The sequence below is a fragment of the Natrix helvetica genome (assembly GCF_964273705.1).
Source record: "Natrix helvetica genome assembly, chromosome: 2".
NCBI lineage: Eukaryota > Metazoa > Chordata > Lepidosauria > Squamata > Natricidae > Natrix > Natrix helvetica.
Window position 1 is genome coordinate 166184900 of NC_138552.1, and position 1000000 is coordinate 167184899.

At 39.2% G+C, this 1000000-nt stretch overlaps 3 protein-coding genes and 1 long non-coding RNA gene across 7 annotated transcripts in view; 2 read left to right on the top strand and 2 right to left on the bottom strand.

Moving 5' to 3' along the window:
• Positions 1-162993: 162993 nt before the first annotated feature.
• Positions 162994-169455, bottom strand: LOC309388546. The gene is made up of 3 exons (XR_014174799.1): positions 169367-169455; positions 166475-166537; positions 162994-164177 (listed from the first exon to the last, which is right to left on the bottom strand). It is a non-coding gene; the product is annotated as an uncharacterized lncRNA (long non-coding RNA).
• A 73538-nt stretch (positions 169456-242993) lies between these two features.
• ADGRB3 (adhesion G protein-coupled receptor B3) lies at positions 242994-757082 on the top strand. 4 transcript variants are annotated; one of them, XR_014174267.1, is made up of 32 exons: positions 242994-243139; positions 245661-246429; positions 413163-413273; positions 420709-420870; positions 429326-429490; positions 433853-434017; positions 439866-440030; positions 453597-453698; positions 454440-454546; positions 472659-472853; positions 484683-484751; positions 486464-486572; positions 510013-510159; positions 511592-511667; positions 518192-518294; positions 523838-523881; positions 607505-607631; positions 609213-609316; positions 612538-612640; positions 697950-698100; positions 699597-699666; positions 702963-703029; positions 706632-706717; positions 711296-711394; positions 711757-711928; positions 719410-719505; positions 723542-723581; positions 727598-728244; positions 742728-742763; positions 751676-751780; positions 755378-755794; positions 756695-757082. XR_014174267.1 is itself a non-coding variant. In XM_081940251.1 (31 exons), the coding sequence occupies exons 2-31, from the start codon at positions 245676-245678 to the stop codon at positions 755567-755569; spliced, it is 4569 nt and encodes a 1522-aa protein (XP_081796377.1). In that variant the 5' UTR covers positions 242994-243139; positions 245661-245675; the 3' UTR covers positions 755570-756278. The 4 variants fall into 4 exon arrangements, 3 of the variants coding, with proteins under 3 accessions (XP_081796377.1, XP_081796378.1, XP_081796379.1); XM_081940251.1 differs by lacking the exon at positions 756695-757082 and having other exon boundaries at positions 755378-756278; XM_081940252.1 differs by lacking the exons at positions 711296-711394; positions 756695-757082 and having other exon boundaries at positions 755378-756278.
• Positions 757083-847641: 90559 nt separating this feature from the next.
• On the bottom strand, positions 847642-916022 carry LMBRD1 (LMBR1 domain containing 1). The gene is made up of 16 exons (XM_081943337.1): positions 915876-916022; positions 914072-914248; positions 899256-899316; positions 894856-894953; positions 891963-892030; positions 888264-888352; positions 886999-887072; positions 878009-878134; positions 876788-876940; positions 872915-872979; positions 870390-870492; positions 869585-869689; positions 867224-867373; positions 865756-865834; positions 850663-850754; positions 847642-848843 (listed from the first exon to the last, which is right to left on the bottom strand). Exons 1-16 carry the CDS (start codon positions 915939-915941, stop codon positions 848724-848726), a joined length of 1626 nt encoding a protein of 541 aa, XP_081799463.1. The 5' UTR covers positions 915942-916022; the 3' UTR covers positions 847642-848723.
• A 78645-nt stretch (positions 916023-994667) lies between these two features.
• COL19A1 (collagen type XIX alpha 1 chain) overlaps positions 994668-1000000 on the top strand; it is a gene marked incomplete at its 3' end in the record, with an annotated part of 189016 nt that continues 183683 nt past the window's right edge. Inside the window, exon 1 of the mRNA XM_081943886.1 lies at positions 994668-994739. The remainder of the gene's footprint in view (positions 994740-1000000) is intronic.

The window sequence follows — 1000000 nt, forward strand, 5'->3', positions numbered from 1 at the left end:
ATTCCAACTAATTGTATCCTCTGGATTCATCATCACTGTGGAAAGTATCTCTCTCCCTTTTCAAGCTCCATTTTTTCCCAACTCTTGTTTCCCTAAATCTCCACCCCTCCCTTTGCGATGGCTCACATTTTATTTTTATTTATTTATTTTGGACTGGCTATACATTTGCTGAACATATATAGTCCTTATCCTAACCACACCCTTCTTTTTATCCCTTGTTTTTTTTCCTCTCGCTCTCTCTTTCTCCATATTGAAGCAACAGTCTATGTTTTCCTCTGATCATTTTCATCCCAATTATCGTGTCCTATCTCCAGAATCTTTATTTCTTCTACAAATTAACCTTCTTACAATCTCCTAACTATAACTAGGGGATTGCAGTTATAAATAAACCTACCCAAAGTTACCTTTTAAGGTACTGAAAATACCGACTTAAATATGCTTCCTATTAGGGAGTGACCAGGAGTGAGTAACAACCCATTTCCCCATTTTAAAACCAGGGGCATCCTTGGGGAGTGTTAGCAAAGTCATTGTGGTGGATGCAATTTGCAATAGGCTCTTTACATGTGTCATACAGACTTTAAAAAAGGGTTTGTTGTTGTTAGTTGCGAAGTTATGTCCAACCCCTCACAACCCCATGGACAACATTCCTCCAGGCCTTCCTGTCCTCTACCATCCTCTGGAGTCCATTTAAGCTCACATCTACTGCTTCGGTGACATCATCCAGCCACCTCATTCTCTGTCATCCCCTTCTTCTTTTGCCCTCAATCTTTCCCAGCATTAGGGTCTTCTCCAGTGAGTCCTTCCTTCTCATTAGGTGGCCAAAGTATTTGATTAAAAAAGGGTGGGATTGCATTTGCTTCCTCAATTTCATTTGCTTCCTCAATTGTATTTAAATCTATCTGGTTGTTGTTATTAAAAAGCAGCACTACACTATTCATACTTCCGACATATGTTTGTGTTGGTTTATATGCAATACATTATACTCAATTTCCAAATTTTATATATATATATATATATATATATATATATATATATATATATATATATATATATATGTGTGTGTGTGTGTGTGTGTGTGTGTGTGTGTGTGTGTGTGTGTGTGTGTGTGTGTGTGTGTGTGTGTGTGTGTGTGTGTGTGTATGTATACATACATACATACGTATTTGTGTTACAACCCCTGGTATGCCTAAATATGGGAGGAAGGTCACTACTCCCTCTTTCTGTCCTTCGGCTCATCACAGAATACCATGCAGGCAGAAAACCATATTTTTATTTTTAATGTTGCCTTTTTATATTTGTGTTGTATTTGTACTGATAAATAAATAAAGGAAGACTAGTATGGATCTATTTCGAGCTAATTAGCTCTCATCAGCTAGCCATACCCTTACTGGGATTTGAACCTGGGCTGTATTATATCTTAGGCAGGAGTCTTAGCCACTAAGCCACAGGCTCTCCTCCTTATCAGTTGAGCCAGGGAAATAGGTATGTATTTGTGTTAAAAGGCAACATTAAAAATAAAAATATGGTTTTCTGCCTGCATGGTCTTCTGTGATGAGCCGAAGGACAGAAAAAGGGAGTAGTGACCTTCCTCCCATATTTAGGCATACCAGGGGTTGTAACACAAATACATTATACATATATACATATACATATACATATACATATACATATACATATACATATACATATACATATACATATACATATACATATACATATACATATACATATACATATACATATACATATACATATACATATACATATACATATACATATACATATACATATACATATACATATACATATACATATATATATATATATATATATATATATATATATATATATATATTCATTGAATAATAAAAACGTTTGGCTTTATCCACTATTATCACAACATCCTTCCATGTATAGTGTAATCTTTCGTTTCCTGTTCAAAATTATTTGACCCTCTGAGTATATGGCAGAGTGCATTTAATTTAATTTTTTTCAATTTAGATGCCATCTGACTCCATTCTGGGTGATACAAAAAATAATACAGTACAAATAATTAAAAAAATGAAATAAATAACAAGAAAAACAAGAGCAAGAAAAACAAAGGTGATGATCTACCTATTAATATTCATGAAGCATCCCACAAAGAGCTATCTAAGAAGTCCCAAAGGTGCTTTTTTTCCAAAAAGGTAACTGGACTTACATGGATGTAACATGTTTCACTTCTCATCCAAGAAGCTTCTTCAGTTCTAACTGAAGGTGTCTCAGAGAAGGTTGCAGACAAAAAAGTGTCACAAACTTGCATTTTTAAAAAGCTGTAGATACAGGAGCTGGGTATAAAATTATGTACGTTAGGGACAGCTGCATATAAAATGCTCTATTAAGTAAAGCTACAAAGGGCAATGAATGCAGATTTTCCAAAATTGTGTTGCAACTGTTTCTGCAATGAGCTCCGATGTGCTATTTTAGGTAAGGATTTGTCTCTGATGGCTTTTTCTTCTACTGTTTTTCTTGAATGCCTCGGAAATGTCAGGAATAAGCTTACTTGGCAGTTTTTCCACCCACCTCACTGGCAATGGTCACTTTAGTAAAGACTTACTTCTCCTTGGAGATGTTAAAAGGCAGCAAAGTCAGATTCCTTCTGTTTGTTCATTTGAGATGAATGGATCAGTTATCAAAACATCTTATAGCTGTACCAGAACTACAACAAACACTATAAATAAAAGTAATTAAGTCTGGAAATTATGTAAGGATCAGAAGAAGCGCTTGCATTTGATTTTTGAATGCTAAATGTAGAGTTGAATTTCCAAACTTTGTCATAGATACTCACAGAAGAGAGAGAGGGGGGGGGAGGGAGAGAGAGAGAGAGAAAGGGGGAGAAAGGGGGAGAAAGGGGGAGGGAGGGAGAGAGTATTCAGTTTAATAAGACAAATGTTGTTTGAAAATTTACATCTAATGGTCCGCTTCCTAAATTTGTAATTGAAGTACAGTTTCAACTCAAGCTTTCACATTTTTATAACCACGCTGTAGCCTTCAATGAAAGATAAATGGCATGATCTAGAACTTAAATTTGTCAAAATGAAATTTGGCTTCTTGAACAGTAAAGATGCAAAATAGAGTGGAGGGTATAATAATAAATAAATATAGATAATAGAAATAAAGAAAAATGTTGTTTACAGACTTTTCTTTTTCTTAATTGTAAGAAACTGCCTTCTTATTGACATTTTTCCCACTCTCTGCTGATCTTAAATATTCTGAGAAACAGTCAGATGAAATGAAGATAAACAAGCCATGTTCATTGTCAATTCTTTTTAAATAATCTTGAATAGTGTTTTATGAAAAAAAAAATCTGAATAAACAAGGAGAGTGCATTTCTCCATAGGCTTCATGGAGCCTTCAACAAGCTTTTCCTGGCTCCCAAAGAGCCTTCACAAAACAGATAAATTTTGATTTATCTAAGATAGGTCAAATAATAGACTAAGGATGCCATGACACCATTTCCTTCCTCAGAAGTGTCAATTTCAGAGTGTCACACTCTATAATTTCTTGTAGATTTAAGAGGTAAATGGATTCCATAATACGTATGTTTCCCATTTTGTTCTTTATAGCTTCCTTGGGAAACACCTTCACCACCCTCAAAAATGTCTGAAAAAATTCAGCCATATTCACTTGAGTACTAATATCATAACTGTTCATATCAGCTGTTGGGTCATATCAACTGTTGGGTCAGCTGAAGGCACACTATTGAATCTCTCCCAGGTTGCCTATGCCTGCAAATAAAGAGAGTTAATGGTCATTATTCAACTCTAACTATGTGCAATATTGAAGCAGCAGTGAGAAATATATTACCCTTCATATTTACAAATCAGTTACAAATACATACCCCATTTATCCATAAGAAGAAAAGCTGGATGCTTGCATCAAGGCGAGCATTTCATTTGTATTTCAGTTTTCAGTGTAGCCAGGGAACCTCTTAGTATAAAGTGGGCCCTTAGTGCAGAGTAGGAAGTCTCCTACTCTGCAAAGATTTCTTGTCCTTCTCAGAATTTATGTTGGCTGTACTTGGAGGCAATATGATTGCAGGTCAGGAGTGAAAACTTAATTCTAAGTATGAGTTGGACTAATGACCTGTTAGAATAGCACCACCATCATCATCAGAGGTGGGTTTCACATAATTGTACCACTGGTTTGCCATGCACCGAAAATGTGAGCATGTGCCACTTGCACGCATGCATACGGCTTAGAAAACATGGCTAAATTGGACAGCATAGCGCCAGGGCAGGTCACCACTACCAGTTCGCCCAAACAGGTCCAAACCAGCTGAATACCACCATTGATCATCATCTTGGCTTTAAAATTATAAAGGTTTGTGGGAATGATCTTGGGAGACAAGAGGAAGAGCTACAGACTAGACAACCATCATGTGAAATATGTTTCAACTCACAGAAGGAGAGGAGATATGGAAAATATTTCAGAAGGAATCCTTCCTAGTTTTCTGGAGTATAAAAGGAAAGAAAGGAGAAATTCTGCAAGATTCTGTTAATGTAACCATACAATAAAGAGAATTAGCATCAGAGGTGGTATTCAGCAAGTTCTGACCAGTTCTGGAGAACTGGCAGTGGAAATTTTGAGTAGTTTGGAGAACCGGTAAATATCACCTCTGACTGGCCCTGCCCCCATCTATTCTCTGTCTCCCGAGTCCCAGCTGATTGGGAGGGAATTGGGATTTTGCAATATCGTTCCCCTGCCATGCCTACCAAGCCACGCCATGCCACGCCCATCAAGTCAGACCCACAGAACCGGTAGTAAAAAAATTTGAATCCCACCACTGGTTAGCATGTATTGTTGTGCTTGTCCAGACTAACTTGAAGAATCAGCAATAATCCCTGAGCAGCTTTAGAGAAAAGTCCCCAGATGTGAATCCTGAATTTTCCTGGAACAATCTTTTCTGGCAACTCTAAATCTGTTTCTGCTAGTTCTGGCTCTGACAATGGCTCTTCCACTTGGAAACAAGGCAGGTAAAGGATCTGCAGAATCCCCAAATCATTCTCAGAACCCAACAAGACGAGAGACATAGAAAGAGAAGGAGAACTGAGCTGAGCTTCCAATAAATGGGAGCATAGTACATTCCTTATCTTTCTTAATCTGTGACGCTGATCTGAGACTCACTCTCCTCAATCCATACCTTTTTGGATTTTTAGAGGTAAGATTTTAGAAGTAAGAGATGTTAACTCATCAGAGATGCTAGAATAATAAAAGAGAGGGATAATTTAAATAACTACATTGTTCATTTAATTGCACATTGCTAATGTGGCTTAAGTTATGCCTTGGTTGTATGGACATCACTACTGCCCGGTACTAAAATGGAAATTCAGGGAAGAAGTTATAATACTTAATAACTGAGAAGGCCAAAGTCAGGTCACAAAATTTTACCAAGAGTTGATCCACAGGACCAGTTTCAGCCAAGGCCAGGGCAGACCACTGATCATTTTTTGAAGTCAGGACTGCATCAGTGCACCAGGAAGGGAGGTTCCATCTATCTTTTTTTTTCCTGCTATGCATCCAAAATAGTCTTTTCTCTCTTCTTCTTGTATTGTTAACCAGGTGAACAATTTGACAATGGCTCTTCCACTTTCTCCTTCTGGACAAGACAAATGATAAAATTGAGATCTTTTTTTTTTAACCACTCCAGGTTAAACTAAAAAAGCTGGTGAATCCATCATTCAAGAACTGTGATAAATGTATACTAGGTTTTTTTTTAAAAAAAAAATCTGATTGTCTTTGTGGTCAAAGTGGAGGAAGAAGCTGAAATCGGAAAAGATATTTCTTAGACCAAGGACATTTCTAGTCTTTGTCCATATGGGAGGCAAGCAGCTGAAAGCTGGGGAACAGAAAAGCCCACAGAATGCAAAGGCGGAAATTGCAAATGCTTTTGATATTAAAGGCGAAGAATCATGTCTTGGTGAATATGGGAAGCAAAAGAGAATGATTTATATAATAGAGACTATTTCACCAAATATCTAAAGCACATTCCAGCCTCACCCAGCATATTTACAACAAGGAGTTTCTTATAATGAGTGCATGCAAGCAATCATTTCTCAGAGACAGCACTGGGAAGGGATATTATTTACAATATCCATTCCTTACAAATGAGACTGAACCAATATGCATATAATTTGAGAGGAACGAGATAATATTAAAAAAAAGAGGAGGGGGGGAATGCCATGTTATCCATTTACCAGCACATTAAATTTAAGCTGAATGCCTGGCAATTTTCTGCGTAAAATCATTTTTCAGGAGATCTGAACACAGTGGCAACATTAATTCTATAAATAAATTTTGAAGATTATTAGAAAGGACTGCTTATAATACAATGCACTGTGTTTAATTATCTGTGCTGTAATTTGTAGTCCACAGATATTTTTGAAAAGTAATGTCTATTTTATTACAGCAACTGTGCCTCAAAGAAAACTTATCAGAAAAAAAATGTTTTCCCTTTGTTTCTCTCTAATCTACAAGGAGGTGGGTGATCTGAATTATAGTATCTAGCATGGCCACCAATGGTAGTATGTGAATCTGGAACCTTCGGTATGGAAAACAGGCTCTGAATTTCTGAGCATCAGGTTCTTCATTCATTGGGACAATTTCGGAGAGGGAAGACCATAGAGCTGGACAAGATGTTACTTAATGTGTGTGGAAGTTCAGACATACAAACTTCCACTGTGATCCAAGTGGACAAATACATTCCAACAAATTCCTTAATTATATATATATGTATGTATGTATGTATGTATGTATGTATGTATGTATGTATGTATGTATGTATTTGTGTTGCAACCCCTGGTATGCCTAAATATGGGAGGAAGGTCACTACTCTCTCATTTCTGTCCTTCGGCTTATCACAGAAGACCATGCAGGCAGAAAACCATATTTTTATTTTTAATGTTGCCTTTTTATATTTATGTTGTATTTGTACTGATAAATAAATAAAGGGAGACTAGTATAGATCTATTTCAAGCTAATTAGCTCTCATCAGCTAGCCATACCCTTACTGGGATTTGAACCTGGGCTGTATTATTCTTAGGCAGAAGTCTTAGCCACTTAGCCTCTGCCTAAGAATAATACAGCCCAGGTTCAAATCCCAGTAATTTCATGTGGGGGAACTTATTCTTGATCACGATTTATGCTTTGAAATCCATGCCTCTTGAAATAACTAATAACAAATTGAGTTATGTTTTGAGGTGCTAATTTCATCCCTTCTTCAAGGCTATTTCCATCAACAGGCTTGAGAAAGATCCTAAAAGTTTCTTTCTTTCTTTGGTTTTACGTAATATTTATTGCATTTTTATAAGCTGTTTATATTGCTCGCATGCTGTTTTGGGAGGATTAATATCTTGAAAGCCAGGATATAAATCATTGTTAACTCATACATATATAAATAAATCCATGCTGTGTCTTTATGGGTTCCAAAGTATTCTGTCTGAGTGGAATTGAACACACTATTGTGTGTCATTCCCCAGTTATTTTATGCCATCAATCAAATGCAGACATAATGGTGCATGTGTGTGTGTGCGTGCATGTGTGTTGCTTTTTATACAAAGCTGATAGAATCCAAAGGACACAAAGAAGAGGGAGTCAAATTATTTTCCAAGGCACCTGAGGGTAGAACAAGAAGCAATGGGTGGAAACTAATCAAGGAGAGAAGCAACTTAGAACTGAGGAGAAATTTCCTGACAGGTAGAACAATTAATCAGTGGAACAGCTTGTCTCCAGAAGTTGTGAATGCCCCAACACTGGAAGTCTTTAAGAAGATGTTGGATAGCCATTTGTCTCAAACGGTATAGAGTTTCCTGCCTAGGCAGGGGGTTGGACTAGAAGACCTCCAATGTCCCTTCCAACACTGCTATTGTATTGTATTGACAGTAAGGTGAAATGGTATCTCTGAGAGGACAATCCTCATGCTAATTTACTCAGAGGTAAGCTTCCCTGAGTTCAGTAGTGCTCAATTCATATATAAGATTATAGTCTTGAGTCATTCATAACTTATAGTTGAATTTAGTGGGATTTGTTTTGGGTTGTCTGCATGTTTCTACCCAGTGAAACCTTTCTTGAGTGACTATTCAGTTGCAACTATTATTTAACTCAGTGAGATAAATTCTTAGGTGTTTTTTTGGGGGGGGGGCTTTGACCCTATATGTTGACAGCAGCAAGACTATTGTAGGCACAAGAACAGAAGGACACTTCAATTCCCACCATGGACGAATGGTTGCAGAAACTGATGGAGCTGGCAGAAATGGCTAAATTGACTATTTTGATTAAAGAAAAGAATATTTGTTTCCACATGGAGACCACTTCTGAACTTTGAGCTTGAGATGGGGGGGGGGGAATGAATCTCTGATTTGGGGTTTTACCGATTAGATTGATAGATGCTTATATAAATAGCTTGTCTGTATTACTATGAAAAAGCAAAAAAAGTTGTGGTTTGATGTTAATGCCTTATTTTACTGCAACAGAGGGAGTCAACACTTTTTATTCTTTTTTCCAACCCTACCTCACTTCTCCCCCCTTCCCCCCACTGCTTCCTATTTACTTTTGTATTTTGTATCTTATTTTATAACCTAATAAAATGTTTAAAACTTGAGATGTAATCTTAGTTAAGTCTGCAAGCATATGTTTTATATATTTCCAAATACTTATAAATACATATATTAAATACGGGCGCTATAAGCAAGCACATTTCTCCTTTACAACTGTTTAGCTAATCGAGGCTCAGTTTCTGGGTAAAACTCAGCTGAAACATTGAGTTTCAATGTGTAGGGATCTATGTGTCAATGTCTGTGGGGCTCTGTGGCTCTGTGTCTGTGTCTAACAGGCTTCTCTAAATAGAAAAAAATCACCAAATATATCCCTGCTATTCTTTCAGTCTTAAGTTACTATTTCTGGTGTCTGTATTCATTAGCTCTCAAGTGTTTTGCATAGAATATAGTAGAGTTCAATAGAGTTGAAAAGTGCTCATTAAAAGTAGACCAAGCAAGAAAAACCTGGAGTTGAACTCACATTTATTTTGAGTCGCAGGAGAAAATATCACATTTCTGAGTCATCAGGCATATGCCTCCTCTTTTATGTCATACATAGGATTAAGGCAGATAGCTGTATGTTGATTAGCTGCTTTCCGTGTCTATTTTCAAGACATTAGTTGTAAAAGCAGAAATCTGGGGTCTTGCCATTAATTTCTTTTGATTCCTGTGTCAGCCCTCTTATGCTGATTCATAAAATTAGGTTTCACTTCTGCTGAATCATGTTTTGGTTCTAAGGTGTTGAATTACATTCTTGGTGTGTCTCTAGTCTGTTATCCCAAAGGTGCTTTTTAAAGAGGCAACTGAACTTTGTAGTTATTCTTGGAAGATGTTTTGCTTCTCATTCAAGAAGCTTCTTCAGCTCTTCAGAAGCTGAAGAAGCTTCTTGGATGAGAAGCGAAACATCTTCCAAAAACAACAACAACAAGGAAATCCAGTTGCCTCTTGAAAAACCAGCTTTGGGACAACCATGACCTGGATCTTCATATATCTCTAGTCCAGGAACCTCCCACAAATCCCGGGTGAAATCGTTAATCAGAGTTGCTGAATATTTAAGTAAGTGTTCCATATGGATGTAATAACATGTACTCCACCACCAAATCCCTCTCCTACTGTTTCTCTCATGCTCATTGAGATGTTCTTCTAAAGTCCATGGATACATCTTCAGAACCTGATTTCCAGTCTGGGATTTTCATTGGATATATAATGTAAGCTTGACCATCCCTAACTGATTATTCTATCTTTAACTCCTTTATGCAACCTTGAAAAGCTGCTCCAGAAATTCAGAAGCTTTTTCAGAGCTATTCAGGAACTACCGCTGGGAAGAGAATTATTTAGCAAACTCCTCCACCACCTCCTTGAAGAAATCCTGCTTGAGCCCTTCATAAAGGGATCTCACACACATCATTTTTGGAAATTAAAAAAAAGAAAGAAAGCTGTTAGGTTGAGCAGGTTATTATCCATAAGATGATTTTCTTTTTACTACATATGAAGAAAGCAGCGGCAGTAAGTGTAGTGCAGACATAACAATTATAATAAAAGCAAGATTGATAGCTATCTTAGGGACCACAGATACGGAAAGGCCGATCCACTTTTCTGTCTTTATAAACAGACAAATTAGCATGCTTTACTACCTGGCTGGCAGGTGTCCAAAGAGGAATTTAAGCCCTTGTCTTGGACAGCAGAAGGGGTGGGAATGCAATCATAGAAATCCTCCCTGAACATTTCATTACTTTTGGCAATCGGGCAGCTGTATTACACAGTCATATCGTTTCAACCCAGAAGCATCCTTTGGTTAGCTTTGAATGGAGACAGCAGACAGACAGCCCCAGTGCATACTTGATTAGGGCATCCCTAACTTTTTGAAGCTCAAATCTCGTTTCACTTCCAGTGATTCCATCTGCCACCCCTTTTCCACTCCTGAGAATGGCTTCTGAATGCAACCTAGGACCATTTGCTTTCTTGAAGTGGCCCTTCATTGTTTAACTGTGGTGGAATATAGTCTGGATTCCCAGGAGGGAGGGACTGCATTCCAGAGGTTTGCCTTTTCGACAAATAATTTCCATGTACATTCTCACGAGACAGTTTCAATGCATGCCAATGGGTTTGTGACCATTTCTACTTTGGAAATATTGCACTTCCTATTCAATTCCATTAGAACATTGAAGAATAATTAATAATAACTTTGTCAATGCACAACATATGCACAATGAGATTGGTTGAGCTCCCTCAGTGCACACACACCCAACACAATGCAACTCACAGTGAAGACAAAAAAGTCCTTAACTCAATAATCATATTAACAAACACCCAGTGTGAACAGGTTGCACATTGCGCCAGCCCTGCAAGTCCATCGTACTATGTAGTTATGATGTTATTTCGCATTCAGGAGTCTGACAGCCCACAGATAGAAACTGTTCTTCAGCCGGTCTGCACGGCTGGCTATGCTTCTACATCTCCTTCCCAATAGTAGGAGGGTAAAGAAGTGCCATCCAGGGTGTGAGTCATCCCTGAGGATTTTCCTCAGTCTTCTAAGGCAGTGAACCCTAGCGATCTCATATAGTGATATCAGGGGACAGCCCACAATGTTTTGTGCTGTGCTCACCACCGTCTATAATGTTTTTTCTATCCGTGGCTGTCAAACCGGCGTGCCATATTGTGATGCAATAAGTGAGGACGCTTTCTATTGTGGATCAGAAAAAGGAGATCATCAGTTGTTGTTCCACCCTGTTTTTACGCAGGACCCTAAGGGAATGGAATCTCTGTTGGGACATAGTATAACAGAGTTGGAAGGGACTTTGGAGGTCTTCTAATCCAAATCCCTGGTCAAGCAGGAGACCCTATACTATTCTGGACAAATGGCTGTCCAGTCTCTTCTTGAAAATCTCCAGTGTCAATGGGGATTTGACCTTTTCTCCTTCATAGGCTCCCTCAGGCATTTACGTAGTATGCGACAGCCTGGTATTTTACAATTAAATATTTAATTTGAATAGACAGTTTAGGATTGTACTGCACATAAAACCCAGTAAATTCAGCACGACTTTCTCCTTTAAGAAATGTATGTAGTCTTGCTGTCTTAGAAAGGTGAAAAATTATTTACCCACTAAATGGTGCTCTAAATGAAATGTCACCTCACTATAGAGGTTTTTACTTTGGAAACACAGTATTGCGTCGTTGAGAAATCAATATTGTTTTTCCCCTCTTGTCTGCTTCCAAAAGGACATCAAATCTGCACAACACACGATATTTTACAAAAATGCTGACAAATCTCCTTTTTGCCACCTAGCCTAGGAGCATTCACATCTTAAGTGCACCATAATAAAATGTCCCTGATTTCTTTCAACATTTGTCAAGTAAAAAAAAAGAATATTTATTTCTTACTTGAAATAAAACGATAATTGATGAACACCAGAAGGGCTTTCTGGGGTAGGTGAAACATCCGACAAAGTCCACATAAGCTAAAACACCATCTGAAATATTGATTTTCCATGAAAGGGGAAAGGGTTATCTTTCTCTTCTGAAATGTTCTACTTTTCTACCAAATATGACCAAGAAAATTCAAAGAAAGAGGAGAAATCTGAAGAAAACTCTGGAACAAAAGAAGATAAAAGACAAATGGTTGCTAGTTCAAATGTCTCCATTTGCCATTCTAACTCTTATTCGTGAAAGGGTGGGAAGATTGTTTCAGAACACCAATAAGTAAGACATTAAGATTAAGTATTAAAGACAAGTATTAAAGATTAAGCCCTCTGTGTAATCCTATGGATAAATGTTGCACAAATTGTTTGAGGATTCTTTTAGCATTTGAGCAGACTCCCTGTTGTTAAATGATCAGGAACCCTTCTGATGGGGTATCCTTGCTTGTTATAAGACTGAGCCAAAGGCTTTTAAACATAGCAATCACAGAAACTGGGAATACTTGATCATAGTGGTGAAAAAGACATTGCCCAGCAGCTATCTTTAGTTGGTAAGTTCCGTACAGTATGACTCCTTGTCGGATCTTTCAGCCATTGATTTTGAGACACATTTTCTCTGACATCTGCACCATCTTTGATTTTGACTCCTTAACTAGGAGATGCCAGACATTATCTCTACTTGATCAGATTGATTCACATCTACCTACTTGTTTGTTTTAGAAATGGATACCCAGTCTGGTTGTTGTTGTTAGTTGCAAAATCATGTCCCACCCATCATGACCCCATGGACAACTTTCCTCCAGACCTTCCTGTCCTCTATCATCCTCTGGAGCCCATTTAAGCTCACACCTACTGCTTTGGTGACTCCAGCCACCCCATTCTCTCCCGTCCCCTTCTTCTTTTGCCCTCAATGTTTCCCAGCATTAGGCTCTTCTCCAGTGAATCTTTCCTTCTCATTAGGTGGCCAGAGTATTTGAGTTTCATCTTCAGGATCTGGCCTTCTAAAGAGCAGTCAGGGTTGATCTCCTCTAGGACTGAACAGCTTGATCGCCTTGCAGTCCAAGGGACTCGCAGGAATCTTCTCCAGCACCATAGTTGAAAGGCCTCAATTCTTTGGCACTCAGCCTTTCTTTCAGCAAGCCTGGTAGCATTAATAAAACATTAAAAAGTAAAACATTAATAGAATAAAAAGGTAAAGGCTTCCCGTGTCCAGACAAGTTTGATTCTACGAGGCAGTGCTCATCTCTGTTTCTTAGCAGAGGGAGCCAGTGTTATCCAACGAAATTTCTGTGATCATGTGGCCAGCATGACTATATGCTGAGGTGCATAAAACACTGTTACCTTTCCGTTGAAGTGGTACTTATTTATCTACTCTCACTTGCATGCTTTCAAACTGTTGATGGGCAGGAGCTGAGGCAAGGAATGGGAGCTAACCCGATCATGCCGTGGTCAGGTCTCAAACCTTTCCACCTGACAAGCTCATCATCTTTAACAGCTGAGTCATTGCACCTCCTGTAAACCATAATAGAAGGTTTTTTTAAAAAAAACCACCCAAACTCTGAAAGAAAAACAACTATTAAAAGACAGGCCCGCAGGCAGAACACTTCCCCCACCCTTCCATCCATTATAACTGAAAAGTTGGGAAAGAGTTCAGGTTTCAGAACTTTTCTTGTATATAATATGTTTTTTGTATTTCTATTTTTAATAAAAGTTTTAAACCAAAAGGCAGAATATTATAAAGTAAAGTGGGAATCAAAGACAAAGAAAAAAAAAGCGCAAAAAAAAATGCAAAAATAGAAAGAAAAAAGAAATAAAGTGCCTTCTGATATTATTCACGACAGTTATGTGTACAAATATATTTGAACCTCTCTCTCTCAAGTTAGATCATATTATTCTTCTTTCTATAATCTGTCTAATCTAATCATCAAAACTATATCTCACAAGTTCATTTCTTTTTTCATTTTTACACAAAAACTACACAAGAGGCTTCCAGCCATCAATAAACGTAGACAGGGCCTTTTATCTAATCAAAGAAGTCAATTTATCTATTTCAGCAAAATCTGTCAACTAAACCACCATTCCTCCATAGTGGGTACTATCCAATTTTCCATCTCGTATATTGCGTATATTCCATATACTAATCTTGCCACAGTAAACATATATTAAAATAATCTTCCATGGCTTTTTTTTTTTTACTGACTGAATCTGTATCTCTGAACACAGCCAATATGAAGGTCAGATAAGGGAGGGCTCATGCTCCAGGAAGTAGAAGGCAAAGAAGGCATGCTTCCTGGATCCTATGAGGCGATACACCTTTGTTCTGACCCCCCTTCCTCCGTTGCCCACACAGCACACACACTCCGGAACAGTACAAGGGAACAAGGTTTATTACACCAACAGACAAGAGGCTTTGTGGCAGCAAGCCACCAAGACAGAACTCACAAAGACAGCACACACAAAAGCAGCAATCCAGCTTGCCAGGATCCCAGACTAGAGTTGCTGTCCAAAGTCCTTTGTTGATTGCTACGCCGAGCCTCTCCAGAGTCAACCCTTTTATAACCTAAAAAGGGTGTCTCCCAAACAGCACCTGAGAGCTCTTTACTGCCTATAATTACGCCCACGCTCCATGCGTTTGTGGGCGCGCCGGAAACGGGCATCTCGAAACGCCCTACTAAGTCCTGAGTCACTATCCTCTCCGCTGCTCCAAGGCAGGGCATCGGGAGTCCTCCTCCTCTCGCTCTCACCGCTGCTCCATGCCTCTGGCGCCACCTGGTGGCCGACCAGACTCTCGGATTCCTGCTCAGCCTCCGAATCCTGTCCAGGATCGCACCTCTCCTCTGGAGCTGACTCGTATGGAGTCTCACTCTCAGAGTCTGGTGACAGCGGCACCGGCTGGGCCACAACACACCTTAATGGAGTAGTATATAAAGAATGCTATCATTACCTGATGGTATACCAAAGTAGTCTGAAACCTTAGCAAATGCTAAAGCAGGGGATTGATGTGCCAGGCAACAGGAACTTCATGGACAGAGCACCAGTAGAAGAGAATATTTGTAGCTCAGAGTTGAAGTGTGAGATCCTTAGCGCTCTCCGAGCTTGGTTGTTATCCTGCAGACATTTCATTACCAAACTAGGCAACAACGCAAAGCGCCTGATCCATACCAAGATCCATTAAAATCACTTAGCATGTGCTGAGAGGGCTCCAAGACTGGGTAATGGAGTTGGGTGAAGACACTACACATGACTTCTTTCTGATTGCTGAGAAGACTCCGTGGACTTCATGAAGACTCCTGGGCAGTTGAAGTCTAGACAAATCCTTGAGTAATCCAACAGCAGCAGCAAATCATGGCCATAAAATGTCTTTTTTTGGCCATTGCAAGACACTTACTGTCTACAGGCCACGAGGTGGATTCAAACTCTGCATTTAAAGTTTTGCTGTGCCACAGGAACTCTAGTTTCCTGAGGTTAGCTGAGGCAGTTGCCATTAACTGCTTGAAGTCCCCCTTGTGCATGCAGAAATGACTCTATGTCAATCTACCCCTCTTGTGGGTGTAAGACTTGCCATTGGTTGCTTTCCTACCTGCATTGTAGGCTTAATTAAAGCTCTTGCTAGATCTTATATCTGAGGCTGATTTTAACCGTGTTATTGTCATGTAGGTACTGATGAGTCAATACGAAATGCTTGCATCTACCTCTGTTCATCTTTTGGCTGTATTGTTTAAATTATTAAAAGGGGACTAATTGTTTTAAATCCTTTTTTGGCTGCTCCCACCATCCAGTCTGGGAGAGTCCTGTACTGAGACTCCTTCTTACCCATGTGGTAGGAGATTTCGGAAAGAATGTCAAGAGGGAAGCCAAAGAAGACTAATGTCTTGTCAATCAGAAAAATCGACAGTTCAGCGGTTCAAATCCCTAGTATAGGTCTCCTGCGTGAGCAGGGGGTTGGACTAGGTGACCTCCAAGGTACCTTACAACTCTGTTACTGTTAATTGCACAAAACAGCCTTGACCAAGAATTTTGTCTGAAGCTTTATTGAAGTGAAGCACCCATCCAGACCGATATTGAAGCAATCAATTTGCAACACTAACTGCATTTCTGGGAAAGTGCCTTTTTAGCTTGCCCAAATGTGATCTGTAGCAAGCTCATCACTTTTTTTTCCTTTAATGTAATCTACACAGGGAATTTTGATTATTGAGTGAATTATAAATACAATAAATAAATAGCTAAAGCATTCCAGCTATGACATGGTTCCTTGGGGATCCTATTGATTGGATTTTACATTATGGGATAAATCATCTCTTTATTAATTTGTTGACAAAGTATAATGGCTAGATAGGTTGCTTAGGTAGGCTAATATACCATCCTAGAATGTCTAATAATAAAGGTCAGTATATGTAAGTTTTAAATCAATAAATATTTTCAAGCCAGGTCAATGTTTTAGTCCAATCCTTATTTATTCACTTAAGAACAGCTAAACTTTTACAGTCATTTCAGCAATAGGTTAATTTTGGATTGTAATAAATCAGTGACAGTACATTATTACATTAACCATACATATAATTCATCAATAATATTGTCCAGCTTTGCACATGTTATACAATGTTTCCAAAAGAAATAAGCCCTGATTATTGGGCAAAGTATATATATATTTGTTAAATTTATATACTGCCACATCCTGTGATTCTTGTTGGTTCTCTTCCTATTGCTAATCCCAAAGCATGCCTTTTCGGAAGCAGCTCTATATTTAGAAAGTTGATTTATAGTGATATCCACCAGTAAAGATTACAGAGAATACAGGTTGAATTAAAACAAAATAAAATAAAATGGCAGAAATGATCACATGATCAAAGTTCCATCTCTTTTATTGTCTCCTATATACAACACACATAAAAAAGTAATAGGTGTTCAACTACACGATCATAATCACCAGCTTCACTATTTTAACCCTCCTCCAATCTAATTTGCAATCTAGAAAATCAGACATAGATTTACTGCAGGGGTGTCCAAACTTGGGAACTTTAAGACTTGTGGACTTCAACTCCCAGAATTCCCCAGCCAGCCATGCTGGCTGGGGAATTCTGGGAGTTGAAGTCCACAAGTCTTAAAGTTCCCAAGTTTGGACACCCCTGATTTACTGGGACAAACCTCCTGCTCACTGTGGAAGTCATATACTCTTTGCATTTTTCTGATATGGTTCACCGAGCATAGAGACTGAAGTTATCCTATTCTATTTGTTGAGGGGACTCCAATATGAATCCAGAGCAGAGGTGAGTTCCTACTGGTTCAGACCGGTTTGGACAAGTGGGTAGTAACTCGGTCGGCCACATCCCCAAACTGGTTCTATCAGCAGCCCCGTAGGCACCACCATCTTGTTTTTTGCTTCTGCGCATGCACAGAAGCATTTTAACATACTGCGCATGCACATGTAGTGTGCATCAAGTGTGCGCACCCAAAGTGCATCCCTGAGCGAACCGGCAGTGGAAGAAGCCAGAACCCACTCCTGGTACAGAGATCACATCAAGCAGCCAGGAGAAAGATCCACTCTGTTTGTCATTACAGCCTAGTTGATTTGAATTACACCCCACCACCTCAACATCAGGAACCTTGATAACAAAGAAGTTACACCATAAGATCAACACCTAACTTCCCACCGTCTTTCCAGCTGCATCATAGCTGCATTATAATTTATGGACACATTACATTCCAGTAGTGGAATGTAGTCTGGATTTCTAGGAGGAAGGGAATGAATTCCACAGACCAATAAGGCAGTGAAACAGGAGAATGAGAGTAAAGACGTCTTCTCCCTAGAAATTATCATAGTATATTTATAGTGATGGAAAAAATGCAACATTTCTGTCCATAGCTATGGAACAATAAAGGAAGCTGCTCAGTAATAATTCCATGTGCATCTCCAGGTTCTTGCAGCCTGACAGACATCTTGCCTAAGCCTACAATCCAGGTTCTCCCACTCATCTGCAGTTAAATTTTGACGGAAAGTGGTATTATAATGAATGGATTGTGAGTTTACCAATAGCAACTTAAAGTAAAAATTACTAGCAATTCAAGTTCCAGAATCAAGATAAAGGTCTATGGACATGAAGGAGAAGACCAAACACCATCTTGTTGATTTCTCATCCCCTGGAACACATGACCCAGTATGATCTCCACTTTCCTTGACCAACAACACCAGGATAATTCTGCCTTTATCCACCAAGAATGCAATCTTCATAATCAAATTCCCCCAAGCACGTGTACGTAGAGAAATCATCACCCATAGGACACATTCACATCTTCAAAATTCCCAAACAACTACTTACGAAACAAAAATACTCAACCACCCCCAATATTATTATTCCTTCACAGCCACGTACCTTCCAGAGCTGCCAATAATAACCTTATTAAGCCAGACTTCCCATTTCCTATATGTTAACTTCAGAAGGATATATTTTCCTTGTTAAGAAACCTTCTTTTACTAGTAGCTAAGGATAGAAATCTCATCTCCAGTCTCTCATTGTTGTAAGGCTTCCAACTTTTCATTTCAAGTTTACTTTTATTATAATGGTTGATTAGACAGCCAGACCTTTAGACTGAATTTGGCATTTTTGTCCACCTATTGAGTCCTTCCCCAGGGCCTGGAATGGGCAGGTGTTGTTCTTTAATGATATTAAAGATATTGTTGTCGGATGTAAGTTATTCCAAATAAAGCTGCCTTTTTGCAATTGACCGATGGTTATTTTCCCAAATGATGCTACAGAATTCTTGGAATTTCACCCAAGGTGCCTAATACTATTGATACCATCTTTACTTTCTTTTGCCACAGTTGTTCTACTTCTATTTGTAGGTTTTTAGTTTTTATGATTTTTTTCTCCAGTTCATTTTCTTCCATTCTGCTGTCACCAGACTTTTTTGTCTTTCTTATCAAGAACTGTTTATTAATTTGTTGGTAACGTAAAATGGCTAGATGGGTAGCCTAGGTAGGCTACTATAACAATTGCCATCTTTGGGATAAAATAGATATTTAAAATAACAAATTAATGTTGCGCAGGCATACTTTTAAACAGAAAAGTATGTTTCAAGCTTAAGAACTATTAACACTTTTTTCAGAGAATTGCTTGTTCCAGTTCCAGTTGATATTTGACATGGGTCATCCTCTTTTACCAATAATTTTATACATAAGTCACTTTAGAACCCATGGATCAAAAAATGGGATATGTATGTATGTATGTATATATGTACGTGTGTGTGTGTGTGTGTGTGTTGTATTTGTGCTGATAAATAAATAATATAATAAATTTCTTTATCAGCACAAATACAACACAAATATAAAAAGGCAACATTAAAAATAAAAATATGGATTTCTGCCTGGATAGTTTTCTGTAATGAGCTGAAGGACAGAAAGAGGGAGTAGTGAGCTTCCTGCCATATTTGGGCATACCAGGGGTTGTAACACACACACACACACACACACACACACACACACACACATATATATATATATATAATATATATATATATATATATATATATATATATATATATATATATATATATATATATATATATATATATATATATATATATCTTTACATAAAGTTATATTAAAGACATAACACCTTTCATCCCATACCCTAAATAAATAAATAAATAAATAAATAAATAAATACATACATAAATTATTTTTAACTAGTTTACTTATTTATACACTTTTCGATTCCTAATGCATTACTATCAACCTATAGTAGGATATGGACGATTAACCAATTAACCTCCAACCCCCAAAATGGATTAAACAATTACAGGTAGACCATAATAATTCTAACCACAGAAGAAGCTCTCAATTTTGTTCCTTAAAAGAATGAGTACTAAATACAGCTCTAGTGCAAAATAAGTGCAGCTTCCAGGTGTTGCATTGTGGGTAATTAGGACATAGTTTGCCTTCATGTCTGTGGGCCTTGCCATAAAATGCTCCCTGATGAATTTTGCTCCCTTGTGTATGGTATAGCAAAAATGATCTTGTCCCTATCTGTTGGTATAGGGCATTTTAGGGAATTATTTCTTGTAGGTATTTCAAAAATTTGTACAGCATTGAATAGAGGCGATTTGTCCTGCTTTGAGAAAACTGTACAACAATCTAAGACTAAATGGTTTTTATGGCTCCATGACACATTAATTTCACCTGAAACAAGGAGGAACTCAGAATATTAAAGTCATTTAAGTTCCAAGGAGTTGAATTTGTTTTGTGCTACCGAACAACAGACTGCAGTTCCTGCTGCTCTAATGTTTACTAGCTCTTTCTTAACACTTAGCAGCATCTGTTGAGCAGTTAGGAGGATTTTCAAAAGTCTACTCAGCTTTATCACCAAAGTAGCATTGATTTTGTATATGCTGTTTCCTTTAGTTCACTCATTTCAGTACATTATGGGTCTGCGCTGCGGATGTATCTGTCTACATCAGGAACACCCTTTTATTGGCAGTTAAGCATCTATTAACATAATTGTCATGCAGTAATGAGCAAACCTCCCTATTTACAATCCATATCAAATACAAACATGAATGCTTTTGCACATATTCATCCCTCTATCTATCCTACCCTATTTTGCATGAATGGCCTGTTTAAAAAAAAACACCTTCACAATACAGGTAGTCCTCAACTTAGGACTACAATAGAGCCCAACATTTGTGTTGCTAAGCAAGACGTTTGTAAAGTGAATTTTGCCCCGTTTTATGATGTTTCTTGCCACATTTGTTAAGTGAATCACAGCCGTGGCTAAACTGGTAACAGGGTTGTTAAGTGAATCTGGCATTCCCACTGATTTTGCTTATCAGAAGGTCACAAAAGGCGACCACATGACCCCGGGAAACTGCAACCGTCATAAATATGAGTCAGTTGCCAGACCTATGAATTTTGATCACATGACCATGGGGATGCTGCAGCGGTCATATGTGTGAAAAATGGTAGTGTCGTTTTTTTTCAGTGCCTTTTGTAACTTTGAACGGTCGCAGTTGTAAGTTGAGGACTACCTGCATTTGAAATATGGGCATGACCCATGAGCAGTACTGCAAAGACGTTCTACTTTGTAGATGATGCATCTAGATGATGCATCTAGACCAGCAGTCCCCAAACCTTTTTGGCTTGGCAGCCTGGTTGGGGAAAGAGGAGAGGGGAATCAGGCTGCAAGAGGCTTGTGCAAGTTGAGCTGCATGTATGTGTGCATGTGCACCACTACGCCACTCATGCAAGTCAAGCAGTATGTGTGTGATGTGTGCCCATTCCCAATAGGCCACAGCCCAGTAATGGGCCACAGCCAAGGGGTTGGAGACAGTGGTGGTTTCCTACCAGTTTGGACAAGTTCGGCCAAACCGGTAGTGGGTTTGCAGCCTGGGCCATTGGAACTGTAGCGACCCAGGCCTGCCACGCCCCCGAATCAGTTCCCTAGGTGGCGCCATAGGCACCACCATCTTGTTTTTTGCATCTGCATATGCGCAGTGCAATTTGTATTGCACTGCACATGCACGTGAAGTTCGCATCAAGTGCGCATGTTTGGCGTGGCCACGAGCAAACCAGCCGTAGTGACTCCCGGAACCCACCCCTGGTTCGAGACCTCTGGTCTAGACAATGCCACCTCTATCTCATCATCAGCTGCTGTTGAGACAACCTAGTGGACACCTTGTGAAGGCCAGAGTGTTTTCTATGAATGGGATTTTCTACTGACTGTTCAATAGGAAGGAATTCATGACAAAAAGATCTTGCAGCTGATCCCACAGATTGAACCAGAGGCACACAGAGGAAGTGATACTCTGTGCATATTCAGTTAAAGATGGGAATCAATAGTAACCATGTAAATTTGGGGAAAGGAGAAATCAGTGTATTAAATTCTGGCTCAGTGCATGTACCATGGCGATGGATTAGGAAATATGAGCTTTGGTTGGAGGGTGTTTGCTTCTAAAGATGGCAAAAATGAATTGCTTCTAAAGTGTTCTTAGTTGTGGATTATTGACAAGGGAGGCGCCAATGCTTTTTTTCTAGAGCTCTAAAGGATAGTAACTTCAGTCCAGCCATTAAAACTCTACTAAGCCTGTCTCTGTGATTAAAATAGTCATTGTTTGTGGAGAAAAATCTCCAGGATGTTGTATTCTATGGAAACCAGACTTGGCTTCAAAAATGGGAATCAAAGAAAAGAGGCAGAGTTTTCCGTATCCCCTTATAGGGTTTTCCATATCCCTTGCTACAATCTGGTGGCCATCCAGGTTATTGCATTTCTTCGGAGTCTTTGCATTGCTTCAGAATTAAGTTCTCTATTCTTTTTCAAAAAGTAAAGGCATGTGCAAAATGCTTGTTGCCCCCCCCCCCCAGGTTAAAAAAAGGTGTGAATGCTTTCTTTTCTTCCTCCTTACATTGAGTGGGAGGTAAATGAATGTGTTTCTTCTTCTTCCAACACCATTCCACATCCCCTCTGCGCCCACAACCCAGCAACTGAATGTGCTCACAATGATGTTCAGTAGGCCTTGTTTAGAATTACCTTCACCTGACCTCCATTCTACACACTGCAACAATATGCAACCATTCAATAGCATATGCACGCTTACGTAAATAGCCACCATGCTGTTCCCTTTTAAGAGAAACAATGAGTTGCAGAAGAGAGAAAAAGAATGAGAAACTGTAAGCCCAATAAAGTAAAAGTGAGAAAAAGAGGAAATAACAACAGCTATTCGATTCAGTGTTTCTATGAGACCAAATGATCTCACCATGCTTCTTTCATACTGATGGCTGACATTTGTATTCACTATGCATTCCTTGAGCATCCATTCATTTTCTTTGTCACTTACCATACACTTCTTAAGAATTACATTCCCAGTGCATTCAACTTTTATGTTTATCCTAATGTACCCAACTCTCACCTTTAATATAACAAGTGGGTAAAGGCACGCTGTTTTCCATTTCCATGTTTTCCATGTTTTCATTCTTCACAGTAGCCCACATGCTCCCTACTCTCTTTGCAGTTCTTAACCTTTATGCTTCTTCAGTAAACATTCTTTTCACTTTTAATAAACTTTAAATCCATGCATTTTGTTCTCATTTGTCACCATTTATTTACATAAAACGTGCTATGATTCACTCCATTTTTCAATTCAATTAGCTTGATCTTTGATACAGTCATTCTTAGCTCCACAATCTTCCTGCTGTGGTGGCACAGTGGTTAGAATGCAGTTCTGCAGACTATTCCTGCTGAGTGCTGGCAGACTGCAATTTGGCAGTTCGAATCTCACCAGACTCAAGGTTGAGTCTTCCATCCTTCCAAGGTGGGTAAAATGCCAATCCAGATTGTTGGGAGCAATATGCTGACTCTGAAAACTGCTTAGAGAGGGCTGTAAAAGCACTGTGAAGCGGTATATAACTCTAAGTGTTATATTCCATCATTTCTTTTTCTTCCTCTTTTACCACTTTGGTTGTTGAGAGAAATACAACATTCTGATCCTTGCACTTTTGGCGGCCTCAACCGTTGTTAATTGATGTTGTTGTATTGTGTCTTTTATGTTGTCTCTCCATCTTCTGGGTTTCCCTCAAGTTTTTCAGCTTTTTCCTCTTTTCGTATATATTTTGTATGGTGTAGAATTTCCAGACATTCTCTGCAGGTGTGCAAACTGCTCAAGATGCTGTATTTATATATAGTTTAAGATTAGTTCCATTCCAATTCTTTCTCTTATGATCTTATTTTTTGATTTTATCCCTTCTAATCACTTCGGCAGCTTTCTTCAAACATCTCATTTCTGTGGTGACCAACCTTCCATCATGTGCCAGTGAGTAATTTCAGGTTCTCAGCCAACAAATGACATAGCATCACCTGCACACCAAAATGTGTGTACGTTTATGTCCCTACACAACACAAACATTGGTCACACTTTTACATTCAACAACCAAACAGGCAACTTGTGGCCTTGTCTTAGTCCCTGCTAAGTTTAGAACTATTTGCTAAGCATTCCATTTAGTCTGTCATATAACTGTTACTTTCTTCCTATAGTTATCACAATCAGCAACCAGGTTCGACACTATAGTTCTGCAAAGCATTCCATAACACTAGCCTAATCACTTTACAGTATGCTTTCTCTAAATCAACAAATGTGCAACACATTGCAGGATGCAAACTGGGTCAGTCGCCTTCCAAACTTTCAGACTCATGCTGGAGCCCATCCTCAGGGAACTTCTGTGTGTGCTTTGGGCTGTTCTCTGTGTGGTATTTATACGATGCCTGTTGTGTAACTTTTTAGATGTAGATTGGGATATTGATAACTGGCTATTCAATTGTTGGCTATTGTTTCCTTGTGTTGCCAACCTCTTAGCTCCTAAGTACTTGATAATTTGGGGATAAATCAGCACTCCTGTTGATTGATGAGGAGCCTCTGTTTCCTAGGCTTCAATCACTTCCCTGGCTGTTTTTGTGCCTGCTTTGTAAAACTGAATGTATGCCCTTGTTCATAGCAGCATGAGGCTACCAATGAGTTTGGGTCTCCTCATGTGATCGCTCGCTTGTGTCCTTGCAATCTGGTGGTTAGCTTCCTCCCCGTCTGTCCTACATAGTCACAGAGACAATTCTACAACACATGTCCCCACACAACAGTCCAACACAAGCATTGGTCACACATTTATCCAGAAATACATTCAACAACCAAACAACCAAACTTTCACATTGACTTATTTCTCAGTGCATCACCAGAGAACAATTATTTGGTCTGGACACTTTTTGTTTGCATATAACTGCCCTGTACTTTCCAATTTTGCTTATTATTACTTCTTATACCCTTTCAATCCCACCAAATTACCTTTCCAAGCATACTTAAAAAGTCAATCCTTGTTAGCATTTACAATATTCATTCTTGTGCCCTTTTCTTGGTGTAGTGAACATTAAGATCAGGCACACATTCAGCAGCTGCTGGTTATAAGCAGAACACATCAATATTTTCACATTTCTCCAGTTAGACCAGCGGTTCTCAACCTGTGGGTCACTACCCTTTGGGGGTCAAATGACCCTTTTACAGGGGACACTTAAGACCATCAGAAAACACATATTTTCAATGGTCTTAGGAACCGAGACACCGCTTCTCTATGGTTGGGGGGGGGTCACCACAGCATGAGGAACTGTATTAAAGGGTCGCGGCATTGGGAAGGTTGAGAACCACTGAGTTAGACCATCTACATCAGTAGCTTTCTCTTTTTCAACATCTTCTCTGCATTCATTACTTTTCCACTTCTGTTTGTCTGGGGTTTTTACATCATTTCTTTCAGTTCACTCTTAAACATTTTATTATCATACACACGCTTTATATATTTCTATTTATTCATTCCTTTGTTTGTTTGTTCATTCATTCATTTGTTCATTTGTTTGTTTATTTAGTGTATGGCATATCATACATCGACTAGACATATATCTATATTAGCATTTCATCTAGATTAATAAAACACAAACAATATAAATGTTTAAAAGATCCATTTTCAAACATTAATGTCTAGGCCATCTAACCACTGAAGCACATCATCAATTACATGAGGGTAGGGGGAAATCAGATACTAGACAGGTATATGCCCTCAGCTGGTCACAAGATGATCAATGGTATTCTGCAGTCACACTGAGTGGTGGATACTATGCCCCATATATACAGTGAGTCCAAGCAGATGCCATGTAAGACAGGGGTGGGTTGCTGCCGGCATTGCTGCTGGTTCTCTGCACGCATGTGCGCAATTGGGAGTAAATTGTTCTGTGCACGCCCAGAACATTAAAAAATGATTAAAACCCAAGCCAGCAATAACCATGGCAACCAGTGAACTGGTTCGGGGACGTGTCCAGCCTGCCGTCCCTACCAGTTCAGCGACCAAGTCCCAAATTCTACTACCGGTTCGCCTGAACCAGTGCGAACCTATAGCAACCCACCTCTGATGTGAGGTAAGAATTCCATTCAGGATTGTCCATTGCTGGTGTGGCAGCTCAAAGCCTGGCACCTTTTTGGTAGGGTTCTTTATACGTCTCTCTATAACTGGGTGTTCATTGAGACATTGTAAATATCTCTAAAATGCTTCCTCTGCAGTGTCATTCAAAGAATTAAACTTCTTTTATTTTTAATTCTATTCATTCTGCTGAAGACTCCTTGTTTAACCTGTTTCATCCACTTCCAAAATGATTGTCAACAACGGCACTCTCTAGTTTATCCTGTTTTAATCTTTAGCATCACTTGCTCTCTTTGAGAATATCCACTGTAGCTACCTTTCTTTTTCTTTATGCAAACTTCAGAATCTTTCACCTGCATTGGTACAGCAATCATTACCTTGTATCAATTTTTTTTCACTTGCAGCCTCTTTCAGCATTTTAGCAAGCATTCTTTTTTCATATTCCCCCATTAGCTTACTCTGCAAATTGCCATTATATAATTCTTTCCACTATGTTTCAAGCAGCTCCCACATCCTCTTCCTTTATATTCTCTTTTCATTTATTATGATGGGACCCTCTAATTGATTTTCATTCAGGATTAATACTTCTCCCCCCCCCCCATCATTTTATTTTTATTCTCATTTCTTTCACTATTCCCTTTCTCTTTTCTCCCAAGATCCATTTTTAATAATATCAAATAATGGTTTGTTTCATAATCAGAAACTTTTCTCATTGTTATATGTTCCGCTAATTCTATCAGTATTTCATTATAAACATGAACAATGTTTTTTTGCATTTCTATGTATTCCCTTGCCATGTTTAGAAATAAAGAAACTTATATTTGACAAAGGTATTTTCTAAGAAGATATTCACCAGTATCCACTATTCTGATTTTCTTTTAGAATTCCAAATGGGCCAGACATTTTATCTGTATATCCTTCTACCATTCCCACTCATCATTCACATGACTTAATAGATTTTTTTTCTTCTTCTTCTTACTGAATTACATTTATTCACAATAATGCACAATTTTTCCAAAAGCTAAATTCTGGTCTTCAGTTATTAGTATTCTGTACTGCAGCATAAGATAACAACTATCACCGACTTACTGATTCCTTTTCTCTTTTTGCCATGCCAATAAATGACATGAATTCATACTTTCTGACATTTTCATCCTTTTATTCGGAATTAAACTTAAACTTTCATTTTCCTGCATATATTTCTCCATTTTCCCTAGTATCTGGTTGAAAATTGCCAGGATGCATGTTGTTTTACTATCACAGCTAGCGAGAGGCTTTTAAATGCAACTGAGACATACTGTTAGTAGCTTCATGACCATCCATGTATAGCATCTGCTTACACAGAGAGAGAGAGAGAGAGAGCATGCAGGCAGAAGATCAGTAAAAAAGCACAGTCTATATTCCGTCAAAAGCAGAGAGGAATTGCTAACATGTTGTTTCATTTCATTTTATTCCCTTTTGGCAAGAAGTGGGGATGAGAATGTTTTCTTGCTCCAGTTTATTTTGAGCAGAAAGGCAGCCTATCAATCAATCAATTAAATGAGTTGTACTTTGCTTCTGTTTGCATCGGCATCCAGTACAAATGGCAATGGCATCAAAACAACCTCTTCATGTCATGCACACAAAGATTGCAAGCCTTTGGCTGCAGCAGCGTTGTAATCCAATAATTCAATGATGCATGCAACATCCCCACCACACCACCCCTCTCTGGTTGCATTCTATTAAAAAGAAAAGTTGATCCCACAAGCTTGAGGAATCTTGGGTGATCTCTGAGCTTGGTTCTTTTCTTGCAGACATTTCATTACTCAAACTAGATAACATCATCTGTGCTACTCCTTCACTGCCAATTGACTAGCAATGATGATAGTTCAAGTAATGAAACATCTGCAAGAAAACAACCCAGCTCGGAGACCACCCAGAACTCCTCATTTCAACCCTGAGCTACAAATATTCTCCTTTATTGGGATCTTGAGGTCTGCCGAAATTAGCTTTTATTGGCTCTCAGTCGACTGAGCTGAGTTGCTTGTAGGACTGATACAAGAAGTTTCACAGCGCAGCTGAAAGGTTATGCATTTTCCTAAAGCATTTCTTTCTGTTGTGCCCGAATGTTTTGAAGTCTCTCCCAGATGATGCAGCTGCCGCCGCAACAGTAGCATCAATAGCAGCCTGAGATTCCGTCCTAGGAAAGACATCTGGCTGATTGATTAAATCCACAGAGACATCATGGTGTAAAGAAACTATTTAGGCTACAATTCCCCCAGGATGAAAGATACTCTGATGCCATGCACCGAGAGGCTTGTTCACCGCCACTGGCTCCCTCTGCTGCACAGGAGCCATTTAGCGGACGTTTCACGTGGGAACTGCCTGAGTTTTAGCAAACAACATGGGCCCGAACCCATTCATTCACGCTTTGTGCCAGCCTCTGGAGAGAACGGCGCAGGATTTCTAACTTGGTCTCTTCAAACTTCATCCCCACCCCACCCCGGAATATAAATGCCTCCCTCTGTGTGGCAGCAGCAGCAGTAGTCACCAAGAGCCATCATTTTAAACGGTGTTCTAATTCCTATGGCAACCACTTATTTTATCTGCTTATTTATTTATTTAGCAGAACTTTTGCTTCCAGGCAGTGAATCACACAATGCAAAAAGGCATTTGTTAGATGTGTAGGAGGGGAAGCGCGTGTGTGAGATAGCTCTGAGACAGTGAGTTCATGATTGCTTTAAAATCGATGGAAAGATTATATCTTGCCACCTGACATTGGCCGGTATTCAAATGATATCTGAAATATTTGCTACCCAACCAGCCATGGCTGATAAATTTGGTTCAACTACTCTCACTCTCTCTTTCTCTTTCTCTCTCTCTCTCTCTCTCCCTCCCTCTCTCTCTCTCTCTCTCTCTCTCTCTCCCTCTCTCTTTCTCTCTCTCTCACACACACACATCTATATTTGGTTTAAGATTATGTTGATGGCACGTTTTCTCCCCATGCATGTTCCTCAGTCCTAATGAGTTCCATGTACACAAACCAGTAATTTGCTTTCTTGACTTAGAAAGGAACTTGCTGATAAACCCATTATAAACATGGGCACATTTAAAAAATGACAACAACTTGGGGCTGCTACCACTTTTCTTCCAATCCTCCTACCTAATATGGGGAGGTGATGAAGACAAGTCACTTTAATTTTATATTTTGGAGTGGATCTGAAGACCAATCATGTTGTAACCTCTGAAGATCTAGAGAACTTTATTGATAGAGGGTCCATGACAGAACTTTCTACTGCTGCTGTTTACAAGCTTTCTCAGATGTTTCCCCCATTCATCTTAGGGATTGGTGTGCTTTATTTTAGTTCTCTCTTTCATCCAGACTCCAGGATATTCACATTTTCTCAGAGCAGTAGAATGATGTAACCTAGAACTAAGGAGAAATGTCCTAACAATGAGAACAATTAACCAATTAACCCATTGCCTTCAGGAGTTGTGAGTGCTGCTCCATCACTAGAGGCTTTTAAGAATATGTTGGACAGCCTTTTGTCCGAAATGATACAGGGTCTCCTGCCTGTGTAGGGTTTGGACTAGAACACCTCCAAGGTCCCTTCCAACTTTGTTATTCTGATGTCCTGCTGACCTACCATTTCCCTTAAGCTGCCTTCTCAGCAAGTTGGCATTATAAGATGCAGAGAGGGCAAAAGTGAAGGTAGAGTGTAAATTTATTGGGGGCTTGTTTCCTTCCTCTCCCCCCCCCTGGCTTCTTACACACATTGCCTCAGGCACATGTAATTGAATGTGAGGTAAACTTCACACTGTTTAATGAGTCATTTTACTGGCCAGGATTTAGAAAGAGAGTTGACAGAGCAGCCAGCGAGGCCCCAAATTATTTCGTTAATCGTGGTCCCTCCTGGGACAAGAGTGCTGCAGAGTGTGGAGGGATAGAAATTGCAATGCTCGGCCTGTCCCATCTCATCATTAGGATGCAGAAGAGGAGGAGAACATGGAGGAGGTGTTACTCTGATGAGTGAAAACAGGTCTCTTCCTCTGGGAGAGCGCATGCTTTCAGAAAGAAAATGATGGCTCTATTTTAAAGGACCCTTTCCTATATTTTAAAAATAAATACACCTCCCCCCCCTCTCTCTCCCTCCCTCCCTCCCTCCCTCCCTCCCTCTCTCTTCCTCCCCTCTGCTTCCCTTCCTGGGTGCTATATATTTAAAATCCCAAATATCAATGTGGTATTCTTATCAATGTCATGACATGGGCAAAAAAGTTAAAAGCTCATATTTGGTGCTAATAGTTGCCTTGGGAAAAAGTGGGAACACTTTTGGGGGAGTCTTGGGGAGACACAAAGGTTCCTGGGATCTTCCATTGTTCCCCTCCACATTTCAAGTTTTTTCTATGCTTGTATAGGAATTGTTCTATGGTCCTAGGAAAATACCTAGGAATAAGTCATTTGCTGGAATTCTGAGGGCAGAGAAATTGTTGCAAATCTTCACTGCCCATTGATTTTCCTCCTGCAATAGCCGTCAGCTATTTGCGACTTTTTTTCTTCCCTTGCCCTATCAGGAAAAGCACAAGGCTGGCTGGGATTCAGAGATACCAGGATTCATAAATTTCCAATTTTGCCATGCATCTGAGTCAAATAAAGTGACTCAGTCAAATAAATGACTCACTTTCAATCAAACTCAGAGGTTATTATAAGGATCAGAAAGTCTATCCTGAGCGACTTGGAGGAAAAGTAAAAGAATAGAATGCAAATAAAATGAACAAAATGAGAATGAGCCTGCCTTGGGGGAAAGATCTATCACTTTGCATACAATTGGCCAAATGCATGTGTTTCTTTTATAATCCATTTATTTTAATATGTTTACTTCAATATGCCACTGTACCAATTTTTTTTAGAATCTCTTCTGTAGGTGTGGCCTGCTTTGTGGGAGTGGCTTGCCAGCCATGTGACCAGGTGGGAGTGGCTTGCCAGCCATGTGACTGGGTGGGCGTGGCCAACTTGTAAAATGTGGTGAAACTCACTTAACAACACTCTTGCTTAGCAACCAAAATGTTGGCTCAGAAACTCTGGCATTTGAAGCACACAAGTCTTAAAGCTGTCAAGTTACAAGACCCTTGCACACTCTTCTATAGAAGGGGTTAGAACTGGCAGGAACCCAACCCTGCACTGTACCTCTCCAACCGGAGGTAATGTGTGTTGACAGGGGGACAGAGGTCGACCCCAAGGTCACTCACTTGTGGAGTGCCACAGGGGTCGGTCCTCTCGCCTCTCCTGTTCAACACATATGTGAAGCCGCTGGGTGAGATCATCCGTGGTTTTGGGGTTGAGTATCACCTCTACGCTGATGATACTCAGCTGTATATTTCAACTCCAAACCACCCCAACGAGGCTGTCGAAGTGATGTCCCGGTGTTTGGAGGCCGTCGGGGTCTGGATGGGGGACAACAGACTTAAACTCAACCCCTCCAAGACTGAGTGGCTGTGGCTACCGGCACCTCGGTTCAGCCAGCTGATCCCATTGCTGGCCATAGGGGGCGAACAATTGCCCCCTGTGGAATGGGCGCGCAATTTGGGCGTCCTCCTTGATGCCCGGCTGTCAATGGATGACCATGTGGCAGCCGTGGCAAGGGGGGCGTTCCACCAGGTTCGCCTGGTGCGCCAATTGTGCCCCCTACTGGACCGGGATGCCCTACGCACGGTCACTCATGCGCTGGTGACGTCCCACCTGGATTACTGCAACGCTCTCTACATGGGGCTGCCCTTGGGACGCGCCTGGAGACTGCAGTTAGTTCAGAATGCAGCCGCGCGGGCTGTGATGGGGAGTACGAGGTACTCCCACGTAACACCTCTCCTGCGCGAGCTGCACTGGCTGCCTGTGGTTTTCCGGGTGCGTTTCAAGGTGCTGATTACCATCTTTAAAGCGCTCCATGGCACGGGACCTAGTTACTTGCGGGATCGCATCCTCCCACATACATCCCTGCGGCCAATACGCTCACACAGGGAGGGACTTCTCCTGGTGCCGTCCACTAGGCAATGCCAGCGGGCGACACCGAGGAGTAGGGCCTTCTCTGTGATGGGCCCAACCCTCTGGAATGACCTCCCCCCCCCCGACATTAGAACCACTTCTGACCTCCGCTCCTTCCGGCAAAAACTGAAGACCCACCTGTTCCGATTAGCAGGCCTGGCATAATTCAACTGTCCCTCCTGGCAAATGTATTATATCTGGTTATTTTAGGGGCTTTTTAATTTACTGTATTTGTTTTTAGGGGTTTGAATTTATTTTATATCTGCTTTGTACAGTTCTTTTAACTACATTTTAACCTCCTCCATGTCAATTGTCAACTGTACATATTTAATTTAATTTTATTGTATCCTGTTATATTTTGTATGAACTGTACACCGCCCCGAGTCCCTTGCGGGAGAGGGGGCGGTCTAGAAGCATTAAATATTATTATTATTATTATTATTATTATTATTATTATTATTATTATTATTATTATTATTATTATTATTATTACCTATATTTGGCCGGTTACTAAAACCTTTGCTTCAAGTGTTAAGTTGTGAAGGATTTAAAATTCCAGGAATTATTGCCCAAAGGAACATGTTCTGTTGTTCCATTAACTGTTAACAATTTACAGTTAGCTTGATTGATCTGTATAATTATCTAATCAGATGAAAGAGGTATTGAGGTATTTTTAACTATTGTATTCATTGTTGTATAAGGAGCTGATGGTAGACGTATGTTCGTACCATGGAATGGACTATGTTTTAGTAGTTTAGATTAAACAGGCCTGAATTTGTATCCCAGTGTAAACATAGATTTGATAGAGCTGCTGATGGTCAAGAAACTGGAAGGAACAAGGGTTTGATTCAGAAATAGGACAATTTTATGACATCCTCATTAACCACTCTCAGATGCTTGTTATGGCACTGTGGAACACAATAATCAACAATAATAAGAACCAGTGTAGTATAATGTTGGACTAGGAGTGGGATGAGTCAAGTTCTATCCATCAGTACACTGAGAGATTATGCACTGGAGATAAATTGTGTAGGATCCAATCAGGGTCAGTCACCAGGACCAGAGTTTTAGTCTTTCAAGCTTTTGGATGCTTGCTGGAGTCCATCCTCAGGGAACTTCTCTCTACCAGAATGTGTGCTTTGGGCTGCTCTGTGTGTCATATTTATGTGGCATCTTCCTAGCGGTTGATTGGTATGTTGCTGGTCAGCTATTGGTGGTTGTTTCCTGCACACTTTCTGGTAGAGAGAAGTTCCTTGAGGATAGGTTCCACCATGAGTCCAAAGCTTGGAAGATTAAATCTCTGGTCCTGGTGACTGACCCAGATTGGATCTTGTAGCACTATCCTGGGACATTTGCCTTCATTCTTGAAATTCCTTGTGTGTCCAATCACACTTGACCAATAAAGAATATTGTATTGTATCTCAGTGATGGCTCTTGCTGAATGATTTTGGACCAATCCTTCTTTCCAACCCAACCCATTTCCCATGGTTAGCTATTGATAGATTGTTCTTGTTTTACTCCAATAGAAGGGAGGATAAAGCTGAATAGTGTCCTGTCTTGAATTACTTAGGTCTTATACAATTTGACTTGGGTAAGGACCTGTAAAAGGATAGAACTGTCATATCTGGATTATAAAAATCTGGGTTACTCCTAGCTGAAAAGCAAAAGTTGAGTTTCCTTTACCTATTTATTATCATCATTTTTTGCAACCATGATATAGTTGTCCTAGAGAAGAGGCATTGTTTCTTATATTGTCCTTAACATCAAAACTTTGGGATGGCTCTTTTGTGTTACATTCTTTGGAACTGTAGCCTCTACCATCTCTTCAATTGGGTTTTATTGAAAATACTATTTGGGGAAGGCAAGCTATACAGAAATATTTGATAACCTTAAGTTTTTAGATTAAAGATCCTAAGAAAGCAGTGATTATTGCCATTTGTTTTTATATTGCAGGAATCTAATATCAGCTTTTGGGATCCAACAAGCTACAAATCAAAATGAACAACTAGGCAGAAATGCTCTTTTAAATTGTGTATGTTTTCATATTTTTGAGAAGACTGAAATACTGTCAGCTGTAACTTGGTGGGTGACTTTGAACCAATCATTCTAACATAGCCAACCTTGCAAGCTTGTTGTTATTGCTTAAAATGAAGAGGGATCATGGTGTACAACATCTCAATCTAACAGAATGATTGTCAGTTCTAACATTATTCCAATAAGTTGGAATGTTCATGTTCATGAGAAGCATTTTATTTTTAAATGTAGTCTACTTCTCCAAGCAAATGCTGATTTTCCATTTGGGAGATGCACTGTTGGTGTTTTTCTTTCCTTGTTGTCTGTGAATCCCATATATTCAGTTATAACTGTAGCCATACTGTACAGTTATAACTGTAGCCATACTGTTGGTTAGTTTTTTGAGTGAGTTGGTGGTTATATTTGATATTATAGTATTGGCATCTTTTAATGCTTGTGCTACCTGTTTCTTTGGAACAAGTATCGATATAGTCAACTTTATTCTGTTGTTTTTGTGCTGTGTGTCTAAATTCTTTGCTTCAATTCCTTTTCCCTTTTAATTAAAAGGGTTTTTTCTGAATAGAAGGCAGAGGAGAGGGTGCCTGGCTGGGGAATGGAAACAATTCAATAGCTTTGCTGGCTTCCTCTACTGCTGACTTCCCCTGGTTTGCCTCTATAGTGTGAGCTACTATACTTCTGGCAAGGCTTCAATTTCTTGCCCTGAGTAGATCTTGCAGTTATTTCAATTCTGGTTCTATAAATACTTTATTTCAGATTATGAATGGACATTGATCTGCTAGCCTCTGTTCTGTTATTTCTGTTTCTGGATATTGTACTTTCCAGACATGGTAACACCTTTGTATTCCAGTTATTTGATATAACAGCTGCCATGCTATACATTAGCTAATTTGTCAGTGAGCTGACACTTATATTTGAATTTATATTTTTTCCACTGATAATTCAGACTGCATTTTCTCCATGATACATCACTGTACATTAATTTCATTTTGGTATAACTGTGCATTTGATTCTTATTTCATTATTCTGAGATCCTGAGGTTCATATCATTAGAACTTGTAATATAAAGTAGAACATATAAATGCATATTTATAGGAATTTATATGGGGTTTTTTCCCCTGTTTTGTTTAATGTGAGTACATTTATAATGAAAGGTGATACCACACTTAAAAGAAAATGCCAATAGCACTTAGACTTATATACTTATACATAGTGCTTTATAGCCCAGTCTAAACGGTTTACAGAGTCAGCATATTAGCCCCCAACAATCTGGGTCCTCATTTTACCGACCTTGGAAGGATTGAAGCCTGAGTCAACCTTGAGCCTGGTGGAGATTCAAACTGCTGAACTGCAGCCAGCAGTCAGCAGAAGTAGCTTGCAGTACTGCATTCTAACCACTGCACCACCATGGCTCATGATACTAATGGTGCACTCCTAAATAGGCCCGAGAAGACTGCTGCAAAGGAAGGATTGAAGGCTGAGTCAATCTTGACTGCAGCTATTGAATTGCAGACAGCCGCAATCAGCAGAAGTAGCCTGCAGAACTGAAGTCTAACCACTGCTCCACCACAACTCATGCAGGTGATATGGATATGTCTGAAATGTTGACAAAATGTTTCTGAATAGAGATAAAGCAAAAGTCAATGGCTTCAGAGAAGCAGATACAAATTGCTAAGCATGGTGGTTTTACAGAAGGTAGATTGGAAATAGGACTTATTTTAAAGTAAAAAATGCTTAAGAACATATTACAGGTAGTCCTCGACCTACAACCCACAATTGAGCCCAAAATTTATGTTGATAAGTGAGACATTTGTTAGGTGAGTTTTGCCCCATTGTATGGCCTTCCTTTTGACAGTTGTTAAATGAGTCACTGGAGTTGTTAGGTTAATCACATGGCTGTTAAGTCAATCCAGCTTCCCCATTGACTTTGGTGGTCAGAAGTTCACAAAAGGTGATCACATGACCCTGGGACACTGCAGCTGTCATAAATATGAATCAGCTGCCAAGCATCTGGATGACCATGTGGCTGCTACAAAAGTCATAAGTGTAAAAAATGGTCATGTCACTTTTTTCAATTTTGGACACTCAATTTATTCAATTTATTTTGGTCACTAAATAAATTGTTCTAAGTTGGGGTCTACCTATACTTTTATTGTAACTGAAATGCATTTATTTTATTTTGTTCATGGCCTGGAAAACAATACCTAAAGGTTATAATTCTACACTTTCAAATTTTTTATTCTGATTTTTTTTTCATTTTTGGGGTGGGTGGGGAGGATTTTGTCTTAATGTGTTTTATCTCTGCGATCCACTCCATTTGCTTTCCGAATCCACACAATACTTACTTCTTTGTGGCTAGCATTTATTTTAATCTTTTGGTTATTTTCATTGCTCTCATTACTTCCAATGGGGTTTCAGTGTGCTTTGACCGGTATTCTAGTCATTCATTGAATTATATCCCCTTTACAATAGCTTTTGGTTAGCTTTTATCATATATTAAAGCTAGAATCTCAATCTATATATATAAACTCGAAAACACTCAGGCAGGAATCACAAAATCTCAGAACCATAAAGCCTACAAACTTGAAATTTGGTACGTATGTTCCTCTTGGCTTCTTGGTAACAAAGGATTTTTTGAAGTGACCATCAGAGCATTAGTATTTTACTGTATATATTATTATTAACACGCTCTGATGCTAAGGAGTTAGACGGTCTAATCTCCCTCCAACCTGAAATCTTGGATGTGGGTGTGGCCAGCATGTGAATCATCTGGCCTGCTGGCTGAAAATTTGGATGAGCCTGAGGGAGAGAAGGTGATAAGATAGATGGGGCTTCCGTGGGATAAAACTGAGGGAAAGAAGGGGATAGGATAGGTGGGGCTTCTGTGTGGAAAACCTGAGGGAGAGAAGGGGATAGGATAGGTGGGGTTTCTGTGGAACAAGCATGTGGGGGAGAAGGGGATAGGATAGGGGAGGTTTCTGTGGGGCCATGCTGAGGGAGAGAAGGGAATTGGATAGGGGAGGTTTCTGTGGGACAAGCCTGAGGGGGAGAAGGGGATAGGATAGGGGAGATTTATGTGGGGCCAGGCTGAGGAAGAGAAGGGGATAGAATAGGTGGGGCTTCTGTGGGGCAAAACTGAGGGAGAGAAGGGGATATGATAGGGGAGGTTTCTGTGGGGCAAGGCTGAGGGAGAGAAGGGGAGAGGAGAGGTTAATGGCAACTACTCATTAATTTTCAAGCTGTAAGTATCAATTTATCAAGTCCGATCACATTGTTTCATAGTGGAGCACGGGTATTCAGCTAGTATGTCATAATTATCATAATACTACAGAATCAAAAATGGGGATGGGGAAGCTGATCAGCATCAATGGAAATTTAAGAAGATGTGCCATCATATTTTTTTGAATTTTTTTTATTGTTTTAATTAAACAAAAACACACACACAAAAATCATTCTTCATTACATCTTCCAGAAAGCATGTCGATTGGTTACAAATAAATTTCATGTGTTACTACCACAATCATTCTTTATACTTCCTTCATATTGGATACATTTTAAATAAAAACATATTTATGTATTTTACCATAAATGTACCATCATTCTCATTTAAGTATAATTGTTTAAATGTGCTTTTATCTAGAATCATTTATATTTAAAGACACAACCATATACTGGCATTCATTAGCTGTTTCTGTAAACCTCAGGCTTATATCCAATTGCTTTCAGCAATACCAACACATATAAATAATTAAACATTATCAATTAACATTTCATTATTATTATTGTAATTATCTAACATTTTTATAATAAATCTAGACAAAGATTTATTAGTAGAATTTATAAGTACCCAGGGGAGATTATATCTTTATAACAAAATCTAAACAAAAAAGTATTAGTAAAATTGATAAATCTTTTTTCCCAGGTCCCAAGTTATAGTTTATATCCAAGTTGTTTTTACTAATTAAAGTTATTATTTCATTATTATTATCATCATAGATTATTTGTTAACGAATAAACATTTTAAAAAACAAAAACATTCTATAGGCATGTACAAAATCCTACTTATTAATCACCAAATATTAACTAGGTTTTTAATTATCAACATTCATTGTCAACCTGTGTCTTTCCAGTAACAGAACAATCTTATCTCTTTAGCCAGTAACATTTCGTTATTGTTATTGTAGTTATCTAACACCTTTCTAATAAATCTAAACAAAAATGTATTAATAGAATTTATAAGTACTGAGAAGAAATTACGTCTTTATAACAAAATCCAAACAAAAAAGTATTAATAAAAATTAATAAATCTTTTTCCCAGGTCCCAATTTACAGTTTATATCCATATTGTTTTCACTAATTAAAGTTATTATTTCACTATTATTGTCATAATGGATTATCTATTAACGAATAAACATTTTAAAAACAAAAACATTCTATAGCATCTACAAGATGCTACTTATTAATCACCAAATATTAACTAAGTTTTTAATTATCAGCATTCATTGTCAACCTGTGTTTTTCCAGTAACAAAACAACCTTATCTCTTTAGCCAGATGTTGCGTCAATTCTCTTATTAACTTCTTTATAGAGTTCTTAAAGACTTCTCTCCGCACTTTTTTGCTCAGAAGATCTCTCATATAGTCTCTTTGCCCTTCAGTTGGTATTAAAATTAACATGTCTTTGATTATCAGATGTCTTTCTAAAGCTGTTTCTTTTCTTAATTCCATCATCAAATCCATATCTTGACAAGAGGGGTAGAGCTCCAGATAATCAAATTCACTTTTCCATATCTTTCCACTTTCATTCATGGGTGCTTCTTTGGTAGGTTCATCTGTTGTCTTGCCTTTATCGTCTATATCTTCATTCTCTTCTTTAGTTTTTGGGGCTCCAACCCCTTCATCTTTTGCTGCACATAACAATAATTTCTCCAGCTTCTCATCAAATCTCTCGATTCCTTCCAATATATTTTGAGGTCCATCCAGTGGTGGGTTCCTGCCGGATCGCACCGGATCGCGCGCGCTCCCTTTCAGCGCTCCACCTGGCTCGCACGCTCCCTTTCAGTGCTCCACCTGGCTCGCGCGCTCCCTTTCAGCGCTACACCTGGCTCGCGCGCTCCCTTTCAGCGCTACACCTGGCTCGCGCGCTCCCTTCCGGCGCTAAAACCGGAAGTACAGTTTTGGCCGGCCCTGGCGAAGCAACGACGCCTGCCTGCGCTCCACCAGCTCGGCTGGGAACGGAGATGTTTCCTCAGCGGAGCGGAGTGCCTGAAAAGACTTTTCAGGCGCTCCGCTCCGCTGAGGAAACATCTCCGTTCCCAGCCGAGCTGGTGGAGCGCAGGCAGGCGTCGTTGCTTCGCCAGGGGCGGGGCAAGACTGTACTTCCGGTTTTAGCGCCGGAAGGGAGCGCGCGAGCCAGGTGTAGCGCTGAAAGGGAGCGCGTGAGCCAGGTGGAGCGCTGAAAGGGAGCGCGTGAGCCAGGTGGAGCGCTGAAAGGGAGCGCGCGAGCCAGGTGGAGCGCTGAAAGGGAGCGCGCGCGATCCGGTGCGATCCAGCAGGAACCCACCACTGGGTCCATCCAAAACATCTTGGAAACTTAGGGCTTCCTCATCCTTGTCTTTTTCATCTTCATTGATTTCTTTATTTTCTGGGACTCCAACTCCATCATTCTTTATTGTAGGAGATAGTAGTTTATCAAATTTCTTATCAAAACTCTCAGATAACTTTTGAATTTCAGTCAACAAATCTTGAAGACTCAGTTTTCTCTCATACATGTTTCCAAATTTTAAAAAAGCAAGGGGGAGAAAAAAAAATCCCTTCCCTTGCCAAGAGTGTTTTAAAAAAGGCAACTCTGCCCTTGGGTAGGCTTCTTATCGAATTGCACAAGATAAGCTGCAAAGTTCCAAAGCTACAGAACTGCAAAGCTCTTCGTTACAGCGTCAGTGGAATTGGAAACAATGTTTCAAAGAGAGAAAAAAAAACAGGTTCTAACTTCCGAATGGCAGATTCAATTCTTCTCCTGTTTATCTCAAGCTTATGGAGAACAATAATCTTTAAAAGTCTTTAATAAAAGTTGATGAGAAGTAGCAAGAGAAATTATTATAATAAAATAGGTTTTAGTTCCAGCCAACAAATAAGGCAGCAGAAAATAGGAGAAAAGAGAGTTCGTTTGCTTACGAGGAGAAACAAAGAATGTTACAATCACTTCAATCCACAAAACATCATTAACAGGAAGAAAGAGAAATAAAAACTTTCCAAGGCAGTCCAGTAAAGATAAATTCTGCCGCTTTATTCATTGTTTAAAGGACTAATTTATCTTTTAAAAAAATTCCTTTGGGCAATCATTTAAAAAAAAAAGCCTCACCAGATGGACTCACTTTCAGCTGCCTTCTTTCCGTGGCCATCTCCGGCTTTGTCAGCACAGGGCTGTCTGTTTATCGCCAAAGTGGAGCACTTCCCTTGGGTCAATCAGGGACTTTGCAATGTCCCTGACACCAGCAAGGATTTGTCTCCCTATCACCGTCTCTTCGGGACAGCTTAAGTCCGTTGGGACCATGTAGCAATAAAAGAATCAACGGCGGTCTCGGGACAATCGAGACCGCACATTGTGTCGTCGCGATGTTGGCCACTCCCCCAAGATGTGCCATCATATTTGAAGTTGGGGAGGTACATTGTGATACTTAGGCAGGTTTTCTGAGTTTGGCTGTGATCGACAAAGAGAGCTTTAGATGTTTCTGTTCAAATAACAATCACCTAAAGAGGGTTTGCAGTTGCGTTTGCTAGCTCTAATACCCACAAATGACAAACCAAACGACCGGCCATCTATAGAACATAATTACTCCACAGGAAATTTCGGATACAAATAATTGGCACAAAGGCTTGAAGAAAGACTTTTTTGTAAAAAAAAAATTAATGAGGTTAAGCAGATCTTGGAAGAATCATGAGCTGCAACAAAGATTTGAGCAATGCTTTGCTTTAATGCATTACTGGAAAGCCCGGGGAAACACCTTACTTTTGAGGGGCAGAAGGAAGCAGCTGCCTTACTTTATTCCACTCATAAAAAGTAGCAGATGACAAGGCAGTCAGTTGAGGCATTCTAACCCCAACCAGCTGTTTCACTGCATTGAGGCAAAGTGATACATTTCTGCAAGGCTATGTACCTTATTGAGGCAGATTGGATGCAATCCATAATACTTTTTTTTTAAAAAAAAAGATGCCGTATGTGCAAACTTCTTGCATTTTATTTCATGTTTCGGTACACTCGTGGTGCTAAATGGGTGTTCTGTTTTCCCGTCAGAAACTGGTAAACAGAGCAACTGTTCCAAAATCCGATCCTGGAAGTCCTTGCAAACCATGCAAACTTTCATTATAAGTTCATTTGGATTGGCTCAGCAAGGAATCCCATAGACTGCCATAATCGTTGCAAACTGAACCTAGATTTACTCTGCCTGCTCTCTGCAATTGTATCTTGGAGCTCGCTGTGCTAAAGCCATTAGGCCCATGGAAATTAGCTTTCATTGCCAAGACAAATGATTGGCTTCTCATGGCCCAGGAAAGAGCCACAGGTACGAAGAGCAGAGTTGTTTCCATATGAGGCCAGATGTTAGCAGCAAACTCCAGTTGATAGACATTAGCACCAAAGCACTTTGGAACATGCTGGATATTTTTCCTCCCTTCTATGGTCTCCCTTTATTTCTCATTTTAGTAGTTTATGTTCTTGCTGAATGCTTACAATGGGAATCGTTTTGTGAGAACATGAGTAAAAATGTATTTAAACTGAGCATGCAGGTGATATGGATATGCTATACAGGAGGGAAGGAGGGAAAAACGTGCAATCATGCAATATTGCCTGATGTAACCACTTTCTGAGTATCTCATATTCTTAAACTTATTCCTTTCCTGCTGAAAATCTTTAAAAAAAACCACATTTAAAAATGTGTTTTAAAAGCAGTATTTAATTCCCTTCTTTGTTGATTTTCCCCATCCAGCTGTTATCATTTCTATGTTGAATCCAAGCACTCTCCTGAAGAGAAACATTTTGCTAGCCTCATGGTTGTTATAAGAATGATATAACTTTGCCATTGTCTTTCATGTAGTACTGATGCATCCTCTCGATTTTCAATGCACTGTGATATTTTAAAGGCTTTTCCCAAAAAAAGTTTGAATGTTTTTTTTTTTAATATAAAAGAAATTTTTGGTTCATAATCCAAACTTCAGATAGACCTGGACAGACTTTACTTTATGAAGTCAGCAAATCCTTCCCCTCCAGAAATGGGGAAGGATAGAAGGGAACAGGAGTAACACAGTATTGTGTAATTGTAACAACACAAGCCCTGTCCCTTTTCTATATGGGTTGTGAACTTGCCCCTACATCCGAAAGAAAGGCTTTCAAAAGCTAATAAAATCAATATGAGCCTGAGGATGGTACTGCAGTAAATATAAAAGCTTTCTCTGTTAATCATGTTTAAGTAAATACAGTATTTATATTTACAAAAGTAACATAAAGGAATAGATTCAAACATGCCTTTGCACTCAGAATTATAGTTCCACGTAATATGCTATCAGCTGACATATTGTAGCTATACCTATGTAACCTTTTTGCCCCAACCTTGGGAATAAATACTGAGAGCCATTTTGCAGAAGTCAAAAATTACACATGCTTCACTGAATTATATCAATACGATGCTCCTCCTTTTTCTGATTCAAACTGTTATCACCCAAAGCTGTTGTGTGGCACAAATAGGAGGCTGAAGGAGTATTAAGCAGGTTCACTGCCTTGAATTACTTATATAGCAACAAAGGCAGAATAAAAATCAAATAAATAAATATGACCGTTGATTTGAATGCAAACTGGATTGGCTTCTCTGAGGATTACCCTTGAATGACAAGGACTGAATTCTAAATCATGCATTTGGTATTAGTTTGGTTAAAGAGAATATCAACTGGAAACCAAGCTACAAAGCCAGTTTGATGCCTGCTTAGCTTCTCAGAAGAAACTTATTGGGACAAAAGAGAGATCATTTTTATTTGTAGTCAAAATATTTCCCTTTTGCTTCCTCTCTTCTCTGCTGAAAAATACTAAGACTAGGAAGGAATAATAAAATGGGATAGCATAAAAAGAAGACCAAACCCCACTCCCTTTTAGTACTGATGATGTTACCTAGTTTGGTAATGAAACGTCCGCGAGAAAATCACAAAGCTCAGAGGGCACCAAAAACCCCACTGTATAGAATATCTGACTGTCCTTTTCCTTCTGCATTCAAGTGACTGAACATCCCAGTAGCACACCACAATACAATCGTAGAATATTGTCCCAAAACTGCTTTTTATTCCAAGAGGCAACTGGACTTTTGGGGTTTTCTTTGAAGACGTTTCGTTTCTCATCCAAGAAGCTTGTTCAGTTCTGAAGAAACTTCTTGGATGAGAAGCAAAATGCCTTCAAAGAAAAATCAGAAAGTCCAGTTGCCTCTTGAAAAAGCACCTTTGGAACAACCATGACCTGGATGACTGAGAATTGCCATGGATACAGAATATTGTTTTCTCATAGCTTGAATGAATTTTTTTTTTAAAGTAGCCTATGATCCCTTTCCACTAGCAATGTACAACATCTAGCATATTTTGCCTGTTTATTTGTTTGTCACATTTTTATCCTGTCGCTACCCATTTGGCCCAAACATCATTAGGTGCAATAAAATAGTAATGAGCACAGGCTTTAATATCAGTGTTGGCTGGGCAATGCATTGAAGTCACTATTATCTATTAAAAGCTCCATCTATGTAGGTTTTTAAGAAGACACTGGTAGCCACTTGTCTGAAATGGTACAGAGTCTCCTGCTGCTTCAGCAGCGGGTTGGACTAGAAGACCTCCAAGGTACCTCCCAACTCTGTTATTCTATCTTCTATTGGGGAGAAGTCAGTCAAATCAGGTAAATATCAGTTTGATGGCATTGCTGATGGCATTGCAGGTGGAAATGGCAGTGTTGAAAACTTGTTGCTCTTGAGGAAAGTACATTGGTGTGTCTTTGGGGTATCACAGTTTCAGCAATGCCATCAAACTGATAAATAACTGGGTCCCAGCTGACATTTGTCACACAGGTATCCCTTGGAAACCACAATACCATCACACAAATGACAGGACTCATGCAGCTTCTGTTAGCCACGCTTGATCCAATGGATTCAAATATCATAACATTCATTTAGACAAAGACATAATGATGGAAATGATTTCCCTCTGTGCACCCCTCATGTAGATGCCGAGCAGAGGTGGGTTGCTGCTGGTTCAGTCCGGATCGGCCAAACCGGTAGTAGTGATGGTGGGAGGCTCCGCCCACCTGCCCAGACACTTCTGTGCAAGCGCAGAAGCGGCATGCTAGAGCGCACCCGAACCAGTAGTAAAAAAAATAGCAACTCACCTCTGTTGCCCAGGACCAGAAATCACATCCAATGGTTTCATCTGCAGATTTCAGCTGATCTGGTATTGTCAGGTCCCACTCAAGTATCCCTCACAGGAAGAAAAAGCTAGTTTGCAAAAGCGGATTGGAAAGCTTACTTTAATTCAAAACGTTATTCGTTTTCTTTCTTAGGCTTACAGAGGAATCCATCCTATTTTCTTCTAAAATAACTCTGAAACTGTCAAGCAAGCAATTACTGACAATTGCAGACCTTTAGAAGGGGGGAAAATGCCTCTCTTAAAAGCAGACAGATCTGGAGAAGCTGTGGCAAAAACACCAGGAGGAAACTGCTCTGTTTGTTTGTGAAAAACCGCATGGCAAAGACTGAGCCAGGGGCTTAGTGTGGTCCTGGAAAAGTAATTTTCAACATATCTTGGTCTGAAGAAAGTGGTAAAGTCATATTCTTCTCATTTCCAGTATATTCAGTTGTATTAAGTCAAAAAAAAACTAACAACATTAGTTACCCCTATAAGTATTTAATGTATAGGTAAATCTTCCTGACCTAATAATGTTCAGTGCCTCATGCTTTATTTTCTTAAGTGATTTCTTCTGGAACCTATTTTGCTTTTGAAGAAGAGGTCTTGAGAATTCTTTTGTTCTCACAAAACATGGAGAATCCGACCTATTTCTTCAGTGAAAGTCATACTGAAATTTCTGCTTCTTACTTTGAAGGAACCATGTTTACCTGAGCTAAATAAACTTTGATTAATCCTTCAGCTCAATTGGGACTAGAATCCTATGGTCCCTGGTAGTAGAGTAACCTTGAATGCATCTAATAGAACTTGGCATATGTTAGTCAATATGGCATATACTGTATTGATTAATAAGTCATTATTGATAGGAAAATGGCAAGTATATATAATGACAAGGGAATTAATTTATTATTTTTACCTACTTAGATAACATCCAGATGTAAAAAATTAATCCCTCTCATAATTTAATTTTATTAAGTTTACCAAAATCACAAGACTTGATGGTTTATTTTATTCTTCATTCATTCATGTGCTCATTACAAAAGTACTTCAAAGCAGAGGGGTGTTGCTGCCGATTTGGCCTGGATTGGCTGAACCAGTAGTAGCGGCGGTGGGAGGCTCTACCTGGCCGACCGGATGCTTCTGCGCGTGGACAGAAGCGTTGCACGAGCACACGAGCACAAGTGTGAGTGCACCCAAACCAGTAGTTTAAAAAATGGCAATCCATCTCTGCTTCAAAGTAATTTTCTAGGTAAAATGCCAAAGCATCTAGTGAATTATTTTAATACAAAGGTGAGTAATATTTTTACAGCCAAAGGCTAAAACCCTCTTCTAAAAAATGTTGCCCTGTAAGGGAGTATTATGATATCATTGGAATGAGTGGAGAGACCATATTTCTGGTCCTTTGGGCCAGAGAAGGGGGTTAAGGGATCATTTATCACTTAACCCCTTCTCTACCTCAAAAGACTGGAAACACAACTCCCGGCACATAATAATAAGAAGACAACAACAAACAAAAAATGCTGCCTCTGCCAAGTAGCCGAATAAACAATTTCTTATTTGCAGCAAGACGATCACATAGAATGACCACAAACAACAACATGAAAAACAACAACAAGGTTGCATTGGAATATCTGCAAGAAATACTATTTACCTTCAAGCAAGAACTGGTGGGATCACAAAACAGACAAAAGTAATAGAAAATGTAGTAGCTAAAGTGTTTTGGGACTTCAGAATTCAAACAAACAAGCACCTGCCACACAACACCAGAGACTTAACAATTGTCGATAAGAAAGACAAAAAAAAGTCTGGAGAATGGACATTGCAATACAATACAATACAATACAATACAATACAATACAATACAATACAATACAATACAATACAATACAATACACAGAGATAGCAAAATAGAAGAATTAGGAGGTGGGCTGTAATCATAAAATACGAAGACCTACAAATAGAAGAAGAATGTCTGTGACAAAAGAAAGCAAAAATATTACCAATAGTAATTGTACGTTAATTGCAAAAGGCAGCTTTATCTGGATCAGCTTATATCCTGTGATGATATCTTTAACAACTTCTACCTCTTCCAGGACATGGTGAGCAAAAATGTCACATTTGGATGAGTGTGTGACAAACCACAATGATTATTCATATTAATAATGACTCATTATCAACTTTATTATTTGTCATTGCTATGTTCTGACTTTCAGTGACCTAGCCTACCCAACAGCAAAGAGTGCTAATAAAATCTCATGTTTCCACTTTTCATAATGTGTCAAGAACTGAAAATCAAAGTTGAAAGATTATGAATAAATCAGCCATGGTGGTCCCAGTGCTTTAGGGCATGCTGGGTGCTATACCGAAAAATCTTGGACTGCAACAGTATAATAATAAATAATAACATTTATACATTGATGAAATTTCTATCTGTCAATTAGAACAGACCACACTACTTGGTCTGTTCTTGGATTCCCAGACATACCACATAGATTTATTATGACACAGAGATTTTTGGAAGAATTCGATGTATATGAAGGCCAACACGATGTAAAAAAACTGGGATGTCACAGTTTTGTATATAATCTTGATAATGACTAATTGGTGCCTCAACCATCATTTTTAAAGACACGGAACAGTAAAATCATTCGGCTCCAGACTCACCCTATCCTTCCTTCCTTTGAGGAAGATAGATAGCAGTAGTCAGTATTTATGGGCACATAGGAATTACCATAACATATGGAAGTTTATGACTTGAAAAGCACAAGTAAATAGTAAATATCAAGATTTAAGTGATAACATTTTCAAAATAAAAGCAGGTATGCCATATAGGTAAATGAACAATGAAGTAACAGATATGAATGTAGTGGGTTGATCTTCTGAAGTGGATGAGCACATGCAAAAAAAAAAGGTTATTTTTGAATGAAAGTTTAATTATGAATGCATAATAATGGTGGCACGGTGGTTAGAATGCAGTACTGCAGGCTACTTCTCTTGACTGCCAGCTGCCAGCAGTTTGGCAGTTCGAATCTCACCAGGCTCAAGGTTAACTCAGCCTTCCATCCTTCTGAGGTTCTGACTCAAATTGTTGGGGACAGTATGCTGACTCTGTAAACCGCTTAGAGGGCTGTAAACACTGTGAAGCAGTATAGAAGTTTAAATGCTATTGTTATTGCTATATGCTAATATGTATTTTAGAAAGAATGAGCTGGAGTCGCCTATGATTTTTGTGGATGTATTTAAAACTAAAAATCTATAGGATGATGACAGTTGTCAGTTAAGTGATAAGGAAACAAATGAGTTTTGAGGAAAAAATATATAGCAGAGTGAGTGAGTGAGTGAAAAACAATATATTCTATGAGTGATATGAATGGATGCATGGGACAGGGTTTTTTTGTTTGTTTATTTTTAATAAAAGAATGAGATACAGAGAAGAATATAAGATGTTCTGATTTTGGACAGATCATTAATTGACAGCATTGGGAGTAATCCTTAAAAATAAAATGTACATGCAAGGAAAGGGAAAAGTGAAAGAAATTGGAATGACTCCAAAATGATTGTTTAAGAGATGTGTACGGGAATGTTTGTGACATGTTAAACAACAGAATCGTGAATAGGTATGCACAAAAAGACATCGCTTCAGAATGAATAGATGCTGAATAAGTGAATGGGTGAAGTGAATACAAAGGTGAGTGATCAGAACAAAAGAATGTTGAAGTGGCTTGTTCTTGGCGAGAGAATGAATGAGACTCTAACTGCAAGACGAATGCACAAAGGATGAGTGAATGGGTTGAGTGGAAGAAGTTATAATTGGAAGAAGCTAAGGATGTGTTTAGAAAGAAAGAGATGAGAAGTTGAATAAAGAAAATCAATGTATGAAGTGGAATATGAATATGACAGCCGTGGTAGCACAGTGGTTAGAATGCAGTATTGCAGGTTAACTCTGAATTCCACTGACAGGAGTTTGATCCTGATTGGCTCAAAGTTGACTCAGCCTTCCATCTTCCGAGGTCAGTAAAATGAGGGGCCAGATTGTTGGGGGCAATAGGCTGACTCTGTAAACCACTTAGAGAGGGTTGTGAAAGCACTATGAAGTGGTATATAAGTCTAAGTGCTGTTGCTATATGATGGAAGCAAGGCTATCTTGATATGATAGATAGATATGGGCATGCATCAGGAATGGTGCTAATATAAACTAGATTTGCTTCATCACACTTCCTTTTCAAATAAGTTAGAATGGAATGATAGGTACGTATATATGCATTTGGCATGAGATAGTCACATGGATCAAGTTTATAAATTACTTTCAACCACCTATTCAAGATGTAAGCACACAGCTTTGGCAAAGAAATACCACCAATATAAGGCAACTGTACTCAATCCCTATGACCTCTGACTCTTGTTAAATATCCAACTGTTCCCTCTTCTAATATAGCTCCTTCTGGTAACTCCAGTTCTTGTGAATATGCTAGTCAATTCAGAAAGGCTTGAAGATTCAATTGCAATTGAATCTATGAAACTCATTAAGCCCTGAATAGATTATGTGGTTACAATTTGCAAAGAAAAAGGCATCCATTCAGATTTAAATGTACTGTTAGGTAGTGAAGAACAGAACTGATATTTTAATTCTGGATCCAATACACTTGAGTCTGGGGGAGGCAAATACTGTATGCAAGAGTGAGAAACCAGACATCACTGCATCTGTGAAACCAAAGATAGAAAGCAATGCTGTAATTATTTGCAAGTATGTTGGCATTCTTTTGTAGTTTGTTGGAAAAATAAATCCCAAAAGCTGAAAGTCTGAATTATGTATTCAGTGTTTTATGTTGGGTAATATCTGTGAAATATTTGTATTTCTAAAAGAATAAATAAAGCCAAACATTACAAGAAAAGGGCTGCCATATAGTTGGACATAACTCTAGTTTAATCTGTTCAGTGTAGTGGTTCTTGAAGGCAAGGATCTTTGCTGACTCTGACATCTTAATATTTTTATTAAACTGAATATTTCAGGAGTTGAATCTTGCAGATGATATGCTCAGATGAATGCTGAATTATGCCCAACATTCAAGGATCTGTACACTTTTTTTAACAATTGTAAGCAAAAAAATAGGGGTCAAATGCATAACAAAAATTTTGAACGTTTCTATGGACAAAAATAAATCCAAACACTTAATGCAGAATATATTTGGGCTGTTGGTAAGGATGTTTGAATTTCTAAGAGTACATCATAGGTTACAAAATGGCTGCCCTAGGGTGTTGCTCATTCACAAAATGGCTCCTCTTCTTGATGTGACATGTTGCAAAACAGTCTTCAACATTGTAAATGATGTTCCCTAGTTCTTCAGTTTTCCTGATCTTTTTCTCAAAAAAGAAAAACTGAGTCTTCTGAACATTTAGAACAGTGTGTCTCAACCTTGGCAGCTTCAAGATGTGTGAACTTCAGCTTTCAGAATGTCCTTGCCAGCTGGGGAATTCTGGGAGCTGAAGTCCACATATCTTCAAACTACCAAACTTGAGAAACACTGATTTAGACCATTTCATCTTCTAAGAATAGCCTGTATGGATGCAAAGGCGTTATTGTAAATAAAAGAATGTACCAGTAGTATTATGCCCAATTTTGATGCGAAGATTGACATCAGCTTTCCCTTTTCTGCTCACACAACATTTAGTGAATCCATGTTAAGATTCAATTAACCACCAAACATTTGGAAATCCATTATAAAGCATATTCATAGGCCCATACTGTGATTCTATTATCAGACTACCCATATTAAGGGCTAAAGCCCATAAACATAGACCTCCTTGTTAAAATCCCGTTCAAGAGTTTATGAGAATTAATTCTATTAGATTAGCCTTGAAATATCCTGGACTGGTTCATGGATATCCCCACCATGTCTGTTCTCTGAATATTGTAACAACACTTTGAGGTTCTTGCTGTTCTCTGAGGTTGGTGGTTTTCTTGCAGACATTTTATTACTAAACTAGGTATTAGATTGGGCAATGAGAAGGCAGACACTGGCTTAACGCAACAACAGCTCTTTATTCAGACAGACAAGTATGTACAATCCATCAACTGTTCGGTCTGACAGCTCTCCTTTTATAGGGAACTGTCAGACCTCTTAACCAATCAGATTAAACCTCTGTTCCCACTGGAACAGAGGACCAGAGTAGAAACTATGGTAGCTAGTGTTAATATCTAACACCCCTCCCCTCTTGGTTGGGATGTTCCTATTGGTCACATAGTCTTTGAGGGAGGCGGGTCTTTTTTTCGCTCTACCAGACCTGTGCAGTTCATTTGGAACTGGTTCTTCAGGCAGGTCAGATGGACCTGTCTGCTCTCCAGTTCCACTCTGTGGAAACTGCTGGAACCTTTCACAGGCTGCAACTGGAGCTTCTAGGATTTGCTTGCTTGGAGTTCGCTGTGACAAATTCAGGCTGTGAATTTGCCTGCAACAAATTCAGATAAGTTTCCCGGTACCCTCGGGTTTGAGCTGGCTGTAGAAGGAGTGAGCGTTTTCTCCTTTTGGGTAGGGCTTTGGCTGATTTGTTCTGGAGTTTCGTCTGGTGTTCTAAGATTGGAGTGGGAGAGGCGACCACAGAGTTGGTCAACATGCCTCCTCCAATTTCTACCATCCTCTAGCTCTAACAGATAAGAGCGAGGCCCAGTGATGCCTATCACCATGGCAGGGATCTACAGAGATCCCCTGACTTGTCTGCAGATTCGGATGCCCTGGCTTCGTCCAGTGCGATCTGCAGAGACATATTTGATCTGGCTAGCAGACGTCTCTGCAGATTAATGTCCCGCATGCTGCAGATTAAGCGGTCTAAAATTTGGTCGTCTAGGTCATGGAAATCGCAATATGTTGCTGCTTTTCGCAGGGCCATAACATATGGGTTTATGGACTCTCCTTCTTGTTGGTTCTGCACGTTGAATTCATGGCGGCGAACGTGCCTCGAAGGTTTGGGCGCATAGTGAGTTTTTAGAGTCTGTTGTAACGCCGCCCAAGGAACCACTTGGATCGGAGTTGGCTCCGATAAATCCTTCGCTGTTTGAAAGACCTCTCGGCCGCAGTAACCTAGGAAGAGGTTTTTCTTGTGGGAGTCGGGAACCCCCATAAGGTACTTTGTCTCGAGAAAGCATTCAAACCTTAACATATACGATTCCAAATGTTTGGCCACAGGGTCATACGGAGTTGGCGGGGCGTGCATGGCCATTCTTGACTGAGGCGATTCAAATTTGCCACTCAAAATGGTTGATCGATGCCATACCGAAGCTCCAGGCTGGATTTACTTGCTCGTTGTTTGTTTCTCCACCTATCTGCCTCTCGATCTCACCTTCGTCACCAGTGTTAGATTGGGCAATGAGAAGGCAGACACTGGCTTAACGCAACAACAGCTCTTTATTCAGACAGACACGTATGTACAATCCAGCAACTGTTCGGTCTGACAGCTCTCCTTTTATAGGAAACTGTCAGACCTCTTAACCAATCAGATTAAACCTCTGTTCCCACCGGAACAGAGGACCAGAGTGGAAACTCTGGTAGCTAGTGTTAATATCTAACACTAGGTAATGCCATCAGTGCCAGCAACAACACTTTTGTCAGCAGAGATTATAAAGACATGTAAATCTTACTCATACTTTCTTGTTCCTTCTCAGCACAGCAAGCTATACCCCTAATTCTCCTTGAGTAAACTCTGTTTAAGAATCCAACCAAGTGTAGCACTTAAATGCTTTCTTTACTTGGCTGAGTAGGAAATTACAAAAATGAGCATCTGAAGTTTTGTAAATGATTGCAAAGCTCAACTTCCTTATCTAAGGGAAGTAAAGGAGGGGGGAGAATGCAGGAGGCAAATAGAGCATAACAAAACATTTCTAAAGACGGCTTCCTTTCTATGTTATGTTGTGCGTCAAGCTCCCAGAGACACGGTTAGGTGAATAAGGTTGTTCTCACAAATTTGAGAGCTGCGATTTTGCTTTTAGCTTAAGCTTGATGATTGGTTTGTATCCCGTTATGTATATAAAAAATTAAAGGAAGGTATGAAGAGGTGGCAAGGCCATTCAGAAGCCCAATGTACTTTTGCATTTTTAATATGGCTTTTATCACTGAAGTATGCCCCTTTCCTAGGCCAAAATAAATATATAAATAAATCCAATCTGATGGGCATCAACAGAGCATCTATGGGCCATGTTTGGCTGATTCTTGTCATAAGTATTTTACTTCTTTCTTAACCATAATTAGGAGGTCTCAAAGATGCTTTTTTTTTTCAAGAGGCAACTGGACTTTCTTTGAAGATGTTTGGCTTCTCATCCAAGAAGCTTCCTCAGAACTGAATAAACTTCTTGGATGAGAAGCGAAACATCTTCAAAGAAAGTCCAGTTGCCTTTTGAAAAAAGAAAGCTTCTTTGGGACAACCATGACCTGGATGTCTAAGAATCTCCATAGAGATAATTAGGAGGGTTTATCCATTGTTGTGAGCAGTTCCATTTTCAGGGCTCCTTTTATGTCTCTTCCTTAGAGATTCAATGAACAGAGGAGACGATGGTAACTGTAACTATTTATTAGCCCAACTGGAACAAGTAACGGAATCAACGAACTCTCCCGTCTGACAGCTCATTATAACCAACCTGTCAGACGGACAACCAATAGGAACACGAGGCTCTTCCCTCGAGCTGGCACAGACACGGTAACCAATCAGAGGACACAACAGGTTGCCTCTAAAAAAGAAAGCTTCTTTGGGACAACCATGACCTGGATGACTAAGAATCTCCATAGAGATAATTAGGAGGGTTTATCCATTGTTGTGAGCAGTTCCATTTTCAGGGCTCCTCCTGATCAAGCTGTCAGATCTGCCATCATACTGCTTCAGCCTTACTTTGCTTTGATGACATCATGTCAAAAAGGGGGAAGGGGGACTGGGGAATATAAGGAGGGAGGAATGACAGGAACAAGAAGTGCCAAACAGAGACAATAGTTGAAAGTTCCAAGGACATAGGCATGAGAACATAAGGCAAACAACCACAAAAGAGGCACCAAACATTAGGACCAAAACACTTAGTTTGAATACAGATGACCTAGGAAAAGGGGAAAACATTGGGTTTAAGCAGGAATATTCACATCTGGCTTTGCTTATGCTGTAACCATTTGGCTTTAGTAAAACTATACATTTCACTACCAATGGAGTTGAAGGTCTTTCTTTCGTAAACGCCTAAGCTGAAACAGGGCTGGCACTTTCCTAAGTTTAATGTGTTAAATCTGTATTGTAAAATTTGTCCCTTCAAATAAAATTTACTCCTGCAGAAGTTCTGGAATGAGACAAAATGCTTCACTCTAGATGTTTATAGAGGTTAACAAAAAAATTCTTCAGAGCTGTAGATAATTCAGCTGCTGTGATACAATATTGGGTGCAACGCAAAGTCTAAAAATAAAGAGAAATGTGGAAGACATAATCAGAGCACCCCCACACTTAAAACCTTCATGCACTGTAAAATATATATGTACCTTATGTGAAAACCTAAATCAATCAGCAAAATCAGGGGGAAAAGAATTAATTGGTTGGACTTTGCCCAAATTAACTGACTCATGAAATCTAACATCAAACACAATGTAATGTCAGATAAGTCAACCTTCATTAATATAGTTAGACTTCAACTGATATCTATAAATCTTAAATTTACAACATCAACAGAGCAGTCTTAAAATGACCATCTGATATACAGATATTCGAAATGGGGAGCATCTGTTCTTCACTCCTTTGCATCTGAGCACCAGAGGTGGTATTCAGCAGGTTCTGACCAGAGGTGAGTTGCTGCCGGTTCTCCTCGGATTGGACGAACCGGTAGCGGTGGCAGCAGGAGGTTCTGACCACCCGCCCAGATGCTTCAGCGCATGTGTGCTTCTGTGCATGCACAAGTGAACCGGTAGTAAAATAAATTGCAACACACCACTGGTTCTGACCAGTTCTGGAGAACCAGTAGCAGAAATTTTGAGTAGTTAGAAGAACCGGTAAATACCACCTCTGACTGGCCTCGCCCCCATCTATTCTCTGCTTCCCAAGTCTCAGCTGATCGGGAGGGAATGGGGATTTTGCAGTAACCTTCCCTTGAAGTGGGTAGGGAATGGAGATTTTGCAGTATCTCTCTCACCAAGCCATGCCCACCAAACCATGCCATGTCCACCAAGCCACGGCCACAGAACCAGTAGTAAAAAAAAATTTAATCCCGTCACTGATGAGCACCCAAAGAAGCAGAGAGAAATGCCTTGGTTACAGTTTCTTTAAGCCTTTTTAATATTTTTAAAAGGCATCATTTTTCCCAGATAGAAGATGATCCCTATTATGTTCTCTGGGAGTTTATTGCCAGCAATAGACAATCCTTTCAGTCAGAAAAAGCAATATACTAAGCATGTCCAATTTGTCTTAGTACATAATATAGGAAGGGAGCAATGTTTATATTTGCATGTCACTTTGCAGAAAGCCTAAGTGACATATTGATAGGCCGTATATACTGCACATCCAAAAACTAAAGCTAAAAATATTTAATCCCCCTTATTTCAATGAAAGAATGAAATAAATATTTGACACTATGCTGTAGTGTAGATATGCATTTAATTAACTTGGTTGTATGATCCACTATGAATCATGTGGATTAATTTTTTTTGTTATACCTGATGTCTTATCAGTTTTTTTTCTATTTTTTAAAAAATAGTGTTGTTGTTTTTTAAAAAAAATTCCTTTTCATATAATCTAGTATGTCATACATATGCGGAATATAAAAACAAAATGAAAGCATGACTTTGCATAGCACTGTCAACGGAAGGTTATTTAACTTTTTCTGTTTTATCTACATTTTTTCCATGATTGGCTGCTGAAAAATGTTTATTTATTTTTTCCTATAGAGGTATTCTTGGATTTATATGAAATCTTACCTATTTCCAGAAATGTGGTCTGGGGTGCTAATTGTTAGCTCTTATTAAAATCTTTATTTTAGTTCTGGACATAGTAAAATAATAATATATAAGAAAAACTAAAAAATACAATTGAACTTTATCCTGAAAGCCCTTGAAATGCGATCTGGTTTAAAATAAAATAAAAAATAAAGAATCCTCATCACAATTAAACTTAATTGTAATTTGAAGATATTAGATTCCTTTAAATATAACCTACATCCTTAGTGCTCAGAAATGAGATTCTTACTATGTATTCATTATTACTTTATTTAAAACATATCTGAGGTGAGGGGGTTTGCTTAAATTCAGGATTAATTGAAAAATTCAGCCTCCAGATGTACAGTACAGTCTAGTCTTATCTGGAATACATAAATGAGAAATCTCTGACTAATTGTTAGAACATTTTGAGATGCAAAATATAACAGGGTTAATGCACCATTGCAATGTGATGCGTGATAAAACATTGATAATGTCTTATAATGCCTCCTCCCGTTTTCCTACTTTGATCTTCGGTTTGGTTAAGCACTTTCTTGCCGTAAGTGCTATCTCATGCTGTTTTCAGAAAATTCAGAATCTGAGAGCAATCATTGGCTCTGCTGAACTGGAAACAATACTGTCCCCCAAAATGATATTCAAATATCACTAAAGCAGAACACGTGTGAAAAACTCTCATTTTGACATTTTCTTTAAGGAAGCTGCAGCAGAGTCCAACAAGGAGACAAGCCAGAGTACCATCTGCCTTGATAAACCCCAAAGTTTTTGATTTTCGGGTAGGTAGTCAGAGTTACATTTTTAGATTTGGTCTAGAAGTAAATCCAACCCAGTGGTGTGTTCCTACTGGTTTGGACTGGTTCGGCTGAACCGGTAGTGGTATGAGGAAGCAACCCAGGCCTGCCACGCCCCTGAACCAGTTCCCTGGTCTCTTCTGCCATTGCCGGTATGCAGTGACGTGCAGTCAGGTGAGGCAAGTGAGGCACAGCCTCACCACTCTCATCATGAAAAAAAAAGTAAAAGGAAAAAGCTGAGCTAGTTACTGCCTCACCGTGGATGACTCTGCTTAACTGTTAAAAAAAGCTGGAAAAGGTACGTGTGGGTTGGAGGGAGGGGGAGGAATTCAAACTTCATCCTCCTGGTGCTGTGCAGGGCTTTGGGCAAAGGCTGGAGGGAAGGACCCTGGCTCGCTTGTGCTCTCCCTCCCCAAGAGTAGTTTGATTGCAGGCAGAGCCATGTTGTGGGGCTGGTGTGTGTGCTACAGCATGGCTCTTTTCCTGGCTTCCTGCCTCCTCCTGTGGTCTCCTCACTGGTGCTCTCCCTCCCCAAGTGTAGTGACTTCCTCCCCAGGCCCGCATTCATTTCTCTCTCTCACACACACAGCTGGATAAAACTATATAAAAATCTAGCCCAGCTTCACTGATTACAAGTTTGAAAAGGCAACGTGGCTCCACATGCAATCAAACTACACTTGGGGAGGGAGAGCACAAGCGAGCACTGAGGAGACCACAGGAGGAGGCAGGAAGTCAGGCAAAGAGCCATGCTGTAGTACACACACTTCCCCACAGCCTCTTTCTTTTGGAAGGCTCAGATCAGCTCCCCTCTGGCTTCTCTGCCTCTCCTCTCACCCCAGCCTGCCAGCAGGAGGTGGTGGGTGGGCTTTATTGTGTTCCAGGCATTTCCCACCCAGACAGCAGGCTGCATTTGCAATGGTGGAGGTGTTTGGGAAAGGCAGCAGGGGAATGGGGGGGGGGGGATGGCAGAGGAGCTGCTTTCAAGCCACTGGAAAAGATATCCAATCCAACTTTTGTGTGTGTGGGGGTTTGTTTGAGAGTGAGTGAGAGAGGGAAGGGGTAGGAGAGATAGTCCAATCCAACTTCTGTGTGTGTGTGTGTGTGTGTGTGTGTGTGTGTGTGTGTGTGTTTGAGAGAGGGGGAGAAAGGGAGAGAGGGAGGAAGGAGGGGAAGGAGAAGAAAAAGAAAGAAGGAGCAAAGGAGAAAAACAAATGCTGTCGCTTTAAATTGGAACTGAGCATGCCTGGCTGTGGAATTCTGGGAGTTGAAGTCCACAAGTCTAAAAATATTTGAAACCCAGCACTGTGTCAGTGCCTCACCAGTCATAAACCTCACCGCACGTCACTGCCAGTATGTTATTGCACATGCGCAGAACAGTTTTCAGTCAACTATGCATGTGCAGCAATGCGCAGCAATGCGCAGCAGGCACGTGCACGAGCGAAGCGAGCAGCGCCCATGTAAAACACCCTCTCAGCGAACCAGTTATAAACCAGTTAAGAACCCACCAATGATCCAACAACTTCCTAAAGCAATTAAGCGTTTCATATAGTAAGCCTAGGAAGCAGAAACTCTTATACTCTTTGTGATATCCTGGGGTATCAAGAACCGATTTAAAAATCTAAACAGAAACAGGAATTGGTAGATAAGCTAGTACTATGAACCCTTCCCTGTTGTCCCATCTGTATATATTTCTAAATAAATTATAAAATCATAGATAAAAGTGTCCAGTGATGTTCCTCCAGAAAATCTGAACTTCAGATGGCAACCTCTCTTTACATTTTTGATTATTTAAAACTAAGCTCCAGTATAAAGCTGTTTACACTTCTGTAGAAGCCTTAAGAGCTAGTTATAAATGTAATGAAATGTAATGAAGGATCCCTCCTTTGTATCAGGATCACATATGTTGCATTTAAGATAGCAGCATGGAAATAGAAAGCAGCATAGGCATTAAATTTTCTCAAAACTTAAGGGATTACAACTAAACAATATACTGATTAACAAGACAATAATATGTACAGATAAGAATCCACAATAATATTACTGTAAGATAATGTGATAGCAGGTAATAATTTATTAAATATATATACTAGCCAGCTCTCAATGACTCTGTATTTATAATGTTTCGCTTGGTTTTGGAATCATACAGTTCTGTTCCAAAATCTTTTTCTCAGGTTCTCCCATGTTCTGTTTCTCATTCTCTGAAGCATTTAGGGTTTCTTTTCTAAGATTAAATTTTTTCTCAGTCAAAACCACCATGTGGAAAATATTGGCTTGAGATCTTCAATTGTCAGCTGGCTCTTCTTTGTTTCCTTAAACCCAGCCCTTCTGAATTTTCTATTGGTTAAGTACAGTATTGCAAGTGAATTCTGCCCTTAGACTGGAGTTCAATTGGGACAAGGTGGACTCCTCCTTCCATCATTCCAAAATCAGTAAAATGACAACCCAGATTTTGGGGAACAATATGCAGAGTCTGTTAACTACTTAGAGAGGGCAGTAAAACACTACGGGGCAGTATATACTATAAGTCTAAGTGCTAAGTGCTATTGTTAGTGTTACTGCTATTATTTCTAGTTCTCTTCTCTTCAAGGATCAATTTAGGTTTTGGCTGGGATAGTTCTAAGATTCACATACAGGATGTCACATATAGGATTATTTTTTTCTGCAGCTTGCATTACTGAAACTTCCATCAATAGCAATAGACTTATATATCACTTCATGGTGCTTTACAGCACTCTCTAAAACAGTGGCCTATTTGGGATTGGGACACATGAGTGGCTGGCTTGAGCACACATGCAACTCAACTTGTGTGAGTGCCGGGCTGGCGGGCACTCTTGCGTGTGGACACTGGCCTGCTATTTCTGCAAATTGAGCTGCCACATGTGCATCAGCCCATCACTTGCATAAGGGCTGTGTGTGCATGCGCGCACCAACCCATCACTCACACAGCCCAGTGCTCCTCTTCCCCCCAGTCGGGCTGCCATGCCACAAAGTTTGGGGACCACTGGTCTAAGTAATTTAGAGTAAGCATATTGCCCGCAACAATCTGGGTCCTCATTTTACTGACTTCAGAAGGATGAAAGGCTGAGTCAATCTTGAGCAAGTCAGGATCAAACTCCTGGCAGTGGGCAGAGTCAGCCTGCAATACTACATTCTAATCACTGCACCACCATGACTCTACAACTCCCAAAGAGCCAGGTAGGCAGCCCAAGGTGATGGAAAAACAACATGGATTACAGACATGCTTAATCAATCAAAAAAGTAACAATAGCAATAATAATCGAATATCTCACATTTTTGCATGAAAGTTAATAAATAAATAAAATGTTTTGCTTAAGCAGAGCCTTATCTTCCTCAGCTGTATCTCCCTTTTTAAAATTTCTAACTTTTTCAAACAAAAGAAAACTTATTTAAAAAGAGGTCTGGTAACAGAAAAGGCAAAAAATGGTAAACATTATGTTCTTAATCCAATAGCAGTACAAGATAGTTCTCCCCACCTCCCCAGTGCAGACAACCCAATACTCTAAAGCAATTAGAAAATGAGATTTTACACATTCCAGGACTAAAAAGCAGGTCAGGTATCAGTTAACCAGAAATGATTCTTAAAATTAAACAGCACTAAAGCCCACACAGCAAAGAAAAAGAGGATTATTGTAAGGCTTTGTTGAGTGAGATTTAGAGGAGTTATTTACCAAGAAAATGGGGGTGAAATATCTACAGATTCAGAGTCACAGCTCACAACGCTTTGCAAAAACCTAATGGTAAAAATATGTACCACATGCATCTGATCCCCGGATTGTAGCATAATTCTTAATATTGAAGCACTTATGGTGACACAATGGTTAGAATACACTACTGCAGGATAACTCACTGTTCACTCCAGGAGTTCGATCCTGAGCAGCTCAAGGTTGACTCATCCTTCCGAGGTTGGTAAAATCAGGACCCAGATTGTTGGGGGCAATATGCTGACTCTGTAATAGAGCGGGCTGTAAAGAACGATGGAGTGGTATATGTGTCTAAGTGCTATTGCTATCCTAATACTGGCCAATATGACCCCATTCTACCTACATTCTCTTGTTAGATTTGAAATCTGGTTTGTATTTCTTGGCACCTGCCATAATGGCATCCTTCATCTATTATTTCTTTCTGACCCCACCCTTCATCTTTTAATATTTACTATTTTTTCCTCTTCTTATTGCTTGTCCACTTTCCTTTAGGGGAAGATGGCAGCCAAATATTCCATATAAGAGGATTGTTCCAATGACTTTATCCAGCCTTTTCTCAAAAGAAACTGCTATCATTCAGATCAAAATGCAAACAGAATAAAAGCTCCAGGGCAAATCTCTTGAAAGATGTCAAGCAAGAATCAGGTATCTAAACGGACATGTGCAAACAACAAGTATTTAACAAACCAGATATCACTTTGGGAGAATGTTAATCCAATCCAGATAGTCCTTCATTTCATTTAGTCCAAGAGTTCATTTAGTGACAAAGTTACAACGGCACTGAGAAAGGAGACTTATAATTGTTTTTCACACTTTAGGACCATTGCAACTAGTGGTGAGTTTCTAATTTTTCTACTACTGCTCATGCTCATGCTTGTGAGTGGGTGGGCGGAGCCTCCTGCTGCCACTACTACCGATTCGCCTGATCCAGGCCGAACTGGGAGCAACCCACCTCTGATTTCAGCGTCCCCATAGTCACATGATCAAAATTCAGATGCTTGGCATGCTGATTCATATTTATGACAGTTGCAGTGTCCCAGGGTCATGTGATCACCTTTTGTGAACGTCTGACAGGGAAAGTCAATAGGGAAGCCAAATTCATTTAACAACCATGTTACTAATTTCATTGCAGTCATTCATTTAACAAATGTGGCAAGCAAGATCGTAAAATTGGGGGGGGGGGACTCATTTAACAAATGTCTCACTTAGAAGCAGAAAATGGAGGATCGATTGCGGTAGTAAGTTGAGGACTGCCTGTAATTTGTGCTAGATGGGATCTCTAACCCACTCTGGTTCATCTCAAGAAGCTTAGCAAATCTAGACCTGGCTAATGCTTGGAAAGAAAGACTACCAGGAAGTCTCTAAAGTGTAGAAACATCCCAAAATACAACAATAGCGAATCGTTTCGATATTATTGATAAAAGAGGTGTGTAGGTGTGCTCAGGAAATCCTGAGAATCACCCTCAAGAGTTACCAGGAGCGATGAACATCCACAGAAGGACAACAATGGAAGGCAAACAACAAACTGTGCCTTGCAACTTTGCAGTGCAAGCTCTACTTTTAAATACATATGGATGGATGTCACAGAGAAATATAAAAAGGTGGAGCTTCTATTCTGAACATATGTTTCACCATTCTGTCATCTTCGTGACTCGCTATGAGTTATGCCTCTAATGGGAATCAAGCAATTATACATCTAAAATCATCTTTGGGCTTTATTTTAACAGCCATCTCAAAATTAACAGCAATAAGTGCCTTTGGAAATTATTGTCTTTCCTTTAGTTTTATGCCTGAGATCCAGATCGTGCAAAGATAATTCACATGAAGTAGAAGGGGAGAAAAAAAACCTTTAATCAAACTTTGAAACTTCCCTTTTTACAAAAGCTAGCAATTTCTCCCCTATAACAATGTCTCTCCATTTCTTTTTTCCCCACACTTAATAGAGTTCCCATTAAGGGGCCTCTCCATGACTTGAATCGTAGATATGTGAAAGAAATACCTTTCAGCTGTTTAACATTCTAAGTGAAATAATCAATTTGAATGACAATCGGTCATTCACCCATAAAATGTATTGACTAGTGAAAAATAGGCATTTCTCAACAATATTGCTGTCACTTTTCAGAGACAAGTTTAAAATAGCTGAGCCCTCCCAAGCTTTAGATCCAATTAAATATGTATATGGTTAAATCAGCTCTAAGTGAAGTGTTTGAAGTCTATCACTGCTCTGAGCAAGAACTGCATAACCAGAAGAAGAATAAAATTAAAGGAGGACAAAAGGCATGCAGATTTAATAGCTAAGGAATTCTAAGGTGAAATGAGTTCAGTGTTCTGATCCTATTCATTTATTTATTTATTCATTCAAAATTGTATTAAGAAATGGGGTGTTTGCTTGGAATACTTTTTTCTGTTAATCAAAAGGTTTATTCATCCATGCTCACTTTGCCTCTTGTCTCTAGACTGCCGGTTAATTATGTTTTATTGCTTCTTTTAAATTCAATGTTTTAGATTTTTATTTTATTTTATTTTACTTGGCTTTATAGTTTTATTTTGTATGGATGGATTGCAATCCACAAGAAGATCCTCTGGGTAGTGGCTGAACAGTAAATATTTTAATTACAGTAAATTAATGGTTGTATCTGATCATACATAACGCCTTCTGTTAGTTCCACAAGAGAATTTAAAGTGAGAAGGCCTCTTAGTTAATAGTTGGTTGGTTATTTAAGCTCTATTCCTTATTCTTCATTTAAAAATGCATTCTTTGTGAGCAACCCAAAACACAGAATGTTATCTCACAGTGGCTCTGCACTAGAAGGCAATAACAATTGGCTGTTTCTTAGGGCTGAATCCCTCTGGAACAGATGAAGAGGTAAATAGACAATTAACAAAAAACAGGAGTCCCAGGTTACAGGAATCCAAAAAGGATTATTGTTAGTAAAAATACACAGATTATTGTACATTACCTTTTCTGATGACATAGGGTTTTTTTTAAAAAAAACTAGTTAATTAAAATAAATGAAGAGAGTCATGAAGAGACAGTAAAACAGATTTCCTCTATATAATAGAGTTGAATAATATTTACATCAGAGATTATGATAGATAGATGATAGATAGATAGATGATAGATAGATGACAGATAGATAGATGATATAGACAGACAGACAGACAGACAGACAGACAGACAGACAGATAAGAGAGAGAGAATGATAGGTAGATGATAGATGATAGGTGGGTGGATGGATGGATAGATAGATAGATAGATAGATAGATAGATAGATAGATGATAGATGAGATGAGAGAGAGAGACTGTGTGTGAGAGAGAGAGAGATATGAGAGATGAGAGATAGATGTTACGTAGAGATAACAGATCAGTGATGGCTAACCTTTTTCTAAAGGCATGCCAAAATTGTGTGTGCGCGCACTATCCTGCACATGTGCATGCCCCACCCACCTGCATATGTGCATGTGACCCCCTCTGCATATGCGCTTGAAAACCCCTCCACATGGGAGGGGGGTTTCACCCTCCCCAGGCTCTGGAGGCTTTCCTGAAGCCGGGAGAGGGCGAAAAACAGCCCAACAGGCCAACTGGAAGTTCAAACTTTTTTGGGCACCAAGCCAGTAGTAATGCCACCCCTGCTTCCCACCCAAGTGGTCCCCATTTATCTACTCACATTTGCATGCTTTCAAACTGCTAGATGGCAGTTGCTGGGGCAAGTAACGGCAGCTTACACCATCATGCAGTGCTTGAACCCAGGCGGTCAGCTTTCCAACTGACAAGCTCAGCATCTTTAACTGCTGAGTGGTTGTGCCCTCCGATATAAAAAATTGTAAATAGATAAATTTGCACTTCTATTGGATAGGTGTATTGAAATAGAAGTGGGACAGCATGAACTCTTTTGAGGTATATCCATGAGAGAGACCGGATGAAAGACTGAAAAAATGCAGCATTGCAAAATCATGATACAAGAGTCTACCCTTTTCAAGAAACAGAACTTGCTTTGGGAAATTGACAATAAGCTCCTTCAGCTGTTGCCAGTCATATTTACATTTTCTGATATTTATAGTAGAACACTATGAAACATGAACTAGCATTTTTCATTCATTGGCCATCTTATCTACCATATAGCTTGGGGAGGGGAATTCTTGGGGAAATTCCATTGAGAAGACCTAATTGTTTGATTTAATGGTTCTACCTGCTTTAACAGAAATATGGTAAGTTTAATAAATGGGTGACCTTTATCTACTTATTCCTTGGCTTGTGTTAGAATGACTCATGATGTATCAGTGCACAACATATACTTAGAAAATTAAATGCAACTTAAAAGCAACAATTAGGATGATGTATATAACAAATGAAGTTGTCCCAGTTCCTTTTGAATTTCAACTCCTGTTACAATGAAAGTTGCCATGACTTTAATCATTGACTACTTTATTCTCTAATTAAGGTTCTCTATTTGAGGAAGTGAAAGAAAGCATGCTCTTGCTTGGAATAATAATACTTGATTTAGTTTAGGTAATTGTGGAATGTATTCTAAAATGTATTGGCACAAAGCCAAGTGCCATCTACTTGCTTCCATCTACTATGCCGTTCCCATCGCAAGTGCTGAGAAGTGCCATCTTCTTTGTAGATTTCAAGGTGGCCAGAAGTCATAAGAAGTATATTTACATATACAGCACAGTTCAGAATAAAATCTAAGGGGTAAGTGAGTATTGTGGGCGGGGAGAACAGAATTTTCTTCAATCACATGTGGATTATCAAGGTACACTTGTGGGTGGGAGCATACAATGCTTGTATAGCAGTTCCTTTTAATAGCTGAAATTCTGAAAAGTTCTGTTTCAGAAGAAAGGGAAAATTGGGACTTAACTTGTAAATTTGCAAATCACCAGTAGTTCCCCTATTTTAAAATAAAATAATACAGTCCAGTCCAGAGGAAAATTTAAATATTTATATCTGTGATAAAGGTAAACCTCTGTTTCATTATCAGTTCCATCTTTGTACAAAGAGATGGAATGGCTGAATTGTTGAGAACTATGGTAAGAACATGCCAAGAGGAGGCCTATTGACAGGAGAGAGGAAACAAGGAAATAACTAACCAAGGTAGAGACGAGCATTTGAGACACTGTGGGCCAACCGGCAAAGGGCCCATTGGGCCATCTGAAAAGCCACATGAAACAAAGACCAACATCGTCATGACTTTGCACCATTGTAATTGTTCTGGGATTTGCAATCTAGAACAGGAATGCCGATGTTTTTCTGGATTATGGACCAATAAATCAAACCTATATTTCTGGTATAGATTGTTGTGGTTCATCGATTGCCAACCGAGCTGGTGGTTGAGTCAGATGAGTTAGAGGAGATGGAGGGGGTGCCTGAGTTACCACAGGGCCTGCAGAAGGCTCTGCCAGATGCAGAGGTCTCAGAGTCAGATGCAGAGAAGGGTCCATCTACTCATTCTCAGGCAGAGACAGCTGTCTTGGGGGCCTGAGCTGTGTAAGGGGGAGGAACAGCTGGGGCTTTCCCCATAAGTCCCATATGTGTGTATGTGCAGAGAAGTGTAGAAAGGAGAGCAATGCAGGACTAAGGGCCAGATATCCAGGAAAAGAAGGAGATGTTAACAAGCTCCTTCCTGGCTGGGATACAAGGAGGAGTGGTGTGGGAGGTATGGTTGTTGGAGACAATTGTTGATGCTTCAGAAGAGTTCCCTCTGGCGGATTCCTTGTCAGGATTTCTTTGTCACTATTCAAATTGGTCAGGACTCTTTGTGTTGGGATTGAAGTGTTCATTGAGGCTCCCTGCGGGATACTCAGAGACTGCTACAGCTTGTGAATTGCCTAGGGATGTGTGACCTTGAGTTTTGTCAGTGAATGCCGTGTATTCCTGCCTTTCTAAATAAAAAAGGGTTTCTCCTCACAAGTAGGCTGTTGAGTGGGGCTCGTGAAGGCTGGGTCATAACATAGATCAACATAAAATGCAGTCTGGAACAATCACACCCATTTCATTAACAACACTATCACTGATAAAAAATAAAAGATAACTAAAAGCTAAGATTTCTAATGCAACACTACAGTATAACTGTCAACTCTGAAGCACACCTATCTGAAGCCATATTGTCATGCCTCACAGTTGCCATGAAGCCTTAGAAAGAAAGGGAGGCGAAAGTAGATAGCCCAGCTTGCAATCAAAACAAAAAAGTTCTCCTGTGGGAACCAAGGTCATTGTTACAGGTGGCTGGCGAAGGAGGAGAGGAGCCTGCCAGCCATATTCATTGGACAATGTGACTGATGACACTGGGGAGGGGGGGAGTATTATTATTTTCATTAGGTGAAAACAGCAGGAACCTTCGGAGTTGGTTTTCACTGGCTTTGCCAATCAGTGGTGGGATTCTTTTTTTTTACTTCCGGTTCTGTGGGCGTGGCATGGCTTTGTGAGTGTGGCAGGGGAAGGATATTGGAAAATCCCCATTCCCTCCCCACTCCTGGCGGAAGGTTACTGCAAAATTCCCATCCCCTCCCCACCCCACTAACCTGCTTTCCAGCTTTGTTCTCCTGTTCAGGGCAATAAAAGAAGATCAGCTGGGAGGCTGGGAGGCAGCAGGAGCAGGGGCAGCCTATTTGCCAGTTCTCTGAACTATTCAAAATGTCTGCTACCAGTTCTCCAGAACCTGTCATAACTGACTGAATATCACCTCTGGTGCCAATATGATGTATCCAATAAACATGTTCTTAGAGGAATCTACCTGCCTCAGAGTTCTGCTTTCAATGGGGGCATTACTTGGAATGCTGACAATAACATTGACATTCTAAGATGTCACTATAAAAGTCATTTATTTATTTGTTAATCAAATTTTATGCCTCTGGCTCCTGACAACTCTGATTGGCTCCCAACAACTGAAACACAGAACATTCAATAATATCCTACTAAAAACAAAGAAGCCAATAAATCAATAAATGGCACTGAGAATGACAGATTGGACAAAAACCAAGCAAAAGGTTTTCACTCTCCCTTGCCAAAGGCCTGGGTGAAGAGTCAAGTCTTCAAGGCCCTTTTAAACAACAATAGGGTTGATATTTCCAGTAGTGGAAATTTTGAGTAGTTTGGAGAACGTGTAAATACCACTTGTGACTTGCCCCACACCTATCTATTCTCTTCCTCCCGATTCCCAGCTGACTGGGAGGGAATGGAGATTTTACAGTATCCTTCCCCTAGAGTGGGGAGGGAATGGGGATTTTGCTGTAATCTCCTCCTGCCATGCCACCAAGCCACGCCCACAGAACCGGTAGCAAAAAAAAATTGAATCCCACCATTGGTGCTTACCCAAGGCTTAACCCCAAAAAAGAGAAATGATTTGGATTTTTTAATACAGTTTTTTTTTCAACATAGTAAAAGGTACAAAAGAAATAAGAGCAAAGATAGAAACAAAGATACAAAAAAGACATTGAAAACAAAGCAAAAACATAGAATTGTGCCTTCCATCCTTCTGCCTTTCTGCCCTATCAAGTTATTATCATCTTTAACTTTTCTCCCACCTCATTTTTAATCCCCAGACACAAAACTGAATATTCCTATCATTTACATGTATTTTACTATGAGTGTACATGGGGTTTTATGTCATTAAATACATGCACACATACATAAACAAAATTAAATAATACATACATTTACTTTCCAGTGATGCATATAATAAAATATTAACATTTACTAGAAAACCTGTGTCCCAATGGGTTATCATTTCAGAGCTATTTCCTTATCTAAACAAAATAATAGAATGATCACAGATGAGCAAAAAGAGATAGAGGGAGGGAGAGACAGTAGGAAGGAGAATGACTTCCAACTTCCTACCAGATTCCCAATTATTTTTTCTTGAAGGAAACTGGCAGGAAGCATCAGAAATCTGCCTCCCTCCCTCCCTCCCTCTCCCCCTCCCTCCCTCCCTAAAATTCCTGACAATTTCCCCACAACTTTGTCCCTGCAAGCTTGCCATAAGCAAAATAAATGGGAAACTGTCAGGAATTTCAGCAGGAAAATGCAAGCCCAAGGCCAGTAAGCAGGTAAATGGCAGGTGGGAAAGGGAATGATGAGATGTGCAGTGGTGCAGATCAGGAAGGGGTATGCACAAGATGTGGAAATTGAAGCCTTGGAAGCAATTTGCTAAAATAAAGGGCTTCATTGTTATTTACTACCTGCCTGACTTAATAATACAATACAATAATACAATAGTAGAGTTGGAAGGGACCTTGGAGGTCTTCTAGTCCAACCCCCTGCCTAGGCAGGAAACCCTATACCGTTTCAGACAAATGGCTATCCAACATCTTCTTAAAGACTTCCAGTGTTGGGGCATTCACAACTTCTGGAGGCAAGCTGTTCCACTGATTAATTGTTCTAACTGTCAGGAAGTTTCTCCTCAGTTCTAAGTTGCTTCTCTCCTTGATTAGTTTCCACCCATTGCTTCTTGTTCTACCCTCAGGTGCCTTGGAGAATAGGTTGACTCCCTCTTCTTTGTGGCAACCCCTGAGATATTGGAACACTGCTATCATGTCTCCCCTAGTCCTAATAGTTGTATATAACTTGAAAAAAGAACCATTCACTACATACAAGTTTTCAGGATTTCTTTATTCAAGTATTTGGCTTTGTAACTTAGTGGGTCTTAGCACGTGGTAACTCCTGCTGATTTTGTCTGGCCTCAGAAGCAAAACAGTTAGTCCTTAGATCAGTGATAGTGAACCTTTTAGACACCGAGTGCCCAAACTGCAAGTGCACACATGCCCAAACTGAAAAGTCTGTGCATACACAAACATGTGCATGCACACATGCGCAGACATGCATGCATGCACAGACATGCACGCATGCGTGGACATGCACGTGCAAGCACAGACATATGCAACAGAGACCTAAAGACCAGCTGACCACCAGGGGTGAGATATCCCAACACCAGCAGTGCAGTAAGAGGTAAGATCTTTTTCTTTCGTGAGCTTCTGTTTTGTCATTTGCAGGGAAAGAGAACTTCACGAAAGAAACACCATGGAGATCTGACCTGGGGTTATGGTGTGAATGCCAGCAGAGAGGGCTCTGCGTGCGACTTCTGGCACACATGCCATAGGTTCGCCATCATGGCCTTAGAAGAAAGAATTTCAAATCTCCAGCAGGCTAGAATGGAAAGTTGAAAAGTTGTCCCAGAAGCAGCCATCAGCAACCCAGATACAAGATCCAATCTGAGTGGGTCATTGGGACCAGAGGTTTAGTCTCCCAAGCTTTCAAACTCGTGCTGGAGCCCATCCTCAAGAAACGTCTCTCTCTATGTGTATGAGAAGCTCCTTGAGGATGATCTCCAGCATGAATTCAAAAGCTCAAAAGACTAAATCTTTGGTCCCAGTCACCGACTCAGATTGGATTCTGCAACATTATCCTGGGACACATATATTTGCTTTCATTTGTAGCAAACCAGATCTACAATGTTACCAAGAAAGTTACCTGGACCTCTTCATGAAGCTACCAGAGTTCAATTTGACTTGACTAAAAGGGATTTCTTACCTTTCCCAAGAGAATCTCTGAATAGTGTGATCTTCTAGATGCTAAAAGTAACCTGCTAGAATGTCAAAACAAAGCTCAGATCTGACTCTTTCAGGTTTCCTAAAAGTGCCCTAATTGATTCATGAGTATTAAGCCAAGTTTCAATTAAAAAAACCTAGTCATTTATTAGGAGCATCATTAGGCAAGGCCTTTTTGCAGTCAGATCTGAGCTTTGTTTGAATTATAGCTGACCTTTACCCCTGTTCCTTCCCACCCCTTGGTCTGTGTCATAAATCACATTCCCCAATGAGGTGTACCCTTCCCAAGCCTGCTGCAGTAATCTGAGATCCGACTAGCTGAAAGTATGTGTGGAATGCGTGGAACTTTAGGAGTTGACATAATGATTTCCACCAGGTGTAGTGATTATGGTCAATGATGAGCGCGGCTTATTATTATCACTGGTTCCACAAACCTACTGTAGAATTAATGTAAGATATTGAAGTTGCTTAAATCTTAATCAACGTTCTTATTTTATATATTCCTTCATAAACTTTGATTCCCCCAGAGAAATGCTAGTAGATAAAGATGTTTCTCTAGCCATGAAATACAAAGGCTTAAGTCAATCTGCTGTAATTTAGAAGCTTTTGAAACCAAAGCCAACAGCAGTACCTTCAGTTCTCTGAGGAACACAGATTACCCTACTCTCTAGACTAAAACAAAGGAGCAGGCAAGACAAAGATGAACGTGAATAGCTCCTTAATTTACTTATTTCATTTCCCTGCAAAAAAATGAAAAGCTTTGGAGTAATTGCAATTTGCAGGGGCTCCCCCCCCCCACTTTCTTCTCATACCAGGGATGAGATTTGTCTCACCTCCCGAAACAGCAACTACTCTAAGGTGAGGCAATTCAAGCTCAGTAATGCATACTTTCCCCATTAGACTTCCAAATATGTCACGGATGGATAATTAGTGCTTTCTACCTGTTTTGCTTTGCTTTTTTTTTTTAAAAAAGTATCTGTCTGAACTGCTGCTGATTAATTTGGTGCAGTTTAATTAGCATGTGTTAACATGCTGCTGATGGCACTTTTTTCGTTGAGTGAGAAAAGATGACACCTCGACAATGGTTAGGTTCAGGCAAAAGGAACACCTGCACCAACACAGGCTGCCTTATCACTGGGGGCGGGGGCATGATCAGGAACTGAATATCCACTTCGCTGAGCAAAAACAATATAGAAAAGTTGATAGAAGTCACCTGCAGAAATTAGAAAAAAAAAAACAAGTACAAGTGTACAGAGTACTGACATTGCAAACTGTGTGGTGGTAAGTGGGTTAGAGCTGGGGTGCAGGGTTTGGACTGTACTTTGCACAAGAACCATAAACTTGCTCTGAAGTCATGCCTCTTTTAACGCATGTACTTCATCCAATTCCAATTTCATCTTTCATTCATGCTTCAGGAAAGCTTGATTTTATATGTGTTTTTTTAAAAGGACCCCTTCCCTATAATTGGGAATATCTTACCATAAATTATTCTTCTAGACATTGGAATAGTGACCTGTAAAGAAGGGCTTACCTCATCATCCATGAGAGGCACAGCCAAAGACTGACCTTGTTCTGTTCTTCACCTTTTTTTACAAAATAGTATTAAGAAAACCTCAATATACATCAGATACATGAGTAAGAAAATTGGAACAGAAAGAACAGAAGCCTAACCCATCTGGAGAAACAGACTAATGCAAATGGTCCATTCCCTATAAATGTGATAGCGAATCTATAGTGCCACCATGCTTCCTGCCGGCCAGCTGGTTTTCAGGTTTGCTGCGCATGCATGGGGGGCAGGGCACGCATGGGGTGGTCGTGTGTGCATGGGCATGGGGTGGGTGGAGCACAAGAGTTGCACATGCATGTGCAAGGGGTCAGGACATGTTCAGGGGGATCATGTGTGCATGCAGGGGGTGGGGTTGCACAGGGAGGTTGCACACACATGCATGGGGGAGGGGAGCATGCGGGGGTTGTGCACTCATGTGCAGGGGGAGGGGCATGGGGGGGTTTGCACGTGCATTGCATTATGGGTGCACACATGCAGTGACAAAAAAATCATCACTTACTAAAGCAGAATCGATAACCTGGTCTGTCCTATGAGTGCCACCATAATCCTTGAAATATGCAGGTCAGTGACTATGTAAGACAGACAGGGAGGAAGCAAACAACCTGACTGCAAGAACACAACCGAGTGGTCAGACAAGGAGTCCCAAACTCATTGGTAGCCTCACACTACAATGAACAAGGGCATACATTCAGTTTTGCTGCTACTACAATTGTTGGACAAGCAGGCAGAAAAACAAACAGAGAAATGATTGAAGCCTGGGAAACAGGGGCTCCTCATCAATCAACAGGAGTGCTGATTTATCCCCAACTTATCACGTACTTTCTTTCCTCCCTGTTTTAACAGTTGTGTCGTCAAATATGAACACACATTTCTTCCCATAGAGCAATTATGCACAGGAATTATCTTTGCATTTTAAGGAAGTTGTTCAAAGTTAAAATAATGTTAAGCATCTCATGTTCAGAAATGTATTGACAGATGTCTTCATAAATGTTGATTAGATTAAGGAGGAGAATATTGATTGTATTTTGTTTAAGATTGAATAAAAATTTGTGTGATGTAAGGCAGGATGAAGAAAATCATTTAGGTAAAGATTAGAGCATTTTGTTATGTACCATATGCTGTTTTAATGTAGAACTTTACTTTTTTTGGAAGGGAAAGGCAAGGAATAAGTTTAGTAAAAATTGTGAAGATGTTGTGATGGTCACATATGCAATATTCCTTACTATTAGTCCGATGACTATTCCTACTTCATCTTTACAACAGAATTGTGGAATATATTATGGACACCATGAAATGGGGTGGGGGGACTTTGTTAAGGATCAAAGTCTCAAACCATTTAGGGCATAAAACCAAATATCAGCATCTTTAACAATACAGAGTAGTGAAGAAGTAGCCAACACGGGTGTCTTAGACTACAAAAAGTGCACAATATTTTTCTGAGCTGAGATCCATATTTTGCTCTCGAAACAAAACATAGTCTGTTGGGGAAAAAGGTGAACAGGACCAGGACTAACGATAACATAGATTTAAATGAATTGGATTTTAATTTGATGAATCATATACAATTAATGTGACTCCTTCCAGTATATTGAATTATTCACCAGTTAACACTACATTCAGTTATAACATTTAGAGCAGAGTGTGGGACTAGCTATGATTCTAGGATCATGTAATGGTTTGTCCAAGTGCACGATCAGTTTTATAGCTGTAAAGCTGATACTACAGTAGTTGTAGTTTTTGAATGATCTTTAAATTCAATCTTGTACATACTGTAATTTATCACAACCACCACATCTGTGTTGATGACTCTTATTGGAATTGTTGTTTTTTTTTTAATCTAGAAAAAGTTAAATTAGCTGGTAAATTATGCTCTGGGTTAAGTCATATTTTAACTGGATGTATTGGATTTAAGAACTCTATATTGTATAAATGTTCCTTAAGGAAACTTTCTTGAAGAAAACCATTGTCAGACAGTATTTCATTTTATTTGAACTAAGCTTATCACTTTGCCTTATTCAACCCATTTTTTTTTTATGTGCTAAAATTTTAAGGGTAAGATATAACAAACAACCTTACATACCACACTTGAATAAACTAAATACACACAAAAAAAAATAGAAGTTAGAAAAAATAAAATAAAATGACAGATTCCATATCTTAGAAATAAATCATATCCATATATATTTAACTGTTACTATTAAAATCGTATTAACATATGCTGTAACTGAGAGCAAATAGGGTTATTTATGGCTATTCAAGGCTGCTTGGAAGCATATGATTATCAGATATTTCTTTAAAGAGGGAGGGAGAGGGACAAAGAGAGGGAGGGAGGGAGAGGGATGGATGGAGGGAGGGAGGGAGGGAGGGAGAGAGAGAGAGAGAGAGAGAGAGAGAGAGAGAGAGAGAGAGAGAGAGAGAGAGAGAGAGAAATCTCTTATACTGTAATTCTATATAACATAAAATATGAATTAAAGTTACCCACAACACCAATTCCAAAAGAACCCCAAAATCCTTAGAGTCCTCTGTGTTCTCTGAGTTTGGTTGTTTGCTTATTATCATTTCACCCAACTATGTAAAATCATCAGGGCTGCTTAATATAGGGTTATATTGTTTATATACAGTAATGTGCCCTGCCAGTGATGGTAGGTATGTGGTTATCCTTGGAAGCTTGTGATTAATATATTGTTTTGATTGGGTATTGTTTTCTGTCTGCATTAACCCTTGCCTTATCGGGGCGTAGGCTGTTGGAGAGGATGTGTTCTTTTTTTTTTCTCCAGAATTTTTTGTTTATTTTTTTTTGTTTTCTTACATAGCATTTTAAGTATGCATTCACATAGTTGTTATTCTTCTTCTTTACATTTATCATTCTTATACATTTATTGTTTCATTTAATAGGTTGCAATATACAGTTTGGGTTGGTTTATTTACGATTCCTTCCTCCTGTTGTAACACCATCTTACTTTCCCTTTCTTTTCTCCTTCCCTCCCTTCTCTACTTTCTTCCTTCTTCCTCTCCTTCCCCTTCCTGCTTCCCTTACCTTTCTCCTACTCCTACTATTCCTCTTCCCCTTCCTACCCTCTCTCCTTCTCTTCCTCTCCCTTCCATCCTCCGGAGAGGATGTGTTCTGATTATTTTGTTTCCTTTTTCCTTCCTTTCTTCTTGGCTTTTTTATTGTTTCTTTGAAATGATGAGTAAATGCAGTTTATGTATCTATTGATGGCTGATGTGTCTGAATGCCAAGGAATACCTTAGTGTTTTCAATTTAGCTTCGTTTAGGATGCTCATAGTTTCCTAGTTGAAACTATAGTAGAGTTCTGTCCATATATTATAAGACTAAGGAATTTTCAATCATGTCTTTTGACTGCTAGTTGGTGTTCAGGATGTGTTCTGCTAGTTTTCTGCTTGTCTGTCCTTCTGCTTGCTGCCCTAGTGGCTGTTACAGTCCTTACCCAATATATGTTGCAGGTGACTCCTGTTTTTTCCTTCTTGGGCTACTGGGTCTTTTGGTTTACTTCAGGTATTTTGAAAGGCTGTAGTTGGTTGATGTGCTATGGTGATGCCATGTGCTTTTAAGGATGGTTGTTTCTGAGATGTTTTTGATATATAGTAGTGTTGTGGCCCAGCAGGCGCCGTTGCTGCTGCCACCAGACTCCGAGAGTGAGGGTTCCTATGAGTGGGCTCCAGTGGAGGTGGGGGACCCTGGACAGGATTCCGACGCTGAGCAGGGATCGGAGAGTCTGGTCGGCCACCAGGAGGCGCCTGAGGCATGGAGCAGCGGTGAGAGCCAGAGGAGAGGGGCTCCCGATGCCATGCCTTGGAGCAGCGGGGAGGAGTCACGAGACAGTGAGTCAGAAATGAGCAGGGAGTTCCTGGACGCTCGTTACCGCCGCGCCCATAGACGCAAGGAGCGTGGGCGTAATTATCGGCAATAAGAGCTCTCAGCTGCTGATCAGGAGGCTCCTTTCCAGGTTATAAAAAGGGTTGACTGTGCATACGCCCTTTGCAGCAGTCAACAGAGGACTTATGCCAGAAGTTCTAGTCTGGAATTCTAGCAAGCTGGATAGCTGCTTTCGTGTTTTGTTTTTGTGAGTTTTGTCTTGGTGGTTTACTGCCATGGAACCTTCTGTTTGTTTGTGCAATAAACCTTGTTACCTTGTACTGTTCCGGAGCGTGTTCTGTGTGGGCAAAGGAGGAAGGGGGGTCAGAACAAGTATTGTTATCCTTTTCATAGCTTGTGTTGGTTGTGCTATAATGGGCTGAGTGATCAGTTACTTTCTGAAAAAATGTATGTGAGTAACAATTTTGTTGGAAGATATATATAAATGGTCTTTTCTCCTTTTCCTGGTGCTTGGGGTTGCTGCAGTGCATTCGTATGTATCAGAACAGTTTTGCTATGAATCCTAGGAGTGGTGATTCCCATGGGTGCTCCTCTGATTTTGGTACATTTGTCCATCAAACTGAAAGTAGGTAGTGAGGCATAGGTGATGAGATCCACGATTCTGGATATTTCTATCAATCTGGATAGGTTGGGTATGTTGTGTAGATAGTTTCTTTTACTAGTTCGGGATCTATGAATAGAAAGGGTGCTGTGACATCAATTGAAGCCATAATTTCAACTTGTTCTGTTTCTAGAACTTTGATTCTCCAGAGGATAATGAAATGGATAAAGAGATGTCTCCAAGCAAATAACCAAGCTCAGAAAGCAGCAAAGACTCCACAATTTAACCATGAGCTACATGTATTCTTGTCTATTGAAAAAAAAATCAGATGTACAGTCTTTTCAAATATTCTTTTGGAATTCCAATAGGCATGAACCCCTATGTTCTGATTAATTAATTCTTAAATCATAAGAAGCGTATTTTATATTTTTTGAGAGTTGGACCCATTGGTTTTCCAAATATCAAAATTGGATGCAGTATCCTTTTCTTCACATTTCGCACATATAACTAAAGCCAACTTTCATTCTGTTTTTACTTCCATGTAAATTCTTGGATTCACTTGAAGTGCAGAATTTCTTAAGAATCCTAGCAATCCTCGGAAATGAGATACTTTGAAGCTTCTAGGGCATTTGGAACATCTCTTTGTCAGTATGTTTTTATTGTATATATTGTTAAGCTAAAATTATAGATAAGCTGTTGATTTTGTGCCAACAGGTCAATGTCAACTCTTAGCAACCACTGTCAGATATTTACTATCTGTCGCCACCCTCATTCTTCACTCCTAATGGTACAATCATCACTTATGTAATAGTGTTCATCACTCTTGTTGTTGGCCATCTTCTTCTTATCTTTCTCTTCACCTTTCCCAGCCTTTCCTTCACCTTTCCCAGATTTCGTAAGGGAGCTGAGTCTTCATACACTATGCCCAAAATGTGATGCTTTGAACTATTCATTCATGCCTCAAGTGAGTTATTTTGTTCTATAATCCATTTGTTTGTTTTCTTGACTATCCATAGCATTCATTATTAAGCACCTTCTAAAACACCAAAGTTCAAAAGTGTCATTATCTTTCTACCTTGTTTTTTCAAAATTTAACATTGACAATCTATAAATTGTCACAGGGAAAATCTTTGCCTACACAAGTCTGATCTTTGTAGATATAGATTCTTCACAGCATTTGAATATCTTTTTCAAGCAATCTTTTCCTTCCTACCCAACCAAATACCAGGCTGCAGCATATTGGCTATTCGTTCTTTAACTGCTGGTAACCAATCTTAAAAGGTGAAAGTTTTCTTTGTCAGTTCTGAAGCTGGTGTCTGTTGTCAATTGGCTGGGTTTCTTTATAGTTATTCATAATCCCGTATTTTTATATCCTCTTTGATTTTCTGCATTAGAGTTTGCATTTTGAGCTCTCAGAATAGTGTTGATAGAATATCAAAAAACTTTAAACCCTCTTTATAAACCAACTTGTTTAGTCCACACTTCCAATAAAACATTCCATACTATCTTCAAATTTAGATTATTCCACAGCATCATTTTTTATGTGATTTTGTGTCAAAGTGTAACTACTTATGTATTAATAACCAAATGTATCTCGTTACATTCAAGGCTCATTTAGCCTAAATGAATTGATATAATGGTATGTAGTACTCTTAGTATGACCCTCAGTATCACCCGATACCAAGAATCAGAGCTTGTTGTTATCACTGTACTGGTATACAAAATGTAGATGTGATGGTTTCACTAAACTTTGATGCCTTTTGCTTTGTCTAACATCACTCAAGATCTATGGTTTATTTTATTCTGGAGAAGGCATACTAGGTGAGAGAAGTTGAATAGAGTGCCAGGATCAAAAGGGGTTTGATTACCTTGTTCATGAACCTTCATGAAATATTGAATTAAGAAGCGCTAGCATACCTCAGAAGGAAAAGTTGCCTAAGAGATACTAGAATCATCCATTGCAGGTTGAGTTGATACATATGTCTAAACTTGCACAAAGGTGAACTCTTGAATTCACTACTTTTAGAAGCTATGTAGGAAAATAGGTATTATTGCCATGTCTATCAGAGATCATAGCAGAATCATAGTCCCCAGTGGATGTCTTTTGTTTTTAGCTTCCTTTTCTTTATTTGAGTTATTTTGGCAATCAAGTTGCATGTTTGGGTTGGATTGTATTTTCAGGATACAAGGCTTCACATATTTTGTCTTACATAAAATTTTGTCCTAAATTATTGGTGAGAAATTTATCCAATGCTTTAAAGAAATATACTTGTCACAGCAAGCAAACATTATCATTAATCAATATTTTAACCAAAACATATGAAATTCAAAAGGGTACAAGCCAAGGACGCCCTCTATCTCCCCTGTTGTTTATATTAATGCAGGAAGATTTGAATAGAGCTATCGAAGAAAATGAGAAGATAAAGGGCATAAAAATTAAAACAAGAAGTTTATAAATTGAGAGCTGTCACTGATGACTTAGCTATATTCCTGCAACATTCAAAAACAGGTATAGAGCACTTGATGAAAAAGCTAAATGACTTTGGAGCTTTAGAGAGTTCAAAATAAATATAGAGAAACAAAAAATGCTTGCTAAGAAAATGGCTTTTCAAGATTATGAAATGTTGACATGAAAGTTGAGTTTTAAGATGGAGAAAAAGGTTAAAATACTTTGGGGTTACATTGACCAATGCAAACTCCAAACTGTTGTAAAACTTTTTTTGTACCTGTAAGGGATAACATTAAAAAAGATGTATTAAGATGGAATAATTTGTAATAATCACTTTTAGGTAGAATCTATGTAATTAAGATGAATGTCTTATCAAAAATGTGTTTATTTCAGACTTTACTACTATTGACAACTGACACCTCATTTAAACAATGGCAAAGGGATATTTATAAATTAATTTAGCAAAACAAAAAAAAAAGATTAGAATTGGATAGAAATCACTACAAGGCACCAAAGAAAGAGAAGGGTTAGGTTACCATATTTGAAACTGAACTTTGATGCTTGCTGTTTGCTCTGGATGAAAGAGTGGGTGATTCTGCAAAGTAAGAGATTATTCAAATTAAAGTGGCATGAATTAAGATGTGGATGGCACACTTACTTATGGTATGACAAGGTTAAGATGAATGATGATTTTAGGAATCATTTTGTTGGATGTGCCATCCTAAGGGTTCAGAATAAATATAAAACAAGATTTTCTATAAAGGTGTCTCTTTGGTTGTCACCCCAGGAAGGTAAGCCCAGACTGGTAGACTTGTGGTCAAATAATAATTTTCATTCAAGGTGAAACTACTTTTAAATTATTAATTTGAAAATCAATGAATCAATGAACTTGAAACCGTATTGTGTGGTAATAATGAACATGTTACTGCCAAGGTTTGTAAACTGTTATTGAAATTGAATTTGGAGAATGAGTATGTAAAGCAGGGTATGATTCAATGGGCCAAGAATTTTGGGTATAATATAATATTTGAACAATGGGAACATTGGACAAGAGATCTAAAATTTACATTGAATTATAACCGAAAGGTAAAAAGGGATGTGGTGGCTCAGTGGCTAAGAGGCTGAGCTTGTCGATCAGAAGGTTGGCAATTCAGCAGTTCGAATCCACGTAAACAAGTGAGCACCACGTAAATAAGTGAGCTCCCATTACTTGTCCCAGCTACTGCCAACCTAGCAATTCGAAAGCATGTAAAAATGCAAGTAGAAAAATAGGAATCACCTTTGGTGGGAAGGTAGCAGAGTTCCATGCGCCTTCGGCATTTAGTCATGCCAGCCACATGACCCCAGAGACGTCTTTGGACAGCGCTGGCTCTTCGGCTTTGAAATGGAGATGAGCACCTAGAATCGGAAACGACTAGCACATATATTCAAGGGGAACCTTTGCCTTTATAACCTAAAAGAAAGGTTTTATAAATGATGTACTGTTGGCAAATTGTCAAAGATACTTCAAATGTATGTCAGAAATGTAAATGTAAGGAAGGAATGTTCTACTATCTCTGGTGGAATTGTGTCAACACAAAGAAATACTGGGGTGAGATTCATATTTTAATTCAGAAGATCCTTAAAACAAATATACAAATTAAACTAGATATTTTTCCTTTAGGTTTAACGGATGAAGAACTTGAAAAAAATGGAATTTGTTTTTAAACATGTTGCAGCAGCAAAAATATTTTATGAGCAAAAATGGGAAGATATATTAATTCTCTCCATGGAAGAATGGTTGAAGTAACTAATGGAACACAAATAACTGATTTAATCCAAGAGAGGAATATGTCTAATTTTGTTTCTATTTGGAAATCGCTTCTGGATTTTGTGCTTGAGATAGAAAAAGAATGAAACATTAGCTTTGAATTTTGTTGAGTAGACAAGTTTTTTTTAATAGAAATGGCTAGTATATATTATGCAAAGTGACAAATTGATGTTATTATCTTCATTCTAATGGGCTGAAAAGAATCAGAAGTTAATCCTTTTTCTTTTCCTCTTCACCCTATACTTCCCTTTTTCCTTTTGCCCTTTCCCCTTTTTTCCACTATTTTCATTTTTATTTGTATGTTACTGTATACTCTAATAATAAAAATTATACCATAAAAATAAATTATTCAGATTATAGCGAGTAACTTGTATGCATGTAATCCTTATGAAAACAATTGAGCCCAGAATTTCCATTGTTAAGCAAGACACATTTCAAGTGAATTTTGGTTTATTTTACTACCTTTCTTGCCATCGTTGTGAATCATTAAGTCGTTATGTTAGTAACATGGTTGTTAAAGGAATCTGACTTCCCCATTGACCTTTCTTGTCAGAAGGTCTCAAATGACACCGAGGAGCTGCAACTGTCATAAATTTTTGCCACTGGTCAAGCATCCAGAGTTTGATCACATGACAGGGATGTTTCAGGGGTGAAATCCAGCAGGTTCTGACAGGATCTGGAAACCGGTAGCAGAAATTTTGAGTAGTTCAGAGAACCGGCAAATGCCACCTCTGGCTGGCCCCAGAGTGGGGTGGGAATGGAGATTCTGCAGTATTCTTCCCCTGCCACACCCACCAAACCCTGGCCACCAAACCACACCCATAGAACCGGTAGTAAAATAATTTGGAGTTCACCAGTGGGATGCTACAATCGTTGTAAATTTGAAAACATGTCATAGGTTATTTTTTTTCAGTGTCATTTTAACTTTGAACAATCCCTAAACAAATGGTTGTATGCAGGAGTGGGTTCTGGCAGGCACTACTGCTGGTTCACTCGTGTACATGCTGTGCACACTTGATGCCCACTGTGCGAACATGCACAGTGCAATGAAAATTGTTCGGCGTGCTGCGTGTGCATGCGCAATGCAATGAAAATTGTTCTGTGCATGTGCAGAAGCAAAAAAACCAAGATGGTGGCACCTTTGGCACTACCCAGAGAACCAGTTCGGGCACGGGCAGGTCTGGGTTGATGCTGGTTCCAGCAACCCAGGCCGCCAAACTACTACCGGTTCAATCGAACCATTCCGAAGCGGTAGAAATCCATCACTGGTTGTATGTTCAGAATTATCTGAATAGTAATTGTTTTCCATCCCCTATGAAAACCTGAAACTGAAGTCTTTCTACTTTGGTATAAGTAATTATAATCATTTCTTGCCCAGTTTTCTCTTCTTTCTCCTCAATAAATAAAACTCATTTCTCCCAACATTATTTGACATAATATATGGCCTTCAGCAGGTAAACTATTGAAGTTAATAAAGATAACAGACACTGTATGGGGCAAGGAAGCATGATGCTTCCAATGGCTGAACCTCTTCCTAAAAATAAACTTTTCTTCCTCCTTTTTCCACATGTATCCCTCCTCATATGCCCCAGTCAGCTAGATTGTTTTGCTAATAGTTTCCTATCTTGGTTTTGGAAGAACTAAAAATGTACAGACATTAGAACTAATTGAAGTAATCAGGGCATATTCAGGATCCTGAAGTTCTCTCTGTTCATTTCAGAGGGCGGGAGGGGAGCTTCCTTCTGATTTCATTAGCTTTTAGAATAAGTGTTCATCTCTGATTTTGAAAAGGCTACAGGCTCTGTGCTTTGCATTTAAATGCCCCTTCTGCCTGTTTAATCATTCAATTTCAGTCATTTGCATGATACCATATGTTCTTGCAATGAAATAGGTCTGGTTTGCCATTCAAGTGAAGTGGCTATTAATATTGGAGGTGTTTGGGCTTTGTGGTTTCTTTGCCATAAGAGCTGCTCCTGTTACACACCAGCCTTCCTTTCCTGCCTGAATTGTGACTCTAGTCATGCTGTTCTTTCCAGTTGCGTGCAAAATAAGAGGTTAATTAACATCACCTACTCGGATATGTTGGTGCCACCTAACTTAATTTATTCAACATATATCGATTCAATGAACCATCTTAGAGTTGTTGATGAATCACGTGATCAGTGATTCTGACTAGCTTTTTGTTTGAAAAAAATGATCATCTTTACTTAACTTCAAGATTATTCTGTTTGGTTTATTAAAGGTACCATGTTTTTTGGAGTATAAGGCACACTTTTTCCCCAAAAAAAGAGGGTGAAAATTTGGGTGCATCTTATACACCAAATGTAACCCCACCCACCCCCATCAGAGGCCAAAAGCCCGAGGCATGGAGGCAGTGATGGCCTGTGGCAATCCCTGGAGCCTGGAACAGCTGATTGGGGATATTCCGGCAGTCCGATCCACCCGCCAATCAGCTTTGCTGAATCAAGTTGCAATAAGTGCTGATGCTAACCTGGCTGGTCAGAGTTTGCAGCAGCAATCACATTCAGAAAGCACAGTAACTGATTCAGCAGGATTCAAAATAATAATAATATATAATACATTACCAAAAGCAGGTTTTCCAAGGTAGCAGTAAATAAAAGAAAAACCCAAGCAGTCTCACTTTCAGTTGTCAGCTAAGCCAGGCTCCTTCCGGTCTCCTTGTTCCTCACATGGCAAATTTCAGAGTTCAAATAGTCCTCATTGGCTGACTTAGCTGCTATTCCTATTCATTGGCTGACCTTGTCATCATGTATCAGCTGAATATCATGGATGCTGGTAGGCAGAATTTTTCTTATTATTATTTTCCTCCTCAAAAACTAAAGTGTCTTATACTCAGGAGCATGTTATGCTCCAAAAATACAGTATGTGCCATGGCAATATATAACAACATAGATGCCTAAGCACGCCTGCATTTTAACACTGTGTGCTGACAGGGGAGCAGAGGTCGACCCTGAGGCCACTCACTTGTGGGGTGCCGCAGGGGTCGGTCCTCTCGCCTCTCCTGTTCAACACATATATGAAGCCGCTGGGTGAGATCATTCGTGGTTTTGGGGTCGAGTACCATCTGTACGCTGATGACACTCAGCTGTACATCTCCAACCCGAACCACCCCAACGATGCCGTCGAAGTGATGTCCCGGTGGCTGGAGGCCGTACGGGTCTGGATGGGAAGTAACAGACTCAAGCTCAACCCTTCCAAGACGGAGTGGCTGTGGTTACCGGCGCCCCGGTTCAACCAGTGGGTTCCATCACTGGCCATCGGGGGCGAACAACTGGACCCCGTGGAGCGGGTACGCAATTTGGGCGTCCTCCTGGATGCCCGGCTGTCAATGGATGACCAAGTGACAGCCGTGGCAAGGGGGGCGTTCCACCAGGTTCGCCTGGTGCTCCAATTGCGTCCCCTACTGGACCGGGACGCCCTCCACACAGTTACCCATGCGCTAGTGACATCCCGACTGGACTATTGCAATGCTCTCTACATGGGGCTTCCCTTGAGATGCACCCGAAGGCTGCAGTTGGTTCAGAATGCAGCCGCGCGGGCAATCATGGGAGGTACTAGATACTCCCATGTAACACCTCTCCTGCACGGGCTGCACTGGCTACCTGTGGCTTTTTGGGTGCGTTTCAAGGTGTTGACTCATCTTTAAAGCGCTCCATGGCACAGGACCTAGGTATCTGCGGTATCGCATCCTACCCCATACATCCCTGCTGCCGATTCGCTCTCACAGAGAGGGACTCCTCCGTGTGCCGTCCACTAGGCAGTACCAGTGGGAAACGCCCAGGAGTAGGGCCTTCTCTGTGATGGGCCCTACCCTTTGGAATGACCTCCCCCCAGACATTAGGACAACAACTGACCTCCGCTCCTTCAGTATGAAACTTAAGACCCACCTGTTCCGACTAGCCGGCCTGGCTTAATTTAGAGCTTCTCCACCTCTTGGGCATTTTTAATTGTTAATTTTAATTTTTAAATTTTAACTGTCATTGGGGTTTTAATTGTCTTAAAGTATTGTAATTTATTTATTTATTGTTCCACCTCCTCCATATTATATTGTTGTGACCGTTGCTAGTGTACGTCGCCCCGAGTCCCTGGGGGGAGAGGGGGCGACTAAGAAGTCAAATTAAATAAATAAATAATAAATAAATAAATAATTATATTTGAAAGATCTCCACCTAGGATGGAGCATCATGGTTGACAAGCAAATCAGGGGAGTGATTCATATTCCTTTTTAGCATGTCTTTAAGCCACCCAGAGTCACATTTGAGGGATGGCCAGTCATATCAATTAATGTACTAAATAAATAAATAGATACATAATCATGGAAATAAATACAAATATGCTTGTTACTCAAACCAAAAACCCAGAAGCAAGGGTTTCCTATAGGCCCATTTCTCAAATCAATCATGTCTATAAAATTACAAGTATTTTAGTAAATAGATTGCCAAATGCACTACTGAATATATTAAGAAAGGTCGCATGAAACTTTCATTAACATTTTTACTTCATTAGAGGTAGATATATATTGGAACCAACATAGAATATCACGAATAGCCATTTGTCTGAAACGGTATAGGGTTTCCTGCCTAGGCAGGGGGTTGGACTAGAAGACCTCCAAGGTCCCTTCCAACTCTACTATTGTATTGTATTGTATTGTATTGTATTGTATTGTATTGAATTGAATTGAATTGAATTGAATTGAATTGAATTGAATTGAATTGAATTGAATCAATTCATTTGATCATCCTGGCATTGATTGGATAGAAATCAGTGAATGGATATATTACTACGGTGAGATTCCAATGAAACAAAATCTTAAAAATATATTTGGTTAGACATTAAAAAAGACTTCAATAAAATTCATGTGTCTCATCTATTTTTATTATTGGACCATATGAATTTTGGAGACAATGTCATACAAAGTATTGTTAATATAGTAGTCCACAAAAGCATTCAAGGCTAAACGCTTTATATATGCTTCTCAAAGGTGCTTTTTCAAGAGGCAACTGGGCTTTCTGGTTTTTCTTTGAAGATGTTTCACTGCTCACCCAAGAAGCTTCTTCAGCTTTAAAGAAGCTTTAGAGCTCATCTTGGATGAGAAGTGGGACCTGCGAGACAACCATGACACGAATGACTGAGAATCTCCACAGACATTTATATTCTTCCTTATTCAGTTTAGGTTCTTCCTTATTCTCATTACATGAGAGACAAAGCATGGGTGTCCTTTCTGCCTATACACATACATACACACATGTGTGTGCAAATGCATACGCACACACACGCACACACACACACACACACACACTTTCTTCTTTCTAGTCAAAAGTTTCTTCTGCAGAGAATAGGTACAATATGTGAATTGACCCTGACACTGATGTGTATACAGAAAAAGCTTTATCGATTATGTTCTGATGAGTACATTAATTGAATCTGTCATCAGGAATAGACGATCTGCTACATTCAAAAGAAGACCTCAGAATTTTGCAGGTAGGTTCCACTGACTCTAACCTCTTTTCTCGAGATGAAAATTGCTCTCCGGGTAAGTCTCATGAGAACTGACAATTTGATAGCCCAGAAAAGAGAAAGAGTAGTGAGTGGTTGCTTTGAAAGCAGCGCTTCTACAGAATTCACACATTTGTTAAGGCACAACAGAATCAATCCTGGACAAATTGGCATGATCGGTTGTTACCATTTAATACCTTGCAGATATAAATACCACAAAAAAGTTATCAGCACTTACATTCAGGTAGGAGTAAGGCATTCTACTCCAGTAAACTAACATTAAACTAGCATTTTGGTTGCATCATGAAGAAACAAAAATAGTTTTAATCCATTGATTTGGCTGCTGGAAAAGAGAAATAGTTGAGATGGAAAAGGGAAGTAATGTTACATCTACTTAGAGCTCATCAAGAGCAACAGGGTTCTTTAAAAAAGGCCTACTGGTACATTTCATTCCAACATAACACTAGCAAGAAATAAATGATATAAAAATTAAAAATAGGAATATATTTAGAATGAGAAAATATTCTTTTTGGTCATCTTGGCATTGATTGGATAGAAATCAGTGAATGAATTCATTATTACGGCGAGATTCCAATGAAAGCACACGAATACAGTGGTGATCCAAGGATACACATGAACCAAAAGGAAGCTGAAAAAGACATTTGTGCAGGCATTCAAAAAACATACTATTGCCTCTTTCTGTTTTCCTCGCCACAAGAACTCTGTCAGGTAGATTGGGCTGAGAGAGAGTGCGTGGCCCAAAATCAACCTCTGAGGCTGAGGGTGAAGCAGAATTCCCCCACTTTTAGTGGAATACCTTCACAATTATGCCACATTAGTAATGTTTTGAATTGTATACATACCATAGGTGGGAAAAATAATCTGAGTTGACTGATCAGTATAGAACAGGGGTGTCAAACTGGCAGCCCATGGGCCGGATGCGTCACACACAGGCCACGCCCACCCCAGTTCCACAAAGGCAAAAACCATCGCGATATGTCACATGACATGATCGAGTTTGACACCCGTTGTATAGAAAGAGAGTTTCCCACATCTGGCTGGGGGGGGGGGAGAAGTGTGATGTAATTATAGTGATATCAAATGCTGGATCTGAATGGGGAGCTCTACTCTCAACAATATTTTCCCCCAATGCTACAATGCCAGTTTATTTAGAGCAAAACTCAGGTAACTCTTCTATATGTCTTTACAAGTGAAAACATATAATAAATTATAGATAATATGATAAAGTAATTTTGGCATCGCAAATATACTCCAATGAACCAAAGATAATTTGCTTCCAGGAAAGAATAAATAGACTTACACTCTAAGTAAGCCTGGCACTAATACATTGAGGTATTGAGTTATACATGTTTTGAAAGAAAAATATTAAATCCAGTCTTTATGCATTTATGCATTTAATTAATATTAAGATTAATTTCACATGCTTGTATATTAATTTTAAGAACGATCAAAATAATAATTTCAAGAGAGGTCATCATAGGAAAGGCGAAAAAGTTCAAGGCATATTTAAAGCATTTGTATTTATCTCTTCTCGTTGATATTCAATTTGAGACACGATTTGCATTAGCCAGCAGAAGCCTGAGTGGGTTAAAAAGCATTATTAACTAAATCCATTTGTGCAAATGTGAAAATGTACAGGTTTGGGGAGGGGAGGGAAGTGCTCTGCACAGAGACTTAACTGAATAACAACTCATAGTTTCTACAGAAATTTTCCAAGTAATTCCCAAATCAATGAGATGAAAAGTTGTTCTCCATTGTGTGGTTTAAAAAAATAAATCAGAATTATTAGCAGCACTAATTCCTTCCTTCCTTCCTTCTTTCATCCCTCTTCACCTCCAACTCTCCTTCCTTCCTTCCTTCCTTCCTTCCTTCCTTCCTTCCTTCCTTCCTTCCTTCTTTCCTTCCTTCCTTTTCACAGGTGGGATATTTAAACAGAAAATTCACATTGAAATCAAGCCATTAATTCAAGAGGGAAAGACCTGATAGTTTGTTTCTGTTCTTGAATAGTGCCAGACAGCATTCCCCTCCCCCAACTGTTTCTTCCCCCACCCCCATTGACAGTGCCTGCTTCTCTTTGGCTGTTGAAGATGCTGGAATAGCCTGCTGCACTTTTATTGTTTATTATTCCTACAAGCAACTCTAGTCAACTCACTTCCCTCTGGCAGGCAGCTTAAGACTATCTGTGCCATCTGTTCCTTGCCTTTTCAGGCAGGCTCTGAGCAATGGGAAGCATTGCTTGAGATCATTGACATTAGTTGGCAATAAAAGGATATGAATTAGTTGGCGACCAGGTAGGGCTAACTATGGCTTCAGTTGAAAGAAGTTTGAAGGACGTCCCTTGGTTTGATTTATCATTGTTAGTTCTCATTTTATTTTTCCAGTCTGAAGAAACAGTTATGCTGGTTTGTGCAGTACAAGAGCATTTAAATCATAATAAGGTGTGATTGTGATTATATTTGTTCCAGATATCCAAGACTTCTCTGAGATAGCTATTTTCGCAACCTGGTGCCCATCTCAAAAGGTGGCTTTTTAAAGGGACATCTTCATGCATCTGTGTTCTTTTTTCTGGGTCTATGATAATTCACCATGGCCAACACAGTGCTGGCCAACTTGTCAAAGCCAACTCGCAATGGGCAACTCATTGTGGGACAAGAGTTATACTAATATCAATGAAATAGTGGAATAGAATCATTAAAGAAAGGATGCAAAAGAAGGAACAGAATTAAAAGTGAATGGCAAAAATTAAAATATATTTTTATTTATTTTAAATAATTAAGTAGAATTGTTAAATTGTCCCACAACAAGTTGCCTGTGATGAGTTGTCCGGCAGCGAGTTGACCATGATGAGTTGGCTGTGGTGAGTTGACTGTGGCGAGTTGGCCACAGCAAGTTGGCTGCGGCAAATTGTCCCATTCCATCTTGCTCATCCTGAGGCCTTGACTAATACATAAAGATGAACTTTGTCATATAAAAACTCTCAGCACAGGTCAGAATACAGAGTATTGATTTAACTCCAAATCAGAGCAGATAAAGTTATGGTTTATGGATGATGTATACTTCCCCTTTTCTTCCTTATAAAAATGTTGCTATACAGAGTCTTTATTTTTAACCATGGAATATGTATAACTTTCCTTATTGCGATGCTCAGATATTATATTAAAATTATTCCATTTCATTTTGTTTCAGCCCTTTGCATGCTTCTAATGGAAAAAGTTTACATTTATTATCAGATTTTATGAAGGTTCATTTTTCATCCTGGATTTCTGCACTTCTCTGAGATTTCATAACAAGTGTTGTTGTTATTGTAGGAGTTACTTCGAATGTAATTTGAGATTTTATTCCTATTTTAATATTTCTTTAATCAAGGTGTACCATACCTCACTCATGTTAGTATCAATCACGCCAATGGCTTGAATTCTTATGGAATTTTTATTTTAAGTCGGGGAGAAGGGCTTCTTAGACCTTGTCCTGGAAAGGAATCCTAATTAATTTAATTTAATTAATTTATTAAATTTCTAAACCACCCCCTCTCCCCGGAGGGACTCGGGGCGGTGTACAGGAAAAAATTGAAAACATACAAACAATCATACACATAGGTAAAAATCCAATTAAACAACCCCTGTACAATTTATAAAAATTAAAAAACAGACCTTAAAACCAATCTTTAAAATTTAGAAATAGGACTGAGGTGGGATAAGTGGAATTAGGCCAAGCCGGCTAGCTGGAATAGGTGGGTTTTAAGTTTCTGACGGAAGGAGCAGAGATCCGTAGTCATTCTAATGTCGGGGGGGAGGTCATTTCAGAGGGTCGGGCCCATCACAGAGAAGGCCCTCCCCTAGGCGTCGCCCGCTGGCACAGCCTAGTGGACGGCACCCGGAGGAGTCCCTCTCTGTGTGAGCATTTATATCTATAAACCAAAATAGCAATAATACATTCTGGATTAGTGTGTTTGAGATTGTGATTTTATTTATTTCAAAATGACTGGCTTAGTTCAATGTAATAGCTGTTTTGCACCTGTCTTTCGCAGTACTCTTTTCAAATTTGGATACTGTCCCCTTTGTAAACAAATTACGAGTCTACATAGGCAGATTACCTATCTAGAATCTGTAATCTGTGCTCTCCAAGCAGAAACTAGGTGTCTACGTCAGCCATTCCACTCTATGGTGAAGCCACACTATCAGCCCCCTCTACCACAAAGATCTTGCAGGAGAAGAGCTGTCTGGACAACTGTGGGATCTGGCAGGTTGAGAGCTGTGAACCATAAACCCAAAGCTTTTGCTGTGACCCAGCAAAACAGATATAGTGCCCTTGCTGACCTTAATGGGGACACTAAAGAGATAGGTCAAGGCAGTTGTGATAATGATGACTCAAATAAGCAGGGGATCGTGGTCCAAAACGAAGAACTTTCTTCGGAAAGGCGAAAAGGGGAACCAGGTATCACACATCAGTCGCAGAAGAAGATCAAGGTATGTAAAAAGAGAAGTCACCTTCTGGTTGGTGATTCAATCGTAAGAGATGTTAATTTAGGAGAGGATAAGGAGGTTTTAAAAGAGGTCAGGTGTCTGCCAGGTGCTACTGCCAGCAGAGACAAGAGGCGTATTCTTAAGATAGTCAAGAATGCAAGTAAGGACTGTGACGTTGATGCTATTATACATCTTGGCACTAATGATCTATCCCAGAAAGATGTACTTTCTGTGCAGAATGATTTCCAGAACTTGGGGTATGAACTTAATAGTATAGGTTGTAGGCTTATCTTTTCAGAGGTTTTACCTGTATATAAGGAACAAAAAGGGAAGGGCCAGCGTGTAGCAGAGTTTAATGTTTGGCTAAAGGAGTGGTGTAAAAGGGAAGGCTTTGGTTTTATTAGTCATGAAGCCTGTAGCTGGTCCAATGAAAAACTGTACAAAAGAGATGGGTTGCACCCATCCAAGAAAGGAACTGAGTTACTTGGCATTAAATTCACAGATTTTCTTGATAAACATTTAAACTGAAGAGCGGGGACAGAGAATTAATAGATACAGAACATCTCTGTCCCCAGCAAACTAAAATTCATAGGGTTATAAATGCATGTAACATAGATGTGTGTGTGGGTAAGATTATCACTCCTGCTGTCAAGCAAAACCAAGCATGTAATAGTGATTGTCATACCATGTGCATGAATCACACAAGTGGCAAGAAAATAGGGGCAGTCAGGCATAATACAGGTTATGTAGACAGTAAACACAAGGTCAATCAAAATGGACTCAAATGTCTATATACCAATGCACAGAGTATGAGGAATAAACAGGGAGAATTAGAAATTCAAGTAAAAGAGGGCAGATATGATATTATTGCCATTACAGAAACTTGGTGGGATGAAACTGACAAATGGAACATACAGCTAGAAGGATTTAAATTATTTAAAAGAAATAGACCAAATAAAAGAGGAGGTGGAGTTGCACTATATATAAGAAATAACTATGTCTCTACAGAAATAGAGCACAACAATAATGAGAACTATCTTGAATGCATTTGGGTCAATATTAAAGGTTGTGGGGGAAATGACATTGCCATAGGTCTATACTACAGGCCACCCAACCAAGCAGAGGCAGAAGATGAACTTTTTGCTAGTCAGCTAACTAAGGTATGTAGGAAGCACACCACAATAGTAATGGGAGATTTTAACTACCCTGACATCAACTGGGAAACAAACTCTGCACCAAGTGGAAGATCCAACAGGTTCCTAACAAACCTAGCAGACAACTTTGTTTTCCAAAAAGTAGAGAAGGAAACAAGGGGATCAGCCATACTGGACTTAATTCTCACTAACAGAGAGGAAATGATAGAAGGTGTTGAAGCCATAGGAACCCTGGGGGCAAGTGACCATGCAATATTGGAATTCAACATTATCCAAACACAAGTAGTAGAACAAAGTCAAACTAGAGTCTTGGACTTTAAGAAAGCTAATTTCAATAAACTTAGAGAGAGCTTGGGAAAAATTCCATGGATGAGAATCCTCGAGGGGAAAACAACTCAAGAAGCTTGGGAAATTTTGAAAAATGAGATTAGAAAAGCCCAGTCTAACACAATACCAATGAAGAAGAAAAACAACAGCTCCCAAAAGAAACCAGCATGGCTGCATAAACAACTATCTGACAAACTGAAAGACAAAAAAAGTAAGTATAAAAAGTGGAAGGAGGGGGACATAACTAAGGCAGAATATCAGCAAATAGCCCGAGCCTGTAAAGATGAAGTGAGGAAAGCTAAGGCTCACAATGAAGAAAGGCTTGCCACAAAAGTAAAAATTAACAAAAAAAGCTTCTTCCAACATGTTAAAAACAAGAAAAAAGTTAAGGAAACAATTGGTCCATTGCTAGGAGAAAGTGGCAAGAAGGTGACAAGCAACAGGGAGAAAGCAGAACTATTTAACTCATGTTTTGCATCTGTCTTTACACAAAGGGATAAAACAGTCCAACCTATCAAAAGCAGCACCACAAAATTAGGAACACAAATTGAAATAGGGAAGAAAATGGTAAGTGAGCACCTGTCTACCCTAGATGAGTTCAAATCACCAGGACCGGATGGATTACACCTCAGAGTTCTGAAGGAACTAGCAGACGAGATCTCAGAACCACTGAATTATATCTTTCAGAGATCCTGGAACACCGGGGAACTACCAGAGGACTGGAAAAGAGCTGATGTGGTTCCCATCTTCAAAAAAGGGAAAAAATTAGATCCAGGAAACTACAGACCTATCAGCCTAACCTCAGTACCAGGAAAGATTCTGGAAAAAATAATCAAGCAACGAAGCAACGAACACCTAGAAGCAAACAAAGTAATAGCCAAAAGCCAACATGGATTTGTCAAAAACAGATCATGCCAGACTAATCTTATTGCATTCTTTGATAATGTGACAAAATTAGTGGACCAGAGGAATGCCGTTGATATAGTTTACTTGGACTTCAGTAAGGCTTTTGATAAGGTAGACCATAACCTACTACTAGATAAAGTAGAAGAATGTGGGTTAGACAGCATCACCACCAGATGGATTGGTAACTGGCTGACCAACCGCACTCAACGTGTAGTTCTCAATGGAACTGCATCTACATGGAGGGAAGTATGCAGTGGAGTACCCCAAGGCTCTGTTTTAGGCCCAGTACTCTTCAACATCTTCATCAATGATTTGGATGAGGGAATAAATGGGGAACTCATCAAATTTGCAGATGATACCAAGCTGGCAGGAATAGCCAACACTCCAGAAGATAGGCTAAAGATACAGAAGGATCTTGACAAACTTGAACATTGGGCACTATCTAATAAAATGAAATTCAATGGTGAAAAGAGTAAGGTTCTACATTTAGGCAACAAAAACGAAATGCAGAGGTACAGTATAGGTGGTACCTTACTCAGTAGTAGTAACTGTGAAAGGGATCTTGGAGTCCTAGTGGACAACCATTTAAATATGAGCCAGCAGTGTGCAGCAGCTGCCAAAAAAGCCAACACAGTTCTAGGCTGCATCAACAGAGGGATAGAATCAAGATCACGTGAAGTGTTAATACCACTTTATAATGCCTTGGTAAGGCCACACTTGGAATACTGCATTCAGTTCTGGTCGCCACGATGTAAAAAAGATGTGGAGACTCTAGAAAGAGTGCAGAGAAGAGCAACAAAGATGATTAGGGGACTGGAGACTAAAACATATGAAGAACGGTTGCAGGAACTGGGTATGTTTAGCTTAAGAGAAAGAAGGACTAGGGGAGACATGATAGCATTATTCCAATATCTCAGAGGTTGCCACAAAGAAGAGGGAGTCAAACTATTCTCCAAAGCACCTGAGGGTAGAACAAGAAGCAATGGGTGGAAACTAATCAAGGAGAGAAGCAACTTAGAACTGAGGAGAAATTTCCTGACAGTGAGAACAATTAATCAGTGGAACAGCTTGCCTCCAGAAGTTGTGAATGCCCCAACACTGGAAGTCTTTAAGAAGATGTTGGATAGCTATTTGTCTGAAACGGTATAGGGTTTCCTGCCTAGGCAGGGGGTTGGACTAGAAGACCTCCAAGGTCCCTTCCAACTCTACTATTGTATTGTATTGTATTGTATTGATATAAAAGGAAAGACTGGCTTTGTTGTGGCTTCAGATACACAAAGTCAGGAATAGACTAAATGCCCAACATAGATATCAAGAGTTAATCATCACCGGGCCAATCTCAAAGTGGTACAAACCAATGACAGCAGATGATGTTTGTTTCCTTACTGACCCTGTGTTGAGGCTATTACAGATTGGATTTTAAAGAAAGAATGAACAGATGCCAGTGTGACCAAAATGATTGCAAGGTTGTGAATTATATGAGCCGCGGTGATGCAGTGGTTAGAGTGCAGTACTGCAGGCTACTTCTGCTGATCACAGGCTGCCAGCAGTTTGGCAGATCAAATCTCACCAGGCTCAAGGTTGACTCAGCCTTACATCCTTTCGAGGTCGGTAAAATGAAGGCCCAGATTGTTGGGGAAAATATGCTGACTCTGTAAACCACTTAGAGAGGGCTGTAAAAGCACTATGAAGTGGCATATAAATCTATGTGCTATTGCTATTACTGCCCTATACTTACCTAGGAGAGGTGAGCCATGGCAATTGTCCATACCAATAGATGTTTATCCATTGAGGGTAGAACAATTGTATAAGAAAGGCCAGGCAGACTGGATTGCCCAAACACCTTTGGGCTCTTTTCCCATTATGTCCCTGCTATTAAACTATTCACCTGGGGACCAAATGGGGGAGTTCCACACTCCCCACCCCACCCCTTGTTCTCTGCTCTCCACCCATCCATCTTTCTGGTTATAATATTGATGCATTTATTTTCATTGTGTTCCTCTGTAATTGTTTACTTTGTTGTTCTATTATTTTACTTCTGTATACACACCTTTTCATTTTTTCTTTTTTATTATTGTAAGCCATCTAGAGTAAGACTATGGCAAGATAGGCAGCAAATAACAAATATATATAAAAAATACTTAGGCTGGCTTAGTGAAAACTGGGGGATTTCAATGGATCTATTTTTTAAAAGTAAGATGGGACATGTTATAGTGCTTATTCTGAAAGGACGACAGTCAAAATAGGTAGAGCTATGTAGAGACAATAAGTAAACTGAAGATTGTTCTCTGCCTAGCATCTATTTTTGGAGTGGATCCCTTAAGATCTACTTGGTCCATCAGCCAACAAAAGTTGAATGTTGCTGCCATTAAAATGAGGTTCAATCAAATTTGTTTAACAAATTTGGTCAAGGTTGTCACAGCACTCAGTATTCCACATGTTTCCTTTTCAATGACAATGAGTCTTTATTGATTAACCCTTGGGCCATATCAAAGTGCAAAGTTCCAGAAATAAATTATTACTAAAATTTAATAAAATACAATTTAAAATGAAATTGCAATAAAATACAATTTAAAATGAAATTGCAATAAAATACAATTTAAAATGAAATTGGAATAGAATACAATAATTTAAGATATAGATAAAATATGATAAAATTGTATTTCAGTGTCAACCCCTGCAATCTACTCCAATCAGTCCCACATATGCAGATCTCAACTGAACCATTTTGCTTAAGTACTGTGTTTAATATTATTTTCAGATTCTGGCCGCACATAAGGTACGTTGTTTTGATATGGGGATCCCCATGGGTCATTCATTTGGTATATAGACCGAGGTACCTGTCTCTCACCCTCTTATACAGGCAACAATCAAATAGGATATGAACCAGGTCTTTTACCTGTGCAGCTCCGTAAATGCAGAGACGTTCATTATAGGGTATAGAATGGAATCTCCCATATCTGACCATTGTGTCGAGCTGTTTGAATCTCATTCATGTAAATATCTCCCTTAGATGTTTTGGCAGTTGTGACTTCAAAAAGCTGTCTATTTGAAAAGTATATTTGTATTGCTCAGGGATTTCACGTTGCCCATCTTACTAAGGATGGCTATGTCATTTTATGTTTCTATATCTTTAATTCTTTGGGCAGCTCTTTTTTAAAAATCATTCTCCTGTTACACAAGAGATGTTGATGTCTTTAAAGATGCTGTTGGGATAACTGTTTCCTGTGGGTTTTTTTTTCCTCTAAAAGCTCTATAAAATTCTCATTTTTAAAAGTTCCTTCCTGAAATCTTTGTCTTTCTTGGTTTTGGCTTTTCTTCTCTTCTTGGCAATGTCCACTGTTTGTTCTAACATCCAGTTTGCTTTCTTCTGTTTGTTTGTTTTTTTAAATCTTTGGCAGTCTCTTTTCACGTTAATCCTTAACAACCTCTTTACGTACATTCCACAGTTCCTCTGGTTGCCTATGCATGGAGTTCACAATATCAGGCCAATTCCTGATGTTCTTCTTGAAAATGCAAAAGACCATATTATGGAATTGGTTAAGTTTGTTTAATTTAGACATTGCAGTTGAGCAGTTGCTGTACTGTTCTACAAGCAGACCCCAAACATGCCTTTCTGGTTAGAACTGAGCTCTTCCATCTCCTTCTACCAATAATACAATCAATTTATTTCCTATGTGCTCCATACGGCAATGTCCATGTAAAATAGGTTTCATTTTTGTTGTTTGAGAAACAGATTAGCAATGAAGAAATAATTTGATTGGCAGACATTGTTAAGTTGTCATTCTCCTTCCTTTTGGTTTTCTGGACCATAGAGCCCAACCACATTTTACCTCCTTAATATTTCTGATTTTGGCATTCCAATCTCCATCGTTGCTTGATTCCAAATTGAACTTTAGCCTAAACTTCATCAATGAACTGGAGCATAAACCTAAGTAATCATCATATTAAATCGGTTACACATAGTCTAACCGATAATATGCAGTCATTGATTGCCTTGTAGCCAAGTATTATTTTTCTGATACTCTTTCTATCTATGAAAGCAACGCCTTTCTTTCGTTTTTGTATGCTAAACAGTAAACAATATGATCTCCTGACTGAAATTGTCCAGTTCCAATCCATTGCGATTTGCAGTTGCCTGAAATATCAATATGTCATCAGTTCATTTCAGCTTTCTCTAAGTTGACCTTTTCTATGTTCATGGTTCTTTGGAAATTCCATGTTCCCACAATAATTATATTCTTCACAGCTCTGGATATTTTTCCCCCTGCATGACAACATCAGAAACTAGCCACCCCAAGGCTTTAATGCAGCTATGTCTTAAATAACATACGTGTTCTGAATGACCTTCAGCTCTTTCTCAGTAGCCTGTTGAATGTTACCCAGCCCGAGACGCCCATCAACCAGCATCACATCATCAACAAATTTATTTTCTATCCATGTGGTTTTCTTGGGAAAACAAAAGAGTGACTTGCCATTGCTTTCTCCCACATGGTATGAAATATAGCCTACTGTATAATCTTCTCTCTCCAAAATCTTCTTGTCTCACTGCTATGCAACATAGGCTATTGCTTGCTGGACAGCTGGGATGACATTCATACAGTAGTGTGTCTCTGTTGGGAATATATATTCTTGGTACAGATAGTCCTCAACTTAGGACCACAACTGAGCCCCAAATTAAGTGAGATATTTGTTAAGTGAATTTTGCCCCATTTTACGAGCTTTCTTGCCACAGTTGTTACGTGAATCGCTGTAGTTGTTAAATTAGTGACTTGGTTGTTTAACTGAATCTGGCTTCCCCATTGACTTTGCTTGTTAGAAGGTCACAAAAGTGGATCCCATGACCCTTGGACACTGCAACCGTCATAGCTATGAGTCAGTTGTCAGCCTCTGAGCTTTGATCACATGACCCTGGGGATGCTGTAAAGCTCATAAGAGAGAAAAACAGTCACGAGTCACTTTTCTCAGTGCCGTTGTTACTTTGAACGGTCACTAAACAAACTGTTGTAAATCAAGGACTAGCTGTATATGCTTTTGTGGAATTTTTTTGCCCATCGTCTCAGGAACGCTCACCATAACCACAATTTGGCTGTACAGCAGGATGTGGGAGAGAAATATATACCGTATTTTTTGGAGTATAACACGCACCTTTTTCCCTCAAAAAAGAGGCTGAAAATCTGGGTGCGTCTTATACACTTATACACAGTGCTGCTGGGGGGAGGCTCATTTCTGCCCTCCCCAGCCCCCAGGAGCTCCCGAAACCCTGCCCCTTCACCAAAATGGTCGTGCATAGCTTTTAGAAGGCTTTCAGAGAGCTCCTGGGGGCTGGGGAGGGCAGAAATGAGCCCCCCCCCAGCAGCACTCTATAAGCTTTCTAAAGGCTATCCATACCCTTTTTTGAGAAAAAAACAGGCCCGTTTTCATAAAAAACGGGGCATTTCTTGATCCTTTTGCCCGCCCCCCCAGCTCCCCAGAAACACTCTACAAGCCTCCTAAGGGCTATTCATGCCCTTTTTTAAAAAGGAGGGGGCATTTTTGGGAGGTTTGCAGAGTGCAAAAACTTTTTTAAAAAATTTGCCTCTTCAAAACCTTGCTGCATCTTATACTCCGGTGCGTCTTATACTCTGAAAAATATGGTATGTTTTCATCCTTCCCTTGCCTACATATGAACTTACACTCTTTCTGAGAGTGCAGGCCTGAGAAATTAAATATTGATCCTACGCACATGCTCCCTAGCTTTCTAGATTTTCTTACCTCTATGACCATTTCCCCTATATATTGCATGTCAGTGATTGATTATTCAATTATTCATGTATTCACACAAATCAGTTACCTGACTACGCTTTTTATCTCATGAATAAGAGAGGACACAAGTGGAGAAAATAAAGTTTTTATTACCAAATGAATAGCACAGCGGGGTACAATTTGATGAATATAACATTTCATTTTACCACATGGGCTTTTCCGACTGCAGCCCAAGAGTCTCCAGAGTAATTTAATGAACTGTGATGTTTGAATGGATGCCAGTTTGAATACTCAACATTTTAATCACACAGCAAAATAAGTTATAATTGTACCACACTTGAAAAGCACTTAAAATTAGAAAGAAATATGGAGTGCAGTGCTAGAAAGCATTTCGGAACTGGGCAAAACCGCTGCCTCTAAGAACCTTAGCACAGGAGGAGATAAAATTATTACCTAGCTATTACATCAGAAGATAGGTGGCACACACTGTTTCGTTTTTACCAATTTAAAATTATCTGTGAAGTAGAAACCATTTTAAATGCAGGAGTGATGCCCCAAGTTTAGAAATGGATCTAGTAGAACAATTTTCCCCGTGGGCTGACATTATTACTAAATGGAAGAAATGTATTTTAATTTCCCATTAGCCTCCCATTCATCTTGCTTAAGGAAGAACTCACCAGCTCTTTTTCCTTCAGCTCAAAGATAAAGGGAGAAGAAGATCCTTACTCATTAGACATCCGTGCCATTTTCTTATTTAGACAGCTGGCATTTGATTCAAATATTACCTTATCAATGCCTATTTGAATAAGAAGTCCAGAGGTGAATCCTGTTGCCATTTTTCCAATTACCTCAAATAGAAGTTTTCAGGCCCAACTTCCAAGTAGCCCGAACATGAAAATAAAAACCCATATGAAAGACATTGACACCCAACAAGAAAGTAAGAAATGATTTAAAAATAAAAGCTGCTGGTTCTTCTGCATGTATATGTCCTTTAATGTGTTAACTTTGTATTACAGGCAGTCCTTGATTTCCAACCATTGTTTAGTGATTGCTGGAAAAAGTGACATTACTGTTTTTCACAGTTACAACCTTTGCAGGGTCCCCATGTGATCATGTGATCAAAATTCAGATGCTTGGCAACTGGCTCATATTTATGACCATTGCTGTATCCGAAGGTCATGCAATTACCTGTTGTGACAAGCAAAGCCAATGGAGAAGCCAAATTCACTTAACTACCAAGTTAATAACTTATCAACTGCAGTGATTCACTTAACAACAGTGGCAAAAAAGTTTGTAAAATGGGGCAAAATTCATTTAACAAATGTTTCAATTAATAACAGAAGTGTTGGGGTCAATTGTGCTGATAAGTCAAGGACTACCTGGTGCTCAGTGGCTAAGACGCTGAGCTTGTCGATCAGAAGATTGGAAGTTCGGCCGTTCAAATACCTACCACCTTGTAACGGAGCAAGTTCCCATTACTTGTCCCAGCTTCTGCCAACCTAGCAGTTCGAAAGCATGTAAAAATGTAACTAGAAAAATAGGAACCACTTTGGTGGGAAGGTAACATTGTTCTTGTGCACCTTCGGCATTTAGTCATTCAGGCCACGTGACCACGGAGACGTCTTCGGACAGTGCTGGCTGTTCAGCTTTGAAACAGAGATGAGCACTGCCCCCTAGAGTTGGGAATGACTAGCACATATGTGCGAGGGGAACCTTTACCTATATTTGTTTGTTTGTTTAATTTTTATCAAATTTGTATGCTGCCCATCTCACTATCTAAAGTAACTCTAGGTGGCTTACAATAAAACTATATAAATATAAGGACAATTGAAATTACAAGGATTAGATGAAAACATTTTATGTACAAATAATAAACATTACATGGATAGCCGAAATAACATAAGTACAAGTTGGAGCAGCCTAAAGGCTAAGTGTAGATATTCTCTAGCTGTGACTTACATCATTGGCACTTTACACTGCCAGCCTATTCTGGAGAAATGCAATCTAATACTGACATCATTCAGGCATGCAGGAAGTCATCTCTGTAATTACACAGACTTGAAAATATTCGCTTTCAGACTCCTCATTTAGGTGTTCCATGTCAAACAAAATTAGATGTAGTGATTGTAATTGTCTTACTCTAATGGGTTACTTGGTGTCATATGTGGATTTTTGCAGCAATTTGATGACACCTATCTGTAGATGACTAAAGGAAGACGGCTGATGTGCTGTTAACAGACAGGTTAACAGAGAGATTTCTGTTGTCAAAAAATAAAGCTCTATATTTTAAGCAGTTTTACAAAATTGAAAGAATCAATGGGAACACCTAATAACCTGCCACTAAGACAACGGCAAAAAGCTGCTGTAATGGAATGAATGCTCAGGGCTGGAGAGAAATCGCCATTTTGGGTGGGTGGACAATTCTTCTTACCATTCAAAAGAACAATTGGTCCACTCCCAGAGGCCTTGATTAAGAGTGTGAGAAAGTTCTACCCATAGTAATCTATGAGTAAACTGGCTTCAGAAGGTGAGAGCAATCAAACTGTTGAGATTTCTGTATCTTCTTTTTATTTTCTTCTCTAAAATTAATGCTATTAGATATTTTAAAAGATGATCAAAAAGTGAAAAGCAAAGCAAAAGTATTACTAAGAGAGTGATTTACAATCATTATAAAATTAAATTAAGAAATAATTTCCAAGGTAATATTAGTATAGTTCTGCGTATTAGAACACCTTGTGTCAGTTTAGAACAGTTTAGAATTATTAAAATCAAGTCAGTATGCAATGATTAACAATGAAAAATTGTATGATATGAATTATATATCAAAATAAGAGATTATAATCATGTCTGTCTTATATAAGAGTTCTATTCCAATTTAGCTAATCAGACAAAAGTGTAAAAGCCTTATGTTAAAAGAAAGTTTGGATAGAGTACAAGTTTTATATGTAACAATATAATCTAGTAAAAGTTAAATTGAGTTCTGTATCAGATTTGTTTTTAGATACAATTTTTTAACATCAATCCGTACTCCCACAACTTAATTAGCCATTCTTCTATACAAAGTAATTATATGTGAGTTCCAAAAGAAGCATAAAGCATCTCTTATGAAGACATGGATTAAGGAAAAATCTCAGACCATAGTGATAGACAGAATAAAATATAAATATCTGTTGAAGCTGTTGTTTTGGATATCAAGACTATTTGGAGAAATAAAATGATAAAATGAATGTGACAAAGAGAAGATGTAGTTTAATATAAGACCCTAAAGAGCTATAACTAAACTGTCCCTTTTAGAAAAAAAGTCTGTATTGTAAGTATAAGAAACAAAATAAATGTTGTTACTAATGCCAGAGAAATGGATCTGGATTTTTTAAAAAACCAATTATATCATCTAATGAAAGCATAGTTAGAAAACCTGAAAGAGGTAGTTTTTGAAACCTGAATAAATAAGATGCAGCAATTGGTTATTCATGTGTGATGTTGCACAGCAGCAATTTGATGATGCTTGTGTTACTAACAATATGAACACAGGCATGTTATTTGGAGAACTTGTTTTGTCAAACAAAAAAATATATATATTGGATCAGTCTTTTTAAAAATCCGTACTAAATAACATGAATAACATGCTCATACTTTAAAGAAAATAACATGAGCTATTTCTATCCAGACTTCTGTACTTTTTATAACAATAGTTGATTTTTCTCTTTCTAAATTGGTATTCCCTTTCCTCAAAAAGCAATGATAAGAGTACCGGTACTGGTAATCAGTGGTGAGATTCTACCTGTCGAGCCGGCATCCCTCAGCAACCAAGAAAGAAACCACTTAACTCCATTTTGCAGAATTAAGAGTACTTTTACTGGTTATGAAAAGATAGCAGCTAAGCAAACCAAGATCTGAGGCAAAAGCGCATGAAATCATACATATCAATATGTGACCAAACCCCCTCCCCTTGGTAACCCTCATCCCAGTGTCCAATCTGCAAATCCCTTAGGTGTCATGTGAGTTCCATCTTCAAGAAGCATCATTAGGTTGGTATGCAGGATGGTTGGCCTTGACCAACACCAAGCACTAATCTCCAGCATGCGCAGTAGATGGTGAGACGAAACTCCCTTTTCACAATCTCTCCTGTACTTAAACTTCCCCTCCCAAATACACCCCCCCCCAATTTGACAGCCAAAAGCAAATCACGAAACAGAGGCTGACACTACCAGTTCGGACTGGTTCACACAAACCGGTAGCTCTGACAATCAGCTGGGAGTGAACCCGTTCATTCCATGATTAAGTGGCCCACTCACCCGCCCCTGCGCTTTAGCTACCTTTATCTTCTCAGCTGAGTCGTGTAGAAGAGTGGATTGCACATCTCAGCTGTTTTCTGTCCCAAGCAGCAATCCGGAAAATGAATATTCTCTAAACTACGCACAACAGAGGTGGGTTTCAGCCGGTCCAATCTGGCATACATGGACCAATGCCAGAAATCTGGCATGTGTTTGCATACTGGGGCCTCCGGAGACCCAGTACCGGAACGGTCCATCCCCTGGCCTGTCCCCCCTCCTTCCCGCACTGCAGATGCAGCCTCAAGGGAAAGATGTCCTACCAAGGCAAGAACACCCTCGGATCACAGTGAGGTGAAGCTCCCTCAGGCATATTCTGCCGACCTTGGGCGGCCAAGGCGAGGGAGCAGGTGGGTGGGAAGCTCCAGAAGTCTGGCAAGAAGGGGGGGGGCACCTGGCAGGCAGTGGGTGCAGCTTCCCTTTCAGCCTCCAAAGCCAAACTCAGCCCGCTCAGCTCCCGGAGATGCTTTCCCAGTCAGCCACAAATTTATTATCAAAAATTAACCATCTTATTTTAAACTTTCCATTTCAATGAGAATTTAAGAAGTTTTAGAAAAATTCTCATTGAAATGGAAAGGTCATGTGGTGGTGGTGCACAGGCTGCTGACTAATCCAGCACCTGGCCAGGATGATGGGGCTGTCCTGGAGCATCTCCCAGCTGGGAAAGAGGGGCCATCAAAAGCCCAACTGCAGCTGGCAACGGGGCACAAAGGAGCGGCCACCCAGCAGAACTGGGAGTGTCCCCAGGTTGGTGGGCTGGTGGGGAGGTTACGCAGGTCTGGAGGTGGCAGGGAGACAGGGGTCGAGGCTGCCCTGGGCACCTGCAACAGGCAGCAACCTGCAGCCCACAGCTCTCGGAGGAAGGAAGCTGGGAAGCAAGCCCCAGGCCTCATCTCTGCCTCCTTCTTTGAGAGCTGGCTTTGGGGACAGCCAGTCTTTCCCACCACTGCACCCTTCACTCGCCTTCCACCTCAAGGCTCTGCCGGCAGGGTGCCTCCATTTTGCCTCCCACGAGACTCAGTGCGGCGGAACATACAGCGAAGATGCGTCCATGTCTACTATTACTATCACCACCATCAGCAACAGTTTATCACTCACATGACAACATTTGATCTACACATCTTCCTTGGAAGTAATTTTTTTAAATCATGTTGCTTTCAGATGCATCAGTGAAACTCATAAATAGTGATCACAGAAACAGATTTAATTTTAGAGCTGCAGTTAATTTAGCTTGGTGAAGCAGCTTTTGTTTCTGTTTCAAGAACCAAGATGGAGGCAAGTAATGAAGTTATTTCTACAAACACATTAACAGCAGGAGTGGGATCCTATAAGTAGCAGTGGTGGATAATTGGTTGTACGAGCAAATCATCCACCGACTCCTCTTCTTTAGATGTCAGAGAAAGATTGGCTGTGGCAGCCCGGTCCCGTCCGCCTTTTCCCAAAACCCAGACGGTGCTACTCCCACCTCTCCAGTGCCTGAGCTGCAGCAAGCGAAGCACCACTTTAGCGGTGCTTATATCCAGCCAGGCTGTAAAGCATGGGGAGCAGAGAGCAGCCACACCCACAGAAGCAGAGACCAGCCGCCACTGCTACTCCGCTGTTGCTGGTGGTGGTGATAGTAATAGTAACATGGACGCATCTTCGCTGTATGTTCTGCCGCACCCAGTGTTGTGGACGGTGAAATGGGAGATGTCCTGCCGGCAGAGCCTTCGGGTCAAAGGCGAGTGAAGGGTGCAGTGGCGAGAGAGGCTGGCCATTCCCAAAGCCAGCTTTCAAGGAAGAAGGCAGAGATGAGGCCCAGGGCTCTCTTCCTTGCCTCCTTCCTCTGAGAGCTGCAGGCAGCAGGGAAAACAAGGCTTCTTTGCCAGCCTCTCAGCTGGCAAAACAGAAATTTTCACCAAGTGGAAGGTATGTGTGTATGAGAGAGGGGGAGAGAGAAAGACAAAGAAAAAGAAAGAGAGAAAAAGGAAAGGGAGGGAGGGAGAGAGAGAAAAGAGAGAGAGAGAAAGATAGAAAGAGAAAGAGAAAGAGAAAGAAGGAAAGAGAAAGAAAAAAGCTGGAGTGAGAGACACAAGAAAGAAGGAAGGAAGGAAGAGGAAGAAAAAGGAAGGAAGGAAGGAAGGAAGGAAGGAAGGGGGAGAGAGAGACACAAGAAAGGAAGGGAGGAAAGAAAGAAAGAAATAGGGAGGGAGAGACACAAGAAAGAAAGAAAGAAAGAAAGGAAGGAAGGAAGGAAGGAAGGAAGGAAGGAAGAAAGGAAGAAAAAAAGAAGAAAGAGGGAGAGAGGGACACAAGAAAGGAAGGGAGGAAGGAAAAGGAAGGAAGGAAAGAAAGAAGGAAGGAAGGAAGGAAGGAAAGAAAAAGAAAAAAAGAAAAAGAAAAAGAAAGAGAAAGAGAATTTATGATCACAATTGAGCCCAAAATATTGGTTGCTAAGTAAGAGCGTTGTGAAATGAGTTTCACCACATTTTACAAGTTGGCCACTCCTACCCGGTCACATGACCTCCAAGCCATGCCCACAAAATAGGCCACACCTACAGAATAGTTTCTAAAAAATGTTGAAACACACCACTGGTGCACACACATGCAATGAAACACATGCTCAGTGAACCAGTTGTTAAACCAGTAGGATCCCACTCCTGCTGGTAATGTGTTTGTAGAAATAACTTCATTACTTGCCTCCATTTTGGTTCTTGAAACAGAAAGAAAAGCTGCTTCACCAAGTTAAATTAACTGCAGCTCTAAAATTAAATCTGTTTCTGTGATCACAATTTATGAGTTCCACTGATGCATCCGAAAGCAACATGATTTAAAAAAATTACTTCCAAGGAAGATGTGTAGATCAAATGTTGTCATGTCAGTGATAAATTAACAGGACGAGAATTAAGTATAGCAATAATAATAGCACTTAGACTTACATACCGCTTTATAGTGCTTTACAACCCTCTCTAAGCAGTTTACAGAGTCAGCCTATTGCCTCCAATAATTTGGGTCCTCATTTTACCCATCTTGGAAGGATGGAAGGTTGAATCAACCTTGAGCCTGGTGAGATTTGAACTGCCAAATTGCAGGCAGCCAGCAGGTAGCAGAAGTAGCCTACAGTACTGCACTCTAACCACTGTGCCACCATGGCTCAGATATCAATCAAATTCAATCAAAGCTTCATCCATTACAATTTCTTGTGGCAATATCAGTTATGGTCAGTTATGTTGTGATTCATTACATTAGAAACCCATGCGGTTGTCGGATATGTGTAACAAAATGTGATTCCCCCCCGCCCATATATATTTAGTCTTGAAAAGCTTTGTAGGTTGTGAGCGATCAGGATTCATACCAACTAGCCTATTTCAGAGAGTCCAGACAAAGAATTATATAAATTGTTAAAATAGATCTGCAAGCCTTGTCTTAAAACCTTTGCTTTTCTGGTAGGTGATTTTATAGCCATGTTCCTTCCATCCTTTGGAGTACAAATGGAGTACCATTTGATTTCCTCACTTTCTCACTTGTTGTTGAATTCCATGCTATTTTTTGTAAGTACTGCCACTGCACTCAGCAGAAGAATGGTAATATATCTACTCATCCCACCAGGTCAGGCAGGGGAGGTATTGTAAGTCCGTATTACTTTTCACCACAAGTATGCTGCAGATCCCATTTCCAAAGGAACTCCATTTGGTTGGACCTAGGCAATATGCTTTTTCTGCTGTGACCCCACTCTCTAGAACAGGGGTGTCAAACCCAGGGCCCATGGGCTGGATCTGGCCTGTGGGGTGCTTAGATCTGGCCCATGGGGCCCGCCTGGAAATAGCAAAGGACCGGCCTGCAATGTCTCTAATGAAAACAAACACACACACCAGTGCCCCGTTTTGGCAGGCAGAGTGCTACAGGAGGCATCCGTCCCATCTGTTGTCCATCCCATCTCCCCCCTGGCCGGCCCACAGAGGACAACTACAATGTTGATCCGGCCCTCAAAGAAATCCAGTTTGACATCCCAGCTCTAGAACATCTTTCCACCTGAGGTGATGTTATCCCCGTATCTGATAGCTCTCTAGAAGGCCTTTAAAATGTGACTTTCTCACTAACCTTGGAAATCTGACGTGAGGTTAGCCCCACATCTCTTAGCTCTCTAGAAGTCCTTTAAAACATGGCTTCCTCCAAAGTGGCTGTAAAAGATTAAGTTATATTTGTTCCGCTTTCTTGAGTTTTATTTGTTTATTTTATATGTATACTTAATATGTTTATTTTATTTATTATTGTTTTTAGATTGTTGCAGAGTTTTTAACTGTTGTGTCATGCACTGCTCAGGGTCATGTATTTGTAATATGGGTGACTATATATAAATATGCTAGATAAATAATTAATAAATAATATTCTTGAGTGGGATGCTTCAGGCAGATCTTTCTTCCCCTTCTTTATGACCCCAACATATGAGAAAAGGTTAAAATGATTTGCATCATTATAAAAACACTTTGGAAATATAAATATAGGAAGCAAATCAATTGTTATTTTTTTGTATTTTTAAAAAAGCATATTTTATTTTAAATTTCCTTATTTCCTTGATTTTAAAATCAGTTTCTTTTCATCTCTTGCACCTGCTGCATGAATTGAATGCAGAGTGGATAGCAGTTAATAGGCACTGAAATCAGAGTGATTTAAGTTAAACTATGAATAACTTTTACACAGATGCCAAAATAAGTCCCACTGAGGTTAGTTTTAATAGATTCCATAAATCAAATTAAAATGTTTAACTTTAAGCCTTTTTTTAGAGAAGCTATCAAATGTGAGATAACAAAACTCTAGATGACCACTAGATGATAGCAAAGAGATACAGAAAATTAATTATTTGCTGTCATCTGGTTGTTATCCAATTATTGTTAACCCAAATCTGAGAGTTCTATTTTTGAATTATTATGATTTAGTCTTCAATTTAATTCACAGTCCGGGATTGGTAAAAACTTAACAGTTCATGTCCTAACCAAGGACCTAAGAGCTGTTAAGGTAACATCTGAGTATATAGGTGTTGTTGTTGTTGTTATGTGGTTAATCTTTGGTGAGATTCAACAGCCTTTGGGGCTGGTTGGTAGCTCAACAGCTCGAGTCCTAACCAAGGACCTAGGAACTGTTAAGGTAACGTCGGAGGATATAAGTTGTTCCAAGTAGGGTGGTTTTTTGTAGAGTCAGAATGTTCAAGTCAGGTAAATTTAGAATTTTCAAATAGCGAGGTAGCCCTTTAGGTATTGCTCCAAGGGCTCCAATTACAATTTCTTTTTCCACAATCGTTCAACCTCAATTTGCAAGTATTTTGTGATTTTCTTTTGCTGCTTAATCTTCAATTCGTGCATCACCAGGTATTGCAATGTCAATGAACCATACTTTTTTTTCTTTTCAGTTATTGTTATGTCAGGTGTGTTGTAGGCCAAGTGCCTGTCAGCCTGGATTCTGAAGTCCCACAAGATCTTGCCTTTCTCATTCTCTAAAACCTTCTCAACCTGATGGTCCCAGTGGTTTTTGCTGTACTCAAATCCAAACTTTTGGCACAATTTCCAGTGAATAATCTAAGCAACTTGGTCATGGCATTGTACGTAGTCAGTTTGTGAAATTTTGCTGCATCAAGTATTATTTTATTTATTATTTATTTATTTATTTCAATTTATCAGTCACCCCCTCTCCGCAAAGGGACTCTGGGCGACGTACAATTAAATCAAAATACAAGTGTGGCATGGAGGAGGTAACACCAATATTTAACAGTCAAGTTCAAATAAATAACAATAAATTAGAACAATTAAAACAGTTAAAAACCCCAAAATTTACGTATAAAATATTAAAATATTAAAATTGCCAGGGAGGTTAGAAAGTTCTAGTTAAGCCAGGCCAGCTAGTTGGAACAGGCGGGTCTTGAGTTTCGTGCGGAAGGAGCGGAGATCGGTCGTTGTCCTGATATCTGGGGGGAGGTCATTCCAGAGGGCTGGGCCCATCACAGAGAAGGCCCTATTCCTGGGCGCCGCCCTCTGACACTGCCTGGTGGACAGCACCCAGAGGAGTCCCTCTCTGTGAGAGCGAATTGGTCGCAGGGATGTATGGGGCAGAATGCGATCCCGCAGATAGCTAGGTCCTGTGCCATGGAGTGCTTTGAAGACGGTAACTAACACCTTGAAGCGCACCCGGTAGACCACAGGGAGCCAGTGCAGCTCGCGCAGGAGAGGTGTTATATGGGAGAACCTCGTTCTCCCCATGATTGCCTGCGCGGCCGCATTCTGGACCAGTTGCAGTCTCCGGGTGCATCTCAAGGGGAGCCCCATGTAGAGAGCATTACAGTAGTCCGGGCGAGATGTCACCAGCGCGTGAGTGACAGTAGTCAACTGTCTCATCTTTCTCATTACAGAGGCAACATTTGCTGTTGGTGGTAACATGTTGAATTTTTGCCTTCATGCAGTTTGTGGCTAAGGCTTGTTCTTGAGCTGCCAAAATGAAATCTTCTGTTTCTTTTTTCAGTACTCCTGATCTTAACCAGTTCCAAGTTAGTTTTGGTCAGCTTTGCCTTCAATACTTTTCGAGTATTGACCAGGCATAGCTTTGCTTTTCCAATTTTCAGCTCACTTCTCACGTCTTTCTTGTATTCATCTTTTGACTTAGTTGTCTTCAAAAGGCCTTCTTTATTTACTTCCTTAATCATTGGTTCTTCACTTTTCTGGATGTAGTCATTCAAGCTGTGGCTTTCTTCTTGCAAATCCCGGTATTTTGTGATTTCTTTCTTGCTGCTTATCTTCAATTCACGCATCACCAGGTATACAATGTCAATGAACCATACTTTTTCCTTTTCAACTATTGTTATGTCAGGTGTGTTATTGGCCAAGTGCCTGTCAGTCTGGATTCTGAAGTCCCACAAGATCTTGACTTTTTCAGTGGTTCTCAACTTCCTAATACCACGACCCTTTAATGCAGTTCCTCATGTTGTGGTGACCCCCAACCATAAAATTACTTTTGTTGCTACTATGTAACATTAATGTTGCTACTGTTATGAATCGTAATGTAAATATCTGATGTGCAGGATGTATTTTTATTGTTATAAATTGAACATAATTAAAGCATAGTGATTAATCACAAAAACAATATGTAATTATATATTGTGAGATATTTATTTCTAATTACAAATAAATGAAATTTTGTCTTGAAGCATGGTGTAGCACAGGGGTCGGCAATCTTAAACACTCAAAGATCAATTTAGATCTCTTTCCCACAGAAAAGAAAACACCGGGAGCCATAAAACCTGGGTGGGTGTGGCCAACTCAACATCACTCCCACCCAGTCACATGACATTCCCGCCCCCAGACATGCCTACCCAGGTTTACTGGCTCAGTGTTTTCTGTGGGAATAGGGTCTCTCTCTCTTCTCTCCCCCGCCCTCCCATTTCTGTTTTTCTCTATTTTTCCTCTCCCTTTCTCTTCTTCCTTCCTTTCTTTCTTTCTTTCTTTCTTTCTTTCTTTCTTTCTTTCCTTCCTTCCCTTTCCCTCTTTCTTTTTCTTTCTTTCTCACTGAATACGATAGCAAATACAAAATAAAGCTATTAATTGTAGGAAATTGCTTCTTTGTAATCTTTTCATAGGGAACTCTAAGTTGATAGAAGCTGGCAAGATTGTACTAACAGCAATAGGATATATATATATTTTCTTTTAAGTTTGACAATATAATATGTTATCCAAAATTATAAATAATCTTATTTTTAGATGCATTTTTTTGCCATCTCTGTTATTTTCTTTAAAAAAATCAGACTTGCTTCCAATTTGTGCCTTCTGGCAAGCTGCAGTTTTCTTGGCAAGAGATCTAGCTTGCCATTGCTTTCGTCATAGGTCTGAGAAAGTTAGTTTCTTTCTTTCTTTTCTCTTCCTTTCTTTCCCCCTGATTTGTTTCCCTCTCTTTTCCCTCTCTCTCATTCTTTCCCTTCAGCTCTCTTTCATTTCTTTCTCCCTCTCCCCCTTCTCCCTCAAATTTATTTCCCTCTATTTTCCCTCTCGCTCATTCTCTCCTTCCAGCTCTCTTTCATTTCTCTCTCTTTTTTTTTTCTCCCCTTTTGTCTTTCATCTCTTTCTTGTGTGTGCAAGCAAAATATCCTCCTGGGCCAGGATCATGGCAGTGGGGCAGCGACTCCTTCTGCTGCCGCCACTGAGAAGTTAGTAGCTGGCTGCTCTGAGCAGGAGACTCCTCAGCGAAAGACTCAGGTCAGCGCCAGCCGCAGTCCCCTTCATGTTGGCTTAGGAAGGAGCCAGAGGAGCCATTTCTGGATGCAGAGAGGGAAGAATTCTAGAGCCCTGCACAAGGAGATCCCTGTGCAGTGCAGGAGAACTAGAGCTCTTCCCTCCCTGCACCCAACCACTGCTGCTGCTGCTCCCCATTCCCCTCCTTCCTGAGCCTTCCTTTCCCAGCATCCTCTGTGCTGCACACGTCTCTCTTTTTCTCCTCCTCCTCTCCATTCCGGCTCCTACTTTCCCACCACCACCACCCCAAACACACATACATGCACACTCTGATCTTGGGCACTCAGCCGACTTCAGCAAGAGGAGCAGCAGACCCGTCAGTCTTGTGGCACTTTCCTTCCACCACGCGTGGGGCCCAAGCTGCTCTTTCCCTTCGGGCTGGCTTCTCACCAGCCTCTCTGTGGGAGGCTCCTCAGCGACCCCTGTGAAAAGGTTGTTCAACCCCAGAAGGGGTCGCGACCCACAGGTGGAGAACCGCTGCTCTAGAACCTTCTCAACCTGATGTTCCCAGTGGTTTTTGCTGTACTCAAATCTAAACTTCTGGCACAATTTCCAGTGAATGATCTTAGCAACTCGGTCATGGCATTGCAGGTAGTCAGTTTGTGAAATTTTGCTGCACCCACTGATCAAGTGGTCAACTGTCTCATCTTTTTCATTACAGAGGTGACATTTGCTATTGGTGGTAACATGCTGAATTTTTGCCTTCATGTAATTTGTGGCTAAGGCTTGTTCTTGAGCTGCCAGAATAAAGCCGTCTGTTTCTTTTTCAGTACTCCTGATCTTAACCAGTTCCAAGTTAGTTTTTGGTCAGCTTTGCCTTCAATACTTTTCAAGTATTGGCCAGGCATAGCTTTGCTTTTCCAATTTTCAGCTCGCTTCTCACGTCTTTCTTGTATTCAGCTTTTGACTTAGTTGTCTTCAAAAGGCCTTCTTTATTTACTTCCTTAATCATTGGTTCTTTACTTTTCTGGATGTAGTCATTCAAGCTGTGTCTTTCTTCTTCCACAGTCTGCTTTACATGATGATGATGATGATGATGATGATGATGATGATGATGATGATGATGATCTTTGGTGAGATTCACAGCCTTTGGGGCTGGTTGGTAGCTCAACAGCTCGATCCTAACCAAGGACCTAGGAACTGTTAAGGTAGAAGTAGGATGGTTTTTTGTAGAGTCAGAATGTTCAAGTCAGGTAAATTTAGAATTTTCAAATAGTGAGGTAGCCCTTTAGGTATTGCTCCAAGGGCTCCAATTACAATTGGGACAACACATGATTTCTTTTTCCACATTCGCTCAACCTCAATTTGCAAGTCCGGGTGTTTTGTGATTTTCTCTTGCTGTTTATCTTCAATTCGTGCATCACCAGGTATTGCAATGTCAATGAACCATACTTTTTTTCTTTTCAATTATTGTTAGGTCAGGTGTGTTGTAGGCAAGTGCCTGTCAGTCTGGATTCTGAAGTCCCACAAGATCTTGACTTTCTCATTCTCTAAAAACTACTCAACTTGATATTCCCAGTGGTTTTTGCTGTATTCAAATCCAAACTTTTGGCAGAATTTCCAGTGAATAATCTTAGCAAGGGGGTCATGGAGTTGTACGTAGTCAGTTTGTGAAATTTTGCTGCACCCATTGATCAAGTGGTCGACTGTCTCATCTTTCTCATTACAGAGGCGACATTTGCTGTTGTTGTTATTATTATGATTGATATTATTATGATTGATATTATTATTATTATTATTATTATTATTATTATTATTATTATTATTATTATTATAATTTACTTTATTCATTAAACATGAAACTCAGTCAACTAAACATTTAAAAATGTATCACATATATCATTGACTGGTGCTGATAGCTGATACGGGTTGCTGCAAGCATCCTATACAATACAATAGCAGAGTTGGAAGGGACCTAGTCCAACCCCCTGCCTAGGCAGGAAACCGTTTCAGACAAATGGCTATCCAACATCTTCTTAAAGACTTCCAGTGTTGGGGCATTCACCACTTCTGGAGGCAAGCTGTTCCACTGATTAATTGTTCTAACTGTCAGGAAGTTTCTCCTCAGTTCTAAGTTGGTTCTCTCCTTGATTAGTTTCCATCATTGCTTCTTGTTCTACCCTCAGGTGCCTTGGAGAATAGCTTGACTCCTCTTCTTTGTGGCAACCCCTGAGATATTGGAACACTGCTATCATGTCTCCCCTAATCCTTCTTTTCATTAAACTAGACATGCCCAGTTCCTGCAACCGTTCTTCATATGTTTTAGTCTCCAGTCCCCTAATCATCTTTGTTGCTCTTCTCTGCACTCCTTCTAGAGTCTCCATATCTTTTCTACATCGTGGAGACCAAAATTTTATATATATGTAAAGAATACTGCATTCAGTTTTGGTGTGTGTGTGTGTGTGTGTGTGTGTGTGTGTGTCGCTGCTCACATTTTAGGACAAATTCCTGCAGTCTGCACCAAACAGTCCTTGCGTTCAACTTCACATTGCATTGCAGCATTTCTGGAAGACATTCTTTTTGCTAGATTTTTCCTTGGTCCACTCAATTTGAGCTCCACACAAGTCCAGCCATTCAGATTTGGGGCCTTTCTTTTTCTCTGTTCTGAATGCCTCTTTCTCTGTCAATGTTTGTACAACTGAATGTCTTGCTTGTGGAGGGAAAAAGTATCTACCATGTCATGATCATGTGTTAAGCTTGTTGTAACTCAGCCAAAGCCTAAAGCCACTGAGTACAAGCAGTCATCTTAACTACAGGCTTCCTCCCAAAGGCACCTTCCCATAGCTCTTAACTCTGTGTTTCTCACAGAGAAATCCCCCATTACTATTGTGGTGTGCTTCCTACATGACTAGCAAAAAGTTCATCTACTTCCTTTGCTTGGTTGGGTGGCCTATAGTATGGACCTATGGCAATGTCATTCTCCCTCCCAACCTTTAATATTGACCCAAATGCATTCAAGATAGTTCTCATCATTGTTGTGCTCTATTTCTGTAGAGATGTAGTTATTTATTATATATAGTGCAACTCCACCTCCTCTTTTATTTGGTCTATTTCTTTTAAATAATTTAAATCCTTCTAGCTGTATGTTCCATTTGTGGGTTTCATCCCACCAAGTTTCTGTAATGGCAACAATATTGTATCTGCCCTCATTTATTTGAATTTCTAATTCACCCTGTTTATTCCTCAAACTTTATGCATTGGTGTATAAACATTTGAGTCCATTTTGATTGACCCTGTGTTTACTGTCTACATAACCTGTGTTATGCCTGACTGTCCCTATTTTCTTGCCACTTGTATGATTCATGCACATGGTATGGCACTCACTATTAAATGCTTGGTTTTGCTTGACAGCAGGAGTGATAATCTTACCCGTACAAACATCTATGTTGCATGCACTGAAAACCCTATGAGTTTTATATCCTAGGTAAATAATTAAATAATTAGGTATAAACTAAATAATAATTATTATTATCATTATCATTCATCACACAGTCAGCCAGATGTTCAGATTGGCTTTGGCATTTTTGCCTACCTATTGAGTCCTTACCAAGGACTTGGGACAGGCAGATATGGTGTCACAGATATTGTTACAAGATGGAAGCTATTCCAAGTAAGACCGCCTTCAGAAATTAACTGATGGTTTATTATTACTGTTGTTGTTGTTGATGATGATCATGAAGTAAGCCAGTTGTTTAGACTAGATTTGGCATTCTTGTTCCCTTATTGAGTCCTTTCCAAGTCACTAGAATAGGTAGATGACTTTTTTTTACATATTAGAAACATTGCAGAATGTAAACTGTACCAAGTAAAGCTCTCTTTGTAATTTTACAATAGAGATTTTGTCAATGCCGATTGTATTCAACTAATGCTAAAGATATTTTGGAATTGCATCCAAGGCACCCGTTACTATTGATACTATCTTTCCTGTCTTTTCTACACTATTGTTCTACTTCTTTTTGCAAATCTTTATATCTTGTTATTTTTTCCCCAGTTCTTCCTTTTCTGTTTTGCTGACTCCAGGTATTGCAATGCCCATTATCCAGACTTTGTTGTCTTTCTTGTCAACAATTGTTAAGCCAGGAGTGTTGTGTGGCAGACACACCAGACATCTTAAGTTCTTCATTTTCTCTTATGTTTTTTCTATTTTTTCCAGTCCAATCAATTCTTGCTTAAAACCAAATTATATTTCTTGCTAACATTCCAATGAACCACTGTTGCTACTTTGTCATGCTGTTGTTTGTAGTCAGTCTGTGATTGTCTGATAGCAGCCAACTATGTGGTCCTCTTCTTCATCAGCTTCTTTGCATGGGTGGAATTTGCCTTTTATTGCTGTCTTCTCAATCCTGGCCTTGTGTGCATTTGTTCTTAAGGCTTGCTTGGTCTTAATGTTGTTTCATAGGGCAGGTGCTGCAACAGAGAAGGCATTTTCTGGTACCCCAAAAAATGGATTGTTTAATCTAAGGAACCTGGAGCACATCTGTTAGATTGGATAATGAGAAGGCAGACACAGGCTTAACGTAACAACAGCTCTTTATTACAGAGGAACAAGCATGTACAATCCAGCAACTGCTTGGTCTCACAGCAGCCCTTTTATAGGGAGCTGTCAGACCTCTTAACCAATGGGATTCAATCTCTGTTCCCACTGGAACAGAGGACTAGCATGGAAACTCTGGTAGCTAGAGTGAATATCTAACACCCCTCCCCTCTTGGTTGGGATGTCCCTATTGGTTACAAAGTCCCATAGGTAGGCGGGTCTTTGTCTTACTCTACCAGACCTGTGTAGTTCATTTAGAACCAGTTCTTCAGGCAGGTCAGATGGACCTGTCTGCTCTCCAGTTCCACTCTGTGGAGCCTGCTGGAACCTTTCACAGGCCGCAGCTGGAGCTTCTAGGATTTGCTCACTTGGAGCTCGCTGTGACAAATTCAGGCTGTGAATTTGCCTGCAACAAATTCAGATAAGTTTCCTGGTACCCTCGGGTTTGAGCTGGCTGTAGAAGGAGTGAGCGTTTTCTCCTTTTGGGTAGGGCTTTGGCTGATTTGTTCTGGAGTTTCGTCTGGTGTTCTAAGATTGGAGTGGGAGAGGCGACCACAGAGTTGGTCAACATGCCTCCTCCAATTTCTACCATCCTCTAGCTCTAACAGATAAGAGTGAGGCCCAGTGATGCCTATCACCATGGCAGGGATCCACAGAGTTCCCCTGGCATAGTTGTGGGCATATACCGACTTTCGAATTTTGCTTGTGGAGTCAGGGGGCGATGTGGCAGAGTACTTTGGGTGTAGCCGGTCTAAGTGGGACCTTAGCCGGCGACTAATGAGAAGTTCGGAGGGGCTTCTCCCGGTAGTGGCACTTGGCGTGATGTGTTAGATTAACAAATAGTGATCAACCCGTGTTTGCCAATCTCCTCTTTTGGAGCCTCAATCTCTGTTCCCACTGGAACAGAGGACTAGCATGGAAACTCTGGTAGCTAGAGTGAGGGCCTCTTTTGCAGATCACACCATTCTCTCCATCTGACCATTGGAAGCCAGATGGAATGGAGCGACCAGGGCATGCCTGATTCCCTGGGCAGCTAGGAAGGTCTCAAATTGCATGGCTGTGAATTGAGGCCCGTTGTCAGAGACCAAGACATCGGGCAGGCCATGCATGGAGAAAAGTCTCCGTAGCACCTTCAAGTAGACTGATCCTTTGCCATATAGATCTTTAAAGGTAACAACTAGCATCTTGAATCACACATATATTTTGTAATGGCCAGATTTAAGTAGGTTGACCTCACGTTCTGCTACTCTGATAGTGAATGTTCATTAATAAGGGCATGACTATAGATTTTTCATGGATTCTTTATATAGTTTCTGCATCAAACAGTTGATGAAATATAGCTAAGGAATACTAGGTAGAATGAAGCATTAAAGAGCTTAGAAAAGCCATCATTCTAGTCTCAGTAGCTCTTCATATCATGTGCAGAACATTTACATATTGTTATCAATAGGCTTTTTTTTTCAAAATTACCACTAAATAATGCATCTCAAACATTTTGAATTATTATAAACACAGTGCTACTATTGTTATTCCTGCTATTTCTGCCTTATTTAGGCAACTTGATTCCCTCAGAGCAAATGGTGGACCCACCAACTAAAGGAGACAGAGGAATAAAAAAGCATTCCAGCATGGCATTCAGAAATGGTATTCTATCGGTTTTGATTGGATCACCAGAACGGGTAGCGGAAATTGTGGGTGGCTCTGCCCACCCATGCATCCTATTTAGGCCCTTTTTTCACTAAAAGTGCATGCGCGCACACTCATATTTGCAAACCCGTAGGGAAGGTAAGTGTAAACTACCCCTGCATTGCTCCATGGAAGGAAAGGACAGAAACTAAACTATTGAAGCTTTTATCTTCAATTCCCCAAGGGTAACTGCAGTAAGTCTGGTTAGGTTCTTGTAGATAGCTTATCAGCAATAAAGAAACAGCTTTGGCCTATTCATAGATTTGTTATGGTTCTTTGTCCCTACAGTGCAACTGGGAGGCTACATCCAGGGCTCTCAGGTAACCTTTTTAGAGTAATTGCACATTTGGCATTTCAATATGAGGGGGTGGAAGGATCTACAACAGTGGTCCCCAACCTTTATAGTTTGACAGCCCAGGGTGGGAGAATGGAACTGGACCATGCAAGCAGTAACCAGGGACATGTGTGCTGATCCACCACTCACACAAGCTGAGCTGAATTCAGAATTGTAATCAGAATTACAACATCCAAGCCTACTAAGATTGGCAAGAGCCTTTCTAATCCCCAAAAACATTACTGTAAACAAATGAGATATTAGAAGTTACCTTTTTGTTTTGTATTTTTTAAAAATTTTAATAGGAAAAGAAAAGAGCTTTTTCAAAAGTCAAGTGGGCATCAAGGGAGCGTCTTGGTGCCTGAAGACATCACATTGCCTACACTTTAGTCTGCCACTAAGAACATGCTGTGCTACTTTAGCCTGTATTAACATATTGGCAAAGCAGCCTCTAGAGTCTCTTCACCTTACTATGTCTGCTGTGGGCAATCTGAGCGTTATCATCTCTTTCGGTGCTTTGGCATCTGCTGCAGTAAAAAAGAAGAAGATGCACTGGATTAAGGTAAGGTGAGAGGGCAGAGAAACATCTTGGCTCTCCTCCAAGACACTTCAGTAGAGTCCATAATTCTGGTACCTGCATAATTCTATTGGGATCAAAGGTTCCTCTTTAACATTTCCATGTCGTGGCTGCTGGAGACTGAATGATCCCACTATGTCGCCAGACATACTCATGTTTCTCATTAGATGATGATTGATTAAGCTTGTAATTTAGATAAAAAGATCAATCATTCATGAAAAAAGGATTTACCAAGAAAGAACTGCAAGTGACACACACCCACACAAAAAAAGGGAGAGAGCATGGGCAAGGAATTAAGGAAAAGATTCTCCAAGGGTACTTTAATTTACTTTAATTTAAGTAAATTAAATTGTTTCCTGTCCATATCCTTTTGTTTATGCTAGTCATTTTTTTCTTTGATTTGTTCATATTCAGCGTCGCATTTTGGCATAATGTAATTTGCATATATTAACATCCATTTTTTTCAGCACCTAGCCCACTTCCAATCTGAGAAGCAGATAGCAACTTTTCTTTTCAAACATTTTTTATTAAGTTATAAAGTATTATAAAATACAAAATACAAAAGTAAACCAAAGAGCAGTGAGAGGAAAGGAGAAAGGAGGAAGAAAAGTGAGGAAAGGTAGGGAAAAGAAAAGAAAAAGAGGCATTGACTTTCAACTCTCTGTGTTGCAGTAGAATAAGGCATTGGCATCAAATCACAGCTTTTTGCTTTTCCATAATAGTATGAACAAGTCATTTCTATAAACATCTATCAATCTAATCTGTAAAACCAAAGTCAAAATTACATTCTTTTGCACATCAAGCACAAAGTTCAGAAGTGGTTTCCAAAAGTACTTGCATTATTTTCTTTAATCAAAGTTGTCAATTTTGCCATTTCAGCCAACTCTATCAACTTCTGCAACCATTCTTCCATAGTAGGTATCAAAGTGTCCTTCCATTTTTGCGCATACAATAATCTTGCTGCTGTCAACATATATAATAACAAAGTTCCAATTTTTTTCTCCAGTTCTTTTTCTATTAGACCCAAAAGGAAAAGTTCTGGTTTCATTTTTATCACCATTTTCAGAATTTCTGTATTAAAATGTGAATCATACTCCAATTTTTTTTTTTTTGCTTTATCACATGTCCATAGATACACTTCCAACATACCGCAAGTTTTCTTCACTAATAATTATTTCTTCATTTTTCCATTCCATCATAATCGTAACTGATTATCGTGATACTGGAGAAGTTCCAATACCTTGAAAGGACCCAGTAATCAGATATAGAGCACAACATTGCTAACATAATGTAACGTAATGTAATGTAATGTAACATTAACAACTACTTGACACTGTGGATTCTTCCCCAAACCCCCAAAACTTTAAGACTGTCTACTGTCGACGTCACCCCATTCCTAAGAAGTCTTAAAAGGGCCTGCATAAGCACACCAACGTGCCTATCGTCCCTGCCATAATAGTCCCTTGTATATTCATTTCATGTATTCATAATCATGTTTATACTTATATCTGTTATCTAATTCATGCTTGACAAAATAAATAAAATTTAAAAAGTAAAATAAGTATTGCTTTTTCTAGACAACAAACTCTGTATTTTTTCACAGCTTTATTCCATAATGGTGAAAAAGTTTCCTATCTTCTCGCTGAGGATACCACAGGGTGATTACCATGGAAGTGAAATTCTGGGGTTCTAGAAGGCTAAATCACATTTCATTCTAATGCACCGGCTTATTTGTTTGGATTACAATCTTGTCCATTGTGATTTATAAATCGTCGCTTATGTTTTCATGTGAAATGTGAACTCATCAAATGGTGGTTTATTGACTAAACTATTGTCAAACCAAGGCTTATTGTGATACATACAATACAATACAATACAATATCCATACAATACAATACAATACAATACAATACAATACAATACAATAGCAAAGTTGGAAGGGACCTTCGAGGTCTTCTAGTTCAACCCCCTGCCTAGGCAGGAAACCCTATACCGTTTCAGACAAATGGCTATCCAAAATCTTCTCAAAGACTTCCAGTGTTGGGGCATTCACAACTTCTGGAGGCAAGCTGTTCCACTGGTTAATTGTTCTCACTGTCAGGAAATTTCTCCTCAGTTCTAAGTTGCTTCTCTCCTTGATTAGTTTCCACCAATTGCTTCTTGTTCTGCCCACAGGTGCTTTGGAAAATAGTTTGACTCCCTCTTCTTTGTGGCAACCTCTGAGATATTGGAACAATGCTATCATGTCTCCCCTAGTCCTTCTTTCTCTTAAGCTAAACATACCCAGTTCCTGCAACCGTTCTTCCTATGATTTGGCCTCCAGTCCCCTAATCATCTTTGTTGCTTTTCTCTGCACTCTTTCTAGAGTCTCCACATCTTTTTTACATCGTGGTGACCAGAACTGAATGCAGTATTCCAAGTGTGGCCTTATCAAGGCATTATAAAGTGGTATTAACACTTCACGTGTTCTTGATTCTATCCCTCTGTTGATGCAGCCTAGGACTGTGTTGGTTTTTTTGGCAGCTGCTGCACACTGCTGGCTCATATTTAAACGGTTGTCCACTAGGACTCCAAGATCCCTTTCACAGTTACAACTACTGAGCAAGGTACCACCTATACTGTACCTGTACCTGTACATGAGTCAGACTGTAGTATTGAATAAATATTCTGATGTTTGGAAGGAAGGGAAGTCTCTGTCTAATTGAAAATACCTTCCTGGTTCCAGAACAAAGAAAAATCTCAGCTGAACATTTTGATACTCTCTCATAATTTGCAGAATCTTCCAACTTTCTGACAAGGGACATAACATTGGTAGGTCTCTCTCTCTCTCTCTCTCTGTCTCTCTCTCTGTCTCTCTCTCTGTCTCTCTCTCTGTCTCTCTCTCTGTCTCTCTCTCTCTCTCTCTCTCTCTCTCTCTGTGTGTGTGTGTGTGTGTGTGTCTGTGTGTCTGTGTCTGTCTGTCTGTCTCTCTATTTCTGTCTCTCTGTCTCTCTCTGTCTCTGTCTCTCTGTCTCTCTCTCTGTCTCTCTCTCTCCCTCCCAGTTGCAATTGTTTTCTTCACTTCTGCCATGCTAGAAATACTGAGAACAATAAATGGAAATAATAAATGTCACATAATAATGATGATGATAATAATAATAATAATAATAATAATAATAATAATAATAATAATAATAATAATAATAATAGCAGGGTCGATGAGAAGGAACATGAAAAAAAAACGTGAAATACCAGGTCCTAAAAATTGAAATTCAACGATTATGGCTCAAACCAGCAGTGGTAATTCCAGTGGTAATCGGCACACTGGGTGGTATTCCAAAAGCACTGGAATTACATTTAAAACAGTTAAAATTTGACAAAATCACCATCAGTCAAATGCAAAAAGCTGCACTGCTTGGATCCGCACATATATTACGAAAATAAGTTACGATGTCCTAGGCCCCTGGGTGAGGCCCGACTAGTAATTAATGCCAAATCCAGCGAAACAACTGGCCGCTGTGATACAGTTGTATAATAATAACAATAACAACAACAATAATAACAACAACAACAATAAAAGCCATAAACACCTGGGCTATACCTGTAATTCGATACTCTGCAGGAATAATTGACTGGACCCAGATGGAGTTGGACAATTTGTACAGAAAAACAAGGAAGCTTATGACAATGAATCATGCTTTGCACCCTAAAAGTGATGTTGACCAATTGTATCTACCAAGAGCAGAGGGTGGTTGAGGACTCCTACAAGTAAAGCAGACTGTGGAAGAAGAAAGACACAGCTTGAATGATTACATCCAGAAAAGTGAAGAACCAATGATTAAGGGAGTAAATAAAGGAGGCCTTTTGAAGACAACTAAGTTAAAAGCTGAATATAAGAAATAAGTAATTGAGAAGCGAGCTGAAAATTGGAAAAGCAAAAATATGTATGGCCAATACTTGAAAACTATTGAAGGCAAAGCTGACCAAAAACTAACTTGGAACTGATTAAGATCAGCAGTACTGAAAAAAGAAACAGAAGGCTTTATTTTGGCAGATCAAGAACAGGGCTTAGTCACAAATTGCATGAAGGCAAAAATTCAACATGTTACCACCAACAGCAAATGTCGCCTCTGTAATGAGAAAGATGAGACAGTCGACCACTTGATCAACGAGTGCAGCAAAATTTCACAAACTGACTACTTACAACGCCATGACCCCGTTGCTAAGATTATTCACTGGAAATTGTGCCAACAGTTTGTATTTGAGTACAGCAAAAACCACTGGGACCATCAGGTTGAGAAGGTTTTAGAGAATGAGAAAGGCAAGATCTTGTGGGACTTCAGAATCCAGACTGATAGGCACTTGGCCTACAACACACCTGACATAACAATAATTGAAAAGAAAAAAGTATGGTTCATTGACATTGCAATACTTGGTGATGCACGAATTGAAAATAAGCAGCAAGAGAAAATCACAAAGTACAGGGACTTGCAAATTGAGGTTGAACGACTGTGGAAAAAGAAATCATGTGTTGTCCCAATTGTAATTGGAGCCCTTGGAGCAATACCTAAAGGGCTACCTCGCTATTTGAAAATTCTAAATTTACCTGACTTGAACATTCTGATTTCACAAAAAACCACCCTACTTGGAACAACTTATATCCTCCGACGTTACCTTAAAAGTTCCTAGGTCGAGGTTTGAGCTACCAACCAGCCCCAAAGGCTGTGAATCTCACCAAAGGTTAACATAATAATAATAATAATAATAATAATAATAATAATAATAATAATAATAATAATAATAATAATAATAATAATAATAATAGTAAAACTCCGCCGTTGCCGGTCCCAAGCCCGGATGAGAAAGGAGGAGGGTTGGGGTCAGGTTGGCATCCTGGCCCCATAAAAAAAAACTTGCCAACCCATACAACATGGTGAAAGAAACGAATAAAAATTCTATACCGCATCGGTCGTCGCGTGGGTTAACAAGGGCCGCGGCGGATGTTGAGGTCCCTGGGCATCCGTCGACAAGTGGGCTACAAGTGGACCAGGCAACAAAACGACAGAAATATAGTGCAGATGAAAATCGTGCCATAATGGCCTGTTACTACAACTCAGAGCCAAAAAAAAGAGGCTATTTAAAGCGAATGTATGATTTATGGAAACAGCAATATCCAGATTCAAATGTTAGTGAACAACGACTAGCAGATCAAAGGCGATTTATTATACGGAATAAAGTGTTTAGCGAAGTTGAACTTGAGGAAATTCAGGCAAATTGCAAAACAACAACAACATCACAAGAGGAAACTAGTTACCAGTGAACCAACTGATGAACCAACTCAAAAACAAAATGAACTGAAGGACAAGATCATGGAGCATTTTCTGGCTAGGGAGGAAAGGCAACGTTTACCATCATTAAAAACTGTCCCTAAGAAAATTTTGGGTCCTATCATGAAAATGGTTAATGCAGTGCTTTCAACAATTGAACCGGGATCCATCTTGGAAACAAACCAGTTAATGTACAGTGCAGCTGTAATAGTCACTAATGAACTAGGCATTAAAATCAAAGTACCTAATCACACAATGGAAAAAGCATCAAAGCCAAAGTGGAAAATCCGATTAGAACAAAAAGTCAAAAAATTAAGGGCAGATGCTAGCAACTTGAAGAACATGCGTGAGCAACGGCTTAAAAACAACAAAATTATAGATCAGCTAATCAGAAGGTATAGATTGGATACAAGAAACATTAATGAAGCTGTAGAGATTGTAAAACAGCAGATAACAGCAACAGCTAGGAAAATTGAAAGATATGAGGCACGAATCATCCAGTATAAACAAAATCAGCAATTTCGATCAGACCAACGGCGTTTTTATCAAAGTCTTAATGTGAATGGTGACACCAAAAGTGAAAAACCAGAAAAGCAGGCCACAGCTGAATTCTGGAAAGAATTGTGGGAAAATGCAAAGGACTACTGCAATGCTCTCTACATGGGGCTTCCCTTGAGATGCACTCGGAGACTACAGTTGGTCCAGAATGCGGCCGCGCGGGTGATTATGGGGAGGACTAGATACTCCCCTGTAACACCTCTCCTGCGCGAGCTGCACTGGCTTCCTGTGGTCTACCGAGTGCGTTTCAAGGTTTTGATTATGATCTTTAAAGCGCTTCATGGCACAGGGCCTAGTTACATGCAGGATCGCATCCTGCCCCACACATCCCTACGACCAATTCGCTCACACAGAGAGGGACTTCTCCGGGTGCCGTCCGCCAAACAGTGCCGGGGGGCGACACCCAGGAGCAGAGCCTTCTCTGTGATGGGCCCAGCCCTGTGGAATGACCTCCCCCGTGACATCAGGATTACTTCCGATCTCCGCTCCTTCCGTGTACAGCTGAAGACCCACCTCTTTCAATTATCTGGCCTGGCTCAATCGTAATTTTTCTTATTCCTCCTAACTGTTTTTAAATTGTATTTTAAACATTAAATTTTAATTGTATATTGGGTTCTTACAATTGGGGTATTTTAATGCTGGTTTTTTAACTATCTATATGATGTAAATTGTTACCTCCTCCGAGTCCGAGTCCGTGTCCGTGTATGCGTATGTATGTTTTGTATGTATGCCTATGTGTTTTTGTATATTCTCTATGTTTTATATGCCCCATTGTACGCCGCCCCGAGTCCTACTTGGAAAGGGAGCGGCTAATAAATTCAAACTTATTATTATTATTATTATTATTATTATTATTATTATTACAATAAGGAAGCAAAGTGGATACATGACTTTGAGGAAAGCATTGGTAATAAACAAATGCAAGTATTAGAAATAACAACTGAGATGGTCAAAAATCGAGTAAAAAAAGTAAAGAATTGGACATCACCTGGAAATGACCAATTACATGGTTTCTGGCTCAAATATCTGACCAGTTTACATGCAATGTTGGCCAGGCAACTGAATGAAATTTTACAAAATGGTCAAATTGATGAATGGTTGACAACTGGAAAAACATACTTGATCCAGAAAGATGCAACTAAAGGAACAATACCTGAAAACTACAGACCAATAACATGCTTGCCAACAACCTTTAAATTACTCACAGGCATTATTGCAGATAACATTATGGATTATTTGGAAACAAACAACATCTTGCCAGTAGAGCAAAAAGGCAACAAAAGAAGGAGTAGGGGCACAAAAGATCAGCTCCTAATTGATAAAATGATATTAGAAAATTGTAAGAAAAGAAAAACGAACTTGAATATGGTCTGGATTGATTATAAAAAAGCATTCGACTCATTGCCACATAGTTGGATCATAAAATGCTTAGAAACAACTGGCATTAGTAAAAATATTACATCTTTCACTGAAAAGGCGATGAAACAATGGAGAACTGAGTTGGCAGTAGGGAATGAGAACTACGGAATGGTTAATATCAAGCGAGGAATTTTCCAGGGTGATTCACTTTCACCTCTTCTCTTCATCATCGCGATGATCCCACTATCAGTAATCTTAAAAAAAATGAAATTAGGCTACCAAACAGCCAAAAAAGCTGAAAAAATTTCACATTTATTATATATGGATGATTTGAAACTCTATGGAAAGTCAGAAATAGAAATCCAATCACTGACAAACACAGTCCGAGTATTCAGCACCGATATTTCAATGCAGTTTGGCATGGAAAAATGCGCCACTGTATCCATAAAAAGGGGCAAAATCACTACATGTGAGGGAATTGAAATGCCCAATGGCCAACTAATTAAATGCAACAAAAATGAAGCCTACAAATACTTAGGCATTTTGCAGTTGGATAACATCAAACATGGAGAAGTAAAAACTATTGTCAGGAGAGAGTACACCAACAGAGTTAGGAAAATTTTGAAATCTAAATTAAATGGTGGAAATACAATCAAGGCCATAAATACCTGGGCAATACCAGTTATAAGATACACAGCTGGTATAGTTAACTGGACACAAGCTGATTTGGACACTTTGGACCGAAAAACCAGGAAACTAATGACAATGCACTACAGTTTACATCCACGCAGTGACACTGATAGACTATACCTGCCCCGAAAATCAGGTGGCAGAGGATTATTACAAGTGAAGCAAATAGTTGAAGAAGAAAAACATGCACTGGCAGATTATTTAAAAGAAAGTCAAGAACATCTATTAATCGAAGTAAAGAACAAAAATCTATTGAAGGCCCAACAGACGAAACAAGAATACAGAAAAGATGTGATAAAATCAAGAATGGAGAGTTGGCAGAACAAAGCATTACATGGCCAATTTCTGGAAAAAATAAAAGATAAAGTGGACAGTAAAAAAAACTTGGTTATGGTTAACAACAGGTACATTAAAGAAAGAAACAGAGTCACTAATCCTGGCTGCGCAAGAACAAGCTATCCGCACAAATGCCATTAAGGTCAAAATCGAAAAATCCTCTGATGATGCCAAATGCAGACTCTGCAAAGAAGTTGGTGAAACTGTTGACCACATACTCAGCTGCTGTAAAAAAATCGCGCAGACTGATTATAAATTGCGGCACAATTCAGTAGCACAAATGATCCACTGGAATTTGTGCAAAAATTATAATATTAAAACAACAACAAACTGGTGGGAACATAGGCCTGAAAAAGTCACCGAAAATCAGATGGTCAAGATCCTGTGGGATTTTCGTATACAAACAGACAAAATACTAGCGCATAACACACCAGACATCACACTGGTTGAGAAAAAGAAGGTTACAATCATAGACATCGCAATACCAGGTGATAGCAGGGTTGAGGAGAAGGAACATGAAAAAGTCGCGAAATACCAGGACTTAAAAATTGAAATCGAACGATTATGGCACAAACCAGCAGTGGTAATTCCAGTGGTAATCGGCACACTTGGTGCTATTCCAAAAGCACTGGGATTACATTTAAAACAGTTAAAACTTGACAAAATCACCATCAGTCAAATGCAAAAGGCCGCACTGCTTGGATCTGCACTTATATTAAGAAAATACGTTACGACGTCCTAGGCCCCTGGGTGGGGCCCGACTAGTAATCAATGCCAAATCCGGCGAATCAACTGGCCGCTGTGATACAATCAAATAATAATAATAATAATAATAATAATAATAATAATAATAATAATAATAATAATAATAATAATAATAATAATAATAATAATAATAATAATAATAATAATAATAATAATACAATGAAAATGAAGCCTACAAATACTTAGGCATTTTGCAGTTGGATAACATCAAACATGGACAAGTAAAAACTATTGTCAGGAGAGAGTATACATTGAATGGTGGAAATACAATCAAGGCCATAAATACCTGGGCAATACCAGTTATAAGATACACAGCTGGTATAGTTAACTGGACACAAGCTGATTTGGACATTTTGGACCGAAAAACCAGGAAACTAATGACAATGCACTACAGTTTACATCCACACAGTGACACTGATAGACTATACCTGCCCCGAAAATCAGGTGGCAGAGGATGATTACAAGTGAAGCAAATAGTTGAAGAAGAAAAACATGCACTGGCTGATTATTTAAAAGAAAGTCAAGAACATCTATTAATCGAAGTAAAGAACAAAAATCTACTGAAGGCCCAACAGACGAAACAAGAATACAGAAAAGATGTGATAAAATCAAGAATGGAGAGTTGGCAGAACAAAGCCTTACATGGTCAATTTCTGGAAAAAATAAAAGATAAAGTGGACAGTGAAAAAACTTGGTTATGGTTAACAACAGGTACATTAAAGAAAGAAACAGAGTCACTAATCCTGGCTGCGCAAGAACAAGCTATCCGCACAAATGCCATTAAGGTCAAAATCGAAAAATCCTCTGATGATGCCAAATGCAGACTCTGCAAAGAAGTTGGTGAAACTGTTGACCACATACTCAGCTGCTGTAAAAAAATCGCGCAGACTGATTATAAATTGCGGCACAATTCAGTAGCACAAATGATCCACTGGAATTTGTGCAAAAATTATAATATTAAAACAACAACAAACTGGTGGGAACATAGGCCTGAAAAAGTCACCGAAAATCAGATGGTCAAGATCCTGTGGGATTTTCGTATACAAACAGACAAAGTACTAGCGCATAACACACCAGACATCACACTGGTTGAGAAAAAGAAGGTTACAATCATAGACATCGCAATACCAGGTGATAGCAGGGTTGAGAAGAAGGAACATGAAAAAGTCGCAAAATACCAAGACTTAAAAATTGAAATCCAACGATTATGGCACAAACCAGCAGTGGTAATTCCAGTGGTAATTGGCACACTGGGTGCTATTCCAAAAGCACTGGAATTACATTTAAAACAGTTAAAACTTGACAAAATCACCATCAGTCAAATGCAAAAAGCTGCACTGCTTGGATCTGCACGTATATTACGAAAATACGTTACGACGTCCTAGGCCCCTGGGTGGGGCCCGACTAGTAATCAATGCCAAATCCGGCGAATCAACTGGCCGCTGTGATACAATCGTATAATAATAATAATAATAATAATAATAATAATAATAATAATAATAATAATAATAATAATAATAATAATGCAAAAAGCTGCACTGCTTGGATCTGCACGTATATTAAGAAAATACGTTACGACGTCCTAGGCCCCTGGGTGGGGGCCCGACTAGTAATCAATGCCAAATCCGGTGAATCAACTGGCCGCTGTGATACAATCGAATAATAATAATAATAATGATAATAATAATAATAATAATAATAATAATAATAATAATAATAATAATAATAATAATAATAATAATAATACAGTATTTCTTAACAATTGTCAGTTGAACTCTATCCACAGCATATCCTCATCCTGCAGTAAACAACAGTAAAAATTCATTGCTTACAAAAACATGTATCTTTATTTTACATTGATTTATTTTTGTAGCTGGCTGCAATGAAATCATGCTATGTGCTTCTGTATACATTCTACCATATTTAATCATTGTTATGCCAGCCTTGTACACTAGTGCATTTCTTTACAAGACATCTTGAGATAGCCTGGGCCCGCAGCATCTATTTCCTTTCTCAAAGGGAACTGACATTAGTTACAATTTTATAAAGGTTGTTCGTAATTGCAGTACAGACTCTGGTTTCATGAACATGAACACTGACTCAAATACAGCAGGTGAGTAGATCCAATTTATTTTAACATTTCATGATTATAAACCACACTGGCAGGGTCCACATATCATACTAAGTCAACAGCAGGTAAATCTGAGTTAATGCACTCTATGATGCAAAGCAGTATTTGCACCACTCCCAGATCAAATTGAGACTTCTGTGACCCCCAAAATATTCCTGTTTGGCAGCAGATGAGAACAAAAAAGAATGAAGAATATACCAGCTCCAAATATTTCCTAAAGTACGGGATTCAGTACATTACACAATGACTAAGAAATCAAACCATTAGTCAAGTTATTCTAAGCGGAGGCTTTTGCTAAAAAACATGCAGCTCTTCTAGGTGAAGTGGGGGATGCTACGCAAAAAACAAAGGAGGGTTGGGCTGAGGCACAGCCGGCGGATGGGAGAGAGGATGCAACAGCCAGAATACTCAGATCACAAAAATGACTTGGAATACTATTGCAATTGTTGCTACAATGTATTCTGTGGGAAGTGATACTAAACAAATGATTGAAACAAACTGACGATTATGTGCTAAATTTAAAACTGCCAATATATAGTTAAATGTTGATTTTTCTCTTTATCAGTGTGTGTACAAGTTGCAAGGTCTGGGGGGGCTCCCCCCCCCCGCACGATGTAGCTGCCAAAATGTTTTATAACCTTATAACCTTTTTCCCTGTAAAAACTTTTTAAAAACCAATAAAATTTGATAAGATAGAAGTTATTCTATTGGGGGTTTGATGTAATATTGATGTAGTATTGAATAACAATTGTTGGTGATCTAAATACATAGTATACTACATAGTATACGGATGAGCTCCCATTACTTGTCCCAGCTTCTGCCAACCTAGTGTTTGAAAGCACGTAAAAATACAAATAGAAAAATAGGGACCACTTTGGTGGGAAGGTAACATTGCTCTGTGCGCCTTCGGCATTGAGTCATGCCGGCCACATGACCACGGAGATGTCTTCGGACAGCACTGGCTCTTCCACTTAGAAATGGAGATGAGCACTGCCCCCCAGAGCCGGAAACGACTAGCACGCATGTGCAGGGGGAACCTTTACCTTTTATAACGAATCACAATTTAAAAACCCTGCAGAAAGTAGCAAATGGTAGATTGTATCACTTAAATGAGAAAGCTTATCACATTGTCATTTAGTTCCTATTGACCTCAAAATGGCAGTGCCAGCTGCAGACGTCCAAGATATTCTCACAAGGTGAGTATAACAATAAAACAAGCTATTTTTAAGCTGTTTGGGAGCTGCTGCCCTTTGAACAATTCATTTGAATTTATAGTCACAAATGGTATAAAAATAGGTGATTCATTGTTGATAGTCTCCTTCAAACCTATTACTCAGAGAAAGCATGGCCTTAAAAACTAGAATCCAAAAATTTTGAATGTGGCCTGCCAGAAAACCAAGATGATAAAATGTCAGTTAGAGCTTTATTAGAGAAACCTGTGGTCTTTTATTTGCTTTATGCTGGGTTGCATTGGTGGTTTTATAGAAAGGGACTCCTAAATCAATGGCATGATGTAAAGGAAATTCTGCTTGCAGTTTATCTGAATAACATGCAAAATGGTGTCAGATTACTGAAACAGTAAAAATGTAAAATCTAGTTGATCCCCAATAAATCAGTTATAGCATAAAAATTTCAATACAAAAATAAATAAGAAATAATACAAGTATTACCAATGGTAAAAGACATATTTAATCAAGAAAAATATATTAATTGCTAACTCCTTCCCTAGGAAAATTAACATTCTACTTGTCTCGCTCCCCTTTGTACTCTAGAGATCAGGGGTGGGTTCCTGCCAGTTCTAACCTCTTCTATAGAAGAGGTTCCACAAATCTACAGTGCCATTTAGAACCTGTTCCAGCTCCCTCCCCCCACCCATCCGCACCATGCTTGCCCCGCCCGCCGCTGACTAATTGGCTGGCTCACCAATCACCCCACCCGCCTCTAAGAATCCTATCTAAACCTTAAAGTCTTAAAGCTGTCAAGTATGAACATCCCTGTTTTTTCTAAAAGGTTGGGGTGCAAGGGTCTTGTAACTTGACAGCTTTAAGACTTGCACACCTCAATGCCAGAGTTCCTGAGCCAACACTTTGGTTGCTAAGCAAGAAACTCACTTGTTAAGTGAGTTTCACCACATTTGGCAAGTCGACCACACCCACCCAGTCACATGACTGCCAAGCCACTCCCACTCAGTCACATGGCTGGCAAGCCACTCCCACCCAGTCACATGGCTGGCAAGCCACTCCCACAAAGCAGGCAACACCTACAGAAGAGGTTCTAAAAAAAATTGAAACCCACCACTGCTAGAGATGTAAGTGGCTCTTACTTTCAGGGTCTTCTATAAACTTGTTAAAATTTGGGTTTTTTCTGAAAGACTCTTGGAGGATGTGACAATATATTAACTGATCACTATTTTCATTACATTGATATTGCATTATCTTTGCTGTTTTACTTACTGCTATATATTCATTTCAGCTCTATTTGGATGGAAAGCATATATAAATTATACAAAGAATTTGAAAAATAATATTTAAACATAAAGAAAGGTTCATATCTATTGCTCCACATTTTTAAAAAAATTAGATGACTTTTAGGATTAGATGAAAAGTTGCAAATCCACAAAGGAAATTTTTAGCCTAAGACTTTGACAGTTCCACCAAATAAGGGTCATTTCCTAATAATACATTGTTTTCCTTCTTAGTATAAAATGTTTTAATCAGATCGCATTTTTCATTCAGAGCTCAGATTCTTTGTTTAAGATACCATGTTACCTGAAAATAAGATAGGGTCTTATTTTCTTTTGACCCCCAAAATAAGCACTTGATCTTATTTTCAGGGAGGTCTTATTATTATTAAAATGTAGGAGGCGGCGAGATTGGTCACTTCATGGCTGCTGCTGTGTTGCAATATTTTGGGGGAGGGCTTATTTTCAGGGGAGGGCTTATTTTAGCACGTGTTCAAAAGCCTGATTGGGCTTATTATCCGGGGAGGTCTTATTTTTGAGAAAACAGGGTAGAACCTGGAAATTCAAACTACTTCTAGAGTTCACTGAAACATTCCTGTCTCATTTTCACAACTGTGCATTTTTCAGCTGGATAGAAACTCGTTATGTCTTCTTAAAAGCAGTTTTTGGTTTAGCCATGGTTCCTGTTCAGTCAGGCCACAATTCTTCAAAACAAGAATTTCTGCTTAATTTGGCCTCCAGTTTATTAAGGTCCTGGCAGGCCTCAATTCTCCAATTATACCTAGTCTTTCTCAGAGCATGCTTAAAGCATGAGTTTGAATCAAAATTCATTTGATCCTGATCTCAGCAGATCCTACTGTTATTTCCTACTCTTTACTCAGAGCATTAAGAACAGCTGTAGTGGTTAGAATGCATGGTAACTCTGGGCTCTGCCAGGAGTTCGAATCTCACTGGCTCAAGGTTGACTCGGCCATCCATCTTTCCAAGGTCAGTAAAATGAGGAGCCAGATTGTGAGGGGTAATATGTTGATCCTGTAAACTGCTTAGAGGGGGCTGTAAAGCACTGTGAAGCAGTATGTAAGTCTCAGTGCTATTGCTAAGAAGTGAGTTATAATCAAGATTCCAACTTTATGCAATTACATACAAATCCATCTACATATTAAATTAATATACAGTGGTATACAGTGTGGCCTATCTCTGATTTATGGAATCGTGTGCATTGAAAGCCATGTTCCAACATATCAAAATATGTCATGCTTAATCAGGTATCCCAACTCAACTTCTAATCCCTTCATTAGGTACTTTAGTTGTCCAGGGACCCTACTTGCATATAGAATTTCTCATACGTAACTTCTGTCGAGATTCATTGAGGGGAGATGGTAACAGTATGTGGAGTTTACAGTGGCAGATTAATCCATATAGCCCAAACCCTGTCCACATAAATATGGATAAACTCATATGTACTGGCTGCATTTGTCAGAAAGAATTTGTGTCATTTGTTGTTATTCTCTTGGCAATACCACTCCACAAATATGCTGCTGGAAAGTCTAAAAATTAGTAGAGCTACAAAGTTTTTAAATTCTTAAATACTTTACATCCAATCTCTATAACTACAGTTATGGAGTATGGCATGTATGATTTCTAAACAATGGATGAGAATCAATTAATTTGCTACTTTCACATTTACATTGGCTATTACAAAGATATTAGGGAAAGTAAAATGAACTTCTAAATCATTTACTTAGATAGAATACAAAGCCATTGTGAGAAAACAGTGAAATGGACACTACATAAATGCATTTTCTAAGGAATAGTTCTTTTCATTATATTCTTGCAAACTAAGGGATATCTAAACTCTGTGACTGATAGATTTAAAAAGAACCACAAATGTATTTGCATTGATGGTTCAAACAATAGGAATCCGAGTATGTGTAGACTTAGTTTAGCATTATATTCAAAACTGATATGCTATAGACATAAATTTCCAACTTCATCAAAAGTACAATATTTTAAAATGTATGAATATATATAGTAGAACATGTCTTAATATTGTACATGTTTTCATCTCCCCTACTTGTTCTTGATTATTACCTCACATTATTTTAGAATTCAAAATAGGAGGGAACATAAAAAGAACAACAACTCTAAGGTTTAGCAGTTAATTGCATTATTTGCATTATTTGTACTATTTATTTGAAGGGGGAGAATATATGTCTGACTATGTATCATTTTCTCAGATATAATTCCTTTCACTTCCTGTCACCAAGAAACCTGTTATCTCCAAAGATAGACAGTAAATAGATGAATGGAGAGAGAACAATTTGGGGCATTATTATAGAGAATGTTTAGATTCACAAAATTTGTCCTCACAGGAAATTATCTCATACTTGGGGAAGCTACTGTTTCAAATGCAAAAATGTATACTTATTCCCTGCAGATTTTTCACTTTTGTGCCATTTCTGGCCCAGTTTGATGCTTTAGTATTGTAGATATTTAGCAAGACGATGAGGACAGGCCCAGTGGAGAGAATTTTCAACCATAGAAACAATCCAAAGGAATATTTAGAATGTTTTTTTCTCCGAATCTATACAATAGTCTGCATGTGACTGATGAAAAGGAGGATAAACGATTCATTTAAGCATTCTTTGCAGCAATGTTGCAAACTAGAATATATACTTTAGTTATTTAATTTCCTCTCCAATTGTGCAGAGTCACGTTTTAAAGCAGTGCTTCTCAAATAGTGGGGCGGGCCCCCCAGGGGGGGCGCGAGGCTCCGTAAAGGGGGGCTCAGCTCAAATTATTTTATATATTTTTGTTTTGCAGGTTAAAGTTTTTTTAATATTGTGTTCCTTTAAATCCTGTGCTCCTTTAAATCTTTTCTGCTACAGTTAATAAAGCTATTCTTTGTTGTAAATTGATCCACATTTCTTTCTTTTTTTATTCTCTTATACGTTAATAAGGTGTTATGCAGAGGTGTACTTATAACAATTTTATAGACAAATGATACTATTTACAGTCACGTGGGGCGCGCGAAATGTTTTCTTCTTCCTAGGGGGGGCATGACAGAAAATAATTGAGAAGCACTGTTTTAAAGCATGGTTTTCTGAGTATCACCAGTGTAGGTGAGGAACTTGTTGAGCCCTTTTAGGCTCAACAAGTTCTTTGGGACCACAAACAAGATTGACTAAAACCCCTGCCCTGCAGGTCATGTGGGACCAGTTGAATGGCCTGGATATCCAATAGGTGTTGGATAGCTGTTTGCATGAGGCCTCATTTCATTGTGTCCTTTGATATGGGGCAGCATATAAGGAAACTCAGAGGTGTGGAGATAAACTCAAGAGCGAGACCCAACCTCACTGTATTTAAAACCCAGGTGTCCAATGTGGTACTGATGGGTGAAAAGACTGAGGCAGCCACCAATGGGAGGATCACACCTGCAGTCACCTGGAGTGACAAAAGGGATGACTTCCTGTGCCTTGAAATGGCTGCTTGCCCTGGGATGGTTGCCAGTTCTGAAAGCCAGACCTGTCCGGTTCTCTGTCTTGCCTGCTGAGATAAGGCCTCTGGGACTGATTATAAGCAAATCTTGTGTCTGAGGAGGAGTGAAAGGGCTGCCTCCGGAAATAAGGCGAGGGGTGACAGTTGATTTGCCGGCGCAGGGAAAGCAGGGCCTTGGTCTCAACCAAGATAGGGTCCAGAACATCCCCAAATAACTTAAAGGTAGTAGAGGCCAGCTTCCACTTGTTACTATTGTCAGCTTGCTAATGTCAAAGTGTGCCACAGTTGGCTTTATTCATGGATCATGTTCAATCATCCTTCACAAAGCCACAATGACTGTTGTACAACAGTCATTGTATACAAGCATGTTGTACAAGCCCTATAACTTATAACTGAACCTTATAAGGGCTTTATAGAATGTGTGAACATTTTACTACAGCCTTCAAAACTTTTGTTTTTGTCAATATTAGCATAATTCTGTCCAAAATTAGTGTTGTTTGATTTACCAAAAAAAGTTGGGAAATGTAAGGACATTGTTTTTCCTCCATGTTTATGACTGTACAAAAACACCCTTGCATTATATTAAGGTGACCAACCATCCTCCTTTAGGGAGGACAGTCCTTCTTTTGTAAGTTCTGTCCTCCCTCGAAAAGTGTCCTCCTATATGTCCTCCTTTTCTAAATTTGAAGACTAATCTGTTGCGCATTATGTGACGTATTTGTATTTGACATGACAATTCGTCAAGACTCAAGAATTTTTATCTAAAGAAATGCTAGACATTAAAATAGACGACAATTGTCTCTTTGAAGAAATTAGAAGACTGAATGTATATTTAAATTCTGAAAAATTAATACAATGGGAAAATCAACATGTTGAAATTGATAAAAGATGGGTGGATATTTTCAGCCATTTCAAAAATGAACATATTCCATGTGAACATTTATTTATACTTGTTCAATTTACGTTGTGCTGCCCTGGAACTAATGCAGCAGTTGAAAGAGTCTTTTTCAATTGCCAATGATTTTTTGACAAGTGAGAAATTGAGATTAAATGTTGATACTCTAGCTGCAGCACTTGCCGTAAAATTCAATATGAAGGATATTTCTTGTTCAGATATTTCCAATATATTGTTAGAAGATGATACATTGACAAAAAAATATTAATTTAATGGAAAAGTACTCATTTAAATAATAATTAACAGGCATGTAAGCATAATTACAATATAAAATGTTGCAAATGTTTTTATTATGCATATATCATATTTTAGTGTATTATTGTTGCAATGAATAAAATATTTCTTTTATTTACGATATATTTTTTCCAATTTATTTGTCCTCCTTTTCATTGTAAAAAAGTTGGTCACCTTAGCATTTTGGACAATAGAACGTGTTTTGTCCTCCTTTTCACTGTAAAAAAGTTGGTCACCTTAATTATATATATATATGAAAGTATGAAGTATTTCATTTATGTTGTGTGTTTTGACAAGAATAAGAGAAAGGTACTACCGAATTTCAAACTTTTTTTTTTCTCCTCGATCAATGTAATTTTTATTACTGTGCTTTGTTATGAAAAGTCATTTTAAAAGTCATTAAAAATTTAATAGGAAGAATCTAGGCCAAAAATGCATTTGGATATATTATTTACAAACTATCATATGGGAATATTTTACTTGACATTTTAAAATATGATCTGCTGAAACATTGCAAACTAATCACCATTCCTGCTATTAAAAAGAAAAAAAGGAAAGTAGAACTAAATTAAAAGAATGTTGTTCTTGAAGGCCCCAAACAATTATTTTACTGTTGAAGCTCTCACTAAGTTTATGGATTTACAAAGTATATGAATTTAATGAAAAATATCACATGAAGCATACCCATATTTAATTTAATTACCATAGCAAAAGTTTTGCCAATATGTAAAAACCTTCAATCCCTTCCCACACCAGGTTGGGTGGAGCAAAAAGCCCATAATTATCTTTTCATTACACGCTTTGGATGAAATGTAGAAGTTGTAACAAAATGTAACACCCGAGTGTTGATATATATCACTGTGAAGTATTTCCCACTAATGTTAATGCAGTTTATTCCATAGCAACACGCTGAGGATTGCTATACATTGGAGGGTGGGGGTGGGGATATCAGCAACAGTGAATAGTTTGAAAAGTGAAAAAAATAATATCATGAGAAAGAGAAATGCTATCCCTTGGGGCAGGGGAAGAATGCTCTTCTAAGCTTTCCAATTATGGTGTAAGATTGTTAAGATATATTTCCTACCTATGCAGCTAAACGTATCTTAAAATAAGCTAGTATTGTATCAGAAATTATTAGAAATGAAATATCCTGGTTCTGGAAATAACTTAGAATCAGAAGTGATCAATAGTTTGTAGTGTTGCATAGAAAACCAGACAAACGTGTCCAGCAGGGGTGGGTTTCAACCGGTACAGACTGGTATGGCTATACTGGATGGTGAAATTTAGTGTGCCTTCCCGTACCCATTGGTCAGGAGGCTCCGTACCAGAATGCTCCCTCCCCTCATTCGCTCTTTCACTCGCCCCGCCCATCCTCACCATGCTGCCAAAAAGTTATCAGAAGAAGAACCAGAAGAAGAAAGAACTGGTGAGTGGCTGGGGGTGGGGTGGGGGGAGGATGTTGGGGAAGAGGGAAGAGAAAGAGGGGCTTCTAGAAGAGTGTGTGCATGTGCACAGGCTGTGGTTTTAAAAAACGTCTGAGTGAATCCAGAAGAGGGAAGAGGCAGAGGGGCTGGAAGTGTGTGTGCTGTGCACAGGCTGTGAGTCTTAAAAATGTCTGAGTGAATCCATGAAGAGGGAAGAGGCAGAGGGGCTGGAAGTGTGTGTGCTGTGCATAGGCTGTGGGTTTTAAAAATGTCTTGTGTGTGCACAGACTGTGAGTTTTTAAAACTTTGAAGAAAGAGGGAAGTGGCAGAGGGGCTGGAAGTGTGTGTGTAAGGTGGTCAGTAATGTTGAAGACTGGCAAGGACAGCCATATTTCCTCTGTAAGTAGCTGTTTTATTGTTTTGTATACTTATTTTATTCTTATTTAAGTAGTAAGTGCACAAAATAATAAATTTCCTTTTTTTATATCTTCTTTTTGCAGGTCATTCTTTGGGGCAAAGAATTCAGTGACATTGACTTGGCCACTCCCACCCAGTCACATGACTGCCAAGCTACTCCCACCTGGTCACATGATCACTAAGCCACTCCCACAAAACAAGCCACACCTACAGAATAGGTTCTAAAAAAATTTGAAACCCACCACTAGTGTCCAGGGAATCATCAGGAGTTAAGTTCATATCGAAATTTTATATTAAAACCCTATGTGGGATAGAATATACTCAAAGACATTTCTGTCGTAGTTTAGATGGCTAAGTGGGGTTATAAATTGGAAATTAGATGGACACTGCTATTGGGTTCTTGGAAATTGCAACCAAATTATAAATTTAAAACTGACAATAAAATTAAAGACTAATTTTGATGTCAAATCCTGAAAATTATATAGGCATTTTCATGTATTTTTCTTGGGAGCAATACAAAGGTAATTTCACTGTTGCTGTCTTCTTTTCTTTTAACTGCCTATCATTTTAGCCTATTGCTCTACAACTTCCCATCCAGCCACTAACAAGGTCTCACCTTTGTTAGCTGTTTTGAGGATCAACCAAGGTCAGCTAAATGGTACCATCTGCTGTGATGAATTACAGAAAATTATTGAATAATTTTCAGTAATTGTGATGAATAATCATATTAATTGCATATCATTGTTGTAATATAATTTGAACTCAATTTAAATGTAAATTAAATTTGGGTTTTTCGCTGCACTCTGAAGTGCAGTCCCTGGTGTAATCTGTACATTTTCAATCTCAAAAAAGTACTAGCCTACATCAATGGATTTCATCTGTCAGGCAACAAAGTGCCAGTTTTGTGTGAAGAAATTCCTTCTCTTGAAGTAAACGGGACTTTAAGTTCCAAGGCAACATTTGAATTTATGTTTACATCAACCCTAGTAATTTCTACAGCAGGGCTCTCCAACCTTGGAAACTTTAAGACCTGTGCACTTCAACTCCCAGAATTCCTCAGCCAGCAATTCTGGGAGTTGAAGTCCACTGGTCTTAAAATTGCCAAGATTGGAGACCTCTGCTCTATAGCACAATGGTTAAATGAAGCGATTGCCTTATAAGTTGCCTTCACATTCTGTAATGAAGGCAAAATATATACATTTAGATTCATACATTTATCTAAGGTTTAACAGTTAAATACTATTTGCAATTCAGTTCCAGCATCCTCTAGGGTTGCTAATCATCAATGTGAAAGCTAGAAGGGACTGGTGGTAATATTCTTCAGTCAAAATATCTCTTCTGTGTTCTTGTGGCCATTATGCTCAAGCTGCCTATTGTCTAGATATGCAATTGCCAGTGATTTGGGGGTGGATGGGGGGAAGTTGATGGTTAACTAAACATGAATAGAAAATGTATTAGGTTTCCTAAAAGCAAATCATTAGAGGGAAGGTGGTGGGGAGATCAACTAAAAATAGAAAAAGACAAAAGTGGAGGTCAGGACTAGTTGGGGTTTTGGTTAGGAAATCAAAAAGGAAGTGAGGTCACAAATACAAAACTAGTGGAAGGGGTTCTTGGAGAAAAGGATTCAAAGAAATGAGGCTTCAAAGAATCAGGAGTTCTAGCCAAATAGATCTATTGAAGATTATGGTATGGAGGAAACTCATCCAGCAAAAAAGAACATGTTGAATAATAGTTCTGTTTCCATATGTTTTTTACATGCTATCTTCTGGAGCAATAAATAAAATATAGAATTGGTTGGATGCTTGGGAAATCTAAAGAGATGTTCTACTTTTTATTCAGCGTCAACTGTGTCCATTTTGTCTTAGTCTCTTCAAGTCTCCTATTCTTTACTCCATTGCTGGCACGTAGAAAATTGTAAATTAACCAATCAACCAGAAGAATCCTCCAGTTGAGGAATATTTTACGAGAATGCATGTGGTAGGTCTATCTCTTAGGGAGCTGAACTTTCCTACAATCCAATAATATATTTTGTAATAGGGTAGGCATCACAGCATTTATTCATTATGCACTCCTAAATCACTTACACTCCCCTTCCAGTACGTTTTCTGGCATTCCAAGTATAACTTTGCATTAGTGCAAACTTCACCTATCCATCCATATCTAGTACCCATAGAAATAATAATGCAGGCAATTGAGACAAATATTGATGAATAAGCTTCTTAATGTTGTTTCCTAGAAAAATGTCACTTGTTTAAGCAGAAAATATCAATATTTCAAAACTAAATAATCTCTTGGGTCATAAGTATTCTTTTCCAAATGATTTCCTGAGCAACATACACTTAAGTATCTAATTCTAATGAGACAGAATTCATCATCTTTCTACAATTCTGTCACAAATAAGTAAAACTTTCTTTTTTTAAAAAAAGTCTATAAAGACAGAAGTATGAGTATATATAATCCATACAATTCATGCTTGTACTTTAATGATATTTGCAGTTTAATGAGAAAGCTTGGAATTATATAAAATTATGCAGTTGCACAATTATTATTGCAAATTTTTAATGACACGTTTGCCTTTTGGTTCATGTTTTCTAGCTTCCTTTCCCTATTACCTATCTAAAATAATCCACTCTGCTTTCCTGATCTTGATTTGATATTAGAAGTGCCCAATAGATATTTTATTTCCATGTTTTGGTCTTCCATTTCTGTCTATGTCTCATGGACAGCAGTATTCAGAATTATTATTGTTCAACCATCATTATTGTGATTTGATTTGGTTTCATTTACTTTAATTTAATTTAGCCACCCTCTCAAAAAAAAAAAAAAAACACTGGGTGGCTTATAAAAGCTATTAAAAAAGGAATAAAACAATTAATGCCAAAGCCACAAAAACAGATAGCCTAGATTAATAATAATAATAATAATAATAATATATTTATTTCTTAGCCGCACCCTCTCCCGAAGGACTCGGGGCGGCGTACAACGAAACATACGAAATAAATATGTAAACAAAACAAACATATAGCAAAGACATACACTGAAACATACACAAGGAGGAGGTCGATTGATAAAAACAATTAAAATACAGTATATAAAACCCCTAGAAATTAAATATAATTAAAATACCCAGTTGAAAACCCGTCAGGAGCGATATGGTTAGATCAAAGTTGAGCCAGGCCAGCTGCTTGGAATAGGTGGGTCTTAAGCTTAATACGGAAGGAGCGGAGGTCAGAGGTATTCCTAATATCCGGAGGGAGGTCATTCCACAGGGCTGGGCCCGCCACAGAGAAGGCTCTACTCCTAGGCGCCGCCCCACGACATTGTCTAGCGGACGGCACCTGGAGGAGCCCCTCTCTGTGCGAGCGAATTGGTCGCAGGGATGTATGGGGCAGAATACGATCCCGCAAGTAACTAGGTCCTAAGCCATGGAGCGCTTTAAAGATAGTTATCAAAACCTTGAAACGCACCCGATAGACCACAGGAAGCCAGTGCAGCTCGCGCAGGAACGGTGTCACATGGAAGTACCTAGTACTCCCCATAATTACCCGCGCGGCTGCGTTCTGGACCAACTGCAGCCTCCGGGTGCATCTCAAGGGAAGCCCCATGTAGAGAGCGTTACAGTAGTCCAAGCGAGACGTCACCAGCGCATGAGTGACTGTGCGCAAGGCATCCCGGTCCAGTAGGGGGCGCAATTGGCGCACCAGGCGAACCTGGTGGAACGCCCCCCTTGCCAGGGCTGTCACATGGTCATCCATGGACAGCCGGGCATCCAGGAGGACGCCCAAATTGCGCGCCCGCTCCACGGGGGCAAGATGAATGCCCCCAATGGCCAATGATGGAATTAATTGGCTGAACCGGGGGGCTGGTACCCACAGCCACTCCGTCTTGGAAGGGTTGAGCTTGAGTCGGTTGTCATCCATCCAGATCCGTACGGCTTCCACACACCGGGACATCACTTCGATGGCCTCGTTGGGGTGGTTCGGGGTGGAAAAGTACAGCTGAGTATCATCAGCGTACAGATGGTATCCCACCCCGAAACCACGGATGATCTCACCCAGCGGCTTCATATATGTGTTGAACAGGAGTGGCGAGAGGACCGACCCCTGTGGCACCCCACAAGTAAGGGGGCGTAGGGTCGACCTCTCTTCTCCTGTCAACACACGCTGCATCCAGTCAGAAAGGAAGGAGCCGAACCACCGCAAGACGGTGCCCCGGACCCCCAACCCCTCCAGCCGGCGCAGCAGGATACCATGGTCGATGGTATCAAAAGCCGCCGAGAGGTCTAATAGGACCAGGATAGAGGAACAACCTCTATCTCTGGCCCTCCAGAGATCATCCACCAACGCGACCAAGGCCGTCTCCGTGCTGTGACCGGGGCGGAAGCCGGACTGGCGCGGGTCTAGATAATATAGTCGGTATAAAAGCTAATATGAAAACACTTCAGGCTCAACCAATAATTCGTACCCATATAACTCCAGTCCTAGAAACAAAGATAGGATTTAAGGCAGTGGTGGAATTCATTTTTTTTTTGTTACCGATTATGTGGCCGTGGCTTGGTGGGCATGGCAGGGGAAAGTTACTGCAAAATCCCCATTTCCGACTGATCAGCTGGGACTTGGGAGGCAGAGAATAGATGGGGGTGGGGCCAGTCAGAGGTGATATTTACTGGTTCTCCAGAACTGGTCAGAACCTGCTGAATACCACCTCTGATTTAAGGGCTTCCCAGAGAAGCAGATGCTGTCTGAATCTAGGATGGCTTGTCCAAATGGTGGGCGGGAGGGGGGGCACAACAGAGAAAGCATGCTTCCTCAATCACACAAAATGTCAGTGTTCTAGCTTGCGGAGAACATGGGTGGACAAACGGAGGCGAGCCAGGACTTAACAAAATGCTAACAGTTTATTGCTAACAGGTTGCCAACGCGGCAATTCACATTTCGCGCGTTTAGCTAACAGACAACAGCTGAGCTCTGCTTTGACAGCCTTTATATATGCCGGCTGTCAAGCAGCCAGCCAATCAGCGTTTAGCACAGCGCCCCCTAGTGCAATGGACCAGAGGTAAAACTTGTGATACATAACAGTCAGGATTACAAAAAACTGTAATTGTAATATATAACAATCAACACTGATATGAAGAATGCAATGCAATAGAAATAAAGCAGCATAGTGCTACCCAAGCTCCAGCTCAGATGAGGCATCTAGCACTGATATTCTTTGTTGTGACAAATTAAACTTGGAGGAGATTTCTTCCCTTAGCAGATCAGCTCTGTTATTCTGAAAGTACAAAAGTACCTAAGAATATGAGCATTATTTAGTCATAAGGAATGGCTCAGCACAATCTGCCAATACATGTTACTTGTCAAAGCCCTTAGTTCAGGGTGCCTCTCAGCCATGAAGTACAACCAATTTGTTAGGTAGCTTTGAATCTATGCTGTGTTTCCCTCATTGTAATACAGGCATAATCATTCCAATGGTTGTAAAGAATTATTGAGAATATCACAAGGCACACCAAATAGCCACAAATACAGAATCAATTTGCTCTTCATGCTTATTGTATTGTATTAATATTTATCAGACCCTGTGGGAAACTGTATTTTCCCCCCTTCCATGGACTGCATATTAGAAACATATATATGGCCTTAGTGAATCTAATCATATTACAGCAGGGTTCTCCAAAGTGGTCAATATTGACCTCCAAGGATCTATGGGACTATTCATTATGATATATTACTATTTGTAGTACTATTTGTTAAAAAATATTTATTACATTATTTTCATATGACAAATGTTTGAGGCTCAATGAACAATCTGAAACTTCATGAAAGAGTCAATGAGCTGAAGAATTTGGGGACCCCTGTATTATAGGAATCCACAAACATCTCCAGATGCTTCTTGTCTGTTTGAGCAACAACTCATCTTAGGCCAGCCCTGATGCTTTTTTTTTTTTGCATGTCCTTTCTTAAAGATAGACAATGTTCAATTTTTCAACATGGGAACCAGAGAGGCGGGGGGGGGGGGTATAATATTTCTTTTAAACCCAGGAGACTGATAAAAGACAAAGGACAGAAAAAATTCTGATTCACAATTTTCAGATATTGTATGAGAATTTGCCTTGCCTATCAGTTGCAATTTTCTTATTGAAAGTCATCCATCGCAGATTACAAGTCCGCTAACAGTAGGGTTATTCATGGTAGAGCAGTGGTTAGAGTGCAGTATTGCAGGCTGCTTCTGTTGATCACTGGCTGCTAGCTGTTTGGCAGATCAAATCTCACCAGGTTCAAGGTTGACTCAGCCTTCCATCCTTCCAAGGTGAGTAAAATGAGGACCCAGATTGTTGGGGGCCATTTACTGACTCTGTAAACCACTTAGAGAAGGCTGTAAAGCACTGTGAAGCGGTATATAAGTCTAAGTGCTATTGCTATTGCTATTCTAAATAATCTTCATTCCATGCAATTTACATTAGTTTTTTTTTTCAACATTCTCCCATCTAGTCCAATTTGGGATGATGGAGATCTATTTGTGACCTGCTAGTTCTAATGTGGCTGTAATCTAAGTACAGTGATTAGCAGCAGAATGCTTATCAATATGCTGTTGGCCTGAATTCGGCTTATGGTTTCTTATGCCAAAATCCTGCATTGTGTTGCCTCAGGAGAAAAGTTGAACAACAAAGACAAGCATATATTCTAAGAATGAAATAGATTGGTAGTGCTATTCAGTTGAATAAATAAGGAAGGAAAGGGAGGAGATTTTATTTTTTGTAGTTTTTTGTGCAGCACTTTTTTTCATACTGCATGCATAATGAAATAAGATACAAATATTCTTAGTTGAACGTGGCTTGCTATGTTCTCAAAAATGCTGAATTTTGGAGCGTCAATATATGCATTATATATAGACCAGGGTAGTAACCATCTGAGTCCCCCTAAGTAAACAAGCAACCAATATCTACATTCATAATGAGATCCTTCCTCATGGAACCATTTTCCTCTAGTTTTGATTGTGAGCTTAGTAGAAAACTATTTTTCATAATTCCCAGTGGTATCAATGCATCTGTAACAATATGTTGATAGCTAGCATGTTAAGGCAATTGGAAAGGAAGGAAAAATTATCTGTCTGCATTGCACAATTTTGGACATTGTCTCCAGTCTTTTCAAGACAAAGCATAGTTACTTAAGAACAATTGTAGGGGAAACAACGATTGTTCTTACAGCAACAAATAAATATCTAGGACTAGTTTTCAGGAGATTTTGGAAGTATTGGGCAAAATCTACACTTATTGGCAACCCCAAATAAACTGTGTATATTTTATGCCATTCTAGGTGGGATTGAACAAGATATTTTGAGATTTGAGACATGTTGTTCAGGCACTCTCCTATTGCAACGCTCTCACTCTTATATATTAAGGGTAAAACCTGAGCAACCAGTTATTTTTTTCATTTAATTAATTCAATTAAATGAAAGGCCTTTCTCAATGATCCTGGATAGCTTATCATTAGAAATAAATATATATATGGGGAAAAAAATTCAGTTAACTGGAAGTTACACTTTATATCATGAATAAACACACACATTAACAACCTGGTCTAGAAGACCAATTATGTTTCTAACAGATTACAGAAAGTCAATATGATGAGAAGAGTATGAGGGGATACTGAAGGGATATCATTCCAGACACCAAAGGCTGCCACCAAGGAAGCATGATTCTTGGATCGCGTAAAAAGATATGTTTGATTGAGGGAACCTTAAGTGTCTCCACTATGCCTCACCTCACTGAATGGCTAGAAATATATGAAGACAAGCAGGCTATATAAGTAATAGCCAGCACATCTCGAATTGCACCTGGAATTAGCCAAACTTGCAAAACAGTGTGGACACATGCCCATCACATCACCGCCTATAGCACTCTGTTCTGAACTGGGTGTAACTTCAAGGACAGTCCCATGTAGTGTGCAATACAATAAGCCCATTTGAGGTGATCAAGGCCCAAGTGATTGTCTGAAGAGCCTCCTGGTTCAGGAATGGACAAAACTGGTGCACCAGCTGAACATATGGAAAGGCACTCTTGGCCATAGCTGTCACCTGCTTTTTTACTCCCAGGTTACATACCAGTTTCACATGGGGAAGTGTAAGCCCTCAAGGCTAAAGCTGGAATATTTCTAGAACTGGGAGAACCAAACAAAGCCATGTGATCTTGCTAGGATTATTGATCTTGAGTCTGTTCTTCTGTATCCAGACCCACGTAGCCTCCAGGCACCAGACCAGTGATGGCTAACCTTTTTGTAAAGGCATGCCAAAATTGTGTGTGCATGTGCTATTGTGTGCACATGCATGCGTGCCCAGACCCACAATGGAATGCCCCCATCCACCTGCGCATACGTGTGTGACACACCCACACCCACATGGGGCAGAGAGTTTTTGCCCTCCCCAGGCTCCAGAGGCTTTCCTGAAACCCGGGGAGGGCAAAGATGTCCCCCAGCCCTCCAGAAGGCGGAAACAGATTCCCCAGGCTCTGGAGTTTTCCTGAAGCTTGGGGAGGGCAAAAAACAGCCTAATGGACCAACTGGAAGGCTGAAAATCAGCTGGCCAGTGCGGACATACATGCAGGAGCTGAAAGCTGGTGTGCTGGCAAATATGGCTCCACGTGTTACCTGTAGCACGCGTGCCATAGCTTTGGCACTAGGCTAAGACTTTAACATGGTTATATGGTCAAGTGTATCACTGACATTTTGATGATACCTAACTTCAAACCAATGGGTGATCCCATCTAGCAGTTTTATGTAGATCAGGCATGTCAAACATGCAGCCTGTGGGCTGGATATGGCCTGTGTGGGCCATGCCCACCCAGGCCCCACAAGGGCAAATCAATCCCGATACGTCACAATATGGCCTGCGATGCAGTCAAGTTTGACACCCCTGATGTAGATGTTTAACAAGACGGGAAAGAGTATAAAGTGTTGTATCATCTCACAAGCAAGGGTCCATAGGCACAAACCATTCCCCACCCCAACACCAATTGAAACCAACCACAGAGAAAGGAGAGAAATAACTCTAAAACAGTACCTCTGACTCCCGACACCCAAAGTTCATTTGAAAGGATATCATGGCCAAAGATATCGAAAGGCACAGAGAGATCAAGGATGTCAAGATGGATGTAGCTCCTTCATATTGGCTCCAAGCAGGACACTAAGTACAACAATTGCTATTTCTGCACTGAATCCTGTTTTGAAACTTGACTGAATTTGGCCTGGATAATCTATTTCCTCCAGAGCTGAAGCTCAAACCAGGCTCTTCCCCAATTTGCTTAGGAAGGGGAAGTTGAAGACTAGATGGAATTATTCAAATAATGGCCTCTTGGTTCTCTTGGTTCTCTCAGCTGTGGCCAGCTGCAGGAATGGCCTCCAGAATGATCAGCTGTATCCATCCCAAGTCTCCCTGCTGGCATCATTAACTATAGTGATAAAGCATCCAATCATGCACTTTCAATTGTAAGTCATTTCTATTATATTAAGAATTGTCTTATGCTAAGAATTATATTGAGAAAAGAAATAACAGTAGGATCACTACTACAAAATGCTTATTTTTGCCCACTCATATTGACAGGCTAAATATATTAATTGTGTTTTAAACATTCTTCAGCCTACATTATTCCACAACACAGAAGGGTAAATTTAAAATATTTGAATTATTATAACGTACCAGATATGTTCATTTTTCACCCTGCCACAATTTCATTTACTTTCATTTATTGGGTTCTGCTTTTCCCGAGGAGAATAGCACTCGGCATTAGGCAGGTAACCATTTGCAAAACAAAATGAAAACCCTAATATATTTTTCTTCTGTTTATTTGGTTCAAAAGTAGTAAAGATTAAGTTACATGTGTTATACACCTTTGTTTATAGAGATAATTTGGCTACTGTTAGCTTCTCTTTCTATATTTTGTATGTTGCTCCTTATTATGTATGACCTACAGCTCTCATTGATGCTAAATGCTAGAAATGTTTCTATTTACTGTCAAAAATTTAAATGAATTTAGGCTCCCACCCCAGGAAAGCAGCAATGATATTAAACTTCATTTTGGGGGAAAAAATCTAATTTAGTCTCAGTTTATACTATTAGCTATCTATCCCCCAAAATAACATTTTTTAAAAAAAGATGTTGCAAGCTGAGATAAGGGATAATAGCATGCCTTTCCTAAGGGTTCCCCTCAGTTAAGATAATTACAAGAGGCTGCTACCAATCCAGTTGAACTTGCTAACACCTCCCCCCTCCCCTGCAAGGTACAGCCAGATGTTAAAGCATTTTCCTCCATCCTGTGAGCTGGCAGAAAAAGTATGCCAGCATAATTATGCTGCTCTCATTTTCATTCCCTGTTTTGCCTCAGTAACAAGGTTGGCAGGTACCATTGTTCTTCCTGTTTTAATGAGGAACAAGGTGATTGTTAGACTCCTGTACCTTTGTTTTCCCTTCCACTAAAAGTCATCTTCTGGCAAGAAAAACAACCTCTCCAGAATGTATAGAGGAGTGAGGGCAGGAAGATGTGGTGGGTACATAGGTATAGGGTCTCCTGCTTTGAGCAGGAAGTTGCAGTAGAAAACCTCCAAGATCTCTTCCAACGCAGTGATTCTGTATTCTATTTTGACTGAGGTAGAGCCACCAGGTGGCTTGGGGCCATTGCCTATCATCTAGGCAAGGGGTGTCAAACTCGCAATGACACGTTATCATCCTGTGACGTATCACAATTTTTCCCCCTTTGCTAAACCAGGGGTGGGCCTGGCCAGAACATGACACATCAGGCCCATGGGCCGTGAGTTTGACATCTAGGATGTTTCTGAGTAGAAGCCTAAAGTTTTTCTAAAACAGTGCTAATAGTCTGGCTGAGTTTATAAGAATTAGTGGAGGGTACAGTGGCTCAAAAGGAGCCAGGAGACAACAACTGATTAAAAGATTCTCTCCTTAACCAGTTCTGCAAGTGAAGGGCAATGGTGGCAGTGAGAATCCATGAGTAATTGCTCTTAGAAGTAGCCTACAGATTAGACAACATGGTGCCGGTCCCGCATATGCAATTGAAACAACAATGTGAAAAAGTATAGCCATGAAAAATGCTTTGGTGGCAGAAGAAGCAGAATACCTGTTAGGGATATCTCAGTTGGGAGACAGAAAATAGCACAGTGGAATGTACAGCTAGAGACAAAGAACATTGCTAGTAGAAAAAACACACGGATAGAGTTTCAGACACTGCTAGTAAAAAACAAGTAGCTTTACTACCAATAATTGCTTCACAAGCAGTGATAGTAGATATATGTCCAAACACAATTCAAAAAACAAACAATTGCTTACAGTCGCAGTTCACGTTCTAGTCATCAAGCAAGCAAGTAGTTATCAAGCATAGGACAAGCAGAGAGAGAGAGTGAGCTCTCCTGACTTCCTCTTATTGTAGAGTTAATTACAGCTGATAAGTACATTCACCCATTTAAAACAACAACGACCATTTGTTATTGTATATAGATATATGTTGCCCACCCAACACTAGGAGTATACTCCCAACAATACCTAAAACCACTCAACCAGCAACACAGGACTAACATTTTTTGCAATAATGCTAAAGTTTCTGTGTTTTAAAAAAAAGGACATTAAATCCATTTATAAAAAGAGATTGCTTAAGACCTGGAGGATGTGGCAGATGACTCTGCAAAAGTTGCTAGAAGTCCTATTTCTTCAGTAGCCCACGCCAAAATAATCAGAAACAAAGAAGTCAACCATTGTTGATCAGAGCTGGGCAAATCATAGCCTGTGAATGTGTTGTCATCCACATTCTCCATGAAATCATGCTAGGCCACCAAAAACTGGAACTGTCAAAGATGGTTTAAACTAACTTAGCTGTAAGCGGAGGAAGAGAGAAAGGCCATATTATGAAGACATGGCTTATGAACAAGTTACTCAGAGTTGGGTTGCTCCGAGTTCAGCCCGGTTCGTCCGAACCAGTAGTGGAATTCAGGCCTAGGTCGCAGAACCGTCGGTGACACAGGCCTGCTATGCCCCCGAACTGGTTCCCTTGCTGCTGCTGGGCTGCCGCCATTTTGGATTTTAGTGACTGTGCATGCGCAGTTAACTATAAATTGTTCTGCGCATGCGCGAAGCACCATGTACATTGAATAGTGCATGCATGCGCAAGCAAAGCGAGTGCGCGCACCTGATGCTTGCGGGTTGCGAACCAGTAGTAAAACCGGCAGCAACCCACCCCTGATGTTACTGGTGTATGTTTGTGCTTCATTTAGAAAGGCCTTTTGGCCTTTCAGAAGATGATCAAGACCTGGCTTTTGACCTAGGTGTTGCGATGGGATGAGATGGAATGGAATTAATATGAGCTTGCTGCAGGACATCCTAAGAGAGTGATTCAGACCCAGAGTTTATGTTTTTGTTTGATTGTTTTAGTGTTCTATTGTTTTATGATTCTGTTTTATAGTTGCTGGTTTTTATTGCTTTTGTGAGCCGCTCAGAGCTGTTTTAAAATGGCCATACAAATCTTTAAATAAATAAATAAACAGCCCACCTTATGTGACAAAACTAAGCAATCTAAGCACATTCTTTTTTTTTCTTTTTTACCATTTACACAGATCATAAATGTGCTGTCTAAACTTTGCCTCTCTGTTTTTTTTGTTAAAGAGAAACTGTTACGAAAAGTTCTGAAAAGGAACAGGTGACTTTTCCTCCACTTTTTTCCCGTTTCACAATACGTTCTAATTATTCAAAGCTTATTTTACAAATACTGCCTTTCCTTTATTTGATGCTTACAAATATTTATTTGATGCTTTCAAATATTTGATGCTTCAGATGCATTTAATTGACTTCTCAGTTTGTTATTCTAAGGCCAGTCATTTTTCTTCACATTCTCAGTACTGGATGAAATCTTGGGCTGGCGGGCTGGCTGAGTTGTATGCTTCCTTCTGTTGTGTGACTATAATACTGCATTTCAGCTGTCAGAATTTAATTAATTGGATCTTCATCACACTCTCATTAGAACAGCACACCGTGGCAGATTTCAATCTGACATGAAAGTGGCCTTGAATTAATGGTTAAGATTTGTACCATCACTGGAATTTCACTTTATATGACATTCCTGGAAACCTGGTTTTACCATCTTTAGTCATGAAAGCCACCTTCAAGATTTCATCCAAAAGAATTCTTCATTTTTCCAGGCAGTGGTGGGTTTCCAATTTTTTTTTACTACTGGTTCGCTCATGTGTGCGTCTGGGCAGATGGACGGAGCCGCCCGCCGCCACCACTACTGGTTCACCCAATCTGGGTTGAACCGGAAGCAACCCACCTCTGTTTCCAGGTTATTCCATGACATGGTAGGAAGAATTTGTCCCCTTGTAATTTTTGCAAGTTGTTACAAACTCTGTCCTGCATATTGCACCCTGTAGCAAAAGATTATCCAGCTATTAAATCTCCTGCTGCGGTCTATCCCCATGCCAACAAAGCATGATCTCCTAAAATGTTATATGCCAGATTGTGCATTTTTCAACAGTCATCAATGTAACTATGAATAGTGTCATTACATTTAAATGTGAATTTGAAGTATCATTCAAATAATAATCTTCCCTATTTAGAGAAGAAATACACTACCCATCCACCAAATTGCAGACCTGAATCCATCTTTTAGAACATTCAGAAATATGATGGATGCGAGTTATAATTCTATCAAGAAAATACTTTAGAACAGCAGCATGAACCTATCTATGAATTTATCCAGAAGTTGCAACCAGCAAAAAATTCCTATGGACAGAAGTGGATTTCCATTGATTAAACAGAAGAGATAATATTTACAGTATGCTTCTTTTGAGGTCCTGTTTTCTCCTTCCCTAATCTGCTTTGGTGAAGAAGAAGCAAATGAGGAATGTAGTCAGTTTAGAAACAAGGGAGCATGAAACCCTTCACACCTAAAACCTAAAACATTTAAATATAAAAAGTTTTAAGGGAAGATTCAGTATTTGACACAATTCCCAATTCTTACAGGGAAAGCTCTGGTGGACTGGTGCTATAAAAGTAGCCTGGTTCTAAATGTTGATAAAACAAAGGTGATCATTATAGATTTTAGAAAGAGCCAGCATACTCATGCTCCACTCAGTATCAAGGCTGCTGCTGTAGAGGGGATCAACAGTATTAAGTATCTGAGGGTGCAGATAACTGACAATTCAGATTGACCACACATCATCCTTAGTAAAGCATGCCAACCAGCGTCTGCATTTCCTGCATCGGATGAGGACAGCACTTCTTTCTTTTTCTGTCCTGGCCACTTTTTACGAGACATGAGTGAGAGTGTTTTAACAAACTGCATCACGGTTTGGTTTGGTAGCAGCAGTGCCTCAGATAGAAAATCCATACAGAGAGTGGTAAGGACAGCCCAGAAGATTATAGGAAACTCACTTACTGTTATTCAGAATACTGCTTATAAGTGCTATGTGCTTAGAGTCAAAGCATTGTTAGAGACTCCACCCACCAACCTCACTGCCTGTTTCTGTTGCTTCTCTCTGGGACAAGGTATCAAAGTATTTCTAATCAGCCTATTGCCCTCAATTATCTGAGTTCTCATTTTACTGACCTCGGAAGGCTGGAAGGCTGAGTCAATCTTGAGCCGGTGAAAGTCAAAATGTCAAACAGCTGGCAGCCAGCAGTTAGCAGAAGTAGCCTGCAGTACTGCATTCTAACCACTGTGCCACCACGGCTCCTTATAATGAAAAAAAAAAACATGCTCAGAGAATTCCTACAATTGAATATTCCAACACTGAGCTACATATATTCTCTGCAATCTCAATTCTTCAGTACCTCTTTCTTTAAATAAAAGTTCTTCATTGAGGCAAGCTTTATTCCCATTTGTTCTTCCTTAGTACTGGATATCTTAGAGTTGCTAATTTCAGCTTTTTCCCATATGTCTTTTCCATCATGCAGTTATCAGCCTGGGGATGTGATGCTCCTGAAGTCTTCTAAAATAAATCTAATGAAAGTAACATGTAACAAGTTAACTCAGCTCGACTGAAACTTACACTTTAGACACTTGTATATAAAGAAATCATGCAGAGATGAAATGCTAAATTGGAATTTTATATTTGTTTTGTTGCAATGTGTACATGAATTCTCTGTGGGGCTGTAATGAAATCAAATTAGCTGGAAGCCTGACTTTGAAATGGTGTCCTGGGCTTAAGTCAGTTATGGCTGCCTTGAGTATGACCATTTGCGGGGATTCAAATTGACAGAATGAGAAATGGAATAGGAAGGCCAATTGATAGCTGCCTATCAGCTGAAGGAAAAACAGGGCTTAGAGCTGTGGAATGAGCAAGTTTGGAAATGAAGCCCTTCGGGGAGAAGGACTAGAGGTGACACAATAGCAGTGTTCCAATATTTCAGGAACACAAAAAAGAGAAGAGGGGATATCAATCTATTCTCCAAAGCTCCAGAAGGTAGAACAAGAAGCAGTGAATGGAAACTTACCAAGGAGAGAAATAACCTAGAACTAAGGAGAAATTTCCTGACAGTGAGAATAAGTAATCATTGAAATGGCTTGCGTTCAGAAGTTGGGAGTGCTCCATCACTGGAAGTTTTTAGGAAGCAATTGGACAATCATTTGTCTGGAATGGTCTTGGACAAGAAGACCTCCAAGGTCCCTTCCAACTATGTTATACTATTCTAATTCTGTTAAGTCTTGAAGAGCAGAATTAATAGCTCACCAGAACTGATGCTTAAGGAGAACAGAAAGCCATGGGAAACAAAAAGCAGAGACCAGTACCAAAAAAATGTCAAAAAAAAAAAACATTCTACTGAATGCAAATCAGTAGATAAACTCTGAAATATCTGAATCATCCTAGCTGTAAAAATAGGAGAAACAGTGGGAGAAAGTGCTAGATAAACTGGTATGAAAAGAAAAATAGATTAGTAAAGGAGAAGATTTACTGTGCTGGGAAGGGACATCTTGGATATTAAAAAACCACAATCCATGAACTACATATGGAAGCAATTTCATCTTTATGGTTGAAGAGGAACATTTTATTTTGTTTATTTACATATGTATTCACCTTCTAAACTTGTTTATATTGGAGATATATATTTATCTTCATGCTGATAATGAACAGTCTATTTGGGTTTTACGGTTGATTGTGTCAGTACACTGTATGTACATGTCACTGCACTGCATGGACCTCCAAGTTGCTGTCCTAGAGCAACAGTACATTGACTTGCAAAATAGTCTCTAGATTAGAAGTTATGTATTGCATAGAAAATGTGAACGTACTTGAGGTAAAAGTGCAGTTTGATTCAATGGTGGTATTAAGTTGGTTTGGATCGGTTCAGGTGAACCTGTAGTGGCAACCTGCAAGTGGACCTTAACTCGCCTACCCGCCCCAGCTTATTTAGCCATGTTTTCTAAGTCATGTGCATGCATATAAGCTGCGTGCACAAGCAAAGCACATGTGTGGAAGACCACACACATGCATGGAAGGCGCATGCACTCACGAAGCGAGCGTGGGTGTCAGTGGTGGGTTGCAGGCGGTATGCCATGGTACGGGTGTACTGGTGCCTGCCCGGAGCACCAGGTACCCACCTGCCTGTCGTCCTTACCTGTTTTTGAACTCTTCAGTGCTTCCGTGCATGTGCATGGCACGTATGGTGCCTGTATGATGCTCCGCCAAGCAACTGGAGCATCATGGAAGCTCGCGGAGGTGTCACTGGAGGGTAGGACGCATGCGTGTGCTGCACACTTTCATGTGGTGGACATCAGGCCCCGTTGCACCGTACCAGTTGCAATGGTATCCAGAACCCACCATTGGTGCATGCACACACGCTCAGTTTCTGTGTGCAGTGAACTGGTGGTAAAATGATGTCAAACCCACTTCTGGTTTGATTGCACTTGTGATAAACTCTCCAACATATAGTAAATCTGATAAATACACTGTCCTTTGCCCTTAATGCTACCTCTGGCACAGTTTCAACAAAAGTAGTCAATCTATAGCTTATGAAAAAACAATATGTAAAAAAAAAAAAAACCAGAGGAACGAAAGTTACGATTGGCTGTCAATATCTGTGGGAAAGATACCACAAACTATGGGTGTGGAAGATTCCAACTTGGGTCAAGAGAGTATATGGTAAAAAGCAGAAATGAAATGAAATGAAACAAGAATAGAACAGAACCATGTATTTAGAATAAGGGAAAGGGGAAGGCTGTTGTAAACCTAAGTTAAGATGATTTTATCTTAATGGAGCCATTAATGTATGCAAGGAACTAAAGAGTTTAATTATGAATAAAAATAATAATGTGCATGTCAAAACATTTGAAGCAATGCTATCTAAATTGTAGTTGTATATTAAACAGGAAATCATAGGTTAGAGAGAGCTGTGAATGAAGAAGAAAATGGTAATAATAGAAGAAACAGAAATGAATGGGGATAAATCATACAATAATCAATGTGTCAGCTGATCACCAATAGAGACTCTTTCGGATCTGGAGGCAACAGGCTTAAATCGAAGTGAAGATCCTAAATGGATTTCATTGAACAAATATAAAGAGAGCTGCAGGGAAAGAAGAAATATACAGTACCAATTTGTGTCCCTTCAGTTTGCTAGAAACACCAAGGAACACTAGGAGAGTGGTGTGGTGGCCTAGAGGTGAAGCTCTCACCTCACAAACAGGAGGCTGTGAGTTCGATCCTAGGTAAAGGCAGATATTTCTCTTTCTGGGCACACTGAGAATATATCTGCTGAATATAACTTCACATTGGTGACAGGAAGGGCATCCGGCCAGTAAACACTCATTTCCATTCAGTTACCCAGACTCCACCCCGCAAGGGATTATGGCATCATTAAAAGAGGATGACCTAGGAACACCTCAATTTGCTAAGGACATCAAAGAAATGTCAGTGGTCAATCCCTTTAAACTGGCATATATGCATCAGTTTTTCTTTCCAGGTCTTTAGTCTACCTTGAGCTTCAAAGTACCTTTGCAACTTTTTTACACTTAAAAAAAACAATTACACCTGGAGATGGCTTGACAGCATGTCTTATCAGAGATTTCCTCACAACTTTGGACAGTTGAAGAGATGTTTTAAATAAAATATCATCTCTACACTTGGCCATAATCTGATGACTCATCTTGTGAACTCAGATGACCACTGCCCAACCCTTGAAAAAAGGTTGGGTATTAGATTAGACAACTCATACTGTCTTCTTTAACTAGTACAGGTAACAATATAAATAAAAATCTCACAGTAATATTAAAATCCACGAAGCTTGTTAATTTACACAAATTGCTAAGTGCATACATGGAGGCATTTAGAATACAAAGATTGCTATTTTACACACAATTTGCCACAACGTGTTACAGTGTCTATCTTACATGTGCAGAAGAAAAAGGTGGATCGCATTATTAGTTTCTCACCATTGCATTTGGAGAACTAACAATGAAGGAGGTACTCATATTTGGGGAATAACTGTTGGATTATTTGTAAAGAATACATAAAAATGGGTTAGTGATCACAAAAATTAAAGAACTCCAGCAAGAAGATGAATAGATGTATCTTTGTAAAATAACTCTATAGTAATATAGAGAAAGTAATCTAATATATTGCTAAAGTGAGATATGGATGGAGAAGAATTTTAAAAACATACAACTAATGGTAGCAACATAGTAAATAATGTGTTGTCTGTTGCAAGGAATGACTCTTGGGCAAAAGAAATGAAAAATTGCTATATATGGATTGTGCCCACTTTGCTACAGAAAAACGAGAGCTGTGTATTCCAAGAGAAACTCTGGATGCAGGAGAAATGGATTATTTAAAAGTGTGTGATGGTTAAATAAAAAGAGATAGAGTCAAGAATAAAGGAGTGCTGAATGAATATGGATTAAATGCAAAAGTGAATGACCGGTATAATATAATTGGCTTGGTCATAGAGAATGAATGAGAGTTGAATTGCAAAATAAATATTTCAAGGAAAACTGCATGGACTGGAAGCAAGGGAAAGGCTAAAAGTCAAGGTTGGATGGGATTTATATGATCCTTTAAAGGAAATTGATGAAATGTTTAATTTAAAGAACAAGATACAGTGTTGGAAATGGCATGGCATATAGATTGAAACAAGGACAGTTTACAAAGTTAGAAAGGTATGCAGAGTATAATACATTGGTTGATGTAAACTACTTAAACCATGTTTCTTTTTCCCTTTTTTATCTCATGTCTTTAATCCCTTTGATTTACTACTTTTCAGACCCTTTCTTTGCTTTTCGCAATATTGTTTATCCTGAAAGGAAGAGTGTGTGTGCGTGTACGTGTGTGTATCCAGCATTGTTTGCTTCATAAACCACTTAACAATAGATTTTTTCCACTTCAAGCTTTAACAGTTTAAAACAGACAATATGGATAGTGTCCCCACCCCTTTAACTAGTGATAGTTAATAACTCTTTTTTGTTGCAATGCAGGCAATTTTTGTTGATGCCACACTGTAAGCAACAATTCAGCAATGCCTCTCTTAAGAGTTTATGACCATGTCGCATCCTCCCACATACATCCCTGCGGCCAATTCGCTCTCACAGGGAGGGGCTTCTCCTGGTGCCGTCCACTAGGCAATGCCAACGGGCGACACCAAGGAGTAGGGCCTTCTCTGTGATGGGCCCAACCCTCTGGAATGACCTCCCCCCCGACATTAGAACCACCACTGACTTCCGCTCCTTCCGGCAGAAACTGAAGACTCACCTGTTCCGACTGGCTGGTCTGGCATAATTCTTAACGTCTACCTCCTGGCATATATATTTCCTACTGGTTTTTTAGGGGACTTAATTTTATAAGACACTGGGGTTTTAAACTTTGTATATTTTAAATTATTTATTTAGCAATTACAGTTCTGTCTATTTTTATCCTCCTCTTATTTATGTATTTATCCATTTAATAATTTTTAATTGTTATTATGTATGATGTTTTTGATATGGACTGTACACCGCCCCAAGTCCCTTTTGGGAGAGGGGGCGGTCTAGAAGTGCTAATTAAATTAAATTAATTAAATGTATTTTTATATTCATTAACGACTTGGTGTCGGAGGGGGAGCCGGACCTGGCAGGAATTACGGAGACCTGGCTGGGCCACGAGGGAGGTCTCCCTCTCGTGGAAATGTGCCTGCCAGGTTACCGTGCATTTCATCAGTCACGGGCACTAGGCAGGGGTGGTGGGGTAGCGGTCATTGTGAGGGAAGGTCTTGAGCTGAGAGAGACCACTGTGCCACAGATAACCGGTTGTGAGTCCCTGTGCGTGAAGACGGGCCCAGGGAGGCAGCTGGGCTTGCTGATTGTATACCTGGCTCCTCGCTATGCATCAGCAGCCCTGCCCAAGCTCCTCGAGGTGATCGCCGAGATGGCAGTTGAAACCCCCAGACTGTTGGTCATGGGTGACTTTAATTTGCCATCGGTAGGGGAGTCATCCGAGGTAGCTCGGGAGTTCATGGCCTCCATGACAGCCATGGACCTGACCCAAATAATTCAGTGCCCCACACATGAGGGAGGACACACACTGGATCTTATCTTTGTCTCTGGCCGGTGGAGGAGTGATCTGGGAGTAGGGGATTTAGCCATCACACCCCTGTCATGGTCAGATCACTCACTTCTCCAGCTCGACTTTCCAACCGCTACTCCCCACCGCAGGGAGGCGGAACCGGAATGTCCAAGATGGTTCCGCCCCAGGCGCCTGATGGAACCTGACAGGTTCCAGACGGAGCTCGGTCCATTTCCTGTAGCCCTGACCCGCACCCGGATGGAGGACCTAGTGGCTGCATGGAATAGTGCGGCCACTGGGGCCTTGGACCGGGTCGCGCCTTTGTGGCCTCTCTTGCGGCAGCGAACCACCCAGGCTCCTTGGTTCACCAAGGAGCTGAGGGTGATGAAGCGCCACAAGAGACGCCCAGAGAGCAGATGGAGATTGTCACGCTCTGAATCTGACCAAACACAGATGAGAGCCCATTTACGGACTTACCTAGTGGTGCTAAGAGTGGCCAAGTGTCAGTATTGTGCCACTCTTATTGCGTCCGCAGACAACCGCCCTGCCGCCCTGTTTGGGGTAACCCACTCCCTCCTTCAACAGAGGCCGCGGGAAGCCCCTTTGCAGGGTAGAGCAGAGGAATTTGGGGTGTATCTGCAGGACAAACTCGCTCAGATTCGAAGCGAGTTGGTCCCTACTAGTGGTCTGGAGGGGACATCGGAGGCGGGTCTTGAGGTTCCATTCTGGGAGGAGTTTGACTCTGTTACTTCCGACGATATGGACAGGTTGCATAGGCGACTGCGAGCCACCACATGTTTACTGGACCCGTGTCCCTCCTGGCTTGTACTGGCATCCTGGGAGGTCACACGAGGCTGGCTCCAGGAGTTAGTCAACGCTTCTTTGAGTGAGGGGTTCCTGCCAGCCGTCCTGAAAGAGGCAGTGTTGAGGCCCCTCCTCAAGAAGCCTTCCCTGGACCCAGCTTTGTTAGCCAACTACCGTCCTGTCTCCAACCTTTGCTTTCTGGCGAAGGTTGTAGAGAGTGTGGTGGCACAACAGTTTCCACGCCACTTGGAGGAAACTGATCATCTGGACCCGCGCCAGTCCGGTTTCCGGCCCAGCCATAGCACGGAGACGGCATTGGTCGCGTTGGTGGATGATCTCTGGAGGGCCAGAGATGGGGGCTGCTCCTCCATCCTGGTCCTATTAGACCTCTCAGCGGCTTTTGATACCATCGACCATGGTATCCTATTGCATCGACTGGAGGGGTTGGGGGTGAGGGGCACCATTTTGCGGTGGTTCTCCTCCTACCTCTCTGGCCGAGCGCAATTTGTATTGGCAGGGGGGCAGAGGTCGACCTCGAGGCCACTCACTTGTGGGGTGCCACAAGGGTCGGTCCTCTTGCCTCTCCTGTTCAACACATACATGAAGCCGCTGGGCGAGATCATTCATGGGTTTGGGGTAGATTACCATCTGTACGCAGATGACACCCAGCTGTACATCTCTACCCCAAACCACCCCAACGATGCCATCGAAGTGATGTCCCGGTGTCTGGAAGCCGTACGGATCTGGATGGGAAGTAACAGACTCAAGCTCAACCCGTCCAAGACTGAGTGGCTGTGGCTACCGGTGCCCCAGTTCAACCAGCTTACTCCATCACTGGCCATTGGGGGCGAACATCTGGCCCCCGTGGATCGGGTACACAATTTGGGCATCCTTCTGGATACCCGGCTGTCAATGGACGACCATGTGACAGCAATGGCCAGGGGGGCGTTTCACCAGGTTCACCTGGTGTGCCTATTGCGTCCCCTATTGCACCGGAGCGCCCTTCGCACTGTCACTCTTACGCTTGTGACGTCCCGGCTAGACTACTGCAATGCTCTCTACATGGGGCTCCCCTTGACATGCACCTGAAGGCTGCAGGTGGTTCAGAATGCGGCCGCGCGGGTAGTTTCGGGAGTCTTTAGATACTCCCATGTAACACCTCTCCTGCGCGAGCTACACTGGGAGCCTGTGGCTTTTCGGGTGCGTTTCAAGGTGTTGATTATCATCTTCAAAGTGCTCCATGGCATGGGACCTAGCTATTTGCGGGATCGTATCCTGCCCCATACATCCCTTCGGCCGATTCGCTCACACAGAGAGGGACTCCTCCGGGTGCCGTCCACTAGGCTGTGCCAGCGGGCGATGCCCAGGGGAAGGGCCTTCTCGGTGATGGGCCCAACCCTCTGGAATGACCTTCCCCCTGACATTAGAACGAATACAGACCTCCGCTCCTTCCGCCAGAAACTCAAAACCCACCTGTTTCACCTAGCCGGCCTGGCCTAATTCCAGCTTTCCCACCTCAGTTTGTATTTTTAAATTTTATGGTTTGGTTTTAAGGTTTAAGTTTTTAATTTTTATAAATTTGTACAGGGGATATTTAATTCAATTTTAGTTATGTATATTGTCGAGTGTATGGTTTTTTAAATTTGTACCTGTACACCGCTCCGAGTCCCTTCGGGGAGAGGGGGCGGTCTAGAAGTTTAATTAATTAATTAATTAATTAATTAATTAATATTCGGTTAAGAAGAAGATTGAGACAATCCTTTCAATTTTATTCTGAATTTTGGAGGATGGAGGGATAGGGCAATTGTAAGAGGGAAACGTGTTCTGACCCCTCTTCCTCCTTTGTCCACACAGAACATGCTCCGGAACAGTACAAGGTAACAAGGTTTATTGCACAAACAAACAGAAGGTTCCGTGGCAGTAAACCACCAAGACAAAACTCACAAAAACAAAACACGAAAGCAGCTATCCAGCTTGCTAGAATTCCAGACTAGAACTTCTGGCATAAGTCCTCTGTTGACTACTGCAAAGGGCGTATGCACAGTCAACCCTTTTATAACCTGGAGAGGAGCCTCCTGATCAGCAGCTGAAAGCTCTTACCGCCGATAATTACGCCCACGCTCCTTGCATCTATGGGCGCGGTGATAACGAGTGTCCAGGAACTCCCTGTTCAGTTCTGACTCACTGTCTCGTGACTCCTCCCCACTGCTCCAAGGCATGGCATTGGGAGCCCCCCTCCTCTGGCTCTCACCGCTGCTCCATGCCTCAGGCGCCTCCTGGTGGCCGACCAGACTCTCCGATCCCTGCTCAGTGTCGGAACCCTGTCCAGGGTCCCCCATCTCCTCTTGAACCGACTCATAGGAACCCTCACTCTTGGAGTCTGGTGGCAGCGGCAGCGGCTCCTGCTGGGCCACAACAGAAACCATTTGTCTTCTCCTTTCTTGAAATAAACTATCTCCTGAAAATACCATATTTTTCCATCTATAAGACGTCCCCATGCTTAGTACTACACACACACACACACACACACACACATACTTTTCTTACCCAAAATTTAGAAATCAATATTTTAAACATTAATAAATAAAAGACATTTATTTTGCAGAGTAAGTCATTTGCATATTTATTTCTTTTGTTTTCTGACATTCTTATGGGCTCAGAACGCTCTGACATTACCGCTCCCTGTCACATCTGGGCACTGGCTACACGCTCTCCGCACTATCAGCTGATGTCAGTCACATAAGGCTCATGATTGGAGGAAATCTGTTAGCTTGTCTCTGCAACCGAAAGTTTCGCTCATGAGGCTAGTTTGCAGAGATAAGGTGTCAGCAGTTTCGCAGCCGCAGTTCTCCTCTCTGCCCCCCCCCCCAATGTATAAGACACCCCTCCATTTTTAGGTAAATATTTTAAAGAAAAAGTATCATCTTATACATGGAAAGATACTGTACTTTATTGTATATTCATTCCATTAGTGACTTCAGAACAACATACCATCATCTGTAATATAACAAGAAAGTCCACAATGAAGCCCTTAAAAGGATTACAGTTACAAACAAATGTTTTAGTTATTCCCCTAACTTTTCTTCCAGAAATAGAAGACCTTAGCTGCCTCTGAAATTGAAATATTTCTTTGGAATTATGCAGGATAGAGGGAATTGGCTACAAATGGAACAAGATTTGCTAGAAATTGTGTTACTTGTGTTTATAAAATAGTCTCTTAGGAGCCTAGCAAGTTAAGTAGTAATCACACGAGTCATTCCGAAAACAATACTTTGAATGAACTCTCCATTAATGAAGGTGATATACTCAGAAGAAAATCAACAAATGGCATAATACTAACTAAATCATATTTTTTCTGTATATCTTTCAGCAGTTCAGAAGCATAATGGCAGCACTGAATTATAAATACAGACTGAGTGAACCACCATTGCTTGAAAATAAAAGCATGTTTTATTTGATATATTTGTATTCATACTAGTGTTTAACATTGTAGAAGAGGTGTGAATGAGAATTAATGTATAGAGCTGCTAGATTTGAGTTACCAAAATTAGGACAACTACTTAATGTCAGCAAAGAGACTTAGAAAACTTGAATGCTTTGCTGGTGTCATCCTGATTTTTGAAATTCAGAACTTTTAGTCATATCAATATATAATGTAATTATCTTTTCTTCTGTAGGCTAAATACTTAGAATGTGGTGTCCAAATCATACCTTTATGGATTCTAGAAACACAACTAATTTCAGGAATAAAGCAAAATCATTACTCACATATATTAGTTCCACATATCATAATTGGTTATATTTCTACTCATTGTCTAGTCAGTGTTTTCAAACAATACTACATGAACAATTCCAAAGATTATTAATATGGTTCAATCTAAAACAGCATGGTGGCCTAGTGGTGAAGACACTCAACTCTAACTCAGAAGGTTGAAGTTCAATCCTAGATAGCAGAAGACGTTTCTCTTTTAGGATGCAAAGAAAAAACACCTGTGAATGCCACATAGGCTTCAGGAAGGGCCTATAAGTAATGTTCAACTCCATCCACGGGTCCCAAGTCTATCCCTACTTAAGGAATTACAGTATCATGAAAAGGGAGCTAATATGATTCAATCTATCATGCTCTCTGTCTTACTTTACCTTAATACTATCTATTTTTATTTCAAAAATTTAAGCTAGAAACTAGTATCCTGCAAAGCAGAATGACTGCCTCTATGATCAACTTTATTGATAAATCTCTCTCTGCATCCTTCTAAAAATGATAGCTGGACATAGCCAAATGCTCTCACTAGTAGGAGAGATTAAAAAATTATAGAATAGCAGGAGACATCCTAGGAAGGAGATGTTTCTGTTTTGTTTTGTTTTTTACTTAAAAGTTGCATAAGCCACATAAGCAGGACCAGCAGGAAGAGTATGCCTCACAACACATTGCCCTGCTATAATCTGGGCAGTTGTACAAGAAATAATTGCCATCTTTGGAATATTTCATCCTACATGGAATTCTGCCCAATTGTTTAATTTGCTGTGGACGTTCAGTTTAGACTATCCCTAATGCAGATAACATTGTTTGAAGTGTGAGTCTTCAAATGTGATCTGATACATCACAGCACTTTTTCCTTTTTGTTAATTTTAGGAAATGTTAATGATTAGCTCTAGGGTTTAATTGAAAGAGATTCAAATCCATGATTTAAGTTTGTACTCAATTGAGCCATTAGAGTTAGAACATTGCCACGGTTTGCTAACAATAGCTGAATATATATTATCGGCACTAAACAGAAAGCTGAATCTTAATATATTGACCCCTAAAAATATCTAATTAGCTTTCCTTTCTTCATTTGCTGACTTGTAAGATGATGAAGTATAAAGTCTACTGGAAACTTGGACCTGGGAATTAAAATGAACTGAAAAATCAGCATGAGTGGGTTATTTTATTAGGAGGAAACCCTAATTTTATTGAAAGTTTGTGTTGAGATTCCATCAGCATAGTGTTTCTATTTAGATGCTCATCAGTTATTACAGAGACGTCTAAGAAGGTTCTGAGTATCCCTGTGGCATTTGGGTAGGTGAGGAAAGACTTTTCTTAAAAGCTTGCAAGCAAAATCAGGATGTTTTCGGTGTTGTGAATCATTGCCCAAGCCTCACCTCTGCTCCAAAGCTTACTTAGGCAGGAGAAGACAATCCCAAAGCATAGTAGAATGCATTTTTATTTCTTCTGCGTGCTGGAAAAAAAAGGAAAAGGAAAAGATGATTCTTTGAACCTTAGTTCCCATGAGGATAGGCCTTACAGCAGGTTTAAGAAACTTTGTGAGGCAAGAAGCACATTTTGAATTCGAAGAGCATTTTGTGAGCATATTTACAAACTGGGTTTGTTTGGGAGAAATGCCAGGTTTACAAAATGGCTGCCATAGTGGGGAAGAACCCACAGGATTGTGACTATAGACAGCAATCACAATTCCTGCAAGGCAAACAAGCCAAAAGGGTGCTCTCTCTACTATCCCAGTGGCACCTTCTTTGGGCCTGAAGACATTACTGAAGGTGAGATGATGTTAGAGGCTGGGGCTTGCTTTGGAAAGGAAGAAGAAAATAGTAGAAGAGGGAGAATCCTTTCCTTTCTTTTCCCTGTTGCACCTTCTTCTTGCTCTTGCTACTCCTAATCGGAGAAAAAGTGGGGAGATAATATGTTCAGCTGCGACAGTAGTAGGGATGGCTTTGAGATTGTTAGCAGGCATCTAAGTACTGGGTGGCTTAGTAGCTAAGATGCTGAGCTTGTTGATCGAAAAGTCAGCAATTCAGCAGTTTGAATCCCTTGCGCCGTGTAATGGAGTGAGCTCCCATTACTTGTCCCAGCTTCTGCCAACTTAGCAGTTCGAAAGCATGTAAAAATGCAAGTAGAAAAATAGGCACCACCTATTGGGAAGGTAATAGAGTTCTGTGTGCCTTCGGCATTTAGTCATGCTAGCCATATGACCATGGAGATGTCTTCGGACAGTGCTGGCTCTTTGGCTTTGAAACGGAGATGAGCACCACCACCCCTAGAGTCGGGAACGACTAGCACATATGTGTGAGGGAAACTTTTACCTTCACCTTTAAGCACTGGGATAGATAATGTTCTATTTGACGTGGAAACATTTTGGATTTTGCTCAGTTTATCCAAACGCAGTCAACACAAACATTTTAAGAAGTCACTTCTTCCCAAACACATGCCAGTGCAAATATCTCTGGGCAGAGCAAGCATCAGTCAGGAACTTGTGGCCATCTAAATTTGTCTTATTATTTTAAATCTGTTAACTGAATTATACACCACTCCGAATCATATTACATGACATGATACACTACATTCAGGTAGTGTTTGACTTATGACCATAATTGAGCCCAAAATTTCCACTGATAAACAAAGCAGTTGTTAAGTGAATTTCTCTCAGTTCACTACCTTTTTTTCACAGTTGTTAAGCGAATCACTGCAGTTATTAAATTAACACAGTTGTGAAACGAATCTGGCTTTCCCATTGACTTTGCTTGATAGAAGCTCACAAAAGATGATCACGTGACCAGGACACAGCAACCATCATAAATACATGTCAGTTGCCAAGGGTCTAAATGTTGATCACACGATCACAGAGATGCTGCAGTGGTTCCAAGTGTGAAAAATGGTCGTAAGTCGTTTTTTTCAATGCTGTTGTAGCTTCGTACGATCCCTAAATAAATGTTTGTAAGTCAAGGACTACCTGTATTAGTACTAGAATTAATTCGCACATGAATGCTGGAGTTCAGTCCCCAACATCCGTTACCACCCGCCACACTGGTTTGAGCTGTAGAGTTGTAGTTCATAAACGTGAGGGGAACTGGAGATTGTCCACCTCCCATCTAGAGATCAGATTCCATTAACAGCCACCCATTGTGTTAAAATTCCAACACCTGTATTGTGCTTGCCTTATTGACATTAAATTTCTCATATGCCATACTCAGTTCTGATTTTCCTATCTTTGATTTGATTTACAGGTTTTAATAAAATAAGTCTGAACATTTAGCAGACGCATATAAAATCAGACCTTGAACATTTTGCCATTCTATTTATGCATGGAAATCGGATGAGATGGTATTCTTCTTCAGTCTGCCACTTTTGCTTGTAATAAAATGAGTGGTTTATGGGAAATAAGGCCGTGTTCTCAGTACTCGACCCAGATTTATGATAGAACTTGCAAAAGTATTTGGTTTCAATAAATCTGATGGATTAAACCCCATTCTTGTTAACATTTTGATAGACATCCGCTTTTGTGGGCATATAATTGCCAAAGGAGCAGTGCAAATATGGCTATTAAAATTAAAATTCAGACATGAAATAGTGCTATCTGTATCTAGCAATATCTATATCAACCTTTTTTATGGTGATCAGGGGGGAAAAAAACATGACACCTTTTTTTTTAAAAAAAGAACAAAGTGGCTTAATCAAGAATTGAAGTTCTTTTTTAAAAGATGAAAAAAGTCTATTCTGCTCACCTAAAGCAAAGAAACTTACCTTCTGCAGTATTTAGATGCTGAGTACTCTCCTGTCTCTCATAAGAGGATTATAAAGTGCAAGCTTCAGGATAAAAGGAAATATTAAAAAGAGTTATTAAAACTGACAATTTAATGCAAGCAATGTGGCATTAAACATTTCTTCTCTTCAGTGGCTGATATTGTAAATATAATTTTATTTCACTTGAATGTTGACTGGTCATTCAAATGAGTATTTGTTGTAGAAACTTTAGGATGCCAAAAGTCATAATCCATAATCCAGGTTTGATCATTTAATTCGGCTTTTGAAGGCTGGCATGAAAGACAAAGGTATCTATTTTGTTAGGAATGGCTCTTATTCAATTCTGCCATCAAGTTCGCAGTACCCTACATTATAAGCAGGTACTATTTAAGTGTGACTTATAGTTTTTAAATATACAGTCGTCTTCTTGCACCATATCCATCATCAGATGCTGACGATCATGTTGGTGATCCTATTTTTATCAACAGCTGCACAAAAAAGTGCTGTTGAGTTTTGTCCAAACCAATCCCTTAGATTTTGAAGCCATGATGTTCTTCTTCTGCCTGGACCTCTACTCATTGAAAATTGAAAAGCAAGGATAGGCAACTTGTGGCATCCAGATGTTGCTGAATTAGAGTTCCCAGCAGCCAGCATGGTCAACCGAGAAGGGAATATTGGTGGTACACAGATTCACTATGATTATTGTCAGATCATGGAAGTTCATCAATAAGGTGACCAACTTTTTTACAATGAAAAGGAGGACAAATAAATTGGAAAAAATATATCGTAAATAAAAGAAATATTTTATTCATTGCAACAATAATACACTAAAATATGATATATGCATAATAAAAACATTTGCAACATTTTATATTGTAATTATGCTTACATACCTGTTAATTATTATTTAAATGAGTACTTTTCCATTGAATTAATATTTTTGTCAATGTATCATCTTCTAACAATATATTGGAAATATCTGAACAAGAAATATCCTTCATATTGAATTTTACGGCAAGTGCTGCAGCTAGAGTATCAACATTCAATCTCGATTTCTCACTTGTCGAAAAATCATTGGCAATTGAAAAAAACTCTTTCAACTGCTGCATTAGTTCCAGGGCAGCACAACGTAAATTGAACAAGTATAAATAAATGTTCACATGGAATATGTTCATTTTTGAAATGGCTGAAAATATCCACCCATCTTTTATCAATTTCAACATGTTGATTTTCCCATTGTATTAATTTTTCAGAATTTAAATATACATTCAGTCTTCTAATTTCTTCAAAGAGACGATTGTCGTCTATTTTAATGTCTAGCATTTCTTTAGATAAAAATTCAACACAAGATTCAATATCTGTTCAATATACTTGCGATGAAGTAAAAAAAACACCATTAAAAACTGTTTAATAAAATACGTCACATAACGCGCAACAGATTAGCCTTCAAATATCGAAAAGGAGGACATGTAGGAGGACACTTTTCGAGGGAGGACAGAACTTACAAAAGAAGGACTGTCCTCCCTAAAGGAGGACGGTTGGTCACCTTATCATCAAGCAGTGACGTGCAGTCAGGTGAGGCAGGTGAGGCAAAGCCTCACCACTCTCATCATGAAAAAAAAAAGTAAAAGGAAAAAGCTGAGCTAGTTGCTGCCTCACCGTGGATGACTCTGCTTAACCTCACTGGTGCTCTCCCTCCCCAAGTGTAGTGACTTCCTCCCCAGGCCCCCATTCATTTCTCTCTCACACACACACAGCTGGATAAAACTATATAAAAATCTAGCCCAGCTTCACTGATTACAAGTTTGAAAAGGCAACGTGGCTCCACCTGCAATCAAACTACACTTGGGGAGGGAGAGCACAAGCGAGCACTGAGGAGACCACAGGAGGAGGCAGGAAGCCAGGCAAAGAGCCATGCTGTAGTACACACACTTCCCCCCTAGCCTCTTTCTTTTGGAAGGCTCGGCTCGGCTCCCCTCCAGCTTCTCTGCCTCTCCTCTCACCCCAGCCTGCCAGCAGGAGGTGGTGGGTGGGCTTTATTGTGTTCCAGGCATTTCCCACCCAGACAGCAGGCTGCATTTGCAATGGTGGAGGTGTTTGGGAAAGGCAGCAGGGGAATGGGGGGGGGGATGGCAGAGGAGCTGCTTTCAAGCCACTGGAAAAGATATCCAATCCAACTTTTGTGTGTGGGGGGGTTTATTTGAGAGTGAGTGAGAGAGGGAAGGGGTAGGAGAGATAGTCCAATCCAACTTCTGTGTGTGTGTGTGTGTGTGTGTGTGTGTTTGAGAGAGGGGGAGGAAGGGAGAGAGGGAGGAAGGAGGGGAAGGAGAAGAAAAAGAAAAAGAAAGAAGGAGCAAAGGAGAAAAACAAATGCTGTCGCTTTAAATTGGAACTGAGCATGCCTGGCTGTGGAATTCTGGGAGTTGAAGTCCACAAGTCTAAAAATATTTGAAACCCAGCACTGTGTCAGTGCCTCACCAGTCATAAACCTCACTGCACGTCACTGTCATCAAGTAAATAAGTGCTTGTTCATTCCAACACTGACACTGTACAAAAGTGAAAGTTAGACTTTGAAAAAGCAGTATTGATACCTTTGAGCGTTGATGCTGGAGAAGTGTATACCGGTAGATGGAAGACAAGGGAGGGAGGGAAAGGCAACAACCAACAGCATGGTGGATGGACTCAAAACAATGAATGTGCCATTGGAAGGCCTGAAAACCAGGTCAATGTAAGATTGTCCTGGGGTAGGTCTATCTATGTGGTTATCTATGTGGTTGTTAAGAGTCAACACTGACTTGATGGCACATAATCAAATCAAATCAATTAATCCAATTTACTGTCTTGAGTTAAGACCCAGCTATAAACCTGGGGGACCTTATAATAATGACTTACATTTCCAAATTCTCCAGCCAGCCAGAAGTGCCCATTAGAAATGTTGGGTTATAATCCTTGAATACTGGAAATTCTCATTGAAAGCATCTGAAGAAGAAAAAAAAAACATCAGGTGAGGAAGAGGGGTGTATTCTTTTATAAAGTGCAAAGGGATTCTAGAGGCAAAAGGAAATTTGGTTCCTGATGTATTAGAAGAAGAAAAATTCTCAGCTTTTTAATATGTATCTGTCCCATCAGTGCAGAGTCATTGCAGCGGTTGGCATAATTTCTGCATATACTCTCAGAGACAGCAGGAGGGCTGTTGGCCCTCCCCTTCTTGGTTTCAATTGAAACTATACAAAGAGTGGCTTTTTTTTAGCTACTTCGTTGTCTAATATTCCAAAAGTATATTTGTGAAAACAAGATAAGACATGTGAAGTTCTTCATAATACATTAAAGTGAAGCAGAAGGGACTTTTTTTTCCCAACAAGGCATAAAAGAGTAATGAATTTTTTAAAACTCACTAGCACTATAATATTATTGCTATAAAATGGTTGCCCAGTGTTCTCTCCCTCCATAAACCTGAGAAAGGGAATTCAATCTAAGGAGCCAACCAACGACTGTAATCTAAAATCCATCTGGAAACTGTCTAAACCTTCATTTCGGCATTTCTGATCTTCACTGATATTTTCATCTTAGGGATAGATGGACGAAATTCTATCTTATTGATTAAATAAGTCAACACTGCCATGTTATTTTTTTATTATGAGGTGATTGGATTATGATTAGAAGCCAAGTGGGAATGTGGAACTTTCCTGGTCTTTGCAAAGCTAATCCGGAGAAAATTAAGGCCATATTGTCCGCTTGGTTCTGATCACTGAAACCCTTATGAAGGCTTTTCCCCACTCTCATTTATGGTATATGAGGATAGTAAAATCACTGGGGTGAGTTTAATGGTGTCCCAATTCTACTGGGTAGATTAGTTCTTTGGTTTCTAGAGATCTATCAAGCAAAAACATTGGGGTGTAGAAGATAAAAATTACTTATTTATTAAATCCATCCAATCTGCATGCAGCTCAGGGCAGCTTACATAAATAAAAGCAACAAATTAAATGGTATCAAATTTTACTTGAATGAAGGCTTTGAAGGATTCCAAAGGGCATTCAGCTATGCTTCACAATAATTTATCCTCCTTTTTTTCAACACTCTGCCTCTGTTCTACCAGTAGCATTTCTTGTACTACTGAGTTTCATCTACTCAGTAATAGTTTCTTGATTGGAGGGCTCTCACAAAGACTGCTATATAGTTTAGATCTAGTTTAGAATTATTTAAAATGATTATTTAAAAGCTCAAAGTCATAAGCAAACTGGCTTCAGTACACAATGTGCTTTGCATTTTTCACAATCTAAATTTTCCATCGAAAATACAATATTAGAGGCCTGGTTTTGGGTCGTCTGCTTTAGAGTATACTTTTTGCTGAGCAGGACTACCATTCAGGGGTGAAATGTTACTGGTTCAGACTGGTTCACCTGAACCAGTAGTAAAAAATGCTACCAGTTCAGCCAAACTGGTGTTTTTGACGATCTGCTATGGCACACGATTTATATTAGCTAGAATTGTTGGATTTCCTGCTTTATAGCTAATCTAAATTGTGTGGCACAGCAGATTCCCCCATCCCCAGCTGTTCTACTTACCTTTGCAGACTCCAAATGCTTCAAAGTGTTCTTTTTTTAGCACTGCGCGGGCACGCCTCAGACATTCATGCGCGCAAAATGCGCTCTCTATAGCAGAGTCCAAACTGGTAGCAGACTTCAGAGGATTTCACCGCTGCTAACATTGTATGTTTGCCTTGACTCTGATCTCTCTGTTTATCGAAACTTATTAAAATATCTAAGTGACCCTGTGGCAGGTCAAACTAGAACCTTGCTTTATAACTGGGGTCTGATTCTCAGCCTAATACCCTTCCATTGTTATTAGATTCTTTTATGCCTCTTTTTATTCATAATAATTCAGATCCTTGTTTTATTTTTTGCCTTTTGCTTTCTTGAAACAGTGCGGACTTCCATTTTTTTACATATGCCCAGTGATTCTTTTTCATTTTGGATGTTTTGGTTTAGATTTAGGAACCTGTAAAAGTTTTATTTTCTGTGCCCTTGTGGATTGGTTGCTTAGAAGCCTGAGGCAGTTAAGATGCACAGGCTTTTGTGATCAATGCCGACATGGATTTGTGAGGAAGACTGTTCACATAACCTGCTTGTGTTCGGTTGCCAACTTTGTCCCTTCATTCTTTCTACTCTCATTTCGATCCCTGTTTATCCTTTAGATTTGTGTTTTAGTTCTTTATAAATGTTTACCAAAATATGCAAGCTATCTGCAATTCACGCAAGTAAGATGTTTTTATTGTATTCACCATCATCTCATTTTCTATTAATACTTTCAATTAACTTGTAATTTCCGAATAACCCCTGATAAGATGAGCTTTTAGAGTTCTCCATAAAATCAGAATACAACACAAAATTGTCTTATAGCCAAATCTTTTCTATCCTCAAATGGAAACTCAGGTGGCATCATTCATAAGCTAACAAAAATCTCCTCCTTTGTATTAAATGGCCAAGGAAGAGTTACCTTGGGCTTTTGTTCATAGACTCTACCTAGAAAAGGAACAGCTGGCTTGAGTCCACTTGAGTCCACTTCCAGATTTCAGAAAGAAAACCCAATGTACCAAGACTTCTCGATGTAGTAAGCAATTGGATATAGTGCATTAGCTTGCTTGCTTCATTTTATTTTAAATGTGCTCAAAGGCTTTGTCCCATTCCTTACAAAGCTGTTTTCCTTGAGCTCAATTACCATTTTTGAAGGACCAACTCGCTATATATATATGTATGTATGTATGTATGTATGTCTATGTATGTATGTATATGTATGTATGTATGTATTTGTGTTACCACCCCTGGTATGCCCAAATATGGGAGGGAGCTCACTACTCCCCCTTTCTGTCCTTTGGCTCATTACAGAAGACCATCAAGGCAGAAAACCATATTTTTATTTTTTAATGTTGCCTTTGCTATGTTTGTGTTGTATTTGTGCTGATAAATAAATAAAGGGAGACTAGGATAGATGTATTTCAAGCTATTTAGCTCTCATCAGCTAGCCATACCCTTACTGGGATTTGGGCTTAGTGGCTAACACTTCTGCCAAATATGTAATATAGCCCAGGTTCAAATCCCAGTAAGGGTATGGCTAGCTGATGAGAGCTAAATAGCTTGAAATACATCTATCCTAGTCTCCCTTTATTTATTTATCAGCACAAATACAACATATATATATATATATATATATATATATATATATATATATATATATATATATATATATATATATATATATATATATATATATATATATATATATATATATATATATATATATATATATATATTTGTTCTTTGAATCCTAATATTTTTTTCTCAAAGTCTAATGTGCATCTGTGTTTCCTTTATTCCTTTGTGTTTCTAAAAAAAAGTAAATACAAGTTAAAACAAACATTTTGATATTAAGAGCTCTGCAGATTGACTATCTGCCCTTGTGTTTTTAAATTGAAAGAAAGAGGGAGGCAGTTTCCTTCTGTTGTCCTTGCTGCTAAATCACTGGTTGAGGGGAGGAAAAGGGAAGGCACAAAACCATGCAGATTGAAATAATTTGGACATCAATCCAGGATGTTCTGGTTGGGTGAGGTAGGCACATTGTGCCAGCTATGATCCTAACATGGGGAAGGCAAGGTGTAATCTTCCAATGCCAGAAACGTTTATACTTTTTCCCTTTTGCTTTTTGATCTTTAAAGGGAGAAAAAAATCAAAGAAGCAAGGCCAATTAGGTAAGGCTATTGTTTATTGTCTTAATTCTGACAATTAGCCCTCAGGAATGATAGTTTAGTCAGGGAAGAGCCTCAACTTATGGCCACAATTGATCCCAACATTTTTGTTACTGAGTGAGAAATGTGTTCAGTGAGTTTTGCTTCATTTTACAACTTTACTTGCCACATTTATGAAATGAATCATTGCAGAATGTTTAATTAGTAACACAGTTCTTAAGTGAATCTGGTTTCCCCATTGACTTTGCTCGTCAGAAGATTGCTAAGGGAGATAATATGACCCCGGGACATTGCAACTATCATAAATGTGTGTCAGTTGTCAAGCATATGAATGTAAATCATGCAACCATGGGGAGGCCACAATGCCCATATGTGTGAAAAATGGTCCTAAGTCGCTTTTTTCAGTGCTATTGTACCTTCAAACAGTGACTAAATGAACTGTTGTAAGTCAAGGACCACCTGTATAAACAACTGAGAGAAGGAAGAAAAAAATGACTCAGACACACAAAAGCTGTAGAGGATGACTTGGAGATTAAATAGGAATGGGAGAAAGGGAACAGATAGAATCAGCCAGTCAGGATGCCAGTCAGTAACTGGACGGGGACACAGGGTCAGTTCCACAGGATAAAGAACATTTTGACCTCCAAAATGAATTAAGTACTTTGGAATCGAAGAGGGAAACGTTCCAAGCAGGACAAGAGCAAGAAAACTCAATCGAACAAAAGATAGAATGACGAGAATGAGAAACCACACTGAGTGAGAGACTGAGAGTCCACAGCTGGAGAAGAGAATACAGTTTGCCCACAAGCTGACATAGCGATAGCATTTAGCACTTAGACTTATATACCGCTTCATAGTGCTTGTACAGCCCTCTCTAAGCAGTTTTACACAGTCAACATATTGCCCCCAACAATCTGGATCCTCATTTTACCCACCTCAGAAGGATCAAAGGCTGAGTCAACCTTGAGCCAAATTGCCGGCAGCCAGCAGTCAGCAGAAGTAGCCTGCAGTACTGCACTCTAATCACTGCACCACAATGGCTCATGGCCAGATACAAACATGAAATTTGAGTGTATTGTTGAGTGTATCTCAACATCTTCCATAGAAATGTAGGAAGTTATCACCTAGCCCTCTCCCAGAAAAATGAAATATCCTAGGAAATATTGATAAGGCAGAATATTATATTTTCCTGGATGTGAAAAAAAGGGAGAAACGCATTTTAAAAACTAAGTAAATTCCTGCAGCTTCCTGCCATCCTCACTTTATCAATGGGCCATTAAGAAGGCCAAGCTAGTCCACTTTACATAATAAAGAGTTCTCCCCTTCAGCTCCAGGGGGATGGGTGTAGAGTTCTGGCAGTGACAATGAAGGCATGATAATATAAGCCTTTACTCAACTGACCACATGGCATCTGAACTCAATCAAACCTGGATTCAAAACTCAGCCTAGAGGGTTGCCCTTGCATGGGCCCATGTGACTCTGACAACCAATCAGAATACATTTCTTACACAGGAACAGGAAACAGAGAGGTGGGACTGAACAGGTTATAAAAAGCCTAGCAAGCCCCTCCATCTCCCCTTCTCTTCTTCTCCACCAACATTGAAGCATGTGATCACCTTTCCTGTTCAGGGCTCAAGCCATGTGGTCCTGTCCACCATTAAAACCATCCTTCCAAGCAGCCTCCATGTCTCCAGTGTCTTTTTCCCCACTTGGAGCCGAACCCAGAAGGACATTTCTTTCATCAGAAACACACAAGTTTGCCAATTACTATGCAAGGATGAGATGAGGCTGACTTTTTCTTGACAAATTTTGAGAGTGTGCTTCAGCGTTGGCAGATACGAAATTCAAACTAGGGAATAATGTTAAGAATGCCTGGAAAAAAAAGGCTCATAAGTCTGCAGAAAATGATACGATATGTTTAGACTGTGTAAGAGAGAGATGTGGAGGGAGACAGCTGAAAGAAGACACCTCAAATTATCAGATCAGGCACAGCAATGCTTACAATAGTTGTCAGAAATGAAATGTGAACTTGTTTGCAGCCAGATTCCTTTGCTATTGATAATAAATATAGTTTGGTCAATAAACCTGAACAATCAGCCTAGGAACAGGTTCTCATGGACAAAATCTATCCATGTGGTTACTAAGCATCAACACCAACTTGATGATACATTGTCTGTCTGTATCTCTGTCTGTCTGTCATCTTTGAATGTATCAATATTCAGAAATCCATTTTTTTAGGTTGGAGATTCTGACCAAGTTCATACCTGACAGATAGCTAGTAAAATAAAATACTCAAGTTAATTATTATTATTTTTTAAAAATTGCAGTGCTTCTGTGTTGTCTTTTTTGTGCCCAGCTTTTGAAAGAACTTTATCCTTCGTAAGAGTTCAAGGAACTCCAATGAGATTTCACACTGTTAATGAAATCTTGCAGGAATTGACAATTTATTTATTTGTATAATAAATTTGGAAAATGCCCATCTCTTTCATGGAGAGACTTTGGGGAGCTGTACAAGTAAAATATCTGTCAGGATTTTCTTTGTAATTTGTTTATCTTCCACTTTCTGTGGTGTCCAACTTAAAAGATTGAATGAAGGTGTTACAAAAAGCTGAAATTATTAATGCAACAATAAAATAAATCAAAATTATAAAAAACAAACTGCAATAAACCAAGAGTAAATCAATCAATCAACCCTCCACCAAGATCGACGCCAATAAAACTTAGCTATGGTTGAAAGCCTGATGTAATAAAAATGATCTTTGAATTAGTACACAAAAAAATTACTAGCAAGCGATGGGTTGATCGAATGGAGGAGCTAGCTGTAATTATCATGCTTGATGAGATAGCAACTCCCTATGAAGCAGAGATAACAGACAGATGGCTAATCACAGAAGCGGAGCATAGACCAAGGGATACTAGGAAGAATTCTTCATGGAAATGACACAACTAACATCCTTGTATAACACATTGCTTCTGCCATTTGCAGCACCCAAAGCTGCTGACCAGATATAAGTATTTGCACATTATATTTAGTAATAGTGCGTTGCCACTGCATAACCTGCCTTCAGTTGTCATAGATGGATGTTTTTAGACACCTTTTTGAAGGAGGTGTGATAATAGCAAGGAAGAATATCTCCAGATTCAGTTTTATTTTTTTTCTAAATTAAAAAAACAAATACTAAAATCATGTAGGTTGTTCAAAATAATCATCCTATTTTTAGAAGACTTTAGACTGCTGTCTAGTGCTTTTATCAAGACGTCTCTTTTTAAGCACTCCTATTTAATCTTGCATAAAGTTTTTTTTAAAAAAAACATTTTATGCTTGAAATGAATTCCAATTCTGTTTAAATATGTCACTTCTGATTGCTATTTACTGATAGATTTCCTAATGTTCATTGAGCATTCATGCATCTTATGGCTGTTGCTTTATGCATCTTGAAATACTCACAACTCCCCTTCTTTGGTCATTTTCATTTTTGCTGCGGATTTTGCAGAAGCGTTGCAAGAGGCGGAAATTGCAACATGAATCATAATGGGTGACACTGGATGTGTAGTCATCGAATTCTATGAGATTACACATATGTACAGCAATATTTCAGAAAGTGCTTGGTAGCTTGTCTGGCTTGTCTTATTTGTTGAGTTAAAAACAAATTTGACTTCAATATGCCATCATGCCCGTGGCTTTGAAAATATGGAGAGGCAGTTACGAGCAAATTTGAGGTAGGTTATACTTGCTCTGCCTGGAGAAGGCTGGCTGTATGGGCAGAGCAGAAGAACATTCTGGCAACAGTTCAGCTGTGTGATTACAAACCAGGCTTGTGCACCAAAAGCTGGATCCCTGTCAGAACTCATTTTTTCAAGATTTGCTACACGTGGCTCTGGAGACTTCTGTTTGAGGCATGCCAGCCAACCACACGTGGCAGGGCTCCTATATTGCTTAATCTGGCCTCTTTTAGTTTGCCTGTCATTTGTTGGCTGTAAGTTCCCGGGTCTCTTATATTAGTCCTACCTACCTAAAAAGGGGGACCACAGGATAATTCAGGGCCTCCTAAATCTCCGTGGCTGAGTACAAAATAACAGTCACTTTGGAACAGAGGCCAAGGGAAGCAACAACGGGGGCATGTCTCAGCAAAAATAGGAAAGTACACGATTCAGAACTCTTCCTCACCCACTGCCCAGAATCTGCTGGTAGACTGGAAAACCTGTCTGACAATGGGAACCCTATCCAAGGACAGTAACATAGTTTTGTTGATGGGAAGTCAAGGCAATTCGTTTTAGGGGTTCAGAGCACCATAGATTTTGAGAACATTTGAAATGAATTCTAAAGAAGGCTGGTATTCAAAGAATAAAAATAGAAAACAGTTGTAAGTGATTAAACATTTCTATGGTTATGCTATTAGATAGATGCCCATAATTATATTTGGATACTCTAATAAAACATTGTTTTTAAAAAAATTGAAGCTGACTTGTGTATAAAATACAATACAATAGCAGAGTTGGAAGAGACCTTGGAGGTCTTCTAGTTCAACCCCCTGCCTAGGCAGGAAACCCTATACCGTTTCAGACAAATGGCTATCCAACATCTTCTTAAAGGCTTCCAGTGTTGGAGCATTCACAACTTCTGGAGGCAAGCTGTTCCACTGATTAATTGTTCTAACTGTCAGGAAGTTTCACCTCTGTTCTAAGTTGCTTGTCTCCTTGATTAGTTTCCACCCATTGCTTCTTGTTCTACCCTCAGGTGCCTTGGAAAATAGTTTGACTCCCTCTTCTTTGTGGCAACCCCTGAGATATTGGAACATTGCTATCATGTCTCCCCTAGTCTTCTTTCTATTAAACTAGACATACCCAGTTCCTGCAAACTGTTCTTCATATGTTTTAGTCCCCAATCATCTTTATTGCTCTTCTCTGCACTCTTTCTAGAGTCTCCACATCTTTTCTACATCGTGGTGACCAAAACTGAATGCAGTATTCCAAGTGTGGCCTTACCAAGGCATTATAAAGTGGTATTAACACTTCACGTGATCTTGATTCTATCCCTCTGTTTATGCAGCCTAGAACTGTGTTGGCTTTTTTGGCAGCTGCTGCACACTGCTGGCTCATATTTAAATGGTTGCCCACTAGGACTCCAAGATCTCTCTCACACTTACTACTGTTGAACAAGGTACCACCTATATTGTACCTGTGTATTTTGTTTTTGTTGCCTAAATGTAGAACCTTACTCTTTTCACCATTGAATTTCATTTTATTAGATAGTGCCCAATGTTCAAGTTTGTCAAGATCCTTCTGTATCTTTAGCCTATCTTCTGGAGTGTTCCTGCCAGCTTGGTGTCATCTACAAATTTGATGAGTTCCCCATTTATTCCCTCATCCAAATCATTGATGAAGATGTTGAAGAGTACTGGGCCCAAAACAGAGCCTTGGGGTACTCCACTGCATACTTCCCTCCATGTAGATGCAGTTCCATTGAGGACTACACCTTGAGTGCGGTATATAAGCAATATCATTCTACTTGGGTTCTTTATTTTGGATTCTAGCAAACGTTCTTAATATTAAGTCAAAAACAGACTATGTCTCTTGACAAACCATAGATTACATAAGAAACGGTGAAATAAACTGTTCTGTCTTGTTAACCACTGTTGCTGGCAAAAGAAGTCAAGCAAGAGTGATCATATGTTTTCATAGGTAAAATACAATACTTTACAATATTCACTTCCTCTGACTTCCAAATGCCCCATTTGATTCACTGACTATATAAATACGTCAATATATAGTATGTGTGAATACATTTTAGAAAATGCAAAGGAATTGACACTTCCATCTTTTACTTTCAAAAATCTCCTCAAATCTGTGTGAATGATATTGTCGTAGTTATGAAGTTGGATAAAAAGGTTCTCTTGTCTGGTTAATCTACAATGTATCCAGAGGTGGTATTCAGCAGGTTCTGACCAGTTCTGGAGAACCTGTAGCGGAAATTTTGAGTAGTTCAGAGAACCAGTAAATACCACCTCTGACTGGCCCCACCCCCATCTATTTTCTGCTTCCCGAGTCTCAGCTGATCAGGAGGAAATGGGGATTTTTCAGTATCCCTCCCCTGCCACGCCCACCAAGCCACGCCATGCCCACCAAGCCACGCCCACAGAACTGGTGGCAAAAAAATTGAATCCCACCACTGAATGTATCTTTAAAAACCATCCAAAAATAATTCTGTTTTGCCTTAAAGACGTAGTCCTTGCTTACTGAAATTCACATTATACAATGTGTATTACTGACATTCAAATGATAAATAATGATTTGGGGTGAAACAAAGACATAACAGTAGTTTTCTCCTGTTACATTCAACAAATTAAAAATCTAAGAAAAATGGGCAATCAGAATTCTAGAAAAAAATAAGAATATTTTACTAGTATTCCCATCAGAAAAGAGATTTGCTATGACAGCACTCTGTATATGCGAACGGGTTATTTTTCAATGGTTACTTTAAAAAATATTTTCATAAACTACTCCAATGTATTTGAATGACCCACTGTACATTTAATAATTATCTGTTCATAACAAACTTTCCCAAGTATTTGCAGCAATATAGTATTGAGAGGTGCTCCCAAATTCCTACGGTAATGCAAGTCACTTTCCCAAATCATCATTCATATCTGTGGCCAGCAAACTGCAACTTTATCTAATCACTGGTCAGAGCGATCATATTATTTAATATGACTAGTTTGATACTTTAGTTGAAATAGGTTTATTCCAATTATGTATCTAGAACTCCTTCCAGCCCAATCAGTTTGTGCCAGACAGTAGCTGATAGATGTCATTTGCAAAAATATGATGTAATGGCTCCATTACATTTCTCAATTATTTCTGTCACTTTAAAAGACAAACAGCAACTCAATAACAATGCAAAAGGATTCGGAATGCTGTGAAACAGGAGTAGTGATTTAATACAAAAGAGATTTCACGGAATTGCTTTTTCTTTATTTGTTCATCTGTTTTCTGCAGTGCTAAGTCATTCAGTGGTGACTGACAACATCCCTAGAATGGAAATTTCACTTTAATCAGGAATTTACTTTTAACACTAAAATGTTCTTTTCATATCCAATTTTCAAAACACAATTGACTTGCTATATTGGCCCTTTTCCACTAACAAGCAAATCCAAACACGTCAGCCTATAACTTTTTACTGACATAACTAATATTTTCACACTTCAGTTCCTCATGATTGGTATTTGCCAAATAGTGTGTATCTTGGTAATAGCCTCCTATTGTTTTCTTTGCACCTTAAAGCAAGTCAAGACATACCTTGGTGTGCTGGGGAAGAACTATTTTGTTGCCCGTAATCTGGTCCATTTAAGGGAGACATTGCTTTATTTTTGGGAAATCCCAGGGATGCAAACCTATATACTTCCATTTAAGTGAATAAAAATACCCCAGCATAAAGGATTCTCATGTACAGGGATGAAGAAATCACAGCCAAAAAATTTCAAAATTGCCAACAAGCATGGTCAATGGTAATAGATGCTGGAAATTTATAAATCCAGCAGCATCTAGAGATACACAGTTTCTTCTTCCTTGGTCTGGAAAATGGAGTTCATGTGCAAATATTGTGGCATTTATGTCATGTTCTATTTTAATGCTCCCTGGTCTGTAATATTTTTTACTCAAATGCCATTTCCCCAAGTGTGTACTCAGTGGTGTGGCATATTTAGAAGGAATTATGGATCCTTTTCAGTGCCTCAAGTTATAGTTGCATTAGGCAGTATAGTGCTTATTTGTCACTTAAAAGCAAAAATAAAAGTCTCAATTTTTTAAAAAAAATCATATTTAACAGCACAAAAATGTGCATTTAATTTGGAGCACAGTGGATATCATTAATGTCAAGCTGGTATTTCTGTTTACTGTTTTCTTTTACCATCTATAAATACTTAATATATAAAGAGAAAAGTAAAACTGGGGGATTAAATTCCTCTATCACAGGGGTGTCAAATTCATGATGTCACATTATTGTCATGTGACGTATCACAACTTTTCCCCCTTCACTGAAATGGGGCTGGGCGTGGCCAGTGCGTGACACATCCAGCCCTCAGGCTGCAAGTTTGACACCCCTGATCTATCACAACTCACAACCACACAGTCCAGTATTAAAAACTAATTGATAATATTGCCTATTCCAATGTGGCCTTGTCCAGAGCAAAAAAAAAAAGACCTTTTCCATATTTCCATTATTTTTCCCATATAGATAGGAACGGACTCCTTGAATAGTTATTTAGAATTGTTCAGAGGACGATCAGTAGGGGTTTCTCGTTTTTCATATGGCTGATTTAACTTGTCTATTTTTCTGCCAGCCCTTTTTCTTTTTTTCAAACATCACCATTTTCTAAAAACTATCTGCTTCACTGCTCGGACAGTGCCCAAGTCTTCATTTGCATCTCTGTATGAAGCTTAGCATAGCATGCTTGTTTGTGGATACAGCTGATCTGAGTTCTCTGGAGCATTTCATTTTATCTCGATGATAAACTTTGATCTCAGTGAATTTAGAGCTTTCACTTCTATTCCTTCTTGTCAGCATTTATAAACGTTGCACTTAATCTATGAATAGTATTAAAGGCAACCAGGACTGTGTACATATATTTGCTTGCTCTTCCCACGCTTCCTTCCTTTCTGTATTTTACGGATGAAGAGAACCGATTTCACTCTGTTCAGGGGCGAGAGAGCGAAAAGTGGGGGGTGCGAATGGGCTTGCTTAAAGTTTTGCACACTTCACAAGGTTCTTATCTCAGCAGGCTGCTAATTAAAGAGACAAGTGAGGAAGGCTTGCTTCTTGCTTGAGCCAAACAGATCGTTTGCATCTTCCGGCTTCAAAGTTTAGGAAGCCACAGATGCAAAAATGGTCGTAGAGGGCAGTGGTATGCTGAGATATCCCTTTTTATGAAGAAATTTGTTCCGTTGGTGATAGCTTGCAAAATTATACACCTTTAATATCTAGACTGTACAGCAACTTTGGGGATGGGGGGGAGGAAGGTGTTGGAAAAACAGGGGGGGGGGGAGAGTCAATAATGCAAGGCTGGTAATGAAGATCTATTTAAAGAGCCTTCGGTTTCCTAGTAACTGCTGTATGAAGAACAAGCATTAAAACTTTGTTTTTCCTACTATCTCATCCTCTCTGTCTCTCTGTCTCTCTCTCTCTCTCTTTCTCTGAATGTGTGTGTAAAAGCAGAAAGAGAGAGAGAGAGAGAAAAGACCATACTATAGCCCATTAGATCAACACGCTTTCTGAAAAGGATTTCAACAGTCAGGAGATGTGACTGTGTTTAAGATTCCTATTTCCAGTCACTAGTTCATTGTCAGCAGCAGTTAGAGAGCAGCTTTATAAGCATTCAGACACAGCCAGGAAATTAGTCCTGCATGGTTGAGTCAGAGAGAGCACAGCGTACAGCTATCATCACCCATTTCCTTAAACAATTGTTTACTTTGTAGGGTGATAACAGCAACACTATCACAATCACAGGCCTGGGTGAGTTTCTTCCACAGGTTTGAGAAGAGAAAACAAGCCAGCAATGAATCCTGTTCCCATTGATTGGTGCTAGTTCAGGATTCCTACTACCTCCTACTACTAGTACTCTGTATCTTTTCTATTTTAGGAGGAAGCATGCAATAATCTAAGACGTATTTGATGGCTTCTCGTCGATCGGTCTGTCTTCTTCTCTGTCTTTGTCTCTCTCTGTGTCTCTGTGTCTCTCTGTCTCTGTCTCTGTCCCTCCCTCTCTCCCTGTGTGTATGTGTGTGTGTGTGTGTGTGCACGTCTGTGCACACACAATCAATCTCTTTTGATTGCATGACTCTTAATTCACCCTAAATTGTGAATGCAGGAGCTTGTCTGACTGACTGACTCTCCCTTCCTCCCCCCCCTTCCACGTGACTTCTAATGCATGAGAAAATTGCCACTTAAAAAAAAAACTATTAAGAATGTTTCAATTGACCAAAACCATATTCTTACTAACTGTTCAGGTTTGTTCTGCTTTCCATCCATTTCAACTAGGAGGGAGAAACAGCCCTGAAATAGAGGGTGGGGCTCTGAAAAGTAAGACTGAGACCTGTATATGACCATCCCCATTATGCTCGTTGCAGCTGAAGAATCTCTTGATAGCAAATCGTGTTCTCCAAATGCAAGCAAAGCCTTGAGCTCTTCCTTGAAGAGACAAGCTCTTGCATTTGCCACTTTAGGTGAATTAAGGGTCATGCAATCAAAAGAGAATTCAGTGTCCACAAGCACGATCCAAAAGAGGTTAACCCTTTCTAGACTTCAGATAGTGACTAGGTCTCCGTTCATAATTTTGTGTGACGCAAAAAGACTTCCAGGAATTTTTCCTGGGACAAGGCTAGTGCTAGTTTTCGGTACAGACCAGGAGTCCTGCAAAACCCGGCAACACTCCTCTGGCTGCCTACCCTTCTTCTCCATGCAGAGATAAAAGGGGTTCTGCTAAGAATCATTCCTGACTTTTCTTTTTGAGAATTGTTCCCTTCTCACCAACCAAGTGATTTTCCTTTCCTTTCTTTCCCTTCCCTTCCCTTTCCTTCCTTTCCTTTTCTTCCCTTCCCTTCCCTTCCCTTCCCTGCATTTCCCTTCCTTCCCTTCCCTTCCTTTTCCCTTAATTTCCTTTTTCTTCCCTTCCCTATTACTTCCCCTTTCCTTCCCCTTCCTTTCCCTTCCTTCCTTTCCATTCAATTCCTTTCCTTTTCTTCACTTCCTTCCCCTTCCCTTCCCTTCCCATTTCCTTCCCTTCCCTTTCCTTCCATTCCCTTCCCTTCCCTTCCTGTCCCTCACCCTTCACTTCCTTTTCCCTTCCTTTCCCTTCCCTTCCCTTCATTTACTTCCCTTCCTTTCCCTTTTCCTTCCCCTCCCTACATTTCCCTTCCCTTCCTCTTCCCTTACTTTACCTACCTTTCCCTTCCTTTCCTTTTTCTTCCCTTCCCCTTTACTTTCCTTTTCTTCCCTTCCTTTTTCATTCCCTTTCCTGCATTTCCCTTCCCTTCCTTTTCCCTTCTCTTTTCATTCCCTTTCCCTTCCCTTCTCTTTCCCTTCCTTTTCTTTTGTTCCCTTCCCTTTTCCTTCTTCTTTCCTTCCCTTCCTTCCCTTCCCTTTTCATCTCCTTTCTTCCCTTCCCTTCCTTTACTTTCCCTTCCCTTTTCCTTCCCTTGCATTTTCCTTCCTTCCCTTCCTTTTCTTCCCTACACTTTCTTTCCTTTTCCCTTCTCTTCCTTTCCTTTACTTCCCTTCCCTTTTCTTTTCTTCCCTTCCCTTCCCTTTTTCTTCCCTTCCTTCCATTCCCTTTCCTTGCATTCCCTTCCCTTCCTTTTCCTTTCCCTTCCCCTTTCCTTCCTTCCCTTCCCTTCCTTTTCTTCCCTACACTTCCTTTCCTTTTCCCTTCCCTTCCTTAATTTCCCTTCCCTTTCCCTTCCCTTCCTTTCCTTTCCTTTCCCTTCCTTTTCTTTTCCTTCTCTTTCCTTTTCTTTCCATCCCTTCCTTCCTTCCCTTCCCTTCCTTTCCTTTTCTTCCTTTCCCTTCGTATCCCCTCCCTTTTCCTTCTCTTCCTTTCCTTTTCTTCCCTTCCCTTTCCCCTCTCCTTCTCTCCCAGTTGTTTGCATGCATCAATGCATTCACAGCCCCTTCCCACATTACCCCCTTTGACACAAATGTAGACAGTTTCACCTTTTTTTCTTCATTATGGCACCATCGTTTCTCTAATACTAACAGCATTATACAATCCTGCAGCAAACAAAGCAACAGAGTACACGTTGTTATTTCACTTGTACAATCTTCCGTAGGTCCAGGGGAATTTGACAGTTCAGCTTCATAGAAACAAAGCAGCAGTATGCCAGCATGCAACTTAAAGATTTACAAAAAGAAAAGAAAAGGAAAGGAAAGTTTGCAATACGGTTGACCAGGAAAGCAAGTGGAACATGCCTCCCCCACACATGACAAAACCCAAAAGTGTGTCCACTGGGAAACGGAAGCATTGGGTGGAGCATGAATTTCAAGGGATGAGGATAATGCAATGGCTTAGTAACTATTGTTAGGTCAGTCTCAAAGTTTATTTTTTTAAAAAAATCAACTGCTAAAAAGTAAATATCATAGCAGTCCAGATAGAATGAAGCTGTGGAAAGTTAACACCTACCCTTCTCCTAGAAGAATGACATATTTTAGGAAATATTAAAAAGGGAGAATGTTATATTTTCCTAAAGGGAGAAATATGTTCTTGGAGCCCCACCTTTCTTAATAGCCCTCAGCAGATGTCAGCACTTAAGAGATAAAGAGATAGATAGCTCTATTCATAGGCAAATACTCTCACCCAAGATCCAACAAAGGTAGGATTAGCCCTCAGCCACAATAGGAATTGCCAATGCCCCTTCGTTGCATCACCCTCCGAAAATTCAACCAAACCTGGGAGCTCAGACAACCAATAGAGACAGCTATGACCCCTACATAACCCCTACATGGCCCCATGGGAGTCTGACAATAGCCAATAGAATACATGTTATTGCACAGGAACAGCAAGTTCAAGTACAAAGCCCAAGGGAAAGTCTCTCAACTCCATGGTTTTCAGCTCCACCAGAACCACGTGCTTAGTGATTCTATTTAATCATTAAACCATCTTTCTAATCAGCCTCCAGTCTCCATTTTGTTCAGTGTCTTTCTCCCAGCTTGGAACTGAACCAGATGGCTATTACTTCCCACAAAGCATTGGGGGAATCTATTTTGAAGGCATGAGATTTTTCCAATTGCAGGCTGGAAAACATGGGTGAGGGGAATATGTGTCATGGGCTGGGAGTGGGAGATGGACAATGTTGCCTTTTTTTGCATTTTGGAAGTACTAAATAGTCTTATAGCAATGGACCAAGAAACAATAGACCTATCCTCAGAGTCTTTTTGATTGGGGCAGTTTAAAGATATTGTAAAATAAATGAATGTACTTCCTTACTTCTACATCTTCCTTCCTTAAATGACACATTTCTTAAGGGAAGGGCTTTGTAAAATCACGTCTCTCTCTCTCTCTCTCTCAGTCCATTTCATTGTAAGAAAAAACCCAGGAGGATAAATAATAATTATAGTTTGTTGCATCCATGTAAAATAAAATGTTCTCTTTTGTTATTTGCTTAATTGATTTATTTGCTTATTTATACATCCAGTTAATTGACTAGGCCTGTTTTGAGGCAATGATTCATATTTTATCATTGCAAAGTGACAATAGTCACAATTTGCAAATGTTCTCATACTGATGTGTCCTTTGCTGTGAGATAAGAAATGTGTTTTCATTAATTCTTCGTGTCTGAACAAAGCATTGGTCTTCTGTTAATACAACACAACTTGTACAAATCAAAAACGGTCTGCTTTCCATAATGTTTTTCTCCGCATCTAAGAAGGTCCCCTAAGAATATTTTTAATTTATAAAATACAGATTACTAAAACCCTGGAAAATATCATAGTTTATTAAATATGCACAAAACCTGAAGGATTTGGCTTGTTTTCTCAGCACTCTGGACTTGAAAAAGCAACTGAGTCACTTAGGCTTTCATTCTTAAATGGGTCAATGGAAACCAATGAGCAGTGGGAAAAAGTGATACGGCTTTGCTGCCGAAGATATTCTAGTGCAAGGAAACTATATCAAGTGGCAGGGTGAAGCTAATTATTTGGATATATTCTGTATTTACATGATTCCTACCTACAGCTTGGTTATAATTTCTCACATGGACAATGGTTTACCTGATCATGGGAACCCTGTTAGTGTGAATTTACCTGGGAAAATGAGATTATTCAGCAGAACGTTTAAAAGAAATGTTCAAGTACAGATGTGAACACTGGGCCCTATCTAACAAAATGAAATTCAATGTAGAAAAAAAAATAAAGTCTTACACTTAGGCAAGAAAAACCAAAAGTACACATATAGGCTTAATATCAGTAACTGTGTGAAGGAACATGGAGTCTTATTGGACAACCATGAGCCAGCAGTGTGCAGCAGCAGCCCAAAAAGCCAATGGAATCCTAAATTGTATAAACAGACGGATACAATCAAGATGAAGTGAGGTACTAACATCATTCTATAAAGCCTTAGTAAGACCACACCTAGAATACTGCATCCAGTTTTGGTCACCAAACTATCACAAAGAAGTTGAGACTCTAGAAAAAGTGCAGAGAAGAGCAACCAAGACGATTAGGGGACTGAAAGTTAAAACATACAATGAATGGTTGCAAGTGCTCAGCATGACTAGTCTAGTGAAGAGAAGGACCAGGGGTGACATAATAGCAGTGTTCCAATTTTTAGGGGCTGCCACAGAGAGAAGAGGGTCAAGCTATTTTCCAAAGAACCCAAAGGCCAGGCAAGGAATAATGGATGGAAACTGATCAAGGAGAGATTCGACCTAGAAATAAGGAGAAATTTTCAGACAATGAGAACAATCTACCAGTGGAACAGCTTGCCTTCGGGAGCTACTTCACTGAAAGCGTTCAAGAAAAGACTGGACTGCCATTTGTCAGAAATGATGTATGGCCTCCTTCTTGGGTGGGGGAGTGGACTAGATGACCTACAAGGTCCCTTCCAACTCTGTTAATCTGTTAATCTGAATGCTACTCATAAGAAATCTTCCTCATGCTTATATAGGCTTACATATAGAGAGAGAGTAAGATGCTGGTTCCTGAACAACCTGGTCATATTTATTTCTCTTGTCTGCAAGAGGGCCAGGCCAACAATTCTTCTTGCTTCCTTTACTGCTATTCTAACAGGGACGTTGAAACACAGACAGGGATGTTTACATAAAGACAAGAGAACTAGATGTAACCCTGGCTGAAGACAGGAGTAATTCCTCTTTCAGGTAGCAGCTAATGGAACATACTGAAAGTCACCATTATTGCTTCAGTGGTAACAGATACAAATGATGCCACACTAAGAAAGGGTATTATCTGAAGAAATTAATGAAAGTTCTCCTGGGCATTCAAACTGCTCTTCCCCCCCCCCCTTGTATTGATACATAACTTGCAGCTATTAGGTCTACTAATGACATGTATGAGGGTATTGATTATTAGTATATGATTATTCACCAGCAGTATAATTTAGTATGCTCACATTAGAGTCCTAGAAGTAAGTGTTTAATTCAAAAGAAGAGAAAGACAAAAATATTGTAGTAAATTTACTATCTTAAATAATGCTAATAATTTCACAAGGAGGAGGGGAAGGATTCATTGATTGTAAGTAATTAACAGCAGGTGGCAAAATTCACTTTACAGAAAATCCTACCCTTTATGTTATTTTTATACACTTGAAAACAACAGCGAAGAGGGTAATTAAGTCAGACATTTAAATAGAACCATAAAATGAGAAACAAGGCAAAGAGTAGTCTAGACGTGCGCACCAAACCGGCAGTAATACCAGCAGCAACCCACCCCTGCTCTACACCTAGAGTTTGGTAATATTGTGACCATAGAAAAAAAGCTGGCTGAGGAATTCTGGGAGTTGAAGTCCACAAGTCTTAAAGTTGCCATGTTTAGAGATCCCTGGTCTAGACCAGTGATGGCTAACCATTTTCTAAAGGTGTGCCAAAACTCTGTGTATGCGTGCTATCACATGTGCGCACATGCCCATGCCCCTGCGCATGCATGAGCGATCCCCCATCTGTGCATGCACGAGCGACCCCCATGCAGGGGGGATTTTTGACCTTCCTAGGCTCTGGAGGCTTTCCTGAAGCATGGGGAGGACAAAAACAGCCTCCCATGGCTCTCCAGGGGCAGGGGGAGGCTGCTTTTGCTCTCCCTAGGCTTCAGAAAACCCTCCGGAGCCTGGGGAGGGTGAAAAACAGGCCCAGTGGGCCAACCACAAGTTTGGAAAAGAACTTCTGGTTGACCCGTTGGGCCTGTTTTTCACCCTCCAAAACGATCCAACGGCCCAACCGGAAGTTCAGGAATGAACTTCCTGAAAAAAAGCTGGCTGAGGAATTCTGGGAGTTGAAGTCCACAAGTCTTAAAGTTGCCAAGTTTGGAGACCCCTGGTCTAGACCTTTTGAGCCTCTATACCTAGAATTTGGTAATATTATGACACTGGGGGGTGGGGAAGTTCCCCAATTCTTCAATGAAAATTAAGTCGCACACTATCATGTGAAGAATCAATAGAGGTATGATGATAAATGAGAACATTATATCTCAAGAGCACACAATATATTTGTCACCCAATAAAAGCAGTTGCTGATTGATGTGGTAGGTGATGATACCGCTTCTCGTGACACATGAAAAAGAGGAGCATTTTTGGCTTAGGTCTTTAATTAAATTACACTGAAAGCACTTCCACGGGGGCCTTAGCACCACAGCTAAATCGGTGAGCAGCCAGTACTTTGACATGATTAGCTGCCTTGGGCAGACCTAGAAACAGCTGTGCCCAAAACTACTTTTACTAAGATTGGCTGTTGTAACAGAACCTTGCAAGTCAGGATATGCTTCTCGGTGCACCTTTATGTACAGTTTACAACCATTCATTTAGTGACCATTCGAAGTTACAACAACACTGAAAAAAGTGACATATGCCTGTTTTTCACACTTAGGACCATAGTAACATCCCCGTGATCAAGTGATCCAAATTCAGACACTTGGCAACTGGAACATGTTATGATAGTTGCAGTGTCCCAGGGTCACGTCATCAGCTTTTGTGACCTTCTGGCCAGCGAAGTCAATGGGGAAGCCATATTCACTTAATAATCATGTTACTTACTTAATAACTGTAGTGATTCACTTAACAATTCTTGTAAGAAATGTCGTAAAGTGGGGCAAAAGTCACTTAACGACCGTCTTGCTTAGCAATAGAAATTTTGGGCTCAGTTGTCATCATAGGTTGAGGACTGTATAACATTATAATTCAAACCTATTTGGTTTATATTAGTTAATAAATGTACAGTACACTTTTTTCTCACATTGAAACCACAACAAACTGTTCTGTACTAGCATTAAAGTTTACTGCATGTCTCAAATTTCGTCCTTGCGCCTTTCTTGCCAGATTTCCCAGACAGACTGAAAAAACTAAATGTGGTTTTTTTGCATTTATTCTTTAATAGTTTAACAGAGTTGGAAGGGAATTTATAGGTCATCTAGTCCAAACCACCACCACCCCGGCTCAAGCAGGAGACCCTACACCATTTCTGACAAATGGCTGGGGGTGGGTTCACATGGGTGGCAAGCCACTCCCACCCGGGAACATGGGCAGCAAAGCCACTCCCATAAAGTAGGCCACACCTACAGAAGAGTTCCAAAAATATTTGAAACCCACCACTGTCTTTATTTTTAGGTTGAATCTCTCCTTGGTCAGTTTCCATCCATTGTTCCTTTTCTGGCTTTGAGGTTCTTTGGAAAATAACTTGACCCCTTCCTCTCTGTGGCAGCCCCTAAAAATTGGAACACCGCTATCATGTCACCTCTGCTCCTTCTCTTCACTAGACTAGCCCTGCCCAGTTCCTGTAACCGTTCTTCATATGTTTTAGTCTCCAGTCCCCTAATTATCCTGGTTGCTCTTCTCTGCACTTTTTCTAGAGTCTTAATATCTTTTTTATAGTGTGGTGACCAGAACTGGATGCAGTACTCTAGGTGTGGTCCTACTAAGGCTTTATAGAGTGGTATTAGTACCTCACTTGATCTTGATTGTATTCCTCTGTTAATGCAGTTTAGGATTGCATTGGGTTTTTCGGCTGCTGCTACACATTTCTACATTGCTACTATTCGCTTTGTATAGGGGTCTAATAATTACAATCGTCCAACTGTGCTCTTCACCAAACAAATTAGGCAGCCTCTCCATAAGCTAGTGACTTTTGTATTTTAAATATAAAATAACTTTTATATTTCTCCTCTTAGTTTATTATGCCTGCAAATGTAACATGCTGTACTTGATTCTATGCTTTCTAGGGAAAATAGAGTTAATAAATGAAGATTATATTTCAGAGATTAAGGTGTGAAAACGGACTGAGAAATATTAAGATGTGAGTTTTTATTTCCTCTTCGCATTTATTTTTTTTAATGGATACTAATATTTCAAACATTTATTTTGATTCCATTTTTTTTTACATTCTACTATATATCCATTGTTAATTTCTAGAATATTCCTTTCAGTAGCTCCCATTTCAGTTTCACCCTAATTATTTGATCATTTTTATTCTCAAATTCACTGCTAGGGACTTCTTTCACTATTTCCACAGTAATTTTTAAACGTACATCAGAATCATCCTTCATTTTTTCTGCCTCTATCAATCCTAACCATTATTTGCTCTCTTTTTTTTTTACTATATTCTTTGAGGCTGCTACAGAATATCTTTTTCATCTCATTTCTTTTGCAGCAATCGTTCTCTTATATAGATTTTCCCTCATCCCAGCCGCTTCATTATTCCATCAAACCATCAAGCCTTTTTCATATTTCTCATTACTGTTAACTCCACACAGTTCTGTGACACCATGTAACATTTTTTTCACACAGCTCCAAGTAGCTTCCGTATCTTATTTCCTTAGGTCCATTTTCCATTCACTCTATTGGGGAGATTAAGTTTCTTACACTGTACTTTTTTTTTCATTCAGAACTTAATACTCTCTCTTCCTACAGTCGTTCTAATTCAATATATAAAGGACCCCACAAAATGGTGCCAGTCTGTCAACTACCCTGTCAGAAATGTACAATCCTGAATAGGATTCCCACCTCATATGGCGTCTGCCAGAACTCTCAGTATAAATGGGACATAGTATCCTCCCCTCATTGTGACTGTGGCAGTGGTGGGTTCCAGATCCCATTGCAACCAGTGCGGTGCAACAGGGCCCGGTGGCCACCACATGAATGCGCACAGCACATGCATGCGTCCTTACCTCCTGTGATGTTCCATGATGCTCCAGCTGCTTGGTGGCGCATCGCACAGGTGCCGTATGCTCTGTGCGCATGCACGGAAGTGCCGAAGAGCTCAAATACAGGTAAGGACAGCAGGTGGACAGGTGGGCCCTCCAGAGCACCATACCGGAATGGTACCCGGTGCTCCCGGCAGGCACCAGTACGCCTGTACCAGGGCGTACCGCCTGCAACCCACCACTAGATCGTGCAGTCCCATGTCAAATTGCAGATCACATTTATTTTGTTTGTTTGTTTGTTTTTTGTTTTATTTATTTATTTATTTATTTATTTATTTATTTATTTATTTATTTTGTCAAGCATGAATTAGATAACAGATAAAAGTATAGACATGATTATGAATACATGAAATGAATACGAATACAAGGGAATATTAGGACAGGGACAGTAGACACGCTGGTGCACTTAAAGACCTCTTAGGAATGGGGTGAGGTTGACAGTAGACAGTCTAAGGTTAAGGTTTTGGGGGTTGTGACTGGCTATAAGCTGAGAGCACATACTGGTCCAGTATCTGATTTTTTAAAAATATAAACAACGCTGAGCTACAATGGCTAGATGGCCTAGACATTGGTATTTGAATACAGATCTTTTTTACATTTATATTTTATTGGGCTCTACTAATCTCATTGAAATGTTAATTTATATTGCTAGCCCATGTACGCTGTGCCGTATGATCAATCAATCAATAAATACTTAAATTCCACTCCACATTCTTTCACGTCTTCCTTTTCTTTTATGTTCCTTTCTTCCAAAGATCAACTTCTGACACTACCAAAAAAAAATGGCTCATCTCAACAACAGAATCCCTCATCTCCTATGCTTCATTAATTCTCACAATCTTTCCTAATACACAATCATTCATTGTTCGTGAAGAATGAAGAATATCTTGAAGAATATCTTCATTCTTATTAAGTTCAAAAAGTAGCCCTTTTGGAAAATATGTACTCATGAAATGCTCATCATTCTTGTTCATTCCTGAGTCTTGCTCTTTTATTTCGTAACAATCTAGCCTGCTCTGTCACCTAATTGATTTCCATATCTACTCCAAACAGGGGTGGGATTCAGCCGGTTTGAACCAGTTCGGGTAAAACAAGAGATCAACAAACCAGTTGTTAAACCAGCAGGATCCCACCACTGACTTCAAAGGACATTCATAGAGAATATTGTCTATTTTTTTCCACTCAATCAATTGGTTGTTCTATTATTAGTGTGGGATATAGTGTCATGCAACTATGATCAACCTATGGATTTTTATACTTACACGTATCTGCAACCAGATGCTGCCACATTTTCTGAAGTATACTTTACCTCTTTCATTCATTATTAAACATATAAAATAGAAAAAGAGAGTTGGAAGGGACCTTGAAGGTCTTCTAGTCCAACCCCCTGCTTAGGCAGGAATTACACCACTTCAGACAAATGGCTATCCAACATCTTCTTAAAGACTTCCAGTGTTGGGGCATTCACAACTTCTGGAGGCAACTTCTGTTCCACTGATGAATTGTTCTAACTGTCAGGAAATTTCTCCTTGGTTCTAAGTCTTTGATGGCGAACCTGTGGCACGCGGAGCCATTTGTCAGGGCACGCAAGGCGCTGCCGTCAGCTGGCCAGCGCGCATGTGTGAGCTGCCAGCTGAGTTCACCTTTTTAAAAGCTATTTTTCGCCTTCCCCAGGCTCCAGAGGCTTTATAGGAGCCTGGGGAGGGTGAAAAGAGCCCCCCGCCCCCCCGGAGGCTTCAGGGACCTTCCCTGAAACCTTTGGAACACTTAAAACCACCCTCCGAGCAAACCGGAAGTTACTTCCGGGTTGCTCGGAGGGTCGTTTTAAGCGTTCCGAAGGCTTCAGGGACCGTCCGAGGCTTCCCTGATGCCTTCGGAGCGCTTAAAACGACCCTCCGAGCCGGTTTGCTCGGAGGGTGGTTTTAAGTGCTCCGAAGGCTTCAGGGACCGTCCGAGGCTTCCCTGATGCCTTCGGAGCGCTTAAAATGACCCTCCGGTTTGCTTGGAGGGTGGTTTTAAGCATTCCGAAGGCTTCAGGGGCTGTCTGCGGCTTCCCTGATGCCTTCGGAGTGCTTAAAACGACCCTCCGAGCAACCCGAAAGTCACTTTTTGGAGGCTCTTTTTGCCCTCCCCATGCTCCTATAAAGCCCCTGGATCATGGGGAGGGCAAAAAAAATGTAAAACTGGGGGGGTCGCGCGTTGCATTATGGGTGTGGCACGCCTGCACTCGACCCCCCCGCGCTCCCCCCACTTGTGGCACGCGAGCCAAAAATGGTTCGCCATCACTGTTCTAAGTTGTTTATCTCCTTGATTTGTTTCCACCCATTGCTTCTCAGGTGCTTTGGAGAATAGTTGGACTGCCTCTTCTTTGTGGCAACCCCTGAGATATTGGAACACTGCTATCATGTCACCCCTAGTCTTTCTTTTCATTAAACTAGACATACCCAGTTTCTGCAACTGTTCTTCATATGTTTTAGCCTCCAGCCCTATAATCATCTTTGTTGCTCTTTTCTGCAATCTTTCTAGAGCAGTTATGGTGAACCTTTTGTGGTTTGTGTGCCAAAAGCACGGGCACATCATACCCATAATGCTATGCGCATGACCCAAGCACGCATGTGCACATGACCGGTGCGCCCCCCCATTTTTGGTGTGCTTTTTTCACCCTCCCCAGGCTCCAGAGGCTTTATAGGAGCCTGGGGAAGGCGAAAACAGCCTCACCCATCTCCCAGGAGGCCCTCCGGAGGCTTCAGGAGCTTCCCTGAAGCCTCCAGAGCATGAAAAACAGGCCCTATGGGCAAACCGGAAGTTCGGGAACAGACTTCTGGTTTGTTCGTAAAGCCGGTTTTAGCTCTCCGGAGCCTTCAGGGAAGCCTGCTGAAGACTCCTGAACACTCCGGAGGGCTAAAATCAGCCCTATGAGCAAAACAGAAGTACGTTCCTGAATTTCTGGTTTGCCCTTAGGGCTGTTTTTTGCATTCTGAAGTCTTTAGGGAACTTCCTGAAGCCTAAGGAGTGTGAAAAATGGCTTCAAAAGAAGGCTGAAGTCAGCTGGCCAGGACGTGCATGTGCTCTGGCCAGCTAACAGGGCAATGTCTCATGTGCCCAGACAAATGGCTCCACATGCCACCTGTGGCACACGGTTCTAGAGTCTCCACATCTTTTTTACATCAAGGCGACCCAAACTGGATGCAGTATTCCAAGTGTGGCCTTACCAAGGCATTATAAAATAATGAATACTATTGTAAGTGTTAATACTATGTTTGTTAAATCATAGGACAAGGTTATAGTGAGAGGAAGGCAATGCAGAAGGGAGAATTATAAAAGCTAAGAAGGGAAGCCGATAGAGAAAACTGTAAAATTACTGTATGTTGTATATATGTTCTGTGTTTTGTTTTGTCTTATTGTGTTTTTTTTCTTTCCCGTGTCTTCCCTATTGTTTTTAAAGATCAAAACATTTAATAAAAATTATTTTAAAAAAATAAAGTGCCTTGGTATATATATCTTCACTTCTCTGTGTGTATCCTCTAATTCTGAATTATCTGACCATTTTCATTCATATTTATAATAATAATAATAATAATAATAATAATAATAATAATAATAATAATAATAATAATAATATATTTATTTCTTAGCCGCACCCTCTCCCGAAGGACTCGGGGCGGCGTACAACGAAACATTCGAAATAAATATGTAAACAAAACAAACATATAACAAAGGTACACTAAACATACATACATACATAAGGAGGAGATCGATTGATAAAAACAATTAAAATACTGTATTTAAAACCCCTAGAAATTAAATATAATTAAAATACCCAGTTAAAAACCCGTCAGGAGCGATATGGTTAAATCAAAGTTGAGCCAGGCCAGCTGCTTGGAATAGGTGGGTCTATAGTTTCCCCCTTTCTGTTACAGAATGTATCTATTTTTCTTCATTAATTTCATTTATTAATCCATACTTTTTGCCACCTTTTATATTACAAGTCACAATTTTCCTCCTGTCATATTCACAAATATTGACTTCCACTGCCCATCATAGCTTTAATCAATCAAAACTTTTTTTTTTAACTGAGATTCAGAAAATGCATACTAAGTAACTATCCTCGGTCATCCTTGTCCCACGTACAATATTCTGTTTAACAGTAAAGCCACTGTTGGTCAATCATTGCATATTTCAGCCAATATGCCACAACCAAAATTATATCAACACAGCATCGAACTTCAGAATAATTTTTAATTATTCAGTCTTCTTTATTCCCCACTCAGATACAAATAAAGCTCTATAGTTTTCATTTAGCTGTGCTCTAATTCTGCAAGATTTCAGTTCTCATCAGAAGCCTTGCCCATTAGGTGTTCATTCCTTTACTATAGTAGCCTCTGACTAGAAGAACTTTTTGTCAGCATTCCAATTATCATGCAGAATTAAATCAGAGTCCAAGGCAAATCTTTCCTTAAAGTTCCAATTTAATAAGTCAGACATGTTGGTACATCTGTGGAATCCCAATTCTGGAAGTTACCTAGGATTCCCACCCAGTGAAAGTTTATGATCTTGTCCCCACACTCACTAATCCATCACATGGTCCAATCTTCTTCTTCCACGCTGTCATCTCCACCCCGCTGGTTCCGTTCAGGTGCCAAGGTGTGGAGACAAAGAATAACCTTGAGCTTCTAGAAAGGATTTTTTTTTTATTTTAAAAACAATACATTCTACCCATTGCTATTTCCCCCCCTTAATGAATATGCATACTAAAGATGAAGCTAGAAGAGAGAGTGCGGCAGGTTCTTAAAGGAACTGCTGCAGGCCTGACACTTTTCCTATGTCAGCAAACTTCCCTGCATGGCCGACTTTCTGTCTGCCCTCTGTGCGGCCTACCCCTCCTTTTGCAGCAACCTTCCCAGCATGGCTGACTTCCTATCCATTTCCCACAGCAGTGTGCTGAGTACTGAAAAAAGAACTCAGTACTGGGATATTTTCACGTCAAAATGCATCAAGTATCAAATTTGTCAAGCTTTGAAGCAGTTGAGTACAAAGTACAAAGGCACTGCTGTAATAATAATCAGTTGAATTTTCTACTCTATCCAGTAGGAGATTCGTAGTTCTACCTAGGATTTCTTTTAACTTATGAGTAGGAAAACAAACAAAAAAAGGAATGTGTTGAATCTGCCTACTCAAAAACCAGAAATACAAAACTTGACAAAGCATATGCCTGTCCTAAAACATAAGCAGTGGTTACATAATACAGAAAAGGTTTTAATGAGAAAATGTCTTTTAAAATTAACAAAGCCAAATCTACTGATATAAACAGGTGGTGATTGGGGGAACGGGAAAAAAATAAGGAATATGCAGATAATTCCAGATTATAGCAATATGGTCAGCCTAGTTAAACTAATTACTTATTGGATTCAGGATAGTTTCCTTGACTACATTTTTGGGTTTTAGCACATATTGAATAAGAGGAGGGTTAGAAAGAGTTCTTTGGGGTTTCTGTTTTTAGTTTTCCATTCTTGTTTTATTCTTCTTTTCTTCTCATTGCCTTCTTCTGTATACTTACTCTCAATGTTATGATCAGTAGAAAGTAAAACCCAGTCTGAGGAGGTTGATTATTGCTTTGTTCGATGAGGAAAATTATTATTATTGGTTACATGGTCAGCCAGATGTTAATTTGATATTTTTATTCATTTATCAAGGACCTGGGATAGTACCTACCTTTTGATGTTATTATTATTTCCCACCTTATTGTACCTCTACTCAAGGCCGCAAACACACTTAATACTTCTGCCTCCTATTTTTCCCTACAACCACAACCCATTGAGGTGGATTGAGCTGAGAGAGAGAAGGATTGGCCCAAAGTCATCAAGATGGCTAAGGGAAACCTAGAATGCTCAGTCTCTGGAGTTCGGGACCCAACATTGATATCTGAGACAGAAAAATACTAATGGACTAAATAAGCCTTCCCAAGGAACCCTGATGGAACAATAAATTCATCATTTTTACCTTTGTATCAACAGAATCATGAGAAGGGTTCTTTTACAGAACAAGAGGAATTCCATCGATTCAGGCCAGATTAATTTATCAGCTATTCTATGGGGTGTTCTTCTGACATATCAAAATGAGGCCATTGTCCTACTTTAGCTATAATCTCAGGTTTGCATCCTCTGCATCAGTCACAGGTAGCAGAGCATTACAAATGCATCTCCCTTTCATAGCTAAAAGGGGCTTGATTCCTGTGCCCCTGACATAACCTGATTCTTCCTCATGTTCTTCTTCTGAAAAAAAAATCAAGTGCCCAGCTGGGCAGCAACATCACTATTCCTATAGGTTGTCAGAATTATTCCCTCTTATTTGCATTGTTTACTCTCGGGAATGCAGAGATTGAGAACAGTGGACATCACAATATGAACTGTCGCCACTTACCATCACTACAGTTGTTGTTGTTAAATAATGTCTCTGGGGTCAGTGGTGCCCAAAGATATTGGAAATATAAAGATGGTGCTGAAGAAGCAGTTGTCTCTCAACATGACAGGTTCAAGACCAAAATCAATAGAATTTTTAATGGGCTTTTTTTTTACTCATTTACCCTCTGGAAATTTGTAAAGAGTTCTCTATTATAGGCATGATCTAATTCTTTGATTTGTCTTTGGTAAGTACTCTCATGGCCATGTCGTAGGCTTACAACTCTTGAAAGTAATGGTGTAAAACTTTTCTAAACCTTGCTTGAAAGAGAGTTATGGTATTTTAGTCCTGGATCTGTGGCAGAGGGGGGGGGGGTTTCCTACCGGTTCGGATAGGTTCAGCTGAGTAGGTAGTAACTCGGCTGCCCACGGACCCGAACTGGTTCTATTGTTGTTGGTGCTATGTTTATTTTTGGTTCTGTGCTTATGCAGAACAATCTCCTTTGCAGAAATGTAATTTCCCCCCCCCCCCGTGCATGCGCAGAGCTTTTTAGGTGTAAATGTGCATGCATGCGGAGCACGCATTTGGCATGCACGCGAGCGAAGCACACTTTTGGTGTGCACGCCTAACTGGCAGTAATGCAGGTAGCAACCCACCCCTGATCTGTGGGTATCTTCAACTTCATAAGCACACTCTGTCATGGACAGTGATGTGCGGTGAGGTTCATGACTGGTGAGGCACTGACACAGTGCTGAGTTTCAAATATTTTTAGACTTGTGGACTTCAACTCCCAGAATTCCACAGCCAGGCATGCTCAGTTCCAATTTAAAGCGACAACATTTGTTTTTCTCCTTTGCTCCTTCTTTCTTTTTCTTTTTCTTCTCCTTCCCCTCCTTCCTCCCTCTCTCCCTTCCTCCCCCTCTCTCAAACACACACACCCACACACACACAAGTTGGATTGGACTATCTCTCCTACCCCTTCCCTCTCTCACTCACTCTCAAACAAACCCCCCACACACAAAAGTTGGATTGGATATCTTTTCCAGTGGCTTGAAAGCAGCTCCTCTGCCATCCCCCCCCCCCCCAATTCCCCTGCTGCCTTTCCCAAACACCTCCACCATTGCAAATGCAGCCTGCTGTCTGGGTGGGAAATGCCTGGAACACAATAAAGCCCACCCACCACCTCCTGCTGGCAGGCTGGGGTGAGAGGAGAGGCAGAGAAGCCGGAGGGGAGCCGAGCCGAGCCTTCCAAAAGAAAGAGGCTGGGGGGAAGTGTGTGTACTACAGCATGGCTCTTTGCCTGGCTTCCTGCCTCCTCCTGTGGTCTCCTCAGTGCTCGCTTGTGCTCTCCCTCCCCAAGTGTAGTTTGATTGCAGGTGGAGCCACGTTGCCTTTTCAAACTTGTAATCAGTGAAGCTGGGCTAGATTTTTATATAGTTTTATCCAGCTGTGTGTGTGAGAGAGAGAAATGAATGGGGGCCTGGGGAGGAAGTCACTACACTTGGGGAGGGAGACCACCAGTGAGGTTAAGCAGAGTCATCCACGGTGAGGCAGCAACTAGCTCAGCTTTTTACTTTTACTTTTTTTTTTCATGATGAGAGTGGTGAGGCTGTGCCTCACTTGCCTCACCTGACTGCACGTCACTCGTCATAGATAAGAAGGATATAGTAAATCTATTACTATCATCCCAAGGGGGGGGGAAGGAACACCTTATCTTTTGCGAGTGGCTAAACACCTTAATTTTAAAAACCGATTAGTGCAAGTTGGTTACATATTTCCCCACTGTGTATGTTTGTTTTCCTCTTTAGCTTTGAAAAGACCCCACATTTAAAAAGCATGGATAATTATGAGCAAAAAATTAAACAGCAGTGGGCTGAAAGTTTTGCTTTGTTGTAAATAATGTGTCTAAATATTTGATACATGATACATTTTCCAAATAAAAACTGTCAGTTTCTGCATATTTATTTTTAAACAGCTATTTTCCAAAAGAATAGTGGTTTGCGTTTCCTGGAGATACTGAAATATTATACACTGCAATAAAAATCAAGGTCTGACTATTATCTCTGTTCAGGCTAGATTGTTGAAGCAGAGACAATGTCATTACCTTTTATTACCGAGCTGAGCAAATATTTCAGCCCTCAACAGATGTGTGTCAATATGCATTTGGACACATACTCCTGAGCATGTTCACAGATACCCGGCAGATCTTCCTACCCCTTAAGTTTGTGTCACTGAGATTCTGCATTAGGCAAAAGTCAAAATAACTTTAGTCTTTTCAAACCCACTTTCAGTTGCTTGTGTTAGATGAGGATTGTCTAGTTCATTCCTAGACTTTACCCTGATAAACTAATTGAGCAACCCATTTTGAAAGATTCTAGGTCCTTCATAGCTAAAACAGCATTGCAGAATATAAAGTCTAGGAACAGGGCAGAAGGAGCAAGATTAAAGTGCTGGCCTAGAAACCAGGGGACTGTGAGTTGTAGTTCTAGGCCTGCCATAGGCATGAAAGCTGCCTGAGCGCCTTTAGGCCCCTCACTCTCTCTCAGTCCAACCCAACTTCCAGGGTTGTTGAGCTGAGGAAAGTAGGAGGGTGGGGTAGTTGGCTGTATATACAAAAAGACAGAATAAATTACAGTTGGTCTCACTATTAGCCAGCAGTTAAGGCTGGGTTTAGAACTTGTATACACTTATTGGGTCCTTCCCAAGGATCTGAGATAGGCAGATGTTATTATTTCATGGTGTTAAAGATATTGTGGCAGGATGTATGCAGTTCTGAGTAAAGCTGTCTTTTGCAATTATTGATGGCGATTTTGACAATGCTGATGATGTTCAAGTAATGCCGCAGATGTTTGGAGACTGCCCCTAAAGCACCTATTATTATTGGTATGATCTTTGCTTCCTTTTGCCACAGTTGTTCGACCTCTATTTGCAGGGTTTTTTTTTTTAATATGGTTCATGATTCCCCCCCCCAGTTCTTTCTCTTTTATTCTGACCTGTCCAGGTACTGAAAGATCCACTAATGATTATCATTTAGAAATGTGTGTTCCTTCCCAATGATATCATTATGTAATTGTGATTATGTAACCATTATAAATGTGTCATCACATCATTATAGTCCACCCGCTATCACACATAAATATCAGAAAAAAATGATTGAACTGAGACATCTGTCTAAAAAAGGCTGCCAAATTTCATTGCAATATATACCTAGACTCTTTTTTACACATACACAAACAGAGCCAATCTTTCCCTCAGAGATTTTAGTTGCATCAAGATAGCTGCGGATGGAAAATTGAAGCATTCTTTCTAACAAAGCAATCTTGATGTAGCTAAGATTGTTGGGAAGTTTTTGCTTCCATGTCCTAAACTGCCTCTTTTTTAGTGCCTATTCCTAGGGCGGGGGTGTCCAAACTTGGCAACTTTAAGACTTGTGGACTTCAACTCCCAGAATTCCCCAGCTGGCTAAAGTTAAAGTTGCCAAGTTTGGACACCCCTGTCCTAGTGGGTTAAAAAGAAACTCTCTTTTAGGTCAGTCTCAACACCTAGTGGTTTTATGGACATTCCCATATTATTTTATTGGCAAAAATTCAGAAGTGATTTGCCATTCCTTTGGGTGGATTATTATTTTGCTTTTTATAATGCATATAGTTTATAACCACAAAGGGTAATGTAGAGTATTGTACCATGTTCTACATGGTTTTGCCATCACAAATGTACAGCTTGCCAGAACAACTAGAACCAATGACACTTACCAAAGAAGATAGCAAAGCTTCAGGATAGTACGTCCAAAATCACTAAAATATGGGCTTTGTGCAGCAATTCTATTCAGGACCAAGTAGCAAGTATTTGCTTTATAGCCACGAAATCTATGATTTCTCATTAAGTAAGATAGTTTGTTGGTTGGTTGGTTTTGTCCATCTCCCCTATAAAGTGACTCTTTTAACAGGGAATATCATACCCTGAATGATACAATTTCATTTTAACAAACAGAATAGTTCTGTATACATGTACTGCTCCCTGGAATGCATATTTTGATTGTTCACACTGGAAAGCACCCCTTAAATTATAGATTTGTACTAGAAAATGAGAAGATTTTTCAATGCATTGTTCCGGATTCTGTTTCTCCCATCATGTTGTCAGATGCAGTGATTGCTTCCAGAGCAATCTCTGTAAATTGAGCAAGCAACAAAAGTAGAACAAACACAAGTGAAGAATAAAATATGTATCAATTTAAGCAACAATAATAGACACTCTTTCCCCCATGGTTTTGTATACATCTTACAATTAGGGCTATTTTTATTATAGATTTCAAAGGTTTCTTTCTTGCGTGAGCTGATTTTCAAGTTTAAGTGCACTTTTATAGTTACAGACCAAACTAACAATTATAATTAAGCATATTAATGGTAAAACAGAGCAACACATATAAAATAGGTCACACATACTGCAGCTCGAGGATACCTAGGTTCATGTAAATTGCCTCTAAGCATGTCCAAATACTTGAAAATAAATGCTTAAAAGCTCAATTATTTCTAAACCCTAGAAAATATATGCTTTGGAAATCTGAATGGTTTTGCACTATAGTGAGCGGCGTAGTGGCCTCATGGTGAAGGCATTCATCTCTCACTTGGAAGGTTGAGAATTCAATCCTGCGTAGTGGCAGTTTTTTAATCTCCTAGGACACAAAGAAAAAAAACCTACTGCGAACTCTGTGTGGCATCAAGAAAGGTATCCTGCTAGTAAATGCTCAGCTCCATCCAGTTGCCCTGACTCTACCCCAAATTAAGGGGGTTGTAATGACAGGGGTTGTAAAAAGGGACTTTTAGTTGTTTTCCATTATACTTATTTCTTCTGGTCAAAAAAGAAGAGAGAAGAGGGGGCAGAGAGAAAACCCTTCAGTATGATGATCACATTGCACAAAATGTTACTACATGTATAACCATGCAGTTTTATATTATACGTACTTCCCAGAGTCATGTTTGTGAGATGAGTAGCTATATAAATATCATCTATCAATCAATCAATCATGTGATTGGACGGCACTTGAGCACAAAGCTCCATTTGTGTAAATGGAGTTTTGTGCCGAAGCACAAGCACCCTCCACTTGTTTGAGTGGAGTTTTGTTCATGAGTGCAAGCGTCCTCTGCTCACACAAGTGGAGTTTCATACATGTGCATACACTTGCCTGCTGCTTGCACAAGTGGAGCTTCATGCACACGTGCTTGCCCATTTTTCCCACAGTCCAGTTTCAAACAGACCACGGCCCAGTGGTGGGCTGCTCCCCCAGAGATTGGGGACCCCTGCTATAAAGAAACTAGTAATGAAGTCATTGGTAATCTTCATTCGTGAAGGGAAATCTATTTTAAAAAGTGTAATTTGTCAAAAGGTGAATGCATTCAGCTGAAAGTTTTGTTTCTTTTTTAAAAATGATTTGAAACAAGCAAATGTGGAACCAATTCATTGAGTGTAAATTACTGCCAACTTTAGCTGAAATAACATTGTGCTTCTGAGATTCTCAGATGTCTAGCCACAGGGAGCTACACGGGAAATATTTTTAACACATCTACAAAATTTAAAATATATCACTAAGGGACTTTAGATGGATTTGACACAGTGCCTGAAGGAATTTATAATCATAAACTAGTGAATGAATTTCATTGAACCATGTATATAATATGCTCATCTATGAAAGGTATACTTTTACTATCCTTTGCACTGTATCATATTTAATTAATACATTACTGAGGTTCTATTAGATGTATTAATTGCTATTATTCATATTTGTGTGCGTGAACATGCTAATGATGAGCACACCAGAATGAAAATAAAAAGTCATCCTTGGATAGTATCTCAGCAGAAAATACTCCGTAAAATTATATTCCAAAAAGATAAGATTGTGACAGTTCTGAAAACATAAAAGCAAAAGCAAACTTTATGCATGGAAGCATCTGGCACCTGAATTGCAGGCTATTATAACAACCACTCCAAAGGTGTGTGTGTGTTTGTGTGGTGTGTGTGTGTGTGTGTATGTCTCTAAATAAGCTGGCACAAATGTGTATTCAGAAATACCAGCCCCTGTGGTGGATACTGGTTAAGGGGATGGCTATATTTATATATACAGATCATTCTTTTTCAGACCTATCCCATGTATTGCATTTGTTTATTAAAAGTGTATTGGTTTCATTATTCACAGATTCATTACCCTATTGTTCTTTTCTACTAGGATGATTTGGACTATTGTTATACCATCCCCAACAGAGAAAGTTCAGAGCATAGCTGACTTTGACAATCATATACACACACACGCACAAAACTGAAATAAACACACAAACACTCACAAGTTAACCCTGGTTGCCATTTGGATGAAGGATAACAGTAAACCCTATGTCTATTGCCTAGACTGAGAAGCAGTGAGAGGAAAAAGAACTCAGAAGGCCACATTGACAAACCAGTTCCTCCTGTTGCCGATAAAAAAAGATGGACAAGTCATCATCAAGAACCAAACTGAAATCAAAGGAGATTTTATCTAATTATATCCTTACCTCTTCAGATCTTCAGCTGTCAGAAATCCAACTATTTTGCCATGTTGGCTTATGTAGTCAATACATCTCTAAAGAGCAGAGAGAGGTCATGGAAGGACTACATAAACCTTGATCAATTGAAGCAAACGAATGACCATCATTCTTAACTGTTCACCAAATCAGATAATATATCAAGTGGGTAGATCATGTCATTACGTGAAATATTTAAAACATGTCATTTGCCTCATTTAATATCACTTGTGTGACATCACTATGCAAATGAGATCAATTGACACAAATAATGGAAATTGTCCTGGAAATTCAGTATACTAAATCCTGGTCCAGCAATTCTCCGAACACTATGAATCATTCCAACTTCTGTGCATTTATTCTGGAACAAATGCAAACTGGAATTCAAATCTTTTTCAATTTCATTCAGGGTAAAATGATTCTACACCTCTGCTGCATTGGGCAGCCAGAAAATGGGCTCCCGTAGTTTTATTCCATATATGTTGTGATTATCTTTTACCAAACCAGTTGAACTGCCATTATTCCTAGCTTGAAGCTTTGTATGTAGCAATCAATTTCAAGGAAAAATTTGTATATTATATTGTAAAAAATTGGAAAAAATATTGTAATTAGATGCCTTTAAAAAAAACTTTTTAAGTTGAAATGGGATGGCTTTCTTAACACCACAATTTTGGTAGATCACATTCTGTTGCATCCTCCTATTGGTTATGAAAAAATAATAATTTGTTACATAAGTATGCCTGAATGAGTAAGCCAGTGAATTTCAAATTTAACATTTGTTACGTGAAAATTCTTCCTTATTATGCTGCAGTTCCAATAATCTGCCTACCTAGTGAAGACTGACAGAGATTTCCAAAAGAAGAGCATAATGATGCACAGCATCCTACTGTTTCATACAGTATTTCATTTTTAAAAAATCATATTTTTTCAAGATGCATCTGTAAGGACCACATGCTACTGACAGAATGCTCAGATTCAGGAGAGTATGGGGTCAAAGACCATCTGGGTGGGACTAGAACAGACGTGGCCTAAGCTGCTGAAGGTGGCAAAGTCCATATGTGATTCTTGGCTTCTTCAGATATGTTTTTGAACAGGGGTGTCAAACTCAAGGCCCTTAAATCTGCTTAAATCTGGCCTGTGGGTCTGGCCTGGAAATATCAAAAGATTGGCCCACGGTGCCTCCACAGGCCAAAACGGACCATGTTTTTGCCCAGGAGACTACTGCAGGAGGTCATGGAGGCCAAAAACAAGGCACCAGGGGGCGTGCGTGGCTACCTCACACTCCATTTTGACCACTAGGGTGCTGCAGGAGGCTGTCCAGGCCAAAAGCAGGGGGGGGCATGCATGGCTCCCCATGCCCCATTTTGGCGAGAAGGGTGCTGCAGGAGGCGTCTGTCCTGCCTCCCCTCTGCTCCCCACCCCTGCCGGCCTGTGGAGAAGAACTACAATGCTGAGAAGAGGAAATCCAGTTTAATACCCCTGTGTGAGAAGATGGATCCCCTGTCATAATATAGTTCTCGACTTACAATAATTCATTTAGCGACCGTTCAAAGATACAACAGCACTGAAAAAAGTGACCTATGACATGTTTTCACACTTATGACTGTTTCAACATCCCTATGGTCGCATAATCAAAGTGCAGACAGTTGGCAACTGATTCATATTTACGACGGTTGCAGTGTCCCAGGATCACCTTTGTGACCTCCTGACATGCAAAGTCAGCAGAGAAGCCAGATTCACTTAGCAACCATGGTACTAACTTATCAACTACAATGATTCACTTAACAACTGTGGCAAGAAACTGTGGCAAAAAATGGGTCAAAACACACTTAACAACTATCTCACTTAACAACAGAAATTTCAGGTTCAATTGTGGTTGTAAGTCAAGGACTACCAATAGGCAGTTTCTTAGAAGAGTTATTCCTTCATCTATGAGAGAAACTTTTAAAATTGCTGCTCATTACCTGCAGTTTTTGTAAATATTTACGTTGGGTTTTTTTTAAATAACATGGATTAAACAATAACCTTAATTTGAATATTTGCTTTGCTCTAATTTGCAAAATCCATGAGAGACTTTCAAGAAACCAAGAAACAGGAATAAAATATTTCATCTCTTCTTGTTGGTCTTAAAGAACCCAATTCTTGATAGTTTTACGCTATTATGGAGTTGTTCAGATATGCTGGGTAATCTATGCATCTAGAATTCTGCCTTGTATTTTTATTAGTTCTACACAGATACGAGAATTCATTCTTTTCCTGTAGAAAGCAGTAGTTCCAGATGCATGGGAGATTGCAGAAAATGAGAATATTTTTTCTGCCTCAAGGAGCCTGGAAACAGATAAATCCTAATTATTAGTTATTTGTTTCTGTCATACATAAAGGTGATAGGACGTTTTGGAGAAACTGTTTGTTTTAAACTAGAACTCAGCGCTGTTGTAATTGTTCAATTATTTAATTTAGATTGTGCTGTTTGGTTTTTAGTTAAACCTAAGATTCTTAGTGGAATACTAATGCAAAGAGGGATCAAATACTGGGAGATTTCTTCAAATGCTTGCAGTTAAGTGAATCCTTTATAATTAAAATGTTTTGCATAATCATCATTGTCCTGCCATGGTTTTGTAAATAATTCAATATTTGTTGACAACAAAGATTGGGTACTGCTATTGTGCTAGAGAGCGTACATTCATTTGAACCGAACCATAGCAGGCCATCTATTTTTACATTTTAGCAGGAAAATAATTGGGCAGGGTTTCCTTTGATCCACAGAATTTCCAGCAGAATTTCTAATATTTTTTTGAGGGGGAGGATCCTGCCTTAAAAAAATAAGAACTCCTCCTCACTCAATATATTTCATTTTGTAATTATCAGAGAGGGCTTGAAACCAACAAGTACCATGGCCTTAAATGTGCTGTTTTAATATATGAAAATGAAAGATATGAAAATGATTTTTCATATGTTATTGTGGAGAAGTTAATTAAACCTCTCCTACTAAGAATGCACAAAATAGAAGAAACAGATGGAACCACAGAGAACCGAGCATATATATTAAGGCTTTAGTTTATCTATAGGTTCTGTGTCTGCAGGTAATTATATCTGAAGTAGTTAATTTAAATACAATGCTTCAGTAAGATCACAGATTGTATCTTGCCAAGTTGAAGCTATATAGAAACATGTTTGAAAATGTTATGAAACCTGGGAACAAAAATAGTAACATCTGTTGACATCATTAAATAAAATTTTGACATATTGGACTGGATCCTATTGCAGGATCCAATCTGGGTTGGTCAGTGGGACCAGAAATTTAGTCATCTGAGTTTTTGGACTTGTGCTGGAGTCCATCCAGAGATGGGTTCTTACTGGTTTGGACCAGTTCGGCCGAGTAGGTAGTACCTCATCCTGCCACATCCCAGCAGCAGTTCTCTCGGCAACACCATCTTGTTTTTTGCTTCTGCACATGTGCAGAAGCAATTTTTTTAGTACTGTGCATACACGCCTCAAGCACGTCCCTGAGCAAACTAGCAATAGCAGCAGCCAGAAACCACCCCTGAGCCCATCCTCAGAGTGTGTGACAGAGAAGTTCCCTGAGGATGGGCTTCAGCTCGAATCCGAAAGCTCAGTGACCAACCCAGATTGGATCCTGCAACATTACCATGGCACATATATGGCACCTTCCTGGCATCTTCATTCGTCTGACTAGGATGTGTTCGTATATTTTCCTGCAAATCAACTGATCAGGAAACTGAAGTTTGATAGATCCTCTGGAATTATGAATATCATAAAAGTGGAAGTTTTACTAAAATATTCTGCTAAATAAAGCAAAATTCCAATTCAGTGACGCCATTTTTAAAAATACTTTTTGAACAATGTACTGAATAAATCAATGAGACAACCTTACATTTTTCATGATTTGTTTTTGCCTGGCTTTATATATTTAACACTCTTTTAAAATAAATAAATAACACATCAAGTACTCTTTTTTTTGCAGTCACAAAAACACTCGTCAAAATCAAAGATATACATTAGATTGGATTTGAAGACCTCCAAGATGCACTCCATGAGTCTATATTATGTTACATTTTCTTGATTGTTTTTATTTGCACTAGTAGCAGATTAATAGTTTCTCACTTTCTCTTTACCATGCATGTAATAAAAATGTTTCAATTTTGTAAACTAAAATTATTTTTCATGGTTAAAATTACTGAAACTTTCTCTCTCTCCTCTCTCTCTCTCTCTCTCTCTCTCTCTCTCTCTCTCTCTCTCTCTCTCTCTCTCTCTCTCTCTCTCTTTGTGTGTGTGTGTGTGTGTTTTCATACATTTGCACGGGTGTAGATATGCTGGTCTTGTTGTATTCGGGTCTTTTCCCATGTAAGATTGAGATTGTCTTGGCAACGTTTCTCACCCGTCATCGCTACTTATACATGGAACACCTTAGATAAATCTGAACACAAACCCATGGCTTAGATATGTTGATGACACTTTCGTGATTTGGCCACATGGAAAAGAAAAACTGGAAAACTTCCTCACACATCTCAACAGCCTACACCCCAAAATACAATTTACTATGGAAAAAGAAGCAAACAACCAATTTCCCTTTCTGGATGTCCTAATCTACAAAAAATCCAATGGCTCCCTAGGACACACCATCTACCAGAAAAAAACACACACCAACTGCTACTTAAACGCACAATCCCATCACCACCCTACACAGATCAACTCTGTAGCCAAGACCCTCATCTCCAGAACCAAACTCCTAGCCGACAAAGACCACCTGAAAACTGAATTACACACTCTCACAAACGTATTAATCTCCAACAGATTCCAAAGAAAAACAATTACCAACCTAATCCAAAGGGAGACTCCCCTCAAAAACCCGAGACACAGAACAGGACAATGGCATCGCCCCCCTACCTTACATCAAAGGCACCACAGATAAAATCAGCAAAATTATCCACAAACACAATATCAAGACAGCCTTCGACACTGACCAAAAAATAGCCAACATCTTAAGAAACCCCAAAGACAAAATCCAGCTAGAAAACCAAGGAGTCTATGAAATACCATGCAAAATCTGCCCTGCAACATACATAGGACAAACGAACAGGAGAATAAATGCACGCATTGCAGAAGACAAGAACGCAGTAAGAAAAAAAGAAAAAAACTTCCTCCATTTTCCAGCACCTTAAAGGTACAGGACATGAAATTAATTTTGAAGGAACCAGGTTAATCTCCAAAACTGAACACTTCACCAAGAGAATAATTATGGAAGCTATCGAAATAGAGAAACACCCCCACAACATGAATAAATATGACGATACCTCCCGCCTACCAGGCATCTGGAAACCAGCCCTAGTCAACAAATGAGCCCCACCCACCACCCAGGCCGTTACAACACGAAACAACAATGGACACACAGCCAGCACCAATCAGCACCAATCTACCAATCATACAACCACACAGCCAATCATTCCACTTACTGAAACAAAGCCAGCACTCCACCCCACCCCACCAAGATTTATAGAAAGACGTCAGCTCCGACCACGCTTTAAGTCCAAAACCCAGTCTGAAGATGGCGAGTGAGACCTTTCTGAAACGTTGCCAAGACAATCTCAATCTTACATGGGAAAAGACCCGAATACAACAAGACCATAGACCATATAGATATAGATATTCTCTAAAGAATCTGAATATATTGCTGCACACCATTTTATGAAAGTTAGAGCAAACTAAACTTTCCAAGGAAAGCTAAGCCAAACTATCTGTGGTTATATGTCAGGGTCACGAATATGTGATAATAGTTTTACATATCACTTGTTACTGTCCTCAGAAATTAGAGTTTTTCCAAGTCAGATGTGTAAAAAACCACGCATTCATGAAATACATTACTCTTTTGTCAAAGCAAATTATAAAATCGTATTGATGTTTTTGACACAATAACAAATTTCAAGAGATAAGTGTGGGCCTCCTGTAAAATATGTAAAAAGACTCATTTCAAAGTCTAACTACCATGTCTGAGGCAAGGTTTTTTTTAAACTGTTTATTACAATGTATGATAGCATAAAACACAATGAAAGTAAGTTAAGAAAAAAATAGGGAGTGCAAGATTTTTGGAAAAGGAAAAAAAAGAAAAGATTTGACTTCCAACCCTTTACAACACAGTAAAATATTAATATGGGAATAACCTCAACTTTTACATGACCTATAATTAATTATAAGCCAATATTATAACTGACACAATTATTAAATCTTCAAACTATAATTCTTATTTCATTTTTTCTATGTCGAGCATAAACATCAGAAGCCTGTAAAACAGAGTATAAAAAGATTCGTTTCAAAATAATATTTTGTAACAAAATTATTTAATTCCTACAGTTTTTTAATGGCTCGTAGTACTCTTTAAAAGGTAAAGGTTTCCCTCGCACATATGTGCTAGTCATTCCCGACTCTAGGGGGCGGTGCTCATCTCTGCTTCAAACCCGAAGAGACAGCACTGTCTGATGATGTCTCCGTGGTCATGTGGCTGGCACGACTAAACCCTGAAGATGCATCGAATGCTGTGACCTTTCCTATTTTTCTACTTGCATTTTTTACATGCTTTCGAACTGCTAGGTTGGCAGAAGCTGGGACAAGTAATGGGAGCTCATTCCGTTACGTGGATTTGAACCACCGAACTGCCAACCTTTCCGCTAAGGAAAGGAAGCTGGTAAAAACTGATCTGTAAGCTTAGTGCAAACCTGACTATCATGCCTGAGGCCATGCTTTTTTTGTTATGTATCATAAGTTTTCCCTCTGGTCCGTTGCACTAGGGGGCGCTGTGCTAAACGCTGATTGGCTGACTGCTTGACAGCCGGCATATATAAAGGCTGTCAAAGCAGAGCTCAGCTGTTGCCTGTTAGCTGAACGCGCGAAATGCGAAGTGCTGCGTTGGCAACCTGTTAGCAATAAACTGTTAGCATTTTGTTAAGTCCTGGCTCGCCTCCGTTTGTCCACCCATGTTCTCCGCAAGCTAGAACACTTTTTTTTAAAAAAAAAACTTTCCTTCTAAGCTGTTTGGGACCTTGAAGAATCCAAGCAACCCCTTATTAAATTAAAAAAACCAAAAAAAACCAAAGAACCGTATTTTTGGAGTATAAGACGCACCAAGATTTTTTTTTTTTTTTTGCACTATGCAGACCTCCACAAAACAACCAGTTTTTCACAAAAATGGGCCTGTTTTTTTAAAAATAAAAAGGGCATGAATAGCCTTTAGGAGGGAGTGCTCCTGGAGGTGGAGGGGCCAAAAATGAGCAAAAAACAGCCCGTTTTTCTTGAAAATAGGTCTGTTTTTTGTCCAAAAAAGGGCATGTGTAGCCTTTAAGAGGCTTATAGAATGCTTCTGGGGGATGGGGGGAAAATTGAGCAAAAAATGGCCCATTTTTCCACTCATTTCTTCCCTCCCCAGCCCCCAGGAGCACTCTGAAAGCCTCCTAAAGGCTATGTATGGCCATTTTGGTGAAGGGGATGGGGTTTTAGGAGGCAAAAATGCTGTATTCAGTGTATAACATGCACCCAGATTTTCACCCTCTTTTTTGAGGGGAAAAGGTGTGTCATACTCCAAAAAATACGGTAAAGCCATCATAGTTTAACTTTGTCAGTCCCTACTATAACAATTTATTAAGTTATTATTGGCTTCTGATATTGGCCTAAATACATGAAAAGAGATTGGATGCTGTGGGAGAATTATTCCTCCCATGTTGAGCTTGGAAACGATGAAATGACAGATGAAAAAAAATATTTCTCCATGATTTTAATAACTTTTATGGCTTGGTTACTTTTCTTTTAATAGCCATGCCATGATATATGCATTTCTAAGTTTCTTAGAAATTCATTTTATATTAAAAGTGGAAAAGTACTTTAAGTAAAAGACAAATTGATTATTACATTAAATAAAACATTAAAAGTATTTATTGATTCATACTGTCACATTGCTAACAAAGTTTAAAACAAAATGCAGTAGAATATAAATTGGTAAAAAACATTACTGTTTTTTTTAATAAAGTTTTTTTTTATTTTTTGTTGTCTGTATACAATTATAGGTATATATTCACATAAGTATTATTTTTTTTTTACATTCATAACTCTTATACATTTGTCATTACATTTATAGAATTGTAATATTCCATTCAGGTTGTTTTGTTTACCATCCCTCGCCTATTTTGACACCACCTTCTGCTCCCTTTCTTTTCTCCCTTCCTCCCTTCTCTACTTCATTTCTTCCTCCTTTCCCTTCTTTCTTCCCTTTCCTCTCCCCTCCTCTTCCCCTTCCCCTTCCTACCCTCTCTCCTTCTCTCCTTCTCCCTTCCATCTTCCTCTCCTCTTTATCTTCCTTCCCCCCTTTTCCTCTCATCTCCTCTCCTCTTTTCTTTCTCTCCCTCCCTCCCTTCTCTACTTTCTTCTTTCCTCCTCTCCTTTTCCTTCCTTCTTCCCTTGCCTCTCCACTACTTCTCTCTACCCCTTCCCCTTCCTACCCTCTCTCCTTCTCTCCTTCCCCCTTCTATCTTCCTCTCCTCACCTTCTCCCTTCCCTCCTTTTCCTCCCTTCCTTTCTTTTTCTATTTCTGCAGGTGTCTCTTCCAGCTCTTAATTTCTATTTTCTTGGGGTGGTATTTCCGCAAACCCAAAAATCTTTGTATATCATTTCTTGCTCTTTTTTCTTCTCTCTCTGTTTTTTTTAAAAAAAGAATATTTTTCTTTTTTGGTCAGACAAAGACAGACAGCATATAACACATAGAACCTTTTTCAATCATGTATAGCATGTCGTTTGGTTGCAAAGATTTTGTGTATCACTTCCATAGTCATCATTTTCAAATGTATGTAAAATTACAAATTATCAATCTAGTATATATGTATACATTATTATCATTATACATCATTTATTTGACTATAATTATTATTCCTTCATTTTGAACAAGGTATTGGCTTCGCTTATATTATAAAATAAATCCTATACCTTATAAAATTGTTCATCTTCTTGTTTTCAAATTTCAAATGTCAATTTACTCATTTCAAATTCTCATATCATCAATCCAGTATATTATATAAAAATTATTATAATTATTAAACATTTATTTGACTGTAAATTGCTTTTTTGTCCTTTTGTATGAAATATTTTAAATTTGAAGTAAAACTTTATAATGGCATTCCATTAAATCCTCCTAAGATCATCCAATAACATTTCATCTTTCTAACATATTCTAAATAAAAATTGATTATATTTAATAACAAATACTTTTAAATCTCCTCTCAGTCCTCATTTGCAGTTTGTATAAATTTCATATTGCCAAGCTAGTGTGTGTGTGTGTATGTATGTACGTATGTATTATTATCATCATTATTACTCATTTATATGACTATATATAATACTGTAAATTTAACTAAGTTTGACTTAATTTTTATTATAAACTTTCATTACATCAACCTGTGTCTTTCCAATAGTAGTGCAGTTTTATGTATCGTGTCACTTGTGGAATTAATATTTATACTTTTTTCTTTCAATTTTTCTTTCAATTTGTCTTTCAATTTTTCTTTCAATTTGTCTTTCAATTTGTCCTCAACTTTCTTCCTTTGATAAATGTCATCAATTTTTCCATCTCTTTTTGCTGTTCTTTGTTCTGCATCCTCCATTCTCATCTCAATTTTCTCTGATATTACTACTATTTTTTTAATGTAAACATAATCATTTGCAATATTAATATTTCTTTTTCATGTTGCACCATCCTTCCAACTTATAAACACTGCCACTATAGCATTCAAGGCTTTTGTTATATTCCAAACAAGTTCATTATAATCTTTCAGGTGAAGGTTTTGTCTTCACTGCAGTCCAGCAACTGATAGAGATTCCAAAAGAGCACCTGTGTAAACAATCCATGTTCTTTCCACTATCACTCTCAATAAACAAACTGAATAGCCTTGGAGTGTAACTCCGATGATCAAAGGGAAGAAAAAAGAAACAATATTTCCAAGCCTCTAAGTGGCAGTGTTACTTTTTTCTCTCTGCTGTTACATCCTCTTTAAATACCAGACTTATGGATAAAAATTCTTAGTAAAAAAACAATCCAATCAAATGTTGTAAAAAAAAGAAAATTTTAATCCACAAATATATATAAAAGAAATAAAAATAAAAGAAGAGAAAGTAGAAGAAAAACTAACCCTTCCAATTTAAAAAACAGGAAACATTTGCAGAAATTCCATTCATAAAAAGAAAAATTAAAAAAGGGATAAATCACTAAGTTTAATGTAGCTTAATTTTGCAGCTTATTTTCTTTTGTCTTCAATTTTAATTTAGTTTTAATTTTCTTTGGGTAGTCTCTTTTCTAATAATAAAATTTCCTCACCAATCCAACACACTTTCTCTTCCGCTTTCATTCTTTCCATTCCGGAGCTGTCCCAACTTCAGCAGCTTCAAGGCTGGGTTTCTGTCATCAGAAATAAGAGCTTCTCCTGGATCAATCAGGTACTTTGCGGTGTCCCTGAGATCGGCAGGATGTGCTCTTCTCTATCACCATCTCTTCGGGATGGTTTAGGTCCAAAAGGACTGTCCAGTGGCAGAAATATCGTCTGCGATCTTGGAGCTCCAAGATCGCACATCGTATCATTGCGATGTCAGCTCCTCCTCTCATTATCACTATTACTAACACATTACTATTAACAATAGAATTAACATCCACATTACCGAACAATTAAAAGCCTGTCAAAATAGATATGGATAAGTTGTGGCCAGAGGTGGGTTCCTGTTGGTTTGGACCGGTTTGGCCGAATAGGTAGTAACTTGGCCGGACACATGACTGTACCAATTCTATCCTCGGGGGGGGGATCTTGATTTTCTGTTCTGCACATGCGCAGAACAATCTTCATTGAAAAAATGTACATTTTTCCCTTTTTTTAATGTTGTGCGCATGCGCAGACTGTTTTAAGTACAAATACGCACACACGCAGAGTGCACAAAATTTTTGGGGCACTGAACCAGTAGTAATGATGGCAGGAACCCACCCCTGGATGTGACCTTCACAATCCAGGAAAGGTCTATTCCCATAAGGTATCTATTCCCATAAGGCATCTTCAAGAAATACCTCAACTGAAGGTTCACAAGAGAAAGAAGAGAGTAGGTAGTCAGGTAAGTAGATAGGTCGATAGGCAGGTTGGTACATAGGTACATAAGGTTTTCTTGGTGTAATTTCCACATCAACATTTCTAGTTTGCTGATATGGAGAACAAGGAAGTTAACCTCCACCCCCACTTCCATCTACTGTAATTAGAAGTAAATATAAAACCATATAGTTTCATTACCTTTTTTACATACATAGTGTGAGAGAGAGATGACAGAGAGAGAGAGAGAGAGAGAGAGAGAGACAGAGAGAGAGAGAGAGAGAGACAGACAGACAGACAGACAGACAGAGTGAGACAGAGAGACACAGAGAGAACATTGAAAGAAGAATATATAACTTAATCCACCAAATCACATTATTTCATTTCTTACCCTACAAAAGAAAATATGAGGGTGGGGAATAGGTTATAGAGAATCCTAAAGGAAGCATATTAACAGGATCCTGTTCAATCAAGCTTCCAGACCATAGGATGAAAATGCCATTGTTGCTAGTATATGAACCCTCGTGGGACTTTAATGGAGACAGTGTGTCCCATCTAGTAATACCTGACCTCTTGGCAACATTGGATGTAATCGGTATTTGAAAAACTATGGTATTTTTTCTGTATTGCTGCAAGGATGAATTGGGAGTACTGTGTTACAGTGGCCCTGTTCCCACCTGAGTCATGGTCCAGTTAATAGTTGGGAGGCAGGGTGATGTTCAAATCCTAGGTTACTCAAACATATAACAGGGCTCTGAGTTCTCTATGTTTTATTAAATTGTATAAAACTTTGGAGGCAGATTGTATATCAGAATGTGTGTGTGTGTGTGTGTGTGTATGTATACATATACACACACATATAATTATATATATATATCACTTAGCTAATATGGAAATACCATGTCAATCCTGACCAAGGTCTAGATACTGTTAAGGACTAGATTGCACAAAACAGAGTCAGATTAAATCATATAAAGATTTGCTATCTGTCAGTAAACACTGGTCAAATTATTGATCCTTTCAGTTAATCTGTAAAGGCCTATCTTCCTCCAGAAGGAGGTAGTTTGTAACTTGGGGATCCTGGATTCCTATCTTCTGAAACATGGATAATCTGCAAGCAGGGATAATCTCACCAGTTCCAGTTGTTACACTAGTCGTAACTTAACTTAGAGCAGGATTCCATGGCTGTACTTCATATCTTAACTTGATTGGACTACTGTAACACAATTTACATGGTATTACATTTGGAAATAATTCAGAAGCTGCACCTGGTGGAGAACCCAGGAGCTGAACTAGAAAAAAAGCAATAGCACTTAGACTTATATACCGCTTCACAGTGCTTTACAGCCCTCTCTAAGCAGTTTACAGAGTCAGCATATTGTCCCCAACAATCTGGATCCTCATTTTACTGACCTCTGAAGGATGGAAGGCTGAGTCAACCTTGAGCTGGTCAGGATCGAACTGCTGGCAGAATTAACCTGCAATACTGAATACCAGCCACTGCTCCACCATGGCTTTTATAACCATTTAATTGCAAGATAGCAACATATTTATGATCACTGTAGTGGTTGACCATAGACTACCAGACCAATTTTAACTACTACTTATTTCCTATTAAGCATGTATGGCATGGTACTAGATTACACAGGAATTATGTGTCAAAGACAAATCTGGCCATCCATTTTAGAGAGGAGCTGCTTGTGGACCTTGAAATGTATGGGTTGGCTGGACATAGGCCTTTCCAGAACTAATTCATATACTTTGGAATATGTTTCCCTTAGTTATGTTAAGTCCCACTTCATCCATGCTTTTTGTGAGACCATTTAAACTATACTATTCTATTATGCTGTTCATCAAAATTGATTGGCAATAATCATTGTAATTTTCTGTTTAACACAACTCTTTGCTGGTTACATCCCTACCTTGCTGTTTCCTGTGAAGCCTTAGTAGATTGAAGCAAATATTGTTAAACAAACAACCGATACCTTCGCGTTGGTCCTCTGTCCATGGATAGGAAGCCCCATAATACCTTTGGTAGATGTGCTCTGTGAAATATTTTAACATATTTAAATGAATGAATGAATGAATGAATGAATCTGCAGTCATTGCAGTGGACTTATTGTTAGTAGATACTTTGAATATGTGGTCTGTTCAGGTTCTTTCTGTCTCTTCTCCTATTGCATTCTGTTCACCACTATATGCATGTTAGTGAGAGGAAGCATTACCATACTGTGTAACTGTGATTAATCTTTAATGATTCATGTATGTAGATGTTTGGATTTATTCAATCCCACTTAAATATTGCATTTTCTGTACTTTTTAGAAAAGCTGCTTAACAGATGGCATTCTCTCAAAACTGTATGTTGAAAGCCATCTACATATTATCTTTCTGGACACAGATTTGCTTGTATTATTTTGATTTTTTAAAAATAGTTGCTATATGTTCTACTGTACAGCAATAGCATCATAACATTATATAATCCAATGTCCTGTTCCAATATGTGATCTGCTACATTGAAAATGTTCCAGATGGATTATCATCCTTTTTTTTCAGGTATCTGCAGTTACTGCCTAGCAGACAGAAATCCCACAAATGCATTTTACAATACAGTACAATACAATACAATACAATACAATACTTTTTATTTTAATAGGGTTTGGGGTTTTAATTTTGATGTTTTTAGGATTAGAATATATTTATTTCTTAGTACAGCCTATCTCCCCCTCCAAATGTATCTTAAATGTATTTAATTATTATGACTGGTTTTATGTATTGACTGTACACCGCCCCGAGTCCCTTTCTGGGAGAGGGGCGGTCTAAAAATCTAAGAAATAAATAAATAAATAAAATACAACACAATACAATAGTAAAGTTGGAAGGGATCTTGGAGGTCTTCTAGTCCAACCCCCTGCCTAGGCAGGAAACCCTATACCGTTTCAGACAGATGGCTATCCAACATCTTCTTAAAGACTTCCAGTGTTGGGGCATTCACCACTTCTGGAGGCAAGCTGTTCCACTGATTAATTGTTCTAGCTGTCAAGAAGTTTCTCCTCAGTTCTAAGTTGCTTCTCTCCTTGATTAGTTTCCATCATTGCTTCTTGTTCTACCCTCAGGTGCCTTGGAGAATAGCTTGACTCCTCTTCTTTGTGGCAACCCCTGAGATATTGGAACACTGCTATCATGTCTCCCCTAGTCCTTCTTTCTATTAAACTAGACATACCCAGTTCCTGCAACCATTCTTCACATGTTTTAGTCTCCAGTTCCCTAATCATCTTTGTTGCTCTTCTCTGCACTCTTTCTAGAGTCTCCAAATCTTTTCTCCATCGTGGTGACCAAAACTGAATGCAGCACTCCAAATGTGGCCTTACCAAGGCATTATAAAGTGGTATTAACACTTCACGTTATCTTGATTCTATCCCTCTGTTTATGCAAAAAATGAGTTATGAATTAAATAGATCCGCTTTCTCCCTGTTGCTTGTCACCTTCTTGCCTCTTTCTACCAGCAATGGACCAATTGTTTCCTTAACCTTTTTCTTGTTTTTAATATGTTGGAAGAAGCTTTTTTTGTTATTTTTTTACTTTTGTGGCAAGCCTTTCTTCATTGTGAACCTTAGCTTTCCTTACTTCATCTTTACAGGCTCGGGCTATTTGCTGATATTCTGCCTTAGTTATGTCCCCCTCTTTCCACTTTTTATACTTAAATTTTTTGTCTTTTCTTTCATTATGGGAAGGCATTGCTGAGAAAATCTGCAGTTGCTGGTTTGCATGAAATATGCTGTTCTAAAAGCACAAGACCTGTCTTTTAAAAAATATTAAAATTTTTAATGGTGTGCAGGGAAACATGCAGCATATTCTAACATGAAAGATGGTAGGATATTTTACTAAGAGATTGGGGTGAATTATCCTCAGTGGTGATAGGACTGAAAGAGATGGAAAGTTTTAGTGGGCAAACTGATATCAGAGTAGTGGATAATGGTGTTGCGATCCACCCCAAAAGGCTGGGTCAGTTGAGTTATTTATTCCATCTTTTGAAAAAGAAATTACCTTTGACCTTATGTTACTATACTTTATCAGTAGAGAAAATTCTATGGCAATTTCCCTGCAATCTGCAGTAAGACCCATTACCCACAAAATTAGAAGCATGCCATTAATCTATATAATAGTATGTTTCATTATTAATGTGTATGAATTTGTAATCTTATCAAAGAAATAGTGGGATAGTACCACTATTGCTGTAAATATATAATAAATTTGAGATTTCAAATAAAGACAGCATATTTGCTTCATCATATATAAGGCATACAATTCAGTGTGAATTAGGCTGCAAACAGTGAAATAAAAGCAATGTCACAATCTCACTATTACATTATTATGCTCCAAGAGTGAACATTTGCTGTCGTTTTCTGATTAAAGCTTTCATTTTCGTACTGAAACTATTTTAAATTGTACTGTTTTGTTGAAAGATCGGTTGATATGAATGCCTTTTCTTAGGCTTTTAGCTGATTTTTATTTGTTCCCTGTGATGCAGATTAATATTAACAGATGATGATTGAAAGTAAATCACAAAAACAAAAATCTAAAAAAAAAAGGAAAGCAGAGTGTGGGTTTTAACTGAGATGATTATAATCAGGATTGTTGCCAACTTTTTTTGGCACAGCTTCTAGACCTTAAATTTTCAGCTAGAGAGGAATTATGGACATGAAACATGAGTTAAAGAAAAGCTTCTCAAATCCACATTCAGGAGGGAACATGAACTCTGCCATGAAATGAAATGAAAATTTGGGTTTAGTATGATCTATGAGGCATGGTAATGACAGTTTTTAACATAAATGATATTTCAGATATTATGACACCATGATTGGGCAGTAGAAGAATCATTTTATCACCTGTTCCATTGGTCTGGTCTTCCCTTCTTTGTGGCTAGAATGTGACTTTCAGGTACATTGCTGTAAGAAAGAGATAAAAAGATATTAAGACATTTTTACAGGTAATTTGAGCACTGGTAGGGTAGTGGTTAAAGTGCAGCATTGCAGGTAAACTCTGCTCAAACCCTGGAGTTTAATTCTGACTGGCTCAAGTAGACTCAGCCTTCCATCTCTCCAAGATTGGTAAAATGAGGAGCCAGATTGTTGGGGACAATATGAAAATAATGTTTTTACATTGTAAGCTACCCAAAGAATTCTGTAAATCACTATGGGGCAGTATCTACCATAAGTCTAAATGCTATTACTACTATTTCCATCATAGATAATACCTCTCTTATTTTGCAGGATGTTACTTATAACTGACATGGAACGTGGTGGCTCAGTGGTTAAGACGCTGAGATTGTTGATCCGAAAGATCGGCAATTTGGCAGTTCGAATCCCTAGCGCCGCTTACCAGATTGAGCTCCCGTTACTTGTCCCAGCTTCTGTCAATCTAGCAGTTTGAAAGCATGCAAAAATGCAAGTAGAAAAATAGGGACCACCTTTGGTGGGAAGGTAACAGCATTCTGTGCTCCTTCTGGCGTTTAGTCATGCCAGCCACATAACCATGGAGACGTCTTCGAACAGCGCTGGCTCTTTGTCTTTGAAACGGAGATAAGCACTGCCCCCTAGTGTTGGGAATAACTAGCACATATGTGTGAGGGGAACCTTTACCTTTACTTATAACTGGGAAATTTTATTTGACACAGTCCAATGGCCACTATACTCAGGATTTCACAATTCATATTGAAAAATTACATATTCAAACTGATACCTGTTTGTTGTAGATTGTTATGATTGTGGCTACTATCCCTTTCCTTTAATGATGACATCAAACTTTTCCTAATATATACATTGTAAAAGAGAGAATTTGTTTATTGGGGATAGCCATATAGACAACTTAAATAACTTTTTTTCTGGGTAATAAAAGGGATCTGAAAACACCAATGTATAAATATGCCTCTCTATTGATTCTGCACCACTGCAGAATCTATCCTTTGGGAGACCTCACAGCAAATGGCTGCTAACTTACTATTTTCTGTTGCTGCACCTTAGACACAGCAGGAGGCAAATCAAACACAATACAAGAGCTTGTTAATTTGCTAGAGTGCCCGGGAATGGCTATTTTACATTTTTGATTGCAGGCATTCTTCCAGACTTCAGTAGGATAGCGTAATATCCCAGTTCATGTTGTCTTTGGTAGACACTGCTTTCTAGATCTATTTTGTGTACTATGCTATACTCAGTCTCTTAACTCATATGTTTCTCTGTCCACCGTATAGCTGGATATAAAACTGGATATACACAAATAGGGTTGCACATCCAAATCTCAGTCAAAATCAGAAACCAATTCTGCACTGATAATATCATTTAGTAATTGTGCTAATATTCATTTAAGAGACAAGTTGGAGCAAAGTTTTATTCTTATAGTTCTTCAATTTGTAGCCAGTACTATTCCAATTATACAACTACAGCTATATCCCTACCACCAGTCCCTTAGCTAACAAATTTTCCAGAAGTATGATGAGAGCACAGGTTTCATTGCCCTGGTGCAGCTTGGAACATGCAACTGGACAGTTCCAGTTTGGCAAAATTATGTTGTGTAAGTATCATATACATTAGTTCATTTCTCAACATTTTTTATATTCCAAAAATGTTAGATCTTCTTATTTATTTTATTTATTTATTAATCATTTTTATATGCCGCACCCTCTCCACCAAGGGACTCGGGGCGGCGTACAATTTACTACATAATAAATAATGACAATGACAAGGAGGAGATATACAAAAAGCATTATACACACACAATAAATAAATAATCAATCAATTAAAACAGCAAAAAAGCAATTAAAAACAATTAAAACACCCAGAGTCAAACCTAATTTAAAATTGTATCCAGAGGGATTAGAATAGCTATAATTCAAGCCAGGCCGGCTAGTCGGAACAGGTGGGTCTTGTGTGTGTATGTGTGTGTGTGTATCCAATTGTATGCAACATAAATGTCTTTTTGGCAAACAAAATCTTAAAAACCATCTCTTTTTTTAGCTTATATATTTGTGTCCCTTGAAGGTCAATTGCCTTGCTGACCAAACCCCACAAATTGTCTCTAGGTAATGCATTTTTTTCTTTCATTTTTTTTGCAATTAAAAAATAAATAACATAATTCAGATTTTTTTCTAACCTGTTGATCCCTTAAGTAATAATTATAAGCAAACAACCAATGCCTCTAAATGATAGATGAATATTGCAGTGTGAAAAATGCTTTAGTTGAATATTTTATGAAAATAGCTTTCAACAGGTTTGTCCTAGATGAAAGGGCTTCCTGACTTATGTTAAGACATTGCTACTCCAAACAAATTCTGAATAATTCTGGAAAAAATGGCTTCTTTAATTATTATTATTATTTTGCATTTTCCTCCATGCATAGTTTTATTAATTCCAATATACCATCATCAATGTGGAAATGGAAAAACTGATTATATATACATTCATAGCAGAAGTCTAATCAGATTCAAGCAGGAATTAACTTTCAAAAGATTTGGCATCTCTTACGTTCTTTTTCAGCGAGGAATATTTAGAAATAACCTCAGTGAAATTATGCAGTGAAACTAACACTTTAATTATATATATGCATTAATTTAATTTAGAGATTTAATATTTTCAGATATTTATATCCCACTTCTATCATATGAAAGTTAACTACCAAGAAATTGGACTTACATACAATGAAAAGACTTACTATCTGGCATCAGAAACAAAAACATAAAGCTACAATTACTGAGTGTTTTGCTGGATTAATTAATATAGATGAAGTTTATTGTAATGAATCAAGGATTCAAGTTATTGAACCATGTCTGTAAATATAAATTGTGTAGGGTTTTGTTGCTTTTTCAACTTTTTAAAATAATTTTGTATTTTTGTTCCTGTGTTTAAAAAAAAAAGTTAAAACCATTATATGAATTGAGTGTGAAAAACAAATAGAAAGCAGAATAAGATTTAAGTTTGAGAGTCACATAATTCTGGGACCATCTACCATTTAGCAACTTATTAACACCATTCTGATCCTCTTAAAGTTTCTATAGAGCATCACACCAGACAAATGCAGTGGTGGGTTTCAAATCCTGTTCCAATCGGTACAGTTGGAACGGGGCTGGTGGCGTTCTCATGGACGCGCACAGCGTGTGTGCACACATGCACAGAGTGCGCATGTGTCTTAGCACCTCCGCGACACTCCAGCTGCTCCACGGAGCATCGAGCAGGTGTTGGAAGCGCAGAAGCCTTTAAACACTGGTAAGGAGCTCGGGCGGGCGGGTGGGCCCTCTAGAGCACCATACCGGAACAGTATCCATTGCTCCGGGCTGGCTCTGGTACGCCTCTACCAGGGCGTACCTCCTGCAACACACCACTGGACAAATGTGATGTAACACTATGAAGGTTATTTGTTGCCAGCTCAGGAAATGCTAACTGTAACTGTGCAAAGACATGAACTAACAAAAGTCATGGATATTGTATATCTTTCAGGATTGTGCAAATACCAGTCCTCCATCCAAACTTTGTAGTGGTGAAGAATGTCTTTATTGTGCTTATAATTTCTCACAACTCAATCATAAGAAGTATCAGATGACAAAAATAATAATAGCAATAGCACTTAGACTTACATACCGCTTCAGAGTGCTTTTCAGCCCCCCTCTAAGCGGTTTACAGAGTCAGCATATTGCCCCCAACAATCTTACCCACTTCGGAAGGATGGAAGGATGAGTCAACTTTCAGTTGTGAGAATCGAACTGCCGAACTGGCAGAAGTAGCCTGTAGTTCTGCATTCTAACCATCATGCCACCATGGCTCTTCAGTAATAATAAATAATAACAATAATAATAAAGTGCCATTAGATAAAATACACATTATTACCAAGCTAAAGATGAACTTTCACTGCAGTTTAGTTACTTCTAGCAACATAGATGAAAAGAGTATGTGTGGTGGGGGGAGGGAATAAATAATATAGATGCAGATTGTACTGTTAACAAAATAACAGAATAAGTTGGAAGCAACCTTGGAGGTCTTCTAGTCCAACCCCCTTCTCAGGCAGGAAGCTTCTATACCATTTCAGACAAATGGTTCTCCAATCTCTTCTTAAAAACTTCCAGCATTCACAAGTTCTGGAGGTAAGTTGTTTCACTGTTTAATTGTTCTAACTGTCAGGAAATTTCTCTTTGGTTCTAGGTTGCTTCTCTCCTTGATAAATTTCCATCCATTGCTCCTTGTTCTGCCTTCAGGTGCTTTGGAGAATAGGTTGACTCCCTGTTCTTTGTGGCAATCCATTAGATATTGGTACATTGCTATCATGTCAGCCCTAGTTCTTCTTTTCATTAAACTAGACATACCCAATTCCAACAACGGTTCTTTATATGATTTAGCCTCCAGACCCCATAGAAGTGTCTAAGGACTGTCAAACAACAGTCCTGTCAGAATCACCTCCTGAAGCAAGCAGATATTACAGTGCATTATCCCCAAATTTAATCCTGATATTTGTTAGCATATCATGACCAGTAGTATTAAAAGCTACTACAACATGGTGGCAACCTGAAACCACATGATAGGTGCATTCTAAATTCTTTTTTAGAAGAAGGGAGGAAAAGTTCCATCTCATTATATTTATTGAATATACTGTATTTTTTGCCCTATAAGACTCACTTTTTTACTCCAAAAAAGAGGGTGAAAATCTGGGTGCATCTTATACGCCGAATGTAGCCACCTGGGTCATCTAAAAATGGGGCAGGCAAACACCAGTGAGGAAGAAAGTGATGACAATGACTGCGTGGATCTGTCCTTCCTCATTTCTGATAGCAGCGAAGAAGAGGAATTCTTGGGGTTCGAATAAAAACATTACAGCCTTATTTTTGTTACTTTCACTGTTTACTGACTTTACTGACTGTTAATGAGAGTAAAGATAGTTCTTAATATGTTACATGGTTGACATAAAATTGTTCTTAAACTGCTGTTAACTTTATACAGTTGATATAAAATATTTTACTACAGTATTTGGTTCAGAATCTTTTTTTTTTAGATTTTCCTCCTTTAAAATTGGGTGCGTCTTATATTCCGGAGCGTCTTATAGGGCGAAAAATACGGTACATGGCATAATTTTGAAGACAGAATAATTTTAAGTATTGTATACTGGAAGCCCTTAATATATTTCTTTAACATAATTCTACCCAATTCAGAAGAGCAAACCCAGAAGGTCTTGAACAAGTTTGCAATTTTTTTAAAAAAATTATCTCCAAAGTAAAAATACCGAATAAAGGGGGGAAAGGGTATGAAGCACCTAATATGAACCTTTAATTAAAATGTTGTGCATGATCCTTAACACCAAAATTCAATTCCCTGAAGTAGAAATTACATTATCTACTGAATCACCGTCTTAAAAATTAGTTGTGGTAGCTCACAGTGACCATGTGGACATGCTGAAGATTGGGGATTGACTTTGGCTGTTTTGGCACACTCCGAAAAGAGAAGGGGTCCTGTGCACCAATGTTAGAACATGTTATCATGTTGCTTTTATGATAAGAAGACAAATCAAAGGAAGAACATGGTTGGCAAACAGATTAGATTAGATTAGATTAGATTAGATTAGATTAGATTAGATTAGATTAGATTAGTGTTAGGGAATTATTTGTTTAGCAGAGTGATGGCCTTTGGGGAAAAACAGTTCTTGTGCCTAGTTGTCTTGGTGTGCAGTGCTCTATAGCATTGCTTTGAGGGTAGGAATTGAAACAATTTATGTCCAGGATGCGAGGGGTCTGTAAATATTTTCACAGCTCCCCTTTTGACTTGCGCAGTATACAGGTCCTCAATGGTAGGCAGGTTGGTAGTAAGCATTCCTGTGAATGAAATATAGGAGAAATAAAAGCCTCCTGAGTGGGGTTGCTCATGGGCTGCTGCTAAATAATAAGCAGTGACTTGAATATGTGAGGAATATGCTCTGCAACAACTACAGGATTTTGTCTGATAGGCACCATCGCATCAATATTTAGTACCTTTTATTAACATACTTTTTATGTCTACATTGCATTCTTTTGGGGATAATGAGAGGACTGCTATCTAAAATCCAAAGCTAATCTAATTTGGCATTCGGTTTCCAACAATAGTCAACCAAATCCATATGGAAAATGTACAAGTTCAGCATTCTTATTTATCATGATAGCTCTACAATCTTTGGTCGTTGTCTCTGGAATCATTCTTATATTTACATTATATAAATAATATTTTTGGCAGTGTAAGTAGTAGTTACAAGGGGGAAAAGTTGACACTCATTACACTGATATGATGACTAAGGTGAATGTTTATGCACTTTCTAAATGCTAAGAGGAATCATCAGGAACAAAATGTCTACAGTAGTCCATTTTGTGTGACTTAAAATGAAAAGTCAACCTAGCTGACAAAAAGGGGTCTTTTTGGTCTCAGTTTGAAAAAGTCATGTAGTCAAAGTATAAAAGCAAATTTAATAAGGTAGAAATTCCAGGTGGAAAGGTTAAAAATTAAGGAAGCGAGAAGCAGTGTGGATGAAGAATTGAAAGGATTAGACCTGGATTGATCTGCAAAAAAACAGCAGATGAAGAAAAAAGGCAAAAAGAACAAAAGTTTGGAAGAGAAGAAATGTGGACCACAGAACAGCTCTGGTGAACAGAACAAAGAACCAGCCCCATTCTAAGATCTCATGTTCCCGTAATGTTATTATAGTTGGCTCTTTTTCTGTGTTCTTGATATTCTGGATTTCTGTCCCCCAGAATTCCTAGCACCATATTTGGTCCAACTTCTGGGAGCTCTAAAACATTTGAATTGGTTGGGAAAAATTGAGCTACTCTCCATCAGGTTTGGTCTTGAATAGAGTGTTCATTTTTGACTGTTGGTTTTGCTATTCCTTGGGCTACCAACAATCCTATATGTGATTGAGATATATGTGTGATAGGATAAATAACTCAATTTTGGTTATTTTAATTTTACACCTCATGAACTGTCATCATCTCTGTACAGATGAATCAGAATAACTGCAAATCTTTGAAAACAAAGACATTTAAAATGGCTAAAACTAAGAATACTTGGGTTCTGCAATCTTTCTGAAATAAAGATGTTTTTAAACGCAATGGCAAATTTTAAAGGTACATACTGAAACACAAAAGTGGGAAGAACAGAAAGTGCATCATTATGGTGATCCCATTTAAAAATTCAGTGTGATTTCATTTGCATGAGAACTCAAACAAATGTTGCCAACTTTTAAAGAATCAGTCTGTTTAAACAGCTTTGACACGAGTAATGCTAAAATAATTGCTTCTGGGGAGAGATAAATTTCTAGAGAAATACATACAGGCACATATGACACTATTATCCACCCAAAATAATATTTATCATTTTATGGAAGATGGATATTCTTGTAAAATGGAAAGTGAAAACAATAATCAGGGACAGGAGACAATGAAGCAATTGCTGATTTCTCTGGTGTCTGATAGCCAATATATTAGAATTTCTGCTCTTTGTACATTAATAGGTTGCAAGAAAAACTTGAGATGAATTACACAGGTGACCTGGCATATGAAGACTGTTTTACAAATTTGATCTCATGTCAATTTTCCAATTTTTCTATGCATTTAGGAGTACATTGCTGCAAAACATGATTGATCTATAAGCCAAACATATTGTCCTAATCAACATTTGATACAATGCTAATTCACAGCCCTGCATTAGAATATCAATATGGAATGAACAACCCTGTTCTCTCATCCTTCCTTTCATAAGCACTCCAAACCTATCTACCTTAAACCTGAGTAGTAAAGTGACAATAAAACACCATTTTTTCCATTTTGGATGAAATGGTGATGTTGCTTGAGATCATCAGGATGGTGTCAGAACCAAGGTATTATTATAAAGGAAGAGAGAAGAGGAAAAGTAGTCATATGCATTTCAAGGGCAATGAATGAAACAGGTAGTCCTTGCTTAAACACTGCCTTGTTCAGTGGTCATGTGCAGTTATGATGGAGATGAAAAAATAACTAGAACGAATTGTTGCAATTCTGACCTTCGCAGGTCTGTAAAGCAAAAGACAGCAAGAGTAATATCATAAGTACAGGAGCACTGTCATTTAGCTACTACTTCATTTAATGAGTGAATTGCAAGCCCCAATTGCGGTGACTAAATGAGGACTACTTCTATTCCTTTGGCAGCTGCCAGTCTATACAAATTTGTCCCAATGAAAGTTGTTCACTGCTGTCCTCAGACAGTGCTCATTAAGTCTCATATCCACATTACGTAAATGATTTTTTTCTCTTTTTCTTTTCTTTTCCATCTCTTTTAATACATTTACAAAAATTCTATCAGTAGACTAACATCACCTGCTGAACAAACCTGTTCATGAAGAAACAAAGAAAAAAGATTCAGTATTTTTCTTAGGTTTTGTAGAAGTGAGCCAAACTCACAGAGGAGAGTTTTAGGGGGATATTTTATTCATTATACTTCAGGTTGATTAATGACCAGTCAACATATTACAGAATATGAATAATATCAGAGGGAAATGGTGTTTTTTTTTAAAAAAAAATCTTACTATAAAGAAGTTTTGGGTGCATTTAGAAAATGAACAGGAAATCAGTGCCCACCATTTTATGTTATTCTTCTCTGTGGAACTGTTCTTTAGTCAATAAGGGACAGATTTAAGGCCATGTCATCCATCTACTGAGTGTAAACTATTTATTTCCAGCTTCTGATAGCAGCTGAACTGAGAAAAGGAGACTGAGTTTTCTATATAATGTATTGTATTGAATGGGTTGAGAATTTATTTCCTGGCATCTTAATACAATAGGTCAGGAAAGAGGGAAGGAAGGAGGGAGGGAGGAAGGGAGGAAGCTCAAGGAGTTATTGTGAAAGCAAAAGTCACTTAAAAGAAGAAAATAAAGAAACAATTATTCTGTATTTTCTTTAAATTTTCTTTAACAGTTCCTAAACTGTTTCAACACTGAATTTTGAAATTATTTAAAGAGTATTATTCTCTCATCTAGAAAAAAAGTAAAAACATAGTATTAGAAAGTATTTCAATGAGTATTCTGTGTACTACATAGTGTTACTGCAAATAGTATTGTAGTATTGTATAGTGCCCTGTTTCTATGCATTCATTTTCATCACTCAACCTCAGTTTGTTTAATGAAGATCATAACTAAATTTAAAAATATGAAATATCAAAATAGGTGTTCATAAAAGCTACACATGGAAGTAATTCATGTACGTCCTTAGTCATGTTTATATACAAATTCGTAATTGTTTTATTTATTGCATGATTTTCCCCTCTTTTCACCAAGACATGAGGGGGTCTTAACAACAAATACAGACGAAGCCACAAAAATACAATTGAAATATCAAATAAAATTATTTCAGTCCCATATTAAAATCTGCTTCAGCAACAATTACAGTAGCTTAAATGGCAAAATCCCTCGTAAAACATTCCAGTATAGAAATTTTGAAACGGCCATCAATAAAGATGGTTACTCAATGGCCAGCTGAGGAATTTAAATCTCAACAAGTCATTCTAGTTTTATTGTCATATGTACCTAATACATTGAATGCAACATCGTATTAAATTTTATAGCATTTCAGAATCCCATATTAGTGATGAACTCAAATGACAGATTCCATTTTTTTCCCTTTGATCCTTTTTACCATTTTCAGACATTTATATATCTGGTCATTGACTGCACACTCAACAGATATGTATCTGCTAGGGCAGGGAGACTAAATAAGACATAACTGAAATTTTTTCAAGGATGAAACATGTTATAAAAAGGAAGTAATCTCATTAAGAATTCAGTTATTAATTCTCATAAAATTTATAGATTCAATGATTGCAACATTTTCAGTAAAATAAATGCAAAAATGCTGTGCTTGAGTTTTAGAAGGCAGGAGGAGGGGGAGGAAGAGGAGGTGGTGGGAGGAAGGGGAAAAGAGCACAAATTAGATTTTTGAAGCATGAAGATGAGTGCAACATGAAACTTTTCCAGGCTTAAAAGTGAAGGAAGTTTTTAATGATTTAATTTCCAAGTATGCTAGCACCCATTACTGCAATAAAATCAACAAGGCTTATTTTTTTCTTTAAAATGAGGGGGAAATATTTAGTTTTCCATTTAATAGCAAGAACATTTTTTAAGAAATATTTCACAGTATTTCAGTATTTCCTATCACTTTCAATGTGAAAGAAAAATATGTTTAGTTTTCTTTCACTGAAAACATTTCAAATCTAAAAATTCTTGGGAGTATTATTTGTACAATGACTTCAATCCTTTTTTCCTGTTGTTGACAACCAAGATAAATCAAGATTGTAATGTGAAATTACATCACCTGGCTTGGGATAATTGCCCTTCAGTGAATTTGTCCAAGACACATCACACCAAAAGAATGTGCAGTAGAGTAGAGGCTCATAATGTCTCAGAACATAAATACAGTATGGGGCACAATAAACACAAATACTATGCAGCAAGAAGGGATAGTGCCAGCTCATTCTGATCACTCCCCCAAAATGTGAATATTGCAAGATCTGGTCCAAGATATTTTTCTGCCTGAAGCAAAGCAACAGATGAGACACTCCCTCAAGTCAAGGAGCCTGAACCTAAGGTCAGCGAAGTTATTTTACTACCTGATAAGAAAACCTTTAAAATACCCGATGTTCTCTGGTTATTAAAAAATATAAGTAAATTCACTGTTATTTTTAAATGCTTTTTATAACCCCACAAGAGCTGCTTGAGGTTCTTGTCCTGTTCTGCCCAAAAACAGGGCCTATACCAACTAAATATTTCGCTTGCAATGGTGTATTCTACATTGCATGCCTTTTCTTTGCAGGGAAGAAAGATCTACTATATGGCAATGGAATTGTATCATTACTATATTAGCACATTCTTTCTGTGGACTGTGATGTTGCTCCCAACATACTGTATGGGCAGTTAAAAGCCCCTTTATCCTGAATAGTACAATTAAGTTATTACTTCTGTATGGTTCGGTTGCAGGGATTGGGTTCCAGAATATAGCAGAAAGAAAATATATGTCTTAAAGCTCAGAGTTTTTTAAACATTTTATTTCTTTATATTCTACCTTTCTTCCTAAAAGTTCAGGACAGAGTTCATGATTATTCAGTATGATTCTTGTAACACCCTTGGAAATAACATAGGGCTGAATGATAATCTAGTGAGCCTGATGACTGACTGAAGACATAGATCCATATCTTCTTATTTTAATTCCAAAAGTTACCCCCACCACCAGAGATATGGGCTTCTAATAAATTACTGAATTATAACTCCCAGCATTCCTCATCATTGTCTATGGTGGCAGTGATTGCTAAAAGTTGTGATTCAGTAGAACCTAAAAAGCGCCCAATTCTCTTTTGCAATACAACATATTGGATAAATCTGATTCTATGCAACTCAGAATTAAGGCTCTCTAAATCATTGAGACTTACTTGAACCATTTTAAGTCTCAGCTCAATATGTGTGTATGTGTGCAGTATAATTTATGTGGGGGAGGGAGCGAGAGATAGACGGAGAGAGGGAGGGAGAGACTGACTTGAAGCTAGTATTGACTTCTGGTGACTCTAATAAAAAGTTTTCTTCACAAGAGTTTTGAAAGTGTTTTGCCCATCTGCTTCTTAGGGTTGAGAGTGAGTGACTGGCTTTTTCATTAAAGGCAGCACAAGAACTCTCAGTCTTTTGATTTCTAGCCTGGTACCGTAACTACTATTCCTACCTGATTTGTATTGATTTTACTGTTCTAGATAAGCACATACCAAGTTGCTCCATCACTGGAGGCTTTTAAGAAGAGACTGGACAGCCACTTATCTGGAATGGTATCAGTCTGCTGCTTGAGCAGGTGGTTGGATTAGAAGACCTCCAAGGTCCTTTCTGTTATTCTTTTCTCCTCTGTTACCTGAAATCTAGGATTCCAGCTACCAACAAACTGGTATTTGTAAGACATCCAAGTACAGCAATGTAATGACCACCTGTCTCTCCACAAGGTTGATTAAATTCTCTATAATAGATGTACACAGTGCACATAGCTGCAGTGAGCAGAATTATCCCCTCCCTATTTCACTTATCTTTCAATGAAAGAGCGAAAGACTGAACTACTTGACTCTCCCCAGGGAGATTTGAGGAACATGCCACCCAAGGTTCCTTCTAGTAGTGGAGTACTGTTTTGTATTTTAAATTGTGTGACTTTAAGTAGATTATGTGCATTGATTTTGTGCTGATGTTATATTAAAGCCTAGGGGTAATAAGATTCTTCTTAGTTCTCTATTTAGCATCTTCTTAGATATCTATTTAGCAGTGTCTTACACTCACACTTTTCTGGAAGTGCAAACCTAAATACTATAACAGCAGAGCAATGTGTGGTTGCTTAATGAAATGGCACTGTTTCTGTAGAAAAGCAAAGTTGCCAAGGCAAAAAGCATTACAAGTATGTAAAACATCCAGAAAAGCTTAGTATGGAGCACTTTCCTTACCTGGGAAAGAAAACAGAACAAACAGGCAAAAATAACTTTAAATGCAAATCTTGCAAAGAAATGGCTACTTTAATGATTGAAAAATAATTTGCTTTGATTTCACTCTTGAATGTTATGTTTTTTAGAATACTGCTGAAGTCTAGAAAGCAGGATTGAAATAAATATTTCTACAAATGGGAAAACAGAATACTTATAAACTTGAGGGAGTTCCATTGCTTTAAAGAAAATGATAGGTTTTCTGGCTTTTAAATATTCTGTGGCTGAGTCAGGGATATTATTTGCCTTCATAACATTGTTGAAACACAGAAGTTCAGAGATGGATTTGAACTGTCATAAAATCCTTGTGTGCAAGTGGGTTGTCCAGATAAAAACTCCCATGTATGATTTCTTTTTTTAAAAAATAGATAATTACTCTATAACAGTAAACACACTTTAGATAGTCTTCTAGCTTCATCCAACTATTGTGCTGTAGTAGGGGTAATGAGAGCCAACTTTATATTTCCATAGGGATGGCTGAGTTGTGCCAGAAGATATAATAAATTGCTTATGAGGAAATGGCCTCTAGTGGAGAGGCTTACAGGACTGGGGCTAAAATTGAGGCAATAAAAATAAATACAGAACAAACCTATGTACCCAGGAAAATTGGAGCTTAACACAGCTTTAAATAAAGAAGTATCTATGGATGATCCTTTCCCACTTCTCAGAAGAACAGCTCAGAACTGAACAGCCAGAATGCTATACTAACACAATAAGAGTTGGAATGGACGTTTGGAGGCCTTCATCCAACTTCCTGCTCAAGCAGGAGATTTGTACTGTTCTGGACAAATGCCTACCCAATCTCTTCTAAAAAAACCTCCGTTGATGGAGCACCCACAACTTCTGGAGGCAAGCTGTTCCACTGATTAATTGTTCTAACTGTCAGGAAATGTCTCCTTAGTTCTAAGTTGCTTCTCTCCTTAGTTTCCATCCATTGCTTCTTGTCCTGCCCTCAGGAGCTTTGGAGATTAGGTTGACCCCTTTTTCGTCGTGGCAGCTCCTTAGATATTGGAAGACTGCTATCATATCACCTATTTATTAGATAGTGAAGTTGGGCATGACTCACTTAACAATTGCTTTGCTTAGCAATGGAAATGCTGGTCCTAATTGAGGATCATAATTTGAGGACTACCAATTTTTTTGGAATTTTTTTTTGAAAAGCAATAGAATAGATTTCTCCCAAAGAAAGCTTATCTGCCCTGAAGGAAGGCATAAAATGCAGCAACTTTCAAGAGGGAAATCAGGAAGATGGCTAACAAGGGTTGGCCCTCCGCCCCAGCCCATTCTCTTTCTGCCCCCTTGGTCTCAGTCTCCACTTCTGCTTCTGGGGCAAGACATGTCAGCCTTGTGAGACAGACAGACAGAAAGGAAGCATACCCCGATGAACTAATTTTACTTTATTATAAGGTTATATTAACAGAACCTTGCAAGTCTGAAAATACATTTCTCTCCCTTCGCCCTTTGCAGCCAAGGAAAATAGGGAGGGTCCTTCCTGAGATGTTTGTCATGCCCTCATCCCTGCTTCAGGCTAAAAGCCTCTTATCTGACTATTCCCCTGGCTGCAGCTCTTTCTCCAATCTGCCAAGGTCGTTCCACATAACCATCACAAAATGTCAGTGGGAGAAGAAAACCGAAAATTCATTGGCAAGAGAGGAAATGTCCTGCTTGATTTCCTTATAGCTTATAATATGCTAGAGATGTTATGACATTTTGTTATAGACTCCCATCATCATCATCATTATCACCATCATCAGGCTCTGCCATTTAATCATTAATCATTAATTGATTTCTGCTGAGGAGCCCCTTAGAAATGCAGAGAAGCTTTCAAAGCCAACCTCTTAATGAAAGTTACAAGGTTGTAATATAGTTTATATTATATTGCCAGGAGCTGCAATTGCGAAGGACGGCTCTAGGTTGTTACTGGTTTTGTAGGCTGAATTAAATAGGTCATTTCAGATTCAACTTATCATATTTCACTGATACAAAATTTACCTAGAATGAAAAAAAAAAAAACCTTAGACCTCGTAATTGATTTAAAATTGTGGCAAATTAAACTGTCACAAAGCAGTAGCAGATTACTAAGAAAGATGATAGTTGATTCAAACTATGTTCAGGCTGCTTGTATTCAAAAAGGGGGGAAGAAGCTAGTACGAAGCACCTACGTTTGTTAACATAATAGCCTTTAAAGAGTTGCTAAAAGGAAGCATACATAAAATGTTTAGATGTTTTCATGTTTTATAATTTACTATTATGATTTCTTTCATAGTTTATTATTAAGGTTTCTATTTTTGCATATTCTTTGCAATATCCATCATCAGACGTATTTATCCTAAGGTCATTATTTCTTGCTCAGCATTCAAAGAGCCATTCACCTCTGTGTTACTTTATCTAAGATTTCACTATATACACAGTGCATTCATTTTTCCAGCAGTTCTTAAAAAGTTGCAGTGAAAGGATGGGTGGAGAAGTTGTCCATCCATGTAAAATAAAAGCAATGACATAAGTGCCCCTAATCAGGGTGTCTGATGGCATGTTTTAAATCAAAACTAATGTAATATTATCAACTGGGGTGTCGCAGTAAGTTATGCTGGTTGAGGAAGATATTATTAAATGCTTTGTTGATACATCAATATTCATGCATTTGATTATATCCTGACTTTTTTAACAGGATGTCAAGGTGCTATATATACTGCTTTGTCCTCCTATTTTTCCCCATAAGACCATGTAAGATAAGTTGGGCTGACAGAAAGAGTGATTGATCCAAAGTTCCACAATGAGTTTCCATGGTTAAGGTGAACTTCACACTCCTATTCTTATATCTTCATCATCACCCCATATAGGTTACTCATGTGATCTAATAATAGCTATGATGGTTCACTCCCGTCCCAGTTTTAGTCCACTTCAATTATGGAGGTAATAGGTGATTTGGAAACAGTGATGACTTCTAAGGCCAATCTCTATTGTGAAGATCAAGTGAGGATCCCAGCACCCTTTCTCTTCAGCTTTAGTGGGAAAATGCAATATAAAAGTGATGATGATAACAAACTTAAAAAATCACCCTATAGTTAGTCTACTACTGACTATGAAAGCTGACAATGCGAATTTCCTCAAGTATTTGCATTGGACAACCTAAATATTGCCCATAATAGTGTATTGTTTTTAAAAAAAGTTGGAGGAAACAAGAGAATTATAAAGGCAAAGAATTTTGTGGCAGCTGATCAGAGATATAGTATGTGTGACTCTGCCAAGTGTCCATATAATAAATTATATGTTACACATAAGTAACACTTTGTATGGAATGTGTTCATCAGTGAAAGTGGAATTCCTAGTGAGCAGATCTTATTGTTCACTTATTATCAGCAGATGCCGTCTACAACTTTTATATCTTCAAAATTATATCTACTGAGGAACAGTGAAAATATTATCCTCTTTGGTACCCTATGTGAAAAGTAATTACTCTGTGTGCAACTGCAACAATATCTTCAAAAACATATAATAGATAATAGATAATAGCTTTCTAAAATAATTGGCTTGTACATTCTCCAGTATATCAATGTAGCTTTTCCTGATATTCTCGCCTCACTGCCCCACAAATAAAATGCATCTTGCAGCTAGCCAATTAAATTTAAAGTTTAAATTTAAATTTAAAAACACTCCTAGATTTAGCAAAGCACCCTTTAAATATTAGGTTATCTGTGTAAAATTTAGCAAAATGTACAAGCAACAAGCAACAAAACAACTCTTGTTCTAAGTGGCTTTTTAACTTCTCCAAAAAAGAAATTACTGATGAACATTTTAACACATGGCAGCTGATGGAGAAATAACAAGAAAGAAGAAAAAAGTGAAACACCTATAGGCTAATTTTTTAAGAAATCTAATATGTCCATGCTCACAGTTATTACTTCCTTTCCCTCACTCCTGCCTACATTGTTTTCTTCAATTGCTTAACTTCAGCCAACCTGAACTAAATAGGAAGTCTATACAAAGGAAGATTCTAAACAAATTATAGATGGCCAAATGCCCACTTATAATCATTGATATATCTGCATAATCATTGAAAACAAGCAAGAACAGAAAAAAAGTGTGAATGGCAATTAAATGCCATGAATTAAATACATTTAATTCATGTTCCCCAACCTTTTGGACTTTGCAAACTGGTGTGGGGGAGGAGGGGGGATAGTTCCATGTCAGCAGCAGGCAAGTGCGTGTACATGGACTACGTGTACACATGCTTGCCCACTGCTCGTGCAAGCGGCTTGCACGCTTCTGGGCGGGCTTGGTTTGGTTCACAGCCCAATAGTGGGCCGTGGCCAGGGGTTTAGGACCCGATTTAAAAGAACCCAATGGTCCTACCTTAGTGGTCTATTCAAATGGGAAGACTGGTAGAAAAATACTCTGCCAGGTAGAAAGTCAAACATGGAAAATCATGGAATGATGCAGACACTTGATTCACAATTAAGACTAAGCTTTGACTACTTCAGTTAAATTCTGGATTACCATTATGTATCAATTCAGACAAAATCGCATGAAGTTATGTCTCCATTAAAAATGGTCTCTATGAAGAACATGAAGTTTTGGTTCCCAAAGAACAAATGCCACACGTAAAAAACAATAATGGAAGAATAAAAGAAAAACAATCAGGGGTTTAGAATACCTTCTCATTTTTTTTATAAAGTGCATTTGTTTACACAGCAGCAGATTCCTAAATAAAATAATAGATACAAATTTAGACTGATGCACATGAAACACTCACTATCTCTTAGCCAAAATATCTCACTGAACTATTAGGATGATAACATGTTAAGGAGAATATTATATGTCCTGAAATTCTGGAGGAAGGAAAATATATTCATTAAAATTAATAAATTCTGGTACTTTATTAAATAATTTATGTTTTTGTAAATCAGATTTTTCTTTTCTATTCTCATATTCTTCTGTATTCTCTAGATGATGTTATGTTTAGAAGTTTTGTTAGTATAATAACAGATTTTTTTTTGTCAGATGAACATGAGCAAATGTTGTACCATTTATGCAAGGTAGTACTAATGCTGGCTTGTGCATTTAACTTTTGTTCACCAATCTGTGGTTAGTGTGTTCAGGCTGCATTTCTTTTATATTACTTTCCAACGTACCTCCCATCAGAAATGTAACAACTTCAATTAGAACACATGAAGGAAATTCTTAGAATTGTCCCAATGTATCTGGGAAGTACCAAGGGAAGAAGAACCTTTCTTTTATCTTTCATGAAATCTATATTGATTATAAAGACATCAGTGGTAATTATAATCATTATTTATTTATCCGTTTTGTAGCTCTGGGTGATACACATATGCACATTTTCCATGAGTTTCATTTTGTCTCTTCCAGTGAGATATATATTTTCTGTCAAATGTTATCTTCTCATCAGTCTACCAATTTATACCCAAGATATTTTTATTACTTTGTCATGTCTTTATAAATCCATTGAATAATTCTATCAATTCCTTACAGCTCGTTTTCTCATTCTACCATGTCCTTGACATCAATGCTTTCCAAAAGACTTACATTTCCCATTAGTCATTAAAATGATGATTGGTTTTTACAGCACCCCATAGTATTTCATTCATTCCCAGTAACATTTGGAAGAAGACCCCTTTAACTCTGTGATGTATTTATAAGATTATCCAATTAATTTGTTCCTCGGGCATTTTAATCAACTCCTATTCTTAAATATCTTCCTCAAATGACGGGTGTCAACCTAGGTGACATATGTTTGGTGATCTCCTCCATCCTATCATTCATCCCAAGTCTTATTTCCAATTGCTATTATTTTCTCATTATCAATCCACCTCTTCCCAGCTTTTGATTCTAAGGGATTCCTTGACATTAAATGCTCTTCCTTTTGTCATTTGGTGCTGTCAGTAACCTCCACTTTCTCTTTCAACTCATCTTAGTCCAGTGGTTCTCAACCTGTGGGTCAGGACTCCTTTGGGGATCGAATGACCCTTTCACAGGGGTCGCCTAAGACCATCGAAAACACATATTTTCAAAAATATACGGAAAACATAAAATAATTTTATGGTTGGGGGTCATCACAACATGAGGAACTGTATAAAAGGGTCGCAGCATTAGGAAGGTTGAGACCCACAGCCTTAGTCTAATGCTTGGAGTTATTCACCCTTTTCCTAGAGCTGGTTCTGAGTAGGTGTGTTGATTCCGTCCCAGCCAGTTATCATTTAGCCTTATTCTTCCACCATTTTGCTGAGCAGTCATAGCACTGTACTCTGCTCTGGGTCCAGAACCTCATTAAGCCACGATGGTGACCTTCATATCATTATCAGTGCTCTGCCCAGTCCCAGCTGCCTCATGGCCACAAAGTATGCCTATTGTTACCTCTCATTTGGAATATCAATTTTGTTATGTCACACTGGGCAACAGCATATTATTTCACTGTCAAATTACTGCCCATTCTTTTCCAGTAGTCATCACACTGAAACTCCATTCTGGACAAGATCCCTTCTTACCATCAAGTGTTTTCATCATTCATTTGCCATTCCTCCCAAAGCCTTACTCACTGTGAGCCTATCATTTCATCTTTCGATGGGCTCCATTTCAGATCATAGGATTTTGATATGGGCCCTAACAGCTGTATTCTGGATATCCCCATCACATTCTTCGGACTACATCATCCCCAGCCTTGGTGCAGTCCTAGGTATTTATTCTTTGAAGTTTTCCATTTTTCTAGTTATGGATGCCGAGAGGGAGCGAGGGAGAGACTCTATTTGGCACTCCTCTGGGTTCCTTGAATTCAATCAACAAATCTCAAGGTTCAATAACACGGCTGACCTGCCTTCCTTTTCTTCTGCAGTGCAGTTCTGATTTTTTTTTAAAAAAAAGAAAGTCCGTTTGTGCCTATTGTCATTCAGTTGCATCCCTCTTGCTTTCAAGAATTATTCCGGACAGGCTAATCTTACTTTCAAATGGCCATTCAGTTTTCTGTCATCGGTGTTAAAATATCCCAGTGGGGCGGGGAGCGGGAAGGGGGAGAAGGAAGAATAGTAGATGTTAAAAAAAAAGCAGCCAGACAAATCGAACATCTGGCTGCATCTTTACGCCATCAGGCATTCCCCTATCGCGACCAAGAGACGAAAGCAGGCGAGCTCCTATCGCCGCGAAGAAACCGACGAAAACAGCGCGACAAATAAAGAAATAATAAAGAAACCCGGTCCTTTTCCGTCACTCTCTGTCTTCCCACAGACGTTAAATGTTAAGGGTATGTGTGTGAGAGAAGTAGGCTAAAAAGAGGAGAGGAAGCCGGAATCGCTGGAGTCCAGAAGCGCTTGCTGATCGCATCTCTCCACGCCCGGGAGAACGGAAAACCCCGATTATTCTAAACCTTTAGATATGGGGCAAAGAACAAAGTGTTTAATTTACAGCCAGGCGGAGAAAATGGCCATTGTTCCCGTTTGAGGAAAGGCGGCACTTTGAAAACGGTCCCCCCCTTTCTTCTCCACGGAGCGCCAGATCACTGAAACCTGCTTCGCAGTGGCGAACCGATCGCTCTCGGGGCTGCGACAGAGGGCTGTACTCAAAACAGCCAAGTCCAAAGGCGGGAGGATTTTCCCCCACTCTGTATTTGGGGGGGGGGGGTGTTGAGGAGGAAAGGAAGGTTGGGGGAAAAAAAGAGATCGATTCCTGCGCTGCCTCACTCTCCGCCTCGTCTCCCCATCATCACCATTCACCACCCTCACCCACCCACCCTCTCCGCGCGCGCTCTCCCCTTCTCTTGCCCAGCCTCTGAGGTTCGCTCGCACCCGGCCACACAGAGGTGTGGGAACTGACTCTAGAAAAACCTCCCAGACGCAGGGGGGTGGGGGGGAGAAAGAGGGAGAGAGGCTTTTCTGTGGGGAGGAAAACGTGCTTAGGATTGAGTAGCTGTGACGTGTAAAATCGCACCGCGGCGGGCTCCACTTGCCGGAGCCTGAGAGGGAAGAAAGCTTTACTTCACGCACTCGCACGAGGCGCGCGCGAAAGCAGACCCCCCCCCCACACACACACACACACACTCGGTCCCTTCCTGCGCGCGCGCTTGAGCGAAAGGCGCGGGAGACAAGCCCCAAAGAGAGAGAGCGCGCGCGGTGGTGGTGGTGGTGCGGTTGTTCCGCTTAAAACCCGCGCTGGCTGCTGTAACGGGAGGGAGAGCCGTGGGTGGGTGGATGGGGGGTAGGTTTGGCAGAGATTCCTGGGGAGCGCGCTAAGGCGCGCCCGCGTTCTGGAGAGCGCGGGGCTCACTCACCCCATTGGGAAGAGAACGAGAAAGGAGCGCGCGCGCGCGCGCACAAACACACACGCACACACATACCACACACGGACACACATACCACACACGCACACGCACAGACAGACCCAGACACACACATTCGCGAAGAGCCACTGGAGAGGAAGCCCAGCGCCCAGGCGCACGCTAAATCGCACTCACACATTCCCAGCAGTTCTATTTTCTCTCACGCACGCGAGCGCACACACACACATTGACCCGCACGCACTGACATACAAACTCGGGCACGCAGGCACTCACCCGCACGCATAGAGATACTGTAACTCTCTCTTCTCTTCCCGCGCTTCCCCCAGACCTTCGTCACTCTCTTCTTTTCTTCCGACGGAGTCCTGCTTCTTCCCTTCGAAACAGCTATTCGCCATCCTTGGCCAAGGAGAAGAAAAAAAAGAAAGAGCGGGCGAGAGATTCATTTCCCCCCATTCCTCAGTCGCGGCTCTTCGCTCAGGTATTTGAGAGCCGGAGGAGGAAGGAAGAAGAAGGAGAAAAAGAAGAAGAAGAAGAAGAAGAAGAAGAGAGAGAGAGAGAAGGGAGGCGAAGAGAGGGAAGGGAGTAAGCGGTCTTACCACAGCCAAAGAGCCAAAGCCCGCCAACAAATCTGCAGTAGGGCAAGTGGATCTCTTTTTGACTTTGCCTTCTGGTTCGCCTCTTTCTCCGGGTTTCTCTGCTGTAGGGTTTAGATTGTTTTCAAGTAAAACAAAACAAGTGAGCTGCTGTTTAAAAAAAACAAACAAGCCCGTTTTATCCCTTTCCCTTTTTTTTCCTCCTGCAGTGTCCGTCCCCCATCTTAATCCGGTTTGGATTTTTTTTTTTAATTCCCCCTCCCTACTTCACTTTATCTTTGGTTCGATTTTATAGATCTGGAAGAAACGCTTTGGCCAGAACCGATTGCCTCTAACCCCCCCTCCCCCACCCCCTCCCAAATCCCAGCATTTTAATTTTTATCCCGCCCCCACCTTTCTCTTCTGCTTTTGATTTTGAATGCCAGCTGAGGAAAATGGGCAACGATGCTTCCGCCAGAAGGGGAATGTCTCCGTGCCTCTTTTTGGGACATGTGCTGGTGGTGCTAGGATCTTCTTAGAGACATAGCTGCCTGCTTTCGGAGTGGAAGGTAAGGGTTGTGCGGGAAAATGGGAAGGTGGTTGGGGCAGTTAGGCTAGGGTGGTGGGATGGGAACCGTAGCCTGTTTTCTTCTTCTTTTTTTGTGCTTGGGAAGCAAGGCGAGGTGAGATAATAGGACTTGACACACAAACCATAACCTGCAAAAACCTCTTCATCCCGGCTATCAAAAGTTAGAAAAACACTCCTTGGCAAGTGGGCAAGTAATCGGGATTGATAGCCCAACTGCAAGAGGAATCTTGCCTCCATGGATGTGAATGGACATGGTGATTTCACGGAAAGAAAACGAAGAAGGGGGATTGCTCGGGTTAATGGGAAGTTTCAGGGAGGTCTGTGGCTCTTCCTTGGTGGAGCCAATCTGTGGAGTGATGGCGCCGTCTAGGTTAGATTAAACTAGTATCACCTGGGGTGGGGAGAGAGAGAGAGAGAGAGAGAGAGAGAGAGAGAGAGAGAGAGAGAGAGAGAGAGAGAGAGAGAGAGAGAGAGAGAGAGAAGCAGATTGTCTTGTCTTTCAGTAGAAAAAACTGACTTCCCATGGATTTGAGGTCCTCCGGAATCAAACATTTGAAAACAGCTTTCTCTTTCCCCATTTCATGGTCTGAATCATATGAAACTCTTGCTTCTGAAATGACTGGCATTTGCTGCATCGTTTCCCCAAATATTATGTTCTGCTGTATTTGGTGTGTTTAAAAGATTGCCCCATTGTAAGAACAGTCTCTTTCCTGATCAAACAGGAAAGCCAAAATAATATCCATTGGATTATAAGAGCCTTAACAGAACACAAGCCAGCCAGTAGAAGCTCTGGCTGTTTTAAAGAAATCATTTTCCTAGTGTTTCTTCCTGCAGTTCCTCAGATTTTTATAAAATGTATAAATAAAGCCAAGACACAACACATTCTGAAATAGATGTGCTTTACTAATGGAGTTCCCAAAGTTATGCTTTTAATTCCACATTGTCTTTCAGTGTCGAAACCTTTACAAATAATAACACGGCTGCAGTGCTCACAAAGTGCTCCGGCAACATTTGTAGAGTAGAGGATCATCACATCCAGGGTTTGCTCATGAGCAAGTTCCTTCTCATCCTTTCAGCCTCATTTTGCAAAGAAGCCATTTGTTGCTTATAATGCTCAGCAAAGAGAAAAGGGATTGTCATTTCTTGGGGATGCTTATTTTCCACAATGCACACTACTCCCTACCCTGTTGTTTTTCTTAGGGAACTTACAGATTTAAAGAAAACTAAGCCATTTGCTTTCCTCCTGTTCATGTTTAGAGCTTGTGGTTTATAATCTGGAAAGCTCAAAATCTCTTGATTTGTTCAGCATTACGCAATTGGGGGGAGGGAGATGCTGCCTGGTCATTCAGAGTGGAGATAAAAAAGCTGGAAAGAATAAAAGGAATTAATAACATTTATTAACTGTATTTATGTTTTCACTACATAAATAATAGAAAAAGTGCTAACTAATTCATTTAAGAATATTAACTTGACATCACAGAGAACTGGTCACCATTAAATAAAGAAATAAACAACTTCACAAATATGACTGCTGGAAATGTCTTCTCTCACACACAGTTTATCTTAAATGTTCTGTAAGTAAATCTATTTGCAATTCACTTCCTTTAGAAAGAGATACATAGAAATTGCAGCTACTGTGAGGATTAAAATGCATGTGCTATTTCCGGGATAGAATTAATAAGAGAAGACATGGCACTATTACCCAACACACATATTTGAAAAAAAAGCATCAGTGTGGGATTGTTTAAGAGGGAAGTTGTATTTTAAGAAAGCAAGTAGCCCCTTTAATTTCTATTGGAAATTCACTCCATATATTCCACATGGAGTGAATTTCAGAGACATTTCAGTATTTAAAGTACTGTAACTTGCTCTCCTACTGATAGATGGAAGAAAGTTTTTTCTCAGAATTAAATGATCTATTCGGATTTTTTTTAAAAAAAATAATATACTTAATCTACTATTCTAGTGATAACCATATAAAAGATAATGCCCAAAGTATAGGAAAGAGTAAATTGTGCATTTTTATGGCAATGATTCATAATAATTGTTCAAAGTGACAATAACAGTAGAAAAGATGCTGAGTAACAATAGTTGCTCCCAATTTCTCTCCTTATTGCATGAAAATACTGTATAGAAGAGCTATATAAAAATAATTTCTGTTCTATCTGATACAGTTTGTCATTAAAATAATCATAGCCTGCCAACCTGAACATGTGCAAAACAAAAATACATATTTGTGTTAATAATATAACAAACGTTATTTTTTAAAAAAATATCTGGAAAAGCAAATTAGTCAGCCAAATTGACCACATGGTGGCACTATTCACACAGCATCCAACAATTTCTTGAATAAAAATAATATATTTAAAACTATTTTTAAGGGGGAAATAACATATATATTCTAAATAGAATCCTGAAAATATCTGGCTGCAATTTTAGAAGATATTTGAGCTTCATGAAGCATTTGACCTGCATTCTTGATTTCCTCTCCTCTTCTGCAGGCCAAATGACATAGGATGAAGGCTGTTCGTAATTTGCTGATTTATATATTTTCCACCTATCTCCTGGTTATGTTTGGATTTAATGCTGCCCAAGACTTCTGGTGTTCAACGCTGGTGAAGGGGGTCATTTATGGATCGTATTCTCTAAGTGAAATGTTTCCCAAAAACTTTACCAACTGCACATGGACGCTGGAAAACCCAGATCCAACCAAATATAGCATTTACCTGAAATTTTCCAAAAAGGACTTTACTTGCTCTAATTTTTCCTTGCTGGCTTATCAATTTGATCATTTTTCTCATGAAAAAATTAAGGATCTCTTAAAGAATAACCATTCTATAATGCAGCTGTGTGATTCCAAGAATGCTTTTGTATTTCTGCAATATGATAAGAATTTCATTCAGATACGTCGAGTCTACCCCTTTGATTTCATAGGATTATACAAAAAGGAAGATGATAAAAAGTCTTTCTTTGAATTTTTGGTTTTGAACAAGGTGAGCCCAAGCCAGTTTGGTTGCCATGTATTATGCACTTGGCTGGAGAGCTGCTTGAAATCTGAGAATGGGAGAACCGAGTCCTGTGGGATCATGTATACAAAATGCACCTGCCCTCAACATTTAGGAGAAGAAGGGGGAAATGACCACTCCATGGTGTTGCTCAATAATGTCGTATTGCCACTGAATGAGCAGACAGAAGGTTGTCTCACCCAGGAACTGCAGACCACCCAGGTCTGCAATCTCACACGAGAAGCCAAGCGGCCACCAAAGGAAGGTAGGTGCTCTTCAAAAGGGTCCCATTGTCCCACTGCCCCTTCGTGTAACAAATTTAAATGATCTCTGTAAGTCAAACTGAGTTGCACTCCACACCAGTTGCTGCATAAAAGGATTTCTGAAGGTCTACAGTTGGTCATTCTCTAGATTCCTTCCAAGAGGGAGGATCTCATTTTGTTCATTTAATATAATATGTGAATATTCATCTTTTTAAAAAGAAAAACCAATCTAGCTAAGGCTTTCCTTTTCTATTAAATTAGGACTTGTGATTTTATTCTCCAGTAAACATAGAACTATGCTGACAGGTTGGTTACCAATTTACTTGTCTCTCTCTCTCTCTTATTGCAAGAGCCTTTCTGCACGTGATTATTCACCTGTGACCTTTGCTGTGGTTTTGCAAGGAAGGTATTTCGAAACGCATCTGGGCAATGAATAATAAATACTATTGAAAGTTAAAAAATCCAAATAGATTAGGATCATAGGGGTTGAGGGAATGGGTAATATTGACTCCCAATTTGTTAGCCATCATTTACCTTAGTATTACTGTGCAAAATGGTGTTAAAAAGAGGACGACTTCTGAGATCTCCCTTGGTCACTGAGATAGGAACCATCTATTAAAGGCCTTTAATGGTACTGTATAAATACCAGGTAATCCTAGGTTATCTTGGCTAGCAACCACATTCAAACATATTTAACATGTTTGAGTGTGTAAAACCGGAATCTCATTTGCTCCTATCCCAGACAGGAAAAGTTCCAGAAGAAACATTATGTTCTCAATATGGTAAAGCATATGGCAAAATGGAGACTGTTGTCTAGTAACTTAGATCATAGCCTACCTGTTTAATAAAGTGGATGGTGGAAGCTTTGGGGATGATGATAATAATAATAAAGCTTTCTAGATGCTATCCATTTAAGATTCATTCGATCACCTTTCTCCTTTAACATGCCTTCCTGGCTACTCATGAATAGATATAAAGAAGATGATGTGGGCAATTTGTCAGAGAAATGAAAGAGTGAAATGTTAGGGATGTGCATTGGAAGCTCTTAAATGTATGGAAATGTGTCCAGATAAGGGATGCCAATAACATTGCCATTCTAAATGGCTGAGTACATGGGTTTATGAATAGAGATTTATTGAACAAATTATTTTTTTCTGGTAAAATAATACATGGGTGCCTGGAACCAAGGAGAGAGAGGAAAAATAAGAGCTTGGGGAAGGTGGGGAACAGAGGGAGAATTTTCTTCCTTATCCAGCCCTAGCTCCCTGTGATAAAGAAGGTTGCATTTTCATGCAGAAAATGTTTTCCCTTCCCCTGGTTTCTACATGGTCACAAAGCCCTCTGTCTGTGGGGAAGCAGAGCCAAGCTACTGGTCTCTGTAATAGAAGTTGCCTTTGTAAAGGAATGCAAAATTGACACGTTGTTCTGTGAGGATTTTCTTTAAGGGCAGCCAAGGCTGAGTGGTGTGGGAGAAAAAAAGTGAAGCTGCTCAAACTGCAGAGGTGCCAAAGATACTTTTCGGGTTGGGCACAGCGGGAGAGTAACTCGGTTATAGTCCAGCTAAAGGACAATGCAGATTGATGGCTTCAAATAAGGGGTGGAGAGGAACAAAATGGGTTCACAGAGTTAATTTATCAATGAGAAAAAGGTCAATATTTTATATATTCTACAGCAAGTGGAGAGGGGGAAAGACTAGAATGTGATTTTAAATTATTCATTTATTTATTTTTCTCTAAAGACCCCTTGGAAGCCCTTTTAAGGACAGGGACATTTAACATCATTCAACATTAATACATCTCCCTTAGAATATGAACAATATGTCCCATATTGTGAAGCTTGAAGGTAACTTTTAAGGCAATTAAACCACAGAAAGTGAGAATATATTGGCATCAGAAGGCTTTAATTGTTTTGGGGAACAGTCGTGGGATTTAACCCATTCCTGATGGCAACAGGAAAAGCAGTCTTCTTTTTACCCACCTCACTTTCCAAAGACCAGTTGTTATTGTTTTAATAAAATACTAGCAGCTGGCAAACTAATTGCCTGTTTACCAAAACTGAGTGGGTGGGTGGATAGATAGATGGATGGATGGATTTATAGTTAGTTTGCTGATTATGCTTGCGATAGATGGATAAGATAGTTCTATGTTTGATGGAGATTGTGACTAATAGGCTCCTTTGATTGGTTTTAGTTGGAAATAGTTGGTTTTATTTGGAAATAGTCACAATTGAAGCTTTAAGAATGTTACTCTGATTGTAAGAAACATCCAAGTACTAAAAAAGGGTGTATGGAACATGGAATCTCATCCAGTAGAGGCAGATCTAAAGAACTACACCTTTCATGTTGTGGTTTCAAATGTTGTAAAGTCACGTCAACAGTCTGATATCTGTTTTATCCATGGTAAATGATTGAGCTTTCATGTTTGAGAATGAGGCAGTAGAATTTCCTTCAAAGTAAAATAGGTTTTAAAGTAATGTGTGTGGCAATCTAAATATTTGTATACAAAAAATAGTTTACTTGGTGTTTCGATAGAAATTGTTTCAGATTAGACTGAATGCTGTTACACTTTGGCAAATTGCATTTGATTTCTCCCAGAGAGCTTTATGTAGAGGAATCATTCCTTAACTGTGAAGGCCACACAACAAGATTATGTATGTGCCTTTTTGACTGTTCAATTTTGAGGAAGAATTAAATTTTAATTGAGAAGAATCCCCTCTTTTGAATATACTTCTCTCAGCATATTAAGTAACAATACTTAGGAAATGAAGATGTATATGTAATTTTGCCAAATATGTTTCTATTATATTTTTTCTCTAGCCTGGTAAAGGTTAGGTGTCTAACGTTTAAATAGTACAAATGAAATAAAAAGCAGATTTTCATAATTCTGTGCTTCGTATGCTTGAATAGTTTATCAATACCACTGCAATACATTGTAAATTAAATATTTTAAGTAATAAAAATTTTAATGCCATGAACATTCATTATACTGTTTATTGTATAAAGTTTCCAATGGAATAAGAGAACTATAAAATGATATTTTTGCTTAGAAATAATAATACTGACATAGGATTAAATTTGTGAAAGAATGTATAGGTAACCTTTACTCTGGAAATGAAATCATGCTGTGTATTTTGAAAACTGTGCCAGAAGGTCCCACAAAGCCCCAGATTTTGGAGGTTTGCAGGGGTGATCAGATTGTTCATTCTTCATTTTTCTGATCATATTCTATTTATAAAAAGAGTTAAATGGATACTACTACTGATTATTGATTCACTGATATAATACTCAAAACATGATGAAACGTTCTTGTAAGAGCTGGTAATTGTATTCCTCAGTTATCTTTGATACCTTATAAAGAAACTTTTGCATTTAATTAAACGGATGCAAAAGAAGAAAGACTAAAGGATGAAGCTCTAAAAGAAAACTCCCATGATAACAAAGGGCATTGTAGCTCAACAAAAAGTGCAAAACCAGATGAGTAACTGCGGTATGTAACTAGGGACGATGAAGAGAATCAAGCAAAATTTTTGTTTGTTCTCCTGAATTGATGGAACAGATGAAAATAAAGTTATCCTGTATTCTGTGCTTGAATAGTTATAATAATTGATTCAGTATATAACTAAACTATGACTTGGTTTTCAAAGCATGTAGACAGACTGGACACCCACCTAATCGTTTTAAAAAGAAATTAGTATCTTAATGGAGATGGATGACTGGTTGTTCTACTCTCAAAGCCAACTGCCCCAACTGAGTTGTAGTGATTAGGGTTACTCTTGCACATGTCCTGCTTATTGACTTCCCATCAGCATCTGATCTCAATGGAGGTATAATGTTGACTAAATACGATTTTGATTCTTATCTGTTAAGGTGAAATATTCACTGGATTAAGTGTGTAGTGCGTATTGCCTGAAAAGTTGTCTGGAATGCAGTTCATGAATGTTTTAATCATTCATTTTTATCAGTGAATTGAGTTTTTAATTTTTTTCAAAAATTAAACCATGTACTATGGAATTAACTTTATAAGAATTCTAGTATGTAGGCTTTGGGTGACAAAACTTAGGAAATGGTTGTTCTTTTCAATAACAGGTTCTTCTTTAGTTCCTGTGTTTGTTTATTTAAGGGTATCTTTAAGATGAAATCTGCAAAGTTGCTTACCAATTTATTAAAAATCACAATTTGTTTTGAGTATTCACATGAATAGAAAGAAGAGGTATAAATCAAATAAATAATAGATAAATAATAGACCATTAACACCAATAAACAACTTAATAACTAATAAAATTCAAACAGCAGGACTGTAACAAACTAGATCAATCATACATTTAATCAGTCCATCAAGAAGCCCAAATAAATCTATTTTGGGTCTTGGAAGCATGAGCCTTATGTGTCTTTCATAATGCTGGTACCATCATTGAAATGTTCATATTCTTTATACTGTTTTCATATGAGCTTGGTTGAAGACTTCAGTAACTATTCCGTTTTTGCTTCTGTTGCTCTTACATTTTGTCTACACTAAAAAACCAAAAACAAGACGAATACTCTCTTTGGATGACTAGAGGTATTAACTGTAGAGTAATTTAGGACACATTCTTTTACATGGTGCACAAATCTACAGTCAATTCCTTGGGAGAATGCAAAAATGTTGCAAAAACTAAACAAGAAAACAGTGGCTTTATTCAGTTCCCAGTTTTATAACATACACAAAAAACTGGCATTGAATTCCTAAGGCAATTGCACATATTAAATGACATTGCAGTAATCTTTTAAAAAAAATATATATTGAATTTTTGAATTACTTCTATATTCTCCTGTGTTTTTTAATATTATCAGCTGAAAATATCAGCATTGCAGTGCTCAGTTTTCAGTATTAATTTGTACCAGAATGATCTGTTTAACATTTCAATATAGAGAAAGTAATTTATTCAGGGAAGAGTTCTTTCTTCCAGGGGAATTAATTTTTATTAATATTATTCAGTCATATTCCATGTGCTCAATCAAAGTACCCAAATTCTAAGTTGTTGTGGCTCTTTAAATCTCAAATTGAAGTTTAACTGTTCCTCTGTAAGTCTATATTAATTGCAATAAAATAAAGGTCATAGTATTCTACTAGGCATCATTTATATTTATTTAATTTAAAACAGGATGTAGAGAGTGGAATGTACAATAGGGATACTACAAAATTTACAAAGCATGCATCACTGCATATATATTGCAGTATATTGCAATACATTAGTAATGTTCATCACTGATATACATTTAATATACCATTAATTTTTAATTTGTAAGTATGTATTTAATCACATATATGTAGCTTCCCATCTCATCTAGCAACTGAGTGGCATTGTCATAATAAAATATTAGAAACAAAACAATTTAAAATAAAAATCAAATAAAACAAGTACAAATGGCAAGAAAACATAATAGAGATAGTGTATTCTATCATTCTTTGTTTCTAATTTATACTTTTTATGATAAATACAATATGTGTAACATGCAAGAATAATTTCTTTATGATATAAGCTTTATGATTTATAGTTTTTGTTCAGTGTATAGTAGAAAACTTTTGAGGCACAATATAGGAAAAATATAAATAGCTCTATCACATGCCAATGTGATTCTTTTAATTTAATTTTAATTAATTGTGCTTTAGTATGATGGAGCTTCTGTTACAAGATAATCAATTTTCTCATGGAACAAGAGGAAAAATATCTGTAGCTATTTATTAGATCATTCATTCATTCATTCATTCATTAGATCTATCTACAGTCTTAATCAGGATAGACTCTGGGCAATGTACAGAAGTAAACAATTGCATAGACAGCCAGTTGATTTACAACAATGCTTAAAGAATAAAGAATCTTGTATCACCAAATAAATTATGCTTTCATGGCCCAGAATACTCTGTATTTTAATGTTTTATCTTTTTTATATTTAGTGGCTGTTGGAAATAAATGGTAAAGATCTTGTCTTGGTTTCATTCATGGTAACTTGGAGGAGAGATTCATCATCTTTGGAGTTATGTGGCATTCAGGCTTGACCTTGGTGATCCCATAAATGTGCCCAGGTTGTTTTCTTTAAAATACAGGTAGTCCTCGACTTACAACAGCTTGTTTAGTGACTATTCAAAGTTGTAATGGCATTAGAATGTGACTTATGACCGTTTTTCATAGTTATGACCTTTGCAGCATCCCCATGGTCATGTGATCAGAATTCAGACGCTTGGTAACTACTTCATATTAATGTCCGTTGCTGTGTCCCAAGGTTATCTGATCCCTTTTTATGACTTTCTGACAAGCTCCGGCTGCCATTTGGGAGGGGGACGGGGGAGGACGGACAACTGGGCCAGCTGCCAAGACTCGGGCTTATCGGATGGAGATTTCCCTCCTCCACAAGCAGTCCAGCTGAGAACTCTACAAAGCTCTTCATGATTGACTGCCAGGAGGTTTCCACTGAGAACATTCCAGAACTGATAACTGACTGCGAAAAATCCATAATTGATTGCTGGGTGGTTTTCACTCTGGGTCACGAGGTGATGGGTGTGTGCACGCACGGGGGTGGAGTTTAGCCTAGTTACCAAGTAACTATAAAAGGTGGTGGGGAGCACTGGGTTACTAACTTAGTAGCTGCAGTGATTCACTTAAGAACTGTGGCAAGAAAAGTGAGCAAAACTCACTTAACAAATATTTCACTTAACAATATAATTACCTGTAATGCTTTTTCCAAAACTTTTTTTTTTTAACTTCCTAGCCCAGGAATTTCGTGGTGCTTCCCCATTCCAGTGTTAGGAAGACCTAAGCTTGCTTATATTTTACCGAGATGCCTGGGTGCTGCTACTGGGTGTGTTTGGCCTGGTCATGCTTGCATTCAAAAAGAGGATGTGGATAGAAAATGTGGTAATGCCTGAGGGGGGGGGGTAATCCAGGATCCAATCTGGGTCATTTCCTGGGACCAGAGTTTCGTCTTCTGAGCTTTCGGACTTCTCTTGGAATCCATCCTCAGGGAACTTCTGTCCCTCATGAGAGAGATAATCTTTAGGATCAAAGCGATAAAAAATAAAACTGGGGTTTGTGTGTACTTAAATATTTAATAAGCTAAGTAAGAAATATTTTATCTGCTGCCAGATGCCTCCAAAATGTCCAGGTCATTTGAAGGCTAAGCAGACAGATGACACAATTTGTGCTTTTTCACCACAATCCACTATTCCTAAATGTTACATTTGAGAAAGCAAAAATGGAACCAAGCATGTGGCAGAAGAAGCTTGCAAAAAAAGCCATGAATTAAAAAAGTGAAAGACACTTGGGGCTTGGGGGGGGGGGGAAATAAAAGCATCCTCAAAATTCCCTCAGTGCTTCACAATTGGATGAAGCAGTGGCTCAGCATATCAGCAGATGCTCCCTTCTAAAAGCCCCGCCTTTCCCCCTCGTGGTCATGTGACTCAAAGCAGCCTATCCAAATGCATCCCAATCCATAGGAAAATGTGTCTTATGGCCACTGCTGGTAAAGGCTTTGGAAAGAGTTCCAGAAGCCATATTCTCTATCTTGTTAATTCTCATTTTATTCTTGATAAAACGATAACATGTTGACAGTTATTGGTGCAGATACAAAGATATATGCATAATGTGATGCAAGGTTCTTTACTGGGAACATCCCAATATTGATTGGAATCTATAAATACAATTATGTACTGAATTCTTCCTCATTTCCTTACTTAAACAAGTACAGGAGTTAAGGTGAGAGATGCAAGTAGCAATTCCAAGTGTAATGCAATAAATATGGAATAGTACTTCATTTTTAGAGAATAGATGGTGCAGTGAGGTGCAGGTAAAATAATGGGTGAAAACAGCATCCTCTAGAGAAGAGCAATAGGAGTATAGCTAAAATAAAGAAAAAAATCTTTGAACTTTCTGTGTTCCAATCCTTAATGAAATTTCTTTCTGAACATAAAGTGAATCAAGGAAAGATTGCTGAAAGAAATCGTTATTGTTTTCCTTGACTTTTTTATTGTTAAAACTCTACTGCTCAATCATTCAGAGGAATCATTTTCACCCTAAATTTTACTACTTTTGGTGAAGGACTTATTTGAAACTGCAATTCTTAAAATTTTGCAGAGTATGCAGGCTATAGGTGAATAATGAATAAGGTGCTATATGGTGTGTGGTCTATATATGGGTTTTGGGTTATATAATTTCATGTTTTTTTAAAAAAAATTCTCTACTCTTACAATATGCCAATAAAAAGTTTGGTAACAATAAAATGAAAAATCATCCAAGAAAACAGCTTCATTAAATAATGTCTTAAATTGCTGAATGTCTAGATCCAATCAATTATCATTTGAGGTTATTCAATAATCTGTAGCTCTTCAAAAATATCTGTCTGTCCGTCTGTTTCAAGAGTTTATTAAAATAAATGGGCCCAATCCTACTTCTACAAAATGAGGTACTTAAGTAATGTGGTAGTAAGAGTTGGAAGAACGGAATGAAAGATATAATATACTTTAGAATGGGAACGTTTTTGGACAAAAAAATATGTCTTCTATAATGGTTTCAATTGGAAGTTCTTTAGTTTATTATTACAAGTCCTAAATCTACAGAGGTCTACCCTACATATGAATTTTGTATATGTTACATTCATTGTACAGGGTGGAGGCTATTTGTAGAACAAATTCCTATTTCCGTATTAGTGCAGCTTTTGGAGAACACCCAGGTAATGACATTGGCTTTAATTCCATATAGAAGGAGGCACGCTAGAATCCATTGATTTTCTAAGTTTGCTTTGGACTGTGTCCACTTTGCTGACAGAGGAATCATTGCACATTATTTCAAGCCTTGTTTTCTTGAACAACCAATCATGACATTGGACTATTATGTTTTCATCAGTCAAAACTGTATGGCCCTCACTAGGAAAAAAAATTGCCAGAGGTTTTATGGCAATATAATGATGTGCTCATGTGTCCTAAATAAAACAAACATTTCTTGGAAATGCAATTGTCTTCCGGATAGGAAGGAACAGTTCTTGATTTTTTATTATTCCAAATTACTTCTTTTGTGCCCTTTTTGCTTCAACAATGTTAAGTGTATTAAACAAACATTAGAGATATCTTGAATAATCATAGATGACTTTTGCTATTTCTGTCAGAGCCAAATGTGCATTTGGCTCTGACAGAAGCCAAAGTTTGGCTCAGACTTATAATTACAGATCATGCATTTAGAGTTGTTCCTTTAATGTATACTATAGGACTATACACCCTCCCCCAATTGACTTTGTGTGTGTGTGTAAGCCATGAGACATTAAGAATGGATAAGGGTACAAACCGGAAAATGATAATCTTTGTAAATTATAAAGTACTCTGAATAAAAATGCATGGCATGAGATCTTCGGTGCAATTTAATTTTCTATGAAAACATGTGACTCAATAGTAAAATAACAAATTCAATAAATGTTGCACAAAAAGTCTTTTCAGGAGATAAAAGGATTATATAAGATTCGAGTGAAAATAATAGAAGATTAGTATGTATAAATTTCAGCCATTACAATAATTTGCTTACATCCAGATTGCAAAAAACCCCTAATGCATAACATTGATTTCTTTGCCTTCTATTTATAATTTTGTTACAGAGATGGTAATCCTGTATCTGTCCATATTATATCAGATCATACGTACCAAATCCTCTATAGAAATGGTGGATGGGGGAGGGGAAGGGGGAGAGAGAGATGTATTCATATCCAGCAGAAGAAAGGGTGAGGAATTAATTTTATTGTTTACCCATTTATTTTTCTGCTTCCAGGGCTGCCCCTGAAATGAATACTCTGGATTCACTTTTTGCTGTAGAAAACACAATATTAAAAACCAAATAATGTCAGAATCCTTCATTGCTGGATGTCTGCAAAGATGATTCCCCCATTTTATTTGGTATTTTATCATATGAAATTCTGCCATATCGTATTAAGTGTTTTGTCACCAAAAACATTTATACTTAAAAAAAATACTTTTCCAGGAAAACGGTTTGAACTATAAATACCACATTTGTTAGAACTAATTAACATTGCTTTTATATAAATTTAATGCTCTGATTTCATTGTGCTATGTGTTAAATATAAAAATTTTACTTTTCTCTATATGTGCAAAACTTACACATTTTTTCTGTATTTCCAATCATATTTTTAAAAGCATGCCGCCAAAGTGAAAAGATAAAAATTAAAACATGCATTTTGAAAGAATAATGTACGTAAAAATCTTTTTTTTTACAATAACAGCTTTCCAATAAACTTGAAATTAAACTTGATCTTGCCTTTGCCAAACACCTTAATTAACTATCACTATAGCTGCTTTTTTTTTTAAAGGCTGTTCATTTGTGGGGTAAAACAAGTTGCTCTCCAACCATTATTCAATTAAATGCAAATACATGGCACTTAATAAAAATCACAAATCAACATGCTGGAATGGAATTAAATTTTGGAAAAACAAAACAAAATAGGAAAAACATCAAAGCAACCTGCAAACTTAGGCATTCTAGACAAAGCCCCTAGGTCTGGCCATGTATCACCTTTGTTGTGCAAACTGCACTATTTCCAATTTTTCCCCCAGGTACAATTCAAGGTGCAGGCCTTCATCTTTAAAGCCCTATATGGCCCAGGGTGGGACTGCCTTTCCAGAGGTGGGTTTCACGTCATGTTACCACTGGTTCACCACCCATCAAAAATGGGAACGTGCATGCACGCTCCCTTCGTGTGTGTTCACTTTCCGCACATGCGCATGGCCTTCTGCACATGTACTTTGCTTGTGCGCGTGGCTTGCATGCATGCACACAGCTTAGAAAATGGGGTTAAATAGGACGGCATAGGACCAGGATGGGTGGGCAGCCCCATCCACCCGCTGGTTGCCACTACCTGTTTACCCGAACTGTCCCCGGCTGAATACCACCACTGCTCCTTTCTCAAAAGACATCTACCATCCTAACAGGTCAGATAGGGTGGGTATACTCCTAGACCCCTCCCCTAAACGTTGTTATGGGAACTAGGGAATGTGCCTCTTCTGTAGCAAACTCTGCCCTATGTATCATTCTATCCCCTGAAGTCCAGCAGATTTTGACCAGCCCAACAACTGAAAAGCTTTGAAGACTCAACATTTCCCCAAAGCACTGGGACAAGATTGGATAACTGCACATTTGATTTGGCACTTGGATTTTGTTTAGTTTTATATGTTGATTTAACTTTTGATTGGGAGCTGCCCAGAGTTGGTTAGAAGATGGGCATTTTATATAAATGTTATTTAAACAAATGCAGATAGTCCTCGACGTACAACAATTCACTTAGTGACTGTTTCAAAGTTACAACAACACTGAAAAAGTGACTTATGACCATTTTTCAGACTTATGACCATTGCAGCATTCCTATGGTCATGTGATTTACGTGGATGCTTAACTGATTCACATTTATGACGGTTGCAGTGTCCCTGGGTCTTGCAATCCTGTTTTGCGACCTCCTGACCAGCAGAGTCAATGGGGAAGCCAGATTCACTTAACAACTGGGTTCCTAATTTAATAACTGCAATGATTCATTTAACAAATATGGCAAGAAGATGGGGCAAAACTCACTTGACAAATTTCTCACATACCAATGTAAATTTTGGGCTCAATTGTGGTCGTAAATTGAGGACTACCTGTAAAATAAAGACTGTTGAAGCCTTATTTTAGAGCCAGTTGACTTGCAATCTGTGATAGTAGCAGAAATGAGATACAGGTTGTCCTCAACTTACAAAGTTTATTGGCCGTTCAAAGTTACAATGGCACTAAAAAAAGTGGCTTAGGACTATTTTTCTCATTTACAACCTTTGTAGCATCCCCATGATCATGTGATCAAAATCCGGATGCTTGGCATACTTATAACCCTTGCTGTGCCCTAAAACAGGGGTGTCCAAACTTGGGAACTTTAAGACTTGTGGACTTCAACTCCCAGAATTCTGGGAGCTCAAGTCCACAAGTCTTAAAGTTCCCAAGTTTGGACACCCCTGCCCTAAGATCATGTGATCCCCTTTTGCGACCTTCTGACAAGCAAAGTCAAGGGGGAAGCCGGATTCACTTAATAACTGGATTACTAATTTATCCGCTGCAGTGATTCACTTAGCAACTGTGGCAGGAAAGGTGGTAAAATGTGGCAAACTCACTTTAACAAGTATCTCACTTAGCAACAAAATGGTTGGGCTCAAATGTGGGTGTAAATTGAGGACTACTACCTGCAGTGGAAACCATCTACCATACCAAACAAATGTCAAATGGTATATTTCAAAGCTCCCTGAAGCTTTCCTGGCATTTGTTCTGTTTCACTTTTAACAGCCTTGAGTTCTTTCAGTGGCAACGTACTGATCATGTTGTTGTTGTTTTTTGCTACTTGGCCATTAGTTTATTGCCCCACTTTACTGCCTGTGCTTACTGATTTGAAAAAGCCTTGTGCAAAGAGTTCCTTGCTGATTCTTTCCTTTGGATTAAATTGAGGCCTGGGAAATTAGGGAGGACACAGATTGCTAGAGATGACTGATGATAGGATAGTAATAGCACTTAGTCTTATATACCGCTTCACAATGCTTTTACTGCCCTCTCTGACCAGTGGCGTAGCGTGGGTTGTCAGCACCCAGGGCAAGGCAAGTAATTTGCGCCCCCTAACCCGTGGATTTTAGCACTCGAGTCTCTTCCACTAGATTAGTTAAAGAAACCCTTACCCCCCTAAGCACATGTATTGTTTGTTATGAAAATACTGATGTAATTAAAGTAAAATGCATCTAAATACAAGTTTATTTTCAAACACTTTATTGAGTGCGAACATGCATTACACATTCTCCACATTTTCAGCATGTCTATGAATACAAATCTACAAATGTAGTAACCTAGCATGGGCCATGCTATTATATGTCGTCTCACAACCATCGTAAATGACAAAAAATATCAAGAACAAAAACTAAACATCAAAATGGAACCATACCCTGGAGATGATCCAAGACTGGGCTAGATGGAGCCAACTTCCTCAATCCTGTACCTCTAATTGTAATTCTTTAATAGAAGTGCAAGATATCAATCTGTATATACAGATTAATTTAAATTCGCCTGCTTTTAATTAGCGCAAATTTTTCAACAACGGAATGGAAATCTACATTAAAGTCTCTCTCAATGGACAGTATTGCTAGATTACTCAGTCTTTCTTGGCTCATTGTAGATCTCTGATATGTTTTAATTAGTTTAAGTTTTGAGAAACTTCTTTCACAACTCGCTGTAGAAACAGTGATAGTAAGAAAGATTCTTAATGTGACAACAAAGTTAGTTAAACTTTCTTGCAGCTTCCACTTATACACCCAGCGAAGCAAATCTAAAGCTGACCAGTTTGCAACCTGCTCATCAGGATTGACCTCCTTATACAAGATAATGTGGTGCCGAAGTCGAGTTATTTCGGTGAGCATAGATGCAGCATTCAATTCTGTGTACTGAGCACACGTGTGCTGAATTTGTTTCTTAATAAAATCATCTTTTCCAGTATCCAACAATGTTTGGATTTGCAAAAAAGCAAATCGCTGGTGAAGCTTATTCATCTGCGTAGTACGTTTATTAATTTCTGCCTGAAGCTGATCAATTGCTTCCAGTTGTTCTCTGCTTGTTTCCTGTATTAAGGTCAAGCCAGCATCGCAACTGTTCTCACCATCCATCTTCTTGCGTCTTCCAACTCTTCTCTCTGTAGGTATGCAATAGGTTTGGCACCCCCACCCCCTCCACAGTGGGCGGTGACCCGGCGGCTTGGATCGGATTCGCACAGCCAGCACTGCAGTGAGAGAGAGTGAGTGAGCCAGGCAGGGGCAGAGAGCTGTGAGTGCGAGTGTGCCCCCCCAGATGTTGCGCCCGGTGCGGCCGCCCCCCCTGCACCCCCCACGCTACGCCACTGTCTCTGACCGATTTGTAGAGTCAGCCTATTGCCCCCAACAATCTGGGTCCTCATTTTACCCACCTCGGAAGGGTAGAAGGCTGAGCCAAACCTTGAGCCTGGTGAGATTCGATCTGCCAAATTGCAGGATGCTTACTTTCACCACATTGAATGCAAAAATCCTTACATTACATAAAATTGTCCCAGAAGTTGTCATTTTCTTTAAATAATGAAAACATTTTTGTTCCTATCAGAAGAAGAGTGAGGTTGGAAAGAATGCAGATTAAACTGCAAAGCTTTTGTCTCTGGTTGAAAGGAATATTGCTACTGTAGCACTCTGTATCTTTTCTATTTTAGGATGAAACATGCAATAATCTCAGAAAGTATTTGATGGCTTCTGTCTGTCTGTCTGTCTGCCCCCCCTCTCTTACACACACACATATAGACACGCACCTGCTTTTGTATTGAACACAGGAGACTAAATGGGAAGATAGTTCCATTGGTGACAAATAAAAAGGCTTCCTGTTATCTTTATCTTTCTGACATCAGAAAATCTCTTAAGACTTTTTCAGGTGAATTTTTACAGCTTTAGATGATCGTTCTCTGGCTCCTCTCTTTTATATAATCAACATTGCTAAATTATAATCTTAATTGAGATGCTCCATTTAATTGGAACTCATTTTATCTTGTTAATAGGAATTGTAGATTAACAAAAGATAATGTTATTGTGAGTAACATGTAAAGAATTGTAGTTTATTAATGCTTCTGGATTTGGGAAAAGTCACTACCATCTTAGGATCGCTTGCTTCAAACATTTTAAACATAGTCTTTATACTGAAGTGTCCAGTCTATTTTAAAAAATAAATCCAGGTTGGGGTTTGGGTTTATCTGCTTTTAGGGACATAAGTAAACTGAAGTTCAGACATGTGTCACGGAATAAAAATAGTTGGTTTTTAGGGGAATGGTTTCCAAGAACATAATAATTAAACAGCACATATTTTTCATCTATTAACACATTTATTTAACTGTATTTTTCTCATTGCTTGTACCCATTAGATCTGGAAGTTATTTTATTTAAAAGTAAACTAATTTTTAAAACCTCACTTTATTTTTAATTAATTGTTCTACCTGAAATATAATACAAGCTACAGCTTAAATTGCTAAAAAAATGTTTGTCATCCTGTTTTAAGATTCTCTAAATCAGGCTTTTGAAATTGTTTACTCATTATATAATTTATTTACCTACATTAAATTATGTGCAATTAATCTGAAATTACAAACATTGTTAGTCTAATTTCTTAGACTCTATTTAGCTTTTTTAAATCATCCCAGTTAAATTAATTTTAATATGTTTTTCTGTTTGTAAAAAAGAAATAGAAATAATGACAATAATTATCAATGCATCGATGCTTATGAAGCAATCTAAGGTGTTGTAGTGTTTAAAGTGTTGGATTGAGAATTAGAGCCAAACCCAGCATCAACAATGGAGCTTCTAAATCAGAGGTGTTCAAACCTGGTAACTTTAAGACTTGTGGACTTCAAATCCCAAAATTGAACTCCCAGCATAGCTGGCTGGGGAATTCTGGGAGTTGAAGTCCACAAGTCTTAAAGTTGCCAAGTTTGGGGACCCTCGTTCTAAGTGAATGTGAACTAGGCATATTCTCAGCCTTAATTATCCTATACATGTGGTATTTTATGCTCTGAAAGAAAGAATTAATTCTAACAAAAACTAAAAATGCATTTACTGAGAATATCAAGCAAATAAAATTTATTACAGACAGTCCTTGATTTCTGACCATAATGGAGGCTGCCCTTTATGGTCATAAATTTTGCCAGTCATAAAATGGATTAGGTATGTAATCCACCTATTTTGTGACCTTTTTTGCAGGGGTTTAATATGGATGCCACAGTCATAAAACAGCCACCATTGTCATTAAGTGAACACCATGGTCATTAAGTGAGCCAATGATTCACTATGGGTGCAGTTTTGCTAAAACCTGAAAGTAATTGCCAGTTTTCTGCTAAACTATTGTAAATTGCAACCACATGATTATGGGACACTGCAAACATCTGTAAATGCGGCCTGGTTGTTGAGCACCTGAAATTTGGTCCATTGACTATTAGAGAGTGACAATTGGACTTTTGAATCCGGGTAATAAATAGCAGCCGACTAGGTCCACTGTAAATTCAAAAGGGCACTAAGCAACCAGTCATAAATAGAGGACTACCTCTATTTACATATAGTATTATGTAACACTTAAAAACACATTTAAAATATTAAAATTGTGGTGTCGCTGTGGAAGTCAGTTAATGAAACTACTCCAAATATAAAAATAAATCTTGTAGCCAGTGAAAAGATTTATAGATTGATCTATTATGAATTTGGCCCAAATAACTGGTGAGAAAGGGGGCGGGGGAGGGAGAGAGACAAACATACTTGCATTCATACCCACACATCTTCTCTCACACACTAACCTTCTGAGACCGAACAAACAAGAAATGCTCTGACATATAGGTTAATTCTCATAATTTCCATGGTGTTGCAGTGGTTAGAGTGCAGTACTGCAGGCTACTTCTGCTGATCACCGGCTGCCAGCAGTTTGGCAGATCGAATCTCACCAGGCTCAAGGTTGATTCGCCTTCCATCCTTCCAAGGTGGGTAAAATGAGGACCCAGTTTGTTGGGGGCAATAGGCTGACTCTGTAAACCGCTTAGAGAGGGCTATAAAGTACTGGTAAGTGGTATATACTGTTAAGTCTAAGTGCTATTGCTATTTCTATAATTATTAATCAAAGGTGATAAAGACAAAACCTGAAAGCTATGGAAAACAACATCCTGGAAGAAGATAATGGCAATCCATTTCTATACTCTTGTGTGGCAAACTCCATGGACATTTCCATGAACTTACCAGGAGTCAAGTTTGAATCAAAAGAGGCACATTTTGTTTCCACAGGTACAACACCTGTGTGGCTTTGTGCCAGATCATCCCTGGTTAGAATTTTGATGGGAGATCTATCAGGACTGTAAACTAACCTGTAAAGTGGTAACAACTTTCTGTAAAAGCCTAAGGCTCAGGAGGTCACCAGAAACCAAAGATAATTTGGAGACTTTACTAATATACTGGACAGTAACTGTCTCATGTCTGCCTAAGCAACTATTATCTCCTGTAATCACAAATGACTCCATTTAATTTCAGATTAAAGTTCCCTTAGTATTGCTGTTTAAAATCCATTAATGGGAATTGCCAAGAATTCAATAAATTACCTAGTGCATTCAAAGCCTATGCTTTCTCTATTATTTAGGAAAGTCCATTAAATTTTGTAATGACAGATTTATTTTTTGTTTTTACTGAGCTCATAAAGACCTAATCTTTATGTACTGTTTTGTCTTTGACTTGACAGTTAAGTTGACTTTTGTTTTATCATCTGTAAACAAGCAAAATTGGCTTTGGTCCATAAATGAAATTTAAGCTGGAATTAATATTTTAAAACGAATTGGTTGTGAGTTCAGCAAAGCTATTTGCAGAAGACAAAAGGGCTGGCTTGCTTCCATCTTAAAATAAGCTCTTGGTGATTGAATGCAGAGGTCTCATAAGACATGTAATAAAATTGCTTAGTAAAACTATGTTTTACCGCAACGTTTTGCCATTTATATATTGCTTTTTCAAGTCACTGAATGATATATATATCAATATATCCAATGGGCATAATATCAGAGAAAATCTGGCTTTATCTAAAAAGGATTTAAATGCCTTCATTATCATTAGAGGCTAAACTACAATGTTGTTACTCAGTCTAGTAGTTTTACTTTCTTTCAAGTTCATATAGCATATTGATACAATAAAAAAAATATCAATAATAAAACATTGTCAAATTTAAAACACTTCAAACCAGATAGTTTTTAAAGAGTTATCTGCAAAATTCTAGTTGAAAGAACTAAATAATAATTTCCATTAGCTAGTAAAAAAAAATATATATGGATGGACAGAGTCCATCATGATTATGCCAGAAAACAACAGAAAATGTCAAATGTTTCATCAAAAAGAAAATTCATCCACCATAAAAGACAAGAGGTGATAGAATGCCTCACCCAGTGAGCTAAAATTGTGACAGAGAAGAGTTTCTTAAGGTCTCCCATCTTATATTCTGCACAATTTTGACAGTTCTGCAGCTTTAACCTTAGACCCTATCCCCATGATGGCGAACCTATAGCACGCATGCCACCTGTGGCACGTGGAGCCATATCTGCTGGCATGCAAGCCGTTAGCTCCAGCACACATGTGCGTGCTGACCCGCTGATTTTCAGCTTTCCAGAGGCCCGGGAGGTCATTTTTGCGAAAATGGCCTCCCCTGCTCCCCTCCCAAGGAAAAATTTGTGCTTTGCATTATGGGTGCTAGTACGCGTGTGCGCTATCACATATGTGAACTTGCATTTTTGGCACTCAAGAACAAAAGTTTGGCCATCACTGCCTATCTTTACAAGCTGCTGAAAAGTAGCTGTGACTATTTCTGAAAGATAAGCATCCAGGAGCATAGTTGGTCCAGAAACAACTCAAGGTGTTATATCCAGAGTAAGGTAAACCAGTATCTCTCCATCTTAAAATGTATCAGGTTTACTTCTTGTTAAAAATTTAATAATTAATTTCCTTCCAGTCATAAGCTTATTTAAGAAAAAATGCCGTGTTACAAATCTTAAGTCCCATGATTGGGACCAGTAACCAAATATCTAACATTAAGTAGGTGTGGAAATGTTGCCATCTGTCACATTTGTTCCAAAAAGATTCAGTGGCTGGTAACATCACATGCTAATAAGAATTTTAAATGATTTTTTTAAATTAATAATTTTTTTTTGTCAAGCGTCTATAAGATAATAGATATAAGTACATACAAGATTATGAATACATGAAATGGATGCGAATAAATGGGGTTGTTAGGACAGGGACGGAAGGCACATTGGTGCGCTTATGCACGCTCCTTACAGAGCTCTTAGGAATGGGGTGAGGTCAACAGTAGACAGTCTAAGGCAGGGGTGTCCAAACTTGGGAACTTTAAGACTTGTGGACTTCAACTCCCAGAATTCCCCAGCCAGCATGGCTGGGGAATTCTGGGAGTTGAAGTCCACAAGTCTTAAAGTTCCCAAGTTTGGACACCCCTGGTCTAAGGTTAAAGTTGTGGGGGTTTGGGGAAGAAACCACAGTCAGGTAACACATTCCAGGCATTGCCCTCTCTGTGGCTGAAGTCGTATTTTCCGCAATCGAGTTTGGTACGGTTTATCTTAAGTTTGTATCTATTGTGTGCTCATGTATTATTGTGTTTGAAACTGAAGTAGTCATTGACAAGTACAACTTTGTAGTAGATAATTTTATGCATCATATTAAAATTAAAAATACATTAATAATTAATATAAATGTACTAAAAATACAGAACTTTAGAGTATATTTGTTCAACTTTAGCATTATATTGTGCAACCAAGTCCCTAAATCCTATCCCGTTCAGAAGGGGTTCAGAAAAATGTCTTTCCCAAGACTACACAAAACTGTTGGATTGCCTTGCTCACAAAATGGCAGTTTTTTTAAAACAGCCAAGCAGTTGTTTGCTTCTGCCTGTTTCAAGATGATTTGTTTCCCAGAAGGACTAAATTGCCTAGCTCGCTTTAAACTGTCAAAAATCATACCTCTCTCCCACATACTCTCCTCTCTTTTATTTCTCTCCTAAACCAAACAAACATTAAAGCAGATTGCAGAAGCCGTGGAAGGCAATCAAGTAAAGAGGCAGTAGGCCTCAGCAGCGCACTGATTTCTTCCTTCTATGAACTGAGTTTATGAAATGGGTTCATCAAAAGTGGGGGGAAACTGCCTGGTTGTAAGCAATTTTATCTTCAAAATGTTTAGAAAGTTATAATACAGGTAGTCCTCAACTTACCACAGTCCATTTAGTGACCATTCAAAGTTACAATGGCACTGGAAAAAGTGACTTATGACCATTTTTCACACTTACGACCATTGCAGCATCCCCAAGGTCATATGGTCAAAATTCAGACACTTGTCAACTGGCTCATATTTATTACGGTTGCAGTGGTACTGGGGCTCATTGATGTGACCTTCCAACCAGCTAAGTCAAAATGTGTCAACGTGGTACATTGCTGAAATTTAGCTATTTTACCAAATTTCAGTCACATAATCACAGGACATTTTTATGATTAGAAATGTAAGGATTTTGACTCAAAAGCTTAGTAGTCCCCCCCCCCCCATTCTTCAATCTGTTCAAAACAGAAAATAAATAACATATCAAGTAGCATCCTCCAAGGAACATCCTTTTCAGCCTTCTAACTAGTTGGGGGAACAAGTTGCCCTGGGGAATTATTGGCAGTTTGGTGTCCTGTAGACACTTTGTATTTCTACTCTTAGGAGTCTCAATTGCCTCCGGCAAATGATCTGCATATGATAGTGGCATCATATCATTCCTGAAGAGTTGTATATCCTGGCTGAAAAAGAAGATCAAGTAGCTCTCTGTGTGATCTTTTGTTCTGCTCATGATAAGGGGATTCTAAAGAAGATCCCATATTAATACTATTGGACTGGCTTAGTTAAGGTTGCTATTTTGAACTACTTTAAAACTGTGGGTGCTTTTTATTAGAATCAACTCCCTTGCATCTTGACATTAAGATTCCTTCTTAATTATCCATAAGTACTGGAGCTCAAGTTGTGCAGTTGCACTAACAATAATCATTTTGCCATTTGAGCTAAAGGAGATTAACTGAGACAGATGTTTTGAAGCAAATTAAGTCATACCAGGTAGGTGCTTCTTCAGTGGAAATTTGAGCACAGCACTTACTATTGCAGATGGCGTAAATCAAATATGCACAGCACAGAAATACAAGTTAAAAGTTTATGACATAGCTAAGGATGTAGAAGTCAAATTCACATTACATATGTGATAATTCTGTGCACATCATAAACATGTTAGTTATGCTGTGCTGCAATTACATATTATTGATTAAATTTTGTTTTAATGGTAATGGAGTAATTTTATATTATACCCAAATATCCATGGTCATTGTCACAGAATTTCTGCAGCCAATTTAATGTCCTAACCATACGGACACAATTCACAGCTCAGGGAAAGCATTCATTAGATAATATGTACATATTTTCCTTTCAGTGCCAAGGACTTTTGACTTCTGTCCTTTGGACAAAGTATGGGAGCACAGGCCTCTAAGGGGCAATGTTTCAATGTTCCCCTGTGTACTTACAAAAGAAGCACTATAACACTCATGCTTCAACCCCATTAGTAAAGGGACTGCAAGGTCACATGCTGATATAATGATGTCAGTCATTAGAGAATAACATCCTTTAAAATATGAACAGAAACCACTATTGTGCATCTCACAGAGAAATAAGTTCTGTAAGAAGTAAGAAAGAGCTGAACATTTTACAAAATTAGAATAAAACACTTCCAGTAAGCTTATGAGTCTTTCACAGTCTTATATAGACAAGTATCTGCTCCAGTCTGTTAACACAGATCAGACCAAACAGCAGTCTCTCTGCATCCATAGTCACAAAATATCCAAAATGTGGACTCATCCAAAATGTGTCATAAAATACATTCATTATTGCATTTTATGTATTATTTGTGCGTTTAGATATATAGATGTTTGCTTTCATTATATTTTGTATTCTGTCTTCTTTTAACTAATGCTTTTATTGACATATATCAAGTCATGACCATTATTTAAACTCATATCTATATACATAATCTGGAGCATTCTATGGAAACATCTATCTTCCTGCCTCCCTCTACTGTATTACTACAGTCATGTTGGGAGTGCCATAGCTCTTCCAGGTTGAAAAGATTATCTGGTGACATCACGGTTGCCCAGGGGACACCCATTTGGAGGCTCCTTTCATGCCTCCATTAAGCTGCCCATTTATCTACTCACTGTTGCCCACTTTCAAACAGTGGGGTCAGCAGGAGTTGGACTGAGTAATGGGAACTGTCATGCCCCCATTGGAGTCTGAATCCGAGGGGGAAGATGAACAGCTGACAGAGAGCGGGAGAATGGCTCTGTTGGCTGTGAAAGAGACTAGGTAAGGGGAAAGTAAGGCTTGGCAGAGCAGGGGAGATATAGAACAAGGAAGAGGGGGTTCAGATGAAGACCAAGGCCCACCCCCCTCCTCATTCTAGGGCACAGAGGGAAGAACCGAAGAGAGCAATGTGGGTTACATGGCTTACGAGGGAGGAAAGAGCCCCAATTCCATTCACAAGGCACACCTGGGGATGGAGTTTAAAGAAGAAGCAAATGGGAGGGAACAAACACTGAATTTAACGGCTTATCTGAGTTCCTGGCATCCACCCAACTGGTTTGATTTAATGCCATGTTACTTTACTTCTGGAACTCCTTATCTTGCTTGCCCTGCCGGATTAATTACCTTATCTTGCCTTGTTGGATTTATAGTTGGAAGTTTTCTGCTTACAATGTTTGGACTGGAGTATTTTCAGCCAAAGGCTGTTACAGCTTTGTGGAAGAGCTTTTCTCCAGGCCAGAGAGTTGAAAGGGATATTGGGAGCACAGTTGGTGTTAATAAAGGGACTCATACCGGTTCTGTGGCTGTGTTTCTTTTGTGCCACACCCCGGGTCATCACAGGAACTTACCCCATCTCATGGGGTCTTAAACAGGAGCCTGTTGATATTCAGACCAGCATTCTAACCATATGAGTCACCACACTCCACCATCTTATGTATATACCAGTAATTTATGTAGCTTTGGCAGTTTGCCTTCTGCTGCAGATTTCTTTCTGCTTTCTTTTGAAGAAATCAAGAGTAAAACAAGAAACATCTATCCTGTTACTCTGATATGGGTTTCTGATGGCACTATTAGATGGGATGCAAGCAATATGTGAGCAACCTTTGCATTGCATCCTCCTAATACCTGAAACAATTTCCAAGTTGTGTCATTCAAGTCAGGTGATGAAGTTGGATGAAGTATTTTGTATCTGTATTTTCAGTAAATAGGAAACATAGTCTGTCACAAAGCGGAAAAATAGACCAGAAAACAATTCTGGAATGGTTAGCAATTTGGAAGTTGCCAGTAAGCAGGTAATTGGCCTGTAGTTGTTGGGTGCTGCCCCTTTTGCTGGATCTTTCATTATCAAATAGGTTTTACCAGAAGTTAACCAATCTTCAGTTCCATATCCTTGCAATATGTTATTAAAATGCCTGCAATGAGTGGGTGTAGACCAATCAGGTGTTTCAGCCAAAACCCATGTGATTCATCTCTTTCTAATTCTTGATCTCTTTTGCCTTTTTCTCTACAATATTTGTTGCTATTACAAATTCTTTTATTTCAGATTACACCCCTCCCACACACACACTTCTCTACCTCCTTTATCCACACTACACTCTTTTTGTACTCCTCTGAATTGTCCCATTCAGAAGTGCACTGTTTTTTTTCTTTGTCAAGTGTTGGCTGATTTATTAGAGTTTTTCTGTTGACGGATTGATAGAAATATCTCTGATTCAACTGAAATGGGAGATTCTGTCTGTAGTATGTAATTCCAGTTTAGCATCTGCTGATTTTCTTGTTTATGGCTCTTGTCTACTGCTTTTTAAAAGTTTCCATTGCTCCCTTGATCTTTCTGGTCTCTAGGTGTTATTTCTTGATCAGATATTCTTTTGTTTTCTTGTATTTCAGTTTTTTTTCCCTTTCATCTGTTCTAGCTTGCTTGCCTCTAATCTTAACATGCTGATCTTATTTTTCTAGATGATCTTCCATTTTGGAGATGATATTTTATCCCACCTTTTTATATATAATTCAAGGCAGTGAACATGCCTGATTCTCTTACCTCCAATTCCCCCCCCCCCCCCCCAAATACCAACCTGAGAGCGACTGGCTGAAAATTACCCAGCCAGCTTTAATATCTAAGGGATATGATCTATAAATGATATCATATATGATATGTTGTACCATATATATATATATATATATATATATATATATATATATATATATATATATATATATATAATACCATAGATATATCTATGACACTTATGGTATGATATATGATCAACTTAGATCTAGGAATAATTTTATGGCAAGAACAAATATTTTTGAAGGCACACAGGAGCAAAACCCGAATTAGAAGATGGAAGAGAGAATGTACGGAACAAGAAATAATCCTAGAAGTGAATATGGCTGAGGGACCTGATCTCCCTATGTTATTTGGAGGACATTGAATGGGTTGAGTGTGGGAGTGCTTAAGTGTAAGACCAATATGCTCAAGTGGGAATTGCCAGCAGATGACAACATTCAGTGTGAATGTAGGGAGTTGCAGAGCTTGGTCCATTTGTTAGTCTGTTGAATACTACCAGTAGAAAATATCGAAAGTGATTTGTTTCTGTCCAAGGTGGCCTCATGTTGGCAGCTTAAGATTTGATCTGGACACAAAATAAATAAATAAAAATAAAAATATGTATAAGGGAGGCCTAGAACTCACTCTCTTGCTACTTAACCTCTGCACCATTACCTGAATGTAAATAAGCAATCTGCAGTTCTTAAATTTATTATCAAGAGTTTGAGGATATAGGTCTACAATATAGGAGGAGAAAATTCATTCACATATGTCTGCTTATATACTTGTAGAATTCAACTCTAAAATGTTTCCTATCATGCTTTAAAATGATCCAGAACTCTCTAAAATATTTTTATTATTTTTCAGGGTAGTATGAGTATATAAAGCAGAAATTATAATCACTCATATTTTCTCAGATTGGGGAAAAATTACAATGCACATGTAAAAATAGGGGAAAAAAATCATTGTTTGACTCTGAAATAATTGCTGCAGGGCTTCTGATTTGAAATTTGAAGAAATTTGAAGAATTTGTTAAGATTTTTACTGGTTTATTGCTTATATTTCTTTATAAACTAAAATTTAAAAAATGGTATGGATTCTGAAATAAGAAAGTACCAATCTATAATACCCCATTCTGTACTTCATGCAGCTTTGAGAGGGTGATTGAAAATATGAGCAGAGACTTTAATTAACTATACATATATTAGACATGCTAATCTAGACTGAGTCAAAGACTGAAGAAATATCTCTGACAGCAGAGCTGGAAGGGTAAACAATTTGGGGATTAATTTGGGATTAATTCAGAAACATGTAATGCCTATGTGACATTAGGCTGTTGAGAACTGAAGCAAATAAGACCTAATCTACGGGTCAAACTGGGCAAAATAATAGTTTTAAATGAAAAAAGGCTACTGACCTGGCTTGAGTGAAGTACAGATCTGAACTGTATTTTTAAAAAAAAAGGGGGGGGGGAGTTGTGGAAAAAGTAAGATGTTTAAAAAATAATAATGATATGAAGTAAATGAGATACACTACTTTACAGATAGTCCTCGACTTACAACAGTCACTTAACAGCACAGAAAAAAGTGACTTATTACCATTTTTCACACTTATGACTGTTACATTCCTATGGTTACATGGTTTACATTCAGATGCTCGACAACTGATTTGCATTTATGACAGTTGCAGTTTCCCAGGATCATGTGATCACTTTTTGCAACTTTCTGACAAGCGGAACCAGATTAAGATAACAACTGTGTTACTAATTTAACAGTTGCAATGAATACCTTAACAAATGTAGGAAGAAGAATCATAAAATGGGGCAAAACTCGTGTAACAAATTTCTCACTAAGCAACATAAATTTTGGGCTTTGTAAATTATGGTTTTAAGTTGAGGACTACCTGCATTTTAATGAGTGGAGAAGGAATGGAAACCCGTTTGATTTAGTGATTAAGCCAAATTATTGTCTTAGGCAGTGATGGCTAACCTTTTTATTGTTGTGTGCCAAAAGCCCACAAGCGCGATAGCATGCACACCTGCTTGCACCCATAATGCAATGTGCATGCACGCACACACACATACACACACACACACACACACACCCTGCGTGCCCTGCCACCCCACACATGTACGAGACCCTCTTGTGCCTCGTTTTGGGTCTGGAAGGCCTCTTGTACCAACCTAGAAGCCAAAAACCGGGCGTGGGATGCCGCGTGAGCCCCCAAAATGCAATGTCAGCACTCACTGTGTATAAACCCCATTCCCCCCCGTGCATGCAGCCCCCGTGCATGCGCAGTAGAAACCGAAAGACAAGTTGGCCGGCAGAAGCTGTGTGTGCATGCACAGTGGAGCTGGGCTGGCGTGACGGCTGGCATGATTGCAGAGAGCCATAGGTTCACCATCAAGGTCTTAGGCCCAGACAAACTGGCATGCAAAAATACTTTCAATCACTATAAGGCAGCAAGAATAAGTAGAAAACTTTATGCCATCTGGTGGTTATACAATATTTTGCAGCTTGAATCTGATAGTCCTATTTTTAGCTGAGTCATTGAGTTGTTTAAAGATATACCTGGAACACGTATAACTTATTCAGTGTCTTATATAGATCTTTGTCCAAGGAATTTGTTTAATTTCATTTATGTCCCACCATAATCCAAAATTACTCCAAAATTGTGATATTTTCAGTGACTGTCAACTAATTAAGAAAGATTAATTCAAAGTGAGGATGTCTAATATACTATTAAATATATTTGGCCTTGTGTTTAACAGAAAAAGTCCCCAAATCCTGATGTTTTACTTTGCTGATATTTGTAATTACATACCAACATATACATGCTCATATTTTATACATGTAAATATCTCACTTTTCTTCCTGCAGTTTTCCATATGCTTTGTACTCTATTCTCACAACAACAGAGTAGGTACTGCATTTGAATCTGGCCCAGCAAATCTAAAATAATATTTAGGCATACCAAATCTAGCCTGGAAAAAATATAGACATTTCTCACACCCTGCTGCCATCTAATGGTCATCTCTATTCTGCAGTCCAGAGATGGTTCTCCTTGTCTACTGGATATCACTTGTCTAATTGATACATATTAATAGTCATTTTTATTTAAACATTATATTGCCTGCCATCCCACTGAAGTGACTATAATACAATATACCAAATAGAATAATAATTATAATAATATAGCATATGCCCAAACTTAAAAAACATTAATCCATTAATCCTATTATAAATCCATACATACCAAACAAATCTTATCAGCAGGCAGGTTTAATCTCCCAGTCAAAGACCTGGGAGAACATTTAGATCTGTCAAGTCTTATAAAAGTCTGGAAAAGTTGGAACAATCCAGATCTCTTGGAAGACAGTATTTCATGGGACAGGTGCTGCAACAAAGACAAGGCATTTAAAAAGTGTTTCCCTTTGAACTGATGAAATATATTGTCTTCAAGACAAGATGTGGTCATTATATACCTGCAGCACTCAAATTATTTGAGATCTAGCCAATAGCACAACTTCTTTATGGTGCCCAGCTAGGTCCCTTCTTTAATTTTGCATCATTAGAACTTGTTCAGTCCAAATTTCTAAGATCTGCCCTTCAAGTTTCAACATGAGTCTCCAATGCCATCTGAAAGTAGAGACAGGCCTCATGAAAGTGGAGGCTAGAGTGTGGGTGACCATACTCAGCTACTGGCTCAAACTAGTCTCCCCTCCTTTAACTATAAAAGGGTGGCTCAGTGGCTAAGATGCTGAGCTTGTTGATCAGAAAGTTGGCAGTTTGGCAGTTCAAATCCTTAGTGCCGCCTAACAGAGTGAGCTCCCCGTTACTTGTCCCAACTTCTGCCAACCTAGCAGTTCAAAAGCATGTAAAAAATGCAAGTAGAAAAATAGGGACCACCTTTGCTGGGAAGGTAACAGTGTTCCATGCGCCTTCGGCATTGAGTCATGCCGGCCACATAACCATGGAGATGTCTGTGCATAGCGCTGGCTCTTTGGCTTTGAAATGGAGGTGAGCACCGCTCCCTAGATCAGGAACGACTAGCACATATGTGCGAGAGCACCGACTGGATTTAGTCAGGACCCCAACCTTTATTTCCAGTGAATCCAATGAGTAGTCTGTTTCCCCTGTGGCATACTTAATTCCCCTCGAAGTACCTAACTATTAGAGGGCCTTTACTCTGACACAGAGTGTGCCCTCATCCTCCCTTGAAAGTCATTATAACATTTTTTATCTGGGGAGACAAGAGTCCTTGTGACTCTGGCCACACAGAAATAACAAAGCATGCACTGCTCCAGTGCTAGAGATATTCGCACTTCCCTCATCTCACCATTACTGCATAAATACCCAAGGTGCACAGGACAATGCTACGCCTCCCTGCTGCTTTCAGATGCTAACCTAGTGCTGAAGCATATTGCCACCTTTTGCCCAGGAGCACTTTAAATCCTAGTCATTGAGCATCTAGTTTGTCTTTCTACTGTGCTCTATATTGTGATAGCTTTAGTCTGCCACATACTAACTTTGATGCTCCCCTATATCCATTTAATGCTTTTAGACTTTTGTTGTCATGTACAGTACACTTTGTTTTATACCTTTTAGCTTTTTTAATTACATGACTTTGATTATTTTCTATGCCTTTTAATTGACTGTACCTTTCCCTCCTTATGCTGGTCTTTGGCTGTAAACGATTTGATGATATGAGAAAGCTAGTAGATCTTTAACAATTGCACAGAAAAGCAGATTTTGTCAAATGCTGATTTTCATGCCCTGGCAGCATTAAGACATGATAAATTGCATCTACTTCTCTCTCCCCCCCTCCCTTCCTCCCTTCCTCTTCTCTTTGGTTTGTTTTTTTGTTGGTGATAAGTTGTTCTTCTAGCTAGAAGTATTATCTCATTTACAAAATAGCTGTTTCCCTTCTGTACCCTCTCCTGCATGTATCTGATAAATGCTTTTGTCTGTCAACCATAAGACTGTCAGCAAAGACATAAATGCTTTCCTGTCAGTTTTTTTTGGGGGGGATAGAGGTAGAAAGTGGGGTGTATATTTTGGTTTTTTGCTTGCTCATCTTGAAGAATAGCATGGATGAACAGTAAATATTCCATTTAAATTATGTTCAGCCTGAACACCACAGATTTCATCAGTGGGCAGTGAACAGAAGCTGTTCGTTGTTGTCACTTTGCTTCTCGGAGTCTGTTAAGAAAGGCTTCCTGCTGTGGGTATCTTCCAGGTATGAGAGAAAGGAAGATGCGGGGATAATCAAAAGCCAAGATCAGGAATATTCACTTTAAACCTCTTTTAAAATAAAGTTTATGCTAGAGAATGTCAGGATGCATAATGCTGATACATGTTCAAATTTAGCTGATTACTTTTTAGGGAAAGACACTCTTTGAAAATCATTTCAAAAGAAGTGTTTCCCACCTTGTGTGAGCATAACACCTGTTTGCTATTTATTAAAGTAGGCTGACTGAATTTCGTCAGAGTTCCCAGCAAACCGGGGAAAAAATAGGTTAGTGTTTTAAAAGTTAACTCTCTTTAAAGCTGCTTCATCTCTCCCTTTTTTTTCAGTCTTGCCCAGACGCTTGCAAGATGACAAAATTTTTAATAGATAAGAAAGAAATATCCTCATGCAAGGTTTGAAGCACTTATTCTAAATGACTCTAAGTCATTTTAAAAATGTTCACGGCCATATTAATTTTTGACTCAACAAACAAAAAGAAAGGCTCAATGCAATCTTTAAAATGCCAGGTATTTTCTTAATGCACCTAAAACTTGCTTGGTGGATGAAACCCTTGACAAGAAAAGTGCACACCTACAGAATTCGTAAGTCTTTTAGCTTTAGTACAAATACATTTCAGAAATTGCTCAAGAACATTTCAAATCTGTACTAATATGATCTCCATAAAACTGCCAAGGTCAACATGACCCAGAATGTTATTCAGTGTAAGAATCAACCATGCAAGCTAAAACTGCTTGCAGGCCTGTCATGTTTTATATTATGCGTATCTTTCTTTCTTTTTTTGAATACATTCAAATCCATACTAAACTCAGTAGGAAAAAAAATTCATATTATGTTTTAGGAAATGTTCCGTTTCTTCTCGGTGTAGAATAAAGAATAATTTGTATTAAATCTTCTCTTTACATTTGCATACAAGAATTTCATAAGGATTTTGAGATTAATTCTGAACTCTAAAACGTAGACTAATGTTCAACTTTAAAGCACAGTATTCAAAGTACCACTAAAAATACTGATGTGAACTTTGTCTAGCTTACATTAGTATAGTATAAAGCTTGTGAAATCTCATAATTAAGTTATTTCAGCACATATGCACTGCAGTATAAGTAAAAATAACTTTCCAGTTTATTCAGTTGTGTCCAATTCATTCATATCTTAGGGCAAACTGAAACCACTTCCTAGCTCACTTGACATGATTCGAGATGCAGGAAAAAAAGAGGCCATCACATCCTTGGCTGCTGATTTGCTTCTGGGTGCCTTTCAAAGCACTGGTTGTCACCTTTAAAGCCCTTCATGGCTTGGGACTAGATTATTTGAGGTACCATCTCTTGCCGGTTACATCTACCTGACCCACTAAAGTGGGGAGGCAAGGAATTTTGCAGGTCTCATCTACCCTAAAGAGGTGCAATAAAAGAGAAATAACAACACCATTATATGATATATAATGTATAATATGAAATACAAGTCAGCCTGCCCGCCAAGAGAAGAACAAGAGAATGATGTATCCTAACCTTCCCTTACTTACTTTTTATATTCCCAGAAGGCTTTCCCTATCATATTAAACTTCATAAAAGACAATATGGAAGAATGTGGTCTTTCAAATATGTTTTTGTACTCCTTTGATTATACAATCCCCAAAAATACAACCAAGGATAATTCATGACCCTAAACTTAAGAAAGGGTGGGTCCTTGATGCTCTCTGAGCTTGGTTGTTTTCTTGTAGATGTTTCATTACCCAACTAGGTAATATCATCAGTGCTAAAAGGGATTTGGGGTTTGCTCTCATTTTCTATCCTAGTAGCTTGCTCTGCCAATGCTGGTGGGGGTGTTCTTGGTTCTTGATTAGGCTATTGTTTACTGTTATCTTGTTTGTCTGACTTCCTTGATTGGGGTATTGTTTACTGCTTGAATATCTGCAAATTCTGCAATATCAGAAAAAGCCATAGACTCATTTAAGAGTGAGATTGATTTTTTTTCTTTTCAATTAGTAAAAGCAAAAAATTAAACAATGAAAAATGTTGCTCAGAAGACCTGTAATAGAGATGTAATATGGTGTAGAACTTAATGACAAAAGACTATTCTTGCTTTTATTGATTTTCTTTAAGTGGCTTTTACATTCAATGGAAAAAGAATAGGCTGAGTTTTGCAATAGTCCCAACAACAGGAGAGAGATCTTCTTTACCTTACAAGCAAGGAAATGTAATTTATAATTAATCTGTAAACTGCCTGAGCCACTTTGAGAGTGATCTAAATTTGACAATGCATAAATAAAATACATACATAATAACATCTAATGTGATCACTCTGTTCAGGAAAGCATGATAATATTTAACAAGAGAAACAGTATTATTCATTGCAAGTATTTTTATGTGCAAATTTTATGTGATGAAGTCATGGAAGGCATGGCAATGATGCTGTGGTGTCATGGGAGACTTTTTAATTTTGGGGAAGAGAAGGAAAATTGTACATTAAGTGCTCGGTGTCTAAATACACACATGCATGCATTCATAATGATGTATGACAGACAAAAATGTACTGAAGCTGCTGTTCCTTCCACCCACCATTTAAAATTTACTTTCCTGTGGAGGAAATTGAGTGCTAAAGAAATATGCTTGATCAACCCACACTATGTGATAACAACTGGGGTCAGATGATGGCCACACTTCTTATCAAGAATTGAAGAATTATGGTTTAGCCCTTGTCTGTTTCTAGGTTCAAATTCAGAGTGCATGGGTGTATTTTTTCCTCGGAGCCCTACCTCCATAAGCGATAAATCTGTCAGTTATTTAAATAATGGGCAAGACTAACCAGTCACTTTGCTGCTTAAGGCAAAATAGTACCCTCTATTCATTCTGGAGACAAGAAAGGAGGAACATATTATTTTGGCAACATAATATCTTCCACTTGTACTATGTTTGAGATAAAAGACGAGCAAAATGATAAAGGACATGACCCAGCACACAAAGTTTTGCTCTCAAATAACTTACTACCACCTTCTGACCTCTATGCTGAATATGTTGTCTGGCACAAACAAACAACTCTGCTTATGAGTATAACTAGTCATGGCGGTTCCAGATTAGTCCCATTATTGTTGTTCTACTGGTAGTTATACAGGTTAGCTATTATAATTGCTTATTATTATAAACATTCTGGGAAAATTCAGCTGGTTTAACCAGTTTTCAAAAGCAGGTGCTATCATTGATGAGATTCAGAAGAAAATTTACATATCCTTAATTCTTTAGACGGTTACTTCCAGACGTTTTGATTCCTAAGACAAAGAACAAGATTACGATTATTGTATATAGCCTCAAAAAAAATGAACCAAAACAATACAATAATACAATACAATAGCAGAGTTGGAAGGGACCTTGGAGATCTTCTAGTCCAACCCCCTGCCTAGGCAGGAAACCCTAAACCATTTCAGACAAATGGCTATCCAACATCTTCTTAAAGACTTCCAGTGTTGGGGCATTCACAACTTCTGGAGGCAAGCTGTTCCACTGATTAATTGTTCTAACTGTCAGGAAATTTCTCCCCAGTTCTAAGTTGCTTCTCTCCTTGATTAGTTTCCACCCATTGCTTCTTATTCTACCCTCAGGTGCCTTGGAGAATAGTTTGACTCCCTCTTCTTTGTGGCAACCCCTGAGATATTGGAACACTGCTGTTATGTCTCCCCTAGTCCTTCTTTTCATTAAACTAGACACCTGTAACCGTTCTTCATATGTTTTAGTCTCCAGTCCCCTAATCATCTTTGTTGCTCTTCTCTGAACTCTTTCTAGAGTCTTCACATCTTTTTTACATCGTGGCGACCAAAACTGAATGCAATATTCCAAGTGTGGCCTTACCAAGGCATTATAAAGTGGTATTAACACTTCACGTGATCTTGATTCTATCCCTCTGTTGATGCAGCCTAGAACTGTGTTGGCTTTTTTGGCAGCTGCTGCACACTGCTGGCTCATATTTAAATGGTTGTCCATTAGGATTCCAAGATCCCTCTCACAGTTACTACTATTGAGCAAGGTATCACCTATACCAGTGATGGCGAACCTATGGCACGCGTGCCACAGGTGGCACGCGGAGCCATTTGTCAGGGCACGCGAGGCACTGCCCTGTCAGCTAGACAGCTGAGTTGACCCTTTTTAAAAGCCATTTTTCGCCCTCCCCAGGCTCCAGAGGCTTTATAGGAGCCTGGGGAGGGCGAAAACAGGCTCCCCCCCCCAACGCCCTCCGGAGGCATCAGGAAAGCCTCCAGACAGTCCCTGAAGCCTTCGGAGCTCTCAAAACGATCCTCCGAGCAATCCGTGCCATAGGTTCGCCATCACTGTTATAGGTGATACCTTGCTCAATAGTAGTAACTGTAAGAGGGATCTTGGAATTCTAATGGACAACCATTTAAATAAGAGCCAGCATTGTGCAGCAGCTGCCAAAAAAGCCAACAGAGTTCTAGGCTACAGAAACAGAGGGATAGAATCAACATCATGTGAAGTGTTAATATCACTTTATAATGCCTTGGTAAAGCCACACTTGGAATATTGCATTCAGTTTTGGTCGCCGCGATGTAAAAAAGATATGAAGACTCTAGAAAGAGTGCAGAGAAGTCACTTCCGGTTTGCTTGGAGGGTCGTTTTGAGCGCTCCAAAGGCTTCAGGGACTGTCCGAAGGCTTCCCTGACGCCTCCGGAGGGCGTCCTGGGGGGTGGCGGATGCTATTTTTGCCCTCCCCAGGCTCCTATAAAGCCTCTGGAGTCTGGGGAGGGTGAAAAAAGCATGTAAAAATGGGGGGTCGCGCCTGTAGTTCGTGCATGTGCACTGGGGTCGCGCATTGCATTATGGGTGCGGCACACCAGCACACGACCCCCCTGCGCTCCCCCCATTTATGGCACGCAAGCCAAAAATGGTTCGCCATTGCTAACCTATACTGTACCTGTGCATTTCGTTTTTCTTGCCTAAATGTAGAACCTTATTCTTTTCACCATTGAATTTCATTTTATTAGATAGTGCCCAATGTTCAACTTTGAACAAGATCCTTCTGTATCTTAAGCCCATCTTCTGGACTGTTGGCTATTCCTGTCAGCTTGGAATTTGTCATCTGCAAATTTGATGAGTTCCCCATTTATTCCCTCATCCAAATCATTGATGAAGATGTTGAAGAGTACTGGGCCTAAAACAGAGCCTTGGGGTACTCCACTGCATACGTCCCTTCATGTAGATGCAGTTTCATTGAGGACTACATATTTAGTGCGGTTGGTCAGCCAGTTACTAATCCATCTGGTGGTGATGCTGTCTAACCCACATTTTTCTACTTTATCCAGTAGTAGGTTATGCTCTTACTGAAGTCCAAGTAAATTATATCGACGGCATTCCTCTGGTCCACTAATTTTGTCACATTTTCAAAGAGTGCAATAAGATTAGTCTGGCATGATCTGTTTTTGACAAACCCACGTTGGCTTTGGGCTATTACTTTGTTTACTTTTAGGTGTTCGCTAATTCATTGCTTGATTATCTTTTCCAGAATCTTTCCTGGTATTGAGGTCAGGCTGATAGGTTTGTAGTTTCCTGGATCTATTTTTTTTTCTTTTTTTGAAGATGGGATCCACATCAGCTCTTTTCCAGTCTTCTGGCAATTCCCCAGTGCTCCAGGATCTCTGAAAGATATAGCTCAATGGTTCTGAGATCTCGTCTGTCAGTTCCTTCAGAAACCTGGGGTGTAATCTGTCTGGTCCTGGTGATTTGAACTTGTCTAGAATAGACAGGTGCTCACTTACCATTTTTTCCCCTATTTCAACTTGTGTTCCTAATCTGATTTTTGTGGTGATGTTTTTGATAGGTTGGACTGTTTTTTCCCTTTGTGTAAAGACAGATGCAAAAAAAATGAGTTAAATGGTTCTCCCTGTTGCTTGTCACCATCTTGCCACTTCCTCCCAGCAATGGACCAATTGTTTTCTTAACCTTTTTCTTGTTTTTAATATGTTGGAAGAAGCTTTTTTTGCTATTTTTTTAAATTTTGTGGCAAGCCTTTCTTCATTGTGAGCCTTAGCTTTCCTCACTTCATCTTTACAAGCTCGGACTATTTGCTCATATTCTGTCTTAGTTATGTCCCCCTCTTTCCACTTTTTATACTTATCTTTTTTTGTCTTTCAATTTGTCAGAGAGTTCTTTATGCAGCCATGCTTGTTTCTTTTGGGAGCTGTTATTTTTCTTCTTCATTGGTATTGTGCTAGACTGGGCTTTTGTAATCTCATTTTTCAAAATTTCCCAAGCTTCTTGAGTTGTTTTCACCTTGAGGATTCTCATCCATGGAATTCTTCCCAAGCTCTCTATGTTTATTGAAATTAGCTCTCTTAAAGTCCAAGACTCTAGTTTGACTTTGTTCTACTACTTGTGTTTGCATAACATTGAATTCCAATATTGCATGGTCACTTGCCCCCAGGGTTCCTGTGGCTTCAACACCTTCTATCATTTCCTCTCTGTTAGTGAGAATTAAGTCCAATATGGCTGATCCCCTTGTTCCCTTCTCTACTTTTTGGGAAACAAAGTTGACTGCTAGGTTTGTTAGGAACTTGTTGGATCTTCCACTTGGTGCAGAGTTTGTTTCCCAGTTGATGTCAGGGTAGTTAAAATCCCCCATTACTATTATGGTGTGCTTCCTACATACCTTTAGCTGACTAGCAAAACGTTCATCTACTTCCTCTGCTTGGTTGGGTGGCCTGTAGTGTGGTGTACATACACATACTACACACCCACCCACCCACCCACCCACCCACACACACACACACACATTCAGGCAGACTTTTTAATTTAATGAATCCTCAATGGTATTGGGGCACCTCAATAAAACTACTGTACTAAATTTATGGAACTAAGAATTTAGAATAGAATAGAGCTGGAAGGGAATTTGGAGGTCTTCTAGTCCAAACCCTCTTGCTCAAGCAGGAGAACCTATACCATTTCAGATAAGTGACTGTCTAGTCTCTTCTTTAATACCTTCAGTGATGGAGTACTCATGATTTTTGAAAGCAAGCTGTTCCACTGGTTAATTGTCCTCACTCTCAGGAAGTTTCTCCTTAATTCTAGGTTGCTTCTCACTTTGATTAGATTCCAACCATTGTTTCTTGTCCTCCCTTTTGTTGCTTTGGAGAATAATTTCACCCCTTATTCTTTGTGGCAGTCCTTCAAATACTAGAATACTGCTATCATGTCACATGTAATTCTTCTTTTCTTTAGACTAGCCAGACACAAAACCAGCAGCCATTCTTCATATGGTTTTAGTCCCCAGCCCTTTGATCATCTTAGTTGCTCTTCTCTGAACTTTTTCCAAAGTCTCAACATCTTTATGGTAGTATGGTGACTAGTGTAAGATGGTCTATGATGGTCCATCTGTTTGCCCATTTAAAGGACTTAGAACAAGGAGTTAAAAATGACTCACTGAATGACTGGAGTTTTCCATATTAGCTCCAGTGTTGAAGAGAAGGGTAAAAACGACAACATTCTTGACTATTCACCCTTGCTTATTTAGTTCGGATTAACATTTCTCTTTTCAGGTCCTTATATTTAAAAACTCAGAGGATGGATGACACAAGAGTTCCACCTAATGTCTTACAGGCTATATATACACCTCATCTTTATAGTAACTTCAGCTACACTACATTGTAACCAAAAATAAATAGGAATAATCATTTACAATAACGATTGAGACCAGAATTCCAGTTGTTAGTCATTTCAGAGCTTTCAGGAGTCTCAACCAACTCCGCTATCCAACTCTTCAACACCAGTCCTAGCACCACAGCTGCCACTCAGAACTGATGCCTTATGCCATTGTTCAATATGTGTGGGCTTTGGAGAATGGTGTGACTGGCCCATCACCTGGCACTCCGAATTATCTGTTGCACACTGCTTACTCTCAAGTGTTGTTACTCTTGTTGTTAAATTGCCTATCTGATGTACTGTAGCTTCTGGTCATACCAGCCATTCTTTTCTGAAGCTGCTCTGGAGCCAGTTCTAGCAAGGTTTCAAAAGCCTTCCAAAACTTTGGATAGGCTGTACTCGACAGCAGCAGAAAAATACCTGCAGTCTTGTGGTGTGTTGTGGTTCCTCCAGCCCAGCACTTCCCAAGAACTGGCCCTGAGGCAGCTTCAGGGGAAAAGGCCTTGTGAAATTGGAAGCTCAAGAGCAGAATAAAAATATCTGAAGGTAAGTCAGGCATGGTAGAGCCATCATTCCGCTTCCCAAGGCTCTCATTCCTGGGAGAATGGAGCAAGGTAGCATTTATGAGTGATAGCAGTAGTGCTAGGGATGAGACTGCCGAAGGCCTGGGCCTCTGTTTCAGACTCAGGCCAGACGTGTCTAACTGCTGCTGTGCAAGGCGGCCTACATTCAAGGGTGATAGGCCGAAATTGGGGAGTTGTAGCATCCCATAATCATAAGGGCCAAGTGCCGAAATTTTTATCATATATTCCCAGGCGTGCTGCAATGTTTAGTCCTGGGTTGTAACTCCCTTTGTTCAGCACTATCGTAAACTCAAATAGTTGCTGAATTGATGGTTGTTTGGCAAGGACTACTTGCAATTTTTCCAACCATGGTGACATTTTGGGGATATGAAAGCTGAAGCTGCCTTTATACTAGTGCAGAATTCTGATATGTAAATGGCCTTTCTTCGTGAGTTGGTACATTTTTAGTTGATTGGCAATTCCTTTTAATTTTAATTCGTATTTTCATTTTGATTTTTCTTGTTAACTGCTTCAAACATTTAGTAGAACAGCAGATGTCAATATACTAAATCAACATTATTTATTTATCAAATTTACATAGCCACACATCTCACCAAAAGTAACTCTGGACAGTGCATAATATCAGAATAAAAAACAAGAAATAAAATCAAAAATATAAAATTCCATGAAAAACATTTAAAGAATTGCTGGATATTCTTCTTCTTTCTACCCCCCCTTTCCCCCCCCTCTCTTTAGGATTGGTTAGTGTTAGTAATTTTTTCATTTCATTTTATTTTTATTTTCTGTACCATTGTTGTTCCTGCCCCTGCTGTTTTCTTGACAAAATTTCAGAAGTGGTTTGTCTTGCCTCCTACCCAGGGCTGAAAGAGCGAGGTACACTGGCTGAGGTTCACCTAATTGGCTTCGTGGTAAGGTGGGATTAGAACTCACTTTCTCTCAGTTTTGACCTACTGCCCTAGCTGCTGTAATCAACTGGCTCTCTAGTGTCATAAAATTTAAATTAAATCTGGATTTAAAGCATACAGGAACAAACTATGATTATGAAGCCTAAAAACTTTATAAATTGAATTAAAATTGCAGTTATTAGATCTAGATATGTGGAGAGAGGTTCCTAAAAAATAAAATCAAACAGCGAACATGTACTCATCACCAGACAGAAGATTTCTGGCTAATTATGAGAAATGAAAAACAAAAGCAAAGACATGCTGTGAGGGGGAGTCTTGGAACCATCTAGCACAGCTCAAGCAAATAAATTGCTTCCCACACTCAGTCTGTAGCATTTGATCTTCCTACTTTGGTAGAAAGAAGCAGCCCATGAGAATTAATGAACTGAGAAAAAAAGCCATAAGTAGGAAGGAATTTAGTGACAGCCTGTGAATGAGGTCTAACTCATTAAAGAGCTGAGTGATGAAGAATGTCTTGAAGCTTGACAATGAGGAAGATGTGAAATCTTATTTTAAAACAATAAATACATTGTAAACCAGAAGATCTTGCAACTTATCTATATTTTCTAACAGCTTTTGTACGTTTTCACTTTACATTGCTTTTGGTGGACTCTGCTTATATTATGTTAATATATTGTGGTGGAAGCAGATTCAATCAGAGTATACTTATTGAAATCAGTGGGATTTATGCATTTGTAGTTTAATCATGATCGGACAGCATCCAATATTAAACAAGAATTATTTAGGCAGTATCTTCTTTTATTCTTCTTGTGGCTGAAAAATTCTCTGCATCCAAAATTGGATCCAGAAGTTTCCTGAATTTTCTTAAGCAGATTGAGGATGTAAGGTAAAGTGCTGTTCCAACAATTATCATTCTGATGATAGGCACCCATGGCAATCCTAAATAAAAGTAATTTTACTGAAATCAGTAGGACTAAAGAAACTGCAACTAAAGGAATTTGGGCTGGTAGGATCCAGCTGAAGAGCCTTTTCTGTTTTGGTTCCTGACCTGTGGAACATCTTGCCACAGGAGTAAGCTGCCCTTCTCTTTTAGCTTACAAGGAAGTCCTTAAAGTCTTAAAACCAGCTGGCATGGGGTCCTGAAGGGGAACCTGGTAAAAAGTAGATAAACAGATAATAAACAATAAAAACTCAACCATGGAAGAATGGTAAACATAAGAAAGAAACTCAAAATAACCCACTTTATTTTTGTATGCTATAAGAAGGGGCAGACAGAAACTCTGAAAGGCTGTCAAGATTGAGTTACTATACTCCATACAACAATAAAACAGAGTTCCAATGTCACTGAGGTGTTAGTTTCTTGGCCTACCTTGAAGGCTACAAAATGAAACTGATACAAGTTGAATAGTATTTACACATTCAGAGTAACCTGCTAGTGAAACTACCAATGAATGGAACCACCAATTGTAAATAAATAAGTTTTCTGTATGTAATTGATAGATGTGTCTATGTGGAATTCTGGTGCTGCTGGAACAACAATAAAATCCAAGTTATTTGAAAGTTTTCACTTCTTTTTGAACTTTTGAACTTTTTGAACTGAGGTTTAAGTAAGCATTAATTCGAAGTGTGAAAGTCGTATAAGCATTTAGAAGTCTTAAGAAACTATAATCCATTATAAATGAATGTTATATTTAGATTTTCAGCATCAATTAAGGCCAATTTCTCTAATCCATTATCATAGAATGTTGATATTTCAGCCATGAATTAAATTTAATTATAAGCTTTAAAATCGTGTCCACTTTTAAATAGACTAAAAAATTAAATGTATTCAAATCCATTTTAAATGCCTAATGCCAGATCTATTACTTTACTGCAGCTTATTTTTACATAAAAGCATATCTGAATAAAAGCATACCTTTATACCTTTACTGAATAAATTCTTACTGAATACATATCATTTAAGAATATACATTTTAAAAATGTAAACTGCAATGAACAGGATATGTATTAATGAATTCAACACATGAACAAATATATTCTTTGTGTTTAAATACAGTTACATGCTTACTGTGTATTTATAGATAGATGTTATGGATAACATTCCCAAAATTCTGTTCTGTAGCAAATATAAACAATGAGAAAATTTCCTAAATGTTGAAATAAATATTTTGTACAATAATACCATCCCCTTATGGGACGACCTCCGGCAGCCAAAGGCGACAGACGCGTGCGTCTGCCTTCTCGCTGCCTCGGTGGGCTCCCCTGGATCCTAGGGGAGCACAGGGTGCCTTGGAGTGGCGCCCTGCCGTAGGGGCGGCTTGTTGGGACCCCCTGGAACGGCGGCGGCTGCGGCAGGTCTCCAGCATTGCCCCAGGAGCCGTGGAGTGCAGGGAGCACATGGAATGCCAACGCGCGCTTCGCCGAGCGCAGCCAGGAAGGAAATGACTAATTTGAATGCAGCAGCTGAAGTTTATACATTTTAAAACCTTATTGACTGTCTTGCAGTTTTTTCCTGGACTTTGTTTCAACCAGTGAAGGAGTTAAAAGTGGAGGGGGGAGGGAATTTCCACCTCCCTCGGAAAAGTGGCACTTGGAAAATCTCTCCCTTGCGAGGGAGAGAGAGAAAGTTCAAAAAAGTTTAAAATACTTTCACTTCCCTTAATTAATGGGGAAAAAAGGAAAAGAAAACCCTTTTTTTTCCTTTTTTTTCTCTTTTGACTACAATTGTGAGAGAAAGGATGGTTGAACTGATTCTTCTCTAAGCTATCTATGGGAATTCTGATTTTGCTTTTTCCTGACCACCGGTGCTGGCTGAGCCAAGATGGCTCACTTCCTCTTTCTTCTTTGTCTGTGAGCATGAGACTCCTCTCTTGAAAGACTTTGTTTGCCTTGATTTAATTTCCACCCCAGAGATCTCCAGGAGCCTCTTCAAACAAACTTTTTCCCTGGATTTGGAATGTTTTGATCCACCCATCTGCTTTGGTCTTGAATTAAACAACTTATTCTCCTTTGGACTTACCTATTTGGTGGCCTCTACCGGCTGTGCTTTCCTACGGACACCATTCCCTGTATAGAACAATAACTATCTCCGAGCTTCATGATGGGTCCAAAAAAATTGCCACCTGGAAAGGCCTCATCGGCCCCAACATCTTCTACGTCTAGCCCCATTGCTCACCAGTCACAGTTGGGGTGTTTTCTACAACCTAAAGCCCCTGAAGAGAGTTCAAAGGATTTCTCTAGTCAGCAGATGCTTCAGGCCCTCTTAAAGGGACAGGATGAAATGAAAAAACAGTTGCAGGACTTAAATGATCAGCTCAGAGAGACACAACAAAAAACTACACAGAACAAGCAGCGGATAGGTGTACTGGAGGAGGGTGCGGTTGGGATGAGGAGCGGTCTGGAGGCAATCCAAAGGGGGAATATAGAATTTGAGAATTATATGATAAAAACGGAATTTGAAAGGATGCCTTTTTTCCTTAGGTTTCAAAATTTACCAGAAGTTGAAAATGAAGATCTTAAAGAGATTATGACCACAATGTTAGCAGAATATATTAACAGAGATAAACAACAGTTTGGGTGGGATATTGACTTGATTTAAAGGATTAACTCAGCCTATGCAAGAACATATAATGTCCCAAGGGAAGTTCATGTTAAATTTCTTAGAAAAACCACAAGAGATGAGGTTCTAGGAGCTCAAAGGGGAGGACCATTAAAATATAAGGATAAAGAAATAGCCATTCTTAAGCAGATCCCAAAGAAAGTAAGAGATAAGAGAAGGAAATATACCTTATTAGCAAATTATATATATATATATATATATATATATATATATATATATATATATATATATATATATATATATATATATATATATATATATATATATATATATATATATATATATATATATATATATATATATATATATATATATATATAAAATAATAATGGGATCTGGTTCAGGTGGCTGTTACCAGAAGGCATGTTGATTTTTTGGTAGGGCAGTAAAATTAGAATTAATACAGTTGTGGAAGCAGAGGCTTTCATGAAAAAACATACTGCTCTATTAGGTGATGTGGGGGATCCTACACAAGATACAAAGCAGGGAGGGGCTGAGGCTCTGCCAGTGGACGGGGGGAAGAGGAGACAACAAGAAGACTCAGATCACAAAAGTGAATTGAAACACTATTCCAAATGTTGTTACAATGTATTTTTAAGGAAGTGACAAAAGTAAAATGATTGTAACATACTGATGATTTGGTGTTAAACTTAAAACTGCTAATATTTATGTAAATGTTCATAGTTTTCTATTTTTCCTTTTTGTAAAAGTTGCGAGACCCGGGGGGGCTTCTCCCCTCCCGCACAATGTAGCTGTCAAAATGTTCCACAACCCTTTACCCTTTTTCCTTTGTAAATTTTTTTAAAACCAATAAAAAATTTAAGAACAAAAAAAAAATACCATCCCCTTATGCAATCCTGTGGCCATCATATCAGGAGTGAGTTTGAATCCTTGTGAAATGTGTGGAAGGGATAGATAAATACATTGGCAAACATCAATTGACTGACCTTTTATATCCAAACATAGCAAGTGGTAGGCAAATTCCACATAATTCAGTATAAAGACCTAGTGAATCCTTGTTTCCAAGTAACAGTGGCTAATCAAACATTTTTAAACGATCGCCTTACTAAGTAATGCATCATAAGATTTATACTAGAAACATTCAAAAAGATTTCATCCTAAACAGCGAGATGGCAATATATAAATTTAATAAAAGAATTATAATTTGAATTTACATTGATTTAACTCTTTTGAAATGACGTTTGTACTCAGGAATAATATCAATCTATTCCATTCTGAAATTGTTTATAATAAATAGAAATGGGAAAGACACAGATTTAAATTGGTTGAAATTAAATGTAAATCTAAATAAAGATAGTTTGGTGCAATAGCTAAAGGTGCTATGCTATGAATGGAAAAACCATGAGTTCTAATTTCACCTGAGCTATAAAGAAAGTAGGGTGACTTTGGTCTTATGATTTCTCTTAGCCTTAGGAAGAAGGTAATGGCTAACCACTTCTGAAAAATGTTGCCAAGAAAACAGAAAGGATTTATTCAGCAATCAACAAGAATCAAGATTGATTCAAGGTCACCAAAATAAACAATTAACTACTAAATAATTAAATAGGCCATTTAAAAATGTTTCAGTATATTTTCCATTTGATTATTATATATATTGTTGTATTCTCGGAGCGTCCACCAGCAGGTGGCGCTAGAGGAGGCCTGTCCACGCGCGCCCAGGATTGGTCGTTTTAAACAGGTTCCAGGGCGGCACGAGCATCAAGCCCCTATTGGCTACCGGCTTGACAGCTGGAGAATATAAATAGCTGTCAACCGGCTTTCAGTTCAGTTCAGTTACTAAGTTGAATAAATCAGTTACTGTTACTGGTTGTCTGTCAGTTATTACTGATACATAATACTGGCGACGAGGACGGGCGGATCCAACCCAGCAAAACAAGTTACAATGACAACTTCATCGATGTTCGCCCCATTTCGTGTGGAGGCAGAAACCTGGGAGGCGTTTGTGGAAAGGTTTGAATGTTTCCTCCTGGCACACGACTTAACAAGCCTTTCCCTGGAGAGGAAAAGAGGCATATTTTTAAACTACTGTGGACCAGAAATGTTCGCAACTGCCAGAGCTCTCTCAGCTCCCACCCCTGTACACACGGTGCCTTGGGAAACATTAATGGCAAAATTAAAAACACATTATGAACCGGCACCTTCACGTTTTGCAAGGCGACAAGATTTTCGCCACTGCATTCAAGGAGAGGGGCAATCCATAAGCCACTACGTGGCTGCGCTCCGTGCGGCTGCTATTCCTTGTGAATTTGCTGATTTGGACGAAGCCCTGTTGGAACAATTTATTTATGGTCTGAAAGACGTTAAATTACATCGCCGAATTCTATCCCGGTCAGACCTCACTTTGAAAATTGCCGTTGATGAGGCTCGCGCAGCGGAGATGGCCGAACAGTCAACCCCTGACCGTAGACGGTTGCCACAGCCGTTGCCAACGGGACAACAGTTTCCATCGCCTCAAGTAAATCATCAACAACTAGCCTCCTCTATACAATCAGAAATTGACTTAGCAATAGATCGTCTGCAATCATTAAATTTTAGAGACAGTCGCGCCTGCATGAGCTGCGGCGGCAAGCACGCACGCTCAACCTGCCGATTTAGGGCAGCTATTTGCCGGAAATGCGGGAAAAAAGGACACTTAGCAGCAATATGCCGCTCATCCGCTCCTGACAACCGGCCACAAAATCAAAATGCTGCCTACCGTTTTTCTGCACCTGCCCCACCAAATCGCCGCCTAAATTCTCTATCTCTGGGAGACATACAAGAATACAACCCCGAATGGGTTGTCGACTCAGCATCCGCATCTGCAGGAGGTCGCGGTAAGATGCACCTGACTATCTTCCTCGAAGGCCGGTCTTGCTCTATGGAGCTAGATACAGGCTCAGCTCGCTCAATTATTTCTTGGCAAACATTATCATCTATTCTACCCCACTACAAAGTAAAGCAACTCAGCCCTGCAAACTGCCGCCTGAAAGACTACCAGGGAAACTCCATCAAGCTCCTAGGCTGCGCTAAGCTACTAGTTACTTATGGCTCCTTCACAGGCCACCTACCATTATTAGTGGTACAGGATCCCCTGGCCTCTTTATTGGGGCTCGATTGGTTCAGTGCTCTGGGTTTGTCAATAACTGGCATCCATGCAACGCAATACTCTTCCTTACCTACTAACAATTTCACCTCACTAATTGCGGAATTCAAAGATGTTTTTTCACCATCATTAGGCTGCTACAAGGGCTCCCCAATATCTTTAAACCTCGACCCTTCAATAGCTCCCATCAGGCTTAAGGCCAGACGTCTACCATTCGCCTTAAAGGCGAAAGTAGACGCGGAAATTGACAAACTCCTGGAACAAGGAGTTCTACAACCAGTCGATTTTTCCCCTTGGGAAACTCCAATTGTTGTTCCCCTAAAATCTGACGGTTCTGTAAGAATATGCGCAGATTTTAAAACAACAATTAATAAAGCCCTCCAAGCACATCCCCACCCAGTACCGGTAGTCCAGCACGTACTACACACATTAGGACGAGGTAAGATATTCGCAAAATTGGATCTAGCCCAGGCCTATCAACAGCTACCTGTTGATGAAGCCACAGCACTGGCACAGACAATAGTCACCCACCGCGGGGCTTTTAAATGTCGTAGGCTGCAATTCGGCGTCAGTGTGGCCCCAGGAATATTCCAGGGATTGATGGAGCGGTTGCTCCATGGCATTCCTGGGGTCACACCCTATTTCGATGATGTGCTCATCGCAGCCAAAGACGCCCCCACGTTAATAAAATCCCTACGTGCGGTCCTCCAAAAATTCCGGGCTGCAGGCCTCCATCTTAAGGCATCAAAGTGTAAATTGGGAGTCCCTGCCGTAGAATTCCTGGGATTCCTAATAAATAAAGATGGAATCCACCCATCACCAAAAAAAGTGGAGGCAATCCTTTCCGCACCAACCCCAACCAATAAGGTTGAGTTGCAGGCTTTCCTAGGCCTCCTCAATTTTTATTCGTCGTTCATTCCACACAAAGCGTCGTTAGCAGAGCCCCTCCACCGACTTTTAGACACTTCAGCACCATGGCTCTGGACCAGCCGCGAGGCGCAGGCGCTCGCGGCTGTCAAAAAGGCTTTGACAGCTCCACCAGTACTAGCGCAATACGACGAGAAGTGGCCCCTGCAGCTAGCTTGCGACGCCTCTCCATTTGGAGTTGGCGCAGTGCTGAGCCATGTATATCCTGACGGCTCAGAGGCCCCCATAGCGTTCTACTCCCGCACCTTGTCCAAGCCTGAGCGTAATTATAGCCAGCTGGACAAGGAGGCGCTGGCCGCCGTTGCGGGAGTAAAACGTTTCCACCATTACCTGTATGGGCGGCCATTTACCCTCCTAACGGACCACAAACCACTTCTAGGCATTTTAGCTGGCGACCGCCCCACTCCAGAAATTTTATCTCCCCGCATGTCCCGTTGGGCGGAATTCTTATCAGCCTATAACTACACGCTGATCCATAAGCCAGGCATAACAATGGGCAATGCAGATGCTTTGAGCCGCTGCCCTTTACCGATTCCGGTATTGGACCCAGCTCCTACAGAAACAATCTGCCTTTTAGATGAATTGCAACTTCCACTGTCTGCATCAGACATAGCAATACATTCCAAAGCAGACCCCATCATCTCAAAAATAATTCATTTCGTCCGCAGTGGATGGCCTAATTCTGATATAGACCAGCCACTACTGCCATTCTACCGCCGCCGAACGGAACTGTCATCTCTCCAAGGCTGCCTCCTCTGGGGACACAGAATAGTAATCCCAAGCAAATTGCGCCAGGCACTGCTATCTCGTCTCCATGAGGGCCACCCTGGCATTGTCCGTATGAAGTGCCTGGGGCGCAGTTACATATGGTGGCCCTCCATGGATGCGGACATTGCAGCGTGGGTACAGGAATGCCCCCAATGCCAGCAGGTCCGCCCCGCACCACCAGCAGCCCCATCCAGAGAATGGGAACAACCCAGATCGCCGTGGAGCAGACTCCACGTGGATTTTTTAGGACCAATAGAGGGAACCACCTTCTTCTTGGTAATTGACGCGTGGTCAAAATGGGTAGAAATGTTCCCTATGCATTCCACTACGTCTGCAGCCACTATAAAAATCTTAGACAACTTATTCACAACACATGGGTTACCTGACATCATAGTGTCGGATAACGGGCCCCAATTTACTTCACAAGAATTTCAGACATTTCTCCAACGCCAAGGCATTCGCCACGCTCCCGTGGCTCCCTTCCACCCGGCGGCTAATGGAATGGCAGAGCGCGCGGTGCGCACGGCCAAGGAATCACTGGCACGCATGGCTCATTTGCCAATGCAGCAACGAGTAGCCACATTCTTAAGATGCCAGCACACCACCCCTTGCCCAATAACTGGCAAAGCCCCTTCCGAGTTGTTAATGGGAAGGAAACTACGTACGACGTTAGACAGATTACATCCCTTTTACGCTACCCCTTCCTACCCATCCTCTCCCCCCCCTAGGGTTTTCATGGTAGGGGAAAGAGTGTTCGCTAAAAACTTTGCAGGGGATCCTAAATGGGTGCCTGGTGTTGTATCGGAGCTAACGGGGCCCTGTTCCTATAGGGTCCTCCTTGGAGATGGAAGAGTGTGGAGGAGGCACATAGATCAGCTGAGGCGAAGAGACACCGGTGCAGCGTCAAACAACTCAAATGTTCCAAATGTTATTCCAAGTTCACAAAGACCTGTTGACGCCGCCCATCAGCCCAGATCTGAGCGAACAACTAGCTCCGGCGGCCAAATCAATGATCCGATACCGGCAAGCTATCTACCTGGTGAGTTGGGAGGAGTTCCACGGTTTGGCCCTTCATGGACACTTCCTCGAAGCAATCCTCCCTCTACGGCGGCAGTCACTCCACAGCTAAGAAGATCGCAGCGCGTGCGCAGAAGGCCAACCAGGTTCCAGGATTACGCATGCGCGGACAAGGGGGAAGGAGTGTTGTATTCTCGGAGCGTCCACCAGCAGGTGGCGCTAGAGGAGGCCTGTCCACGCACGCCCAGGATTGGTCGTTTTAAACAGGTTCCAGGGCGGCACGAGCATCAAGCCCCTATTGGCTACCGGCTTGACAGCTGGAGAATATAAATAGCTGTCAACCGGCTTTCAGTTCAGTTCAGTTACTAAGTTGAATAAATCAGTTACTGTTACTGGTTGTCTGTCAGTTATTACTGATACATAATATATATAGTATAATTTATTTAGAAAAATAGTACTTTAGGATTAAGACACATGTGATATTCAGCAGGTTCTGACCAGTTCTGGCGAACCAGTAGCAGAAATTTTGAGTAGTTCGGAGAACCGGTAAATATCACCTTTGACTGGCTCCGCCCCAATCTATTCTTTGCCTCCTGAGTCCCAGCTGATCAGGAGGAAATGGGGATTTTACAGCAACCTTCCCCTGGAGTGGGGAAGGAATGGAGATTTTACAGCAGCCTTCCTCTGCAACACCCATCAAGCCACACCCACAGAACTGGTAATAAAAAAAATTGAATCCCATCAGTGGATTAGGGTTCTATTTTGGTACCATCCGTCCATAGAACATTATTTCAGTAGCATTCTGGGTTATGCATGTGGTCTTTCACACAAATTGTACATGGACCAAAATGTTCTGTTTGAAAAGTAGCAGCTTTCTCCTTAGCAATCCTACCATGCACAGTATTGTTGTTCAGAATTCTCTTGATTGTGGTCTCATGAACACTGATAGCAGCCAATGCAAGAGAGGCCTTTAGTTCCTCAGATGTTACCCTGGGCTTCTCTCATAATATTACACACCTTGCTCTTGGTGTGATTTTGAATGACGAGCAAATCCTGGGGAGGGGAACAATGATGTTGATTCCATTTGTATATGATTTGCATGACAGTTGACTGGTGGATTCCAAACTCTTTGGAAATAGTTTTATAATTTTCCAACTTTTTGGGAGTTCCTTGGAGGTCCCCTTTTTCAAGTCATGACACACTTCTACATACTTGTGTTGTAAAGATCAAACCTTGATAGTGAGTACCCAGATTCCTGTTCCTTAAATAAGGAAGGACATTCATACTTTATTATCATCCAATTGAATAAAACATGTAATTTTTCCTTCAAATTTTCTTCAATAAATCAATGAACAAATACAACATTTTTACTCATTTATTTAATTAGGTTCTCTTTGTATAGTTTTAGAAGTATAGAACACAGATCACATTTTAGGTTATATTTAAATATATGCTTATGCATAAAGATTGAAAATTCAAGCGGCTTCATAAACTTTTAAGAACCACTGTAAATTAATAATACCAAATTTATGTTTATGAATTTTGAACAGTTGTGCTTCAAAGTGGGAAGTAAGTATATGTATTGACATTTCCTAGAATGATGGACTTTTGCCATATACTACTTGTCAGAGTATTAGTGTTTATTCCAGACAGAAAACTCTGATGCAAGATAGCAATATTACCAGTATATTCTTCCATCTTTATTCATGGTTTAAGAATCTGGCAAATTGTTTTATAGGATATACATCTTATAAACTGTACCATATAGACTGAATAAAAGAGAGTTTTGTATGCTATTCGGTGTTCCTGTAAAATTCTAGATTAATTTAAGAATGCAGTGGGATATATTCAAACACATATTCATCCATTTTATAACACATATATGTATATCTATTGCTTTGGTTTTGGTATCTGAAATAATTGATCATTTAAGTCAGCAGGTATTTTTAACTTTAATATTAATAAGGCATATCATAATAAATACTCACAGATTGGGGGGAAAGTATTTCTGAGGATACTCTTGTTCTATTCAGCAACTCTTTTTCTCACTGTAGCCCCCATTCTTCTAGAACTAAATGGAAAATATACTACAGAATACAAGTCAACATTTGAAAGCCAGTTTTTTTTACCCTCATTCTCTCCTGGGACTTTGAATCTTTTCTGCTGATCTGCTCATTGGGGACTGAATTGAAGAATGACACTTTAATGGCAATTTCATAGTTATTAAATGACATTTGCTGTTATTCCGGAATTACATGTATATCTGGTTGCTTTAATTCATATATTCATATTAATGGTAAAATCTCCTTTGAATTGACTTTGACTCCTAGTTAACTTTCATGCAGTTTTCTTTTTCTGAGATTTCCCCCCCACCACCACTTTTCTCCAGCCTAGAGCGCCAGGTTTCCCCTGCATTGTAAGTGATATCCTAATTTACTTCATGCTGTGCTCCATTTTCTCAGTAACAACTCTAAATGCAAAAAAATAGTGTGTGTGTGTTTGTGTGTGTGTGTATTAATGAGCAGTGATGAATGATAATCCGTGATTGCAGTCCATAACCAGTTCCAATTCCGTTACCTCCCTATCTGTCTTTTGACCTATTATTTATGGATTTATCAGATCATGAAATGAATTTGAAAATCAGACTATGAAATAGGTCACAGATAAATCTATTTCGAAATTTCTCCCTGGTAACAAACCAAGGAGTCTTTCTTTAGCTACAGGAATATCAGTAAACTGAACAGTATGAAATACATTCTTATAAAAATAAGTCTTCTGTGCTTTTACTTAGCAAAAGATGTTCACATAGATATCTTCTGCACTTTCCTTTATCTTGAAGTCCCTGTTTTTCCAAACAATATTTCCTGTGTATCAGTAATCACAGAAATATTGAACATGTGGACCAGATGCTAGTTAATGTACAGGCAGAAAAATACAATACAATACAATAGTAGAGTTGGAAGGGACCTTGGAGGTCTTCTAGTCCAACCCCCTGCCTAGGCAGGAAACCCTATACCGTTTCAGACAGATGGCTATCCAACATCTTCTTAAAGACTTCCAGTGTTGGGGCATTCACAACTTCTGGAGGCAAGCTGTTCCACTGATTAATTGTTCTAACTGTCAGGAGGTTTCTCCTCAGTTCTAAGTTGCTTCTCTCCTTGATTAGTTTCCACCCATTGCTTCTTATTCTACCCTCAGGTGCCTTGGAGAATAGTTTGACTCCCTCTTCTTTGTGGCAACCCCTGAGATATTGGAATACTGCTATCTTGTCTCCCCTAGTCCTTCTTTCTCTTAAGCTAGACATACCCAGTTCCTGCAACCGTTCTTCATATGTTTTAGTCTCCAGTCCCCTAATCATCTTTGTTGCTCTTCTCTGCACTCTTTCTAGAATCTCCACATCTTTTTTACATCGTGGCGACCAGAACTGAATGCAGTATTCCAAGTGTGGCCTTACCAAGGCATTATAAAGTGGTATTAACACTTCACGTGATCTTGATTCTATCCCTCTGTTGATGCAGCCTAGAACTGTGTTGGCTTTTTTGGCAGCTGCTGCACACTGCTGGCTCATATTTAAATGGTTGTCCAGTAGGACTCCAAGATCCCTCTCACAGTTACTACTATTGAGCATGGTACCACCTATACTGTACCTGTGCATTCCGTTTTTGTTGCCTAAATTTAGAACCTTACTCTTGAGTAGAGAGAAGCAGCACACATAAAGTAAAGAGGAAATAGTAAAAAGGAAATCAAAAGGAAATAACAGGAGAACCTTTGCTGGTAGACCAACTGTGGCTTTACATGGAAGATAATGTTCTAAAGGTGGTCATTCATTCTCTCATCTTTGGTATGGACTACTATAATTCACGTCTATGGAGATTCTCAGTCATCAAAGTCATAGTTGCTCCCCAAAGTGCTTTTTAAAGAGGCAATTGGACTTCCTTGTTTTTCTTTGAAGACATTTAGCTTCTTATCCAAGAAGTTCTTCAGCTCTGACTGGATGGTGGGGAATAGAAGGATTTATACTCCTCGCAGACAGCTAGTCATTTGCATTCTGTCAGAGAGTTGTTGAGGCTACCTCGAGGGTTATCTGTGTTGTCAGGGTCACTTTAGTAGTGCAAATGGGTATGGAGCCTTCTTGGAACTGCTTTCTTCAAAATTTCAACACTTCCAAGAAGGCTCCACACACATTTGCATTACTCGGGTGACCTGGATGACACAGATAAACCACCAGGCACCCTCAATAACTCTCTTAAAAGATGCAAATGACCAGCTCTCCACAAGGAGTATAAATCTTTCCATTCCCCACCATCCAGTCAGAGCTGAAGAAGCTTCTTGGATAAGAAACGAAATGTCTTCAAAGAAAAACAAGAAAGGCCCATTTTCTGAAAAAGCACCTTTGGGCAACTACTAGAATACATTTTATATAACAACTGCCTTTGAAAACCACCTGAAAACTTCAGCTGATATAAAATGCAGCAGTCCATGTGCTAACTGGTTAGTCCTATTACTACCATTTTACCAGTAGTAATTACTGGTTACTGGTTATTCCTATAGAACCCTAAAAGACTCAGGGTCTGCTTCTCTAAGATAGTATATTTCACAGATAAGAATCTAGCCATCAAATGTCCTATTGAACTTGGTAGAATGGAAGGGGACTTGATAATGGGCATTTTATTGTGGAAACTTCAATCTTTTGGAAAAGTTGACCTAAGGTGAAAGAGGTCCCCATTGTAACAGACTTCTAGAATTTTATAAAATCTGACTTTTCCAGAAAGCCGGTGGGATATATATGGTAGAGTAGGTGATAACAAAAATATTGTTGTTGTTTGTTTAATTATTGCTTACTTTTTATTGCATTACTATTTTTATCATACCATATCCATAATCTCTAGAGTAAAGCAAAAAGTAAATCTCATAACTAAAGAAGCACATGTTTCCTTCTGCTTACATGATCCCTTCTGCATCTCACATATATGATGCAGGCCTATGTTTTCTAACATGTTTGGCTTCCCTGACCTGGACTCAGTGTTAAATCACAGATCTTCTGACACCTTCTAACTTAGTTCAGTTCCTCAGCTGGACTTGGTAGAGATCAAAATTGATGGCTCAACTAGATGATAAACTTTACTGCAGACAAGAATGACACTGTGGAAACAGTTCATTGCAAATTAGAATGTTCAAATAGCTTGTTTACTTGCAATGATTTAAACACATTGTTTCCTTCTCCCATCCTTACCCCAAAATAATAGTGTGGCATTTGATGACGGAAAATCACTAGTGCCAGCTTCAATTCACACAAACCTTTGTAGCAGTGGTGGGTTCCTACTGGTTTGGACCAGTTCAGCCGAACCAGTAGTGATTTAGCAGCTTGGGTCACTGGAATTGGCAGCAACCAGGCCTGCCACACCCCGAACTGGTTCTCTGGGCAGCGCCATAGGACCGCTATCTTGTTTTTTGCTTCTGCGCATGCACAGAACAATTTTTATTGCACTGTGCATGCATGTGGGGCACGCACATAAGCAAACCAGCATGTGAAGTTCCCAAGAGCTGACCTAATTAATTTACAAGCCTCGAGACAAAGTTTAAAAAACCCCATTCATTTATTAGGACTAACATCTTAGCATGGACTTCTATGGAACCTAAACTGGCTTTCGCTTAATTGCATTTGAACTTTACTCTTCTATCACCTCTTTTCTGTCATGCGTCATAGATCATATTCACAAACTAGGTTGTAGAAATATGAGTTCCAACTCTGGCTGAAGGTATGCATGGAATCCTCCCTCGAATGCCAACCTAATAATAGTTATGGCAACACTTTAGAAGTTGACATCCGGCTCCCCTCACTTCCTGAAAGCGATCTGTGTGACACAAAGACAATTTGAGTGCAGATACATAATTTAGGGATGCGTTCTTCCCCCAGGCTTGTTTGGATTTTCTGCATAGAATTCCGCTATAAGGCAATCAGCCTGGATATTCCTACTTTTTACCCAAGATGCCTCTGATAAGGGGTAGCCCTTCCACTTGATTAAGTATTGGAGTTGTCTCCTGTGCCACCTCGAATCGAGGATTTGTTGAACTTCATAATGGATTTGGCCCCCTATGACTATAGGGCACGGGGGCTCCCGGGGTAGTGATCTCAGAGTGGATCCAATCACAGGTTTCAAGAGGCTACTATGAAACACTGGGTGTATCTTCCCCAACAATCGAGGTAGTTTCAATTGCACTGTGACTGGGTTGATGATCTTTACTATGGGGAATGGTCCCATAAACTTTGGCCCCAGTTTCTTGCTAGGCAGTTTTAATCTCAAATATTTTGTGGAGAGGTAAACCTTCCACCTGGAATGACCATTGCGGAGCCCGGTGTTTATCTGCTTGTTTCTTATAGGTTTGTGCCACTTTAGCCAGTGCCTTTTTGACATTTTCCCAGGTTACTTTTAGCATCGACATCCAATCAGTCAAGCTGACTGAGGAGTGGGGATCCCTTGGATACTCAGGCATTGGGACGAAGTACATATCGCTCACTATTTTGAACGGCATGAGTCCTGTGCTACTGTGAACAGCATTATTGTACACGACCTCAGCAAAAGATAAAAGATCTGCCCAATTGGACTGCTGATAGTTCACATAGCACCTCAGGTACTGCTCTACCATGGCGTTCAGTCTCTCTGCCCCCCCCCCCCATTGGTGCTTGAGTGAAAAGCCAAGCTAAGGCCTTGGGATGACCCAATGGACCGCAGGAACTCCCTTCAGAACTTAGCCGTGAACTGGACTTCCGGTTCCGGCGGCTGACAGCGACGGGCAAGCTTTGCTCGCCCCGCGCTTTCCCAGTGGGCTCCCCACTCCTTGGGGGGCACAGGACGCCCCGCAGAGGCTCCTGCCGGAGGAGCGGCACCGCAGGGGATCCCCTGGATCGGTGGCGGCCGGGGGGGGGACCCCCGCCTCGCTCTAGGCATCGGGGAGCATGATGGGGGATGCTCCAACGTCTTCGCTGTGATGCCGCCGGAAAGAAAAAGACGAGCTGAAGGACGCGGCTGTGGTGCGTTGAGGCGACAACTCCCTCCTATCCCTTCTATCAACTTAGAAAAATTGCCAGCAGTTTAAACTTGATTTTCGGCTTGGCTGGAGAAGCGCGACTAGAGGGAGGGGGATTCCCCCCCCTCGGACTGGCGGCTAGAAACAATCCTGCTCTCAGCCCCAAGGGAAGGAGGAGGGGGGAGAGCCAACTAAGGATGCCACGCTCCTAATAATGGTGAATTTTTTGAACTTAAAGCTACAATGGAAGGATGATCTGAAAAGTTATTGGGAACTTTAAAAACTTTATTATGCCTCTAAACCTGAAGCTGGCAGGGCAAGATGGCACATTTCCATTGTCTTCATGAGCTTTGAAATTTGACTCCACCTTTGAAACTTCAGGCTTCTGTTCTTTGTGTCCGTGCTACTCAGACAAATCTCTTGCTGATTGCTACCCTTTGATCTCCCTGGAGTGGAAAACTTCACTCTGCTGCCAGGCTGATTAGAAAAATCCTCTTCTGCCTGGACCTTCTGTCTCCTGGACTCTCCTGGCTGTTTCACCTCTCTGACTGATCACTCCCTGTACTGACTGATTCTCTTATTCTACAAACAATGCCTCCTAAAAAACCACCTCCTGGAAAGCCTGGCTTTGCTGCCTCTGCCCCGACATCTGCAACGTCTAGTCCCAGTACACAATCAACGATATCAGCTTTAATACAACCTAAATCTACAGAGACTGACTTTCAACAAATGTTTCAACAACTTCTACAGGGACAAGAGGAAATTAAAAAACAACTGAAAGAGATGAAAGAAGAAATCAAAGAGAACCAGGCCCAAATTAATAAAAACTCACAGAGACTGGATCTTTTGGAGGGTGGGACGGCTGAGATGAGGGAGGTGATGGAGGTGATGCAGAAGGGTAACAAAGATCTTGATACCCAGCAGATGAAAACAGAATTTGAGAGAATGTCCTTTTATCTTAGATTTCAAAATGTGGTGGAAGCAGAGGATGAAGACATAAGGGACATTATGACAAGTATTTTGGCTGAATATATTCACAGAGAGAAACAACAGATGGGGTGGGAAATAGACCTGGTCTATAGAGTAAACTCAGCGTATGCTAGAACATATAATGTACCCAGGGAGGTACACATGAAATTTCTCAGAAAAAGTACAAGAGATGAGATTCTGAGTGCACAAAGGGGGCAAGAATTGAAATATCTGGACAGGCATATAACCATTCTAAACAGATCCCCAAGAAAGTAAGGGAAAAAAGGAAAAGTTACTCGCAGTTAGCGAAGAAACTATACCAGAAGGGGGTGTGGTTTAGATGGCAGATGCCTGAAGGCATGTTAGTATTCTGGGAGGACACAAGAGTTAGAATTAATACATCCATAGAGGCACAGGCCTTTATGGACAAAAACAAAACACTCTTAGAAAAACCAGATGATCTTACACCAGATATACAGGACATGGGAGGGGCCGAAGCTCTGCCAGCGGGGGGAGATGGGGTGACATTGAGAAAACTCAGATCACAAAAATGAACAAGAAAACTTGCTTGACATAAGTTGACTGAATTTATTAATTGAATTTACATGCTGACTATATGTAACTATTTAGTAATGAAATTTTTTGCAAATGTATACCTTGAGTATGGAGGGAGGGGACACCTACCGCACATTGCAACCGTCAAAATTTGTATCTACCCATTACCTTTTTCCTTGTAAATTTTTTTTAAAAACCAATAAAACGTTGTTTTTTTAAAAAAAAGAACTTAGCCGTGAACTGGACCCCTCTGTCTGAGATAATTCTTCGAGGTACTCCATGCAGTCGGTAGATATGCTTCACAAATAGTTTAGCCAGCTTGTGAGCTGAGGATAGTCTACTAAAGGGTATGAAGTGCGCCTGTTTGGAGAACAGGTCTATTACAGTCAAAATCACTGTGTTTTCCCCACTTTTTGGCACTCTACTATAAAGTCTATTGCAATCTCCTCCCATGGCGTCGTTTGCTCTGTTACTATTTTCAGCAGTCTGGGGGGGTTTCCCGGTAGTCTCTTTATTGTAGCAAAGATGGTGCAACTTTTCATGTAACTATCCACATCTTTCTTTATGCCAGGCCACCAGAACTGCCTCCGGGCTAAGTGTAAAGTCTTTAGGAACCCAAAGTGGCCTGCTGGTTTGGCGGTGTGACTCCTCTGGAGAACTTGGGTACGTAGGGATTCTGGGACGTAGAGTTTCTTCCCCTTCCATGCAAGGTAATCACTTTTCATCAAGATGTGTTGGTTGTTTTGGAACCAGGGGTCTGCTAACAGTTCGGTTTTGAGTCTTGTGGTTAGGTCGCTTGCAGGTTGGTCTTGCTGGTCACCTGGTGGTTACTTGGGCAGATGTTTGAGTAGAGGGAATGATGGCATGCTCCCATTTGCATTTGTACTGAGGCATGCGGAAGAGGGCGTCAGCTAGAAAGTTCTTCCCGCCTGGAATGTGCTTTAAGACAAAATCAAAATGGTTGGAGTATTGAGCCCATCAGACTTGTTTGGGTGATAGTTTCCGTGGGTTCCTAAGTGCCTCCAGATTTTTGTGGTCAATCCAGACTTCGAACGGTTTCTGGCTCCTTCCAACAGGTATCTCCAGGTTAGCAGTGCCCATCTCACTGCGAACGCCTCCTTTCCCCATTCTCTGCGCACCATCCTGCAGGGAGTCAGGAAAGGTGACTTCCTCACGTCAGTAGACTTAACTGAAGCTTACCTTCATATTCCCATCTTCATAGACCACCGAAAATATCTCTGTTTCTCTTATGGGGTGGAAGCACTTCCAGTACCGAGCTCTTCAATTCGGACTGTCCTTAGCCTCAGGTATTCACAAAGGTACTGGCAGCCACATCAGGCCATCTCCAATTCGGATTCTCTGTTACCTGGACGACATCCTTCTGTTGTCCAGATCACCGGCTGAAGCAGAACGGGATCTCGCTCTCACCATTCACACCCCGTGGACTCGCAGATTTGGGGTGAATCTCAAGAAGAGTCACCTTGTACCCGGAACTCATATATTTCACCTTGGGGTCTTAATAGACACCGTGGCGGAGAGGGTGTTTCTGTCCAACGACCGCATACTCAGTCTGAAGGCAATTATCAGGAAGGTTCTGCACCTACGCAAGACGTCCCTTCTTCTGCTCTCCCAAGTTTTGGGCAAGATGGTGTCTTGCTTCGGGGTTGTCCCATGGGCCAGGTTTCACAGCAGGACCCTTCAATGGTTCATACTTCCACATCAAAAGGCCGCCAGGGGCTGCTCCCCTCTCAGGGTTCTCCTTCCCAGTCAGGTCTTACAGTCCCTCAAATAATGGAAGTCCCCGGCAATTTTGCAAGGAACCTTGTTCAGGGATCCGAGCCATCTCACACTTACGACAGAAACAAGTCTGACGGGGTGAGGGGCACACATGCAGGAGCTAGTGGCTCAGAGTCAGTGGTCCTTCAAAGAGAGCCAAATCAGCATAAATTGGCTAGAGTTACGGGCGGTTCGCCTCGCCCTCATACAATGCCAACACAAAGTTCAGGACCACCATGTATTAGTCCTAACAGACAATACCACAACCAAGACGCACATAAACAGGCAGGGGGGAACATATTCCTGGCCCCTGATGCAGGAGTCCACCCTGTTGTGCCGGTGGGTGGAATCTCACCTGTCATCTCTCAGGGCAGAGCACATCAGGGGTCTCCAACGTCATGGCAGACTGGCTGAGCCGGACCAAGATAGATCAAGTGGAGTGGAACGTACATCTCAACCTCTTCCATTGACTGACACTGCGATTCGGCCTCCCGGTGCTAGACATGTTTGCGACGGCAGAAGGAGTAGACCAATATTACTCGTGGTTCATGGATTCCATGGCAGAAGGAGTAGAAGACCTCAGGTGCCATCGGTCCAAAGGTCTCCTGTACTCCTTTCTGCCCCTTCCCCTCATTGAGAGGGTAATTCAGAAAATGTTGGAGCAAGAGGCAGAGGTCTTACTAGTGCTAAATTGGCCAGACCGGCCTTGGTATGCCGATCTAGTAACTCTGTCAATCTCCAATCCATGACACATTCCCAGGTCTCTCCTATCTCTACACCAGTGATGGCGAACCTATGGCACGTGTGCTACAGGTGGCATGCGGAGCCATTTGTCAGGCTTGAGGGACCTTCAGGATGCTTCCCTGAAGCCTCCGGAGCAGTCAAAACGAACCTCCGAGCAAACTGGAACTGCTCCAGAGGCTTCAGGGAAGCGTCCTGAAGGTCCGTCAAGCCTTCAGAGCACTCAAAACGACCCTCCGAGCAAACCGGAAGTCACTTCCAGTTTGCTTGTAGGTTTGTTTGGACTGCTCCAGAGGCTTCAGGGAAGCTTCCTGAAGGTCCCTCAAGCCTCCGGAGAGCTTCCGGGGCGGGGGAGACTGTTTTCGCCCTCCCCAGGCTCCTATAACGCCTCTGGAGCCTGGGAGGGCAAAAAAAGCATACAAAAATGGGAGTGCCTGTAGTGTGCGCATGCACACTGGGGGGGGGGTCGCACATTGCATTATGGGTGCAGCACACCCTCACACTACCCCCCTGCACTCCCCCCACTTATGGCACATGAGCCAAAAAAGGTTCGTCATCGCTGCTCTATACCAAGGGTTAGTTTGTCACTGTGACCCCCAGTGGCTACATTTAACTGCATGGCGATTGAGTGGCAAGCCTTAGCGGCCAATAACATCTCCCTCAACGTCATTGCTACCATTCAGGCATCATGCAAAAGCTCTACTAATGGCATTTACGATGCCATTTGGCAGGCATTTGCACTTTGGTATGCTAACAAGACTATTGACCCACTTAAAGCTTCCATTCCTCAGATATTGGACTTCTTGCAGAGGAGACTTGATCAGGGCCTTACCCCTAATACGTTACACTGACAGATGGCCGCCTTGGCTTCTGTCCTAGACGGTCTTGCCTCCGAACATCTATCCTCTTATTCTTTGATCCGGAGATTTCTCCATGGGGCCTCCAATCTCCGTCTCCCAGCCATCCATAGATATCCAATTTGGGACTTACACTCTTGACGTACTATGTGCCCTCAAGATCTACATCGACCGCACTGCTTTGTTCCGCTACTCAAAGTCCCACTTCCAATTTTTTCATCGAGCTTCCTTGGGTAACAAGGCTTCATTTTCGAGTCTGGGGCAGTGGATCAGAGCTTGTATTAAACTGTCTTATGAACTTTAGTCCTTGCAGGTACCTCTAAACATTACAGCTCATTCTACACAAAGTGCTACGACAACTGCTCCTTGATCTACACGAGTCACATTGCAAGAAGTCTGCTGAGCAACCACATTGATGTCTCCCACGGTCTTCATACGTCATTACAAGTTAGACAAGTATGCGTTGGCTGACACAGCCTTTGGGCACAGAGTACTACAACAAGTACTTGTGGCTTAACGGACTTTCTTAGTATTCCCACCCTAGTGGACAGCCCAGTCTTTGGTACGTCCCATTCTGGCTGCTGTCTCCATGATCATAGGAGAATGGGCGTTGGTTCTTACCTGACACGCTCATTCTCTATTGAAATGGAGACAGCAACCAGCCCCACCCTGGAGTGTTTCACGCAGTTCAGAACTTTTTGTGCGGAGGAGAGAGAGTATGGACTTGATACATGTACGTTTTACTCTCACAATTCTCACTTGAGTCTACAGTCTACTTCGTCTAAACTGGGGAGGAGTCACCAATGACCCAATGGCATCATAAGTGTAGACTCAGTCCAGTTGGTTACAGGACAGAGCAAACCCATTCTGGCTGCTGTCTCCACTTTAATAGAGAATAAGTGTGTCAGGTGAGAACCAACACCCAGTTTCAACTTTGTGTAGCTATTCATTTTATAAATCTAAATGTGTACTTTAATTAGAGTACACATTTAGATTTATAGAAATGAATTGCTACATAAAATGTAAGTTATGTCAGATTCCCCCAAAATATGAAGGCACCGTAGACTAGCTGATGAAAAGTATGTGTTGGTAACACATTGTGCTCCAGCATTATTCTTCCACTTGGCAAACTCAACTGTTCTCAGTATTTAAATTTTATTGGCCACTGTTATAGCTACATTAGTGAAATACTTTAGTGCTGAATGGAAGTGGTTTAAAATGACTGCACCATAATATGGTTTTGTAATAATATGAATTTTGCTAATATAGCAGCAACAGTCGGGGGAAAAGTAGTATAGCAAAATGAATGATAAATCATTGTACTTTAATCACTACAGTAAGTTACAGAGTCTTTTGTGGAAATGGCAATTTCACTGACATTGCAAGCTTAAAAAAATAGGATAGTTAAGATTCTGCAGTAGCATCTACTGAGGATTGTGCAAGTATATTAAAAATGTATTAAAACTTACATAGAGAGCTGCAAGCTGCTGGTAATAAAAATAATCATGTCAGAAATAATATCAAACTAAACAGTAATTCAACATATTTTGCTGCAATAAAAGAGCATCCTGACTGTAGAACCGCTGACTTGTTTCAGATATCACTTAATGGCTGGTATTGCAACTATATACATCTCCTAATGAGTAGTGACATGTGCAGATATCCTCATGGCACTACAAGCTTGAGAAATGCTTGTAGTGGGGAATTTAAGTTGTCCTTCTGGCATCTTAATTGCATTCCTATAGTAATTATACATCTTGTTAAAACACAACTCTATTTTTGCAGCTTCCTTTTGTATTAGAAATTCAGGCACGATTTTATTTTTTTTAATTAAATTATGATAGGATTATTAACAATGTTTCCTTCATACTTCCTAATCAGTAGGCTTCTACAATGAGATTCAATCAACCATCATGTTACAGTACTATAGGACATTTTCTTTATAGAAAGATGCCAGGAGAAGCTAATGAAAGACACTGATGTTTTTTTTTTCTAGGGCGGAAGAGATTTTTTCCCCTTCTCCTCTATAGAGCTGAAAAGATATTATAGTATATGATTTTCATGTCGTATTAATTCCTCACCCATTCATCAAATTATCTATGTATTTTGCTGCAATTCTGTAGATGTTTGATTTCTAGTATTCCTATTAAACATCTGAAGATTCTATAATATCAGTCACAAAGGGGCACTTTGTAAAATGACAGTGGCATTTCTTGAAAGCTTGGACAACTGTTCAGAGACCCATTCTAGTCTTCTGAATATGAGTGTGAATACAGATATATCACTATCACTGGGATTGTCACCAAAGAAAGCAAATTTTAAAGCTAAAAAAGAATGGCTTTCTTAAATGTACTGGGACGTACTACTGAAAGAATGTGTGAAAAACATCCAGTGCTGTCTTCACTCATACTGTATCTATCATATTTAACCATCCCTCTATCTTTTCTTTATACATTGCCAAAATTTCTTCTCTAGAAGTGTGTTTTAAAGATATTTGAGTAGAAGGAGGAACACACCTTCTAACCACCACAGCTTCAACCTTAAACTGTCTATTGTGGACCTCACCCCGTTCCTAAGAGGTCCATAAAGGGGGCGTGCATAAGCGTACCAGTGTGCCCACCATCCCTGTCCTACTGTCCCCAATTATTTGTATTCATTTCTTTCTTTTATGTCCATTTTTATATTTATACCTGCTATCTTGTACATGTTTGACAAACTAATAAATACAAATACAAATGAATAGGTCCACAAAGTCTGGTCAATATTCCACATGTCCCTTCATTTATTGTGACATTTATATATTAAATTTCCTCCAGATGTTCACGGTGATCTTTCCTCATTTCATTGTCATAACAATCTTTTTGTTAAATAGGTGAGCTGAGAATGAATGATTGGCCAAGGCATAATTGGAAAAGCTTCTCATTTGACTGATTGAAGAAAGGGCTTGAATCAGAGTTCTCATTTACACTGTTACTCTGGTGTATTTTGAACGGATTTATGATTTGGTAAAATTTAATAGAAATATCTCTGGTTGAAACAGGTTTGCAACTTTCAACATTTGTTCCATCCTGCATTAAATCATTTTCCAATGTTGTTTGGTTTTACATTATTACCACTGCTTAGGAAAGAATGATCCAACCTACTTGTACCTTTTCAACAATGTTTAGAAAAAGAATTTAGTTTATCAAGCAAGACTAGAGTGGTATACCAATGGGTAAAACATCTTAAATTATATTATAAAATATTTTCAAATTCAGTTAATCTTCTCAATACATTTTGTAATTATATTGTTGCTGCACTGCTTATAGGAAAGAAGTGAATCCAATTATTTCTAGAAAGCAGTGCAAAGAAAAAAAACATTGTCTTTCTCTTCTTATCAGTGAAATATTGTTGTGCATACAAATGTAAAAAAGCGTGCCGGAAAATGAATTCCTTTATTCTGGCGTGCACATGCACAGTGTCCAGGCGGTCTTTCGCTTACTGGCACAAATGTGTGCACGGCGATCAGCTGGCCCATGTGCATGCTCATGCCAGAAAATGGAAGACCATGTCTTCTAGTTTCAACACTGCTGCACGCACGAAGGACAGCTGATCGTCACATGTGCTTGTGCGCCAGAAACCTGGAAGAGGAATGGGCGATGCCACACATGCCAGGTGACATGGCTCTGCGTGCCACTTCGGCTACGCATGCCATAGGTTTGTCATCACGGTTCTAGGTTATAATAGGATCCTTAGCTATGGTGGCACCGTGGTTAGAATGTAATACTGCAGGCCATTTTTTCTGACTGCCAGCTGCAGTTCGGCAGTTCAAGTCTCACTGGCTCATGGTTGACTCGCCCTTCCATCCTTCTGAGGTGGGTAAAATGAGGACCCAGATTGTTGGGAGCAATATGCTGACTCTGTAAACTGCTTAGAGAGGGCTTTAAAGCACTATGGAGCGGTATATAAGTCTGCTAACTGCTATTACTATTATTTAAGTCTCACTGGATATTTTGAGAATGAAAAAGCCCAAGAGAACATTGCCTTCAATAAAGGTGAAACTTTATCTGTTAAAGTATATATAGTATGGTAAATTAATTGTGCACATTTTAATTATGATAATAATCAGAGGCATCTCAAAACATGACAGGATATTATTTACATATTTTAAACCAAGTTCTGACATTGGAACAGGAACAGCTATACCGATGTTGAAATTGCTCCAACAAGCCTGCATAATCATTCTAATTTAGACATCATTCCTATTACCACTTATTTGTATGCTCCTTCATATAGTTGAAGCAAAAAATACCAATCCAGAGAAATATGGTTACAGTTATATGTCTTCAACTTTAATGAAAAAAAAAAAAGATTATTTCAATTATGAATGGAACCCCCCACAAGATTTCCAGTCAGCAAAAGCACATGACAATGATGTACATTCTCCCCTTTACAATTTGTAATCATTCCGGAAATTTTGCCCAATAAGATCTGAAAAAAATAAATATATGACTGGAATCAAAATTCAAGGGAAAAATTAAGTGTTATGCTGATGATGATAGTATTAACAATTATGAAACTACAAAGGTCCATACAGTAGTTGATGAAAATAATGAAAAGGTTTTGATTGCTTTTTTGGATACAAAATCCGTGAAAAGAATAAACATAATAGCAAGGCACTTAACCTCTGAGAAAAAAAAATGTGAATAAAGAAAATTGATTGTGACAACAAAATTAAATATGTAGGACTTGGCAGGATGCAATAAAAACAAAATACACTAACTTATGGAAAGAAATAAGACATTGGCATGTGGACAACCTTAACATTTCCCTGGCTAGGACTTACAGTGGAAATAAAAATGAATGTATTACCCCAAATGAATTTCTTATTTCAAAGGGGACCAAATTGTATTCCAAATTTTAAAAAATTGCAGTATTGGCAAATAGCAATTTAAATATTTATATCAAACAAGCAAAAGGTTACTGCGAAATTCAAAATTTTGCAAGACATAAAAGTAGTGGATTAGCTTTCCCAAGTCTCAGATTATAAATATTTGATTGGAATTATAAAGCAAACTGTCTATAACAGAATAGATAATACTTCTTAGTAACAGGATATTAGCTAAAGAAGGAGCAGCCTTAACCAATGGACTTCACAGATATTTATGGTATAAGGAAAGAGAGAGAATCTGAAGAGATACTTTGTAAGGAAAAATCTGTTCAAAATTTTGAATTTTGTAAAAGCATTAAACAGGTCCAACAATTTAACCAGTAGCATAATCATTGAGTGCTTCTTAATTCAAATACAATTACAGTAAGAAACATCTGATTATATATGCATTTGGATTTAAGAAAAAAAGGAACAAACACCAAGAATTACTTAATCAAGGAAGCAGTCTACCATGGTTAATATATTTGCAAATAATTGAAAAAATAAAAAAAAAATGATCTTAAAAAAGGAAGGAAGGACACTGAAAAACATGATAGAATTTGAAATACTTATACAGGATCAAGATAATTTGTTAGGAGGTATCTATAAATATGATATAGAGACAGGACAAATAAAAATTGCATGATAAAATGGATGAAAAAATTTCAAAGAAAGAACAACAGTGAAACAGTGGGAAGATCTATAGAAAAAAAAATCAATACAATTTATATCAAGCTACAATCTGTGGGAAATGTTCTACTCCTAGGCTGTTTGTGTGTGTGTGTGTGTGTGTGTGTGTGTTTATGTCTGTGTTTGTGGTGAACAGAAATATATTTCCATTGTAGCAACTGTTCACACACACACTGTATATATAATATGTATATTTGTTAAAAGTTGCTAAGATGGAAAAATCATATAACAATAAATGTTGGATATGTCATGTCACAAAAAAGAAGAAATGTGGTCATTTTTGCAAAAACATGAAAACATTCTAAAATTTCTGAAAATAAAATTTAAACTAAAATCACAAAAGTTTGATTAGGTATGGTCACAGAAAACGATATTTTTAAATATATATGCTGATACTTAGAACAGTTTATTTAGTGACTATTCGAAGTTACAATGGCAATGAAAAAAGTGACTTATGACCGTTTTTCACCCTTAAAATCATTACAGCATCCCATGATCATGCGATTAAAATTCAGAGGCTTAGCAATTGGCTCATATTTGTGATGGTTGCAGATGGTCCCAGGGTCACCTTTTATGACCTCCTGACAAGCAAAGTCAATGGGGAAGCAAGATTCACTTAAGAACTGCAGTGATTAACTGAACAACTGTGGCCAGAAGGGTCCGTAAAATGGGGCAAAATTCAGTTAACAACTGTCTTTCTTAGCAAGAGAAATTTTGGGTTCAAATGTGATTGTAAGTTGTAAATGCCCAACTGCCAATTGCAAAAGCCATACCTACATATATTACATTGATAAATTACAGCATCTTATATTCTTGGGAAAAACATGCTGCATATGGAGGCCAAGAACAGCTAGAGAACTGGCAGTTGTGATTTCACATTGTTATGTATACAGTGATCTAAACACAAATGAGTAATAATGTCCAAAATAAGGATAACAATATTCAAATAGTAATTAGTTAAAGGGAAAAAAGAGTAGGCAAAGAGAAGGGAACTATCAGAATGCCCCTTTTATAATTTTTTTAAATCATTTTTTTGTTTTGCTTTTTAAGGTTTTTTCTAAAATATTACTTGTGTGTGTGTGTTTGTGTATCTTTTTTCTTTCTGTTTTTGCTTTTTGCTCATCTTGTTTTAATTAACCAATAAAAACAGTGAAAAAAATGTAAACATTTCAATAGATTTTTAGATCTTTTTTCAGCAAGAAGTAATATTTTAAAAACGACTTCATAGTATTTATATTGTTGCAGATCCAGTAAAATTAATGCTTTATTTAAATATATTCTTCTTGAGAAAGAAATTGTTGCATATAATAACACAACTTGGAGATTTCACATTTTAATATTTTCAGATATTTATATTCTTTTGAAGTTTTTGTCTATTACATGAAAGTTGATATCTAGACTATTGTTAGTTGCATTTGGAATAATGCAAAGGTTTAGTTATGTAGTAATGCTGAGGTAGTATATTGCCGTTAGAAGTTATATGTATATTATTCAGAACACATTACAGGATAAAAGCTAATGGGATAAGCATAGGTGCATTTTCATTTGAGTCATCGTAGTTTAACATGAAAATTTCAAGGACATGAATTCCCAAGGGTGATTGTCTTGTACTTCAGTAATGGAGATTAAATTTGTGGTAGTTAGTCACCTAACTTTTTTTTCCTTACAAGCAAACTAAAATTCATTAAAAACTAATTAGAAAAGTATAGGAGGTTAATACCCCATGTTAAGCATTATTAATGGAAGATAAGTAATTTATAAAATATCAGGGATTGTGAATGAAAAAAAGTAAAGAGAAATAATACATCCCAAAATATTTTGAAGTTACATTGAGAATCTAATTTAAATCTCTACACAGAGAGGAAATAAAGTACAAGCCTTTAACTCCATTGAAATGAAATGTTGGTTGTTTGGAGATGTCACAGGGATGTAGCATTTCACAAATAAATTGTATTCACCATAAATCAATTATAATCCTTGCTTACAGAAAAATCTGTCTATGTGAACACGTAGGAAATTGACTCAAAGACTTCTATAAGACTTTTTTACATTGGTTTCTGGGAGCCCTGTAGCACTTACTTTGCTATTTACTGTAAGGCCTCAGTACTTTTACAGTATTTTCTCTTTTTTCTCAAGAGTCAATTCTGATGTCTTCTCGCAACAACGTTTTCTCAGACTTCCAGCCTTTCTTTCCTCTGAGCTATGCTTTTTATCCAACAAAGAGCCATCATTTCAACTGACTTCAGACTGTTCATTTGTCAAACTAGTCAGCTATGTCTTTCTCCTGTACAAATGGTAGCAAGGATTTCCACAGTGGACATACTTAATATTTGTTTCGAATTTAATGTATAATCATAATGTGCATATAATAAATAAAAATATAATATGTCTGCACAATATTCATTATTTATGGAGAAATATCATACAAACAACCCACTAATACCAGCCATTTCCCTGTGTAGCTAGATCTCAGATTATAGCCTCCTTAAACAACTCATAATATCACAAATGATTTCTGGATTTAGTTCTCTAATAGTAAAGTACAGTTAAATAATTTCTTCTAATCCAATAACCACCTAAAATAAAAACCCTAGTAATACAAAGTCTACTTGCTTTTCATCCCTCTTATTTTCATTTATATATATAAAAATATTCTCAACTCATCATTCAACTTTGTTTGAAAACATTGGGGGAGAGGAACATATAACCATCCCAACACTGACATGATTCTCCTACAGTAACATACTAAAATCCAGATTTTTCCTGAGGATGCCATTGATTTGTGAATATACAATGATTATATAAATAAGAAATAGCAAACATTAGAAAATTAATGTTTAGGAAACATTAAAATTATGAATAAACCAGGATTATTTGGGAGTTCTAATTGAAATCTGTATACCTTAGACCAGGGGTGGAAACTGGATTTCTTTGAGGGCCGGATCAGCGTTGTTGTTCTCCTCCACGGGCCAGCTTGGGGAAGAGGAGGGAGTGGAGATGGGACGGACTCATCCTGCAGCACCGTGCCAGCCAAAACGGGGCACAGGGGCCCCACATGCAGAAGCACCGTGGGCCAGTGCTTTGCTATTTCCAGGCCAACCTCATGGGCAGATTTAAGCACCCCGTGGGCCGGATCCGGCCCGCGGGCCTTGAGTTTGTCACCCATGCCTTAGACAATTAAAAGAGGGTGAAAGGGTGAACCACTGGCATTTTTTTTAACACAGAGAAAAGTAATAAGCTCAAGAAAAGAAATATTAAGAACAGATGAAGATTCTGATGGGTTTAGAATGGACAACCTTTTATTTATAACAGTTACAACTCAATGAATAGCTGGATATTTGAAAGAACAAGAGAAAGATTTTTTTTCTTCTTCAACTAGTAATTTTACCTACATGTAAATGTACATTGGGAATGCAGTGCCTCAGTGGCTAAGATGCTGAGATAGTCAATTAGAAAGGTTGGCAGTTTGGCGACTCGAATCCCTAGTGCCATGTAAAGGAGTGAGCTCCCATTACTTGTCTCAGTTTATGCCAACCTAGCAGTTCGAAAGCATGTAAAAATGCAAGTAGAAAAATAGGGACCACCTTTGATGGGAAAGTAACAGTGTTCCGTGCGCCTTCGCCTTTTAGTCATACCGGCCACATGACCATGGAGACGTCTTCGGACAGCGCTGGCTCTTCGGCTTTGAAATGGAGATGAGCACCGCCTCCTAGAGTCGGGAATGACTAGTACATATGTGCGAGGAGAACCTCTACCTTTACCTTAACTGTACATTGATACTTTCTCCTTTCTCACTCACTCACTCATTCAAACACACACACACACACACACACACACACACAGACACACAAGTGTATGTGTCCAGGAAGACTGGACCACAAAAACAAAAGCAATTGCCAACTGCTTTCCAGGAGCAGGAAAATGACAAGACAGAGCAGTAAGGCTATTTTCCCGTGGAAAGATGTGATGATTTGCTGTCCAGACTGAATACCATAGAAGCTCTTGGCAAATTGACTCAAAGTGGCTTTCTTAAGAGTGAAGTTTGAACCCAGGATAGGAGCAGCTCTATCATCCTCCCGGTGATCCATGTAGCCCCAAACCTGGTAATCTTTCCTAAGACTCTGGAGACCTGGTTGATCCCTCAAGTATTTGGGTCAGGAGCTAATGTGTGCTCTTTCGGTGATGTGCCTTTTTTTGAAGGGGGGGCGGTGTTCCTCTTTAGCAGGAACAACATAATATTTATAATATTAGGGTGGTTTTATTCTTATATGCGGCTTAGAGTCTGTCAGGAAAATGAGTGATACTATAAATCATTTAAATAAATAAATAATATGTGCAAACATGCACTCAGGCAATTTTATGGGTATTAATCCTACTGCTGTTCATTTAATACAAGCTGAATATTACTTCCTGCATCAAAGGGAAGTGATCTCTGTATACCAGTTGCTGGGATGTAAGAGGAAAAATCAGTATCTATGAAGCCTTTATTGGTTTCTTCAATGCAACGGTTTAGAAGTGGAAATTGCCTTGCAGTATTTGTAATCTGCAAAATCTGAAGCTGAAGGAATGGATTGGCGATTGGAGGGTTCCTGTGCTCATTATTATTTTATTATTTTGATTAAATTGTTGGGAATGGCTTGCCTGTCTCTTGCATAGTCCACCTGGTGTTTGTGTGATCTTCCCCACCCCCCATATTGTCTTAGTCAAATTTGTGATATGTATTGAAGGCATGGGCAGCTGTTATGTATCTATCTCGCTCCTTAATTGCAGTTATGTTTCTTTTTCTTTTATTCAGCTGCTACCTTATTTGTCTTACACAATGCTGATTGCAATCTGATGATGTTCAGGTTTTCGCAGAAGTCTTTGTAGTGTTTTTGTAAGTTTGTGGGTCACTTTGATCCCTGGTAATCTGCTGATCTATAGGAGTGTTATTCTTGGGGAGACTTTCTGTTTGTGTTGTTTATTAGGACATTTTTAATGTAAGTGGAAGGTTGGCAGTTTGGTGGTTGGAATCCCAGTATAGGTCTCCTGCGTGAGCACAGGGTTGGACTAGATGACCTTCAAGGTCCTTCCAACTGTTATTGTCAAAGTGGTTAAGTTCTGGTTTTTTTAAGTGTTGTTGAGTGGCTCACTCTATTGTTGTGAGTTCTTATGCAGCTGATCTGGTATCTTGTGGCTGTTGTAAAAAAAATAAGATTTTGTCTGTTTTTAGTAAATCTACAGAATGTGTGTTGTATTATTTGGACATTTCATTTGATTCAGAAAGTTTCTTGTTTTTTAAAAAAAACAATAAAACAAAACAATGTATCGATTCAATTCCTACTTTATATTCTCTCCATGTGCTTTTCTTGGTAAAATACAAGAGAAGCTTAGCATTGCCTTCTCCTGTACAAAATTAACTGATGCCTTTGACATCATCATTAAGATAATCTTCTGCCTCCAGCATATCCTCATATCAGTGTTAATACAGTTACGTAAATCACAATATTTATATATCACTATGGATATGTGATTTGTATCTATATGCATATGTATAAAGACCCTAATACAACAAGACCAGCATACCTACACCCGTGAAAATCTACAAAAACAAATACATATGTAGTCTCTACATATTTACATACCTAAAAATTGATATAGATGGCACATAATTAACCAAACAGTTCACACATCTAACATATTATAAGATATAATTATCAGTTAAACCCAACTCAGATTTTACATTATATGGATAGTTTTGCATTGAGTCTGCATTAATGTTTAATTATCTCAAGAATGTTATGTGTATCAAAAACTTCATATAACTAGTTCAACAGGTTCTGAAAAATGGTGGAGGAAAAAGACTTAGTAATTAAACCATAAACAAAACAGAATAAAAAAACAGAATCTTCAGCTCAGTTCTAGAATGTACTTAGCCACTTTCTGAATACACATATACTCATACAAATAAAATGAAATATTCAGGCATCCAAGGCTAAAATGTCGCTAGTGAGAGAAAGGAAGTTTCATGTACTTCTTATCAAAGTGATAAATAGAGACTGCAGAATAAGTTGTACAAAAAGCAATCGGACATATTTCCATTCAAAAGCATTAACAGTAAAAGTGGTTCACAGAATATAAAAAGGTAGCTATTTGAATCAAGCAAAAGTAAGACTACTTGACAAGTTAAACACATAAGAAAAAAAAATGTTGTCTTATAATGCACAGTACTTTTTATCCCCAAGGAGCCCTAAGCATTTTGCAAACTGCAGAGATGGATTATTTCATGCATCACTCAAATTGGGTTACCATTCTAGTTAGAACACATTTTCTGTTTAACAGAGCACAGTAATAGCACAGAAGGAAAATGCCTGAATACCTTTCCTGTTAGATTTCTGAAGTCCAGCTCTGAGCATCATGGGTTTGGATTTTCAAACCAAAAAGGCTCATATCTATGGTTAGAAGCTATACAATGAAGATTCGGTCAATCAAGAAGTTAGTAATAAAAATATATTTTAAGTTTAAGCAAATAAATTTTTAACTGGTGTGAATTACTCAGTGTATATATGTATTTATGTGTGCATGTGCGTGTGTGTGTGTGTGTATGTGTACCCATGTGTATATATGTTTTACGGCAACAAAATTGATATATGGTTAGCCACAATTAAATTCAGGAGCTCCAGCTTTCTGGACATCATTAGAAACTATACACAGTTGCTTTTAAGCTTTTTGTGTAGCAGTGCTTCTAGTTAAAGGAAGCCAAAGAGAACTCATAAAGGAACTTAATTTAATACCGTCTTACAGAAAGATCAAACACAGCAATGGGGTTGTTAATGGGGTGACATTAAACTGGGTATGATGGCATGCTAGTGGCAATGGGAATAGTTGTCTTTGCAACTAGTGGGTTTGGAGTTCCTATGTCCAGCCAAATGGAAGTCTGTATACCTGTATCCTGAATTAAATCTAGCCTATTATAAATTCAAGCATGGTAACTCTTTTGCTTAGTCATGCTACATCAGCTTTCTGTATTTTCATGACAGCAATTTATTGCAATATCTATCCATTGCTGGTGCAATAAATAAATAATAAGGACAGATTTTATCTCATTACAGTGATGGTTGGATGACACTGTAAATCACTAGTGGGGACATTGTTTTATATGATTTCTCCTTACTGGTGTAAAGTTCTAGTAATCATTGACCAAGTAGGCTTTCTGAGCTGTAATATGTATGTTTAATTTATTGACATTTATTACAGCAATACCTGTAACCAGGGATTTTCCCAAGTATGTAGAAACCATTATTTTATTGTGAGGTTATTCCATTTTGCACAGGACTAGGGTTCTGAAAAAAATCATTTAACAAGTATAAATACTGAAAGGTAACATGGACATGATAAAAGAGATGGCAACTCTGGAGCCATCTTTGAGCATCTTCAGGGTTGCCAGAGCGAAACTGGATGGAGCTGTGGGAAAGGGAGGGGGGAGAAGAGATAGCTGGTGGGGATATGTAGCCAAAATAACATTATTTCTCCTGGGAACCAAGGACACTCTCACCAGAACTTGGAGGGGCGTAGATGGGAGGCATCCAGGATGGGGAAAGAGACCTGATGGGGAAATGTGATGATTGTGTGTGATGGGGTGAGGGTGGGGGAAGAACTTTGGATTTTGAACTGGGTGGGGAAAACCACCCAGAGGGACTTCAGATTCGGGTTTACACCAGCTGTGCCAATGACATGCCTAATAAATCTATACTTTGAGGAACGCTGCCTTCAAGTTTTGATTTTGTATGGGCTGTTACTTGGAACCCTGACAAGAGAGTCAGAAGAAATAGGGAGAAGTGGCAAACTACATTAATGGTCTTTATGTGAGTGCACAGCTCACGTAAAAAGAAAATATGGCATCTTTTCCAGGCTCAAGTAGAAAGCTTGAAAAATATCCAACTCCTTTAATGATTGTAGAAAGGTGCAGCGCTCATACAATATCCAAAGCACTTTTAGATTATTCAGAGCCTTATTATATAAATATTTATTGCAATATTCTCATAGTGCCTTCTCAATATACAGATGGCATACATGGAGTGAGAACTGGTGGTGCAGAAGTGGAAACAGCACATTGGATAAGCATTGTGCAAATAAATGCAGGTTCCACCAACAAACCAGGCTGAGAAATGACCTGTCAACAGTTGTGATTAAAGTGCAGGAGAAAAATGAACTTAGAATCTAAAATTTGAGAAACAGACACACACTCACATTTTAATAAGAACGAGATTCTTAGACTCTGTAGAAGTCTTTATTTTTATAAAACATTTTAGTATCTGCAAAAAAAAAAAACACCCCATACTCAAGCTATTTATTGATTTTCCTGCCTGAGATTTTTTAGTGCCCTTTGAATTCCTAATGACAGAATTATTACAGTAGATTGGTTGCAACTCACATATGCATGTTTTTATTTGGGGAAAAAATCACAAAGATTGGTTTCAGTAAGAATTGGCAATCTTGGCTGATGAGGTAGGAAATCCAGGCTTTGGCTTGTGTGTAAAACCATTTTTATATCTAATGCTCTGTTTTGAGAGAATTGGTTTAAGCTAGGGTCATCTTCTTTTGAGTTAATATAATAATTGCACGATTTTTATATTATTACACCTTATAGGCACTTACTTGTGGTTATGGGACTGCATACTCCTGTGGCTATTGTTTTTTATTTTTGTTTGTTGCAGAGAATACATGAAGACTTAGTATCTAGAGAGAAAGTTCCACACAATTTGGTCCTGTGAGGGATCTTTGCTGTCCAAAGACTGGGTGCACCATAGCTTAGCAAATTTGTACAAAATGCCTTATTGCAACAAACACCTTCCTTAAAACGGAATATTGTTCTGAGTCAATACCACCTTCTAGATTTATGTGGAGTTACTATGTGAATATATATTTAGTACTCAGTCCTTTATATTCTGTCCAAACAAAAGTCTCGAAGTCTTTAGAGTAACACACAACCTTTATCTCCCCCCCCCCCCCCAAGGTTCTTACACTAGTTGGGATGATGTGCTGTTTCAGTGTTACTGCTGAACTCCAGACAAAGCTCCAAACTTCAGGCAGGATTCCCACCAGAATATGTTGCTTTCCATAGCTTGTGTCCTCTTGCCTACTTGCAATAGCTCTCAATTTTCAGATATCACCTTTCACTTCCCTGTCTATAGGCTGTTGGCATTCACCTTTCTTACTATATACAGCCATCTTCTCATTCTGTCTTAGCATTTACTTTCGTAGGTTCAAAATAAATGGGAAGATATGGCCACACCTGGACCTCCTTGCAAACACCAGGGTATGGCTGAATTTGCCAGGTAACTGGAACAGTGGCTTGAATGCCTGTGAGTGCATCTCTGAGGGAATGGATTAATGCCTGATGGATCTCTCTCCTTCTCGCCCTCTCTCCCTCTTTCTGCCTCCCTCCCTTTCCCTCTCCCTCTCCCTTGGTGGGCGTGGCAGGGGAAGGTTACTGCAAAATCCCCATACCCTCCCAATCAGCTGGGACTCAGGAGGCAGAGAATAGATGGGGGCGGGACCAGTCAGAGGTGGTATTTACCGGTTCTCCGAACTACTCAAAATTTCTGCTACTGGTTCTCCAGAACTGGTCAGAACCTGCTGAATACCATCTCCTTTTGAAAAGAGCATAAACTCCAATTTCAATCCCTCACAGTTCCCCATGTGAATTCATTCTGTCCATTCAATCCCCCTGTTTTTCAATGCTTAATAGCAAAGTCAGGAATGAAGTGTGCATGGGAAGATGCTCCTCCTATGTGGCCATGGTTTTTCTATCCTCTGTGAGCTACCCAATCTTCTTTGGAATGCATGAACTGACTATTAACAATCCACTGAAATAAAATGCTCTTAATTGATTTCTGAATGTTAAATTTGCCCCCTAATGGCAGCTTAATATAAAGCTTGCTTGTGAACTAAAAAAAAAAAAGTAATTCAAAAGACTAAGACAGGAATCTAACTATAAAATCATTAACCACAATCAGAATAAAAGTAGTTCCCATTTCTGCCTGCTTAGTTTGGCACAAGATCTCTTAAGGTATATTGATGAAATTGTTTCTATGTGTGCCCAAGTGCGAGTTAAAAATTCTAATCAGAGAAATTATTCTGGTTTCCTCTGTGACTACAGATGTATATCAGATGAAAGAACTATGTGCAGAGATCAAATTAAGGCAACTTTAATAGGCCCATGGGCTGGGAAGCTAATAGGGTTTGTAACCATTTAAATTTCTTTTATTAAAGGAAATGTTCCAGAAAGTCAATACAACCTAATTTCTTTGTGGAAAATGTGGCCCCTTATGCTTAGTTTATCTTGCCTACCACACATACGTAACTGCTACATTTAGACAAATTAGGTTTGGCAATATTTACACGCAAGCATCTACTTTCTGGATTCATATCTTGAAAGATTCCTATCTACCATTGGAAATTAATTTAGCAAATTATACTTTGCTTTATGCTTTATTTTGTAGCCTAAGGTAAGATGTGATGCCACATTATTTGCTGTGCATGATGCAGGAGGTGTAGGCTGTGGATATAATGAAAATATTTAAGTCAAACACTTTGGTCACATCTATCTATATCTATCTATAAGTCTAGAGAAAAGAAGGACTAGGGGATGACATGATAGTAGTATTCCAGTATTTGAGGAGCTGCCACAAAGAAGAGGGAGTCAACATTTTCTAAAGCAGCAAAAGGCAAGACAAGAAACAATGATTGAAAACAATTGAGAGAAGCAACTTGGAATTAAGGAGAAACTTCCTAACAGTGAAAGCAATCAGCCAGTGGAACAGCTTGCCTTCAGAAGTTGTAGGTGCTTCATCAGTGAAGGTTTTTAAGAAGAGGCTGAACAGCCCCTTGTCCCAAATTGTATACAATCTCCTGCTTGAGCAGGGGGTTGGACTAGAATACCTCCAAGTTCCCTTCCAGTGCTGTTCTGATTGATGTACTAGGAGTGTGAAAAGCATTTGAAAGATGTCTTTTACAAAGCACTTAAATTAGCTACATCCTTTGCATGATTTACTTTGCTGTTTTAAGTGTCTCTAGCTACCTGTTGTTTTCTGCTGGGGGATTCAGCAGAAAAATGGGTATACACAAGCATATGCAAACAGCTAGGCGCAGTGGTTAGAGTGCAATACTGCAGACTACTTCTGCTGACTGCTGGCTGCCTGCAATTTGGCAGATCGAATCTCACTCAGCTCAAGGTTGACCCATCCTTCCATCCTTCCAAGGTGGGTAAAATGGGCACTCAAATTATTGGGGGCAATATGCTGACTCTGTAAACCACTTAGAGAGGACTGTAAAGCATTGTAAAGCAGTATATAAGTCTAAGTGCCAGTTCTATTGCTATTTGTACCCAGCCACGTACCTAAACTACTTTGCCATGCTTCTCGGTTTCTAATAAAAGTGTGAACATTGCAATAGAATAATATCTTTGAGCTATTGCAATAAACATTAAGAATAGATAGCATCATTATGCCACCTGGCTATCAGCTGATTATCAGTTTATTTCAATAGGAACATTACAATTTTTCATTATGTCCCAGCTTTAGTAGAATTATTGCAATCTAATAACTTAATCTCCTTTTAAATGGAGACCGAATGGTTCCTATGCAATATTTGAATCAAAGGGAATGTTTCAAAAGAATTTCGAAACGAATTTCAAGTTAATAATCTACTGATATCAGGGGGATTTTTTTTTTAAAGTCTGGCAAAAAGCAGCAAAGATTAAAAATGCAGTTTAGACAAATCAGAAGTAACATAAAACCCAAAAATTCTTCAGTTTTTGAAATCTTAAATGCAAAGAGTAAATAATTGTTATTATTGTTTTATGCCTTTCCATGGAGTTTTCCTTAGGACTGAGAGAGAGAGAGTGACCAGGCCAAGATCAACCAGCCTCAGGCAGGACTAACCTGATATTTAAGCATTACATCAAACTGGTTTTCAAGAAATTATTACCACTGGTTAACAAACGCAGTTTGTATGAAATATGCACATTACAAATTTGAAAAATGCTTATCAATCTCCTGCCATGTACATATCGGTAAGATTACATTACTCCATTGTACAATGACATTTTTGTTTTCTACTAAGTGGAAACACTGACTGGGCTAATACAGTTCTAAGAGTTGGATCCTGGAATATGAGAGGTTCATGAAACCATTAAATCAACCACCAACTGCGATTTTCTTCAATATTAGCGAAGAGATATACATCTTCTTTGGTTCATTTTGAAAAGGGAATCCATCATAATACAAATGGGGGATTATTGATACTAAATGGAACATAGTTTAGTTGCTGGAATATCTGTAATCCCGTCCCATTTATTTTAGTAAATCTTGATGCAAACAACTTTGTGAGAATCATGCTTGAAGAGGAATCACTTTTTTTAAAAAAACAGCTGTCAAAGAGCTTGACATAAGAGTTTAATGTGCCAAAACATGCCTGGTGTCAGCACCACCAGCAGGAAACAGCAAAAATGACAGCTGTAACACAGCATGTATTGATGCTAGAAAACAGACCAGGACAAAACACCATGCTGGGTATGGAGCTCAGTGTTTCTGGAATAAAAAAAAATAGGAATACAATTAGCAGTACAATGGTCAAAATCCACATACTTTTCATCAAACAAAATGCATTGGGATAACATTATTTCTTAATTTATGCATCCAACATTTGAGGGCATATATATTCTATAATTACAAAATTAATTAAGGAACATAAAAATTATCTTAAACCATTACAAAGAATGAAATACATAGCTTTATAACAAATGCTTTTAAAAGTTGGGGCTTCAGATTTTGATGTGGACAAAACACTATAAAATTGTTTTAAAAGAATATTATGTATACAGTATGTCAGTAATAATTTTAAGCCTGACACAAGTCTTTCAAGAGATGTTGCCATGCATTTGTATACAGATATAAATATCCTGCAGTATTGACTTTTTAAAAATAAACATTTTAAGTAGTTATAGCTTTCCACTTCAATCTTGGTTTGTTCCCAAAATAAATATATCACACTCTAGTAATAAAGTATCAGTTGTAATTTATTTTAATACATTAAAATTCTATTAACATTGCTATCAATACATGTTTTAAAACATTTGACAGAAAAGTAAATTGCTCAAAAAATATTTTCTTTGAAATGGGATTTAGAGGAACTTCATTTCCATAATTAATTCTACTTCAACTAAAACTAAATTAATTAGCATTGATTGAACAAATACAGAATGTTTTCTAATAAATACAAGTACTTAACATGACACTGCCAGGACTGATTTGTTTTTTTTAATGTCATTATTAAAGCTATAATAAATAATATTAAGAAGAGCAAATATATTCAGTATCTTCATTTAAAAAAAGAATCCCATGTAATTAATCTGCTTGCAAACAACTAGTTATTTGTTAAGTACCAAAGCAGATATATGTCTCAAATGAAATTAGAATCATATACCTTTCTAAAAGTGACAATATAAAAAGTTATTTGTTAGGCTAATTAAAACTGATAATGAATCACAAAAACAGTTTCAAAAATATATTGGTATTAATATTAACTAATGTTGTTTTAGGTAATCACAAGTAAGTATTACAGAAAACATGGCAGCACTTTAAATTAAAAAAAACACCGCACCAGAATTGTCACTCTGTTTCCACAAGTCTAAAATTGAATTTAGATTTGGGCAATGTATTTCATTATCAATGTTTGTCAAGATAACTGCAATTAAAAGGATTACTCTCCCCAAGATTTTCTGCCCAAATATTTTCAACTATATATGTACTATTTGATTTCCCATTCATTCAATCAATCAATCAATCAATCTATCAGCTTCAGTCTGCTTGACTTTTCCATTAAAAAAGAAATAGGAAAACGAATGCAAATATCAAAGGAAGTACATTAGGCAAGGAATATTATTAAAATTATTGCTTTATTTATACATAATTATTAACTACAATTTATGGCAAACCATATTGTGTAAACAAAAACATGTTGGTATATGTATGTTTTAAATATGATTTTGATTTTTTAAAAAAACTAAATTTAAGTATTTACACTGGATTAGAAGTAAACTCCAATTCAGTTATAGCAAACACATTTTGACCTGGCTCTTATTTCAAATTCATACTTAAAAATTCCAATAGGAGTTTGGAAAAGAAAAAAAAACCTATGGCTTGCACTCTTTTTTATCTATTCCTTGATCATTTACATTTTAACTATAAATATACATTTGATGAGTCCAGTGAATGGAAACATACAGGATTCTATATTAGATGTTTTATTTATTTAAGAGCTGTGGTGGTGCAGCATTTAGAATACAGTACTGCAGGCTATTTCTGCTGACTGTTGGCTACCAGCAATTCGGCAGTTCGAATATCACTGGTTCAAGTCTGACTAATCCTTCTGAGGTTGGTAAAATGAGGGCCCAGATTGTTGGGGGCAATATGCTGATTCTGTAAATAGCTTAAGGGAGGGATGTAAAGTACTGTGAAGTGGTATATACGTCTAAGTGCTATTGATATTATATCCCATTCTTATTACTTTTACAAACAACTCAAGGAGATGGACATATTCATCTTCCTTCAATTTTCTCTACAACAACAACAACCCTGTGAGGTAGCTTGAGCTGAGATAGAGTGACTGGCCCAAGGTCACTCTGTTGGCTTTCCTAGGTAAGACAGGACTCATGATTTCCTGCTTTCTAGCAGTGCCTTAACCACTAGACCAGACTGCTGTGGTATGTGGCAATTCAGTGAGGTGCAGTCAGGGGGGGCAGAGGAGGCAGAGCCTCACCGCTCTCATCATGAAAAGAAAAAAAATTCTCCCCTTTTCTCTTTCATCTCTTTCTTGCACGCGCAAGCAAAATACCCCAGGATCACGGTGGCGGGGACAGCAACTCCTTCCGCTGCGCTGTGGAGAAGAGCCACAGGAAGGAGGGGAATGGGACCACGTGTGCAGGAGGCAGACCTTCATGTTGGCTCAGGAAGGAGGGGAATGGGACTACGTGTGCAGGAGGCAGACCTTCATGTTGGCTCAGGAAGGAGGGGAATGGGACCATGTGTGCAGGAGGCTCCTCAGCGCCAGCCTCAGATCAGCGCAAGCCGCGGTCCCCTTCCCTTGCACACATGTCCCATTCCCTTCCTTCCTGAGCCAACATGAAGTGTGACTAGCATGATGGGTATGTATTACATCTGACCAAAATCCACAAATTCCTGCTTTTTCATAAAAACAGTATGATAAATCCAGCTATTGAAAACAACAGAAATAGCAAAAAAGAAAAAAAAAGAAAAGAAAAACGAAAATAACAGATATATAAAACCACCCCCATCTCATAAATAATTGTATCTTCATTGCCTACCTGAATTCTAAGTAAAAAATATGGAGGATAGAGGGTTAGAGTTAGGGTATGGTTATCATTCCCCTAGAACAGGGGTGTCAAACTTGTAGCCCATGGGCCGGATTCGTCAAATGTTGGCCATGCCCACCGCTGCTTTAGTGAAGGGGAAAAAAAGTAGGTATACGTCACGTGATGATGTCATGCCGTGAGTTTGACAACCCTGCTCTAGAAGGTAGATACTGTTGGATTTGTAGAAACAGGTGAAGAGGTAGCTGTCTTAAAAAGCTTTTTTGATTGTTGATTAGGATCATGAAACAGCTGAAGAGGGCAGTCATTAAATTCCAGCAAATGATGCAGTTGCTTTAAGGAATTGCAGACAGGTGATAGTTAAGCATTCCAAACAATCTTTTGTCTTTCAATCTAAAGTGCTACATAGGTTCAGTAGTGCATATATAATTATTTTAGTAGTAAGGGCATTTATAGCATGCAAAATTTTTGTGTTAAGTGTGAAAAGTTTTATTATAAAAAAATCATAGAAAATTTTGGAAGGATCACCTGTTATTCTTTTAACAGAATATAATATTTTCTGGGTAATTGTCCTTGGCAGCTTCCTGGAACAGATTTAAAACAAGTGCTCTGAAATTATTTTGGATTTTGTTGGACATGTGGTACAACCTAGAGAACCTGGACCTAAGGTTGTGTCTACTGCAACAGGGCAACACTGTTGATAAGGAACAGCTCATGCTAGGATCTGGGAGCTGTTAGCCCTTTGAGGTAGTCCAGACAAGAAGCATAACCAGAAAGCACCAGTACTGTATTGTGAGTTACATTGAACAGAAACTTGAAACACTGAAAGCATTTCTCCCTTCCTCTTTGTTTAGTCTTAGGAAAAGTAGGGAGGTTCACATCTGAAATGCTTCCTATGGTTTTCTTCCACTTGTGGACTAAGCTACTTCTTATCAGACCATTGTCTAGATTGCAGGTCTTCTTCCAGTCTCCCAAGGTCAATCCTGCATACCATCACACAACCTAGCAGAGATGCGCTGAGGAATCATAGTTTGCATCCAAGCAAACCGGGCCACTTCAAAGTATTAGTTACTGATTGGTCTGAACTGATTGATTGATATTTGATGTTATTTACAGACTTTTCTGTAGAAAGAAAGACGCTGCTTTGTAGTGAAATCTCCAGTTAGAGTGGAGAGAGGTAACCAAGAGACTGGCTAGCTTAGAGTCCTTGCATAGCAGGAAGCAATGCACATATACACACTCCATGAATCCCTGTAACCCTTATCTGGCTGTCGTTAAGAGAATGCAGTCAGCCTGACAAGATTCTTGTAAACAGGCAAGCAACAATAAAGAAACAACTCTGACCAGTTCATGGCATTGCTCTGGTTTCTTGTGCCTGACATCAGAGAGTGTAAGTGCAATTGGCAGTGACAAGGTCTGCTTCAGTCAGTTTAATTCAATAATTGATGATAGTAGGTTTTGTTTTTTATTTTGTGCTTAAGAAAACTGTACCTGCAGTGGCAAGCACTGCTTCACTCCCACTTAATATTGTCTTTCAAAATGACAGTGTTATTCTCTGACAACCAAACTAGATGCTGTTTTCCATCCATCATCTACTGCTGTATTTGTTGTTGTTGTTGTTGTTGTTGTTGTTGTTGTTGTTGTTGTTGTTGTTGTTCTTCTTCTTCTTCTTCTTCTTCTTCTTCTTCTTCTTCTTCTTCTTCTTCTTCTTCTTCTTCTTCTTCTTCTTCTTCTTCTTCTTCTTCTTCTTCTTCTTCTTCTTCTTCTTCTTCTTCTTCCAAAATGCCTCTTGTGTTACTAATCTCTTAAATAGCATCCGATGCAATGCCCTTCTTTAAATTGAAGTTTGGAAATACATCTGTAATTTTTCTGTTTTACATCTTGAAAGTCATCTGCTTTCTACTTTTTTAATCAGTCACCTCTTTGATCAATGATAAAGTGACAACGCTAATCTCTTTGTTGCAATATACAACTTTGTGATCTTCTCAAAGTATTAATTTTTGAAATGATATTTCAGACTCTCCCAAAGTTCCTGTTTATTTCAGGAACTGATCTGGAAGAAATACTACTGGAAATTCACATTTTGTCAGAATCTAAAAGTGCATTAATCTCGCTTGGTACTGCAAGTCAAGCGGAACTATTTAAAAACCTCTGCCTTAGCTCAGTATTTAAATATAGATTAAAGTATCTAACTTTAGAATCCCACCTTTTAAAATGTCACCTGAATCATAAAGACTTTTTTGTGTAATGAGGAAGATTGCAAGAATTGTGATTACTAATTTATACAAGAGATGAGTAATTTTTTTATTACATAACCAGGAAAGAGGAAATGAGGTGTCATTCAGATGTCAAAGAAGACTGACAAAGTACATTTTAGGGCTGTGGGAACATAATCCAACATTTTATTGCTAAAATGTTATAGCAAGAGTAAACCAAATCATTTTTTTAAATCAACAGTTGCTTATACAGCTAATCATAACAGGGAACAGATTTCAAATATAATGTTTGTGAGTCAATTCTTAGAATGTGATGTTTTATTACACTTAATAAAATTGATGAGTATTTGGCACAGTGCTTTGAAGGTCTACTCCATAGGCACTTGAGGGAAAAACTGATAAATAAAATTATTTTGTAGACCAATAACTAGCAATTTACTTTTGTTTGCAGAAAGCCTTCTTTTTCTCCCTGATTATTTCTGATTGTTTGTACAAAGCCTTCTTTTTCTCTCTGTAGGCATTCTAGAGATAATACTTTAAATACTAATCCCAACTTTTTATGATTAGCCACTTCTTGACAAAAACACTACTGACACTGCAGCCACAATGTAAATTGTGCCTCAATATTCCCAAGGTTTGGCACTCGTGATTTCATGTGAGATTCTTTCTTTCACTAGATTTAATAGATAGCAAAGGAGAGCTCTTTGATTTCATACAAATTTTTAGTACTACGAAGGTGCATTAATATTAATAACAACCAATTATAATTAATTGCCTTTATCATAAAAAATAGGTCCATATTCAAATAATAGAACTGTAATTTTTCTAATGATACTCCTCTGAATAATTTAACCCTCTGTAATACTCTAAAACCCTCACCTTCATTACACTCAGAAATATTTTGGGGATAGTTTAATTTTAATAATAAAGTCCAATTAATGTTCCCTTGCTAACACTGTATTATACTTAAATCAAGATTCTTAAGGGTGTTCAAAACAAAGAACTGGCACTGTGTGATTCTTAGTGTATCAAATCTGTTAGCAACACTGTTAAGTATCATTAGGAAATGCAGATGTTAACATCTAATTAAATGAATTTGGTTTATAATGAAAGCTTTAGGACTGCAGGAATAATGCTTACTGAATTAGTTACAAAATTTAAAAAAGGGTCCTTCCATCCCTTCCACACCATAAACACCTTCTATTTTCTTTATACTTACGTAAAAACAAAGACAAACCCAATAATATTTGTTGATCGTTATTTGTTTATTTTTAATATTAAGATGTTCTTCTCTAGGTATGAAATCATCTGTGGTATTACATAAGTATAAGTATAATAGATGTATTTCACTTCTTCTAGTCCATTTAATCAGGACTCTTCCTGAACCTTATGGCAAATTCAGTCACTTTTACTGCTCCCCAAATTTAAAGCTGTGAACATTAATCATTAAGTTCTGAGGTTTGCAATCTCTATTTACAGTAACTAACCACAGCCAAATTTGTTAGACAACTTGATCAATATAAAATATATTTTATTATATCATAGTCATTTTAAAGGATCACCTTGAACCCTCTATTCATAGTTATAATTGTCTGCACATCTCTAAAGTACAGTTTTGACAACTGTGACAAGTAAATGCCTATTATTGCTCATCAGGCGTAAGACAAAAGTGAATTAACAGACTATACCAGTTGGTGCACATAATTGACAGATTATTAATTTCACATGCATATAAAATGTGGATGTGATAACAAAGGGCATTGTAATTTCTCTTTTGTCAGACAAGGTGAAATAAATCAGGAAGAAAGTGCAAGAATGAATAAGAAACTAGGACAATTGATTGTTGTGTTGTGTATAGTGAAGAAATCCATACTCTACAAGTTATATTGGCTTAAGAGAAGAACTAATACACAAAATTTTTATTTTGTCCCAAGAAAGAGACAATGTAGTAAACTGAATATATGTTGATTTAAAGTAGAGAGGTATTTATATTTCTGTTCAATTTTGAAAATCCCTCTTCTTGGTCTATTCCTGGGATGGCGAACCTATGGCCTTTGTGTCACAGGTGGCACACGGAGCCATTTGTCAGGGCAGGCGAGGCGTTGCCCTGTCAGCTGTTTCGCCCTCCCCAGGCTCCAGAGACTTTATAGGAGCCTGGGGACAGCGAAAACAGCTCCCCACCCGGAGGCCCTCCGGAGGCCTCAGGAGCTTCTTCGAAGCCTCCGGAGTGCAAAAAACCGGCCCTACGGGCAAAACAGAAATTCAGGAATGGACTTCCGGGTTGCTCGTAGGGCCAGTTTTAGCCCTCTGGAGCCTTCAGGGGCCTTCAGGAGGCTCTGGAGGGCAAAAAACCACCCTACGAGCAAACCGGAAGCTTGGACTTATATCTATGCATGTTTATATATGAGGGAAGAGTCAGTCCTTGAACTGACATACCTTAGCTCAACCTCTTCAGAAACCCCTTCTTCCCCTCCCTCCCTCCCTCCCATCCCTCCCATCCCACTATATGAACCAGATCCCTTATCGCCACAATGTAAAAAAGATGTTGAGACTCTGGAAAGAGTGCAGAGAAGAGCAACAAAGATGAGTAGGCGACTGGAGGCTAAAACGTATACAGAACGGTTGCTGGAACTGGGTATGTCTAGTCTGATGAAAAGAAGGACTGGGGTGACATGATAGCAGTGTTCCAATATCTCAGAGTCTGCCACAAAGAAGAGGGAGTCAAGCTATTCTCTAAAGCACCTGAGGGTAAGACAAGAAGAAATGGGTGGAAACTAATCAAACAAAGAAGCCACTTAGAACTAAGGAGAAATTTCCTGACAATTAGAACAATTAATCAGTAGAACAACTTGCCTCCAGAAGTTGTAAATGCTCCAACACTGGACGTTTTTAAGAAGAGATTGGATAACCATTTGTCTGAAGTGGTGTAAGATTTCCTGTCTAAGCAGGCGGTTGGACTCGAAGACCTCCAAGTTCCCTTCCAACTGTTATTCCAATTCTAATCCCTCCCTCCCTTCTTTACAACCAACCAACCAAACAACCAAACAACCAACCACTTTCTTTTAAGTATTTGATCTCGTTCTATTCAATAAAAAAATTAAATCTATATGAACCAGTGGTGCTAATTCTGGAAAAGAAGTCTAGCTTTTAGTGTAAGCTTTTTCACAAAGTCATGCACCTGAAAGCACTGCCACTTTCCCCCTCTTTGGTACAACAGTGTCAGAGAAGGTTTAAGTAGCTAGTGTAAAAGTAGCTAATGACAACATGTTTAGTTGTCTCTTCCCTGGACTTTTGGGAATGTGCAGCGAGTTTGTGGAAGATGAACTCCTAGGCTTCTTGAATGAATCAGAATGGGCCCAGCACATCCTATCCTGTGTACATTAGCCCTCTCCACAATTAAAGATGCAAATATGATAACAATATGACAATACAATCAGTCTTTTTTAAAAAACCAAGGAGTATATCATGAAAAATTGTATTTACATAATAGTAGTAATTTATGTGATAGTGAAAGAAACATCCTTTAATTCAAAAAGTGGTTCTCTAAGTTACTGTCATTAGTTAATAATTGTCGAGGAATCAAGAGCTGTGGTGGCGCAGTGGTTAGAATGTAGTACTGCAGACCATTTCTTCTGACTACCAGCTGCAGTTCTGCAGTTCGAATGTCACCAGGCCCAAGGTTGACTCATCCTTCCATCCTTCCAAGGTGGGTAAAATGAGGACCTAGATTGTTGGGGGCAATATGCTCACTCTGTAAACTGCTTAGTGAGAGCTATAAAAGCACTGTAAAGTGGTACAAGACTAACTGCTATGGCTATAGATGACACTTCATTATTTCTTTTCTGCCAGGAAAGTTTTGTTAAAGGGGGGGTCATTATAATATATTTCTAGGTAATTCTGTTACAGTCTAGGTAATTACAATCCACTGCTATCTTCTACTGATAATCTATAATACAAAATACAAAGTTCCTTGTTTTACAGCCTGAATGAGAAGTGAGGGAGACAAGTTTTCAAAAGGAAGATTGATTTTTCAGTCTAAAGACTATTTCAGTTAAATGGTGCAGAGCACTTGGTTGGTATTTATATAGTTTTCACCTTTTCAGAACTGCCGCATTTACAGAACTCTTAAGCAGATCTGATTTTATCTCATCAATCATTGTATCTGTAAGTGTAAAATGTTATGCATCTGTAATATATTTGTATAGGAGATGATGTCAAATTACTCCCTTGGATCAAAATAAGAAGATATTCTGTCACAAATGAATTTTGTTTTTATTTCTTCCATTTCCTCTTTAGAATATATTAGATCAGCCAGGACCCACTGGGTAATTGGTTTAGATCTACCTCCTTACCTAAACAGAAAAACAGAATGGTCATGGGCAGTCAAAAAATTTGTGGGAGCAGGAGCAACTTCCTGTTGATTTCCTATTGAGTTTCCTTGTAGGAAGCTGGTAGTGAGCATCAAAATATTCTTTCCTTCCCTCCCTCCCCTGAGTTACTATAGTATTATATTACACTAACTGAATAAACATGGCTACCTGTTATAATGAAATATAGCATATAATACTGGAAACTACTCAATCAATGGAGTAAAAATTGTAATCTAAGGTACAGGAAGGTCTCGGGAATATTTTGAATATATTGCAGTTTTACTGAACAATAAATACAGTTGTACATTTTATTCAAGTTGGCTTATGGTTGCTATTTCTAATAGCAGTTACCCTTCTTTTCCTTTATGGAAAGCTTCTGCTTGTGTATAAGTAGAATGGAAAAAATATTTTTTTTTTCACAGATGTGTGCTAGGAAGTCAAAACTGAACCATTCTGATTACTTAGATAATGAGGAATGGCCTTTCTGTAGATGTTCCTTTTGCCCAAAGGCAAATTGCTGAATAACACAGGAAAAACCTTTCATCTGCCTGGCTCCATTTGTTCTTCTTTACGAAAAGTGGCCAAAAAACAATATCTTTCCCAAAATGTTCAAGAAGTATAGTATGGTATAATATAGTATACTGTGTATTATATTAAGTTTTTATTTTAATTGAATTATTTTGTTTTAATTAACAAAATTAAACAAAAAATTAATTTTAATAACTTCATTTTTTAAAAAATTGTGCTATCTTGAGTGTCGAAATAAACAGCAAGATAAAAGATGTGATGCTGACTGTTGGTTTGTTTAGCTTCAAAAATGAGCTGAACCAAAAAAGAGTTGGAGCAGACTTGAATGGAAGTTGTGGCAATCAATGCCCCACTATCAGAGTGTGATTGTCTGTGAAAACCATCTCTAGGAGATCATTGGGCTTCCTTGTGTAATTGGTTAGTCAATATGAGAACAAATAGTTGGATGAAGTTGATCCAGCTAGAGTTTAAATTCATTAATAATTAAATAGAACAATTTCTTTCATGTACCTGCATTATTAAATGAGTCAAAATCTCATTTGTACATGGGAAACATGGCTATAGGAGTAGCTGTATACTTATGAAGTTTCTGAGGCATCAAATTATCCAGTGGTGGAAACAAACATTGGACAAGACAACCCTTTGTTCTGAGCCTGTATTTTCATGAAGGTATAAAGAACTTGTGGCTGTCATCCCAGCTAATCATTGATGATAGGTTTTCTAGTCGAGCAGTGTCTAGAGAGTCATAGTGTCCTCTCCTCACCTAGGCGTCTATAGTCTGACATTTTAAATTAGCGTTGGAGTAAAATCCTCATCATTCGTAATTGGTGTGGCACAGTGACATGCAGTGAGGCTTATGGCTGGTGAGGTACTGACACAGTGGTGGGTTTCAAATTTGTTTAGACTTGTGGACTTCAACTCCAAGTTCCGATTTAAAGCGACAGCATTTGTTTTTCTCCTTTGCGAAAGAAGTTTAATTCTTCCTTTTTCTTTTTCTTCTCCCTTCCCCTCCTTCCTCCCTCTCCCTCCCTCTCCTCTCTCTCAAACACACAGACACACAGACACACACACACACACACACACACGTTGGATTGGACTATCTCTCCTACCCCCTTCCCTCTCTCTCTCAAACAAACACACACACACACACACACACACACAGTTGGATTGGAGGGAAGAGCACCAGCGAGGAGACCACAGGAGGAGGCAGGAAGCCAGTCAAAGAGCCATACTGGAGCACACACACTTTCCCCCAGCCCCGGAAGGATCCAGCCCAGCTTCACTGATTATTGGTTTGAAATGGCAACGTGGCTCTGCCTGCAATCAAACTACACCCCAGGGAGAGCACAAGTGAGCCAGAGTCCTTCCCTCCAGCCTTTGCCCAAAGCCCCACACCAGGAGGATGAAGTTTGAATTCCTCCCCCTCCCCCCGATCCACACGTACCTTTTCCAGCTGTTTCAGAGAGGATTTCAACTCTGCTCTTGCCTCGGGTCCTCTAAAGAAGCCCCGCCCAAACAAGCACCCTCTACTATGAGGCAGGAGAACTGCGTGCCTCACCTACGTCAGGAATTTTTAGGCTTTTAACTCTTGCTTAACTCTGCTCGAGTGATCATAAAACGGCTAAAGTCAGGCTAGATGAGGCATGCAGTTCTCCTGCCTCATAGTAGAGGGCGCTTTTTAGAGGCTTTTTTAAACAGTTAAGCAGAGTCGTGCACTGTGAGACAGCAACTAGCTCAGCCTGACCTCAGCTCTCGCCTTTTTCCTTTTTTTTCTTTTCATGATGACAGTGGTGAGGCTGTGCCTCCCCTGCCTCACCTGACTGCACGTCACTGGTGTGGCACAACATATTGAAAATTGTTTAATGAGATGGGCAGCTAGAATGGACTGATTGTGCACAATGCTGAACTCCATGCTTTCTGCTCAGGAAAAAATATAAGTAGTTCTTCCTCATTATCAGTCAATGACAGTATTTAGTTACGTACCCCTTTTCATTTTCTTGCAAAATCTTAAAGCATTTTTTAACACAAAACACTATTCATTTTAAAAACCTAATCACGAAAGGCCTTTTACTGTTCAGAGCAGAAGCTACAGCTATTTTATATTATTAAGCCAGGAACATTTCCTAATATGCCTTTCTCAATATTAATCCCCCACTCCAAATATGTGAAAACATCCAAGAGAGCTTATCATTTTAAAAAGTGAATTTGACATAGACGTTTATAAGGACAAAAGCTAACATCCTTGCAGGAATATTTCCAAGTCAAGTTACTAAATCTTATTACAAAAGACCTCTACCAGTTCTTTAAAAATTAGAGATTAGTAATGGCAGTTGGTAAAAGGCACTGGAACCAGCATAGAGGTGTTATATGTATTATGACTAAGCTAATTATAAAAGAAGCTTGATTTATCATTTTCTGTATGCTAAAATTGCCTTCTCAAGGTTGGAAGTGCCAGGATTTTCAGAGCTCCAAAGAGTGGTTGCATATCTTACATTACTCATTATTTCTAAGATTTGCCTTTCAAAATAAATATTAATACTATGCAAATTTAATGCAAATTTATACTATATTGCCCTTTTTCTCTAATGTACTTCCTCTGCTTGGAGAAGGAATATGCGGCAACCATAAGATGTAATAATCTTCAGAAACGGTGCTCAGGAAGAAAGAAAAGTGCCTGGTAATTTACATTTTAAGGGGAACCTCATTTTTCCCTCACTCTCCCCAGATGCTAGCTACATTTGCTTTAATATTAAGTTTATGAGTAACATCTTTAGCCAGTAATTCAGGTGAAACTGGTGAAATGCTACCAGTTTTAACTGGTTCACCCGAATTGGTTGTAAAAAATGCTACTGGTTCGCCCGAACTAGTGATTAAAAAATGCTACTGATTCTGGCAAACCGGTATTTCCAACTATCAGCTGTGATGCACAATTTATATTAGCTAGAAAGTGCGTGCTCACATTTGTGAATTGGTAGCGAAAGTAAGTAGATTTCACCCCTGCAGTAATTGCTCAACCTAAGATGGCCAATCAGCAGTTACTGTTTTGGAGTTAAATTTACACACATAACTTTGTAATTTACAAAGTGAAGCAATACATCTAGGAAAGACCAGTAGGATATATCAGGCAGTCTGTCCACTAACCATCACATTACAGTTGGTTTTATCTATAGCAGAATCACAGGAGAGAGAGGGGGAAAAAATCACAGATTTTCAAGGAATGATGGAGAAGCAAAATTTTGCAGCATATAATCACTGGTTTGTTATCCCCTCATACAATAGGGAGGTGTAACAGGCAGTGTAAAATGGTTGCCCATGGGTCTTTACTATTCTTTATCACCCCAACTGCTAACTTTGGATATCACCCCTGATATTTGGCACACCTATGTCCTGAAGCCATCTTTATAAGCCATGTCCTCTAAAACTAGCTTTCTGTTCACCCCCGGTCTATAACCGAAGCAGCTGTAAGATGACTTTAGCAGTTCCATTTCTTAAAGTAATATCTTCAATGTTCTCATCATCAGCCTATCATATTTCCTGAATAATGGAATTGAAGATCCCAGGTTCCTATTGGGCACTTAGACTGTTGTTGGCATGGCTGATTTCCTCTGATCGTTGGGCTGTGATCTCTTGACTTGGATTCTTGAAATTTGCCTTCCAAAGAGACAGTTGTCTGCACAAAAGGTTAAGGGTGATTTCTGAAGGATTTACTAGGTTTTACATGGGGTTCTAGTTTACATCAGTTTACTCTTTTTGAAAAAGTGCTAGACTTCTGTTTTAAAACAAACATAGCACTCTATTAAATCCATGCTTTTTACTGTTTTTATTACTTTGTTTATGGGCAGATGTGCCATTTTTCTACTGCATTGGCTACTTTCAGATGTTCCTGGCTATGGAATCTTGCTGTCAATACTGCTGTTCCTTTCCAACATTAGCTGAAGACACAGCTTGAACATTATTGATAATTTTCTGGCATTTTACTCCACACTCCTCCTCTGTTTCTGCAACCTGGATTGATGAGTCACAAGCGTGGAAGAGGATACTTTAGTGGGATAAAGCAAGAGAGAGTCTTCCTGATGTTCTTCACAATCCTTTTTTCATGCCTGTTGCTTACAACTAACATTGCTAAAGACAATTCGCTCAGTTAATAGCGAAGACCATGGGATGAAGGGGGAGAGAGTTTTTCTCTGTATCTAAAACCTTTTCAAAAGAGCAGTAAACCCATGGTTAGAAATAACCAACTGACTAGTCACATTTATTGAACATTCTGCATCTATAACTGCAACTTGACAGTGGTTAAGCCAACTGTTCAATGCATCCAGCTACCCTTGCCAAGTGCTGTCCCACCACATTTTAATGAGAACTAGTAGCAGTTTTATTTGCAAGATCTGTTCATTTCAAAGAGAAATTAAGCAAACTGAAATGGAAAGGTGGGCAGCACACTCAGCCTTTTTCCTGGTATAACTTTATACCATTTTAATTACTGCTAGATTGCACTGAACACAAATGTCTGACTATTCCCTGATATAATGCAACAGTTGAGCAATATGTTAACAAGGGATACTTACAAAGACACTTTCTACACATCCATTTTGTTCTTTTAGAGAGGAATAGTTATTTGTTATTGTTCTGTGATATAAATTTTTTTTTAGTAATATTGACGAAGACATTAAGTAACACGAACTTTCCTGTGGCTGGTGATTGGAGCTGCTGGCTGGAAGGGGGGGAAGGAGAGAGAAAAAGAGGAGCAGGTAGTGGCCTTTTAACTCCATTTCATTTGAACTTTCCTGTGGCTGGTGATTTATAATGCCTTGGTAAGGCCACACTTGGAATACTGCATTCAGTTTTGGTCACCACGATGTAGAAAAGATGTGGAGACTGTAGGAAGAGTGCAGAGAAGAGCAACAAAGATGATTAGGGGACTGGAGACTAAAACATATGAAGAACGGTTGCAGGAACTGGGCATGTCTAGTTTAATGAAAAGAAGGACCAGGGGAGACATGATAGCAGTGTTTCAATATCTCAGGGGTTGCCACAAAGAAGAGGGAGTCAAACTATTCTCCAAGGCACCTGAGGGTAGAATAAGAAGCAATGGGTGGAAACTAATCAAGGAGAGAAGCAACTTAGAACTGAGGAGAAACTTCCTGACAGTTAGAACAATTAATCAGTGGAACAGTTTGCCTCCAGAAGTTGTGAATGCCCCAACACTGGAAGTCTTTAAGAAGATGTTGGATAGCCATTTGTCTGAAATGGTGTAGGGTTTCCTGCCTAGGCAGGGGGTTGGACTAGAAGACCTCCAAGGTCCCTTCCAACTCTGCTATTGTATTGTATTGTGTTTTGAAAAGTGTGGAAGATGCTGGAGTTGCACACTTTTATGTGAATCCCCTAATTATATCTCTGTTAGGCTGGTTATATAAAATTTTTATTTTATATTTTATTGTCCTGGTATTATTATGTCTTAAAATGTGCTATAAGTCTCTTATGAGTCAAACAAAATGGTAATATAAACATTTTAATGGTGTAAACCTGCCGAGTTGTTATTTTTTCCAGAACTGGATTGGAACATATGGGACAACAGCTGGTACAAATATATCTTTAATGGAGGGGTGAATGTTGAAGAGGAGAAATGACGTGAAAGAAGGCAAGGCAGAAAAAGTTATTTCCCTAGTGGGAGTGGAGAAGATCACCACCATAAAATATCTTTATTCTGATATGGGGTTAAATTCCTATTTCAATGAAGTGTAAAAATCTGTAATGGATATTTTTAGAAAGAGGTTCTTCTGCTAGGCGTTGGTGTTATGACTCATCACATCAGTGTCCATTGAAAGGAAGCGAGGGTCTGTAAAGCATAGCTTAATAAGTGAAATCATATTTGCTGCAAATAACATACATTCTTTAAATTAGTTTGAATAGAGAACAATCAAGGTACTTTTATACATGCGAGAGTCAGAGAATAAAATGAGGAAATCAGTTTTTTTGCTGAAAAATCATTAACAATTCAAGAATGGATTTTTTTTTCCTTTGAGAGATAAAGCTTACCTTAATAGCTTCATAGATGTGCCATTTTCTTAATCAGTTTTTTATATAATTGGATCGGATAAAAATAAAGAACGCAACCGTGTAGTTGCTTACATATCCATAGCAGCTATGTTTAAAGCCTCTGAACCTTGTCCTAGAAAACAAGAGAGGCGGATAAAAATTTAATTACAATGAAATCTTTTATTTTTATAGGAACCAGGGCCAGCATTATTTTTAAAAAAAATCAACAACAGCAGCAAACCTGTTTTTAGAATTGACAATTGAGAATGCTGGGTCAAATCTGTAACTCACTGAGGTTGAGTTATTACTTTTGACATTTTCATGACAAGACTTTACATTCCAGAGCTCTGCAAAGACCTTGTCCTTCACAATTATCATCTCAACAGAATGAAGTTAAGAGAACAGTTACAACACACACAGAAACACAAAACATTGACAGAGTGTGGCGGCCACTTCTGGGAGCAGTTTCTGGTGGGCAATAGTGGATATATATTGCTTTTCCCCTTGAATCTTCCACTGGTTCAAGTAAAGAGCTGTGTATGTCACAAAGGCTCCCAGTGAGTCAATGAAGGTGCTCCTGTGTCAAATGCAGGTAGAAGGTACTATCTCATTACCATTACTGGGTGAAACCACCTCTAGTTAAGAAGTGGCACGAAGATGAACTAATTGAAGAAATAAGAAGAAACTGGATCCTAGAGAAGGACAGTGTAAATGGGAGGCAATCAGTCAGAGGAAACAATGTTATGTTGATGCAATAAGAAGATAGATGGAGGAGCGAAAGGGGAAAAAGTACAGGTGATCTATTGTGGGAAGGAGATAAGCAGAGTAGAGATGAATAACCATTTTTTTTAATTTAAAAAATGGCAGGGCATGAGGCAAGCACATAGGAGAGGCAGAGCCAGGCAAGCAAAAAGTTACCAAGCAAAGAAGAAATTGCCGGGGGGAGGGATTTAGTGGAAAAGAGAAAGGGAACTTGAGGAAAATTCAAGAATAAGAAAGGAAGCAGAGATTCTTCTTTTTATGATAATCCCAAAGAGAGCATATACTCAGCAGGGCTTTTTCCTACAGCAACAGAGAAGAGAACTCGACAGCACAAAGAAGCGGGGGTTTTATTTGGTAGAGGGCAGAAATAAAGGAAGAAGGCAGATAAACTGAGAGTACCAGTGAGAGCAATGTCTAGCGCAGTGGCACAAGGAAGACAAGATGAGCAATCAGAATGGGACACATCAGGCTCAGTGACCAGACAAATCAAAGAGATGTAGATCCTAAAGTGGAAAAAGAGTTTATTTGGGGGATCCGCATAGAAGAAGATATCTCAGTCAATTTTAATACGTTTCTTTTCTCAGCATAAATTAAAAGCAGGGGCAGTGGAGATTAATAATTTTCACATAAAAAGCTCATTTGCCCTATTTAGTTTTCCTTTGCTTGGAATGGGACGGTAATCGTTTTTGAGAAAAAAATATCAGATTATCTCATCCTTGACTGTACTCGCTTCCATCTTATTGCAAATCTTCAGAAGTATTGCAGTTTAAAGGTGTTTCTCTTATTCCACTTTCAGAGCTCTTTTCCATTTTCAACTGAAGGGCCTTACTTCCTTTTATATTAACCCTCACTAGCATGTTGTTGGATACTTCATAGATGAAGGAACCTGCTTAACTGGGTTTTCCAAATACAGTGTATGAGCTTCTAAGCCTTGCTTTTTTTCCCTTTGTAAACAAATAGTAAGTCCATAATTCCAGTGTCTCCTCATTTTTTCAGTCACTTGAGATAAAAGGAAAAGTCTTAAAAATAATATGAAATAATGCTAATGTTAAAAGGAAAAGCACAAAGGTATTAGAATACAAAAGGGTTAACAAGAAAGGCATGTTTAACAATGGTAGTGAAGTGTGCTTGCATATATGTACATTTTGAAACTTTAAATAGTGTATATTAAATAATATTACTCATCCACACACATTGTGCATGTGTAATATGTCTCAGAAATATGCATTGTATATTTTAGCATAAAAGATCAGATGACTGTGTAGTTGACCCTCAATTTTTTAACCAAAATACCATGAAAAATGTACAGATAAGCCAACCCTCAATTTTTTGTATGCTTTAAATTTCATAGTTGGCTTATCCATGGGTAATCTTTCAATTATCAATTTTTCATGAAATTTGGGTAAACATTTTTGAGGATTACTTAAGCAGGGGACTGCACATTATACATAGGATATACACATTCTGTGTATTTGTACAAAAGTATTACCATAAATACTTGTGTATAAGCTGAACCCATTTTGGGGGGTATTTTGGCATTCCAAATTCTTGATTTATTTATGAGTATATACAGGATGTCCAGGAAGATATGTCAATGGGAAAGCATTATTCATTGGTTTCCTGTAATAGTAAGACAGAAGGACACAGCAGCAGGAGAATTATTATAGAGCCGTGGTGGTGCAGTGGTTAGAGTGCAGTACTGCAGACTACTTCCACTGACTGCCGGCTCCCTGCAATTTTGGCAGTTCGAATCTCATCAGGCCCAAGGTTGACTCAGCCTTCCATCCTCCCGAGGTGGGTAAAATGAGGACCCAGATTGTTGGGGGCAATAGGTTGACTCTGGAAACTGATTACGGTGGGCTGTAAAGCGCTATGAAGCGGTATATAAGTCTAAGTGCTATTGCTATTGCTATTTGTTGGGAGGATAAAATAGCCTATATTTTATTTGTTGCAAATGCTTTAGTCTGGATATATTGTTCTTAATTCAGTTTAGAAGTGATATTGGGTATGGTGCATGAGCAACTTGAACTAAAATATGGATGCTTCCCTATTCTAAAAACTGTAAAGGTGCTGCCTATCATTTTAACGATGGAAAACTAAAAACTGCAAAATCAAAAACTCTACTGTGATATCTAAAAAGTTAAAACGTGGTTGGTATCATTATGCACCTTTGATTTAGAGATGGGGAGGTGTAGAACCTTGCCTAAGTTACTTTGGATTTCTTCTTAAATTATATTGTGTTTAGGTTTATTTGTCCATGAAGTCCTTTCCACATAAAAGTTTGTAACACAGACAATGTGTTATATGTAAACATTAGGATGGAGGGGGCATGTTAGCCTATTTGATGATGTCAGTTTGTCAGCAGAATTTGCTAACAGATAGATTGATAATCTACCTTTCAATATTTGGGAAGCCATTTTCATTGTGAAAAATAGATAGTCTAACTCAAAAATTGAATATGGACAACTGTAATATGGCCTCCACTTTTAGCAAACCTTCAGTAAAATGCCAGTTTCAGAAGCAGCTCTGGAAAGGGAATGATTTGAAAAATGAGGGTATGGGACAGAGAGTGTATGTTCAAGGAGAGAGGCAGCCTGCACACTTTTCAACACTAAAGCTGCTTTAGAGACAAACAGGAATTTTTAATTAATATAAAAGAACTTGGAAGGAACTGTAAGAGGTTTTCCAGTTTCTCGTAAACCTGTTTTAATAATTTTGTTCCTATTAATAATATTAACAGTAAATACATTCTGTTCAAGAGATTGTCATTATGCTGTTCAGTTTTGCTTAGATTCCATTCTACTCATTCTATTTATTTTTAGTTAGATTTCCCAAGAGATTTTCGAAATTGTTTTCATTAAAACGATAAAACTGTGTGACAGTGCACTGCAGCAATATTGTTTTTTTAAAAAGCATATTTTTTGCTTTTCTGGGGGAACCCAGTTCTTGGACTAAGGAAAGCCACTGATTAAGCATGGACTATATAAGCTTTAACTGCAAACCAATTGGCTTCTGTACATGGAACGAAAAGGGGACATTAACTGGACCTTGTTTGTAGGCATTAATGTATTTTGGACTGATCCTGGCTGTTGTCAGGCTCAAGGAACCAAGGACAACATAAGGAGTTACTTCTGAGTAGTTTCTTTATTATTTGGCTATAAACAGAAATCTTGTCAGGTTAAATCAATTATTAGATATATTCTGTGAATTGCTAGGGTGAGTCCTCCTTCACCTTCTTCCTGTATACCAAAGATTCCGACCTCCTCTGTAGTTTTGCCCTCTTTGAAATAGCTCCTCCCTCTTATGACTCTATAGCAGGAGTGTCAAACGCAAGGCCCACGGGCTGGATCCGGCCTGTGAGGTACTTAAATCTGGCCTGTGGGGCTGGCCTGGAAATAGCAAAGGACCAGTCCATTGTGCCTCTGGCAGCCAAAATGGGATGCAATGGGGCTGCACATTTCCCCCTCCTATGCCCAGTTTTTGACCTGGACAGTCTCCTGCAGCACTCTGCAAGCTGAAACAGGTTGTGGGGTGTGTGCATGGCCCCATCGCACCCCATTTTGGCTGCCAGAGGCACCGCGGCCCAGTCCTTTGCTATTTCCAGGCTGGCTCCGCGGACCAGATTTAAGCACCTGCTTTGCCCATTTTGGCCAGCAGAGTGCTGCAGAAGGTGTCTGTCCCATCTGCCCCACCCATCCGGCCCACAGAAGAGAACTGCAATGCTGATCTGGCCATTGAAGAAATCCAGTTTGACACCCCTGCTCTACAAGCTGTGCAGTAAGAAACCTACATAAGAAAACATGAGTTAAGAAGAAAGGTAAAAAAGCTACCATTGTGTTGAGCCTCTTCTCAGTTATAGAAACCCAATGTGTGATTCTTGGTCACTTATGACCTCTTTGCCCAATCTACCTCACACAGGGGAAAAATTGATGACAGAGTGCCATAGGTTCTGGGGGAAAAGAAGGATTTAAATCTAATGAATCAACTATCAACTACATGGATGTATCCTAATTTTATTGGAAAAATGCAGATGTGACTTTTAAAAAAACTTCTTTTTCTAGCTTACAGCTTTAAAAATTCTCTGGCAGTCTTCTTCCATCTACTCATCAGTGCCAACTCTATTTAGCTTCAAAACCCTGACAAGGTCAGCCAGATTCTGCCAACTGTTAAGTCATGGTAAGGAGAAAATAGGTATAAACACACACACAACTCAAGTAAGTTTTTATCTTTTCTAGTCTTTATAAACACCATATAGTTGGTCTAGATTTTTTTTAAAGCATTATATTGACATTCTCACACATAACCCAAAGATCTGGCTTTCTTTTCTGATACTGGAAGCTAGAAATTGAGTCTGTTTTTTTTTTCCTCTTCATTTTAAACAATGTGTAGCAATTTATAGTTAAGGGTTTTTAAGAGTGAAGTGTTTATAAGAGCCATTCTGTACACACTTACCAGAAAACCTCCATTCACCAAGAATGGGCTTGTATTTAATGCTCTTATAGGAATGTCTGACGAACAAAGCTTATAGATTTTTTCTTTCAATATCCTGGGAATATCATTCTTTTCCTTCTTATGCTACAAACATCATAATCTATGCTTTGAGTTCTGATTTAATTCTTCAGTTTTGTCTTACCCAGGGTTTTCGTTTAAAACATGAACATTCTGCCTTGCCAATGAATATATATTTATTTGTGCATATATACATTTAAAAGACAATTTAACATTTTCTTACGATTGTTTGGGCAAACACAAGCAAACACAAACAGGCAAACACTAAGCTTTTTTTTTTTAAATAAAAGCTTACAAACAGTTTTAGGGTGGGTTAGTGATATTACAAGTCACGATCCAATCAACACAAAACACAGTCAGCTTCTGCTGCCCATTATCAAATTTGCTCTGGAAAGATGATTATGTATCTGTTGAAAATCTGTGTATTTCTCTAAGTCAAATGTAGAAAAGACAAAGTCGTAATAAATAAGGTGTTCCTTGTTAACTTGTTTAACGAAATGATCATTTCATAAGAAGGGAGGAGAGGCGAGAAAAGGAAAGGAAAGCTTAGGGATTGTCCCATAGTATGTGCATCACAGGAACTGCAAATCTCTCTATGCTTGTAAAGCACAGTATTTCTAAAAGGTAGAAAAAGTACAATATTTAAGAGCATACTTTTGAAGGATATAATACACGTGCATCCTTTAAATATATGATATATGAAAATTCAGATTAATATCTCATTCAGTGGTGGGTTTCAAAATTCTTTACTACCAGTTCTGTGGGCGTGGCTTGGTGGGCATGGTAGGGGTAGGTTACTGCAAAATCCCCATTCCCTCCCAATCAGTTGAGTCTCAGGAGGCAGAGAATAGATGGGGGCGGGACCAGTCAGAAGAGATATTTACCAGTTCTCTGAACTGCTCAAAATTTCCACGGCCGGTTCTTCAGAACTGGTCGGAACTTGCTGAATACCCACCTCTGATTCTCATTATTGATTTTATTTCTGAATCCAGAGGACAAGGTTGTAAATCTTCACTCCTAATTAAATGAACTTTATTCAGTGAGATCCTAAGAAAAAAACAGAAAGAAAGAGAAAGAGGCGAGAACATTAATAATCACTAGAACATAATACTGCATTAGCCTAAGGACAAATGTATCACAGGGAAAACTCCAAAAATTAAAACAAAAATGTGGCATGGTCTATTCATTAAAAATTGGCTCTTTATATTAAGTAAATGGTGCATTTTAACCTAGTACACTAGGTTAAAAAAATATGATTGAGTGCCCAAACCGGAATGCACGTGCATGTACATGCGCTGGAGTGCTGGAAACAAAGACGAGCTGGCCTGTGTGCATACACATGCCAGCCAGCTGGTCTTTGGGTTTCCGGCACGCGCATGCTTGTTTTTTTGCCCATTTTTAGGCCATTTAGGCCCAAAAAATGGCACAGAAAAAGCCCCAAAATGGCCTGTGTTTTGGCCATTTTGGGGGGCTGTTTTCAGGCCATTTTCTAGAGCTCCAGCGTCCACGAAGACCAGCTGGCCAGAGCACATGTGCTCTCCAGAAACCAGAAGAGCAAATGGCGATGGTGCGTGTGTCCAGAGAGAGGGTTCTGTGTGCCATCTGTGGCGTGCGTGGAATGCGTGCCATAGGTTCGCCATCACAGCCCTAATACATGAGAGCTTGACACAAATTAGGATCACGACATTAGGAAAGGAGTAGCCTAATAATTCATGGGATCTCATTCTTTAAAATCTAAACCTTCCTAAAACAGTTATGGAGGTCAAACATAATTTCCATTGAATTTGCTTTTCTGTTTCGGTGTCAATCAAGTGCATGCATGAGTAGTCCTCACTGTAGGCTTTCCTTCTCATATGACATGATCCTGATCTAGTTATGGCACTGACATGAAATAATTAAATAATTGTTGGTATTACTTGTTAAAGTTGCTTATAAACATCACAGAAATAAAAAGCAAGACTAGCAACTTGAAGGTCTGATCATAATTGAGAAGCCAAAGTCACATTTAAGCTGGGAAATTCAGGGATCAGGTTTGTTAACAGATTTTTGGAGAAGTTGGACAGGGTTCTGTAGATGTAAACAAACGGGGGATTTCTGTTAGGTAGCAACATTGCTGGAGAATTGTTAAGTGGAATAAACATTAAGACAATCATGTCTCTCTCTTTAACTGGGGACGGAGTGCTTGTGGCTTCTTATCGCATTACAATGCTTCCTTTTTGTGGTTACTCTACACTTTTAGTTAGTCCAGTGGTGGGCAACCTTTTTTTTCAACTGAGCCAAATCTCGCCAAAACCACGATTGAAATTTATTTTGAGAGCCACATTTTTAAAACCGAAAATACATAGGATGGTACACTGTTTTTAGTTTCAATAAGTTTTTATTGAGAATATTCTGCATGCAAGTATCCACTTAGGTCGGGAGGATACAAATAACACAACTAATAAAACAAAAACTTTAGAACGATATTATTTATCGATAACATTAAATTCCGTAAAATTTGCCTTACAATGTAGAGAAAATTACATCCTGACAATGACTGACAAAGTCACAACCACTAATGTGAACATTGGCCTTGCATTTCCTTGGATAGTTTGAGTAAGTCAGGTTTGTATGTTGTTGTTTTTAATTTCATCTCTCTCTCCCACTTTCTTTCTTTCTTTTTTTCTTTCTCTCTCTCTCTCTGGCTCTTTGTCTCTCTCTCCCTCCCTCCCTCTCTGTCTCCCTCTGTCATTTTCTCTGGGTGTCTATCTGTCTGTCTCTCTCTGTATCTCTGTCTCTCTCTCCTCCTTCCCCCATCTCTGTCACTCTGTGTGTGTGTGTGTCTGTCTGTCTCTCACTCACTCTGTGTGTGTGTGTGTGTGTCTGTCTCTGTCTCTCCCTCTGTCTCTCTCCCCTCCCTTCCTCTCTCTCTGTCACTCTGTGCATGTGGGTGTGTCTGTCTCTCACTCATTCACTTAATCACTCACTCTGTGTGTGTCTCTCTCTCTGTCTGTCTATCTTTCTCTCCCTCCCTCCCCCTCTCTGTCTCTGTGTGTGTGTGTGTGTGTGTGTGTGTGTGTGTCTGTCAGTGTCTCTCTGATTCCCTCCCTCACTCCCTCTCTCTGTTCCTCTCTCTGTCTGTCTGTCTCACTCACACACACACACACACACACACACACACACTGTGGTCACCTTGTTGAGTGTTCCAATCACATTTGAAACACTCAACAACTGGCCTGCATTTATGGTATTTTGCAGCATTCTGCAGTCATAGGACCAAAATTGGCAGACAGACAGACAGAGAGAGGAACAGAGAGAGGGAGTGAGAGAGGGAATCAGATAGAGACTGACAGAGTCTGACAGAATCAGAGAGGTACTTTTAACTACCTGGCAGCGGCGTTTTTCCTTGGGGGGGCTCCTCAGAACATCCCAAGACTTCGGAGGGAAGCTTACAGCCTGGAGCAGGAGGAAAGCCCCTTTCCCAACTGGCCCTTCCTCCCTCGGAACGCTTCGGAGGGAAGCTTCTGCAAAAGCCCGGGCGAGTGACAACAAGTTCCCACCATTACGAAGTCTCCGAGGCTGTAATTTTCTGAGCTGTGCGCGCGCACCTGTTTTCCACGGCGCAGAGCAGCGGCGAGATTCTGCGCGGCGAGCGATGATTCCGGGGGCCATCCAGGAAGATGAGGAACGTGAGGGGGGACCCTGCCCCCCCACTGATGGCCTCCGGAATCATCGCTCGCCGCTGCTCCACGCCGTGGAAAACAGGCACGCACGCACAGCTCAGAAAATTACAGCCTCGGAGACTTCGTGACTTTTGGGGCGGCCGCCCGAGAGGAGGGAGGGGAGCGGGCGCCCGGCACACAGAAGAGCTGCATTAAAGGGTGTAAAGAGCCACATGTGGCTCGCGAGCCGCGGCTTGCCGACCACTGAGTTAGTCTAATAGCATTGCAGGCTGAAGGTTGGACCGGTCATTCTAGTTGTGTGATTAGGTATAGCCTGGTGCTTAACCCTGACTCTTAATTATGTCTAAAATTGGAAGAAGTTTGCAGCTTCCATTTTTTCCTCACCACACTGATGCATTTTTTTAAAAAAATATAGGAAAATATTTTCTTCATATCACCAGGGAAATAACTAGATGGTTCTGCCCCAGGTGCCTGATGGACCCTGAAAGGTTCCTGATGGAGCTTGGGACTTTTCCTGAATCCCTTGCTCACAACTCGACCGAAGCCCTAGTGGAAGCCTGGGATAGGGCGGTCACTGGGGCCTTGGATCACGTTGTGCCTTTGTGGCCTCTAACCCGGTGCCGATCCCAGGTGGCTCCCTGGTTTACTGAGGAGCTCCGGGAGATGAAACACCGGAAAAGAAGCCTAGAGAGTGGTTGGAGGGTCAGCCGGTCTGAATCTGATCAAACACTAGTAAGAATTCATATTAAATCCTACTTAGTGGCGATAAAAGCGGCAAAACAGCAACATTTTTCCATCTTATTGCGTCCGCAGATAACTGCCCAGCCGCCCTGTTTAGGGTGACCCATTCCTTACTTAACCAAGGAACAGGGAAAGACCCCTTGCAGGGTAGGGCTGAAGAATTTGTTCAGTATCTGCAGGATAAAATTGCTCAGATCCGGACAGGCTTGGACTCTGACTGGGTAGATTTGGGCGAGTCGACGGGGATGAATCTTGTGGAGACAATCTGGGATGAATTTGACCCTGTGACCTCCAAGGGCATGGTCAGGATTATGGGGAGACTCAGTGCTGCCACTTGTGTGCTGGACCCGTGTCCCTCTTGGTTAGTTTTGGCTTCCTGGGAGGTGACACGAGGCTGGCTCCAGGCAATTACCAACGCTTCATTGAGAGAGGGGTTCTTTCCCACCGCCTTGAAGGAGCTGGACCCAGCTTCTTTAGCCAACTATCGTCCAGTTTCCAACCTTCTCTTCGTAGCAAAGGTTGCCGAGAGTGTGGTAGCACGTCAGCTTCCCCAGTACCTGGATGAAGCTGTCTACCTGGATCTGTTTCAATCAGGTTTCAGGCCCGGGTACAGCATGGAGACAGCATTGGTCGCGTTGGTCGATGATCTCTGGTGGGCCCGAGACAGGGGCTGCTCCTCTGTCCTGGTCCTATTAGACCTCTCGGCAGCTTTTGATACCATCGACCATGGAATCCTACTGCGACGACTCGGGGGGTTGGGAGTGGGGGACACCGTTTTACGGTGGTTCTCCTACTACCTGTCCGATCGGTCACAGTTCGTGTTGACTGGAGGGCTGGGATCAACCCCGAGGCGTGTCACTTGTGGGGTGCCCCAGGGGTCGGTTCTCTCACCCCTCCTGTTCAACATATATATGAAACCGCTGGGCGAGATCATCCGTGGTTTTGGGGTACGGTATCATCAATATGCTGATGATACCCAACTTTTCATCTCTACCCCAAATCACCCAAACGATGCCCTCGATGTGATGTCCCGATGCCTGGAGGCTGTGCGGATCTGGAAGGGGAGGAACAGCCTCAAGCTCAATCCCTCCAAGACTGAGTGGCTGTGGTTTCCATCATCCCGATTTGTACATCTTGTTCCATCTTTGATGATAGGGGGAGAAATTTTAGCCCCCTCAGAGAGGGCCCGCAATCTGGGAGTCCTCCTGGACACGCGGCTTAGTTTCAAAAATCACCTGATGACCGTGACCAGGGGGGCCTTTTACCAGGTTCGCCTGGTACGTCAGTTGCGCCCCTTCCTGGATCGGGATGCTCTATGCACAGTCACTCATGCCCTCGGCCTTTCTCGCCTGGACTATTGCAACACTCTCTACATGGGGCTGCCCTTGAAGAGCACCCGGAGGCTTCAGCTGGTCCAGAATGCGGCCGCTCGGGTTATCATGGGGGTAACTAGGTGCTCCCATGTTACACCCCTTTTAGGCAGCCTGCACTGGTTGCCGGTTGTTTTCCGGGTGCGATTCAAGGTACTAATTATGACCTTTAAAGCGCTCCATGGCTTAGGCCCAGGGTACCTGCGAGACCACCTACTGCCACCAGTAGCCTCACACCGTCCAGTGCGATCCCACAAGGTTGGCCTCCTCAGGGTGCTGTCGGCCAAACAGTGTTGGCTAGCGACCTCCAGGGGGAGTGCCTTCTCTGTGGGAGCGCCTTCCCTCTGGAATGAGCTGCCCCCGGAGTTTTGCATAATCCCTGACCTCCGGTCCTTCCGATGCACCCTAAAAAGTTGGCTTTTCCAGCAAGCCGGCCTGGCCTGTTAATTTTATCTAATTTTTGAAATGTTAGTGTTATATTAATGGGGTTTGTTTTTTGGATTGTTTGTAATTTCCTTTTAACTTTTGTAATATGTGTTTTTTAATGCTGTACGCCTCCCTGAGTCCTTTGGGAGAAGGGCGGCATATAAATCTAATAAAACAAACAAAACAAACAAACAAACAAATCATTTACAATTTCAAAGATATACAGATTTTTGCAATATCCATAGTATGATTTTTTTTAAAAAAAATATTCAGTATTTAATTGCAATACAAATGCTCAATGTATTTGTTGTGGCTAATTATTTATACCTCTGAAAAACTAACAGCAATATTATTTCAAGTGAATCAAATGCTCTTCCCATCTGTTTCAAGGAGGAATTTCTGTGCAAGTATGCACACTCATTGCTTAAACCTAATTTATGGGTAATAGCAGTAGTGGCTGGTAGCAGCCTCTAGCCAAACTTGACTGATCTTGGAAAAGCTAAGCATGATTCATACTTCCACAGAAGGGCACTGGGAATCCCAAAGATACATGGAAAGTTAATCATCCTAAAATATCACATTGGCCTTAGATACGTGATATCCCTCATATCTGCAATAGGCAGCAAGTACATAGATCCTATGCATTAGCCCAATGGTCTTTGAATAATATCAATGCTTTATTTTTCTGAAAAATAAATTAGTACCCCATATTATTCTCTCTGAATAAAATTCTGAAATATATCTTCGAGTCCTCATTATAATTTTCCTTAAAAAGGCCCCATAAATACCCATTTTTACATAAGTATCCTTTAATTAATCTGCATCTATCCAATTATTGTTATTTTTGTTGTGTCTCCAATCTAGCAGAGAATAGAAGGCTAAAAATAAATTAGAAAAATGTGATTTTTACACACAGACACATAAGTAGACAACAATAGGGCAGCTTTACTTTGAATACGAACATACTTGTGTTTCTGGTTTTTGAATATAAAGCGTTTGAGCTCATACAGTAACACAACTTTTAGCAATAGTTTCGAATTGCTGGAATGTAGGAATTATCCTGATGAATGATGCATAGAAATGTTTTTGCTCACTTTTGTTGACAAAGAGAACTTGGTTGCTGCTAGGTTAACAAACAATGCAAAACTGCACTGTCTGAGGTATGTTGTGATTGCATGTCAAATTAAAGGGTTAAGAGGCTAAGCCTCTTTTAGTCAGATGGTTTTTTTATCCATCCCCTGATTTTTTTAATTCTTGCTAAAAATAAAGCTTGAGTAAACCAAGCTAAATTCTTGTTTTTTTTATAATTATCTCTGCCTTCAAATCATTTTTCTAAAGTACACAGAACTTGAGCAAGTTGAAATTTAATTATATATTGATTTAAATAAGATCTGTGAAATTAACCTTCTCTGAGCTGAGCTCATGCTTAATTTCACATGAATGCCATGTTTTGCTAAAAAGTATTCTTCTCTGGGAGAGAAGCATTTATTCCTTCAATAACTTTTCATGACTTTAACTGATTAAACAAAATAGAAGAGAATCCCTGCCATTTGTGCAATATTAAAGGGGAAGACACCAACATAAATAATGAAATATAGATACATACATAATGAAATCTTAGGTTTATTTTATTGTAGCATTTCCATTTGATTATTATTTGAACTACTAAATACATTACCATTTCATGGTTCCAATATGATTTCTTAATAAACACCAGGTATACAGAATGAAAGTTGATGGAAGAATAAGCAAGGAATGATTTGTTCGTTATATCCAGACCAGCAACTGTCTGGATTGCACATCACCCAGAGTCCCTCTAAGAGGGGTTAAGAAGTTTGATAAATAAACAAACTGAGTTAAAAGTCTTATTTATCAAAAGTGGAAGCAGTTATCAAGGTTGAATGTATTGCTGAGTCCTCTGATGAGCAACTATTAGTAGAACTCACTTATATGAGCATTGTGGAGGCCATAATCTGGAATAGATGACCTTTGGGTTTCAATTTATTTTACTACCGGTTCGCTCGTGCGTGCTCGCACATGTGCAGAAGCATCCGGGCAGGTGGGTGGAGCCTCCTGCTGCTGCCACTACCGTTTCAGTCGATCCAGGGAGAACCGACAGAAACCCACCTCTGCCTTTGGAGATGACCTTCAAACACGCGGTCACGTGCTGGCCAGGTCCACGCCTGGTTTAGCGAGGAAAAAAAGTCCCAATATGTGACGTGACTCTGCCGTGATGATACGAGTTTGACACCCCAACTCTATACCAAAGATACAAAACCATTTCGGATTTTTGCATACAGTATTTAATTATATAATTGTATTATATTTTTGTTTATGCCTTATGTAGCTTTATTTTGATAGCATACATATGTACATTTCAGCTTTAGGTATAATTCCTTACATACAATATAACGAGCATTTTGTAAAAATCAAGTTGCTGTGAGTCAAAATTAAATTGCTGTACAGATGGAAGCCTGCCGTGATTTATTTTACCCAACTTCAGTCACTCCAAATTATTGACATAAGCTAACTCTTCTTTTTCCTAGTTATGTTGTCTGCTGTGCAGATGAAGTGCGCGCACATTCTTCGGTGTTTATAGCTCATTTAATAAGAGGCTATTGTAGGCATCAGTGGAGAGATCTTTGATTTCTCTCCACAGTAAAGAAAAAAGATTGTCATTGAGACCAGTTGGAGATCAAATGAGAAAATTCAGATTATCATCTACTATGATTGATGGAAGCTAAATTTTTGCTCAGCACCGTAATCAAACACAGGAGGCAAGAAAGATTTGTGATAGGATTGTCTAAGTGGAAGTCATGTGAAACACTAGTTTGTAATTCTTATTTTGAAGACCGTTATCAGCATATCCTGAATGGCAAACAAAATAGAAAACAGTAGCAGAATTCTTAAGAATGGATTTCTTAATTCATAGGTAGCTACTATTCTTGGAGTGATGTGGTGGCCTAAAGGTGGAGCTTTCGCCTCACAATTTGGAGGCTGTGAGTTCGATCCTAGGTGGAGGCAGATATTTTTCTCTCTGGGCACACTGAAAATATATCTGCTGAACAAAACTCCGCATTGATGACAGGAAAGGCATCCAGCCATTAAAACACTCTGCTAGCTCCATTCCAGTTGCCCAGACTCCACCGCACAAGAGATTATGGGGTTATTAAAAAAATATGATAAGTAGTTATTATTATTCTTCCTGGACTCTTTACTGAAAATACGAAGAATGTGGTTCCTTAAAAGAAAGTTAGATTATTTGTCCTTCTGGCTCAAAATTTCATGCTTTTTAGGCATAAATCTTCCTTAACACTTTTTGAAAAAAATGTGCTGTAGAAAAGTGTGGAATTTGATTCATAATGTGTTTCATTTGACTCTTACCTGCATCTATTTGATTGGAAAATCTCTGGTCTAAAATGGATTGACCACATTATATGCTGCCAATGGCTGGGCCAAAACATTGGCACCAGGAACAAAGAACAAACGATACAGTCTGATCCAGACTGCAGTTAAATGTTTAATATACTAGAAAATGATTGAAGAGCCAGTTTGGTCTAGTGGTTAAGGTTAGAAAGTAGAAATTTCAAGTCCCACCTTAACCATAAAAGCCAACTGGGTGACTTTGGACCAGTCAGCCCAGACTCTCAGCCGAAACCACTTCATAGGGTTGTTGTAGCAATAGCAATCACGCTAGACTTATATACCGCTTCACAGTGTTTTACAGCTCTCTCTAAGTGGTTTACAGAGTCAGCCTATTGCCCCCAACAATCTGGGACCTCATTTTACCCACCTGGAAGGATGAAAGGCTGAGTCAACCATGAGCCAGTGTGAATTGAACTGCCAAATTGCAGCCGCAGTCAGCAGAAATAGTCGGCAGTACTGCATTCTAACTACTCCGCCACCATGAGTCATATTGTAAGGAAAATAGGAGGACGAAAATGTGTCAGATATGTTTGTTGCCTTGAGTTCTTTGTAAAAATAATAAAGATGGGATACAAATAAATAATATAAATAAATATAAATATACAGTCTCTGATTAGTTTAAACTACAGGCTGTGTGTAATGCACAAATCGGGCCAATATTTAGCCAGGGCCCCCTGTCTTCCAAGACTTTTTTGCCTGCATGACAAAGCTGTTTCTCCAGGGGACAAATGCTCTTTGACAGAATGTATTTAAAAATAATAGGAAAGAGCTCCTGTTCTACCACCAGGGATTCATTTCAATTTGGTAAGAGTCCAGACGTCTCATGCCTTATGACAGGGCAGGGTGTTTACAAATTGACAATATGAAAGCAAAGAGGCTACAGCTGCTTGTTCCATCTCTATCTCTTGTTTTGGATGGCCTGTTTTGGATTGCCAAAGGTTTTTGATGGGATGGTCTACAAATAGGCTAACACAGCTCCATGTTAGTCATGGTGGTGTCATCCTCTAAGCTGGATTTTCTTGTGTGGTTGGTTTTGCATCCAATGCAGAGGTGGGTTGCTCTTGGTTCGGCCCGGATCGGGGAACCGATAGTAGCAGTGGCAGGAGGTTCCGCCTGCATGCCCAGATGCTTCTGCGCATGCATCAAAGCATTGTGTGCGCACAGGAGTGTGTTCGAACTGGTAGTAAAAAAATTAGCAACCCAACACTGATCCAATATGTTTCTTCTAAGCAACAGATTTGATTTTTAGTTTGGGTTCTGATGTTTTTAGTATGGGTTCTGATGTTTTTAGTACATATTTTTATACCCATGTTGCTAGAATTTATTTATTTATATCTAAAATTATATAACTGCCCAACCCTCTAACCAACACTGGGTGATTCCCAATCAAAAGTTAAAACAACATATTAATCATATTAAAACTGTAAAACAAAACAGATTAAAACATGGAAAACAACAAAGATCTGGCACCATCTTCTAATATGTAGTTTTCTAAACTTTAGGGAAGACCTTTACAGAAGGCTAAGAATCCATCTGCAGTGTTTCTATAAGGCTGTGTGTGAGAACTTTAAAGCCATGGTGTTCCCCAATATAATCTTACCTTAATGCTTCTGTTTATATAGGTTCTACAATAATTTATTAATCATTTAAAATGCAGTATGGTGAAAATTACTTTCATAAGACTAACTTTGCAAGCAGGGTTGTAATATGAATCTTTATACAGTTTTTCTTACAAAGTATAATAATCGCACGTATGAAATTAAAGTCTACATACAGAAAGATCTCTTTCACATATCATGTGGAAAGATATATTTTAAGGTGTAAACCAATTGTGTTATTATTTTACTAGATGCTGATGAGGGTTGTTATCTTAATCGTTGACAACTGTTGACAAATTTGGAATTAATTATTTTGGCTTTGAACATGCTTTTGCTTGCATCTGTAGAATGTTCAAAATAAGACTCTTTTTTCCTTTTCTTCTAAACAGCTTTGTGCTTTACCCTGCTGTCTCTCTGTTTTGCCTCTGTGACAAATCTAGATTGGTATCGAAAATCTTTTTTTAGAAGCAAATGCAGAGCCAATATTGATTCAGCCCTCCGTGCTGCCCTATTAATAATAAATACTCTCCCAATCTCAAATACACTTATCCATGGAGATCACAGCAGATTCTTCTTTGCCTCTGAAATTCTTTGTTTTTTTTATTATTATAGAGACTCAGAAATACACCAGGCATTTAAGAACACAGCCAAGCCAAATGTTCAACTTTGATAGGTAAAAATATCATCTCAGCCACCATTATATTTCTTTCTTTATTCAGTTTATATGGCTGGCCAAATCAAGTTCATGACTGTAGGTTGCTAATGCTGTTAAAAATATAAAAGCATTTAAAAAAAACCCACAAGATATCTAAAACAGCAGCCAGCGTAAAAAACAACACACACACATACCCATCACCTCAAATTAAAACAGTGTACAAGCTGTCCCATAACTGACATGGATTTTTTCAATTAACTCTTGGAACAAAGACCTCTTAGACAAGCTAGCTCTTCCTATTTACTCTTGTAACCTATGACGTATCAATCTTAGATCCTCATTAATATATATTTTTTCTTTGCTGGTGGTACCTAAACTGAGCAAGTGTAGGGGTTGAAGGGGAAACAGAAGTTGCAGGGCTATTAAAATTGTCCAACAATAGCAACCCTTTTCTGAATCAAATTCCAGACACCAACTTTGCCACTTAGGCTCATCATGGCAGATGAAGAAGGGGCCCCTGGTGCTGTAATTTATGGGGACAATTTAAATAAACATGATACTGTTTATTTAACAGTCTAGGCACCTCTTGTAATGTCCTCCTGCTTCTGTCCTACAAATTCTAAATTACTCAACAATACAAGGATTTTAGAGGGACGCGGTGGCTCAGTGGCTAAGACGCTGAGCTTGTTGATCAGAAAGGTAGGCAGTTTGGTGGTTCGAATCCCTAGCGCCACATAACAGAGTGAGCTCCCGTTACTTGTCCCAGCTTCTGCAACCTAGCAGTTCGAAAGCATGTAAAAATGCAAGTAGAAAAATGGGGACCACCTTTGGTGGGAAGGTAACAGTGTTCTGTGCGTCTTCTGCGTTTAGTCATGCCAGCCACATGACCACGGAGACATCTTTGGACAGCACTGGCTCTTTGGCTTTGAAACGGAGATGAGCACCGCCCCTCCCCCCTAGAGTCGGGAATGGCTAGCACATACTTTATGTATGAGGGGAACCTTTATCTTTACCTTTACAAGGATTTTAGAAAACACAGGCTCCACCCTATCTTCTGACCTCCAGGCCAATGACAGAACCGAGATCTTAAGACCTTACAAAAGGCCAATGGGGTTGTAGCCAATTTGATTTGTAGGGAGATGATATTCAAAAAATGAGTGGCGTGATAGAAAAGGCTCTCTTCCTGAGCCCTGCCAGACGGCACTCCATAGCAAACAGAGCATGCCTCTTCTGATAAATCTAGTAGGACAGATACACATAATCAGGGAAAGGCAGTCCCCAAATAATCTGCCCCCTTGCTTTGAAGAGCTTTATAGATTAGAATCAATACCTAGAATGGTACGCCCAGAAACTAACTGCCAACCAGTGCAGTTTGTGGAGAAGAGATGTAGCATGTGGTACATTGCAGTAGTCCATTCAGGAGGTGCCTAAAATATGAGTGACCATAAGTAAGGCCTTTGGTCCAAGAAAAGGCACAACTGAAGCACAACACAAAACTGTGCAAACCCCCTCTTAATTATGGTTGCTGTTCCTTGAAAAAGAGTCATAACTCATAAGTGTAGTAAAAACCCCAACTTAGAGCTGGTTCTCTTTGGGAAATGCAACTCTATCTAGAAATAAAGATTAAAACCCCCTGGAACTAATGGACCCTAATATTCCAAGCCACTAAATCTTGATAAACTTGAACTGAAGTCTCTTGTTCTATTGAGATCTCAACAGCCTACATATACGGACACAAAACCTCCATGGCATCACTTGGCTGGTGATTTAAAACTAGGTATCTTCAATGTATAGATCAGACCTCATCCCATCCAATTAGATAACCTCACTCAGTAGTTTCATATAGAAGTTAAACAGGAAAGGAGGGAGAGCCTAGTCCTAAGGAGCAGTGTCTATGGACTAGGCTTCTGCTCCACTATCAGTGCCAACTGGAACTGATTGCAGAGAAAGGAAACAACCAGTACAATACAGTACTACCCACTTCCTGGAACCAATTGAGAAAAAGATGTCATAATCAATAGCATTGAAAGCCACCACAAAGTCAAGGAGATCAAGGATGGAGGCACCATCCCTGTCCCATTCCCATCAGAAGCCATCCACAAGTATAACCAATGCCATTTCAATCCCATAACCAGATCTGAACCTTGATCAAAAAAATTCCAGATAATGCATTTCTTCAAGGATTCTCTGGAGCCTCTAGCATGGCCGCCTTCTCTACAACTTCACCCAGGAAGGGAAACTTGAAAACTGGATAAGAATTGTCCAATACTGTTAATATAAAGCATGTGGAACCTCTTTCCTTACAGAAAAATGAAAACTAATAAAATGATATCATGGTGTTCTAGAACCAGAGTTATAGAAAATGTTCACAAGCATTTGTTCCTATTCTGTGGCATAGGATAAATTTCTGAGTTTGCAGTAGAGAGAAATAGCACACAAAATTGGTTAACAATACATACCTAACTGGGTGTGTATTCCATAAACTTAATTGGGCTTAGTATTGAAATGGATTTGTGGAGGATGACGGTGAATAAATGTAATTTTGCTTCGCTAAATAATTGTAAAGATATTGTTCAATAGTATCCCTCAATAAGTCTATGTGGTATTCATATCTTTCACAAATTTTTCACATGTGTCACTAGCTTAAAATATGTTATCCTACTAGATTTCTACATTTATTTCTAAAATTACAAAAGATAGACATTTTATTGTTACAGTTGAAAAGTGGTTTCTTTTACATTTTGCATCATTAACCTATATAATTCTATAATTCTATAGGACAGTTTTTGGATAAATATATTCTGCAGGTTGTACTGCAAATCTTAAGCTGTATATATGTATCATTATTTTCATTTCCCTTAAGAAATCAAATTTGTCAACAATGACCCTATGTTTAAACATAAGTAACCATATAGCTGCAATTTAGTTTTGTGATTTAATCTTAATATGGTGCTGATTTCCCCCTCTGTCCTTAACACCATTCATTCTTCTCTTGTTCTCTTCTCTTTGCTTATGTTTCTAAGAAATTCAGTGTAACATTCAGTTATGCAACTAATCTAACCATTAACATTTTAAATATGTAACACTGAGAGGAGCAAAAGTCCAATTTTATATGATAAAAATGATTCCTCTCTCATTCTATCACGGTATATCCAGTCTGATTCTAGATTATTTGTTGTTAAAACATAAAAGTTTTGTTTTGGAATTGATAGCAGTATCAATGTAGTAGTATAGCAGTGGTGGGTTCCAGATCCCATTCCAACCAGTATGGTTGGAACGGGCCTGGCAGCGTCCACATGGATGCGCGCAGCGTGCACATGCATCATACTGTCCAGCAACACTTCCGGGAGCCTCCGCGATGCTCCAGCTGCTCAGCAGAGTGTTGCACAGCCACTGTACAAAGACTTTAAAGACCGGTAAGGAGCGCGGGCGGGTGGGCCCTCCAGAGCACCGTATCAGAACGGTACCTGGTTCTCCGGGCAGGCTCTGGTATGCCCATACTGAGGAGTACCGCCTGCAACCCACCACTGCACTGTAGATTGATAAGTCTATTAATGTCCTTTAAATGTTGCTTTTACAGATCTTGGAGAAATGATAACTTTTATTTGAATATGTCACTTTCTATGTTTCCTTGGGTTTAGATTTTCTTGAAATCTGTTTCAATCTTTAACCTTACTTTATTAATAAAGTTAGATAGTTAAGAGCGATGAATCTACCTGCTATGTTCAGGAAACACAACCTTTCTTCAGTATTTTATTAACTATATGACAGCATTTCTTTGTAAAAGTAAAAGATACATTCTTCATTTGAAACAATATGAGATTTAAAATTTATTTCAAATCTTACTTTAGAGTATTCATAGCTTTAAAAAAAAGCCCTGGTGTCATTTGAGAAATGTTTGTTTTTTAGTGGAAAAGCATCTTGACAGTAATATTTGAATTTTGTAGCCACGCTATAAGTTATATATGTACAATTTCAAAAGTCAGTGCCCTAACAGCCCCTCACCCCCCCAAAAAAATCAATAGCATTTTAAAATCAGACAAGGTTATCTAGTTATCCTTTCTCTAATAAGGTAGGTACATAAGTTATATAGGAGAAAATAGTCAATTTCAACAATTGAAAATAGTCAATAGTTAAAGACAAATTCTGTTTTAACACAGAATTAAATATGTGTTAGCTTGACTTATCATCATAATTTTAGCCTTTGTCTATGCACTCTAGGATGAATGCCTCTTCTGCATGTTTCCAACCAATACAGTCCTGAGCTTTCTCTTGCCAATTGGGCCCACAATATTTGCTGATGTAGTTGCTCCATCTTCTTTTAGATCTCTTTCGTGGACTCCCACTTATCAAGTGGGATCCATTCTGTGAGTATTTTGGTCCACCTGCCATCAGTTCTTTTTCCTATGTGAGCAACCCAGTTCCATTTCAATTATTTTATTCTCTTGATAATATCATATATGTTAATTTGTTCTCTAATCCATGTGCAGGTCTTTCTATCTTGTCTTGTGACGCTGATCTTTCCATGGTTCTTTCCGCCACTCATAGCTTTTCTATTGATAGTGAGGTTAGTGTCCATGTTTGTTTCGTTAGTTTGATTATTTTTATATTTACTTATGGGTAATTCTTATTGATTCTAAGAAATATGTATATAACTGCTGCTGAAATATTTTGAGATAATATGTAATTCCCTAAGTCAGATAACTTATTTCTAAGCTGCATCAAATTCTTAACATTTTTTAAAAACCTCAATAAAACTTGAATTTTACAAGCATCCTATAGCATAATAGCTGAATAAAGATTATGTTCCTTAATACTTTTGTTTTTTCAAAATTTTTCAGAACTTTAATCTGCTGTAGTACTTTACTTTAAGTAAATTATTTTCATTTATTTATTTATTATTTTTTAAAGTATGTCAGTAATGTTTTCTTTAGAAAGTACGTTGTACTATGTTCAATGACAATAAAATAAAGTAACTACTTAGTATTGCCTGAATCACACTTTAGTTTATTAACATCCAGTTTAATTCAATTCTCAATGCTGTGGAATAATAATAACTACACATACATCCAAACTGATACACACACACACACACACACACACACACACACACACACACACACACACACACACACACACACACACACACACACATATATATATATATATATATATATATATATATATATATATATATATATATATATATATCAGCACAAATACAACATATATATATATATATTCATAGACACATATTCATAGGTACACATGTACATATATGTGTGTACATACTGTGTTTCCATGAAAATAAAACAGGGGGAGGGGGGACAGGGGGACAGGGGATGGGCCATGCCGCGAGACTCCACTTCAGCTTCTGAAAAACTGCACCGTCAAGCCAACCAGCTTCGCTCGCTCGCTTGACGGACAGGAAGGGAAAGTGGGGAGGAGGCATAGCTTAATGGGATATTCAATATCCTGCAAGGAACATTTCTTGCCCAGGGAGTTTTTTCCCTCCCCTCCTCTTTTTCTTTGCAAAAAGCAGAGCTGCACCAGCTGGACAGGGCAGAGATGAGGTGGGCAGGGTGCTTGGGATGTGGGGGAGACTGCTGAAGAAAAAGAGGGAAGGAGGGAGGGATGTCTTTGACTTTTTCAGTGCCTCTCCCCTCCTCCTTTAACCTCCAAGCTTTCCCACTCGTGCTGCCTCTTCCTCCTCCTCCTCTAGTAGAGGGTTAATTGCAAGGGAGGCTCCAAACTCCTCTAAAAGCAGCTTTGCCACTACTCAACGACAATTGTAGTGAGAGCTGTCAGTCAGTGTGGAACGTCCTGCATCTGCCAAAGTTGGCTCCCAAAAGCAAAGAAAGCCGAAAAGCCTTGCTGCTGCCTGATAAGAACTGCAGTAATAGCTGCCAACACCATGAAGCGTCCAAGCGTTCAAAACGCAGTTCCCAAAGTCAAAGGGATCTCCCGCCGTGGGAGCAGCACTTTCCAAAAGGTGCCGGGAGGAAAAGAAAGGGCGAGTGACTTCGGCGGTCACCACAGAGTATGCCCATTTGGCCGTTTGGGCATGTTTAACAAAAAGGTGGCAGTCCAGCTGTCAAAAAGAGGTACTGCACCCCCTTGGTGTAGGCTTTGCCAGGTGGTGTCCCGAGAAGTTTAGGGGCCACACGGAGAGGGCAAGAAAGATAGAGGGGGGTGAGGGGGTGGCAGGCTGTTGGGTTTCTTTCTTTCTGCATGACCACTGGGCAACATGTGATGGGTTGGGCAGAACGCATCATTTCTCTAGAGCCCTGCTAACCTTTGAGGGCAAGTTTCCTTCCCTACTTCTCCTACCTGGAGGTAGTGGAGGGCAACCGAGGGGCTGTGCCCATCTAAACTCTGCCCCCAAGTTGCTGCAACCATCCAACATGGGGCTGAAGGAGACCTGGGTGCAAAACGTGGCACATTTAAACATGTGCAAACAAATTACAACCCTCTCGTTTCTTCTCACCCATGCCTCCCCATGCCACCCTGCATTACCCCTACCTTTCAGATTTGGCGAACATCTGAAAAGTCTGCCGACTCTTGTCGCGCATGCGTTTAAGTAGTTGGGGGGGCTTATTTTAGGGGGAGTTATTCTAACCCATGTGCTGAAAAGCCTGATTGGGCTTAGTATTGGGACATGTTGTATTTTCGGGGAAACACAGTATGTGAAATGATTTAATTAAAATGTCTATAAATTCTCAACATGTTAAAAGTGGGTATAGTTAATCACATTTGAAGGCACAGATTCAAAACGTTTATCAAGGTATATTTGGGGAAAGAACATTAAAATCACTTGTACACATTTTAGCAAGCCATTTTTTTAAATAAAAGTTTTTTATTTTTAGACAAAGACAAACAAAACATGAAACATAAAACCATCATTAATTAATTGTGTTGTTTGGTTACACACATTTGTGCATCACTGCTTTCAATTATGTATAAAATCACAGATTGTCCATCAAGTATACATAGGTACCTTATTTCATTGTAGATCATATGTTCAGTTTACAATTGTTATTCCTTCATTTTAAACAAATATTCTAGAGATTAGATTCATGTATATACTAATATTCCATTGCATCATTATTAGTCTATGTAGTAATAATATGTCTTTATAGTATCACCTATTTCATTTTATTGTTCTTACAATATGAAAAAATTCTCCAACATTTTGTACTTATGCATTACCACTTTCAGTTGTATATAAAATCACGGATTGTCCATCAAATATACAGTATATAGATACATTGTTATCATTGTACATCATATATTCAACTACAATTGTTATTCCTTCATTTTAAACAAAATATTCTAGATATTTGATTCATATATATACCAATATTCCATTGCATCATTATAAATATATTTAATAATAATATGTCTTTATGGTATCACCTATCTCATTCTATTATTACAATATGAAAGACTTCTCCAAGATTTTTCATTTCCATGTTTTTTTATCTAACCACTGGTAGAACAAATCCCATACCTTATAAAATTGTTCATCTTCTTGTTCTCTAATTTTGAATGTCAATTTACTCATTTCAGTACATTCCATTGTTTTTCAAATAACTTGCTCCTGCGTTGGTATTTTCTCGTTTTTCCAATTTTTTTGCAAATACAATTCTAGCTGCCGTTAAAACATTTACAATCAAGTATTTCAGATCTTTATTATATTTTTCTGATATGATTCCCAAAGAAAAAATCTCTGGTTTAAAGTCTATGTGTTTTTGTATCATTTTCTCCAACCACGTGTGGATTTTAGTCCAGAATCTTTTAGCTTCTATACAAGTCCACCACATATGGTAATATGAACCCGGTGTCTGATGACATTTCCAACACTTTTCCGACTTGTTCTTGAACATTCTTGCTATTCTTGTTGGGAGCAGGTGCCACCTGTAAAACATACAAATTTTCATTGTATGCTGTTGACACTGTCATTTTATAATTTTGAGACCACAATTTCTGCCATTTCTCTAGTTCAATCCCATGTCCAAATTTTCCCCCAAGCTATCATAGTTTCTTTAACTTGTTCTTCCTTTAACGTAACCTCTAGTAAGTGTCCATCTAGTTTTTTAATTACTTTTTCATCAGTACATTGTCAAAATTTTGTCTAATTCAGTCATTTTATCATGGGAACCTTCCATTTTATGATCTTTATCATATCTAGATTGCACATATGAAAACCAATTCATTCCTATTCCTTCCTGTTTCAACTCTTGCATAGATTTAAGTTCACCCTCTGCATTCAATATTTCACCATATCTAACTGTTTGTTCCTTTTTGTATGTTATTGGATATGAAAAAGCTTCAATAGTTGATAGCCAGACTGGAATTTTTAAATAATATTGCCTTTAGATTTCCTCCCAATTCAGTAACAAAGCCTCCCATAAATAGTGTCTTCTAAAATAACTGTGTTTTAGTTCCCTTATACCATAAAAAAGCATGCCATTCCAACAGTAAGTCATGTCCTTCTACAGTCAATAATCTGGAATTCCTTAATGTTATCCACTCCTTAACCCACATCAAACTTGTTGCCTGGTAATATAATTTCCAGTTAGGTAAGCCCAATCCTCCTCTTATTCTAGCATCTTGTAACAATTTTAGTTTTATTCTTGCTTTTTTCGCCTGCCAAATAAACTTTAGCACCATTTTATTTAATTCGTCAAAATAGTCTTTCTCTAATCTAATTGGAATTGTCTGGAACAGATATAAGATTCTGGGTAGGATGTTCATTTTCATTGTAGATATTCTTTCTATCATTGATAGTTGTAGGTTTTCCTATTTCATCAAGTCAGTTGCCATCTGCTGCTTAAGTTTATTATAGTTATTGTCTTTGTGTGCTGCATCTTGCAGTTAAGTATATCCCCAAATATTTGACCTTGTTTGTGACTTGAGTCTCCAAGGCTTCTGCCAATTCTTCCTTTTGTCGTGATGATATATTCTTTATCAAAATCTTCGTTTTATCTTTCTTTATTTTCAAACATGCTACTTTTCCATATTCCTCTATTATTTCTATCAATTTGGGTGCCGTTTCAAATTGGTCCTCAAGGACAAAAACCAAGTCATCTGCAAATGCTTGTAATTTATATTCTTTTTAAATTTTCATTCCTTTTATTTCTTTTTCTTCTCTGATCTTTCTATTTAAAACTTCTAATGTTAAAACAAAAAGTAGAGGTGAAGGTGGGCAGCCTTGTCTCGTACCTTTCTTTATTTTGATAGAATCTGTCAATTCTTCATTTATCATTATCTTTGCTGTTTGTTTGTAGTATATGGTTTGTATGGCTTGGGTAAATTTCTTACCAAAATTCATCTTTCCAGTTGTAAAAACAAATCGCCAATTCACATTATCAAATGCTTTCTGTGCGTCTAAAAATATCAAAGCCCTTTGTTTTTTGGTGTGCGCCTCATAATACCCCAAAGTGTCCAGAATTATTCTCATACTATCTTTAATTTGTCTTTTTGGTAAATCAAGGTGATCAGGGTGGATAAAGCTATTTAAGTATTTTTTAAGTCTTTCTGCTAATATTGAAGCAAATAACTTATGTTGAGTTTAACAAGGAGATGGGTCTATAGTTCTTAATTTGTGATAGATCAGCCTCCTCTTTTGGCAGAAGTGTAATATATGCTTCTGACTATGATTTGGGTATCCTGCTCTCTGACATCACCTCGTTCATAACTTCTAATAGTGGAAAGGACAACAATTCCTGGAGTGTCTTGTAAAATTCCGCTGGCAACCCGTCTGGGCCTGGGGCCTCTCCGTTGTTTTGTTTTTTAAGTGCTTTGGTTAACTCCATCATAGTTATTTTCCCTTCTAATACTGTCTCAATTTCTTTAGGTATCTGGGGAAAGTTGGTTTCTTGTAAGTATTGTTTAACTCCTCCCTCTTCTATATTCTCTTGTTCATACAGCTTACCATAGAAACTTGTATAATTTTCTTCTTCTTTGCATTTCCATGACAAATTTGCCCTTGCTCATCTCTTAATTGCAATATTTTCTTTGATTCTCTCTTTTTTTTTTTTCAATTTATACACCAACCATCTACCTGGTTTATTTCCATTTTTGAAGTAATTCTGTTTAACCCCTCTAATTTTTTGTGCTAATTCCTCCTTTTCCAGGAGGTCCATTTTGTGCTTATTTATGTCCATTTTTATTTTAATGTCCTTTTTTGTGGGGATTTCTGTAACTCTTTTTCAAGAGCCTTATAGTTATTCTCTAAATCTTTAAAAATTTGTCTTTTCTTTATATTTCTCTTTCTTGTGTAGTCTATTATCAAGCCTCTGGTGTAGCCTTCATTGTATCCCAGAGGTTCTGCATCGATGTATCTTCTTTTCTATTTTCTTTGAAGAAGAAAGCCAGTTCTTTTTCCATTTTCTGTAATAAATCCTTCTCTTTTAATATAGTGTTATTTAATGTCCATCTAGATCTTTTCCTTTGTCCTTTCCATTTAATTGTAATTGGATTGTGATCCACCCAGGTACTTGTTTCAATCTCAGTTTCCTGTACATTACAAGTCAATTCCATTGTAGCCCATAGCATGTCAATCTGGAACATGATAAATGTCTATTTGAATAAAAGGTATATTGGTTTTTGTTTTTTTAATTTCTTTCTCTCCAGACATCTTTTAGATTTATTTCATCTGTCATTTTAAAAAAGGATTTTGGGAATGATTTTCTATTTAGCTTTGTTATTTTTTTGTGTTTTATAGTCCATGTTCTGATCTACAATTGCATTAATATCTCCCATCATACAAATGTTAGCAGAGTCCAAATAAATTATTTTCCTGTGTAGTTTTCTATAAAATTCATCTTGTTTATCGTTAGGAGCATACATTGCAATTAAAAGTATTTTCTTAGAGTTGTCCATAATTTTCACCATCACGATTCTTCCATCATCTGTATAAATTTGTTTCGCTGGAATTGTGCCTTTAATGTAAAAGATCGCTCCTCTTTTCTTACAGCTTGCAATGTGGTAAATATTTTCCCAAGTTTTGGCTGCACCAATAAATATTCATTTTGTTTTTGAATATGCACTTCTTGTAGACAGATTATATCCAATTTTAATTTTTCTAATTTGTGGAATATTCTTCTTTTAATTGCTGTGTTAAGTCCATTTATATTGATTGTAATCATTTTTTCCCTTCCATGTTTTTGTTTTATAAGTAGGATTTATAGCTCTAGTTGATCTCGGTTCTCATGGTTCTCTAATATCAACACCGCCTACAGCAGTAAAAAAAAAAGCGCAAAGAGCCAGTCCAATTTAAAAACTGAATTACAATGAAAGTCCAATCAGGCTTCCGGCAATAAAAAGGGGGAAAAGGAAACCTTCAATTCACCATGCCTTAAAATCCACAGCTTTATTAGTCTTATTTTAAATTAGTCTTTATTTTAAATTAAATCTCCAGATTTAGGGTGTTCTCTCTCCAATAGAGAAAAAAAAATTAAAGCTCTCACCAAAACGACATGCTTCTCTCCTGCCCTTGTGTTACGGAGCTGTCGGCAGTTCCAGCAGCCTAATGGCGGACTCGTGGTCGCCAGCAAGAGGGGCTTTTTCCTGGATGACCAGAGACTTTGCGGGTGTCTCTGGGATCGACAGGATATATCCCTACCTGTCACTGTCTCTATGGGATGGTTTAGGTCCAGTTGGACCGTCCAGGTGATGGGAATTTGGCAGCAATCCCGGAGCCCCAGGAAAGTCCGTCGTTTCACCACGATGTCAAGTCCTCCTTGTCTTTAGTAACCCAAATTTATTTATTTTTGAGAAAGCTAAAGCATGAAACACATGTCAGAAGATCGCCTCAACCTTTATTAATACTTTTTTTAATTGACATAATGCAATGAAACCAAATAGTATTGATTTTTTTAAAAAAGCTCAATAAAACTCTCTTATTTTAGCATTTTATTAAAAAGCCAGTGCTGCCATTCTGTTAAAAATTACCTCTTGTGTTGACCTCCTGTTTATATGAAAACAATTCCATTCTCTCCATTCTAAAAATGCCATTCTATTGAAGACTATACGATAGAACAATATGAACTATCAAGAAGTAGATAATCAATATGCAAGTGAAAATAATTAATGCCTTCTTGTTCTGACATTAATTCTATTAGAATTTTGCCTGGAGTAAATATATATTAGCTTTCAGTGTATAGAATATGAATGGGATGTTGCAGAAATTCCAACAGCTAATGTTAAAGAAAGCTAAGAACTGCATTTCAAAAATGAATTCTACACTTCTCTTATAACATAATTCTTTGGGCACTCACAGGCCAAAATATTTTAGATATTATCTAGTGGAGACATTGACCTAATGGAAGTGTGCCCCCCGCCTTCTAACTACCTCTCATTATTTACTTTGGGATTCCATACCATGGCCCATTATATTTTGGAAGATTCCAGTATTCTCTGGAGTCTGTTAAAATGAGGTGTTATGTTTGGATGACAAAAAAACAACAACAACCCTGGAAGACTTTTTACTGAGTTAAAGCTACCACTTGATAAATTCAAGGTCAGCAGTGCAATTGGGATTTCAAGTTGCACATATGGTCGACTACAGAGGTGTGCGGTACATTTAAATGGCATAGTGTGCAACCTCTTCTCAAAATCTTAAAGTCGTCATGTCTTCTAAAAGAATTAGCATGGGTGCTGTGCAGGCTTTTCTGGCTGGTTGCATCAGTACGTGTATCAGTAACATTAAACAGCATTACTCCTTGGAGTGCCATGAAATTAAACAGTTGTACAGGCATGTAAATGCACAGACATATGAGAAAGACTCTGAAGCACCTAAACAAATTTCCCAGAAGACGTGGTTGCTTAAATGAGAATACTTAACTTGCAACAAGAATGCTTTGGCATCCTTACTGATTATATCTACTACATAGTTCTGTGGGAAAGTGGTATTTTATCTCTTAAAAGAATGTAGTAGGAAGCCTGTGACAGTTCTTCTAACATGTTCTCTGTTTGGCAGCGCCATCTGAATTTGAATAAATGTGTAAAGTTTAGCAGGATTTTCTTTTCTAATGGACACTATTGTTTGTATAAAAATAAAACAGAATTGATTGCTCCTGCTGCTAAGCTATTGTTACCAGACCACCAACTAAAATCTTATCCGCACTGTCTACTTGCCAACAGCTATTTTTTGAGGGTACTAGGAATGGATGACATGACTCAGTGTTTACCGGGCGCTCTTGTCACAAATGTGACCTCCAGGCATATTTTCCTGTTACAGTTTTAAAGAACTTTCCCCACTCCTTATATTGTGTCAAGTACTTCTGTCCATTTTGGCTTGGTGTGCTTTACTTCATTATAGGCTAACTGTAGCATGCCACTGATTAATTTGCAGAGACAGAAAAACCCCTTCAATTGAGTCAATGTTTTGCCTGGTCTTTAATTTGTACCACTGGACTTACTACAAAAAAAAAAAAAAGGCAGAGGAAAGAGACTAGCTCATGGAAAGAAAAATAGCTATTAAAAGGAAGGAAAAAATCGATAAGGTTTCAAACCAGCAAGCTTCTATTTACAAGACAAGTATTAACCATGATTATGCTATAAGAGTTCTAAGAGACATTGTAGATAATGAAACGTTAACATTTTTTTAAATTTTAAATCTAGATACTGCTTGTATGTATACTTATTTGATATTTTAACTTGGAATATATACATTAAGTTTATATTGTGTATGTGCATGCATTTGTGTACGTATGTGGGCATGCACATGCAAACAAAAAAAATCTATAAATGTCTATAAGAGACATGCTCACAGGAAGGAAAATGATTGGTCATTGCTTTCCTAGGAGAGAAAGGTGGGAGGGACAGCAACAAGAGAAAGGTCCAATGGGAGAATGTAGCAGCCTGCTATGCAGATTATAAAACCTTGTAAACTGTTACAGAAACACCTGAGTCCAAAAGAGATTTTTTTAAAAAAAGACTTAGAATTAAGCTGGCATGAGCATAAGGTAGGGACAACATATGGATGTACTGCAGATATTTCCTAATATAGATTATTTTCAAAGTTATTTTCAATGTCAAAGCTTGTCATTCATAAATTTCCTCTTATATTTTGTAAGTGGTCTTATTAAATTCAAATGTGGGGGACCAAATTCCAATTTCATATATGCAATGTATGGCTGTGAAGGCTGGACCATAAGAAAGGCTGAGCGCCAAAGAACGGAGGCCTTTGAACTATGGTGCTGGAGAAGACTCCTGCGAGTCCATTGGACTGCAAGACGATCAAAGTGATCAGTCCTAGAGGAGATCAACACTTTAGAAGGCCAGATCCTCAAGATGAAACTCAAATACTTTATACACCTAATGAAAAGGAAGGAGTCACTGGAGAAGAGCCTAATGCTGGGAAAGATTGAGGGCAAAAGAAGGGGACGGCAGAGTATGATGTCACCGAAGCAGTAGGTGTGAACTTAAATGGACTCCAGAGGATGGTAGAGGACAGGAAGGCCTGGAGGAACATTGTCCATAGAATCACAATGGGTCGGACATGGCTTTGCAACTAACAACAACAACAAATTCCAAAAGTGGGTGTTACTTTTTCATAAAAATAAATGCTACTATTTATTTAAGAATATGAGCTAAGCTACATGCAAATACATTATTAGATTCTATTGTTTTTCTTTTTAATAGTAGACAAAATAATTTTCATTGGAGCTTTACATATATATAGAGAGAGTTTAATTCCTTAGCTGGAGTCATTAAAATCTGTATATATGTATGTATACATATATGTATGTATGTATGTATGTATGTATGTATGTATGTATGTATACATATTTGTATGTATGTATGTATGTATGTATGTATGTATGTATGTATACATAATATACATACATATTATGTAAGCCCACATTTTAAGCCCACACTTGAAGATGGCAGGTGAGATCCTGCCGAAACGTTGCAAAGACAATCTCAACCTTACACGGGAAAAGACCCGAATACAACAAAACCAGCATATACATATACATATACATATACATACGTACGTACGTGCGTGCGTGCGTGCGTGCGTGTGTGTGTGTGTGTGTGTTGTATTTGTACTGATAAATAAATAAAGGGAGACTAGTATAGATCTATTTCGAGCTAATTAGCTCTCATCAGCTAGCCATACCCTTACTAGGATTTGAACCCGGCTAGCTGATGAGAGCTAATTAGCTCGAAATAGATCTATACTAGTCTCCCTTTATTTATTTATCAGTACAAATACAACACAAATATAAAAAGGCAACATTAAAAATAAAAATATGGTTTTCTGCCTGCATGGTCTTCTGTGATAAGCCGAAGGACAGAAAGAGGGAGTAGTGACCTTCCTCCCATATTTAGGCATACCAGGGGTTGTAACACAAATACATACATACATACATACATACATACGTGTGTGTGTGTGTGTGTGTGTGTGTGTGTGTGTTGTATTTGTACTGATAAATAAATAAAGGGAGACTAGTATAGATCTATTTCGAGCTAATTAGCTCTCATCAGCTAGCCATACCCTTACTAGGATTTGAACCCGGCTAGCTGATGAGAGCTAATTAGCTCAAAATAGCTCTATACTAGTCTCCCTTTATTTATTTATCAGTACAAATACAACACAAATATAAAAAGGCAACATTAAAAATAAAAATATGGTTTTCTGCCTGCATGGTCTTCTGTGATAAGCCGAAGGACAGAAAGAGGGAGTAGTGACCTTCCTCCCATATTTAGGCATACCAGGGGTTGTAACACTAATACATACATACATACATACATACATACATACATACATACATATATAATTTTTGTTTTAACTGCTCAGACATATCTGACTCTTGGCAACTTTATAGGCAAGTGCTCTTTATGCTACCCTGTCAAGCACAGCTTCTTTAGTTGTTGGATGTTCATCTTTGTACCAGTTTGATGGTGCCCCTTCTTGCCCCTTCTTTTGATTCCACTAACCATTTCTAACATCATTGACTTCTCCTTTATGGACAAAAAAGTAATAAAGTAAGTTTTAGCATTAGACATAATAGACTTTTAATTTTGTTTTCTTAAGGATGTTAAAGAGGTTAAAGTATTAGTATATGCATAATATTTGGCTATTGTTTCTGCCTAAAATGAATTGTTGGATAGTATCTTAGAATATTTATGGAAAATCTTTTTAGGTCAAATTGGAGTGACCAATCCTGGATAGGAATCCTTAACTTTTTATGTCCTCCCCCAAGTTTTTGTGTTTTACGTGATTCTTCCAAGCAGAGTTCTTTATTATTTCACACTTATCGCCAAATCTCAGCGCTCTACTATTTGCATTTATAATATATTGTGAATTCTTTATCCTCTTTCATTCACACATACTGTAAGATCTGGATTGAGCTGCCTTTTATTCCTCTGGAATGTAGCCTCTCCCTCCAGGGAATCCACCTCATTGCATTGCATCATATAAATACCTACACAGCACATAATTTACATGCATGAAATACTCATTTCATGTGGGTCTTAACTGCATTTGCATTGAATAGATAGAGCTTAGAATTGTCTTATACTTAAAAGACCCTAAGTAAGGCAAAAATGTTAGCAATCTTTCTAGGAATTAATTGTTAAATTAAACTACATGAGTTATTTCAGTCCTTTATAATATCAAATGAGGTGTTTTTAGAATTATTGGAATAATAATAAGAATAATAACGACAATAACAACAGTAACAATAATAACCTTAACAGTTCCTAGGTCCTTGGTTAGGACTCAAGCTGTTCAGCTACCAACCAGCCCCAAAGGCTGTGAATCTCACCAAATATTAACTACCTAATAATAATATGAATATAAAGTGACAAAAGATAAAAAAATGAGTAACAGAATAACACACAAATAGTAAAACTGAAATAAGCCTACAAGTGCTGTAATGATTATAACTTTTTAATATATCATAATTACATATGAATCTTAAAATAAAGTCACAATTAAGCTTTAAGCTAAGAATACATTATTTACTGAAATTAGAAGATATAATAAATGGAATCATTACCACTGAAATTTAAATAGCTCCTAAAAAGAGAATTTATAGAGGAAACAAAAAATTAATCTGAAAAAAACAAACAAATTTAAATAGCTCATGAAGTTAAAATACTGTCTTTATAGAGAGAAAAATCTAAACTTTTGATGTGGTATAAATCCATACATTAACTTAAAGTTTAGAAATGACTGACTTCTATATCAGATATAGCTTCTGAAATGTTTTTTTTTTAACTAACAGATCTATGGGCATGGCTTGGTGGGTATGGCCGGGGAATGATATTGTAAAATCTCCATTTCTTCCCCAGTCCAGGGGAAGGTTACTGCAAAATCCCCATTCTCTCCTGATCAGCTGGGGCTCGGGAGGCAGAGAATAGATGGTGGTGGGGCCAATCAGAGTGGTATTTAGGTTCTCCAAACTACTCAAAATTTCTGCTACAGGTTCTCCAGAACTGGTCAGAACCTGCTGATACCACTTCTACATGGTGGGGTGTGCCTTTGGTTGGTCTTGTATTCTGGACATCAAAGTACACTCCCATGACTTCTAGGGAAGAGATGATGGGCTGAAGATAGCTCTATAAAAGCAAAGCTGACTGTGGCAGAAAAAGGAGCCAGAAAGTAACTGGACCTTCATACTTCTTCAGACAAGGAAAGGATTTGAAATGACCAAAAAAGGCTCCGCACAGTTCCTCTTCATGAGGGGACCATAAGACTGTGGCCTCCAGCATATTTTGAGCACTGGGAGACAATGGAATATCATCTTGCTTGAACTATGCTCAACACCTTTAAAAGGACACTGAGTTGGTATATTTTTCTAATCACATTTGTAAATTGCTTGTTAATTGGTATTCCTAAGAAGAACACAGGAAAATATAGTAAGAATGTAAGCTGAGAATGTGGCTATTGCCATATTGTATTTTTTTTTTCTCAATTCATATGCCACCTTGGTTACATCAAGTAAAAATAATTAAAGCTAACAAAACAGAAAGTCATAAAGAATACATGTGCATATAAGGAGGATAAATAGCACAAGCATATTACCCAGATGCAACCATCAGAAAGCAGATCATTTCCCCCTACCCCAAATCCTGATGAAAGAACCAGGTCTTTATAGCTTTGCAGAAACCCAACAGGATTTGGGCATAGGGTAAAATTTCTTATACGGGCAAAGACCAAGATGTAAAGTTGGGTATTGTCAACAAACTGACAACATCAGATTCCAGGCTATCAAATGAGCTCGGCCTCATGAAGATGTTGAATAAAAAATATTCCATCTCAGTTTTCATGAAATTAAAATGTATTATATTTAGCCAGAAATGTAATGACATTTTTTTTCTTCTTTTCTATTTTAAATATCCTTTAAGGCTGTGTAGATGTTGTATGCTTCCAAAATCTAAATGCAGATGTTTTGAGGGCCCAAAGCCATAAGATGGAGGTCTGAAGGTCTGGAGCACGCTTTAACAGTGGGGCTGTGACTTCAAACAGTCTGATGCAGAATTTTGATAGCTAGTATTGTAAGAACATTCTAAGAACAGGAAACAGATGGTTGCATAAAGAAAATAACAAGGCTTAAGAGAATGTCATCCTCAGCAAAGTTTCTGCCTATGCTTTTTTCCCCCTATCTTCATCTTTATCTCTCATTTTAGTAATTAGAAAACCTGAATTCAAGCAATATTAAAGCTTGCATTCACTGTTAAATTTGTCTCTTTAAAATACCTGAAACATGTAACTTCTAATATTGAAGTTACTAGCTTGCTGAAGGCGTCGTTGCTACATTCAGTCACTCATATTTTTTTATTCCTTAAGATGGAAATATGGCTTTCTGGTTATTATTAAGGTAGCACGGCTTCAGTTTCAGCCCCCCGGTATAGTACATAAGGAAACTCAAGTGTAGATAGGTCTGCAGCATCTTAAAACAGCCATGTTTTTGTCATGATTGCATGGATGTTGCAGAGGATAGCCATGTAAATAAACAAAACGATGCCGGATCCAATCTGGGTCGGTCACTAGGACCTAAGATTTCAAACTTGTGCTGGAGGCCATCCTCGGGCTCCATCACGAGTCTGAAAGCTCGAAGACAAAACCCCTGGTCCTGGTGACCGATCCAGATTGGATCCTGCAACATTATCCTGGGACACGTACATTTGCCTTCATTCAAACTAAACAATGCATCTGCTCTAAAGTGTTGCAGACAATAACCATGTTTGCTTTCCTATGTGTTGTGAAGCGTTCTTTGGAGATTAGATCTGAAACACTGCATGAGTATTAATATTTTTCTCATTGTTGCTTCTAGTTCATTTAGTCACTCTGCAAGTAACTTCCCTTTTCACGCAGTTTAGTGGACCACAATTCAAAATAAGCTTACACATAGTATTATTTCCCTTTTGAAACATTGTATTGAAAGCCATCACACTCCTGGGTTTTTTTCTATGTGTCCATTGCCTTATTTGAAATGTGGGGTTTTGCTTATTATCCACAGAGTTGACTTCCTTTATTTATTTATTTTTAATAATGCATTTTGCATTAAGAAATAATGCAATTTTGTTTCTGGAGACATCCTGTTTGAATATGTTTGCAAATTCAATGCTCCAAGCACACAGTGTTGCAAAACGTTTTGGATGAATAAATCTGTAAATAGCTTTAAAAAAGAACTAGGTGAAGCCATGTCACAACATGTGAGTTCAGTCACAACAATAAAACAAAACACAGAGGATGGTAGTTCCCTCCCGAATCTTCTAAAGACTGTATATAATGGTAATACACAAGCATGATACTCAGTGAGGTAGTACGGTTTCATTGTGATTCCTAACAGATGTAGTTTGAAGCCAATTACCTCGATTGTGGATTTTTATTTGCCTCAGAGGAATTTCTACTGTGGGAATCCTTATGGGGAACTTTATTTAGTTTTAAACCAATAAGTACTTTATATATAAATGCACTTTAGCAATCTACTGAACTAAAAACAGCTGGTCTCGTATCAGTTAGGACAGGAAATCAGACAGGGCTGAGGCAGGTATTTTCATACAAACATCTTAGATGTGTATCATGACTCTGTTGATCTGAGCATGTTCTTTGTAAGATAAAATATGGCGCAGTCAATATTTAAGATATTTTTTCCCACAGAAACAGAGAAGAATCACCAATTAATTATACTGTGTATGGGAGGGGCTTACCAGAATGCCTTTAATAAATGCAGTGTTTTCTAATAAAGTTAGGAAAGTAAGTAAATTAAATCTTTTAAAGAAAGCATTGTGAGAGACAAATCCCATTTAAATAATGAACAAAACATTGAGGCTTGTTGAAGAGGAATAATAGGCTTAAGAAAAGCAGCATAAATGAAAAGAATATTTAATTTGAACCTTTTTATCCTATTTTCATCATGTCAAAATTATCATTCTGGGTGTCCTGTACTAAGTTAACTATTTGGATTCTAATCTTGAAAGCCAGCAACAATCCTATGACAAGGTGGCCATGCTTTGACACCTTATTAAATGTATTTCATTTTATATTAAATATGTAAATGATTTCATACAAGCTTGCATATCTCGGAAAATATATTTAATCTTATCTACACATACCAGAAATGAACTATCTTATTCCCCTGCCTAATTTCATATTATGTTTGGGGTATCAAGGTTACAGAGGTGCATTTACTTTTTTGTATGTAGTCAGATACCTGTGAGAGCTTTCCTGCCTCAGATTAGTGAGGGTTGTGGGTTACCCAAACAATTACTGTAGCTGGCTGGCAAGCTCTACCCATTCCTCCTGATTTGTGGCTTCATTGGGATGTCAAACTGGAAAGGCACACAGCAAAGTTTAGCCTTCTTTGACTAGAACTCAGTTATTACTCCAGATAGTAGAAAGAAGCCGATACAGTGTGATACAGACACCATTCTCACTCATTGAAAACAACATCTGTAGCCTTGCCACCTACATATATTATTTGGGTCAGTGCAGGGGTGGGTTGCAGGCTGTACGCCCCGGTAAGGCATACTGGTGCCTGGCGGGAGCACTGGGTACTGTTGTGGTACGGTGCTCCGGAGGGCACACCCGCCCACCCGTCGCCTTACCTGTATTTGAGCTCTTCCACGCTTCTGTGCATACGCACAGAGTGTACGGCGCCTGCGCAATGCTCCGCCAAGCAGCTGGAGCATCACGGAGGCATTGCAGAGTGTTGCAGAAGGTAAGGACGCATGCACTTGCTGGTGCGTGTGAGCATGTGCTGCATGCATTCATATGGTGGCCGTTGGAACCCATTGCACAATACCAGTTGCACCGGCATCCGGTCAGTGCTTCTGTTAATCTGACATCCATTGACGTCCATTCACTCTTTGTCATTAGATGTAACCTTGCCCCAATCTTACAGAATTAAAAGTACAACTTGTCCCACAAGACACATTGTATTGATCAGCCTTGAATCCTGAGAACCGAGTTGAAGTGCAAGTTCATTGGGCTGCATTAGCAAGAGAAGCAAAATGCTTCATTAGCTCAAAGGAGAGAAAAAGTTATGGTTCACCATATCAAAGATGCTAAGAACTAGACCAATGAAAGAAGTGCCATTTAGTTCAATATGAGTTCTAAAGTATAGCACTGGTAGGAAAGTGTGAGAGTTGTGACACATAAAATGGATGGTCATCTTAAGTCTTTCCAAATTATTATTATTACTATTTGTGGGAGCAAATAGATTACATTTATAAGCTAGGTAAAGGTAAAGGTTCCCCTCGCACATATGTGCTAGATGTTCCCGACTCTAGGGGGCGGTGCTCATCTCCGTTTCAAAGCCAAAGAGCCAGTGCTGTCCGAAGACGTCTCCGTGGTCATGTGGCTGGCATGACTAAACGCTGAAGACGCACAGAATGCTGTTACCTTCCCACGAAAGGTGGTCCCTATTCTTTGTACTTGCATTTTACATGCTTTTGAACTGCTAGGTTGGCAGAAGCTGGGACAAGTAACGGGAGCTCACTCCGTTATGCGGCACTAGGGATTCGAACCGCTGAACTGCTGACCTTTCTGATCAACAAGCTCAGCATCTTAGCCACTGAGCCACCATGTTCCCTATATAAGCCAGTTACTCATGACCATTCAATCCCCAACATTCCCCATATGTTTTACAAAAATAATTCCAACAATACCCCCAGAAGCAGCAGAAAAACCATCACATTGGTTTAGCACTTTAGGAACCTAATTTACGCTGCTGTATAAAACAAGATCTCCATTAGTTTCACACCTATGCTGATGATGTGATTTGATCTAATGTTTGCCAAATCAAAACATCTCTTTGGAAGCTTGGCACAGCTCTACTATATCATACGCAGAACAGTTTAGTTTAATTCATACTGCTTTATTTGCTTATTTACTTAGCAAAATACTGCTGATTTTACTTTATAAAGCATGAGCATTGTACTGAGTTTTGCTGCAAAAAATACTGAATCTTGTTGCAATGCTTTGACTGCCTTTCAAGCAAGCCTTCCAGCTCTTAAAAGTCCTCTGGATAGTTGGTATCCTAAGCACTGTGGGAATTGTTTGAAAAGACTGTAGGCCTGCCACAGGTATTCATTTTTAACTACAATGAATACATGAAAGACAATGACTAGGGAAAGCTCTGAAGATCCAGGCCATGCATTTTAAAAAGATAGCTTGTTTCTTCTGGCATATTTGATTGCAAATGTTTCTGGAAAGCATATATGTAAAAGAAATTCAAGGTCAGAGGAGTTATAAATATCACAAGCTATTTCAGGTTATTTTCAATTTATGTTTGGAATATAAGCAACCTTTTTTTTTCTTTTTTAAGAAAAAACAATATGGACAGTTTAATTCTTTCTGGATTGTTTGCTAGAAAAAGCATGCTATCCAAAATTGGATTATTTTGGGATTTTGAACTCCATCTCTTGACACCACTAAGATCTCACCCAGCCTTTTTATACACTTTATTGAACACTGGATTTTTTCTTACCTTTAGGTGCTGCCAAGATATCAGCTTTTTTTAAGAATTAGAAGATTTTCAAGTGCTTTATTTGCAATATTTTTATGTTATCACCTGTTGCTAAAACATAGCCATAATATCCATTTTTGTGAATTTACTTTATTTTAGTCTTTGTTAATTTTGATGTCACCTGGCAGAAAATAAGTTATTGCTAATGCTAAGCATTATTGAGTAAGGTGGTATATACATTTTTTTGATAAAGGAATAACAAACTACTAAGTTTGAATAAGCACAAGATCAAAACCTCTCTTGTTTACTATAAAATTATACCCTACAATAGTAAGTGACTTTACCAACTTCAGATAAAACTTATAGCTAGTAAAATTCTGTAGACTTGTATGCCTTCAAGTCTACACATAGTCTTTAGAAAGAAATATGCAGAATGTCTTATAACCAAAAGAGGTAAAATCACAAGGTTTTTTGAATTTATAATTAAAAGCCTATAACTGCAGTCTGGGATTTTTAATCTGAATTTTTAGTTCTTATTGCCTTAACAATTTCTTCATCAATGAGAATCTTTATTGAATTCAAGAGTAATTGACAACATCTATTGTTTAGAGGCCAGAACAAAGAAATTATATTTTGTATTAACCATGCACCAAGAAGCATTAACTTTGGGGTCTTTTGTACTCTCTGAGTTTGGTTGCTTTATTTATTTATTTATTTATTTATTTATTTATTTATTTATTCATTCATTCATTCATTCATTCATTTATTTATTTATTTATTTATTATGTATTCGTTTATTCCTTTATTCGTTTATTCGTTTATTCATTTATTTATTTATTTATTTATTTGATTAGATTTGTGTACCATCTCATCTAGATTTCTTGTGGACATTTCATTACCCAACCAGGTAACATTGGGTACTGAACCATCTACAAGGAAATAACCAGTGGTGGGATTCAAATAATTTAACAACCGGTTCTCTCCCCTAATGATTTCTTCCAACAACCAGTTCACCAAACTGCTCAGAAACTTAACAACCGGTTCTCCCAAAGTGGTGCAAACTGGCTGAATCCCACCATTGGAAACAACCCAGCTCAGAGAGCATCAAAGGGCCCACCCTGAACTAAAAAATATCCTCTTCTATTGGTAGCATAATGTTTGCCTTTTTATTGCTACATTTGGTTTAATCCCAACTTCACCTATAATGTATAATAGGTATAACTCTTTCAGATAAAATCTTGATTTTCCTTTTTTATATAAGTGAGGCTGCAAACATTAACAGCTCAGAACACCAGATGCAGCACAACTCTGCAAATCTCTGGCTGTTTGGTAGGGTATTATCAGCTTTTATATTTCATGGGATTCCTTTCACTGATCTAACGTAATACTGTGATTGGAGACCCCAGGGCAACCCCACTTTTTGAAGCAAAAGAAAGGAAAGATACAGCACATCTTCAAGTTCTACAATCTTGAACATAATTTAAATTGGGCCTAGCCTAGTGACAAATGTTTCACCTGTCTTCTCATGGCAATTACTGCCCCCAAACATCTGTTGACAATATGATCAGGCCTGCTCAAATGTTATTTTTTCTATGAAGCTTATGATTTATCCAAGGGAATGATAAAGGAGGGTATGATCTGGTTGAAAAAAACAGCCATATGAGTAGCAGTTCTAGATATGGACAGCATTATATATATACAATACAATACAATACAATACAATACAATACAATACAATACAATAGTAGAGTTGGAAGGGACCTTGGAGGTCTTCTAGTCCAACCCCCTGCCTAGGCAGGAAACCCTATACCGTTTCAGACAAATGGCTATCCAACATCTTCTTAAAGACTTCCAGTGTTGGGGCATTCACAACTTCTGGAGGCAAGCTGTTCCACTGATTAATTGTTCTAACTGTCAGGAAGTTTCTCCTCAGTTCTAAGTTGCTTCTCTCCTTGATTAGTTTCCACCCATTGCTTCTTGTTCTGTCCTCAGGTGCCTTGGAGAATAGCTTGACTCCCTCTTCTTTGTGGCAACCCCTGAGATATTGGAACACTGCTATCATGTCTCCCCTAGTCCTTCTTTCTCTTAAGCTAGACATACCTAGTTCCTGCAACCGTTCTTCATATGTTTTAGTCTCCAGTCATTGCAACAGCTGGGTTTTTTTTTGGGGGGGGGAATAATATGAGTACTGCTGGTTTTGAATTACATTGACTGAAGCATGTAGAATCTGTGACCAGTTATACTGTTTTGCCTTGTGTGACAGATAAGGTATATTGAGACTGAATGCTTGTACTAGAGCCTTTGGGACAAGTTAATATAGATAGTTGTTCATGCGCAAAGTTTAACAACAAGTCTTATTTTCTGAGCTGAAAAGGTTGAATACATAAAATAACAAAGTTATACTCCCCAAGGGTCTTCATAGAAAGTAAATCTGAAAAAAAAGGTTTTATTTCTCTAGTTGTTCTATATAGTTATAACCTTACTATTTTTTTTTAAGATTAAAGATGCTCTAGCTAGGATCCCCCAACACAGATTAGACCTTTACATGGAAAAGGAGGTGCCAGAAGTGTCTGAGGAAGACAATACATTATTTTCTCAAGGCCTTGGGAAAGATATTCAGATATATCTATAGCTACAAAGGTCAAAACCATTCAGGCAATGTTTTTCTTTTGACACTTTATTGAAACAAAATTTGGACTTTGAAGAAGCGGGATAGGAAGAGAATGGATGCTTTTGAACTTTGGTTTAGAGAAAACTCCTGAATATATCCTGACAGTCAAGAATGATCAAGAGTTCTCACCCAAGGAACAAATGACCAGGCTCAAATGATCATATTTTGAAAATATTACATGAAGGTCTAACTCTGTGGAGAAGGCTCTTTAGTTGGGAAAGAGTAGAAGGGAAAGACCAGCAGTAATGTGGATAGACTGAGTTACTCCTGTGGTGTGTGCACCATTGTAAGATGTGAAGGACCAGGATAAGGGCAGATTATTGCTAAGAGCTGGCATCTACTTGATGGCACATAATCAAAGTTCCTTTTCTACTGAGTAGATGCGCATAGGGATTGTATTTCAAAGAGGAAGGCTCCTTAAAACCTTCCCTCTGATTTTCCACAAAAGAATGACCCTAAATGCTGACAGTAAAAGGTTTGCTGTTCCACAAATGAATACTACATTGAATTTGCTTGGTAGATTTTGTGTGTGTTTGAGTATTTGATCAAATATGCAAAACTATTGTATACATTACAAGGGTGCTGTTTGTTTCTGTTTGATTTTGCAGAAGGGACTTTCAACTGTAGTTCAAAACATCCATAACTAAACAACTGAAACGAACAGTGAAAACTGTTAGGGTTTCTGCCATGAAAATGTATTAAACATTGGTTCAGAAACTTCAAAAGCTAGATTTAAAAGTTTAATGTATGATGAACAGAGAACTGTACAGCAGTGAAGAAAAAATGTAATTGACATTTGCATAGCAAAAGCTAATGGAGAATTTAGTTCATAAATACTGCAAATGAGCTGATGCTTTAGGCTTGCAGCAAAAGCAAAATAAAGGAGTCTAGTTTCTTGTTTCTGTATTCCATTTTGATTTTGTTTCATTGAACACTCATCATCACTCCAAATGCTGCATAAACCTTTTGGTATATAATTTTTGTGAAGAATTTTCATTATAGTAATAATGTTTAATACGAACTAAATTGAAAGAAAGAAAATAGAATAGAAAGGAATAGAAAATGCAAGAGAAAGGAGAAAAATAAAGAGAAAAGTATGTAAAGAAATGACTTTCAACCTTCATCACACGCACCCAAAAACTTGTTACATAATGGAATAGAAAATTTGCATCATCATTATTTTCCCTCTCTTTTATAATAAATACACTAACAAAACACACACATACATACACAATCCCTTTGGGTTGTGCAAATGCGCCCTCCCCCCAAAATAGTGAAATGGGATCAGTGCAGCTGTTACAAAGATAGCCTCCAACTGTCTGCATATGTAACAAGGGAGTACTTCCACAGACAAAATCATGGCTTCCTTTGATGTCTCTAAATTTCATGCTAACGTCAATCACATTACCAAGTGTAGTTTTGCTATTGCTTCTGCTTTTAGGTTTTTGGAAGCCTTGGAACTTTTATAAACACAACATTTCTTCTTGATATACTGTATAAAGTGTTGTTTTACAAGATATTAGGTCCCAAAAGACATATTGTATTCATGGACATACTGATTCCCTTAATCTCTAGGAAAACTACTGTCACCATTTTAAAAGCCCTTTTTCAAATAATTTTACTAAGGGTTTGAATAAAACAATACAATAAAAACTAAGAGAGAGAGAAAAAAGAAAATAGATATAAGTATAAAAAAGAAAACACCATTTTGAAAAATTTTATTACTTGCAAATGTATGATTTGGTAATGGGGGGGGGGAATCTATATAGAAGATACACAAAGGCCCTCTTTTTATAATATTATTATCCCAGTCAAATCTGCGCATACATGATTATATAGCAGCATATCATTGCATGGACTGGGGGACTAATTATTTTGGGGTCAGGAACTAGAGGGAGGTTTTCTACTGCAATATGTGACAGGTGACATCCAGAAGCACACTGGGATTAGATAATTCAACTCATAGAGTACTACAGGTAGTCCTCAAGATTACCACCATTGAGCCCAAAATTTATGTTGATAAGTGAGTCGTTTCTTAAGTGAGTTTTGCCCCATTTTTTGACTGTCCTTGCCGCAGTTGTTAAGTGAATCACTACAGTTGGTAAGCTAGTAACATGGTTGTCAAGTGAACCTGACTTCCCCATTGACTTTGCTTGTCAGAAGATCGCAAAAGGGAATCAAATGACCTTGGGACACAGCAACGGTCATAAGTATGAACCAGTTGCCAAGCATCTGAGTTTTGATCACATGATCATGGGGATGCCACAAAGGTTGTAAGTGTGAAAAATGGTCATAAATCACTTTTTTCAGTGCCATTGTAATTTTGAATGGTCATTAAATGAACTGTTATAAGTTGAGGACTACCGGTACATAATTGTTCACCCAGCTGCATTCTGGCAGCTTTCTTTTTGTTAATTTGATTAATTAATTTAATTGAAGAAACTTTAACAACATAAAAACAATACAAATATTAGAAAACAAAAAATGAAGAATAATGAATAGGTAACAGAATCTAAGACAAATACAAATAGAAAAGAAAATATTATTTAAAAGATAGTTTCCAGTCCTTTTGATTACAGTTATAAATGCATTTATATTTTACTCTTCTCTCTCTCCTCCCTCCCTCCTCCTCTCTCTCATTTTCATTACATCATAATTTTATTTTTTCCATAAGTTACCATTTTGAACCTTCAAGCTCATAAATCACAAGCTCATTTTTGTCTTCTTCAGCAAAAAATCTATAAGGGGCTTCTAATCACTGATAAATGTTGCTATTGATCTTTTTCTAATCAAACAATTTGGCCATCTCTGCTAGCTCTGTCATTTTCTCCAACCATTCTTCCTTTGTGGATATTCATTTCTATTTTTGTGCATATATTACTCTTGCCACATTAATCACACTTAAAAATAATCTCACATGAGTCTTTTCTAATTGACTGTCAATTAATCCCAACAGAAAAGAGGCTTAGTTTTGAATTGAATGTTTATCTATAAATTCTTTCTACCAGAATTTTCTGGACTAGCTGCACCTTTGTAGAGTCCTCAAAGATATTCCCATTTCCTTGCAACTAATCTATTATGCAACCATCCATATGCCTATAAGACTGCACTGCACTGAACAGAGACATTTTTTGGAATCTGTAACTCTTAAATCCTTCAATCAATGCTTAGGAGGTGTATACAGTAATGGAATGTTCCAAAGGTGACTTTTCCAAGAGGTCATTGGGCATTCTGGTTTTCCCTTGAAGATGTTTCACTTCTCATCCAAGAAGCTTCTTCCATTCCCTACTATCTAGTCAGAGCTGAAGAAGCTTCTTCGATGAGAAGTGAAACTTCTTCAAAAGAAAAGCAGAAAGTTCAATTGGCTCTTGAAAATAGCTCCTTTGGGTCAATAATGGAATGCTGTTTCTCTTCTCCAGTAATAGGTCTGCTCAGTGAGTTAGATATTCTCACCAGAGGTGGGTTTCTGCTGGTTCGGCCCGGATGGGGCAAACTGGTAATGGCAACAGCGGGAGGTTCCACCCACCCGCCCAGACGCTTCTGCACATGCGCACGAGCGAACCAGTAGTTAAAAAGAATTGAAATCCACCATTGATTCTCACAATACAATTGACTGAGTAGAGGTTAGTTTAATTAAGTCTGTGAGGTTAAATTTACCTCTGCCATGGAATTTCCGCAATCCATGAATTCCCCTATTTTATCAGGTATGTTGAGAGCCAAAGAGTTATAAGCAATGATACCTTAATATAGGATGTATTTTAAAGCTATAGCTAAATTTAGGGTTTAAATGCTATACTGGGGCCCAATCTCTTTTTCCCACCCCCACAATATAAGGACCAGAAGCAAATCATAATCTAAATATGATTTCCTTACAAAATGAATTAATTAAATGCAATTAACATGATTACTCTTTATGTGGTTAAGGTCCACTTTTGTATCAAACAAAGTTGAATGACAACTTTGCAGGGCTTTGAAGATGATCTTCCACATTTGGGAGAGCTGGAACTGTGTGCCTCTGGCTTAGAAGAAAGCATGTTCACAAAATAGTTCCTCAGATTTCCCCCCCTTCCTTTTGCAGCTCTAGATGCCACGTTCTATTCTATGCTGCTGAATTGTTGAAGTGTCTGCAGAAGCTTTATTGAGAACAAGAAAAAGGGAGATGAACAAAACCCCTGATGAAATGAATTAGGTAGTGGGAGATTTTCCTGATAAGGCAAAGATTTACTAGTGATAAGAATAATAATCTACAAATAACAGATGCACAGAAAAAATGCTGCTTCTAAAGGTGGTAAATAGAAGACATAAGGTTCACTTGTTGGCTTGAACCCTAGGGAAAGTGAACTGAGGCCATATACGCCTTATTCTGCGGAGACACAATCCCAGACTTATTTTCTTAAACCAAGATAAAAGGAAAAACCATTCTCCCCATTTGTTTTGTAGGAAATGCTGCTTGTGTTATGCCGTTCATTATTTTCTAAAATAATGAATTAACCACCACAGGAATACATCATACACACCAGGCATGAAATACTCTTACCTTCGCTCCCGATTTGGAACCAGAAATGCACATATGTGTGCATTTGCTTCGCTTGCACGCAGTGCTTCTGCACATACGCAGAGCGTCCGTGATTATGTTTGGCCAGGTGGGCGGAGCCTCCCACCATTGCTACTACCAGTTCACTTGAACCTGGGCAAACTGGCAGAATACTACCTCTGATACATACACTGATTGGCAAAATAAGCTGCGGATAAGGAAAGCAAACCCATCACCATTGTCACTCAGGCTTTTTAGATTTGAGTGTAGTGTATGTATTTCAGGGTAGAAATTTCTAATATTCAAAGTTCTTAACAGATTGGTGATTTTTGAAGAAGGCAGGTGGGCAGGGAATGCTGAAAAACATCATTATTATATGTGCATTGCAATAAATGAGGCGAAAGCGGAAACACTTCATTATACTAGTTCTGCAAAGGCGGAGTGATGTACAACATAGCAAATAGTTCGAGACTGTTTTCAGTATTCCAGAGTGTGTGTCTGTGTTGTGTATGTTTTAAAGGAATTTGGATGTAGCCTGTGAAGGTTAAGAGGAGCTTATTTTTATTTCGCAGCTCTGCAAATGAAGACATTATAACATATTATAGCTGGTCGGAAATTAGTATTTACCTATAGCTATAATGGGTTTTTTTTTTAATTGTAAAGATACCCAATGTTTTTTTGGATTATCTAAAGAAAATATTTTTATATCCTGCTTTATCCTCTATTGAGAACAAAAATAACATTACATTAAAAGAATGAAGATAAATCAATAAATAATAATGACGAGGGCATCAACCGAAAGAAATAAAAAGCAACTGAACAATTGGAAACCAACTAGCTTAAGTAATAAATAAGTCTCAATTCAAATGTCTTCACTCACTTGTAGAAACCAAAAAGATAGGCAGTGGCCTCCATGACTTGTGCAAGTAGTTCTAACTAGGACCAGCCATCATAAACAACTTTTATTCATTCATTCATTCATTCATTCATTCATTCATTCATTCATTCATTCATTCTGTCTCTGTCTCTCTTTCTCTCTGTCTCTCTCTGTCTCTGTCTCTATCTCTTTGTCTCTGTCTCCCATTCCCTCTCATTCTCTCCCTCTCTCATTTTTACATCACCTATTTCATCTAAGTGAGTCTAGGCTTACAATAAATGTGACTCTAGGTTTATAATAAAAACTCAAACCACAAAAAGTAGTTTAAAGCATCAATAAAAATAAGAGATAAAACAGAATTAAAAACAAAGTTACAATTAAAATTGATTATTTTATTTAAAAAAAATAAAAGGTAGGGATAGAGACCAACGCATGATCATCCCACCCCACTCCGGGGCTCATATCCTTCTCTGGCTCCAATTGGCAGAGCCATGTCTTAACACTCTCTGGGCAGGCCAGAAGAATGATAGTCACCTCAACTCTAGGAATGAGATATTCCAAAGGGTGGGGGCAGTGACAGTGAAAACTCTCTTCTTGGATCCTTCTTTAACGGATGGGATCTGCAGCATACCTTCGCTGGCTGCTTGAGTTGAATGGGATGATGTAATTGAGATGAGCCAGTTCCTCAGGTAACTTGGTCCCATGCCTTTCTCACCTCACTTGTTCTCCATGCCTCTGATTGAAGCCTGTCCAGAAAACTTTAAGCCAATATTTTTAGGTATTTTATGTATATTTAAATATGACATCAAATATTTAAAAATAAATTGTTGACGCATAGAATATTTTGCAGATATTAAATGCACAAATCAAATTTTCACAAAATGGTTGGGGAGCATGGAAACATTTTCATACAGAAGACTGCCATCATCCTAATCCTCTTTGCTCTGGATCTTCATGAAAACCTGGGAACATATTTTGTGGGCAGAGAGTGTTAGTCTACGGTTGTAAAAAAAAAAAAAAAAACATCAGGGGGAATCTGATGGCACCTTTTCTGACTGACATGTTTTATTAAAAGGCATTAGCTTCTGCAAGCTGTAGCTCAGTGATCATATACGTCTGATGAACTAGGCTGCAGCTCACAAGAGTTTGTGCCTTGAATGAAATGTGCCAGTCGGAGAAGCTGCACATTTTGCTAGTTGAGGCTTTAGGTAGTTAAAGTTTTAATTATAGGGAGCTGCTTCATATATCAAGTAGCAGCCCAATCATTAGTAATAATAGTTTTCTCCGAGGCAATTCTCTGCTCTGTCTCTTTATCTATGCTTTACCTGGCATGTTTCCCTATCTGACCCCATCATTTGGTATCCTCTGAGCAGTCACTTTTCATTGCTTTATAACGGGCACCCCAGGGCAAAGCTGTAATGAACTAGTGCCAGCCCTTGTGATGAGACGAATATGTAGTTAGACAGCAGACACTACTTATGTGCATCAATGTTCATTGTTCTGAGCAGGTTTGCTTCCCTTAAATTTGGTAACCAGTGCATTGCTTGAGGATGGCTTCCTTTTCTTTTTCCTGAGCTGATAGTGTATGCTAATGTGGTTGTGGTAAGGTTTTCTAAAAAAAAGTATTATCAGATTGAAACAGGACTAAATACATTAATGATAGCTAGATTTGGCCCGGAAAGAAGTTATGTTTATTTCTTGATCCACTGAAAGATGCCTTTCAGCCTATTAAAATATTTCCATTTCAATTAACCAACTGCAAGTTACAATTTTTGAGTTAAGCAGTTTTAATCTCCTTAATGGGGAAAGGGCTGAGCAAATATGGCATGCCACGTGAATCAAAACTTTCAACTATATTTGAAAAGCAATTTACTCTGCTATTGCACACATTTTCTATGGGTTTTTAAAAAATATCTTAGACGTGATAAGGAAGCATAAAAGAAAGTATGACATAAAGTAAATAGTGGTAGAAAATCCATGTTTTCAGAAATGATGAATTATTTACAAAGAGGTGAGAATCATGTTTGGATAATACATCTATCATTTATCAACAAGGAAAGGTTGATAATAAAAAATCACAATTATAAATGTCCAAGATTATGGTATCCTATATAGGGAGTCCTTAACATTTGACCATTTGTTTGGAGACCATTCAAAGTTATAATAGCACCAGGGGTGGGTTCCTGCCAGTTCTAACCTCTTCTATAGAAGAGGTTCCACAAATCTACAGTGCCATTTAGAACCGGTTCCAGCTCCCCCCCCCTGCCCATCCACACATCATCAAGATGAAGAGCGAGAGGAGAAATTCTGGGAGTTGAAGTCCACAAATCTTAAAGCTGTCAAGTTTGAACATCCCTGGGGTTTTTTTCTAAAGGGTTAGGGGTGCAAGGGTCTTGTAACTTGACAGCTTTAAGACTTGCACGCTTCAATGCCAGAGTTCCTGAGCCAACATGACTGGAGGAGGAATTCTGGGAGTTGAAGTCCACACGTCTTAAAGCTGTCAAGTTTGAACACCCCTGGGGTTCGTTTTTCTAAAGGCTTAGGGGTGCAAGGGTCTTGTAATTTGACAGCTTTAAGACTTGCGTACTTCAAATGCCAGAGTTTCTGAGCCAATGTTTTGGTTATTAAGAAAGAGCGTTGTTAAGTGAGTTTCACCACATTTTACAAGTTGGCCACGCCCATCCAGTCACATGACTGCCAAGCCACTCCCACTCGGTCACATGGCTGGCAAGCTACTCCACCCATTCACATGGCCGGCAAGCCACTCCCACAAAGCAGGCCACACCTACAGAAGAGGTTCTAAAAAATTTTGAAACCCACCACTGAATGGCACCGAGAAAAGTGACTTATAATACAAACTTAGAATAGAAGAGTTGAAGGGACCTTGGAGGTCTTCTAGTCAAATGATCAAAATTTAGTTGCTTGGCAACTGGTGTGTATTTACGATTGTTTTAGCCTCCCAGGGTCATGGAATTGCCATTTTCCGCTTCCCTTGTTGTTTCCGACAAGCCAAGTCAACTGGGGAAACCAGATTTGCTTAACAAGTGGATAATTTACTCATTTATTGTCACACTATTGCTATTTTGAAGCCTATCTAGAAATAAGCTTATGTGTACTAGTGGTGGATTTCCATTATTTTTACTACAGGTTTGTCGTTTGCATGTGCTCGCTTGTGCACATGATGCTTCTGCATTTTTCTTGTTTTTCTTCTTCAATTTCATATTTTTATAGTGTACTTTGACTATTATTGATTGCTTTGAATTATCCTGATGTGAGCAACCCAGGAAGCTTCGTTGTGAGAGAGAAAAAACCAATATTAAATATACTAACTTAAATTTGATTTTTAGAATAATATTATGTTCCTTCCAACACTGAATCACTTTTTGTTGTTGTTGTAGCAATAGCACTTATATTTATATACTGCTCTATAGTGCTATACAGCAGTTTCTGATTGGTTTACAAATATCAGCATATTGCCCCCAACAATCAATTTTTCAATTTTATTAACAAACATGTAAAATACACACACACAAAACTTAGACGTACAACACATTTACACAATGCAATACAAATAGGAGCTTCCTGTTCTTTCTAATAGCAATTATCAATCGATACCGCTCACCTTATATTATTTCCCCTTCTATTGTATTTCATTTGAATTTCACCATTCATAACTCTCTTATTTTACTCATAACTATTATTTTTGAGTTTTGTTATATTCCTTCATTGATTCTTATTTCTTTCCTCCATCCACCTATACCATTTATCCCAAATCTGATAGAATTCTGATTCTTCTTTGCCCTGAATTTCTTTAGTTAATTTGTCAATTTCAGCACAGTCCATAACCTTTCTTATTATTTCATCTTCACTTGGAGTTTGTTTTTCCATTTCTGGGCAAAAACAATCCTTGCCGCCGTAATTATATGTAGTATTAAATACTGGATTTCTTTTTTGTATTTCGCAGACATTATTCCTAATTAAAAAAAATTCAGGTTTCCATTCTATTTTAACCCCCGTTATTGCCTCCAGCCAATTTTTGATCTTTTTCCAAAAAATTTTAGCCTCCTCACAGGTCCACCATAAATGGTAATATGTTCTGTGTATCGATTCGCATTTCCAACATTTTGGGGAAGTATTTGTTGAGATTTTAGCTAACCTTGTTGGTGCCAGGTGCCATCTAAAAACATTTTGTACTGGTTTTCCTTGTATGCAACTGATAATGTCATTTTTAAGTTTGTTCCCCAAAATTCTTCCCATTTGTCTAATTGAAAATTAGAGCCAAAGTTCTGTGCCCATTTTATCATTTGTTCTTTCACAATTTCCTCTTCCATTTTATACTTCAGGATAAATGTATATATTCTCCCTATCATCTTTCTATCTGAGCTTTGAATAATTTTATCCAATTCGTGTGGTTCTGTTTCAATGTCATATAATTTGGTATCTTTATTGTACTTCGCTTTGATTTGAAGGTAAGTTAGCCAGTCAACTTTCATGTTCTGTTCTGCCAATTCTTCAATTGTTTTTAACTTTCCCTGTCTATCAATTAAGTCTCTATATCTTAGCATTTTGTTCAAATCAATAAAATTTGGATGGCTCGTCCTTTCTGTCGGTGATACCCAATTCGGAATTTTCACATAGTGGATTTTTTTTATTTTGAGCCATTTTTGCAATAACACTTTTCTAATTAAATGATTTTGAAAATATTTGTGCGCTTTATTTTTATCATCCCATAGGAATGTATACCACCCTGCTTGCAAATCATGGCCTTCCAAGGTCAAAATTCTTTTATTCTTTACCTCTATCCAGTCTTTCACCCATGTCATTGTTACTGCTGATGCATATAGATCCCAATTTAGTAAAGTTAAACCTCCCCTCTCCTTGCTGTCTTGCATTGACTTTAGTTTAATCCTTGCTTTTCATCCCTGCCAAATAAACCTAGCGGTTATTTTGTTTAATTCTTGAAAGACTTTTTTACCCGGATTACCCGAAGCCTCATTTTCATCCCTGCCTTCCTGGGTGGCCATCCTTTCTGCAGTGGCGGCAGCGGCAAGGCCCTGCAGGCCAAGATCAATGCCAGGAGGCCTGGAGCGGCGTGGGACAGCGAGGACCACATGGCACGCTGCGTGGCACTGCCGGCTGCTGCATGGCTTGCAAAAGGAGCAGGAAAGGTCTACCAGAGCCTGATTTCATTGCATGGAGGCCTTGAGTGATTGGGGGAAGCTGTTTTTTGGTCGCTGCTGTTTCTGGTGGACTGAGCCTGGTGGAGTCCGGACCTGGTGCCATGGCAGATGCAGAGGAGAGGCCGGATTTCCCCCATTGTCCCCTGGGGAGCCTCTGTGAGACTGCGAAAAACTGCAGCAGCTGAAAAATCCTCCAAGGCCTTGCAGAAGGATGAGGAAAGAAGGCACAGGGCCCTGGAAAAGCTGGTGTCCAGGGCTGAACAGATGGGTAGGCCTAGTTCTCCCTTGAGGTCTAGATCACCCATTAGATCCAGGTCTAGGTCTCCTCACAGGGGGGATTCCCCAGTGTATCTCAGGGACATTTCACCTTCCCCCCCCCACTCTCCATGGTGGAACAGGGCCCCTATCTAAGGGATCCTTTGCAGTGCAGAGGGGCCAGGGGGGATAGTCCCATCAGGCCATCATTGGCTCCACAGTCCGAAGGCTGTGCACAAGAGGAGGAGGAGGATTCCTTCGTTAGAGACATGGAACAGCTTCCAGCAAGCATTCAGAGGTTTATCTCCTCCACAATTTCACATGGAATTTCTGCTGGGTTACAGAAGGGGTCTGTGCGACCCGCAATGGTGGCAAAGGTCCCTGAGGCGGTGCCACTGCTCAAGCCAGGTCGAGGCCTTCCCCCTTGGAGGTGCACCGGCCTGTTTCTCCTTCTCTGGCTAGCGAGGGTTCCATGGCGGGGGATCAGGTTCAAAGAGAGGTAGACATGTCTAATGATGACGATCCCTCAAAACCTGAGGAACCAGCATTCTCTGGTCTGTTTCCTCTGGATTTGTTCAAGTCACTGTTGCGCAAGGCCAGGGCCACAGCACAACTGGGTGAGACAGAGGGTGTCAAGTCAGGTGCAAAGGAGGGTGGTCCGGAGAAAATGCCGGAGGATCAAGTTTACTCACAGCCTCCTCCAGTGAAGGAAGACATCCCTACCATATGTTGTTCCTAGAGGTAGTTAAAAAGCAGTGGGAAAAGCCAGGAACATTTCCCAACCCCAGCAGCAGTGATAGGAAGTTCTTTAAAATGAAACCTAGATTCTCTGAGGCATTGCAGGTGCCCACAGTGGACCCTCCAGTGGTGGCATTGGCGTCCACGTCAACGGTGGTGTCTGGTGATGTAGCTGATTACTTGAAGGCCGAGGACAAGAAGGCAGAGCTGATCCTTCCTAAAACATTCCAGGCTTTCGCGTGGGCCATCAAGGCAGCTGCCTCTGCATTGTTCATCAGCCGCACGGCTATCCTTTGGCTACAACAGATGCAGGAAAGGATTCCGCCTGAGGAGATGCATACTCATCAAGATCTCAACAAGCTGGTTGCTGTTGCACAATTCTCTGCGGATGCCACTCTGCATGCCATGAAGTATGCCTCATGGACAATGGCGGCCTCGGTGACCTCCCAACGTTCCCTGTGGCTGAGGGGGTGGCAGGCAGAGAACAAGGCAAAGTGGCACCTGGCATCATCGCCTTATTTTGGGGGATCCCTTTTCGGTACCCCATTGGACCCAATCCTCGTTTAGAACAAGAATAAAAAGGTCATACCTACACCTGCAAAGAAGTTGGAGCAAAAATCTGCACCTTACTTTTGGAAGCAGTCCTATCGTCAGTCAGATCAGGAGACGAAGCACAGCAGGTATTTTCTGAGATCAGATAGGCAGTCAGATAGGCACTACACCAGGGATATGCCTAGGTTCCAACCCCAAGGGAAGAGGCCCTTTTGGGGGGGAGGTGGCCGTCTCTACCCCTGGGGCAGATAGGTCAATAGTGACCCCACCCATAGGTGGCAGACTGCTTCTATTTGCCGATGCTTGGGCTGAGATTACTGATGCCTGGGTTCTGAATACCATCAGATTTGGCTTGCGCCTAGCGTTTCTTTCCATTCCGCCAAACCACTTTTGGACGTTTTTGGTCGCCAAGAGTAAATCCCTTGTGAGGCAGGCGATCTGACACCTCCTAGAGATTAGGCGGTGGAACTGACCCAAGTGGGGTCAGGTTTCTATTCCAACCTCTTTGTCGTTCCGAAGAGTTCAGGGGCATGGAGGACAATTCTGGATCTTAAACTGCTAAATTTTCACTTAGTCTATAGAAGATTCAAGATGGTATCACTTAAATCCATCTTGGCGGGGGTCAGGCGCAATGACTTCATGGCCTCCATCTATCTGATGGAGGCTTACCTCCATATCCCCATCTTCCCTGGCCATCGTAAGTATCTCAGGTTCTCCGATTTATGTAGCCGCTACCAGTATAGGGCAATACCGTTTGGCTTGGTGTCGGCGCCTCGGACCTTCACTAAAGTCCTAGCCACAGTGGTGGCTTACCTCCATGAGCGCTCTGTCAGGGTCCAATGCTATCTCGATGACATCTTAGTCCAAGCAGCATCATTTGAGCGGGCGAGGGAGGCTATTTTGTTGGTGGTATCCACACTACAGCAGTTAGGTTTTTTGGTTAACCTAGATAAGAGTTCCCTCGTTCCCGCCCTCATTCTCGATTCGTCACCTGGGGACCATCATAGACTCTAAGCTGGTTCATGTCCCACAACCGTAATGTTATTTTGTTAGTTTTGTTCCTGTAGTAGTGCTCTCCAGCTTGCTGGGGAAATTCATTTCTTGCATAGACGTGGTGCCTTGGGCTCGTCTACATGCGAGGCAGATCCAGTGGCGTCTCCTGCTGCATCAGTTATCAAACTCCAGCAATTCCGAGGAAAAGGTTCCAGTGACACCACAGGTGCAGCTGTCATTGAGGTGGTGGCTCTCCCCAGTGCTACACGAGGGCTGCAAGTTCAGGGAGCTGGAGCGCCTCATCCTGACAACAGGTGCCAGCTTGTATGGGTGGGGAGCTCTCTTGGAGTCCCGGATGGTGCAGGGGCATTGGACCTGGTTGGACCTCCAACACAATATAAATTGGCTGGAACTGCGAGCAATTCACTTGGCACTGCGGCACTTCAAGGACCATGTCTTGGTGCTGACGGACAACATGGTGGCGAAGGCCCATGTCAACCAACAGGACGGCACACACTCCAGGGCTCTTCAAACCAAGGTGATGGCACTTGGCGCCTGGGTGGAGAGGCATCTTCAATCGCTCAGGGCGGAGCACATCACAGGAGTGAACAAGCATCAAGCTGACTGGCTCAGTTGGGCTACGGTCGACCACGGGGAGTGGAGTCTTTCTCCGAAACTGCCATCTGATCCAGGTTCGGCCATCCAGAGGTGGACCTATTTGTCACACTGCAGAACGCTCAGGTGGATCGGTTCTTCTCTTAGTTCCTGGCTTGGGGGCGGAGGGAGTCAACACACTTCGGATTCCGTAGCCAGAGGGCCTGATCTACGCCTTCCCTCCCTTTCCCCTTCTCCCTGGGGTAGTTCGGAAAGTGATATCAGAGAAGGCGGAGCTCATCTTAGTGGTGCCCTACTGGTCGCGGCGGGCATGGTTTGCAGACCTAATATGCCTGTCAGTGTAACACCCGTGGAGATCCCATGGAGGGATGTGGACTTCAGACAGGGGAATCTGGTGCATCCCAAGCCACAGTGGCTGCAGCTAGCCATGTGGAGATTGAGTGGGAGTGCCTAAGAGCCGCCCAGCTTTCACAGAGGGTGATCTCTACAATTGAGGCTTCACGCAAGGGTTCCACCACTAGGATTCATTATTCCACCTGGCGGGTCTTTGCAGAGTGGTGCCGGGTCTCGGGAGTGAATCGTTGCGAGGCTGCGGTACCGCACATCTTGGAGTTCCTCCAAGATGGATTGCATAAGGGGCTCTCACATAGCACCCTCAGGAGACAGGTGGTGGCCCTCTCCACAATTATTCAGGGAGAGGGGCTCCTTCCACTTTCCCAGGTCCCGTTAATTAAGAGGTTTTTGAGGGGTGCAGGGAATCTCCGTCCCCCGGTAGTCCACAGGTTTCCGACATGGAGCCTCACTACGGCTCTCCAAGCAATGACAGGAGCACCATTCAAACCTCTGAGGACGGTTGACCTGAAGTTCGTAACTCTTAAGGTAGTGTTCCTTGTGGCGGTCACTTCAGCCCGTCGTATCTCCGAACTGGGGGCGTTGTCCTCCAGGTCAGATCTTTGTACATTCCACAATAATCAGGTCGTCCTGCGACTGGATCTGACTTTTGTTCCCAAAGTTAACTCCCTGTTCCACAGGTCGCAGGAGGTGGCATTACCAGATTTTTGTCCAGACCCGTCTCATGATAGGGAGTGCCTTTGGCACTGGCTGGGTGTCAGGTATGCCTTGTGCATTTACCTGAGGCACACGGAGGGCCTCAGGAAGTCTGAGGCGCTCTTCGTTTCCTTTTATCTGTCTTCCCGGGGAAGAGGGTGTCCTCCTCGGCTATAGGGAGGTGGATCAAACTGGCCATCACATTGGCCTATGAGGTTCAGCACCTTCTGCTGCCCCAGGGTATCACAGCACACTCCACCAGGAGTGCGGCTACCTCGGTGGCCAGGGCCACACAAGCACCTATCGTGGAGATTTGCAGGCGTCTCCATCTCCCTTTATCAGGCACTACAGGTTAGACGCGTTTGCATTGGCTGATGCGGTGTTTTGTCATAGGGTGTTACAACAGGTGGTAGCGCATGAGGGGCCCAGGCCCAATAGTGCCCCCCCTGAGGGACGTTAACTTGGGTATGTCCCAATCCTAGCTAATCCTGCAAAATTCCTCCGGAAAATGACAGTCGGTTTTACCTGAACTGTTGTTTTAGGAGGCTTTGCAGAATTAGCCAGGTTTCCGCCCTAGCGTTGGTCCAGAGTTGGGGAGTTCAGGGGGTAGGGTGTGTTCCCTTATGGCTTGTTTTCAGGTCTTTTGCATTGAAACTGGGAACCAGAAGCAAGGAGCACAGAGGCATGGCTTCAAATTAATTCCGTCTTGAGGCCAATTGGACATAACAATACCCAATCCTGGCTAATCCTGCAAAACCTCCTAAAACAACAGTTCGGGTAAGACCAACTCTCATTCTAAGTTACTTCTCTCCTTGATTAGTTTCCATCCATTGCTTCTTGTGCTATCCTCAGGTACTTTGTAGAATAGGTACTTTGTAGAATAGGTACTTACATTTATAATATTATGAAGGAGAGCAAGCCTAGGTCTATGCATCTGCAAAACTGTACAAACTGTGGGAAAAATAATACAATTCTTCTATCACAGTGGTTTCAGAGAATTCCCAATGGGGCACAAAAGAGAAAGAAAAACTCCTGAGATTCTCTTGTGAACTGAATCCTAATGCTTACTGCTCCACTGCTAGATATGAGACTATCTGCACAACCTTCTCCCCAAATTCGTATTTATTAAATGTGATTTTAAAAAGAAAAACATGTCACAAGCCAGCATTACCTCACTGATTTTATGAGCTCTGATTTTTCTTGGGAACAGCCCACGCAGTCAGATATTTTAATGACACCAGCATGAGAAAAGGACTGCGTCAATATAGCATGCAAATGCATTAATGCAGCATAAAAATATGAAACACACACACACACACACACACACACAGATATCTCTGTCTGTCTGTCTGTCTGTCCGTATATAATTATACACAAACACACACACACACACACACACACTACTGTATATAGCATAAAGGTATAGAGGTAAGATTTGCTTTGGATTGCTTTGGACAATTGAGTATTCACAACTTCCATAGAGCTATTGTGTCTTCCCCAAATTAATATCATGAGCATGAGCATACGATGCCAGAATGAATCTCTAGAGTATTCAAAAGATGGCAGAAAACTCTAGAAAAGGAGGTCCTTCTCATGGCTTCCAAGTGTCTTAAAGTTATACATGAAAAATGGGCACAAAGGCAAGTCTTTATTTATTTGCTTATTTAAATTCAGAGGGACCCAATTCCATGGCACGCTAGTCTGCCACTCTTCTTCTTTCAGTGTCTTGAATAGCTTCTGAAGGTAGCAAATGTCAGGATAGATCAGAGAACCTTTTCTCTCCACGGAGATGCATCGTACAATTTAGAATCCTGAAAAAAATTACAATTCTAAATCTTGTAGAATCTTCACAGAGAGAAGCACTTGTCCCTATAAACAATAATCCACTATACTGGAGGGCAATATGAATGCCAGTAGAAGAGACAAAGCTAGCATGCTTATTCTCCCATATTCCATCACTTGTAAAGAGAGAGTACATGAATTTTGAATGCATGAATCTGTCAATTATCATAGGCTTTTGAAAAAAAATAAAGTATTTAAAAAAAAGCCTGACATGCATTTCAGCAGTGTGATGGTAATATTATTTGACACAATTAATATGCCTTCAATCTTTCTTTCAAGATTCTCTCTCTCTATATGTCCATCCTTCGCATTTCTTCATATACTCTATTATATGTTTTGTCTATTTAAATGAAGAAGAATCATGCTCCTAGACCACTCTTCTAGCTAGCCAAATCAAAAGCAATACACTGACATGGGAAAAAAAATAGACATTTTTGGTTTGCACATCTGACAAAGAACAGCATATGCTGCAGTTAGAAAGTATTTTGATCTTTCATTCCACTGATTTACAGTATTTACAAGGTAATTATTTTGATCATTTTATAAAGCATATTTGCTTTTTTCCAATTAGGAAATCCCAGAGAGATGGGTATTAGAGCAGCATTCAAAAATCATTTATTCAGTCTAGCAGTTTGAAACAGCAGTAGATAGAGTTGTGAAGGTACCAGTATCAACTGCTGATTCTTTGTTCTGATGGAGAAAGGCTGTTGAGAAACAGCAAGTGTCAAGAGCTAATCAGAATTTTTTAGGCACAAAACAGATCAGCCACACACCTCCATGAAATCAAGGCTTTTGCTAAGCAAGTTGACAATATATATATAGATGTGGTGCTCCCTCTATTTATAAATATAGTGTAAACATCAGATATTGGCAAAAGCTCCCACAATAAATAAAAACATGCATCAAGATGTTTCAGATACATTAATCTTCTTTATTTAAACTATTTATATTACAATAAGATTCTATCTTAAGAAGTTGGATATATTTCTTTGTATTCCATGCCAATAAATTATTCCAAAGGTAGTTTCAATACATCAAAAAACAGTAAGAAATGGCTGGTTTTGAGATCAATATCTAGACCATAAGGGTCCAATAATTTTGGAAACAGTGCAATCAATTAACTTGTTTAGCAGGAAACAGTTTTATTAACAGGAAAATTTAATTAGCCCATGTGGCATTATTTATTATAATTTTTTGGAATGGAATGGAATAGAAGAATAGACTAGAATTTATTGGCCAAGTGTGATTGGACACACAAGGAATTTGTCTTTAAATGCTATCAAGGGCTAACTCTGGATCTGTTATTTTTTTCTACTAGTTCTCTTGCCAACTTCAATTTCCAAAATATACATACTGATTTTAATTTGGGTTAGGAGAAAAATCCCTCCTGCGAATGAACAATGCCTTCTTTTGCCAAGCTGTGAATCAGTTTTGTATTCTATCTCCTTTTTCATCTTTATATGAATATTAAACAAACTTTCATTTAAGAAACAATTTAATGCTAATTAGAAGTTAGCAGCCTTGCAGTCACATCTCACAAATGCTTACTCAGGATATAATGTTCTTGCTCTGCTCTACAAATTCAGTAAACTCTTTGGAACTTTTTAATTAACGCACCCTACAATCCTAAGCACATCTACTGATTAATAAGGACAATTGAGTTTCTGGGGACTTTCTTTAAAGTAAATGACATTCCAATTTCTTCTTTAAATTCATATGTTCACATAGTAACTTCTTACTGATGAACTCCAGGGTAATTCTATTCATACCTAGAAGACTCACTTCTCCCAGGGCATCTCCATACTTGAGTGATCTTTTCTTTCCAATTAGCTCCATCAAAATATCCAATGCTCTTCCTTCTCAAGAAATGCAGCAGAGACATTAGTTAAATTAGTACATACATGTCTGTGAATAGTCATGGAAACTTCCTTCCATGTTGTTGTTTTTTAATCTTTTTATTTTGCATGTTTTAATTTTAATCCTCTTTAGGTGGAATTCTGGTCACTGGATGTAATAAAGAGTCAACTTCTGTCAACCGGTGCAGACTTGCAATATATTCTAGGACTTGCCAAAAAGAATCCTTACCAAGGATTACTAAGGAGAAAACCATTATACTCTACTTATTTATTTAGACAGTTGTATTATTTATTTAGATAGTTGTAATAAATATTGTTATATCCTGCCTTTTCTCTCCAATTCTAGGGTGCCTTATTCACAGGTCTCCCTTCATTTTATTCTCATAACAACTTCCCTGTGAGTGAGTGAGTCACTGACCACTATATGACTTGGGTATCCCACAACCAATTTTGTCAGGGTGCCAAGGAAGAGGCACATTTAAATCCAAATTTTCAAATGATCCTTTTTTCAGATGTTTTTTAGACAATAGTAAACATCTGATTACCAGAGCAACTAAAATCTTTCCTTCTTATAACCATTTTCTTGGTCTTTTTTTAGTATTTTGATTTGCATCTTTCTAGTTAATGTCTGTGAAATGCAGGTTAAGGATATTTTCTACAGCCAAGAGCTAGGATTGGATGTATTTAAGTAAAGTAGAACCACATAAACAAATAATTTTGACCTTCTAGCCAAACTGAAAATAAATTATTTGGTACAAATGTAAAATATAGGGAAATTATACTGGAGGATTCAAATATTTCAATACTCTGTTAACCATTTTAATTTTAAAAGGAACATTGAGAAAAAGCATGTGCTAAATTCCAATTCCCCTCAAAGGTTCATAAAATCAAAATTATTTGCCAAATATGGAAGATACCTGCAAAGATTTAAGATGATGTCACTGTTCTCATTGTTCTTTGTTATAGTTCTTTAACCATTTTTATTATTAAAAAATACCAGATTTATTTTCCAGGAAAATATTTTATTTGTATTAATATTGCTATTTTTATATGAATCAATAAATAAATATGCTACAAATTATCAGTTTTAGTTTTTAATATTATAATTTTGAGAAATATAATTCAAACAAACAAGAGGTTTTTTGATGTGTTAAAAAGGGAAGGGTCAAAACAAAAGTTAAGAAACACTGATCTAGAGAATAGTCCAAAAATACCTTACAGGTAAAACCAGATGGATTTTAGATGTTCATGCTTAGAGTAGGATCACCAAAAGGAATGAAGTTTAAATTAGTAATGACAAATTCTGTTGCCTCTTATATGTCTGTTCTAAATGGAGTTATGTAAGAATCCAACCTCGTGAAATACATTTGCAATGTATTATGAATATATTTAGGTTGACAGTTGTGCCCTGAAGTCCTAAATACATTTAACCTAAGAGTAAATCCCATTTCAACACAATAAACTTGATTCCGATGTCATTCTGATTGTATAGTTCCCCAGTTCTCTTCAGTAACTCTGGGTAAGTTCAAAGAAATAAAACATACTCTCAGGGAAATATATTCTGAAATATAGTTGCAGATCACTTTAATACACTGTGTTTCAACCCAGCTTATTTTGACTTTATCTTTTTGAAACAGAGCAGGCAAATTCATTTCTTGATAAAGTATACTGGACTGCAACCATTTACTAAGCTTTATTTATAAAGTTCCATATGTATTCCAGAGACATTTGTATAAATGAAAACGAGGCTGGAAACTTTGCTTTCTAGCATTCTGTTTTTCATTCAGGTAAGATGGGAGAGTGGGCTGTAGTCCACAGTGGTGGGATTCAGCCAGTTCGCATCTATTCAGGAGAACCAGTTGTTAACTTTCTAAGCAATTTAGAGAACCGGTTGTTGAATGAAATCTCATTTTGGTTTTTTTTTTTTCTGCTTTACAGGGCTAATCCTGTAAGGAAGGCAGGAAGGAAACATTCTGGTGTTTTTTCTAGCCTAATCTTCATTGCCCAGGTTACAGAAACTGCCTGTCCGGTTAACCCTTATTACATTGTAACAGCTAAGGCGAAGCGCCCATCAACATGAGTGATGTTGAGTTGGCTCCACCCATCTATTCACATGAGCACCAAGCCCCGCTTACCCAGCTAGATATTAGGGCAGAGAACCAGTTGTTAAATTATTTGAATCCCACCACTGGCTGTAGACCCTAAGCTAAGTCGCCTTAGCACATGGCTGACCCTGGGCCATCCTTCCTGGCCTATATAGGCAAAATACTGGCCAACTATTCTCTCTGCTATGGAGTTGCTGTTGCTATGAAGCATGTATTTTGCATTAATAATATATAAAGCAATAATGACAGTCTTGGCTAGCAGGCTTACTGATGATCAGCAAATGAACTGGATTGAATTTATATTGCAGTAAATAAATCTGGGAAGTGAGGCATAGCCATTTTTCAAATCAACCAAGCAAGAATTGTAGTCGTTGGATGGTAAGGTGATAAGGGGTTTCAGAGACAACTACAGCAAAATTTAATATATTGAGGGGGGGGGAACAATATTTTTTATTATGGTTAATGAAAGTAATACATAATTTATGTCATCCTCTTTATATATTTGGATGTACTCTATTTAACAAAAAAAATTGAGAAGAATACATTAGGATTACAGTGCAAGGTCTGTAAAGAAATATTTTTTTTAAGAGTCAGGAAACTCTAAGCACCATTTTATTCTAGGGTGCTTTAGATTTAAGTTGCTACTATAATTAGAGTGCTTCATCTTGTTCTATAGTCACTGGCACAAAATACACTAAGTTCATTTTATGTACTTTTTAGACTTGATTATTTCCCTAATGTCCATGTTTTCTAAATTATTTCTTAACCAATGACTAAACAACTAGGGTATTAATTCAGTTCTGCTGACTGCCTGGACAGTGTAGAGCTTGCTGGAAGTAAAATGAAGTAGAAATCCCTTGAAACAATTGCTTCTGTTCCATTTAGCTAACAATACACCAGATGCAATCTAGTTGTATCTGCAATGGTTAGCATATTATTTATTGTAAATATTAATATTCTAATGCTGTGAATATCACACATTTTTGTTTAATTTCATTATATTTCATTTTTCTTGACAGTCTAGAGGTCAGACGTTTCTGTAGTAGGTTGTTTGTTGTTGATTATGTGAGATCAAGTCAGTATCCAATCCTAGTCACCGTGTAGGTAGATCCCCTAACCTGGTTTTTCTAGTCTTCCATCGGTGTAACAGTTTCTACTGTAATTGAGGTACCCCAGCTTATTGCTGAATGTCTTCTCATTTCTTCTACATTCCCAAGTACTATAAACTAGGAAGATGAATTGAAACATCCATTCCCTTACTGGGATTTGAACCTGGGATGTGTTACATATTAGGCAGATTTGTTAGCCACTACACCATAGGCTCTCCTCCTTTATCAGCTAAGCCAGGGAAATAGGTATGTATTTGTGTTACAACCCTTGGTATGCCGAAATATGGGAGGGAGCTCACTCCTCCCTCTTTCTGTCCTTCGGCTCATCAGAGAAAACCATCCAGGCAGAATCCCATATTTTTATTTTTATTTTTAATGTTGCCTTTTTATATTTGTGTTGTATTTGTGCTGATAAATAAATAAAGGGAGACTAGAATGGATCCATTTCAAGCTATTTAGCTCTCATCAGCTAGCCATACCCTTACTGGGATTTGAACCTGGGATGTGTTACATATTAGGCAGATTTGTTATCCACTACACCACAGGCTCTCCTCCTTTATCACTAGTCTCCCTTTATTTATTTATCAGCACAAATACAACACAAATATAAAAAGGCAACATTAAAAATAAAAAATAAAAATATGGGTTTCTGCCTGGATGGTTTTCTGTGATGAGCCGAAGGACAGAAAGAGGGAGGAGTGAGCTCCCTCCCATATTTGGGCATACCAGGGGTTGGAACACACACACATACATACATACATACATACATACATACATACATACATACTCATTCAGTGTAAGATTGAATATGTAATTTATTATACTCAAAAATGGAAAATCTAGAATGCAATTTACATGTTATATGTAAATAGCTGCTCCAGGTTACTTCAGATTAAAAAAAAGAGATGAAATGACATAAAACATTTGTTTTCAGGCAAGAATTAAGGATATTTTAAATGCAATTCTCATTCTGTATACTCAAAAGTAAGCCCCAATAAATTCATTATGTCCTTTAATTCTCAATAAAGGATGAGGGGCCCCTCAAATATTTCTGAATTATAAATCCCAGAACTCCAGCCTTTAATGAAAAACACTAATGTAGAACTGCAGCTCCCAATTTGATCCTCTCTAAACGTGTTAAGGCCGCAACTCCAAAATTAAACAGCCAACATGCTGTTTATAATATCAGGAAGTTGAAATTTTAATTCTCTGGGAATATTTAACAAAATTGGCAAATAAGGACAACATGTAAGATTATGAGCAGAACATGCATGGGAATATTTAACAAAATTGGCAAATAAGGACAACATGTAAGATTATGAGCAGAACATGCATGGGAATATTTAACAAAATTGGCAAATAAGGACAACATGTAAGATTATGAGCAGAACATGCATGGGAATATTTAACAAAATTGGCAAATAAGGACAACATGTAAGATTATGAGCAGAACATGCATGGGAATATTTAACAAAATTGGCAAATAAGGACAACATGTAAGATTATGAGCAGAACATGTAAGATTATGAGCAGAACATGCATGGCTGTTGCTAAGGTTGTCATCAGACATAAGGGCTTTTTCCTTGTTTCTATACTACTGGTCATTGATAGTCTACACCAGGGCTGTCAAACTCACGGCCTGCGGGCCGGATGTGTCACACTCTGGCCACGCCCACGCCCGGTTTGGCAAAAGAAAAATCACTACATGTCACGTGACTCTGCCATGACAACACAAGTTTGACACCCCTGGTCTACACCATCTCATTAGACAATACCACTAACAAAGCTAGAACAAGAGACGTAAATCTACCCAACAAACAACTTATTTCTTTTAAAGTTAGTAACCACTGTGATTATTTCAAATGATTGCACTTGCAAGCTGTTATATTTTCTCATCTAGCAATTGTGATGATTATTGAAATTAAAGGTCTTGAATTAATTAAAAGGCCTTAGTTCTTCTGGTGGCAATCTTTTATGACAGTGAGCCCTAGCATGTGATTTTACTGGAGAACCTTTCTGGTGACACTCACAATTAGGCAAAAAATAATAATTGTGTTTTTTTTAAAAAAAAAAACCTGCTGTTAAGAAAATGACCATAGCCTGTCACTAATCATGTGAGATTTAGTTGGCTTGTGCAATTTCTGCCCTTTCTTGGTTTTTAAATTATATTAAAGCAGTTTTAGGAATTTTGTTTTAGGTCTTAGCTGCCCATTTTCGAGAATAGTGCATCCTCCCCCATCTCCCCCCTCTCTTTCTCTCTCTCTCTCTCTTTCTCTCTCTCTCTCTCTCTCTGTGTGTTTGTGTCTGTCTGTCTGTTTCTCTACACACACACACACAAACACACACACACACACACAAAGAGAAAAAGAGAGTAGGCAATAGACTGGAAAGTGAGAAAGATTTAACCTATTAACCTAAGTTTAAGACACTTAAACTATGTTAATATTTAGTCACATCAGCTTAGTTTTAATGTGTTTCTTTAATCATGGAAAGATGGGGCAGGAAGGAATTTAAACTGAAATTGCCCTAAACTGCAGGAGGAGGGAGATTTAAGTCTTCTTCCACCAGCTATTGTGAAAATCCCTCCCAACAAGGAAGAGGGGTGGGTGGGAAACCCTTTGCTTTAATATCAGGCAGCCAGCCAAAATTAACAACACATTCTGAATAATTCAAAGAAATTTATCCCATCTTCCCATAAAATAAACAGCCAACACTTGCCTTAGGTTTGCATGTATAGGAATAAGATGCACAATTTTTCTGTCCTGTAAATTAAGAGGAAATTTTTCATACTTCCAGCTGAATTTATTATGCTGTGAAGCAGAGGAATTGTAGCCATATTTGTAGTCATACTGGGCACATTTATTTATGTATAGCTGTCTAGTATTTAAATCATAGCTATGTATCAGTTCAACAATAATGACAACAACTTTGCCAAGTCAGTATTATTCTGATAACCTGATAGTGGAAAGGAGAGAGGGGGGAACACAAGAAACAGATTCATCTCAGCCATTTTCCTGAGATTGTGACAGTTATGAGATTTGAACCAGGGGCCTCCTGGCTCTTCAATCATACTTTTTGTCATTGACATACACCTATAGTATGTCATACATACATACATACATACATACATACATACATACATACATACATACATACATACAGGTCTTGACATATTCAGGTCTTTTCCCGTGTAAGATTGAGAATATCTTGGCGATGTTTCGACGAGATCCCACTCGACTCGCCATCTTTAGGCTGGTGCCTTTGGCTTGGTGCTTGTGCGAGCAAAGAACCGAGACACAGAACAGGACAATGACATTGCCCTCCTCCCTTACATCAAAGGCACCACAGATAAAATCAGCAAAATTCTCCAGAAACACAATATCAAGACAGCCTTTGACACTGACCAAAATATAGCCAACATCTTAAGAAACCCCAAAGACAAAATCCAGCTAGAAAACCAAGAAGTCTATGAAATACCATGCAAAATCTGCCCAACCACATACATTGGACAAACTAATAGGAGAATAAATGCACACATCGCAGAACACACGAACGCTGTCAGAAAAGAAGAAAAATCTTCCTCCCTTTTCCAGCACCTTAAAGCTACAGGACATGAAATTGATTTTGAAGGAACCAAATTAATCTCCAAAACTGAACACTTCAACAAGAGAATAAGTATGGAGGCCATCAGAAACACCCCCACAACATGAATAAACATGACAATACCTCCCACCTACCAGACTGGAAACTAGCCCTAGTCAACAAATGAGTCCCAGCCACAAAAAACGACACCAGACCCAGAACAACACAGGACGCAACCACCAATCACCCTCACCAGACTCAAACCCAAACCCATCCCATAGATGAATTGCAACCACCATCCAGAAGCCAAACCACGATGGCATTACCAACTGCTACACCCCCCTCCGACCCACACACAAAGCAAACTGACACACACCATGAACACATGGCCAGACCTCAAACTCGGAGCCAAACCAAAGCCCAGGATGTTACATCACAGCCATCTGCTCAGGACATTACATCACAGAACTCAGGAGGTTACAACGCAAAGGCTCAGGATGTTACAATGCAGCCAACCTCCCATGATGTTGCAGCACAGGACTCAGGATATCACTACAATAGAGCTCAGGAGGTCATCACACAGCCCATTATCCAGGTTGTTATAACACAAAAGACTAATGGGCACACAGCTAGAACCTCAGCCACACAGGATGTTACGAAACAGCCGACTAATTTGCATACATCAACTCCATCAATTAATCAAGATGTAACAACCAACCCGCTTACAGCAACAAAGCCAGCACTCCACACACCCCCACCAATATTTATAGAAATATGGCAGCTTCGATCACGCTTTGATCGCACAAGCACGAAGCCGAAGGCACCAGCCTGAAGATGGCGAGTGGGACCTTGTCGAAATATCGCCAAGATACTCTCAATCTTTCATGGGAAAAGAATACGCCAAGACTTGCATACCTGTACCTATGAAAATCTACGAGTATATCTATCTATCTATCTATCTATCTATCTATCTATCTATCTATCTATCTATCTCTATCTAAATTCCCCCCCCCCCCCCAAATCATTCTCCAATGTCTAGGTTGGCATGAAATGTTTATTGGTAATGTCTGATTGTTGTTGGGGTTTTTTTATTTAGATCTTTGCCTTCATGCTATGAAGACTTCAGTATTATGCTTCTAAATCTGGCACATCAGAACTAGGAATGAGTACATTTGTGATCTGTTCCGACACTTCAGTCACGTCAGGCCAGTTAATTTAGCAAGCCATTTTCTGGATGGCAGAAAACTCCTCAGAATTGTCATAGTTTCCTCATCCTTTGTTAGGTCTTTAATCTTAGGATTCTGTTTTCACTCAAGCTGTCCCTCAAGAGAATATTCTGCCGCTAATTTTTGGATTTGATTTTCTGGAACAGGGAGAGAAGGAGAGATAGAGAAAGACGGGTTGGGGGCGGGGGGGGGAGGAAGGAATAGCTAGATTCTGATTTTACTGCAGCTCATTTGCAGTTCAAGTTAAGGCGTCTCCTGCCATCTAGTGATGGAAACAAAATTCTACCAGCAAAATACAGAGATGAGAAAACACTTGAGATGAAATGTTGGGAAATGAGAAGAAGCTGCAAATGATTCTAGCAATTTTATGCACTTTCACATTGCATGACAGAAATGAATTAGGAAACTGCGGAAGAAAGGATACGGGTCCAAAAGACGGTCAGATTCCTTTAGGGTGAAATGACATTTAACAATAAAAGGAAAGCACCATGTGCCGACAGCAACATGTCAGATGATTTGCAGATAGGTCTGATATCTACAGACATAATTTTGTGACACCCTATCAAAAGATTGTGCTGTTAAAAAAAGGCCTATTGTCATCAGGAATGATTCCACATAGTGTTTTCCTCAAGGCCTCTCTAAGCTCTTCCTACAGAAAAGCCATTTCATTGTTGCAAACATTCGCTCTGAAAATATTGCTGTTGCTCAGTGAATACAGGTGAAATTCAAGAAATGTCCACTCCCACCCAATCATTCTAGTTGCTCTCTGATCAACTGAACATTTGCTTTCTTTCCATTAAGCATGTACTCTTTTGCCTTAAGCCCGCATATATTTCTGTAAATTGTCCAATTTTTGAAAGGCTTGGAGTTGTGACAGCTGGTTCATTGGCACATGGAACCTCAAGAAAGTTATTGTTCCCTCCTCAGAACTTGAAATTTAAACAGTAATTAAAAAGTCTGTCTTTCCTGGAAAAACATTGACTTGCTTGTGCCTCTCAAATGGTCTTAGATAAGCTAGCAAAGCACTGCCTTGCTATTTCCACTTCTACCAAGAGAAACAGGAAAGACAAGTCAAGAACTAGATGGGTGTTCAGGCAATCAGAAAAGACCTTTACTCCTATCTCAGGATTTCAAGAGTCTTGAAGGTGGAGTTTGGGATTTCTGCTTCTTTTCCTGTAAGGGTCCAGATTAGAAAGGATTCAGTGTTGGCAAAAAGAAAATTATTATCATAGACTCTCATCAATTGCTTGGTTGTTGTTGTTGTTTTTTGTTACTTCAGAAAGAACCAATAGGGTTAGAGGTATGGCCTGTTCCTTTTCTGCTTCTGCTTCCGCTGGATGGAAAAATAACTACTGACTGCTCATTCGCTGTGTCCAGAGGAGCTGTCAGAAAGCAAGAAACAACAGTAACAACAATGGAGATGAGGAGCAGGAGGTCACCATATTTTGGAGTTGGAGATGGGGTTGATTGACTACCAGAACTTGAAACCAATTGCAGAGTAGTACTAGCCCTTGGCATATTATCATTCGTGGGTTTGGACACAGATAATTGAAATGAGTCATTTTTGACTCCGTTTTCACAATAGTTACTCAAATATCAAACATCTTTTAAATAATACATTTTTACATAATCATTGCTTCTAAAATAAATCAGGCTGTGACTAAATGTATGTTATATTTCTTCAAATATGCTCTCTCTGCAATGCAAAAAAAAAGATTTGTTTTTATTATCATTCTATTTTAAAGAATGAAATTGAACAATTAAACAAGTTTAAGAAATTATCCTAATAGTTGACAAAACCATTCAAAATGGCAACAGCGCAGAAAAGAGTGAGTTATAACCGTTCTTTGCACACACAGCTATTTCCCCAAGATTGTGTAATCAAAATTTGGGTGCTTGCATTTACACTGGCTGCATCTTCCCAGTGTCATGTGATTTCCAATTACAATGTTCCCAGAAGTCTTCCTACAAACAAAGTCAATGGGGAAGTCAGATTTGCTTAACAACTGCATGACTGGCTTAAATGTCTATGGCTAAAAGGTCATAAGCTTGGGTGCAATACATTTAGTGACCACTTTGCTTAGCGATCCAGTTCCAATTGGGATCAGAAGTTGAGGACTACCTATGTAAGGAGAGAAGAAAATTCCCAGGCAACATGAAGTTCATAGCTGACCTCTTACTAACAGAAGGCATTCTAGTTTTCACGAGAATAGGTATCTTAAAATGAGAGTGCTATGTGCAGTAGATGCAATGACGATACAGTTGCTGCTATCATCACAGTTTATTCTTACTAAATTTTGCAAATTTAATATACATTCAAATGGATCTCCCTGTGTATGTTTCTTTGTGTCTAGATGTGTATCCTCTCATACTCCTAGACTTTAGCATGAAAGCAATTATAAATATATGATGGGGGCAGGATTGTGCCTTCAAGTCAATATTTGACTTAGCTATTGTCTTGACAAGTCTCTGCAGTTTTCTTGGAAAGATTTTGGAAGTGGTTTGCCTAGGACTAAGAGAGAGGAACTGGCCTAAGGTCACTCATCTGATCATTCATTCCTAAAGCTAAAGTAGAACTCATGGTCTTCTGGTTTCTAGCTTGATTCCTTGCTCACTCTATATAAATAGCAATACCACTTATATACTGCTCCATAGTGCTTTAAAGCCATCTCTAAGCAGTTTACTGAGTCAGCATATTGCCCCCAACAGTCTGGGTTCTCATTTTACCGACCTCGAAAAGATGGAAGGTTGAGTCAAAACTCGAGCCGATCAGAATCAAACTGCTGGCAGTGGGCACTGTCAGCCTGCAATACTGCATTCTAACCACTGCACCATCAAGACTCCTGGTTATCTGGTTCATAAAAGAAGATTAAGAGATAAGAACAAGGAAATTTGATTTAGCTCAATTACTGCTGTAGGCCTGCCTGTTTCTGGGTTATGAAATCTGTGCATGCTACTTGTGGCAATGAACAATAGAGCCTGTCACACTGATGCTAATTCTGCCAAAACAGTTGTTTCTATTTCTAAAATAATGCCATATGTTGTGATGCTGCACTTTAAACGTGTTGGGGCACATAGTTATGAGCAATAAAAAAAATAGGTTTAAACTGCTGGAGATTAAGTGGTTTGCCAAAGGCACTGAGAAAAATTAGCAGTGCTGTCTTGTGTTTTAAATAGCATCTCACGATTTCCATGCAGGACTTTTTAAGATAGCCCCCACCCGCCCTATTAAAATCAAAGAGTGATTATGCTTTAGAATGAACAGCAGGGAGGAAAAAGCCCAGGGACTTCCATGTATTTTGTAGCAGAGAGTTTTCTGAAGCAATGAAAGTAAAACACAGCTGCTGTTGCATCCAGATTACACAAGGCATTTTGGCCCCGTCATTACAATACGTTTGTACTGTTTTCATGAAAGTTTCTTTGCCATCCCACTGGTTGGATGGCTTAAGCAGGAAAAGCCATTGATCTCAGCAAGAAGCACCGTTTTATTGCAGAATGACACCACTAAATGTGTTGGTGGTAGTTGTCTGGTGTGGTTTGCACTGATTTAAATATTATTTCTTAATATAATGTATGTAGCCTAAATAACTGATTTTGTACTACGGCTGTTTTTTTCTAATGTATCACAATTCTGAAATATTTAAATAACTTTAAACAAGTTTTAGATTAAAACCTCTTTCCAAACACAGGTTGAGGCATTTAACACAATATAAAACAAAGCAAAAATAGGCCTTGTAAACTGATGTTCTACTAATGCCCTCTTCAGGTGTTTTTGTCAAACAACTGCATGAGATAGTATGTGACCTTTTGAGAAATGTCTACGCACAAGCTTTCATAAACCTTTATTCTGTCTTTAGAATTTGGAATGATGGGAGATCATACAATTAAAAGTCAGCGACCTCGATCTGTTCATGAAAAAAGGGTCCCTCAGGAACAAGCTGATGCTGCTAAATTTATGGCACAAACTGGTAATACATTAATTACCTTTTATCTCCTTACTGTGTTTAATTTTAGCAATGCCACTGCATGTCTCCATAATCTTTTGCTGCATATTTGTCAGTTTTCTAAGCTGATACTTTTAAAAAGCCATTTATTCTTTTTTTTTAACCACCAGTTAAAACTCATAAATAAAAGATCTAAGACTTAGACAAGTGTCCAATACACATGCGATCAATATGAAGCTTTTAAAACATATTTATTTTAATATGAAAGTTGTATTAATTTTACAAAAAAAACAACAACCCATAGTTAATCACACATTCAGAAAAAAAGTATGTAACTTAGTGTGTGTATGTGTGTGTTTAAAAAAAGAAAATCTAAACATGTAGAGTGAATGGCAGAGGTTTCACAGCTTCAGGTTCAGATAACTGGGTGACAAATTACGTTTAATAAATAACACAAGTAAGTGTCTCAATTTAGATTTTGTATTATGGTGTTCCCATATCTACTTAGAAATCAACCCCATTTTTACTAATGGAACATAGAGAAAAATGTGAAAATAGCCTGCCTTTTCCTATGATTAACAATTCAACAAGAATGAATACCGCATTTCTTAAGCACAGTGACTATAAATTCATATTAGGAAATTAGGTATTATTAAAAATTACAAGCTGTGCTCAGTGACAAAGCACTCTCTTCACAAGCAGCGGTATATCCAGTTTAACCCTCAGCATTTCCAAACAGTGCTGGAAATTTTTTACCCTCCTGAGAAGCTACTCCTTATCAATCATTAAATTAGATGGACAGTTATGAAATCTAATACAAGGCAGTTCTCATTTCATCCAGCCATTTGATTTTCCTAAATGCAGACATATTTTATGGTCCAATACATACAATACATCAAGTCACTCAAAGTATAATACAAACATCAAGCATAAAATTAACACCATAATCTGTCCAATATAGAGCTTCTTCTACATACAGTTACTTCTCCAGTATGGTTGAGTTTTGTGCAGTGAACACAAATAAAGCAACAGCAAACACATGGCTGGTAAGGTAAATTTTCTCCATATTGATATTCTGATGTTGTTCTCTGTTAGATACTTGGTTTCCACCAAGGCCCTCTGTTCCAGCGGGAACAGAGGTTTAATCCTATTGGTCGAAGGGTCTGACAGCTCCCTATAAAAGGACTGCTGTCAAACTCAACCTTCGCTGGATTGTTCTCACTTGTTGTACTTAATAAAGGGCTGTTGTTACCGTTAAGCCTGTGTGTCCCTATCCATTACCCGATCTAACACTGGCGATGAGGATGGGATTGGAAGGCAACTAGGCGAATCGAAAAGAGCATAGCAATCCAGCAAGTACATCCAGCCCGGAGCTCAGCGCGGCTTCAAGCAGCCATTTTTGAGCGGCAGATTCCAAAACGCCCTCAGAACATAAAATGGCCATTCACGCCCCAATCTAACATTCTCCATATTGATATTCTGAAAGAATCATGTGATCTGCCCTCTACACCTATTTGCGCAATATTCTGCCATGTGTCCTACCATACATTTCAGTGTGAAATGTTTTCTGTGCTGTAGAGGCTCAGTGTGTAGACAGTTATGATTCTATCAAATAAACTTCTGATATAAATAATTTTTGATAATCTCTTAATCTCATAAAATAGAAAACAGGGTTCTCTGAAGTATAATTTGAGACATGAAAAGTTGATAATCTGAGTTGGAAGATATTGTTATGATCCAGTCCAATTCAATTTAACTCCCATTGTTTTTATTATAGTTAAAAACCTTATACAGTATACAATTATATTCAAAGTGTTTAGCTTTGATCCAACTGAGGCTCCATTCATCGCTGAAAATGTACTGTCTTGTTTTTTTTTAAAAAAAAGAACATTAATCACATCTCTCTTTTGCAATCACAACAGGACTTGGCCTTTCTGGACGTTCAAGCAGCCATATAACGCCAACTTCTTATGACCCAAGATTTCTCAGTCTGATTTGCATTTTCACAGAATTACTATAAAATGGTGCGATTGTCTGCTATAGTGGCCTGTAGATGAAATAATGCTCAAGCGCATACTTCAACACTTACAGAGATCCATAGAGAACAACACTATAAATGCATCCATCCTTCTGAGTAAATGTTCTTATGATTCAAAGAAAATGAATATTTAAATCCACTCCCCAAAGCATTTTCAAAAATCCTGATTTGATAATCAAGTATCTTATATCAGCCTTTTCAAACAAAAGCCACTTGTCTAACATAGAGCACACAACCACTTGTAGAGTGCATATTGTAGGTTAATTCTTTTTGCCAAATATTATGCTCTGTTTTTCAACACATTTACTAATATCTAGTCCATCTCTTCCTTTTTCCATTCTGATTTTCTTTCAGTACTGATCATTGCATATGTGATTCACTGTGAACCTTTTCTTTTCTTGTGATAAAATTAATGTTGTATTGCCTTCAGTAGCATTATTAGACTCTTCTAACATGCATCTTACATTTATCTGTACTTGCTCGGAAATTAATAAGATTGATAAGTGGAATTAGAAATGGCATTCATTTGTTTCTGTGATTTGAAATGATTCCTTGTTTATTTTCCTTTATGCATTTTTTTTTAAAGCCTAGGTGATAAACTCTGATTATTTGTCATATCGTATAGTTATTTATGCGTAGCAGTTAAAATTTTCAGAATGGATTTGCTGTGATATCTATAAACTCATTTCTTTGTTTTAAAGAAAAATTAATTAAAAATGAGGGAAAAGATGAATTTTGATGTAAGAGATATTTTAAGGGAAAAAAAACCTTGGTTTTATGCTGCATTCATGTGTCTGGTTATGATAACTCTGCACTGCTGACATTGAAACACCTCCATTCAGAATACATTTTGTGCTTTTTTCTAGTGAATGCACAATTTTTCTGCTTTCAGGCAGCTACACTTCAGTGGAGAATGGAAGATCAGTTTTTCCCATATGTGTCCTGCCTTTTCCACTGAAGGCAACTGAGAAGCCTTCGTAGAGGCAGAAGCTGTAGGATTTTTATGCTCAAACAAATGTGCACCCTTCAAAACAAGAAAAGACCCTTTTCCTGAATTGATATGGACTGATGTGGGTTCATAATGAAGTAGCCATATTAGTAGTTTCAATGAAGAGAGGGAGAGTGTAGGTGGGGAATATATTAAATGAAGGTGCTAGAGTTTGTTGGAAGAAGAATTTGATCACCTTGTTTCAAAAAAAAAAAGTCCATAAGTGTGCATTGGCCCTAACAGCACATGTCTGCAACATGACTGTATATATTCTCCAACCATGAGTTATGCTTTCCTCCATATTATCCTCTCTTTAGGTATTAAGAATTTAAAATTATCATCCAGGTAAGTGTGATATAGATTTGTGGGCCATTTTAGTCAATGCATTTTACTTTGGCTACTTTGTAAATGTACTTTTGCATTTGTTTATAGTTCAGATCATTCTTAGTGTTTAGGATGGTAGCAAGACCTTAGGAATCTGCTCCAGACAAAATAAATTAATGCTCAATGTAAGCAAAAATTAAACCTTCTGATGTTTTAATGCAAATCATTGTATGATGGTCTGATTCTACAGGGCCCTCCTAAATATCCACTATCTATTCAATCCCTTGGGAGAAAGATATGATTAATTTGGTGGTTTATGGGCTACATATACCTCTTTTTAAAAAGGGTTGAGTACATTCAGTAAAATCTGTGGGACTTACTCAGGCACGACTGATGGCAGCATATGCTTCTAGAATTCTGGCGTGTATTATAAAAAAAAAATGTATGTATTCCACAGTTGCCATTTCTGCATGTGTTAGTTATATAGGCTTAGTGCAGTCAAGAAAGTACTTCTAACATAACGTTTAATTAGACACAAAGAAGAGGACCATCTCTTAGTCTTCAGTCCCATTACCAAAGTCATGAGTGAAAGCTAAATCCCAGTTGACAGTAAGGCCCAATTAATGCAGAGGAGTACACAAAGCTCAGTAATGGGGTGTACGCAAGGTGGATAGTTGTCTCCTGAGACATGAATTGTGCAGTCATATGCTTGTTCCCCTCTGACTTGCCATAGACAAAAACCTACTCCACAAACTAATGAATTCTAGAATTGTTCAATAACAAACCAACAGATTGCTTCCTGCTTTAAGATACAAATGTAACTGGTAGATATGAACTTCCTGTGCTATCCTCTCCTACCAGATTTTATCCAAGTACACAAAACCACAAATAGGGATTCCATTGAATCGTTAAGCTATGGGACCAAGATCAGACTAGGATGGGGAAAACTCCAAAATAGGGAGATACCCTCAATTATCCAAATTTTCCTTTCCAATCAGGCTTCTGCATCTCAGATTATATTATTCAATATGATCTCACAACCATTGGTGACATACTGTTTAAAGCCTAACATCTTCAGCATTTACCCCACCTTAAATGATTTTTTGCCCTTGTTAACATGGTTAACTCGTTCCACTACTCTTGAACAAGAAAAATCTTTAACACTTTGATCATTGTTTTGTTAATAGTTCGTAATCTTTGTGAAGCAGATGAGCAGGCTTCCTACCTTTCCCTCAGTACATCATATTTCATTACATTACACAGTCATAGTGCCCTCCTTCCCTGCTCTGAACATAGAGGAGCACATATCTCTTTCTGACACCCTTGAAGGTTGTTGTCACTTACTTAGATGCCTGAAGCAGACAATGAGATAGGAATGAATGAGTGCAAACATTTAAAATTCCATTCCATATTTGACTGAAAGGTGCTTTTTCAAGAGGCAACTGGAGTTTCTTGAAGTGTTTGAAAACGTTTCACTTCTGAAGCTGAAGAAGCTTCTTGGATCATCTTCAAGAAAAATGTCTTCAAAGAAAAAAAAGAAAGTCCAGTTGCCTCTTGAAAAAGCACCTTTGGGACAACCATGACCTGGGTGACTGAGAATCTCCATAGACATTTCATATTTGAGATGCCTTTTCCATCACCCTGCTTTTTAACCTATAGCCATATCTATGATAATGACTGATTTCTTCTAGTTTCATTTTGTCAGTCAATCTACTCATCATCACCTGTCACAACCAATGCAGTAAGTGAAAATCCTTGAGTCATGTTATATTTTGGAAAAGTCTCATTCCCTAGATGTGAAACTTTTTAAAATATTAACATATTAGCACTGGGATTTCTGTGCAGATAGACATGTTGAACCTAAAGATGTCTTATGAGAATGTTGGTTAATATATTTCAGAGTATATCATGCCATGAATAGTGTAAAGTTTGTTCCCATCTCAATGTTTTAACTACATAATCCTATTTTACATGTCTCACTTGATAGGAATGGAAAACATTCATTCCTGTACATGATGACGAGGCAGGCAGGCAGGCAGGCAGGCAGGCAGGCAGGCAGGCAGGCAGGCAGGAAGGAAGGAAGGAAGGAAGGAAGGAAGGAAGGAAGGAAGGAAGGAAGGAAGGCAGAGGAAAGGCAAAGAGAAAGAAAAATACTATATGTTTCTTGCTTGGGAAAACCCTAGCAACTCTTCAATTGTTTCAACATTATTTCCTGTTTGAAAAATTAAGAACTAGGCTATTTACTGTTTGAAAAGTTAAGAAGTAGACTAAGCATAATCTTATAAAATGTCATATAACAAGTCAAAACCAGAAAATAAACAAACACAACATTATTCTCACTCCAGTTCCAGTTCTTAATGAAATGAATAGGGTTGCTAGATTTTAGGCTGAAGTTGATTTTAGCATAATATGGGTGAAATGAATGTCTTCTTCTGTAAAAGCATAAAAGAAAGACATTCTTTACATTATTTTTTTGATTTTGTGGAAAGACAGAAACTTGATAAGAGCAGTGACTATCTGTATCTTTGCAATTATCTTGCAAAGCAAGGACCCCCTTCAAATATAATTACTGAGTTTTATTTTTAAGGTGACAAAAGAAGACAATGTTCAGTTTATGGAACATTAACATACTGATTGCATTTAATTTAAGTTGGATTTATATTTAATCATATTAAGTTTTGTTCTGAATATATCTATTCCTTTGCTTTGCCCCACCCACTTTTTGGAATGTGGCTCATTACATGCCATTCAAAGACTTAGACCTTAACCCTTGGTCTAAAAAAAAGTGTTGCATGGTATTTTTTAGGGCACAAGAATAGAGTAGTTTGTATTTATTTGAAACTGGGTAGGATTCAGAAGCATAATAGAGGAAAGGAGCAATGGATGTGCACGGCTTCAGAAACAGTTCAGGAAAAAGTGCTTTATCCGCCTACCACTCTTTAATGCAGCCCTGGAATCACATTGCTGCCACATGAACCCCAGAAATGATATAACTGCTATGGTAGGTACTGGAGTTCCATCCTCGTGCGAACTAAAGGACCTTTTCAGAAATGAATCTGAAGCACAGAAGCACACTTGTAACATCTTGGCCTTTTTTTTCTGTTAAAACTCAATAGCCTTGCCTTTCCTGCATTATAAAGTTTGGACTAGGGACTTTTTAATAGAAAAAAGTAACTATATCTGAAAGCAAAGCACATATTGAATACTTTAAATTTAAGAAAAATCTATTTCTGCTAACACTGCACCTTCACACTGAAGGAACAGTTATAATTTAGTCATTCTTTTGTAGCTAATAGTTTTACGCTTGTACATGGCAGACACATTTAGTCATTCATGCGTAAGCCAACATTTCTCAACTTTATTCTATGCCACCTAGAGTTACTTGTTTGTGAGATGGAAAGCTATATAAATAAGATTTCTATGTAAGCAAGTTTTTATGGGGAAAATAGATTCCCCCCCACCCTTTTTTTCCCCTCACTCCCCATTGGGGAAAACTGCTCTGCAGACTATTCTTGGAAATTTCTCCAAGATGTGCCTGACCGTGTCAGAATGATGCTAAGCCTTTGGCAATTGGTTGATACAAAACGGTAGGCAGTCATTATTTCGCTAATATTAGTCCTAACGGGGAGAGAAAGTTATTCTTTCCCATCCCAAGAAACTAAAACAACTGTTCCTGCTGTCACTCACAAAATGGCAATAAAAGTCATACCTTCCCATCCCACATTTTTTTTGAAGAAATGGCCTCACTCAGTTTTTTTGACAAAGAGATAAACAACTCTAAGATTCCCCTTGCATTTTGTTTTGGTACAATTTAGTAAACACTACAAATATTATACAAATAAATTAAAACACAAGATTAGGTTTGCTTGTTCCTTAATGCCACTTGTCCCCTGGTTTTCTTTTTACCTTGGAAATATACTTTCTTTCTAACTCATTGCATATTTTGTTCCAAAAACGCTTAATTTAGGTGAGCTTTTATTTTAAAAATATGTTATCCTTTTTTTAAAAAAATTGTTTCTTAACTATTATTTGCTTTTTTTTTTTTTAAAGTATAGCTCTGGCTGTGTACTCATGATTGTACTCATGTTTGCTTATTGTCTTGAATACAGGTGAATCTGGTGCTGAAGAGTGGGCCCAGTGGAGTACATGTTCAGTTACTTGTGGTCAAGGGTCGCAGGTGCGAACCAGAACTTGTGTATCACCTTACGGGACACACTGCAGCGGCCCTTTAAGAGAATCAAGGGTTTGCAATAACACTGCCCTCTGTCCAGGTAGTGTTAGCAGCCAATAAATGAATTTGTGGATATTTTTGAACTGTTGAATGCTAACCACTTGAAACACTACTCTTTATACATGGCTAGTGACAGGCACTTTACCTAGTGATTTAAATTATTAGTCATTGGTTCAAATTACTTTCTTTTGGAACTAGCAATGCATTATTTGGGGATATTCTGCATTCCAACATTTTAAAGCATTCTTATAGTATTTATTTTGGGAAATAGCTCAACAATTACAGACATACAGTAATTGAACTTGTTTTACTCTCTAATTGGTTTACATGATTACAAAATTAATCTGAAGCTGAAATGATTTAAACTAATCAAGGCCATTTGGTTGTTCTCTGTTGTGGCAACTCAAATCATAATTTGAGATTACTTAAAAATAAAAAAAGTTTTTTTTAAATCTGTATCTTCTTATGCTTGTGCAACTTAAACCCTCTTCTAGCCTTCAATATATCTAGAAAGGGGACTAGCTTTCTTGCTCCAGCCTCTCATATACCTTCCTCATGTAGAACATTTCTGGAAGTCAATTCAAAAGAGAATCTTATAAAATCAGCCTCCTATATGGAATTCAAAGTTCTCCATCGTAACTTTTCATTTGAAGGACATTGTGGGTTTGTGATATGAATAGGCAAGTGCTTGGTTAAGAGAAAGAAATGTCAATTCACAATGTCTAAAGCAACTTTGGATAATCTATAAAAAATAGGGCCCCAAATTTTCATAGCCCTGCTCACACATACGTACGTACGTACGTACATACATACATACATACATACATACACACATACATACAAGCATATATAATATTTTTAAAAGAATATAATAAAAACTAATGAAAAGTAACAAAAGAAAAGATAAATTGAAGAAATCCAAGTGAAATCTAAAAGTGTAAGGAGGAATAAAAATAAAAATAAAATAGAAAAGAAAAGGAAAAAAGATGCAAAGAAGTAGCTTCTGGTCTTTTTTACAGGAATTATAAGTACAACTATAAATCTGTCCTTATTCTATAGTTACAGCATAACTTTCCATAACCTATCTAATCATCAAAACATTACTCATATTCATTTTTAATGTTTCATGTAAAAACTCTTATTAACCAAAAAAAAATTGTAGACATTTTCTTTTTTTTCTGAAAATAAGTCAATTTAGCCATTTCAGTAAGTTCCACCATCTTCACCAACCATTCTTTCATTGTTGATAGTGCTGAATCTTTCCTTCTTTGTGCATAATGTAATCTTGCTGCAGTTATCATGTATAAAAACTTGTTTCTGAAAATCTGTTTTCACCTGTATGTTAATCTTTAAAATCTTTAAACTAATCAAGGAGAGAAGCAACTTAAAACTGGGGAGAAATTTCCTGACAGTTAGAACAATTAATCAGTGGAACAGCTTGCCTCCAGAAGTTGTGAATGCCCCAACACTGGAAGTCTTTAAGAAGATGCTGGATAGCCATTAGTCTGAAACGGTATAGAGTTTCCTGCCTAGGCAGGAGGTTGGACTAGATGACCTCCAAGGTCCCTTCCAACTCTGCTATTGTATTGTATAAAATCCTCTGAATCATTGTATGTATTTACATCGCTTTTAACATGTCTACCAAACAAGATAAAATTTCACTTCTTGTTGCTCTCATTTCCAATTTAAATTTGAAGCATGGATTTATATTTTAAACAATGGTACATCAATTTATAAAAAATATTTTTAAATTATAACATAATATAAATTTCAGTCCTATGTTTTCCCATTGTTCCATCTGTTTATTGTAATCAAAAATTTAGCCTGCTTTATCATACATATCTCTTGTTCTATCTCTTGTTTTTCTGTTTCAGTTTCTATAAAAGTTTCTATATTTTAGCAGTTACATGCCCATCATTTATATACAACTTATCTCAAACTCAGTCTTACAATGTTGAAACCATGAATTCATTTGTCTACTTTAAATCTTTCTAAGAGTCCCTTTTTGGGAGAGGGGGCGGTTTATAAATGTGAATAAATAAATAATAATAAAAATAAATAAAAATAAATAATAATAAAATAAATAATAATTGTAAATAAAAGGACCATTGGCAACTATGTCCCCCTGCCATCAGTTCCTCTCTTGTTTTTATTTGATATTGCCCTTGACAAAATTCTCACAATACGTTAGGCATATACTTCTATTTTTTCTGGTCTATAAAATGCTCCTTATGCTGAGGGCCACAGAGGTGTTTTAGGATTTGTGGGTTTGTCTATTACATATTCTCAATGTGCCACATCTAACATCATCATTTTTAAAATCCATATTAACTTTGTTGTGTCAGAAATGTCCATGCCACCCAAATGTCGGGTCATGTCCTTCTAACTCCAAAGTCTTCTATTTCTCAGCTCTACCCACTGTTTCATCCAAACCAAACAAAATACAATTTAAAATCAGATAAATCCAGCCTTCTTTTTTTCTTTACATCTTGTAACACCTTATATTTAACTCATGCTTTTTTTTCTCCTGCCACACACGTTTAGTTACATTCTCTTGCCACTGTTGCATCAGTGGTGCATCAGTTATCAAAACATGTATTACCTGAAACAAAACATCATTCTAGACAAAGCTTCCACTTTTATCAGAGGAAATTCCCCCGAGCAATGATTGTTGTAGATTTTTCCCATTTTAACATTCGTTTTAAACTTAATTCCATTCCTCAACATAGTTATCTGAAATGACATATAATTCATATTTGTCATACTGATGCCTAAATATTTTACCTTCTTCTCAATTTAAAACTCATTTAATTCATAGTACATTTTGGTCTTCTATTTTCAAATTTTTTGTTAAGATTTGTTTCTTAATTTTGAAACCTGCCAGATTCTTTACCCATTAATATTTCAATTTCAATTCCTCTTAAAGGATCTCTAGGGCAGAAGGACATCCAGAAAGAAACAAAACAAAACAATCTAGCCATACCCACACAGTTTTCCTTTAAAAAAAAAAAGTTTTAAAATAAGCCTTTTAAAAATCTAATCCTATTTTACATCTCTTACTTGATAGGAATGGCAAACATTCATTCCTATTCATGAGGAAGAGGAGGAAAGGAAGGTAGGTAGGTAGGTAGGTAAGTAGGTAGGTAGGTAGGAAGGAAGGAAGGAAGGAAGGAAGGAAGGAAGGAAGGAAGGAAGGAAGGAAGGAAGGATTATTGCTTAAGAAAGTGGCCCATCCTGTAAAGTATATTTTTAAAAATCCCTCCCTTCCCAACTGCCAACTTTTACTTCCTAATTGCAAATTACATTTACCCCTTCAGTAATCAGGAATCAAAGAGAATCAAAGAATAACCATGAGTCATGCACAAAACGTGGTGACAAAATAGCTCTTCTTTTTACCCTTGAAGTGCTAAAGGGTCAGAAGAAAGAGTCCTTACATGAGTCAAAGCAACAAGCTCAGCCTTTGCAAAATAATCCATAAAACATGGATGGAGTATATTCCCCACATTAGCTGAGGTACCAAATCAACAATCCTTTGCATTTCAAAAGGTCTCTACAATCAAAAGGCAGAACGTATAGCAAAGTCCAATGATAATCCTAAAAATTCAGCAAATCAGCCAGCTCGAATTACTCTTTTTTTTTTACATTTTCAAATGTTTCAAAATTAGAAACACACACACGCACACACAAAGCCAGTGTTGAACAGCCTACCAAACATACCTAAGCTTAGGTATATAAGCACACTCTCTGCATATTGTTTTGTCTTGTTGTGGAGTTTTCAGAAGTTGTTCATCTGTTATTTAAAGATGAAGTGTGCTTTTGAAGATGAAGATTCACTGCATTGTAACAAAGGCATCCTAAATTTCAAACAAGGGTTATAACATGAAGAGTGCATGCACACTTTCTTTCCATCCACATTCTTCAGCCCAGGAGACTAATCAAAGCAATGCTGTCCAGTGTTAGTATTTTCTTCCTGTTTTATATGTTCCTGTATGTTCTTCGTGTTTTGTTTTTAAGGCCACACATGCACAAGACTCCCAACATCCATATAGGAATGTACTCTAACACCCCCACCCCATCCATCCAAGAAAGCAGTGCTTACTTTGTAGTTAGGCAGACAAGGTATTACAAGAGAAGAAATAGGAGGATCCACAAAGCACGCTGCTCATGAGTTCATTCTTTGGGATGCCTACTGCTTCCCTGCAAAGCTTCACTCCCAACTTACTCCCTTTATTTTAAGCAAATTGCAAGAGTGGAATGACCACTCCTGGTCCAGGGTAAACAGTTCAAAAGATATCTCTCCAATAAACCACTGCAGGCAAGACAACTTCCAGTGACTTCGCTTGAAACAGCATAGTACAATTGACCAGGGACGTGCGGTCAGGGGAGGCAGGGGAGGCAGAGCCTCACCACTCTCAGCATGAAAAAAAAAAGGGAAAAGGCGCTGAGGAGCCTTGGGGAATTTGACTGCGTGAGCTGCGGTCCCCTTCATGTTGACTCAGGAAGGCGGGGAATGGGACCACATGTGCAGGACAGAGGGAGGTGCAGGAGGCTCCTCTAGCCTCAGGCTCCCTCCTGCACACGTGGTCCCATTCTCCGCCTTCTGTCGGGTTATGACGCTGGAGCTCATGTTCCAGGGTGAATGCGCATGCGCGAGCGGCTCCCTTCCTCGCACTGAGCAATGGCATGTTTACGGGAAGTTGCTCGTGAAAGCAGAAAGTGCGACGGACTTTTCGGACCATCGGCTACCGTTTCCCTGCCAGCTCGCTCTCGAAAGGACCCTGGAAACCAAGTCATGGCCGGCGGCTGGTTAAGAATTCCCCGCCTTCCTGATGACGTCACCAGCCTCACCAGCCATAAACCTCACCGCATGTCACTGCAATTGACATACTTGCATTTTGTTTTGTGTTCCAAGCAAACCAGGACACATAAAAACTAAAATTCACATACTTCAGACTTGAGCCATTTGGAGTCTGAGCTGCTTTGTATACAAACCTCTTGTGCAATCCTATACATGTTAATTCCAAAGTAAGTATGATTAAATTAAGTGGAAACTATTTGCAAGATTGCATTCTGATATAGAAGTGAGTGACATAAATTTTTTTTTTTAAAAAATGCTTATGGTCCTGCATGTTTGCACAGAATATTGGGGAAGAAATCTGAAGGAATCCAGATTTTCATCTGCTGTTTCTGTTGTTTCCTGTTGTTTATGAGAAAAGGGAAAAATGCATATGAGAAATGGGACTAATGGAGATGTTTAAATAAGTGAATTATAACTAATTATTACAAACTTTGGCAAGTTTCACCCTTTCAGTTAACCATGGTTTATGTCACACCAAACTCAATAATGGCTAATGCTAATTAAATATGGGCTTGGTACGCAATAAAAATCAGAAATTTCTTTATAACATTAATCTTCATATAAAATCAAATGTATTGCTTGAAGTTACCTAGATGGAGGGACTTCATACATGAGGTTGGAAAAGAGAGCTTCCATGCTCTTAGATTTGTCAGAGTCTCTAAATGGCTTTTCTCCATATAGGATATACATTGTATGTTGAACATACATTGGTAAATTGAAATGAAAATCAATTAAAATGGAAGGTATTATTGACTTACAGTGACTCTGGGAGAAATAGATCTTTCACAATATAATTTAAAAGCATCACAAGAAAATGTTGAATGCTTGGGGTGGGAAGTATCCCGTATCCTTTTTGTTCTTCAATTGTTAATCCCTTCCAGCCACTTTTTAATCTTCTCAGATATAGTTATACCAGTCTTAACTTTGCAATCATTTCTAAAATGCGTAAGATAATCCAATCAGAAGAGAGATATGAATTTGGTATTCCCTCCTCCTATTGTGTAACATATTTTTAGCAGAAACTTTTTCAAGCCCTCTTGCTTGAAACTAGAGCTCCACTTTGCTAAAAAAAAAATCTGTATCTTGTTGCAGTTGGATACTTCAAACTGTCTGATTGTAGAATTGAGTTAGACCAACTTTTATAGCTGCAATATATTTTTTTAAAAAAAAACCTGAATTGCTGCTTTTCATTCAGGAAAATGGAATCCTTGGCAGAGCTTATGCAATAGTTTTTAGAACTGAATACTTAAAATAAATGCCAACATATTTTATAGAGACTGAAGGATTTCACATGGCTGGAGAGATAATTATAAAGTTCATTATTTCATTTACTGAGTATCTAAATCATTATTTGAAAGCCAAATACTGCAATCATGCCTTTGAAAAAAAATGTATTAATGAGATTAGTACACATAACGGCAAATCAGCTTCATTAATGTTCAAACCTGATTGCGTTTATTGAACTTATTAGAACAACAATAAATTCCTTGTTTTCTTCAGCGTGAATGAAAGCAGTTATGGAAAGAATAAATGCACTAGGTTAAAAGAAGAGGGATTTTGGCTGGGGACATTGAGACATCTGAACTAATAACTGAAATGCCGCCCATGAAAGTATACAATAGGGTAGTATTTTACATTCTCTGCTCATTTACATATCTAGTGACATGAGCACCATGTTTTTCAAAGTATAATTCAGACAAAACAATAATAAAATACTAAAGTCTCCAGAATTTATGACTGGAAGTAACTCAACTCCATTTATTGAGTAGGAAAACAAACTCAATAACTACTAACATTATGTTGGTTTATTCCCACACATATATTTTTCAGCTGATGTTACTATTGATCAGCTGCAGGCATCCTGAACTTTATCTGGAAAGCTATCAGTTATACTTTATTGCTAATAGACAAAGACTGCCTGGCAGGTCCAAGGCTAGCAAAAAAAAAAACCATGTTTTTCCACCTAAATTGTATTAGCCTACACTTCGGTTTAAGTTTGAACAACTAGCTTCAAGCACTTTTGTCCTGCTCTCTTGATTGGCTCCAAATAGAACTCAGAACTTCTATTTCATTTATAGTTTAACTACAATAAAAAGAAAGTATAACGCTAAATGGGTAGCTGACGTTTTAATCATACCTTTTGTTCCTTTTTAGCAGAGTATGATAAATCAGTATTATAATATAGTATAGCATTACTAAACAATAAATCAAATCAATCAAAAACATGTAGATGAAGCTTTACAATATAGGACACTCCTGCCTATTGACTAAAACTCCTGGATTTAGAAAACTGGTAAGTTGGAGAGAAAAATTCCTTCAACCTCTGAACAACATTTTTGTTGTGGCATTCACTTGTGAGCTTTTACTCTACCTTTTGAAAGAGTGCAAACCAGGTATATATCTATTTCTTGCTGAGACCTAATATTTGTCCCATTATAATTGGACTTACTGGTGACTTCTTTTGGCTATGTTAATTGGTTTCATAATACAAATTCTCAGAACTATTTGGAGCAAAACAGAAATATCAGCAATCGGGGAATGAATGTGCCATTTGTAAATGAACACAAGCAAATGAAATTTAGTGCTGAAGCTGGAAATAAGAAAATAATTCATAATTTAAGCTTGATAAATAGACGATATTTTGTCATAAAGAGATACCTTAGAGTGGAACCAGTTTAGGATTATTTTTTGGCACACCTTGGTCATGCTTTGAACTTTTACAAAATAAAGAAATGACATTAATTTTATTGTCATCTGTTTTTTGAGGCATTTTATTTTGGCTGGAAAAACCCAGTTTTGAACAGTGTCATTAATAAATATTTAAGCATTCCCTCCATTTTGCATAGCCTACTCAAAGATCAATTAGTTCACATTTATATTAAGATGAAAGACTTGATGGGGTAAATTTCAAGCTAATCCATCTATCTTATGGTAATCAATCTGCTGTACTGTTCAACATACTGTTACCAAATATACATTATGTCATTATGGTTTTATAGTATGGAGTGACTATTAAGGCTGTATTAAAGAAGCCTGTGTTACCACACTTGTTATTGTTCTAAGAGCACTTATATTGGAATGTTACTATTTATTTATTTCTAGTCATTAGTAGAAGTTATGTGTTATTAATCTATTTCAAACAAGGTGAAACACCAAATCCTTGAAGCTGTTTAATGATAATATTGATACATTCCTTTCTAGAGGAAAACTCGATTATATGTCTAGAATTACCTTGGCATGTAGATCTGCTGTCTTCATTGAAATTTATTAAAGTTAATGAAATTCATGAAGAACTTGTTGGTTGTCTAGGATTCTCATAGCTCTCTAAACTAGATTCAGAGGCTATGACTCTGTCCATATTTCAAACCTATACGATCCACAGTATATTACATTAGATTTCCATTGGATAACATTAATTCTGGAGTCCTGAGTTGGCTTAATGATCAGTGTTCAAGAGAGCTTTCTTCTATCCAATAGCGTGCTCTCTAAGATCCATTAATCGATATTTGTAAACTGTGGGATTGCTTTTCTTTCTCTCATTGATGTTGGCCAAATGCCTCTTATCATTTCCTCTGTTTTTGAATTCATTTTGTTACTGGTGTTCTTTTCTTTGTAAAGCCTCTTTGCTTTATTACAGTACATGGAGTTTGGGAGGAATGGTCACCTTGGAGCTTGTGCTCATTCACATGTGGTCGAGGCCAAAGAACTAGGACAAGGTCGTGTACACCTCCTCAGTATGGGGGAAGATCATGTGACGGACCTGAAACACAGCATAAGCCTTGCAATATTGCCCTGTGCCCGGGTGAGCATGCATAGAAAAACTGTTGTTTTGCTTATGAGGTCTCTCTCTCCTTCCCTCCTTTTCCCTCCCTCTCCCTCTCTCCCCCTCCCTCCTTCTCTTTCTCCCCCCTCTCTCATTCTCTCTCTCCCCCTCTCATCCTTCCTCTGTGGCCTGCTTTTGTCATTTTCTACACTTAACAGCCTAAACACTGCATGAAGGATTCATTACTGGAGTAAACTGGAGTATTATTGATTAATACATATGGTTAGAGTTGGGCAAGCAACCTTATCTTTGTCCTGAAAACCATTTGTGCTTCTTGGACCTTAAAATTACATGCTTGGCAATCCTTGGGAAGGCACAGTGAGAACTCAAATTGAGACTCCAAGGACACAAATGTCAAGGCCGTTATCAGCTTCCACCAGATCCCTTGTCCCAAATCAATACAAATCCATCCTTGGGAAAGGAAGATAGCTAGGCATTAAATGCTCTTCAAAAAGACTAAAGGGATCCATGGTATATGAATGAAAAATGAAAACTCGGAACAAGAATGGCTTTCTAATCCAGTAACAATCCCCTGTGTACAAAAATGCTATTGTCAGAAAGGCAGCTCTTTCCAGGCCTTCCAGTGATTCCTCTGCTTCCTTGAATAGAAAGACTAAAATGTGAATAGCTACCGGTAATTTATTGAGTAAACCTGCTCTATTTGGTTCCTTCAGTAAACCATTGTTCAGCTAACCACGTATTGTGAACACAGTTAGTATATGCATGGGGAGGACTGTCAGATGGTGGAACAGCAGAAATACTTTTGAGCAATTTATAAAATAACATATAACAGAATTTCCATCAAAGTCAAAAATACCTATAGTTTTGCATGAAGTTCCTCTTGGATCTTGGCTTAATAAATAATAGATAGATTTATTAATACATTAATAAATTAATTAGATTAGAGTGCAGTGGTTAGAGTGCAGTACTGCAGGCTACTTCTGCTGCCTGCCGGCTGCCTGCAATTTAGCAGGTCGAATCTCGCCAGGTTCAAGGTTGACTCCATCCTTCCGAGGTGGGTAAAATGAGGACCCAGATTGTTGGGGGCAATATGCTGACTCTATAAACAGCTTAGAGAGGGCTGTAAAATCACTTTAAGGCAGTATATAAGACTAAGTGCTATTGCTGTTGCTATTTGTAACAGAAATATTGTGGTTGCTTTTGGGGCAAAATGTAAGGTTAAGTAGATGATGCTGAGTCTAATAGCAATAATGACCATTTTAAGAATGGTCAGGTAAGAAACATTTCATTTTTCATACTACCCAGTGTACTCTCCAGGCATACTTTTCATACTAACATTATTTTAAAACTCTGCCTTAGTCTGTTTCTATCAGATATTATCAATAATCTATATGTTAATCCATTTGGTGTGTATTAAATATTATTCAGTTGCAGCGTTCAATGTGTTTGGATGTGAGGAATGTTACTGAAATGGAAGCAGATCACCCTTCTGAAGGGATTCAAATTAAATGATTATTTAAGTGAAATCTATGACAACTCTGAATACTGATGTACCTTGGAGTAGGATAGGTAGCTGTATCCATATATGCATCTCAGCATGTGTTGTTTTGGGTATGAGCTATTAGGGAGAAAAATCTCATCTCTATCTTTTACTGCCCCAGTGATTTTCCTCTGAAGGAAAACAGAGTAAAACAAAGTAAAGGAGATATTTGTAAGAGTGCTCTTGAAATGATGTAGTTGAAGCAGTTAATGCTATTAAGCATTGGTAGCAATGATCCCTTTAGCTTAAAATATAATATGGTAGAGCACCACCAGAACCATTTAACAGACACAGCATAAGGAGACACAAATAAAGTATAAAGAGAACAATGTAGTACAAGCCTACAGTATCAGGAAATGTTGCGTGGCCCATTAATTATTCATTTCAACCGATTTCTCAAAGTATAATCATATCTCATAAATAATGTTATGTTCTGAGTTCATTATTTAGCTTGTCACCTTTCTTGTAATATCATTCCGCAATGGCATTGGACTAGGAATAAATGACAGCTGATGTTTATACGATGTCACCTTTGTATAAAGCTGCAAAATAGACTTAATAGATACATTTATTTGGACAGGTGTTTTTTTCTTTTTTTTTAGTTTTCTAGTCCGGGAAAGTAGAACTTAGTCCACCATAGATGTCTACAGTCTGTTGGTTATTTGGGAGACTTTCTTAACAGAAAACAGAAGCCGGCATTCACCTAGTCACTATTGTCTTCTATTATTTTATAATGAAAATGCACTTCCAAGGATGAGACCAGAGATTGGGACATGTCTTATCACTATATCAGTGGTGGGTTCCGGATCCCATTCCAACTGGTACGGTTGGAACAGGCCCCGCAGACTCCACATGGACGTGCACAGTGCGCGCACACACACACGCAACACGCACATGCATCTTAGCGCCTCCGTGAGCCTCCGTGATGCTCCAGCTGCTCATGCACCATGCGCGTGCGTGGAGGTGCTGAAGACTTAAAAGACCGGCAAGGAGCTCGGGTGGGCAGGTGGGCCCTCCGGAGCACTGTACCGGAATGGTATTCATTGCTCCAGGCAGGCTCCGGTACACCCGTACCAGGGCATACAGCCTGCAATCCACCACTGCACTATATGGTCTGTCTGCGAACTATGTTTCTCATAGTTCTCTTTTCAGAATAAATTGTGTAAACTGCCTGAGCCTTTCCACCTATCCAGAGTTATTATGCCCAACCACTTAAGTCTCCATTATTAACATAAATGAGGAAGGAGCTTAGTATTTGGATAAAGTACAAATATTTTATATCTTTGAGTAAATATCACATTTTAATTTGTTCCCATGTCATATTTCTTAATGGAAATGGCATTTGCAATTGTAGTACAAATATACCTTCAGGCCCTCTAATCATATTTTGCCTTATTGCACTTATGAAGGAGCATCTTACCTTACTTTTGTCCAATAGGGGATCAGTGATCAGTGACATGCTTCATACATACTTTATTTGGAACAAAAATGTTATAAGGCTCCAGAACTGCTTAGAGGTACTCCTTAGGCTATATGCTTCATATCAAAGACTTCATTTATTGCAAGTGGCCAAAATAGATTTACTTAGGGATTTAATCAGGGGCACTTAATGTATAACATCTAGTGCCATTGATTAAATCCCTAAGTAAATCTATTTTGGCCACTTGCCATAAATCAAGTCTTTGGTATGAGACAGTACCACCCTATGCTTAGGTAGATGTATAGCTCGTTGTGACAGGAGCTCTGGTGCTTTTCACATAGGGAGCTGGGGAACAACCAATTGTTTGCTTGTCATATTCAGGATGTTACTCTTGATGCCTCTGCTGGCTCTTTCATTGGGTACTGTATTCTAATTCACCCAGAGCATCCCCATTTACTTGTGAATGTGGAATACAATTGTTGAATACGAAGTTATAAATTGCAAGGCACAAGTGCTGTGCAGTGCTTCAGTTTAGGTTCAGAAGAGATACTATAGAACAAGAGGGAGCATGAACAAAGCACCTGCCTATGAAAACAGATGAGGTGTGTTTAATATGTCTCAGATAGGTGCTGCATTCACAATCCCGGACTTTCAAAAGCATGTCTTCTGAGTTAAATCTAAAGCATAGCCCATCCCTCTGAAGAGATACTTGGCCATCAGTTCTGACAAGAAATGGTTAAGAAAGGACACCACACCTACTGGAAACCAAAAGTAGCATCTAAATGAAGTAGAGGCTAACAATTGTTAAGTGATTGCATGTAGTCCCAGTTTAAGAACTAGTTAATTCCCATTTCCAAGGTCTGCCCTTAAGTTGCATTTGTATGTAAACCGGGACAGTATTATTGCATTGTATTGTATAAGTAGCTTTGAACTCGAAGCATTGTGTATTTAACCTGAAACATTGTGTATTTAGCTCAAATTTTAGGTTCCATTATGGATGATCCAGTTTATGGATCATCCATAAACAGGGCATTCTAAATCCCAGGGATATCTGTACAGGTTATGAGTGACATTATCTAGAACAGCTCCCCCCAATCTTTTGGGCATCAGGGACTGGTTCCGTGGAGAGAGGTTTTTCTGGGGACCAGAGGGGATGTGGCTTCATGTGCTCCTGCATCCTGTGGATAGAGCTTTCCTTGTTTGTTTGCTGGAATGGTGCCAGTCCATGGACTGGGGTGGGGGTGGGGATGGGGTTTAGTGATCCCTGATCTAGAATAAAGTTATCATTATCATCAATAACTATGAATAAATATTAAACTTGCTGTGCTCAATTCCAAATGTAAAGTTATAGTCAAAGAAGAAACTCTCTGGGTCCTATAAGGCAAATGGTTTTCATTTCTATTTTGCTGTGTTGCAATAGTTGATGGACAGTGGCAAGAGTGGAGCACTTGGAGTCAATGCTCGGTGACCTGCTCCAATGGCACGCAGCAGAGAAGTCGACAGTGCACAGCAGCAGCACACGGAGGCTCTGAGTGCAGAGGTCCATGGGCAGAAAGCAGGGAATGTTACAACTCTGAATGTACAGGTATGTTACATTCACTCAATCCCTTCTTATATGGTGGTGGGAAAAGATTGGGTATTATTCTTTATTGTCTTAACAGTCTGGGATGCCTCAGAGAGATATTGTTGGGGATACCAGAGATGTTCTTGGGGGTACAAGGTTATCTATTATGCTTTTGAGCATTTTCCAACTTGTGATCTAGGCAATTGAACTGGGTCTTCCATTCTTGTCCTTGGCTAAAATTCCTGCTTCGTGTTTAATACACGACAACATCATTCCCCCCCCCCCCATTCTGCTCATTTGTATTCATTTTTAGAATACTGGGGGAGGGCGAATAGTAAACAGAAAATCATTCTTTCTCAGCCCAACTCACCTGTTGTGGGGCAAATAGGAAGAGGAAGGTATCTTGCATATGTTCACTAGTTTGAGTTATTTGTAAGAAGAATAAAGGTAGGACACGAATGAATGAATAGCAGTGTTAAAATAGTGAAAGGGGGAATTACAAGTTATGGGGCCTGAATTTAAGAATGCTTCAACAAGACCCATAATAATGAAATGCCTCATTTTGATTAGACTACAGTTTGAGGTATAGAATATGCATCTGCTGCAAAATCTTGTGGACCCAGATATCTTGGTATAGTTATCCATCAGATGATATCTTGTTTAGATTACTTTAAAGTAGTTAATATCTTGTTTAGATTACTCTGATGAAAGAGAAAGATGCAATCCAAAAATTACCACTGTACAACTCCCAACAATGATTAAGCTGGCTAACTCTGCTGGGATTGGAGCCCAACAACCGAAGGAACCTTGTTTCTCGAGCCAGCTGAAATACATGGAAAACTATTCAGGAGACACCACTAATGCCAAAGATACAGTAACCTTGTTTACTGAGGCCAAGGGCTGAAAACATATATCATCAAAGTTAAAGTGATTGCATTGGCTCTTGGTCCTCCTTTGGGGATACCTGAAAAAAACTGGCCTTCTAAAGCCCCAAGTGGCTTATTAAGACTAATTTATAGCAGGGAGATGCATCAAGCTGGATTCGGCTAACAATGAGGAAAGTTTAGCAGAGTCTGACTTGATTAGGTTTTGAATGAGACAATATCAGTCTAGGACTGTAGACCAGGCTGAGAATTTGGGGGAGAAAAGAAATCCAAGGGGAACACAGAGTAAACCTCCTCCATATTGTTGTCAACCCAACAACATGGATGTCTTTGTTGTCACCATGTTCATTTTAAGGGGGATTTCCCTTTTCCCACATATAAGCTGCTTTTTGTTGTTGCTTCTTTACAGTTCAGTGTTGTTTATAGCAGTTTTAAAATCATCTTCTGCATGAGGTAAAGACTGGTTTTTTTAAAAAAAGAAAATGTATAGGAAGACATTCTATTTACCACTTTTTGAAGGCTGCTCGTATATATTTATAGAACAGACTTTTATAAAAAGAAAAAGAATTTGAGAAAAAGGAAGGCACATTTAAACTCATTTTCTACATGCAGTCATACCTGTCCCAGAAGAAGTGTGGGCTGAAGTTTAATCTGTTAAAGGAATCATTTTGTAATAACAGTATATTACTGAAGTATTTCAAAGTTCAGAAACTTTAAATGCTCTTTCTGGAATGTCTCTTAATCCTGGAGCCTGGCAGCTTTTAATTGCTCTTTAAAAGAATTATTGCATAATAAGCTAAGAAAATGAGATTTTTAAATTACCATAATTTAAAATTTTTAATATTTGCATTTTGCTAAATATTTCCAATATTGTCAAAATAATTTGCCTTCTCATAATTCTAGCATAGTTAAAGTTTCTCTGTTTATTTTGCTTTCCCTTCATTTTAAAAAAAAAATTCATTTGCTTCAAACACTTTATACTCTCCATACAATTCACATGTAATCTACTCTTTTTAATTAACTTGTTTGTTTGCATTATGAATAGCTTCATGTAGCTTCAGTTCAGTTTCTTTTGCTTTAAATTTGCAACAAGTCTTATGCCAGATAATAAAATTCCACTTTGATTATGTGCTTTCTGGTTTGGTTGAGGTGAAAAACATTTAATTCCAAAATATCTTTGCTGAACAGTTTATAATAAGTTTAGTAGATAAATAATTAGTGGCTAGACTAGTTAATTTGAGACATAGATATAGCAGTGCATTTATATTTTACTAGTACTTACCATCTCTCTCTCTCTCTCCCCCTCTTCCTCCACCACTTTCTACATAGTTTTTTACTTCTTCTTTTTTAACTTTCAAAATTGCGCATATAGCTGACCTGAATTTCCTTGCTGCAGATTTAATTTCAGCCCAAAGCTAGGCTTCCAGAATCTTACCTGCAAGAAAAGGAAGCATTTTGCCAGCTGCTTTTATTCCGATGCTTTTATTTGTAGTAAATCCTTGTGTTTGAGATTTTTGGATTGTCAGTTTATTAAAGGAAGTATAGAAGAAGCAGCCTGTTGGGAGCAGAGGGAATTAAGCACATTTGGATCACTCCATAATATGTAAGGAGGAAAGAAGAGGATTTGAGGAATGCAATATATGAAATCCCCAAAGGAGAGGGATCTATGCCAGCTCTCGCCTTTTCTTTCACTGTCTTCTCTTATTTATGTGGGGTTTTTTTTGGCAAGTCTGAGTTGAATTTTTTTCTCTCACTCACTAGCTCTAGGAAAAGGATGAGTACAAAAGACTGGATAGAGGAAACATCTGGGGATTACAACTATTGCTTTTACAGGCTTGTTTTTTTCCTCTTCCAGTCTAAGTTAGAAATGTATTCAAGTCAGCTCTTTGTAACTTGTCAGGTTGTGATCACACTTAAAAACTGAAGATGGGCAGAGCAGCAAAGGCAGGAATAGCAGCTTCCTTTCAAGCCTCCTTTCCAATTGTCTCTACCAAGGACAGAGAAGGTTAATTTGGAACTGGGTCAAATTCATGCAACTGATGCACCTTAATTCTGCAATAATCTGTAAGATGTTAATTTGGAAACTACATAAGAACTTACATTTCATTTCATTTAATAAGAATTTACATTTAAGAGCTGTGGTGGTGCAGTGGTTAGAATGCAGCATTGCAGGCTAACTCTGCCGACTGCCAGGAGTTCAATCCTGACCAGCTTGAGGTTGACTCAGCCTTCCATCCTTCCAAGGTCGGTAAAATGAGGGCCCAGATTGTTGGAGGCAATATGCTGACTCTATAAACCCCTTAGAGATGGCTTTAAAGCACTATGGAGCAGTATATAAGTCTAAGTGCTATTGCTATTTATTTTTTAAGTATTCTACCCAATAATGGCTATTTTTATTTATATTTCCTCCCCAAATACCCAGATTTGAAACATTCAGCACAAGAGATGTAGCACATAACAAAGATGCTTAATCCAAAGAGAAAACATTAGTCTGAGATCATGTCAGTTTGCTTACAAATGCAGGCAGAACAAAATTCTCTAGGGTCGGTACTCACAGCCTTGTTTATGTGCTCTTCTGAATAATATATGTTGACATAAGCAACGTGAAAAGGGATCTTTGAGTGGGTGTTGATTCCTTTGAAAGCAGAGAGTGGTTTGAAAAGCAAATCACCCATGTCCTCAAACTGCAAAAAGAGGCGGAGTGAATTGGAAAAGCCGCTCTATTGATGGGGCTATTTTGAATTCGCTTATGTGGAATTTATAAGGGCCTGCGAAGAATTTGGCCCTCTGCTTTCGACGCTTCACGATGTCCTGAGGTGATGGTGAATTATAGCAGTGTGCGGCATCCTTTTTATAAAGCTTTCAGTCTTGATTTCTGTCAGCTTCATAATCTTATTGGTATAAAGTGGATCACCTGTTTATTAGCTGCAGTTATGTAGACATTTATGTGAAAATAGGGACACGGTTAGTGGTGGGTTCTGGCTACCGTCGCAAATGGTATGCTTTGCACAGGGCTGGGCGTCCTCGTCGGGCACGTGCACTGCGTACGCATGTGCACGCCACCGCCCTGCAACACCCAGCTGCTCAGCGGAGGTCGCGCAGGCGCTGGCTGCTGTATGCGCATGCGCAATTGGCCCGGTTGCTTCAAAAACAGGTAAGGAACGCGGGCGGGTGGGTGGGCCAAATGAGCCACCATACCGGTATGGTGGCCGCTGCTCCCAACTAATACCAGTACGGCCGTACAGGGCTGTACCACCTGGAAGCCACCACTGGATACGGTGGCTCAGTGGCTAAGACGCTGAGCTTGTCAATCAGATCATGCCGACCACATGACCGGAGATATCTTCGGACAGAGCTGACTCTTCAGCTTTGAAACGGAGATGAGCACCACCCTCTAGAGTCGGGAACGACTATCATATTTGTGCAAGGGGAACCTTTACCTTATGTGAAAATAGTGGCTGTAAAGTAAATAGCATAAAACTGCTTTTGGAACAAAATCCTGTGTGAGGTTGTGAAGAATGCCAGGACATAACTCTTCCTCCTCAGTCCCAGGGACACCTTCAGTTGGGTGGGGACACCTTCAACCGACTGAAGCCTTCAATTGACAGCTCCATCTGTTATAATGCCAGCAGTGGATGAAAGGGAGACTTTAGTTGATTGACGTGCAGCAGGCATTTCTCAAAAATTATGTCTTCCCATTGCTCGGCAGCAAGACATCTCAGCAAAAACTGCTGGAAATGTCTGGATGCCATGGTGGCAATCACTGCAGCAGCAGCACCTTCCCCCCACCCCTCCCCCTTTATAAAAACCAGTTTTTCCTGCTAGCAATGGCAGGTAGAGGGCAGCACAACATCATCTTAACTGGCCCCCTATCAACTTCCAGGGATTAAGACTTCACTGCTAAATGCCTTCTGAATAGTAGTACTTTTAACATTGCTTTACTTTCTTTTTAGGTGAGTTTAATGTGCTACTGATTTGCTAACATTTTTATTTTACTATTTTATTTTATTATTTCACTATTTATCAATTAAGGGCAGCTGCTATTCAGAACTGAAGGGAAGGGCAAAAATCTATGAAACCTGCCTCCTACTGAGAATATTAAAGGAAAGAAAAACCACCATATGACACATTTCAAGAATAGCTTTTTGCTGCAAAGTCATAATTCTTCCAAGGATTAGAAACTGTTTATTAACGAAGCTTTTTTTTTTTTTAATGGAAGAATTCCGTGGATGATATTTGAAAGGTTAAGTTGACAAGAATTGTTCTGTAAGCTGAATCCAAAGTGGCAAATGAGAATCCTTTTTTCTACCACTAAAGTCTAAAGATTCTTTCCTAGTCTTTTTTAAATTTGATTTGGTAGTGGTATTAATAAAAAATATATAGTGAGAACTTTACAGTAGATGAACACAAGAGATATTGAAGAATATATAAAAATACATTGTTTGTATTGTACTGCAACATCACAATAGCTGTGTAAATGAAAACTGGCAATTATTTAAAATATTACATATTTATATGTTACAATCACACTGTGAAAATGAGGCTGCCATTAATATATATTTACAGTGCAATCCAATGCATGCCTCTTTAGGAATAACTTCTACTGAATTCAGTGTGATTTGTTCCTAGTTACTGTATTTTCAACCATAACCACCTCTCTTTGCTCTTACAATGTGGACAAAACTATATTGTATTTAAGTTTATTTACTGGCTAGATTCAAGCAAATTGCTCTATCATCTATCTATCTATCTATCTATCTATCTATCTATCTATCTATCATCTATCTATCTATCATCTATCTATCTCTACCTCTCTATCTCTCTCTATAGCTTCTGCCCATTCTGGATATAGTTTTAAACTAACTTTGTTATGTCTTTTTTAAGTGACTGCTTTACCCATTTTGGTGGGTTTGCTTGTAATAGCTACTGTTATGGTATCTAACTATTATATATATATATATATATATATATATTTTCCTCTTCAGCTAATGGTCAGTGGAATCACTGGGGCCATTGGAGTGGGTGTTCCAAGTCGTGTGATGGTGGCTGGGAGAAGAGAATAAGAATATGCCAAGGTGCAGCTACTACTGGGCAACAGTGTGAAGGAAGCGGAGATGAGGTTAGACGGTGTAGCGAACAGCGATGCCCAGGTAAGTAGCAGGTATGTGTAGAGTGTGGTTTAATATGGCTTTCAGGTTTAACATAACCACATCTAGGATTTAAAATAGAGGTGAAACATATCAGGCCTAAGCCCAAAAATGACACATAACTGTATCCCTCATAAATTATTTCAATTTGATACATGATGACTTTTTAATACTCAACACAAGTATTAAAAGTAGATGAAATTTGAAATGCTGACCATCAGATTTGTATTAGTTACAATTGTTTGTTACAGAGTTGTTACTCTAAATTCTACACTTAATTGCATATAATCATCATAAGTAGAAACAACAAACTGGGTAAGGACTTGGAGTTTTCATTAAGAATTAGAAACATTTTAGAGTGTGAAAGGTAATCACTCAACAAGTTTTGGAGAATGTAGGGAACCAACGTATCAGATTCTGCTGATCTCACAGCACCTCTGTATTGAATTATAGCCCACCCTTTTCATTCGAAGTTAAATAATGAAAACTGCGGAAGAAAAATCTTAATATAAGGTAAAACTGGTTCATAAAATGACATTGACATCTCATTTGCCTTATTAGAACTTAAATACATGCTGCTTATTACAACCCCATGTGTGTCTACTAAGGACTAAGGCCATTTAACGAAATTTAGTCTTAGGAAAGTTTGTGTAGGATTGCAGTCTATTTCTTTGATTGAAATAAATGAAAATGTATAAAATGTACTTACCTTGAGTACAGTCTCTTCTCTGTATTCCAAGATAATTACAGAATCTTTCTCTTTGCGAACAGAGGAAGGACAAATGTTCATTCAATCATCTGAAATAATAATTAGACAAAATTAATTGATGTCTTTCTATTCCTGTTGGTTTTTCTTTTGCATTTAGCAAATTAATTCAGTTATGTAATTGTTATGTATTTTAGCTTGATATTTTAAATGCTATGCTTTCATTTTATGTATCTTAGTATCTTCATTAAATACATACAATATATATCATTATCATGACAATAGACGACAAACCCTCCTTAATTATACAAACACAAATATGGAGTAAACTAACAAAGAAGAGGCCATTATGGATGAGTTAGTATGTAATTTCACGATCTTTGTGAATATCTAAGGTAATTTCACTGGGATTGATTCCCTCTCCCCTCACCCCCAGGCAAGCATGGAGTCAAGACTAGATAGTGCTTTATTCTCTGTTCCTGCTCATAGATATATATCTAAGGCTATCCAAGTAGTGAAATAGGCTAGATCTGTATATTTCTCTTCCCTTTCTAACCTTTCTCCTTTACTTGGTGAAATCACATGAAGTCCTGGAAAGTCTGCTAGACATTAATAAGCAACCATCTATCTAAAATCAGCATAAGTTACAAAAGATGCTAAAGCCTTTGGAGAACCTAATGAGAAACTTGCAGGGTTAAAATTATTCCACAGTTTAATTGTTCAGTGGGCCTTGCATCTACGTGTTCATGCTCTTTTATTCCTAATTTTACTATCTGTCAGTATAAAGCTTGCTTTGAAACAACATATAAGCTGGTGGGGTAATCAGCCATGATGGAGATCAGAGCTGCAAAGTGAAATGGGAGAAAGAGCCTAATCTCACTCTGCTCTTTCATGGTAGAACCTTCTCCATGTGAAGTCAACATTATGGAATACAAAAGATATATGTGGTCCCTAAAACATGGCTGTTCCAATAGAATTGGGGATCCAACATCTATCAACTGTTTATTGAACCGCGTCTGAACATTTTTTTTAAAAAATATTTACTAGCAAATCAATGCAAATCCACGGCATTGTACCAAACAGTCAACAATAAAACATAAAAAATCCATCTGAACATCTCCAACAATTGTACCTCAAGCCTCTCCTTTAAATGCCTTTTATGTCAGAGATAATTACAGCAATAAAAATGTAATTACATATGCAGATATGGTTCGCTCAGATTCTATGAATAAACTAAAAACACAGCAAGAACTCCTTAGTGAAAGCTGGAATATACCATGGCTCATGTATTTTCAAATTGTCAGAAGAATAAAATCAAATTTCAAGAATGGAGGAGGGGAAAAATGTTTTTTTCCTGGAAGTTTATTATCAGAGAACTACCGTCCTCAGCTGCCCTTGTCTATGTTGCCTCCTCTTTACTCCATCTCCTTGCAACAAGAAAGCATGCTGAAGAATATTGGAAAGCCTTTTTCTTAGTTCAGGTACAAATACTGTAGGTGACTACAGCTTCATTGTGATTCTCAGCCCTCAGGCGAGGAATAGAGCTCTTCCATTTGCAAATCAATCTCTAAATCAAAGACAGACAATCTGATGTCCTTCAGATATTTTAGGATATTATATCTAACTAACTGGGAATTATAAGAATCATACTCCAACATGGTTGAAACCTTAGATTGCCTTTTTCTTGCCTAGGATAACAAATAATAGCACATTTGGATGGTAAGTGATTTACTGCACAATATCCAAAACAGAGAGAATTTGGTCAGTCCATCAAGGTCTCTTGTGATTGAGACACAGCTGTGACAGAGAAGAACTGCTATCCCCTATAGCTCCAGTTCCATGTAGTTAATACCTGGTTCTTGTCTGTGTGCCATGGTTCTTCCCGGGCATAGGAGGTTGCTTAATATGAGATGGCTCACCTTGGATGAGAATGTTAGCAAACCCAAATACCATAAGGCTATCTAAACCAATATAACAAATGAGCAAACATTTGATCAAGTCTGGATCACCGCCCATGGGGAAAGGTAAACTCCTATCATGGGATAAGACTCTTCCATTGTTTATTCAACTGTATTTATTGAAGGATGCTCTATGGAGAACAAATGAAGACCTGCAGAGAGAGCAAAGAATTAGCAATGATATATAGGAGATATATTCCTTAATCCTGGAATTTTAGAACAGGAGCACACATCCTTTTCCTAAAAGCAACCACCTGTACCCTACCCACAATGGCTTGACAAAAACATAAGCTAAATCTGATTTAATTTTAATTGCATGTAAGTATATTTATTAAAATTAATTAAATGTTTTATCCTCTATTATTTTGATAATGGTTACATCAAAAAGTATTATTTAAAAATTATTTGAGGGGTCTGGTAGGTTGCACCCAAAGCTTAGAAGAAGACCCAAGGTTTAGTGAAACTAGATTTTTTTGTCCTTTTCCAAGGTTTTGTCTCCTTGCTTGTTTATGTTGTTAAAGCCAGTTTTCTTTCTGGTCTTGGAAATCATGTCCAGTTCAGGAAATACTATACATACAGGAACCCAGTGTTTCTGAAAAGCATCCCTCATGCTTTAATTCTTGCTCATTTTGTTCTTAGAGGATGCATTCTGAAGCTACCCTCTGCCCTAGGTTTTCAGCCGCTTTATATCATTGAAAACACACTAGTTCACTCTTGCCCTCATGCTAAGCTACAAGAAACATAATAGAGAAGGGTTGACAAGGTCAGAGCATGCAACTCCTGATTAGGAACAAGATGCTTCTGTAGAAGAAGCTTCTGTAGACAGACTTCCCCGACTTCTGTGCTCCAGGCACATTTCCCACTGGTGATGCATAGCCCTTGGAGATTGCAGCAGATTCTTTGCAATGCTGACGGCTTGTTGCTCTCCATGCATAAAACTTGCAACTGGAAAGTATTTATGAATGTTTGGAGCAGAGATGAAATGGATGTAGGTGGTGACTGCAGTTTGTTCCCTGTTTGAGGGCTATAGAATACCAAGGAAAAGATTTTACAGCGATAAAAGAAAAAGAAGATGCCACAGTGTTTATATATGAGAAAGCGTAGGTGGAAAGGCAAACTGAAGACAGTTGTATCAGTTTTGGTTTGTTGGTTTGTGTCAGTTTTGGTTTGTACTGCTCCTTTGACTTGACTTCTCCTTGCTCTTTCCTGGCACACTAGGATCCTTGGAGTGGAATTTGGTATTGGGTGCATAGTTTTGAAAGTGACAAGGCAAAGTTATTCTAAGGCTTCTAAAGTCCTTAAATTTTTATTTAGATTTTGGAAAGAGTCTCTTTTATGCCATGTGCTCCCAAATGTGCAAAGAAGCCCCACCCTTGCCTCCAGAAGTTGTAAATGCTCCAACACTGGAAGTTTTTAAGAAGATGTTGGATAACCATTTGTCTGAAGTGGTGCAGGGTTTCTGCCTAAGCAGGGAGTTGTACTAGAATACCTCCAAGGTCCCTTCCAACTCTGTTATCCAATCCAATCCTATCCTATCCTATTCTATATCAATATAATCAATATACTTTATATCAGATATACACTCTAATGTACTAGCTCTGCTTATGGTGCATGTTATGCCCGGAACAGAGAAGTAAGGTATGTAAAATTCACTCTCTGGAAGCCAGAGGGATGCCCCCCCCCCCCAATGTCAAGTTAAATTAGACATTGGATTGCTTCTCCTCCCTCTAATCCAGCCTTGGAGTTGGAAGTCTGTGTTTTGCACTCTGATCTTGTGGCTGATCTGAGGTTATGGACAGTGATAATTCACTAGATCTTTGTAGCTCTGAGGCAGTCTGGCTGTCCTAAGTAATTTTATATTATTTCAATAACTTTTCTGAATGTATTCCTTTCTGAATTAAACCACCTACTAAAACATTTTTTCAGAAACTGACAAGGGCATTCCAACCAAACAGTAGGATTCCTTTTCCTGCAGTTTAGCCAACTCCTGAAAATTCATTTTTTCCCAATGTTCTCTTTGCTCCAGAAGTGGATACATTCTAGAACTTCTGAAATATGTCTGCTGTCATCCCCAGATAGCATCACCCCATGTGAAGAAAATCGGAAAAAATAAGGCTCCAACAAAATTCCAGACTGAATATAGTCATTTTAGCTCATAGCTATTTTGCATATAATTCTTGAGGGAGTATTGCCTGTGTAAATAATCAAGTATGACTTTTGATTACAGAAACAAAGCCCTATAATTTTCTTGGCAATCCTAATGAAGTTCTGTACCCTGGTTTTCTTTAGGAATTATGAAATGCTGTATTTCTGGGGAGGTTTTTTTTGGTGGTCTCTTATCCAAGCACTAATCAGGATAAAGACAACTTCCATAAGTTGTCTTCAAGGAGAGCTAAGTTTGCTAGTTTCACTGCCTACTGGTAGGCAGTCTGTTAATCAATGGGCCTCTTGTTTTATTTCTTGACATTTTTTTTGGTAGAAAGTCCCTTTCAGTATCTCATTACCCCTCATTTAAAATAATAGATGACTGTCAGGGATTATTTATTGACATATTAATTCCAGCTCCAAATTCAAGTAGAATCACTTCTCTTATAGTCAGGTGTGATGCTACTTGTACAGCGTCTTCTGTGATCTTACAGACTAGCAACACTTGAAATGAGCATAAATTAAGGATCTGTCTGCCTTAGAGATGTACATTTATTGGCAATTGTGACCAGCAAGTCATGATTTATAATTATCATATAGTTAAATCTCTTTGATCTTATAAGAAATTTTGTCATGCTTATCAGCTTTGTGCATAAGGCCAGTAACATATAATCATTGCTGTTTTGATAGCTGGTGAAGGAGAATAATTGAAGGAAAATAATCTAAGATTACACTGTGCCAATTCAGAGGATTCGTTCAGGCATAAAAGCCCTGATGAAAACATGAATGCTTGGCATGCAAAATGGCAATTCCTTCTACGATTTGTCAGGGACAGAAGTGACTGTGTATCCCCAGGATATAAGCTCTAGAAGAGCTATGCCCTTGCATCGACTTAAGAAATAGACTGCTAGGCTCTGGAGTCAGCTAAACAATTGCTCAAATTAATTTGATGGAATTGTTTGTCACAACATGGAACAGCTCCTTCTGTGTGCAAAAGGGAAGAACTGAAAATGGATAATTTGTCTCTTGTAAGGCTAAGCTGAATAAGAGTTGGAAAAAGATTTTCTAAATGCTGTGAAAATAAGGACAAGTCACAAAAAACAGCCTAAAGTTTTTACTTCCATACCCACCTCCAGTAAAAAATAATAATAATATAAATTAATGATAATTTCAAAATATTCTATTAGTTTTATGGGGAGTTCTTTTTTTTTAATTGTTTAGATCTAATCTAATTTTGATTAAAAACAACTTTAGGTCAAGAAATCATACTCCATAGTTACCATTATCACCAATAAAACAGAAATGTTTGTGGTCCACAGCTGCATGTGGCTCTGGGCAGCTAATACTGCAGCCCCACAAAATCGAAAACTTTTAACTTTATTATGTGACTTATACAATGTGCATTAATTATATTTTATATGCAGCCCAGGACAATTCCTCTTCTCTCAATGTGGCCCAGGCAAGCCAAAAGGCAGGACAACCTTGGCTTAGATATTAAACCAAAGATGAAAGTTCATCTTCACTTTTGTAAAAATAGAACAGTGATTTCATTCTGAAAAAAAAGAAGAGTTATTTTAAGAGTGAAAGCTCAAGTAACAGAAAAAGGGTTTTTCTAAAAAGAAAAAAGGCTGATCTACGTTAGTGACAACCATACATCTGAAATTTGTGTGCACAATCATTCTTGTTTATTTATTGTATTTATACCTATATCTCACAACAAATAACAACAATATAAAAGCCATTCATTTATTTAGCATACAGCATCTACAGAGGTAATGCAAAGTATAGCACGGAGCATATAAGCTTTGGCAAGATTTTTTAAAAAATAAACCCCAATGCAATACAAGATGTTGTTGATGTTTATGCAATTTATAAACCTGTTTTATAAATATATAAAAGGGGGAGAGGGAGAGAGAAATTTTGAAAATTTTGTTAATGGAGATTGTCAGGGGAAATTTCACCCTGAACTAATGAGGTCTGGAATCGACGGCTTTTCCAAACAGCATATCCTAAAGAAGCGGAAAAAATAAAATAAACCGAGAACATGTTCTAATGAAAACAAACTTTAATATGAAAATAAAATGAAAATAGAAATAAAACGAATCTATCTAATTGTTACATTTTGGCAAGAACAAATGTTGTCCACCTTCTTCGGCAGACGAACAAAGATCAAAAAGGAAGAAGTCTCTGGAATGTGTGATGAGCAGGCGCAATACATCACTTGCTGATAAGACCTATGACCTGCGCAATAACTCTTTCAGTAACTATTCAGTTCAGCTAGCAAACCAATTAACACAGTGACAGAGATCACCAGTACAGAGTTCATGAATAGATACTTTTTCTATCCATTCAGTAGGCAGGGATGACACAACCCTTCTTTCTTTGAAATCTTCTTTTTTCCCCTTCCCATCAACATGCCCAATGTGACTAATATTATTGCACAGCATGGCTAACAAAAACAAAACTAGGGACAAGCATAATATAGCAATAGGCAAAATAAAAATGCTGCTACTTCCTGGAAGCAAATTTTGTTCATTTATTACTTCTAGTCAGCTTCTTCTTTTAAATAAGCTCCAAACCAGTTTATACATTTTTATAATTTCAAAGTTATAAATGTGTTGTTTATTAATAAATATAAAATTAATAAAGAGAATATGATAGTATGTCAAATAGCAAGTGGATGATAAAATTGAAACCATATTTTAGAACCACGACTGCTAGCATGGTGATCCATTTGAAGAAATCATTGAAAGAGACATATCCAATTTGCCAGCTAGCAAAGAAAAAAATGAATATTGAATATTGGCAGAAGTTACTACACCATCAAAAACCTTTATGTAAAGTTTGCTACCTCATCCCCAGTTAATATGTGGACAGAAAAAAGCTTATGCCAAAGTTTTGGCCTCTGATAGTAAGTATGGCTTTTTAGCTCAGCTTCTCAGACATTTCTAAGATGGTGTTGGCTGATTTTTTTTCCAGGTATAAATGGAATGGGAGTACTAGAGTCATCCATTTCCTAGCACTAGCAATAGTATTTAGGCTCATATACCACTTTATAGTGCTTTACAGCCCTCTCTAAGCGGTTTACAGAGCCAGCATATTACCCCCAACAATTTGGGTCCTCATTTTACCAAACTGGGATGGATGGAAAGCTGAGTCAAACTTGACCCAGTCTGGATCGAACTCCTGGCTGTGGGCAGAATTAGCCTGAATATTGCATTCTAACCACTGAACCATCATTTTCTAGGCATAAAGGTCTATTTGGGAGATTGCATATCTTCCCAATTGTAGCAAGAAAATCATAGATACACACAGGACACCATCCATCAGCCCACTTGTATAGCCAACCAAGAGTGATAAGGTCCTGTAAAAGTTATTGGATGAAGTCTTAGCAAGTACATCATTCTTTTTGCCTTGAGCGTATATTCTCCTAGTCCTTTTCCAGTTCAGCAGATCTGTCATAGCTATTCAGGACTGCCTTGCCCTTCTTCACTACTATTCCTTGTACTTTAAAGGCATCACTGTTAATTTGGTTTACAGAATTTACAGCTAATTATATGGGGAGAGTACTACCTAATACACCATTTAAAGGATTGCAAACAAGTAATTCTGTGTATTGTTCTTTTCTTTTTCTTATGGGTAACATGCTTATGCAATGATTAGAAAAACTGACATATTTCTATACTCTTATGAAATAATAGTATCATCTGATGTTATTTGTCTGCTAGGCATTTCTCTTCAGATATATATATATATATATATATATATATATATATATATATATATATATATATATATATATATATATATATATATATATATATATATATATATATATATATATATAATATATAGGCAATATATATATATATAGAGGCAATATATATATAGGCAATATCTATAACATTATTTTCTCCAGGCTTTCCTGCAACAATAAACTTGTGAAAGACACTGACTGGCCATAAGCTACCCAGTGTAGTTCTCTGGTAGAGAGTCGACTTGAACCTGGGTCTTTTTTTATTCTATAATTTTAATCACTACATCACACTGACTTTTATGTAGAAAAGCTCAGACTCAGATCAAACTATAAATGCTTGGTAGAATTTTCAGGATAACTTGAATTCCATTCTCATTGTCGCTGAGTGCAGCTGGATAAAATATGCTTTTAAATGATACATTTAGCAATATACTTTTAAATAATATATTTAGAACTGGCTTGTCTGTAATGCGTGTTTTTTTTTAAAAAAACCAATATGGAGTAAAGCCAGATTCTTCTTTTTGTTTCTCTCAGTGGCATATTAGTGTCATTTTGTAGATGTTGCTGTGTATTTGTTTTACTCCTTTACTGGACTTAAACAGCCACCCGTTTTAACCAGCTAAAATTCAGAGAGTGTATAAATTCACTTTCAATCTGCTGTTCAAAGCAAAATCGAGTGCAGCTCGCTGTTAGAACAGTGTTATGCATGTTAAAGCTTACAGATTCAAGCCCTGGTATTATTAGTTAAGAATGAAGATAGACTGTAGGAACTTACAGAGGGAAGCTAATATTAAGCTAAAAGAACAAATGCAGCAGGATGGGATAAAACAGCTTTTTTTTGTTCCTTTGGTGGCTTTTTACCTCTGTGGCAATGTATCACTGCATCCCTTTATTTTAGATAGTTTTTTTTTTAAAAAAAGCTGTTTATGAAGCCTGATTATGCACATAGATAACTGCATATATTCATTATGAGGTGTGGGTTTAAAAAAAAAAAAAACCAAAGCAAAATAGATCAAATTGTAAAAGATCAGTCCCAGTACTTTGAACCTGAAAAAAAAAATATTTTAACATTTAATGAACTATGTGCCATCAGGATAAGAAGCACTGTGTGCAAATCCCAGGGAAAAAAAATCCCCAGGCTTCAGAACAGTTCTTTTTTAGCAGTTAGGATGAAGTGAAAACAGCGCCCTTTCTTAAATGTTTGCCATTAAGATATATTCTTGCTCTTCTGGCACTGTCAGCTTTCTTGACATGATTTGAAAGAGCTTTGACTGAAGTAATTTTAGCAACCTATTTCATGCACTTCACATTAGCTTCACAGAAACATCTGTAGGGATATTTTGTCATCTGTTAAAGTGCTCATTTCTTGCTTCCACAGAACTTCTCATTTCCACTAGATGTGGAAATGTTTGCCATTTCAGGGCAAAAAACCAGGGTAGCGTCCCAAAGAAATATTCACGCGCTGAATTAGTGAGGCTGTAGTCACAGAAAAAATGCACAGCTTTGTGCGATATATTTACAGAAGCCGATGTAAATCCTGATTTTAAAATACCAAATGAATTACTATATACAGTAAATGTATTAAAAGAGTCTCATGGCACATGAATAACTTTCCTTTTTAAAGAAAAGTAGTGGCAGGTGCACGTTGGGGAACGTCTTCTGTTTGTAATTTTGAAAGCATGTTTTTCGCTGCTCTTGCAATGCAATTGTGAGGCTGTCCATTCATAAAATGGCTGCCGTGGGGGATGTAACTAGGCACAAAGCACAAATATACAGAATGTTCTTGGTCATACTCTCTAACGTGTCTTCAAAATGCCTCTTGCTGTCCCTGCTTAACTTTTGCCTTGTTTTGCAATAGATCAGCATACTTTTAAACAAACTCTAGGTTAATTATCTATTTTTTTGAAAAAAAATCTAGGAAGTGCATGGGTTTAGTTGGTGCTCAGAAGCATTCCTAGAAGTAAAAAAATGAAATAATTCTGGAAGCAAATATACCACTAGGCAGCTTTGCAAATTCTTTTTCTTCTTCAAAGAAAAAGTATATTATTAGTATACTTTTCAGAAAACAATTGCTGAAATATAAATACAAAATTCAGTTGGGTTCAGGAGAATAATTAGATACATGAATATGCTATTTTTTAACGTTGACATAGATCTAAACAACAGCCAACACCCACCAACTCTTTGTGTTTGATCTAATAAAAAATCCACAATAATAAATTTTAAAAAGCATATATGTGTCCAGGAAAAAAAAAACCATAGAAAATACAGGTAGCCCTTGACTTACAATCACAATTGAGCCCAAAATACATGTTGCTAAGTGAGACGTTAAGTGAATTTTCCCCATTTTACAACTTTCTTGCCACAGTTATTAAATGAATCACCACAGTTGTTAAGTTAGGAAAATGGTTGTTAAGTGAATCTGGCTTCTCCGTTGACTTTACATGCCAAAAGGTCACTAAAAGTAATTGCATGATCCCGGGACACTGCAGCCATTATAAATATGAGTCAATTTCCAGGTGTCTGAATTTTGATCGTAAGTGGGGGGGGGGGGGAAATGGTCAGGCGGTCATTTTTCAGTGCCATTGTAACGTCAAATGATCAGTAAATGAACTGTTGTAATTGGAGGACTAATGTGTAGAACAAAACCAGATTCCCCAACCATCTATCCCAAGGCCTGGAAGAATTGCTGAGCTTTTCAGTGCCTTTTGGAACACCATCAGGCTGGGAGCCATACAGATTTTTAGGGAAATACTATTCCAGAGAGTAGGCACTGCAACAGTTTATCTCACCCACTGGTTTCATATGGATGCTTCTCAGGAAGGGTGAAGCTGCCTGAATCCAACCTTTTCCTCACCTCATCAGTAGTGGTTGAAACAGACCATAGAGAAAGAGGGGAGAATCACCATATGGTGCCTTCCACTCCCAAACTCTGCTGAAAGGGATACCGTGATTGACACCATCACAATTTAAAACAGGTAGTTCCTTTTAATAATTTAAACAATACAGCCAAAAGATAAACAGAGGTAGATGCAAGCATTTTGTATTGACTCATCAGTACCTACATGACAATAACATGGTTAAAATCAGCTTCAGAGACAATATCTAGCAAGAGCCTTAATTAAGCCTATAATGTATGCAGGAAAACAACCAATGGCAAGCCTTACACACACGGGAAGCGTAGATTGACATTAAGCCAGGGGTGTCCAAACTTGGGAACTTTAAGACTTGTGGACTTCAACTCCCAGAATTCCCCAGCCAGCCATGCTGGCTGCGGAATTCTGGGAGTTGAAGTCCACAAGTCTTAAAAGTTCTCAAGTTTGGACACCTCTGCATTAAGCCGTTTTTCTTCAAACAGCTTCAAACTGGTCATGGCAACCGCCTCAGCAAAAGGCATGAAATGAGAGTTCCTGTGGCACAGTGGAACTTTAAACGTAGAGTTTTGACCCTGTAGATAGTGTCTCATAATGGCCGAAGAAGGCATTTTATGGCCATGATTTGCTGCCGTTGTTGGATTACTCAAGGCTGTTTGGACCCATTTCGGAAGATGTTCCTTTATTTTGAAAGCCAAACAGCTATCAGTTCTGCCGATGTAATTGTCTTCCCAATTACAAATTGGTAAACACAATGTGTTTTGACTCTGATAGGTTGTGCTTCCTTAATTAGGGGCAGCAGTAGCCTTTGGGTTTCATGTAATATGTGAAGCTTCACCGTACTGAATGTTGCCTCAATTAAGGTGTTCATCACAATTGGCTGATAGATCAAGGCGCACAAGGATGAATGCACCATCCTGTTAATGACCATCAAAGGTCATTAGCAAGCATGACCGGGATTGTTTTTGTACTTTGTGCCTGAAATCTTATTGGAAAGGGTCCACATAATCTATTTTCTCCATGATACTTTGGAACTATTGCCCACCTACCTCCTTAACAACCTTCCTTCTTGGAAACTACAAAGAAATTGTTCGGGATTATTGAGTCCAGCAATGTTTTTTTAAGGAGGGTCAAAGGTATCACCCACTTCCTGGGAGAATCTGGATGAATCATTCCCAAACAGCTTTAAATATCCAGGAAAGGTTTGGATCTAAGAAACAGGTGACTGGGTTCACAGTTTGAAGGAGCTACAGACTGAAGCCCAACACAGGGAAACTCACAAGACCATGCACCAAGCAGCTCAACTGCACTTGCCTAGTTGGAATCCAACTCTCAGCAAATCTAAATGATTTTATCTCTGGGATCACTAGAATATTCTTCCAGCAGTCCAGTAGATGTTCCTGTGATTCATCCCTACTCAGCAAAGAATCAGCCATCCTGATCAGAGTCATTGGACATCTATCTTTGGATGCATAAAGGTAGTGCAATGACATTTTGCCACCATTCCCATCACATTATAATCCCAAATATGAGCTCTTGATCAGGTTTGGTCAAATTTTCTCTTCCTCTAATGATGCTCCAGACATCTCTTCTGGTGCTTCATTTCCCAGAGCTGTTTATAAAACTAAAACTAGGATCAGTGCACAGAGAGACAATGCAATCTAAGGCTTCATTTGCAGCCCATTCCATTCTGTGACCAAGGCTTCAACTGAATGCAAGCCAAACCATTTTAATATTCCTTTCAGTTTGGACACTCATCCTATATGCTTGCCCATTCCTTGGGGGTGGGGACCAGGTTTCCAGACATTTAGAGAAGATTAGCAAAGTCAGGCCATCTATGTAAACCTTTATAAGGGATAGCAAATCCTGTTCATTTTGCCTGGAAACTTACAAGAGTCCTGGAAATTGCAAGGTGGTATCACATGATGTTATACTTAAAATATAGACACAGCCTCATGCCCCTGCTTGAGGCTGGAGCTTTATACCATTCCGGTCAAATGTTTGTCCAGTCTATTTTTGTAAACTTCCAGCACCCACAACTCCTGGAGGCAAGCTATTCAATTAATTAATTAATCTTATTATGTGTACCTGCCAAGTCCACAATTCATATTCAGTGTTTTTAAATTGCAGCACCTTATGAAATATGTCCGGAGGATTATTTGATATCAATGGTTTGGAAAAGGACGCCAGCAGGGGATATGGCATTCAATCGATGCCCTCTTAATGCTACAGGTATTGTTACTGTTTTCTTTTAAATCCAAGCTGCATTATTATAAATCAGAAAACATATTGTCCCTTTATAAGTTTATATGATTATCGTATTCTTTAAACTGAACTCTTCCGATCCTAAATAATGTATACATTACTTTTTAAAATCTATATGTTTCCCACCTAGCCTCCCTGTAGTTCCTGTAGTAAGCAATTACTGATTTATTCTTAAGCTAGTTTGCTGGAAATAATGGCATGCTCAAAATGAAATTCAATAAAATTCATAATATTACCCTGTTTCCCCCAAAACAAGACCTCCCCAGATAATAAGCCCAATCAGGCTTTTGAGCGCATGCGCTAAAATAAGCGCTCCCCTGAAAATAAGCCCTCCCCGAAAATATTGCAACACAGCAGCAGCCATGTGGTGACCACACTCTCCGCCTCCTGCACCTCAAAAATAACAAGACCTCCCCCAAAATAAGGCCAAGTGCTTATTTCAGAGGTCAAAAGAAAATAAGACCCTGTCTTATCTTTGGGGAAACACGGTACCATATTTTACACTGACCCAGTATTGTTGAGCTGTTTTTCCTAAGGAAAAGCTAATACTTCCTATTATAATGTTATATTTGTGTGAGTGCATGCTTTCAACAAGGATACATAATTCTTCTGAATTGACTTCTTTTGTTGATTTTGACTTGTGTTTCCATTGCATTTTCCCCCCTCTCCCCCCTGTTCCTCCTTCTCCTTGTTCTTTATGACTCACAGGTACCACTAGCAGGCGCTGCTCTCTCAGCCTTCACGGAGTGGCCTTCTGGGAACAGCCGAGCTTTGCTAGATGCATATCAAATGAGTACAAACACTTGCAGCATTCAGTAGGTGCAAAGCCAGCTTTAGTACTTGCTCTATTTATTCATTGCTAAACAACAGCATTAAGGGGATAAACTGTTTTGCTATTCAGTCAGAACATCAGATAGAAAAAGAAAAATAAACATTGCTAGAGGTGGGGGGGGGATATGCATACCATTTGTTTTCATCTTTTATTATTTTATTCCGTTTTATTTATTTTTTTACTTTCCTCAGAGTTCATGTAATTATAAAATTATGCATGGTTTCTAGCATTTCTATTCTTTCCCTTATAAAATGTTTATAGGCAGTGGAAACAACAAACTTCTTTAGGTTTACTGGGAATCCTGATTGTGAATATATTAGATTTCCTGAAGCTACAGAATGTTTTATAACTCATTCAGCCCTTTAATGGTACGCCCATAAATCAGTGGCAGGGATACATTTTTATCCTCAGTTCTACTTCAGCTGAGAACAAACACAGCACCATAAATTTAGTGCATGAGATAACCAAAGAAAAATGATAGAAGGGCAGGTTTCTTTTGAAAAGTGAATCAAAGATCTTCTTTCTTTTCCAGATAATATGAACATATGGAAGTTCATTTCCCTCCATTCTAAGTATTGTTTAACTTGGAGTGGTATCATTATATACTTTATTCATTAAACATGAAACTCAGTCAACTGAACATTCAAAAATGCATCACAAATACCATTGACTGGTATTGATGGTTGATACAGGTTGCTGCCAGCATCCTAAGTACCAAGTATCTTCAATTATTGTTATCTCTTTTATTCATTAAACATGAAATTCAATCAACTGAACATTTAAAATGTATCACAAATACCATTGACTGGTGCTGATGGTTGATAAGGGTTGCTGTCAGCGTCCTAGGTATCAACCAAGTATCTTCTTAAAATATAAGATGTTCTGAGTAGCGCAGTTTTTTGCAGTTCCGCTGGTGTTATTGCAGGAAGCTGCAATTTCTTGATGTGTTTTGTAAAATTCTTTGCCGTGGTACCAAGGGTCCCAATGACAATGGGTACCACTGTTACATGCTTCATCCACAGCTGTGCAGTTTCGATGGCCAGGTTGCGATATTTCGTGATTTTTTTCCAGTTCTTTTTCTTCGACTATGGCATCTCCTGGTACAGTGATATCAATAAATTGTACACTTCGGCCCTTGACAACTGTGATATCTGGTGTATTGTGTTCCAAATGATGATCCATCTGTATTTGAAAGTATATTATTATTATTATTATTATTATTATTATTATTATTATTATTATTATTATTATTATTATTATTTACACAATTTATAGGCTGCTCCAATTAACTGACTCTGAGTGGCTCACCAAATTCACTCTTGGGATTAAAACAAATAATGGTGATACTACTTATTAGGGCAAAAACAACCAGTCAAAAAATCTCATAACTATTTCTCTCATTCTCCAAATGCACTTTCCTCCCTATTTTCTTCTTTTCACAAGACCCCGACAAATACTATCATAGGGTGCTTTCGTTTCTATATAATTTAGATTGCACTGGGAGTACATAGCTTTCTATAAATGCATATCAAGTACATACCAGTTAGAAATGCTATTCCTGCTGTTGCCCTATTCCTCCTCCTCTGTAGCCAGTGGAAGTGTATGCATACATCTGTTTGGGATCTTCAAAGCAGCCCTGCTGTTTTCCTCACTTCTTCCCCAATCAGAGGGAGTGTGACCTGGAAAGAAGGAGTACCACCCTTCCTTCTGAGCAGCTGCCACTGACGGAGCTTACACTGAACCTAACAACTCATTGTGAATACAATAATCTTCAACTGTGGCTTTTCTCTCTTCATAAACTTGTTTTTTAGGGTGGGGTTGGGCAGATGAAAACAAAAGTACAATAGAAATTATCCTCATTTAACGACTGCCTCATCGGGCAACCATTTTCACTTACAGCAGTAATTTCTAAGTAAGTTTGCAACTAATTCTCATATTTATAACCTTCAAAGATTTGTAAAGTAAAGTAAGCTGAAGTAAGATCATAACCACAGTTGTGGTTTTCACTTAGCAACCACTTTGCTTGACAATGGAGTTGCTGTGAGGAGTCTTGATTTTGGTCACTAAATGAGAACTACCTGTATCAATTTTTCCAAATACCCTTAAATTGTTCATATAATTTTATACAAATATGGTATACTGACTTAATATTCTTAAAAAAAAGACATTAAAATTCAAAAATGCATTAAATACGTATAAAAATAGTCATTGATAGAGAAATTCCATTTACCGATTTGTGAGAAATCCTCTCCCATGCTCCCATATATAAAGAATCAGTTTGACATATGCACATAATCTAGTATGAAAAGTCAGGCATAGATTTGGCTTTCCAATGTTGCCTAACAATTCTCTTGGTTCCCTTCCACCTTTCCAACTTAACTCATGTAACAAAACTTTTGGTTCATTTCTACATTCCATGCACTGCAAAAGAATATATACATGCTCAGTGGACATTAATTGTTGTATTGAAACAAAAAAATCGTTTTGTTTGTCTTAAAAACATTACTTTTTCTGCATTTCAGTTAATTGGATTCCATTGTTTCTATTGTTTGATATAGTAGCAAGCACAGTCATGCAATTAAAGAATTGTAGGTGATGTATGAGAAAATACACATAAAGATATACATGCTGATCATTTGACCACATTCATATGTCTTTGGCAAAGAAAATACTGATTGCACAAACAATATGCTCAGAGAAGCTTTCTCTAAGAAGGAAATGAGGCCATATTCATCAAGTGTTCTGTCAATTCAGTAAGTGATTCATCTACATGTGATGAACAGCTGGCATCAAGCACTTGGAATAGCACTCAAAATGTTTATGCTTTCCTGTCCGTGTTTGGTCATTCAGAAAGTATTATAAGGTGATTATGGGGTGATTCTCTTTCTGTGCATAAATACACTCACATGTATATACTCACATGCATATGCATGAATGCTAAAATAACATCCTTAGATACGGGTTTTATTTCCATCTCTTGATAACAGCTCTGACAAAGGTCGTTGTTGTTGTTCTTTGATCTTTTAAAACAAGAACACACATCTTATTAGGTGTTTGAGGAATGATTTTTCTTTCTTGAACTAGGCTATAGTGATCGATTCAGTGATTTGCTCTTGATTTTGCCCCTCCCATCAGCATTACAATCTTGTTCTCTTGAACTACATTTCTGTTACACCCAAATGGAGAGCTGGTCCTTTTAAATGAGCCCATGGCACACTTCCAACTTAATGAGAAGTCATTTCTTAAATAAAGGAAAAGTTACAGTGGAACCCAACTATTCTGTCGCATCAACCATGAAATGAAATGTACCTGTGAACCAGTGGTGGGTTTCAAATTTTTTTAGAACCTCTTCTGTAGGTGTGGCCTGCTTTGTGGGAGTGGCTTGCCGGCCATGTGACCGGGTAGGAGTGGCTTGCCAGCCATGTGACTGGGTGGGAGTGGCTTAGCAGTCATGTGACTGGGTGGGCATGGCCAACTTGTAAAATGTGATGAAACTCACTTAACAACGCTCTTGCTTAACAACCAAAATGTTGGCTCAGAAACTCTGGCATTGAAGCACGCAAGTCTTAAAGCTGTCAAGTTACGACGCTTGCACCCCTAACCCTTTAGAAAAAAACCTGCAGGGATGTTCAAACTTGACAGTTTTAAGACTTTAAGGTTTAGATAGGACTCTTAGAGGTGGGTGGGGTGATTGGTGAGCCAGCCAATCAGTGAGCGATGGGTGGGGCAAGCATGGTGGGGGGAGGGAGCTGGAACCGGTTCTAAATGGCACAGTAGATTTGTGAAACCTCTTCTATAGAAGAGGTTAGAACTGGCAGGAACCCACCCTTGCTGTGAACTCTAAAATGGATTAGATTACACATTTCTGGGTCATAGAAAGCTAATCTCTGAAAAGCATTTCTCATTCTAATATGTTGGAACCCAGAGAGAGAACAAATAGTTATCAAAAATAGCTTGTGTCCTGTAAAATATACCTCTATTCTTTTTACAAATTTAGGCCACAAAAGTGGTTTCCCTTTTTTTCTCGTATTATTGCAGCTGCTACAATGAAATGAACTTGGAATAAAACAGCTGTGAGGTGAATAATTATTTACTTTTGTTGCAGTTCATTAGAGCTGATTTCAATTTTTTCATTCCAAATGATATTACAAAATTCATATATCTTCGGTCCTTTTTTTTCCTTGATGAAATTTCCTTGCTCTAACAGTGGGAATTGAAGGCTTTCTTCTATCCAATTCATTTATTTCCCTAGACGGTTCATTATAGGAGTCAGATAGAATTTTTGACTTCAAGTAGATATGAAATTGGTATTACAGCATTCCTGTTCCCACAAGGCTTTCTATTTTTGCCACTGCTCTTTTCTCTCAAAATCCTTTCTTTTGCCTTCCACCCCCATTGATAAGGACCACCTTATGTTGAAATACTTACTTTAAAACTATCCCTCCTTGCCTGCTTCCATCTTTCTTTCTCTCATTACAGTTTTAATTCTTCTCTGGCGCAACAGGGATCTGCCCTAATCTGATTCTTGCCTTACCTGGATTCTCTGAGCTATCAGTATGAAGGCAGAGAGGTTAAATCTATTTTCCTTCCTGATAATAATTTATAATATCAGAAAGGGATCACTAAGAAGAGTTGCAAGACTGTTTTTAATGTTCCATTGTTTTGGGTACCTGACAGAGCATTGAAAATCAAGACAGTCTGTCATTTTCAGGCCCAGGTAGTTTTCTCCTATTTATATCACCTTCTTTATTTCTTTTGGGCTATCATGAGCCTCGAGCCAAGCTTCAAAAGAAATCCAGTTATTTATTAGGAGGAACATGTCGGCATATACTCAAGTGAAGCCAACTCTGACCCCACATAATTTACAGCCCAATTATGACCCTGTTTCCCCCCCTCTCCCCAGGATGTGTCATAAATCACATTCTCCGATGGAACACTTTTACGGGCTGTAGAGATCATTTCTCCCTCCGACTGCTGTGAGTAACCTGGGATACAGCCTTGAGAGAGATAAGTCTGGAATGTGCATCTGTCTTTTGCTGCTGTGACATTTCATTGGTTTCCCATCCCCCCTTTCCTACGGCAACTCAAGAGCAGGCCAGGGATGCTTTGTGAGTTCACAGCTTTCCAATCTAAGCAAGATGTCTGGCTGAAAGGCAAGTATAGAAATGTTTAGACTGGAGTTTCTTCAGTACTTGATTGAACTGTGTTCCATAGGGCCTTCATATTGCAGTTATAGACCCTGTTCCATCCAGAATGAAGTCCTGTGCATAATTCCAGAATTACCATGCTGGTCAATTCATCTCAATGGCAAACTTCTCAATGGCGAACGCTACTTACTACCAATTAAAATAATCTGTGGAATTATTCCATGATTCCTGTTCAGTGGAGTACCTTTGTGGAAAAGAAAATGTTGGGGGAAACCATGATAAGAGATGATGGATTTACAAGGAGAAATCAATTCTTCATCAGTATCTAATGTCAAAAAGGAATAGTCTTTATGGTCAAACAGCCTCTTGATTGAAATCATCATTTGTGCTATAATATTCACATTTTTTTTTTACTTCTGCATTAATAAAAAGCAAGCAATTATCAGAACTACCTTTAAAATCAAATTAAATTTCATTTAAAATGCCTTAAGCAGGCCTCCTGGCACATTAAGACTAACCATATTTGTGGCATGAACTTTTGTATACATTACAGTTGTGTATCTGCTTCTGAACAGTAATAACAGTAAGCAAGTAGAAAATACATCAGTATAAGACTTTCATATGTTTGATCTGATTGCTGTCCTTTACAGTGCCAACAGCTATTTTTTCAGCATGTTCTCGGTGCCTTTACAAAGCATGCTGAGTATTTGGAAAAAAGTGCTGCCCAAACAAAGCATGCCAGTGAATAAGATGCCCCACCCCACATACACAAAGAAGATACTGTTCTAAGCGAAATCATTTGATGTAGTAATTTCAACGAGATAACAGACCGGAACGATTTGATTTGCTTAGTATAATCATGGGAAATACTCAAACTGGGGAAAATTTGCAAAAGTGATATTTGGTCAAAAGGAGGACATAAATGGAGACCAAATGAGGTAGTAATGTAGGAAAATCATCCCAAAATTTTGCAGTTTTTCCTTTTTTGATATATCAATGCCACAGCATAACAGGAAGCAACAGCAGCTGCTGCTATTAAGCTTGCATGGATGAACAGGGCATACATATATACTCATATTAATTATACCCTCTGGAGAAAATTTCAGTTTGGAAATACTGTGCCAGAAAAATAATAAGCCCTTCTCCCTGCTTTATTTCTCTGATAATATGAACAGGCCTTTGTGCATATTTTAAGTATAAAAATGCCTGGAGATGTAATAATATACTTTCCATAACATGCCTAATTTTACTCCTGTGTAAAAGAGAAATAGTTCATTACTAAATCACTAAATGATGATAGTTTGATGAAGAACAAAGCATGAGATACCTTTTTAAGTGATTCTTTTACCTGGCAATCATATTTGCTATGATATTTAAATATAACAAAAGATTCCTTATGTATGTTTGTGGCTAAGTCACTTTGTATAAGAGAATATTTTGAGCACACATTGTGATTGTTTACTTTTTTATGTCTGTGTTCTAGGAAGAATCATTGCTATAGTGATGGCAATATTGCTGCCATGTTCCCTTCCCTCTGGACTGTGACATGTTAAATAAACTATGTTTAAATTTCATGTGAGGACATTGAAATGTTTTCAGATTCCCATTTTCTTAAGATCATTCCTTGATATGGTCAATTCAACTAAAGGCCTTTCTATAATCAACAACACATATACAGTGTTACCTTGATATTCATCGTTAATTGTTTCCAGGAAATGTGATGAGTACCAAGAAATGATGAGTACCAAACAAATAGTGTAAGAGTTACAAAGCAGCCAACACCGACAAGTTCTAGCTTGTGCATTGAATACAAAACAAACCATGAGTACTAGGGCAAAATTTCACTGTCAAAATATGTTGAGTGCCAAATTCAATGAGTTTCAAAGAACTGAGTACCAAGATACCACTGTACTGATTTCTAGGTATTCTGTAGCTCTCAGTTACTTGGCTGTACATCAGCAATAACATCTCTTTTTTCTAGATCTTTTCTAAAACCTGCTTGGATATCTGTATCTGGATATCTTAAACTCTAATCTGGGTTAGATTGCTAACCTGTGAAAGTAAGAATATTATGCAATGTATTATTGCACATTCTGTTTATACTTGTTTCTTGGTAATTGCATGTAGACTGGTCTCTTCCCAACAGTTGCACACTATATCATTGTCCAGATTTGCTCTAATAGTTTCAGTAGATATTTTACTGATTCTTCTGTCACTTGCTATATCTGCAGCAGGGTTGGGTTTCAGCCGGTACGGACAGGTCCGGGCATACCGGTTGGTGAAATGTAGCGTGCCTTAGTGTACCCGTTTGTCCAGAGCCCTGACAAGCCCACATGATGTGCACTGCCCTCTTCTCTTTAATAGCTGCCTCGTTTCCAATGAAGGTGGTGGGGAATCCATGCAAAGGGAGGAAATCGTATGGATTCCACACCCCCTTCATTGGAAATGAGGCAGCTGTAAGGGGAGAGAGCAGCGTGCACCCGTGGGGTTGTCCAGCGAATCCTTGCTTCCTGTTCCTTCTTCGCCTGTTTGAAGAAGCCACACGGGGGGCGCTCCCTTGTTTTTCACAGCCGCCTCGTTTCCAATTGGGGGGAATCCATGGAGAGAGAGAAAAAAGATAGATTTCTTTTTCCCCACCCCCAATTAGAAACGAGGTGGCTGTCAAAGACAAGGGAGTGCACCCTGGGTGGCTTCTTCAAACAGCAGAAGGAATAGGAGGGGAGTTCCACACGGGGCTTTTCAAACAACTGAACTCCCCTCCTGTTCCTCAGGCAGGCCGGATCGGGAGTGCATGCCAGGCTGTTGCTCCTCCTGCTGCTGCCACTGTGAGCCCAACTCTCGTGAGGGGAAGAGAAAAAAATAATAAAACGCTCAGCGATGGCGGGACTGGCCCGCCATGGAGTGACCCACCCTGTTCCCCCACCCGGCAGAGCTGTTTTTCCCCTCAGCTCGACTCTTCTTCATTCCTTCCTTCCCTCAGCACCCACCAAAGTGCTGTCCCCACTAGGCTGCCCTCACTGCTGCAACGCCCCCTCTGCATGCCCAGTCACTGGCCTGAGGGGGAGCGAGCGATGGTGGCATGGGGCAGCTGGTGGAGGCTACTGCTCCTGGGCTGGCTGTGGGTCGCGCTGCTCGGTGGGCAGCACCCCGAGTCCACCTCAACAGTAGCACCTTCTGCCCGCAGAACCGAGGCAGGGAAGAAGATCGAGAGACATGGAGCCATAGACTCCTCCCTTTCCCCTGCCCCACAGCTCACCTCCTTGGGTGCGACCAGGGTGCGTGCAGGGTGAGTGGAGTTTGTGACCAACTTTAAAGTGAACGGGGCTGTTTGTGACTAAATGGGACAGAGAACATAGAGGGATGCAAGGAACATGGAGGTAATCTAGTTCAACGCCTTCCCAAGGGAGGAGTTGTTACACTTCTCTTTGAGAGCTGTCAGTGGCAGACTTGAGGGAAATGGTGTGTCTCTGTGTGTGTCTGTGTGTGTGTGTGTGTGTGTGTCTGTGTGTGTGTGTGTGTGTGTGAGAGAGAGAGAGAGAGAGAGAGAGAGAGAGAGAGAGAGAGAGAGAATGAGAAAGAGAAAGAGAAAGAAGGAAGGTGAAAGAAAGTTAGAGAGAAACAAGAAAGAAGGAAGGAAGGAAGTGAAGGAAAGAAAATAAGTGGGGAAGAGAAACACAGGAAGGAAGGAAGGAAGGAAGGAAGGAAGGAAGGAAGGAAGGAAGGAAGGAAACTTATGATCACAACTGAGCCCAAAATTTTGATTGCTAAGCGAGAGCATTGTTAAGTGAGTTTCACCACATTTTCTAACTTGGCCACGCCCACCCGGTCACATGATTGCCAAGCCACTCAGTCACGTGATTGCTGAGCCACTCCCACAAAATAGGCCACACCTACAGAATAAGTTCTAAAAAATTTGAAACCCACCACTGATGTGCAGATATATTATGAAATCCTCTAACCTCCCAATCTGGTATCCATTGATATCCTTTAGTGTACTAATTTGAGGTTGGTACTTTCTTCTGAGTTTGGACATTTTTAAAATATTTTCTTTATCTTTCTGTGTCTGTTTCCATCTTCAGTATCTTTAGATATGTCACTGTAGTTCTGTTTCGGATCTCTTCTAAAAGTTCTCTGGAATTCTTTGTTAAATAACTTCCTGAGATCCTTGTCTTTTTGGCTGGGGGTTTTCTTCTTTGCAATTTGCACAATTTGTTCTGCCATCCAGTTATCCTTCTTCTGTTTCTTCATCTTTGGCAGTCTCTTCTCACATTTACCCTTAACAAGGGTTTTGATTCCATTCCACATAACTGAGTATTCTACTTCTTTGTGCCAATACTTTACTCAGTTGATTTCTGGGAGCTCTGAATGTAGATGTCCTTGTATATCAACATTATTTTGGTCGTTTCAATACTAGGTTAGGAATGACAAAATCAACAGATTAATTAAAAAAAAGCTACTCTTCTGCTTCATTTCTGTTTCCTAGGCCATGTAGTTCAACTATATTTTCCTCCTTAGTATTTTGAACTTTGACATTCTAGTCTCTAGGCACAAACAGCACATGTTTCTTGCATGTTCTGTCAATTTCAGATTGAACTTGACTATAAAATTTGTCATCATCTTCTTCTTCTGCATTGGTGGTGGGAGCACGAACTTGGATAATCATCATATTAAACCGTTGTCTATGAAGTCTAATTGATATTATTTGGTCACTGCATTATACCCAGCTGTGTTTGCTATGTCCTTCCTGACTCTGCAAACAATGCCATCCCTTCATTGTTTTTCAAGCCCTGAGTAGCAGACAGTTTAATTTTATGCCTGAAAGTGTCTAATTCTAGACCTTTTCAATCATTTGGTGTCCAAGATAACTCTATGTAATCAATTAATTAGTTTTCATTATGTTGTGTTTCTCCATGCTTTTACTTTTACATTTCATGTTCATATGTAGATTTGCCTTTGCAGCTTTTACATATTTTTTCCCTGAAGGCAACATCAGAAACCAGACATTCCCCAAAATTTTCAACTAGTCACAATACAAGACTATTGCTAAAGGATCCCCAGGTATCTCAGTAGCATGTTGAGTGTTATTTGGACAGAGGGGCCCATTATCCAGTGCTTTATTAACAATCACTTTAAATTATTATACATGAAGTTTATTGGTAAATTACAGGAGTGGTTTATTATTGCCTTCTCCTTGCAATGTGAATTGATGCCTTTACCATTTTCAAGAAAGTATAGAAGAAAGTGTGGCAGATCCTGGGGGTGGAGTTAAAAGAGGGATCAGCCTAGAATCCTAATGTAGCCACAAGTGAATTCCATTGACTCTTATGTAATTCCAAGCAGATGCTTACCATTAAATGAGTATTGTGCCTATGCATGAGTATTGTTACTCATGCATAGGCATGAGTAACAATAAATCAGTCTAATTGGACCTTTATGTGTGGACCTGATCTTCTGCATCTGTCAGAAAGTTATCATCTGGCTCCAGTAGCTTCCTATATCACTGCTATCTTACATAGGATCTTGCTTGCTTAAGTTGGAGAGCTGGGATGACCTTCATGGAGTATACTTTACAGAGTATATACTCCTGACCTTCTTTACTCTTTCTCCAATAGCAAGATAAACAGCTATATAATCTGTTTAAATAAACAGATAGATATCAAGATATACTGGGTTTGGACATTACACTAAATTGTATAATTATAGTACAATGAATACATCACAATTGGATGGTTTCACAGAATTTCCTAGGTGGATGCAGGAACTGAGAGGAAGATAAAATCAGTTAGCTAAGGTAAAAAGCCAGAATAACCAATAGTGTGGAGATGACAGTGTTAAATAGTATCCAGGTGATTGGACAATTAACTATTAACAGTTCCTCCACTAATTTCCGAGAAGTGTTCAGTGTAGCAGATTAGCTATTTTTTCCCTGTGTCTCTATCTGCATACCTACCCAAGTGACTGTAATTAATCTTAATATAAACCCAAAGAACCATGGCATAGATTAACAGCCTGAATGTATTTAAAATATAGTCATAATATATCACCCCATGCTTTCATTTCCTAAAATAAGAAGAACCGTATCATTTGGCCCCAATCTTTTATCTGTCAACATACCATTTTTAAAAGTAACCATTCAATCTAGCATTTTTAAATTCAGCTTTCTCCTCCTTGATTCTTCTACTTGTCAACTCACATTATAAAGATAAAAAAAGACAAACTCTTAAAAATGTTATCCTTGATTAAACATCATCAGCAGGCAAATTCTTCACACAGCATTTCAGTGTCAATAGTATTAATAATAGATAATTGCAATATTAAGAAATAGGATTTAAAACAATTATTTGCTCACAGTCCAAATAAAAATGGGTAACAACATAGTCATTCCACAAACAGTGTAGTTAAAGACATCCCACAGGCTCTGGGTTCAAGAGAGAACTTGAGCTTTCGGAGTAGATGCATCTGTATAGCTTATACTTGCTGAATAACAGAACAACAAGGACATAACATTGTTCATTTTTAATGATGTTCCATAAAACTGGTTCCATAACAGATTTCTGAACTGCTGTCCCTATAAAATTGGTAGATAGGTTTCAAACATAATGCAATATTGCTTCATATTAAAAAATACCAAATTTTCTAAACTGTTTTAAGAACTTTGTGTAGGCGTTGTCTAGGGGTTTTTTATTACTATATTTGTGGGAAAGCTGATGGAGCCATCTAGCTATAAAAATCAGCATCATGCCATCTGTTATTTTGGACATAAACCTCACACAGGGTAAACATATGCCACAGAAGGCAAGAGTTCTGTCCCTATAAAATTGGCAGATGCAAATTGTTAAGCCAACACAGCAATATTTTTCTTATGTAAAATTATTGAATTATGGGAATCTGTCTGTTTTGGTCAACACTGAATCTAAGAACAAGGACTTATCTTGGCAATGTCTAATGGTATTAAAAGGGGTGAGGTAATGTGTTTAAATATTGAGGCTTGTATAGGAAAAAGGCTTGTATAGGATGGGCCCCTTTCAGTGGTCCAGTAGAGACGCCCGTGGTGAGTCTTGAGGGACCGCTTTGGGAGGAGTTTGACTCGGTTGCCATCGAGGATTTGGACAGGTTGCGTGGACGTCTGCGACCTACCACATGTTTATTGGACCCGTGTCCCTCCTGGCTTGTACTGGCATCCTGGGAGGTTACGCGCGACTGGCTCCTGGGCCTGGTGAACGCTTTGTTGGGTGAGGGGTTTCTACCGGCCGCCTTGAAAGAGGCGGTGGTGAGGCCCCTGCTCAAGAAGCCTTCCCTGGACCCAATGGACCTAGTCAATTATCGTCCAGTCTCCAACCTTCCTTTTTTAGCGAAGGTTGTAGAGAGTGTGGTGGCACAACAGTTCCCACGTCACCTGGAGGAAAATGATTATCTAGACCCGCGCCAGTCCGGCTTCCGACCCGGGCACAGCACGGAGACGGCCTTGGTCGCATTGGTTGATGATCTCTGGAGGGCCAGAGATAGGGGTTGTTCCTCTATCCTGGTCCTATTAGATCTCTCGGCGGCGTTCGATACCATCGACCATGGTATCCTGTTGCACCGGCTTGAGGGGCTGGGAGTCAGGGGCACCGTTTTACGGTGGTTTGGCTCCTACCTCTCTGACCGGACGCAACGTGTGTTGGCAGGGGAGCAGAGATCGACCCGGAGGCCACTCACATGTGGAGTGCCACAGGGATCGGTGCTCTCGCCTCTCCTGTTCAACACATACATGAAACCGCTGGGCAAGATCATCCGTGGTTTTGGGGTGGGATATCATCTGTATGCTGATGATACTCAGCTATACATTTCCACCCCGAACCACCCCAATGAGGCCGTCGAAATGATGTCCCAGTGTTTGGAGGCTGTACGGGTCTGGATGGATGGCAACCGACTAAAACTCAACCCTTCCAAGATGGAGTGGCTGTGGCTTCCGGCCTCCCGGTTCAACCAGTTGCTTCCATCTCTGGCCATCGGGGGCGTGCAACTAGCCCCCATGGAACAGGTGCGCAATTTGGGCGTCCTCCTAGATGCCCGGCTGTCCATGGATGACCATGTAACAGCCGTGGCAAGGGGGGCGTTCCATCAGGTTCGCCTGATGCGCCAATTGCGCCCCTTATTGGACCGGGATGCCCTACGCACAGTCACCCATGCACTAGTGACGTCTCGCCTGGACTACTGCAATGCTCTCTACATGGGGCTTCCCTTGAGATGCACTCGGAGACTACAGTTGGTCCAGAACGCGTCCGCGCGGGTGATTATGGGGAGGACTAGATACTCCCCTGTAACACCTCTCCTGTGCGAGCTGCACTGGCTTCCTGTGGTCTACCGAGTGCGTTTCAAGGTTTTGATTATGATCTTTAAAGCGCTTCATGGCACAGGACCTAGTTACATTCAGGATCGCATCCTGCCCCACACATCCCTACGACCAATTCGCTCACACAGAGAAGGACTTCTCCGGGTGCCGTCCGCCAAACAGTGTCGGGGGGCGACACCCAGGAGCAGAGCCTTCTCTGTGATGGGCCCAGCCCTGTGGAATGACCTCCCCCGTGACATCAGGATTACTTCCGATCCGCTCCTTCCGTGTACAGCTGAAGACCCACCTCTTTCAATTATCTGGCCTGGCTCAACCATAATTTTTCTTACTCCTCCTGACTGTCTTTTTAAATTTTAAATTTTAATTTTACATTGGGTTTCTTACAATTGGGGTATTTTAATGGTGATTTTTAACTGTCTATGTAATTTGTTACCTCCTCCGTGCATGTGTGTCTTTGTATATATGTATGTTTATGTGTTTGTACACATGTTTTATGTTCTATATGCTCCATTGTACGCCGCCCCGAGTCCTGTCTGGAAAGGGAGCGGCTAATAAATCCAAATTTATTATATTAATTTATTATTAAAAGAATGCAATTGTAAGATGGCCAAATGAATAGAGTAGGATTATCCTAAATTCTTCTCCTATTTCTACTTGTACCCTTTCAATCTTTATTTCCATTCAACTTTGTTTCATTTGGCTCATTATTGCTACTCATTTGGCCTTTCCTTATTAATTTCCGTTGACCCACCATTTCATATTGGATTAATACTGGAGGAACTTGATTCTTCTGTTTATGCTCCTTTACACATGGATCCATGCTCAAAATGATAGAAAATAGGGGGAGGGGGGTCAAAAATACTTTTTTTTTAATAAGCAAGCTATTTCTATTTTATTTTCCAAGCAAAATAGCTTTGGAAAATTAAAAATTGGAAAAATCGTATGACTATCTACTACCTTGTTTAGCTATAAAGGGAAAACAATGACAATTATTTTATGCAATTAAGTAACTATACAATCATACGTTTGTTTAAGCAGTATTTTCAATTGTTTGGAAGAATTCAAAGACGAAGATAATTAGCACATTTCAAAATTCTTCATTAACAGTTACAAAAAGTAACTAAACTATTCACATTAATATTATAATCAAAACATCACATGAGTATATACTTAAAAGTAAACAATTCAGATTACATATTAAAATTGGAACTACAAAAGAATAAACGCAATGGTTATCCAAAGTAAATATCATTTGATATGACATGCCTTTAACAACATCCCACCTTGTATTGCATTGAATTGTAGGCACCTTGAATTGGGAGGGCAACATTTTGTACTTAGTCACAGAACAGTTGGAAATGAGGCAAAGACAAGAACCAACCCTTCAGAAATCACAGCTGCATGGGCTCTATATTAATATAATTGGTAAACTTTGACTTTCAAGAGTTATTAAGTCTTCACTTTCTTTCAGCCTAACATACCTTGCAGAAAATTATAGTGACAAAATAATTGTTTATAGGAAGGAAGGAAGGAAGGAAGGAAGGAAGGAAGGAAGGAAGGAAGGAAGGAAGGAAGGAAGGAAGGAAGGAAGGAAGGGCTATTGCTCAAGAGAGTGGCCCGTCCTGTAAAGTATACATTTTAAAAAATCCCTCCCTGGCTGCCAGCTTTTACTGAGCAAGAAGAGGAAGGGAAGAAGGAAGTCTTACACAGTCATATAAGCAGCCCCATGTGATAGAATAAAAATTGCAAATATTATTTATAAGTAGAAATACCTATAATAAAACAACTGCCTCACACTGTGATTAAATTTAACTCATAAGAAATGTTATTATTGTACTTGAGCCAATTCGAGTTCTATACATAGATTTAGGGACTTGTATAATTTGCCCTTAAATTCTCTAGCTTAAAAGATCTCAAATAATTAATAAATAGTTTGATTGTAACTAAAAACCCAATGCACCTTTGGTACTGTTAGCATCACAGTAACAAAATGGTTAACTGAATATGTATTGCTCTTGCCAAAATATCTTGACAGTATTTTAATCTACTGACTTATTGATGACAAAATAATATCTTCCAAAAGAGTATTAATATATTCAGTCATCATTGAAAAGTATGCAATGTAAGAATCTAATGTTTTTGTGCATAATTTGGAAATATTTCACAGTCAAAGCCAGAAATGTGCTTTCATCTCTATATATATTTGCATTCAAAATATCTAATACCAAGTGAAGGGACCACTCGTTTTATTGGACTGCAAAGACATTTTCTGTTATTATAAAAAAAAATCAAGGAGATAAAATATACTTTACTTACTAGATTGTTATGTGGAACAACATGGATAGAATAGACTCTGCTCTTTTAAATACACCTTTTGTTGTTTACTCCAAGGTTGTCTTTTCCCCCCTAAGAAGGTATCTTTTAGCATCATCCCTTGACTTCATGTCATAATTACTCAATTTGTTCGTTTAATTTTTTCCCCTTTGAAACCACTGGATTTCCACCCCACCCCCCTTCATCATTTATTCTGCTGGTCCTGTTGTGTGTGCTTTTCCAAATAAGATATGTAAAATGGGGGCAACAGAGCAATAAAAAGCTCCCATATATGTGTGAATGGCAATATATCAGGGACGTGCGGTCAGGGGAGGCAGAGCCGCACCGCTCTCATCATGAAAATTTAAAAAAAAAAGGGAAAAGGGAAAAGGCGCTGAGGAGCCTTCTGTACACGTGGTCGGGAATGGGAGCGCTCCATGGTCCGCTTCATGTTGACTCAGGAGTCAGGAAGGAGGGGAATGGGACCACGTGTGCAGGAGGCTCCTCTAGCCTCAGCCTCCCTCCTGCGCACGTCCCATTCCCCGCCTTCCTAAGTCAACATGAAGGGGATCGCGGAGCGTGAGCCGTGGTCCCGCGGAGCGTGAGCTGCGGTCCCGCGGAGCACGCTCCACGGTCCCCTTCTTGTTGAGTCAGGAGTCAGGAAGGAGGGGAATTCCCCTTCTTCCTGACTCCTGAGTCAACATGAAGGGGATCGCAAAGCGTGAGCCGCTGTCCCGTGGCTCACGCTGCGCAATCCCTCCTCCGCGATCCCTCCAGCCTCCCTCCTGCGCACGTCCCATTCCCCGCCTTCCTAAGTCAGCGCGCTCCGCGGTCCCCTTCATGTTGACTTAGGAAGGCGGGGAATGGGACATGCGCAGGAGGGAGGCTGACGTGGTCCCATTCCCCTCCTTCCTGAGTCAACATGAAGGGGACCGCGGCTCACGCTGATGATGTCACCAGCCTCACCAGCCATAAAGCTCACCACATGTCACTGCAATATATAGTTCTTCTCTTTTAACAAGGACATATCTCCATTTCCATGTGCAACAGTGACTGCCTGGAGACGTTCTATAGTAATTCCAGACATTAACTCCAGTTACATAGACAAAAAGAGGATTTTTTCATCTATTAGTCTTAAAAGTATTTGTTTGTAAATCACACTTAAAAACAGCCCACCTGTCTGATAGAGTGATTCTGTCTGGTTTAGATCACATCATCCATTTAAATTCAAAAGAAACAGCAAGGGAGATAGAAAAAAAAAGAGAGTGTCACCTGGCAATTGCATAGAGTTGGATTTTGCTTCTTAAGAAATCATCTGGGTAAAATAGAACTTATTATGCTGTGCCAAAATAAATTCCAGCATGATTTGATCCCATCAGTTGCTCATCTTAGGGGATAAATTGCTCAAAACTACAGCAAGCCTGAGTCAGTCAGATTCTACTGTGCTATTCTTTTCACACTTATCTCTATGACATACATAATATTGTATAAAAGAACCTATAAATCAATGCTTTGCCAGTGACTTGAATAGAATGTAGATTGCTATCATAAAGTGGTTATTTGCTGTCATAAAGTGGTTATTTGTGCATCAATGTCTGGTTTTCTTAGAAAATATGTATGAAAGCTCCTTACAAAGCTACAGCTGGTTTTTTTAAAGATAATATTCCTCCAGATTCTCCAGTTCATTAGCTCTGCACCAGCTTTTTGTGTGATTTTGCCAGCACCCTAACACACACTCTCTTTCTCTTTTCTCTCTCTCCATAATTTCTGCAAATTTTGTCATTCATGTTATAAACCTAGGACTTGTAAGCATATGACTAAAACTAGGAGGAGCTGTGGGCATGCAGATGAGTGTGTTTCTGATCATTTCCATGCTCCTAAGTGTCATAGTAAATACAGAAAGATCTGTATGGGCAGTGTAAATGTTTTGACTTGAAGCATTTACCCAGCAATTTATACAGTAGAGTTCTTGAACTTGGAAATGTTTATAGCAGGAGTTCCTAAAATTTGTTCCATTGTATCTCCCTTTAGTGTAATGTTTATGTACATTACCCTAACACCAAAATGAACACAAATGAACAATGAAAACAATGCAATTAAAGTTTGGGAAAGGTTCTAACTGTGTGAAGATCTCAAAACAAGCAATCTCAAAATGAAACTCAGGCCACAGTTCTATACACGCATCTGACTCTTTCCTAATTTATTATCTCAATGTGCCAAGCAAGGAAATACCTTCATGGCATTTTAAAAATATGTACTAAACAGATTCCAATGTTTTTATTTTCCCTTATTATTTATAGATTAAAGAACATCTTGCGAAAGGACAGAGGACGCTGGCTGGTGAAGGAATGTCTCAGGTGACGAAGACTCTTTTGGATTTAACGCAGAGGAAGAATTTTTACGCAGGGGATCTTTTAGTTTCTGTGGAAATCCTCAGAAATGTTACAGATACATTCAAGAGAGCAAGTTACATCCCTGCATCAGATGGTGTTCAGGTATGTGAAACCATAGTTATAGCATATAACATAACCATAGTTATGGAACAATATGAAAAAGACTTAATATATTTTATTATTACTACTATATATTTTTATATCCTGCCTTTATAAACAACTTAAAGTGGCAAACATATTAAATATTCATTCTTCCTCCTATTTTCCCCACAACTGTTTTAGGTGAATTGGGCTGCAAGAGAGTGACTGGACCAAGGTCACCCAGCCATCTTTCATACCTATGGCAGGATTAGAACATTCAAGACAGCCATTGTTCATCATTGCTTCTGAATGTATAATCATCTTTTGCATTTGTTCTCTGAATCAGATTTAAAAATCTATTTCAACTACAGTTTTCTTTTCAGGTTTGAAAGACAATCATAAATCACTATTTCCATGTATGTATGTATGTATGTATGCATGCATGCATGCATGCATGCATGCATATTCATGTTTTGGTTTATTCGGGTCTTTTTCCATGTAAGATTGAGAGTATCTTACACAGGAAAAGACCCGAATAAACCAGAACAGGCATACCTGTACCCGTGAAAATCTACGAAAACAAATACACACACATACACACACACACACACACACACACATATTGATCTTGTGGTATTTGGGTCTTTCCCTGTGCAATCCTACACGGGAAAAGACCCGAATACAACAAGACCAGCATACCTACACCCGTGAAAATCTACGAAAACATCCATCCATACATACATACATACATACATACATACATACATACATACATACATACATACATACATACATATATACCATGATGACATGGTTGGGATGCAAGTACATAATTCTGGCATGATGATGACACATCACCTTGCCATCAAAATGCTTCTTAAATTGCTCTGTATGCTGCAGGTTGGAACCCAGACTGTTTTTTATCATTATGTTTAAACTCCCTGTTCAGATTTCTTGTTTATGTTGTCACAAAATTATTACATTTGCAGAAGTGCAATCCTGTTTTTCATATTAATGAAATCATTATGTTCTAACTACTCCCCCTGCTGCCAGCATCTTAGACGAAGTTCACATATGTTACAGTGAAAAAAAAATAGTTACTACATTTTAACTATAGTGGTACAGCTTTGCAGTGGTGGGATTAAAAATTTTTTTGCTACCGGTTCTGTGGGCGTGGCTTGGTGGGCGTGGCTTGGTGGGCGTGGCAGGAAAAGGATAGTGCAAAATCCCCATTCCCTCCCCACCCCACTAACCTGCTTTTCAGCTCTGTTTTCCTGTTCAAGGCAACAAAAGAAGATCAGTTGGGAGGCTGCGGGGGTGGGGCCAGCCTATTTGCAGGTTCTCCGAGCCACTCGAAATTTCTGCTGCTGGTTCTCCAGAACCTGTCAGAACTGGCTGAATACCACCTCTGCAGCTTTGTAATTGCTATTTCTTTTTAACTTGGGATGCAAGTTTAATGCAAATCCAATCTCTGCCTATAATCATGACAGGGATGGGATTTGCATTAGAATGTGAAACTTGTAATAGCATAGCACTATTCCACATCTGAGTATTATGACCTTTTAGAATTATGTGCAATATAAATTGCTATAAAAATGATGTATGTACAGTAGAAGTTATTGTATAGTATATCAAATCTAAGCTTTCTCTAGCTTATCTAATCTATTGTCAACAGTATTGCAATATAAAAATTATATTGCACCAAAGAAGCTGAAAAGACTGGTGGAAGTTACTAAGCATGGCTCTACTGACCAATGTCTTAAAATACAACAACAAAACTCATAGGCTTTCATCATTTCTGTCATCAGCTACAGAGAATGACACAGGGACCAATGACAAATTCTTAGATTTCTTCTCTTAATATCCCAAGTAAACTGACTATGTTTCTCCATTCAGCTTAAGGTCTTGTCCATTCTAAAACATCCTGGTCTACTAAAATGAGGCTTGGTTTCAATACTTTTTCTACCAAACGTTGTTCACTTTTGATGATAGAATCATATAACAAGCAATAGCCACCAAAGTTGTAGATTAAAAAAAACATAATAAATAAATAAATAAATAAATATTTATTTCTTAGCCGCACCCTCTCCCGAAGGACTCGGGGCGGCGTACAATGAAACATATGAAATAAATATGTGGACAAAACAAACATATAACAGAGACATATACCGAGACATACACAAGGAGGAGGTCGGCTGATGAATAAAAAACAATTAGAATACAGTGATTAAAAAACCCCTAAATAATTAAATATAATTAAAATACCCAATTAAAAACCCGTCAGGAGCGATATGGTTAGATCAAAGTTGAGCCAGGCCAGCTACTTGGAATAGGTGGGTCTTAAGCTTAATACGAAAGGAGCGGAGGTCAGAGGTATTCCTAATATCCGGAGGGAGGTCATTCCACAGGGCTGGGCCCGCCACAGAGAAGGCTCTACTCCTAGGCGCCGCCCCCCGACCCTGTCTAGTGGACGGCACCTGGAGGAGGCCCTCTCTGTGCGAGCGGATTGGTCGCAGGGATGTATGGGGCAGAATACGATCCCGCAAGTAACTAGGTCCTGAGCCATGGAGCGCTTTAAAGATTGTTATCAAAACCTTGAAACGCACCCGATAGACCACAGGAAGCCAGTGCAGCTCGCACAGGAACGGTGTCACATGGGAGTACCTAGTACTCCCCATAATTACCCGCGCGGCTGCGTTCTGGACCAACTGTAGCCTCCGGGTGCATTTCAAGGGAAGCCCCATGTAGAGAGCGTTACAGTAGTCCAAGCGAGACGTCACCGGCGCATGAGTGACTGTGCGTAAGGCGTCCCGGTCCAGTAGGGGGCGCAATTGGTGCACCAGGCGAACCTGGTGGAACGCCCCCCTTGCCACGGCTGTCACATGGTCATCCATGGACAGCCGGGCATCCAGGAGGATGCCCAAATTGCGCGCCCGCTCCACGGGGGCAAGTTGAATGCTCCCAATGGCCAATGATGGAGTTAATTGGCTGAACCGGGGAGCTGGTACCCACAGCCACTCCGTCTTGGAGGGGTTGAGCTTGAATATTAGCCATACATTGTGTCCAAATTTCTATAAACATTCAGATTATTTTTTCATTCAAAGTGAAAAATCTGATTTTTCACTTTGAATGAAAATAACCATTTCAAAGTGATCAGATTTTCGTAGATGTTCATTGAATGCTAATTTTATCTAATGACCGAAGACTTAGAATCTTTATTGAATATTGCTACATTTCTATGCACAAAGAACATGGACATATGTTTAGTAGACAAATATTTTATTCTAAGAATTAATCATGCAACCGTTTGCATATCTGGCTTTATGAGCAAGGAATGGAACATTTCTGGTTGGTTAATTGGTTTGTTGCAAATGCTAATTAAAATCATTTTTTTCTTAAAACATTCCCTTGCAACAGCATAGCAATATAAAAATAACAGCTGCAATGCTTCCTCTGCAACCCATAAACGTGATAGTGCTTTGTTTAGCCTCTGTCTGGTCAATATTTCAGAGTGCTAAGAGTATTCATGCAATGCTCAGTATTAGAAGTGTAGTGATAAATTTTAATATGCAGCAGTTCATTATAGCAGTCCTCCATCCCCTTAGCTCATCATTGTAAGGACAATACAAAATGCAAGCAACTCTGTTAATATCTTCTTGATCCTTAGATATCAGAATCTTATCAGGACATTGTCAACTTTATCACTGCATTTTTCCAATTGTGTTCATGCCATCTGCTCCTGAGTTGATGGGATTTGTCTTTGTTTGTTTAGCTCTTATGCTTTGGTTTTATCACATCTTGAATATAGCGCTCTATTCTTTGTCTAGTAAATCCTGAAAAGTGTGTAGAAACTTCATATGATTGAAAAGTTGGCTTACTCAGTACGTTCCAGAATAACTAGCTATCCATGCATGATAATTTATACCAGGAGCGTCAAACTGGTGGCCTGCAGGCCACACCCAGCCCAGCTCCGCAAAGGAAAAAAAGTTGTGATGCATCACCTGACGACAATGTGATGCCGCAAGTTTGACACCCGTGTTCTTTGCTAACTGCCATCTTCTCACAGCCTTAATTTAAGGTGTTGAGCTGAATGCTTAAGCTTGAATATCCTAAGGTCTGACCATCTCTTGTTGCAAACCTGGACAGACAGTAAGATCAGGATGAGAGGCTCTTCTGAACCATTCTACTCCAAATTACAGAGACGCATTCATTTGCAAGAAAGGCCACCTTCTTTTGAAGAAAGTGGTTCTTACTGTGGAATGCATTTATTTATTTATTTATTTATTAAGAAAAATATATATATATTTGGGGTCCTTGGTGCCCTTTGAGCTTGGTTGCTTTCTTGCAGACCTTTCATTACCCAACTAGGTTAACATCATCAGTGTAATGAAACATCTGCAAAAAACAGCCATGCTCAGGGAGGAGCTAGGATCCCACCATTCAATCCTGTGCTGCTACTATTTTCGTCCATTGATGAAATTTATATGGCCACCCAACTTACGGTGACTCCAGGTAGTAAAACCCCAAATGCAAAACCCAATAAACCCTCACTCCCTGGCAACAACTTTACACCACTTTGTGTTTCCACTCTGTCTTTAGCCAAGGGACAGTTTTTCCAACAGGCTTTGATTTGTTAATTACTGATGAACACAAATTCATGTTTGACTCATATTTTATATTCTAATTATTGTTAGTGGCCTTGAGTATTCAGAATGGTCTTGAATACTCAGTGTGGATGAAAAGTGAGATAAAATCACATAAAAATACAGTGAAATAAATGAACATCCCTAAATGCTAAACAGCTTGGAATTCAATTGATTAGGATCAGCTAAAATAATAAGTGTTGAAATGTGGCTGATTTATTTTTGTAATCTGCTATCCTACAGAACACCATAACTGTTGATGCTCTCTGGTAGTACCCTTTTGGAATTGTAGTACAGGAGAACTTCCTGCTGCTGCTTGCGCATTTAGGTGAAATATATTTCCTAATTAGTAACTTTGATTAAATCACTTTAATTACTAATTGATTGTTATATGGCATACAAAATTGTCTTGAATAAACTTGTATTAGGATTTATTCAACAAAATGATACTTAAAAATGGTTATACTGTGCCATTTTTCAAAAGAGACTTAAAACAAAGTCAGATCTGGAATCTACCTATTTTATTATTATTATTATTTTACATTCTAAGCAAGGCAGATTTATCGGTAACGAATATCATAAAATTCAGGCATGTTTTTTTTAAGTGTGCATCCTTTTGGAAATGAAATTATAAATTACCATTCATAAATTGTTCTGTGACCAATCTATAATGGTACTTTAATTGTAATCCAGCATTACCTTTTATGTATATGTAAGGAAATTTGCAAATCCAGCATATACCAATATACAAATTGGGAACTATAAGATGGTGAAAACAGCTTATATTAAAAGTGCTCAAGGCGCTTATCTGGATCCCAGATAATAGATACATAAAAAGGACAATAATAATTCAGATAATCTGATTTATTAGAATCTTCTATGAAACACTGAAATCATTTTTATAATTGGAAATTGAGCTAACTGGTTTTAAAAATACAAAAGAATACAGTCATTTTTTTCTGCCTGATTTTTAGGCTTTAACTCTACTTACCAGAAAAAAATAGATCTGCATTCTAATTACCCCAGATCTACTTTCATTCACATTCTATCCAGTTTCATTTATCTTTGAAGAATAAAATGTGGGCCATGCATCAAACAACTTAAGGTTAGTTTTATCAGTAGGGCTATAATGCAATTGGGCATGAATGCACATTCAATCAAAACTAAATGACAGGGCACATATTTGATTAAGCGTCCACGGACATAAAAGGGAAAGGTTTTCCCCATGAAATCAATAATTTCAGAGAAAGTGCTTTGAAGTTACACTGTCAAGATATAAAATGAGCTTAATCTTTTTTATTCGCAAATATATGTGGATTTCCAGGAATCAGTCATTACATTCAACTTATTTACAAAGCACCCATTTATAGAATTTCCCCCAGTGTTGATGTGAAGTTAAATGGCCAAATTTTGATTAAATATTACTCAGGATTGTGTGTGTGTGTGTGTGTGTGTGTGTGTGTGTAAAATATAATAGCTAGATTTTGGGTCAACCAATTAGTGAGAACCTTTAACATCCTAGGATATAGTTCACTTAGCCCTAGAGTTTTGAACTCATTAAAGTCATTACATATTTCCTGTTGTATGGAGCTTGAGTATGATCCTACCACATGAACTAGTTCTTCACAACAGTCTACAGAACATATATAATTTTCACAAGGGAAAAAAATGAGTCAGAATAGTAGCTTAGCCTTCTCCTTGATGTGTTTCCATTGCTATATGTCTATGGAGATGCACATCCAGGTCATGGTTGTCCCAAAGGTGCTTTTTTCAAGAAGCAACTGGATTTTCTTGTTTTTCTTTGAAGATGTTTCACTTCTCATCCAAGAAGCTTCTTCAGCTCTTAAGAAGCTTCTTGGACGAGAAGCGAAGCGTCTTCAACGAAAAAAAGGAAATCCAGTTGCCTCTTGAAAAAAGCACCTATCTTCACCAAGTAGCTGGCATACTCTTTTTCTTCCTTTTATTTTTACTCTGTAGTATTTGAAGAAACCCTTTTGATGCTTTCAACATCCTTTGCTAATTGTGAATGTTCGTTTTTTTTGGATTTTACCTCTACAAATCTGCTACTTGTATGAGCTCATCCTTGGTGATTTGTTCCTCTTTCTGCCACATTGCATCTTGGTTTTCTGATTCTTTTTCAACTAAAACTTTTTTTCTTCAGACACGTTGGCTTTTTCTAATGCCCTTCATTTTTTTTCCTTATTAGAATTATTGACCTTTGAGTATCTTAATGTTATCATGTTCTGTCAAATTTTCCTGGAAGGACCTTACTTGACAGAGTTTTGACCAACAGATAACCTGGAAATTCTGAAAGGCCATGAAGTATCCTGAGTTATTTTTTTTAAATGAAAGTTATATGTTGGTTGATTCCAGAAGAACTCTTTGAAGCTTACATTAATGTAGCTTCCAAATGATCTTCAAGGCAGTCCCTTGTAGAGTGCACTGTGATAGTCCAATTATGGGACGATTTCAACATGAACGACAGATTTAAGTGCTCCCAATGCAAATTAGGTACATCTAGTGCACCAGTTGGAGCTGGGCAAAGACTGCTTGTATTTCCACTGATCCAAGTAGGAGCTTTGAGTTCAAGATGTCCCCCAGGTTGTGTACCGGTCTAGAAAGCAGGAGTAGAGCCCTAACAAAGACTAAGGCTCCCCAGCTCTAAGTAGAATCAAAAATCAACAGCCACTAGGTTTTGAGTCTGAGTCTGCTCTTCCTTATCTATATCTACAGCTTCCAGTTACTATTGACAGCATCATTAGGTTGATCTGGACTTTTGATCTGCAACTGAATATCACCTATAGATTGCAAATAACAAACCCTGAAGTGGAGGATGATCTCCCGCAGAAGTTTTTTAAAGTAGATTTTATAGATGTTATAGGAGTAGCTACAGCACTGAGCTTTAAAGCCACCAAAGAAACCAGTAGCAAATGATGGATACACACACACACACACACACAGCTCTGCCAAAATCATCAGCAGGTCTCCATGCTGAAATCCAGCCTTAAACCAAACTAAAATTGGTCCACATGAATAGTTGCAGATATTTTTTTCCTGCTGCTTTAAATCTTCCAGTGAAAGTATGTACTGTGCATAAAAAGGATCAGGATTTTTTTTCAGAAAAGTATTTGTATTAGGACTAGATACATTAAAATGGAATATAAATGTAGTCAAATTTTATTCAAATTTAGTGAAGAAGAAAGGAGACACATTTGGGCTGGCCTCATGATTGTTACATGGTGTGTTTCTGCAGTATGTATGTATGCATGCATGCATGCATGCATGCATGCATGCATGCATGTATGTATAAAGTAGACTGTTTCTGGCTGCTTAGACTGTTTGGATTTAAGGTTCAGGAGTGGGCTGGACTGGACCAGAATGCAGCAAGCTGAAAGATAGCTGTTGAGGGGAAATTTATTGTTTTACAGTGCTTGATAGTATGTTGGTGGCTGCACTATTCTTGTTACAGTTTTAGTAGTGGTTCTTTGGATTGGTTTTGGGTGGGGTGCCAACTTTGTCATTATATTTTTGGAGGACTGTATTTCTGATGAATGCTAAGATGAGGCTGAGAGGTGGGCTGCTGTGAGATGTTGCTGCTGGATGTTTTTTGCTATCCTTCTGTACCATCTGCGCTGTTCTTTTTGGAGTATACTGGGGCTTTGGAGCTGTGAGTGGGTGGGGGATGACAGTAGAGTGGCAGAATATTTTAGAGCACTTTCAAGATATTATTTGATATTATTTTAATGAAAGGGTAGTTAAAGCTTTTTGAATGATTCTGTATACAAAACATACAAAAGCTCAGATACTGAATTGTTCACATTGTACCTCTCTTTCAATGCCTCATAGAAATGTGGGTGAAATTTTGTTCTTCCTCCTGATAAATTGCACAGCATTTATCAAGTCTACATTTCTTCTAGCCTTCCAGTTCAAGTATGATGAAGTTTCAAATCTTGGTAATAAAGTAATTAGAAATAAATATCATCACCCAATTCTGTCCCAAGTAACATCTGGTAAAATTAATTAATTTGCATTTTGACCTGGATTCTGAACGGAGACAAGAATTTGGGATTTTTCAGAATATTATATACGATACCAACCTCATACATTGTGCGTATGTGTGGGACATTTGCAGAATTTATACAATTTATGCGCAGAAAAAATTATTCTGTAGCTGCTTTTTATGTAGGAGAACCAGAGGTGAGTTGCTACCGGTTCGCACCAGTTCTGGCGAACTGGTAGTGGAAATTGCTATTGGGTTGCCGAACTAGTAGGGACGGCAAGCCTGCCATGCCCCCTAACTGGTTCCCTGGTTGCCACAGCATGTATTTTTGACATTTTTAATGTTCTGCGCATGGACATACCTATTTACAGGCAACTGTGCATGTGTGCGAGCAAAGCTTGTGCGTGCACACAAATCACGCATGCACCAAATAACAGTAATGCCGGGAGAAACCCACCCCTGAGGAGAACTACATAAACACAAACTACATGGATAAGGTTAAGGGTGACTTTGTTCTCAGTCCGGGGAAATGTTGCTTTGGAAATAGAAAGGTTGCCCAGTGCAAACACCATTTCTAGAAGTAGAACATGAAAGTAAAGTGCTAGCTCATAACTTGGTCCTTCAGACTGGCGTATTGCCATTTTAAACCTTTATAGACACTCAATTGCCTTGGATCAGATTTGGTTTCAATACTTTGTTGGTTTGTATCCCAATGATGAATGGATCTGGCTGCATTCTATATTAGAAAAGAACAAAACTATGGGCTATGTCAGTGGTTCTTAACCTTTTCTTCACCATGGACTGCCTTTAAATACCTTTCGTGGCCATGGAACACGAAGACTTAACTCAAGATTTAAGTCATAATATTCTTCAAGCCTTTGCAGACTCCCTGTGATGATATTGCACCCCTCTCGGGTCCCCGGAACACAGGTGGAGAACCACTGAGTTATGTGAGACGTTTCCAAGCTTGCTCAAATAAATGAACCAAATTATTTAGGAATATATGGAAAATTGTGTACTAAAATATAAGCTTCACTGAATTCAAGCAAATATTCAGAAGATATTCTGCCTAACGAGGGAAGTGGTGGCTCAGTGGCTAAGACGCTGAGCTTGTCAATAAGAAAGGTCGGCAGTTCAGCAGTTTGAATCCCTAGTGCCATGTAACAGAGTGAGCTCCCGTTACGTGTCCCAGCTTCTGCCAACCTAGCAGTTCAAAAGCATGTAAAAATGCAAGTAGAAAAATAGGAACCACCTTTGGTGGGTAGGTAACAACGTTCTGTGCGCCTCTGGCATTTAGTTATGCTGGCCACATAACCAAGGAGACATCTTCGAACAGCGCTGGCTCTTCAACTTTGAAATGGAGATGGGCACCGCCCCCTAGAGTCAGGAACGACTAGCACATATGTGCGAAAGGAACCTTTACCTTTTTATTCTGCAGAACATAATCCTAAACAGGGTAATATGGTAATAAATACCACTGATTTTGTTGAATGCATAAGAAACAAGAAGTTAAAGCTATATAAATTTGATTAATAAATAAATATGTTTCCCAGTTCCTGTTATCTTTACCACTTCTAGGATTATTGAATGGAAATAGATATTGCTGAGTGGGAGGAACTCAACTTGATTATCAAAGCATTGATGATTTGGTTTATTTTAAAGATACTGCATTGTCTATCAATTTGAAATAAACCTTCAGAGTATCTGTGTTATTGATTTCCTAAAATTTAGCTTTTCCTTACTGGCAGTGGATCAATACCATCTTGCTGTATGCTCAATTGTTCAATTGTTCAATTTACTTTTATATTTCCTATTTGATTTTTTCCTCCTTTTAATTTGCAGTTGCTGAATTCCTAGATCACAACAACACTGTATTTTCATCTTATACAACACTGACCATCTACATTTTAATATTTAAAGTTAAAATGAATTTTTCTACAATTTTACCTTTTCTTTTCTTTAAATATTTTTTTTCTTTAGCCTCTGGACTGATTTATTTACAAAGAGAGAGGACTGTAATCATATATCCTGATGCTACCAGGTGGTGCTATAGCAATTATGTGTTTTTCACTTTTACACAATAATTGCCAGAAAGTAACACCGATATGGCAAGCATATCTTTCTCAAACATGCAGTCTAAAACACATTTTTTTTAAAAAGATTATTTAGAGAATTTATAGGTCCACCCATGTTAAATATATAATCCTAAGAAGCTAAGAACAATCTACTCTATAAGTATACAATACATTATATATAGACCTACATAGAATTATATCACACCACATAAAAAATTAAAAATAATCGTAAATAAATAACCTAAGCAGCATATGGAACTCACAAAACAGCTGCATATAGCCGTAATGGTGCAGTGGTTAGAGTGCAGTACTGCAGGCTATTTCTCCTGATCACCAGCTGCAACAGTTTGGCAGATCAAATCTCACCAGGCTCGAGGTTGACTCAGCCTTCCATCCTTCCAAAGTTGGTAAAATGAGGACCCAGATTGTTGGGGGCAATATGCCGACTCTGTGAACCGCTTTGAGAGGGCTGTAAAGCACTGTGAAGCGGTATATAAGTCTAAGTGATATTGCTATATAATATAGAGTTCAACTAAAAACCTGACCCAATCTTTGGGGGAAGAACCAGTTAATCACAACTTTCCAAAAGGCCAGGATAGTTTGGTGCCTTTGCGTCTCATGGTGAACTGCTCCGTAGGGCAGAGCCATAACAGATGGATCTGATTTTTTAAAAAATATCTAGCTCACATACAGGATAATAAATAACTGTAATGGCAACAGAACTCAATGCTAAATAATAGTGATCACAAAGAAAACCAGTAGTTAATACATCTGGTTGTCGTAACAAATATTCTAATGTTGTAAGCATCGTTATTATTTATCACATAAAAGCATACCTTAACAACAAACCATGGCTTTTCTTGGCTTAGGGGACGAAATCGGGGCATTTCACATATTTTGGACTTCTCTTTCTTCAGCCTCATCCTACAGAGTCAGAATCAATAAGCATGGGATCTATATCCCTGATGTTTGAAGGGTTCCAAATTAACTACTTCTGATTTAAAGAAATGGCTTATGATCAGAATTGACTACAAAGCTTATGTAGGACTTCATTGTGCTTTTTCAAAAATAGTTTATTGTTTCAATGCATCACTTTTTTTTATAAAAAGTAATTGTCTCCTTGAATTTTCAGAACTTCTTTCAAATAGTTAGCAACCTTCTGGATGAAGAAAACAAAGAAAAATGGGAAGATGCACAGCAGGTAAATATCCATTGTGCTATTGACATTTCCTCTTTTCTGCTTCAAAAGGATTATTGTTGATTCATCAGTCAAAGATCATCCTAGTTGGCCTGCAAGGAGAGTGTGTCTAGCGAGTGCATGTTTCCATCTCTTGGATTGTCAAATATGTAGGTTTCAAGGCTATGAATAATTGCTACTTCTCATGAAGTTATAGGCTGAAGGGCAACTTAACTTCATTGAAGAAAAAGAATCAGAGAGAATAAAGACTTCATGTTCTGCTTGTATTTAATTGATGGTACACCAAAGAGATATTTGGCCTGTTCCATCCGTGCTCTTTTTCTACACTTATATGGACAGTAAGGGGGGGTGTGATGGCTCAATGGTAAAGACACTGAGCTTGTCAGTTGAAAAATTGACAGCCCAGTTTCAAGACCTGAATGCCACGTGACAAGGTGAGTTCCTGTCCTTGCCCTAGCTCCTGCCCACCTAGCAATTCAAACAGTTGTAAATACAAGTAGATAAATAGGTATCACTTTGGTGGGAAGGTAACAATGTTCCTTCTGCTTTGGTATATAGTCATCCTTGCCACATGATCACAGAAATGTCTTCAGACAGCACTGGCTCTCTTGGCTAAGAAACACAGATGAGAAACATAGATGAACGCCCCTCCCTAGAGTCGGACACGACTGGAGTGGGGAAAGCTTTATTTTTCTTTACTTTATGATATAAACATTGTAATTGACCAAAGTTTCCTTGTTTGTCCCAGCCTTAGTATATTTGCACATGTATAATTCAGAATGCTTAAAAGATAACAAGATAGGTTGTCAGGAAAGAAATGACTGGTTTTCCACAAGATGTCATTAGATTAAATATTCATTGTTTGTTATAAACTATATATGCATATTTTATAACTTATGAGATGATATATTTGGCAGGAGCACTTTCAGAAATCCTTCAGTAGGATTTTAGATTTACCATAATGAGTTTTTAAAGATATATTTTAAGACAGTTAGCCTTGAGTAAGTGACATGCATCCAATAATGCTGCAAAATAATTGTTTAAAATAGTTCTCCACCTTTGTCCAAAAGTAAAATATCTGAAAACATACATATGCAAATGATATGTGTAAAGTTAGCATGTAAAGGCCAAATCAGAAATAATGCACAATTAATTCAATTGCTTCTTCATCTTTTGATTTTAAGAATTTACGTATCAATTTTTGTCGATATCTATTTATTATCCATTTCCCCGCCCCCCCTATTTAATTGACTTTGCATAACTGCTCTCAAGGAATGGAAAGTCAAAATTTTATTCTTTTTATCATGAGTTGAACACATTTTCCTTTTGATTTCTTATTAAAAGAACTTGCAATGCAAAATTACCTACATTGTAATGACTGTAAATTTATACACTGAATCAAAAGATAACAGTGTGCTAAATTCATCAGGAAACTCAAGCAGGTCTCTTCTAGTTCTCCCAGGAAGTTCTCATTTAACTCTCATTGTATCCCAAAAGATCCCCTACCTTTCAGTGCACATATGCCAATCCATTTTAGATGTTTCTGGGGAAAACAAGTTTGATCCATGAGAGCATGTACTATTATTGAAAAGGCGCCCATGGAGCAACCCAATTGCTATAGCTTTCATTCATTTTGTCATGCTGCTGGTGATTATTTGTACAAATTGGGACCCTGCGGTTACTGAGCGTGAGACCTTCTATTTTTCATCCTAAAGATCTACCAAGGCTCCATAGAACTAATGCAGGTGATTGAAGATTTTATACACATTGTTGGAATGGGGATGATGGACTTTCAGAATTCGTACTTAATGACTGGAAATGTAGGTAAGAAATAGGAATGCCTTTTACCACATACATATTTTAAGCTTTCTTAAAAAGTCCTATCATGTAAATATTATTTATGTAATAAATAAGATTGAGACCCATCCTCTATTCCAAACGTTGTTGTTTTTTGTGTGTGTGTATTGGTCATCAAGGCATGTATATTATGTTCCCTTTTGATATACACGTTGTTAGTAAGTGAAGTTGCCGATATCACAGGAACAAATAAACCTATTCTGAAATTACTTTTGCAGCTTTCCTAATAAAGTTCCAATTCTGTTATATATAATGCTACACAAAAAGGGCTATGTTGTTTCTTCCTCTGAAACTAAAATACGAGGCACTTTAATGGAGTGTAAGTAAATAAAATGGATTTCATAAGCAAAATTTTCTCCAAGAAGCAACAATCTATTATAAGCCTGTAGAGATTCTTAGTCATCCAGGTCATGGTTGTCCTAAAGGTGCTTTTTCAGGACACAACTGAACTTTCTTGTTTTTTTTTTCTTCGAAGACGTCTCGCTTGTCATCCAAGAAGCTTCTTCAGCTCTGACATGATAGTGGGAAATGGAAGGATTTGTGTTCCTTGGAGACAGCTGATCATTTGCATCATTTTAGAGGGTCGTTGAAGCACTTGGAAGTTTACTCAGGTGACCCTTCAAAGGGTCTTCAAAGAAAAAACAAGAAAGTCCAGTTGCCTCTTGTAAAATCATATTTGGGACAACAATCTGTTAAACTTCAGGGAGTTAAAATATATCCTTGAAGAAATGCAATAGCAAATCATTATGCTACATGAAGCTAATTTCATTGTTATCGTGATATAAGTCACCAGGAGTTGAATTTGATTCAAAGATGACTTTATATCAACTTAAATATAAATATTAGGTAGAAACTCTGTAGCTTTTCTAAAAACATAGAATTTTAAACATGGAGCATAGTTAATTCTTTTGCATCCACATCTTAATTAACATTCGAATTCCAAGTATGCATCCTTCACTATGAGTTATGGAAAGGTCAAGGAATAAGGAAAATCATAGTTGATGCCCAGTAGATAATCAAGAAATCCATAGAACTATTTTAAAAAATCAGTATGTGTTTTATTGCTTACAGAAAGGCCTTCAGTTAGATTGACTATGTCAAGCTGTATAATGTCTTCAGGAAAATAGGAATCCCAGAATATTTTACTGTCCTCAAGTGAAACTTATATCTAGAGGATGCCATAGAGTGCCCAGAGTCTCCTCAAACAACACAATGTGTGGCATATAAATTTAATATCTAATAATAATAGTCCAGATGGAACATGGCAAAGCAGACTGGCTCCAAGTCATCAAAGAGGTACAGCCAAATAGATATTGAGGGAAAGTGAAAAAGATGAATGTGGTTTTAAAATTGGAGGAAAAAAACTAATAACCTGTGCTATATTAATAACATCACTTTGGTAGTGGAAAATGAAAATATTTGGTAAACTAAGAATGAAAATCAAGATCGACATAAAAAGAAAGGAGTAGGATGAAAGGTAAATAAGAACAAATTAATATGAAGAAGAGTAACAGGTACAGCAACCACCCTTTTGGACTGTCAAATACAGAAGTGATGGATAGCTTCTGCCTTTTAGTATTGACTATCAACAGTGAAGCAGTCAAGACAAATGTCACATGCAGAATCATGCAGGCAATAGAAAGATAAAACTTTGAAAAATCAGAATAAAAAGAATGTTGATGTTTGAAAACTTGGATATTGGACTTGGATATAGTCCAAGAAGAAAAACAAAAATGGATTATTGAACAAATCGATCCAGTGTAAGGCACACATGACCAGGTTCAAGTTATATTCTGAATATATTGTGTATATTCTTCCTGCCTCTATTGAGAAATCTATAATTCTGGGAGAGGTAGAAGAGAATAACCATCAGTAACTTGGATGGCGTTAACTACACTGGCAATGATTGCACCATTTGAATATTTGAAGGACCCAATTGGGGATAGATATTACTGATGAAAATCTGTCTATGTGCTAAGCTATTTGCTATTTGCTAAGAGTCAGCACTGACCTGATGGGACATAATCACCATCAGTCATTGAATTAGTCTGATAGAGGGTATCCTGAAGGCTAAGATTTGGTAGCAGGTAGACGTTTATTTTCTGTCAAATGTTCATACTCACCATGCCAAGTGTTTTGTGAAACTCCACCCCACTATAGCTGATTTTTGAGGACAATCACCACAACTTCTTAAAATACCAAAAGATTAATGTTTTCATCTCTTCGAAAAGACTATTTACTTTAGTGTAGACATAGTGGGAGATAAGGGAAATGGTGGCCCAATGGTTAAGACGCTGACCTTGTTGAGCAGAAAGGTTGGCAGTTCTGTGGTTCGTAGCGCTGCATAACGGAGTGAGCTCCCGTTACCTGTCCCAGCTTCTGCCAACCTAGCAGTTTGAAAGGACGTAAAAAATGCAAGTAGAAAAACTAGGGACCACCTTGGTGGGAAGGTAACAGTGTTCCATGCACCTTCAGCGTTTAGTCATGCCAGCCACATGACCATGGAGATGTCTTCGGACACCACTGGCTCTTCGGCTTTGAAACAGAGATGAGCAGCGCCCCCTAGAGTCAGGAACAACTAGCACATATGTGCAAGGAGAACCTTTACCTTTATACATAGTGGACTTCTCAGCCATCATAGATATAGTAATCCCTATTGGTGATTTGTAATCTATTTTTAAACCTCCCTCAGAAAAAAATCTTATTTTAAATATTATATTGAAGTGCCAATTTCAGAAAAATCACAGAAACCTTGCTTTCACAGACAAAGCAATAGGAAAAAAATGATGCTTGATACAAACCTCGGAATAGAGATAATTTTTTACTGGCTTTATAGATTTGCAATGTTATGAAGGATGACATTTAGTGGGTATTTAGTGCTGTATTTATTTTAAGGTGGCATGCTCTCATTTCATGCAATAAAAGAGGCAGAAATAGATGTTTGCCATAATGAAGTAGTGAAGAAGACTTCGGAGGACATAACTTCTCCTAATGCTGTGGCAGTTCTGCACATTTGAACGTTACTAAATCAGTTCTTGAATAGCTTTAAATAGACACCTCAGGTTAATAGAATTAATAAGTGTTGGCATAGAATCTGAAAGAGTAAAGGGAAGCAGCTATTAAATATACTGGATTTAGCAATCATACACCATGCTTCAGTTGTGTTGAAAAAGCTGGAGGCTCCTCTCTTATATCTAGCAATCAAGAGAAAAATTGGCATCGGCACTGACATCCAACACTATTCATAATTTTTATGTCAGCAAAATCAAGTCTGAGCCAAAGACATTTCCGAAAAGACTGATTAACAGAGAAATGAGAAGAATCTACTGCTGTGGAGATAGAGAGGGGGGGAGAGGGAGAGAGAGGGAGGAAGGGAGAAAAGCGCGGGGAGGGGAGGTTGAGAAGAAAGAAGTGATGTTGTTTATGTAAACAGCTTGACTAAAACAGTGATATATTTAACAAGCATGATCACAACAATCGCCTGCAGGAAAAGACTGTGAATTCACAAAACATCTTAATACTTAGCACAAACTAACTGGGCTATCACTTACAATTGTTACTTACAGTTCCAAGCAGGCATATAAAACAGGCATGTTAAAAAATTGCTATTATTTTCATAATCTATTTTTCACTGTTCTAAGTATGTTTTCATAAAGAATATCATATGCTCTTTAAAAACATAGATGTATATGTTACCGGCATCTTTTCTTAACCATGATGATGACAAAATGATGGCATGATGCAACCATTGTTCTTATATATAAGTACATAAGGATCAGAGTTTGCATGGCAATATTCTTCCTCACCATACCCTCTACTACAGATGCCTACATATGCTTCCTCTTAAATAAATCTGCATAGAGTTGTAACTCAAAATAGGAGATCCCCCACCGTTTCAAATGTAAAAAACAAAGGATTATGCACATATGGCTGTCACTATGGTAGGCGGCAGAATTTGGTTGCCAATAGTCAAGACATGTATTCAGTTGAACACATCAGAAAGATAGGAAGAAAAAGAAAAGTTACTATAGGGCATCCTGGAAAAGGAAGGGATTTTTTAAAGCTGCTTGTTGTGCCTTTCCATATGCGCTATATGATACTTTAACCTTGAGTGCATACATTTAACTTATCTTTGTGAATCTATATATGTATATGCAAATGAACACTCACGTGTATAAAATTACCAGTATATATGTCCAAGAAAACCCTCCTACAAGGGACAGACTGGCATTTGATCTCCTGGAAGAGAAAATTAGCAGGGCACACAGCAGAAAGGAATTCTTCAATGAAAGAATATGTTGGCTTGCAGTCTGGATGAACTGAAACTTTGCAACTGCTGCAAAAGTGTTTTTGCTGGGATAAGTTTTTCCCCCCAATTATTAGAACTAAACTGTAATGTGTATAGAAGAGCAACTCAAATGGTAATTTCAGATATATCTATAATAAAAGCTGGGAAGGAAAGTCGATGACAGTAATACATTGTTGGAAGAAGTATGCTTTACCCTTTAGATTAGAAGCAGTTCTATAGTACTTTCCTCTAGTACAATTGAGAGCCTGCCAAAGCCATGTAGCAATAGCACTTAGACTTATATACTGCTTTACAGCCCTCTCTAAGCGTTTTTGCAGAGTCGGAATATTGCCCCTTACAATTTGGGTCCTCATTTTACCCACCTCAGAAGGATGGAAGGCTGAGACAACCTTGAGCTGATCAGAATTGAACTCCTGGAGTGAGCAGAGAGTTATCCCTGCAGTACTGTACTCTAACCACTGTGCCACCACAGCTCTTGTATGTAGTCGTACAGTATATGATTTCTTGTCCTTAATTTCATGATTAATATATTTTCTTAGATCAGGGTTTCCCAAAGTGACTCCTAAAGATCAATGAAACCATTCAAGGGCATGGTGATGATGATTTGTAGTACTATTGGAGCAGTATTTATTAAATTGTTTTCCTTTAATGAATGTTTGGGAGTCAACAAGTTGAGTTTGGGTACCCCTGCATTAAATAAACTTCCCTCCTCCTTCCCCTTTTCTTTACTTAATAACAGCTGCTTCGTTTGTTTGAGTCACTCCTAGTAACTTCATGAACAAGTCAATTATTTTCCTTAGAGGCATTACAAAAGTGAGTTGTTGACCTTGGTTTTTTTTCCCCCCAGGCTTTTTATTTGTTTGTTTTTCAGCTTCTCAGTTAAGCCTACAACTTTGGGATTCTCTTTGAATCTCCCATTTAAGTACAATTAGACCTGATTGTTTAAGTGCCAAGGTCAGACAATGTCAGCCCTGTGCTTCCAACTGCTGAAATATCTATTAAGCTATATTATTGTAATCAAAATGTGCTGGAAAAAGATGAGGAAATGCCTTTCTGCATTTAGATTGCCTTGTTTCAGTGGGAATGTTTTGCTTTAGTTTTCTTGAAAAGTGATCTCTGTCCGTTGTAATTATTATGCATTTAGAGACTCTAGAATGCCTTTTTGTGTTTGTTTTCTACAGTTTCCAAAATAAGTCTAACTAGGCCATGCAGCTATTAGATTTGAAAGGTGGAAGTTTTTTGCATCAGACTTAATTGTTCATAATTTATAAATGCTATAACTATGATTAGTAACATTTTACCTCAAAAATAAAGTGTATATATTTACTTTTATTTTTCATTTATAATAATTGTAGACTGCCTTAGTTGTGAATTTCTGGGAGATATTCAACACGATAAACAAAAACAAAACAGTAGATTTAAACCAAAAGACATAAGTATTATGATAGAGTATCCTTAATCAATCACTATTTTCCAGTTTTATAAATTAATATGCCAGTTCAAGATCTCCTGACTATCGTACATGAGAGTTTTTAAAATCAGACTTTCACCAAAGCTGACCAAAACACTTTTAAAATATGCTAATAGGAATCTCAGACAAGCTGAGTGAGCTCAATGAAATTTTCTCCAAATAGTTGTGCATATGTGACTTCTACAATTCTGCAAGGTACCATCAACAAAGATATACAAGCCATGGGCCTGCACCCTGGTGGCGCAGCTGACCGTGCCAAGTAGTGCTCAATGATCCAAAAAGTGGACCCTGCACTTGTGGGAATATGTTGGGAAGAAGAAGAAGATGTGAATTTAGTATAATTTTTTTTTAAAAAAAGGAGAAATAGCTTGTTGAATTATATAACTCTGTACTATCCAGTTGTAAAACAGATTGTTGAATAACTCTCAGCTTAAACCCATTGAAGTTCTAGATATAACAAGCTGTTAATCTAAATATCTGAACAAACAAGGACTATTGAAAAGGAACGGATACTTTTCATCTTATCCCTTATGGTGTACAACGAAAAAAATATTTTATAGTGTACAGGCTGTATAACTCAGGGGTGTCAAACTCGTGTCATCACAACAGTGTCACATGACGTATCGGGACTTTTCCCCTTTGTTAAACCGGGCATGGGTGTGGCCAGCACGTGACACATTCAGCTCGTGGGTCATGAGTTTGACAGCCCTGGTATATAACATAACTGAAGACAATGTGATATGCTAAGTAGATTGACAATTCCAAATTTAGAAGAAAAATATAAAGGCCACAAACAATTTTATCTAGCAGAAGAAAAACAGTTGAAAAACAGCATCTCCAAATTCATTCCCTACTTCAATACAAGAAACTTCAGAGCAACCTCAGAACACTTCCAATAAAAAAAAACATTTTTAATCTACAGGTTTCTACATAAGGAAAGGTTTTACAGATAAAGCTATTGGATATCCTAAATGTTCCCTTCATCTTTTCAGTTTTGCCGTACAGGAATTGAGAGTAGATTTTAGTATTTGGCCCTCTAATGCTTGATATTTCCAATTGCACTTCTTAGAATCACTCTGAGAGATTTTTTTTAAAACACACAGCAGGTCACTGTGTTCCTCAAACTTCACAAATTGATCTTTGTCATAAACAGTTATATATCAGGCAGCTTCTCTTACTCTGACAATTTAATGAGGTGGAAAAGAATAACAACTGCCTTTTTCCTTGCTTGAGGAAGAGTTAATGTGCTCACCACACATAAAAAAAGCAAAAATGAAGACAAAGATATTTTCATTTTTTTTCTCCTTGATTTTCTGATGTTACAATTAAAGGCTTGTGCTATAATCCGAAGAGATTTTTTTTTTAGCAAGGGAACTAAGAAAAACCATCACTGCATTGCCAGTAATATTTCAAAGTTAAAGTTATCTTTGTCCAAGTTACTTTCATTAAAATTCAAATATGGTTATTATTTTATAGCAATTGCATAGCTCTGTTAAACAAAGACTGTTTTCCCATTGACAAAGTGATTGATGCTGTAATGATGACAAAATTAAGTTATAAAGATATTAGAAGTCAGAAGCAAGCTCAGGCCCTGAGTTTTTTCATGTCTGCTTATAAAAGAAACAATGATTGAATATTTTCTTGGATCTTTGAACTAAGGTTGGTTATAGAATTTGAACAGTGAATGTATAGTCACCTCTGTTGCCTCCCTATCCCACTTTGATATGTGCTTTCGGTTTGAAATGTTGATTCTTATAGAGATCCAGGTTTTTTCACCTTCCATGTATCTCATTCTTACTTGTTACTCTACCTCCTCCCCATAATAATGAATGCAGGAACCTCCAGAAATTCAAATATGATCTATCTTTAATACCAATTTATTTCCTATTGCCTTCAAGTCTCCTTTATTAAATAGTTTACACATATGTGTAAATAAACTTATTATTGCAACTAATTGCAACTTATATATTGAGTATACCATTTATATTGAGCAAAATGTAACATACAGCAATCTATTATGTTCCTGATTACATTTTGGGTTTAATGGGTCCACATTACCATATTAATTTCTGTATAGAATATTGGTTTTTAAGACAAAAACAGATTATCCTGAGAATATGTGTATGAGAATAAAATTATGTCTATTATAGTCAGGACAGTATGTCATTCTAAACTCTGGGAGGGCAGTGTTAGGAAAAAATGGGGCATATACTGTTTCACAGTGCTTTACAGCCCTCTCTAAGCTGTTTACAGAGTCAGCATCTGGCCCCCAACAAACTGGGTCCTCATTTTACCGACCTCAGAGGGATGGAAGGCTGACTCAACCTTGAGCCTGTGAGAATCAAACTTCAGAACTGCTGGCAGCCGGGAGTCAGCAGAAATAGCCTGCAGTACTGCATTCTAACCACTGTGCCACCATGGCTCTTATGGTGATTTTGTCAATGCCAATGGTGTTCAGTTAGTACTTCAGATGTTTTGGGATAATACCCAAAACTCCTGTTACTATTGGTACTATCTTTGCATTCTTTTGCTACAATCGTCTACTTCTGTTTGCAGGTCTTTGTGTTTTGTAATTTTCTCCAGTCCTTTCTTTGTCTATTCTGCTATATCCAGGTACTACAATGTCTATTATCCAGATATTTTTGTCTTTGTTATCAACAATTGTTAAGTCTGGAGTGTAGTATGGTAGATTCTTGTTTGTTTGAATTTTTAAACTCCAGAGCATTTTAGCGTCTTCATCGGTCCCATCGGGCCTTGTTTGCAGGAATATGGTATTGCTGATAATCCAATGCACAATTGCTTTACTTTATCATGACATAGTTTCTAGTCAGTCTGTGCTGCCTTCTTGCAGCAACTAACAAAATGGTCTACAGTTTCTTCAGCTTCTCTGCAGAGGTGACATTTGCCCTGTATTGCTGTCTTCTCAGTTCTGGCTTTGCATTTGTTTTTAAAACTTAGTCTTATGCAGCCAGAATTATCTATCTCCTTCTTCAACTTTCTTAGCCATTGTCCGGTCTTGTTATCTGCTTTCCCTGATAATTGTTTTGTTTTTATATCGACCATGTAAAACTTTGTCTTGCCATGTATCTTCTCTATTCTTCATTTGGTCGTTCCTATAGGCCAATTTGGCTCCTATGGTATTCAATAAGATTATTATTTATATATACACCACCAGCTACTCTGGAGGCATATATACCAACTGAGGCCTTACCTGAAGCAATATGCAATGAAAGTATTCCTTTTCCCAACAGTCCCTATTATCTTGGCCAGACAGCTAAAGAATACCTATTAAGGGCCCAGTCCTACCAGGAGATCTAGCATGAAGGGTTATTCCCCAGTCTCATAACTTTCCAAAAACAGTGAAAACCTAGTACCTGCCTAGGGAATTCTGGGATTTGAAAGTCATGCTCTTAGAGTTTCTGAGGTTTAGAAACACTGCCAAATAACACTGCCATTTCTTACAGTCTTTATTTTAGCCTTTTCATTTTAGTTTCTATTTTAATCAATTTTATTGTGCATTTTGTTTTGATTGTTTAAATTATTTGGAATCTGGAATTTTAAATTCTTAAAATTTAAGATTTCAGGTGGTCAGGCCACATAAATAAATTATATATGAGTAATCCTAGACAATTGTTACAGTGCTTAGATAATTGGAAATTTGAATAATAGAATGACAGATTTGGAAGGGACCTTGAAGGTTTTCTAGCCCAACACCCTGCTCAAACAGGAGAAACTATACCATTCCAGAAAAGTGGCTATCCAGTCTTTTCTTAAAAACCTGGGGAACATTGGAGAAGATTGAAATATTAAAAGATTGGAAAAGAGCAAACGTTCTTGTCTTCAAAACGAAAGAAGAGGAGGCTCCATATTTGAAGTTATATGCCCCACAGTTCAAATTCATTTCTATGCCTGTTCAGATTGGCTTAAACAGGGCCTAAACAGCCTCTCCCAATTCTATGATTCTAAATATAGATCACTGAATAGCAGAATGCCTGGAGAAAAGAAGGAAGTCTAGTATATCTTTAAGAAAGCCTACTTCAGTTCAAATTTTATCCCTTTATTGTTACATTCTATTTTACAAATTGATGCCTAGATTTTATCCTCTTAGTCATAATTTTGAAAATCAGATGAAACTATGGAAACCAGCAACTTTTCTGTCTTACATCCTGGCTGTTGTTCAGACTTCTGATCCTGACAATCAGTAGATGTCAGTAAAGTGAACAGATAGAAAAGTGGAATTCTTGAGGAAAGGGTCAAGCAGCACTTCCTTCATTTTCTCTGAGTCTCTTTCAGTATTTTGGCTTTTTAAAGCTCAGGAAAAATTAGATGGAGATGTGAATGATGTCTTCTTTGGCTCTTGGCTGTCTGAACATCATTTAGCTGGCAAATCAATTGACTATGAATCAGAAGGACAGACAGCTAAATGTGGTTGCTTTATTTATTTATTAAATTAAATTAAATTTAGATAGCTAAAAGCACCAATTTGTTAAATATTGATTGGTTTGAAGGATCCAGCTTCTTGGATATATAGAAATAAATTATGAAAAATATACAGGAAACAGAATGATTTCCAATAAGATTTTCTTCACAACTAATCTTCAGAAATATACAGTGGTCCCAAAGAGAACTAAACATTTACCACTGATAGAGGGTTGTGATGTCATGGTATGTGATTATAAATAATTCTACTATAGAAAGTTGCAGCATACTGAGATTCTACTCCCTTTGCATTATAGCCCGCATGCCCTATTGTCTTAGGTTTCCAAAAACAAGTTATGTACAGTTGCTAGCTAGATAAGATTGTCTGCTTCTGGTCTAGACCCAATCAATGCTGTACATTTGAGATTTAAATTTAACTGGAAAAAAAGGGCTTAGAGACTTATTCAGATCATAGAATTGTCCTTCAAATGTCTGTGGAGATTCTCAGTCATCCAGGTCATGGTTGTCCCATGGGGGCTTTTTCAAAAGGCAACTGGACCTTGTTTTTCCTTGAAGATGTTTCACTTTCATCCAAGAAGCTTCTTCACTTCTGACTGAATGGTGGAAGATGGAAGGATTTATGCTCTTTGCAGTCATCTGGTCGTTAGCACTCTTTCTGAGAGTCGTTAAGACCACTTGGAGGTTAATTTGTGCCCTCGGGGGTCACCTAAATAATGCAAACGGGTGTGGAACAGAAGTGGTATTCAGCAGGTTCTGATCAGTTCTAGATAACCAGTAACGGAAATTTTGAGTAGTTCAGAGAACTGGTAAATACCACCTCAGACTAGCCCCGCCTCCATCTATTCTCTGCCTCCCAAGTCCCAGCTGATCAGGAGAGAATGGGGATTTTGCAGTATTCTTCCCCTGGAGTGGGGTGGGAATGGCGATTTTACAGTATCTTTCCCCTGCCACGCCCACCAAGCCACACCACACCCAGAGAACCGGTAGTAAAAAAAATTGCATCCCACCACTGGTGGGGAGCCTTTTTGGAACTGCTGAACTGAATTGCTTTCATCAGTTCTGATGGTGAGAAGATGGAAGGGGGAAAAAACAGTTCAGGTGCTTTTTGAAGAAAAAAGCATCTTTGAGACACTACGACCTGGATGACTTGAGAATCTCCACAGACATCATTCCCTAGTTGACTCTTCCTCTCTTTTCTGATCCTTTCCTTTCCTTAATTAAACTCAGATATTGAGATTTCCTAAAAAGAAGTCATATTAGCTCCTTGTTATATAGTTTATATTCAATGATTTGGTGCCAAGTCTTATTGAACCCTGTGCACAAGTCAGATACTGCGTATAATGACAGAAGAAGAAGAAATTTGCAGCTTAATTTTCACAAAAACATTTTAAACACAATCAAGATACATTTCATAGCGAGCATTAAAAGATCCCAAACGTACCGAATGCAGAATACTTCTTGAAAGTATATTTAGGATTTGCTGCCTTTGTGAATTCCTTTAGCATATTGAAATTTGAAGGCAACTTGGCCTCATGCAATTAAAAGTTCATTTTAAAGAGTCCGTCATTAGCCCAATGCTTGTTTTAAAAAGCCTTCAGAGGAAATAGCCCCATTATTCTCTCACCAGTAGGTAAAGCAATATAATTAAAATTAAATGTGTGTTTTACAAATGAAGTTCTCTGCTTTCAGTTTGCTCTTTCTCAAATCTCCCCTCACCCCATGGACATGCTGGCATTGCAAAGCCTAATTGTTCAAGGGATGGGGTGAGAGGCCGGAAGACGGGATGAAGAGATTAAAAAAAAAAAAAGACTGTGAATACACATTTGTGTCACCACGAAGGACTGCAGGCGTCTCTGTATGATGGTCTCGATGAACAAGCTGTCAAAGCAGCCATTGTATCAGTTGAATTAAAAGTATCTCTCACTGCATTAGAACTGAGAAAAGAAGCTCACCAGCAATTTCTAAATGTGGATTAGGAAACCTCTATCATTACAGAATTTGATCTGGATTATCATTGTTCATTTTAATTTATTGTTAAAGGGTGTGGAGCTAGAGCCCCTGTGGTGCAACCTGGATAAGTGCATAAGCGCAAACTAAACACCTTACACTGAAACATAAATTGATTTACTGACAGCATAGAGTCCAAGCCATTTCCCCAAAGAGGTGGAGTTATCATCCCTCTTTATAGATGTATGCAAATAAGCATATGCATCTGTTCGCATATAGCAGCCAGGCGGGTCTTTCAATACAGCTTATGATGGGCCTAATAAGGCCATGAAGCCATTGGGGTGTATCTATGAGGTAATGGGGCAAGATGACAAAAACAATAGGATCTTGAAAAAACTAAGAGACAGTATTACACAAAGAGACTTTCTAGAGCAGGGGCGTCAAACTGGATTTCTTCAAGGGTGGGATCAGCATTGTAGTTCTCCTCCGCGGGCTGGCCAAGGAGGGAGAGATGGGACAGACCCCACAGGCCAGATTTAAGTACCCTGCGGGCTGGATGTGGCCCACAGGCCTTGAGTTTGACACCCGTGTTCTAGAATGTTACTTGCTTTTGCTTTCCCAGAGCTTTCCCAGAGCTCTGCTCTCCTCTCAGTATCTTTCCCAAGCTTATTAGCATTCCTCAGTCTTCTGTGGCTAAGTTAATTGTACTTTTTCTGAAGAAAAATAGGGTAGTTATGTGATCTGGCGTCACATAGCTAAGGCCTTGGTTTGTTTATCCTGGGAGGATGCATTTGGGTTAGAGGCTTTTAGCTTGGCCCTGCAAAGCCTCCAGATTGTTACCTTTTAAAAAATGTGTCTTTCATGGCCTCCATTCTCATTCCACTTTTCTCTTACTCACAGATGTTAAAATACTATACAAAAGGCAACGGTGCTTTGAATGTGTCTATGAATGCATCAAAATTATTTTCATTTGCCTTTGCACAGGCCTCTGTATGAAGAGTTTCGATGCAGACATATACAATACCACAGCAAGATAGTTGCTCTTTTGTGATGTACATTATAAATGTGATGCTACATTATAAATGTCTATGTGTGTATTAGGTAATAAGAGAGAGGGAAAGTGAGTTTCAAATAGGGTGAGGTCAAAAATTGAACCAATGCCATCTGGAATGTTCTGGTCCCAGAACACTATTTAGAAGGACTGAATTTACCCACTATAGTAGAACAACAGAATATCAATAAAGAACAGAAGGGAAGAAGCCCTCATATTCCTTGTAATGGCTGAGACTGAAACAGGAATGGGATTTTAAGATGCCAACATGATGCTGAATTATATATAAAAAATTATGTAATAACCTTCTGCCAAGGAAGCATTTATCGCCTCTTTGAGCCTCTTCCTTCTCCCCAGATTTGGCTGACTGGGGACAGGACTAAAGTAAAAGTAACTATTAGAATCCATGCAGATTCATCTTAATTAGTCCAGAATTCATTTGCAGCTGACCAGGCTTTGACCATGACAAAGGTCTTTATCTTCACTTCCCTCTATCAGGTGAAAATTAGGTCCAACAATACACATCTACCGTACGTGGATCAACACCAATATCAGTAGGGATATGCCCATAAGTGCAATTAAAAGTAGTTAGTCATTCCTCCCAAGGGTAGGGATCTTTGGTTTGTTAGTTGCTTAGTTAGTTAGTGAGTGAGTGAGTGAATGAGTTAGTTATTTAGTTAGTTAGTTAGTTAGTTAGTTAGTTTATATGCTGACCATTTCTCCTTCAGACAACTCTGATGTTGAAGACATTTGGTACTAATAATCTAAGTGAGTCCAACTCCAGCCCCAACATGAGTTAGAAAAGCTTGGGTAAGTGTATAGCTTCCTCTCCAGAATTCAATCAAGGGAGACCTTTATCTAAAAATGAGGACTCAGATTGTTGGGGGCAATATGCCGACTTCTATAAATCACTTAGACAGGACTGTAAAGCACTATGAAGCGGTATATAAATGCTATTGCTATTGCTATTATAAATAGACTTTGGTTTAACAAAAATAGGCAGAGGCCAAAATGTCCACTGATAAGAAGCCTAGATACTTATTGGCGGAAGGGAAAAAAGGATGCAAATTGAATTACCATGCAGACCCTGTGCTTTATGTACATAAGTGTGATGTTGTAGTATAGATATACTGTAAAGTGAAAAGCTTGCATTGTGATGTCATGATGCATTTTCCCTCATATTTTAGATTCCTTCTGATTATGTATAGATGCCTATGAGCCCAGGAAAAGATTCTAGATAGAAATTGAGATTTTTATACCAAATTGCCCATTCTTTTTCTCTAGTAACAAGGCAGCCCAGCCCTACTACCATACCTCCCTCTGGTGGTCATTGTCAAAATCTTCCTCAAATTTCTCCAAATCCTTGACACACAACCACAATTTTGTTCATAAGTTGTGCCGGTCATAAAAAGAGGTCATCACATGACCATGCATGACTTATAACTTTTTTTGTAGCAGTCATTACACAAACGTGATGGTCATTAAGGGGAGAATGGAAGGACGCATGTCCTTGCAGTCATGCAGTCATTAGCACTCTCCTGAGAATTGTTGAGGCCTCTTGGAGGTTTATCTTTGCTCTTAGATGACTGCAAGGAATATGCATACTTTCATTGTCCACCATTCATCCAGTCAGAACAGAAGATGCTTATTGGGTAAGAAACAAAACATCTTCAAGGGAAATCAACCAAGACAAGCCAGTTGTCTTTTGATAAAGCTCCTTTGGAGAAACTTTGCAATAGCTTCTTTAGGCTTCTTAATGGTAAAAATTCTCTACTATGCTCCACCCTTGTGATATTCACCAGCTTAATGATAAAATTTCATCCATGGAGATGTTGCCATACGGACTAGGGATGGGAAGAACCTGATTCTTGATCAAACCTCAAGTCATGGAAACTCAATGAGTGATTTTCAGCCAGTTGCTCTGTGTCAACCCAAGGTACACAGCTGCTGTTATGGGGACAAACATGAGTAAGAAGCATTTTGTACACTAACTTGAGCAAAAGGCAGTATTTAAATACAGAAGTTGTTTTTAAAGTGACAGTTATCACTGTTTAAAGACTACAGATATTCCTCAACGCACGATCACATTTGAGCCCAACGTTTCTGTCTGTAAGCAAGACAAATGTTAAGTGAATCTTGCTCTATTTTGCAACTTTTCTTCCCACGGTTGTTAAGTGAATCACTGCAAAGTTGCTAAGTAACACAATTTGTTGAGTGAACTTGTCTTCCCCATTGATTTTTCTTATGACAAGATCGCAAAATATGATCACATGACTGGAACTGTTGTAAATATGAACTAGTCACCAAGGATCTGAATTTTGATCATGTGACCATGTAGATGCTGCAGTGGTCATAAGTGTAAAAATGATCATAAATCATTTTTTTCAGTGCCATTGTAACTTTGAATGGTGACTTAATAAATGGTTATAAGTCAAGGACTACATGCATTCTGAAGGATATAATTCCTGACCACATCTGCTGATTCAATATGATTCAAGTCCAGTACATTCCACTTGCATTTGAACCAAGTATATTTCATTGTTCCAAATGAAATGAAGCTTCTGGAAATCTGATATTTTTTCCCATTCATTCATGCATATAGAAGAAGAAAGAGGAAGACAGTTAGCTTTCCAGCTCCATTATAGTGCTGAGTAGCATGTAATATACATTTTAAAAAATTCACACAGTATAAAATGAAAAAAACAAAAACAAACAATTCAGAGAAAATCACCACCATCTGATAAATTAGACAATGCACAAGGGGCCTTTACACAAAATATCAGACTATTTTATTTTATGCTGAAAATGCACAGTATAAAATGTTAAAGTTTACAGCAAATCTGAAATAACTAATATTTGAATTAAAGATAGTTTTATAGTTTTAATTAAAGATATCTTCTGCTTCCCATTTAATTTTTTTTGCATAAGTTCTTATTGTGAACACTTAACCCGGAGTGATTTTCTGCTTTGTATTGGTGTATTCAGAGCAAACACATTATTTTTGTTCTAATGAAAATTAGTGAAATCTTTTTATAAAATTTGTCTCCATTGATATTGCACAAAATTAGGAATTTATCTTGTATGAATCATGCACTTTATTATGTTCAAACATGTTTTGCAAATACAAACATGCACTATAATATCAAAACAAATGGTATTTTAGCTAACATTGTTTACAATAATATACCACCTATGCGTGCGTATTTTACTAAATGCTTTAATTTGTTTTCTATGAAATCTAATCTACACAGAATCTAAAGATATTTTATTGACGAAAATATATGCTAAGGAAAAATTATGTATGCCACTTTTCCTTCATGATGAATATTACAAAAATGTTTCACATTGAGAAGGCAGAAACTATATATATATTTTTTCATTCTAGCATGATCTTATTTCTGTATATTATTTCACATGCCCAGTAGTAGAGAAGAATGCAGCTTTAGAATCCAGAGAGGAAAAAAATAGGCTTTTCTAGTACTATATACATTATTCAGAAAAAAGGGTGGCATAATCACCATTGCCTTAAATGGAAAAAAAAAACACTTGGTTTTGCATTACCTTCAAAGGTAGAGTAGAATTAAGGATTATTTTTTTTAGAAGTAAAAAAAAATGAGTTTGGCTAAATTCAGACATTGTTCTTGGGTATGATCTTGTTTGAGGAGTCTCCGGTTTAATTGTCCTGTGTTCCAATGGTCCCTTGGTACTGGATTCATAGTTATGACCTAGCACTGTTGATCGCATTCCCTTTCCCTCTATGTTGTATCCAGATTGTTGTTAGTCTGGATTATAGTAGCTATGATCACATTACTATTGACATACGAGACCCCTCAGCAACAGCAATTGTGATTGGCTATTCAATACAATACAATAGCAAAGTTGGAAGGGACCTTGGAGGTCTTCTAGTCCAACCCCTGCCTAGGCAGGAAACCCTATACCGTTTCAGACAAATGGCTATCCAATATCTTATTAAAAACTTCCAGTGTTGGGGCATTCACAACTTCTGGAGGCAAGCTATTCCACTGATTAATTGTTCTAACTGTGAGGAAATTTCTCCTCAGTTCTAAGTTGCTTCTCTCCTTGATTAGTTTCCACCCATTGCTTCTTGTTTTACCCTCAGGTGCCTTGGAGAATAGTTTGATTCCCTCTTCTTTGTGGCAACCCCTGAGATATTGGAACACTTTCTATATCTAAGTGACATAGTCATAAAGTGGGAGAAAATCACATGACTGTGCCCAATTTAAAAGGGCAGTTTGGCAGTTCTGGTTGAATCATCATGGGTCATTAAGCAGGATATAATATGACCCCCCTCCCTCCCAACTAGCCACTTCCTCCAGCTTCTCTATTGACTTTGTTTATTGGAAGCTGGCCTTGAAAATTGTAAAAGGTGATCACATCACCCAGGAACATTTGAATTTCATCAATGCAATGTTGGCTGCCAAATACCTGAATTGCAATCACATAGCCAAGGGGAGGTTGCATCCACAACTAGTCTGGTCATAGGTCTCCCTGTTCAGACTATAGTAACTTCAAATGGTCACTGAACAAGTGGATTATAAGCAACACTCTTTATCTGTGCTCTTCAAAGAGAGTCTTGGAAGCAATCAGAATGCCCTCTACTCCTTTTCTGGAATACATGGCTACATGTGTTACGCTGTCCCCTCCTATAAGTCTCCAGTTCTTTTACATTCATTATACTCCTGTTCTGCATAATTCTGTTTGTGGAGAATATTAAGCCTTAACTGCTATTCAGAATTGTATTCTGATTTCTGCTGGTGTTCTGGACTAGGGAAAAAGTAGAGTTTCATTTTATTCCCAACATATGTTGATAACTTATTTTATAGAGTTATGGATATAAGTCAGATAGTTTCAGATTAATACGAAATACAATGTTAGGCATATTTTAAAGTACTATGTGGTCTCTCTCTTTCTCTCTCTTTCTCTCTACCCCTCCCTCCCTCCCTCCCTCCCTCCCTCCCCCTCTCCTTCTCCTACAAAATTTGAAGCATAATCAGAGTTTAACATTGAAGGGTAACTAATTTATATCTATATCTATATCTCTATATCTATCTATCATAATACACATTGCTCTGTTTGTGTGTGTGTGTGTGTGTGTGTGTGTGTTTGTGTGTGTGTTCCAGCATAACTCTGGAACATCTCAAACAATTTCAACCAAAGTTGGCACACAGATGACTTACTCTCTTGAGAAAAATACTGTGGGGGTAAGACACCCCTAACACCCATCAAGGTACGTGCTCTGTTACGATACAGCCTGTTGTGCCATACTGCCGTACTGGCTTCTACTTTACAGAGTGATGGAGTTTCCATGGTAATGGCTTCACAGTACTCCACAAAGGGTAAGGGGGAAAATCCAACATTAGAAATTATGTTTGGTCCAAACATTTTTTCCCTATAAATAAATACTCGGGTGATGCCAGGTTATCAGCACTAGAATAAAATACTTAAATAATCACATTTTTGATAATTATCCCAAAGTAAAGATGTGCAGGTTGGAGAAGATGGAGTGACCTAAGAAAGCTCCAGTGCAAAGTTTCTTACCAGTCTCTGGTTTGGGAAAATTACATTGCATTCCAGCTTATTGTCCAAAAGCTTATGCTGCGTCCTTTGACTTCTGATTGCTTTCCTTTGCTTAGTCATGAGAGTTCTGGGAAACTGATGTTCTCTTGTAGCAACATACCAGGCAGCTGCTTCTTCCCAAGGAAAGCTGCACACACCTTTCTCCAAGTTGCCCATGTGCTTTTCTGAATCATGCACAGCAGAGGTGGGTTGCTACCGGTTCGCATCAGTTTGGGCAAACCGGTAGTGGAAATTGGGACTGGGTTGCCAAACCGGTAGGGACGGCAGGCTGTCCATGCCCCTGAACTATTCCCCCGGTCGCCGCTGCTGCTGCTGGCTTGCTTTTCAGTCATTTTTTCATGTTCTGCACATGCGCAGAACAATTTATGGGCAACTGCACACCCACAGCGAAGCGAAGCAGCAGCAACACCAGCAGCAACCCATCCCTGATGCACAGCCTTCTTGGAAGGCTTCAGAAGGCTGCTGAGCCTCATGAGAAGGCCATGTGTGATTTGGAGAAGGCTGCACATGGCCTCGTCTGCTTCACATAAGGCCACAGAGAGCTCACCTCATCAGCCGCAGGAGGAAGGAAACAGCCAAAGTCTTTTGGGTCCAGCAGCATTGGTAGAGCACAAGGCAGAGCAGGGGCGGCTATGGCTTTGTGCTGTGGTGCAATGGGGTGGCTGGCCATGGCACAAGGAATGAAATAGCCCTTTGCAGTGATGGTGATGCTGGCATGGCTGGGTAAGATAGAAGCCACAAGGAGATTGTGAGAATAGTGAAGGCTCTACTTCAGTCCAGCATCACCGCCACTGCTGCCGAACAGGGAAGCCAAAAGTCTAGAGATGGTGGAGGAGGTAGACAGGTGGTTGGAGTTGAAGAACCCTTGTGGCTGTAAGTGTGTGTGGGCTGCTAATAACTCAAACTTTCATCATGTGGCCATGGGGGTGCTGCAATAGTCATAAAAATAGGGACCAGGCTTAAGTGCCATCTGTTCAGCTCTGTCATAACTTCTGAAGGAAATGTCTTTAACTGAGGTCTACCTGCAAATGAATCTCTGAAAGAGATTCATGGCCATTAAGCAAATCTGACTTCTCCCATTGATTTTGATTGCCAGAAGCCAGCTGGGAAGGTTACAAATGTTGATCACAATAATTGTAAATACAGGCTCAATGCTCCCTTCACAAGGACACAATTTCAGAGTGCAGTGGCTGGGCATTTCATGATACAGAGAAATCAAGCAAACCATTTCAGAATTGTGAGCGTTTGTATACACATGCATGTAACAGCTTTAAATCCAACTTTGCTAAAGAGCTAGCTGTCAAGCAATATATTTTGGAAATCTAATATAATTATTACCTTAATTTTCCTTGTCTCTTGGTTTGAATTACACTTTCTTTTAAAATGAAACCCACTTAGGAGAGGCTAAATCGTTTTCTGCTGTAATTTTGTTGTAGCTGCTTTCACAGCTCTTCCTTTTGTCTTTCTCTTTTTACCCCTCTCTGGGGCATCTGCTGTAAATTAGTCATGTGCCAATAGATGCAGTGTGAAAATAACATCGACTCTATTACCTTCTTTCTATCATTATTTAGAAAATTGATTGTTCATTCTCTCTGCTAATGTGAATATGTGCCAGCCTGCCAAATGCTTAGAATTACTCTGAATCTTATTTCCAATTGACTATGTTACCATGGAATCCCACTCAGTGTGCTTAAAACAGGATGCAAGAGATCTCTAGATAACCACTACATTGTAAATAGGGTGAGATAGATAAACATATATTTTTTAGCCTGCCTATGTTTTCCCCACTCTTGTACTAATTATAACACACAAATGGGCAGGCATTTTGGTTAAAAAAATAATATCCCATATTTGCATTCAGAGCTATGAATTGTCAGTATGTATTTTCATACAACTCACTTAAAACTGACCGTAATAGGTTTCTGGGTTTTGCATATTAATAGCACAACACAATATATGATTGCGGTTTTTTTGCGGGATGGAGGGGAACCTACTGTATTCAGTTGTTCTTATGCTCTGTAGTACAAACTAAACATAGTTTCTAGGGACAACAAGTCCTGTTTTGGAAAGGTGGCTTGGATGAATTATGCTCATCATTAAATAATAGTTTACATAATTCTTAATTGCTTAATTCTGTTCAGTTTTTTTCTTCATGTTTACATGTTGTCTGTCCTTCAAGCTTTTCCTAAATGATTTATTTTCTGTCTTCAACATTGGAATTTCAGTGGTTCTTCCCAATCATGGACTTAGCATGATTTATTTGGGCCAATAAGCTAAAACCATAAACACCAGTTTGGCCTGATCAAGCTCTTCAGCATTTTTGCAGAGTTTTTCTTCCTCACTAAGATTTTGCTTTGCAAAATGCCTTTTTCTACGCACATCTTTACCCAGGATTAAGTTTTCTTCGCTCAACTTCACAGCAGCCAGATTTTGTTGAGATGGCAGTTGTATAAAAAAACCCTAAAAGGGCATTCAACCAGAACTATTCATAAAATACATTAAAGGTTAACTTGTGTTATTATTGAGCTATTCCAATAACTCAACAGATAAATCTACATACCGTACCTGTTCTACTAGCTCACTGCTTATATTGTTACCAGTGTTTCCCTGAGAATAAGACTGGATCCTATATTAATTTTTGCTCCACAAGATGTATTAGGACTTATTTTCCAGTTAGGGCTTATTTTGGGGGAAATACAGTACTAAATGTGTCTGTCTGGCAGACAATCTTAACTGGCGCTTATTTTTTGATAGGGCTTATGCTATAAAAAAACATGCTAGGGGTTATTTTCCAATTGGGTCTTATTTTTGGGAACACACACTGTTTGAAAAAAATAAAAAGGAAGGGAATCTTTGTTGAATGCGGCAACCTGGGTGGGTGAATGGTCTCTGAATAAATGGGAGCCAAGGTTGAATTCAAACAGGCTAAATACATCTTGATTCTTACCAAATATGCAAAAAGCTATTTGAGGGAGGAAGTGTTGAGCAAAATATTTTTTAGGAGAGATTAATGCTCACTTGCATCATCAAAGCGTCTTGTTTTGAGCTGCAGTGGCGCAGTGGTTAGAATGCAGTACTGCAGGCTACTTTTACTGACTGCCGGCTGCCTGCAATTTGGCAGTTCAAATCTCACTAAGCTCAAGGTTGACTCAGCCTTTCATTCTCCTGAGGTGAATGGGTAAAATGAGGAGCCAGATTGTTTGGGACAATAGGCCGCCTTTGTAAACCGCTTAGAGAGGGCTGTAAAGCACTGTGAAGTGGTAATACAAGTGCTAAGTGCTGTTGTTTTCTAATTGGAATATAGATCATAAATGTACAGATCATAAATGTACTGAAAGGCTTGTGTAAAATACAGGTAGTGTCCTTGATTTACACCACAATTGAGCCCAAAATTTCTGTTGTTAAGTGAGACATTTGTTAAGTGAGTTTTGCCCCATTTTATGATGTTCCTTGCCTCATTTGTTAAGTGAATCACTGCAGTGGATAAGTTGATTACACGGTTGTTAAGTGAATCTGGTTTCCCCATTGACTTTGCTTGTCAGAAGGTCACAAAAAGGGATCACATGACCTTGGGGCACAGCAACGGTCATAAGTATGAGTCAGTTGCCAAGTGCCTGAATTTTAATCCCATGGTCATGGGGATACTGCAAAGGTATAACTGTGAAAAACAGTCATAACTGTTGAACGATCATTAAATGAACTGTGGTAAGTTGAGGACTACTTGTATTCTGCTTAATAAGGAAGCTTTGTACACTGAGGGCATGCTACAAGTAATAAATAACTTAGAGAAAAATCTTCTTAAACTATTCAGACTATTTGCATCTTCTTTCCTTATATGTCAAATAAAATATCAGTCATCTACTCTGAATAATTAATGTGAAGGTAAATGAAGTTAGGTGCAATTGTGTTTTGCTCTCTAAATGTGCTAATCAGAAGTAATAAAATGGTAATGATTGTTTTTCACATTGAAAAATAATCAAAAATGACTTGTACGATACCAGATTTCTGCTTTTCTACTTCGTCCAAAAGGAAGCTGCAGGCTGCTAATATGTCAATCTATTTAATAGGGTTTCTGGGCTATGGATATAAGAGTTGTTACTGCTTCATTAGTTTGGTTCTAGAAATTATACATCCTCAAGCAGTTTATAATACTTCCTTCCTAATTCTGTCATTTTTGATCAATTCAGAATCTGGTCTGAAAATATAGCTCTACTCCTTCCATGTGAATCTCATGTCATGGAATAACAGAATGAAGAGTTCCTACTAAGATTCTGAATCTATCTGACAAGTGAGAGAATAAAATTCACAATGTTGCACTCGCAGTCTATTAGTCATGCCTAAGCTTGTCATCTTTCTGGTTTTTATGCATACAAGGAAATAATTCTATGTATTCAATGAGCCGATCTCTGAGTCCACCAAAGTAGGATTGCAGTTTTTGTTCTTTTTTAATTTGAAATATGTTCCTATAAAACTCATCTTTTCACAATCAGAATTCCGAAATACATGTGCTCTTCTTAATAGATCCATAATAAAATACTTTGACTACTAAAACAAGAATTCTGCTTGATTTTTTTTTTCTTTTTCTTAATAGTGGCCAGCATTCAGAAGCTGCCTGCAGCATCTGTTCTAACAGACATCAATTTCCCCATGAGAGGAAGGAAAGGAATGGTTGACTGGGCCCGAAACTCAGAAGATAGGGTTGTGATTCCCAAAAGTATCTTCACCCCTATGTCAACAGGTAAAAGCTCAGCAGCATTTTAATTTTCTATTTCATGAAAGAAAGCTAACTCGCTAACTCATGCATTTGTGGGCTTGCTTCATCAGTATTTTGGATCAGCTATTTGAAGATTAGCATTACAGTCGGATTTTAGACTTGTTCCTTCTATACAAATGTATAGTGCAAAAGGTGGTTATTGAATCTTAATGATTAGCATTTACAACTAAACTTCTATGGTTATAATATGGCAGTTCTCCAAAAAGCAAGAAAAATGTATAGCAGAAAGAATGTCAAGTTTATTCTTTGTATAATTCGAAGTTCTTGAGTCTGTGAATATGAAAGCTAATTCCTGGATTTCTCTTTTGGGCTTCTCATTAGTTCATAGCTGCCTTCCTATTATAATGCACCTTGAACTGTTTCTATTTCTATGGGAACCCAGTTGAAGTTGGAAATAATATGGCAACAGCAAAGAATCAGTAGGAAAATCAAGGGGAAAGAGTCACTATCGGAGTGGGTGGTCATAATAAATTTAAAATAATAATCATAATAATGGAGACCAGCTGGAAAACATTTTGCCTGCTTCAGAGTGCACCCAAATGGCTATTGTAATCTTTGTGTCCCTTTACACATTATAGGAATAGCCATTTCAGTTCCTTATGTAAAAAGGGGACTGACATAGTACACATTTATCTGGTTCTTCCTCTTCCTTGCTTACGTATCTGTGTGTGAATGATCATGTTCATTATCTATAACTCTCATCCATGGGAAAGGAAGTGATGGGCTTCTCACTACCAAGTTAGTATCCTGTTACAAAACAAGCAAAGATAAGTACTCAGTTGTGCTTGAATGGGGAATGGAGAAGGAGGAAAGTTCTCATAATTATGAGATAGTTCCATTTCCGTATGGGAATGACCTATGCTTACCATTGTTGCGCAAGAATAATTGACGTGTTTCTACAAATATAGGCTTATATAGGACATTATTAGCTAAAATTGACCATGGTTCACTATGAGTCCATTGTGGCAAATGGCTTATTGAACTTTTTGGGATTGGTGGTGTTATTTAAAGACCAGTAACTATTCCAGTGACTTTCCTAAAGCCAAAGAAATACTTGGATTATTAGATTAGGCTATTAATTATAATAATTAAGTTAATACAATATAATACAGTTTAGCAAATGATGTATTTCACAAATAAGGTTTCAGAATGCTCCTAATCATGTGAGATGCTCAAATCTAAAGACTTTTTTCATCCCTAAATGTAAAATCTTACTACATTATTATAAAACAATTCACTAGAATATATTATAATTGTAATCTTGGTTTTCTCTAAGCAAAGTTTTCTATAATGATAAAATACTGTTTTATATATCTCTGTAATGACAAAGTTGGAGATGCTTGGAAAGATATCAAATTTCACCTACATATTGTCTTCTTTCTTCCTTTGATTTTAGAACTAGATGAATCCACTGTGTTTGTACTTGGAGCAGTATTGTACAAAAATTTAGAGCTTATTTTGCCTACCTTAAGGTAAGTGATGACTGTAAGGGACGATTCAAATCAGGGGTGAAATTCAGCAGGTTCTGAATTTTAAACGGAAATTTTGAGTAATTCGTAGAACCGGCAAATGCTACCTTTTGCTGGCCCCAGAGTGGAGTGGGAATGGAGATTTTGCAATATCCTTCCCCCAGGAGTGGGGAGGGAATGGGAATTTTGCAGTATCCTTCCCCTGGATGTGTCCTGTAGAAAGCAGGCAGGAATGAAATATAAGACTTCTTTTCTTATTTTTGTCTAAAGAAGAAACAACTAACCTGTTTTGAGTTCTACATCAAGTGTGTTGTAGGTTTTCCTTGATTTTCCCCATTAACCTTCAATAGCAAAACTGAAGAAAAAATTCTCCAGTTTTGTTTTCCTAGGTCTGGCAAGAGGCTGGACTGAAGAAAAATAGTGAGGCAACAGCATTCTGTCATCTAGAACAGATGATATTTTTTTGAGTGTCTTTAATTTGTGCAATCCCTTATCTTAAACCAGATTGGCAAGGATTTTTGGTATTTCATGTCCAAATCACTTGGATCACGTAAGATTGCTTGCTATCTGTAGGAATCAGCAAGAGATAAGACAGCAATGGGAGAAGACAGAAGCTTGTAATAGGAATAGGACATACTCCTCATGGGTGAACCAAATGGCTTTCTTTAGCTCAATACAAGTAATGGGGAAGGAGACAAAGGTGATCAGGGCTTTCTCTAATGAAAAAAGGAATGGTTAAGAATTAGGAGGAATGGGAGAATGTGTCTCTATGTGTATGTAGGAGAGAGAGAGAAAGGAAGAGCTGTAGAACAGTTCACTCTTTCAATCTGTCAGCTGAAATTAAAGCATACCGGTAAGAGTTAAGGCATAGTGTCTTAAGTGTAGATTGGTGTAGGTATTTATAGATGCAAACATGCTTTTATCTGTGTGACATAAGTGCTTCGATAATGACTGGATATTAACCTAAAGACAAAAATAAAAAGACAGATGACACCATTATTAGATAAGATATAGATATATTTCAAATCCACACATTTATTTAATACAAAAGCTACTAGATGTCCTAAGCATATTGGGGGGGGGGATCTACTCTCAGTGAGTAATAACAGTGCCTCTTCTTAAGTGCATTATTATGTAATTAGGCACAATAAGTTATGTCAAGATTTAGTCACAGCTGACTAAGTATAACTGAAAAGTTCGGCTTCTCACCTTGATGGAGAAAAACTGCAACCATAGGCTACTAGACATTTATCAAAAAATGTTCCATAAAAATCAAAAGGAGATTTGTTCAGAGACTGACAGGGCAGTTTTTGTTCAGTCTATATTACACTGCTTCACACTGCTTGTGTTTGTGCTGTCAAGCACAAACACAAATGAAACCAGAGAAGAATGAAAAACAAGGCGATATCCAGGAAGCCCTCTATACACAGCAAGAAGTAAGAGAGGGTACTTAGTTGCAGCTTTGTATCTTACAATAATACAATACAATACAATAGTAGAGTTGGAAGGGACCTTGGAGGTCTTCTAGTCCAACCCCCTGCCTAGGCAGGAAACCCTATACCGTTTCAGACAAATAGCTATCCAACATCTTCTTAAAGACTTCCAGTGTTGGGGCATTCACAACTTCTGGAGGCAAGCTGTTCCACTGATTAATTGTTCTCACTGTCAGGAAATTTCTCCTCAGTTCTAAGTTGCTTTTCTCCTTGATTAGTTTCCACCCATTGCTTCTTGTTCTACCCTCAGGTGCTTTGGAGAATAGTTTGACTCCCTCTTCTTTGTGGCAACCTCTGAGATATTGGAACAATGCTATCATGTCTCCCCTAGTCCTTCTTTCTCTTTGTCCTCCTTCTGGCGAAGTCTTCACATCAACAGCTTTGTATGGGACAAAATCTACATATGCAGAGTGGGGAAAAACACTAGTGACGAGAATTGGTAGACAGTGGAAGAATGTTTCACTCTTCTCCAGCTGTCTGGAGCTGTCTAAAAGTCTGTTAGGACCACAAAACAATATGTTTTGCTCTTAGTCAGGCTTCGAGAAATTAAAAAAGGGGGGTTTTGGACAGTAAAAAGGGATTAAAGATCTTCACTTGCCCACTAATTCTCCAATGGATTTTATCTTTCTAATGCTGCATTACCTACGAGCACTTAATAGAGAAGTTTACATATGAAGGAAATTCTACCAACAGCATAACTATTTTAACTCTTGGGGTATAGTATTGTGATTTAACATCATTGCTGAAGCCAAATGGGACTTCTGATTGGAAGTTTATCTCAAACCCCTCATATATCTTCCTACGTTCCATCAAGATGCAAATGTAATAAAAGAGAATGTAAAAAAAAAATGTTTAAAATGTAAAGTTTACTCCACGATTCCAGCAGCATTTGAACATTTTGTATAAATGGGAGTATTTTCTCAGATTCACTCTCTAGATCTTACAAGACAAAGTTGGTTTGATGCAAGCTTTGCCTTCCAAATAAGTGCTTGTTAAATGTTCATTTAATTAATGGTAATTAGTTATCAGGCACATAACAAGATTTTAGTTAATTAGTTATATCTGTTACATTTTCAGAACCATATACCAAATAAAGATTGTCAAAAGGCCATCACTTTTCTTCTATTAAAATCTCTTTGGTTCTGAAAAATTAACTTTTTTAATATGTTAGTTTTGATAAAGATAAAGCAGCTTTTCATCCCACTGTGTTTATAGCATGACGCTTTTATGCACAGAAAGTCAGCTGTTCATAAGCTGTTTTTTTGGATTTTCAGTATAATTGTCTGATTAATAAAATACTTTGAGAAGTCAATGGCAGCTTGATCAAATGGTAATACCATGACAACAGTTTCCCTGTGGAAAACCTTTTCTACACATACAATTGTTGGCAGCATATGATCAAGTACCAAGTCTCTTCGGTAAACATGCATTTAATACACTGATTTTAGTGCCACAAAGAAAGATGAGGTGTACCCTCATCAAACAGGGGAAGATATTATACTGTGCTAATGTAGAAACTAGACCAGTGGTTCCCAACGTGGGGCCCATGCCTCACAGGGGGACAATTTGATTTTTAATGGGGGCAATTTGAATGTTTAAACAAAGTTAATGGCCTTTTAGGGTTTCTCCATGTGAGTAGAGTTCACTTTTCTGAGTAAAGTAAGAAGTATATGTCACAAGGGGGGCGGGGGCGGCAGCATCAGGATTTTAGAGATGCTTAGGTGGGGCATGGACAAAAAAAGGTTGGGAACTACTGAACTGGATGCTTAAAGAAAGGTATTCTTCCATTGCTTTCCTGTGCATGTTAAGGACTTTGGCTGTGTTGTTTTGCAAATACCGTCCATCTCAAAGGTGAAGCTGTATTTTGTATTTGTATTTGTATTTATTAGACTTGTTAGCCGCTCCCTCTCCACAAAGGGACTCGGGGCGGCGTACAATAAATAAATCACATGTTACACGATAAGACATTACATTACACAGAGGAGGTATAAAGTCACAACAATTGTTACAATACAAAAACAACAATAATAATAAAGTTAAAAATTAAAATACCCCAAGTTAAAATTTTTAAAGTGTAGAAAGTTTAAAATTGCCAGGAGGATTGGAGATAAAACTATAATTGAGCCAGGCCAGCTAGTTGGAAAAGGTGGGTCTTGAGTTTTGTACGGAAGGAACGGAGGTCGGTAGTAATCCTAATGTCGGGGGGGGGGAGGTCATTCCAGAGGGCTGGGCCCATCACAGAGAAGGCTGATTACATGAAGAAGAAAATGTTTTGTTTTAGAAGTTGCAACCTAGCTATATAATCAGATTTGTCTGATTGTCATCTTGTGGGGTTCTTGGGGCTGTCTGAGCTTGTTTTATTGTAGATGATGTTACCTACTTTGATAACGAAACAAAAAAAAAAAAAAAACAGCCAACCTCAGAGGGCACCAAGGACCCCACAGTTCAATCCTGAACTACAGATATGTCTTCTATCATTATCATTTTTATTGTCATATTGGCTTCATACAAAAACATTCATACCTGGATGTCTTTGTATTTTTTAAATAAATATCTTCATCTTCTGATCATCTTGATCTGCCTTCATTTGTATTCCCAATAATGTTTATTTTTTAAATTTTTGTGGGTTTTGATTTGATAAGTCTTGATAAATAAATTGTATTTTTAATCTTTCAAGAAAAAAAACTAAACCTCACACAGTATATGTCTTAACGTATTCCTTACCTAAATATAACCTATGCCCTTCATTTCCCTTAAGAAAAAGACACGCTGAGTTTAATTATTTTCCTGAATAAATAATCACAATATTATTCCTTCTTAAAAAGTGGCTTCTTTAGGCAGCAAAGAGTCCTTCATCACATCTCTAATTTATCGGAATGTGGCATAGCATAAATGTTCTTGCCAACACATTATTGCTCTCCTTGATTTTGTTTTTGCAGTCAATCTAGATTTGTTTCCTGTTTGATGCCCTTTCATGCAGGAAGTGTTTTGAAACATTTCACAAAGTCCCAAACAATAAATGGAGGCTCATTAAACAAAATTTCTTCCAGAAAAAAACAACAACATTTTGTTTAAAAGCAGGCAATACTATTTTTTGTATATTAACATTCTATCTGTAGGGATATTAACTCCAAAGAAGTTGTGATTATTCAGTTATAAGACTTGATATAATGCATAAATGCACAATTTGTTCGTTTACTGAATTGGAACAAATGTGATAGAAGCTTTAAAGCTTAATTGGACAGTTTTACATCTTGAACAATACACAATATGAAATCTGTATGCACAGGATTTCAATATGCTGTTGGGTATTTATTGTGAGTCTCTTGAGGTGCATTATAAGACAATTTCCACACTGTAGAAAAAGATACAGGGTTTAGTACTTCATAAATTTTTTTAAAAAACCAGTAGATGGCAGCACCTAGCCGACCTTAGGTCATCTAAAAAATAATAATAACTAGGCAAGATTGGACCTTAATTAATACTTAGAAGGCTACAGAAACACTTCAAGAGGTGAATTTCATTTCACAGTGAGGTTTTCAGATGCTGTTAAGTTTAGCAATGAAAACACAAACTTTCCGGGAGGCAAAATGCTTGTTCTTAATTATCCAAGCTCCACATTTAAGCTGAAATATATAGCAAAAAGAAGTTCATCTTGCTTTTTTTCCCCATGAAAACACTGCAATAACTGTCACCTGGTAACTTTCTGAAAGCTCAGGAACCTGCATTGTATTTTCCAGCTGAAAAGAAATTGCCCACTTGAGCTGTGCGATGACAGCTGTTAAATAAAATGTTGCTTCTAAAGATTGCATTGCGATATGGAAATTATTCATTGACTTTATCATAATGGAGTTCAGTTTCATAAGGTACACACAATTTATTGAATAGCCTAACTGCACAGGGAAGAAAACATCATTCCTGCAGTTAGGAATTTGGCAGAGGAGGTGAGGTATTTATAAAAGGGATCCTGATTTTTTTTTTTACTCCAGTCCTCATGCCCAGTCCATTCATTTTTAATTCATTTTGGAATCATATGCCTTGATTCTAGCTTTAGAAATGTATTAATTTAATCAATTTATATGCCTTCCCATCTTGCAAAGGTGACTTTTGTGGCTAACAACTCATTAAAATGTTAAAAAGAAAACAGTGGAATAAAAATATCAATAAGGGTCAGTAAGAATGATAGAGAGAATCTCTCAACATACCCTCCATTTAGGAATATCAAAGAATGGACACTTAAATATTGTCTCATTATCCTTCCTTCCTTTATGGCAAAGGTATGCTTTAGTAATGCCTACCTCTAAGCATCCAAGCAACGTAATGTAATGGCCAGAGGGCAAACTAACTCAGATGACCTAGCTCATCAAGACTATTCATCTTTAAAACTCCTTTAAAAGTGAAGGGCTTGGCAACTGACACCTAGTCCCAAAGTCTCCTAGTGAGTCTGATGACAATTAAGTCATGTCCTGACCTTAGGAATCTTAGAGAGAAATACTTTGATCACAAGTGTAGTGTGAATTCACTGCTATTTTTTTTAATACCGAAGTAGCTCATAGATGGCACAAAATTACATTTAATTCCCTCATGTTATTGATGAGAAAAACAGAGTCGATTTTGAGGAAACTCAAAACTTCTGGAACATCTCCCCCCCCCCCCTCCTGTCATTCTTATGAATGTTTTTCAATAGATATTCAGCAAAATGGCCAAACCAGAGCTTTACAAAAAAATGTGCTTTGTCTAGAACAAATCTCAGGTTTACCAGAAGATTAATGAGTTTATAGGCTTGTGAATATTTATGTTGTGAATCTATTTTTTTAATCAATAAATTGTACTTAGTAAAAGGCACTTGGATCAGCAGGAAGAGTGTCCTTATTCCTGAATATATATGACAGCATTTTTATAATTTCTGTGGAGGAAAATTGATTTAACTTCCCTTTTAGCTAGCCATGTTTAAAAATCACAGTTTCTCTTTGCTTAATTACATCAAGTTGTAGTTTTAGTTATTGTTGTGTTTTTAATTGTTTTTTCCCCCAGAAATTATACAGTTATTAACTCCAAAATCATTGTGGTCACCATACGGCCTGAGCCCAGAACTTCAGATTCCTTTCTAGAGATAGAATTAGCTCACCTGGCAAACGTAAGTATTTCTGCTTATTTTCCAATTGGCTGAAGATTTTAAACAAATAACATAAAGAATTATTTCAACTCCAGTCAATTTTAGCTCACATGTTTTATTTTTTTTGACTGATTTTGTAGTTTGTGGATACTTTTATGTAATTAGAAGCAATATGTATGCAGTACGAACAGAAAGGACTCACTAAAATGACAAATTCATTTTATTTTAGATGCAAAAGCATGACGATTTCCATAGCACTGAATGCCTACATAGTTTCCATGCATTATTAAACTGCTCTTTATAAACTCTAGGAAATCTCCAATATGGTGTATTTATTTAATTTTTATTTCATTTAAACTGCCCAATTCCAGAAGCTCTGTGGCATAGAGTTAAATATACTATAGGCAGAGTCTTTTATTAAGTTTATTAAGTGACTGTTCAAAGTTACAACAGCACTGAAAAAATAACTTATGACAATTTTTCACACTTAACACCGTTGCAGTATTCTCATGGTTACATGATCAAAATTCAGATGATTGGCAACTGACTCATTTTTATTATGGTTGTAGTGTCCCGGGGTCATGTGATCATCTTTTGCGACCTTCGGACAAGCAACGTCAATGTCAAACCAGATTCACTTAACAACCATGTTACTAACTTATCAACTGCAATTCACTTAACAACTGTGGCGAGAAAGATTGTAAAATGGGGCACTTAACAAGTGTTTCGCTTAGCAACAGAAATGTTGGGCTCAATTGAGGTTGTGGACTACCTGTACTTCAACAAGAGCCAGCAGACGTTTAGACTGTATTTGGCACTTTTTGTCTACTTAATCAAGTCCTTCTCAAAAACCTGAGATTGGAAATGTAGTTAGTTGATAGCCTAAAAGGTTTTGCCACTGGATGTAAACTGTTCCAAGTAAAGCTGCCTTTTGCAATTGACTGATGGTGATTTTATCAATGCCATTGATGTTCAAGTGGGGCTCCAGATATTTTGTGATTGCACCCATGGCACCTATTAGTATTGCTATTACCTTTTCTTTCTTTTGTCACAGTCATTATGCTTGTATTTTCATGTCTTTGTATTTTCTTCAGTTCTTCTCTTCTGATGCCTCCAGGTGCTGACACATTCACTATCCAGACTTTTCGTCTTTCCTATCGACAGTTGTTAAGTCTGAGATGTTATATGGCATGTGCTTTAGGGTTTTTTAGGATTGATTAATTGGAATGGCTGGAATTTCAATACATGGCCAACATCCCCACTGAAATAAATGGTTCATAAAATTAACTTTTTATTGGGCCTTATCCTAAAATATGAATAGATCAATATAAAGCGTAAACGAATGTAGATCTTGCCTTGGAAAAGGAACGGTGAAGGAGAAAAGACTATTCAGTTCTGAGAAAAGTGGATGTCATGAGAAAGAAATTCAAAATAAGCCTATCTTAATTATGTCGGAAATTCTGACAGGTCTTCAAGATTCGGTTATTCTCTCTCACAACACTGAAGAAAATTTCTGGAATTTCTGCTGCTTTTTTGTCTCTTCAGATTGCATAATGCATAACTTGGAGGGCCAAAAGAGTCACTTGAAAAATCAATAAATAGGAGTGGAGGTTGTAATTACAGGTAGTAATCAACTTACAATTTTTAGTGACCATTCAAAGTTATAACCGCACTGACTTAGAGCAATAGCACTTAGACTTATATACCGCTTGATGGTGTTTTATGCCACTCTCTGAGTGGTTTACAGAGTCAGCGTATTGCCCCCCAAAAATCTGGGATCTCATTTTACCGACTTTGTGAGGATGGAAGGCTGAGTCAACCTTGAACCAGTCAAGATCAAACATCAGAATATAGGCAGTGTTTGTTTGCAATACTGCATTCTGACCACTGCACCACCATGGCTTGCAATGACTTATGACAGTTTTTCACACTTATGGCTATTGCAGCATTCCCATGACCACGAGCAAAAGTCAGATGCTTGGCAACTGACTCACATTTAAGAGGTAATGTGATCACCCATGGCAACTTTCTGACAAGCAAAGTCTCATGGAGAAGCCAGATTTACTTAACAACAGTGTTACTAATTTAACAACCACAGTGATTTACTTAACAGCTGTGGCCAAAAAAGGGTTGTAAAATGGGTGAAAACGTCCTTTAACAACTGTCTGGCTTAGCCACAGAAATGTTGGACTCAATTGTAATTGTGAAAAGTGTATTGGGGATAGTGCTAGCATTACATTAAAAACAGACTGCGCAATTGTTTGGAATTATATCTTACATGTTTATGTAAAAGGGTTTAATACAGGGGTGTCAAACTCAGGTCATCACGGCAGTGTGACATGACGTATCGGGACTTTTTTCCTCTTCTCTAAACCAGGTGTGACCATGGCCAGCATGTGATGCACCCAGCCCATGGCCTGGGAGTTTGAAAGTTTAATAGAATTGTTAAAATGAGACTGTTTAAATTGTGTGTGTGTGTGTGTGTGTGTGTGTACGTGTGTGTATGTTTGTGTGTATACAGTCTCCCTTTATTTATTTATCAGCACAAATAGATTATACACACACACACACACACACACACACAAACATACACATACCTACATACATACAGTGTATATATAAAATCGACAGTGCTACTTTCAATATATAATTAGCACTGCCAGTTAATCAGTTTCTTTTTTTTTTCAATGTGCTCATTTAATGGTTTCTTTTTTACTTTTCCTCTACAATAATTCACCTAAATTTTAGACAAGATAGTAATTGTTGTAATTAAAATGGCTTTATCTTTGAACCCTGTAGTTAATTTTAATCAGGTGAAGACAATTTTGCTTTAGCTGCAGACCTTGAATGTTGTACATTAATGGCTCACAAAGTACAGAAGTTAATGTTACCAATTTAATCATTTAATTATTTAATTAATTCTTCAACCAAGAAGTAAAATCCTGAACTTTTATTCAAATATTCTTTTCTCATATTGTGCTAATAACTGTGATTCATCTCATATGTGATTTAAATCTGTTCTGTGTGGTTTAATGTGGTGGTGATCAGATGAATATCAGGGCTTAAGATATTTTAAAAGTCATTGTTTTAGCGAGAATCTTGTTTAAGTGGAAAAAAGACCTGAGGCAACTGGTATCTGTATGCAAGGTTGTGTGTCCTAGTGTGAATGTCAAACCAGTGGGCTTTCTTTGAAGAACACCTACCTTTCTGGATGGCTCAACAATTTTGACACACCTATTCCTCCAAAAAGAAGAAATCAAAGTGAAGACTATTAATTTTTATAGTTCCTGGTGGTTGATTTTTGTGCTTATTACTAGGATGCCCATGACAATTTCTAGTTTGCACAAAAAATAGAAAACTTTTTTGATCAAAAACTTTTTTTAAAAAAATATATATAGTTTCTATTTCAGAAAAATATAATCTTTTCATATTTTCTCTGAACATCCAATATCATTGGGTGTGTGTGTGCTCAAACATGACCCCTGTAACACCACAGCTCTATGAGCTGCATTGGTTACTAGTATGCTTCCGGATAAAATTCAAGGTGTTCATGATGACCTTTAAAGCTCTTCGTGGCATGGGTTCAAGTTACTTGAAGGACCATCTCATCCCACTGGGATTGGCCTGTACCACTTCTTCTGGCAGAGGAGGCATCCTGCGGTCCCGTCAACCTGATTATTATGGCTGTTAGGATCCAGGAGGAAGTCTTCTCTGGCTCTGGTGTTGCTCTTGCCCTCTTGAACATCTCCCCCCCCCCCACTATCTGATGTGAGGTTGGCCCCAACCCTCCTGTTTTCGTAAGGGCTTAAAGACCTGGCTCTGGGAAACAGCACAATGGAGATGATTGACTGAATAATAATATAGTATTTTAACTATAGGTAAAGATAGAGGTTCCCCTCTCATATATGTGCTAGTCATTCCCGACTCTAGGGAGTGGTGCTTATCTCTGTTTCAAAGCCGAAGAGCCAGCACTGTCTGAAGACATCTCTGTGGTCATGTGGCCGGCATGACTAAATGCCGAACACACATGGAACGCTGTAACCTTCCCACCAAAGGTGGTTCCTATTTTTCTACTTGCGTTTTTTATGTGCTTTCAAACTGCTAGGTTGGCAGAAGCTGGGACAAGTAACGGGAGCTCACTCCATTATGCAGCACTAGGGATTTGAATGTCCAAACTGCCAACCTTTCTGATTGAGAAGCTGACCGTGTTAGCCACCGAGCCAGCACTTCCCTTTTATTTTAACTATATACATTCTTTAAAATGGACAAAATGTAATTGGATCTTCCTGGATCCAACACAGCAAGGAAATGATTTCTTTCTCCAGTTTAGGTTTTTTTAAAGAACAATCTTATCTCCATAGTGCAGGCTAATATTTAAAGTTTGCAGTGTGAAAGAAGGGAAAATTATACTACACTGTCAGATTTAGTTAGACATATTTCTAGCTTAGACCCCTAATTGTCTTACTCTTTGTTTATCTATTGTCCAAATGACCTGATTGGGTTCATAACTTGTTTTCGTATACGCTAATGAAAAACTTGTTTAAAATGTTAGTCTGGTTGGCTTTTGTCTGTGTGCTGATTTGTCAGAGTAGCTTTTCCAGAGCAAGCACAGGAAAAAAAGTCTCTACAACTTGAGTATATTGGGCATAAAGAGTGGCAAAGTGTTTTCATATTTGTTTTTAGCAGTCTAGATCAGACTGACCTGGACTTCAATCAGAAATAGAGCATTCTATAAAACTGTTTATACATAGCTTCCAGAGAGCTTTTTTTTCTTTTTCTTTTTTTGCTGATTTCTTCATAGTGACAAAGTAAGTTGCTTCTATCTATCCGGATGAAAGCCATCCTGGAAGTCTTCTTCTATGACAACCAGAGTGGATATCCCTTAGGACCACGAACACTATATTTCACATTTAAGGGAGGAAGCGAAAGCTGATTTTTTCATGGCATATTATATGTTTTAGTACAATAAATGAAGCAATAAAGTCAATGGAGACAAAAGAAAACAGTCTTCAAATGGCAACACAGTTGAAACATGACAACTGGTCAAAAGATCATTCGTAAATTATGAAGCAATGTGCAGAAGATAAATTAGGATAACCTCATAGATCTCAAGACGAATGGCAGTGGTTCAACAAGAATTTATGATGATTCTAACTATTCAGACAAAATAAAACAAAACTATATTGTACATGAACAGGTGCAAATTAAACTTCTGGAATGAAGAGAAGCTTGGAATAATTGTGAATGGATTTACAGAGCTAAGAATTTAATCCAGTTCTTATGGTCATTCAAATCTCAGAGTTCAGAATTCTTTGATATAAAATGCATGACTGACATTCTCCCTCTCCCTCTGCCTCTCCCTCTCCCTCCCCCCTCTCTCTCGTGTGTATATGTGTGTGTTTGATTAAATTGTGAAGTTCATACAATGATAAAGCAAGTTTCAGAAGGCTTGATGTCTGATGTAGAATATCATTTTCATGTAATTTCCATTTTCATTAAGGACTGAATAGTTTTTGCCTCTGAGAAAAGAATACGTTTTAATGGACATTCTCCCATTTTTTCAGGGCACATTGAATCCCTATTGCGCATTATGGGATGACTCCAGAATGTAAGTAACAGATGTTTATTGCTCTTATTTGGGATTTACATTACCCAATCACATCAATATCTAGATAGATATTAAAAGGCATGATTATGATATGCAGAAATCTGTGCTAAACATGAACTTAAGTATATAATTATCATGATATAGTGCTGTGCCAATTTCAAGACCATGTTTTCATATTATATATTGGCACTGGGTAATCGGTTATTTAACCAACACACCCACCCTCATCCTGGCATTGATTAGTTAATAATTTACTATTGTCCGGGGTCTCTGACAGTCTCTTGGTATGCATGGAAATCTTTACAGAAACATATGATTCCAACGATTAAATGCTTGTTTGTGCTGGTATTGCAAGAGATCATGTTACTAGGCAACATATTCTGAATACGTTGTCAAATTTTTGGCTGCCAAAGGATGTATATGTGTGCGTGTGTGTCCATACAAAGTGTGTGTGTATATGTTTGTGTATTATTTATTGTATTTGATGAAATGGAGCTGATTAATCATTTCAAAACTAATATTGTAGCAAAGATAGCTGTGTCACTGTTCAAAAAACCCCTCGAAAGAATTTATATTGATAAGAAATTGTAGTGATACGATAAAGGAAATGTGTGTGTATTTCTACCATGTTGTATATTTACGGTCGCTATCAGCCATTGTCAATTGGACAATGTTTTTCTCATGAGGTCTATTTGGCTGCATTTCTAAGTACATTTACTATAGAGTAGTCCAAATGAACATAGTAGGCTATATTTTTAACTAAGCATAGATTGCGTTGTTATGCATACGGTTTTGAAAATATTCTCCATTAAAGCAGTTGTTTTCAGTCAGGCACATGCAAGTTTGTGCTACAAGAAAATTAACATTGGGGGGGTACATTTTAATTAACTGTGCTCTGAGCAAAGATTAAGTGACTGTACCCCTTGAGAATTCTAGGTGCCCTTAGTCTTCCTATTGCTTTATTAGAGTTGAACCATTTTATCTATCTATCTATCATCTATCTATCATCTATCTATCTATCTATCTATCTATCTATCTATCTATCATCTACCTACTTATCTACCTACTTATCTAATTTACTGTATATACCCGCCCAACTCATAAGTGACTGCAGTGTACAAAAAAAAAAAAAAAAATCCCAAATCCTAAAATCATTATTCTTGTAATCCTCTTTTGGGGGGATAGTTTTGGTCAAAAACAACTCTTAAAAGGAAAATAAAGAAGGATTTTTAGTTTCTTCAGGCACTTTCTGAAGTTTTTTTTTTACAAAGTATAGTGAAACACATATTTGTTCATCACATTATACAATGAATTATTTGTAAGCCTTTCTTAAGGTCTCTCTGACATATGGGACTCTACATAATTATGCTTGTATTTTAGAGACTTCTCTTTCCCCATTATCAGGTATTCAAATATGGCTTCTCTGTACTCCAGTGACAAACCTGCAAGTGTAAAAGAATCAATGTGAAGTAGATTTTAAGAGATAGAATGAGATTGAACAAAAATAGCATTTATGCACTATTTTCCTTTGTGCAGGTAAACATTTATGTGTCAGAAATGATTCCATCCTGCCAGTTTAATTGTTCTAAAAGCTGTGAACATTGAAGAAACATTTGAATCTTTTTGCACATGTTTTATAATGGTTACTGTAATTGTTCCACAGCACTCATCAGTATTTAAGGCAACATCAGTGCTTCCCAAGGCATAGAATGTGGTTAGAGTTCACTGCATAGATCCATCCTAGTGTAACAGAAAGATTGTGTTAATCGAGATAGGCCTCTGTAATAAGTGTGTAGCTCATGTCAGTGCAGTTGCGCCTGGGTCCTTTTCATTTTTCATCCTTTCTCTGCCATATTGCAGAGGAAGGACGTATTTTTTCAGGAATGCATTTTTAGGAATCCTCAAAAATGACTTATGGCAGGAAAGTACTTCAAATCTCAGGTTCAGTGAAATATTTCAGTGGTAGTTTTTATATGGCCGTTCCTAAAGCTGCTTAAAGATTTCCAGTAATAGAAACAACCCAATGGGAGAGGCATTAGTCATCAGAGACTACAGTATGTGGGATCAGAAAAGATGGATGCTACCATTTGTTATGCGCCTGTAATTTACCACCGCTGCAGGTTGATGAAACAGTTCGTTTTCTTCTACTACCTTGGAGTTAAGCAGATCACTTACAAGAGGTCAGAAAAGGATCCTTTTTCTTCCATCACATCTTGCTACTGCTTTTTCACTAAATTTGTGAATGTAGGGAAATAATCTTAGCAAAATATGTTTTATGTTTCTGTACCATTTTTCCTCTGCAGTAATCTCATGAATGAGTATTTTACTCTATTTGATCATCTGACAGAATTTGTATTCTAAGACTGTAGGTCTTAAATTGTAGTAAAAGTTCCCAATGTACTGGAATGGGAGGATAGCTATTTTACTTTCATTTATTTATATTCCACATTGTCGGACTTGACAACTTAAACCTCTAAATAGAAATGATCCTTGGCTCCATTTGTTGAAAAAGATATTGTTTATTAGAGGTCAAATGCATTGCAGTATTGCAAAGCCAGATCTGAGAATCATGTGCCAAATCCCTAAGTTCTACTTTTCCTTCCCTTAGCTATCTCCCATTGCCCACTCCAGTGTAACCAATCAGGTACACACAAGATGCTTTCATAACGGACAGTCCAAGCACATTTTGGCATGCTGCACCCTCCTTCTTCCAGCTGAGTGACCTTGAAGCAGCACCTCAAGGAGATGCAGCACTTACTTTCTTATTCCCAAGAATCCCACATTTCATTCCCCCTCCCCACCATTCATGGCAGTCTGTCACGGCATAAAAGGGAAGAACAAGCAAGCATAAGGTGGAAGCTGACATATTTTTGAACCACCTATCTCCCTCAGAGAAGGATTCTGGGCAGTGTACAATAAAGCATTGCATACATTTTATAAAAAAACCACACATATTGAAATATAATATGCAACATTGTGCTATTGAGATATTTTTCTTGGATTCCATCACCTATAGATAAGTTTAAATTCTATTATATACAGCATCACAATTTTCCATATATGGCAGACTGAAATTATGAACCACTCTTTAAAATTATATAAGCCTGGCTTATGTTTATGTCCTTGAAAAACAAAGACAATTTTGGTTTGGTTATATTACAACTTGTTCCAGCCAGCTATTTGGTACAAATGCAGATAGATCTAATATATCATCAGTAAGAGTTTTTGCTTACTCATTGCTCTCTCCAAAAATTGCAGAAAGTATAAATTGTTTCTTGTATAGAAGTTCCTGAATTAAACAGCTGTAACCCAAAGAGTTTGTGATATAGCTGAACAGCCATATTTACATCATATCACATTGAAAGACTGTGCTTTGTCTTTCTATAGCACATGTTGTGTGCTATAAATCTCACAACAATCAGAGTAAAGAATAACTGGAAGAAGATTGTCCTTCTTATTTTTTAAAGATGTGACAGCAGTAAAGTTATCACGTTTTTCTTTCCTCGTTACATCTCCAGGAAGACATTCAGTAAAACTTCAGATCAATGAAGGAACCATCGCATCTCAGTTTCAGAATACATTAGAACCACTAGAGGCTCGCAGTGACATCTTTGCAAGACATTTTGAGGATAAAGTAGTCAGAGTCCCTGTGAACTTGGCATCTTCACTGACAAAATTTGCATAATTTAAACGAGAAGGGAATTTTTTAAAAAAGATCTGAAAGCATGAAGTAGGCTTGCCCTGTGGCCAATCAAATTCTAGCTCTTAGTGAATTAAACTAAACAGTATTCCCTATCTTATAGACACATTGCTGTAGTAACATGCAAAGAAAGAAAAATGAACAGCAGATTGCTGCTTATGAAGCAGTTTCTCCAGCTGATTGCCTTTTGAGCTGTACAGTACACATACAACCATAACTTCAATTCTTTTACAGTGGGAATCATTAACTTTTCTTCTGGTCTCATTTTCATCTTTGCCACCATGCCATCATTATGCTTCCACTATTTTAGTTATAGTGGCCCATAGACTGTCCTTGCCATGCTTTGTAGGGTTACAAACATAAGAAACAGCACAATCCCCATTTCATAGCTGCCTTGTTTCAGACTTTAACAAGGGAGAAACAGTAGTACAGTACAGGTAATCTTCAACTTACAACAATTTCGTTTATTGACTGTTCAAAGTTACAATGGCACCATAAGAAAATGTGACTTTTTCAAAGTTGCAACCTTTGCAGCATCCCCAGGATCCTGTGACCACAATTCAGATGCTTGGCAACAGGTTCGTATTTATGACAGTTGCAGTGTCCCGGGGTCATGTGATACCCTTTTGCAACCTTCTGGCAAAGTCAATCACTTAACAAATGTCTTAACAACAGATATTTTGGCCTCAATTGTTATCATAAGTCAAGGGCTACCTGTTTGTCTCTATGGAACATTCTGCCTCCAGGGGTGACCCCCCCACCCCTCTCCTGGCCTTTCAGAATGGGGTGGAAACATGCAGGGGTCCTACCAGTTTAAACCGCTTCGCTGCGTGTGCATGCGCAGTCTAGAGAATACTTACCTTCCGAATTGCTGTTCGAATTGCTGAAGGAAAACAGCTGAGGTGTGGCAATCAACTCTGCCACACGACTCAGCGGAAAAGATAAAGGTAGGTAAAGTGCAGGGGTCAGCGGGCGGGCCCACTTGCTAGTGGGAACGAACCAGTTCACTCCCAGCTGATCTTCAGAGCTACTGGTTTGTCCAAACCGGTAAAATACCACCCCTAGAAATGTGGCTCTGCAGTCCTTCTTGACGCTGCCAGAGAAGCACACAGCCATGGGGCTATTTAGCACTTTGAAAGCCCTCCTTTGCCTTTTAATTTTAACATTGATCTATGGCTCTTGTTAAATTTTAAATACTGTTTTTATGTTTTAGCATTTTATTTGTATTCCTCCCAGGCTCCCTCTGTGGCTAAATAAGTAAGCAAGCAAGCAAGCAAGCAAATATATAAATAAATTTCTGAAGAAAATGAACAATTCAGAAAGTTCCAAAGTTATCCTCAGGGGCATTCAAAGCCACATGTCAAAGCAAGCAGAGAAACAATGATATCTAATCTAATTATTGGTGTGGGTTGTGTCTCTGCACTTTGTGCCTCTGACTGGTGTTAAAAAAGAGAGAGTGATAATTTTTCAACCCATAAACAGAAAACGGAGTAACTAGAAAAAAAGAATTGAGATGTGACCTAAACAGTTATGTAACAACACCAATAAGAATGGCATGCACACGGCATATACTTTCCTGCTGTTTGTATTATAGCATTTCACTAGATCTGTCTTATTTTTTAGTCCAGATTTCGAGTGCATCTTTGGGCCATCATGTGGATTTTTAGTGGCATGCTGATGCCAATTTTCCCTTCAAAATGGTTCCCCTTTAAAATAAATTTGATTTTATTTCAGCATGTTGTTGTTATGTTAGTAGGTTAGTCACTTTCAAGTTTTCACAACCCAATGGATATAATTTTGCCAGAATTGTATGTCAATAAAAAATTGTTAATATGATTATTTCCTCTGTTTTTAAATATTTTCTCTTTTCTATGGCATTAAAAATTATAATTTGGGAGCCAGCATAGTGTAGCAATTAAAATATTGGACTTTGACAAAGATCAATTAATTACATTAATAATAAAGCTTATCTTTTGCACTCAGGACGACTAACCTCAAAATTATGTTATGGAAAGCAAATTAAAAGCCATGTACACCATCTTGATTTCCCAGGAAAAAGGTGGCAAATAAATGCAATAACTGAGAGAAGTTCTGGAAATGAAAGTTATAACCAACATATCCTGTTCCCCTTGATGTCAATTATGGGGAAAGCTGCCCTAGAATTCATTTGGTATGGAAATATGGATAGAGTGAAGTTTTTAACCATCATCACAGAGTTAGGACATGAAATCATTTGCTGAAAATGAAAATGGGGAAATTCACGATCAATTAAAGGAACTACTTTAAACAAGGGGAAAATAGTGAACTTTTCAATATGTCATCTAATGACAGCTTGAAAAGGGGCTTAGGTAGTCTCCTATCATTAAATGATGGACAGCTTCCTTTAAATACTAAATGCTAAAAGCAAGACACTGAATGCATCTGTGGTCTTTATAGCACATAGAAGACTGGACTAAATGGGCTTGACCCAGTAAGACTCAATAATCCATGTCATGGTTGTCCCAAAGGTGCTTTTCAAAATATAACTGGACTTTCTTTCTTCTCATCCAAGAAGCAGAACTGAAGAAGCTTCTCGGATGAGAAGTGAAATATTTTCAAAGAAGAAACCAAGAAAGTCCAGTTGCCTTTTGAAAAGCACCTTTGGGACAGCAAGAGTCTTCTTCTATAATAGTTTTTATTTTCTTTTGTTAATCCTGTGTCATACATTGCATGCTAACTTCTGCCCCGAACCATCGGGCTAATGCATTATTTATCCTGAGAGTGAATTCTAATTTTTAGCAGAAATATATATTTGTGGGACACAAGAGCCAGTTTCACCTAGTATTTAAGGCAGCAAGCTATAAACCATAAGATTGTGAATTCTAGGCATGAAAGCAGCCTGAATGACTTTTGAGTCAGTTGGTCAATTCCTGTTGCAACCAACGGATCAATACTGAGTTGATTTGAAAACATTAGGAAGAAATGTATAGGAAGAGAGAGAGAGAAAAAAGAGAGTATATCTTTGCATTCTTGCAGAATCAAATTTCTAAGGAAAAGACAATTGAGTTTGGTTGATATTTTTTTCCCTTCTTAATAGCTGGAGCAGTGTAAGTTTCATTTAGCATATTGCACCTTCTGGTCTAAGGCAGTTTTGTCTCTGTCAGCATACTGCTAACAGAATCATTCTAAACAGTTTTTGATTAGCCTGCAGAGCATTCAGAAAAAGGAGAGGAAGAAGAAGAAGCTTAAAAACTCAGCTACTGACTCCTGAAAGCAGAATCATATTACTTTACAATTAGTAAATAGAACCACTTTCGTTGCTACTTGGCACAACCTTAATACGAAATATGAATGAAAATTGGAAAAGGTTTATTTTGTGTAAACTAAATTATGTATAAATAGAAGACAACCAATCAATACAATTGCCATTTCTAGCAATAATTGTTTACTTTTATAATGCCATATTTCAGCAGTGTTTGTACTGCTTTGATATGTCAAGTGCCAGGGAAATCAGAAGATCCAGGCAGTTCGAATGGATATAAATATTTATTGTGAGCTTAAGCTGTCTATAAGAATATGAATAACTAACAGTCAAAGCAAATCGGCAGTAGATAAGACTCAAATGAATTCAAGGTGGGATGGACTTAGATCTCTTGTGGGTGCAAAGGGACTCAGGACTGATGACACTTGTGACCCCCTCCCTTGGGCTCTGCCTGGTCATCTCCTACTGTGAAGTTACCCAGAGGTCAGTAGTATGATTTTGAAAGGCTAGGAGAGACTTATTTTGGGAAGGAAGGATTCACTCACTTGTGCCTGCACACAGTTGTCCCTAATATTCAGTTAATCCAAGAAGAAAACACTAATAGAAACATATAGTTTGTTCCTTGGAATTATAATTAATCTTCCATGTGGTCTGATGTAATCACAAAGTATCACTTTTCAGTAACAAATATGTTTCTGACATCCACATGTAGACAGGCACATGGTTATCAAAGCAGAATTGATAATTAGCTATAGTTTGTTATTTCGTTTTTTTAGATTACCTGTAATCATATTTAGCCATTTTATATGTAACAACAAATAATATTTTGTATTGGAAACAAATTAATTTGGTTTTAAGCTTGATTTCAAGGTACTTTTATGGGTGCCTAGGGTACGCAAAGCTTTCTGCATAGTGAAATGGGCTCTTTGTGATATTGGCAATATCAGGGAGAACAGAACAAGTCTCTATGAAGTACAGGGAGTTAATTTCCTGGAAGGTACTTTATTTCTTTTTTATTTTTAATGAACACAACAAATTTTAATAATTCACTCTAGGTAAGTTTAGTCTATACTCTGAAACACAGTGGTACCTCAGTACTCATTGTTAATTGGTTCTGGGAGGCATGACAAGTACTAAAAATGTTGAGTACCAAACAAACCATAGGCCCTTTTTGGCCCTTTGATTTGGCTGGGAAGGACTTCATGTCTGTCCTTTTTACTATGTCAGTGGCCTTCCCAGCATGGCTGACTTCCTGTCTGCCCTTTGTGGCCATCCCCCAATTCTTTTTGCAGCCATCTCCTGCCATGTTGATTTACCATAGCTGTCCCCCCACTCTTCCTATTGCAGTGGGTCAAGTAGCAAACAAACAACACGTACAGGGACAACATTTTAGCGTCAAAATGCACTGAGTACCAAATTTGACATATTTTGAAACAACTGTATATACAAAAAAAAATCTCCCTAGTTAAAGGGGATTTCAGGTCTAACTTGGATTTTTACTTCAATTTTTTTTGAATTGATATTTGACAAACTGTGACAATGAACAGTTAAATTGTTGGGATTCGACAGTATATATATATATATATATATATATATATATATATATATATATATATATATATATATATATATATATATATATATATATATATATATATATATATATATATATATATATATATATATATATATATATATATTGTATTTATGCTGATAAAATAAAGGGAGACTAGTATAGATCCATTTCGAGCTATTTAGGCATACCAGGGGTTGTAACACAAACACATATATATATATACACATATTATATATATATATAATGAACATAATATTTTGAAATCACAGATTGGATTGATAAAGGGTTTTTGTAAGAGACAGTTCTTATTATGCAAACATCTGCATCTTTAATTTCTATTGGGTCTAGTTCATATTTTTTGGGGAAAAACTACCTATTTGAAAAACCTGTTTTTATGTGGATGCAGATCTGTTGAAAGAAAAGGATGCATCACAAATTGCATAGAATTTTATTACTGAAAAACAGCTGATGTTGTCAACAGAAAATAAACGGAGAGCTCAGGAGTAAAATACACATATGCTGAATTCTGTTCAGTTGGAAAATTAATTTTTAAAAAAGATGTTGAAGGTTTATTTAGACCCTGTGGCAATGCTGAGCACTGTTAAATAATTTGATACATTTTTCTATTTGTGCGCTATGCTGTTTGATTTATTGAAACGTTGTCCTTATTCACAGTAGATAAGTCTAAATATCTTTAACATGAATGATCCTAGTATTTGCTTTTTAAAATGCACCTTACAATTCTATTATATTATTAATTAATTAAATCAAAGGTTTTCTATTGTACTGCTGATTATTCCTTTCTGGCAAACACTTCCTCTCTTTCATTTTGTTGTAGTTGTTTAAGACATGCAGTGTTTTATTTCCTCTGAGGATTATTGCAATATCTAAATTTTCAGTGTGGATCACAAGGAATCAATAGAAAATGTAAGAAGCTTTGTGAAGTAGTGATAAACCCTGGAGTAGAATCGAAAATAACATTCTTCCTGGCCTCAGCATTTTCATCTCACTGCTAAAATTGCATAATATGTTCAGAACATTCCTTTTAAACATTCCTTTTAAGGTCTACAAAGGACAGGAAACTAAGAGTTTCTACTCTGTACATCTATGTGTTTGTTTATTATATTTAATCATTTATTCGTTTACAGGTAGTCCTCGACTTATGACTGTAATGGAGACTGCCCATTATGGTCATAGGTCATGCAGTCATCAAGCAGGTCATCGCATGATTGATTAGAATTCACCAATTTATTTTTGTGGTGGTTATTAAGCAACTAAGAGTGGTCATTAAATGAATCCGTGGTCATGAATATCTCTGCAGACATTAAGTGAATCGATTGTTTGTAATAGAGGGGATTTGTTTGTTGAAAACCAGAAATAAATGTTGGGTTTTGACAAAAATGTAAAGCATGGTCACGTGACTGAGGGATACTTCAAACATCTGTAAATGCAAGGCAGTTGCTTAGCACCTGAAATGTCACAGGACTGTGACATTGTTCCTTGAAAACATTTTCATTCCTTGAAGTTTCTTGGATAAGAAGCAAAATATTTTCAAGGGGAAAAAAAACAAGAAAGTCCAGTTGCCTTTGAAAAAGCACTCGGTCATAAGCACCTTTTAGGGGTTATCATTGTAACTTTGAAAAGATGCTAAATGACCAGGTGTAAGTCAAGAACTACCTCTATTTATTATTACTTATATCCATGATTCTAGTTAGAGCAGTGCACCCTATAAATAGTCTGGGTCCATGAGGGCATGCTGTAGGCAAGTCCTTCTGTACCAAGTACTGTAGAGTTGCAGCTCAAGAACCTATTGCAATTGGCAAAGCCTCCTCTAGTTACAGATTCTGCCTACTATTTTAGCAGGAGCTGTGAGTTTAGAACACGGGTGTCAAACTTGCTGAGTCACATTGCCGTCACTTGATGTTTTACGACGTTTTCCCCATTCACGGAGCTGGGGTGGGTGTGGCCTGCACATGATGCATTCAGTCCACGGGGTGCCAGTTTGACACCCTGGTTAGAAGGATCTCAGAATTGTGAACCTGGCTAGGATAATGTACAATTCTGTAATATTATTCTACCAGCAATAACAAATCTTCCTGGCAATCTTAGTTCATGTTTCTTAAGTTTGCCATCCCTATAGGGCTTGACACTAATCTTGTAAGATCTTTAAATAATTCCCCTGTACAACTTATTCCTGAGGTAATTAATGTAAATGAATCATTGTCTCATGTTCCCCCCCTTTCTCTAGACTCAAGTACCTTTTCGGTGATGGTCCTGTTTCCTCCCTAAATATATTACTGCCTTGGTACTGCCACAGTATTTTAGGTATTCCATGTTTCCACCATCTCTATCACAAGCATACTTCCATAGGAAGGGAAATTTAAAACCCGGATTGCAGTTGTCCAAAACCCCTGAATCCAGGAATGGCCTTTTCAGAAGAAGGCACGCCATAATTATCAAAGATGAACCAAGCAAAGCCATACTATTCAACAGTACTATGCAATCAATATAAAGTATTTTTATAGATCATCATTTGGTTAAAGAAATATCTGGTTTGCTGCATGTGTGTGTATCAGTGGTGGGTTTCAATTTTTTTTAGAACCTCTTCTGTAGGTGTGGCCTGCTTTGTGTGAGTGGCTTGCTGGCCATGTGACTGGGTGGGAGTGGCTTGCCAGCCATGTGACTGAGTGGGAGTGGCTTGGCAGTCATGTGACAGTGGGCATGGCCAACTTGTAAAATGTGGTGAAACTCACTTAACAACGCTCTTGCTTAGCAACCAAAATGTTGGCTCAGGAACTGTGCCATTGAAGCACGCAAGTCTTAAAGCTGTCAAGTTACAAGACCCTTGTACCCCTAACCCTTTAGAAAAAAAAACCCAGGAGTGTTCAAACTTGACAGCTTTAAGACTTGTGGACTTCAACTCCCAGAATTCGTCCTCCAGTCTTGTTGGCGCAGGAATCTGGCATTGAAGTGTGCAAGTCTTAAAGCTGTCAAGTTACAAGACTCTTGCACCCCTAACCCTTTAGAAAAAAAACCCAGGGGTGTTCAAACTTGACAGCTTTAAGACTTTAAGGTTAGATAGGACTCTTAGAGGCGGGTGGGGTGATTGGTGAGCCAGCCAATCAGTGAACAGAGCAAGCGTGGTGGGGACGGGTGGGGGGAGGGAGCTGGAACCGGTTCTACATGGTACGGTAGATTTGTGGAACCTCTTCTATAGAAGAGGTTAGAACTGGCAGGAACCCACCCCTGGTGTGTATATATGTAGTCCTTGTTTAGAGACCACAATTGAGACCAGCAACTGACATGTTTCCCTAAAACCTCTTCAGGTGTGTTGCTCAATCAAAAAAACTAATTCAGATGAACATGAACATTTACAAACTTATCATTCTTGGTATTGTTCTCCAAATCTCAGCATACATATCTTCATGGTATTTAAAAAACAGAATCCTTATTTATTGTCTTTTTCATAAAGTATTTATCAAAGGCAAATAACCCAGATTAAGGAAACAGAGGAAATGTATGATACAAGGAATAGACAGTATCCTTTCCTACAGATCAAGATAATAGGACTTATTGAGTTGACTCTAGATTTAATCTGTTTTAAAGTCATCCCATTGAAACCAACAGGATATAAGTTATTATTAATTTCAATTAACTTACCTAAAGTAGAAATAAGGCTGAATCCAACCTATTGTTGGGAAAAAGATGCTATAAATCTGTTGCTATAGAGATATGAAGTGTTGTTTCTGCAGAAATGGCATTTCTGCTGCCAATTTGAGAGCTCTCTGTGAGCCTAGTTGCAGTCAGCATATCTCATGAGAAGAACTGTCTGCCTTTAATCAAGGAATAAAATGAGCAGGACAAGTACAAGCTTGGAGCATTGGAAATGTTTCGACTGCTATTTTTTTTCTTGGTATCTTTGTTTTAAAATGTGCCTTCAGTAAAGGAGAACTGGTTATTTTTTGAGGAAAAACAATCTATTCAGTTCTCACTGGTTAGTTTTAATGTCCATCACAGTTCTCATTTTCTGTTTCATGAAGCAAAGCAGCACAATTAGAAAATGGGCATCTGTAATTCTTAAAACCTACATCCATCTTCAGCTTCTATGGTGAATTAAACACAAAAACACCTGTTAAACTAACGAAGTCAGAGTACTCATAAAAAGTGAAGATGGCAACAATTATCATGACATTAAAAATATATATTGTATCTCTTTGCTTCCTATTTTATGTTAGGACTGGAAAATATCTTCTTCAAAATTCAAGAGCAATTAACAAAGCTCATTGATATATCAAAATGGTACCTAAGGCTTAATTACAAAAATATGTGCTACATATATATTTTGAATCCAACCAATGCCTCAGTTTCCAGTATAGATATCAGTATAGATTTTATTGATTGTAAATTGATAGGAAGATAATTAGCATGTGGTCTTTGTTGCTATTCTTAAAAATTTACAATAATATTCCCAGTCGCCAATGATTTAGAATATGGGGAATATATATTTGAGCTAATATATTAGTTAGTATTATAAAACAATAGAATTATATAGATAGATGATAGATAGATGATAGATAGATAGATAGATAGATAGATAGATAGAGATAGATAGATAGATAGATAGATAGATAGATAGATATAGATGATATAGATATAGATATAGATATATAGATATTCAAACAATAACTGAATTGTATGTATGTGTGTGTGTGTGTGTGTACTGGTATATCTGTGTGTGTGTGTGTGTGTGTGTATTAGTTACTTGGTTTCAGACTGTCAGAAATCAAACAGTGTCAATAACCAGAAAAAAGAAGAATACAACTTTCTGAGCCATGTTGAAGGGGGAGCCTAGGCTACAGAACTGAACGCAACAGTTGCATCTTCCAGGCTGGTAGAGAGAGGAGTCCTCTGGGGTCTGTTTTTCACAAACAGTGTAGAAGTTACTTTCAACCCAAGTGTAATTTCACTGTGTTTTGCAGAAGTTAAACTTAGGGAAGTTAATGAAATGGAAAATACATTTTGTTTCAAATATGGAATGAATCACTGTTTCCCAGAATTTCTGCCTGGAAACCATTCAAAGTTACAAAGTCATTGAAAAAAAAAAAGACATATGACCATTTTTCATACTTACAACCATTGCAGCATCTCCATGGCCATGTGATCAAAATTCAGATGCTTGGCAACCGCTTCATATTTGTAATGGTTGCAGTGTTCCCAAGGTCACCTGATCACCTTTTGCAACCTTCTAACAAGCAAAGTCAATGGGGAAGCCAGATTCACTTAACAATCGGGCTACTAATTTAGCAACTGCAGTAATTCACTTAACAACTGTGGCAAGAAATGTCATAAAATGGAGCAAAATTCACTTAACAGCTGTCTCGCTTAGCAAGAAATTTGGGGCTCAATTGTGGTCGCAAATCAACTGTATTTTGGTTGTTCCAAGTTTTAGATGAATCAAAATCTAGATGGATTCCCCAATAATTTATGGTACACGTAGGGCAAGGCCAGTGTGCACCATCCTTTTCTCCCCCCTGTCAACCTACAAAACAACTTCATCTGAAGCCATTCTCTCTCACGCTTACTCCTACTTCATTTCTTGGTTGCCATTCATAGAGGAAATTTCCATGAGTTCATTAATGGGAAGAATGACACCCACAGGAACTCCAAGCATGACATAATCCAGTAGCCTATTTGTCTCTGTTTTTTTTAGGACCTTCCTTTCCCCTTCTCCTTTAAGCCATTATCACTGCCATTACCAGATATCACACTGGCCTACTGGCTTCTTGATCATCTTCCCTTCCCTTGCTCAGCTATTGCTGAGATCCCAGGACAGCATATCCCAAGAGCATGTCTTCTGATGTCGCCAGAATAACACTTGTTTTTAATCAAAGCATCTGAAATTCATGCATTTTGGGTTTGACATAGATCTCCTGAAATCAGCAGTTCTCTGCACAGAATGTTTTGCATATTTCTACTAGAAGTGCTTAATTGATCGACAAAGCTATGAATTATAGCAGGCTTTGAAAGAGACTGCCAAAGTAATTAATGTTCTGTCATTGCATGGCATCGTTGAAAATCTAACAGACAACAGCCCCTGCTGAACCACCTGACTAATATGCCAAATACAAGAATTGTTTGTAGCAGACCAACTTGTAGATGGAGTCATTCAACTTGCAGATAAATCTGTGAGTGGCAGAATCTGTTTTGACCTATATTCCATTCCACAAAATATATTCACAATGTAAAAGTTTTTCATAGATTAGACATGACATTTCATTCACATGGGTGAAACCGATATAACCTAGAATCTTAAGAAAGCAGCTGTTCCCATGAATTGACAAATTACATTTTTGTCAATATGCAGTAAACTAAAATGAAGCAAAAGCAAGAAGATGGAGGAAGCTATTTACTGAATTGGCGATGCTGCTGTACAATCCTAAATCAATAGATTGTCTTAACCAAAGTTCCTTTCTTTAGCATTAAGAATTTTAAGCACAGCATTGTGACCTTCAGACATGAATAATTGCTAGTATATGGTGTTTCTGAGCACAGACAATAGTAATAGTAAACCCAGTGGATTGCACAAAAGAAAGAACAAAAGAAAATTGATTGTAGGAAAATATCCTGCTTTAATATGTTACAAACCAAGCTGATAATCAGTTTGCTCATAAAGGGATTTCATAATTGTCAAGGTGTTCTTGGATATCTATCCTGATATAATCAACCAAAATTATGAACTGGTCAGATCTCACTGAAAATGCTATTACACAATAGTACGATAATTGGTAGTCAAATTCCACAATGAAACAACAGAAGTCCAATATATTATTCTGGGGTTGTTTCATTGTATAATTATTTCAATAATTTGTAAATTGATTCAGGAGATGCATGTTTATGATCTCTGCAATAAGGAAAATTAATAAATGTATTTTTCTTGATAACTGCAACCAAGACGTTCATTGCCACAAGAGCATTTCTGAAGATAAGAAAGGAGATACATTCTGAGTTAAACTGAATCAGAAAGCAAGTAGTTTTCTTGTTTATCTGTTTCTGGAAGAAGTAAATTATATGTTAGAAGAACTATCTGAAGATGACAGCTTTCTATATAATGCTTTTTTAGGTGGGATATAAGACCTTTGGAACCTTTTCTTGGATTAAATTCTTTCTGACCATAGAAATCAATGGCTTATCCATTTGCCAGCAAGAAAATAAATGACAATTTTATTTTACTGCTATGGTCATTACAGCCACATGTTCTACTATCCCAGTATGTTTCCTTCATGGCATAACTATTAATTTATGTAGTATAACTTACCCTATAAAGGTTTTATCAATCACAGATACAGAATAGAGATGAGTAAATGAACATTACTCATCCTTTTCCATATGCTGGACAGAAAGAACTTAAGAGTTCATGAGAAAGACAGAAAAGAAGAAAGAAATTCTGACAGATTTATTCATCCAGACATAGAAGTTTAAGTTCTTCAATCTTAAAGGTCTGGGTATAAATCTCTGTGTATTTGTATGTATATGAGATGCTGTATTTTTTCCTTACAACTTTAACAGTTTTATGATAGGCAAATAAAATATGATATATTTTGCTATATTGAGGCTATATTGAGTTTTGGCAGTGTAAGGTTTGTTTTAAAAAAATCCTTATCAATATTGCTATTTTTTTCATAAACAAGACAGCAAGAAATTCAAATGTTGGGAAAGATAAAACTGATTAAAGCATTTCTGTTCAGTAAAAATTGAAAATGAAATGATGGTGCAAAAAAGATATCACATACTGTATAGTATAACAAATTTTCATCTGTAGTTGTATCCAGTGGTGGGATTCAAAAACTTTTAGTACTGGTTCTGTGGGTGTGGCTTTGTGAGCATGGCAAAATCTGCATCCCCTCCCCACTCCTGGCGGAAGGTTACTGCAAAATCCCCATTTCCTTCTCATCCCACTAACCTGCTTTCCAGCTCCGATCTCCTGTTCAGGGTAACAAAAGAAGATCAGCTGGGAGGCTGCGGGGGTGGGGCCAGCCTATTTGCCGGTTCTCTGAACTACTCAAAATGTCCGCTACCGATTCTCCAGAACCTGTCAGAACTGGCTGAATACCACCTCTGGTTGTGTCACGTGAAGCTGGGTCTTTCAAGACATACTATTTACTCACTCATTTTGTATGAAATTCTATTCTCTTTAACTCAGTGTTTAGTGAACATTTTTTCCAAACATCTCTAGAATGATTGCAAAAAAAATTAACTTATTCTGGATTTAATTGAAACTTTGCTGTCTGTATTTCATGGGCTTCACTCTAGATTAGAAAAAACAACCCACTAATTTAAGACAGATTCCTCCCAGGAAACCAAATACTTATCACCCTCCCCTCCAAATTGGCAGTCCAAGTAACAGATTTGTTATTTACAGTCAACTAATAAGGCACCGGCTGTTGTCTTAAAGAGAGAAATACTTGCTTTACTACTGACAAAGAACTCATTGGTATTAATTAATTAAATCTAGTTAAATGGGTTTCCACTTATTCTTGTTGTTTTACTGTTTAGGTTGCTGTATTTTACGGGATCTGATTTAATGCAGCATCAAAGTCACTTCTATACAGCCAGTTCTTGACCCACTTAATTTGTTCTGCAGATTCATGGCAGGGTCAGATAGTCTTACTGCTGGAACACATCCACCCATGTTGCAGGACAGGATATCCTCCAGTTGGCTAATGGAAGGGAGTATCTTTTTTCTTGCTCTGCTTGTTTACTGAAATGAGAAGGGGAAAATATTAAAGAACAAGCAGCTTGGTCAGTGTACAAGACAAGCAGCACAACCACTCCTTAAACTAGTCCTTCTCAGGGGTAATCATGTATACTACTACTACTACTACTCCCATGGTGAAAGAGTTTTCTGCTGACATTACTGTTGTCCAGGGGACAACCAGTTGGGGATTCCTTTCAGGACCCTATGAATTGCCCACCGAAGTGGTACCCATTTTATCTACTTGGGATTGCTCGTTTTCGAACTGCTGGGTTGGCAAGAGCTGTAGCATGCGTCAGGAGCCCATGATATCCTGCAGCAGCATCAGGCCTCAAACACAAGATAGCCCATTGTCAGCCCATATTCTAAGCTTGTGAGCCACCATTCTCCTATTATGTATCATATACCTGCAGAAACCATCTTCTTATGCTACCAATAATATTTACAGTGCTTCTGAATTGGAACTGATAAATAATAGGCTTAGTTTACAAAACCGCTTGTAAGTCCCTGGCATCAATGGGACATGTGGAAGGGTAAAACTCAAATTGTACAATCACAACATGTATAAAATGCCTCAGGTTACATTGTAGTGATGTAGATGTAATCAGTGGGATTACTTAAAAATTTAGATAGAACTTCTAGGAAAGATGTAGGAAATCATTCAGCCATCTTTTAATGGAATTATTCTAATTCACAGTTTCTCAATTTATAATGAATGCTGCTTTTTTTCCATAATTCATCAAACATGTTAGAGGAGTGCATGCAAAATATATAAAATTGACAAAACTGTGTATAAAGCAACATATTATTACAGAAAACCACCTACAGAAAAGTATAGAAAAATGCTTTAAAATGCATGTGTTATTCACATGAATCAGAATATGTGAGATAGGAAAAACTGCGGTTTGATAACAGAAAAAAAAATGAGCAAAAATTAACTTGTCGGTTTTTTGTACATTATTCCATTTCTTATGGAGTGAAGCCATAAGGTAAATTTTTTAGTCTCTCTCTATGCATCTCATTTTCCTACAGCTATTCTGTTATTCTCCTTCATTTGTCCTCTTCAGTTTGCCAGTATACAGGTTCTTCAATAATATACCTTTTTAGTGTTATAATTCAAAAATGAATAAAGGAGGACAACTTTGCCTGATCCAGAAGCTTTTTAGGAGGATAGTAAGACAGCAAGAAGAAAACATATTTTCTAAAGTGTCTATCTATGGAAGGATGATAGTGAGATTTATTCCACATCCTTTAATTTCAAAACACCATCAAGTCAACTTTAAGAAAAATCATTAAAATGAAATAATATGAAAACCTTAAAAACTAGATTAAGCTTGAAGACAGGGACTATCAGCTCCCGTAAGTAGAACAGACCAAGAAACAGATGTGAGGTATGGGAGGGGGGATCCCTATTGTTATATGGCTATTTTAACAAAATCTTACAACAAATCTTACAAGTATGAATGTGCTTCTCCTCATCTCTCTTTAATCTTAATGTGAATTCAGGGAGTTGATCGAGATATTTTCAGGTTCCTCCCACTCATCTGGGCTTCTGAAGTATTTATCTACTTGTTGCCTTGGTAATGAATCTTCCCTTTCTCTGTCAAGGTCATCCTTTTTACTCTCTACAGAGATTATAGAATTTTTTACAGCTTTTCCACCAACATCAAGGATAGAATGCTGACAACAGAAACAAAAATCCATTGTTTAAAGTTCCTTGATGTCAGCCCTTTGGGTTAGACAAATCAGGGAACAGACAACGCAATATAATGGTATGTGGGAATGACCTTGGAAGACACTAGGCAGTCAGGACAACCTGCATGTAAAACAGCATGGCCCACTGAAAGAGAGAGGACAGTGGGATATATTTCAGAAGGAACCCTTCCTAGTTTTCCAGAGAGTAAAAGAAAAGGAGGAAGAAATACTTTTAGTCTTGCACAATTTAATTTTACCACACCCATGGTTGGACTTCTTATCCACTTCAAAGGACTAAGCCATAAGGACTACTATAATAACAACATTGTTGTTATAGGGCATAATTGCAGACTCTTGAAAGCCTTTCAGAGCTTCCCTTTTGGTTTTGAGGAATTTGAAGCATTATTTTAGCTTCTCCCGCCCCCCCCCAAAAAAAACCCCTCATAAAATATGGAAGATTGAAACTGAGAAGCTGTACAACTTTAAACCAAGATTTTTTATAAAATTGGCTTGAGAAATGAGCTGCAATGTGAGTCAGACATTCACATAACCAATGCAGTTGGTTTGATTGACTAGTTGCTAGTTATTTTTTCCACATTTTTCCTGCTTTTATTTGCATTTCTTATATTGCTTCAGCAAAGCAGAAATATGAAGTACATAGCAGCCAGAATGATTGGTTCAAAGACTACAAATTATAATCAAGATGATACAGGATTTATAAGCCATTTATAAAACATGCTTAAAGATTGAAGTTTATTCCATCCAAATAAAGCATTATTTTTTGGTTGAAATGGGTAAAGATATTCAAACAAACTATAATTAATTCCTGACTGAATATTATATATCAAGTCAGTAACTAAGCCAAAGAACCACATGAGGTCGAGGCATTCTGATATTTATATATATTCTGGCACACACTTTTCTCCTTTTACAAATGGCATGCTGGCCAAAATATTTTCCTATTAAAGATTTGGAACATTGATTGTTATTATACGGTGAAAACAATCAACATTGCCCTTGAAGCCAATATCATTCTCAACAATGTCAGTCATCTAGAATAGATAGATAGATAGATAGATAGATAGATAGATAGATAGATAGATGATAGATAGATAGATAGATAGATAGATAGATAGATAGAGATAGAGACAGAGATAGAGATAGAGATAAATATAGATAGCTATATTATAAACATAGTTGAGATTTGTTTGTTTGTTCCTGTTGTCTGATAATTTATGTTAATTTGATTACAGAAATTAGAAATGTCTTTGGTCATAAAAAAGACTTTGATAACATTTCACCATCACTCTATAAAAGAAGTTATTCTATTAACTGTTTCCCAACCCTGTCCCAGTCCTGATATGCTGCCTCAGCATGGAAAGTTGGAGGACATTTCCTGAGAGGATTGAGTAAAAAATGTTGAGAGCCTATGCCAAGAGTATATAATCCCACCAAGATCATCTGGTGAAGGTCATCCCTGCTGCCCAGCTAAAGCAAATGGGCATTTGTATTGGGCAGCAGAGATGTAAGAAGATGCTGGAGGTGAAAGGTCACTTTAATGACAAGAGGAAGACATCATTTCATGCTGTGCAGGACAAGGCAATGCAGTAGACCACTCCTGTATTTACTTTTTAAAAAAATCCCTTCATGATTAGAAAAGATAAAATAATGGACAGTATAGTGTTCACCATTGGGGACATACTGATAGAGGCAGAGGCTGGATTAGATATGTAGGCTTCCTTTTGCATTTGTTGCATCAAATCTCAGCTTTTCCAAAATCTTAAAAACAGGAACTATAGTACTGAAGGGAGCGCATTCATCAAGGTCAGATCAATCGTTCTTTATAAATGGTGCAGTCTTCCAAAAATTATCTACAGCTCTTAGTTCCTGTATAAATTTATAAAGAGGTAAGATTCAATCTGTTAAGGACTTTAAATAGCAATCAACGCCAGCATTTTGATTTGAATCCAGAAGATACCTTGGGCTCAGGTTTTGGATCAGATGATATATAAAACAAGGAGCAGAAAATTCTCAAGATTTTGGTCAGAGACATCTGCAGATGTTGAAGAACAAGACCAAAATGGCAGCTACAATGGCATGATTGAAGCTCTGCCCATTTTTATGTGTGTAGTTTAGTGGATGGCACTTATAGATTATCTATCTATCTATCTATCTATCTATCTATCTATCTATCTATCTATCTATCTTATCTATCTCTATCTCTATCTCTATATCTATATCTATATCTATATCTATCTATCTATGAATGAACAAAAGTGCCCCAGATGAAGCAAAGCTTGGGACATCCCTTGAGCAATCTAGGGTGAATGGAAAGAGGCAAACTAGCAGCAGCCTTTGTTTAGTTTTTAAAATGGGGGAATGAGGGAGGTACGTTACTGCCAGTATGCTTCACCTCCAGGCCTCCTGACTGTAGCTCATAATAAGGTTTTGCCTGCAGCCTGAAATGGAATTAGATTCAGAGACAAACAAGGCATGCACTTTTAATGGGAAATGGTATAGCATTCCAAAAGTAATAATCTATCATTAGGCCATCCATTATAAAAGTGTATGGGTGTACATGTGTATAGTGCCTGAGTGGCCGGAAAGAGTACTTGAGTGCAATGACTGAGAGAGAGTGGAGAGCATGAAGGGACTTGTGTGCAGAAAAAGACTTCGAGCACATAAGCACGAAGCAGGTTTGGCTTCAGAGAGGCTTCCATATGTTCATTCATGAATCCACCAATGTTTATCTCCAGAGACCATTTGTTTCCATGTAATGATGGGCGCCTAAATCAAATGAGCTTTTATGAAATGTTATTTTTAATGGGAGAGAGGAATGTATTCTGCAAGAGCCGTGCCGCTAATATATTGCCGCGCTAGAGAAGATATTAATATATAGTAGCTTAAAAAAAGGAACTTTATTCCCATTATTTCATATATATATATATATATTTAGTTGCCAGTGATAAAGGAAGGCGTTTAGAAATTAAGAACTCTTCCAACTCTTCTATTTGGATTTAACCTACTTGTGACTTGTTTTTCTGTGAGCAAGATATTCTAGCATCGGGGTAGATTTTTTTCAGGTTCCTTACTTTATTGAACTTCTAGAAGAATTACCTCTAGTGACTCTGCAAGTATTATATAGTACATTCCAAGAAGTCAAGTTAATCAAATAACAGCAAAGGCATGTTTAATTAATGCTAACAATAATTCAATTCACTATACCTCTCCCTGGTGTTAGAAAATTACTGCAGGTAATTGCCAGGTTGGTTCACATCCAGCTCACTTCCAGTTCTTCCCTATATTCAGATCATGGCAAGGACACACTCCACTTAGCTATAAAAACATAAATTGTTGTTTATTTATTAAGCATCCACAAACATCAAGGGAAATTTCATCACCAAGTTTGATTAACTCTACATTACATTTATAGCTTTCAGGTAACAAACTTAATAACAGTTCCTTGATTCACAAATCAGAAAGGTCCACATTATTTTGTTTCATTGTCATCTGAATAAGGAGATACTTTGACATATGTTCCATTCCTTGATCATTTCAGGCTTATGAGAACAGTGTAAAGTGTAGGCGTTCATGGTGTGCCTACATCTGTCTTCGTGTGATCCAGATTTCTTTTCCTGGAGCCTAATTCCAAATCAATTTATACTTGGCTAAGTTCAGCCTCAGAATTTTTTCAATCTTAAGTAGTCCATCTTTTTTTTATTCCCAGCTGTTCTGGCTTGACAGTCTTCTGGACATTGTATTGTAGCTTCAAGGCCTCTAAGAGGTCCAGCATTTCAAATAGTGCCTTTATCTTTAGGAACCAGATGCTGAATTCTTTCCCATGTTCAAGCAGGAGATTTTTCCAAGATCAATGTCATTTTCAAGAAAATTATGCTAGCTTTGTAGATGTCAAGAAAACCGTAAGAATGGTCTGAATTCTAATGAGTATCTACCATGTCTGGCCTCAATTATATGATTGACCAAGTGCCTGAAAATAGTAAATACTTTTTTAATGCCTTCAGTGTTTGGTACTAGTTCCTTGCTGGGCCTATAACCTTTTTGATAGAAAAGTATTGTGGGCCATTTCCAGTTCACTTTGGACCCACCATATTTCCAATCAATCCCTATATCCAAATCAGAGCAAGCATGCACATTACTTAGTTCACATAGATGTAAAAATGCATCTGGATATTTATTTATTTATTACACACCAGCAAACATTAAAAAAACTTAACTGACCAAATGAGCCCAAAAATTGTTAAGTGAGACATTTGTTAAGTGAGATTTGAATCATTTTACAAGCTTCCTTACCACAATTGTTAAGTGAACCACTGTAGTTGATAAGTTAGTAACACGGTTGTTAAGTGAATCTGGCTTCCCCATTGACTTTGCTTGTCAGAAGGTCACAAAAGGAGACACAACAATGATGATAAGCAGGATAAGTTGCCAAGCTTCTAAATTTTGATCACATGATTATGAGGCAGCTACAAAGGTTGTATGAAAAATGGTCATAAGTCACTTTTTTCAATTCAGCTGTAACTTTGAATAGTCAGTAAAGGAACTGTTGTAAGACAAGGACTACCTGTAATGCCATGACAGCATTATTTAGCAAAGATAATTCCTAAAAGAGTGGTCCGTGATTATTCTGGTCTACCCTTTTTTGTACATCACAGCCTCAGAACAGAGATGGAAAGTAGATGTCAAAGGATTGCCTCTATTCTGCACCACTAAGGGAATAATTTACTGAATGGGGATGATATTTTCAAACTTTGGCCAGATACAAACCCATATTATATTTACAAATCTAGGCAACATGATGAGTTTCAGATGCAAATGGGATAACATCTTTACCACTCTCAGAAATGGTGTGTGTGTGTGTGTGTGTGTGTGAGAGAGAGAGAGAGGGAGGGAGGGAGGGAGGGAGAGAGAGAGAGAGAGAGAGAGAGAGAGAGAGAGAGAGAGAGAGAGAGAGAGAGAGAGAGAGAGAGAGAGAGATAGATAGATAGATAGATCATGCTGGGTACTCCAAAAAAACTATTGGTTTATATCAAGTATGGGAAAGAGTGTTAGCAGACGTCTTCTGACTTTTGATGGTTACTAAGGAATTAGATTGAACCACTTCTTTCGCTATTTCCGTTCTCTTTAATTAGTGTTTTGCTTCAGTGTGAAAAGATTATTTATCTTGAACACTTCTCATATTAAATTTGAGAAGATCTGTTTTTGAAAATGAAGTATAACTCTATTAGCATTTGAATTATTGTTGTGTTATTTGTAAGCTTTTCATTTAGTACAGTGTTTTTTCCCCCCAGATACCACCCACAATGTATTCTTGAAGCTTTGGGTAAACTTTTACCCAATCCTTTTGCTGCTGGATGATATGATGCTAATATTCCATTTTCATTGTTCAAAAGTTCCATTGTTTCAGGAACTTTTGGAACTGTTCGGTTACAAATTGTGGTCCATTGTGATTCACTATTTAGACTAAGATACCTGTTCTCTCACTGGGTTCTTGGAATGCATCTGTAGTATGTGAGGCTGTTGTTGAAGTCATTGGAAACACTTCTGTTCAAGTTCAACATGCATTCATGACAACTAAAATGACTCTATCTGTACACGGTCTTGCAATGTCTCCATGAATTCTTTGTCAAGGAAAGGGAAATCAGTCCCAAGGTGAAGTAGGAGTGGCACTGGCATCTTTGTTGTTTGATTTGTTGATCTATTTCTGCCCATCCAGTAAATCTATTAACTTATGCTCTCATCTCTACTACTCCAAGCGGCCCCATGCCCATAGATGTGGTACAGTGTGGTATTGTAGATGTTAAACTAGCACTGGGAAGTTCAAGGCTAATGTTTGTAATAGAATATCAAAGGAATCCTCATCTGATGTGAGTTTTTTTTTGAAGAGGATTTTTTTTGCATTGCATTGCTGTGTGTATTTTTTATTTTTATAGTTTGTGTCCTCCATAAAATGAAGCCCAGCACTTCATTTGAGCAGCTGCTGTAAGCCAAGGGTAATCGCTATGGATTGAAGATTGACATTAGTGGCTAATGATCAGCAATGAGAGTAAACTTCCATTGCACAAGTACTACTGTACTGAACCATTTAAAACCCCAAACCGAATTCAGTACTTCCTGTCTATTTGTGCATAATTGTTTTCTGCGGTTATGAGGAAGAATGCTGCAAAACCTATGGAGCATTCACGGCTCTCTTTAATGGCATGTGATAAAACCACACCAATGAAACCAGGCATCAAAAGCAATTTGGAGATATGATGTGTGAGCACTTCATTTGATGGCACCATTTTCTGTGCTTCTGTAAATGTTTGTTTGGTTCACTGCCATGCCCTCCCCATTTAAAGTAAACTATTCAAAGGACGGAGCATGGTGGTTATCTTTGGTTAGATTTTATTATAATTAACAGATCCTATAAAATCATATCTGTGCCACAAACTGATGGCCTTAAGGGCAGTCTTGCTTCGTGAATTTATAACACTCCATATATGTGCCTAGACCTTGGACAATACGGAATACTAGGTTAAAAGAATCCATTTTGTTATATATGCTCCATTTCCTTAGCCCACCAAGCTCTGAAACGTTACCTACAGTTTTTGCATATGCACTTCGTTGTTTGGTATGCTGATAATGCTATTATCTAAATAGCCACAGGCATCTGATAGCCTTGTAAAAATGTGACCCATGACTCTATAAAAGCAGTAATACAAAAGCTTGTAAGAGCAATATGACACTTTGATATACTATGTATTTGTGGAAAAGATTGTGGGAAGGCTGGGAAATGAATGAAGGGAAAGTGGACATAAACAAGAACTGAGGACTGATTATTTGGCAATTTTGTCTCAGAAATGGAAACTTAGTCTAGAGGGAAGAAAATTGAGAAGTTTGAGCCATGATGGTTCAATGGTTAGAATGCAGTATTGCATTGTTCGAGTCTCACCGGCTCTAGGTTGACTCAGCCTTCCATGAGGTGGGTAAAATGAGGACCCAGATTGTTGGGGTCATTAGGCTGATTCTGTAAATCACTTAGAGAGGGCTGTAAAGCACCGTGAAGTGGTATATAAGTCTTAAGTGCTATTGCTATTTCACAGATCATTCAAGAGTCTGTCTTAATGAAATTACTATAAATTCCTATTATAGTTTCAATTATTCTATATTTATTCTGGACCAGAATAATACAGGTAATCCTTGATTTACAACCAGTCACCTAATGACTATTTGAACTTACAATGGACTAAAAAAAAGTCACTTAATGACCCATCCTTAAAGTTACCACTGCCACACAAACCCTGAAGCCACATGATCACAATTTCACCGCTTGGCAACCAGCTCACTTTTGTGATTAGTTGCAGTGTCCTGTGCATTTTATACTTTTTTGGGGTGGGGGCATTTTCCAGCAAAAAAAAAATGTCCATTGGATGAACTGATTCAGACTTGCAACTCCAAAATTTGCTTAACGATTAATGATTCACTTAAGAACTGGGGTGGGTTCCGGCAGGCACAACTGCCATTTTGCTCATGGGTGCGCTTCACACATACACACTTGATGCACACTGTGCACGCATGCTCAGTGTCATAAAAATTGTTCTGTGCATGCGCAAAAGTAAAAAACAAGATGTGGAGAACTGATTTGAGGTCGTGGCAGGCCTAGGTCACTGCTGGTTCCAGCCACCCAGGCTGCCAAACCACTACCGGTTCGCCCGAACCAGTCCAAACCGGTAGGAACCCACCACTACTTAAGAAGCATTGTAAAATTGAGTCTGGTCACATGATGACTCAACTTATAACCACAAGAGGAAAATTACATGCTGAACAAGTTCAAAGAAGTAAGAAGGGGCTCCAAGCACCGTAGCCCAAAACCTGGGAGAACATGCAGTTCTTCAAAGCCCTCTGAAACACTATCAGGATGGAAGCCACCCAGTTTAAAGGGATACATTTGCTTTCCCCTGGTGACAGCCCACTGAACATGTCCCAGTGTGTGCAGTTTCTTCAGTTTTGTCTTTAAATGTGCATTGAACAGTATATTTGAATCTCTGCCACAATGATAGTGCAGTTCATTTTGACATGTTACTATCTGTTTGTGTGCCAATGAAGCTTATTTACATTTGTGCTTCTGATTGTAGCTTTATAGTATATCTAGCAGCAGTTTCCATGGAAATAGTGATTTCAACTGTTCTCTTAAATGTTAAATAGGCCTTTGATAAAAGCTCTTTTTGAATGTTTTGTTTCAGAAATCTGTTGACTAGTTAATCTTTCAACACATCATTTAGCCCATTCAGGCAGCATTTAAGTTCAGCAATATACACTGCAATGAACTCTTGTTTGTTGGTACTTATGAATCACATGTATTTGTTCTTGCATTATATTTGACTAGTTCTTTAAAGCTGAATAGGGGGAGCAGTGTCATTAGGCAGTCTGCCCTGTCTTCTCTTTTGGAAATGGAGGCCTTTTCTGCTATTTGGTTTACTGAAACTTCCAGAAGAACAGTCAGATGGTGTCTAAATTGAATCAAATGAATAAATAAATCAAGAGCATCTGCAGGAATGACAATATATATGGGCGAGCCAAGTGAATCATGTAACAATCCAAAACCACGGGCATGTTTAATTAATCAATTACAGGTAGTCTTCACTTAAGCGCAGTAATTGGGACCAGCAACTCTATTGCTAAGCAACAGAGTTGTAAAGCACAACATCTTATGGCCATGGCAATGTACAGGATCACTTGCTGCAGTTCCAGTTGCCATTGTTAAGCAAATCCCACATGGTCAATAAGCACATAAAATTAATTAGTACAAAAATATTTAACAATAAATGTCAACCAACAGTGGATGTACTTTCTGACATTTAATTCTGTTGTAGCCAATAACTATTATGGCATAAACAATATTTTTCCATAAATAATATGCAAGGAAAGATGTTTAGTATGCTGCTAAAATGCTACTGAATATTAATATCTTGAGCCTGATCTTGAGTTGCATAAGCTAAAGCATGAGATTGAAGCCCATCTTGTATCTCCACAAATAGAATGGTCCCTTCCTGTTCACAGGAGGAAACTGAGGCCATGATAAAGTTTCCTGTAGGGCTGTGATTTTCTCAGGTTTTTTTCAACTACTACAGGCAGGAAACTGTGCTAAAAGAAAAGTATAGCACAAAATAATTGTTATGCCTTCTGCCTCCAGCAGAAAGCTGGATCTTCTTTATGCTCAAACTCCATTCAAATTGGAACACGTATGTATTTTTCATCAAGGATTTGGTTTTTAAGACATTTGCAAGTGGATTTGATTCTATATTGTCAAATGCTTTTTCATTCTATATTGTCAAATGCTTTTTCATAGTTAACAAACATGAGCCACAAAGGCATGAAGACTGCTCATATTTATTCCATGAGCCAGTTGGTCATACATGAGTAGTCAATGGTTGAAGAGTCTTTGTAAATGCCAGCTTGCTCTCAAGACCAGATGTTGCTCTCATCCAGATATTGACTGCTGACACACATGAAGAATTTGTACACTGAAGAAAGTAGTCTTCTTCAGAAAAAAAGCCATAAGAGACCATAGTTTGTAAGGTTTGGGTGCCTCTTTTTTTGAGATACAATATGGTTTTTGAAATTTCCAACTATTCAACAATAGCTCCTATATCTAAGCAGTCAATGAAAAACTTGAGAACTTTTCAGATCATTGACTTTCATCCTGGGACTCCACCTGACTTTGCTAGGGTACATCTGTTTCATTTTTTTGATCCAATGAGTGTCCCTGTGAATAGTAATATTTGGGAACAGTTACTTTTGAGAGAAAGAGAAGGGCTGGCATTCTTTTTCAATTTCCTTTCACTTGGCTGTAGTGTAGTATAATGGTATTATTTTTCTTGACAGCTTTCAAGGGACCTCTCTTCTGTAGCATCTTCTTCCAACACTTTACAATGGTACTTTTTGCCTCATTTTTTTTTCATTGTAAATTGGTTTTTGCATGGGAACAAACGCGTAAAGTACATTCTCCTCTTTGAGCTTCAAATACATGGGATTTTGTTAGCTTGTTAACTTTTTTAAAAAGCTTCTTGGTGAATTCTGTCAATTCCATTTGATATTTTGCGAATGACAGCGGTTATATATGTACTTAGCCTTTCCTCATTAAGACCTTGCCATAGACCTTGCCAGGCCTTCTCACGTTCACTACTAGGAAGAATTGATGGCAGTGGCTAGTTGGCATGTAGGCAATAAACCAATTTGGGTATTGGTTGAAGACTGAATGGATTGGAACTGTTTAAAGCTTTATATTAAAAAAGGTAAGATAAAACTCAAATTTGATGACATTTCAAAGTTAGTCTTCAGTCTTTGCTGACAAAATGCAAGAATTTTGAAATATGCATTATATATTTAAGGACGATTTGCTAACCCTTGCAGTAAATCCTCAGTATGATCTTGCTAAGTTATTTTATCTTGTATTTTATTACTTGAGCTACCAAGTCATTTTGATTGCAACTGCATAGAAATACTTATAATAAATAAATGAAATATTGTACTACGAAATGCAGATTGTACAGCATTTTTACTTTGTCTTCTCAGAATCCATTTACTGCGAAGATAATTTATTTGTTCAGGGAAGGGCCCAATTTGATAGTGGCATCATGGTTATAAAATAGCCTTCTCAGAACAGCTCCGTTTTAAATGAAAAATATTGTTTTAGTTTTTCAGTGAAAAATATGTATTTTTATTAAACTGCGGGTTTAATTTTCTGTTACTGAAAAGCTTGGTGAAGTGGATAACATTTATGTTTGCATAATTTTTAAATAGCCTTAATAATTAGTGTTATTTGCATAAAAGTTTGTTTTATTTTGATATACATTTACCAAATTCGTAACTGTATAGTCCCAAAATATAATTCAGAATGGTATAATATATTCCCAAACTATAGAACCTTAAATTCATCCTTGAATTGTCAACCATGGTTTGTATATTTACAGAAATATATAAATGTGTTCCATCACACAGGCTTAGAAGCTATTGTAAAATAAAATTAACGGATAAATGGGAAAATGTAGACCCAATAATATTTATTTAGGACAAGTATGCCTAAAGACACCCAGCTAGCAATGCAGCATTTTATAATCAAGATGATAAATTATAGTTATTATTATAACTACATGATCTGGATCCCTTTGTAGTTGTCAGTCTCTATTTCAAACAAAGCTAATATTCAAACTTTTTTTAAACAATAAGAGGCTTGCTGCCTCTTTATACATTTTCAGATATCCCTAGGCCTACTCCTCAGTGTTACAGCAGGGAACAGCAAGAAGCATAGATGCCTTTTTATCTCCTATTATCTCAAAGCAACATTGTAAGTAAAACTAGTGTATATATTAGATTAAAGGGGATAGGGGAAAAACAGGATCTCCTCTCTATCTTGCATTCTCAAGTAAGAGGCACTGGAATAAAAATAACTATCCTTATAAAGATTTACATACAGCTGCAGTTAGGTCAATATTGTTTTGCATATCTCTTTGCATTCTGAGTTAGTTACTTTTGTTTTTCTGTGTAAATGGGTCCAAAAAGAGAGAAAGAAGCCCCATGTACAAAACCTCACAAGGAAAATTCTGCCCCCAGAATATTTGCATGTTAGTATGATGCCTGAACTGGAAAATCTCCATCAGATCCCAAAACAGAAATATTAAGGGGGAACAGTCAATGCAATGTACAATATAAATAGGGCTCTTGTGCCTTAGTCCCATTGTTATTTTTTTCTTGTATGTTCCATGGAAGGAGAATAATTGAGGATGGCTAGAGATTTTAAGAGGACCTTATTTATAATCCCAAAGAAAATGGATGTAGTGTGTGTTAAGAAACAACTGGTGCAGCAGAATCCATTGCATAAAATGAAGCTATGTCCCTTAATGTTTCTAATGTAACCATGTTGTCTATTACTAATTGTTTTGTGGAGCTATGCTGCCCTTTTTTAGAAACTTCAAGACAATTAAAGATCCAAAAATAATAATGATGTCCTTGAGTTAAACTTGATCCCTGCTGGTTATATAGACACAACCATGAATTTTGTAAAAACATTATGGCACCAATTTACCATTACTTTCATTCGGGATGTTTTTCATCTTCCTGGTTGAGCCTGATATTCTGCCATCCAGTTATTAATTCAGTCTGAATTTTAGTTCAGTTTCCCAGAGCAAGCAAGGTATAGTAAAAATAGTAATATTTACTACAATATATCAGCATTTAGCAGAATCAGCAGCAACAACAAAAACATTTGATGCTAGGCAACTGAGTCCTATAGTACTTATTATCATTCTTATCAGGGTTGGTATTGACTTACCTGCCCTACTGGTTCGCAAATGTGAGCATCTGCACTTCACTTGCACATGCCACCTCTGCGTGTGTGCACAGCCTTCCGAGCATGCACTTGCCACCCATGATTTCCAGTACCGGTATAGGTGAACTGGTCTGAACCGGTAGAATACCACCTCTGATTCTTATGAATACCTAATATCTACAGCAATGGTACACAGGCTTTTCGTGCTTCATATCATACCTAGTAATATTTTTGGACAATGCACTCATTGGTTACTCAAATTGAGGTTATATAGTAAAAATGATTCCTTTACTTTTGTCTGAAATCTGTTAAAAGTTCAAATAGAAAATAAAAATACTCCCTTGTTACATCCGTGTAATCCCTTAATTTGGAGTAGAGTCAGGGTGAGTGGGTGGAGCTGAGCATTTACTGGTCAGATGGCCTTCCTGATGCCTATGCAAAGTTCACAGCAAATATTTTCTCTTTGCGCCTAGGACAGAGAAACATATGCCGCTACCTAGATTGAACTCTTAACCTTCCTAGTGGGAGTCAAGGCCACCACGCCACTTCAAAGATTCACATATAAAATGACCTTATAAATCTGACAGATAGAATGCTCTTGTTGCCAGAGTGTGTGAAAGTGGGACAACAGCCTTGATGTGGCACCAGCTTTTTCTGGTGGGTTGGGCTTGCATACAGATTGGGCTTTCAAGTGAATGCCAACAAATGTCCTGTTCCATAAAGACAGATAGGAATGGGAGTGGCAGGTAGATTTTTCAAAAAAACACTTTAAACATTTCTCACAAAAAAATGTATCAGCTTTCTAGACTTGAACTTCAAGAAAGGTATTATGCACTAGTCACTATTTGTTTCCTTGTTTGTTTGCTACTTGCTTTCTGACTTATTTATTTACTTATTTATGAAATGTATATATTGCCCATTTCCCCTGTAAGGTGACTCTGATCAGTTCACAGGAAAAATATAAAGGTTCCAGCATTTCTCAATCTTGGGAAATTGAAAAAACGTGGACTTCAAGTCCCAGAATTCCCCAGCAATCAAAGCTGGCTGTTGAGTTCTGGGTGTTGAAGTCCACGCATAGGGACTTCCTGTAGGTGTGTTCTCTCATGCAGAATTATTTATAAGGCTTCCTATAGGTGTGCAATGGAATGCAGTGGCTCAGTGGCTAAGACGCTGAGCTTATCGATCAGAAGGTCGGCAGTTCAGTCGTTCGAACCCCTAGTACTGCGTAACGGAGTGAGCTCCCGTCACATGACTCAGCTTCTGCCAACCTAGCAGTTCGAAAGGATGTAAAAATGCAAATAGAAAAATAGGGACTACCTTTAGTGGTAAGGTAACAGCGTTCTGTGCGCCTTCGGCATTTAGTCATGCCAGCCACATGACCACAGAGATATCTTAGGACAGCGCTGGCTCTTCAGCTTTCAAATGGAGATGAGCACCGCCCCCTAGAGTCGGGAACAACTTGCACATATGTGCGAAGGAAACCTTTACCTTTACCTATAGGTGTGCTCTCTCACACATAAATATTTCTTTATTCCTTTTCCCACTAGCAATAAATTAAGTGAAATTCTAGTAATAAAGCGTTGAAATCAGGTTATAGTGTTCATGAACAAAAAGGATCTTTGTGTCCCTAGAAGGTGTTTGTTTCGGCAAAAGTGGTAAAGGAAACGTCTTCCAAACCTCCTCTTCATTTTCCAGTGCTATTTGCCACCCTCTTCCAGAACTGAATTGTAATTGGGGGAAATGTAAAGGTGGCGTAAAAAGGAGAGGATTGGCAAAACCCCAGCCATGTTCAACTTTCTTGTGAAAAGAAAAATCAAAATCCATCTCCTATTTATTTAATCAAAACTGCTGTTTAAAAAAATATTTTCTAAGGATACCAAACTATGTGAACTTGAGAAGAAGAAGAATCAGTAGATTCAAAGCCAGTTGAATTTTCCTCCGATTGTTTTTAGGACTGTTTTTTAAAAGAAAAACTTTCATTTCTCAAAGAAAAAAAAACTGAATAAATGAAATATGGGTTCTCCCACAGCTGAGAGATACTTCCTTACTTTCAAATGGACATTTGTTTGTTTGTTTGTTTGTGTCCCTACAAATTTATGTTCCGGATGTTCCACAGCCAAATTGTTTCCATCTCATGTACCCATTTAAACCCAACATCTTAGTTCTAAATTTGGGTCCATATTATCTTATAAATATTTAAAGAGAGGAGAGGAGAGTACAAGATCAATTCCTGCTCTCTTCTCTTATTCTTTTATCTCCTCCCTTTCTGCTGAATCTAGCTTGTCCCTGTAAATCCCCTTGTCACATAAGCAGAATATGTTTCTTCTTAGGTGCCAGATGGTCTTCTCCCTCCAAACCCACTTTTCTTGTTAATAATGTTCCTTTTTAGTAATACATTCCCCGAGTAAGTGATTCAATCCAGCAATTATTTTACTAGAAACTGTTGCATATCAATAGGAAGTCTGCATGACTACCGTCATTTTGGCACCTTATTAAATCATTAGTACATTTACAGACTTAATTTGCTAAAGACCTTTATTTTATTTCTCACTCCTTAACTTAATCCACGCTATGTAAGATGTTAAGGCCTCAATGTTAAGTGTCAATAAAACATTCAGAGTGATTTCATTTACCCAAAAAAATATTAAAAACCCACCTGTGCTTATAAATGAAAACTGTCAAACAATTTATCATGCTGTATACATAGTGCTACAGACAAATATAAACATAAAAGATTAGAGGAAACAGAAATAAAACACATCAACACTGATAAACCATTTTCTGTGCTTCATCAGTACATGTAATCCTCAATTTACAACTGTTCCTTTAGTAATAGTTCAAAATTACAATGGGCTCTGAGAACAGTGACTCATGACCTTTTTTCACACTTAACGACGATTGCAGCATCCTCATAGTCATGTGATTGAAATTCAGATATTTGGCAATTGGTTCATATTTATGACCGTCCCAGGGTCATGTGATCCCCTTTTGTGACCTTCTGAAGAGCAAAATCCATGGGGAGGCCAGAATGACTTAACAACCAAGTTATCAATTTATCAGCTGCAGGGATTCACTTAACAACTGTGGCAAGAAAGGTTGTAAAATGGGGCAAAACTCACTTAACAAATGTCTCAGTTATCAACAAGTGGTGGGCTCAACTGCGGTCATAAGTCGAGAACTACCCGTATACTACCCTTTTGTTGAATTGAGTTAATATTTTACCTACCAGATAACAATTGATTGGAATCTAACCACCTACCATATGTTCACTGTTGTAACACAATCTTGCTGTACTGGCATGTATTCTAAGCTGTTGCTTTCTATCAACATGATGTAGGTCAATGCTTGGAATAGTACTTTGACAGGCTGCATTAAATGGGTGGATAGCCAAGCCTTGCTCAGAGATATTTGTTATCTATTAATAAAACCTGGGTGTTCCTCTTGGAAATATTCTCTGTTCAGATGCCTCTATCATGGCAAAAATGCTGTGCGGGAAAATCAAGACAAAATGTGAATTATTTCCTACTGCAGATCAGGGTAGTCAAAGCAAGGAAATCTTTTGCTGTGAGGTCACCCAGCATTAATGAAATCACTCTGAGTTCAGTGGAGAGTGCGGTCTGAAGGAAAAGGCTGCACCTTGTCAGTTTATTGTCAGGCCATGACTGCTGATATGTGCCCCAAATGCTTTTAGAAGTAGGTCACTGTTGTCAGGATCTTCCATAGTTTGCTTCCCCAAAAAAGAAAAATGATGGAGTAAGGATTTTGTGCGAGTATTCTACATGTTTTCAGAAAAGGAAATGTCTGTTTTAAAAGGATCAACCTAGTATGGTTTGAAGGCTAATTCACAAAGTTTATTTTTGTACTATGAAAACTACTAATTACACTATACGTCTTTCTTTCTTTCCTTCCTTCCTTCTTTTTTTCTTTCTTTCTTTCTTTCTTTCTTTCTTTCTTTCTTTCTTTCTTTCTTTCTTTCTTTCATAATACCTTTTATATAACAATAGCAATAGCACTTAGACTTATATACCGCTTCATAGTGGTTTTACAGCCCTCTCTAAGCAGTTTATAGTCAGCCTATTGACCCCAACAACTTGGGTCCTCGTTTTACCGACCTTGGAAGGATGGAAGGCTGAGTCAACCTTTTTTTAAAATAAATTTTGTTTTTATTTTTGATTAAACAGATAAGTACAACACAAAAAAATATCATCTTTCCTTATATATTGTAGAAGTGTGTCGATTGGTTACAAATAAGTTTCGTGCATCTCTTCCACAGTCATTACTTATAGTTCATGTCACATTGTATATTTTAAATCGAAAATCTTAATATATCTTACTATCAACATACCACAATTCTCATTTGACTATAGTTGTTTTAACATCTTTTTGCATGAAATAATCCAAAATTAAAAGCACAACCACATAATGACATTTCATTAATTATTTCTAATATCATCCAATAACATTACACCTTTATAACATATTCTAAGTGAGAATTAATTATGTTTGGTAACAAAATTTCTAATCCTCTTTTCAAAATCGCTGTTTACAATTTGTATCCCAATTTCTTTTATTAAACCAATACATACACACACACACACACACACACATATTGCTAATTATATCCCTTGTCATTTCATTGTTATTATTATTAGTATTTATTAATAGAAATTCACGCTATCTAAGATGTTAAGGCCTCAATGTTAAGCGTCAATAAAACATTCATTCACTAATTAGATCAGGTTTCCTCTCATCAAACCAACACGTGTGTACATTGTTATCGTTATCAGTTATTTATTTAACATAGCATTCTAAAAATTACTAAATTACTAATCACTAATCATATTATAGAAGTGTGTTGATTGATGACAAATAGCTTTCGTGCATCTCTTCCACAGTCATTACTTATTGTTCATATCACATTGTATATTTTAAATTGAAAATCTTTATATATCTTAATTATCACAATTCTCATTTGACTATAATTATTTTAACTTACGTAAAATAGTCCAAATTTAAAAACGCAACCACATAATAGCATTTCATTAATTATTTCTAATATCATCCAATAACATTACCCCTTTATAACATGTTCTAAGTAAACATATGTACCAACACGTGTATATACCTTATTATCATTAGCAATTATTTATTTAACATAGCACTCTAGATATTACTAAATTACTAATCACTAATTACTAAAATTAACTATTTTTTTTATTATCAACTTTCATATATCAGCCTATATCCTTCCAATAATAATACAATCTTATTTCTTTTGTCATTTGTGGAATTGGTCATCTATCTATTTCCTTAATAAAATTTTTGTAGAGTTCTCTCTGCACATTGTTGTAGCATCACTTAAGTAATCTTGATGCCCTCCATCTTCTATTTTAATCAGCTTATCTTTGGTTGTCAATTATGCTTCTAACAGGTTCTCTGTCCTTAGATCATTGGGTTTTTTTCTTTTTCTTCTAAGCCTTGAAATCCGGGGTAGAGTACCTGTTCATCTTATTCTCTTTTCCATACTCCCCTTTTCCCACTTTCAACCACATTTTCTACACTAGTAAAGTCATCAGTTGTCTTGTCTTTATAATCATTTTCCTCTTCAATTTTTGGGGCTCTGACCCCATCATTTTTTGCTGTTATAAACTCTAATTTTTCCATCTTCTTCTCAATTTTCTCTGTTACTTCTAATAAATTTTGAATTCCAGCCATAATATTTTGCAGAGTTAGGTTTCTTTTGAGTATTGTGCCATTTTAACAAACTGGTAGACAAACTGGTAGACACTGAAACTCTGGCTTTCAAAGCTTCTTATATTAAATTAGCTTAAATGCAAATTCATTTATGGTTTTCAAAAAAGAAGGTTTTGTTTCTTTTTCTCTCCCACTGCCAGTAAGGCTCTCAGAACGCACCTGTATAAACAATTTGTGCTTTGCTTCTTATCACTTTCTATAAACAAGTTGCAGAACCTTGAGATACAAAGTCAGTGAGATCAAAAGGAAAAGGGAAAGTGCATTGTTTCAAAAGCTCAAGCCTCCAGCCTCCAAGTGGCAGTATTGCTTCCCACTCTCTAATATTATTTCAAACTCAAAAGAAACAAAGTTCTTAAATGGAATTAATAGCAAGAAGTAAAAGTCTTTGTTAAAATAACAAAGAAGATCCATAAATTAAGAAATAAAAATGGAAAAATAGAAGAAAACTAATCCATTCTCTTTTTTAAAAAAAGTTGCGAGTACTTCAATCCACAAAGTAGAATTACGAAGAAAAAAAAGAAAAGCAATCCAATATAGGTTAATTTCGCCGCTTGTTTTCTTCCGCTTTCGGATTTAATTTAACTTTAAAAAGATTTTTGGGCAGTCTTTTCCAAAACAGTAAAGATTCCTCACCAGATGGAAACACTTTCTCTTTCTGCTTCCCTTCCATTCTGGAGCCGTCCCAACTTCATCAGCCTGGGGCTGAGCTTTTTGTCACTGGCTTGAAGAACTTCTCTCGGATCGATCAGGGACTTTGCGGTGACCCTGAGATCAGTAAGACATATTCTTTCTGTTCACCATCTCTACGGGACGGTTTATGTCCGATTGGACCATCCAGTGGCAAAAGTTTGGCAGCTGTCTCGGAGCATCGAGACAGCACATCCGTATCGTTGCGACATTGGCTCTTCCTCCTTTGTTTCATAATACCTTTTATATAACAATAGCAATAGCACTTAGACTTATATACCACTTCATAGTGGTTTTACAGCCCTCTCTAAGCAGTTTATAGTCAGCCTATTGCCCCCAACAATCTGGGTCCTCATTTTACCGACCTTGGAAGGTTGGAAGGCTGAGTCAACCTTGATGTATGTCCATACATCTGCCTAAGAAATTTTGAATGGCAAATAAAAGTACAACATTCCATTAAAATCAAAAGGAAACTAAATTGAGGTCTCAATAAAATTTCAGTTCCCATTTATCAGATATACCCAAGCCAGAAGTCCAGTAACTAGCATCCCAGCTCCAAAGCCTGAGGGAAGAGCCACATTTTTCCAAAAGACCCACAGAGCCAGGCTTATTCCTATTCAGAAAGCACATGTATTTATTTCCATTCTCTTTTGAAAGGGCTCAGTGGAGTTCTACAGTTAGTTTATATGAAGCAGAAGAAGGACATTGCACTTCCTTCTTACAGGTTGCTTTCTCTGCTGCCATCCCAAGCTGACCTTTCAAATAATATTCAATCTTAGAAGACTTAAGATGCATTGTCAAGCCTCCAGATGTGTGTTTTGAACTTCACCTAGTATTTCAGGAGTGAAGAAGACACTTCATCCCTTAGTCTTGCCTCAAAATCAAACTTATTCCTCAAATTTGGAAGAATAGGATATCTACCCTCCCAGTTTATGCATTATGAATAACAACTGTGCACTACCTCACATATAATTGGGAAGAGGTGCTTATAATGACCAGAAAAGTGAACTTAAAACTTGTCTGCAACATATTAAAGCAACCACATCTTTGTTTTTTCACATTCCTAGAATAAAACATGGTTACTGTACTTTAGCGTGTAATGCAGGCAGGTGTTATGTTTGTGCTTTCTGAACTCCTGAAGCACCTTTTACCTGAATGAAACTGAGTCATTATAGACCCAATTACCGATTCATTCAACTTCAAATGAGAGAAGATTTGGGACAGATTAATTAATTACATTGGCTTTTTCTGAGCTTAGTCTTCTGCCTTTGAGACACATGCTGGAGCTGTACTCCCAAAATGGTGACTTACACCATTAATTCCAACTAAATTTCATGCCATTTAAATCTTCAAGTGCCTTTAATCCTGCACATCTTTAAATTCTTCTCAAAAGAAAATTTAAAACAAAAAGAATTGGCCTTAGTTAAAATTAACAAATCAGCTTTGAGTTACGATTCAGCATTAAAGTGTCTTACAAGTATGTAGATCCCTTTTGGAAAGAGAATTATCTGAGGCCAAGTCTGCAGGGAAACACAAAGTTAGACTACCACCATTTGTAATGTTTTATTTTGACTTTTACTTAGGAAGGCTTTTATGAACCAGAAAAAGTAGTTGTTTCTTTTTTTAAAAAATGAATTACTTTGGAATTGGTGTTGTTTGTTAATGTGTTCCCATTTGCTAGTTATTCATGTTTTCCTTTTATCAAATTATGAGCCGTGTTGAGTTCTTGGAAATCAGCTGGGTAGAAATATAACTAAATAAATGAGAAACAATATATGGAAATCTGGCTGATGTCTTGCGTAAGTAGCTTCCCTCCCACCCCTCTCTCTATTTTAAGTTCTTCTTCTCTTCCAAGTCTAGATTGCCTCTATGTACAACAGAATCACAATGTACCTGTATTTTATATATCTAGAAATGAGTGAGATGCCACCTACTCCCCATTTGTTCATCTTATAGCTGCATCAGGCAGAGCAGCAAATTAGCGAGGATGCAAAATGACCTTACCAATACTTTGGAGCTTGTAACAAACAATAATATATTTTCTGCACATCATTTCATTAAAATACCAAAGAATTCATGTAATATTTTGCTATTTTAATGTACTTTTTCCCTAAGGGCATATTTTTCTCTCTTGTAAAACTCTACTTTGGCATGGGAACTGTTGTTAGGTAGTTAGCTTTACGTTCTCTCTGCATATGTATTGCTAGTGAGTTGCAATCTTTGTCATTAAGGAAACTATCATAGTATGGTAATGCTTCTGGGTATACTCTTGCCCTCAGAGATAAACTTCTTTCTTATCAACTGTTGTACCACTTAAAGGCAAAAATATTTATTGTGCTATGAACTTTTAGACCAAGCTTCTTTCATTAAATACAGCAAGTCAAAATTCTATTTTTTTTTCTAGTTGAGGAGAAATAAATGTAACAACTACAACCCCAAAATAGCAATAGCATACATACATCAATTTAGTTAAATCAATGAATGTCAAGTAAATCAATAAAAAGAGACACAGGGAATTTACATGGCTCTATATAGATCTTTCCCTAGGACACTAGTAATTATGGTCTCTGGGAATTCTGCAGGATCCAATTTGGGTGGATCACCGGGACAAGAGGTTTGGTCTTCCGAACTTTCAGATACAAATCTGAAAGCTCAGAAGACAAAACTTCTAGTTCTGGTGACCAACTCAAATTGGATTCTGCAACATTATCCTGGGACACATATTTGCCTTCATTTGTCTGGGAATTCTGGAAACTGTAGGCACCCTATATTCCAAGGATGACATACTGTAGATGCATACAGATATGTTAAAGCACATCAAAGTCCAGGTCTGTTATTTATGCTGCCTGGAGCAAATATGATCTTTTGGATCTCTCTCTTTTCATACTTTGGACTAGGTTTTGATAGCATAGAACTGTGATGGTGAATCTATGGCACACATGCCACAGGTTGCGCACAGAGCCATATTTGCTGGCATGCCAGTAATCAGCTCTGGCGCGCATGTGCGAACTGGCCAGGCAATTTTCAGCCTTGTGGAGGGCTGGGGGAGGCCGTTCTTGCACTTCCCAGACTTCAGGAAAGTCTCCGGAGCCTGGGGGGTTGTTCGTGCATGCACAGGAGGGGCACATGCGCAGGTGGGTGGAGAGGATTGAATTGGTGTGGGCACTGATAGCACATGCACACATAATATTGGCACACCATAAGAAAAAGGTTCACCATCACTGGTGTAGAAGATTGCAGTTATGAAGAAGACACAAGTGAAGCAATGTTCATTGTTCTGGACCTCTAATGGTTAAAAGCATTTGCACCACAAGGCAATTTAAATTCCAATGTCACCAATAGATTTTAAATGGTTGGAGTAAGCACATGACAATATCCTTTAGCACTGTGTATTTTCAAGCCACAGTCACTGCACCCTTAGATTTTGTAGTTGATGTTTCTGAAAACTGTATGCTAATTTTATTATGCTTCATATCAGAAGGAAAGTTCTGCACTGCAATTAAAAGGGTTGGATAATATAGCATAATGGGCTAATTTCTAATCTTCCTGACCTATGACATCTTATCCACACTGCAGAATGCAATTTAAGTCCCAGAGGAGGCCGCATATTTTTGTAAGTAGACTCCATATCTTCTGGCCACCTCGTTTCTTCTGCAAAGGTTGATTTAGTCCATAGATATTCTCACCTCAAGGTTATTGATTTTTGCTGACATTTACCTCAACTTGTTAGCACTTCTTGGAATCATTCCTCTAAAAGAATAATGGAGAAATAACCTCACAATTGCCTTCCACTTCATTTTATAATAACCACAGATGGAATGTATGTCATGGTAGGGAGGAAACACTTGGATCAGAAAAACTAATTCCAGGCTTCTAAAGATTTAAGGCTAGAGTGAAGGAATGTGTAATTGTAATGTAAGAAATATTATTGATAATAACTAAATCTAATAAACTGTTAATGTTTATTAATTAACTATTTTAATTACTATGAAGTCCTTGGTGCTCTCTGAGTGTGCTTGTTTTCTTGCAGATGTTTAATTACCAAATTAGGTAACATCATCAAGGCTAGTAGGGAATAGGGTTTGTTCTCAATTTATATACTAGTGGCTTGCTCTGACAGTATTGGTGGGAGTGGCCTTCATGGTTCCTTGATTTGCTGAGGATTACTGTTAGCTCTATTTGGCTGAGTTGGTAGTTTCTTGATTGGGATATTGTTTGCTTTCTGATTTGTTGGCCTAGTGTTCATCTTGGCATTAATCTCTGCTCATCTGGATGTTGATTGCTGGTGAAAAAGTGTTTTGGTTTTTTTGTTTCATTTTTGGCTTTTGATCACCTCTTTTGAATAATATGTACATGTTGTTTATCTCTATGTGTCTGTTGATGGTCAATTTGTTTGACCATCAGAAATTTCCAGGAATTCTCTATTTTAATTATTTTTGCAGTTCTGTCAAAGAAGATCTGTCAACAAATTTACTAAACTTTCTGGAAACTAATTAAACACATTTTATAATTATCCTGAAAATTTATGAGTCACATCTCTTCTCACTCATATTCGCTATAAACTATATCTTTAAATATCTACATTTCAGTGCCAAGCACACAAAGCCACAACCAACTGCTATTGAACTAAAGGGCAACCCTATTCATTCCTCAGTGCTTGTAAGACAAAAAATCGTATAACTGTCCAATAGACAAGAATACAATATATGTAGCTCAGGGTTGAATTGTGGAGTTCTTGGTACTCTGTGAATTTAACTGTTTGCTTGTAGATGTTCATTACATGTTCAACAAGCTTAGTTGGGTAATGAAAGGTCTGCAAGCAAACAATCAGCTCAGATAACTCAATGTGGGGGATCACAAGTGATGTTTGCTGAAGCTACATATCCTGGGGGGGGGGGTGGATCTTAGAGAAAAACAGCATTGAGCTGAGCTGAGCTGATTGTTTAACTATTTAAATTAGTGCCTTGATAGGAATAGTCTCCATGCCCTTTTTCCATTACAAATTGATGGATAGATGGGTAACATCCAAGACTTTGGGAAGCTTCATGTGTCACTTTGGACTCTGCTGATGTTCCTCTGTTTTAAAGGAAAGGATCATACATAAGATTGCACTGTTAAACTTTGATTGATTGTGAACTATGATTATAAACTGGTTTCAAAACTGCATGTGTCAAGCAGTACTTTAGATACGCAGTACTTCTTTGGATGAGTAGATGCCCAACAAGCATAGGCAGGAATGCTTGAAAAAAAAAGGGACACTGACAATAAGACATTGTATCATTCTCCAATTATCAATGAATTTTAGGCTGCACATCTAAATCTTCAGTCCCACTGATAATAAAACCCTGCTTCTTTGTAAGATCAGAATCTAGGCTTCCCATTTAGAAGACTTAAAAGGTGTAGAGTTCCTTATTCACCTACAGGTTAGTCAACAACCTTTTCAGATGCCAGCACTGTGGCACAACTTTGAGTGATGTTGGAGATAAAAGATCTGTGTTCATTTCAAAAGCATATTCAGCTGGTTTAATTGGGGGGGGGGGATTAATGTGCTTTAAAGTAAAGTTAAACTTGTTATGTTAGAGAAATACTAAATCCAAGCTAATTGACTCATTCGGATACCTAGTCCAATGTATCGAAGAACTGGAAAGAAAAGATTTCTCTGTTACAGAACTCACTGCCAGGACTTAGAGACAAAGAACATAATTCACAAACACACTTCTTGATTGTGATAGTAAACTAACACCTTTTGACTCTTCCTTAGTTAGTCCAGAAGAGTTGAGCCAGAGAATGAAGTCCTACTAATAGACTCCTGGTGCAAAGGTTAATAGGATACTAGATGTTTCCTGGAGAAAAGAGATTCTTGTACAGAATATTTGTTTGTACTCTGGGACATATAGACAGTATAGACAGGAAGGCAATATGCAAACACAGTATTTGCATATTCATTTATTTTATTAATTTTACTGAGTTCATCAGCCACTCCAGTTGAAGCCAGCTCTCATATATGTTCAGTGTCAAATCCCATTACTCTTCACATTTTCGTGTGCATTTTTGAACATATATTCACATCTACATAGTACATTTTACTTTAAATTTCATAAATATGCCCTAAAATGTAAAGATTGCAGTTTGGTCATTCCAAACATTCAGAATTTCTTCATTGCTGGCATTGTGGAATTTTGAGAGTATGATCATTTGAACATTCCCATGTAGAGTTGTGACTATATTTAAGTGGTGGAAAAAGAAATGAAAAAATTATGCTACTTTGAACTATTGAAATGTTTTCAACCTCTAATAAAAATCAAAAAAGTGCATGCACATAATTCTATTTATATTTATAATTACTTATTATTCAAAACCAAGTTCCATACTGTGCCTTAATTAAATACAGTCAGATACTTTTTTAAAACAACCCTGTAAAACTTTGGGCTGTGCACTGCTTAGTTTTGAATCAGAAATTGTGTTTTGGGATGCTGGATGATGCAAAAGCACCACCTGTCTGTCCCTAAAATATTTGGAAGTATGTATTTATTTATTATTACTATTTGTGTAGTTTAATTCACATAGATTATATTACTTAAGTGAGATCAGCTTCAAATAATGTATTTTGCACGTTCATATTTATGTTGCATTTTTCATGTCAAGTTAATAATACTTGACATCTAAGGGAGATCAAAGTTGGGAAGTAAAGTCTAGAAACAAGTTAGAATCAAGGCTAGGTTATTGGAATGTGAGTCACAATAGACAAAGCAGCATAAATTAACTAAAATTAGAATGAAAACAAATGTAGGACAAATTAATTAGCAGGTGATATGAATGGCTAAACAGTAATTGAATGTTTAAAACTATAATGTAAGGAAGGGCTACTTCAATTCATTCAGGCTATTTATCTTACATTGACTTGGAATTCTGGAGAAGGGGATCATATTGCAGTCCACATCCAATTGCAGCATGAACAAAATATAAGTGAAACATAAGAGAATATAAGAGAAAATATAAGAGCTAAAGAAACTTCTTGGATGAGAAGCAAAATGTCTTCAAAGAAAAACTAGAAAGTCCAGTTGCCTCTTAAAAAAGTAACTTTGGGACAACCATGAGCTGAATGACCGTGAATCTCCATAGACATATAAGAGAATTAGTTGATAAAGCCACAAATACAGGCAGTCCTTGACTTAATGAACACAATTGAGCCCAGAAGTTCTGTTGTTAAGTGAGACATTTGTTAAGTGAGTTTTGCCCCATTTTACAACTTTCTTGCCACAGTTGTTAAGTGAATCTGGCTTCCCCATTGACTTTGCTTGACAGAAACTGATCACATGACCTTGGGACACAGCAACAGTCCTAAATATGAACCAGTTGCCAAGGATCTGAATTTTGATCATGTGATCATGGGAATGCTGCAAAGATCATAACTGTAAAAAACGTTCATAGGTGCATTGTTTTCAGTGCCATTGTAGAATAGAATAGAGTAGAGTAGCATAGCGTAGAGTAGAGTAGCATAGCGTAGAGTAGAGTAGAGTAGAATAGAATAGAATTCTTATTGGCCAAGTGTGACTGGACCCACAAGGAATTTGTCTTTGGTGCATATGCTCTCAGTGTACATAAAAGAAAGATACATTTATCACGAATCATAAGGTACAACACTTAATAATAGTCATAGGGTACAAATAAGCAATCAAATCATACTAGGAAACAATATAAATCATAAGGATACAAGCAACAAAGTTATAGTCATACTGAACAGTAAATTTGAAAAGGCATTAAACGAACTGTTGTATGTTTAGAAATGCCTGTACTGCAAAAAAAAAAAATGTGTTGCAAGTATCAAGATAGGAAGTACTGAAGGATGCCATACTCAATACCAAACTCCTACATTGAGAATACTGAAAGCTAATCATAATTAGAATAACTAGAAACAGCAAAGTGACAATGTTGGAGACATAATTCATATTGCAAGGGGTAGAAGAGAATGGTAAACCATTCGTGGTTTTTTCACCTAGAAAACCCCATGGATAAAAAACAAAGTTATGGATGATATAATGCCAGATGATGAACCCCACAGGTTAGATGGCACTCAAAATGCCACTAAGAAGGAGCTGAGTATTTTTCAGAGTACTAATGGTGTTTATAACACTTGTTAGATTAAAGCTTTTGAGATAATCAGGAAATCTGAAGCCACAAAGATAACATTACATTGCGAACTTGGAATGTATAATGTATGAACGTGGGAAAGCTCAACTCAGGATATGAAAAGAAATGACTGCATCTTGACATTTTAGGCATCAGTAAAATTATCCGGATTGATTTGACATTTTTATTCAGGATATCACACTATTTATTCCTCAGGACACAGAACATAATCAAAGAGGAAACAATATTTTATATTTAGGAAATGTATAGTTTGGCTACAATGCAATAAATGGCTACAATGTCATAAATGACCAAATAATATCAATTAGATTTTGTGGATAATTCTTTAAGATGAACATTATCCAAATTTATACTCCAATCACTGATGCAGAAGGGAAGGAGGCAGATTAATTTTATGATCAAATTCAATTTTAAATTGACAGAACATGAAAGCAAGATATGCTGCTTGTGATTGGAGATTGGGATGCCCAAGTTGGGAAGGGCCTGCATGATGGATATTATTTACTACTTTTGATTAATAATTTCAAGTATATACAGATTTAAATTTGGTTTAAATGCTTTCTGTGCTGGCTTCAGGTCACCAATGCAGCTCTAGCATAACTCTTTGCTACAGGGCTATTCTCCCTGAGCAAAAAGCTCTGTGTGAAGGTGGATCAATGCAATGAGAGGAAGAGTGATAGGCAGAGTGAATGCCCTAATCATTCACCAGAAATAAATTTTGCCAACATTTAAGACCTATTTATCTTCTCAAAGACATACTCAATTACTGAGAACAGCCATAACAGAATCCAAATGACAGGAATGGGAATTAAGAATCCTGATAGTCACATTTAACCCCTTGCATGCTGTGACCGAAAATTCTTAATGTGGAATTTGGCCTTAAGTACTTACGTGCACTCCAAAGTAGTTTCTTTAAAAACCATGAAATAGGAGAGAACTTCCAATGTTGCCAATCTTTCATATAATAATTAAGATGACATTTCTAAAGCATACAGACCTCATTAGGTTGGGAAGTACATGTTACATATGTGACAGAAAGAAGATTATGAGCAAACTCTTGGAGTATGTTCCAAGTATATTAAGATAATTGCTTGAGTGCATTGATAAACTAGGTTAAGAAAATTAAGAATCAGGAACCGGAGTATGATACCTTACAAAAATTGCTTCATATGGAAAAGACAAACAAACCAGGGCTCAATTTAGAGAAGCTGAAGTTATTAAATTAAAAACAATGTCTTGAGTTTGCACTAACCAAAAACCTGTTCTACCTCGTGATGCTGAATGTCTGGGGTGAAATCCATGCATCAAACTGGTGAAGAAAAGACACTCTACATATGTGTAGATAATCAAATGATGCAATTGTTTCATCAACTCCAAAGCTGTTTCAGCTGTTTGTTTCTATGTTGTCAGGAGGAAAATTAAATGCATCCAAGCCACAATGCAGATCGGGAGGGGTAATCCATTTCCCCATTCCCACCCCCACCCAAAATAGAGGATTTAAGGAAGAAACCACACACATACTTAAATCTTAAAGTTCAATTTTGCTTTCCCATACTTTTAAAAATATAAAATAGAATAACAGAGTTGGAAGAGACCTTGGAGGTCTCCTAATCCAACCCCCCTGCTCAGGTAGGAAACCCCTATATACCATTTCAGACAAATGGCCCTCCAATCTATTGTTAAAAATCTCCAGTGTTGGAACATCCACAATTTCAGGAGCCAAGTTGTTCCACTGATAAATTGTTCTACCTGTCAGGAAATTTCTTTTTAGTTATAGGTTGCTTCTCTCTATTCTCTGTTCTCTCTATAATACCTTCATTCTTGTTTGATGATGAGCTTCAGATGTAAGCCCCTCTTCCCACCCCCAAGATGATCTTTTCTCCTTTCTCTCTATTTCTAACAAAATCAATTGCCTCCAGCAGTTTTTCACTTTAGGAGGAAAAATCCTGGGAAACTGTACAATCCCATAAACCTTTCCCTGTGGATAAAAAGGCAGCTCGGAGTAAGCAGCACTGAACTGGAAAGTGTCCATGATATATTCAGGGACAGAATTTGGAGCATCTCTAAGCAGAAGTTATTTATCTGTTTGTTTATAAAGTTTGTAACTCACTCTATATCAACAGACAAGACTATAACCTCTGTCAGTTGATCTTCTTTACAATCTGATCCATAGCCTCATCAGGCTTTCAGCTAATTAGCACTGGGGGGGGGGGGAAGAGAACAATTTCAATGTTTGTCCACTCTGAAAATCATTTTGTGCCTGTTTATTGTTTCATACCTTGATCTGTGGCATCTTATATGAAGCACAGAACATAAACGTATGCTCCAGAACTATAATATAACTGAATTCCAATGAGAAATTTCATTCTCCATCTGCCAGGGATAAAAAGTAAAATTTTATGAAATCTGGAAAGAAGCTTGAAATGGTATCCCATGCTAGCATATGCACATAACTCTGCCTATTTATGAATATACCAGGTTGCCCTCAGTAGTTTCTTACTGGGTTAACTATATATTGCCAAAACTGGAAGGAAGATAGCTGGATTTAGAGTTTTCTGATTAAACCCAGTACAGTCTGTTTGATTGAAGGTGGTCAAAATTTTTGTACCCATTTAAAATGGTGGGGGCATTTCAAGAAATATGCAGACCAATTTTTTTGTCTTATTTGCTTTCATTAAAAAAAACTATATACTAAGGAAAAATAAATCCATAGATAATACATATTGGTATCTAACTAGTCTCAATTAAGTTCCCCTAAAATGCATTTGGTGCCACAGTTTTGCTCAACAAAGCACTCTGCAGTTCATTAACAAGAAGCTGGAAATACAGAATGAAGTAAGAACAAGGAATGAAATAACCTCTTTTCTTAGATTTATAATGGAAACTTCTTCACTCTTAGACCTTCCTATTCTACCCTTAAGATAATGAATGGATCTATTCTTGAAAAAACATTCTACATATTCTTAGGGAACTCCACTTATTATTACATTTTCTGTGACAACGAAATAAGTTCAGAGGTTCTTTGGTGAGGGAAAATATTGTCCAATTTGATGATACAACTCATGGCAAGCAAGAAAGAGAAGTCTCAGGATTAATTGGCATTAACTGGCAAAGAAATGTGCTTGAATTCAGATTATAAAAGGGATGCTTTTTATATAAAATATCACTTGTGGTTTTAAAATGATCAAGTATGTCAACATAAAATAGCCTTTCCAGTAATGGAATTCCTTATCAAATTTGTTTTTAATGAGTATTCATTGTTTGCTGTGTGTAAGATTACAAGTAAGCTTGTATTCCTCTGTAAATTTAGCAACTATATAAACAACATTAGCATCTCTTCCGATGCAAATTTTGCAGTGTTCACTGTTGACTTTGCCCTTGAAGAAAACAGTTGGGGAAGAAATAACAGGTAGTGCTGATCAAAAGGGTTATGCTGTCATTCACTGTGTAGTGAAATAGAATATCATGTATATTAATAATCATATAATACCATATGATACTCATACTATATGAAGATCTAGTAGGTCACAGGACCTAGCTACTTATGTGCATGTGAAAAAATTGTACAGTTACTCAATCAACTTAAAATATAAGATAAAGCCTATGAGCTGAGCTGGGCAATGATTTCATGAATACATTAATACAGTCTTCTTGGAAACAATGCAGAGGCCATTTGTACTTACCTTTTTGCAGGATATTTTAATCTTCAGCATTAGTATTTCGTGCTGGTCTTTGGTCCAAGTACTAAACAGATTGAACCCTGCTTATCTCTCCTTTGAACCATGCTTATCTCTTCAAATTCCATCGTATTGTCTAGGTTCTCTCAGTTATTTAATCATATATATAATTCTTCATAGACAACGAATAGACAACAATGACTTTCTTGAACATCATCTGAGCCTAACACAACATTTTCATATATTAATGAACTTGTGACATAGAATCAGCCTTGGTATTCTGTAGGTTTCATTGTGTTATTTTATCAATGAGATAACCAACTCTAGTGATGAGCAAATCTTGACATATTCTTCCATACTCCACAAAAAATATATTCAGCGGATGAGCTGAAATGTGTTTGGGAAATGAAGCTTATGCATAGAGTATAGTCAATGTATATTCTTCATCAGAATTAGTGGCAGGATGACAAGATTAAACCTTTCCCCCACCAAACCCTACAAAGAAAACTATTCCCTATCTGTAAGAAAAAGTATGTGAGAGAGAGTTGTACAAGCTACATTTTTCAACTCAGATGACTTGGTCATTTGTCATTTATGTGTTACTTAACTTTGTCTAGTGAAATTTATATCCATCCCAAATGAAGAAATGAAGGTTTGAAGAATTTAATCATATTAACCCAAGATTTTTCAAATCCCTATTTCAGGATGAACCCTCATCGCTTAGGGGTTTTTTGTTTTTTGTTTTGCTATCTTGTGAATAGTCATTACAAACTGTTTCTTGAAAAGACTTACAATACAATACAATAGTAGAGTTGGAAGGGACCTTGGAGGTCTTCTAGTCCAACCCCCTGCCTAGGCAGGAAACCCTATACCGTTTCAGACAAATGGCTATCCAACATCTTCTTAAAGACTTCCAGTGTTGGGGCATTCACAACTTCTGGAGGCAAGTTGTTCCACTGATTAATTGTTCTCACTGTCAGGAAATTTCTCCTCAGTTCTAAGTTGCTTCTCTCCTTGATTAGTTTCCACCCATTGCTTCTTGTTCTACCCTCAGGTGCTTTGGAGAATAGTTTGACTCCCTCTTCTTTGTGGCAACCTCTGAGATATTGGAATAATGCTATCATGTCTCCCCTAGTCCTTCTTTCTCTTAAGCTAAACATACCCAGTTCCTGCAACCGTTCTTCATATGTTTTAGTCTCCAGTCCCCTAATCATCTTTGTTGCTCTTCTCTGCACTCTTTCTAGAGTCTCCACATCTTTTTTACATCGTGGCGACCAGAACTGAATGCAGTATTCCAAGTGTGGCCTCACCAAGGCATTATAAAGTGGTATTAACACTTCACGTGATCTTGATTCTATCCCTCTGTTGATGCAGCCTAGAACTGTGTTGGCTTTTTTGGCAGCTGCTGCACACTGCTGGCTCATATTTAAATGGTTGTCCACTAGGACTCCAAGATCCCTTTCACAGTTACTACTACTGAGTAAGGTATCACCTATACTGTACCTGTGCATTCCGTTTTTGTTGCCTAAGTGTAGAACCTTACTCTTTTCACCATTGAATTTCATTTTATTAGACAGTGCCCAATGTTCAAGTTTGTCAAGATCCTTCTGTATCTTAAGCCTATCTTCTGGAGTGTTGGCTATTCCTGCCAGCTTGGTATCATCTGCAAATTTGATGAGTTCCCCATTTATTCCCTCATCCAAATCATTGATGAAGATGTTGAAGAGTACTGGGCCTAAAACAGAGCCTTGGGGTACTCCACTGCATACTTCCCTCCATGTAGATGCAGTTCCATTGAGAACTACACGTTGAGTGCGGTTGGTCAGCCAGTTACCAATCCATCTGGTGGTGATGCTGTCTAACCCACATTCTTCTACTTTATCTAGTAGTAGGTTATGGTCTACCTTATCAAAAGCCTTACTGAAGTCCAAGTAAACTATATCAACGGCATTCCTCTGGTCCACTAATTTTGTCACATTATCAAAGAATGCAATAAGATTAGTCTGGCATGATCTGTTTTTGACAAATCCATGTTGGCTTTTGGCTATTACTTTGTTTGCTTCTAGGTGTTCGCAAATTCGTTGCTTGATTATTTTTTCCAGAATCTTTCCTGGTATTGAGGTTAGGCTGATAGGTCTGTAGTTTCCTGGATCTAATTTTTTCCCTTTTTTGAAGATGGGAACCACATCAGCTCTTTTCCAGTCCTCTGGTAGTTCCCCGGTGTTCCAGGATCTCTGAAACACCGGGGAACTACTTGTCACTATTGATTTTGCCACTGCTATCATGCCCGCTTAGCAGCTATCAAACTGAACTATATCTTTCATTTGAGGTCAGAGCAGCTAAAAAGGTATGAGCTTTCCAGGATGTTCTTGATTTTCTTGCACAATTATTCTTCAAGCAAGGACCTTACATTTTAAGAACAGTTCAGATAATATTCATTCAATAAATGAGCTGCCATTAAGATGTTTTAACAGCTGCCAACATCTGGCCAACTTGTCTGGGTTCAAAAGTGAGGCAGAGTGAGACCTGGTTACTGCTTAGATAGAATAACTCTAAGGAATATAGATAGCCTTGTAGGGCTGGGAGAATCATCAAAGCATCCAAGAAGAAGATAAACCACTTCCATATTATTGACAAGAAATTTCCAGGGATATTTCCATGAAATCACCAAGAATTTATTTCAAATTAAAGGCAACTTTATATTGTAGAAACCAAATGAAATAAAAAATAAGGGCAGAATTCAGCATTTATTTTTTTACAAGATCACTTATCCTTTTGTGTAAAGATATTGAAATTAAACATGAACAAAATATGAGGCATCCGTATGTGTTTTCTCAGAAATGATTTATTGGAGAAAATATATATAAGATTATATCCCTGAAATTTTAAATACACTTTCTTGCTAATCATGCCCAAGGAATTACTTTATAATTCTTTTAGCCCACTTCACAGCTAATGTGCATATAATGCAAGCTGCAAATTTTCCTATTTAAATCTCATTTGCCATGAATTTCTTCTTGCATCCAATTTCTCGTTCTCATTTACCATAAATATGTCCTATGGGACATAGCACAAACATATGCACATGCAAAAGCCAAGTGTGTTTCAACTTTTGAATAGTAAGTAGCTAATCTCTACCCATTGTTAGATGGGAAACCTCAGTTCCTATCTTTTATATATTCTGGGTTTCTTCTTTGCAGTCATGATGTGAAGAATAATTTATCAGATGTTTGTCTATATTGGTTTTGAAATGTATGTGTTTACATTAAGGCCAAAGGTCATCTCCAGTCCTCTAAATCCTAACTTACCAAGCCGCTCTGCAACATGTACAAGGTAATTCAAATTCTGAAGTTCGTGTAATAAAAATAAACTTTGGAAAAGTGCAAATCTATTCGTGACTCCAGAGATAAGAAACTATTCCACCTGGAGCGTATGTGAGATACAAATCACCAAGAACCAATTTATCACCACTTAAACTGTGCTGCATCCATTGAAATGGCAAAGACCAAACGGGGAGATAGAAAATGTTGGAAATAATTGGTGGCTAAGTTCACTAATGTATGATTTGGATCCCTAAGTGGCACTAAAAAACTGTGCTGTTAAAGGAAAATGCAAAGTTATGCATTAGAACCACAACAGCAGAAACAATCACCTTCTGGATTAGCTCATGTTTGTGGTAACATGCATATATACTTTATTTTTCACACTATAATACACACTTCCCCTCTCCCCAAAGTGGAAATGTCTGTGCATCATATAGAGTGAATATTGCAGCAGGGGGGGAGAGGGGGGGTGCCGTGGCAGTGTTTGCTGCTGCCTGTCACCACTGCCACCGTTTGCCACCACCAGGGAACGCTGGAGCCTTCACTGCCAAGCAACTGATTGGTATTGAATCAGCCTCCCAGAATACCACCAATCAGCTGTTCTAGGTGATAGGGATCTCCTTCATCGTTCACTGCCACCCCCAATCGCAGTGACGAACAGCAGCAGCGATGGGTGGTGGCGGCACCAATCAGAGGTGATTGCAGCAATAGGCAGCAGCAGCAATAGGCGGTGGTGGCGGTAATAGGCGACAATCCCCGCTGTCTAGAACAGCTGACTGGTGGTATTCCAGGGGGCCGGTCCAACCGCCAATTAGCTGCTCGGCAGCAAAGGATCCCGCCGGCGGCAGCAGCTTAGCTCAGTGGACTGGGTGTAATGGAGCAGAGCCCTGATGAGCCACCTGCTGGGGCTAACACAAAGTGCTGAAGCTGACCAGGCTATGCTGTTTGCTGCAAGGACTCTAGCCAAATGAACACCAGATGATGCTGGGAGGCAGAGGCAGATTTTTTTTCCTGTTTTTCTCCCCTAAAGCTAATGTGTGTTTTATGGTCTGGTGCGTCTTATAGTGAGAAAAAATATGGTACATGCATGCATAACACACAGACACACATGCACATAGAGAATCATAGCCAATAACTATAAGATGAGAAATGGCATTTCTAAAATTGTATCACACAAATAGTTTCTGAACTGGCCCCTGAATGTGTTTAAGCTTCAACAAATAGACTTTTAGATATTTTTTATTTTATTTTATTTTAAGAATTGAGATGATACTATATTGTGAGTTTATATCATGCTCTCTTGTACAATGAATGTTTTGGCCTGGAAATGGAATCTGTGCATAGCCCACAAAAAAAAAAATCTATATAATCCAGGAATACAAAAAGCGACTTTCCTCATTCCTTCACATCCCCCAAGCTTGCCTTGATTTCTTCACTTATTTACTTATTAAACTTATAAGCTTCTCTGACCATTGCTTGACATGAAAAAGCTGTGGCATTTTTCTTCTCTTCAGTATAGGGCATCATGGTTTATGTTTCATCCCCTCTTTCGGTAATGATAAAAGTCTTCCCCCTTTTTTTCTTTTTCTGGAGTATATGGAAGAAAAATCTACTTCTTTCATTTGTCCTTCTCACCCCTGCCTACCAAAATGCAGTGGTTTTCTTCCTAGGTTAGGGAAAACTACAAAAGGATCTCGGTGTCACAGCACCCCATACTGCTGAAGAAAAGAAGCTGCAGCTTTAAAAGATGCTCTTGTAACATGCACCATAAAAGTTAAACTTTTAAGTGAAAATAATAAAATCCCAAATAATATTTTTTTTAAAAAAGCAATAAAATATTATGATAAGATGGGTCATTAAAGTAGCTTGATATACTTTTGGATTTGTTCTCCAAAATGTTGCATAAAGTCTATCCAGAAATTGTGCACCCCTGATGATACCAATTTACAGTACATACTTATTTAAATAAGATAATTTTCTAGCCAGAAAGTCACCTGCAACATAGATGAACATATTTTTGAAAAAATATGAAAAATGTAAAATAATCTTATGGTTGGGGGTCACCTCAACATGAGGAACTGTATTAAAGGGTCACGGCATTAGAAAGGTTGAGACCCACTGCTCTGAGATCATTTGTATGGAATTCACTGTGGAGAAGCTGTTCCTCAATGTCTTCGCCAGATGTATTTCTGCTAACATTAAAATGACCACAAAGGCATCTTCCAATCATCTCTAACACCAAGCTGTTCTATTGCCTCAGACACCCTGAGCTATTTAGGTTATTTAAAAAACAGTATGGCCTGGTAATCACAGTAGAACTGCAGTGGTGCATGTGAGCTATGAACTCTGTGGCAGATTCTTCAAACTTTTAAGTTTTGTAGGAATCAAAAATTCTGGGACACAGTTCTCAGTAAAGAAAAATATAAACACAAAAAGGATGTAAAAGCATCTTTTACATTCTGCATACAACTTCTTTTAAAATGGAAGAGTGCTTATAAGCCTGCATTATTGAAAGCTACAGTTTCTCAAGGTTGCTAATTTTAAAAATTGGATCTTCAGCCATTGCAAGACTTTTAGATACAGATTGTTAAAGCACTAAGCATTTTCAGGAACGGGAAGGATGGCCAGTCCAGGCAGCAGTCTTCTCTATTTCAGCTTTCTTGGAGGCACGATTCTGAAGATTTGGTTTAAAATATACGCTTAACATAAAATTGCTTTCACCTTTCAAGACATTCATTGGGAAGAGGCAGGCAGGAAAGATTTCATATGTTCTTTATAAAAACAGAAAATGCCTAATTTCACACGCTTTCAGTCTCAATAGGCAGGATGCCAAATAAAGATAAAACATCACGTAGACCTTGCTTAGCAAATAAGCTGCACGTAAATTCATAGACTTTATCACTCTGTAGATAATTTCGTAATATAACTGGCCTTGTTCTGCTTCTGCACTACCGCTATTCTATTTAAGCACATCGCTGTAAAACAGCAAATATATTTTCGTTTTGGATAAAATGCGTACAAGAAGAAGCAGTTTGTGAATACAAGCAATTCTGCCTTATTTGTTTGAAAGTATTAACCTAAAGTCACTGAAGAGAGTTGTTATTCTGGTTAATTTAGGATTCACAAAATCAATAAGGCGTGTCCTTGTTTGTTAACTAACAGTCCGTGGGCCTGGATTAACTATTTAGCAAAATAAGCATGTATTCAGGGCACATGGGGAAGGAGGGTATGACAAAGTTCCTTACCCCCCCTCCAGGCTATATGCCCTTAATTCCGTGATAGCAAACCTATGCGTGCTGGCCAGCTGGTTTTCATGTGCACTGGAGAGCTGGAAATCCGAAGACCAGCTGACCTGTGTGCATGCCATGCACGCACCAGCAAGCTGGCCTTTGGGTTTCCAGTGTGCATGCAAACACATTCCAGTTTGGGCACTCAGTGCCAAAAAGGTTCACCATCACTGCCTTAACTCTTTCCCTCTTTCAGCCAGACAAGCAAACCTTCTTGCCAGTTTAGTTGGAGCGTTTCTAAGATGACACCATTTGTCTCAACCGATTTCAGTTATTTTATTTGGGGACTAGACCAAGTGAGAAGTCCGAGGCTGTTTCTATCCTACTTTCCTTCGGAAGCAATCAGCTTCTCCACACATTGTTTATGAAGCTGTCAAAAATACCATAAAGCTTATTCTGGTTTCAACGGCCTTGTATGACCTGCCCCTGAACAAGACAAAAAAAAAGACATGGGCTTGCCAAACATTATTATCTGTACCTACGCAAATGTACAAATAATGACTGTAATTTACTTAGAACTATAAAATATGCCATCCCTCTTTTTGGGGGGACAGGTGATAGATAGTGATAAATGACTGTGAGGCTGTTTCTCTTCCTCTTTAAAATAATTGGATTTTGACTGGGACACTTCAAACAGAGGCTATGTTTAAATAGAAGGCCATTCCTCCTTAATATAGAAAACATTGGTACCCTAGTCATAGTTTCTTACTTTAGAATTCACAGGAATTACAAACAGGAGTAGCCCAAATGTCTATTAGCTTGAATATTTCCTTGATTTATTTAATTTATATCTCAGAGATGCAACTCTGGGTGGTTAAAAACACATAAAAAATGTTAAAAGCACCGACAAAGCATTAAAAATCTTCACAGTTATCAAAAACAAACCCAATAGGTAACCAACAATGTAATATCTTATCTCATCAGCCATCTAGCCTCCTGACTCTCTTTCCATGGAGCATATCCATGTCCTAAGTGTTTTGTGACAAGCTGACAGGATTGGGGCCAATCTAATCTTGGAAAGTATGCTGTTCAAGAAGGTACTGCAGCAAGAAAAGACTGGTTTCCTATGTCCCATTACATGACTTAACATTACATTAACTCAGTGCTTCTCAATTATTTTCTGTCATGCCCCCCCTAGGAAGAAGAAAACATTTCGCGCCCCCCCCCCGCACGACTGTAAATAGTATCATTTGTCTATAAAATTGTTATAAGTACACCTCTGCATAACATAGCACACCGGTCTTTCCTCGTCTCCCACCGTAGTCACATGCTTTCTTTCCTCTTTCCCTCTTACTTGTCTATCCTTCCACCCTCCCTTCCTCCTTCCCTTCCTTCCTGCCTCCCTTCCAGTTCCCTCCTTCCTCTTTCCCCCTGCCTGCCTGCCTTCTTTCCCTCCTGCTTATCTATGCTTTCTTCCTTCCTTGCACCTCCCTCCCTTCTGCCTGCCTGCCTTCTTTCCTCTTTCCCTATCCTCCTATCCTTCCTTTCTCCCTCCCTCCTTCCCTGCCTCCCTTCCAGTTCCATTCTTCCCTCCTTCCTTCTGCCTCCTTCCTGCCTGCTTGCCTTCTTTCCTATTTCCCTCCGGCATGTCTGCTTTTCTTTCCTTCCTTCCACCTTCCTTCTGCCCGACTGCTTTCTTTCCTCTTTCCATCTTGCTTGTCTATCCTTACTCCCTCCTCCCCTTCTTCCCTTCCTCCCTGCCAGCAGCTCCTCCAGCATCCCAGCTGGAAGCAGCAGCACAACAGTTGCCGTTACCAGGGGCGAAGGGGTGGCGGTGGCAAGATCGGGCGACCGCCGCCCCTTTGTCCCTTCCCCAACATCGCCTGTTGCGCTTCCGCTTCCAGACGGAATGCTGGCGGTGGAGCTGCTGGCAGGGAGGCGAGCTACGCGGTGGCGAAGACGGGCGGTCCCATGCTTCCCTCCCTTCCACCCCAGCCCGAGCAGGCTTCTTGCACAGCTCCAGCCCGCGGCTCCAATGAAAATCCACAGTCCAAAGTGCTGCCACTTCCAGGCGGGATATATTATGCCTCGCCCACGCCTTCACCGCCGTTGCACCCAGATGGAAAGGGAGCCTTCGCGCCCCCCTTTATGGAGCCTCGCGCCCCCCCAGGGGGGCGCACCCCACTATTTGAGAACCGCTGCATTAACTTAAGGTAGTCAGAGTATGCCATCTCTGTTAGACCTAGAGGGATGGATAGAAACAACCATGGAGAGGCAGTTTTATAAATAACCCTGGGCCATGCCATGTAGGGTTTTATAGATGGCAATCAACAACTTGAATTCTACCTGAAAGCGCACTGGCAGCCAATGTGGATTACAGAGCAGAGGTGTAACATGAGATACTGAGGTGAGCCCATAACTACGCTACCACATTTTGGATCCATTGCAGTTTCTGGATGATCTTCAAGGACAATCCCTAGTAAATCCATTCAGGAAGGAATTAAGGCATGAATACTTGAGTAGACAGTGCCTCCCAAGTTTTTGATGTACAAAACAAAGTTGTACAGAAGTCCTCCTGCTCCTGACTGCCACCTTCAAACAGGAGCATGAGTCCAGAAGGATGCCCAGATTGTGCACTGGTTCTGTTCTGCAACCCCATCAAAAACCAAAGGTGAAAAGACATTAAATTGGAAGGGAGGCAGGATAAACCCCACACCCACAGTCTTGCAGGGTTGAACTTAAGCCTGTTCTTCTCCATCCAAACCCAACATCCCCCAGACATTGAGTGAGAATGGTATCACGTGGTTAGCCAAAACTTTACAGCTGTGTATCTTCAATATACTTACGATGCCTTACTCCATGCTCTCGTACAGTGATTTCATGTAGATATTAAATAGGAGTGGGAAGAGCTCTGACTACAGACTGTACATCCCATTCCTAATCCCTGGAACTGATCCAGAAGAACACCATGATCAATGACAATGAAAGTCACCAAGATATCAAGGAGACCCCTAACTCCATTCTAGTCTTACTGAGGTCCTTCACAAGTGTGATACATATCATTTTATCTCACTGGGATAGCTACTGTACATATTTCCTACTGTAAATGTACTTCTGATTTAGCACAATATTATTTGCATTCATGCCCATTTTTTAAAAATCTGTCACCATAGAATTGAATTTCTGTATCTTTTAGACTTACAGAAGCAAGCAATGTGGTTAGAAGCAGATATTTCAGAGAGTAAATAATTATACTGTGATAGATGATAGGGTGCTGAACATGATGTCAACACAAACATTTATAAAGCATTCCATCACATTCCAGTGTTTTTCTCCTCTGGATAAAGTTGACTGGATATTTATTATTCCCGCCTTGCCACTGTCCTGAATTATAAGAGTCGTGGGAATGTATTGAAGATACTTTGGGAAGTATTTCATACTTTTTTTTTTTTACTTTGAATAACAATTTTGTCATCATTTGTATATTTGCTTCTGTTGTTAATTACTGTTTTCTTGGTTCTTGTCTGGGGTAAAAGAGAATATCTTCCAAAGAGAAGTTGATTTTCATGAGAATACAATCTAATGATTATGTTGGGGTGATTGTTCAGAAGATAATGATTGCCATCAGACTTTTATCATTCAAATTAAATTTCCTGGAAAATTTATTTAGGATAATAAACTTGATACATTAAGTAATTTAAATATGATTCAGTAAAAAATAATCTAATATAAATTAATCACATTTTGCATCACTCTGACAAAGTGTCATGCATTGCAACAACACAGCCAAATATCAATTACTTGCATAATAAAAATAGGGACAATTACAATTACTACCAGTCCTTGACTTATGAACTGTTGTTTAAGAACCATTCAGAATTATGATGATCACATTTTGAGCACCTGGCAACTGGCTCACATTTGCAAGTGATTGCAGCATCCTACAACCTGTTACATGACTGTAACTTATTACTTTTTTTTCCAGATTCCAGCAAAAAAACACCCATTCAGGAGAATGAATTCAGACTTATGACCATGTGATTTGCTTAACCGCATATTAAAACACTGTAAAATAAGGACTGGTCATATGGGTTCCTTGACTTACAACCATCATGACTTACAGTCAAAATTCCAGTTCCAATTTTGGTTGTAAGTCAAGAACTGTTTGTAAGTTACTTCTATATAGAGTTGGTTGTTAGTGAAATATTTTGCTGTGCATTCTAAGTACTTATCTGTTTTTCTTTCTTTTTTTGCTAACAATTTTTATTAAAGTTTGCAAATGTAAATAGATAGAAAACTAATACAAACTACAGATAATCCTTGACTTACAATCACAATTGAGCCCAACATTTCTGCTGCTAAATGAGACATTTGTTAAGTGATCCCCCCCCCATTTTCTCACCTTTCTTGCCACAATTGTTAAGTGAATCACTGCCGTTGTTAAATTAGTAATATGTGAATCTGGCTTTCCCATTGACTTTGCTTGTCAGAAGGTGGTGAAAGTGATTGATTACATGACCCCGGGACACTTCAACGGTCATACATATGAGTCAGTTGCCAAATGTTCTGAATTTTGATCACATGACCAAAATGGGGATGCACAACAGTTGTAAGTGTGAAAAATGGTCATAATTCACTTTTTCAGTGCCATTGTAATTTTGAATGGTCACTAAATATACTTTTTTAAGCTGAGGACTAACTGCATAGAAGATATGAAAAACTGAAGAAAAATTGAGACAAACAAAAAGGGGAAAAGATACATAAAATATGACTCCACCTTCCCTCCAGACAAGCATAAGCAATTCTAATAAATGAACACCTTCTCTAATATTTCAATAATAATAAGAGTTTTAAAAAATCTTTTCATACATCATCCCTTATCAGTAATCAAATTATTTTTAAAAAATCAGTCAGCAAAAATATATTAAGAGCTATCAGGAATAGTAACATACATATGTAGTCTTAATCAAAGAAATCTATTTTGTAATCTAAAACTAAAACAGAAAAATACTCTCCCAATTTATGAAGTATTACTTAAAGCAGTGGTTCTCAACCTTCCCAATGCCACGACCCTTTAATACAGTTCCTCATGTTGTGGTGACCCCCAACCATAACATTGGTGTCTCGGTTCCTAAGACCATCGAAAAGATGTGTTTTCTGATTGTCTTAAGCGACCCCTGTGAAAGGATCCCCCCAAAGGGGTCCCAACCCACAGGTTGAGAACCACTGACTTAAAGCCTCATGATACAGTCCTGATCAATCCCATTAATATTTACCAGAAACCAAAAAAGATATACTGTAACCTCTGATCAGATAAATCTGCAGTATAAACTTTGTATTTTCTTATAAAAATCTTGATCTTTTTATAAGCCAGATTCACTTAACAACTGTATTACTAACTTAAGATCTGCAGTGATTCACTTAACAAGTGCGCCAAGAAAGGTGGTAAAATTAGGGGGGGGGAGACTCACTTAACATATGTGTCACTTAGCAACAGAAATAAAATAATCCCATGAAATAATGTCCCACAAATTATCATCTTAACATTTTCTATTTGTCTCCTTTTCAGGAATAGCTTGAATAATGTTTCTTTGTCTCCTCTCAGGAACAGTTTGATTCGTTTAACATCTTTTTGTAAATCCAAGATGAGAGGGTTTTCAAAGTCCCTCTCCTGATTTATTATTTGTATGTCCCCTTTAATTATTAAAATATCAACTTGTTTCATTTATAAATCCATATTGGCATCATTTTCCATATCACACTTGTTCCCTGGAATGTTTAAATCCATTTTCAAATCCACAGCATCTTTTTCCATTGTTACTTTTTGAATATAATCCAGCACTTTTTAAATTCCAAATCTACATTCAAATCAATCTCAGTCTCTATTTTATCGAATAAATTCTGTTGTTCTTCTATATCTTCTGTAAGTAACTTCTGTCTATATTGTTCCCTTGAAACAGCCTTAATTTCTTCTATAGGCAAATGCGTATGTTGCTCCATTGTATGAATGGCTGTGTTCTCTTTTAAGAGTAATTTTTTGTTCCTGCCTCCCTCTTAGCATCTGTCTATTTTCCAATCAGCCAAACTTTCCCAAGGGAGGATTTCTTACAATTAATTTAAAACATTTCATATTTTCTTTTATAAATTTTAAAATGCCCCATAGGAAACATTTTCTCAAGTCTGTCTAGCCCTTTAACTTTTCAGAACCTACATTTATTCCCTCTTTTGCTGTTTTCCAAAAATTAAACCTTTTATTGTTAATACTTAAATTTACTTGGAGCATCTTTCATCCATGGTAGAAGGAAGATCTGAAGCGTCTTAAAGAACAACATCCTAAGGCAATGGTGGGCAACCTTTTTTTTTCAACTGAGCCAAATCTCGCCAAAACCATGATTGAAATTTATTTTGAGAGCCACATTTTTAAAACCGAAAATACATAGGATGGTACACTGTTATTTATCTGTGGATGTTATATATTGACCTCAGAACCTGGCCACTAACTTATTTTGCTGCCTCCTAGATTACGATATTCCGCAATTTTATGTCCACACACCCCTTTTCACATCAACCCTTTTTATGTCAATCCCACAATGTCACATTTCTCCCCTTATGTCACATTTCTGCCCCTCCATGTCACATTTCACCCCCTCATGTCACATTTCACCCCCTCAGGTCACATTTCTGCCCCTCGTGTCACATTTCACCCCCTCATGTCACATTTCTCCCCCCTCATGTCACATTCCCGCCCCCCCCTCCATGATGGCCATGGAAATGGAAAAGAAGGAAAGGAAAAAGGAAAGGAAATGGGAAAGTAGAAAGGAAAGGATGAAGAAGGGAGGGAAAGGGAAGGGAAAAGAAAAAAGGGAAAAGGAAATAAGGAAAAGGAAAGGAATGGGAATGGAAATGGAAAAGGAAAAGAAGGAAAGGAAAAAGGAAAGGAAATGGAAAAGAAGGAAAGGAAAAAGGAAAGGAAAGGAGAAATGAAAGGAAAAAAATGAAAAGGAAAGGAAGATAGAAGAAGGACAGAAAGGGAAAAGAAAGAGTGGAAAGAATTGGTACTGCTCAAAAGTCCAGTCTCAAGATCGCGTGGACCCCTTTGGCGCAGACAGTCTAATTCCACGCTGGCTCCCTCTCTCCCCAAAGCGAAGGGATCGCAGAAAGATTGCCCAGTCCAGAACGGGCTTCAGACGATGCAATGCCTTAGAAACCCCGGATATGCAGAGAAAAGCAGGCTACAACCAGCAAATCATGTTTTCCCAGGAACCAATGAAGACCAATGGGAATTCTCCATTCTGCAACATCATCGGTATCTGGGCAGAATCTTCCTTGATTTCACCAATCATGGAAGAGAGAGTTCGGTGCAGACAGAGAGAACGGAGGGAGGGGGGATATTTTCATTCACATTTTAAAACTTCTGCGCGGCGTTTCCTTGTTATCTGCGCAGCTTAGAGGGAACATTGGCGGCCGCCCGAAGAGGGAGGGGAGCGGGCACCCGGCCACATTAAAGTGTGTAAAGAGCCGCATGTGGCTCGCAAGCCACGGCTTGCCGACCACTGTCCTAAGGTAATTAAGAAAGGCTGTAGACCAGGGGTATCAAACATAAGGCCCAGGGGGACTGGATCCAGCCCATGGGATGCTTAGATTTGGCCCATGGAATCACCCTGGAAACTGAAGGACTGGCCAGTGGTGCCTCTGCCAGTGAAAACAGCTTGGGAGGGCCACGCACAGCCTGCCTAGGCTCCGTTTTTGTCTGTGACAGCTTCCTGCAGCCCTCTGCCAGCGAAAATGGTGCCCAGCCAGGCCACACACATTCTCCCAAAGCTCCATTTTTTCTGGTAGACGGCTGCAGGAGCCAAAATCAGAGCCTTGATGAGTGACATCAATCTGGCCAGGCCCACCCTTGCCACACACACACACCCCCGAGGTCAAACACAACCCTAATGTGGCCCCAGTGAAATCGAGTTTGACACACCTGCTGTAGAAAAACTCAGTGTCCTTTTGAAGACAAGGAATTGCGGCTTAGGCAGGATGTTTTCTTGCCATTCACAGAGTTCTCAAGCCTGCTGGAGATCACTGCTTTGTGATCTTTTTCCGTGAGCAAAGCATCAGATCGAACTTGTAGGTAATACTAATTTTTTCTGTAATCCAGAAAGGAATTCCAGGGAATCGATCCACTCACCAACTCCTCCTTTTCCCCAGATTGTCAGTTCTGCTCTCCCAGAACTGTTTTCAGTCTGCTATTGCTCTCCCAGAACGTGTCTCAAGTACCTTGGTTTCATGAAATTAACTTTCACTAAATTGAGGCGTATTAAGAAGACAATCAGTCGTGTTTCTAGGCATCCGGTTCTGAACTTTTTAATTTGTTTTCTCCGCAGCAGTCTGAAGAGACTGCTAATTTGATAGGAATCTAATGCACTGAAGGAAAGCATTAATTTTGTTCCATCCTGCAGTTTCTTTGGTTTAAGTATTCCTAGGAACTGCAACTCCGCAGACAGGCAAAGAGATAACCCACACATCAAGATAAGCTAAAAGTGCTAATTACCAAAGACAAATGTAACTTTGATGAAGTTTTTTCAACATAATATTGAATGTTCCTAGAACATTAACACTTATTTCTGTATCAAAGAACAAGAGCAAGTGTCAAGAACACACAAGTGCCACACCTTTGAAACATTTATTAAAATATAGTGAAAAAAATAAAAAATGAAATAAATATTTGTTTATTCTTTACAATCATTTGTGGGTCATCTGATTTATTTTTTAAAAGAAAGAGGCTTTAATTTCCTACCCTCTTTTCCCCAAAATAAGACCTCCCCAGATAATAAGCCCAATCTGTCTTTTGAGTGCATGCGCTAAAATAAACCTCCCCTGAAAATAAGCCCTCCCGAAAATATTGCAACACAGCAGCAGCCATGAGGTGACCACGCTCGCCGCCTCCTGCATCTCAAAAATAATAAGACCTCCCCCCCAATAAGGCCAAGTGTTTATTTTGGGGGGGGTGGTCAAAAGAAAATAATATCCTGTCTTATTTTCAGGGAAACACGGTAGTTATGGCTAAGTAGCAGTGTAGGAGGAGAAACTTTAGTGATATAATGTTGAGAAAAAAGGACCATTTTCTCCCAGGGCCAGATTATCTGCCCCCTGTTTTTGTAATAATTCCAATTTTTACTTGAAATAAAAGGGAGAAAAAACTAGGGAATGCATAATGGATCTTCCCTGATCTTAGCCTCTTTTTGAGGCTATAAATAAGAAAAAGACCTGGCATTAACTCCATTCTTGGAAATATATTAGAATATATTAGGCAATTATAACTTTGCAAATATAAAAAATAAAGCAATTTTACAGTGGAGTGGATTCTTCTCCTGCAGAACATTTTGTACAATACTCTGATGGATGTTTCAAACAAAATAATAACAATTTGTAATATTTTTTTAAAAAAACCTCATAACCTTTATGAAATATTATACATATTAGAAGGCTTAGGAATGCAGTATAATATTAGAATCATAGGGCTGGAAGAGACCTCAGAAGTCTTCTAGTCCATCCCCCTGCTCATACCATCCTGGTCAAATAGTTGTCCGATCTATTTTTGAAAACCTCTAGTGACGGAGTGCCAACCACAACCCCAGGAGGCAAGCTATTTCATTGATTAATTGTTCTCACTGACAGAAAATTCCTCCTTACTTCTAGGTTAGATGTCTCTTTAACAATTGACACCCAATTCTGTCTGTCACTGTTCTCTTCAATCAATGCATTGTCAGTTTAATTTCCTACTGAAGCTATAGTAGTGTGTATAGTACAGGGGTGGGGAACTGTGGCTCTTTTGCGACTTGTGGACTTCAACTCCCAGAATTCCAGAACCAACATAGCTGCCTCAGGAATTCTGGGAGTTGAAGTCCACAAGTCGCAAAAGAGCCACAGTTCCCCACCCCTGGTATAGTATAAAGAACTGCAACAAGGAAGTTGCAGAAATAAGTTAGAATCCTTCCATTGGATGAGGGGGGAGGAGAGAAATTGATAGTTTTGTCTAGATATGGAAGACTGCCTCTTATTTGCAGTTGGAGAACTTATTTTTAACCAAGAAAGATGAGGGAATCCATATGTAGCAGCGCCAACACAAATTCCTCAGTTTGCATAAATAATACGGCCTAAAGGCCATATATTTTTTTTACACCTTGTCTATAAAAGCTCCATGAGGTAAGATGAGAGAACAAAATGTATTATCCTCAGGGAATGTTGTATATACTTAAAATCATCCTCATCTATAGTATACTAGAAACACAAGATTAATAATTTATTGACTCTGGAAAGGTTTATAGTCATCCATATTAGTATTTTTATACATCATTTTATGTGGTGAGGTCAGATTGACAACAGCAGCAGTTTTTTTATTCGTCATTTATAAAGAAACAAGTTTTAATTTCCAGAGAGACTGTTGATGTTTCTATTTTAATCTCTGGTAATAAGCTTTTTAATAAAGCAGCCTATGGCTAGACATTATGACAGATGATGGCCGAAATATATAGATTTATAACAAAAAATAATAATAGTTAAACTCAGAACTGAACTATTTCCAAATTCAAAAGTTAAATATGAAGAAGGTAATGTTTAGATGTTTGTATGTTTGGATACATCTGTCCAATTGAGACTCATGTGCTCACAGCTCCTATTTAAAGAACAAGTGGCAACTATGGCCAGCAAAACCTTTGAGTCTGTTTCACTCATAGTCACTCATGCCCTAGTCACCTCATGGACTATACTTGGGGCTGCCCTTGAAGACCACTCAGCAGCTAGTCCAAAATATAGTGGTATGGGCAATGACGAGGACACCTTGTCACTGCTTCACAAACTGCACTGGTTACCACTTCATTTCCAGGTGCAATTCAGGTGCTAGTTGGCATTTATAAAGATCTTTATGGCGCAGGGTCTGGTTAATGGAGGGGCTGCTTGTCTCCAATAGTTTCTGCCGACATAGTAAGATTGAGCCAAGTAGACACTCTTCAAGTCCTTTCAGTTAAGTAATGTACAGAATAGATTTACCAGGACCTAGGCTGCGTGCACCTTCTCTGTTGCAGTGACTGCTTCTGGAATGGCATACCCTCAGCACCCCTAAAGGTGCTGCAGTGGCACAGTGGTTAGAATGCAGTACTGCAGGCTAATTCTGCCGACTGCCAGCTGTTCGATCCTGACAGGCTCAAGGTTGACTCAACTTTCCATCCTTCCATGGTCAGTAAGATGAAGCCCCTGATTGTTGGGGGGCAATATGCTGACTCTGTAAACTGCTTAGAGAGGGCTGTAAAGCACTATGAAGCGGTATATAAGTCTAAGTGCTATTGCCTTTCCTATCCCAGAGACCTCTAACACTCCCATTCTGCAGCTGATCTGCATGTCTTTGGATTTTGCTCCCAGTCTTGGGGTTCAAGTAGCTATTGTGTCTATTTATTTATTTATTTATTTATTTATTTATTTATTTATTTATTGATTGATTGATTGATTGATTGATTGATGCATTGGGTTGTTTGTTCTAGATGTACTTTACATGTCTTTTTCTTTCAGTTTTTTGAGATCTAACCACCCATAGTCAGGAGGCACACCAAACCCAATAAATGAACATTTTTATTAACACATGTTCACCAGAGTTGACAAGAGATGCAATAGGAGTCCTTCGGTTTGAGAATCATACAGTTCTATCCTACATTGTACCTATCTAACTCAATTCACTTGGAATTTACATTCATTTGTTTTAGATTACACTACATATAATTAAGGGCTAGTTGTTTTGAAAGGAATGTCAGCAGTAAGCAGGCAGCATAGAAACTCAAATCCATGGGCACACTAGAAGTGTACGGAGCCTTGACTAGATCTCCTGAAAGCTCTTCTCTTTCTCTCTCTGTTCTTTCATTTTCACTTCTTATTCCCTCAGGGAAAATAGAACACTCTCCTGTTTTAAATGGTCCACTGCTTGGTGATCAAAAAACTTGTCTCGACTTTCCTGCAAAGGTCAATGGACTTTTTTTTTTAACTCATTGCTGTGAAAAGGTGACTGGCCACGTTCCTTAAAATTTCATCTGACAATTGCAATATGACTACAATGTATCACCCTTAGCTTCTTGTATGTAACTTGTATCTGGGCTTAAAGTCTATAGAGATTTTCAGTCATCCAGGTCATGGTTGCCCCAAAGATGCTTTTTGAGGAGGCAACTAGACCTTCTTGTTTTTTTCTCTGAAGATGTTTACATTCTGCAAGGAATTTAAATCCTTCCATTAACCAGTTAGAGCTAAAGAAGCTTCTTGGATGAGAAGCAAAACGTCTTCAAAGAAAAAACAAGAAATTCCAGTTGCCTCCTGAAAAGGACCTTTGAGTCAATTTTCTCTCAACTAATATAAATTTGAATCCTAACTTTCTTCTCCAAGAATGGAAAAGTTTTGTTTGTGACAGGAGAGCTGTGCTTCAAGAGGGAATCATCCTTTACCGAAGGCCCTTTTTAGAAGTACAATCATCACCACCTTCTTCTTCCTCTTCCTCCTCCTCCTCCTCCTCCTCCTCCTCCTCCTCCTCCTCCTCCTCCTCCTCCTCCTCCTCCTCCTCCTCCTCCTAATTATGTAGAAATGCATGAACAGAAAAGTTTGGCTTCAAGCCCAAATCAGTATGATTGGATGTTGGGATTTTTTCCTGCTCTTTCAAAATATATTCTGAACAAAGTAAGGGTTTTAATCAATATTGCCAGATTGAGGAAATATAAATATTGTGCCCTTCATTCACTATGAAGGATTGCACTTTTAGGCACATGGGGCATAATTAAGAAAAAAGGGTGTTTAATCAAGAGATTTTTAAAGGTTTTAATTCATCCAGAAATCAGAAATGCTGACTTTACATGAACCCAGAATACTGGAATAGACAAGGATTTCCTTGATCTTTCTTGTCATTTGACTTCTCAAAGTAAGCTAGAGATATTTTTGCCTAAGGCCTGGCCTTGATGTGGATTCCAGCTGACACTGCTTTGTTGACCCCAAGAACCAGAAATGCAGCCTCTGAAGGCTGCTCATGGACGCTTTGGGCCAGGCACAAGACATTCCACAGGGGACATTTCAATGGCAATTCTTAAGATAGTCTGACATCACGCTTTTGGTTGGTGTGGTGTGTGTGTGTAGATAGATAGATAGATAGATAGATAGATAGATAGATAGATAGATAGATAGATAGATAGATAGATAGATAGATAGATAGATAGATGATAGATGATAGATAGATAGATAGATAGATAGATAGATAGATAGATAGATAGATAGATAGATACATTGAGAACAAATTGCTAATCAACATACTTTTAAATTTTTACTTCTGCTTCATTTGGCTTTCAGTGAAGATTCCCTAGTTCCTTTTTCATTAATTTAATTTAAAAAAGGAACTATACCAAAATAAATCAGTTTGACATAAACTATATACCAAAACCATTTAGACGAAGTCTTTCTTTAAAAAAAAAGAGTGTCCAGATGTTCAGTGATGGAGCAATTAATAAAGTAAATATGCACAACTACTGAATCTAATAAATAAATAAAATGTACCATTATAATCTGGACTCTAATTCCATTAAACAATGAGTTAACTTTTCAAAGAGAGCTAAATATATATCCCTATCAATTTGTCATTGGAGATTAGTAGCTGATTTCCAGATGGTTGTCATTTCTATTTGGATCACCCCTAAAATTTGATCACTTAACATTTGTGTCATGTTTGCACAAGATACTCCCAAAAATAGCCATTAACAATAAAGCTGGTTTTGGATGCCCTATATATTGGAAGAAGGTATACATAAATCTATTTTTAATGACTAATAATATTGGAAACAGGAAATAACAACTTATGAAAAATTGAAAATATCCTAGATCAGTCTCTTAACCTTTTTGCTGTTAGGAACTCTTCTCACTTTTTAAAATTATGAAGGACCTCAAAATAACTTGCCTTTGTGTGGGTTATATTTATCTATATTTATTTAAAATTAGAAATGATACATTCATCAAATATTTATTGAATCAAATAAAAATAGAAATATTAAACCCATTAGATATTAACATACATATTTTTTCATACATGTCTATGTTTTTACCATATAAAAAGTAATAATGAAAAGACTGTTATTCTTTTAAATTTTTGCAAGTATCTTCAATATCTGGGAAATAATTTTGATTTTGCAGACTCCTTACAGAATCTTATGGAACCCTCACTTTAGGAAACACTGTCGTAGATAAAACATATATGTTGAAAAGAAACCATCTCATCATCATTTAGCAAATAATGTTTAGAGACTATAGGAAGCATATAAGTTAATATAACTTATAAATTATAAGATAGATATTGGATTCCAATTTTTCTCGATATACATTCATAAACTTGTGACAACTATTCTCACGGCAGCCTCCATCAGTAACCAAGAAAGAAATCACTTAACTCCATGTTAATAATAATAATAATAATAATAATAATAATAATAATAATAATAATAATAATTTATTAAATTTCTAGACTGCCCCCTCTCCCCGGAGGGACTTAGGGCGGTGTACAGGAATAAATTTAAAACATATAAACAATCATACACATAGATAAAAGTCACATCAAACAACCCCTGTACAATTTATAAAAATTTAAAAAAAAAAACAGACCTTAAAACCAATCTTAAAAATTTAAAAATAGAACTGAGGTGGGATAGGTGGAATTAGGCCAAGGCGGCTAGCTGGAATAGGTGTGTTTTAAGTTTCTGACGGAAGGAGCGGAGAATTAAGAGCATTTTTACTGGTTTTCAGAATTAAGAGCATTTTTACTGGTTATGAAAAGACAGCAGCTAAGCAAAGCAAGATCTGAGGCAAAAGCGCGGGTAATGATAGATATCAATATGTAACCCAACCCCCTTCCCATGGTAACCCTGTTCCTTGTCCAATGTGTAAATCCCTCATGTGTCATGTGGGATCCATCTTCAAAAAACATCATCAGGTTGGTATGCAGGACAGTTGGCCTTGGCGGGCTCGTCCGCTATCTCCAACATGCGCAGTAGATGGTGAGAACAAAACTCCCTATTTTCAATCTCTCCTGTACTTAAAACTTCCCTTCCCAAATACCATGCTTCCCCACCCCCACCCCGTTTTAATGGCAGCCGAAAGCAATTGCGAAACAGAGGCTGATATCCAGCCCTCCTTCAGGAAAGGAAATCATCCCTGCAAGAAAACAAAACAATAGAAACAAGACAACATAAGAAATGTACATGTCAAATGTGCTCAAGGCTTATCAGGGTATGCAGCGTAGAACTTCTGCAAGAGTCTAGGAGCCCTGATGTGGGATTTATCAACCCATTCAGCTTGGGAGGGGGGGGGGGGGAAATGCTTCCAGGAGACTAGATACTGAATTCGATTCCTATGTTTCCTGGAGGCCAAGATTTCCTTAACCTCAAAATGTTGCTGTCCCTCAATTAGAAGAGAGCAGGGGCTGCAGGTAGGGGTGCACAAAAAGAAGAAGTGTGTTCTGGTTTCAAGAGGTTTACATGAAACACCGGATAAATCCGTTTAAGATGCTTCGGTAATTCCAATTGCACAGAAACAGTGTTAATGATTTTCACTATAGGGAATGGACCGAGGTACTTCGGTCCCAGTTTCTTTGATTTCTGGGTGGTTTGGAGAAACTTAGTGGATAAAAACACTCGATCTCCTACTTTGTACTCTCTTTGCATCACCCTTTTCTTGTCAGCCTGTTTCTTGTGTGCCCAGTGAGCAGCCTCCAACGCTTTGCGGGTCATGGGCCAAATTTGGCGAAGCCAGTCACTCCACTCGGAGAGGGACAAAATTTGTGGTTTCTCCCGAGGTAATTCAGGAATCAGTACAAAGTCCTGTCCATACACGACCCTAAAAGGGGTCAAGCCAGTACTGCTGTGCACAGAGTTGTTGTATGCCACCTCAGCATGCAGTAACAGTTCAGCGCAGTTATCTTGCTGATAATTGATGAAACACTGGAGATACTGTTCCACAACAGAATTAGTCCATTCGCAAGCTCCATTAGTTTGAGGATGGTGGGCAGAACTTAGTCCCTGAGCAGAGACAATTAACTTGAGAAACTCTTTCCAGAAAAGGGAGGTGAACTGGAGCCCCCTATCCGAAATTATGCATTCAGGAACTCCATGCAGCCGGTACACATATGAAATAAACAACTTAGCTAAAGACTTAGCCGAAGGGATTTTGGAACAGGGTACAAAATGAAAACAGGTTGGTGATAACCCAAATTACGGTATTTCCCAGACTCTCCGAACTATTGCATGAAATTCCAGACCTGCACCAGGAAAAATCCCCAGTCTTTTGAGTCTCCACCAAATTTCACACCAAGTGGAGGAACTTTAACCATACAGTGTCTGCGGGAGGGCCTCCCGCTCTTGGAAGGGCTCTTGCGGCTGCTGCTGCTTGCAGCTGTGCTTCTTCATCCTGGTGACTCCACTGTCTGCCCCCAGGTTCTCCCTTGGCAAGAACAGGGCCTCTGCAGTTCTCTCCTCTGGTTCATGGAGATCAGCTTTTCTTTCGGGACCACTCTCGCATAAGCGTCGCTTCTCCCAGGCCTCTTGAAAGAGTTTCATAGCCTGGGACATCATAAGATCCTCCTCATCAGTGTCCTGCCAAACAGCTGCTGGCTGCCAGTATCGCCTTGTGGTAACTCCAGCCAGAATTTCCTCAGGTTCATACTTCTGTCCCACTCCCAATGACCACCTGGGGCGGGCGGATCGTTCCTCTAAATTCAGTTCTGCCATTCGCTCCGTCTCCAAGGGACACGAGGATGCAGCAGCCCCCATGTCGTACTCCTGGTCACTGCCTGGGTAGGACATTCTTTGGAAGGTTTTGGTTTTACTTACACTCCCCTCGGAAGGTATTAGCTCTGGGATGAGTGCGAAAGTGAGATCTTGCTTAATGTCATGGCAGCCTCCATCAGTAACCAAGAAAGAAATCACTTAACTCCATGTTTTCAGAATTAAGAGTAATTTTACTGGTTATGAAAAGATAGCAGCTAAGCAAAGCAAGATCTGAGGCAAAAGCGTGCATAATCAGAGATATCAATATGTAACCCCAGCCCCTCCCCCTGGTAACCCTGTCCCTTGTCCAATGTGTAACTCCCTCAGGTGTCATGTGGGATCCATCCATCTTTTTTAATAGGTTCCCCTCAATTTTGAGCATGGATATTTTTAAGTTCCCCTCCAAAGTAGATTTAAAAGCTGAAATAATATAAGAATAGTAATTAAGAAATGGTTGCCAACTGGAGAGGAGAAATATTAATGTGGGTGGATTATAATGTTGAAAAACAGGCCTTATAGTAGAGAATAGACAGCATAGACTCACTCTCCACATGAGAATGGAGTGGAGATGGGGAAATCCAGAGGGGGAAATACTGCTCATTTAATGTGTACATACATACATACATACATACATACATACATACATACATACATACATGTTGTATTTGTGCTGATAAATAATATATATATGTGTGTTACAACCCCTGGTATGCCCAAATATGGGAGGGAGCTCACTATTCCCCCTTTCTGTCCTTCGGCTCATTACAGAGGACCATCCAGGCAGAAAACCATATTTTTATTTTTAATGTTGCCTTTTTATATTTGTGTTGTCTCCCCTTATTTATTTATCAGCACAAATACAACACACACACACACACACACATATCCACACATTGACATACACACTGAGAGAGTTATTTCACACTTCCTTTCAGCTTGATATGGGGCCATTGACATGCATTCATGGAGTATTTTTTTTAAACCAGTACTGTATCATCTAATGACAATATAGGGTAGGCTACAGCATCTCAACTATGATCTCATGGGAAGACTGTCAAATGCTATGTTGAAACCAAGATATACTATGTCCAATACATACCATAGTCAGCTAAACTGGACAGTCTCATAAGAGATATAACAGTCTTTGATGTGAAAAGCTAATGTAACACTGTTGTTACTTTAAAAATTGTCAGTCTTCTGTTCACAAGCATCCACAATGTAAGGAAGAGTAGCTATCTACAAGCTGCATTGTTTAAAATAAGCCTATAGTACAGTAGAATGGACTTTATCTTCTAAACACCGTGGGGTGTTATTACTCAGATAATTAGATACTGAAATCAAGAGTCTTTAGAGTAAGGGCATAACAAATCAACTCAACAACAAATAAATCTTACACCCATACACCCCCATATTGGCGGAGGTTTCATCAGAGAAGAATAATGCAGCAATTAGTGTATATTATGTGATAAGTTCATTGCTACATGAATAGTTTTTGCAGTATATCCTGGCACATTCTTAGTAATAATTATTTTTTGCTGCTGTTAGGATGTCGTATGCATCATCTATTTCAACAGGAGCTAAGAATCTTGTATGGATGTGCTCTGCCCTGTTATTTTTCACAATATTATATGATGCAAGGTTGGATAAATGTTGCTGTCAGTGCATCTTGGGTGGTTAGACCATGATTCTGTGATCTGCTTTGGCACTACTATCTCTTCTGCATGATTCCTTCGATATAAATACTCTGAAGTAATATTTAATGCACCAGGTCTCACTGCAATCTAAAATGGCCGCACAAAATGGAGTTGAATGATTGTTCCAAGTGCGGTCTTACCACAACAGGGGAGAACATAGCCAGCAGGTGAACTAAATAAATTAAAACAAATGTAACAGTTGATGAAAGGGTGAGGCTGAATGACTCTTCAGTATTGGAATTTTGTAGCGAGGGAATACACAGACACTGAGGATATAAACCATCGCATTTTAAATAAAAGTTGAGCATTCACAAAATTGAAGGCGTTTTTAACACCACTGAAGCACCAAGCAATTATAATTACAAGAAATAGATGGCTACTCATGCTATACAGTCACAGCAACAAAGAAGGAGCACATTTCTATGGAACGTTTTTCTTCATAGATTCATATCAGATTGTATTATTACTAGACTATACATTAATATATTATCAATTCGTATAATATATATTAATAGTACATTTATACTATTATATACCATATTATATTATTGGCTTTATTTTGGATGCTACCATGTTATTATTGGCACGTGACAAGATGTACTGTCAAATTGCTAAACAATTGACTAGAAGTAGGATTAGAATGAGTAGCTGGGGTGGGTTCCAGCTTCTGTTACTGCCGGTTTGCTCAGGGATGCACTTTGTGTATGCGCTTTGCATGTGCATGCGCTCTTGATGCACGCTATGCACACGTGCGCACTACAAAAAATGTGCAGTAGTAAAAAAAAATTCTGTTCATGTGCAGCAGCAAACAGCAAGATGGTGATGCCTACGCTGCCACCTATAGAACCAGTTCAGAAGTGTGGCTGGCCGAGTTACTACCTACTCGTCCGAACTGGTCCGAACTGGTAGGAACCCACCTCTGATGATCAGCCTGCAGAGGAACCCTAACCCTGCAGAATCCCCCCCCCCCAAAAAAAATTAATTCAATAAAACTGAGATCCTGGAAAGAAAAGCAGAGAATGGTTTGGAAACTCCTGAGGATTTGGCCTGGAAATGAGAAGATTGCAAGGAGACATGACAGCTGTATTTAAATATCCAAAGGGCTGACATGAATAATACTAGGAAGAATGTTTCAGCTATTCCAAAGGCAGGACAAGAAACAATAGGTTTAAATGGCAAGGAAATAGATGCTGTTTGTTGAACATCAGGAAACGTTTTCTAAAAGTAGCAGCAATTCAGCCATGGAACAGGATGCCTTGGCAGGAGATGGTGCCAAGGCATCCTGTTCCAGGGAGGGAGGTCTCCTTCGATGGAGGTGTTTCATCAGAGGCTGGATGATTATTTGCAGAGGATGCTATAGTCAAGGATTGTTGAATTGGAAAGGGAGTTAGACTAGATGATCTTGACGCCCCTTCCAGTCATCATATTTTATGATTCTGTGAAGATGCTATAGAATAGCTAAATATGTAAAAGATGACCCAAAGTTCACAGTTCTTGATAATGGGGCAAGTTTCTAATACATGCACTGTTTTTTGGAAATTAGGATACATAACTACAGTTACAGTATGTATAAAGCTGTAAGTCTATTCTATCCAATAGAAAAGCGACAAAACAGGGCACTTTGATTATTTTTCAGATTCCTTATTTAGAGTTCTGGCTTTTTTTGACACTCATTAAAGCTCATTCTTAGTCACAGTAAAGGGGACACGGTGGCTCAGTGGCTAAGATGCTGAACTTGTTGATCAGAAATGTTGGTGGTTCAATGGTTCGAATCCCTAGCGCTGCGATACCAAGTGAGCTCCTGTTACTTGTCCAAGCTTCTGCCAACCTAGCAGTTCGGAAGCCTGTAAGAATGCAAGTAGAAAAATAGGGACCACCTTTGGTGGGAAGGTAACAGCGTTCTGTGTACCTTCGGCGTTAATCATGCCGGCCACATGACCATGGAGATGTCTTTGGACAGCGCTTGCACTTCAGCTTTGAAAAAGAGATGAGCACCGCCCACTAGAGTCAGGAATGACTAGCACATATGTGTGTGGGGAACCTTTACCTTACTTTTATAGTCACAGTAAAAGGGCAGTTTCCAATGGAGCTGAGCTATGTGAACTTTATCCTAGAGCAGAAGGGAATTCAAACAAATTTATCCTGGCTGAGAAGTTGAGCCACTATTCTAAAACTGGCCAAATAAATTTCGCTGAACCATCTATGCTTTAAAACAAAAGCAAAAATCTGTGTAGAAATCCAAATATTGATTTAATGTCAATAGATGTGAGTGACTTTTAAAAATCAATATAATCTTAGCCGCACTGGGCAAAAGACTGCCCAGGAAGAACACTCCTAGAGCAGCTTCCTACAATTTATTCTTTTACATGATTTTAGAATTCCCTTATATCAGCTAAGTATCCCCCATCCTATGGCCTAGGATGACAGAATATATATATAACCTAAGAGATGTTGAGACTATCATGTTGTGAAGGCTGCATTGCATAATAAAGCTGACAGGTAAATAACTCATCATTTCTTCATTGTATTTCCCCAGTATTGCTTTAGCAATTAAATATTATTTCCAGAATTAACTCCCACATTCCAGATAAACAAAAGCTTTGCTGTGTACAAAGAGGAAACATGTGCTTCTATTCAGTACACAATTTGTATTGCGTTACATCTCTGGAAAGCAACTAATTAGACAATCAATACTTTGTCATCCTGCAAGATGCAAAATTATCAAGGCGACTGGGCTCCATGTAAGCATATAATGGGCAGCAGCACTTCCTTCCTTACAGCAGTTGTGAGCATTGGCTGAGAGCATTAAAGAAGAGCCACTGCCATTGTGCTTGTGATCATAGTGGCAATCTTGAGCCTTCGGATCTGCATAGGGAGGGTCCAAAAGAAAGGAAGGATAGTAGTCTTTGAGAGAGATAGGAAAACATTGTAAGGGCTGAACCATCTAATATCTTGAAAACTTAGAATGAGATTTCTATAAAAGCTAAGAAATAAATTACACCTCTCTTAGATAAACTAGGACTTGTGCAGATCTGGTGAAATGATACCATAAAGCATTAATTGTGGCATTCTGCTGTATAACCCATAGCTTCTCCCATAGATAGTTCTGTAAATTATTTTTCACCATAGAATAATTACCCACTCTTAGAAATTATATTTCTCAAGATACTTTTGGAAGAATTCCATGTGTAACTTGCTTGAAAGGTTTCTGTTCTGACCTAGGCTTCCTGACAGTAAAAGGCACAAAAACCTTCTTTTTATTTCAACGGCTGTGAATTATGTTCGTTTACATCCCCTAACGAGTCACAAATAGTTTGTAAAGAGTCCGACAGAAGTCTGCCAAAGCCTTTCGGGATAAGGGTAATAAGCACCCACCTTTATCTCCCTTGAAATGCTGCCAAAGACCTAATTGGCAATTAGCTTGCAAGGCCACATGGAGCAAAAAGTCGAAAAGGAGCTTCAGAATTTAAACCGACCAGAACGAACAAAGTTGCTTCCTGCAAAGGCTCATGTGCCTTTGCTCCTCCTGTATGTCCTATGGGAGGGGCCAATCACCTCCAAGCCTTACTCCCGAGTTGTCCCTTTTGTCTTAACTTTTCTTGCCTTCTGGCAGCTCTGCGCATGTGCACACTGAGAACAGGTTTCCCTGTTTCTCTGCCTCGCTGATGTCTGACAAGAGCGATGAAGTGAGGGGCTTCTTGCTTTGTCACCAAAGACTTGAGTCAAACATATATACAGACTAACTTTTAAGGATCTATCCAGCTATTCCAAAAGACAACTGTTTCATCAGCAGCCATAGCGGCAAGAGTATCTGTGTGTATGTGTGTCAAAAATGGCAAAGCAAGAGGAATGGAATCACCATACAAGCTCCACCTCTTCATACATGCATGTACTATAGTGTTGATGTCTACATAAAAGAGGCAGACCCTAAGTGATCATGCTGCTTCTGTTATCTCCTGTTTTTGATGTGCTGCTAACTTCCAGAATTTCTTTTGTCTTCCAAAAAGGCTCATTATACAATTTCCAGAATTAGTAGCTCATGGGGGCCTTTGCTTTGGCATGTTTGTTTTTTTAAATAGCGTAAGTTTGGTTAAAACAAAATCACCACTTGATTGACTAATATAAGGAACTGAAAAGCCATAGCTACAGGATCAAAGGTGGTATTCTGCCTGTTCGCACTGGTTCAAGTGAACCAGTGGGGAGCATTTAGGTGGGTGGGTGGAGCAGCATGATGCGCCACCCACCCACCTAAATGCGTGTGCTCCTGCTACCGAACCGGTAGTGAAGATAAGAGGATACCATTACTGTACAGGATCCTACAGAAGTAACAAGATGCATTTGGGCTAAATGAATCACATATATCCCATTTACTACAGATTTGTTTTCATTTTTTAAAAATTTATACATTATTTAGTCTATTTATAATTGTAGACAGATCATTTTGAAAATATATAGAATTTAAGGAGGATAATTAAAAAGTTGTTCTGAATACATACTCAAAAATATATTTTGTGAACACTGAAATTGCGTGATAAATTTAAGTAGTCATGTTATTATGCAAACTTAATTATTCTCTTTGGCTTGGCTCCAGAGTCAGTCTTCTGTGAACAGGAATGTTTCTTCCATCCACAGAAAATTTCCAAGCCAGTAGAACTTTTCTGTTGATAGGAGGAGGAAGGAAGCAATCTTCATTGTTTCCCAACCTCTATTGTCTCCCTATCTGTGCTCTGACATTGAACATACAATTGGGAAGGTTGAAGGACTCTTCAGAGCAATGTTGAAAGAAAACTGAAGGTTGTAGAGGGAGCAAAGAGCTGACAAATATTGCTCCCTCCAATCATGATCAAATCATAGCTTTCCTGGGGATGATCTCAACCAGTTCAGTAAGGCTCTGGATTCTTATTTTATGAGTGTTCTGGGCTTTGCAATGGTTTTGCTTGAGTGTGTGTGTAAGAGGTAAAGTTTTCATACATTTCTCCAAATCTGTGATTTCTTCAAATTTATTTGTATGAATAGCTGAAAGTATCCATACTTCCAGGTATAGGTTGTGTGCCCTTACTCCCTTTGCACTTGTATATTCCTTTATAGACCTTCAGTTATTGAATGGGCGTTAGACTGGAGCCACAGTAAAGCAAGATTCATTCCAGTCAATTAAGATGACTTTTCTACTCTGTCCCTTCTGATAACTGTTCCCAAAATTAGGTGGTGAAACTAATGGAGTAGAATCACAGGCACTTGTGTAAATGCAAAGGGTAGCAGCGTCCTTCATTTTCTAATTGAATTGTGGTTCTTTTTCTTGTTGTTATAGTTCCTTGATATATTGGGTACTTCCCATCATCAAATGGAAAGTGTCTTGTGTGGAAATATGACTTAAACCTTAGAAATAATCCTTTTCAGTATTAGCTTTTTGGAAAGAAGGAGATAGTTTATCAAAAATACAGATGGATTCAGGCAACAATAGGTGGCACAATTTTCCAGGAGCTGCCGCTGCTGCTGCAGTTGTGCATTCTAAGCAAATTTCATTTAGGGGAGTAACACTTTGGGGAATAGCAGTCATGCACAGAGCTAAGGTGAATTTTTAGTTAAATTATATAAGGAAAAAACTTTGACTTGAAAATAAAAAGTGTTTTTAAAAAAATGCTGCGTTAATCTATTGAAATTATAATTACGCACAATTTTTAGTCTTGTCCTGTTTTTGAAATACATTTTTAAGGTTTCCTAATTTCTCTCATCCTCCACATGTACAATGCAGTGGTCAAATCAGGAGCAAAAATATTCTGGATCATTTCACAGTTTGCTTGTAGTCTTAATGGATGATCTTAGGCAAGCCTAGCTTATAGAGAACCAATGCTATAACGCTTGGTATATAGCACTAAGTGTATCATTCCATTTAAATAGAGAAAGACCATTTGAATAAATGGAATGACATGGTTGGCTTCCAAGTTTCATCATTAATGCATCAAAGTCATACAACAAATTGACTGCTTTGATTGCATTTTCATGTCTTTCTCAAGGCCCTTGAAATTTACACAGGAAGTAACTGCATATATTATAGATACCCTATATATTATGAGATGTATATGTGAACCAACTATAGCAAAAATGGTTTTGGAAGAGAAAGACGTGCCGCAAAAACAACATAAATTTGGAAGCCCAATAACCATTTAACCAATAGATTTTATTAGATTCTGGAATCAGGGCCCCTTGTCTTCTTGTTTTTCCTTGGTTACCAAACAAATCATTACTATCACTGCACAGAGTGGTATAATTGGTGTCCAAAGAAGTACAGTGAAGACAACAAGACCGCAAAAATCCAGGTTATGTAAACAGAGCTCTGTACATCCCCTAAGGATCACCATGAATTGTGGCTAATGATATTAAATAACTTTTTAGATTTCTATCTATTCATCCAAGCTAGGTTTTTCCCCTACAGGAAGCCTTGAATTCATAGTTTTCTAGTTTCTAGTGCAGACTTTAGCCATCAAACTGATGATCTAGAAATTATCTAAGCTTAATAAGATGGACATGAGTGTGCATTGTAGACAATATAGTTTTAAGTAAAACAAACCTTGCATTTTCTTCCTCCTTCATAATTGGCTGAGGTTTATGGTCTAATTCATAGTGGATTGAGTTTCAATTTTAAATATGATGGCAACCAAACAAGCTATCCCAGCTCTAACCATCATATCCTGAAATTAGTAGCCTTCAACCAAATATTAGGCTGTGGCCCAGTACTTTCCATGTTTAGTCCAGTTCTATTAAGCATTCTTTTGAATTGAACTGAATTAAAAACTAAATATTGTTTTTATGTGTTACCATATCAGTTTCCCTTAAACTAGAATCTTCTTGAATATTTAATCATCTCTGATAAATGTATTTCATTTGTGCTTGAACAGCACAAGACAAAACAATACTGTTTGACTCAAACAACACAAGACAAAACAATGTTTTACTAAAACAATATCCAGGAGGACAAATACAATGAATGTGTGCAGTTCATCCGTGGCACATACATTTAGTAGTGATAGTTTCCAAGTTTTTAATAAATTGTATTTTGTTTTATAGTTAAACGACATCTAGGGCTTAGCGTTATTTTACGGGCTGGTCTTGAAAGTATTTATAATGCCAAAGGATGAACCCGCAGGGCATTGAAGAATAAAGTGGTGCACAGTGGGTTGGGATGATGTACCTTTCGAAGGAAAAAGGACTAGTGCGTAAGGATTGCTGTTTACAATAATGCCCGTGAAATAAGAGGGAAATCCAAAGCAGGTGGTTCAAAGGCAGAGAGAAGGGGGTGGTATTTGAAAGCGAAAGCTTTCACTCCTTCACTCCAGCTTCTTTTTATTTTAAGGACCTTGGGGAGGGAAAGTAAGAGAGTTTGCTGTTCCTGGCAGAGTCCTCCCACTAGTGCATAAGCAGAAGCTTAGGCAATATGTGAATAGCTGCATACGAAGCTTGGCAATGAACCTGAGGTGGGCTAGAGAGATTATTTATGCAGAGGGATGCAAGGGAAAAGGAAAATATCCCATTTTAATATGCAATACATACAATCAGTGATAGCAGTTTTGAATTCTTTCAAAAGCCCCCACCCCCACCCCAAATGCCTTTAATTCACACGGAGGCAAGATTAATATCCCTGCTATCTCTCTCTCTCTCTCTCTCTGCTACCCCACCCCCACTCCTGCCTCGTTCTTTTTCTCCGCACAAGGAAAACGTGGGTTGGTACCATTTTATTGTTCTGCTGGTGAAGATTTGAGCAGGAGCTTTTGTCTTTTTAAAGGGCTAATCTAATCAGAGATAGGTGATTGTTTTTAAAAAGCAAAACCAAAAGGTTGGCGTTGGGGGGGGGGAATCCCTTAATACTTCCAACCAGCCCTCTCCCCCCTCCCCGAATACCCCTGGAACTGAGAGGGGAGGGTGGGGGAAGGATGAAATCGAGTTGGACAGGGGGAAGTCTGGAGGGCGACCAGGTGTCTCTTTGAAGATGTGGTGCCCTGCTGAAATCCACCCCACTGCTAGAGGCGCGGCAAAAAAAGAGGAAGAGTTGGAGGAGGAATGCTGTTGCCGGTTTCCAGGGTGAAATCCTCCGGCTTGAACGTTAAAACCCAACCGGAGCAGAATCTGTACCTTAATAGCAACAGCAAGGAGCGTAGCCGAGCAGCAGAGGAAGACCTAAGAATCGGCCAATCTCAAATCAGTCTTAATCAGGCAGATATCTCACGGCCATCCGCATTTAAATTGCACACGCGTGAGACAGAGTGTGTGTGTGTGTGTGTGTGTGTGTGTGTGTGTGTGTGTGAGAGAGAGAGAGAGAGAGAGAGAGAGAGAGAGAGAGAGAGAGAGAGAGAGAGAGAGAGAGAGAGAGAGAGAGAGAGAGAGAGAGAGAGAGAGAGAGAGAGAGAGAGAGAGAGAGAGAGAGAGAGAGAGGTTGTAGCCTCACATAAGCGTGAAGCCAGATCCAGGCAGCGATGGTATGCACTGGGTGGGGGTGGGGGGAGGGAGAGAGAGGGAACGCCACAAGAGGCTTTTGTTTTATTCCCCCCGCGATGAGTTTTTGCAGTGCTCCGAGTTAAGGGAAGCGGCGGACGGTGGGGAAAAGCTTCCGCTTCTCTGGCTGGCAGAAAGAACTCTGAAGCTGAACGTGGTTTCAGCACCAAGAGCTTTGGACAGCTCACTGCGTTCGGCAGAGCTGCCTGCTTGCCTTCTACTCTCCCCCCCCTCCCACCGCCTCTATTCCCCCCTCCCCGCATTACTGTACAGCTGGAGATGCATCTAAATTAAGTCCTATTCAACAACAAGTAGATCTCTTCTGTCCGGGAACTCACACTAGACTCTGCTCTCAATTAAACTGCCTTTTCTTTTCACGGAATTGACCGCCCGCCGTAATTATCCCGGTTTCTCTCTCTCTCTCTCTCTTCCTCCTCCTCCTCCTCTGCCTCTCATCCACCCTCCCTCCCTTTCTCTCTCTCTCTCCCCCACTCTCTCTCTCTTCTTGCAGGAACGACTCTTTGGGAACCTGGTCCACCCAGGGATGTAAAACTGTGCTTACCGATGCATCCCATACGAAATGCTTATGTGATCGTCTCTCTACCTTCGCCATTTTGGCTCAGCAACCTAGAGAAATAGTAAGTAACAAAGGAGGGGAGGGAAACTGAAAAAAAAAAAATCCCTGAGTTTAATGGAAAGGCTGGGAGAATGTTTTAATGCATTCCGGATTAACTCCAGAGATATTTCAGTAACCTGTATTCAGGAATTATATCACTGCTGCGGGTCAGAAAGAGATGGTATCTTCTCCCTCCGTAGCTTACAGTTTATGGAAATGAATTACAGATTTTTTTTTGCCACATAAACAACTACTATCAATTTCAGATGTGGAGCAGGTCTATTGGTAAAGAGGAAACTTCGAAGCTGTAATAGATTACGTTTAAGAATAAATTAATGAAATAGGAATGAGCGAGATATTTCTGATCATTAGTGCCAGTAGAATAGGGAATCCAGCCACTCTTGTTAAACAGATTGCAGTTGTGCATTTTCAGTACAAGGAATATATATTATTTGTTGACATTTATGAGACAGTTCTATATGCATAAAACTAGAACAAAAATATAAAATAACTAAAAATAACTGTGTATGGATTTGGTCTTATTTATTTTTTTAAAAGCCCTGCCTATTAAAATAGATTTTCAAGCACCTGGGCAACCTAAGGGAAACAGTGTTAACTGTACAGTCAGCAATCATCTTACCTGTAACCTAGAAGTGTTTGACTGAAATAAACTCAAAATCCATTTTAAGCAATATGTTTTATATTGCCTAGATGACACATCATATCTAGATAAAATGTAATTTACACTGGAGCCTTTAGGCTTTTCAGCAGCATATTGCTAAATCAAGCAGGGTATCTCTGAAAACTTCTTGGTTTAATTGTTTAATTAGCCAATGACGTATACATTTTGCAGTTTAAAAAACTGATAAAAGAAGTACAAGCGCAAGAATGTGTGAGGTATATTTGGTTGAATTAAAAAAGACTTTTCTTCCTCAAGGTCATTTATTCTTCAACTGTGAAAATATTAAACATAAGAAGAATTTTTTGTCTGTCTGTTTTAAAGGTCCAGATTGTTCAATTACTCTATGCATTTTTGTTAATTTCTCCCATAGGTGTTTCTTTTACCCATTTAAAGCCACAAGAAAAATTGTATGACTTTAAGGGAAAGTTATTATACTGTCAAAAAGTTTGGTCATAAGTATTGGAAAAGGAACTGGATAGCATTTAATTTGTAAAAATAAAACAAATTATTTCTTCAGCTCATTACTTTGGCATTCAAGGGAAGATGTAATTCCAAAATGTGTTGCTGTTTTTCTAAAGCTAAGAATCTGTAATGGCAATAAATATCATGGCCTCCCATTGAACTGTTGATATCACTAACCTTTTTGGAAAGAAACAAAACTATTTCTTTATCTGGTGAGGCAAATTGGTCTTGACCCTATTCAAGGCCAACACAATAGGTATTAATTTGGTATGCTGAAATCCCACGGGTTTAAAAGCATTACAGTCTCAAATTGAGGCTAAAGTAGGGAGGAATGGCTGCTTACTGGTAATACCATTGACATGAAATAGCTATGTAGCTATTATATTTGCAACATCTTTTTTTTTTGCTGCAGTTATTAGAATATGGTTTCCTCTGATAGATATTTGTTATGATCCACAGATCATGGAATCATCTGGTGCTCCCTCAGTAACCCTAATAGTAGGCAGTGGCCTTTCATGCTTGGCTTTGATCACCCTAGCAGTTGTCTATGCAGCACTATGGAGGTATGTAATTGATAAGTGGCTTTGTAAAACCAGCTTTTCTGCTCTAAATAAAAGTATGTGTGTCTTCTATAAGAGTGGCTAATTAGATAGTGTAATATGCAAATGATTCTGTTTAAAATGTTATGTTTTGTTGTTAATGTTGTCCTACTCATAATTAAATTTATGTTTACCAACAAATAAAATAAATTTAACACAAAAATAGTTTGTCACGAAAGCAACTGCCTGTGAAAGCTCCTGGATTGGGGCTGAAAGGCGAAAGTGAAAGCAGTGTGCTCCGTCCCATATTTGGGTAGACCAGGTTGCCTTGATAAAAAATACTCATGATTAAATGTCTACTTTTTTTCTTTAATAGTGTAAAGGACATCAGTTCTGATCAAAAAATCTTTGTGAATAGTGAAGTTGCAACGCCTGCTTTTAAATTTCCATTATATTTAAAGAATGTCCCTTTCACTTCTATGAAGATCTATGTGTGTACCTCTGTCCCTTTGGTTGAGAAGCCTAGATCCATATGGAGCTTTAATTTGAGACCATAGTTCATTATGGTAAACAAAACAATTGAGTAACAAGTACTCCTAGTACTTCAGCATTTCCACTAATGTAATCCTAGTTCCTGTTGATTCAGTGGCACAATATTGCTTATTGCATAACAGGCCCTCAGTAAATTCTATTTTTCAACCACTGCATATTTTCATTTTTTTTCTTAATACAGTGAATGCTCCCATGAATACACAAAGACAGAAACACAGTCTGAGACACCTCATAGGGATTTCCACACACCAACAACAATTGTGGGGTTGAACGTTTTTTTTTTTGGAGGGGGGGTTATAGATTTTCACTAATTGAATTATCACTTGAGATTCAACTGATTGCATATGCTATCCCTTAGATCTCATTCACAGTGGAAGCAAGGGGAAAATCCCAATTTGAGAGAGTTGACCATTTGCAATGTAGAAGGGGAAAAAATGAAGTAACCATTAAATGGAAAAAATGATACTGAATTACAGCATGCTTACAGATTATTCTTTCCCATCATATCTCAATAAGTAGATGCTTCATCCAATTGATTCAGAAGAAGCAGAACACTTCAGAACTAGTTTATTATTAATCACTAATATATATTCATGCATGACACTGAGGAAATAAATACATGAATACATCTACATATATTAAAATGTGTAGGTGAACTCCCTAAAATACAATGCTATCAGAAGTTGAACGAAGTAGACATAATAGTTTTAGCTTGTATAAACTGTAAGGGTAAAACACCATTCCTCCTGTGTCTTATTGTTTCAAAGTGATGGCCAGGGGCAATGGAGATGGCTTCTATGGAGTTTTACACTATTTATGGCCCAAGTGGCTGTAAAGTTGAATTATAAATACCGTAAGGTATGTTTATGACTATATCTTCAGCTGTGTTAAAATGAAAGTAATGTGAAACTAGGAATAGGGCTACATCAGTAAAGTGACCATAAGGAGGAAAGTGAGATAAAGCCACCCAGAATCATTTCGTGAGATGGATGGTTATAAAAATTACACAAATAAATAAAATAAAATAAGTGGAGCAAAATAACTGTTTCGAGGGAAGACAGTTGTGGTCCAGGGAACCTTGTGTGTTTACTTGAAAAAACATTATCCAGGTCCCCTTAAAGATACAGAGGTAGCCCATCATGTCTGCAATAAATTGATTTGATTTCATACTTCTGTAAAATTACTCATTGTGTTCTTCAGTAACCATGTAGTAAAATTGCTTGTTTGGGAATGATTCGTATTTTTTAAAAAAAAAAACCTTGTCAATCTGAGATTTTGATGGAGCAAATCAAATTGTAATATAGTTCCTTGATAAAAACTAATTTTGTAGCAGTTCTAAAATATACCCAGTTAGGTATAACCCCAAATATTTTTTTCAACATAAAAATGAGTTGTTTTATTAATCCATACAGGATTTGTATAATTTGGACAAATATGTTTATATACATAAACCACAATATCCAATGTGCAGTATCAGGTAGTAAAATAATTTTTTGCTGAATTAAGAAAATAAAATATCTCTAGATACTAAATATATTTTATAAAATATAATATTTAAATTGTTTAGTATGCTAAACTTTCTACTTCCTCTCTTTGAAACTCACTATTTTAGGAGCAAATATCTTAGTTATATGGCTATAGTAGAACATGGAGTTTGTGGAACTATCTAAAAATATATTATTATATTACTATAATTTTTGAGCCTGTGCTTACTCCAGACTCAGTTTTTGGAGGTGACCTGAAACATCAATCCTCATTTTTAAAAAAAATATATATCAAGATTTGTAACTTATTTGAATAATTATCAGAGGGGATGAAAATTTTACAATATATTTATAAACGTGTACAAAATATTATGAGCTTTCTCTTAAATTGAATGACAAAGACCTGATAGTCCATCTAGTAAATGAGATGTTATTAATTTACTAAAATTAAGCTTGTGCAAGATTTACTCTTTAGCAATGGAATGAATTATCTCATCTAATGTCTATATACTTTATAAAACACAATTAAACAGTACTTTAATTAGTGAAACAAATCTAGCCAAACAATGTTTCATTTTGAATCTGAATAATCCATTTCTATGTAACCATCAATTTAGCTTTGTTAATCATATGAACAGCCACTCAGACATTCCTACTACATTTGTGGGCATAATCCTCCAGTAATGTCCACTGTGTGTCCTATGAGAATGGGAAGAACATGAGTAAATTTATCATTCATAGTTAATTCAATTCATAGTCATTTCTCTATGGCATCTGTAAAAATAATTCCCCAGTGGACTGCAACCACTCAAACAGCTGCATCCTTTTGAAGTGGATGTTAGAGTATCAACTAATTTCAGTATCAAAATAATTCAAGATTGGAAACTTCAAAATCTACCATATGTGTTGCTAATTTCTTACTGATGTTGAAACATTCTTTGTTTCTTTCTTCCCAATGCTGATGTTAATTATTATTAGTCAGTGCAATGCCAACTAAAAGATGTTTAAATACTCATTTAAATGTTCATTTAAAAAGTTAATTTTAAACTACTGAAGTTACGTACATTTATGCTTTAAAATGGTTATTAAATACTTTAAAAATTATCAGTATTAATGATTTGTTTTAATAAGAATTTACTACATTGATATGGACTACATTTTAAAAAAAATCTTTTGTGTGTATGTATATGTGTGTGTTTACTTGGACAGGTACATCAGATCTGAGAGGTCCATAATTCTAATTAATTTCTGCCTATCTATTATATCATCAAATATTCTCATATTGGTTGGACAAACACAGACACATAATAAGGTATGACTAAACTGTCTTTATATTTTAATTGCTTGCAATCTGTTTTTGTACAGCTGCGTTCTTTTCAGTTTTGGCAACAACAACAACCCCCCCCACACACACACACAAAAAGACCCTTTGCAGAAATTGACAGTTATCTGGTGAAATATTAGGAAGTGGGAAAAAAGATTCAACATGTTTTGTTGAAAATGTTTTTTTCTTTCCAAACCTCCATTTCCTATAATTCCTTCTGGATAAGTGGTATTTTCAAAAGCAAACATATGTATATTTCAAAGTTCAAAGATATGATGAATCAAAATCATATATTCTACCTCATTATGATAGATACAATGTTTTTTTGTCTTTTCTTAGCACACTGACATTCAGTAAAGACAGATAAATTCTTAGAAAATAAAGTGTACTTGAGTGTACATATATATCTGGTGAATGTTAAAGCAAAACTTGATTAACTGTCATAAAAAGGATTGTTGATATGTTCTTTGCATGTGTTGTTTAGTTTCTTACCTTTTATCTTAATGGTGTTTACTTGGTTTGGCCAAAAGGAATAAGAGTTTTACTTTTTTAATGAGATATGACTCTCAAGCATAAATTCAGTTTTCTTCACCTGAAGCATGGCAATCCATTGACAACACTGGTATTCTGATTCTAAAGTCAACGCACAATAGTTACGTATTTACTTACTTTAATAACATTTACTTTAATACATACATTTAATACATATGCATAAGCTTAGTTTCAACTATTTTTCTACTAGTTTATGGATCAGACTAAGATTAATGTTGTATGAGATGTTCTAGGTAGTCTGAGTCAACCACAGTTATTTGTTCAGGTGTGAAATGAACCATTTGTGTACATTCAGAGCTTAACCCAAACACAATCTCAAGAACTGTGTTTTTCTAATTCCTTTAATTTTAAAGTTTAAAAGACTTAAGGAAATTAGTACTTAAGGTTTCCTGTGGACCTAGTATGTGAACCCTGTAATCTATGACTTTCCAACTGTCAATTCTGTGATTTACTGCTCATATTACTATTTCCAGCTGTTGAGAAACTACTTAGCTAAAGATTAGTTGTATAAAAAGAATAAAGGTGATTTCTGCTCTGTTCCTAAGAGCTGTTGCATTGTCAAAGACATAATTGGAAGGGTTTATCATTACAGCAAGCAAGTTGCACAGATCCTGTTTTTCAGTGCATGAACCATAACAACTGTTTGGGATTGTACTGTCACTCCAAGTAAAGCTGAGGAGCTAAGATAAATGTTTTGACATTAGCTGCACTGTTGATCCCAATCTCTCCTTCTCTCAAAATAATTAGCAATTTTAGGTATTTCTTTGTAACATTTACCTTCATGAATCTCATTATATCATTCAAGTTTATATGCAGATGAGACCCTTTCCCAATTTATTATAATCAGTGGTAATTTCACCATTGGCTTATCACATTGTTCAAGGAAAGAAAATCAAGAATTCTTTCACAGACCTAGAGTGTTTTGATGATGCATTGATGGTTGCAATAGAATTAAAGTTCATTATTCTGCCTGGACCATTCCAATCCTTAGTGTTGCAGTATCTCAAATCATAGGATAGGCTTCTTAATTAAATTAGCACATGAAGAAGTATATACAAATAACAGTTCTAGGTAGAAGGAAGAAAGTTAAACAGCTGTCCAGCAATAATCTCTGTGAAAGAAGAATGTCCCCAAACTAACTCATTTTATGAAAGTCCCTGTTTGCCTAAATCAGTTAATCTACATAAATTCAGAAATATGAATGCATGAATCAGGTCTTCAGAAGTGTGTCACCTTCATTCATCTATAGCAGTGGTGGGTTCCGGATCCAATTGCAATCAGTACGGTTGCAAGGTGTCCTGGCATCCTCCACATGAATGTGTGCAGTGTGCGCGTACATGCATGCAGCGCATGTATATGTCTTACCATCCAGCAATGCCTCCGCGAGCCTCTGCAATGTTCCAGCTGCTCGGCAGAGCATTGCGCAGTGCTGTACGTGCCATGCGCGGAAGCGTCAAAGAGCTTAAAGACAGTTAAGGAGTGGGTGGGCCCTCTGGAGCACCGTACCAGAATGGTACCCAGTGCCCTGGGCAGGCTCTGGTACGCCCGTACTGGGGCGTACCGCCTGCAACCCACCACTGATCTACAGGCTCAATTTTATATACATGCCAAGCAGTCGCTTTGCTATGGATATCCTGTTGTTTCAAAGCAAAGATGAATACTGTATTAGATATGCAGCATATATTGCCAACTGTGGATCTTTTCCACCTATTATCTTTCAGGAAGAAATCATCATGCCTGTGTGAAAGTCACTGAATACAGAGTTTGGTGAGGGAGGCTACTATTGTGTCAAATGTATTTCTTTTTAGAAAGTATTTTAAATACTTGGTGGATTTTATTTGCCCTTTTTCTTCCCCATTCACCCACCACAAGCTTAACAATGAAACCAACATAAATTTACAACTCTATATATCCTCTCCCCTCCCCTCCTCTCCTCCCCTCTTTTAATAAAAAGGTTTTTTTACTTCTTGATTCCTAAACTTCTTTATCTGTACAGTTTCTTATAATTTGCTAAGAAAGTGTTTTGTATGGATAAAGAGTAGCATAAGATATTCTATCTAACATGTGTCTTTATTTATTTATTAATTAGCAGCAAAATGCAATTTAAATCAGTGGTGTTTAATTCTGAGCTCATGTACTCTTATACAAGGCTTGACTTCATGCTTTCTGCATAAATCTATGCCAGATTTTCAAATATAGGCATAATTCAGATACGTATTTAACTTTGGGAGCGATTACCACTCCATCTAATAAAAATAAGTGTGTGCTTAACCGTTCAAAATGCAGAACTGAAACTAGATGATGATCTCTTAGTTCTCCTACATCAGGGGTGTCCAAACTTGGCAACTTTAAGACTTGTGGACTTCAACTCCCAGAATTCCCCAGCCAGCTCTGGAAGTTGAAGTCCACAAGTCTTAAAGTTGCCAAGTTTGGACACCCCTGTCCTACATGGTTTATTTGACTAAGCACTTCAGAATATTTAGATCTGGAATTAGGTTGATTCCCAAGCTTTCTGCAGAAGAAATATATCTAGACAAATATAAGTTGAGTGCGTATTACACTCACCAAATCCTTATTCAGGATTGTAGTTTAAGTGAATTTGTACTTTTATTCATAAGTGAATAGAAGCGTTGCACATTTTCCCTGTGTCTCTTTTAATAGCAGAAAGAGACATCTTGTTTTATTTTTCCTACTCGAGAAGAATGGTGGCCTCATTTAAGAACATCTTCTCTTAGAACAGGATATTCTAGTGGCTCAGAGCATGCCAGGCTTTGTGTAGCATGTCAAGAGCTACATTTCAAACCTGGCTGAATTTGAATATTGGTTTATTGTTTCAAGGTGTTTTCATCTTCATTTCATTGCATTGCATTCATTTACTTATCAAATTTACATAGTTGCCCATTTCAAAAATAGGTGACTCTGGGCAATGTAGAACAAGGATAAAATACTTATATAATGTGTAAAAATAATTATTACTACTATTATAAACTTTTATTTAAAAAAAAACTCAAAACTAGGAGAAAAGAGATATTTAGGTTAAGAGCAGATGTTAATAACCATGGAGTCACCTCAGTATCTCCCAGTCCCCCGAGGTTTTCAGGTCTGATGGCACAATCAGGTTTTGAGAGACTTTGGGGAAAGCAACAGAAATGGAGCCAGCCTCACTCGAAGGCAGGGGTGGGCTTCAAAAATTTCAGCAACAGGTTCTCTGCTCGGTTGCTGGGTGGGTGTGGCCATGGTGGGCATGGCCTAGTCGGTCTCCTGCACCATGGGCGGGGGGGGGGTCACCTTCCTCAGGCTCGGAAGGCTTTCATTGAGCCTCTGGGAGGGCAAAAACTGCCTTCCCTGGGCTCCTGAGGCCCTCCAGGAGGCCGGCTTTTTCTCCCTCCCCAAGTCCTGTAATTACCTCACATCCAAAATGGTCTGCATGGGGACTCCTGGAAGGGCATGGTGGGGTGGCAGGGGTGGGGCATGGTAGGAGAGGCCAGCCAGGGGTGGGATTCGGAGGTTCTCAGCACTGGCCATAATGTTAGCTATGGGTTCTCCCGAACCTGGGCAAACTCAATAGCAGCCCACCCCTGCTCAAGGGGCTGGAGGGAAGGAGTGGAGATATTTCATAAAGTACCAATGGCAATAAAGACCATCATCTGGAACCCGCCAAATGTAGTTCCTCAGCTGATAGGACCACAACATGCATACATATGGTGATACAGGTACTAAAGACCATGTCTCAAATAATCCAGGTCAAGGCCCTGTAGGATAAAAACATCTTGAATTGATTCCAGAAACAGTCTGGTAACCAATGTAGCTCACAGAGCAGAGGTGTAATGTGTGTTCTAGAAGGCACACCAATAACTGCCCACTACATTGCATTTTGCTTAGTTGAAATTTTTGGATACTCTTCAAAAAAAAGTCCCATGTGGAGCCTATTATAATAATCCAATCAGGTGTCCAGGGCATGTGACTGTGAGTAGTTACCCTTGATCTAGGAACAAGGACAATGGGCATACAATTCAAAGTTATGGAAAGGCACTCCTAATCATTACTGCCACTGTTCGTTGATCCGGAGTTATGAGTCTAGGAGGATCCCCACCCCCAGTCTGTGCATAGGGTCTGTTTTAAGTAGTGCATCCCCCTCTGGAACCAAAGATGGCATAGTCCTGGAACAGGTGGGCCCAAAAATTTAAAGCCGTTCATTCTTGTCAGGCTTCAGCTGAAGGCTATTGTTCTTCAACAAGACTTAGCCATGGTGGCACAGTGGTTAGAATGCAGTATTGCAGGCTGATTCTGCCCACAGTCAGGAGTTCGATTCTGAATGGTTCAAGGTTGACTCAGACCTTCCATCCTTCTGAGGTTGGTAAAATGAGGATCGAGATTATTGACGAAAATATGCTGACATTTATAAACCACTCAGAGAGTGCTGTAAAAGACTATGGGGGAATATATGTCTAAATGTTATTGCTATTTATCCAGACCCTTGCAGCTTCCAGGCACAGGGTAAAATGTTCATAGCATTACTTAATCAGCGTACAAATGACCCCCTCACCCCATAGTGATGGATGAGCTCACCCAGCACCTCATGTAGATGTTGAATAGGTTCAGATCCCTGCAACACTCCACACAGTAGGGACCGAGGGCAGGATCTCTCTCTGCCAATCACCATGGCTTGGATTGACCGCAAAGGAAAGAGATGAACTGGCAGAACACAGTGCTGTCCATCCCAGCAGGCATTAGAAGCAAGTAATTTATATACTATCTAGCCAATGTTGAATACTAAATGTATGAATCAGGATTCTTTAAAAAAATGTTTTAAAGTTAAGTACACTAATCAATAGGTAAGAGGAATTTGTAGATTAAATTTTTATTCTGAGAAAGCAGTCAACATAGAAAGACTATAGGGTATACTTTTTACTTTTATAGTGGGAAAGGTCAGGGTAGAATTAACCATTATTTCTCATTAATGGGCTTTATGATTATGTATCATAAAATTTCCAAGGACTTAAAGGGACTGCACTTTTCCCTAACTAAATTATGGAAAATAGATTGGGATGTTTTTTAAATCACTGAAGAAGCCTATGCTTGAGTATGTATCAGGCTCTTGCAGAACACTTCTGACTTCTTCAAAGCTGAAATATCTTTGAAAAGGGTAGGAACAAGCAATGTTTCCCATGGAAGTCACACATTTATTTGTTTATTTATTAAACCTCAGAGCATATGAAGATAACACAGTTATGTCACTAGAAGTGCCCATAGCAAAACATAATTTCAGCCTCAGTTATTGCTGGAATCCAGAAATTGCTCTCTAAGGCTACCATGCAAATTTTAGGAGTTTGAAATATCTGTAGCTTCTGAAAAATTTCCTGGACTCAGGCAAGGTACCTAGGGACAAAACCTACAAAAGTAAATGCAATAACTTAACTGTATGTGGTTTCACAAACACATGGGGAAAGCCCCTCCTTCCACAAACAGGTGGCATTTACGCAACACCTGTGAAACATATGTTGGCATGGTATTTTAATTTACAAAATAATCTTTAGCCTTAAGGCCAAATCCAATATTCAGTGTTAAACACAGGAAAATCTTATGATAGAACTGAATTGGTTTACATCCATTAAAGTAAATTTAGGTTGGCAGCCAACATGTGATAACCTAAAATCTGTGTTGGTTCTAAATGCATGGCAAAAGTGAGCAATTCTGGATGGTATTATGGTTGACAGTGATGTATTTATCTTTTGCCCAAAGTTATTGCTTAGTGCTGCAAACATATGCAGGCCATGAGCTTATGATAGTTCCACTAGAGCCTCATCTCTCTATTTATTTCTTCCCTGCTTTTGGGCAGCTCCACATACTACATTGGAAGCTGCACCTGATATTTATTTTTTAAAAAAAAGTAAAGAAAAATGTTAAAAAGATTTAAAAGTCACATAACAGTTTCCAACTTGGCTTGTTGTCTCCTACTGTGCTACAAAGAATTTAATTTTAGATTTTGCATTTTCTTGCTTGCAGCTTGAAATCATTAGGTTGTGCTCTAATTTTAGCATACTGTATTATGAACATCCTTTCCCTCTTGAAGTCTCTGATTGGCATCCATATTTGGGGTGATGAGTAGGTGGGAAAGATACTGTACATCAAATCATAACTTCATTTTAAACACACAAAAAATCAAAAAGGTATATAGAAAAGCTAATTGGGATCAGCCTGAATAATTAGCGAAAATAATAAGAAAACGTATGTATTACCATTATCAATACTTCAAAGTGAGCAAACATCATTTCTGAGTTATTCTTGATGGACAAGAAGATTATTTAAAATAATGGCAAAAAATCCAGAAGGTAGCTAAGGATCTTTCCTTATTTCTTAGCTTTAGTCAATTGGTCTGTCTTTGTGTTAAGTAGAGTTTGCATGACACATTATCCTTTGAGGTGCAATCCTACTTCATCACAATACATGTAGAATGTTGTTGACATCTCTAAATAATGAGACTTTTGTGGTACTCTAATTAAGACTGCCAAAGAAGAGATTCAGAAACTAAGTACTAAATGGGTCATCCAGTTGATTCTTACAGAGGTTGCTAAAGTCAGAAGGCTAAAACAAGGTTCCCAAATAATTATTTCTAAAATGCGAATGCTTACCAATGGAGGATGTGAAGCATATATTAGAAATCCAAGTCTGATCTAATTATCTTAAGATACCAACTTCTGCTCTCAATTTTCTATACCTAACTCTTTCAGGGAAACATCCAGAGTAACAAAATTACATTACCTTGTGAAATTGTTGGCTCATCTGTTTCAGTATTATCTATATTAATTAGAAATGGTGCCCCAGTTTTTCGTTTCAAGATCTTTTCCAATTCTAGTTTAAGAGTCCTAGGGTTGAACTGGAATTGTCTGCCTGCAAAGCTTGGGACTTGATTCTGAGTTAGGACGTGTATCAGTATAACTCTTCATGGAGTTTAGCTGATCAGCCTACTAATACTTCCTATTTTTCATATTAATTAGCTTTGTGTTTCTAACCAGTGAGAACTAGAGTATGATTAGATGATTCATTGTCTCCCATCTCAGAGAATGTGGATAAAATTATATGAGAAAAGGCAACAAGTACATTATGTCTTGACTGATATTGCCCTTAAATATTACTTTGTTTAAGGTCACATATAAAATTCTTCTTTACCAATATGTCCAGACCCAGAACAAAAATCATAAGACCAGTAGTCTCTTATCATTGTGGCATAGGAAACTAATCAAGGAGAGAAGCAACTTAGAACTGAGGAGAAATTTCCTGACAGTGAGAACAATTAATCAGTGGAACAGCTTGCCTCCAGAAGTTGTGAATGCCCCAACACTGGAAGTCTTTAAGAAGATGTTGGATAGCTATTTGTCTGAAACGGTATAGGGTTTCCTGCCTAGGCAGGGGGTTGGACTAGAAGACCTCCAAGGTCCCTTCCAACTCTACTATTGTATTGTATTGTATTGTATTGTATTGTACCTTCCATATTGTATAGTTGGGTGGTGTTAGATCTTTTGAATTTTGTCTAAGTAATAAAAAATAGTTTATGGAAAATAGGCCTGTGCTAGGCAACAATGCTTTGCTTTGACATGATGTGTTACATGGGGGAAACTGTTCATCTCATTTGTAGCACCCCCAGTAATTGGAAGAGGATTCAATTTTTGTACCACCTTTCCCAGTGCTGTTGCTTTCCTAGGCAAATGAATCAGAATGAAGCAAAGCATGCCTTCAAAGCTTTGTTTGGTTCTAACAGAGAATTTGTGATCCTTCCACTGTGGCTAAAGAGCAATGCCCTACCAGCATGACCAGTGCCAAAGGTTATTTGAAGTTATAATTCATCACAGACTCTCTTATCCAAGTCTTATTCCTTATAATAATAACTAAATAATTTTAATTGGAAAATCCCAGTGTTTTAATTGAACTCCGCTCAAATGTGGAGTTCTTTCTCCTTCTGAGTCCTACATTTGAGTTGTCAGTCTGTTCTTCCAAAAGTTAATAGGAATTTCAGAATATAGTAGCCAAATTAAAATGAGCTTGAAGGGGAAAATGACATTTGTTCCTGAATATTGGTCTTCATCTGGTAACAAATGGTGGGATTTAATCTCAGCTGTCAAATGCAAGTGAAGAGGACGAAGAGAGTCCCTCTAACAATCTCTATGCCTTCTTTTAGAAGCAGTTTTTGTTCGGCTTTTTCTCTAGGCTATGAAGCATTCTTTTATGTTGCAGTTATCTAGAACTGAATATACTTTCAATGAATTTACACAGAAAGATATTCTGATAGTTGGGAACACTTGAGACATTTTGAAAACCACGTGGTTTCAACTATTGAAAATTGGAAAGGGGTAACAAGTTACACCACTAAAATTAGTTTGTAGGGCAGTCATCTTTTGCTCCACCATGAATTGATTGCTTTTTGCTTTTACTATTATCAAATGAAATCTAGCCCTCTAAAATCCATAGTAGTGGCTTCTCAACGGAAGCACCTCAAGCTGTGAAATACTCTTCCACTAGAGAGTATTTGTTATTAAGATGCAAACAATGGTATTCCAAGTGTCTATTCCATCAATGTTTGGACATATGTATCACAACAAGATGGCTATTAATATAGCGTCATATATTTTGATTTGTTTTTGGTAATGATAACATTCCAGGGAAGAGCAGACATCGAAAAGATCATCATAAAGAAATGAATACATTCTCCTTTTCAGTCAGCTACCCATGCTACTCTGTTCTGTTCTTCCTCTCACTAAGGTTTCCATTTTCTCTCTTCATTGCTCCCTGAAAATCTATAGCTTTTGAGCACGCCCACTCCTCAGTGGGTGGTTGGGGATTTATTTTTAATCTTCTTATGTTGCTACAAAACCAGATTCCCTTCTGAGCCTACTCTTTTGTGCTGAAGATTTGCTATTTTGCTTATTTGTTGTGCATTTTAATTGTTGTTTTTGTTTCTCATTTGCTACCCACATAGTATTGTTTCATGATGTTATTTGTGGGCGTGGTTTAGTTTTCCTACCATGAATGTTTTGTTGTGTTCATGTTAATTTTCTTACTGAAGATGTTTTATTGAAATTTTAAGTGCTACACAGTCTCTAGATCATGATTGTCAACCTTTTGGCTTGCTTGGGCCTCACTGAGCGAAAGGGGAATTGTCTTGGGCCACATACCAAATTTATAGTATAATTAATATATATAAATAGCAAATTTCCTTTATATTCTTTTACATTTTTTTATTATAGGCCACAGGTTGGACACGCCTGGGCTCGATGATTTAGTGGCATACATATTTAATAAATAATCCTAATAATCATTGTACGGACTGGCGCTCATGTCTAACGTTCAAAACTAAAGGAAAGGATATCCAATATTAGCTACCATGGAAGCCTCCCCTGTTGTGCGCTAAAGAAAGTCTTTGAAAACCATGTTTCAGTAATGAAAGTAAATAATTTCAGATCTTTACTGATTGAACTTGTGATTGAGCCACTTCAGTGTCACCCAGACTTGTTTGGAAAATGGAATTTGTCAATGTGCATTTTCGGGTACCAGTTTTTAGCATCTTTTTCCTTCTGGAAATCATTGCCATATCTTAGCACTGAAGGGCGATAACATGATAGGGCCCAGTAGTTTCAAACAATCCGTTGGTGAGTCAGGAAAATTATTCTTGGCATTCCATTCTTCCCTCTCACCTCACTCTCCAGTACTTCTATACTTGGTTGGATTCCAGTTCAAATAACAGAAACTATAAACGAGAAGCTGCTACATAAACTCTTACTCCTATGAATTATCCCCTTTTATTAGGATTCTTCAAGGAGATAATTCATAATTCTAACAATATTACCACATACTCCAACTTCCCGTTGGTCCAGAATTCAGGGTGTTGTCACTGAAAATATTCAGAGGAGATTAGCTAGGGAAAAGTTGTAATAGTTTCTTTTTCTTTCGTGTCTACGTATAATAAAGAAAAAATAGTTCAGGTTATTATTCAGTTAATCTTTTTGGAGATATGGTAACTAAGGAAGAAATGAGACAATATGGAAACAGATGCTAACCAGAATCTGTGCTAGTTTCAGTTGTGAGTTATCTGTTCAGTTTTATTTATACAGAAGCACACACTCTGTCAATATTTGTCTCAATAGACATAAGAACTGCTGTGGTAACAAAGTCCAATTTATTAGAGTGCACAGGATATGTTTAAAAAAAATAAGAAAAAAGCATAGAACTTGTCTGTTGGTTCCCTATAGCTTGATTACCAGTGAAAGTCCTTATAGGATACAAAAAGCAATGGAGCCCTGTGCAGGGGTGAAATGCTCTGAAGTCTGCTACCGATTTGCTTTGTGCCCAAACCAGTAGTAAAAAAAAAAACTTTAAAAAGTTTTTTAAAAATTCCAATGATCAGCTGTGCAACAATCAGCTGTGCCACACGATTTCTAGCCAATATAAATCCCACGGCACAGCTGGTTGTTGCACAGCTGACTACCAATTCACCAGAACCGGTAGCATTTTTTTCCTACCGTTTCTGAACTGGTAGTATTTCATTCCTGCCCCTGTGGCTGGAAACTGGCCTCTTGAACTCAAAGAAAGGTGGAGGAAGAGGAGGAGATTGTAGGGGAGGCTGTTGGGAGATGTAGTCTCCAGCAGAGGCAATGAAATCAAAGTGAGGGAGCAGAACTATGGAGCCCAGCAGCTCAGAGGGGGGGAAAAGAAGAGGCAGCCTCTTGAGGAGGGACTGGAAAAAGGCAGGAAATATAGGACTGAGAGGGGGAAAGAATCTTTGTTGTTTTGAGAGAAAGAGAACTGCTGTATTCTGGACTGTGGATGGTATTCCTGCTACCATAAAAGAGGAGACAATCCTAATCAAGGAGGAGCTCAGAAATGGCTGCTTTCCAGATCCAGCAGCAGTTTGCTGATTCATCACTTCTGGCTAGAGAGGACTATTATTTTACTTAAAGCCTCACAAAACCCACAAGGTGTTTCTGTGTGTCTGGGCTAAACGGGCTGGTCCTCCAAGAAGAGGGACAGAAGGACCAAATCAGCAGTGGCTCCTGGGGGGGGGGGTGCTACCCCAATAAAAATACCTGGCTATCATTTAGCTTTTTTCATCCCCTACCATGGTCACCACTGATAGAGTAAAAGGACTGAAAGCAGTTTACAGTGACATAGAATAAAAAGTAAAAATGCAACAATGAAAAACTATCAAAAGCCTATTGAATTAAGGCAGCCCAGGATAATTTGTACCTGAACACTCCCAAAACTAAAAGTATTGTAAATATTGTCTTTGAGGCTTGTGGGATTCATCTCTGAGGAGGCAGTGTGTTCCCAATGATAAAAGGCATGGCATTGAGATCCAAATTCAGCATCTTTCAAGAAGTGGTAATCCTTAACCTTTAACATTTTAATAATTAACATTTCTTATGTGACTAGCTGAATCTGGATAAATGCTCAAATAGGGACCCTGGTGCCAAGCCATTTTAAACCAATTCAGTTTTCCAAGTCCTGGAAATGTTTATGATGAAGTTTATAAAGACTAGCTCTGAATATCATAAAATGCAAATTTATCATTAAAAGATTGGGTTTCATTTTTCCTATCTGACTGCCCTTATTTGATGGACAAATCCGTCCATCTTTCACTGTTTACAAAAAAATCAGGGTTGATTTATATTTCATAAGATTATTTTCTTAGACAGCTGACCTTATCATTGTCAAGTGATTAATGATAAAATAGGTGCATTAGTAGATTAATTATGTTGCATAATATTTCTTCTTTCTAATAAATATTTGGATTCCTTTTTAAATATTCACACTGATTGAATCCTGAATTGTGCTACCATTATATATTTCAGATCTTAAATATTAAAGATGAGTTCTTTCTACTTAACCCTATAGAGGTTTTGTGGTCAATATATATCCATAGGATCAAGTATAGCCATACGGATAATTATGTATCAATGGCAGAGTGGTGGCAATTCTCATGCATTTCATTGTTAGGCACTTGGGACTCCAAAGACTGTGATATCGCCTGCAGTAATTTTAATGCCTGTATTTGTATAGGAACAGTGGCTGAAAATTATTTCTAAATACTTGATAATGGAATTGTCACACTGAGGATGATATGTGGTCAGTCTAGGGCATTTTTTAAGTCTTAACAGTGGCCAGTTGCTTTCAGGAAAATTGGCAGCAAGTGGTTCTGAGAAAAATTGCCTGTTGTTGCAGTTTGTGTTTCAAGGCTAGCTTCAGTAGCTAGATGTTTTGGATATAAAAATAATGCTATATTCTCCCTGGCCTGCTCTCTTCCGCATCACATTTTTCATTTTTTTTAATCATCCTTGTGGAAAGTGTAGCAACATCCTGATAATTTTATATAATTGTATCTGTTTTGCCTATGTAGGGGAGCAGGTTATCTTTTTCGGTAAAGTTCCTTTAATTCATTGAAAAAGTCACTTGTGGTCAGCACTAATAGTAGTTGCAGCAAGGTAGTTGCAGCAAGGATGTTTCCAATTTGCTAAGAAACAGGCTGTCCAGTTAGAACTGGTGAGGGACAGGGAACCAAGCGAGGTTTATAATGCTTGGCCTGGAAAAAACAAAGGCATCCTATTTCTCTTGCTTTCACTCTTTGATGCTTTTTGCCTGAAACCAAGTTAGCAGACGGAGACAAATGGGGATTAGAGCTGCCAAGCCATGATGCAGGAGCCTCCCCCCTCTCTCTTGGTTGGATCTCCCCCAAAAGCTCTCCCATCTTATTATATTCAAGGGGGTGGGCAATGACTTAGGCAAGGCTATCGAGGAGCCGATGTAGGGGATCCCCTACAGAGGCTTTATGGGACAAAAACACGGAGTAGAAATTTAGGAGGCCAAGGAAAGCTTGCAATTGGGGCTTATTGGTTGGTACAGGAGCCTGCTTAATGGCTGCTATCTTGGAGGTGGTAGGATGGATGCCTTGGCATCAATCTGATACCCCAAAAACTCCACTTTGGTTACCCCTATCTGACACTTAGAAGGCTTAATCTTTAACCCCACCTCCTGGAACTTTGACAAAACGGCAAGCAACCTTGCCATGAGTTCAGTGCTGTTTCTGGCGGAAATAAGCACATCATCAAAGTACGGGACAACTCCCGGAATGGCGTGGAGCAATCACTCCATGAGGCTCTGGAAAATGCCTGTGGCTACACTGACACCAAACTGGAGCCGCCAGCATTTAAAAGCTCCCCTGTGGGTGACGATGGTCTGTGCTTCCGCAGCAGCAGCAGCCACAGGGAGCTGCTGTTACGCCTGGACAAGGTCCAGTTTGGCGAAAATGGAGCCCCATCCCAACGTATGAAGCAGTTCCTGTACTACAGGGACAGGGTAGGGGTTGGATTGGAGAGCCCTGTTTATTGTGCATTTAAAATCCCCACACAATCTAATGGAGCCATCGGATTTCAAAGGGATCATGATGGGGGTCTCCCATTTGGAATAATCCATGGGCTCTAACACCCCTTGGGCAATTAACCTGTCTAGTTCAGTGTCCACTTTTGGATGCAGGGCCAGGGGGACCCTTCTGGGCTTGAGATGGAATGGGAGCGATCTGAGGGTCCAAATTAAAACTAATGGGGGTTCCCTTATAATTACCTAATGACCTATCAAAAACTGCAGCAAACTCCTTCATTAGGCCTTCAAACTGATCAAGGCCCGCCGTTGCAAGCATCCCAGCGATGCTGAGGCCCAGGGCATCGAACCAGTCCAGGCCCAATAGACTGGGGAGGTTGCCCTGGGCGATGATGAGGGGAAGCTTGCCCTTAAAACTCGGAGTGACCACTTGGAACCGGCCACTGCTGACTACTGGAATATAGTTCCCCTGATAGTCCCACAACTTAATAAAACAAGGTGACAGGTGCTTCTTGGCTAGGAAAGGCACCAAATGCTTGATAGTGGACCAGGATATAATAGACTTTGAAGAGCCGGTGTCCACCTCCATGCAGCAGGGCTTGCCCTCGAGCTGGACGCTGAGGTAAATCTTATTCCCCGATGTCGCATTGGTCTGGCTGGTCGGCGGAACGGCCTGCCACTGTTCATGGAAGATTGCAAAACAGTCCTCTGAGGTATGGCAAAACGGTGACTTTGGCTTGTGGTAAGATGAACGGTCAGCTGGTTGACCTTGAGAAGGAGATGGTGCGTGGCACACCTTAGCCAAATGTCCTTTTTTCCCACACTTGTGGCAAATAGGCATGGGCATGGTTCCCGCCACAACCAGCACAATGGCTCTGAGGTAAATTATTTCGTGAGCGCCCTACTCCGCCGCCTGCTGTTTTGAGGTGGTCAATGCCAGCCTCATCAATGTCGGACAAAGAATGTTCGTCCACCTCCCCGTGATGCATAGGCACAGTTTTGGTAGATAATAAGGCAGGGGGCACTGCGGCTTGACCCCTTTCAATCTCGGCAGAGGATTCATTGGACATCTCAGAAGCACGAGCCTCCTCTAACGCCGCTTGCAGGCTGAGCTCAGAATGGGCCAACAAACGGTGATGCAGCCTCGAATCGATCACCCCACACACGAATTGCTGAAGTAGGGAGTCATCTAGATTAGGAAAATCGCAGTGCAATGCTGCAGCCCTGAGGGCAGCCACGTATTGGTTTACTGACTCCCCCTCCTTCTGAAGCCTTTGTTGGAACGCATAGTGCCTAGCTATGCAAGACAGAGCTGGGGCGTAATGGTTCTGCAGTCTGGCCAACAAAGTCTCCCATGAAAGGGACTGGACTGGTTGCTGGGCAGCCAAAGCCCTGGCTGTTCTGAACATCTTGCTCCCACAAGCATTCAGGAATTGGGCTCTCTTTCCCTCACTAGGCAAGTTAGCCAGATGGTTTGCCTTGAGGAAGCATTCGAAATGGTCAATGTATGCCTCCCAGGACTCTAACCCTGGCGCAAACAGTGTGAAATTGTTCAAAGTGGCCATTCTGAGGGAAACACGTTCTGAGGAGATTGCCTCAGCAATTAGCCGGAAGCCTTGCGTTAATTAAAAAAAATCTTTCTTACGTAATACAGTTCTCCTATGCCTCAGAGTATCCCATCCACGTCACCAGTAATATATTCGAGGGGGTGGCAATGACTGAGGCAAGGCAGGACTCGGATAACAAGGCTTTATTTGAACAGCTAATGCAACAGCAACTCTAGAACCAGTGAGCTTAAACAGTTCCCGCTTGACAGCAATTTATATGCAGGCAGTCCCACGGTTAGCCAATCAGAGAACGGTGACTTTCCCGCTCTGGCTACGCATGCGCCTCGAGCAATGGCGTGCCTCGGAGATGGAGCCACATCTCCGAGGCTAAGACATAACACATCTAACTAATCAAGGAGAGAAGCAACTTAGAACTGAGGAGAAATTTCCTGACAGTTAGAACAATTAATCAGTGGAACAGCTTGCCTCCAGAAGTTGTGAATGCCCCAACACTGGAAGTCTTTAAGAAGATGTTGGATAGCCATTTGTCTGAAATGGTATAGGGTTTCCTGCCTAGGCAGGGGGTTGGACTAGAAGACCTCCAAGGTCCCTTCCAACTCTACTATTGTATTGTATTGTATAGCGTTCCTACACGAGATACAACTGCAGCCCTGGCAGTCTTGTCCTTAGTACCTTCTCCCCTGCAACCAGAGCCCTGCCACTTTGAGGGCATCTTTCTCTGGTGCTCTTCTCTATCTTGTCTCATCTCCTTCCATGGTCACAGTGTTATTTATTATCAAACTGTTTGTTTGTTTGTTTTTAACAAAGCTCTGATTATCTCCAAGACAGATGACTCCCTTAACAATGTACTAGAGATCCTTTTAAAGATATCAGTAAGCAGAGCCAGCAGAAAGTGTGTAGAACACTCCCTTTTCTTTCTCCCCCTCTCTTTTCTGTCATTCTTTTCTGGACACATCCATCCTTTCCTTGCAGAAATTGTTCTGAACCCAAGACATTTCTGAAATGAAGTTGCAGGTCCATCATTTGTCCACTCTATCCTGGCATCACTGATACCTTTGGTTATCAGGCAGAGAAAGCATCTCTATCACCTGAACTTTTTAAAGGAAGATGTGAGTCTTTCTCCCTTCAAAGCCATGCTTCTTCAGTATAAACAATAGTGCCATCCCAGACTAGAGTGGTGTAATAGAAAGAATGATAGACAGAAACTAAAGATTCCAAGCTCTGTCAGTGTGAAGCTCATCGGCGATGCTAGACTTTCTGGAGTCTCTTGATTGAAATGACCATATAGGAGCTGTTTGAAGATCTAATGGAATAGCTTCCAAATTCCATCTATTCCATACTGAGTTTCTTGAAGAGTGGCAAGAAAGTAGTATAAGAGAGGGAGAGAGAAATAATTCTGTATGAAACTTGTTAAAAGTTTAATCAAATCTGATGTTGACTCTCATATACTGAAAGATTGCATCAGCAGTCAGTGTGCTGATACTGAATTTAATAAGATATGAGCATACAGAGAGGTGACAATTCTTCTATGCATTTCGCTAGAGAACTGTACTACAGTATGAGAGCCAAACCATACCTTCTTGATTATCAACATAGGCTCTGACAGAAGCCATTACCATATTGGAAATCTCTTAAATTTCCAATAGTGCTGGAAAGAAAACAAGATCAAGGGTTCTCAAAATACATGAATTTGTATAACTGCCTACATGATGGAAGAGAAGAAGGAAGTGGAAGAGAAAGCTGCTGGGAGAATTAGGATTCATATGGATATTAATAACTGCAATCAGACAGGACATGTGTCTGTGCAATCCAAATAGGTGTGGGGATACTGTAGATTTGGGGGTTGCTGCAAAAGTAAAACAGAATTAAGCATTTTTACAAAAGCAGCTGCAATCCTAAACCTGCAAAGCAAGGTTGGCTTCTTCAGAATCCATCCAATAAATCACTCCACTCAGCTACTGCAGTTTCTTCCTAAGCCAGTGTTATCTAACTGTGTTGGATGATGGTTGTACTAACTAGCCATCCTAAGGAAGCTGCAGCTGCAGCCCAGCCCAAGAGCTATATATGGATATTGTGGGGGAAGTGAAAATAGATTCCATAAGAATCCAAAATAACTATTGAAATTCATTCCACCCTGTCAGGTTTAAAAGCCAACTTCTATTAGCCAAAATGCTCTCTATATTAAAACGCAAGCTCATGGGGTGGGGTGAGGGTGGGGGATTGCTGCCTAACCTTGCTCCTGGAAGGCCAACCAGCCTCAAATGACATAGCAAGCAAACAAGACTATCCCCCAAAAGTAGTATGGTTTGGTGAGCTTGATGCGAAGTACAATGTTAAGACAACTATCACAAGGTGCAAACTGCCTTGAAGATTAGGTAAGAGGGCAGCCAAGTTTTCAACCCCCTCAATAACAAGCGATAACAGATGTCCTAAGCAAGCATGCCATTTCCATCAGTAGTTACCCAGAGTAGCAGCCTCTTCCCACCTCTGAAGATGTACAATTCTTGCTTGCCCGGCTTTTAAATCATCTGACTTCCTAAAGCTGGAGTTTCTAATTTCATATCCTGGCTACATTCATGCAGTGTCAGGTGGACTCAACTTTAGTGTTGATTTCTTCCGATAATAATCCCATGTACCTGTTCTACGTGCTTACTCAAAAGCCAATAAAGGAGAATATTTGTAACTCAGGGTTGAAATGAGGGGTCTTTCATGCTTGCTGAGCTTGGCTGTTTTCTTGCAGACGTCTCATTACCTAAACTAGATAACATCAGCAATGCTAGTCATCAGTGCCAACATTGATGACTTTACCAAGTTTGTTAATGGAGTGTCTGCAAGAAAACAACCAAGCTCAGAGAGCACCAAGACCCCTCCCTCCCTCTCTTAATCAAGGGTTATCCATCAGTCTTATCTACTGATTAGACAACAAGGAGCTTGTGGCATCTTAATGGTGGACCTCTCGTATTAATCCCTTCATCTTTCTTTGCCATTGGCTAACATGGAGTTGTGTTCATCTTGGAGTGGGCCAATATACTTCAAAGTGAGCATCAAATCTGGGTTGATTTTGTCTTCCAAGGTTTCACATTCATGCTGGAGCCAATCTTCTTAGAATTTCTCTCTATCTTGCTTTTCGACTCATGCTGGAGCCCATCTTCAGGGAACTTTTCTCTAGCAGCTAGACAGAAGTTCCCTGAAGATGGGCTCCAGCACGAGTTCGAAAATTCAGAAGCCAGAACCTCTGGTCCCGGTGACCAACCCAGGTTGGATCCTGCAACATTATTCTGGGACACGTATATTTGCCTTCATAGATTAAAAATAAACCAACTTAGCTAATAAGGTTATAGGAAGACTAGTTACAATAATTTGTAACTCCAAAATATTATTTTGGGGCCAATCAATGCTTCTGTGCTTTTTTTTCTTTTTTGCTCATAATGCATTCCCTCTACCACTTTTGTGAAACCCCTGATATATCATGTTATATCCTTTTTGTCTGTTGTTCTCATTGTGCAGCTGTCCAAAGAAAAATTGTGTAAAGAAAACTATGATGTTAAGAAGGAATAGCTTAATAATTATGGCCTTTACAACAAACATAGCAGATAATATTGTAAAAAAACAAACAAACATGAAGGAAAACAATATCATTGTTAGGATCATTTCTCAAATATTTGTCTGATGAATTTCTACCATGTTAGAAGTCTGATTTTTAAAGGATAAACATCACATTTTAAAATCTTTTCCCAGATAATAAATGAATAGTGTCTGGCATGAGAAGTCCTGCAGCTGGGTGAAAAAGCTATTGAACTTGGCACAACATTACAAATTGACAGCAAATATATTTATAATTTGACTTTGAAACAAATAGCTGTATTTTGTCTGAAGTAGGATTGTTAATCTACTCTGTAATTATTAAATATCCTAATTTACAGTCCCCAGAAAACTACATCTCAAAGAACTTTCCTAGGCTCCCTTCATGGTTAGTTGATGGCACATAATCAAAATGTTGTTCTTTTTACAACCTTCAGTTCAGGCCTCTCAGGGAAGGCTGAACTAGTAAAGCAGAAAAGCACATTGCTGTTATATCTTGAGTTTTAAGATGGGATTAATGTGTTGTTCTTTGTGCTGGGATTTCATGTAGCTTGTATTTCAGAAGGACTCTCAAAGTCTTTGCTTTGGCTGCCTCCCTCCTATGTTGAGTGTTAACAAAGTAATTTCTGCTATAAAAAGCTTTGTGTTTCTGTTGTTAATGATTGGAATTAGATAAGAGATCTGTTGTGTCATTGAGCCAAGATATCCCAGCAATAGGACATGTTATTATTAGAACAGAACAGGAGACTTATAATATTTCTCCAGCATGTTTGATTTGCAGAGCATCTACAGAAGAAATGTACAATCTGAAGTCCCGGTTTTGAATTAGGACTTTCAGAGCTTTCTATGTTGCCCTCTAAAATGTATAAATGTTACAATCAGGGAAATTTTAATGTGATAGGAAACAAAATATATGATGTTTATTTCTGATGCTTTGAAATCCTGAATGGAACAAAATCATACATTCATACCCTAACCCTAACCCTGCATAAAAACTAGAGGCGAGCTGAAATAATGGGAGGACAGTTTTGCAAAATGCACCTTTCTAGGAAAAAAAATGGATTGTGACCAGTGGTGGGATTCAGCCAATTTGCACCACTTTAGGAGAACCAATTGTTAAATTATTTGAATCCCACCACTGATTGTGACAAGATGCTTGAAAAGGTGCTTAAGTGTTTGGAAAATAAAGTGCAAAAGCTTTCATGTTACCATCTCAATTGGGATGAGATTCCATGGGTTTGACAAAGTATAGTCTGAATAGTAAAATTTCTAGAAAGCAGCACAATAAGGTATATCTGCCCAAATTTGTGGCTGGATATCCCTACAAAGTCCATACAATGAGGACCCAGATTGTTGGGGGCAATATGCGGACTCTGTAAACCACTTAGAGAGGACTGTAAAGCACTGTGAAGCGGTCTATAAGTCTAAGTGCTATTGCTATTGGATATGAAACTGCATGAAACCCTTTGGAAGCCTCAGTATGATAACTGCAGTTAAATTTGCAGCCCAGAGCACATTGAGAGGTACATCTAAGTTCAGGGAAGAGAAAAGGTAAGGCAATCTTTCAACCTTTCCCTTTCCCAGCTGTTCTACTCTAAGCAAAGGTTCTGTTCCTCACCAAGCCCCCACTTGCTGGTACTCCCAATAAAGGCTTTATCTTGGGGAAGGAGGGGAGCATAGCAGGCAAGAGAAGGCTCCAGGGCTTTTCTTCCTTTAGCCAAAGGATGCTGCCTGGGTTTTTATACAACAGACCTAAAGAGGAGACCTATTTCCCTTCCCCAATGCAGATGTGTCCCTTTGGGGAACAGTGAGACAATAGTGGGGGTCTAACATCAATTAGATCCTTTGTTTCTTGCAAAGGTTTGTAATCCCGCAAAGAACCTCAAGGGTCCCCTTTGATTTTGCAGGTGAGCAACAGGCAGTTTTATCCATCATTTCTCTGAGGGCAGCCTGACTGCCTGCTTCACAGCAGAGGGGAAAGCCAGATGGAACACATTGCTGCGTTGTCACGGCAACACGGATGAGAGTCCCTATCTTTTTCGGTTATGCTGCAAGGATGAGCTTGTTGCCTGCCCTTATAGCACAGCTTTGCACAACAGACAATATATGCCTTCATTGCCAAAGAAAGTGATGTGCGCTTCTGCTGCAGCTTATAGATCGTACAAGGGCAAATAATGAAATTGCACTCAAAACCTAGACCGTATAAATCTGGAAAAGCTCCAAAGGGGACCTAAAAGATAGCATCCATGCAGTACGCTGCTGCTATCTAGTAATTGTCCAGATTTGTATACCCGACATTTGGAGCTTACAATTTGAGGTCACAGAAGTGACATCATCCAGTTGACCATGCAATAGAAAACGTATTTGTTTCTTCCACTATCCCATAAATTGGTTATATTCTCCCTTTCATCCAAATATGATTGGCTAACCAGTGCCACGACATCATCTTACTTGCTATCTGTTCCCCGAAGACTTGACATTTCAGAACCATTTAAAAAGCTCCTCTTTTGTTTGATTTTTGGTTGGTTTGGATGGCTTTGGGTTGCGCGTTAATATTTAGTGCAGCATTAAATATCTGATTGCTGAAGCTGTCCTTAGCTAAAAGGTTCATATTACATTTAATATAATTCAGTGACCACATGAACATTTTCTAACTACCTTTTTAAATTGCATAATGAGTTAATAACTAATTCCATAAATATCCGAACTCTGTATTAGTTAGCCAGCAGTCCTTAACCTATTTTTCTATTACTTATGCATGAATAAAATACGCACTTTTTTTAAAAAAAGAAGAGGAATTCTACTATTCTGAAAATAGGACTGATTAAAAACAGCAATGTTTTCAGGAAAATGCCTCAGTAAATAATTGTATTCAAGAGAAACAACTTGTGATTTTAATATGGGGAGGACTGGAAAGACTTTCAGTAGAAATTTCTCCTTATGCCGTCCAAGCATATAATTCTGTTTTTCTCAATTGCTTCTTCCATGTAGTCTTTCCCCATTGCTCTTAGTGACATCGTTTCTCAATGTAATTCCCTGGAAAGTTGGAAATCCTTGGTTATATGGAAGGAAGGAGCTTCACAGCTCTTTCCCATGCTAGTGCTGTCATTCCTGTGAATTGGAATAACACCAGCATGGGAAGGAAACTGAAGTGTGAACTCTTCCCTTGCAGTCATGGATTTCTTGTGTGGTTGAACAGTCAACATAATTTGTTCCTTTAATTTAAAAAGAAGATTCTTACCATGTAAGGCAGGGGTGTCCAAACTTGAGAACTTTAAGACTTGTGGACTTCAATTCCCAGAATTCCCCAGCCAGCATGGCTGGCTGGGGAATTCTGGAAGTTGAAGTCCACAAGTCTTAAAGTTCCCAAGTTTGGACACCCCTGATGTAAGGTATCCAAGAATCCATGGGAGCTAATATGCCTGAGTCTGGCCCAATGTAGTTAATCTGAAATACTTCATTTTTAACCAGCTTAGTTCAGTGTTGATTAACAGCCAGCCAAATCCCACTGTAAAATTAATTGAAGCGAAGAACATATAACCTGTTTAGGCACAGGGAAGTTACTGTAACCTCAGTGATTTCCAGAACACAGCCAGCATTGTGTACGCACACCAAATGCTGAGAAAAGCACCTTCAATCTACAATATATTGTATTCTGGAAATTTATCTTTCATTATTTTTCATTGCTTCAGAAATCTCACTAAGAATTACGGTCTATACAAAAGGCTGCCTGCTGACGATCACATGGTGACCAGGAAGGGTCATGCAGTACCTGTTGATTGGCAGGTTCAAATAGATATCTGTTGCAAAAACTGTCATTTGTCTTTCACTCAGCTACGCTGGTAGAATAAATTCTTCTGATAGCTCCAACCAGGCTCTGTAATAAAATCAGCTCCATGGAGTGTTAAAATGCATCTTTAGAGAGTACAGTTTACAGGACATCAACAGTTTTGTGTCTTGAAAGTCATAGGTTAAAACTTTGCTTCTCACTTCTCTTTAACATATCTTGCTGTTTTGAGTTGCTTATTTAATCACCCTGATGTGCGTAAAAAAAAGGTAGGTTAAAGTGCAACTTTCCCATTCAAAATATTATCAGCTTGAAGCGGTGTGTTTGACCTTGAAAAAGTTGTTTTGAATTTCAAATCAGTTATTCACATATTACAAGAAAAATAAACCTATAATATATGTATACACAGGGAACTGTACCCTCCTTGTAGTTACATCTGTCTGTCTGTCTGTCTATCTATCTATCTATCTATCTATCTATCTATCTATCTATCTATCTATCTATCTATCTATCTATTATCTATCTATTATCTATCTATCCATCTAATTTGTTGCAAGTGTATAAATCTTATCCTTCCAGTACAGTACAGCATTTTTTGCCAAAATAAAAAAAAGTTAAAAAAAATGCATTCATGGATTTTAAGTGTTTTAGTTTAGTTTAGTTTAGTTTAGTTTTTAATTTAACAAAAAGGAACCATGATGGCACAGTGGTTAGGATGCAGTATTGCAGGTTAACTCTGCCCACAACCTCACCAGGCTCAAGGTTGACTCAGCCTTCCATCCTTCCAAGGTGGGTAAAATGAGGACCCAGATTGTTGGGGGCAATAGGCTGACTCTGTAAACCACTTACAGAGAGCTGAAAAGCGCTATGAAGCTGTATTAGTTTGCCCTTGGATCCTAACCCAAAAAGTATAGCTAAATAGAACAGACTAATTAAATAGAGTCCTGCATCTCTGTCAGGTAGCTCCAGGGTTCATTTAAGATTTTTCTGCTCTTAACTTGGAATTAAAAAATTATAACAGGAGGCTGAAGTACTTGAAAGTATAAATGAACAGTGTCAACCATACATGTGAATGTGGCAAACTGTGGGAAGATAGTCTAGGAAACATAACAAAAACATTCAGGCTACAATTCAAAAGCCAGTTTCCTAGAAATAAAGTCCGAGGAACTCAGTGGGTATTGTATGCTGTTCTTAAGATCTTATCTTTTAAATCTAGTACAAGATTTTGTGATATGAGTCTTTTCTTTTTATGTTAGTAGATCATCTATTCTACCGTGTTTCCCCGAAAATACGTCATGCCCTGCTAATAAGCCCAGGCCTGGTTTTTGCCTGGTTTTTGAAGTGGGTGTAAATATACGCCCTCCCCCAAAAATAAGCCCTAGTGAAAGGGTGCCATGTCAAGTACAGGAAGAAGCCCTTCCCTTCCCCAGGCACCTCAGCGCTTTTCGGCTCCTTAATCGGATAAGTTGAACCGATCCGGCTGCCATTCAAAAAACAGCTGATTTCAGGTGTTGCTCAGGCCATGGCCTCCAGCAAGTGCGGCTGCTTTTGCCATCAATTCCGGCCACAAAAGCAGCAGGAGGCCAAGTGATGTACCCCACATGCCTTGCACCGTTCCATGTGAGCCACGTGGATTGGGACAAAATAAGGGTAAAGAAATTGTGGATTGCTGCTGCTACAGTACCCTTCGGAAGGCCAGCTTGAGTCTCCTGCTGCAAAAGTGGCTGCCCCCGAGACTACTTTTGGGAGAGGAGGCAAAGGGGAAGTAATCAGCTTCATCTCGCCCTTGCTCTCAGCCCCTCCCCCTTCGGCTGAGCTTAAACAGAGAAGTGGCCCTCAGGGTTTCAGGAGCAAAGTTGAGGCTGACCGGACTCAGGGCAGGGGGGAATGTCCAGTGCGGCCCCAGCGCTCTTCTTTCCTTGGAAACGGAATCTTAGGCGTGGGAAAGGGCATTCCCAGGAAGGGTGGGTATGTCGGTATGTGTATAAAAAACACAAAGCGAGGGAGCCAGCAGCCGCAGATTAAGGAGCTTTGTGAAACGTTACGCCTACACGCAAAGTTTGGCAAGGGAGGGAGAAGAGATACTTCTCTCTCTTGGCAGTGTTTTGCTTGAAAATATTTGAGAATCAGCCAGAGAGAAGGAAGAATGAGCCCTGCGAGGAGATGCTGCCAACACTGCTGTCTGCAGAGACACAGACAGAGCGAAGTTTATTGAAGACCTCTCCGGCCAGCCCACAAGACTATATGAAGTTGGAGGGGAGGAGATTTCCTGCACATTGGCAGTGGCATCTTCTCACAAGACTTCTTCCGACATCCTCAGTTGTACGGATTTCCATGCCTTCCTTTACGGGATGTTGCTTCGCACCTGGGACATCGGAAGAAGCCCTGAGAGGAGACGCCACTGCCAATGTGCAGGAAATCCCCCCCCCCCGCAGATCATCCTTTCAAAACGTAGTTTCACCAGGATGAAGAGGTGGCTGGAGGTGGTGTTTGTGTCGGGTTGCGCTTTCTTTGCAATGCAAACGATCTGGGGAGCAAGAGGTTTAGGAAGCCTGGGCTGGCATGGGTCCGTTTCTCCAGTGAAGCAGCTGATTCATCCCCAGGGGTCAACGTTTCACCATTTGTCATCTCTCTGCCCTGGCTTGGAAGCTGCAGAGGAAGCCTGCCATGCCTGGTGATGGGGGGAGAAGTGACAGCAAGAGGAGCCACGTGTTCCTCACTGTTTTGTCCAGGGAAGTTGAACTCGTGAGATTTTTTTTTACAGGGTGCTTCCCTGGACAAAACATCGAGAAACACAACAAAGCTGCAAGTCTTGGGTAGGACGTGTGTCTCGCAGCCAGCCCAGGCTTCCCATGCCAGCCCAGGCTTCCAACTCCTCCCAACCTGCCCCAATGCTAACAGAATCCAGGCTGCTTCCCTTCCCCACCATCTCTTTAGCGAGAGGGGTGGTAGGTCGGGTGGAGGAGACGTGAGAGATGTGGAACGAGACGTGGCTTCTCTTGTCGTCTCTTCTCCCCCCATCGCCGGGCATGGCAGGCTTCCTCTGCAGCTTCCAACCGGAGCAGAGAAGAGGCTCACCCCGGGGATGAATCAGATGCTTCACTGGAGAAAGTGTCCCACGCCAACCCAGGCTTCCTAAATCTCTCACTCCCCAGATTGTCCCCCTTGCAAAGAAAGCCCAACGCGACGCAGGGCGGTGACAGGACACGTTGCAAAGAACAGGGAGGGAGGCGATGGGGGTGACAGGACATGCAGTCTCATGTTTGCTGCATCCTGCATCCCCAAAATAATAAGACACCCCCCCCCCCCCCGATAATAAGACCAAGGCCATATTTCATGGGTTAAAATAAAATAAGACCCTGTCTTATTTTCGGTGAAACACGGTAGATGATCACTAGCTCATTAACTTTTCTTCTCATAATTATTACTAAAGGGGGGGGGATTTGGGGGGAGGATTGCTAATGACCAGATTATTGCAAGGAATATAAATCCTCCACCATTCAGTCAGAACCGAAGAAGCTTCTTGGATGAGAAGCAAAACATCTTCAAGGAAAAACAAAGTCCAATTGCCTTTTGAAAAAGTACCTTGGGGAAGGACGGAACTTTACCACTAATGACTAGAGAAACATATTCTTTTGAGAAACTGGAAATAATGTTAAAACAAGCTGTCCTTATTAGAACACTATATTTCCTTAGTCAATATTTTCTGAACAGTGCAAATCTCAATTGAGAATACAAAAATGGACAGGTTATAGATTTTCATGGTTATTTACTTTAGTATTTAATGGATTTTGCAGTAAGAGCATTATTTTGCCCCTGGTTGACTCCAGACAGTCTTTGGTTTTTGTAGCTTGTTCAGTGTTTTTATATTGCATTAGAAAAGTCTAATTTCTCACGTTAACCACAGATTCCCACCATAAAGATTTCTAAAGGTTTCTTCTTCCTCCATGTGTATTATTCCAACCTGTTCTCCTCCTTTTTTTAAAAACCCATGTTGTTCAGTGAAAACATTTTAATTTTGTGATATTTTAATGCATTCTGGCTTGCCACCCATTCACAAAATATTGGAAACTGTTTCTATCAATAACCCTAGATTGCTTGCCAGAGATAACCAGTTTATATTTGGGCTGAAAGAAAAATAGATTCATTTCCAAATGTTGTACTTTTATTTGTTGTGCACTCCAAAGCAGAGGGTGCATAGATAATAGTAGTGGAGATGGTGAGTCTCCTTCAAAAATTCATCTCTTGATGTTGACATCTCCCAATCTATCATCATTGACCAGTAGTGTGTCAATGATGTCTGTGTCTTCCATTGTGCCATTGATCTTTGCACAAAGCTTCTGATGTTCCTACTGACTCCCGTTATTTCTAGGCACTTGATTTTCCAGACATGTGGCAGGGAGTCAAAGGCCGTCTTTAAATCAATCAAAGCTACATTCAAGTTGGTCTTCCATCATTTATGGGTTGCCTCTTAGGAGCTGATCTTGTGTGTCTCTGTTGTTTGGATGGTTTCCTTTCTGCTCAGATGAAAAAGGTTGTTTTCAATTACACTTAAAAACTATTGATTCTGTGACCATTCAAAATTACAATGACACTAAACAAAAGAACTTACAAACCAAGCTGAAAGTTACATCTGTTGTAGTATCCCTGAAGTCATATATGATTCTCATCTGGGGATTTCGCTACTGATTCACACTTACAACTGGTCCCCGTGATCATGAGATCGCCATTTGCAATTTTCCCTGCCAGCTTCCCCAGAAAGTCAATGGGGAAGCTGGCAGGGAAGATCATGAGCCACTTGCCTGCCAAGAAGATGGTTTCTGGGTGTTGGTTGAAAATGGATCCATGCCAAAATCCAAGGTGTGCTGACATTTGCAGCCAGTACCCAGAGACAAGGAATCCAAAATCCAAGAAGGATTTTGCCATGAAGCGTTTTGCAGCATGGAGTATTCACAGCCAGGTTTCTGAAATAGAGGGAATCATTGAAAGATGTGGTCGCATGATGCCTCACTTAATGATTGCTTTATTCAGTGCTAAGATTGTGGTTACAATTGTGGTTGTTTCTAGATCCTGTTGGACTGCAACAACTACCACACCATTTAGCATTTGAAGGTTGTTAGTAAGCAAGTAATTGACCTGTAACTGCCTGGCACTGCCCCTTTTGTTGGTTGTTTCTTTATCAGGTAGGTTTTGCAGATGTTAGCCAATCTTCAGTTATAATTGCTGTTGTGCTGTACACCACTTAGTTTGCTTCTTGCAGTAAGGTGTTATTTATATTGGATATTACAGTATTAGCATCTTTTAATACCTGTGCTAGCTGTTATTTTGTAACAAGTGTCTAGGCAACCTTATTATGTTGTATTTGTGGACTTATTCTTCATTCAGATACTCTTGTTTTTCCATTAGAAGACTTTGTTCTTTCTGAGGAGAAGATAAAGGAGAGGGTGCCTTGTTTGGGAATGAAAATGGTCCAATAGTGATGCTGATGTCTACTAAAGACTGGTTTGTCTGCACTCCCTCTTGCAAGGCTTTGATTTCTTTGCCTTAGATAGACCTTTGAGGTTCTCCCAATTCTATTTCTATGAACACTTTATTTCATATTGTAAATCAATGTTGATCTGCTAGTCTCTGTTCTGTTATTTCTGATTCTGGCTGTTGCTCTTTCCAGAACTGGTGCAATCTTTTCAAATAGCCTCATTTCATTGGACTTGATTTAGAATAGCAAATCATTATTTCTTTGTTTTTAGTCTTTATGTATTTAAGCTGTTGATAAGCAGCTTTTCTTCCAGTAGTCCTGTAGCTGCTGGCCCTGGTTGCTGTCCTATACCACATTTGTCACCAGATGTCCAGGAATTCCAACACTTAGAACACATCTGTTGACCAATCTGTTATACTTTAGATTTCCCATATTGTTTGTGGAAGAGACTCTCTTTATCCGCTCCTCAGATAAAACATCTTCAATATGGTTGAACCTCTGCCTAGCTCTCATCTTCCTCAGAGCATGCAAGCCACACCATCACATCAAGGTAGTGCCTCACTGGGCAGTACTTTATTATTATTGTTGGCTTTATCAATATTTAAGTCTTTTACAATTTCAACTTCAAAGTAATCCTCGAGCCCAATTTGATATGATCTGTCTGCAATTAATTAAATATTAACCTATTTATCTTTTGGCTTTTGGGATCAATTTTACCCCTATTTGAATAGTGAGGTCAACTGAAAAATTCATAAAGTGCTAGGAATCAAAATCACCCCTTGAAATGCTTTTTAAAGTTATTAATTATTTCTTCTGTCTACAGATGATTAACTCAGAGACTGTTCTGTGTTATGTGAAAAATAGCTCAGAAGAGTTTTAAAAAATGTTTATTTTCATGAGATCAACTTGTTTTTTGGATATCTGAGAGACTGCTTCTCTCCCGTTGTTTCTGCTTGCCCAGTACTTCCTGGCAGAGTAGGTATGTCCCAGGTCCCTTCATTTAAACTGTGTCATCTTGTGGGACTGAGAAATTGTATCATGGCCACCCTCTGCCACAGCAACCCAAGACATAAGAACAGTGCCCTTTCTCCTAAGCTTTGAAAACATGGTTTTGGTATCAGGCCTGAGGTAATGACTTTTGTTTGTCTAAGGTCCCTGACTGTCTTGGTTGTAAGGTTATTTCAGTTTGGCTTAATGTCTGTTTGGTTTAATGCTTTCATCTGTTTTTATGGTGGGCGGGATAATTTCTAGCTTTGAATAGCATCCGAAGTCTATCGAAGCTGGGTAGCTTATAAATTAAATAATAATAACTAGAATTAATTATGCTTTAGAAAATTTAAAAATTTCTGATATATTTGATTTTTTTTTTCTATTTAGAAACTTCCTTATGACTCCACAAAACCTAGCCAGGTAGCGTGTGTACAAAATTACTAATGAGACTTTGAAATTAGTTTGATCCTAACGGCGGGATTCTCCTATAGGCTTTCCATGTAAAAATGTTACAACTGATGAGCAGTTACAATACTCCTAAGCAGTGGAAAGCAGCAATAAAGCAATATAAATCCTAAAGAATGGCTTATCGTTCCAAATGCACTGTGATTGAAAAACATCATTGCTGCTATATATAAAGGGGCTTACAGCTATTTGAAATTTAGGAGAAGGAGTAGCACCTCATTTCCCGGTGTGTACAATAATTGATATGTTTTACTAATGAGCCCCTGGTGAGGGAGTTAGCTAAGAAATCTTGCCTCTGGTTGGCATATTGAAAGGAAAAACAGTGTGCCTTGCCAACAGGTTCATTTTGATACTTTCCAAATGAATGAAGGAATCTAAGCTGCTCAGAAATCATGAGCTATGATTGCAACCCTTGAGAGATTTTTGTTGTTGTTGTTGTTGAACTATTACATGAAAGGTGAACCACCCGGTCATTAGGTAGAATGAAAAACAGCTTCAGAAGGGAAATCAAGGATCTTGGATTGAGCCTGATTATATCTATTAATGGCATTATTTTTCACATTGCACATACCTTTCATTAGTATTTTTATATTATGCATTGTAGAACCCCTGCTGATTCCCACCGTGTCAACAATAGGCTTTATTGGAACAAATAAAAGTTTAAGAAAGGCATGCTTTTAAGCAACTTTCACTAAGTATTTTGTCTCTGTAGCTTTCTTGCTAGAATATATTTGACTGAGTTACTTTTTCCTTTGAATGGCAGTTAATATCTCATTGACAAATAGCCATTGTGTGATATGTTTTTAAATGTGCTAACCAAAATGCATTGGATTAGATTTTCAGGTTATGACATAAATGAGCAGCCTATCACATTTTAAAAAGCAAACTATTATTTCCCACAGTGTTTAAATCCTCGCCTGTTCCTAGCAGACACAACCTGGTCAATCTATAATTGTCTAAAACCAAGAGATATAAAAGAGAACTGTGAAAGATGTGGTAAACTAGAATTTACTAATATTTTCTGTGCTTCAAAAGGCAACAGTAATTTGCTGTGAAAATCCAGTTTAAACATTAAGTTAATTGCCTTAATTTGGCTTTCCTACTAATTGCCTCTGACTTGTAAATCTTAAAGCAATAGAAATGAAAATGTATTAATTGCATAAAGAGTAATCATATTAACAGTATTTAATTTTAATTGACCCTGAATTGAATATTAATTGAATTTTAATTGAAACTGAATTAAAGTTTAGTTTTATACGGTTCTACGGTGTCCTTATCTCCACCTAACCCACTCGGTGTGTCATTGACGCATCTCTGATGCAGGAAGAAAAAAATGAGACAGAGCATAATAATTCACGGAATAGGGCTTGGTTACTTGTGGGACCACCATATTTCCTGTCTGTATAATCCAGAAGTGTGAGCATAATCCAAATTTAATTGATTATGCCATGCTACCTGATGGGATAATTGCAGTCTCTGAAATGAGCCTTCAAGGCCCCAGATAATATATTTCCCGTCACCAGCTTTATTTAGAAAAGGCTGGATTGGATAGCAGGTCTCTTGTGAGTACAGATAGTCCTTGATTTATAATCATTTGTTTAGTGACTGTCCAAATTTATGACAGCCCTGAAAAAAGTGACTTGTAACCATTATTCACAACTATGACCACTGTAGCATCCCCATGGACATGTAATCAAAATTTGGATGCTAGACAACTGGCTCATATTTATGACACTTGCCCCAGGGTTAAGTGATCAAACTTAAGACAAGCAAAGTCAATTGAGAAGCCGTATTCATTTAACAACTGTATTCGTAACTTAACAACTGCTGTGATTCACTTATCATTTGTGGTAAGAAAGGTCATAAAATGGGGCATAACTGAGAATTTTAGCTTAGTAACAGAAATGTTACATTCAAGGATTACCTCTTGTCTTGTTTGTGCAATGATGAGAGGTTTTTTTCTCTGAACATTGTTTTTGTATTGTGTGGCTTGTTTTATTTTGAATTGCATATATTGCACACTGCCCAGATTAACAGGTCAGGCAGTTTATAAATGTAATAAAATAATTAAATACTTCAGGCAAGTTTCAACCCTGTTCACTTGTGGGTCATCAACAAATTCTGCATGAAAGTACAGAAATTGTACTTTTCATAGTTTTGCTCTATTAAAAGGTGTTCAGTTTTTGCATTCAGCTTGCTATTTTTTCTTTTTAGGTTTTTTTTTTATATTAGGTCCCTCTTTTAGCTGTTAGGTCATGCATTTGGATGAATATATGATGAATGTACAGAGTTAAGAAGCAAACCTCATAAAATATTTTTACATTGGTTTATCCAGCAGCCCCCCATTCTGTATCCGTGCTTTTATTTAAAGGACAACTAAAAAACCTTCCTAAAATTATTCAATATTTTATAGATTTTCAAATAATGTTCCTTGTAATCTTTGTTCATTTTCAACCAAATCAAAAGAATATTCTATAGAATTAATGTCAAAAGAAATATTTTCAATCACAAGTTACTTTCATTTTACTTGATTTTGCACAGTGAATCTTTCTTGGGAATCATGGACTTAGATGGTCAAGAAAATGTATTTTCTCTAAATAGTTTGAGGTTGTATCCACCTTACAATACAATACAATACAATAGCAGAGTTGGAAGGGACCACGTCCAACCTCCTGCCTAGGAAGGAAACCCAGACCATTCTAGACAAATGGCTATCCAACATCTTCTTAAAAACTTCCAGTGTTGGGGCATTCACAACTTCTGGAGGCAAGCTGTTCCACTGATTAATTGTTCTAACTGTCAGGAAATTTCTCCTCAGTCCTAAGTTGCTTCTCTCCTTGATTAGTTTCCACCCACTGCTTCTTGTTCTACCCTCAGGTGCCTTGGAGAATAGTTTGACTCCCTCTTCTTTGTGGCAATCCCTGAGATATTGGAACACTGCTATCATGTCTCCCCTAGTCCTTCTTTCTATTAAACTAAACATACCCAGTTCCTGCAACCGTTCTTCATATGTTTTAGTCTCCAGTCCCCTAATCATCTTTGTTGCTCTTCTCTGCACTCTTTCTAGAGTCTCCACATCTTTTCTACATCGTGGTGACCAAAACTGAATGCAGCACTCCAAGTGTGGTCTTACCAAGGCATTATAAAGTGGTATTAACACTTCACGTGATCTTGATTCTATCCCTCTGTTGATGCAGCCTAGAACTGTGTTGGCTTTTTTGGCAGCTGCTGCACAATGCTGGCTCATATTTAAATGGTTGTCCACTAGGACTCCAAGATCCCTTTCACAGTTACTACTATTGAGGAAGGTACCACCTGAATGATTGCATTTTTTTAATTAAATGTGCCTCTGAAGAATCGCAATATTGATAAGATTCTAATATTAAGGGTTAAGGCAGGGGGTTTGTTTTGCCAAGAAGCATCTGAGGCATTGTGGGTATTCCACAACGATTACAAGGTTTGCTTCCCAAAGCAATTGTATTCTTTGCTGTTTCCAAAGCAATTGTTCTCCTAACGTTCTGGAACATAGCATGAAATCTATTATTAGAATTGACATTTTCTATTGATTTGCTATGAAACATGATCCTGATATAACTCTGCAGTTCTACAGTTACAGCTTTGAGTTATCATACATGAAAATGAATTAATTTTCCATGTCATTCTTACCTTTCAGCTAAAAAGAAGTAATGTTTTTCTTTAAGCTGACAAATTGGGTTGGATCGTACTGAGAATTTTTATCAGTAGAGCAGCATTCTAATATCATTTATTTTGACTAAACAAGTTTATGCTGGTATGAAATAAAGAGTAAAATATTGTAGAAATTTCCCCAGAATTGAGGCAAGTTAGCTTTGGTAGGCTACTCTAAAAGTCAGCATTCATATAATTGCAGTTATAGCTTTGTTTGTGGAGCTTTGCTTGTACGATTACAATTTGTCTTGTTATTCCGGTTAGATATATGACTTCATTTCATAAATAAGCAATGAAAGCATACAAATAGCTTTGGGGTATATCTGGTAATTCTGGGGTTTTCCTGTCTTACAGTTAGCTAAAACCATATGTGTAACTGAAAGTATAGGGTTATAGGAATCAATTCTCAGGCTAGGTGGCTACACAGTTTGATGAGAAATACATTAGGATTCAACTGTGATATGTGTTATACTTAAATGGCCCAGTATAACTTCATGACAGACATTTTCTTCGGCCTCATTTTCTCACAGTTTTGATTGTATTCCTCTTTCGATCTGAAACATCTTTTATCAATACATCATAACTGAAACCCAACTCTGCTGAACATTTACCCATGTGCTGGTTCTTCACCCATAGAAATAAAATAATATTCTGTAACAGTGGTGGGGGAATTGCTAATGTTTTTTCCCCCTTAAAGATATATGAATGCACGTACTTTTTATGACAATGAATGTACATAGATGAGGAACATTTTTACGGAACATGTTTTGAGGCAGCATTTTAGCTGGAACAATGTTCTTTCATCAGAATGTATTTTTCCATTGTGTATTCCCACACCTTCATATGCATTATGTGTATACAGGATATGTATCCGTGTTGATCAAGTGTTAGCTTTTGTTTTGGCAAATAAAAGATTTTCACTTCTGTTGTTTCTGCCCAGTTCCACTTTGTTTATATATTTACAATCATGTTCACAATTCTGAATCCATTATCACAATAGCTGAGAATAAATAACATCTGCACATGTGTTTAAAACGATGGCCTTCTGCTGTGTATCACTTCATCGTAAAAACAAAACTCTCCATCAAGAATCCATACTTGTGGCCCCTTCCTTCCAAAATATTAAGTGCAGCTCAGGGGCAGGAAAAATCACCAACCCTGGACCAACAAAAGATCACCTCCACACTTGAACATAGGAAGCAGCATTAGTAGCCATTCCTTAGTGCAATATAATATTTCCCTGTTCTTTCGAAACATTGGTATAGCTTCTCCCATCATCCATAGCTCAATCCTTTTAACTGGATTGAATTTGAAGTTCATTGAACAATGCACAAAACAGCTTCCTTCAATAAACATGTTCCCTGCCTACCAGTAGATAAGAGATTCAAAGGGATTAGGCCTAACTGTGGTGATAGCAACAATGGTGGAGAATGGATCATCCAATGCAAAAAAAATAACTTCTCATCAAAAGCATAGTCAGGAAGTGTAAGTCTACCATGCCTGCACACATCATCCTTTTACGTGTTTGACTAATCAGTCATTAGAGAATAAATACTGCTTGATTTGATTAAATATTTTATTGAGGGCTAAATGTCTTTTCCTCTGCAAGCAAAATCTAATCGGGACTTATCTAACAATGAAAACCGTTATCCAGTGATCCCATTCTAATCTGCTGAAATTACTTACATATTATGAGGAATGTCAATGTTCATTGACAATGGTCTCTGCCCCCACCACCACCCATGTCGTATCCCCCTCCCACCAATTCATCTGCTCTCTTTTCATATTAATAAGGCCACCTTGCTGCTTAACAGTTTTTTCCTCAAGCAGTTCCTGAAGAAGGGGAGGAGGGATCTGTGACATTTGTGGGAAAACATACTTTAGAGCTTGCCTCCTCAAATAGTTAAGGATATGGTAATCAATACAATACAATACAATAGTAGAGTTGGAAGGGACCTTGGAGGTCTTCTAGTCCAACCCCCTGCCTAGGCAGGAAACCCTATACCGTTTCAGACAAATGGCTATCCAACATCTTCTTAAAGACTTCCAGTGTTGGGGCATTCACAGCTTCTGGAGGCAAGTTGTTCCACTGATTAATTGTTATAACCAATAATTGTTATAACCAATAATCAAACAATTAAGAACTTTACATTTATTCTCTTCCTATGGTCAAATCAAATCTTTTTGCAGTATAAACAGATAGTGGTATTACTACCCTATAAAGATAAAAGAATATTTTAAAATCAACCTTGCTGATAGATTAATACATTCTGAAGGACCTCAAAGGCTCTAAGACAGGGGTGTCCAAACTTGGGAACTTTAAGACTTGTGGACTTCAACTCCCAGAATTCCCCAGCCATGCTGGCTGGGGAATTCTGGAAGTTGAAGTCCACAAGTCTTAAAGTTCCCAAGTTTGGACACCCCTGCTCTAAGTTATTTTCCTGTTTGCAGGCTGGAGCTCCCAACAAAGCTGTATGTGCAATTGAAAGGTCTGTAATCTGAAACAACTGAACTCCTCCATTTTCCCGTGAGATGACACAGCAATCTGACAACCAAAGCACATTGACCTCTGGAATCCTTGGTGTTCTCTGAACTTGGATGTTTGCTTGTAGACATTTCATTACCTGACCAGGTAACATCATCAGTGCATTGATGTTATCAAGTAGGATAATGAAACATCCACAAGCAGAGTAGGTAGCATTGATGATGTTACCTAATTGGAGGATGAAATATCTGCAAGAAAACAAGGTCATGTTACCTAACAGGATAATAAAACATCTGCAAGCAAACTAGATAGCACAGGTGAGGTTACCTAGTTGGGTAATGAAATGGTTGCAAGCAAACAACCAAACTCAGAGAGCACCAAGGATGCCACAGTTCAACAATGAGCTACACATATTCTCTTCTATTGGAACATAGAGACCACTGCTATCAACAGTGCCTTTCCATAGTTAAAATTAATTCTCGAGAAAGGTTGATTTCAGATTCTTTTCTTCTAATTCAGAAAGAAAAATTACAAAGGATAACGTGCTTGAGTTTTGAAAAATGCCATCATCATCATCTACGCACAGTTGATTGGGGAGGGCATTTACAAAAGCTTTATTAACTTTACTGATTTATTTTCTTCAAGAGCTGACAATTACCATTCAAATATCCTCAGCAATGAAATGTAAGTGTGTGACTCATGCCAGGACTATTGAGAGAAAGATGCGAAATGCATTTGCTTCAGTTGTAATGGATACCATCACAGTGTGCGCAAACAAAAACTTTGGTTTTGGTTTTGAATAAATATGGGGTGTGATAACATTTTTCTTGGCTTAAATTCCATGATCCTTCAAAGAAATGAAGCCAACCAACTCCATGATGATGTTTGTGTCTAGTAATTAGATGAGAAAGTGAGAAGTAGATTATTACCGGTAGATACTGAATGCCATGTAAAATAAATCCATTAGTATTTATTACAGTACAGCATTGGTACTAGATCTGTTTCCTAACTTCATTCAGATACTGTCTTTATATTTTATCTATCTGGTGTCAGATAGATAGACAGATTATCTATCCGTTTCTGGAGTTAAAATCAAATCAATATTTTAACCTAAAATGAGACTGCAATTCTCTTCTCAGATGTCATTGCCCTAGTTTCAGCTCGTAAATCCTTCTAACAAAGATGAAAGAACATTCATAACTTCTTCTAATGAAGCTTATGGAGATTGTCATAATGACCCATTCAAACTCGACATCATAAATCTGTGCTCAGAAGTCATTTGTTCACTATTTATGCCAACAAAAGGTACTTATTAGGAGATAGGATATTTTATAATTTACTGTAAGAAGCAGTCAGATATTGCTCATTGTCTAAGAAATTGAGAAAAGACCGTGCTTACATGACCTGTCATGGTCTCAAGTGATCATGTCAATAAAATACAATGTTCTTTTCAGATTTATAATAAATTATCCAAACATGCTAATAGGTTTTGATACATTCTTAGTTATTTAATCCAGGATTATGGATGTATCAATATGTATAAAGGAATTAAGCGGAGTGGTACGGTGGCCTAGAGGTGGAGCTCTTGCCTCACAATCAGGAATCTAAGAGTTTGATCCTAGCTAGACACAGATATTTCTCTCTCGGGGCACAATGAGAATATATCTGCTGAACAACACTCCACATTGGTGACAGGAAAGCCATTAAATGCTCTGCTAGCTCCATTCAGTTGCCCAGATTCCACCCTGCAAGGGATTATGGGGTCATTAAATGATGATATGTATGAAGGAGTTGTTGAGAAAAGATGAAGGGCATTTTTTTTAAAAAAAATCAGCTTTTAGGACTACTAAAAAGGAATAAATGTCAAGAGTTTTAAAAGCAAAAACGAGGTTTATGAGGTTAGCATATTTGATTCAGATTTTTTTTTCCTAGTAGCTTTCAATGTAAATTTCTTGACTAGGACTGAATGACAAGGCTTTAAAGATTTGTTTATAGATAAGATATGGAAAAAGGTTTTTTGTTGCTGGGGTATATTTAGAGAAAGTGATAAGCCACGACATTAAAATTGAAGGAAAGTGTGATGCCTTCAAAGGACTTTCTGAGGAGAGATGATAAGAAAATTATAAGAAATTAAATTGTGAAATATTATTTTTAAAGATCAAGATTTTGATCTTGTTTCTGGTATCTCTTAACAGAACTTTTCTTGATTAAGTTTGAATGATGAAGTTTAAAATATTTGTTTATAGATATAAAACATGGGAAGAGGATATTTTTGTTGTTGTATTCTTAGAGAAAATGATGAGTTACTGCGTAAAGAAAAGGAATATAAAATTGATTGTTTAAGGTTAAAATGTGCATTTATTTCTGGTAATTCTAAATGGATGTTTGCAAATTAAGATTGAATGATGAAGATTTCTTGTTTCCTAATATATAAAAGATAAGATGTAGAATGACAAAAATTTTGATCAAAATGAAGATGATAAGTTACTGAATTTTTTTGTACTTATATTGATGAAGGGAAGCCTTTTTTCTTTATATTTCCCCTCCCCCACTTTTTCTTACCTCTGCTTTTTTCTAACAAACTGGTTTTTTTTTTTAACTTCAAATTTTTAAATTTCAGGAAAAAAAATATTAAATAAATCCTGGATCGGTGGCTCTTTTCTGTGCATAGGAAGTTGCTTTGAGAAACTATGTAGTTAAAATTTAATGTTATAACCATCCAAAGTATCAGTCCGATCAGTTTGATGCTGAAGCATAATTGTTTTCAGTCTATCCCTTTATGGATTTCATCCTACATTCATTTTTCCCACAGTCTTCATCTATGAATAACTATCACTCCTCCTCCTTTATCAATCAGTTAAGCATAATTTTGTTAGTAGGACAAAGTATCTGCACAATGGGAATTGATGCTGTCTTCTATTACAATTTGCTAAATTTAGTTTGCAATATTTAAAAGTCCTTGGGTTGATTCATAAGCGCAAATAAATAGTTTGTATTCTTGTTCAGCATAATTACTTCTATTAACTGTCAGAACATGACATTTCATATTAGTACACTGAAATACTAAGAAAAATACTGGTGGAGTTGATAAGGGAGATAAATATGCTACTTCCCTGCCAGTGCAGAAGGATACTGACACACCAGTGCAGAAGAATATTCATTAATTGTTGGTCCTCTTCTGTCTGGTGGGTTTACGTAGAATCAAAACACTAAGGCACTGTTGGTGAACCTTTTTGGCACCAAGTACTGAAACAGGAGCGTGCACGCGCACACAGGTGCCAAAAATCAGAAGACATCCGGTGCACATGCGCAAGCCGGGAAGATGATCTTCCAGTTTCCTGCTCATGCATAGCACTGGCCAGCTGGTTTTCATGCATGTGCACCAGAAACTGCAAGACCAGGTGGCCAGTGTACATGCATACACTGGAAACTGGAAGAGCAGCCGCCCAGTATGCGCATGCGCACCAGGCAGTTGCTCTTCTGGTTTCCAATGCTCCTACGTGCATGAAGACCAGCTAGCCAGCACACCAGAACCTGGAAGAGTAACGGGTGATGGGTCGCATGCCTGGACAGATGGCTTTGCATGCCACTTCCAGCATGCGTGCCATAGATTCGCCATCACGGCACTAAGGCATCTCTCACCTCTCTCTTGCCCTTTCTGCACCTACGAGCAATATTAAAGTTACTAAGTGTTTTAAAGATGAAGAACTGAAGAAAAAGAAATGGACCATAATGTTCTGGCACACTATTACTGAATTTATTTATCCATTTGCATAGCAATGGACTTAGGAGATACAAGGCTTGTACTGATTCCATGCATTTACATGTACCTCAGACACTCTCCCCATTCCTTTGTTTAGACAGGTGCTGGAAATATATACCGTCCATTTCCTCATTGCATTCCTCAATTCTCAAATGTTGGCCTTGCTGTTTCCTATTGTCAGCAACATTTCTCTTTTCCAATATTGGGCCAAATTAATTCTTGCTGCCATCAACATATATCTCAATAATTTATGTTTTTTTTTCATTTATAGTCCCTGGATCATTCTAATAAAAATGTTTGCATTTTCAATTCAGTTTTTATTACCAAATTTCACTGAATGTTTTGATACATTTCTTTCCAGTATGTGATTTTTTTTTCTATAATATTATATGTGGTATAATGTCCCTTCTTTATTATGGCATTTCCACCTTTATTTTTTATAACATTTGTCCATTTTAGCAATTGCTGATACAGTGTCTAATTTGATCCACTTTGATTACTACTTTAACATATTGCATCCTTTCTAATTTTTTAATTGATCTGTCTTTGTGTTGTATTTTAGTAATAATTTATCAATGTCATCTTATACCTTATTTTGTTTTTGTATAAATATTTCAAATTCTGTCATCCTCCTCCTTATTCTTTAAGATTGCTTTTATCTTTCCAATCATTTTCAAATATGTCAGCCATGGTAGATTCCTTCCTTATTGGAGCAATTCTTTTTATGTCTTTAATCTGTTTCCTGGATTTAAAAAAATGACATATGTGATTAAAACCTTTCTTACTGTAGAATCTTTCTTTCTGTAGTAATCCTAAAAGCAAAAAGTATTTGTTCATGATGCCAACATTGATGTCAGTAGACTTAACCTTGCCTTTAAAATATTCCTGATTGTTAACAAATTTTGTCTTGCTTTATTGTTTCTTTTCACCATACGTAAGTTTAAAATTAGAAAACAGTGATCTACCTCTTTCTTTTGAATCTTGCAAGATTGTGGATTTTCCTCTTGGTTTCTTCCTGTATAAACTTTCTAATTGTTTTTTGACAGTCCTGCAAACTTTTGTTTGAAACATGGGACTTTTGCTGAGATATGTAGGTAGGGTTAATTTGTGACTATGCATGTACCTATCTTAATCCAGGAAATAAAATCAGGAGCTATTTACAGAAATCTCTTCTGTGTAGAGAAGACATACACTTGTAGGATGACTGTAAGTACCAGATGATGCGTGTAGGTGGATAGTTAGATTTGGCTTTCAGTATGGTCACAAAGAATGAAAAGATCTTTCAGGCTGCTTTATTCACTTTAATCATTATGTTAAAAAGTAGAAGTAGTGCTATTTAGTTAATATATCAAATCCGTTAGCAAGGGAGGAAAATAAGCAAATGCAATGGAAGCCAAACAGTAAGTGGCAGAACAACTTTGGTAACAAAGAACTGTGTAACTTCAGTATTTTAGGAAAACTTTGTTTGGTAAAGGCTACAAAGGTAAGAAAATATTAAATTTAATCTGAAAAGAATAATAATATAAAGTAAAATTTAGTGTAATAGGTAACAAAGGTACATAAAAAGGTTGCTTACCAAAGCTAAAGAACTACCAAATACCAATCAGTGTCACAACTTGTTAGGTTCTCTTGAAGATAATTAAGACTTAGGACACAATTGAGCCCAAAATTTCTATTGTTAAACAAGACAGTTGTTAAGTGAATCACTCCAGCCATTAAGTTAGTAACACAGTTGTTAAGTGAATCTGGATTTCCCATTTACTTTGCTTGCCAGAAAGTCTCAAAAGGGGATCCTATGATCCCAAGACCCTGCAGCCATCATAAGCATGAGTCAGTTGCCAAACATCTGAATTTCGATCATGTGACCATGGGAATGCTGCAACGGTCGTAAGTGTGAAAAACTTTTTCAATCACTTTTTTCAGTGTTGTTGTAACTTCAAACAGTCACTAAATAATGGTTGCTAATTGAGGACTCCCTGCACTCTGGTTTGGTTTGGTTGTGTTTATATTATAGCATTAAAGTCTACATTTACCACTACTTCTTATTTCCTCTTTTACTATATAGATATCACATGATTTGATAATATTCTGGGTTCCGAGTACCAAAACTTCCTTAATTGAAAAAATGATATTGGAAATGAAACTTTTGTACTTTCCAACCAAAGATCCTTCGCTATATGTTCATTAATTGAACTCAGCTTGCCTCAGCAGAATTTTTGTGGGGGAGGATATGAACTCAAGAGACCAGAGGCTTTTTAATTAATGTTCTAAATTTCTCTTTGGATAACTTACTATCTCAATCATCTTTTATAATATCTGATTGTACTTTTTCTTAAACCAACTACTAAAGGAACTAATATTAAGATTACAATAAGGGCAATTCCCAGCATGTTTCGACACTTCTATTGCCAAGAATTCCCTCTTCCGCAATATTTAGTTTAATTTTCTCCAAACTAATGAAACAACTAATCCCAGTTATTTTAGCATGAAAAACCAGATTCCCTTGGCTTCCCAAGTTTGATTAGCTAGCATTTTAATTCTGTTTGCCTAATGTCAGCAAGTATGGTAAGTAGTAAACCATCTAAATTTATACTATTGCCTTTCCAAAGAGTTAGCGCTACTGGCAATGTTATGTAATTATTCACTGTTAAGGAACGGAATAATTTTCAGACCTCAGTGAAGGTGAGGCCATTATAAGTTTCCAGATTTACTGTTTCTCTACTAGGAATCATGTAGCACAAACTGTTATAGGACACTGTAGTAACTGGTTCCTTCAAGTAAGCATTTACAAATAGTAATAAATGAGCATACACAATTTCCCTTGTTTTAGGCCCTCTACTGCTTAAATAGCAATAGCTTCAAACAAAGGACTGCAGCTCAATTTTCTCAGTCTTACAGTTCAATACAATACGAGAATCCATGTGTCAATTTATAGTGGAGATGCAATAGAGCAAGGAGCCCCCAACCCCTGGTCCGTAGATTGGCACCAGGCCGTGGCATACCAGAAACTGCTCCGTGCAAAAACCCCAAACCTCATCCGCTGTATGCAGGCAGCACACAAAATCACGCTCTCTCCAGTCTGCGGAAAAACTTCTCTCCACAGAACAGGTCCCTGGTGCCCAAAAGGTTGAGGGCCGCTGCAGTAGAGAGCCAGTTTGGCATAGGGATTAAGGTGCTGGCCTAGAAACCAAGAGACTCTGAGTCTAATGTCAGCAAGTATGGTAAGTAGTAAACCATCTAAATTTATACTATTGCCTTTCCAAAGAGTTAGCGCTACTGGCAATGTTATGTAATTATTCTGTAATGTAAACATCTCTGAGACTCTGAGATGATACTCAGCTATACATTTCCACTCCGAACCACCCCAATGAGGCCGTCGAAATGATGTCCCGGTGTCTGGAGGCCGTACGGGTCTGGATGGATGGCAACCGACTAAAACTCAACCCTTCCAAGACGGAGTGGCTGTGGCTTCCGGCCTCCCGGTTCAACCAGGTACTTCCATCTCTGGCCATCGGGGGCGTCCAACTAGCCCCCATGGAACAGGTGCGCAATTTGGGCGTCCTCCTGGATGCCCGGCTGTCCATGGATAACCATGTAACAGCCGTGGCAAGGGGGGCGTTCCATCAGGTCCGCCTGATGCGCCAATTGCGCCCCTTATTGGACCGGGATGCCCTACGCACAGTCACCCATGCGCTAGTGACGTCTCGCCTGGATTACTGCAATGCTCTCTACATGGGGCTTCCCTTGAGATGCACTCGGAGACTACAGTTGGTCCAGAACGCGGCCGCGCGGGTGATTATGGGGAGGACTAGATTCTCCCCTGTAACACCTCTCCTGCGCGAGCTGCACTGGCTTCCTGTGGTCTACCGATTGCGTTTCAAGGTTTTGATTATGATCTTTAAAGCGCTTCATGGCACAGGGCCTAGTTATATGCAGGATCGCATCCTGCCCCACACATCCCTACGACCAATTCGCTCACACAGAGAGGGACTTCTCCGGGTGCCGTCCGCCAAACAGTGCCGGGGGGCGACACCCAGGAGCAGAGCCTTCTCTGTGATGGGCCCAGCCCTGTGGAATGACCTCCCCCGTGACATCAGGATTACTTCCGATCTCCGCTCCTTCCGTGTACAGCTGAAGACCCACCTCTTTCAATTATCTGGCCTGGCTCAATCGCAATCGTAATTTTCTCATTCCTCCTAACTGTTTTTTAAATTGTTCTTAAATATTAATTCTTAACTGCATATTGGGTTTTTACAATTGGGGTATTTTAAAGCTGATTTTTAACTGTCTAATGATGTAATTTGTTTCCTCCTCCGTGTATGTATGTATGTGTGTTGTGTATGTATGTACGTTTTTGTGCTGTTATTTATCTTTTATGTTTTATGCTCCATTGTACGCCGCCCCGAGTCCTACTCGGAAAGGGAGCGGCTAATAAATCCAAATTTATTATTATTTATTATTATTATTATTCTAGTCTCACTTTAGGCATAAAAGTCAGCTGGTTGGCTTTGGGCAATCTCTCTCTCTCTCAGCTCAATCCTCCTCACAGGATTGTTATTATAGGGAAAAAGAGGAGGAGGAGGAAGAAATATTATCTATGTTCATCACCTTCATTTACTTATAAAGTAATAAAGGCCAGATAAAAATAAATAATAGTCTCTGGCTCAGACCTGTTTCATAATATTGAGTCTGTTTTTAGGAAGAAACTGGCATGCAGTAATATAATTATGGATTTGGATCCAGAGATAGAATTTAACTCATGCAGTGATGTTCAATAGTATCAGTATTTTTATTAACTCCTTACTGATGATGGGGGCAGCGCAAATCATTTTGCATTCAAAAATGCCTCTTTTCAAATGCAAAACTCAACTGGTAACTGTCATTGTAGTAGAATAAGCGAATGCTAGAGGCATCTACTTCAGTTCCTTTCTATGGCTGGAAAGGAGCCACAATAATCAGTTTCTCAGTTCTAACTATGTAACATTGCACAGGCTCACATCTAGCTTGGTGTGCAATTGCATAAATCCACAAATTATTTACATTGGATGCATGCCCAAAATATGGTCGGTCCACTAAATCATTGAATCATAAAGTTGAAAGGAGCTATTTAGGGCACTGAATCCAACCTTCTGTTCAATATAGTACAGAATCCAAACTAAATCACCCCAGACCATATGCCTCTCTAGCTATAGAAAGAGAACATGGGCAGTAAAAGGAAGACTCTCTGGCTAATTGGTTTCATTTTCAAGCTGCTCTTATGGTTAGAATTTTAGTTTTTTTTATCTTCAATCCTGTCTTTTTTTCACTTTAATTCATTATTTTGTATCACTCTGGAACAACCGAAAACAAGTGACTATTGCAATTTTAGGCTGTCCTATTCCAAAACTATCTTGGGCAATTTACAATGAAATAAGATTAAAAATAACCTAAGCATATATATATATGACACTATACATACATACATACATACATACATACATACATACATACATACATACATACATACATACATAATATGTTTTCGTAGATTTTCACGAGTGTAGGTATGCTGGTCTTGTTGTATTTGGGTCTTTTCCCATGTAAGATTGAGATTGTCTTGGTAATGTTTCGGTGAGGTCCCACTCGCCATCTTCAGGCTGGTGTTTTCGGCTTCATGCTTGTGTGAGTAAGGCGTGGTCGAAGCTGTCGTCTTTCTATAAATCTTGGTGGAGTATGTGGAGTGCTGGCTTTGTTGCTGTAAGTGGGTTGATTAGCTGTGTAGTTACATCCTGATTGATAGATGGAGTTGATGTTTGTAGATTGGGCGGCTGTTTCGTATCATCCTGTGTGGCTGAGGTGCTGGCTGTGTGTCTGTTGTTCTTTTGTGTTGTAATGACCTGGGTGGTGGGTGGGGTTCGTTTGTTGACTAGGGCTGGTCTCCAGATGTTTGGTAGGTGGGAAGTATTGTCATGTTTATTCATGTTGTGGGGGTGTTTCTCTATTTCGATGGCTTCCATAATTATTTTCTTGTTGAAGTGTTCTGTTTTGGAGATTAATTTGGTTCCTTCAAAATCAATGTCATGTCCTGTTGCTTTAAGGTGCTGGAAAAGGGAGGAAGTTTTTTCTTTTTTTCTGACTGCATTCTTGTGTTCTGCAACGCGTTCATTTATCTCCTAATAGATTGTCCAATGTGTGTGGCAGGGCAGATTTTGCATGGTATTTTGTAGACTCCTTGGTTTTCTAGCTGGATCTTGTCTTTGGGGTTTCTTAAGATGTTGGCTATTTTTTGGTCAGTGCTGAAGGCTGTCTTGCTCTTGTGCTTGTAGAGAATTTTGCTGATTTCATCTGTGGTAGGGAGGAGGGTGATGCCGTTGTCCTGTTCTGTATCTCGGTTCTTGGGGGGACTGTCCCTTTGGATTAGGTTGGTAATTGTTTTTCTTTGGAATCCGTTGGATATTAATATGTTTGTGAGAGTGTGTAATTCAGTTTTCAGATGGTCTTTGTCGGCTAGGCGTTTGGTTCTGGAGATGAGGGTCTTGGCTACAGAGTTGATCTGTGCAGGGTGGTGATGGGATTGTGCATTTAAGTAGCAGTTGGTGTGTGTGTTTTTCTACTAGATGGTGTGTCCTAGGGAGCCAAAACACCCAATGGCGAGTGGGACCTCGTCGAAAAGTCGCCAAGATACTGTCAATCTTACACAGGAAAAGACCCGAATATGCCAAGACCTGCATACCTGTACCCATGAAAAACTACAAATGTGTGTGCGTGTGTGTGTGTGTGTGTGTATACATATACATATATACATACATACATATACACACACTCACACAAACACAAAGCCGAAAATGCCAGCCTGAAGATGGCAAGTGGGACCTCACCGAAACGTTGCCAAGACAATCTCAATCGTACACGGGAAAAGACCCGAATACAAAAAGACCAGCATACATATATACATACATACATACATACATACATACATACATACATGCCGTTGATGGAAGACTGACACTTAACACACACACACACACACACACCTCCTAAAAATACTTAAAGCAAAACAAAACAGAGCAGTTTGTGACTTGTTTTTCCAATATGTGATGGATGTTACCATGTTCCTCCACCTCAGTTGTCTTTTTTCAAGTCCAAACATATCCAGCCCATTTAATTGCACTTCATAAGACCTACTACACAATTCTAGTGCATTGTAACAATAGCAATATCACTTATAAAGCACTTCACAGTGCTTTACAACCCTCTCTAAGCAGAGAGTTAATATATTGCCCCCAACAATCTGGGTCCTCATTTTACCAACCTGGGAAGGATGGAAGGTTAAGTGAACCTTGAGCCGCATCTAGATCAAACTCCAGATTGTGGGCAGGATTTGTCTGCAATACTACATTCTAACCACCGTGCCACCAGGGTTCTTTAATCATCATCCTCACTTTAATCTAAGAAGTGATCCTCAAATTAACAGCCAACCCAAACTCTGGTTTGGTAGGGAGTGTATTTCAGCTAGAACACAGGTAATTCTGGCTTACGAAAATATTCAAAAGCTCATTGCTCTTAACTAAACATTTTTGAATTTCTTTGAATCCTTCCTAAAGTGTGGTGCTCAGAACTAGACAGAGCCCTGAAGAAGTAATTCTCACCCAGCTTGAGAATTACTTGCTGTGATTTGGAAATTGTATTTTTGATGATGCAATCTAAAATTAGATTGCCTTTTTATAGCCACATGATATCGCTATCTTCGATTCAATTTGCAATTAATCGATAATGCCAAGATTTCTTTCACGGTACAATTACCAAGTCAGATATCCACCACATTATAACTGTGCATTTGATTATTGCTTCCTAAATAACTTTGCACCTGTCCCTGTTAAATTAATTTCAGCCCACTCTCAACCCCATTAAGATCATTTTATTGTATTTCTGTCTTCTATAACAGGAGTCATCAACCACCAGACCCTGGCCCACCTCCAGGCCTTGAGCCATTTGGAACCAAGGTGGAAAAGTGGTAGACCAGCACATGCTCATGTACATGTGCTCTATGTATGCAGGCAGGAGGCCATGTGCCCACCATTCATGCAAATGGAGCTGTGAACATGTCTGCTGCTTGCATGAAACCATCCCCTCTCCCACCCATTCCCACTGATCTGCAAAAGCCAAAAGCCTTTGCAAAAACTACTTAACCTTTAGGAAGTTCTATAGTATTAGATATCTGCAAATTTGATAAGCATTTTCTTTACATCTTTACCGTCATTAATAAACACTGAAAAGGAGAAGACTATGGCTGGCCGTTATGCTACCCCCTTTCTCTCTTATTACCTCTGTCCAATTCGACAGGGTCTATTGATGAGCATTGTCTGAGTTATAACTTTCCAGCCAGTTATATATATACTTAATTGCCATGCTATCCACTCCAATTTAAATGGCTTGCTAAAAATAATTTCATGGTGTACTTTATCAAATGTTTTGTTGGCCTCAAAAAGTAATAAAGGTGGGGTAAGTCATTTTTGCAAGCTTTGTTTTTAGCAAATTCATGATTTAGTTTAGTTTAGTTTAGTTTATTGTCATTGCACCCCATACAAGGAAATTAAATGCCATCTTAAGTGTACATTATAACTATAAAAATAAAACACAAACATACATCCTTCACATTCTATGCAATTGAATTGAAAACCCCTGATATTGCATTAATATTGCACGACTATACAGTAGAATTCAATACAGCTACTGCTCTGGGATAGAAGCTGTTTTCCAGCCTATTTGTCCTTGTTTTTATTATCCTGTACCATCTGCCAGATGGTAATAGTTCAAAAAAAGGGTGCCCAGGATGAGATGGATCTTTAAGAATGTTTTGAACTTTCTTAAGGCAGCAGGAGCTCTTCCAAAGAGGGGAGAGGGCAACCAATGATGTTAACCGTCTGAAGCGCTGTCCTATCTGCCATTGTGTAAATAGCATACCATACACAGGTGCAGTAAGTTAAAATACTCTCTATGGTGCAGCGGTAGAAGGTCATCAGCAGTTTTTCATTCAGTTGTTGTTTCCTGAGAAGTCTCAGGTAGTATAATTTCTGCTGGGCCTTTTTGACCAGTCTTGCAATGTGAGCACCCCAGGTCAAGTCCTCTTTTACGATAACACCTAGAAACTTAAAACTAGCTACTTGCTCCACATGGTCTCCATTGATAAGCAAGGGCTGGATGTCTGATCTATTCCTTCTATAGACTGGCAAAACTGCAGTGTGTCTAGATACTTACACACATACTTTTTATGATTTGCTCTAGAATTCCTAGATATTATTGTCAAACTGATTGATTTGTAATTACCTGGAGCCCCTTTTTCTCCTCTTTTGAAGATATGGACAACATATTGCCTTCTCCAATCATCTGACACTTTGCCAGTTCTCCAGGATTTTTCAAATGTAGTTTGGCCATTGGGTAATTTATATTTGTATGCAGTTCTTCAGATAACACTCATCCATTGATTACCATGAGCCAAGGATAGCTGATTCTCTTGTCCTGTTCTTTACCTACTGAAAGGGAAATTTGTCAGCAAGACAAATCAGGACTTTCCTGCAGGGATAATGCCTAACAGATTTGTCCCCTAACACCTAAATCCTTGGTGCCTGTTTGAAACAACTGCAATTACAGAAAGGATCTGTTGAATCAGCACCCTTAAATTCAGATTGGCAATCTGGATTTTAGAGGCTCAGTGTAGATGAACGCATATAGAATAGGAAAAGGGAGAAAGAATAATTTAGTCTGAGTTGCTGAATTACATTTCAATATTACCATTCTGTTCCAATGCCTTGCTAGGAGAGAATATCCTGAGAAATAATGTGGAAGAGAGCCAATGTGGGAGCAGGGGCTGAATTATCCCTAGTCTATCTTTTTTTTATGGGTCCTCTGGGACCATTTTATTTTGTTTTAAAAGGTAGTGTTGGCTCTGAAACTGAAAACTGTTTGTTTTGTAGAAATCTAAATGAATTGACTATAATTTAGTACTGTGTCACCAAAATGGTTGAGGAAGGCCATGACTCCCTGTTCTATAAATTGTGAATACCGAGGAAAATTATCTGTTTCTTCTCTCCTTCCAAAATCTTCAATTATCCCCATTCCTCTTTCCTTCGTATCAAAGGAGAGTTATGCAACAATTATCCCAAGGAGTAGAGAACATTGTACATAGAAAGAGCATTCAATGTGCTTCTAGAGAAGTCAATCACTCCATTCTTTCCTCTTGCCACTCCATAGGGTTCCTTACTTTCTCAGATACTGAGTGTATCCCTCCATCAGCTTAACACTACCAATGTCTCTTTCACTGGAGTGCTTTTGGCCTCGGCAACATATTTTTAATATCCAAACTGGAAATCAAATTCTTTGTCTTTCTTACTTTAACATGCTGAGCTTTGAGAGCTCCCATTTGTATTTTTCCCATTATGATTGACATGTGGCTGAAAGCCATCTCAGCACACAGTGCAGTATTATGCCTTTGCCTGAGTTACTTTTGATCTTTTAGTACTACAAATTTGCTCAAAACCTTGAATTTCCTTAATTAGAGGTTTCATATTCTGCATGTCAATGATTTGTAAGTCAGAACAAGGAGACCGTAGGGTCATGCTTAAATGGTTCTGCCAATGCAGGCTAGAGAGATTAATTGATTAATGGAGTGCAGTATCATTAGCATAAGAGTATGGGAGGAAAGCAAAAAAATCAATTCATGCACAGTGAAACCAGCCAATGATAATATACTATGGCATGGGCAGAAAACAATCATGTAGCCAACAATTCAGTGCAACATGAAACAGTGCAAAACTCTGAGCAGCTAGGAATAGGAAGATTAATTGTGGGAAGATGGAACAGCAGGAGGGAAAATCTCAGCCACATCCAGATGTTGCTGCAGACCTACTTCTCAAATGATTAGTAACAAGGACGTACCATAAAGTTGTCAGGATGTTAACACCTTGAAGGATTGAGAGCAGTTTATCTCCTGAAACGATATGCTTATCATGCACTCGGAAGATTAATATTAATGAGGAGAGAGAAAAGATGCAGCATTAAGTCATTTATTTGGAAGTGACAGATTTTTAGCTTGAGCATCTGTGGAAAATTGAGTCCTCATCTGGAAATGGACTTTAGACCTCAGGAGAGAAACCTACAAGCATAGGTGCTTTGGTGTAGGTTTTGAGCGATACATAAAGCAGATCATTAGGAACTGTAATCCAGACTTTAATTGTCCTTCAGTTTTGGGTTTTGCATGGAACAAAAAGACTCTGAAATTAAGCAGCTGCTATAACAATATTCTAATTTATAGCATTTCTGAGGTAGAACACAAATCTATCAAATGTACTAAATTACTTTGCTATATAAGAGTGAGTGGATATTCTGGTCCTTCAAGGTGACTGCAGACTAAGTAAGAAGCAGCCAATCACATGTGATTTGAAATTCTTCAGTAATTTAGCATTGTGGTTAATTTAGCATTGTGACAGACCAACCCCAAGATCCAGATCTCTTTTCTTTCCTGCACATGCTAGCATACAAGTGACTAGAAGTTATAAATCACACTTTCATGTGTTTTTGTAATTGGCACTTTCATGCAGTCACATCTCTTTCAACACCCAGAATCATTGAGGATTGAGTGACATACAAGGTTTTTTTTTAAATGTTATTTTGGTTCATCGCACAGCCAGCCAGATGTTTAGACTGGATTTGGCATTTTTATCCATGTTGTTATCGGGTGGTTTTTAAAGGTAGCATTGCAGGATGTAAGCTTTTCCAAGTAAAGCTGCCTTTCGCAATTGACTGATGGTCAGTTGATCAATGCCAATAGAGTTCAGGTGGTGTTCCAGTTGTTTTCGGATTGCAACCAAGGCACCTCTTACTACCAATACTATGTTTACTTTCTTTTGCCACAGTTATTTTACTTCTATTTGCAAGTCCTTAGTGATTTTCTCCAGGTCTTTCTGTTCTGTTCCGCTGTCTCCGGGTACAGATAGTCCTCAACTTACAACAGTTAGTTCAACAACGACTCAAATTTATAATGGCACTGAAAAAAATGATTTATGACAGTTTTTTTTTACATTTATGACAGTGTAAGCAGTCATCCCTAGGGTCATGTGATCAGAATTAAGTTGCTTGGCAACTGGCTCATATTTATGACGATTGCAGTGTCCCCCAGGCTTATATGATCAGCTTCGGCAACCTTCTTGCAGGCAAAATCAGTGAGAATGCCAGATTGACTTAACAACCATTTAACAGCTGCAATGATTTGCTTAACAACTGTGACAAGAAAGATCATAAAATGGAACAAGGTTCACTTAATAACTGTTGCGCTTAGCAACAGAAATTTTGGGCTCGATTGTGGCCGTACATTGAGAACTCCCTGCACTGCAAGATCCACTCTCCAGACTTATTATTAGTAATAGTATTAGTATTAGTATTCATTGCACAGTCATCCAGATGTTCAGACTGGATTTGGCATTTTTGTCTACCTATCAAGTCCTTACCAAGGACCTGGAATAGGCAAATCTGATTATTATATTATTATTTCTTTTATTCATTAAACATGAAACTCAGTCAACTGAACATTTAAAGATGTGTCACAAATACCATTGACTAGTGCTAATTATAGAGATTGCTGCCAGCATCCTAGGTATCAACCAAGTATCTTCTTAAAATATATGATGTTCCTAGTAGCGGTAAGGTCACTGCGCCAGTTCTTTAGCTGGCATCGAGCTCTTACCAGTAACCTAGGATTTCATAATGTATCAGCATATCGATCAATCAGAGTAGAGCTTTAGGGACCTTGGAGTCCTTCCAATCCAACCCCCTGCTCAAGCAGGAGACCCTATACCATTTCAGAAAGATGGCTGTCAGTCTTTTAAAAACCTCCAGTGATGGAGCACTGAAGGAAACCCGTTCCACTGTGCATCTTTGTCCACCTCAAGCTCTACCTTACCATTTCAGGCAAAGACTTAAAATGAAATCATGAATCTCCAATCAATCAGAATAGAGCTGGAAGGGACCGTGGAGGTCTTCTAGTCCAATCCCCTGCTCAAGTAGGAAGACCCTATGCCATTTCAGACAGGTGGCTGTGCAGTCTTTTCTTAACAACCTCCAGCGATGACTACGCCACAACTTCTGAAGGAAACCCTTTCTGCTGGTTAATTGTCCTCACTGTTAGGAAGTTTCTCCTTAATTCCAGGTTGCTTCTATCCTTCATTAGTTTCCACCCATTGTTGGCTGGAAACTAATCAGGTTTATGTGCAGATCACAAGCAAAGCAAAATGCTCTTTAAAATACATACTGGGATGTGAGGGGCGTTGGAGGAGTCTCTGTTTATTCCAAATGTGAGTGAATGAATCTATTCACTCACCTGTAATGTGAAGGTCAAACTGGCAAACAATTGTACAGCCATAATTCCCTGAGGATTAGAACACCGACAGCAAAACAGTGTACTTCGCAATGGATGGCATGTTGTCCATGGCTTTTGTTGGCTGTGTCTGAAATGAGTGGTTTTAAAAACATACAAATTGCTCTGCTGAAACAGAACGTGCATCAATCTATTTCCAGGGAGGCAAATAGCCCCCAAGCAAAACATGTAGACACTAAACTACTCTCGTTGTTATTTCCCATGAGAGCCATGCTGTCTCTGATCCTGGTGATTGCATATAGCGTGGCACTGATATCCTCATTTCTCTGTGGTCGTTGCAAATCACAGTGGCTGGCTGTTCTTTGCACGCGAAGTGAAAAGAGTTCAGTTTATGGTGTCTTCTATTTTCTTTCCTTCTTCCCGACTTCCTGTCAAATAGCATTCATGCCAGCAGTGGGATTCACTTACCTTCCCTACCTGTTCACAAATGTGAGCACGCATGGGCTTCCCTCTCACGCACCACATCGCTTTATGCACAAGTACCGTGCTCGTGCATTACATCGGGGTAGGGGCGGAGCCTCCTGCAGCCACCGCTACCGATTTGCCCTAACCGGAGAGAACCGGCTGAATACCACCTGTGCATTCACCTCTTTAAAGGAGCGTGGAGGTTCCAAGTCTTGGCCTTTTGTAGCCATTGCCCTTTATTCATTTTATTATGTAGCTTTTTTTTAAAAAAACCTCCTTATTCATTAATAAGTGTTAATTTGAATTGTGGATCATTTTTCTTTTTAAAAAAACAAAACAAAACAGCTGAATGAATATAACAGCCCCCCCCCCCTTGGTTCTTTGCCTCCATTTCAGTGGGGAGGAGGGGCATGTTTACCAAGATGCACGAGGCAAAGCACATTATACAAATTTAGCACTCAAGCAAAAAGGATGCACAGTTAGGAAAAAGGAGGTTTCTGTAAAGAAGGACTATATTGGGATTATTCCTTAAACAGCATCAGAAAGTGAAACATCGCATTAGCAATCATTTACAAAGGAATATCTTCAGGCTTTTTAAATCTTACAGTATATTTGCAATCTCTATTAGTAGGGATACCTCCAAGGACGATTAATACCTGGCATTTCTCTCTAGCTTTAAAAAATATGGTGAATTAAATTAATACCAGCTTAGGGGCAGGTTTGTTTGCTGATTTCTTAAGCAGTAAGTATATATTTCTTTTAAAAAATCTGTTAAAACCATATTCGCTAGTCTTCCCAGCTATCTTCTGTTTGACATTATGCATCATTATATCAGAATAAAACAGTATCTTAACTATGATACTGCAATAACATGCCATCTTAATCTGCAAATATCCAACAGGCAGACTCTACTTGAAGTAGATTGTCCCAAGTGTAACCAGGACTCTGGCTATGTATGTATTTGTTGAGTCAATGACTGAATGAGTGTGTATGTGTGCCTAATAAATAATATAGTATTTACGCAAAATAAATATATAATTAGAGGTTGGTTCCTAACGGTTTGGCCCGGTTCGGCCGAGTAGGTAGTAATTCGGCCTGCCACGCTCCTGAACCAGTTCTATTGGCAGCGCCAGAGGTGGCGCCATCTTGTTTTTGCTGAAGCATTTTTTTTACTACTGCATATGCATATGAAGCACATCCCTGAGTGAACCGGCAGTAGAAGAAGCTGGAACCTACCCCTGTATATAATATATACAATATAACAATATATAACATATATATTACACAATAGAATAACACAATATCAGTGTTATTCTACAATAATAGCCCTCACCCACTAATAGGCAGGTAGGCACAGATTATACCAGCTCCAGTTTCAGATTTGATTTTGGTTTGCCTTCCCTATCACATGGAACCCACTCAGGAAGGGCGCAAATTAGTGCGCCGAAGTCTTGCAGACATTCCAGATGGATACTTTGTTCATTGGTATCAATTCTCGCTGAGATTCATCAACTAGACAAGCATTGCATTTTCTCCATCATGCTCCGGTACAGGTTATCCACAAAAGTCACATGTGTAGTTTCCATCCCATGTCAAACCTGAACTTGGGCCTTCCGCTTCAATTCAATGCCTTTGCTAAATCTTACCAAATCACAGTAAGAAAAATTGGGCAATGGAAGATGTCCAGGAAGGCCAAATCTAGGAATGAACTCTTGAGGAGGAGGTGCACTGTCACTTTTACAAAGCTGGTGGTACCAGCCGTTCTCTCAAAAAAGCATTCAGTGCCTCCTAAGGTGAACCACTTGTCTTTCTCTGGCAGGTCTAATTGGACATGAGTGACAATGATCCAGCCCATATGTTGGAGCTAATCTCACAGAAAAACTTGTCCCGTTTCTCAGGGAACACAGGTTAAAACAAATCCTAGATAATCTTACAAAGTATTAACCTTGGCATCTCAACTCTGAACTCTGTTTTCTCATACATTTGAACAGTCATGAAAGATTTATTTTGTGCAAAGTGCCTAGCAAAACTGTCTGTATCAGTAGTAGGAAAGTAGTTCTTCCAGCCTGTTGCTCTCTTACGGGGACCAAACAATGTTAAACGATGTTAAATGTTAAATGGCAGTCAGTTTAAATAAAAGAGGCAAAGAAGTCTTGGTACTTTGCTGCTTCTACCACCATAGTGTAAAACTGAACATGTCTGATAATATTTGCTTGTTGACTTTCACCAGTGTTCTTTCCCTCCATCTTGAGAGATCCTGGGTAAATCCTTGAGAACTCTTGAGGCAATAAACAAGGAGAAGCCACTCATGGCCAAGCCCATCCACCATCCTTGTCATCTTTGTATTCTGACGATTGAGTGGGTACATTGTTGAACTGCACACCAAATAGTTGAGAACCTCCTCCAAACACCCTTGAAAATCAGTAGCAATAGCTATAGCACTTAGACTTAATATGCTTCTTTACAGTGCTTTACCGTCCTCTCTAAGTGATTAACAGAGTCAGCATATTGTCCCCAACAATCTGGGTCCTCATTTTACCCACCTCAGAAGAATGGAAGACTGAATCAACCTTGAGCGTGGTGAGATTTGAACTCCCAAATCGCAGGCAGCCAGCAGTCAGCAGAAGTAGCCTGCAGTACTGCACTCTAACTGCTGTGCAACCATGGGCTTAATGGGGTCTAAGAACAGACCAAGATCACATTAGTGAAACTGCCTAGGAATGAAATTTCTATGCCAGGAAAACATACATATATAGTTGGAGATCTACTTTGGTAGTCTTCAATTTATGACCTCTCATCCCAATATCTATTTTAAAGCATATTTTGACTTGTGATCTGCACATATACTACAGCGCTACATTATGAAATCCTAAGTTCTTGAGAAGAACTCAATGCCAGCTAAAGAACTGGCAGTTGTGCCGTCACATTTTTTGTGAATAGAGAAAAAATAATAAAAATGTTTGGATAGTGGAAGTGGCGGAGCTCAGAATACAAGAGAAAGAACTGGATAAAACCACAAAATACAAAGACCTGCAAATAGAAGTAGAATAATTGGGGGGTTGGAGAACTCAATGTAGAAGCATCCATGGGAAATGTCAAGGGATCAACTGACAAAGTAGTGTTTGCCCATCATGATGCATGCTTCACCTCTTTTGAACATGTATGGTGATGTTGTACACAGGTAAAAAGGGGATAGGGATTATGTTGTGACAATATGATGTTGCTTTTATTATTTTGATGAAAACACTCAGTCTTGCATATTCCTCTGTACATAGTTCATATTAAGTAAACACATAGGTAATATCAGAACTTAAGAATTTATAAACTCGTCACACAAACGGCAACTACTATTTCTGCTGATTTCTTCTAAAATTTGCTACTTTCATCCTATTGTATTAAAAAATAAAACAACAAAAAATCTGAAATTCTTGCAAACCTACTATCAATCACTCAAAGACCTATCAGTAAATTTGGAATTAGTTTCTGCCTCCTGAGAACTATTGGTTACTTACTGAAGGCTATTGCTGGTGAAAAACACAGCTTTCTAAAGAATGAAAGGAATGTGAAAACAGCAGATCTAAGGTTTAGGAAGCAAGTTGGGTGAAGCACACATTTTGCAGTCTATGTGGATAGTTGTTAACATTACATTTCTGATCTTCTTTTTCTTCCTGTGAGAACGCATATGCACAGTGCATTAAAATGGCCAATTGCAAATGGAGGATTGCCTCTTTTTCTCCTTTTTAGGCACAGGGTTTTGAAACCCTGTGCCTAAAAAGGAGAAAGGCTTCAGCTGGTCCAGAATGCGGCCGCGTGGGTTATCATGGGGGTACATAGGTGCCCCCATGTTACACCCCTTTTAAGTGGCCTGCACTGGTTGCCGGTTCTTTTCCGGGTGCGATTCAAGGTACTAATTATGACCTTTAAAGCACTCCATGGCTTAGGCCCAGGGTACCTGCGAGACCACCTACTGCCACCAGTAGCCTCCCACCCTCCAGTGCGATCCCACAGAGTTGGCCTCCTCAGGGTCGGACAGTGTCAGCTAGCGACCCCCAGGGGAAGAGCCTTCTCTGTGGGAGCGCCTTCCCTCTGGAATGAGCTGCCCCCGGAGCTTCGCATAATCCCCGACCTCCAGTCCTTCCGACACGCCCTAAAAAGTTGGCTTTTCCAGCAAGCCGGCCTGGCCTGAACAGAATAAAATAAATGATTAATTTAATTGTTAATTTTAATCTAATTTTTAAATTTTTATTGTTAATATTAATTGGGTTTGTTTTTGGATACTTTATTTAATTTCCTTTTTAACTTTTGTAATATGTGGGTTTTTTTTAATGTTGTATGCCGCTCTGAGTCCTTTGGGAGAAGGGCGGCATATAAATCCAATAAACAAACAATAAACAAACCACTGTACGTGAACAATGTAAATCAATATACTATTTTAATTCTCTGACCTGGCGGACTGCCATGCCATAAATCCATATTGCTGCTGCTTCAATTTATTTTAATTTCTATTGGGAGAAATGATATTGCTGCTGATTTTTTTCCCGTTTTCCAGCCATCATGCTGATTTCCAAGGAAACACCCCCTAATTGCAGAGAGTCCTGCTTCTAAAATCCAATACGAAGCTGGAGTAGATATTAAATCAATAGCCCTTGAAAGATGAATGGCAATTAAAAGGAACGCTGATGGCCCCAAATATTTGTAAAATCTGATTGAGGGTGCATACATTTTATGCAACCTAAACCCAGCTGAAATAGTTATGTATTTTAAGCACATGCACATCGACTGCTTTATTAAGCAACTATATTTGGCAGCTTTCTTTTCAAGCAGAAATAACAGCTGAAGTGTGGGTGTGTGGAAGCTCGTTAGAATGAGAAAAGAGGATGCTATCTGTATTGCAAAAAGGCCTGGATGCAAAACATGGTTCCAAATAAATAAATATCCAGTATAAAGATTTTATTTTTTGTTAATAGTGAAATGCAGTAAACTACAAGGTAAATAATAAATACATTAATAAGTAAGTAAGTAAGTAAGTAAGTAAGTAAGTAAGTAAGTAAGTAAGTAAGTAAGAATACATTGTGGCTATGGAAGGCTTTTTTAAAAAAAAGAAAAGCTCCAAGTTATAAAAAAAATAAATTTAAATAAATCAATAGTGGCAAAAAAAGAACCAATGAATTAACAAAAAGAATATTCATATAATATCTATTGTTATCAATATAAAATTGCAAAAATCATTCAAGCTAGATTATATGGTAACATACTGTATGTCTTTCTGTCATCTCATTTTTAGACCACAAAGACTTTTATAACTGGGTGACAGCCTATATACTGAATCCATTCCTTCATATGCTTGGGATAATTTTCTTTGCCTATATATAAACGTATCCTCTTGACTTACCGTATATCCCAGATTTAGATTCGATAGAGCCAAAGCTGTCAGAATAACAGAATTGCATTGATCAGCACAGCATATTACACATTCAGCCTCTCAATTTGATTAAAACAATATTTTTCCCAAAATTGTATTATCATATATAACTATTAGAAACCAAAATAAAGCTCAGTTGCATTTCAGTTGAATATTTCACCATGCAAATATTGTAGGTAAATGATATTCAAAATAGAATCACTCAAACCTTTGAAATAGCCATTAGATTTAATCAAACAATCTCTTGTTTAGACACAAGCATTCCAATAAACATCTTCCTCCTGTTTTCAAATAAGTGTTAATCCACAACATCTATTTATCATGTGATTTGGAATCAAAGCATAAAACACTCATCTATTAATGACCAAGTGTTCCTATCAATTTTCAAGTCTGGAAACAAAACAAAAAACAAAAAAAAACCCTGTTTAATACAACTAACCCTAAAATTTGCCAAGATTTCAGTTACATAGTTATTTCCAGATAGGCCTTATGATACGTAGTTCCAAAAATGCCTGATCAATAAAAGGTATTTTTCCAAAAGGATATAGATATTAAAATAAAAGCCCAATGACGTAGACAAAAATTTAATAGGTTTCAGCTGCTAAGTTCATGTAGCAACCTCAATTTACCAGCCATAAACATTTTGTAGCAGAATATGAATTCAATGATTTACTTTACAACTATGGCAAGAAAAGTCGTAAATCGGGCAAACCACTTAACAAATATTTCACTTAGCAACATAAATTTCTCAATTTTGGTTGTAACTCGAGGACTACCTGCATTTAGGTGAGCACTGTCTTATCTCTTTAAGTTTCCAGAACTCTCGTTCCCATCCCAGAGTTATGCATCATCCAGTTAAGGTCAGATCCTACATTTTCATGGAAGCAGGGCTACCAAGTTTGATGACAGCCTTAATAAAAACCCTAGTGCCCTTTGGGCTTTGAGATTCAGCACAGGCTTAAACTCTCAGTGCTGTGCAAAAAACAGCCAATGAGTGTCTCCCTCCCTGTTTTTATTGGGGCTCCCAACAGCTGATTGGATAACATCTTGCTTGGTACATTATGCTTTTATATTTCCACTTATATCTGCCTGCTAAACTTATTAATAAAGCTTAAAATCTTCTCACCTGGTGATCCTCAAAGAACCAAATGTCTAACACTTGGCCACAGCCGGGCACTTGGTCAAACACAAGAGTCCCAATATTTAGAGGCTAAAGGCTTATGGCTAGATGGAGTCACCGAGGCAGTAAGCATGAGCTTAAATGGACTCCAGAGGGTGGAAAAGGACAGGAAGGCCTGGAGGAACATTGTCCATGGGGTTGCGATGGGTCAGACACAACTTTGCAACTAACAACCAAAGGCTTACTTAGGACCAAGTTGGTGAGGATGAAAGGATTTAAGTAATTATGAATCCGAGTTCACAAAAATGAGCCTAGTGCAAAAAATTAAACCAGAAAGATAGTTTACACACTCCAACTGTGTTGTGGTTTTTTTTGGGGGGGGGGGGAGTTTGGGTTAGGATGCTGTACAAACACCCCTCCAATTCTGGGAATAAAGATATAAGAGAATAAGCTCGAAATGTATATAGTAGCAACTACTATTAAAGAAAAAAGAAGGAGGAAGGACATAAAAAGGTAGTTATTATTCATCAGATAAGCACATAACCTTTCAATTTCTATAGCAATAGGTGGGCTTTTGATTTCATCTCTGAGGGACAGGCAGAGGAACCCCAGATATAGGAAGTATTATTTTATTTTCTTAATTCTTGCCAGTGTAGGTACCAATTCAAGTGCTTCTTGTTAAGCACTTGTAAAGAAAGATGCTATGCTGGATTTCTAATTCATTTTTAACCAATCATAGTTGTCTGGAAACCATAACTCCTACATATGCAGATGATAACCCAATAATTGTGAAATTAAAGAGAGGAGACCCCGCCCCCCCCTAGACCTGAGAGGTGGAAACTTAACAAAATTGTAGTGCAACCAGTTGAAGTACCAATAGGAATTAAGAAGCTTTTCCAACTCAAGTTACCTATTTAGTTATGGGAGTCTAGCAAAGCATTTGTAAAAGGATTGTAGCATCAAATAGAAAAAGAGCTATGCAAAAATGGAAGGATATATTGGTAGATGAACTGAAAGAATTAGAATTAAGAAAGAAGCAAAAACTAGTTCTGGATTTGGAACAAAGTTCAAAGATTTGAAAGAAGAAAATGAGACGCAGTTGAGTTTGGTCATGCAGAGAGATCCTGAAAAAGACGAGTCAGACAAAACACTGTATTACCAACTGCAAAAGGTCAAAAGAACAATTGCTTCTGTTTGTACAGGCATTGATCCAGATAAGATTGAAGAGTACCAGAATACAATACAACTTACAAAATGTATAGATCTACAAAAGGAAGTTCTCAATAAATTCACAACAGAAAGTAAAATAAAAGCAGCAATAAAATAAAATAAGAAATAAAATCATGACAGAACAAAGCTCAAGGACTTGATGTCATCTTTATAATATACTATGAGATTTTTCAAGAAATTGTGTTTAAAACACTAACCCAGGTAATGTTAGTTCTTGACAACAATGTCAAGAACATCATTTATCAAGGAAAGAAACATTTATTTTTCTCATCTATAAGGAAGAAAATGTATACTCTCACTATGGGAACCAGACAAAGCAGTCCCCATTCTCTTTCCTTATTTTTACAGACATTAGAACTATTAGAAAAGGAAAATGCATAAATAAAGCAAACTTTCAGGAAATAAATTATCGTAAAATCAGGAGCCTTGTAAAATGATGGTGTGTTTATTCATCTAAAGGACATTTCAGTACTCATAAAATATGGTTCAGTATCAGGATATCACAGATAAGAATGAATTCAATTTTAATAGTAATATTGTTAAAGGTTATCATTACAATAGTACAAGTGCAAACAAAAAACTAAACTGAAAATAATAGGATAGAAAGAAAAAAGATACAAAAAGACAGAAAAAGGAAATAGAAAAAATAGAAATGAAATAAAAGCAAGAATATAATAAAGAAAGAGAAAAGAAATATATAAAGTGTCTTCTTATCTTCATTACAACAAATTAAACAATTTTTGTAACTTATCATCTTCTCTTAAAATACAACAAATGATCTCTTATTCTCATATCCCAACTCTTACGAATAAATCAATCCATAAAGCACAATTTCAGTCCTGGTGTAAATAAAAGTGCATGAAGTGTTATCAACATATCTATTTTAATCAAATAAAGCAGTTTTATTTACCTACCTTCTATTTCTAGCAATCTTATCTTTTAGTCCATTGAAATAATGTTTTAGAAATTGATATATTTTATTATTATTTTCTTTGCATCATATCACAAGATCTTTCAAAACTCTAAAAAGCCTATTTTGTAAATCCAATATAGGAAAATTAGTAAATTACCCACATCACTCTCTTGGTTTATCGTGGTTTATCCCATTTAATTACTAAGATATCAGCTAATTTCTTTTGTATGTCCAGTGTAACATTTTTCCATATCATTCTTGTAGCCTGTCATTTATAAGTACACTTTCAACTCAGTCTTGATTAACTCTGGTAGAACTTGTTCTTCCATAATATCTTTTAGACACAGTCTTTGAGTTCTGAGTCTATTGCTGAAAAATTTCCTTCAGTTTGTTCAACAGTACAATATTTTGCTTCATTCTGTAATTGTAATTTGAATTTATGTGTTCTTCTCCTTTAATTATAATATTTAGTATCTTCTAGAATTCTCTTGCCAATTTTTAAAATATTATTTTACTATTTTTTAAAATAAAAAACAAAAGCATTTTCCTCTGGGAAGAATTTTTGTAACTGATTCCAAAATCTTATTTCAAATTTATCTGGCTCTTTAGTCCATTTCTAACTTTCTAAAATCAGTTTTAATCAGGCTTTTGTTATTTATTTACAAAAAACCTTTTTTTAATTTCTTAAACTTTCACTTAAAATTTTTAATCAAAGATTGAAAAAAAATTCACTCACAGCTATCAAACCTATTGATCCAGAGGTTTCTAATAGCTGAAATGCACTTAACAAGCAATTTACAAGTGATTAGAAAATGAAGTATGGAAATTTAGTGTCCTTTCGAAGGCACCAATATTGCTCACAGAAATTTGTCTAACGAAGAATAGTGATATCTTTACTAAATTACAGGATAATAGCAGCAGTAATACTACTGCTGAAAATAAAGGAAATTTAATTGGTAAAGACCATAAAAATCTATTTGTGAATCATTATTCACAGGTTTGGAAAAAAATTTAATGGCAGGATATTTTTAAGATGGAGAAAGTAAAAACTGTCTTGCTTAGAACAAATTGCAACGATTAAAATGAATTCTCAACCAAGACTCAACTTTCAATGATTCCAAGGACAATTAAAATAAGATGTTGCCGAAGACAAATAATGAATTTTGTATGGTCTAATAAAAGGCCAAGGACTAAATTTAAGATACTATAGGAATGAATGAGACAGTCTGGTGATTCCAAACATAAATTGTATCTAGCTATTGTTTCAATTGGATTATTGATTGGATTATATCAGCCTATAGTTGGTTATCTTCATTGAGAGAACAGAATGTCCGGATATATAGCACAAATATCTTGTTACTGATACAGAGAGAAAATAACCTTAAAAGAGATCATACAATATTAATAAGTGTGAGATAAAAAAAGAAATACAATCACACAAAACTTATTCACATTATTGAATATTTATTTTTATGGAGAAGAAACCACAAAGAAATTCACTCAGTTGAAAGACAACAAAATATATAGGCTCAAAAATTTGATTTATCAATAAGCAAAAGATAAACTATTTTTGTGATTATTCTCTTCAGAATGGTCAGAACTACCCAACTAGTTTCTATGTTTTTCAAATATAAATTATCACTTTAGAAGAAATACAAAAACAAGAGGAAACACTTAGAGAGTTGACTGAATTTGAAAACCTTGTAACATAAATTTGAAATGTGTAGGGCTTTATTTATAAATTGATGAAATATGATTCAAAAATTTAATCAGCTAAAGGCTCTACAATTAAACAAATGCAGACAGAATTTATATACAATAGATGACAATGGAAATTTTAATGAAAGAAAAATATTAAATTCATACCACATATTGTATCTAGAGAAAAGATGTTTTTTAAAACATGTTTTACTGCTGTTAGATCACTCTACTATTGATTGCTAAAAAGAACAATTTGTTCTCTGAAAATTATTAGAAATATACAGTAATTATCAAATTGGATCATTTCTTTCACATTTGGCAGCAAAGTTGTAAAACTCAACAATCTTGGGAAAGATTTATAATAGAACAAAATAAATGCAAAGGTTGCATTTCCTCAATAGTTATTTTTGTTATAAAATATGCTAAAATTTATGCTCCCACAAAGTATATTGAATTACCTCTGTATAGGGTAACCACAATCAAGAAATTCTGTATTTTGTCCATTATTTTGCACTTAAGCTCTGGGACTATGCTTTGATGACTTTCGTATTTCAAAAGTAAATCTGGCACAGAATTTAATTCAACACGAGAACCATTTTTTTTAAGTATAATTGCTTATATGGACTGATACTACACCCAAAATTCATCTTTTTCTTAGCTATAAAGTTTTTAATGGCTCAGTTGGACACTCATTTAATTCTTAAACTCATTTTACAGCTTATATACTATGGTGACTATTGCTATTGATACTTATATATTTCTTTGATTCTTTATTTTAACAATAATTTGTATTTTTTAAAACAACAAAATATAAAAATTGGCAATCTAATTAAATCCCCTAAATATTTTATTTTGCTTCTTTTTGTCCTTCTTTTCCACTTTATGCATTCCACTTTTCTTAAAATGCTTCATAAAATGTAACAAAAAATAGTAAGTTTTGGATAGATCATTTATATCTACTATACTTCAGTTTTCTTGAGAGTGTAAGGGATGGATTTCAGAAATTAACAATTGCAAGAACAGATCTCTCTGACATTGCATTTTGCTCTTAATCTGCATGTGCCTATTATCTCACCTTTAAAATTAATTGACAGGGAGATGTTTGACTGAATGCATTCTATTGTGTATATTAAAAAGGTTCCTGCTACTCAGCATTCAAAGCTAAGCTAATTATTTTTAAATTATTTCTAGTGTGTTCCCAGAATTAAGTAATTCACTTTGGAAATCCATAATGAATTTAGTCCTACATTTTTCCTGTTCTTCTAAGCTTCTAATTTTGGTTTCACGAGAAATAGCAATAATTCTCAATTCTTCCAAGAGGTTGTCATATTTGAGAGCTTGAACTTTAATAATTTCTAGGTCTCTTTGAACGTGTGAATTTTCTGGCCATCTGTTTAAAAATGGTTGAAATTCCATCATTAATTGAAAGCTGATTGTTTGTTCTTATTGGAGTACCAATCATTCTGTTTCCCTAAAATTAGGAGGAAATGTGTATAACTTTCTTAGGTTGTAGCTAATAATAATTTTGTTAGTTTTATTCTATCACAGTATTCTTCTTTATCCAGCGAGTATGCAATTTGTGGTTTCTTATTTTAATGTTTTCTGCCTAGAGAATCTTTCTCCAATCTGGTGCATCTAGCTATACTAGAGTACAATTTTCAGACTTTCCAACTAGTATGGTCAAATATGTTTGTAGGACATGAACTTTAGAATGTTGATATAAAGTATATATACTAATATTTTGCGTTTTTTGATATTAATGATTTTCTTGCACTGTTCTTCAATTCTATAGCTATACAATGAACAAAATCTCCTATTTTTCAAAATGACCAGATCTTTTCTTCTTGACAGTCCCTTTCCTTAGCAAATCAGAAAAAAAAAACATTTTGGGTTCAAAGTAGTAATTTGTCACTGTTTGTAAGTTGTACAAAAATAAATATTCACAAAAAGACTTCTGGTCTGTAATAGTCAGAGTTAAAATAGACATATAATTGTCTATTTTACCTATGAAAAATTGCAGGGCAGAAGGTTTTTTTGTTATTGTTAAATTAATCAAAGTAAATAGCAATGCATTTCCAATATGCTGTTGTCAGCCATCTGCAGGTCTAATATTTTATATTGAAGCTTAAAAAAAAACCTTAATCTTGCTAAGAGCATTTTCTTTAGAGCACTTTACCATTAAAGTAAAAAAAAAGCATTGGCTGCTTCCAAAAGTTCCTGAAAATTAAATTGTGAAGGGAAAAGCATTAACATGGCATCCTTTGTACAATGACTCATGCCTGAGCCGCTACTAAGATATATGTAAGTGGGAGGAGGTTTCCACGTGCACATGCCTAGCTGGTAAAGAATTACATGTGCACAAAATGATTAAAGTACATGTGATACTTTAATCTAATTCAATGGGCGATAATTAATTCTAAAAGCCAGCATCCTACTGATCATCTGTTCATTAGTAAAAGCTGAAATTTGGATTCTATCTTCTTATTAACCATTGTATGTCTTAACAAGATAGAGTCTTTAAAAGAAAGAAAGAAATAAGTTGGATCCAGAGCTGTGAAGAGTAGAACTCTACAATCCTGATACTTGGAAAGATGGAAGATTATTTTCACTGATCTACCTTCCCTAATGTTGCCTACTCTGCACCCAACTGAACAATTAGACTATTCTTCCCGATTGTGAGCTAGGCAGCACTGACTGAATGCTTTAGCATAGGTATCAGTATAATCCACTCTCTTGATTTCTTCTACTAACAGAAGAAGCCTGTTCATGAAATATGTGAATGAAGACTCATTCAGGCCAAAGTGCCTAAAGTTTGAATGAAGTTGCTTGAATGAGCAACTGTTCATAAAAGGTCAGTGTAGAATCAAACCTTGTCTACGCAGACTCTTATCATCGTTAAGCAAACGGTGTTGGAAAACATTTATGTTTACATGCTAACTTTGATTCATTATTTATTTTTCACACTACTTTTAGCTCTTCTGCCTCAATTTGGCGATTATCAACTTTGGATTCCTGTGGAAAATACTAATGGATGTTCCGTAGATCAGTCAATTCCGTATTTAGTATTCTCATGCCTATATAAAATAAGAAGAAGAATACTTCTATTGTATTTTCAAGAAAAGCTTTGGGGTTTGTGCAGGCACACACCATTTCGCAATTCATTAATGTAGCCCCCCCCCCCTCCGCTTCTTTGTGAATGTAAAGAAAAAAGTTGCAGTTCCTTTAAGAATCTTACTAATCTTAATGAGTTGATTATTTAAAGCTGCAGCATCTAAAGCAGACCTGGCCATTTTACAGCCCATGGGCCACATTAGCCTTTTGTCTGTCCCAGTCCAGACCCCAGGGGGGGAGTCGGGGTGACTGTGAGAGGCAGTGAGGAGGAGGAATGGAGGCAGTGGCAGCAATAGCCATTCACAACTGTTCCAGTTTCTCATGTGGCCCCTTGGGAAAATTAATTGCGTGCCACTGATCTGAAGAGAGGCTGTTTTAATGACAGCAGCAAAGAGCCATGTGTGTGAAGGGCCCAAAGTCATAATATAAAGAGAGAACAAATGTGATGGGACTATGATACTAAATGAGTGAATAGTAGGGATTTTCTATTTTTTTTTATGTTATTGATGGGAGAGAATTGAGGAGGTGTTTAAACAATACCATCAATTTTCTGCACTCAGATCACAGAAATTCAAGATAAGAGTTCTGGAACTCACACTATTTCCAAATCACTGAAGCCTATGGTTATGACTATTATTTCATCAGTAATTTCTAAATAAATTCTAAATTTACTGCTTCTAAACTGTCTAGTGGGGATCCTACCTTTGAATATGTCTAATTGAATGGAATCAAATGCACTTTTTGTAAAGGATTCTGTGGTGAGCCCCATGTAGTCTTCTAACTGGAGAATAATGCCCTCTTTGTTTGGTGGCATTAGTCATCGTCATTCTAAATATAGCATATAAGTAAATTTGATTTTTATACAAATATGTGTTCCTATCTTTATCCTAAAGATAACATATCAGTATATTTGACTGTAAGGACTGGAATATAGATTTCTAACAATGACATTTTTAAAAGGATCCATCGCACCTTTAGGATAATATGTTTCCCAGAGTGGCTTTCAATTGATATAAATATTAGTAAGTAAAATATAATATACTGTATATTATGTAATTATATTCAGTTGAGGTAAGAGTTTGCCTAAGCAAGCTGAGGCTGGGGCATCTTACAGTCATAAGTATATATTTTATATTTTGAAAAGCTGTGCCAGGCAACATGCATGCTTTTTCATCTGTGTTATCCTCTGTAGGAATTCACTTCACATATAGATTTTGATTATGGAGTTAGCTTACTTCCCAAATGTGCTTATAAACAAATTGCAGTCATATTTTTCACTTACGTTTATCTTACCATTGACCTATACATTTTACAACACTGGTGCCAGGGAACAAGAAAAGTGTTCTTAAAAACTCCCTTTTTTTGGCTAAGTATCTTAACTTATGATATTTAAGTTCTTAAGGATCAGAAGTAATCTACAATTAAAACCTTTCCTCCTTTTCTCTTAACTCTCTAGTATAGCTTTAACAACTAGGACTACTCTAACAATATGGGAATTTTAATTGCTCCTCTAGGTGATTGGATGGATGATGGATGGGTGGATGGATGGATGGATGGATGGATGGATGGATGGATGGATGGATAGATAGATAGATAGATAGATAGATAGATATATAGATAGATAGATAGATGATAGATGATAGATAGATAGATAGATAGATGATAGATAGATAGATAGATAGATAGATAGATAGATAGATAGATAGATAGATATCTTGCTTTTAAAGTAATGCCTACCTTTCTAATTGTGATACAATTTTTTGTTTTAGCTTCTCCCTATGAGCTAAGGAGTCATATCCTTATGTTAATCAGTATGCTAATGCAAGAAAATGCTGGAGCTATACTAGCTTTGTTTTGTTCCAAAGAAACACAAAAGAAAAAGTTAACCCCAAATCTGTCGAATCTGTTCCAAAGTGAAATTATTCACTGAACAGAAGGAAGACTTCAGTCCTGCTGAAAATGAACATATTTTTAATCTGTCAATACCTGGATAAGCCACCACCTGTGAATTCTATTTATACACTCTGCTAAGTTCCAAAGAAGTTAGATGTATAAAATAAATGTAACAGGAATCAACCAATTATATCCAGCTATTTCAGAGATAATGGGAGCAAATATTGTGAGCTATCTTTAACTGGAATGCCAGCCTGCTCACAGCTAAACTCTCACAAGTAATTTTGTGATACTCCCAGAGATGTGAGCACTCAGAGGCAATGCTTATGTTTTACCCATCTGTTCTTGACCCTCCTACATATGTCCACTAAAATTTATATATATATATCCAATCTATTCCAAAGCTGTGCAGTGCTTGAAGCTGTGCAGAACCTCTCACTTTGGCAGAGGTCTGTGTCAAACTGCTTCAGTAAGCAATACGCTCTCATTTCTAGACGTAAAGCACAGGGCTATGAAATTTGGGGAAAGTGCAGAGAAGAGAAACTAGCATTATTAATAGCCTGGAGACTAAAACATCTGAAGTTTAAAACCTTTGACAGTTGCAGGAACTGGGTATGGCTAGTCTAGACAAAAGAAGGACTAGGTGACATGATAACAATATTACAGTATTTGAAGGGCTGCCACGAAGAAGAGGGGGTCAACCTATTTTCCAAAGTACCAGAAGACAAGACAAGAAACAAGGGATGGAAACAAATCAAGGAGAGAAGCAACCTGGAATTAAGGAGAAACTTCCTAACAGTGAGAACAATCAACCAGTGGAACAGCTTGCCTTCACAAGTTGTGGGTGCTTCATCACTGGAAGTTTTTAAGAAAAGGCTGCACAGCCACCTGTCTGAAATGGTATAGGGCAGTGATGGAGAACCTATGGCACGTGGAGCCATTTATCAGGGCACGCGAGGCGCTGCCCTGTTAGCTGGCCAGCATGTATGCGCTCGCTGGCCGGCTGAGTTCACCTTTTTAAAAGCTATTTTTCGCCTTCCCCAGGCTCCAGGGGCTTTATAGGAGCCTGGGGAGGGCAAAAAGAGCCTCCCCCCCGAGGCTTCAGGGACTGTCCGGAGGCTTCCCTGATGTCTTTGAAGCACTTAAAACCACCCTCCGAGCAAACCGGAAGTTCACTTCCGGATTGCTCGGAGGGTGGTTTTAAGCGCCCCGAAGGCGTCAGGGAAGCCTCCGGACGGTCCCTGAAGCCTTCGGAACGCTTAAAACGACCCTCCGAGCAACCTGGAAGTCACTTCCGGGTTGTTCAGAGGGTGGTTTTAAGCATTCCAAAGGCTTCAGTGAAGCTTCCGGACGGTCCCTGAAGCCTCCGGAGGGCCTCCGGGGGGGGCGGGGGGGGGCTCTTTTCGCCCTCCCCAGGCTCCTATAAAGCCTCTGGAGTCTGGGAAGGGCGAAAAAAGCATGTAAAAATGGGGGGGTCGTGCGTTGTGCGCGCATGCACACTGGGGGGACGCATGTTGCATTATGGGTGCGGCACGCCCGCACACGACCCCCCCTGCGCTCCCCCCACTTGTGGCACCCAAGCGAAAAAAGGTATGCCATCGCTGGTATAGGGTCTGCTGCTTGAGCAGGGGATTGGACTAGAAGACCTCCACAGCCTCTTCCAGCTCTATTCTGATTGATTGGACATACATGATTTCATTTCAAGTCTTTGCCTGAAATTATAAGGCAGAGCTTGAAGTGAAGCAAAGATGCAGGGCCTCAGACAGATTCACTAAAATCCACTGAATTCAAATGCAGCTGCCTTACAACCCTCCACTATTTTTCATCTGTACTCACCTCAGACTATGAGTACAGAGTAACATATTCTGCAATATTTGCTCTCTCATGTCTGACAAACAATCCAGTGACAATATTCTCCTGCCCTTGAATTATTACTTCCTTCAAATATTCCAGTCAAAATGTTATTTTTATTCTTTCCAATCCAACACATTTAGGAAAGAAATAGCATCAAGGGGATTGGCATTGAGAGGGAGAGTTGTCAGATTTAAACCTGGGCTGGATCTGACCTGGGCTATGGAGAAATGAATTTTAAAAAATCTTAAATTTCCCCACACTTTATCCCTACAGTAGTGGCAATGGGCGTTAGCTTAATATGCTGTCAACTGGTCCATTCTTAATCTTCCCTCCCTTCCTTTTGACCAAGAGCACAGTCATTATTAAAAAGTGGAAAGCATCCAGAGACTGTGCTGTAGATGCTTTTAATACCTTGTTTGAAATCTATAATTTCCTAAACTTCTGGAAAAAGGCTGTGCAGGATTAAGAGCCAAATGGAACAGGAGTTTGCCTTTCCATAAATTCTAGAGCAGAATCAGCAAACATATTTCACAAATTGGAAACATCCATGGCACTTCTCGGATTGTCATCTATTATAGAAATCAAATCACATTTAATTGATTAAACTTGCGTACATTTGTGTACATGAGCTCTCAAAGAATGTATTTTTGAGGTGAGATGTCCCTTTCTCTCTTAGAGAAAGCTGGCAAATCACATATTATTATGTTCTGTTTTTATATTTTTTAAAAAATAACCAATTATATTTAAAAAGCATGTTGCCTGAGGCACTTTTTAAAAACTAATGATGAATATCTTAAGAGTTATTTAATTGAAGGTTATAGGATTGTCTCACTGTGCCTACAAATCTCTGCAGCTCCAAACGCAAGTCACAAGTTAAAAAAAAAAACCTTCTTCCTATGGGCTATAAGCATGTCATATCCAATTAATTTTATCTCCATCCATTCCACACTTTTTGACTCCAGCTGTGTTAGGCAGAAAGGCAATGGCTGGTCCAAAGTTATTTAGTGAGTTTCAAAGCTGAGTAGGGATATGAACCCTCCCACCTTTATCCTAAGTTCTTACTCCAGTGTTCTCTACTCTGACTCTCAATACTATCAGTTGTGTTGAGGTGGAATTTATCCGATAAAGTTAGCACACATTCTCAGAGGACCCACACATTCATGAAGCAGTATTATAACACTAAAAATTCAATCACAGTAATGCAAATGTAAGCAGATATCCTCACTGAGCAAGTTCTCTATCACAAAATAACTAGATTGGAGACAGTTTTTAAAAGAAACAAACATTCGTTATTATCAACTGAATGGTCCATATCATAGTAATAATGAAGTAGGTATTTGTGGAATACATTTCCCTCCTATGTGTTGAATGGTCAGCTGTTCTGTGGGAGTATGAGGAGCCATTCTTGTCACGGTTATTGAAAATGCAGCCGGAATCTTCACAACCCTACAGGAAGCAGCATGATTAGGATCTGAAGCAACAGATCTATGCTTGTATGGAAGAAATGATTGCATTTAAAAGGAGCTTATGGAAAAGAAACTTAAATGGAACAAAAGGCCCAAAGGGAGTTTGCATGAGTTTCTTGAAAGCTGGATGGTAAATACTGCCTAATCGTCAGTGTAAAAGAGAATATTCAATGGCCGCATTGAATCCCTCACCCTGTTAATGCTGTTTAAAACTCAGCGGTAGAAATGTGGAATTCTGTAGCCTAAATTCTAACAGGCTAAACTTGGAAGATGTGTTGATACAAAAGGATGCTCTCTATTTCAAGAATGCAAGAATCACTTGCAAAAGGAACCTGTAACACTAGGCCCTTGTACACTAGCAAACACTGCCTTCCTCAGTATGAGGAAATCAATTGTCTTTCTGTTTGGATTATATAAAGTGTTAGGGTGGGTGTGGGATTTGATCCCCCAAAGCTGTTTTAGAGCATGCAAAGGGTGCGTGTGAGATTGTGACTCTAGTAGCTGCAACTGCTTAAATTAGCCACATGCAGCTGCTTTGAAGAATTGCAAATAGGTACCAGGTTCACATTCCTACATGCTCCAAAGGATTCTTTTAAAATGAAATCTGAAGCATAGCACACACCATTGACAAAAATTCTAAATGTGTCTTTATAGTTATAGATTATCTATACCAGCAGGTGCCAATTTACTATTAGGCAAATCTATATTCCTTAGACTCTTTTTTTAATGATGATTTTTCTCTTTTCCATTGATGTGGTAGCCCCAAATTCCCCAACCTTTCTGGTTTTGCGAACCAGGGGAGGGGAGAGGATTCCATGTGAGTGGCAGGTACTCACACATGCCACTCGTACAAATGAAGTCTGTGCGCACATGCTCCCCCGCTGTATTGTGCAAATGGAAATGCGTGCATGAGCTCATACACCACTTCCACAGCCTGATTCCTAACAGGGTCATGGCCCAGTAGTAGGCCGCAGCTCAGGGGTTAGGGCCTGTTGTAGCCTACATCCAAGACTACCATGCTACTTATACTGACTATAGCCTAAGGCTGTCCAGGCTCTTGGGCAAAAAAGTTTCCCCTATCCATCTAAGTAGAGATTCAATGTGGTCTCCAGCAATGCCAAATATGTTGTAGTGCTTTTCTTGTGCCTGGTCTTATATTCCCTTCCTTATTATGAAGAAATCAATTGTCTTTCTGTTTGAATTATATAAAGTATTATGGTGGGGGGGATGGATTTGATCCCAAAAGGCTGTTTTAAAGCATGCAAAGGGTGCATGTGAGACTGTGACTCTAGTACCTATTTGTTTAGTTGTTTAGTTCACCATACATTTTACTTAGGCATAAATGCCCATTTGCCTCAGAAAAATGTGTGTTTACCCATTTGTGCATGTCTACAAATGCATGGAAGAGAGAGAGAGTGAAAAAGAGAGGGATTAATAGAATAAGCCTCTTCAACTATGTACAAGATCAACCAGATGTGCCAGCTATAAAATGAAGACAGAAGAGGTGACATCTGGAGCCCTGGAAAATTCTGGAAAGCCAATGTGGCTGCCAATCCTATTTAATTTTTGTTTAGTTTTATCTTAAAATCCCTTTGATCCGGCCACTCCTATGTTGTCATTCTAGGCCGCTTACATGCAAACAAATGACACAAGTTTACAGAAATGGCATAAAAACATCTATGATTATATACACAAATTACATACATGGATGCAAATGAAATAAGTTATGCACATTGTCCAAACTGCTTTGGTTAACAATGGAATATTGGGGGTAAAGTCTGGCATAAAAGAATTTGTCTGTTGCAGCCACAGTCTACAGAATGAAGGTCTGGAAAATCAAGGGTTGTTTTTATACTGACAAATATTCAGAACCAGCATTTGCCCATATTCGGAGAAAAGCTTTGTTGAAATGTGGGTTTTACACTTTAGAAACATTTTCCTCCATGTATTTATTGCGGCTTTTCCAAAAGGCTCTGAAGATTCGGTTTTGTCAGCAGGCCTGTGGGCTTCAAATGGAGATGATCAAGTGGTTGGCTTGATTGTGTTACTGCTGCCATGGGTGGTGGGGAGGGAGTATGGTTTTTATGTTGTGAAGTTTTAATGTTGTAAGCTGCCTAGAGTCACCTGTGTGTGAGTTCGGCGGCCATATAGCTTTGTTTAATAAATGCAAAAATAAATAGTAGATGAAGGAGGAGATTGAGAAAAATTTCACCAGGGTTTTGTTTGGTTTGTTGGTTTGTGTGTTTGTTTTTTGCAATTGCTTAGCGCCTAGTGAAGAATAATAATATGCAAAACAACGAGAGATCAAATTAGAAGAAAAAAAAACTGTAAGAAAGAAAACAAATCCAGTCATTTAACCCTATTCTTTGTCTTCATTCCACTACATGCTGGGCTGTAAACTTTAGCAACTAGATGTGGTGCACTGTATATTCATGTTATTTATTATGTTTTTTATACTACCTTTATTACTTTGATAAGTAATGTGAGGCGGCAAATATACATAATCCTTAGCCTTTATTCCTGAATCAATCTATAACTGTTTTGAACATACAGTGTCCTTTAAGGCTTACAGCTACTACCTTGATCCTTCTAACTTGAATGCTTTACCTTGTGGTGATTATATATTAGAGTTATCCTGATTAAAGGGATCAAAACAATTGTTTTGAAGGATCAAAGGGATCAATAAGACTGCTAATCAAAATCTTCAGTAAAAGAACAGTGCCTGGGGAGGATAACAATGGTGCTCTGCGTGAACTCACTAACAAAAGAATTGTGCTCATTAGAAATATATTATTGGAACTTTTTAAAGAATTAAAACTAATACAAACTAACATAAAGTAAGGGATTAAAGAAAAAGGAAAGAAAAAATAATTGAAGACAAATAAAAAAGAAAAAGAAAACAATAAAGTGGCTTTTGATATTCCTCCCAGCAGTTGGAAAGAAAAATTATATTTTAACCTCTCTCTCTAAAGTTACATCATAATACTTTTCTATCTTTCTGTCTAACCATCATAGCTGTAAATCACAAGTTCATCTTAGCAGGACATCATCGAGTTAAAGAAATTCAGTCTGATTCTGATAGCTTTCATGAGAATATTCATCCGTTTGGAATTTCCTTTACATTCAATTCATAAAAATGTATGTTTAGCTTACCTGTAACTGTACATTGTTCCTCATCACGTTTATTTATACTAGCCTATAAGAATAACAGGTCTATAGTTACCCGATAAGCTGAGTAGAACTGATGAAAATCGCATTGTGAGTTTCTGCACAATTTCAACTTCACTAGATATGGTTGCATTCCTATTTATTGGTCAAGTCTTAAATTATTATATTGACACAATATTATTTCTAAAGGATTATATCACTCACAACTAATTATTGTGAGTTTTCTGGCACAGTGTTCAGAATTGAAAGAGAAGAATAACAAACCCAGGATTAAGTAACAACACTGATCCTTCCTCTATCTGTTCTCTATGCTGCTTGTAATATAACATGAACATATTACAGTTCTATGACCAGTTATGAGCTTGTAGAAGGAACTGACTAAATTGTTTAAATTTAATTATCTTCATACATATCCTTCAATGCATTTACTTCAATTACAGTAGGCTAATTTTAAGAGGAGGAGGAAGAAGAAGAAGAGGAGGAGGGGGAGGAGGAATGGGAGATTTAGAAACTGATTTGACTCGCTCACCCTCCATTCTTCTGTTTCTCACTCCCACATACATGTAACTTTCACCAATACCAACATTTCAAACCTTTCTGAAGGTAAGGCTACATATGTTATTACAGCATGTGTGAGTGGAATAACAATGCCATACTTCAGTTTATGTTACAGCAAGCAGTAAGTCTCATGGCCCAATAATTGTCCCTTGAAGTACAACTTTCTTAATCTGGACTCATCTGAACTAAAGCAAACCATTGTCATTGCCTAACATTTCTCAATTCCAAAGAAAGCTACCTTCAGTCAGAAGAAACAAAACTGCTGCCATCAAATGAATCTACAATGTAATTAAAAAGCACTCTTGTCTCTGGAGCTTCATGTTTTTTGTGTAGTCTAATGGGTAGCTAGTACCTTCTGCTGCAAGGTGTGCCTTTTGACACCACTGTCAATCCAGAACGTTTACTCTCCTGGGGATGCCAGCATTATAGTGTCCCACCATAACATAAATTTAACTGGTCAAATTTAACAGGTCAGTTACTCAAGAAGATGACTCAGTTGCAGCCCTTTCCTTTTCTCATCTTTTTTCTGGGTTTTGGAAAAAGCTTGCAGTTAATCATCAAACAGGGAAGAAAATTGTCTATGGCACTTGGATGTGCCAATGTCTAATAATGAATGCATTACCCAAATCATTTTGAGGTTGAAAATCAAGATGATTAAAGCTATTCTGGCTTCTCTTTTATATGCCATGCATTTTTTAAAAAGCACAGTTGTTGCTGAAACACGACATCCTTTTTAGTTTTTTAGGGAGGGGGAGTACGTTTCATGAAAAAAGATCTTGCAGTTCTTGCTACGAGAGTCAGACAGAACAAGCCGCTGGAAAGTTTAAGTCTGAGAATCTGCACCCCACTGAGACTCTTGCCTTTCATGGAGGACTCTTTGCCCTCCCCAAAAAGAAATGCAACCCACTTTAAATGCTACCCTTTCCTATGCTGCACTGTAGCCAAGCCCCCCTATTGATAGGAATAATTTTATTCCACTCTCATTGGGCAAAGTATTTCTTCATCGCCTTCCTCCAAAGGATTACGCTAGGAAAAGCATTGTCTTCCATTGCTACAGAGTGCTGAGAAAACACTGTGGTTCTTTTACTCTGCAAACTACAGCACAGCCACCTCAACTCTTTAATGCAGGCCAGCATAATGGAGCCATTCGCATTCTGTGCTTGGTTTATACAAAATATTGTAACTTAATAAACCAACATTTCTCTCTCTCTATGAGAATGTGCAAGTCTGAATAAAACTCAGTTCTATTTTAACAGAGGTGTAGTACATGCACAAATACTGTAGGTGATTAAAGTACAAGCCAAAGCATGATCAGTACGCTTTTAATAATCCAAATGATTGGATTGTTGATATTTCACTTGGACAGTTTGGTTTAGTTCTTTTTTAGTGTTTTTGTTCCTTTACCGGAAAACTGTTTGATGTTGAAAGGAAAAAAAAATTGGACATAGTATCTGAGGAAATAAAATTAAACCCCACTGATTTTAATGGCACTTACTCCTAGGTTTATGTGGAAAATTGCATCTATAGCCTTTATAAAATTATAAAGGGAAATTAAAACAGCAACAAATTGTAGATATTCATTCAGGTTATCTGTCCCGAGCTCGTGTGTGTGTGTGTGTGTGTGTGTGTGTGAGAGAGAGAGAGAGAGAGAGGGGGGGGAGGGAGGGAGGGAGGGAGGGAGGGAGAGGGAGATTAGTTGTATTTGCCTATTTAATTCAATCTGGACAAGGAGCTTATTTCCTTCCTTGGGAGAAAGTTCATATGGTTGACTAAGTCAACTCTCCATTGACTGATGGAGAAATGCTAGCACAAAAAGTTTTGGAAATTCCTTTGAGAAAAACCAGGATTGAGTTAGAACCTTTTTTCCCCTGGCAAAGAGAAGGAGATCCAGACCCAAACAAATGAACTACAAAAAACTGGAGTGGCAACAAGTACAATCATTGTTGCGGTTACAGAAAAAAAGTTGTTTTATGTGTGTACTTCTCCGACTGTGTTGTGAACAGGAAAAGTTCAAAGCTAACAGATGGCATTGTTTGGAATTCTGATGGTTTGGGAATATCAGTTTGAGGATAGGTGCTGCAGAACAAAAGAAGCTTGCTGAAAATAATTTTTAAAAGTTCAGTGTGTGTGTGTGTGTGTTTATGTGTAGAAAGAGAAGTTCTTATTAAATAAGCAACATTTAGGGTTTTTCTATTTATCAATTTTTGGTGCTTACTATCTGAGTACTCATTAAGAAAAGCAATATTTCTTCTTTATTACTGGTAACTAAACTGCACGGAGTGTATTTCAAATATATTTACAAGGGATAAAATCAGAATGTGCACATTTAGTCTTTTTTTTTTTAAGTCATCACCTTTATGCTTTCAGAAGTAGCTGCCTTCTGGGTTTGATCTGAATGGATCTTATTTATCACAAAGTTAATAACTGTAATAATTGAATGGATACTTTTGTTTGTTTCTTCTTCAAAGTATTTTCTTTATGTGGGCAAATTTTTATATTGCACAGCACAAAAAAAAGGACAATATGCTACTATGAAAAAATAATTAAACTTGAAAATTAGCAACAGTAAAGGGAAATATAACTCCGGGGCCATCTCTGAAGATCAATGCAAATACAACTTCTCTGTTTTGGTTCTTTTCATTATTCTTATCCTTGTCTCTCCCTGTAAATGAAAATAATCCACTTAGAAAATTGAGGGCAACAGATCCTTTCCTCTGCCATTGAATCTCAGAATTTACAGAAAGAGGTTGGCTGTAAATCCTTAATCGTCAAAGTCAATAAGAACTATGTCCCTAATTTCAGGAGGATTAACATGCAGCCGTTGTATAAAGAATGACTATGCTAAAGATTAAGCAAAATCCTCAATATGAATTTCTCAAATTAGTCTGTCACTGTTATCATAGCTGGACACAAAACGCCTTTCAAAATTTTATTCTACATTTGTGAGCAAAAAAACCTGTATAAACAATTTCTTAAATTTGTGTGTGTGTGTGTGTGTGTGTGTGTGTGTGTATCTGTCTGTCTGTCCGATCTCATCTGATCTGATAATTTTTAAAGAGTAGAATGTTTCCTTGGCAATGACTGATACATCACTAATGAAAAGGTCCCCAGAGAGAGTCTTTTGCTTAGTATTAATGAAAGTGAGGCAATTGTAGAGGGTTGATCAAATAATGAAAGCAGGATACTCATACCCAGATCATTTGGTGGCCTTGTGACTCAATTAGTGTACGACTTCCATTATATTTTCTCTGAAATACTTTATTTTCAATGATTCACTAGGTCAGATTTTCTGTCATTTAACTAAATGGGACTGGTAGGAAAGAAAAACATACTAGGATTCTTTTTTCTGCCTAGCATCAGTAATCAGTATGACTTCAGCAAAGTAGTGTTTCTCTCAACTATAAAAGCAATGGTTGGAAAAGTATGGTGGGGGGAGATGACTTATGCTTACTCTAGGGGTGTCCAAACTTGGGAACTGGGGAATTCTGGGAGTTGAAGTCCACAAGTCTTAAAGTTCCCAAGTTTGGACACCCCTGGCTTACTCCAAAGCTTTTCTATTTTTTTACAGCAATGCCTCTCAACCTTAGCAGTTTTGAGAGGGGTGGACTTCAACTCCCAGAATTCTCCAGCTAGCAACACTGGCTGAGGAATTCTGGAAGTTGAAATCCATCCTTCTTAGAGTCGCCAAGATTGAAAAGCATCTCTGATGCTCATCCAATTGTGAAACGCACAATTGAGAAAAAGCACCATGGGAAATTTCTGTAATAAGATACCGTACCTAGTCGATCAGTCAGTTATTGACTATGCGAGAGAGTGATTAAGGCCTAGTGATTAAGGTGCTGGCCTAGAAACCAGAAGATTGTGAATTCTAGTTCCACCTTACGCATGAAAACCCAGCTGAGTCACCTTGGGCCAATTACTCCCTCTCCACCCAACTCATCTCGCAGGATTGTTGTTGTGGGGAAAATAGTGGGAAGGAGTATTGTGTGTGTTTGCCATCTGGAGTTACTTATAAAGACAGGATAGTAAGTAAGGTAAGGTAAGTAAGTAAATAAGTAAATCTCCAAACCATTATCAAAAAAAGTTAATAAAGCATTGCAGAACAGAGAATTTTAAATGGACATTTTTTTTCTTGCATCAGGTCATTTGGCCATTCAGAAGTTGTTGAATTACAATTTCTAGCCACCCCACTTGGGATCATGGATAGCAAAAGATTCTGAGAGTTGTGGTTCACCAACATGAACCATAGTTCAGAAGTTGTGGGTGCTCCAACACTGAAGGTTTTTAAGAAGAGATTGGACAATCATTTGTCTGAAATGGTATAGGGCAGGAGTTGGCAAACTTACACACTCAAAGAGCCATTTGGACCCGTTTCCCCACAGAAAAGCAAACACCGAGAGCCACAAAGGTCCTAACCGGAAGCCCCCCTGTTCAATTCTGGAGCTGACTGGAAGTTCAGTTCCCCCACCATAGAGTCTCCTCCTAGCATGGCGTACTTTTTCTTCTACCTGTCATAACCGAAAGCCCTATCAATTGTGGAGACAACTGGAAAACCCTCCCATTGCCATAGAGTCTTCTCCTGGAGCACTGTGCTTCTCCTCCCCCACCACCACCAGAAGATCCTCTCAAAATTGTGGCGCCGACTGGTGACGGAGCCACAGCAGAGGGAGGAAAGAGCCACATGTGGCTCCAGAGCCGCAGTTTGCTGATCCCAGGTATAGGGTTTCCTGCTTGAACAGGAGATTGGACTAGAAGACCTCCATGGTCCCTTTCAGCCCTGTTATTCTGTTAACATCTTGAAGGCAACACATCACACATTACTCCAAACTACTTTGCTACTTCCTTATGACTTTCACCATTATCCCATCAGAAATGCTTGTTTTAAAACTTAGTTCTTAAACAATTCTAAACTTGCCTCCTTTTATATATTGCCTTGCTGCAACCTTTCTTACATAATTTGAATAAATATGTATGCCTGTGCCTGAATTTGTCTGTGTGAATAATATCAAAATACATTTGTAATGCTTATGAGTATTTTATATTTAATATGCATTGCTAGATTTTTGGTGTACATGGCGAGAAGGCATGGTCCTACACTTATGCTGCTTGCAGATTCATCGCTTTTTGTGCTTGAGCTTAGGAAGTCAAGTAGCACTTTATGATATAATTAGATCTGAAGCTGATTTGGGACTGCAGAAAATGAAACATTGGAGAAATGCTTGTCTTTTATTTTAAAAAATGAACAAACTGTTAAGAACTGTTTTGTCTCTGAATGCATAACAAACAACTCCTAGCACAACACCAGGCTACAAGAGTATCTAATTCATCCATACTATGGCTGCCCAGTCTTGCATTGATATGTTTCTTTGACTTTTTCCTACTGGAGCCGTCTATTTGGATTTCAGTGACCCTTAAGTTAATTCATTGTGCAGATTTCACTGTTGATAATGCTTGCAATAATTTTCTGGAATGATGAATAGTTCTATAATGCAAGCGGTAATAGTACATAATTGGGGCACACAGAGGCGGTCATAACTATAGTCAAAAAACTGAAGATGGTGCGAAGCTTGGATCACACCTTTGTGGACACCATCTTGAATGGTTTGGTTGGTCAAACCTTGCAGATACCTCTATAAATATGGCTTGTTTTTACCAATTCAGACACAGTTCTGTTTGATTCAGTTAGTGTAGTACTCTAAGCAGAAAAGGAATGTTTGCTGTGCCAGGAAATGCATGTTGATGGACAAGGCCTGGGATTTTCAACATCTTATGCTAAATTGTGGTATCCCGACATCTCCCTCTCTTTGTATCCATGAAATTTTTTTTTTGAATATATTTACCATTTTAACTGCAACTTCATATTGTAGGTAACTGATTTGCCTTGGAACTGAAAGCAGTGCATGATCAGATTCTAATAACAGATTTCTACGTTGTAACATAAAAGAGACTTGCCATGCTATAACATGTTCTGCACAGGGATTCTGTACTGGGAAATATATAAGCCGATTTGTGGATTAACTGACCCACACATTTTTAACCAAAATACTGTGAAAGATAGGACAATGTTTGAAATTTCCATATATTTTAATTTTCACAATTGATTTATTTGTGGGTAATCCGTAGATTTTCCATTTTCACGGTATTTTGGTTAAAATGTTGAGGCTTATCTGCAAATGGACTTATACATCAGTATATATGAGATATCAGGATACTTTTAAAAATATTACTGTACACACTCACAAAGAAGCCAATAAAAATAAAAAAAATTGGGAGGGTGTATTTTGGCACTTAATATACTTGGATTATTTCTGTGGAAAGATCCTTCTCATTTATGCATACCATAGTTTGATTAAGCCAAAATTATAGATGAGAAAATCTTTTGTCACTTTGTTGAAAGGCTGTCAGATTACAAGTACTTGACATGCATAAGAGTTATTATTTCATAAATATTTCTTTTGTGCATTGCTTAGACTAGATAGATAGATAGATAGACAGATCTCTTGGCTTTGAGATTATTATATAGCATATAAGCATGTGTGTGTGTCTGTGTCTGTGTCTGTGTCTGTGGGTTTCTGTCGGATCGCACCGGATTGCGCGATCCCGTTGGTCAATGAACCCGAAAGTAAGTTCTTGCCCCGCCCCTGTCACGGGATGGCCCTTGCCTGCGCTCCACCAGCTCGGGCATGACCGGAGAAGTTTCTCTTCTCAGAAATGTCTTCAGTGGAGTGGTGACAGCCTGCGTCCCTTTCAGGAGCTCCACTGAGGAAACTTCTCCGGTCGCGCCCAAGCTGGTGGAGCACAGACAAGCGCCGTCCCGTCGCCAGGGAAACAGTGAGTGAGGTGAATCATGTGGTTGCTCAGATCACACGGGCGCAGCCCGAGAAGACATTTCTGAGAAGAGAAACTTCTCCGGTCGGGCTGCACCCGTGTGATCTGAGCAACCACGCAATTCACCTCACTCACTGTCTCCCTGGCGATGGGACGGCGCTTGCCTGCGCTCCACCAGCTTGGGCGCAACCAGAGAAGTTTCCTCAGTGAAGCTTCTGAAAGGGACGCAGGCTCAGCCTGCCAGACTGCCACTGCTCCACTGAAGACATTTCTGAGAAGAGAAACTTCTCCAGTCGCGCCTGAGCTGGTGAAGTGCTAGAAGGGGGGGAGGAGCAGAAAAGACAAAAAGGAGAATGAAAGGGAGAAAGAGGAGGTGGGGGATAGGAGATCCTTGCTGTTTTCTGAGCTTGGTGGTTTTCTTACAGACATTTCATTACCAAACTAGGTAACATCATCAGTGCTAGAAGGGAGTGGGGTGGGGTGGGGAAGGAGGAGGAGGAGAAGTCAAAGGACAAAAAGGAAAAAGATAAGGAGGGAGAGGACTGTGGGGTCCTTTGGTGTTCTCTGAACTTGGCCGGCAAGCCACTCCCACCCGGTCACATGGCCGGTAAATCACTCCCACCCAGTCACATGGCTGGCAAGCCACTCCCACAAAGGAGGCCACACCCACAGAGTAGGTTCCAAAAAAATTTGAAACCCACCACTGGTGTACACACACACACACACACACACACACACACACATAGCAAGAAGGTTTATGTTTCCCCCAAAGTTTATACTTGAAATATATTGACATAAAAAGAATTGTTAGCTGATATTCTGTTCTGTCGCATTACTTGCTGCATGACTTGATAGTAGGTAAACTGAAATCAAAAGAGGGAGTTTCAGCTCTTACAAGGCCCACTCAAATCCTTGAATAATTAGAAGATGCAAAGCCAGGTGCTTATTCTTTAGGCAATCATGAACATACTTCTCTCACATAAAAGTGGCAATGCAGTGTTTTTTCAAAGAGCAAAGGAAGAGAGACACAGAATCTCTTTTGGCTGCAATCTTGAAAAAGGCAGAGCTGTTCCACACATTCTCTAGGCCAGTGGTTCTCAACCTTCCCAATGCCGCGACCCTTTAATACAGTTCCACATGTTGTAGTGACCCCCCAACCATAAAATTGGTGTCTCGGTTCCTAAGACCATCGAAAATACGTGTTTTCCTATGGTCTTAGGCAACCCCTGTGAAAGGGTTGTTCGATCCCCAAACCGACCCACAGGTTGAGAACCACTGCTCTAGGCAATGGAAATAGCCTCTAGATCAGAGGTGTCAAACAGACAGCTCGTGAACCGGATACGCCACAGGTAGGCACGCCCACCCAGCTCCACAAAGGGGAAAAAGTCATGAAACATCATGTGACACTGCAAATTTGACACGTGTACTCTAGATGGATCAGAGGTGGGTTGCTGCCAGTTTGGCCTGGATCAGCTGAACCAATAATAGTGGTGGGATGCTCTGCCCACCTGCTCGGACGTTTTTGTGTATGTGCAAAGCAGCGCAAGCGTGAGCGCATGAACTGGTAGTAAAAAAATTAGCAACCCACCTCTGAGATGAATGGTTGGCAATGTATTCTCTTTCCCTGGGTCTGGAATTAGGGAATGGGGAGTTTCAATCTGAGATTGATTTCTTCCACATAGGGGGAAGACAGACAGATAGTCTTGATGTCCCAGGAAATTCAGGGTTTGTTGAACTTGGAGTGCATTCCAATTAATGCAGAAGTTCCATGTGTCTTTAATAGCTACAGAAAAAAAGGGCACTTATGACTTTAATTTCACAGCAAGGGCAGGGATTTGTTCTAAGGCTATGAGTCTTAAAGGGTTACAATCAGAAAATCATGTCACCACTAATAATCACAAGTTATTTGGCTAACATAGACCCCCAAATGTGGATACTATTAGTCAAAAGTGGGCACCAAATGTGTGAGCTATTATTCCCAGGCAAATGTGATCCAGTTGACAGGTGCCTTATCTATTCCACTGCTACCAGAACTAACTTGCACATCATTCCATTTTGAAGAGAAATTTCTAAGGCCTTCCACCATCTAAACTCTCACTACTTGTAATTTTGACTTATTAAGACATGATGTTTCAGGGGGAAGGAATTTGGCAACTGATTATCCCATAAAGGTCAATCTGGCACCATGCATAATATTCCTTTTTTAAAGCTTTAGAGACCCTCTTCCCACTCCATCACTTTCTCCAAGTCCCCATTTGAAAAATATCAGAAGGTTCCTTCGTTAACAACTGCTGCATTTTCATTTTTTCTACTGTAAGAGTATGGCTACTATTTCCCAAAACACATACAGTATTTTGGCTATAGATCTGTATGAGAATTCCTTTAGTATTATGTGTTGTCTATCTCCGGTTAAAGAACGCAGAAGCCAGACTAATGGAATGTAAACATTTAATTCTTCTCTCTGAGCCTTCACTACAATTCTTTTTTTCTTTGTCTACAGAATATTTGCACCACGACCACTGCATTTTTACATTTCTTCTTCTTAGCCTCCTTTTGTTGGGTTTTGACCGAAGCGTGGCAGTCATACATGGCTGTCACTGGAAAAATTAGGACGCGGCTCATAAGGAAACGCTTTTTATGCCTTGGATGGGGTGAGCTCCTGTTATTCAGCTGATTTTTCTTTTTCAGCTTAGTGTTTTTGCATGAATAACCTTTAGAATATGAATGCTTGTTTCAAGAATCTTGGCAGGTAGTAAGGAGATTGTACTGTTCCTGTACTGAATATCAATACTGGAATATTGATAGAATAGCAAGCAAGCATATTATTTAATTCCATTGATTTGCTTCCAGGTGTGGCTGGTAACGAATTTTCCATACTATACTGAAGTTTATCATACTATAACTTACTGTCTTTAGAAGATTTTCCGTAAAGATGCTAATATGTAGACTTTTCAAAGCATAACTGTGCCTGTGATCAAAATCAATCCATTTTTATGCTGTATCTTCGTTATATAATATATCAAATGTTTTGGTGACTTAGTGATTGGATTGGTCACAATGCAGGATGGGATAACAGGAGTAGTTGACAAGTTAATAGTAGGCGAAGGATATACTTGAGTTATTGCTGGTAAAAATATTATTTCCATATAATTTGTATCATAAAGCATGTTTTTCTCATCCAAGCATGAAAAGCAATAAGCAGTGTGATTCTCGCGAGTAATCCCTTCTATGAAAATTCTAGTGATAGCCACAGTAAAACTGTAGCTGGAGGTCACCTATTCCTAGAGCTACCAGATGAGGGATGCAAAAATCCAGATTAACATTAGAGGGCAGCAAGGAGGTAGAGAAAATTTGAATGCATTGCATTCAATTATTTTAGTCCACCTTTGGTAACCTTATCCAACCTTATTTATCTTACAGTGATGAAATTATTTACCCATTATAACTATGTCCTGAAAGCCAAAAACCGTATGGACATTAAGGCCCACCAAACAGATCAAAGAAAGAGGTTTCTGGCCCAGGTAACACCATTTGCACACCAGAATAGAGTACAGATAGGAACCAAATAGAGAACAAATCAATGAGCTGAGAATGATTGCTAGCTCTGTAAGGTTTCCAGACATCTTAATTATTTAAGTAATAGTTGAGAAAGGCTGCCCTTGTACTGTCATGACTTCCAAAAACCACTTCTTCAGAATCGATAGCAAAGTCTCCCAATTTTAGTTGCTTGTCTTGTGGGTATAGATAGATACTGTAATGATCCGATGCAATAAATTAGCTGTATACCAAAGCCTTTCTATCACCTGACTCGTGATACTGAAGACTCTTCTTTATATATTATTTAAAATATCTTATTAGAAAATAGTTCAGAATCCCATTTTACTGCTTTTTTTTTCAGAAACAAGGGCGATATGGCCTTGGGGGGGGGGGAAATGGGGGAAATGTCTTGTTTTCTGGGGCATGGCAAATAAACATAAGAAACAAAAGGGATATGAATAGGGAAGCAGTATGCCTAACTTTCACTTTATGAAAAACTTCAACCACAGGTTTTGTGGCACCATATGGATATGAGATCTCTAGCAGGATGGTCTTTAGATGCGCAGATCATTATGTAGACAGGGAAATAACACTGGAGTTTTTCTTGCAGGTTTGCCAGCATTGGTCGTGGCCATATCAATAGGTTTTACCAAGACTAAAGGCTATGGAACTACTCAATAGTAAGTCATTCTATCATAACATATCTTGTTTTCAAGGAGAGCTCCTACATTCCTGTTTACCACATTGCCTGCATTTGACTGTTTGACTGTATCCAGATCTAGGATTGACACTGAGTGTCTTTAAAAGTAGTCCATGGTTCCCCAGCTCTCTGAGGGAGGTATGGCAGGAAACAATTGTACATAGTCAATTGCTCACTGTAGAATTTGACATGCTTTTACCTTCATGGGCAACAAATCATAGAATGAGTAGCTGCTTCTTTCAGTTATTCTTGTCTTTGCCTGGCAGCTCATTTTCAATAACCCTAAAGAAAAGGGAAAAAGGCACTGGAACAACACCATATAATAAGCCATTGTCTTGCTTAATCATGGTTTCTTCAATTATTGTTGGTTGGGACGTTACATTTTGAGCACTACATCTTGATTTTCAAACCCCAATGGGTAGACTTACACAACAATCAAAGCAAAAGCCAACCGAACAACATCAAATAACTTAATGTGAGAGGTCAAAAAAAAGGCAAGAGTAAATCATTGTGTAACTGGTATAGCATTTGTTTCTTCCTGTACTGTTGTTTCACAGGTTTGGGGTGGAAGGGAAAAGGCTTAACTGTTATGAAAACTATAAGTGGAACATTTTGGTCCCTTTGCACTCAGAGCAAAGATAATTGTGAATATGGAAAGAGGACTCATTCCAGTACCCTATCAAATATAGATGAAGTTAAGACTGAAAGCATTAGAAGCCACTGATGAATAAACATCCACATCAGCTTTTGTAGCCTTGGATGAAAACAGCACTTATCTGGATATTTATTCATGTTCTGGGTTTTGGTAAAGGATCAGAAGCTTGTCAAGACTCTGCCTTATATCAATTCTGGTCAAAAAAATATTTTTTTAACTTTTTAATTGAGGGCTGAATCATTTCTTCAGGGCTAATCTGTTAGGTGGGTGGGTGGAGAAGTAGGAGCACAACAACTCTTTTTAACTGTCTTTCTGACAGCTTTCTCTGCCTTTCTTCAAAGGATCAAGTTACAGAGAAGATAGAACAAGGTTCTATCAGACGCTGGAACTGACTTCTTCTAAAACTGATTTTGAATTTAGGCTGGGAACTAGTCCTAGTGTTCCAGAAGGCAATGAGTAGACTTATTTTAAAACAGGTGCTTGATATGTACTGCAATTGGATAGTGACTGCTTAGATAGATTTTTTTTTTCACATTGGGGTTGTCTGGGGTGGTTTTGTGGGAAATTGAGTGGTATATTAGAGATTATGTTTTATACTGATCTTTTAGATTGGACACCAAGCAAAGTTGGGCACAAGGCCCCAAAGGGGCACCACAAAGTTGAGAAAGAAAAAAAAACAATGAAGATTTGTACAGTGTGTACAAAGGAGGGGCACTAAGATTTGTCAGTACTTAAGGCACCAGTGAGCCTTAATCCGCCACTGGATGGATGGGGGGGGGATGGGGGGAAGGGAGGGAGAGAGAGATAAGGGAAATGATCTTATTTCATCCACTCAGAGATGAAAAACGACTTGATCCTCACCACATTTGCAGCTGCTAAATGAGAGAATGACAGCTCCTAAAGTATGGGGGAGATGCAGTATCTCCCTAAAGGCCATTCAGTTTAAAGGGATTAACAGCTCCTTATTTTGTGAAGAGCTGTACACGCGCTCTGCGGAACTCACTAGCCTGATTTCAACACATTAATAACTTTAATTTAATGCCTTGGTGTCTTAAGTCAGGAAGTGTTCTGAATTGTAAATTATCATCAAAGAGCTATTTAAATATTTATATGGGATAAATTCAAGGCTACAGCCTTATATTTCAGATATACCTTTCTGGGATAACAACCGAGCGAATGCAGTGAGCTTTCTGAGCAAACATGGATAGATTTGCTGTTAACTTACCAAATGTACTTAAGATAGTATCCCTTGTTCATGAGGAAATGAAACACAATTGATCTTTCTCTTCCTTTGTTTTTGGCCTCAGTATTGTTCCCTCCTCCAAATGTACTGCAGTAAAAGAGTGTGGAATTATCCCAAACAAGTGAATGAATCTTGTACTGGAACTACATCTCTCAATTTCCCAGCAATACACTCCTTGTTTCAGTGGACTGAGGCAAGGATTGGAAAGGGTTGTGAGGTTAAAAAAGAAGAAGGAGGAGGAGCAAGATCAGTTTGTGTGGCCTGCCTTTTCCTTGTGGTTATTCTCAGGATTTCCTAACCTTGGTAATTCTAAGATGTGTGGCCTTCAACTCCCAGAATTCCCCAACCAGCATGGGGAGTTGAAGTCCGTACATCTTAAGAGTTGCCAAAGTTGAAAAGCACTGCTTTAAAGTCTTCATTGGTTGAAACCCTTGAAAGATATTTTAATATACGGAGGATTAGCACTGGAATAGGAATTTTAAAGGCTATTTTTAAAAACCTTCCCATCCTATCCTTATAAAGGCTTCTTTAAAGAAAACCAATATTTTCTTCAAACTGCCATACATCAAAAACTGTTTAATAAAAATAAGGGCGATTAAAAAAAAAAGACAGAGAATGCAAATTCATGACAAGCAGGCTATTTTTTCTTCAAATATAATCATTCCACATAAAATAAAACAATGCCCCAGATTTCTTAAGATGTGCCAACAACGTGCCAATTTTGTAACAATATAAATTCTATGGTTGTTTGGGCTGAACTGTATGGCAGCATTTAGCCTGGCTTAGTTAAACCTGAACTCAGATCTCATTAGTATTTGGAAAGGAGTCCATCAAGAAAGTTGGAAAGTTGAAAACACATCTGGAAGAAGGCAATGGGAAATTACTTCTGTGAAATTGCAAGGGTATGTTCACAAGACAAACTAAGACTGATCTCAAAAGTGATTGAAGTTATAAGTGACTTGCATTTTTTCCAAGACTGAATACATTCCAGACTGCTGCTGCTTTAGACAGTTTTAAAAGTGTTAAACATGATTCGGGAACAATTATATTATGAACTAGAGATTGATTTAGGTTATATACAGTTTAGCAAGCTTTCTCTTCTGGGCCACACCTTATCATTTGCTACAGTGTAGGTCTTTCTTATAAATGAAATTCTGTATATTCTGTATTTCTAAAAAGAGTGGTGAAAATGGATTATTTTTTAAAAAAATACTGTTTTAAGATGTGCTGGCCTGAAAATGTAATATATAATACTTGCTATATTTGGTGAAAGCACCTTGAAATCTAGCAAAGAGGGAATCAGTGAAGCTTTGCACTGGATAAACATACAGATGCTACACCTTATTAATTTATATTAGTTCTTTTTTAATATTTCCAGTTGCTGGCTCTCTCTTGAAGGTGGACTTCTCTATGCTTTTGTTGGACCTGCAGCTGCTGTTGTCCTGGTAAATATTTCTGACATTTTTAATAGTCATAAATAGATGAAGAGATAGAAAAAAAAATAGATGAGCATTCTTTTTTTATTTGTATCAACTGTACTGTATACATTTGTTACATACTTTACAAGGTTTGCATCTTTTTATATATTTAATATGTTTGCAGTTTTATTTGTGAAATAGGATTGTGTACTATTTTTTCTATATGAGACAGTGGTGGGTTCCGGATTCCGTTCCAACCAGTACGGTTGGAACGGCCCTGGAGTCATCCACAGGCACGCGCGTAGTGTGTGCAAACACATGTGCAGCACGTGCATGCGTTGTAGCATCAAATGGTGCCTCCGCAACGCTCCAGCTGCTCGACGGAGTGTTGCGCAGGCGCCATGCGTGTGCATGGAAGCACTAAAAGCTTAAAGCACAAGTAAGGAGCATGGGCGGACGGATGGGCCCTCTGGAGCACCATACCGGAATGGTACCAGGTGTTCCAGGTAGATCCCGTACGCCCATACCGGGACGTACCACCTGCAACCCACCACTGGTATGAGATTAAAATCTATTAAAAATATTAGAATACTTAGGATAAAAGTATGACTTATTTCTTGCATTATGAAATTATGTTTATACCAAAGACTTTAATTACAAAAACAAACATTCCCACCTTAATAAATTTCTGTCCATACTTTTCAGAACGTCGTTCCTCAGTCAGGTGCCCCCAAAACTATTAGACTTTAAATTCCATAATCTTCTGTCATCATGAGAATAAGGGAGATGAAGTCTGAGCTAGCTACTTTTGAATAGGAGCCTTGCTCTTTTAATTAGTGAAAAAATCTATTTTATTTTGTTTATGACATAACCTTGATAATGAGTCGATCTATTAAACTATCTTGTCCTCTAGATTCAATCAAACAAGCAAGGTTTGCCCATTCCATCTGGAATAGAGGCCAGAGGTCAATTTATTTAAACAACAGGCATTTGCTTCACAGTGTTGTGTTAGCATATACACAGCTGTAAATAAGAGGCTTATTATGAAGCAATCCAATGCACAGAGAGAGTTTCAGCCATTCCTGAGCAAAGGGCAATCTGAATACAAATAGCAGTCTGTGAAAAGGTAACAGTTATCTCAGCAAAATCACCTAGTTTTCATGTGCTTAAATCTCCAAGTACACAGAGCAAAACGGTGAGTAATTGTTTGTGTGAGTACACCTTAGGCCATAGACATTTCAGGGTTATGTAAAAACGCTGTTTGAATTTAGCTGACAAAACAGTACTCCTGGCATTCCATCACTGGCTCCACCTAAGGATGCAGCTTCCTTGACATCTCCCATCCATCTTCAGGTTATATCTTCTCTTGGCAGAGATGCAGGAAAAGAGTAATAGTAGAGCCCTCTGCAGCTAGGGTTTTCGATGGGATGCCCAACTATCACTTCTTTGGGTACCAGTTACGTATGTAACTGATATAGCGTAAAAGCACATTTCTCCACATCCGTCTTCTACCACCTTATCTGATATTTAAATCACCATATTTTTATTTTACCTTATTTATTGGATCAGTGGCAGTGAGTAGAGGATTGGAACCATCCAAATATTAAAAAGGATAAGGGGGTACACAGGATACTCCTGTAAATGTGTTAACTTTCTTTCTCTCTCTCTCTCTCTTTCAAACTACATGACTTCATTTCAAACATCCTACTATATTGATGTTTTAAATCCTTCATGGTCTTATCAAGATATCCAATGATTATACATCTATTATGGCCATCAGATTATTTTCAATGGGCAGTAAAATTTTAAAAATAATTTTCTTCCTTTCACAGTTGTCCAGAAGTTTATACAAACGAAGAAAATGAATAGACTCTTAGTGTAAAGCCAAAGTAAAAATATCACACTCTTAAATAAAGGTGTTACTTTTGTCATTGACAGTCTCCTGTGTATAAAAGTGTAATGTGCCAAGGAGTGTGAAGTGTCAGCATCTCAGTCATACAGCTGGCTCATAACGTTGTGCAAAGTAGGAGCTGTAAACTTTATGAGCAACCATGATTTTTCAAAGATTTTAGATTTCTAAATTATTGAGATCTTTATGTATCCCAGCCGAATTAATGAAATCTTTATGAGATAAGGTCCAGTTAGAACTTAGCTGCATAGTATTAAATTTAATGGTCAGTCCAAAACAGATTGATTGTGATGTTTGAATGTGCTGAAATGTATTGGAAACATACTGGAAAGTTTTCGTGAACAATATATCTTTGGAAGAATAACTTAATATAACTCAGAAGAGGGTTCATAAGAATTGCTGATCTATGATGACAAAACAAAAAACCCTCAGTAACTCAATAAACTATATTGGTTTAAAAATTAAAATTTGACTTCTGAACGCCTTGATAATCAAGCTTGCAGCTTAAATGTAATATGTATCTCAAATAGCCAGGGTTCTCTTAACAAATCAGCATTGGCTGCGAAATGGATTAGATGAGATCTTGAGCTAAAATCTGCTTTACCTCAGCCTAATGAATTATTGTAAGAATATTGCTATAAATCCATCTTTCCTTCATAATTCCTCTAGATTAGGGCAAGCAACTGACACATAGTATCAGTGGGTGATTTGATGACCCAAATGGCCGGAATCATGTCAGATACACACATGGAACCAGAATTTATTGCTTTTCCTCTGTTTAGAGACATGCATGCATTTTAAAAAGTATATTATCTTATTTTAGAGTGTAGCCTACAATTTCTATGTGTTTCTTGCTTTAAATCACAGAAAACTGCCAGCAATTTTTTACTTTTGCAGAAAGAGAGGTTTCAAGGGCATGCAAAACAGAGCTACTTTGAAACCCTGGAATTTATGATTTTTTAAATTTATGCTCTAAACTCTTTCTAAGTAGATAAACTTCAATTAACAATGTAATTCTATATTTGTCTAAATAAAAGTAAATCTGAGTTAAACAGGATTCATTTTTCAGGTAATCTTTGCATATGCATGTTTGCGGAGTTAATGAATTTAATCTTATTCAAAAATTGTATTCCCAGTAGAATTATAATGTTATTAGACATCTTTTTATCCCATTTGCTCCTAGAATCTGGAGATAGTCAAGACCGAGTATTTCCCCTTTTTGCATGCAAAACATGTGAACTATGATCCTTCCTATCCTGTTCCCATAAAATTATATAATAATTATAGTTTGATGTCCAGTCTGAACCTAACAGTGTAAAACAGACAAGCAGAATTCTACATTGCTCAGTGTCATATAGTTATATTTTTGTATATGTTTTATAGTACCGTATGTGTATACCCATTTATATCAAATGCTAATAGAAGGATACCACTGAGGACTATAAACATCCAGGTTTATCTTGGATAGTACAGGCAAGGATTACATTTATTGGCTGATTTAGAGGGCATGGCATCTTTCTGAAATAACTAGTTCTCTCCAGAATGCAATCCTTGAGTCTCTTTGCTTTGTAAGAGTCACAGATGCTGAGATATAGGATCTAAATTGTTGTTCCTATTTCTTTAAATTTATACCAAATGCATTAAGGTTAATGTTTCATTCAGTGTCATTAAAGGGGCAACTTGTTACTTTTTGTTTGTTTGTTTGTTTCATATTTAACAGGTCAACATGGTGATTGGCATCCTTGTGTTTAATAAACTAGTTTCCAGAGATGGAATCCTAGATAAAAAACTCAAACACAGAGCGGGGTAAGCAAAAGTTGGAATGTATCAATGATGTATTACTAAATTCTGTCTATCGATTGTTAGAGTCACCACATGTATTTTTATTTAATTTCACTTTGAGCCTTTTTCTCTTAATTTAACTTCCAGTTCTATTCATCTTCAAATTGCTGTTACCTTATTTTTCCTGAGGAAATGTGACTGAGCAACAGAAAAATAATAAAACACAAGTACAGTTGTATTAAATTAAAAAGTCGGGGGGGGGGGGTGGCAAGTGAATAGCCATGCATGTCCATGCTTTGAAATTTTCCTTGGTTTTGTACAAGTTGAGTATTTAGAATTATATAATTTTGATTAGTGGGGAAAAATCCATTTTTAGAAATGCCAGAAGCATTCTAAGATTAAAAAAGTATTAGAACCGGGCCATTTGTGTGATTACTTATGGGTTATGAATCAAGGAGAATTAGACATACTACTAAGCAAGCAAGCTAATCATTAGTGTCTCTTGCTTTCTGCAGTTATTGCATCTCCAAGGTGCAAGTGACATTGGGATTCGAAAGTCTGTTATATGAATATAAAAACTTATATTTATTCTCAGGGGTCCTTGGTATCCTCTGAGCTTGGTTGTTTGCTTGCAGATGTTTCATTACTCAAACTGGTAGGTGTCATCCGTGCTAGTTCTAGTCCCAGTGCCAGTATTTGTTCTTAGAGAAATAGGGAAATGATGATTACCATAGTCTAAATTTGACTCATATCATTTCTACATGCCCTCATTCTGTTTCATTCTTCTTTTCCCACCTCGGTAGGATTCTGTGCTCTTAGCACTTAAGTGGAAGGCCGAGTCTGTGCTTTTCAGAGATTTTCATTCACAGGAGATGATAGTGAGGAAATTTTGTCAATTTACTTTTCTCCTCCCATTCCTTTATTGTTCCAAAATAGACAGAAAGCTTCAGGGGCAAGAAGAGGTCATGAAAAATGACTCCTCCACCTGCATTTACCAATTTCAGAATCTGTGCATTTAAGCCAAGGCATTTCTTCACATACAAATCACAAATTCCACCTATAATGCTTTATTTGGGGGCATTCAAAGGTTTTCTCAGAAGAATGTTATTGCAGCCTTCCTTTGCTATTAAGAAGAATGGATTACCCTATTTTTCCCCACTAGGCTGAGCTCAGATATGATTAATTTGAATAGATGTCAAATTGTGTGTGTGTGACTATGTTCTTTTCGATTATTTAAAAAAAATTTCTCTGGTATAATTGATAAAAATCTATAATGCTATCTTTCACATTTCTGTGATTTCCTTTAAATTTTCTCTATCTGAAAGGTTTTTGAGTATCACCAGTCCATTAATGCAATGGTGCATAGAACAAGTTTTATCAAGTCAAAATTTAGCTCTGTTAACCCCAATTTAATTTGGGAGTATATGTTCTCAGGAATAGGCTACCTTGCAGTTACCTTGTCGATACAAGAACTAGACTCATAAATGAATAGAGCAAGAAGCCAGATTTATGTCAATCACTTGTTCTGAAGGGACTAGGTACTAGCTTCATCATCTCTGCTCCTTTCTCTCTCAAAATACTTGATCAGCAACATTTCATCATCTTTATCAGATCACTCCCCCCCCCCCCAAAAAAAGAACTAACTTTGGCTGGATCCTACTATGAGACGTTTTGTTATTGGTTAGGAATGCTTCGTTTGATATAGTTGCACTTTTTAAAGAATATCTACTAATTTAATAAGATAGCTTTCTGAATCCAGCCGGTCTTTCACAGTCTTCTAACAGACTGCCACGTGATAATTGTTTTACAGCTGGTTTGCATTTCGGTCTGCCAAATGAGGATAGTAGTTCAAGGTTTTGCTGAAGTGGGTTTTATTCTCCATAAGTAAACACCCACAAACAAACAAATACACCCACAATCCTAATGTTAAAGTCTGCAAGGTGCAACTATGGAAGTTACCATCTGTATGCCCTGAAAAAAAGATTTCAAATTACGAAGTAGGAAAATGTCCGGTTTGGGCTAGACCAATGATGGCGAACCTTTTCGGGCACACACACTTGTCTGGGCTTTCACCAGGAAGAGGAGCTGCCCAAGGGACATGCACACACTGGAAAATGTACTTCCGGTTTACGGCGCCAGCCAGCAAGTCTTCCGGTTACTACCATGCATGTGTACACAGCTGGTCAGCTGGTCAGCGCACATTGCTCATACCGGATAATGGAAAACCAGCTCTTCCGGTTTTCGGTACTGCCACAAACACAAAAGCCAGCCGATCGTCACGTGCGCATGTGTGCCAGAAACCCAAAAGAGGAACGGTGACACCACACATGCCAGGCAACATAGCTCCGCATGCCACTTCAGGTGCGCGTTCCATAGGTTCGCCATCACGGGTCTAAACTCTAGTTGTTAGACTAAAAAGTAGGAGACTGTGAGTTCAAGTCCCACCTTAACCATGAAAACCAGCTGTGTGACTTTGGGCTGGTCGCACTCCCTCAGCCCAGTCCACCTCACAGAGTTGTTGTGGTGGGGAAAGGTATTTTGGATATATATTTGCTGCCTTGAATTATTTGTAAAAATAATAAAGGTGGGATACAAACAAATTTTTAAAAAGATTAAAAGAATAGAAAAGCATGCCTAGGTTCTCTGTTTCTCACTATATACTCTCCACATTCATCTCTGTTGAATAGAAAGAGTTTTACTTCCCCTTCAGAATTTTGCCATTAGCATGGGAAAGAGAATAAGACAGTGTTAATGCTGTAATACATTTCTATATTATTCTCACATGTTCTATTTTTCAATTCCTGAAGAGAGTTTTTCTAGAGGTTTTCCCCTCATCAAATTGAGAAATGGTTAAACTTCAAAATATTCTGAAGTTGGCCAGTTGTACCCTCCTCTTTTGCATCAGTTGATCAATGTTCCTGTAGCAAGCAGTGTTGTCTATAATAGTAAGAATGGGAACAACTTCAATTCTGCTCCCATTTTTATTTCCTCAGCTGTAAATTTCTTTTGAAAATTGAGTTTGAAAACTTTGCACACATTTCAAAAATTCTGGATAAATATATTTTGCTTTTTGAATCTATTTTTGTTTGCATTTTTTTGTTTGTAATGTACAATTTGTCATATTCACTAAAGGCACAGAGAGAGGCACACACACACACACACACACACACACACATGCATACACTCATTTTGTGCACATTTTTAAGTTGTGAACCACACTGAATTTTTTTGTAAAGAAGCAGAATTTGTATACAGACAGGTTTCATTCACTTGTAAGTTGAGAAGTATGAATTAGTGGATAGATATCAAATTATTGAAATTATCAACATTAATGTTATCAATTTTCAACATATCACAGTGCAAGAATGTTTAGTCTACAATCATCATGTTCCATATACTGTACACATTTATTTTATTTTTTTATTTTATATATGCTTTTATGTAGCTTTGAACAAAACAAACCTGAAAATAAAAAGTACCATTGTATAAGATTCTCATTTCCCGCACCATGTTTATGTGTACAAAACAAATGAAAATTTGAATACTTTCCACTTTATTTGTGTGCTTTCTTTATTTGTATGATTTGTTCTAGAAATAAGTGATGCATTGATTTTTTTTAACTGTACCTTCTGCTTCAGAAGAACCTTTCTATTTCATCCTAGGGCTTTAAAATAAAACTATAAATTATTGTAACTAAAGGGGTTGGAAAGTGCAATGTTTTACAAGTCAGTTAAATTTTTTTTTAATGTTCTTCTTTTGTCTTCAGTATGTAATAATAACTACTTTAGCTGGTTTTAAAAAAAAAACTTCCATCAGAAATAAATTAAGATGAATGGAAGGATGAAAATAGCCAGATAATGAATTTGTCATAAAAACAATGAAAATAGACAGAAGCAGCTGCTAGGTGTTGCAATATAGAATCTGTACTAGTATCTGTATAAATATATGTTAATCTTAATGCTTTTGTACTGTGTTTTATTAAATTTCTAGCCTGAATTAACACTTTCATTAAATTTCATTCATTTCAAACTCTATTCAGACCAGCATTAACTTAAATTCAATGGAAACTTAAGAGGGAAAGCCATTTCATACATTGCCATGATAGATTGACAGAACTGTACTCATTCAGGGGCATGTTCCAATTTTAGTGGGAATGTGTGTAATGTATTTTTGCCCTCTCAATCTGCTCCATTACTCTATTAAGAGCAAATCCTTATTCTTCCGAATGGTCTGATTAGAGGGACCATTTTGTTGTTTGTCTTAACCTTCCACATGCATGTTTCCTTCAGTGTGATCAATAGAGCATTTATCTATGACGATTGGGGCAGGACAGGCTTCAAACATTATCAAATGGAAGAAATTAGACCTTGGATAAAATGAAGCCTTTCCCTCCCCCAATAGAATTAACATGTTTTTGATGTGTAAAAATTTTTAATGTATGGTTTCTATATAGGCTTAAAATCAATCAGAGTATTTCATCCTGAATAAGTCAACTTGCTATTTTTTTTCTTGCATGACATCATATTTGAAAAGCTAAATTTCAGCAGTGACCAAAAAATTCAATATTTTGTTCTTTTTTGTGGGTGTTCTGTTTGTTTGCAGTCAGATGAGTGAGCCTCATAGCGGTTTGACGCTCAAATGTGCCAAGTGTGGAGTAGTTTCAACAACAGCTTTGTCAGCCACCACCGCCAGTAATGCCATGTTAGTCCTAATCATTTACATCTTCTTGTTACAAATCTTATGCAGTGCATGTGAAAAATAAAATACTACAGTGATGAAAGATTAAAACTGCTAATATTGAACATAATTAATTGTTTAAAAAAGGGAAAAGGGAAAATGGCAACCGCACCTTATAATTCAGCTGGGTAATATTTTACAATGTAAGTTTTTCTAATAACTATATAATGTCATGGGTTTTCACATTTTAAAAAATGTTGCCATCCTTAAATAAGATTTATATATTTGGATATGCCTGTCTCTCTAAAGTTGGCTTTTTTGTTGTTGTTTCAATAGTCCTACAATCTTCTTGTCACTGTTTTTTTCCCCTCTCTGCCCCTGTTTAGGGCATCGCTGTGGAGTTCCTGTGTTGTTCTACCTCTCCTGGCTCTCACTTGGATGTCTGCAGTTCTGGCAATGACTGACAAGCGATCCATTTTATTTCAGATACTCTTTGCTGTATTTGATTCATTGCAAGGGTTGGTCATTGTCATGGTTCACTGCATTCTCCGAAGGGAGGTAAGAAATCACTTCCTGGTCTTCCCTGTCTTCCAAATCTTCTATTGCTATGACATTTTACAACAACCCAGAATGCTTCCTGAGCTATGGCAGCACAGTGGTTAGAATGCAGTATTGCAAGTTAACTCACTGCTCACTGCCAGGAGTTCGATTTTGACTCAGGCTCAAGGTTGACTCAGCCTTCCATCTTCCTAAGGTTGGTAAAATGAGAACCTAGATTGTTGGGAGGGAAATATGTAAACCGCTTAGAGAGGGCTGTAAAGCACTGTGAAGTGGTATATAAGTGCTATTCCTAAACATCTGACTTCAATCAACCAATCTAACTATCCTTGAAATGATAGTTAGTCCCACATAAGAGGTTACACATAAGAGGTCAAGACTATAACTCTTGTTGTACTCAGTGTTGAGTTGATCCACAATGAGCAATAGCAGAACTACGACAGCAAAAAAGCTGCACCTCCTGTAGTTTATCTGCTAACACATATCAGCTTCTTGTAGCTCAAAGTGTTGTTGTCCTCACTGAAAGCAGTGCAGGTTATTTGAAAACAGGGGTTGGTTTTCCTCTTCCAAGCTTTTGCTAGGAACGGGCAGCTCCGTCTCTAGAGGCTCTGTTCATTTCCAGCTGACCCTACATACATTAGATCACATTTTCTGCTTTCATGAGTACATCTTGAAGAGTGTACTGGGTTGTTGCTGTTGTTGTTTTTGCTTCTCAATTCAAGGAGTCACATATTCTATCGTGTGGCTTCTGCTAAAATAGTTGGGGTTTTCCTGTTTCTTGGTCCCCTGAGAGACCATTCCATAAACAGAAAGAAAGAAAAAATACATAGCCACAAGATAGAATGGGAAGAAAATGGAGAAGGGTGATAATAGAGACTCAAGTATTTCTAACTCCCAATAGGTTATCAATAAATATTTTCCCTGCCAGTGTATTAGATCACTATAAAAAGAAAACTATGGGGTCCTATGCATGAATCAGGTTCCATAGGGTATAAGAAACTGCACCTGATGAAAACTAATTCTTAGGTTCAGCATATGACCAGGAGCACCTAGGTCAGTGATGGCAAACTTATGGCACGCGTGCCACAAGTGGCACGCAGAGCCATTTGTCAGGGCACACGAGGCGCTGCCCTGTCAGCTGGCCAGCGCGCATGTGCGCGCTGGCCAGCTGAGTTCACCTTTTTAAAAGCTATTTTTCGCCTTCCCCAGGCTCCAGAGGCATTATAGGAGCCCGGGGAGGGCGAAAAGAGCCTCCCCCACCTTCCCGGAGGCTTCAGGGACCATCCCTGAAGCCTTCGGAACGCTTAAAACGACCCTCCGAGCAACCCGGAAGTCACTTCCGGTTTGCTCGGAGGGTGGTTTTAAGCGTTCCGAAGGCTTCAGGGACCGTCCGAGGCTTCCCTGACGCCTTCGGAGCGCTTAAAACGACCCTCCGAGCAACCCGGAAGTCACTTCCGGTTTGCTCGGAGGGTGGTTTTAAGCGCTCCGAAGGCTTCAGGGAAGCCTCCAGATGGTCCCTGAAGCCTCCGGAGGGCCTCCGGGGGGGTCGGGGGAGGCTCCTTTCACCCTCCCCAGGCTCCTATAAAGCCCCTGGAGCCTGGGGAGGGCGAAAAAAGCATGTAAAATGGGGGAGTCCGCGTGTTGTGCGTGCATGCGCACTGGGGGGGTCGCGCGTTGCATTATGGGTGTGGCACGCCCGCACTCGACCCCCCTGCGCTCCCCCCACTTGTGGCACGCGAGCCAAAAAAGGTTCGCCATCACTGACCTAGGTTCTGAATTCTAAATATATAAAAATCTCATTTGCTACCCTTTTAACTTTGAGTCTGATGAATAAACTTAAATTTCTTGTTTTTTTTAAAAAAAAAGGAAATAGATTTGTCAGACCTATAATCTGTCTATTGTTCCTACCAAGATTATATTTTCAATCATATCAAAGAAAACGAAGTGGGCTCAAAATTTTGAATAGCATAATAAATAACTTCAATTTCTATGTATGGTTTCAAACCCAATCCCCATTGGGTGACTATAAGTTTATAACTTTTGCTGCCCTATTTATAGTTCTGTCAGCCACAGCCTGCATGGGAGCCATCAGAGATTATGGGAATTGTAGTCCAGAACATCTGAAAAACATCTATGTGTCAAAACTCACTAATGTTGCCACTATTTAACATAAATAATCTGAAGCAGATGATAGTGAATGCTTCTCAATTTGCCTGCCCACGTGGAAGGGTGCTATAAAAAATGTAAGATCCAACATATTTAATCTTATATTAACCATATTTAACATGCACCATTTATATACATGAATTAAAAAGTCTACCACACCACCTGCTTTGGCACTAGGTAACTTTCTATCTGGAAAATAACTCATAATGTGAGGAATACTAAAGTGTTTTTGCTTTGAAGGAGTTCCCCAATGTACTGATTTCTGCTTTTGTACATTCAGGACTTTAATTAGGTGTCTTTCCCCTCTAAAAAGGTACACAAGTTTCAAAGTGCTTTATTTATATACCATAGTTCATTTTTTTTAGTAAAATTTTAAAACATGCCTATATTGTTGGATTAAAGGATAATGAACTCCATCTCTCATCCCTGTCATTTATTCATGTGAGATACGGAATCTGCCTTTAGCAGGCAAAACAATAAATCTGAATGTCAAATGACTTGTCATAGATAATGTCAAATCTTAGAGTAAAAATCACAGCAGTTTTGTTCTGTCACCGCAACAACATAACACACAGAAAGCATAAAAAAAAAACATCAATCCATCTATTTCCAGTCTATATTTTATCTCCAGCAAAGAATAGCCTAGCACTAGCAAGGTCAAATTGAGACTGCTCACCCTCTGCCTTGCCATCTCCAACAATGTCATTGCTTTGCTTCTGAAGCTATATATCTGGAGAAGAAATATGTCTGCTTCATTTGTGATAACCTTGCAAAAATCAGCTAAATCCTTTGGCTAAAGTTCACAAGGGAAATCACTCGCCTTTCTTGTCCCTGATATCCTGTCATATGACGGGATTTTCCCCGAGATCACTTTATAGCTTTCGAAAATTCTCTTGGTTGAGGTTCTTTGCATGTTTTGTCTTCCTTCCGAAGCTCCATTCCAAAAACCGTATACCCTTATTTATTTCTTGCTCTTCAGAGCCCTCTCTAATTGGCTTAGCAGTCCTAACACCCAACTAAGAGAAAAAATACATTTCATAAAGTTGCATGCCCATATAATTGTATTCCCTGTATTGCAATTCTCTAACTCCATCATTGCCTGTGCTAAGTGGGAGTGGTGCAATAATATCTGGACATTCACACATCCGTTGTTGTTTTTTATATCCCACTATCAAAAAAGTAGACTGGAAAGACATTTGTTACTATAAAATAAAATAAGAGACATTTGTTACTGGGTTGAATATATTGCTGGTGCTGTACAGTATTGATGTGATTTCCGTAGTGATGGTAATCTTATCATTTGAACAATATGTGGATGAGAAAACGAGATCTAAAATAACTAGGGGCTTGCATTTAATCCATCCCAAGGTAGCTTGAACCAAGACCTAATCCAATATAGAGTGAACCCAGTATTGAAAATTGGGTAGCTAGACATTTATATTTAAATAAATGGGTAGTTTGGTCACTAATTCAATAATAAAATTATCCAGACTTAATAAATAATGAATGAAAGGTAGTGACAGGAGATGCAATAGAAAAATAGCTATCAATCTTTAATTTATATATCTCTATTCAATTTATCAAGGGACGTGGTGGCTCAGTGGCTAAGACACTGAACTTGCTGATCAGAAGGTTGGCAGTTTGGTGGTTCGAATCCCTAATGCCACAAAACGGAGTGAGCTCCCGTTACTTGTCCCAGCTTCTGCCAACCTAGCAGTTTGAAAGCATATAAAAATGCAAGTAGAAAAATAGGCACCACCTTTAATGGAAAGGTAACTGCTTTCCGTGCCCCTTTGGCGTTTAGTCATGCCAGCCATATGACCACGGAGACGTCTTCAGACAGCACTGACTCTTTGGCTTTGAAACGGAGATGAGCATCGCCTCCTAGAAGTCGGGAATGACTAGCACATATGTGCGAGGGAAACCTCTACCTTTATTCAAATGTATCATATTTCTTTATTGAGAAGGGGACAACATTCCTATGCAAAACTAAACCATGATATGCAAGTGAATGTTCATACCTGATAAACCAGCAATTATAGTTAAATGTGATTATTTCTTCAGTTCACAATACAATTAAAATTTTGGCTGAATATTTGGAAATTAATGAAAATGTTCTTAAAATCAGAATTCCTGATTTACCTGATACACTAAACAAAGAACTTGCCAGAATGTTCCCTTGTTAACTGGATACTAGAGGGAACTTAGACTTCCAAAATTCACATGTATTTTCTTTCAGTTATACATATAGTGTAAACTGTGACCATGTATGTGACATGTCTGCAAAAGAAAGAGAAAAATCAAATGCCTAACTATTCCATGCTCCAAACCTAATTTGACCTGTCGTATCCTAAAGTTTGGTGATAAAGGGAGATGCTGTTAATTGTCTGCTGTTTCTTTTAAAAAATTATGCTTAGCATCCAACTGTGGCACCTCCTGTGCTGCCACACCTTAAGTGTCATGGACTTTTTTTTTCAAACAGACATGGGAAGAGAGAAGGCAACTTTTAAGAGGAGCTTTGAATTGGTTACTGTTGCCAGGGAAACCACTTCCCTGGTATCCGCACGTCCAGAACATCTCTCTCTCTCTCTCTCTTTCTCTCTTACCCTGTTTGGCTCTGAAACAATCAGGCAGCTTCATGTCATTTGTGGGGGGGGGGGGGGGGGAGAAAGGGCCAAATAGGATGGACTAGCCCATTTTCACTCAGTGTGGGTGGGAGAAATTTCAAGACAGAATTGATGATGCTCCATTCTTCTATAAACACCCAGAGTATGGCAGACGGTTTGATCTTGATATCTGGGAAAAGGCCAATAAAGAGACAGACAAAATTATGTTCTTCCTCCATCCCCAGCATCATTTTAATTTCCAGTTTGGGGATTACTGGGCTGTTAACTGCAGTTAGAAGCTTGGGCAACCACACTCGCTTACAATGCCTTTGACCAGCCTTGGTTAGCTCACCACTCCAGAAAAAAAAGGATATTATTATTATTATTATTATTATTATTATTATTATTATTATTATTATTATTATTATTATTATTATTATTATTATTATTATTATCCATATTACTGTACATGAGCCATTAAAGCACAGTCTACAGACCACAAAAAGCCCTCATTTTTTTGTGTGTGCAGCTTTTATACAGGATCTTTGGAGCCCTTTCTGCTCTTTTTTTCTTTCCACTTTCCAAAAGATTGGTCAAGCATGGAGATCAAAATCATTGTTTCCCTCCACTAGTAGTGGATGGTGAGAAGGGCGGAGCTTGTCTATGAAAACAAAAGCCCTGATCATCATTCTGTACATTTGACTAGTCATAGATGGCACCTTCTTTCATCAGGCTGTAGCTGAATATATATTATTGTTATAAGCAGCTCAGAAACGATCCTGTTCCTGCAAGTGAGATAAAGCAAATTTGCTTTGCCATCTCAACTGATGCTGCTAGTCGATGACATTTTATGGCTGAAATTTACTGCCAAAATTCATGTGAGATGGAATTACATTGCCTATGTGTGTCACTAAAAGTGACAGGAAAGATTTGCACAGTGGCCATTTCAGCCATAGTCCAACCTAGAGAAGTAGAATATTTTCCTGGAATGTCAGTGGAACAGACACGAATCTCCATGTTTTAGCTTTCAAAGGATTACGTCCTGGTGAGTTTTCTTCAAACTGGTGCCATTCATCCAGAGATGTTGAGAATTCTGGAATTTGGATGTAAACACAATTGGAGTGCTTGTAGTTCCATCTGTTACACAATTAGCAAAAATAAACCCCAATGAGATAATAATTATGCATTGTTCTCCAGAACAAAGCCATGGAGTATGCAGATTAAATTTCTGGAGTAAAAGAAAAATGAGGAAATTTGAAACTAAGGCATTTCAGTGGGCAAATAATACAATGCGAGGAAACCCAAATCCATCTATAATGACATTTTATTTGTTTTGCTTATCATAGTTGCTTTTACACTGGTTCAATTATCTTAAGTGGCTCACAGCAGCAGCATAAAACAAAATAAAGCCATCGCTTTACAAATGGAAATATTTAACAATTCCTAATAAGTTAAACATTTATAATATTCTGATCACAAACCATCATACTATATATCCTCAGAACTTAAAAATAACCATACACCAAGGTACCTCTGCCAATTTAGCCCTTGGTACCCGAATGGTGTTTGAAAAACTTCAAATATGCCCAGAATGAGGGTGCAGATCTTATGTCTGATAGGACAGCATAAAAAGAGGGTTCTTTGGCAGAGATTCCTTCTCATTGATTGCCTCTCATTGTAATTCACGAGGAGTAGAGACTCTCAGGAAACACTTTCTACAAGCATGCTTCTTAGGTGGACAGCTTCTATTTAGAGCTAAGATGGAAAGGTAATTAGGAGCATCTCAACCACACCCAGAAAGCCTGTTGGTCATAGTTTCAATTTGTTAGACTATCTAGAAGCTGTGAGTTCAAGAGCACCCTCAAATTTTACACCTGCTCTTTCTGGGGGATCACAATGTTGTCTTCTGTTAAAGATGGTGTTATCCCAGAATTAGCTAGTTTCTGAACCCACAAGTACACATCATACTAAGGTTTACCCCTAACCTGTTCCTCTCCATCCAGATCCTTACAGCCTCTAGACACTGGATTAGATTACTGTCATAGCTCCCTGATAATCTGTGCTATAGATTGACCATCACAAATTAATATGGCTCCGATATTTGTATCAGTGACATTGCAGACCTAGGCACGATATATTGTTTAGAATTTATCTGAATATTTTTTTTTTCAGATAGAATCACTCAGGTAGTTTTTTTCCTCAAAAGACCATTATGGTGATATAATATTTGTTTTTCTATATTGGTGCCACTTTTGGCAGTACCGTTAGTACTTAAGAGTTGTCAGAGAAAGGATGCGGATCCATATTTATGGAAAGAAACATGCTGGATTTCTTCCCATTAATTGTCTAAGTGGCCTTTGCCATTATGCTCATTAAGGTTGGATGCATTTATTGTTATAATCTAGGAAGTCATAAAAATAGCTTTGGCATACTGAACAAAAGATCTGTGACTTTAGTCCAATTCCTACTTCCCTGGGAATAAGTCTCACTGGGACATTCTTCTGAAGAGCTATTCACAGGCCTGTGCTAGTCCAATTTTAATATTTGCTTTAATTTGCTTGCTGTGTTTGTACAATTATCATAATGTCACTACAAACATCATTTGAAATGAAATGAGAAAATAATGATGAATCAAGAAGTTGTTTACTGTAGCTTTAATAATTTGTCTATGATTTTTAAGTATATTAAATAACTGTTATATCTTGCCAGGTTCAAGATGCATTTAGATGTCGTTTGAGAAACTGCCAAGATCCAATCAATGCAGATTCATCAAGTTCATTTCCTAATGGACATGCTCAAATCATGGTTAGTTTATGTTTATCTTTGACTACTATTTGCAGACATAGTGTGCATTGGGGCTAACATGTCTGGCTGCAAAACTCTTGATGACCACTAGATGACAGTAAAAAGAATTTGATCTATCTCTTTGTTTCCATCTTGTGGTGGAAAACTTTCACACCTCGCCCTGTATTCAGAATCATAAAATGAATATATTCAGTAATTACAACATTGAGATAGAAAGTAAAACAGTATATACTATAATTACTTTTAATTTATTTCTTAATGCATAGATGTGTATTACATAAATTTATAAGTTCCCGACATTCATTTTCTTGTCTTTTGAACTGTTTTAGTTTATTTTAATTTCATAAGCCACCCAAAACTGTAACCATCATAAATATGAACCAATTGCTAAGCATCCAAATTTTGATCATATGCCCAATGGGGATGTTGCAACAGTTGTAAGTGTGAAACAGTAATAAATCACTTTTTTCAGTGCTGTTGTAACTTTGAATGGTTGTACATCAAGGACTACTTGTACTTTCCTGTAAAGAAACAACTCATGCACACCAAACTAATTCAGCACTTTAGCCAAATGTTCAATTGAACATTTCTCCCATACTTCTTTCCTACCTCCCAAAATGGTACAAAAGCTACATAATCATTAAGGAGAGAGGACCATTTTCTTAAAATGTAGCTGTTTCTGTGGGCTAAAAACAAGGTGATTTTTAAAGTGACCATTCATTTAAACTCAAGCTTTTCTGAAGTATGTATGTATGTATGTATATATATTGTGCAGTTCTCATAAAGTGCCTTTCAGAAATTGTATTGTAATCGTTGCAAGGGACAAGTTAACAAATTAGTCTTTCTATAATCTCCAGTACTCTTCTGCATTCCATATTGGGCAAATTGGTTTGACTAAGCTGTATGCAATAATAATAAATAATAATAAACTTTAATTTATAAACCGCACCCTTTCCTAAACAGGACTCGGGGCGGTGTACAGTCATATTAAAACAGTATAAATACAAAATATGGGTATACTTAAATATACAAATAGGTAAAAGGAGGAGGTAGGTTGTGGACTGTACAATATTTAAATTTAAAATACAAATAAACATTAAAATACATTAAAATACCCTTAAAAACTACCCAATAAGATGTTTGCCAGGAGGTTAAAATGGGACTATAAATCAGTTAAGCCAGCTAATTGGAACAGGTGGGTCTTAAGCTTCTGTCGGAAGGAGCGGAGGTCGGTGGTAGTTCTAATATCGGGGGGGAGGTCATTCCAGAGGGTTGGGCCCATCACAGAGAAACTCACTAGGGGTGGAATTGAAAATTTTTAGCAACTGGTTCTCTGGCCGGTCGCTGGGTGGGCATGGCCATGGGGTTGTGGCTTAGTCAACTTCCTGCACCATGGCGGCGGCTGGGGGTGGGGTTGTTTTTACCATTCCCAGGCTCCAGAGGCTTTCCTTGAGTCTTCAGGAGAGCAAAAACAGCCTCCCCTGGGCTCTGGAACTGGTCCTTGTAATTACTGGTTCAGCAAACCAGATTAAAATTAACATCAGGTTCGCCCGAACTGGTCCGGATGGGCTGAATCCCACCCCTCAGTATTTCTACAGTACATGTTGAGACGTTACTGTGAAAGGGAACTGAAAAAAAGTCATTTGATTAAAAACAAAAAACATTCATTGAAGAGGTTAATAAAACCATGATTTAAAAATATTTGTGTATTTATGCCTGCAGTGCTATGTCAGTGAAATGCAATGTGTGGATGAAATGTTATTATGTGGAAAAACTTAATTAGCCTAGATCAGTATCAAATCTGAAAATTTAATAAAGGTGATTCTTCTGTGTGTGCAACTACAGTATGACAAAGGATCGTCACATGAAAGTCTTTTTTTTTAATGATGAATTTCTGTACTGGTGCTAAATGTTTATTTGCTATATCTCTTACATCTGAAATAAATGGGAATCGTCTTTTCAATGGGTTGTAGAAGATAGGAAAATTAAGTACAATGAACACATTGGACAAATAATGAGTAAATTAACACCCCAATACTATATTTGAATAAATACCCATGTAAAATAAGGAATTGGTTAGCAGATTTCCTAAGCTTTCTGTCATCCTGTGCCAGATAGTTCATCCAATGGAGTTGTTACCACTTTAAGCTTTTTTCTTGTGTCAGTCCAGGAATGTGTGAACACCATCCCTTTGTGACTGAAGCTTCTTACTTGTTTCATGAATATATCCCAAATGCCCAAGCTTTAATTTAAGCATCCACCGAAATCCAAGCATGCATGGAAGAGTTCTGTTCTGCATTTTGTACTTGTAATTATATATGATGTATAATAAGCAAATGTTAGATTTCTATGTGTTGCATGGCATTGAAGATCTTTTAATGGTTTAAAGTAATTTATTGTAAAAAATAATAATCATAAACTAATTTAATTTGTTCTATTTCTGCTTTGGGTTTTAGTAATAAATAGTAGGTTAAAATTTAACAAATAAAGAAATCATGATTGCATTAGATTGTATCGAATACTGTCCACCTATGAGTGGAATAAACACTTCTGGCAGTGAGAATTCTCCTTCTACTCTCAATATTTCTTCATGCTCCTCAGATAATTTCTAGAGATTTGGGGAAACCTCTGGAGCATATTAAAGCAAGGGAAATTTCTACTACAAGAATAGAACTCTATCCACATGGTATTTGTTGTAGCCTGCAATTATGGTAATAGCAACAATAATACCCTTATTTTCAAACACCTACTTACCACTATTTTTAAATTCCTGCACAATGGTTTCAGTAGTTTAAAAAAAAGTTCTATGACACTAATCTTCCTAAAGATCAGTCTTTTCTAATCTGGAATTTTCCTGGTAGCATTCAATCATTCTTGTATTAATTCTCACAATGGCTGAGAATTTGAGCGACAGTTTTCAGATTGAGAAATATTGTTCTAAACTAACTTAATGGTGTCTCATTTAGCTGTGGTCATGCAGTAGGAATGGGCAGTTTAGCTTTAGTGAGAGAGATATTAGATGGAAGTGTGATCACTGAGGTCAGAACTGGATGCTATAGCATGTGAGAGGGATCTTGGAGTTCTAGTGGACAACCATTTAAATATGAGCCAGCAGTGTGCAGCAGCTACCAAAAAAGCCAACACAGTTCTAGGCTGCATCAACAGAGGGGATAGAATCAAGATCACGTGAAGTGTTAACACCACTTTATAATGCCTTGGTAAGGCCACACTTGGAATACCACATTCAGTTTTGGTCACCATGATGTAGAAAAGATGTGGAGACTCTAGAAGGAGTGCAGAGAAGAGCAACAAAGATGATTACGGGACTGGAGACTAAAACATATGAGGAATGGTTGCATGAACTGGGTATGTCTAATTTAATGAAAAGAAGGACTAGGGGAGACATGATAGCAGTGTTCCAATATCTTAGGGGTTGCCACGAAGAAGAGGGAGTCAAACTATTCTCCAAGGCACCTGAGGGTAGAACAAGAAGCAATGGGTGGAAACTAATCAAGGAGAGAAGCAACTTAGGACTGAGGAGAAACTTCCTGACAGTTAGAACAATTAATCAGTGGAACAGCTTGCCTCCAGAAGTGGTGAATGCCCCAACACTGGAAGTCTTTAAGAAGACGTTGGATAGCAATTTGTCTGAAATGGTATAGGGTTTCCTGCCTAGGCAGGGGGTTGGACTAGAAGACCTCCAAGGTACCTTCCAACTCTGCTATTGTATTGTATTGTATCTTCTTGGTATTTGTCACAAAATCAGACACTTTTCTGTTCTTCTGTAATATTTAATTACCCAAGATGGTGTCGTCGCTCAATAAATCATTGTGCTTGTTATTTCGTTTTATATCATTGGCTGGAAGAGCGAAGGTTCAATGTGCTGTGTAATGATGATGTGATGTACACTGTGTTACATGCTATGGAGTCTGAGAGCTGGGAGGGCACCTCTGGGTCACATTCCACATTTAGCTTGACCTTCAGCTAATGATTGCTAACAGTTGTCTCATTTCACTTCTATTTCTTATTGTTACAGACAGATTTTGAAAAAGACGTGGACATTGCTTGTCGGTCAGGTAAGGCTTTCTAAGCACCAAATGAAATGAAAAGAAAATTAAAAATAGCTTTATCCTTCTGAATGATCTGATTCCTTTCTAACAACGTGAGTGCCTGTAAGTCTTAAGAGGTGCTCAAAATTGGATAAGCGTGGTGTTAACTGTATAAATTGAGTATGAGAAAATGTATATTTTTTTTAAGTGGGTTGGGAAAACTCAGGTGCTACAAGGTTTTAGAAGCAACTTCTCTGAGAGAGCATCTGAGTCTGTATACATCAAATCATCTGCATATGCAAGCATGAAATGATTAGAAAAGAAAAGTACTTGTAATTGGAGCAGAAGTTCAATTGATAAACATCAACCCATATAACTCCCACATATACATATGTATATTTTTCCATATTCAGTTAATGCTATGCTTGATTAAATATGACTATAGATCAACAAAATGCAAATTTTCATCAGTCACAAGGCACTGAATGTAAGAGTCAAAGATTCTTTTTTCTATAAACTAGCAACCAGGTTCTTCAGTAAAATCTAAGGGAATGAAGTTGATCCACCAGATCTGAGCTTCAGTTTTCATTTATTTTATTTCTATGTGTTTATTTATTTAACTTGTACAATTGCCCATCTCACATTTGTGGTTCTGTTTTCAACATAATTTAAAACAGCCAAATGAATAAACAAAATCCAAAAATTGATAAAGCACCATAAACCCTTTAAAACAGGGGTCACCAACCTTTTGGACCTCAGGGACCACTACATTCACAATTTTAAATCCTACAGACCACTAATATGATCTGCCTAATGGGTGGGCATGGCTAGGTGATCATGTGACTCTGGGCATGATCAACTTGATGTCACTCATGTCGAGGGATGCCTTGCCAGCCTCTACTCGCCTCTCCCCTCCCAGCCACTACTCACCTGCCTGCTCGGGCTCCTTAGGACCCCGACAGGAAGCAGTTGTTGGAGCTAAGCAGCCACCATGAGAAAGAGTTGGCAAAACAGCTCAGTTCAGATTGGATCTGACCAAGAAGGAGGCTCAGCAGAAGCACTTCACTGACGACTTTCCAAGCAGAGAAAAGACCTGCAGGAGTGCAAGTCCAGGTACTGGTGCCTGGAGGCTCAGCAGGCTGAGATGGTCAGCCAGTTCCAGGCCATGATGCAGTCCCATTGGAACAAGGTCCTCCGGCTCTTTGGCACCAGCGGCACTTCCCTCCAGCCTTCCCCCTAAGGAGGCCAAAGCAAACCCCAAGTCGGAATTTCTGTCCCCCTCTGACCCACACAAAAAGACCCTGGGGGGAGACTCTGCAGCAACACAAGCATTCATTGCATGTAATTTTTTCTGAGGACCACCAAAATTTTCTCCCAGACCACCAGTTGGTGACTGCTGCTTTAAAACTAAGTTAAGAAACTGATTTAAAAATCAAAATTACAGCAACAAAAAACCCAGAAAAAGCAGGCAAGGGAAAATCCTGAATATAGTCACTTGGCAGGCTTCAAACCATAATAGGATCCCCAGGAATATAAGGCAGAACCAGGTTGTAGTGCCTTTTGGAAAAGAGAAGCAAAGTTGGAACTAATCTAAGATAATGGGAGGAATGACATTCAAAAGGGAGGGACTGCGGCAGAAAAGATTATCCTGGTTCCCATCGGATGGCATTTCTTTATAAGCAAGATGTGTAACGTGCTGGAACTGATAAGATGGGCAGTAGATGTAACAGGGGAGAAGCAGTCCTGCAAATAACATGTCACCATGTTGTTTAAGGCTTTATAGGTTATTACCAACACCTTGAATTATGCTTGAAAGCAAATGCAGCTTGGGGAGCAGAGATGTAACATGCATAGAACTTGGAACACATATAACCATCTGCACTGCAGCATTTTATCCCAGAGAAGCTTCTAGATGCTCTTCAAGGGCAGTTCCATGTTGCAGTAAATCAATTGGGAAATATGTAGCTGAGAGTAGACTTGCTTGTCCAGGAACAGGCAATTGGCAACAAGAGGTGGTGCAGAGATCTTCCTGGTGGCCCTCCTAGCTCTAATTACTATCTTCTTTTTAAGCAAGAGTTGTCAGGTAATTGTGGGGTAGTGCGGTAGTTCAACTTCCTCAAGCTCCACAGATGATAAGACCCCCAACAATTGAAGGTCCACCAAACCTAAAGTCACTCAGTCTTGCCAGGGTTGAGCTGAAAATCTATTGTTCCCCATCCAGACCTACACCACATCCAAACACCAAGAAAGGACAGACACAGTTAGTTCACTTAAGGGCAGAGATATACAACTGGGTATCATCAGCATACTGATGATACTTTATCCCGTGATGATGAATTACTTCAAACAGCAGCTTCTTGTAGATGTCAAATATAAGCAGAGTTCTCAACCTTGTACCCACCCCAAACAGTAGAAGCTGAGCAGTGGTGGGTTGCAGGCAGTACGCCCCGGTACGCACAGAGTGTACGGTGCAACGCTCCGCCGAGCAGCTGGAGCGTCATGGAGGCATCGCAAGAGGTAAGGACGCATGTGTGCGTGTGCTGCACACACTCATGTGGTGGATGTCGGGCCCCGTTGCACTGTACCGGTTGCACCAGGATCTGTAACCCACCACTGGAGCTAAGGATGGGACTTCCGGGAACCAGCAGTGGAGAAAGACAAAGAATCAGCCTAAAACAGTTCCAAACAGCATCAACCCCAAGAGACAGTCCAGAAGGAGACCATGATAAATGGTATCAAAGACTGTCAAGAGGTCAAGAAGACCAGGGACAAATGCACTACCCCTACCCCCCTCACAATAGAGGTCATCCAAAAGCACGATCAGTTCTGTTTCCCTCCCATATCCACCCAGGTCTGAAACCTAACCGAAAGAGGTCCAGATCATCTGCTTCATCAAGAATTTTTTGAAGCTGTTGCACCACAACTTTGTCAACAACCTTTCCTTTAAAAAAGGGAGGTTAGAGATTGGATGCAGGTTACCCAAAATAATTAAATCTAGTGATGGTTTCTTGAACAGTTTCTCTTGTGTCAGTGAATACTTGGCAAACTGTAAATTGTTCCGATCAATGTGCTTATATATCACTACAAACAATACATTGATACTGTTTCATTAAGATGAAATTGCTTTCCTAGTTTCATTTGAACATAAACACTTGTTAATTACATCTGCACTTCGTAATGATGCCTTTATCTCCCTTCCTTGGCAATTTAATGATACTGTGATTTTTAGCTAGATTTTCGAAACAGAGTCATTCATTTCAATTTCTTAAAACCAAAGGAAATGTGATACTACTTCCCAAAACATTTCTGCTCAAAAAGTATAGGGGAAAGACAGTTTTATGGCAAATAGGACCAGGCTTCATCATTAAAAATTAAAGATTTAAAATCTGACCCTCTAAATGAAAGATTTAATAAAAGGTGGCTGGCTGAAGTGATTTGACATCTGCACTTAGGAAAAATCTAATGACCATTTTCTCAAATGGATTTTTCTCCATTTTCGTTAAGAATTACATTACAAGGAGACTTGAAATGGTCTAGTCCCTCTCATCTATATCCTTGCTTCAAGGCAAATAGTTTTTTATTTAATTGAAAATAGAAAAGCAATCACACATCTCCTAATAGAATAATTTGTCTCCACGTATAACTCTCAGTAACTATACATGTTATAATATCAAGGTTACTCTTGCTTTCAGCTACCATAAAAGGAAAAGAAGGAAGGCGGGGGGGGGGGGGCAATGGAGTAGATCCTAAAATAAATCATTTTCCTTTCTCTCACAATTTAATCCTAAATGATTGTCTTTTTAAAATATATATATAATAATTGCTTTGTTTAAAACTTTTCAGCCTTCTTCAATTTGGCCCCCTCCTTTGTCCAGGTTGAAAGTAGGTTGAAAATTCAGGAATTGCAGTTTCTACTTATCTATGGCCAAGTTGAAGAAGGTTGATCCAGCACCAATATGAGTTAAAGACATTCTTTCAGTTGGTGCCCAACTTCTAATTTGGGAAGCGTTTTTCAATTTGTGCTCCTGCTCTTTAATTTACAGTTCTCCATAAGGACATTGGGCCGTGCCGAGCAGCTACGATAACAGGCACCCTATCTAGAATCTCCCTGAATGATGATGAAGATGAGAAGACAATCAACCCTGAAGGAATGAACTATTCCACACTGCCCGGGAATATACTTTCTAAAGTGATCATTCAGCAATCGGGAGGCATGCATATGCCCATGAGCATGAGTGAATTAGCTAACCAGTGTCTTAAAAAAGACAACACTGAGCTACGGCGAACTGTCTATTTATGTACTGATGACAACCTGAGAGGTGCAGACATGGATGTAGTCCACCCTCAGGACCGCATGATGGATAGTGACTACATTGTCATGCCTAGAGGTTCAGGCATGAACACACAGGCATCTCTGAAGGATGACAGCAAGTTGAACATAGGCATGGAGACCTTGCCTCACGAAAGGCTTTTGCACTACAAAGTTAATCCTGATTTTAGTATGAACCCAAATGTAATGGACCAGTTCAATATGAGTTTAGATCAACATCTCCCCACCCAGGAACACATGCAGAACTTGCCTTTTGAACCTCGCACAGCTGTAAAGAATTTCATAGCTTCCGAGATGGACGATAGCACAGGACTAGCAAGAAGCGAAACTGGATCAACCATATCAATGAGTTCTTTGGAGGTTAGTAATATAGAAACGGAGTGCATGCACCCACTTTTCGTTATGTCAAATACATATGGGGATGGCTTTCTCACCTGCACACACACACACACACACACACACACACACCAATAACAAGCAGTATACAGCTGTTTTCTCATGCTGCTGGAATGTCAACCCTAAACTCTACAAGGTAGAGCAATCAGGAAACCATTTTCACAAAAAGATTAGAACTATACTGTATTGAAATAGGCTATAAATATACAAAATAAATGACTTCCTCCTTTATGATGATAAGTATGACAATTTGAGTAATGTATCATATTACATTTGTTATCTCAAATATAACAAATGATTTTCTTCCTATGACCTCTTTCCCATATATAAAGAAATCCGTAAAGCTATTGTTTCAGTTCTGGTGTCACCAAAAGTCCATTAAGGGTTATCAGAGATAACAATATCTATTTTAAGCTTGACCAAATAAATCAACTTTATATTCTTTCCTTTTACCTCTAAGAGTCTGGATCTTTAGTCAATTCAAATCATGTCATAGAATTTGATTTCTTTACATTTATTCTTTATTATTAAGCTGGTCATACTATTAGACAGTATGATAAGGCAAAATGTGGATTGTTTAATTAACTGTTTCATTTTTGCTTGAATGAAGGGAAGAGGCTTCTGTGATTCAGGGGCTAGGCCTTGCCTCTTGTACAACTTGACTGGCTTTGCATACTATGCATCTTGAGCATTTTGAAGGGACCTTGTTAATTAGAAATAGAACTGGTCAAGAGAGGTTCTAATGTATTGTCTATGTTTATCATAAATACACACTTCTGTATATATGTTATCATCAAGGTGTGACATTAGGCATTTTATACAAAGCCTAGGAAATCTGTAAAATGCCAAAAAAGAGCTGAAGTATGAAACACTTGCTAAGCATCTTATGCAATGCTAAAAGGCAAACCACCAAAGTGTAAAATACTCCCACTAAAATGTCATTCAAGCCTCCCTTGTTGCAACAAGTAGATCAATATGAGTCTTTTTCACTTGGGGTTTTTTTCAGAAAATAAAGTCCTGTACTTTATTTTGCATTTTTTTTTTCATTTTCATATACATCTTTTCAATAAAGGGTTAGAGTTAAGGTTAGGGTAATCTTTTTCACTATTCTCTTTTCAGACTTCGCTGAAATAGTTCTTGTCATTCTGCATAATGTTAGGTATTATATACGATGCCTAGAGAAAGTATGTCACATATTAAAATAACACAGACATTTCATACTTGGCCTAAACCATCACACATTCTATAGATTTCCTAGGCACTCTATACAAAGTCAACTTTTCACACATTGTCGGTAACATATAAAAGAAACCAGTGACGTACAGTGAGGTTTATGGCTGGTGAGGCACTGACACAGTGGTGGGTTTCAATTTTTTTTAGACTTGTGGACTTCAACTCCCAGAATTCCACAGCCAGGCTTGCTCAGTTCCGATTTAAAGTGATAGCATTTGTTTTTCTCCTTTGCAAAAGAAGTTTCCTTATTTCTTTTTCTTCTCCCTTCCCCTCCTTCCTCCCTCTCTCCCTCCCTCCCCCTCTCTCAAACACACACACACACACACACAGAAGTTGGATTGGACTATCTCTCCTTCCCCCTTCCCTCTCACTCACTCTTTCTCAAACACACACACACACACACACAGTTGGATTGGAGGTAGCCCACCAGCGAGGAGACCACAGGAGGAGGCAGAAAGCCAGTCAAAGAGCCATACTGGAGCACACACACTTTCCCCCAGCCCTGGAAGGATCCAGCCCAGCTTCACTGATTACAGGTTTAAAAAGTCAACGTGGCTCTGCCTGCAATCAAACTACACTTGGGGAGGGAGAGCACAAGCCAGGGTCCTTCCCTCCAGCCTTTGCCCAAAGCCCCGCACCAGGAAGATGAAGTTTGAATTCCTCCCCCTCCCTCCGACCCACACGTACCTTTTCCAGCTGTTTCAGAGAAGATTTTAACTCTGCTCTTCCCTCGGGTCCTCTGAAGAAGCCCTGCCCAAATGAGCGCCCTCTACTATGAGGCAGGAGAACTGCGTGCCTCACCTACGTCAGGAATTTTTAGGCTTTTAAGCCTTGCTTAATTCTGCTCGAGTGATCATAAAACGCCTAAAGTCAGACTAGATGAGGCATGCAGTTCTCCTGCCTCATAGGAGAGGGTGCTTTTTTAGAGGCTTTTTAAACAGTTAAGCAGAGTCATCCACGGTGAGGCAGCAACTAGGTCAACCTGACCTCAGCTCTCACCTTTTTCCTTTTACATTTTTTTTCTTTTCATGATGACAGTGGTGAGGCTGTGCCTCCCCTGCCTCACCTGACTGCACGTCACTGAATGAAACTTATTTCATGCTCTACAAGGAAGCCTCTTACAAAAAATGAATAACTGAGAAAATTTGGCCTGGGCTATTGGAATATCTTTGTAGCACTGAATGATTTTCACATAAGTTTCTCCTGTTTCAGCAAATTGGGTTCAGCATCTAATAGATTTAGCTAGATAATTGCCTATCAAGATAGCTCAGTTAACTTCAAGAGAGTGTTGAAACGAGTACTAGATAGTTATCTTGTAATGGGACTTCAAGATTTAACGTACCTTTTTAAAAAAAAGTATTGTTGTTATGGGCCTCACAAGACAAAATTAAGTTAGACTTTTGAGGTCTGTTCCAATGAAGAGTGGAAGAGAATGGGAAACCTGACTACAAATGGAAAGCCCTTGTAGGCAGAGAAGCAAAGAGAAGCAAGTCAAGGATGTAAAGGAAGCAGAAGAATGGAGGAGAGAGAGCACAAAGTGCCACCAGATCTAATGGGATGCCTAAAAGAAGGCGAGAAGAGTTAGAGCAGCAGTTAAAACCTAAGGCAGGGAAAATAGGCCCTTCCACAACTGTTGTGTCCCGCCAGTGGCCAGTGGAGCTAACAGCAGATTCAGACAGTGAGGAGGTTGGGCAGGAACATGGGTCAGTCCTGGAGTCTTGGGAAGGCTCTGATGCGTGCTCTGCATCAGAGGCAGAGATGGGTCCAGGGCCGTCTGACAGTTATCAGCTGCCTTCAGAGTCAGACATCAATGAGGCAGACGAACAGCTGGAGCCTGTTCCCAGTATGCGCACACGCAGAGTTGCCAGATGAAGGGAACAGCTAAGGAACAAAGGTCGACTTGGGAATAAGGCCACAGGTGAATGGTGAATGCCACCTCCCATAGGGAATAAAAGAGAAACGAAAGGGGAGGGGTGTTTGCAGGAGACAATTAGTTCATTCCTGCATTCTTGCCAAGTATTGCGGCATCTGAAAGATATCAGCCTGGCCACTCTCCAAGCCTGATAAAGGTTGATAAATGTGCACTATCTTGAAAGGCTGTGGGCCGGGACTTTTTTGGAGAGGAATTCACTGTAAATGAAATAAAAGGGGTTTATTGGAATAAGGACTCGGCTTCATGCTGCTGGGGAAGCCTAGGTCAGAACAACAACATTGTAAGGTTTTCCTAGGCAGAGTTACAGGAAACAGTAGTAGAATAAGAACCAGGCTTGGACTTTCCAGGATAAAGTCCAGCAGAACATCTGCTTTTAGGAATATGTTTCTTCCTTTACTATGTCTCTAAAATCACTGACAATATTGGAAATCTTACATGTTTATTCATTTTGTTCGCAATGGTAGCAATGAAGCATCTCCTTATGCAAGTCGGCAATAATTCCTCTGTTAATGCTGCTGCTTCTTGGATCCAGCAAATGTTAAGTGATGTTAAGCATTCGAAGTCATTTACATATTGGCATTCAGAACAATAACTGGCATGACAGAACCATATTTGTGTCCCTCTTTTGTCTCTGCAATACTCTTAAGTATGAAAGCAAATCTATTAAAGCAAAGTTGATAACTAGAAATAGAGCATCCAGGGAGAAGAGCATGAGACTAGAAGCAACTCTGTTTCTGAATTGCTTTGCATTTCAATTATCTTAGCATTCATTATTTTCTTATATCATTGGTTTGCTCCCCCTAAAGATATAATCCAACCAATATATGAGAGAAAAGAAAATATTCAGATTTTTTTTAAAAAAAAAACAAATCAACCTATTCCATTTCATAGCATCCTAAGGACTTAAGTACAACATGTTGAGCTGGCTTTTATATTATAGATGGATATACCACTTCTATGAAGGAATATAGTCTGAAGTTGCAGGAGGGAGGGGCTCTTCACAGAGAACAAAGAGACAATGGAGCTTGGAATGTCTGGTGGCTGGGAAGAAAACAAGGTTGGATCCTCCCTAGAAATTCGTAGAATATATTCTATTATCTTGCATCCTGTGCCAAATATGAGTATTTGGTAAAACCCTGTTTAAGATCTTCCTTATAATAGAATAGAATAACAGAGTCAGAAGCAAAAGTGGGTTGCTCCCGGTTCAGCCCAGATCAGGCTAACCGATAGAGGTGGACTCCACTAACCTGCCCCAACTTCGCATGCGCAGAAGCGTCATGCGAGCGAGCGAACTGGTAGCGGTGGGATTTGCAATCAACCTCTGATTGGAAGGGACCTTGGAGGTCTTCTAGTCCAAATCCCTGCTCAGGCAGGAAACCCTATACCATTTCAGACAAGTGATTGTCCAATCTCTTCTTAAAAACTTCCAGTGTTGGAGTATTCACAACTTTTGGAGGCAAGTTGTTCCATTGATTAATTGTTCTAACTGTCAGGAAATTTCTTCTTAGTTGCTTATCTCCTTATCTATAGATAAATATATATAGTTATTTTACTTAACTGCTTTAGTCTGGCAAGATTCTGTTGGTAGGCAGAAAGCAGCTATTCGAAAGTAACTCCAAGTGTCATTCTCAGTTGCTTGGACCTGACATCATCTGCAGAAATGTCTGCTTTTTGGCATGTTCCTCCTTAATAAAAAAAAAAAGTACTCTTTAGATGTTGCCACTGGGTGTGCATTTAGACAGATGACATGTTTCTCAATGTTCATTGTAATCATAACCCCAACTATCTTGATAGCTTTTTACATAATTTACATTGCCATGTTATCATTACTTCTGCGTAATTAATTAGTCGTGTTAGTAAAGGGCACTGGTGTGATTTGGGGGCTCTGCTCATGCGTTTTAAAATCTGAAAATGCGATACCAATGATTGTTAGATGCATAATAAAAGTGAGGAAAGAGTGCCAAGTCAATCAAGGGAATTGTTTAACTAGGAAATTACTTACCAAACCATAATAAGGCAAACAGAAATTCCAGTTTCTCATTTCAGCAGCAATCCTGAACAAATTCTGAAGCATTCAGAGTATTTTCTACTTAAAGAAGAAAATGAAAAATTTATTATTTATTTCTTTACAAGTAAATAGTTTTTAGTGACTAATATTTGAATATTTTTACTTCAAGTATCAACTGTACATTGATGAATTAACCATATAGTAATTGTAGAAAATATAGGTTTAGCAGGAAAAACTACCATGTTTCCCTGAAAATAAAACCTATCCTGAAAATAAGCCCTAGCTTGATGTTTACATGTGCACCCAATATAGGCCCTACCCTCCAAAATAAACTCTAGTTAAGACCCTGCCCACTCCAGGGTGCATGTAAGTGGGAAAGATCTGCAGGCAGAAATGGACTGCTAAGAAAACATTCCTGTTAATAAAATTTTATTGGGAGGACTCCAAAGTGTTATATTGATATGCGCACTTATGATTGTTTTTCAATTTTAAAAATTAAAATTAAGTTTTAAAAAACTTTACATGTATACAATAATTAGAACAATTGAACTAATTAATTGATATCACTGTTAGTAAAACTATACCAATCTGTGATCAGTGCCAAATGTTTCCCAAGAAAATTATACCAATAAACGATAAGGCCTATCATTAATCATGATACAATTGGAAATAATAATTTAAAAATTATGCTATTATAGACTCCTTCATGTGTCTAGGAACCAATATAAATATATGTAAGCATGAGCTAGCATATTGCAAAGCGTACACATTTACACAAATAATAAATAGGATCTGAATCACAAATTTTTTAAAAACGCCACTATTAACCTATATCTATTTATAACAGGGGCATAAATACAGCAATACAATAACAATACAGCATAAATACTGCAATGCAAAACCATGAGTTATGAAGCAACGCTAAACACTAAACAATAAATCTAAGCAACATAGTGCACACTGCTAAAGTGACCTATATATAGCCACTTGAGGATCCAAGGGAAAAGATGAACATCAGCTGCAGGTTATAATTTGTACATGACTTTATTGCTATGCATAGCAATAATAATGCCAATAAATATTTAGGAAAGAGAGCTATTCCAGCCGATCATACGACCATCCTACTTACTAGTCAAGCCTGGCAACTTGCGTTCATTCATCTTCTTGATCACTCTCTCAACACTGAGACCTACTGTATACCACAAGAAACCTTAGCCTGTTTTTTTTTAAGTTTCATTTGTTTATTTATATTTTCCATTTCCATCAAACAATGTGTGGTCTAGTTACAGTTATTTGAACAATCATAATCCACATATTTGTTGTATTCATCACAATAATATTAATAATATAACTATATAGTAGTATAACAGCAATAATACATAACTTCATCATCTTTAAATTCTCTCCACATTAGCATTTCCTCTTTTTATATCACCTCCTTTCTAACTTCTGTTTCTAATATCTAACCATTGATGAAATGCATCCCACGTCACAAAGTATTTTGTCTCTTCTTTATCTTTAATAATAAGCGTTAGTCTATCCATTTCTGCGCATTCTAATATTTTCTTAATTACTTTCGGATCTCATCATTTTTCCATTGTTGTGCAAATACAATTCTGGCTGCAGTTAGTATATGTAAAATCAGATAAAGAGACCTTATGCTATTTTTTAAAAAAGATATCAGAATACAAGTTGTCCAAAATTAGCTGGATGATTTTGTATATATTCCTCTAAGGTTTGGTTATCCAGCCCTTTGGCTTGACTGGACTACACTAAGTGAAGAGGAATTGTCTTGGGCCACAAATAAATATCTAATATAGTCAATGCATATAAATCACATAATGATAAAACTTTTGGTCTTGTGGGGCAGCATTACTAGCTGGGGCATAGGCCACAGCTGCCCTAAGAAACTACTAGGAAAGGCAAAACCACATTCATCTTCACTTCTTTTCTGAATTGTGAAGGTAATTCCTCCCCAAGGCCCTGTTAGATAATCAATTAAATGAATTGATAACTTTGACTACTTGAGCTGGAGTACATCATTGGAATGAAGCCATTTCTCGCTGCTCCCTCATAGAAACTGCTGCAGTTTTGCATCTCAAATGTTTAACTGAGAGCATGTGCACCAAAGACAAATTCCTTGTGTGTCCAATCACACTTGGCCAATAAAGAATTCTATTCATTCCATTCTATTAAAAGCTGGATCGTTGAAAGGATGCAAAAACTCTGACTCAACCAGTCCAAGCTAACTCCAACAGCCTGTGAGGTGTAACAGAAAGATACGGTCTGAGAATTGAGGGAATCTCATTCCTTCCACACCATCCTGTTCTGATCCCAGCATATTCACACTAATTCAAGAGTCTTTACAAAAGATTTTTTAGAATGAATATGAAATTATTACATTAACATTTTCCCGTTGATTGCGTTCTCTGCAGTGGTGACGAGCAACCTTTCTTTTAGCTTGATTTCTGCAGTTTCAAAGGAAGTCTCTTGAAGAACCACCTCTTCAGTCCAAATTTGCATGCTTTTAAACTGGAGAGTGCTTTGAATGAGTATAATTAGACAAGTGGACTTATTTAGCAAGTTCCAGCAGGAACTAGCTGATTTAGGCTGATTTTCAAAAAAACTAAGCAGGGTGGGCCTAGTGAATCCTTTGATAGGAGATCCTACAACTGTAGACTAGACAGAAAATTGAAATAAAGCAGCCTAGAAGAAGGCAGAGAGAAGCCACTTTCATATTTTTTCCAGGGAAACAACATATAGTCACCGCAGATATATTGACTTTATTTTTATCTGGAAGGAGAGCAGTAAATTCCAGGTTCACAGTCAAAAGAAGAATGGAACTTAAGGAAGAACAACTCCAAATTAAATACATCTCCATCTCCATCTCTCTCTCTCTCTCTCAATCTCCCTCCCTCCCCCCCCCCTCTCTCTCGGAAAAAAACAAAATATAAAATATGGTGGCAGTCATAGATCTGTCATGCATACTTTTTCAGAAGAGGCATTTTTCAAGAGACATCCTGAGAGAGAGAAAAATGCTCATCCTCTCAAAATGTGCAAAATAACTTTCCAGGAAAAAATGCACTACTTTATAAGTCATTAATGCTTTGAGCAGGAACATTTGCTTCAAATAATCTTCTATTTCAACAAGGCAACAGGGCTTATCAAATATGTTCAGTACTAAGATGAATGGGATGGGAGTGGGGATCTGTAGAACATTTGTTTAAAAGTAGGGTTAGGTTAGGGTTAAGTTAATCTTCTCTCTCGCTCTCTCTCACACACACACACAGCATGACCACTTCCCTCTATAGAGAGAATCCAATGTTTCTGAAAGAAGAATGTGTTCCACCACATAACTTAGGATCTTAGGATACCTTCTAGCTAAAATTAGGAGCAAGTTCTGGTCTTTATTTATTAAATTTCAGAAAAAGAATACAATACAGGTAATCCTTACAACAGTTCATTTAGTAACTGTTAGAAGTTATAACGGCACTGAAAAAAGTGACTTATGACCATTTTTCACACTTATGACCATTGCAGCGTTCCCATGGTCTCGTGATCAAAATTCAAATGTTTGGCAACAGACTCATATGTATGACGGTCGCAGTGCCTTGGGGAGCCATAGTGATCAGCTTCTGCGACCTTCTGACAAGCAAAGTCAATGGGGAAACCAGATTCACTTAACAACCATGTTACTAACTTAACAACTGCAGTGATTCATTTAACCACTGTGGTAAGAAAGGTCATAAAATGGGGCAAAATTCACTTAACAAATGTTTCAATTAGCAACAGAAATTGTGGGTTTGATTGTGGTCATAAGTTGAGGACTACCTGTACAAAACAGCAGAGAAAAAAGAATGTAAAAGCTTGTACTTTCATGGAGTTCCTATTTTACCAAAATACTTTCTGAATTCTTTTTAAAAAATAAGGCAGAATTATAAGAATCAAATCCATCAGCCATAATGCAGGTACTTTTTTGATTTTTCTAAATTTGCATATCAGCAAGTGATGTCCGGTCCAAAGTAAGATTACTATGTAGGGCCAAATGTTGTATTTCCCTCCAAATGCCTCGTTTGGAAACTTTATACAAATCAACATATAGGGTTTAAAATTTCAATTGCTGCCAAAGGTTGAGAAAGTAATTAAATGAAACTCCCTCATTGGTATTCAATACAATTTAGCATTGATTCCCTCCAATATATATTTCAAATATATAATAGATTGATCTTACTTAGGAAGCAACCATTTTCACTACATGCATAGTATGTTTAATCATACCAGATAATAAGGTGACCAACTTTTTTACAATGAAAAGGAGGACAAAACACGTTCTATTGTCCAAAATGCTAAGGTGACCAACTTTCTTACAATGAAAAGGAGGACAAATAAATTGGAAAAAATATATCGTAAATAAAAGAAATATTTTATTCATTGCAACAATAATACACTAAAATATGATATATGCATAATAAAAACATTTGCAACATTTTATATTGTAATTAAGCTTACATGCCTGTTAATTATTATTTAAATGAGCACTTTTCCATTGAATTAATATTTTTGTCAATGTATCATCTTCTAACAATATATTGGAAATATCTGAACAAGAAATATCCTTCATATTGAATTTTACGGCAAGTGCTGCAGCTAGAGTATCAACATTCAATCTCGATTTCTCACTTGTCCAAAAATCATTGGCAATTGAAAAAAACTGTTTCAACTGCTGCATTAGTTCCAGGGAAGCACAACGTAAATTGAACAAGTATAAATAAATGTTCACATGGAATATGTTCATTTTTGAAATGGCTGAAAATATCCACCCATCTTTTATCAATTTCAACATGTTGATTTTCCCATTGTATTAATTTTTCAGAATTTAAATATACATTCAGTCTTCTAATTTCTTCAAAGAGACTATTGTCGTCTATTTTAATGTCTAGCATTTCTTTAGATAAAAATTCAACACAAGATTCAATATCTGTTCAATATACTTGCGATGAAGTAAAAAAAACACCATTAAAAACTGTTTAATAAAATACGTCACATAACGCGCAACAGATTAGCCTTCAAATATCAAAAAGGAGGACATGTAGGAGGACACTTTTCAAGGGAGGACAGAACTTACAAAAGAAGGACTGTCCTCCCTAAAGGAGGACGGTTGGTCACCTTACAGATAACTCCTCTACACCTACCTAAATTAGAGATTAATCACTTGCCGATCTTGCATTCAGTCCTCTTAACTAGGATTGCAAAAAAAAGAGGAAGACACATGTAAGGATATTTAAGGCAGAAGAAGACGTTACGTACTCTTCTACCTCAAGAACACCAAAAGGGACCAAATGTTTCACCTCCGCTTTAACTTTGTGGAGGGAAAAGCAAATTCTCTTTTGACTCTGCATATGAAATTTAATCTCACTGACTTATAAAACATGGATGAAAGAGATTTATATTAATGAAAATGCAGGTGCAAGCTTTGCCAAAAACATTTCACCAAAAACGTTGTATTTATTCTTTCCATTAAGGCCTCCACTGCCTTATTTTGAGAAATGTCTGGCTTAATGAATCATGTTGCTGATTAGATGAAAGCACACGGGAGGCATTTATCCTCCATTTCACCCCAAAAGAAGTTTCATGAGTCATTGGATAGGAGGAACATATCTTCCTCCTGCCAACTGTGTAATGCAGGTTGGGGTATGAAAACAATCCTTCTCTCTGCTCTTCTATTTTTGTCCTTCAGTGAGCAGGGTTCAAAGTTGATCTAGAATTATACAGAGAAAGCTCTATGAATAGTTCCAAGCTGAATTGATGCAAAATTAACTGCACTGAAGTTGCATTTTAGATTTCTCCTTCAGCCTGTTGCCTGAATGTAAATTTTACCATAGTTATACTATCTGGGTGACTAAAGAAATCGAAAAGGGTCATCAGTTTCTTTTTCCAGCTGTTTGGGTCTGGGAATACATCACTTTTGCTCTTAAGACTCTTATCCCAAATAGCCACACATTAAATACGTTCTCACATTCATCTGTTCCACAAAAGCAATTTAGTCTCTAGCATTCAACCTGTATCCTTTTGTCCTGATTTTTCATCCTATTGTTCTTAATAAGTAGCTTTTCAGATTTCAAGGTTTCAAACAAGCAGTGATGTGCGGTGAGGTTTATGGCTGGTGAGGCTGGTGACGTCATCAGGAAGGCGGGGAATGGGACCACGTGTGCTGGAGGCTGAGGCTGCCTCAGCCTCCAGCACACGTGATCCCATTCCCCGTCATCCGGGAGCGCCGACAACATTTCTGCCTCCGCAGCTCCCGGGTGCGGACGGACAGATGTATATAATATTATATATATATATATATATAGTATATAATATTATATACTATTATTTCACGAAGAGAGGTGAGGCTCTGCCTCCCCTGACCGCACATCCCTGCAAACAAGATCCCTTGAGTTAGCATCAGACTCTTGCAATTCCATAAATGGTATTGGTAGATCTCTATTTTTTTATAATAAATTTTAATAACAAATACATCATAATCCACGAGCCTTGTGACAAAGGATGTGTATGTGTCTCACTTCAAGTGAAAAAGAGAAAGTAAATTCTCCTCCGCCTGTGAGGTGGGTTGAGTTGAAAGAGAAGTACCAACCCAATCCACCCAGCCAGCTTTCATGCCTAAGGCAACACTAAAATTGATTCTCCTTGTTTCTAGGTCAGCACCTTAACAGTTGTGCCAAACTCATTTTCCCGTTGTCTGTTCAGCTATAACAGTAAATTATAGTTTATTATATCTAGAACAGGTCTCATTTTGGTATGCTTTCACTGCAGTTCCCTTTGGTCCAGTTACAAAGATGTTAGAAACTTTCAGGTCTATTGTCAGTCAACTACAGTTTAGCATTCCATCTCATAACTAATTTTAACAATGCATTGTTAAAAGAAGCCAACTTTATGAGTTGCAACTGGAATATTTAAAGCTCGGTTCAATTTTGTTTACTTCCTGTGACATTAATCTGGTTGTAGTTAAAAACCAAACAAATGCTGGTAATCCATATAAGGGTAACATCTTTCTAGCAGAGGCCATTTAATTTTTTTCCCTCTCGCCCCCCCCCCCCCATTTCTTATCAGGACCCTAACTTTTTATGTGTGAATCTCAACACACAAGAGTGTTCTATGCTTTTAGGCAAGATTTATTTCTCCCCATGTGTGAAAGAATGTGCATTTGATTCAGAAAAGGAGGACAGAAATAACAAGCTATTATAGGGGAAAAAAATATGTGTCCTGGAAAAAATAGAAAGTGTTGACCTCAAAATCACACCACTTTGATTTTGTTGGGCAGAAGCTAAAGTAAAGGAAATAATTGACAGGTTATAACAGTCTACCTCACGGGTGTCAAACTTGCGGCGTCACATTGCTATCACATGACATTTTGCGATGTTTGTTCCCTTCGTGGAGCTGGGGTGGGTGTAGCCTGCATGTGACACATCTGGCCCATGGGCCACCAGTTTGACACCCCTCGTCTAACTGCAATAACATGCCTTCCAAGACTCCTAGTTCAGTAATCTCTTTTTTCTGACATGATCTGCCTCAAAGGGCTCACAACTTATTTGCAATACAAAACAAATGTCTTGGAAAAGCCCACCCAATTTGGTTTTGCAAATAAAAGCCACATGATCCAATCAGGTGACTTTCAGACGTATTGGACTACTATTTGGTGGTTGAGAATAATAGGAGTTGTAGCAATAGCACTAACAATAGCACTTAGACTTATATACCACTTCATAGTGCTTTTACAGCCCACTCTAAGCGGTTTACAGAGCCAGCCTATTGCCTCCAACAATCTGGGTCCTCATTTTACCCACCTCGGAAAGTTGGAAGGCTGAGTCAACCTTAAACTTGGTGAGATCTGAACTGCCAAACTGCAGCTAGCAGTCATTTGAAGTAGCCTGCCCTGCACCACCAAAATAATTTGTCCAGAATTTTGTAGCAAATGATGCTTGAGAACTAATTTCCGTTCTTTTTTTCCTTCCCTATCAATAGTTTTCTTCCTTCCCTATCAATAGTCTTGACTCAAAGTGTACAGCTTTGAAAAAGAAAAGTAAATGTGCACATCTTTGGTTTAATGCAGAGTTGAATGGATGTATGTCATGTTGTATTGGGTTTCCATCTGAAATGCATTTACAGACCTTTTTTCTAAGTCACAATGCCAAAAACAATGGCATTCCCCATAGACCCATCTCACTTATGCCCTCTATCTAAATATATTGCCACTTGAATGAAGTGAGCACTGAATGTGTATTTTTACTCTTCAGAGCTCACGCAGATGGCAATGAAATTTCATTGCCCTATTCTAGCCATATAAATGAAGTTTCTTTAGTTATTAAGTGAGCCTGCTGGCAAAATGCAAAATGGAATTGGACCGCTTTGTACTCGATTGTCCAAAATGCAAAATTCAACAGATCACATCTTTCTATTTCTGATTCTGTAAAAGCTTATCAAGGCAACCATTATGGCTGCACAATGGTGTAGATTTAAAAGACCAAATTCAATTAGCTGTTGGCCATCTTATTTGTTTTCTCTAGCCAATCTTTCACCTCTTCTTTTGATGTATGCTAAACCACCAAAATGAAAATTAGAAGGTTGAAAGTAATTTCTTGCATTCTCTTGATGAGGTTTGAAAGGAAGGAAGGAAGCTTTGGTGTTATGAAACAACTTGGTCTGTTTTAGATTGTTCTCAAATATTCTATTTCTTTGAAAATAAGCTGAAAGCAAGTTTCAGTATTTGAAAAACTCAAATGTATGAAGATCTTCATCTTAATGGCTAAAAGATGGTTGAGGAAAAAAAAATCTGTCAAGTAAACCTAGGCTATATTCCTTTGCACAAGTTCAAATGGTAATATTAAGGAAATAGGGGGATTTTTTGATTAATATAATGGGCAATTAGAGTTTTATGAAATAATATGTTGAAGTAATATTAAAGTAATTCCACCAGATGCTGAATTAGATCGAGCTTTAATCATATTTAGAGGTGACCCACTTGAAGGATTTGCAAATCATTGTTCCCTTGCCTAGTGGATCTATTTTAAATATGATAAAAATCTATATCCAGTTCAAATATTCCATCAAAAACTGGGCTGTGTCCTGCTCACTTAGAATAGCATAGAAATCCCATTAAGTAAGTCAATAAATAGCTATTATCCAAAACAAATGCAGCATTGTTACTATATTGATGCTCAGTTAAATTAATATGTGATTTTGTTTGTTTTGTTTTCAACCAACATTTAACAGAGGAGAAAATCACGTTATTCTGACCTCGACTTTGAAGTAAGTGTCTCTATACTACTTATATTCACCCAGTATGTATTTTGATTCAAAGCTTGATGAATGTGAGATATTTTTGAAAACGTATTTTAATTCAGCATTTACAAACAATAACCAATGCTTTTAATTATAAGGGAAAACATTCTGTTGTGTGGGTTTTTAAAAAATCTGTACAACTTTTCTTTTCTTTTCAGGCCGTGTATTTTTTTAGATGATGATCTTTTTAAAACAAAAACTTCTGCTTGTTTTATTTTGTTTTGATATTATCACAACTTTACTTCCTAGCCCATTTCATATCATTTTATTCCTATACAGATTGCCTCCTTGTATGTATTAATTTAGGATTCCCATCTTACTGACAAAATTCTTGGGCGAGGGGTTGGACCATGGCAGTGGTGGGATTCAAAATTTTTTACTAACGGTTCTGTGGGCGTGGCTTGGTGGGCGTGGCAGGGGAAGGATACTGTAAAATCTCCATTCCCTCCCCACTCCAGGGTAAGGTTACTGCAAAATCCCAATTTCCTCCCGATCAGCTGGGACTCTTAGGATTGGACCTAAAGTCTTATAAATTAACCAACTGTCCTCTATTAAACTCAGTTATAAGCCAATTAAATATTGAGTCACTAAGTTATGGTGTTCTATATAGTCGCTCTTTTAGTATTTTTAAGTTTTGGGAGTTTTCAATTTTCAAGGTCAATTTTAATTATATAGTGCTATAAGTTTCTAAGGAAGGTTGGTCGGTCAGCTTGTCAGTCAGAAGGTCGACAGTTCAGCGGTTCAAATTCACAGTGCTGCATAATGGAATGAGCTCCCATTACTTGTCCCAGCTTCTGCCAACCTAGCAGTTCGAAAGCACATAAAAAATGCAAGTAGAAAAATAGTTTCCCACTTTGGTGGGAAAGTAACAGCACTCCGTGCCCCTTCGGTGTTTAGTCATGCCGGCCACATGTCCATAGAGACATCTTCGGACAGCACTGTCTTTTCAGCTTAGAAATGGAGATGAGCACCTCCCCTAGAGCCGGAAACAACTAGCATACATGTGCAGGGGAATCTTTACCTTATAAGTTTCTAAATGTATATATTTGGTTCTGCTTAGTTTATGCAGAATTGAAACTTAACTGAACAAATGTTTCAGACCTAAACACACTTTCTCGTTGTGAAAGATCGATGTACCTGATCAGCAAAATGTAGTTTTTAGCACCTAACAGCTTCATTCTGTCACTTAAAAATAATTGCCATTGGTTTCTTTAGATGATAGTCTTAAGATAAAGATTTAGGACTGAGAAGCATGTGTATTTATTCAGAACAGAGTATTCTTTTTCAATTGATCTAAATATATAGAATGTGTGGAATCTTTTTATGTCTGATACTTCCTGTTCATGCTAACCGGAACAATCTGGTATAATTAATTATGTGAAACTGAAAGCTTGCATATTCAATGTACTCTTAGGACCACTTTATCATCATTTACACTCATTAAGACCAGAAGAATCATTCATATTAATGTGAATAAACAGACAGCAGTACCTAATAGAAGATAATACTACACACAAATATTCTTGCAGTTGAGAAAATAATCTAGTTGATCATTATCATTTATCTCGTAATGAACTGATTTTTTTTAAAAAAAACACCTCTATTAAAAAGATATAGTATTTTAATCACTGCATTATTAGAAAAACCTGCATGAGAAGTAAGTTAAAGGAAGACATTTTATTAGGTGATTTTTAAAAATCACTGTAAATCTATCAAACATTTTAACTAGCTTGGATCATCTTCCTGTGTGAACATCTTGTGGCATCTAAACCATAGTTCAGATGTGAAATGTTTAATTAGTTAATTAATGTTTAGATTATTTTATCCCACCTTTATTATTTTTATAAGTAAATAAAGGTAGCAAATGTACATAATATTCCTTCCTCCTCCAGTTTTCTCCATAACAATCCTGTGAGGTGAGGTAGGCTGAGAGAGAGTGATAGGCCCAAAGTCACCCAGCTATTTTTCATCCTAAGGAAGAACTAGAGTTCACTGTCTCCTGGTTTCTAGTCTGGTGTGTTAACCACTAGACCAACATATTTAGCTATCCAGGCAATATGTCCTCCTATAGTATTCTGCTCAGAACAATTCTAGAAGCAGAAATAAACAGAGGAATCTTCTCTCTAGTTTGTTATTATTTAGTTGTTCAGTCATGTCCAATTCTGTGTGACCCCATGACCACAGCATACTAGACATACACACACCCGGTCCACCACTGTCTCCTAGAGTTTGCCCAAATTCATGTTCACTGTGTCGATGACGCTATCTAACTATCTCATCCTCTGCCATCCCGTTCTCCTTTTGCCTTCCATCTTTCCCAACATCAGGGTCTTTTCCAATGAGTCCTTTCTTCTCACTTGGTGTCCAAAGTATTTGAGCCTCAGCTTCAGTTTCTGCCCTTCCAAAGAACAGTCAGGGTTGATTTCCTTTAGGATTGATCCCCTTGCAGCCCAAAGGACTCTCAAGAGTCTTCTCCAACGCCACAACTTGAAAGCATCAAACCTTTGGGGCTCAGTCTTCCTTATGGTCCAGTTCTCGCAGCCATACATTATTACTGGGAAAACAATTAGAGTCACTTTATTGACGAGCATATAAATTTAATAAATAGAACTAAATAAATTACTCCATTCTTCCAAAGGTTTTTAAGGAAATAGAGATGTGAGGATTGCCTCCTGGCCTTTACCACAGAAGAAAGTGAAATATTTTGAGACTGCATTTAAAAGACTAGCCTCCCCAAGGAGCTTTCATAACTGAGGAATGCTAGTTCAGTATAAACCATTCTGGGGATGTAAGTGGAGAAGGAAAGCAGGGAAATGAAAGTGTTATTGCACCTGCTGGTCCCATTTTTGGATTTCCAGTACTGATGTGATCTTACACAATGGCAATCAGTCACATCCTTCTTCTCACTCGTACTTCAATACCCATGCACACATTTTTCTTTTTTTTTAAAAAAAGGAGGGGAGAAAAGTTTTATCTGAAAGATTTAAAAATTACAAACCTATTTTTGCATATATTTTGCCTGTGCCCAAAGAAAAACAAAAGTAGAAGGCAGCCACTTAACAAGCTTCATAAGATGATATATTAAATAGAAAGACAATGAGACATTAAGTACCAAATCAAGAACCAAAAAGCAAATATAACATTTTTTCCCTTGAGCATATCAGGAAAAATTACATAATCAAGTAAATCTTGTGAGTCAGACAGTGCCATTGAAAAGGTCAGATATTCCGTGTGGTTTCTCTTTCTTAGCATTTTTCTCTATGGCAACTAATTTGAAGACATTCTTCTAAGAGAGCAGATTTCACCACTGCTCCTCAGAAAATGTAAAAATGTTCTGTTCACCTTTATCTTTCACCTTTATTCTACTTCTCAGCCAAAGTATGGATATTACACCAAGTTTTACCGGTTTCTGCTGCTGTAGAATTTAGTGTTTAAATATAGAGCATACGTATATCACATGTATTTCACATACAGTATCTTTCAAAATCCCACCTCTATCGTGTGCTCAGCATGGAGGCAGCTATGTCTGTCAAGCAGAAGAGCCAATTGGCCAAATAACCAAGTTTGTCAAACAAGAAACTCCCTGTATATTAGTTTGTAATTTGGGAAAGAGGGAGGGAGAGAGAGAGATGTCTTCTCTATCTCAGCATATGCCCTTTGCAGGGGTGGGCTGCTACGAGTTTGCCTGGGTTCGGGAGAACCCATAGCTAACATTATGGCCGGTTCAGAGAACATCCAAATCCCACCCCTGGATGACCCCACCCATTCCATCCCACCCACCCCCCAGGACTCTCCACGTGGCCCATTTTGGATGTGAGGTAAGTCCAGGGCCCACTTGGAGGCTCAGAGAGGAGGGAAAACAGGCCTCCTAGAAGTTCTGGAAGGCCGGAAACATTCCTCCAGAGCCCAGGGGAGGAAGTTTTCACCCTCCCAGAGTCTCGAAGAAAGCCTCTGGAGCTTGGGGAAGGTGAACCGCCCCCCCCCCCTGTGGTGCAGGAGGCCAACTAGGCCACGCCCACCATGCCCACACCCACCCACCAACCAGGCATTGAACCCATTGCTGAAAATTTTGAAGCCCACACCTGTCCCTTTGGAATGCCATTTGCTCTGAAATACATCTGGTCATGCTTGGAACAGCCTTAAAATGTGGCCTTTTCTAAAGGCTTGGGTAAGAGTGGGTTATACATGTACATGCACACAGTATATAATATGCATATGTATATATGCATGCATGCACGTGTGATCATCTTATATTGAATTCTGGGAGACTCCCAATCAACAATTTCTTTTATTAAATTGATACGAGGCCCATTTCACAATTCAAGGTGACCTTCGGCAGTTTACAATGTAATAAAACATGGAGATATTTAAACATATATAAATATAACAACAGGTTAAGTCAATGAAGGCAAAAGCAGTAAAAAAAAACCAAACATAAATCTATTAAAACCCTAAATGTTAAAAACCTGGCACTGAAGTTAAATTTCCAAATCCTTGTTAAGCCCCCCTCATCAGCCTCATCCCAGCACATCAGGGGAAAGCCGCATCTTCAAAGCTTTGCAGAAGGCTAGAGGCCTGCTAGACCTTCAGGGGACAGAATGATACATAGGACAGAAGTTTCCCACAGAAAAAGCACACTCCCGAGTTCAAATATTGTCAGGTGACTGTCCCCACCCTATCTGATCTGATAGTATTGCATATTTTGGATTTGTAGATTGGGTTCACATATAGTGCTAAACAACAACACAACATGCCTAATTTGGCTTAGCATTATGGGAATTCCGCCCTTATGATTTACAAGCGACATACAGTACTGTGCAAAAGAGTTAGGCAGTTGTGCAAAAATGCTATACAGGAAGAAATACAGGAAGATGCTTGTCCATCATGCCATACCATCAGGGAGGGGTGTGATTGGCCTTAAATTCATTATGCAGCAGGGCAATGGCCCCAAACATACAGCCAATGTCATTAAGAAGTATCTTCAGCATGAAGTACATGGAGTAGTCAAGTGCAAGCTCAGCCCCCCCACAGAGCCCTGATCTCAACATCATTGTTTGGGATGACATGAAGAGACAGAAAGATTTGCGACAGCCTATATCCACAGAAAATCTGTGGTTAGTTCTCCAAAACTGTGTGCAAGTGTACCTAGAAGACTTGCTGCTGTTTTGAAGGCAAAGGGTCATGACACAAAACATTGATTTGATTTTGATTTCTCTTCTGTTCCCTTCTTTTCCCTTTTGATAAATGGGAAAAGAAGGGAGCAGATTGATAAAATGAACTATTAACACTTCTATTTCTGAAAGTATTCTTTATAGCATTTTTTTTTTGCACAACTCCCCAACACTTTTGCACAGTATTTATATACTTGAGGTAGACAAATCAAGAACAAAGCAGGACCTGAGGCAGTGGTGGGATTCAAATAATTTAACAACAGGTTCTCTGTCCTAATGACCAGCTGGGTAGGCGGGGCTCTGTGGTCATGTGACTGGGTGGGCGTGGCCAACTCAACATCACTCATGTCGATGGGCGCTTCGCCTTAGCTGTTACAACGTAATAAGGGTTAACCCGAGAGGCAGTTTCTGCAAGCAGAGCAATGAAGATTAGGCTAGAAACAACACCAGAATGCTTCCTTCCTGTCTTCCTTAAAGGATTAGCCCTGTAAAGTGAGAAAAAACAAAATGACATTTCTTCCAACAGCCGGTTCTCCGAACTGCTTAGAAAGTTAACAACCAGTTCTCCCAAATAGATGCAAACTGGCTGAATCCCGCCACTGATCTGAGGCATTTCTTGGAACTTTAAAACTGTGACTAACTACAATAGGTAACAAATGAGGGCTTAGCTTCTCACCATTTTGATGTGGAAATACTCAGAAACAGTGGTTTGTAATCTTAAAATATATTTAATGCAATTTAAAATGTTCAATTCCCTTCACAATCTGAAAACAGAAGCTACTCGTTCATTTTAACCCATGGTTTAACCAATAAAAAATTATGAAATGCAATTGATTAAGTAGCTAACCAATTGTTTTTCAGTATAATTAAGTGTAGACTTAAAATTGTCTTAGAGATACAGTACTAAGAACTGAATATTCAGTAGTAAATTGGTTCTCAATCACAAATTGTAAACGTATCCGACCAAATTACCCTGTTCAGACTTCTGTGCTAAAGGTAGCCAGGGATGCAGAGATCTTAAGGATAGAAGCTCCTTGTATCCTGTTATATTTTGATTCAAAACTCGTTCCCTTGTGGGTCTCTTTTAAATAGACCAAAAGCTTATAAGGATCACCACATAAGCCAGAGATTGTCAACACGATGCCTTTAGGCACCATTGCACACATGATGCCCTGAATGATGCCCATTGTATCCCAAACTAAACAAAATTTAATTCTAAAAAAAGTGACTGTTGTCATATGGAATCACCACATCTTCTATGACTTTAAGCTTGAAGCCACCTTACATGTCATAATTTTAATCCCCTTTATAGCTGCTGTAAGTGACATTTCTATTCTAAGAAGCAGGTATAAAATGGCATGTGTCCCACATTTTACTATCCTTGTTACGCTCCTTTCCTAAGTTCCTTTCAATGCTATTTCTTATCATGAGGCTTGTTTAGCAAACAATCATTTTGAAAGTGCAATTTAAAAAAAAAAACACGCACAGCGTATATCTGCATACATATCTGTAGAGCTGAGTATGATCAGCTTTAAAAAAAAATTTAAATGGCTATTTTTGCAAATCTCCAGAAGGTCATTTGGGTGAGATGTCCATAAATTTAGGTCAGCTTTACTCCACTTAAGATTCTGCTCTTCAAGAAGCATCTCACAATCCTAGTGAGGTTAATTGGTTTGTAAACGCTTCCTGGGTCCTCGTGCCCACATCATATAACGATGACACTTCCTTCAGCATGTAAAATTAAGACTATAACGCTAAAATGTATTGTTCTGATAACCTTCCTCCTCCGCTATTTGAATCAGAAGCATTGCTCATAATTTAATTATGGTTACCAAATGGAGTTAATTATATTAGCAAAATGGAGATGCGTGGCCTTACCCTATACCAGGGGTAAAATTCAGCAGGTTTTGACAGGTTCTGAAGAACCGGTAGTGGAAATTTTGAGTAGTTTGGAGAACTGGCAAATACCATCTCTGGCTGGCCCCAGAGTGGGGTGGGAATGGAGATTTTGCAGTATCCGTCCCTTGGAGTGGAGTGGGAATAGGGATTTTGCAATCTCCTTCCCCTGCCATGCTCACCAAGCCACTCCCACAGAACCGGTAGTAAAAAAATATTGAATTTCAGCACTGCCCTATACAGGTATTATAGGTATGCATCCCACTTCTGAGGAATGAGAATTGGGGCGGGGGGGGGGGGTGTTGCGGTGATTATTGAGAAAGAGGTTGCTGGAGAATAATCCCATTGTTGTTCTGGCTGTCCCTTCATTTTGGAGCCCAAAATGAAGATTAACTGCTACCCCTCTCTTTCAAAGCAGAACCTCTAGTGCTGTAGATGAGCCAGGCTCCTTGCCTTGTTTCTAGGAAGCCAGGGCCAGGAATGGGAGGATTCCATTCGTAAGCTGAGTGGTTTCCTTTGTGGTCTCCATGTTGTTAGAATTGTGATAGCAGACGGAGCGTTCTCTCCTTGCTATTAGCTAAAAAATAACCCCGTTCAATATACAGGTAGCCCTCGACTTACAGCCACAATTGCACTCAGAAATTTCCATTGCTAAGTGAGCCAGTTGTTCAGTGGGTTTTGCCCCATTTGATGGCCTCTCTTGACATCAATCATTGTTAAGTGGATCACTACAGTTGTTAAGTTAGACATACGGTTGTGGAGTGAATCTGGCTCCTCCATTGACTTTGCTTGTCAGAAGGTCTCAAAAGGAAATCAGGTGACCCTGCCAAGCCTCTGAATTTTGATCAGGTGACCATGGGGATGCTGCAAATGGTCATACATGTGAAAAAAGTTCAGGTGTCACTTTTTTTCAGAGCTGTTGTAACTTTGGCGACTAAATGAACTGTTGTAAGTCGAGGGTGACCTATGATCCTCCTTGTCACCGGTCTCACAATAGTGGCTGTCTTTCCTACTTCGCAAAACCTCAGATTGATATTTACAATACAATACAATAGCAGAGTTGGAAGGGACCTTGGAGGTCTTCTAGTCCAACCCCCTGCCTAGGCAGGAAACCCTATACCGTTTCAGACAGATGGCTATCCAACATCTTCTTCAAGACTTCCAGTGTTGGGGCATTCACAACTTCTGGAGGCCAGTTGTTCCACTGATGAATTGTTCTAACTGCCAGGAAATTTCTCCTCAGTTCTAAGTTGCTTCTCTCCTTGATTAGTTTCCACCCATTGCTTCTTGTTCTACCCTCAGGTGCCTTGGAGAATAGTTTGACTCCCTCTTCTTTGTGGCAACCCCTGAGATATTGGAACACTGCTATCATGTCTCCCCTAGTCCTTCTTTCTATTAAACTAGACATACCCAGTTCCTGCAACTGTTCTTTTGCTGATCAGAAACATGTATAACTATTGGATCTTCCAAGTTCTCAACATGGACCTTCTTCCAGAAAAAGCTCATTTCTTTAAAACTAAATTTAACTGTCAAGCAAAGAAGATCATTCGTAGTGGCACCTACAGTAGCTTCTTATGATGATGTACCCTCAGAAACACAAAATAAGCCAGCCCTGTTTTTCAGGAGTTCCAGAATATGCAAAGGGGGAAACAGTCCTCCGATTCCAACAGCAGATCAAATAGATGACATGGCCTGTTTCATTTCCACATCTTAGCCAAATTCAATTTGCTTCGTTATGTTAGAGGAAATAATGGTTGTTTGAAAAAAAATATGCTCATTATAAATACTAAGCAATTATATTCCATTTTGCAGAAGGTCATGCATACGAGGAAGAGACACATGGAGCTGTTTCAAGAATTAAATCAGAAATTTCAGACACTAGACAGATTTAGAGATGTACCAAAATCAGGAAGTATGGTAAGTATGGAATATATAATTTTAGAAAGAATTAAAAGTTTTAGAAAGAAAGAATTTTAGAAAGAAAGAATACAGAAAGAATGCTGTATTTTTTTAGAATTGGATGGAGGGAACACACATCATAAATTTAAGATAATGTATTCAAAAAAGTGTATATTACTTAATGTAAGTTAATGAAAATATTCAAGAAGTGGAATATTATTAAAGTGATTAGTGATAAAGTGATTAGGGCAGATTTAGAAAACATTATTGAAATCCATTTCTTATCAGGTGCTCATATAAATACTTTTTATAAAAGGAGATGTACCAGCTATCCACTTTCCACAATTCTTCTAATATTCATAGTTCTTGTATAATACTATGAATGTTAGATCAGAATTGTTCTAATGTTCATAGTTCGGCTTTGGTGACATCTAGCATTAATTATGACATCTGGCATTATGAACATATAATGGTGTTTGAAAACTGTTCGGAAATTTTAGGTAGCTTAAAATTTAACTCTTAAATTGTTGCTTTAAAATGTTATCCACCTCTACCAAAAGTAAACAGTTTTTGTTGGCTTCCAGTCGAGTTCCAAGCAAAACTCAAGAGAATTGGTAGTTACCTCCATAAGCCGTAATTATTTGAAAAAAGAAATGTTCTTCCATAAAGAAACAACCGTCCTCTGAATTATCATCTTGAGAAGCTTTCTTAGTGTCCCTGTTTTAGAGAAACATTGATAGAATCTTCTCAGGGGTGCATTCTAAGTTCTTTTAAATATTTCAGGTTTTTAAAAACCCTTGTTCGCTTTTTAGTGGTATGTTGCTTTTTGTCATTTAATGTGGTGTAGATGATAGATGAATAGATTGTGTGTTTGTGTGTGTGAGCGGGGAGAGAGATGATAGGTTTTGGTATAGTGGCATATGGCGCTGCTTGTCACAGGATTCCTAGTTCCTACAATATAGCATGGCAACGCACCAATATATCCTAATGTAGCATAGCAACACAGGGTGCACAGTGGGGATGCTGAGCAGAGCAGAGTTTCTTCCATTTTACTTAGTGCCACTGCCATTTTCATGAACAACCTACAGGCATAAATGGGAACAAACCATGCCAGGGATCTGTGGGATTCCCCGTGTAGCAAGTTTGCGGACCATGTTACCTTAATGTAGATAGCTTCCCATCATCCCAATATATAACTAATCTACATGTTTTACTAATCTAGATGAAATGTTAATGTATATATTGCTAGTCCATGTATGAGATATGCCATACATTAAATCAATAAATCAACAAATATCCATCGTGCCCTGGAAGTGACACAAAGCATGGGTATGGATCTCCTAGTGAAACCTCCTCTGGTTGACTGGGGACTCCTCCAGATCAGATCAAGTTCTGACCTATGACTAAGCTCCCCGTTCTTCTCCCAGCACTGTCTCAGCCCCTAAGATTAGGAGGAGCAATTGATGGATGCTTTGCTCACCAGCAAGGAGACCCATTAAGCACCTTAACTATCTTCACAGTCATTTACTAGGACAGCCCCAGACACAAGCTTCACTAATGAGGCAGGCCTAGGATCAACTATGGGGGCAGAGCAAATGTATGTTAATACAGTCTGAGCCCTCTGGAAGACAGCAGATGAAACTGGTTTCTTTGTATACATCCTAAGGATCCGTCCCTCTTACTTTGGCAAATTCAAATATAAAGACAACCTAAAACTTTGACAATCGAATGCAAAAAGCAAAACAACCCCCACCAGTATAAGTTATTGCATAAGTTAAATAGTTAGGACAGGTATTGTTGTTTATATTAGCAAAAACAATTAAACTTTTTTTTTGATAATTTTCATTTATAAAGCAACTTGCTGTTATGAGGTACAATTGAAATAAACAATTTTTAAAGTAAATCTACATTTTTTTATTCTGTACAGAATGCTGCAAATTTAAGAGCAGCTAGGATGCTAGCTAGGTGCCTTCAGCGCCGTGTTAAAATGAAACTCCAGTGGTTTAAGATTGAGCCTCTCTTAAAAGATTGTTAGCAAGTGATTTATTAGCTTTGGTGTAAATTAGAAACAGATTCCATGTTAACAGAAAATACTTAAGATTAAAGAGGCCTGTTTCTGCTTTTATCTGACGTAAGAGCTCTCCTGCTTTGCATCACTGTTCCTTCATTCCTTCATTAAAGAAGGTTATCAATATTTTCTTCTATCTGGCAGTTTATCTAGTAATACACAGTGTGAGCACATATCTAGTAATACACAGTGTGAGCACATAAAAAGCTGAACAGAAAACAATCTAGGATTTTTTTTCATTTCACAACTAGCTCTTTTTCTATATATATAAATATATATTTATTTCATACACTTATCAGTTTTGAAGATAAATTATGGAGGCAAACTCATTTCTCTGGTGTAATTTTTTTTTAAAAGGATTACTCATTAGCCTGATCTTCCAGCTTCTATAGTAGGCCAATCCAGGCAGTGAGAAGCAGCATAAATCAAGCAGGAGCCGTACTTTAATAAACCTCAGAAAGAATTTTATAACTCTGGGGCAACCAGCAAGAATATCTAGCATCATCATGCAACATTGGTACACTTGTACAATGAACAAAGCAAGCATTTTTGCTTCGTGTCCAAAATTGAAAAAGGAAAATAGGTGTCTCCAATATCTGTAAGACTATCGTGACTGAGGGGTTTATATGTTTAAAAAAAGAAATGATTAAATCAGATTGCATTGCAACATTCTTTAGTCAAACTGAGTGGTAATTTCATCTATATTAGAACCATAGTTCATGCAATGGGGATCTTTGTTGCCTTACTATTCACTGCCACTGGTGTCCTGTTTGGGGAAATGTCCTTTTCCATGTGTGAACAAGAGATTTAAAAGAAATGTTCCATTGGCACAAAGGATTAAGACAAAACAAAATTCCATGGTGCAAAATGAATAGGAGAATTTAAGCTTCTCTCTCCTTATATACGTGTTCCCGAATGAGAATGTATGCATAGTGGGATTTTCCTAAAGGGATAATTTGTAAGTGATGAAAATATAGATATTATTTGCATCCCATCATCTTATACTCCAAAGCCACATGTCATATAAGGGAAGCTATGCTACTTTTTCCTGTGGGGACTTCCAAACCACTATCAACTTTGGTTTACAGCAAGGCATGAAATCTGTGACTTCATAACATTTGGTTAGAAGTGTTCAATCACTTCTTGTCTGTTAGGACTGCCTCCTTCTCCAAGAAATGTCAATTGAACATACAGCTGCCAGCGATGGTCGGCAAACTCTTAATTTGCTCAGTTTTCAGCTCAGTGTTGGGAATTTGTTTGACAGCTTTCTTGGCAAACCTTCCAGTGTATCAATGACCTCCCCTTGGAAAGGGATTAGAGAATGGACACTGAATATAGGCCAGGCTGACTCGCTTCAATGATGGTAGCTTCTCTTACGCCAACCAGAGATAAATCGGCTTATCTTCTGATGACTGGTTTCCCCATGTGATTTCTTAAATAAGCTAAAACAGAAAAGGAAAATTTATTTTTACATTCTTTTTAACCTTGTTCTCTCTCTCTCTCTCCTTTTCTCTTTGTTGCCACTCTAAATCTCCCAATTTTCACAGGAAAATCCAGCAGGAAGCAGCAAGAGTCCCTGGGACAGTTTCAAAGCCCCAAGCGATTACCAACATTATACCACCATCAACGTATTAGATTCAGAGGCAAAAGATGCTTTAGAACTAAGACCAGCAGAATGGGAAAAGTGTCTGAACTTGCCTTTAGACGTACAAGAAGGTGATTTTCAAACCGAGGTTTAATGAAAAGTAAAATAAACTGAAGCGCAAAGCTTATCCTAGAATCATTTTGTTTGCACTGACGCTCCAGAGACGTTGGGAAGCCTGACCCAGCCTGTTTGGACACCATGGCTAAGGCATATCAGCACCTTCCTGGGCCAGAAGTCAGTGGTTTTCTTGTCACACAATCGATTTCCACTAGCCAACCTAGTGGAGGCCCCAGGTGTACAATTCTTACCATCGTGTCTTGTAAGTACCCGTGGAATGGATTTGTGAGGTCAATCTTTATAGATAAACCTCAGACAACGGTTCATGTTGTAACAGCTTCATTTGGTTTAGTTTTCAAAAAACTTCACCATGAAGCACAATGTATATATTTATGCAGTTTTTAAAGTTTATAACAGTCTGTTTGGCCATTACTACACTTTTTACTTTATAATATAAAAAAAAGAAGAGGAGGAGGAGGAAGAGGAAGAAGCAGAAGAAGAAGAAGAAGAAGAGGAAGAGGAAGCAGAGAAAAGCAAAGTTTTGTTGTCATTAAATGAATGTCTGTTGAGCTACATTCTTCATTGCTTTAAATGCAATAAAGTAATAATCTCACTTTTATATGAATAATATATTTCACATCTTTATTATTGCAGTTTTCTCTGGGAAGCTCGGAATAGCTTTTCCTGCTGCAGCTGTGTATAAAATATTTAAAATGTTGTATGGTGTAAATAAACTTTTGTCTACATATCAGTATTTTCAGTGCATTTTATTTTGGATTTGTTGATCTGAAATTTGCATATTTATAATGTTTTTTTAACAACACTGAAGCCGAAAAATGTACTCAGAATGTTAATAGTGTACTGTTATTACTCCTTTGGGACTAATGATTTCTCAAATGTAATAATAGGTTTGCCAAGCTGTTCTTTTTTTCCCTAATTTATGAAGGCAACATACAATGTAAATTGGACTTGTCACAGGATTGCTACATTCATTCTATTATATGTAATTCGTAGTCCTTTTCCATCTTGCAACAAGAAGAAAATTTCTAGACAAACATTGTGCGAGTTTCAGAACACAGAGACTGAGAAAAAAAAATTTTTTTAATTTACTGCCATCTTACTATAATGACATTTTATGATACTTTCTCCTTTTTTTCTGTAGCCAACAAAGATGTACTATCTCCTTCAGGACTGGGGTAGCATGATGCTTATGCTAGAAGAAGAATGATTAGAGATTATAGCAATCCACGTGTGATTGACCACTACCTAAATACAGTAGGCAATGGGTGGGGCCCCTGATTTTCTTAACTTCACTCCCAGCAGCCCTAACCCTGTGAGCATTGATGAGGAATTATGGCAACTGGAGTCCAAGAACATCTGAAGGACCAGCCATTGTCTATCTTCTAAGATAGTAGCAAATTACCTCTTAACCTCAAGCAGAATGAATATATTTTTACCCGATATTTTGTATGCTGATTTAAATTTTATAGTATGTAAAGAAGGCAGTATTAAATAAATATATGAAATCCAACTGGCCTGCGTGATACAATAAAGACATTTTGAAATGCAAATGTTAGTCAAATGCAGAATCTTCCACCTAGTTGTATCATTTAAACATTTGTGATTGTGATGGTTGTCGACACACTTTTAAAACATCCCTATATTGGGGGGAAATCTATTTACTTACCTAATGACAAGGAAGGTTTGGATTTTTCCCTCATGATTGCCTTTGACTTTGAGAACCACAAATCACACTTTTTCAAATTCTGGAAGTGACTCCTGTAATTTTATCAATGTATTTGTTAATACCAGAAAATTTATATGGCTGCCCAACTCACTTTCAGTGAGTACTTGAGCATTACAAGAGTCCAAGCAAAACTTGATGCAACAGATACTTTCCTGTTTAAAAAAAAGGTAGTGAAGCTGGATGGAGGCACTAGTGCAAGGAATAATTTTTGTTCTTGTTGAACTCTCACTCAGAATCAGCCATCTTGGGCCTATTGCAAGAAATTTCCTCCCAATGAGCTCTGGCAGGGAGCTCATTCTTCATTTGGCCTCTGGTGGACAAGGTCTCAATCTCTTCTCTTCTACCCTGGTACCAATAAAGCTAAACCTCTCATATATGGGGGTGGGTTTCAGCTTCTGCTACTACTGGTTCACTCAGGGACATGCTTTGGGCTCGCGCATGCTTTTCATGCATGCGCAGTAGTAAAAAAATGCTGCTGCGCATGTGCAGAAGCAAAAAACAAGATGGTGCCCATGGCGTTGCCAATAGAACTGGTTCAGGAGTGTGGTAGGCCACGTTACTACCTACTCGGCCAAACCAGTAGGAACCCACCTCTGCTCATATACCCACCTTGGCTATTGAGTGTCAAAACAACTATAAACCAAGGGTTACAAGTGTATGGTTTTGAAACAATCTAGTTTGTGCTCCTCCAAATACGGTTTGGTTTGCAATCACTATTTCCTCAAAAATAAGCCCTAACAGGAAAATAAGCCCTAGCATGATTTTTCCGTATGCACATAATATAAGCCCTATCCCAAAAATAAGACCAGTTAAGACAAATGCATTGAGTATAACTGCATTACATTGGTGTAACTAATGCCATTTTCAAAAAGTAGGTATTTCCACCATCCCTACAGGGCTATGAAATTGAGCCAGCCTGACATTTTCCCACCAAGTTTCTACCCATTCCATCTCCAGAGCTTGTGCTGCTCAGCTTATGCTGTCAACTCTCATTTGTTAAATGTGTGGCATTGCAACTTCTTTATTGTAAGATTAGATTGTTGCAGCCTTCCAGGGGGAAAACAACCCACACAAACTTTGTGCTGTAGTTCCTGCCTTGAAAACAAATCAAGCCACACTTTTTTTCCAATAATCTTTGCTGGGCTAATCTTTCCCCTTGAAAAATAATTAAAATATATCAATGCACTTATAAGTGTTTTTTTTTTTAAAAAAAGCATACCATAGATTATAAAATTCAACTATTTGTTTAGCTGAATTAATAAATTGACTGCGTTCAAGGACACGGTCAGGTTCATGTAAATGATTGTTTTTAAAAATTATTAGTATAAATCAAGACTGTTGAGGGATTTCTTCCTTGCTGTATGTATATAATGACAAAGTTAATGTTCTGATTTTTATTTATTTATTGCTTTATGATTCAAGCAAAGGTCGCATGCACTAAAGCACACATAGCAATTAAAATGCAGGCAAAACATTAACATAAAATCAAAACTGCGAGAGAGGCACCAGTCAGTTTCTATAGACTAATGCTAAAAATGGAAATAATTTCTCCACTGAACTTCATAAACATTTTTCATTTAAAAGGAAATCAGTGGTGGGATTAATTTTTTTTTTACTACCGGTTCTGTGGGCATTGCTTGGTGGGCGTGGCTTGGTGGGCATGGGGAAGGGAAGGGATACTGTAAAATCTCCATTCCCTCCCCACTCCAGGGGAAGGTTACTGCAAAATCCTCCTGATCAGCTAGGACTTGGGAGGCAGAGAATAGATGGGGGCAGGGGCAGTCAGAGGTGGTATTTGCTGGTTCTCTAAACTACCCATAATTCCCGCTACCAGTTCTCCAGAACTGGTCAGGACCTGCTGAATACCATCTCTGAAAACAATGGTCTTTTCATCTTGGGGGAATTTTAAATGTAAATAGGCTTATACATTCTGATCTCTAACTGAATATAGTGGCATAAGAATTGAGATGCAGACTTAACTTCCATGAATATGCAGGTATGATTTTCATATAGGAGATTGTTGCCTTGGAGAGTAACATATTGGCTCAAATCAGAGAGAATTTTTTTCCTGCACATGATTTTGAACAACTAGTTAGGAAGGATGTAAGAAGAAGGGAAAATTCTACCACAATAAATATGAGAAATGTTAACCCTATCCCCCAGAATAACTAAATTCCAAATCTCAACAAAAAAAATCTGCTAAAGTTTCATCAAGCCTTAGGATAAATATGGTTTTGACCAACCACAATGTATCAATCAATATTCTAAGACAGCTAGGACTGGGCCAATGCTGCTAACAGACATACAAATTTGGAAGCAGATCTTTCCATGTGGACCCCAAACTATAGTGATGAGAAGTAGCCAGAAGTAGTTAGTGCTCCTCTAAAGCTAGAAGCAGAAGCTTCAGTTGGTGGAAGTGGTTGGGACAGCTTTACCAGTAATTGCTGATTATCAGTAATACGTAGAGAGTTAGTTGTCTAAGTGGGAAAGCAGGAGTCCCTTTCATGTCTCCTCCGTAACTCTCCTATTTGTGTGAGAGGCCTGTCTCATGATCTGACTGTTTGATCACATTTGTCTGTGATGGCATTTGGGGAAGATTGTTCACTCTCAGTCTCCCAGGTCTCCCTTCCCTTCCTCAAGAGAGTAAAAAGAGTCTTAAAATAATTAATTCTCTTGAATATTCAAAATTATACTTCACTCAGGTTAATTTTTTTCAATAAATCAAATCAACCTTTGAAAACATTTTTTAAAATATTTTGAAGTACGAACTGCTAACCAACATTTATAGTCTCCTCTGAAACAATACTGAGTTGGGCACCTGGCCCTCCAAGTTGGCTTAAGCATAGGCATTGTCACAGCGTTAGTTATCATTGTTCGTAAACCAGGCAATTATGGAGAACAAGGCTATTATTCTTACTTAGTCTGGAAGACATATTGAGTATGTCTATGCAGACTACAGATTACAGTCTCTGCTCCACTCACTATTAATTCTATACAATTAGCTGTGTAGAATGCCTTATTCTAAAAATACATCACTAGGATCTACCCAAATATAGGTACTTTTTAAGTGCAAGAATTAATAATTTAAAGGTTGTAGTCTTAGCTGGGAATGGAAATAAACTCCACTAAGATCAAATCTACATTTGGGCTATAATGTCATGTGGTTTAAAATGCTGGTATGAAATGAACTGTCTTCGGTCTTCTAAAATGATTGTTCATCCATTATGTTGAAATCAAATAAAGCCAACTATGAAGGGGTCATTGTGGAAACATTAGAGTTGTGTATGTCATTATAAACAATAATGCTGACAAAAGAATACTTTCCCTCAGGCATTTTTCTCCAGTTAAAAGCAAGTATTTGTTTCTTTATTGAAACTTTCCTCTACTACTGCAGTCTTCATGGACATCAATAATAGCAGTAGCATTGTCTCTTTCTGTAAATACATAGGTCTGCCTACTTTCAACAGAGAGCCCTACTTCATCTTTTGCATAGACCATGAAGTTGTTGGATTTCAATCTGCACTGTAAGCAACACTTTGGGGGTATATTTTCTGTGGACAATTTAATCCCTCTTTCCATTTTCCAAGAAGAAAATGCATTTTCCTTCCCACTGTGTCTCAAAAAGGCATCAGCAGTTATCCAAATCAAGTTCACTCTTTGATAAGAAAGATCCAAGTGACAATTCAGCATGATGCTTCATTATTTTTTTGCGCTTTTGAAAGTTTGCCCATGAATATCATAAATATTGTCATAGCTAAAACTGGGTGCTGCAAACAGTCGAGCAAGTTGAAGGAACTTTATAAATAAATGTTGCTGCAAGTTATAAATAAATGTTGATTTCTTCATGCTTAAACAAGATCAAAGGTATTTCAGCATCCTCGTCAAGGTAGCCCTGCAAGCTATAACTCCTTCTTTTATATTTTTATGTGAGTATAAATCTGCTTCCAAGGTCTGATTTCAGCTGACACTGGACTAAGCGCTCTTTCAGAACATGCATATCAATAATTAAACAAATTAGATATTTCTGTTTCACATCTTGCATTTGGGGAAGAACAAAGAAATTTGACTTCACAGCCTACTTTTTCCATCACAGCCGATTTGGAAGAGCACTGTGTTCATTCTTTCGTCCAAACCTGGTCTGGAAATACAATTTGTCATGAAGTTAGGATTCTCTGGTGTGTTTTCCCACAGGTTGATTGTGTTGGGCAGATGGAGGAAAGTAAGAATTTCAAGAACCTCTTTCTGTGTATTTGAACTGCTCTGCTAGAGCAGAATATAGGAGCTACAGCAGTGACGTGCAGTCAGGTGAGGCAAGTGAGGCACAGCCTCACCACTCTCATCATGAAAAAAAAAGTAAAAGGAAAAAGCTGAGCTAGTTGCTGCCTCACCGTGGATGACTCTGCTTAACCTCACTGGTGCTCTCCCTCCCCAAGTGTAGTGACTTCCTCCCCAGGCCCCCATTCATTTCTCTCTCTCACACACACAGCTGGATAAAACTATATAAAAATCTAGCCCAGCTTCACTGATTACAAGTTTGAAAAGGCAACGTGGCTCCACCTGCAATCAAACTACACTTGGGGAGGGAGAGCACAAGTGAGCACTGAGGAGACCACAGGAGGAGGCAGGAAGCCAGGCAAAGAGCCATGCTGTAGTACACACACTTCCCCCCAGCCTCTTTCTTTTGGAAGGCTCGGATCGGCTCCCCTCCGGCTTCTCTGCCTCACCTCTCACCCCAGCCTGCCAGCAGGAGGTGGTGGGTGGGCTTTATTGTGTTCCAGGCATTTCCCACCCAGACAGCAGGTTGCATTTGCGATGGTGGAGGTGTTTGGGAAAGGCAGCAGGGGAATGGGGGGGGGATGGCAGAGGAGCTGCTTTCAAGCCACTGGAAAAGATATCCAATCCAACTTTTGTGTGTGGGGGGGGGGGGTTGTTTGAGAGTGAGTGAGAGAGGGAAGGGGTAGGAGAGATAGTCCAATCCAACTTCTCTCTGTGTGTGTGTGTGTGTGTGTGTGTGTGTGTGTGTGTGTGTGTTTGAGAGAGGGGGAGGAAGGGAGAGAGGGAGGAAGGAGGGGAAGGAGAAGAAAAAGAAAAAGAAAGAAGGAGCAAAGGAGAAAAACCAAATGCTGTCGCTTTAAATTGGAACTGAGCATGCCTGGCTGTGGAATTCTGGGAGTTGAAGTACACAAGTCTAAAAATATTTGAAACCCAGCACTGTGTCAGTGCCTCACCAGTCATAAACCTCAACGCACGTCACTGAGCTACAGTAATGCTTCTGTTTGTTATTGGTTTGCAACATAGGGTACCTTACATACAGAATATGGAAGGTTTTACTGCATCTTTCAGTAAAAACTAAATATTTGGTAGTCCTGATGGGGGAAGGAAGATTGATTTATAAAAATCAGTAGTAAGGCTGTTTTCATCTGTTATATTAGCACATTCCCCCTTCCATTGATCAAGAGATCTAAACATTTATAAATAATACATTAAAAAAAAATAACCCAATGCATAGTTAATTGTTTTTGTCAGAGTTTGTTGCAGAAAAATCAAACCCAGAAAGCACACACACAGATAACTGATTCAGCTGGATTCATTAACTTCCTTATATACATAATAACAGATGAATAAATGTACAATACCAATAGTAGATTCTTTCAATGTAGCAGAAGTTACAAGCAGAACACAAGCAGGAGAGAACAGTTTCAGTTCAGAGTTCAGAGCAGACAGAGTAGTTTTAGTTTCAATTCTCAGCACAGACTCAGATCTGATTAAGCTCTCATTGGCTCACTTAGTTGCTATGCCTATTCATTGGCCGATCTTGTTACCATGTCTCTCCCAGTCATGAATATTCTAACAGTTTTAATTGGGAAACTAGGACTATTTTTTTAAGTGAATGAAACAGATAATCAGAGAGTCCAAAGAAGCTGCTTAGTCCATCTATCCACAACAGGTGCCAGTGTTGTTTCCTTGAACATACCCAACAAAGGACAACACTCTGTGTTAGATTGGGTAATGGATAGGCACACAAAGGCTTAAACGGTAACAACAGCTCTTCATTATAACACAACAAGTAAGAACAATCCAGTGAAGGTTGAGTCTGACAGCAGCCCTTTTATAGGGAGCTGTCAGACCCTTCGACCAATAGGATTAAACCTCTGTTCCCACCGGAACAGAGGACCTTGGTGGAAACCACTGTAGTAGGTATAATTATCTAACACCCCTCCCCTCTTAGATGGAACAATCCTACTGGTAACGTAGTCGGGCTTTTGGGTAGGTCAGGCAGGTAGGCGGGCTTTTGGGTAGCTCTACCTGACCTACACAGTTCAGTAGGAGGGGTTTCCTTGGACAGGTCGGACGGACCTGTTTGCTCCGCAGCTCTGCTTGTTGGAAGCTCCTGGAACCTTTCACAGGCCATGGCTGGAGCTTCTGGAGCCGGTTTGCTTGGAGCTCACTGAGGGTCTGCAACAAAACCAGATAAGTTTCCCGGTCCCCTTCGGCTTGAGCTGACTGTGGAAGGAGTGAACGTTTGCTCCCTTTGGGTAGGGCTTTGGCTAACTCATGCAGGAGTTACCTCGGGTTGTCTAAGAGTGGAGTTGGAGAGGCGGCCACAGAATTGGTCAATATGCCTTCTCCAATTCCGACCATCATCGAGCTCTAGGAGGTAAGAGCGAGGGCCGGTGATGCCTATCACTGTGGCAGAAATCCACAGAGTTCCCCCGGCGTAGTTGTGGGCATATACCAAATCCTCTATGCTAAAAGTCCGAATCTTATTTGTGAGGTCTGGGGGCGATGAGGCAGAATAATTGGGGTGTAGCTGGTCTAAGTGGGACCTTATCCGACGACCCATGAGAAGCTCGGAGGGGCTTCTCCCAGTAGTGGCACTGGGTGTGATGTGCTGAATTAGTAATTAAGGTCAATCCATGTTTGCCAATCTCCCAGATCCATCCTAGAGAGGGCCTCTTTTGTAGATCTCACCATTCTCTCCACCTGACCATTGGAGGCTAGATGGAATGGTTTAACCAGGGCATACCTGATTCCCTGAGCTGCTAAGAAGGTCTCAAATTGCATGGCCGTGAATTGGGACCCGTTGTCAGAGACCAAGATGTCGGGCAGGCCATGCGTGGAGAAAAGTCTCCATAGCACCTTGATGACCGCTTCTGCCATCATGGAGGTCATAGGACTACCTCTAACCACTTTGAGTAGGCGTCCATAACTACTAAGAACGTCTGGCCATGAACTGGGCCAGCAAAGTCAATGTGCACCCTAGACCACGGTGCTTGAGGTCACTCCCACTCCTTAGCGGGTGCCTCTGGGGGAGCTGGTCTGGACTCCTGGCATGGTGTGCAGGTAGCCACCCATTCTTCGATCTCCCTGTCCATGTTAGGCCACCACACATAACTCCTAGCCAAAGACTTCATCCTGACTATTCCAGGATGCCCTACATGTAAAGCCTCTAATATTGCAATGCACAGTTTGGGTGGAACAACAACCCGGTCCCCCCACAGTAGACAGCCATTTACCACCGATAATTCATCACATTTAACAAAATACATTTTAAAATCAGCCCCAACAGGCCCCTTGGGCCACCCCCTCTACACCCAGTTCAAAATTTGCTTGATGGTGGAGTCCTTCGCAGAGTGACGGGCAACGTCAGTGGACAAGACAGGCCCAGTCTCCAGGCAGTCAATGAGGAGTACTGGAGTCTTGTGGGTAGGGTAAGCAAGAAGTTCAGGCAGCAGGCAGCAGCTGAGAGCGTCAGCATGTCCCAAAGTGGAGCCTGGTCGGTGGATAAGGCGGTAGGAGTAGGCAGCCAGGAAAATAGTCCATCTGGTCATGCATGGTGATAAAGACACTGGGGTAGGACGGTCCCCAGCCAGTAAACCCAACAACAGCTTGTGGTCTTCAATCAGTTCAAAGTCCCATCCATAAAGGTACTCGTGGAACCTTTTTACTCCTGCCACAGCAGCCAAAGCCTCACGGTCCATCTGGCTGTAGTTCCGCTCTGCGGTGGATAGGGTCCTGGAGTAAAATGCAATAGGGGCTTCGGTTCCGTTGGGCATACGGTGGCTGAGGATGGCGCTGATGCCGAACAGTGAAGCATCGCAGGTCAGCACCAATGGCAAAATTTGGCTGTACTGGACGAGGAAAGAATCTGCTGACAGGAGTCATTTTACTGTGGCAAATGAGGCATCCTTGGCTTTTCCCCAGGACCACTTTGCATTTTTAGCCAGGAGACAATGTAGGGGCTCAGCAACAGTGGCTTTCTGTTTAAGAAAGACACTGTAGAAATTAAGAAGCCTGAGGAACGCCTGCAGCTCGGTTTGATTGTGAGGTGTGGGGACGTCCTGCATTGCTTTGATTTTTTTGTGTAGTTGGGTGAATCCCAGAGCTGTTGATCAGGTACCCTAAGAATTCAACCCTTGGCACGTTAATTTTGCATTTCTCCTTTTTTAGGTAGAGGCCCTTGTCTCTAATTCTAGCCAAAACTGCTCATACTCGTTTTAAAAGTTGCACCTCATTTGCAGCCGATACCAAGATGTCATCAAAATAGGGGACGACTCCTGGAATCCCCTGCAAAAGCCGTTCCATGACACTTTGGAACAGTCCAGGGGCGATACTAATGCCGAATTGCAGGCGGTGACATTTGAATGGTCACAATGGTTTGGGCCTCCACCGTAGCACCATCTACAGGCAATTTTTGGTATGCCTGTGCCATGTCCAATTTAGCGAAAATTTTTCCAGGCCCTAAAGAATGGAAGAGGTGCTGTACAATGGGTACAGGGTAGGCACTTTGTTGTAGGGCTTTATTAATTGTGCATTTGTAGTCTGCGCAGATGTGGACTGACCCATCAGATTTGACAGGTGTCACTATAGGGGTCTCCCAGCGTGCATGATCGACCGGCTCTAGGATTCCCTGGCCTATGAGCTTGTCAATTTCCCTGTCAATTTTGGGGTGGAGAGCGAAAGGCACTCTCCTGGGTTTTAGCCTTATTGGGGCTATGTTGGAGTCCAAATTAAATAAAATTGGGGTCCACACATACTTACCCAGACCGGTGCTGAAGACGTCCTCGAACTCCTTAAAGGTGGCTTTCAAGGCGTTGATACCAGTCACCTCTAGGCCTAGGACTTGGAAGCAATCTAGCCCTAGGAGGCTCCGCAGGTTGCCGCTGACCACTGTCATTGGGAGTTTCCCACTGAACTGTTTGAAGTTCACCTGGAAGATGCCTTGGCCCATGATGGGGACCTGATTTCCCTGGTAATCGCATAGGCAGACGTCAGGGGTGCGAAGGTGTTGCTTCTTGAACCTAGGGATAGCCTTTTTCAGGGTAGACCATGGTATGATGGTCAGTGATGACCTGGTGTCGATCTCCATCTCACATGGAGAGTCCTCGATGAGGACTGTGGCCTTCAGCTTTTTTGGCCGCCTGGTGCGGACTTGTCCAATTGATGTGTGGTGGGTGACTCTGTCGTCACCATCCATTAACCTAAATCCATCATTCCATGGCTTGCATTCTAGATTAAGAGAGGACTACATTTTTCTTCAACAAGGCTTCCCTTTAGGTAGATTTGGAGTGTTATTCTAACTAGCCTCAATTTCCTCTTCTCAAACTCAGTTTATATACCCTCTTTGAATATCTCCTGTTTCTCAAAAGCAAATGCCTGAAACTGGATGCCATACTCAAAATAATCGCCCCAAAATAAAAAGGAAGTATCACTTTCCATGATTTGGCAACTACTTGGTTTTTATTTGACTTATTTATTTATTTATTTATTTATTTATCTATTTATTTATTTATTTATTTATTTATTTATTTAATTTAACTTCTTAGTCGCCCCCTCTCCCCCCAGAGACTCGGGGCGACGTACAATAGCAACAATCACAACAATATAATATGGAGGAGGTAGAAAATAAATAAATAAATTACAGTACTTTGAAACAATTAAAATCCCAATGACAGTTAAAATTTAAAAATTAAAATTAACAATTAAAAATGCCCAAGAGGTGGAGAAGCTCTAAATTTAAGCCAGGCCGGCTAGTCGGAACAGGTGGGTCTTCAATTTCATACGGAAGGAGCGGAGGTCAGTTGTTGTCCTAATGTCTGGGGGGAGGTCATTCCAAAGGGTAGGGCCCATCACAGAGAAGGCCCTACTCCTGGGCGCCGCCCTCTGACACTCTCTGGAGGACGGTGCCCGGAGAAGTCCCTCTCTGTGCGAGCGAATAGGTCACAGGGATGTGTGGGGCAGGACGCGATCCCGCAAGTAACTAGTCCCTGTGCCATGGAGCACTTTAAAGATGGTGACTAACACCTTGAAGCGCACCCGGTAGGCCACAGGAAGCCAGTGCAGCTCGCGCAGGAGAGGTGTTATATGGGAGAACCTCGTTCTCCCCATAATTACCCGCGCGGCTGCATTCTGGACCAACTGCAGTCTCCGGGCGCACCTCAAGGGGAGCCCCATGTAGAGAGCATTGCAGTAGTCCAGGCGAGACGTCACCAGCGCGTGAGTGACTGTGCGCAGGGCCTCCCGGTCCAAAAGGGGTCACAATTGGCGCACCAGGCGAACCTGGTAGAACGCCCCCCTCGCCATGGCTGCCACATGGTCATCTGTTAATTGCTCATCCCCGATGGCCAGAGATGCGATGTACTGGTTGAACCGGGAAGCCGGGAGCCACAGCCACTTGATGATCAATACTGTACAGGTCCATAGTAAAAAAAAAAACTAAATAAAAGATGTAAATTTGCAATTGGTTTCTAATAGAATTTTCTCATGCATTTAGTCACTTCCCTCAAAAGAAGGAAAGAAATTTATCAAGGAAAACGATAAGAACATTAACTAATTCCACAATTTAGATCCTTCTCTGTCTCAAGAAGAAATTAAAGATTTCTCGTTCATTTGGTTTTAAAGGAGGTCAGGTTAATGTCAGATTAGTTCCTCTTCACAGTAGCCATACTGTCCCTTCTAAAACACTGAAACATTGGTGAAGAAATTGCCAAGAGTGCTGTCAAAATCTAGTGCTTCAATCTCTTCCCTACCAGGATGAGCTGGTTACCAGATTTTTAACCAATAGCATAAAAGATATACAAGTTACAATTCAACAGCAAAGAGATAAAACAGGTATCTCTCTTGAAATGCTAATTTGACTTCATCTGGGAGATGTTTTGAATTGTATGTTCCCATTAAAATATATTTATCAAACCACTCCCAGTCCAGGACATTGAAATGAAGCTTCCCAGTTATATTTCATTATTTTCTTTTTTAAAAACAAAGTTTTCTTTTATTTTTTGTTACGTATTTTAACTTCTTTTATAAACAAAATGTTGTCCGGTTTTCCCCCTTTACATTTTTTTAATGCATATTTCATTTTACATCATATTTTCATTTTACACTTCAGTCATCTTATTTTCATTCCATATTCTTCTGCTTAGTTTTAATTTCTTCTTAATATATAAGCATGGTCATTATTTGCCTCTCTAAATTAATCAAATTTAACATATCATTTCCATCCATCATTCTATTTTACTCTTAATAATATATATCCTCAAATTTAATGTTATGTAGTAAACATTTCATTGTATTAATTATTCACAAGTAATAGTATTAATCTTATTTCCCAATCATATTGAATATATACCATTGGCTATATTTACCAAATTTCATTCTATTCTACTAGTAAATCCTTTTCTTTCTTTCCTCCTTTCAACCATTTTCTCTTAGTCTCTCAGGGACTTCACTTCTCTCATATTCTCTTCTCTCCACCCATTTACCTAGTTTTTTCTTTTCTTTTTTAGTCTTAAAATTTATATGTTTTTTCTTTCCAATCATTACTCTTTAGACCGGGAAAAAATGGAAAGAAGCACCCAGAATCTGACACCATTTGCCAATCTTTAAAACCCGATAATGAAGAATAACACTGTCATACTGTCAGGGACATGTCCTGGGGACAGAAATATGTTTCATTAATAACTGTGCTAATTTGGAGGCAACATATGAACTGTTAATTGAACTTTATTGTAGGAAAACTGGTTAATTAGGTTACTGATCAGACTTTACAGTTTTCAGGGCCTCATCTTGTTAAAAATCTTTAATTTATCTTAACTATCCTTTATCCTAGCTAGCATTCAAAGCGGAAAAATAACAGGGACTGCCATTTTATCCACTGTGGTTCTTCCACTCTTTCTGGAAGAAACATTTATCCAGGCTAAACATCTGCAATGCTACCTAAATGGAAAGGAGTTCAGAAATGTCAGCAGCAAAAGGGTCAGACACCAGCATATTTCTGAGGTTAAAGAGTTTGCTCCTATTGGTCAAATTTAACATCAACTGGACTGTTTGTCCAGGATGCCTATTAAAAATTTTTAAATGGTATGGGTGAAATTACATGGTTTGTTGCACAGTTAGCCAGAGCTATTTAGACTAGATTTGACATTTTATCCACTTATCAAGTCCTTCCCAAGCGAACGATTTTGGACAGGCAGATGTTGATGTTTGATGGCGTTAGAAGTATTGTTGCACAATGTAAGCTGTTCTGAGTAAAGCTGTCTTTAGAAATTGACTGATGGTCAATTTGTCAATGCCACTATGTTCAAGTGGTGCTCCAGACATGTTGGAATTGCACCTATTACTACTGGTACTACCTTTGCAGGATTAGGAACAGTACTATTAGGATCAATACTATTATTATAGTTCATCATACAGTCAGCCAGATGTTTAGATTAGATTTGGCATTTTTATCAACCTATTGAGTCTTTCCCAAGGACCCTAGGCAGATGCTGTTGTTTCATGGTATTGTTTTAAAATGTAAGCTGTTCTAAGTAAAGTTTATTATTAATTGTTAATCTTATTATTAAGATTAAAAAAAACTTGTCCCTCAAGAAACATCTGACCCAATTTAGATATAATCTTAGAATTTAAGTTTTAATTAGATCCCCAATAGCCTCAATGATTCAAAGCCCCTTTTCTGAATTGGGCTTGCTTCATCCCTTGTGATCTTTCCCGAAAAGGATTGGGCCAGCTGCAGTGGCCTCTTTATAATAACATGATACATTATATAGTAATACAACATAAAGGGGAATATTTGTAGCTCAGTGTCACTGTGTTTTATTTTAGTTTGCCAGTTGCGCCTATATTCTGTGCAGACTGAACTGTTGCTTAGCTGTGCTGAGATTTATTGTGCATGCCACAGTTCTTATCTGACAATGATTTACTGCGCAGGTCACACATTCTTTCTTAACTTTCCCTTCTGATCTGTTGTTCGCCTGCCAAGAGAGGTAGGCACAGAGCTCTGCCAAGATGTGATTAATTCAGTTAGCAAGTTTGTATTTTTATTTTCTTTTATATTAAAATGTTTTTTTTTATTAGACCATGCCTCAGGTTTATTTTTCGCTTATTTCAAAAGTACGCTACAAGGAAAATCCACGGTCCACACTTCTATAATTCAAGGAGGAATTCACACCCTAACACTCAGCATTGAAATGAACAAACCTTGGTGCTCTCTGAGTTTGGTTGTTTTCTTGTAGACATTTCAATGCCCAAACCTTATCAGTGTAGCTAGTATGGATGACGTTACCTACGGTAGTTTGGGTAATGACATGTCTGCAAGGAAACAACTGAGCGCAGGGAGCACCAAGGCCCCCTCTGTCATATAACAATCCAACAACATTTTGGGTTTAAGAGGCCATATTAGTCATTGAGTGGTGGGCCTGTTAGTCATTAAATTGTGTGCCAGCAAAAAAGCAATTAGCTTTCATTTAAATTAAAATAGTTAATATAATCATTCTTAATATTTAATATTTCCCCCCAGAGGTTGCATATCAGAAGTGGGAGAGTATTTTATGCAGCTCCAGGACTTCAAGTTATATATCATGTCTTTGGCATAAATTTATCTCTTGAAATTCTGGCACATTTCATCCATCTCTAATGCTAGTATATTGGAAGTCCTGAGAATCCACATGTTCTCACCCCTAATTTATTTATAGATACAATTACATCAGAACTAAAGAAAGTACAGTGGCTCTCTGTTCATTCCTGAATCCCATCCAAGATGTCAGTATTTAAAGTCTTAAGGATCATCGTATACCTGAAGGAATTCCTCTTTCCATGGCAACGGTAAAGTCAAAAGAAAGAAAAACCTTCCCATTTCCCCTATGAAAGAAAAGAGAAAGATTTGGGTTGAAAAGAGAAGCCCTACTATGAAGGCTCTCTGCCTTTAGAATCCTTCCCTGAAGGAAATATACTCGTTGTGATAAAAAAAAAAAGTCCTGATCACAAAGAGCTGGGCAAGGAAGAGGGATGAGTAGCAGAGGAATGCTCAAATTACTTGTCTTTCTTACAAGATTTTTTATATGTTTGCAAAACTTTATTTCCTCCACACAGTCAACCAGAAATAAAACAAAAAGTCATGAAATTACATTTAATTTCTCACAATTTTGTGAAGGATGATACTTTCTAAAGCAGACCTGAGCATTTTATGCTCCCCCCCCCCATGCTACAACCAGCCCTTTGACTGTCCCTGTCCAGCCTGTGTGGATCGCTTTTAGTCTGAATGTGACTGCTATTTTTTTTTCAATTTACATATGTATATTCATGCATGCAGGCCTCTGCACCGTCACAGCCCTATTGGTTCGGCTCCCCCTTAACAGGGTCTAGGACCTTTCGTCTCCTACCCTTGGCCACGTCTCCTTCTCCGCCAGTTTTCCTCTTCAGGGAATTATCCTCTGACTTTTCTCCACAGCTGACATGCCCCCACCCATTCACCCTTGGCAATGGGCCACAGCCAATCCATCCCATGTGCTTCGGCGCTGCCCAAAGAAGGGTTCATCCTAGGATTTTCCACCACCCGGGACAATTAGTCACCAACCAATCGCCTAGCTGCCAATGCTGGCAGCCACAAGCCATGGTGTGATCAATCACAGCATTGATGCGTAGGTTTTGGAGGGAGGGCTGCCGCCAAATGGCTTTAGGAAAGTCAAATGCTTGTTAGGAGAAGGAACAGGAGAGGGGGTGGAAATTGATAAAGAACAGGAAGGGAAGAACAGGGGAAGGTTCAGTAACAGTGGTGGGTTCTGGATCCTGTTGCAACCACAACAGTGCAACGGGCCTGGGCGTCCACCACATGCACAGCCGCAGCACGCGCGCATCACCGCCCATGATGCTCTGCGATTCTCCAGCTGCTCGGCGGAGCATCACACAGGCGCCATACACTCTGTGCGTGTAAGCCCTGATCGGCTCAAATGCAGTTAAGGAGGATGGGGGGGAAGGTGGGCCCTCCGGAGCACCATACTGGAACCGTACTTGGTGCTCCCAGCAGGCACCAGTACGTCCATACTGGGGCGTACCGGCCGTATCCCACCACTGGGCGGTAAGTACGCCAGCTTCATCCAAAGGATGTATACATTCCCTGACCTCTGAAGAGCTCATTGTGTGGGGTTATGGAGTAAAGAACTACACAAGTAGTTTCAAAAATGTAAGTTCCAAAAGTCCAAAGCCTGTAAGTTTCTCTTGAATGTTCAGCATCTCTTGGTCTGGTCTGTGCACTGAGGAACAGAAAGTCAACACACAGATACTTTTACAGCATCTTTTTTTTAGAGCAGCAAAATTGATTAGCATTTTCTAAATCCTTACCAAAGTATCTAGTTTGTGGTGGGCAAAAAATGTAATAAACAGGCAAACGGACAAATTTAGAGTCAATCAGCTATCGCACATCCTAGCTTGGACTGAGGGAAATTGCACCAGAAATAGATTCAGCCTCCTTCCTAACAGTTAAGTATGTTGGGTCTCTGCCTGCAGAGACAATATGAGGGGGGGGGGAGCCTGAAAAGAGCCCAAATAAATAAATAAATTAACATATCCCACTACACAGCACATTGATTATGTATTTGTCTGACTAAATTAGGTGCTATTCTCCTAATGTTATTTGATTGTTTTGACAATTAAATTGACAGTTGCACAGACAGATGAGATAGATGGATGGATAGATGGGTGGATGGATGGATGGATGGATGGATAGATGATATAGATAGATAGATATAAATAGATAGATAAATAAATAAATAGATGAGATAGATGATAGATAGATAGATAGATAGATAGATAGATAGATAGATAGATAGATGATAGATAGATAGATAGATAGATAGATAGATAGATAGATAGATAGATAGATAGATAGATAGATATGATAGATGATGGATGGATGATAGATAGATATAAATAGATAGATAAATAAATAAATGAGATAGGTAGATGGATGGATGATAGGTAGGTAGGTAGGTAGGTAGGTAGGTAGGTAGGTAGATGGATAGATGGATGGATGGATGGATAGATGATATAGATAGATAGATAGATGATAGATAGATAGATAGATAGATAGATAGATAGATAGATAGATAGATAGATAGATATAGATGATAGATGATGGATGGATGATAGATAGATAAAATAGATAGATAAATAAATAAATGAGATAGATGGATGGATGATAGGTAGGTAGGCAGGCAGGTAGGTAGATAGATAGAAATAATGATGTTTTACAGAAAGCAAAGTAGGCTATTTTTGGCTACTTCAGAAAATTGTCTTCTCTCTTCCCCCTCCTACCCACCCACCTGCCCACATGTCCATGATTCATTTCTGCATCTTTCTCCATATTTTAAAAAATCCAAGAGACTATCCTCCCTGCCTTCCAATTCACACTTTACACTAACTCAGCTAATAAAAGTAAACTCCTGAAAGTGTTTGCAATCTGATGATGATGATGAGTATGCAGAATAAGAGGATTGGAAAGGATCTTGAAGGTCTTCTAATCCAATCCCCTACAGGAAACCCTACACCATTCTGGACAAATAGCTGTCCAATCTCTTCTTAAATACCTCCAGTGATGAAGCACCCCGCAACTTCTGGAGGCCAGCTGTTCCACTGATTAATTGTTCTCAGTGTCAGGGAATTTCTCCTTAGTTCTAGGTAGGATCTGTCTTTGATAAGCTTCCATCCATTACATTTTGTCCTGCCCTCAGATGTTTGGAATGGCCTACAAATTGAAAATAGTGGTGTGATCAGGCTCAACATCCGGGGCCTTTTTTTAAATTTACTGACACTTTACATAATATTGACAAGTCATGATTGTGAAATTGTCGTTGTATTTCTATCACAATCACCTTAGGCAAGTCCTGTCAGAGTATAATTCTGAAATAACTGTTCTAATATATACCCATGTATATCGTGCAAGGGTGATAAGGACAGTGTCTATCATTGTGTGAATGGACCGTCATTGACTTCCAAACACAAATTTCCAATCCATTGCAAAGCAATGGCAAGTCCTTCTAATGTCACCTGATGACTTGGAAAAGATGTAATTTTAAAAAAGCAACAACAATTCTAGATACTGTATTTTTCTGAGTATAAGATGCATCTTTTTCCTTCAAAAAAGAGGCTGAAAATCTGGGTGTGTCTTATACACTGAATGCAGCATTTTTGGCCTACTGTAACCCCGCCCCCTTCACCAAAATGGCCATGCATAGCCTTTAGGAGGCTTTCAGGGTGATCCTGGGGGCTGGGGAGGGCAAGAATGAGCAGAAAAAGGTCCGTTTTTTGCTCGCTTTTGCCCCCCCCCAGCCCCCATTCTGGAAGCCTCCTAAAGGCTATGCATACCCTTTTTTTAAATGAAAAACAGGCCTGTTTTTATGAAAAACGGGCCATTTTGGGGAAGTCTGCAGAGTGCAAAAACATTTTTTTTAAATTTGCCACTTCACAATCTTGGTGCATCTTATACTCCAAAAAATATGGTAGGTACAATGTTCCTGCTCCCATGCATTCTGAAATACTGTACACTCCTAATATTACTTCCTTCTTCTTATCCCAAAGAGGAACAAAGGGTACTTATACAGTAGAAAATAATGTTTCTATAGAACAGAAGGGGAAATTATGGAATATATTATTAGTTTTATATATCAGCATTTGTTTTCTGTTATATAAACAATGATAAGGGTTTTTCTCAGCAGAAAGAATTTAAGCTGCATTTAAATAATGAAAAATTGGTGGATCAAGTCTTTAAAAAGGATCTCATACACAATAACCTACTCGCTTATCATTGGTATACAAGAAGTTCTTGGCTTACAACACAGTTCATTAATTGACCACTCAAAGTTACAACGGCACTAAAGAAAGAGACATATGACCATTTTTCACACTTACAACCATAGCAGCATCCACATGGTCATGTGATTTACATTGGGATCCTTGACAACTGTCTCATATTTTTGACGGTCGCAGTGTCCCGGCGTCATGTGATCTCCTTTTGCGACCTTTTGAAAAACACAGTCAATGGGAAAACCAGATTCATTTAACAACCATGTTACCAATTTAATAACTGCAATGATTCCCTTAACCACTGTGGCAAGAAAGGTCATAAAATGCAACAAAATTCAGTTTAAAAATGTCTCACTTAGCAACAGAAATTTTGGGCTCCATTGTGGCCGTAAGTCAAGGACTACATGGATATCCCCACTGTTCTTTGTGAATTTAAGCAGGTGGCTCAGTTCGAACTAGCAATTTATCAGTACAATCTCTGCTCACCTGTGCAAGTCACTAGTCCTCAGCTGCAAAGGACAAGTCATGCTAAGAACAAAGTGGATTAGAACTCGTGGCTCTCCTGAAGTTCCTGGGATAACTTTCAACTGCTTCAGCCAACGGGGATCCTTTTAATTTGGAAGCAGGCTGCAATGTTTTTAAATATACTGTATGAAACAAAAAAAATACAATTCCAGAACATCTGGAAGAATCCCAGATTCTACAACCTGTCTAGTTAGAATATGATTTTTCTAATTCTCCCTACAGTGTCCTAAAGGTGCTTTTTCAGGAAGACTTCCTTGTTTTTTTCTCCTTGAAGACTTTTCGCTTCTCATCCAAGAAGCTTCTTCAGCTCTGGCAGGATAGTGAGGAATGGAAGGAATTTGTATTCCTTGCAGACAGCTGGTCATTTCTCATCATTTTAGAGGGTCGTTGAAACACCTGGGAGTTTATCTGTGTCCTCAGGGTCACAGTAGCACCTGAGCAGTGCTAATGGATCCTGCAGTCTGCAAATTTTTTCCCCTCTGGAAATCCATTCCTACTCCCACACCATTCCAAGGCTGTTCTTTGGAATAACCGTGACTTGGACTGAGAATCTCTACAATCTCCCTACAGTGATACAGTATTCACAGTAGCCAAAATGATCAGGATGGTCTAAAGCCGTGATGGCAAACATATGTCACACGTGCCACGGGTGGCACGTAGAGCCCTCTTTGCAGGCACGCGAGTCGTCACCCTAGCTCAGCTCCACCACGCACGCGCGTGCCCCTCCCACTGGCCAGCTGATTTTCTGGTCTCTGCCATGCATGCGTGGGGGGCTGGGTGCAAGTGAGACATGTGCACACATGTGCGTGGGGTGTGTGGGGGTCAAACTTGCATGCAGGTGGTGGGAGAGAGTGAGGGGACTGCCGGGGCTATGCGGTGCATTCCCCTGTGGCTCATTTGTGGTCCCAGGAGGCTTCAGGGAGGCCTGCTAGACCCAAAATGTGGTGCGCCCCCCCCGCAAATGCGCGCACCCTTTCGGCACACCGTAATTACTTACACGACAGAAGGCTCACTGAAGAGACAGTCAGACAGTTCTACAGCTGAATGGCTCTTCTCCACTTAGAAAGCCTCTCCATGGCTCAGCTAATATGCTTAAGCACGGCCCGTCTTGAAATGGTTTCGCTTAGCTTGAAAGCAGAGATGAGATGAAAGGGAATATAACTCATCCGGCAATTACTCATACCAGCTTAGAGAAGACAAGGTCTCCTGCTCCACTCCCCTCGGTTTCGAAAGGGCAGTCATCCCTTGAAGTAGCAATCTAACATTGCGACTTGCATGCAGTCCTGTTTTTTATTAATGCTCTTAAAAACACGCAGTGCTTCTTCTTACTATTCCTTAGGCAGACAGAGATAAAAGCACATTCTCCCCAATCCATACAGCGGACAGCGGACAATGATTGAGTATGCAAAGAGTTAAAAGGAGAGGAATGTGCCTGAGGGCCAGCAGGTTCATGAGTGCAGGAACTAGATTTACAATACAATAGTAGTAGTGCAGGAACTAGATTTACAATACAATAGTAGAGTTGGAAGGGACCTTGGAGGTCTTCTAGTCCAACCCCCTGCCTAGGCAGGAAACCCTATACAATTGGGGGAGAGGGTGTTGAAAGTTTTCTTGCTTGTTTTTAACTGCAGGACAGGTAATCCTCAATTTAGGACCACAATGAGCCCAACATTTCTGTTGCCAAGTGAGAAATTTGTGAAGCCGGATTTGCCCCATCTTACGACTTTTCTTGCCACATTTGCTAAGTGAATCACTGCAGTCGTTGAATTGGTAGCATGGTTGTTAAGTGAATCTGGTTTCCCCATTGACTTTGCTTGTCAGAAGGTTGCAAAAGGGGATGACAACACTGCGACCGTCATAAATGTGAGCCGGTTGTCAAGCATCCGAATGTAAAATCACATAACCCTGCTGCCAAGGTCATAAATGTGAAAACTGGCCATAAGTCACTTTTTTTCAGGGCCATTGTACCTTCTAAGGATCACTAAGGGAACTGTTGTGAGTTGAGGGTTATCTGTATACCCATTTAAGAGCCGATAGTACTTTCTTTTTTCTATTTCCCATCTCAAAATGCTATGCAACTTTGTTTCAGCAATCTTGCAGCACACAGTAATCTGATCCAAATGAGGACTCCAAGCAGTGTGTCAAAACAACATTTTGTTATGAATACAAAATAGAGAGGAAGAATTACTATTTGGCCATTCAAATGATGATTGAATAATTATGGCATGATTTAGTAGCCTCTACTGGGGACGGGAGCAGTGTTTTTGTTTTGTTTCCCCCCTCCCCCCAAAATGTGGGTGGCTTGAACGTCATTTAAAACATTGAAACAACTTGTGGTCTTCTTGACCACTTATTTGCCAGCTGATTATTTTCCCAATTAAAAGCATTATTTTGTGCTGCTGCTAAATAACAGGCTTACAAAAGGCAACACATATGCAAGGCAGGGAGATGACAAGGACCAGTCAGGATTCTTTCTACAAGTTCAATCTGTGGATCGACTTAGTATTGTTCTAGAAGATGAGTAGGAGTTGTGCAACAATTGTGTGTTGTCTGCACAATTTGTGTATTGAACGTGATTCCCCGAAGTTTATAGCTATGAAATCTATCATTAGGCTGCCCTTGTTTTCTAAATGTAGACATGCAAACAAATATACTGTCAGAGAAGTGCATATAAATATAGAAAAGAAGATTGATCTGGACCTGTCTAGGATGATGGTTTTGATTGTGTTAAATCAAGATGATTGGTGGGAGGGCCAGAGTGATCCACAAATTATGTTTCCTGTGACTTTTTGTCTGTATTCTGGGAAGCACTGGGGAAATGGCCAAGACCATCTTATTAAGTTCTGAATGAATGAATCCGTGGGCTGAATCTGTTCCACATCCTTCTGCGGACTAGTAAACACTACAAACAGGTAAAATTGATCATAGACATCATTATGTAAGTAAGAAACAAATTATGGTTTCTTCAACAATAAAGCAGTGATCTTTTATAACATGCTATGGTATTGGTTAAGCATGGGTTAATATGCATGCACCTATGTCTTATGAGGAGAGCAGGTGCTCCAGGGATAACACATGCTTATATAAAGGTACATATGTACTAGTTGTTCCTGACTCTAGGGGGAGGGGTGTTCATCTCCGTTTCAAAGCCGAAGAGCCAGCGCTCTCTGAAAATGTCTCTGTGGTCATGTGGCCGGCATGACTAAACAGCGAAGGCACAAAGAATGCTGTTACTTTCCCACCAAAGATGGTCCCTGTTGTTCTACTTGCATTTTTAGAAGCTTTCGAACTGCTAGGTTGGCAGAAGCTGGGGCAAGTAACAGGAGCTCACTCTGTTACGTGGCACTAGAGATTCGAACCGCCAAACTGTCTACCTTTCTGATTGACACATTCAGTGTCTTAGCCACTGAGCCACCACGTCCCACTTCATGCATATATACTTGACCCCAAAGGAACATGACAGCTTTTCATAAAGGAGAGTCAGACTAATTATGCCTCAGTCACCAGACCTCTGTATAAAAGGGCAGAATAGAGCTCACATCTACAAAATGGCTTGTGCAGGATCAGAAAATATGCAAAGATTTCTAATGACACATTCAAAGTTGCTACTTTTTTCAGGATACCCCAAATTACTGAAAGGCTGAGCATTAAGTTTAGCTACCATATTTTTCAGAGTATAAGACGCACCCTTTTTCCTCAAAAAAGAGGGTGAAAATTTGGGTGCATCTTATACACTGAATACAGCATTTTTGGCCTCCCAAAACCCCGCCCCCTTCACCAAAATGGCCATGCATAAAAACAACAATTCTAGATACTGTATTTTTCGGAGTATAAGATGCACCTTTTTCTTTCAAAGAAGAGGGTGAAAATCTGGGTGCATCTTATACACTGAATGCAGCATTTTTGGCCTACTGAAACCCCACCCCCTTCACCAAAATGGCCATGCATAGCCTTTAGCAGGATTCCAGAGTGTTCCTGGGGGCTGGGGAGGGCAAAAACGAGTGAAAAACTGGTCATTTTTGCTTGTTTTGGGGGCCCCAGCCTCCAGGAGCACTCTATAAGCCTCCTAAAGGCTATGCATGTCCTTTTTTTGACAAAAAACGGGCCCATTTTCATGAAAAAGTGGGCATTTTGGGGAGGTCTGCAGAGTGCAAAAACTTTTTTTTAAATTGTCTCTTCAAAATCTTGGTGCATCTTATTCTCCAGTGCATCGTATACTCAGAAAAATACAGTAGTTTGGTGCACTTACTGTATATTGCTTTCACTTTGGATGCCTAAGCTTTCACCACTTTTTCAATTATATTGCATAGTTTACCAATCCCCCCATCGCTGTGTGAGTGTGCATGTGTGTGTTATAATAGCAATAGCACTTAGACTTATATACTGCTTCACAGTGTTTTTAAGCCCTCTCTAAGCGATTGACAGCATCAGCATATTCTCCCCAAAATAAGTAGATATATAATCAAAGCCAACATACGTTGCCATGCTGAAAAGAACAATAGTTGAGTGCAGTGATAGAGAATTATCTATCTCTGTGCTCCATGTTGGTCTTTCTATAATAGTTTCCCACAATTTTATATGCTGAAAGCATTTTCACTTCATCGTCAACCATGGGGTGGACATTATGGAAAAGCCCATCATTAACTGCCTTAATTACAAGTGCCACAGAATGTTAAAATGACATTATACATTAATCAATCCTTGTTTAATTATCTAACTTCAGCATACTTTCTTGGCACAAAATTCTTAAATGGAGAGTTTCGTTCCACTCCTCCAGTGTTCTCTGTGACAAGAGCAGTGCCAATTTCCATAAGAAATAACTTTAGCTAAACACCCATCTTTTCTATATGTGTAAATACGACCTCTGCAAGTGTCCATTCCACAAAGTTTTGAGAATGTAATTGCCCAATGTATTCAGCTGTAATGGGCAGTAGGAATAAACCTGAGGAACAGCTGTTGCCTTAACAGATAAAATAAATCTGAGTCTAGGGCAGAAATGTAATTTGAGAAAGCATTCCAGACTCTTCCAGTTACTCACAAAGATAAAGCAAGAGAGGAAGGAAGCATGTTGAGACTTGCAAGGGCTGTTGTCAGCCCTTCAAGATAGACCAGACCAGTAAACCAAAATTACGGATGCAAATGTTTTTAGAGTAGCAGAATCATGCAAATCTGAATGGGTTTCCTCCCTCCCTTTATTTATCTGACAACTTTCTCAAATTACATATCTGACCTGGCTTAAATTTCTTTTACTTCACCAATGTCTTGGTTGTGGTTCCTCCCCCCCCCCCCTCAAGTTTATTCCTTCTGCCCATTACACCAGAATAGAAGGAACTGTTACAGTTATCAATATATTGGTCAAATTTCATAGATGTAGGTTAAAAAAAGGCAATCCCAGGCCAGTTATTCAATATTGGCAGAATTAATTAAAAATAGGGGAACAAACTTTCAAGCTGTCCAGAATCCAACAAACACAATGTTGTGAGCAAACAAACACCAGAGAATATGGAAAGAAAGAGAAACTCACAAATTACACTACATGTTTAAAACTGTGGTGTCTGTGATAAAGGCAATCAAATGAAGACAAGAAATTACAATAATAAGAGCATCAGATGCATTGGTGGCAAAAGGGTGTGCAGCTTTCCCAATCCTGAAAACAAAAAAGGCATTGGATCCCATCCTGTCTCTCACCAATGGCAGTAAACATATTGCTACTTTAGGATGTCTACGTATAAACAGAGAAGCATCATCATTCTTACATAAAGTAGAAAGATTGTGTTTAATTCATATCACAAAATTCAGAGGCGTAACATGAAAAGTTGGTTCAACCTTACTCATACTTTACTTTAAAACAACCTGTCGATGTCACTTCGTGGATGTAAAGTGTGGTACATATTCAAAAGTTTGCGTGTTTTCCGGTCCAGGTTTTCCAGTTCAGTCAGCTGAGTAGCGTATCACTGGAACTGCCCATGTATTAATGGCTTTAATTATGCTTCCAGCATTCAGCTTTGATTTTAATATTTTGTGGACCCTCCTTTTGCATTGACTCTTTGACTTTTCCATTTAAGATGTTATCTGTTTCCAATACTTTTGGCACAATTTCCAGTGAATGATCTTACTTTTATTATGTTTCCTCCATTCAATTTGGACTTTAAAATCTTGCGAATTCGTTGAATGTACTTGGCTGAAGTTAATTCCTTGACTTTATTATGCATTAAGTCAGAGACCTCTAAAATCCCCAAGTACTTGGAGCCTTCTTCTGGTTTTACTGCCTTTATCATTTCTTCATTCTCAAGTTCTATTCCATCATCTTCTATGACCTTGCCTGCTTTGGTTGTCATTGTTGCACATTTGTCAATTCCAAACTGCATACCAATGTCTTGTCTAAATTCTTTTGTGCTTTCAATTAATAAACTCAGTTCAGCTTTTGTTTTACCAAACAGCTTCAAATCATCCATGTACACCAAGTGCGAGATTTTCAGTCCTTTCTTTGCAAGTTCGTATCCACAGTTCATCTTCTTCAAAATGATGGTCAGTGGTATCATTGAAAGTATTATTATTATTATTATTATTATTATTATTATTATTATTATTATTATTATTATTATTATTATTATTATTATTATTATTATTATTATTATTATTATTTCAGAGTAAATTAGGTGCTGCAACAACTATGACCTGGTCATAATGCAGATTTGTAATATTATCTTCTGTGAATTTATTATGAGTGGCTAACAGATCAAGAGCCCACCTCCACCCTGTTTATGCATTGATCCTTTTATCTAGCTTGCGGTTAATTTTAATATTTTATTTTTAATGTCCAATTTTTAATATTTTTAACCTTCAAATTGTCTATATTGTTATTTATAATGCTGAATGCCATCCAGAGTCTCTTGATCATGAGATGGGTAGCATATAGATTTAATAAATAAATAAACTGCATTATGCGTAAAAAGATTCTGGATTACATTTAGGGTCCCAATCCTTCAAATAACAAATCACCCTCAAAATACAACACTGAATATTAAGTATGAGTAACAGCAAGAAAGTTTACAGAATATGGATGCCATTGCAGCCATGTGACCAAAGAATGACAGTATTTGCAGAATTGGGACCTTTACTAAAAGCTGCTAATCATTTCCAGAAATAAAGGTCATTTGTAAGCCATCCTTTTTATTCTATTATTGTGGTACCAGAAATTCAAAATGCCAAATTGTACCAAATAGTTCTGCTACTCGCTCTGGGCCTCTCCATTAAAACTTCGCTCATGCTAATTAAAATTGGCCCTCTTTGATTAATCAATAAAAACCACAGTTAATTAACTGACCAATTAAGCTTGCAGCCTTAATTATAAAGAGGTATATTATGGGTGGTTATGAGATCGCAGTGCTGTATGAGTCAGACTTCCAGATATGAAACAGAAGGCTACAAAGGGCCTGGGGCAAAGATTTTATCATTACTGAATGCACACGTTCAAACATCTAAGGCATGTATGCAATTGTCATATAACTGGGAAGTCTTTGGTCGAAGTTTTATGTGACTTGGGAAGCATCTAGTAAGTCTCTTGATTCTGATTTTAGGGATTAGCATCAGGAATGAAAGCTCCTGTTTTCAACATAGCAACAGTAAACAAGGAGCTAGTAACTCTTCCCTTTTTCCAATTCCACTGAAACCACATTTGCTGAACCTGCTGTTTACCTCCAACCCAGAGGTGGGTTCTGGCCAGCTTTACTGCTGGTTCCCTTGTGTGCAATTAAAATTGTCCTGCGCATGCACAGAACCCAAGAACAAGATGGTGAGGGTGGCGACTGGAGGTTCCAGCAACCCAGGCCACCATACCCCTACCAGTTCAGCCGAACTGGGCAGAACCGGTAGGAACCCACCTCTGCTCCAACCACTGAGACTTCTTTTCTCAGTAAAGACTACCATCCACTAGCTTCCAAAAGTATTTTCACAGAGGAACTGAATTGAAGACCCTGAGTGAATGCAGTTTTACTGCTACCCTTAGCATGGTCACAACTACTTCTAAGCTTTAAAAAAAAGGGGGGGGGGAGGCACTGGAAATACAGCAATAAGAAAGCAAGGATGCCAACTTGCTCATTGAGATATAAACTCAACCCTGGCACTCCCAGATGCTTCTGATTGGCTTCATATTGGTCCACCCTTGCTCTCTGGGCATGGTGGGTTTCCTGATTGCATAATATCTCAAGAGTGATTATTTTTTTCCTAGTTCTTTTCTATGACCATATGTCTAAACCCAACTATACAATTGCTACCTTCATAATTTCCTCCCCCTTCTCTTCTGCCCTCCCAAATCTTTTGTTTCATTGAACAACTGAACTGTTGCCTCCCACGTAGCTTCATTTCTTCAACATACAAGGTGGAAAGAATAAAGTGGAGATGAGTGTGTTACTCCTGGGAAAACATTTCATTTTAAGTATATAACACACACACACACACACACACACACACACGCGCACACACACAAAATCCAAAGTGACAGAATGTGATTTGGTTATTACCTACCATCTTACACTGATAGTACATATATTTGAAGGTGAAACTGAAATCTTTATGCTCGATATTCAGAAGGGAGAGAAGTAATTTATTCTATAATAGATCCTTTGATCAACCTTCATAATGCTAATGAAAATAGTCTATTTCCAATTAAGGAGTCTAATTCAGCATGAGCCTCAAATTTCACCTCCCGAGGAGATATAGTATAAGCAATTCCTTGTGGCCCAAAGTAATGTTGCAGTAACCAGGCTCTAGTGATTGATGATACATAGCTTTTTCTATCTTTTCATGTCCTTGCAGTAATTTATTTTTAAAGCTCTTGTGCTTTAAACCTGCATCACTCCATCTGAGCTCCATTCAGATGGAAGACAAAATAAATAGATACGGTGCATGCATTCCATCCTGCTCTCTGAAAATCTTTGCCATTTCTCAACTTTCCATCTCTACTTGGAAGTTGGTTGCTTAGCTTGTTTTTAACCCAAAGGGCTGTTTTTACAAAGTTGTTACCTGCCAACTTCAGCCTGCCAAGCACCTATATGTTTGGTCTGAAATCCTACCTTTTTACTCTCCAATATTGATGAAGGAGGCTGAGGTAGTATTAGATGACCTCCCAGGGATCCTATTTCTTAAGAAAATAAATAACTTAGAATTATTTTTCTGATTCCAGTTGGACAAGTGGAAAGCATCATGAAATGAAACTGAATTTGGTACAGCCTTTTATTAGTTTATCAGATCTACTGTTAATTATTGTTGGGTTTTAACCACGAAAAGCTTCACTCCACTCAAGTCTTATTACTATGGTTTCTAGGAGTCAAAACAACTTGATGGCACATAATCAATCAATCCATCCATCCATTCATTCAAGTAAAACCCACCATTTCATTTTCCTGGAGGTCCCGCTTGCATACCCAAGGGAAAACAAGATATTGACTATTGCAACTATTCTATCGTACAGCATATCTGGGTATTGGTGAAGACTTTAACGAATGAAAGACTTGGTGGCCACCACCTTTGAAGAGCCTCAGGGTTACAAAGCCTTCGTTCATCTATGTAGTAGGAGGCAATCTTTGCCTCTGCAGGTCTAACAAAGAGGCTGTAGTTTGAGCCAAAAGCACACTAAGAGAAGGGGGAGTGCAGGATAACAAACAGTTTTGAACACCAGGAGGCTAAAGACATCTCAACAGGCCAAGATGGGTTTGCTACAAAGAAGAGCATTATTGTTATTTATTACCTCTCTTCTTCAGTGACAAGTCTTACCAGCAGACCAAGCTAACTGCTCCCCTGGAAGTTCCCACCAGAAGGAAATGAACAATGTAGAGTAGTGTAAATACAAGGAAGGAATTCACAAATGCCAGAGTTGAGTGTAGAAACAAACATTGGACTTCCCCTAGTGTACAAAGGTTGTTTCCTACATGTAAGATGCTGAGGCAAAGGCTCACTGAAGCCAGTTTTTGCTGACTAGGGCTGAACTTTTAAATCAGGGAGAATAATGCATATTTGCTGTGAGGGATGGCATCCCAATGCTTCATACCACCAGCATTAATCTTGCATTGCTATGACACAAGCAGAGGGGAAAATATCCTAGAAACCAACTATTTAAAAATCTCACAGTTCTTTTCTTCAAGCCAGATGTATCTTCCCTCTTTATAATCTGTATTTTCCATTTTCAAATTTTGCTAGTCCAAGATTTAGCTGAGTTTAAGTTGTGCATTAAAGCCAACGTAGAGAAAGCCAAGATCCATTCCATGGATAGAATTGGTAGGAAATTGCTATGGCAAACATTAATGAGGACTAAGTCAATGTCTTATTAGGGCATGCAAAAGCTTATACAGTGATTGCAGAAGTATAGTTAGAACAAACTAAGAAACATTGGAACCCTTCATAGGCCTGTCAAACTGGAGGAGGAGGTGTTTTCCACTTTCCTTTCAAATCTGCTCTCTTAAACCTCGCAGAGTAGATAGTCACCAGCACTTTTTTCTGGCCTAGTGGAAAACCCAGCTTTGATTGGCTGCAGTCAGTGGTGGGATTCAAATACTTTAACAACTGGTTCTCTGCCCTAATGACCAGCTGGGTAGAAAGGGCTCAGTGGTCATGTGACTAGGTGGGCGTGGCCAACTCAATCTCACTCACATTGTTGAGCACTTCACCTTAGCTGTTACAATGTAGTAAGGGTTAACCAGAGAGGCAATTTCTGCAAGCAACAATAGAATGTTTCCTTCCTGCTTTCCTTGCAGGATTAGCCCTATAAAGTGGGAAAAAACAAAATGAGATTTCTTCCAACAACCGGTTCTCCAAACTGCTTAGAAAGTTAACACCCAGTTTTCCCGATTAGGTGCGCACTGACTGAATCCCACCACTGACTGCAGTGCCTGAGATACCTTGGTATACGCATCCAAGAGCTAGTAGCTGCACTTTGCAGCCATGGTGTTCTAAAGTTGCTAGGCTTTTAGATTCTCCACATTTTAAAAATAATCTTGCAGTTAATACCCATTTAGTCCGTGAATTTTGCTCATGGTGTTTTCCCATGCCCTTTAAATTGAATTGGGAATTCTGAATTGCCCCATTCAACCTTTGCATCATCCAGTGGACATCCTTAGGTTTCAACCCAGCTGGGTGACACTACCTTTACTTTCCCTGTTTTATTTTCCCTGCCTATTTTATAGGAAGGTCCGTTTCTTTCAGAACTGCCTGGAGGCAACGCTACATATCCTGATTAGCAGGTCCTTGAATCAATGAAGTCCAAAAAGACTGAGAGGGAATGACAAGTGTCATTCTCTGTTGTAATACTAAAAATGACCTTTGAAAATGTTATCATCCCGTCTCCTCCCAGATTATTTAAATAACTTCAATTTTATTCCAGTGTGGAATAAGAATGCATTCAATCATGCATCCTAAACCTTTGTGGGGCTTTTACAAAGATTTGCAGGTATAATGTAAGTGGAGACGGAGGCAGGAGGAAGGAAATGTCCAGTCAAAAGCTGTTTTAAATCTACTTGGAGAAGGACCTTCCACCTCCATTTGCACTTTTTAAATAAATGCAAATGAGAACAGTTCGTGAAGTCCTTCTGGTGAGACGCCAAAAAACTTTAATGTTCCTCTAGGCATTGAAATGAATTGAGAGCAGATGAATGCTGCCTTTGCATCCAACCTATCTTTCCCACAGACAATTAAAGAGATGGGTTGTTATCTATGCAAAAAAGGTTCAGTTCAACTTTGGTCCCTGAAAGACTTTGACTCGGCTCACCAAGTTCTACTGTGTTTAAAGCACTGGGATCTGAGGAGCTTCAGGTGTGTCACTACCTGCCATTTTCCTACCACATCATTGCCTGTCTTGTCTTTCATTGAATGGTATGTCTGAAACAACATTTTGATTATTATAATTTCAGATTCAGTAATGATTAGGTAAAGGTAAACATGTGTGCTAGTTGTTTCCAGCTCTAGGGGCGGTGCTCATCTCTGTTTCTAAGCCAAGGAGCCAGTGCTGTCTGAAGACATCTCCGTGGTCATGTGGCCGGCATGACTAAATGCTGAAGACACATGGAGCACTGTTACCTTCCCACCAAAGTGGTCCCTATTTTTCTACTTACATGTTTTACGTGCTGTCAAACTGCTAGGTTGGCAGAAGTTGAGACAAGTAATGGGAGCTCACTCCATTACACAATGCTAGGATTTGAACCACTGAATTGCCGACCTTCTGATTGACAAACTCAGCATCTTAGCCACTGAGCCGCCGCCACCTCTCACAGTAATGATTACTGGCTCAGAATAAGAAGAAAGCAATGGGATAGCTTCCAGAGATTTTGGGCTACAACCTTAAACAGTAGCTGGTCCCTGACCATTCTGACTTCAACTGATGGGGAAATCCTGATCATTTAAGGCAAAGGTGGCATGGTAGATAAGATTGCTTGGCAGTAACCAGGGAAATCCAGGTTCAAGATCACCATCAATCATGGAAACATGTAGAGTGATTTTAATTTAGATATTTTCTTCCAGTAAAGCCTACCTGTATTGAACTCTTGCAGGACTGAATTGACATTCTCCACTGAAGCTACTCTGAGATCCTGAAAGAAAGAGTGTGCAAGACAATTCAATCAACAATGAGGTCGTCTGTCATTGGATTAACCGAAAATCAAGAAATGCTGACCTCAGTTCTCCACTTTATCAACTCTGTCTTTTCTACACTGTTTAATCTATCTCATACAATTGTTGCACCCCCAAAAAATGAACAGTCATCTTTCATTGTCCTTCATCCATATACATTCAATGATAAATATTCAAGTTCTCTATGCTGCCTCTGTCAGGGGGAAAAACACCCTGTTGGAGATCAATGGACCGTGGCTGTTTCCCTTCCGCATATCTTTTGAGATATTGAGAAAAAATAAGTCTTTAAAGTATTCTAATTAATAAACAAACTTTAATAATAAAATAATAAAAGTAAATGAAACAGAAAATAACTAATTGGTTACATTTTGATAATGAAAGCTACGTTTTGCCAAAGTTGGCTGCCGAACAAAGAAGAGAGGAATTTTGAATGTGTAACGCGTGCGCAATAAATCACTTTCAGATAAGAACCTTTTTTGTTTTATGACCTGCGCAATAAAGCTTTCTTAGTTTAACTCTTGAATGTCAGTTTAGGCAGTTCAGGCCTAGCAAACTTTTTAACATCGTGACACCCCTTCTTTTGCTAGTCTGGGCTGACGTCATCAAATCATCAATTAAGGCACATCTTCTTTCGCAGATACTCGTGTTGATTTGCTGCAAGTGGTTTGTTAAGCATGTCTGCAATCTGATCATGTGTAGAAACATATTTCAATTTAACAAAACCTTGCTTAACTAATTGCTTTGTGTTTTGATAACGAATGTCAATGTGTCTGGACCTAGAACCTGTAAAATGTGACTCAGAAATATAAACAACAGATACATTATCTTCCATCACGGTGATTGGTCGAATCGGACGTGTCCAGATATCTGTGATCAAAGCATCAAACCACGTTAGAGAATTACAAGCATCTGAAACACAAGCATATTCAGCTTCAGTAGATGAACATGAAACAAAACTCTGTTTTCTCACTTGCCAGTAAACAGGACAACCATTTAGGAACATCATGTAACCAGAAGTGCTTTTGCGTGACTTCTTGTCGCTCGCCCAGTCGGAATCAGCAAAACAAATCAGCTTTGGTTGATCAGTGTGTGTTGGTTCTAGCAATAACTTCATGTGTTTAGTGTGTTTCAGGTATTTCAACAACTTCTTAATGCATGACCAATGAAATTGTGTTGCCTTACCTACGTGTCGTGATAAAAGATTAACACTAAGTGCGATGTCAGGTCTGGTCCAACTACTAATGTATAATAGTGAACCAATGACTGAACGATAGAGTGTTTGATCCTCGAACTCAGGACTTGGTTCATGTGTTAAGTTGTGAAAATCTGTTTGCATGGGTGTCTTTGTTGTGCTAGCATCTTTCATGTTGCAATGATGTAGAATGTGGTCAATTTTCTCTTCTTGTGAAAGACTAAACCCCTTCTGTGTCTTTTCAATTTGAACACCTAAATAAGTGCTAATGTGTCCTAAAGATTTTAGTGTGAAGTATCTCTGCAAACTTTTAGCAAAAATCTCACTCATTTTCTTATTTGGACCAATATAAACAATATCATCAACATAAACAAGAATTATCTCATATGCATTGTTAGATCTTTTTGTGAACACGCATTCATCAGTTTCGGACTTAATAAAGCCCATTGAATTTAGTTTGTCAGTAAGACATAAATACCACATTAAACCTGACTGTTTCAGACCATAAAGACTTTTGTTCAGGAACCAGGTATCCCCTTCTTGCTTTCGGAATCCTGGAGGGCTTCTCACGTAGATCTCTTCATCTAGGTCTGCATGTAGATAAGCTGTGTCCACATCAAATTGGAAAACTTCTAAACCAAGAATAGTTGCAGTGGTTAAAGCAATTTTTACACTTTCAGTTCTGACTGTTGGTGAGTAAGTGTTTGTGTAGTCCTCAGGATAACGTTGAGTGAAACCCTGAGCTACAAGTCTGGCTTTGTATAAAGACTCACCATTCGGTTTCTTCTTGATTCTGTAGACCCATCGGGTGCCAATGACTTTCTTGTTTGCTGGAGGTTTTGCAGGTGTGAATACATTAAGTTTCTTCAAACTGTCCATTTCATCCTGCATTGCATCATACCATTTGTCTTGTTCTGAATCAGGAAGCTGTTTGATTTGTGTGAATGTGTCTGGAGGAAGAGTAACGTTGCAAATCAAAGGTAATGGTGATTTTGTCAGTTGCCATGAATAACGTTGTGGAGGGATTCCTTTTGTGGCCCTCTTGGAGCGTCTAGGAACATCAGTCCAGTCTTCTTCTTCTTCATCATCATCATCCTCGTCCTCACGTTCGTCGCTAGCATCAGCATCCGTGGCTTGCGAAGATGGAACATCAGGTTGTGAAGAACTGGTAGAAGGAACATCTGCCTGCGAATTGTCATCAGGCTGCGTGGCATCTGGAACACCATCTCTAGGAAAATAAACTTCAGGATCATTGGAATGAATCCTGGACCAGTCAATGTCTTCCTCAAAATTAGCAGATTGTGAAATGACAATCACATGTTTAGTATCAATGAATTTGTACCATTTTGAATTATCATCAATACCCATAAATCTCAGTCTCTTTGCTACTGTACCTCCCTTTCTTCTTTGACTTAAGGGAGTGTTCACCATAGCATATGAACCAAAAATGTGGAGGTTCTTGAGATCAGGCTTGTAGCCATACAGCATGTAGAAAGGAGTTTGATTGATTACACTGCTCCAAGTACGGTTGACAATGTAATTTGCATATTTGATTGCTTCACCCCAGTATGCGTTACTGAGATTGGCATCTTCTAGAAGACAACGCATCATGGTTTGTAGAACCCCTTGTCTTCTTTCTACGACTCCGTTATGAGCCGGTGTATATGGAGCAGATGTCTGATGAAGAATTCCATTCTTACGCATCCAGTCCTGGAAACGCTGAGACATGAATTCTGCACCACGGTCACTCTGGATTCTGGCGATGCGAACTTGGTATTGTGTAGAAACAAACGCTGCAAAGTCTTTAAAGATCTGAAAGGTCTCAGATTTCTCTCTCATAGGATATACAAATCCATATCTAGAATGATTATCTACAATTGTTAAAAAATACTTTCTGCCACCAAGTGTTGGTGGGAAAGGACCCACTATGTCAGTGTGTACCAAATCAAAAATGCGTGTTGACCGGCGTGTAGCGTGTTTGGGAATTGCAGCCGCCTTGGATTTAGCCTTTTTGCAAACCGCACAATCCAAAAACACCTTACACCCCTTTAGATCCAAACCTTTTGCGAACTCCGGCATCTTTCTAAGAACACGGAAACTGGCATGCCCCAATCTTCTGTGCCACTTGTGAATACACCTGGAATGCAAAGGTTTACCAGTTAGTGAATTCTCAACATTAACAGTTTCATGAGGACCCTCAGGCTTGCTTTGAGCAATCTGTTTCTGTTTTCTTTGTTTGTTGGCTTTAGGAGCCTTTGGCACAGTAACGCTTTCTCTCTCTGGGACAACTCTCTCTGGGTCTGCGTTGTGCCTTTTTGGAGTTTGCATACTTGCCTGTGCTTGCCCTTTAGGCTTTGGCTTTAAGTAATAAACACCACCAATCAGCATGGTTTCAGCAACAATATCTCCATCTTTAACTAAGTAACTTGCTTTTTCGAGGTGGTGAACCTGGAACTTTAACTCTCTAGACAAGTGACTTTGACTAAGCAAATTACTGGTTGCTGAAGGTATGTAATAAACATCAGGGATGTGTGTATCGAGTTCTTCAATGTAAACAGTTCCTTTTCCCATGACCTTGCAAGTGTGGTTGGTGAAGGAATACAGTTCTCGATACTCGGGCTCTGGTTCGCCCATCTCTGTGAAAAGTTCCCTTCTGTGGGTAACGTGCACAGCTGCTCCACTATCTAAAGTCCACAAAAGACGTCTGTCGAACTTTGGATCAGGTTGTGGAACGTTGGTTATGGCCAGTGTTGCAAGTGGAGCTTGTGGATCACGCCTTGGACCACGACGACCTTGTCTTCCGCCTCTACCTCTGCCTCTGGAATCTGTTCCTCTGGGCTGGTACGTGACGGGAGCTGGAACTCGTTGGGGACAATCCCGGGTGTCATGTCCCACATGGTTGCAGGTGTAGCACTTTGGCATCCTTGGAGCGTAGCCTCTTCCTCGGAAGGGACGTCTGGCTGGAGCCTTTGACGTTGGAGGTCGTTGCAGATGTGGGGTAGCTAACCTGATAGCTTCGTCTTCCACTAAAAGTCTGCAAACGTGGTTAACTGTGCGTTGAGCAATAGGCACGTAGTTAATCTTTGCAACAGCATCTTTCCATTCATAATTCAATGAGTTAATGATGATGCTAATCATTTGGATATCATCGATTACATGGCCATTTTGTCTCAATTCACTTCTCATTCTTTTCAGTTTGGTCAAATGTCCACCAATTCGTTCACCAGGTTTCAACTTCGAACCATGGAACTCAGACATGAGCAAACATGAGGATTCAATTGAAACGGGCCTGTAGCAATCTTCCAAAATAGCCCATATTTCTTGGGCAGTTGCATCAGGTGGAAAGATACCTTGGATCTCAATTTCCATTGACATGAGTAAAGTCGTGATTGCTCTGTTTTCGAGGTCTCTTATTGCAGGTGTCCAGGGTTGACGGGGAGGATCAAAAACCATGGAATGTGTGCCTTCTCTTCGAAGCAAGAGCGCAATTTCACTGACCCAGGCTTTATAATTCTCTCCTGACTCCTTTAATTTGGACTCACCAGTCAAGGGGGTGACTGTGAATACCTGCTGAGGAACAATTTGTTGCTCTGGTTGCAAAGCTGGTTGTTGAACCAGGGGATGCTGGGGTTGCATCATTGGCCTTTGCGTGGCAACATCAAATTGGCTTCCTCGAATTCGCCTTTGGCTTTGCCTTTTTCCATCTAGGGAGAATTCCGCACCGCCAGGGGGTGTTGAAGACTTAACCTTTGGGGGCAAAGTTTGGGCTTCTGTAAAACTCATAGACAGATCTGTAAAAATCTGGTCCAATTGCTTAATCTTTTGCTGTAATAATTTTTCTCCGCCAGCAGATGGCAGTGCAGCTTCACTTTTTGGCTGCCTCTCCTTTCTATACGTATGCGGAAGTTCAGTTGACTCAAAGGGACCACGTGACCTCGGTGACGTGTACATGTCTCTTTGTTCTAATTGACCAATGAACTCTGTGGGGTGTGTCTTAGGCTGTTGTTTTGAAGAAGACAAGATGGCGTCCTCAGACATTTTGGGAGTGGGGGAGCTTCTTTTACTTCGCCTTATCTCTTCAAAACACACTCTCGCCTCCCTAGCATATTTTTCAAACAGTTCTATTTGATCTAGATAGCTTTGCATTTCTTGCTCATCTGGGGAGATTTCATAAAATCTGCTTTCTGCGTGGGAGGATTTTTTTTGTGCCGGCAGTTGCCATTCATCAATCGTTTGATAATCTGCGAGGGTCTGGGAATGGAGTGGCTCTGGCAGAGTGGGAAGTTTTGGCTTGGCCCCCAAAAATTCATAATCTCCTGGAGATATTTTAGAAGGAGGAACCACTGACCTCGTTTCGTGGATGTCGCGTCCTGTGGCTCCTTCTCCCATATTTGGCTCGGCACCTGAAGGAATTTGTTGTTCCTGAAGCACGTTTTGATCTTGCTTCTCTGTGTCCGAGGGAGCCTCCTTGTCAGAGGAAGCTGATCCATCTGTGCTCGCCCCGTCTTTCTTTTTCTTTTTTTTCTTTTTCTCCGACATTGCTAATTAGGCTTAGTCGGTTATCTTAAGATAGCACGAAGAGAAAATACAGCCATAAATTGTAGCCATCTCAGCTGGTATCATCAAAACCATCCTCTGCTACCAAGTTGTCAGGGGAAAAAACACCCTGTTGGAGATCAATGGACCGTGGCTGTTTCCCTTCCGCATATCTTTTGAGATATTGAGAAAAAATAAGTCTTTAAAGTATTCTAATTAATAAACAAACTTTAATAATAAAATAATAAAAGTAAATGAAACAGAAAATAACTAATTGGTTACATTTTGATAATGAAAGCTACGTTTTGCCAAAGTTGGCTGCCGAACAAAGAAGAGAGGAATTTTGAATGTGTAACGCGTGCGCAATAAATCACTTTCAGATAAGAACCTTTTTTGTTTTATGACCTGTGCAATAAAGCTTTCTTAGTTTAACTCTTGAATGTCAGTTTAGGCAGTTCAGGCCTAGCAAACTTTTTAACATCGTGACAGCCTCATCACGAGGTGAGAGTTGGTAAGGGGTATTTTTCTGGTAGGGAAGAGAGAAGAATGCTGGTATACTACCAACAGCGTCTCCCAAGGCACGAAGATCATCCTAGCTGCCCAGCTAAAGCAAATGGGCACCTATATTGGGTAGCAGAGACATAGGACCATGCTGGAAGTTCACTTTAGTAACAACAGCAAAGGCATCATTTCATACTACTCAGATGTTCTCCCAAGAAAACCACATAAATAGAAAAAAAAATTAAAGACAATACAGTGATGGGTGACAGGACCCTCAAAATTTCATAGACAAAGAAATTAACAAAACAAAGTTTAGAAACCTGTTAGAAGACACTATAAGCAGTATTACAACATCTGTAAAGACATTAAAGGAGGAAAACAGAAAATAAATTTTATACAGTATAGTTTCCTCCAAGATATCCTAGAACAGTGATGGCGAACCTATGGCATGCGTGCCACAGGTGGCACGCAGAGCCATTTGTCAGGGCACGCGAGGCGCTGCCCTGTCAGCTGGCCAGCTGAGTTCACCATTTTTAAAAGCCATTTTTTCGCCCTCCCCAGGCTCCAGAGGCTTTATAGGAGCCTCGGGAGGGTGAAAACAGGCCCCCCATGCCCTCCGGAGGCTTCAGGGACCATCCGGAGGCTTCCCTGAAGCCTTCGGAGCGCTCAAAACGACCCTCCGAGCAAACCGGAAGTCACTTCCGGTTTGCTCAGAGGGTAATTTTAAGCGTTCTGAAGGCTTCAGGGAAGCCTCCGGACGGTCCCTGAAGCCTCCGGAGGGCCTCCGGGAGGGCAGGGGACTCTTTTCGCCCTCCCCAGGCTCCTATAAAGCCTCTGGAGCCTGGGGAGGGTGAAAAAAGCATGTAAAAATGGGGGGGTCACGCCTGTTGTGCACACATGCGCACTGGGGTGTCACGCATTGCATTATGGGTGCGGCACACCCGCACATGACCCCCCTGCGCTCCCCCCACTTGTGGCACGCAAGCCAAAAAAGGTTCGCCATCGCTGTCCTAGAATATATTGTCTACTAAGAACCTCTAGTACTAGAAGACAAAGTTAGGTCAGCACTCTGGCCAATACCAAGCCAGAAGGCTACAGGAATCAATGGTACTGTATATGGCAAGCAACAGAAAAAGAATCAGTAAAGGTTCTAACAAGATGGATAGACTAAATTATAGTGATGATTTATGCACCGTTGGAGGATCCAAAGGACAGATGGACACACACACACACACACACACACACACACACTGCCTCAGGTCAGTTGTGACTCCTGGCAACTACATGGAGGAATTATTGCAGTTTGTGAGGCCATATGGACATCAAAAAAGCACACATTTGTAAATGCCTACTCAGGCATTTCCCATTCTTCCATAATAGAAGGTCTTAAGCACAGACAGTAGGAACTCTCAGTTTTTGTCAAACCCCCAAAACCAAGAAATACACATAGTTCCAAGCAGATTTCCTTATTGTTCTCTGCCTACAGACAGATTCTTGCCAAACTAAAGCAGACTATTATCCACATGAAGCACACACTCTGGGAACTATTAGGGAGGAGCTATCTTCACCCTCTTTCTTTTGCATATGATATCTTAGCTGAGTTGTCTCCTACTCGTCTGGAATGCATTCCCTCTTTCCTGAGATTCTGGCCCACTACATTCCATCACAGTTTCATTTACACATGTTTGCACTATATTTATGATGATATTATAAAATGCAAATCATCATCACACAAATACCTGTGGAGTAGTAATTAAAAAAAACCTACTGATAGAATTAACTTGAAGGCAGCGATAACAAGGTTCCAGAAGTAACCCCACCCATTGAAACATTTTTGATAGCTTCTCGATCCCTGCAATACTGTGATTTTTTGCATGCCTAAAAAAAAGGAGCAAGATGGCTAACTTTTAAATATAGACACAAAGTAGCTGGCCGTTTCCTTGTCAGGAAATTTGTGTTCCTGAAATAACTTTTCACACATTGTTGCTTTGGGAATTAATGCACCAGAGATTCTAAAGCACTATGCTTAAGTTGAAATGTGCAGAAACTATATATATATATATATATATATATATATATATATATATGTATGTATGTATGTATGTATGTATGTATGTATGTATATGTATATGTATATGTATATGTATATGTATATGTATATGCATATGCATATGCATATGTATATGTATATGTATATGTTATATTTGTACTGATAAATAAATAAAGGGAGACTTTATTTATCAGTACAAATATAACACAAATATAAAAAGACAACATTAAAAATAAAAATATGGTTTTCTGCCTGCATGGTCTTCTGTGATGAGCCGAAGGACAGAAAAGAGGGAGTAGTGACCTTCCTCCCATATTTAGTCATACCAGGGGTTGTAACACACATACATACATACATACATACATACATACATACATACATACATACATACGTGTGTATATATATATATATATATATATATATATATATATATATATATATATATATATATATATATATATATATATATATATATATATATATATATATATATATATATATATATATATATATATATATATATATATATATATATATATATATGTTTTCGTAGATTTTCACGGGTGTAAGTATGCTGGTTTTGTTGTATTCGGGTCTTTTCCCGTGTAAGGTTACCATATATATATATGCTGGTTTTGTTGTATTGTTGTATATATAAAGTGTCCCTCCTCATTACTACCCCCAACAAACATCTCTGATTCTAATGAATTTGGAAGGGAAAACAAGAAAAGAAAATACAGATGTTGGTTATGTGATATGTGGACAGCAGAGGTGGTATTCAGCTGGTTTGGACCAGTTTGCCCGAACTGGTAGTGGAAATCGCTACTATGCAGTCCTATTTAGGCACATTTTCAAACCAAAGCGCATGCGCAGAAGGCCGAGAGTATGCGTGGACGGGGCACATGTACTCATATTTGCGAAGTGGTAGGGAAAGTAAGTGAATATCACCCTTGGTAGACAAGCTTGTTCAGAAGTCCGAGGACAGCATGTGGACGCTACTTTAATGACAAATATCTGAGTAGTTCCTAATGTTAATCGACGTTAACTCCAGCAACCAAGAGCATTCATCTCCTTTCAAGGCTGCATACATTAAATCCAAATGGAGCTCCTGTTTACTGAAGCAGAATTTATCAACACAACATATTTAGCAAGCTAGACAGGGATGAGAATTATCACTCCAAAGAGCCATTAATAAAGAAGTGAATTATCTCCAGAACATATTCATAGTTTCGTATTAGCTCTTGGCACTGTAAGTAAATATAACCCACTGCACGGTTTGAGAAAGGATGTCTCCAAGAGGTGCTGTGTTGCACTATTTATAACCACTCTTTCCTGTAGTGCATTCTTGAAATGGCCCTCAACAAGTTGCTGAAAAGTCTGACTTATTTATGGCCTTGGCATTTTTCACGAGAACATGGCATGGCTTTTTTTGAGTCCTGTAATTTGAATTAGCCATAGCTGAACCAGACCCTGGAGGTCAACATCTTCCCTGTTTCCCTTTCTCCTTCTTCTTCTGCATGTAGAACAGGGGTGGCATTCACTTACCTTCCCTACGGGTTCACAAATGTGAGCGTGCACACATGCGCTCGCTTTGCTCACATATGTGCTGCATCCGCGCATGCTCTCAGCTTTCTGCACATGTGCTTTTGTGCCTAAATGGGATGCCATAGAGCCAGGGCGGCTGGGAGGGGACACCTGCAATTTCCACTACTGGTTCGGCTGAACCATTCTGAATCGGCAGAATACCACCACTGATGCCGAATCTGCCTTGGGCTTCTAGGCAGGGGGTTGGACTAGAAGGCCTCCAAGGTCCCTTCCAACTCTACTATTGTATTGTATTCTCTTCTCCCTGTTCTTCATCCAGCTCTTCCTTCCCATGCTCCAAATTGTGTGCCTGATCCTTGTCCACAACAGCAATAGATTAGTAAACTTTTCCAAATGGATTTTTAGTCTCAGGTGCAGAAATAATATTCAAAATTTCATCCTCCCACAGCTCCCCGAGAGACATAAAGGAACAAACTGCCGGCTGAAATTGTCAAAGGGGGCATAAATACGACTTGAATCATTCTTGGTTTTGACAGGGCATCAGGTGCAACTACACGAGATTGAACAGAAATTGAGCTTCTGACAATCTCTTGAAATATAAAAACGTCAAAGCAGCTCCTTATACTAATGATTGTAGGCGGAGAGCTGTGTTAGTTTATGGTAAAAAAAAAATCAGGAGTCTTGTAGCACTTTTTCCAGCGACAAATTTTATTAAAAGGCCTACACTTTTGTGAGTTGCAGCTCACTTCATCAGATTCATTGAGTGGCTCGACTGATGGGGGAGAGGAGAGGGATTAGGAGGGGGAAATAGGTTGGTTTGGCAGATGGAGGTTACAGAAGAGATAGATCAGTATCAGTATCTCGTCAATTAACAATTGTACAGGTAGTCCGTGAGTTACGTCCATTCGTTGAGTGACTGTTCAAAGTTAGGATGCTGCTGAAAAAATTGACTTATTCTAGCCCTTGAAGTTCCAGCTGTTGCAGAATTCCAATGCTCATGTGATCAAAATTCAGGCCACCCTGGATTCATGAGCACTAGAAATAGTATATAGCTTGACTAGGAAGACCTCCAACTCTGTTATTCTGGTTTTCTGTTAAAAGCAAGGCCATGGGTCTTTCAATCAGGCATTCATAGGGGAATGGTGTATGCTTTTACATGCAAAAATTTCCACCGCATTTAGTAAGTAGCCTGGGGTGGGTTCCGGATCCTGTTGCAACCTGCATGGTGCAATGGGGCTAGGTGTCCACCACATACACGCGCACAGCACGCGCATGCATACTTACCGCCTGCGACGCTCCAGCTGCTCGGCAGAGCGTCACACAGACGCTGTACGCTCTCTGCACATGCGCAGAAGCCCCGATCTGCTCTAATACCGGTAAGGAGGATGGGTGGGCGAGTGCTCCCAGCAGGCACTCGTATGCCCATATTGGGTGCTCCCAGCAGGCACTGGTACGCCCATATTGGGTCTTACTGGTCGTATCCCACCACTGTAAGTAGCCTAGGTCATCATAGCCTCAGTATTTTGTGCTAAAACTCATGGTAGAAAAAATATGGCTCTGTGTTTGTAGAGGCAGAAATATCTGCAAAACTGAATGGATTCCTGAGAGTTTGGCAAATCTCTGTCTCTCTGTGTCTCTCGCTATCTCTCTCCCTCCCTCCTTCTCTTTCTTTTGCTCACCAGTATGGTAAAGCACTTTGTAATAGCATCACTCCTGTAGAAATGATCAAGAGTTGTTTTCTTATAGTTCCCCCCCCACACACACATACACACAAAGTGTAGGATGCTTGCATGGTTAGCTGCCTATGACTGCTGTGCATATGGATTTACATGTAAAAATTATTGTTCATTATTGATGAGTCAACCAGTTCAGAGCCCACCAATTCATTTAAATGCAAACCGAATAATATGACAGCATAACTAAGGGCAGGTAGGAGGACATTTCTAAGTGCCAAAATGTTGGTTTTACCAAGCCCATCCTTTCCATAATGGAGTGAGGTGGTTCAGCATGGTGTAGGAACAGAGCTATTGTCTCAATCTGTTGGGTGATTTAGATACAACATTTATGCAACAACAGTCATTATGTATAATAACGATTTCCCCAAATATTACATGGTCTTTAGTACTTAGGAAAATGAAGGAAAATAGCAACGCCAAATAATAAGAGAGAGAACGTTTTCATATGCTAATCAAGAGCACGAAAACATATTGTGTAGGAACTTTAAAAAAATATTTTCTTTCCTTAAAAACCTTGATTTTGCACCAATTTTCTTTCGCAAACATCATTTTCCCCACTCAATTCCTTATAAGGAAAATGTAGTTTATAATTGAACTTTCCTCTGCTGATCACCATGAAAGTTCCATCCTGCTGGCATTTATCAACTTAAACTTTCCATAGGCTCAACCTTCTGATTGTAAGAGTGTCTCAAGCACTCCAAATCTATTAAGATAGACAGACAGATAGATAGATAGATAGATAGATGGATGGATGGATGGATGGATGGATGGATGGATGGATGGACGAGTGGGTGGGTGGGTGGGTGGGTGGATGTGAGAGGGAGGTGATAAGAGTTACAAATAGAGAGAGAGAAGGAGAGAGAGAGAGAGATGATAGATAGATGATAAATAGATGATAGAAATAGGTAGAGATGATAGAGGTGTGTGTGAGAGAGAGATAAATATAGATAGAGAAATAGACAGACCACCTTTGGACTTTATGTTATTTGAATAGAGCTTGGTTATAGAGAGATAAACTTTATTCTTCTCCCTCTGGTAAAAAATAAAATAAACTGCTTTCACCCTGCAGCTGTGCATCCCAAGCGTTAAATCTTCTCCTTAACAATAGCCTTCAGAACAAAATGTCCACAACTGAAAACCCAAAACAAAGTTTCTGAATGACTAACTTAGTTCAAAAGCAAGAGGAGGTGTAATTATGCAGCTGTACTCTTGAAATTTCTGTAGGATAAATTCTGAAGAGGTAATTGTGTTGTTGCAACAGACCAAGAAAGAATCTATTATCACCTTAAAAGTGAGCATAATTTCACGGATACAGTTTTTATGGTCAGATATATCATGCGTTTTAACAAATCCACTTGTGTTCGCATAGCACAGTTAAAAGATGGTGAAGGGGATGAAAACTGAGGCCAGAAGACACTTAATGAAAATGTATGTTTTATGTAGATCCCAAATAGGAATACATGATCAAATCAGAATGAATCTGATTTATTATCAACAGATAAAGGAACTAGTAAAATAATAATTATTATTATATATATATTGGTTTTAAATGCCAATATGACTCAAGTATACTACCAGCCAGGAGCTGTTTATAACTTTTGGATAGAATAATATTTCTTCCCCTGCTGATGTTCTAACACAGGGGTCCCAATCCACAAACCACACAGTCAGGCTAGAAAGATTAAACTAGAGTCAATGGTACCAAATCAGTGGTGAAATTCATTTTTTTTACTACCGGTTCTGTGGGCGTGGCTTGGTCGGCATGGTAGGGGAAGAATACTGAAACATCTCCATTCCCTCCCCACTCCTGGGGGAAGGATATTGCAAAATCTCCATTCCCACCCCACTCTGGGGCCAGCCAGAGGTGGCATTTACCCAGTTCTCCGAACCACTCAAAATTTCCACTACTAGTTCTCTAGAACCTGTCAGAACCTGCTGGATTTCGCTCCTGTATCAAATCCTGCTAAGTGGACCAGGAGGGCCAAAAGAACTGTTTTCTCTCCACCCAGGTCCCCACTTCAAGATCCAGGTCCCATTCTCCATCTACAAGAGGTGATCCCATGCCATATAATCTGCTTCATCCAAGATTCTCTTCACCTTATATCCAGAATGTTGTCCCCAAAAGATAATTACAAAGTCTGGTAGGAGATTTTTCAACCTGGCTGGATGTAAGGTGGCTTCTTAAGGTGTGGGCATACCCCTGCTGCCATAGTCAGAGATGTACCATTACTTAAACTCATCCTCCACCCCAAAAGAGGGGGAAGGATCTAGCTCACACATAGCAGCAAATACGTTGTTACTTCTTGTTAGCTGAGGAAGGAAGAGGCCCCTTGATGACCACAGCAGCCAAGCTGCTCCAAACATTTTCCTGAGACAGTGGCATAACATATGGATTATTACTGTAAAGAAAAGAGCACATATAAAGGTTTTATTTTGCACTTTCTCCTTTCAAGCTCTGGAAGAGAATTGTAATTAAAACACCAAGCTCCTAAAACAAGGAGCTGAATTAGTTACATATGGAAAGATTCTCTTGCATAATTTTTCTCTCATTCCCGTGTTTCTTTCAAAGGAGTTTTCGGATGACCTCGTGGATTAGATATGGTGATCTTTTTACTTACTTAGTTATGAGCAGTCCATGGGAATGTATATTTATATAGGCTTTTGTTGTACGATGACTGTGCCTGTAGTTTTCCTGGTTTCCCAAACTCCCAAGTGAAATCCCAAGGGAAGATCAGCCACTCAGTCTTTTTGAGAGGATTAGAAGAGAAAAAGATACACCCGTATCAATAAACGGAAGTTTTTCAGATTAGAAAATTCAGGCAGTCACGAGGTCTTCCCTGAAATAGAAAGTGTGTAGAACAAAACAACAACTCAGTCATTTCCAATGATAAAGCAAGCTCAATAATGCAACCGCAAGAGATGTCAAATGATTAGAAGCAGGGAGAAAGGTGTGCTGAGAAATTCCAAAATAGACTTTGGTCCTGTCTTCACTGAAAATGATAATCCAGATGTCCTGAAACAATGTACCTTTGTAGCATTTCAAGACAAGTGTGCAATCTACTTATTACAGTCTACAATGGTTGGCAGTAGTTCCCCAGGGAGAACCATGCTGGGAACTCTGCTAGCGGTACCTCTGAGAACAGTGAGGTCCTAAACTAAGGCAAGAAAAACCGAATGCACGAGTATAGAAGAGGGGATAGCTGGCTCCATAGTAGTAACTATGAGAGGAATCTAGGTGTCCACATAGGCCACCACTTATATATGAGCCAGCAGGATGCTGCAGCTGCCAAAAAAAAAAGCCAATGCAATCCTAGGCTGCATCAACGGAAGGCTAGTATCAAGATCACACAAAGCCATAGTACTGCTCTATATTGCACTGATGAGGTTACACTTGGACTACTGCATCCAGTCCAGGTCACCATGATACAGAAAAAAAAAATGCTGAGACCTTAGATAGAATATAGAGAAAAGCAACAAATGTGATAAAAGGTCTGCGAGCTAAACTATATGATGAATGGTTTAGAAAACTAGTCTAATGAAGAGAAGGACTAGAAGTGGCACGATGGAGGTCTTCAAATACTCGAGAGGCTGTCACAGAGAAAAGGAGGCCAACCTATTCTTCAAAAAGCACCTGAAGGCAGAACAAGAAGTAACGGATGGAAGCTTATCAAAGAAGGATGCAATCTAGACCTAAGGAGAAATTTCCTGACAGGTAGCTAAATAAGTCAGTGGAACGGCTTGCCTCCAGAAATTATGGGTGCTTCAGCATTGGAGATTTTTAAGAAAAGATTGGACAACCTTTGTCTGAAATAGTATTGGGTTTCCTGCTTGAGCAGGAGGTTGGACTAGAGCAGGGCCCCCAACCCCAGGCCACAAAATGGCACCATCCCGTGGCCTGCCAGGAACCAGGCTGTGCAAGCGAGTGAAGCCTCATCCATGCACATGCAGTCTGCTTTTAAGAAGATATAGGATAGTCATTTGTCCAGAATGCTATAGAGTCCTCTGCTTGAGCAGAGGATTGAACTAAAAGATCTCCAAAGTCCCTTCCAATCTTGTTATTCTATGTTCTTTAGTTCTGATTTCAGAGATCAAACATGGAGTCCTTTGCAAGAGAAGCAGAAGCCCAAGTGAAATCCCACTGACCTCTAGTGGCTATACTATTTTATCATTGTAACTTGTATATTTTCATTGTCCCACCCCCACATCCCACCTCACCCTGTTTGATACAAAAATGAAGCAATAACACTAAAGAATTTTCCTGCGTCAAGATTTAAAAAGCAGAAATATATGGGGTTTCTTTTTTAAAGGAAAGGTCTACCTTTTTCAAAAGCTGGGCCAAGGCCCAAGTTATGTGCGATGCAGACACCTCCTGTAAGAAAAAAAGGGGTTTAGAAAGATAAAAACCCCTTTACAAAGATACAAACAAAACACTTGAAGTGGCCTTTGCTACCGAAAGCTGATCAAAGGACTCACCATAAAAGGATTCCAACTGAATTCTCCTACTCTTCTACTTCAGAAAGGTAGCTGAGCTTTTAAGAAGGAGGAGGGAAAAAAACATGCGCAAACGTAATAAAATTAAAGATAGCGAAAGGAGACTGGAGAGTAATTAATTAAATTACAAACCATTGCTCAGGTAACTGACTGTGAGAAATTCAATAGAGCTAAAAGCCTGCATCAGTGTTTTAGCAACTGACAATTTGAATAAGCTTCTGGGTTGATCTCTGGGTCCTTCCTAATGGTTGTTTGAAGGTTAAAATCAGAAAGTAACGTGTAATATGAATCATGCACCCAAGTTAGCATAAAGTTGTTACAGAAGGCGCAGCTTGGGCTTAGCCACCTGAGTAGGCAGAATCCATTAGCCTTGTTTGAACTGAGAGCAGCTACTTTGGGGGGGAGGAGTTGTTTCTACCACATAAGCATTGATGTTTAGGGCTTAGGAGTCCATTTCTAAATATTTAATTTCACCTTAGAAGATGTGCTGTTACTCACATTCTTAACTAAGGCTGGGTTCACACAAGCTGTTAAAGTGTCATTGGCTAGTTTGTGTCACAGCCTATAGCAGTGATGGCGAAATGTTTTGGCACTGAGTGCTGAAAAGGGAGCACGTGCAACCCGGAAGAGGAGCTGCATGCGCACCCCCCCCCCCAAATGAACTTCTGGTTTCCGGTGTGTCCATGGGCACCAGCCAGCTAGTCTTCCGGGTTTCTGGCACATATCCATGCATGACAATCAGCTGGCCAACACGCATGTTCACGCAGGAAAACGGAAGACCAGCTCTTCCAGTTTCCGGCACTGCCGCATGCACGAAGGCCAGCTGATTGCCCCACACCATACGCACCAGAAACCCAGAAGAGGAATAGGCGATGTCACATGTGTCAGGTGACATGGCTCCGTGTGCCATTTCGGGCATGTGTGCCATAGGTTCGGGCCTATAGTATTAACCCAACCAGAACGGTCAGCTTATGATTCAGAGTGTGTGTGTTCGTGTAAATGGAAGCAATTGAGCTAATATAGTAAACCACGGTTTGTTTGCTATCAGTTAGTATATTGTAGGGTGTGGGGAGCAGCCTATGTCAAGCCCTCAGTATTTAGAACTCTCGCATTGGAGAGAACCTCTTGTATATAATTTATTTCTAACACTTAAGACAGGCATGTCCAAAGTCCGGCCCGGGGCCCAATTGCGGCCCGTTTTCAAATTTCGGCCTCTTCTCCCCGCTGGAGTTATTTGTTTAGTCTTTCATAAAATAGTTCATTTGCATTTCATGTGAATGGTTCAAAGAATGTCAGTCTGAATGTTCGGCCTCACACATTTTCACCTCACCAAATCTGGCCCTCCTTGCAAAAAGTTTGGACACACCTGACTTAAGATAATCTGGGTGGGGGGTATTTTGTGTGTGGTGTAGTGGTGAAGATGCTGGCATAGAAACTAGGAGGCTGTGAGGACTGGGGGCCCTGTAAGCATAAACGTTAGCTGGATGTCTTTGGGCTAAACTCTCTCAGCATAACCTGCCTCACAGGGTTTTTTGTTGTTGGGAAAATAGGAGGAAGTAAGATTTGGCATGTGTGCCATTGTGAGTCTCCCAATTAAACCAAACAGGGAAAATCAGAAGGCGAGCTCCATCTAAGTTATGTAAGGACTCAGTAATAGAATTTGAAAGTACAAATCATCCACGGTCTCTTTTTAGCGTCTGAAAAGTCAGGGCAGATTTCTTTCTGAGTTTCTTTCTCTGCCCCATCACTCAGTCCTCCCCCTTTTAGCTGATCTTTCCTTGGCAGCATCTCTTCCTTGTCACCTGCCCTCGTCTTCTAAGGTCATTCTCACATTCCATGTGAGTTGACCAAATATAAAAAAGGCAGGATAAAAATATATAATAAAATAAATATATAATACAATAAAATAGGGGACTGAAGGCTAAAACGTTGCAGGAACTGGGTATGTCTAGTTCAATGAAAAGAAGGACTAGGGGAGACATGATAGCAGTGTTCCAATATCTCAAGGGTTGCCACAAAGAAGAGGGAGTCAAACTATTCTCCAAAGCACCTGAAGGTAGAACAAGAAGCAATGGGTGGAAACTAATCAGCAACTTAGAACTGAAGAGAAATTTCCTGAAAGTTAGAACAATTAATTAGTGGAACAATTTGCCTCCAGAAGTTGTGAATGCTGGAAATTTTTAAGAAGATGTTAGATAACAATTTGTCTGAAGTGGTGTAGGGTTTCCTGCCTAAGCATGGGGTTGGACTAGAAGACCTCCAAGGCCCCTTCTAACTCTGTTATTATATTATAATAATTGCTTACATTAAGTTTTATTCAACACAAGAGAATTTTTTCCCTGCGTTAAATAATTGAATATTCGAGACATGACTTCATTGACCATGAATTCTAAACTGCAAATCCAAAACATTTTAATGAGGAGTAAACCTCCAATGGCTACAATCAGATTTATTTTTTAAATAAACGTAGGGTTGTTTAGTTAGCAGTCAGGAAAATAATTAAATGTTGGTGGCTCAAGAACAAATAACCCAGATTGTAAATCAACCTGGTTTATGGGTTGGGATGAGAAGGAAGTTGCATCATGCTAACAAATTCTTAAGGAATCCTCAAGGGACAACTTTGAGGAAATGTTAGAAGAACGGGTCTTTTTTCTATTCTAAGTATAAAAAATGAATCAGAAATAGGAGCAGAAGTCAAGATTGTAGAAAATGGTTTATGAAGGTCTAATGTAATCACTTCTCTGATTCCGTATGCTAAATTCCTTAAATTAATAAGGATATATAATATCCTGAGGGCATGTGTATTAGGATTTGGTGATCATCTAAATCAGGGGTGTCAAACTCAGTTTCATTGAGGGCTGCATTAGGGTTGTGTTTGACCTCAGGGGGGGCAGGGGGGCATGGCCAGCTCGAAGTCACTTATGTCAGGGGTGCCTGTGGTGGCCTGAGCACTCTGTCAGCAAAAATGGGCTCCCGAGCCCCATTTTCAGCTGAAATGGCATCCTGCAACTCTCTGCCAGTGAAAATGGAGTTCGGGAGGGTTACCTGCAGCCCTCCCGACCTCTGTTTTTGCTGTTAGGGGGCATTGAGACCCTGTCCTTTGCTGCTTCCAGGACAGCCTCGCAGACCAGATCTAAGAACCCTGCGGGCTGGATCCGGGGCCCGGCCCTTGAGTTTGACACTCCTGATCTAAATCTTTGCAGATAGAACATATTTATAAATAGAATAACAGTATGATAAGGAGACGCAGCATCATTTCAATGCCAAGCACAAAGTTGGCATTTGCTTAGGTTTGGTTTTGCAATGGCATAAACAATCACTGGGTGGGCATGAAATGATGTGCCCAGCTTGACAGCTTGACACTAAAGCAAGGTGCTTTTTTCTCTGAGACATGTCACTTGCTCAAAGCAATCGAAGCTAAAATTTCCCTTCCACGAAGAAGAGCAAAAAGATGTTTCCAGACATTGTTTCCAGCATTGAAGCTGATATCTCTTCTGCCGTTGCAGTTTAACTATTTTTTCCTGGGGTTCTTGCTCTCATTTACAAACATTTGGAAATCTGCTTTTAACACATGAGCGGTCCCTTCTCCCTTGGAGCCACAGGAGAGTTCATTACAGCTTCTGCAGCTCGAGAAAAGTGCTTTCTTAAAATGAATGGAAAATCAACCCGGGTCCCTCTGTCTGAGATTGTCAGTAGCTAACGAAGATGCAGAAAACTACTCACACAAAAGAAGCAAAGAAAAGAAAATGTTTACAGTGGAGAAGAGGCAATATTAAACATAGATGGGATGTTAGAATCGTTTTCATTTCTGCAAATCATGTTATTTTTATTTTTATTTTACAAATGAATCCCTCAAAGCAAATGTTGCTGCAGGGGGGAAAAAAGACAGAAGGCTCATCTTTATTTCTTCATCTCTTTGTTGTCTTTCCCACAATAGAGTTTGAAGTACTGTATTTTCCGGAGTATAAAACGCACCGGAGTATAAGACGCACCAAGGTTTTGAAGAGGCAAATTTTAAAAAAAGATTTTGCACTCTGCAAACCTCCCAAAAACGGCCCTGTTTTTTTTTTAAAAAGGACATGAATAGCCCTTAGGAGGCTTGTAGAGTGTTCTTCGGGGGTGGGGCAAAAACTAGCATAAAGTGAGCATAAAACGGGCTGCTTTTTGCTCATTTCTGCCCTCCGTGATCCCCAGGAGCTCTCTGAAAGCCCCCTACAAGCTATGCATGGCCATTTTGGTGAAGAGGGTGGGTGGGTTTCAGGAGGTTAAAAATGCTGTATTCAGTGTATAAGATGCACCCAGATTTTCAGCCTCTTTTTTGAGGGAAAAAGGTGCATCTTGTACTCCGAAAAATATAGTAGATTTTTTTTTAACAATGAAATCTCTTACAGACTTGAATGAACACGGGTAACACAGTCTGGTTGTTTTTAGAGTAAAGCCAGTGAAATCAATGGGATTTAACTTAGCCTAGAGCCATGATGGTGAACCTATGGCATATGTGTGCATGCGCAGGTGGGCGGGGAGATTGAGTGGGCATAAGCGCACGATAGCAATTTTGGCATGCCGTAAGAAAAAGTTTTGCCATCATTGGTCTAGAGGAATTATTCACATAGATTTCAATGGATTGTACTAGAGGGGATTAAATTTGAACCCAAGTCTTCTCCTCAAAATAGTAACGTCTTCCAATTTGAATAGTAAGAATACTACAGGTGTCAGTGTTTATAGTCCATAGTTATATATTTCCAGGAAAAATGAGGCGTTTGAATTATATTGAGAGAAGAAGTCCATCTTTAGCTGCACTATGAAAAACCTGAATTATAATACAAAGGATAAAACAAGCAATATGAACTTGGCTGTTTTACAGCTAAAGCAAAGCTCCAACCTTCTGGGAGGAAATATCTTCTGTCCCTGTGCCCTTTCCTCCTGAAAGTAAGTTTAGAAAAAGGGCTTGCTGACTATTAGGCAAGAGCCAAGTGTGCCAAGCGATAACAAAACTCTTTCTTTGCTCCCTTCTAGTGGTCAGCTGGATTTCTGCAGTCCAGCTATGGAACTGTTACCAAAAAGAAACGATAGCCACAAGGATATTTGTTTCTGGCGTTCAGTAATGAATTGGATACTTGAGGATCCAAAGTGTCCTGTGGATCTCTGTGCCAGTGCATACAGCCATTGACCCAGCAGAAAGATGCTTTCCCAATCACATCCCAAAGGGTTGCAGAAACAGAATTAAATGTGTGGCGAGCTCTAATGGCTCAGTCTACCCCATTTTATGAAGTTACATTAAAGTCCTCCTTTGATCTGATGTGCCTAAACTATTGTCACAGGCAGTATCGCAGTTGCTAGGCAACCCTCTTCATCTATGCAGAATTGCCTTTTTACTTTTTGTTTAGAAGAGTCAGAATTTTTTTGTCGCAGCCAAAATAGCATTCTTCAAAGAGGAAAATGCGAAGAAGAAGAATTGCACTGAAGGATTCGAACATTTTAAGGAGTTAATTCCAGCTGAGTTACAGAGTTAATAGAGGCTTTGATTACAGTATTTTGGATGCTGATGTCTACATATATTTCTGCAGGTTAAGCACAAAGAGTTATTCTAAAACTTTTATTCTATGTGGCGAAAGTCATGGTGTAGAAGAGGAGGAGGAAGAGACAGTGGAAGAGGAAGGAGACAAGAACATGGTCATTGTGGGTTTGTCACCTCGTGCCTTCAAATGTGCTATATTGGATAACTCCCCAAAATCCAAGAATTTGTTACAATACAATGCTGTACTCTAACATCTGAGTAGCACCGAGCTGGACATGGCACCAAGGTCTATAAGTTTTAGAAAAAAATAATTTACTAAAGTAGCAATAGATATAAGGTGCAGTCCCTTTATAGAAAGAGCAATATCACTTAGTCTTATGTACCACTTCATAGTGCTTTATAGCCCTCTCTAAGTGGTTGAAGCTATTGCCCTCAACAATCTGGGTCCTCATTTTACTTCCATCCTCGGATGGAAGGCTGAGTCATCATTGAGCCAATCAGGATCGAACTACCAGTGGTCCTCCTTTGATCTGTGGTCCTATTGCCCTCAACAATCTGGGTCCTCATTTTACTTCCATCCTCGGATGGAAGGCTGAGTCATCATTGAGCCAATCAGGATCGAACTACCAGTGGTCGGCAGAATTAGCCTACAATACTACATTCTAACCACTGCACCACCTTTTATAGCAATGTACTACAATTTTCCACTTAAAAACTTTCCAGAGCTGGCCTTTGGGTCACCCACACATTTCTTTAAGCCAGGACACCCCCCCCTAACCAAGCCTTAACATTACAGCATGAAAATGGAGTGATGCAGCTTTTGTTAACAGCTGTTAAGAAAATAAAAGACTTACGAAGTAAGATAATGTACTTGTATAAGAAAAAGTGATACATCAGATATTACCTAAGTCAGAAGGAGACTTACTGTGGCTTCCAGATGTTGCAAAACTACGACTCCAAGAATGCCCAATCAGTCTAGCTAGTGGTGAGGGATGCTGAGGTTATAGTTCCCCAACATCTGGAGCACCAAGGACGTCTTCTCTTTATCTAGGCTGTAAGGTATGCTTTGCATACAGATTTTCATTTTGATCTGGTTTTTTTCCCTGTCCAAGTTACTGAAAGAAAAGAATTAATGCCAGTGTTAGTGGAAACCAGAGCAAGATTGGGAATATTAATGTTCTAATTAAAAGCACAGTGAATATGCTCAGTGAAGCAAATCCGCAGCGGACCAATTCTGGAAAAGAGAATAAAAAGAGGTTGGGGTAACCTGAGATATTTCTCTCTGCCTCCCCACACCTCTCTCTCTCTTGTTTTTAAATAGAACAAATCATTTATGGGGTATATATAAATTTGTGCATTTTTATTTTAATTACAAGCTGTTATTCTTAATGAGAGTGTGAAGGCTAAGGGGAGAAGACCTGAAGAAAAATAAATTTGGAAGCTCTTCAAGGAATTGAAGAATTGAATTGTAGCTAAGATATATATATATATATATATATATATATATATATATATATATATATATATATATATATATATATATATATATATATATATATATATATATATATATATATATATATATATATATATATATATATATATATATATATATATGGAACATGCTCTGAAGCAAAGATTAGCAACTAGTACCCATTCCCAGCAACATGCACAAGTTGTTTCCTTTGTGGATGCCAAGTTATTTGTCTCATTTGACCTTTATCATTTTTAGCAATAGCAATATGACTTAGACTTACAGTATATACCACTTCATAGTAAAGTAGAATAAAATATGGATTAAAATATAAGAATGAAGACGTGGAATAAAAGGGACAGTTGGAAGCTTGCTTAAAGGGACGGGGAAATGTCATCAGCCTTCAACCACAACATGTTCCAGCAAACGTCCCTATGTCAAAAGTCCAAAACCACAAGGTTCAATTAAAGTTCGTTAATGACACGTAGTCCATACCTGTAACAAAAGGAGAAGTAAGACCCCCATCTCCTTATAAGGCTTTTTCCTCAAGGTAACCAATAAGAAATGAGTAAAGTGTTTCCGTGTTACACTGTCTTTGAGAATGTATAAGAATGCGTGCTTCGATAATGAAGGTTGTTCAGAAATTGGAAGTTAGCCATGGGCTAACTTTCTGAACCTGGCTGCCAAATAAACTTTTCCTGTATCCTGAGAAGTCTAAGCTTGTCATTTTCTGCAACAATAGTACTTTACAGCCCTCTCTAAGTAGTTTTACAGAGTCAGCATATTACCCCCAACAATCTGGGTCCTCATTTTACCGATCTTGGAAGAATGGAAGGCTGAATCAATTTGAGCCAGTCAGGATCAAACTGCTGGCAGTCGGCAGAGTTAGCCTGCAATACTGTGTTCTAACCGTTGTACTGCCACGGCTCTGTTTTAAGATACTTTTTAGAAAGTAAGTGAAAGTAAAAGGATGCAACACATCTGCAAGGCACATTGGTTCATAGGGAGAAGGAGAATCCAGCATTTATTAGGACCACACCACACAATATGGAACATAATAATGCACAAAGTGAATATAATTCATTTGCAAGTAATAAAACTATACATTATCCCTGAAAAATGCAATAGCTCTATCCTGTTCTAAAAATGATAAGATGTTGAAAGGGAACTCCAGCTTCAAACATTCTGAAGAGTCAAGACCCACAACCTTTGCAGATGCAGGAAGTGCACCACCATTCACATATCCAAAGAGGACGTTGGCCTTTCCTTCCTTCCTTCCTTCCTTCCTTCCTTCCTTCCTTCCTTCCTTCCTTCCTTCCTTCCTTCCTTCCTTCCTTCCTTCCTTCCTTCTGTATGACCACCCATCTCAAAACTGACTCTGGGCAGTAAACAGAATTAAAATAAAATTAAAACAATTACAAGCAGTAGAAAACATTAAAACATAAAGCAGCTGTGAAACATCAAATCCAAATCACTAATGCAACATAGATGTATTATATTGCATTGCATTGCATTGCATTGTGCCGTATTACAAATGCTGCTGAAAATGTTTCATTTAATATGGAGAATCACATGCAAAATGCTATGAAAAGATGCTTGGGAAACAACACACCTAGCTTTGCAATGCATGACCCAGCAGGAATCAATCCCTGTTGTTTTGGAATTTAGGAGGACATCTGGAATTTTAAGAAAGTGCAATGTTTTAACAAAAGGTTGCCTTGCTAGAACAGTGTCTATTTTCCAGACAACCACCCAAATTAATAGGAATAATACACATTACACATCCAGGCCTAATAGCTAGTATTAATCCAGACAGAAATCATCAGCAATGATGGTTTTCAAAATTAAAAATGTAAGCATCAGAAAGGGTTTGCTGGTCTTAAAAGGAAGCATCCCAAGGCACAACAGCATTTAGCGGCACAAGGATGTCACAGAATGTCTCAGGATTTCTGCTAGGAGATTACAAATCGTTTTGTTATCATTGTGATAGATTGGACTGAGGCAAATATATACTAAAGGGGTCCCATGAAACCATACATTTTTCTCACAATACCAAATGCAAAATAATTAGTTCCATACAAAGACCAAATAGGCTGATTTCTTCACATACTTTGTCTTGGCATAGATAGATAGATAGATAGATAGATAGATAGATAGATAGATAGATAGATAGATAGATAGATAGATAGATAGATAGATGATAGATAGATAGATAGATAGATAGATAGATAGATAGATAGATAGATAGATAGATAGATAGATAGATAGATAGATGATGATGAATGGATGGATGGATGGATGGATGGATGGATGGATGGATGGATAGATGATAGATAGATAGATAGATAGATAGATAGATAGATAGATAGATAGATAGATGATAGATAGATAGATAGATAGATAGATAGATAGATAGATGGATGATAGATAGATAGATAGATTTACTGTTTGTTTCTAGTTTCTAGTTTCTATCTAGACCAGTGACGTGCGGTGAGGTTTATGACTGGTGAGGCACTGACACAGTGCTGGGTTTCAAATATTTTTAGACTTGTGGACTTCAACTCCCAGAATTCCACAGCCAGGCATGCTCAGTTCCAATTTAAAGCGACAGCATTTGTTTTTCTCCTTTGCTCCTTCTTTCTTTTTCTTTTTCTTCTCCTTCCCCTCCTTCCTCCCTCTCTCCCTTCCTCCCCCTCTCTCAAACACACACACACACACACACACACACACACACACACAGAAGTTGGATTGGACTATCTCTCCTACCCCTTCCCTCTCTCACTCACTGTCAAACAAACACCCCCCCACACACACACAAAAATTGGATTGGATATCTTTTCCAGTGGCTTGAAAGCAGCTCCTCTGCCACCACCACCCCATTCCCCTGCTGCCTTTCCCAAACACCTCCACCATTGCAAATGCAGCCTGCTGTCTGGGTGGGAAATGCCTGGAACACAATAAAGCCCACCCACCACATCCTGCTGGCAGGCTGGGGTGAGAGGAGAGGCAGAGAAGCTGGAGGGGAGCCGATCCGAGCCTTCCAAAAGAAAGAGGCTAGGGGGAAGTGTGTGTACTACAGCATGGCTCTTTGCCTGGCTTCCTGCCTCCTCCTGTGGTCTCCTCAGTGCTCACTTGTGCTCTCCCTCCCCAAGTGTAGTTTGATTGCAGGTGGATCCACGTTGCCTTTTCAAACTTGTAATCAGTGAAGCTGGGCTAGATTTTTATAGTTTTATCCAGCTGTGTGTGTGTGAGAGAGAAATGAATGGGGGCCTGGGGAGGAAGTCACTACACTTGGGGAGGGAGAGCACCAGTGAGGTTAAGCAGAGTCATCCACGGTGAGGCAGCAACTAGCTCAGCTTTTTCCTTTTACTTTTTTTTTTCATGATGAGAGTGGTGAGGCTGTGCCTCACTTGCCTCACCTGACTGCACGTCACTGATCTAGACTATTTATTAATCCTGGTTTTTCATCTATTAAAGCTGACTGCAGGCTGCTTTGGATTCAGTTCATTGGGTAGCAATTAACTGAGGTGGGTTTTAGTCATAAATTTTTACATCCAAATCTTTTCTCAATATTCAACTAGTTCAGGAAACTAAGTGCCGTTTCAGATTCATGACTGAATGAATAGGATTGAAGCTCTCCTATTTTTAAGCTTTTCCAATGGAAAAAAAAGTCTTTGCAACCTCGTGCAACATTTAATAAAGACCATACTTACCTAGCAACCCAAATGATAGGTTTTTAATTTCGGGCATCGTGTTGAGTTAAACAAAAAAACCTGCAATTCAGATCTGTACGCTACAAAGCTCTGCTCTTTTATTTGGGGGTCAACCTGACCAGTTCAGAGAGACCTTTTCCTTTAGTAGAAATGTACGCTGCTACAGTTTCAGTCTTCCCATTACACGACTCTGGGAAACATGGGTGCCAAGTGTGGATTTCACAAAAATTCAGAAGAAGAGTGAATGCGATATATACATATTTCAAGTTCTTTTTAGAACAATAAGATAAGGAAGCATTGTCGAGCATAATAGAGTTTATTGAAAATTGATTTGTGCCTAAATCTAAAGCCAAATATAATTATTAAGGTATAATAATATCTAGTGCTACAAATTCAGAAAACCGAAATGATCCAACATCTGCTTCCAACATCTGTTCTGTCAGCTCCACCGTGATTTATCAGATTTGATCTACAAAAACCTGGAAGGAAGAATAAAGTTGGAGATTCCCAGAAGTCTTTGCCGCTAACTAGTGGACTGCTGGATTGTTGCTTTAGTTCCTTTGAAATTATACAAACTGAGTTGATAGAAATGGGGGCAAAATTATTCTAATCTAAATTATTCCCTTTTTCTTACAAGAATATGAACTAATTAACATATATTTTGGATTTTTTGGCAAGTGAAAAAATATTACATTCACAGAACCTATGCAAGAATCCATTTCAAGCAATTCCCCAGGCACGTGACTGAGAGTTGATGATGATAGAAGAGAATAAAGGACAATACAGGCACAGAAATCCATCTCAGACTACTGTGACCTACACAGAGCAACCATCTGTAGAACAAAATGTAACATTATTAAATTGTACACTTATCTCATAATTTAGATACAGTAGATTTCTGACAAGCATGGGCCAATTTTCATATTTGCTACTTCACGGATTGCATTTCACTTTTTGATTCTTTGTTTAGAAGAAGTATTTTTTTAAAAAAAATCAGTGGTGAGCTTCTGTTGATAGGATTTCCAAGAAGAACTGGAGGGGGTGCTTCCAATGGCCAAGCCCAAAGAAGTCTAGAACAGGGTCACTGGTGATAAGGAGGATTGGCTGGTTGATTTTGAATCATTCACACTTTTTCAACTTTTAGTGTCCCAACAGGAGTGGTGGGATTCAGCTGGTTCGCACCAGTTCACACGAATCAGTAGCTAACACAATTGGCTGGCCCCGCCCCTCGCTCCACTCCTCGCCCCTCTCCTCTCAGCCACTCCTTGGGTGGCTGGCTTTTTGCCTAGGTTTCTCCAGCTGTCAGTGGGGAAATGGATGGGGGCCTGGGGAGGAGGTGCCTCATCTGCCACGGCTGCCAGCGGGCAGGGGGATGGCCAGGGACCACGAGGCTGCGCCGCCCACATCACCCATCTGCCCAACACTGGAGGTTTTTAAGAAGAGATTGGATGACTGAATTGGTATAGGGTTTCCTGCCTGAGCAGGGGGTTGGACTAGAAGACCTCCGAGGCCACTTTCAACTCTGTTAGTCTGTTATACTCATTCTTGATCTCGCTGAGTTGCTGTGAGAGAATAAGAGGAGGAGGAGGAGGAGGAAGAGGAAGCATCACCTTGAACCCTCAGAGAAAAATAGTCCAATAGATATATACCATATTTTTTGGAATATAAAACGCATCAAGGTTTTGAGGAGGCAAATTTTTTTAAAAAGGTTTTGCACTCTGCAAACCTCCCAAAAATGGTCCATTTTCGTGAAAACGGGCCCTTTTTTTCAAAAAAAAAAAAAAAGGCATGAATAGCCTTTAGGAGGCTTGTAGAGTACTTCTGGGAGGTGCCCCCAAATGAGCAAAAAATGCCCCATTTTTCGCAAAAACGAGCCAGTTTTTTGTCAAAATAATTGCACGCATAGCCTTTAGGATCCTTATAGAGTGTTCCTGGGGGCTGGAGGAGCAAAATTGAGCAAAAAAATGGCCCGTTTTCGCTCATTTCTGCCCTCCCCAGCACCCAGGAGCACTCTGAAAGCCTTCTACAAGCTCTGCACGGCCATTTTGGTAAAGGGGCCACGGTTTCGGGAGGCAAAAAATGCTGTATTCAGTGTATAAGACGCATACAGATTTTCAGCCTCTTTTTTGAGGGGAAAAGGTGCATCTTATACTCTGAAAAATGCGGTAATAGAAATGTATTGCTGGGAGCGACTCAAAGGTTACTGTGGGAAGAATGGGATCTTCCTGTTCTAACAAAACCAGCTTCAGCTAATAAAATGTGATACTGGACTGTATCAAGAGCAATAGTTGTGCAGGAGGGAGACCAAACCTAAAAGAGACCATTATGCACATATGCAAATGGACCGAGGCTTTGATAGTAAGGCTACATTTATTTACTAAGCCTGCATTACTATTACTATTAATCTTCTCATTGTTCCTATCACCTATCTCCTCCCACTTACGACTGTATGACTATAACATTGTTGCTTTTATCTTATGATTTATATTGTTGCCTAGTATGATATGACTGCTTATTTATACCCTATGACTATCATTAAGTATTGTACCTTATGATTCGCCATGAATATACCTTTTCTTTTATTTGCACTGAGAGCATATGCACCAAAGACAAATTCCTTGTGTGTCCAATCACACTTGGCCAATAAAGAACTCTATCTTCTATATATCTATTGACCAATTTGTAGATTCTGATGCTCCCTGTGGATTTCATGTCCTTCAGAGCGTCTCCTGGATTTTACGGTTCCTGTAAAGAGTGGTGAGGCACGCCTCTTCAATTTGCTGGCATTTGTAAAAAAGATGATTAGTCCAAGCAACTGCAGCTGCTAAGTAACACAAGTTTGCTTCCAAGCCAACAGAAAGTGACAAAAAATACTTCCTGGAAATCTGGGGTAGAAATCTTTTTTTAGGCAAGCCAACAACATCTGGTGAGTGGGATGTAGGGTGCGCTATAATGGATCCTCCCATTCATCCACACTGAGACAGTTGTGTTCTAAAAGTGGTCTCCTGGTGTTTGTTGCCTTGTGTAGTGAGACTGAGGCCTACAGAGCAAAAAGCAGGGATTCAAAATCTCTCCTCCCAGAATCCCTCCAGGTTTTGTCACCCTGCCTCCAACTCTCGCTTTGGGGCAGCAGCTTGGTGGTTCTTGATGCCATAATTTTAATCCGATTTTAATTATATTTATTATTATTTGTATGGTTTTTAATTTGGTACCTGTACACCGCCCCGAGTCCCTTCGGGGAGAGGGGGCGGTCTAGAAATCAAATCAAATAAATAAATAAATAAATAATTTTATTTGGAAAGTTGTTCCTTATCTAGCATCCATCCCGTTAACTCTGGTGGGAAAAGAAAAAGATGGGGCTCACATAATCTTATAATTAAAACATCAATATGCAAATATTGAAGCACAGATAATCCTCGACGTACAACAGTTCATTTAGTGACTGTTCAAAGTTACAACAGGACAGAAGAAAGTGACTTGCGACCCTTTTCCCCACACTTATGACCGTTGCAGCATCCCCATGATCATGTGATTAAAATTCAGACATTTGGCAACGGACTCATATTTATGATGGTTGTGGTATTCTGTGGTTGTGGGGGTCATGTGATCCCCTTTTTGTGACCATTTGATAAGTAAAGTCCATGGGGAAGCCAGATTCACTTAACAATGATGTTACTAAATTAGCAAATGCAGTGATTCACTCAACTGCCGCAAGAAAGATTGCAAAATGGGGCAAAACTCACTTAATAAATGTGGGCGGAATTGTGGTCATAAGTTGAGGACTACCTGTAATTTTAACAGCCACCTCCTGACTACAAAACTAGAGAATTCGTGCCTTCTTTTCCTTGCCCCACCCAACCACCTGGAAGTTAAAACAATTTTAGACTAGAGAAACCAAATCAATTTTGAAAAGATAAAATGTAAATACCTGCCCTTAATTTTAATGGCCGATGATAGCAGCATTGCAATTTAGGTAAAAACAAACAAACAAGCTAAAGAAATAAATCCTCCAGCATACAATACTCTGGACATTATTGTATCACAAGATCAAATAGGATGATTTGATCTTAGTCATTTGTATCGTGCGTGAGAACTCTGGATTGATTTGTTCAATATCTATTGCTTTCTCTTCTTGATTGTCCACAGAATTCTCTGGAGTCTTCTCCAACACCAAAGTTCAAATGCGTCAATCATAATGAAAAAAAAAAAAAAGGCAAAATGTAGCACCACACAGATCTTTAAAAAAAAAAACAGAAAATTTGCAAAAATTATTGGTGGCAGGTATTTATGAAATGAATCCTCCCCTCCCCCCAAAAAAACTCAATTTCCTATATTTCTCCAAATTCTTAGAAATCCCATGCCTTAAGCCTGCTGGGAATGAGGGATTTATCCCTGCAGTTTTCCTGGCAAGATTTTGTAAACAGTTTGCCATTGCCTCTTTCCTAGAGCTGAGAGAAAGTAACTGGCCCAAAGTTAACAGCTGAGAACTCACAGTCTCCTGGTTTCTAGCTGGAGTCTTTAATCTTTATATTAAATTGATTAGAATGCTGAATGTATTCTAGAACGTTCCACATCCTTCTAGATTTTTGAGGCTCTCCTACATACTAACACAGGAGCTGTGAGGGCAATCCAACCACAGCTATAGGCCACAAGGTTTGTAGAATTCGTGGAGTCCATTCCAAGCACCACTATATAAATCATACTTGTATGAGATGTTGGGACACAAATAAGTAACGGCAGTACAATATTTACATGTTGAAGTGACCATGCAGATGTGTTATCGTTCTGACATCATCGTGGTTTGATACGACAATATGATTAAAGTTTAATTATGCTTGCAGACAAGCAGGATCGTGTTTTTTTCATTATTTCTAGAATTTGTCCTCATCAAATTTCTTTCTGATGTAAAAATGCGGTGAATAAATAAATAAGAAACAGAACCAATTCATTCTTGAAACATCATCAATAATTCTTAAAGATTTGTCTGATTCCAGCTGCGTAACCAAATGGATGGGCAGGGAGTGGGTTTTTTCTCTCTCCAGGGGATAAAATGCTTTCCCTTCATTTTCCAGGCGAGTATTCCAGTCAAATACATCTAGAAGGATTATAGAGCAGAGAACTTGTAATATTCAGAGAACAATCTACTGGTGCAGTAGAACGCTCTCCTAAACATTAAAAGATGATCCAATGCTCTTTGTCGTTGTTGTTTACTAGTTTTAAAACACATAATTCATTAGAATATTGCAGGCATTGGGTATACAGTTTGGCTTGAACCGTGAATATTCATAAGGTTCTATAAAAGTGTTTGTACGGCACATGTGATGGTCTTAGGATGCAGGCTTGAAGAAACTATCAAGTAAATCTCATTAAGTGTGCAGTCACAGTCACAACCTCTTGCTTCCCATGGCGGGCTGGCAATGCTCCTCCACCCACTCACTGAAGATGGAGCGCGTTGCTCTCCTGCATTGCTTCCATATCACTGCATCAGTCAGTTCAATCAACTGAAGTGCACAAATAACACATTAACCTACATTTCCTCAATGCCTTTTTGGTTCTACCACAACCTAGAGCACAATTTTTAATGTTAGGTATAAAGGAAAGTTTTTTTTTTTTTTAATAGACTGGAGGCCAAGTCAAACATTTTTTTTCTTTTTTTTTTCTGAAACTTCTGGGAAATTACGTTTCTTTATTTGAAAAAAAAAACCCTGTGTAAATGGATAAACCCACAAATAGATAACCTAACCCAGAACAGAGAAATTAGTTTAGAATGTTTATCTCATAAGGGTTATCTTTTTAAAAAACGACCAGCAAATCATATCTGTAACACAGGATTCTTTATAGGTTCCTCTCTACATAGGTTTGTAGATGATCTTTTTTCTCTTACAAGCCATGGTGAATCATTGCTTCATCGATCTATTTCATCCACTGTCAACTTAATTTAAAAATATAATATTAAAAATACAATGAGCATATTAGAATACAGCACATGGAGCATGGCGTAGGTAAACCGTGGAGGGGAGACCGTGGCTGTTGGCTATGCCCGGTCGTTTGTACCAACCCCCGCAACCTAGGTGGCCAGGAACTACAGAGCCCGGGCCTACGGCTGATGCTTTGCAATGCAAGGTCCGTAACCAACAAGGCCCCCCTCATTAATGAGCTGATCTCTGAGGGGGAGCTGGACCTTGCAGGGATAACGGAGACCTGGTTGGGCCACGAGCGTGGTTTACCCCTCGTGGAAATGTGCCCACCAGGTTTCCATGCATTCCATCAGCCTCGGGCCCTGGGTAAGGGTGGTGGGGTGGCGGTAGTTATACGGGAAGGTCTAGAGCCGAGGGAGTTCACTGTTCCTCAGATATCCGGGTGTGAGTCCCTTGGTGTGAAATGGGGCCCAGGGAGGCAGTTGGGTTTGCTGATTGTATACTTGGCTCCTCGCTATACATCAGCGGCCCTGCCCGAGCTCCTCGAGCTGATCTCGGAGATGGCGGTTGAGATCCCCAGGCTTGTGGTTATGGGGGATTTCAACCTGCCGTCGATGGGAGCAGTGTCTGAGGTGGCTCGGGAGTTCATGGCTTCCATGACAGCCATGGGCCTGACCCAGTTAATTCAGGGCCCCACACACGAAGGTGGCCACACATTGGACCTTGTTTTTGTATCTGAGCAGTGGACGAGTGATCTGGGTATAGGGGACGTTGTTGTTACACCCCTGTCATGGTCAGATCACTCATGTCTCCGGCTGGACTTCCCTGGCGCTACCCCCCACCGCGAGGAGGCGGGACCAGATGGTCCAAGCTGGTACCGCCCCAAGCATCTGATGGAGCCGGAGAGGTTCCAGACGGAGCTTGGGCCATTACCTGTAGCCCTGACCCGCGCTCGGTCGGAGGACCTAGCGGCCGCCTGGAATAGGGCGGCGGCTAGGGCCTTGGACCGGGTTGCGCCTTTGTGACTTCTCCTGCGGCAGCAACCCACCTGGGCTCCTTGGTATACCGAGGAGCTGAGGGTGATGAAGCGCCATAGGAGACGTCTAGAGAGCAGGTGGAGGTCCTCACGCTCCGAATCTGATCGAACACAGGTAAGAGCCTACTTACGGACCTACCTTGTGGCATTAAGGGAGGCCAAACGTAGATATTGCGCCGCTCTTATTGCGTCCGCGGATAACCGCCCTGCCGCCCTGTTTAGGGTGACCCGCTCCCTCTTGTCACAGAGGACGCAGGGGGCACCCTTGCAGGGCAGAGCAGAGGAGTTTGGGGAATATCTGCAGGATAAAGTCGCTCAGATCCGGAGCGGATGGGCCCCACTCAGTGGACCGGACGGGCCGCCAACAGCGAGTCTTGTGAGACCATCCTGGGAGGAGTTTGATTCTGTTGCCCCCGAGGATTTGGATAGGTTGCGTGGACGGCTGCGACCCACCACATGTTTAATGGACCCGTGTCCCTCCTGGTTGGTACTGGCATCTTGGGTGGTGACCCGAGGCTGGCTTCTGGGCCTGGTGAATGCCTCATTGGGTGAGGGATCCTTACCAACCGCCTTGAAGGAGGCGGTGGTGAGGCCCTTACTTAAGAGGCCTTCACTCGACCCAATGGAGCTAGCTAATTATTGTCCAGTCTCCAACCTTCCGTTTCTAGCGAAGGTTGTTGAGAATGTGGTGGCGCAGCAGTTTCCACGGCACCTTGACGAATCCGAGTATCTAGACTCACGCCAGTCCGGCTTCCGACCCGGGCACAGCACAGAGACAGCCTTGGTCGCGTTGGTTGATGATCTCTGGAGGGCCAGAGATAGAGGTTGTTCCTCTATCCTGGTCCTATTAGACCTCTCGGCGGCTTTTGATACCATCGACCATGGTATCCTATTGCGCCGGTTGGAGGGGATAGGAGTCGGAGGTACTGTTTTGCGGTGGTTCGGCTCCTACCTCTCCGACCGGAGGCAATGTGTGTTGACAGGGGGACAGAGGTCGACCCCGAGGCCACTCACTTGTGGAGTGCCACAGGGGTCGGTCCTCTCGCCTCTCCTGTTCAACACATATGTGAAGCCGCTGGGTGAGATCATCCGTGGTTTTGGGGTTGAGTATCACCTCTACGCTGATGATACTCAGCTGTATATTTCAACCCCAAACCACCCCAACGAGGCTGTCGAAGTGATGTCCCGGTGTTTGGAAGCCGTCGGGGTCTGGATGGGGGACAACAGACTTAAACTCAACCCCTCCAAGACTGAGTGGCTGTGGCTACCGGCACCTCGGTTCAGCCAGCTGATTCCATCGCTGGCCATAGGGGGCGAACAACTGCCCCCTGTGGAACGGGCACGCAATTTGGGCGTCCTCCTTGATGCCCGGCTATCAATGGATGACCATGTGGCAGCCGTGGCGAGGGGGGCGTTCCACCAGGTTCGCCTGGTGCGCCAATTGCGCCCCCTACTGGACCGAGATGCCCTACGCACGGTCACTCATGTGCTGGTGACATCCCGCCTGGATTACTGCAACGCTCTCTACATGGGGCTGCCCTTGGGACGCGCCCGGAGACTGCAGTTAGTTCAGAACGCAGCCGCGCGGGCTGTGATGGGGAGTACGAGGTACTCCCACGTAACACCTCTCCTGCGCGAGCTGCACTGGCTACCTGTGGTTTTTCGGGTGCGTTTCAAGGTGCTGATTACCATCTTTAAAGCGCTCCATGGCACGGGACCTAGTTAATTGCGGGATCGCATCCTCCCACATACATTCCTGCGGCCAATTTGCTCACACAGGGAGGGACTTCTCCTGGTGCCGTCCACTAGGCAATGCCAACGGGCGACACCAAGGAGTAGGGCCTTCTCTGTGATGGGCCCAACCCTCTGGAATGACCTCCCCCCCGACATTAGAACCACTTCTGACCTCCGCTCCTTCCGGCAAAAATTGAAGACCCACCTGTTCCGATTAGCAGGCCTGGCATAATTACAACTGTCCCTCCTGGCAAATGTATTACTATCTGGTTATTTTAGGGTTTTTTTAATTTATTGTGTCCTTTTTAGGGGTTTATATTTATATTAGCTTTGTACAGTTCTTTTAATTGCATTTTAACCTCCTCCATGCCAACTGCCAACTGTACATATTTAACTTTTTTATTGTATTTTGTTATTCTGTATGGACTGTACACCGCCCCGAGTCCCTTTTGGGAGAGGGGGCGGTCTAGAAGCATCAAATATAAATAAATAAATAAATAAATAAATAAATAAATAAATAAATAATAAATAAATAAATAAATAAATAAATAAATAAATAAAAATTATGCATACAGTGCCCTGTCTTTAGAAGAGGGTTAAACAGAAACTTAAGAATGGGATCAATACACCCGCAGACGAAACAATAATTGGAAAGGTACTCGAATGTGCAGAGATGGACAAAATGACCATGGAATTAAAAGAAAGAGAAGAATCAGATTTCTATAAAATATGGAATAGAATTTATAAGTGGCTAGAAAACAGAAGCCAAAACAGGAAATTGAAGTCTTTGTTTATGTTTTTTTTCTAAACTAGTATTGAATAAAAATTAACCAAAGTTACTAATTACTATCAAACTTAAGGTATTGACTACAATGTAAATATAATGGTGATATGAACAATTAATATTATTACAAGTATTAGTACTACTGTTATTACATTATTAGAGAAGTTAAATTGATAGGAAGGCAATGTAGAATAGAGAACTACAAAAGCTAAACATGAATACCGATACAGAAAGCTGTATAACTACTTTATATTGTTATGCTTGTCTTGTTTTTTTCTTTTTGTTGTGTTTTTCTTACTGTTTTTAAAGGTACAAATGTTTAATAAAAACTATTTTTTTAAAAAAAGAATGGGATTTATTGGTACTACTCTGGATGATTGGCAGCAAGGCTTTCCTGATTCCAGGAAAGGGGAGAATCAAATCAGATGGAATGATGTCACAACATCACAACTCCCCACCTCTTTCTGCAGGTGTTCAACAATAACACATATAGAAAAGGAATAGGGCTTGGAACGTACTGGTGTGATTGGCATCTTGCTTGTTTTGACCCTATCTCTAGAGCAGCAATAACCATAAAATAGTGCTTCACTTAGAGATAGCGCTGAAATGAAGGTTGGCCAAGGGGAATTTTTGTTTGGAATAATTTTGCAAACTGTTCGATACCAATACTCAAAGCGAATTCCTGGATTAGGAATTCCCAGGCTTTGGTCTTTGTTTCTAGTTAGGTGAAAAGCTCTAGAAACTGAAGAACTGAAATGGGGAAGAATGTTGATCTCCAGCCTTTGAAGTGTAGCTAATTCTGCCTTACAACAGCTAGAATAAGATGATCTGCTTCTGGCTTGTTCATCCAAGCTAGAAGAAAGACAAGGTCTTAATCTGCTCTGCCTTTGCTATCCAGACCTCTTCCAAGTGTATTAAAAACTGTGCATTAGTTTTGAGTAACGTTAGTTGTTCTTCCCTTGATAGTTTATTTTTGTATTTCATTACTGAAGGTAGAGGGATCTGACCAAAACAAGACACATTTACTTTTGTTGTAGTCTTTCTTTCAAGAGTGCAAAACTGTGAGAATTTCCCTTTATTCCCACAACAGCCCCCTTGTGGCATAGGTTGGGTTGAGAATGTCTGGTCGAAATGAGATCCTGTGGCCAATGAGATCCTATGGCCAAGAATGGACATGAACCTGTTAGTCCATTTCAGGTATGATGGTTCAAAAATAGTTGCTATATGAGGCACCATTTTGTCCAATTGAAGATTAAAAACAAAGAAACAGACACCAGAGTTTTAGTAGAATATAGAAATCTCTACGTATACATTTCAATCAAGCAGTTTGCAGCCCCTGGCAAATCATCTGACTGGTAGTGAACATGGGGAGTTTGCGGTAAATTTCCATAAAGCATAATTTTCAAATCATGCCCTGAGACCTGGATGATCAATGTATATCACTGTCCTCTAATAAGGTGTGCCATTTTTTTTTAAAAAAAAAGCTGGATTCAGAAGACCTTTGCCAGGACAAAGGATCTCCTTTAGTTGGTGGAAGGATCAAAGAGTCATCAGTGTCTTTCCTTGGTCATAGGAATGGGAGGAGTGATTTCTCTTTCCTTCTAAAAGTCCCAAATCTACTTAGTTCCCTAGAGAAGCTTGTAAGGGATAAAAGAAGTTGCAGAAGGAGGGAGATTGTTAGACTTGTTTCCTGTTTTCCTCCAGCAAGAATGCGTAATGAATTCAACCCCACTTGTGGGAATTCTAGATTCAGCTGGGATTTTTCCTACAGTATGTATTAATTTTTACTTATCTGGAGGCCAGCTGCCGGAAGAATGACAGGATATTAATTAATTAAGGAGCTCCTAAGCATGATAAAATGCAAAATAAATTGTTAATGTATTCTAAGCAGGGCAGATTTTTCTTTGAATATTTTCCCAGTCCTGATAAGCCTCATCAGCTGAAAATAAAGAAATAAATATTGTTTTATCTCTTGCAACTGTGTCACAGATTTCTTCCTTAAGGATACTAAGTCAGCAGATATAAGTATCCTCCAGATGTTTTGGTCTTTGGCTCCATCAGGCTCAGCCAGCACAACCAGTGGCAAGAGTTAGGAGACCAAAATACCTGGCTGGCACTAGGTTGCCCACTCCTGCATATCTGGAGTTACTGCACATGGAGGGCCATCCAGATCTCCACTGATATCTCAGAGTATCTATCTATCTTGTCTTTCAGCATGCACAGTGTGCTCCAGCGAGTACTTCTTGTCTAGTGCCAGCTATCTTCATTTGCTATTCCTGCTGCCGCAGCAGTGTGGCTACAAACGGTGCTAACTCTTATTTTCTGATAGTCCATCAACTCAGAGAACAAGCTTGTTTACCCTATGCAATCATGATGCGCAAGCCACCCAACAGCCATTTTGCTCTCATCCCATCCAGGACAATATGGGGAAGACTGGCAGTGCAATACTGCAACTAAGGGGGAACCAAATAATGGTACCCAACATTATGGCGACCTTCACCAAGAATAAATTTTCCCTTTCTGACACCACACTTGGTAATCTCCCTCAAGGAGAAGAGAATATGAAAACATTGAACTAGATCATCTATAGAAGTATCGTGTCAAATCTTTTTTTTAGAAAAAATCTTGGTAGATTAGAAATAAGTATGTTTGTGATGCATTATCACTCTTCCGTATTGTAAACTAATCTCCTGTAGGATAATCAAATTATGATTTTTCTTTTGAGGGTGGCTGTTTTTGAGAACGGCCATACTGAAAGGAAAGGGTGCTCTTAGGAACCACTGTAAACAAAGTGATTAAAAATGGCATTTGGGAGGGAAAAAAAGCACCCAGCTCTTTGAGAGAAGATTGTTTAGAGCTTCTTTGGAAAGAAAAGTAATTGCATTGGGGTGGAAGACAGAAGTAGAGGTAAAACTGTTTAGATATCACTCAGCCAGGCCTGTTCTGTGAAGGGCGAATGCGAGGCTTTGTGTCACTACAAAATGGCTCTCTGAAGTACCCTCTTCATATTTTTCCGGAAAGCTTTGCTTTCCTTTAAGAGGGGGAGGAAATAATAAAACAGAGGGTGTCATTACTGAAAGGATATAATTCTTTTTTATTTTCCTTGGAAGAGCAGCTGTAATAAGTCATGGGTGATAGTTATCTTCCAGTAAATATCTAACTCAATATAAAGAAGAAAATGACAAGATATGAATCTGGCAAAAGCAATGTTATAAAAAAAATCAATATTTACAACTGCGTGGTCTGGATTTCCCACCCCTCCAGACGAGAGAGGGAGACAGAGAGAGACAGAGAGACAGAGTCGGAGAGAGATAGGGAGGGAGGGGGAGGGAGAGACAGAGACAGAGAGAGATGGGGTGGGAGAGAGAGAGAGATAGGGAAGGAGAGAGTCAGAGAGAGAGAGAGACAGACAGAGAGAGACAGAGAAAGATAGGGAAAGAGACAGAGAGACAGAGAGAGTCTCCATAAAACTCCAGTCAAGTAAAAGCAACATTTCCACTTATCTTGCAACTTCAAACTTCTGTTAATGGTAAATAAGAACAGCTATCTCAGTTCACTGAGCATAAAGCTAACAAGAATGCTTTCAGTGAACATTTCATACTGGGAAAAGGCCACAAGCCTTATAGGATATAATTGGCACTTTGTGCATGGCTGGATTTTCTCTCCAAAAAGAGGAGGACAGAGGGAAGGAAGCCGCATCTCTTCCTGTGGATTAAGCTCTGAAAACGGAGCCGCAATGCTTCAATTGTCAAAAGGAAAAGGTAATCTTCTATTTATCCGTATGAGAGTCAAATATTCATTTATTTGTAATATGTTCATGTTTGAGATGACAATCTGCCTGAAGCAGCCGGCCTCCTTCCCCCCTCCCCCTGCTGGCCTGCTTCCACCTGCCATGCCAATGTCAATGTGAAATCACAAGGTGTGGAGAACACAGCGTCAGAAACATTTTGGCTGACTTTGATATCATTTAAGTTTAAACTTCTACTAATTCTCCAATAGAAATCAATCCCTTTTTTGGAAAAAAAAATGTCCAATACTTGCAGCTACTTTGATACATCTTTGTTCCCTATCTTCTACTGAAAATGTGTTCAAGGTAGCTACCAATACTTTACCCATCAATCAGAAAAACAAATGAATTAAAACATGTCAATAAACCTACAGGGAAACCATCTGAAACCTTTTTCAATAAAATTTGAAGTGTTTTCCAGTTCTTTGAGCAAAAGACTGAAACAGCAAATCCTCCTTCATTATCCACCCTGTTCTCCTCCCTTCAGTTCTGCTTAGAGGCCTTTTAAGACATCAAAAGCTCAGGACATTCATTAGAAGATCTAAGTGATCATTTCAAATAAAGGACCATACTATATTATCTGTGTCATAAAGACCTTCTTTTTCAGGGCATTTTGTCATGGATCAGCTTGCTCCCAAGATTCAGATGATCCCAATCATGCTAACCTTTTTTGTAAGGTTCCTTAGACTTTGGATATTGGTCAAAGTGTTGAATGAGCCCATCTTTAAGAAGCATGGGGATATATTGGTGAGCAGTTTGTTTTAATATGTACTTTTAATAGCTTTATTTAATTCGTATGCCATCCAGAGACACAATGAGCTGACAACCATAAATAAATAAATACATGTATTCAATAAACAAGAAATAAATCATTTTAATCAGTTAAAAGTAATTGATTCCATACTAGCTTCCATCGTTGGAATACCTCAATGGCATCTACGTTTCCTTTCTTACAAAATGTTGGCTGCCTGAAAAACAGAATGGTTCCATGTTGTTGTTGTTTTAGTTATCAGGTTCTATTTCCATGATTATTTTCAAATACATTGTAAGCATTGACATGGCATAATCACATAACCATGCGTGACAAAGAGAGGGGGCTGCACTTTAGACATGACCTTACCAGTTCCTTTTCTGTTGCCATGTGTGGAAAAATGTATTGGGATCAGTTATTGCAGAACAAATAAACACATTTTTAAGGCGCAGTCTAGGTGTGTTTCCTCTCTTCTGGAAATCCTGACAGGAGGTATTATCCTAGCATATGTCTATACATCTTTTGTCTGTAACTATATTGTAATTAAATACTCTGCCTGGAGCTTACGATCTTAACATGCTACTCAGTATAGTTTGGGTCTTGTTGATTATATGGTATTAATAGTCAGGAAACATATGCAGCACATAGAGCTAATTCCCAAATTGCAATTTTTGGCCATTACAATTGCTAAAATTGATTTATATCCCTGGGTGTGGCCCTCTCCAAGTGGGAAGTCATGGCTATCAGCCCAGGCTGCTCTGTCTCAGTCCAATTGCAATACCAATAACCTCTGGTCAACTGATAAGAAGAGAAAATGGGGTGAAGTTATCTCTTTTCCTTTTTTCGGGTATATGCTGGGGTTAACTACATAAAAACTTAACCAGTGTCCCACTGGATTGTACAACTCACCCTTCTAAGGCAGCAGTCTATTCTCACAGTGGCATACCAGGCAACAAGGTAGTTACTTGTTTCCAAGCAGTGGCCTTCAGAGATAGTCACATTGCCAATAAGGCTAATTGATCCCCATGACTTCAATGGATTATTCCAACCTTTTTATTTTGAAACCAGACAAGCCAGTAGTTAGCATTATGTTTTTGGGAAGCATAGTTTGCATAAGAGCTGTTAGCTACAGAGCTGAGTTAGATTTGACAAATACAACATAGTATTTCTGACATTTTTCGTTTTAAATAAGCTGCATTTTAGCTTGTTTCCAAAGTAATTTCATTGAGGACAAGGCCCATCCCTCAACTCTAATGGTTACATTTTCCTCCTCCTCCTCCTCCCAATGAAAATATATTTTAGTGCCATATTGAAATAGGATTTATTTTAAAGATAACAGTCCTAAGGAGAAGTATTCTTTCTGATATAAAAAGACATGATTGGCTAAAGTTTAGATTTGTACATATGTTCTTAAAGAACCTTATCATTCTAAAATTGAAGTGAGCCATTATTGCAGCATTTTTTGCAGTTCATTCTAAAATGAAATATTCTTGGTCATAAGGATAGGCATTTATGATGATCGTTAATTAGCAACAGTCTGGAAATTATAATTTCTGGCACCCATAAGTGGGGGGAAATGTTTATATTATGCAGTTTGAAAGCATTGTTGGAGATAAGTCATTGGTTCTGTGGCAGTTCACATATTTTTGGGGTATTTATTCATTAAAGTTTATTTATTGTATCCTTATTCTTTTTGTTACTGGAGCAAGAAGCAAAAATGATAATTTTTTCCATCAGACAAAATTAGAAATGCACAATTTTAGCAGATGGGGAGAGGTTATTGGTGGTGGCAAGGAGACAGATTTCTGAGTTCTTCTTCCCTAAAAAAGAAAACCTTTATTGGCTTATAGCATAGTATCCCCATAAGGCGAGAAACCCCATGACAGATGTGGATGACAAGTTGGTTTTCTCTTCTCTAGATCACAGATTGCAACTTCTTTGCTTCTTTCCATGGACCTGGAGAGATGCACAAAGAAATGAGCTCAGCTCGCTCTGGTTTGGTCTCCATTTCTGAATGTGACACTGGATCAAGGCTAAGCATTGTTTTTTTTTTTTTGGGGGGGGGGGAAGAGGGATGCATCTGGCATTTCATATCATATGGTTGTTCTGATAAAATTGTTGCTAAGGAGAGGAAACATGGCCAGCCACTATAAAACCTAGGGGTCGGCAACCTTAAACAAAGAGCTACAAAGCTCCTATCCAGAAGCCCCCTGTTCAATTCTGAAGCCAACCGGAAGTCTAGTTCCCCCACAATAGAGTCTCTTCCTAGCACAGCATCCTTTTTTCCTTTGCCGACCGGAAGTCCAGTTCCCCCACAAACGCACAGGTATAAAACAGGTAGTACCTTGCTCAATAGTAGTAACTGCAAAAGGGATTTTGGAGTCCTAGTAGACAATCACTTAAATACGAGCCAGCAGTGTGCTACAGTGGCCAAAAAAGCCAACACAGTTCTAGGTTGGTCTAGAGGGATAGAATCAAGATCATGTGAAGTGTTAGCACTATTTTATAATGCCTTGGTAAGGCTACATTTGGAATATTGCATCCAGTTTTGGTTACCACAATATAAAAAAGATGCCTAGATGATTAGAAAGAGTGCAGAGAAGAGCAACAAAGATGATTAGAGGACTGGAAGCTAAAACATGAACGGTTGCAGGCATTGAGAGTGTCTACTTGAATGAAAAGAAGGACTGGGGGTGACATGACAGCAGTGTTCCAATATCTAATAGGGAAAAGAAGCAATGGATGGAAACTAATCAAGGAGAGAAACAGCCTAGAATTAAGGAGGAATTTCCTGACAATGAAAACGATCAGTGGAACAACTTGCCTCCAGAGGCTGTGGGTGCTCAAACACTGGAGGTTTTAAAGAACAGATTGGACAACCATTTGTCTGAAATGGTATAGGTTTCCTGCTTGAGCAGGGGGTGGGATGGACTAGAAGATCACTAAGGTCCCTTCCAACTGTTATTCTGTTATTCTAATCACCTTTTGCAATTTTTTGATAAAGAAAGTCAACAGGGAAGTCATAGTCATTTAGCAACCACGTTACTAAGTTAGCAACTGCAGTGACTCACTTATCAACTGTGGGAAGAAAAGTCATAACATGGCACAAAATTTATTTAACAACTGTCTTGCTTAGCAACAGAAATTTTGGACTCAATTGTGGCTATAAGTTGAGGACTACCTGTATTGTACTCTACAGCATCACATACCATATTTTCTGGAGTATAAGACACATCTTTTTCCCTCAAAAAAGAGGGTGAAAATCTGGGCGCATCTTATACACTGAATACAGCATTTTTCACCTCCTGAAACCCCGCCCCCTTTGCAAAAATGGCCGAGCATAGCCTTTAGGAGGCTTCCAGAGTGCTCCCAGGGGCTGGGGAGGGCAAAAATGAGCAAAAAATGGGCAGTTTTTTTGCTCATTTGTGCCCCCCCCCAGCCCCCGGGAGTACTCTATAGCCTCCTAAAGGCTATGCATGCTGGTTTTTTTTGACAAAAATGGGTCCGTTTTCATGAAAAACAGGCCATTTTGGGGCGATCTGCAAAGTGCAAAACATATTTTTTTTAAAAAAAATTGCCTTTTCAAAATCTTGGTGCATCTTATACTCCAGTTTGTCTTATACTCAGATGCGTCTTATACTCTGAAAAATACAGTAGTTGATAGTAGCTGTTAATTTCTAACAGTTCTACTGATATAACATTATGTGTCATTTTGGGGAATAATTGGTCTCAGAGGATCTTGCCTAATGAGACTGAAACTCAAGATTTTGTGCCTTAAGGGCGCTCAGATGTCCAAGGGTATCATACACTGATTTGCTGCAGAAGTTGTGTCTAGATATATTATTACCTTACCATAATATGCCATCATGACCCTAATGCATTGGTTTGCAATGGCTTGAAACAGATGCCACCTCAGATGGACAGATATAATAAAGTGGCTCTTATATTTTTATATGCTGTCTACATTTCCTGGAGAGCAGGCAACTGAAACACATTCAGTCAATGTCCAAGTTTGTCAATAATTGTGTAACAAGTATGTTAGCCGCAATTGCTTAACTTTGATCCTGAAATTTATAACTGTCAGAACTGGGAACTAAATTAAAACATCACTTGCAATGTATCTCGGTCTTTTAGCCGGTAGAGTGCTTTTATAGCATTTACCACATTTATCTTCAAAATGAAAGCTTGTGGCAAGCCAGTTGAACTCTCACTTTGAAGGAAAAAGAGTCAGCAATTTGGGACCTGAAACCCATTCCCATTTCACTACTGGACCTTGTTGATTTTGAACACCAAATTAAATTCACAGTGTACTTCTGCAAAGTCTTGTTAAGACTACCCTATGCTGGAGGAGGAGCCAATGTTGCGACGAGTCGACGTGCGATCTCAATGCTCTGAGATCGCCATGATACTTTTGCCGCTGGGTGGTCCAAATGGACCTAAACCGTCCCGCAGAGATGGTGAATAGGAAGAATATGTCTTGCTGATCTCAGGGACATCGCAAAGTCCCTGATCGATCCAAGAGAAGTTCTTCAAGCCCGCAAAAAAAAATCCAGCCATTAGGCTGATGAAGTCGGGGCGGCTCCAAAAAGGAAGGATATGGAAAGAGAAAGTGTTTCCAGCTGGTGAGAATTTATGGATTTAAAGAGAGAAATTTTATTAGCAATATCATTGATAACACTACCGACAATCAAAGATAAACTGATTAAGGAAACAGAAGAAGGGCATCGAAATGACACGAGAGATTTTATAAGCAAGGAGTTGCTAAGAGGAGTCCATACAAAGTTGATTAAGGAGATGATTAGAGGACTGAATGGCAGTAGATATGAGACTGTTTTGCTACTGGAAAGATACAGGTTGATAGATGGAAGTGTATAATTTAAAACTAGTTAAACTTAGTGAAATTTAGTGACAATAGATATAGTTAAATAAATAATTGATAATGATAATAATGTATACATTGTGTAGTGTTATGATAAGTAATAATTGGATATGAATATTGAATGGTACCCATGAAAGGAAGATTAGAAATCCTTTTGGATTATATATAAAGGTTAATAAAAAAGAACTAAGTTAGATTCAGTTAAGTCTTGATTATTAGGGGGGAAATGTTATGATACAGGATATGTTTGTTGACTGAGGAAGAGATGCACGAAAGCCTTTTTGTAACCAACTGATACACTTTCTACAGTATGTAAAGAAGGATGTGTTGTGTTTGTTTTGAAAATTAAAAAAAATATTTTAAAAAAAGACTACTCTATGCTGTTGTAGAAAGCATGCAACTATAGGGTAGACATTGAAATCAGTGGAAAAAAACAGGACCAAATTCATGAAATTCAGTGTTTCTACTTCATGCAATAATAGATGTGAAAGGTTGTTCTTAGGACTTCATTTGTTTCAGGAGACTGTCAGGGTAGGAATGAAGAAAATGTGTAAATATGCAACCAAACTCAACAAAAACAAATAGGCCTCCTCGTATACACAAATATTTTGACAGGATGCCAGACCATTCCTTTAAGCAATGTTTTGGTAGGCATTGGACCCATCTTTAAAATATTGGACTTTCTATTTGCTATTTCTGTTGCATTACATGTTTTGGACACTAAGGGGTTTTGTGTGGAGCCACTGCCTATTCTTTTGATTATTGTGACGAGTGCAGGCATCTTTTTGCCTATCACTATGCCAATGTGTGTACTCCATTTCTGGGATTTTGCAAGCACTGAAATTACACTCTCCTTGCATTGTGAGATACAGACACAATGAAAACGCTAACAAAATTCCCAAACTGGTAATTGCATGGCTAAACACACACACACACATACACACACACACCTGCCCCAAAAGATCCTTTCCCAAGCCCGGCCCTATTTATGTGTGATGGGTTATATCCTTCAGTCCTGTCTAAAATATTAAATATGTTTAGCTTCATTTGGCTTAATATAATCATCTAGATTTTTCATGTCAAGTACAGCTTGTGACCACAATTGAGACCAGGATTCCCGTTGCTAAGCCAGATGATAATTAATCAACCAGAATAGAGCTGAAAGGGACCTTAGAGGTCTTCTAGTCCAACCCCTTGCTCAAGCAGAAGACTCTATAACATTTCAGATAGGTGGCTGTCTAATCTTTTTAAAACACCTCCAGTATATGAAGGCCCTACCACTTCTGATAGCAAGCTGTCCCACTGGTTACACTCAATTTTATAACTTTTTTTGCCATATTTGTTAAGTGAATCATGGCAATTGTTAAGTGATTCATGTGGTCATTAAGTGAATCTGGCTTCCCACATTGACTTTGCTTGCCAGAAGCTGGCTGGGAAGGTTGCAGATGGTGATTATATGACCCTGGGATGCTGCAACCATCATAAAGATTTACTGGTTGCCAAGTGCCTGAATTTTGATCAGCTGACTGTGGGGATGCTATGAAGGTCGTAAGAATGAGGAACAGTTGTAAGTCATTTTTTACAGTGCTGTTGTAACTTTGAATGGTTACTAAACGAATGGTTGTAAGTTGAGGACTACCTGCAATAGCTGGGTTGTCAAAATAAGTGCTACGCTGAGGCAGATTAGACTGGCTAGCTAGAGTGTTTGCATTTTAACTTTTTATTTCCCTCTGGTGTGGATGTTATTTTACTGTTTTATGGTCTCATCAATTTATTCATTTAATCCATTTTCTTAATAAATATTTATTGAATAAATAAATTGAACTACCCAATCCCATATTAGCCCAGTCTGTATATAAACACAGACGAGGAACTGAATGGAAGAGACAGAATTATGCTATTTTCCACTGCTTCGACTAATGTAAATGCACAAATTGGATCCCTTTCTTGGATGATAAGCGTAATGTAATCCAGAAGTCACAATTCCTTCAGTATTTGAAGGATCAAGAAAGGGTTTATCATAGACTTAAATGCTATGTCAGTGAAAGAAATAATTAATAGAAATAAGACAACTTAAATTGTATCGGTAGGCCAGTGACAACCAAATCAGAAAAGCTTTAGCTGTAATGGAAGGTAGTCTTTTGAGATACAGTGTTATTTTATTAGCTGCAGAACTAAAAATTAGACTGAGGCTGCATACTAAAGAGTGCAATCTACTGTTTCCCAGAGAACATACCAGGGACCCCAAAACTATAAATCTTATTGTCTACCTGCAAAAAGGGACGTTCTCAGATCAAGAAACAATACGACATCTCTTCCTTCTTATAGGATGCTCTGAATCAAAAACTGGGCATTTCACTCCTCATTGGGTGGACTAGAGCGTCAACTCCTCCAAAATTCACATGGTTCTTTCTTTAAAGCAGCGTGGTGGCCTAGTGGAGAAGATGCTTGCCTCCCACTCGGCAAATTGAGGGTTCAATCCTAGGTAGCAGCACGTGTTTCTCTCTTAGAGCACAAAGAAAAAAAATATCTACGGGAAATTCCTTATAGCAGTGGTTCTCAACCTTCCCAATGCCACGACCCTTTAATACAGTTCCTCATGTTGTGGTGACCCCCAACCATAAAAATGGTGTCTCGGTTCCTAAGACAATCGAAAATATGTGTTTTCTGATAGTCTTAGGCAACCCCTGTGAAAGGGTTGTTCGACCCCCAAAGGGGTCCCGACCCACAGGTTGAAAACCACTGCCTTATAGGCTTCAGGGAAGGCATCCAGCCAGTAAATGCTCAGCTCCAATCAGCCACTCAACTTTACCTCAAATAAGGACTACAGGGTCGTAAAAAAGGAGTTTTCTTCACTCACTCACTCTCCCAAGTTCCTTTCCTGCCAACAAGAACTAAGCAAACTTTGGGATCTGTCAGCTCCTCTGAAAAGGGAGGGTGGAGGAGTAGGGGGGGAGGAGTGATAAAACTTGTTTCAGCCTCAAAATGCACAGTCTGCTCCTCAAGTATGAAAGAGTGGCACTTATAGAAAAATAACAGAAGGAAAACCTGAAATATTTTTTTCTGTTTCTCTGCACCACACAAAAGTACGGTCACACAAATAACTACAAACTCTGTTTTGAAAGAAGGAATTGAACCTTGATCACAGGAAATCATATTGTCCGCTCGTTCTTTATCATGGATAAAACAAGCTTTTCTTTCCCATGACTGAAAGCTGAGGAAGGTGAAACAAGAGTTACTTTCAATGACAAACAATGCCACCCCAACAAAATTAGTTTTGCAGTTCAGCCATACCACAGATGAGCCAAAAATAACCTCTACATTCTTCTAAGGAATGTCGACATGGTGTGAACAGAGGTCTCCAGTTGCAGGATCTCATGAGGAAATACTGTTCTCTTGTTTTCAGGAACTTGTTCAAGTGTTCTGGTTATTCTTTTGGGCTAATGAATGGCTGCTGGGAAAAGAGTGAATCTGATGGTTGCTGAAAATATGAAACGATACATCTAAAAAAATATTCAGCCTGTTAGGCCACTTGACATCTGAAGGTGCTTTATTCCTGTTTAAAATCAGAAAAAATTATATCCTGAATATCGATAGCACAGCCAACTTTGGGGAAGACTATTGGCTAAGACGCTGAGCTCGTTGATCAGAAAGGTCAGCAGTTCAGCGCTTCAAATCCCTAGTGTCGCATAACGGAGTGAGCTCCAGTTACTTGTCCCAGCTTCTGCCAACCTAGCAGTTCGAAAGCATGTAAAAAAGCAAGTAGAAAAATAGGGACCAACTTTGGTGGGAAGGTAACAGCATTCCGTGCGCCTTTGGCGTTTAGTCATGCTGGCTACATGCCAATGGAGACGTCTTTGGACAGTGCTGGCTCTTCGGCTTTAAAACGGAGATGAGCAGCACCCCCTAGATTCGGGAACGACTAGCACGGATGTATGGAGAACCTTTACTTTATGAGGGATTCGTTGCTTTTTTCCAGCTTTAAATACACACATCTACTGCTTATTTTCTAATTCTCAACAAATTTACTTTTTGGCCTTGTCGTGGCTTCAATGGACTATAATATTGCATAGAGATCTCATAGAGGCCGTCTCATTAGATCTTTGATTCCATTGTCATGAGGGATTTGGAGGTTTATCGTGGGATTTGTGGAAGTCAGTTTGTGACAAGAGGGATGGCAAAAATTCAATAAATAAATATAAACTACAATACGGGTAATTCTCGACTTACATCCACAATTGAGCCCAAAATTTATGTTGATAAGTGAGACAGTTGGTAAGCAAGTTTTGTCCCCTTTCACGACCATCCTTGCCACAGCTAAGTGAACCGCTGCAGTTCAGGGATGGGTTCCGGCAGTCACTATTGCTGGTTCGCTCGTGGGTGCGCATGCTTGATTCGCGCTGCATGCGCATGCACAGTGTAATAAAATTTGTTCTGCGCATGTGCATAAGCAAAAAAAAAAACAAGATGGCGGCATCTATGGCACCATCTGGAGAACCGGTTCAGGGGTGTGTCAGGGCTGGGTTGCTGCCGGTTCCAGCGACCCAGGCTGCCAAACCACTACCGGTTCGGCCGAACTGGTCTGAACCAGTAGGAACCCACCACTGCTGCAGTTGTCACGTTTGTAACACCGTTAAGTGAATCTGGCTTCCCCATTGACTTTGCTTGTCAGAAGGTCACAGGCTAATCACGTGACCCCAGGACAGTGCAACCTTCATAAATGCACGCCTGTTGCCAAAAGTCTGAATGTTGATCAGATGACTATGCAATGGTCATAAGTGTGAAAAACGGTAATAAAACACTTTTTTCAGTGCCATTGTAACTTCAAACAGTCAGTAAATGAACTGTTTGTAAGTCAAGGATCACTCTGGCATAAAGGTTAGAGTACAGATGTGATAGGCAGCTCCTCATCCTCATTCTGGGATGCTGCTTCCATGTTCCTTTTCAAACGTATATATGAGCTCAGTAAGAAAGATCCAGCTCTAAATGATGTAGCTTCATATCTTACAATCTAATTCATTTATCACATAGTTGACAACCACATGAAATCAAAAGCAATAGATAATGAAACCCAGACAAGGAACATGATTAATACTTGTGAAAGATATTTAGGCCTTTCTCAGAATGTGGTATGTGGAAGCCACATTTTTCCTCAAGATGTAAGAACTCTTATGTACATCTTGAGTTAAAACAGCTGACATGTCAAACTTACTTCTGGTTTCAAATCAGGAACTTCAGCATTCTGCAGAAGGCAGCTGCCCACATTATTTTAAAAATGGATTCCACTTTGATGCTTTCCTTGTCACTTCATGTTCCTCTATAGTGATTTGAACTCAAACACTTTCACTCCAAGGATCATAGAATGCAGGAGCAGTATGAGGAACAGACAGGTCTTTCATATTTAACATGTCACCCATGTAGCAAATTTACACAGGAAGTGTGCACAGATGTTTGCAAGCTGGCCCAAAACATGAACAGCCCAAAATGTTTATTTATCTTATTTTATTATTTTATTTTTCAAACTTCTTAAGTGCCCACTTTCCTCAGATAGCAGCTCTGGGCGGTGTACAATTTAATCAGTAAAATTAAGCATTAAAAACAGAATAATGTACGATTAAATTTTTAAAAAAATATGTATATAAAGCAACACTGTAAAAATTAACTCCTCAGTATTGTCTTGTGTAAAGGGCACAGGTGAAGTAGACTGCATGACTGCCAACATTTTAATTGGGTTTATTTTGCCTGTTGCCAGGCTGTTGTGGTAGGACAGCTCTTTCCTAACATGCATAGATTATGGGTTGGGTATGGGATTCCTGATCAGTAAACCAAAGCAATTTTTTTTTTAGTTAGCAAAAGTCTGAGGAGTCTTTCCCGAATGGAAGGGGGCATGAGATTTCACCCATGTTGCCCAACACTACCTTCCACAAATGTCTCCTTACTCTTTTTTTCTTAAAGAATTTTATTGGTTTTTGAACATTTATAGGGAAAGGTAAAAAGGGTACAAAGAAAATTTTGGCAGCTCCCGTGCTAGTGGTAGAAATCCCCCCAAATCTCACAATTTTTACAATGTTAAAAGCAACGTATAAAAGATAAGCATAAACAGAGTTATGCTTATTATATTTTAATGGTCCCTCCCTTTGGGCCCCTAGCACCTCATCCCTCCTGGTCCTCCTAAGAAACTTAACATGTACCTCCCTTGGAATATTATGTGTTCTGGCATATGCTGAATTAATCCTGTAAACCAGATCCATATCCCACCACAGCTGTTCTTTATTTCTCTTAATATATTCTGCTAAAATTGTATTCATAATATCCTTAAGATCTTCATTTTCTGTCTCTGGTAGGTTCTGGAATCTGAGAAAAAAGGACATTCTTTCAAGTTCTATTTTTGCCATAAAATTTTCCAATTCTAAATTTCCCTTCTGGACTGCCTTGACCTCCTCCCTCAATCCAGCTGCACCCTCCTCCAAAACCCAAATTCTTTCTTTATTTTCTGTTAAATGTTGTTGTACAGCTCTGAGTTCATCTTTAAGATCTGTCACCTCTTTTTTCAACTCATTTTGACCCCTCATAATTTCCTGGAACATTTAGTTAACAGATAGTTCTTTTGAGCTCTCTCCAGTCCCTTCTTGTTGTAACAATAAAGTAATCTTCGTCTGCTGCATACTTGGACTGGAGGTGGCAGAGGCAGGAGCCGAGAATGACTTGCCCGTTGGAGGTTTTTGGGCCCCATTTATCTGCGTTCAGAGATGATAAGTCTTTTACAAAGAGAATGGCGTCAGTGGAGCGCGCAGCTGTGTCAGTCCCAGGCGGCAGGCAACTCCAAAAGTAAAAAGTCAGTTCTCCTTCACAGTTCCAAGGCACGAAGGTACACCAGAAAGAGGAAAAGTCAAATAGTCAGAATTAATCAGGAAGACCACGTAACAGGAGAGGTCCAGAGCGCCTTCAGAGTGGGTATTAAGACAATTACCAGAGATTTTTTTTCCAAAGGTAGCTTCATCATTGGAGGCTTTCAAGAAGAGATTGGATTGCCATTTGTCAGAAATGGTATAGGGTCTCCTGCTTGAGTGGGGGGTTGGACTAGATGACCTGCAAGGCAGTAATAGTTTACTCTTACCTTCACTATCGGTTGGGAACCGCTCACTTTGCTCATGTGCAGAGCATCCATGATGTCTGGGTGGGTGGGCGGAGCCTCCCGCCACCGGTTCGCCCAAACTTGGGCAAACTGGCAGAATACCACCTCTGCTACAAGGTCCCTTTCAACTCTGTTAATCTGTTTTAATTCTCTTCCCACGTTTTTAAAGAAATCAAAGTAGTTCTTGTACTAATGGTTGTTTCTTAAAATTAAGGATGCTCGATAGAAGCATACTATATTATACATTTATAAGCAGTCTTTGTGCAACAGGCATACCATGCTTAGTTGCGCTATTGTAACCTAATGCTAACTTTATATTTCCTTACTCCAGATAGCAGGCTTTGCTTATGAGGACAAAATAGTTCAAAAAGTCACTTTACACATAAAGTCTTCAAAACATCCAGGCTATTCCTTGTGACATTTTTACTGAGCATGCAAATATTACCAAGAAAGCTTTGCATATTATGTCAGCATGTTACTCTTAGGAGCTAAGCAAGTTACCAGTTTTTCAGGCTGTTTGTTCCTGTCAGGAGAGGTTTTGGCTGTCACATCTGCAGAGAGGTTTGTTAAAAATGGCGAGCTGTGTGTGTGTGTGTGCACGCGCGCACACACGCTTCCAGTCAGAAAGGGCTCCTGGCAGCTATCTGGATTAATCTCTGCAGTTTTCTTGGCAAGCTTTCTGAATTCTTGCTGAACTCTGATTTCTTGCCATTGCATTCTTCGTAGAGCTGAAAGAGAGCAATCGGCCCAAAGTCACCCACCTGTCTTTGTTCCTAGGGCAGGATTAGAAGCTATGGTCTCCTGGTGTACAACCTGCTACCTTTAACCACTACACCAAAGTGGCTCTATATGTCTATATTAGCTCCATACTAATTGATTTTCCCCAATCAGATAATCTATTTTCTTATGATAAGACAGGATCAGATTAACAAAAATTGTGTCTTGATTTATGAAATCCTTTCCATTTTTTCTTGAATAGTTAAGGCACTGATGCGGTGGCCAGAAAGGCATTTTGTACTTTTCAAAGATCTGGTACAGCACTAGAAAATTCAAATAAAAGCATGTCTATGAAAAAATAGAACGCTGCAGCCTGGAATCACCAATTCTCTAGCTATTTGTTCAATACCTGCACAGAAAAGTTTTAATTAATTTTTAATCTTTGAATCTGCTTTTCTCTAGCTATTATGCTTGATCTCCCTCTGAAATTCAGGAATTTCAAATAACTGCATGGGAGAAGTTGTCTGCATGGCTAATTTTACAAGCCAACTTTAAGAAGTCAAAGAGTTATTTGAGAATTACTTAGTCTTTCGCTGTCTAAAATATAAACGGCTATTATGACAGTCCTGGCTCATCTGCTTTAGATAGGAGCCCAAGTCACTAGTTAAGGAAAAATTGTCCAGTCTGAACCTTCTTCTGCCTTTTGAAATTCCAAGGACATGAAGTGTTAAATTTGTAAGTTCTGGCTTTAGTTTATTCCCCAAACTGTCACGGAACAAAGAATTTCAAGACATACACAGCATCAGAGGACAACTACATGTACATTAAAAGTGACCTCTGAAAAAAGGTAATGGACTGGGGGCACTTTGAAACATCTGATTAACAGGGAGGTCAGGATCAACTGCAGGAATGCCAAGCACAGAAATGGCACCTTTGGGAGAAGTGGGTGTGCCAATTCTAAAGTCCCATAAAAAGTAACACTGACCCCAAGAGTAGTTTCTGCATGACTGGAGAAAAACTATCACATCCAGGAGAGGACAAAGTGCCAATAGAAGATAATATTTGTAGCTCAAGGTTGAACTGTCAGGTCCTTGGTGCTTTTGAAGCTTGATAGTTTTCTTGCAGACATTTAATTACCCAACTATATAATATCATCAGTGGTAAGAGAAAGTACATTCTGAATTCAAGTAAGATGTCAAAAGTACCTTTTACTTTTGAAAGATATGTAATCAGACTTATCAGCACTTCTGCAACTACCCAAGATACAATACAATACAATAGCAGAGTTGGAAGGGATCTTGGAGGTCTTCTAGTCCAACCCCCTGCCTAGGCAGGAAACCCTATACCGTTTCAGACAAATGGCTATCCAACATCTTCTTAAAGACTTCCAGTGTTGGGGCATTCACAACTTCTGGAGGCAAGCTGTTCCACTGATTAATTGTTCTCACTGTCAGGAAGTTTCTCCTCCGTTCTAAGTTGCTTCTCTCCTTGATTAGTTTCCACCCATTGCTTCTTGTTCTGTCCTCAGGTGCCTTGGAGAATAGTTTGACTCCCTCTTCTTTGTGGCAACCCCTGAGATATTGGAACACTGCTCTTATGTCTCCCCTAGTCCTTCTTTTCATTAAACTAGACACCTGTAACCGTTCTTCATATGTTTTAGCCTCCAGTCCCCTAATCATCTTTGTTGCTCTTCTCTGCACTCTTTCTAGACCCGTGATGGCGAACCTATGGCACGCGTGCCACAGGTGGCACGCAGAGCCATGTCGCCTGGCACGCCAAGCCTTCCTGGTTTCTGGCGTTAATATGCGCCGCGCATGCGCACAGAAACCGAAAGTTAATTGAGCTCCTTTTACATTGTGCGATCCTCTTCTCCCGGTTGCTGCTCCGACTCCTCTCTCTTGACTGTAAGATTAGATGGGCTAGCGGAGGGGTGACTGGAGGGGGTGATGGCTGTGAAGCCTCGGGGCTCCTGGAGCGTTTGGTTGCGTCTCGCCCCAAAGAATGAGGGGGGAGTCTGTTTTTCCCCCTCGCAGCTGCGAAGACTGGGCCGGGCCGAACAAACAGCCCAAGAGACCACAAGAGGAGCGCCGCGCCTATCTGCCGGCAGCTTCTTTGGAGGAAAGGAAAGAGGAGGGAGAAGCCAAGACAGGGAGGAGGCTACCAGGAAAGGGAGAGAGCAGGAGAAAGAAAGGCTGGGAGGAGGGAGGGCTGAAGGGTGCCTGTGGGGCTCGTTTGTGAATATTAACGAGGGTACTCCAAGCAGAGAGAGACAGCGCAGAGGAGCTGAAGTGACCTCCTCCGGGCGTCTTCCATTCCTCCCCCAGCCCTGCACATCTAGGTTTAAAGCCGACTCTCCTTAGCTGGGCAAGGCTTGATTCCTCCCACAGCGATTCCCTCACAACGCAGCAGGGAAAGAGAAGAGCCCACCCATTCACACTTGTTTGACTCATCAGGTGCCCTCGTGCGAAGCCCAGCAAAGGTGGGCGAACGCCTCTCACCTTTGCAACCCGAAGAGTTGGCATTTTGCCTCTGCAGCGTGAATCGGGCCTCGAGCTGTGCCCCCCCCCTGCCTTCCCTTGTAGCTGCCGGCTCCCCAGGGAAGACAGGAGGTGTGTAAGACAAGGCAGGCAAGTGGGCATATGACTCTGCCTGGGAAAATGTAGAAGCTCTGCCTGAAGACGAAAAGGCTTGGAGCTTTTGGGGAGACGCGCTGCCTTATTCTTTTTATTCTTGCAACCCAAGTATCACAAAGCAATAAAACTGGACGGAGTGGTTGAAGCTCCCCCTCCCTGCCAGCTGATGCCTCCCTAGAGGAGCAAAGGAGAAGCCTCTTTTTCGGCTAGCGAGCAAGGGGGGGGGGAGCTCCCAGCCTTCTCGCCTTCAGGAAGAAGCGATTTCCCTCATGCCTCTTGCAGCCCCCAGCTGCTCAGAGAAGAAGAGACGCGTGTAGGACAAGATCGGTGGGCAGGCAGCAACTCCTTTGCTCCTCTAGGGAGGCGTCAGCTGCTGGTGGTGGTGGTGGGAAGCTTCGAGCCTTCTCAACCACTCTGTCCTGTTTTATTGCTTTGTGACACTTGGGTTGCAAGAATAAAAAGAATAAGGCAGCGCGTCTCCCCAAAAGCTCCAAGCCTTTTCATCTTCAGGCAGAGCTTCTACATTTTCCCGGGCAGAGTCACATGCTCGCCCGCTCGCCCATCTTGTCCCTGAGCAGCTGGGGGCTGCAAGAGGCATGGGTGAAATTGGTTACTCCTGAAGGCGAGAAGGCTGGGAGCTCCCCCCCCCCTTGTTCGCTAGCCGAAAAAGAGGCTTCTCCTTTGCTCCTCTAAAGAGGCATCAGCTGGCGGGGGGGGGAGCTTCAAGCCTTCTCAACCACTCTGTCCTGTTTTATTGCTTTGTGACACTTGGGTTGCAAGAATAAAAAGAATAAGGCAGCACGTCCCCCCAAAAGCTCCAAGCCTTTTCGTCTTCAGGCAGAGCTTCTACATTTTCCCAGGCAGAGTCACCTGCCCGCCCGCTCGCCCGTCTTGTCCCTGAGCAGCCAGGGGCTGCAAGAGGCATGAGGGAAATCAGTTCTTCCTGAAGGCACTCCGAAGGCATCAGGGAAGTCTCCTGATGGTCCCTGAAGCCTTCGGAGCGCTCAAAACGACCCTTCGAGCAAACCGGAAGTCACTTCCGGTTTGCTCGGAGGGTCATTTTGACTGATCCAGAGGCTTCAGGGAAGCCTCCTGAAGCCTCTGGAGGGCGTCCGGGGGGGGCGGGGGAGGCTGTTTTCGCACTCCCCAGGCTCCTATAAAGCCTTTGGAACCTGGGGAGGGTGAAAAAAGCATGTAAAAATGGGGGGGAGCACCTGTAGTGCGCGCATGCGCACTGGGGGGGCGCATTGCATTATGGGTGCGGTATGCCCGCACACGACCCCCCTGCGCTCCCCCCACTTATGGCACGTGAGCCCAAAAAGGTTCGCCATCGCTGTTCTAGAGTCTTCACATCTTTTCTACATTGTGGTGATCAAAACTGAATGCAAAATTCCAAGTGTGGTCTTACCAAGGCATTATAATGTGGTGTTAACACTTCACGTGATCTTGATTCTATCCCTCTGTTGATGCAGCCTAGAACTGTGTTGGCTTTTTGGGCAGCTGCTGCACACTGCTGGCTCATATTTAAATGGTTGTCCACTAGGACTCCAACATCCCTTTCAGTTACTACTGTTGAGCAAGGTACCACCTATTCTGTACCTGTGCATTTTATTTTTGTTGCCTAAATGTAGAACCTTACTCTTTTCATCACTGAATTTCATTTTATTAGATAGTGTCCAATGTTCGTTTGTCAAGATCCTTCTGTATCTTTAGCCTATGATGATGCTGAACTGAAGGAGAGGATCCTGTATAGATAACTGATGGTAGCAAAAATTTTGCTGTTGTTTGCTACAGATATAGATACAGGTAATCCTCAGTTACCAATGCCTCATTCAATGGCAGTTCAAACTTATGACGGTGCTGAAACAGTAGATCCATAATCTGTTCTCCAACCTATGGTGGATGCAATATCCTCTCATAAATTAATAAAAACTAGAATATCCTACTTCCGGTTGGCTGCTCCTATAGATTTGAAAATTACGTGCAAGGGAGTGTTTTTAACCTGTTTTAAATTCAGAGCCTGAAAATAAAATCGAATTAACTCTTGATCTAGCTGGATTTCAGAACTGGAGCTGAATGGCTTTGATGGCCATGCTTAGTAGTTTGAGGAATCTTAGGTGTTTTATTCTAAACACCTAAGTTATCTTAAACCTCTAAATGGGATTCAAATTAAGATTCTTTAAGTGCATTGAGTAAATTCCAGGGAGCAATCGCAAAGACAGAGTTCTGATCTTTCTGTCTTAGATGGAATTGAACCAGTTTTAGATAAATGCTATTAGCCATGCATCAGCTGCTTCCTTTTGTCTTTAAGGTAATGAAACAGAAGCCTTTTTTGTCTAGGTTTTTACTGAATCTATTTCATTTGGCTCTGGACCTGGACAAGTATTTTATATTGTGATCCTTTTTAAAGGGAGATTGCCTGAGAAAGGCAAATTATGAATATGTAAGGCCAATAAATGTAAAGTACTATGCAAGAGTATTCATGGACTATCATGCTGCATGTACTGAAGTTGTCAATGTGAGCTGAGATTCTAAGTTTTAATAAAGATAAAGGTTTCTCCTGTCCAGTTGGGTCCAACTGGGGGAAGTGCTCATTTCCATTTCTTGGATGAGAAAGCCAGTCTTGCCCAAAGACATTTCTGTGGTCATTTTGTCAAATGACTATAACCCAAGGCTCATGGAACGCTGTTACCTTCCCACCAAAACGCCTTAAGAAAGATATCATAATGAAGCAAAAGGATTCTTCCTCTCTTTTCTTCCCCTTTTCCAGTAACATATTAAACTGGGTCTTTTTTGTCTCTTTTTTGACACCATTTATCTCATGATTTCTGTCATGGGAAACCCTGCAAGAAAAGCTATCTTAAACATCAAAAAATAATAGTAAGTCTAATATATTATTCCATATTATATTTTGAGGGAGCAAATATATGAAATTGCTGCAGACTGGAAAACACACACAAAAACATGTTGTCTTTGTATGTAATTATTTTGGTATGAGAAATCTAAGAACAGTAAAGACTAAGATTAAATAATAGATTTTGAGTTACAAGAATACTTCAGAATAGTATGCATTTGGGATCCTGATTAATTTATTTCACAAAATAAGAAACAAAATAGCATGATTTTAAACATTTGTGCCCTTCATTAAGTATAATTAAGCAAAATTATATTGAATAGTTGTTTCAGTGTTTAAAACAGGGTTCAGCATATTTGTATTATTATGCCAAGACAGTAAACAGCAAACTGTAACCAAGCAAGGTGATTAATATTTAATGTCTTTTTAAGATGTACATACTGGGTTTAGTTTAAACAATGAAGAAATTAAAGCTCACAAATTGTATAAACAATGGAAAAAAGTATCTTTCTTTACATCGTTATTTTGAATTAGTAAGTTCAGGACATATTCTATATTGTTGATCAGCCCAGATCTATTGCTCTCTATCCAACTGGGTTGAGAATAGCATATGTGGGCAGATACTAAACTGAGTAAACAAAACTTGAGAATGGAATACATATTTCTCCCACTATTTTGCTGACTGTAATAGTTGCACCCCATCTGCAACTATTGAATATCATACTGCAGTCACATTTGATATGGGAGGGATTCTCTCTAATGACCAGACAATAATTCTATTGTCTTTAAGTATCATTTCATATACCAACAAGTGTATTTTAGGTATTAGTTTCATATTAACAAGCACTAGTAACTTTAGATTGCCATGAGATGTATGATACATTTGTCAGTTTGATTATGATTTGTTAATAGTCTAAAGAAACAAAAATCATTAATGAATTTAAAATTCAAGACTAACAAAAACACTTAAATGGCATTTAAATGACATCACAGCTTTGTAGCTATATACTCAAAAAATAGTTCTCTTTAATTTTTCCTTCATAAAAGTATCTCTTGTGCCTATGTACAAATGAATTTAACTATAAGCCAGTCAGATTTGCAGACATTCCAAATCCTGGTTTATATTATTTCTCCCTTCAATGTTGGCAAAAGTGAACTTTTCCAAGAATAAAGTCAGAACCAAAAGTGGCATTTTCACAGTTTTACATTGCAAGCTTTAACCTTCAGGACTGCAGGCTGTCAGCCATAATAGAGCGATGGCTCATCATCACTTATATCTGAATCATCTTCGTCCACTTCACCTTCAATGACTGATTTTTTTCCTTTGCAGCATGACACAATTAATCCAATCAAGAAAACCTGTGAATTTACATCAACACACTGTATTACTGGAGGTTAGATGAAGGATGCAACAGATTTATATGCAAGACAATGTTGCCACGATGCACATACTGTAAGTATAGTTATCCTAGAACCATGATGGCGAACCTATGGTATGTGTGCCACAGGTGGCACGCGAAGCCATTTGTCAGGACACGTGTAGCTTTGCCCTGTCAGCTCCAGCGCACATGTGTGCGCTGGCCAGCTGACTTCAGCTTTCGTTTTCGGCCATTTTTTTGCCCTTAACTGCTGCTTCTAGCTCGGGGAGAGCAGATCGGCTGAGCCCGGCTCTCTCTCTCTCCTTCCTTGGATGGATCTGGTGGGATGATCAGGCTTTCTTGCTGGGCTTGAGGAGAGGGGAGGCGGAACTATTGCTCCAGCCACCTCTGGGTGCGGAGAGATGATGCAGCAGGGCAAGAAAGAATCCGGTGTTGTCAGAGACCAGAGAGACCATGCGGGGACAGAGGCAGGCTGACTTGAGCGCAGGCGGGCGGTTTGCCGGCACGTCCTTTGCTTGTTGGGGGTACTTCCATTCGCCCTTAGTGACGGGGAATTCTCTTGTCATGTGGGCGAAGGCTGGGCCCCCCTCTGCAACACGCAGGGGACTCCCCGCAGCTTTGGCTCATACATGAGTCAGCTGCCCTGAGCTGGCATCCTCTGCTTTGAGCTTGAAAGGAGAGGCTGGGCTGAAATCTGCAAAACACTCTTGAAGTTTTGCCATGACTTTTTGCAAAACTGTCAGAATTATTATCCCCGTGTCAGTGAAAATGAAAACCAAAGTTCCCCACGCCTCAGCCCAGCGCTGCTCCCTCCGTGGACTTGAGGGGGGAAAAGCCCCCCCTTTCCCTTCTCAAATCACGGTGTGCCTGGCGAGAGAGAGAGGGGGAGGAAGGGAGAGAGAGGGGCTGAGGCTATGATTAGGATTCATTGGCGGATTAGTCTCTCCAGCTAGCCGGCGAGCTTGGCAACTTGTTGAGATGTGCCGCTCTCCCGCAATTTGAGAAGGGGGAAAAAAGGGTGCTTTCCCCTCAAGTCCACGGGGGAGGGGCAGATTTCAGGGAAGCTCCACATCCCTCAAAATGAAAATGCCCGGCGAGGCGCTTCAGCCCAGTGCTGCTCCTGTGGCAAACAGGGGAAAATGCCCCCCTCCTCCCCGCTGGTCCGATCTGTCTTTCACCACCACCACCTCCGCCCCGGGAACCTGTTTCCCCACTGCACACCCTTTCTGCGCTGGTGGAAGGTGCTGGACATCGGGGGCATTGCACTTGCAATCACCCTTCAGCCACCAGGGAGACTACTGGTGTTGCCAGGTGGCTCCCGGTGCAGTTGAGTCTCGCTTGGCTCAGCGGGGGGGGGGGGGGGAGGTCATGAGGCTTCGGGCCAGGACTGCACGAGCACAGCCGCCCCACCAAAAGTAGCCTTTGCCTCTGTTGCCTCTGACGGCGGTGGGGAGCAGCAGGAGCTGTGGGTGCAAGTGGAAGGCACTAGAAGCCTCCGGAGGGCCTGGTGAGGGTCAGGAAGGCTATTTTCGCTCTCCCCAGGCTCCTAGAAAGCCTCTGGAGCCTGGAGAGGGCGAAAAATGAGATGATCACAGACTCAAAGAGGATAGGGTTTGCATGCGCATGGTGGGGGGGAGGAGTTTCGTGCGCATGCGCACGGGGTCACGTGCATAGGATTATGGGTGTGGCACGCCCACTCATGACCCTCCTGCACTCCCCCCACTTTTGGCGCACGATGCCAAAAAGGTTTGTCCTAGAACATTAAATTGTATTTATAATCATCAAATAAGATTACTTACTCCAATAAAAGCCCAATTGCCAAAGTAATATACAGCACTGAAGAACCAAAATTTGTGTAGAAACAAATATGTCCGAGTAACAGTGCACTGATCTGGAGGGAAAAAAGAGAGAAGCAGCTAAGAATTGCTCTTAAATATTAGGAAATGAGTTTAAAAGGATTATGATTCTTCCAGATATACACAAATTCTCTTTACAACTGAAATTACTGCCAATATACACACTTACAAAATATTATTCATTTTTCAATCTGAACAGATGAGAAAGGATTCATAAGCATAAATATACATGACGATTTGTCTGTTTCAGAAATCAAATGTATTATTCAATCTCTGAAATTTAATAAGGTACCCGGAGAAGATTTTTTAATTGCCTGATCTCTTCAAGACATACATTGATTCGTGGGTCCCATTATTCGCAGAGCTGTTGTCTCATATAAATAATACAGGTTGCCTCCCAGTCAGATAACCCTCAAATATAAAAAGGGAGGCAAGGGTGGTTCAAAATATTGCAGACTGAGAAGCCTTACTGAAATTTTGGCTAAAATGCATACAAAACATCTTTTGAGCAAAATAGAAGACAGAGAAATAGGAAAAAAAGCTTTTAGTGGTGGAACAAGCTAGATTCAGACTAAAGCACGTCACAATAGATAATTATTTTATTTTACACCATCTCATAACAAAACAACTAACTAATAGCAAGAAAATGTTTAACATTATAGATCTCAGTGTGGCTTTTGATTCTATAAAGAAAAACAATATTGGAAAGAAACTGCCCATCTTAAATATGGGAACCCAGACGCTTATGCTTGGTTAAGGTCCTTTACTCAAACACCCATTTGAAAGTCTGCACGGGTATAAATAGTCCTCTAAGTATATACTTACCCTTCATGATGTCAGACAGGGAATGTATTTTAACCCCAATGTTTTTTAATATCTATGTCAATTATGTTCCAGGATTCTGTATGCTTCACACACTTTCATATGGCAAAGATCCATGATAAATATATTAATACCATTTTATATCCTGATGATATGGCACTCTGGAATAGGGTTATTTAGTACACTGCTACTGCGCAAGACAGTTTGTCAAAATCTACATTAAACGTTTTTTTTTCTCTCAAAATAGTATGTCTTGCCATTCTACAAGTGAAATCTGCATATGCTAAATAAGCCTACTTGTTATTCTCAGAAGAATCTGTATGTATGTGTGTTAAAGAAAAAAAAATAGACATTGTTGGCAAATTGCAGTAAGGCTTAGCCACATTCTACAAGCAAGGCCTTGTTCTTCTGCCATTTCATTTAGGAGGATAGTATCAGTAGAATCAACTGACTTCACTGATCCTACTTTCTTATTCCTCCAGAAGAATTTAGAATGTAGCTTATACATGCTAAGTGAGTAATAAAGACACAAATACACATTTGTTCACAAACACACAGATCTACGGTACAAGCTTAATAGGTAAGATGCCATTTTATAATTTGCAATTCTCTCTACTGGGAACTGAACTTACAGACTACTGACCTTTAGATTAACATACGCAGTGCATCAGCTTTAGGAGCTATCCAGGCCCTGGTGCTTAACAGTGTGGCAGGAAGAGATATACAGAATCTATCAGAATGGTGTGGGTGGGTGTACACAATTTGGATGTGTGTGTATGTATGCATATATATCTGTGCATAAGTGTGTATGTGTGTGTGTACACACACACACACACACAAAATCCAAATTTACTTAACATCTCAGGTAGGTACATGTGTTGCATTATATTATGCCCCTGCATTTAAGTTTTTATATGATTTCCACCACCACTGGAGTGGGGTTTGGGGTCTGGGAGTTCAATTCTTGTCAGAGGGTTTGATATAGACCATCTAGAATACATACAGATCTCCATAATTAATGCTGGATTAAGTCACATGCATCATCGTCTTATTTTCATAAAATCATCGAGTTGGAACATACCATATTTTTCAGAGTATAAGACACACCAAGGTTTTGAAGAGGCAAATTAAAAAAAAAGGGAGGTGGAGAGAGGGATAGAGGAGGAGAGAAAGAGAAATACAGTAGGTAGGTAGAGATAGAGCAGTTAGGTAGGTAGATAAAGGGAGAGAGAGAGAAATAGAGTAATACAGTAGGTAGGTAGGGAGAGAGAGAGAGTGAGTGTAGGTAGGTAGCTATTTCCAAGTGTATTTATCCATATGCTGGAGAAGGAAATAGCTGACAATCTGCAGCACCTAAGACTTTGTTTCTGCTGGCACAGCACTTGATCAATGTAATTCTCATCAAGCTTTCCAAAAGGAAAAAAAAAAGTTTTTGCACTCTGCAAACCTCCCAAAAACTGCCAGTTTTTCGCGAAAATGGACCCCCCCCCTTTTTAAAGGCATGAATAGCCTTGGGGGGCTTGCAGAGTGCCCCTGGAGGGGATGGGGGACCCAAAAACGAGCAAAAAATGGCCCATGTTTTCACGTTTTTTATCAAAAAAATTGCATGCAGTGCCTTATGGAGGCTTATAGAGTGCTGCTGGGGACTGGAGCAAAGAATGGCCCCTTTTTTGCTAATTTCTTCCCTCCCCAGCACCCAGGACCTCTCTGAAAGCCTCCATAAGGGTATGCACAGCCATTTTGATGAAGGGGGCGGGGCTTCGGAAGGCAAAAAATGCTGTATTCAATGTATAAGATGCACCCAGATTTTTAGCCTCTTTTTTGAGGAAAAAAGGTGCGTCTTATACTTCAAAAATACGGTACCTTGGAGATCAACTAGTCTAACCCCCTGATTATGTTAACCATCTTTTCATATTATTCCTTAATACTATCTTCACTGAATTAATTTCCACTCAAAACAAATGAGTTGCTGGAGCCTCAGCTTTTTTCCACAGCATCTTGCTGGTCAGTCCAGGTTCAGCCAGTCCTCATTTAGCAACTGACTTGTTTAGCAAGTTGCAGTTGTGACAGTAGTGAAAAAATAACTTTACAACCAATCGTTGCAGTAACAAACTTCAAAGGTCTATACAGATAGTTCTCAACTTGTAGCCACAACGGGGACCAGAATTAAGTAAATCCAACTTCCCCCATTATTTATTTATTATTTATTATTTATTTCTTTGGATTTCTAAACCGCCCCCTCTCCCAAAAAGGGACTCGGGGCGGTGTACAGTCAGATAAAATGCAGATAAAATACAATAATATAAAACAATTAAATACTAAACATTTAGATGGAGGAGATAAGACTGTACAAGAAATTAATATTCTATGGAAACCCTAAAAAACATCCCCAATTAAAATACCCAAACCCAATTAAAATATATCCCCGGGAAGCAAAACTAAGAGAGTGCCAGGCCAGCTGATTGAAACAGGTGAGTCTTTAATTTTTGACGGAAGGAGCGGAGGTCGGTGGTGGTTCTGATGTCGGGGGGGAGGTCATTCCAGAGGGTTGGGCCCATCACAGAGAAGGACCTACTCCTAGGTGTCGCCCGCTGGCATTGCCTAGCGGACGGCACCAGGAGGAGTCCCTCCCTGTGTGAGCGGATTGGTCGTAGGGACGTGTGTGGTAGGATGCGATCCTGCAGATAACTAGGTCCTATGCCATGGAGCGCTTTAAAGATGGTAATCAATACCTTGAAACACACCCGAAAGGCCACAGGCAGCCAGTGCAGCTCGCGCAGGAGGGGTGTTACGTGGGAGTATCGTGTACTCCCCATGATGACCCGCGCGGCTGCGTTCTGAACTAGCTGCAGTCTCCGGATGCGTCCCAAGGGAAGCCCCAAGTAGAGGGCATTGCAGTAGTCCAGGCGAGACGTCACCAGCGCGTGAGTGACCGTGCGCAGGGCACTCCGGTCCAGTAGGGGGCGCAATTGGCGCACCAGGCAAACCTGGTGGAACGCTCCCCTTGCCACGGCTGCCACATGGTCCTCCATTGACAGCCGGGCATCAAGGAGGACGCCCAAATTGCGCGCCCGTTCCACAGGGGACAGTTGTTCGCCCCCTATGGCCAGCGATGGTGTCAGCTGGCTGAACCGAGGTGCCGGTAGCCACAGCCACTCGGTCTTGGAGGGGTTGAGTTTGAGTCTGTTGTCCCCCATCCAGACCCCGACGGCTTCCAAACACCGGGACATCACTTCGACAGCCTCGTTGGGGTGGTTTGGGCTTGAAATGTACAGCTAAGTGTCATCAGCGTACAGGTGGTACTCAACCCCAAAACCACGGATGATCTCACCCAGCGGCTTCACATATGCGTTGAACAGGAGAGGCGAGAGGACCGATCCCTGTGGCACCCCACAAGTGAGTGGCCTCGGGGTCGACCTCTGTCCCCCTGTCAACACACATTGCCTCCGGTCGGAGAGGTAGGAGCCGAACCACCGCAAAACAGTACCTCCGACTCCCATCCCCTCCAACCGGCGCAATAGGATACCATGGTTGATGGTATCAAAAGCCGCTGAGAGGTCTAATAGGACCAGGATAGAGGAACAACCCCTATCTCTGACCCTCCAGAGATCATCAACCAACGCGACCAAGGCTGTCTCTGTGCTGTGCCCGGGTCGGAAGCCGGACTGGCGTGGGTCTAGATAATCGGATTCGTCCAGGTGTCGTGGAAACTGCTGCGCCACCACATTCTCAACAACCTTCGCCAAAAAGGGGAGGTTGGAGACTGGACGGTAATTAGCTAGCTCCATTGGGTCGAGCGAAGGCCTCTTGAGCAAGGGTCTCACCACCGCCTCTTTCAAGGCGGTTGGTAAGTATCCCTCACCCAATGAGGCATTCACCAGGCCCAGAAGCCAGCCTCGTGTCACCTCCCAGGCTGCCAGTACCAGCCAGGAGGGACACGGGTCCATTGAACATGTGGTGGGCCGCAGCCGTCCACGCAACCTGTCCAAATCCTCGGGGGCAACAGAGTCAAACTCCTCCCAGAATGGTCTCTCAAGACTCGCTGTTGACGGCTCGTCTGGTCCACTGACGGAGGTCCATCCGCTCCGGATCTGAGCAATTTTGTCCTGCAGATATTCCCCAAACTCCTCTGCTCTTCCCTGTAAGGGTGCCTCCCGCGTCCCCTGCGATAAAAGGGAGCGGGTCACCCGAAACAGGGCGGCAGGGCGGTTATCCGCGGACGCAATAAGGGCGGCACAATGCCTACGCTTGGCCGCTCTTATTGCCACAAGGTAAGTCCGCAAATAGGCTCTTACCTGTGTTCGGTCAGATTCGGAGCGTGAGGACCTCCACCTGCTCTCTAGACGTCTCCTGTGGCGCTTCATCACCTTTAGCTCCTCAGTGAACCAAGGAGCCCGGGTGGGGCGATGCCGCAGGAGAGGTCGCAAAGGCGCAACCCGGTCAAAGGCCCCAGTCGTCGCCCTATTCCAGGCAGTCACTAGGTCCTCGGAGCGGGAGCGGGACAGGGCTACAGGTATTGGCCCAAGCTCCGTCTGGAATCTATCCGATTCCATCAGGTGCCTGGGGCGGTACCAGCTTGTAGAGTCTGGTTCCGCCTCCTCGCGGTGGGGGATAGCGCCAGGGAAGTCCAGCCGGAGGGATGAGTGATCTGACCATGACAGGGGCGTGATGACTAAGTCCCCTATTCCCAGATCACTCGTCCACTGCTCAGATACAAAAATGAGGTCCAGTGTGTGGCCCCCTTCGTGAGTGGGGCCCTGAACTAATTGGGTCAGGTCCATGGCCGTCATGGAAGCCATGAACTCCCGAGCCACCTCGGAAGCCGCTCCCGTCGACGGCAAGTTGAAGTCCCCCATGACCAAGAGTCTGGGGGTCTCAACTGCCGTCGCTGAGATTAGCTCGAGGAGCTCGGGCAGGGCTGCTGATGCATAGCGAGGAGCCAAGTATACAATCAGCAAGCCCCACTGCCTCCCTGGGCCCCAGTTCACACCAAGGGACTCACACCCGGGTATCTGAGGGACAGTGAACTCCCTCGGCTCTAAACATTCCCGAACAACCACCACCACCCCACCACCCTTACCCAGGGCCCGGGGCTGATGGAATGCCCGGAAACCTGGTGGGCACATTTCCACGAGGGGTAAACCACGCTCGTGGCCCAACCAGGTCTCCGTTATCCCTGCAAGGTCTAGCTCCCCCTCTGAGATCAACTCATTGATGAGGGGGGCCTTGTTGGTAACAGACCTTGCATTGCAAAGCATCAGCCGCAGGCCCTGGCTCTGTAGTTCCTGTCCACCTAGACTGCAGGGGTTGGTACAAGCGACCGGGCGTAACCAACAGCCACGGTCTCCCAACCGACCTTGGGATCTTATCCTGTCCTCGCATCCCCTCCTCCCCACGACCGTTGTAATAGGACAACCCTCTGTTCGAGTGACCTTTGTTTTCCCCCCCTCCACCTCATCCCCGTCCTTCCTGGACTCATCTGTTTGCCTGGCACTGGCTCTCCTCCCGGTCTGATTGCCCCTCCCCACCCTGGAACCCCCTAAAAAAGATAAAAAACATTTTACTAAAAATCCCCTTAACTTCCGGTTCCTACATTCACTTTGGCTTATCAGAAACTGGCTGGGAAGATTGGTAAATGGGGGGGGGGGGAATGACCACAGGACACTCCAAATGTTGTAAATACATGCCAGTTGTCAAGTGGCTCAGTTTTGATTATGTGATGGTGGGGATGCTATGATTATTATAAGTGCAAGGACCAGTTGTAGGTCATTTTTTTCAGTGCTGTTGTTAACTTTGAATGGTCACTGAAGAATGATGTAAGATGATAACTATTTGTAAAGCAAAGGGAAGTTGAATTTAAGATTATAAGCACAATCATAGTTTTCACTTAGCAATTGCTTCACTTAGCAACTGAGTTGTTGGTTATATCTGTGGTCACTAAATGAGGATTATTTTATTCTGTATCCTTTTGTTTCAAGCAAATCCTAACTGATTTTTAATGCTCTAAAATACTTCATCTATCTGGGAAAAGAAAAGAAAAGAAAAAGTTTGCCTTAGTATGAACAAGGCAAATCAAGAGCAAGTTGCTTTGGAGATGATTGGTGTTATTATGAGCGTACATAACAAAAGCAAGAAAGCATGACCCTACTGAACCTTCGATATGCTCTGTTAAATAACCCGGAAATCCAAATTAGCTCTAAGGTTGAGAGAAAACGACTGTGATAAGATCACCAACAGAGTTTTGCGTCTGAGAATTGGAATGTACTTCTCTTATGATTTCTATGGATTACCCAGAATTTCTCAACTATGTTTTCAAGTACCATCCAGGAAAGAAAAATAAACTACTTGAAAAACCCAACAGAAATCAGTACAAGTACGTCAAATGAAAGAGAACCTTTCTTTAATTTAGCCTGTGACCATTCCCTCTTGCACATCTTGCTGTGATTTATAGAATTAAAGAAAGCAAGAGTGGGAAAATCATCAAATCCAACACCTTGTCCGGTGCAAGAACCTCCACCAGATGGTTTTAAACGCTTCTGGTGAAGGACAGACCGCCACTCCTAAAGCAACTTGCTCCTTTGTCGACCAGTTGTTACTTTAGGAATATTTCCTGATTTTCAGCAGTAGCTACCACCTTGTAATTTAAAGCCATTGTTTCTTACCCTATCTTCTACAACAACTCTGAACATTTCTGCATATGATAGTACTTCAGATACTTGAAGACAAGCTATTATGTGGCTAAACATACTCAAAAACAGGCTAAGCATACTCAACAACACTTCACAAATGTTTACTCTCAGGTCCTTAATCTTTGCTGCTCTCTTCTGGACCCATTCTTCTATGACTCCAGTTTGATAACTGCTTCTCTCCGGCCTGTTTCACTTTTCTGCGTCTGTCTGCCAGACCCTGCAAGCCACCTCCATAGAACAAGCAAATACAGCATCCACTCCTACTATCAAGTAGCTTACGCATTAAGTTGCTGACAATATTAAACACTTATGTTGATCAGAACCCGACATGTTTTAGAAAGAAATCTGACATAGTATAATATCATTTCAGATTTTTTCCCTTTTTCTACCAATTAGCCAAGAAGAAACTCAACTTGATTATCTTTTACCTTCACTTACAGGTGAATATCGTGCAAAAGTTCATTTATTTCAGCAATGCAACTTAAAAGGTGAAACTAATATATGAGATAAGACTCATTACATGCAAAGCAAGATAGTTCAAGCTGTGATTTGTCATAATTGTGATGATTATGGCTTACAGCTCATGAAAACCCCAAATCCACCATCTCAGAAAATTAGAATATTAGATGCAATCAATAAAACAAGGATTGTACATAGAACAATATCGGACCTCTGAAAAGTATAAGCATGCATATGTACTCAATACTTGGTTTGGGCCCCTTTTGCAGCAATTACTGCCTCATTGCGGCGTGGCATGGAAGCTATCAGCCTGTGGCACTGCTGAGGTGTTATGGAAGACCAGGATGCTTCAATAGTGGCCTTCAGCTCTTCTGCATTGTTCTGTCACGTGTCTCTCATCTTTCTCTTGGCAATGCCCCATAGATTCTTTATAGGGTTCAGGTCAGGTGAGTCTGCTGGCCAATTAAGCACAGTAATCCCACAGTCATTGAATCAGGTTTTGGTGCTTTTGGCAGTATGGGCAGCTGGAAAATGAAGTCAGCATCCCCATAAAGCTCGTCTGCGAAAGGAAGCATGAAGTGTTCCAAAATCTCCTGGTAGATGGTTGTGTTGACCCTGATCTTAATGAAGCACAGTGGTCCAAAGTCCTGTTGCTTAGTGGTCCAAAGTCCTCTTTTCTGATGAGAGCAACTTTTGCCAAAAGCACCAAAAACTGGTTCAATGACCGTGGGATTACTGTGCTTGATTGGCCTCTCCATTCTTCCTCCATACTCTGGGTCCTTGGTTTCCAAATGATATGCAAAAGTTGCTCTCATTAGAAAAGAGGACTTTGGACCACTGAGCAACTTTTGCACAATATTCTAATTTTTCGAGTTTCACCTGTAAACAATGAAGAGCCAAAAGAGGAGCAAGAAACTGTTGCCATGGGAATATAGTGCACCCACAGTACTGATGCAATGGGAGAGTGTCTTCTAAAGCTTGACAAAAATAATCTAAGGTCTTCTGTTCCTTATTCACACCAAGATAGATGTATTTTAAAGAAATATGTAATTGGCTTTAACACATGCTAGAGATTATATACAACATAGACAGGTCAAAAAAAGTAATTAAGTTAATGCCCAGACAAGATGGTTTTGGGGAAAGCGAAAACCTATCCTGTATTTGATTAGCAATCTCAGCAAGATCCAAAGAAAAAGTTGGAGAGCCATTAATAGTTTATCAAGCAAGGTTTGTCTAAAAATAATCTCAATGAATCTAAAGTTAAGTAACACATTCAAGAGGCTAATTATTTATGTGCTATTTTCTTTTAAATCGAGGGATGAAACTACAAAGAATCACAAATGAATATTTGTACCTTTAAGTACCTTGTTTTTGGAAACCTTTTAAAATCCAAAGAGTTTTCAGTAGTAAAGGTGCCGTACCAAACATGTTTCAGGAATTACTTGGGAAAAATATTGAATCCTACCAGGAGTTAATCTCTAGGTAATATGGATCCTTCTTAAGCCCCAACAAGGATGGCTAGGTGCTAATATTTGTTAAGATTATTCTTAAAGATAGGAAGTTCTTACATTGATCCAAAGTCATGAAAATATTGTATCAAATATGTTTTTGGTTCCCTTACTTCAATGATGAGGCATGCTGGAAACGTACTGCAGAAATACCATTAACAGAAATAACAGTTAAAGATGATTTTATTTTTTCTTTAATAATAACCTCAAACCAACTAACATGGAATATATGAAGATATATCAATGTATTTATATATTTCACAATGTATTATCTGAATTTCTATGTACCAAATAACATTAAGTAATTAATATGGTATAGGTAGTCCTCACTTACCAACAGTAATTTGAATGGGGAACTTCATTACTAAGCAGCCAGGTTTTAAGGTGCAACATCATGCAATTGTATTGAATTACAACAGCCATTCTGGAAACTGCTATTAGGCGAATCCTGCCCAGTTCCAGTATCTTCCTGTCATGTGATAAACCATTTGTGATCCTTTGCCAGCTTCCCTGTTGACTTTAGTTCTTGGAGTGGGAGTGAAGATTGCAAATGGTGATCATATGACTGTGGGACACTGCAATGTTATAATGGTGAACCGTTGTCTGAATCACGATCATGTGACTACAGGAACCCTGTGATAGCTACAGTTACAAGAACCTGACATAAGTATGCCTTGTTCAGTGCCACTTTAACTTCGAACAATTAACAGTTGCTGAACAAATGGACATTAAATGAGGACTACCTGTAATATAGAATGTCTTTGGATGATCCAAGGGCATTAAAAAAAGGGTATTCTTAAGTATTCAATCAAATCCTTTCGCTGGAGATGTTTCAGAGGACAAATGGCCAGTTATATAATTCAAAATAAAGTTATTCAGAGTTGCAAATATTTACAAGAAAATACAATGGTACCTTGGTACTCAACTACTTTGAAACTTATTGAATTTGGTATTCAATGCAGTTTGACATGAACATTTTGTCCCGGTATTTGGTGTTGTTTGATATCCAATGCAGAAGCTATAATTTGTCAGTGACAGCTGCCTTGGGACTCACTACATTATTCCTTATGGGAAAATTTTGTTTGGTACTCATTGTGTCTCCTGTAACCAATTAAGGATGAGTACCAAGTTACTGTATATATTTCACTCACCAAGGTCATCAGCTTCTAATTCATCAGTCTATGACCTCATTACCCTTATTTCCCAAGGTCAGTGATTGTATATTATGCCAATGACCTCACATCAAACATGGAGATTCCCTTAGTCCAAACAAAAATTTCCTCTTTATTAAAAAAAACCCTCACAGCATAGACAAAGAAAAATTAAGAATATTTGCTGTAGAATTGTCCAGACATGCCTAAGATTAAATATTGAACTAGTTCATACTATTAAATTACACCACATGAAATCCTCTTTCCTAATAATTTAGATAACCTCTTAAAATATTTCTATTTCAAAAACCCTTTAGTTTGCTTTTTTGCTATTCTTATTTATTATTAAATGCAGCACTTGCCTTTCTGCTTACATAAGCATTCAAGATATATTATATACAATAGATAATACAAATTTTTAGATTTGATCGTCCAGTCAACACATTACAGTAGGTTAACTATTAAAATACTTAACAATTTAGAGCTTGAAAGAGAGATGTAAAAACACATTTCTTAATATCTGGAAAATGGGATTCGAACACCTCTCTTTAGACAATGCATTGTGGGAACAGCCGCAGCGGAGGCACCATTAAGGGGATTATGCTGTCTAGTTGAAGTAACTAAATAGATTTATACAGACTATCCCTCTACAAGGTAACTTAAATGGGTTCTCACTCTTACTTTACATTTCAAGCTTGTAAACTACCCTGGAGGTCCCTTTCAAAGCTGAAAAGGGTGGCACATAAATAAATAAAACATGTGTTAAAAAAAAGCCCAAAATGTAAATTGAGATCTAATTATGCAGCGAAGGAGCTTTATTATCCTGAGCCAACTACTATGCTTTATGTGATAAGAAATAACACACAAGAAAATCAAAGAAGCATATACCATGCCATACACAACCCCCTCCTGCTGATTATCTGAATTAAAGAAAATGAACAGATCTACAGATGGCTCACTACCGTAATCTGACAAAACAAATTATAGCCAATTTTTTGGACCCATTTGGTCTTCACAAGACAGGAAGAGAAAGAGCAAATATGGTTAGAGCTGAGATAAGAGGAAAAGGTACCTGGGCATGGAAGAAGGAAGGAAGGAAGGAAGGAAGGAAGGAAGGAAGGAAGGAAGGAAGGAAGGAAGGAAGGAAGGAAGGAAGAATAAAGAAATCCTGTTTAAGGCTAAAATACTAAATTCACCTGATAATCAGCTTTCCCAAGCACCATTAATATTTAAAGGAATCCACATTTTCCACCAGATCTTGTCTGTTTCTTTTCTTCAATAGCTTTGATTCTTACTAGCGAAATTAAAACTATCACCTGAAATCCCATATAATTATTTGAGAAAATAACTGCCACTTTCTATAGGATAAAAATGGTGCATGTATGTTCAGAAATGAGACCAAGATATGATCCATTTAAAATGTCTACTATTAAAACTGCCTGCCTGTTAAAACTATTGAGAGAAACTGACTTGGTAAACTTTGGGTTGATATTGGTGGATGAGATAAGATTTTCTCTTCCATTGACTCCAAGGACAGTTCTTTTCATAACTATATTATTTCTTCTTGAACTGTCCTTCATTATGAAGACTACAATGAATGAGAAAATTGTCTCAGCTCACATACACTTTCTAACAATTCTCTTCTGCCTTAAAATCTAAGAAAACATATAATTAAAGAAATATTATGTGCCCTTAAAGGACACAATTAAAGCTAAGCCATGCTGAAAATAGAACTCCAAGGGACTCCGCCCCGAGTCCCTTTTTGGGAGAGGGGGCGGTTTAGAAATGTGAAGAATAAATAAATAAATAAATAAATAACTGACCTACATTTATACATTATGTTTGCAGCTTTTTCAAATTTAACAGATAAATGAAGCTAAAAGACAAGTTACTGCATTTTTTTCAATAGAAAAGAGGTAGACACTGTATGCTAATGGGTATAAATATCGAAAGGAGAGCTTGCTTTAGATATAAGAGGGAAATGTTCTTAATTTCAGTCATTATTATCCTACAATAATTTTTATGTGGTATTCACCAAAATTAGATATGTGCTTTTATACTGCAAGTTGAAGTGAATCTAAAATTATATCAGGGCAGAATTGCTTCCATCTATAAATTCCACTAGAATTTTGTGTTCTATGAACACAGTGATATTATTTTTTTCTGAAACATTATTAGCAGTTTTTTTTCAGAATTGAAAATGACAATTTCTGTGGTAAATTCAAAATTATTCTGTTATAAAAGTGCAAATAATGCCACTTTCTAATTTTAGAAAATAACTCTATAAAGTGACAACTAAGGATAGTCATACTAATATTTAAATATGGCCTTATATATCTGAATAAAAATTATTACAATTATTACATTAAAATTATTACTTTTTTGTAGATTATTTTAAACTTATCACAATAAAAAAAAGTATTTTGCACATTCTTATACATGGTGCGAAACAGGGAATTAATTTCCTTCTTAAAGTATAGGAAAGTGATGTCATTCCATGACGGGCCTTCAGAATAAACATTTTTCTCCTACATAATGAATTACATAGTTTTAATTACCACAAGGTATTGTGATGGCTCACAACCAAAGTTCCTTGTAAGTTCCTATAAAGAACATTATAAAAAAAAGAGTAGCTGTAATCACTGAACAACACCTCCAAGTGTCAGTGGCATATTGCTCAAATGTATCATTTGCTGAAGAATAGAGGAAGATAGTGATTTCTGCAAGCATCAAGTTAAGCATGGTGGGAAACGGGATGCTAGGATAGAAATGCTTAGATCTAATTCAGCCAGGTTTCTCTTCTATGGGAAGCAATATTTTGAGAAATGTAGTTGCCATAACAACCTCTTTTTAATATTACCAATGAAACTGGAATTCATGTACAATCACATCACCAACACTCTTATTTCTAATACTCTTCTGTCACAATAATCTCATAATCAATATATATATATATATATATATATATATATATATATATATATATATATATATATATATATATATATATATATATAGATGATAGATAGATAGATAGAGAGAGAGAGAGAGAGAGAGAGAGAGAGAGAGAGAGAGAGAGAGAGAGAGAGAGAGAGAGAGAGAGAGAGAGAGCTGGAAGCAGAATGTAAATTAGAAAGTAAATTGGACTGCTAAAATATACTGTACTATAGAACAATGAGCGTATTTAAGAGAACATTCTCGCTGAACAAGGAGTTACAGCCACAATTTATTACAAATGAATTAGTGTGTCAGGTTTTTTTTATTAAAGAGTCCATCTCAACACTTTTTTTCTTCCCAAAAGCTGGTGGGGAAAGTAATAAATTATCTAGTTAGTGGTCAAATGCTCATCTTCACGCCAAAATACTAGTCTAGTCATTAACACATTACTAAGAAGTAGTTCTACTGACAGAAAATAAGCATCCTTAAGATTATAGTCACAAAAAAGCCCCCCCCCCCCCCCAAAAAAAAAGACTGACACGTTTTTCCTAATAGCCTTCTGGAAATTATACACAAGGAATTAGCAGCCATTCTCTTCAGAAACAAACAAACAAACAAACAAACAAACAAACATAAACCTCTAGAGAGGAAGTGGTAAATACCTTCTCATTCACTCATGATCTTCCTTTGAATAGCCTACCTCCCTAATGTATGAATTGGAGAGTACATGAGCATCTGGGCTACTTGAGAAGAAGATAATACAAAAACAGCTGTTTGTGAAAGAACATCCTTCTGAATGTTAAGCTTGTTTAAAAACTGCCCAAGAGTGGAAAAAATCTCCCATTATTGCAAAATGGGCAACAGAAATACAGAGATAATTTTAAGCCTATTTGAAAATAACAGCAAAATCAATATGAATGTGGAATTTTGTTGAAGGAACTCTATTAAGGATGGCTATTTTCTTAGAAAAAACATTGTGTCCAAGCATTAGCAAGTTTCTAATTTCAAACATTTGATAAGCAACTTTTTAAGGAATTTGATGGCTCAGGGTCAAAGCCTTCATATAACATCACAATAGACCATGGCTGTCAAACTCCTGGCCCATGGGGCAGACGTGTCATGGGCTGACCACATCCATGCCCAGTTTAGCAAAGGGGGAAAAAGTCCCGATATGTCATGTGACACCCTGATGTGAGTTTGACACCCCTAGAATAGACTGTGGAAATAGAAAGAGAGTACACCAATAGATTTGACAATATTTTTATTTCTTAGAAATTCATGAGATAGGAGGCGTATCAAGATTGCAACCATAGTTGGGGACTAAGAGTCAAATTAATGACAGTTGCAAGGCAAGTTCTGATAGTGATTGGTGAGTAGCTCTTCCATGAAAAATCAATACATTCAAATATGTTAATTACAAACTCCGTTATCTTTCACTGTTTATTATAATTGGGGTTGAAGTTATCTCACCTTCAGGTGCATCTGCATCACAGTCTTTGGATGTGTATGTTGTTTCATTGTTCAAATGTCCTTCAAATGTCTTATTAGTCTGCACAAAGAAGACATTAATTGAGGGTTATTTCATAGTAGATGTAAGATACTAATGCCATTGGCACATCATGCATTTTACTTGGCGCAACAAGCACCATTAACCTTTTTTCTTTAAAAAGAGATATAGTCCTCAACTAACTACGGTTGATTTGGTGACCATTCAAAGTTACAACAGCACTGAAAAAAGTGACTTATGACCGTTTTCCACACTAACAACCATTGTCATATGATCAAAATTCAGATGCTTGGCAACTGGCTCATATTTATGATGGTTGCAATATCCAGGGGCCATGTTTTTGTGAACTTTTGCAACCTTCAAACAAAGTCAATGGGTTAACAACTGTTACTAACTTACCAATTGCAGTGATTCACTTAACAACTGTGGCAAGAAAAGTTGTATACTGAGGCAAAACTCACTTAACAAATGTTTCACTTAGCAATAGAAATTTTGGTCATAAGTCAAGGACTACTGCATTTAAATAACATAACAGTATTAGAAAATTTACATTTCAATCCTTTACTATTTGCAATGCAAGCAGTTTTGTTAACAATATCTAAACAGTTTTGATAACTTTCCATCAGCTGAAAAAAGATAACTGCAATTTGTTATCAAGGTCAAATCCCTACCAAGGAACTGAAGGAATGAGATCTGGGGGAAATGATATTTTTAGGAAACAGGAAAAGATAAAAAGGAATGAGATAAAAGGATATAGAAAAAAATGATGATGTCATCAAGGAATGATTGAAAATGCTTAGGAAAAAAAGTCTATTTTATTCAACATGATATGTGTAACAGATTTATAAGCTTTGTAATACTGTGACCCTCCGAAAATATCAAAGTATAAAATAAAATACATATCTGAAGACCCTCCCTCAAGAATAAAAGTAAAGAATTCATTAAGGCTAGGCCTGGGCAAAAAATAAATATATCACTTATACACTGTAGGAAGAAATACAAGTTCTGTATGAAACCTATTTGGAGCACTTAAAACATACATGCAATCAGACCCAAGGGCCACTGAAATAAAACTGTTTTGGGGGCCTTCCTATACACTAACAGAATGGGAACACCTATGGGGCAACTATGATCCAAAAGATAGGGTCACTATCCCCTAGTCGAACCTCTCCTGATATCTTGTGAGGAGGAGTGTGGAATATGGACCAACACTGTTATGATATTGGAGGATAGAATTGGAAAAAAGCAATGAAAATGAAAAATAAAAAAATAGTTATATTCTTTCCTTCATATTATGAAATTACCACTATAATGCTTAATGTATTACAGAATTGAACACTAGATTTATTACTTGAACTTGTTTTCAACATAACACAAGAAATGCTTATTTCAAAATGCATGATGGCTGACCGCAAAGTTCCAAAATCTTACCGTAATTAGATACTTTTGACTCCCATACATAACATACTGAGGGGCTAAACTGTAGATCATATAGCTGGTGTGAAGAACAATCAACAGAAGTATCATACAAAGAAAGAGAAGGGCTTGAGGTCGTGTCCTCCCCCGTCTGATCTTGTACAGCTAAAATGTAAAAATATGTTCTTATATTTACCCACTATGAGTTAGTTTTTTACATTAAAATAAGAAGACTCTCAGAGGGCAATTTAAATAGGCTATCTACTCTTTCATTTGCAATTGCTGCTCCAAATTTTGAAGAATTACAGGAGTTTACTATTCTACAGTATACAAACAAAGTAATGCTGGTGAATGGATGCTTTAACTCAGGGGTTACCAACGTGGCAAACCTGCTGGGGAATTCTGGGAGTTAAAGTCCACAAGTCTTAAAGTTGCCAAGTTTGGAGACCCCTGCTTTAAATTATCTAAATATGTAATCATGTTAAAACATACCAATCTATAGGAAACTAGGTTATGCCATGCCAAACTATGAGTACATCTACCCTGGTGTTATATATTCCCATTCTTTTCTTCGCCACACATTATCCCATGTACTTAACAGCAAAGGACCAAACAAGGACAGGAAACAGAAGCAGCGAAGTAAGAGAAACGAAAAGAGAGAACTACAGCAAAGCATGAATGAAATAACTGGCATGTGGCATGAAATCTTATGCTTGGGTGATGTGGGCTCCACTGAGGGATTAAACTAAATGCTACTCATCCTTTCTGTGGAGCTTACAGTTTGAAAGGCACTTAAAATCATCTAGTCTTTTCTTCTGTTTTTTTAATCTTTGTAAGCTGCTCAGAGTCACTTGTTTGAGATAGGTGGTTTTATAAATCGTATGAATAAATGAAGAACAGTCCAATTTCTGCAAAATGCTGTTGCTGCAGCATTCAGTGTTTGACTAACTACTTCTAGAAAATAAGTGTCCATCTTTTTAAAGTATTTGTTGCAATGGGAATCAGCCCACCAGATAGTTTTACTTATAATCAATCCAATTTCCTGCAATATGCATTTCTTATTACTGGTTTTAGAGCAGAGGTCCTTAACTTTTGATGCCACGGACCCCATTGAGAATCTGGTGAAACCTATAGGTCCTTTCCTAGAAAAAAGTATTTAAATGCATAAATAAAATATATAGATTTTAATAGAAAGCAAAATGTATTTGCGCTCAAATACCATTATCATGTTTTAAAACGTAACAAATGTATAATTTAGGTAATACAGGTAAGTCCCCATCTTACAACCATTCATTTAGTGACCGTTCAAAGTTACAACGGCATTGAGAAAGTGACTTTTGACCATTTTTCACACTTACGACTGTTGCAGCATCCCCATGGTCATATGATCAAAATTTAAATACTTGGCAACTGGTTCATATTTATGAGAATTGCCGTGTCCTGGGATCATGTGGTCAGCCTTTGTGACCTTCTGACAAATGAAGCAAAAGGAAAGCCAGGTTCACTTAATAATTGTGGCAAGAAAGGTGATAAAATGGAGCAAAATTCACTTAACAACTGTCTTACTTAGCGATAGAAATTTGGTGCTCAGTTGTGGTCATAAGTTGAGGACTACATGGTTATGTGAAAATACATTCATATTTTTTTCCTCATCCAAATTCATGGATTCCCTGAAATCTATCCACAGACTCCTGTCTAAAGGAAAAATGATGTACAGTCTCATCTATGTTTTAACCTTTCAAATATTTGAAAACAAAACCGATAACAATAGCTAAGAAGTATTTCTTTTAGATCAGGGACAAAGGAAACCGCTTAGACAGCGCTGTAAAGCATCATGAAGAAGTAAATAAGTCTAATTGTTATTGCTAAAGTTGTTTCTTTTAAAGAAAATCAGCATCTGAACATTCAATTTCTAGCAGGTTTCCATTTTCAAAGTAGCTCTGCATAAGTAAAAACATATATTTAATAAAATTAAAAATGTTAAAAGTTAAAATACCCTGTACACAATGCTTTAAAACTCAGTCCATACGAATGGCATATTATGAAATCAGTATGCTAAAACACTTTTAAAAATATTACTACTAATAATACATGTTTTAAAATTAAGCATTTAAATATAACAAAATTGTGCCTAGTTACTGTAGACAAATTCCAAGGCATTAAGTTTCAGAATGATTCCCGCCTATGTTGTCTGGATGTGACGTGAAATGATTTATATGAGCAGATATAAAAGCTGACAAAACAGGTATTTGATTTAATATTATATGTAAAACAAAGCTTTCTGCTTGTTTTCTAATATGCATTTGCAATGTTTTATTTATTTGTCTAGCATACTAAATTACTTGAAAAGTGGGTGAAAGATACAATAAAGTTTACCCTTATCCAGAAGAACCATATACCCATATTGCGAATTCCAGCCATTGAAGTAAATATGAAGTACATGATGATGGTGGTAATAAGAATATAATCTAAGGGGAATACCTAGAAAATAAATGCACTATATTTATACATCAGGAAAATGTTATCACTCTTCAGCTATAAAATTTTGAGGAAAACTCAAGCAATAAAATTATAAATAAAAATGTTACTAAATCCAATATATTCAACAATAATAAGACAATGACAGAAAGTAGTATTTTATCCCAATTTTTACAATATTAGTATCAAAATAATTTAATAGAATTAAATGGGTTGTTAAACAGTCAGAATTGATATGTCCTCCCAAAAATTCTTCTGTGCTCAATACTTAGTTTATGGAAAGTGGGGTAACATTAACAGGGACCCTTAGTGGGATCAAGATCTTTATGGAATCAAGAGATTCCCTGCTCCAAAATCTGGATAAATAGCAACCTAATTTCAATAAATAGATTGAAAACTATTTGCATGCTAAAAAACCTGCCCCCATACTGTCAAGATGCAATCCAGCTAGAACAATGTAGTTTATTATATTTAATTTACGATATTCTCAACCAATAATAGTTTGAATAGTTTTCAAAAAATAACTTATTTATTGGAATCAGAGTTTTCATTTTCTATCAATCATTGTCAAAGATGTACATACTATTTCATGTATATTATATTATTGACTCATTGTTTAATATTTCATTTGCTTATTTTTAAAACTTTTAATTTTATTAGCATTCAAGTCCTTAACATTCAGTAGAAATGAGGTTTTACTTACTGTCTGTAGAACAGGTAACAACATATTCAATGGGTTGGTCAAATTAGTTCCCAGGATTATAAATCCAGAACTTATACCAGTAGAATGAAGTGCTTTATCCAAACTGTGAGAATTTAAACATAAATTGTTATTGCTTGATTTTTTTTAAAAAAAATACATTTTGAATACATTTTCTGTATCAAATACATAGAGATGCACATCAACATTTTAGAAATTATCTTATAACATTTGATAGTGATAATGATTAGGAACATAGCATTTTCTATTTTAAATTGTGCACAGATCAGGATTGATACTTGTACAGTGGAACCTCGGGTCACGAACGCTTCTGATCACGACCAAATCGGGTGCTAAATCCGCTAAATGTTTGACTCTGTTCACGAACACATCCTCAAGTGGTGATCAATCATAGCCGCAGCGATTCCCCCTTCCGCTCCCTTTTTTTTTCTGCGTACATGTGCAGTCAGTCTTGCTTCTAGTCACGACCAAATCAGGTGCCGATCAAAGTTCTGGAACGGATTATGGTCGTGACCAGAGGTTCCACTGTATATACCTTCTAAGCAATTTATACATTCAGAAAATGTACCATTTTATTATAGAAAATCCAGGAGACTCATGAAGTAGACAATAATCTGATAATTATCACTCATGTTTACATTAATATGAACTGTTGTATTGTTGAAGTTCTCCAAGCTTGATTTTGTTTGCTAATAACATTTCATTACCCCACTAGGAAATATCATTGTACAGGAGTTTTGGAAAAGTGCAGATTCCCTGCCAACCAAAACCCTCTCTCCAAAACTCCTAAATTGATGGTGTTACTAAGTGTGGTAATAAAACATCAACACTTACTACACATATCTGCTGTAATGGCAATAAAAAGAATTCCCTGTGAGTGCAGAATTTTATGGAAACCTTTTGCAAAATCAGAAATATATCTGGGGTTTTATTTTTAAATTCTATGCATTATATGCCTTTTAAAATAGCCTCTGTTCTACTCTCAAAATATTATGCATTACAATTCACACTCCTCCACTGACATCCTATATATTTTTGCACATTTTGTCGCAGACATCTGTTTTTTAAAATCCTTGTATTTATGCACGTTCACAGTGCCAATAATTCAGGAATAATCGTCTAAAAACACTAGAGCCAGGAGAGACATATACAGACTTTGTTTCTTCCTTTGTCAAGTTTCATCTCATCCTTTCATCTAAATATATATGAAATAGGGACATACAAACTTGTTTGTAAGTATGCCTTCAAGTCAATATCGACTCCTGACAACTGTCTGGAGAAGTCCAGGAAGTTTTCCTGGCAAGATTATTTTGCCCTTGCTTTCTCCTTAAGGGTAAGAGTGAGTGACTGGCCCCAAAGTCACCCAGCTCATTTTATACCTAAATGGCTCTTATGCAAAAGATACAGATTTCAAAATGGAATGTTCCAGAGAATTTCACAGAATTTCACCACTCTCCAGTCGATTCATAATCTCTTTTAGGCTATAGCTTTTCAGGATTGTTCAGATATATCCAGAATAAATCTTCTAGTAGTTTGAAGTGTCTCTAAATGAAGCAGGGGGTGGGTCAACCCAGAGTACTTCAAGCCATTTATGGTCTGCAGCAATTAGTTTCAGAAAGTGACAAAACACCACCAAAACAGAATAGTCTAGAATGAGAATGTGCCATTCCCATGACTTAAATAGGAGCTACAACAAATATTCAACAACAAACAAATGAAGAAATAATGGTGATTATATTATCTCTATCAAACTGTGTTTAAGCCATATAGCAGTTGTTGTAAAAGCAACAAGATAATTGTAAATATTAGTTCACAGAGCGATAAGGATATGGCTTCTAAATAGCTACTTGAATACTTTTCCATTATCAGTGAAATCTACTTCCCCAGCGGTTCATCAGAAAGCCATTAAAAAGAAACTAAGAAAGTCTCCATCATAATATATTGGGAGATAAATTGGTTCTAAATTGAAAATAGTTACTTGCTAAGATTTCAGTATCCTTATCCCTTTCATCTCATGAAATCTTGTTAAAGCAGTGTGAGAAAATCTTATCTGAAGAAATACTTACAGTATTTCAAAAAGCTTGCACCAAGGTAGGACATTAAACTTTTTCTTCATGTGTTTACTTGAATGTATAAGGAATTGAGAACATATTAAAATATGCTGAGCACACTGGTCATCCACTTTACTTTCTGTAATATTCACATGCTCAGACAGAAAGGTCTGAAGAACTGTTTGCTTAAATTTGAATAGTACAGCCTTGCAATCAGTTCATCTTTTGATATGCAAACAGCTGATTTACACTCAAAGAAACATCCAAAGGTATTTTCAGTCTTCTGTGCTAAACAAGACAATGGTGGGTATGTGACCCATGTTCTGTTCATTTTCAAGCTCACAAGTTTCTGGTGAACACCTGATAAGGACATTCATATAAAGTATTGGCCCAAGTCTGGCTGAATGATTTTCAGTAGATACATTTTAAAATGAAAATCACATGTTATATACTTACTTCGACAGGAAGAGAGAAATAGTGAACAGCAGAGCCACAAGTATAAAAAATATTCCCCATACAACCTGAAACACAAGTAAGTTTGAAAAACAGTTTAGCACGTTCTCAACAACGCATAGTTTGTTCTGCTATTATTTAATGAGATAAATATGAGAAATTTGTTAACGGGCCATTTTTCCTCATAATTAAAAATGCAGCATTTACCAAAGCCTTTGCTAATAACACCAGAAGCTACTTTGAATTCTGCAACACATATTTGGTCATGCAAAACAAAACAAGAAAACTAGAAATATTATCTTTATAGAGATTCAAGACTGCAATTGAAAATCAAGTGACATTAGTTAACCTGAATGCCTCAATTCATTTTCCGAAAAAGAATTTTATCCAGATATAGGACAAATTAATTTGTAGAGATGATTATTTAGGGAAAGATCTGCAGAAATGACAATGTACATTTAAATCTTTCTAAAAAAGTGGAAAAAACGACTAAAGCACATATTTATGTATATTTATTATTCTAGCATGTGTAAACCATCTAGTCCAGTCTTAGACAACAGATAAAGCACATAAATACATGTTCATATAAGGTGCCATTTCCACAAGTGATAAAAATTATTTTAGACATAATTGCTGCCTACCAAACTGAGTTCATTTTTTAAAAGGAAGACTTCTTTAAATAATTAAAGCAGTAAGATCAGAGCTCAGTGCAAGGTTGGAGTCTTAATGTGTCTGTACATGCTGCAAGAGAGAATTATATAAATTTAAATGATTTGGAATAATGTATTATTCTGTAATAAGATCCTACTTGTGTTTTAGTGTTTTTGATTTAATACTCAATTTTATGATTCTCATTGTTCAAAACAATATAAAGCCTATTTAAATACTGAACTTTGTTTACATTACAGCTGTTGCAGCTGTAAGAGTACTGCTAGTTACCTACAACATTATACCATTATTTACAAATACTTTATTCAAATTCTTGACTCTGATCTTTATACTGAATAAATGTAAGAAGCCTAGACAAGCCTAGGCAGTGTGCTAAACAAGTTCCCAAGTTTTTGGAAAGACGTATATTTGACCTACATATTGGCGAAGTAATTTTCATAAGCTACATAGAACTTTCACTAGAAAGAAATTATTCTTATAACAAAACAAGACTTTTTTGGTGGAAATTTAGTCCCAATATGAGATTGAACTTTGCTATCTAACATGCCTATTACGAAGTAATGGTGTATTTTCAGCATCATTTGGGTGCAATTCCTTTTATGGAAATGTAAACTCCCTAGTGCCATAGCTTTTTGTTTCTACATTCTGTTGGTATCTTTTCTCTTTCCACATTCATACCCTGATGTTTTGTAACACTAAATTGAATTTGTTGTTTATTTGTTCATCCTGCAAATCTGTTCACACATTTCTCCTCTTGTCTACCCGTTTTACATTTATCCATTATTTGTCCAATTGTAATAGTAACTTAAACCATAAATCTCTCTCCAATTTCAAAGTTAATCTGTGTGCTTGCTAAATAGAATGTGACCTGTGGCATTACACAACTGTATGAGACTCTACTCCCAGCATATTTAATGGGAGCCATAGTTCCAAGTAAATCAACAAACAAGAGAAGAATCATACTGATGTGTGTTCTCATTTAATAATACACTATATTAGAATTATCCCATTCTCCATATCTCGATTACAGCTACAGTTCTGAACCATGATATATTTTAACAATTACACATGGAAATATAGCAAAAGGTTATCGATGTATATTGTATATGTACTGATTTAGCCAGCTCAAAAGAATTCCTTCACACAATATGCTGTTTCACATGACTTTTTCCATTATAAAATACTATAATTATTGAACATCCTAATTTAGCTTACAGTAATTCAGCAAACATCATTCTATTTGCTTACAGTTAAAGAAGTGAATATTTTATAAAAAGGAGGGGAGGGTGTTGCAATTTGGCAAATTTGACAGAGTTGCCCAAATTTGAATTAGCAGAAGCTATCTCTAGTTCTGTCTTCTAAAGAATTATATGCAAAACATCTCAATGAATGGGTTTGCTTGAAGCAACAAGGCTCCCTCACAGCTTCTAAGCAGCAAATCAGAATGAGGCAAAACATTTCAGCCCAGCTTTCTCATAGATGCCCAGCTAGCATCCAATGTATTTTGCAGTTCTTTATGTAAACATTTATGTTTACAGAACAGGCAGTGTTCACATTTATGAAATACGGTAGCTGGGATTAAACCTAAGGGGCTGAACTCCCCAGCAGGATTTTCAAACCATTATTACATTCTTGGCATAGTCATTTATTTGTCCACTCAGTTTTCTTTCGAAACATTTTATTGATTCATTTTAGTAGAAAAATATATTGCTTGCTGACACATCACACTCAAAGTATGTTTGGTCATGAGGTCTAAGCAATAGTTTTGGGGGGTTTTTAAAATATTTTTTTTTATTTTATTTTTTATTTTCAAAACAAACACAACACAAAGAATCTTCCTTCTTTACATACTGTAGAAAGTGTATCAGTTGGTTACAAAAGACTTTCGTGCATCTCTTCCACAGTCATCAACCATAATTCATATTAACTCAAGTATTTTAACTCAGATATTTATACATGTTACCATCATCGTACCTCCATTTTCATTTGACTATAATTGTTTAAACGTCCGTCAACATAAAATATACCAAGATTTAATACATAACCACATACTGGCATTTCATTTACTATTTCTAAAATCCTCCAATAATACTGAATCCTTATGTCCTATTCTAGCTAAACATCCATAATAACAAAATTTTCTAATCCTCCTTTCCAAATCACTGTTTACAATTTACATCCAGTTTCCTTATGTTGTACCCATATACATACATATATATATATATATATATATATATATATATATATATATATATATATATATATATATATATATATATATATATATATATATATATATATATATATATATATATATATATATATATATATATATATATATATATATATATGGGTACAACATAAGGAAACTGGATGTAAATTGTAAACAGTGATTTGGAAAGGAGGATTAGAAAATTTTGTTATTATATATATATATATATATATATATATATACGTTATCATTATCCCTCCTTTGACTATATCCTGTATCATAACATTTTTCCCCCTAATAATCAAGACTTAACTGAATCTAACTTAGTTCTTTTTTTTAACCTTTATATATAATCAAAAAGAGTTCTAATCTTCCTTTCATGGGTACCATTCAATATTCATATCCAATTATTACTTATCATAACACTACACATGTGTACATTATTATCATTGTCAATTGTTTATTTAACTATATCTATTGTCACTAAATTTCACTAAGTTTAACTAGTTTTAAAGTATACACTTCCATCTATCAACTTGTATCTTTCCAGTAGCAAAACAGTCTCATGTCTTCTGCCATTTGTGGTTTCAGTCCTCTAATCCTCTCCTCTAATCAAATTTGTATGGACTCCTCTTAGCAACTCTTTGCTTATAAAATCTCTCATGTAATTTTGATACCCTTCTTCTGTTTCCTTAATCAGCTTATCTTTAATTGTCGGTAGTGTTATCAATGATGTTGCTAATAAAATTTCTCTCTTTAAATCCATAAATTCTTTTGTTTTTTCTTCAATTCAGCAATAGTTTTTTTTTAAAAAAAAAACCTCAAAAAGATATGGCTCTGCTTTCTCTTATGTTGTGGAACCAATAGTGTCATTCTGATCTTCTTGAGTCGAGTCTGTTTCTAATAACATGAACATTTTATGAGATATTGTAGGACAACAATATCTTTTGGTACGAACAGAAAGTTTTCTTATAATACAAAATAAGGGTCTTTACTTTTAGGGGTCTCATGGCACCACAAAATTTTGTCCAGCAGCTTTTCTCAACGTATTCCAGACGCCGTCCTCTTTTGCGAAGGCTTCTTAATTTGTCTTCAAGTTGTTGCAGCATTTGCCTGTCTCGAATTGGTAAAGGCCGACCATCTCTGCACTATTAAGGTTAATCATAAGAAAAAGTGCAACATTTTTATATTAGTATTATAATCTTTTTGTTTAATTCCAATCATTACTTTTGAAAAATGAATTTGAATTTCATTTCAGTTCAGTTAGTTTTAAAAAATCTTTTAAAAAATTAAGAACTCGTTTCTAAAGGGATGGGATTTCCAATTCAAAAGTACTGTAAATGAAATACCTTATTTTTTGGAGTATAAGGCGCACCTTTTGTTCCTCAAAAAAGAGGCTGAAAATCTAGGTGCGTCTTATACACTGAATACAGCATTTTTTGCCTCCCGAAAGCCCGCCCCTTTCACCAAAATGGCCATGCATAGTTTTTAGGAGCCTTGCAGAGTCCTCCTGGGGGCTGGGGAGGGCAGAAATGAGCAAAAAATAGGCCGGTTTTTGTTCATTTGGGGGGGGCATGCCCCAGGAACACTCTATAAGCTTCCTAAAGGCTATGCATGCCCTTTTTTTGACAAAAAACAGGCCCTTTTTCATGAAAAATGGACTGGTTTTTGCTTGTTTTGGCCCCACCCCACACCCAGGAGCATTCTATAAGCCTCCTAAAAGCTATTCATGCCTTTTTTTGAAAAAAAAAATGGAGCCGTTTTTGGGACGTCTGCAGAATGCAAAAACTTTTTTTTTTTAAATATGCCTCTTCAAAACATTGGTGCATCTTATACTCTGAAAAATACAGCATTATGCCAAAATATGAGAGTTTCATCTCTTTTAATACAAACTTCATTTAAACAAACAAAAACCCCTAAGCAGAATACAAATTAATAATACAAAGAACCATACGTAGTAGAGTAGTAACTTTTCATAGTTATTGAAGTTATCAGCAAATTAGATACTTTGAGCTACTAAAAATGTGAATGAATGAAAATGAAATCATACATGAATACATATTGTATTTTGAAATAATGAAATAAAATTCTACTTTAACATACATTGCATTTTTCAGATATCCAAATTCCAGACTAATTATGAGTGAAAGTTAAATGATCTTAGAAAAAGCATGGAATTAAAGTCCTAAAAGTAATGAGTGATAGTAGCACCAAACCTTTGAGTTAATTCTTTGAATATTTTGCTCAACATCTTCAATATCTTCAGTGTTTTCCAAGCGTTCATAACTAGCATTTCTTGTGCCTTTTATAAGGTTTAGAGGCAAAGCAGACATACCATAAGCCTGGAGAAAAATGAAACAGAGCATTAACTGAACCAACATTTCTAAATGATCATCATAATTAGTTCAAAATCAATATTTTAGTTCTAGTATCAAAATGTTGGTTTCAAACTTATTCTTGAATGACCATTTTGTACCAAATACTCACAAAGCATAAAGACAGTTTCTGAACCCATCTCTCCTTACCAGGAAGAAGAATAAAGTACAGGATACAGAATTCACCCAAAATACTGGTAAGAACGTGGTTATGTAAAGAAATTTAAATAAACCTAATAAGAAGAGATAAAATTAAATGGTCTACAATAATACAGTTATTTGGAATTTATGTGCACTAATTACAATTGCATGCTTGTTTCCTTAAAGACCGATGAAAGAAGGAATATAGCAGTGGTGGCGAACCTATGGCACATGTGCCAGAGGTGGCACACAGAACCATCTCTGTGGGCACGCAAGCCGCTGCCCCAGCTCACCTCTGCCATGCATGTGTGCACACCTCCCACCAGCCAGCTGGTCTTTGGGTCTCTGCCGCGCATGTACAGGAGGCATGGAGCGGGGATTGTGCACATGCACATGGGACATGCACGCATGCGCAGGGGGGGCACATTGCATTTTGGACACTAAGTGCCAAAAAGGTTAGCCATCACTGGAATATAGCAACAAAGTTTCTATAAACACAGGGCAACCCAACTGTAACTAATCTATACCTACAAGTCAAGGAAACAAAGTAAAAAAATAGAATACCAGGTTCTTATTGCACGTTACCAAATCTGAAAAGAAGCAATAAAGTTAGAAAATAGTCCTACAAGCTTCATCTTTATTGATTATGTGTCTATCAAGTCATCTTCAACTCCTAACAATCGCATGTACAGATTCATTTTGCTGCTTGTTGTCTTCTTTTTCTCTTTCCTTCCATCTTCCACAAGATTAGAGACTTTTCCAGAGAGCTGAGTCTTCACTTAATGTGCCAGATTATTTGAGCCTAGTCATGTATGCCTTAAATAAGAATTCTGGGTTGATTTGTTTAGTGATCCACTGCTTTGTTTTTTTGACTGTCCATGGTATTCTCAGAAGTGTTCTCTAACATCAAAGTTCGAAAGCATCAATACACTTCCTATCTTGCTTCTTTAAAATCCAACTTTTCCTTCCATAGAGTGTGACAGGGAATATCATGGCTTGCACATTTCTCATCTTTGTAGGTAGAGATACATCAGGGCTGAATATCTTTTCCGAGGTCTTCATCCACACTGAGTCTATCCTTCACATTTTCACTATCCAAGTAATGTCATCAGCTCATCAAAATGAAAAATAGTTATACCTATCAAAAGCAGCACTGTGGGAGACAGAACAGGAACGCAGACTAAAAATAGACAAGGAATTGGTAAGAGAACTCCTGTCAACATTGGGTGAGTTCAAATGTGGGACTGGATGATTTACATCCCAGGGCACTGAAGAAGCTGGCAGATATGCTCTCGGAACCACTGAATGAAATCTTTCAGGGCTTCTGGAGCATTGAGGAGCTGCCAGGGAACTGGAAAAGAGCTGATGTGGTTCCAATCTTCAAAAAAAAAAGGGGGGGGAGAGTGGATTAAGGAAACTACAGACAAATCAGCTTGACATCAATATCTGGGAATATGCTGGAAAAGATAATCAAGCAGTGGATTTGTGAGCACCTAGAAATGAACAAGTTGATAACTAGAAACTCACATGGGTTTGTTAGAAGTAGGTCATGCCAAATAAACCTTACTGCCTCTTTGAGAATGTGACTAAATCAGTGGATCAAGCAAGTGCTGTGGATATAGTATACTTCAATAAGGCATTTAATAAAGTAGAGAGCAGTCTACATCTTGGTAAAATAGAACAGTGTGGGATAGACAGTACCACCACCAGATGGATTTGCACTCAGCTGATCAACCACACTCAGAGTGCAGTGCTCAAGGTAATGCCTTGACCTTAGTGCTCTTCAACATCTTCATAAATGACCCAGACAAGGGGATGAAGGGGAACTCATCAAATTTGTAAATTTGACACCAAGCTGGGGAGAATTGTTCACACTTTGGAAGATACACTCAAGATTCAGAATGATCTTTGCAACTTGAGCATTGGTTGCCATGCAACAAGGTGCAGTTCAGTAGTGAGATAAGAAATATCCTGCATTTAGGCAGGAAAAAACCAAATCCACAGGTACAGAATAGGCAGTACTTGGCTCAACAGTAGTGCCTGTGAGAGGGACCTAGGTGTCATAATGAATCACGACTTAGGTATGAGTCAGCAGTGTGCTGCAGCTATCAAAAATGCTAATGCACTCCTAGGTTGCATCAACAAGGGACAGTATCAAGATCACGGGAAGTGATAGTACCATTCTATTCTGCAGTTCTGGTCACAATACAAAAAAGATGCTGAGGCCCTAGAAAGAACGCAGAGAAGAGTAACAAAGATGATAAGGGTTGGAGGCTAAATCGTATGATGAACTGGTAAGGGAACTTTAGTTTTCAATAAAAGATTGGGCAATCATTTATCTGGAATGGTATAAGGTTTCCTGCTTTGAGCAAGGGGTTTAACCAGAAGACCTATAAGGCCCTTCCCAGCTCTATGATTCCATGACACAATCAAAGGCTTTTCTAAAATTGGTGAAGCATATATCGACTGCTTTTTAGTATTCATTGGCTTTTCAATTATCCAGCATGCATTGGGAATAATGTCTCATGTTCCTTAGCCTTTTCTAAACACAGCTTGAACATCTGACATCCCTCTTCCATATAGGGCTCGAAACTGTGCTGGATAATCCTAAACCTAATTTTGTTAGCTTGTGAAATTAAGGATACGGTACAGTGGTTGGCACACTTTATTAAAATCCTTTGATATTGGTCTGTAGATTGACGTATTCCAAATGGTTAGCTACTATATCATTCTTTAGACAGATTTGTTGCCATAGCTTAGTTAGAACCTTGAGTGATTCTTCTTCTGTTGCTTGTCATATTTCAATGGGTATTCCATCAGTTCCTATAGTCTTCAACTTGCTAATGATTGGAGTGCTGATCTAACTTCATCTTCTAGTACTAATGATTCTTGTAAGTAAAGAATATCTTCTAAGGCAGCAATGACGATCGTTTTGTGGTTCCCGTGCCAAAAGCGGGGGGAGCACAGAGGGGTCATGCGCAGGCGTGCCACACCAATAATGCAATGTGCAAACCCAGTGCACATGACCAGCGCTACCCATTTTTGCATGCTTTTTTCACCCCTCCCAGGCTCCAGAGGCTTTATAGAAGCCTGGGGAGGATGAAAACAGCCTCCCCCCCCCCCAGAGGCCCTCCAGAGGTTTCAGGAGCTTCCCTGAAGGCTCCGGAGGGCAAAAAACGGCCCTACGAGCAAACCAGAAGTCCATTCCTGAACTTCCGGTTTGCCCGTAGGGGCGGTTTTTGCGCTCTGGAGGCTTCAGGGAAACTCCTGAAGCCTCCGGAGGACCTCTGGGGAGGGGGGAGGTTGTTTTTGCCCTCCCCAGGCTCCTATAAAGCCCCTGGAGCCTGTGGAGGGCTAAAAATGGCCTTTAAAAAGGCTGAGGTCATCTGGCCAGCTGACAGGGCAACGCCTTGCGTGCCCTGACAAATGGCTCCATGTGACACCTGTGGCACGTGTGCCATAGGTTCGCCATCTCTGTTCTAAGGTATCTTAGATCTCTCTCTCTCTGTCTCTCTCTGTCTCTCTCTCTCTCTCTCCCCCACAAACACATACTTATTATTGAAAGTATCTCTTGTACTACAAAAATATTGCCCCCTCAAAATAAAAAGAGAAGATTAAAAACAGCAATCACAGCACACAACAGCAATATTCACAAAAAGCCTCAGAAAATAATGTAATTTTGATTTGGCAGTTAAGCTCAGTAATCAGAGTGTCAGGCAATCCTCTTTAGAGAGTTTGTTCCACAGCCAAAGCACTATCACACAGAAGATGCAATATCATATTAACACAGTGAAAGCTTTTGGAGGCAAAAGTACCAAGAAACGATAACCCTTAATGAAATTAACAAACTTTGAAGAAAGAGAACTATCAGCAATTCTGCAAATCCAGTCCATGCACCAATAAAATATAATAAAAATAGACATGAGGTAACATTTCTAAAATAAAAGCACAGGAAGTGATTATTTAGAGATAAAGATAGAAACTGCAGAAGTGACTGAGATTAAGTGACAAATGAAAGTTGTTTATGCCCAGAAAGCCTAACAATTAAATGATAGCAAAACATCAGAAACAAAGAAGAAAGGACATCTCAAACATTTACACCGTAGTGAAAAATAGAACCGTGGAAGGGAAGCCTGCAGCAGTTACTTAAAAAAAAACCTAAACCTAGAACAAATGAGCAAACCTTGAATGTATATTAACAGAAAAAAAAAACCTTAAAATAAGCACAATCCAATTTATAAATGTTTTGGAATACACAATACTATATCCAGTGGTTCTCAATCCGAGGATCTACAGACCCGTGGGGGCCCACAATATTATCACAGGGGTCAGTGAAGCCTTGAATAAATGTTATGATTTAAATCTTAAGTCTTGGAAGTCCTTGGCCATGATTCATGGCCACAAAACGTGTTTAAAGGGGGCCCGTGGTGTAGAAAAGATTGAGAGGCACTGTTGTAACCATTTATCAATGCTTTGCAGAAACTTTCAGTTTATTTGAAATAAGAATGAGGTAATTTAAAAGCATGTTTGGAATATAGAGTCAGCATGTTTCCTTAGAAGATATTCTATTCCCACTATACTGTTTTCTGGGCCCCAGCTCAGAGTCCATTTCTAGAGCCCACTCTCATGGCCCATCGGATCCCAGTTTGGAGGAGGAGGAAGAATTGGAACGGGAACCATCCGATGAGGATAGCACATATCCCTTGGAATGTTTACAGAGGCCACGAGCTGAGGATGATGCTGTCCCAGGGGCCTTGGGGGAGGTGGTTGACCGGACAGTGAGCTTCCTGCCCTCACAGACATGGGGGAAGAACAGCTGCAGACAGGCAGTGGTACTGAGAGGTCAGAGATCTCCTCATCAGAGATCTCCTCCTCCACTCAATCTAATGGTACAGTGGAGGCAAGCTCAAAGGAGGTCTGCAAAGCTGCTTGGGAGAAGGTCACCTCACCCCTCCTCACAAGGAGCACCTGGCATGGGTTGACTTAAGCAGAAGCTGGGGGAGATTGTCTTTGTCAGGAACCATTGTTTGTTTTGGCACACATTCCCCTGGCTTTGGAAAAAACTCAGCCTTGACTCTTGTTTCTGCCTGTGCCTTGCCTTGTGTAGGTACAAATAAGAAGACTAAAAAGGGCTCCTAAGAGACAACACTATACTTGAAATGAGCTTGCTACCAAGAAATGTCCACTAGTGGGTAATAAATGGAATAGATACAGCTTTTGTAAATAACAGCGCACTTATATACCGCTTCACAGTGCTTTACAGCCCTCTCTAAGCAGTTTACAGGGTCAGCATATTTCCTCCAACAATCTGGATCCTCATTTTACCCACCTTGGAAGGATGGAAGGCTGAGTCAACCTTGAGCCGTTCAAAATTGAACTCCTGGCGTGAGCAGTGAGTTGCCTGCGGTATTGTGTTCTAACCACTGCACCACCATGGCTCTTCATAAAATAAAGCTCAAGTTACATTTAATTTGGCGAAATTATGTCAGTTTTTTTGTAAATGCACTGACAGGTTTTACTCAAAGTTATAAATCTCAAATATTTTTAGTACTTAATAGAAAGAGGATTAAGCTTCTAAATCGATAAACAATTATATTATCAATAAAGATAACCCATAAAACTAAAATCTTAGTAATTTTCAAGTGCTGAAACAGAATGATAACAACTTTCATGAAGAATAATGGGAAAAAATTATTAAATAATATGTAAACTGCCCAAAGTTGCTGGGAATTGGACATGGTATAAATAATAACAACAACCACAAGGCTTTGTTTCTCCTGTATTCAGCATTATTGCCCATCAGACTTTAGAAGCTATGAAAATCATCCTTTCCAATGGGAAGTGAAAGTTTGAATTAGGAGATCTTATGGAATACTCCTGCAGATGCAATTAACCTCTCACTTAATTTGAGAAAGCCCTCAAACTATTAAATTTTGAAGGACTTTGGGGACAAAGTGATTACAAGCATCTCTCTTTTTTGCTTTTCTTGTATCATCATTCCACTTCTACAAATAGTCCTTGACTTATGACCACAACTGAGCCAGGAACTTTGGATGCAAGTCATTGGGGTTGTTAAGCAGATCGCTATGTGACCAGACTCAATTTTACAATCTTTTTTTTCTGACATTATAAAGTGAATCAGATGCTCAATAAACAAATTCAGCATATCCAATGTGGTTTTTTTGCTGTTTTCTGCCTGAACATGACAAAAAAAAAATAATAGCAAATCGTGGTCATGTGACTGCAGAACATTGCAACTGGTCACAATGCGAACCAGTTGCCAAGCACCTAAAATGCAATCACATGACCATGGGATGGGGGGGGGGCTGTGGCAACAGATGTAACTTTGAAGATGGATCATAAGTAGCTTTTTTAAAGACCATTGTAACTTCAAACAGTGGTTAAGAGACCAGTCATCAAGTGAGCACCATCTGTACCTTTGTATGGTTGATCTTTTAACAATATCCATGCTGTTAATTTGTACATGTATGCTGTCAATTTTTTGAGGAAAGCAAGATCAAGAAACAGGGACAGCAGGGATTCTCAGACTGCTGTTTATTATAGCAAGATAGAATCTTGAAAGCCTCTCCGAGGTTTTGTCTGCCTTATCTTGTACCAAACAAAATCAAGATGGGGTTACTTTGAAATTTATTTCTTATGCTCTCATCTTCTCAGGACTGAATAATCTTTTCTGAAAGTCACTCTTAACAGTTCACTCATCACTTTCCCATTAACTAGGATTCCAGGTGCCCAGGGAAATAAAACTATGCTACTCATTTACAGTGTGGGACACCCCACAATGGGAATGGCTCAGGGGCAAGGTCTTGTTATGTCCTATTACAGAAAGTCCTCCTTTAGCGACTGCCTTGTTTAGAGATTGTATGCAGTTACAACTGTGATGAAAAAGTAACTTTATGACCAATCCTTGCATTTATTACAGGCCTATAAAGCAAAGGACAATTGAAATTAAGCGAATAAGCACAGGTGGTATTTTCCTTAGCAATTGCTTCACTTAATAGCCAAGTTGTTAGTATCAATTGTGATCACTAAATGAGGACTTAAGGGAAAAGCTTTTAAACTAGGAAAATATTTTAGCCAATATGCTGCGAAGTTCAATGCTAAGAATGCTAAGATATGCAGAAGCAGCAATCCAACTCCATATCCTCCTCTTAACACAGCGACTTAGAACATTATCAAATATTTTCTGACTGAACTGTGGAGTCAGGATAATACATCACAATTACATTATTCATTTTAATATCCTTTTCTCCCTGGATACTAAATTGTGAAGACATGCAATAGTAGTATATAATCATTTCAAAACAACTATGAACTAGATTTATGAAATACCTTTAGACAAATCCTTTCGAGTAGTCCTAAACCTACGACCACATCTGGGACCAAATTCTGTCATAGGTCATTGTGAGTCATTACATAATCAGATCTGATTTTATGACCTTTTTTGCATTGGTCATAAGAGCAAATCCGCCTTATCCAATGGCATTTTTTTTTGCCATTTTTTGTTTGAAACCAGCAAAACCCGTCACAAATTGTGATCATGTGATTGAGGGACACTGCAACTGGTTGTAAATGTGAGCCAGTTGCCTTGCCGAACTGCAATCATGTGACCCTGCGAATAGCAACAAATTCAGGTCATAATTGAATTTTTTAGAAGCTGTGGTTAATTTAAACTGTTATTGGGTGAACTTTCATAAGTCAAGGACTATCTTATTATCTAAAACTTGAAAAGCAACTGTTTGATATTTAAACGTTGCAAACTACTTTCACATTAAAATTTGGTTCAACAATGCATCAGTCATGTGGATTCCCTGTTCCTAATTTATATTGTCCTTTGCACATTGAGCATAATCTTCCTGATGGTATAACTTTTCTTGCCCCTCTGGAGCCTTCCCCACATCCTTAAAATCTGCTGTACAGATTAAGGACTATCTAAACAAATTTGGCCCCTTGATAGTAGATGAGAAAATTTTGTTGCACAGCTTCTACTTATATACTAAAAGCTGTCATTGCTATAGGTCCTGCATAGAGTTTTAAAAGGAAAAAATATTTAGCTCTGTTAAAGAAATATTGGAGCCGTGAGACAGTTTGGTCCAATAGTTAAACTGTGTGACCATGAGTTCTAGTCCCGCTTTAAGTCTGAAAGCTAGCTGGGTGACTTTGGGCCAATGTCACTCTCTCTCTCAGCCAACAAACCTCAGAGGGTTGTTGTTGTGAGGAAAACAGAAGAATGTTGGAGCATTAGGAATGTTCATTGCCTCAAGTTATTTATAAAAATAATAAAGAAAAATAAATAGGAGTCAAGAATCAGTGTGGAACCCATGGCTCTTCAATGTTATCTTTGATTCCTAAAGTACGCAGCAGAAAGCATAAATGTTATGGGAACAATAGTCCAATAACATCCAAAGGGCTAAAAATGCATCATTCTTATTCTAGATCTTGTCTTTTAAAGAATAAATTACACCATCCAATTAAGCCTCACTTTATTTGTTAACCTAAAACTGAGAACTTGCAAAATAAGTTTAGGGAAATATTATAGATTTGCAGCTTAAATCACTTGTTATGCCTCAACAACACTGGATTTGATCCTGAATTAACAAGGAATAGAGTTCAAAATGTTAAAAAATGAAGCCAGACTTCAATGGAGATAAGATCAAAAATAAGTTGCTCACCGTATAGGTAATAGCTGCCACCATTCCAATAAGGGTCAAAGAACTTATGGAGAAAGAGAGGGCAGCTAAACCATCTGCAAGAAAAAAAACAGAATTGTTTTGCTAAAATGTATACAACCAAAGAGAATGAATTGAATGCAATCCAGTATCACAGGGAACAATGAAGTATCAACAATTGGCAGTGTAAATAATTGTTGAAAGCAGAATAGAATGTCAAATCTCAGTGGTCATTTACCAACTGCTCCCCCACTCCAAATTGTGTTAAAAATTGATGTTGGCATTGATTTAAAACCTTAAATCAAGCAGTGAGGAACTGGTGACCACCCAGACCTTGCCGGACTACAACATCCATCATCCTTGATCTGTGGCTATACTAGGTAGTGCTGAGTTTGAATGCTACAAAACTGGGAAGGTCACTAATCCTCTATTACTCTGTTTGCTTAAGAAATAATGATGTCACTAATAATACTTTTGGCTTAAGCTCCTAAGAGCATTGGCCCACATTCAACACTTCTGTTAATCCTGGAGTGTGTTTGTACTTTTTCCAATAAGATTTCTAAATTTTATCACTCAAATATATTCATTGTTTCTTCATTGGGAGTAGGCTGCTTGGAAGGGCCGTAACAAAGAAAAAATAGGGTACTTTAAATAAAACCTATAACCTGAACGTATCAAGGAGATTAATTAGTCCAGCTCCGTGGTCATTGCATGGTATCTCTAAATACTCCAGCAACTGTCCAGCTTCTCCTTAATAATTCTAGCAGAACAGAATCTCCACTCCATGAGTTATTTTACTACAGATCAGCAGCTCTCCCTGTTAGAATGTTATACGTTCAGCAAGGAAATAAAACTTAGCATTCTTAAATTAGCTCCTTAAAGAAAACTTTAGAGCTCTCCATATTATTTATATTTAAATAAATAAATAAATAAATTTAATTTGTTAGCCGCTCCCTCTCCACAGGGGACTCGGGGCGGCGTACAATAAAATAAAAACACACACAAATATACATATTTGTTCCTCAAAAGACTCAGAATCAACTACCATAAACACAATTTCTCTGCATATAGTAGGAGGTAAATGGTATCTAGGTCTTCAATACTGAAACAACACTTAATGTTATAGTTCTATACTACCCAGATTATTCCCTTATGATTAGCAGTTCATTAATTCACACACATTGAAATGCAAGTTGCCCCAATTCAGTGGAATTTAGAGTAAGAAAATATAAAATTATTCAACTGATTTACAAGAAAAAAAATCTTACGGCTACTTCCAAGTTCTTCAAACAAAAGTTTTATTTTCTCCCACTCTGTTGAGTTTTTCTTGGTAGGAATATCCAGTGGAACAAAAGCTCTGTAACAGGAATAAATGAAACATATAAAATCAATCTGTATGAGTGTTCCAATAATACTGGCATGCTGTAGCAACAGCACTTAAGTAAAAAAAAAAAAAAGCAACAGCTAACTTTTTTGCTTCATATAAGTGCTATTCATTTTCTGATTTTACATATGTTTTTAAAAATTTAATGCAGTACCTCTAGCTTGGGATGAGTCATGTGATTTTTGTGATAAATCAGAATTTCAAAGAAAATAAAGAAAGCAAGAAAGGAAAGCAGGCAAATTAACTGCTCCAAGTGAAGCTTAACTCCTACAGATTTGATGGACTGATTTAGCAATAACACAGAAATGGCTTACCACTGCCACCTTCTGGTATGCTTTTCAACTCTAGCCTATAGATCTCCATGTCTGGACTCTTCTCTTTCAAATGCTGATCAAAACTGACTCTCCTTAGCTTATGAACCTAGATAAGATCAACCAGGCAGCACCATATGCTGAGACAACCAGCCAAATACGGAATGTGCAAGTGCTTTATTTTGGTACAGCATGCCTAACATGAACATATGCTAAATTCAAAAGTACGCAAAAGAGAAATGAACTCACAACTATTAGCTTCTAAAATAACTCTACTCATGTCTTCATTCAACATTTTCTAACGTGTACTGCACTTGTTTCCACAGAAAACTCCAAGGGTCACATAAGAATGCTAGTTGTGGTGGCACAGTGGTTAGAATGCATTTAATGCAGGCTGCTTCTGCTGACTGCCGGCTGCCAGCAGTTTGAGCCTCACCAGGCTCAAGGTTGACTCAGTCTTCCATCCTTCCCAGGTTGATAAAATGGGAATCCAGATTGTTGGGGGCAATATGCTGACTCTGAAAACCACTTAGAGGGCTGTAAAGCACTGTGAAGTGGTGTATGAGTCTAAATGCTATTGCTAAGTGTAATTGCTACTTCTCCATACCTTTTAAGTAACCCAAATGTCGATAAAGCATCAACAGTAAATAAGAGATTTTAATTGTGATGTTCCCATTATACTCACAATCAATTAGTGATTAATCAGTTTCACAAAATGAATCAAATGAGTTATTAGGGAAGAATCATAATAGTGTGCATGTTTATGGAGATTCCAGTCATCCAGGCTAGTTAAAATATTTAAATTAATAAATATATACTATCTAGTTCCATTTTCTTTTTATTTTGATGCTGTTTACACACACACACACAAACTTTCTCCAGTAAGGATGAAAAATAAACCTGGAGTAGTATTGAGATTAAATGAATTTTAACTAATAAAATCATACATTTTACTGCTACTTTTATTATAGTATATCTTGGAATTGTTGACAAGAAATTGGCTTTGACCTGCTCCCTCAAATTTCTGGAGACAACTATCTTTTAAAAAGTAGAAAATGAAAAGTGATATGCTACATTACAATGCAAGCATTTTATGTCAAAGAAATAGGTGTGCATTTGTACCACTTTGGAAAGAAGTATTGTAGCAGCGTCTTCAACATACACACAGCTTTTAATAAAATTAGAGCTTCATTCTATCACATTTTAATAAAAATAAAATAATAAAAATCCAATAATATTGGACTCAAATTAATGTTTACAGCAAAAGGGGAATCTCTTCAACACAATAATATATGATTTCTTGAAAATATGCAGTAATAGTAACAATGCTATACCAATGATTGAGTAGCAGCGTATGCAGGCTTAAGGAGAAGTAAACCATTTTGAGAAGTAACAAACACTTTATGAAAATGACAATAACCCATATATCCATGCTTGTTTCTTTTAAGATTGCATTTTATTTTAAATTAGTAAATTAGCCCCATAAAAATGGTGAATTTCCATCTAGAAATAAAATTCCTGGTACTGTAATTTAAAACAGATTTCCTTTAGGGGAAAGGAGGCAGAAGTAATGTTGAGGAAGAAAGGTTACAAATGGAAAACAACAATAGATTTCTACAACATTCCATTTGGAGGGAATTTAAATAAAAGTTTGATTTAGAAGAAATTTTGTTTAATGTATAATTATAGATGACCAGGCTGAGCCTGAAGGAGGAGTCAAACATGCAATAAATCATCCCTTCACGCCCGCAAAAGATATAATCTAGCCCACCTTGAATGTCTCTCTTATCTCCCGCACATTTCCCTTAACGGTTAGTTGGCCAGGTTGTACATAGCTTAAGTTTGCATAAATCTTTATACTCATTTGAACTGCCTGAATTTCCTTATTTCCTGAGTACTTGAGAATAAACTTAATAAGAATATGCAGACTCTATTTTATAATCATTATCAATATTCTAATGGTTTCACAGCACAGCTCATATGTAACCTTTCTAAATGTTAAAAAAGTAATAGAACAATTTCAAACCTTCAATTTCTAAAAGCTAACTTTTTAATTGCAGAGAGAAATGTTGATCTCTCATCCTTTCCATGAAACTATTGTAGTATACTATTTTAATCAAAATTATTAGTTTCTCATAGAACTCAAATATAAAAAAAAACATTAAATTCATCAAGCAAAAATGTATTACCTTTGAATTTTTATTATCTAAATATCAACTTTCTCAGCTAAAAAGTCAAATAATGAGTGACTGTAAAGATCAAGCTAGCAATAAATATTCATCAAATTCAAGAAACATATTAGCGAGGAGATTGGAGACAGTGACATTTGTGTGGGGCATGCACTGTATTTAATTAATCTGGGCAAAAGATTGCAGCTTTATACAATAATCTTTCAAGTTTTATACATGATTTATTATTTTAGAATCAACAAAAAATATATGCAGATGTTAGGCTGTACAAGAGATAAACTGTCCTGTTTTACATTCTAATCAAGAATGTTACCTACACGTAATTCCTAAATAGTTGGCCAGGGCAAACATCAAAATCTAACGCTCACTTTATGTTACTGGAAAAAAATCATTAGCATGAATACCCAATTCTAATTAATTCACTTTATATCAAGCCATACATTATTCTACTTTGAAGAGTTCCTCAACTCTTTAGGAACAGGCATAACCCTAATACAACAGCTCAGTGAAAACTGAATAAACACCTAAGACAACAATGGATATAAGCAGTGTCAGCTATATTCAAGATGTGGTATATTTCAAAAACTCATGAAAAAAACTGTGAAGCAGGAAAAGTTCTTGAAGAATTCCAAGATTTTCCTTCAATTCTATTTCAAGGACATAGTACTTTTCTCTTCAATTGGAGAACAATATAAAAGTTCAACTGTACCACGCCATCATAACACAACTCCAAGCTTCTCTAAAATGTATTTATTTCCAATTTTTACAGTATTTATTTCCAATTTGAAAATGAGAGGTAAGAATCCATCAACCATCAAAACACCAGGACTGAGAACATACCAATTTTCCACTGTGTTTGCAGTTCTTTTGTAGTCTCAAATAAGAACCATTTAACAACAAATGACCCATTTGTATTTATGTATGTAAGACAGTGTCAATAGGATTGAAGAATTATTACTTGCTGATGCTTATATGAACTAACTAACTAAATGGCAGTTAAATAAACCACACTATTATAATCTATGCATATTTATGTGTGTGTGTATGTGTGGGTGTGGGTGTGTACGTACACATAGTGCTTACCCAATAATTAGAAGAACTGAACAAACCAGAAGGAATCCTAGTGTATACTTGACGGCAGTTTTAACCTGCTGTAAAAATAAAATAAGAAACCAATAAAAAAAAGAAACCAATATGAAGTTAGCTGCTAATTATAATTTTTAAATAATTTCCTTTAATATATAATAGCCAATTTTATACAATGATTATAACATTCCATACCCCATTCAACAGAAAATATCCAATATTCATTAAGCCTGTTTTATTAACTCCATCAAATGCCCCCAATTTTCATCCTGTTATCTCTGTCATTTTCACATTCAAATTAAGCCCTCTTTTAAATCTGAGTTAGGAATCTAAAATATTTTATAAAACTACAGACATCTACAATATATTGATGGATGAGAATTCATTAGTCAATTTCTGACTACTTTCCATTAAAAAAAACACAGACATATTATGAAGTTACTTTTTCCAGAGGACACAGGATATTCTATAATGGATATTTTTGTCCACTAAGTTCTGGAATCATTGCTAGAAAAGTTTTGACATTTTTCCTATAGGAAGAGCTGGCTGCTTTCAGAAAGATAACCAAGGAAGAAGGATCAAAGAACAAATGTTTGAGAAAGATAAGAACAGAACAGAAGAACAAATTATGTATACACGGTGGCCAATATTGATATGGTCTCCCATATATTTTCCCTTTTACTGTTAAAGCTTGGGTAGGTTCTCTGTTGTAGAAAAAGCATGGTAAGCCCACCATGTCTACATAAAAACCTTTCACGGGAAGCCTAATGTCTTTTAGTACATATACCACAGCTATTTCCATGATATGATTCTTCTTATAGGACAACCAGATGGCTTTCTATGGTTTGAATTCAGAAATGGTGAGGGCTCAGCAGCCAATACGTAGAATATGGGAAGAAGGTGAGGTTGTATGTTATCATGCTATTGGGGACCAGCCACCTTATTTGGCCCCATCTGTCAGAGAAGTCTATAAGGAAACTAAAGAGTAGAAAGAAGAAAGGATTATGTTGCTCCCCAAGGGGATTAGCCCACCACACTTGCAGTAGCAAAAGGGATATGCTGCGGACACTGTTGATCAAGGAATCCTTTCTGCCATTGCTCCCACACTCTGGAATATTGTGTCCCTTGTAGTGAGATCTGCCCCGAAGGACCTCAAAACCTGCTCTGCCAACTGGCCTGGGTTCTGATGGTGGCATTTCATACTCAAGGTGGTGAGTACTTTAAGAGATTACTCCAGCTCTACCACATTGTATATCAGTTCCTTCTTTCCTTGTTCATTTTAATGTTAATACTTATCATTTTAATGTTTTATATTGTGGTTTTTACCTTCTTGTAAGCCACCAGTCACCTGATGGCAAAATGGGTGGCATATACATTTAGTAATGGTTGTATGGATGGACAAATGGATGGACTTCTGACCTTTGAAAAGCTAGACAAGTGTTGGGTGTGTACACTGGTTGAAGGTAGAACTAGAAAAGTATTCATCTCTTTGCATAGGAAGAATGTCAGAATTTTTATAGCCCTATCACTTGAGCATGTGAGAAGGATCTGTCCTCTATGGAATGCCATGACCTTTCTATTGGAAAAATGTAAGTTTTCAAAGTAGATGCCTCAATATTTTCATCTACATGGAAAAGCTATTTTATTTCAAGGTCTGTTAAGCCCCATTCTCTGGTTCAGTCTATGCACAATTTTTATTTTAAAATAATGTTTCAATCCACTATATCAGCAGGGAAATTCTAGTTCCCTTTCTTGGATACTGTTGTTAGGTTGGAAAGTAACTTTTAATGCCAGGAATTATTCTCATTTATTTTACAATCACACTAATAAAATGCTTTCAAATCTAATTTCTAAAGAAGAACAAAATCAAACCACAATGTAGTGGCAACAGCTTGTATTTATAAAAAAGAGGAAAATGAATTTTGATAATTGTGATTGTAGACAAATGTTAAGTAGTTCACTATATTATAGTGACAATTTAACTGATCTCAATTTAATAGATTAAAATCTGCTGGGTGTTATCTTTTTTTCCAAATTTTAGGCAAAAGCAAAGCATGTTATTTGAAAAATCAGTCTAGAAAATATGATTCATTGTAATTACTAGGGCAGATTTTCATGTACAAGTGAATTCATTATCCATTTAATGAATATTCAGCTTTAATTAAAATTTCTTCCCTTATTAGTTAAGATTAAGGTTTACTATAAAGTTTGTCTCCAATTCTGCCTTAACAGGCACATTTGCCAAACAGAAAAAAGGAGCAATTATTCCAAGAGGCTATAAGCATCATATAAAGTAATAAAACTATGATGTTAATTCTAGTTATATATAAGTATATGAGTATTTTTAAACATAATGCATTTCACTATGTGATAATGAGGAAACCTGGCCCAAATCCCAACATTTTTACCAATTTTGATCATTAATATCACATTTAGAAGCATTTTATTTTCATGTAATTTTCTGAACAGATTTAAGGAGCCTACAGCTGTGGGCACAAGCCAAAAAAATGTACCTCAGTGATATAGCATATGCTTTGCATAGAGAAAGAATCAGATAATCCTGACATTACAGTTAAAAGGATAAATAAAAGCAAAAGCCCTAGTATGATTCTACACCCCCCTTTCCTCCCAAAGAGCTATTGCTTGTCAAAGCAGATTATACTGAACTAAACAGAGCTATATGATGTATCTCTCTGTGCCCCCATAAGGATAATTCAGAGGGGGACAGACCCATAGGTTAAACCCAGCTTCAGTCTATGTAAGAGAACATTATTTCCTTTCACCACGATATAATTTTTAATGTTTCAACTACCACTGGAGCAAGGAAATCAAACTCTTTATTCACCCTGCATATCCAACCAAGCAATTGACAGCAGTATAATCATCTTACCAAACATGTATTGTCATCATCTTCATCTTTTTCTTCATAGTAGAAGTAGACAAATGGGATCCATAAAAATACACAGAATAATATGACGGAGTAAAGGGCTAGAATGAAAGAATGAGACAACAGGGACATTCTGAAACAAAATAATTCACAAAATGAGTACTTTAAATTCATGTTTACTACAATGTAGGAAAGTAGGAGTACCAAGCAAAGTAGAATCCTGTTGAAGAAGGTCTCTCTAGCTTCAATGTACAAACTACTAAAATAATGCACCTTTGTACTATGTCATTAATATATGGAAGCTTTGCAAATTGTCCAAAGAACAAAGACTTCTTCTATAAAGTACAGGAATAGAAACACTTTCATAAGTACAGATAGTCTTCCATTTACAACCGTAATTGAGTTTGGAATGTTGCTAATTTTAAAGATGAAAGGTCAAATGAGAGGGTCAAAGAATGTTGCTCCTACAAAGACAAGAGGGTCAAACTATTTCTCAACGCACAAAACGGCAAGACAAGAAACAATGGATGGAAACTAACCAAGGAGAGAAGCAACCTAGAACTAAGGAGAAAAGTCCTAATGGTTAGAGCAATCAACCAATGGAATAGTTTGATTTCAGAAGTTGTGGGTGCTCAATCAGTGGAGGCTTTCAAAAAGAGACTGGACAAACATTTACCTGAAATGGTAAAGGGACTCCTACTTGAGAAGGTGGTTGGACTAGAAGACCTCCAAGGTCTCTTTCAACTTTCTATATTCTAGACTCAATATAATTTTTAATGGGTTTCATTATTAGCCTGTATTTTTTAAGACTTGAATTTATACCTGCTAGTTTTAGTGTTTTTTATATATGAGTTGTCAGGAAGTCTTGGATTCAGATGGGATGCAAATGTCATAATAAATAAATCATTTAACAAAAATATTTGTAAGTGAAAAAAAATCTCTATATAATTACACAGCAGTTCATGAGTACATCCAGAGATGGAACAAAGCATGTATTCATCTACAATCTTTTTGGTTTATCTGTTAAAGATTCTTTAAAATTGATACTTTTTTCATATAAAGCACTCTGTCAACTTGTCTTGATAAAATGAGATTTAATTAATTAGATTCAGCTGTCACTCAAAGATATTATTTAACTAGCAGAATATTTTTATATAATTTTGTTAAGCCTTTGAAGGCTCATAAAGAATACATACAAATCTTGGTTCATATGCAAAGTTGTTTATTTTAATTACAATTTGTTCAATAAGTCACAATAGATGGATTCACAGTTAAAAGTAAAATCTTAATTATGATTAACAAACTATGATGGTTGAATTTATATAAATAAGTAAGCCGGAAATAAACAAGCTATATTGTGGTTTGAATAAGGTGCAAGTCAAGTCTGAATATATATGGAACTTAGGTAGTGAAATTTTCTCCAACCCCTCAATTAAATGTTCAGAAAAAAATAAGCTGTTTAGGAAATCTTCCCACTTGTTTTAATTAGAATTCACTAAAAAAAATTCTCTCATGCTTACCACAGACTCTTCATGACTTTCATACTAGTGCTCAAATTTAATTCCAACTCCATTACATTTCCCCTGTCACAACCTTACTGAATTCTGAATTCTTTATCTGGATTTAGACAAATTATTATGAAATTTTATGAAAGGCATCGCCCTTTCTTCTTAATAAAGTGAGTACCAATAAATAAATTGCTGACTATAGTAAAAATATAAACCTAAGCTATAAAACATGGTCTCCCATTCTACAATCACACACTGAAGTTTTGGAAGCTCTGCCATCCAAAATCTCCACTAAAGCTAAAAATGGGTGGTCAAAATATTCATTTTAGAATAAGCAGCAGACATTTTTCAGACAGGTTAATGTTGAAAGTGTCTACCACTTTTTCCACATATTCTTTGAACTCCAGCAGAGTTAATAGCCTGATAGTCCATAAAGAATCCTTGCCTTAGAAAAAGGAGAGCCCATTTTCAGAAGGACTTATTTTAAATGAAAATCAAATTGTGCAGTTTGCAAGTTGCTCTAACTCTAGATTTCCCAACTGCAGAAAATAGTTAAAATATTTTTTTCTCAAGATTAACAATATCAAAGATTCTTCATCAGCTGGGAAAGAACCCCTTTTCACTGCTGCCATCTAGTCTCAGATCAGAAGAAACTTGCACTATATGTCCAATCAAACACATTCAGCTTTGGAGAAGATGAACAACACATTTTTAAACATACAATCACAGCTACACTTACAAATGACTTGCCAACGTTTTCAGATATGTAAAGCAAGTCACAGAAAACCATAAACTAAAGATGAAGCAAATAATATAAAAGCTGACAATATATCAATATAGAGAAAATAGTGAGAGAATAATCTTCAGAATAATCTAAACATTAAGACACTTTGTTTGGAGATTGCAGAAGCACAGGAAGAAACTGCTCACAGTAATCTAACTGCAGTAAACTGTAACAGAAATTGCTTGATGCATTGGATTTTCTTAAAACCATAAAATGAAGCCCAAGTTAATCCAATCATTAGCTCTGATTAACATTTGGCTGTGCTATTACCTATTTTGATACCTGTTTATTAAATCATGATTCAGTTCAACATAGAACAAGTAACGGAGATGTATCTTATTAATCTGATTTATGGTACTTAGAACAACAAAAATCAGGAACATTTTGTGTACAGTTAAATCATTACCATCTGGAGACTGGTTTATGCAACAGCACCAAACCTATACCCAATCAAACTTCCATGGTTTTATATACTGCACTAAATATATTTTTTCCAAAACAGAAAATATTTATAAATTTTATGAGTGGTTTCAGCTACTTAATATGCATTTCTTCTTTCATAATTTCAAAATTCTAATGTCATTCAAAATCCCAATGATTCATGACAGACAAAGAGCCAGTTTAGTGTAGCAGTGTCAGCACTAAGTTAAAAATCAGGAGAACCTGAGTTCTAGTCAGGCTTAAGACACAAAGCCAACTGGATGACCTTGGGCCAGTCACACTCTCTCAGCGGTAAGAATAAGGCAAAGGCAAACTTCCCTATCAAGAAAATTGCAGGAATTTGTCCAGGCAGTCCCTAGGAGTCAAGAATGACTAGAAGGCTTGCACTTAAATAGATATTACTGTGAAAACAAAGGAGGACATTTACTTTTGAAATATGTTGTTTCTTATTAAATACAAGATTCCATCATGTCTTCCTTAGTTCTTAATGAAGATTTACCAAGTTCCCATGCAGGAAAGAACTTGTTACACAACTACCTCAGAAACTACCATACCTACACCTTTATACTGTGTCTATTACCAAGGCAGTTGACAAACCTTTATCCTCCCTTTACTGACATGTTTTATGTGTCAAAAACAAAACATAACATTTTCTTCAGTAAGACAGGAAATTATTTATCAAGTATAACAGTTTATCAACTTCCTAGTCTGCAGTCTTGGAATTGTGGAATTTCTTGGTAGTATCTTGTCTAAGTACTGGTTAAGTCAGACCTTGCTTAGGTTTCTGTAATCACTCTGTTAGCTGACTGTCTTTGGGCCAGTGACTGTCAGCCCAACTCACCTCACAGGATTCTTGTGGGGAAAATAGGAGGAGGAAAGTGTGTTGGATATGTTTGCCAGCTTGAGTTATTTGTAAAAATAATAAAGGCGGGAAATAAGTACTCCTGGGTTGGGTCAGATAAAGCAATGAATGGCTGTTGTCCTAACATGTTGACATGGGGCCTAACATGTTAACATGTCCTAACATGTTGACAAGGAGGTATTCCATGGTGGAGGTAGTTAGTGGACTAGGAAGAAGATCCCTCCTTCACCCTATTGTATTCATGTTTCTAACTTATTTAATCTTCGTTCTTTTAATATTTTATATTGTCATATTTTAAATATTTTGTACTTTTGCTTTTATGATGATATAAGTGGCACAGAGTCACCTGACACTGAGTGGGCAACATAAATTTAACGAAAAATAAAAATGCTTTTATGTACATATGATATGCTATCATGGAAAACTGAACACTTTGTCAAACAGATGTGACTTCCTATATAAATGATTTCATAGGGATGCAGATTTTTTTTTTTAAAAAGTTGAAAGATTAACAAAAGTTTGGAATTCTCTAAGAACATATGAAAAAAAAAAGGACGGGGAAGGCAAAACAAGTGATTGTCACAGAATCCTAGGACATCATCCTAAGTGTTAAAACTAGTATAAAACTTAATTGTATAAACCAATGAAAGAAATAATCATGAGATCAGTTAAGAAATATTGTGGACTATGGCACCACAGAAATATTATGTAATAAATCTAACTAGATTCTGGAAATTGCTAACCTTTTCATCCTTACTCTAAATTTATGGGAAAAAAATCAGTATAGAGGAATATTTGCAATACTTACTATAATATGCATATAATACGGTGTCTTCAATTTGTCTTGTAACATTGGCATCAGCCCAGTCCTACAAATGTTCACAGAAGAAGAAAATACTGTCAGAGTTCGTAAACAGCTATTTTTATGTACAGTTAATTTTTTTAAAAAAATCAATCTCTACAACTGTGAAAACATATAGTCTAATTATACATAACTAATCACCTTTACAAATAATATTGAAGCCGATTTAAAAGTAATATTCAAGAATTCTTCATATAAAGAAATCTATAACATGGTAGTAAAAATGGGGCGTTCGTTCTTACCTGATATGCCCCTTCTCTGGGCAGGTGGAGACAGCGGTCATGCATGGGTTAACTCAGTCTTTAACCAATAGAACTGAGTCTACCAAAGTGATGTCATTGCCTCTGAGGAGCATGCTCCTGCTTTTCTTGACGAAGGAGATAAGTAGACTGCTGTGCGGTGAACAATCGCTTTACGTCCTGTGACTTCACAACATACTCCCAGATCTCCCTTGCAAAGTAGGCCAGGACCCCAAAGGGTGGGGATGACCTCTGTCTCCACCTGCCCAGAGAAAGGGCGTATCAGGTAAGAACCAACACCTCATTCTCCAAAGTTGGTGGAGACAGCGGTCATGCATGGGACGTACCAAAGCTGGCGTGTCCCCGGGAGGACTGGCCTAGGAGCTGGAAGAAGAAAGAACTTGTTGAAGGACTCACCGTCCGAAGGCCGCATCCGATCCACCTTATAATGTCGTATAAATGAATTAGTAGTATACCAGGTAGCCGCCTTGGAGATCTCTTCCAGCCGCGCCCATGCCGCTGACGTAGCCGCGCTGTGCGTGAATTAGCCATAATGTTGGATGGAGGCGTGAGATGATACGTAATGTGAGTCTGTGCAATGGCAGACCTCATCCATTGGCCAATCATGGATGGAGAAGCTTTCAGCCCTTTGTTGGTAGGGTGGAAAGATACGAAGAGGGCTGTCTTGGCGATGTAGATCTTAAGAGCACGCCTGATGTCTAGTTTGTGTCATTTGCGCTCCAGACTGTGAGATGGAGCAGGACAGAAATTTGGAAGAGAGAGATCCAGAGAGTGATGAAATGCCGAATTCACTTTTGGAACAAAGGTAGGGTCGATGCAAAGGACCACACGGTCTGGGTGGAACACACACAAGTCAGCCCGGATGGAAAGAGCCGCCAGTTCTGAAACCCTCCGTGCAGATGTTATGGCCACCAGAAAGTAAGTTTTAAGCGTGAGGTGATGCAAGAAGGCCGACCTGAGAGGTTCGAAGGGCGGATCAGTGAGAAAGTCAAGGACTTTGGTCAGACCCCAGGAGGGAAATCGGTGTATGACAGGAGGACAGAGATTAAAAAACCCCTTAAGGAATCTACGGACTTGAGGGTGCAAGGAGAAGAATTCGTCCCAGTGAAGTGAGTGAACAGAGGAAAGAGCCAACACCTGCCACCGTAAGGTGTTCGGGGAGAGTCCCTTATCAAGCCCCTGTTGCAAGAATTCTAATAGTTGGGAAACCAAAGCTTTCAGAGGGTCCTCCTCTCGAGGCAGGCACCAAGCCACAAAGGTCTGCCATGTAGATTCGTAGATTCTATTAGTGGCTGGGCGGCGGGAAGCCTGAATAGTTTGGATTACAGTCTCGGAAAGGCCGCCCTCAAGACTGCCCGCTCAGCCTCCAACCGGTTAGGTAGAGCCAGTGCAGGTTGGGATGGTGAATGGAGCCCTGATGAAGGAGGGACGGTATCATTGTGAGAAGCCACTGAGGTTCCACGGAAAGATTGACCAGGTCTGCGTACCATGGTCGACGCGGCCAATGGGGAGCGATTACAATGAGCTCGGCCTCCTCCTCTATCATTTTCCGAATCACTCTCTGTATCAGGGGGAAGGGAGGGAACGCGTACAGGAGACTGCGAGACCACCTGCACCATAGAGCGTCCGTCCCTTCTGTGCCTGGTGTTGTGTAGCGAGACAGGTACCCGGGCAGCTGTTGGATGCCATTGCGAAGAGATCCAGAGTCGGAGTCCCGTAGCTGGATGATAGCTGGTGGAAAATGCGACGATTCAGGCTCCACTCTGCCGGATCAATCGTTGTGCGGCTCAACCAGTCTGCCCTGGTGTTGTCGAACTCCGAGATGTGTTCAGCATGGAGAGAGAGAAGGTTGGCTTCTGCCCAGGTTCCTAGGCGAAAGGCAGATTCCATGAGAGATACCGCTCTCGTCCCCCCTTGGCGGTTGACATGCGCCTTGGCCGTAGTGTTGTCTGTCCGAATTAGTACATGTGTGGTTTGAAGAGAGGTTTGGAAATGAAGGAGGGCCAGATGGATGGCCCTCAATTCTAGCCAATTCATACTGTGGGATAGGTCAGAATTGGACCAGAGACCCTGAGCTACCTGATCCTCCAGGTGAGCTCCCCAACCTGTCAAACTCACGTCCATCGTAACTACAAGACGCAGAGGTTCCCTGAAGAGGGAGCCCTGAGCTATGGCCGGGGAGATCCACCAGTCCAGAGATTGTAGAACCTCTGTAATCAAGCTGACCTTCACTAGGGAACAGTTGCTGTTAGTCTTCTGGAATGGCAGAAGAAACCACTGAAGGCAGCGGCTGTGAAGCCGTGCCCAAGGGACAATGTAGAAGCAGGAGACCATCTTCCCCAGCAGTTGAGACAGCTGGAGAAGAGGGACCTGCTGTCTCCTTCGCACCTCCTTGGCTAAATCCCTGAGACTGATCTGGCGGTCCTGAGACAGGAAGACCTTCCCCTGAGAGGAATCGATGAGGGCTCCCAAGTGCACCAGGTGAGAGGTGGGAATGAAGTGACTCTTATCCCAATTGATGGAGAAACCCACCTCCTGCAGCACTTGTAGGGTGTCCTGGAGATCCCGGAGGGCCTGGTTGCATGACCTGGACAACAAAAGGATGTCATCCAGGTAACAAAAGATCTGGATGGGCCTGGCCCAGAGGTTGGCTGCTACGACTGACAGAAGTTTCGTGAAAACCCTCGAGGCCGACGACAGCCCGAAGGGAAGGGCCCGATATTGGAAATGGTGACCCGCATGGACAAAGCGGAGGAACTGTCTGTGTCGCCTGTGAATGGGCACGTGAAGGTAAACCTCCGTGAGGTCCACTGATGTTAGGAGATCATGTCTGTGCACACTCTCCAGAATTGATAGGAGAGAGTGCATTTTGAATCTCCTATATCTGATGAATTGATTTAAAAATTTGAGATTGAGGATTGCTCTCCAGCCCCTTGAAGACTTTGGCATGATAAAAAGACAAGAATAAAACCCCCATCCCACCTGGCCTGGAGGCACAGGTTGAATGGCCCGAATCTGGAGCAGATGATGAATGGCCTGCTCTACTAGGAGCCTTCTTTGAGGGTCCCTGGAGATCGGGCACGTGACAAAGTGGTTCGGAGGGCTGGAGTGCAAGTCCAGGAGAAGGCCAAATCTGATTGTGGACCTGACCCACGCGACCCAACGATCCGCGAAGGCAGCCAGAAGCCCCATTGGGAGATCCTCCAGGCAGTCACTTCTGCCTCTTAAAGGAACAATTGGAATTGTCCCTGAAAGGCTTTCTGGACTGGAATCTCTGGTTGTTGCTGCCTGATCTATTAGAGGAGGAGGGGCCCTGTCTAGGAGGGGCTTGTCATTGCGGACGGGAGTTGGGGACACCCCCGTCCTGGCTACGAAAGGGCTGCCTGCTATAAAAGGACTGGTTCCGACCTTCCTGCTTTTTTGTGGTTGGTTGTAGAACCTTCCACTTATCCTTGGATTCTACCAGTAGAGGCTCTAATGGAGGACCCAAAAGAAGGGAGGAAGAATAGGGAGAGAAGGCAAGCCTCCACTTGGCACGTGCTTCTGCCTGCCAGAGTTTCAGCCAAAGGAGCCTGCGGGTGGAGATGGAGGATGAAATAGCTTTGGACACAAAACGGGCTGCGTCCAAGGAGGCATCTGCTGTGTATTCTAGGACCACTTTAATTTTGTTAATGTCCCTGCAAGCCCTAGAATCTCGGTCTGGAAAGCGAGCTTGAAGTTTTCTCAGCCATAAAAGAGCGGATAGACTAAAAAAAGAAGCTGAGGCCTGGTGACCTTGGCGAGGTCAGGAGCGACATTATACAGGCACTTGTCAGAGGTATTGGGGAGGGGACCTGTACCTGGTGATGCCCATTTATTCTGGACAAAGTCTATGAAGAATCTGGGCGAGGGAATCACCTCCTTTTCTACCGTAGGCTGGATGAAAAGAGGATCAGTGGTATCATTCTTGTCTACCTCCGTACCCTGAGCCGTCTTGAGAGAAGGAATGCCTGCGATCTTTTTGGCCTTAAAAAGGAGAGATTGAAAGACAGCAGGTTTAAATAAACCGACAAAAGGAGGTAGGTCAGGAAGAAGACCCTCCTCTTCCGAGACATCTGACTCTCTTGCAGGGCATTCCTCTTCCCCGAAAACCGACGGTTGACCGGAAGTGCTGGGTAGCTCGTGTGAAGAAGAAGCCGAAAGATCACCATCCCTGCGCCTGGAGCTAGAGGAAGAAGCAGACCTGCAAGAAGTAGAACGGTTAGAAGACCTGTGTTTAAGACCAGCCACTATGCCCTGTTCGATGGCCTCAAGAGATCATATCAGCCATGCCCGATGAGTAAGAACAGCGGCGGCGGGGAGGGGGAAAAATATCTTCCTGGTAGAGGGGATCCTCATCAGAGGTAATGCTCTTGCCACAATCCGAATCATCCCCACTGTTGGCCAAATCGTCTGTACCCCTGGCATCCTCGGGCTGAAGAATGGAAGCCGCAGGGGAGAGGTCATCCTCCGAATCCGAAGATAAGTCAGGAGGAGGACTGGTGTGAACAGGCCTCTGGGCCTGGAATATGTGAGATTCAGTGTGCTTGGTCTTGGCCCTGGCCTTCTTTGTAGGGACCTGAGAGGCCCTGTCATCCTCCCACGGGGATGGATTATCTATGCCCCCCTGATTAGGCCTGGGGTTCCTGGAAGGGGGCTCAGTGGGGGTATCTTCAGGAGCAGGCCTGCGCCTGTGGGCCCCAGATGAAGGGGGTTCGGTGGTGGGAGCAGGGGCCAAGGAGATTGAAGGCAGTTGAGGCTCAGGATTAGGAGAGGAGGCCATAGCCTGTACTCACAGCTCTTGAAGAAACTTAAAATGGCCACCAGATGATTTTCGCGCCCAAACAAGATGGCCACTGAGGCTACAGAGCCTATGGGCCGGCACCATGAGGTAGCCGAGGCCGTGAAGTGTGCGTGGGCGTCTGACACCTTGTGGCAAGTCTCAGAGCCAAGGGCGAAGCCGCAGTGGTCCAGCGCAGCAGGAGCGCAGAGAAACGGTGGCAAGGTGTGGCAGCAGCGGCAGCACTTCCCAGTGGTGGCGGCGGCTCTTCGTGGCTTTTGGAGGCTCCCTGCGGCGTCCGACGGCTTGTGGCAGTGGCGGCGGTCAGTGGCGCTGGAGGCAAGGAAGAGCCAGGGGAAGGCAGCAGAGGGGGCAGCGCTAAGCAGAGCCTCCAACGGCTATTGCAAAACTGTGCTGTTAGCCAGGGAGCCTCAGAAGCCCGTAGGCAAATTCGGAGGCAAAAGCCTTGGCAATGTCTCTCCAGCCACCCAGGGGCTATTGAGAGTCCTGCCTCCAAAGTCCAGTAAGAGCTTATTCTCTGTTTCCAATTTAGATGAAATTTAGTTCTTTGAGTAAAAGCCAACTAAATCCAATTAGAATAGTCTATTATTAAATACTAGTTAAGGAGAAAGAGATTAGCACAGCCAGTTCCAATCAAACTGAGTCTAAAAAAGCAGGAGCATGCTCCTCAGAGGCGATGACATCACTTTGGTAGACTCAGTTCTATTGGTTACTGACTGAGTTACCCCATGCATGACCGCTGTCTCCACCAACTTTGGAGAATTAGCATGCATTGGATGACAGTGAACTAAGAATCAACAATAATTCTTCAAAAAATATTATTAAGATGCATTAATTAAGTTGAAAGCAAAGAACATGTTAAAAATGTTTTAATCACCCAGGCATTTTCCAATAAATATTTATTCTATTTGACTATTTATAGCCACTATTTCATATAGGTAGATATATTAATATATCTTAATGAAAAATTACAAAATAGGTAGATGATGTATTTTAATGTTGTAGGGTGTTTTCTTTATTTTATTAAATGTAGGTGCTTCCTAGTTCCAAACAACACTGGGCATTTATAATTAAAAGAAAAAAACCCTTTAAAACAGAGCAAAAAAACCAACAGCTATGCACATCTGGAAGCTATACAACATAACAAAAAAATTGACAGAAACTAAACACTCACCCTAGTACCAGGCCCTCAGAGAACTCCAATCTCTTGAACCCTATCCAAAACTAAAGACGAAAAGCCCCCAGATCTAGGCAGTCAAATATCCCAGTTACTTGTTAAGACAGAATCTGAACATGTTACTTCTCATCCAGATCTAAAAACCTTTGAGACATTTAGTCATAACACTGACAGCTTCATCAATTAAAACACACAAAAATAAATAGGGTACAGATGTATAAAATTATAGAATACAAACACTTAAAATAAAAAAATAATCTAACTTGAATAAAAGATATTTCTGTAATAACCATGAATTTTTAGAATTATGCTTCTATATAAAAAATCTGCCCCATCCTTATGTTATTGTGATTACCGTATTTTTCGCCCTATAAGACGCACTTTTTTACTCCAAAAAAGAGGGTGAAAATCTGGGTGCGTCTTATAGGCCAAATGTAGCCACCTGGGCAGTGGTGGGTTTCTGCGGTTGGTCAATGAACCCGGAAGCTCCGCCCCTGTCACTCACTCGCAAGTCCTTGGTGTTTTTTTGCATCGGGGCTTGCTGCAAGAGAGAGGGAGCAAAGACCTTTTCTCTCTCTCCAACGTTCTTTCTTTCTCTTTCTATCTTTGTCTCTCTCTCTCCCTTCCTTCCTTTCTCTCTTACTCTTTCTTTCTCACTCTCCCCCCCCCCTCACATACACATACGTACCTTCCAGTTGGCAAAAAATTCTGTTTTGCCAGCTGGGAGGCTGGCAAAGAAGCCTCGTTTTCCCTGCCGCCCATGGCACTTCACTTGCTGCAACTCGGACAATGGGGAGGTGGGAGTAGCGCTGTCCGGGTTGCAGCAAGAAGAAGGATCGGCTGCGGGAGTCCAGCAGAGCAGCGTGCGGAGCCGCGCGGAGCCCCGGGGAGACGGGCTCTGCGCGCTGCTCTGCCGGGCTGCCGATCATCCGCTGACCCCTAAAGAAGAAGGATCGGCTGTGGGAATCCGGCAGAGCAGCGTGCGGAGCCGCGCGGAGCCCCGGGGAGACGGGCTCTGCGCGCTGCTCTGCTGGTCTGCCGATCATCCGCTGACCCCTAAAGAAGAAGGATCGGCTGCGGGAGTCTGGCAGAGCAGCGCGCGGAGCCCGTCTCCCCGGGGCTCCGCGCGGCTCCGCACGCTGCTCTGCCGGACTCCCGCAGCCGATCCTTCTTCTTGCTGCAACCCGGACAGCGCTACGCCCACCTGCCCATTGTCCGAGTTGCAGCAAGTGAAGTGCCACGGGCGGCAGGGAAAACGAAGCTTCTTTGCCAGCCTCCCAGCTGGCAAAACAGAATTTTTTGCCAACTGGAAGGTACGTATGTGTGTGTGAGAGGGGGGGGAGAGTGAGAAAGAAAGAGTAAGAGAGAAAGGAAGGAAGGGAGAGAGAGAGACAAAGATAGAAAGAGAAAGAAAGAACGTTGGAGAGAGAGAGAGACACAAGAAAGGAAGGAAGGAAAGAAAGGAAGAAAGGAAGGAAGGAAAGAAAGAGGGAGAGAGAGACACAAGAAAGAAAGGAAGAAGGAAGGAAGGAAGAAAAAGAAAGAAAGAAAGAAAGAAAAAGGAAGAGAACTTATGATCACAATTGAGCCCAAAGTTTTGGTTGCTAAGCAAGAGCATTGTTAAATGAGTTTCATTCATGAGTTTTTACAATCTCCTTTCCAGCAGCATTCACTCAAACCAGATGCATATGAGGGGGTTAGAGACCACCAGATGAAATATGGGGGTTAGAGAGCACCAGATGAGATATGAGGGGTTATGAGACCACTAGATGAAATATGGCTGGATAAGAGAGCACTAGATGAAATATAAGTGGGGAGGGGAAATGAAGAACATATTGGTAATATTGACAGTTCTTTCATTTCTGGATTTCTTGCTGTTTCTTGCTCTGACTGTTAATGAGAGTAAAGATAGTTCTTAATATGTTACATGGTTGACATAAAATTGTTCTTAAACTGCTGTTAACTTTATACAGTTGATATAAAATATTTTACTATAGTATTTGGTTCATAATCTTTTTTGTCTAGATTTTCCTCCTTTAAAATTGGGTGCGTCTTGTATTCCGGAGCGTCCTATAGGGCGAAAAATACGGTAATCACTACGGAATCACAGAACGTCTTGGATTTTCTTGTATTTTAGAAAGCCTGCAGATAGCAGGTTCTGACATATAGCCCTAAATCTGAAGAACAGATCACATTTGGAAAAAAGTTCAAATGTTACTTTCATTTATACTGACAATGTTAAGAGTCCAAATTCTGATACTTTCTATTGCAGCAAATAGAAGTCCCAAGTGACTTGAATACATCCACAAGGCTCTGTGAAATATTCAGGAAAACTGACAGCCTTTTAACTTCTGTGGGAGTTAAAAACCTAGATGAGAATTTCCTGCAATACAGTATCATTCTGAAGGAAATTCTGTACTGCCCTTATTCACAGCCAGTGCAAATCACATCAACTTGATGAGCAAAAGCAAGAATTTGCATTGCAGACTACAGGCAGCAGCATCTCAATACTTTTTAGAAAAGACTGCAAGAGCTCGCTTGTTATCTCTACATAACATTTCTCTCCCTAAAGAAGATGTCTTAATATCTTTTTAAAAAAAATATTTTTAAAAACTTTCAATAAATCTTACGAAAGCATCGAAAGTTATAATGCCCTAAAAGGGAATTGTTATTGATTTAAAGCAGCGATGGCGAACCTTTTTTGCTCGCGTGCCATAAGTGGGGGGAGCGCAGAGGGGTCGTGTGCAGGCGTGCCGCACCCATAATGCAATGCGCGACCCCCCCAGTGCACATGCGCGCACTGCAGGTGCAACCCCCCATTTTTGCATGCTTTTTTCGCCCTCCACAGGCTCCAGAGGCTTTATAGGAGCACGGGGAGGGCGAAAACAGCCTCCCCCGCCCCCCCGGAAGCCCTCTGGAGGCTTCAGGGACCTTCAGGAGGCTACCCTGAAGCCTTCAGAGGGCTCAAAACGACCTTCCGAGCAAAGCGGAAGTCACTTCCGGTTTGCTTGGGGGCTCGTTTTAAGTGCTCCGAAGGCTTCAGGGACCTTCAAGACGCTTCCCTGAAGCCTCCGGGGCAGTCAAAACAACCCTCCGAGCAAACAGGAAGTCCGTTCCTGAACTTCGGTTTGCCCATAGGGCCAGTTGTTTGTGCTCCGGAGGCTTCAGGGAAGCTCATGAAGCCTCCGGAGGGCCTCTGGCGGGGGGCAGGGGAGGCTCTTTCCACCCTCCCCAGGCTCCTATAAAGCCTCTGGAGCCTGGGGAGGGCGAAAAACAGCTTTAAAAAAGGGTGAACTTAGCTGGCCAGCGCACACATGCACGCTGGCCAGCTGACAGGGCAGCGCCTCGCGTGCCCTGACAAATGGCTCGCATACCACCTGTGGCACGCGTGCCATAGGTTTGCCATCACTGATTTAAAGGATTAATAAAGAAAAATCAATATATTATACATTTGTGATTTTAAAAATATTTTAATGGCCTGCTTAAACCTAACTACTTTCTTTTGTAATATAGTTCATCTCTATATATTTTATGTGCTTAATACGTTTTTCTGCAAAGATGCCCTTACGTTTCACCCGACCGTCAAAGGAGTCTATGGTACCAAAAGGTTGTACCAAGAATTACTGCTATAAAGCACAAAAGTTAAATTGAACATTCTCTGAACAGCAAATTACCTTCTTCCCCACAGATTTGTTTAAAATAGGAAGTCATATGCCCACCAATAGGGTGAGTTATACAAATCTGTATCTTAACGCTAAACCCCAACTTCAGTTATAGTGAATTGCACAATATCAATATTGATATTAAAGCTTCATAGAAAGATGGTATACAAAATATACTATGGGAATGATGTGAATTTACCGGTAGAAGAACATAAAAATGTCATTCAACTGGAGTAAAAAATAGAATTAAAGATCTGAAAGAGAAAAGCTGTAAAGAAAATAGTAAAATAGACTGAACTTGGACCAAATAGAGTTTTGAGAAATAGCATTCAATCTATTCAGGAAGAGACTGCACTTTCTTTGATAATTTTGGGGGCTTAGCTTTTGCTTTGTCACTCAGTCCAAGTAGTTTCAGTGGCAGAGAGGCCTTTTGCTGACATTGCTGATTACCAGCTACAGCCTTTCCAGAATACAGATAATTTAAACACAATTATTAACAACCACATAACATCCTAACTGCATTACTGCAGTGTATTATGCATGAAACTGCCTTTCAAGACCATCTAACATTTTCATTTGGTAACGATCATGAAGGCTATTTCACTAAAGACTGCTGGCCAATCAAATTCTTCTTCCACACTTTTCCCAAATGTCCTCTGGAGATGACATGAACACTCATATGGAGATCTGAGGGTGTTTGAGGACTAATAAAGGGAGGGACGTTTTATGCACAAGTAGAAGTATGTTGCGTAATTCTTACTGCAATACATACACAGCTGCCAGAATTTGAAGCAATTACTTTCATACACCTTTTCCTGTATTCCACGGTATCCGTTAAGATATTTAAATTTAGTAGTTGAAGCAGTGGGGTTGTACAGTGAGCCAGAACAGTTACAGCTGATTGGTTGAAGACTGTTGGCTCCTGCATGAGGCAATCTGTGCTGTGCTATGGATGTGGAGGGGGAGTTTCCCTTTTTCTTCTGTGCCCTGTGTGCTCTATGATTTGCCTGATGATGCTACTGTTTGCCTGGCTGTCTTGTTCAGTGTATCTAAAATATATTTATTTTATATTAAGAGCTGTGGTGGTTCAGTGGTTAGAATGCATACTGCAGGCTATTTCTGCTCACTGCCAGCTGCCTGCAATTTGGCAGTTTGAATCTCACCAGGCTCAAGATTGACTCAGCCTCCGTCCTTCCGAGGTCAGTACAATGAGGACCCTGATCGTTGAGGGCAATATGCTGACTCTGTAAACCGCTTAGAGAGGGCTGTAAAGCACTGTGAAGTGGTATATAAGTCTAAGTGCTATTGCTATTTATATTAAACTACAAGTCAGTGTGTGATTTCATTTGGACACCTGTTGTGTAATTCCCTGACAGTGTTTGTGGATATTCCCCAAATTAAAGAGTACCAAGAAAGAAATAATTACAACCACCTGTTCTTGAAAGGGGAGATTCTCCACCCTACTCCAGAATCTAACTGGAGCCCTTCAGCAAATCCTTTTCCTCAGAAGATTTTAATTGCAGAATCCAATTTTCTCCTCACAGTAGGGCTTGAAAGTTTCTGAACACTTATATTTTTCAATAAATAAATGTGGCCTAAAAGTGATGTGTTCTCCACACCAGTCCTCACTTGTGGGGTGCCACAGGAGTCGGTTCTCTCGCCACTCCTGTTCAACACATATATGAAACCGCTGGGCGAGATCATCCGTGGCTTTGGGGTGGGATACCATCTGTATGCTGATGACACTCAGCTATACATTTCCACCCCGAACCACCCCAACGAGGCCGTCGAAATGATGTCCCGATGCTTGGAAGCCGTATGGGTCTGGATGGGTGACAACCGACTCAAACTCAACCCCTCCAAGACGGAGTGGCTGTGGCTTCCGGCTCCCCGGTTCAACCAGTTACTTCCATCTCTGGCCATCGGGGGCGAGCAACTGGCCCCCATGGAGCGGGCGCACAATTTGGGCGTCCTCCTGGATGCCCGGCTGTCCATGGACGACCATGTAACAGCCGTGGCAAGGGGTGTGTTCCACCAGGTTCGCCTGGTGCGCCAATTGCGCCCCTTATTGGACCGGGATGCCTTACGCACAGTCACCCATGCGCTGGTGACGTCTCGCCTGGACTACTGCAATGCTCTCTACATGGGGCTTCCCTTGAGATGCACTCGGAGACTGCAGTTGGTCCAGAATGCGGCCGCGCGGGTGATTATGGGGAGGACTAGGTACTCCCATGTAACACCTCTCCTGCGCGAGCTGCACTGGCTTCCTGTAGTCTACCGGGTGCGTTTCAAGGTTTTGATTACGATCTTCAAAGCGCTCCATGGCACAGGACCTAGTTACTTGCGGGATCGCATCCTGCCCCATACATCCCTACGACCAATCCGCTCACACAGAGAGGGACTTCTCCGGGTGCCATCCGCTAAACAGTGTCGGGGGGCGACGCCCAGGAGCAGGGCCTTCTCTGTGATGGGCCCAGCCCTGTGGAATGACCTCCCCCTTGACATCAGGATTACTTCCGATCTCCGCTCCTTCCGTGTAAAGCTCAAGACCCACCTTTTTCAATTATCTGGCCTGGCTCAACCGTAGTTTACCCTCTCCTCCTGACAGTCCTTTTAAATTTGTAATTTTATTTGGGGTAGTTTTAATGGTTAATTTTATTATTGTTATTGTGATATATGTAATTGTTACCTCCTCCGTGTATGTATATGTATGTGTATGTGTGTATGTGTATGTTTATATGTATTTATGTATGTTTTTATTGTACGCCGCCCCGAGTCCCTTGTGGAGAGGGAGCGGCTAACAAATTAAATTATTATTATTATTATTATTATTATTATTATTATTATTATTATTATTATTATTATTATTATTATTATTATTATTATTATTATTATTATTATTATTATTAGTCCTAAAATGTGATACAAAGAATCCAATTAAATGAATGAGTAAAAACATATTTGTTCATATTTATCTGTAAAAAACTATAAGATGCTGAGAACTGCATTTCAAAATCAGCATTCAGTAATCAATGAACTGCCTGAGCAAGTAGAGGAGTCGATCAGAGAGAGAACTGCGCAAAATGCAGCATACACACCAACAAGGGTAAACAACAACTCCTCAAACCTCATTTGACTAAACCTTTTTTCCTGCCAACTTAATTTTACGAGTTCCTGTGCCTTAGGGTTTTCAAGGTCAAAATCTTCATAACCAGTTAGTCTAGTATATTGTTTTGCAGCTAGTTATTTATCCAGCTCCCAGCCCAAATGCACAAGAATAAAAAAAATCCAACTTCCTTTCCCCTTGAAACTCTTTCTTTTCATTGGGAGGGCAGTACTATATTGCATTTTGAAAACATAAGTAAAGCTTTAACAAATTAATGGAGGGAAATGGTGATGGTTAAACTAGAATATCCATTATATCTGAATAGGTATCTATTTTACATAGCCTTAATTATCTGAACAGGATGTTATGCATATGCAGAAGCATGCATAACATGTATAGGTTATGGCATCTGAAGCCCAGTAATTTGAGATCTGTTAAATCAAATATTTACTGTTCTTAAAGTTCCCTAGCTAGCCATTAGGCCACTCACAATTTAGAATCCTCAGTTATAGCTATTCACCCAGGTCAGTGATGGCGAACCTATGGCACGCGTGCCACAAGTGGCACGCGGAGCCATTTATCACTTCCGGTTTGCTCGGAGGGTGGTTTTAAGCGTTCCGAAGGCTTCAGGGAAGCCTCCGGACGGTCCCTGAAGCCTCCGGAGGGCCTCCGGTGGGGAGGGGGAGGATCTTTTCGCCCTCCCCAGGTTCCTATAAAGCCTCTGGAGCCTGGGGAGGGCGAAAAAAGCATGTAAAATGGGGGGGGGTTGCGGGTTGTGCGCGCATGCGCACTGGGGATCGCACGTTGCATTATGGGTGCGGCACACCAGCACACGATCCCCCTGCGCTCCCCCCACTTGTGGCACACGAGCCAAAAAAGGTTCGCCATCGCTGACCCAGGTACTCAGGTTTAAGACTTCCCATTAATCTACTGAAGTGTGTATCAGCTATTGAAATACTGTTTGTCCCTTTATACCTGAACATGAAATAGATGAAAAGATAAGAGTACACCTTGCAGATAGATGAAGGTTAATAACGGCAATAGATATATATATAGAATAAGGAATTGGAAATCTTGGGAAATCAATGGGTCCAAATTTTAAGTATCTTTAACTCCTTGGAGATGAAGTTAATACATCAGAAAAACTTGTTCAATAATTATTATATTTTCCAAAACATGTTTAAAAATAATTTCGATATTACAATTTTAATGGCAGGAATAAAGCAAAAAGAGGGCACCATCATGCTTGAAAATATTTTTCTAGGAAACTAAGTTATATCCAACATTATGCAGCTGGTATCAGAAAATGTCTATTCTGATTAGTCTTCTTTTAATATAAACTGTACTGAATTAATTTATATCTCTCAAATGATTGAAGTGGAACTGTGTCAGGATGAAATCAGGCTTTGTAAGTGTTCATTCAGTAGACTTACGTATTTCACTCATCCAGCTGATCCTGCCTTTTAACTCTAGGCAAACATTCAGATCAAAGGCTTTAACAAAAACCAGATTTAAAATAGAACAAATGTTTTAGTATTTTTTTTAAAAAAGAAACATGCAGCAATCTAATTATTACAATATAAACATGTCAATATCATTCATAATTAAATCAGTTACTGCATTTGCTTTCTAGTGTTTAAAACAATTCTAATACTTTTTACTTTCCCAAACAAAACAGAAACAACAAAGGAACAGGATTTGTTATAAAAATTATAGAAAGTGGGAAATGAATAAATACCTTAAAAGTTCCATTCTGGTTCTTCACATACGAAACTAGAAAAATGTCCACAGGAAGAAGGGCTGATGTAATAAGTGCAATTGCCAAAGCAAAAATAGATGTTATGGTGGAAATTACTTCACTTTCTCGCTTACTCTGGTACTTGCGGACATAAACCCAGCAAAACACCAAAATGACCTAAAAAAATAAGACAAATAATTAAAATAATAATACTTTCAGCATTAATTTTATTCTTTATATACATATTGAAATAACTCTGCTATCTTTCAAAATATGCTTATTTAGAGAAATTTATTCTCTTATTTGTTTTAACTATACATGTTAGAAAAATTGCATAAATATTATTGAAGTAGTTTCAACCTATCACTTGCCATATCTCTGAAGCAGACTGCATGTCTCTGTCCTTGACTTCTGTTTAGTCAATTATCATTAGTGTAACATAATACATTGATTGTTTTACATATACCATCATATTTCCTTACCTAAAATGTTGATATATGTCTGATATAACAATGATATGATAGAGCATCTACTCTTGTAGTACAAAGGAATTATTGACTGATCTCAAAAAGTTAAGGCCTGAATAGTATTTGAAGGGAAGACACTCAAAGCCCAGATTAGACTGTAGATTAGACTAGGAAAATTAAAAACCGAAGAGGAAGGCAGCAATGGTGAATTCTGTAATTTTGTTACAAAAAGTGCACAGGTGTGCCAATGAAGCAAGCAGGAGACAAATTCCAATTGAAGTAAATGTTACCCTTTTCAGTTAACTATGGATAAGAATGTAATCAAATACAAAGAATATAAAAAGTTCAATGTTATTAATTAGCACATCAGAGGAAACTTTCACTAAACTCTTTGCTGCAGCATATTAGTTTAATAAATAAACTGTTTTCATGCAACATATTAAGAAATTATATAGTTTCTGGTTTTGGCCTAACCCTAATGTATGAAGACCACTTATTTAACAAACCATGGTTGTGTCCAGATTTTCCCAGGCATGTCTACTGTCTGACCAGGAAAACTGTCCCAAAATGTTCGTGGTGGAGGCATTGGAATTACAGGTGATAAATCAGTAGGAACAGAAGCAGCACTTCTTAGCTGCATTTTCTTTAAAAATATCCTGACTGTATTTACTACTGACCTGAGATTCAGATGGTTAATCTGTTTTGTAAAAAAAAATGCATTAATGCTGGCTTACTTTATACAGACTTGGGATATTACAGAAACATATGATGTCATACCTCAAATACTGGCCTAGTATCACTGATTTGCAATTTCATACAGGGCGCGCTGCTTTAGAAGCAGTAGAGGCTTTTGATTTTTCAAAACTGCTCCAGGCTTAGTCACTTCTGGAGGGCATAACCAAAATAACCCTAACTGATTTAATGAGGTGTTCAGTGCTAGAGAAACAGGATGACTAAGTTTGTGTATTTTATATTACGTTTTTCAAAGTGGAGGGGGGGGGGGAACCACGATTCGGCTTCGGGGCTGCGCAGATCATCCCGCACACCCACAATAGAGACTGCACCGGTTGAACTCCTGCCGCAACACACGCACTTTCCAAAGAGCCTTGACCACTTCAGTCTCACCTAAGTTTACCCGAGGAGTAAGCCTGACTGGGCAAAGTGTAGCTCGCTCCCAAGAGAGTAAGCCCCGGGCCGGTGCCCAGCATGAACTCAACCGCCTCCCCAGAAGCTATTTCTCCCCGAGCGGGGTGGGGGGAGGAGAGAAGCAGCAAGGAAAGAAACGAGACAGGGAGGAAAATAAATGGAAAGCCGAAGCCCTGGCTCATTCCTCCTACCAGTAAAGCAAGGCCGAAGAGACACCATCCCGTCACAAGATCCGCCTCGGCGGTGAAGGCCACCATCTTCACTTCCGGCAACAGCACGCGCGCGAAGAGCAGCAACGACGGAGACGTCGCCGAGAGGGGAGGAACTAATTGAAGAGGCGGGGGTGGGGTTGAGGCCGTTGCCGTAGGAACCTCCAAGCCACGCTTTCGCCGGAACGCCCCGACCGCATTTGGAATGTTTCCATTGGCTGATGTCATAAAGCAGCAGCCAATGAGGGACAGCGAGTTCCGCGAGGTTCCTATACGTCAGGTGCGCTAAGGCTTTCGGGTGAGGGAAATGTGCCGTGATTTAATCTCAGGGAGGGAGGTGGCGTCGCAAACGGCTCGTGATTTAAGGTCGGAGCATGGGTTCCTCGATTTACGACCGCAATTGAGCCTAAAAGTTATGTTGCTAAGTGAAACATTTGTTAAGTGAGTTTTGCCCCATTTTATCACCTTTCTGACCACAGTTGTTAAGTGAATCACTGCAGCTGTTAAGTTAGTAACATGGTTATTAAGTGAATCTGGCTCCCCCATTGACTTTGCTTGTCAGAAGGTCGCAAAAGGGGATCACTTGACTCCCAAGACACTGCAACCACCATAAATATGACTCAGGGGCTAAACATCAGAATTTTGATCATGTGACCGGAAAATGCTGCAAAGGTCATAAGTATAATAAAAAACCACTTTTTTCAGTGTCATTGTAATTCTGAATGGTCACTAAATGAACAGTTGTAAGTCAAAGACCACCTTTACAGATCCTCCCGGGAAAGGATGCACAAAGGATATCTTTCCAATGCAAATTTAATTCCTGTAATACTTATCACTCTGGCCTCAGTTACCACGTGTGTATATGCACCTTCACGTAAATATGCACACAGTGTTACAAGTACAGAGTTGAAAGATGGCTAGATAGCATGCCATTGCTAGAGTGAATCAGAACAAAGCCAAATCACCTGACAACACAGCAGTATTAAAAGATGCACCAACCTGCTATTAGGTCCAGTGTCTTGGCTTCTAAGGGCTGCTTCTAACACTGCTATCCTCTGTGGGCAAATCTGTTAAATCCTCCTCTTCCTGTTTCCAGAGGCACTTGTCTGTGACACTTTCTCTAAGTTGCTTTTTGGTTCAGCTCTGCCGCACTGAGAAGAGACTAAGGTGTCATGCTGGAAATAGTGTGTTGTCACAGGGTGCTTCGGGGCACACTGGGTCGGCAATGATATGGTGTTGTGTGTCCTGGATCTCAAGCCTGATGATTTTATTCCAATCTCACTCTGTTCCTACCATACCTATGGCTGAGAACACTTCTCTGCACTAATAACTTGTTTTCTGGGCCAATTCCCTCCCCCTGTAGTCAGCTATTTTTGTCAATTGCAGAAGCTATTCATCAATTTATTGACCCACAAAAGCAGGTTGGCTGCCACTCTACAGTATAGTGCTGTCTATCTTCCCACTATCTTGCTTCTCTCTCTCTCTCTCTCTCTCTCTCTCCCCCTCCCTCCCTCCCTCCCTCCCCCCCCCTCTCTCGTCTTTCCCCTTGTTCCTGTGCTTCATTGTTCAGTCAACCTCTTAAGTGTATAAATTTCTCTGGGAAATTTCTCTCATGGCCAGTATTGCTTTTTGTTCTCTGGTGGAAGCCAGCACCAGAGTTTTCTTTAAAGAATTGATTAAATGTTAATTAGTTTAAAAGCTAATAATACAGAAAATTAATCAACACATTGCAACATATTTTGGGAAGAAAACCCCTGAAGTTGGTGTAGCAACAGTTGGTACATTCCAACGACTCTCTGCCTAAATAGCTTGCTCTGACTGATGAAGCTGCTTGGATGAGCAGCAAACATCTCAAATTAACAATAAAAAAAAATAGTTCAGCTGCCATGATTAAATTGTTAGATACCTTTTCCTGGACGATTGAGAGTCTTCATCAACATAACACGGACAAAAATGTGTCTGGAGGCCAGGTGGATCTTTGGGAGAAACAGGAGGTATAAGAAGAGTTCTGCCCTGACCTTGGAAATGGGAAACGCTGTCATATATGAGAGAATTGCAGTTGAGTTTGGAAACCAGGGGTTTCACTTGTCTGGAACAAAGAACTGGACCAAGACACGGATGCTTTAGCTCAGATAAAAGCTTTTGTGGTACACATGACCACAGCACATTGTGTTGCGCAGTGCCCTTGTCTCCTGTTCCTCTATCGCTACATGGACTGAATTCTGCATGGTGCTACCAGTAACTCCAAATAAAATGTCCTGTAGTATTCCCCAACTGGAGGCAAAATGAATGCATGAGTCATTGCAGGGGAATACCCCCCCCCCAAAAAAAAAAAACCTCCTCAGAGGCTTCATGTGCAGGATACCAGGATCTACAAATTTTCAGTGTTGAGGATAGTCTGCTGCGTCCCATCAAGAGGTACGTCATGGCTACTGTGTTAGGGTTCCAAGCAGTGACATGCGGTGAGGTTTAAGGCTGGTGAGACTGGTGACGTCATCAGCATGAGCCGCAGTCCCCTTCATGTTGACTCAGGAAGGAGGGGAATGGGACTACGTCAGCCTCCCTCCTGCGCACATCCCATTTCCCGCCTTCCTAAGTCAACATGAAGGGGACCGCGGAGCGTGCTCTGCGGGGCCGCGGCTCACACTCCGCGATCCCCTTCATGTTGACTCAGGAGTCAGGAAGGAGGGGAATTCCCCTCCTTCCTGACTCCACATGAAGGGGACCGCGGAGCGTGCTCCGCGGGACTGCGGCTCACGCTCCGCGGTCCCTCCTCCGTGATCCCTACAGCCTTCCTCCTGCGCATGTCCCATTCCCCGCCTTCTTCCTAAGTCAACATGAAGGGGACCACGGAGCGCGCTCCGCGGGACTGCAGCTCACGCTCCACGATCCCCTTCATGTTGACTCAGGAGTCAGGAAGGAGGGGAATTCCCCTCCTTCCTGACTCCTGAGTCAACATGAAGGGCACCGCAGAGCACGCTCTGTGGGACCGCAGCTCACGCTCCGCGATCCCCTTCATGTTGACTTAGGAAGGCGGGGAATGGGACGTGCGCAGGAGGGAGGCTGAGGCTAGAGGAGCCTCCTGCACACGTGGTCCCATTCCCCTCCTTCCTGACTCCTGAGTCAACATGAAGGGGACAACGGAGCACTCCCATTCCCGACCACATGTGCAGAAGGCTCCTCAGCGCCTTTTCCCTTTTCCCTTAAAATTTTCATGATGAGAGCGGTGAGGCTCTGCCTCCCCTGACCGCACGTCCCTGGTTCCAAGTAATACTCCCATGATAAATAGGACTCTGAGACAGGTAGATTCTTTAAAGAACTGATTTACTGGAAATATATTAACACAGGCTTTGAATATTCCCTCGGTTTTCACCAAGTTAAAAGTAAAAGTGCTTCCCCTTCCCCAAACAGTCAGTCACATGGTACAATCATCACGTTGTCGGTTGCCTACTAATGTCACTCTGTGTCTGTCCCATCAATGTCAGAGAATGCCCTTGGTTCCCAAGAGAAAGTATTTTGTTTTGGCTACAAACCCACTCTACCTCTACTCCCCCCTCCCTAACCATCAGCTCCAGTGTGGCAACGCTGAAGCTAGAAAATGGCCTCGCTCTGGCCAACTTCAGAGTTGACATACTGATCCAATCGTCAAACTGGTATGAAGCATCCCTGCAATCCAGAGGTAGAAAGGGTGGCCACAATGAATTAATAGCTTGTACACCAGAGCTCCTATCACGGGGTGACTTATGAATTTGGCTTGGGATGTATGGGGGGAGACATATCTGCAAAATTGGGTCTGGCAATACAGCTTTTGTTATACCTTGGCAACTACAAGGTAAATGAGAAGCCAGGTGTCAGTTCCAGTCTCGACTCACCACATTTTAAAGTGTTTATTTTCTCCTTCCAGAGGTTATGGGAAATGCAGCTAACCACTTATAGTACATTTTTAATTTTAGAGAAGTGGTTTTTATCAATCACATTAATTTTGCAGCTGAATACCAATTGTTCTCACATATACTTAAGTTCTATATACAGTATCTATATACACTATACTGGCTAGTGAGAGCACCAGATGGGGAGCGTGGAGCGCGGAGCTGAGCGTGGAGCGTGGAGCGCGGAGCTGAGTGTGGAGTGTGGAGTGTGGAGCTGAGCTGAGTGTCAGGCGGCTAGAGAGGAACGGAGGAACGGAGAAGAACGGAGATACGAAGTGGGTCTCGTTTGGCTGTGGTTGCCCGTCTAGCTGGTGAGAGCGCCAGACGTGGAGCATGGAACGGATCATCTGGCACCAAACAGAGAACGGAGTGTGGGAGGCGTGAGGGAGAAGTGCGGAGAGGCTGGAGAGACAGGAAGATGATGAGAAAGATTGCAAGTATGTCGGTCTGTTGGCGTGCTGGCGTGTTGGCGTGTGGGCGTGCTAGCCGGGGCGTTGGCCAGAAACCTGGAGGACTGCCTCGTTGTGTGAGAGGCGAGAAGGGAGACGGAGGAAGATCTGAACGAAGCAGCTATAGGAGGGGTGAGCCGGTTAAAGTTTCTCAGAGCAGAGCAGACACAATTAAATGGCAAACCTAGAACCTAGGTTTGAATCCTTGATACTATTCTGATTGTGACCTTGGCGTTTGCTTTTAACATCTTTTTAAACATCTTTTAAATATCTGCTTTTTAACATCGTTTTAACATCTGCTTTGCCGGTTCCTACACCATCTTGAAACTCTCCTGAATGAAACCCGGGGAGGCGACTAGCCCATTAACTCACCCTTTTCATCTTGGGTCAGGAAAACCTTCTCGACAAACAAATTATTTTACATCTATTTCTTCAGCACCAGTTACCAACTAACTGTACCCCATGATTCCATTTCTATGTACACGAAGCCGGAATTACTGCGGCTGCGGGAATCCCCTTTCTCGCAGGTCTGGCCTTCAGCCCTTTCGAGGGCCCACCTTGAGGATGGGTTTATTAACCCTGAGAGGTGGAGGAAGCGCAAATTAAGGGGTTTTTTAGTAAAATATTTTTTAAGAATTTGTAGGGATCCTGGGGTTGGGGGGTGGGAGGAGGGGGGGGAACAGGTCAGGAGGGATGGTAGAGCCAGGCATCTAGGTGTGGTCGAAGGAGGAGGGAGCGGAGTGGGGGAGGAGAAGGAAGATAGCATTCCTGTGCAGGGCACTTTAATACCAACGGTCGTAGGGAGGGGCAGGTGCGAGGACAGTTTAAGAGCACGTAGTCGGTTGGGAGACCGGGGTTTTTGGTCATTCCCGGTCGTTTGTACCAACCCCTGCATACTAGGTGGTCAGGATCTACAGACCCAAGGCCTGAGACTGCTGTTATGCAATGCGAGGTCCGTTGTCAATAAGGCCCCCCTCATCCACGATCTAATTTTGGAGGGGGACCCGGACCTCGCCGGAATAACCGAGACCTGGTTGGGCCACGAGGGAGGTCTACCCCTTGTGGAAATGTGCCCTCCAGGTTATCGAGCATTTCACCAGCCTCGGGCCCAGGGAAGGGGCGGTGGGGTAGCAGTGATTATCCGGGAAGACTTAGAGCCGAGAGAGTTCACTGTGCCGCAGACATCCGGGTGTGAGTCCCTCGTCGTGAGATGGGGCCCAGGGAGGCAGTTGGGCCTGCTGATAGTATACCTGGCTCCTCGCTATACTTCAGCGGCCCTGCCCGAACTCCTTGAGCTGATCTCATCGGTGGCGGTTGAGACCCCCAAACTTTTAGTGATGGGGGATTTTAATCTGCCGTCGATGGGAGAAGCGTCTGAGGGGGTTCGGGAGTTCATGGCTTCCATGACAGCCATGGACCTGACCCAGTTAATTCAGGGCCCTACTCATGAGGGAGGCCACACCCTGGACCTTGTTTTTGTCTCTGGCCAGTGGACGAGTGATCTGGGAATAGGGGATCTAGACACTATTCCCCTGTCATGGTCGGATCACTCACTTCTCCGGCTGGACTTCCCTGGTGCTACCCCCCGCCGCGAGGAGGCGGAACTGGAAGGTATTAGATGGTTCCGCCCCAAGCGCCTGATGGAACCGGATAGGTTCCAGACGGAACTTGGGCCACCTCCTGTGGACCTGACCCGCCCCCGAGTAGAGGACCTGGTAGTCGCATGGAATAGTGCGGCTACCGGGGCCCTAGACCGGGTGGCGCCTTTGCGGCCTCTCCTGCGGCGAAGAACCACCCTGGCACCTTGGTTTACCGAGGAGCTAAGGGTGATGAAACGCCACAAGAGACGCCTAGAGAGTCGTTGGAGATCCTCCCGTTCCGAATTTGACCGAGCACAGGCACGAGCCTATTTGAAGACGTACCTTGTGGCACTAAGAGCGGCCAAACGTCAACATTGCGCCGCTCTTATTGCGTCTGCAGATAACCGCCCTGCCGCCCTGTTTCGGGTGACCCGTTCCCTCTTGTTTGAGAGACCACGGGAAGCCCCTCTACAGGGCAGAGCAGAGGAGTTTGGGAATTATCTACAGGACAAAGTCGCTCAAATCCGGATGGGATGGACCCCTTTCAGTGGTTCAGTAGAGACGCCCGTTGCGAGTCTTGAGGGACCGCTTTGGGAGGAGTTTGACTCGGTTGCCATCGAGGATTTGGACAGGTTGCGTGGACGTCTGCGACCCACCACATGTTTATTGGACCCGTGTCCCTCCTGGCTTGTACTGGCATCCTGGGAGGTTACGCGCGACTGGCTCCTGGGCCTGGTGAACGCCTCGTTGGGTGAGGGGTCTCTACCGGCCGCCTTGAAAGAGGCGGTGGTGAGGCCCCTGCTCAAGAAGCCTTCCCTGGACCCAACGGACCTAGTCAATTATCGTCCAGTCTCCAACCTTCCTTTTTTAGCGAAGGTTGTAGAGAGTGTGGTAGCACAGCAGTTCCCACGTCACCTGGAGGAAAATGATTATCTAGACCCGCGCCAGTCCGGCTTCCGACCCGGGCACAGCACGGAGACGGCCTTGGTCGCATTGGTCGATGATCTCTGGAGGGCCAGAGATAGGGGTTGTTCCTCTATCCTGGTCCTATTAGATCTCTCGGCGGCGTTCGATACCATCGACCATGGTATCCTGTTGCACCGGCTAGAGGGGCTGGGAGTCAGAGGCACCGTTTTACGGTGGTTTGGCTCCTACCTCTCTGGTCGGACGCAACGTGTGTTGACAGGGGAGCAGAGTTCGACCCGGAGGCCACTCACATGTGGAGTGCCACAGGGATCGGTGCTCTCGCCCCTCCTGTTCAACACATATATGAAACCGCTGGGCGAGATCATCCGTGTTTTTGGAGTGGGATATCATCTGTATGCTGATGATACTCAGCTATACATTTCCACTCCGAACCACCCCAATGAGGCCGTCGAAATGATGTCCCGGTGCCTGGAGGCCGTACGGGTCTGGATGGATGGCAACCGACTAAAACTCAACCCTTCCAAGACGGAGTGGCTGTGGCTTCCGGCCTCCCGGTTCAACCAGGTGCTTCCATCTCTGGCCATCGGGGGCGTCCAACTAGCCCCCATGGAACAGGTGCGCAATTTGGGCGTCCTCCTGGATACCCGGCTGTCCATGGATAACCATGTAACAGCCGTGGCAAGGGGGGCGTTCCATCAGGTTCGCCTGATGCGCCAATTGCGCCCCTTATTGGACCGGGATGCCCTACGCACAGTCACCCATGCGCTAGTGACGTCTCGCCTGGATTACTGCAATGCTCTCTACATGGGGCTTCCCTTGAGATGCACTCGGAGACTACAGTTGGTCCAGAACGCGGCCGCGCGGGTGATTATGGGGAGGACCAGATACTCCCCTGTAACACCTCTCCTGCGCGAGCTGCACTGGCTGCCTGTGGTCTACCGAGTGCGTTTCAAGGTTTTGATTATGATCTTTAAAGCGCTCCATGGCACAGGGCCTAGTTATATGCAGGATCGCATCCTGCCCCACACATCCCTACGACCAATTCGCTCACACAGAGAGGGACTTCTCCGGGTGCCGTCCGCCAAACAGTGTCGGGGGGCGACACCCAGGAGCAGAGCCTTCTCTGTGATGGGCCCAGCCCTATGGAATGACCTCCCCCGTGACATCAGGATTACTTCCGATCTCCGCTCCTTCCGTGTACAGCTGAAGACCCACCTCTTTCAATTATCCGGCCTGGCTCAATCGCAATCGTAATTTTCCCATTCCTCCAAACTGTTTTTTAAATTGTTCTTAAATATTAATTTTATTGGGTTTTTACAATTGGGGTATTTTAAAGTAGATTTTTAACTGTCTATTGATGTAATTTGTTTCCTCCTCCGTGTATACGTGTATATGTATATGTGTTGTGTATGTATGTACGTTTGGTGTTGTTATGTATTTTATGTTATATGCTCCATTGTACGCCGCCCCGAGTCCTACTTGGAAAGGGAGCGGCTAATAAATCCAAATTTATTATTATTATTATTAGTACTATTATCTGTCATCTTTACAGCCTGACATCACTGCACTTGATTGCAAGTGACACATTCATCATTCATTTTATGTAAAAATCAGGCATGCATCAACCAATCAAAATTGCCTTTACATAGCATAGTAAATTGAAATTTAAAAAAACCCTCTCCATTATTATTTAGAGTATTGTGGGGTTCTAGCCACTCTGGTTTCCAAACTATGGTTTATGAGTTAGCACACAGTGTGTGACAAACTTGTTGCTTACCGTATCTTATGCTATGTGAGTTCAATGATTTTTCTAGGCATACCTCCTTTATATGATTATTGTGAAAATTAGAGGAATGGGTAGGGTTGTTTTTAGCAGAGTGCAAGCAGTATGGATGGATCAGATGAGATAGAATCTCTGAATTCAAAGATTTCTCAATTCAAAATTGTGTCATCTACCCAGGAAACTCAAATATAAGAAAACCCAAAGCTGAAGGAAAGTAGTAAACCAGTAGGAGACTGCTAGGAAAGGTGGACAGAGACAGGAGCAATAAAACTGAAAGTATTATTGACATGCAAAAATTAGTAGGAAGCAATTAGAAGGGGACAAACAAAGCCATACCATACCACACCATGCCAAGCAAGCCAGGATCTTGAGAAAACTACAAGGTTCTAATTTTTTCCACTTCTTGTTACTACTGCTATTTATAATCTTTTACACTTCTGCATCAGCCATACTCCTATATTAATAAATAGTTTCTAGAGTATCAAATATTGAATAACTACTTTTCATGAGCGAAAAAAAGATGGCAGTTGGCAAATCTCACAAACAACAGATGTAAATCTCAGCTTTCCAGACACTAAGTCCACATTGTGGCAGAAGCCAACATGGCAGACGTTTGGCTGACACGACTTTTCTGGATTAATTTCTCTATTGCAGACAAGGATGAAGCTATATACAGGTAACCTTGTTTATCAACTACAATTGTGACTGGCAACTCAGTTGTTAAAGAAAGCAGTCACTAAGTGAAACAACCACTGGGCTTACGATCTTACTTTAGCTTTCCTTGTTTGGCAGACCTGCAAAGGTTGGAAATGTAAGGATTGGTCACAAAGCTATGTTTTCATCAGTGTCATAACCATGAACAATTGCTAAATGAGTCAGTCACTAAACGAGGGATACCTGTACACATATGCAAACAGAAAATCTGCCTACTGCAGTTCACAGAAATGAAAAAGACCAGATGGACAGATTTTCTGTGATTTCAATTCTAATACATTTCCTGCTGTTTTTGCAAATTAATGAATATTTCTTCTTTTCAGAGTCTGAGATTAGGAAGCACATGTTCAAAATTGGTTTAACCTTAATTCTGTTTATGCCAGTTTTATCCTTTAAGTTATGAGCATTGTATTTTCAGAAAAAGGGATGGCGGGGGGGGGGGGTATACTTTTTCTGGGAGAGAGATGAAAGAAGGTTTTGATCCAAAGTAAAGATCTGCTCCAATGGAATTTTGCAGTCTAAGGTAACACAAAAATTCAAGATGATAGTTGCAAAAGCTTTGTCCCTTTTTTGTTATCATGTAATTTATGGCAGGGTGACTTTGCTCATGGTCATGACAGAGTCACTTTCTCAGTCCAACTCAGTGATCTGTTATGGGGAAATAGAAGGCAGGATTATATACCAAAATATATTTTAAGTCAAGATAATGTTTTTATTATGATTAGCTTACTGACTTTGTATGCATCAGTATGCCTTCATATTATACTAGCTTAGTGTATCTCAATAGGCCTTCCTGATATACTTTCCTGGCAAGTTTTCCCCGATGTTAATCACTCTTCAATTTCATCTCCTTGCAGTATATTATTAAAAAGTCCCCAAAAAGGAGTACATGTGTCTTTGAAGTTGAGATATAATTCACTGAAATAGATTAAAAACAGGTAAGTTAGAATAGAATCACATTAGTATGATCCTGTATTTGAAGAGAAACCAGATCTTCTTGTTTTGAAAAAAAAAAACCGTATAAATTATATACCAAACAGCATTTTTGTCCAAACTAGCCAATTTGAAAGAGACAATAATTAAAGCTGATCAGCAATTTCTCGGAAGAAATTAGCAAGATTTTTCATCACATTTGCCTTTGGAACAATTCAGCCTAGCGTATCAGAACAAGCCATCGAAATTCTTTTTCAAAAGCTGTGGGAGAATACATTCTGTCTAAAATCTCTTATTTTAGGGCTGGATGATATAGCCCAATTATGAGATATCCTTAGTTTTTCTGCATCCCTGGTATAGAATTCTGCAGAATTTGAAAATCTCAGGAAAATTCATGGAAATTTTTTTTCATTTTTTTTTACACGATTCTTATATAAATCTCTTATGAAACAACTACCTCTCAGTATGATTATTTCACATCTGTTCAATAAATATGGTATATCATCTTTGTCTACATTATATTTGGCTAAACATACTTGCTCTTTCTTGCCTTTTATCATCACTCTCAGCATCTCTTTCTAATCTCTGGGAGAAGGGAGTGCAAGAGAAGAATAAGTGGCTATAAATGCATACTGATGATGTTACTTAGTTGGGTAATGAAATGTCAGCAAGAAAATAACCAAACTCAGAGAGCACCAAGGACCATAGTGTAATTTCTCTAACTGATTAAAACCGAATTCATTTCCTTCTCCTCTTTCTTGTATGTAAAATTGCTGTGATTAACTGTAATTGCTTTTCATCACCAAGAATCATAGGGCTGGAAGGGACCTTGGAGGTCTTCCAGTCCAACCCTTTGCCCAAAGCAGGAGTTCTTATATCATCCTGAACAAATGGATGTCCTATCTTTTCTTGAAAACCTGGAGTGATGGAGCATCTATCGTTCCAGAAGGAAAACTATTCCATTGAGTAAATGTTCTCCCTGTCAAAAAATGTCTCCTTAGTTCCAGGTGGATCTCTCTTTAATGAGCTTCCACCATTACTTCCTGTCCTGCCTCAAGTCTTTTTGAAAAGAAATCGGCCCTCTCATCTCTAGGACTGCCCCTCAAGTACCAAAAGGCAGCTATCATGTCACCACTAATCCTTCTCTTTGTTAGGCTAGACATACTTAGTTCCTTTGACCGATCATCATACATATCATCTTAGTTGCTCTTCTCCACACTTTCTAGGGCCTCGGCGTCTTTTTTGCATCATTATGACCAGAACTAGATGCGGTATTCCATGTGTGATCTCACTAGTGCACTATAGAGTGGTACAGGTAGTTCTCAACTTAACGACCACCATTGAGCCCAAAATTTCCATTACTAACCGAGGCTGTTGTTAAGTGAGTTTTTCCCCATTTTATGACCTTTTTTGCCACAATTGTCAAGTGAATCTCTGCACTTGTTAAGTTAGGAACACCGTTTTAAGTGCATCTGGCTTTCCCAATGATTTTGTTGGTCAGACATTTGCAGAAGGGAATCACATGACCTTGGGACATTGCAACTGTCACATATATTTTGATCATGTGACCATGGGGATGCTGCAACAGTCATGTGAAAAATGGTCAAAAGTCACTTTTTTTCAGTGCCATTATAACTTCATATAATCACTAAATAAATGATTGTAAGTCGAAGGCTACCTATACTATCACTTCTTGTGATCTTGATGCTATTTCCTGTTTATGCAGCCTAGAACTGCATTAGTTTTTTTGGCAGCTTCAACATACTGCTGTCTTATAGTTAAGCCGAGGTCTATTAAGACACCTAGATCCCTCTCACCAGATATCACAATGAGTAATAAAGCAGTGTTTCTTAATCTCAACAAGTTTAAAATGTGTGGATTTCAACTCCCAGAATTCTGGGAGTTGAAGTCCACGACCATAGAATAGCTGAGACTGAGAAATACTCTAGTTAGTATACTACTGTCTTTATTGTCATTGTACAAAATAAATACAATGAAAACACTATTACTACCGTATTTCCCCGAAATACAACATGTCCTGAAACTAAGGCCATGCCAGACTTTCACGGTGGGCAAAAATATAAACCCTCCCCCCCAAAAAAATAAGCCCTAGTGAAGGGGTGGGTTTAGCCAGAACAGGGGGTAGCCCTTCCCTTCCCCGGTTACCTCAGGGCTTCTTGGCCTCTTAATCGGATCAGCTGGGCTGCTCTGTTCACAAAACAGCTGATTCGCAGGTGCCACTCAGGCCCCTGCCTCCAGCAAACGCCAGTCGCTTTTGCAGCCAGTTGTGGCTGCAAAAGAAGCCAGAGGCCAAGCAACACAACCCAAATGCCTCATCCCCTCCCTGCCTAACGGTGACAGTCACAGCTCGCAATTCCATCTACGGAACAGGAAAAGAAGGCATGGAAATCAATACACCTTGGGCATCGGAAGAAGCCCTGCGAGGAGACGCTGCTGCCGAAGTGCAGGATATCTCCCCCCCACCTGCAGATCATCCTTTCAAAGAGGAGTTTCACCAGGATGAAGGCGACACAAACGCCGCCTTCAGCCACCTCTTCGTCCTCGTGAAACTCCTCTTTGAAAGGACGATCTGCAGGTTGGTGGGCGGGAGAGATTTCCTGCACTTCGGCAGCAGCATCTCCTCTCAGGGCTTCTTCCGACATCCCAAGTGTATGGATTTTAATGCCTACAGGAGGTCGCTTCTCACCTGCATATTCACATTGAAGGCTCAAAATGGGGCATTTTTGCAAATGGCTTGAAAATGGGGAGAGAGATATTCCTGCCTCTCCCCCTGTCCTGAAGGTCAGCACAGACTGAGAACAGGATAAGAAGAAATCCCCCCTGCCCATTTTCAAGAGGTTTGAAAAACGCCACATTCCAAGCCTTCACATTATCCAGGATTGCAGGATTGAAGGCATGCGGGAGGGAAGATTTTGTCTTTTATCCTGTTTTCAGTCTGTGACCTTCAGAACGGGGAGAGGCAGGAATATCCCCCTCCATATTTTCAAACGGTTTGCAAAAACGTTCCATTTCGAGCCTTCAGCATATTCCAGGATTGCAGGATTGAAGGCTCGAAATGAGGTATTTTTGCAACCGGCTTGAAAATGGGGAGGGGAGATTTTCCTTCCTCTTACCCTGTTCTGAAGCTCAGCACAGACTCAGAACAGGATAAGAGGCAAAATCCCTCCCCCCTTTTCCTGGCAATCGTTCTTTCCTTGGGATCTCAGCACAGACGCACATCCCCCAAATGCTCTATCCAAAGCCTTCTCTGTGTCTGTGCAGAGCTCCCAAGGAATGGATGGTGTGTATGTGTGTGTGAGAAAAAGATCCCTAACACACACACACACCGTCCCAAGGCAGCCACAATATATATATATATTGCAAGAACTTAGAAGGTATTTTCTGGTATTTTTTTTTACCATAGGCACAGAGTTTGCTTTTCTTGCCCTGCACGTGGAGCGGAGAATGGAGCTGGAAAGCAAGTTAGTGAAGGGATGTGGCTGCCTTGGAGGGGGAGTGTGTGTGTGTTTGTTCGTTCTGCCAGGAAAAGCCCTCCCCGTGAGGCCAGAGCAGCACAGTCAGCTATTGTGCGGCCAGCAGGCAGGGCAGGCGAAGGCCAGGATGCAAGGAGAACTTGGGTCACTGTGGCCGCAGGCAAGCAGATGGTGGGACGGAGAGGGTGGGGCTGGTGGGCTTGCTGCTTCCTGCACCTGAAAAATGTGTTTGCGCGGCTGGCTGCCACGCGGCGACGACCTCGTCTGCTTTTGGGACCCTCGTAAGGGTGCACCTGAGCTAGGCGTTGGGACCCCCGCAAGGGTGTGCCTGAGTAAGGCTTTGGGACCCTCGCAAGGGTGTGCCTGAGTTAGGCTTTGGGACCCTCGCAAGGGTGCGCCTGAGTTAGGCGGGTCTAGCTCTGCTAATGAAACACGGACACCATGGTGTGTTGGAACGCACCAACCAGCTCAGCGAGATGCAAAAGACCCCGACTGGCTGATTGAGATGGTATTTATTAAGGCATGCAAAAGGGTTTTCGTAATACAGCATATGATTACATGATTGGTTAGATGCTTGTTGCAGGGCAAAACTTAAGCAGGTTAGAAGCTTTCCATAGGATGTGGTTTTCTCTCATGCCCGGAGTTCTCCGGACAGGCTTTGTGGTTTAGCATTTCTGCGTAAACAACAGGTGTTCAAGCGCAACAAAGAATGTGGTATTTAATGTCGTTAAGCATGTTAGCTACATCTCCTCTGTTTTTACTTTATTGAAGTTGAAAACATGGAGCTTTTACGTCCATGGAGGTGAGTGCTATATCAGGTTGCGAGTTGCCCTTCGACCCCAGGCTTCCTGTGTCCGCACCTACCATACTTTCAGCGTCATCTTCCGAATCATCATCCGAGGAGAAATGTAGCAAGGGTTGCTTACTTTCATCTGTTGGCACCAACATATATGCATTATTCTCAAGCATCATATTAATTTGTGCAGTAGCTTTTGCTTCAGCAATAGCATTCAAACTACGCTTTATCATAGATACAAAAATAGGTAATAAGCAGGGTAATAATATACATCCCATAGCAATCATTGCAACAAATATAAAAACAGCTTTTAAACCTGGGAATTTGGGTAAAATACCATCAAACATACCTCCAAAATCAAATCCAGTCCATGTTTGTACAGGGACATGGGCAATTTTCATCATTTTTTCAGTGATTTCCTTAATTACATGACCACTATCATCAATTTCAATACAACAATTACTTAGATTAAATTTTCCACAAACACCTCCTTCTTTGGCCAATAAATAATCTAGAGCTAATCGATTTTGCATTATATATTTCCTACTTTTTACACTTTCAACAGCCAATTTATTTAAGGCCTTTGCAGTATCGTTAGTAATGATTTCTACCACCACTTGGAGTCGTATAATGCGATTTAACAAATAACTGGGATCTCTACCAAAGGATCCCGTGGTCCCATCATTTGCCCAATTTGCAAGGCCATAATAATTAATAATGCGTTCAGGAGGCCATTCATCATCCTTCCAATCTCCTATTTTTACACCAGTTCCTAGGGATATACTCCGTTTGCTACGGTGAATATTATCTAGAGTATCATAAACAGGCATTCCCAATTGAGTACGCACGGTCAATGGTAAAAGAAAAAAACTAGGACGAATGGAAGCCAAAAAACAAGAGCCATACCACTGAGGAGGCAACCTATTATAAGCATAAGTTCCACATGCCCAATATAAGCCCACAGGGGCTTGCCATTCTTTGGTATCTTCTGATGTTTTTAAATAAGCCAATGCAGAAATATTCATCCATGTAATGGAAAATCAAAAATGTAGGATACTTGTGGCGAAAAGGTTGCAAAATTTTATCAACATAGTATTGACACATTGTGGGAGAATTCATCATACCTTGAGGTAAAGATTTCCATTGGTATCGAGCAGTTGGTTTAGAATTATTATATTCAGGTATGGTAAAGGCAAAAAGAAGTCTATCCTCAGGATACAATGGGATAGAGAAAAAGCAGTCTTTTAAGTCAATAACAACAAGATCAAAATCTTGTGGGATTAAATTTGGATTTGGGAGCCCACATTGAAGCGCTCCCATAGGTTGTAAAATGGAATTAACTGTTCTGAGATCTTGAAGAAGACGAAACTTCCCATTTTTCTTTTTAATAACAAATACAGGTGTATTATAAGGGCTGGTGGATGGTTCAATATGGCCTAATTGCAATTGTTCATCCACCAATGCATGAAGGGCCTGTAGTTTCTCAATGGGAAGAGGCCATTGATCAATCCATATCGGGGTGTTAGTTTTAAGCGAAAGCTTAAGAGAAAATAATGACATGATTTTAAGGAATATTCAAGGTGGCATTAAGTTGAGAAAGCAAGTCACGTCCCCAAAGATTAATAAACAAAGGTAGAACGTAAGGTTTAATATAAGCAGTAAGAGAAGAATGAGAAGTAGATGCAAAAAGCCACTTGGTGCTAACCTTGGCCGATTGAGCGCCGCCCACACCTTGCACCAAAGGAGAATCAGTCAAAGGCCAGGAAGAAGGCTATTCAGATTGTTGGATGACAGAGACGTCAGCTCCAGTATCGACCAGTCCTGTAAAAGGACGTCCATTAAGAGAGATAGTAAGCAAAGGCTTATTAGGTTGGACAGGTTGATGTAAAGCATAGACGGAAGAAGTATCAGAAGAAGGAAGAATTAAAAGAGTTGCAACGATAGTATCAGCAATAAGGTGAAAGCATCGGTCACCGATGCCAACGAGTGAAATATTTTTTAAGGAGGAGGAGTCATAAAGAAAAGGGGCGGCAACCACACCCTCAAGAATGAGGGTGGAGTTAGGTATGAGCAAAAGTGGTTGAGAAGGCGGAAGTGGAGTCAATAAGGTGACTGATAGCGGGAGGGTAAAGACTGAGCCAGGATCATCATAAGTGAATGCTTCTGAAAGCGCCACCGGATACGCGGTGGGTAAAGAAAGCATATCAGGGGACGGAGCATGCAGCAAAGGGGGCCAAGAAGCAATAGACAACAAAGGAGGATCAGCCTTTGGAGTGGGGTTAGCTGAGGACCCCGAAATTAGTATCCCGAACGAGGGGTCTCAGGAGGGGGGTTAGTACGGCAGTGCGAAGCCCAATGAAAGCCTTTGTGACAGCGAGGGCAGATGGTTTTTGGCTTCACCGTAGGGTTGGGGGGCGGACCCCGAGAGCCTCTCAGTTGGCCTCCACCGCCTGGCAAATGGCATTGACTTTTAAAATGGCCAGGCTTTCCGCAATTATGACAGATGCCTGGGCAGGAAAGAGCAAGTGCGTCAGGTGACGTGGCAGCGGGCGGGAGAGCAGCGGAAATGGAGGAGGAAATGGCGGCAGCAAGAGCGCCCATTTTGTGAGACGTCGTGCCAATGACACGACAGAGTTGCAAGAACTCAGCGATTGTCACGCCAGGCTTATTGGCAACAGCTTGTAAAACTTTCTGACAATCCTCATTCGCATTAGAATAAGCCAATTTTACCAAAAGTTCTTTCCTCGCAGCGTCATTATCAATTTGTCTTTCTAAAGCAGTCTGCAAATGACTGATAAAGGAAGAATATGATTCATGAGGTTCTTGCATAATTTTCAAAAAAGCTTGAGTGGCTTCAGTGGAAGAATCATCTACTCGTTTTAAAGCGGTCATGGCGAGTAAATGAGTCAAGGCGTAGGCGCGGCGAGGACAATTTTGTTTTTGAACAAGAGTAGAAAATGCGCCAGTGCCTTTGAGATGGTCAACAGTAACTTGAGCCGGGAGTCCTTTGAGGACTTCGGCATCAACCAATTTTTCATATTCAGACAACCAGACAACATATTGAGCAGGAGTCATCAACATAGAGAACAAAGTTTTCCAATCATACAAAAGCATTACAGTGGTGGTAGATACAAGAGAGTCCAACAAGCCTTGGGTGTAACGAGACTGTAAACCATAGGCGGTAACTGCTTCTTTTAGATTTTTTAAAACACGCAGTTCAATGTTGGAATGGACAGGAGGGCCGGGAGCGCCCGGCACAAAGGTAAGGGGATAGGCGGCAGGGAAATCAGAGGAGTCAAGGGAAAAGGAAGGGGAGCGGAGAAGGGAGGAAATGTGACCGCCCTGGGAGGGAGAAGGGAGGGAACAGGCAGGAGAAGGAGAAGGGGAAGGAGGAGGATGATCAGGAGCCGTAGGTGGAGGATACGGAGGGGGAGGATCAACAGTTACAGGAGTAGACAAAGAGAGTTTATCAGAAGAGGGAGTAGAAGGGGGAGTTGTAGGAGAAGGGAGGGAATCTTTAGGATAAACAATATTAAGGGCGGCCATAACGGCACGCCAAGAAGACATAACACCAAAGGGAGCACAAGGAGAAGAGTGAAGGTAAGAGCCAAGGCGTTCCCATGTGGAACATTTAAGAGTTCCGGTATTGGGATAAGCCAGGCAGTGTTGATAGACATAAAAAAGAAGTTGATCAATATCAGATTTGGAAAGAGGATATACAGTGGTGCCGTTAATTTTCTACAGACAATTGGCTTTCTTGATTAAAAGGGAAAGTTCATCCCTATGAAAGGCATGAGACTTTGAGAGTGAGGAGCCCATACTCACGATGCGCTTGCCCGACAGGTGCGTGAGATGAGAATCAAGGCGCCAAACACGTAGACACGGGACTCGGCGTGGGACGTCCGAAAGGCGAAGGGCAATTCGGACCGTCGGGGTCACCAGTTGTGTTTGCGCGGCTGGCTGCCACGCGGCGACGACCTCGTCTGCTTTTGGGACCCTCGTAAGGGTGCGCCTGAGCTAGGCGTTGGGACCCCCGCAAGGGTGTGCCTGAGTAAGGCTTTGGGACCCTCGCAAGGGTGCGCCTGAGTTAGGCTTTGGGACCCTCGCAAGGGTGCGCCTGAGTTAGGCGGGTCTAGCTCTGCTAATGAAACACGGACACCATGGTGTGTTGGAACACACCAACCAGCTCAGCGAGATGCAAAAGACCCTGACTGGCTGATTGAGACGGTATTTATTAAGGCATGCAAAAGGGTTTTTGTAATACAGCATATGATTACATGATTGGTTAGATGCTTGTTGCAGGGCAAAACTTAAGCAGGTTAGAAGCTTTCCATAGGATTTGGTTTTCTCTCATGCCTGGAGTTCTCCGGACAGGCTTTGTGGTTTAGCATTTCTGCGTAAACAACAGGTGTTCAAGCGCAACAAAGAATGTGGTATTTAATGTCGTTAAGCATGTTAGCTACAGAAAAATAATAAGCCCTCCCCTTTAATAAGCCCAAGGCCATATTTAGGAGTCAAAAAATATAAGACCCTGTCTTATTTTCGGGGAAACATGGCACTATTAAGCCAGATGGTGCCTATTCTATACCTGTGCATTTGTTTTTTCCTGCAAATATGCTGAGGTCCCCTTTTATCCATCATCTAGCTCAGGGCTGTCCTATAGGCTGGATGCATCATGCCCTACTCATGCTCATGTCCGGTTTTGCAAAGGGAAAAAAAATTCCCGATATGTCACGTGACACCGTCATGACGACGTGAGTTTTATACCCCTGATCTAGCTCATTGATGAAAATGTTGAAGCGAACTGGGCCCAAGACAGAACCACTGCATGCTTCTCTCCAGGTAGATGTAGTTTCATTGCGGACTGCATGCTGACTGAGGTTGATCAGCCTATTGCAAATTCATCTGATGATGGTACTGTTTATACAACATTTGTTCTATCTTATGAAGATATAGGCTGTGGTCTACTTTGCAAATGCCTCGTTGGACTCTAAGTATACTATAGTCACACCATTTCCTTGATCCATTAACTTAATCACGAATTTAATCACAACTCCTTATTTACAATATATAGTACCTTTGCTTCTGGATATTCTTTCAGTTTGTTCTTCAGATCCTTGTTTTCTTTCATAAAGTATGCCATTTTCACTGGCTAAGAGGTCATTTTCCTCTTCCAATTAAGATGCAGAAATTACAAGATGCATACATCAGTCATAGAATATACATAAATAAGCAGGCAAAAAAGGAGCTTAAAACAGGATTGTAAGGGAAATGAATTACTTAAGCTCTTAAGGTGGCATCTTTTTCTGCCAGCTTCTTTTCTTGCCTTGATGTTATTTCTTCCATCTGTTTTTTTCCTGTATTTCCATGGAAAAACACTTGTGCTATAAAACAATATTCACAAAAAACTTTACTTATTGACTCACCAACAACCCCAAAATTTAAGACTGGTCATTAAATAGGAAGGGTCAGGTGTGGTGCAGAGGGAGGATTGCCTTTGTATCCTCTACAGGTTCTCAGACAAACAAAATAGTTGTTTACTTACTTTGGTCTCTTTGTTGATGTCTGTATTTCTGGAGACAGATCTACCGAAAGAAACATTTTGAACACCTGAGGACAAACCAACTGGAGAGGCAAATTTAGTAAGTATAAATCATAGTGTGGATACAATCTATACTGGCGAGAGTCATATCCAGTTGCCATGCACTTTGGCTGCATTCTGATCATTTGCAGTACTTCTGGAAAAATAGCTAGACCATAAGCCACATTTTGAAAAGCAAGGTAACTACATCAATCTATTATCAATCTTACATTGTAGCATCTGCATGTACTAGTTTTAATGGAATTTATATATGCCTCCTCCAAGCAAAATGTTAATACTTGTAGGTGGGACAAAGTATGGTGAATTTGGATTTTTAGCCGCAATCCTTAAACAGGCTGATTACAGATGAAGCTGCTAAGAATAATTATTATGCTGTCCTTTGTTTACTTCTAAAAATCTGTAAGAAATCTATAGCTCTAAATAGACCTTTAAAAGCAATATCAGCCGCGCATACAATCCATATACGGTAATTCTTCTATGATACCTCGAAACTGTGATCTGGAAGGAACTGTATTAACATTTTATTTGGATTCTAAATCTATATAAATTTCTAGAAATGTTGCTGCTTGGAAATAATCATAGCACAGTTCAACAAAAACCCCTCTTGGATATACATTAGTGAACATACAAGAGTTTGTTTTTACCTGCTCTGCTTCTGTAGCTAACAGAACATACTAGATTGTTTTCTGTAAAGTTAAATCAGACTGATACGATAGGAGCTAAAAATTGCTTGGGGCTTTATTTCTTTGTTCATTTATCGGGGACATATCTCTGTTGAAGTTGGCATGAGAGAAAAATAGCAGATTTCTATGGGCTACACAATTTGCCAGATTTAGTCCATGTATTTTTAAGAATATTGTTTCTAAATCTCTGCACAATAGATTAAAAATAGTACTACAAGAAGTAAAGCTAGAATTTATTTTCAATTTTCATTGCTGCATCAAATGAAAATGGTGAGGTCCACATGTTAAGGGATCAATGTCCTGGGATTAAGTTTTCAAAGACTATGGTCATCTTTGCTTACTTGCTTTACCATATCTACAGAAGTCAAACTGACTAAAAATCAACATTACACCTCATTTATATTGAACAAAATGGTTCAGATTTGAACATAACAGGCTAGAACTGTATAACTAGACAAGGAGAATTAGCGCACAACCTGCCTCTGCCCTGCACTTATGAGGAAATATGAATCGTGCACAAGGAGAAAATTTGTAGCTCAGGGTTGAAATGAGTGGTCCTTGATGCTCTCTGAACTTTGTTGTTTTCTTGTATTACCCAGATTAGATAACATCATCAGTGCTAGTAAGGAATGGTGTATATATTCTGGTGGCTTGTCCTGTCAGTGTTGGTGGGAGTAGTTTTGGTCATCTGTTAAATTAGTCATCTGTTAGGGACTAAGATTCTGCCTTTCTGAAAGTTGCTTTTTCTTTTCAGGTGCTTTGTTTGTGCAGAGGGAGCAATCAGTGATGTAAAGAAATGGGTTAATTGTCATGGAAGCAGGTATATGGTGGTTAGCGACATTGCAGTAGTTAACCAAGAGTAATGGCCAATGCAGTTTAGCATATCAGGAAACTAAAACTGCCCATCTCCCTCACAGAGGGAATTTTAGTTATTGTACAAATGCAGTATTAAAAACATGAGCAACATATTTAAAATTTAAAAGAGGCGTGCAATGTTATAAATTAATTAAGAAAATTGAGGGCTCCAACCAGTCCCACATCTGCGTAGTGCGTACCTCTCTTTGTGCCCAAAGCAAGGCCGCAGACTTGTTTCCCAGCCTTTTTGGAAGGCTGTACTGTACATGTTTAAATTGAAGATATTAACACAATTCACCAAGAAAGGGCCTGAAAGAAAATGTACAGAGAGTTTAAAAATATTCAAGTTCATAGGTTATTTAAAAAAAAAATCTAAAGCAATTTTTGTTTGTTCCTAGATTCCTTTGATTCCTGTTTTATTTCATTATAATTATTTATGTCATGTTACCGCTTTGAATGCTAAACTAAACCTAGAGTTACACATGCAAGTTGACAAGTAAATAAATAATTAAAACAGAGGATAATTTACCTCAAACAGAAGTATGTTAGGAACAGCATAGAATAGGAACATCTCCATCATTAATTCAATGTCCTAAACTTAGCTAAACTAAGCTAAGCTAAATTAAGCTAAACTAAAGTAATATACTGTAAACTAAGTTAAGCTAATGTAAACTAAATATATTAAATATGATAAATAAATAAAGTGTTAATAAACTAAACTAAACTTAGTAAACAATTGTGATATTAAATAAAAGAAATAAACAAACACTGTAAACTAAACTTAACTACCGGTATGTAAATGCAGTTAAAAAATTTTTAAAAAATCAGCTACCAATCCTTGATGAATAAACAGCATTACACTCAGCACACATAGATAGAGACAAATCTGAGTGAATAGCTTTCATTCAGCCTACCAAAAAGTTCTATTTACTACTCCTTTGTGAGCTTATTACCAGTCAGCACTATTATGAAGCATGAACTCACAAAGGAAAAGCAAAGCAAACCTATTGGCTGAATGAATGTTTCTCAGAGTTTTATCTGTTTTTCAATATTGAGAAAAATGTAAATGCAAAATCCTGTTGATGCGTTTGGTGGAATCAGAAGATCTGCTAACAAGAAAAATACCATAGAAAAAGTAGTGCCACTGAAGAAAGCAGGGAGATGTCTGGCGAAATATCCAGAGGGGGGGGGGAGGCTGCTATGGGTTCGCCTGGGTTCGGGAGAACCCGTAGCTAACGTTATGGCTGGTTGGAGAACCTCCAAATTCTGCTCCTAATTACAAGGTTAGGTTTATGCAAAAAGCTAGACTTGTGTTAATAGCTAGTTTATGGGGCAGAATGTAATACCTATTCATTGTGGTGAATAGGTATTATATCTCACAATAAAAATGCTGTCCAATTCACACTAAATTAGGGAAGTTGGATGACCAATGGTAGCCTGAACTGTTTTTTTATTGTTATTAACTGTATGCAAAAAGCAAAGAAAAATATACAAAATTATAAAAGGAAAAAAAGGTAAAAGAAAAGAAACAAACATACAAGGTGCATAAATTGAGGCCATAATTCATTGCAGACATTCATCACTGACCTGTAATAATCCATTTTTTAAAATCATAGGCTTGTCTTTCTGAACAGTAAGTCAAGATTCTAAGTGCATTTTCTTTGCCCAAAAGTAAAAAAGAAAGTATTAATTTCACTGCACCTCCAGAAACAAATAAAAGCATTTCAAAACATTTGTTATTGGAAAGGCTGTAATCTAAAAAATTCAAACTGTTGATTTTTTTTTTAAAAAAAACTGTTATTGGTTAAGACATGCAAGCAAAGCAAAAACACAGAACTATACATATCTAGCGAATTTCTTAAAAAATTAAAAAGCAAAACAAAAGGGAATTTTAAAATTAATAAAAAGAGCATTCTAGAAGCAACTTTCCCTTTCTCCACACACACACCCTTTTCCCAACTATTAATTGTTACTTAATCCTACTTTGGGCATTATTAACTTATTTCTGTTTGGATCATCTGAATTATTATTACTAGTGAAATACATTGCCCTGTATGCTTTTCCATTCAGACAGAACCAGTAGTTGAAATCTATATAAACAAAAATGTAATGTTTGTTTGTTCAAAATCTTAAATCTCTGAAAGTTCTTCACCGATTGCTTTGAAATTTTGACACAACGTTGCATTTGAATACGCGCATGTTTCTATATACATATATTATATAGATGTCACACCTGTGACAGGTAAAAACAGTTTTTTTGTAAAAACATGCTTTTTTGAAAACCAGCGCCATCTGCTGGACTTAAAAGCAACACATGCTATACTAAATATTTCACAATTCCATTTCAATGTTTCAGATTGCATTGTTATATTGATTTTTCATACATTTCATACAATCAATTGGGAATGCCATCACCAAATCGATCTTATGCTGCTTCGTTCGATGTAGAATTGCATCATGAACAAAATTACAACACAGGTGATCTTTTGTCGTATGTGCAATCAAATATTCCTAAGCTAACGCTTGAGCAAAATAGCATTTATGATCAAATAATGCAAACTGTCAATAATGGGATTGGAGAAATCTTCTACTTAGATGCGCCAGGAGGAACTGGTAAAATGTTCCTAATTACATTGATTCTGGCAGCAATTCGATCCCAAAATGACATAGCCTTAGCTCTTGCATCGTCAGGAATAGCTGCAACATTGCTACCAGGTGGAAGAACTGCTCATTCCGCTTTGAAATTGCCATTGAACATGCAATTCATTGAAACTCCCATGTGCAACATTTCCAAAGCATCCGGCATGGGAAAAGTATTGCAGAAATGCAAACTTATTGTTTGGAATGAACGCACAATGGCGCACAAAAAATTGCTCGAGGCTCTTGATTGATCATTGCAAGATTTGCGAGAAAACATCAGACCATTTGGGAACGCATTAATATTGCTTACAGGAGATTTCAGGCAAACATTACCTGTAATTCCTCGATCGACACCAGTGGACGAAATAAATGCTTGTCTGAAATACTCTACTTTGTGGCGACACGTAAAGACATTAAAATTAACTACAAATATGCGTGTCCAGCTGCAAAATGATCATCAGCTGAGATATTCTCACATCAATTGCTGGAAATTGGGAACAGAAAAGTGCCGGTTGATCTGACCTCAGGACAAATTTCATTGCCTCATAACTTCTGCAATTTAGTGACATCAAAAGAAGAATTGGTTGAAAAAGTATTTCCCCATATTCAAACCAATTATAAGAATCACGATTGGCTGAGTGAACGAGCTATTCTTGCGGCCAAAAACAAAGACGTCTATGAACTTAACAATATTATTCAGTCTAACATTCAAAGTGAGGCAGTCACATACAAGTCCGTCGACACTGTTGTGGAAGCAGATGAAGTGGTTAATTATCCAACAGAATTTTTGAATTCACTCGATCACCCAGGGATGCCACCGCACGTACTGCAATTGAAAATCGGCATGCCAATTATCATGTTGCGAAATATCAACCAGCCAAAGCTTTGCAACGGCACGCGGCTTGCAGTAAAAAAATTAATGACCAACGTCGTAGAAGCAACAATCTTGACAGGACCTTTCAAAGGTGAAGATGTCCTCATTTCTTGCATTCCTATGATTCCAACGGATATGTCATTTCAATTTAAAAGATTGCAATTCCCAATTTGATTGGCGTTTGCAATCACCATCAATAAAGCTCAGGGCCAATCTTTAGAATTGTGTGTTTAGATCTAGACATGGATTGTTTCTCACATGGACAATTATATGTTGCGTGTTCTAGAGTCGGCAAACCAGACAATCTCTATATCTGCACACACAATGGAACAACAAAAAATATTGTATACCCACAAGCATTGTGAAATTAAACACATTAGAAACTTGCGCTTTCTCTTTCCTTTCTTTCCATTTAACCAGACTGGGCCACAGCAACATGTGGCCGAGTACGAGCTAGTCTGAGAATAAAAACATTTTGCCCAAAGTGAATTCCAAACTTTTGCCGTTAGAGCATGACATAGCAGCAGCTTTCCTCTCTCACATCCAGACAAATTCAGGGCTACAAAAAGATGCAACAATGCCAAATATAACACAGCAATTAAGTTTGCAAGATATTATGAACAATAAGATAAGTGGGATTTATTGGCTTTGGTTTGGTTTTTTACTTCATAAAAGTCATCTCTCATAATTCTCTGATTTTCAGAGTACAAGGTATCGGTCTGCTTTTCCTCAAATTTTGGGATGCAACCCTTAAGAGAGATGGTTTCCAGGTCCTCTATTATATTGAAAGGAAAAGTGCTGCCTCTCTTCTACTTTAACGGGTTATTTTTGGTCTGCATTAAAAGGCATTGTCCATTGATTTGAGAAGAGTCTGTCTATAATACAATGGGAAGATTGGATTGACTGTGCTCTTCTACCTTGTTTTGTGGTTCAAGTCGATAAAAAGGGGTGGAGGACAAAGAAGTAAGCCCAGAATTGCAGCACATCTTCCACATTTGAAGAAAAAGGCTGGAGGAGAAACCGAGAATATATTTTTTCTTGTGGCATCTTCACCCACAACCCATCATGATCATATTTTTTATTATTGATTTTCATATTTTGGAAAGGTACAACTAAGTAAAATCAGGAATTCTGGACCTCAGAATTCAAAAGATATATTTGATGGCCTCCATATTCCAGCCATTCTTACTAAACAAAATCAGTATATGGTTGTTATAAATTTTTGATAAGAACGAACACCAGATGTCCTCTTGTGTTTTCAGAGAATGGATTTCTGATAACGTATACTGTCTATTTGAGGTTTTGTTTTTATTGCCAGAAACAATTTATAGTGAGGCTTTCATATTTATACTTCTATATTGTTGATCATTGCCATGTTCAGATGTATGCTCCCTTTTGTATCAGCTTGACAAGATTTGCATGTATTTCACTCACATACATACCATCATTATTTTTGTTTGCTTATTAATTCCATCAGATGCCCTCTTCTATATTTGTGTAGAATAGTGAGCATCTGTTCTCTGCTAATGTTTTCAAAAGCTTTTATTGTTTCATATGCCTCTATCATATTTCTAGCTAGTTTGGGTTTGTTTGTTTTTGTGGGGAGCTGAAGAGCTGTCATATTTTTAACATTTTGTGTAAAAATACTTCCATGATACTTTATATCTGTTCTACTTTTGTCTCTACTTTTACCCGTCTCCTCAGTCCTTCTACAATGCAGCAATCAGAATGATTTAGGGGATGGGGGTGGGGGTGGGGGACATAACTACTGTAAACTGCTTACTGTGGAGAAACATACCCTCAATTTAGATTCGTACCTGGACTTCAGTAAGGCATTTGATAAGGTAGACCATAACCTACTACTAGATAAAGTAGAAGAATGTAGGTTGGACAGCATCACCACCAGATGGATTCATAACTGGCTGACCAACTGCACTCAACGGGTAGTCCTCAATGGAACTGCATCTACATGGAGGGAAGTATGCAGTGGAGTACCCCAAGGCTCTGTTTTAGGCCCAGTACTCTTCAACATCTTCATCAATGATTTGGATGAGGGAATAAATGGGGAACTCATCAAATTTGCAGATAACACCAAGCTGGCAGGAATAGCCAACACTCCAGAAGACAGGCTAAAGATACAGAATAAATAAATAAATAAATAATTTTTTATTTGTTAGCCGTACCCTCTCCCAAAGGATTCGGGGCGGCGTACAATAAAAACACATAAAATATACAAATGAAGAATACATATACAAATAAAAATGAACACATACAACGCACGTACACATACACATATACATATACATGGAGGAGGTATCAAATATATAAAATAGAATTTAAAATAGACAATTTTAAAACACCCTCAATCAAATTACAAGACTTTAAAAAACCCGTCAGGAGCGATAAGGTAAAACTATGGTTGAGCCAGGCCAGCTAAATGGAAGAGGTGGGTCTTTAGCTTTGCACGGAAGGAGCGAAGGTCAGAGGTAGTCCTGATATCAGGGGGGAGGTCATTCCACAGGGCTGGGCCCGTCACAGAGAAGGCTCTGTTCCTAGGCGTTGCACCCCGACATTGTTTGGTAGACGGCACCTGGAGAAGTCCCTCTCTGTGCGAGCGAATTGGTCGTAGGGATGTATGGGGCAGGATGCGATCCCGCAGGTAGCTAGGTCCTGTGCCATGGAGCGCTTTAAAGATCGTAATCAGAACCTTGAAACGCACCCGGTAGACCACAGGAAGCCAGTGCAGCTCGCGCAGGAGAGGTGTCACATGGGAGTACCTTGTACTCCCCATAATCACCCGTGCGGCCGCATTCTGGACCAATTGCAGTCTCCGAGTGCATCTCAAGGGAAGCCCCATGTAGAGAGCATTGCAGTAGTCCAGGCGAGACGTCACCAGCGCATGAGTGACTGTGCGTAAGGCATCCCGGTTCAATAGGGGGCGCAATTGGCGCACCAGCCGAACCTGGTGGAATGCCCCGCTTGCCACGGCTGTCACATGGTCATCCATGAACAGCCGGGCATCCAGGAGGACATCCAAATTGCGCGCCCGTTCCACGGCGGCCAGTTGTACGCCCCCAATGGCCAAAGATGGAAGCAATTGGTTGAACCGGGGGGCCGGAACCCACAGCCACTCCGTCTTGGAGGGGTTGAGCTTGAGTCGGTTGCCATCCATCCAGACCCGTACGGCTTCCAAGCACCGGGACATCACTTCGACGGCCTCGTTGGGGTGGTTCTTGACAAACTTGACAAACTTGAACATTGGGCACTATCTAATAAAATGAAATTTAATGGTGAAAAGAGTAAGGTTCTACATTTAGGCAACAAAAATGAAATGCACAGGTACAGTATAGGTGATACCTTGCTAAACATTAGTAACTGTGAAAAGGATCTTGGAGTCCTAGTGGACAACCATTTAAATATGAGCCAGCAGTGTGCAGCAGCTGCCAAAAAAGCCAACACAGTTCTAGGCTGCATCAACAGAGGGATAGAATCAAGATCACATGAAGTGTTAATACCACTTTATAATGCCTCGGTAAGGCCACACGTGGAATACTGCATTCAGTTTTGGTCGCCACGATGTGGAAAAGATGTGGAGACTCTGGAAAGAGTGCAGAGAAGAGCAACAAAGATGATTAGGGGACTGGAGACTAAAACATATGAAGAACAGGAACTGGGTATGTCTAGTTTAATAGAAAGAAGGACTAGGAGAGACATGATAGCAGTGTTCCAATATCTCAAGGGTTGCCACAAAGAAGAGGGAGTCAAACTATTTTCCAAGGCACCTGAGGGTAGAACAAGAAACAATGGGTGGAAACTAATCAAGGAGAGAAGCAACTTAGAACTGAGGAGAAACTTCCTGATAGTTAGAACAATTAATCAGTGGAACAGCTTGCCTCCAGAAGTTGTGAATGCCCCAACACTGGAAATCTTTGAGAAGATGTTGGATAGCCATTTGTCTGAAATGGTATAGGGTTTCCTGCCTAGGCAGGGGGTTGGACTAGAAGACCTCCAAGGTCCCTTCCAACTTTGCGATTGTATTGTATTATATTGTATTACAAAAAAAGATAATCTGAAGATAGAAGGTGTCAAGTGGCTGAATTGTCATGGTCATTTCTTTGTGAGATTCTTCTCTAATGGGATTATGAATCAGTTAATATTAACTGCCTTGGAGACTTCTGATATCTGGTGAATTCTTGGGGATTCCTTTGTGGAAATCCTGTTCTGGCATTGGTTGGAATCAGTGACGTGCAGTCAGTAGAGGCAGGGGAGGCAGAGCCTCACCACTCTCATCATGAAAATAAAAAAGAATTACTCCAGGAAGCCGTGAAAGTGGCTGGAAGAGGCGCGCGGCTTGCTTTAGCCTCCCTGGACATCTCAGCAGCAGCCCCAAGTGCGCCGATCTCGCCATTTTTTACATCGGGCGAGCCCAGGATCCTTCCAAGGGGAATGGAACGTGTGCAGGAGGCTCCTCAGCTCCAGCCTCAATCAGCGCAGCCGCGGTCCCCTTCATCTTGCCTCAAGAAGGAGGAGAATGGGACCACGTGTGCAGGGGAAGGGGATCGCGGCTCTGCTAATCTGAGGCTGTGCGCTGAGGAGCCGCCTGCACACATGGTCCCATTCCCCTTGCAAGAATCCCGGGCTCGCCCGATGCAAAAAATGCCTAGGAACCGTGTTTCCCCAAAAATACAACCTGTCCCGCGCTCACTGACCTAGCGTTATCCCGAAAGCGCCAAGTTACAGGAGCCGGGGGTGGGGGAGCGCTCACGTTGCTTGCCGCCTTCGGTATACCGCTAGGTTGGGGAGTGGCGTTCTCTCCGGCCAGAGGGGAGAGTTGCCGGGCGGCTGCTCTCTTGTGAACTGGCTCCCGAAGAGCCGCCCGGTAAATCCCCTCTCCAGCCGGGAAAAGCGCCATTCAGGGACCTCAGCAGCCGCCCGGTAAATCCCCTCTCCAGCCGGGAAAAGCGCCATTCAGGGACCTAGGGGGTACCAAGCCCTTGCGCAGCTCTCCCAGGCCACCGCCGCTGGCTGCTGCTGCCCGCCGCCGTCCCCCGCCGCCCCGCGCATAACTTCCAAACTCCAAAACTTCCAGCATCGGCCGCTCTAGGAGTGCTCTCTATGGTGGGTCGGCTGCTGAAAGACTCTGTCCGGAAAACTCTCTGTCCGGCAGCCGGCCCACCATAGAGAGCACTCCTAGAGCGGCCGATGCTGGAAGTTTTGGAGTTTGGAAGTTATGCGCGGAGCGGAGCGGGGTGGCGGCGGGCAGCAGCAGCCAGCGGCGGTGGCCTGGGCGAGCTGCGCAACGGCTTGGTACCCCCTAGGTCAGTGAATGGTGCTTTTCCCGGCTGGAGAGGGGATTTACCGGGCGGCTGCTGAGGTCCCTGAATGGCGCTTTTCCCAGCTGGAGAGGGGATTTACCGGGCGGCTAACCCAACCTAGTGGTATACCGAAGGCGGCAAGCAACGTGAGCGCTCCCCCCACTCCCGGCTCCTGTAACTTGGCGCTTTTCCCGGCTGGAGAGGGGATTTACCGGGCGGCTGCTGAGGTCCCTGAATGGCGCTTTTCCCGGCTGGAGAGTGGATTTACCGGGCGGCTGCTGAGGTCCCTGAATGGCGCTTTTCCCGGCTGGAGAGGGGATTTACCGGGCGGCTCTTCGGGAGCCAGTTCACAAGAGAGCAGCCGCCCGGCAACTCTCCCCTCTGGCCGGAGAGAATGCCACTCCCCAACCTAGCGGTATACCGAAGACGGCAAGCAACGTGAGTGCTCTCCCACCCCTGGCTCCTGTAACTTGGCGCTTTCGGGATAACGCTAGGTCAGTGAGCGCGGGACAGGTTGTATTTTTGGGGAAACACGGTTCCTAGGCATTTTTTGCATCGGGCGAGCCCGGGATTCTTGCAAGGGGAATGGGATCACGTGTGCAGGCGGCTCCTCAGCGCACAGCCTCAGATTAGCAGAGCCGCAATCCCCTTCCCCTGCACACGTGGTCCCATTCCCCTCCTTCCTGAGGCAAGATGAAGGGGACCGCGGCTGCGCTGATTGAGGCTGGAGCTGAAGAAACTTCTCATTTTGGGCTGCGGTCGTGCGATCGGAGCAACCACGTGGTTTGATGACGTCACCAGCCTCACCAGTCATAAACGTCACCGCACGTCACTGGTTGGAATGAACTACTGACAAGAGCACTTCTTAGTGATCTCTCTCCAATCTGGCACCTTAGTGCACAGTAGAGTTATTTGCTTCTCCCCTTCTAAGTTGTACACCGCAATTCAGTTCAGGTTTGTGCAAGCCAGATGCATTCAATCCACATTGATCTCAAGTATCAACTCCATCATTCAGTCAAAACTGGTATCATTATGCCCAAGGAGACTACAGGCATACAAGTTTGAAGAAAAATGGGGTACTCTTAGTAGCTGCAATCCATAATTGACATAGCCGTGCTAAAATTAAAAAAAAAAATATTATTAAGGGTATCCAAGCATGGCCTTTCCAAACTAAGATTGAACAAACATCCCTCTTTTAACGCCTCCTTATTTGCATGGTTGATTGTTCAGTCTTGGTAAAATCATGGCAGGTACCACAAAGTATACCTGCATAAATAAATGACAGGTCCATTAACTCATATTGTTGATTGCAACAATAGGAATCAAATAGACTCACTAGTTCAGTGATGGCAAACCTATGGCACGTGTGCCACAGGTGGCACACGGAGCCATTTGTCAGGGCACGCGAGGCGCTGCCCTGTCAGCTGGCTAGCGTGCATGCGCGCGCTGGCCAGCTGAGTTCACCATTTTTAAAAGCCATTTTTCGCCCTTCCCAGGCTCCAGAGGCTTTATAGGAGCCTGGGGAGGGCGAAAAAAGCATATAAAAATAGGGGGAAAGCGCCTTTTGTGCGTGCATGCGCACTGGGGGTTGCACATTGCATTATGGGTGCGGCACGCACGCACACGACCCCCCTGCACTCCCCCCAATGTGGCACGCGAGCCAAAAAAGGTTCGCCATCGCTGCACTAGTTCTTGTTTTAAGTTTCTTTGAGAAGCCCAAGGTGGGTTTTTTTGCTGTAGGTAATCTGGAGGAGGAGAATTAATTAAATTCCAGTTTCATAGTTTTGTCTCTTTCTGATCCTTTTTTGTTAGTGGTGTTCACCTTTGCTTCTCCCCATTTTCCTAGAATAGATTATATCTATGGAGATTCTCAATCGTCCAGGTTGTCCCAAAGGTGTTTTTTACAAAATGCTTTCTGGTTTTTCTTTGAAGACATTTCACTTCTCATCATCCAAGAAGCTATGTCAAAATTGAACAGCCCTCTCTCAACATAGGGAGAAGGACATCATCTATCTCTAGTCGACATCATCTATCTCCAGTCTATAACAGGGTCCTTTCAACAGTTCCAAAAGGCTCCATATTTGCACTACTCAGGTGACCCTGATGACACAGATTAACCTCCAGGTGGCCTCAACGACTCTCTAAAAGCATACAAACGACCAATTGTCTGCAAGGTGTATAAATCCATCCATTCCCCATTATCCAGCTAGATCGGAAGACGCTTCTTAGATAAGAAGCAAAACATCTTCAAAGAAAAAACTAGAAAGTTCAGTTGCATCTTGAAAAAAAGCACCTTTGGAACTAGGCTGGATTACTTATCCTCAAGACAGAAATCTTTTAAGAAATGAGAAAGAAATCTCATTTAGAAAACTTGCATTGCTCAAGTATAATCTCTTCTTCATTTTCCCCAGAGACACTAAGAAGAATCACCAAATGAGATAGCCAAGCTGCCCTGAGATTTTCCTGTTGCTTGCCAACTTTGTTTTTATTCTAGAGATAAAATCTTTTTTTTCCCCCTCTGAAACCAGTCACCCACCAAAATGAACTTTCAAGCAGGATATACTATACCATTTCAGATTAATGGCCGTCCAATCTCTTAAAAAAAAGATAAATCCAATGAGGGAACATCCACACCCTTTGAAGGCAAGCCATTCCACTGAGTAATTGTTCTAACTGTCAGGAAATTTCTTCTTATTTCTAGGTTGATCCTCTCCTTGATTAGTTTCCCTCTATTGCTTCTTGTTCTGCTTTCAGTTGCTTTGGAAAATAGTTTGACTCCCTCTTCTTTGTGGCAGCCCCTTAGATATTGGAACACTGCTATTGTGTCATCCTCAGTCCTTCTTTTCATTAAACTAGACATACCCAATTCCTGCAACCATTCTTCGTATGTCTTAGCCTCCAGTCCCCTAAACATCTTTTTTATATCAGGACAACCAAAACTGGGTGCAATATTCCAAGTGTTCTTCAAGCAAGCCAGTTGAATTGGATTCACAATTTGGAACAGCCAGTTGACTTTCCCTCAATGGTTAGATCAAGATACAGACAAAAGAATGGTATATCCACCCTTAGAACTGATCTGAATCCCCAACCTCAGGAAAGAATGGCTGCAGGAAAACAAGAAGCACATGTGAGCAGAAGAGCCAAAAGCACATTGGCAGAGCAATTATTGATAGGGATCCCCACATTCCCTTTCTTTCCATTGTTTGAGGATCTGTCTGCCTTCAAAGACCAGAACCCTGGGCACAAGCTGCAAAGGAAAAAGAATTATCCCCGCACCTCTTTAACCCGGAAACATTATTTTTATTTTGGTTTCCATTCCCAAGTGAAATAGTCCCCATGCAAAAGTGTCGTTATTACATGCAGGTATATGTGAATGCTATATCTTATAAATGTCTATAGAGATTCTATGGAGGTGCTTTTTCATGAGGCAACTGGATATATCTTATAAGCATCTTTTCCTCTTTGTTGTGGCAGGAAGCTTCCCAATTTCTGGTTTTCTTGCTACAGGAAAAAGTCTCTATGCTTCTCTTTCTGCCTTCTTCTATATCTGAACACACACTACAGTGAAAACCTCTTTAATCTTCCCCAATTTTTCCTGCCATTTTCTGAATTTTCTTTATTTAATTGAGTCCAGTATGTTATTCTCCCTTGCCTTTCTTTTCAAATTCATTGTGCTACTCTCTGAAGTGAGTAAAGCACTTTTTTTCATAGATTAGCACTGCTTCTTCTCTGATTGAGTGTGTGTGTGTGTGTGTGTGTGTACACACACACACACATTTACATTTATCATAATTTGTTGACTTTATTATTTGGTTGCCTTGATACCATTATTTTCAAATAATAGCTAATGCACTGTTTGGTTATTCATGTAGAATTTCTGGAATATATAGGGCTGTTTAATAACCCATACCCTAAAGATACCAACAGAATTGATTCTGTGGCAGCTCCAGTTCAGAATAATGATGGAACAGGCTGGACAATGACAAGAGCACTTGTAGTAGACAATTTCCCTGAAAGTGACCAGATTTCTCAAGTATTTAATTGTTTATATATTATTTATATTGTTATTTATGTATTTTATCTGTGTTTCATTGACTGTACACCGCCCCGAGTCCCTTTTTGGGAGAGGGGGCGGTTTATAAATCCAAATAAATAAATAAATAAATAAATAAATAGATAGATAGATATACCCTGCAGCTTCTACCTATAGATATTACACAGCAATGCAGCTTGCAATAAAGGCTCATTTTACTTTCTCCATTGTATCCTCAGTAGAACTGGAGGGTATAATTCAACCCTGGAGGCTGGGTTACAGGAACTTACAGTATTATGTGATAAATTTCCTAAGCATGTTGGAGGTTAAATCACTTGCCTTCATGCTGAGTTGGTTACCAGATTTCACGTGCATTTGAGTGGAGTGTTCAATGCATCATCCCTCTCAGTTTTGAGGCCCTCTATTGTGGCCTGGGAATACAGACAATGAGTTTATAGCTTTAATGCTGTGAATCTCTTGTCTTAAATCATATGCATTGTGGCTGATGGATTGGTTCTGTCCAGACTATTACAAACACATTGCTGTCTGAGAGAACAGTGTTGGTCATCCTTAAAAATGCCGTTGAGTGGCCTCTCCTGAATAAAAAAAATCTGTACTAGTCTCAAAAGTTTGAATAATTATAATATGATTGTACCTTTCACCGTAGCCTTCTAAGAAAAGATACTTGTGAGAATGGAATTCCAAGCAACCTTTGAAGAAACTTTCTAGATCCATCTCACACTGGGTTTAGAACTGGTTTTGAGATTTAAACAGTCTAGGCTAATTTCAGGTGTGTTTATTGAGAAAGGGATGAAGGATTGCTATGGATATTATTGGATGACTTACCTTCCTCATTTCCCTGGCAGTTATCTTCAGAGCTGATTTGTCTCCAATACGAGAATGGTAAGAATAACTTAGCTACTTTGATCCATACATCATAACTCACAATTTTATTACTGTTATGCACTCTAGATGGGGCTAGCGCACAGTCTAGCAGCAGACATGCTATAGGTACCAGAGTTGCACTTGTTGCTGATTTGCTGCAGATCTAAATTTATATTTTAAACAGTAACCTATATACAGTATCTTGGTATCAAATTACTTGAGAAAATACATTTTCTCTTAATACAATGGATCTCCCAAACAATTGCATCCTCAACAAATGCACATTAAAAAAAAAACACTTGCACAGAGGGCACATACCGGTACCGACCAAAACTTCAGCAGGCTCTCATCAGTGCAGCTTAGTTATCTTTATTTCCCTAGAAGTTTCATGTTGACAATTTCCTTTGATTTGATTGCTTTTTCTGGATTTTTGGCTTTTGTACTATTGTTTATACTTGTACACTCATTCTTTCATATCGTTTTATGTGTGGACCTCAGAGTGCAATTAAAAAGGCAGAAAGACTGTGCTGCTTGATCTGATAAGCATAGATGGATCTGTTTCCTGAGCCTGCTCTGGACTGTATTCATGATGCATTTTGCTGCAGTAGCACATCTGTATTTTGTTAGTTTGAGGGCTGTTCACTGCAGTGCTTCAGCCTGCTCCTTTAGCACTTCAAGTGTGAACAGTTGCTTTGCTGAGTAAGACTGCATATGTGACTCGTTGTTATTTTTCTGCTCTAAAGCTTTATGTACTTTATGCCCTTTATATTTAAGGTGTACGGTAAATGGAGGGTCTTCTAGGGAAGGTTATATATTTCTTTCCTAGGATAGGGTCTGTGTAAATGAATTTGTGTGAATTATGGTTGATAAAACTGTTTCTCGGTCAAACAGGGCTCCTGCTGTACCTGGACAAATCTCTTGTCAGCTTGTCCAAACGGAAGGGGAGTCTGTTCTGGTGGCAATTCAGATGTGCAGTTGCAAAGCAGGCATATGCTTTCGAAGCTGGCTTACTAGCAGAATTTACTCTTGGGGCTGAAGTTTTCCTTCAGTGCCCATTGCATTTGCTGCAGTTGATTCTGTAACTGTCCCAGCCTGATTTTGAGCAATGTCTAACATGACCTGACTAAGATTGAGGTGCTCTTGTCTAGTCTCTCTTCTCTTTCAAGTGTGACTCTTCTTGGGGAGGACCAAGATGATTCCTGGTATTGGGACAATGCCCCTACTCCAGGCCGCCTCACTGTGCTGGCCTCCTGATGCAAGGCATATTTCTACTGCAGTTTGATGGAAGAAGGGGGAGGAAGTTCAAAATCCGCCACTATGTTCAAATTTCATAATATACTCTATGTGTTGCTTAACACAAATTTGACAATAATGTGAAATAAATTGAGTTGAAGTTAATAACATAATTTATTTCAAAGAAATACTGAGGATTTAGTTGTTCACAGACAACAATTGCCTACTTTGCTCTTCTGAGCTGGTGGGAGGTTGCCAAGATTGGTATCTTCTAAAAGTTAAGATTTACTCAGCAGCATATAGAATTTAGGTAGAAACTGGAAGTTGCATGTGATAGATGATTAGCTAAATAGATAGGAAGATACAAACAATAGCATTGTGGAGTACCATGTTGTCCTAAACCCAAACTTGTTTCTTTTGCAAACTTCCACTTTTCTGTGACAATAATAGCAGTAACACTTTGACTTATATACCAGTTTACAGTGCTTTACAGCCCTCTCTAAGTGGGCTCTAAGTTTACAGAGTCAGCATATTGCCTCCAGCAATCTGGCTCCTCATTTTACACACCTTGGAAGGATGGAAGGCTGATTCAACCTTGAACCTGATAAGATTTGAACTGCCAAATTGCAGGCAACCATCAGTCACCAGAAATAGCTTGCAGTACTGCACTCTAACCACTGTGCCACCGTGGCTCATAATACTATGTTCAATTGTGACATAAACTTAACAATCTGTACTTTATCACAGTTTATAAAATTATGTTTTTTTAACAAAAAGAAGGAATTAATGTATGGTGTTGCTGGGAATTTCTCTTCTTCAGAGAAATTCTACAAAATCCAACCAACTTGGCACATTCAGCTATAGTGCGAAACTGTGCGTGCAGAGCACAATATGTACCCACCCACACATCTGTTCTTTTATTTCTTTTAACTTCCTTGTGAGTTTTTGTAATAATTCCAGACTGACACTTAGCACAAAGTGGGAGGGGGAAGGTATGATGAAATATTAGAACCTATATAAAAAATTGCTATCTTGATTCCACGCATGGATTACTTTAATACAAACTTCCCTGAATCAATGTAGTGTTCAAAGGATTATACTTATATTTTAGAGTATTTTTAACCAGTAGTTTCTATTTTGGGTCTATAAGAATAGTTTCTACTTAAACATTCTAATAGAAATGCCAAAGCACTATAATAATTTTAAAGCACAGTTGAGATTTCTTTCCCCTTGATATGTATTTGAAGGCTGGAGGAAGTTATGTCCCAATACATTTATTTAATGTAGACTCCATAAATACAAAACAATCAATATGATACTTATCTACCTGGAATTTTTAAAACTAATGTTACCTACTTTTGTCCTTTTGTTTATTTATTTATTTTGAGTACAGGATACTTTTCAAGTGGAGCTAAACTATCTCTTTCACAACTGACTAGTGCTATCTTTTCCAGCAAAGTATCTGGGTAATGGGAAGAAGATATCATTTCCTTGGCATCTTGTGACCAATGATGAAACCTGAAGGACTAAATTGAGGTGTGGTTTTTTTTTTTTTTTTGAGAGAGCCAAAATATCACTGAATTTATTTACCATAGTTATTTATTATACTTTTTAAAATGCTTGTTTTGAAGATGCATTTCCACATTCTAATAATACCTTACTTATTCTCCTTTCCAGTTCATCATATTATTTCTATCTTGCTATGGCTGGATTAAGATGGCCTGAATAGCCCACTAGAAAAGAAAACTCTCCGTGTCTTTTCCTGCTCTGCATCAAAAATAACCTTTTCTGACTTGTACTGGGTCAAGTGGAGCTGTCTAGTTTGCCTGTTTTGTTTCATTTTACTGCAGGCAAACTCTCCCATTCCAATCAACTACCATTCACTGTGGCAGGAACTTCCCCTCCATTCCCACCGTGGCTCATACTATCCTCCCAGGGCCATTCTCTTTATGTGTTCACCAGAGGAATGGTGCAAGGCTTTTTTTAACAAATTCACGTACAAACACTTCTGTTTATCTGTCTAGTTCTGATTTTTTAACTAGTTGGCTTTACAAAAGTTCTACCAATTTTCCCTGCTTGCTTAATCAAAAGAAAGACGAATAGCATTCGGCCACTTTTCCTTTAATTAAAATAATACAGAAAAATTGTAAACTGTGAGGCCTCCTCTTCTTCCTCCCCATCCATTTTACTATTCAACAGGGGGAGAAACTGTTAGGTCCAAGAGAGAGTCAAAGGATGAAAGATGAAACATGTTCCCTTTACTCTATGTCAATGTATATAGTTTGCAAGCTGTATCCAATTATGTTGTCACCAGAGGCATATAATCCTACAAATGTTCACTTCTTCTGCAAGAGCAAAAACAATACCATAATAAGAAATATGCAAGAGTTTCCTATTCTTTCATGAAATTCAAAAACAGCTGCCCCAGTAATGGGAGTACTTTGCTTAATGGCAGGACTAGCTCTGAAAAATACTTTTTAAAAAACCCTAGTGGGAAATTTCTGTGGAAGTGAAGTGAATCCATTTATTCCAAATAACTACAAAAACAATTTCAAACTCATCTCAAACACAATTAAAATTCACTGCCAGCATCTCTATCTGTCTGCCTAAGCAGGAAAAAAATAATAGTCTATGGATTAAAGACACCACAATAGGTCCAGAGATATTTGGTGCCAGCACCTAGTGAACTTGATGGTTCACGAAAAAGCTAAGATATTTGGACATGTTTAATACTGGGATAGGAGATCAAAGAGAAAGTCCAGTGCTATAGACTAAACTGGGAAGCCAGAAACACTTGTTGGAATAAAGGATTGGTATGTTTCCACTATTTGAGGAAATCTTTAATAGAAATAGATTTTTCGTAATGCTATGCAGTTGTCTCTAAAAGAAACGAAATGAATGTAATCTCAAGGCAGAATATCTATCAGCAGAAGATAGATATTGCCAGAGCATGTTTGTTAGGGTGCAAGTAGGAAAAGTAGGTTGTTTTTCTACCGCAAATGCAGTAGAAAATTAATCTTCACTTACCAGCCACAATTGGGATAGCTAAGCAATATGGTCAGAAAATGAAAAACCACTTGACTGTGCCTCACTTACAATGGTACTCATTATGTCGCTTCTCGTTATGGTCAGAAGTGTAATGTCATGTGACTGCAATATGCAACTTCCAGTTCGTTTCCCTATTGACTTCGCTTGTTAGAAGCCAGCTGCAAAGTTTGCAAATGGCAATTGTGTCACTTCAGAATGCTGCAACCATTGTAAGTGCACACCGGTTGCCAAGTGCCCAGGTCACAATAATGGCTGCAATTTGAAGGACTGATCATAAGACTCTCTTTTTTCAAATTAGCAGTTTTCCTGAAGTAGATCTCCCTCCTTTCTGCATTGTATGTTCTTGGTCTTCCCTTTTGAACCTTGAAGATTGTTTAAAGCTGGTGGATATGCATTAGGCGGTGGTCTAAAATTCAAACTATGTTTCTTAGACTATTTAATTACAGGTAGGAATTGAATGCAACTTTCTGAATTCAGAACAAAACATTGTGGAATTGTAACAGAACAGCAAGGACAAGCATCTGATAGGTAAAGGCAAATGAAATATAGGGATTGAAAACAGATCGCACAGATTTTTTGCTGGTCTAATGGAGGACTGTCTTGCCAGGTATCTAGTAGATATAGTCTTCACTGTCAGTCAAAACAAGCCTAGAGTTCATATTTATATCCCAGAATTTAGAATTTTCCAATATTATTATATTGGAATGATTATTATAATGATCAGATATCATAATAATTTTCTATAACAATCCAAATAATAGTAAAACAAGAACTTGTTCCCTTATTTTCCTCACTTGGTCTGCAATCTTATTTGGAAGTAAAATAGCAATAGCATTTAGACTTACTGTATATATCACTTCACAGTGCTTTTCAGCCCTCTCTAAGCGGTTTACAGAGTCAGCATATTGCCCCCCAAAATCTGGGTCCTCCTTTTACCAACCTCGGAAGGATACAAGGCTGAGTCAACCTTGAGCCGGTAAGACTCGAACTGCCGAATTGCAGCTGGCAGTCAGCAGAAGTAGCCTGCAGTTCTACATTTTAAACACCGTGCCACCACTACTTTAAAGATGCACTTTAAAGCAGCATTATATTCTCAAGTAAATGGGTATAACCCACGACGTGGGAGAGCTAGAGATGAAATAAAAAATAAACAACCATAACAGGAATAAAAGGAAAAACCTGTAAGAAAAAAAAATGCAGCATTGGAATGCTCCTCTTCAGGATTCAAGGCTGGCTACTAGCTTTATTTCAGGAAACCTCGGTTCTTGCACAATGAACAATTATTTATTTATTTAGTAAAAATAAGCTTTCGGAACTTGTTCCACTTGTCTTAGTTAGCGCTTCCCTCTTTCAGTATACTTGATAACTCTTCAAACCTTTACATCACCAACCTGCCAATACCCCAAATTCAAAAGCAACAGCACCTGCAACAAACATCCATAAAACAGTGACCATTCAAGAGAACAAAAGCAACTGCCCATATTCCTCAACTCGCGGGACCCCACCCATTTACTTTAACTCAAAATAAGGGGAGAAAACCTGGTCTTTATGGAATGCTTAAAGATGAGCAGAATGGGGATTGTGTGTGTCTCTGGGGGCATTTTTTCCCAAAGGGCAAATGCAGAAATGGAGAGAGTCTACTTCCTGGTTTCCAGAAGATGACATTGCTTAATTGCTGGGGCCTGAAGGAAGCTAGTCCTCTGAGAATGAAGGTATTATGGAAGACTGGTAGCCCTGACCTCTGCCCTGTAGAGCTTTATCAGGACCGTCAATTGCTGGTTGAATTGTGGGAAGCCAAATAGTAATCATTGCGGTTCACTTAGCAGGGATGTCTTATAAAGGTGTAGTGAAATGATACAGGATTGCACACTTGTATAATGGGTTGTACACTAGTTCTACTTTCATTGCAAAAAGGCATGTGGTTTGAATGTACATATTTTTCCCCAAATGGGTTTTGCCTACATTAAGAAATATATATTTGGAGTTGATATTGAATGATATGTTATAAGAGAAAATTAGTAGGTAATACCTGCAATGGAAAGGAATGAGTTTCTTTAAAAAATAGAAATTTGGGGTTCAGTAGTAAACCTTCCTTTAAAAGCAAATTGATATTCTGCATTATGCATATATTTCCGGGTACTCTTTCCATTAAAAACAAGAAATTAGTAGTTAGTTTTATGGACAACCATTGTGGCAACTTTGTGTTTCTCATCATTAATTTATAATGATTAAATGGCCTGGAGAAAATAGTCCCCTTGATGTCATTTGTGCTAATTAATTATGCATTTTCTGAAAGCAAACATTACCACATGCCACAAAGAACTGAGAAATTTACACAGCTTCCTCAAAACTTCCCAACAGATCCTATTTTCCCAATCAATAAAAATAATGTATATTTTCATTTTTTAAATGTTAATGAAACTGGATTAATAAAACCATAAACAAAAAAGACATAATTGTCGATGAACAGTTGTAATAATTTCTTCTTATGTTCTTTCTATTCTTTGAGGAATTCAGACGCTAACAATAAACCTGTTATCAGCTAATGGAATAGCTCTACTGTTTGTTTATGACAAGCAGATTTATAGACCTCTCTGCTTCTAAGAACATATTCAGAAACATTTTTGTGATAAAATGTTTTGCTTAATAATAATAATAATAATAATAATAATAATAATAATAATAATAATAATAATAATAATAATAATAATAATTTATTTCTTAGCCGCACCCTCTCCCGAAGGACTCGGGGCGGCGTACAATAAAACATATGAAATAAATATATAGACAAGACATACATATACCAAGACATGTACAAATGAATAAAAACAATTAAAATACAATGTTTAAAAAACCCCTAAATAATTGAATACAATTAAAATACCCAAATAAAAACCCGTCAGGAGCGATATAGTTAGATCAAAGTTGAGCCAGGCCAGCTACTTGGAATAGATGGGTCTTGAGCTTAATACGAAAGGAGCGGAGGTCAGAGGTATTCCTAATATCCGGAGGGAGGTCATTCCACAGGGCTGGGCCCGCCACAGAGAAGGCTCTACTCCTAGGCGCCGCCCCCCGACACTGTCTGGTGGACGGCACCTGGAGGAGGCCCTCTCTGTGCGAGCGGATTGGTCGCAGGGATGTATGGGGCAGAATACGATCCCGCAAGTAACTAGGTCCTGAGCCATGGAGCGCTTTAAAGATTGTTATCAAAACCTTGAAACGCACCCGATAGACCACAGGAAGCCAGTGCAGCTCGCGCAGGAACGGTGTCACATGGGAGTACCTAGTACTCCCCATAATTACCCGCGCGGCTGCGTTCTGGACCAACTGTAGCCTCCGGGTGCATTTCAAGGGAAGCCCCATGTAGAGAGCGTTACAGTAGTCCAGGCGAGACGTCACCAGCGCATGAGTGACTGTGCATAAGGCATCCCGGTCCAATAGGGGGCGCAATTGCTGCACCAGGCAAACCTGGTGGAACGTCCCCCTTGCCACGGCTGTCACATGGTCATCCATGGACAGCCTGGCATCCAGGAGGACGCCCAAATTTGTGGAAAAGTACAGCTGAGTATCATCAGCGTACAGATGGTATCCCACCCCGAAACCACGGATGATCTCACCCAGCGGCTTCCTATATGTGTTGAACAGGAGTGGCGAGAGGACCGACCCCTGTGGTACCCCACAAGTAAGGGGGCGTAGGGTCGACCTCTCCTCCCCTGCCAACACACGCTGCATCCGGCCAGAAAGGTAGGAGCCGAACCACCGCAAAACGGTGCCCCGGACCCCCAACCCCTCCAGCCGGCGCAGCAGGATACCATGGTCGATGGTATCAAAAGCCGCCGAGAGATCTAATAGGACCAGGATAGAGGAACAACCTCTATCTCTGGCCCTCCAGAGATCATCCACCAACGCGACCAAGGCCGTCTCCGTGCTGTGACCGGGGCGGAAGCCGGACTGGCGCGGGTCTAGATAATCATTTTCCTCCAGATGCCGTGGAAACTGGTAGGCCACCACACTCTCTACAACCTTCACCAAAAAGGGAAGGTTGGAGACAGGACGATAATTGGCCAGCTCCAAAGGGTCCAGGGAAGGCTTCTTGAGCAAGGGTCTCACCACCGCCTCTTTCAAGGCGGCCGGGAGAGACCCCTCGCTCAACGAAGCGTTCACCAGGTCCAGGAGCCAGTCTCGTGTAACCTCCCAGGATGCCAGTACAAGCCAGGAGGGGCACGGGTCCAATAAACATGTGGTGGGTCGCAGTCGTCCACGCATTCTGTCCAAATCCTCAATGGCAACCAAGTCAAACTCCTCCCAGGTCGATTCCTCAAGACTCGCCACGGATGTCTCCATTGGACCACTGACAGGGACCCAATCCTTCCGGATTTGAGCGATTTTATCCTGCAGATATTTCCCAAATTCCTCTGCTCTGCCCTGTAGAGGGGCCTCCCGCGGCCTCTGAAACAAGAGGGAGCGGGACACCCGAAACAGGGCGGCAGGGCGGTTCTCTGCGGATGCAATGAGAGTGGCACAATTTTGGCATTTGGCCACTCTCAATGCCACAAGGTACGTCCTTAAATGGGCTCGTGCCTGTGTTCGATCAAGTTCGGAATGGGAGGATCTCCAACGACTCTCTAGACGTCTCTTATTAAGTTAGTTTTAAAAGGTTATCCCAATTAAAATAAATTATTATTGATTCATTAAAGGATTAAAACTTTAATACTATATCTAACCTCTGTGTTTAAATTTTTCCTGCCATGCAGATTTCTGTAACCAAGAATTTGTCTACTTTTTCTAATCTTAACAAAAAAAATACTGGGTTTATTAATCACCTTAGACCTGACTTTCAACCTTTTGGAAGATTGCAGCTTTAAGAATAAACATAAAACAATACCAATAAACTAGCCTTACTTTTGGTTGTACTAAATGATAACTGTGAAGTATACTTTAAAAATAGATGATTTCTCTATCTCCCATTAAAGTAAAGCTTTAGGTTACTAATTTCAGAATTATGTGAGGAAAATTATAAATCAACAATAGTTTTACCATGTTGTTACTTTTAAAGCCCTGCATGACTTAGCACTAGTTACCAGAGTCTCTGCCCGTCAGTGGTGGGATTCAAATGTTTTTACTGCCGTACCGGTTCTGTGGACATGGCTTGGTGGACGTGGCAGGGGAAGGATACTATAAAATCTTCATTCCCACCCCACCCCAGCGGAAGGATACTGTAAAATCCCCATTTCCTCTCCATCAGCTGAGACATGGGAAGCAGCGAATAGATGTGGGTGGGGCCAGTCAGAGGTGGTATTTACCGGTTAGCTGAACTATTCAAAATTTCCGCTACCGGTTCTCCAGAACTGGTCAGAACCTGCTGAATACCACCTCTGCTGCCCATCCAATTCAATCTACCACATGCTATAGAACCCATCAGCCAAAGAGTGTCAGCTGAGAGGGACTAAAAGACAGGCCTTTTCTGCAGGAGTCCCTGCTCTGTGGACTATTCTTCCCTCAGAGATCAGAATGGCCCCACCCCTATTGGTCTTTCATAAGACTATTTGCAGTTCGTCTTCCAAGTAACAACCTTTTAGATATTTAAAAAGGTACTACCATCTCCCCACGGATGTCTCTCAGTTTCAAGGCCTCTCATCATCTTAAAAATCATCCTCTGAATTCTTGCTTTTTAAAATTGTGGTGTCTCAAATTGGTTGCAGTATTCCAAATGAGGTCTGAGCAAGGCAGAGGAAAATGGGACAAATTACTTCTGGTGATCTGGATTTTGTGTTCTCGCTAATCTATCCAAGGTAGCATTTGCTTTGCTTTTCAGCAGCTGCATTCCATTGCTGGTTCATTTTTAATTTGTGACTGACAAGGATACACATACATTTCTGATATATTCTACTGCCAAGCCAGGTTTCCTCTGTCCTGTAGTTACTCCTTAAATTTCTCTTACCCAGCTAGAACTTTACATATTTCCTTGTTAAACTCCATCATATTAATTTCAGCCCACTGTTCAAACTTCTTTGAATCTTTTTTCTTTCATCTAAAATAATAGCCATTTCTTCCAGTTTCATGTCATCTGCAAGTTACATGTATTCCCTTAACTCCCTTATCTAAGTCATTGATAAAAATGTTGAATGCCATTTGGCTTAGGGAAGACCAATGTAGCATGCAACTCAATGATTCCCTCTAAGTTTCCAAGTGAATTGAAGGGAATGAACAGATTTTAAGATATATGTCTCTAATTTCCTACCCTTCCCCTTTGGAAGAGGGAGATAACAGATACACTCTTCCAATTCCTGGGACTTGCAAGAATTCTCAGAACTTACACAAAGTTGTTCTTGGATAAATTTTCACTAATATGGGCGGAGCTTCCGGGACAATGGCGGACTGCCTTTGAGGTTCGTATGGCCGTGGGGCTCGTTTGGAGGAATAGGGATGTTGCCTGGTCCTCTTTGCCATTTTCGAGGACCGGGCCCAGTAAGCGACCACCCTGGCTTTCCATTAAGACCTGAGTCGGTCCCCAGGGTGGTCTGACGGCCGAGAACAGGGGTGTCGCTGGCCAGAAGGTGCCGGAGGCCAGCTGGAGTTGGAGACGCCGGGTGGAGTCAGCTGGAACTGGAGATGGAGACGCCGGGTGTTCGGGCCGATGGCGGCTTGCGTCGGAGGCCTGGCAGGAGCGCCGGAGGAGCTTGTGTTGGTGGCCTGCAGGAGGAGCGTCGGTGGCCGGCAGGAGGCCTGGCAGGAGCGCTGGAGGAGCGTCAGAGCGTCGGAGGAGCGTCAGCTGGAGACGCCGGGTGTTCAGGTCGTTGCCGGCCTGCGTCGGAGGCCTAGCAGGAGTATCGGATGTCGGCTTGTGTTGGCTTGCGTCGGTGGCCTGCAGGAGGAGGCCTGGCTGGAGGAGGCCTGGCTGGAGCATCGTATAAGCGTCGGAAGAGCGTCGGTGGCCTGGCAGGAGGCTTTTAGTGGTGGAAGCCTGGCAGGAGGTAGGAGGAATATCGGTGACCTTGCAGGAGGCTTTTAGCGTTGGAGGCCTGCCAGGAGGTAGGAGACTCTTAGGTGCCGGACTAGGACTAAGTGCATTCTGTGGGACCATCCATATGATTGTGTGACCATCTATGTGACTACGTGCACTTTACATGACCATCTGCTGACTATCTATACGACTATGTGCACTTTATCTGCTGACCATCTATATGACTATGTGCACTTTATATGACTATCTGCTGACTATCTGACCATCTTACCACCCTACCCAAGATTTTGACCTTTTGGTACCTTACTGGAATTAGTGAATTTTTAACTATTTTTAACTATGCCTTTAACATCTGTAACATCCCTATAACCAAACCTGATGCCCTGCCGGTAATATGATCCAACATTTACTCGAGGGCAGTCCTGATCCTACTGCGGGAGTCCCCCCTCTCGCAAGTATGGCCCCCCGCCCTTTCGAGGGCCCACCTTGATGAGGGATTTATTAATCCAGAGAGGTGGACGAAGCGCAACCTCAGGGGTTTTTTAATTAAATCTTTTATTCGTATCTTAAGGGGTCCCAGGGTGGGGGGTGGGTTTAGTCAGGCTGAGGGAGGGACTAGTGCCAGGCAGACAGGTGGGGTTAGCAAGGGAGTGAGCAGAGCTATTAAGGGAAGGGGGAGTAACGATATTCCAGAAGAGGGTCTTTCCATCCCAACGGTCGCGGGGAGGGGTAGGTACGGGGGTAGGCAGAGATCCTTTAACCGGTTGGGAGACCGTGGCCGCTGGATACGGCCGGTCATTTGTCCCAACCCCCGCAATCTAGGTGGTCAGGACCTACAGAGCCGGGGCCTGAGACTGATGCTATGCAACGCCAGGTCCATTGCCAACAAAGCCCCCCTCATTAACGACCTGGTCTCGGAGGGGGAGCCGGACCTGGCAGGGATAACGGAGACCTGGCTGGGCCACGAGGGAGGTCTCCCCCTCGTGGAAATGTGCCCGCCAGGCTACCGTGCATTTCATCAGCCACGGGCCCTGGGCAGGGGTGGCGGGGTAGCAGTTATCGTAAGGGAAGGTCTTGAGCCGAGAGAGTCCACCGTGCCACAGATAACCAGTTGTGAGTCCCTATGCGTGAAGTGGGGCCCAGGGAGACAGTTGGGCTTGCTGATTGTATACTTGGCTCCTCGCTATGCATCAGCGGCCCTGCCCGAGCTCCTCGAGATGATCGCCGAGATGGCGGTTGAGACCCCCAGGCTGCTAGTGACGGGGGACTTTAACCTGCCATCGGTAGGGGAAAAATCCGAGGTGGCTCGGGAGTTCATGGCCTCCATGACAGCCATGGACCTGACCCAAGTAATTCAGGGCCCCACACACGAGGGAGGTCACACACTGGACCTTATCTTTGTCTCTGGCCAGTGGAGGAGTGATCTGGGAGTAGGGGATTTAGTCATTACACCCCTGTCATGGTCAGATCACTCGCTTCTCCAGCTCGACTTTCCAACTGCTACTCCCCATCGCGGGGAGGCGGAACCGGAATGTCCTAGATGGTTCCGCCCCAGGCGCCTGATGGAACCTAACAGGTCCCAGACGGAGCTTGGGCCATTCCCTGTAGCCCTGACCCGCACCCGGATGGAGGACATAGTGGCTGCATGGAATAGTGCGGCCGCCGGGGTCTTGGGCCGGGTTGCGCCTTTGCGGCCTCCCTTGTGGCACCGATCCACCCAGGCCCCTTGGTTTACCGAGGAGCTGGGGGTGATGAAGCGCAGCAAGAGACGCCTAGAGAGCAGATGGAGATCGTCACGCTCCGAATCTGACCAAGCACAGGTGAGAGCCTATTTACGGACTTACCTTGTGGCATTAAGAGTGGCCAAATGTCAATATTGCGCCACTCTTGTTGCATCCGCAGATAACCGCCCTGCCTCCCTGTTTAGGGTGACCCACTCCCTCCTTTCACAGAGGCCGCGGGAAGCCCCTTTGCAGGGTAGAGCAGAGGAATTTGGGGAATATCTGCAGGACAAAATCGCTCAGATTCGCAGCGAGTGGGTCCCCTTTAGCGGTCCGGAAGGGACGTCGGAGGTGGGTCTTGAGGCGCCATTCTGGGAGGAGTTTGACTCTGTTACTTCTGACGATATGGACGGGTTACGTGGGCGATTGCGAGCCACCACATGTTTACTGGACCCGTGTCCCTCCTGGCTTATACTGGCATCCTGGGAGGTCACACGAGGCTGGCTCCAGGAGCTAGTCAACGCTTCTCTGAGAGAGGGGTTCTTGCCAGCCGTCTTAAAAGAGGCGGTGGTGAGACCCCTACTCAAGAAGCCTTCCCTGGACCCAGCTATGTTAGCTAACTATCGTCCCGTCTCCAACCTTTGCTTCCTGGCAAAGGTTGTAGAGAGTGTGGTGGTGCAACAGTTCCCACGTCACTTGGAGGAAATTGATTATCTGGACCCGGATCAGTCCGGCTTCCGGCCCAGTCATAGCACGGAGACGGCTTTGGTCGCGTTGGTGGATGATCTCTGGAGGGCCAGAGATGGGGGTTGTTCCTCCATCTTGGTCCTATTAGACCTCTCGGCGGCTTTTGATACCATCGACCATGGTATCCTATTGCATCGTCTGGAGGGGCTGGGGGTGAGGGGCACCGTTTTGTGGTGGTTCTCCTCCTACCTCTCTGGACGAGCGCAATGTGTGTTGACAGGGGGGCAGAGGTCGACCCTGAGGCCGCTCACCTGCGGGGTGCCGCAGGGGTCAGTCCTCTCGCCTCTCCTGTTCAACACATACATGAAGCCGCTGGGCAAGATCATTCGTGGGTTCGGGGTAGATTACCATCTGTACGCTGACGACACTCAGCTGTACATCTCTACCCCGAACCACCCCAATGATGCCGTCGAAGTGATGTCCTGGTGTCTGGAAGCCGTACGGATCTGGATGGGAAGTAACAGACTCAAGCTCAACCCGTCCAAGACGGAGTGGCTGTGGCTACCGGCACCCAGGTTCAACCAGTTGCTCCCATCACTGGCCATTGGGGGCGAACAGCTGGCCCCCGTGGATCGGGTACGCAATTTGGGCGTCCTCCTGGATGCCCGGCTGTCAATGGATGACCATGTGACGGCCATGGCAAGGGGGGCGTTTCACCAGGTTCGCCTGGTGCGCCAATTGCATCCCCTATTGGACCGGAACGCCCTCTGCACAGTCACCCATGCGCTTGTGACGTCCCGACTGGACTACTGTAATGCTCTCTACATGGGGCTCCTCTTGAGATGCACCCAAAGGCTGCAGTTGGTTCAGAATGCGGCCGCGCGGACAATTGCGGGAGTCACTAGATACTCCCACATAACACCTCTCCTGCGCGGGCTGCACTGGCTACCTGTGGCTTTTCGGGTGCGTTTCAAGGTGTTGGTTATCATCTTTAAAGCGCTCCATGGCACAGGACCTAGGTATTTGCGGGATCGTATCCTGCCCCATACATCCCTTTGGCCGATCCGCTCTCACAGAGATGGACTCCTCCGGGTGCCATCCACTAGGCAGTGCCAGCGGGTGACGCCCAGGAGTAGGGCCTTCTCTGTGATGGGCCCGACCCTCTGGAATGACCTCCTCCCTGATATCAGAACCACCACCGATCTCCGCTCCTTCCGTAAGAAGCTTAAAACCCACCTGTTCAATTAAGCCGGCCTGACCTAATCCCAGTTCAGTCCCTCAAGTCTGCATTTTAAAATTTTTAGGGGTTAGTTTTAGGTTGATTTTTAACTTTTATTATCTTGTACAGCTGTTAGGTTTAATTCGATTTTAAGGGTATTTAAGGGTATTTATTTTTTGTATCTGGTTTTTAATGAGATGTCTGTACACCGCCCCGAGTCCCTTTCGGGGAGAGGGGGCGGTCTATAAATCTTGAAAATAAATAAATAAATAAACTAGTTCTTTCAATTTCTTAGGATGTAACCCAACTAATTGTGGATATTCTTCTTGCCTATCCTTAGCTACACTGACATAATGACGACCATTTCTGTTTTGAAAAAGACATGCAAATAGGAGATAAGAAGCTTTGCTTCCTCCCAATAGTTCTTTACTGATTTGTTTTCTCACAATAAACATATATTCCTGTTGGTTTTACTTTTATTTCAAACAAAGAGGATTATTATTTTTTTGCTGTTTTTGAGTTTTACAAGCCTTGGGTCATTTTGAGCTTTAGCTTTTCTGACACAATTCCTAGTTTTTGGAAAACACCTTGTATTATTTGATGATATGTCCCACTTTCTATTTCTTATGCATAATACTCTTTTCTTTATAGCAGTAAAGTTCTGCAGGTATTCATACTGATGTTTTTAAAGTTCTTCCATTTTTTTCCCTTTTTATAGGAATTTGGTGCAATGCAATTTAATATCTTTCAGTGGGTTTTACACTCTTCATGGACTCTTCTCATTCCCTTGTAATTCATCAAAGTCTGCTCTTCTGAAGTCTGATATTCTTCTTGTGATTATAGGAGTTAACTGCAGATAGTCCTCATAAGCCTCATCACTCACTTAATGACTGTTCAAAGTTACAATGATACTGAATGTGTGGTACTTACAACCAGTCCTTGAAGTTACAGCTGTTTCAATGCTCCCTTAGTCATGTGTTCACAGGTGCTTGGCAACTGGCTTGCACTTACATTCTGATCACCTTTTGTGATCTTCCCTGCGGGATTCTCACAAGCAAAGTCAATGAGGAAGCTGGCAGGGTCACCTGTAGTTCACTCTGACAAGATTCCCAGGCCTTCTTGTACTTGGACCATGCCATACTGTCCACCCTCGGACCTTCCTGCATTAATGCTTGTGCCTCACTGCACTGTCCACTCCACTAGACTCATTCCGTCAAGAACTTACCCCAGGAAATTTCAATTCCATATAGATTATAAACATGCCAAATCAATCTCCATCTTTGAACCATCACACTGAGGAAATCTTATTGGAACATAAGGCAAAACAACTTCCCAAAAAGTAACCTGTACTTTGGTGTAGATTCCTCTTAACTTGGAGATTACCAACAAAAAGTAACTACAAGTCTTGTGGTTTTCCTAAGAAATTTAATGTGAACCTCTCTGGGTACATTATGTGTTCTGGCATATGCTGAATTCACTCTATAAGCTAGGTCTATCTCCCAATCCATCTGCTGTTTATCTTTGTGTATGTATTCAGCTAAAATATTAGTCTTAGGAAAACCACAAGAGATGAAATACTGGGTGTGCAAAGGGGGCAAACATTGACATACTGTGATAGGGAGATAACCATTCTAAAGCAGATTCCCAAAAAAATTAGGGAAAAAAGGAAAAATTATTCGCAATTGGCGAATAAATTATACCAGAAGGGGGTGTGGTTTAGATGGTTGATGCCTGAAGGTATGCTAATATTCTGGGAGGAGACAAGAATCAGAATTAATACACCCATAGAGGCACAGGCCTTTATGGAAAAAAACAAAGCCAACCTAGAAAAAACAGAAGATACTACAACGGTCATACAGGACACGGGAGGGGCCGGAGCTCTGCCAGCGGGGGGTGAAGGGGCAACACCAAGAAAACTCAGATCACAAAAATAAATAAGGAAATCACAATGTTATAAACAGACCGAAAGTAAATATGAATTTATAACTAGACTATATATTATAATTATATAAATTGATTGAAAATTATTTTTTCTAGAATTAAGATGCTGACTTTTTACGATTATGTATTAAGATTTGATATTTTGATGTAACCTAGGAGTTTGGAGGGAGGGGGCGTCTGCCACATTTGCAACTGCCAAAATTTGTAATTCCACCTACCCCTTTTCCACATAAATGTTTTTAAAAAAACCAATAAAACTTTTTGAAAAAAAAAAAAAAAAAAGTAACTACAAGGAATCTGTTTGAATATGCATATGTATATATTAATGTTTCAAAGAGGCACACAAGGGATAATGGATTACAATTATCTTCACAGCTGCTGGGAATTTAACTCTACCAAGAATCCGACATCCAACATGTCTTGCCCTGTCTTGTTGATGTTCATTGTTAGAAGTGGAAGAAAGAACAAGGAAATCTGCCATCATGGACCTAATCCTCATCCACAGAAAATAACTGATTACAGGCCTGAAGGTGATTTCTTGGGAGAAATTATTGTGTTATCTTTCAGTTTGTTATATCCATGAGGACAATCTGACCTGCATACTGGACTTTAGAATTTTGTGAACTCTGAGGGAAGATATATTTGATCAACCCCGAAAGATGCAGTGATAATACAAATATTTATATAATGAAAACAATCTTGCCATTAAATTGCTTTTAACAGAAATCAATGTCAGAACATAAGAGCAGTGGCTGGTCAATAGGAACCACTGAAATATAGAGAACGGAAGGTTATACCATCTGAAACTCAACAGAGCACATATTCATAACACTGAGAAGCCAGGTGAACGCAAAGGGCCTATGTAGGCCAGAAGTAAAAGAAGTTTCCCATATTAGCTCTATTTCTCAGTCTGAGAAATGAATCCTGTCTCACTGTGCTATTCTACACTGCCAATCTATAAAATTTTCATTTTTCTTGAGTTCCATCTCTCTGCTTGCAACAATTGTGTGGCTTTATTGGTTGCACTAGAATACCTTAAAAGTAATAGTAACAGAGAAGCTGCTTCCATTCTGAAAAAAAAATTATCCTGTACAAAATTCCTGAAATATGGATTATACTTTATTATGAATCTAACAGTGTGTGCAGAAGTATTTTATATTTTGCCCAGTAGAGGGATCACATATTTGCTATTGTTTCTAGTTACTTCAATCCTTAATGCTTTGACCATTGACACAAACCATAGAACAATTCTTAGAGAATGTGATGCAACAACATATTGAGGACTTTATAAGTAGATCCCAGAAAGACTATATTAAAAAAAAACAATTGACATTACTGCAACTAATTCCTAGTTAGCTTTCTTGATCAAAGTTTTAGATTTAATAATGGTCAATAGTGTAGGGTTATTGCTACACAGGCTATAGTGTTCCTATAATAGGCTTTTGCAGCACATCCTGTTGTATTTGAATAAATCGCATTTGGCTGGATTCACACAATGCACTAAGCTGATTTTAAAAAAATCACAGTATAACAAGAAACAGTGTGTGAAAACATCTTCTCCGTCCATAGGTAATTTCAACCATAACACTGCTCCTATTCCCATGACACAAATGATACAACCATCTCTTCAGCCACTCTGAGACTCATTATTGCACATCAACAGAATACCACCAGGGATAACTTGAACTGTTTTGTGGTTTCATTTTTGCAAATGTCAGAGTTGCCAGAGGGGGGAAAAAAATCTGGGATCTGTCACGTTTTTCATTTCTCAAAATATTTTGGTGGGGAAGAGGGTTTTTTTTTTTTGAGGGGTGAGGGAGGGGGTATGTTGATTTTTTTCCCCATTCTGAAAACCTCAAGGTTTATTCCTTTATTTATTTGTCAAATTTAGATGCCACCCATCTTACTCACAGAGACTTGAAGTCTGCTGTTATACAATTATTTTGGATATGGGTGAGAAGACTACCTAAGTTCAAGCAAAGAAAGAGCCTAATAAATGAATTATTTCAGTTTCAAGTCATCCAAATAAGCATACTGAATCTGTTTTGCAGGGAATGATTCAAAGCTGAATTGCAACTGGTTTTCAGTCAAAAACTGGACTCCCTCTAAAATATGGATAAATTAAAGTCACATATAAACTAAATCAAATATCTTCATGTAAAGCCAGACTTGAAGAAAGTTATGGAAAATAAGCAGATTCATCTCAATGTTGACATATGGTACATGTGTATGTTACAGTGTATTAATATACTAGTTCTTGAGCTCCTCAAAATAGCTATATAAACAGCCTTACTTGTGGAATTGATCTACTGTGGGTGTAGGCCAGTAGGTCAATTTACAGCAAATGAACTCAGATTTTCTTGCCTGTAGAAATTTTAACTCCTGTGTAATAAAGGCCAAGAATACCACTGGAAATGATTCTTCCATTCTCCAAATGACCCAAACAATGATATTATATATCTATTTTTACAATTACTTATTATCTGTTCTAAGATGCATGTTTTAAATAGTTTATGTATCTATATTACACATGCATATAAGTGAGATGAATAATATTAGACGTCATGAATAATAAATATTCAATTTGTTAATTAGACTAGCTTTTCTCTTATAAAGGATGAAAGGTAAGTTACAGGTTTATGCAGAATATAATTTCTATTTCATAGTGCTCCCATTGGAAATACTGAAGTTCAACTGAACTTCTGAAGTTGGAAACTTAAGAGATGTGGTTTTTAAGTGAGGTGACTCACTTTAAACTCATATTGGAAATCAGGAGCTATAATGACTTCCAAAAATGGCACTATATGAATAAATTCACCCTGATAGGTCTTCCCCCCCCCCGAAACTTCATGAAAAAGCGACCAGAATAAGATGGGTTGACATATCACACTAAGCTATGGTTAGCTTAACCATAATTACTGAATTGATTAACACAGTGTGCTGTTGTGGCCCAGCAGGAACCGTTGGAGCTGCCACCAGACTCTGACAGCGAGGGTCCCTATGAGTTGGCTCTGGAGGACGTGGAGGACCCTGGGCAGGGTTCTGACTCTGAGCAGGGATCGGAGAGTCTGGTCGGCCACCAGGAGACGCCTGAGGCATGGAGCAGCGGTGAGAGCCAAAGGAGGGGGACTCCTGATGCCATGCCTTGGAGCAGTGGGGAGGAGTCACGGGACAGTGACTCAGACATCAGCAGGGAGTTCTTAGATGCTCGTTACAGCCGCGCCCACAGGGGCAAGGAGCAAGGGGGCAGTTACTGGCGGTAATTGCTCTCAGCTGCTGATAAGTAGACTCCTCTTCAGTCTATAAAAGGATTGATTGTGCATACGCCCTTTGCAGAAGTCAACATAGGAACTATTGGGAAAGTTCCATCTTGGGAGCTTGGCATGCTGGATAGCTGCTATCGTGTCTCTGTGCCGGAGGGTTCTGAGAGTCTTGTCGTGGGGGATTTCTGCCAAGGATCTGTTGGTCTGTCGGTGCAATAAATCCTGTTGAAGTAGTTTTGGTCTGGAGTGTATTCTGTGTTGGCGAGGGAAGAAGCGGGGTCAGAACAATGTGCTAAACTATATACGTCAGAGTGCACACAGTTTGACTATTTTGAGACAACCCAGGAGCAAAATACAGTAAACAGAGGTTTGTCTTTCAAATAGTACTTATCTATAAGGAACACACACACACACACACACACACACACACACACACATGCACACACACACACACCGTACTAGGCAAAGTTAAGCAATCAATTATCAACTACAGCACGGAAGCACAAACAGAGAGAGGATGCCCTCACAGGGCCTCTCTTGTATATACAGCCTCTTAAAGTGATACCAGTTAAATAACCCTGGTGACTCATCTTCATTGCATCACAATTTCAGTATTTCAGCCTTACAGCAGCTGTTCAGGTATTACATCATTATCTTAACAATATAGTACAGTTTCCAGTCAACAATTACTAGATATTTATAACTTGCTAAGCATAAAACCAAATATCGGTTTAAAATGTTGCATGAAAGAAACCTTTTTGAGTTTTTTGACAACTTCTTACATGTGGATTAAAGTTCAGTATTTTCTATGAATTTCAACTGATGTTCAAAAGGTATTAGGAAAAAATATGGGAATTGTCTTCTATGAGCTTTTGGGGGGGCTGGGTTCTATAGAACATAGAAAAATAGAAAGATACTGATTGAAAATGGCAGATAAACACATAAGATATTCTAAGGAACAGATACAGTTAAAAAATAAATAAACTATATTATGGTTTAATATAACAATATTTTTATCTCTGACCATAACTGACATTCAAAAGCAACCTGATGCTATACAATGGCTGGCTTAACATGTCATACCAAGTCAAGATTTATATAATCACAGTTCTCTGAATAAATCAATGTCTGGTTTGCAGGCACAAAGCATGCTTTACAAAACAGAATTGCTTAGCTTAGCACATTGTATGAAGACAACCATTAATTACATTCAGTTAAAATTGCTAATTGACCAAACAATTAACAAAAATGAGCAGGAAGGAAAGAACTATTTTTTGCAGAAATCAGAAAAAGAAAGTTTTCAAAGCATAGATTAAATAACCTAACTCCCAGTTTTTTCTTACTTTTAAAAATTCATTTACTATCAAAAGACCCCTCCCTCAGCCACTGCTCCCCCTCAATTCAGCCCAACTTATCACTGTTTTATTATTAGATGCATTTCTTGATCGATGCATATTTTATTTATTAAACAAATTTATATGGCTGCCCAACTCATACATGGTGACTCTGGACAGCTTACAATATTAAAAATCCACAGCATAAAACCCCATAATACCCCATTTCACCCCACCTTCATGATGGCAAGAGATACAATCACACTAGCCATTTGTTCAGCTCTGTATCAACATGGGGCATTCAGACCCCTGACAGAATCACATTTTCGGGACCTTCCAGAAAAGTAACAATTATATAACAAATATATGGACCAATTATATCTCCAGGGAATGATATTCCATAAGGAGTGAGTCATCACTAAGAAAACCCTTTTTCTTGGTCCCATCAGGTATATTTCCCTAATGGATGGGACTTGCAACATGCACTGCCTTCCCATCTAGGTGGGCTTGGTAGATGTTATTGGGGAGGTGTGGTGCTTCAAATAACCTGGTCCCAAATAATTTAGGGTTTTAAATGTGATAACCGACACCTTGAATTGCACCTGGAAGTAAATCAGGAACTAATGCAGCTCTCACAAAAGAGAGAACACATTCACAAATCTAGGCTTGCATAAAATTGTGTGTGTTGCTGCATTTTGAACCAACTGAAGTTTCCAGATACCCTTCTAGGGCAGCACAATGTAGAGCACATCACATTCGTCCAAATGGGAGGTGACCAGAGCATGGGTAACTGTGAGAACAGCATACTCATCTTGGAATGATTGTAACTGGCACACAATTCAACATTGTGCAAAGACTTTTCTGGCCACAATTGCCAGCCTTCTTGAGCAGGAATCACAAGTCCAGGAGAATCCCTGGAGATTACACATGAGAACTGTTTGGAGCAGTACAATTACATCCATTACCAGAGATACCAATAATTTTCAAAGAACCAAGGGACTCTGAGTCCAAAGTCACTCCCATCTTGCTTGGATTCAGTTTCAGCCCATTGCTCCCTATCCAGACTTCAACTGCTTCCAGGCACCAAGAGAGGGCAGTTGTGGCATTGCTTAAGTCATCATGGGTGGAAATGTGCAGCTGGCTATCATCAGTATACTAATATATTACCCCATGGTGATGGATTATCTTCCCCAGTGCCATCATATAGATGTTAAACAGGTGAGGAGCAGAGGTGGGTTGCTCCTAGTTTGGCCAAACCGGTAGTGGTGGTGGCGAGAGGCTCCGCCTACTCGCCTGGACACTTCTGCACATACGCAGAAGCGTTGCGAGCGCGCATGCAAGCACAAGCGAACCAGTAGTAAAACATCTAGCAACCCACCACTGGTGTGGAGATAGTACTGACCCTTGAAGTCCCCATAAAGCAGGGGCCGAGGGTTGGATCTATTGTTCCCAATTTATACCGACTGTTAATGGCCTCAGAGAAAAGAAGTGGAGCAAAACAACAAAATCCCTAACCATAGAGCCATCCAGAAAGATACCATATATAAAGGAACTGCTTCCAGTGACAAACACTTCAGACTTAAATTACTAATGTTGCTTCTATGTAATCTATCCCTTTATGGATTGGGACAAAGAATCCAAATTTGCATACTGCTATAATCATGACCCTATTCTGAAGAGCTACCTTTCAAAAATATCCTATCCAGATATATTAATAAATCATTTTTAAACAAGCCAAATCAGTAAATATCATCAACTCCATCATCAGTGAGTTCAAATCCATTTCCGGCTGTCAAAATCATTTAGCCATAACCTGAAGAACGGCTCTTTCTCAGCCTCATCTACTCCACTGAGTAGTTGTTAGCACAAATAGAGGAAGTCTATGCTCCCTAATTTCGTTGATGGAAGTCTATTAAAGTTACAAACCTTTAAAATGAAAATATAGTGATTATTCAGCATACCATCCTTATTGTTCAGTACTGTGCATTTTAATTTAAAATTAAGCTATTATGTTTAATACTGATCTATCTTGATTACCTGTTCATAAAAATGAAATTTATTTGCAAGTTATATTTTAACCAATTAATATATCCATTTCCAAAGTGAATTACCAGGCAACAGCATCTAAATCAACCTTGCCTGATTTTAAAAAGCAAAGCAAGTTTGTTTTGCTGGTTAGGATTTTGATTCAATTCATTTTACACATGTTGTACATTGACAAGGTTTAATTAGATTTGATTGGAGGACATCAGTCAGAACCTTAGATTTAGATTGTATGGATATATCTCTGTGGCAGTGACGTGCGGTGACGTTTATGACTGGTGAGGCTGGTGACGTCATCAAACCACGTGGTTGCTCCGATCGCAGGGGCGCAGCCCAAACGGAGAAGTTTCTTCAGCTCCAGCCTCAATCAGCGCAGCTGCGGTCCCCTTCATCTTGTCTCAGGAAGGAGGGGAATGGGACCATGTGTGCAGGGGAAGGGGATCGCGGCTCTGCTAATCTGAGGCTGTGCGCTGAGGAGCCGCCTGCACACATAGTCCCATTCCCCTTGCAAGGATCCCGGGCTCGCCCGATGTAAAAAATGGCTAGGTACCGTGTTTCCCCGAAAATACAACCTGTCCCGCGCTCACTGACCTAGCGTTATCCCGAAAGCGCCAAGTTACAGGAGCCAGGGGTGGGGGGAGCGCTCACGTTGCTTGCCGCCTTCGGTATACCGCTAGGTTGGGGAGTGCCTGCTGCCACCGCCCACTGCCGCCGCGGGCCGCCCCCGCCGCCCCGTGCCCCCGCCGTGGGCCGCCCCCGCCACCCCGCGCCACCGCCGCCCCCGCCGCCCCGCGCCGCCGCCGCTGCCCTGCTCAGCTCCGTGCATAACATCCAAACTCCAAAACTTCCAACATCGGCCGCTCTAGGAGTGCTCTCTATGGTGGGCCGGCTGCCGGACAGAGAGTTTTCCGGACAGAGTCTTCCAGCAGCCGGCCCACCATAGAGAGCACTCCTAGAGCGGCCGATGCTGGAAGTTTTGGAGTTTGGATGTTATGCACGGAGCGGAGCGGGGCAGCAGCGGCGGCAGCGGCGCGGGGTGGCGCGGAGCGGGGCAGCAGCGGCGGCGGCGGCGCGGGGTGGCGCAGAGTGGGGCAGCGGCGGCGGCGGCGCGGGGCGGCGCGGGGTGGCGCGGGGTGGGGCAGCGGCGGCGCGGGGCGGCGGCAGCAGGCACTCCCCAACCTAGTGGTATACCGAAGGCGGCAAGCAACGTGAGCGCTCCCCCCACCCCCGGCTCCTGTAACTTGGCGCTTTCAGGATAACGCTAGGTCAGTGAGTGCGGGACAGGTTGTATTTTTGGGGAAACATGGTACCTAGGCATTTTTTTCATCGGGCGAGCCCGGGATCCTTGCAAGGGGAATGGGACTATGTGTGCAGGCGGCTCCTCAGCGCACAGCCTCAGATTAGCAGAGCCGCGATCCCCTTCCCCTACACACATGGTCCCATTCCCCTCCTTCCTGAGGCAAGATGAAGGGGACCGCAGCTGCGCTGATTGAGGCTGGAGCTGAGGAGCCTCCTGCACACGTCCCATTCCCCTTGCAAGGATCCTGGGCTCGCCCGATGTAAAAAATGGCAAGATCGGCACACTTGGGGCTGCTGCTGAGATGTCCAGGGAGGCTAAACCAAGCCGCGCGCCTCTCCCAGCCACTTTCACGGCTTCCTGGAGTAATTCTTTTTTATTTTCATGATGAGAGTGGTGAGGCTCCGCCTCCCCTGCCTCCACTGACTGCACGTCACTGCTCTGTGGTTATACTTTGCAGTCTTGCTGATGTGAAATGCAGAATACAAAGTGATTCTCTCCCTTTCCTTTTTCAATCTCTGTTCACATTTAACAGATTTTCAGAGAATTTTTTGTAAATATCTAAATTGTCTTTCCTTTATTTCTGAGAACATGATACAGAATTGACAAACTTGTTTACTTGTTCATTCTTTGAAAGTCTTTTTGAGCAACTACAATATTTCCCCTTGTGCCTTTCAATTGCTACACCATCGATGAATAATTTTTGCAAAAAGATAATTAGATTCTGCATTCTTACCAGACGAATTATTCCAGGGTGATTAGTTAGTAAGTAACAATGCTATAATTAACACTTGTACTCAACAGTAAAAGTGTGCATTTTATTATTTTTATTTGGTGTTGTATTTTTATAGTTTTCATTTTAAAATTATTTTATTGATTATGAAAATATCCATTTTTAAACTGTCTGTAATCAACCTCCAATAGTAAAACATATTATTATTACATTTATATTATTAATTGCTAATATTTTGCCTGTCTTAAGTAAAACACATATCCCCTTTTTCGTGACATTGTAGAATAACTGTACAGACAGCCAGGGTGAGCCTGGGGGTGGGAATGGTCAAATTCACCATAAGTCTAGAGTGTTAACACTGGGAAATTGACAGATAGCTTGTTTAGGCAATCTCTCCATTCTGAGGTGGGGGGCAAAGAGTCAGGCACTGGACAACACATATTAACCTGATGTAATAAATAATAATAATAATAAATATTTATTTCTTAGCCGCACCCTCTCCCGAAGGACTCGGGGCGGCGTACAATAAAACACATAGAATACATATCTAGACAAGACATACATATAACAAAGACGTATACCAAGACATGTACAAGGAGGAGGTGGGCTGATGAATAAAAACAATTAAAATCACAATGTTTAAAAACCCCTAGATAAATGAATGCAATTAAAATACCCAGTTAAAAACCTGTCAGGAGCGATATGGTTAGATCAAAGTTGAGCCAGGCCAGCTGCTTGGAATAGGTGGGTCTTAAGCTTAATACGAAAGGAGCGGAGGTCAGAGGTATTCCTAATATCCGGAGGGAGGTCATTCCACAGGGCTGGGCCCGCTACAGAGAAGGCTCTACTCCTAGGCGCCGCCCCCCGACACTGTCTAGTGGACGGCACCTGGAGGAGGCCCTCTCTGTGCGAGCGGATTGGTCGCAGGGATGTATGGGGCAGAATACGATCCCGCAAGTAACTAGGTCCTGAGCCATGGAGCGCTTTAAAGATTGTTATCAAAACCTTGAAACGCACCCGATAGACCACAGGAAGCCAGTGCAGCTTGCGCAGGAACGGTGTCACATGGGAGTACTTAGTACTCCCCATAATTACCCGCGCGGCTGCGTTCTGGACCAACTGTAGCCTCCGGGTGCATTTCAAGGGAAGCCCCATGTAGAGAGCGTTACAGTAGTCCAAGCGAGACGTCACCAGCGCATGAGTGACTGTGCGTAAGGCGTCCCGGTCCAGTAGGGGGCGCAATTGGCGCACCAGGCGAACCTGGTGGAACGTCCCCCTTGCCACGGCTGTCACATGGTCATCCATGGACAGCCGGGCATCCAGGAGGACGCCCAAATTGCGCGCCCGCTCCACGGGGGCGAGTTGAATGCCCCCAATGGCCAATAATGGAATTAATTGGCTGAACGGGGAGCTGGTACCCACAGCCACTCCGTCTTGGAGGGGTTGAGCTTGAGTCGGTTGTCATCCATCCAGATCCGTACGGCTTCCACACACCGGGACATCACTTCGATGGCCTCGTTGGGGTGGTTCGGGGTGGAAAAGTACAGCTGAGTATCATCAGCGTACAGATGGTATCCCACCCCGAAACCACGGATGATCTCACCCAGCGGCTTCATATATGTGTTGAACAGGAGTGGCGAGAGGACCGACCCCTGTGGCACCCCACAAGTAAGGGGGCGTAGGGTCGACCTCTCTTCTCCTGCCAACACACGCTGCGTCCGGTCAGAAAGGTAGGAGCCGAACCACCGCAAAACGGTGCCCCGGACCCCCAACCCCTCCAGCCGGCGCAGCAGGATACCATGGTCGATGGTATCAACAGCCGCCGAGAGGTCTAATAGGACCAGGATAGAGGAACAACAACATAAGGGTGATCATATGACTGAGACACACTCTGTAAAGATTATAGATGCAGATATTAGTCGTGAAGATATTTTTCCATCACCCATTTAATTCTTCCATTTAATGACCCATGCAGTTGTTTAAAAACCACAACAACCACAAGTGGTTATGTTACATCTTGCTTAATCTCTTTACTCAACAACTGCGATTCTGGGTCCAGTTTTGATTGTAAATTGGGGATTACTTAGACAGTATTTATATTTTCATATTATAGGTGTGTAAGAAATAAAAAGAGATTTTAAGTAATAAGAAGCTTACTTTGCAGTTCCTTTTCATTATAATTTCCTGCAGACATCTCTCTCTCTCTCTCTCTCTCTCTCTCTCTCTCTCTCTCTCTCTCTCTCTCTCTCTCCCTCAGATCAGGTGAATGAAGGCACACTCAGGCTTCAGAATAACAACAGCTCTTTATTAACAGAAATCAACCATGTACAATCAAGCGAAGCTTCAGTCTGACAGCAGCCTTTTTATAGGGAGCTGTCAGACCCTTCAACCAATCAAGTTGAATCTCTGTTCCCGCTGGAATAGAGGACCTTGGTGTAAACCATTGTAACTGATTCTAGTATCTAACACTCCTCCCCTCCTAGATGAGATCAACCGACTTGTGACGTAGTCACGCAGGTAGGCGGGCTTTCTGGTGGCTCGTCCAGACCTGCACAGTTCAGTTGGTGGGTGTTCTTCAGTCAGGTCGGATGGACCTGTTGACTCTGCGGCTTTGCCTTGTCAAAGCTCCTGGAACTTTTCACAGGCCCAGGTGGAGCTTCTAGAGCCGGTTCGCTCGGAGCTCACTGCGGGCTTGCAACACTAACAGATAAGTGCCTTGGTTCCCTCGGGCTTGAGTTGTTTGTGGAAGGAGTGACTTCATACTCCTTTTGGGTAGGACTTTGGCTAACTCGTGCAGGAGTTACCTCTGATTGCCTAAGATTGGAGTTGGAGAGGTGGTCACGGAGTTGGTCAACGTGCCGTCTCCAATTCCGACTGTCCTCGAGCTCTACTAGGTAAGAGCAAGGTCCAGTGATGCCTATTACTGTGGCAGGAATCCACAGTGTTCCCACAGCATAGTTGTGGGCGTAAACTGAATCCCCTATGCTAAAGTTCCTTATTTTGCTTGTCAAATCTGAGGGCAATGTGGCAGAGTAGTTTGGGTGTAGCCGGTCTAAGTGGGACCTTAGCTGGTGACCCATTAGAAGCTCAGAAGGGCTTCTCCCAGTGGTAGCACCTGGCGTGATGTGCTGTATGAGGAGGAATTGATCAACCCGTGTTTGCCAATCTCCCGGGCCTATCCTGGATAGGGCCTCTTTTGCAGATCTCATCATTTTCTCCGCCTGACTATTGGAGGCTGGATGAAATGGAGCAACCAGAGCATGTTTGATTCCCTGTGCTGCTAAGTAGGTCTCAAACTGTATAGCCGTAAATTGGGGGCCATTTTCAGAGACCAAGATATCGGGCAAGCCATGAGTGGAGAAAAGTCTTTGTAGTGCCTTGATGACCGCTTCTGCCATGGTAGAGGTCATGAGGACTACTTCTAGCCATTTCGAGTAGGCGTCCATAACTACCATGAAAGTCTGGCCGTGAACTGGGCCAGCGAAATCTATGTGCATCCTAGACCATGGTGCTTGAGGTCACTCCCACTCCTTAGCGGGTGCCACTGGGGGAGCTGGTTTGGACTCCTGGCACGTTATGCAGGTATCTATCTCTCTATCCATGTTAGGCACCACGTGTAACTCCTGGCCAAAGACTTCATCCTGACAATTCCAGCATGCCCAATGTGCAAGGTCTGTAATACTGCAATGCGCAGTTTGGGTGGAACAATGACCTGGTCCCCCCACAGTAAACAACCATTTATTACTTGCAGTTCATCACATTTGCAGTAAAACATTTTAAATTCAGACCTGACAGGCCCCTTGGGCCACCCCCTCCACACCCAGTTCAAAACCTGTTTGAGTGTAGAGTCTTTTGTAGAGTGGTGAGCAACGTCACTAGACGAGACAGGACCAGTCTCTAGACAGTCAATGAGGAGGACTAGTATCTCAGGGGTAGGGTCTGAAAGCAGTTCAGGAAGTGGGCATCGACTCAAGGTGTCAGCATGCCCAAATGTAGAGCCAGGTCGATGCACGAGGTGATAACTATAGGCCGCGAGGAAGATTGTCCATCTGGTCATTCACAGCGACAAAGAAGCTGGAGTAGGCCAGTCCCCAGCCAGCAAGCCCAGTAGTGGTTTGTGGTCCGTGATGAGTTCAAAGTCATGGCCGTAGAGGTACTCGTGGAAGCTTTTAACGCCGGCGACTGCAGCCAGAGCCTCACGGTCCAGTTGGCTGTAGTTCTGCTCCACAGCAGACAAGGTTCGTGAGTAATAGGCGATGGGCACCTTGGTTCCATTGGGCATGCGGTGGCTGAGGACGGCTCTGATGCCAAACAGGGAAACGTCGCACGTTAGAACAAGTGGCAGGGTCTGGCTGTATTGGACCAAAAACGTGTCCGCTGACAACAGTCTCTTCACCGCGGTAAATGTGGCTGCTTTTGCTTTGCCCCAGGACCACTTTGCATTCTTTGCAAGAAACCAATGTAATGGTTTAGCAACTGTGGCTTTCTGTTTGAGAAAGAAACTGTAGAAGTTAAGGAGCCCGAGGAATGCCTACAGCTCGGTCTGATTGCTAGGTGTAGGGGGCGTGCTGGATTGCTTTAATTTTTTTGTTGGTTGGGTGAATCCCAGAGCTGTCAATTAGGTACCCTAAGAATTCAACCCTTGGCATGTTAATTTGACATTTTTCTTTTTTGAGGCGGAGACCTTTGTCTCTGATTCTGGCCAGAACAGTTCCCAATCTTTTAAATAATTGCATCTTATTTGCAGCTGATACCAATATGTCATCAAAATAGGGGACGACTCCTGGAATCCCCTGCAAAAGCCATTCCACGATGCTTTGGAACAGTCCAGGGGTGATACTAACTCCGAATTGAAGGCGGGTGCATTTGAATGCACCCCTGTGCATCACGATGGTTTGGGCCTCCACCGTGGCACCATCTACAGGCAACTGCTGGTATGCTGTGCCATATCTAATTTGGCAAAAACTTTTCTAGGGCCTAATGAGTGCAGTAAATGCTGTACAATGGGTACACTTTGTTGTAAAGCTTTATTTATTGTGCACTTGTAATCCGCGCAGATGCAGACAGATCCATCAGGCTTGACAGGTATCACTATAGGGGTCTCCCAGCGTGTGTGATCTACCGGCTTTAGGATTCCCTGGCCAATTAATTTGTCAAGTTCCAAATCAATTTTAGGGTGGAGAGCGAAAGGTACTCTCCTGGGTTTTAGCATGATGGGGGCTACCTTGGGGTCCAAGTTAAAAGATATTGGAGTCCCCTCATACTTAACCTAGACTGGCGCCGAAGACGTCCTCAAACTCCTTAAGGAATTCTTCAGTGCTTTCATCTCGTATGGCATTGATTCCAGTCACTTTTAGGCCCAGGGCTTTGAGCCAGTCAAGCCCCAGGAGGCTCTGCAGGTCTCCGTTGACTACCGTCACTGGTAGCTGGCCACAGAAAGTCTTGAATTTCACCCGGAAGGTACCCTGGCCCATGATGGGGACTCGGTTCCCCTGATAGTCACAAAGGCGGATGTCAGGAACCCCTTGATGCTGCTTCTTAAGTCTAGGGATAGCCTGCTTGAGTGCTGCCCAAGGCAGTATGGTCAAGGATGACCCAGTGTCAATCTCCATTTCGCATGGAGAGTCCTCGACGAGGACTGTGACTTTCAGCTTTTTTGGCCGTGGACTTGGCCTATGGAGTGTGGTAGGTGACTCTGGTGTCCATGGTGGCGGCTGCCATGCCCCTTGGTTGGGTCTCTGCTGGCAGTTAGGTCAGCTTCTGGGCTTCCAGGTTGTAGCGGGGTGATCGCTTCTGCATACCTTGGTGATGTGCCCTTTTCGATCGCAGCATTGGCAGATTGGGTTGCAGAAACAGCAATGTGTTCTGAGATGGTCTCCTCTGCAGCCGGCGCAAGGCGGGAAATGCAGTTTGAATTTTCACACCAGCTTGGTGCGGTCACTGCGCATGCGGTAGCTGTCATCTTCGCTCTCCAAGCCTTCAGGCTCTGGAGACTCGCACTGGAGCCTGTGCGCTTCCTCATGCTTTTAGGACTGTTTTGGTGCTGCAGGGTTTCCGTTGATTTAACGGCAGACTCAGTGGCCCTGGCTTCGTCTAGGGCAATTTCGGGCATCAGATTAGATTTCGCTAGTAGTCTCCTCTGCAGGCCAATGTCTCGAACACTGCATATGATGCGGTCAAGTATCAGTTCATCGAGATCTGTAAACTCGCAGTATGCTGCGGCCTTTCTGAGCGCCACAACGTATTCATTGATGGATTCACCCTCTTTTGGTTACGAATGTTGAATTCGTGCCTTCGGACATGTTTAGACGATCTGGGAGCGTAGTGTGTCCTCAGCGTCTGTTGTAGCACCGACCAAGCAACCAATTGGAGTAGCATTGACTTGGACAAGTCGTTTGCTGTCTCGAACACCTCTTGTCCGCAGTAGCTCAGGAACATGTTCTTTTTCTGACCTTCAGAAAGGCCCATGAGGTCGTTGGCTTCGAGGAAGCAGTCAAACCTCAGCATGTAGTTTTCCCAGTGCTCGGTGACTGGGTTGTATGGAGTCAGTGGGTTGTGCATTGACATCTTGTGTGTCTGTGCACGTTTGAATTTGCGCTCAAAAATGGCTGCTTGATGCTGCGCCGAGATCCGGGCTGGATTTACTTGCTGGATTGTTGTGCTCTTTTTGTTTGCCTAGTTGCCTTCCAATCCCACCTTCGTCGCCACTGTTAGATCGGTTGAATGAAGGCACACTCAGGCTTCAGAGTAACAACAGCTCTTTATTAACAGAAGTCAACTATGTACAATCCAGCGAAGCTTCAGTCTGACAGCAGCCCTTTTATAGGGAGCGGTCAGACCCTTCAACCAATCAGATTGAATCTCTGTTCCCGCCAGAACAGAGGACCTTGGTGTTAACCATTGTAACTGATTCTGGTATCTAACACACACACACACTCTTTTTGAAGGGTTATCAGAAGTCATAATAACTTTTGTCTAATTTAGCCCTTAGTGTTATCTTACATTACACAGAAAACAGTAAATGCCACCACTATAAGTTGTGAAGATGTTCTGGAATATAGACTGGAAATTGGTGTTTAATTCCCATTTTTCCCTTTTCAATCGAGTTGGCTGTAAGCAGTCATCAAATGTGAGTCAGATGCTGGGAATTAAGAGTGGAGAGTTGAGCCAGGAAGCAAACAGGAGTCAAAACCAAGCTAGATGCCAGATGGTAGAGCCAAGAACAAAGCAGCTGTCAAGACCAAAGGATAAAGATACAAGTCATGCCTGAGGAGTAAGCAAAAACATACACACAAGAATGCACATGAAAGGCTATGATTCTATTTGCATAACAAGCTTACCCATATTTAATTGAACCATGGTTTTCTAAGTTAACTTGATTTTCTGGGTTCCCATGTCACATTGAACTATAAACTAAGCCAGGTATACATGGTTTGATGTTACAGCAGTTGACTACACCTTAAGTAAGGCCTAACCTAAACAGAAAAAAAATCTTCTTGTCCAGAAGAACCCAGATTCCTAATTTGGGACAGTTGTTCCAATTCACAGTTCAATGGCTTGATTAACAAATATACATGGCACCATTTCTCTTCTTCTCTGCTCCTCAAATTTTGTTTATTATATAAGGTTAGTCATGATTTGCTGTAACCCAAATAATAGACATCTGGAGTTTCTAAAAATATGATTTATAAAGTCAAGGCTCCTCTGAGTCCACTTCAACTCTTAATGACATATTGCAAGTCTAAATTCAGTCTCCCACTTATCTTTATAAGAACATGGGAGGATTTTATCTGGTTACAGTTCTATTCTGGATCAGGTTTCTTTTATCTAACTATTGTCTTTGTAGTGGCACTTCCCCCTGTCCCTCAAGGCCATTTTCTTAGCCACCACTTTGAGTATAATGTTTCCTTTATAACTTTTGGCAAAATTGTAGCTTTGGAGATACAAAAATTGAGCTTTGGCCATTACTATTATTAGCATTTTCTTTCTAATACTATTCTGCTATGGATGTGGTGAGAAGCAGTTTGGGTACAGTAGGAGTTAAATGAGTAGTGGTTAGATGCACCAGGCTAGGAACCAGGATACTGTGAATTCTATTCGTTCTGTTAGACACAAAGCCTGTTGAATGACTTTAGGCCAGTCAATCTCTCTGAGCCATAGGAAGAAAGCAATCACAGCAAGGATAGCAAAACAGCATATCTTACTGTGTTGTGAGACCCATACAATCATTTGCATAAAATATATGAAATATGCATACAGTATATTCCATTCATATTTAATGGACACTATGCATTTAAGGTCAACCTCTGGCCCTTAGCATGGAAGAATGCTTTCTTATATAGGAAATGGCTATATGGGTGGCTATGGCAACATCTGAAAATTGTTCATTTTTGACATTTCTGGAATTTTTGGTGTTTTCAGAAAATAGCTACTATGGAACCAATCTACCTACCTATAAAATAGTGGTGTAGTCAATTTATTAAAAAAAAGATTCTTTAATAAAATTTATCACCCTCCTTGTTGTAGCAAATGTGAATACTATCACAATTTTCTTAATCTTTTATTCCCCATGAGGTAGAAACACTTCTGAACAAAATACTAGGTTGCAGCTACTAGACTCATTTATTTCCTAAGAAGCCAATGGGACCCTAACAGCATTATTCAAAGTAATGTTGAGGTGTGCACTTTGCATTTCAATATGCTAGCTTTCCATTTAATTTATTTTTAATTAAGAGACTCTAAAATGAAACTACACAGTGAGCTTGGCAGGCAGAAAAGGAGGTGTCTCCAAGCACATTTATAGCTTCAGGCACTATCGCTTAGCCCTGTTTATCATCTTTTAACCTACTTGTGACCTGTTTATTTCCTTATAAGAGATGTTTTAAAAGTTAAATATCAGCTACAGCCTGATTGGAATACATTGGAGAATTAGTATGATATAAGTTGCCTTAAATAAACTTGCAATCTGTTTGTAAGAAGAGCCCCCTTTCTCTTGCTGTTCAAGTTTAAGACCCTCAGCCTCCTCCTTCAGTAGGCATAAAGAGTAGGATTGACAAAAATCAAGATGAACCTGCACTTGGGGGAAGAGGGGCAGGTATATTCTATTAGCACTCATTCATAAGACTCATCATTCTGTAGTGATCTACAACAGCCATTCTGTTGGGCAGCTTGAGAGAGAGCATCACCATGTGGTCATGCCTTGTAAAAGGTTACAGGTAATCCTTGACTTACAATGATTCACTTAGCAATTGTTTGAAGTTATGATAGACCCTCAAAAGGGGGAGGGTCTGTCATAACTTCAATTGCAGCCTGGATTCAAGGTTTCAATGTCTGTCCCCTCCCATCTGCAGTTGTGTGACTACATTCTGGATGTTTGGCAATCATCCTGCATTTACAGCCATTTGCAGCATTTACTTCTGGTTTTTGGCAAAAAACAAACCACCCCAGAGGGAACAATAGGTCCATTTAATGACTGCCATGAAAAAGATAATAAAATCCAGCAAGGATACCTTTATGACTGTTATGACTTATGACTGAAATTACAATTTGTGAACAGGGGATCACCTGTAGCTTTGTAATTGATGGTTGGATCACTTATTTTTTCTTATCCTGAGAGGTTTTCAGAGGAAAACATGGTAAAATGTTTCAAGGAAATAAAACCCTAATCCTAAAAATTCCTTTTTTTCTCCCTTTTTCTCTAAATTATCTAATCTCCTTTAATGAAACATTCTTTAAACACAAAGTTCAGCATGATGTACAAATCCCATAAATTAAATACATTCTTTAAGGCCATATGAGCCAGCCATGAAATAATGTTTATGTATGGACAGCCTGGCAGAAAAGTACTCTTTCCCCTGTTATTCAAGTGGAATTAGGACCCTCCATCTCCTCCTCCAGTAGGCATAAGTGGAAGGGCTGATGGAAGTCAAATGTCGCTGCACTTGGATTTGGCCAGAAGAGAATTAATTGTTGCAATATGCAGAGAAATTTCGGAACACCTGCAGTGAATGACTCAAAAAGATCACATTGAAAGAAGGACTTTTAAATTTTCCTTTAGAACTCGAAAGGAACTTTTTAATACTTAGTTGGTATTTTAATAGTTACTATTTTTATGGTGTAGATGGTGTAGTTTACGATGTAAATGGCATAGTTTATTCCTGTTTAATACTCTTGTGAGTTTATGTAATGGATTTAAGGTTCTTATAGTTTTTATTTGTATACTATTGTAGGTTTTGTCTGGGATACTTCATCTAGGCATTTAATTCAGATGAAATGCATGAGACCTGACGCAATTCTAAGCTGAGCAGAGTATGCCATCTCCCATTCACGGTCATTCATATCGGATACAAAATTTGCAAGTCTCATTTTCCCCTTACATTTGTTCTCAAAGATTCTGGCATTAGAAAGACAGCAGATATGAAGGCTCCTGATCCATGCAGAAATCACCTAATGAAAAGAAGTAACTCACTCCAACATTGCATTTTGGAAGTATTACTAAACAGTTTTTGAAACTCAGATCTGGTAGCCCTTGTTTTGGAGATGTACTTTGAGAACAGATAATGTTAACCTTAAAGACTGGCTTTTTGGTTTTCTTAGTTAAAAAAACAAACATTTTTTTCTTTGTGAAAATTAGGGGAAATGTTTTGAAATGAAGACTAACAAACAATAAAATACATAAGATTGTCAGTATCCTCAAGAAAGCTTTGTTCAGGAGTGAAGTAGAGTTTTTGGTTGATTTCAGCAACTAAAAAAAGGGGGACAAAGCGCAAACCAAAAATTGTATAAACTGATATGGGCTCCATTTATATAGAACACAGATCTTTGTGCTTGTACAGTTTCATAAATTTAAAATTGATCCCTTGAAAAACAAAACTGCTCTGGGCCCATAAAGTGTATATATTGCTGAATTCCACTCCATCATCTGTTTAGAAAGACCAAATCTTTCCAAATGTATGACGTGAAAAGAAGACTAAAATAAAACCAACAATAATAGCATGCAAGTACCACCCTCCACCAGCAAAGACAATACATTTTTTAAAAATACTCTCTTCCACAAATAAAGGGAGCAATTGAACGAAAGACTCCAAACCAATATAAACCATCAGCAAAGAAGTTTAGAGGGGGGAAAACAATGCTACTGATAAGGGATTGCTGAAATTAGAGGTATATGTGTAAGCTCTTTGTCCTGTGGATTGCAGAATTTCAGAATTCATTTCAATATGGCACACTCACGCATAAGTAAGTCTCTCTCAGCCCAATACACCTCACAGGGTTGCTGTGGGGAAAATAGAAGAAGGAAAGTGTGTCAGATATGTTCACCACCTTGAGATATTTGTAAAAATAATCAAGATTGCGTACAAATTGAATAAATAAATAAGTATTCTGAATCTCAAGAGCAAGAAAAATCAAAGGTATATGCAGATTATACCTTCCTAAGGCTAGGGGGCTCTTTTGCATTTTTAAAATACTGTATGATCTAAAGTTTATGAAGCAGAAGACACAAGGGAATGAATTACACAGAATATAAGAGAACGAACATGAATAATAACACCAAAGTCAAAAACTCCAAGAAACAATCAAAACAAAACAAGAAATCAACATAGTACTGCTTGTGGGGGGGGGGGATATCTAATTTATATCAGTGATAGCTTGCTGAGTTTAGTTGGCTTGTGCACTCTGTTGTTTTATCCTGTTGACTGTAAAGCCTTTGGAGCCCTTTTGAAGACAACATTGCATATATAAAGTCATCTTGAACACTAACTTCAAAAGAAACCAAAGAATGTATAGATTATGCATGCACATCTAAGCAACAGATCAGACTTCTGCCTGTAATTACGCATGCATGTAAATATAGTCATGCATGTGCTGCACAAACCTTTGATGCTACCTTTAGCATTCTTTCTGGAGTGGTTCTCTTCCTTAACCCTTTTCTTGCCACGATTTCAGCCAGCATTGAATGGATAGTGATGTGTGCACTTGAAGTGCTACCATAGCATGCTTCCTTTGGGCCACAGTATATCCAATTTGACAGTAGGGGTGATCTGCTGGTATGCCTAGATCACCATTGGCATCACATGCTCATTTTCAGCAAATGCCAGGATTTTTTTGTTCCTCACCATCAACCTTTGGATTGTTCACAGAGGAGAATGGGTTGATGCCAGGGGTGGGATTCAGCCGCTTCACACCGGTTCAGGCAAACCGAATGTTAATTTTGCATACGGTTCACCAGCCGGTTGTTGCAAGGATTGTTGCAAGGACCGGCTGGCCCCACCTACTTTGCCCCTCCCAGGAGTCTCCACGCAGTCCATTCATCATGCCAAGTAAGTGCAGGACCTGCACGGAGGCTCTGGGATGGCAAAAAACGGGTGTCCCGGAAGTCGGAAAATGGGCCCATTTCCGGCCTCCAGAGGGCCTCCTGGAAGCTTGGGGAAAGCCTCCAGAGCCTGGGGAGGATGAAAAATGGGCCTACCAGAAGTACCGGAAGTCTGAAAACAGGCCTGTTTCCAGCCTCTCCAGAGCACAGGGGAGGCAATTTTTGCCCTCCTGGAGGCTCAACAGAAGCCTCCGGAGCCTGGGGAGGGTGAAAATGTGCCCCCCCACCGCTGTGGTGCGGAAGACCAAGTAAGCCATGCCCACCATGGCCACGCCCACCCAGCAACGGGATAGTGAACCAGTTGTTAACATTTTTCAATCCTACCCCTGGTTGATGCCTAAGCACTAACACCTTTGCCTCGTATCCTGGCAGTGGGTTCTTTCTTGTGCTTGCCATGAATGATACCAGCTTACGTCACCATTGCTGCTACAGGAATGGTATGGTACTCAAATATTTCATCAGCTGTCTTCCTTTCCCCTTGACTAGTCAACCTTAGTACAGTCCTCCCTTTTTCTATCCCTATCTCTTTCTTCACTGCATGTAAACTTTCCCCCTCTAACAGAATCATAATTGAAATGAGAAAGAAAAAGAAGGAGGGAGGGATTAGGGCAGTGTGGAGATGATCACTCCTATCTGGGCAGCCCTAGCTGATCAATGAAAAATTTCTGGTAACTAAGGCTGCAGAAGCCATAAAGAAAAAGTGTGAAAAGTGTCTCACAACATACTACCTGTTCTGCACCAGCCTACTGATCATAACCTTTGGGCTGGTTTTAATGACTTGAAAATATGTCAACTAGTAATGTCTGAGCTGCATTAAGTGCTCTGATTTCTCCACTGAAAGGCTGTGTGATCCCTGGGACTAGCAGAAACAGGCTCTTCTAAAAAAAAATAGGAATAGCTATAAGATTGGTAGACCAGCTGTATTAATTTTTCTTTTTCAGCAAAGCCAGCTACACTGAGAATGCAAGAGATGGGGACAAGGTATGGGTGGGCATGTTTCCACCACTGCATACAATCACCAGACTAAAAGATATCTCTGCTCTGAAGTTCAGAACCAATGCCTGAACAATGTATGGTTTCTTTTTCCAATATTTTTGATATAATATTTGCAAAGAATAAGAGTTTAGGTCAGTCATAAAGTAAAACAAAACAAAACAGTAATTTGAGGGCTTCTTCTTGTCTCCTAACTGAAACAAATTGAGGCTTTGCTCAACCATTGCCTTTGTTTTTCCCAATGCTTGCATTTTTAAAACCATTAAGCTACCCTTTTTGTTATTGTGATCTAAATGTTCTTTTGATTAAAATTCCACTTTCATGACTGGGGGTAACAATGTATTGGCAACCTCAGAGATGCTAGCCAATCAGACCCATGCACAGCTGGTGCTCATGATGAAAAATTGGGGATAAATCTCTCTATATATTTGTCTTCTTGGGCTTTGGCTCTAAATGTTGATGTCCATTTGATCCTGCTATGATATTTCAGCTAGGTGATATTTTTAGTTCTTCTGTCATTTCCTGCATCTGAGATATAAGATCCTTTTTCTTTCTTTTTAAAATGTTTTTTAAAATGTTTTCAGATATGTTGAGGGCATTTTGCTGACTTTGTACACAGTTAAGAGTGCTGTAAAGCACTATGGACTGGTATATAAGTCTAAGTGCTATTGCTACCTGCTTCTTAAGTGAAAATCTTTATTTACAATTCAACAAGCTACAAAGACATTTGAGAAGCAAATAGCTGAAAATGTAACATGTTTACCAACAGCCAACTGCCGTTGATTTGAATTCAGTAATTCTTGTGTTCAGGTTGCTGAAAGAATACTGAGCAATTTAGCTGCTGAATAGCTCAATAAAAATAAGAATAAAATACATAAGAGTCATCTTGGAGGCAGAGAACGAGCTTAGCTCATCTGTTGGTGAATTCTAAGAGAGATGTATTTATTAAATTTATATGCTACCCATCTCACTGTCCCGAGTGACTCTGGGCAACTTACAGTAGTATAAAATAATAGATGTAAACACATTAAAAGCAGTAAAAATAAGATTAATAACAAATAAAAGTTTAAAACCAAGAGGTGGTGGTGGACTTTTGCATTTCAGAAGTCTTTGTATTCCAGCTCCAGCAAAGCACAGTCACATTGCTAATCCCAATGCTAATCAACAGAGCCATGTTTTAAATCTCCTCCAGAAGGCCAGAAGGGTGAATGTCTATGGAGATCCTCAATCCTCCAGATCATGGTTGCCCCAAAGGTGCTTTTTCCCAAAGGCAACTGGACTTTCTTAGTTTTTTCTTTGAAAATGTTTTGCTTCTCATCCAAGAAGCTTCTTCAGTTCAGTTGTCAAACTGTAGAAGCTTTTTGGATGAAAAGCAAAATATTTTCAAAGAAAAAACTAAGAAGGTCCAGTTGCCTTTGGGAAAAAGCACCTTTGGGACAACCAGAAGGGTGGAAGCAGATGTCACCTCAGAAGGCAAGTTGTTCCACAGGGAGGGGCCATTGCAATGAAGGATCTTCTCTTTATCCTTGCTATGCAAAATTTGTTAGTTGATGAGATCTGAGGAACACCTCTTCTGCCAGTGCAAACTGAATGGGCTAATCATATTGGAGCGAGATGGTGCCTCAGACAACTGGCCTAAGCCATGAAGAGCTTTAAATGCAGAAACCAACACCTTGAATTGGAGCTGGAAGCAAACTAGCAACCAATGCAGCTGACATAACCGTGATGTTACATATGCCATCCTAGGGGCCTCCAGAAGTGTCTATGAAGTAAGAAATCCATGAGATTAAATCTTCTCACTTCTACCTAAACTACATCTTGAAGAGGAAGGTGGGGAGATTCCCTCTCATCTCTTAAATACATTTAACTAAGAATAAGCCAGATCATGAAAATTGTGCAATGGAAGTCTTAAAGCAGGTTTGATATACTTGTGTGTGTGTGGGAGGGGGTGATATCAAAGAATCTCCCTGCAACACAAATCTCTCTTCTAAATCAGAAAAACCTGTCCATGTGGAACATCAGCTTTCTCCCTTGTCCCTGCCTCCAAAATGTTAAGATCAATCTCCTGTTACCAGAAAGTTGCTTACTCTGCCTTAAACCATGATTCACATGCCAAAATAACTCTTATACAAGCTACAAATTATGACTTTTCATTTATGAATCTAGATTCAGTATCTCTAATTGCTAATCTGTAAAAGTAGTTTCAATAAATCTTCAAGGCTTTTTGGTCACCCTTTTAAAATTGGCTTGACATTTTAAAAGAAACTTTACTCTTGTGTCTCCAACTTTACTGGATTACATCTTACTTGCACGTGTACTGAATGTTATGGTGTTATTGTCAAACTAGATATGTCTGCGGTGGTCAAGGTTGAAAGATTGATTTGATTTAATATGTTTTATAATTTTGTGTTACGTGAACTCATTCAGTTCATTTATCTGTACCTATTTCATTTTAGTATTTTTGAAATCACACAATCATGGTTATTACATTCTCTTGTTTTAATTGCTTATCTTGCATGTGAGAAGTTTGCACTGTTCTTTTTGGTAGGGCACATACAAGATTTAGAGAGAGACACGATTAAGCAATTTATATTTTAAACTTTTTTTGTCTTTGCAGGCTGGAAATAATACTTGGTTACTATTTTCAGGGACGATTTCAATCCCATTCTAAAGTGTGCCATAACAGCCATTATGTTGAAATAATGTTTAAAGAAAAGGCTAAAAGACCATCACATGGTCCCATAAGTTTGAATGTTCCATATGACGTCCTGCCATTCTACTTAGCTGATTCTTTTCTTTGCATTCTATTTATGGTTAATGTAAATAGAATCTTCTTACTAGTCAGACTATTTCATATATATATCAGGAGTACATACACAGACACAGAAGTACAGCTAGTCTTTGACTTACAATGATTCATTTAGTGACTGTTCAAAGTTACAATAACAATGAAAAAAGTGACTTATGATTTCCCCCCCCCCCCCCACATTTAATGACCATTACAGCATCCCCATAATCTGTGATCAAAATTCAGATTCTTGGCAACTGACTAATATTTATGATGGTTGCAGTTTCGCAGGGTCATATGATATATTTTTTAAACCATCTGAGAAGCAAAGTCAATGGGGAAGTCAGATTCATTTAACAACCATGTTACTAACTTAACATCTGCAGTGATTAACTTAACAAGTTGTAAAATGGGGCAAAACTCAGTTAACAGCTGTCTTTGGGCTCAACTGTGGTCGTAAGTCGAGGACTACCTGTGTATAAACTTTTTCCACACTTCTGCTTAACCTTTCAGCATGTCTAGTTTGGTCTTATTCCTTCTTTTAGCTGTGAGTAAGATATTATGCCCATAAGAATTCAGAGAGTGTCATGGTTAAGCAACTGAGCTGTGAAGTACTCCTTCCTCTATAAATCCCTAAGTACCTCTCTCTCAGCCTCATTGCCCAAGGGGCCATTGTAAGGAATACAAACTAATGTAGGCAAAAGTCTCTGAGCACTCAAAAACAAATAAATATTAGGAAAACAAGATAATTGTTTCATATTACACACATGTGCATGTAGTGCATCTTACATTTTGTAATTCTGCCCTGAATGAAACACACACACACACAAAATCAGTGATTCAGGATAACTGACATTTGTGGACACAGGAAATAAAATAGGCAAGATTGTAAAAATGAAGTGGAGAATTTTAAAGAGAAACATTCTATATATAGGTATATATTATATCTGCTGAGACCCTGTTCTTCTCTTTAGGTATGTGTTACAATCAATTCATTTTCCTCACTCTCCTTTTATCTTTTTAGTTAAATGCGCAAAGGCAACTATAGAAATTGTCAGGAGAATTCTCTGGAAGCACACTTTAGCATGCTGTATGCAAGGGAGAATTAACAGGGAGCACACAGTTTTCTTCCTGTCAGCGATGTTGCAGGGTACGTACGAACCCTCTGCCTTAAAATGATGAGCTTCCCCAAAAGCAAAGCAGATAGCAGCCGTCCCCGCTTCTTCTGCAGCATCAGTGCCGTAAGTAAGGGCAGCTTGTCTCTGGTCAGTTGATGTGCAAGGTATGAACAATTCTGACAAACGGATGAGATGTGACTACATTTAACATAAGGGGGAAGACTCCCCTGCTGTTGTGCCCGGATCAAGTGTGGGACTTCAGAGGCAGCTTGGTGAAACCAGACACCCTTTCTTTCAGGCAGCAGTCATACCCAGGCAGGGCTCTCTGTGACACAAACCTAACTCTTTTAATATTATTACCAGATTTGCAAGCTATTAGCATAGGCTTTTGTAGAAACCAGTGCCGGAGTTCAGGGCTGCCCTGTCATACAGTTAGATTCCCAGTCTCCGCTGAGTGGGAGGGTCACACTGTATGAGACTAATAAGGACAGAGATGCATCCCCCTTCTCCCTTTCTTTAGAGACTCCAGCAACTCCTCAGCAGCTCTGTACTGGCCTTGGCTCTGCTTCTGGGGGAAACTTAATAAATAAAAATTGAAGGTAAGAGCCTCTTCTTTATGACCAGCTGATTTATGCCAAGCCTAGCCCACAAGTACTGTCTGCTCTGCTGTTGAGTTTTGTCAGCATTTAATGGAGCTCTCGGTGAATTTTGTGATAGATTGCCTGCTGATAAATAGATTGCTTCTTTGATGCTGATTATGTAATGCAGCTTGCCGAGTTTTGCGATGGCAGAACAGGCGTTTGTTTGCGCAAAAACCTAGATTGAAAATGTGTTGCCTCTTCTGAGAGCACAGGACACAGTTGAAAACTAAGGCTTAATGTATACAAACTGGTAGAGCGAGAATGGATTCTACGGAGAGTTTTCCTTCACTTTCTAGAATGTTAAAGTAAACAGCTCTTAAGTGTGTATATGTTTGTACATATGTGGCTGTTGCTCTTTTTCATAGCTGGACCACAACATTGAAATGTACGTTGTGTAGGTAGGACACTTGGAGGAATAAAGGTATAGCTTAAGGAATGCTGGAATTTTAAAAGGTTGTGTTTCCCATGAGAAACTACAGTGCTTTTGCATTTTTATTGGGTCAATCTCTCTCGGTCTCCTGTGCTATTTTGAAGATTTGGGATCAATAAAAGAGAACTCGCTGAGGTTAAGCAAACAGGGTAAAGTGCATCATTATTTGTAAATGAATTTCTAGTATTCAGTTAAAGGAGTCATTCCATTTCTCTTGTGATTTTATTCTGAGTCGAAATAGTATCTTTCCCTACCGATGCTATTTCTGAAGACTTTACTATTCTGCTGTGTTGTGTTGCTGTTATGCATAATCACAAATGTATCTAGGGCATTGCTTTCAGCAAAGGTTCGAGAGTACCATTCCTATGAAGGGGAAGAATTTTAAATGACCCATTCTAATCTGAAGGCTCTGAATAGGCTACCCTTTTTGGGGATTGTGCTTCTTTTCTCTTTGTTATTAGTAAAAAAACAAAATGTAAAGACGTTTTCAGATTTCAGAGTGCAACCTTACTATACTTCCACTGTTCATTTCACTTTGCTATGCTGAAAAGATAGACCAGCCATTCCCATCCCATACCTCACACCACAATAAGTGTAGGTCTAATGCGTATCTCTTCTTGGTCAGGAATAAGAGCTCTACTTCCACTATTCTATCATGTGCTTGGTTTACCACTCATAGGGGACAAACCTATTTTTAAAAATGTACAAAGTCCATGAAAGCAGTTTTCTCTTTTCTCCTAGTAACTTTCTGCAGTCATAGAGTCATCCTTACTATTTTAATCATAGCTTTGGAGAGGGCCTCCTGAGGCAGAAGCTATAGCAAGTGTGAGTCCTTTTTTCACTTTGCTTTTTGCCTCAATATTAAAGAATTCTCTCAAGGATGAGTTCTTCTGACTTTTACCTAAGAATGGCATGTGTTTATGAAGACCTGAAGCTGTGTTCTGTCTGCTTCCCATGATGCCTAAAAACAAACCTGTGAATTATCCTACGTATTTGTTTCAGTTCCTTGTAAAATTGCTCCACTGACTTATCCTGTGGCTGAAATTAGCCCAGGGTTCACACTTTTCGACGTATGAATGTAACTGAAATTGGCCTTGGTTTGGGCCACATGTTCACATTGTGGATTTACAAGAACTTTGATGAAAGCATGCAGTTTCCCAATAGAAAAGGTGTTGGCTGGTGTTAATCAGGATGTGAATGGCTTAAAATAGAAACGTCAGGGTCTTTGTACACTTTGGTAGCAAGGAAGTAGTCACAAGAAGACACGCTGGCTCAGGACATTGAGATGACTTCTTTTTAGCGGCTCTATTTTGTGACTCTAAGAATACTATAGACAAGATACATTGTACTTATTAAAGAGATAAAAACATTCCTGTCTTGATGGCCACTGGTATCAACCTCTCCCCCAAAGGTTTCTATACCTGCCTGCTTGTAAAAAGATAAGAATAAGAAGGCATGATAACTGTACCACCTACTAAAGCGTCAGTGGCAGACTTTTACTGAGTGACTTCAAGGTGTACGTTTAAGGACTGATCAGAATATCTCTGATTAAATGAGATAGTAAAAGCTGTGGTAAGGTGATACATTGCAAGTTGAAACTTGCCTTTTTGGAATCCTCTTGATGGTTTGTAAATAAATATTTTAATCGTGGAATACCCTTAAAATTTGTTACTTTCCCCTTGCCATTTGAATCAGGGCCATATAGCATCTGTGTCCCATTCTCCCCCCACCAATACTCTACAACCTCCTTACTGTATTAATCTGCTACCTGTATCAGCCAGGCCTAAATGGAAGATGGACCAGCCAAACTCCACAGATCAACTAAATTGCAAGCAATGAGTTGGGAGCGCGAGGAAAATAAGCACTTGCACAAGCAATCTAAAATGATTCGATCTAGTATTGGCTGCTTCTAGCTTGCTTATATCTGCTTATTAGTCTTCTGAGTGTGACCTCCCTGGGGACTTTGGGGAAGTAGTCAGGCACATGGGCAGCGCCTTCCCCCCCTCTACACAGCTGCAAGAGACGTGCCAATCCTAGAGCAAGAGGCTGGCCGATAGACCATTTTTCCAATCCAACTTTGGTCATGGGTGCACTGCCTGAGCTTTCAGAGAGGAAGGCAAAAGGCGGAAGAGGAAACACTTGCTTGACTACTGGAGCTTGGTAATGAGATCCATGTCTAGGGAAAGGGAACATATTACCATATCAAGGGAATGTACCGGAACATTCTTGTTCAGGTAAGGGAACGGATGTAAAATAGGACTTAATTCAGATAGCACTAGATTCTGTCTTTTGTGCTTGATTTTCACCCTGACACATGGCAAGTAGTCCCATTGACTAACTAAGATTACCAGCTGTTTTTTCCTCTGTGAAAGTTTCCCTGTTTTTAACAGATCGACGCCTCCGTAAGTAGAAATTGAACAGGAGAGTCTTCTCCCTGCTTGCAGACATGGTGATTGCTTTTCTGCTGCCTTTTGTTGTTGTTGCTGACTATGCAGTTATTATGCTTGAAAAATGATTGTGACAATTCTGCTAAAGGAGAGCTCTTTGCTTGTATCGAGTTGCTTTCCTCTCATTTGAGAGTCACCAGCAAATACATTTTGCACCTGCACAAAATAAGTGATACCTGTTCTAGGCTCTCCACCATACAGGTAGTCCTCGAGGTACAATACTTCATTTAGTGACCATCTAAAGTTACAACATTACTGAAAAAATGACATGGACATTTTTTACACTTAACAATCATTGCAGCATCCCCATGGTCATGCGATCAAAACTCAAGACACTTGGCAACTGATTCATATTTATGACAGTTGCGGTGTCCTGGAGTCATGTAATCACCTTTTGTGGCCTTCTGTCAAGCCAAGTCAATGAGGGAATCAGCTTCATTTACTAACCATGTTACTAACTTAAAAACTGCAGTGATTCATTTAACAACTGTGGCAAAAAAAGTTAATAAAATGGAGCAAAATTCACTTAACAAATGTCTCACTTAGCCACAAAAATTTTGGGTTCAATTTTGGTCACACAGTGAGGACTACCTCTATTGACTCATCTAATGTCTTTCACTTAGGAGATTAAGAGTCAAAATGGCTATAGGCTAATAGATTTGTGGAGTTCTGTACAAGATTCTTTTGCCCTAGAGTCAGTGAAGAATTTAAGCCTACACTTTTTCCCACTCGGCTATCCTTGCAACATTGAATTTCACTGTGTTGTGGTATAAATATTATATTATTACATGTAAAAGTGGTTTGGGTTAGAAAAAGTAATAATGTGGCACACAAGGAAAAGAGCTTAACCAAAATGCACTAAACACAATTCCTATTGTTTTTAAACAGTTAAAACAAAAATCTCTTGGCAGACAACTTCTCCAGAAAACTATGAGACATTTATCATAATTGTGGCTGAGATGTTTCTTATGAATTAAATGAAAACCAACCTCCTTCTTCTCCTTCAGTTCTGCAGAGAACATTGGAACATCTAAGGGCAGGTGTTTTTGTATAGAACTCTGCCTTCTCAATGGATTTAACATTCTTTTCAGACTTGCCAGTATCAGTAAACAAAACAAAACAAAACCCTCCCTTTAGTCAGCACTCCTTCGATGGCTTTGGGCCAATCTACCTCTCTTAGTTCAGCCTACCTCACAGGATTGTATAGAAGAAAATTGAAAGAGGACATGCCATGAACATCACCTTGAAACTCTAGAGGAAATACAACATCCATACACCTAATTAATAAATAAAATTATGTATAGATAGATAGATAGATAGATAGATAGATAGATAGATAGATAGATAGATATAGATATAGATAGATAGATAGATAGATAGATAGATAGATAGATAGATAGATAGATAGATAGATAGATAAATGATAGATAGATGATAGATAGATAGATAGATAGATAGATAGATAGATAGATAGATAGATAGATAGATAGATAGATGATAGATAATATTTATATTATCATGCATAGATCCAGATTCAGGGAAGACTTAAAACATCTTGTCTCACACCTAAAGTGGTGGATATGATGCAAAATAGTACAGGAAACTAAAATCTGGAGATTCATAGAGGTGGCACTGATTTTCAAGACTTCCTTATTAAACATGAAGAATGAATTTCCTGCAGTTTTTGTTTTTCAATAGAAATGGGTCTTATGGTAATAAGATGGTAATGCATTCATCAGCATTAGTACTCTTGGAAATGTTCTATTCTCAACTGCTGTTTGCCTTTCCAGGGAAAAATTCGAAAGAGAATTTTGATCAGGAATGAAAGATGAGGTTGAATTAAATAGTTCGTATTTCTCAGCTATGCAGCTTCAACCAAATCACCCCACCATATTTCAATTAGCAAAAATTGGATGATCTATTTTAAGAAACATTTTTTTCCATTGCCAGCAATTGTTTTTCAGAGGGAACCTTACCTGGTGGACTTCCCATAAAACCAATATGCAAAAGAGAGAAAATTTTCACAATCAGTGCCCACTTTGTAATGATTAACTCCTAAAAATGCAAAGAAATTGAAATAATGTCAGTAGTGTAAAATCCTGGCTATGCATGGCTAGAAATTACTGCCTTTCATTTTCCCTGTGGAAGATTAGCTGATCCCATAGGAAATAAACAAAATCAAACTTTATTTTAAAAAAACAAAATATAAACTTTGAAAAAAAAATTAAATTTCCAAAATAACAAACATTCAGTCTTGGAAGAAATAAATGCTACTTTCTTTAAAACAAAATGCTCAGAGCAGACTACAAGAAGGTAGTGGTTTGCTACACACAAGAATTTCT

Coding starts and splice junctions, on each gene's coding strand:
- ADGRB3 (XM_081940251.1), top strand. CDS start 245,676: ATGAAGGCTGTTCGTAATTTGCTGATTTATATATTTTCCACCTATCTC. Junction 246,430..413,162: donor CAAGCGGCCACCAAAGGAAG/GTAGGTGCTCTT, acceptor TTCTGTCTTTAG/AATTTGGAATGATGGGAGAT. Junction 472,854..484,682: donor CTGCATCAGATGGTGTTCAG/GTATGTGAAACC, acceptor TTGAATTTTCAG/AACTTCTTTCAAATAGTTAG.
- LMBRD1 (XM_081943337.1), bottom strand. CDS start 915,941: ATGGTGGCCTTCACCGCCGAGGCGGATCTTGTGACGGGATGGTGTCTC. Junction 899,317..914,071: donor ACCAGAATGGAACTTTTAAG/GTATTTATTCAT, acceptor GAACATTTGTAG/GACTGGGCTGATGCCAATGT. Junction 872,980..876,787: donor GTGCCATGAGACCCCTAAAA/GTAAAGACCCTT, acceptor CTTGTGTTTCAG/GTTGTATGGGGAATATTTTT.